The 1,153,433-nt window shown below is 41.6% G+C and overlaps 6 protein-coding genes, 1 long non-coding RNA gene, 2 other non-coding genes and 1 pseudogene across 25 annotated transcripts; 5 read left to right on the top strand and 5 right to left on the bottom strand.

Moving 5' to 3' along the window:
* Positions 1-40,525: 40,525 nt before the first annotated feature.
* LOC129030346 (uncharacterized) lies at positions 40,526-65,350 on the bottom strand. Of its 2 annotated transcripts, none has more exons than XR_008500622.2 (4): positions 65,299-65,350; positions 56,003-56,205; positions 52,090-52,242; positions 40,526-40,973 (listed from the first exon to the last, which is right to left on the bottom strand). It is a non-coding gene; the product is annotated as an uncharacterized LOC129030346 (long non-coding RNA). The 2 variants fall into 2 exon arrangements; XR_008500623.2 differs by lacking the exon at positions 65,299-65,350 and adding an exon at positions 56,553-56,624 and having other exon boundaries at positions 40,534-40,973; positions 56,003-56,150.
* Positions 65,351-145,824: 80,474 nt separating this feature from the next.
* Positions 145,825-165,529, bottom strand: LOC129026320 (cytochrome P450 26B1). Of its 3 annotated transcripts, none has more exons than XM_054473686.2 (6): positions 164,189-165,529; positions 160,555-160,779; positions 151,741-152,016; positions 151,334-151,489; positions 149,610-149,894; positions 145,825-149,206 (listed from the first exon to the last, which is right to left on the bottom strand). In XM_054473686.2, exons 1-6 carry the CDS (start codon positions 164,390-164,392, stop codon positions 148,814-148,816), a joined length of 1,539 nt encoding a protein of 512 aa, XP_054329661.1. In that variant the 5' UTR covers positions 164,393-165,529; the 3' UTR covers positions 145,825-148,813. The 3 variants fall into 3 exon arrangements, with proteins under 3 accessions (XP_054329661.1, XP_054329663.1, XP_054329662.1); XM_054473688.2 differs by lacking the exon at positions 164,189-165,529 and adding an exon at positions 163,673-163,829; XM_054473687.2 differs by lacking the exon at positions 164,189-165,529 and adding an exon at positions 160,903-161,033.
* Positions 165,530-192,544: 27,015 nt separating this feature from the next.
* Positions 192,545-854,191, bottom strand: EXOC6B (exocyst complex component 6B). 4 transcript variants are annotated; one of them, XM_054473677.2, is made up of 22 exons: positions 853,934-854,191; positions 769,256-769,421; positions 761,050-761,097; positions 759,139-759,229; positions 758,992-759,037; positions 746,098-746,302; positions 604,457-604,633; positions 588,384-588,452; positions 544,265-544,348; positions 543,864-543,910; positions 542,402-542,522; positions 528,806-528,877; positions 527,354-527,451; positions 522,515-522,620; positions 521,483-521,592; positions 518,117-518,228; positions 506,417-506,551; positions 484,936-485,115; positions 400,071-400,212; positions 355,011-355,084; positions 200,586-200,698; positions 192,545-196,015 (listed from the first exon to the last, which is right to left on the bottom strand). In XM_054473677.2, the coding sequence occupies exons 1-22, from the start codon at positions 854,044-854,046 to the stop codon at positions 195,889-195,891; spliced, it is 2,436 nt and encodes an 811-aa protein (XP_054329652.1). In that variant the 5' UTR covers positions 854,047-854,191; the 3' UTR covers positions 192,545-195,888. The 4 variants fall into 4 exon arrangements, with proteins under 4 accessions (XP_054329652.1, XP_054329659.1, XP_054329646.1 ...); XM_054473684.2 differs by lacking the exon at positions 853,934-854,191 and adding an exon at positions 787,783-787,829; XM_054473671.2 differs by lacking the exons at positions 192,545-196,015; positions 200,586-200,698 and adding an exon at positions 225,039-225,806.
* Positions 308,718-309,101, top strand: LOC129026376 (small ribosomal subunit protein uS8-like; annotated as a pseudogene).
* Positions 749,766-749,958, top strand: LOC129031023 (U2 spliceosomal RNA). Its single transcript, XR_008500906.1, has one exon. It is a non-coding gene; the product is annotated as a U2 spliceosomal RNA (small nuclear RNA).
* Positions 788,489-788,553, top strand: LOC129030982 (small nucleolar RNA SNORD78). Its single transcript, XR_008500871.1, has one exon. It is a non-coding gene; the product is annotated as a small nucleolar RNA SNORD78 (small nucleolar RNA).
* A 61,090-nt stretch (positions 854,192-915,281) lies between the features above and the next one.
* On the top strand, positions 915,282-922,075 carry SPR (sepiapterin reductase). The gene is made up of 3 exons (XM_054473669.2): positions 915,282-915,876; positions 916,453-916,743; positions 921,264-922,075. Exons 1-3 carry the CDS (start codon positions 915,573-915,575, stop codon positions 921,452-921,454), a joined length of 786 nt encoding a protein of 261 aa, XP_054329644.1. The 5' UTR covers positions 915,282-915,572; the 3' UTR covers positions 921,455-922,075.
* A 25,341-nt stretch (positions 922,076-947,416) lies between these two features.
* EMX1 (empty spiracles homeobox 1) lies at positions 947,417-966,567 on the top strand. Of its 2 annotated transcripts, none has more exons than XM_054473667.2 (3): positions 947,417-948,271; positions 954,185-954,369; positions 963,695-966,567. In XM_054473667.2, the coding sequence occupies exons 1-3, from the start codon at positions 947,752-947,754 to the stop codon at positions 963,860-963,862; spliced, it is 873 nt and encodes a 290-aa protein (XP_054329642.1). In that variant the 5' UTR covers positions 947,417-947,751; the 3' UTR covers positions 963,863-966,567. The 2 variants fall into 2 exon arrangements, with proteins under 2 accessions (XP_054329642.1, XP_054329643.1); XM_054473668.2 differs by lacking the exon at positions 963,695-966,567 and adding an exon at positions 955,315-955,902 and having other exon boundaries at positions 947,420-948,271.
* Positions 966,568-971,924: 5,357 nt separating this feature from the next.
* Positions 971,925-1,103,170, bottom strand: SFXN5 (sideroflexin 5). 7 transcript variants are annotated; one of them, XM_054473660.2, is made up of 16 exons: positions 1,101,677-1,103,170; positions 1,088,369-1,088,437; positions 1,070,653-1,070,730; positions 1,052,947-1,052,973; positions 1,052,280-1,052,334; positions 1,049,998-1,050,023; positions 1,031,181-1,031,234; positions 1,030,087-1,030,143; positions 1,028,605-1,028,670; positions 1,017,906-1,017,996; positions 1,001,446-1,001,561; positions 998,283-998,368; positions 990,980-991,097; positions 974,917-974,990; positions 973,542-973,710; positions 971,925-972,258 (listed from the first exon to the last, which is right to left on the bottom strand). In XM_054473660.2, the coding sequence occupies exons 1-16, from the start codon at positions 1,101,776-1,101,778 to the stop codon at positions 972,247-972,249; spliced, it is 1,200 nt and encodes a 399-aa protein (XP_054329635.1). In that variant the 5' UTR covers positions 1,101,779-1,103,170; the 3' UTR covers positions 971,925-972,246. The 7 variants fall into 7 exon arrangements, with proteins under 7 accessions (XP_054329635.1, XP_054329638.1, XP_054329636.1 ...); XM_054473663.2 differs by lacking the exon at positions 1,101,677-1,103,170 and adding an exon at positions 1,100,537-1,101,345; XM_054473661.2 differs by lacking the exons at positions 1,070,653-1,070,730; positions 1,088,369-1,088,437; positions 1,101,677-1,103,170 and adding an exon at positions 1,055,233-1,055,305.
* Positions 1,103,171-1,103,452: 282 nt separating this feature from the next.
* RAB11FIP5 (RAB11 family interacting protein 5) lies at positions 1,103,453-1,143,013 on the bottom strand. Of its 4 annotated transcripts, XM_063649353.1 has the most exons (7): positions 1,142,381-1,143,000; positions 1,118,933-1,119,369; positions 1,118,104-1,118,803; positions 1,111,742-1,111,760; positions 1,109,760-1,111,513; positions 1,106,088-1,106,277; positions 1,103,453-1,105,803 (listed from the first exon to the last, which is right to left on the bottom strand). In XM_063649353.1, the coding sequence occupies exons 1-7, from the start codon at positions 1,142,809-1,142,811 to the stop codon at positions 1,105,600-1,105,602; spliced, it is 3,735 nt and encodes a 1,244-aa protein (XP_063505423.1). In that variant the 5' UTR covers positions 1,142,812-1,143,000; the 3' UTR covers positions 1,103,453-1,105,599. The 4 variants fall into 4 exon arrangements, with proteins under 4 accessions (XP_063505423.1, XP_054329627.1, XP_054329630.1 ...); XM_054473652.2 differs by having other exon boundaries at positions 1,109,760-1,111,760; positions 1,142,381-1,143,001; XM_054473655.2 differs by lacking the exon at positions 1,111,742-1,111,760 and having other exon boundaries at positions 1,109,760-1,111,439.
* Between the last annotated feature and the right edge of the window lie 10,420 nt (positions 1,143,014-1,153,433).

The following is a 1,153,433-nucleotide window of genomic DNA, read 5'->3' as shown; positions in this document are numbered from 1 at the left end:
TCCAAAGCCAAGTTTTCCTTCATGTCCTCCTGATTGCCTGAAGATGAATGAGACTCCCAGCTGGGTCAAGAGTAAGCTTATATTCATGCCTTAATCATCTCATATCCTCTAGAACCAGTGTGCTTTTGAGAAACAAATAGATAAACCATAACACCTTCTCATCATAGCAACTACTGTTTACAACTCAAATTTATTCTTCAGCTTAGGAATGGCCAGCATCCCTCAATTCAGGGAATTTATGAGTAATGCGAAATGCAAGAACTCAAGCCTCCTATGTCAAAGAGGGAGATTTAGAAAGACTAAGATAGCTCATGCACAAAGTTAAACATTTATGACTCATATACCATTGCCAGCAGCATCCTAATACTGCTCTTGGTTCAAAAAATGTAACATTCCCTAAGATGTGATTCTATTTGTTTTATTTGTATATTGATGACCGGGCAACAGGAGAAAGGAATTGTAGAAGCTTTGGGTGGTTTTTATATTTCTCAAGGGTAGTAGGAAAATGAATTGGGTTAGGGAATGTGTCCAGTTCCTTGATATCATTGGGTCATCATTATTATTTAATGAGAGCTCCACATTTGTACTTTCCTGGGCTCTCTTTTAGATGATGGCTTTGGATCAGCGCTTGGTGGGATGCACTATGAAGTTAGCCTATCTCTAAAAATAGTCAAGTTGTCGCTGCTATTGTCTAGCATGAGCCTTCATTACTCATTCCAAGGTACATATTCCATGTGCTACTGAAGCTTCCAGTCACTTGGGTAACAGTTTGGCTGGGTTCTATGTGAAAAGGAAGAGAATGACCCCTTTTCTGTCTATTTGCCATTTGGCCCCAAAACAATTCTGAATGGTGGTATTCTCTTCATGTCTCTCTTTAACATGTTGACTTCTCTCTTCTAACATATAAGTGTGAGGTATAGGTTCAGATTTTTTTGATATGAATATCCAGTTGTCACAACATCACTAATTGAAAAGACTTATTTTTATTGAACTGCTTTTGCAACTTTGTCAAAAATCAATTGACCAACCTTACACCATACACAAAAATTAATTCAATATGGGCCAAAGACCTAAATATAAGTGCTAAAATTATAGAAATTATAGAAGTCAACCTAGATGTAAGTCTTCATGACCATGGTTTCTAGATATGACAACAAAAACATGAACAATAGAAGAAAAATAGATAAATTGGATTTTAACAAAATTAAATGCTTTTGTGCATCAAAGAACATAATCAGGGAGGTAAAAAGACAGCACACCGAATGGATGAAAATATAGCCTAGGCAATGTATTGAGACCCCGTCTCTACAAAAAATAGAAAAAATTGGCCAGGTGTGGTGACACGTGCCTGTAGTCCCAGGCACTTGGGAGGCTGAAACAGGAGGATCGCTTGAGCCCAGGAAGTCAAGGCTGCAATGATGATGTCACTGCACTCCAGTCTTGATGACAGAGTAGGACCTTCTCTCAAAATAAGGGTTTAGTATGCAGAATATATTAAAAACTCTCACAACACAGTAATAAAAAGACAAATAACCAATTTTAAAATGGACAAATGATCTGAATAGATATTTCTGTAAGGAAGTTATACAAATGGCCAATAAACACATAAAAAGATGCTTAGCGTTACTAGTCATTAGGGAAAGACAAATTGAAACCACGATGTGATATCACTTCACACCCACTGGAATATCTATAATTAAAATGTCCTATAATAACAAATGTTGGTGAGGATGGGAAGAAATAAGAATCTTCGTTTACTACTGGTAGAGAAATGTAAAGTGGTATAGGCACTTTAGAAACAGTTTGACAGTTCAACAAGTTAAATATAGAGTTACCATGTGACCCAGCAATTCTACTTATACATATATATATACACATATATATCTCCAAAATAATTGAAAATAAGGGTTCCAACGACAACAACAAAATTGTACGCAAAGGTTCAAGGCAACATTACTCACAATAGTTAAAGGTGGAAACAGTCCACATGTCCACTGACTGAAAAATGGATCAACAAAATATGGTATATACATACAATGGTATATTACTTAGACATAAAAAGAAATGAAATGCTGATACATGCTACAACATGAATAAACCTTGAAAAGATTATGCTAAGTGACAAAAGCCAGACACATAAGCCATATATTGTATAATTGCATTTATATGAAATATGCAAATAGGTGAATCCATAGAGACAGAAATCAGATTAGTGGTTGCTAGAGGGGAGAGGCAAATGGGGAATGATTGCTTAATGTGTACAGTGCTTTCTTTTCAGGTGACAAAAATGTTCTGCTGCACAGTGTTGTGTTCCTATAATCCCAGTTACTTGGGAGAATGAGGTGAGAATATTGCTTGAGCCCAGGAGTTTGAGACCAGCCTGGACAACATCATGAGAGCCCATCTCAAAAAAACAAAAACGAAAAATGGTTATGGAGTTCTGGAAGAAGATAGTTATGATGGCTGTACAACTTCGTGAAAGTACTGAATCCCAATCAATTGTACACTTTATGGTTTTAATTTCATTGAGTTCAAATAACCTGGTTTTTTTTCTTTTGTTGCTTATGCTTTTGGTGTCACAGCTAAGACTCTTGTCAAATGCAAGGTCATAAAAATATACTGCTATGTTTTCTTCTAAGAGTTTTATAGCTTTACCTCTTAAGTCTTTGATCAATTTTTACTTAAAGTTTGTGTATAGTATGAAGTTCATAAAAAAAATTTAGAACTAGCTTGTGTATATCTACAAAAATATTTTGGTGGGACTTTGACTGGAATTGCATTGTCTATAAATTAATTTGGGGAACATGAAATCTAATTTGTTGAGTCTCCCAATTCATGAATATAGTATGCCTCTTTTTTAAAATTATACTTTAAGTTCTAGGGTATATGTGCACAACGTGCAGGTTTGTTACATATGTATACATGTGCCATGTTGCTGTGCTGCACCTGTTAACTCATCATTTACATTAGGTATATCTCCTAATGCTATCCCTCCCCTCTCCCCCAACCCCATGACAGGTTCCGGTGTGTGATGTTCCCCACCCTGTGTCCAAGTGTTCTCATTGTTCAATTCCCACCTATGAGTGAGAATATGCAGTGTTTGGTTTTCTATCCTTGCGAGAATTTGCTCAGAATGATGGTTTCCAGCTTCATCCATGTACCTACAAAGGACATGAACTCATCCTTTTTTATGGCTGCATAGTATTCCATGGTGTATATGTGCCACATTTTCTTAATCCAGTCTATCATTGATGGACATTTGGGTTGGTTCCAAGTGTTTGCTATTGTGAATAGTGCCGCAATAAACATACGTGTGCGTGTGTCTTTATAGCAGCATGATTTATAATCCTTTGGGCATATACCCGGTAATGGGATGGATGGGTCAAATGGTATTTCTAGTTCTAGATCCTTGAGGAATTGCCACACTGTCTTCCACAATGGTTGAACTAGTTTACAGTCCCACCAACAGTGTAAAAGTGTTCCTATTTCTCCACATCCTCTCCAGCACCTGTTGTTTCCTGACTTTTTAATGATTGCCATTCTAACTGGTGTGAGATGGTATCTCATTGTGGTTTTCATTTGCATTTCTCTGATGGCCAGTGATGATGAGCATTTTTTCATGTGTCTATTGGCTGCATAAATGTCTTCTTTTGAGAAGTGGTCTGTTCATATCCTTCACCCACTTGTTGATGGGGTTGTTTGATTTTTTTCTTGTAAATTTGTTTAAGTTCTTTGTAGATTCTGGATATTAGCCCTTTGTCAGATGAGTAGATTGTAAAAATTTTCTCCCATTCTGTAGGTTGCCTGTTCACTCTGAAGGTAGTTTCTTTTGCTGGGCAGAAGCTCTTTAGTTTAATGAGATCCCATTTGTCAATTTTGGCTTTTGTTGCCATTGCTTTTGGTGTTTTAGACATGAAGTCCTTGCCCATGCCTATGTCCTGAATGGTATTTCCTAGGTTTTCTTCTAGGGTTTTTATGGTTTTAGGTCTAACATTTAAGTCTTTAATCCATATTGAATTAATTTTTGTATAAGGTGTAAGGAAGGGATCCAGTTTCAGCTTTCTACGTATGGCTAGCCAGTTTTCCCAGCACCATTTATAAAATAGGGAATCCTTTCCCTATTTCTTATTTTTGTCAGGTATGTCAAAGACCAGATGGTTGTAGATGTGTGGTATTATTTCTGAGGGCTCTGTTCTGTTCCATTGGTCTATATCTCTGTTTTAGTACCAGTACCATGCTGTTTTGGTTACTGTAGCCTTGTAGTAGTTTGAAGTCAGGTAGTGTGATGTCTCCAGCTTTGTTCTTTTTGCTTAGGATTGTCTTGGCAATGCAGGCTCTTTTTTGGTTCCATATGAACTTTAAAGTAGTTTTTTCCAATTCTGTGAAGAAAGTCATTGGTAGTTTGATGGGGATGGCACTGACTCTATAAATTACCTTGGGCAGTATGGCCATTTTCACAATATTGATTCTTCCTACCCATGAGCATGGAATGTTCTTCCATTTGTTTGTGTCCTCTTTTATTTCATTGAGCAGTGGTTTGTAGTTCTCCTTGAAGAGGTCCTTCATATCCCTTGTAAGTTGAATTCCTAGGTATTTTATTCTCTTTGAAGCAATTGTGAATGGGAGTTCACTCATGATTTGGCTCTCTGTTTGTCTGTTATTGGTGTATAGGAATGCTCGTGATTTTTGCACATTGATTTTGTATCCTGAGACTTTGCTGAAGTTGCTTATCAGCTTAAGGAGATTTTGGGCTGAGAAGATGGAGTTTTCTAAATATGCAATCATGTCATCTGCAAACAGGGACAATTTGACTTCCTCTTTTCCTACTTGAATACCCTTTATTTCTTTCTCCTGCCTGATTGCCCTGGCCAGAACTTCCAACACTATGTTGAATAGGAGTGGTGAGAGAGGGCATCCCTGTCTTGTGCCAGTTTTCAAAGGGAATGCTTCCAGTTTTTGCCCATTCAGTATGATATTGGCTGTAGGTTTGTCATAAATAGCTCTTATTATTTTGAGATACATCCCATCAATACCTAGTTTATTGAGAGTTTTTAGCATGAAAGGCTGTTGAATTTTGTTGAAGGCCTTTTCTGCATCTATTGAGATAATCATGTGGTTTTTGTCTTTGGTTCTGTTTATATGATGGGTTATGTTTATTGATTTGCATATGTTGAACCAGCCTTGCATCCCAGGGATTAAGCCAACTTGATTGTGGTGGATAAGCTTTTTGATGTGCAGCTGGATTTGGTTTGCCAGTATTTTATTGAGGATTTTTGCATCGATGTTCATCAGGGATATTGGTCTAAAATTCTCTTTTTATGTTGTGTCTCTGCCAGGCTTTGGTATCAGGATGATGCTGGCCTCATAAAATGAGTTAGGGAGGATTCCCTCTTTTTCTATTGATTGGAATAGTTTCAGAAGGAATGGTACCATCTCCTCTTTGTACCTCTGGTAGAATTCGGCTGTGAATCCATCTGGTCCTGGACTTTTTTAGGTTGGTAGGCTATTAATTATTGCCTCAATTTCAGAGCCTGTTACTGGTCTATTCAGGGATTTAACTTCCTGGTTTAGCCTTTGGATGGTGTAGGTGTCCAGGAATGTATCCATTTCTTCTAGATTTTCTAGTTTATTTGCATAGAGGTGTTTATAGTATTCTCTGATGGTAGTTTGTATTTCTGTGGGATTGGTGGTGATATCCCCTTTATCATATTTTATTGCATCTATTTGATTCTTCTCGCTTTTCTTCTTTATTAATCTTGCTAGCGGTCTATCAGTTTTGTTGATCTTTTAAAAAAACCGGCTCCTGGATTCATTGATTTTTTGAAGTGTTTTTTGTGTCTCTATCTCCTTCAGTTCTTCTCTGATCTTAATTATTTCTTGCCTTCTGCTAGCTTTTGAATGCGTTTGCTCTTGCTCCTCTAGTTCTTTTAATTTTGATCTCAGAGTGTCAATTTTAGATCTTTCCTACTTTCTGTAGTGGGCATTTAGTGCTGTAAATTTCCCTGTACACACTGCTTTAAATGTTTCCCAGAGATTCTGGTATGTTGTGTCTTTGTTCTCATTGGTTTCAAAGAACATCTTTATTTCTGCCTTCATTTCGTTATGTACCCAGTAGTCATTCAGGAGCAGGTTGTTCAGTTTCCATGTAGTTGAGTGGTTTTGAGTGAGTTTCTGAATCCTGAGTTCTAGTTTGATTGCACGGTGGTCTGAGAGACAGTTTGTTATAATTTCTGTTCTTCTACATTTGCTGAGGAGTGCTTTACTTCCAACTATATGGTCAATTTTGGAATAAGTGTGATGTGGTGCTAAGAAGAATGTATATTCTGTTGATTTAGGGTGGAGAGTTCTGCAGATGTCTATTAGGTCTGCTTGATGCAGAGCTGAGTTCAATTTCTGGATATCCTTGTTAACTTTCTGTCTCATTGATCTATCTAATGTTGACATTGGGGTGTTAAAATCTCCCATTATTATTGTGTGGGAGTCTAAGTCTCTTTTTAGGTCTCTAAGGACTTGCTTTATGAATCTGGGTGCTTCTGTATTGGGTGCATATATATTTAGGGTAGTTAGCTCTTCTTGTTGAATTGATCCCTTTACCGTTATGTAATGGCCTTCTTTGTCTCTTTTGGTCTTTGTTGGTTTAAAGTCTGTTTCATCAGAGACTAGAATTGCAACCCCTGCTTTTTTTTGTTTTGCATTTGCTTGGTAGATCTTCCTCCATCCCTTTATTTTGAGCCTATCTGTGTCTCTGCACATGAGATGGGTCTCCTGAATACAGCACACTGATGGGTCTTGACAATTTATGCAATTTGCCAGTCTGTGTCTTTTTATTGGAGCATTTAGCCCATTTACATTTAAGGTTAATATTGTTATGTGTGAATTTGATCCTGTCATTATGATGTTAGCTGGTTATTTTGCTCATTAGTTGATGCAGTTTCTTCCTAGCATCGATGGTGTTTACAATTTGACATGTTTTTGCAGTGGCTGGTACTGGTTGTTCCTTTCCATGTTTAGTGATTCCTTCAGGAGCTCTTGTAAGGCAGGCCTGCTGGTGACAAAATCTCTCAGCATTTGTTTGTCTGTAAAGGATTTTATTTCTCCTTCACTTACGAAGCTTAGTTTGGCTGGATATGATATTCTGGGTTGAAAATTCTTTTCTTTAAGAATGTTGAATATTGGCCCCTACTCTCTTCTGGCTTGTAGAGTTTCTGCCGAGAGATCCGCTGTTAGTCTGTTGGGATTCCCTTTGTGGGTAACCTGACCTTTCTGTCTGGCTGCCCTTAGTATTTTTTCCTTCATTTCAACTTTGGTGAATCTGACAATTATGTGCCTTGGAGTTGCTCTTCTTGAGGAGTATCTTTGTGGCATTCTCTGTATTTCCTGAATTTGAATGTTGGCCTGCCTTGCTAGGTTGGGGAAGTTCTCCTGGATAATATCCTGCAGAGTGTTTTCCAACTTGGTTCCATTCTCCTCGTCATTTTCAGGTATGCCAATCAGATGTAGATTTGGTCTTTTCACATAGTCCCATATTTCTTGGAGGCTTTGTTTGCTTCTTTTTACTCTTTTTTCTCTAAACTTCTCTTCTCACTTCATTTCATTCATTTGATCTTCCATCACTGATACCCTTTCTTCCACTTGATCAAATCAGCTGCTGAAGCTTGTGCATGTGTCACGTAGTTCTCATGCCATGGTTTTCAGCTCCATCACGTCATTTAAGATCTTCTCTACACTGTTTATTCTAGTTAGCCATTCATCTAATCTTTTTTCAAGGTTTTTAGCTTCTTTGTGATGGGTTTGAACATCCTCCTTTAGCTCAGAGAAGTTTGTTATTACCGATTGTCTGAAGCCTTCTTCTCTAAACTTGTAAAAGTCATTCTCCATCCAGCTTTGTTCTGTTGCTGCATTCCTTTGGAGGAGAAGAGGCACTCTGATTTTTAGAATTTTCAGCTTTTCTGCTCTGGTTTCTCTCCATCTTTGTGGTTTTATCTATCTTTGGTCTTTGATGATGGTGACGTACAGATGGGGTTTTGGTGTGGATGTCCTTTCTGTTTGTTAGTTTTCCTTCTAACAGTCAATACCCTCAGCTGCAGGTCTGTTGGAGTTTGCTGGAGGTCCACTCCAGACCCTGTTTGCCTGGGTATCACCAGCAGAGGCTGCATAACAGCAAATGTTGCTGCCTGATCCTTCCTCTGGGAGCTTTGTCTCAGAGGGGCACCTGGCTGTATGAGCTGTTGGTTGGCCCCTACTGGGAGATGTCTCCCATTTAGGCTACTCAGGGGTCAGGGACCCACTTGAGGCAGTCTGTCCATTTTCAGATCTCAAACTCTGTGCTGGGAGAAGCACTACTCTCTTCAAAGCTGTCAGACAGGGAAGTTTAAGTCTGCAGAAGTTTCTGCTGCCTTTTGCTCAGCTATGCCTTGCCCACAGAGGTGGAGTCTATAGAGGCAGGCAGGCCTCCTTGAGCTGCGGTGGGCTCCACCCAGTTCGAGCTTCCTGGCCACTTTGTTTACCTACTCAAGACTCAGCAATGGCAGATGCCCCTCCCCCAGCCTCACTGCTGCCTTGCAGTTTGATCTCAGACTGCTGTGCTAGCAGTGAGCAAGGCTCCATGGGCATAGGACCCTCCAAGCCAGGTGCGGGATGTAATCTCCTGGTGTGCCATTTGCTAAGACCATTGGAAAAACACAGTATTAGGGTGAGAGTGTCCCGATTTTCCAGGTACCATCTGTCACAGCTTCCCTTGGCTAGGAAAGGGAATTCCCCGACCCCTTGCACTTCCCAGGTGAGGCGATGCCCTGCCCTGCTCCATGGGCTGGACCCACTGTCCAACAAGCCCCAGTGAGATGAACCTTGTACCTCAGTTGGAAATGCAGAAATCACCCATCTTCCGCGTCGCTCACACTGGGAGCTGTAGACTGGAGCTCTTCCTATTCAGCCATCTTGGAACCTCCTCCTGCCTCTTTATTGTCTAAGGTCTATTTTTATTTCTTTCATCACAGTTTTATGGTTTTCAGATTCTATGTATGTTTGGTAAGATTTATACTGCAATATATTTTGGAGCTATTGTGAATAGTATTTTTTAAAACTTCCAGTTCCAAAAGTTTATATTCGCTGCTAGTATATATGAAATATGAATAATTGTGTGTTTACCTTATATCTTCCATTCTTGCTAACTCACCTATTAGTTCTAGCAGATTTTCTTCAGATTCCTTGGAGTTTTCTATGTCATCTGTGAATAGGGAGACTTTTATTTCTTCCTTTTCAATCTCTATGACTTTTATCTCTTTTTATTGACGTATTACACTTCTAATGCAATATAGAGTAGGAGTGGTGAGACTGAATCTTCTTGCCTAATGCAAGGAAAAGCAACAAAGGGAAAAGCATTCCATCATTTAGCATTAAGTGTGATTTTGGCTGTAAATTTTTTGTAGATGCCTTTTATCATATTGAGAAAGTCCACTTCTATGCCTACTTTGTTGACTTTTTATCATGAAAGGATGTTGAATTCTATCAAATGCTTTTTCTGCATCAATTAATGTAATCATATGATTTTTCTTATTTAGACTGTTAATATGGTAGATTATATTGCTTAATTTTCAAATAGTATTGAATCAATCTGCGTTCCCTGAGATAAAGCTCATTTGATCATGGTGTATTATCCTTGTTATACATTATTGGACTCAGTATGCTAATATTTTGTTAAAGATTTTTGCTTCTATGTTCATGAGAAATATTGATCTATAGTTTTCTTTTTTCTTTTTTGTTGTTTGGCTTTAGTACCATGGTACTGCTAACCTCATAAAATAAGTTGGAAAGTATTATCTTCTCTTCTAATTTTTTTGAAATTGTTTAAAATTGGTGTTACTTCTATAACACAATAAAAAAAAACAAAGTATCTCAGTAACATTAACATGATGAATGGAACAGTATCTCACATATCAATATTAACACTGAATATAAGCAGCCTAAATGCTCCACTTAAAAGATACAGGTTGATAGAATGGATAAAGAATCACAAACTAAGTATCTGCTGTCTTCAAGAGACTGACTAAATATACATGCACCTCACTGTTAAGCTCCCAGATTCATAAACCAATTTTTACTAGACCTAAGAAATGAGATAGACAGCAACACAACAATAGTAGGGGACTTTAATACTCCACTGACAGCACTAGACAGATCATCAAGACAGAAAGTCAACAAAAAAACAATGGGTTAAATAACACCCTACAACAAATGTACCTAACCAATATTTACAGGGCATTCTACCCAATAGCTGCAGAATACATATTCTTCCCATCAGCACATGGAACATTCTCCAAGATAGACCATATATTAGGCTACAAAACAAGCCTTAATAAACTTTTAAAAATTGAAATCATATCAAGTACCTTCTCAGACCACAGTGGAATACAACAAGAAGCCAACTCCAAAAGGAACCCCCAAAACTATACAAATGCATGGAAATTAAACAATCTGCTCTTGAATGATTTTTGGATTAAAAACGAAATCAAGGTGGAAATTTAAAAATTATTTGAAAAGAATGATAATAGTGACACAAGTTATCAAAACCTCTAGGATACAGCAAAAGCAGTGCTAAGAGGAAGGCTTATAGCACTAAACACCTACATCAAAAAGTCTGGAAGATCACAAATTGACAACCTAATGTCACACCTCAAAGAACTAGAGAAACAAGAACAAACTAAACCCAAAGCTAGCAGAACTATGAACACCTCTATGCAAACAAACTAGAAAACCTAGAGGACATGGATAAATTCCTAGAAAAATACGACACTTCTAGATTAAATCAGGAAGAAATAGAAACCCTAACAGACTAATAACAAGCAGAAAGATTGAATCAGTAGTAAAGAAAAAAATGCCAACAAAAAATCCCAGAACCAGATGAATTCACAGCTGAATTTTGCCAGATATTCAAAGGAGAATTGGTATCAATCCTACTGAAACTGTTCCAAAATATTGAGAAAGAAGGAATCCTCCCTACATCATTGTATGAAGCCAGTATCACCCTGATACCAAAACCAGGAAAGGACATACCAAAAAAAAGAAAAAAGAAAAAAGAAAACTACAGGCCAATATCCCTGATGAATATAGATGCAAAAATCCTCAACAAAATACTAGCTAACCAAATCCAATAGCACATCACAAGGAGAATACATCATGATCAAGTGGGTTTCATTCCAGGGATGCAGGGATGGTTTAACATACATGAGTCAATAAATATGATACATCACATAAGCAGAATTAAAAACAAAAACCATATGATAATCTCAATAGATGCAGAAAAAGTGCATCCCTTTATGATGAAAACCCTCAACAAACTAGGTATAGAAGGGACTCATATTAATAAAAGCTGTATATGACAAACCCACAGCCATCGTCATACTGAATGGGGAAAAGTTGAAAGCATTCCCCATAAGAACAGGAGCAAGACAAGGATACCCACTTTAACCACTTCTATTCAACATAGTACTGGAAGTCCTAGCCAGAGCAATTATACAAGAGAAAGAAATAAAAGGTAACCACATTGGAAAAGAGGGAGTCAAACTATCACTGTTCACTGATGGTATGATCATTTACCTAGAAAACCCTAAAGTCTCCTCCAAAAGATTCCTAGATTTGATAAAAGAATTCAGTAAAGTCTCAGGTTACAAAATCAATGAACACAAATCAATAACACTGGTATATACCAACAACAATGAAGCTGAGAATCAAATCAAGAACTCAATCCTTTTTACAACAGCTGCAAAATATACATACATATATACATGTATGTATATATATTTATATATATATTCCTAGGTGTATATATGTACCTAGGAATATTCTTAACCGAGGAAGTGAAAGATCTTTACAAGGAGAACTACAAAACACTGCTGAAAGAAATCATAGATGACACAAGCAAATGGAGACACATCCCATGTTCATGGATGTAAGAATCAATATTGTGAAAATGACCATACTGCCCAAAGCAATCTACAGATTCAATGCAATTCTTCTCAAAATACCAATGTCATTTTTTCACAGAATTAGAAAAAATAATCCTAAAATTTATATGGAACCAAACAAGAGCCCAAATAACCAAAGCAATCCTAACCAAAAAGAATAAATCTGGAGGGATTACATTACCAGACTTCAAGTTATACTATAAGGCAACAGCTACCAAAACAGCACGGTACTGGTATAAATGCATTCACACGGATTAATGGAACATAATAAAAAACCCAGAAATAAAGCCAAATACTTACAACCAGCTGATCTTCAACAAAGCATACAAAATCATAAACTGGGGGAAAGGACAAATGATGCTGGGAAAACTAGCTAGCCACATGCAGAAGAATTAAATTGGATCCCTATCTCTCACCCTATACAAAATTCAAATCAAGATGGATCAAAGACTTAAATCTGAGACCTGAAACCATAAAAATTCTAGAAGATAATCTTGGGAAAACTCTTCTGGTCATTGGTCTAGGCAAAGAATTTACGACTAAAATCCCAAAGCAAATGGAACAACAACAAAAATAAATAAATGAGACCTGATTAAACTAAAAAGCTTTGCACAGCAAAAGAAATAATCAGCAGAGTAAACAGAGAACCCACAGAATGGAAGAAAAATATTTGCAAACTATGCATCTGACAAAGGGCTAGTATCCAGAATCTTCAAGGAACTTAAATCAGCAAGAAAAAAAATTCTTTCAAAAAGTGGGCCAATTACCTGAATAGACTTTTCTCAGAAGAAGATATACAAATGGCCAATACACATATGAAAAAATGCTCAACATCCCTAATCACCAGGGAAATGCAAATTAAAGCCACAATGAGATGTCATCTTACTCCTGCAAGAATGTCTGTTATTAAAAAGTCAAAAAACAATAGATGTTGGCATGAATGTGGAGAAAGGGGGATTCTTATACACTGCTGATGGAAATGTAAATTAGTACAGCCTCTACAGAAAACAGTATGGAGATTCCTTAAAGAACTAAAAGTAGATATACTAGTTGATACAGCAATCCCACTACTGTTTATCTACCCAAAGGAAAAGAAGTCATTATGTGAAAAAGACACAGGCACATGTATGTTTATGGCAGCACAATTAACAATTGCAAAGATATGGAACCAACCTAAGTGCCCATTGACCAATGAGTGGATAAAGAAAATGTGGTATAGATGCACCATGGAATTCTACTCAGCCATAAAAAGGAACAAAATAATGTATTTTGCAGCAACTTGGATGGAGCTGGAGGCCATTATCCTAAGTGAAGTAACTCAGGAATGGAAAACCAAATACCATATGCTCTCACTTGTAAGTGGGAGCTAACCTATGAGTATGCAAAGGCATACAAATATAACGGATTTTAGAGACTCAGAAGTGGGAGGGTGTGTGAGGAGTGTGGGATAAAAAACCATGTCTTGAGTACAATGTACACTGCTTGGGTGATGCGTGCACTAAAATCTCAGAATTCATCACCATATAATTCATCCATGTAACCAAAAACCACTTGTACCCCCAAAGCTATCAAAATTACACATATATTATTATTATATAACTCAATATAAATTATATAAATTTATAATTATAAAATTCAATATATATAACATATATGTTATATATTCAATTGTATATTCACATATAATTGAATATATATGTTATGTATACTGAATTATATATTCATATAATTCAATATGTATGTTATCTATACTGAATTATATATATTATATAATTCATTATATATATGTTATTTCTTCTTTAAATGTTTAAAATTCATTAGTGAAATGATTTAAGGCTGGAGACTTTCTTTTGAGATGCTTTTTAACTAAATTCAATTTATGTAATAGTTATAGAACTTCAGATTATCGACTTAATCTTGGTTGAATTTTGGTATTATTCATTTTTCAAGGATTTTGTTCATTTCATTAAAGTTATGGAATTATGTATTTAGAGTTGTTTATTTCCTTATTATCCTTTTAATGACTGCAAGTTCTGTAGTGTTATACCCTGTCAGCACTGATATTGATAATTTGGATATTCCATCTTTTTTTCTATTGGTCTTGCTGGCAACATTAATTTTTTCATTTTTATTGTGTTCTTTTTTTTTTTTTTTTTTTTTGAGATGGAGTCTCACTCTGTAGCCCAAGCTAGAGTGCAGTGGCCTGATCTCAGCTCACTGCAACCTCTGCCTGCCTCCTGGGCTCAAGCGATTCTCATGTCTCAGCCTCCTGAGTAGCTGGGACTACAGATGTGCGATACCACGCCCAGCTAATTTTTTGTATTTTAATAGAGACGGGATTTCACCATGTTGCCCAGAATGGTCTCGAACTCCTAAGCTCAGGTGATCTGCCCACCTTGGCCTCCCAAAGTGCTGGGATTGCAGGAATGAGTCACTGCACCTGGCCTTTTATTGATATTTTATCTCATTTTATTTTATTTTATTTTAACAACTGGTAATCAATCAATTTATTAAAATAGTTGACTTAAGCATCTGCAATGGTGACTTCCACCTCAACTCCTGGCTCAGTACTGATGGAAGTAATCTGCTTAGCAATCTCAGAAGGACTGTGCAAATCAATGAGTTGCTTGTGGAGTCTCATCTGGAAACAATCCCATGTCTTAGAACCTTCACCACAAATAGTTTTTCTTGTAGTGATGCTCAAAGTCTTGGTAGGCATTCGAACTGGTCCTTTCACTTTGAGATTCTTTTCCTTCACTCCTCTGATCAAGTCAGCACACACTACAGGGAAATAAAGAATCAGGTTTGGCTTGTTTGATTTTTTTATTTTAAATTTCATTGATGTCTGCTCTTATCTTTATTATGTCTTTATTTCTGCTTGTACTAAGCTTATTCTGCTCCTAATTTTCCAGTTTCTTAAATGTGTAAATTTAGATTATTGATTTGAAATATTTCTTCTTTTGTAATATAGGAATGTGAGGCAATTAATTTCCCTCTAAACATTGCTTTAGCTGCATTCTAAATTTTTAGATTATATTTTTATTTTTATTTCAAAATATTTTTAATATCCCTTGAGACTTTTTCTTTATCCATATATTAGTTAGAAGTACATTAATTTCTATGTATTTGGAAATTTTCCATTTATCTTTCTAGTACTGACTTCTAGTTAATTCCATATTGCCAAAAAACATACTTTGCATAATTTTAACTCATTAAATTAATTAAGCTTTATTACCTGACTCATGATAGGTCTATCTTGGCAAACAGACCATGAGCACTTGAAAAGAATGTGAACTCTGCTATTGTTGAATGAGTGTCCTATAAATGTTAATTAAATGTAGTCAGTTGATGATTTGTTCAGTCTTTCTATATCCTTACTGGTTTTTCTATCTACAAGTTCTATCAGTTTCTCAGAGAAAAATGCAATGTCTCTAACTATAATTTTGGATTTATCTATTTCTGCTTGTAGTTACATTCGTTTTTGCTTCATATATTTTGAAGCTATGATGTTAAATGTATATACACTTAGGATTGGTATGTCTTCTTGATTAGTTGAACATTAATCATTATATAATGCCCTGGTAGCTTTCTTTGCTCTGAAGCCTCTTATATCTGATATGCTTAAAGCCATTTCAACTGTCTTTTGATTGATGTTTGAATGGTTTATCTTCTTCATCTTTCTATTTTTAACCTACTTATATTATTATCCTTGAAGTAAATATTTTGTAGACAGCATATGCTTTTTAATCCATTTTTGCAAGCTCTGTGATTTCATTGGCACATTTAGACCACTTACATCTAGCATAATTACTAACATCTTGGGATTTAACATTTACTTGTTGTGTTTGTTCTCTCATTTTTGTTCTTCTGCTTTTCTTTCCTGCCTTCTTCTGAGTTATTTAAACTTTTAAAATTATTCTAATGTACTTATCATGTTTTGAACGTATTTTTGTGCTGTTCCTTTAGTGGTTGCTATAGGGTTACAAAAAACATGCTTAACATTTCAGTGTTCTTAAAATCAATATTTTAGCATTTTGAGTGGAATGTAGAAACATTACCACTATATAGGCTCCTTTACCCTTCCACCTTTATGTTTTAGTTATTACAGTTACATACATTAAAGACCCTATTAGTGGAAAAGCACGATAACTGAAATTTAAAACTCAATCGATATCTTTACAAGTAGATTGAGCCAAGCTGAAAAGAGGATTGCTATACTGAAAGACATGTGAGTGGAAAAGTCTGGATTGAATCATGAAGAGAAAAAGAAAAGATAGAAAATACAGAAAAGAGCATAAAAGACCCATGGAACCTAGTGAAAAGACATAACATGCATGTAATTAGAGACCCAGAAGGAGAGGAGAAAGAGATGGAGCAGAAGCAATATTTTAAGAAAACCGATGAGTCAATAATCACTATGAATTCTAAGAATGATAACTGCAAGGAAAAAACACACTTATGCACTTCATAGTAAAACTGCTAAGAATGAAAACCAAAGAAAAAAATCTTAAAAGATCCAGGGTAGAAAGACAAATTACCTTCAGGGAAGTAAATAGCAGGTTTAATCTAAGTAAATATTGACTCTACATAACAGTAATAATAAGGTCTTGTGGAGTACAAAACTTATGTGAAATGAAAACACATGGGAACAATAAGACAAAGCCAGGATGGGAGGCTTTTATGGCCCTTACATTGCCTGAAACAGATCAATAATATTTATGATAATCTCTAGTGTTAATATATGTGGTAATCTTCTATATCCTTGCTGATTTTCTGTCTATTAAAATAATAATAAAAGAATGTGTACCAAATAGGTGAAAAAAGAGAAAATGGAGTCTTGGAAGATACTTGTTTAATGCAAAAGAAGGTGATAAAGTTAAGTAAATAAAAGCAGAACAATTGGTTTGAATAAAAAACAGTAATATGGTAGATACATATCCCAATATATTAGATTAGATGTAAATGAACTAAAACCTTTAATCAAAAGTCAAAGATTGTAAGACTAAATTAAAACAATAGCAGCAGCAACAATAATATGGTTGTTATAAGAGAGAGACTTTAAAACAAGAACAAAAGAATATTGAAACTAAAAGGATGGAAAATGATATACAATGCAAGTTAACTAAAAGAAAGTTGGTGTAGCTATATTAATAACAGGAAGAAAATAGATTTCAAGGCAAAAAAAAAAAACTAGTAGACAGACATTTCACAATAAGTAAGTGTCAATGGAGCAGTGAGACATAACAATTCTAAATTTGTGAACATCTAATAATTAGCCTCAAAAAATATAAGAGAGGAATGGACTAAACCACAATGAGAAATAAACAATTCCAACTGTGAGTTGGAAATTTTAACACATCTCTGTTGGTAACTGTTGGAACAAGAAGACAAAAATCAGTAAGATTTTAGAAAATTTGAAAAAATGTGATTAACAACCGTGACCTAATTAATAATGACATTCATTGTACCAAAGAATTTCAAAAGTCAAATTTTTTAAGGATCATATGGAATATTTTCCAAAAATGCTGGGCCATAAAGAACGCCTCAATCAATGAATTTATGAAAATAGAATAAAACAGATCATGTGCTTGATCATAATAAGGTTCAAAACCAATAACAAAAAGAAAAGTAGGAAAAACCCTAAATGTTGGGAATTAAAATATATGTATCTAAATATATGTATCTAAATAACTCATGGACCAAAAGAGAGTAACAACAAAAATTAGAAAAAAAAATTAACTGTATAATGAAGATACAATACATCACAATTTGTGAAATCCAGCTAAAATTATGCTTTAAGGGAAATGGACAGGTTTTTGTTTGTTTGTTTGTTTGTTTTTTCAGACGGAGTTTCACTCTCGTTGCCCAGGCTGGAGTGCAATGGCGTGATCTCGGCTCACTGCAACCTCCGCTTCCCAGGTTCAAGCGATTCTCCTGCCTCCGCCTCCCTAGTAGCTGGGATTACAGGCATGTGCCACCACACCTGGCTAATTTTGTATTTTTAGTAGAGACGGGGTTTCTCCATGTTGGTCAGGCTAGTCTCAAACTCCCAACCTCAGGTGATCCACCCGCCTCGGCCTCCCAAAGTGCTGGGATTACAGGCGTAAGCCACCGTGCCTGGCCATTGGACAGGTTTTTTTTAAGTTTTTTTTTTTTTTTTAAATACTTCAAGTTCTGGGATATATGTGCAGAACGTGCAGGTTTGTTACATAGGTATACACGTGCCTGGGAAATGGACAATTTTAATGCATATATTTAAAAAAAAAAGCTGAACATTAAATAAGTATCCATCTTAAGAATTTAGAAAAAGAAACAAAAATTAAATACATAAAGGGTAAAAGGAAAGAAGTATAACGATGAGAGCAGAAATCAATGAAAGAGAAAGAAAACATATAATAGAGAAAATAAATAAGAGTTTATTCTCTGAAAGTCCGGTAAAAATTAGGAAGTCTCTACCAAAGCTTATTTAGAAAAAAGTGAGGAATACAAATTACTAACTCAGTAATTAGGCTGCCCAGCTAGCTCAGTCAGTAGAGCATGAGACTTTTAATTCAGTAATTAAAAGGATACTTTATTACAGCTTCACCATAACCCCTTTAAGGGGAGTCTGGGCACAAATCCTAATGGCATTGGAAAGATAATAAAATCATATTATGAACAACTTTATACCAAAAAAATTCACTTACACGAACAATTTGCTAGATAATCTAATTGACCAAAGAGGGCATAAGAAGAAACAGAACATCCAAATGTTCTACTACATGTATACTACATACATACTACGTATGTCTTAAACATTGAATCTATGATTTGAAACCTTCCAACAAAGAAATCTCTAGTCCAGGAATTTTCACTAAACATTTAAGGAAGAAATAACATCAACGTTACACAAACTCTTCCAAAGAATAAAAAATGAGTACACACTTCCCAGCTAGTTTTATGAAGATAGATGCAAAAAAAAAATTATGAGTTTACTTAAAAATTATATTCATCAAATTACTAAAACCCAAGAACAAAATCTAAATCACCAGTAAATAGAGAAATACAAATGCAAGTAATAACGAAATGTCACTTTATTCAACAACACCTATTTCTAGAGAAGACGTGGAGGCAAATAACTCTAACATTGTTGGTGGCAATGTGAAATGTTATGGTTTTATGAAAAGCAATCTGCAAGTGCCTATAAAATTTACATATATATGCCTATAACCTAATAATTTCACTTCTGGGAATCTAGCCATAACATTAAGAGCACTAGTATATAAGGGTATATATTTAAAGACATTTATTGCAGCGTTGTTATTGTGGCAACAAAATTAAAACCTGGAAGTAAAATTAATGCCCATAAATAAGGAGATGGCTGAGAAAATATGGTTCAGCCATACCATGGAATATTATATAGCTGTTTTTTAAAAATGAGACTAGAAATTTACCTTTCACCCTAGAGGGATTTACCTGAGGTTTTATTTATTGAACAAGGTGTGGAAAAGAGTATATAATATTCCTTCTTTATATTTTTACAGAAAACTCATTATGTATTTGTGTGTGTGTGTGTGTTTGCACACGTGTACGTGCAATGTAAATGATCACCTCAGCATGGAGAAAAATATGGAAGGTAACATACTGGATTCCCTTTACATACTAGTTCACTACCATGAGTTCACGTGCCATTAAAGAAGGAGGGGAGAAGAAAACAGGGAAAAGAAGCTAAACAAAACCAGAAGAAACCTTTATTTCTTTATGTAAAATTATCTGTGTATGTGCATAAAGAAATTAAATAACTTTAAAAAACAAAGACCAAACAACAACTTTGTAGTCCTCTTATGAAAGATTAAATAATTTAACATTTTTGCTTCTTCTATCTTTCTGATCATTTCAGACATTTAAAAAACTTTAATCCAGAATTATAAACCCCATTATTTGCTTTCAAAATATATTAATAATTGAGCTGTTTTTTCCCTTTTTTCTTGTACTTTTATTGAATATTTACAACATTTTTACTTTTAAAAAGTCTTAAAAATGCTCAGTACCATAATTATAGCTTGCCTCGTCTTTCCTTGCTTTATTTTTTTCATAACACACATTGCCAACTGAGATCTTGCCATATGCTCATTTTTCTACTGTCCCCCCCACACTGGAATGCGCATGTGCCAGGCAGGGACTGGGTCTATTGTTTACCGCTGTGTCTACAGTGCCTGGAGGGGTGTCTGGCAGACAGTAGGTGCTCAGTCAATGCTTGAATGAATTTGTGAATGAATACATTTTCTATTTCAACTTCTCTGTACTTGAGTTCATTTCACTTACTCATGAGTTTATTTAGCATATGTTTAAAGAAGTCTAAATACCAAGTTAGAAATAGGAATAAATGAAGGTAGAAGAGATGGTCCATTCCTCCCGAACAGTGTTCCAGCGGGAGAAAAGACCTGAAAGTCAGTGATTGTTCAGAATGATATGATAAAAGTAAGCATAATGTATTGACAGAGTACAGGGGAGGGGCACTTTAGTCAAACTATTTGGGGGTGCAGGTGTGCAGAAACTTTCAGAACGCAGTCCCCCCATGAGGGAAGCCAGGGCGGCTGGGGAGGGAATAGCTCTAGGACAGCAAGAAGGGCCACATGGCAGGAGCCAGGATACCCAAAGGAATCCCACAGGCCACCTGGCTGGAAAGAGCTGGAGGTGAGTAGGGAGGAAGGGCAGCCAATGGCTTCCAGGTCAGCATGACACTCAGGGTCAAGTGGCACAGGTGTGATTGTCTACTGAGGAAGCCAGATGGAATTACAGTAAAAAATATTGTCCTGTTGTCTCTACTAAAGTCAAGTTGGAGGAGAATGGGTCAAGGCAGGTTAGTACTAAATCCTGGGCACCCATTTCCAGCAGAGTTTGCTGGGTCAGCCTCTCATCTGAATCATCTCTGGGCTTCTGCGAATGGATTTCTGCCAGTGTTTCTCTAGGGAAGGTGAGACGCAAAGCCTTGAGATGTTGCTGCAGGACTCAGTCCTACGGGTTTGCAGAGGAAGAGGCAGCCTGAAAGCTTCCAGTGGGATTGTCTTCTCATGTCTGAGTCAGTGATGAGCTAAGAACTCCTCCTCTTTATACAGCAGCCGTATCTATACATCTCATGTGAATTCTGGCAATTAGTTATAACAGTTTTTTGCTTAGTGCACTAATTCCCCTTTTCCAGCACTCTTGGGATTAGTAATGATAATATCAATAGTAACTATTTGTTGGGTTATTACCATGGCTTATCTAATCTTCACAAAAATTCTATGAGGCAGTCACTATTATTAGCCCCATTTCCCAGATGGAGAAACTGAGACTTGGAAGGATAAGTAGCTTGCACAAAGCCATGCAGCCAGAAGGTGACCCAGGTGCATACCCTGACACTCTAGGCTTTACAAACTTACGAAGCCACACTTCCCCTTAATCCCCAAATCACAGAAGTCAGAGCTCCTGTCCCTTGCCCACTCTGTTTGGACTTCCTCAGGAATATTGGTGTGTTCACCCACTGCCTCCTGTGTTCTTCCCACCCCATATATCATCTAGCTCTGGAAAAATGCATGTTCAATGTGTTGCCTTTGGTAGGCTCAAGATCAGCTTCCCTCTAGATACTACTGCTCTCCTTGTACCATCTCTTTCCCAAATGTGGGAATAGCACCCTTCTGCCATTCCTCTGCAATGAGATCGGGATGTAGAATTTAACACAAGCTGGCTGAAAGGTAGGCTATGACAGGCGGGATTATCACCCAAGGGGTTTACACTGAATATTATCAATGGCTTCCCTCAGAGTCCACGGGCCCAGTATCCTTCATGGGGACCCTCTGCTGCCTTCCTCTTTTCCTGGATTCCGGCCTGCCTTGCTGGAGTAGAGGCTGACCTGCATGCCCTGTCCCTGCGTGCTACTTGTCACTAAGGCCATGCCAAAGGAAATGTCCTTCAGTGTGACAGCCAAGGCAGATCCAGTTGAGTCATATCCCAAGGCCTACAGACTGAAGGTAGTTTCCCTCCCTTAATGCTAAGGTCCACCTTCAAAGTTTTTATTTTCCAGCCCTATGATTAACCCTCCATAAGCATGATTGACAATGGAAAATCAGCTTCCTTCAAGAAAACCCCAGCCCCATCCATGGGAATACAGTCTTGCCCTTTGGCCCTTAAAAGATATCTGAACAGAAAGTTTCAAGTCCAGACATTTCCCAAATTCTAGATTATTTAGTCTTGAAAAACATCTTCTGTGACCTATTAATAGTCTTAGCCAAGCCAAAACCTTTTCTTTTTCATCCTTCCTCCAGCAACCCTGTTGACCAAGCCTGCACAGGCTTTCTGTCATCTTCAGGGTCCCCTCCCAGATCCGTGACCAAATGCTTGAAGAGTAACATAGAAATACCTCCTGAGAACAAGCAGTATGATACCAAGTAAGACAGCCTAATCCAGTCGTTGTGAAAGAGGCATTCCTTTAAAGGAAGTAAATCTGTCTACAGAGTGTAATTCTGTCCACCCCTCTCCACCTCCACCACCCTCATTCATGATAACCTGTTAACATTGTTATGCAGAGAAACTCGGCTCTTTGGAAATCCATTGCCTTTGCTTTGCTTAGTCAGAAGGGTCATTGCTCAAGAGTGAATCCAAGAACCCACCTTCAGCAACAAAGGAAATCACTTGAACCTTTGATTTCACGGCTCTATTTCAGCTTCAACCCTCCTCATCAGACTATATAAACCCCAGGACCAACGTTTTCTTTTGAGGACCAAGTTCAGAATGCCTTGATTTTTTCTTCTGTCAACAGCCTCTGCAAAGAGGAGATTTCCAAAGCAGGTGATTTAAGAGCAACAGTAGCTAACATCGCACCAAGCATCCTTCACAAGTTCTATCTTGTTTTCCAGCAAGGAGAATAAAACTCACTGAGGTTGAGTGGTTTGCGTAATGTTCCACAGCTAATAACTAGGAGAACCATTATTTGAACCCAATCAGTTTGATTCAGGTTCCAGCCCTCTTAACTGCTTTTCAGGTGGGGAATGAGAGTCTAGCCTGGGAATGAGAAGAATTGCAGACCCATCTCCCCTCTACAGCAGACTGTGGGTACTATGGCATTCTCTTCATGTGGATTGAGGTCAGCATCCGTCCATGGCATACATAGCCAACATTCAGTATTTAGATGACAGAGACACTAAAACCTGATCAGCCTGAACCTGCAAAATCCTTCCCCTGCCTCTACACTAAACCTGGAGGAGAATGTGTCTCTGTGATGCAGACTCCTCCATCCGCCACAGTCAAGGAGAGCCAGAGCCAGAGTGTCGTCCCTTTGGGATTCCCTTCTTTCCTTCTTTGCTTTTTTTTCTCTTCTCTTCTTTTCTTTCCTTTCTTTTTTTTTTTTTTTTTGTTTTTTTTTTTTTTTTTTTGGAGACAGGGTCTCTCTGTTGCCTAGGCTGGAGTGCAGTGGTGTGATAATAGCTCACTGCAGCCTCTACCTCCTGAGCTCATGTAATCCTTCCACTCAAGCCTCCCAAGTAGCTGGGGCTACAGGTGTGTGCCACCACACCTGGCTAATTTTTTAATTTTTTGTAAAGATGGGGTTTTGCCATGTTGCCCAGGCTGGTCTCGAACTCCTGAGCTCAAGTGATCCTCCTGCCTTGGTCTCCCAAAGTGCAGGGATTATAGGCTGACATTGTAATTTCTGTTGGTCCCAGCTCATCTCCCCAGGCTGACATCTGCTACAGTTGCTCACTCAACTCAGTGGGCCCTGACGTCACTGCAGGCTCCTTCCTAGGGTTCCATATCAATAAAGTCTTTGATTGGAGGCTGCAGGACTAAGTAGAGAGATGGAATTAGTCAGAGGGAAGAGGTCGAACTGTATCCCAAATTAGTGAAGGTTATCAGCTTAGCTCGGTTCTCTCTATTTTTCTTTCTCATTAGAGTCACTTATTGTGTGCATAGGGCTCTCCCAAGGTTCTCTTTCCCCCTTAGTCTGCTGATCATCCTGGTTATTTGTGTTGGGTGCCGAGGTGGAGTTTGATAACTCTTTGTGGTGTTTCCTAATCCAGGCTCATAAGCCCTGTGTTTAGCAGACACTCATTTGCATCTGTGGTATTTGGTTGAGTAAGTGTATGGGCCCCTTTATTTAAATTATTTTACACAAGAGGTGGCTTTAAATGAATTCAAGTCTTGGATGAATTCTCAGAGCACCAAATATCATTGCAAATGTGATTACTGAACCATTGTTGATAATGTTTTTGAGGTCATAGAGAACTAGAGACGGGCCACAAAACAGAAGATTGACAAATGTTGAATATTTTTCACATAGGTGAGATGGATGGCATGTGGAAATTGCAAACTGATGAGTGTGACATCTCTTACCAATAAGATACCAGAATGGACTACTGAGTAGACAGTTCCTGCACACTAAATCACCATGCATAAACATGGGTTCTCAAGAAATAGCTCACGCCAAATGACCTAGTCTGTTTGTACTTGCTTATTTGAATCAAGGATCAGGAAGTACTATAGGCATGGCTCTTCCTGACTGCAGTGAGACATTTGAAGAAGTTTCTTTGGAAATCTTAGTAGATAAGATGGAGAAATGTGAGTTGGCTACTGGTTAATTAGGCAGATTTGTAACTGGCTGAACAACTATACCTAAAGAATATTGATAAAATATTTTTTAATCAACAACTCACACAAAAGTATTTATGACGTGCTTATCATCATTTACAAATGGTGCCAAACTGCAAGGGATAGCTAACAATTTGGATGACAAAATTAGGATTCTAAAGTATTTTGCTAGACTGGAACTTGGATTAAACCTAACAACAACAAAGTGAATGGAGACAGTGTGGAGTTTTTCCTTCAGGTGTAAAAAAAAGAAATTGTATAAGCACAGGAAGGGTAGACATGAGTTAGCAGTAATTCCTTGCATTAGTTGGGGATGCCTTTGGCTGCAAGTAACAAAAATACCTGATTCAAGTTGGATAAGGCAATTTATCATCTCCTATAACAAGGAGACAGGCAAAGCAGCTGTGGGTGTGAAAGCTTTACTTCTCTGAGATACTCTAGGCTAGCAGTTGTCAACCAGGGCAGTTTTGCCCCCAGGAGACATTTGACAATACCTAGGAACATTTTTGGTTGTCACAACTGGTAAGGTGGGAGTATGCTATGGCATTCAGTGGATAGAGAGAGATGCCATGGATGCTGCTGAACATCCTGCAATGTGCAGGATAACTCCCACAACAAATAATTACCTGGCCCAAAATGTCAGTAGTTCAAGACTCAGAAGCCCTGATTTTTTACAGTAATCCAGATCTACTGCCTGGAGCCTTCCCTGAAGTCACATGGGGGAAGGGTGGATAGCTGAGCAAACTTGGGATTTTTTAGGAAGAAAGGAGGGATAGATATTGGAGAGTCCGCCATAAAGATACTACATTCATATCAAAAGTATTTTTTAATCGATTATGAGCCAGGGTCACTGCCAGCCCAGAAAAGATCTTTGTGTGATTTAGAACTAAGGCACCCCCCTTCCTCAGAAACTTTACTGCCATCTGCTGGAAAATTACTGAAGGAAATATGTAAATCTACAATAGGTTGTAAACAGAGCCCCCTAGAGTTGTGCCACACATAACCTCACAATAATTTACAGCATCCCTTCTGTGAGTCTAACATGATCCAGCTGTATAAAATGGCTGTCAAAGAAGTAGCTTAGGACTTTACAGACAGGAACTATGTGTCCCAAGTAAGGAAGGTCAGAATCTCACCATATCCTACATTGGTCACACCACAGCTGGAATTCTTGATAAATTCTTGGTTTCATAGTTGAAGAATTTTTTTTTTAAGTGACCAAAGAAAGTTGGACTGGAGGAAGAAGTATCAAGGAGTCATAATATATGAGAAGTGTGTGTGGAGGAAGGAAGGAACTGGAGATATAGAGCTGGTGAAGACACACTCAAAGTGAACTGGAGCGTTATCTCCAAGTATCTGAAGGGTTTTAAGGGGATAAGGACCAGACTGAATCTGTGTTTCTCCAAAGGGCAAAACTGGGTCCAATGAGTGAAATCAGAGACTCATGAGATATGGCTGGAAGTGACCTTGGTGGTCAACGAATCAAACCCATTTTTCAAACATCCCTCCTACAGTACTTCCGCAGCAGCTACCCTGCCAGCACACCTTCAGCGCAGTGGCAACCCTGTGATCTTTAGGTGATGCTAAAGTGTTTTACGTCACGTTGAACTCTGCCTCCTCTGGCTCTCTTCCGTCATTCCCTGTCTCCTTAGCTGCTCTCTTGTGACAAGTAGGTTTCAGAGACAGATTTGCTCTACATAACAAAGGAAGTTTCACAACCAGGGTTTCCATCCAGTGGCTTCAAGTAGAAGATGGACCACCATTGGTCAGGGATCAGATCCCTCATCTATCAAATGAAAGAGTTAAACCTAGAAGATTCTAAGTTATTTCCTGCTATCCAAGTGGATTATGGTCTCTGGGCTACAAAAGTAAGAGTTTGATGTTGCTGCCAAGTTTTTCTTCTCATTTCCTCACCCTCCCTGTACACGTTTGCACGATTTGGCACTTGATTTTACCATAATTAATTTAATCGGCCCCCAACTCATGAACCTTTAGAGTGTTTCCAATTTTTCATTATTACAAACCATACTGCAATAAACATTCTTATATATTACTTTGGGGCACTTGTGTAAATATTTTTATAGGTTAAGTTCCCAGGAATGGAATTGTTGAGTAAAAGGGATAGACATTTTGAACTTAATCTGCCTTAATGATTTGCATTAATTTACCCACACCAATACTGGACAATTGCACTCAATCACTTCTGTCAAACTGAAAAATTTGTGTTTGATTTTTTTACTTCTTTGATTATTAGAGAATTTAAGCATTGATTTCTATGAATTGCTCCTCTTCATAATCTTTGTCCATTTTTCTATGAGTTATCAATATTTTGTAAAAGTTATTTATATATTGTGGATATTAATGACTTGATCAGGTGTATTTATATTCAAATATTGTTTCTAGTTTTGAATATTTCTTAGATCTATTTAGATATTTTGCTAGAGAGAAGATTTTAATAAAATCTGACAGTGTTTTATCTTATAAATTTTAGGCTTTAAGTTATGCTTAAAAAGATGGAAATATTATGCAAATATTCTCCAATACTTCTATGGTAAGATGTTTCTTGATTCATATTTAATTACTTAGTCTGAATTTTTAAAATGCAGTGTCAATTTATTATGTACATTTTTTAAAATGAATATCCAAATATTCTGATCCTATTTATTTAAAAAAATACCCTCTTCTATTATGATTGCCAATTATTTACATATTTACTTCCCATTTGTACATATGTGTATCTATTCTTACACTTTTAATTCTCTTTCATTCAACAACTTATCTTTTTCTGTACTTGTATCATACAATTTTCAATACTGTGGCTTTATGGTGCTTTTTGATTGCTCATAGAATAAATTCCCTCCTAATTTTCTTCTTTTACAAAAAAATAGAATTGTTTTTCCTTGGAATTCAATTAAATTAATGGACCAATTTGGGAATAATTGATATTGTTATACAATTAAATCTACCCATCCAAGAACTTGTGTCTCTTCACTTACCAACTCAAATATTATTCTATATGTTTGAAGAAAATTATTTAATTTTTATATATGTCTTATACATTTCTTTTTAAATATGTTACTAATTATTTTGTAGTTAAGCATGCTCTTTGAAGGATTTTATTAAAATTTTCTAACAGGTTTTTGTTGCTATGTAGGAAGCCTACAGATTTTCATTTTTTTAATATAAATTTAATCTGGATGCTTCACAGAACTCAGTTTACATAATTGATGGCTGATTCTCTTGGATATGTCATTTATTCACATTATCCACAATAATGACAATTTTTCCTTTTTAATTTACTACATGTAGTTCTTTACTTGGCTTTTTCATTATTTTGGCTAGAACCTCCAGAACAATGATAAATAATAGCCGTGATGGTGAGCATCTTTGTCTTATTCTTGATTTTGGTGGTGTTTCTAGTGTTTAATCATTAAGGATGATGTTCAATGATTTTATGATACTTTTTTTTTTTGAGATGGAGTCTCGCTGTCGCCCAGGTTGGAGTGCAGTGGCGCTATCTCGGCTCCTGGATTTTATGATACTTTTGTCTGTTTAGTAAACTCTCCTTATTCTCATGACTTACTAGGAGAATATAACAAGGACAAAATTTGAATTTTGCCAAATAAGATTTTGGCATCTGTTGAAATGATCATCATTTTTTTTCTTTAGCTATTAATTTAAATGTATGGATATCTACTACTGAACCAGACTTGAACTTCTGAAATGCTTAGTCATGATATTTTATCTTTTAATACATTGTTTCACTGAAATTTTCAATAATTTATTTAGGATTTTTACACTTCCATAAATTGGTCTATATGTTGGCACCATCTCTGTCAGATTTTAGTATCAGAGCTAAATTAGTCTCATAAAATTGCTCAGGAAGGACTTCATCTCTAAGTATAGATAAGAAATATTTGCCCTATGGAGATGTGATAGATCTCACTTATAAAACCATCTGCCCTGAGGTATTCGGGGTGTTAAGTATTTTATTACCTTTGCCCTTTCTTCTGTGATTATTGGTCTTTTAGATCTTCTGCCTTTTCTTGAACCATTTTTGCGATTTATACTTACATTAGTGGTCATTTCATCTAGAATTTCAAATTTACTAGAATAAATATGTATGTGATATTAAATTTTTAAAAATTCCCTCTACATAAGTAGTTGTATCTTGATATGGTTTGGCTGTTTTCCTACCCAAGTGTCATCTTGAATTGTAGCTCCCGCAATTCCCACATGTTGTGGGAGGGATCTGGTGAGAGATAATTGAATCATGGGGGCAGTTTCCCCCATACTGTTTTCGTGGTAGTGAGTAAGTCTCATAAGATCTGATGGTTTTATAAAGGATTTCCCCTTTCACTTGATTCTCACTCTCTCTTGCCTGCCATTATGTAAAACATGCCCTTCAGCTTCCACCATGATCCCACGTGGACTGTGAGTTTATTAAACTTCTCTTCTTTATAAGTTACCCAGTCTCAGGTGTGTCTTTATCAGCAGCATGAAAATGGACTAATACGTATCTACTTTCTTACTGAGAAAATTGCGTATTTGTATTCTTTTTTACTTCTTTTTTGCCAGTCTTAAAAAAGTATCTATTTTTTAATAATCTTTTCAAAAGAATTTCACAAGTAGAAAAATCACATCTATTTTGTTCGTCTCAGCATCCTCAGTGACCTTGTGCAGTACCTAGACATAGGCACATAATAAATATTTATTCTCAAGGTAAATCAATAGAAGCTTGTTTTGATTTTCTGTATTAATCCTATTTTTTTCTCTCTACTGCTTCATTTTTTTCATCTACTTTATTTTGATGTTTTGTTGTTTCTCTTCTAGTTTCAGGAATAAAACTCTCAGCCAGTTCTTTTCAAATTTTTATTTATAATAAAATAATTAAACAATGAATTCTACTCTGAGTGTAGCTTTGGTTTCACCCCATAAGCCTTGATATATCTTGTTTTTTATTATTAATTTTTAAGTAGATAGTAATTTTTAAATGGTTATCAATGATTTTAGTTTTAGAAAACCACCTATTTTTGTTTATTACTCCTAGTTTTATTGCACTATAATGGTTTTGGAAATATCTTGAGATTTTGTTTATATAGTTGTACATGGTCGATTTTTGTAAAGAATTTACAGGTATTCAAAAAGGATTTTTTTCTATGTATTCGGTATGAAGATAGGAGAATACACAAGAAGAAGCAGGTTTGGGAGAAGATAATGTGTCCAGTCTTACCGCTTTCAAGTTGCCTGCAAAAATGACAGTGTTGGTGTCAGTACGTGGGGCCAACAGATGGGTCTGGGGCTCAAGAAAAAGATGCACCTGGGAGTCATTGCTGTGTGTGGTAGTTAAGGCCAACATGCATGAGATTATCCCAAGAACATGTAGGGTGAGAAAGGCTGGCTGCATGGGCAATTGACCACACAGGACCCGTGCTCAGAGGGCATATGCTTGGTTTAATGCTTTGCTGTCGCCATCTTGAATTTCTTAATAATTGTTGAACCATGGACCCACATTTTCATTTTGCACTGAGCCCTGCTAATTATGTAGCAGTTTCTGAGTGTGAAAAGGACAAAGACAAACTGAAGCACCAAGCTCAAAGGGGTGGGCAGTGCAAGAGAAGCCGGGGAGATTTTGATGGAGCCCTGTGCCAGGTTGGAGGAGATGTTGGAGAGTTGGGTCATAGGAGTGACAGAGGCCAGGGTCTCACAAGGGCCATGTTATGCAGAAGAGTAGTGGATGAAGAGGTGTGGAAAGCAGCCAGTTTGCACTGTTTGAGGTGTGAAAAGGACAGGGACCTGTAGGCAACAAGAGTGGACAAAACAGACTTCTAGTTTGGTGACACAGTATGGAGAAAGATTCAGATTCTGACCACTTCTTATACCTTCTACTGCCACTATTGTAGTTCATACCCCCACGGGCTTCTGTCTGCACTACTATAGCAGCCTCCTGACTCCTCCCTGCTTCGTCCTTGCCCCCAGTGGTCACGATGATTGTGCTGAAACTTCAGTCAGATCACATCACGCCTCTGGCCAAACCCACCAAAGGCTTCTCATCTCAGAAGAATATCAAGTCTTTCCTGTGGCCTCTGAGGCCCTACTGGGTCCAGTCCCCACCCCCTGTTGCCTGCTACGCTACCCTTCACTCACATGGCTCCAGCCACACTGGCCTCCTTGGCTTCTTCCTGCACTCTCAACCTGCCTCACAGCTTTACCTGGAATGTCCTTCCACCATTCACTCCTTGACCAACTCCCTCTCTTCCCTGGGCTCTGCTCAAATATAGCCTCTCTGGGAGCTCCTCCCTGGCCAGTCTGTCCATGCCTGCTCCTCGTTACTGTATTTTCATCACAGCGCTCAACACCACCTATCTTACTGTGTAGTTACTGGCTTGCTTTTTGTCTTCTCACCCCTGGGAGAGTGGACTATTGGCTTTGCTCACAGTTTGTCTGTTTGGATGTTCTTGTAGAAGGACAGTGGCCCAGGAGGATATCAGCAGCTATGTGGACCCTATTTCCCAAGCCAAAAACTATGATATGTTGTCTAGTAATGAGACAGAATATGCATTTATTTATCTGTTTGTGTATACACCTCTTTGTTTCACAAAAGGATTTAAGGCAGTTTACAAAGATGCATAAAATTCAGCAGGACAACATAAATTAGAAGCAGGTGAGAAAGAAAAAAATGTAAAAGCAAAGGTAAAGCCATAAAATGGAGCCAAGGATGGGACTAATACAAAATAAACATACCATAAACTTTGATCCATTTGCTAGGGGTGGGCCACAAATTTGGCTCTAAAATTTCTAACAGCCAGTGCCAAGATGAAACATGATCAACTGCACAATTCCCAGGATCCTCAAGATTAAAGCAAATCACTAGCCCAGGAGAAATGCATACATTCCTGATGTCCCAGAGAACAGAAAGAAATGGCTCCTTAACCCCTCCCAGAGATGACAAGGGATAAGACAGCCAGCAATTTGCTCAGAGGCATCTTTGCAGCAGACACAGCCATGAACTTTGTTTCTTACATTTCTTAGCCAGGCTTATGGGAGTCTGACTAATGTGAAATGCAGTTATTTGGTGGGCTAGGGCACAGGGTTCTGTCCAGCCATAGGAGTGCCTGAGCAACTGGTGGAGGGTGTAATCTACAAATGTTTTCTTTCTTTTTTTTTTTGAGATGGAGTCTTGCTCTGTCACCCAGGCTGGAGTGCAGTGGTGCAATCTTGGCTCACTGCAGTCTCCACCTGCCAGGTTCAAGCAATTCTCATGCCTTAGCCTCCTGAGTAGCTGGGACTACAGGCTCATGCCACCATGCCTGGCTAATTTTTGTATTTTTTTTTTTTTTGGTAGAGACAGGGTTTCACCATGTTGGCCAGGCTAGTCTCGAACTCCTGACCTCAAGTGATCCACCCGCCTCAGCCTCCCAAAATGCTGGGATTACAGGTGTGAGCCAGCTCGAGTAATGCAGTCTAAGGAGAGCTTCTTTAGGCCAAGCTTCAGGCAGATATTGGGGGACTGTGAGTTCTCATGACTGTCATGAGAACATGACAAGACTAGGTGACAAAGCTTTGTTTGAGATCCACTAGATGTCAAACTGCAAAGAGGTTGGACATCGTCTAGGAAAAATGAAGCAAGTCTAACAAGGACTTGTTCCCTCTCTCAAGATGAGCAAGATTCTTCCCAGAAAACAAGACCAAGATTCTAACAAGACGAAGATTCTTCCCAGGAAATAATCATGAGCCCAGTGCAATAGAGTGCAAGGGACTTCAGCCTGGGAACATTTTAAAGCAGACCCATACAAACACCTACCTAATTTGTGTGTGTCAGTAAAATCTCCTTCCTGCTGTACCTTCCAAGATAAACCATTTGTGAAACACATGCCAAGTTAACTGAGAGGAGACCTGTGTGGGATAATTAACTGTCGTTAAAAGCCAAGGGACAACCACCAAAAATAATGACTTTGCTGATAGAGTATTTGATCTGAAATCTTTCTTTCTGGCAATAATTAAATAGCAGGGACAGCTGTGTCCTGGGATTGAATACTGAAATCAAGCTGCCCCAGAAAATCCAGACTGCAGGCCTGTGGGAGAAAGAGCAGAGCCAGCGTGGCCCCTCCCCAGGCCCGCTCCCCACCCCTGATAAGGATCCCAGCCACCTCCCTGCTTCCCTGGGGTGTTGAAAGTCTCCAAGAGAGCAAAGTGCCCCTCCTCTGAGATCCTGGGAAGGAAAGTGCTAGGCAAATAAGAAATGTGGCATAGGACAAAGAGTAGCTGGAAGACTGGAATTGCAAGGAGGGCTCTGGGCCTCTCAGTTCAGAGCCCTGGCTCCTGAAAATAGGATCTCAGCTCCATGGCCAAGTCAAAGAAATGGGTTGGCAGCCTTTCTGAGTATCTTCCCTAAATTTTCCTTGACACAGATCAAAACATCCTGTCAAATCCACAAATACTGAGCATGTTCAATGACCAAAGTCCAGTACCTCAATGTCCCCAAGAAGTGCCCTGCTTCCCTCCTAGCCACCTAGCAACTTCCTCGCTCTGTGAACCACTTCTCGACCTCCCAGCCTCCCCACACTCCTCATACCTCTTTTACCTCACTGATACCTGCAGCAGAATTAGCCCCTATAGAGAGAAGTCAGTCCTAACTCTGTAGGCTACATCCCCTGGCCTCCCTGGTCCCCTGAGCTTGGATCTGGCTGCCCTTCTCCATGTTCACACCCTCTTACTTGTTCTCTGGGGTTAGTCATAATAACCCCTCATGTTAACGGGGCAGGAGATCACCTTAGATCTGCCCCACAACCACAAGAAGGTGAGTGGTTGGAGGCTAATTATTATCTCAATTTTACAAATAAAGAAACGGGCTCAGAATCATCCCCTTGTTTTCCCACAGCTGGACCCCACAGTGTCCAGGCAGGGAGCAGAACTCACAACTTCAGGCTCCCAGCCTATGAGCCGCCACACCCATCTCTAAACCCAAAACCAGCCACCAGCTCCAGGACGAGTCATCCTTGCCCAGTGAGGGCAACTGGAGTGCACAGTATGCAGGTGTGTGTGAGGGGCAGAGGCCTGGAGGTGGGGAGGGCTCTCTGGCATTCCATCACTTCCATAACTCCTCCTTCATGGTATCAGGGGATGACCCAGTCAGAGGGAACCCACGAGTTTCCCCATTGCAACCCTTCACTTTACAGATGGGGAAATTGAGGCTCAGGATCCTCAGCAGAGTGCCCACTACATGATGGGAGCTGGGCACCAGCACCCCTAGGTGAGCACTCGGGGGCCAGATTCTCACTTGGCCACACACCATGCACACACCTCCCCCTGCCCCTCAAGTTCTTCTAAGCCACCCTGACAAGGCCTGGCTGTGAGTTCTTCTGGAAAGAGCATTGGACTGCTCACCAGTAGCTCCTCCTTCCGGTCCTAGTTTGGCAGCTGACCCTTGGGGTGGCCTGGAGCCTTTTCTTTACAATTTAAGAGCCTGTTCTCAGCCTTTCCCACAAAGGGCTTGACCTCAAGAAGCTGATCAGACTCTGGCTTAATGTTTATTCTAGGATTCCAGGACTTCCTTCAAGAAAGGAGTAGTCTCCTTGAACAGACAAGCTGTGGCCAAGTGAGGTGGGAAGCCACGGCGGACAGAACTGGTGGAGTGAGGGCTGGATGGCAGTTGGAGGTGGAGGCAGGAAGCCTGCCTGGAAGGAGGGGTAAGGCTCTGAGGAGGAGGAAGAGCAGGTGCCCCAGGCCAGGGAGAGGGCAAAGAACAGGTTCTGGCCCATTTGGGGCTCCATGAGGCTGCAGCCCAGCCCAAGGCCCTGAAGTCCTAGGACATACAGTCCCTTGATTCCTCAGCTGGAAAAGCCAAGGCCACCTTTAACTCATATCAACTTTGAATGGTCCTGGCCAGACACCTTGACACACAGGGTCTCCTTGCTGCTCCACAACATATCTGTGCCTGGGGATTTATATTCCTATTTTGCAGACAAGAAAACTGGGGCCAGATAGGTAAGGTCAGAGCAGAACTACAGCAGCAGCAGGGATTGCAGGGCCTGGCCAGTGCTTTGTCCTCTGCGGAGCCCTTGGCCCCAGCATACCCCGTCATGACCAGATCCCATGTCTCTAGATTGATGAACACAAATGCGTAGCTCATGAAGACGGGCTGGGAATCTAAGACTGCTCCCAGCCAGGAAATCAGAAGTATCCTGCCCCAAACATCAGTATTTCATGTTCAACACTCAACTCACCCATACGCTAATCTTTTTATTCATTTCACTCATCAAGCAAATATGGATTTAGTTCCTTTTGTGTGCCGGACACTGTGCTCCGCTGGAGTTTCACATGTTATCACCATGGTACACTCGAGCATTGCTGGAACGTCTAGGGGGAAGCTCTGCACCTGAACCCCCATCCCCTCCTGAGAAGCTGTATCCTCTGCCTGACTCTATCGAGGTGAGGGGTGGAGTCAAGGAGGAGGAGGGAGAGAGAAAGAGCCTGAGAGAGCTGTAAAAGTGAGGCAGTAATCACTGGAGAAGTTCTCTCCATCATTAAAGAGGATCTTAATTAAGGTCCCTGAAACAGACACCCAAAACAAGCAGCAGCTGTGGGAACCAGGCCTGGCAGGGGGAGCACAGCCGCCCAGGGGTGCTGGGTGTTACTGGCCAGCGCCTCACCTGTCATTAGGGAGTGGGAATTCACCCCACATCAAAGTCAGCCAGGAAGGAATGTGACAAATGCCATTCACCTTCAAAACAGTGATGAAAATAAATGCCAAAGCCTGCCAACCATTGTGTGCGAAAACTCCTCGGGCAGAAGGCCGATCCCCAGAGAGAGGTGAGGTGTGTCCAGCTGAGAAGCAAAGAAGAGGTGCCTGGGTCTGGGAACAGAGCCTTCCCTAGACTGTGGCCGCCTGGACCTGGACACGCTTCTCCTGGCCTTTGGCCTTCAGTTTACCGGTTGCTAAGACCCTGAGAAATCCCTTTCCCCTACTGTCCCACCCCTCTGGGATACCTTAATGTGGTTGCTTTAGTCTGCTGGTGCCTAGGGAATCAGAGGACATCCTGGGTGGAGTCTCTGCCACCCTTGAAGAAGGACATTGTCATGGCCCATCTTGGACCCCCTGACTTTCCTCCCCTGGGAGGAAATAACTGGGAGGCAGTTATTTTCTCTTTGTTGTTTACAATATGGATAATCCCTGACCAAAAAAAAAAAGAAAATAACTTCTGAGTCTGGGTGCTTCATTACGTATGGCGTAATCCAGAATTCGAGGGAACGGGGGCAAGTTGACATCTCAAGATGAGTTTATGACTGATGCAGGCAGGGGTTAGCCAGTGGCACCAGGCTGGCGGCATGAGGTGGCAGAACGCTCTTAGTGCCAAGCTGTGTCCACACATGCATCGGGTTAATACCGGGAATTGTTCATCTAGGAGTCTTTGGGAGCCTGCCTTTAGCAGAAAGCAGAGAAATCATGGCCCAGAGACGGAGAGACAGAAGCAGAGGCAAAGAGAGATCCAAAGAGAGTTGGGGAGGCAAGTGGGATGCATTAGCCACAGAGCAGTCTTTACTGAGACACCTGTGTTTCCCAAATAGCTTTCTTCTGCCACTTGACCTGCAAACCCAACACAAAGAGGCCAGCCTCTCCTCTCCTACCCCCAGCTTGAACTTCAAATCCTGTGAGCATCCTATGGCAAGTTCAAAGCAAGGTCCAACAACCCCTCCCATCCCTCAGAAGCAAGTGTGGCTGAGGCTCCATCACAGCCTTCCACCAGGGAGGACCCTGAGCTCCACCAGGCAGCAAAGCAGGTCTGTTTTACAGCCTCTGAAGAGACTTTGTCATACTGTCACCTCACGCTGACCAGACTTCAGTAATGGCGGGGGAATGAGGAGGGGCCCTAATCCACCTTGGGCCTACTTCATATAGATACCAAGGGCCAGAGGAATTCAGAGAGCTGTGTGGACTGGAAAGGCCAGAGAAGGTATCCTGGTGGAGGTGGCATGTGATCTGGGCCTTGAAGGGTGGATAGGAGTTGAAACAGAGAAGAGAAGACACCCTCTGCCGTGGCACCTGCAGGGCCACGAATTGGTGGTAGGGTAGACATATGCGGCTTGAGCCCCAGGCAATAGGATGAAAGCCACGCTGGAAGAACAGCTGCGTGGCCCTGCAGTCAGAGGCTGCTCTGGGTTGGGGAGGATACCGTGGAGATATAAATCAGGAAACAAGACCACAGGGATTGCACTAGGAGGTGGCATGCCCAGGAACTGGGGCATCTCCCCTTCAGGACCACATCTCTCCTTGTGGTCACTGAGACACCTTGAAGTGTCTCAAGTGGGACACCAGACCATCCTCCTCTGCATTAAGCATAAGGGAGGCACAAGGTGTGATTTGGCTGCGGCATGCAGGCTACAAGTCTGACCTAAGGGGGAACTTCCTGACTGGGAAAGTGTGAAAATCTCCTAAGAGTTAACGATCATCATAGAATCCTTTGCCCTGAAGGCTTTTAACAAGACCCTTGTCTGCTAACTGCTGGATCCCACTCCCCACCTGTGAATTGCAGACCCTTAGTTTCCAGGGAATGGGACTTAGAAAGGTCAGAGTTTGGCCTCTCTGCCACTTTCAAAATAATAACAAATAATTATGATTATGGCAGCAGCTGACATTCTATGTTCCAGGCACTGTTCAAAGTGCTCCAAGCGCGTCAGTTCATTTAATCTTCACACAATCTTATCAGGTACTATTTTCCCCATTCTACAGTTGGAGAAACTAAGAAGCAAAGGCAAATCACTTGCTCCAAATCACTCGGCAAGTAAATGTTAGTGTGGAGATCTGAACCCGTGATTCTGCGCTCTCTACAAATCTGTGCGTCTTTGAATATCCTCCACTTTGCTCTCACAGCATTTCCCAGGAACACTCCATACTCCCAGGTCTGTGTATCAGGCAGAGCAGAACTAACATGAAAAAATCAAGGCTACAGCAATTTCATGAATGTCTGAATGCCGCAAGCATCTCTATATGTTATGAAGTTTGGCATGGAATAAAATCAAGCGGCCATTTTTCCAAATTCTAAACATGAGCCCAGCGTCTGACAAGCGGTTAAACGTAGAACACCAAGATTTACAGGAAGCCAGGTGTGAGGTTTGCACTAGGCTCACACGAAAGACTGTGGCTGCTTAGCAAGGGCAGTGGTCTTGAGACTGCAGACCTCAGGGGCACCTCTGTAGAGGGGTGAGGAGGAGACCCCGGCCAGACCTGAGGGTGTGGAGGACACTGGCTATAAGCCAGGCAGCTTCAAACAGGAGCAGCAGCAGGGGCAAAGTGGAGATGAGTGCTATTGTCTAACAAAAAAGGTGACCCTCAATGTGACCGTCTCTTCTGCTGCAGGAGAATTTGCTAGGCAAGGGGGAAGTGGAGCACCATGGTAGCATGGTCTCAGGTTGGTGGCATAGCCCATGCTCTTGTGATCGTGCCATCTCAGCCCAATTTAAAAGTAAACAAATATGTAGAGGACAGAGCCTTTGATCAGTACATGATCTGGACAACTGCAGGGCCCATTGTTGACACCCTGGTTCCAATCTACCCTTCGGTTGCTGGTCTCGTTAGAAAGTCAGAGGTGTGTTAAGGCTTCCACTCTCAAGACACAACTATCAACTTTTTAAGTACAAACACACTTGAAAACAAGAGTAAAACCAATCTCCATGCCCTGGTGGTCACTCACACAGCAAATAAAGTGTGAACTACACTCCAGACTACAAGTTTGTGTGCCGGACAGTGAAGGAAAACTGGGCCAGTGCACTGGCACCGGCTTTCTGACAAAGGATTCCAGAACCTACTTGACAAATGGAATTTCCACTCCCATCCTGGGAGAATGGCGCACACAGGCATGATTAGCTCACCTTGTTTTAATGATCCTGAAGTTTCCCCAGCTCAGAAATCACAGCTGGGCAAATCCCCAGCTGGATGAACACAGGCGAGAGGGTGTTTGTGGTGGGTGGAGGCCCTGTCCTTTCTCCCGTGGAGAAAGCCATTTATGACCTCACAGGATGAAAGGAACTAACTCAGGCCCACTGAGCTGTTATTATAACAATTATCAAGACCTATCACCTCCCTTTGGGAAATGTCCTTTCAAGTTGCAGTGGCCTGGTATACCCTGGCTCACTCTTACTCACAATCATTACTGGGTGCCCAGGGCAAATTATGAACGCTTTTCTTCCGACGTGGATGGATGCGATCCTGTTTAAAGGGCTATAGCTTTGCAAGGGGTTCATTAAAGCCACTGCAGGTTAGTGGTAGGGAGCATGTGTGTGCATGGGTGTTCAAGTGCCTGGCTCTTCCATCCCATGGCAGTATTCCCCCAGCTTGCCCAGGTGACTAAACATGCCAACACGGGGAGGCGTGGACGGTGTTGATCCTGCTCAGCCTCACTGCTCGGGAGCACCAGGAGGAGAAGGGAGGAGGACAAGGGAAGTGTTTTCCCAATTTTTTTCCCCTGCTGAGTGACTCAACCCTGCCACACCCAAGCAGCAGAAGCCTCTGGACACTGGGTTTGGGGCTCCAGGACATGCGTGGACCCTATTTCCTTCTAGAAGTTAACTCAAGACCAGAGCTCTCCCACTTGGGCCTCTTTGTTGTTGTTGTTGTTGTTGTTGTTGTTTTGAGACGGAGTCTTGCTCTGTCGCCCAGGCTGGAGTGCAGTGGCGCAATCTCAGCTCACTGAAAGCTCCGCCTCCCAGGTTCAAGCAACTCTCCTGCCTCAGCCTCCCGAGTATCTGGGTCTACAGGTGCCTGCCACCACACCTGGCTAATTTTTGTGTTTTTATTGGAGACAGGGTTTCACCATATTGGCCAGGCTGGTCTTGAACTCCTGACTTTGTGATCCGCCCACCTCGGGCTCCCAAAGTGCTGGGATTACAGGCATGAGTCACCACGTGGGTCTCTTTTTTTGTGGATCCAAGGCCACTTGGAGAAGGAGGCTCCCTCCTCCCACCCCAGCCACTACTAGACTGTCCCCACCACAATAGGCCAATGGGCGGGGGCACAGGCGGGTGGGGGTGGGGAAGTGGCAATGGATTCTTGGATTTTTTTAATTCACTACTAAGAGTCAAAGCAATAGATACTTGAGGAAATCGTGTCAAACCTGCAGGAACTTTAGAAATATCTATTATATCTATACATTCTGTTCATCTTATAGAAGTGGATACTAAGGCTCAGAGAGGCAGATACTTTGCCCAGAGGCACATGGCTGTGAGTGGCAGAGACAAGGTGGAACCCAGCATTCCCACTCTGGGATACCAAAAATTAGATTTCTGTGCAATCCCTTAGGAGGCTGTTTATGCTTCACTGAAAAATGTTTTTGAAATGGAACATTTTTTAGAAATGTCCTTCGTATTGAGTCCTTTGGGACTCAGTAATTTAAGCCTCATGTTAACACTATGAAATAAGTAGGAACAGTATCCTCATTTTAAAGATGAGAAAACCAAGCCCCAGAAAGTCACATGTTCAGGGTTACACAGCTAGAAAGTGGTGGAGTGTGAATTCAAACCCAGACGGCCCCAGTCATGCTCTCTACCCCTTAACATCAGACTCCCAATCCTTCATGTCCCAGCAGCAGACAACTCTTTTGAAAAGACTTCCCACATCCTAGAGTGGCAACCGAATTTCTCCCTCATATCTAGAAGCCCTCCAGGGAGTCAGTCCACTGGACATGAGCTTTGGAGGATGGGCAGGTCTGGCTGGGGCTCTCAACCCTCCCAGAGTGGGCAAGATGTTTTGTACTTAGTGACACTCAACAGATGCTCATGGAGCTGCCTGGATGGACAAGGTACCTGAAAGCAGAGCCCTCCTTTACTGCCATGCTCATCTTCCTACCTCAGGTCATCCTCTTGTCTAACTAACCTTACACACCTTCAGGATTACAATAATGTTGAGCTTCTAAAATGTATTATATTTAATTTAATTTTATTTTATTTTATTTTATTTTATTTAGAAATGGGATCTTGTTCTGTCACTCAGGCTGGAGTGCAGTGATGCAATCATAGCTCCCTGCAGCCTCAAACTCCTGGGCTCAAGCGATCCTTCTGCCTCAGCCTCCAGAGTAGCTGGGACCACAGGCGCATACCACCATGCCTGGCGACGGGCTTCTTTTTAAAAGGTCAATTGTGTCCTCCAACAGGGACAGGAAGGGAGATTTACATAGGAACACGTTTCAAAGAAGGTATCACAGGCTCTCTCGGGTTTCTGAGCAATATTCGCTTCCTCGGGTTGACTCACTTGGTTTCTCTGCATGGTCAAGACCATCAGCCGCTGACCTATGTGGTCTAGTCCCTCAGTTTCCTCCCACGTGGATTCTAGAAGCTTCTGTCTCCAGGTGTAGAGGGTTCCTCTGCCTCAGTCTGGGGTGGAGGTGCACAGGCATCCCGGGTCCAGGACAGAGCCTAAGGCAGAGACGGGGAGGAAAGGAGACAAGCTGAATGGAAGGAGGGTGAGAAGGAGGGAGAGAGCTAGCAGGAGTGTGAGATGACAGGAGAAGAGAAAGGAACCAAGAGGTGTTTACAATCAGGAAGGCAGCCTCTGGAGGTAAGAGGACAGGAGGTGGGGAGGAGAGAGGCAAAGCAAGAGAGGGGAGGAGTAGAAAGAGGCAAGAGAAAGAATTGTGGATGGAGAGGACCACAAGGTCCCAGGAAGGGACAGTGTTGTGCAAGAAGCCAGGGGAGGGACTTGTTTCCCGTACCCTGGGGCTGCCAGGGTTGTCCTTGGAAACAGCTCCCACAGCAAGGCTGCCCCTGGGTCAGGTCAGGGAGAAGCAGGACAGAGGGTGGGTGAACAGAGACAGTGGTGGGGAGATGGCCTCCCTAGGAAGCCAAGGACACAGGAGGAAGGGAAGAAAGGGGAGAGCGAGAAAGCCTGCCTCTCTGGGCTGGCCCAGGGGTCCCTGGGGTCCCCACAGGCCCCCAGACACAGCCTCACCTTTGTGAAACGGCCCTTCTTTCCTCCAAGCTCTGATGTCCCCCTCCCCAGTGGCCAGCGACACAGCCATGGGGGTGAAAGAACCCTTGGGAGGTGGGTGGGGCAAGGATTCTTCCACCCATTCTATAGATGGGGAGACTGAGGTTCCAACAGGCAACTCTTCCTGCCTGTCAGTGGCAAAGTGCTTAGAACAGACCCTGGGTACACAGCAAGTGCTCAGTAAATATCAGCCATGGGTGTCACTGCCAAGCCTGGACTCCTCTGCTCATTTGGATCCCTCCCAGGGTGTGCTCTCTCCACACTTCCCTGGGCCCAGATCCTAGCTCTTGTTTCAGGGAAATGAGTGTCCAAGAAAACCTATCAGGGGCACTGGCAGGAGAGGAGGAAGGGCAGATGGTAGGCTCCAGCCTGCCCGTGGGCTCTCAATCCAGGCTTCAGGAAGTCCATGTGAACTTGGGTAAGTTACTCAACTTCTTGAGTCTCAGTTTCAGCATCGGTAAAATGGAGGTGCTGATATGTTCCTGGAAGGACTAAAGAGCTAACTACTGTGCCAGCAGCTGGCACCTGTGGGCACTCAACAAACACTGGTTCCTTTTCCTTCCCTAAAGGCAGCCTTTCCACGAACAGCTCATATTGCCATCCAGGCACAAGGACACCAGAGGAGGCACGAAGCATGGGATGCAGGCAAAGGACCCCAGGCCTGTTTTGTTTCCCATGGTGCCCGATATCTAGCAAGGGCCTAGGCTGGATGGCAATGCCAAGAGAGCCCTGTGGGCTGGGGTGGACAAGAAGGAGTTTGAGTACAGGCTTCCCTTGAAATGCAAGTTGTGAAATGTCAACGTAATTATGAAAATGCAAACACAGGAACATTTGCTTATGGGAACTAATGGTTTTTAATGAAGGTAATCAGCTTAGTTAAATCAAATTATTAGCTTTGACAATAGATGTGTAAACAGGTACTTAATGAATTTGTTGATTGTCCCTGCCTGCTAAAAAGACACCACAAGAGTTGTTCTAGGCCCAGTACACACATCTGGACTCTCCTCTGTGGTTGGGAAACACGCCCCTCCACTACCACACAGACACACAGACACACAAACCTAGACACAAACACATTGGGAGCTCCCCGAGGCAGAGACTGTATCTCTCCCATCAGCTCAGAGGATCTCAAAGGGTGGGGCCCTTCTTTGATTTCTTGTGTTTTCACGTCTCCTTTTATACACTCTATCTGTGATTGCTGTCTTGGGGAATCTAAGGTTGAGGGGACAGAGTCGGCAGGAAGACGGAAGACTGTTAAGACATTGCGCTCCTGTATTCCCGCAAACTTTTGCATATATGATCTCATTTCATCCCCCAAGGACCCTTCCTACTATGATTCCCATTTTACAGCTTAGGAAACGAAGGCACAGTGGGAGGGGTGGGTTGGTGGCAGTAGATAGAGGTCCCAAGCCTGGCTGGGGAGCAACTTGCATTTATCTTACCATGGGAGTGACCTAGGGCCAGGAGGAGGCCCTCATCAGCTGGGAGGAGCGAAAAGGAAATTGCCCAGAATGAGGAGGTAGGAGCCCATGGAGGCAGAAATGAGTATTAGCAGGGGCAGTCAGAAGATGAGGGCGGGTAGGACTCAGGGCCCATTGCTAGGATTCCTTGTGAGCCAGAAGAGGGAAACTGGGCCTCGCATCTCTGGAGACACCCTGGCAGCAATCATGTCTCCAAGGCTTCTACCTAGGAATGTGTCAGAGAAGAAGTCATGGGGGCTAGTTCAGGAAGGGGTGCCCAGAGACCCCCCTCCTCTGAAACACACACACCCTCACACTCCCCATCCCCAGTATCAGCCAGGCAGGTGTCTCCCACAGTGCTGGGGGAAGGGAAGCAGGTCCTAGGGTTCTATAAATAATGCAATGGGCAGGTTGGGGGCTGAGGCAGACAGGCAGGCACTCCCAAGAGACAGCTCACCCACACCACCCTTGGAGATACCATCAGGCAGACACGGCCGCTCGCTCACAAGGGCAGCAGCAGAGACACTGCTGTGTCTCACGTGGGGCTTGCAGATGGGACTATTAGTCAGACAGATGGAGGGAGGGAGAGTGTGCTGAAACCACCTCAGGCCCTGGCCAGGTTCTCCTGTCAACAGGCCAGCCTGAGACAGTACATGGGCTCCTTCCTGATCTGAGGCTAGGGAGAGACAGAGGGCGAGGCCCTGCCCCTGCCCTAGGCTGAGGGAACAGACACAGCCCCTGCCGTCTGACCCCTGGGCTATCGGCGAAGGCAGTCCCCACCATCCAGCAGCCTGGAAGAGCCAGGTCTTATTTAGGGGAGTCACCCATCCTACATGCTGACTTTTGGAGCCTGCAATCAGTTAGAGAGGCAAAATATTCCCCATCAGGATACCTGAGATTGAGAGCCATTATCAAGAGATCTAAACCAAGGGCCAGGAAATGGGATATGGGCAGGAGGGCGCAGAGTAGGAGGATATAAGAGAGGCTTCTGGCCCATTGTCCACAGCCCCTCACAAGGGGGAGAGGAGACAGCTCCAAACGGGACAACGATGCCATGTCCATGCATCTTGTTGACCCGGCATGGAGGTGCCCGGACTCTCTGTGTCCACATCTCCCCAAGGGAGCCTTCATGAGGACTCCAGCCCATCTCCAGAGAACTTGTCCATGACCTCAGGGTGCCTGGACCGGTGTGGTGGGGCTATTTGGCAACTCCAGAATTCCTTTCCAGAAGGAACAGGTCTCTTCTCAAGTTGAACCTGGTGATTTAGAAACAGGAAACTGAAAAATTAGCCTGCCCCTGGACCCAACCCTAGGACAGGGGTTCATCGGGATGGAAGAGTCAGACCCAAGGAAGATCGAGAGAGGCCTTTTTTCAGCCCCTGGCTCCAGCCATAAATTGTTCCACCCTCTCCAGAACTCTCATCACATATTGTGCATTCCTCTACTAGTACAGTGTGTAGTAATTAAATACGTACCTCCTTCACTAGATAATGACCTACTTCAGTGCAGGGATGGTGTACCTGACTCAGAGGGGTTGCTTGGTATTTCCTGGGGTGATCAATGGGTGAAGAGATGAATAAGCAGATGTATGGATAGATGGATGGATGGATGGGTAGATGGATGGATGCACGGATGGATGGATGGTTGGCTGGCATATGGACAGATAGATGAACACTACACCCACATCCACCAGCATCTCTAGTGGACACTGTATGGTTTGCCTTATTCTTGGGTTGGAACTGTATCAGCCCCTCTCCATTCTAGCTCCATGCAACTGATCCAAATATCCACACAGGTGTCCTTGCCCAGCAAAAATCTTCTTCTCAGTAGTTACCTAGAGGCCAAGGCCCATTTCCCCCCACTCTTCTAAAATCCCACTCAGGATTGTGGTTCCATCAGAGAACTTCCACAGCCTCTTTGGCATATGAACAATGAAGGGGAAAGGTCAGAGTCAAAACTGGAGGGTCAAGAATGGAGGAGCTTCCAAGGGAAAGAGAAACAGAGATCCTGCTTCCATCCAATCCCTATCTGGTCTCTAGAGAGGAAGCAAGAGGTCACTTCAAGGGAGGGATAATCTGGGCACTCTCTATCCCCAGACCCCCTCTGACGGTGAGGCAGAACCTTCAGTAATGGGTGGAATCATGAACTAGAGTTACCCTTACCCTGCAACTAACCCAGCCCCAACCCTTAGTCTAACTCCAATAACAATAGAATAACAAACACATAGCAATTACCATGTGCCAGGCACCAGCCCAAATGCTTTACATACATTTGCTTATTTAAACCTCACAACAACCCTATGAGGCAAAGATTCTTGTTTATTCTCATCTTACATATGAGGAAACTAAAGCAGACTGAGGTTACGTGGCTTATTTAAGGTCAACAGCTAATAAGTGGTAAAGCTGTGACTTGAACCTAGAAATCCTGGTTCCTGAGTCCTTACTCTTAACTATCAGATCATCCCACCAAATGCATTCATCTCTGTCCTGAATTCAAACCCCATATCAACCCTGATGACACCCTCCTATAACCCTCACTTCATCCCCAACTCTTAGCACTGCCCCCCCAACTCATCCTTTATAATTTGACACCCTCCCCCCCCACCACATGATAGAATCCTCTGGAGATAAATTCCATTGCTAGAAAATATGAGATAAAGGAAAAAAGTAAATACCTGAAGGAGGCAAACAGACAAATCTGGAATGTGGGACATTCCACTGGGCAACTGACCTGGTTTCTGCAAGAAGGCAATCATGAAAAAAATTAAAAGGGGACAGAGTAATTCTCTAGACTCAGAAATTTAAGAATTATAACAACCAAATATGAGATATGGCTCTTGTTTGGATCCCTCCATGTTTGAATAAACCACTCATAAAAAGACATTTTTAGACAGCAGGGATAGTTTGATAGTGGTTTGGGTATCCAATGATACCAAGGAATTGGTGTTAATTTTGTTAGGTGTGATAATGGCATCGTCATCCTATAAGGAAATGTGCGTAATACTGAAGTGCAGTTGGTTCTTGTTCACAGTTTTGTTATATAAATTCACCAAAACACTGAATTAGCAAATACTGAATTATTGCTCCCAGAGGAAATAGGTGGTTAGGTTCCTATGAGCCTCTGATCACAATGTTTTCCTCAGCTGATACATAATCTTGTTGTATGTGAGTTTCTGCTTAAAGGCACCTTATTTAATATATATTGTTGATTCATTAACAGCAAGCTCATGGCCAACAGCACTGTACCTCATGACTAGATAAAGCTTACCTAACACTCGTATTTCCTCCGTAAGACACATCACAGCTTACTTGTGTTTAAGAACATCAGACAGCACTGTGATTGGGGACCACTTTAAACAGCAAAATCACCAACAAAAGGCACCAAGAGTGTGAAAAACATGGCACTGAAGAGACCATGAAAAGGACCCTTTAGAGTATGAAAGCAGAAACTGGAGGCAGAGCGTCATGATGTTTGGCCTCACCTGGGAACCTAACATCTGGTGACACATTTTTCACCAATGTGCTCATGTCTGCGAATGACCAAGAGGGCATGATGAATGTTGATTTTGCATTCCAAATGAATTTTTAAAATAGGCAAATTTGCAAATGCAGACACCATGAATAGTGAGGGTGAACTGCATTTAATAATAAAATGGCATGGTGTCTGGGATTTGCTTCTAGTCACTTCAGTGGGGAAAGAAAAACAAAAGGATGAGGAAAGGATAGATGAAGCAAATGTTGGAGATGTTGCTAATTGCGGACAGTCATGATGGGTATATGGGATTGGGGGGTCTGTTGCTTGAGGTCCTCTAAGAAGCAGGAACCAAGGTGAGATGAAAGGTGTTATTTTATTAGGGGAAATGCCGGTGGGAAAGGACATAAAGAAGGAGCCAGAAAGGCTGGGAGAGCTAACCATCATTCTAAATGCTAGTCTGACCCTGAATGAAGGAGGGAGGGAGAGAAGGCTGAGTAGGTGCACCCTGGACAGCAGGGCAGCCTTCTGAGTATATGGACAGTCGAGCAAAGCCTGGGAATGTCCCCGAGTGAAAGTCTCTGACAGAGGGTCCCACAGCTCCCATGAAGGAGCTTGCCTTAGGATTCCTGCCGCACTGGCAGGGTCCAGCCCTTGGGAGATGCGGCCTCCACACAATCAGGATGAGGGCTGAATGCCCAGCACTGGGCCTCACACACAGCAGGGCCCCTGCAGCAGGAAATCCGCAAAGCATGCTCTCTTTGTCGCCACATGGAGGTTCATTAAACTAGTCTCTACTATTGAGTATTTTTGAAATATTTTTCAATAAAAATTAAAAGAAAAAAATGAAGTGAGCAGAAGAGTGTAGGGAGGAGGAAACTGTGACGAAATTACCATGTGTGGCAACATTTGGACTCACAGCATGCAGGCCGACTGGCAGCAGACCAGCCATGTGTAATTCTTCTCCTTTTTTTTTTTTTTTTTTTGAGATGGAGTCTCACTTTGTCACCCAGGCTGGAGTGCAGTGGCACCATCTTGGCTCACTGCAACCTCCACCTCCCGGGTTCAAGCCATTCTCCTGCCTCAGCCTCCTGAGTAGCTGGGACTACAGGCGTGTGCCATTGCATCCGGCTAATTTTTGTATTTTTAGTAGAGACAGGGTTTCACCATGTTGGTCAGGCTGGTCTCGAACTCCTGACCTCGTGATCTGCCTGCCTCAGCCTCCCAAAGAGCTGGGATTACAGGCGTGAGCCACTCTTCTTATTTTAATACTATAAACTTGTGTAATAATGCCACACAGTTTCCAAATTACTTCTGTGCCTCCCCATTGAACTCTCACACCTACTTTAAAAGATGGGCAGGGCAGGCACTTGGGTATCATTGTACCTACTGGGAAGATGAGTAAATCTCTCTCAGCACCCAAACCTCACTTTGGTTAAGAGAGTGGCCCAATCACTCAGCTGAGTAGGAGTCAGGTGAGAAGGCTGTGCCCGATCCTCAATCTGGTGACCTCCTGCTACTCTTCCGTGGCCCACCCTTCTGGCATTGATACTCAGGCTGGGAGCAGGGTGCCTCCAGACCCTCACTAAGCTGCCCACACTGCTGGGCCCAATGTCCCTTGGAAGAAAGAATGCTTATCTTGTGGGATGATGAGTAGGGTTTAAAAGTCAGCCTGGTAGTGGGGCTTAAAGCTCTGAGGTCAGGGTTAAGGTTTAGACTGAAGCTAAAACAGGGTCACCCTGAGGTCAGGATCAAGGGACTGTGAGGCGGAGTGACACCCCTCAGCCCCTTGTAGGCCATGGTAGTGGGGATCAGCCCCCTACCTGGCCCACACAGCCCTCTAACTCACTCTCCTCAACCCCTCTGGGTCTGTGGACCGGAGCGGGGGCTGCATCCACACAGAGGTGCCCTGAATTTGTCCCTCAGGCCCATTTGCATCTGGTGCGCCTTGGGCTCACCCAGGAGGATTTCCCCAAGAACATTTCGTAAGCCGCCTGCCTGGGTTTAAGCCCATTGACAGCAAGAACAACTCTGGGACAAGACTTGTCCAATTCCCCACCCATTGCTACAGACTTAATTACAGAGCCCAGCTGCAGCAAGTGGCCACCTTCCGCCCCCACAGGGGACAGAGAAGGGGGGCCAGTTTGTGTTCCACTAGGAGGTATCAGCAAGAGAAATCAAGAAGCATTTCCCAATAGTACAGCCTGGGAGTGTGATTGGTCTCGATGAAACTGTGACCTCGGTGGCTACATTTTCTCAGGTCCCTGGTGCCTCTCACTTCTCTTTCTATGTACACCACCCCCACCCCAACTTGTCCCCACTGTTGTTTCAGTCTAATCCCTTATGCACCCCAAAAGAGAAAGTCTGAATGGCCTGGCACTCTGTAAAAGGAGCCTGAAGGGGGCAATGCTTAAGCCCAAGAGAGAGTGATCCCCTGGTGGGGTGGCGGGCACTGTGGCAGCAAATGTGGAATCTTCCTGATGCTGCAGAAAAGGAAGGCCCAACCAAACTATGGCAGCAATGACTTTCTCTTCTTTAATGCCTTGGCCCCTTGCCAAGGCCTCCAAATGGGCGCCCCCTTGAGAGAATGGCAAGCATGCAGGTGCTGCTGACTCGGCTGGCAGGGACGGTGCTTCCATGTGCCAGGTCATCCCCACCCCATACCTAATCACCAGCCTCGGAAAAACCTGGCAATTCCTTCCTGCCTCTCCAGCCACGCCGCCTCTGGCCCTGCCAGAGTGGGCCCTCCTCCCCTCTCTCCGGGACCTCGGCAGCAACTTTCTACCTCTTCTCCGCTCAGTGCCACAGTGCTTCAAGAGCATCATTCCCTACAAGAATAGGTCTAAATCAGCGGTGGGCAGGCTATGTGAGGCCCCCAGGCCAAATCCAGCCCACAGCCTATCTCCCTAAAGCCTCACAAGCTGCCTGGCTTTTACAGGTGAAGATTTGCCATCAGTGTGATGGTTATTCACCACTTTTACCCCAATTAAGCAAAATATTACACCCTCCCTCTCCAAAATTGTATCCTTTGCATTAGTAGACCTATGTTATTTTCTTAATGTACTCTATTGTTATATTTTAAATTTCCTCACTAAAAAGTTGTAGAAACATGCTTTCTCTCTTTTTATATAAGTGCCTATAATATCCTTGGTTTTTCCTCCTGGCCCTCAAAGTCCAAAATGTTTACTGTTTGGCCCTTTCCAGGAAAAGGTTTGCTGGCTTCTGGTCTAAACTCTTCCTTTGAGCATTCAAAGTCCCTTAACCACAAGCACCCCCTGCCAAACACACTTCAACCCAGCCCCCAACCCAACCACACTTCCTGAGTTCAAGCCCTGGCCCTTCCGTTTACCACCGTAAGTAAGTTATTTGTATTCTTCATGCCCCAGTTTCCTCATCTGTGGAATGGGGATAATGAGAGTAGGATAACTCAGTAAGTTATATGGGGATTGAACGAGTTAGTAATTATAATGTATGTAAAGCAATGCCTGCCACATAACCTGCCTATGTACATGTTTGATAAAGAAATAAAACCTCTTACAGCCCAGTGCCACCTTGAGCACTCCATTCAAGAAGTCCCATCTCCTCCATGTGGCCTCCTCCTCCTTTCACGGAACCCCTACCTGCATATCTTATCTCTGGCTCACAATGGGAGCAGTGATGACTGTCACTTTCTGCTCCCTCTGCCCTGTTTCCCGAAAGCTCCTTGAGGGCAGGAATAATGTCTTATCTTCCTTACTTCCCAGATGATTACAAAGCTGAATGTAAAATGAAGATACACACATGTAGGAAGAAGTAATTTTCAACAACTACAACAAAGAGGAGCTTTCTGAACTGAAATGTGAACGGAGCAGTGGTGAAGGGAAATATTTTCAATTTGATTGCCTGGAATGTAAGTCTTCTCCATTTCAAAAAAACAAAAAGGCAGAATATCAAATCAAATAGGAAACATAAAAGCGATATTTGAAACAAACATGGTCAGCAAAGGGAGAGTTAATCTTCTTAATATACAAAGAATTCTTACAAATCAATATGAAAAAAAAATCCTAGGATCAAAATAGATAAGTACTAAAAAGACTTAAATAGAAAAAGTGGAAATATAAATGGCTAACAAAAAAGTAAAATTGTTTATACTCATTAATAATTCACAAATGCAAATAAAAAGAACGACAATGAATAATTTAGCACATGAAATTAATAGATAGTTTTTAAAATAAGAGTATTCAGGCTTGGCCAGGGAACATGAAAATGAGCACTGCTGGTAAGAGTATCAATTGAGCAACTCAGTGAATTCAGCAATATGATTCAAAGGCCTTTAAAACAGTCTTACCCTTTGGCTCAGTATTGCGACTTCTAGGAGGCCAGCCCAAGGAAATCATCAGACAGGTGGATAAAGATTTACACACAGTGTTGTGAAAAATGGAATACAACTTACATGTCCAACAACAGGGGATTGGACAAATAAATTACGGTCCACCCATATGATGGTAGATTATGCAATGATTTAAAATGAAGTTTACAGAGAGTGTTTCATGACATGAGATACAAAATGGTACAAATAATTCAAATGTGAATATGCTTCGTAAGTGCATAGAAAAGGGACTGGAAGGAAAGAGGCACGACTCCCGAGTTCTAGGACAGGATTGTGGTGCTCGGCCTGCATACCGAGACTGTGAGGTGTCCGAGGCATGGGCATGGATTTCCACTGTGCATCACTGTGCACTGGGGCACAGTTTTGTCTGTGGTTATGTGAGAAAATGTCTTCATGTGTGGACATAGGTGTGAAAACATGTGCAGAGTATGCTCTGAGTGTGTGCACGTATTTCTTATGTGCAAGTCTTCATGTTTGAGCAAAGCAATTAGCAAGTGAAATGGACACTTCTCAGTCTGCACACCTTGATCGTAAGGGGGCCAGTAGCCATTGCCCCAATAAAAAGTGTTCAGTGCCTTTGGCCCTCAAGCTGGCCCTTGCCAAGGACACTGCCACACCCAAGCTGGGAGTCCAGCAGACCTTATGGGATCACAAGTGGAGTAGGTCCAGACCTGCGAGTTGTGATTAGATGTAGTTTGAAATCTCAAGGGCCTAAAAGGAGACTGCAGATGCTTCCTAAGGCCCTGGAGGGCCTAGATCCATGGGGCTGAGGACTGACCCTCAGCTCCCTCCGACCCAGCCGGATAACTGCCCACATGTGGCGTGATAGAGGGAAGGCCCACCCGCCTACCCCAGTTTGAGAGGAGCCTGAGCTCTTTGCACAGGCCCACACACTTCTGGCCCATATCTTCCAGGCCTTTCTGTTCCCATTCCCAGGAGGATGCCGTGTGGTGTGGTGATTTTCCACTGAGGAGTGCCTGTGCTATTGCCATCTCCCCAGGGCCAGGCTGGCTCCACCTGCTGGCCTGACTGGCGATAAGTGGGCCCCACCTGTTGCCCCCGCCCCAGGAGCAGGTGGGGGCACGCCGCCGGGGGTGTGTCAGGATCCTATCTGGAACACCCAGCCCAGATCATGGGGTGTGAAACTCCACAGACACCCCAGCACCTTCCCCAGAGTCACCTGACTGGGAATCGAACCCTGTTCTCAGGCATCTGACCTGTCTTTTCCCTCCTCTAAGGACTCACCCTCCTGCAACCAAGTCATCCTGTCCATCCTTCTGCCTCCAAGCTTGGCTGAGGTTCAACTCGGCACATGTTTGTTGAGCATCTACTCAGGCTCTCAGGAGCTCCTTCAGAACCAGGCCCAGCCACACCGGGTCTGAGTCACCAGCAGCCCTCCTGCAAAACGAGTAAGGGATGACTTAGCCAGTTAATGGGGAAATACCCACAAAACCCAGCCAAGGGTGTGCAGACTCTCAAAAGGCAGGGGGAAACAGAGAGAGGGACAGAAGGAGCTGGAGGGCTTTTCTGTGAGTGGGGAAGAGAGAACTCGGACATTCTTTCAATAGCAACTTTCGAACTCCCACTGCAGGCAGGCACATGCTAGATGCTGGCCACCAATGCCATCTTTGCCTCCTTGGAACTTATAGTCTAGTGGGGAAATAATATTAATCAAAGAAAAGTAAAGTTGCAATGGCATTAGGGAATTTAACCCAAAAGTTCACAACGCCAGGAGAGCCCACACAGGCAGTGCTTGCTCTGCTCCACACCTGGAGGGCAGCCTGCCTCTGCCCCACACCACAGGCCCATGGGCCTGGGTTTCCAGCACTGTGTTAGTGTCAGCTTTCAGGCCCTCCAAGCTCCTAACGTCAGCACAAGCCTTGATCCAGAGTTGTCCCCGTGCTGGGTGGTCCTCCCAGGCAGCAGGATGTTCCTGGTACCCCCCACCCCATGCCCTTTTGTAGCATCAAAGGGCTTCCAGACAACCCCAATGTGAAAGACAAAATGCACGTTCTAACAAACAAGCTTTGAGCAGAGCAGCAGGTGTGGAATGGGGGCTCCACAGAGAGCAGGGTCATCTCCTGGAGAAAGTGATGTCTGCGAGAGAGCTGAGTTCACAAGGTATGGGGCAGAGCGGGGATAGGGGCCAGACAGAGGGAACAGTGAGTGCCAAGGGCCTGGCAGAGAGGCACATGGCACAAGCCAGGAAGTGCAAGGTGGCCCAGGTGCTACGGAGGGGCCTAGTGGGAAATGGGAGGCAGCGTGCGCCGGCCTTGGGGACAAAAGTCAGGTTCTTGTTCCTACCCTAAGGGTACTGGGGAACCATTGAAGGATTTTAAGCAGAGAGTGACATGATGAACTTTACAACTCAACATCCCTCTGGTTACCACGTGGGGAACCAATGGGAGGCCACCAGAGAGGAGCTGGCAGACTGTCAGGAGGCTCCACAGCAGCCCAGGCCCGGGGCCCTGACTCAGAGGGGCAGGTGGGCAGGAGTGGACAGAGTCGAGAGCCGTGAAGGAGCAGCCTCCAGGGGACAGTGTGAAGAGGCAGGACACAGGGCATTGCCTATTTCAGAGGGACGCAGGGAGCACTTAAGAGTGGGTCAGAGGGACAGAGCCCTCCATGCGGAGTTCAGCCCCAGAGCCGCTCACTCCAAGCATCTGTCCTATGGGCAGATTGTGGGGAACTTCAGGGGCCACCTGACCTGGGCTCCGTTAACCTGTTGGACGTCCAAGGAGAGAATGTAGGGGATTTGGGGATTGAATGTGGAGAAAATTACACCATTATTTTCACCAACCCCTAACTCAACTTTCAATTATGTGTGGAGACAACAAACCACAAAAGTATGTAAAAGTATCTGTGACTTTGTTAGCAATAGAAATCAGATATTTTCATATCACTACAATTGAGAAGACACCTTGAAATATCAAAAACGCTCATCCCAATTCCAAAATTATTATACAAAAACTATTAGACCCGCTGCTAGATCTTGTGATGTAAATCACTAATGAGAAGCACATATGTTGCCATAGCACAAACTTGAAGCTGAGTTGCCTCCACTTGATGGCTTTTCCACACGCCACAAGCAGCCTCGATTTCACCCGCCATTCTCATCAGGGAGGAACAAGGCAGCTGGTCAACCCATGATGGCTAATAATTTGGTGATCTCAATAAACCGTTAACATTTTGGCTTATCTTTTATTCAGGAGAAATGGAAAGAAACAGGTTTTCAAACAATATAAATTACATATGTTTTTATGTTCAGAATAAGGAATTAACAAGTTGAGGTAATGTAACATACTTTTCCTTATTTGAAATTGTCTTCATTTTATAATCTTCCCACTTTTTATAACTGGCCACTTATAGCCACATCCTCTAACTTATATACACATCATTACTAAGGCTTATTTACAGCATATTTAAAAATTGTTTTATTCTGGTTCGTGGTCACTCACTGCCAACACCTCAAGTTTTTTTGTTTTTGTTTTTGTTTTGTTTTGTTTTGTTTTTAACAGGGTCTCACTCTGTTGCCCAGGCTGGAGTGCAGTGGCATAATCATGGCTCAAAGCCTTGACCTCCCAGTTTCAAGCAATCCACCCACCTCAGCCTCCTGAGTAGCCAGGACTACAAGTGCCCCTGGCTACCACCACCCCTGGCTAACTTTTTATTTTTTGTAGAGACAGAATCGCACTATGTTGTCCAGGCTGGTCTCAAACTCCTAAGCTCAAGGGGTCCTCCTGCCTTGGCCTCCCAAAGTGCTAGGATTACAGGCGTGAGCCACCATGCCCAGTCTGCCTGAAGATCTTGGTCTTTGTTTTCCTAAACTGGATCTGTTTCTGAGAGTCACGTCAAAGACTCTAAGCTTTATATCACCCCTTCTCAAAAAGCAGAGCCGTATGCACCAGGTATTATTTGGTTGCAGGATTTGGGTTGGTTGCAGCTTTGAGTCTGGGTCCCAGGTGAGAGGCGTGGCATGTAATGTGCCATGCAACATGTGCATCCTTATTGCAGAAATACACAATCAAAATAGGTTGGCACAATGTTTTCTTTTTTTAATTCTACTCCAGGGCGTTGTCTACGTCAGTGGGAGTGAAGCTTGTTTGCATTTTATCAGTTATAGCGATGTGGTCACGTGAAACCTGAGTTAGGTAGCGTCCTATTTCCAGCTTGAACCGTTTGTGCCCACTACTGACTGGCTACCTGACAGGTGCCCAGATTGCCTTTCTCTGAATTAGGTTCTTCCTGCCGAGGGAAACTGGTTTTCAAAAACCCTCTTCATGGTGCCCTGAATCAGCCCCTGCACCCCCTATACTAAGAAGCCCGAGACCCACCAGGAATTTGATTGAAACAAGGCAAATCTGAACTAGCTGTTAGGGCATTGGTAAAGAGTGAGGATGGATTATTGTGGAGGCTCCAAATAGACACGGTATTCCTATAGCACGGGTATGAAGTGGCCCAAGGTGTCTCTGCTACCCCACCTTCCCTTGAGGTTCTCCGGTCACCCTCTTCTCTGCTCCCACTTCCCCCAGCCCCCTACCCAGGGAAGAAACTATTTGCTGGTGCCATTTACAGCGATGGGTGCAGCAATATCCTTTCAAGGAAATTCATCTGTGGTGAGGGGATGTGCCCTGTCCGAAAGTGTGAATCACCTCTGCTGGAACTCTGGGCACCGTAACATGCAATCAGGGGCTCTTTGGAGAGGAGACTTCTGCATATACCTCGAGGAATACACAGTCCGCCTGTCTGTGGGGTTGGCCCTCCCTCCAAGCCCTGATCCTTCTTGAGAAAGACTCTGGCTTCCTAACTTCCCACGATCTCTATCAGTAAGGTAGGTATCCTGCGAGCGGCCCCTTGCCCTGTTCCCTGGGAGAGAGGACATGACCCAGGAAGTCTCCAAGTACAAGCTGTGCATGGGGAAGAGGAGCCGGCCGGGGCTGAGGAACCAGAGGAGTTAGCGCAGGAAGCCTTCCTGGGGGAAGAGGGAGCAGCCCTGGGCCCCTCACCAGTACTGTCCCGAACATTCCATAGGCATTCGGAAACTTCTGCAACCCGACCCTCCTGCCCACCCATACACATACCTTACGTTCCTGGCCCCTGAATACAAGTTCATCCCATTCCGCTGGCTGCTTCCCTGTCCAGAACGCCTCCTACCCACCTCGCTTCTCTGATATTCTTGTGATAGCCTCCACGGAGTTGCTGCTGGGCTCTCAACCCACTCAAGGCTTCTCCCACGGCCGCTCTCCAGACCTGGCTGTGCAGTTGTCCTCGAGGCTGTTCTTCAGTGTCCATGCCTCCTCCTTCTCCTGTTACCCACAGTGCAAGGGGAATCAGACTTCTTGAAGGTCACAGCTTCCTTCCCTAGCTCAGAGAATTGGGGCAAAGAGTTGGAAATGGCGACCAGATGTGGGGACAGTAGTGACTGTAAATGGAAGAACTCCTGTGTCGGACAAGCCTGGGGCTGTACCCTGGCTCCCTGTTTCCCAGCTGGGCCCTCTTGAAACAGCCTTTCCCTTCTCTGAGCCTCAGTCTTCTCATCCACAAAATAGGACTACCCATATTTGAAAGTGTTTTGCAAACTGCAAAATACTGAATATCAGAATGGATCATTACTCAGAAATGGCTGGCCCCATGGATAGATAGACAAGTGAGTGAATTCCAGGCCAGGGCAGGGATTTGGGGCAGGTGTGGGTTGCTGCCTGCCTTACCTGTGCATAGGACCAACCCCGGGCAGGAGTTCCTATTTCTTCCCCTGGAATCCAGGAATTTGCCAAACAGGCAGCTCTCACCTGGAAAAAAAGTGACTCAGGCCTCCAAGAGAGCTGGGATGAATCAGGAAGGCAGGGACTGAGTGTGGGGCCCCCACCCAGGGGCCTGGGCCTCTCCCAGCAGGAAGAACATGAGCCGGTCCCCAGCTCTCACTGGGTAAGAGGGCAATCCTGCCAAAATGTGCCCCTGGCCAGCCAATGGGGCACAATAATCATCAACACCACACTCACTCCCACATTCCAGACCTGTCGGGGCGCCTTCACGAGTGCTATCTTGTCATGCATAATCTCTGAACCCCAAGTCAGGGAGGCCCGGGTTCCAGCTCTGCTGCTCGTCCTCGGTGTGCACCCAGGCAATCACGTAGGCCTAGTTTCCTCCTCTGGTAAAGGGGGTGGTGGACTCAGTCGGCCCCAGCTACTCCTCCTGACGTGGGTGTGGATGGGAGGCGGTGGTTGCAGGAGACAGGAGCACCTGGGAACAGCCCGGGGTTGCAGCCCCAGCCCTGCCATTTGCCAGCTGTGTGGCCTGACCACTTGCTGCTCTGCTTCCTCGGCAGTCCCTAAGAGTCCATCCTGCTCTGACAGGAGTGTGACCCGAGTGAGGTCCTCAGCTGGGACCTCTCTCTCCCTACACCTCCCACTGGCATGGCCAGCTGCTGTCCCTAGAACTCTGCCTAGAATGCATACTAGGCAGCTCAAACCCCGCATGCCCGATATCAAACTCTGATCATCCTCAAATGCCACAAAAGAACCTCCTTCACCCTGTATCCCAGTAAAAGGCAGCTCCATCCTTCCAGTTGCTCAGGCCCAAAATTTGGACTCCTCTCTTTCTCTCTACCCCACAGCCAATCCAGCAGCAAATACTCTGGTGCCACCTTCAAAGCAGATCCAGAATCCCACTGATGCTTGCTTCACCTCTTCTCCCTCACTGGTCCAGGTTCTGTGGTCCTCTGGGCCATCAAGGAAGCCTCCTCCGGGTCACTCTGTCCCACGCTTTGCCCCCCACCATCACATTCCCTGCTGCAGCCAGAGGGATCCTTCTAAACCTCAAGTCAGGTCTGGTCCCTTGGGGCCCAAACTCTGCAGAAGCTTCAGAGTAAAACCCAAAGCCTCGAGGGCAGTGCACTGTTCTATTCTTGCAATAAAACCAACTCGGTTTTGGAAAAAAACTCAAAAGGCCTTACAATGGCCGACAGGGCCCTGCACGCTCTGTCCTCCGTTACCTCTCGGTTCTCAGGTCCTTCTCCCTCCGCTCCAGCCGAAAGCACCCCTTGATGTCTTCAGTTCCTGTCTCAGGGCCCATGCATGTCTTTCTCCCAGGCAGCCACACGCTCCCTCCCTGACCTCCTTCAAGTCTTGGCTGAACCCAGGCTCTCCTTGGCCTCCACACTTCCATTGCAACACCCTTCCCTGGCAGCAGCCCTGATCCACTTGACTCTCCTTTGTTTTTCCCCAAACCTCATATGACCTTCTAACATACTCTGTCATGCATCTATGTGTGCCGTTTATTGTCTCTCTCCTCCCTCTAGAATGTTAACACCAGGAGGGCAGGGCTTTCTGTCTATCTTGTTCTTTAAAGGATCCTTAGCATCTGGCACACAGTATGCGCTCAGTCAATACTTACAGTGTGACTGAGTGAACAGACATCAATAGACTGTAATGGGAAAGAGAACTGGTAATCTGCCATTTCCTAACTGTGTGACATAATCTCTTCATGCCTCAGTTCACTTATTTGTAAAATTAAGTTAATAATGGTACTTGACTCATGGGGCTGGTGTGTGGATTAACATGTGCTCAATAAATATTGACGGTGACCATGATGCCATCTGCAGAACATCACTAGGAGGCAGGTGTGTCGCGGCCCACTGAGCCCCTTTCCAGGTCAGGAGATGTGCCCGGAAAGCTTCCCTCAGCTCACTCGGCAGGCTTTTCTTGCCCAGAGCCTAGGGAGGGCACCCCAGGCTAAGAAGCAGGACCCTGCTTCAAGGAAGTCAGAGCCAGCCCTGACTCACATGCTCGGTCACCCTTGGATGCTGGGAGTGTGGCATGGAGGAACCCAGGCCAGCAGGGAGGCAGTGGCCAGAGAGCATGGGGCCTCAGATGGGTAGTGGGTCTCTCAGGGGTCAGGGGACAGTCATTTATAAAACAGATTTCTCTTCTAGAAGCTGACAGTAGGTGGCCTTCCCAGCCTGAGCAAACTCTCCCGTTTCTTCTTTGAGCAGCAAGATTAGTGGGCAAACCAGCTCTGACCAGAGAAATCACTAAATCCACCGTTTGGCTCAAGGGAGCCTCAAAGCAGCCCCATAAGAGCCAAGGTCAGGACCCTTATCAAATCCATTTAACACTTAGATAAACAGAGGCCCAAGGGGCAAGAGAATCTTCCCAGGGTCCCACTGCCAGAGAGAGGTGGAGCTGGGACCAGCAGTCAGAGCTTGAGACCTTAAACCCCGGCCAGTTTCTTTCCGCAGAGAGCTGCCTGCCGTTTGAGCCCAGGCCCCTACTCCCTTTCTCCTCAACTGAAGATTGCAGCTGCAATTTGTTTCCAGGTGTTCAGGCCCCAGAAGACTCACGTTTTCACACCCTGTCGCTTGAGGTTTTCTCCATCCAAGGCAGAAAGGTATAGGATGTTTGCATGAGTCCCTCTTGATGGTTTATGAGTTTCTCCAGGCCCCATTAATTGACTTATGATTTATACTCTACCTACTTCCAAAGAGGACATGAAGTAGCTTACCATAAAATACATGCATGTAATGCTGCTACTAACAAAAAATGATAATACATAAAAATTCAAGAGGAGAAAGAAAGACTCAAATATGCCAAACACAGGGGCTAACAGAGATCGTGTGATTAAGGGTTAACTTTCTATCTGGGCTCCTAGCAGCTAAGGTACAAGTTGGGTGCAAAAGTAATTGTGGTTTCTGCCATTAAAAGGACACACTACTTTTGAAATCAACCTAATAAAAAGGGCATCTTCAGGAGGCACTGAACCATCTTTTCATCCTCCCCCAGCACCTGGCGTCAAGGAAACCCTTGAAGAATGCTTGAGGCTGACTGAAAACGTGGGTGGCAGCCTAAGTTCATGACTTGCTTTGGCCAAGTGACCCCACGGGGACCCATATCCTTACTCTCTGGGTCCCTCCCCAGAGGTAAGTCCTGGGGCACGCCCTGGGTGCCTGTGTGGCTCTCTTCTCCGCCCACAGGAAGTGTGACCCCGGATCATGACGTCATGGCTGACCTTGGCATCTGTCCTGCTGCCTTAATGAATCAGGCCTCACTAAGGAGAAAGCCCCAAGTGGCCAACAGGAGTGACTCAAAATGACTTAATTGATTTAATTAATTGAAAAGAGAGGAAAAGAAACCAAACCCTTCTGAGGGCAGTTTGAGTACCTGCTTGGGCAATGAGTGCAACGGAGATGCCCCCGGCCTGGTGGCTCAGATTCAGGAAACACGTCTCACTCTGGCCCCACCCTAGGGTCCATGGTGCCGGGGCAGGCCGGGCCCTGATCCTCACCGTCTCAGGAGAACCAGGCAGCCAGGGATCACAGCAAGGCCATCCACAGTGGAGGATCAGCCCTGGCTTTTGTGACTTAGCCTTCAAGAGCCAGGCCCTGGCAGACGTCACCCTCAGAAGCTTCCTGTAGGGGGTGGGCTGGGTCAGGCAACCCAGGAAGGACGGGTAGACACAAGCAGGTAAGGCTGGGGGAGGAGAGGCTTTCTTACGGTGAAGGACAGAGAAGAGCTCTGTGGAGAGATTGGGCTGAGCCCTGCAGGCCCAGAGTCCCTGTGAAGCTACAAGGAGCAAGGGCGGGCAGGGGAGGCTAGATTAGACATTGCCTTCTGACCCTCTTCAGTGAGAAAACCGTGCTTCTGCAGGGGTGAAGATCTCAGCCTCACTGAGCTACCGTGCCCTGTGGAACCCCTGATGTGCTAGGGACAGACTATCCCTGACCACTAACATCTACTGAGCACGTACAAGGCCAGACATGCTTGGGGCTTCCCAGAGTGTAGCCCATTCCATCCTCATCATTCTGCAGTAAGTAATGCCACTGGCCCCGTTTTGCAGGTGAGGAAACTGAGTTCAGAGAGGTTCAGAGATTGGCCCAAAGACACACAGCTAGTAAATAGTGGAGCCAAGGTTGGGGTCCAAGTGTGTTCAACTGCAGCACCCAAGTTGCTCTTAGCCCCTCCTTGGGCCCCCCCACAATGGGTGACTGAGACACAACTCCTGATCATGGGGCTCTCCCAGTCTGATTGCCGTGTTCTGTCCTACAGAAACTTGGTCCAGCTGGGAAGCTTTGTTGCTGCTCTTAGGAAGCCCCCGGAAAAGTGGCTAATGGCAGGGCAACAGTGGTGGCGGGGGTTGGGGGTTCCCTTTCATCTGGGAGCTGTAGCCAGCAAGGGCTGGAGGAATGATGCTCCTTAGTGGGCATCACTGAGAAGTGGACTAAAGGGATAACACCAGCAGAATCCAACCATATCTTCTCTAAGGCTGACGCCTCCTCTCCATGTGGGCATCTCCCAGCAAGGGGGGCAGACAGGCACTCCCCACCTTCAGGGAGCCAGGCTGCCTGGCAGGCGGAGCACTTCAGCCTGGAGCCAGGAGATCTGAAGGGAGGGAGATGCAGTGCTGAGAGGAGATCAGCCCAGAAACCCCCTGAGTGTCTTTCATGTCTGTGCAATGGGTCCATCTGCTGCCAGGGCCAGAGCCCAGTGGAGGCCAGAACTGCAACTGTCTGAATCAAAGCCAGTCCATGGCCAGGGTCAGAGGTCAGTCAAAGATCAGGGTCATGCATTAGTCAGAGGCCAGCTTGAGGTCTCAGCTATAGGTCAAGGGTAATGGGGCTGGGATCAACTTTTAAGCAGTGGGCTGCAGAAGGAAGAGGCTGGGAGGTCTCTTGAACAAGGTCTGGATCAAGAGACTACAGTGAGTCACCAGGGTGACCCCTGGGGTCCTGTTGGCTGTGGTCAGCTGCTAGGGAGCGAATGCAAGCCAGGGCTGCGGATGCTCCAGGGGTAGGCAGGGGCCTGCCTGCAGATTCCACGCCCCTCATTCCTCCTGGCTGAGGTCATTCCATTGGCCCAGCCACCCCAGCCTGGGAGGGGAGGCAGAGGTTCTGAGGTGGTTCCCCCAGAGTACCTGTGAGTCATGATCCCTAGGACTGCAGCTACTGGGCCCGGCAGATCGGGGTACCCCAGGACGCTGCTCCCAGCCCCAGAGCCTCATGTGTCACCAACCGAGAGTCAGTTAAAGGCTAAATCCTACTGAGACTAAGCTATGGGCCAGACACTGTTCTAAAGCTTTATATACATAGTTTATTTTAATCCAGTGATGTGTTATTACTCAGTTTATAGATGAGGAAACTGAGGCACAGAATGGTTAAATACATGATTCTGGCACTTAAATCCATGCATGGCTTTAAATGAGGCAGCCAACCTCACTCTGAACCACAATATGATTTCGGAACAGGATGAGACTAACCCTGCCCCAACCCCACCAACTCAAGCAAGCTGTGGCATTGCTAAAGGGCTGCGGGCATGGGGACTGCAGACTCCACATCCCTACCATGCTACTTCCTCATAGAAGAAGCTTAAAGCCAGAGTCCAAATCTCTAGGGATGAAATTCCAGGCAGCAGCAAGTTGAATCATTGGAGCAGGGTGGACTCCTGGCAGCATCAGCCAGGAGTCTCCATTTTTCTTGATCCCTGAAATGCCACCATCTCCATTTGTTTCTTTTCTATTGGACATGGGGCCTTCCAGCAGGCAGCGTACCCTGGGAGGGACTCCCAATGCGATGTGCTGGCCTCCCAGCAAAGTGGGCTAAGAAACATCGCACTTTGGTGGAGCTGTGAAATGCTTTGGTAACTGCACTTCTATTTGATGTAATGGGGTTAATGAAACTGGGCTAAAATACAGGATTCTCAGGATATGGGTTCCCAAAGGCAGGAAAAGGGATCAGTAAAGACAGTTAAAGGACAAAGGACCCCAGGGGCATCGCATTTGATCAGCAGTTTACCCATTCCAGGCACTTCCACAGGTACCTTCATTAGAGTCTCACAGGCAGGAGGTGCTAAAACTGAGATTATCAACCTTTTTCACAGATGAGCAAACTGAGGCCCTCGTGGGGTAAGTGTCGAAGACGCATTGGAGGCTCCTCTGCAGACATTCCACGCTGCCCCCTTCTCTGTTGCTGGGAACTCCAATTTTGCCTGAAACTCACCATCCCCAGTGTGTGAGAAGGACGCCCCCACTCAGCTCCAGGTTCTCTCTATTGGCTGAGGCCAGTGGCTTGCCACCTTCCCAAACCCAATCCACCTTTGAGAGAAAATATTTTGAGCCATCCCCTTTACTATCCTGAAATGAAATCCATAGGTAATATAATTTCAAAGGGAAGCATCAGCGCAATGCCTTTAACATAAAGGAGAAATATAAGAAGGGTAATTTCTAATGAGATAAACATGTTTTGGTGTGCAGATGATCAAACGGGACCACAGCACAGGCTGCACTGTGCCGGTGGCAATGCAGACCTCCTGGGGCGCTGCAGCCACTTACACCCCATGGAGCAGCACTGCCAACACTTTGGGACCTTCAGAAGTGGCAGGAGGCTCTCAGTCAAGCTCCAAAGAAAACCATGGAGTATTTTCTCCCACTGTACCTGGTAAACATTGGGCAAGGACGCTTCTATAAAGTGGAGTTAAGGGCCTACGCCTGGATCATAAAAAACAGGTTTCTCACCTTCATGAATGACTGACATGACATTAAAGGTCACAGAAGGGACAAATTATTCTATGCAATGCAGGACATTCAAACTTTCCCTGCACCCTCCCCAAACCCCTCCAAATGCCATCACTCCAACAGTCACAACATGCCCGCAGCTTTCTTCTGTGAGCCAGTGCTGTAAGCTGATGACACAGTCATCTATCTCCTTGCCTGAGTATGGCCAACAGGACATACGGGGGTGGGGGAAAGTTTTCTCATGATTGAGGGGAGAGAGAATTACCCCACTTGTTTACCAGATGTCATTTTATCACTGTCCACCCTGAGGGAGACATGGCCAACTGCTGTGTTAGACAGAGGAAGGATGGAAAGCTCCCAGGCCCCTGAGAGTTGAGGGGACTATCGGCCTGCAGATCCATCTGCCCCGGAACCACCCTGAGTATGGACTCTGCTGTGTGAGGCAATAATCCCATCTTGCTTAAGCTACTCTGAGGTGGGCCTTCAGTTGCTTGTTCCCATGGATGTTCAGATACAAGAAGTGGCTTTTCCTGACCTCACAGCCATTCTGGAAATCAGAGCTCAAGTCTCCTGGCCTCAGATGTGTTCTCTCTCCACCTAGTCCTGAGAGATGGAAGCAACCAGGCAGGGTCACTGCTCGGGAAGCTTTCTGGAAAGGAGGCCTCTGGGCCTTCCCAATGGGGGGAGACTCTGAAGGGGCAGAGGTCCTGGGGATGGGAAGGGGACTATCCCCTCCCCAGCTCCTTCCCTGACTCAAGAGACACTAGGATTAGCAGCCACATTCCTCACTAATGTCATCTTTTATGCTTTCAGTGCTTTACAGGCGCCTATTAGAAGACAAGCACTCCACCCAAAGGTGTCTGCCCAGCAGCCAGGACTCCCTAAGTGTGACACAGAGGCAGCACCAGCCTCATCTGCAGTGAGCGTCAAAGGCCTCCCTGGGGAAGCCCTCAGCACAGGCCCCAAGGGTATGAAGGAGTAGGCGGTATGGAAGTGGTAGAGCGGTGGTCAAACCCTCTGAGAAGACCCCACAGTGATGGAAACACAGCAGGACACAAGCTCCTGCTTGACCTGCATCCATCCGCCATGGACCTGCAGATGGAACTGCCGTGCAGCACCTACAGACCTCAGTGCAGATTCTCAGCTTTATCCGGGTTCAAGAGGAGCCATCCAAGGTTTGAAGCACAGGGTGACACAGCCACTTCAAGTCCTGGTTTCCCTCAAACCCTTGAGCATCTCCACAGGCCTCCCACTGCAGAACCATGCTGTGGCCTCGAGTTTGGTCCTCAGTGGGAGCCAGCATCTGCACGGCTGCCTTCATGGACAGGGATAATGTCCCTGGTCCAAGTCTTCCGGCCCTTGGGTGTCAGGCGAGGAAGCAGGACACACTCTAGCCCCGAGTTGCGTCTCAATACCTCACTTGTAACACATCATTCCCATGCTTAAGAAGACACCATGGCTCCCTACTGCCCAAGAGGTCAATTCGAAGTCCACCATCTGCACCCAAATGGCCTCTCAACCTTTTCCCTTTTGTTCACAAACACCAACCCCGAGGTCCCAGCAAGCTAACCTCACAGCGCCCTCAACATTCCCACCTCCACACCACTGCCTACACTGCTTCCCCAGCCTGGAATGGCTACACCCCACAGGCACTCACATCATCTACAAATCCCACCCATCTCTTAACAACTGGCCCTCCTCTCACAAACGTCCTAATGATTTTCCAGCTCCTGCCGCCCTTGACAACTCCTCAGTCCGCAAAACAGTGGAGATATTCAGCTACCTACCATCAGTCTCAGTAATTACCTTGAACAGTCTCTTTCATCCTGTATTGCTTTTCACATTTTCAGCATTTGTGTTCTTGCCCACCCCCCACTCCACTGTAAACTCTTGGAGGATACAGACCTGTCTTACTCACACATTCCCAGCACCCAGCATGCTGTTGGCACCCACCTGCTAGGAGCTCAGCGAACGTTCTGTGGTTTTGAATTGCTTTTGCTCCGAGGAGTGACTCAGTGATGAAATTGCCTATACAGAGATAACTCGGTGGGGGGAGGTTGAGGGAAGAGTCCCTCCCTCGAATTATTATCATCACCAATGAGTATTTGTTGCATGACTTTGCAAAAGTAATTAGGGAGGAGATTGTTCTTCTAGTCTGTGACGATGGAGTGAACTCCGCAAGCAAGAGATGCAAATGGAACAAGAGAGAAGAAACAAGACATGGGATGGAGAATGGGTAGTGACAGAAGTAGAGACTTGGAGAGGGAGCAAGACAGTGACAGGGACAGACAGAAACAGAGCCAGGGAAGGAGGAGGAGAGGCACATGTGGAGACAGGCAGGGACCCAGAGAGACGAGCATCAAAGAGGGCAGAGAGGGAGAGAGGAAGACCAACAAAAGCTGAGAGAGGCAGAGGGCAGCAGGGGAATGGGCCCCTCCCTCCCCAGCTGCTTCCCAGCCAGGCTGGGCTCTGCATCCTCAAAGCCACTCCTGAAACTCCCACATGTTGGGACACGAAGGCCAGGAGGAAGGCAGCCAAACTGGAAAGCAGCCGAGGAGCAGCTGCCAGGCAGCCATGCACCCAGGAAGATGGCAGTGATGAGGAGACGTTGTCCTGTCCCATGGCCCCACCATCATACCCCCCCAACACACACACACCTGCACACACACACATACGCACACACTGACCCAGCCAAGGTACACTCCTGCACTGGCTGGCTGAGCTTGGCTGGATGAGGAGTACTTTTTCAAGGCTTGACTCAGGTGCCTGCTGGTGACAGGGAGAGGGAGTGGCCCAGCTGAGACCATGGAAGCTGCGGGGGTAGGGGGAGTCAGAAATGAAAGGAAAGCTGGGATTAAAGTTTCAGTAACCTGCCTCGAAAGTGCCCAGGCATTGTGTGGACCAGGATTCCTGGGTGCTGAGTAAGGCAGCCATCCCAGTGTGGATGAGGAGAGGAGAAGTGCTGGCCACTGGTTGGTGTGAGGTGGGCAGGGGGATGGAGAGTCTTGCAGGGGACTGTGGCCTCCTCATCACCTCTTCCCACCATGCAACACCTTCCTCACAGTCCAGGCACCCATTGATTGAGGCCTCAGACCCCCGCTACTAAGAATGGAGTGAGGTGGTGGGTTGAGACTCAGGGAAGCCTGGGCCTGGGGAGGTCTAGCAACGATTCCTGTGTGTGTGGTGTGGTAAGAGGGATAAAGGATGCTGAGAAAGAAGGGACCAAGAAAGGCAGGGGCTGAAGGGCTTTAAGAAGACTTAGCCTGCCAAACTTTGCTATTCATTCGTGTACTTAAGCAACATTTATTGACACAGGAAAAAAGGGGGGTCCAATCAGAAACCAGCATGAATAGACAAACCCCAAACTTGATCTCAGACTGAACCCTAAACCTGGCCTCAGACTGAACTTTAACCCTGGCCACAGACTCACTGCTAAACCTGTCCTCAGACTCACCCCTAATCCCTAGTACTCCAGCTACACTGAGCCTAGTCTTGGCTACCGGCCACCTCAAAAATATATGTTTCTATCTGAAAAAGTATAGGGAAAGACCGTATAGATGTTTCTTGAGATCCCTATCATCACCACCACCAACACACAGCACATGGCAGAAGGGCCTGACTACAAATGCCATAAAAAGCCCTTGTTTTTCTCTAGCATAGCCCTAATGCCCTTCACAGTTGAATTGCTTCTCCTCTCCACCATTCCCTCTCCCTGCCTGCCAGACAAATTTGCCCACTGTTCCCTGACTCTGGACTCCTGCCCCTCTCAGAGCCCAACTTCAGAGCCCCCTGAACCTAATCTTACCAGCCAAGTACAGTCTTTATCTCCTCCCTCTAGCCAATCCCAGCTAGAAGGCTGTCTCCCTCCTCTGAACTCCTGCCTCAATGTAAGTTAATAATCCATTTGGCCAAGAATGGCCTTCTTTTGTCTTCTTAAAGTGTTATTTTCATTTGCAGAATGACTGCATGTTAGATATACATTCAAATTATTGCCCCAAGTAGATAGTAATTTTTCCATTATTATAATCAATGCTGTGATGAACATTCTTACAATATATCTTTATGTCCTTGTATACTTTAAAATATTTCTTCAACCAGAGGAATGTTCTAAACATAATTTTAAAAGTCTAAAAGTCAAAAAAAATGATGATGAAAATTAACAGTATCCTGGCCCACTCCCCCTGCTTCCCTGAGGCTCTTGCAATTTCTTTATCGATTTTTCTAGTATTTAACTGTATATATCTAAATAATTTGTTTATATTCTGCTTTCTTGATTAATCAAATTTAAACATCATTTACTGACTTACTACTATGGAAGATTAAAAAGGGAGCACTCTTACATTGCTACACACAAACATTTCCCCCTCCCTGGTCTTCTAATAGATTTGAATTACAACATTTCCAAATCTGAGTCAGGTAGTATACTATGATTACAATTGCTTTCCTGTACAATGTTTAGTTCCTCCTGGAGTCAATAACGGCCTTGATTTTATTTGCCTAGCTTGCTTAATACTTATAGTTAATTCTCCCCAGGCTTTCCGACAGAACCACAAAACCTCTCTAAATAAGGTCAATATCTTCCATTTTTTCTCAGATTTCCTTAACATAGCTGCTGCTCCCATCTGTTCTGGCTCTCTGACATGCCAAAGCACAGTTCTTCTAGTACTTCTTTCACTAACATCTTACGGATTCCTTTTGCTTTTATCGTGTGTTGGCATCTTATTTCCTGGCTCCCCTGTCAGTATTTTCTTAGTTTATTCTTTTATTTTGTTGGAACACAACCTCCAGTAGTTTCTTCGGAAAAAATGAGAGATACAAGTTTTGAAAATTTAGATGTCTGAAAATGCTTTTATTCTACTCTCAATATTGATTGAAGGTTTGGCTGGGTATAAAATTCTATATTTATTCTTTAAAGAGCCTTCTCACTAAAATATAGCCAGACCCTAGAAAAATTGCCTTAAATACAATTTCTATTTTTGTAATCATACTCACAAAACATAAGGAAAATGAAAATAACAAACTTAGGAAACTATTCTTTCATCATTGAGGTCTATAATTTAGGTCAAGTATTCCCAGCATTGGTTTTACACTAGAATAAGCTGTGGAACTTAAAAAAAAAAAGAAAACTGATACTCCAAAATCTGATTTAATTTGTCTGCAATAGGGATAGGTATAGTTTGTTGGTTTTTAAGGTTTTTTGTTTGCTTGTTTGTTTGTTTGTTTTTAGTGAGAGACTTCTCCCAGTCAGATGTAGAATACTGAATTTTTTGTGTGTGTTTTAAAGTATACATAACCTAAAATTTGTCATATTAGCCATTCCAGTTTGGTGGCATTAAGCACATTTGCATTGTTGGGCAACCATCCCCACCATCCAATTCCAGAAGTTTTTCATCTTCCAAAATTGAAACTTTGCACTAATTAAACACTGACTGTTTAGTCCTCCCTTCCCCTAGCCCCTGGCCACTACCATCTTACTTTCTGTCTCTATAAATTTGACTTGTCTAGGTACTTCATATAAGTGCAATCATATAGTATTTGTCCTTTTGTGACTGGCTTATTTCACTTAGCATAATGTCTTCGAGGTTAATCCCTATTATAGAATGTGTCAGAATTTCCTTCCTTTTTAAGGCAGAATAATATATTATTGTATGTGTATTCCACATTTAGTTTATCCATAAATCTACTGATGGACACTTCAGTTGCTTCCACCTATTGGCTATTGTGAATAATGATACTACAAACATGGGTGTACAAATACCGGCTTCAGTTTCTGCTTTCTTTCTTCTGAGTACACACTCAGAAGTGGAATTGTTAGATTACATACTAATCCAATGTGTAATTTTTTTTGAGGAACCACAGTACTGTTTTCTATAGCAACTGCACTATTTTACTTTCTCATCAATGTAAAATAAACACTCCTACAGTGTTCCAAATTCTCCATACCCTCATCAATATCTGTTATTCTTTGTTTTGTTTGTTGGGTTTTATTTGTTTTGTTTAAGGGTTTTTAGATAATAGCCATTGTAATGGGTATGCAGTGGTATCTTATTGTGGTCTTAATTTGCATCTCCCTAAAGATTAGTAATATTGAACATTTTTCATGTGTTTATTGGTCATTTGTATATTTTTTTTGAGAAATGCCTGTTAAAGTCTTTGCCTGTTTTTAAATCAGTTTTTGTTTTTGTTGGTTGTTAAGTTGTAAGAATTCTTTTTATATTCTATATATTAATTCCTTATTAGATATATGCTTTGCAAATATTTTCTCCCATTCCATGAGTTGCCTTTTCACTCTGTTGATAATGCCCTTTGGTACATAAAAGTTTTCAATTTTGGTGGAGTCCAGCTTATCTATTTTTCATTTTGTTGTCTATGTTTTTGGTGTCATATGCAAACAAGCACTGCTAAGTTGAAAGTCATGTAGGTTTCATACTGTTTTTTTTTTCTAAGAGTTCTATAGTTCTCACTATAATGTTTAGGTCTGTAATCTATTTTGAATTAATTGGTGTATACAGTGTAAGATAGGAATCCATCTTCATTTTTTCTGTGTGTAAAGATATCCAGTTTTCCCAGCATCATTTGTTGAAAACACTGTCCTTTCCCCCATTGAATAGAGTTGGCCCTTTGTTGAAAACCATTTGACTATGTATGCAAGGGTTTTTTTTTTTCTGGGCTCTCTGTTCTATTTTGTTGGTGTATATGTCTGTCTTTATGCCAATACCACACTGTTTTTATTACTGTAGCTTTGTGAGAAGATTTGAAATCAGCAAGTGTGAGACCTTCAACTTGTTCTTTTTCAAAATTGTTTTGGCTACTCAGGATCCCTTGGGATTCCATTTAAATTTTAGAATATATATTTCTATTTCTGCAAAAAATATTATTAGAATTTTGAGAAGAGTTGCATCAAATCTGTAGATTGCTTTGACTAGTCTTGATATCTTAACAATATTAAATCTTCCAATCCAGGCATAGACTTAAAAATAACTCACAATAAAAGACTGTAGATAAGGCAAAGAGCTTGTGTTCTTTAATTTGTCTTTGAATTTACCCTGTCTGCCAAGTCATTCAACTGAAAACCTCAAAACATCTTTACTAGTAGCTTCATATGTTAATCGATGAGGATCATAATTACTTTTCTTTCTATGATTTATCAATAAAAAATTCCTCAGAATGAACAGCTTCTAATTGGGATTATGCAGCAGAATTAGCTAAGAGATTTTATTTTGTCTTGTATTACTGCAAAATCCTATTTACCCTATCCTTAGTACATACTGAATCGTAATTTCCAGGGATTTAAAAATAAAACAAAATCTACCTCTAGGTTAAAAAAAATCTAAGAGCAAACAAAAACAATCAGAAAAAAAAAAAACCCTGAAAAATAAAAGGAAACTAGAAGAGGCAAAACATAAACAAATGTGAAAGAAATAGTGACCCTCAGGGAAAATGCCAATGTTAGCATGTGGTAGAAAAACGAAGAAATCAACCACAAAACTCAATTTGAGAAAAAAAAGCACAGGGAAAACAGAAAGCACAAAGTTTAAAGATGTCAATAATCACTAAAGTCAAATCACTACTGTTAAATGATGGATATGATCAGAGTCAACTTTTAAAAAATTTATCTATGTGGTATTGTAAAATGACACACATAAAATATGAAGACAGAGAAAGACTGAAAGTTAAAGGATGAAAAAAAAGATGTTGTAAGTAAATATTTACAAATAAAAATAGCTAGGGAGCTACATCAATAAAAGATAAAATAAACTTTGAGATGAAAAGCATTATTAAGGACAAAAAGAGTCACAACATAATGAGAAAACGTTTAATGTACTGGCAAGATAAAATAATTACAAACTTGTTGGCACCTATTAGAATAAATGATAGATCCAGGGAGGAATGGAAAAATCCACTATAAGAGTCAGCAATTTCAACACAACTCATTCAATTACTTATGGCTGAAAAGGAATAAAAATCAGTAAAGATGTATAAGATTTGAAAGATACACTGAAGAAGCTTGATTTAATGGCTATTTCCAGATCTCAGCATTCCTCAATCAGAAAATATATATACTACTTAAGCACACATGAGGGATTTACAAAAACTGACAACATACCAGAACATGAAGTAAGCCTTAACGCAATTCAAAGAACTGCTATCATTTCAAACCACAATCTCTAATTACAGTGCCGTTGAAATAGAACTCAATAACAAAAATATAATTATTGTAGACACACATTTCTAAATAATGGTTCAAAAAAAGAAACCATAATAGAAACTTAAAAATGATCAGAGCAGTAGAGCTCAGCTTCTAGCCAACATAGAGTAACAATGACAAGATTTACCCTTTACCTTATGCAATCAGAAAACCAGACAAATATACAAAGCATTGGATAGCAAGCAGCACAGAACTTGACCAATTGAGAGAAGAAAAACAAGCCAAATGTGCCTATTATTTTACCAGCTTACTGGCTCCTGGTCAGAAGGTATGTGAGACAGAAGACAAAGGAGAGACATCATTAAGTAAGAAAAAAAAAATCTGTCAACCTAGATTTTTTACCCAGATAAGTATTATTTTCAAAATTTAAATAAAATAAAGAAAATTTTTAGACAAAAGCCGAGAGGATTCATTGTCAGCAGACCTGCCTATAAGTAAAGTTAAAGGGGCCGGGCGCAATGGCTCACGCCTGTAATCCCAACACTTTGTGAGGCCAGGGCAGGAAGATTGCTTAAGTCCAGGAGTTTGAGACTAGCATGAGCAACACAGTGAGACTCCATCTCTACAAAAAAATTAAAAATTTAGCTGGGCATGGTGGCACGCACTTGTAGTCTCCGCTACTTGGGAGACTGAGGTGGGAGGATTGCTTGAACCAAGGAATTCAAGTTTACAGTGAGCCATGATTGGACTACTGCCCTCCAGTCTGGCTGAAAGAGTGAGACACTGTCAAAAAAAAAAAAAGGGAAAGAGAAGAAAAAGAAAAGAGCCCAGGCGCGGTGGCTCACGCCTGTAATCCCAGCACTTTGGGAGGCTGAGGCAGGTGGATCACGAGGTCAGGAGATCGAGACCACCCTGGCTAACACGGTGAAACACCCTGTCTACTAAAAATACAATTAGCTCTGGGCGTGGTGGCTGGTGCCTGTAATCCCATCTACTCCGGAGACTGAGGCAGGAGAACTGTGTGAACCCGGGAGGCGGAGCTTGCAGTGAGCTGAGATCGCACCACTGCACTCCAGCCTGGGCGACAGAGCTAGACTCCATCTCAAAAAAAACAAAAAAAAAAAAAAAAAGAAAAGAAAAAGAAAGGAAAAGAAAAGTTAAACGGATGTCATGGGCAGAAAAAAAATAATACCAGATTGAAAAATGGATCCACATAAAGAATAAAGAGCACTATAAAGGATAAAAATCACATTTTAATTTCTTGAGAAGATAGTATACTGTTTAACATAAAAATAATAACAATGTATTTTGTAGTTTACCCATATGTGAAGGAAATGTATAAAAACAGCACAAAGGATGGAGGAAACGGAAATATACTATTTTAAGGTTTGTATAACTATATGTGATGTGATGGTTTAAATTACACTATGATAAGTTAAAGATGTTTATAGTAAACCACAGACAATAACTAAAACATAAAACAAAGTCATATAGCTAATAAGCCAATAGTGGAGGTAAAATAGAATTTTAAAAAATTATTCAAAAGAATGAAGGAAAAGGAAAAGGGGGGACAAAGAGTAGATTAAGTGAAAAGAAAATAAATAGCAAGATGGTAGGTTTAAGTTGAAAACTATTGGAATTTTTATTAAATATAAGTGGCTTAAGCACAGAAATTAAAAGGCAAAGACTTTTATTAGATTTTTTTAAGCAAGACCAATTATATATTCTCTAGAAAATACTCACTTTTAATATAAAAACACAGATAGGTTAAAAGTAAAACAATGAAGAAGATATGTCATGCAAATACTATTCATAAAACAGCTGGAGAGGCTATTTTAACATATAGTAGACTCAATATTATCAGTGATAAAGACAGAATAAAGGGGTAAATTTATCAAGAGGACATCACAATCCTAAATGCGTATGCAACTAGTAGGAGAGATTCAAAATATATGAAGTAAAAACATACAATAGAACAAAGAAATAGATACATTTATGATTACAATTGGAGATTTCAACATTCCCCTTCCAGTAATTGATAGAACAGGTAGACAGAAAATCAATAAGAATATAGAAGACTGGGCTAGGTGTGGTGGCTCATGTGTTTAATCTCACCACTTTGGGAGGCCAAGGCAGGAGGATCACTTGAGTCCACAAATTTGAGACCAGTTTGGGCAACATAGCAAGACCCCATTTCTACAAAAAATTTAAAAATTAGCCAGGCATGGTGGTGTGCACCTTTAATCCCAACTACTTGAGAGGCTGAGATGGGAGGATGGCTTGAGCCCAGGAGAACAAGCTGCAGTGAGCTACGATCACACTACTATACTCTAGCCTGAGTGACAGAGCAAGACCCTGTCTCTTAAAAAAAAAAAAAAAAAAAGAACACAGAAGACTTGAACAACACTATCAACCAACTTGACTTAATTGACATCTACAGATTACACCATCCAACTGTAGCAAAAGACACATTCTTTTCAAGTGTTTATGGAACATTGATCAAAACAGATTATATTCTGTGTCATAAAACAAATCTGCCTAAATTTAAGAGTATTGAAATCATGCAAAATTCCCTTATCACAACAGAATTAAACTAGACATAAATAACACAAAGATTTCTGGGAAATCTGCAAATATTTGGAAACTAAACAACACATTTCTAAATAACCCAGCCTTCCATACTTCAAAGAATTCACAATTGAAGTAAAACCATATTTTGAATTGAATGAAAGTGAAAGCACAATCAACCAAAGTGGGTGGATTACAGATAAAGCAGTGCTCTGAGGGAAATTTGTAGCATTAAGTGCTTATATATTAGGAGGAAAAGATTATAAATTAATAGTTTAAATGTCCACCTAAGAAACTAAAAAAAAATTTCAAGTTAAACCCTAAATAAGAAAACAAAAGGAAATAATAAAGAGTATAAATTGATTTTTAAAAAGGAACAGAAAAAACAACAGAAATCACGAAACAGATAACTAGTTCTTCAAAATACATGAAGTAGGAATTGACACCACGACTATGATCTCTAAACCTAACAAAGATTCCCTGGGATTATGTCCTCAAGTAAAGACAAAATAAATGGATAAACAAAGTAAAAAATAAACCTAACAAAGACTACAAAAAATCTCAAACCAATGTCTTTATTCATTATATTAAGCCTAAAAAAAATCCTTTATTTAGTCACTTGAATCCAGTAATGCATCTCTAAAAAGGGTAATACAGCATAACCAAATGGGGTTCATCCCAGAAATGTAAGGTTGGTGTTTACAAATGGTTCCCCAAAAGACATTTGTAGCTTAATCCGTGTAAATTTACATTAACTTATTTGGAAAAAGGGTCTTTGCAGATGAGATTACATTCAAGACTTTGAGATGAGGGGATTATTCTGGATTATCTGGGCAGGCTCTAAATGCCATCACAACTGTCCTTATAACACAGAGGGAGATTACACACCCAGCAGAGGAGGAGGCAATGTGGCCACAAAGGCAGAGTGTGGCATGATATGGCCACAAGTCAAGGAATGCCAACAGCCCTCTTCAGACAACAGACCTCACCATCTGCCAGGGTAGGGGCAGGGCAGACACTCAGTGGCACAGATTTGGAGAAGGGTCTTAGCTAATTCCCTTTTTTTTAACTGCCTCTTAAACAGCTTTCAGAGAACTCTTTCTATGTTAGCAACTGTGAAAGAAAAATAAATCTCAGGACCTCAAAATCACTAAGCCAGAGGGAAAAGTCAAGCTGGGAACTGTGTCAGGCAAACCTGCCTACCATTTATTCCTAAATAAGAGAGCTACAAAGATTTTTTTTTTAAGTTACATACCTCTCTCACAATTGCCAACTAGGAAAATCCTGTGGGCCCCAAGATGTAAATGCATAGCTTATCTTCACAGGTGCAGGGCAAAGGATAGAACACTAAGTCATCCCTCTGCTTACCTGAGACAAATGCATATCTGATTGCTCCCTCTAATGTAAAAATGCAGATTCTCTGAACTAGACATAAGTGTTCCTCTATCCAGCCCCCGCCCCACATGTAAATTGTGTGTTCAGTGAAAGACTGATCAGACTCAAAAGAATGCAACTGTTTGTCTCTTACCTATCCACACCTCTTAAAAATTTCTTCCTCTTTACCCAATATTCACTCTTTCCCCTTTAAATATTAAAGCCCTCAAAATCATCTTTGGAGAAGGCATAGACCTGCTTGCCAGGCATGTGTCCTTAACCTTGGAAAAATAAACTTTCTAAATTGATTGAGGCCTATCTCAGATACTTTTTAGTTCACACAACACACATTCCTTCCATCACCTCCTTCAAGAGGTTTCAATTCCCAGGTCTTTTGAAGGTCCTGTGATACAATCCAGGTGAGTTCCCAGGGTTGTAAGATTTGTCAAGTAAATTACCACTCTTCTATTGGCTTTCCAGCTAACAGAAATGGGTTGCTCCCCACGCTGTGGATTCAGGCCTTTTAAAACAATCCCTTTACTAAAGGTAGCTTTAGAGAGATTTTGGAAAAGAGCAAAATTAAATACATGTGTTTGATTTGCCATTCTCTGCTCAGGCTTCCATTTTTCAACTTCCGAAGCTGTGTTGACAACTTTATTCCATTGTCGTCTCCTTGTTATTTTACACTTCTCTTTTAACTTTAGTCAATTGAGTGGGATTTTAGGAGGGGGCAGAGAGAAATCCACATATTCAATCTACCATGTTTAACTCTCCAATTATCTGCGTAGGCTACATTCCTTCCCAGAAATGCAACTGCTGGTGTCAGAGGGCTTGCACAATTTTAAGACTTTTCATAGAGATGGTCAAATAGTCCTCTAGGAAGTTCGTACTAATTTATACTTGAACCAGTAAGTTATGAAAGTGCAGATTTCTCTATATCTCAACAAGCATTGTGCAATAATATTCCTGTTAAGCTTTGCAAATCTGTTAAGGAGAAAAAATATATCTAATTTTGCGTTTATTTTTACTACTGAATATCAATATATTTAATATATTTGTTAGCTGTTAGTTTTGTGAGTTGCCTACTCGTGTAATTTTCCAGTTCTTACAATTAAGCTATACATTTCTTACTGATTTTTAAGAACACTTTGTATAGAGAAGATTGATTCCTATATTTTTATTACAAAAACATTCCACTTTGATACTTTTTTCTTTTACTTTTTTCATCATATTTTCCACAGTACGAATTTAAACTTTTTACGCAGTCAAACCTATCAGCATCTTACTTTATTGCTTTGTTCTAGTGTCAAGAGTAGAAAGGATTCCTATTTGAAATGTATTTTCAATTATGTAAAAAATAAGGAAGAGAATCCAACCATATTTTTGCTTTAAAAGAATCCAACTATGCATGTGCCATTTACCAGACAGCCCACTCTTTCCCTGCTTAGATGAAATCTTACCTTTACCTTATACTAAACCCTTATAAACACTTGTCTTTGTTTGGACTTTCTATTTAATTCTACTTTTATATTTGTGTGTTCTGATGTTGGTGCCACACTCTTTTTATTTTTATAGTTTTAAAATTCTGTATATCTTATTATCTGGAAGGGTAAGTATCTTTTCATTACTTTGCTTTTCCATAATTTTGTTGACTCTTCTTTTATATTGAATCTTTACATAAACAGAACATTTCTGGCAGGTTGAAAAAATCATTGAGAATTTGTGGAAATTATGTACAACCAACAAATTAATTTGAGGGTAACTTATCTATTTATGATATAGTTTTCTCACATAGAAATTAAATTAAATGTTATACCTCTAATTATTGCTATTAGGTTGAATTGCATAAAACTGCTTATATTTGACCTTTTGACCTACAAAAACTAAAATTTTATGTTTTAACATAATAGTACTCAAGAAATTGTTTCTTAGAATTGTATTTTCATTCTTTCAATGGAACTCAGAGGTAGAGAATTGAATTAATCATAACCATTGGTTTATGACTCATTCTCATTGGTCCACATGTGACCTGTTTTTATGCACTCATTTATTTAGTTAAGTAGGCCATGTGGTAGCTTGTCTTCAAGTCATATGCCATCAATTCTTCCCTTTCTTGTATCACATGTTTTTCATCCTTTGAGAGAGAGAGTCTATTCCTCCTCTTGCCTTGATTTCTGAGACTAGGTCATAAGAAGACTTGCAGCTTCTACCTGGGCCTCTCAGTGCAGTCACTGGCCTCTCAGTGCAGTCACTCTTAGAGTCCTGAGCCACCATGTGAGAGGTCCAACTACCCTGAGGCCGCCATGTTGTGAGGAAGCCTAAGCTAGCCCCATGGAGAGACAGGGAGCAACACCTGACCAATCCCAAGCCGTTTCAGCCCCAGCTGTTGGACTCATCTAAACTGAGACCCCAGCCATTGTGAAACAAGATTAGCCTCTCTGTGCCCTATCTAAACTCCAGAGAATCATAAGGTATAATAATAACAAAGTTTATTTTAAGCCATTCAGCTTGGGATGGCTTGTTATACAGCAATAAGTAATTGAAACGGATAGTTTTAGTTAGTTAGCTTTAATGATTACATAAGCATCTATGAAACCACCACCCAAAACAAAGGCTTGGGCCTTGACAATAACCTACATCTAAATATATGATCTCCCTCCATCCCATTTCCCTGCCTCTCCCAACTCAAATGAATCATCATCCATAATCCCTGTATTCATCACTTAAATATTTTCTTTTTGTATAGTTTTTCTGCATCTATATATTCATTAAAATATACAGTTTTTATTTTAACTTCATAAAAGTGATATCATGCTGAATCTTTTGGGACTTACATTTTTCACTTAATATTATATTACTATGATTCATCCATATTGTTGTATATCATTTTAGTTCATTTGTTTTGACTACTATGTAATATTTTATCATGTGAATTTATAACAATTTACTCATCCACTCTTCCACTGATGGGCATTTAAATTGCCAGATTTTTTATATTTGGAACACTGCTATGAACATTCTTATGCCTGTTTCCCCTGTTGTACGTGTGCAAGTTTCTCTTGAGTATATATGTAGGATTAGCTCAAAAGGTAGGATAAACTTTAGGAGGTAGTGCCAAACTGTTCTCCACATTAGTTGTATCCATTTAAATCCCCACCAGCAAGATTATGAGAAAGAGGTCCTTTGGTTGCATATCCTCTTCATCTTTTGGTGTTGTCAGATTTTCTCATTTTTGCCAACTGGATGTATATTAAAAAACATCCCATTGTGGTCTTAATTTGCATTTTCTGATCACTAATGATGCTGAGCATCTTTTCATCTATTTATGGAGATATGTTTTCTCTTATGTGAAATGTCTGTTCACAGTTTCAGGAAATTTTCTATTGGGTTGTATGTGCTTTTCTTATTAATCTATAGGTGTTCTTTATGTATTCTTAATGCAAATCCATTATCTGTAGCTACTGCAAATACCTTCTCTCCGTTTCTACTTTGTATACTTTCTTTTATTTCTTTATTTATTTTAATTTTTATTTTAGGTTCAGGGATACATGTACAGGTCTGTTATGTAGGTAAACTTGTGTCACTGGGATTTGTTTTACAGATTATTTCATCACCCAGGCGCTAGGTTTAGTATACAGTAGTTATTTTTTTCTGATCCTCTCCCTCATCCCACACTCCACCCTTCACTACGCCTCAGTGTCTGTTGTTCCCCTCATTGTGTTCATGAATTCTCATCATTTAGTTTGTTTTTATAAGTAAGAATATGCGGTATTTGGTTTTCTGTTTCTGCATTAGTCTGCTAAGGAGAATGGCCTCCAGTTCCACCTATGTTCCCACAAAAGACATGATCCAATTTTTTTTTTTTTTTTTTTTTTTGAGACGGAGTCTCACTCTTTCACCCAGGCCAGACTGCAGTGGCACTATCTTGGCTCACTGCAAGCTCTGCTTCCCGGGTTCACGTCATTCTCCTGCCTCAGCCTCCCGAGTAGCTGGGACTGAAGGTGCCTGCCACCACACCCGGCTAATTTTTTGTATTTTTAGTAGAGATGGGGTTTCACCGTGTTAGCTAAGATGGTCTCGATCTCCTGACCTTGTGATCCACCTGCCTTGGCCTCCCAAAGTGCTGGGATTACAGGCGTGAGCCACCGCGCCCAGCCATGATCTAATTCTTTGTTATGGCTGCATAGTATTCCATACTGTATATGTACCACATTTTCTCAATCTGTCACTGATGAGAATTTAGGTTGATTTCATGTATTTGCTATTGTGAATAGTGCTGCAATGAACATTCATGTGCAGGTGTCCTTATGGCAGAATAATTTATATTCCTGTGGGTCTATACCCAGTAATGGGATTGCTGAGTTGAATGGTAGTTCTGTTTCTAGCTCTTTGAGGAATCACCACACTGCTTTCTACATGGTTGAACTAATTTACACTCCCACCGACAGTATACAAGCATTTCCTTTTCTCTGCAACTTTGCCAGCATCTGTTATTTCTTGACTTCTTCTTTTTTTTTTTTTGTACTTTAAGTTCTAGGGTACATGTGCACAACGTGCAGGTTTGTTACATATGTATACATGTGCCATGTTGGTGTGCTGCACCCATTAACTCGTCATTTACATTAGGTATATCTCCTAATGCTATCCTTTCTCCCCTCCCCCCACCTCACAACAGGCCCCAGTGTGTGATAATTCCCCTTCCTGTGTCCAAGTGTTCTCATTGTTCAATTCCCACCTATTAGTGAGAACATGCGGTGTTTGGTTTTTTGTCCTTGCGATAGTTTGCTGAGAATGATGGTTTCCAGCTTCATCCATGTCCCTACAGAGGACATGAACTCATCATTTTTTATGGCTGCCTAGTATTCCATGGTGTATATGTGCCACATTTTCTTAATCCAGTCTATCATTGATGGAGATTTGGGTTGGTTCTTAATAATAGCCATTCTGACGTGTGTGAGATGGTATCTTATTGTAGTTTTGATTTGCATTTCTCTAATGATTAGTGATGTTGAGCTTTTTTTCACATACCTGTTGGCCACATGTATATCTTTTGAAAAGTATCTGTTCATGTCCTTTGCTCACTTTTTAATGGAGTTTTTCCGGTTTTGCTTGTAAATTTGTTTAATTTCCATATAGATGCTGGAAATCAGACTTTTGTCAAATGTATAGTTTGCAATTATTTTCTCCCATCCTGTAGGTTGCCTGTTTACTCTGTTGGTAGTTTCCTTTGCTGTGCAGAAGCTCTTCAGTTTAATTAAATCCCATCTGTCAATTTTTGCTCTTGTTGTGATTGCTTTTGGAGTCTTCATCATGAAATCGTCACAAGATCCTATGTCCAGAATGGCGTTTCCAAGGTTGTTTACCAGAGTTTTTATAATTTTGGGTTTTACATTTAAGTCTTTAATCCATCTTGAGTTTATTTTTATATGTGGTGTAAGAAAGGGGTACAGTTTAAATCTTCTGCATATAGCTAGCCAGTTATCACAGCACCATTTATTGAATAGAGAATCCTTTCCACATTGCTTGTTTTTGTCATGTTTGTCAAAGATCAGATGGTTGTAGGTGTGCTGCCTTCTTTCTGGGCTCTCTATTCTTTTCCATTGGTTTATGTGTCTTGTTTTGTACCAGTACCATGCTATTTTGGTTACTGTTGGCCTGTAGTATAAAGTCAGGTAATGTGAGCCTCCAGCTTCATTTGTTTTGCTTAGGATTGCCTTGGCTATTCAGGCTCTTTTTTGGTTCCATATGAATTTTAAAACAGTTTTTTCTAGTTCTGTGAAGACTGTCATTGGTAGTTTGATAGGAATACCATTGAATCTGTAAATTGCTTCCTATCCATGAGCATGGAATATTTTTCCATTTGTTTGTGTCATGTATGATTTCTTTGAGCAGTGTTTTGTAATACTCATTGTAGAGATTTTTCACCTCCTGGTTAGCTTATTCCCAGGTATTTCATTCTTTTTGTGATAATTGTGAATGAGATTGTATTCCTGATTTGGCTCTCTGTTGGCTGTTGTTGGTGTACAGGAATGCTAATGATTTTTGTACATTGATTTTTTATCCTGAAGCTTTGCTGACATTGTGTATCAGCTGAAGGAGATTTTCAGCCAAGACTAAGGCTTTCCTAGGTAAAGAATCATGTTGTCTGCAAACATAGATAGTTTCACTTCCTCTATTCCCATTTGGATGTGCTTTATTTCTTTATCTTGCCTGACTGCTCTAGCCAGGACTTCCAATACAATGTTGAATAGGAGTGGTGAGAGGGGGCATCTTGTCTTGTGCCAGTTTTCAAGGGGAACCCTCCCAGCTTTTGCCCATTCAGTATGATGTTGGTTGCGGTTTTGTCATAGATGGTTCTGATTATTTTGAGGTATGTTTCTTCTATACCTAGCTTATTGAGAGTTTTTAATATGAAAGGATTTTGAATTTTATTGAAAGCCTTTTCTGCATCCATTGAGATAATTGTGTGGTTTTTGTCTTTACTTCTGTTTATGTGATTAATCACATTTATTGATTTGCATATGTTGAACCAACCTTGCATCCTGGGAATGAAGGCACTTGATCGTGGTGGATTAGCTTTTTGACGTGCTGCTTGATAGAGTTTGCAAATATTTTCTTCAGGATTTTGGCATCAAGAGGCCAATGTTCATCAAGAATATTGGCCTGAAGTTTTTGTTGTTGTTGTTGTTGTTGTGTCTCTGCCACGTTTTGATGTCAGGACAATGCTGACCTCATAGAATGAGTTGGAGTCCATCCTCCTCAATTTTTTGGAATAGATTCAGTAGGAATGGTTCCAGCTTTTCTTTGTCTATCTGGTAGAATTTGGCTGTGAATTCATCTGGTCCTGGGCTTTTTTTGGTTGGTAGGCTATTTATTACTGATTCAAATTCAAAGCTTCTTATTCTCTGTTCAGGGAATCGATTTCTTCCTGGTTCAGTCTTCGGAGAGTGTATGTGTCCAGGTATTTATCCATCTCTTTTTGGTTTTCTAGTTTTTGTGCACAGAGGGGTTCATAGTAGTTTCTGATGGTTATTTGTATTCCTTTTGTGTCAGTGGTAACATCTTCTTTGTCTTTTCTAATTGTGTTTATTTGGATCATCTCTCTTTTCTTCTTTATTAGTCTAGCTAGCAGACTATCTATCTTATTAATTTTTTCAAAAAGACTAACTTCTGGATTTGTTGATCTTTTGAATGGTTTTTTGTGTCTCAATTTCCTTCAGTTCACCTCTGATTTTGGTTATTCTCGTCTTCTGCTAGCTTTTGGGTTTGGCTTGCTCTTGTTTCTCTAATTATTTTCGTTGTAATGTTAGGTTGTTAATTTGAGCTATTTCCAGCTTTTTTACACAGGTGTTTAGTGCTTTGAATTTCCCTCTTAACACTGCCTTAGCTATTGCCCAGAGATTCTAGTATGTTATATCTTTGTTCTCATTAATTTCAAAGAAATTCTTGACTTTAGCCCTAATTTCATTATTACCCAAAAATCATTCAGGAGCATGTTGTTTAATTTCCATGTAATTGCATGGTTTTGAACAAATTTTAAAATCTTGACTTCTATTTTTATGGTGCTGTGGTCTGAGAGTGTATTTGGCACAATTTTGGTTCTTTGGCATTTGCTGAGGATTGTTTTATATCTGATTGGTCAATTTTAGAGTATGTGCCATGTGGTGATCAGAAGAATGTGTATTCTGTTGTTTTGGGTGGAGAGTTCTGTGGAGGTCTATCAGATCCATTTAGTCCAATGTTGAGTTCAGGCTCTGAATGTCTTTATTAATTTTTTGCCTCAGTGGTATGTCTAATACTGACAGGGGAATGTTGAAGTCTCCTACTATTATTGTGTGGGAGTCTAAATCTCTTTGTAAATCTCTAAGAACTTGCTTTAGGAATCTGGGTGCTCCTGTGTTAGTTGCATATATATTTAAGATAGTTAGATATTCTCATTGAATTGAACTCTTTACCGTTATATAATGCCCTTCTTTGTCTTTTTTGATCTTTGTTCAAGTTTGTTTCATCTGAAATTATGGTTGCAACCCCTGCTTTTTTCTGATTTTCATTTGGTTGGTAGATTTCCCCCCATCCCTTTATTTTGAGCCTATGGGTGTCATTACATGTGAGATGGGTCTCTTGAAGACACCATACCATTTGGTCTTGCTTTTTTGTCCAGGTCGTCACTCTGTGCCTTTTAAATGGGGCACTTAGCCCATTTACATTCAAGGTTAGTATTGATAAGTGTGGATTTTCTCCTGTTATTGTGTTGTTAGCTGGTTGTTATGCTGGCTTATTTGTATACTTTCTTTTATATGTCTTTTAGGCAACTAAGTTTCTTAATTTTAATATAGACAAATCTACTGATCTTTTCCTTTACAAGAAAAACTTTTTGTGTCTTTTTTCAAAAACATTTTTGTACCTGGAGTTTTAAATTTGGGATATTAATGCATAAGTTCACAATCTATCTTGAGTTGATTTCTGTATGTGGTAAAAAAGAGGATTCCAATCTTGTCATCTTCTATATGAATAACCATTATTTTCTAGTTATGTTAACATCTTTGCTGATCTGATATGACACCTCCTTCTTGTACCTAAATTTCACACATGTCTGGGCTGGACTGGGTTCTCTATTAGTATTAGTATTTGATGATATAACTTTTTCCTTCCTTTTACTTTTAATTTGTCCTGGTATTTAGCTTTAAATGTGCCTTGTAAATAGCATAAATTTATATTTTAAAGTCTAATCTGTCAATCTTTGCATTTTACCTTGTAAGTTAAATTCATTCACATTAATTCTAATTATTTATATATATTTGGACTAGTTTCTATTGTCCCAAATTTTCAGTTGTCCTATTTTTAAATGTTGCTTATCAATCCTTTATTTCCTCTCTAATTTGACAAGAATTTTAACACACTTTCACATTCCCTTAGTCTTCCTTACATTCCAACCTCAATCATGTTGGTATCATCTATACAATGGCTTCTCAAATTCTCAAAAGACATATAGCCCTTCTTAAAAGGCAGATACTGATTCTGCATGATTCTGAGATGGGGCCTAAGACTTTGCATTCATAACAAGCTCCTAGGTAGTAGTGACACTGGTGCTGGTTCAAACACCACATTTTGCATAGCAAGGGCCTAGATTTGTGCCATCCGATATGGCAGCCAAATTTTGGGTTTGCATTTTCTCTTTATACCCTTCATTCAAAATAGCTTTTAGTGTAGATCTTTCTATGACAAACCTTATGAAACTTTCTGGGATTAAGAATATTTTTATTATGCCCTCATATTTAAATGATGTTTTTTGTTTTTCCTTGAGACAGGGTCTGTCTCTGTTACCCAGGCTGAAGTGCAGTGGCACAATCTCAGCTCACTGCAACTTCTGCCTCCCAGACTCAAGCCATCCTCCCACCTCAGCCTCCCGAGTACCTGTGACTACAGATGTGTGACACCATGACTGGCTATTTTTTTTCTTTGTAGAGACAGGGTTTCACCATGTTGCCCAAGCTGGTCTCAAACTTCTGAGTTCAAGTGATCCGCCTGTCTCAGCCTCCCAAAGTGCTAGGATTACAGGCATGAGCCACCATACCCAACCTGATGTTTTGATTTGATATAAAATTCTAGTGTCTAACTTCTTTACTTCTAATATTTTAAAAATAATATTCTTATGACTTCCTGTATCCAGTGCTTGTTTGAAAACTCTCTGAAAGTCAATCTGATTTTTGTTCCTTTGTGTGAGAACTACTCTTTCTCTCTGAAAACTTTTTAAATTTTCTCTTAGACTTTGCTAGTCTTAAATTTCACATTCCCATTTAGTTTTCTCTACCTATTCTCTGCAGCTTCTTTCAATCTAAAGTCTTCTTCTTCTCTTCCTCCTTCCTTTCTTCCTCCTTCTGCTTCCCTTCTACTTAACTTTGGGAAATTTATCACCATTATTTCTTCAACTATACCCTCCTCCACATTTTTTATGTTTCTCTCTTTCCGGGTCTCCTATTGTATTAGTCCGTTTTCACACTGCTATAAAGAACTATCTGAGACTGAGTAATTTATAAAGAAAAGAAGGTTTAATTGTCTCACAATTCTGCATGGCTGGGGAGGCCTCAGAAAACTTACAATCATGGTGGAAAGGAAAGCAAGGAGTGTCTTACATGGTGGTGGGAAAGAGAGAGAGCAGGGGAAACAGCCACTTTTAAACAATCAGATCTTGTGAGAAGTCCCTCACTATTACAAGAACAGCACTAGGAAACCACTTCCATGATCCAATCACCTCCCACCAGTCCCTCCCTTGACATATGGAGATTACAGTTTGAGATGAAATTTGGGTGGGATCACGGAGCCAAACCATACCGCCTATTATCTAAATATTAGCACTTCTACTTTTCTCTTCCACGTGTCTTTGCTTTTTAAAGAATATATTTTCTATTTATTTGTCCTTTTCTTCTTTTCTAAGGGAGATTATTTCAATCTGGCCTTCCAAATTACTAATTTATCCCCCCAGGGAGGTCCAATCTACTACTTATCCTAACTATTCTTTTCTTTTGTTTTTTTGAGTCTCACTCTTTTGCCCAGGCTGGAGTGCAGTGGTGCGATCTCAGCTCACTGCAACCTCCGCCTCCTGGATTCAAGCAATTCTCCTGCTTCAACTCTTGAGTAGCTGGGATTACAGGCACGTACCACCACACCCGGCTAATTTTTATATTTTTAGTAGAGATGGGGTCTTGCTGTGTTGCCCAGGCTGGTCTCTAACTCCTGGGGTCAAGCAATCCTCCCACCTCAGCCTCCCAAAGTTCTGGGATTACAGGCATGAGCCACCACGCCTGGCCCAATTCTTTATTTTAACTACTATATTTTTCATACCTAATATTTCTACTTCACCTTTGTGTTTTCTTGTTCTTCTTCTAAGATATTAGATACAGCTGAGAAATAAAAATTAAATTTGAAACCCCCCTACAACTGACTAAATAGACCCTGCTCTTGGCCAAGGAGACCCCAGGGAAACCTGAGTTCCTGACAATGATGGGATGGGAGGTTGGACATGCTTTGTTATACCCTCTTCCCTTGCTAACCACCATTATGTTTTTTCCTCTAATGTTTAAACAGAAACCAGCCCTTTTAAAATATTCACTTCACTACTGATATCAACCAACCAAGTGACTGATGCTGCCCCTCCCTTTTTGCAGTTTGACGCAACTGACCAGCATTCCTTCCTAAAAGACCACAGACCACTGAGTGGTTTTGGCCAGTCTACAGAGAACGCACAGTGAGGGTTTTCATGTCCTCTGCTTCACCTTTTGACATCAGAGGCTGAAAACTACCCTGGGAGCATGCTAATGCCGGCATTTTTTTGTACATGTGATCCATGAAGGGGCATGAAGCTTAATGGCCCATGCGCAGGTTTCTGTACTCATAAATATTCATGACTCCTCCTAGAGCCTGTTGAATATATATATATTTGGCCACCCCATTCAGCATAAATCCCTGTCTTATTCTTCTGACCCTTGAAGTGCTTGTTTCTGGCTTCTGACCAGAGGCTACACTTTCCAGTCTGTGGGAATGGCCTCCCTTCAGGCTGTAACTATTTATGAGAAATAAAACTTTCCTTTCAAATTTATGAACCTCATTATTCTTCAGTTGACCCTGCTAATATATTCTCTTATCACTTTTAGCTTATTACTCTAGTTTTACATTGGCGGTTTGTCTATTTTAATATTTCTTTCTCTGAAGAAATCTGTACTCTGGTTGTGCGTTATTTTTTGTTTGAAATACTGTGAGTCTAATCTGTCTTATTTTAACCTGAACTCATTTTTTCCCTGGGAATATTGCCTTCTCTGTTAGTTAATACAACTGGGAAAAGGCCAGATCCCTGTCTATGTGAGTTCCAGTGAGTTGAGGAGGTGGAAGAATCCTAGGGTGAAAAGGCTAGGACCAGAAACTCATCTCAACCATTAGTCACCCCACAAAATAACTCTTTGGGACTGGGCTTCATACACCCTTTGGATCCCAGAAAGAAGGAGCACTGTGAGAAGGTTCCCCATCCCCAACCCACCCTACCCAATATAAGTCACCTGCCCTGAGGACTTGGAGAGGGAGGGGTGAGGAAGCAAATGTCCAAAGTTAATATCTCTACCTGTTTTTCTTAGTTCCTCAAACTTACCTTGCATTTCTGGAATGGGCCCTATTTTTATAGAGCATATTATTGTTTTCACATACGAATGCTCTTGATTTGCTAATGTTTTATTGATGGCTTATTCACTAGCATATTATTCAGTAGCTTTCCATTTTGTGCTGTTTCATCAAGTTTTTGTATAGGTTTAAAAAATTTATTAAATAAATTGAAAACTTCTCCTTTTTTATCTATGCCCTAGAGCAATTTAAGTTGTATAAACATTCTCTCAGGTTTGAAATAAATCACTTGCAAATAGATCTACTTTCTGTTCCTATGGTGTAATTTGAAGAAGATGGATACAGGTGGCAAAGTTCTTCATAAACTTCTCAATTTATTTCATATTTTTTGCTATATTCAGATTTTCTAGATCTTTTTAGAGTCTATTTTAGTTATACTTTTCTTAAAAAGCAACCAATTCATCTGGATTTTCCAATTTATGCATCTTATAGTGTTCTTTTTAAAAATAGCTTTACTGAAGTATAATTTACATTCAAAAATTCATCCATTTTAGGTACAGTTCAATGTATTTTAACAAACTAATGCATTCCTGTAACCTTCACTGAGAATCTGGAGTATTTTTTACTATTTAGAATCATGCCGAAAGTACTGACTGCAAAGGCAGTCGGTACCCTCCCCCAACCTCTGCCCCAGGAAACTGCTGGGTTGCTTTCTATCAACATAGCTGTGCCTTTTCTGAAATTTCATATGAATGGAATCAGACAGAATTTGTCTTTTGCGTTTGGCATTTTTTGCAAAGTTTAATGTTTTTGAGATTCAACCATGCATGTATCAGTTTTTTGTCCCTTTTTATTACTGAGTAGTAGTATCTTGTATAAATATACAAGGTTTGTTTATCCATTCACCAGTTGGTGAACATGAGGTTATTTTAAGTTGACGCTCTGGTGGACTGAAAAAAATGCCCCCCCCCCAAAAAAAAATATTCAGATGCAAATCCCTGGAACCTGTAAATGTTACTTTACGTGGAAAAAACACCTTTGCAGATGTAATTAAAGATTTTGAGATGGATAGCTTATCCTGGATTATCAGGGTGGTCCCTAAATGTAATCACACATATCCTTATAACAGGCAGGCAGAGGGATATTTGACACACACACAGATGTGAAGACCAAGCAGAGGGAAATTTGAAGATGCTGGAGCAATGCAGCCACAAGTTGAGAGATGCCAGCGACCACCAGAAGCCAGAAGAGGCAAGGAATGGCTTCTCTTGTGGAGCTTGCAGAAGAAACACAGCCACGCCAACACCCTGAATTCAGCCCAGTGAATCTGTTTTTGGACCTCTGGCCTCCAGAACTGTAAGAGAATATATGTATGTTGTTTTAAGCCACCAAGTCTGTGGTTAAGTTGTTACAGCAATACTACAAAGAAAGCTGGTATAAACCTTTGTATACAAGTCTATCTGTGGGCATGTTGCTCATTTCTCCTAGATAAACAGAAATGGGATTGCTGGAATATAGGTCTAAATTTATATAAGAAATGGACTGTTTTTCAAAGCAATATATGGGAATTGCCATTGTTTCACATTTTTGTCACTATGTGATGTTTTAGTCTGTTCATGCTGCTACAACAAAGTACCTGAAACTGGGTCATGTATTAATATAAATAATCAAAATTTATTTCTCATAGTTCTGGAGGCTGGGACATCCAAGATCAAGGCATCAGCAGATTTGGTATCTAGTGAGAGCCTGGCCTCTGCTTCCAAGATGACACCTTGAATGCTGTATCGTCATATGGCAGAAAGGCAAACAGGACTTAGTTAGTTCCCTCCAGTCCTTTTATAAGAGCACTAATCTGTTCATGAAGGCAGAGCCCTCATGATCTATCACTCCCCAAAGGCCATACCTCTTTTTTTTTTTTTTTTTCTTCAGATAGAGTCTCTCTCTGTTGCCCAGGCTGGAGGGCAGTGGCATGATCTCAGCTCACTGCAACCTCCACCTCCCTGGTTCAAGCAATTCCTCTGCCTCAGCCTCCCAAGTAGCTGGAATTACAGTCACATGCTACCATGCCCAGCTAATTTTTTTGTATTTTTAGTAGAGACGGGGTTTCACCAAGTTGGCCAGACTGGTCTCGAACTCCTGACCTCAGATGATCTGCTCACCTTCGGCCTCCCAAAGTGCTTGGATTACAGGCATGAGCCGCCACATCCAGCCACCATACCTCCTAATACTGTTGCATTGGGAATTAAATTCTGACACGAATTTTGGAGGCGACACAAACATTCAAACCATAGTACTTGGTATGATTAACCTTTTTAATTTTAGTCATTCTACTATGTATGTAGTGAAATCTCATTGTGGTTTTGATTTACATATCCCTGAGCATCTTTTCATGTGCTTTTTTTTTTGTCATTCATATATGTTTTTTGGTGAAGTGTTTATTCAAATCTTTTTATCCATATTTTTATCCCAACAACTCAGTTGTTTGCCTTCCTATTATTAAGGTGTAAGAATGCTTTATATAACAGATATGCTTGCAAATATTTTTCCCAGTCTATAGCATATCTCTTTCATTTATGTCTTTCAAATAGCAAAATTTTTTATTTTGATGAGTTCTAATTTAATATTTTTTCTTTTACACTGTGCTTTTATGTCATAGGAAATCTACCTAACCAAATATCACAAGGATTTTCTTTTATGCTTTCTTTTAGAAGTATTATAGTTTTAGCTCTTACATTTAGGTCTATGATCTATTTCATGTTAATTTTTTGTGGTGTGAGTTGAGGATCAAGGTTAACATTTTTGTATATGCATATCCTTTGTTCCAGTTCTAAGTATTGAAAAAGAGTATCCCCATTGACACCCTTGGCACCTTTGTGGAAGGTCTACAGACCACATCTGTTCTATTGATCTGTGTGTCTATCATCACACCAACCCCACACCGTCTTGATGACCACAGCTTTACGGTCATGAAATCAAATAGTTTAAGTCTTTTAACTTTATCCTTTTTTACAAAATTGTTTTGGATAATCTAGGTCTTTTGTATTTTAGAATCAGCTTGTCTATTTCTATCCCTTTTTCTCCCTGACTAGAAAAAAAAAACCTGCTGGGACTTTTATTTGGATTGTTTTAAAATCTATAGATCATTTAGGGGAATTAAAATCTTAATATTGAGTTCTCTAATTAATGAACACAGTATATCTTTTTATTTATTTCAGTTGTATCTAATTTATCTCAGCAATATTTTATAATTTCCAGTATACATGTCTTACACACAATTTGTTATACTTAAGCTTGATTATTTTAAGATTGTAATGCTCTTGCAATTGAGGTTTTTAATTTCAATTTTCAATTGTTTATTTTTGTATTTTTCTTTAGAATTTTCTCTTTCTAGAGATTTATGCTGTTTCTCATTCATAATATTTTGTGAGCTCTTTTTTGTCTTATTAGCACTGCTAACGGTTTTCTTATTTTATTAGCCCTTACACAAATAAATACTGGTCTGTTAAATCTGTTGACTTTTCATTTTCTAATTCATTAAGTTTTGCTTTTGTCTACTGGGGCAACCCACCCCCAATATTTCAACATAGGTTCTTTCTATTTTCTGTAAGTGTCGGCCAGCTGAGAAATAAAGAGAGACAGTACAAAGAGAGGAATTTTGCAGCTGGGCTGCCAGGGGTGACCTCACATATCGGTAGGACCATGATGCCTGCCTGAGTCTCAGACCAGCAAGTTTTTATTAAGGGTTTCAAAAGGGGAGGGGGTGTAAGAACAGGGAGTAGGTACAAGGATCACATGCTTCAAAGGGCAAAAAGCACAACTACTAATAAGGATCTAACAAAGATCACAAGGCAAAGGGCAAAAGCAGAACTACTGATAAGGGTCTATGTTCAGCGGTACACATATTGTCTTGATAAACATCTTAAATAACAGAAAAGAGGGTTCCAGAGCAGAGAACCAGTCTGACCACAAATTTACCAAGGCAGAGTTTTTCCCCACCCTAGTAAGCCTGAGGGTACTGCAGGAGACCAGGGCGTATCTCAGTCCTTATCTCAAATGCATAAGACAGACACTCCCAGAGTGGTCGTTTATAGACCTCCCCCCAGGAATGCATTCCTTTCCCAGGGTATTAATATTAATATTTCTTCCTAGGAAAAGAATTTAGCGATATCTCTCCTACTTGCACGTCCATTTATAGGCTCTCTGCAAGAAGAAAAATATGGCTCTTTTTGCCCGACCCCACAGGCAGTCACACCTTATGGTTGTCTTCCCTTGTTCCCTAAAAATTGCTGTTATTCTGTTCTTTTTCAAGGTGCACTGATTTCATATTGTTCAAACACACATGTTTTACAATCAATTTATACAGTTAACACAATTATTACAGTGGTCTTGAGGTGACATACATCCTCAGCTTACGTAGATAGCAGGATTAAGAGATTAAAGACAGGCATAAGAAATTATAAAAGTATTACTTGGGAACTAATAAATGTCCATGAAATCTTCACAATTTATTCTGCCATGGCTCCAGCTGGTCCCTCCATTTGGGGTCCCTGACTTCCCGCAACAATTGTCATTATTAATTTTTTTCCTTTTGCTTTCATTAGGTTTATTTTGTTACACTTTTTTAAAATTTGTTAACTATTGAATGAATTTTGATTTCATTCTCTCTTATTTAATTATTGAGATGGCATTGTACTGTGACCACTTAGCTAAGCTTGAAGAACTACATTTCACAGAATTATCTTCCTTATATGGGTGCTGGTTAGATTTGGCCCTGTGGGAAATTTACATTGGATTTGGAAGGCAGGGGTAAAGGAGCAGTCAGTCTTTAAAATCAAAGGTCAATGTAGGGCCAGGTACTACTGACTGCAGTTTATAAATTGTGGAGTATCTGCTTTCTGACCTTGCCATTGTGGGCAGCACCCAGGCTCTCAACTCCTACTGGGTCTCCTCCTGCTTCTCAGAATTCTGGTCCTGTTGCATGTGCTGCTGATGCAAGCCTATTACAGGTAGTGACACAGATTCCCATTTGTCCTGATGGGTCTCAGTTCACCCTTACTGTCCCTTACTTCTCATCCCTCTCCCTTCCTGACTTAACCTAAACTGGGGATTTTCACTGGAATTAACAGATGTTTTTGGTCCATGTCATTACTATAAATCTATTTTTAACTTGGTTAGCTCTCTAAAGAGTTTTTTCTCTCTCTTTATTAAATTTTTAACTATGTTACTAGCAATAATGTATATATTAACCGAGTTTTATGGTTTTGTTTGTTGCCACAATTTCTTTTACAGCACATCTTTCGTATTGGAGTTCTCATTTTTATTCACTTCTCAGTTTTATTTCCTCAAGCAATTTTTCTGAATGAATAGTTTACTTTCTGAATCCTAGTATATCTAAGAATGTCTCTGTGTTGCCTAACTCTCTGCTCTAAGCTTGGGCTTTTCATAGGTTTCCTAGGTAACCTGTCTATTCACTTCCCATGCAAGACATAAGCTTGCTACCCCTCCCCCAATCCTAAAGATTCTGAAATGGTAAGTGTCTTACTTTCTAAGGAGGTCTATCAGCACACAAGTGGGGAGAGGAAGAGAAGAGTTGGGGGTGGAGCACACACAATGGGAAAAGGAATATTCAATATTCTTGAACTTATATCAAACTCAAAGTAAAACTCAACAAAATCTTTTTGACTGGAGATACACAAAGATAGGATGAGAAAATTTTGCAGGGGCAGAGATATTGAGAAACACAGCATCCAGTTCTACCCAGTAAGTCTCGGGTTGACTGGTGGCTTCCTTTCTATGTTTTAAAAGCAAATGCAGATCTAGAAAGGGTGAGTGAATAGGCGGATGGATAAACATAAAGGAAAAAATGGTATTTCAAAAATACAACGATGGTTTGAGCTACCTTGCCTGTCAGAGGGCAGCATTCCATTTAGGAAGTTTGTTTCCATTTTTCTTTAAAATATCTTAATAGTTGTAGCAGAAACTATCAGCTATCTACCAAAATGCCATCTCCCTTCCCTCCATAGTGAGTTTTATGTAGGAAGTGAATACCAGCTTGATACCACTCTTCCTAGTCTCGCTTTCCCCAAGGCAAGGCCACATGACCAGTCTCACCATAGAATGTGAGCAGCAGTGATGTGCACAACTGCTGAGCCTGGCCCATGTTCCCCAAGACCCACTTCTCCGCATTCCCTCAGCTGACTGAGGTAGTAAGGACTGGAACATCCTGGGAGGTGAATGCTCACGTTGGCAGTGTTGTCATCAGCCTGGTTTCCTGAATGACTGGCTGGAGCAGAGACTCCTCCCATCATCTCCCTCTACATGAAATAAATCCATTATTTTCAGTCACACAGTTTTGAAGTCTTTTTTTCCATAAGATTTTTCTAACCATTACAATGGAATTCTCAGTGAGTCAAAATCAATTTCTCCCCATTCCCTACCTTCCTGCTGCTTCCATGGTATGAAAAGAGCACAGAAGAAAGCTTGATTGTTCTACAGAAGATTGTGCTCTCACACACAACAGTTTTTATAGGCAGCTTGGGAGAGGAAGAATGAGGTCAACTGGAATGTGAAGAGAAATGTGGAGACAAAAGAGGACCACGGTGACATGGAGTGCAACAGAGAAGGAGTAGTCTGATAAACTCTCAGTGGTGGGCACAACTGAGTACAAAAACATCTAATACTCAACGTGATGCAATCCCTTGGACCTTCAATAAATCCTGCAATGCAAAATTGTCTCCTGTTAAATGTTTATTGGGACAGAGATTACAGTGTGGTCAAGCAAGTGTGGTGTTGGAGAAACAGCATAAAGTTTAGAGACAGATCTGGATTCAAGTCCCTTCATTTATGTGTCTGCACAGCTCACATTCTGCGAGCTTGAGTTGCCTCATTAGGAAATAACTAAATAATTCCCCCTAAGACTTCCAATTAAACATGGCAGATTGAGCCACTCTTCTGCAAAGTCCCACTCCCACAAAAGTAAAATAATTTTTTTTTTTTTGAGACAGAGTCTTGCTCTTGTTGCCCAGGTTGGAGTGCGATGGTGCAATCTCAGCTCACCACAACCTCCATCTCCCAGGTTCAAGCGATTCTCCTGCCTCAACCTCCTGAGTAGCTGGGATTATAGGCATGCACCACCACGCCTGGCTGATTTTGTATTTTTAGTAGAGACGGGATTTCTCCATGTTAGTCAGACTGGTCTTGAACTCCTGACCTCAGGTCATCCGCCCGTCTGAGCCTCCCAAAGTGCTGGGATTACAGGCATGAGCCACCAAGCCTGGCCAAATAATTATTTTTTAGGCACAAATTCACAAAGACAAATAGAATAAGAGTAAACAGTCATAAAATATTAAGAAGTGGTGAGTAGACAGCCAAATGATACCTGACAAGACACTGGGGAAAACTCAAAGCCAAATGAATTGTTGGGGAAGACCAAAGATAGGTTCATTGCACTTCAGAGCCCCCGAAAAATCTAAGAATTAGAAGTACCAGGTAGGCTGGTTGTGTGGCTCACGCCTGTAATCCCAGCACTTTTGGAGGCTCAGGTGGATGGATCACCTAAGGTCAAGAGTTTGATACCAGCCTGACCAACATGGTAAAACCCCATCTTTACTGAAAACACAAAAATTAGCCTGGTGTCACGGCAGGTGCCTGTAATCCCAGCTATTCAGGAGGCTGAGGCAGGAGAATCACTTGAACCACAGAGGTGGAGGTTTCAGTGAGCCGAGATCATGCCATTGCACTCCAGCCTGGGCAACAGAGAAAGACTGTCTCAAAAAAAAAAAAAAAAAGAAAGAAAAGAAAAGAAGTACCAGGTATTCCTTGGAAGTGAGAATGCATGTGGGGCTGAAAATAAAAGGTTTGATTGAAAGTCCTTATGAGGGTCAATTAGCCCCCCCAATGCCCTCCTCCAACCTAACAGAAGACTAGAGTCCCTCTCTCTAAAGAGATTGAGACAGAGAAGCTCTGAATTCAGCAGCACTGGGAGCAACCAAGGATGGGGGAGGGGGAATTCTAGACTGTAAATAGGAAAATTAGGTGAGCGGAGAATGCAGTCCCCTCCCCCAACTCTGCCTCCACACTCCTGCATCAGCATTTATGCATCACCCCCACCCCCCAGGCAGGAGATTGTGAATCCCTCTATGATTAAACCAACTATCCCCAGAGAAAAGACCTATGGACACTGACATGCAGTGGTTCCCCAAAGAATTATCCAGCCACGCTGTCCTGGAATGTCACCATAGTCAAAAAGCCTCACCCATGCACCTTGTTTCCAGTTTTTCAGTGCCCCACTCTTAAACATGAGCCAAGGATTGCCAACATATGATGAGGGATGTTGACAAGAATAGAATGGAGGCAATTGGTTGTCAATGTTAATTACAGTGTGTCTGAACTGTTGAGAGAAGTTTTTACTTCCTTCAGAGAGATTTATTAGTGAAAGTTACAGACATTAACAACTAAAGATGGACAATTATTAACCCCAGAAGAAACAAAAAGTTGCACAAGAAAGGAAATGTGTTCATGGGACACTACATGGTGCAGCTGCAATGAATAGATTATATGGACATAATACCAAGAGTAAATATTGGTCCAACCAAAAAGATAATTCCATTGGAAGACTAGAAGAACAAATACATCTGTATGCTGGGAAAAGAATGGTAGCAAAAACCTCATTTTTAATAGTAGAAGACCAATGCTAACACCTAAGCCTACTACAAAAGTCTATACAAGCATGATATTTAAAAATATGGCCACTAATGTCACAAAAAAAAACTCAAAGTAGCTGCCTCTGGGAAGTGGAATTCAAGAGAGATGAAGGATAAAAATGTTACACTTTTTAAACCATCTACATGTATGACTTTGTCAAAATAAAACACATGTTTAAATAAGATGCAGAAGTTTGTGAAGACGTTTTGTGAGTTGACTTGTACTGCGCCTGCATAAATTGTCATGAATTCTTTCCTCTTTGTATGTTTTAATATGATGTATCTCTCTGCAATTATTAGCCTTCCTGAATTTTTTCTTTTTCCCCTGTGTTCCCTCTTCTCCTGGTTGGGTCCTAACGATTGAGGACAATAGTGGTAGCAATGACAACAGCAAGGACAGCCGCTAACCTTCATTATCTTATTTAATCCTTGCAATTTGGCAATAGCACGATGGGGTTCGCGCTACTTTCGGTTCTTAAAGAAAAGCAAACTGAGTCTCAGGAAGATCCTGTAACTTTGCTCAGGTTGCATAATAGCAAGGGGTGGATCAGGGGTTTGAACACAGACATTGTGACCCCGGAGGCTGTGCAATGACACTTCATGCCATCAAGCTCCCTGTTACTGAAGCAGATGGAAAATTAGATGCTTCAGTCTGACTGTGGTTGCTGACCTCAAACCTGTGGCAGCCAAGAGCCATGAGTGGGAATCACCATCATTAACATAGCACGTGCCATGCCCACTTTGACCATGTGGTTGTTACCTTGCCTGCCTGGGGCCCATATCCCTGCTCCCTGGCAAGGCCCCTAAGCTGGGATCTCACAGTCCCATGATTGAACCTGGTGCCTAGATAATGCTCATAGATAGCACATGTCATCAGCATGATGCCTGACCAATACAACCCCCTTTCCAGCTCCTGGGACCCTCTTTTACTGTCTTCATTAAGCATCTTCTGCATATAACTTGTGGCCTGCAGCACCTGGCTAAGACCTTCCTCCACTCCCTCCCTGGGAAACTGCACAGGCTAGCTGGGAAAGTCAAAGCCATCAAGGACCCAGAAAAAGTTACAAGGTAATAGCACATCTGCAAGGGCGAAATAGAGGCCTCAGCTCAAGACGTTGAATGATGAAAGGTGGCCTGAAAGTCTTTGCTAGTTCTCCAGTTGCAAGTGGAAACTAATTCCTTCCTCTTGAATGTGGCTAGCTCAGTTTGGGCTGTCAACCAGTGCCTATCCTTGAGACTGCCATGCTGGAGAGCCCACCTGGAGGTGTCCAACCTGGCAGCTTCTACCCAAGCCTCCCAGAACACTTGTTCTGGGGACTTCAGCCAGGAGTACCAGATGACAGAGCATCCCTGAGAGAGGGAGTAAAGAACAGGGGTGCTCAGAGAAGGACATCTGGAAGCAGACAGAAGAACACTTGCCCCCTGAGCCCTCCTGGGATTCTGGGGCAATCAGCCTACTGTGCTCCTGTGCCTGAGTCAGGCAAGCGAAGTGGTGGAACATCTCCTCCTGCCAGGGAAACCCTCCCAGGGCCAAGAGCCACACTCAATGGGCCCTGTACACCCTTCAGAGCCCCTCTGCCCTCCCAGGACTTCACAGAGGAAGGGAAGGACAGCCTTCCAGGAAATCCAAGGCCCAGAGTGAACCAGAGACTCAACAGGGTCACACAACCCATCCAAGGGTGGGCTGGGATGCAGGGATTTTGGATCCCCACTCCTGTGCCTTTCATGAGATTGCACCTAAGTGACCACCTCTGAAGAGGTGAAGGAGGAAAGCAAGGGGAGGGAAGAGGAGGGGAGAAGAGAGGAGAAGAGGGAAGAGGAGGTGGTTCATAGCCCAGCTCAAAGCTGGTTTTCAGGCAGGGCCATGGCTGTGTAACTGCTATTCACAGTTCAGGGAAGGAACTTAACCCACTGTCACTGTGTGTGTGTGTGTGTGTGTGCAGGCACGTGTGTGTGCGTGTGTGTGTGTGCATGTGCACAAGTGTCAGACTGGAAGTAGTTGTGAATCACACACCATGGTCTGCACTGGGGAAATGTGAGCTCTGAAGAACCTTCCAGAAACATGTGAGCACCAAGACCCAGGCATTAGTGATGGCAGCAGTAGGCCATCTGGTGCAGCTGCTGCCATCACACTGGTGGCTGAAGGGAGGGCATGGAGAGGTGGACAGCCCCCATCCCCGCAGCCCACCACCCTGGGGCCACTGCGATAGGACTGGGCCGGGTTGTGTGCCCAAGCCACAGCTGCAACCTGGGCACCCCTGTGCTCTTTGGAGCTGGGAGTAGGCAGAAGCCCCACTGTCCTGGGCTCCTGCTCCACGGAGCACCACACCCCACCATGGCTACAGCTGTTCAAACCAGAGCTGCAGACCCAGGCATCCCTGCACTCTTGCCCCCACTGCCTTCACAGGCTTAGAGGTGTCTTTTCCTACAGCCTGGCCTCTCCCCAATTTTGGCACCCCCCACCTCCAATCTCAGAGTAGAATTGGCACTAAGCCCAGTGCTGTCACAGCCCAGTCAGGTGTGCGCACACTCGAGGCAGTGCTGACATGCCAGCCTCCTGCTATCTTGGTCCCCTTCAGACTTTGGGCACTGAGGAGCATGGGAGGGGAAGCTGAGGAGGGCTGAGGAGGGCTGGGTACTGGCCTGCATGTAACCCTTGGTGCCAGCAGCCTGGGCACCATGGATGGTCACAGGAGGCAGACAGGCTACCGGGAGGAAGGGAGTGGGTCCCCAGTGAAGCCCCATCTTCAGGCCAGTCTGCCAGTCCTGCAGACAGGAGGGGAACTCATGGTGCTTTTTGCTGGGCCCGCCCATGGCTGTCCAGGGACCAATCAGCACACACCTCCCCCCTCTGACACCCGTAAAAGCCTGGGGCTCAGTCAGAGCAGGGCAGGGATCAGAGAGAGGATGGGACAGCCAGCGGCAGAGAGGAGCTACCCTCTCTGCTGAGAGCTGAACACTCAGGCTGACTTACCTACAGGGAGGAGCTACCCACTGCTGGTGTTCTAATACTTAATAAATCTCCTCTTCCTCATGTTCACCCTTCACTTATCTGCATACCTCATTCTTCCTGGATGCGGGACAAGAACTTGGGCAAAAGCGCCACTGGCCATAGAGGTTTCTGGCCAGAAAACTGACACCCCAAAGATCCCATAATATTACAACTTCGTACCCAACACTCTGCCCACTCTAACCATTGCTCATAATCAATGGTGATGCTGAGTGCCCACGAAGGAGGAAGTGCCTGGATGGATTTCTGGCCACGCTGACCCACCCATGGTGTCCACTTTCATGCTCGAGGGGGGCCGCGTGGAGCAGGGCAGTTGCAGGTCACCCTGCTAATGGGGTGCAGGCCAGCCTGGGCCATGGAGCAGCTCTGCACCCCTGGCTCCAGCACTAAGTGTGTGACCCGCAGGCAGGGGGCATGTGCACACAGCACTCGCACACCCACCTACCAGCCTCTGCTGCTCCGAGATTCGTGGGGCTTTTCGCCTGCAAACCCGAGTGACTCAGAGCTATGGGGTTTCCAGAGCTGCCTCTCTGTAGCTCAAATGACACAGTTGAGTAATCAAGGAGGTGCAGGGATCAGAGCACCAGTTTTCTGACCCTCAGGGTGCTGTCTGGACCCTTGTCATAAAGGTCCTCTTCCTTCAGAGCCCTGGGCCTGAACTCGCCACCACTCCCAACTCAGCCCGCATAGCAGGCGCCTGGGTCCCACCTCTCTCTCTGCTGCCCCCACCCCCATACCCCTTCTTGGTCTCCATCTTGGCAAGCTGGCCTCCACCCCACCCCATCCCCGTTTGAATTCTGGGAAAGGCAAGGGAGGAATGGAACAATGGCCTAAAATTAGAACCCACAACAAAAACATGGCACTCTGAGTCATGCATTGTTCTTTTGCACTGCTCCAAATGCTGCGTAGCCACATTGGTTCTGGCCCTGATGAGTGCTGACAGCAGGATGAGCACAAGCCAGGCCTCAGGAGAGAGGGGCTGCAGAGTGGCAGCCCCATGGGGCCTGGCTCCTGGATGTCAGAAAACCGGTGGGAGGATGGAAGGCCAGCGTTACCCTTGGGTCAGCCCTGATGGGCATGGAGATGAGACGCCTGGGCCAGTTGCCTCCGTTTGCGCCACCTTCCAACTGCCTGCCATCGGGCAGCCTCCCGTCAGCACTTCCGTGCAGCACCATGTGCAGGCATGAGGTTTCCTGTTCACGGGAAATGACTGCTGGCTCAGAGCACACATCAGCCATGGTCATGATCACCCCAGGAACTGCTGTGCAGGACCTCTACTGAGCCACACGCTTGTCACCTTCTCAGAAAAAAAATGACTCACAGTCATGTTCTCCAGTTTGAACCCACAGGAAGGGGACTATGTCCCTTTACCAGCAAGTCGGGGGCCTCAGCATGGAATCTCATCCCAGAAATCTCTTGTCCATCTTTTCGCCACCCCCACTGCTTCCTTTAAGAACAAAACAGTGTTTTTAAGTTCCCTTCATCCCAGGGATCCCCCACCATCACTGCGGGGATGAATCCCCTCATCTGCAGGCAGGCGCAGCCGGCTGAGGGGCGGGCCGGAGGTGGAACATGCTTCTCCCTGTGCTCTGGGCTTTGTGGGAGGAGTGAAGACAAGACAGACAGTCCCCTCATCTTTCAGTGACCCCAGTGTACTCCAGGGCTCCTCAAAAGCCAGCAAGTGCTAGAACCACCACCCAAGCAGCTGGTTTCAGAGCCGACTCCCCGTTCTTAAAGGGTCTGAGCCTGTGGGACCAGAAGAGCTCCACAGTCTGCCTGTCTCTGGTGGTGGAAGACCACTCTCAGAAGCGCGGGCTGAGGCCTGCACACAAACAGTCAGATTCCCGCGCAGCACGTGCACAGGTGTGCTCAGGGGCCAGCAGCATTTGAAGTGCTTGGGACTGGATTGTCGGAGGAAGGTGTGCGCTGAGCTTGAAGGGTTGGCAGGATATGGAGAGGCAGGAATTGGAAGTGAAAATTAGAAAGATTGTGGCCTGGCGCAGTGGCTCACATCTGTAATCCCAGCGCTTTGGGAGGCTGAGTCGGGCGGGGATCACCTGAGATCAGGAGTTCAAGACCAGCCTGGGTAACATGGCAAAACCCCGTCTCTACAAAAAATACAAAAATTAACTGGGCATGGCGGCACACGCCTGTAATTCCAGCTACTCTGGAAGCTGAGGCAGGGGAATGGCTTGAAGCCAGGAGGTGGAGGTTACAGTGAGCCGATATTGCGCCCACTCTAGCCTGGGCAACAGAGTGAGGCTCCATCTCAAATAATAATAATATTAGAAAGATTATGAAGAGCTTTGAATGCTGCCAAGACAGCTGATTTTCACCTGCTGAAAATGGGAAGGGGATGTGGAGACAGACACGTGGTCAGAGCTGTTTTCGGACAGGAGCTGGCAGAATGTGGAGGTGGCCTGAGAGGCCAAGAGGAGCAGTGGTGGGTCCCTGGGCCCATCCAAAAGTCCCCAAGAACAGGACCAGGACTTACTGGACTCTGCATTCCTGGTTCCCGCCTGGCTCGTGGTAGCACTGGTGAATGTATGTGGTCAGGTGAGTTACGCCTGAGAAGCCTCCTGCGTTGTCATGCACAAGAGGAGACCGGCCTGAGCTGGGACAGGCCGGTGACGAAGGGAGGGTGGGGACACGTGGCGGCACAGGTAGTGAAGGTGGGAGATGAGGCCTCCGGATCCCTGGGGTGGGGAGGGGCAGGCTGCGGGGTGGGCCTTGGGCCCTGTGTGTGGGTCCGGGATGGTGGTAGAGGTGGTGCAGGGCCAAGACCAGGAATGGAGAATGGATCCTGAGTGGAGTCAGAAGTGGAGTCACTGCTTCTCCAGGACGGCCTCTTGCCCCAAGGCCATGGGAGCAAGAGGGATGCTGTGGGAGTGTGGGAATGCACTGTGAAGCTGCTCACGTGGCACAATGTTCTTTCACTGGAGTCCTCAGGGGTCTTGCCCTGCCTTGCCCCAGCATCCACCCACAGACCCACGTGTCCCAGATCTGAAAGGAACATGTCTGCTAAATGTCATCCCCCACAAAAGGCAAGGGACACACTGTCTCCTCTCACTGCTGGTTGGCATTGTAAGAGGAGCCACTGGCAGCTGGAAGAAAGCTGGAGAGCACCCGGCACGTGGCTGGGCTGCAGGGAATGGGGTGCAGCAGCCACCGGCATCCGAGCCTGGAGGAAAGTCAGGTCTCAGAGGGAACGGGGTGGCGGGGCTCTGTTTAGATTGAAAGAAAATCATCAGAAAACCCAGAGCTTTGGTTCCAGTTCAGACCGGCTCATTGGTTTGTTCTCATTTTAAGACTCTCTCTTTGTTTATAAAGTGTATTTGTATTTGTTTCCATTTGGGATTCAGCAGATGAGTGCAATGAATTCCAGGGTCTGCTTCACGGATCAGCTCAACTTGAACACACGCACATTTCACTCTCAGACTGGGGGGCATCCAGGGATGTGTTGTCTCCTCTCTACTCCCTAGACAGCCCCAGGGCAGAGGTGCCCACACAGACCAGAGACAGAGGCTGCCGCACCAGAAGCAGCAAAGGCTGAAAGACCACAACTGACCACTATGGAGATTTCCAATGCCTGGCTCATGAATCATCTCATCTAAATCCTTGCAACAACTGCATGCTGTCGGTATGATGATTAGCCCTGTTTTACAAATAGAGGGGGAAACTCAGAGAGATGAAAAACGTGCCCATGGTTGTTCCGCGGGCACATGCAGAACAGGATTTGAACCCAGGAACCCTGTTCCTGTCTGGCTCCAGGGCCTACCCCGGACCATCAAGTGTATTCTTTCTGTACAAAGTACTACTGCTCACAAGAGGGATGTGGCCCCCAGGGCCTTGTCTCCCCTTAAAAGAGAATGTAGAATGAGAAGCAGGGTGGGCAGTGGCCTGGGAGTGGCATGATCTGCCGTGCCTCACCCCAGAGGTGGCTTGCTCTGGGGTTGCCCCCATGGTGGCCTCTCCCAGGCAGGTCCTTGAGAGGTCGGAGCAATCAGGACTTTGGGGGAGCCATGTTCTTGTACCCCCCAGGCCAGGGCAGTTGCAGAAGCCTGGGGCTCAGGCTGCAGAGGTGGCAGGCAGGACTCGGGGCGCCCACAGCCCCGGAAAGATATCTCACCTACCTGCAGACTCTCCTCTCGAGGACTCTGTCCCAGGGGCTCCAGCAACCCCCTGGGAGGCTGCTCAGGCCCCACTGTTCCCCAGACCCACCTCTGCTCAGAGTGAGCCTAAGGGAGGAGCAGGAGAGAGAGCATGTCTTAAGAGAGAAGGCCACCTTCATGAACAGACGCTCACCTGCTCCATTAATGCCAAGGTCAGCATGAGCAATGAGAACCATTACTATTAATCAACAGCAAGGGCTGATCTGAAGCCCAAGTACTGGGAAACAAGACTGGGTCACCTGGGGAGTGGCTGCTGGGCGAGCTGTAAGGTGTGTGGGAACCCACAGCTCCCTGCCAACCTGGGAAGGCTGCCTGGAGGAAGCAGCTTTTGAGTGCTGCTGGATGTCCCCAACATCTCTGGGCCCCATTTCCAAAGGCCTCTACCTCCCAAGAACACTGCAGGCTGGCTGGCTCCCATGAGACCCTGAAGCCCACATGGTCAGGAGCAGGAGAAAAGTGGGAAAGGAGAAGTTGCTCTACTGGGGAGGAGACCAGAGGCCCTGGCATCCCCAGGAACTGCACCCCCTGCAAATTTTCAATTCTGCAATCCCTCCCTGACCAAAACTTCACTCCCTGTGCTCTTAGCAGGTGTCCTTGCCTCATGCAAAGAGAACCGGGGCCCTGCTCCTCTATCCAGAGTTGCCTCTGCCTGTCTGCCCTGACCTCTCTCCATCCATCAGAGCTCCCCGCTCCACTGCCCCCTGCCAGCCCCTCAACACTGATTCTTGGGCCACTCCTTAGTCCCTGCTCTGGACCCACTCCCTGGGCACCCCTGAAATACCGGCTGCCTCCCAGGGCCCCACTCTCCATCCTTTCTGCTCTTCCTGCTCCCCACATGTACAGATAACAACCCCTATATTGATTCCTTCATTTCTCATAATAACCTCATAGAGTTAGAAGGGCACTCAGTAAATGCTGGCCACTCCTCTTCCACAGAAGGCAGTCAGGAGGCGGCACCCCCAAACCTGGTCAATTCAGCCACCCAGCTATGTCAGGCACTGGGCCAGGCATACCGTGATTCTCTCAGTTCACTCCCTGAAGTGTGTGAGACCACTGCCATGAGTCCCAATGTCACATTCTCACAAGGCAAAGTCTACATGCAGAAAAGAAGGCATTTTCCTCCTCCATTGTCTCTTTTTATCAGGGAGAAAATATTTTCCTGGAAGCCCCTGATTCCTTGGGTGAATTCAGGCCTGATGCCGAAAACCTAGCTGCAAAGGAGATGGGGGAGGCCTGGTGTTGGGAAGGTAGTTCTGCCAAAAAGGAGACGGGTGCCTGCCCATCTGGCTAACAGGATGACCTGCCCTTGACCTTTCCCCTCTCCAGCCCATCCTCTGTAATGATACCAGAGTGACCTTTCCAATCTCAGATTTGATTGTGTTGGTCTCTGCTTAAAAACTTTTAATAATCGACTTCAGATAAGGCCACAGTCCTCGATGTGACATATGATGTCTTCCACTGTGTGATCACAGCTTCTTTTCCTGCAATTCCCCCATTCAGCCAGTTCAAACTTATCATTCCCTCAAACCTTTCCCTACCCCACTCTCTCCTAAATCAGCCTGACAAAACGAAACTATTCATTCCTCAAGACACAGTTTCTCTGTGAAACTTCTTTGGCTTCCTCATCCCCCTGTTAGGCCAAATACCTACAACGGTGCTAGCTCAGAGGTTTTCAATCAGTGTTTGATAAAGGAGGGAAGGAAAGAAGAAAGGAAAGAGAAGGAAGGAAAGAAGGAAGGAAGGCAGGCAGGCAGGCAGGCAGGCTGGTCAGAGGCGTTTGAACCACAGTGACTCCATCTTGTATGCAGGCTGGGTAAGATGAGGCTGAGACCGACTGGGCTGCATTCCCAGCAGGTGAGGCATTCTAAATCACAGGATGAGATAGGTGAGCACAAGATACAGGTCACAAAGGCTTTGCTGATAAAACAGGTCACATTAAGGAAGCCAGCCAAAGCCCATTAAAACCAAGCTGGTGATGAAAGTGACCTCTGGTCATCCTCACTGCTCAATATATGCTAATTATAATGAATTCGCATGCTAAAAGACACTCCCACCAGTGCCATGACAGTTTACGAATGCCATGGCAACATCAGGAAATTACCCTATATGGTCTAAAAAAGGGAGGAACCCTCCGTTCCGGAAATTGCCCACCCCTTTCCCAGAAAACCCATGAATAATGCACCCCTTGTTTAGTATACAATCAAGAAATAACAATAAGTATAAGCAGCTGAGCAGCCCATGCCACTGCTCTGCCTGTGGAGTAGCCATTCTTTATTCCTTTACTTTCTTAAACTTGCTTTCATTTATTATATGGACTTCCCCTGGATTCTTTCTTGAGCAAGATCCAAGAACCCTCTCTTGGGGTCTGGATTGGGACTCCTTTCTGGTAACAGAAAAAAGGAAGGAAGGACAGGAGGAAGGGAACAAGGAAGAAGAAAGGAACAAAGGAAAGGAGGGAGGAAAGGAGGGAGGGAGGAAGGAAGGAAGATGCAGAAGAGGAAGGAAGAACAGAAGCAAGGAAGGAGGGGATGAAGAGAGGGAGGAAGGAAGATGGGAGAGAAGGAGGAATAGAGGAAGAGATGGAGGATTAGGAAGGAAGGGATGGAGGGAAGGATGGGAGAGAGTGGAAGGAAGGAGGGAGGATGAGGAAGGAACGATATATATGATGCCCCAGGCATCATTGGGCCCTTTCCTCTTCTGTGGAAAGCATGGAAAGTGCCATTGGCTCCTAGAGTAGCCCCATGGGGCCTCCTGGGCATGACATTTTGTTACAGGTGGTTAGGCACGAGTGGCGCAGGAGAGGGCTCTCCCCCAACCCGCTGGAAATGGCAGGTGATGGTTTGTCAATTATTGCATTGCCTCTCTAAAAATGATAATTCGGCACCCAGGGAGAGACCAGCTACTGACGACCCACATTTTTAAACATTAAAAGTGTTAAATGAATGCAGACCCCAGGGAGAAGCGGCTTCCTGGGCATGCGTGTTAAGAGACAAAATGGCGAAGTATGACGTGCCAGGACACGGCACTGGAAAAAGGAAAAATGCTTCAGATGGGCATGTGTGTAACTCCCTAAACACACTGTGCCTGCTCAATTCCGAAGGGTAAGGAGAGCACTGCGCATGCGGGAAGCCCACCCTAAGGGAAGAATCACGGGAAAGAGGCGAGTCTATCAAGTCCTAGGATCACGCTTAAAGCCCCACCTTTTTTTTTTTCTTTCACTCTTTTCTCTTTTGAACATTCAGGCGCCCGCTTGGGTCTCTTCCAAGCAAACTTTCCTTTATTTCCTGTTCTAAAGCCTTTTAAAATAAACTTCCACTCCTGCTCTGAAACTTGCCTCGGTTTCTTTTTCTGCGTTATGCCCCTCAGTCGAATTCTTTCTTCTCAGGAGGCAAGGGCTGAAGTGGCTACAGACCCAGACGGATGCACCACCTGTAACTCGGATCTCTTCCACCGCTAACAGTTTTGTCCCAGCTCATCGGTGGAGGTTGAACTAGAGACCATCCTCTCATTACTACCGGATTCAAGTAGTTTTGTTGTTCCCCCGCCACCCCACCCCCGCCCCTTGGGATAACTCCCTCCCACGGTGGGCTATTTTCCTAAGCCAATGAGACACACCAAGTGTTTTCCAAAAGATCTACAGCGCTGCAGGTTGCTGCGGTCTCAGTGGAGGGAGCCTTTCTCACTCGTCCCTATGGGGGCGCCCTCACATTTAATTCAGCCCATCTCTCCAGCCGGACGGGGCCTCTTGGCCTTTGACCCTGATGCCCTCATTTGATAAGCATATCATCTACGTCTTCAGCTCCATAGCTACTAGAATCATTACACAGGCCTAAACATCCTGCTGAAATCTCCCTCATCTGACCTCAATCTTTTCCTCCATCGACACCCCTTGGGCATGGTCATTCACCCCTGGAGAGCTGGGTAGGAGCAAAGCCTCACTCAGGGTGACCTCAGAAGATAGGGAAGAGAGAAAAACCTGCCCCAGCGGGGCTCAGACAGGCCTGTGGAAAAGAAGGGGAGGCCAGGCTGACCCAGGAAGGGTCGACATGTTGTTGTGGCACTGTGAATTCTTCACCCCGGAAGCTGGCATCCCTCCTGCCCCTTCCTCTGCCTGTTTCTCCCTTTTCCTGCCTGACTTCTGTGAGTTCCCTCTTGAAATTCCCAAGAGAGTTCTGTTGGCCAGCTGGTCACCATCCAGGATGGAGCACACCAGGCAGGCAAAATCCCACCCCCAAGGATGGCTTATGCACACTCATCTTCAGCCAATAGATGACTTCCTTGGACCCAAGTTCTGATTCCTAGGCCAACCAGCTGTGGCCAGAGGGACAGGGTCCCAGACCACAACTCCCAGCACTTGCTTGTAAAGCTGCTTTCCTGAGAAGCGGTGGTGGGAATGGCAGGCGCCTGGAGTCCCATAGACCAGCACTTCTGGCATCCAGCCCATGAGAACAGGAGTTTGAGGCTTGTAGGCTGTGGGGGAGCTGGGGTCTGGAACTAGACCTGCCCCTGGAGCAGCCATCTAGTTCCTGCCCCTGATAATGGCACAGCTGGCTGTTATCAGGGGCAGGAAGTGCAGTTGGGCCAGTGGAAAAAGAGCAAATTGGCAGCTGATACTGCCCAGGTAGGGCCCGCCTAGGAGCCCTGCCCAGAAACAGGCAGCCAAAGACAGGAGCCTAGCAGTGGATGTCCATGGGCACCCTGGCAGGCCTGGCTCTTACCTTACCAGTGGACTGGAAGACAAGAGACAGGCCTAACACTTGGATGGACTGGAGTTTCTGAAAGGGCCAAAGGCAGAATCCAGACCTAGAAGCACAATGGGGCCTCATATGAGACTGGTTCAAAGGCAAGCCCTAGTCTCTGGATCTGGAGCAGTAGGTCACGGCCAAGCTGCAAATGGGAAATAACATCACTCCCTTACCCAATTACATACATAACTCCTTACATTTCCCACACCCTGGTTGGGGATTATTCCTGAATCAGCCTTGTCAATTAGCTGGGAATCCGCCTCGCCTCAGCTTAGGGACAGGAAAGAGACAGGGTCAGAGAAGTATCAGGTAGTCCCAGCCCAAGGGTCTCCATTTGGTCTCACAGGGTGACTTGAGAGACTTGGGGAAACAGACACATCTGCGTCCCACCCTAGCCCCCACTCCCACCTCCTAATCTGGAACCCATTAAAAATGAACATGAAGGAATTTCATAGGTCTGTCAAGCAGAGCCAGGTGGGTTCCTGGTGGCGACCACTTTCCTTTCTACAGATTCATAAACTGTGTTTTTATCCATCCAGAGAAGGAGCCTACCTGGGTTTGATGCGTTCTGCCCTAGTCCTTCCCCTCTCCAGGTATTAAATTCAGAATGCCACCTGACCGGGTGTCTTGACCTCCCTCCCAGTTTCCACACTGACTTGGCAGTGTACAATTGCACAGTTCTCTCCAGGCCTGCTGGGTGTGACTCGAGGCTTACCAATAGGATTATCAGAATATCGATTGATTACCCTGGGGCAATGGCTGGGTACTGTCTGAGTAATCAGGTTCAAAAGGGCAGTGATAGAATTGAACATATGCATTTGTTCTGGATCATTCACCTAAGGGAAGAGAAAATTTGGCCCAGGAGAACAGAAGGAGCCGTGGTTCACACCAAGGGGAAGCGCTCCCTCGGGGGTGGTTAGCATGTGAGCAAATTCCTCACTCATTTCATTCGATCAAGTCCAAACTCCTCAGCCTCAATGAGGAAATGACTCTAAAGCAGCCAGCAGTTTCTCAATGTATTGCTACCGTGCATTTGGAAACATGAACATAAACCAGTAGTGATAAGATACTGGAAAATTATTTCACTTGAAAGGCAGTGAGAAGGCCGGTGAGTTCAAGTGGAAAGAACTTGCTCATTTCTTATCTTAGTCATCTCTTCTCTCCAAAAGTGCAGAAAATTAGAGGCACCCCTAGGAGAGAAGCAGGGGGCATAAAGGTCCTAGAGGACCGTGAGCATGGAACCAGGCATCTGCTTCCCTCCTGGACCTCCATTGACCCCCTCAGCATGAACGTTCCAACCATCTTAATAAACAAAACAGAAACAACATCCTCAATAGCGAAAGGACTAAATAAATTATACAATGGTTTAATATGCATTTAATTTATATTTACTTAATATAACAATACATTACATTTTATATAAAATGGTAAAATTTTATACCCCTGTTAAAATTGGAGTTTTAAGTAGCAGGTGCTGCTTTTATAAGTAAATATCAACCATTACTAAACAAAAGCCAAACATTTTGGTTTAGGTTGGGCGCGATGGCTCACGCCTGTAATCCCAGCACTTCAGGAGGCCGAGGCAGGCAGATCGCCTGAGGTCAGCAGTATGAGACTAGCCTGGCCGACATGGTGAAACCCCGTCTCTACTAAAAAATACAAAATTTAGCCAGGCATGGTGGCATGCGCGTGTAGTTCTGGCTACTTCGGGAGGCTGAGGCAGGAGAATTGCTTGAACTCAAGAGGTGGAGGTTGTAGTGAGCCACAATCGTGCCACTGCACTCCGGCCTGGGCGACAGAGGACAGAGTGAGACTCCGTCTCCAAAAAAAAAAAAAAAGTTTGGTTTAAAAGCATTGATTGGCACAAAGATATCAAAACAGAAAGATAATAATAAAAGAATTGACTTTACAGGTAATATTAACCCTCCCTCTTTTTTCCATTCAGTGGAAGTCTTTTAATTGGTCTTGCCCACTGTCTGTTGACTCTTCTGGTCCTTTGGTTTTTAAATTTTATAGGAGTAGCTTGCAGCATTCCTGCCTCTCTGGCCTATCCAGTCCCATTCTCCTGTCACCATCTCTGTGGGCTCCCTTCCCCAGCAAGCTTCTCCTTGGAGGAGTCCAGACCTACTGCCTCATCTCCTCTCCTCCCATCCTCACCTCAGCGTTTTGCAATCCACCCTCTGCCTCTGTTGCTCCAAGGTAACCAGCAGCCTCTGGTGCTAAATCCAGTATGTGATTTTCAGGCCCTGCAGTGCGATTTCTCTATAGAGTTGGATACTCGGCAACTCCCTGCTTCTCCCAAGCTACTCTCCCATTAACTCCCATATATCCTCTCTCCTTGCTTTCCCCCACTGCCCTCCTTTGGGTCCTCTCTTCCTTAGAGGCTGGGGTTCCCCAGCGTTCTCTCCTGAGTGCACTTTCTTCTCCCTCTACCCACAGCCCCCTGAGGCAGAGGACCAATATGACCTCCAGTGACCCTCCTGAGCTCCAGATCCAAATCCCATAGGACCTCAAACCTGGCCTATGATCTCTTCCCGCATGTTCCTCCCAGTTGTTCCTCTCAGCTGCGGGTTCCACCACCCAACCAGCTACTCGGTCTAAAATGTGGGGGATTTTCTTAACTCCTCCCTTTCCCTTATGGCCCTTATCCAGCCCATTTTCAAGTCCTATAAATGCCTTATCCTTAGTAGCTCTCAAACCCACTTCCCGCTCCACCTCCTTCTCAGTCCTGGTATCCTCTCGGATCACCAGGACACTGGGGAAGTCTCCTAACTGTCCTTGTTGGCCGTCCCATCCCCATCGCCACCCTCACTTCAATTCATCCTCCACCCAAGGAGTGATTTTTATAAAATGCAAATCTGAGGATCCCATTCCCTTTTAAAAAATTTATCCAGGGACACTCCAGCCTGGGCCACAGAATGAGACTCTGTCTCAAAACAAAACAAAACAAAACAAAACAAAAATGTCTCCAGGGGTCCTTGTCTCCTTTGCAGGACAGCCCTGCCCGGGTCAGCCTTCAGCCCTCATTCTGAAGCACCCAGCTCTGCAGCTCCCACCCTGCACCAGGCCTCACCCCTCTCCATACACCCAACTCTTCCTTTATCTCCTCCAGCAGGAGCAATACCCCAAGCCTCCTGGTCTTAATCAAAATCCTACTGTTATGTGCCCTGGGTTGGCCAACACCTGGCCAGCCTCTAGGAACAAATGAGACCACCATCTTGATAAGAGCCCAGATTTCTCTGGTCCATATCATGCAAGAATCTGGCATCTTACAATCTCCACTCCAATTATAGGAGTCCCCTGGGCACCTCACTTATGTCCACACACAAGTCCAGTTGCCACCCAGTGGTCTGCTGAGCACTTGTTGGGGATGGAATGTTGCCTTGTCAATGTTTTTTTCTCCCTTCCCCTCTGTGTAGCTGTCAAGCAGTCTGAATGGTCCCGACCCCATCGCAACTCTGAGGGGGATCCTGCTCCATCTAAACCAGGGTTCCTCAATCTCAGCACCATTGTTTTGGGCCAGTTGGAGGCAAGGGTGGGGCTATCTTGTGCATCATAGGCTGTTTAGCAGCATCACCGGCCTTTATTTACCAGATGCCAGTCACACACACACACAGACACACACACACCTGTGACAAAATGTCTTCAGACACTGCCAGATGTCCTGTGGAGGGCAAAATTGCCCCTGGTTGAGAACCACTGATCTAAGCCAATTCTGTAATGTCATTCTCTCCCCCATTTCTCAGTTAGATTCGAATGTATGACCTAAATCGGTTGAATGAGAATGAAGTTCAACCATTGTGTTCAGTGTTCAGTGGTTTTGTTTTCTCACCTGCTCGAGTGTCAACCTGGGAATTGGAAGCAGCCATTTGCAGGAGGGCCAGCTGAGGATGAAGCTGACGCCATGGAAACAAAACAGAGATGGAAAGAAATCAAGTCCTGAGTGACAAGCTTGGACCTGAAAAGATCAAACTGCTTTAAGCTCACTCATTGCTGGACAGTTCTATATACTAAGCCTATAAATTCTCTTATTTATAGCCCTGTTACTTGCAACTGAAACCATCACTGCTATTAATACATCCTCTGTTTGGGCCAGATCCGCAATCTGACACAGGACTCAGCACAACCACTAGTTACCACTGCCATTTTCCTCTGGGCTTTGCTCTCTATTCCTGAGCATGGCACCTGCAGGCAGTGCTTCCCAGGGGGCACTGCCACCAACGTCCTAAAACCCTCAACATGTGAAGCCAGAGGGTCCAGGGAAAAGTGCAATTGAATATCATGCTGCCCTTCATGTTAGTCTCTGGGAGAGGACAGCAAAGCTCATTGCTCTGGCCACAATATTATTCAGAGTTTAGTGAAACAGGCATTTTGAGTTTACTCGCATTGTAGCTTGCTCTCTCTCTCAGTCAAAGACAAGATGTGCGCTCATGGGACATGGCCGATGTCATGTTTAAGTAATAGTCCCCACCTTATGTTAGACTTCCTTAGCCTCTTCAGGGCCAATCAGGGCACACACAGATTTTTCTAATCTTAGAACATATTCTTCCCCAAAAAGCCCTAGCCCCTCAACCAGATAGATACTGGGTTTTTATCCCAATATTGGTATATTGACCAGCTTATGCTAGCTGTGGCAACAATCAATCCCCAATCATAGTCTCTTACAACAATAAGAATTTTTACACTGTCAATATTATATTTATAATATAAACATATTGGCTTTGTACATGAATTTATTCAAGGTTCATCACCAGCCCTTCAGCATAATGCTTTCTCCACTCCAGAGTTTTTTATTCAGATTCACCCCTTGATTAACTGGATTTCATCTCCCAGGTAGTTTTAAAAGAAATACTTACTGGTGCAACAGTCCCAGCATATTTTCATATTTGTGAATGACCATTGCCTTTAGACTTGAGTGACAGTTTGGCTGAGTGAAAACATGTTGGGTCATACTTCTCTCAGAACTCTATAGACGATACGCCACTACTTTTTGCTAATACTGAGGAATATGTCTGAGGCCAGTTGATAATATTTTCTTCCTTGTGAGTGACTTGCTTTTTCTGCCTGGATGCCCATATGATTCTTTAGCTTTCTTACTTAATTACTTCAGTAAGATATGTTCTTTCTGGAACATAATGTACCCTATCCAATTGTACATTCAGGTCCTCCTTTATAGGACAGTTTTCGTTTTGAATTTTTTTTGACTTCATTTATTTTGTCTACTTCCACTGGAAAAAAAAAAACCGTTGCATTTATGCTGGATTTCTTTTGCCTGTCTTGAACTTCTACCTCTATTTTTCTATCTTTGCTCTTCTCTGTTTCATTTTATGGGGTTTTTCTCGGGTTTATCTACTATGCATCTTATTCCGCTTTCAAAAATCAGTTCCGTTCTTGTGATTGCCAATAAGGTTCTTGTATTTCTAACATGTTTATTATTATCTTACATGTCTGTTACTTGAGCTTTGTCAGCCCACTTTTTATCTCTGTTCATTCTCTCATTGTTGCTTCTTTGGTCTCTTTTATTTCTTCTCTGAGTTCCTCCTTTTCCCCTTAAGAGTTTATATTTTCATCAGTTCCTCTGAGATGATGGACAGAGTATGTTTTTCTGGAATGTTTCTCCATCTCCTGAGGTAATTTTTTTCTGATATGCATTTTTCATCAGCTTTTTAATTGTTATGTCTCTTTTCTTCTTTTTCTGTTGAAACCATTTTATTGATGATTCCTTTCTGTTTATTCCTCATCATTGAATGGGGGAAGTTGTGCAGGCCAGCTTTTTTTTTTGAGACAGGATCTTACTTTGATACCCCAGGCTGGAATGTAGTGACACAATCATGGCTCACTGCAGCCTGGACTTCCTGAGCTCAAGTGATCCTCCCACCTCAGCAGGGACCACAGGCACATGCCACCACACCCAGCTAAAAAAAATTGTACTTTTTGTAGAGACAGGGTTTCACTATGTTGCCCAGGCAGGTCTCGAACTCCTGAGTTCAAGCAATCTGCCTGCCTTGGCCTTTCAAAGTGCTGGGATTACAGACGCGAATCACTGCGCCTGGCCAGCATTTTTCTTAAGAATCATGTTGGGGAGGTATGGAGGAGTGGGTGGGGCAGCTGATGGCTTCACCTGCAACTAACACTACAACCGCTTTCTCACCAAAAGCACTGTGTTCTCTGTCTAGGGGCACAATACCCTCTCAGATTCTGTGGACCTCCTCCCATCTTGAATCTTGCAGAGGAGCCAAACATTTTTTTGTTTAATGTCCTTCCTATTATTTTAATACTTTTTCCTTCATTTAAAAAAATCAGCTTTATTGTGATAAAATATATATGCATTAAAATTCACTCACTTTCAGTGTACAGTTTGAGAAGTTTGGCAATTCTATGCAGTCATGAAACCACTACCACAATCAGGATAGAAAGCATTTCCAACACCCTAAACATCTCACTTTGTCCCTGCTGTTAACCCTCTTCCGTAGCCGCCCCAGCCCCAGGGAACCACTGATCTACTTCTTGTCACTATAATTTCCCGTTTTTAGAATTTCATCTGAATAGAATCACATAAATGTCATCGTTTATGTTTTATTTCCTTCACTTAGCATAATGCTTTTGAGATTCATGCATATTGTTGTATGTATCAATAGTTTGTTCTTTTTTATTGCAATGTAATATTACGTGGAAATTCTGCGTTTTGCTTACCCATTTGCCAGTTAACAGACATTTGAGGTGTTTCCAGTTTGCGCCACTTATGAATAAACTGGCTATGAACCTTCTTCACCTACGGGTATGAGTGGACATATCTTTTTTCTCTTGGGTAAATACCTAGGAGTAGAATGGCTGGGTTGTATGATAAAAGTGAACCATACAGTTCTCCAAAGTGAGTGTCTTACATTCCCGAGTAATCTATCATCTTTTTAGTTGATTGTTCTCAACAATGCTTGATATTATCAATCTTTTAAATTTAATTCCATTAAATTTAATGAGAATTCCATCTCATTGTAGTTTTAATTTGCATTTCCCTGAAGAATAGTGAGGTCAGGCATCTTTTCACGTGTTTACTGGCCATTCATATGTCTTCTTCGGTGAAATGTCTCTTTAAAATTTTGCTCCTTTTTAAAAAATATTGGATTATTTGTCTTATTATTAGGTTGTAAGAGTTCTTAAAATATTTTGGATACAAGTCCTTGTTTAGATATATGTTTAACAAATACATTCTCCCAATCTGTAGCTGGTTTCTTCATTTTCTTAATGATATCTTTTGAAGAGAAACATGTTTTCATTTTGCTAACGCTCATTTTATCCATTTTCTTTTTTTATGGCTCATATTTGCTGTGTCCTGCTTGAGAAATCTTTATGTAAGCCAATGTCACAAAGACCTTTGCCTCTTTTTTTTCTAGAAGATTTATCATTTTACCTCTTACGTTTAGGTCCGTGATTCATTTAGGGTTAAATTGTTCGCTGGGCTTTGTGGCTCATGCCTGTAATCCCAACATTTTGTGAGGCCAAACCGAGAGGATCACTTGAGGCCAGGAGTTCAAGACCAGCCTCTGGAAAGATAGATTTGCCACTAATTGCTATGAAGAAGACTGGGACGAGTAAGTTGGGAAGGGAGAGAGGCAACTGGGATGCGTAGTGGGCATCCAACTAGAGATGGGCAGCTGAACACACAGATGTCGAGTCCAGAAGAGAGGTCCAGGCGGAACACGTGGATTTGCTAATCCTCAGAACATAGATCATCCTGAAAGCCATGATATTTGATGAGATCACCCAGGATGGGGGTGTGGACAGAGAAGAGAAGAAATCCAAGGGATGAGCCCTGGGACATCTCAATTTTTTTTTAATGATAATTTCCTAAAGAAGCTCCTACTTGTGTATAAAGTCTATGGTTTTTGCCTTTGATATTACATTTAAAGGTCCTTTCTCACCCAGAGACATATAACTATTCATCTATGCTTCTTTTATGGTATAATTTTTTTATATTTAATTATGTTCGGACCTTCATTTCTCAATACCATTTCCCAATCAAAGGAACCAGAGTTCTTTAGAGAAATGGCTGATTCCAAGTCTGGCACAGGGAAAGTACAAAATAAGCCTAGAGCATCTTGTTGTGCCAGAAAGAAAAGAAGTGCTTAGACAACGATGGGAATGGGTCTAAAGGGCACAGGACTCATAGGCCAAATTTGAGACAACTGGAGCATCAAAATGAATAAAGACAGTAACAGGTGATGGCCCATTGAATAACAAAAGAATGCATACTGATAGGATAGAAAGAAAAAGAGAAGGAGAGGGAAGGGAGAAAAGAGAGAAAACTTCCTCATAATAAAATGCCAACTAATAAATACAGAAGGAATGATAGACTTAGAAAATCACCACCTTACAATAATCCTAGTTAATTAATTTAGGCACCAATCATGGAATGAACCTGGATCACAATCTTCCTATGTGCCTCCTGAAGTGAGGCACTGAGCAGGGCACACGTGTCATGCTGTATTCCTGCAAAAATGCATAGCCAGATTCCAAGTATGAAATGCCAGGTAAACATCAATTGAGGGAGATTCTTCAAAACAACTGGCCTGTGTATTTCAAAAAATATCACTGACACAAAAGAAAAAGAAAGGCTGAGAAAGTATACCAGATAAAAGGAACAAAAGACGTGACAACAAAATGCCATGAATGATCCTGGACTGAATTCTGGTTGGGGAGAAGGGAGGCTTATAAAGGATATTATTGGGAAACTGCAGAATTTGAATTGGAACTGAGCATTAGATAATAGTATTGTATCAATGCTAAAAATTTTTAATTTGATCATTGGTGGTTACATAAGAGAAATGTCCTTATTCTTTGGAGAATCTCACTGAAGTCTTTAAGGGTAAGAGATACAAGTTTCCTGCAACTTTCTTTCAAATGTTACAGGATATATACATACATCCTGTATATAGATATAGATATAGATATAGATATATAGATATAGATATATATGTATGTATATGTATATATATGTGTATATATGTATATATGTGTATATATTATATATGTGTATGTATGTGTATATATGTGTGTATATATATATGTGTGTGTATATATATATGTATATGCATCTATGGGTCTATAATAAAACAACTGTCAAATGTCCACAATTAGTGGGTCTTCGTTAAGGCTATGATGGAATTGATCATACTATTCTTATACTTTTTTGGTAAATTTAAAATCTTTTCAAAAAAGGAATGAGTTAAAAATGAAAATGCATATATGTAAACAAAAGCTAAGATTTCTGTTTACATGTATTTTGAGGAAGGAATCTAACTTAGCTGTTCGTTATTTAGTGAACCCTTACTTTCCAACTCTATGAAATATCTCCATAATCAATAATAAAATCTCACACATATTTAGATCGGCTCTTGCCTTCCTAGTCTGTCTCATGAATCCATCTGTCTGTTTTTCTTCACCAGTAAATACACTGTAATTGTTGTAGCCTTTAATTATGTTTAATATCTAGTAGGGCAAGCCCATCCACCTTGCTCTTCAACATTTTCCTCCCCATGCTTCTATTCTTCCAGAGAAACTTACAATAATTTTGTCAGATTTCCTTAAGAGAAAAAACTCACTGAAATTTTGATTGATATTTAGTCACTTATTGATTAACTGGGAAAATTAAAATCTTATAATTTTTGTTGATTCTTCCTAGAGAAAAAAATGCTTGTTTCTCCTTTTGTTCAAGTCTCATTTTGGGTTCTTCTGTAAAGTCTTTTCATTTTCTTTACATAAATCTTGTGCATTCCTTGCTAAGTTAATTCCCATGAATTTTGTTGCTGTCGTAAACACAATATACTTCTGTGATATGTTCTAATGGCTTGTTCATTATCATAGGAAGGATATTGGTTTTTATAACTATCTGTATTTTGTGACTGCTACCCCACTAAACTCATTTGTTAGCTATATGACATTTTCAGTTGATTTTTTGAGATGTTCAAATTACAAAACCATATCCCCTGAAAATGATGGTGATAATATTTCCTTCTCGGGAATATTTATGACCCTTATTTTATCTTCTTGTTTATTTCCATTGCTAGAACTTTCAGAACATTAATAAGTAATAGTGAAGATAGAGGCATCCTTGTCTTGTTCCTGAACTTAATTTGGATGCCAATGATTTTTCACAGTTAATGTTGCTTTAGTTTGAGAGAGATTTCCTTTATCATGTTAAAAGGGTGTTCTTTATTTCTTTTATTTACAAAAACATCGCCAGGAATGAATGGCAATGTCCTGAAATTTTTCTAAAACTCTGATTTACTAAGCTCTGATTCTGTGCCCAGCTCTGTGCCAAGAATTTTAAATTTACCATTTAATGTAGCCTGCACATGACCCTGTCTATTAAAAATTACTTTTCAAATTATATAGTAGAAGAACTGACCAAGGGCCCAGAGTTGGGAAGTGAAAAAGACAGGATTTGAACTCAGGCTTTCAAAATTCAAGCTCTTGACACTCTATGGCAATGATAATGTGGTGGTTTTTTTTTTTTTTGCCTTAATCTATTAAAAAAATTGATCACATTAAGAAATTTCCTAGTATTGAACAACATTTGCATTGCTAGAATCAGCTCTCTGCTTATACATAGTGAATTATTATTGTAAACACACAGCTTCATTCAATTTTATAATATTTTGAGTCTGTATTTGCGAAATTAGCCTGCAGTTTCTCTTTTGCCCATCTGGCTGGCTGGCTGGCTTTAGTGTCCAGGCAATGCCAGCTTAGCTAAATGACTTGGGAAGCTGCCTGTCTTTTTCCATGCACTAATCCTATTTAAACAGCCCAAAGATGATCTGTTCCTTGAAGTTTTGAAAGAACTTGCCCCTCCGACAGTCTGGGTTTAAAACTTTTTTTTTTTTTTACAACTTTTTCAGCTTCATCTTGGATTGTTAGTCTATTCAGGTTTTCTACCACTTCTTCAGTCAAATGTGGTCGTTTCTATTTTCCTAGAAAACTATCCACTTCATTGACTTTTTCAAGTTTATTAGCATAAAGTTATAAAACCTATTTCTTTATATTTTTCATTTATTTTGCATCATTTCTCATTTCTGCACTCTCATATATGTTCTCTTTCTCTTGATTATGCTTGCCAATGGTTTCTCTAATTCATTGGTCTTTGTAAAGAGCCAGGGACCTTGGGTTTATTTATCAATTTATGTTTCCCATTTTCTAATCCATTAATTTCTAGGGGTTTTGTTATGAGCTTCTCCTTGTTTCTTTGGGTTGTGTGGGTGGTGATGGTAGTTGTTTGCTTTTCTCTTTTTCTGGCTTCTGGAAATAAATGTTTGGCTCATTTATTTTTCTGTGTTGTCATCATTATCATTATGTTCCTTACAAACTATGATTGATGTTTGTCTTCCCTCTCAGACCCAAGAGCTACTTAGAAGGATAGTTTTTAATTCCCCAAGTGGCCCGATGTTTCTGTTCTTTGCTTACCCTTTGCTTTTTAATGTCTAGTTTTCTTGAATTCTGGTGAGAAAATGTGACCCGTACAATGTATGCATTTTAGAAGTGATTGAGAACTTATTTGGGAACCTGATCTAAGCTGAAAATATTCTGACCTGTGGCTGAAAGGAATGTTCATCTTCTGTAGAGCTCTCCCAGAGGACCCCTGAGCGAACCCGAAGGACGGCAGGCAAAGTGTCTTTAAACCACTCACACGAGCCAGACAAACACAACTCTCTCTCTGCACGGGAGACAGAAGAAAACTTAAAGAGGGAAAGAGGCTAGGGGATGGGGCTTGGGGATCAAGTGCATGAGGAAATGGTGAGCCTCCCATGCTGTCCTCCTGCCCTGTCTCAAGACGTGACTGGAGGGTGGCCTGGAAGCTCTCCCTTGGGAAACTTGTGGCAGGCAGTGTGGGGTGCTAGGGACCCCTCTAGGAGCATTGTTTGACTACTTGGGGTCCCAATTTTATCTGCTTATTGAACAAGAAAAGGCAAAGAGATTAAGCAGGTATCTGAATGTCATTCAAACCAGCCGGACTTGCCATAGCCCCCTCACCCCTACCCTCTGCTGAGAGTGGGCCTGCTCCTTGCTGGCTCTTCTCTCTCAAGGTGTGACATTAGAATTGGGGGCATGGGAAAGAGGAGAGTGAGTTAATCCTGACACAATTTCAGAGAAAACAGAACCTATTTACTGCTGGGTCAATGGCTTTTTCTTGCTTAGAAAAAGACCATGGGTAGCCGCACAGTACTCAGAACCAAAGCTCCATGTGCACGGCCAGTACAATGTGCCCCCTGCTTAATCCTTGGAGCAGACGTCCCAGCCCAAGATAAACCATGGCCCCCATACACTGTGAGAAGCCCTCTCCACCGCCCCCCTGTGACATGCCCCCTGGCCTTGGGTTGCTCTCAGTCTTTCTCCCCATTCTTCTCCTACCTCTGTCTGTCACTGCAGACCCCTCATATCTCTTGAAACAGAAAGAAAGAAAATCTCCATGACTTGATACTTCAGAGATGACAGCTTATTGCTGTGTCCTCACACCACAGGGACACAGAAGGGCAAAGGGACTGGCAGCCTCTGTACAGCCCTTCTAGAAGGACTGAGCCCCATCCACGAGGGCAGGGCCCTCATGACCTAGCCACCTCCTAATCCTATTGCATTGGGGATTAAGTTTCAACCTGAGTTTTGGAGGGACACATTCAACCCACAACACCTGCCACCTTCCCTTTAAACTTAATTCATTGGGAGATGTTAGTCCTCAACCTCTGGGTTGAAAACGACCATTGCTTTTTATTTTTTATTTTTTTTTGAGACAGAGTTTTGCTCTGTCGCCTAGGCTGGAGTGCAGTGGCATGATCTTGGCTCACTGCAACCTCTGTCTCCCGGGTTCAAGAGATTCTCCTGCCTCAGCCTCCCAAGTAGTTGGGATTACAGGTGGGCACCACCGTGTCTGGCTAATGTGTGTATTTTTAGTAGAGACAGGCTTTTGCCATGTTGGTCAGGCTGGTCTCGAACTCCTGACCTCAAGTAATCCACCTGCCTCAGCCTCTCAAAGTGCTGGGATTACAGGCATGAGCCTCGGTGCCCAGCCAGAGCATTGCTTTTTAAATCTCACTTCTAGATAATAAAAATTGCTTGAAGTGCCAAATACTAACTCAGTTCAGTAATTAAAAGTATTCCAGTCCCATGTGACAATAAAATCCTTCAACCTGGTTTCGATGTTCTCCCCTATCTAAGCTGCTTACAGTGGAGTGGTGCAGGGGCAACTCGGGCAGGGGCCTCTGCGTGCCTCTGCTTCCCCCTTTCGTTTCCTGCCACCTCTCTGCTTCCCCCAGCCCAATGGCTGTGGCATCTGACCCTCCAGGGCTGGGGCCCGAGTGAGGGGGCAGGAGGAGACATAAGGAGACAGGCGCGTTCCATCTGCCAGGGACAGAGCTAAGTAAGACGGCCTTGTGACTTCCTTGTGGCACATTTTCATAGCATCCTCAGAGGCCACGCAGGGAGCACCTGACTGCGCTTGCTATGAAGGGGGAACGGCAGTGACCTCTAGTGCCCTTCCCATTTCCATGCTGCCTGCCTGTCACTGGCAGGTCCCTGAGCCCTTTCAGGAGGTCGCTGGGCAGGACTTTCAACAGCTCTAGTCCGGTTGATGAGTTGTCATTCCGCACGCCTCTCCCTGGTCCATGACAAATGGGCACGTCCACACCGGCCCTCGGAGGAAGCAGATCTCTCTCTGCCAGTGGCCAGTGTCCCTCGGCCCTGCTTCCCAGCCTCCCAGCAGACAGGTGTCAGACCCCAGGGCACTGTGTCCCTCAAGCTCTCATGTCCCTCAAGATCTCCCAAGGCCTTCTCGGTGGACACCGGGCAAGAATGACGCTGAGGCTCTGTGAAGAAACTCCCCCTCCCAGAGTCTCTCACAGGTGTTTAGACCCTTGATGTGGGTAAGGGCCCAAGAGTCAGAAAACCAGAGGGTTTTGTTGTTGTTGTTGTTGTTGTTGCTGCTGCTGCTGTTGTTGCTGTTTTGGTTTTTTTTTTTTCTAACTCTTTTGTGACTTTGGCATATGGTGTCAAACAGTGGTTCACAACTTTGGGTGCACAATTGAAATCATCTAGGGTGTTTTAGAAAATGGTGATGTCTGGGTCCCAGCCCCCAGATTCTCGTTTAATTGGTCTGGCGTGTGGCCTGAGCAGTGGGATTTTAAAGCCTTCTCTAGGTGATTCTAATGAGCAGCCAAGAATGAGACCAGTGTCCTCAGACTTCAACATGTTTATGAAGTGCCTGGGAGGCTACTGAGCTTCGGGTTCTTGCTCAGCAGGTCTGGCGTGGGCTTGAGAGGCTGCATCACTCCTAGTGATGCTGAGGGTTCTGATTCAAGGACCACACTTAGAGCATCAACGAACTAGAATCTATGTGCCTTGGTAAAACTCTGATTTTTTTCCTAGACTTTATCTATTAGAGCAGTTTTAGGTACCTAGCAAAATAAAATGGAAAGCACAGCATTCCCATGGAGCCCCTGCCCCCACACATGCACAGCCTCCCCCATTATTAACATCCCCCTCCCAGTGGTACATTTGTTACAGCTGATGAACCTGCGCTGACACATCACCCAGAGTCCGTAGCTTACTTAGGGGTCACTCTTGGTGTAGGACATTCTATGGGTTTGACAAATGTACGGTTGTCCTTTGGCATATGTGGGGGATTGGTTCCCGGACTGTCTGCCACACACCAAACCCACACATACTCAAGTCCTGCAATTGGCCCTGCAGAACCCACTTATACGAAAAGTGTCCCTTCCTAGAATACTGTATTCTCTATCTGCCCCTGGTTGAAAAAAAGCCATGTATAAGTGGACCCTCTAAGTTCAAACTCATGCTGTTCTAGGGTCAACTGTATCACAGCCTGTATCCACCATAATACCATCATTCTGATTAGTTTCACTGCCCTAACAATCCAGCGATTCCCCTATTCTTCCCCCGCTCCCTACCCCCCAGTCCCCAGGCAACCACTTAAAACTTAGATTGTTTACATCTTATTACCTATTTAGAATGTTTAAAAATCCTAAGAAGGTATCTTCCTGAACAACTTAGGCAATAATGGCACTACAGCAGAATTCCCCCACTGCTAACATTTTGGGCTGGATAATTCTTTGCTATGGGGGCTGCCCTGTGCATTGGAGGTTGTTTAATAGCATCCCAGTCTGTACCCACTAGCTGCTGGAAGCAATGTTCCCTCTTCCCAACCAACAATGTCTCGACATTGCCTAATGTCCCCTGGGGACAAAATCACCCCCATCGAGAACCACTGATCTAGTGCAACACAAGGAACTTGCAGAATTTTTAAATGTTGTGTCTTTAAAATTTCATTCATTCATGAATTATACTGCTGAGCACCTACTGTGTGCCAAGCAATCCCCCTAGTACTGAGGGATATAAAGGTGAACAAATCAAATGCTTATATAATAATATATAATGTCCAGGAGTGATGATTACATGCAAAAATAAATAAATAAAGCAGGACAAGGAAATTGTGATGGCCTGAAGCAGGGGTGAGCTGGCAGGGAAAATCCCACCAGGAGCGAGGTAGGGAGGGCCTCTTTGAGGATGTGATTTTCAAGCAAGAGAATGAAGTGCAGGTGAGTCAGGTCAATATGGGATGAGGGCAGAGGGTAGGTTGTTTGAAACTGAGGGAAAGCTGGTGCAAAAGCCCTAAGGTGAGAGCTCACTTTAATCCCAGAGCAAAATCTCAGACTAGGCTGAGGATCTGGAGGCGGCAGGACAGGTTTGGAAGATGATTCTGTCCTGTTCAGGTGGAACCTCACGGTCTCCACTTTTCCCTTTTGCTTTTATGTCTACGTGATTTGATTTTTCTAGTTCTTTTTTTAGACACCTTGACCTGTCAAATACAGAGATCCATATGTTTAAAATCCCCACTATGGATTCATGGATTTTTTTTTATATAATAGCTTTTGCTTTCTATTTTTTAATGAGATGTTATTTGGTTCATAAAAGTTTATGATGTATCTTTATTGTGGGTTGTCATTTTGATCAATATAAAATAGCACTCTCTTATTTGCATTTCTCATGTACTACTACTATGTATTTCTGCTTTCTTTTTGTTTGCATTTTGAGTATAATATTTTCCCACGTCTCTGTTTTTCATGTTTCCACTGTTTGTTTCTGAAAGAGTATATACTTTGATTTTTTTACATAATCTAAAAGTTTTCATCTGTTCACAGTAGAATCTCATACGTTGATATTTGTTGTGAAACTTGTATGTTTAGCATTGTTTCTGTAATATTATTTTGTGGTTTGTTTTTATATTTCCTTCCTGTTTCTTTTTCAGAATTTACTTAATTGCTTAAATATTTTGGTGTATTTTTCTATAGTAATTTGAAAGTTATATATACCTGTAGAATAAAACAAAATATTTAAAGCAAAAAAATTCTACCGATTTTAATAATTAAATAATATCTATAATTGTACTGAAGTAAGATGAGAAATTTAGGACATTTCTCTTTCTTTCTTTCTTTCTTTGCCTATCTTTTCCTCACCTTAAAGCTTTGTCAGAATAATTATTTATTTTGGATTTATGTCCTTTTCCTTCAAGAATTATTTTGGATGTTTGCATTTGGCTTTATAGCCATATTCCAAATGATGATTTAGACATTAACTATTCCTTCCTGGCTGAGTTACTCATGGCTGTTTCTTTTGTATCACTTCTTTCATTCTCTGGTTCTTGATTTTGACTCATTTCTCGGTTGATTGGTGGATCTTTTGGGGTATTGTTTTTAAAGCAGAATTACATGAGTTCCTACATGTCTGAAAATGCCTCTTTCTTGACCTATATATGAGGGACATCATAGCTATGTATAGAATTTTTTCACAATTGTTGTCACTCGAAATTCAGTAGAAATTGCTTCATTGTTTTCTGAAATTTAAAGTTGCACAAGTGAAGACTGGGATGACCTGATTTTTTTCTCTCTCTGTTTCTTTCCCACCTAGATACTGAAAATTGTTTTCCTTTATCCTTAAGCCTTGATGAGTCCTTTTATATTAATGTTGCCCCTTACATCTGATGGCTGCCATCTTCCTTCACATCAGAGAAATTTTCTTCTATTATTTCTTTGAGTGTGGGTGTAGTACATTATAAAAAATAATTAAATGAAAATGTAAAATAGAGACTTTAAATGAGTCTATAAAAGCTACATTGACTCAAAATAAGCTCCCTAAATAAATGTTGAATGAATGAATAAGCAAAGAATGGATGAGTGACTCTTTTTTCTCCATTTTCTTTGTTCTCTTCTTCTTCCTGACATGGCTTTTATGTTTTCCCTCATCTCATCAGAATTTTCTTCTGATATCTCTTAGAAATTTTCAAGCTACTTTCCTTATTTCATTTGATTTTATGTTATTCATGGCTTACACTTTTTAATTTTACAATAGTGATTTTTCATATTTTAACCTTTTCCTTTACAAAAAAATTTTGCAGTTGAGATTTGTTTCTTCTCACGGGTGCAATGAATCTTGTAAAAATTCTAAACAGAGGTATCACATTGTGTTTCCTTTTGTTATGTTTTGTCTGGTTTCTTGCAGTAACTCTTTTCCAGAGGGAACACATCTGTTTAGTTTCCTTGGATTTGTCCTTGCAAAGCCAGCCTCTAAGATGTCCCTGCAAATTCCCACCTCCTGCCATTCTTGCCCTTCTGTGTTGCCCTCTCTCAATGAACCAACGCTGATCTGTGAGACCAAGAGTCTCACCATTGTGTAGAAGTAATGATGCATGATCTTTGATGCTAGGAGGTCACAGAAGACATTGCAGCTTCATCTTTGTGCTCTCGGATCTCTCACTCCCCAGAAAGCCCACCACCATGTCATGAGGACACTCAAGCAGCCCTGTGGAGGGATCCACCTGGGAAGGAAATAAAGCCTCCTGCCAATGGCCAGCACCACATTCCAGCTGTGTGAGTCACCTTGGAAGCAGGTCCTCCAACCCACAGAGCCTTTGGATGACTGCAGCCCCAGCCAAGAGGTCAGAAGACTGCAACCCAATGAGAGTCCTAGACCAGGACCACCAAGCCTCTCCCAAATTCCTGACCCACTAATATTGTGAGAGAAGATGGTGTTTTATTTTATTATGTTATTATTGTTTATTATTATTGTAGGCCACCAAAGTTTGAGATATTTGTTAGGTGGCAATAGATAACTGATACCATCTCCTTCTTTTGAACTCATTGGCCTTTTCAATAAATGTTTGTTTACCTCTGTTTGCCCAGTGTTAGGATTTGACATTGGTTCTGTCAGAGCTTGTGTAGGTTTCTGTTCAAACCTTTCATTCCCAGAGGAGGGAGAAGACAAAAGTTGAGCTATGCATTAGCTTTATTTTCCCTGACTGGGGTCTGTGAGGCTCATGGTGAGCAGAGGCTTCTATGGCTTAATAAGCCTGGTGCGGGGTGTCTCATCACTGTGTGGAAGGGTTTTCTGTATGGGGATATTTGAATGTCCCTGCTCCACCTAGAAGTGAGCCAGTGGGCTCCCCAGCTCCACTAGCCCTTCCTCTGCCAGCCTTGGGTCGCCGTATGGATGTGCTTTCTCGCTTGCATGGACCTCCCTGGCACCTGCATTGCCTCTCCCGGGGGCTGCCACAGGCCCCAGGGATTTCATGGTGACATTTGAGAGCCAAATGCCCCTTTCCTTCACTGAAGCCCATCATCCAACTAACTCTCCAGACCACATAGTTTAAATTATGTTCTTGACTGAGTATTAGGGAAGTCGTCAGGAGCAGTAACCAAACAGGAAGAACACACTTGGGGCATAATTTGGCATCATCTTTTACAGCTGAACACATACACATCCTACAAGCTCCTTCTAAAGAAACTGGAATTTGTTCATCAAGAGGTAAGAATGCTCACAGCAGAACTGGTTATGGTAGAAAAAAACTGAAGACAAGCAAATATTCATTAACTATAGAATGGATAGATAAATCCAAGTATGTTTGTTATAGATGGTGGGTTATTATACATTAGTGAAAAAATGAACCACAACTCCACATGTCAACATGGAGGAATCTCAACACTCACAACGTGGTGCAGAAGAAGCAAGTGAAAGAAAAATGATTCCATTTATAAAATGGCAGGAGTCCTGGCACTTTAGGAGGCTGAGGCCCTTGAGACCGGAAGTTCAAGACCAGCCTAGGAAACACAACAAGACTCTGTCCTACAGAAATGAAATAAAATAAAATAGCAGGCAACATGAAATATTCTCTTGCTTAAGGCTATATTCCAAGGTGGGAAACTGATAAACTCGAAATTGGGAGGCCTCAGAAGTGGGGAAGACGCAACCAAAGAGAGCTGTTCTGGGCAGGTGCAAGGCCTGGCAGAGTTAATTTTCTCATCCTGAGAAATTGCTTCATTGGGTATTGAAACAGAAGAAAAAATAGAGTATTTGCTTCATTGTTATTCCTTAACGTATACACATACAATGTAACAAATTGAAAAAAAAGATCCTAACCAGCTTCTAGACTCAGATCTTCACAATGCCTGTGTCCTCTAGGCTAGATGTTGGTTCTCCCCCTTCTCCCTCTTTGAGTCTCAAACAACAGTCCCTCCCTGTGCCAGAAAATCCCACCCCTGCCCTAGAGGAGCCATGTTAACCAGTTCTTCCAGGGTCCTCAGTCTCCAGAAGCCCCTGTGGCCAGCCAGATTGGCACCAGATTGGCATCTCTTGGGCCTGTGGTTCACTCCTCCCTGGACTGCCTTGAACACTAGGCAGTTGTTGTGGGAAGTCAGGGACCCTAAACGGAGGGACTGGCTGAAGCCATGGCAGAAGAACATAAATTGTGAAGATTTCATGGACATTTATTAGATCCCTAAATTAATACTTTTATAATTTCTTATGCCTGTCTTTACTGCAATCTCTGAACATAAATTGTGAAGATTTCATGGACACTTATCACTTCCCCAATCAATACCCTTGTGATTTCCTATGTCTGTCTTTACTTTAATCTCTTAATCCCATCATTTTCGTAAGCTGAGGAGGATGTATATCACCTCAGGACCCTGTGATGATTGCGTTAACTGCACAAATTGTTTGTAGAGCATCTGTGTTTGAACAATATGAAATCTGGGCACCTTGAAAAAAGAACAGGATAACAGCAATGTTCAAGGAACAAGAGAGATAACCTTAAACTTTGACCACCAGTGAGCCAGGCAGAACAGAGCCATATTTCTCTTCTTTCAAAAGCAAATGGGAGAAATATCACTGAATTCTTTTTCTCAGCAAGGAACATCCCTGAGAAAAAGAATGCGTCCCTGAGGGTGGGCCTCTAAAATGGCCCCCTTAGGTGCGGTCATCTTTTATGGTCGAGCTGTAAGGATGAAATAAACCCCAGTCTCCCATAGCGCTCCCAGGCTTATCAGGATGAGGAAATTCCCGCCTAATAAATTTTTGGTCAGACCGGTTGTCTGCTCTCAAACCCTGTCTCCTGATAAGATGTTATCAATGACGATGGTGCCCGAAACTTCATTAGCAATTTTAATTTCACCCCGTCCTGTGGTCCTGTGATCTTGCCCTGCCTCCATTTGCCTTGTGATATTCTATTACCTTGTGAAGCACGTGATCTCTGTGAGCCACACCCTATTCGCACACTCCCTCCCCTTTTCAAAATCACTAATAAAAACTTGCTGGTTTTACGGCTCGGGGGGCATCAAGGAACCTGCCGACATGTGATGTCTCCCCCAGATGCCCAGCTTTAAAATTTCTCTCTTTTGTACTCTGTCCCTTTATTTCTCAAACCGGCCGACGCTTAAGGAAAATAGAAAAGAACCTACGTGAAATCGGGGGCAGTTTCCTCCGATAGGCAGTAAATTCCTTCTTGTGCATGAACTCCTTGGAGTGAGGAATATATCATTTGCAAGGACAAATGCAAGGACAGGGCCCATTCTGACCTGTGTGAGAAGGTCTGAGAATTTTATGTACATCCTTCGAGTGGCTGGTTTCAGAGCGGCAGATGCATTCACTGACTCAACACTCACATGGGTAAGTGAGCAGACACTGGCCTGGGAGCCAAGAAAGCCAGGCTCTACAAAACAGTTCTACAAAACAAGTCAGTTGGCCATAAGGAGGTCACTTTTACTTTCTGGGCCTCAGTCACTTCGTCTGTTCAGCGGGATATTTGGACCAAGTGAAGTTCACATCCATTTTAACCCCACAGTCCCTGTTGTTATGCTTTCAAGGAGTGCAAGGGTCCCCAAGGAGCATAAAGAGGCGGTGCTCCCCTCGAGAAAGCAGGGCCACTCAAAGCACGTAATCAGAGAGCACTGAGGAAGGTCAACTCAAGGCCAAAATCCCCAGCGCAGAGACACGGACCACAGGTGCTGAGAAAAGTTGCCCACTGAAGCTGGGCTTGGGAGCACACGTGAATTGGGGTGGAAACAGGCGGTGTCCCCCTGGCCTCACAGTCCTGCGAGCTCACAGAGGCTCTTCCGGCCTGTTTCGGGCATGGGCCTGGAAGGTGCAGCTGGAACCAAGAGTGAGACTGGAACCAAGCTGGAGAGAGGTGAGACTCAAGAGTTTAGATCTGAAAGCCTACAGGCAGGCTGAGCGCAGAAGCAGGCCAGCAGTGAATGGGGAAATCTGTGGAGCTCTGGTAGAGCCAGATTTCTGGCTGGGTGCTATGTCCACTCCCCTGGGTGGGGCCCTTTTGCTGGATGTAGGAGTTAAGTGTGACCATCAGACACTCCCCATGGCTGAATGTCCAGTCTGTAGACAAAGCTTAGGAGTGTTCTGCCACCAGGCCTATGTCCCTCCCCAGCAGCTATGCTGGGTTGACTCCAGCCAGTGAGCTGGTGAACCCCAAGTCCGAGAATACTGGCTGCTCTGTGCCATCTGCCCTGCTCCATCATCCTTGCAACTGGTGGGGTAAGATAGTTGGTCCAGGATTGGGTGGTTTGTGGCTGGGCCGAGAGAGGGAGGTGGGAGTTAGGGTTTAACTTGCCCCAAACTGACCCCCTGTGATCTGGCATCTCAGAGAGAGAGCTGGCCTCCTGCAGGGCTCCCCCAAAACTAGCCTCAGCCTAGTGCTGAGGCCTGAGGACCAGGGCAACCAGTCCTGGAAGAAGGTAGCAGAGATGGAGCAGGTCTCCCATGCTGAGAGCTGCAGCAGCCTGGCCCCATCGGAGGCAAGGGACAGATGCTTTCCTATCCATGCAGCCTACAAGCCCCGCAGTCTCAGTCCTTCTTCCGGACTCTGACTCCTGGCCCTGCTGGGTCCCTGCATGCTGCCCTAATGAGACCAGCAATGAGGACTCGCAAAGCCCAGCTGTCCCTGTCTCTGGAATTTCCCAGTAATCAAATGCCCCCAAAAGCCCGGTGAGTGTGTGCAGCCGGGTCACATTTTTGTTTGCTTGACAGGAGGGGAAAAGATGTTTCCCTGTGGGACGTTGTCTGCCCCGGGTTGGACTGAATCTTTGTTACTGAGACACCAGTTCTGCTAGTCCCCCACCTAAGTCCCCTCAGGTCTGTTATGACCCTCAACTTCCAACCCCCGGGAGGATGGCTGGCAGGGGAATAAGGCTCACCAGGAGCCGGGGCTTCCTCAGGCGTGCAGTTAGAAAGGCCAGAACCACAGCCGGAGCTGCAAATGCCCCCCAGATCAGCAGGCCTAGCATCCCAGGCTGGCCTGGTGGAGGCTCCCCAACCCTCCCAGCCATCTGGGAAGCCCCCCTCTCTCCAGGTCCTCATGGTGAGGCTGACAGTCACATACCCCCACCCCCACCCGACAAAGCAGGCACATAACCCCACCAGCTAATCAAGTCACCCCTCCCCACTCACAGCCAATCATTCTTCTGTGGGGTTGCACGAGGACGAGAGAGAGAAGTCCCCCTTCCACCAGAACTGCACAGATAGGGCAGCCCATGGCCCACCAGTGTCCTCCCCACTCAGAATGGAGCCAGACAGAGACATTTGAGGACCAAGAGATAAAGCCAGATCGAGCACCTCAGGGCGGGGGGGGGGGTCCCATTTGAAACCAGGAGCTGGCACTGCCTGAAGCAGGAGCCCCTGATGGACTCGGCGCCTCTGAGCCAGTGGGGACTTGTTTCCAGTTCCTTGTCTTTACTGAACGCGAGCACCCAGGCCTTTGCTCTCCATAGCTGTCACTGTATTCCCCAGCCTCACCCTCCTGAGTCCTCCACACAGCACCTGTGGCTCTGCAGCCCTGGGCCAACACCATGAGGACCTGGGTCCTGGACTGGCTGTTGGACAGCTCAGAGGCAGAGGCCCAGAATTGGCTGCTGGGGCACCTCCCATTCCCAGGAGAGTGGGTTGTTCTGGAGCAAGGCTGCCTGGCCTCCTTAGGGAGACCCCAGCCCCTGTCTCAGGAATGCAACTTTCTCTGAAGAGCCCACTCCATCGCACAGACTCCAAGCCCTAGCTCCCTGCCCAGACGCTTCGCTGGCTGAGATTGCCCGCGCCCTGCTTTCTGCACACTGCACAGCGCTTCGGCTCCTTAGCTTGAAGGTTTGCGATATTTCTTGTTGGAATAAAATGCCAAACCAGAACTAACGGTGGGACCAAGTGAGCTGTTAGGAAATGCCTCTTTGAGCCACAGCACAAAAATTAGCACAGCATTTCCAACTTTCTTGTGAATTGAGGAAGCAGGCGCCTGCGAGGTCCCGCGTGGAATGGGAGGGCCAGGGGTGGCTCTGAGCCAGCATTGAGGGGAGCGACTCATTCAGTCACCAAGTGGGCCTGAGCACAGGCATGGCTCACATCAGCTCAGGCTGGGGAGAAGACCAGAGCAGGGGGCCTCACCCGTGGTTGAAGCCCAGGTGCCAGAGGCTGGCGTATCCAGGACAGAGGCCCGTGCCCCTTGCTCTCAGGGAAGATCTGCCCGGGAGCAAGATACCCAGAAGTGAGATTCTGAGTGCTCCTCCAGCCACAGCCCCTCGGCGTGTTGTGACAGGGAGGGGCAGAGGCTGGGGAAACCAGTCAGCCACTCTCTGTGAGTCAAGCCTTTGGCAGGCGCCCCCCGCCCCCCCGCCGGGCATCTCTGACTCAGCCTGCTGACTGACAGACAGGAGATCTTTGGACAGGAGGTAGTGAAAGTGCCAGGAAAGGGTGGCACCCAGGGCAGAAAAGGCTCTCAGCTTCCCCAGAGAACTTGAATTGGGCTCCCTTCGAAGCCTGGCCCTGGGGCACCCTCCACTCCTCTCTCTCCTCCTCCTGGCACACCCCCTCTGTCTGAAAGCCTGAGCCTGTGAGTGCAGCCTGAGGCGCAGAGAAGCACACTTCTCAGTCTCTGGCAAGTGAGCAGCCCAGCGGCCCCCCTACTTCAGGGCAGACATCATCCTGCCCTCCAGAGGACCCGGCCCTCCAGTGAGGGTGGGGCTGATGCTGAAGACTGAGGAAAGATCACTTCCTGGCCTTCAGCCCTTCCACACCCTGTCATGGGCCCCACCCCACTACAAGTTCTCTCCAAGCACTACTCAACACAGGCTTGGGGCCAGCCCTGACCCCCAGGTCGTTTTCTTAAGCATGTGTGCCTCGTGGCCTTCCCCCACCCTGTAGAGTGCTGCAGGTTTGGCCCCTCAGGACACACATGCTCATTTCTCCAGTTTGAGCCCACACTTGCCCTGACTCTTTTCTATGTTCTCTCCCTCCTCCCAGCCTCCCGGGCACTGTCCCCAGCCTGTCACTGCCAAGGAGCCCCCAGGAGCACCCTCAGCCCCAGGGCCACCTGCAGGCCAGAACAGGGGCTGCAGGAAGCTGCACTTCCTCCGGCTTTCTCAGGGCCCAAGGAGGGGCCTGCTCTGTCCCCTTGTTCAGCCCCTTCTCTGCCAGCCCTACAGGAAGGAAAGGAGGCCACGCCTCACAGCTCGTGCCCCAATCTGGAGCTTCTGCACCCGTGCCCCAGGTCCATGGGGCCCCACCCTTACCTCTCTTCACTCTGAGCCTGGAGAGGCCCAGGACTTCCAGAAAGCTGCAGACCAGGACCCTCAGCAGCTCCTCGCCATTCTGGGAGAAGGCCCCAAGACAGCCTCTGAGATGTCCCTGACTTTCTAGCTGTGGAACGTTGGGCAAGTTACTTAGCACTCAAAGCCTCAGTTTCCTCATCTGCAAAAAGGGATAATCGAGCCTGGGATATAGTAGAATGATGAATCAAAATTCTCTCTTATTAGTTACTATTACTGACTGTTGGTCTGTTTTGACTCACACCTGTAATCCCAGCACTTTGGGAGGCTGAGGTAGGAGGATCACTTTAGGCCAGAAGTATGAGACCAGACTGGGCAACATAGTGAGATCCCATCTCTACTGAAAATTTTAAAAATTAGCTGGACATGTGGCACATGCCTGTGTTTCCAGCTACTCCGGGGGCTGAGACAGGAGGATCGCTTAAACCCAGGAGGTTGAGGCTACAGTGAGCCATGATCATGCTACTGTACTTTAGTCTGGATGATAGAGTGAGACTCTGTCTCTTAAAAAAAAAAAAACTGAAAGAAAGAAAGAAATACCTGAGGCTGGGTAATTTATAAAGAAAAGAAGTTTGCTTGATCATGGTTTTGCAGGCTGTCCAGGAAGCATGGCGCCAGCATCTGCTCGGCTTCTGGGGAGGCCCCAGGGAGCTTTCACTCATGGCAGAAGGTGAAGTGGGAGCAGGCGTGTCACACGGTGAGGGAGGGAGCAAGAGGTGGGGCCGGCTCCTTTTTAAACAACTGGATCTTGCATGAACTCGGAGAGTGAGAACTCACTCATTGCCACGAGGAGGGCACCAAGCCATTCACAAGGGATCTGCCCGTGACCCAACACCTCCCACCAGGCCCCACCTCCAACACCGGGGGTTACACTTCGATGTGCCATTTGGAGGAGACACACATCTAAACCATATCTCTGACCTAAATACAGAGCACTGGTTCTCAACCTTAACTGATGATAACATCTCTGGACCCCTTTTGAAAGTGATGGAAGCTATGACCTCTCACCTCCAAGAAGGCACAAAAACAAAACTCGTAAACACAATACAGGTGCAAAGGCCTCCAAGGGTGCAAAGGCCTCCTGAGGCCATCCAGGAATCCCAGGTTCACGGCCATCTGGGTCATTTCCACTTTGGGGCCCTTACGAGCACTCCTGTACCTTCACACATGGGGAGGGGATTCAGGGTCATTTGAGGGTGGAATAGCCAGGTCAGCTTGATGTGCTTCTGCCGAAGCATTTTCCAGAGCTGTTCACTGTTTTCCACACCCATCGAGTGTAAGGAGCACTTAGTGTGGCTGCACTTTTCACTTTTTGCCCCCTTCGTGCATTCCTGTGCTCTTCTCACAAGGGCCAACATTGGACCCACAGACCCCGACACTGTGCTGGGAGGAGGGGCGAGCCCTTTGCAGGCTCCTGGAAACTTTCATCAGGAGTTCGCCACTGTCCAGCAAGGGCCTGCTGGGCAGCAGACACTGCTTAATTACATTGTCTCATTTAACCCTGTCCAGTGTTCTTCAACACTGAAATGATTCTCCTGCGTGGTGGATAAGAAAACTGAGGCGGATACACCAAGTTCTTTGCTTAATAGAGGGAACAAGCTTTAGGTCACACCAGACACAAGGAACATATCTACAGCCAGAGAATTAGAGAGAACCAGATGAGATGCCAGGCCTTGGCAGGGAACTCAAAAGTGGCAAGAATTAGGGTGGCTTTTGAAGAAGTGAGAGCTGGTGGTCTTTTAGACAGGCCACGTATATAGGGCCATGTGAAAAAAAATGGAACATCTTCCTACAGGAAGCCGTCCCTCATTTAGTCTATCCCACATGAATAATTTCTCTGCTTTGCCTTCCTGGTTATGCACTCACTTTATGTTGAAACTTTTTGGGTTGAGTTTTATAAATACCATTGATACCTGGAGCGGACACTTAAGGCGTGAGCCGTCTCTCTAGCCACCCCTCCTCTCAGCTGCCTTATTTGTGCTGAATGATCCTGTCTCCTGGGATGGAGCTAACTAGCCTGGAGGAGAACACAGCTGGACCAATCAGATGCTCTCTTCTGAGAAACCGAAATGGGAGACTGGGAGATCCACCGCCAACAAGCCACTGGAGCTGAGTCACATTGATGAGAAGGCAACACCACAATCTCCCATTACTGGGGTCTCCAGGGCAAACCCCTTTCTATGGCTTTGAGTTTGGGTCTTCCTTGGAGTCCATGAGACATCCAGAGTCCTCCCAATAAATTCCTTTTGGTGCTGAAGCTACTGCTGTTTAGTCACCTTTATTTGGAATTGAAAGAAATGGAACTGATCTAACTTTGGAGCAGGAAGGAAGCTCACATCCACCTCCTCACTTTTCAGATGAGAGAACCGAGACCCAGAGAAGAGAGTCATTGATCGAGCACCTCATAGGTAGAGGACGTCAGAGACTGGACTGGACTACCATCCCCAGATGCCCTGTGCAATACCCACAGTGTCAACTCTGAGGATCACAGCAGGGCTCCCCACACCTGCCTCCTCCAACAGCAGGAATCTCTTAGAGGGAGTTGGGTTAGGCAATGAAAGAGACGCGGTGGGAGAGAGGCCTGGGGAAGAGGCTTGGAATAGCTAAGTGTGGCGTCAAGTACATATTTGTACTTAGAAATTTGTAATGTTTTTATAACCAACCCATGCCCTAACTGGGGTTTCAAGTTATTCATGGGTTGTGGAACTCAATCAAGACTTGAAATATGAAATTAATAAAGAAGAGCCATCTGGCTGGTGACAGACAAAGATGTGTGGGTTGTGTCTTGAGTTGACACCACAAGTTCAGCATCTGTTGGTGTGAGCCACCCACCCTTGGGAGGTGTCACCAGGTGACAGCCCTTCAAGAAGGGGTTAATGCATCTTTTCCAGCCCCCTCCCCTAGCAAGGTGTAAACAACAACAGGCAGGTCGGAACTTGAGGATGACTTTTCATTCTTGCTATCAGCCCCAAAGGATATCCCAATTTTTTGGATGAACTGAGATTTGGCCTGGTGAACCTTTGCTCGGGATGAAGGTGCCTTTGGGTAGGACCTGGAAGTTTAGTTGGAAAGTGTGTGGTGATAGGATTGGGCTGGCCCATGCCCCTTCTCTTCATTCTCTTATCTCTTAATCCATTCAAAGGGATGAAAAACTGGAAAACTGGTTCTAAATCCTGGAATGGGGAATAAATAAGGGAAAGAAGGGGATAAAGAGATGAGAAAGTGTCTGTGGAGTTGACTTGTAAGGTAAACCCTCCCCATAGGAAGGGTTGACATTGCCTCTCTGAGAAGAGGCAGGAAGTCCCAGACACAATCCACACCCACCCGTTGGCCTTTTCTGTCACTAATAGAAATCATTGGGCCACATCTGACTTAATTTCACTCTTTTTCTCCACTCTCTCTTCAAACTGGTGGAGGCCCTTGGGGGACTTTCCAATTCTGGTTTTTCTTAGAGCGGAGACAGCAAACCACACAGGTCAGCTGCAATCCTCTGTACATCTCGACACCTCTGTCTGCATTCAGGACCCCACATATGAAATTCAGCCCTGCTTTGATTTCTTGTCATTCAACAGATGGGCCTGGCATGGGGGCTCACGCCTGTAACCCCAGCACTTTGGGAGGCCGAGGAAGGAGGATGGGTCGAGCCCAGGAGTTTGAGACCAGCCTGGCCAACATGGTGAGACTCCATCTCTACAAAAATTGTAAAAATTAGCCAGGCATGGTGGCACACACCTGTAGTCTCAGCTATTCAGGAGGCTGAGGAGGGAGGGTCACTTGAGCCCAGGAATTCAAGGCAGCAGTGAGCTGTGACCGCACCAGTGCACTCCACCCTGGATAACAAATTGAGATCCTGTCTCAAAACAAAACAGAAATGTGTATTTAGTGCAAGCCTATTGTGAGCAAGGCATCATGCAAAGCACTCAGTAAATATTAACAAAGAAGGCAGGAGAGGTGTTTCCATTTCCAGAGTTATCTTATCTTTGAAATTCTAAGACTTAAAGTATTACCTATTCAAATCTTTTGCCATTTTTTTTTTTTTTTTTTTTTTTTTTTTTTTACTATTAGATTTTTTCCTATGGGGTTGTTTGAGCTCCTTATATTTTCAGGTTATTCCCTTGTCAGATGGGCAGTTTGCAGATATTTTCTCCTGTTCTGTGGGCTGCTTCTTCACTTTGTTGATTGTTTCCTTTGCTGTAGAAGCAGAAACTTTTTAACCCATTTATGCCTAGTGTTCTAGTGTTGGAATGCTAAGCTTGTGGGAGTCATTTATATCCTACTGCTCAAGGTCATCACCAAGATCTGATTTTTCACACACAAAAAATTTGCAACCTCCGGCATAAATGGGTTAACTTGATGTGATCCCATTTGTCCATGTTGGCTTTGGTTGTCTGTGCTTGTGGGGTATTACCCAATAAATTTTTGCCCATCCTATTAAGCCAAAGTCTTCAACTATTTCAACCTTCTCATATCCCAGTAACATACTTTAATTCTGAATTCTCCCAATAACCAATATCTATGCATCAAAATCCGTAAGTTGAACTTTTTTTATATAACAGAATGATTAGGCTTGCACTGCGTCACCTCTCTTACCTATCACTAGGATATTCACAGTTCTTTCTATTTGCATATTTGTATTTTTTAAAGACTTTTTTCTTAGAGCAGCATTAGGTTCACAGCACAATTGAGAGGAAGGTACAGAGATTTATCGTATACCCGCTGTCCTCACACACGCATAGCTTCTCCATTATCAACATCCCCAGCAGAAGAATATGTGCGTTACCGTTGATGCACTTTGATTTTTTAAAATACATGCATACACATACACACAGTCACACAAAGCCCTTGGGAACATGGCTTTGTTTTGATGGAGAAGCAGTTGACATCATAATAATGCAAATAACTTCACATGGAGCACAAATGGCTTCGACTTAGAGCCTCACCACGCTTAAAATGTCATTTACCACCCCCCATTCCCATCAGTCCACTCACTATCTTGCTAGCTCCTTCACTTTCCTCTAGAGTAACATTGGTCTCCATCTGTTCTCTCCCCCATCACCTGCCCATCTCGACCTTGGGCTGCAAGGTATCATTTATCCCCAAATTGATATACAGGTTTAACACAATTTCTGTCAAAATCCCAGCAAGAATTTTTGTATATATAGACAAGGTTATGCTAAAATGTATATGAAAGGCAAAGGAACTAGAATAACTAAAACAATATTGAAAAAGAAGAAAATAACATGGAAGAAATAGTTCTACCCAACTTGATGACTTATTACATAGCTACCATAATCAAGACAAGTACCCAGCCTGGGATGTTCCCTCATCCTACTGGATTGATACTCCTCTTCCCCACCCAGAGACACCAGGAGTCCAGGTGGAACAACCAAGGGATTACACCACAACAGATCCCCAGCCTTTGATCAAGGAAAGCCTATTCTGCCACAAGTGCCCAGCCTGGAAGAGCTCTTTATCCCTGCAGGCCAGAAACTCCTTCCTCCTACCCAGAAGCACCAGGCAGCTCAGCCTAGAGAGGCTCCTTCTGCCATTCTGCCAGAAGGGTTACTGGGAGCCTCAATGGCACTAGATAAACTAAGAAAACCAAAATAACATTGCGAGGACTCTGAAAATTAAATTTTCATTGGAACTACAGCTCATAAAAACAAGCCAGGTTCTTTATGCTAAACCTAATCAGGGTGACTGACTACTGAAATGAGAAATTTATATAGGACCCAGAGTCTCCTAACATCATAGCCAAAATGTAAAGTATGCAATAAAAGATCACCCATCATACAAAGAATCAGGAAGATCACAACTTGAATGAGAACAATCAATCAACTGATGCTAACAACAAGAATGAGAACAAACCCTGTAATTATTTGACAAGAATTTTAAAGCATCCATCATAAAAATGCTTCAACAAACAATTACAAATTCTCTTGAAACAAAGGAAAAATAGAAAATCTCAACAAAGAAATATACACTATAAAAAGGAAAGTTATAAAACTGAAAAATACAATAAGCAAAAATAAAAAAAGACTCATTACATGGGCTCAATAGTAGAATGGAGGTGACACAGGAAAAAAATCAGTAAATTTAAGGACAGAATAATGGAATTTACCCCATCTGAACAGAGAGAAAATAGACTAAAAGAAGTAAATAAACAGTTTCAAGGATCTATATAAAAATGGCAAAGACCCAACATTTGTATATTGGCATCCCAAAAGAAAGACGGGGGAAGACTAAAAAGTACTCAAAGAAATAATGGCCGAAATCCCAGCTTTGGCAAAAGACATAAGCCCACAGACACAAGAAACTGAGGGAAGTCCAATAGGATAAACCCGAAGAAATTCATGCCAAGACACAGTAACAACTAAAGATGAAAGAAAAATCTTGAAAGCTGCCAGAGAGAAATGACACATTAATTCTAGGGGCACACCAATTTAAATGAAAATTTCTCATCTGAAACTATTCAGAGTATAAGGAAGTGGCATAATCTTTTACAAATGCTGAAATAAAAGAACTGTCCACTGTGAATTCTACATTGGGTGAACGAAGGTGTTCTGAGGAAATGAAGGGGAAATAAACGTTCTCAGATGAAGAAAAAAAGAATTTATGGCTAGTGACCTACCTTTAAAGAATGTCGAAAGGAAGCTCTTTAAATAGGAATTGATACAAGAAGTTGTCTTGGGGCATCCAGAGGAAAATAAAACAGAAAGAAAAGAAACACGAGTACCTACAATAAACTAAACTACTCCTTACCTCGTAAATCACAATTGATGAAAAAGTAAACCTAAAACCGCTCTGAAAAATGAAGTCTATTACTCTTTTTTTTAAAAAAAAAAAAAGCAGATGCATGATATTTACAATCACTCCAAAGAAAATGAAATACTTAGATACACACTTAAATATCATATAAAGATATGTATGTTGAAAATTGTGAAATGCTGATAAAAGAAATCAGTGAAGAACTAAATAAATGGAGAGACATATGTTCATGGATTGAAAGACTCGACATAATGAAGATGTCATTTCCCCAAAACTTGATGTAAAAGTTGAATGCAATTTCTACAGAAATCCTAGCAAAGTTTTTGCCAACATATACAAGCTTTTTCTAAAATATATATGGAAAGGCACAGGTCTTAGAATAGGTAGGATACTCTTCAGAAAGACGAATGAAGCCAGGCACAATAGTGCATACCTACAGTGTCAGCTACTCAGGAAACTGAAGATTGCTTGAGCCCAGGGGTTGGAGTCTTGCAACATAGCAAGAACCCATATCTAAAAAAATAAAAAATTTAAAAAAGAAGAATAGAGTAGAAGAAATCCCCTTACCTGATATTAAGGCTTACTATATAGAAAAAATAATCAAGACAGTGTGGTTTTAGCAGATGGACTGACACACGGATCAATAGAAAAGAAGAGATGCCAAAAATAAACCCAAGCAAATATGCCCAGCCAACTTTAGACAAAGGTGCAAAAGCAATTTAGTGATGACAGATACCCTTGTCAACAAACGGTACTGGAGCAATTGGAAATCTATAGGCAAAAACAAAAACAGTAACAGAAAACAAAAATCCCACCCACAATAACCTTAGATTTAAATTTCACGTCTTATTTGGAAACTATAGACTTCATTATAAAAAATGAAACTATAAAACTTGTAGAAAAATAGCAAAAAATCTCCAGGATCTAGAGCTAGGCAGAATTCTTAGGCTTGACATGAAAAGCACAACCAATGGGGCCGGGCGTGGTGGCTCATGCCTAGCAATCCCAGCACTTTGGGAGGCTGAGGCGGGCAGATCACCTGAGCTCAGGAGTTCAAGACCAGCCTGGGCAACATGGAGAAACCCTGTCTCTAAATAAATAAATAAATAAAAGGAATCAAAGCACAATAAGTAAAAGAAAAATTAATAACGAAGACCTCATGAAAATTAAAAAGTGTTGCTTTGTGAAAATCTCTGTTAAGAGGATGAGAAGTCAAGCTACAGAATGGGAGGAAATATTTGCATGCCACATCTAACAAAGGACTAGTTACTAGAATGTGCAGAATATGCAAAGAACTCTCAAAGTTCAGCAGTAAAAAACAAACAATTCAATTAGAAAATGAGCAAAAGACCTGAACACCCTTATTACCCCTACAGGATTTACAGATAGCACATAAACACATAAAAAGATGTTTCCCTCGCCACTGGGGAAAGGCAAATTAAAACCATGATGAGATACCACTAGGAACCTATGAGAATAGCTATCATTAAAAATAATGATGATACCAAATGCTGGTGAGGGTATGGGAAATTGGATCTCTCATACATTGCTGGTGGGGATGGAAAAGGGCACAGCCACTCTGGAAAATGGTTTGGCAGTTTCTTATAAAACTAAGCATTCAACTACCATATGACCCAATAATCGCATTCGTAGACGTTTATCCCAAAGAAATAAAAACGTGTGTCCACACAAAAAGGCATACACAAATGTCCATAGCAGTTTTCTGTGTAAAAGCCAAAGCTGGAAATAATCCAGATGTTCTCTGATGGGTAAATGGTTAAACAAACTGGCACATCTGCACCATGGAACACTACTCAGCAACAAAAAGGAACAGACTATTGATATATGGAACGACTTGGATGGCTTTTTTTTTCTTTTTTTGAGATGGAATTTCGCTCTTGTCACCCAGCCCGGCGTGCAATGGTGCGATCTCAGCTCACTACAATCTCTGCCTCCCGGGTTCAAGCGATTCCCTGCCTCAGCCCCCCAAGTGGCTGGGATTACAGATGCCCACCACCACGCCGGCTAATTTTTTGTATTTTTAGTAGAAATGAGGTTTCACCATGTTGGCCAGGCTGGTCTTGATGTTATATGGGAAAAGCCAGTCCCAAAACATTACATCCTGTATGATTCCATTTATATAGCCTTCTTGAAATGACAAAATTCTAGATATGGAGAACAGATTAGTGGTGTCCAGGAGCTGAGGAGAGTGGAGGGGTGGGGGCAGGGGTAGCAGGAGGGAGGAAGATCTTTGTGGTGATGGAACAGTCCTGTACCTGCATTGCTGTGGTGGGTCCACACATCTACAGGTGTGATAAAAAGGCAACAAACTGTACCCATCCGGCGAACTGTACCCATCCAGTCACATGTCACTTAAAAACAGGGATACATTCTGAGAAATGCCTCATTAGGCAATTTTGTCATGAAATCATCATAGAATGTATTACACAAATGTCGATGGTAGAGCCTGGCACACACCTAGGCTGTGTGGTACGGCCTATTGCTCCTAGGCTAGAAGCCTGTGCAGCGTGTTACTGTACTGAATAGTGTGGACAATCCTGTGTGCTCTCAGTCACCCTGTCCAGCCCTGAACACAGAGGCATTTGTGTATCTAAACATAGAAAAGGTAGTGTGTTATGCTATGATGTCACTAGGTAATAGGAATATTTTAGCTCCATTATAATCACATGGGACCACCATCGATTGTGAGGTTCATCGTTGACTGAAACGACATTGTTGTGTGGTGCATTACTACACATTGTACCAATGTCCATTTCCCGTTTTGAGATTCCACTACAATCACAACGAGGTGAAGAGTACACAGGACCTCTCTTGTACTATCTTTGCAACCTCCTGTTAATCTATAATTACTTCAAACTAAACAGTACACACACACACACACACACACAGTCACACAAAGCCCATGGGAGCATGGCAAGAGAAGGAATTGATACCATAAGAGTGCAAACAATCTCACGGGAAGCGGTGAGGGCTTCCATTTACAGTGTCTCCACTCTTAAAATGTCACTCATTGCCCACCCTCCTTCTGGCACCCCGGCACAATCCAGCAGCTCTGGTCTTCCCCCGCTTGATAGTTCCTTCCCCTCACACCTCAGCTGTGCTCTGAAGTAACATTCACATCCACCTGTCCCTTCCTACACTTCCTTCCCCTCTCTACTTTGGGTTGCCAAACCTACACCACCCCTCTGACCCCACTCCAATGCAACCAATCAGAGAAAGCCATCCTCCTGGCCAGGGGTGGGCATGTGACCCAACCAATCAGAGAAAGCCATCCTCCTGGCCAGGGGTGGGCATGTGACCCAAATCAGGCCAAGCGGAGTCCTTGTAGGGGGCTGCCATTTGACCCCTGCTGCTCCGGGTTCAGAGTTAGGCCTTCCACACGCATCTCCAGGGCCACCACTCCAGGGGAGCCACTCACGATGTGTTCTACATAACATTTGGCTCAGAGGGAATCTAAGCCTGAGTCCCAGAAGAGGAAACTTCAGGAAGGAAGGCATGCCAAAGCCAGGACTTCTGTGGGTGCAGACCAGCCAGGAAGAAGGGGGCCAGAGCCACGCAGATGGATACTACCCAGGCTCACCTGCCTCCCAGGGAGCCTGGTACCCTCAGCTGGGCCAGCTCCCAGCCCCATGGCTACTGGTAGCCAAGGAGCCCTCGCTGTGCTTCAAACAGCCTGGGGGTGTTACAGCACTCCACTCACATGGAAACCTTTCTGGGGTCCCCTGTCCCTCTCCTGCTGTGCAGGATTGAGGAGCCACTGGAGGAGGCCAGAGTCTCAGAGCACCAGGGCTGAGCGGGCACAGGGGATTCTTTTCACAGGGAGGTGGCCAAAGCTGAAGGGGCTGGAATAAGAATCTCCTGGGAGGCCAGACATGGGCATTCTCTCTTTCCTCCTTCTCCCCGTCTCCTCGCTTTTGTACCTCCTTTCCCTCTCTCTCCTCCCTCTCTCTTCATCTGCCCCTCACTCCCTCTTCTCCTCTTGCCTGCTTCTCCATCTCCCCCTCCAAGGCATGTCAGAACTAAGCAGAGCCAGCAAAGTGGTGTCTCTGTCCTCACCTGGTTACCCCCCACGCTGGCCCCCTAGCCCTGCTTTCCCCGGCTCTGTTCCTGGCTTCCAGCCCCGGCCACCCTGGGCAACCCAGACCAGCCAATACCAGGCTGTTTTGGAAAAGCGCAGGGAGGTGGCAGAATGTGCGGTCTGTGAGTGCCTTCCAAACTGGCGCCCCAATCCCTGGACAAACAGAGTCCATGTTTGCCTGTCCACAGTGGTCTGTGTTCTCCTTCCAGGCTGGGAGATCCCGCGGGTAGGCGACCGTGTCGGGGACGTCATTGACCCACTGGGCCCATGGGGGAGAGGCAAGGACAGCCTGGGTGATGACAGGGCCAGCCGCCTGCCCAGCTGGGCCCGCCTACCCTGAGCAGGGTGGTCAGGCCGAGGGCAGCCCAGGGACCATGCTTTCATTGCCTCTGCTGCCACACGGGACATTCCACCAGGAGGGATGGAATTTACTCTCTGGAAAACAACCGCCTTTCCTGGCGCGACTCCCTGCGGAAGCTGGGGCTTTTCACTGCTTCTCAGGACCCTGGGGGCCTCTGTCCGAGGGAGCCCCTTGGAGTGGGCATGTGCGGGTTGGGGCAGGCCACCAGTACTACCTTCTGCTTTTTGTGGCTTTAGGGAAGTCCCCCTGCCCCTTTCCCCACCCTGGGAAGAATGGAGGATTGGGGCAGCGTCACAGTGCGGAGGAGAGGTGAGGCAGAACGGATGCCAGAGCAGGTGAGCTGGGGTTAGGGTTGCTGAGCATTCTGCTCTGGTGACATTGCTCCGATGCTGGGTCCTTCTCTTCTGGTGGTCAGGCTCAGAGACCTAGGCAGAGCGAGGCCCTACACCCCAGGGTGTGCCTGGGCCAGGGTGCTCTGAACTGAGGTTGGGTCTGACTGACTGTATGGAAAAGAAACGCTGCAGCCGCAAAAAGGTTCTTCTCAGGTCAGCTCAGGGGTGGGCCTTCCCCCTCAGGCTGTGGGGATGGGACCCGGGCGGGGCAGAGGCTGGGGCCAGCCTGGTCACGCTGCAGCCTTTCCTGGTTCCCAGTGTGCAGCTCCAGGGGCCGAAGCTCTATCTCTCATTGTCCTCGCTCCCCACCCACAGCCCCTCAATCCCGGGAACTACCTGGGGTTTTCTCAGCACTGAAAGTCGTGCCCATCACGGGTCCTCGCCTCAGGCCTCTGTGACAGTCAGGCTGTGGATCTTTCCATGAAATGTGATCATCGGCAAAAGAGGACAGGGTTTCAGTCCTCAAATAGGCCTGGAGAATGCTGCAGCCTGTGATCACCCCATACTCTACTGCCTCTGAGGCTACACATCCCGGGGCTCAAGGTTCTGACAAGGCCTGCAGAAGGGGAGCCAGGATGACTGTGTTTAACACATTTCCCAAACTCATTTGATCGTGGAATCTATCTGATCCCACAACACCCATGAAACAGGCTTTGAGAAGTCCTGGCATGGGATGCGAGCCCAGACATCAGAAGAACTGAATTCTGCTCCCTAATTTGCCACGTGACTGTGAACATCAGTGTCCTCACTCAAGTTAACAAGACAGGCTCAGAGCTCTCGGTCCCCCTGTCCAGCCTCGAAACACCTCGCACAGCCAGCCACAGCCACACTCGGAGGTCCTCCCAGCTGCCCCTCCCCCAATAGGCTGACCGGTTCTCTCTCTCCCTCCCCAGGGAAACTCCTCCTCCCAGGACTCTGTCACAGACCTCTGTGCCTGCCTGCAAGGAATGGCAAACTGGCCTCACGGGACGGTTTTAGGGAAGAACTTCCTAACTGACAAGGTGGATGGGCGTTGCTGATGTGAACGCAGGTGGCCGGGGAGGACTCTTTCAGTAAGGCTGAGAAGGCAGAGAGCAGAGAGGCAACGGAGACGAGGGCGAGTCCCCACGGTTTATTATAGAAGCCTATAAAAGAGCCACATTGAGTATTTCCAAAATCACAAAATGCACAACATTCATTTTTTTAATATGCAACATGGAATATTATATACAGATTAAAACCACGACAGCAAAAACACTCACACGGTACCAGTTTCATACCAAAACAAAACACACAAGTGCTTTTTCAATATTAAAACGACTGTGATAAAAACATATTAATATTTTGAACCATGTTTACAATAGAGCAAAATTCATATTTTACTAAATAACAAATATTTAACAGCAAAAACTTTATACTAAATATCTATTTTGAATTATAACAAAAATAGTACTTATAATAGTTTATAAAGACAGACACAAAATTATAACATTTATGAAAAAAAAAGTTTGTGTATAAAATAATATTATAGCCATCTGGGCGGTGCCCAGAACACAAACGCCAGCGCCCAACATCGAAAGTGCTTCAATCTGCAAGCCCGTGGCAGGAAGAGTTTTGTGGGGTTTTGTCTTTTTAAGGTCAAGTTACAATAGTTAAGAATAAGTAAGAAACATCACCCATCTAACGCTAGCTGTATGAAACACATACGCACACGCACCGACACGGGCATATCACTAGAGAGCTGAAAGGAGGGACCAATTACAACACAGGGATCCTGTCAGCCAGCCAGAGCTTTCTTCAGCTCTCTTCTCATTGCCTTTGAGACCCAGCGGGGCAAATGATCCTTCTTTCCTCCCTCACAGGGACCCCCCTCAGCTTTTCCTTCTCTGCCCCCTACCAGGCTGGCCACCCCCAGGGAAGGCCCCTGAGACCTCCCAGCCCCATGCCCCCTGCCCCTCACCTGGACCAGACCCAGTGGGCTTGTCTGAAGTTCCACTTACTGCTCTCCTAGATACTCAGTCACAAACAATTGGTTCAGGGCCAGCTGGATCAGTTTAAAGGCAAATGAACCTTCCGGATACTGGTTTTGTGTTGCGGGGAGGGGATACAGGTTCGGGTGCACCACGTAGCTATGTTGCAAGCTTTGACAAGTCTTTACCCATTCTGGCCTGTTTTTCAGGATTGGGGATGATCAATTTTGCCAATAATGTCTGTTCCACACTGTTTTTTAGTAGTAGAAAAGTAGGAAATAAATGAAACATCTGAGACTCAGGGATTGGAGAGCAGTTTGTGCGGTGTGGGCCCGTTCCTATAGTCTATCGTCAGGGTGGCTGTGAGTGGGGTCAGGGTCGGTCTGTGGGGCTGCCTACGAGATCTGGTCGGAGGGAGCCGCTGAGGTGCTCACAGCAGCAATCGGGGACTGGCATGTCCTTCATTCTTCTGTGTTTTCGATTTTCTTGTAAAGGGGATTCATTGCTTTTACAACATCAAAAACCAATAGAGAAACACAGAAAGCAAGGAAAAATCTGAAAACAGACACAATTGCTTAGAGACTCACCAAAGGCCCCGAAACCTTCCCCAGGAGGCATCCCAAATTGCCAACACTCAAAACGCCAGTGGCAGGAGCTACTCCTCTTTCACCCAGTCATCCCGACTGGCCAGTTTTCAACCCAATCCCCCTGACAAACCGCACGTAGCCGCCTCTTCAGCTCTAGCTGCGGCAGCCTTCCCGCAGCTGTCCAGAGACCACACAGGGCCCTGGAGTCAGCTCCGAGGCAGAACTGCCACTGCGCTCACCTCCCCCACGCTTTCACCTCTTCCCCACCCCTGAGCTGGGCTAATCAGACAGTGGCTTAGAGGTGGAAGGGACTTCAAGGACACCTTTTTCAGGGCGGAGGGCAAAGGGGGAGAGTTAAGGAAGGGAAGACGGAGGCCCTGGCTCCCCGTCAGAAGAACCCGTATCCTTCCCCATACTCACGCCTGGAGTCAGGGGCACTGGGGTGAACAGGGGCCAAGCAGGAAATCGTGGCCGCCTCCAAATCTACCTGATCAGGGTTTTTGACAGGAGAGGGAGGAGGCAATGGGCCACATTCCATCTCCACCAGGGACAAGGCAGAGGCACTGGACTTCAGTCCAGGAGTGAGGCTCCGAGATTAAACCCAAATAATGCCTGGAGCCAGGGAAGGCTTTCGACCCTAGGCCCGGGGGCTGGGTTTGACCAGAGACCCCTTCCTCTTCACTCACAGAAGTCTCGCCAGGACAGCTGGAACACAGGCTAGGGCATGAAGAGGAGGAGATGTTCACTCCAGACCCCAGCATCCCCAAGATTCTCTATCAATGAATAAATATGGAGGCAGGTAGCGCATGAACCGTGGGCCTCAGGCCGGTGTGTGTAACATGGCCTGGTTCAGCAGGTGATGGGAAGGTGGGGGTGTCAGTGCACCTGCCCAGGGCCACCAGGGAGGATGCTGGGGAGACAGGGCCTGGGGCTCCTTTGCCCCAAGGTCAGAGGACAGAACAAGTAGCAGCAATAGGTAATTTCAAATGTCCAAACCGGTGAGTGAGGGTGGGAACGGAGGCACAGGGAAGGGCAATCTCCAGGTTGGAGGCAGCCCCCGCCCCACCAAGGTTGACTCCTGTTCTGCTACCCAGGATGCTCTTCCTGGGCAGACGCAGTGGGGGCGCAGGAGGAGACGCTGAAGAGTGCGCCAAAGGGGGCACCGCTCTTCCCGTCCCCCAGCCCCAGCTAAAAGGGTCCGAAAGGAACGGAGGGAAGGGAGCAGTTCAGAACATCACAAAAACACTGTAGCACGCGCTGACACCTAACACTGTCACGGGCATGCAGAGCCCCCGCCACACCCTTCCCAGGGGCTGAGCTGGTGGGAAATGGGGAGTGGCTGGAGGGAAGCTGGAGCCAGAAGGGTAGCCCCGCCCTAGGAATGGGGCCCACTGGCTTCGGGTAGGGTTTGCCAGGGATGGGGAGCAAGGGAGGGCAAGCATGGGGGCCACTCGCCCTCCCCATTCCGGCCCCCTCCCACACACAGGTTTCTACCTCCCACCACCGCCACCCCGCTGCCTGGGCTGGGCTGAGGCGGGTGGGCCTTGGGTTAGACCGTGGCGCTCAGCATGGCCTCCGTCTCCGGCAGGATCTTGTTCTGGTTGGAGTCCAGGCCAAAGAACTTGACGCTGAGGCCATCCACGGGGTGCAGGACGGGGACCAAGGTGATGCGGGGGAAGGTCCGCGTGGCCAGCTCAAAGCGGCTGGTGCTGGCCAGCTCCACTGCTAGCACCTTCAGGAACAGCTTGGCCAGGTGCTTGCCCAGGCAGGTCCGGACACCGCCGCCAAACGGGAGGTAATGGAAGCGGCCGTCCTTGTCCTCGCTCCGCGCCTGGCTGAAGCGATCGGGGTCGAACACATTCACGTCTTTGAACACGGGCGCTGTGTCGTGGGTGTCCCGGATGCTATACATGACACTCCAGCCTTTGGGGATCTGGAAACCCTGGAGCAAGATGGGGGCCGAGGAGCGGATGGTGAGAGCCAGAGGAGTCCATGGAGGGCCCAGGACTGCCCCCTCCCTGCTCAGCCCCAGATGTTCAAGACCTGCCTCTTCCTAGAGACACCCCACTGTGGCCCCCAAGGCCTGGCCAGCCTGCCCCACTCAGCATGTTAGTCCAAGCCCTTCTCTGTAGATGTGCACATGTGACTTCACATATGACACCCAACTTGGCTTCATCTGATGCATTTGGGGCGCACTTCTCCCATCAGACTGAAAGCTCCCTAAAAGCAAGCACTGTTTCCCCATCAAGACTGAAGTCCCTGAAATGGAGTCTGGTCCCCCGACCTGCCCCTATCCCGGTGCCCCCGCTCCCCCATCACCCCCGGCACCACAGGCCCAGCCTCACATCGAGCTCAAAGGTCTGCAGCACAGTGCGGTAGCCGCCGGAAATGGGCGTGAACAGGCGCATGACCTCCTTGATGACGCAGTCCAGGTAGCGCAGCCCACTGAGCATGTCCAGGCGCAGTGTGCCCTCGCAGGGGCAGCCACCACTGTGCAGGATGCCATGAGCCCGCAGCTCATCCCGCAGCTTCTCCAGCACAGTGGGGTGCTTCAGCAGCTGCATGATGAGTGAGGTGCTGGCGCTGGCCGTGGTGGCATAGGCCGCAAAGATCAGCTCCAAGGTCCCGTCCTGCAGGGCACAGAGGAGAGGCGTTGTTGGAGGTGTGGGTTCAGCCAGGCAGGGGCCGCCCCATTCAGTCAGTGGCCCGTGTGCCCAGGTCATCTGTGCTGGGCCCTGCCTGGTTCCTGCAGTGAATTCTGCTTCCTCTGAGCTTCATGTTGCCAGGGCATTAGTGTCACGATGGACACGGGGGTCACAGCCAGTCCCTGGCTGGGCAGAAGACACAACTGCTGTGACCGAGGGCAGAAGCACTGGCCTAGAGTCCCTTGGAGTGGAGCCACTTCTCACTCACTGCTGGGTTCCTGGGCCAGCCCCACAGGCCTGATATGCAGTGGGCTCACAGGAGAAAAAGAACAAATCCCAAGGAGCCAGGCCCTGCGCAGCAGGTGTGTGTATGTATGTGTGGGGGATGTGAGTCTAAACCCGGGCCTTCCCACTCCCAGTGCCAGCCCCTTCCTCCATCGCAGGAGGAGGACATTCAGTGGGTGATCAGGGGAGCCAGTGGGGTCTGGCAGGGAGCCTGGGGCCACTCCCCTGGAGACCTGGGATGAGGCTGAGGGGAGGTGACCGCCAGAGGACCTAAAGACCCCGCCAGGGCTTTCTGGGAAGCAGGACACCAGGGCCATGGGTTCCCCACAGAAAGGCCCCAGCGGGCTATCTCATAGCACACCCTGCATTTTACAAATGTGGACTCTGGGCCCAGAGAGGGCAATGAAGGGACCTGGGTCCATTACTGGCTATGGCAACATCCATCAATCACAAAGCTTCTTGTAGTGGGAAAGCCACTCCAGGTTTTCCTAGCTCCCCAGGAAAGAAGTTGGAGCTAGAATATGGGGAGGCAAAGATAGTGGGCAGGGGAGGCTACAGTGAGTGTCCATGGGCACCCAGCAGTGGAGCAGGCCTGCAGAGCCCAGGTGGGGATGGGCGAGTGAGCCCTCCTCGGGTGAAACATCCACCTAAAGCAGGGCAAGCAGGTCCTGCGTGGAGCACAGCCGGGATCCCCAGGGGCCCGGGGTGGGAGGGCAGGCAAAGTGCCAGCAACCTGAAAAGGCTGGGGGTGGGGAAGGATACTTCACATCCAAATCTCCCCTGCTCTTCCCCAAGGGCTGAGGCTGGTGAGAAGCAAGTGGTTTCCCCTTGTGGGCCTGCCTTTCCCTAGATGGCCTCCCAGGGATATTGGGACTAGGAAATGAACTGAGATCATTCCCAGGCCTGAGCTCCCTGCAGGCCATGGGGAGAGAAGGGAGGGTGCCCCACAGCATCCTGCACAGCAGGGGTGGGGACACAGACTTCACTTCCAGTTTCAAGGTCTCCAGCCACTGCTCAGAAAGCATGTGTGGGGCCAGACGACAGCGGGGAGAAAGGGCCGGGCACATTTCCACCCAGGGAAAGCTCAGAATGGAGCCTGGGTGCTGGTGCTGCCAGCAAGGGGTGCACGCCCACCCCACCTTCAGCTCCTGCATGGTCATCTCCTTCCCGTGCTCCTTGCTGCTCTCAATGAGGAGGTCCAGGGCGTCCGAGTAGTCCTTGCCCTGTGTGCACTGCAGCTTCTCCCGGATGGCCTTCTCCAGCCCCTTCTGCAGGATCTGCCGAGCCTGAATGCCCTGCAGAGGTGAGGGCTGTCACTCATATGGAAGGGCGGGCTGTCACTCATATGGAAGGGCAGGCTCCCATCCGAGCCTCGGGACCACCAGGGACGACTCCAGCCTCCTCCTACCCCATGCTGACACCTCTCCCCTTTGTCCATGTGCCCTGTGCCCAGGTGCCCATCTCAGGGGTCAGGTCAGCCACCCACCCCCAGAGAGGGGGCTCATGGATGCCCCTGCTCCTCTCCTCCCAGGCCCTGGGTGCTCACCCGCCGGTAGCCACTGAAGGGCAGGTCGACAGGCAGGGAGAAGACATTGTCCACAAACTGCTGGTAGACCTCAAAGAGGTGCCCAAGGTCCTCCTCAGGGATGCTGAAGCCCAGCAGCACCCGGATGGCCATGCGGAAGGTCAGCTTCTGCGCCTCCTGGTACACGTTGATGGCCTCGGGGTGGCTGCTCCAGGCACGCAGTGTGTCCTGGATCACCAGCTGGATCTTGGGCAGGTAACTCTCCAGGGCCTCATGGCTGAAGATCTTGGAGAAGACCTGGAAGGCAGAGAGGCAAGTGGGTGAGCCGATTGGCACAGCCCTCCCCTGGCCAGCCCCTCACTCTGCCTGAACAATGAATGTAACTGGAGAGAACTTCAGCTTGCACACAATAGCAAAGCCTTGGGAGCTGGGCAGGCCAGCTGCCAGCAAGTCTTCGGGGGATGTAGCTTGTGAGGGGTACAAGTTGGGGCTGAGCAGGGCCAGAGCAGGGAGGCTGCCCTTCCATTGCAGAAGTCCATTTCAGAATCCCAGGACACAGGACAGAAGTGCCTTGGAGAAGTGGAGCACAGTCGTTGGACTGTACAGGGAAGTAGGGGAAGGCCATCGAGGGAAAGCTACTTCACGGGGGACAGCAAGAGAGCCTGAGACTAGACCTCAAGCAGGACTTCCTGGGAACCAAAATTGTCATTACTTGCTGGAAAACACCTACTGGGTGCAGATTCTAGTAAGTTTATTAACAGCTGTGCCATGAAAAGGTCTTCAGTGTGGCCAGGTCCAAAAGCAGGGGGAGATGGGGGCAATGGCTTTCCACCCCCAAAGATCGTAAAGACAAACAGAAGCCCTGTGACTTCCCTGCATCTTCCAGGGCCACTGTAAGCAGCCAGTGAGTCCTGTTTCCACCTCCTTGTCTTCCGTCCTTCCAGCTGGCTGCGCAGCCCCCCTTGCCACCCTCCTCACCCAGGACTCCCCCGCACAGGTTTTCATGTGTGGAGGAGAGGGGAGCACGTTAGTTTATTTACCAAAAGCCTGTAGGTCTCGCTCATAAGCAGCAACCTCCATCCCGCCAGAGTTCAGATGAGAAGGGGGAGCACCCCTGCTACCAGCACCAAGCAAAGGCTGGGAGGGGAGGGACAGTGCAGAAGAGGGAGCCCCCCACCCCACCCCATGCAAACCACACACACGCGCCGCCCTCCCCTACTGCCCCCCCAAACACAACCACCGCACAAACTGTAAATGTGAGAATTTCCCCTGCCGTCAGCTCGGGGAGGAAAGGTAACATAGGTAACATTTTCCTGGCCTGGGCCCTGCATGGCTAATGGGAGGGCTGGTTTGCAGAAATAACAGTGCTGGCCCTTCAGTGGCCCAGCCAGGCGTTCACAATAGCACTTTCATTCCGAAATTCCCAGTGGAGGGAAGGAGGGAGGGCAGGAGGCCGGCGAGGGGCAGAGAGGCCTATACTGTTTGGGGCTGCTCCTGCTACAAAGCGACAGCTGAGAGGTAGAAGGATGATAGGAGGTCGCCTGGGTCAGCCCAAGCCCAGATGGGTCATTCACACCTTGCCCAGTTTTGGGGGTCCGAGGGAACTTCCAGGGGACTCTAACTACTACCTCCCTTCAGAGAGTGATGGATAAAGGCAATGCTTGTTTGCTTGAACCCCCAACCCTCATGTCCTTAGGATTCTAGGTTCAGCCCTTGGGCAAATGAAGGGTCTTGGAGGAATGAGAAGGGGCACTTCTCCTAGAGACCAGCGCTGGCCAATGAAGGGCCCTTACAGACATCAGAGAGCCACGGGGTGGGCAGAGAGCAGCACACAGGAGGGAAAAGTGCATCAAGAAACAAGACAGGGGCAGGAAAATCACTCTGCGGCTACCAGGCCTCCATGGCGGGACAGGGAGGCCAGAGGTGGGACAGGGAGGGCCAGAAAGGTCATACCTGGCCCAGAAACAGCCAGCCCAGGACGAACTAGGGGTTCTATCACGGAGAGTGCAGGGTAGGGGCTGGCCAGGGCCCCCAGCACATGGCAGACCTGGTCCTCCTGCCTCTCACCCGGTGCCCTGGAAGCCACGCCCACCAGGTCCAGCCAAAGTCAAAGCCGGTGGGCTCTATGATGCAGTGGGGTGACAGGAAAGGGGCTGAGTTGTAACTGTGCATCATCCAGCAACTTACAGTGTGATCATGGCCAAGTGGCTATCCGCTCCCCCAAGCCTCAGTTTCCCCATCTGTAAAACAGTGAGGTGGAACCAGGTGGCCTCCCTTCAATCCACTGAGCACCTAAATACCAGCACCCACCTGCCCCTAAGCAGATGCTATCCCTTCAACGCTGCCAGGAACTTGGCAATGCTCGAATCCCCTGGGGAGTGCCTTCCAGCCCCCACTCACACACCCCACGTGGGCTATAGTGGCCCAGGAGGGGCCATCCCAGGGTTTACAAAGGGGGAGCACGCAGGGCCCCCACCTCACCCACAGACAAGCCCTGCCCTGCCCTGCCCTGCCCCGTGGGTTCCGTTTCCTGCGCCCTCTAGCGATGGCTGGTTGAACTGCTCCTTCCCAGGCCTTGGGGGCCCTACAGGGCAGGCAGGGACAGTCTAGGAAGAGAGAAGGGCCCCGGGGGACCCGGGACTGAAAGAAGGACTCCAAGGGCAGGGGTCCACACCTGACCCCTGGGGGGAAGGGGTCCATGGGCAAGGCCAGGAGCTAGGATGAGCCGGAAAAGCCACTGCCACCCTGAACCTGCAGGCCCCTGGGGCTGGGGCTTCTAAAAGGAAAGTGAAGGCAGGACCAGGACACTGTCTTGGCCGGCATCTGACTTGCTGAGTGACAGCCAGCAGGCCACTGCCCCTCCTGGAGCTGTTTCCCCGCTGGGTTCATGAGAGGCCCGACTAGCCATTCTGAGGGCCTTTCTGCCAGGCCGTCCATGACGCTCCTCAGAGCCCACCGTGAGGTGGAGAAATCGCCCAAATGAGAAGGCCAGCAAAGGTGGGTAGAGGGCACACTGGCCCCAAGGGGCTGGGCTCAGAGGTCACCAGGTCCGTGTCCCTGCCTCTTGCCTAGCTGCTCCACAGACATAGGGGCCTCCCAGGCCCTGGGAAGCCTCCAGAGCCTCATCCCTGGGTCTGTGTGTGGGGTAACAACACAGGCACTTCCCGAAGCCGGGGCAGCTCTGAAACCACCACCCACCACAAAGGACGGGCGGAGGCAGAGATGCAGGCTGGGGCAGAGGGCAGCCAGGGTGGCGTCAGGGCGGGCTGGGTCTGAGGCCACCGCCTGCTGGGGTCAGGACTCGGGCACACTGGGAAGGTGCCAGGGAGCGGCTCCTTGTGAAGAGAGGAAGGGTTCCCGGCCCGGAGCTACTTCCCTGACACGGCTGCTTTGTTTCCTTCTGGGGCTTCCCTTGGAATTCCCAAAAGTCAGCCAAGAATGCTGGACAAAGGTCACTGGGAGCCAGCCCAGGCCCAGGCCAAGCCCTGCAGAGGGAGTGGCAGGTATGGACTCCCCACTAGGGCTGGTGCCAGGGGAGAGCAAGGGCACTGTCACTGGAGCCCAGGAGCGCATGTCTAGGTTTACCTGCTGCAGCCCCAGAGGCTCAGGGAGGAGGGAGGAGGGCACTCGCCTTAAGGGATGGCCTTGGGCAACTCCCCTGCCAAGCCCCCAAGGACACAATAGGCTCATGAGTCTACACCCTTGGTTCTCTCCCTCCCTCCAGAGTGGGAGCTGATCCCACAAGGGTCTAGGGGCACCGCCAGGGGCTCGTGAAGGCTCAGATTCCCTATCATTGTTTCTACAAACGCATTCTCCCCAACCAGGCCTCCTCACCCCTCCTGCCTCTCACCCCGTGCCCTGGGAGGGGAGTTGCTCTGTGAACCCCCATGGTACTGCGTGCTGCGCTTGCTCAGCCAGATAGCCTCTCCCTTCTCTGCTGGCAGGTGTGGACAGATGGACAAATGGATGGGCAGTAGGAGTGGGTAGAACCAGAGTGGGGACCCACTGCCCAGCCAGTGACTCAGACTGGGAGGAATGGAAGCGGCTGCCCAGGAGGGGTGGGGGCCTGGGCAGGCCACCCGGCCAAGCCACTGGAGCCTCGGCCTGCAGAGTGGAAAGAATAACAGAGGGCAGGCAGCCGCTGAGGCAGCCGTCCGCACAGGGGTGACGCCAAGGTGTGTACTTTATATTCAAGCAAGGGGGGTAAGAGAGGACGTCATCTTCCCAGCTGCCTGGCTGCCTCAGCTTCACCCTGGCCCAGTGGAAATGCCAGGCAGCTTCACCCAGAACTGGAAATGTCCAATCCGGGTGTGTGAGGCTGGGTACACTCAGCCCCTCTGGTTGCTAGGAGGCTGGCCCAGACCCCCAACAGGCTCCAGCAGTTGGAGCAAAGCGCCTGCCCGCGATTTGACTCCAGCTGTGATCATCTCACCTGGACACGTGCTCCCCACTGCCCTAACTCTTCCACACATACCTACAGCACAAGGTGGGCAAGGCAGGGAGGGGCGGGCAGCACTTGGCAGACACCTGCCAAGCCACAGTATCTGAGATTTTCCCGGCCACTCTTACCTCTACTGCTTCCAGCCACCACGAACCCGCCTTAGAAAGCTGTGGATGGGGAGAGGCCCTCCCAAGGTCACAGTCCAGAGCGTGGCTGGCCACATCCACCAGAGGCCCTGAACTCCCTGCCTCCTACCAGTCCAGACTCCATAGTGCTGCCATCTGCCAGCCCTGGTGGGCTCTGAATTTATCAAAGGGTCCTGAAGGGGATCGTCCTCTACTGTGAAGTCCACTCTGAGGGTGAGCCCAGCTGTCCCCGCCACTCTGGTGTGGTCCCGGCATATCTCAGGGTCCTGCAGCTGCTTCCTTTTAGGCTTAGGGAACCCAGGACAGATACAGCAGCCAGCATGGGGGGCCCAGGGCCAGGGCAGACCCCACCGAGCCTTCCCACTCCCTGCCAAGGCCACCTTCATCTTCCAAGGCTGGGAGAGTGAGCAAACACATCAACACCACAGCCTTGGACCCCTCCCTGCCTTGGGAGAAGGACACAGAAAGGAGGGACAGAGGGAAGGGCTGGCCCCTGCATCCAGGCCACCCACCCTCCCGCTGCCTGGCACAAGGGCATGCAGAGGGAGGTGCCCACTCCCAGGCACCCTGGCAGCTGACCGTGGGCTCCCTCCCCCACTGACCTTCAGATAGATCCGCTCCTGCTACCCGCCCCCCTCAGCAGCCCCTGTGCCCACCCGCTGGTGCTACAGTAACTTTTGGGTGAAGGACTTGTATTGGCAGAACAAAGGCATTGTGCCTATGCCAAGGGGCTGGGGCAGAGCTCCCAGCAGCAGAGCTGCCTGGCTGTGCCACTGGCCTTCCATCCAACGCAGGTTGGACCTTCTGCCCTGAGCTGAGCCTAGTGGACATGACTGTGTAGCCAGAGACTGTGCTTTGGTCCAAAGGCCTCCTAGAGCCAGGTGTGGGCTAGCCTTCCCCAGGACCCCACAACCATGGGTCCTCCTGGCACCATCCTCCTGCTGAGGCACCTCCTGGCTTCTCCATCTCAACACAGACCCCAGGAGCACAAGGTTTCCAAGATGGGGCCAAAGGTCAGGGATGGTGGGTGGACAGGCAGGGTTTCTTGACCTCTACCTCCAAAGTCTAGTCCCCAACCTTGGCTTCAGGCCCAGAAGGTCCTGTAGGCAGGGGTCTGGGTAGAAGGGGCAAGACTACCACTCCTGAGGTCTCCCCAGTCCAAGGCTAAGTCCCTCCCTTGAAATACTCTCCAGGTTCCCTGAGGGTATCTCCAGGCCACTGTCTGGGGTGCCCTGAAGCTGCTGGCCTCTTGTTGCATTGAGGTCCAGTCCTATCTCCAAAGGAAAAGAGGAGAGACCCAATCCTGGTGGGTAGAGCTGGGCACCAGAAGCTTCTAGAACGATTCTCTAGCTCCTTCTCCATGTTTTGGACAACTGTCTCACCCCCACCTTCCTAACCAGACTCCATCTGCCCTTCTACAGCAATACTCCAGTCTCTCTACACACAAAGAGGGATGGGGTCCCTCCCCCATCCATCAGATACACCCCAGGGCCTGGGCAGGGGAAGGGTAACCCAGGAGGAGGGAGGGAGTCTGAGGCCCTGGCTGCAAGGACACAGGCCTGGCTTCCAGAGATGATTCTGTTAGACTGGGCAAGACTTTCTGGACTTTTTCCCTGGCAACCCCACCCCTGCTGGCCCAAGACCACCAGGGCAGCCAGGGCAAACACCTGGAGTGCAGTGATGGCAGTGGCAAGCCCCCTCCAACACATCTGGTCAGACCTCCCAGAGGCGGGGTGGGCCACCAGCCCCAATGGAAACAGTGACGCTCCAGTTCCCCACCAGCCAGGCCCCAGCACACCTGGGCCCCACTTCCTGCACGTACCTCCTAACCATGCCAGTCCTAGCCCAGCAGCCCACACTGCAGCCAGGCTTCTAACTGCAGCATGGACCGGATAAAGAGGTGTGCATGGCACACAGCAGCCCCCACCTTGGCCACAGTGAGTCCACCAGGCCTTAGGTTCAGCAGATGAGCCATTCTCTCCAGGACCAACATGGATATTTAGAAACAGTGGCCCTGAGTGCTCTCCCAGCCTCCAGCTAGATTCTACCTACCTAGCCCCGGGACTTTCATGGAGTTCAGTAAACTGAAATCATCAGTTAGGGAGATTTGGGGGGAAGGATCCTTTCATCTGGCTGACTACCCATTTCTCATTTGACCCTCCCCACCAACATGCCCCACGTGGCAAGCATAAAACTGCTACACACAAAGAGGGGGCCCTGCATTTGGCTCTCAGGCCTCTGGCAGGATGAACCAGCTTCTGGTGACTCCCCACCCATCCCCAGGGAGCTAAAAGACCGGCTGTTATGAATAGGGAGCCATCGAGCCTCAGCCAAGGCTCTCAGTTTCTGCCCCAACCCCAACCCCAGCCCCCCCCTTCACCCCGCATTCCTGAGGCGGGTCATCTGCACCCTCCCTTCCTTCTCCCTCCCCTCTAAATGGACAACGTAGGCCAAAAAACCTTGGGGCTTTCCAGGCAAGCCCTTCCCAGCCAACACCTGGAGGCCCCAGGCCAAGTCAGGCCCAGGATGGGTGGAACCCCAAGACAACGCCCTCACCCCAAAGCCCTCTGCACCCCAGGGTCTCACACTCTGGTCCTGGCCACACCTCCTTCCTCCTAGCACTCACTGTCCACCCCAGCTTCCAGCAGCCCCAGGCATGCGGGACAGAAGAGGACTCTCCTCCGGGGCCCGGAGACTATTCCCATGGACGCTGCAGTCCGGTGTTGCAGGCTCTCCCCGAAATTTTCTTTGTCTCCTAACCTGGTTCAAGTCTCATTCAACTGCTCTATGCCTCAGTGGCCCCTTCCATGAAAGGGGACAATAATACCCCTCTGGCCATCTCTTTTGGAGCTGAGTCTCCGCTCTCCTCGCTCTTTGGAATGGGTGTCTGGTGGAGTCGCAAAGGCTGAGGGAAAAATAACTGCCCAACAACTTTGAAAAGCCGAGGCTTCATTCCGAAGCCTCCAGCCCCTCCCAGCCACTCCCCAGAACCCCTCTCCCGCCGCCCCCAGGCTGTGGTAACTGCTTCCAGCTAGGAGTGGGGCAGATGGAAGAGAGGACTTTGGGAGCCACTTTCCAGTTCCTGAAATACATGCTGTATAAGGGAACGGGGGTGGGGGCAGGGATGCAACCCAGTCTCCTCGGTTTGACCGCTCCTTCTTTTGTCTGCCGTTAAGAATTACCCTTCACAGGCTGTTCAGAGAACGTCAAGTGCTACAGGATGCGTCGGCTAGTAGAGCGCTCCCCACCTTCGCCAAGACCACAGCATATGCGGCCCCTGACGGAGGGAGTCCGCCTCCCCACCTCCCCGGTCTGCCACCGCTCCGGGACGGGAGGCTGCCTCTCCTTTTCCTTAGGTTTCAAACCTGGGTGAGTCCTCTGACCCAATGGAAAAAAATGGAGTGGGGGCGGTCGCGCAGCCTCTCTCCCGGCGGCTTAGGGCCCGCCCGCTGGCTCCGCTTTCGGGTTACTGCAGCTCAAACAGCACGTGCCGCCCGCGCTGGGAGCCTAGTGCAACCGCGAGGGGCGGGGGCCTGCCCGTGAGCGCCTCCTCCGCGCCTCCTCCAGTCGCTCGGGAAATCCAAGGGATAAACACCCACTTTCCCTTCCTCTTTCGGGGGGGTGGGTGCGCTTTGATCCCCGCTCGTGCCTCGCATGCTCTCCCCCCGCCCGCTCTCCCCCCTCCCGCCCTTCCCCCACGGCCCAGGCCCGTGCGCTCCGCTGCCCAAGGCTCGCCGCACCTCTCTCTGACCAGGCCCCGCCACCGCAGCCCACAAGCTGTCCCCAACCTCCACGCGCAGCCGCCTGACCGCGCCTCCCTTCAAGCAGCCTGTGGTGGGAAGGACAGCTTTGATTTTAGAATGATCGATCTCCAGTCCTCGGAATTCCCTGGGAAACGTGGCGAAAAGGCGAACGCCGGCCAACTGTCCCGCCCCCTTCTTTTTCCAGCTCTGTGGAGCAAGGCAAGGACAGGCTTTGGATACCCCAGATCCCGCACGCTCAAGCTCTTCCAAGCCACCGTTAGGGGTGCCCATGGCGCAGTCGGCCAGCAGGATAAGGGACCAAGAGGAGGCCGGAGCGGGCCCTGGATCCGGACTCGAGGCCTTGTCGGCCGGGAACTGCGGAGTCTTCAACCATGGTGTGCAAAGGGGGGCACAGATTCGGTAGGGGACATTCCCCGGGCTCCAGGAACTCCTTGCCCCGAGGTGGGGGAGGGAGTGCGCGGAAGAAAAGGGGCAGAGTTCTTACCTTGCGCTTGTTGCGGTGGATGTCGCCAATGGAATTGGACACCGTGTTGGGGCCCAGCAACATGCGGGTGCTGCGAGGCCACTCGGTGCTCACGAGGTGGTGCTCGCCCATGAGGATCTTGCGCACGTTCTCCGCGCCGGTCACGCGTATCAGCGGCCGCCCTAACAAATGCGTCTTGAACACGTTGCCATACTTCTCCCTCCGCGACGACTGGAAGCCAGAACCCTGCGGGAGCCACACCGGGGTCTCTCTCAGGGTGCACTTCTGAAGAGGGCCCGCGAGGGAGGGGCGATGGACCCCAACCCGGGGTGCAGTCACCTGCCCCCTCTCCCCACCAAACACACTCACACAGACAAGCACGCAGGTTTTATTTTTCATAGCGTGCACAAGAACTGGGAAGTAGGGCCTAGAGGATAATAAATAATGCAAGGAGGCGGAGGTCCAGGGGCACCCCCAGGAGGCTGTTTTTTAGTAATGACTTTCGAGAGGAAAGAGGTATCCCGGACAGCTGGACCCGAAGCGGGAGTCTCCGCCCCCACCCCCACCCCCCCACCCCGCGCTCGGGAGCCTCTCGGAATAAATATTTCCAGGCTCCGGGCCACGGGCTGGCGAGACCCCGCGGGGTGGCCGCAGGCCAAAGATTATTTATAGCGGTAAGCGGTCGGTGCCCGGAGGCAGCAACTACAGACGGGGGTTGGCGTTTCCTCCGCTCTCCGGTGTGGCCCGCACAGGGACCCGGCGGCCCTCGGAGAACTCTGCAGGGCGGGGTCACGGGCCCAGAGCCGCGATTTTCCTAATGCATTTTGCCCTGGAAATAACGGAGACGGACTTTGGTTGCCGCCCTGGAGTTTGGAACCCGAGCGCGGGGCGGGGCGGGACCGGGCAGGGCGACCCGCGCAGGTAACCAGATCCCCGGTGGTGGCGGCGCAAGCCGAGGATGGCGGGGCCGGGGCCCGGCCGGGCTCTCGAAACGGCTGGCGGAGCCGGCCCGGCGCGGGTACCGGAAACCGTGGAGACCTCAGAGGGGCGGGGGCAGGGGCGTCCCGCTCACCTTTGACGTCGGCACTAGTTACCCCACCCCACGTTAACCCTTCTCCTGCCGGGGCAGCACCGGGCGAAAAGGGGAGGGGCGCCACCTGTCTAGCCTGCCAGCCCACTAGCGTACCGACTCGGGCTCCAGATCTAACCGGTCCTGCACCCCCGAGGGGACAACTCAGTCCCCCTATCCCGGGTTGGTCCCCCTCCTCACTTTCCTTTTTTCCACAGAAGACTACTTCCAGCTAAATATGCACACACCCCGGTACAGCCGAAAAGTGACTCTGCAGAACCTGGAGCCCTAATCACTTTTCCACATGCGCCTCCGGCCCGGCGCGCGACGGGGAACGAGCCGGGAGCGCCCGCGCAGCCAGGAGGGGGGCTGGGCCGCTGTCCCCCTCCCAGGCTGGAAGACGGGGATAATTCCCCTCGTCGTGCAGCCCTTCTAGACGGCGTCTACCCCTTTAAGAAAAATCTAGGCGGAGGTGGGGTGCGACAGAAGGGGTGGTGAGGCGAGGGTTTCCCTCCCTCCGTCTGCTATACCCGTCTCCCTCGCTCCGTCTCACTCTCCGTCTTTCCTCTCCTTCTTTTGCTCTGTTTTTCTTTTCTTTCAACACAAAAGTTGGGTTGTGAATTTTCCGAGGTCGCCGCCGCCTCGCCCCCACCCCCCCGCCTCTGATCTGCCTAACTATAATTAAAGTGCGTTTTTTGTGGCATTAATAAAGAGTTATTTGTCCGCCGTTTCCACGGTCTTCACAAAGAGGACTTTCATAGGGGCGGCCGCTCGGGCCGCGAGTCCAATTTATACAAAAATGTTGTATTTTTAGCCCTGGGCTCTGTTTAGATGGCGCTCGGTGGAAACGGAGAGCCCTTGGAGGTCCCCCCGTAAAATCTGATAAATGACTCTGAAAAAATAACGCTGGGATTCAGAGGGTTCTCATTAACCCCTTAGGCGCTCCTGTACACGTACCCCCTATTTCCCTCCCTACCTCCAGATCTAGGGCCCCGGGTTGGAGGGATGGGGAGGCTTAGGTTTCCTCCTCCCTAACTTCTGTGCAGGTTGGACGCTGACCCCCAGGGGCTCTTGTGGGATTCGGAGAAAAGGTCATGGGGACCCGAGGGGGTGCCAGAGAGAGGTCAGGAAACGAAGTGGGGGTGGGTGGTGACAGACCGTGGATTCAGCAGACTGGCTCTAAAAGGCGGGAGCCGTTGCCCAAGTTATTTTATTTCCTAAATTCGCGGCCCAAAGCCTAGAGCACCGCTGCAGTTGACACTTTAAGTGTGGTGGCGAGGGAAAGGCTCTGGGGATTTCCTTGCGGGGGGTGGGGGGGTGATACTTCCGTTGGTTGAAAGGACCCTCACCTCATTGCACGAACAACCCCAAAAAGAGATGGGCCGAATCCGGGACGTGGAAAGACCACAGGGCAGAGGAACTTCGAACCCCCTCCCCGCCCCCGCTCCGCTGTCACTCGTCCCGGGGCAGGGTGAGTGTGTGTGTGCGCGAGCGCGCGAGCGCGCGGATTGCACGCGTCTGTTAATTTCAAGCCAAGCTTTCGCACCTGTAAACCCACAGGTCGCAGCGCTCACCTTTCGCTTCACCTCTCTAGTGCGGGGATTGTCAGTTTCAGGACATCCCTGCTTCCCCTAACAGAACAAACACGCGTACACACAAATACACCTCCCGCAGTTACTGCAGAGGCGCTCCGCTCCCCAACCCCAAGAAGAAAACCGGTGTGTATCACATTGCAAAAGCGATTGTCTAGCACTTGATGAGGTTAACTCCAGGTTAATCTCCCCATTACCTACCTGGGTCTGGTCCCTGACGCGCCTCACCCCCATTATCACCAGCAGAGTGGGGTTGTGCGGCATCTAACAAGCACACACGCACTCTGTCTCTATGGATCCCACACTCACCTCTCCCAAGTTTCCCTCTCCTGCCAAACTGTCCCCACCCAATAAGTAAATAGACCCTTTTCCCCGAAAGCCTAGAGCCCTGGCTTCTCATTTTTACTTGGGTTACCTTCTTCCTCTTCCACCACAAAACAGACACACTCGCGCGGACCGCGGACCAAGGCCACTGTACCTGGCGCTGCCGACGGCGCCGCAGGAACACAGTTTTAAATCGGCAATTCAAGCTGCCACCAGCTCCCTCCTCTCCCGACTCAATTTTCGGCTCCCAGCGACACAGCCAACCCCAGAAAGCCGAGGGCGACTGGGGCTTCGAGCACCGAGGGGAGGCGAAAGCGGCTCAGGACCGGACGCTCCTCCCGGGATCGCGCCGCGCTGGGCGCCCCCGGGGCGCTCCACGCCCTCCTGCCAAGCCAGCCACGACCCAGGCAAGTCCATCTTGGGAGCCCCCTCAGGTCCGGGAACCCCTCTTACCAGCCCCCTGAACCTGCGCAGCGGGCGCCAGTGGTCCCGGAACCGCGCTGCGGGTGGGCTGGGGAAGCCCGAGCTGCAGCGGCAGAGAAGAGGGAAGGGGCGGGGCGGGGACCAGTGCCTTCAGGCTCCCGGCGCCCCCTGGCCGGCCCGCCGCTCCGTCCGCCCCGCTCTCGCAGCTAGCGGACCCCGGAGTGCAGCGGAGCGAGCGCGCCCTTACCTGCAGCAGCCAGTGGCCGGTCTCTCCGATGAGCGGGAAGCCCATGGATCCCTTGGGGATGGGCAGCTTGCAGCTCTTGTCGCGAGTGGCGGCCCAGCGCAGCTGCCACAGCTGCTGCGACACGGCCAGCAGCAGCGTCACGGACACCAGGCACGCGGCGAGGGTGGCCAGCGCCGACACCAGATCCAAGCCCTCAAAGAGCATGTTGGCGGCCGCTCGGGGGATTGGCTGTGCCGGCCGCGGCGGGGGAGGGGAGGGCCCGACGGGAGGGGACCGGAGCGGCGGGGGAGGGGAGGCTGAGGCCGGGGGTCCTGGCACCTCCAGCCGAAACAGAGAAGGAGGAGGAAGGGGCCAAGGGAAGAGGAGTGGAGGCTGCGAGGGGAGCGGAGAGAGGGAGGAAAAAAATTGCCTAAAAGAAGAGAGGAAACACGAGGCGACTGGGGTGCAACTTTGTTTGTTTGTTTGTTTGTTTGTTCCTTTATAGCGGGCTTAGGGGCTGCTCAAGGGGTGGTGAGATGAAGCCGTGAGTCAAGCTGGTGGGTTTGCTCTCCCCGCTACCATCACACTCGGAAAACTTTGGAAAACTTTGTCCAGAGGGAGCCTCTCTCTCGTAAGCCCCTTCCCCTGCTCGGAAAAAAAGAAGGGGGCAGAGAGCTAGCGGAGAGAAAGTGCGGTCGATTTGTCAAAAGTATTGCAGTATGGCCCCAAAATTCCTAGGTGAAAAAAAGAAAAAAAAGAAGAAAAAATCCTGAATCCAAAAATTCCAACGAACCCAGAAACTTTGGGGGCGAGGGAGAAAGCTCCCTGGCTGAGGCGAGTGGAGAGGCCGGAGCCCAAACGTCCCTGGGCTGCCCCGGGCGGCGCGCTCGAGCCCCAGAGCCGCGCGGCACCCCCGAGGCAGGAGCGGCGGGCGCGGCGGGCGAGGCGGCGAGGCGGGCGCTGCGGCCCGAGCGCGGGTGCGGAGTCGGCGGGCCGCGGCCGGGACGGGACGCAGCCGGCGACAGAGCCCCGGGCGGGCGATGGGGCGGCGGCGGCGGCGGCGGCGGCGGCAGCGGGCGGGAGGGGTGAGGCGGGGTGGGGTTAGGGGAGGAGGTGGAAAACCCGAGCTGGGCTATTGTATCAATTAAGAAAAGGCAGTCCGTCCCGGGACGCGGTCTCTCGGCTCTGGAGTTGCTGCTGGGGGAAGAAAGGGGGAAAAAAGAAAGGAAGGCAAAGGGAATGAAAGAGGGGGAAAAGCAGGAGGCAGGATTTCAGGGCTGGTGGTTTTAAAAGCTTCTCTCAATGTGAATTTGAGTCCAAAGCGAGGCGATGCGTGTGTTTATATAGAGGCGGGAGGCTGCGCCGTGGGCGCCCCGCCAGCACCCCCCCTCCCGCACCCGCGCGCTCACAAAGCCGGAGGCGTGGTGAGAGGCCGGGCCCGCGGCCGGAGCTGGAGAGCGCAGCACGGCCTCCCGCCCCGCCCCGGCCGCCCGCCGCCCGCAGCCCGCCCGGGACCCACTTGTAGCCGCCGCAGGATCAAACTCAGTTCACCTCTCGCCTCCTCTTCTTTCTCGCCGGCGTCTCGCTGAGCCCAGCGCCTACAGACGGACGAGATGAGACACACGCGCGCGCACCTACGCGCACACACACACACAACACACACACGCGCACACACACAACACACACACACACCACACACACCTCCGCACACACACGGTGCGCACTCGCTTAGTGCCTGCTTGGCTTCCAGGCTCCTTCCCTTCCTCTTTTCCTCCTTCCCAGGTCAGCCGTCCCCTCCTCCAGCTCCGAGCAGTCCCTCCTGGGCCGGAGCCCCAGCAGCGGAGGTCCTGGCCCGGCTGCCCCCTCGACTGGCAGGCGCCCAAAGCCCTCGAAACTGTGCTTTAGGGTCCCGAGCTTCCAACCCCGGGATCCCGCTGGCTCTTATCTCCAGGGACCCCTGAGTTACCAGTCCCAATCCCCCTAAGCCAGATCCCCCATTCCCGATCCCTACATCCTCACACCTCCGATGCTAAGGTCCGCCCCCCGCCATATGTCTCTTACCCTACGGAACCTGGAGGTTCCCCTGTCCCCGTCAGCGTCCCAGGCTGCTGACTCCGCAGCCCCTTCTCTCCGGCACATCGGGACCCCTCTCCCCTGCTTTTGTAGTCCCCCTCCACCGCCCGCAGCGTCGGGGAACCCCGATACTAGTCCGGCAAGTGTCCTGCGCGGGGACGAACGCGGCGGCCCTGGTACCCAGAGGCGGGAGAAGACGGGCACAAACGTTCATTGATACAAATGAGTAAATAAACGTGCTGGGTGAGCACGGCCACCTTCTCAGGGCTGGCAGCAGAGGGCCCGGCGCGCGTGCCTGTGTACGGTGTGCGTGTGGCCCGGGGCCGCACCTGTGTGTTCGTGCGCGTGGCCTTGCATCGGCCCGACGTCTGAGGAGCGACGTGGTATGTCTGTGGGTTTGTGTATTCTTTGTAGAGCCGTGAGTGTGTCTGCGCATCCGTGCATCTGTCATCTGGCCTTTCCTCCTGCGAGCCTGTGTTAACATGGAGCTGCGAACAGCAACCCCGACATTGGTCTAGCTAATGCCTGCCTCTCTCTCTCCCGTGCATCCTGCTTCCCTCAGCCCCCCTTGGCTCTGGCGTTCACTCTCGCACTCCCGGAGCCAGAGTCGATATCCCATCTTTAGTTTAGAGTAGTGTGTGTGTCAACGATACTAGACTCCCCTTTTAACACCTTGCCTGCACCCAGTACGAGTTCTGCTTTAGAGTTCACGAGACGAGAATGTGTGTGAGCGTCTAAGGTGCGCGCAAATGTGTTGTCTCTCCCTGTGTGAGCGCTTCGAGGCTGGTGTGGCAAGAGATCTAAACGCTGGTCTAGCTCCTAACGCTGGGTCACCTCGGCTTCACTCTCTGCCCTGGAACCCCACCTGGTGGGCAGTTATAGTACTACAGATTCGGGGAAACAATTCCCTCTGCTCCCTTTCCGCACTCGCCCTTCCCAGTGGGAGATCAGCTCCAAAGAGACCGGTTGTAGGCTCCCAAAGCACCCCGCTCCTGTGTCAGTGCCCTCAGTCTTCCACCCCAGGATGCTTGGGGCCGGACACTTACGAAGGCCCTGTCAGGATCACTGTGGTCCTGAAATAGGGAGCTAGGAAGCATCCTCGGAGCAGGGTGGTTTCACAAAACAGTCACATCTGAACAGGGCACGTCAAAGTGCCAGAGCCACCCCACACCCTATCTGAGGATGAGGCTAACATAAAATGGGGTTGGGGGAGATTGTTGAGGTCTTGCTGGCTTGAAGAGCTCTAAGAATCTATCCTGACCCCCAGACACAGCACTGGCCACAAGATGGTGAAATGGGCAAGGTAACCCAGGAAAACTCACCTGTGGAAATCTCCATCTCCTAAAGTACAGACACGCACACAGCTTTATAGAGATGCAGATAGATGCACAGGCTGATACTGAGCATACACACACACACAAAGGATCATTGTCACAGTCACGAAATACCCACCTTCCAGCCACCAACCCAAGAGGTGTCTGCCCACCCACAGGAGGTGTCTGCCATGTGGGGATCACAGCCCCAGAAGTCCCCCAACATGCCAATTGCCTTCCTCCCATCCCCTTACTCCTGGGTGGGGGTGGCTTTTGTGCCCTTTTGTCCTCCACTGCTCAGCCTCTTTTCCTGTTCAGGTATAGAGGAGGAGTTGGGAGGGTTGTGGAGGAGAAATTGTGAGCCTTTACACCCTGTGCCAAGTGGGATCCTGGGGAAAGTCTGCAGGGATGGCACAGCCCCACTGCAATAGTCGCTGGATTTCCTAATTAGAACCGCCTCTCTGCTCAAATCTCAAAAAGTACTTCGGAAAGATGAAAAGGAGAGCATGGTACTCCACTCTGAGACTTCCTGGAGGTGCTGTGGAGAGTGGGGGTGCTGAGGCCATGGACAGGCTTGTGAAGAGGGTGGCTAGGACAGAGAAAGCTGGGCAACTGTTTTTGCCAGTCAGATTCCATCAGAGGACTTTCTTTCATTAACCTCAGATAGACTTCTGACTCTGATCCCAGACAGAGCCCTGCTCCAAACCTCAGTCTAGCCTGTAACCCTGACCTAAAACAGACCCCTGAGTCTAATCCCAGAATGATCCTTAATCCTGGTCAAAGATTGACCCTGTCTCAAAGTCCAGACTGAATCCCAGTACTACCAAGTATCACTCTGGCTACAAAAGTATGACCAGCCCCTTGTAGACTGCCCCAAAGCTGGGGCACAGCTCAACCCCTGAGGCGCTGGGAGCACAAGTGTGTTCTAGGAGGGAATATTTGCCTCATTCTAGCCTTGGGATGATAAGCCTGTTGCCTAGTGGTCATCCCTCTCCCTCCGGGCTGGTTGTAGGAACTCCTAGACTGCCACCCCCCACCACACACACACACACACACACACACACACACAAACACACACACACACACACACAGACAACTCTTTCCCATGGGCCCAGGGCATACCCCCAGGCTTCAGCTATTGCCTGCAGTGCTGCAGTTCAGGGCCTCCGTCACACGACCCTGTAGCATTTCTGGCACTTTGAAATCAGTCAGAGCAGCCTGGGACATGAGTAAGGAGATGCTGGTTCAAGTGGAGCTCTGCCTGGTGACATTTGCAGTCTTTGGCAGAAAGGGCCTGGGAAATACAGAAGGTAGGCCTCAGGCACTCGGAATATGCAGGCAATGGGCAAGCATAGCCTCTGCACCCACTTCCCTAGCTCAGAAAACACTGCATACAGGGGCAGGTCTGCCTAAAGTCCTGCTGCTCACAAAGACACAAAGCTGCAAAGCAGTGTCTGCCCTGGACTTGCTACACCCAGGGGAATGAAGGCATTACCCCTTACAAGTCCCTTACATGCGTGCAGTCCTGTGTAGCCAGTAATTCTCTTCCACAGCTATTATTTTATTTCAGTGAGATAAAATAGTAAGATAATACTATTTTTAGATATTAGATTTACATGTTACATTTTGCACTGATGAGAAAATGGAGGGCCAGAGTCCCTCAATGCCCACCCCTGCCACACAAACACACACACACACACACACACATTGTATTGTCCTGTTTCCCCTCCCACCACACGAGCACACATCTCCAAGAGCCATAAGATCCTGTCCATACGGCAGCTTTCTCTTTGTTTAATGTCCATGCTTCTGACAACTAAAGCCGACAACAGAAGGAGCTGTCAATTTTACACTCAATTTTGTATAGTTTTGGCCTTGAATTTTTTCAATTGATGCTAATTTGCTTTTTTTCCCCCTAAAATTATTTCTAATTCTTCCACCCGGAGCCAAACAGAAAGGGGGAAAACGTCCAGCATCAAGACAACCACTTGGCCCTACTGGCCAGGGAGTCCAGAGAGCAAAGAGACCAGGAGGCAGTGAGCAGGAGGCAGGGCTGTGTGTTCAGGGACCAGCAGAGTTTGCTAAAGTCCTCCCAGTCTCTGGCCTGCATCTTGGGCCGTCTAGCCTGAGGGACAAAGCCCAGGATTTCGCCTCAGGGAGCTCTTTGCTCTTAGTCCTGTCCTGTCTTGCTGGCATGAAGGAGTCCTTGGAAAACTCAGCTCTCGGCTCCTTCTCATTCTTCCCAGGGCCTCAGGCTGGCTCCCTTCTGTTCTAAGTCTTCTTGGTACACTGCCTGACAGTGGTGGGGCCCTTTGCCTGCAAGATCCCAAGTCCCGTGGGGAAACGACATTTCTGAGGAGCTGTGGAGGAGAGGGACCTGGGGCGGCAGGTCCTGCCCAGACCCTTCTCCAGAGCCAGAGCAGAAACTGTGACTCCAGTGGGTCAGGGATGCTGCTTTCCCCTGGAATCCAGCTTGTGGCCCAGATATTCATCCCGAGGCCCAGGTGTCTACCCTTCTCCCACTTCGTGCCCTCCCTCCAGAGCTGGCGCCACAAGATCGGCAGCCCCCATCCAGTGCCCAGTCCTCAAGGGCAGCTTAGAGGGCGCTCCCTGCCTGTGCCCTGGCTGTTCTGACAGGGGCTGGGATCCCCGCTGTCCAGGCTGGGCGGGGACAGGGGTGTACGGTGGCACTCAACCCAGCTCAGCTTGGAAATCACCACAGTACCAGGAATTCTGCCTTTAGGGGCTAAACTCTTCTCCTCCCCCCACCCCTTGCAGCTTCGGGGGCTCTGAGGCTGTGTAGAGAATTCATTGACCCCCGAAAACCACTGCCTGCCGGAAACCCACCCAGCCCACCCGCACCTTGGAGAGGCCATCCTGCTGTTTCAGTGCTGCTGAAACAGAGCTAGGTTCTGGGTTCTGTGTGCTTATTTCCTAAAGGCTGCCTTCTCCTTCTTTGTTCCTTAGTGCCACTTGCTCCCACCCCACCCCCAGGTATCTTCAGATTTTGATTTCATTTTGTTTTATAGATAACAACCACTATCCAGGCATCTCTACCTGGCACAGCCAGATGCAGGCACAGCCTGGCCCCTCACTCCCAGCCCCTCAGAGAGGAACAGTGAGGAGGGAGCCCCTCACCCACTCCTCTGCAGCTTTCTACGAAGGGGGTGGCCTTTGGGAAAGAACTTTGCTTCTTTCTCCTTTGCTTGAATATGAAACAAGCCTCACGTCATACCTCATCTCAGAAATCTCAGCTTCAGAGACTTGCCTCAAAAGGAATTTTCAAAAAGAAGTGGAAATACCCCCATCGTCCCCTGTCAAAGCCCCAAACTCAGTCCTTTTCCTCCCACCCCACACCCAACCCCAGCGAAAGCAATCCAAAAAAGGACTTGCCAATGGAGAGGACGGGTAGGTGTGAAGAATGCAGCTGACAGCTGTGCCCAAATCAGCACTGCCTGGAAAAGAGTAGCCTGCTCGGTGGCAATGGGACACCGGCAGTGCCCCAAGCTGGCTGTGGCTGGCAGCGACACTGCTGCAGCGATGGCGTTCCCTCAGGCCCGGGGAGCCAAGAGCCCTTTATAGCCTGAAACCTGCCCTGGCACCGCCCACTGGGCGGTTGCAACAAGGGCCTGCGACTAGGGGAGTCTCTAGGAGCTGGAAGGGCATTCATCCCAGGACCCCAGGGCCAGGGCCCCACACACAAGAATCTGGGATTCAACCTCCTCCCACCAAGGCAACTGTATGTCCTGGTATGTGTACGAGACTGTGTGTGTGTGTGTGTGTGTGTGTGTGAGTGTGTGTGAGTGGGCATGCGCTCATGCTTAAACGTCCATTCAAAGACCTCAGATCTCATTCCCTCATCCTCTTTCTCTGGCAGTAACAGTTTTTGAAAGGATGGGGAGAGCAGTGTGTTTCTGCTCAGTTTATCAAATTACACTCAGTGACAAAGGACTGAAGTGCATTTTCTTGAAGGCTTGACAACTGGGATCCAGGAAGAAAAAAGAGGCATGACAGAGAACCCAGAGCTTTTGTCGAAGGTAAAACACAGATATGAAAAGAGGGGGGTGTGGTTGGGTTGCTTTCAGTGAATTTGTCTTCATGTTGCTTGGTGTTAAAAACTGCTTCCCCCCACCCTCCACCCAAGCTACAAACATCTCACAGATCCCAGAAATTGCAAGGTTGTTGATTTTTAAAAGGAACACTGTTCATTTTGGCACAAGCTGAATCAGACAAGCTGGGGCACAGCCTCCTCCCACAGGGCCCCCAGGTTCTCTTTCCAGCCTCCCATGCCAGGGAAGCCTCCTCTGAGAGGTCACTTGCCAAGGTCCAGTGCCCTCCATACTGCTCACTTCAGCCTGTCCAGCCAGCTTCTCCTTAAGGGTACAGTTGGGACAGGAATGGGGTGGGCTTCTCCCTGCCATTCAAAGTTCTGTCCTGCACCTGAACTCCGAGGGTTGCTAGACGGAGAAGGATGGACTCTGGGGGCAGGTTTGGCCTGGAAGCAGAGTACACAGGGGCCCTGGACTGTTTATCTCAAAGGTTCGCATTCTTTGGGAGCAGAAGGGAAGCCAACAACCTAAGTGACCAGCCTCAGGTGCAGAAGGCTAAGAGGAAAAATATCCCCTTATCTGGAGCTTGGAGACGATACCTGAAGCAAGTCCACCCTGCCTGCTGTTCCCAGCTGGCTTTTGTTCATAAGCCCACCACAGGCAGACCAGCCAACTAAACAGGAGCCTCTCCCAGAAACCTCAGAGAGCAGAGTCAACCTGAGAATCTAGCTGGCAGAGCTCTCCATTCCCAAGTCCAAAACACTACCAAATCACTTCCTCTCGCCTGAGGCCGAGACTCCTGCCCACTACCTCTCAGGAGATGGACAGGCAGAGCAGAGAGGCTGGGTGGTGGCCTGCCTGAATATCTACCTTTCTTCTCATGCCTACAGCCCAGCTCCAAGCTCACAGGGGCCCTGCTGCTGGAGCTTTAGCCAGTTTCTTCTCCAGACACTGGTGTGGTGGCTGCAGCATAAGAGAACAATTCCCGGTGAGACTCCCACTCCCCATCTCCACTGTTCTGACAGCCAAGGTTATTCTGGCACATGCCTGTGAAGATTTCACCTGGTCCCCACTGCCTGGGCCTGACCACTCTGCCCCAAGAAGTTCTTGGGAGAACTGTTGCCTCTCTAGCACGTTGTGTCCATCAGCATCCCCACCAAAGCTCTATGCTTTCTGTGAAACCCAGCTTCAATACAAGCTCCCTGGTGCCCCACCCCTGCAACCAGATGGCAGCTCTGATATCCTTTCTGTATGGAAAATCCGGAGCACCTCTGAGTCTCTCTTCTAATTTTCCCTCCATTGGTTTCATTCTTTCCTCACTATCCTGCTATTCCAAATTTATTAATTCTTCATGCTTCCAAACAGGCAGAGTGGCTTAGTAGCTAAGAACAAGGGCTCTGGAGTCAGTTAGAAGTAGGCTTAAAATCTGCTCTGCCACTTACTAGCTTGAGCAATATACTTTGCCTATCTCGGCCTCAGATGCTTCTCCAGTGTAGAGAATGGGTTAGAACAGAGTGAGAGTTGAGGCAGGGAGACCAGTTAGGAGACTATGGTGATAACTCAGATAATAACAGTAAAAGTGATAATAATAACAAAGTAATAAAAACTAACATTTAGCACCCTCCTACCTGCCGGGCACTTTAAAAAGAACTTCACTTATTTCAGCTGGCCCTCACAGCAACCCCAGGAGGTGGATAGGTAGATACTATTATCCTTGCTTTACAGAGGAAGACTCTGAGATACTAAGTGGTTCAGTAGCTTGCCCAAGTTCATCCATCTGTACTTTTGAGGTTAAATTTAATCTCCTCTAAAATTCAAATCCAGGGAATGTGGATTAGAATCTGAGCTGTTAGCTGGCATACTAAAGACTAAATGAAGCTAGTAGCAGTGATGATGAAGAGAAGTGTACAGATTTTAGAAATATTCAGAGTTAGAATTAAAAAGTGGACAGATTTCACAACTGATTAGGGGTGGGGGCAGGTGGTAGGGAGCGAGGCCAGGATTCCCGGCTGGGGAACTGGGTGTGTGGTGATGATATGTACTGAGGTGGGGAACTCGGGAGAAAGAGAAGACTTGGGGAACAAGATGTTGAGTTTGGTTTGGGACAGAGTAGGCTCCAGGTGGTGAAGGGATATGCCAATGGAACTGTCTGCTGGCTGTTGGACATAGAGGTCTGGAGTGCAGAAGACAGATCTGGACAGGAGAGAGACTTGGACATCATCTGCATTCACATGCTAATGAGGGATACAGGAGTAAAGAAGCCTACACCGAGAGGAGAGAGCCCCAGAAACACCAGCATTGAAAATACAAAGAGAGGAAAGGAGTCTGGGAAACAGCAACCTCTTTCCTTTGCCCACACATCCTGTTTAGCCTCACTTGAAAGTGATTATTTCTTTTGTTTGTTTCCCCTTAGTACTTATTTATTTATTTATTGAGACAGTCTTGCTCTGTCTCCCAGGCTGGGGTGCAGTGATGTGGTCTTGGCTCACTGCAATCTCCGCCTTCCGGGCTCAAACGATTCTCTTGCCTCAGCCTCCTGAGTAGCTGGGACTACAGGCATGTGCCACCGTGCCCAGCTAATTTTCATATTTTTTAGTAGATACAGGGTTTTGCCATCTTGGCCAGGCTGGTCTCAAACTCCTGACCTCAAGTGATCCACCTGCCTTGGCCTCCCAAAGTGCTGAGATTACAGGCGTGAGCCATCATGTCCAGCTTTTTCCCCTTAATACTTAGAATCTCAGGGTTATCAAGGAACTTGGAAGCTGGCAATTTCAGCCTCCACCTGAAATTTGCATTTACAGACTAGTGAGGACAGAAGGGCAGGTGATAGGTGAGGGAGAGGGAGGAGGATGGAGGTGTTTGGGCAAGGTCTTCACATGATAATGCTAGTTATTAAAGCACCAGCTCAGACAGCCCTGGGCTAGGTATAGCCTCTGATAGGGATGAGGCATTGCTCTGAGCAACTGTGGGGAAGCTCCCTGGCAATACCACCAAATGGAGACCAAAGGAGTGGGGGAAAGCTGGCAAAGCTTGCTCTGCTGGGTGGATGCACACATTTTTGCTCTCACAGATGCTCCTGCCCCTGCTCCCAGAAATCCACATGGTCTCTGCCCAGGACACATGCCCAGCCCCTCCCCATTCTCCATGAGTTGGTTCAGGGGCTGAGCTGCATGGCTCTGAGACTCTTGCCTGGCAGGAGGAGAGCCATCCACCACTCTCAGGACCTTCCTACCCAGAGAAGCTTGGCTGCTATGTGAGGGACCCCACACTAGAGCACATGTGGACAGGAAAAAGGAAGTCATGCTAGGATGGATGTGGGCATGGGGTGGGGCAGCCTTCTCAGAAGTCCACACCAATAGGAAAAGACCCTGCATGGCCTTCTGTCTGGCCCCCAGATGTGGGATGTGGGCTTCCCCCTCTGCTTAGCCTCTGAGCTCTCCCCACCAGGACCCAGTTCCCATGGGGCCATGGTCAGTCTGGGGGAGGCAAGCTTGACTATTATGGTGGAAGGGCAGCCCCAGGCTTAGAGCACTCATCAACTGATCCCTGCGGTCCTGTTACAAGGCTTTCTCCCACCCTTCCTGTCCCTGTTTCTACGTCTGCCTGATCGCTCTCCACCCCCACCCCAGGGCAGCAGCAGCACTGGTTATAGAGCAACTGTGGAGACGGGGGACATTTGGGCCAGAGGCTCCTCCCAGCCCACCACATAACTAAGCAACTCAACTCAGGCCAAGGACTAGAGGAGTGAGCAGAGCTCATTCAACAGTGGAATGTGGAGTTGAATGGACCTAGTTCTGTCACTTACCAGTTGTACAGTCTTGGCCAAGTCACTTCACCTCTCTGAGGCACAATTTTCTTATAAAACTGGAGAGAATAAGTCTTGCCTTACTGGACAAGTGATAGTTGTGAGGGTCATGCACAAAGATAATGCATGCCAACCACTTGGCAGGGTGTCAGGCACACAACCAGTACAGATTCATGGCAAAGCCAAGGAAGCTGAAGCTTTAGGGACCCTCATATGTACAGGCTCCTTTCAAAGCCCTAAAATAATAATTTTATGTTATTTTCTTAAGGAAGTTTCCTCAAATCATACAAGCCTCAGGCTCCACAAATCCAGGGACCTGAAAGGTAGTTGTTGCCCCTCTTGTCCCACCCCATTCTCAATCCACTCAATGTGTTCCCCATCCACTGAGGGAGAGTTGCTCAGTCTGGCCAGGAAGAGTTAAAACAAGCCCAGAGCAAGGCCTCACCCCAGATGGAAACCTGGGGTGAAGTCACCCTTCCATGTGAAGGTTGTCCTAGGCCTGGCCTCATTACTAAACTGAGCTTGGTGCCTACTCCTCCCCACGCTCTTTGCAGCAGTCAACCCAACCCAGAAACCCACTGGAGACATGCTCTGGAACTCTCCAAAGTTGTGGCCAACTCTGAGCACTGTGTCCCGATCCTGGCAGAGGCTTTGTTCCGAAAATTATGACCTCCTAGAGGAGCCAGTTCTAGGGCTGTGCTAGGCAACATGGGGGCTCAAGAATGGGCCTTAAGGAAAACAAAGGCAACTTGGCTGCTTTCTCGATTAGCACCCGTTCCCTCAGGAGGCTTGGAGGGAGTGGAGACACAGGGCTTCCTCCTCAGTGTCTGAGAGATGGATGGGGCTGATTTTTTCCACAATTCCTCCCCATAAATCTGATTTGGCCCCTCATCTGTCTAGGCCAGTCTCCGTGGAGGTGTGCGGTCGTGATGAATGGGCTGCCTGACTAATGTGACTGTGGTGGCAGGGACTGGGGAGGGGCTCTGCCCTGATGGATGGTCCTCATGAGGGCATATTGCATTAGACACCCATAATGCAATCAGCAGGGCCATTACGATACCAATTTGTTGCTCCTCCTCACCAAGGTGGGGCAGTGGATCTGGAAGATTAAGGAGGATGTCAGGACTTTGGAGACACTTGGGGGGATTTTGAGAGGGGGCAAGATTTCCCTGTTGGGGGCTATTACTAGGGGAATAATATGGAGCCAACGAAAGTGTAAGCTGAAAAGGGAAAACAAGGGAAGTGAGGCCCAGAGAGGTGTGACCTGTCTAAGGTCACTTCTGGAACCAGAAGGAAGAACTGGAATTAGAACTTGAGGCTTCTGCTTTCTGTGCCAAGGTAGCCAGGGATGGAGGAGGGAATGGGTTAGGAGGGGAGAGATAACCTCACTCTGGCCTCACTGCCGCTGGAGGCCTTCTCACCCCTCAAGAGGTTTACTGAGATGGGTGACACCAATGACTGCTTCTCTTCCAGAAGAAGGTAGTCCACTGTGGGTCCCTGTGGAGGGCATCCCACCAAGGGCACCATTCCAGACTACCCACCGCTGTGCTGCCCCTCCTATCCACACTCATTCTGATCTCTGTATTTTTCTCCTGTAATTTTAAAGTAGGTGTCTAAACATTACACTGTCCAAGTCTTTCCTTATCCTTTTTAAAACAAAATGTTCTTTCCTGCTTAAAAGCTGTTAGCAGCTGCCTGTTGCCTTCAGGATTGGGGGCCATCACCCAGGCCGTACTCTGACTGCAGCCTCTGTCCTGGCCTCAGCTCTGGGCTCCCTTGGCCTCACCCAGCTTCTTCTGTGAAGAAAGCATACCATGCAGTTTATACTCCTAGGGCCTTCATTTAGACCTGATGGGTAGGAAGCCGATCATCATACTACTCAGTTTAACATTTCAGCCAGTGCAGGCTTTACTCTAGTTTCCTTTTCCTCTTCTATTGCCAGCCCCACTCTTGATCCTCAGCTTCTGCCCCCAGATACACACTCCATTGTGTTGATGTATGGCCCTGGTGGTGGATATGTAACCTTAAAAACAGTGCTGTCTTATGTATGGATGCATTTTTAAGTTTCATCAATGATCTTGCACTATAGAGCTCTCTTGTTTGGATTTTTAAAGACATTTAACACTGTTTTGAGATTTATTCATGTTGCCTTATGTACTTCTAGTTTATTACTTCTGACTGCTGCAAAATATTCCCAAATATGAGCGACAGACACCTAGATTGCCTCCAACTGCTTATTTCTACAGTGGCAGTGAATTCATTTTCTCCACGTGTTTAACCAGGAGGGAACTTACCAGGTCCTTGGGGATGTGTGTACAAGTTCTGCTGGGTGACTCTCCAGAGAGGCTGCTCTAGTCCAACACTTCAGCAGCGCACAAAGGTGCCGCCTCCCTCATCCTCAACTTGCATGATTCCACTGTCTGATTTGTCAGTCTGACAGGTGTAAAGTGCCCTAAGCCTTTCCACATAGCAGTTACCGCTGCTCTGAACATCTTTCCTTTTAATATCATTCTGCTTTAAACATCCTCCTTTCACTGCCTGGTAAACTCCTACTTATCTTTCAAAATCCAAATCTAGTATCATATTCTTTGTGAAGTTTTCCAGTTTGCCATTCCTTCCTTGGTGCTCCAAAACATCCTGTGCAGACCATCCTAGTAATTATACCACTGTAAGCCTTTCTTTCTTTCTCATTTATACAACCGCCACCGCCCCGCCACCACCCCGCCCCCGTCAACCTTGGCAATTAAGGCAGAAATGGTTCCTGCCTCAGGAAACCATGGGATGGGGGAGAGAGGAGGTGAGGAAGGAGTGAGGTAGATTGTATAGGTAGGAGCTGGGAAGTCAAGCAGTTAATTATATAATCCTTTCTCTTGATGGATTCAAAGGACTTTAAATACTGAAATTGTGCATTCTTCTTCTTCATGGTTCCAGTGCCTATGCTGTCAATAAGTGTTTTTCTGAATAAATTATCTCTTAGATACTTCAGGATCTCACTCAATTCTATCTCAAACAGCTTTATCTTAGCTATTTCTAAATGTTTCTCCCCTCCCTTCTGTCTATAACCAAGCCAATATCTCTCTTAGCCTAGAAAGACTTTATCTTAATGCCAATGAACTCCGGGCTGACATTTCACAAAGGATGGGATGCAAAGGAAAGAGCATGGTAATTAGAATTAAAAGACTCTGGGGAGTTCATGTACCCTTTCTTACACAATGGAGCTAGGTTTGTTGTATTACACAACCATGCGACAGCACTGTGCGTCCATTCTCTTTCCTTCACCAAGCTTCCAAAAAATATATTCACACATGTCCAAAATTGAATTCCCCATCTTCTTTCAAACCAATCCTCCTCTGGAATGTTTTGCTTTAGCAACTCTATCATTTTCCCACCTCCCTGACTATTTAGTGAACTGGAAGTGCATTAATTCATTAATTCGCCTTTCCAGTTGATACTTAAATATGCTCCGCATCTCCATCCTCATTTGCACTGTTCTCAGAGTAGAAGAATCTTCAGATTGGGTATGAGTTTGTTTAGAGACAATGTGTACAATTTAAGTCGTCTGGTAACCTGTTTTGGTAGGTTACATCCCACCCTAACTGCTTCTCCCCCATCTACAGACTCGTCTGACGTGTTATAGGAATTGCAAATCATCAATGACCCGCACTCTAGCTATCTTCCCCTGCTCCAGATGAAGTTAGTTTTACAAGTTTTGTCAAGAAACAGATAACCCTTGATACACTAAAGCAAAGAGAGGAAGAATAAGATTTCTCAAAAAATTATTCCTACATACCAAAACAAAACCTTTTGAAGGCAGCATAGAAACAGTTATGTACGTGGCTGGGCATGGTGGCTCATGCCTATAATCCTAGCACCTTAGCAGGATGAGGCGGGAGGACTGCTTGAACCCAGGAGTTTGATACCAGCCTAGGCAATACGGTGAGACCGTGCCTCTACAAAATATTTTTTAAAAGTTAGCTGGGCATGGTGGTGTGCACCTGTAGTCCCAGGTACTCGGAAGGCTGAGGTGGGAGGATTGCTCAAGCCTGGGAAATTGAGGCTGCAGTGAGCCATGATTGTGCCACTGCATGCACTCCAGCCTGGTGACACAGTGAGACTCTGTCTCAAAAAAAAAAAAAAAAAAAAAAAGCAAAAAAACAGTTAAGTACAGACAAATCTTATGAATATTTATATAAAAATCCTAAATTAAATGTCACCAAGTAAAATACAGATGTTTGCCGAAATAATAAGATATTTTGATTAAGCGTGGCTGAAATAATAAATGAGCCAAAAGATGTTTCAACTTAAGATTTTACTATATTAAAAGGTAAGGGAAAAAAGTGATTCCAATAGAAGCTAAAAAGAAGTATTTGATAAAATTCAACACTAATTTCTTTTAAAAGCTAACAGTAAAGTAGGAAGAGAAGAAAACTCCCTTAACTTGATAAACCTATAGCAAGTCTCACAATTAATAACTAACTTAGAAGCACTTCAACTGAAGCAAGGAGAGACAAGTTCTTACCATTACCACCATTATAAAACACTGTCTAGTTGTCTTAGCCAATTAAATCAGGAAAAAATCAGAAATGCAAGGAACAATCTAAAGCACAAATATATAAATATTAGTGATAGATCTTGGGCCACTTTCTCAACTTCCTTCATGACTATTGCTCTTTTGGAGTGTTCTGTGTTTTCCCGGTTCAATTCAGGTAATGCTTATTTTTCTAGAAGCATAATCCATCTTCCTTTAGGTTTACAGATTTATTTCCACAAAATTATATAAAGTACCCTCAACATTATTTATATGGATATTAGGACTATCTACAATACAATTTTCCAGGGAATCAACTGCAAACCTATTAGATCTAATAAAAACATGCAATAACTTCTTTGGATACATGATGAACATAATCAATAGCTTCCTTATGTGTTTATAATAATAAACTTGGAAATATAATTTCAAATATATAACAGATAATGTGCATATTCATGTGAATTCATTTGAGTAATGTGAATTCATGAGTCATGTAAGACTTATGGGAAGAAAACATAATTCTTTGTGAAATACATAAAAAAGGACCTAAATAGAGACTTACCATGTTGGGATGGCAGTTTCTCCCAAATTTAATAAATTCAATGTAATCCTAATCAAAATCCCCAAGAGGTTTTCAAAATGATACTTCACTAATTCTGAAGCTCATCTGTGAAACTAAACACACAAGGAGAGACTAGACATTTTTGAAAAAGATCAATAGTAGTGACTTTCTCTATTAAATATCAGAACATATTTTAAGGTTACATAAATTATAATGATCTCAAATTGGCATAGAAATAGACCAGGAGAATATAGAGTCTAGAAACAGACCCATGTATTGCAAAGCAGTGAGGAATGGGTTGACTGATAATAATAAGCCTTTAGGATCTTCAGATAGCCATTTGAAAAAAAAAGGTTATATATGCATTTTATATAACCCCAAATAAAATCTAGATAGATTTAATATTCAAATATAAAATGAAACTAAAATATTTTTATAATCTGGTGGTAGTGGTGGGTGAGAAAGCTTTCCTATGTAAGATATAAAACTCCAGAGCTTAAAGGAAAAGACTGATGATTAAACTATATTAAATTTCAAATATCTGTCTGATGAAAGATGCCATAAACAAACATTACAAATAGGTGAAAGTGGGAAGTATGGGTTAATAATTATGAAACTGTATGCAAGGGTTGAATAACTAAGTAAATGGCTAGTATATGGCAGGAGACAGGATCTCACTCTTGGAGAGAGATAAGCAATAAGGAAAGACTAGAATGATCCCTGGGGTACTGGATTACATTTGGAGACATCAGTATGAATTCAAGTTTTATATATATTTATATATATATATATATAGAGAGAGAGAGAGAGAGAGAGTATGCCTCATAACACAAACACACACACAGAGATGTACAGATACAGAAACAACTAGAAATATTGTATATACACTCATTATCCTAAATAATACAGTATCTAGCTGTCTGCTGAGAGCATAAAAGCAATGACACCCCAGGAGCAATAAGCATACCCAGCACCCAGATCTTGATTTTAAAATGCCCCTCTTCAATAAAAGGAACCAGTGCTCCATGAAGAACTGGTTAATGCTAGGGCTAGGACAGGGAAAGTACAAGATAATCTTGCAGCATCTTGAGTATCATAAAGCAAGGAAATCATCAAAAAACAAAAGGATAAGGGTATGTCAAAGGCACACAGGAGCCAGTCTGAAAGAGTTCCAGTGACCAAACCTGGAATAATTTAAGCAACAAAATAGGTAAGTAACATGGAATTGGATTATAACCCAAAGGATAGAATAAATACATAAGGCAAAGGATAGCTACATAGATCAATGGGACAGAACTGAGATTCCAGATATAAAGCCATACATCTACAATTAATTGATTCTCAGCATGGATGCCAAGACCATTCAGTGGGAAAGAATAGTCTTTTCAACAATGGTGCTTGGAAAACTAATATAATTTGAATTGTTCATATACAAAAATCAGTTCAATGTGGATCAAAGACCTAACTGTAAGAGCTAAAACCATAAAACTCTTAGAAGGAAACAAAGGTATAAATCTTCATGACTTTGGATTAAGCAGTTGTTTCTTAGATTCTTAGATATTATACCAAAAGCACAAGCAACAACAAGAGAAAAATGGATAAATTTGGACCTCATCAAAATTTAAAACCTTTTGCATCAAGGATACTGTCAAAAAGTGAAAAGACCCATAGAATAGGTTAAAATATTTGCAAATCATATATCTGATAAGGATGTAAAATCCAGACTATCTGAAGAACTCTTACAAGTCAACAATTAAAAAACAAATAGCCCAATTGAAAAAGTAAAGAATTTGAATATGATATAAAAATGGTCATCATCATGACCATTTTTATATCATATATATTGTATATATTGATCATTTGTATATCAAATGGTCGTGGAAAAATTCTCAACATCATTAGTCAGTAGGGAAATTCAAGTCAAAACTACAGTGAGGTGCCTCTTCACACCCACTAGGATGACTATTACTTAAAAACATAAACAAAAAAATGGAAAATAGGACGTGTTAGCAAGAATGTGGAGAAATTGGAACCCTCATATATTGCTGATGGGAATAGAAAATGAAGCAACTGCTTTAGAAAACATTTTGGCAGTTTCTCAACAAGTTAAACATAGTTACCATATGACACAGCAATTTCACTCCCAGGTATGTACCCAAGAGAAGTGAAAACACATGTTCAAACAAAAACTTGTATACCGATGTTCATAGTAGCATTATCAGTAATGGCCAAAAAGTGGAAACAACCCACGGGCTCATCAATGGATGAATGGATAAGCAAAACATATACAATGAAATATTATTCAGCCATAACAGATATGAAGTACTGAGCATGCTACAACATGGATGAACCTTGAAAACTTTATGCTAAGTGACAGAAGCCAGGCACAAAAGGTTGGATATTATATGATTCCACTTATATGAGATGTCCAGAATAGGCAAATTCATAGAGAGAGAAAATAGATTAGGGACAGGGGAAGAGGGGAATTGAGAGTAATTACTAATAGGTACAGAATTTCCTTTTGGGATGATGGACATCTTCTGAAGTTAGACGATGTTTGTTGCACAACATTGTGAATATACTATAAACCACTGAACTGTATGCTTTGAAATGGTGAGTTTTATGTTGTGAGTTATGTCTCAATAAATACAAAAAGAAAGCCTAAAATAAGTGCCAAAAATCCATGTAAGTTCATACTAATATAAATAAGTGACTTAAATTATTGGTCAAATAAATAAACAGTATTGAAGAGATAATTCTTTCTTACAGAAGAATTCCAAATAATTTATTGAGAGAGTCTTTGTGGGAGGTAAAGCTTAACCCTCCTGCCCTTCCCTGCCCCTTCAGTATAGGCTGCAATTAGTGGTTTGCTTCTAATAAATAGAATCTGGAAAGGGAAAAGTAGTAATTTTATAGTGGAGAAGCCTGGCAAATGCTGCCTTAACTAGTGATGAAGGTTAACATCACCAGTGATGTCATGTGAATGTCATGTATACACTGATATATGATAAGGAAGTCACTTCGCCTTTGGTGTATTCTTTCAAAAAATCCATAAGCCCAATCTAATCAAGAGAAAAACTTCAACACAAAGTGAGGGACATTCTACAAAATACCTATCACTCCTAAAATCTGTTAAGGTCATGGGAAAGAAAGAAAGACTGTCACAGACCAGAAACTGTCACAGACCAGAAGACACTAAGGAGATATGACAGCTAAATGCAATATAGTATCCTACACTGAATCCTGGAACAGAAAAAAACATTACTGGAAAAGCTGGTGAAATCTGAATGAAGTCCAAGTTTAGTTAATACTACATGCCAATGTGGTATAAAAAGTTTTCACAAGTGTACATTGTAACGTAAGACGTTAAAATAGGACTTACTGAGTGAGTAATATATGGGAACTCTCTACCACTTTGCAACTTTTCTCTAAACCTAAAATTATTCCAAAATAAAAAGTTTATTTAAAAGGAAGCGGAAGACTAGGAGGAAAATATTTGCTCATATATACTGAACAAGTAGGTAATTATCATCAAGAGGATCAATGGGTCAAGGATCTTGTGACAGACCCTATCTCTTGACAACATTCATTTCCCCCTCATCTCCCTGCAGAAAGCACTCAGACTGGCTCAAATAGTGGTGAAGATACCTTGATATCATGCCCCTATTCTATCCATTTATCTTTCCATTCATGCATACAGTCAGTTCATTCAACAAAATTTCTTAAGCATATTTTATGTGGCAGAAACTCTTCTAGATACTGAGGATAAAGCTATGAAGAAAACATCCTGCTTACAGCTGCAGGAATTTACAGGGTATGAACCATGACTGGTATTAACCAGACATGATGATCTGACTCCTTCTGGTCATGATTGGTTTAGGGGTGCCCATGTGATCCAGTTCTGGCCAAAAAGATGTAAGAGGAAGTAATATGAAGAGATAATTTTAAATAATAATTTACATTCTGGAGGCCGAGGTGGGAGGATCGCTTGAGCCCAGGAGTTTGAGGCTGCAGAGAGTTATGATTATGACACTGCACTCCAGCCTGGGTGACAGAGCAAGACTCCAGCTCTAAAATTAAATATAAATAAATAATTTTGAGAATACTTACATAATTTTAGGGTAAAAAGTAAATTCGTAAGCCTAAGGAAAGATGGAAATCATAGGCTTTTAAGAAAGGGATTCAGCCTGCGTGGCTCTTTATCTCTTTGCTTCTCTTTCTTCTTCCTGCCTAGAAAGTGAATGTGATGTCTGGAGGTGAAGCAGCTTTTCTGTGCCTATTAAATGATAAACATACTAAGGATGACAGAACAGAAAGACAGAGAGTGTCTAGGTCTCTGCTGCTCCAGTCCTGTATTGTTTATGCTTAAACCTCCAGAATTCCTCAAACTTCAAAAAACAGAAACAAAACAAAAAAACTCCAAAAGCCCCCAAACCAGAAAAAGCCCTACCCAGTTCTTCACTGCACTCATATGACATTTTGAATGAGTAGCTGAACACACTTCTAATTGATGAAGTTATCAACAGGCAATTTATTGATAATAACTAAAAATGGCTGAGATGTGGAAAGATGATTCAGCCCAACAGAAACTGGCAATTGAAAATTAATATGCCATTTTTCCTCACTCCAGTTTGACAGTCTTATTGAGGGTGTGGGGAAGTGGACCCTCACCCATGTTGTTGGTAAGGGTATAAACTGGTACAGCCTTTTTTTTTTTTTTTTTAAAGACAACTGACATTACTGATCTACAGAATGTTTGTATATATGCAAAAAGATATCAAAGATGTTTGCTTCAGTAGTTCTTGTAATGATTAGCAAGTGAAAGAAAGTTAAATAATGAGGAAATGGCTAAACAAATTAAGATACAGTCATACTGAGGAATACTATGCAGCCACTAAAAAGACCGAGAACATTATGTGGAATACAAATCTATTTGTGAAAACATTTCAACATTTTGCTATACTCATTTAATTTTTAAAAAAGAAACTAGACTTTATAAAGTTAAAAAGCCTACTTTGTACCCCCATGTCCCTCATTTGTTTCTCCCTCTGCAGAGATGACTACTATACCAAATTTGGTGTTTATCATCTTCATGCACGTTTTAAAGTTTAAATTGTATTGTTATCTATAATTTAACTTACTTTTTAAAAAAATTCAATAACTTTAAAAAATGTTTATTCATATTGACCCATGTAGGTATAGTTCATTTTAACTGCTGTGTAGTATTCTATTACATTAATATATCACAATTTATCTATTTTCCCACTGATGAACATTTAGGTTATTTCTAATTATTCATCATTATAAACAGTGCTGTAATAAACATTCTTGTACATGTCTCCTTGTGCACATGTGGATAGATTTCTCTAGGATATGCACATATTTAATTCTACTAGATACAGGTCCACAATATGTTGTTCAAAACCTTTGGGGCCAGATATGTTTCAGGATAAGGTTTACTAAATTTTAGAAAGGCAATATGGCATATGTGCCATATATAACACCCTCAGTAGGGTTTGGGAAATAGACATAATCAAACATATTACTTTTTCTGTGTTGAAAAATATAAATATCCATATTAAGTGGGATAAATACAGATGATAAATAACTTCCCATTAGGTCAGATTTTGCACCAAATCAGTAAAGAAAGAATGAGCTTTTTCAATTTCTGAATTGCAAGTAAGGGATTTGGATCTGTACCACCAACCTTCTCTGTAAAGTAGGTGTATTCATTTATCTTCCCACCTTTATGAGATCTTGTTTCTACATATCCTCATCAATAATTGGTAATATCAGACTTTAAGATTTTTGCCAATCTGATAGATGAGTACATACTACTTTTGTAATTAAAACAAAAAAGAACACATAGAACACGAATGAAGAGATCTCATTTTTAACAGTAATGAAAACATAAAACATTCATGATTGTACTAAGTAAGAAATGTGAAGAATCCAAATGCAGAAAATGTTAAACTGTTTGAGGAATGTGAATATGATGAATACATGGACAGGGCCTTGCATAGGCAGGCTTTGTGTTACAAATATGTCCTTAACCTATAAATTATTTTATAAATTCAATGCAACTCCAATAAAATCACAATAGAACACTGGAAATGAAAAAAATTATAAAATTAACCTGGAAGAATAAATATCTGGGAACATTCTGAAAGAGGAAAGTATGGTGTATTTCCTCTAATAGGAATGGGCTACTAGATATTAAAACAGACTACAAAGATATGGTAATTAAAACAATTTGGTAATGACTCAGAAACAGAATGATCATGACACAATAAAGAAAATCCAGAAATAGACCAAAGATAAATATGAATTAAATATATGATAAAGATGACATTTTAAAATTAATCAATGATGTTGCAGACAACTAGTTAGCCATTTGGAAAAAAGAAAAAGCTGGATCCCTATCATGCTCCTCACATCAAAGGAAATTTCAAATTGATAAATGATTAATATATTAAAAATGAAACATCAGAAGAAAACATGGGACAATATTTTTATAATTTTGAGTGGGGAAATCTAAGTATCACATGAAATCTGAACATCATAAAGGAAAAGCCTTGTAATTTGACATTTCAAGAATGAAAAACCGGCCAGGTGTGATGGGTCATGCTTGTAATCTCCAGCACATTGGGAGGCTGAGGTGGGAGGATCGCTTGAGTCTAGGAGTTTGAGACCAGCCTGGGGAACAAAGTGAGACCCCTATCTCTACAAAAAATAAAAAAAAAATTAGGTGGGCATGGTGGTACATGCCTGTAGCATCAGCTACTCAGGAGGCTGAGGTGGGAGGATTTGCTTGAGCTAGGGAGGTCAAGGCTGCAGTAAGCCTTGATCATGCCACCACACTCCAGTCTGGGTGACAGAGTGAGACCTTGTCTCAAAAAAGAAAAAAAAAAAGAAGAAGAAGAAAAAAACATTCTATACAGCAAAAAACACCATATAGTGAATATTGTGGCTGTCTCCTCCACATTCTTTCCACCATCTTCCCCATTGTGTGGCTGCTATGCAGTTTGTTTGGGGGTAGGTATCCATACCTCCTTACTCTAAATTCCAAGGGTGAGACTTGATTGTTTTAACGTATCAAGGTAATCTTCTTGCCCTTGCCACAGTGGTTGGTTCAAGCAACCCTGATAAAAGCAGTAAATTCATGGCATGCTCCTGATAAAAAAGAATGACATATAATCCAATTTAGGGCTCTCAATATTGGAGGCTTATTGGATTAAAAAGTTCCTTGCTCTTCTAAGAGAGCCACTGGAAGTTTCTACACAATGTAGTGTGGGGATGTGAAATCTAGAAAAATGGCAGCCAATTAGGCACCATGAAGGAAGTAAGATTTAGGATGGCCTTCTTACCATAAAAGGCAGAGTAGAGGGGAGGAAAGGAAACAGCCTTCACATTTTTTTTAGTCATTGAATCATACTAACCCTGAATCACCTTTGGATTTTCAGCCAGTAAATATTTTCTGAGTTGGGTTTTTTGTTACCTGCAAAATAAAAGTTTCTAACTAATATGAACCAATGAACAAACTCAAAAGACAAACCAGGAAAATATTTGCAATGCAAATGACAAATAGCTAAAATCCCTAAAACAAAGAACTACAAATCAATATGAAAAGAAAATAACCTAATTTTTTAAAAGGCAGACTATCTCAATAGTTCATACAAAAGGAAATACAAATAGCCACCAAACAATATCAATAGATGCTTAAGTTCACTATAAATTAAATAAGAACAAAGGAAAATGATTTTTCACTTGAAAGGCTGACAAAAATGGAAAAAAAACCATTAATATTACTTAGGGCTGAGAATTCATTGGGAGACAGATTCTCTCATAAACTATTGGAGAAAGTGTAAATTGGTGATTTTCAAAAGAGTAATTATATACTTTCTATTAACATTTAAATACTCACAGGTTTTTGGGGTGTTTTGTTTTGTTTTGTTTTTTGAGATGGAGTCTCACTTTGTCACTTAGGCTGGAGTGCAGTGGCCCGATCTCAGCTCACTGCAACCTCTGCCTGCCAGGTTCAAGTGATTCTCCTGCCTCAGCCTCCCAAGTAGCTGGGATTACATGTGCCCGCCATCAGGCCAGGCTAATTTTTGTATTTTTAGTAGAGATGGGGTTTCACCATGTTGGCCAGGCTGGTCTTGAACTCCTGACCTCAGGTGATCCGCCTGCCTCGGCCTCCCAAAGTGCTGGGACTACAGGTGCGAGCCACTGCACCTGGCCAATATTCATGGCTTTTAACCAACCAATTCCACTCCTGAAATTGTATGCTATGGAAATACCTAAGCTAGTAGGCAAAGATGTATACAAATATCTTGCAGTATTGTTTATAAGAGTGGAATACTGGAAGCATTCTAAATATTCATCAATTCAGAACTGGTTAAATAAACTCATGGTACATTCATGCAATGAAAGATCGTTATGGGCTTCATAAAGGATGAAGAAATTCTGTATGTTGCCAATGAAATATATTTAAGATAAATTAAGTAAAAAGTAAAACTGTAATATAATACACTATGATTATAATTTTTGTGACAGTATATACAGATTAAAATAATTGGATAGAATATCATCACACTAGCTGTTACTAGTGTGATCACTGTTATGATCAGATGTGGGAAATGGGATTAGGGTTCAGTGGGGAAAGCCCTAATTCTGTCGGATACCCACATACTCATACACAATACTCATGTACACACACATTTATCACTACCACCAGGACCACATCCTGCCCATCAGGAATCAAACTGCTACTTTGGTTTCTCACCTGACTCTTCACCTGTTTTCAACCTGCTCCCTACTCTGTGGCATGACAAGGGTAGGATGGTACATGTTTGTTGAAAAATTTTAAACCACAATAAAGCAGACTAAAAGTTGGCTTGCTTTTTTATTATCTGCTCTATGTTGGCAATTCTAAACAATGCCAATGGCAAAGTAGTCCTCCCAGCAAGGGTACTGCTCTCACAGCCCCCACGTTTGCACATGACTGCCCTTCTGAAAATCTCATTCATTTGACCATGACTGCCCATGTGCCATTTGCTGGGCTAGGTGCTGCCCATCTTTGCCTCCCTGTCTCCAGTGTCCAGACCACCAATGAATTCCCACTAAGCTCCTGAGACTGTTACATGAAAACGCCTTCCCTAAAATCTTGGGAAAAAGCCTAATGGTTGCTTAAAACTGGCTATCTGAAAAGCCTTTGGCTGGTGCAGTCATAGGCCCCTCACAAGTACCCACGGAAAAGGTGTTTCCCCAGCAGGCTTCTCTGGAAAAGGGGATCACTGGAGAGGGCAGGGCCTTACTCCATCAGCTTTCAGAATAAGCACCCCATGGAATTAAAAGAAAGCCATCTACCCAGCATAACCTGAGCCTTGTAACAGAGACGGGAGTGTGTGGGAAGAACAAGAGGCAGATCCAACTAATTACCCTTAGAAGCAAAGGTAAAAGGTGAAGATTACGAGACCCATTTACAGGACGAAATAGACCCATCATTGAGCCTAGAGAATGGGAGGATTGTTTAGGGCCAGAAAAGCGTCTCAATGTTCAGATTCCATTCCTTTTCTGGAGCTTTGGAAAGAGGAAGGTCATAGCTTGGGCTTAGAAGTTACACTTAGCAGTGGGTTCAGACCGGTAGGAGGGGGGCTGCTATCTTGGGTCCGATTCTGGGCCCCCAGCCGGCCCCCACCCTGAGGGGATAGAAGCTTCTATCTGCTCTAGGGGCTGTCCAAGGAGGGGGTGCCCCCCTGCAAGAGGCCCATCCATTACCATCACAACAGCTGATGTCACAGACCCTACAAAGCAGCTGGGGCCCCAAATGCAGGGTAACCCTAACCCCACCAGCGATTGAAACAGATAGAGGGGTAACTCTCCCACACAATGCCTGGCCCTCACTCCTCTCCTCCTCCTCCTTGCACTTCCTCAAGAGCCTTTGTCTTCTGGTCCCTAGGGCCTGTAGCCTCTCATTCCCGGCAAACTCTGTCCATTAAATTCAAAATGAGGCCTCTGGGGAAAGGGTTTGGCACTTTCTTTCCCTGCCTTCTCTTATCTCCCACCAGCTATTCCCCATCTGCATCTGCCTGGCAGGCAGATAAGAAGCCCAGCTGTGAGAAAAGGGCCAAGGTGGTGACTGCTTCACATCCTTCCCTGGGCTGTTTTGATTTGCTTTGTTTTTCTGCCTCAGAGCACTCCACAGGGTTGCTGGTCCCTCTCTGGACAAGGCCTTGGGCTAGAAGTCATAACAGTCAGTGCTGAGGCTGTGGGAAATGTTCTAGGGTGAGTCAGGTTGTTTGACTGTGACGGCCCAAGTCTCTGTACTGAACTCTGTCATCTCCCCAACCAGCTAGAAGCCTCCGTATTTTCAGGAGTGCAGAGTCCTCCTGTCCCCCCTCAGGACCCCAGCATGCTGAGAGAAAGCCAGGAGCAGCAGTTTCACTGATCTTTAGGTGTGACATGGGGTTCCGGGGGAGGCTCCTGGAGAAGGTGGGTGGCAGACCAGCAGGGCTTGAAAAATCTGTCAGAGCTCTATGAGGCAGGAAGAAGAGTTACTGCTTAGAGCTTCTGGCTTTCCCCCACGGGGAGAGCTACATGTCCGAAGCGATTTGGTTATTATTCAGTACTTTAGTCATGAATCTTTCATAGACATTGATGAAAGCCATGAACCTTCTTTCCAGAAAAAAATGGGTGGCATGCACACATGCATGCAAACACACACACACATCTGCGAGCGTTCTTGGACACCTGGTTAAGAACTCCCAATAGAAGAAGGTATAAGTTTTGGCATCAAAGTGAGAGTTGAGAAGGTTCCATGTAGTGTTGAGGATAGGCTGTCCTCAGAGCCAGGCGGCTGGCTGATTTGAAAGGCGTGTCCCTCTGTTTCATATACAGGTGCTTGTGGGGCATGGCTATCACCAACCCTGAACTAGACTTGGGGAGAGGATGTCAGGAGGCAGAGAAGCCCTGGACACTTTTGTCCAGCCCTCAGCCATGAGGCATGTTGTGGAATTGGAAGGTAGGGAGGAAAAGGTCTTAAATATTGCATGTGCTATTGCTTAGTTTGATACTGGCTAAGCATTTTGACCTTCCACAGCTCATTTACACTTCACAACAAACCTGTAAATTGGAGACTACCAGTCTGCTTTCACGGATGAGGATGATGATATTTAGGGAGTTCGTTTAGTAATTGTCAAGGTCAGGGGCTAGTAAGTGGCATTGCAGAGATCAAAGCCCAGGTCTTGGGCATGAAAGCCCAGTTGCAGTAGTCAGATTTCTTACTGAAGAAAATTGTTTCTAGTCTATTCCCATCACTTGTGTGCCAGCCTGGAGGGCAAGCAGGCTGGGTGTTGCTACACTGGCATTGCTGGTCTTACTTACCATGGTTCCAGATGTGCCTAGGAGGTTCTTCATTACATCCCAGAACATACCAGGCTCATGCCAACATTGTACTCTAATGTGGTCTGCACCAAAAATACTCATTCCTATGACTTAACAAAATTTGACTTGCATTCCTTCAAGGCCCAGCTAATTAACATTCTGCTTCTTCTGAGCTGTCTTTCCTAACCAGACCCTTTCCTTCACTAGGCCAGGATGACTGTACCCCTCCTGCACTGAGTCTAAAGTAGGCTCATCTCTCCCTTTTCTCCAACCTGGCTTTGTTCTGGATAATCCTACTTCACTCCATCTTGACTGGGAGCCTTTCCTTGGCAGGGCTAGTGTTCAACATTGGGTTCCAAGTTGCCTAGCCCAGTGCTCCACATAACTCAAGCATTTCAAAAAGCTCTTCTTGATGATGATGCCAGTGTTAGCTGCATAAGCAGGAAAAAACCTAACCCAGGGGTTAGGGATGTTTCCAAGGCCACAGTATGGCTCCTTGCCTTGTGTGGAAGGTAGGCTTTCTCTTCCCCACTAGGCTCTTGCCTGCTCTAGTCCTCAGTCCAGCTGAGTGGGGATGCAATGTCAGCCATCCAGTTCACCAACCACAGCTGCACTGTGCAAAAGGGATGGAAGAACAAAATACCCATGAGACAACACCGTGGCTTTTGAAACAGGTATGTAGGCTTTCTTGTTTAATAGCAGTTAAAAGAGGAAAATGTACAAGAGGAATAAACATGCTCTTTTCACAGAGGAGCTTTCCCCTAACCATGTGGCCCATCTGTATCAGTAGCTTTACTAGTAAGTTTTAGAGAAAAAAGTTCCCTTTAGAGTTAAAAATGGACTTTCCTAATTTTCTCTATAAATGTGCAACTATCTGTGCAAAATAAAAACGCCATTCCCAACACCTTTGTGAAAAATAATTGTGAATGCAGGCAAAAAAAAAAAAAAAAAAAAAGAAGAAGAAGAAGAAGAAGAGGCAATTGCAGTCAAGAGAGGAGTCCTGGGAGAAGGGAGGCTAAGGTAGGGGAATTTCTGCAGCAGTTCCTAGAGAGTGTGCTCAGAGGCCTGATGAGGAAGGTCATGGCCAAAGCCAATCTTGGGAGATAAAAGGTCGTGGGTCTGGGACTTGCTGAGTAAGCACTTGTCAAGTGTACAGTAAGGCTAGAATGACTTGGAGGACTGGTATGCAATGAGAACACTGGGCAATGCACCCTGGAAACTGTACATTCCCTTTGCCAACAGGATCTCACTTCCTGGTTCCCATTTTCAGGTCCTGTTCCTCCCTACCTGCAACAGCTTCATTTATAGCCTGCTCAAAGAGATTTTCCCTATGAATGTTAAAATGATGTAAGCAGCCTATATTACTACTGAAACCTAATAGAGTCCCAAACTGGACTGTCCCTTCAGGAATATAGACCTGGTTTCCTCAAGAACTTGGCCAAGGGTTCATCCTGACCAGAAGCCATATAGGCTTCTAGCCATCTGTGTGCTTGCCCTCTTATTGAGGCCCTCCATGGTACTTCTACATCTCTAGGTATTTGAGGCCATATCTGAGGAGTCTGATGGGTCTGGGCACACATGCTTTGCACAAGTCTTCTCAAGGGTTGGCCCAGCTAAGGTTATAGACAAAACTAAAAACCATCCCACTTTGCTAGTTCAAAAACTTGACATTGCTGGTCCCTGTTTTTACCTTCCCTGGCCCACCAAGAGTATGTCTCTACATACAACTCAGTAGCTGCATGTTGCTTTTTGTTAGATAAGGTGAAGGCAGACTAAGAATGGAGAGAAGATATATCAAAGGGTCCATCTTTATATCTTGAGCTTGAATAAGCTTTTTCTTTCATGGGACTTCTGTGCAGAATAACCCCTATTCCTCCACCTTGTTCACCTTTTCCTCTATAGCACAGTTCTTCCAAGGCAGAGGTTTGAGACCAGACCAGCAATGATGATCCTCTAAAAAGACAAACACTGTGCCATGCTTACACATCTCTCCATCTCCACTTCAAAGTCTCTCAGCACTTAAAGCTGAAGAGATCTTGCTGCAAACTGGGTACTAGCAAAGAAAAGTGTTTTGAACTCTTCTCAAGCAATAGAACTTCAGATTAATATAATCATTTCTCACTTGTTTCAACAAAGATGAGAGCTTGGCGATGCCATTTTGGCTCCTGCCTTCTCTTGGCTTATCAAGTTCTGGGTGGCAGTGCTCATCCCTTACCCTCATTCTGAAACCCTGGCCAACCACCCAGCCCTCAGGATGAGCCTCAGCGGCATCTGTGAGCTCACATGTAGCCTGGTCTCTCCAGCTTTGAGGAAGTTTGTATGTCTGTGTGCACACCCTCTTCCCCATGACTATCAAGATATGATAGGATATGGTGCGGTAGGGGGGTTGGGGAGGGGGAAGGAAGTACTTCCCTCCCCAGAAGCAACTCAGTAGCTGACAAAGGTAGTGAAGAATTCTGTTTGATGAGTCTCTCCTCCCACCAATCCAAGCTGGAAATGCCTGTGTGGCTTATTTGTCATTGTTTGGTGATGCATAATTATACTCTTGCCAGTAGCCATCTTTCTGCTACTTGCCAGTAGCATCTTTCTGAAGTGTCTTAAAGTACAGTTTCCCCCGACTGACCTCATAGCAAAGCCCTTGCATTAAGTCTCAGGAGTCCATCTGGGACAATGAGTGCAGCCTCCAAGCTAAGCTGCTCCAGGCTTTAGAGTTTGGAGGACAGGATTATAGGCAATCTTTCTCAGACAAAGCCAAAGATAGCTTTGGGGATCTCAAAAGAGGATGGGAACCTTAGGCTTGAGCAACAAAATAATATCTAGAATATTATTTAGTGAAGGACAGTTGGGCCAGAGGCAACAAGCCACAAGCCATGGTTGGCTCTGTCAACTTTATGGTAACAATGTCTCCATCCCTAGAGGCATCCAGTCCAGTCATGGCTGCCCCCACAGTGCAGAGCTGGTGACATTTCCTTAAAGATGATAGCCAAAAAGCTGGTTTTAAAACAAAAAGGAACAATCCCAACTAATCCTCAGGTTACACCTAAGGGTAAGGTAAGGGCCATTTTTAGGCTTCCGAAATCTGAACTATTTCAATGGCATTACTGGAGGAGGCTAAGTCTGAAATGCCCTGTGAAGACCTATGGAAGTAACTGTTGATTTATGTCCTGAACCAAGTGCTCTGACTGTGAATGAAGGAAATGAGATGAACAGGGAAGGGATTGGGTCTCTGATTCCATGAAAACTGGCTTTCAAGATCCAGAAAAACTCTTCGAGTTGAGACTCAACACTCCTAGAGTTGCGGCAATATGCAGCTAAACATGGGATCCAATTATTACCGCTGTCTACTTAGCTGTATCCTGCCCCAAAAAAATTTGCAGTAAAAGCCTCGGGTTAGAACAGGCTAAAGAAACTGCCATTCTTGGGGGATTGGAATGAAGCTGTCATCTTGCCATATGCCATGCTTGTTCACAAGCCAGTGAAAGTCAGCAGACTGAGGAGATGACCCTCCAGAGCTTCCCTTAGTGTACTAAACAGTAATGTTTGCCATGCCCTTTCCTTGTATTGAGAAGAATCAACCTCATCTATGTGGTGAATGGGCATCTAAGAGTGAACAGGACATATTTTAGTATCCTTTTGCTTACTCACTCTACCTCCCAGTGCCAGATACCCACTTTTTGTGGTTCCTAAGCCCCAGACCTAAGCTTTAGAGCCATGGATGAAAGGTGGTTCATCACTGTGGGATTGATGATACCACCATCTCTAAGATAACACAGATAGTGTAGTAATAACTTCCCCTGAGTGCCAGCCTAGCAACATCTCATGTACTTGCTTATTCTTGTGCCTCTTTTACTATAGGGAAATGTTATGTGAATACTGCACAGGGGTTAATAAAAAAATACATATGCTCTCTTTGAAGAAGAATGCACAAATGCAGGGTCAGCTGGGGCTGGATCCCAGACTAGGGGGCTGCAGCAGGTCGCCTCTGTGAGTCCGGGGTCACCCTTCATGAGTGGTGGCTGCTGATGAGTCCTCGGAGCTGCTTGGCCACAGTGTCAATGAGTTTCTGCTTGTCTCGCTCATTTTTCCGAAACTGTGCAAACATGTTGTTCTTACGGCTAGTATCCTTCATCCTAAACAGAGAAGGAAAGAAAGAGGGCAACATGTTTGAGGAAACAATGGTGGAAGGAGAACCTGCAGGAAGCAGGATGGCAATGCATCTTAACCACTACCCAGAGTAATGACAGAGTCCAGATCATCTCCACTGTCAGGCCCACACTCACCTACTCATCAGGAAGCTGGCATTCTGGCACCTACAGCCCTCCCAACTTCAGTCACCTTTGGAAACTGGTCAAGACCCAGTTTTGGAGGGGCCAATCTCCTTATCCCTTATACTTGCTCCACCTAATTCATTCTCTTCTCTCAGCAGGTATGTACCTGCTATAGGTGTCTGGGAAAGGGAACAGCTCTGCTGGTCAATAAGCCCTTATAGAATGTCTAGGATCCACTCATTACCTCATGAACCTACTAAATCCTGATAGGACGTTTGAGATAATATTTGAAAGGTAAAGCAGGAAAAGTGTTCTTAACTAGCAATTCCAACAAAACATGAATAACTGAAGGCCACTGTGTATTTCTAAACTTCACTCTAGCTGGCTACTCTATCCTATCCCTAACAAAACTAAGGGCTTGACTGACCTTTTTCCTTTCGTCTCAGGGTAAAGGCACATAGGTGGTGTGGTAGCTAAGAGAGTATGGTGCTGAGGAAAGCATGTGCCAAATGGCTGGGCCATCCTCTCACTCCATAAACCAGAGCTTTTTACATAAGAAGCCTTTCAGTTCTCAATGGCTGTCTGTACCCCTGGACCTTTGACCTTTGGGTCATGCTAAAGCTTCATAGATGGCATATTCCTAGAACACAAACCATGGGCAATTCTGGCCAGCGGTTCTTTCAGACAGAGAGCCCTAACTGGGAAACATGGACAAGAAAGTCAAGACTAGGCTGAGATGGTCACAGCACCCCCAAGTCTGACTAAGCAACTGTGACAGAATTCAGGAATCTGCTATTCCCTGCAGAGGGCCCACAACCCCTGACATCTATTGGTGGCCACTAACTCTTGTCCTAGCTGCTGCACACCAGACCCATATCCCACAGCTAGTTCCAGTGTTAGACAATTGAGAACATGCCAAGACAGATTTCTCTCTGGGATAGGGGCAGGCCAGTCTCACCAGAGTTGGGCCAGCCCTCTGACTTCACTGCTCCCTGGGCTGTGTGGAGACAGGCTAGAAGAGGGGAGGGAAGGAACATGGTACCGGGCTATAAACTGTCCCCAGGCTATTTCCCAGGGGACTTTGGGCCAATCCTGCACCATTTTCTCCCCCACTGTGGGTGGCCCTTTGCAGAGGAGCAGATTAGAGGCCAGTGAGTCAAAAGGCCAGAGATCCCACAGGGGCATTTATGTTTGGTATATATGATATAAATTTACAATATATATATTCCATAAGGGCATTATATGTGGCAAGAAGGTTCTAATGAGCACCACAGCTATATGGCTCTGGCTAACAGTGATAGCCACAAACTAATTAAGAATTCTTTTAGCTGGGCACGGTAGCTCACACCTGTAATCCCAGCACTTTGGGAGGCCAAGGCGGGTGGATCACGAGGTCAGGAGATCGAGACCATCCTGACTAACACAGTGAAACCCCGTCTCTGCTAAAAATCCAAAAACTAGGTCAGGTGTGGTGGCAGGTGCCTGTAGTCCCAGCTACTCGGGAGGCTGAGGCAGGAGAATGGTGTGAACCCAGGAGGCGGAGCTTGCAGTGAGCCGAGATCTCACCACTGCACTCCAGTCTGGGTGGCAGAGCGAGACTCCGTCTCAAAAAAAAAAAAAAAAAAAAAAAAAAAAGAATTATTCATCAAGCAAACTCAGAACATTGAATATAAGGTACGACCACCCACATGTGGAGGCCTGTGCTTGGAGGGGAAGAAGAAGGGGAAGTGACTGCGCTAGTTGAAGAGAAAGCACGAGGGTCCTTAAGACTCTGATAATTACTGTATTTGTTCCCTAACACACTAGTTGCACAATTACGTTTGTAGAACTGGCCTAGTTTTAGATAGTTCCAAAGAAAGATTCCCTTTCCTCTGCTGGGTATACAATATATCTAAACATTAACAACAACACAAAACAAACAAAAAGAAATGAAGAAAACCACTTCCTATATTCATAGGGCATTTAGTTTAATATCCTACATTATCATTAATTTCATGACTCCTGGAAGCAGCTGAGAGACAGGCAGCCCACTGGCTTTCAGCTCCCACAGGGAAGCTCCTGTAATATCTAGGAGAAAGAGGGTAGTCTTTGGCCACAAAGGCTAGAATTTCTTGGCCATTAAGACCTGGAGTTGGAACGAGGCACTGTAAAGATAAACTCAAGTACCCTGCTGGTTTCTACTCAAGAATGCTCCAAAAACAAAAGTCAGCCCTCCCACCTTCCATCCCATTCTGAAAGCCCAGTATCCTGTTCTACTTTATTAACAGCTATGGCCACCTCTCAATGATACAGGGGCCACTTCTTTTCCCTAAATGTCTTTAGCAGGTCTTTTGTCTTTCTGTTTCACCCTGCTAAGAAGGGCCAGGTTGAAAAGGAGAGTCAAGATCTGATGGTAGAGCTGGCTGTGGAAAAGCAGGAATAGGTCAGGTAAAGGGGTCAATTCCTATGAGGCTGGGAGATACGGATTGTAGTGATCTGGATGCCCTTTGCTCTGCTGTGTTTGGAAGGAAGCTTTTAAACTCTTCTGATTGCTAGGGCTAAGCACATAGTTTCTTTACTGGCCAACGCTCCAGAATGGTAGGGAGAGGCTAATTATTTTAGACTATTGTTGAGCCATAGGGAGTGGATGAGCCAGTATTTCCTAGACCAGAGATTCTTGGGAACAGAGTTTGAGTAAAGGACTGCTGAGAGAAGTAAATAACTGAAGGGAATCCCAGAGCCCATTTGAAGGACACATATGACCATTAAATATGACCATTTAAGCACCAACTCAAAGATCAAAGTGTTCCCTTCTTTCAGCTTGGCACCAAGAACTGTGGGATTAAGCCTTGCCTCTAATAAAGGGTCTTCTATAAGAGATGCGGGTTCTAGATTTTAAAGCCACCAAGAGGTAGGGGAGGCTGCTGAGGAGCTCCCTTTGGTCAGGGCTTTATTTCAGGCCTCACACTAGCAAGAGTATTGAGTGTGCCAAGAAGCTGAATAGGAACAACCCTTTACCTGGCACAATGGGAGAAAATCCCTGCCGCCACTCCCAGCCCCAAAGGAATTAGTAAGCCAAGGGTCACTCTAAGGGCCAAGGATAGAGAAGGCAGCCAGCCAGTTGGCACCAGGCTGGTTTAGTAGATTAGTATGTCAGGGCGGGGACAACTCAGAGGCTAGGGATTTTAGTGTAGTCATTAGTGTCAATGAGGAAACCAGAAGGACTTGCCTCAAAGTGATGGAAAAGGCCCAAGTGAATAATATACTTACTCTCTAGATATCCTAGGGCGGAAGGTCAGTGGGAGAGAGAACCATGGGAAACAAAGTTAAAATGGAAACATCAATCTCTGACGTGGTCAGGAGAAAACTGCAGTCTGAGTTTTTAGTCCCTTGGCTCCAAATACATACCCCTGCATCATGCTCTTGCCTACCCTTCACCTCTTCCCCTTTTCTCCCCCTTTCATATTACATAGTAAGAAGGATAGACTTTGACCTCTCCTTCTGCTTAAGGCTCCACTCTGACTTCCTGGACTCTGAGCCTTGTCTTCCTAGGATTTGAGACATGGTTGACTGGCCATATATGTAGACTTCCTACACCGCCTAGATGCAGGGCATTCTTCCAAGTAGCTGGGGATTAACTAGTTTCTCAGATTTCAAGAGAAACCTGCCTTTTTATATGGGTCTTGGTCTCTGACCTGCCAGCTCTCTAATAGATTAGCAAAGCCAGAGCCAGGCTGTAATACATAGCATTTCCCAGCTTCTGGGTGACATATTTGTTAGCCCTGAGATTTCCTGGAGCTGCCTAACTTACTTTCAGTGGTAGCACCTCTGCTTCAGAGAGGCTACAGCTCTGTGGCAGGGAACCCTCTGCAGGCTAGTGACTGCATAAGGCAAGAATTAGACACCTTCTCCAATACAGCTTTGTTGGGATAGTCAGCACAACAAAGCTCAGTCTGGCAGCGGGTGGGAGCTGGGAACAGATGAAGGTTTCAATAATTCTAAATAATTTCCAGGGATTCTCTACTAGGAACCACAGAAGCCATCTGTTCTGTGGAGTTGCACTATCCGTCATCATACCCCAGATGACTAGGGCAGCCTCATTCTGTTCACCAGGCTGGCCTGAGCCCCAAACCAAGCCATTTTTTTTCTTCTCTTGCCATCTCTAGTAAGAGACACTAGTAAGAGACCCATTAAACTAGAAGGTAATGTCAGAGTCCAATTCTGATCCATACTTGGCCTAGCTTGTTGGGGGCTCAGGAATTAATAAGCCACAGGAGGAAGACTGGCCTGCCAAGTCCAGTGATTGAGATTGCTGACAGCACCCAGGGCCTATGGCAACTTCCAGAACAAGGCTATCTTTCAAGGTATTGGCAGTGGCAAAATTATCTTCTATGCCAACCCCCAATCCCTGTCTCCCCACCTGCCAACACAGACCACTGGACTAGGTACTCACTTCTCAAGCAGGGTCAGAGCAGTCACTGGGTTTACCCGGAGGTACTTGCAGTTGGGCTGACCATAGTCAGCAAGGTAGGTTGACCAATCCCACTGGATGAAAAGATCCAAAAGCTGTAAAATATCCAAACCCCACCCCAGGGATCAGTCAGACAGACAAGACAAACCAAGATTCCAGAAACCATCATTCTTCACTACCAGCTAATAAATTAGATATATAAAAATTAAAATATAATAAGAAAAAGAAGAGCTACAGACTATTCTTTCAACCAAGAAAATAAATGAGTAAACATTAGATGGCAGACTTATCTCTGCCATAAGCAATAAGGAAACGTTGCTAAGACTATATGCCAGCAGTTAGCTCTCAGAGGCAACCCTGTAAAGAAACTAACACAGGACTGAATCAAATATGATAATAATATCATAATAATTATTCACTTACTCATTTAATAAATACTTATCAAATGCCTTCCACATGCCAAGAACCATTCTCAGTATTCAACAAAGAACAAATAAAGGTGGATGTAGTCCAGTGCCACATATGCAATTGTTTGAACTTCAAGGTTAAAAGGTCTGGGTTCAAGTATCAGTTTTGTGACTTGCTGTACTGACTTAGCCCAAGTGACTTAGGTAATACAGACATATACACATGCCTATATACAAATAGGACACACAGATAACACAGAAACACTGAAACAAGGCGTAAATGGATCATGTAGCATTTATAAGAGGCAATACGTGTTACGTCTATGCAGTCACAGGCTAAGAAGATGAAATCAGGGCCATAGTAGATTAGCCCATGATTGAAGACACAGAGTCTAGCTAGAATTGGGTTATGAGTGTTAAAGAGAAGTGCCAAGAGCTAGATGTGTGAAAAGACAATGAGAGCTTTCTGAGGGTGAGCTGAGTTCTGACACTGGGGAGATTTTGACTGAGAGAAACTAAACTTTTGTCAAAGGCTTTCCTTCCCAGTCAGTTTTAGCCTCAGACATCACGCTAACAAATATTCAAAAATTGTAACTAAGTAAAACAAACAAATAAAAGCTTCTAGAAGGGGCACAGTCCCAGACTCATATCACTGCATAGAGGGAGAACCCTCACAGTACTTTTTGACTCAAGACATTCTCCATTTCTCCCTTTCCCGGAGATAGGTAAGTGCTGATGAGGACAAGTAGATGGCTGGTTGTGCAGAACAAAGGCAGAGAGGCCAAGAGTGCAGTCATATCCAATGCCAGAGCCTGGGCTCTAGGCATACCTTCCTCCATGTCTGTCTTCACTGTGCAGCTGGGCAAACAGGCAGTATGGGCCTTGCCCTATTTGGCCAAGTCTCCACTTCATCCAGTTTCTTAGAATAGCTGTTATGAACTTCCTGAAGCAGGATGGCAATTGGCTGAAGTCCCAAACCTAAAACTGAGAAAAGCCCCTACACCCTCAGCCAAGAAAGGGATTTTAGAGATGAGAGAAGGAGTGGGGGAGAGACAGGCACACTGGTTGGTCTGGGCCAGGATGGTCCCAAACGGCCCCTCAGGCCATTTTCAGGTCATGCCTATTTTCATTGGCAAGTTAAAAGGCTTCTACCACTTCCTTCTGCTGACCCAAGGCCTCAGAGAGTTATCCTTTAGAAGAGAATTTCCCTTGACTTTCTACTCTAGCATCAGTATTTCTTTCTTTCTTTTTTTTTTAAAAAAATTATACTTTAAGTTCTAGGGTACATGTGCACAATGTGCAGGTTTGTTACATATGTATACATGTGCCATGTTGGTGTGCTGCACCCATTAACTCATCATTTACATTAGGTATATCTCCTAATGCTATCCCTCCCCCTCCCCCCACCTCACGGCAGGCCCCAGTGTGTGATGTTCCCCTTCCTGTGTCCAAGAGTTCTCACTGTTCAATTCCCACCTATGAGTGAGAACATGAGGTGTTTGGTTTTTTGTCCTTGCGATAGTTTGCTGAGAATGATGGTTTCCAGCTTCATCCATGTTCTTACAAAGTACATGAACTCATCCTTTTTTATGGCTGCATAGTATTCCATGGTGTATATGTGCCACATTTTCTTAATCCAGTCTATCATTGATGGACATTTGGGTTGGTTCCAAGTCTTTGCTATTGTGAATAGTGCCACAATAAACATATGTGTGCATGTGTCTTTATAGCAGCATGATTTATAATCCTTTGGGTATATACCCAATAATGGGATGGCTGGGTCAAGTGGTATTTCTGTTTCTAGATCCTTGAGGAATTGCCACACTGTAGCATCAGCATTTCTGTCCTGCGGTCTTCAAAGACCACTCAAGACAGCTCCACTTTACTTGCTTCCTGGGACCACGACAGGTACTGAGAGTACCCCTTGTTCTAAAGTTCTTTCAGTACTGTGCTTTACACATTTCACTATGTTTTCCTGCAACTCCTAGGGAAAGAACTATGAAAAAGGATAGCGTTTTTTCAATTAAAATTTTTCTCACAAATTAAAAAAAAAAAAACCCCTAGGAAGGCTTTTACTATTTGCCTATTGAGGAGCTGATAAGAAAAGTGAATGAATATCAGAAAAGTCTAATTGGAAAACCATTTCTTAAAGCTATTTTAGATATTACTTTTTCAGCCTATATGGACATATACATGCATGTAATAAAACTACCTTCTTTTTAAATGAATTCCTAATTTCTGTGATGGAATTAATTGTATTAGTATTTCAGATTTATTGCTAATTACTACCATGTATTTGTGGTTAATGACACATGAGAAGTCACTAGTGGACAGTGGAGAGAAGTTCATGGCTTAGCTCTAAGTTATGGGATCTTTGGGGTGTCGCTTTTCTGGCCGGAAACCTGTGGCCAGTGGCACCTTTGCCTGAGTTTTGCTCTGGCCCACTGGGTTTGTTCCACCCACTTGGCCTGGGAGGCTGAGCTCATGCCTGCCAGGGACACTGGAGTCAGGTGTGGAGCAGCAAGGGGTGTGTGTGAGTAAGTATGGAGTCCGGCCACTGCACAGTCAGACATGCTGGGTGCTGCCATGGGGTGGGCAGCTCCAGGTGCCAGCATGGGCACCAATTCTCTGTGAGAATGAAGCTGGACCAGGTGCACTGCATGCAGCTTTCCTGGATGGCACCCAGGAATGTGGCAGCACCCAGAAGCTTGGAGATGCCAGGAAACACAGGGCCCCAAAGAGGGAGTCACAGCCCTGGCTCAGGGAGCTCCCAGGTCTGGGCTCTACAAAGGGCTGCAGCTCTTCTCTCCTTCTCTTCACCCATAATGTGGCAAGCAGGGGGCATATTTCAGCCATGTTTGTGTTACCCCAGCTCTTTTAGCTTTGCCATTCAGTGGGTCTCAAGTTCTTTTCCTGCGACCAGGAAGAATGAGGTACACAGACAAGTGGAGGGTGAGCAAAATGAAGAGATTTATTGAGCAATAGAACAGCTCAGAGATGACCCACAGTGGGAAGCTCCTCTCAGTAGCCAGGGTGTCCCGGCAAGTATTCAGCTTCTAGCAGAAAGGGTTGCTCCTCTCTGCAGGCAGGTTGTCTCGATAAGTGTTCAGCTATCAGCAGAGAGAGTGGCTCCTCTCTGCAGCTGGTCCTCCTGTTGTCTCTCTGTCCTCTCCTCCGCTCTGGCTGAGCCCAGGGCTTTTATGGGCCTCAGAGGAGAGGAAGTGCATGCCAACTGGTCCACAGGCAGCCAAGTCCCTACTCTGGTCTGTGGGACTGGCAGCCTGGCCACAAGCCTTCAGGCCTTCTGTGGCCTGAAGGTCAGGCATCACTGGGGACCTGCCCCCTTCTGCCCAGGAACCTGTCTGCTTTCTGCTCCCATTCATGGCACCTGGGGTTGGCCCCAACTTTGCTCCGAGATTGGAGTGGCACTGACAACAGGGAGAAGCCATGCAGTGGGAGCAGGCACTTCCAAGCCTACAAGGGCAGGGAGGGCCTTCCCAGGCCCCCAAGAGTGAAGGGATGCCTGGGTCTGCAGCCACGGTTTGGGTGGCTGCAGCTGTGCTAGGGGTGGAGCACTGGGTTCCTGCCTGCTCCGTGGAGCAGGAGGCCCGGGTCTGCAGCTGTGGTTTGGGTGGCTGCAGTTGTGCCCAGGAGGGCAGGGCTCTTGCCTGCTCCCCAGCTCCCACCAGCTCCATGGAGTATGTAGCCCCGGTCTTGCCTCCCTGCTGCAGCCAGCATGATGGCAGTGGTGGGCCATTTAGGGCAGCCACTGCCATCATAAGGATTTCCATTTTTGTCTTCCTGCCAAAGTCAATGCCAATGGTGAGCCTAAGAGCTCTGGAATGACAAGCTATCTAATTTATTCCACTACAGTCATGGAAGCTACATAACTCTATTAAGTTCAACCACCATGAGCCTATAGATCACACTCCGGGTCATTGTTGCTTCCCACAGTCTTTTAGGGTGGCCTGAAGCTAGGTCATATGGCCTTCTCTGAGACAGAAGGACAGAGAGTGAACTCTGAGGGTACTTAACTAAGTTAGCTGCTTGGAGGCACACTTCTACTGGATTCCATAAAACGGTGTTAGAATGAATGGCCAAGAAAACCAGCAGGCCTATTTATCCGTATAGTACTTTGATTTCCAGACTGACTTGCAAGGTCAATCAGACCCTCCCAGCCTGATTCTCCACATACAACAACCTTGTCAGATTGCTATAAATTCTCCTGCAAGAACACTCAATCATCATTAGTGACCACTAATGTTTCTTTTTTATTTTTAAATCTTTCATTTGGAAATATTTCAAATTTATCAGAAAGTTGAAGGAATAAGCATAGCATAAAGAGCAACATATTGCTTCCATCCAGATCCATCCACTGTCAATATTCTACCCCACATGCTCCAGCACTTGAATTCTCTTTCTCTTCACACACATACACCCATGCATGTACACATATGCTATTTCTTTTCTTGAGTTTCTTCAAAGTAAACTGAGACTTTATTCCCAAATACTTCAGTGTTCCTAAGGATTAGGAATATTTTCTTATATAATCACAGTATAATTTTCAACTTCAGTTAATTTAATGTTGATATGATCCATATTCAATTTTGTAAGTTGACCCAGTAATGTCCTTTATAGCCTCTTTTATTTTTGTTCCACTACATGATATAATTTTAGGATTGACTATTATGTTTAGTTGTCATGTCTCGTTAGTTTCCTTTAATCTGGAATATTTATACAACTTTTCTTTTTCTTATATGATATTGACATTTTTGAAGAATACAGTTCCCCTGCCTCCATTTTTTCCCAGTTTGGTTTTGTCTAGTGGCTTCTTATAAGATTCAAGACTGAATTCTTTAGCAGAATACTATGTAAGTGATGCTATGTCCTCCTCAGGGTATCACCTCTGGAGGCATACAAATGCTCATTTTTCCCTCATTGGTGATATTAATTTTGATCACCTGATTAAGATGTTGTCTGATTTCTTCCAACATCTGGTTATTATGTTTTCCTTTGGGACTGTGAAGATTTAAGACATTCAAATATCTGTTATCCAGTGAGGATTCTTGCATAACCCAATCTTTACTATGATCGTTGCAAACTGCTGATTTCTCAACACCATCCTTCCTTGCACATTTATGAGTTGTCACTCATTCTACTGTAAGCAAGTACTCTCTCTTCCCCGCTATTAATCTATCTGTCCATTTGTTATTGGCACAAACTCACCACCGTGCCCCTCCCCTCCCCTCCCCTTCCTTCCTTTCTTCCTTCCTTCTCCTTTCTTTTCTCCTTTCCTTTCCTTGCCTGTCCTGTCCTTTCCTTTCCTTCCTTCTTTCTCTTTCTCTTTCTTTCATTCTCTCTGTCTCTCTTTCTTTCTTTTTCTTCTTCTTTTTTTTTTGAGGCAGAGTCTCGCTCTGTCACCTAGGCTGTCACTCGACTCACTGCAAGCTCCGCCTCCTGGGTTCACGCCATTCTCCTGCCTCAGCCTCCCGAGTAGCTGGGACTACATCTTTTCCTTCTTTCCCTCCCTCCCTCCCTCTCTCCCTTCTTTCCTTCTTCTTTCTTTTTTCCTAAGATACCAGTTCTTGCTCTGTTGCCCAGGCTGGAGTGCAGTGGTGCAATCATAGCTCACTGCAGCCTAGAACTCCTGGGCTCAAGTAATCCTCCCACCTTCACCTCCCTGAGTAGCTAGGACTACAGGCACACCCCACTATGCCCAGGTTAACTTTTAAATTTTTATTTTTATAGAGATGAGGTCTTGCTATGTTGCCCAGGCTGGTCTGGAACTCCTGGGCTCCAGTGATCCTCCTGCCCCAGAAAGTACTGATTTCTAAAGTTACTTAGGTTAGTATTTTCTTTGTCATTACTTTCAATATGGTTTCAGTATACTTTCAATATGGTTCAACATAGTTTTTCTTCTATAATTCAGCTATGTTCATTTTTCACTGCTTGTGTTCCATTTTTGATTCCCCCACATTCCAGCTGATTTTCATTATTAATTTTGTGGTATGTGAAACAATACTATAGTTCTGAGAGTAACAGCAATATAAAAAAGTGTTCTCAGAGAAGTATTACTCCTTCCTCATCTCAACCTGTTCCCATTCTCCCCACTTCTTTCTACATATTTCCTATTCATTCCTGTAGATAACCAATCTAGTTTCTGGTTTATCCTTCTTTTATTTATTTTACACCAATGAGCAGAAACATATATATCTTCTTATATCTTCCTCTTTCTCTCTTGAAGGGTAGTATATCATAGCTACTCTTTTATGCTTTGTTTTGTCATGTAATGGTGTATCCCAGAACTCACTCCCTAGAAGCTCATTCCTCATTAATGATTATATTCTTGATTTATTCATGAAAATGCGGTTTTTGTAAACTAGGTAAGTAAAGTCATTTTCAAGGGACAGATCAGACACTACATTTTGGAGCATTTCATGTTAACTTGGTAGAATAGGAGAGTGTTAGATTTTTAGAGTAGGAAATTCTGATAAGTGTTAAGGCTAATTCAATCAAAAGCAAACTCAATCCATCATTAATGATGCTTTGATTTCAAACACAGAGTTATCTGTTTGTGGTATTTAATAGAACAGGGGAACTAAACTAGTGTAGTGGTTGATGTAATACTTTATAAGCTATATAGGTTAATTAAAATGGTAAATTATGTGATTACTGGTTATTATACAAAAATGTGTGTAAGTGGAAAAAGATATGACAAGGGGAGACATTTTTAATCAGTTTATATATTAAACAGGCCACTATGATAGGATACTTCTTTTTCTTCCTATATAACTTTTATCTGTGTGACTCTTAACTAGGACTTTGGCAAAGTTCTAAAGCTGCCTCTGCTATATTTCCTTGTTTTTTTCAGAAAATTCCCTTGGCTTAGTAAGACTCAAATTGTAATTCTGATTTCATGGAGGGTGGGGACAGTGGAGAGGACCAAGAACTAGAAAGCATAAGCAACTTGCTAAAAATCACAAAGTAGACAAGTGGTAGAGACAGTTTGTTGGCTCACACTCCCCAAGATGCCACAGCTGGTTGTTTGTTGTTGTTGTTGTTGTTTTGTTTTGTTTTGATTTTTTAATCCTGATTGATTCTGTCTGAGTTAGATACTCATCTGAGACTAGGCCAAATCTCTGAACAGACTTTCTTTTTTGAAAGAGTAGCTGGGAAAGACTAGAAAAATCCAAACAAGCCAAAGTGAAAACCAGTCCAAGGCCATACAGTGAGTTAACTGGACAGAGAACAGACAGCATTATAATAGTAGAACAAATGCAAAGTTCCAGGAACGACCTTAGGAATGCGATTATTATTAGGATAAAGCAGGACTCTGTTGATCCTTGTTAGTGTACACAAATATACATGTCTCCAGCAGCAAGTCTAGAAATAATTCAGATGGATGAGTTGCTCATGGCTAAAGGATTAGAAGGAAATCGTCAAATAAAAATTACGGGCAATATTCAAGCAAACCATCCTGGGGGTACTTAAGTTTTCTTTGGCAGAAACGATTACCCAAAAAAACTCAGAAAATAGAAATGTGGAGCCTGTTGGAGAATGGCTGCTTGTTCCTCCTCCTGGACTGTCTGTTACCAAATCAATTCATATCATGCCTATTCATGAGTGAAGAGAATTGTTGGATGTACCCTACCTTCATTGCCAATTCTTGGGATATGAGCCTCATCTCCCATGTAGACAGGAGCTCCCCAAGGATGGGGATTATGTTTTCTCCTTCTGACTCCTCAACAGCACGGACTATCAAATGGCTAGATTCTCAGCAGGCAGTCAGCAAAGACATGGCACACAGAATTAAATAGGGTAGCTAACATTTTGTAGCAATGATACTGGCTAGATGGTGGGAGAGACTTATACTTTGTGCTTCTCATATCAAACATTCAAATGGACCAAACCTAGGCTCCTCTTGCCCGGCACTAGAAGAAAAGTTGTATAAGGAAGAAGGAAGCATCAAACAGGAGAGGTGATACCTATCATAGGTGAGTGGGAATCCAGTCCCAGACATTTGAATTCAAGGTTCCAATGGAAGATACCTATGACTAGTGACTGGGAACACAGCAGATATTTGGTGACATGTGGGCTGGGCCTTAGTAGGCAGCATGGGGCCTACCTCATGTTAGAGAAAGCCTCCTCTTTCCAGAAAACCTGCAAAGATTCCACGGGAAGCAAAGGATAGTATGAGCTAAGGTAGGCATGCAGACAGACACAGATGCTAAGACACACTGACAGTGGCCATACCCCTCTTCCCCAGGGGTGATTTTCTTTACATGCATGTTTTCACTTGAACAGGAACACTGAGTCCTGTAGAGAACTGCGCTCCCAAAGCAGGTGCATCCTTGAAGTAAATTTGATGCAGGAAAACCTGAATTTGCACTTTATATACATTCCAGAAGAATTCTTCATGTTAAACAGGATAGACTACAAAGTGATTTCAAATAACATGCTTTTCTGGGACACTTGACACATAATCCAAGAAAAATTCTAAAAATTCTACCTCTTCAGAACATGGCCACTGTATAAAGTGCAGTCCACTTTCACTAACATACAGAACACTAACCCTGGAGAAGCTTCATTTGTCCACTCCCTGCCTTTGACAGGATGAAACTAATTACATCATTATAAAGTATTTTCATAATCACTGATCCACATCTGCCTTTTTTTGGAAGCAGTAGAGCACAGCAAAAAGAGCTCCAAGGCTGAGGGTCCTCTGACTGATAGTGTGACCCCAGGCATGACACCAAATCTGTTTTTCTGGTTCAGATGTGGAATCATAATAGCTTCTATCAGCAGCTGAGAGCAGATTAAGAGAACAATTGTAAAGTCTACTAAAAAGCATAGAATTGACCAATGACCCATTTGTGTTTATTGCCCAAGATTTCCTCCAACTCCTTGTCTCTGGTGCTGGGCCTCTCAAAGAAGGGCATCCTGAGTCTGCCTCCTGTGTCTCCTCAGGAGCACTTCCTGACACAGAAATCTGGGCAAATGTAGAAAATGGAAAGCAGGGCTTATTTCGACAAACATAAACTGAGTACCAACAATGTCTCAGTCACTCTTCTAAGTATTGCATATGAAATGATGTTAAGACGTTATCTCTAGTCTTGAGGAAATCAGTCTGGTAAATAAATTGATACGGAATGATGTGAATACCCTAACAGGTACTCTAACAGGTTATAAAGAAAGTTCAAAAGAAGGGCATCTAAGCCTGAGCCAGGTAGGTGGTGACTGGTAGAATGGGGTGGGGGTGTCAAGCAAGGAATCTGACATGGCTAGATCTCTCAGGAGTGCTTTGGGAATAACCAAGACAAATGAGGCCTCATATGCTAAGCTAAGGAGATTGATTTTAGCCTAGAGACTTCTCTGCTTGTTCTCATCACTGCCGCTACCTGCTTTTTTCTAGATTAGAAGATGGAAAACTAAAGTCACCACCTGTTGTAAATAAAGTTTTGTTGAAACATAGCCATGTTCATTGATTTACATAATTATCTATGCTGCTTTTATGCTATAATAGCTGAGGTAAGTAGTTGTGACAGAGACCATATGACATGGGAAGCTTAAAATATCCACTATCCCGTCTTTTACAGAAAAGGTTTGCCTGTAGATCCAAGGCAGGGAGGGCAGTATGCTCTGAAATTCTCTCAGATATAAGACATTTAATACCTAGTAAAGAAAGAAGAAAAAAATGGCTTTAGGGAGACCCTTCCCATTGTAATGAGATGGCATAAAATTCATTATCTTAACAACTGGCGTAAGAATTATTTTATGGGAGAAAAACATGTTTGGGGAAATATCCTGCTTGGTGAGACCCCCAAGGTGCCAAGACGTCTAGTAGAGAAGGTAGAAGGAATTTGGTATTCTGGTTCTTGAGAGGCAGAATGTGAAGAGAGGAGATTAACTAACATGTGTGAGAAGGGCTAAGAAGAAAATCCTTCACGGTATTGTGGTTCCAGACAAGTTTGGAGACCTGGGGAATCTAATAAGCGACTTTTCAAAACTGTTTGCTGTGCAATTCATGACACAATCAATCTTCTTTACAAACCCAACCCCTCAATCCTGGTCTTTAGACAAATCCACTCTGCTCCCAATTGCTTGGGTGAATGATTTCTCTCTCTCTCTTTCTCTCTCTCTCTCTGTGTGTGTGTGTGTGTGTGTATGTGTGTGTGCACAACTCAGAGCAGAAGCTGTTTCACACCTAGAAAGCTGCAGAACTGCCCTATGGAACTGGGAGTGCAGGAAGCAAGAAGGCTGGAGGTGTCTACGGATTCACAGAAATCTGGAGGAGGCCTTTGGATTTTCCATAGGCTATGGAACTGTGGTAGAGAGAGGTTCCAAGTTTTTCTGATCTCTGTAGATTAAGGGGGTCAAGCTTATACCTGAGCTTTGCAACAACGGCCAGTAACAGGTTGGTTCCTGGCCCTACGTCTGACCTCTTCTTCTTTTCCCTAGTTGAGTGAAGGCAGAAGAAGAGGTAGGCGAAGGCACAAAGAGTGGCTGTGCAGCTCCCTGCTTTCCCTGCAGCCAAGCTCCAGGTGGATAGAAGCTTCATTAAGTTCTTTATCAGTGACCAATTCCCTATCAGCAGCTTCCTCTGAAAGGGAACATCTCCCTGAGAAATATTTATTTGCCGCATAAATGTGGGTTTATAGGTTTTCTGTCTAAACTTTTCACCTTTTCTCTCTTGGTAAAGAGAAAAAAAGAAAGATAGGGAGGCCTCAGTTCTCCTGTTGTTACCAGCTGGTGCCTAGAGGAAGACTCCCAAATAAAAATGCCAACACCAAGTATTCCTTTGAGTCAGAGACTGTCCTGTAGGGCCATTTCTCACTGATGACAGCATCTATCCTGCTGCAGGGACCAGAAGGAAAACCTATTATCACACTGGCTGATAATAACCATGTACACATACATGTTCAAGGGGAGGATGGGAGGCCCCTGTCATGGGCTGACTGAGTTGTCCCTTGTTGGGGTGGCAGAAGCAGGCAGGTGTGAATTTTGAATGGAACTGCTGCCACAGATGTTGTAGGAGAAGAAGGTAGGAGCCACGGACCAGTGTTTATTTTCTTTCAGTATACTGTGACTTGTTAAAGGTTCCTAGGTGGGTGAATTAGGGACTATATTATTGAGTTGTTAACTAAACTACCCTCCGTCTCTGGACAAAATGACTAAGCGGCTTAAATAAAATCCCTGCAAAGAGACCACAGAGTGAAGACAATATTAACAATGTAAGTGTAAGCAAATATCGAGAAAATGGCAGAGCTCAAAAATCTCCTAATCATAATAGAAGCTCTTTATCAGCCACATTATAAAATAATAATAGTAATAAGCTAATCAGATTTGATAAGTCAGTCCCCCAAATCTGAAATTATCAAAAAAGCTATTTATATTATTTGTGTTCATTATTATGAAAAACGAACTTTACTTAACCTAAGTGCATATTGTGCTTTGAATTATTAATATTAGTATGTGTGTATGTACAAGCAGACTTTCAAAGGTAATGCTAATGTTCTGTCTATTAGACTGCAGTGGGAAGAAAGTTATATGTGGGAATAACCTTTTGCAGCTACTCAATGTCTAATTGTAATTTATTAGTAAATTTTTATACACACAACTATATTAGGGGTAAGCCCTTAAAATGTCTTTTACCAACAGTGAATTTTCAATCAAAAAACTCTGGAGACACTGGGTGATAACCTGCAGGGAAAACTACTGCAAATTCATAATGAAAATGATTCAAGTTATTTTTTATAAATGGATAAATTAAGAAACATTGTTGTAGAAAATTACATCTTGCCTTATATGAGTCATTATTACAAATTACAACCCACGCATCCTATGATAGGCAGAAGAAAAAATACCTAACATTAAGGGATTGTAAAGCAGGTAATGTCCTTATACCCTGGGTAAATTTAGAATAAGCTAGGCTCTCCGTGGCCTATGAAATATGCTTGAGTCTGGTAGAAAGACTCAGCACTAGACAAATTAACTTCTTAAGATCTTTAGCCCAACTAGATATGCATTTAAAGTCAATTTTGTTCACTTGGATTTGAAGGCTAGAGACTGAATAAAATTGCAACTCAGAATTTCATTGCCAAATTTTGGAACTAATCAATAGATTCAGCAAAGAAGCATTAGATAAGTGGTTCTTGACCACCAAGGGATCATCTTTGTTTGTTTGTTTTCCATCCATAAACTTCAAATTTCAAAAGGGTTCTGCCTCCCAAACATTTTGTTAAGTAAACACTAGTTCCCAGGAAGATGATAGTTTCAGACCTATAGTGGTGGTATATTTGTTGCTTCCTTTGTCATTAAATTCATTTTCCTCCTTTCAATTCTATTTACTAATTAGTTTTCATGTAAAAATTTAATGAGCCACTTCAAGTCTACTTTGGACATAAGTGGGATTAAATAAATAGATAAAAAGTGTTCACCAGCATGCTATTTGTCCTTCAGGGTCAAAGGAGGGGCCCAGGCATTGAGTACCATATGCATTCAGATCAAGGGAAAATCAGGCCCAAAATATTTTAAGTTCCAGTCTGCCAAAAAGTTGAGCATGATTTAGATAAACAGAAGAGAATGAAGGGAATTTCAAGCAAAGAGACTAGTGGAAGCAAAGGAGCAGAAATAGGAGTAGCTGAGATGTATTCAAAGGAAGAAGAAAATAGACATTTCTTGAATACCTATTATGTGCCATACTGGGCTAGTTATCTTACTTACCCATTTCATTTGATCCCCAGGAAAATCAACAGCAGAAGAGGTAGGTACCTCCATTTTATAGATAAAGAAAAGAAATCCCAAAAAAGTTAAAAGAATGGGCCAAAAGGAACATATGCAGTAAGTGACAGAGTCAGGACTTGGACCCATAACAATCTGACTCCCAAGCCTGATCTTTTCCTCCATTCCCTTTCGAGCCTCTGTCAAGGGCTAATTGGATGAAAGCAGAGGGCATATAAAGGAATAGCAGTGAAGAGGCTGAAGAGGAAGTGGTGGGGTTAGACTATGCAGAGTACTGGAGTACTGACTCTCAGTCTAAGGACTTAAAAATAATCTATATTCCACAGGGAGTGGTAACATTTCAGTAGCAATTTATTTAGTGGGATAAATTTGGCAGTAGCATACAAGACGGACTAGAGGAGAACATTTGTAGTCAGGAAGATCTGAGACAATGAGGATCTGGATTGGGATGGCAACAACAGGGTGACAGAGGAATGGCCACTGTCTCAGGTCCGACTGAAGGATTTGAAGGCTGACTGAATGTTGGAGGAGACAAGGAAGACTAAAACATGATCATAAGGCAGGTTTTTCAAACTCAGTTGCCTTTAGGGATCAGGCACACAATACAAATGAATGAATCAGGCAGGTGAAATATGATAGTGAGTAGTGGGGGCTATGGAAAACTAGAGTACATAATCCTCCTAAAGGCATTCACATTTAGATGTTTTAAAAACATTATGCCAATCACTCATTGGGCCATCAGTCTGAAACTTCTGTATAGGGTTTTGAAGCTGGATAGGACACAGGACAGACCAAAGAGGAGAATGTTGGATATTGCCCCATGATCTACATGCCTCTCACATTCCCAGAGCTTTCTCTCATTGGCACGGTATACCACATTAATTAGGGTCATTATCAGTCCTAACTTTTCCCCACCAGCTGAGCTGACATATATGTCCCACAAAGAGGACATAGGGCCAATATGAAAAGAAACATATTTCAGGTTCAAGCCAGTGTTGTCAAGCTTGCTTAGAACACCATGCTTTTAGATGAGCTAAACCAATGGCCTTCAGAACAGATCCCAAAAGAACTCTTGCCTCCAAGGAAAACCAACAGAGCATTAAGGGCCTGCTCTCTCACAGAGCAGGCTGCCTCCTCCTTTTCCCCTTTCTCTACTAGCTGGGTCCATTTTGAAAAGGACTTTTCAGATCAGGCCAAGTAAAATTATAAGACAGAGAAAAAGAAATTTATAGATATTTACTGAGAACCAAGTGTTGGCTAAGTGACATATGTTTAACTTAGATACTGTTATTGGATTCTTTTACATAATTCTGTGAGATAGGTTATTATTTTTCTAGATGTGAGTAAGAAAGTAAATAAATAGCAAAGTAGTAGTAAGTACAAAGTAAGTAGTAAGTACAAAGAAAGTAGTAAATAGCAGGCCTTAGATATGAATTTAAGTCTCTTTAACTCCAAAGCTACTAGATTTGAAGTTAAGTCTCTTTAACATCCTTCTACTATGCCAAGAGCTCAGGTCTCCACTGTTCCCCATAACTGTTCTCATTCCAAACAAAAGCAGATGAACCAATACATCTCTGAGTTCTTTCATATGTGTCTTTTGCTTGAGCTATGCCAGTACTTACACAATTCAACAGGAAACAACACTGAAATCAGATTACTACAAATCTGGGGTGCATGGGCCAGGAAAGTCCAAAGAGGGGACCATATTTAAATCCTGGTATGAGGCAACTATGACTGTGTGACAAGGGCTGGTTGAATCATTGCCTGGCTTTCCTAGCCTTTATTCATGTTTAAAGCTGGAAAGAACCTCCAAGAAGAGCAGAGCAGAAACTCAATGAGATTCCAGGAAGCAACAGAATTCACTAAGGGAACCACATGAAGAGAGAGTGGTGCAATAAGTGTGAATATCAGACGAAACAACAGAGTCCCACCCAGAGCTGGCTAGTGAATCACTGTGATTTCTGACTACCACTAGGCTGTAATATTGAGCCACTCACCATGGAAGATTGGAAATTCTATTCAGATTTTCAATGTGATTTTATTAGACAGCTGACTTAAAGGGTAAGGCTACCTTACAGTTCAGCACCACATTCAATTCCAGGATCCTCAAAGGCAATGCATACAAGCAGGCCCAGTAGGTAAGTGCTTGCTAAAAATCTTGGCCAAGTCTAAGAAGCAAAACTTGCTGAAGACTATTCAGAAATATGTGTTTGTATTTGGGAGGCTGGGGAAAGTGAAGAGGTATGTCTTAATTTTTCTCTTTGTCTTTACTCACTGTGAATTTTTATAGGCAGAGGGTAAGGCTGGCTAAGGGCCTGTGGCAGGTTTCAATGACCAAGGGCAGTTAATGCTCAAAGAAACAGTGAAGTTTTAAATTACCTAAACCTTAGTAGGACAAATAGCTTCCTCTCCACTGCCACTCCCCATCACCATGAATACCCTTCCTTTTCTATCACAATCTCCTTTCTGTCCTCATGCCAGAAACTGTCACAATATTACTTCTCAGAATTCTCATCTAAGGGGTCAAGCATCCTATATGAAACAATTTTTGCCCGAATTCTGCCTGGCATTTTCAAAACATCCTGAAACCCTAGACCTTTTAGTTTGTTCCATATTATCTGTCTTTTGGTTAACAAACATACCATTAGTCATCCTGCTTTCCTTTGGTAGCTGCAGACATATTCTTTCGGGTTTTGAGAGGTTTTTATTTTTATTTTTATTTTGAGACGGAGTTTCACTCTTGTCACCCAGACTGGAGTGCAATGGCACGATCTCAACTCACTGCAACCTCCACCTCCTGGGTTCAAGTGATTCTCCTGCCTCAGCCTCCCGAGTAGCTGGGATTACAAGCGTGTGCCACCACCCCCTGCTAATTTTTGTATTTGTAGTAGAAACGGGGTTTCACCATGTTGGCCAGGCTGGTCTTGAACTCCTGACCTCAGGTGATCCGCCCACCTTGGCCTCCCAAAGTGCTGGGATTACAAGCGTGAGCCACTGCACCTGGCTTGAGAGATTTTTAGACTTCCGATATAGAAGAGAGAAGACCAGTACTGTAGCCCTGGATTTGTCATTAGTAGCCTTGCAACTCAGGATTCCTTCTAAAACTCACATTTACTGATGACCAGATATCTAATGTCCCTCCAGCTCTAAGATTCTAAATCTAATGAATTCCTTTTTAAAATAATTTTTATTTTTATTTTTTTTTGGTAGAGACAGGGTTTTGCTATATTGCCAAAGCTGGTCTCAAACTTTTGTTCTCCCACTACCTTGGCCTTCCAAAGTGCTGGGATTACAGGCACAAGCCACTGTGCCGGGCAGTGAAGCTATGGTATAGAGAGTAGTTCTTAGTATTTAGCAGAAATGGGACTGATAAAATGATAGACTGTGAGGAATTGTAGAGAACTGTACTATTATTTCATCTTGCAGAGGAGGAAACTGAGGTCTGGAAAGATTCATTATGGCAAAGCTACCATGAATGGGGCTGTGGTTGGAATACAGGCCCCTGATTTGAATCCACTTTTCTTTCTAATATATGATGCAATTTAATCAGCTGGAGGAGAACCAAAATCTTTGAGAATAGTACACAGGTCAGGTGCCTAGAGAGGTGAAGGAGAAGGAAAGGGAGTTTCGTTTTTTAATTAAAAAATAAAAATAAAAGAGAATATAAAATCCATCTTACCTCAGTGAACAAATGTTAATGATTTGTCCAGTTTACTTCAGATCCTCCCTTTGTTTCAAAAAATAAAACATCATAAATAAAGGTGAAATCCCCCTGCCTTCTCTCCATTCTTTCACCTTCCTGATGAAGGCTGCTATCATGATTTTGTTATGTATCTGCTATATCTTTTTATGCTTTTAATAGATAAATAATATATGGTAATGTTCTGTTTTTTAGTTTATATATATATATACACACACATACTAGGTATACATATGTGACATTATACATAATATTCTGCAACTTGCTTTTTTCATTCAATCTTATGTTTTCAAGATCCATATACTAGGTATACATATGTGACATTATACATAATATTCTGCATCTTGCTTTTTTCATTCAATCTTATGTTTTCAAGATCCATCCATGTTGATCCATCTAAATCTAGTTCATTTAACTGCCAAATAGTGTTTTCCACCATAGAAGGTATACTTAAATATACTACAATGTATTCATCAATTTTTTCATGATGGAAATTTGTACAGTTGTGTTTCCAGATGATAGAAGAATGGGGTGTTGCTTGTGCCCAGAAAGCAGGCAGCATGATGGTGAGAAGGGGTTATCATCCTTTATCACTATATATGTGAAATGATGTAAAAAAATAGCAGGCCATTTAGTGAACCAGCTTAAATACTCCCTGAATTTGATCCCACAGCAAGTGGCAGAGAAAACTCGGATGATTAGTTCAGGAAGGACTCTTAATGAGCTAACTGAAAGGAAATTCATCTCTCCTTGGAAGAGAACATGCAGAGGAATAAAGAAAGCACAGTAAAGCTGACATCACTATGCCTACCCTGACCAGAATTAAGATAAACACAAACTATTTCTTCTCTGAATTGTAATGTTAGGGAGTTACATCCCCATTTCTAAGCCTTTGGGAATGGATCGGCAAGTCTCTATAAGATTTTCAAAAGTATTTGAGGCTGACCCGGGATGGTAGAGAGGAACAGGCTCTGCTTCCATAGTTATTGTGTGAGGTTGCAAGTTACTGAATTGAGAGTCCAAGTTTACATTTTCCTTGAACTTCAATAAATTGCTGAATTTATTGAATTCAGCTAAGTGCCCACTAGCAGTGTTTGGGTTGGATGGGAAGAAGATACTAGGAGAAAAAAGAAACCTCCTTGTTGTGGGAAAGCTTGGTATCATTCTCAAAGATGCTAGGATGGAAAGACTTCTTGCCTTATTCTATATGGACAAGCTTAATCTAACTTCTTGTGTGGCTACAGCAATAAGGTCGTAGTCTCTGATGGCATGGGAGCCTTGATCCAACATTAGATCTATGTATTTATCATTTCTGGTCTATAATATGGCTTGTTGTGGGGCAGTTTCTCAATCAGGTGAATTTTTAAAAACCTGCTCCAATTTCTTGAATAAGGATATGAAAGGAGATACAGTAAGTGAAAGCACTTGAAAACTTCATCTTGTTATTATAGTTAACACCACCATTACCATAGGGTATCATTTTTATTCAAGGAGATTTTTAAAAAGCAACTAAAAACTGCCCTTTGTGAACTTTAAAACAACAGGAGTTGTTCTGACTTTTGCTTCAATGTAATATAGACAGCAGCCCCTGGCTTTCATCCAAGTTACAATTCCCTTCTCCCGACCCCAGAACCATCATGTCCATATTCTGTGTGAGCCCAGGACAGACAGATATTCTCCAGATTAGCATTTATCCATATGGCTTGTTCCGTGGAAGCAGAGTTCCCTCTAGGACCTTACCAAGGGCCAGATCATAAGCAGTGATTATTTGGAGGGGAACACCCACAGTTTATACCATGAGCAAGCTGTGGGAGAAAAAAACCTATCTTTTTACCTGAGATCTCTCCCATGTCTACAAGAAAATCATTCAGAAGTAGATACTAAGGTGACATTGAAAAATCACCTTGTTTTATCCAGTCTCCTTGACTAGTCCTTCTCATCTAGTGACAAGTCACATTCCTGACTTGAAGATATCTTTAGCAGCTAAATATTCCCCAAACTTTCCCACCTCCTGTCCCCTTTATGGATTTCACAAACATTTTATAGCACTGAGCCGGGGCAGAGGGTAGGGAGTTTAGGAATCCTGAGAGTCACACTGAGGAGTGGTGGTGAGGCAAATCCAGATCATTCTGCCTAAGAGCCGGCCAGTTCACGACGTTCATCGTTTCTTACTTCTGTGCCTTTGGGCAAATTGCTAACCTCTCTCTAAAATGAAAATAATATTTGCCTTGGTTGAGTATTCAGCATAGTGCCTGGCACAAATGTTCAGCAAATACTGGCGATGATGATGATAATGACAATGAAGATGGCAAACTTATTCCTGCCTTCACTCCTTCACACTTGCTGTTCTGATTTACAATGCCTCTTCTTTGCTCTTTGTCCTATCTAAATCCTTCCCATTCTAAGAGAACCTTAAGAAGTCCTTTTCAATCAGTCCCAGGCACAATATTTCAACTGGTAGTATCATAGCCTATCTTAAATTATGAATTATTTCTTTTGTCTTGTCTCCCCAGGGAGATTATACGCTCTTTAAGAACAAGGATCTTTTTCTGTGCTTCTACCTGACACATGTCTGAGCCCATGGTATGCGTGATATACTTAGCATCGAGTATAGTCAAGGGAATTTCTATTTGCTGGTCACAGAGTGGTACTAAGCACAGTACAAAGGGAATTTCACAGCTAAAGGCTGTGTCTTTCTGGCTGCTCAATTGGACTTCCATTATCAATTCACACAACTAAAATGGTCCTAGATTGGCTACAGGAATAAAAAGTCTATATTCCCTGAATGAGCCTCAAATGAGTAAGAGATTATAGAAGCTAGTTCGAGATTTAATACTTAACCACCAATAATTCACTAAGCAATTATTCCTGCTCCTGATATTGGAGAACGAATTGTATTCCCACATTCCCAAGAGGGCTGCTGAGGTACAACAGAGGTATGTCCCCCATGCATGTCTGTACTGGCCCAGAGGCTCTGGATCATCAAGATATTGAGATTATGGCAAATAAGAGTTGGTAAGAAATCATCAAGTGGCCACTGCTCTTCTGTAAGTTGTTGACGCTCAGGCTGTGGGCCTTCAAGGTATTATACACTGCATCTCTAAGCTTCTGGAATTCTCTGGCCTGGAGGCCTTTCTGCAAATGGGCTGGAAACTATAGCATAGCCCTACAATGGGAAGGAACTTCCAACGGAGTTCTATCTTGATGCTGTCTTCTGCTTTCTCTGGATACCAGCAAAGTCCCTATCCTTCTTCCTCCTATCTCTAAGGTCAGATAATAGACACTCTCCCCTTTCAGCCTGTGAGCAGCTTAAGGGCTTGTCCGTTTTTGTCTTCTTAGTGTTTAGCACTGTGTGGTAGAGTAGAGAAGGATCTCAAAAAAATGTGTTCTGCCTGATGATTGTGAGAAAGTATCATAGGAGGCCACCGTTGTGGCAAGGCCCTGAATGTATCACAGCAAACACCTCTCCCTGAGCTCCCCGCCCTCTGGCTCCTTGAGGTTCTCTGGGGTCCTGGGGTCTGGCTCCACAAGGTTCTAGTCTCTGCTTTCTGTTGGTGTTTCTTCACATTCTCCAAAAGGCAGAGAATGGGTGGAAAGGCTCAGCCACAGGATATTGGACTGTTTACAGTTGGCCAGGCCAAGATTAGCGTGAGCACAACATATGCCAAGTTCATTGGAAGTTACATTTTCTCTTTGTTTACACATTAAAGGGGAGAAGACCAGAAGAAAAAAAAAAAGCAGGTGACCTCCTGTTAACCTCAGCCGTCTGCAAAAGGCTGCTGCCCTCACCTCTGAATGAACTTTCAGATTATCTCAGACAAGATTCACCTTGCGCTGAACTTGTATGCCTGCTCTGAAGCCCCCAGTCACGTAGCTGTGATTAAACATTACAGAGTGGCCATAAATTTACAGAAGTATTATTGTGCCTTGCTTTCCTCTTCTTCTTTGGGAGAGGAAGAGGGCAATGGGTTTGGGGTGGGGGGAGTTAAAAAAGGGAAACACACAGTCAAACAAACAGTTCCTTTTCACAGCTCTGAACAAAAGAGAAAACATTGCATAGGTGTCCCAGAAAGAAGGGGAAAGAAATTTGGCCATGTGAGAGAAATTAAAGCTCTAGAAGACTGCAAAAGCCTAAAACTCAACGGAATAGCTGAGGTGCTCCTGGTCCCATTTCCAGACAGTCTGCAAGTCTACAGATGAAACACAAACCTGCTCTGGTCCTTGCTCCTGGCTTCTCATGAAGGGTATCCCTGAAATAATACTTTTGCCAGAGAGAGAGAGAGAGGAAGAGAGAGGGCATGAGGCAACCGACAGAGCAGCAGGCAGGAGAAAGAAGGCTGCAAGAAAACACAGTTCGTTTTGTTCTTTGAGCTTCTATGAGAGATGAGGAAGCCCTAACATCTGGGACATTTAAACAGAGACTGGATAAAGACTAGACCGTGTTCTAAAGGAAACACCCTGTAGCTGTACCCAGGAGACTGACCAGATGACCTAAGAACATTTATTTCTATGATTCACTATTTTATGCTTAAAGTAGAAAAAAAAAAGGATATTCCACTGAAGTAAAGTTTGTTAAACCCTCTAGGATTCCAAAGCCAAGATACGCCTGCAAAAGGCCTGTGCTGACCATGAAACAATGAGACCTCTATAACCAGAAAAGGCCAGGGAGTGCTCTATTTAATCCAAAAGAATTGTAAAAAGTGGTCAGGAAGCCCAGACTGAGGTGATAGGCGCTGGCCAGCAAAGCCACCTTTGGAAAGGAGTCGTTCTGTCTCTGGTTACCCTATGGCAGTGACAGGGGTGCTAAAGAGGCTCATTGTTTCTATAGTTGGCAAGGCCTTGCCCATAAAAGCAGCAAAGTCCAGGGTCCATCCACATGAGGAAGGCGGCTGATGGCTTAGCTTAGCTCTGACTCTCGGCAAGATCTCTTGCTGCTTTTAAGAATCAGCCAGGAGTCAAAAAACAGGCCTGTGGAAATTCTCAGGCATTGCCTCTGACACACAGAGATGAGCCAGGAAGTGAAATGGCCAGTGTCAGGGCGATATTGGGGATACTGACGCTTCGCGTGGGAGTTCTGAAGTCAATCTCTGGTCCCCAGGGGAAACCTGTGTTCAAAACTCTGGCCTGGACTTGGAGAAGAAAGAGAATGGATTCCTGCCTCTCAGTGTGAGTTCTGTGAGAGACGAGACTATTGGGTAGAAACACAGGGGAAAAAGGATAACAAAATGTACATTCATTGCGAGCCAGATGGGCCAGGTATATATTAAATGTCTCAATTAGTGTGATTCTAAGAGGAAGATACTATTTCTCATGCCTATTTTACAGATAAGGTAATTGAGGCACAGGACAATTTAAGCAACTGCTCAGAATCACACTGCTATTAAGCAAGGAAGTCAGAATCGGAAACCAGGTCTATCTGATTCAATGCATCTTTAAATATGAGAGTAGAATCTTAGAAACATAGAATCAAGAAAATCTACCAAAGTTCATGCTAGGCCGACTGAATAAAGTGTCCTCCTCCTTTTCCCACCATCCTTCATGACCCTGCTTAAGTACCCATCTCCTTTAGGAAACCTCCTTGAACACTACTATCAGTTCCTTAGATTTATCCCTTCTCTGAACTCCATTTGTACCTATTGTTCATGGTGCACAGGAAGCACTATATCACATATTTTTCTATTCTTCCAACTGTTTGTGCCTCACAGTTGAACTGTTGATTATGTCAGTAAACTAGATGTTGATATACAGAGAAACCCAAGTGTTTTATGCTCATATCTCCCAGAATAGAATGTCAACTCTTTGAGCAAGGGACACACAGTAGGTAGGACCTCAACTACTGTGACTAAACTCCACAGAGACTAACAAAAAGCTCTTGATGTATTAAATAAGGATACACTTTATAATAAAGAGAGTTGTTCATTAGTGGAATGTGCTGAAACAGAATGAGTGAAATGTGTGAATGTGTGAAAGTAGAATAAGTTCTACTTCTTTAGTATTTTTCCCCAAGATAATGTAGTTTTATTGTGTATTTCTTTATAAAAACAATATATGCTTTTTGCAAAAAAAATTCAGAAAAAACTTATTTAATTCAGAAAAGCATAATGGGAAACCATCATCCATAAACCTCATTCCCTAGGCATAATGACTGTCAACAATTTGGTATCTAGCCTTTAACACTTTTTTTCTCACCAAAATAGAGCAAATTATAGATACTGTCAAAAGCAGATTTTTCCCACTAATTCAGAATAGACATCTTTTACAAGTAAATACATATAGATAAATGTAACCAATTTTAAAGACTCCACAGAATCTATTTTTAACAGCTATATACCATACTAACTTGAACAAATCCCTTATTGATGGGTATTTTGAGATTTTTCCCCAATCTTTATCTACATTACCCAATGTCTTGATGAAAATACTTGAATATACATCTTTGTACATTTCTTCAAGTGTTTCCTTAGGGAATAGTGTGAGTTACAATACAGCACAGTGGTTAAAAGTGTCAACTCTGGATCTAGGTAGCAACTCATCAGCTTTGTGAACTTGTGCAAGTCATCTAACCTCTATAATCCAGTCTCATCATTTATATAATGAAGATAATAGTACATATATAATTAGGTAGGCATGCATATTGAAATAGTTAATTCATGCAGAAGCACTCAGGACAGTGCCTTTTATGGAGTAAATGCTGAACAAATGTTAGCAATGATGGTGATAATTGATGATGAGGATGATAATGGTAAATTCCTGGAAGCAGAATTCTAGGTCAAAGCTTTTGATATCCATCAATAAACTGCTTTCCAGAATAGTGTATCAATTTACTTTCCCATTAGCAGGTATCACAGTGTTTTTGAATGGAAGTATTAGATGTTTTGATGAACATTTGTCAAAACACTAGAGGGACTATCTCACTAAACAAAAAGTTTTAGGTTTATCATCTCAATGATCCCTTTCTATCATAAAATACCATGCTTCCTTGCCCTATTCCTAAATCATATAAATGTAATGAAAATAATAAAAACAAGTTGAAAATCCCTGGAACACCTTAGAAGGAGAGTGCTAACTTGCACTTAGAAAGTGCTTTATAGTTCACAAAATGTTTTCAAATATATTCTCATTTTTCGGTTCAAACACCACCTAACTTATGGGCTATGCAAATTTATACTCTCTAACTGGGACAAGTGAGTGATGATTAGATTACAAAATAACCAAAGAGATGTCAGGTCTCATCTTTTTAAAAAAAATTTCAGTTTTTATTTTAGATACAGGGGGTATATGTGCAGATTTGTTACGTGGGTATATTACATGATGCTGAGGTTTGGGGTACAGATCCCATCACCCAGGTAGGGAGCACAGTACCCAATAGGTAGTTTTTCCACCCATGTTTCCCTCCCTCCCTTCCCCATCTAGTAGTCTGCAGTGTCTGTTGTTCCCATCTTTACGCCCATGTGAGCTCAATGTTTTGTTCCCACTTATAATTGAGAACATGCAGTGTTTGGTTTTCTGTTCCTGCATTAATTTGCTTAGGATATGGCCTCTAGCTGCATCCATGTTGCTGCAAAGGGCATAATTTAATTCCTTTTTATGGTTGCATAGTATTCCATGGTGTATATGTACCACATTTTCTTTATCCAGTCCACTACTGATGGGCACCTAGGATGATTCCATGTCTTTGCTATTGTGAATAGCATGGCAATGAACAAACAAATACATGTGCCTTTTTGGTAGAATGATTTATTTTCCTTTAGGTATATACCCAGTAAAGGGATCGCTGGGTCAAATGGTAGCTCTGTTTTAAGTTCAGATCTCATCTTAACCCTTTTCTAGAATCTAAGATCCAGCCCTCTGCCTCAGAATGAAACCCAGGGTGCCTGCACCCTTTACCTCAAAAACACCAGATCCAAAGAGCTCTCTTGTATTCTCTTACTAGAAATCTTCCAATGTCACTAAGTATTAAGAAACTCCTTTTCTGTGGATTTCAACCTTACAATACAGCTTTTTCTCTCTACTTTCTAGAAACTCTTACATCAAATGAATACATAGGCAAGGAGTTACAGATACAATCTTGTTACCAGAAGTAGTCTGAAATATTTAATCTTGCTGGGCACAGTGGCTCATGCCTGTAATCCCAGCACTTTGGGAAGCTGAGGAGGGCGGATCACCTGAGGTCGAGAGTTCAAGACCAGCCTGACCAACATGGAGAAACCCCATCTCTACTAAAAATACAAAATTAGCCTGGTGTGTTGGCGCATGCCTGTAATCCCAGCTATTCAGGAGGCTGAGGCAGGAGAATCGCTTGAACCCGGGAGGCAGAGGTTGTGGTGAGCTGAGATCACGCCATTGCACTCCAGCCTGGGCAAAAAAAGCAAAACTCAGTCTCAAAAAAAAAAAAAAAAAAAAAGAAAAGAAAAGAAAAAAGAAGTATTTAATCTTACTTAGTTGTCTCTCCCTTCATTAACTGTGAGCATTTACCAGGACTGAACAAGTAAAAGTCCCTTAGCTGTTTCTATCCTACTCCAATAAAATCTTCTTTCTTAAATTTTCAGGTTTCTGAGGCTGAGGTGGGAGGATGGCTCGAGCCCGGGAAGCAGAGGTTGCAGTGAGCCAAGATTGTGCCACTGTACTCCAGCCTGGGCAACAGATCCAGACCTTATCTCCAAAAATTTTTTTTTCAGGTTTCTAAAGAAGCAAAGCTCAGACTTCCCTAAAATTCTTTATCTTAGCACCCTCCTCTGCTAATAGGAAGTGTGAGCATCTCATTCTATTAGAAACTAGATGTGTTTCAGCCAAAGACCCAGTGCAGACTTATGCTTATAGCAGAAAAAAATAAATAGCTCCTTTAAAAACTGGGCTCTTGTTACATTTCTGATCACTATAGCATTTTTTGCTTAAGTAAAGGCTTACAGCTACATCAGAGAATTAGTGTTGTAACTCATCCTGAGAGTGTCAAAATCAAGGCTAGGGTGCTGAAAATACAACTGTGCACATTTGAATACACTCTTATTTACCAAGGACCATCATCAAGGCAGACTCTTTCTTAAAATTAATGGTATTTAAATTTGGTCCTCAGTGATAAGATTTTTATGTTGTTGCTTTTCACATTCAAATATGATGCACCTAATGATGCTGCTACACATGGATTATGCAGGCATAGTTTTTCAAAAAGAATTATAAATACTAAGACTTTCTTTTGGTGGGTATCTGTAGCTGCCATGTGTAGGGTGTGCTGATCTTTTGGGTCCTAAACCTTTGCTTGCTCTCAACATCCTCCCTAGTCTCCCCTGGTTTGTCTCCAAACACTGTTTTTTAGGCATCTACTCAGTCAACCTTCATTGAGTATTTTCTCTGATTTACCGTCATGCAAAAGGCTGTGAGGACTATCAAGAAAGGAGAAAATACAACCTCTTCCCTCAAGGAGTTTACAATTAATTAAGGAGCCAGATCCACATATTTAAGTCAATCAAAATGCATTTTTATGGATGGCATATTGTAACTTTCCATTAATCCTAAGTAAAATGAACACCTCAATGTGAAGTATGGTAGGGATCACCATGGAAAGTTTAGAAGGAAGAGCAGCAGACGATAATATTTTGTTCATACTGGATAGCTGGATACCCATTTCCTAGCACAGTACCAGACACAACAGATACTCAATAAATATAATGAACTGCCCCCTCTCCTGACCTGCCATCTATTTCAGAGCTAAGGGACCAGGTGTTTTCCAGGATACCTACCTTCCCCAAAGGGCCCCTGAGTCATTACAATATCCAGAAGGTTGTATAGTTTTCTGGCAGCTATCCCAAAGGGATAGTGCCTCATCTTACAAGTCAGTGTGTCTACTTCTCCAGGCACAGTGCCCGTGGAAGCTTGGTTTGCACTTTGTTTTTTTTGTGGGCAGCAGCAAGGTGGGATTACAGGTCTTCAGTCGTGAGGTGGAAACTTTGGAATCTTTGCCCTTGTTTCCTCAGCAAAGCACACATACATCCCAAAAGGTCAGTCGGCTGTGGAATCTTGGATATTATGGCTGAGTTACAAGAGAACAACCCTTGTTTACAAAGGCATTTCTTCAAAATGTTTTTGCTTGGCACTTATTTTAGGGTGCTGATTAGCCTGAGTTAAATGTTGTCTGTAGAAGGTGAAGCACCACCTCCGGTTCCCTCCAGGCAGCCACAGCTTTCTCCAGCTGGGGTTGATTCAGGAAAGTATTAGCAATTTTACCCCCTTCCCTCTCAACCTGAAATGCATCCTATCTTCACTAACTGCCTGGGCGCCTGCAACCTGTAAGACTCATTCCTCAGTGGACCGGTTTCCATGTGCCCTTGCAGAGACTCAGTTAGTGACGTACTGACAGGTGAGCCTAGAAAGTCATAATATTTCTGGACCCAATTTCTCCAATAAAATGAGGTTTTTGAACTAATTGATTTCCAAGGGCCCTTTTCCAGTTCTGAAACTTACTTTCTATTAATAAATGTTCCGTATTCTCCAATGAGAGACTGAGGTGAGAAAATGGGCCCTCTTCTTCTGCTAGAGCTGTACTGTCAGGCAAAGGAAAGCCTTGGGAGAAGTTTGGTATAAGCTCAGGACTAAGGCTGGGCCCTGTTTCTTCTGCACATGCACCTTTACTCACTCACCATTTAATGAATGCCTCCATGTACCCAAGACAACGTGAAGCCATAACAGAAACAAAACTTTGTCCTTGCTTAAGATGGAACATTATGCCACACCCACCATAAGCTGGGTTTTATGGTGATTTCCTATGAACCACCATGCATAATGAGGTTGCTAGAAGGTGATATGTAGAGTTCTGAATGATTTTTAACATACATCTCCCTAATTCCCATGGTAAATTTGATATGTGGTCAGGTAGCATAATCTTAGATTGCTATGAAACCACTGTGATTTTAGATAAAAGTATATTTGTTTTTGTCAATCTTAGAAACTATATGAAGGATTTAGGAGGCTGTATATCAATTTGGTTTACCTGTTGCTTTGGTTTGACTTTTTCAGTTACCCAGTGTTATCTTATGCTGCTTAAAGTTTATCCCAGTGATTCTCAATGGTGGACTTTTTCCAAACCACATAGCTCTCCCAAAAACTCACTGCTCTAATGAGCCATGAGCCTCTGACACAGATGGGAGTGTGTGGAATCCCTTAAGTGTGCCGAAGTGGAAAAAAAAAGAGGCCCCATTGCTTTGGAATATGCAGAGGGCATTTCTCCCTTTGCCCTAAGAATGGTGTATCAAAATGAGTGCTGTTTCTAAAGGTGGTTGACAGGGTCTGCCCTAGGCCTAGTTGGTGCGTGTCTCCGTAGGAAGGTATCATTTTGCCCTTGGGGGATGTCTAGATGTAATGAGCAAAAACATTGTTTTCAAAGGGTATAATGGTATCCACCAGCTACCAACAGCCTGATTCAGCTCTTAATTCACTCCACAATTCTAGTTTCTTGGGGCAGGGCAGGCTGTTTTATGACTTGTAGAGATTTGCGTTAATTACTAACATATCATAGAGATAAATCTGAGTTTCCAACACACATAGGAACAGAATACCCCTAGAAAATAATAGCCCTATAAAAGAGGACTTGGAGTTGCTGGTACTGAGAAGGGATAAAAGAACAAAGCAATAAAAAAATTAAATGTCAGTATCAAGCATATTAACTGAACTGAAAATCCCTGAGTGCATAATAAAACACCTTTAACTTAATAAAAATGCATTTGACTTAGACAATAATGGGGGAAATGGACCAAGAATTTGCAGCTTGTCTCCTTCCAGGTTTTTCCTCACAACTTCTATCTTATGTAAGAGAAGCAGAGCTCGAGCCAATGATAATCAGCCTTTCAGGAATGTATGGAGAGTGACAACTCTTATGTTCTCTATCTCCACTATAAAGTGAACAAAAAAACTTGAATACCAATTGTAGTACATGATGCTTAGGTTAAATACAAAACAGTACTTACTATAGCAGTATAAGAGGCACTTGAAGGGGAACCTTAGGTGGTATAGTAGAGTGTGTTTCGAAAGATGGCTGCAACAGTAACTCCCATCCCATGTGCTGTTTTGCAAAATAACACTGTCACTTTCCCATCAAGAGGTAGAGCCTATTATCTTCCCTCTGAATCTGGGCTAGCTTTAGGACTTGATTTCCTCAAGAGAATATGATAAAAGTGATGCTATAGACCTTCTGAGGCTGGGCCTTAACAGATACTACTAGCTTCTGCTTCACCATTTGGAATGCTGACTCTTGAAATCCAGTTGCCAAATAAAGAAGGTTAAGCTAGCCATCTGGAGAGGTAAAGAGAGGTCTCAGCCTCCCAGCCAACCCTGCCAAGGCACCAGACTTGTGAGTGAAGCCATCCTGGTATTTAAGCCCCAGCAACCAACCGATTGCAACCTCATGAGAGATGCTAGATAATACGACGGAAAACTGCCCAGCTGAGCCGTGGCCAAATTCCTGACCCACAGAATAATGAACAAATAAAATGGTTGTTATTTAAAGTCACTAAGTTTGGGGTTATCTTGTTAATGTAATAAAAAATAAACAGGTGGAAATATTCCTCCTAGAGAAATTCTAGGAAAAGGAGAGACAGCCATCTGTTTTGTAAACTTAGGCAGAGGCAATTTGTGGTATCAACTTCACCTTTCTGGATTTAACAATCCACTGGACATGGAGAAAATGGAGGAATGAATTGCCTTAGAATCTCTACAGTGACTCTTGTTAGAACTTCAGGATGGGACTTCCTGATAGGGAACCTTCAAGGTGTGCTATGATCTAAATAAGTGCATCTCCCCAAAATTCTTATGATGAAATCCTAGCTCCAAGGTGATAGTATTAGGACATGGGACCTTTGAGAAGTGATTAGGTCATGAGAGCAGAACCCTCATCAATGGAATTAGTGCCCCCATAAAAGAGACCTGAGAGAAACCTCTTACCCCTTCCATCATGCGAGGACACAGCAAGAAGTTTCCATGCCAGAAAGTGTACCCTCACCGGACACGGAATCTGCCTTGATCCTGGACTTCTCACAACTGTGAGAAGTAAATTTCTGTTGTTTCTAGGCTACCCAGTTTATGATATTTTGTTATAGCAGCCCGAATGGACTAAAACAAGGGAAAATTGGTTTTTCCTCTGTAGGCTGGTAGCTCTTGGAACAGAAACTCTTCTTGTTTAAGAAGGTGCTCCTTGTTTAAGAATCAGCTCCATTGATGCTGTTTTGCCCACCACCCCATAAAGCCCATTCCTGCTGTGGAAAACTAAAGTCAAGAATACATCATTTCTGTTCATATTGTCATCTGATATTATTGAAAACTGTGACTGGTGCCTGGAGCACAGGATGTACTAAGTACCCTCCCTTAAGATTACTTCTTATCAGCCATGCACGGTGGCTCATGCCTGTAATCCCAGCACTTTGGGAAGCTGAGGCGGGCAGATCATGAGGTTAGGAGACCGAGACCATCCTGGCTAACATGGTGAAACCCCATCTCTACTCAAAATACAAAAACAAAATTAGCTGGGCGTGGTGGCAGGCGCCTGTAGTCCCAGCTATTCAGGAGGCTGAGGCAGGAGAATGGCGTGAACCCAGGAGGTGGAGCTTGCAGTGAGCCGAGATTGGGCCACTGCACTCTGGCCTGGGCGACTGAGTGAGACTCGTCAAAAAAAAAAAAAAAAAAAAGATTACTTATTATCACACATGATTGTGGTAACCCAAGCCCCTTTTCAGTGTCTCTTTTGGCTAGGATTCCCCAGCCAATCTACCACGTTTCTGTGGAATCATTTCTTCTATTTCCTTTGTGCTGCCCATACTTTCCACTTATCAGTTGATCTGCAGTTAGAATGAATCAGGTATGTGAGGAGATGGCCACTTGCAGGCTTCTTTCTTTAAGACCAGATCAATGCCATTGATGGGAGATTCCCACCTACCATAAAAAGATTAATTTGATTTTATGAACAGAAACAAAAGCTGAGAACTCAGGGGAAGCTTTTCCAAAAGGTTGATGCTATGTTTTTGCATGCAAAAATTTTGCTTTGGGGTTGTGAACTCTTTAAAACAAACAGTTGAGGTCATTGTTAATGGGAGACAGGATGACTCGCATAGTTTCTGTCAAGACTGACTGCTTTTAGGGAGGAAATGCAGCAAAGAGGGTTGGGCTTTTTCACAATGATCCACCTTTCAAAAGCACAAGTGAATGCCCTCTCTCATTAATCATAAGAGTCTGGCTTATATTGGAAATGGGGAGCAAGAGCTACTCATGGGGACATCACATCTCTTCTCTTGCTGAATGGTGAGAGGGCCAAATAATCCCATCTTTCCACTTGCCTACTTAAGGGACACTTCTCTTGGCAGGCTGAACACCAGAAGAAGGGATGGATATCCAAATCAGTAAGTCTTACTGTTTCTTGGTTCTCCTTTGAGGTAGGATGTTACGGAGGAGAAATTATGTTTCATTCTGGGATTGCCCTGGACTAGGCACAAGTTTCAAGGCATCTCTAATTTATCACTCTAGCATCACCCAGTAACCAAAAGGCCAAAGCAGATGGATCTTCTCCTTCACATTATCTCACCAAACTGTCTCACTCCCTTATTTCACACAACGCTTATTACCTAAACCTAACTTCCAAGAAAGAAATCGTTATGATCACCACCCTCAAATGACCAAGGAAATCAGAGTAAAAACTTCATAGGAAGTTGGTTGCAGAACCAACTAGACTGAAATCTAAAGGAAGACAGGCACCTTCAAACAGACAGGGGACATGAGCTTTTGCTTACCTGGGACAGATGATGGGTGCCAAGCAAGCTGAAAGAAGCCAGCTAAAATTGTTAACAACTAAAAGCTGAGCGCGTAGCATGAGTACAGAACCTTTGGGATCAACATACATGAGAAATTTGCACCCGTTAGGAGACTTCTTTATAGACTTCATTGTTCATAAGAGATTGGAAACGGGAAGGAGACCAGAAAAGGCCTCCTTCTGGAGGCTTTGAGGAGATGTATAGTAGTCACTGCAGGAAAGGAACAAAGCTCAGCCTTAGGTGCTTATATCCTTTCTCCATTGCAAAAGCTGTAGGCTGCTGAGGAAAGAAAGGGCAGCAAACCCTATTGCCTTCAGGGCACAAGGGAAGACCCAGTGCAGCTGTGGTGAATGGAATAAAAAACAAACCAAAACAAAAAACCCTTGTATCAATGGGAGAAAGACAGAAAAAGGAACTGAGTCCAGATCCTTAGAGGTCCCTTACTACTTAGGTAGGAAAAGGATCACCGAGAATGGAAAATATGAACACTTCTACCCCTCAAAACCAAACTAGCAAGCAATGAATAATCAATGCCAACACTAAACTTCCGGGGTAGAGACACTGTGAGATGAAGCACAAAGAGAAGACTTAAAACAAGAATGTCTACTTTTTGGGCAAAGGACATGAATAGACACTTCTCAAAAGAAGACATTTATGCGTCTGACAAACATACGAAAAAAAGTTCGTCACTGATCATTAGAGAAATGCAAATTAAAACCACAATGATATACCATCTCACACCAGTCAGCATGGCAATTATTAAAAAGTCAAAACAACAGATGCTGGAGAGGATGTGGAGAAATAGGAACACTTTCACACTGTTGGTGGGAATGTAAATTAGTTCAACCATTGTGGAAGACAGTGTGACCATTCGTTAAGGATCTAGAACCAGAAATACCATTTGACCCAGTAATCCCATTACTGAGTATATACCCAAAGCAATATAAATCATTCTTCTATAAAGATACATGCACACATATGTTTATTGCAGCGCACTATTCCAATAGCAAAGACATGGAACCAACCCAAATGCCCATCAGTGATAGACTGGATAAAGAAAATGTGGTACATATACACCATGGAATACTGTGCAGTCATAAAAAGGAATGAGATCATGTCCTTTGCAGGGACACGGGTGAAGCTGGAAGCCATCATTCTCAGCAGACTAACACAGGAACAGAAAACCAAAAACCACATGTTCTCATTCATAAGTGGGACCTGAACAATGAGAACACATGGACACAGGGAGGGGAACAGAACACACCGGGGCCTGTTGGGGGCAGGGGTGCAAGGGGAGGGAGAGCTACTTGGGAGGCTGAGGCAGGAGAATTGCTTGAACCTGGGAGGCGGAGGTTGCAGTGAGCCGAGATCACACCACTGCACTCCATCCAGCCTGGGCGACTCCATATCAAAAAAAAAAAAAGTATAGTAACCAAGGTAAGAGAAGAAGGTAGCCTGAACCAAGGTATTCTCCCCTCTCCTATTTTGTAGCCCAATTTTGTGAACTAAAGGTTTACACTGTGTGTTTCCCATAGAATACCACTATTATTCCTTACTTTCCCATTGCAGACCAGCCCTGATAATACCGATATTCACAGGTCAGGAGAAGTTGGAGGTTAAAAAACATCATGCAATTCTGGTACCTAAACCTCACAATCCCTCCCTCTTAGCTACTTTCTCTCCATTGTACTTGAAAAAGGAGGGTCAAGAAACAGGATATTCTGAGTTGGTAGAGCACAGATACCCAAGTCAGACTTCTAAACTCAGTGGCACACAGAATCAGGGTATTAACTACCTCTGCTACACAGAGTCCCTCAGCTACAAAAAGAAGCTAGTATTTTAAAAAAGGTACATTCAGAGCACTCACTGTGTGCAAGACTCATTATGTGCCAAGTGCCTGCCAACAAAGTAAGAAAGAAAAACTCCCCCATTGGGGAGCTTCTGGTCTAATGGCCAAGACATGGTCTTACAAAACAGGGGCCCTCCTTGTTCAAGGTAGGAGAGGATGAATTTACCTTCAGAGGGCCAGACACAAGAGTGGAGGTCAGGGAAAATGATAAAAGACAATCACAGCATGAATATGGATGACTGAGGGCTTCCTTCTTGGGGTCTGCTTCAAAGGACTGATATCTGGCATTTTTAGTTAGGAACTTCCAGGAATGGAAAAGATGATAAGCATCTTGAAGTCTCCTTGATTATGCTTTATTTTCTTTGTGCCTCAACTTGGACAGGACCTAGCATATAAGCATTTAGTAAGTAATAGCACTAATATGGTCATTATGTACCAGACACTATGCTAAGCATTTTTATATATTATTTTAATTATATTCAAACAAGATAATTAAAGGTGGCAGGGTTTATTAGTAAACCCACTTTATGGATGAAAAGAATAAGGCCACAGAGGTTAAGTAACTTGTTCCAGATCACTGAAGGGCTCTTTGGAATAAGGAGAACGCATGCTATTACGGGAGATGAAGGGAGGAGGTTTTGCCGGTTTATAAGTCAATGCCCACTCAGAGGAAAACAATTTACATACTTGCCTTTTGTCAACTATACCTCATAAATGCATTTGTGGATGTGCACAGTAAGGCTGCAAAGTGGCAACTTAGTGTTCAAGTCATCAGCAAGGTGAATTTTTCAGGTTGCTTCCTATTCTAGTAGCTAGAAAACTTTAATCCTAAGCATAAAGTCATTTACAGTTTAGCATTTATGCATATTCATGAATTCTTTGATCCTGTCTTAACTTCTAGGGACTCAACTTAGAATAAAGAGGCCACTCAATAAGGGTCCCAGAACATAATATGTGTGTGTGTGCATGTGTGCATATGTATATGTATGTATTTATAACAATTACTAATCACTTTAATTAACCAACTTAACCTGATTAGTAATGATTTATTTCTTCACTGTCTTCTCACACTGTTCCTTACATTGCTAAGTTTTCATTTGTTCCCAGAACCTCTTCTTTGCATTTATCCCTCATTGCTTGCTCCAGTTTTTATATCGCCTTGATCCGTCAGCTCTACTCTTAATATGCCATCTCTTTTTTTTGTTTGTTTTTTGAGACAGAGTCTCGTTCTGTTGCCAGGCTGGAGTGCAGTGGCGATCTCGGCTCACTGCAACCTCTGACTCCCTGGTTCAAGCAATTCTCCTGCCTCAGCCTCATGAGTAGTTGGGATTACAGGCACGTGCCACCATGCCCAACTAATTTTTGTATGTTTAGTAGAGACGGGGTTTCATCAATTGGCCATGATGAAACTCGTGATCTGCCCACCTTGGCCTCCCAAAGTGCTGGGATTATAGGCATGAGCCACCACGCCTGGCCAATATGCCATTTCTTAAAAAAAAAAAAAAAAAAAAAAAAAAAGGAACGAAGGAAAAAAAAATGGAGAGAATGAAAATAACAACCAATGTCTTAGTAACTTAATCGTACCTGTGGTTGTTTGTATCAGGGGGCCTTGCTTTCTATGGGTGACAAGAGGCACTGGCATTCCATAGTGATAATACTGAAATAAAGGATTGGTCTGGGATTCCTAAGACCAGAGAAGAGAAGGCTGAAGGGAACATCGATTGCAATCATTAAGTGCCTAGCCGTGTGTGAACACTGATAACCGTTACTGGTCTCATTTTCTAAAGCTTGGCTCAGACAGTGGCAAGAGGGAGTAAGGGGGAAGGAGGAGGGGGAAGAGGGCAGGACTGTATGATCTTGAATGATCATTACCAGATCTGGGACACAGACCAATGGTTTGGACAGCAGAATCCAGCTACTAAAGACTTCTCTGCTCTCAAATTTTAAGCCCCTCTCTCCATGTTGCAGTACTGCTTGAGTTCATACAATAAGTCTTATGCCAAGATTAGCAGTTTATAGTATTGTCATTCTAGTCTTGAAGACTCACAATTTTACCTCTTTCATTTTTTCTCCTCCTAGCATTCCTCACTCTTTAAATATTTAGTTTATTATTCTTTGTTTTCCTTCTCTTCTCTACTCTATCTAACCTAAGCTAAGTCAAACAGGAGGAGGAAGGAATGAGTGTTGTTAGAGGGTCAGCCATAGGTTTTCTCTTTTCATTTTTTTCTGCTCTGGCCTCAAACAAGTAGCACTCCCTAAATATGAAATAATGAGGCTGTAGCATCCTTCTGCCTTAATCCATTACCTAATTATAACTATCATTATAGCACTTTCAGTTTGCCTCATTTTATTTTCACAATCTTTTTTTGTAATTGGTAGTACAAAGATCATTAGTATCCTATGTATTTATGAAAAACTAAGGCTCAGATTGGTTAAGTGATTTGTGCTGGTGGAGACACAGTTGAAGACGGGTCCATGTACCATGAAGTTACTGGGGACCTGACTCACAGTACAGCCTTGGGTAAGTCACTTAACCTTTTTGTGTCTAATCTCCAAAATGGGGATGAAAGTATCAACTTACTTCTCAGGGAAGCTGCAGAGATTAAGTAGCCAATAAACAATTGTAAAGGGATTTGGAAATTTCAAATACTACATAAATGTTTTAATAAGCTTTTAATGTTAAGGCTCCACTAGGTATCCACAGATGGAAATTAGGTGAATTTATCTGCTGGCATTCGTATTTTCCAGGGCCTGGAGAAAGTGGATTGAGCTTGTTTAAGGACTATACTCCATTCTTTCTTAATTGCTTCTAGGTGCTGGCCCTGCTACTTGCAAGTCCTATCTCTGCTGCCCCTCCCCCAGTTGAGCCCAAGCAGATGTGTTGCTCTCTAGAATCTGGCCAAGGCAACTAGAAAATGCAGGAAGGAGGGCTGCCTCCTCATGCCCCCTGGGGGCAGCAGAGATGATCACAAGCAGACTCCTATCATTAGCCCTAGAAACCTTCCAGATGGGCACTCTGACCTCCAAGAAAACATCCCTAATAATTTGCAGGGCATTCAAAGAAAGTACAGTGTGGTTCTGGCCACTAAAAAGTGATCTAGGCTTGTATTTCAGATCTTCAGGCTATATGTTTCATATATAGTCACTCTACTGATATGTTGAACACTAGGTCTTATTTCTTCTATCAAACCATGTATTTGTAGCCATTAGTCAACTTCTCTTTATCCTTCTCCCACACCCTAGTTAGTTCCCATTTCTTTTCTGTGGCTTGCTTTTCCCATCTGTAAAACAAACACAATGGCTTCTGTCAAAAATCTGCCTCAAATGAAAGCCACTTTAACCCAGGATTGACACTCAGTTGGTACAATGAGTTTCTACTTATGAAAAATAAGACTAAAGGAATCTATGTTAGTTACTAAATTTAAAAATGCCAGTAAATTTTAAATGATAAACCATGGCTCTCCCAATGCCTGCAAAGCTATTCTCTCAGATATCCGCCTATTTCATCTCCCTCAAGGCACTGTCGTCTCTCACCTCAATCAGGCCTACTCTGACTACAGTATTTAATACTGCAACCTGTCCTCCCAAATCACCATACTCTCCAATCCCTTTCCCTTCTTCTGCTTTCTAATTCCTTCCACAATACTTATTTACAACTACAACTACAGAATCTATTATTTATGCTTATTATTTATCTATTTCCTTACTCATCTACCCTAAACTGTAAACTCCATGAGGTCAGGAATCTCGGCCTGTTTTGTTCATTGATGTATCTCAAGTGCCTGGGACATAACAGATGTTTAGCAAACATATGGTGAATAAGTGAATGAATGAATAATCCTCTAAGAATAATTAACTTTTAAATTACCCAAGGGTAGAACTAATTTCTTCTGAATTGTCACTATAGTCAGCTCAGGGTTTGGGCCCAGAAGATATTTAAAATCATGTTCTATTTGATTGACATTATATCTGAAAATCATAAATACTCTGTGACTAAATTCTTTTATCTGTCTTCTCTTTGGTTTGGGGAAACTCTTATGAATTAGCCGGCCAATTAACAGCATCAAGATGAGGAGGTGAAACTGGGTAAAGGCAAGGGAGATGAAGGAAAAGGTGAAAGATGACTGAGCAGAGATCCAGAAGTATTGAGAAACGGCCAGTGAAGTCACCATGATAAGTCAGTAAGAGCTTCATGGAGAATTCACTAATGGAATAGCCAGGGAAGATGGGGACTCTTTTAAACATGTACAACTTCTGTTCTTTTTTTTTGCTGGATCCCACTACCTGGTGTGTTCTAGGTACTTGAATAGTGAGTCCTAGAAGATACAGGGAATACTATGACTGCCACTCTACACTGCTCTAGGAAAATGCAATGTGTGGAAAAGTTCAAAGGGTTGGCTGTGTGTCCACAATTGATCACAAAAGGCTTTCTACAGGAAAGGTGGGCCTTAACATATGGGGGAAAATGTTTTTTGGGTAGACCATAAGAACAAGTATATAATGATTATACTTTTACAGGCAGAGCCAAAGGCAAGGGACAGTTTATTCAAGAAGCTTCTTAATCATTTTAAAATACAAAAACCTTGTATATTTGAGTGTCACTGTATCTAGTTATTGATAATCTCGAAAACAAATAAAATGCCCTGGACTAGAAGCTAAGCTGATTATCAGCTGGAGAGAGCACATAACCTTTCTTCTTATGATACATACAGTGTTTCACAATTGTGTCCTTATGGGGTACAAGTATCTTCCTCAGGAAATATCTGGTACTAGGCTGTTTTGGAGATAGGTCATGCAGCTGGTGGGCTACATGGGTCATTTTTGTGGAAAATGTTATTATTATTGCACAATGGGCTGTGTATCTCATTTAACGCATCACCAGCATTTCAAATAACTTTTCACAAGCTACTTTGAACCCTAACTGGGCAGAGGGAACTCTCCTGCTAGGCGTCTCATGTATTCATTATCCTTCAGTAACTAAAGCAACAAGGTGAGGCTGACTGCTAAGGCACTGAGGAGGTACTTTCATGTGAGGGTTTGCAATATACTCACTCTCTCTTCACAGATTAGTGGTTATATATGTGAGTCACTAGCACTGAAAATGTGTAGCAGCAATAGCATCTGTGTTCAGTATGTCTCTGAGATTCATCTTCTCTGATCTATACCCCTGCCTCCATCCCATGCCAAAAATCACAGCTGCGTGTTCCTTGGTCACCAGGCTCTGCTCTAATTCATTGAAAATGTAGAAAGAGCCCAATAGGCAGATGAAGGTATGAGGGTTAAATGATTTCAATAGCTAATAGTCACTGAGAGACCACTACTCAGAAAACACAGTGGAAAAACAAAACAACAAAACACAAAGACTCATTCAGCTTGTTTTAAATCGGACTATACACACTTAGACTTTGGGAAAGTGAGTAAACCACCAAGTTATGAGTGCAGTTTATAAAAGATAAAAATCTAAGTTATCCCTTTGTGGTTACAGATTATGAAACCATTTCAGGCTCTCCCTAGACAGTATTCCTGATGAATGGTAGATTGCAAACAGAGCAAGCCAGAAGGGTTAGCATCTCTGATTACTATCCTGTTAAGATTTTTTTCCCAAGCATCCTTGTATAGTTTAAAATTAAATTTTTTGCCTTTGTAATCTGTAGCCTTTGTGTATATATCATCTAATGAAAAGGGCTTTTTTGAATTAAAATGGTGTTTGGAAAAAGAACATGTGTTTCTGATTTACTATTAAATACATTTATAAAGACAGAAGGTTCTCAGACCTAGTGAAAGCCTGTTTTATGTTTGTTTGTTTGTTTGTTTGTTTTAAAGCAAGAGTCCTGTAACACTTCAAGAGGACAGAATCCCTAATGCAAACACTCAGATGGACTGGGGCATAAGTTTTTAGGTAGAGAGTAATTGTGGAGTCTAGGAATTCGGATTTGTCTTGTCTGACCACCTTATGGGTAAACACACTGCTCTGTCTTTTCCCAGCTATTTGGTGAACTTGGCATCTATTAAGCAGGACATTTTGGAATACAGGCGATTCCAATTATCACAATGGTCTTATGTTTCAAGGCTGCTTGTTTATAAACACAGCCACTTTCTGTTTAATTTCTCTCCTATTTTGGTTTATTTAAGCTCCAAATTTTTTTCAGCATCTAAATGAGGATTTTTGAGATTTATGCCTGGCCAGTATGCATTAAATTAATAAAAGGTATTAGAAATGTATGTTATATAAACATCTAGTTTGCATTTGCTAGTAATCAGGGAAATAGACAACAATGAGAAGTTGCTATTTTACACATAACGATTAGCAAATAAATTAAAAAGACTAACTCCTCTGCAAGGTTTTGGTAAAATCAGTATATTCCTCCACTGCAAATAGCATGATGACAAATCATTTTGAAAGAAATATTACCTTATCTCTTGTGAATCACAAAAATATTTCTACCCCCTACGACAATGATTTCACTCATAAACATTTACCTGAAGGGAATCATCTACTAGACTAAAAATGCTATATGTACGAAGATATATACTACTCAATTCTAAGGAAAAAATTTAAAAATAAAATCAACAGTACAAAATTGGAAACACATTAAATAAATGGATTTCAAGTAGGGTACAAGTACTCTTTCATTGGAAGGATGTACATCAGAATCTTTTTGGGGAGAAAAGGAGGAAGGAACAAATAAATATATGTGTAGTTTCAAAAAGCATATTGAGAATTATCAATGCTCTTATTTATTTGAGACAAGGTCTCGCTCTGTTGTCCAGGCTGGAGTGCAGTGGTGCAATCTCCACTCACTGCAGCCTCAACCTCCTGTGCTCAAGCGATCCTCCCATCTCAGTCTCCCAAGTAGCTGGGACTACAGATGCATGCTGCCATGTCCAGCTAATCTGTGTGTGTGTGTGTGTGTGTGTGTGTGTGTGTGTATGTGTGTGTGTATATATGTATATATATACATCTATGTGTGTATATATGTATATATATACATCTATGTGTGTATATATGTATATATATACATCTATGTGTGTATATATATATGTCTGTGTATATATATATTTCTCTGTGTGTATATATATCTGTGTGTGTGTGTGTATATATGTGTGTGTATATATATATATATATAAATACACATACTTTTTTTTTTTTTTAGTAGAGATGGGGTTTCGCCACGTTGTCCAGGTTGGTCTCAAACTCCTGGGCTGAAGTGACGCACCCACTGTGGCCTCCCAAAGTGCTGGGATTATAGGCATGAGCCACCGCGCCCAGCCTATTTTATTTCAGACATAAAACTGCTTTATTTTATAATTTGAAATAATACTACATAGGATATCATATTTTTATGTTCATTAAAAGAAGTATAAGAAAGTTTGAGAAATGGCAATATAAATATCAATAACAAGTCTAACAACAGTCAGAAAATTATAACAAAACAACAATGACAAATTAATGCTTACTGAAAACTTGATGTGTCTGGTATTGGGCTAAGTTCTTTGCAGACATTATTCTTTATTAAATTTTCATATTTCTAGGTGAAAGAGTTGTTGACACATATGACATTGAATTTAAAAATTGTTATTGGAATGAGATAGTGACATGAAAATTCCTTTAGTGGCCCTAGAGGACAGGGAGGATCTGAGGCTTGGGTTTACAAGCCTATGTGGAGACTGTGAGACAATTACTTAGACTTGTCTATGGAGCAAGGTTAGAATTGAGACTTCTGTGTGAAGACAAGGCTCTTCAAGAGCTGAACCTTGGTGAAAGGGTAGACCAGAAAACAAATCTACCCCTTGGTATAGGGAGATGATAAGGAAACCTTTTTATCATGGCATACTAAAATAAAATACAGTTTTACATTTTTCACCCCCTATCCCCATTCATTTAACTATATATTGGGCATTATTTCTTATCCATATATAAAGCACCTCTTTATTAGTATCCTATTAAACAACTATAAAAAATGACACAGTGAATAATTTGGTAAATGCATGTAAGTATATAAATCTGTAGGACTGAGTCCCTGGAGTGGAGCTGCTGGATCAAAAGACATGCACATTAAATTCCCTCCTCAGAAGTTGTATCCATTTATAGTACTACAGCAACAACCGCGTATGTGACTCTCTTGCCACACCCTAAGGAACAATGTGTTGGTAACTTCGAAAAGACTAGAAATCGAATGTAAAACCCCTTTTAAAAGAATAGAAAGAGAATGTAAAACAACCATTTGCTGGAAAAAGAGGGGAAAGGGGATTTAAAAAACAAACAATCAAATAGAAGACAGAGGGACTAAGGAGATATGATGATTGAATGCAACGAGGTATCCTCAACTGGGTCTTAAAACAGAAAAATGGCATGAGTAGAAAAATGAGTGAAATTCAAATAAAGTCTACAGTTTAGTTAATAGTAATGTATCATTGTTAATTTCTTGTGACAAATGTTTCACTGTAATAAAAAACAGATGTTAACATTAGGAGAAACTGAGTAAGGGCACACAGGCACTCTTAAATACTGTCTTTGCAACTTTTCTGTAAATCTAAAATTATTCCCCCAAAAGTTTATTTAAAAAAAACAGAGGGAAAAAGACAAGGCTATCCCAGCAAGGGAGGAGGCAGTAGAAGGAAAGACATGAAGGAAGAAAATAGCACCATCTACGCAAGGAACTACAAGGCAGTTTGGTGTTGCTGGAAAGTAAAGTTGTACTCTTAATGTGTAAGTTGTTTCATTATTCCATTTTCCCTGCCATTTCCTTTAAAAATCTAGGTTTACTTAGGTTGTCATGTTTTAAAGAAAAAGTGTGAATTTAGGTTTGACATTCACTTTGACTAGGTCGTAATGTCATCACCAAAGCACTCTCATTCTGGCAGCACTTATGAAGGGACTAACTTCGCTCATTAAGTCAGTAGACCTGGCACATCAGTGAACTGGTTTTCAAGGTACAGTATGTGAACAGCCAAGTGGTGATTATTATACATATTTGACATCTCTGTCAGTCAATTAAATAATGTCAAAAGCAAAAACAAGTGTTTTAAGATTTGGGACTCTGCCCTCTTAACCAGAAGCAAATTGTCTGTAAATTTGTTAGATAGGTAGGAAGCAATGGAATTGACAACCACTATATAAAACCAAAAGAATTATATCTGCATTCCATACATTCATAGCTGTAATGCTAACATTTTAAAACCAAAATATCAAAAATAAAAGATAACAAAACAAGAGAAGCAAATAAAAGGTACGATAAATAGCACGATAAGATGTTAAAAAGGAAAATATGACAGCAATGATCTAAATTCATCAGTTAAAAGATACAGGTTCTCAGATTGTATTAATAAGCAAATCCAACTATATGCTGCCTATAAGAGATAAATTTAAAATATGAGGATGCAGGAAGTTCAAAGTCAAGCAATGGAAAAACACATACTGAGCAAATACTGAAAAGGAAAACTGGTCCAGTAAAAACTATCAGGTGAAAAAGCATTAATAGGAATAAAAAGGGTCACTACACACTGATAAAAGAATAATTCATCAAGAAGACATAAAATTTCTAAACTTGTACATAACCAATAACATAGTCTCAAACACACAAATACACAAAGTAAAAACTGAAACTATTACAAGGGTAAATTGATACACCATAATCACAGAGGGAGATTTTAGCACTCTTCTTTCAGTAATGGATAAAAGAAGATTTTTAAAAATTAGTAAAAATGTAGTAGATTTGAAGAGCACAACTGGTATGTTTTATCCACTGGATATGTAACATTGCATTCATTTACTAGAGAATACACATTCTTTCAAGGATCCATGGAGCATTTACAAATATTGGCCACAAAGATGCTATAAAGCAAACCTTAATAAATACCACATTCTTTTAACCACTGAAATAAAATTATAAATGAATAACTTAAATCTATATGTCTTCTTTTTAACAAGAGTCTTTCCCTAGGATGTTTATAATTTTACTCAACTTAGCAAAACAACTTTGTAGTGTTAAAAACAAAACTAAGGAGGTGATAGCTTTATTTTAGTGTTACACAACTAATGTGGCTTCCTAATGTTTATTCACCAGGCCAAGAAGAGTATTGATGATGGAGGAGCAGTGATTGCAACGATAAAATGATATGAAAGGGCAAGGAATTTGGCGGAAGGTATGATTGAAGCATAGATGAGAGAGAAAAAGTAGAAAAGGCTGTTAAAGTAGATCGGAGTCAGGAAGTTCGGATTTTATCCAGGAGAAGGATGTTTGGTTTTGGTTATTTAGGCAAAGGGAAGCGATCAAAAGTGTCTAAGTATGGGGCTGATGAGGTATGGTAGGACATGGAGTTGACATCACTTGATAATGCACCCTATGTCCAAGGAAATGAGTAAAATGGGAGAAAAAGAAGAATCAAGAATAAATCTCAGGTTTCTTTTTTTTTATTATTATACTTTACGTTTTAGGGTACATGTGCACAACGTGCAGGTTTGTCACATATGTATACATGTGCCATGCTGGTGTGCTGCACCCATTAACTCGTCATTTAACATTAGGTATATCTCCTAATGCTATCCCTCCCCCCTCCCCCTACCCCACAACAGGCCCCGGTGTGTGATGTTCCCCTTCCTGTGTCCATGTGTTCTCATTGTTCGATTCCCACCGATGAGTGAGAACATGCGGTGTTTGGTTTTTTTCCTTGTGATAATTTGCTGAGAATGATGGTTTCCAGCTTCATCCATGTCCCTACAAAGGACATGAACTCATCATTTTTTATGGCTGCATAGTATTCCATGGTGTATATGTGCCACATTTTCTTAATCCAGTCTATCATTGTTGGACATTTGGGTTGGTTCCAAGTCTTTACTATCGTGAATAGTGCTGCAATAAACATATGTGTGCATGTGTCTTTATAGCAGCATGATTTATAATCCTTTGGGTATATACCCAGTAATGGGATGGCTGGGTCAAATGGTATTTCTAGTTCTAGATCCCTGACGAATTGCCACACTGACTTCCACAATGGTTGAACCAGTTTACAGTCCCACCAACAGTGTAAGTGTTCCTATTTCTCCACCTCCTCTCCAGCACCTGTTGTTTCCTGACTTTTTAATGATCGCTATTCTAATTGGTATGAGATGGTATTTCATTGCGGTTTTGATTTGCATTTCTCTGATGGCCAGTGATGATGAGCATTTTTTCATGTGTCTTTTGGCTGCATAAATGTCTTCTTTTGAGAAGTGTCTGTTCATATCCTTCGCCCACTTTTTGATGGGATTGTTTGTTTTTTTCTTGTAAATTTGTTTCAAATAAGTCTCAGGTTTCTTAGTATGAGTGACTGATTGAGTAGTGATGTCTTTAATGGGGAGGAGGAAAAGAGAAAAATGGTAAAGCAGGTAGAAGAGGAGAAAAAGTAACACATGGAGTTCAGGACATACTACATTTGAAACAGGGAGACATCGTTAAGAAGATCTAACCCTGACAGTGATGGGAGCGTTTGCGAAGATTATGAAGCAAGGAGAAGCAGGCGGAGATTAGGAGTTAGAAAATTCAAGTTGCCTGAAATTGAGCAAAGCAGGGTCATGTTACCATTTGCTTTAAAGCTACACTCTTTATGACAACAGGACAAGTTTAGTGCAACAATTTATGGTTATAACAATAAGCAAGACATCTCTTTCCAGACCTGAAAGAAGCCAGGTATTATCAGAGGGAGACAGGCAGGGAGCTCCCCAGTGAAGGCTCTAGAGCATCCCATAAAAGGAAGAAGAGAGAGACCATCCACAAATGCAAATATCTATTAAATTTTCATTCTATTATAGTTATATTCGTAGTTAATACTGCGTGAAAATGTTTATTATAGAGTCACCTGCAAGAGCAAAAATAAGAAATAACCTGAATTCCCAATAAAGATTCAAATCGGTAAATGATAGCATATTAACTCAAAATATTTTTTAGAAAAGTTGCCTATGTTCAAATGGATACCACGTGCTACCTAATAAGTTGCCTTAAAATTTACACTGCTAGGGAAGGTTTGGCCATTTTTGTGGTACTGGATATAATTATATCACAACAGGGGATTCTTTCTGACAGGTATTCCCATCTCAAAGCATCTTAAAAAGGCAAGATCACTTTACTGTACAATGTCACCTAGTTAGAAAACCAAAGAAGGAACAGACAAAGCAGGAAAAATGAGGTGAGTAAGGAGGGAGAGGAATGGAACAGCACTATTTCCCAAAGTACATTCACAGAGTCTCTGTGGGAAAAAAAAGGGTTCTGCAACTAGTAAGTTTGATTAACTACGGTCAGTGCCATATTAAGGGTTCTGAGAAGTCCTGCTATAAAGAAACTCACTAAAATTTAACTCCGCGTGTCCCAAATTTATTTACTATGGAACTCCTTCACTGTGGGACACTTATTAGCATGCTGTGGAACTACAGTTCTGTTGAATGTACTTTGAGAAATATGAACTAAGTTAGAAAAAATTATTTGATAACAAAGTAGCTTTGGAAAGGGAAGAACTAGTAGAAAGACAAGATTGAATTTGGGAGGTCTAACTTCTGAATGATGTCTTTAAGTATTTAAAGGCATATCACTATCTTTTTGCAATGCAATTCCTTCTTGTGTCAAATGAGGATAAGAATTTATTTCACCTCTATTCTACAGTCTCTTATACTAACATGAGATGCCAGCAGTGAGGGTCATAAATACATAACAATGGATCCCCTGCATTCTAACACTTTAACTAACGACCTGGTCCATATATTTAAATGAGGTTTTAAAAAACTCTTCTTGTTAGGTACTAAGGAAAAGAAGAAATAGGTTGTGTGAAAAGCTTACAATAGCTGGTAAATAAGATTTACATATAGGATAAAATAAATTTAAGTGTGCAATTGTTAGATATAGACTCTCAGTGCTACTAGAATTCAGAGCAAAGAACTATTAAAGCTAGCTGTAGGAATTAGGATTTGATGTGAGTATTGAAGTATTGCTAGGAATAGTCAGATAGAGGATATTTTAGGCAAGGAACAATACGAATGGAAGCAGGAATAAAAATGACATATTCCTAAGAATGAATAAACAGGCTTTGCAGGTATGTGTTGGAGAACAGCAGTTTTAAAAAAGTCAAAAGAAACAGTTAAAATGCTTTTCCAGTCAATGAGAACAGCTAGAGATAAAGAATAAAGCAGTTAACATTGATTTAATAAAATCAAACTTACTGAGTATATTTGACTTGAGTACCCATGAAAAGTAGAATCTAGTTCTGGTTTAACACAGTGAAAGACTTTCCCAACTTTCCCAACTTCCTATTACCCATGAATATACACATATATACACTCCCTCTCTTTCTCTGCTCTCACTCTCTCTAAGTAATGATAGCACTGTAAATTTAAAAGACCTGATTGCCAAATCTGGGGAAATAGATTAGTCAACAAGAGTGCTGGGAAAACTGGCTGTATGAAACAAAACAAATTAAATCCTAGTTTCAGATCCTTCTCCAAAATAAATTATAGATGCATTTGTAATCTAAATATTTTAAAATGGGACAGTAAAGAAGAAAATGGGGGTATTAATCTTATTTCTGATTGTGAATCAGAATCAGAATAGAACAATAAGAGAAATTCTTATTCTTTTTGAAGAGTAAAAGCAATAAGAGAAATCACAAAGGGAAGTTATACATTTGAATACATACAAATTTAAAATAAGTATATAAAAATGGGCAAATAAACTGGGAAAATGTCTTTCTTTAGTAAATATGAAAAAAGAGCAGTAACTCTACTATATGAAGAGCTACAACTGATGAAAATTTGATATGCCCATGAAACATGGGCAAAGGACAATGGAAATTATGAAAAACTTCACCAATGAAAAAACACAAACGCATAATAAACATTAAAGAATGCTCAGCTGCAAGGGCAATCAAAAATGCAAATCAAAACAATGAGACACATTTTGACTATTAGCAAATATATATATATATGTATATATATGCTTATACACTGCTGGTGGGAATGTAAATTAGTTCAGCCATTGTGGAAAGCATGTGGCGATTTCTCAGAGAACTTAAAGCAGAAGTATCATTTGACCCAGCAATCCCACTACTGAGTATATACCCAAAGGAACAGAAATCATCCTGCCATAAAGATGCAAAAAAAATTATATATAATTTTTTTTTGAGACAGTCCGGCTCTGTCACCCAGGTTGGAGTGCAGTGGCACAGTCTTGACTTACTGCAACCTCTGCCTACAGGTTCAAGCGATTCTCCTGCCCCAGCCTCCTGAGTAGCTGGGACTACAGGCGTGCACCACCACTCCTGGATAACTTTATGTATTTTTAGTAGAGACGGGGTTTCAAGATGTTGGCCAGGCTTGTTTCAAACTCCGGACCTCAAGTGATCCATCTGCCTCAGCCTCCCAAAGTGCTGGTATTACAGGTGTGAGCCACTGTGCCCAGCCTCTGCCTATTAGCAAAGATTTTTTAAAAACTGAGAATATTTAATACCGGTTATAGCAAGATTAAAATGGGCCCTCTCATGTATTATACATGGGAGTAAATTGGTAAAAATGTTCTGGAAAGTAATTTGTTAATATGCATAAGAGCCATTAAACATTCACATAGTTTAACCTAATAATTCTTCTTCTGGGAATTGATCCTAAGGAACTCTTGAGAAAATCTAGATAAAGATAAAAATACCAGATGTTCATTGTAGTGTTATTTATACTAGGGCAAACCAGAAACAATCTAAATGTTTAACCACAGAAAAGTCATTAAAAATTGTACTTTAAAAGGCAGAATATAAAAAATAATGTTTGTGTAGTTGTTAATAATAGGAGATGCTCATAACATTAAGTGAAAACTGCAAGACGCAAATCTATGTAAATAATATCTTAAACATTATTTCAAATTTATAAGATACCATATTTCAAAATTTCCATAAGAAATATGTATTACTTTTATTATAAAGAAACCTGGGCCGGGCGCAGTGGCTCATGCCTGTAATCCCAGCCTTTGGCAGGCTGAGGCAGGTGGATTACCTGAGGTCAGGAGTTCGAGACCAGCCTGTGCAACACGGTGAAATTCCGTCTCTACTATAAACACAAAAATTAGCTGGGTGTGGTTGCGGGTGCCTGTAATCCCAGCTACTTGGGGGGCTGAGGCAGGAGAATCACTTGAACCAGGGAGGCGGAGGTTTCAGTGAGCCGAGAACATGCCACTGCACCCCAGCCTGGGTGACAGAGTGAAACTCGGTCCCAAAAAAAGAAAAAAAGAAAAAAGAAAGAAACCCTATTACTTAAGATACCCTTTAAAAAGCTACTATGAGGACCAAGAATCTCAAAGGATCACATAACTGTGGAATCATATTTTTGTAATTAAATAAAAGACACTAGGAAATTCAGGCAGGGTGGCAGGAGAGGCCAAGGTGGTGGACTAGAAGCAGCTCAGTGCGCCATGTGATGGAGAGGAAAGGAAGGGGCTGGTGAACACTGATCCTGTAGGCCAATCACCTGAGAAACCATGTCGGGACCCATCAAGGCAGCAGGGAACACAGACGGCAGAGAGGAGTGAAGCTGGACCCCAGCCTGTCTGGGCTCTGTGGGGAGCCAGGAAAACCTCTCCAACATGGGAAAGGGGAGTGAGGGACAGGCCACCTGGGGGATTCACACTCTCCACAGGAACTTGAGCAAGAATGGGAATAGGAGAATCCCCCTCACCCTCCTCGCAAACCCCCACTGTGCTTCTAGACTGAGGCAGAGAGCCAGCTGGATATTCTGTGCGGGCAACTCTTGAGTCCAGGGGGACCTCTACAAGCCTTAGGTCCTAGAGCAGACCAGAACCAGTGCCACAGCCTCAACAGAGGACACAGTTGTGGCGACTGGGAGCACTAAGATTGTTCCACACCCTCACTAAATGCGGCTTCACTCCAGCTTCTGGCCTATCGGTCCTGCTTCAGCATGACTTTGGCTGGCAGCCACAGCTTCCTGCTGTCCCAAGCACCCTACGGCAGGGTGTGTGCCCCTACCTACCCCCACCACTAGTAGCCAGGTGGGCAATGCCTGCTAGAGCTTCCAGCCCAGCAGTCCCACTTCTGGGTGAACTCAGCTGGAGGCTGCGGCCTTCTGTTGTCCCAGGAAGCACTTGGATGGTAGGGTGTGTGCCCCATCCACCGGACACTGGTAGCCAGGTGGGCAATGCCTGCTAGATTATCCGGCCTAGCAGTCCTGGCTTCCCGTATGCAGAAGATTGAAGCTGGACCGCTTCTTTTTTTTTTTTTTTTTTTTTTTTAAGACAGTCTTAGGCTGATGCCCAGGCTGGAGTGCAGTGGTGCGATCTCGGCTCACTGCAACCTCCGTCCCCCAGGTTTAAGCAATTCTTTGCCTCAGCCTCCTGAGTAGCTGGGATTACAGGCACGTGCCACCATGCCAGCTAATTTTTTGTATTTTTAGTAGAGACGGGTTTCACCATCTTGGCCGGGCTGGTCTTGAACTCCTGACCTCGTGATCCACCTGCCTCGGCCTCCCAAAGTGCTGGGATTACAGGTGTGAGGCACCGCGCCCGGCCTCCTTCTTTACTTTATGTACAAAATTCAACTCAAGATGGATTAAAGAATTAAATGTAAAACATAAAACTATAAAAACCCTGGAAGATAACCTAGACAATACTTCTGGACATAGGCCCCTGGCAAAGATTTCATTATGAAAACACCAAAAGCAATTGCAACAAAAACAAAAATTAATAAATGGTACCAAATTAAACTAAAGAGCTTCTGCACAGAAAAAGAAACTATCAACAGAGTAAACAGACAACCTAGAATGGGAGAGAATATTTGCAAACTATGTATCTGACAAAGGTCTATTATCCAGAATCTATAAGGAACATAAATTAAGCAAAAAACAAACAAGCCTATTAAAATGTGGGCAAAGGACATGAACAGACACTTTTCAAAAGAAGATACACATGCAGCCAACAAGCATATGGAAACATGTAAAATCATTAGAGAAATGCAAATCAAAATCATGAGACACCATCTCATACCAGTCAGAAAGGCTATTATTAATAAGTAAAAAACAAAAAAAAACAGATGTTGGCAAGATTGCAGAGAAAAGGAAATGCTTATACACTGCTGGTGGGAATGTAAATTAGTTCAGCCATTGTGCAAAGCATGTGGTGATTTCTCAAAGAACTTAAAGCAGAAGTATCATTTGAGCCAGCAATCCCACTACTAAGTATACACCAAAAGGAATAGAAATCATCCTACCATAAAGATGCAAGCATGTGTGTGTTCATTGCAGCACTATTCACAATAACAGAGACATGGAATCAACCTAAATGCCCATCAACAGTAGACTGGATAAAGAAAATGTGGTACATATACACCATGGAATACTATGTAGCCATAAAAAAGAATGAGATCATGTCCTTTTCAGAAACATGGATGGAGCTGGAAGCCATAATACTAAGTGAACTAATACCGGAACAGCAAACCAAATACTGCATGTTTTCACTTATTTAGCTCACTTAGGAGCTAAATATCAAGTACACACAGACACAAAGAAGGGCAGAACAGACACCAGGGCCTACTTGAAGGTGGAGGCTGGGAAGAGGGAGAGGATTGAAAAACTACCTATTGGGTACTTTGTTTATTATCTGGGTGACAAAATAATCTACACACCAAACCTCTGTGACATGCGATTTACCTATATAACAACCTTGCACATGTATCCCTGAACCTAAAATAAAAGTTAGAAAAAAAGAAATTCAGGCAGAATTAATAAATCTAGCTTCTAGATGATGCTGTCTAGAAACTGAGTGAAACATAAGAATAGGTGTGTGGGACTTCATAGGTGTATGGGACTTTCCCATTTATAACTTCCTTTATTCTAGACCTCTTTCTCAGCCACAGTCCTTTGAATATGCTGCCTCTTTCATGTGGTGCCACCCTTGTCTGCCCCTTTGCTGCACGGTTAAGGTCCTTGGTGTCTTGGTAGCCTTTCCATACCAATGCAGCCTCTGCTATCACCTTTTCTTCCCACTATTTGTACTGCTTTTTTGGTATTTATAATACACCACTTTGCACTGTGGCTTATCTTTTTATAGGTATATTTTGCCTCCCCTTCAAGGGCACTATAAACCTTTCAAGGCTAAAATAGCCATATAGAAGTGCTTAACAGATGTCAGTTGATGATAGAGCTTAAAGGACAAAGGCTATATTAATCATTCTGACTATTTCTGAGAAGAAAGGATTCCTACTCACATTTTACAGAAACAAGAAGTGATGTCTAGAAGAGTTAATTTACTTCCCTTGGATTCTTGAGCTGAACCAAAATGAACTGAGAAGGTTCCTCTCCTTACTAGAGCAGGCAGCCTCTTGGCAAATCAAAGTGCATAATCCCTTCAGTAACACTGGTTGCTTACCAGCATAGTCAGTATTGATTTATGTTTGCAGGCACATGGCAGCTGGAGAATAGGGCAGTAATATTAGGCCACTAATACACAAGAGGAGATTAAATGGTTTGAAATATTCTGAATCCTGGTTTTCTCCGAGCTTAGAAAATGACCTATTGGATACGTTATTCTGAGGGCAAAGAGAAATAGAAAAATCACATCCTGGCACTGGCTTGTCATTACTGTCTTTAATTTAGATTTCCAAAATCACCAAATATTTGGTTTTTAGGTACAAGGTAATTTTCAATACACTTACCAGCAAGACAGCTACCAATAAGTTCAAGTAATTTTAGTTTCTGCAGCATTTCTTGGAAACTTCATGCCAGCACTGTCCTTGTCTCTGAATTGTTTTGGCATGTTTGGCCCATGATGATTCAATCAATTAGCAATGCAATTCACAGGCAAAGTGGCTGAAATTTTTGTGACTCAGCAGAAGAGTCTTGAAAGACATAGTTATTTTCCTGGCAACTTTTGATTTAATTATCATCTTGCCAGATTTAGTATAAATAGATTAGTAGAGGGACAAGCAAAGAGGGCTATCAAAATTCAGGGGACCATGGGCAGTCTTAGTTTCTCTTGCACTCTCAGGTGACTCCACTGCTCTTTGGCAAAGTCTGTATTACCTCTGATAACTATCAACAACAGATTATGAGTCCCATATTTAAACACAGCAGAGTAGTTGTCCTGTTTTTCTCTTCTGGAATGATTTTCTACTTGCTAGATAGAAAGATGACATTGCTATAAAATCTACACATAGTTAATATTTCCTGAGACTTCAAGTTAGAAAGACTTGGGGGAAAAAAAAAGGCATAGTGGTCCATGGAAAACAGAAGAATGTGGAAGTGCCAGTGCCAGGTAGAGGCTATTAGGTAGCTCATTCATTGATTCATTCACTCATAAATATTTATGGAGCACACAGGAAGTAACAGGCGTTATATGAGGCAGTGGGAATACAAAACATTAAACTACTGAAGTTCAGTGTATCACTAAGATGTCAATTTGTCCAAGCTAGCAAGGCATGTGTGCTGTGTGACAGGTATCTGGTCATTGGGAAGCCACCTTTAGTTTTGCTCATTGATTTTTATCATTGGCCAGATATACTTTTCTCTTAGAGAATATAATCAAGAGGTTGAAAATAAGTATGCAAATTTCAAATCACACATGTTTAATAGAAGAGGGCAAATATTTCAAGGAAACAAAGATTCAGCAAATATACTTAAGAAAAAAATATGCAAAGAAACCAACATATGGATTATGAACAAAACACAAAGAAAACTGACTATAAATGAAGTAAAGCCTCTGGCTAAAAATCTAAAGCATGCTACACTTTGCTAGATGGCAAAGTGAATTTAAATGTGTTACAGAGTCAACCCTATCCTTACCCTCGCCCCCTGCCTGACCTCTGAATCTCTGTGTAATTGCCAGTTTGTGTCGGACTTCACATGCTATGACTCTTTGATTTCTGCTTTGTATAATATATTTCTACAGAGTTTGACATTATGGCAGCAGAGGCTATAAACTGAGTGATCCTTGGAGGCTGCTGACTTGAAGTGTGGGTGGAGAAGAGGCAGGAGAGAGCCAAGACTGGAAAGAAAGAAGGAAACAAAAGTTTCTCTCACTTTTGGACTTGGGGAAGCATTTGCTTTTTTTTTTTTAACAGCTTAGTTAAAATATAATTCACATACCATATAATTCCCCCATTTAAAGTATACATCTCAATTGTCTTTAGGATAATTACAGAATTGTGCAACCAGCACCATAGTCACTTTAGAACATTTTCATCACTCCAGAAAGAAACCCTGTACCCATTTTCAGTCACTCCTCATTCCCATCCCCCAGCTTCTGGCAATTACTACTCTACTTCTGTCTCTATAGATTTGCCTATTCTGAACATTCATGCAGATGGAATCATAATATGTGGCCTTTTGTGCTTGCTTCCTTCACTTAATGTACGATTTTCAAGGCTCATTCATGTTGTGGCACACAGCATTACTTCATTCCTTTTTATTGCTAAATAATATTTCATTGTATGAATATTTTGTTTTTCCATTAATCAGTTCATGGCCATTTGGATTATTTTCATTTGTTGGCTATTATAAATAATGCTGCTATGAACATCCATGTATAAGTTTTGGTATGGACAAATGTTTTCATCTTGAGTATATACATAGGAATGGAATTGCTGGGTTATATGGTTAACTCCCTGTTTAACTTTTTGAGGAACTGCCAGACTGTTTTCTAAAGTGGCTGTACAATTTTGCATTTCCCCAGCAATGTATGAAAGTGTCAATTTCTCCACATCCCCACCAATGCTTGTTGTTAACTTGTCTTTTTTATTCTAGCTATCCTAGTGGGTGTGTAATGGTATCTCTTGTGGTTTTTATTTTAATTTCCCTACTGACTAATGATGCTAAGCATTTTGTTCATGTAATTGTTGGCCATTTGTGTATTTTCTTTGGAGAAATGTCTATTTAAATCTTTTGTACTTTAAAATTATGCTATCTTTTTATTATTGAGTTGTGAAATTATTTATGTATTCTAGATATAAGTTCCTTATCAGATATACGATTTGCCAATATTTTCTCCCATTCTGTGGTCTGTCTTTCCACTTTCTTGATGGTATTGTTAGCAGCTCAAATGTTTTTAGTTTTTTTGTTTGCTTGTTTTTTAGACAGAGTCTTACTCTGTTGCCCCGGCTGGAGTGCAGTGGAGCGATCACAGCTCACTGCAGCCTCAACCTCCCAGGCTCAGGGGATCCTCCCACCTCAGCCTCCTGGGCAGCTGGGACTACAGGTGTGCACCACTGCACCCGGCTAATTTTTTGTAGAGTCGGGGTTTCACCATGTTGCCCAGGCTAGTCTCAAACTCCTGGGCTCAAGCAATCTCTTCCCACCTTGGCCTCTCAAAGTGCTGGGATTACGAGCGTCAGCCACTGTGCCTGGCGTGTTTTTGATTTTGATTAAGTCAAAGCTACTTTTTCTTTTTTCGAGTGTGTGTTTATATGGTGTTGCCTAACTCAAGGTCAGAAGATTTACTTCAATGTTTCTCAGGATTATAGTTTTAGCTTTACATTTAGGTCTTTGATACACTTTGAGTTAATTTTTGTGTGGTATAATTAAAGGATCCAACTTCATTCCTTTACCTGTGGATATCCAGTTGTCACAGTACCATTTGTGGAAAAGACTATTCTTTCCCTCACTGAATTGTCTTTGCATACTTGTCAAAAGTTAATTGGCCATAAATGCAAGAGGTTTTTCCTCAACTTCAACTCTATTCCATTAAGCTACATGTCTATCCTTAGTGCCAGTATAACACAATCTTGGTTATTGTAGCTTTGTGCTAAATTTTGAAATCAAGAAGTGTGAATCTTCCAACTTTGTTCTTTCTCAAGATTGTTTTGACTGTTCTTTGTTTCCATATTAAGTTTAAGATCAGCTTATCAATTTCTGCAAATAAATTAATGGGGATTTCAATAGGAATTGTGTTGAATCTGCAAATCAATTTTGAGCATTTTAACAATATTTAGTCTAGCAATCCATGAGCATGAGATATATTTCCATATATTTTGGTGCTCTTCAATTTCTTTCAACAATGTTTTACAGTTTTTAAAGTAAACCTTGTACTTCATTTGTTAAATTTATTACTATGTATTAATATTTTATTATTTTTTATTTTATAAGTGAAGTTTTCTTCATTTTTAATTTGTTCATTGCTACTGTACAGAAATATAATTAATTTATGTAATTTCTGTATAATATACCAAGGTACAAGTACATGGTTGTATCCTGCAAACTTGCTGGATTCATTTGTCAGTTCTAATAGATTTTTAGTGGATTACTTAGTATTTTCTAAGTATAACATCATGTCATCTACAAATAAAGATAGTGTTACTTCTACCTTTCCAATCTGAATGCCTTCTATTTCCTTTTCTTGCCTAATTGCCCTACCTAGTACCTCCAGTACAGTGTTGAATAGAAATGGTAAAAGTAGATATCCCTGTCTTGTTCCAGGTCATAGGGGAAGGCCTTTGCTTTTTAAGCAGTTTTCAAAAGGTTTAATGCTTTCTTCAAGAGGAAAAAACAAATAACAATACAATATATACAAAGAGAAAAATGCGCTTGAACTCCTATTCTCAAGTATCAAAGCCCAAAACAGAAAACCATTCTAATTTAATACTTACAGAAAAAAAAACAATAAAGCAACACTAAAATGTATAGTGCTTTAACTGACTATTGAGGAAACAAGGGAGTATGCATAGGAATGACCTATATATATTCCAAATGACTTTTACTCTGAAGTTGTCTTGAGCCCAGATGTTAGCAAAAAATTGAAAGGATGAGGTTGTCCATGGGGGTTCATTTGAGATGAACAATGATAGTGACTGGTCAGATCCCTGGCTTACAATCATCTGCTGGATAAGATAAGGCACTTACCAGACTACTTAATAGGAGTGCTATATGCTACTATAAAGAAAAAAACAAAAGAAACACATTTAAACCATGTAGCATAAGTTAAAAAGGGAAATAATGACAACTAGTTTCTATTCTAGCATATAAGAGGCTTCGAATTTGTCACTACAGTTCTTACAACAAAGAAAAAGTGAATCAATATCAGGAAGCTGTATTAGATACATCAGAGATTAGAGTCACAGGGCAAATCACTGCCTCAAAAATTGGACAAACCGTCCAATGGATATAGAGAATACATTTTACTGGAGCAGAAACAAAGGAGCAGAAATAACCACTGGAGCCAGTACTAGGGCAGAAAAACTGAAGCTATAATTTGCAATCAGCTAGAGGCTTATTGTGGACAAGAATGAAAGATAAAAACTGAATATAAAACAACTGTGATTAATATGCTAAGGGTTCTAGTGGAAAAATGGACAACACGCAAGACCACATGGGTAATGTAAGAAGAGAAATGGAAACTCAAAGAAAGAATCTAAGGGAAATGCTGGAAATAAAAAACACACTGTAACAGAAATGTAGAATGCCTTTGATGGGGTCCTCAATAGACTGCATATGGCCAAGGAAAGAATCTGAGCTTGAACAAATGTCAATGGAAACTTCAAAACTGAAATGCAAAGAGAAAAAGTATGAAAAAGGCAGAAAAGATTTCTAAGAATCACGGGACAATTGCAAAAGGTGCAATATATTTGTAATGAGAATATCAAAATGAGAAGAAAGAAAGGAACAGAAGAAGTACTTGAAGTAACCGAGAATTTTCCTAGAGATATCAAACCACAGATCCAGGAATCTTGGAGAACATGAAGCAAGATAAACACCAAAAAATCCTACACTTAGAGATAATCATATTCAAACTACAGAAAACCAAAGGCAGAGAAAAAATCTTAAAAGAAGTTGGGGAGGGGGAGCGTCAGGGGAGAATCTTACCTATATAGAAGCAAGAATAAGAATGACATCTGACTCTTCTCAGAACCCATGGAAGCAAGAAGATAGAAATATTTAAAATGTTGAAAGAAAAAAATCCACCAATAAAGAATTCTAGACCTACAGAGATTATCCTTCAAATGTGAAAATGAAATAAAGACTTCCTCAAACAAACAAATATTGAGGAAATTTGTGCTGGTAGACCTGCTTGCAAGAAATTTTAAAAGAAGTTCTTCAGAAAAGAAAGAAAATAATATTGGTCAGAAAAGTGGATCTAAAGAAAGAGCCTGGCCAGGTGTGGTGGCTCACACCTGTAATCCCAGCACTTTGGGAGGCCGAGGTGGGAGGATTGCTTGAGCCCAGGAGAGACCAACCTGGGCAACATAACAAGACCTCGTCTCTACAAAAAAATAAAATGAAAATTACCCAGGCGTAGTGGCACACAGCTGTAGTCCCAGCTACAGGAAGACCACTTGAGCCCAGGAGGTCGAGGCTGCAGTGAGCTATCATCGTGCCACTGCACTCCAGCCTGGGTGACAAAACAAGACTCTGTCAAAGAAAAAAAAAGCCCTAAATAAGGCATAAAGATCATAGAAAATATTAATTTTCTTATTCTTAATTGGTCTAACAGACAATACTTTCTTTAGAACAAAAATAACAACAATGTATTCAGCAACTATAGTTATGAATAAGTGAAATAAACGACAGTAATATTATGAGGGACAAGAGGGAAGAATTGGAAAAACTCTGTTATAATGTATTTGCACTGACACATGAGGCAGCATAGTGTTATTTGAAAGTAAACCTGGATTATCTGTAAATGTATATTGCAAACTCTAGGGAAACTATATGATATGCTGAGAGAAAAGAGAAAAGAATTATTGAAATGTTCAATTAAAATCACAGAGGGCAGGAAAAGAATGAAAGACAAAAAAAGGAACCAAGAACAAGGCAACCAAGAGAAAACAGTAAGAGATATGATAGATATTAATCCAACAATATCAATAGTCACTTCAAACATAAAATGGTCTGAATGCCAATTAAAAAACAGATTTTCAGAGTGAATAAAATAATAAGACCCAATTATATGTTATATATAAGAAACTATTTATTTATTTATAGGCAAGGTCTCACTCTGTCACCCAGGCTGGAGTACAGTAGTGCAATCATAGCTCACTGAAGCCTTGAACTCCTGGGCTCAAGTGATCTTCCCACCTCAGCTTCCTGAGTAGCTAGGGCTATAGGTATGTGCTACCATGCCTTGCTAATATTTAAAATTTTTTTTGTAGAGATGGGGTCTCACTGTGTTGCCCAGGCTGGTCTTAAACTCTTGGGCTTAAGAGATCCTCCTTTTCCTAGTGTTGGGATTACAGGCATGAGCCACTGTGCCTGGCCAAGAAATCCATTGAAAATACAAATACACAGGTTGTATCAGTCTGTTCTCATGCTGCTATAAGGACATACCCGAGACTGGGTAATTTATAAAGAAAAGAGGTTTAATTGACTCAGAGTTCAGCATGACTGGGGAGGCCTCAGGAAACTTACAATCAGTGTGATAATTCATCAAGGATCTAGAACTAGAAATATCATTTGACCCAGAGATTTCGTTACTGGGTATATACCCAAAGGATTATAAATCATGCTACTATAAAGACACATGCACACGTATGTTTATTATGGCACTATTCACAATAGCAAAGACTTGGAACCAACCCAAATATCCATCAATGATAGACTAGATTATGAAAATGTGGCACATATACACCATGGAATACTATGCAGCCATAAAAAAGGATGAGTTCATGTCCATTGCAGGGACATGGATGAACCTGGAAACCATCATTCTGAGCAAACTATCGCAAGAACAGAAAACCAAACACCCCATGTTCTCACTCATAGGTGGGAATTGAACAATGAGAACACTTGTACACAGGGCGGGGAACATCACGCCCTGGGGCCTGCTGTGGGGTGGGGGGCACAGGGAGGGATAGCATTAGGAAAAATACCTAATGTAAATGACAAATTAATGGGTGCAGCACACCAACATGGCACATGTATACCTATGTAACAAACCTGCACATTGTGCACATGTACCCTAGAACTTAAAGTATAATTTTAAAAAATAAATAAAAACAAGAACAAAAAAGAAAAAACAAAAGAAAATTATCGGGATAAAGAGGAGCATTACATAATGATAAAGAGGTTAATTCTCTAATAGGACATAACAGTCTTTAGCATGTATGCACCTAAGAACAGAATGTAAAAAGTACATTTGGCAACAACTGATAGAATTGCAAGGAGAAATATATTAGTTCACTATTATAGTTAGAAGCTTCAACACACCATTATCAGTAATTGTCAGACCCAGCAGGCAGAAAATCAGTAAGAAAACAGCTGAACTGAATAGCACCATCAATCAAGTAGACCAAATTGGCATTCATAGAAAACTTCAACAAAAGCAGAATATACATTCTTCTCAAAGTCACACAGAATATTCACTAAGACTGACCACGTTCTGGGCCATAAGATATACCTTAACAGATTTAAACAAGTAGAAATGATACAAAGTGTGCTCTAATAATGCCATAATGGAGCTAAATGAGAAATGTAAAAAAGAAAGATGGCTGAGAAATGCCAAAACACCTGGAGATTAAACGATACATTTCTGGATAAAGCATGAGTCAAAATAGTCATGTCAAGGGGAATTAAATAATATGTTTAACTAAATAAAAATGAAAATACAACTCATTAAAATTTGTGGATGCAGCAAACGTAATTTTCAAAAGGAAATTTATAACATTGAATCCATAAATTACCAAAGAAAGAAGATCTAAAATCAATAATCTAAGCTGCCACAAAAGAAAACTAGAAGAAAGAAGAGCATATTAAATCCAAAGTAATCAGAAGAAAAAAAGCAATAAAAATTAGGGCAGAAATCAATAAAATTGAAACATAAAACTGAGGAAAATTGACAAAAACCTGGTTCTTTAAAAATTTCAATAAAAATGATAAACTTCTAGCCAGGCTATCTAAGAAGAAAAGATTGAAGACACAAATTACCAATATCAGAAATGAAAAAGGGGCTATCATGACTGATACACCATTAACATTAAACTAAGAATAAAGGAATATTACAGGAACTAGTAGCAACTATAGCGAGGGTACAGGATACAAGATGAATATATAAAGGTCAATAGCTATCTTATATACCAGAAATGAAGAACTGGAATTTGAAATTAAAAACATAATATCATTTACATTTGTCACTCTAAAAAATGAAATACTTAGGTATAAATTAACAAAACATGTACAGATTTATATGAGGAAAATTACAAAAATATGATGGAAGAAATCAAAGATCTAAGTAAATGAAGAGTTATTCCATGTTCATGGATAGGAAGACTCAACATTGTTAAGATATTAGCTCTTTTCAACTTGATCTATAGTTTCAATACAATCCCAATCAAAATCCCAGCAAGTTATTTTGTGAATATCAACAAACTGATCATCTAAAGTTTATATAGAAAGGCAAAAGACCCATTATAGCCAACACATTACTGAAGGAGAAGAATGTCAGAAGATTGACACTACCTGTTTCTAAAACTTACCATACATCTGCAGCAATCAAAATGGTGGGTATTGGGAAAAGAACAGACAAAGAGGTCAATGGGACAGAAGAAAAATTCTACAAATAAATCCACGCAAATATAGTAAACTGAACTGTATATAGATAAACAAGGAAAGGCAATTTAATAAGAGTCTTTTCAGCAAAAGTTCCTGGAACAACTAGACATCCACATGAATGGACAGACAAACTGATACATCCATACAATGGGATATTATTCAATGTTAAAAAGAAATGAGCTATCTAGCCAAAAAACACATGGAGCAACCTTGAAAGCATATTGGTAAGTGAAAAATGCCAATCTGAAAAGGCTATATGTTGTATGATTCCAAATATATGACATTCCTGAAAGGACAAAACTATGAAGACAGTAGTTGCCAGGGGTTCAGGGAAAGTGAGGGAGAGAAGAAGAGGCGGAGCGCAGGGCAGTGAAACTACTCTGTATAATAAATAATGGTGGATACATATTATATATTTGCCAAAACCCATAGAATGTACAATACAAAGAACAGACCATTATGTAAATTATGGAACTTAAAGATAATGTATTAATATTCACTCATCAATTTTAAAAAGTCACTTTTTAAAAAAACATCTGAACTACTGCAAAAAATCTCCAGATTGGTCTCTTACACTGATTCTTTCTGTAGCTAGAATGATTTAAAAAACAAAAATCATTAGATCAGTGCCTTGCTTAAATTCCATTGATGGCTAATTGTTTTTTGGATAAAATGCGGATTCTTTTAGTTCCTCAAATGTACCAGTCTTTGCCACTCTTTTAAACAAATTAATTTACTTATTTTACTTTTTTACATAGGGACAGGGTCTCGCTATGTTGTCTAGGCTTGTCTTGAACTCTTAATCTCAAGCAATCCTCCCACCCCAGTCTCCCGAAGTGTTGAGATTACAGGCATGAGCCACCATGTCCAGCCTTGTGTCACTCATCTTCCAATTTCAGTTTGAATGTCACTTCCTAAGAAAGGCTGTCCCCAACTCTTACAGATAAAGCTAGGTCCCTATAAATTATGCTTTCCTAACACTTTATATTTCCCCTTTCATAGAATCCAACTTACTGTCATATTAGACTGCCTGTTTTATTCCCTAGAATGGTAACTCCATGAGGGGAGGACCTATAGTTTTCATTGCTATATGTGTAGTACCTGGTACACAGTAGGTGCTCAGAATTAGAGTGCTCAGAATTAGATGACTGACTTATTGATGTAAGTCCGGAATGCCAATACTCTCTGGAATAGGTTAACTAATTGATTTTTTTTTTTTTTTTTTTTTTGAGACTGGATCTTTCGCTGTCCCCCAGGCTGGAGTGCAGTGGCGCAATCTGGACTCACTGCAAGCTCCGCCTCCCAGGTTCACGCCATTCTCCTGCCTCAGCCTCCCGAGTAGCTGGGACTACAGGCGCCCACCACCACGCAGGGTCTCGCTATGTTTCTCAGGCTGGTCTTGAACTCCTGGACTCAAGTAATCCTCCTGCCTCAGCCTCCCAAAGCACTGGGTTTACAGGCATAAGCCACTGCACCCAGCCTGGAATATGTTAATTTAGGAAGCAGTTGTTATCCTATCTATGGAGACAGAGCTAAACTGATCTGGAATACTGGGTAAGAGGCTGGAGAATATTTCTCTGAGATCATTTTCCATTTTAAATCTATAAAGGCAGGGAGGTGAAAGAGATGGCCTTCTAAGAACTTGTTTTTTGAGGTTTCTGAGTTTCCACAATATAGTTTCCCATAGTGTGATCCATATTTAGCAACTTTACAGTTCTTTGCCTATAGAGGAAAATGGTCCACATTGTACCAAACACACTTTTCTAGAAAAGGGTAACAAAATCTGCTACCTAGAAATGCAGAAGATAGGACTTTGTGCTATAAGGCAAATATCTTTTGTCATTAAGAATATGAAAATAATCTTTCCGATAAATGTTTTTAATTTATTTAGTGAATAGAGATGCTGTTCTGTGGATTATTTGGTCAATCTTATTCCCATCGCAGAAATGAAGAAGTGGAAAGGCAAGATATGGGCAGATCCTGGGAGTTGTACTGCTGATACCACCATGTATCCAAGATACAGAATTATAACTCCTACTGTGAGGATCTGAAAATTGTTGAAGGTACAGCACTAGGATACCTAAAGTAGTGGGGGAAAGAATTCAGCAGAGGCTACTGCCCAAGAGAAAAAGGACACTGGGGGTGCTGTCATTATCACACAAATGCAGTTGTTTGCTTAGTGCTTTTTAAAAAGTTTCTAATCTCCCTGTAGCTCTTCCAAAGTTTCTCAAGGATAATATACTGTGATGAACTGATGGTGTGTCCCTGGCCTTTCCAGGTCCGCCCAGATGTCAAAAGTCCTCCCTTTTAGATTTGCTATGAAATTAAGATACTTTTTGGCTGGCTGAAGTTTGTAACTGCAACTACTCACATAAACTCCCAGCTCCTTTTCTACAGCTGCCTTGGAAAGCAAAAATGAGAAATTTGCAAATTTTTTAGAATATGATGATTGGTCCACAGATGACATTCTTTCTGTGAGGGCAGTGGGTAGTGTTTTCAAAGTGAATACTTTTGGTCCTTTAATGCTTTATTTTGATTCATCTTATAGGGAAGTTTGGAAGGCATATTAAGATGTTCTGAATTTGAACTTGGATCTCTTAAGAATCTTGGAGAGTCATCTATTTTTTTATGGTGTAGGTAGAAGATGCCTGGAAAATGGGAGATAGACTAGCTCTCCCTGAGGAGGCTTTCACCAAAGATTCTATAATAATATACAACCAAATCTCAGAGAGTGATTCTGTCAAGGTTATGCTCTGGGATATTGGTTTGTTCTCTAACCTCTTAGAAACAATTTCCACATTACCTGACTTCCTCTGCCAGAATCTGAACCACTTAGACAATACAAAAATGATGATGACATGAATAATAACTTTAAAAAGTGTTATCATTTTTTCATTATTAAAATTCCATGTCCCATGACAGGTATAAGTACCTACACTATCCTTATTCCTTTAATCTTCATTTTGTGTTCATATTTATCAACTAGATTGAAGCTCTTTGAAGAAGGGATCTAGGTGTGATAAATAATCATTTTATCATAAATAGCACTTAGTAGAGACACTTCAAATATAATGGTTTTATCTGGATTCGTAAAACTGTAAACTCTTCACAGGGAGAGACACTTTAGCTTAAATTTAACCCAATTTTCACTATTTTACCATGAGCCATAAACAGCATAGGTTCACTTAAAGAGTGGTGTCTGAAATTGATTCAGCTTTCTGAATATCCACAAAGTTTTCCACCAAGACATCAAACTCTGACCATTTATTTGGGAACACCAAAAGTTCATTTTCACCTATAATTACACCTTGTATGGATCCTGCCTGTCTTGTTCATTGCTTAATCTCTTGTGTCTAGCAGAGTAAATGCTCGGTAAGTATTCGTAGAATAAATGAAAAAGAGTTTTACATTAACATCTAGCTAAATTATTATTCATACTGCCTACTACCAAAAAAAGACATACAGTGGCCTACAACATTAAAATATATACAATATAAGACAAAACAGAGAAAGAATAGATTAAAAAAATAGGAAAGAAAAACAGATGAACCAGAAATCTGGGTGAATTGATCACTGTCAAAGAACATTAAATGTAGTGTTACTGGCTTCCTGGTTGTCAAACAAAAAGAGAAAATACATCAAATTTCTAGTTCAACAGAATTCATCTGAAGAGGCAAACAAGGCTGGTGTGGTAGCTCAAGCCTATAATCTCAGGCTTTTGGGAGGCCAAGGTGGGAGGAGTGATTGAGCAGAGGAGTTTGAGACCAGCCTGGGCAACATAGTGAGAGCCTGTGTCTACAAAACAAATTTTAAAATTAGCCAGGCATGGTGTCATATGCCTGCAGTCCCAGCTACTCAGGAGGCTGAGGTGGGAGGATTACTTGAGCCCAGGAGTTGGAGGCTGTAGTGAGCTAGGATCATACCACTTATACTCCAGCCTGGGCAACAGAATGAGACCTTGTCCCTTTTTTTTTTTTTGAGACAGAGTCTCACTCAGTCACCCAGGCTGGAGTGCAGTGGTACAATCTTGGCTCACTGCAAGCCTCCCGGGTTCACGTCATTCTCCTGCCTCACCCTTCCGAGTAGCTGGGACTATAGGCGCCCGCCACTACACCTGGCTAATTTTTTTGTATTTTTAGTAGAGACGGGGTTTCACCGTGTTAGGATGAGACCTTGTCTCTTTTTTAAAAAGAAAAGAAAAGAAAAAAAAAGGAGGTAAACAGTTTCCTGGCACTGAATTCTAGGAAAGAATTTTTTTTGCATGAATCCTTATATGTGAGATGGTAGACAAAAAATTATACAGGATTTTTGTTTTTAACTTTGTAAAAAAAATTGTAAAATGTCTTCCAAGTGGGTACTTCTAACATCAGTATCTACAAAAGTCATATGGGTGGTTTATTTTCACTATCACTACCCAATAATTTATTTGCTTCTTATGATTATTCCTGTTTTATGACAAGAAAGCTATGTCAATGGTATAGGAAAAAAATTCTCTTCTTTGGAATGGTCGGTAGACAATTACCTAATTAATAGCTGGTTGAACTGCATGAAATTGCTGTTTTTATTGAATATTGGTAGCTTCATACATATTGGTAGTTCAACTTAATATAATAGCTTTATCAAGTTGTTTAGGTTAAACATAAGGGGTAACTCAATCCTGATTTACTCATTAGAATGTAAGCTTCCTGAATGTAGTGACTTGGCTTATCTCATTTACTGTAGAAACCTTATTGTCTGGCACATGGTAATACACTTCATAGCGATTGAATAAATGAATGCTTTACCTTTGAGTTATTTCAAGAAAATCTTTCACGCAGAATGTAACACAAAGCTTAAATGACATAGTAGAGGAATCTATGATCAAGTTTCAATCATTTTTATAATTTGGGGGATGAAAACAGTCTCCAAATTCTTGTATAAGCATGGTACCAATCAAAGTCATAATGTATTGCTTGGTTGGAGCCTCTATTACATCAGACCAAATTAATCAGTACCTTTCTGATCCTGACAGTACTGTCTAGACAGGAACATATTTTTTAAATTATAATTTAATTTCATTTTTTGAGACAGGGTCTTGCTCTGTCACTCAGGCTGGAGTGCATTGGCATGACCTTGGCTCATTGCAACTTCTGCCTCATGGGCTCAAGCGATCCTCTTAGGTCATCCTCCTGAGTAGCTGGGACTACAGATGTATGCCACCAGGCCTGGCTAATTTTTGTATTTTTTTGTAGAGACAGGGTTTTGCCATGTTGCCCAGGCTGGTCTTGAACTCCTGAGCTCAAGCGATCTTCCCACCTCAGCCCCCTAAATTGCTGTGATTACAGGTGTGTGTCACTGCACCTAGTCAGACATGAGCATATTTGGCAAGAAAAGTCAGATTTCTGTAAGCAATAAATTTACTTGATTTGAAATCTATTATGATTTTTTGGAAAATTTACAGTTCCTCTTACTCATCACTTGTAAAAAAAACCTCAATTTCAATTTATTTCCTGAAGATAAAAGAAGCACAGGTCTTCATTATTTCACTTGCTTACTTTGGTTTTTGTTTGTTTGTTTATTTTTATTTTTGAGATGAGGTTTTGCTGTTGCCCAGGCTGGAGTGGAGTGGTGCGATGAAAGCTCACTGCAGCCTCTGCCCCCTGACCCTCTTACCTCAGCCTCTGGAGTAGCTGGGTTAGTTGAGTAGTTGGCTAATTTTGCGTATTTTTTATGGAGACGGGGTCTCACTATGTTGCCCAGGCTGGCCTTGAACTCGGGAGCTCACGTAATCTGCCCACCTTGGCCTTTACTTGCTTACTTTGTATTTTAATATTGGCAATGTCTCCATAGTTGCCTTTTTTTTCTTTTTGCTGTCTACTTTATTTCTTAGCATGCTTGTTCCTGATCTTGTTCTTTGAGGAACTTTTCCTACTTGGATTCCAAGCTTTTCATTATAAACTAATCTCTTAGGTTTTCTAGGCACTGTGTGTGTAAAGTGTATACAGGAATTTATGTTTAGGTAACACAATTTGTTTTCCACCACATTATAATGATCTAAAATAATATTTAACTTAAATGCCTTATCTGGAAGGAGTGGATATGACAATGGCACACATGCTGTCATATGCACGTCAACTGGGTTAGGTCTCCAGGGGTGGGAATAGATATGAACCACATCCATTCCCACTGTTATTCATGTGAAATTAAAGGTATTCATTTGCAAGATGGTTAGAACCACTAAGAGGTTAGTTAGTGGGATACATGTGGGAGTTTGAAGACAGCATTTTAATTTTTATTTTTTAAGTAGGACAAATAACATGGATAAAGTTTCAAGACATAATTTCAATAGCTCTTGAGACAACTGAGTCCCAGGCAAATATGCATTTCCCCGTATTGTAATTTTCCCTACAGAGAATGTATTGATTATAACATGCAATGACAACGATTTAGTATTTCCTTGGTTCTGCCCTTTTGTAACTTTATCCATTATGTATAATCATGAATAGGGTAACTATAACTGAAATAAATTTAAGACTTTTCATTTAATGTTTAGCATGTGTAAAACCTCACATCTGATCAACATCAACATTAGATAACTACTTTAGTTTACGCAATTTTATTACCAACAAATCTATCAGCGCTCTTGCATCTGAACCCATACTTTTCCCCCTTCTTCTCTTACAATGAATGAACAATCCTTGTCCCATCACTTGTGCACTTAATTCCACTCCTTTGTGTATACTCAAGGGCGTTATTCCTGCAATTATCCCCTTTCTCACTAAAATCATCAACTTTTTCCACTTCACTGGATTGTTCCTATCACCACATAAATGTTGCATTATCTTTCAATTATTCTACTACTGAGTAGTATTAGGGCACGGGAAAGGGAAGATGGGCATTGGAGCCATAGAAGGGGTTATAGCAACTTTTGGAAATTATACAATTTTACTTAATTGCATTTATATAAACAGGGGTAAAATTTCTGCCACTATTGCCTATGTAAACATTCTTCGCGCGTGTGTGTGTGTGCTTGGGGGCTGATGAAATATACATCCCTACTGTCTACTATTATCATAGGAGTAAAATACTGTTCCCACGAAGTTTTTCTCTATTCTGAGAACAATGTTGCAAGGCAATATAATAGAAAGTCACGCCACTGCACTCCAGCCTGGGTGACAGAGTGAGACTCTGTCTCAAAAAACAAACAAACAAACAAACAAACAAAAAACAGAGTAAAAGCTTCAGTTTTGTCATCTGGAAGATTGGGTTCACATCTTGGTTCTACTATAAACTTTGTGATACTGAGTGAGTCACTTCATAGTTCTGAGCCTCAGTTTCTCAACTATACAATGGTAATGATAATACCTGCTTTACAAGTTGTGAGGAATGAATGACTAATACACATTAAGCACACTGACATAAAAATCACAGATCAGGGAGGGAGGGGAGCATGGGTTGAAAAACAACCTATTGTGTACTATGCTCACTACCTGGGTGATGGGATCATTTGTGCCCCAACCCTCAGCATCATGCAATATACCCATGTAACAAACCTATACATGCAACCCTTAATCTATAATAAAAGTTGAAAAACAAATCACAGATCATAATACTGGAAAAGAGCTTTAGAAGCAAAATGCTTCACTCACATATGGAAACTGCAGTGGATAATGGTGAACCTCAAAAAAAAATCCAATCTATAAGGAACTTGAATTTATAAGCAAAAAACAACCCCATGAAAAAGTGGGCAAAGGATATGAACACTTTTCAAAAGAAGACATACATGTGGCCAAAAAGCATATGAAAAAATGCTCAACTTCACTAATCATTTGAGGAATGCAAATCAAAACCATGAGATACCATCTCATACCAGTCACAATGGCTATTACTAGAAAGTCAAAAAATAACAGATGCTGGTGAGGTTGCAGAGAAAAGGAAATGCTTATACACTACTGGTGGGAATGTAAATTAGTTCAGCCATTGAGGAAAGCAGTTTGGTGATGTCTGAAAGAACTTAAAACAGAATTACCATTAGACCCAGCAGTCCCATTATCAGGTATATATCCAAAGGCATGAAAATCATTCTGCCGTAAAGACACACACATGAAAATGTTTTTCAGAGCACTATTCACAATAGCAAAGTCATGAAATCAACCTAAATGCCCATCAATGGTAGGCTGGATAGGAAAATGTGGTACATATATGTCATGGAATACTATGCAGCCATAAAAAAGAATGAGATCATGTCCTTTCCAGCAACCTGGATGGAGCTGGAAGCCATTATCCTAAGTGAGCTAACACAAGAACAGAAAACCAAACACTGCATGTTCTCATTTTTATAAGTGGGAGCTAAACATTGAGTACATATGGACACAAAGAAGGGAACAAGAGGCACTGGGGCCTTCTCCAGGGTGGAGGGTAGGAGAAGGATGAGGACTGAAGAACTGCCTATCAGGTACTATGCTTACTACTTCGGTGAAAAAATAATCTGCACACTGAACCCCTATGACATGCAATTTACCTATACAACAAACCTGCGCACATAACCCTTGAACCTAAAATAAAAGTTAAAAGAAAAAAAGATATGTTCGGCTGGGCACAGTGGCTCACGCCTGTAATCCCAGCACTTCGGGAGGCCGAGGCAGGTGGATCACGAGGTCAGAAGATCAAGACCATCCTGGCTAACACGATGAAACCCCGTCTCTATTAAAAACAAAAACAATTAGCTGGGTGTGGTGGTGGGCACCTGTAGTCCCAGCTACTCAGGAGGCTGAGGCAGGAGAATGGTGTGAACCCAGGAGGTGGAGGTTGCAGTGAGCCGAGATCACACCACTGCACTCCAGGCTGGGCGACAAAGCAAGACTCTGTTTCAAAAAAAAAAAAAAAATATATATATATATATATATATATATATATATATATATGTTCAAGTCTTAATCTCCAGTACTTAGGAATGTGACCTTATTTGGAATAAGGGTCTTTGAAATCATCCTGGATTAACTGGGTAGACCCCTGAACCCAATGATGGGTATCCTTAAAAGCAGCAGAAGAGTAGAAGACACGAGGAGAAGACAGAGGTGGAGACTGGAGTTATGTAAGTCATAAGCCAAGGAATTCTAAAAACCATTAGAAGCTGGAAGAGACAAGGAAAGAGTCTCCCTTAGAGCCTTCAGAAGGACCACGGCTCTGCCAATGCCTTGATTTCAGATTTCTGGCCTCCAGACCTGTGAGGGAATAAATTTCTTTTGTTTTAAGCCACCAAGTTTATAGTAATTTTGTTACAATAGCCATAGGAAACTAATACAGATTTTGCTAACTACAACATAAGTGCTGTTGTACTAAATACCTAAACATGTAGACATGGCTATGGAATTGGGGAATGTGCAGAGGTTGGTAAACTTTTGAGGCAAATGACAGAAAAAGCCTAGATTGAAGATATTCTTGGTAGGAATATATACAAACATTAAACGCAATTCAGGGCCAGGCGTGGTGGCTCACACCTATAATCCTAGCACTTTGGCAGAAAACTCGGCTGAATTATGTACAGTTGAGTAGAATGTAGAGCTTGTAAGCAATGAATTTGTATACCAAGCTGAGATTTCCAAGCAAAATGTTGAAGATGCAGCCTGATTTTGCCTCACTATTTATGGTAAAATGTGATAGAAAAGAGATAAATTGAAAAAGGAAATCTTAGGCAGAAAGAAACCAACACTTAATGATTTGGAGGGTTCTTGGCATATACAGATTGCAAAGGATGCCAAAATTAGGAAACTTACACTTAAGGAAAGTATGTTGTGGATATCAAGCCAAGGGTGTGGCTGGACAACCTTTTGCTGAAGAGACTCGGCATGTGACTCATTGATCCACTCAACCATCTCAGCAGAAGCCAGAAACAGATGGGGTTATCCGGTAAAGATCTATGCAGGACTCTTCTGTCTAGTGGCATGGATCCCTGTGACATACACAGGACACCTACAAGGTTTTAAAGAATGCTGTATCAGCAGAAATACTGCCAGCTTAGAATAAAGGGAACAGAGACAAGACAAAGTGAAGGATTGCTGTTGGGCTTAACAAAATTCTATAAACAGAAAAATGGGCTGATAAAGCTACTTAGCTGCAAATATATACTACCCTTTAAGAAAAGGAAAGGATGACTTCTAGGTCAGAGCCATGAGTGCAGAAGTAGGCACTGATGAAGCCACCACAGGCCTGGAAGGCAGCGCCAAGAGCCATAGATAATTAGTTCCAGGCCTTGAAATCTAATGTAAATTGCCTTGCTGGATTCAAACTTGCTTGGAACTGGTGGCTCCTTTATTCTCTCAGTTTCCCCCTTTTGGAATGAAAATGTCTATTGTATCCCTATCCCACCACTGTATTTTGGAAACAGATCATTTCTTTTCTAAGTTCATAGTTCCACAGGTAGAGGAGAATTTTGCCCCAGGGTGCATCATACCCAGAGGGCCACCCATATCTAATGTAGATGATTTAGGTGATGAAATGTGGGACTTTTGAGCTGATGATATTTAGATGAGACTTTAGATTTACAGTTAATGCAATAATGGATTGAGGCTTCTGAGGATGTGGGGAAAGGCTGAATGTGTTTTGCATGTGGAATAAATGTTAATTTTTGAGAGCCAGAGGATAAACTACAGTTGGTTGGATGGTGATACCAAAAAAGATTTGTCCAAGTCGTAACCTCAGGTATCTGTGAATGTGAGCTTATTTGGAAACAGGATCTTTGCAGATGTAATTCAGTCAAGGATCTCAAGGTGAGACCATTCTGCATCAACTGGGTAGGCCCTAATTGAATGACAAAAGTCCTTAAAAGAGAAAGAACAGAAGACATGAGGAAAAGAGATCACATAAAGACTGAGGGAGAGATTGGAGTAATACAAAGCCACAAACCAGGGAGCTCCTGGGGCCACCAGAAGCTGAAGGCAAGGAAGGATTCTCCCTTAGAGGATTTGGAGGGAGCACAGCCTTTCTGATATCTTGACTGTGGCCTCCAGAACTGTTAGAAATAAAATTCTTGCTTTAAGCCATGAAGTTTATGGGTAATTTGTTATGGCAGCCACAGGAAAGTAATATCGCAATGAAGACACTATCAAATCATTTCGCAGATAGGGTGACTAAAGTTTAGAAAACTTAAGTGAGTTCAGTTCATAGAAAAAGCATGAAATAGTTGATCTTTGCAATTGCTGCTTCAGGGTAGAATGAAAAGTAACTGGAATGGGAATTAGATTAGGGTTCTAGCTCTGGCTTTAGCTGTGTGACTGGGCAGATCACAAATTCTCTGGGCATTAGTTGCTAGTTCTGTAAAACTGAGAGTAGAGGTAGTGAGTACAGGTTAAGTATAGTTTAAAACTGACTGATCATCTGAATCGTGTTGGAGATTTACTTACAACTATAGATTCTCAGCCCTCATCACACTACCCCTACTCCCAACCTGCTAAATGCAACCTGAGAAGTCAGCTCTGAAATCTATCTATTTTTAAAAAGCTAAAAGGTAATTCAAGATTAACCAAGTTTGGGAATCATGGAGCTAGATGATTACTGAATCCCTGCTAGTGCTAAATTTTATATTTGGGATTAGAGACATATTATCATAATTTCAGCACTTAAATATTTGCATGGATTGAGCTGTGTATATGTATGAACACAAGGAGGCTGAATGTAAAAGCAGGTGTCTGGAATCTATTTATTCCAGGTTCCAGGGGCATGGAATTTGGGCCTAAAGTAAACCTCAATATCCTTTGCTCTGCATAAGCAGTCACTGTCCCTAGGCTACTCCCTCATGCCCCATCTCATCATGTTCTGGGAACAAAATGACTATGCAAAGTGTTTTCTCTCCACAAAGACAATGCACATATGTGACATGACACAGGCCAGGTGAAACAGGTATCGTTCAAAGTGTTTGAGTACAAACCAGTCCTAACATTGATTTGCCACATCTGAGAATAATATTCACAAAATCTTTTCCACCTTTTAGAAGTCACGGAGCTTAAAAAAAAAAACCCATATCTTTGTTTCTTAGCAAAGGATCTGTTTGACTAAATAAGTTAAAACAACAACAACTCATGCTTAGGTTATCTTCTTGGCTCTCAGATTAACCTTTTTCTTCCTGGAATTTAATCTCAAACAGACAATATTAGTATTGGATAAACTACATTTGTCTTAGAGCCTAAATTTAATCATTAAAATTAATTGATCCGCAGTAAGCCCAACCTTAGCAGAAGGAAAAACCACTATTAATCTTTGGTCATTAAATCAATACTGAAGGCAATGTATTATTCTAATGTTTACCGCTAGCTTAATGCAGTGTGTTAACAAGGCCTGTTAACACATAAAGCTTGAATTACATGTCTGTCAGCTACCAGAATATCCTTATGGAGATAGGATTTGTGAATTCTGCAGAATTAGTATGACTTAGAAAGATCAATGAAACACTGATGCCTTCCTATTCTGAGGAAGATCAAAGCAGGAGTTATTTTTTTCTGTTCATTTCAAACCACCCAATTTCCCAGGGCTGGGCTAGTCAACCATAGCTGACATAGCCACAGGATAGTACGAGGTTGATGGGAGGGGGTCACATGGTCCCAGACAGTTTTCTAGTTCCTACAACTCCAGTCTCTTTGAAGAGTTGGAGTTAAATGGGCACAGAAATATCTCAATCAAGTGGCTAGGACTCTTCCCACGATTCTGTTTTAAGTCCTGCAAAAAGGGCATTCTCTGGGAACTTCCATCCTGAAATTTTTAGGAGGAAATTGGCTTACTCACTAAATTTCATAGTCTTTTAAGTAATTTAAGGCTAAAAGCCTATATATAATTAGATTATTACACATTCTTTAAAGCTAAATGGTCCACCAATCTCGCAATTATTTCTTTTTAAACTCTCAGACAGTCTGACAGAGGCAGCAAGAAAATAGTGTTGTCTTTATGTAAAGTCAAGCATGAACAGCACCAAAGCATTTCTTATCTCTTTCATTAGGCTGTGAGCTCCTTAACGACAGGGTTTATGTTTGTTTTATCTTGATGTTCTCAGCACTTACGCCAGGGCTCAACATGGAATAGATGCTCTATGAATGCTTGTATTTTTATTTTTATCTTTTTTTTTTTTTTTTTTTTTGAGACAGGGTGTTACTCTGCCATCCAGGCTGGAATGAAGTGGCACAATCATGGCTCACTGCAGCATTGACCTTGGGGGCTCAAGCAGTCCTCTCACCTTAGCCTCCTGAGTAGCTGGGACACAGGCATGAACCACCACTCCTGGCTAATTTTTTAAATTTTTTCTTTTGTAGAGATAAGGGTCTCCCTATGTTACCCAGGCTGGTCTCAAACTCCTGGGCTCAAGTGATCCTCCTGCCTTAGCCACTCAAAGTGCTGGGATTACAGGCATGAGCCACCACACCAGGCCCTAAGAATGCTTTTAGAATAAATAAATGAGTGAATAATTATAATAATAATAACAGGTTTAAGAAGGCCCAAATACATACAAAGACAGTAATTATTCCATGAAGAATTTTAAACTTGGCATTTCTTGTCATTGTAGCTGTTACTGCTTCCTAACCACCCCCTGCTAACATTAATTTCAAAATTTTCAAACATACAGATAGTTGAAAGAATTTCACAGTGAACATCCATACACTCACCATCTAAATCTACAATTTGCATTTTACTATATTTGTTTTATCATATATATACTCATCAACTATTCTTTGACACATTTTGAAGTAAGTTGTACACAATTTTATCATGATACAGAGTTCAATACTTGCTTACAGTTCTACTTTTTATTTTGAGGTAAAATTTATGTATGATGAAATGCACAAATCTTAGGTGTACAGTTTAGGTGTGTTCTGACAAATGCATACACTGATATAACCCAAACTCCTACTAAGGTAGAATATTTTCATCACCCAGTACCACCTCTCAGACGCAATCACTACTTTGATTTTTTTCCCGCCTAGATTAGTTTTGTTTGATCTATGAATTATAGATTGTCACCTGTAAAATTTCACATAAACAAGAGCATACAGTATGTTCTCTTTTGCATATTTCTTTCATTCAGTATGTTTTAGAAATGTGTCCGTGTTGTTGTGTGTATCAGTAGTTATTTCTTTTTTATTGAAGAATAGTATTCAATTGTATGTATATACTACAATTTGTTTATCCATTCTCCTATTCATGAACTCTTGGGATCTTTCATCTTCTTTAAATTACTAATGCAGTTGCTATGAACATTCTTTTACAAGTCTTTTTGTGGACATATGCTTTCATCTTGGATAAACAACTATGATTGCATTTGCTGGGTTATAAGGTAACTACCTGTTTACTTTCATAAGAAACTGCCAAACCATTTTCCATAGTAGTTATACCATTTTATATGCCTACCAACAATGTATGAGAGCTCTAACTGGGTTGCTATAATTAGCCAATTTTTTACTGAATAATTTAGCTGCAGCTAGTATCACCCTAGCATGCCATGCTGGATTTTTTGCTTTGAAAGTGTAGCAGTGCGGCCAGGCACAGTGGCTCACGCTGGTAATCCCAGCACTTTGGGAAGCTGAGGCAGACACATAGCTTGAACTCAAGAGTTCAAGACCAGTCTGGGCAACATGGAGAAACCCTGTCTCTACAAAAAAATACAAAAATTAGCCAGGTGTGGTGGTACACAGCTGTAGTCCCAGCTACTCAGGAGGCTGAGGTGCAAGGATGACTTGAGCCCAGAAGGTCAAGGCTGCAGTGAGCTGTGATCGCGCCACTGTACTAAAACTTGGGTGACATAGTGAGACTCTGTTGAAAGAAAGAAAAGAGAGAAAGAGACAGAGAGAGAGAGAAAGGAAGAGAGAAAGAAAGAAAATGTAGCAGTGATTGAGCTCCCTCTTCATGTTTATATATAATAAGGTTTATATATGATAATAAGCAGTCACTAGTCAATTTAATTATATATTATAGAAATGTAGCTATATGAAGGGAAATTGAACTATGTGTATATCTTAGGAGAATGCTATGGTCCACGGAGACTGTTGAACTTCCAGCGATATCACAGGGTGAGGTGAGGTTGATGAGGGTATTAAGAAAATACATAACCTACTTCTAAAAATCCATTCTTTGTATCCAGCCTGTAGGATAACAGAAGTCGTATCCAGTTTTGATTGTGCGAGGCAACAATTATGAGCAGAGTGTCATTAGCAAAACCTCGGTGAAGTTGTAAGAAACTGATTTAAAATATGTCACCACACAGATCAAGTTCAAAGATTCCCTTTTCCTGCCCCATGGCCAATAATCTAGACAGGATTTCAAACACCCTGAAAGTGTAATGGAAAAGAATATCATATAAAACACAGGCTCCAGAAGACTCCGGCAAGGGGAGTTGGGGAGTAAAAATGAGCCATCCAGATCATTTGATAAGAGAACAGAGAAGATTTTGGCAATTTCCTTGTAATAGCTGCAATTCTTGGTAACTTAATTCTTGAAGGGATGGTATGGGGAAGATATTCCCACATGCAAGAGGGGATTCCAACTGAATTCCTATTAAAGAGACTATCCACCAAAACCAAGGTCTTATTTTCTATCTGGTGATAATCTACAGAATTTCTTTTCTCTAAACCATTGATTTAGAAATATGAAAGTTACTAAATTTACCCAGTTTAGAACAACTATAATTCTGGTTACTCTGCATGTGTCTGTTGCATGACATCTGTGATATCATGAACTCCCTCTGTCTGTTCTTCAGAGACACGGAAAGATGAATAAAGAGTTTATGTTGACAAGGACTATAAACTAAGCAGTTCCAAACATACTCCTGCAGGCTCCCAGAATACAAAGAAAAAAGTAATCACTCCAAATGACCCCCAACTATTTAGAATTTCATACCATCAAGTCAGATGAACCAAAATTGCTACCACCTGTAAAGATTCAAAGAAATATAAAAATCACTAAGAAGAAGGAAAAAAAAGTGGCAGATGTGCTTGGAGGGAGGCGGAACAAGTAGAAGAACATGCTTGGAGCACCCCCTCCAGGTGCTCGTGATCATATTAGAGACTGAGAAGTCCGGCCAGATTGGAAAGTACTAAAACAACATGCCTTATCTATTCTCATACTTATAATTTTAAAGAAAACTCTGTTTAAAAAGTATAGATCTTTTAGAATCACAGAGTTGAAGGCTGGAAGGAGTTTGGGTTTGTCTATTTACAAAATCACAGACTTTTAGCTTTGGAAGAGACCTTGGGAATCACTTAGTATAATTTGCTACCCAATATAAAACACCCTTTGTAAATGTGAATCTGTTTTCTGCTGGCATGCCTCTAGTTAAAGGAAATATAGCCTGTTCTTTCCTTTAACTAGACTCCTCCAGCTATTGTCAAGTTTTTTCTCTTATATTGAGGCTGCTTTCCTTTAACTTCCAATCACAGGTCCTAGTTAGCAACACAAAAGTAAGTATACACATATAGTTCTCAACAAGTTATATTTTCATATATTTGAAGGTGGATATTATAAATCTACCAATCTTCTCTTTCTTTAGGCTAAAATATCCCAAGTTCTTTTAACAAGGTTTCTCAACCTCTTGCCAGCCTGGTTAACTTTTTCTTCTAATGTACTTTAGCAGCGTCCTCCTTCAAATGTGGTGCTTGAAATGAAACACAATGCCTTAGGTATGGGCTTATTATCATAGCTAACTGCCTCCAATTACAGCTGATGAAAGAGATGCCCAGGAAGGTTAGATTACTTGCTCACATTTACACAGGCAGGTAGTGGCAGAGATGGAAATAGGACATAGATCTCCTGATTTCAGTTAGTATTCTTTCCCTATATCTCACTGAAAATAACCTATCAGTTAGAAAAAATCTGAATTTGTCTTTTTCAATATGGATAACAGAGTTTTTGCGATGACAAAAGGAATTAATGAAAAATAATGAGTCTTAGGATCAAGAACCTCCTTCACCTAGGCCAGCTTAATTCCTTTCCTTGGGTCTCTGAGTCCTGCCCACAAAGGAAAACAAGATGTATCTCAGGTAACCTCTCTGTGTATAGAAGGTCTTGAAGGATCTAGTAGCAGAGGATCAAAGCATATGAGTGGCTTCTGGTCTTTGTTTAAGAGGCCCAGTACTATAGTCCAGACAGGTTCCCTGCACCTCCCAGCAGAAGTCTCAAACTTATTGAGGCAATAGTATCCCCGACATTAAAGACAGCTTACAAATAATAAAGACATTCAGTCTACAGCCATACCACCCTGAATGCACCCAATCTCATCTAATCTCTGAAGAAATTCAAAGCATTAAATATTGGTCTGAGTTGTGGTGGGGTAGGGAAGCCTTGGCTTATAAGCTATACTCACCTTTTAATCAATTTTGAATATAAAATGTATAGAGCAAAGATGCAGAATGAAGCAACGTATATTACCTCTGGGGCAATAGAAGTTCAAGAGCACTGAGCAAAACAGCATTCTGGTTTCATACTGGCTGAGATTTGGCTTAGGTGCTTTCATTGTCTATCTTTCCCACCTCCTACAAGTTTTGCATCCATCCTTCAAAATACATATGGAATTAATTCAATATATACTTACTGCAAATCAACAAGACAAAAGGCATTGAGAATTCAAATTCACAAAAAAAGAGAATAAGGCCTGCTTTAAAGAAATTCAGCAACTAGCAATAAGACAAACACGCAGACAATAAACAAGCCACACTGATATTAGAGAAAATGGATAAACAGAATATAGCCATGCCTAACACTGAAGATTTTCCTCTGAAAGCAAGATCCAAAGTTGGGGGGGGACAATTTAGAATTATAACTAATTTTTGATATCAGATTGGAAATGCCATGAAAGTCTCACAATACAAGAGATCCAGGAATTCCTTTCTTGTCAATGGACTAAACTTGCCCTATGAAATTAACTGGCTCCCAGAGTGAGCTGCTCTGGATAACAGCCTGCCAGAGTAGGTTAACAATAGGATAGTAGCCAGTGTCAGACCTGGTCTGCATGTTTCTGTATGGTCAGCTGTGCAGTACTTTGACTATGATGTACCTGAACTTTCCATGACTGAAGACAGGTTGCTGGGATGAGACCACGCTCCATGGCCAAAAGTGATATTCAATCCTTCTTTCTTTGAGAGTGGGGCACTGCTATGTTTGGAGTAGAATATGAAAAGAACAACTGAGAAAGGGTTGGGGCAAGCCACATTGTCCTTCCCCTCCTGCCACTGTGTAGACTAGTAAGCAGAAAACTATTATGCTGGACACAAGCCAGTCTTATCCCCAAAGCAATGAATTTTACAAGCCAAATAACAAATAGAAACTAAATCTATGAATGCTGAATCCACTGAGAAATCCAAAAGAGAAATATCAATTGTCAATTCTTTCCCAAAGGGGTTAGAAGGAGAGGTTGAATAAAGCAATTCTATAAAATGCAATCCAAAAGCCCTCACTGTTTACTGCATGGTAAATTATAATGGCAGGAGTGGTCTTATCCTGTTATGCTGGAAAATGAGCTAGAAGATGATAAAGTCACAGCCACAGCCACTAAATAAAGTAAATAAATATCCACACAGCAGAATATCCAGACAATGCACAGTCTCACTGTTCTCAGCCACTCCTGCAAAGGGAAATTGTCTCTTCCAGCTTCTGCTACAGGCACTATAGTAAAGCATTCTGACAGCCAGCCAGCCAGCCAGCCAGCCAGGCAGGCAGAATGCTATGAAGATACTGAAAGGAGTTTGCTTAGAATACCACAGAGTTGGTGGATGTTTCAATGGCATAAAACATTTTACTTCCTTTTTCTGAATTAAGGAATGGGCCTACACCTAAGTGTATAAAAAAGGATAATGAACCAATACAGAGCAGATGTCATATACTGTGTGCTCAACTAAACCATGTTGATCTTTCTTGCCTGTAGAGCTGAAGACTGTCATTCCATCCACTGAATGAGAACAATGTTAAAGACATTCATGGGACCCAGAGTCTCTTGTTTCTATACTCAACATTGACACTATTCCCAACTTTCTTCTCTTACTATAAACATATACCTTGAGGCCAGGCACAGTGGCTCATGCCTGTAATCTCAGCACTTTGGGAGGCCAAGGCGGGCAAATCACCTCAGGTCAGGAGTTTGAGACTAGCCTGGCCAGCATGGTGAAACCCTGTCTCTACAAAAATACAAAAAATTAGCCAGGCGTGATGGCAGGTGCCTGTAATCCCAGCTACTCTGGAGGCTGAGGCAGGAGAATTGCTTGAACCTGGGAGGCAGAGGTTGCAGTGAGCCAAGATCATGCCATTGCACTCCAGCCTAGGTGACAAGAGTGAAATTCTGTCTCAAACAAAAACAAAAACACCAACAATATATACCTTGATATGGTTTGGCTCTATGTCCCCCCCAAGATCTCACTGAATTGTAATAGTCCCCACGTGTCAAGGGTGGGGCCAGGTGGAGGTAATTGAATCACGGGGGCGGTTTTCCCCACACTGTTCTCATGATAATGAGTGAGTCTCATGAGATCTGATGGTTTTATAAGCATCTGGCATTTCCCCTGTTGCCTCTCATTCTCACCTGCCACCTTGTGAAGAGGTGCTTTCCTCTATGATCATAAATTTCCTGAGGCCTCCTCAGCCATGCTGAACTGTGAGTCAATTAAACCTCTTTTCTTTATAAATTACCTAGTCTCAAGCATGTCCTTATAGCAGCATGAGAACATGCTAATACAGTACATTGGTACCACAGAGAGTGAGGTAGCTGCTATAAAGATACCTGAAAATGTGGAAGCGACTTTGGAACTAGCTAACAAGCAGAGGCTGGAACGGTTTAGAGGGCTTAGAAGAAGACAGGAAGATGTGGAACGTTTGGAACTTCCTAGAGACTTCCTGAATGGTTTTGACCAAAATGCTGATAGTGATATGGACAATGAAGTCCAGGCTGAGATGGTCTCAGATGGAGATGAGGAACTTCTTGGGAACTGGAGCAAAGGTGACTCTTAACTATTCTTTAGCAAAGAGTCTGGCAGCATTTTGCCAATGCCCTAGAGATCTGTGGAACTTTGAACTTGAGAGAGATAATTTAGGGTATCTGGCAGAAGACATTTCTAAGAAATTTCACTTGGGTCATCTCAACAAATAAAAATCTCATATGCATCAAGACAAAATGACTCAATGAAATCAGTCATTCTACTTCTAGGTATACTTCTAGGTAAAGAAACACTCATATATATGCACAAGGAAACAAACATAAGTATGTTCCATGAAGTACTATTTGTGACAGCAACAAAAATGGGAACATCTTGAATGTTTATTAACAGAAGAAAAGATAATAAAATGTGACATATTAATATAATGGAAGACTATACAACACATAAAAGGTTTTTGGTTTTTTTGTTTTGTTTTGTTTAGTTTTTTGAGACAGAGTCTCACTCTGTTGCCCAGGCTAGCGTGCAATGGCGTGATCTTGGCCCACTGCAAGCTCTGCCTCCCGGGTTCAAGCAATTCTCATGCCTCAGCCTCCCGAGTAGCTGGGACTACAGGCCTGCACCACCACACCCAGCTAATTTTTGTATTTTTAGTAGAGACAGGGTTTTGTTATATTGGGCAGGCTGGTCTCAAACTCCTGGCCTCAAGTGATCCACCCACCTCTGCCTCCCAAAGTGTTTGGATTACAGGTGTGAGCCACTGTGCCTAGCTCAACATATAAAAGGAGAAAATGAAATGTCATTATTGGCATGGAGAAATATTGAAAATAATCATGAAAAAAATGTTGCAGAATGATGCATAGTATGACACATGTACGTAAGTTGGAAAATATACAAAGCAACACTACACTACCTGTTGCTTGTAAATACTAATTGATATCGTTTGGATGTGTATCCCCTCGGAATCTCATATTGAAATGTGATATCCAATGTAGGAGGTAGGGCCTGGTAGGAGGTGTTTGGGTCATGGGGGCGGATCCCTCATGAATGACTTGGGGCTGTCCTTGAGGATAATGAGTGAGTTCTCACTCAGAGTTCATGCGAAATCTGGTTGTTAAAGGAGTGTGGCACCTCCCCACCTCTATCTCTTGCTCCCATTCTTGCCATGTGACATGCTGGCTCCGCTTCGCCTTCCACCGTGGTTGTATGCTTCCTGAGGCCCTCATCAGAAGCAGATGCCAGCCCTGTGCTTTGTGTACAGCCTACAGAACAATGAACCAATTAAACCTCTTTTCTTTATAAATTATCCAGCCTCAGGCATTTCTTTATAGCAATCCAAGAATGGACTAACATACTCATATATGGCTTAAAAGCATTTAAAAAATCCCAGAAAGATAAATACCAAATTCACAGAGGAAACGGGCTTGCCTAGGCCTGGGCATCAAACAGGATGTTATATATATTACAATGTGTTCCTTCTTTTATTTCTTCTCCTTTAACTATGTTTCTTTTATATTTATTCTTACTAACTCTATAGATTTCTAAATAAAAATAAAGATGAAACAAATAAAAATGTTAATTTTCAAGTCTGGACAGTGGGAATACAGTATTTGTTATTATATTTAAATTTCTGCAAAAAAAAAAATAGTTCTTAAAGGGGCCAGTCACTTGACTGTATTTAAGGTATGGAGAAATACATATATTGGGTGTAAAGAATTCTTAACAGAAGTAAAAACTTAGCACTGTTTAACATTTCCTCTGAAAAGGCAGAGAGTTCATGGCTATCTGAATGAATGCTTGCTATTTTAGGTATGAGCCAGCCATTCAGCTATACTGGTTCCAGGCAAGGTCACTGGAGACAGCAGGTAAAACGAGATAACAATTAAGATCTCTGCCCAGGCACAGTGGCTCACACCTATCATTCCAGCACTTTGGGAGGCTGAGGTGGGCAGATTGCTCAAACCCAGCAGTTCAAGACCAGCCTGGGGAACATAGGGAGACCCTCTCTTAAAAAAAAGGCAATCTTTGACATCGGAAGATCTGGGTTCAACTCCTGGTTCAGCCACTTAGTGTGACTTTGACTAAGCTGCTTAACCTCTTTGAGCGTTAGTATCTTCATCTATGAAATGGAAATGATAATTTTTATATCACATGGTCTTTGGAGAATTACCTGAAATAACACTACATAGATTTGCCTAGCACACAGGAAATCTTCAAAGAATGACAGGAAAAAATAAAAGGGTTGAGGAAGCATTTTTCAAGAGTTTTTTGAAGTTAACTATTTTTTTCTTAATTCATCATATATGAAGAATATGGTACATTCCCATAATAATAATAGGGGATGTGAAGAGGTGAAGAGGTTCAGGATGTGAGGTGGTAAACAGGGACAGAAAGCCTCCCAGATGTGCCCCAACCCCTCATATCTTCCCATCATCACTGGTCTGGGTTAGCAGTCCCTAGGCCTGGTTATTTTAGGCTCACAGAACTGCAGAGGCATAGCTGGAGGCAACTGTGGACCACTGCTCCCTCCAAAAGCATAGGTTCCAGAGATCACAGCAATGAGACTTCCTGTTGGCAGCTGCTAAAACCCCTGGGTGGTCAAAATTTGAGGTACTGGAAGGTAGTGGTGGCTGGTTTTCATTCTAAGAAGCCTGGAACGAGTAGGAGTGGTCTCAGGGGATCCTGAGCAGGTGTCAGAAGGCAAGCGTCCCAAACAAAGGCTGAAAAGTTTTCCTAAAATATCTGTCCACTCCAAGTCTCACTTCTCTCTATAATAGGGACAATGCTAGATGTCATATTCCTCCAAATATCAATAAGCATTTGAAATAAAAGACTAAAAAATTTGAACTCTTCAGACATATTTAACTACTAACTTTGAAGAAACCTTCAGTGAAGTCCATCTACCTACCCAACACCCTTGCCCACCTTCCTACCCATGCTATCCAGAACACATCATAAATATCTGTTGAAGACATAATAAAATTGCTTTTCTTAGCCGCTTACTTCTCATCAGCATTTTTTGGTAACTACCATAACTTTATCCAAAATGTATCAGTAGCAGATATAGCTTTCTCCTTTAATATTTAATAATTTAATAATTTATTGAATTTAATAATGCATTAAATAGTTAAATAATAATTTATTAATCTTCAAAAATTACAATGATCAGAAAATGAATAAAATTGAATTTCCTTTGTATTAAGCCTTACCTAAATGGTTCCTTCCCTAGGGAAATAGGTGGCAGAAAATTTCTAAAGTAATCTAAATGTTTCTTGCTGAAATTTAAATCTCTGCTCTTTGAATCTTCTTTGTGTGTACAGAATAGTTTGGAAGGAAGAGATGAGCAATTCAAGCAATGTTTGCTAGCAGTTCTCAAGTACATAATTGCTTGAGTAATGCTCCCTCCAGATCTTTCTCTCAGTCCAGAGACAGTGCCTATTGTTTTAGCAGCCAGGTGCTTTGACATGTTTCCTATTATGTTGAGAAACTGAGGGAACAGGTGGTATGAGGGATTAAGTGACTTGATTGGGACCAAGAGTAAGGGGTTTTAAAACTCTTCCCCTTTCATTTGTTGGGATTTGTTCTTTTTGTATGCTGGTCTGCATTCTCTCGAGTTTAAGTTAAGTAGGTAAAGATCACAGTGAATGTTCTGACTACTTAAGAGTAATAGTTAAAATCCTAGCCTTTTGAATATCTTGCCTATCCTGCATCCTTGTGTGAGTCTGCCTACATTAAGCAGTATCTCTTGAGGAGGAGGCCTTGAGAGTCAAAGTATGTTTGTCAAATGAGGTGTTTCACAATAGAGAAGGATGATCTACTGAAGGAGAGAGTTGGGGAAGGAGGCAGTGAGAGAAGGAGAGAGGGATACAGAGAGAGGGACTGAAGGAGGAAGGAAGGTAGGGAGGAAGAAGAAGGGGAAGGAGAGGGAGAAAAAGAAAGAGAAGGAGACAGAATCTACTGTGTCCTTTTGATTTTAGGGAAAAAAAACCCTTGTGATGTTGGTCCTTATATAATGTAAAGTAGCCTGTTTACCTCTAGAGAAAAACTCACGTTTTCATCTTGATGAATACTTCTGGGTTTGCACATATACCACAACACATTATGCATATTTCAAGATCAAAACTGCACCTGCAGTTCACAATGACCTATATTTTGCCTTGGTCCCCGAAAGCTGCTCTGTAGCAAAGCCAAGTCAAAACAATGCTCAAGGAAAAAAAAAATGCTGAAAGTTCCTGGCAATTTCCCTTCCACTCCACATGCTGCCAAGGTCACATAGAGGTAAAGCTGAACTCTCCATTTGGCCGTTTTTGCTTTTTCCTCCCCTTTTCCTCTCCCTCCACTTACGTACATGCTGATATAGTTTATGGTCTGTACCTCAATAGCATTATCACTCTGGGTTTTTATCAGACTTGAGGTCAGTGGAAGCAGGAAAGGAGAATGGATGTGAGTCTGGGTGTGGCAAAGTCCTATTGCTTTATCAGGGAGCTAAGAAAGTGAATCCACCTGGTATGCTTCTGGCTGTGAAGTGCAGTGAGGTGAGCCAAGGTGCCAGGGGGTCACTAGGAGTTCACCTTGGATAAGTGCCCAATGTTTGCAGGACTTAGCTCATCAACTTTTCTAATTTGCAAAGATGTATTTCCTGTTGGGTTTCTTCATCCCTGTCATCTAGGGAAAAGAATCCAGTATGCAGCCTGTTTGGTGTGTACAGAAAACATCCCCTTCCTGAATTAAATCCAATTATGGTAATTCATTCAGCAAATCCTGTGATCACTGGCACAAGTTAAACTGCACAGGGTGGAGGAGTTGAGTGTTAAGCAAAGGGGACTATCTGTCAAGTATACCTAGGTGCTTTCCTCACCACTGCATTGACCTGTACCTGAACCTATTCAACATCATCTACAAACTACTTAACCTTGGTGTGCCGTGTTTTCGTCTCCTATAAAACAGCATTTCTCACTATTTATTCCTAAATTGCTTCTGTTACCTGCTTAGAGAGCCCTGGAGAGTAGAACAACTAAGTCTCAGTAACAGGAAAGAAAGACAAGATTAAATTTTAAGAGTTGTGCTTCTGGATTTTGAGACTGAGAGTTGGCTGACGGGGGAGCCCTATGGGCTAGCCATGAATAGGATGTTATTGGCATCATTCTTTTGTGCTAATTTATGGTAGAACTGGCCATTGCTTGGGTCTTACTATTAGATTAGAATGATTAAAAGTACAAAGCAGGTGGGAGGAATACTGAATAATTCCCTCCTATTAAGTTTAGGCCAAAAATATTGCAGAACACTAAGGAAAAGTGTTCATTTTCTGAGACACTGCATTAAGGAGAAAGTAAAAGGTGAGATTTTAGACTCTGCTCTCCCAGTTACAGTCAAATTGCCCTTACATCTTTTCACCTGACCTACTTTGAAATCTAGGTGTGATAAACTATAATGGCAATAATCACTTCCACTCAAACTAGAGGACTTTCTCAAATCAAGGTATCCATGGTCAAGATACATTTCAAGGTATTGGACTCCCTGCTGAAATACACAAAGGCCCCTTAACAATTAGTTCAAAAAGCAGGACATATATCAATGTAAAATACTTTAATTTCTAAGCATCTCTCTCATTGGAAATTATTTGACTTCCTTTTGATTCTATTTTTAAAAAAGATGTTTACTCATTTGTTTGTTCATTCATTCACTCATTTAGCAAACATTAATTGAACAGCTGTTGTGTGCCAGGAACTGAGATAAGGATATAAAAACGAGTAAGACAACAATCTCTATCTTAAGTAGTTCACAGCCTAGTAGAGGAGACATACAGGCAAATAAACACAGTATAGTATAATATGCTGCAACAAATCTTTGTGTAAGGTGTTCAAGAAGTATAGAGGGTGGGCCAGTCCCTCCCTGGGAGAGTCAGGGAAAGGTTCACAGGGGAAGAAACATCTGACCTGAATCTTAAAAGTTGAGTAAATGTTTGCCAGAGAAATAAGTGCCTAGCTAAAGGGAAGAAACTTTCCTATGTCATGCCTGGAGAACAGCAACACATTTGATGTGGATATACCAAGGGAATGGTAGAAAATTAAACTGGAAAGGAAGGCAGGGGCTGGCCTGAGAAGGTACTTGTATGCAAGGGCTTAGGACCTTCCTTGGAGGTGATAGACCTTGAAGAGTTTTAAGCAGAGGAATGATCAATTTAATTTGTCTTTCAGAAAGGCTACTTTAGCAGTAATGGGGGTGGGGACGGGTCTACTATGCGAAAGCAGTGGAAACACTGAGAATAATATGTAAAATAACTATGATAAAGTTTATGATACATGCTGATGTTAATGTGGATATCTATGTAAGTTTTATAATATATCTGCCACCATTACACATGCTATAGACAATATAATAAGAGTTCAGCGTTTGGAATGAAATGATGAGGGAAGGCTTCACAGGAAGGCAGGTACTGAGAAACAAATTAATCCCAGAGTATAGAAATAGAGCAAATAAACTATGAGGCTTCTAACTATGTGAATGTGTCTGTAAGTTGGAGAATATGTACCAGACATTGAAATCAGAGAAATAAAATTACCTGAGGTCCTACACATTTAGACAAATACTCCAAGTTACACAGAAATATAACACAGAAGTCCAACAAAATCTAAACAGGATCCTAAAATGGGACTGGAAAGTCAATTTTTTAAAATACTAAGCTGACATGAACATGCCTATAATTGATGTAAAGATTCTAGTCCATTTCTAAGCTTGTGCCTTTGATTGAGATAAAATACACTGGACAAATACAAAGTATTTTGCAATGTCGCACCTTAATCACCAACCAAGTGAAATGACATTTACTTGAGATAAGGAGCCTGGGTTACCAGTGAGTACCTTGTAAAGTTTCTTTTTCATTTAAGTATTCTACAGGAAAGACAAGAGTATTTAACACAGGCTGCTATTAAGGGAGGAGTTGGGAAGACAAAGCAGGTTTATATGTGTGTCCTAACTGAAACTTCTTTTGAAATAGGAAAACTTCAGCGTTACTTATACACATAAATACTTAAACTAAGCAGAGATGTGAACAATTAGATCATTCCAATCTCATGAATAGTGTAAATCCACCCAGTAATAAAAGCCATTTTGGATTATTATTCTTTGTTTATTAAGCCAACAGAAGCATTCATTCCAGCCAGCCTGTCAAAAGCACAGAGTGAAGCTAAACAGTTTGTTTAGTCTAACGATAGATGTTCTCAGCCAAAACAAAAGGGACCCAAATTTGTTTGCTTTTATAAAGTGTAACTTTACCGTGGAATGATATTACATAATTAGAGGGAATAGATAAGAAGACAGAGGCAACAGAATGATGCAGAGTTCTTTTTTATTCAGTGTGACAAAGGGATGAGATGGATTTTTTTGCCAGTCTAAAGCAGTGACCAGCTGTCATGAGTGACTGTCAAATAAATCGTTTACAGTATTCCCTTAACCTAGTACCCACTTGATAACTGTAGCACTATTATTCAATTTCGTCGATTATGTAAGTTAGTAATTTGCATATTTACTTTAAAATAACATTTCGTGGACAAGATAGAGTTAAAGTTTATCTGAGATACATTCATTCTACACCATAAATGACTTCACCACCCCTCCCTGTCATTAACAATGCTAAGTTACCGCTGTAGGGTTTTACCTACCTCATTTTGAATAGTTCCATAAAGTTGTCTAACCCATGTGTCAACAGACCACTTGGAGTTCAAGCAACACTTCATGGCTCACAGCTGGTAATTACAAAGTTTCCCTAAACATGTAGATGCTATATGATTTCCAAATTGCAATAATCTTCTAGGCCACTATCAGGCCTGGTAACCTCTCATCACTTCAGAAATCAATTCACAAAGTGAGCATGTCAAGTCATTTTCCTCAGCAGTTTTAACCAATGTTATGCTTCACATAGACATGGATGGTCAAACTCATTTTTATTTTCTTATTAGTGCTGCTCAATTAATCCTCAACCCTCTTACAATCAGCACTAAAAAAGATATAATCTTTCTACAAGTACAATTGGCCCCGGACATATCCTGATTTCACCTGTTCAGGTCTCTGGGTATTCAATAAAGCAAGTTCAGCCGCTGTGCCAAGAGGCCACACAGAGTTCAAGGTAACACCTCACAGCCATCAGCAGGTTAATTATAATTTCATTTTCAAACACACCGACTACATGCTTGTTTCAACTCCAAATGACCTTACCTGCTTAATTTTTTTTGGGGGGTGGTGGTCTACATGGAGTAAATTTCTGTCAGCAAAGCTGAGAGGCCACTCAGAGTTCATGGTAACAATTCATATTTGTAACAGGTTGCCCAGACCTAAATCCTCACCTTCAAACATTCCTGAGAGAGCACTTAGTAGCTATGAAGGAAGTAGGGAGTGGGGGATGGAGAAGGAAGAGACATGGAGATAGAGGACGGTGGAAAAGGGAAGGAGAGACACAACACCTGACCTCTGGAGTGTTTTGAGGGGTTCAGTGTCAATGGCCATTTTAGTGAGGTGATTCTGGCTCATGGGGGAAGGGCCTCCACTTTGGGGGTAGTCTTATAGGAGTTTCTAGATACCTGATGACTGCATCACTGCCAGAAACAAAACTGGCTCAAAAGCAGCCTTGTATTAAATTCTTAAGTGATCACAATAGTGGAAGTTTGATTCTGCATGGAAGGGACCTGGGACAAAAGCTGACTTCCTGCTACTCTCTCAATGAGTAGGTATAGAAAAGGAAGTTCTCAGAGAGGTAGGTGTTTTCTCCGGACAAGGGCTCTTTCTCTTATCATTTAGGCTGAAAGAGCCCAGTTAACATCAATGAGAGGAGTCATTTCAGATGTGATTTTTTTACATGTATCATGTGCCAGAATGACAAGTTTTGTAGAAATGCTCTCTAGGACCAACTGACCCATTTTCCTACTTAAAATCTCAAACTAGTGGCCTGAAAGCTTTTTCTCAGGAATGCTTTCTGCTTAACTCATCACTCACACTGTGTGAAGTGAAATGGAAATCTCATTTCCCATTTCACAGAGCTAAGCTGATTTTTGTTTTAATTATTTTTTTTAAATGATATAAATGACTCAACTGCTCATAGTATTAACTTGTTCATTTTGTAAGTTGACTTAAAGAGACCCAAAATAAGTATAGAATCCAATAACATATTTTATTCTTGGCCATCTATTCCTCTTGAAACAATTATGAGTAGTACGGGACCTTACGTCAAGTTGCTTAGAAGTCTTCCCTGGCACTTAAATCACCACCTGGTTGGTCTGAATGTGCTTTCTTACAGCCTGATATGCCTTGTCAATCTTCTTTGATAAAACGACAATTTCTATACTGTTCACTCATTCCTTCTTCAAAGGATCTTTTTGGCAAACAAGTGAGTAGTATAACAGCCCCTTTCACTCTTAAATCTTAACCACAGATTATCTCAATGCTGATTTCCAAATCAGGGAGGTAATTTTTGGTTGCTGCAAGACCATAAAGCATTTAGTTGAGTGCCCTCCCATAAAAGACTGAATGTTTTGTTATTGTTGCTGAATCCAGTGATTTACATTTTTTCAGTTGCAGAGCCTTTCTTCCCCACAAATAAATTTTATTAAAAAGTCCAATATATAAAAATATAGAGTCAAAGCTGCTTATGCAAATTTATGATTTCCAAATTGCAATAATCTTCTGGTTAAACCACCCAGACACCTATCAGCTCAGTCCTTCAACCTTCCTCCATTCCCCCAACTTCTACCACTACAGCATAGAATCACACCCAAGGGAGCTCAATAGAACTACTGGCTTCTGTGCAACACAGCTTCAAAGCTAGTAAGATATGGATGTTGGTAATAATTAGAAAGTATGTATTTGTCTTTTTTTTCTTTTTCTGGAGACAGTCACCCATGCTGGAGTGCAGAGTACAGTGGCACAATCTTGGCTGACTGCAACCTTCGCCTGCTGGGTTCAAGCAATTCTTGTGCCTCAGCTTCCTGAGTAGTTGGGATTACAAGCGCCCACCACCAAACCCAGCTAATTTCTTCATATTTCCAGTAGTGATGAGGTTTCACCATGTCAGACAGGCTGGTCTTGAACTCCTGACCTCAAGTGATCCTCCTGCCTCGGCCTCCCAAAGTGCTGGGATTACAGGTGTGAGCCACCACGCCTGGCCAAAAGTAGGTATTTGTAAGTGGCAAATCATTTCACCAAAATTAATTATACCCCATTTTTTTACATAAAATTATCATCTCCATTCTGTAACCCCAGTGGACACTGGCTGTTTTTCACCTTTCTTCCAAGGTTACTAATTTTGCTCAGTTGCAATATATATGTATGAAATAAAAACCAGAAATTGTAAAAATTAAAAAAAATTATCATCTCTTGAAGGCAGGAGCTTTGGCCTGTTCATACGTTCTTCTCATAAGTCACAGCTCATACTAAGCATTCAAAAAATGTTTGCTACATTAAACTCAATAAATACACTATCTGCCTCAGGTAGGAAAAAATTACTTTCAGTGCAGAATTTGTCATTTTGAGTGAGCAGGAATGAAATCTCCTTCTCTTCCTCACTCTGCATTCACCCAGAAATCCTTAGTCATCACAGGGATCATATGAGACTAGTCATCACATCAGACTCTATTCATTGCAGAAACACTCCATTTGACCTTCAACAAGGTGACAACCTCCATGCATCTCAACTTTCCTTAATGAAACGTAGAATGACAATTGAAAGCTGAGGCCTTCAATACAGCATATTTGGTCTCAACTTTCCCACTTATAAATGGCAACAATTAAACTGATCTTTTCCCTTGTCTGACATTCAAAGGAGGTGGTGAGTGTCAAACCAAGGCAAAGAAGTCATTTAACGTCTGCTTTTCATTTTCAGAGAATTGTTCCTTCTCAATCAACAATCAGCCAAATATATATTGATATCCTCTGGGGTCCTAAAAAGAACATTGAACTTGAAGTCAAAACACTGGGGCTCAAATTTAGAATTTGCTACTTAATGGCTGTATGACATTGATTGAGAACACTTTGAGCATCTGTTTCTCATCTCTATAGGTGGCATAATAATTGCTACCTCACAAGATTATTCTTCAGATAAAAAATAGGATTTATGAAAATATCTAGTACTGTTCCTAGTGCATATTTGATTTAGGGCCTCATGTAAGACCCTAGGTACATAAAGGGTTAAAGGAGACATACAAAAGAAATGTATCGACTTTGCAAGTCAATTGCCACAATTTTGAATACTGAGGCAATTTGTATTTAATATCCACAGGGTTCAAGGATACAAGCTCACCTCTAGGGGATTAAAGCTCTGGGATGAGTGTGGAAAAAACTCACGGCTCTGGGTTTGTTCCAGGGTAAGCCTCAGGATATATTAAATTCAACTAGATTAAGGACACTACTAAGATAAAAGGCAGAATCAGAGCCATATTCAATTTGTAGGGCAAGTATACCAATAGTTGCTCCATGATACCAAAAGGATTTTCATTCCAGTCACCATATCCTTCCCTTCACTATCTCTTCTTTCTTACTCTGTTTCTCTCTTCCTCTTTAGTATTTGAATCAGGGCTATCCTGGAGCTAGAACAGAGAGACTGGATATTCTCAGAAGTGAAGAGTCCTGTGGTCACAGTACTATTTTCCAGTGCTAAGATCTCTTCCCTTATTCCTCTGCTAGGCCTTCTGGAGTTACAAAATCACACTTTAGTTTCCCTTTATGTGACCCAGTCCTTAAATTAGAATTTAAATGGCTAGAGTAGAGGATCAGATGGATTTGAAAATTTGGACCTTGATGCACACAAGAATTGTATAAGGGCCCAAATATTAAAGAATAGCTTTTTTTGTATGTGATAAAACATGATTCTGAGCTACAGACCATATTCTTCACAAAATTTTGATAGCAAAGGAACTCCTACTAAATTTACCTTTCCCTTATGGATCAACATTATTGAAATAGCAGAAAAAGTGTAGATAATTTTTCTTTCTTTTTTATGTTTTTGAGACAAGGTCTGGCTCTACTGCCCAGGCTGGATGGAGTACAATGGTGTGATCTCAGCTCACTGTAACCTCTGCCTCCCAGGCTCAAGCCATGCTACCACCTCAGCCTCCGGAGTAGCTGGGACTACAGACATGCACAACCATACCCAGCTAATAATATTTGTTTTTTTTTTTTTGGAGACAGGGTTTTGCCATGTTGCCCAGGCTGGTCTCGAATTCGTGAGCTCAAGTGATCCACCCACCTCAGCCTCCCAATGTGCTGAGATTATAGGCTAAATTTAGATAACTTTTCTAAAGGTACTGAGCCATTTAGAAACTCATGACTGAGGAATAACAACATCGAACAATGATGGCAACAACAAAAATCTGCTTTACTGAACCCAAGAAATTCTTCTTAAAAATACATTTTTCATTTGTCTCATGGCAAGCATTTATTGAGTACTTAAACTATGTAGGGCCTTAGTCGTTACAACTTCTGGTCTTCATTAATTTTTTTAATCATTCTAGTTCTTCCGTTTTCCTCCTTTCTTTACTTTTATTTCTCTGTTTCATTATCATATTCTTTTTTTGAGAGTCCTATCATAGATCAGTGATGAAGCAGGCATCACTTATGCCTGCTTCATAAATTAATTCAGATATGTTTCAAACACATTAACTCACTACTTTTTCTGCTTCTTTTTACACACCTGTGCCCATAACCCTTTTTTTCTAGAAAATGTCAAGATAACACAGATGTTAGAATTAAGCAAAAAGAAATGACCATTCCCTGTATACCAATATGGGTATAAAAGTTTAAAATGTTAACCTACAAGAATCATTGGACATTAAAATTAAACATAACTTCAGAGATCATTTAATCTAGCCATGCTTAGGAACCCTTGAGGTTTCAAAGTGTTAAAGGTGGTAATGACATCAGTTAGAATTTCCATTTGAAGTCACTAAACAAGTTTTGGGGTATCATGGAGTAATTTGTAGCAGACCAATATTCTATCAAAGACAATTAGAAAAACCAGAGACAAACATTTTAAAAAATAAAAAGGCTGCTTGGAAGCATCAGAGAGTTGCTGAGGCATCCAGGACTTGAGGATACAAGATCTGGAAGAGAAAGGGAGCTCACTGAGATGAATACAAAATTCCACATACCATATATTTTTGGTGTTGAAAGAGAGGCAAAGAAGCTAAGAGAACTTCTGGCAAACTCACAGAGCTGGATAAACAAAAACGAGTTTGATGATGCCAGGGGAGCAAGAGTGCAGAGAAAAGAGAGGAAGAGAAAACAGCCTATTGGCATAGGCCAATGCTAAGCTATAGAGGGCAAAGGGCAGAAAGCCAAGCAGAAAATGGCTAAAAAATAGAGTTATCTGAAGACTCCTAATGCTGACAAGATAAAAATTGGAGTTCAGGTTCCACCTAGAAGGAGACTTGCTAAAATGCTCTATGCTCCCAGTTGGGACACATAAAGGGATACCTATAACAGTCAGTACAAGCAAAATGTAGACTGAACCTTCGTAAAACTACATTGCTGCAAAACTGCATTGCTGCTGCAGAACTACAAAGTTCCTGAATGTATTGAGGTGATGATCCCCTTTACACTAGATGCCTGCCAGAAAATAGAATGAATCTCTCCAGAAGAGAATATCCAGGGCCACTACAATTTTTCATGTCTAATGGCTGGGATTCAGTAAAAAGCTGTCAGACTTACCACGAACAGAGATATGAGAAAAGCAGACAATAGAAACAGTACTACAGGTGAGTGAAATCAGAAATAGACTTTAAAATAGAGAATAAAATACAGAATTTCACCACACAATTGAAATATTTAAAAAATAAATTCTAGGTCGGAAAAAAAAAATAGTTAAAACTAAGAATATAGCAGAGAGATTTAAGAACAGATTGGATAGAGGATGAGTAAACTGGAACACTGGTGAGTACAAAATGTCTAGACAGAAGCAAAATCTAGACTGAAGCGGAAAGCAAAACAACATATGTGTGTATACAGTCCTAGTGGAAGATGGAGAATGGGGGAAAAAGACAATTTGAAGATATAATAACTGCAAATTTTCTAAACCGATGAAAGACATCAAGTCATAGGTTCAAGAGGAATCTTAAACCCTACACAGGAAAAACACAAAGAAAACCATGCCAAGGCACATTAGAGTAAAACTGCCAAAAACTGAAGATGAAGAGAACATTCTGGGCAACATAGTGAGACCACATCTCTAAAATAATAAAAATTTTAAATAGACAAATAAGAAAGATACATCATCTTCCAAGAAGCTGCAACAAGACTGACACCTGACTTCATTTTTTAAAATGAGAGAAACCAGAAGACAATGGACTATATCTTTGAATGCTAAAAGAAAATAATTGGAAGATGGCCAAATAGGAACAGCTCCAGTCTACAGCTCCCAGGATGAGCGACGCAGAAGAAGGGTGATTTCTGCATTTCCATCTGAGGTACCGGGTTCATCTCACTAGGGAGTGCCAGACAGTGGGTGCAGGACAGTGGGTGCAGCACACCGTGCGCGAGCCGAAGCAGGGCGAGGCATTGCCTCACTCGGGAAGCGCAGGGGGTCAGGGAGTTCCCTTTCCAGGTCAAGGAAAGGGGTGACAGACGGCACCTGGAAAATCAGGTCACTCCCACCCGAATACTGTGCTTTTTCAACGGGCTTAGGAAACGGCGCACCAGGAGAGTATATCCCGCACCTGGCTCGGAGGGTCCTACGCCCACGGAGTCTCGCTGATTGCTAGCACAGCAGTCTGAGATAAAACTGCAAGGCGGAAATGAGGCTGGGGGAGGGGCGCCCGCCATTGCCCAGGCTCGCTTAGGTAAACAAAGCAGCTGGGAATCTCGAACTGGGTGGAGCCCACCACAGCTCAAGGAGGCCTGCCTGCCTCTGTAGGCTCCACCTCTGGGGGCAGGGCACAGACAAACAAAAAGACAGCAGTAACCTCTGCAGACTTAAATGTCCTGTCTGACAGGTTTGAAGAGAGCAGTGGTTCTCCCAGCACACAGCTGGAGATCTGAGAATGGGCAGACTGCCTCCTCAAGTGGGTCCCTGACCCCTGACCCCCGAGCAACCTAAGTAGGAGGCACCCCCCAGTAGGTGCAGACTGACACCTCACACGGCCGGGTACTCCTCTGAGACAAAACTTCCAGAGGAACAATCAGACAGCAGCATTTGCGGTTCATGAAAATCCGCGGTTCTGCAGACACCACTGCTGATACCCAGGCAAACAGGGTCTGGAGTGGACCTCTAGCAAACTCCAACAGACCTGCAGCTGACGGTCCTGTCTGTTATAGGAAAACTAACAAACAGAAAGGACATCCACACCAAAAACCCATCTGTACATCACCATCATCAAAGACCAAAAGTAGATAAAACCACAAAGATGGGGAAAAAACAGAGCAGAAAAACTGGAAACTCTAAAAAGCAGAGCGCCTCTCCTCTTCCAAAGGAACGCGGTTCCTCACCAGCAACGGAACAAAGCTGGACGGAGAATGACTTTGACGAGTTGAGAGAAGAAGGCTTCAGATGATCAAACTACTCCGAGCTACAGGAGGAAATTCAAACCAAAGGCAAAGAAGTTGAAAACTTTGAAAAAACTTTAGATGAATGTGTAACTAGAATAACCAACACAGAGAAGTGCTTAAAGGAGCTGATGGAGCTGAAAGCCGAGGCTCGAGAACTACGTGAAGAATGCAAAAGCCTCAGGAGCCGATGCGATCAACTGGAAGAAAGTGATGGAAGATGAAATGAATGAAATGAAGCGAGAAGGGAAGTTTAGAGAAAAAAGAATAAAAAGAATAAAAAAGAATAAAAAGAAACAAACAAAGCCTCCAAGAAATATGGGACTATGTGAAAAGACCAAATCTGCGTCCGATTGGTGTACCTGAAAGTGACGGGGAGAATGAAACCAAGTTGGAAAACACTCTGCAGGATATTATCCAGGAGAACTTCCCCAATCTAGCAAGGCAGGCCAACATTCAGATTCAGGAAATACAGAGAACACCACAAAGATACTCTTTGAGAAGAGCAACTCCAAGTCACATAATTGTCAGATTCACCAAAGTTGAAATGAAGGAAAAAATGTTAAGGGCAGCAAGAGAGAAAGGTCAGGTTACCCACAAAGGGAAGCCCATCAGACTAACTGCGGATCTCTCGGCAGAAACTCTACAAGCCAGAAGAGAGTGGGGGCCAATATTCAACATTTTTAAAGAAAAGAATTTTCAACCAAGAATTTCATATCCAGCCACACTAAGCTTCATAAGTGAAGGAGAAATAAAATCCTTTACAGACAAGCAAATGCTAAGAGATTTTGTCACCACCAGGCCTGCCCTAAAAGAGCTCCGGAAGGAAGCACTAAACATGGAAAGGAACAACCGGTACCAGCCGCTGCAAAATCATGCCAAAATATAAAGACCATCGAGACTAGGAAGAAACTGCATCAACTAACGAGCAAAATAACCAGCTAACATCATAATGACAGGATCAAATCCACACGTAACAATATTAATTTTAAATGTAAATGGACTAAATGCTCCCAATTAAAAGACACAGACTGGCAAATTGGATAAAGAGTCAAGACCCATCAGTGTGCTGTATTCAGGAAACCCATCTCACGTGCAGAGACACGAATAGGCTCAAAATGAAAGGATGGAGGAAGATCTACCAAGCAAATGGAAAACAAAAAAAGGCAGGGGTTGCAATCCTAGTCTCTGATAAAACAGAGTTTAAACCAACAAAGATCAAAAGAGACAAAGAAGGCCATTACAGAATGGCAAAGGGATCAATTCAACAAGAAGAGCTAACTATCCTAAATATATATGCACCCAATACAGGAGCACCCAGATTCATAAAGCAAGTCCTGAGTGACCTACAAAGAGACTTACACTCCCACACAATAATAATGGGAGACTTTAACACCCCACTGTCAACATTAGACAGATCAACGAGACAGAAAGTTAACAAGGATACCCAGGAATTAAACTCAGCTCTGCACCAAGCGGACCTAATAGACATCTACAGAACTCTCCACCCCAAATCAACAGAATATACATTCTTTTCAGCACCACACCACACCTATTCCAAAATTTACCACATAGTTGGAAGTAAAGCTCTCCTCAGCAAATGTAAAAGAACAGAAATTATAACAAACTGTCTCTCAGACCACAGTGCAGTCAAACTAGAACTCAGGATTAAGAAACTCACTCAAAACCGCTCAACTAAATGGAAACTGAACAACCTGCTCCTGAATGACTACTGGGTACATAACGAAATGAAGGCAGAAATAAAGATGTTCTTTGAAACCAACGAGAACAAAGGCAGAACATACCAGAATCTCTGGGACACATTCAAAGCAGTGTGTTGAGGGAAATTTATAGCACTAAATGCCCACAAGAGAAAGCAGGAAAGATTCAAAATGGACACCCTAACATCACAATTAAAAGAACTAGAAAAGCAAGAGCAAACACATTCAAAAGCTAGCAGAAGGCAAGAAATAACTAAAATCAGAGCAGAACTGAAGGAAATAGAGACACAAAAAACCCTTCAAAAAATTAATGAATCCAGGAGCTGGTTTTTTGAAAGGATCAACAAAATTGATAGACCGCTAGCAAGACTAATAAAGAAAAAAAGAGAGAAGAATCAAATAGACGCAATAAAAAATGATAAAGGGGATATCACCACCGATCCCACAGAAATACAAACTACCATCAGAGAATACTACAAACACCTCTACGCAAATAAACTAGAAAATCTAGAAGAAATGGATAAATTCCTCGACACATACACTCTCCCAAGACTAAACCAGGAAGAAGTTGAATCTCTGAATAGAACAATAACAGGATCTGAAATTGTGGCAATAATCAATAGCTTACCAACCAAAAAGAGTCCAGGACCAGATGGATTCACAGCCGAATTCTACCAGAGGTACAAGGAGGAACTGGTACCATTCCTTCTGAAACTATTCCAATCAATAGAAAAAGAGGGAATCCTCCCTAACTCATTTTATGAGGCCAGCATCATCCTGATACCAAAGCCAGGCAGAGACACAACCAAAAAGAGAATTTTAGACCAATATCCTTGATGAACATTGATGCAAAAATCCTCAATAAAATACTGGCATACGGAATCCAGCAGCACATCAAAAAGCTTATCCACCATGATCAAGTGGGCTTCATCCCTGGGATGCAAGCCTGGTTCAACATACGCAAATCAATAAATATAATCCAGCATATAAACAGAACCAAAGACAAAAACCACATGATTATCTCAATAGATGCAGAAAAGGCCTTTGACAAAATTCAACAACACTTCATGCTAAAAACTCTCAATAAATTAGGTATTGATGGGATGTATCTCAAAATAATAAGAGCTATCTATGACAAACCCACAGCCAATATCATACTGAATGGGCAAAAACTGGAAGCATTCCCTTTGAAAACTGGCACAAGACAGGGATGCCCTCTCTCACCACTCCTATTCAACATAGTGTTGGAAGTTCTGGCCAGGGCAATCAGGCAGGAGAAGGAAATAAAGGGTATTCAATTAGGAAAAGAGGAAGTCAAATTGTCCCTGTTTGCAGATGACATGATTGTATATCTAGAAAACCCCATCGTCTCAGCCCAAAATCTCCTTAAGCTGATAGGCAACTTCAGCAAAGTCTCAGGATACAAAATCAATGTACAAAAATCACAAGCATTTTTATACACCAATAACAGACAAACAGAGAGCCAAATCATGAGTGAACTCCCATTCACAATTGCTTCAAAGAGAATAAAATACTTAGGAATCCAACTTACAAGGGACGTGAAGGACTTCTTCAAGGAGAACTACAAACCACTGCTCAATGAAATAAAAGAGGATATAAACAAATGGAAGAACATTCCATGCTCATGGGTAGGAAGAATCAACATCGTGAAAATGGCCATACTGCCCAAGGTAATTTATAGATTCATTGCCAGCCCCATCAAGCTACCAATGACTTTCTTCACAGAATTGGAAAAAACTACTTTAAAGTTCATATGGAACCAAAAAAGAGCCCGCATTGCCAAGTCAATCCTAAGCCAAAAGAACAAAGCTGGAGGCATCACACTACCTGACTTCAAACTATACTACAAGGCTACAGTAACCAAAACAGCATGGTACTGGTACCAAAACAGAGATATAGATCAATGGAACAGAATAGAGCCCTCAGAAATAACGCCGCATATCTACAACTATCTGATCTTTGACAAACCTGAGAAAAACAAGCAACGGGGAAAGGATTGCCTATTTAATAAATGGTGCTGGGAAAACTGGCTAGCCATATGTAGAAAGCTGAAACTGGATCCCTTCCTTACACCTTATACAAAAATCAATTCAAGATGGATTAAAGACTTAAACGTTAGACCTAAAAACCATAAAAACCCTAGAAGAAAACCTAGGCATTACCATTCAGGACATAGGCATGGGCAAGGACTTCATGTCTAAAACACCAAAAGCAATGGCAACAAAAGCCAAAATTGACAAATGGGATCTCATTAAACTAAAGAGCTTCTGCACAGCAAAAGAAACTACCATCAGAGTGAACAGGCAACCTACAAAGTGGGAGAAAATTTTCGCAACCTACTCATCTGACAAGGGGCTAATATCCAGAATCTACAATGAACTCAAATTTTCAAGAAAAAAACAAACAACCCCATCAAAAAGTGGGCGAAGGACATGAACAGACACTTCTCAAAAGAAGACATTTATGCAGCCAAAAGACACATGAAAAAATGCTCAGCATCACTGGCCATCAGAGAAATGCAAATCAAAACCGCAATGAGATACCATCTCACACCAGTTAGAATGGCGATCATTAAAAAGTCAGGAGACAACAGGTGCTGGAGAGGATGTGGAGAAATAGGAACACTTTTACACTGTTGGTGGGACTGTAAACTAGTTCAACCATTGTGGAAGTCAGTGTGGTGATTCCTCAGGGATCTAGAACTAGAAATACCATTTGACCCAGCCATCCCATTACTGGGTATATACCCAAAGGACTATAAATCATGCTGCTATAAAGACACATGCACACGTATGTTTATTGCGGCACTATTCAAAGTAGCAAAGACTTGGAACCAACCCAAATGTCCAACAACGATAGACTGGATTAAGAAAATGTGGCACATATACACCATGGAATACTATGCAGCCATAAAAAATGATGAGTTCATGTCCTTTGTAGGGACATGGATGAAATTGGAAATCATCATTCTCAGTAAGCTATTGCAAGGACAAAAAACCAAACACTGCATGTTCTCACTCATAGATGGGAATTGAACAATGAGAACACATGGACACAGGAAGGGGAACATCACACTCTGGAGACTGTTGTGGGGTAGGGGGAGGGGGAGGGATAGCATTAGGAGATATACCTAATGCTAAGTGACGAGTTAATGGGTGCAGCACACCAGCATGGCACATGTATACATATGTAACTAACCTGCACATTGTGCACATGTACCCTAATACTTAAAGTATAATAATAAAAAAAGAAAGAAAATAATTGGCAACTTAGAATTCAATACCCAAGGAAAATGTTCTTCAATAATGAAGCCCTCCTCACCCCCTGCCAACAAAAAGACTTTTCCAGGCAAACAAAACCTGAGATAATTCAACATCTGTAGGCCTACACTAAAATAAATATTTTTTATTTATGAAAAGCAACAAAAGGGTAAATAGATGGATACATGTAAATAAATATTGTCTATACTAAAAATAATACTAATGATCTTTGGGATTTAAAATATGAAGTCAAAATGCACAATAGCAGCAATAAAAATGTAGGAATGGAATACATTGAATTAAAGTAGTCTAAAGTTGAAGATTTTCTGGGATTTGTTACAATTATATTAGACTAATAAGAATGATTGTTGTAGAGTTCAGGATAACCAGTAAAAGGATAAAAGATAGTATAATTAACAGGCTAATAGAAAATAAAAGTAGAGCAATCAAATATAATTACTGTTTTAAAAGACAGGAAAGGAGGAAAAAGTTAAAAAAAAAAAGAAAGGGAGAAACAGAAGTAGAAAACAGAAAGTATAAGAGTATATTTAAATACCAGTGTATCCGTAATTAATGTAAATGCAAATTAACTAAATACTCCAATTAAAAAGCAGACCTTATTAGAACAAAGAAGCACTCTCCACGCTGCTCATTAGAGCATACCTTAAAAATAACAATCTTGAAAAATTGAAAAGAAAATGATGGAAAAATACATATCATGCAAATACTAGCCAAAATGAAAGCTGGCATGACTATACTAACATCAGACAAAGTAGACCCTTGGGCAAGAAGCATTAAAAAAGGAATATCATAATGTTAAAAGAGTTGATCTGCGCAGAAGATGCAACAATCCTAGTAACATAGCATTAATATATGTTAAGAAAAAATGGCAGGACTAACAGGAGAAATAAACTCATAATCATAATTTGAGAGTTGCATACCTCTCTTGATAACTGACAAAACAATTAGAACAAACTAAAAAATCATTAGAGATATAGAAAACTTGCCTATCATGATTAACAAACTTGATTTAATTGATGTCTATAGAACACTACACCCAATAACTGCAGAAAACATCTTTTAAAGGACACATAAGACATTTACCAAAATATACCATATGCTAAGCCAAAAGGTTGAACAATCTTCAAACGACTAGGAATAATTCCATTATGTTTTCTAACCACAGTAAAATCAAGCTAGAAATCAATACAAAAAGACAGCTGTAGGGACTTCGGTTTTCAGATCTGTATGAGAGGAGCTTGGAAGTCACCACTCCATTCTAACAAGTAAAAGCTGAACAAACTGAAAAATCAACAATTCCTAGATTTGTAAAAGAAGCAAGAGCACAGGGTAAACTGCTGCCTCTCAAATTGGAAGGACAGATAGATAAAGAGAGTCACAACATACTGGAAGCAGAAACCTCTATGGGAACCAGTGCTGCAGTAGGAAAACATGAACTATAGTTGAGGAATTGCTGAAGGCTAGGATTGGACAAGTCTAGAGTTAAAAGTTCCAGGAGAACCCAGCCATGGAGGAGTGGGTGGAGGGGCATGATTTTGTGAGTTTTAACTCTAGGAGGTTGGCCAGATTCTCACAGTAAATATCAAAAAAAAAATTCTTCTGAGTCTCAGCAGGGGGAGGGGTAAAGGAACCATTCCTCTGTATTTCTTAACAAGGTCTGCCCCAGGAGAAACTAGTTAACCAAACCCTAACCTAATCCCTAACCTACTGTGATTTTATCAAAGCCTAACTGACCTGGGGGAGGGGAAATAACCCAATTATAGCCAGCTATAATACTCCATGTGGAAGAAATATTGTGAACAACTTTTTGCCCACAAATTTGATAACCTAGATTAAATGGATCAATTGCGTAAAAAACACAGTCTGACAAAACTCACACAAGAAGAAGTGGTCAATCTGAAAAAGCATATAAATATTATAGAAATTGAACCAACAATTATAACCTCCTAAAACAGAAAGCCCCAAGTACAGATGGGTTCACTGGTGAATTATACCAAATATTTAAGGACAAAATTATAGGAATTATTTACAAAATCTTTCAAAACACAGAAGTAGAAGGATACTTCCTAATTTGTTTTATGAGGCCAGCATTACCCTAATATCAAGTCTTGCCAAAGATATTACGAGAAAACTACAGATCAATATCACTCATAAACATAGATGCAAACATCCTCAACAAAATATTAGCAAATCAAATCCAACAATGTATAAAAGAATTGTATACCATAACTAAGTGGGATTTATCCCAGGTATGCAAGGTTGGACTAACATTTGAAAATAAATCAATGTAATCCATTATATCGATGGGCTAAGAAAGAAAAATTACACAAACATATCAACAGATACAGAAAAAGTATTTGACAAAATCCAACACTATTCACGATAAAAACACCCTCAACACAGTAGGAAAAGTTTATCAATTTGATAAAGAACATCTACAAAAAACCTACAGCTAACATCATACTAAATGATGAGAAACTATAAGCTTTCCTACTAAGATCAAGATCAAGAACAAACTTTCCTACTAAGATCAAAACCACTCCTTTTCAACATATTATTGGAAGTCCTAGCTAATGCAATAAGACAAAAAAGGAAATAAAACGCATACTAATTGAAAGAGAAGAAAGAAAACTGTCTTTTTTTCTTTTGTAGAAGACATGATTTTCTATAGAAAATCCAAAAGAACTGACAAAATTTCCTGGGACTAATAAGTGATTACAGCAAGGTTGCAGGATACAAGGTTAATATACAAAAATTATTCACTTTCCTATATACCACCAATGAACAAGTGGAATTTGCAATTAAAAGCAAAATGTCATTTATATAAGCACCCCCAGAATGAAATGCTTAGGTATAAATCTAACAAAATATGTCATCAAGATCTACATGAGAAAAACTATGAAACTCTGATAAAAAAATCAAAGAATAACAAATAAATGAGTTTTTCATATTCATGGATAGGAAGACAATATTGTCAAGGTATCAGTTCTTTCCGACTTGATCTATAGATTCAATGCAATCCCAATATAAACCCCAGTAAATTTTTCTATGGATGTTGATAAACTGATTCTAAAGTTTATATGAAGAGGCAATATACCCAGAATAGCCAACACAATATCAAAGAAGAACAAAGTCAGACTTTGTTCACTATCAGACTTCAAGACTTACTATAAAGCTATAGTAATCAAGGCAGTGTGGTATTGGTGAATGACTAGGCAAATAGATCAAAGCAACAAAACAGAAAGCACGGAAACAGACCCACATAAATATAGTCAGAAAAATATATTAAAAAAAGATAGACCCCTGACAAGCAAAGGCAAAACAATGGAACAAAGATGTTCTTTTCGACAAATGTGCTGGAACAACTGTACAACCACATGAACGAAAGAAAAGAATCTAGACACAAACTCACAGCTTTCAAAAAAATAAACTACAAATGCATCACAGAAATAAATGTAAAATACAAAACTATAAAGCTCATAGAAGATAACATAAGAGAAAATCTAGATAACCTTGGAATTAGCAATGACTTCTTTTTAGATATGACTCTAAAGGCACAATCCATGAAATAAAATATTTATAAGCTGGACTTCATTAAAATTAAAAATTTCTGCTCTGTAAAAGACACTCAAAAGAATACAAAGATAAGCCACAGACTGGGAGAAAATATTTGCAAAAGACACATCTGATAAGGGACTATTATCCAAAAGATACAAAGAACTCTTAAAGTGCACAATAAAAAAACAAACAATCCAATTAAAAAATGGAGCAAAGATCTTAACAGATACCTCACTGAAGAAGATATCACGGCATCAAATAAGCATATTAAAAAGACGATCCACATCATATGTCCTCAGGGAAATGCAAATTAAAACAATAAGGAGATACCACTATACACCTACTAGAATGGCCAAAATCCAGGACACTGCTAAACACCAAATGCTGGTGAGAATGTAGAACAACAGGAACTCTCACTTATTGTTGGTGAAAATGCAAAATGGTATAGTCACTTTGGAAGACAAATAGTTTGGTGGTTTCTTACAAAACTAAACATACTCTCACCATATGATCCAGCAATTATACTCCCTGATATTTTCCCAAAGGAATTGAAAACTTATATTCACACAAAAATCTGCACATGAATGTTTATAGCAACTACAGTCATAATTGCTAAAACTTGGAAGCAATCAAGATATCCTTCAGTAGGTGAATGGATAAATGAATGTGGTAAATCCAGACAATGAAATATTATTCAGCACATTAAGAAGAAATGGGCCATTAAGCCATGAAAAATTACGGAGGAAATTTAAATGCATATTACTAAGTTAAAGAAGCCAGTCTAATAAAGGTTACATACTACATGATTCCAACTACATGACATCTTGGAAAAGGCACAATGAGGGGGACAATAAAAAGATTAGTGGCTGCCAGGGGTTGGGGGAACAAGGGAATGAAGAGGTGGAGTACAGAGGATTTTAGGGCATCAAAAATACTACGTATGATACTATAATGATGGATACTTGTCATTAGATATTTGTCCAAATCAATAGAATATACAACATCAAGAGTGAGCCCTCATGCAAATTACCAATTTTGGGTGATAATGATATGTCAGTGTATGTTTATCACATGTAACATACCACTCTGGGGGGAATATGAATAATGAGGGAGGCTATGCATGTAGAAGGGGCAAGAAGGACCTAGGACATCTCTGTATATTCCTCTTAATTTTGTGGTAAAATTAAAATTGCTGTAAAAATATGAAGTCCTTTTTAAAAAAAGATACCTAGCAAATTCAAAAACAGAAAAGAGTACCCTACTAAATTACTCATGTTTCAAGAAGAAATTAAAACGGAAATTAGAAAATATTTTGCGTTGAAGGCTAAAAAGAAAAACATATCAAGATCAGTGGGGTAAAGCTAAAAATGTGTCTCAGGAAAATGTATTGCTTTAAATGCACACATTAAAAAATAAAGACTGAAAAAGAAGAATTATGGATCTAGGTATGCATCTCAAGAAGTTAAAGAATAGCAAACTACTATTGCTGCTGCTGCTACTGCTAATAGAAAAAAAATCAGAAATAGAATATAAATGTAGGCCGAGCGTGGTGGTCAAGCCTGTAATCCCAGCACTTTGGGAGGCCGAGGTGGGCAGATCATGAGGTCAGGAGATTGAGACCATCCTGGCTAACACGATGAAACCCCGTCTCTACTAAAAATACAAAAAAAATTAGCCGGGCGTGGTGTCAGGCACCTGTAGTCCCAGCTACTTGGGAGGCTGAGGCAGGAGAATGGCGTGAACCCGGGAGGTGGAGTTTGCAGTGAGCAGAGATGGCGCCACTACACTCCAGCCTGGCCAACAGAGTGAGACTTCATCTCAAAATAAATAAATAAATAAATAAAATAAAATAAAATAAAGTAAAAAAATAAAGAATATAAATCCAAAGTGGAATCAACAAAGGCAAAGAAATGCTTCTTTGAAAAGACTTGTAAAAATGATAAACCTCCATCAATAATGTGAAGAAAAAAGAAAGAAGGCACAAATAACCAATAGTAGGAATGAAAAAGGGCATATAACTGCAGATCCTACAGATATTAAAAATATAACGAGAGAATATTATGAATGACTTTATGCCAACAGATTTGGAAATTTAGATGAAACAGGCAAATTCCTAGAAAACACAATTTACCAAAACTGATATAAGAATAAACAGAAGATCTGACTATTCACTTATGTATTAATTAAGTCCATAATTAATAAACTTCCCATAAAGAAATTTCCTGGTCCATATAATTTTACTGGTGAATCTTTATAACACTGAAGAAAGAAGTAAAGCCAATCTTACATAAATTCTTCCTCAGAAATAAAATTAAGGAATACTTCCAATTTATTTTTATTAGACTTGTATAACTTTGATTCTAAAACCTGAAAAGGCTATTTTATGCAAGGAAATCCAATAGAAAATTTGGCAAAGGACATGAAATGGTACTTCAAAAATAAGGTATCAAAATGGCCAATTAACATATGAAAGGTTGCTCAACATCATTAGTATTAGGGAAATAGAAAATAAACTTACAATGAGATACCATACACATTCACTAAGATGGCTAAAAATAAAATACCAATATAATACCATGTGTTTTGGGGATATGGAAGAACTTGAGTTATCTTTGCTCTTGGTATAAACTGATTACAATCACTTTGAAAAACTATTATTAGCTACATACATAGATTCCATGACATACATAGACTCTATGACCCGCAACTGCAATCCTAGGTATATACCCAACAGAAATGAGTACACTAAAAGATATATACAAGACTGTTCACAGCAGCACTATTTGTAAAAAGAAAAAAAAGAAAAAACGACAAAAAAACTCAATCTGTAACAACCCAAATGTCCATCAACAATCAAATAGAGATCAATATAACAAAGTATGTCATAGTCATATAATATAATACTTTACAGCAATGAGAAAGAATAAACTGCTTCATACAACAGTTTGGATGACTCATCAATATAATGTTTAATGAAAGAAGCTAGACACATAAGAGTAAATACTATATAATCCCACTAGATACTACGTAATCCCACTCATATAAAGTATAAAACTGGCCAACTAATCAATCTGATAGAAATTATCTATCTATCTATCTATCTATCTATCTATATATAGATAGATAGATAGATAGATAGATAGATAAACTCATTCCGTGCCACCAAAATGGTACACATGAATGTCCTGGATGATGCTTCTAACAGCATCAACAATGCTGAAGAGAGGCAAATGCCACGTTCTTATTAGGCTGTGCTCCAAAGTCATTGTCCAGTTTCTAACTGTGTTGCTGAAGCATGGTTACATTGGTGAATTTAAAATCATTGAAAATCACAGAGCTGGGAAAATTATTGTGAACCTCACAAGCAGGCTAAACAAGTGTGGAGTTATCAGCCCCAGATTTGCTGTGCAACTCAAAGATCTAGAAAAATGGCAGAATAATAATCCCGCCAGTTTAGTTTCATTGTATTGACAACCTCAGCTGGTATCACGGACCATGAAGAAGCAAGATGAAAACACACAGGAGGGGAAATCCTGGGATTCTTTTTCTAGAGATGCAATACATATTTACAAATAAAATGGCTCATGGGCCAAAAAAAAAGAGAAATATACATATTAATTACTTCTGGCTGTGAGGCATTGGAACTGGAAGCAGGAACAAGGGGCCTTTGAGGGATGTCGGTAATATTCTCTATTTTGATCAGAGTTTCATGAGTATATTCACTTTGTGAAAATGCATGAAGCCATATAATTATGATTTATAGATCTTTCTGTTCTATAATAAAATGTTTACTTCAAAATGTCAATAAATAGAATATTTACTTTCCCTCTTTAAATATATACTGCTGGAGATCCTCTAAGTGAATACAGATTAAGTCATGAGTAGCAGCCAGTGGATCAGAAAGCTGTACTCATGATCCAGTCACTGGGTTGGTATTCCACTCAGCTGAAAACAGCTGCATGCTGTGAGTGTGTGTCTGTGTGTGTATGTGTGTGTGTATTTTTTAACTATTATAAAATTTGAAAATGTTCTCATTTTTGCTCATTGTGATGGTTAATTTTATGTATCAACTTTACTGAGCCACAGAATGCCCAGATATTTTGTCAAACATTATTCTGGGTGTCTCTGTGAGGGTATTTCTAGATGAGATTCACACCTGAATTGGTAGACTGAGTAAAGAAGATTGCCAGCCAGGTACAGTGGCTCATGCCTGTAGTACCTATAGTCCCTGAGGCTGAGGTGGGAGGGCCCAGAAGATCGAGCCTGCAGTGAGCTATGATCACACCATTGCACTTCAGCCTGGGTAACAAAGTGAGACCTCATCTCTAAAGAAAAGGTAGATTGTGCTCTCTAATGTGGATGGGCCTCACCTAATCAGTTGAAGGCCTGAAAAAAACCAAAAAGTTGACTTTTCTGTGAGAAATTCCTCCTGCTTGACTACCTCTGAGCTGAGACATCAGTTTTTATTTGCCTTTGGACTCGAACCAAACCATTCACTTTTCCTGGGTCTCAAGCCTGCTGGCATTTGGACTAGAACTACACCATTGGCTCTCCTGGTTCTCAGGTCTTTGAACTTGAACTGTAATTACATTAGTGGCTCTGCTGGGTCTCCAGCCTGCCAACTGCATATCTTGGAACTTGTCAGCCTCCATTATCATGTGAGCCAATTCCTTGTTAATCTGTATGTGTGTGTGTATACAAATTTATATAGATATATATTACACATCTTTTATAGACTCTTGGTTCTGTTCCTCCAGAGAACCATGACTAATACACTCACATATTACCTACATTTTGTCCATAATAGATGATGTTGAAGGCAGAAAACATAAAGAAAAGTAAAACATAAAAATAAATGAAGACCACAAGAATAATTACAATTTTTCAAATAAGTCTCGAAGATGATCTTCAACAAAATTTGTCATTACGCTTACTGATCAGAATCCTTATAATATACATAAAAATATACTTAGTCTTTTAAAAACTGATACTTAACATAAAATGTTTGTATTCATATGACTTTTTATTTACTGGGATTTAACATTATTCATATTGAGACTATTATTTTTAGAGAAATACTTGTACTTACTAGCATGAAATACTTTTATTTTATTTAGAAACCAAACTTGAAAACTATAAAAAAAAGTTTTTAATAGTCACGATTAAAAACTTCAGACAACAGGTTATATAAGTTGATTGATTTGGATCTGTATTTGGATGTATATTTGATTTCCAAACAATTCAATAAAACATTACAGTTAGAATATCCAAAAATTATGTTTTCTCATATAATTAGCTTAAAAATCTATTTTATATGGGAAAAGATGAAATGTATTTAATTGAAATGTATGAATATTATATTGAAATCAAATATGCAATCTTTAATAATATGAAAAATCTGAATTTTTCTTTAGTTTGCTTCTTTATCATATATCATTAAAGAATGACATTATCTTTTAAGTTCCAGAGAGGACTGATAATGAGATTACAATTACTGTAAATTCCATAGCTCATAAATGTTTGAAAATGTTAATTTAGTATAATTTCTATCCCCAGCTTTTATAGACAAAGAAACTGAGGCTAGAGCAGTTAGACAATTTGACCAAGGATATATTTTTAGTTTGTGGCAGAGTCAGAGTAAACGTGCAAGTTTCTTGACTGTTGATCCAGTGCTCTCTGCAGCAGCACAAGATATCTGTCTTTTCTGCACGATGAGTCATTTTCTTAGCTCCACAACTGATTTTTCACATGCACAAAAGAACCTGGTCAACTATAGCTATTAAAAGGTTGCCATGTCTGACTGAGAAATTCACAAATATAAGGGATCTTTACATTCTCCTCCACCTTCAATAAATTTGGCTTTCATCAGTTAATGTCTGAAAACATCTTTGGATAACTTTCAGTAGAAAAACAATACATCAGGAATCTCAGTGGCTGAGAAGGGAGAGCTTTTCCAGCTTTCATAAACAAAACTTCAGTGACAGCCTCTTTTAGGTTTTGGATGTAATTTTCCTAACTGATGTTTTCACTGTGGTGTCCCTTGGTTGTTTTCCACTCATTAGCTAATTTTGAGGGAAACCATATTTATGTTGATGCCACATCAGTGTGAAAAACTGATCAAATAAAGTAGAACTCTGCAGTCTCTCACTGAGAAAAGCTGGAATCAAGTCACAATTCACATGTGAATGAGGTAAAGACAAGGTACATCTACAAGAATACTATTGTCCTGCTTCTGGTTTAAATGATTAGTAGCTAATGACACAGGCTCAAGGAACTTCCCACTGAAATATTCATAAAAATTTAAAGAAAAAGTTAAAACGCATAACAGTGCAAAACTCTAAAATGGATGGTTAACCTATTGCCAGGATTGAAAAGGATTTTCACACTAACAAGAATGGAACAGATTTGAGAATCACAATCAAAGGTTAATACACAACAGACTCACCAGTTTTCTCCATTCTTACCCCTGGCTCAGTAACCAGGCTCTGTAACAGTGTTTTCTAACCTTGGGCAATTTTCTGAAAACACAGATTCCTTGGCTCAATTTCTAGAGATCCTGATTCCATAGGTATCCGATGGTGGTGACAGTGGTGGCAGGAGGATTCAGAAGTAAGAGTGTGTGTGTGTGTGTGTGTGTTTGTGTGTATACCTTAAAAACTCCATTAAGTGAATCTGAAGATCTACCAGGTTTCATAACTACTGGTCTATATCAATCCATAAAATTGAGTAGCTGTCCCTCTGTTGCATAGTTCCTGCTTTTTTAAAATATAATTTTCTGTTCTGAAATAGGCTCACAAGTAGTTGCAGAAGTAGCACAGAGTGTCTGTATATCCTTCAGGGAGGTTCCCCTGATGATAATACCTCATATAATCACAGGACATTGCCAAAAACCAGTTAACTGATGGTTGGTACAGTGCTAGGAATTCAGATACAGACCTTGTTTGATTTCACCTGTTTTTACGTGCACCCTTTGTGTGTGTGTGTGTGTGTGTGTGTGTGTGTTGAATATGATTCTATAAAAGTTTATCACATGTGTTGGTCCATGTAACCATCACAATAATCAGAATATGCAGAACTGTTTCATCACCATAAAGAAACTCCTTTGTTTTACTTACTACTAGTCACAACTTCTTCCTTCTGCAACCCTAACCTCTGGCAACCACTGATGTGTTCTCCATCATTACAGTTTTGTCACTTACAGAATGTTATATAAATGGAATCATATAATATAAAACCCTTTGAAATTCACTTTTTTCCCACTCAGCACAATGCTCTTGAGAGCCATCCAAGTTTTTATCAATAGCTTAATATTTTTTATTGCTGAGTAGTATTCTATTGTATAGATGGGCCACAGTTTGTTTATCCTTTCATGCACCGAAGTACGTTTGGATTGTTTTCAGTATTTGGCCATTATGAATAAAGCTGCTTTGAACACTCATGGACAAGTTTTAGTGCAAACATGTTTTCATTTCTCTAGGAAAAAATGCCAGAAGTGGAATTGCTGATTTGCATGGTTTGTAAACATATTTAATTTTATAAGAAACTGCCAATCTATTTTCCAGAGTGATAGTACCGTTTTATGTCCCCACCAGCATTGTATAAATGAGAGACTTGCTTGCTCTGCATCCTCACCAGCAGTTGGCTTATTAATTGCTGTTCATTGAGGCACACAGAGCTGGATATCCTAAATGAGTCCTAGGGACTCATTTCAGTCCCTACCTAGTGCTTATGTTTTTATAATATAGTAGAAGAATATACTATAGAATATAGTAGAAGAATGGAGACACAACATGGGCACAGATTGGAGGACCCAAGGAAGAAGATATGTTGGGGGTAACAGCTTTTCCATTTATCCTACTGGTTAATACAGAGAAAGGGACAATGAGGGCAGGCTTATGATAAACAGTAAACCATTAATGTTTCATTAGATGAATAATTGTTAAAAATGAGATAATTCCTAAGTAGACAGGAATTGCATATATCAATGTGCTCTTTAACTATGGATCTGGGATGGGCCATCCACACTCAAAAATAGGGCTAATAGGTATCTGGTTTTTAAAAGTGAAAGTCTGGTTTTGGAACTTTTGGCCTAGAAATAAACACATGCTATGGTGTGACTTATGGGCCAACATTAGAGGCTTGTAATAAGTAATACAGTCCTAACTCCTTACTTGGATATAAGAGCATTAATTTTCTTTTCTGATATTTCTGGGGACACTATATGGCAAACATACCCAAGTAAACAAGACCATAGTGAATCATACATCTGTTGAAATACACAATGTATTTGAATATTTCCTTTTATGATGACTAATCAGGAAAAAAAAAGCTATGGAAAAAGGCTCTAGGATTACAGTAAGAGACCATCAAGTTCCAGAGGAAAAGAATATTTCTGGAAAGACTTAAGACAGAAACCAGAGGAAAATAAAAAGTAAAAACTGCATTGCATTTTCAATAGGATGTAAGGAAGAAGTCCACAATAAAAGTAGTCATGATAAGGGAGACAGTGGAACCAGTGAAAAAAAAAACAATAGTAGAATTTCAATAAACATTAAAGTTAGTAATAATCACAACTTCAGTAACTTGAACAACAGATATAAAGTACAAGTCTAAATGGCTTTCATAAGAATTCGGAGATAAAAAACACAATGATAAACAGAAAGAAAAGATGGTTTGTATGGGGAGGCCTAAGAATTTAATGAACAATTATGTATTGTTTACCCTCCAAAGTTAATATTTATTATAATCATTCTACTCTCCTGTCCTCAAATTGATTTTTTACAACAGGAGCAGACCACCAAGAATCTAATACAATTGATAAGCTCTATAATTTTGACCAATGAAGCTCTAATTTCAAGGCATTCAGAATCAGGAAATGCCCAGCTAATTTTTGTTTTCCTTTTTGTAGAGACAGGGTCTCATTATGGGTTGCCCACGCTGCGTTTTATTTTTCTTTTAACATTTCAGTCACTTTTTGATATTAAAGTCTTTGCTTTTTTATTTTAAGCCAGTCTGAGCCTTTTAGTAGGGACACAATCTATTTACATTTATTATCATAATGAGGATTCTTGGTCTTGTTTTCTATGGTTTTATGCTTTGTTGTTTCCTTTGCTTTCTTTCATTTGCTACATAGATATTTTCTTTGATTTTGTCTTTGCTAATAATGTAGAATATATACAAATAATCTCAATTCAATTTTTTAAATATGAGCAATTAGTTTCAAGAATAAAAGACAATCTATTCCACACTTCTTCTCATTTCCCAATCTGATTGAGATAATTAGGGATTTCAGACCTTGTTCCTTATTTTTAAGTATTTAAAAATATTTACATTAAGTATCTTAAATGTTTTTAAACATTAAAAATATGTCTCTCAAAAATTACTCTGGCTGGGTGGGGTGGCTCACGCCTGTGATCCCAGCACTTTGGGAGGCTGAGGCTGGTGGATCACGTGGTCAGGAGATCGAGACCGTCCTGGCCAACATGGCGAATCCCCGTCTCTACTAAAAATATAAAAATTAGCTGGGCATGGTGGCGTGCACCTGTAATCCCAGCTTCTCGGGAGGCTGAGGCAGGAGAGTCGCTTGAACCTGGGAGGTGGAGGTTTCAGTGAGCCGAGATCGCGCCACTGCACTCCAGCCTGGCAATAGAGCAAGACTCCATCTCAAAAAAAAAAAAAAAAAAAAAAAAATTACCCAGACCCCAAGATGTTTTAAAAAATTTTAATGCTATCTACCAGTACTTCTATACAACTACATCCTTTTCTCTTAAACTATATACATATATTTCTAATGCCTAAAAACATGGACAAGTTGATTATGGAGACTTTTCTCCTTTAAAAGTTTTATAAGAGTTTTCACTTTCTTGCATGTAATGCTGTAGGAGCAGGGAGTGGTAAACTTTTCCTGTAAAGGGCCAGAGAGTGACTGTTTTAGGCTTTGCATGCCACACTTTCTTTTTCTGTTGCAAGTACTGAACAGGTAAGTTAAAATTGTCCCTTAAGTTTAATGAGTGTTTCTATGAGTAGATGCTGAGCTGTTGTCTATGGTCAAGGAACACCACAGTTAGTGTTTACTAAGACAGTAAGAAGTGGAACAAGGCTTAAAGAACTACTTCCTGAATGTCAGGAACTGCATGCTGTATGATTGAAGGTTTGCAAGCACAGAAAAGGTGACTCTGCTGAGTTCTTGAAGCATCTGTCTACCTAAAGGCTGACCATTAGACTATATCACATTTTAAACTTCTTTCTAATTTATTTATTTTATAACAGATTAGATTATTGTACATAAAATTAAGAAGAGAAAAACAGACTTAAAATATGTATTTTTTTCAGAATGTAGAAAAAGAGATCATACAAAAGAGGAAGTTAAACATTTTGTAAGGAGCGTTTCCGGTAAGTACTAATTCATAATTTCTCTGTAAAATAAATACAAGGACATCCCCTTAAAGATGAAGAATTCAAGGACTAGAGTGGCTATGGATTTGTCCAAGGATACCCAGTGAGTGTTATAACAGAATCCTGAACATGTATGTCTCAATTTTGAATAATATTAAATAATAATATATTAAAATAAATTTGTTCCTGAATAAATTAGCATATAATCCTGAAGTGCTGAATATAGAATAATATTTCTTCATTCTGGCAGTTTCTAATATAAAACAGTAAGTTTCTAATGTGATATAGTATGACCTCGCTGAAATAGTACCTTGATATGTTTGGGGGAGAAGAAACGTGGGTCTTTCAGACTTTTCCAGAGAAAAAGCCTTCGAGTTGCCAAAAACCAGACAGTCAAATTTCCTTGGATTTCTAATGACAATGCCACTGTCCTCTTCATAGCACACATAAACAGAGAAGAAGGGAGGTTCTAAAGAACTCCATAAATATTTAGATAAAGATAATTCATTATTTATTGAGAGACTCTTATATATATAGCATACATTTAGATGGAGAGTAGAGCAGATAGATGAGGATGTCATAATTCCATGATTATTTTTCTTTCTATTTTGCCTGCTCCTAAAAAGTGTTCCAAGTGTTTCACAATAAAAAGTATGTATACATAATACACTGAAAATGGAAATAGAGTAGACGTGATCATAACTAATTCTCTAGGTATATAAGGAAGATGACTGTCAAGGAGGACAGAAGAGTAAAACACATCTCAAGAGACTAAAAATAACTAGGTGTAATAGGATGAAATTAAGCAAAGGAAAATGCAAGATAAACACAATGGTTTTCTGTTTTTTTCCTCAGTTTCTAATCATGGACGAAATTCCCCAAGGAAGATTAGTTACAGTCATGTGAAAAGAAGACTTATTTCTTCGGTGCTATTCTGCAGAGGCTAAACCTGCAAAAGGAAGGAGAACAAGGAATGTAATTTTCTAAGTGAGATTTTCCACCTTTACATTTATTTCCACCTTTACACTTATTTTGAAAAAGTAAGTAATACGTGAACATATTCTTAAAGGTTGAAAGAATGCAATCAAATAGAAGTGGAAATTCTCCCTTTCTTCCCTCCTGAAACCCTATTCCTTCAAGATGAAAAGATAATTTAGCTGTTAACAAATATAGATATATAGGTAAATATAAATGTTTAGGCAAAGGTGGGATTTTACATTTTAAATTTCGTATGTCTTGGAAATCTTTGTTACTTTTATTTGAGGTTCAGGGGTACATGTGAAGGTTTATTATATAGGTAAACTTGTGTCACAGGAGTTTGCAGTATGGATTGTTTCGTCACTCAGGTACTAAGCCCAAAACTCAATAGTTGTTTTTTTCCTGTTCCTCTCCCTCCTCACACCTTCCACCCCCAAGTAGGCCCCAGTGTCTTTTCTTCCCCTCTTTGTGTCTGTGTGTTCCCATCATTTAGCTCCCACTTATATATGAGAACATGTGGTACGTGGTTTTCTGTTCCTGTGTTCTCCTTCAGTTCTGCTCTGATCTTAGTTATTTCTTGCCTTCTGCTAGCTTTTGAATGTGTTTGCTCTTGCTTCTCTAGTTCTTTTCATTGTGATGTTAGGGTGTCAATTTTAGATCTTTCCTGCTTTCTCTTGTGGGCATTTAGTGCTATAAATTTCCCTCTACACACTGCTTTAGCTGTGTCCCAGAGATAATGGTACATTGTGTCTTTAAATGAACTTATTTATTTCTGCCTTAACTTTGTTATTTACCCAGTAGTCATTCAGGAGCAGGTTGGTTAGTTTCCATGTAGTTGTGCAGTTTTGAGTGACTGTTTTAATCCTGAGTTCTAATTTGATTGCACTGTGGTCTGAGAGACTGTTTATGATTTCCATTCTTTTGCATTTGCTGAGGAGTGTTTATTTCCAATTATGTGGTCAACTTAAGAATAAGTGCAATGTGGTGCTGAGAAGAATGTATATTCTGTTGATTTGGGGTGGAGAGTTCTGTAGATGTCTACTAGGTCTGCTTGGTCCAGAGCTGAGTTCAAGTCCTGAATATCCTTGTTAATTTTCTGTCTCATTGATCTGTCTAATACTGACAGTGGAGTGTTAAAGTCTCCCACTATTATTGTGCGGGAGTCTAAGTCTCTGTAGGTATCTAAGAACTTGCTTTATGAATCTGGGTGCTCCTATAGTGGGTGCATATATATTTAGGATAGTTAGCTCTTCTTGTTGCATTGATCCTTTACCATTATGTAATGCCCTTCTTGGTCTCTTTTGATCTTTGTTGGTTTAAAGTCTGTTTTATCAGAGACTAGGATTGCAAGCCCTGCTTTTTTTTTTTAACTTTCCATTTTCTTGGTAAATACTCCTCCATCCCTTTATTTTGAGCTTATGTGTGTCTTTGCACATGAGATGGATCTCCTGAAAACAGCACACTGATGGGTCTTGACTTTTTATCCAATTTGCCAGTCTGTGTCTTTTAATTGGGGCATTTAGCCCATTTACATTTAAGGTTAATATTGTTATGTGTGAATTTGATCCTGTCATTATGATGCCAGCTGGTTATTTTGCCTGTTAGGTGATGCAGTTTCTTCACAGTGTCAATGGTCTTTATAATTTGGTATGTTTTTGCAGTGGCTGGTACCGGTTGTTCCTTTCCACATTTAGTGCTTCCTTCAGGAGCTCTTGTAAGGCAGGCCTGGTGGTGACAAAATCTCTCAGCATTTGCTTGTCTGTAAAGGATTTTATTTCTCCTTCACTTATGAAGCGTAGTTTGGCTGGATATGAAATTCCAGGTTGAAAATTCTTTTCTTTAAGAATGTTGAATATTGGCCCCTACTATCTTCTGGCTTGTAGGGTTTCTGCAGAGAGATCCGCTGTTAGTCTGTTGGGATTTCCTTTGTGGGTAACCTGATTGTTCTCTCTGGCTGTCCTTAACATTTTTTCCTTCATTTCAACCTTGGTGAATCTGACAATTATGTGTCTTGGGGTTGCTCTTCTCCAGGAGTATCTTTGTGGTGTTCTCTTTATTTCCTGAGTTTGAATGTTGGCCTGCCTTGCTAGGTTCGGGAAGTTCTCCTGGATAATATCCTGAAAAGTCTTTTCCAGCTTGGTTCCATTCTCCCTGTCACTTTCAGGTACACCAATCAAACGTAAATTTGGTCTTTTCACATAGTCCAATATTTATTGGAGGCTTTGTTCATTTCTTTTCACTCTTTTTTCTCTAATCTTCTCTTCTCGCTATATTTCATTGAGTTGATCTTCAATCTCCGATATCCTTTCTTCTGCTTGATCAATTCGGCTATTGATACTTGTGTATGCTTCACAAAATTCTCGTGCTGTGTTTTTCAGCTCCATCAGTTCATTTATGTTCTTCTCTAAACTGGTTATTCTAAGTGGCAATTCATCTAACCTTTTTTTAAGGCTTTTAGCTTCCTTGCATTGGGTTAGAACATGCTCCTTTAGCTCAGAGGAGTTTGTTATTACCCACCCTCTGAAGCCTACTTCTATCAATTTGTCAAATTCATTCTCCGTCCAGTTTTGTTCCCTTGTTGGCGATCCTTTGTGGCGATCCAGTTGTGATCCTTTGGAGGAGAAGAGGTGTTCTGGTTTTTGGAATATTCAGCCTTTTTGTGCTGGTTTCTCCCCATCTTTGTGGGATTATCTGAGTTTGGTCTTTGATGTTGATGACCTTTGGATGAGGTCTCTGAGTGGACGTCCTTTTTGTTGATGTTGATACTATTCCTTTCTGTTTGTTAGTTTTCCTTCTAACAGTCAGGCCTCTCTGCTGCAGGTCTGCTGGAGGTTGCTGGAGGTCCACTCCAGACCCTGTTTACCTGGGTATCACCAGCGGAGGCTGCAAAATAGCAAAGATTGCTGCCTGTTCCTTCCTCTGGAAGCTTCGTCCCAGAGCTCTAGAGCTCTCCTGTATGAGGTGTCTGTTGGTCCCTAGTGGGAGGTGTCTCCCAGTCAGGATACATGGGGGTCAGGGACCCACTTGATGAGGCAGTCTGTCCCTTAGCAGAGCTCAAATGCTGTGCTTGGAGATCTGCTGCTCTCTTCAGAGCCGTCAGGCAGGGATGTTTAAGTCTGCTGAAGCCATGCCCACAGGAGCCCCTTCTCCCAGGTGCTCAGTCCCAGGGAGATGGGGGTTTCATCTATAAGTCTCTGACTGGGGCTGCTGCTTTTTTTTTTCAGAGATGCCCTGCCCAAAGAGGCGGAATCTAGAGAGGCAGTCTGGCGGCAGTGGCCTTGCTGAGCTGTGGTGGGTTCCGCCCAGTTCGAACTTCCTGGCAGCTTTGTTTACACTGTGAGGGTAAAACCACCTACTCAATCCTCAGCAATGGCGGACGCCCCTCCCCACACCAAACTTGAGCGTCCCAGGTCGACCTCAGACTGCTGTGCTAGCAGCAAGAATTTCAGCCAGTGGATCTTAGCTTGCTGGGCTCCATGGGCGTGGGACCCACCAAGCCAGACCACGTGGCTCCCTGGCTTCAGCCTCCTTTCCAGGGGAGTGAATGGTTCTGTCTCGCTAGCGTTCCAGGTGCCACTGAGGTATGAAAAAAAAACTTCTGCAGCTAGCTTGATGTCTGCCCAAATGGTTGCCCAGTTTTGTGCTTGAAACCCAGGGCCCTGGTGGCATAGGCACCAGAGGGAATCTCCTGGTCTGCCAGTTGTGAAGACCAGGGGAAAAGTGCAGTATCTGGCCAGAGTGCGAGTGCACCATTCCTCCAGGTACAGTCTCTCATGGCTTCCTTTGGCTGGGGGAGGGAAATCCCCCGACTCCTTGCACTTCCTGGGTGAGGCAATGCCCCACCCTGCTTCAAATTGCCCTCCGTGGGCTGCACCCCCTGTCCAACCAGTCCTAATGAGATGAACTGGGTACCTCCGTTGGAAATGCAGAAATCACCTTCCTTCTGCATCAATCTCACTGAGAGCTGCAGACTGGAGCTGTTCCTCTTCGGCCATCTTGCCACCTCAGCTCTTATTATTTTGAGGTATGTTCCTGCAATATCTAGTTATTGAGAGTTTTTAACATGAAGGAGTGTTTAATTTTATTAAAAGCCTTTACTGCATCTATTGATATAATCATGTGATTTTTGCCTTTAGTTCTGTTCATGTGATGAATCACATTTACTGATGTGCATATGTTGAACCAACCTTCTATCCCAGGGAAAAAGCCTACTTGATCATGGTGGATTAGCTTTTTGATTGTGCTGCCGAATTTGGTTTGCAAGTATTTTGCTGAGGATTTTTGTGTCAATGTTCGTCAAGGATGTTGGCCTGAAGTTTTCTTTTTGTGTGTTTATGTCTCTGCCAGGTTTTGGTATTAGGATGATGCTGGCCTCATAGAAGGAGTTGGGGAGGAGTCCCTCCTTCTCAGTTTTCTGAATAGTTTCAGTAGCAATGTTACCAGTTCTTCTTTGTTCATCTGGTAGAATTTGGCTGTGAATCCATCTAGTCCTGGGCTTTTTATGGTTGGCAGGCTATTTATTACTGATTCAATTTAGGGCTTGTTACTGGTCTGTTCAGGGAACCAATTTCTTCCTGGTTCAGGTTTGGGAGGGTGTATGTGTCCAGGAATTTATCCATCTCTTCTAAGTATTCTAGTTTGTGCACATACAGGTGTTCGTAGTAGTCTCTGATGGTTATTTGTATTTTTGTGGGGTCAGTGGTAACATCCCCTTTGTTGTTTCCTATTGTGTGTATTTGTATTTTGTCTCTTTTCTTTTTTATTAGTCTAGCTAGCAGCATGTCTTACTAATTTTTTCAAAAAACAAACTCCTAGATTTGTTGATCCTGTGAATGTTTTTTTGTGTCTTGATTTCCTTCAGTTCAGCTCTGATTTTGGTTATTTCTTGTCTTCTGCTAGCTTTGGGGTTGGTTTGCTCTTGATTCTTTAGTTCTTTTAGTTGTGATGTTAGGTTGTTAGTTGAGATCTTTCTAACTTTTTGATGTGGGCATTTAGTGCTATAAATTTCCTTCTTTTCATTGCCTTAGTTGTGTCCCAGGGATTCTGGCATGTTGTATCTTTCTTCTTATTAGCTTCAAATAAATTCTTAATTTCTGCCTGAATTTCATTATTTACCCAAAAGTCATTCAGGAGCAGGTTGTTTAATTTCCATGTAATTACATGCTTTTGAGTGATTATTTTAATCTTGATTTCTATTTTTATTGTACTATGGTCCAAGAGTGTGTTTGGTATGATTTTGATTCTTTTGCATTTGCTGAGGATTGTTTTATGTTTGATTGTGTGGTCAATTTTAGAGCATGTGCCATGTGGCAATGAGAAGAATGTATATTCTGTTGTTTTCGGGGGGAGAATTTTGTAGAAGTCTATCAGATCCATCTGGTCTAACGTTGAGTTTAGGTCCTGAATGTCTTCGTTAATTTTCTGCTGCAATGATCTGTTACTTACTGTCAGTGGAGTGTTGTTATTGCACAGGAGTCTAGGTCTCTTTGTAGATCTCTAAGAAATTGCTTTATGAATCTAGGTGCTCCTGTGTTGGGTGCATATATACTTAAGATAATTAGGTCTTCTTGTTGAATTGAACCCTTTACCATTGTGTAATGTCCTTCTTTGTCTTTCTTGATCTTTGTTGGTTTAAAGTCTGTTTTGTCTAAAATTAGGATTGCGGTGCCTGTTTTTTCTGATTTCCATTTGCTTGGTAGATTTGCCTCCATCCTTTTATTTTGAGCCTATGGGTGTCACTGTGTGTGAGATGGGTCTTAGGTAGACAGCATACCACTGAGTCTTCTTTTTTTTTTCAGCTTGCCACTCTGTGCCTTTAAAATGGGGCATTTAGCCCATTTACATTTTTTATATGTGTGGATTTGACCTTGTCATTGTGTTGTTAGCTGGTTGTTATGCCAGCTTATTTGTGTGATTGCTTTATAGTGTCATTAGTCTGTGTACTTAAGTCTGTTTTTGTATTGGTTGGTAACAGTCTTTCCTTTCTGTATTTAGTGCTTCTTTCAAGATCTCTTATAAAGTGGGTCTGGTGATAACAGACTCCCTCAGCATTTGCTTATCTGAAAAGAATCTTACTTCTCCTTTACTAAGGAAGCTTGGTTTGGCTGGATATGAAATTCTTGGTTGAAGTTTTTTTCTTTAAGAATGTTGAATATAGGCCTCCAATCTCTTCTGGCTTATAGGGTTTCTGCTGAGAGATTTGCTGTTAGCCTGATGGGGTTCCCTTTGTAGATGACCTGCCCTTTCTCTCTGTCTTTAACATTATTTCTTCCATTTCAACTTTGGAAAATCTATTGATTATGTGTTTTTGGGATTAACTTCTTGTGTAGAATCTTTCAGGGGTTCTCTGTGTTTCCTAAACTTGAATGTTGGCCTCCATAGTGAGGTTTGGGGAGTTTTCAAGGATGATATCCTAAAATATATTTTCCAAGTTGTTTTGTTTCTTCCCATTCCATTCAGGGATGCCAATAATTTGTAGATTTGGCCTCTTTACATAATCCCATATTTCATGGAGGTTTTGTTCATTCCTTTTTATTATTTTCTCTTTATTTTTTTCCTGTCTTATTTCACAGACCCAGTCTTCAAGTTCCAAGATTCTTTCCTCAGCTTGGTTTTTCATCTCTATCAGATCAGTTATATTATTTTTTATATAGGCTATTTTGTCTTTCTGCTTCTGTATAATTTTATTATTATTCTTAGTTTCCTTGGATTGGGTTTTGCCATTCTCCTGAATCTTGGTCATCTGTGTTCCTATCCATATTCTGAATTCTATTTCTGTCATTTTAGCCAACTCAACCTGATTAAGAACCCTTGTTGGAGAAGTAGTGTAATCATTTGAAGGACATAAGACATTCTGCTCATTTGTGTTGCCGGAGTTCTTGAATTGATTCTTTTTCACCTCTGTGTGTGGGTGTTCCTTTAACTGCTGGGCTGCCTCTGATTGAAGTGGTCAGGCAGGGGCAGGATGGTTGTGCAGAAGTCCCATGTTGGGCAGCCCTGCTCAGTGAGGAGAAGTGAGGACCAGGACCTATGTGGAAAACATTCTGGCCACTCTTCCGTGAGGTGAGTGTTCTGTGCTAGGGGTTCAGACTAGCCCCTGATCCTGCCAACTCTGCAAAGCTGCTTCCCTGGGTGGGGGAGGCTTCTCTGTCTCTGTGTCACTCCCAGGTGGGCATTTATCCTGCCTTGCTTTTCTCCATTCTCCAATCTTGGAAATCATTTCATGTCAGTACATATGACTGCTTCAACCTTTTTAAGGAATGTGTGGTATTCCACAGTATGATTGGTCCATAATTTAGCCATTCTTCTATTAATGGATATTTAAATTTTTTCTAATTCTCTCTCTTATACACAATACTATAATGAACATTTTATACTTATATTCTTGTACATATGTGAGTATTTCCTTAATAGAATATTACTGAACAGAAGAGAATACTGGAGGTCAAACAGAAGATATCATTTAAAATATTGATAATTACTCAAGCTGTCCTCAAACATGCCACACCAGTTTATACTCTAATTTATAGCTTCACATATTTTTAACTTTTTTGTTCCTTTGCCCAACACTAGATATTATGGATTAAAATTTATTTTACCAATCTAATAGTTGAAAAATGAGATCTAATTATTATTTTAATTTCCATAATTAGAAAAGGATGTATGTTTTCATTTCAGGGGGATACTTTAAAGTCATTCTAAATGAAACAGACTTTGGAGCAGAAGGAGTAAACTTTGCATAGCAGAAAGTCAACTCAAAGATCAACCTCTAGTAAAAAATACTCTTCATGGTATGAAAAGGTTAGTCAACTGTGCATTCAGCAGAGCCCTGTTTTTGGTTATATCAGTTCTGTTACCAATCTCCTTTACAAAAATGCAAAACTGCAATTTAGGAACCTGACAGTTTTGAAGCTGCAAGGGCCCCTAGACAATAAGCAGCAAATTTAGTAAGATTGGGGCTAGGTTATTTTGGGCAAGTATCAGACAGTTGAGATTGAGAAAAAGGTTTCCTGAGAAAGTAGGAGTCCAGAAGCTCCTGGTACAAGTATTGGAAGCAGATATATCATACATCTAAAGTGAGTATGTATCTAAAAGATCAAGAAGTTCCTGAGAGGTACACTAAATCAGAATAACTGCAAGTCACATTTATTAAATATTCACCATATGACAGGTAGTATGCTAAGCACTTTCCATGGATTAACTTATTTAATCATCAGAAGTGCATGAGGTAGCTATTATTATCTATATTTTGTTGGTGAAGAAACTGAGGCACAGAAAGGTTATGAATTTGTCCAAGGTCATACTGCTAAGTTCATGTAGTTAAATGCCAAGTTAGCCTTGGCTCTGAGGCTAGAGGGGAAACTTACTTATTTCATGGAAATGTTTAGACAATTAAGTTGAAGAAATATGGGTGTATGTATATGTATATGTATATGAATGAGGTTTTTTTTGGTCCTCACCAAATCATACTCCTATCCAGTTGTCCCTTGTAAACTCTGTGAAGGAAAGTTAGAAGTTTTGTCTTCATGCAAAGGTAATAGGTACCTGTGAATACTAAAATTATATAATCAAATTATTCAGCTCAGAATGCAAAGTAGATTATGATTATCAAATATATGCTGCATTCTACATAAGAGATCTATAAGACCTATAAGATCTAATATGATCCTTGGACAAATTCATAAGCTTTCTGTCTCTGTTTCTTCACTAACAAAACACAGATAATAATAGCTACCTCATGGACTTGTAATGATTAAATAGTTACATAAAGTTTCACTCTAATGTACTGTACCAAATCTTTGTCTGCTCTAATAAACAAAAAATTTCAATGTATTATTATGCTCCAAAATTTTAGAAAACTAATGTCTATCAATTCTTCAGAATAATTTTACGTTTGCTAAAACTGTGAACACTAGCTAATTAGATTCAAAGTTATCCCAAGAAACCAGTGAAATAAAAGGGTTACAATCTAGGGCTTAGAAGTTCTGATTTTGTTTACATAATACATGACCAGGGCCTTCTGTCTTGTTCTCCTATTCCAAAAGGGGGAGCAAGCAGCATGGTCCCAGAGTCCTGAGAATCCTGAATACATTTTTCCTTCTTGGGGAGAGCAGGCTCAGTTGAAGAAAAGAAGAACACTTCCTACCCGGACAGGCTGACTCACATTAAGGGATCTCTCAACATACATTCACATTAAAAAAAGAGATATTCATAAATATCACCCATTTGAACATTATTTATAAAAAACAAGGTAAATAATAGATCAGAATTAAAATGAAAATATATACCGTTATAATAAAATATTCTTATTTCACAGTTTCTGAAACTGAGTTCTAGAGAGTTAGGTGACTTTACCTTAAATAATGACTCAAACTCTGCAAGTGTTTTCTAGTTTTAACATTAAAAAATACATTTTTATATAACTGTGTCATTATAATATGCTATTTTCTGACCTTTTTAAAACATTACTTTGTTGTACATTTTTTGTGTATTATGCCCCACATGTGCATTAACCTAGTCCACAAATTTGTTATTTTAATGGCAATATTCAATTATAATTAACATACAATAGTTTAACTTTTCTCAACTGTTAGATATTTGTAATGTTTCTCATATATCTTTATCAAAAGTAGTAACAGTGCAGCTACAAACATCTTATGTGGTACTTCTCTTTTACCCTCTTTAAGTAATTTTATAAAGATAAAGGTTATTTTCAGGTCAAAAATAGTGGTCAGTTTTATGACCCTCGTTGTATACTGCTAAACTATTCTCCAAAACAACCCTGGCAATTTACTCAATTATATCTAAGTCTACACTTCCAAAAATCCTGTCTGTTGTAATGGGCAGTAAAGTTTCCATATGCTCTTAATCTCCAAAATTCTGGGAAAAAACGTGATAATTGTTCCTAATTACTAGTCATACATTTCTAGATAATTCCATTTTATTTAAGATATATGTATCTGTGTTCATAAGTGAGATTACTTTCATGTTGCTTTTTTAGGTGCTCATTTCATCATACCTTTTAGGATCAGGACCATAATAATTTACTTCATATGATAAACTAAAGAACCTCCTAGTGTGTTTTCCCAAGTCCATAAAAGCCTTCTTCCTATCTCTCCTCCACAGTACAATCAGAACAACCTTTTAAATACCCAAGTCTCATCACATTCATTTCTTAAAATCTTCCATGTCTTTCCATTACTGCAATGGTATAGTCCAATTTTTTTTTTTTTTTAGACGGAGTCTTGCTCTGTCGCCAGGCTGGAGTGCAGTGGCGCAATCTCAGCCTCCCGAGTTGCTGGGACTACAGGCGTGCACTACCACGCCCGGCTATTTTTTTTTTTTTTTTTTTTTGTATTTTAATGGAGACAGGGTTTCACCATGTTGGCCAGGATGGTGTCGATCTCCTGACCTCGTGATCCGCCCGCCTTGGCCTCCCAAAATGCTGGGATTACAGGCATGGGTATAGTCCAAAATTCTAACTTGATCCATACAGTTCTAGATCATCTGGCCACGCATGCCCTTTCCCTCTTTGGTGTCTTCAAATGCACTCACCGTAAGATTTCCACTCCCCTCACTCCAGCTGCATTTTATTGATCTACTCTTGAATGCCATTAACATCTGTCACCAGGCTAAAGCTCTCTCACTACCCAGTTCAGTTTATTCAAAATTACTTATTCAATGTCTGCTGTCTCTGATAAACTATATAAAACTCCATTTTCTACAGCAAAGGTCCCCTTTTTTTCAGGCTATTGGCAAGCAGGCATTCTTTGCCTCAGGAGTTTTAGAACATGATACTGTATATAATGTTTCCCTACGAGACCATAAACCAAGGTTAAAGGCCAGTTCTTATACATCTCTTCCACTCAAAGTTTAGTATACCTTGCACTCAATAAAGGTTTAATGGATTTATATCAATATGTACTCCAGAGGAATAATACAAAGAGTAAACTTAATAAAATCTGTATCAGACAAATACTCTTTGTTTGTAATATAAAATAGAAGAAATAACCGTCCATCGCAAAGACATAGTTACACTGACTTTCAGAGTTCATTGTTGAAAATTCATCAGAATTTCTGAGTTAAAGCATTTGACTCATTTGAAAGCATTATATAATTGAATAGGTAAAGAAATCTCTTCCACAGAGACCTCAAAGAAGGAATACTCAGCAAAGACCACAACACCTCAATATTTTCTTTTTCCATTTACCTCATTAGGTCCAAATAATCCTAAACCCTCCAGAAAATGCCCATGTGTCCACTACATATGCCCAACCAGAACTATCAACCCCAAATACTACCTCCTTTCCATGACAGTGGATCATATCTTTAAACATCTCAGCTCTGGAGTCATAAATTTATGACATTATTAATTTTCAAAATCAATTCTTGTGTACTGTAGACATATTGAAAACCTAAACCAAGAGACCTAAGAAAGGTGGAAGAGGGACAGTGATGAAATAAATAAGTAATGAAATGGATAAGAAGGAATACGTTAAGCTAAAATAAAACAACTTTTCTAACTAATTCACTTCTGCTACTGAGAAGACACCTGTAAAATGAGAATAACAATAGTATTTATCTCACAGAGGTGTTGTGAAATTTAAGTGAGTTAGTATATATAAAGTGCTTAGCAGAGTGCCTGGCATTATTGTCATTTCTTTTATTAGGTAGCTGGAACTTAAAGCTTTGAGTAAATAAAAACAGTGGGCTAACATTCTGGGCCAGGAAGACATCTGCTAGTTTGTTCAAGGCTGATAACAATCTCCATATATGTACATTTCTAGGGAAGTTTCTGATATCCCAACATTATGACATTTCCCATCCTAACAGGCAGGCAGTTCTTTATAATAACTAAAACTACTGTAGTTAAACAATCTTATCTGCTTTCTTTTACTTTTTATTAGTAGGAAAAGAAAGGAATTTTCTATAATTTAAATGAAGATGATGACTATAAATGTCTAGAGGAAATACTTACACCAAACTGCTTTTATTTTCATAAGAGAAAAATAGTTTCTATTAACATACGAGATGACAAATCAGATAGAAATGAGACTGATTTAAAACCTTAAAAAATAAGTCATCTCAAGCAGAATTATGAGAGAGGAAAAGATAACCCGATGACCAAAGGGGTGATGTTGCTTTCTATACCAATCAAAATTGCCCTGAAGTCTTCCTGCTTTCATTTTTCTTTATTTCTGTGATTAATCCTAAATGATCACCTAGTCACTTTTCAAGAAGGAAAGCGAGACAGAAGAAACAGATGAGAAGTAGAGCTTAGAAAGAGGAGAATGATTTGGCTACTATAGCGGATTCATTTGGGTCTCACCATTTGGTGCCAAGTTAATGATAAATACTTGTAATTTTTTTCCAAAACTTTGCCTTCAAGTGAATCCTTGATATATGCCCCTCACTCAGGTGAGGAATTACTGAAAATTAGGCTGAACCTCGTTTACTCACTAATCCAACCCTTTAAATAAAAACAAGAAGACACTAAATCATAATAGCATCTAAGTTAAATCCCATGCCTGGATTATTTCTCTACATGCTATAAAGTCATTACCCATGCTTATTCCAATCTCTCTAGCAATTTTACCTATTCTAAGATTTCTCAAATTCTTTCACTCACTGATGCTAGTTCAGCACACACATATAAATAAGTTGACTATTCCTTACCATTTCCTGATTATCTACAGTGAAACTTAATTTACCACTTTAACTGTTCTAAAATGTACAAATTCAGTGGCACTAAATGTACAAATTCAGTGGCACTAAGTACATTCATAATGTTGTACAACCACCATTACCCATCTAGTTTCACAACTTTTTCATCAGCCTAAAAGGAAATCCATACCCATATTAAGTAGTCAGTCCTCATTCCCCTGTCCCTGACATCCACTAATCTACTTTCTGTCTCTATGGATTTGCCTATTCTGAATATTTCATATAAACGGAATCATATATGACTTTTTGTGTTTGACTTCTTTCACTTAGATAGTTTTTTCAAGGTTCATCCATGTATCAGTATTTCATTTCTTTTGATGGCTGAATAATATTCCATTGTAGAGATATTCCACATTATGTTTATCCATTCATCAGTTGATAGACATCTGGCTGGTTTCTACCTTTTGGCTATGGTGAACAGTGCTGCTATAAACATTCATGTGCAAGTTTTTGTTTGAACACTTGTTTCCAATAATTTTCAGTATATGTCCAGGAAGGACATTGCTGGGTCATATGGTAATTCTGTTTAACTTTTTGAGGAAACATTAAACTGTTTTCCACAGTGGCAGCACCATATTACATTCCCACCAACAACCTATGAGGCATCCAATTTCTCTACACCTTTGTCAACTTGTTTTTTTCCATTTAAAAAAAAATTATAGCTAACCTGGTGGGTATAAAGTGGTATCTCATTGTGGCTTTGATATGCATTTCCCTAATGATTAATGATGGTAAGTATCTTATCATGTGCTTATTGTACATTTGCATGCTTTCCTTGAAGAAATGTCTATTCAAATCCCTTGCCTTTATTTAAATTGGGTTGTCTTCTTATTATTAAATTGTAAGAGTTCTTTATATATTCTGGACAGAAGTCTCTTACCAATTTTATGATGTACAAAGATTATTTCCCATTATATGGGTTGTCTTTCACTTTCTTGATCATGGCCTTTGAAATAAAAAAAGTTTTTAATTAAAAAAAGCAAACAAAAGAAACAAAAAGTTTTTAATTTGATGAGGTCCAATTTATTTTTCTTTTATTGCTTGCTTTTTTGATGTCATATTTAAGTATGATGCTTCCTTTGATACCTAAGATATGTCAATGTTGGCTTTAATTTTTATTACAGTAATCACTATCATTTATTAAGCCTCTACCATATGCCAGGCATTTTACATGTGTTATTTCATTTAACACACACACACACAGACAGAGCTAGTATTAATATTACAGCCATTTTCAAGAGAAAAGAAGCAAGCAAACAAACTCAAAAAGGTATTTTCTCAAAGTCATTCAGCTAAGATATAACAGAAGCAAGATTCAAACTCAGCTCTGTCTAAATGCACAGACCACACTCTTTTCCTCTCTTCTATACTGCATTCTGCTATTGTATAGCATAATATAAACTGACATTGACAAGAAAAGAGGGAATATATGTTGTATTAATGTTCTATTGCTTCCATAATAGTACTACCAAGTTAGTGGCTTAAGCAACAGAATTTTATTACCTCATAGTTCTGCAGGTTAGAAGTATAATACGGATGTTACTGAACTAAAATTAAGGTATTGGCAAGGTTACATTCCTTTCTGGAGGCTCCAGGATAAGATATGTTTCCTTGCTCATGTGGATTGTTGGCAGAATTCAGTTCCTTGCAGTTGTAGAATTGAGATCCCCATTTCCTTGCAGGCTGCCAGTTGAGGATCATTCCCAGCCTTTATAGAGGCCACCCGTACTCTTTGGGTCATGGCCTCCTTCCTCCATCTTCAAAACCAGCAGGGTAGGTGGAGTTCCTCTCACACTTCAACTCTTTCCCCCTTCTTCTTCTACCTCATCTCTCTGAACCACTTTTTCTTCCTCTTTCTTCTGCTTTTAAGGAGTTACAGGATTAGATTGGACCCACCAAGATAATCAGGATAATCTTACCATCTCAAGGTCTTTAATATCACATCTGCAAAATCTCTTTTACCCTATAAGGTAACATAGTCACACATCCTAAGGATTAAGATGTCGACACCTTGTGGGGAGGGAGGATATTATTCTGCCACACACACACACACACACACACACACACACACACACAAACAGATGTATATTTTCAGCCAGGTAGAATACAGAGAATAAATGAAGAACAGAGGACTGAAGATAAATCTCTGAAATACAATATTAAGGGATGGATTGAGGAAAGAAGACCCAAAAGAAAGTCTGAGAAAGAGCAGGGGGATAGGCTTAGACTACATCTAAAGGGACAATGATCTTGAAGATTCTTATGTTTTGTCCCGTTCATGATTTATTGATTTCCTCACTTTATTAAAGCTCTTTTGCCAAGTCTTTTACTTCCTGGTCTTGTCATCTTTAATGGTGCTGATTCTTGGGGAGTGACCCCACAAATTTAAATTTTGGACATAATATCCCGGAATACCTCAGAACACTCAGCCCATGAACTGCTAAATTAGCTGAACATTCAGAGACCTTTTCCCCATGAACATCTTGCTCCAGGCAATGGGGCATTGCTAGAACTTCCTAAAGCAAGGTAGCTGGAGAAAGCTTGCAACATCTAGACGGTTGGTTCCATTAATGGCAGGCAAGGTCCTCACCTCAGATTTTCAAAAGGAGAAACCAAGCGGGCCATCTCCTGTTGTCAATACTTTTTTTTTTTTTCCCCAACTGAGTCAATTAAGTTCTATGAGGTAGAGACATGTGAATTGAAAAGTATTCATTAAAAGAGTTGGGTGGATCCTGTGTCATAAGCTGAGGATCATTAGTAATAGGAAAGATAAAATGCCTCCTACTAAATAAATGCCATCTTCTAAAACTCAAATATAGGAATTTTTTTTGCAAGCACACATAAAAAGTTAAGGGTGAAACCATCTTTAAAGAGGACAAGTCTATTGCTAGTGAGGATGATTAAGAGTCATAGGACATAAGAAATCAAAGTGAAATACAAAAATTAGCCGGGCATGGTGGCAGGCGCCTATAATCCCAGCTACTCGGAGGCTGAGGCAGGAGAATCGCTTGAACCCAGGAGGCGGAGGTTGCAGTGAGCCAAGATCACGCCATTGCACTCCAGCCTGGGCAACAAGAGCAAGACTTTGTTTCAAAACAACAACAACAACAACAACAACAAAACAAAAACAACAACAAAAAAACAAAAACAAAACAAAACAAAACAAAAAACAAAGTGAAAATGAGGATTATCTAACCTAATTTTTTCATTTTACATTGGGGAAATAAAAATACAAAGCAGAGACATTGCCAAGATCACCTAGATGCTGGCAGTATCACAAGTATTCTAATCTCCTCTTTAATGTTCCAAATTCTGAGGTGATACGTAGAAGGTGGCTCCATTATTGCTAAACTGATGCCGATTTCTCAGCCACTTTATTCTGGTGTCTCGATGAGGGGGGACAAAAATGAGTGAAACCATGTTAATCATTACTAATCTAAGAAATTTTAGCCTCAGCACTATTAGAAAATCAATAAAGAACACCATTCAAAAATAATAGGGGTAACACATGGATACACAGAGAGGAACAACACAGATTGGGGCCTAACAAAGGGTGGCGGGTGGGAGATGAGAAAGGATCAGGAAAAATAACTAATGGATACTAGGCTTAATTCCTGGGTGAAGAAATAATTGGTACAACAAACCTCCATGACACATGTTTACCCATCTGACAAACCTGTACGTCCTGCACATGTACCCTTGAACTTAAATAAAAGTTTAAAAATTCATTACTTATATAACAAAAAATATAGGGGATGATTTATGAAAAGCAATGAGCTGATTTTGTGCAGGGGCCAGTATGCCTAGAAAACCATAGACAGTATACAAATCGAGACTCACTATCTCTGCATAAGAGATTTTAGAATGGTGTGTATATGTAAAATTACCACCAGATTCTGGGGAAAGAAAATAGGAAAGAGAAAGTAGGAAAAAAAGTCAATGGCTTCACCTCTGCCACATCTGCCTTTTTGCCAAGACTTTAAAAACTCTATTACCTCACAAAAAGCAGGAGCCAGAATAAAGAAATCTCTGAAACCTATGCTGTCCGGCATATTATGGGACACAACTAACATAAAATCACAGCTTTTACATTCTTATCCATAATGAAATTTTTTTTAAAAATCACATTTTGAGGAGTCAGTTGTCCTATCTGTGCCTCCCAATCCAAGCATCTATGCAATTAGCCAGTCATAGATTTAGCAACTAAATACTATAATCCCTGTCCAGGTAATGTGCTACTTGAGAACAGTGAGCTGTTGCCAGATGCCCTGTAAAAGCAGTGGGAGATTTCAGAAGGCTAGACCCTCCAGGACACTGAGAACCACATTGAGAAAGGGCATGAAAGAAAAGGGCATGAGGAGAGTAACAGAAGGTGCCTAATTAGCCCTAAACAGCTTACTTTGGATTTCTCTGCCACCTCTCGGAATATACTACTGAATTATAATTACCCTAACTTAAGGCTATGCCATTTAACTATCTTTGTTATGATTACTGTTATCCAAAATATTGTATTCTTGCTATCACTTTGCCCTGTCTCTTCCTGGCATACTGACACTTATTATCCTGGGTTGTCACAATCGCCTGGTTATCAACTAAATTATCCATGTCTCATTATACTCTACTCTACTCTGCTGGAATAAGAGGCTACCCTATACAATATTAAAATTCACAACACACTTTTCCAATTGGAGTCAGTTTTCCGTTTACCAAAACACTGCTTGCAAACATGTTCTATGAAGTTACTTGAACCATTTCAAGTCAATTTTGCATTTCTTGATAATCTGGTTTTCCTTAAGTCTCACTGCCAATTGTGACAGAGACTTTGGCACCTGGCTCATAGTTTTTCTCTCCATACCAAATGTATCATCATTATCATCCTGGGTGACAAGTTACGGAGGAACATTTATCAGCAGGTATGTATCAATCTATATTGTGAATCAAAGAAATCCAGAACCAAGAACACTTTTAGGAAAATCCTGTCTCTACTTCATAGAAAGGTATGGAGTTTATATCCGATATGTACAACAAACTTTAAAACCAATGATCAAAAACTCTTTCTAAAATTCCTACTTTTAATGGTACGGTAGCTTGCTTTGTAGAACAATTCATGCCTAAAGTTTATTAACCACTTAGTACTTAAAACTAAGGCAAGCATGTTGAGATTACACTTTTTTCCTTCAACGAATCCTTACTGAAGGCCTACCATGTATTAAGGATTGTTCCAGGCACTAAGAATAAAGTTGTTCAGAAAATGTGCAAAATTCCTACACTTATGAAAATCATTTTTTACTAGGGGGAAGAACAAGATATGTAAGATGTAGAGTATACTACAAGATGATAAATTCTTCAGAGAAAAATGAAGAGGGAAGAGAATAGAGTTTGCTTTGGTTACGGCTTGGAAGGAGGTGGCAGAGGTAGTCATAGGGAAGTTGCAATCTTAAATGGGAAATGTCTCAATTAAGTGAACTTTAAGTGACTTGAATATCAAGACCTGAACAAGATGAAGGAACAAGTAAAACAGGTATCTGGAAAAGAGCCTTCCAGAAAGAGTCATATCAAGTGCAAAGGCCCTGAGATGGGAGTGTACCCAGTATGTCTACGAAACAATAAAGGGGCTATCAGAGTGAGAACAGAGTAACTGAGGAAAAAGTAGTCACAGAGTTAAAGGGTGTGTGTGTGTGTGTGTGTGTGTGTGTGAAGGCTCTATAGGATCTTTTAGACCATTAAAAGGACTTTGGTTTTTACGTAGTGTGAAACAGGAAGCTCCTGTGGGATTTTGGGAAGAGGAATGATATGATCTGACTTGTTTTAACTTTTTCACACTTTTATTGTCCTACTGATTATGGCCTGTAGAGGGGCAAAGGCAGAATCATGGAGACCAGTTAAAAAGCTATTGCGAGAATACTTAATTATTTGAATCATGAGAAGAGAAATGATAGTTAAAAGTAGTTGGTTTCTGGTATATTTTAAAGAGGGAGAAAACATAATTTGCTGACAGATTGGATATGTGATGTGCGAGAAAAAAGAGTCAAGGATGACTCCATAGTTTCTATTCCTAGAACAAAAAGTAGAATTGCCATTAATTGAGACGAAGAGAGCTGTAAAAGGAATAGGTTTTATGGGGGCAATGGGGAAATCAGGAACTTTCCTTTAGGACATTTTAACCTATAATAAAATATAGCACACTAAGAATGTTCTATTATCATACCTGATGAAGATAATTATATTTCTAGCATACAGAATAAGGCTATGTTATATTTTCAACACATTAATCAGTCTTACTCAAAACTCCTCACTACTTCAGCAAGGATTATTTGTAGACTACTTTAGAAGTCACTCCTAGAAAGATTTTAGCATCTTGAATTGGTTGTAGAGTTTGGATTGTTATTCTGGCACAATTTTGGAGCTCAGTTAAGTGGGCTATATATGTCTCATAGAGTTATAACAAGGATGAAATTCTGGATGAACTCCAAGCGTGTATTTACATTAAGAAAAATGGCTGCCACAGGAATAAAAAGGCAATACCTGACACTAGAACCCAGGTGCTCACCAGAACTGGAAGCATATGAGCAAGTATTTAGTCTAAAAAGTCATCTCCTGTTGAAGCAGTAAGACTGATTTATCAGGTGAGGAGCTATGTTCCTCTCTGGCATGAACCATCTAGCTGCATGGAGCACTTCCTTGATAGCCCTCCTTCAGTAGCTCTCACTAGAGAAAGTCCTCATGTACTAGGTTCCAGGGACTGCCACCTAAGTTCCCTTTACCCACTTTACCCATATTTGGTTTTGCCTTTTCCAGGGCTGTGACCTCTGCAATTCATTTAATAAGATTAAAGTAAACTGATAATGAAGAGCAAGGAGTAGGAGGAAAATGATGAATCTATTTGTGGGAGTTCGAGTACAAATATTATTCAGAAATTCAATCTAGTTCCATTTACTTCCAAAATGCCACACATAAAACAATATTAAGTCAATACATTCAGCAAGCAATTATGAAATAGGAACTATGTTACCCACTGAGGGATGGGGAATTCATGGATAAATAAAAAAGGGTTCCTGCCCTTAGTGAACTCAGAAGCTAATGGTGAAAGCAGATGATTAAACAAGTAATTACAAGAGCATTTGTAATGAAGGGGCATACAAAATGTCAGGGACCCAAAGGGGGGACAATTAAATCTGCCTGAGGAGGTTGTGAAGGATTTATAAAGAAGATGACATTTGAGCCAAGCTGTGAAGGAAGAGAATGCATTTGTCACTCTACCGAGAGAGTACTCTGTGATAGGCAAAGGCAGCCTAAAGCTTATCCAGCTTTGGGATCAAGGAGGTGTTAAGAGTAGTCTGGGGAAAGCTTACATGGGGAAGAGTGACAGAAAGAGACGAGAAAGATTAGCTGGAACCAGACCTGCTTTGCTAGGGGTTCATCTTTTGTTTTATGGGCAAGAGAGAGCTCTTAGGCTTTTTAAGCAGGCAAGTGCTACGATGATAATCGTGGTTTTTTGTTTTTTTGTTTTTTTTTAATAGTAGGTGGCAGAAGGGAAGAAAAGAAAGAAAAGTCATCAATAGCAAGGGCATAAAACAGATCAAGAGAAGTAAGAAAAAATAGAGTTTCATACTTCGCAGAATTAACCATGAACATATTCACTCCCATGCCCCTTTTCCATCCCCAAAACCTATCAATACCTCCCTCTAACTAAATTAAATATCTCTATGCCCTATCATTTCATCAAGCAGGCAATGAAAAAAGATATGCCACACAGAAAGACAGAAGGAAGATGCTGGTACCTCAGAAAAAACACACAGAAAACCACCTTGTCCCATTTAATTATTTCTCTCAGAGTTTATAAGGGAAGAAATAATTAAGAACACCATATGGATTTAGAACACAGGGAAGCACGTATGAACACATCACACACACACACACACACACACACACACACACACACACACACACACTCTGCTTGTATTGACAAATGATAAGAATGATAAGCAGTATAAACACCAAGAAGAATGATTACATCTGTCTTACCTCATTACACACATTCACTTTTAATAATGCTGCCAATTTACTATTGTTTGAGATCATTCTTTTTAACATAGCCTTGGTGTACCAGTAGCTTTTGAGAACCACTTCCTCTCCATTGTCACTCCTAGTTTCTTGTGGTTCCAAGACACTAAATACTAAAGACTACTATAGTAGCTTATGAGAGGGCCATAATATTGCTATAAGGAGCCTGCTGCTTGCCTTGATTAGGTCGAAAGCATCAAAGCTCTGGGAAGAATCTGGGAGATCTCTCTCTGACTGATGTTTAGCTTAGATGAACACTACAATCCTTAGATTAGGTTTTTAGAGCGTATTTCTTTTTTAACACAGTCCAGAAAATAGAGAAGTTACACCCTCACTTTGCTGGCCAACAGAAGGCTCTTTTCTGTAGTACCACTGGAGACAAGCAAAGGTTTGTACATTTTTTATTATCAGCATGGGATTAAATTCTCCAGATGACCATAGTTTTCAGAGACATTATAAACAGTGATTATCAAATGTCTTGGTCACAGAACACTTTTATAAAAAATTAAAAACCGAAATAAAACTAAGAAACAACATCAGTTCCTGCTGACCCATGGTAAAATCAATAACAAAAAAAGGCAAGAATCATCATTTCTAATGGCACAGCAATACTTCCCTCCTCCAAACTCATACAGTGCTTTCACGCTACTCATTTGGCACTTAATTACATGCTGTATTTTACTAGTAGTTAATTTTTTTTTTTTTTTTTTTTTGAGACAGAGTCTGGCTCTGTTGCCCAGGCTAGAGTGCAATGGTGCGATCTTGGCCCACTGCAATCTCCGCCTCCTGGGTTCAAGAAATTCTCCTGCCTCAGGCTCTCGAGTAGCTGGGACTACAGGTGCATACCACACGCCCGGCCAATTTTGTACTATTAGTAGAAACTGGGTTTCACCATGTTGTCCAGGCAGGTCTCAAACTCCTGACCTCAAGTAATCCACCCGCCTCTAGTAGTTAACTTTTTAGAAGTGTTAGTTCTGCTTCTCTTATTTGATTGTAATAAAGTAAGGTTAAATTAGATATGCATCAAATCAGATTGCAAAATACCTTCCATCAGAGAATAGGGCACTAAGAATTAAAAATATGGACACTAGTAAATTCATATCCTTACTGAGATTCATGGGCCACTTAATACTACTTTATGTGTAGCATTAAAAAGTGGAATATGAAATAAAGGTACATGCTTATACCTATGAAGTTAACAACAACAACAAAAAAAACCCTTAAAATCATAAGAATCTATGTTGTTTGGGCTTCTGTAAAACTGATGCATGATTATACTTCCCGAAATAATTTAAATTGGTATAACCCTTCATTAGGAATCAGCAATACATTTAAAACCCATAAAAATGCTTATAACCCTTATATAAATAATTTACATTAAGGAGTAATTCAGATTAAAAGGCTTTAGATATGAATATATAATAATTTAAATATAAAAACAAAACATTAGAAATAACATATAAGTTTAGACATAATAACGGCTAATTAAATGATGGTCTATAAAACTGATGGACCATTTATAATAAAAACTTTAATCAAATTAAGAAATAAAAGAAACTTGCTTAACAAAGGGCATAAAAAACTTATACCCATTATCATATTTAACGGTAAAAGACTGAATACTCCCCCACCCACTAAGATCACAAACAAGGCAATGATACCTGCTCTCAGCACCTATTTAACCTTGTACTGGAGTTCCTAGTGCAATAAGACCAAAAAACAAAAGGTATCTAGACTGGAAAGAAAGAATCTAAAACTGTTTTTATTCACAGATGCCATAATTTTCCACCTATAAACTCCCCAAAAATGTATAAAAAACCACTACATCTGATAAGTGAGTTTAGCAAATTTGAGATTCAACATCAACGTACAAAAACCAATTGTATATTTCTATATATTTGCAATGAACAATTAAACATCAACATTAAAATAACAATGTCACTTATAATGAATATGGAACACTTTGGAATAAATCTCACAAAATATGCACAAGATTTGCTGAAAACTACAAAGCACTAAAGAGAGAATTCAAATAAATGAACACAGAACTGTGTTCATGGATTAGAAGACTAAAATTGTCAAAATGTCAATTTTCCCCAAATTGATCTCTGAATTCAACATAATCCTAATGAAAATACCAGCAAGCTTATCTTTTTGAGACGAAGTCTTGCTCTGTCGCCCAGGCTGAAGTGCAGTGGCGCGATCTCAGCTCACTACAACCTCCAACTCCCTGGTTCCAGTGATTTCCCCGGCCTCAACCTCCTGAGTAGCTGGGACAACAGGCGCATGCCACCACGCCTGGCTAATTTTTGTACTTTTATTAGAGATGGGGTTTCACTATGTTGGCCAGGATGGTCTCGATCTCCTGACCTCGTGATCCATCCACCTCAGCCTCCCAAAGTGTTGGGATTACAGGTGTGAGCCACCACTCCCAGCCAAGCTTTTTTCTCTTAAGAAATTGACAAATTGATTGTAAGATATATATATTTATATATATTTACATATATATTTTTGTATCTTTACATATATAGTTTTACATATTTGTTCATCTATATTTACATATATATGGCTTAGAATAAACAAAACAACTTTGAAAAAGAAGAAAAAGTTGGAGGACTTGAACTGCTTGATTTCAAGACAATATAAAAGTAAGATCAAGACATAGCAAAAGGACAGACACACAGGTCAATTGAACATAATATAGAGAATGCAGAAGGAGACCAACACATATGTGGTGAATTGATTTCTAAGAAAGGTATCAAGGTGCATCAATGGAGAAAGCATAGTCTTTTTAACAAATGGTGCTGGAACAACTGTACATGCCATATAAAAATACGAACCTTGGCCATACCTCATATCATATTGAAAAATTAACCCAAAACATATCATCATAGACCTAAGTGTAAAACCTAACAATATGAACTCCTAGATGAAAACATAGGAAATAGACCTTTGTGACCTTGGATTAGGCAAAGATTTCTTAAGATAGGACACACAGAGCGTGAGACATGAAAAAAATGACATCATAACTGTATGTCACTAAAATCAGAAGAAAAAACTTAAGCTTTTTGAAAGATACTGTTAAGGAAATGGCCTGTTGACCACAACATATAAAAAACCTTCACTACTCACTAATAAGAATTATTTTTAAAACTGAATAAAATATTTGAACAAATACATTAAACACAAAAGAAGAGATACAAATACATTAAACACAGAAGAAAAGAAACTGAATAAAATATTTGAACAAATACATTAAACACCAAATAAGCACAAAAAACAGATTCTCAGCATAATTAGTCATTAGGTTAATACAGGTGAAAACCTCCACGACATATGTCTATACATGTATCAGAATAGCCCAAATTGAAAAAAATACTGACAATACTAGCAATGTGCAGAGCAACTGCAATTTTCATATATTGCTGGTAGGACTACAAAATGGCAAAGCCACTTTGGAAAGCAGTTTGATAGTTTCTTATAAAGTTAAACATACACTTACTATATGACCCAGTAACTCTAAAGAAATCAAAATATATGTTCACATAAAAACCTGTACACAAATGTTTATTGTGGCTTTATTCACGATAAACTTTGGGAGGCTGGGGCAGGTAGATCACCTGAGGTCAGGAGTTCAAGACCAGCCTGGTCAACATGGTGAAACCTCGTCTCTCCTAAAAATACAAAAATTAGTTGGGCATGGTGGTGAGCACCTGTAGTCCCAGCTACTCGGGAGGCTGAGGCAGGAGAATTGCTTGAACCCGGGAGGTGGAGGTTGGAGTAGCTGAGATGATGCCACTGCATTCCAGCCTGGGAGACAGAGAGAGACTCCATCTCAAAAAAAAAAAAAAAAAAAAAATGGAGTACTAACATATGCAGAAACATAGATGAATCTCAAAAGCACCATGCTAAGTGAAAGAAGAGAAAATTAAAAGTATGTTTCCGTTTATACGTATTATTCCATTTATATGGCATTCTGGAAAAGACAAAACCATATAGTGCCAGAGATCAGAGCAGTTGTTGCCAAGGAATACAGTAGAGGGGGAAAGAGTCATTACAAAGAGGCATAAAAGAAATTTCTGATAAATGGAAATATTCTGTGATCTTGGTAGTAGTTATACAACTGTGTAAGTTTGTAAAAAAATTATAAAACTGTATATTTAAGAAGGATGAATTTACTGAATGTAAATTATGCCTCAATTAACCAACAAGCGAACAAAATACTGTCTAACCAAGTGTTGAAGAGGATGTGAAACAACTGGTATGCTCATCTACTGCTGGCAGGAATGGAAAATCGTACTTTGTAAAATAGTTGGACATTTAAAAAAATTAAGTTACACATACACTTATTATAGGCCCAACAATTCCATTCCTAGTATTACCTAGGGAAAATAAAAAATATATGTTCACACAAACACTTGTACATGAATGTTCACAGCCGTTTTACTCATAACAGCCCAAACTGGAAAGAACAAAATGTTCATAAATGTCAAAGGTGAATGGATAATTATGATATATCCATGTGAAAAACTATAACTCATCAATAAAAAAGAATGAACTATTGACACCCCCAACACCATGGATGAATCTCAAAATATTATGCTGAATCAAAGAAGCCAGACACAAAGCGTGCACAAAAGAATATAAATTCTAGGATTTACATATAATTCTAGAAAATACAAACTAAGCTATAGTGATAAAGAGCAGATCGGTGGTTATTTGGGGACAAAGGGATGGGACTAATTACAAAGACACACAAGAAGCCTTTTTGGCATGATAGAAATGTTCTTGGTTGTGGTGGTGGTGGTGGTTACATGCAGTTGTACACTTAAAATAGGCACATTTTATTGTATATTAGATTATACCTGAATAAAACTGATTTAAGGATTGACAGCCTAAAAATGTTTAAGATAACCAAAACAGCATGGTACTGGTACCAAAATAGATATATAGACCAATGGAACATAACAGAGGCCTCAGAAATAACACCATACACCTACAACCATCTGATATTTGGCAAACCTGACACAAACAAGCAATGGGGAAAGGATTCCCTATTTAATAAATGGTGTTGGGAAAACTGGCTAGCAATATGCAGAAAACTGAAACTGGACCCCTTCCTTACACCCTAAACAAAAATTAACTCAAGCTGGATTGAAGACTTAAATGTAAGACCTAAAAGCATAAAAATCCTAGAAGAGAACCTAGGCAAAACCATTCAGGACATAGGCATGGGCAAAGACTTCATGTCCAAAACACCAAAAGCAATGGCAACAAAAGCCAAAATTGATACATGGGATCTAATTAAACTAAAGAGCTTCTGCACAGCAAAAGAAACTATCATCAGAGTGAACAGGCAACCTACAGAATGGGAGAAAATTTTTACAATCTATCCATCTGACAAAGGACTAACATCCAGAATCTACAAAGAAACAAATTTACAAGAAAAAAAAAAAACAACCTCATCAAAAAGTGGGCAAAGGATATGAAAAGACACTTCTCAAAAGAAGACATTTATGCAGCCAACAAACATATGAAAAAATGCTCATCATCACTGGTCATTAGAGAAATACAAATCAAAAACCCAAATGAGATACCATCTCATGACAGTTAGAATGGTGATCATTAAAAAGTCAGGAAACAACAGATGCTGGAGAGGATGTGGAGAAATAGGAATGCTTTTACACTGTTGGTGGGAGTGTAAATTAGTTCAACCGTTGTGGAAGACAGTGTGGCAATTCCTCAAGGATCTAGAACTAGAAATACCATTTGACTCAGTAATCCCATTACTGGGTATGTACCCAAAGGATTATAAATCATTCTACTATAAAGACACATGCACGTGTATGTTTATTTCGGCACTATTCACAATAGCAAAGACTTGGAACCAACCCAAATGTCCATCAACGATAGACTGGATAAAGAAAATGTGGCACATATACACCATGGAATACTATACAGCCATAAAAAAAGATGAGTTCATGTCCTTTGCAGGGACATAGATGAAGCTGAAAACCATCATTCTCAGCAAACCAACACAAGAACAGAAAACCAAACATCGTATGTTCCCACTCATAAGTGGGAGCTGAACAATGAGAAGACATGGACACAGGGAGGGGAACATCACACACCAGGGCCTGTTGGGGGTGGGGGGCTAGGGGAGGGACAGCATTAGAAGAAACACCTAATGTAGGCAACGGGTTGATGGGTGCAGCAAACCACCATGGCACGTGTATACCTATGTAACAAAACTGCACATTCTGCACATGTACCCCAGAATTTAAAGTATAATCAAAATAAATAAAAGAGAAAGCACGATTTTAAAAAAAGTTAAATATAAAAGGACATAGGCATTACAAATAAGCATATATAAAAAAAAAAAGACCAGAAAGAGCCCCACAAAATAAAAAACAATTGTGTTAAGATAAAATATTTAGTTAGGGCTTATTTTTCAACTTTGAAAACTATTTTTAATCTACTATAGTAATATTTTCATAAACAGTGCTTAATAGAGAAAAATAAAGCAAATAACTTGTAATTTGATTAAACATAAAAAATTAACTCAAGGCTTAATTTCTTTTCAGTTACCTCTATGCTCAGAAGAGCTCAGAACATTTAATAGTTATCATTCTCAATTCCTTACTTTCTGAGAAATGGCAGGAGCCCCAGTATGAGCCATTAGCCAAAGGCACAAGTATCCTGTCATGTAATGAATCAGCAAGAGTTAAGTGATCACTCCAGGTTACCTGACTTTCATCTGGATACCATTTCCATGCAGGCAGACTTCTTAAGTAGGCCGTTACAGTATAGTGACAGCAATAGTAGAAGTAATAATAATAGCTACTTCATTAACTAAAGGCTTACCGAATAATAAGCAACATAATTATATTGTCTTATTTAATGCTTACTCCAACATTATAAGCCTTATAAGCTATTTAAAATTTTCATTTAATAGTCTAGGAAATGACACCTCAGAGAGGTTAAATAATTTGCCAAATGTCACAGCTAGTAACGTAAGGTCTGCTCAGTTCCAAACGTAATCACCATGCTGCCCTGCCACCCAGTAGAGGGTTCCTGAAATTTGTGGTTACAGAAGCCCTATTTTTCTGATGCTTGGGGGGTTGAAGAAAAGAGGGAGACACACTAGAACTTAATAGACCGAGGCAGAATTTTCTTTCTTCATACCTAAGGGGGTTTGGAAAAACCCTGAGCATTCAGCATAAAGAGACTCCAAACACAACTCTCTGCTAACCTACTGGGAACAGATCTTAAGTCTCTGGACTGATTGGGATCTTGCCTATATAACTAGTCATCAGAGCCCATTTTTCTTTTCTACTGTATATTCTTAGCCAGTGTTACAGTATAAAACATGAAAAGGGAATATCAAAAGCTATTCTAGGAAAACAGGCTGTCCTTTCACACAAATGTTATCCAGAAAGGCTTCATGCCCACGTTGAATTTCATTTCATGTACAACAACCCCTTGACCGCATCTGAGAATGTCACATCATCTCTCTCACTCTCTTCACATTCTCAACAAGTTGTTTTACCCTTAAAATCAACAGACCAAGAAAGAAATGATCCTAGCGAATCAAGAAGCAGCTATTAATATTTAAGAGATGAGAATCCCATAGATATAGCTGGTTGTGTCTGAAATTGTTCCCTTTGCAGATCCCTCCTTGCTGATATATACCCTACACAAGGCTCCTTCCTTGGATACCATTGCCTCAGAGGATCGATCTCCCTGACTGTACTTTTGCCTCTTTAACTCATTCATTCTGGCTTGCCTCCCACTGTACTTCTTTCTTTCATTCAAGCCTGGTGTTTTATCTCCTGCTACCCAAAAGGTTGTCAGAACTGCTACAAACCGAAGGGCTTTCATCTTCTGCTTGTCTTCACATACCAGCCATTTATAATAGTTTAATCTGACATGGCCCACGGTGCCTCTCATTCATGAGCTAGCATTTCCAGACACAAACTCTCGAGGGAAGAACCCTCAAAGAGGTCCAGAAGCAACCTGATTCCTGTTCTATCTTCACTTGTCCTCTTGGGACTTGACGCTTTAGACTGTCCTTTCGGTTTTCTACTTTCTCTGATGCTGTCCAGTTCCCCTTTCATAATCAGTCTTACCTCACACCTTTACCCATTCCTGGTTCCTGGACTTGCCCTAGAAGGAAGTGTTTTAACACTCAGATTAGGGTTCTGGATTCTCCCTTTGGTCCTTGCTCCCCAGGGATCCAGGCTTGTAACTGTGGCTCCCAGGTAGTTAATTCTTTTATAGCTAAGGGTGCTTCTTTCTTGGTAAACTGAACTATGTCCTAGTTGCCTCAATCTGGACCTTTGTTGTCACTCTCTGCTGCCCTCCAGCGGCTACCAGTAGAATGCAGTAGTTAGAAATAGGTTCCAAGGCTTTTCCTTGGCCTGTAAGGGTCCTCTAGTAGAAAGCTACACCGTGCGGTTAATGAAGATGAGATTCGTGTTCAGAACCTAGCAGTTTTCATTCAACCAGTACCACTACAACAGCCTCTGATACCACTGCTACTCCCAGGGAAATTCATTGGTAATGACTCTCCTGTCCCTTCTCAGAAAGATGTGATTGTCTCAAAAACTTTCAAATTCCATGTTTGTGGATATGCATATTCATGCTGTATGGTAGAGGTTAGGGAGAAACCTTCTGAATTCCTCAGGCTTGGTTTGTTGGGAGAAGCAGAAAGTAGTGCAACGCCTCAGGCTAGTTAGGCAGCAAGGCGTCTCACAGGTTACCTAGGTCCCCTAAGATACAGCATGAGAGGATTGACAATGCTGTCTGTGGACTAAGGTAGCAATTGCTAGGTGGCTTACTATGTTATGCTTGTTAGCTCTTCACTCAAAAGCTGAAATGGAATGGAACCAATGCCTTCAAACTGACTGACTTTGCTGTGAGGCTATCTAGAGTGATGCTGGCACCATGTCCACATCAAAAGTTACAGTCATTGTTCTACTGAAGCAGAGGGGTAGGAGAGTTGTCACAGATTAGACTGACAGTTCTGTAAAAGGTCATTCTAACACCTAATGGAAAGGGTGTTCTATTAGGATGGTGCAAAAGTAATTGTGGTTTTTGCCATTAGTTTCAATGGCAAAACCACAATTACTTTTGCACCAACATAATATACTCTGGCGGAACCTCTAAGTAGTAGGGCCCTGCCTCCAGGATGAAGCAGAAAGTGCTGGGCAACCCAGCATTTGGTTAGACTGTGGCAATATGGGTTGAAAGCAACAATGGAAACTCTTAGCCTGGGAGGCCCATGAGTCAGAAGGCCAAACCTCATTAATTTTTCATGGGGAAATATGTCAAAAGCCTGGTATTTTATCTCCTGCTACCCAAAAGGTTGTCAGAACTGCTCCGAACTGAAGGACCTTCAACTGCTGCTTGTCTTCACATATCTGCCATTTATGATAGTTTAATCTGACGAGGCCCACAGTGCCTGTCATTCATGAGCTAGCATTTCCAGACACAAACTCTCCAGGGAAGAACCCTCAAAGAGGTCCAGAAGTTACCTTTCTACCACATACAATTGTGCAAAGAACCAACTGTTTGGGGCTTACATTGCTACTAAGTGGGTGTGCTTGCTCTCTGAGGAAAACCACAGTGGAGTTCATCAGCCCTTCCACCTTCCCTTCAAGGATCCCTTCCCCATTAAAATAAAAATAAAAAGGAATCTACCTCTCATAAGACTACATTGGTCTTAGTGTGGTTATCATCTACTACGAATACTCCCTCTCCCCTGATTCCTAATCTCCTGAAACAATTCCATGGGGACTTTTAGGAAGTTAGACCCCTGAGGTGCTAAAATGATTTTCACAGTAAGAGGATAATGAATAGAAAATGGCCTTCCAAACATGCTATGATGCCATTTGGCCCATTAAATTTTGGTCTTTTCCTGGCACTTAAATGACATCTTACATGATTTTCTATATCAAAGAGTTCTGCTCTGTTTGGATATTATTTCGTGAGGTCCTGGTCTGCAAAATATGAACTATTTGTTAAATCAAAAAATGCCCTAAGGTAGAATTTCCAAACGCACTTCCTCCCCAGTTAAGAAGCTGGTATGAAGTGAGACGAAGTCTTGGCAGTTCTAGAGCAGATTCTCCTCCAATCAATTAAGGACATTCTAGCAAATCCCAGAATTTGTTACATATTACTGGCAATTCCTCCTACTAATTTCCTCTGATGGCTCTAGTTACTAATGTCTCAAGTAAGGGAAGGAGATAGATCTTTTTTGCAGAGACTACTAAAGCATTCCAGAAGCTGAAGACTTTATTCATCTGTGCCCTATCCTTGCATATGCTGATCCAGCCTTTGCTATAAAGTCAAAGGTCTAGCTCAATGGAGCCTATTCTCATGGTGTTCCTTCTTCTATTTTTCACAGAACCATCCCCAGAAGCTGTTAGCTCTCCCCTACCATACTTAGGAATAGGAATTATTTCCTGTCAGAGCTTCCTTTGATGCTGGAGGTATCACCTTGAAGGTTACAGGCATCTGTCAAAACAACTTGGGCAATACAATTTTAGCAAACGACCAGAAAACTCTGCTTCCAAAAACCAAAGGACCATCTTTTGAAGTTGACCATCTTATTTATGTCAGGCTGCTAAACCACAGCTAAAATGTCTTCTCTGAAAGTCTGTGTATCTGCGTACAGCAGAGTTGGCCTTGCCCTAGAGATCTTGCCAGAAAACTCTATAGCTGTTTCCTAAAATGGAACTACGGCACCAATACAAAAAAAAAAATCTAGATAAAGTGACATACCTTGGAGCATCAGGCCACCTGAAGAGAGACTATGGGAAGAAGAGAATGTTATGTAAGAATGCAAGCTCCATAAAGGTAAGGGCCTGTTTTATTCACTGCCTTGTATCTACTACCTGGGCTAGGCACAGTGTTGAATAAATGAATGAACATTTCCTGATTAGGGAGGTCTATATCTATATCCAAGTGCTTGCTGTGGCTATGTCAAGATATGAAATATGGTCTGCAGGACATGCAGTGGCTCTGCATCTGCAAAGAGATCTGTGCAGGTGGTCCGATATTACTATATCTTCTTCTAACCACCAAATGCCTTTGGGAGATGATGACCCTGGATTTCATTTCTCATCTGCCCTCCTCATATATACATGCTACTCTATCAGTGGTACAGATAATCTCTTCCAAGATAATGCACTTTATGGCTTAACTTATTCCTTCTAATCCTATTATCCACAACAGTCATAGTAATGACATCTTCTAATTCCATGAGTTATCAAGTTATTTGATTTCTGACTATAGTATAGATGGCTCCCAGTTTTATAGGCCATTATTTGACATCACATACAATCTGAAGGTCAACAGAATATTTCAACTGAACGCTTGGAGAGTATCTCTACTGACAACATTACTGGTCCATACACTTCCCAACTGGAAGGTTTGCAAACAACTGTATTTTCTCTACCAAGAATATCTTTTCATAAAAACTTTCCACTACCTACCCCCACACTTCTCTTCATCAACTGCTCAGTAGCTGTTCAGTAAACACTTGGGAAAACTAGAGTTCACCTCCCAAAACCCAAGTTATATTCCAGCAAGTTTAGGACCAGCATTAAGTACATGTGGGAAATGGCTTCCTGTTAACAGTTTAATGGTTATAATGAAAAACAAAAGACTGACATCTCTGACCTTTTGAGATATGGGCCTGCCCCACCCCAGCCCCACCTCCTATGAAGCCTCTTAGTTAGGGGACAGTTTAGACTGGTTATGTTAAAACATTAAAAAATAAATCCTATGGACTACATGTCTTTTTGGTATATTGCTGTATCAGAAAACAAAAATCAGCTTCTGATATAAATGGGTTTTCTACTGAGGCTAAAATACAAATAATTATTAAAGTTAAGATTTTTTCGTATGAGCCACAGCAGTCAAGCAAAGGGGGAATGTTCCTTCTGGGAATACATAATATTCACTAGACTTGGGCAATTTGATTTGAAAATCAAAATTTTATTGAAGAGGATCATGACAGGATGAGAAGTAGGAGGGGCAGTTCTACATAGTTAAGTTCTTGAGTTGTTCTCAAGTTTTCTTAACGGGTGTTAACTAACTGAAGGTACGGGTTTTACCTCTATACCTCTAAAAGGAATAGCAGCAGTATTTGTTCAACATCTCAAAAGAAACATGCAACTATTTCTCTTAGGTCCTATAGTTGTTTTCAAGGCAGGTTAAGTGTCTGCAATGGAAATGCACTGTGTTTACTTTAGATTGTAGGTTAGAAATTGGGGAATAACTGGCCTAGAGGGAATATCAACAGCTCAATCTAAAAAAAAGCCCTAGATATCGTGGGATGGCTTGCTGTATGAGAGTCATTGCCAGAAAGCTCCATTCACAAGATCTGATGCAATGTCACAACCTAGTTCATTCAGCTTTATAAAAACTTAAGTATATATCAGAAGTAAATAACTGTTGGGGCCAAGGAACAGAAAACAATGGGATGTTACTAAGAAAAGGAACACCCTCAAGCCTTTGGCCAAACACGGAAGGTGAACTATCGTAGATTAAATAAATAATGCAAACTATTATCCAAGGAAGTTAAGAAGCACTTACAATGAATGTGAATAACAGAAATGTGAAATGTTTCAGGGTAGCCTGTAAATAGTAGCATTTAATGAGGAGAAGAATAGATAGGACATAAAAGAAGAGGTATATGAGGAAGACAAACAACAAAAAATAATATGAGAAATTAAGAAATGGGGATTTAAAGAGATAAGCCTAATACTTAAAAGAGAAAAGACAGTCTAGATCCTAAATAACTAACATACAAAACACCCATGTTTTTAAACAAAACTTAAATCTGCTATTTCCTATGCTTTAAATATTTTCTTCCCTTAACAATGCTTGACTTTCAGTGTGACTCTTCACCTTTTCCACGAAATATTTTATAGCTACTCAGGCACACATAGGCCTCTCTACTTCATGGCCTCTTTTTGCACTTATAGGTACAGACTTGCTCTTCATTTGCATTGTTTATATATGTCTTATAGCTCAACTAGAGTGTAAATTGGAGTTTATGTCCCCGTTTCTTGAATTTGGACTGGCCTTGTGACTAGCTTCAGCCACAAGAATGTGGTAGAACTGATGGTTTGCTAGCTCCAAGTGTAGGCTTCAAGGAGTTTGCGCATTTCCTATTGCTTTCTTGGAACTCTGCCAAGATGCCGTGTAAAGAAATCTAGGTTAGGTTGTTTGTAGATGAGATCACAGAGAGTAGAAAAGAGTAGTCCTAGCTAAAGCATCCTAGACCAACCAGTTCCTAGCCAATCTAGCAGCAGACCTCAAAGTATGAGTAAGCCCAGCTGAACCTACCCTAAATTGAGAATCTGTAGAAATCTGAGCTTTGTAAGTAGTTCTTGTTTTAAGCCAATATGTTGTGGGGTAATTTATTTTGTAGCAAAAGTCACTGAACTAACTGAAACATACATAATGGCTTCATCCTTCAATGTAGTACTTATCACAGTGTGCCTTATATTAGAATCAGGAATTTGCTGGTCATTCCTTTGCTCCCAGAGGGCACAGATTATACTATATTTATTTGTGTATTCCCACAACATTTAGGTTGTGATTTGTACACAGTAGGCACTTAGACTTTGATAAAATAAACTGAAATGAAAATCAAATTCTAGTGTTCATCAGCATTATCTACTTAATGTTTAACCATGGAAGAAAAATATAAGCCATGCCACTGTTTAAAGAATAAAGTAAGTACTGAGAATCTACTATTGGTCCTTTATTATAATTCTCAATTATGAACCATTAAAGGTCAGCACTTGGTGTTTACATGCCACTTCAAGATAGCTAATTAAATGAGCTTTTAAGCTACCCTTCTCAAAATTCAGCATTAGCCCAAATTTGGATTTTGATGGAAATATACATATATATTTGATTTTTGCATGAGAAGTCATACTGCAATCCTACTTCTACGAACTTATAAAGATAGAAATCACAAAGTGTTAAAGAAGGGGATTTTGATTTGTACTATCTAATTCACAATATTATTAATAGTAGGTTTTCCAAACTCAGAAATCTGACAAATGAGGTTTAACTTATTTGTACTTTAACTCTGAAGTGCCACACAAAAGTAAAATATCATGAAAGCTTGTATATTCAAATGTCATTTCTCTCTTTCTCTTAAGAAGTAGAAAAGTGAGAATAGGACAAGTAAAAAAGGATGAATAGTTTTGCTATCCGCATCTAATTTGCTTCCTAATGAAACTCTATAACTTTTAAATGACAGTTATTATAGTCTATACAAAGATGATTTCATCAAATATTCCATGTTTTGAATATTTTAAAATTATTCATTCAATTGATACTGTCTGAAACTCTCTAAAGCAAGACACTGTAAAAGCATGCTCAGAATACACATATAAGACAGTGAGGCAAATACACTCAATGACGGTAAAAGAATATCCTTGCTGCACTGCACTGGGGGCAGATCCTCTTCTTACATGAGTGTGTACCCTATAATTTACCTTAACTTGGGCTTCCTATTTAATATTTTTATCTTTGGCTTATTAAGGGCATAATGATTAATTCAGTTAAGCTAGATAACTGACTCAGGAGGTCAGTTATAGGTTTAGATAGGTCATTATATAATGAAAAAAAAAATCTGTGTTCTTAATGATATGTCTGAAAGAAAAACACAGACCAGTGAGAGTAGTATTCAGTTTTGGTCCATAAAATCAACCCTGTAAGGACTAGATGAGAAATAGGTAACAATGTGACATGTGAAAAAGACTCAAATACTAGCAAATAGGAAGCTCAATAAATGAGGACTAGGAAGCCCATTCCTCTAATTGGGGATGCCCAAATAAAAATATAAAGATTTAAAGGGTTAAGGTTAAGTGAGACAGATTTTAGCCAACTTAAGAAATATCTTTCTAGTAATCATATTGTCCTAAGGTGGAACTTGCTGCTTTAGGGTAGTGGATCCTCCTCAAGGAAGATATTCAATCAAAGTCTGGGGTGCTGTACAGGGATTGAAGTATAAGCCAAATGTTATACTACATGAATTTAAGATTAGCCTCCAATCCCAAAATTCAAAAATTCTATTTTGGAAGCCTAAATGTTTAAGAAAACATAGTCCCAGGTTTTCTCTTTAGAGTTTGAACATCTCTGTAGTTCAGAAGCCTCCTTTTAAAATGATGCTCACTTTAAATAAGTTCTGAGAATGACTAAGATGAACTGCAAAGAGAGAAATATTTTCAGCACAGGATGTGGAGAGATCATTTTTTTTACAATCACTCAACCTACCTGAAGTCTACTAATAATGAGCTACAGACCAAGAACTAAAGAAGTTTTTCAAACAATCTAGGTTAGAAAAATTATCCCTTTAAGCTGCTTCAGTAGAGACAGGTATAAGTAGAAATTAGGTGACAGATTGAATAGAAAGAGGCATACTCTTTCATTACCAGTAAAATTTTGGATTTTGGGTTTCTACTATTAAAACATTATAAAAGCAACTCTGGGAAAAGAAATGTAATAGAAAATAGGAACTTAAGCATAAATGACAGTGCTCACTGAGAGCTTACAAGTACTTGCACATTCATTCCCGACTCTGATCCACCTTATTTTGGCTGTGCTTTCTAACTTACTCCCTTAGTTAACATTTTCTGTGAACACTAGTTCCTTTCCATAGGGACCAAAACCACAAACTAGAGAGAATAACCATGCTTCCTTCTCATGAATAGTGAGAACGGAAACATTTTTCCTTGGATGTGTTTCTCCAATGAAATTCAATTTCTGCTTTCCAAGAAAAGCCAATTGGGTTAGAAGTTTCTGAGAAGAAACAGGAGGGTGGGAGGGAATCCAACAGATATCACTCCACAAACCCTAAACCAAAATCCCAATCTTTCAATCTTACATCAGTCAAGGGATTAAAACCTGAATGTCTCAGTTGAGTTGCTAAATCTACAGGTGGAAGGTCTTAAGTGTGGGAAGAGATTGTTCCATTTGCGATCATGCTGGTGAATCCTTAATGTGCAAGAGAACCCCCACCTTGGCCCCCAAATATTAAGTTGACACACGTTTCTGGGACACAGCCTGAATCCTCAAACTTTGGCAGGTCTATAGACACACAATTTTCTGTTTTCTGCTTAACAGTGCTTTCCAGAATTGTCATCAGATGACAGATTACACCACCCATCTACAAGGATTCAGGGGTAGCTCAGGCCATCCATTACGGGTTAAAAGCTGTTCCAGCATGAATCGAATCACAGTGGTAAGGAACTACCGATACAAGGGGTCCTGCAGCTTTAAGAAATACCCTGGGCATCTAAAAGTTTTCAGAATGCAAACTATGTCAGCTCTGAAAACAAGAGGCACTGCATCATTATGGCAGGAGAAACAAAGCCAGCCCCCTTTTTTAAACAGACAAAAAAAAAAAAAGATTGTTTTAATAGGAAAGAAGCATCAGTCATTGATTCTTACTTCATTCACACTTTCTATCCAACCCCATCCATCTTAAGAGTGAAGAGATGACAGAGCCCAGTTAACTCTCTCCCTCACTGGGCCCCTGCCCACCCTGTTCCCTGTATCCAAACCACCAAGGCCTACCAACCCACCCTGTTCAATCTGCAAGAAACAGTCCTATAGAATGACTGGTTCTATCTAATGGGCTTGCCAAAGCTCAGGTATGCCCAAGTATCAGCTTTCATCACATTACTTTAATAGGGTTAGCATCACTGGTCCAGGCCTTTTCTAATCATCTTCAAAAACGACCACTTAGTTACCCATGGCTGACAACATTCTACAAAGGAGGAGGCAGGAAGACTTAAGGCAGCAGGAAAAAGTCAACAAACCAACCAACAATCCAGAATGTAAAATATTTCATTTTTCTTAAATGCTGCTGACCACATTATCTACAAACAAAACTTATCCAAGCAGGCAGTCTCTGCATCAGTGCACCTGCTTAGCATTGGTTTGCTGAGTTATCTTTTTGCTATGTCTGCAAAAGCCAACAACAGCACAATGGGTCGCATCACTTGAGGGTCACTTGAGTCCCTCTACTCTGGGTCCCTCCTCCCACCCCCACCTTCCCTTCTACCCACAAAACCTTTAACTCCACCATAGCTAAGGATCCCAGATAGCTAAATAAAAGAGGTGGCCTCAAATACAGGGAAAACCCTTAGGTTTCCAATGTGAATCGCCAACGCCAATCCCCCTCCCTTACCCTTTTCCTTAAGACCTGATGGTCTTCAGTCACACATCTTAAAAGAAAAACAAAAAACAAAAACACAAAGACTTACTTGTCTCAAGTCGATGAAGGCCAACTGCAGCGTGTCCTCCTGGAACCCAGGCACCGGGCCGGATCTGGCAAACTCTGTGGGAAAGAAAAGAGGATAAAAAGCGCCTTTAACTAACCATGGACAGGGAGATTGGCAGACGGATGACAGGGAAGACAAGAGAAGCTGGGGGAGAGGAGGACCAAGCTTCTAAGGAGTCATGTCTCTCTCCCTTCAGCTTCTTTGTTTGCCCTTCAAAATTCGTGTCATCAAAACACCATTAATTCCAGCATCCTGACAGCAAGGAAACTGTACTAATTCGACCTGAAATTTATTCCCATGAGCTGCACTGGGCTTCAGAGTATTTGTTTTGTGAATGGACAAACAACTTGCAAAGGAGGAGGGAGTGGGGGAGAGAAAAAAGTTTTTCCTCTCAACACAATAAAATCTTCAGCTGTGAAACTCTTTTCAGTTCCGAAAGCTATTTATATTTTAGATCGCTGAAGGAATTTTCTAATTTCACGCTTGTCACCTCATTCCCCACGCATTTATCAAAAAATATTCCCTGCCACATCATTAATTATTCCCTCACTGATTATTTGTATTATCTCATGACTGCATTATTGCCAACACACACACACACACACACACACACACACATCCCAGAAGCAGAGGCTATCCCAATCCACGGCTTGGCTTTTGAGCAAAGGAATATTTACAGATATGAAAAGGTCCATCTGAATAAACCTCACTGCAAAACTTAGGGAACATTTGCACATGTCTGTCCTTCTAGCATATTCTTTGTCCTTGACTTCTACTTCCATTCCACTCTCAAAAATTCTTTCTTCTCCTTTCTCTACCCCAATTCAATCTTAGCCTGAAGAGATTACATGAATACTATTTGCAATTTACAGTGGCGCCTTGGGTACATGCTCAGTTTATGACTCTGGCTTCTATGTCGTTAACAAGAAGATGGCTGTACAGGGATATAGGGACAAAAACTAGTAACAGTTAAGAATGTCAAATTTTATTGTCCCTGAGCCCTGCTTATTATGAAATCAAAAGGTCTTAAGTTCTGTATACACACACACATACACACACACACCAAATTCAAAAGTTGGACAGTTAGACTATTCTTCAATTCTTTCTATGAAGCCCATAGCCAATCTTCTATTTACCTCAAAAACAACTCAAGTGTCTGTTCAAAGCAAATATGAAAAGGAACGTTTTCCTTCAAATTATACTTCTATCCAGTACTGAATTTAAGAAACTATACAGAGTTGGTATCATAGTCTTCTTTTGCAATCAATAAAATCTATCAAGATATTTGAATATATGTCTAGAAAATTACTTCCAACAACTAGTGGCTGGATAGATCCAAATGGTAATTTGTTGAACAAGGGTAGGAACTTCTGTTCTTTAAAAATATTTTCCATTTGGGGGCTTCTCAGACATAGCATTTCATAAAACCCTTGCCCCACTTTTAAAATTATGCTAACAACTTAGTTTGCAGGAATTATGAGAACATTATACAAAATGAAATTTAAAGCAATTTATTAAACTAATTAAAATATAGTACAGATGTATTAAACAACAATATACACAATTCTTATTTTGACATTTAAAATTAAAAATGCCTCATTTTTCATTTTAATGAGATAAATTATATGGCATGCTTGGCAGTACTAAAGTTTCTATTTGCTTTGAGAAGAAAATTCAAATGCCATATATAAATTAATTCTATCGTATATTGCCCAAGTGATAAAACTTTTTTAAAAGAGTAAAATTCTGGCCAGGCGCGATGGCCCATGCCTATAATCCCAGCACTTTAGGAGGCCAAGGCGAGTGAATCACCTGAGATCAGGAGTTTGCGACCAGCCTGACTAACGTGGTGAAATCCCGTCTCTACTAAATACAAACAAATTAGCTGGGCATGGTGACACATGCCTGTAATCTGAGCTACTTGGGAGGCTGATACAAGAGAATCACTTGTACCTGGGAGGCGGAGGTTGCAGTGAGCCAAGATCGCATCATTGCACTCCAGCCTGGGCAACAAGAACGAAACTAAGTCTCAAAAAAAAAAAAGTAAAATTCTAAAACTGTATGAAGATTTTATGAAGGCCATGTTAATAAAAAGCTTGATATAATCCATTGTTTATATCTACAATAGCCAATATCTGTGATAATCTTGTATACAGGAGCTATTTGAGTTAAATGTACAATTTTCCTATACTATGCTCCTGTTAATAGCAATTCTTTGAATTACAGCCACAGCTATTCTTTTTGACTACTTGGATTGTTAGGTGATCAACTAAAATTAGCTTCCCATACTTGATGGTTTCTTCCAAGGATGATGGATTATCACACTTGGCATTGCATAACTCAAGTCTATGCTGTATCACTTGAAGCATCTGAAGACTTCTCTGTCAGTACAAACCCTACTTGTGTCAAAATGGCAGCAACTATCAAGATGTTCTGCCATCCTATATATGTCCAACTCAACAGAATCACCCGTCTGAATGCTTGGGAGCTGGCTACACAATCTTGAATCTCCTTATTGGGCATGCTCCCTGGGGCTAATAGATTAAGCTGATGAAACAACTTAGGAATCTGGATGTGATACATACTTAGTTTTCGGAGTCACTTTATAGACCTCATTTTTAGGACACACTGAATCTTCCAGGTTCCCAAAGGATATAATGGCCTTTTAGGTTTGATTGCCCCTTTTATAAATCAAGGAATCAAAGAATGACAGTTGCATCAGGTATGACAAAGTAAAGAAATTAATTTTCACATATAGTTTATGGAAATGTTTAATGACTATATATTCAATTTCATATTTGTTTTTTTCCTCATTGCTTTATGTATATAATTCTTGTCTTCCCACATAGATAGCAAACTCCGTAGGGATAAAGACCATTTCACAAAACCAAACATCCACTCAAAATAGCAGATGTTCAACCAATATTGTGTTTTAGTTAAATAAGTTACACAAATAGCAAGATTCATTGGCCACATGTACTCTTCACTGCCAATGAAAATCTCTGGATTGTAAGGGGTCCTTAATCTGAGTATCAATAAACAGGCTTTAGGAATTCATGGGCTCCCTAAAATTACATGCACATTGATTAAGGGGATGGACTTTAGAGCAATAAAAATCAGAATTTGAGCCCCAGCTTTCCACTTAGTAGCTCTATGGGCTTACACAATTTATTTAACCTCTTTACACTTCAGTATCTTTATCTCAAAAATGAGGATAATAGAGCATTCCTTACAGTGCTGCTATGAGGATTAAACAGAATAACACATGTAAAGCAGTTGGCAGAGTGCCTAGCCTATCATAATTGAGTATCATTATAATTAGTTTTTTAGTGTAAATATGAATTTCTCTGCAAAGAAGGTTCATAGCGTACACTGAATTCTCAGAGGGCTGGTAGCTCAAAAAAGGTTAAGAAACACTTTCTATATCAAAAACAAAACATAAGAAAAAATTCAGCTATGGCTCAGTGATGAGTTAGTGAGTTGGCATTGCAAATTTATTTATAGGCACTATTTAATTACTTCATTTAAAGGAAATTGATATTAACTATTAGTGTTTTAGCTACAGCATAGTAATTTTCATTAGTATTGTTTTAAAAATTTAATAAATGTATAAAATAGGTATTTTGTAATTTTGTGACTCAATATGCCCTCAGAAACATGATTAACTTTTTAAATATATTAAAAAATGTTAATAGCATTAGAAAGTGTGAATATTTTTTAAAATACAGGAGAATTTGTATACAGTCTAATTTTAACTATATAAAATATAATATGCACAGAAAACATGATAGTAAGCACTCACTTCATAATGTTACCCAAGGCTGCTACAGACAGAAAGGTTATGAGGGTGTTTTTTTTTTCTTCTTTATATTTTATAAACTTTAAAAATAAATACAGACCACTTTTATAACCCGAGAGAAGGAAATGGAAGAACACACACACATACACATACACATACACATACACATACACATACACATACACATTATGTAGTGGAGCTCATATTGCAGTACTTTCCCTAGTAACAAGAGATACAATTTGTTCAAGATTTAGCATTATTGGCAACTAGGATTGGTCTGTAAACCCAAATTCTTAGATGCTGCTTGATAGAAAGAAAAGAGGAAAACTACCACATGAGAGAGGGGCAAGAGGCTCCCAGACTCTTGTAATATGCTGATGCATCCACAAATTGATTATATGTACACACAAGAAGCCTCTCTTTAGAGCTGTTAATTAAAATTGTCCTTCTTTGACATAATAAAAAGGGGAAATACATGCAATTTTGGCCAAGCGGAACCAATGGATACATAGGACACAATGGAAATTCCCTTTCTGGACTTTTCTTTGCAATCCAGAATTTTTAGTAGGTTTTCAGTATCTAAGTGATCCAAGCCAGCACCAGAGATTCTGAAGCATCGGCAAGGAAATCAAGGTACTTGCTCCACTCAATGCAGAACCAAACCCCACCTTTGACCAATTCCTGTTATTGGGAGACTGAATCAAAGTTCAGTGAGACTAGCAAGGTGGCTTCTTCTTGGGAAACTTGTTCAGGATAGGAGAGCCTCTGACAGGTACCAACCCATTCTCCAGAAAGCTTGGCTCTTCCCGGCAGTTCTGCCCTGCCCCTGTCCAATCACGCATGGTAGAAACTCTCAGAATCAAAGCTGGTATCAGGACCTGACTCCAAGATACCATTTGCAAATGTGCAAAATCTTTCAATGAGGAAACTGCCAATTCATTTGAAATTTATGAAGGAAACATTTTCACTTAAAAAAAATTAAAAGGAGTTACACAAAATTGCAGGAAAGAAGGTATATTGTCAGTAAATGTATCAGAGGAGAAAGAAAATCACTAATATACACTACTTGCCAAATATCTAACTCTTCACATTCTCATACACACAAAAATATATGAGATATGGTAATTATTTTAAAAAACTATTAATTTTTCAAAAATATGCTATAATTTTATATTTCTAATAATCTTCACATTATAATGAAGTTACCAGAGGGGAAAAGGGAAGGATGCCACCCATTTCAAGATACTTTGTAGACTTCTTGAAGGCTGATCTTAAAATTAACAAATTCTGTCACTTAGTCGAGGGGAAAGAAAAAAACTAACTTTAATTTGGTACATTCACACTTGGCTGAAGAAAGCAACATATATAAAAGAGCACAGAATACTAAATTAGAATAAAATGGTAGAGTGAGAGTTAGGAGGGGCCTTGAGAAGTCAAAATAACTGAATTAGTCTATAATCTATCTACATATATAGGACATTTGGGAGTTTATCAAAAGAAGGCTGTGAGAAAAAATATAAAGCGAATTTTTCTAAATCTTTGCAAAATGCCATAGAACAGGAAGAGCTTTCAAAGGAAGATGAACAAGGAAAAATGTATTTCAGAAAAGCAAAACTAGCACAATGTCTCGCAAGTATGTAAAATAGCAATTTTGGGAGAAAAAATAACTTGTTCAAATAAGAGGAAGGTGAAAAGACAATCTGCAAAATGTTAACAAGAGGGTCCTAGATAACATCAGTACAGTATTGTTTCCAGTAAACTTTCAGTTTAGACAATGGACACGATTGCATCACCTGCTCTTGCTGAATGGATTAGGGATTGGTTTTGGCCAAAATGCCAGATAAGTAGGGAAAAAAAGCATAAAATCCTAAGCTGTACTGGGTACTTGTTTATAACTTAAGATCATGTTAGGTCACATGTGTTTTTTTGTGGGAACGAAAAAATAAGAGCTGTTGTTGCTGTATTAACATAACGGTTTCCTGGTATTTGGCTCCCTGGAGCAACAGATGAAGGGTGTGCTAGACTATGAAGTGTCTAGGGAAGACAAGCCTTCTTGCATCACATCACAGTGGTTCCACTAAGCTAATTACAAACAGGAGTTGATGTACTCCACAGGGAATCCAATTCAGATCCTACTGGTCAGAGAAAGGACGGCCAGAACATAAGGAAGTAAGAACAAAGGCACATGTATACATATGTAACTAACCTGCACATTGTGCACATGTACCCTAAAACTTAAAGTATAATAATAATAAAATAAAATAAAATAAAATAAAATAAAAAAACAGTTTCACTGGGTTTTGACCCATTTGTCAAAAAAAAAAAAAAAAAAAAGAACAAAGGGAGAACAATGTCAAGGAGAAAGAAAAGGAGGAGGAGGTGGAGGTGGAAGGGAAAAGCTTCTTGGAGATTCATCTGAGTATACTTGTCTAAGTGTGCTTGTATGGACATGTAATCATACAAAATAGATACCATTAATTATCTAGGGTATGACTGTATGATGTAAATTATTCTTTGCATTTTTATATTTTAAATATGAAACTCACTAGATCTCCAACTTCGAGAAAGACAGGGGGCTGTAGGACATTGTGCCTATAATGAACAATACTGTATTGTACACCTAAAAATTTAAGAGGGTAGATTTCATATATGTGTTCTTACCACAATTTTAAAAAGAATAATATCCACAAATCATGTCTGACAAAGGACTTGTATCCAGAACATGTAATAAATTACTACAATAGACTCCTGTTAGCCTTAAGGACACAATAGACTGAAAATGAAAGGATGAAGAAAGACATTTTATGGTAATGATAATTGAAAGTCTTGTCTTATATCAGACAAAATACACACTTTTTGGTAAAAATCTGTCACAAAAGACAAAGAAGGTAACTATATAATGATAAAGGAATCAATTCATCAGGAGGATATGGACCTAACATTGGAATACTTAATATATTAAGCAAATATTAACAGAGCAGAAAGGAGAAATACAGCAATACGATGACAGGGGTCTTCAACACCACATTTTTAACAGTGGATAGATCATCCAGACAGAAAAGCAATAAGAAAACATCAGACTTGAACAACACTATAAACCAAATGAACCTACCAAATATATAAGAACATTCCACCCAACAGTAGTAGAATATATATTTTTCTCAAGTGCTCAGAGAACATTCTACAGGATAGGTCATATGTTGAGTCACAAAACATGTCTTAACAAATTTAACATGATTGTAATCATCTTAAGTACCTTTTCTGAGCATAATGGTATATAAAACCAGAAATCAATAATAAGAAGTTATAAAAACTCAGAAATATGTGGAAATTAAACAACACACTTCTAAATAACCAATGGGTCAAATAAGAAATTAAAAAGGGAATAAAAAATATATTAAGACAAATAAAAACGAACACAATATATCAAAACTTATGGGATGCATAAAAAGCAATTTTTAGAGGGAAGTTTATTCTTATTAGAATTTATTAGGTATCAGAATTATTAGATATTTATTAATACCTACATTAACGAAAATAAAAGTTCTCAAATAAACAACCTAAATTCACACATCAAGGAACTACAAAAAGAACAAACTAAGCACAACATTAGAAATGATAAAGATCAGAGCATAATAAGTGAAACAGAGACTAGAAAAAAATAGAAAAGATCAGTAAAACTAAGAGTTAGCTTTCTTGAAAAGATAAACAAAATTGACAAGCCCTTAGCTTGAGCAAAGGACCTAAATAGACATTTTTCCAAAAAAGACATACAAATGACTATTGGGTATATGAAATAGTGCTTAAAATCACAAGTCATCAGAAAGATGCGAATCAAATCACAATAAGATAAAACCACCCTACAACTTGTTAGGATGGCTATCATCAAAAATACAAGATATAATGAACGTTGGTGACGGTGTGGAAAAAAAGAAACCCTTGTATACTGTTATTGGGAATGTAAATAAATACAGCCATTTTGGTAAAGAGAATGGAGGTTCCTCAGAATATTCAAATGAGTCAGGTGTGGTTGCTTCTGTTTGTCATCCCAGCTACTCAGAATGCTGAGGTGGGAGGATTGCTTGAGGCTAAGACCAGCCTGGGCAATATAGAGAGATACTGTGTCTTTGAAAATATCAACAACAACAACAACAACAACAAAAACCCAAAAACAGAAAACAATGAAAAGAAAAACAATTAAAACTATAGTTACCGTATGATCCAGTAATCCCACTTCTGGGTATATAGCCAAAGGAAATGAAATCAGTATCTCAAAGAGATATCTGCACTCCCGTGTTCACTAGAGCATTCATATTCATATTCATATTAGCCATGAAAGCAACTTAAGGCTCATTACTGGTCAATGGAGAAAGAAAATGTTGTATATATACAATGGAATACTATTAAGCCTAGTGTGGGGATCTTTTACCTCCTTGGTTAATTTCTAAACATTAAATTTTAGATTAATAATTTTTCTAATGTATTATTCTCTTAAATAAAAAACAAAAAGAAGGCTGGGCGTGGTGGCTTACTTCTGCAATCCCAGAACTTTGGGAGGCCAAGGCGGGTGGATCACTTGAGGCCAGGAGCTCAAGACCAGCCTGGCCAACATGGTGAAACCCCATCTCTACTAAAAATACAAAAAGTTAGCCGGGTGTGGTGACACACACCTCTAGTTCCAGCTGCTTGGGAGGCTGAGGCACAAGAATTGCTTGAACTCAGGAGGTGGAGGCTGCAGTGAGCCAAGATAATGCCACTGCACTCCAGCCTGGGCAACAGAGTGAGACTGTCTCAAAACAAACAAATAAAACAAAAAGAAGTTGCCAACCATTGTGATAATAATACTAGCTTCTATAATTGCCCATGTATGTACCTTGATTGAAATCTTCATTTGTTCATATGGCTTCAAGTAACTGTCTAATATACTTCCATTTCACTTTGTAGGATTCTCTTGAGCATTTATTGCAGGGCAGGTCTAGTAGGAAAGAAGTTCCTTAGCTTCTATTTATCTGGTAGTGTCTTAATTTCTCCCTCACTTGAAGGATAATTTTTTTCAGATATGTATATAAAATTACAGATATGTATATAAAATTATATGTATAAAATTACATATACATATCTGGAAAAATACATATTGATAGTTTTTTCTTCTAGTACTTTGAATATATTGACTTACTGTGTCTGGCCTCCAAAGTTTGTAATAAAAAAAATCTGCAAATCTTATGAAGGATCTTCTGTATGTAATGAGTCTTGTAAGCACCAAGACAGAAATGCTTACAAAGAGTCTTGTAAGATCCTTCAGTACATTTTAATTGGAGTTCTTCTGGCATGTTTATATTCATATCTTTCAGGAAATTTAGAAAATTTTCAGTCATTATTTCTTGAAATATTCTCTCTACCCATTTCTCTCTCCTCCTCGGGGACTTCCAAACGGCTAGATTGGCCCATTTGATGGGTCTCACATGTCCCTTAGGTTCTGTTTACTTTTTTCAATCATCTTTCTTTCTATTCCTTACTCAATAATCTCCACTGTCTTATCTTCCCATTCATTGATTCTTTTTTATTTCTGCTCAAATCTGCCTTTGAATCCCTTTAGTCCAATTTTCATTTGTTATTGTACTTTTCAGCTTCAAAATTTCTTTTTTGTTTCTTTTTTAGGTTTTATATCTCTTTATTGCTATTTCTATTTTGCTCATACATCATTTCCATGAATTTCTTCACATCTTTCTTTAGTTCTTTGAACATCTTTAAGAGAGTTGTTTTAAAGTCTTTGTCTAGTAGATCCACCATCAGGTCGTTTCCAGGAGCAGTTTCTGTTGATTTACTTTTTTTTTTTTGCTTTGCATGGGCAATACTTTCTTGTTTCTTTGTATTCCTTGTGATTTTTAATTGAAAACTGGACATTTGAATCTAATAATGTGGCAACTTTGCAAAAAAAATTCTTCCCCTTCTCTAGGACTTGCTGTTTTTTGTTACTGTTTTTGTTGATTGTTTTGTTGATTGTTAGAGACCATGTCTATGGCAAGGATCAGCCTGATACGTAAACTCAGGTCCTCTCACATCTTTTCTGAGCAGGTGCCTTTCTCTGGACCTCTACAGTTAGTTTCTAATTTTCTCCAATTATGCAGTTGCTTTTGAATGTCCTAGTCTTTAATGTTTGGCTCCCAAATGGGGAAAAAGAAAAAAAAAAGAAGAGAAGTAGGGGGAAAAAAAGCACGAGCCCTTTAAATCTCCTGATATCACTTTAGCCAGAGAAGCAGGAGCAAACAACAATCCTGGGAAAACAAAAAAGAATGGTCGCCCATCTCCATCTGAACCTCTGTGATTAGAAGCAGCATTCAGCAATCAGAAGACAATCACCCAATATTTGGAGGACAAGGTCATTTTTGCCCACTCTGGCTCCCACAAGCTGTGGGTAAGCTGCTTTGGGAACACATGCACAATTGCCTGCCATGGGATTGGGGTTGAGGATGGGTAGCTATTAGTGTACTAAGAAATAAAATTGATAAAAGTTAACCACACTTTAATGTCCAAGCCTTCCCCTGGAAGTTGCAAGCTTTTTATAGACTCTGCAGTTCCAAAATAGTTACATCAGACAAATTCTGCCAGTGTAATTATTGTCTAGGTGGGAAAACTGATTCCTGGTACTTCCTGTTTCTCCTAGACATGCTCTTATCATCAACCTAGTAACTGCATCGCTTGGTATTACTCAAATAAGTTGAAAACTTATGTCCACATAGGAATCTGGGAATGGATGTTTAGAGTAGCTGTATTTATAATTCCCAAATCTGGAAGCAACCAAGATGTCTTTTAGTAGGTGAATGGATAAATAAATGATGTTATTTCCAGACAAGGGAATATTATTCAGTACTAAAAAGAAATGGGCTATCAAGCTATGAAAAAACATAAAAGAACCTGAAATGCATATTACTAAATGACAGAAGCCAATCAAAAAAGCTACATATTGTATGATTCCAACTATATGACATTCTAGATAAGGGAAAATTATGGAGACAGTAAAGGATCAGAGCTTGCTAGGGGACAGAAGAAAGGGAGGGATGAATAGGTGCAAAACAGATGATTTTTTAGGACAATGAAACTATTCTCTATAAAATTACAACGGCAGATTCATGTTACTATATATTTGTCCAAACCCATAGAATGTACAACATGAGGAGTGAACCCTAATGTAAAGTATAGACTTTGGGTAATAAGGATGTGTCACTGTAGGTTCACTGATTAGAATAAATGTGCCACTCTCGTGCAGGGTGTTGATAGTGGAGGAGGCTATACATGTGGTAGAGCAGGGAGTATACTGGAACTCTGTACCTTCCACCCAATTTTGCTGGGAATCTAAAACTGTTCTAAAAATTAAAGTCTGCTAAAAAAATTATTTATGAAAAGGGCAGAGGAAAGTGAAGGCTAACTCTAACATATTCTCAAAGGTTTTTTTTTTTTTGTAGGAAATGTGATTAAAATTGATAATAATGAAGTCTAATAGCAAATGCCGAACCAGTACTCCAAATGTATTTATAAATTTTTTCTAAAGTTCAATTCTCCTATCTTCTTACAATTGAGAACTAAGACAGATAGACATGGCTTTTTAATTAAATAAGGAATTAATCTCCCATAAATGAGAAGATAGCCACAAGCACGAAGAGTCCTTCCTGCTGCTGCTAAATAAATAGGCAGATCAATCTCCATCTGGCTGTACCATGTGCATTGAGAAGAAATGAGGATCTAGGCACTTGCAGTGAGTGACTAATGTTAATGACAACATACATTTACCTGGAGAGAGGCATTGTTTTAAGAGGAATAAACCTACAAAACTGGAGAAGCTTATTTCTATGTCTTGCCTAACATATAAGAATAATCAGTAAATAAGGAAATTAGTGGGTTGAATCTCAAAAGGTAAACTAAAAAACAATTTCATTTCAAGATTTAAAAAAATGAAGATGATTATCATTTTCTACCAGTTCATGGAGTCCATGGGCACTGGGGGCCTTTACAAAAATGAAGTACTGCTTTTTATCTAAGGAAATATTCTAAATGATGGATATGACTATTTTAGCTATATTCACTGAATTAAACCAGTAATTTTTGCAATGTGTGGTTCCTTATGAAGGAGGAAGAGTTAAGGAAAGTAAAGAATATAACAAATGGCAGAACAATAGCAGGCTATATGGCATTGGATTTTCCCTTAGTATTCCATAGACAAATAATAGCCAAGGATAACAAAGATGTTCTAGGATTTCAACCTACAATCTTGGGATCCCAAGATGAAAGGAGTATTTGTAATTGCTGAAGACTTTTATATTAATAGATTTTAAAAGGTCGAAAAAGTTAAGTCAGTGAACTAGTTACAATCTAATCCCTTTAAATCTATTATTTCAATATGCAACTCCCACCCTAGAATATCAAAAACAAATATTCACTTTACACATTCCTTTTTATACACATAAAATATTCTTTTCATTAAAATACATAGATCTATGTAAAGTCACAATTTTCCTCCAAGGTTCCCAAATGCTTCACAATTTTTCAAAATAAGGGTCAATTTCACCATATATCTTTTAAAACAAGGCCTCTCCCAGTTGGCAATCAGCAGTGCTTCTGTGCGTAATCTCTAGGAAAGTTGAAGATCTGCCATGAAAGGGGTGGGCTTCCTGAGAGATGAGAAAGACTGGTGTTCCAAAGCAGTAACTTTATATCCTTGATATTTTTACTATGCTTTTAAGAACTTAATTTTATCCATGTGTTTTTTTGGCACTGATTATTCTGCCATATGAACATATATCCGAAGCTATGGCTATCTGAAATTTTACATTGAGAAAGCATTCTGCAGGACATTTAACAGAACAGTGAAAATCAATTCTCTAGAAAAGCACTGTCTAAATAGAAATGTAAACCACATGAGTAATTTTTAGATTTCCAGAAGACACATTACAAAAAGAAATGAGTAAAATTAATTCTAAAATTAAGAATATATTTTATTTAACTCAATATATCTAAAATATAATTTCAACACGAAATTAATATTTTTCAAATTATTGAGATATTTTGTATTTTTTCAAAATCCAGTATGTACTTTACACTTACAGCACATGTCATTTTCTGACTACCCACAATTCAAGTGCTCAACAGCCTTTTTGGCTGGTAGCAATAGTATTGAACATCGTAGCTCTAGATGACATTGATTATAACAAACGGAAACCAAAACGAAGTATGTAAAGAATGACTTAAGATTCTGGAATGACAAGGAAAGGGCACTATCAAAACCCATAGCAATATGAATTCTATTTTCATATTGGCTATGAAATTGGAATTGAAGCAAATGCCCATGATACTACACTATGGCTTCTTGTGTTAGTCTATTCAGGTTGTTATAGTAAAATACCATACATTGGGGAGCTTATAAACAACAGAAATTTATTTCTCAGTTCTGGGATGGGAACTCCAAGATCAAGGCACCTACAGATTCAGTGTCTAGTCAGACCTACGTTCTGGTTTATAGATAACACCTGCTTATTGTAGGCTCACATGTAGAAGGAGTAAGGGATATCTCTGGGGTCACTTTCATAAGGGCACTAATCCTATTTACAAGGTCTCTGTCCTCTTGACCTAACCTAAAGGCCCCACCTCCTAATATAGTTGCCTTGAAGTTTAGGATTTCAACATATGAATTTTGAGGGAACATAAATATTCAGATCATAGGACTTTTATTCAGTTCCCATTATGAGAAAATTCTCTTAGTATTTGGAACTTAAAAAGTGTTGCCCTCTTAGATAATGAGAGAGCTATATATTTTGTATATGCTTCAACATGCTTGTCAGTGCATTTTTATTATCTCTCTACAAATCCTTTACTTGTATTCTTCTCTTCATCTCATTTTTGCTTTCTTATATCTAATTTATTCATTTTTCAAATTTATCATGTTGAAAGTGGTCACAAATCACTTTTGGAAATCAATAGGATACAACGTTTTTAAAATGAAGACAGCTGATCAGCATATAAGTTTCAGGACAAAACTCTCTGCCTCAGTTTCCCCAGCCAATAATGATAGTAGCAAACTTGAGCTACAACTGCAAATACTGCAACTTGTTTTATAAGTGTACAATATAAAATAAATGCTGATCGTTAACAAGAAAAATATTAAGACTAATGTTTAGGACTCTTGAGCAAGGTGGAGGTATGGCATACATTACAAAAAAAGCTGAGAGTCAGAAAATTATAAAGGTAGGTTCCACATGGGGTGTTTCTCAGGTTAAAAGAGCTACATTTTTTTAAAAAGTCAGCATGACCCATTCCAAGCTGAAAGGAGATAATGTTTCTCTCATATATATTTCATATATGGTCTTACAATCTGCTAGCAAAACTTAGTCTCATACCCTAAATTAATGTCCACAGAAAATGAACATATCATTGGCTGAGGTAATGGGGATTCTAGCCCTTTTAGAATTTACTAGCTATGTGACCCTAGGCCAAACATGTAAGTTCTTAGTGCCAGATGTCTCAGCTGTAAAATGAAGATAATAATATTTCACTTGTTTAAAGCTATGGGACTGAATCGAATATACTCTTGATGTCTGTGATATAATAAGGAATATATCTGGTCTTTGTCCCTGGCTCCTGGCATAGAGCTTCAAAAACTCGTGGAATTTCCTGAGTGATGGAATATCTGTTGTTATTTATAATGAGCTCCTTTTGGCAATATCTGAGTTTATGTTAATGAGGTAACTGATGGTGGGGCCTTAGAGAATCTGAAGGGAGGGGCTGGCCATGCCATAAAGACCAATTATGGGATTGAACAGTTGGAGCTTTGAGCCCCATCCCTGACCTCCAGGAGGCGAGAAGTACTGGAGATTGAGCTCAATCATGTGACTAATGATTTAATCAATCTTGCCTATGCAATAAAACCCCATATAAAAACTCTGGACACTAAAACACAGTACAGTTTCCTGATTGGTGAAAACACTGATAAGCTGAGAGGGAGACACACTCAGATTCCATGAGGAGCAGACACGGAAGATTGCTATTCTCCCCACCTCAGCCAAGCCCTATGTGTCTCTTCCATTTGGTTGTTCCTGAGTTGTATCCTTTATAATAAAACTATAATTGTAAGTACAGAGCTTTCAATGAATTCTGTGAGTTGTTCTAGCAAATTATTGAAACTGAAGGGATTGTGGGGAGCCTTAGTCTGTGGTTGGCTAGGCAGAAGTGCAGGTGTTCCGAGGACACCGGAGACTTGCAACTAGAGTCTGAAGTGGGGCAGTCTTGTCGGACTGACCCCCAATTTGTGGGGTCTCTGCTAACTCTGGAAAGTTACAGTTAGATTGAATTGTAGGATACTCACTTGGTGTCAGGGAATTGTGGTCAGAACATAAAGTCCAATCCAGATTAAGGGCAGTACAACTCGATATTGGGTCCATTTTAATAACTAGGTTATAGCCATATATGTCCCAGCAGAAGTAATTGTGAAAACTATTGGCCTTGGATGCAATAAAATAACAATATGCACTTTTATCTACAAGGCCACCTCTTCAATGAATTGAAAATTTAAATATATTATATTAAAAGTCCTCATTATTAGAGACCATTTTTGATAATGGCATAGTAAAACATTAGGCATATCTTTCCTGGAAGAAGTTAACATTTTCTATATTTTCTAGTTTTCCTTCTTTGCTTCATGGAATTGTTCTAGGATTCATTAATAATTTTTCCCCCCAATATAGAATTTTAATGTAAAGTATTAAAACAATGATCTAACATCCAGGCTAAATTTATGCAATTAGATCAATATTAACATAGATAACAGTCTGTCATTCTGCTTATAAATGCTAATGAATTTATTTTCAGAGGTCAAGAGCTAGACTTAGGATCTATCTTATTAGAGAATATAAACTTGGAACTAGGAGCTCAGTTTGATGTGGTGTTTTCCCTTTTCTGTTTTCCTAAAACAAACAAATTTTAAAAAATAAAAAGGAGAAGAGAATCTCTGCCAATGAAACCTGAGACCTTGAGCTGGTAGTTATTAGGTAAGGCGTCAAAGATTTGACTTCAGCCACACAGGAGCTCTAAAGGAAGCATTAGGCATTTGAACTCTTAGGTACTGCTGAGAGAAGGAGATTGGTGTTTAAAGGGAATTTAGATTAGTTTGAGGAAAAGGAAATGAGCTTTTTCTCAAGGTACATAAGCAACTTCTTTCCATGATAGACTGGTGCTTTTTAAGGAATATCTCAAGTGCCAGTAGGTATGAAGGATAAATCAGCATTTCAAGTATTAAAAGCAGCCCTGTCTTTAAAATGTTCCTTGTTGAAAAAGCCCTCACAGATGCTTTTGTAGGGGAGAGTCAAGAACCTCACCCTTTCCCCTGGTTAATTGTCTGGGCAGGGGATCATGCTACACCTTGTTTCCATCCATTGACGGGCAGACAGCTGAGAAAGAGATTCCAGTGAGTCAGAGGGGAAGGGCAAGCCTCAAGCAGTCTGACAGCTGGATTTGCTAAAAAAGTGAGGAGACCTGAAATTCTCCAGAAAGGTACATCATTCAGAATGAAAGGGGAGAGAATGACAGAAAGAAGAAAAATTTTATTAGGAAAATTTTACTGATGCCTACAAAGAAAACAAATTAAGAATAATTTCTCTTTTATTTGTGGTCCCATTATATGTTTGGTGTTATTTACAATTAAACGGTTCATAGTCATTTGGCTTAACAATAGCGACGTAAGAAAAATAACTACTGAACTTCTCAGAGGAAGTGAAATAAATACCTTGGTTCTTCCCTTTCAAATCAATTTCTGAAAGACTTGTTTACAAACACTGACTCAACGTCTTTATCTTCCATTCATTCCTCAACTCTGCAATCTGGTTTCCACCACCCTACTTCCACTAAAAGTACTCTTTCTTTGGCTTCCTTCTTACTAAAGCAACACTTTTTATGTCCTTAGGACATGTGCATATAACCTGTAATATTTGGGACATGCTTATACTGTAAAGTAATTTGTTTATCTGAAATTCACTTTTTCCCCTGAACTTCAAATTTAATCAGGCATCCTGTTTTTTATCTGGCAACCCTACTTCTAACTGGTTTTTACATCTAGTCTTGCCTCTCTCCTATGGATTTATCACCCTTTTGCTATAATTATTTTTCCAAAGTAGAAAATGATCATGACACTCTCATACCTAAAACATAAACAGCTCTCAGTGTTCTTAGAATAAAGTATATGCTTCTTAATACATCTTGCAAGATCTAACAATAACTTACCTTTCCATGAATTCCTAATGACTACCCCACTTCATTTCACCCTATTCTCTAGTCAAAATGAACTAGTTTTAGTCCTCTAATTTAAGAGACCTCTTTAGTATACTCTTTATTTTCTCTCACAATCTGTACATACTATTGCCTTTCAGAACACACTTCCCCACCTACTTCATCACACTTGAATGGGTAACACCTAGTCATCTAGTCCAGTTGGGGATTTTAGTGCAACCCATTTACGTATAACAAATTACTGAAAAAATTCTAAAAGGGATTAGCTGAGTTGCACAAATTCATAGCTATTAGTGGTTAAACAAAAACAAAAACATGGGCCTCAATTCACCCATCCAAATGTACATTATCCCATTAGTGACCCTACCATACCACCTGCTCCTTCCAGAAAAGGAGTAGAAAATAGAATAGAAGGAAAATAGAGTCAACTACCAGCACAGAACATTAAAGGCAAGGCTTTAAAAAGTCTATACATTGACTTACTAGCTTTTGGAACTTCAGGTTTTCTAAATGGAAGTGTTGGCAATGATATTTTCTTCAATTTTTCTAAATTTCAATCTTAGAAATATGCTATCGAGAATGCTAAGGTGATATTTGGGTTTTTTCTCTCTCTCCTTTTCTTTCTTTCATGGACATAAGTGCAAATAGATTAAAGAGAAAGAAAGAGGACAAATTTTAATACTGTAATACTAAAAGTAGATTAAATATATGATTTAATTAAAACAGCAGAATCCAAATCAGAATCTGTTAAATGCTGGCATGCTGGAGTGAGTAATGATGGAAAGGCATACTTTTAAAAATGCCTTACTTAAAAAAAAAAAGTCTTATAAAAGTTAGGACTGTAATCATTTTTTTTTTTTGAGATGTATAAGGCGTTATCTACATAAAGGCAGTAGATGGATTAAAATGTTATGGGAACTTCTTGTAGACCTGTGTAGAAATCTGTCAACTTGCAACAAGTAAAATAATTTCTAAATAGACATGATATTTAATATGGTTTCCTGGTTTATACCCTATAAAAGAGCTCAATTAATATAAATAGTTTACTGACGTCCGCCCTAACAACATGAAGTGAGGGCCAAAAAATATATTAAATGTACCAGTGTAAACACTGGGAGACAAGCAAAAGCAGTGAATGCATCAGAAATTCTTGGGAGATTGGGGCATACTATGAACATTAGGACTTTGGCCTACATGGGTGAAAGGAAGAACAAATGGCTTGATGGAAGGAGGGGCACCAGTGCTAAATAAGTAAAATAATTTTCAGCTGAAGCGATGTTTGGAGTTAGTTGATAGAGCAGAAAGAGATGGCCACACACTGCCCTTGAGCTAATGGTGAGGTCTCTGGTTTGGAATGATGATTAAGATGGGTTGCTCTTTCTACTGGCTCATTTATCCCTGAAAATGCTTCTATGTGTTTTCAAGCAAATTATGAGGATCAATCCCCATAATGAAAACTTTATATTTTGTTGTATTGTATTGTTGTGTTGTGTTGCATTGCATTGCGTTGCGTTGCGTTGCGTTGCGTTGCGTTGCGTTGCATTGCATTGTATTGTATTGTATTGTATTGTATTGTATTGTATTGTATTGTATTTTTGAGACGGAGCCTCGCTCTGTCACCCAGGCTGGAGTGCAGTGGCGCCATCTCGGCTCACTGCAACCTCTGCCTCCCAGGTTCAAATGATCCTCCTGCCTCAGCTTCCCAAGTAGCTGGGATTACAGGCACCTGCCACCGTGCCCAGCTACTTTTTTTGTACTTTTAGTAGAGACGGGGTTTCACCATGTTGGCCAGGCTGGTTTCAAACTCCTGACCTCAAGTGATCCGACTGCCTCAGCCTCCCAGAATGCTAAGATTACAAGCATGAGCTACCATGCCCAGCTGTAATGAAAACTTTAAATAATTGTTTCTTAAAATTTCTAGTAAAAAAAAACAACAGTAAAAAGGCTTTGGAAATTAAGAAATTCCTAAGATATACTACTTTAACTGTGACAAAACATGTTTTACCAAGTCTGGAACCAGGGTCAAGTGGTATGAAAATAGTAATAACCACAACATACTTTTCTTTTTTGAAATGGCATTACTTATTCTTTCTGGTCCATGAAACTTAAGGCGTAGAAGGTCTCAAAGTTGCAAAAAGTAAGAAATGAAATCTGAAACAGTTAAGATTGAAAATGCAGAGAAAGAAGGATGGAGCAGCAAGCTTTGGATAACAACTAAAAAATAAATCTGTCCCTCTCCTTTTCAAAACCATGTATCAGGAAAATGGTCTTTTAGAAACTATTAGTTGAATAAGTTAGATCTCCCCCTGCCACTGGCTCCCCCACCCCAATATCCCTTGAAATAAAACCAGAAGGAAACAGCTAAACGTTTCAAAGAGCAACCAGCCACTGTCCATAGTTAGATATGGAATAAGTACCATATTTACCAAACAGCCAGACAGCATTTCAGGGTATTGAGGGAACTTGCCACAGAAAAGAAGTTCATTTGTGAATTATGATCTTTCATGTAGTAGGTCCTTTGTACTCCCTCATCACAAACATTCTCAGCATCCAAGGTAAGTTCTACTACCAGAAACAGTACTTTGTTTGTATTGGCCAATCTCTGAAAGCCAATAGCATGTCTTGACAATGATGTATGTCAGGGTTAGAGCAGCATGATCCATCTCCATTTTCTTGACAAGGATGGCATCTTAGGCCACGATAAGGAGGAACAGGTTGCTTGCCCCCACTGTTCAGGTTGGCAGCACCTACTATCAAATGACCAGGTATCTGGCAATGGGCTCAGAGAAACAATGACTGCCTTATCTTCTGGAATTCAAGGAACTTCAGCCCATAAATTAAAATAACTGCTGAGTAGGTGCCACTCATTGACCCATGTCTGAGAAAAGCCCTCTCAGAGAGTATAGGGTCCATCATCTGTAGTCAAAAAGAAGTGACATTGCCATTTGAATGGCCAGGAGGGCTTCTATTTGGGTCCCCATAGCTAAGAAAGGCATATCATAAAAGCACAGCACCGAGCAAGGACAAGCCTTGTAGGCATGGTCAGATAAGAGCAAACAAAGCAGAGCTTTTGTACTGCCTATTTTTGATGACAAAAAGATTTGCAGTTTGTGTACTTCCCACACCATTTTAGATCTAAGGATCCAAACTCAATCCTGCTTTTAAAAAGAACTGATAAGGGCCTGGGAGGTGGAGGAGAGACAATCTATAAATTCCCAAAGAAGCTTTTACATAAGTTGACTGAGAGTTGTGTGCCTAAGAAAATGATACCAGACTATGGTCGCTATTTTCATCCTACACATTCCCACTGCACTTGAGTTTTAGGTATAATTTCTTATATAAAACATCTGCAGTGTGCCAGCTCCTACAGAGAAAACAAGGAACACAGAGAATGAATGAGCTATTGATTACTGTATGCATATATACACATACTCATATATATATAATTGCCAACTTATTGATTCTCCATTGTAAATCTATACGTTTCGCTGCAATTATTAAATTCAACTGAGAATTTTGAAACACTAATACAGAACGAAACTGAAAAAAAGGAAACCAAATGATAAAATGAATGAAGAAGGTATGCTCTAACAAAGATTGGCGACTCAAATCCCTATATATTTCCAGTAGAGAATGAAAGCATTATTGTAAAAAACATAAAATATTTCTCTGATTCCATTAACTAGTCGGGCAAGCAAGAGACAAAATTCATTAGCCATGGAACTTTTCTCATAAACCAAGTTATAGTCTTCATGATCTTAAGCAATAACAACTAACTATCCTTAGATTTCCACATGTGCAGTGCACTGCAAATTATAGAAAACAAGTTTATTTTTCTGCATACAACCTTGAAATCTATCATCAATCTTCTGACTTAATGTTTCTCAGATAGGAGAGGGCAGAAAGAAGCAGCTTAGTTTAAAATTATAATTCAGAAGGATGAGGCTAAGGATAGCAGGTAAGGGATTGAAAATTATTGATACTGAAACATACAACATGTCCTTCAGTAGTCCACCCATAGGAAATTTGCATTTTAAAGCACTATAAATTCTCTAACAAAAGGGACGGACATCTGTTATTTTCATTTAACCTAGTAGATGAAGTTTAAAATTTTATTGGGTTCAAACTTCCTCCATTTGTCTCTCTTTAAACCTTACATTCTTAAGATTGCTCTCTTTTAATTCTTGAGGAGGTATCAAATGTCTAAGATATAATTGGTAAAGTATCCTTTGGATAAGGTATTAAAAATATTTTTTAATTGAAAAGGAAGTACATTTAAAATGTTTTATAAGAATTCCTTAGTATGAAATGGTGCTGTTTGCTACAATGATTAAACATTTCCAAGATTTATTTAATTTCACGTACAGCCAACTTTTATTTTTAAAATACATTTCTACTAGTATGTTCAGGTTCAGATATCCAAGTTTCCAAAATAAATTTATTCATATTCTTTAGTTTCTTCTGACGTTCTGGACTGCCTACCTAACATGTTTTATTATGGCAACTCTGATCTCATAACCACACTAATGTCTCTACCAGAATACCACAGTGCTTCAGATCTTGACTAGACAGTTTGATTTTCCTGTGAAACCAACATTATCCAGCCAGGCATGGTGGTACATGCCTGTAGTCCTAGCTACTCAGGAGGCTAAGGCAGGAGGATTGCTTAAACCCAGGAATTCAAGGCTGTAGTGTGCTATGATTGCCCTTGTGAATAGCCACCATACTCCAGTCTGGGCAACATAGCAAGATCCTGTATCTTAAACAAAAAAACAAACTAACTAACTAACATTACCCCAAAGTAAACAGTATAAGGCAGACTATATGAGAGAGTCCCGCCTTAAAGAATCACATATAAAGTTTCTTTTAGTAAAAAATTATTGACCTTATTACATAGCCATTGACTTTACAAGAGCCCCTGATAGCAAACGCCCAATGCTTGCTTTCTGCTTGCATATACTGTAAATATAGTAGTCTTCCCCTTATCTGCCATTTCCCTTTCCATGGTTTCAGTCATCTATGGTCAACCACTGACTGAAAATATTATATCACTGCCCTTGCATTGTGGGGCCATTATTGGTGTAAAATAAGAGTCACTTGAACACAAGTACTGCCATACTAACAGAGCAGAACTGAGAAGTGAGATGGCCACTAAGTGACCAACGATTAACAGGTAGGTAGCATATAGAGCGTGAATACACTGGACAAAGGGATGATTCATTTCCCTAAGTGGGACAATCAAGATTTCATCACACCACTCAGAATGGTGCACAATTTAAAATGTGTGAATTGTTGACTTCTGGAATTCTCTTCACTTCATCTCATCACACAGGCGTTTTATCATCTGACATCAACATAAAAAGATGAAGGGTGATTAGTACAGTAAGATATTTTGAGAGAGAGACACCATATTTATATTACATAACAGCATATTGTTATAATTGTTCTATTTTGTTATTGTTGTTGTTAATATCTGATTGTACCTAATTTATAAACTAAACTTTAACATAGGGAGGCATGTATAGGAAAAAGCATAGTATATATAGTTATGTGTTGTATAATGATGTTTTAGTCAACAATCAATTGTATATATGATGGTGGTCCCATAAGATTATAATGGAACTGGGCTGGGTATGGTGGCTCATGCCTGTAATCCCAGAACTTTGAGAGGCCAAGGCAGGTGGGTCACTTGAGGCCAGGAGTTTGAGACCAGCCTGGCCAACATGGTGAAACCTTGTCTCTAAAAAAAATACAAAAATTAGCCAGGCGTTGATGGTGCACACTTGTAATCCCAGCTACTTAGGAGGCTGAAGCAGAAGGATCACTTAAACTCAGAAGGCAGAGGTTGCAGTGAGCCGAGATAGTGCCACCGCACTCCAGCCTGGGCAACAGAGCAAGACTGTCTTAAAAAAAAAAAAAGATGATAATGGAACTGAAAAATTCCTATTGCCTAGTGATGCTGTAGCCATTGTAATGTCATAGTGTAACACATTACCTCTTCTGTTTAGATACACAAATTCTTACCAATGACTGTGTTACAACTGCCTATGGTATCTAGTACTACTATACATGCTGTACAGGTTTGTAGCCTGGGTGTGTAGTAGGCTATATACCATTTAGGTTTGTATAAGTACATTCTATGATGTTCACACAACAATGAAACCGCCTTACGAAGCACTTCTCAGAACACATTCATGTCGCTAAGCAATGTATGACCATATAAGGTTCAGTACTATCCACGGTTTCAGGCACCCACTGAGGCTCCTGGAATATATACCACATAGATAAGGGGTGACTACTGTGTAAGTCCCCTGGTAAACATGGCATAATACATAACTATAATGAAAACTACATAAACATATTTAATATTTATCTAATAATTACAATATGTATTTATGTTCTGTCATCTGTAAAGCATTTCACATGCGTTATCTCATTTAATACTTATAACAACTCTCCACAGACATAAAGCTATCCACGTGATCCCCTTTCTCATAATAAATCTTAATATCTTGGAACTAAATGGAAATTCAGAGATCACCTAGTCTACCTTTCTCATTTTATAAATGAGGAGCCCAAAGCCCAAGCAAGGTTTAATGAATACCCAAGACCAAGACCATAGCTAGTTGTTGGCAAAATTGAAGTTGTAATACAATGACCTCCAGCCCAGTACTCTTTCCAATGATAATGATGGCTGCTAACAATTACTGAGCATTTACAATAGCAATTATTCACTTAGTTATCACATGTCTATGAGATAGGTACAAATATAACTTCATTTTACAAATGAAAAAAATAAGGTTTAGAAAAGTTGAGTATGCCCAAACTACTAAATTGAAGATCCAGGTTTTAAAGGACAATCTATTTCTATCACCTAAGATTTTAATTATTATGTATTATATTGCTGGCATATTAAGAATTGGCTGTTGGTGGTAAATATGGTTTTATAATCCATCCAAATTTGTGGTAGGATGTATGTACTAAAATTGCCATTCATTGACTCTCCAGTTCCATACCATGCTAAGAGAATATTCCTTAAGATTACAACCACATCCTAGTTTTCTCTATTATTCACATCTCATGATATCTATCCTGAGCTACTTACTACCTCAACTCCCTCCCATCTTCAGAGCTAACCAAACAGATCTACAGACTGAAGTAATTGCTAATTGCATCATATTTATTCACTCAAAAAATATTTATTATTAAAGTACCATATGGCGGGCACTATGCTAAGTCCTAAGGAGATAGGACTGGGTGGGGCAGACAAGATCCTTGTCCTAACTAATCTGCTGTTTACCTTTTTCTTAGACTCTATGAAATGCGTATATTTAAAATAAGCCCTCCTTTATTCTTGAACTGGTTTGAATACATTTTTGCTCCTTGCTTTATTGTTTGAATGTTAGTGTCCACTCTAAAATTCATGGTGAAATTTAATCTTCAGTGCAACAGGATTAAGAGGTAAAGTTTTTAGGAGGTGATTAGGGCATAAGGGCTCAGCCATCATAAATGGGATTGGTAATCTTATAAAAGGAATGGAGGAAACTAGCTAGGCCCTTTTTGCCCTTCTACCCCTTCTACCTTGTGAGATCACAGCATTTGAACTCTCCAGAGGATGCAGCAATAAGTTGCCATCTTGGAAACAGTTTTCAGACCCTCACCAGACACTAAACCTGACAATGCCTTGATCTTAAACTTCCAGCCTCCAGAACTGTAGGAAATAAATTTCTATTATTTATAAATTACCTAGTCCCAAGCATTTTGTTATAGCAGGACAAATGGACTAAGACAGTTGCAAATAAACATACTCTAATTAAGACAGATTATTATTAGGGAATGAGTTGCCAAACAAAAGAGAAAGTAGAATGTTTGGAATTAGTTAGCAGGTAATGATAGGGAAAAGAGGATTGAGACTTCCCTTCTGATATGTATATTTGTTTGTATATTTCTGTTGTATATTTGTCCCCTCCAAATCTCAGGTTGAAACATGATTCTCAATGCTGAAGGTGAGGCCTAGTGGGAGGTGTTTGGGTCATGGGAGCAGAGCCCTTATAAATGGCTTGGTGCCCTCCCCACAGTAATGAGTTTATGTGAGAGCTGGTTGTTTAAAAGAGTGTGGCTCCTCCCCCACTTCTCTTGCTCGTTCTCTTGCCATGTGACATGCTGGCTCCCCCTTCTCTATCCACCATGAGTAGAAGCTTACTGAGGCCCTCACCAAAAGGAGATGCTGGCACTATGCTTCTTGTACAGCTTGCAGAACCATGAGCCAAATAAACCTCTTTTCTTTATAAATTAACCAGCCTCAGATACTTTTTTTTTTTTCAGATGGGGTCTTGCTCTGCCACCCAAGCTGGAGTGCAGTGGCACAATCTCAGCTCACGGCAACCTCCACCTCCCAGGCTCAAGCAATCTGCCCACCTCAGCCTCCCACGTAGCTGCGACCACAAGCATGTGCCACTACGCCCAGCCAATTTTTGTATTTTTGGTAGAGACAAGGTTTCGTCATGTTGGCCTGGCTGGTCTTAAACTCCTGAGCTCAAATGATCTGCCCACCTCAGCCTCCCAAAGTGCTAAGATTACAGGCGTGAGCCACTGCACCTGGACTTCTCAGATACTTCTTTATACTACAACTTCATTTCCCAGGATGGAAAGCCAACAGTCTGTGGAACATGGTAGCCAAGCTCATAATTAAGGTATTATCTTAAGTCACTTATGACCATGTTCCCACTGAGGGAGAAGCTATGGAGGACTAGTGTCTGCTGCCATTTATCAATTTAAAGAAATTGAGGAATATGAGCCATGTGATCACTTTTAACAACACTGGGTAACTTAAGATAAAAATAAGGCCAATTCTTGTCCTTCCTAGAATGCGCATCTCAGGAATCTAAGGAAACACAGAACTATAATGAAGCTCTATTGCAGTAATCCCCTTCCTTCTGCAGCTGGATAGTTGAGAAAGCTGAAAATCAAATAAGTTGATTTCAAGTTTCTGTTGCCTTCATAATCCCATCATATTTTCTTGATAAATGCAAGGATAGTAAAAGAAATCATGGAACCTCAGGAGAATGGCGTGAACCCGAGAGGCAGAGCTTGCAGTGAGCTGGGATCACACCACCACACTCCAGCCTGGGCGACAAAGGGAGACTCCATCTCAAAAAAAAAAAAAAAAAAAAAAAAAAAAAAATTATGGAACTTTGATCCCTTATTCTTCTCCAAAATACTTTCCATTGCAACCCCATTCCCAGAGAAGAGTAGCGTTTTGCTCTGCTATGCTCTGTCCTTTACCGAATCTTGTCTTGTAACTAGGATCTACATACAACATGTGTTAAGGGTGAAAAGAAAAGTAAGAGTAGAGAAGAAAGGAATTACATCCAGAAGGAAATGTAAGAGTTTTCTAGGTAAATTCAGCAAAAACAGGGAAAACTGCGTGGTTATGCATTTTGCACTACTTCTTCAAGGATGACTAAACATAATTTTGATTGACAACTTAATTACTCTAGGACATCTCACTGGAGAAGCTTGATTTAATGTAGTAACTAGTAGTTACTTTCACAGTTTGCTGATGTAAAGGCCCCTTTGCATAATATAAACTTGAAAGGCTGCAGAAGAAAAATGCTGGTGTGGATCTGTCATATATGCTTGCCCTATGTTTCTTACCAGGGTCCTCAGGACTCTCCACTATTCCCTTTTGCTCACATTAGGAAAAGATCGATAATGGAATGCCTGAAGCCCTGTGAGGGAATCTTGGACCAAAGGTGGATAATTAATTATACGGAACTGGAGAGGCAAGAATAGCTGGGCTCAAGTAGTGGAGAAAACAAAATGAAGTAGGCAGAGTTATGCCAATTGGTAGTTGTTGATGCCTGGTACCTAGGGTTCAGCAAGATCTCTTTATAAAGATTCTTTAGTTCTGATGTCCCAGTGACAAAACCACAAGCAAGCCTATTAAGGACTGCCTAGTTAATATTCACTAAACATCTCACACCTGAGTCAGAGGAGAGTCAGCTATATCACAAACCTGTAGCCATTTATTTTTGTGAATATATACAAAGAGATGGAAACTTTCAAACTTTTCAGGAAGTATCGGATACTGACTTTGAGATAAAATAAATTCTCCAGGGATGATGTGATCTTTCAGTCAGAGTGAGGAGGTTAAGTAGTAAATGCTGTTCTACCACTAGTATATATCACAATAGACTCAGTGAGACCAAGAATTTACTCTGAAGTTGTTTCCCTAAATCCTGTGTTTAGGCAAAATCTCTACATTGGTTCCCTTACCTGTAGAATGAGGGTTATTATGGTAAGAATGGTGATATGGAAGGCTTTAGAAGCCCTTGTTCCCTTTCAAAAGAATTAAACCAAAGCATATTTAATTGACCATCAAGATCTGAGAGAATCTGATAAGATGCATTCTATCCCTCCTTTTCATGGATCCAGTTTATACTGTGAAAAAGATTCATGGATCCTGGGAAATGATGGATTACATTACATTTAAAAAGATGCAATTGTTGCTACATTTCCTTGCAAAGAAATGTGTCCTGGATTTGGTTTAATTATATTTTTAATGTACCAATCTTTTGAATAATTTAGGGAGCTATGCAGATAATTGAAAACTGAAAATGTTTAACATTGTAGACCATAAATCAGTAGAAATATGAAAGAAAACACATAAAGGCATATAGATAAAGAAATAATTACAATAAATTATAATAAACAACATTTCCATGGCTGTTTCAAATGATTTTATATATATTATCTCATTTGACTTTATAACAATAATGTGAGACAAATATAGCAGGAATTAGTATTTCTAGTTTATTGATGGGCTCAGAGAGGTTAAATGAATTGATTCATTCACCCTCGTGGCTTGAATTGTCATACAAATATATGCTGAGGCTACCAAATCATCTCTACCATAGATCACTGCAATAGCCTTCTAACTAGTCTCTGAGGCTCCTGCAAAATGCAAGTTCCTTCCAAAAATACAAATCTAATAGAGTCACCCTCCTATGTAAAATCCATGATTTCTCATCTTATCTCCAGCCTCCAACCATGGTATTTTGCATAGAGTAGGGCCCACATATATCTGCTGACTGAATGAGCAGATTACTGAATTAATGCTGGTAACAAGTGGTTGAGCTGGAATATGAATCTAGACTTCCTCATTTTGAATATGCAAAGAGAAAGCTTAGGAAATTCCAAACCCAGACACAGACTGAATATCCTAGTGCATGAGAGATACAATAGCCTAAGTTAGATCTAGGAGTTATTAGGCAATCAACACCCGCTGGTGTTTAAATCTCAGTTTCTCTGCCAGGATCCAGTGCTCTAATGTTTAAAACCAAATATAAAACATACAAACATACAGAGATCTAAGATGAAATCCATACAAAGCAGAAAAACACAGAGGTCATTATCAAATTTTTAAAGGAAAAGTGATGATTTCATCACACCTAGTAAATTTCAAGTGACTTCCATCTTAGAGTTATTTGGTTTGGTAGCCTGTCAGCAAGAATTACCTAACAATAATACTCCTGTTATATAATGGCACCCTAAGCAGTAGTTACCATCTGTAGAAAACAGCTGAACTGACTGATTGCTTGTAAAATAATCAAGCCGAGAATTAGAAAATCATCAGTTCTGGATTATACTTTTCAGGACAGCCATAGAAGTTTCACAGACAACTATCAAGAAGCAAAGTCAATTTATTATACCAAATTAAACCTAATAAATTCACAATCTGTGACAAAGTTTCAAGTACTCTGCAAAAGACCTGAGATATGCTGGATATGCTTAATATGAATTAGCAGATTTGCTAACTGCTGCTACTGATGACGACGATGATGACAAAAATAGGAGCAGCTAATAATTAGTGCATACTTAGTGCTTTACCACACAATGAAATACAGCCTTTCATGTATTATCTCATTTGATCCAAACCCTCTCATCTTTATATTGTTCAGTACTATTATTATTCCTACTTCATAAATGGAGTTGTAAGGGGTTAAATAATTTACATATGGTAACGCTAAAAGTAAGTGGGAACCTGAATCCATTCTGTTGAAGTGACTCTAAAATCTATATTCTTAATGACTACACTATCCTAGCTGAATATCTCAGGCTCTTGGTAGTGCATATAATACCTCTATGCATTTGGGACCTAAGAAAATGGCAAACCTGACCTCATATTCAAAAACACTCAAGGTATATTCACATTTCATCTTGTCCAGAGTTTGATTGCTTTTAGGACCTACACAGTTCTTCCAAGGACTCACAGACAAAAAGGGAAAATACCTCATGCACACACCACTGGGTAGAAAGATGTAAGTGTTAATTATCCTGTCATTTGGGACTGCTTTTGTACGCCTCTGTATAGTTACTTGAATTTTATGTATCATTTCTTTAAGATTTTTTTATAGACCACTGAGCATCTAAAGAAAAAAAAATGAGGGGGGTGGTATAGGGAAAGACATAGAATAGAGTTCTTTCTTTTAAAGTAAAATAAATGTCCATGGAAAGTTTTTGACAGACAAATTACTGCCAATCAGGAATGAAACATTAAATTCTAAATCAATGAACCTTAGTGGCTCTACAATATATGAAGAAAAAAAATTTCACTGCTGATATTATGGTTATTCATGGACTGTCAAGCCCTTCAAATGTTGGCTTCAATTTGTTTCTAAGTCTGAAAGGTTATTACAAATGCCAAATGGCTTTTCAGATAAGATATTGGCTCTCTGGAACCCCTTTTACATGGTTAACAAACTCTGTTGTGTTTCCACCTTTTCATTAAATGCTCTTTTAGTCTTAACTGAAAGCTGGCTCTGCATTAAGGATGTAGATTCTCCTACGGTTCTCTCAAGAAGAAGCTGCTCATTCAAAATCAGGCCAAAAGATGGGCATTATTCTTACTCTTCAGTGTTTCTCCCAGTCCATCATCACTCCTCTGGAACGTGCATGTATTTCAGCTTTATCATCCTTTATCCCTGTTTATCTCTTATCTCTGTCAAAAATGCAGTCTTGTAGTTGATCACTCCCAAAAATTCACCAGACTTTGTTATTTAACCAGTGGTATTGGTTGATTGCCTACACCAAAGCCCCCTTTCCTTCCTTTTCTTTACAAGAGAATGAGCTTCTACTTTTTCCTCAAAATTCAGAGAAGGATGACTTCATTCTCATCTCAAGAATCAATTTTGATTGGTTTAGCCAATCATTATGTTTTCAATCTCCTACTAAATAATTGGTTAAGACAGAGGAATGTGAAACAACTTTGGCTAATTAGAGGCAAGGAATGTGGCGGGCAACTTCTAGAAACAGTTCTGTTGCTGTTGTATATTATCATGTCTAGGTGAAAGGCATGGGAGTGTGCTTATTTATGAATGGTAAGATTAGAGTAGTTTTTATTTTCTTCCTGTACTTTACTTTTTTCCCCACCATTTTCCACAATGAATAGATATTACTTTCATTAAAAAAAAACCCTAAAAATCTTGAAAAGTATTCACTTGATTCTGCTACTGGTTATGATAAACTAATAGGCACAGCACTAATCTTTCCAGTGTGAAAAAAAATCCTGGAAACCTGGAAAACTGTACAAGGAGTCTGAAAGAATGGTTTTAGATACTGGACAAGAGGTAATGCAGAATTATGATCCCACAGACATAATGATACTGAGAGCAGGAGAGCAAGCGAGGCAAGCTAGCCTAGAGGCAGCTTCCAGGATGTGCTATAAAGCAGGCAAAGGGAGAGAACTGAAACAGAACATGGTTGTCTTACTGAGTTGAAAAGTCAGAGACTAGAGCCCAGGAGTTCAAGGCAACAAGTATTTACAGGACTGAGTACCAGAAAGGAGGATGCTGCAAAAGAGAGCATCCAAGAAAACTACAGAAAGGTCCTTTCGATATTTGGTGGAGTACTAATTTGTGTATGTAGGGGAGGCAATTACCAAAGGCTGGAGAAAGAACCATTAAAAATGAAAAGGAAAAGAATCTGTGAAAGTCTTACAGGGATGACCATACTTTGTGTTTCCACCAGCCACAGTTTAAAGACCTCCAAGCTATCCAAAGCATCACGCAGAATTCTCCCAAGGGTACTGCTTTAGAACTGGTGACAAATTAGACCTAGACAAAAAGCTGCTATGGACCCACTAGATACTTAAGAGCAAGTCTTGAATGAATCCAATTGCAAATAACTAAGATCCATGTGAGAACAAAATATAATATTATTTAAAGGAATACAACACAGCATCCAACAATGAAATGTAAAATTTCATCCAACAATGAAATGTAAAATTTCAAGAATCCAGTAAACAATGACCAGGATGCAAAGAAACAGGACAATATCAGGTGAACAATATCAATAACCTGGAAAATATACGCGTGATGGAACTGGTAGAACAGGACTGTTACATAGCTATTATAAGAATGTTCCATATGTTAACAAGGTAGAGGAACAGGAATATTATGAAGAAAGCAATGGAAGATATCAAAAAGAACCAAATGGAGTTCATATAAAAGTAAAAAAACAACACCTCAAATGACAAATACATTGAAATAGATAAACAGCAGATTAGATACTGCAAAAGCAGAGTTCAAAGAACTCAAAGACATCAATAGAAAGCATCCAAAATGAAGTGCATAAAGAAGAAAAGAAGATTGAAAAGAAAATAAACAGAGTATCAGTAACCTACAGGACAATGCGAAGTGGTCTAAAATATATGTAAAGGAAGTTTCAGACAAAAAGGAGAGATAGAAAAGATATTCAAAGAAATAATGGCCAAAGCCTTCTCAAATTTAATAAAAGATATAAACTTGCATGTCCAAACTCAATGAATTCTAAGCAGAATTAACCTAAAGAATCCCACAGAGAAGACACACCCTAATGAAGTTGCTAAGAACTAGTGATGAAAATCTCAAAAAAGTAGAGAAAATGAGACATAATTTGTACAAAGGAACAAAGATAACAAAAAGCTTATAATCAGAAACTGTATCAATCAAAAGAAAATAGTTGGAACTCTTTAAAGTGTTGAAAGAAAAAAAAAACCCTGTTAACCTAGAATTCATTATACAGTGAAAACATCTTTCTGAAGATTTTACCAGAAAAAAAAAGTTTAGAGAATTTAACGTAAGTGGAATTGCACTATAGTGTACATTGAAGGAAGCTCCTCAGTAGAATAAAAATGATATCAGATAGAAATCTGAATCTGCACGAAGATATGAAGAATGCAGAATACAGTAAACACATGGGTAATTATGAAATATATATTAATCATTTCTAGACATTTTATAAAATAAATGAGTGTTTAAAGCAAAGATGCAGTAATAATGTATTGTGGGGTTTATAGACTATGTAGAAGTAATATGCATAACAACAATAGCACAAAGGACAAAACATAGAAGAAAAACAATACTTTTGTGAGATTCTTACATTAATGCAAAATGGCATAATATTATTTTAAAGTATTCTGTGTTAAAGATGTATATTGTAAATCCAGGAACAATAACTAAAATATACAATAAAGAGTCTAAGCTAATAAACTATAGATCACATAAAAAAACACTGGTTAATGAAAAAAAAGCAATGAAAGAAGAAAAATGAACAAAGTATGAAAAAGGAAATAGCAAATGCATAGCAAGATGGTAGATTTAAGCCCAATCATATTGAAAATTATATTCAGGAGGTGGAACAAGATGGTAGAATATATGATTACATCATTTGTCTGATTCCTCCCTCCCCAACCCCACCACTGCAGGAACACCAAATTTTAACAACTATCTGCAGACAGAAAACCACTGGCACAAGAACCAAAAATCAGGTAAGCAATCACGCTACCTAGATTTTTACATCATATCGCTAAAAGAGGCATTGAAGATGGGCAGAAAGACAATCTTGTATTGCTGACGCCACCCCTCCCCCATCCCCTGGCAGTTGCTGAATGGCCTGGAGAGTTTGTGCATTGGGGAAGGGAGAGTGCAGCAACTGGGGGATTTTACATTGAACTCAGTGCTGCCCTGTCATAGTGGAGAAAAAAGTTGTGCTGGCTGGGCTCACACAGAACCCACACATGGAGGGAACATTTGGACCAGCCCTAGCCAAAGGAGAATCATCCATTCCAGAGGTCAGAACTTGAGCTCTCAGCAAGCCTCATTGCCACAGGCCAACGTGCTCTGGGGTCTTGAGTAAACTTGAAAGACAGTCTAGAACAGAAGGAATGCAACTCTTAGGCAACTATTAGTGTTGGGCTGGGCTCAGAGCCAGAGGATTAGGGTGGTATGTGACCTGGGCAGTAACCCAGCCAGGGCAGCTAAAGGAATGCTTGCGCCACCTCTCTGCCAATCCCAGGCAGTGCAGCTCATAGCTAGAAAATGAGTCCTTCCTTCTGCTTAAGAACAGAATAATGATAAAGGGGATATCACCACCGATCCCACAGAAATACAAACTACCATCAGAGAATACGATAAACACCTCTACGCAAATAAACTAGAAAAAGAAGAAATGGATAAATTCCTCAACACATACACCCTTCCAAGACTAAACCAGGAAGAAGTTGAATCTCTGAATAGACCAATAACAGGCTCTGAAATTGAGGCAATAATTAATAGCTTCCCAACCAAAAAAAGTCCAGGACCAGAAGGATTCACAGCCAAATTCTACCAGAGGTACAAGGAGGAGCTGGTACCATTCCTTTTGAAACTATTCCAATCAATAGAAAAAGAGGGAATCCTCCCTAACTCATTTTATGAGGCCAGCATCATCCTGATACTAAAGCCTGGCAGAGACACAACAAAAAAAGAATTTTAGACCAATATCCCTGATGAACATCGATGCAAAAATCCTCAATAAAATACTGGCAAACCGAATCCAGCAGCACATCAAAAAGTTTATCCACCACAATCAAGTGGGCTTTATCCCTGGGATGCAAGGCTTGTCCAACAAATGCAAATCAATAAACATAATCCAGCATATAAACAGAACCAAAGACAAAAACCACATGATTATCTCAATAGATGCAGAAAAGGCCTTTGACAAAATTCAACAACACTTCATGCTAAAAACTCTCAATAAATTAGGTATTGATGGGACGTATCTCAAAATAATAAGAGCTATCTATGACAAACCCACAGTCAATATCATACTGAATGGGCAAAAACTGGAACCATTCCCTTTGAAAACTGGCACAAGACAGGGATGCCCACTTTCACCACTCCTATTCAACACAGTGTTGGAAGTTCTGGCCAGGGCAATTAGGCAGGAGAAGGAAATAAAGGGTATTCAATTAGGAAAAGAGGAAGTCAAATTGTCCCTGTTTGCAGATGACATGATTGTATATCTAGAAAACCCCATTGTCTCAGCCCAAAATCTCCTTAAGCTGATAGGCAACTTCAGCAAAGTCTTAGGATACAAAATCAATGTACAAAAATCACAAGCATTCTTATACACCAACAACAGACAGAGAGCCAAATCATGAGTGAACTCCCATTCACAATTGCTTCAAAGAGAATAAAATACCTAGGAATCCAACTTACAAGGGGTGTAAAGGACCTCTTCAAGGAGAACTACAAACCACTGCTCAATGAAATAAAAGAGGATACAAACAAATGGAAGAACATTCCATGCTCATGGGTAGGAAGAATCAATATTGTGAAAATGGCCATACTGCCCAAGATAATTTATAGATTCAATGCCAGCCCCATCAAGCTACCAATGACTTTCTTCACAGAATTGGAAAAAACTACTTTAAAGTTCATATGGAACCAAAAAAGAGCCCGCATTGCCAAGCCACTCCTAAGCCAAAAGAACAAAGCTGGAGGCATCACACTACCTGACATCAAACTATACTACAAGGCTACAGTAACCAAAACAGCATGGTACTAGTACCAAAACAGAGATATAGATCAATGGAACAGAACAGAGCTCTCAGAAATACTACCACACATCTACAACTATCTGATCTTTGACAAACCTGACAAAAGCAAGAAATGGGGAAAGGATTTCCTATTTAACAAATGGTGCTGGGAAACTGGCTAGCCATATGTAGAAAGCTGAAACTGGATCCCCTCCTTACACCTTATACAAAAATTAATTCAAGATAGATTAAAGACTTAAATATTAGACCTAAAACCATAAAAACCCTAGAAGAAAACCTAGGCAATGCCATTCAGGACATAGGCATGGGCAAGGACTTCATGTCTAAAACACCAAAAGCAATGGCAACAAAAGCCAAAATCGACAAATGGGATCTCATTAAACTAAACAGCTTCTGCACAGCAAAAGAAACTACCATCAGAGTGAACAGGCAACCTACAGAATGGGAAACAATTTTTGCAATCTACTCATCTGACAAAGGGCTAATATCCAGAATCCACAAAGAACTCAAACAAATTTACAAGAAAAAAACAAACAACCCCATCAAAAAGTGGGTGAAGGATATGAACAGACACTTCTCAAAAAAGACATTTATGCAGCCAAAAGACACATGAAAAAATGCTCAGCATCACTGGCCATCAGAGAAATGCAAATCAAAAACCACAATGAGATACCATCTCACACCAGTTAGAATGGCAATCATTAAAAAGTCAGGAAACAACAGGTGCTGGAGAGGAGGTGGAGAAATAGGAACACTTTTACACTGTTGGTGGGACTGTAAACTAGTTCAACCATTGTGGAAGACAGTGTGGTGATTCCTCAGCGATCTAAAACTAGAAATACCATTTGACCCAACCATTCCATTACTGGGTATATACCCAGAGGAATATAAATCACGCTGCTATAAAGACACATGCACACATATGTTTATTGCGGCACTACTCACAATAGCAAAGACTTGGAACCAACCGAAATGTCCAACAATGATAGACTGGATCAAGAAAAGTTGGCACATATACACCATGGAATACTATGCAGCCATAAAAAATGATGAGTTCATGTCCTTTGTAGGGACATGGATGAAGCTGGAAACCATCATTCTCAGCAAACTATCACAAGGACAAAAAACCAAACACTGCATGTTCTCACTCACAGGTGGGAATTGAACAATGAGAACACTTGGACACAAGAAGGGGAACATCACACACTGGGGCCTGTTGTGGGGTGGGGGGAGGGGGGAGGGATATACCTAATGTAAATGACAAGTTAATGGGTGCAGCACACCAACATGGCACATGTATACATATGTAACAAACCTGCACATTGTGCACATGTACCCTAGAACTTAAAGTATAATAAATATATATATATATAAAAGATGAATTAGAGGACACAAAACTCCTCCAAAAAAAAAAGAAGAACAGAATAAAGAGGACTCTGTCATGTGTCTTGGATACCAGTTCAGCCACAGTAGGATAGGGCACCGGCAGAGTCATGAGGCCCCCATTTCAGGCCCTAGAACACAAACCAATAACAAGTAACAAGATTGAAACCATAATAAAAAGTCTCCCAGTAAAGAGAAGCCCAGGACCCAGTTCACTGCAGAGTTCTATCAAACATCTAAAGAAGAACTAATACTAATCCTACTCAAACTGTTCTGAAAAACAGAGGAAGGAATACTTCCAAACTCATTCTACAAGGTCAGTATTACCCTGATACTAAAATCAAAGACACATCAAAAAAGAAAACTACATGCCAACATCTCTGATGAATATTGACGTAAAAATTCTCAACAAAATACTAGCAAACTGAATTCAACAATACATTAAAAATATCATTCATCATGACCAAGTGGGATTTATCCCCGGGATGCAAGGATAAAACATACTTGTGTATGTTCAACATACACAAGTCAATCAATGTGATACAACATATGAAGAGAATGGAGGACAAGAACCATATGATCATTCCAACTGATGCTGAAAAGCATCTGATAAAATTCAACATCCCTTCATGGTAAAAATCCTAATAAATCTGGGTATTAACATTACCTCAACAAAATAAAAGGTATGTATGACAGATCCACAGCTAGTATCATACTGAATGGAGAAAACCCAAAAGCTTTTTCTCTAAGAAGTGCAACACAACTAGAATGCCTACTTTCACCATTGTTATTCAACATAGTACTGAAAGCCCTATAGAGCAATTAGACAAGAAAAAGAAAAAAGGGTCATCCAACTCGAAAAGTAAGAGGTCAAATTATCCTTGTTTGCAGATGATATGATATTATATTTAGAAAAACCTAAAGCCTCCACCAAAAAATGATAAGAATTGATAAATTCAGTAAAGTTGCAGGATACAGAATCAGCATACAAAAATCAGTGGCAGTTCTATATGCCAACAGTGAACAATCTGAAGAAGAAATCAAAAAGTAATCCCCTTTATAACAGCCACAAATAAAAGTAAATACCTAGGAATTTACTTAGCCAAAGAAGTAAAAGATCTTACAAACTATAAAATACTGATGAAAGAAATTAAAGAGGACACACACAAAAAAATGCAAAGATATTGCATGGTCATGGATTGGAAGACACAATATTGTTAAAATGCCCATATTACTCAAAGCAATCTATAGGTTCAATGCAATTCCTATCAAAGTACCAATGATATTCTTTACAGAAATAGAAAAAACAATCAGAAAATTTATATGGAAACACAAAAGACCTAGAATGGCCAAAGCTATCATGAGCAAAAAGAACACAACTGGAGAAATCATATTACCTAACTTCAAATCATACTACAGAGCTACAGTAATAAAAACAGCATGGTACTGGCATTAAATCAGACACACAGACCAATGGAACAGAATAGAGAACCCAGAAAAAAATCCACATACCTATAGTAAATTCCTTTTAGACAAAGGTGTCAAGAACACACACTGGCTGGGCGTGGTGGCTCACACCTGTAATCCCAGCACTTTGGGAGGCCGAGGTGGGTGGATCATGAGGTCAGGAGATCGAGACCATCCTGGCTAACACGGTGAAACGCTGTCTCTACTAAAAATACAAAAAAATAGGCGGGTATGGTGGCATGCACCTGTAGTCCCAGCTAATCTGGAGGCTGAGGCAGGAGAATTGCTTGAACCCGGGAGGCAGAATTGCAGTGAGCCAAGACTGCACCATTGCACTCCAGCTTGGGTGACAGAGCAAGACTCTGTCTCATAAAAGGAACACAGACTGGGGAAAAGACAGTCTCTTCAATAAATTATGGTGGGAAAACTAGAAATCCATGTGCAAAATAATGAAACTAGACCCCTATCTCTTGCCATATACAAAAAGCAAATCAAAATGAATTAAAGACTTTAAAATCTAAGACTTCAAACTGAAAGGACTACAAGAAAACATTGAGAAAATTCTTCAGGATATCAGTCTGGGAAGACTTTTTTTTTTTTTTTTTTTTTTTTTGAGATGGAGTCTCGCTGCAATGCCCAGGCTGGAGTGCAATGGTGCAATCTCAGCTCACTGCAACCTCCACCTCCCGGGTTCAAGCAATTCCCCTGCCTCAGCCTCTCGAGTAGCTGGGATTACAGGTGCACACCACCATGACCAGCTAATTTTTGTGTTTTTAGTAAAGAAGGGGTTTCACCATATTGGCCTGACTGGTCTGGAACTCCTGACCTCAAGTGATCCACCCACCTCAGCCTCCCAAAGTGCTAGGATTATAGGCGTGAGCCACCATGCCCGGCCTGGGCAGACATTTCTTAATTAATACCGCATAAGCACAGGCAACCAAAACAAAAATGGACAAATAGGATCACATCAAGTTAAAAAGTTTATGCACAGCAAAGGAAATAATCAACAAAGTGAAGAGACAACCCACAGAGTAGTAGAAAATATTTGCATACTATCCATCTGGGAATTTATAACCCAAATATATAAGGAGACAAAACACTGTAGGAAAAAACTAATAATCCAATTTAAAAATGAGCAAAAGAATTGAATAACTATTTCTCAAAAGAACACATACAAATGGCAAACAGGTATATGAAAAGGTGCTCAACATAATCGATCATTAGAGAAATGTAAATCAAAACTACAATGACATAGCACTTCACTCCAGTTAAAATGTCTTTTATCCAAAACACAGGCAATAACAAATGCTGGAAAGGATGTGGAGAAAAGGAAACCTTCATATACTGTTGTTGTGAATGTGAATTAGTAAAACCACTATGGAGACGGTGTGGTGGCTCACGCCTGTAATCCCAATACTTTTGAAGGCCGAGGTGGGTGGATCACAGGTCTGGAGTTCGAGACCAACCTGGGCAACATGGTGAAACTCCATTTCTGCTAAAAATTACAAAAATTAGCCAGGCATGGTAGTTAAGCCTGAGAGGCAAACATTGCAGTAAGCCAAGTCATGCCATTGTATAGCCTGCGCCTCCAAAGTGAGACCCTGTCTCAAAAAAAAAATTTTTTTTTTAAATCCACTATGGAGAATAATTTGGAAGTTCCTGAAAAAAGTAAAAATAGAGATATCATAAGATCCAGATCCAGCAATCCCACCGCTAGGTATTTATTCAAATGAAAGAAAATCAGTATATCAAAGAGATTTTATATCTGCACTCTCATATTTGTTGCAGCACCATTCACGATAGCCAATATTTGGAAGCAACCTAATTGTCCATCAACAGACATATGGAGAAAGAAACTGTGGTACTTACACACAATGGAGTACTATTCAGCCACAAAAAAAGAATGAAATCCTGTCATTTGTAACAGTGATCCTGTCATTTTAATGACTTGGAGGTAATTATGATAAATGTTAAACCAGGCACAGAAAGACAAACATTGCATGTTTTCACTTATATGTAGGATCTAAAAATCAAAACAATTAAACTCATGAAGATAGAGAGTAGAAGGATGGTTATCAGAGGCTGGGAAGCACAGTGTTGAGAGGGAAGGTGGGGATGGTTAATGAGTATAAAATAGTTAGAAAAATGAATAAGACCTAGTATTAGCACAACAGGGTGGCAATAGTCAAAATAATTTAATGGTACATTTTAAAATAACTAAGAGTATGATTAGATTGTAACACAAATGATAAATGCTTAAGGAGACAGATATTCCATTTTTCACAATGTGATCATTACACATTGCATGCCTGTATCAAAATATCTCATGTACTCCATAAATATATATGCCTACTATATACCTACAAAATTAAAAAAATTACATTCATTATAAATCACCTAACCAACACAATTAAAAATAAAAGATTGTCATACTGAATAAAAAAGCAAAACCTGACTATAAGCTGTGTACAACTTCATTTTTTTAAAAAAAATTAAAAGAGAAAGATAGAAAAGAATATACTTATGCAAACACAAGGTCATAAGGAAGTTGAGTGGGTCAATACCAGTATCACAAAAAGTAGATTTTTTTTCAAATAAGACATATTACTAGGGATAAAGAGGGTCATTTCATCATAATAATAATCAGTGCATCATAGGGACATATCAGTTCTAAGTAGTATGCACCCAATTACAGAGCTTCAAAATGCATTAACCTGATAGAATGGAAACTGACAGGATTGATATTGATAAATACAACTGGAGATTTCAACTCTTCTCAGTAATTGATAAAACAAGTACAAAGAAAATCAGTACGAATACAGGAGATTTGAATAACACTATCAACTTTACCCATGTGATGTCTATAGGCTACTCCACACAGTAACAGCAGAAAACACATTCTTTCTAAGTGCAAATGGAACATTTGACTAGACCATATACTGGGTCATAAAACAAGTCTCAACAAATTTAGAAGAACTGAAATTATATAAAGTATGCTCTCTGATCAAAATGAAAGTAAATTAAAAACCTAAAACAGAAGTATTAATGTATCTAAAAATTTTCTAAATATTTGGGAAGTAAACAACACATTTCCAAATAACCCACAAGTAAAAGAAAACACAAAAGTAATTTGAAAATACTGAAATGAATAAAAATTAAAACATGATATATCAAAATTTGTATACTGTGGCTGAAGTAGTACTTAGACAATAATTTCTAACACTAAAATGCTCATATTAGAAAAGAAGAAAATCTCAAATAAATTGTCTGAGTTTCTACCCAAAAGAACTAACAAAAGAAGAGCAAATAAACGAAAAGTAAGCAGAAGAAAGAAAACAGTAAAGGTGGAAATGAGACAGCTAGAAATTAGCTAGGCATCTGTTAACATAGGCTCAAGCCTTCTTCATGTGATCTCTCCACGTGAGCTTGCTTAAGTTTCTTCAAGTTTGGAAGCCTCAGCGTAGCTGGACTTTTTACACAACAGCCAACCAAGATGGAAGCAGCACCATCTTTTATGGCCTAGCCTCAGAGTCACAAAGGGCCACTTCTGCCACATTCTGTTGGTTACAATCAACTCACAAGTTTGCCCAGATTCAAGGGGAGGGGAATTAGATGCCATTTCTTAAGGAAGTAGTCTCAAGGTTCTAGAAAAAAAAATGTGTTAAGGAAGATATTGTTGTAGACATCTTTGAACAATGTAATCTATATTATAGTTCTGGGTTGACATATAATATCATTTCCATTTAACCTGAAAAACTACCTTTTACATTTCTGTGGTGCAAATCTGGTGACAAATTCTCTCAACTTCTGCTTATCTGAAAATGTCTTTATTTTCCATTTATTTTTAAAGGATATTTTCACAAGACATAGAGTTTTCATTGACAGGTTTTGTTTTGTTTTTCTTTGAGGACTTTACGGATATTCTACTGCCTTCTGGTTTGCTCTGTTTCTGATAAGTTGGCTGTAGCTCTTATCACTGTTCTTCATTATGTAATATACCTTTTCACCTTTGGCTGCTTTAAAATTGTTCTCTTTATTATTGTTTATTTAGCAATCTGATAACAATGTGCCTCAGTGTAGCTTTCTTTGTATTTATCTTGATAGAGTTTTTTGAGCTATTTAAATTAGTGCGTTAATACTTTTTCTCAAACCTGAGAAACTTTGAACCCAGTTATGTACAATGTCCACCTTATCTTTTAAATTACTGACTATATTAAATTATTTAAAGCCCCTGTCTGCAATTTCCAACATATGTGTCATCAGTGGATCTATTTCTATTGTCTATCTTTTCTTCTTTTATGGGTAACATTTTCTTGCTTCTCTGCATGTCAAATTTTAGCTTTTTGCTGTAAAACTGTGTATGCGATGTGCTTGAGAGTGTGGAATTGTTTTTTTCTTCCTCATCCTTCAAAGGCTGTTGAGTTTTGTTGGAAGGCATTTTTTTTTTATCGGCAGAGTCACTTTACCTTGTGAAATTGTTAGGGACAAGAGTAGCTCTTGGGGTTAATATCCAAAATATGTCAAAAACTCAAACTAAACAGCAAGAAAAATAACTCGATTAAAAAATGAGTAAAGGACCTGAATGGACACTTCTCAAAAGAAGATATGCATATGGCCAATAGGAATAAGAAAAGATGCTTGGAATCACTAATTATCAGGGAAAGGCAAATTAAAACCATAATGACACATCAATTCATACCTAATAGAATAGCTACTATCAAAAAGACAAGAAATAACGAGTGTTGAAAAGGATGTGAAAAAAAGGAAATCCTTGTGCATTATTGGTAGAAATGTAAATTAGTACAGCCATTAAGAAAAACAGTATGGGAATTCCTCAAGTAGTTTTAACATATACAACTACCATATGATTCAGTAATCCCACTACTGAGTATATATCCAGAGGAGATGAAATCTGTTTGTCAAAAAGATATCTGCACTCCTATGTTCATTATAGCATTATCGCAATAGCCAAGATATGGAATCAATCTAAGTGTATATCAATGGAGGAATGCATAAAGAAAATGTAATATAAATAGACAATAAAATATGGAATATTATTCAGACTTTAAAAAGATAGAAATCCTGTCATTTGTGACAACATGGATGAACCTGGAGGACTCAATGTTTAGTAAGAAAAGGCACAGAAAGACAAATAGTGCATAATCTCACCTATACATGGAATCTACAAAAGTTGAACTCATAGAAGTAGACAGCAGAATGGTGGCTGCAAATGAACTCACAGAAGTTGAGTCATATTGGTCAAATAATATAAAATTTCAGTTAGGAGAAATATGTGCAAGAGATCTATTATACAACGTTGTGACTTTAGTTAATAACAATGTACTGAAATCTTGAAAATTGCTAAGAAAGGAGACTTTGTTTTTTTAACCACCTAAAAAAGTATATGAAGTAATATATATATTAACTAGCTCAATTTAGCCTCTCCACAAATATACATATTTCAAAACAACAAATGTACATGATGAACATATACAATTAAGAAAAAAAAACAGAGGAGCTCCTCCTCTAGAGCTTTGAGTAGCACTCAAGACCTCATCTTCTGCAGTCTTACTGAATGCAAAAGATGTTTAGCTGGACTCTTCCATTCTGGTTGGTCAGAATTCCAATGTTTCCGTGTATGTTTCCAGTGACCTTTGGCACCCTTATTCATCTCACAGACCTTCAGTGGCTGTTCTCTGCCAAGCCTCACAGACTTTCCCTCTGCACATGGCTACTAAACGTTTTTACCAAAGACTCAAGATCTCTCCAGTGCTGATTAATAGAAGTACTTCTTTGAACAACTCCCTGCTCTCTGGTACCTTGCTCCACCAATCCCAGCTGTCACATCAGCCCTATATGCCAGTCTCTGGGATTTTGCTTTTGTGTTTTCTGTGTAAAAACATTGCTTTTTGTTTGGGCTCTACTTTCCTGTGTTACTGTTTAGACAGTGTCCCCAGACAGAAAAATGGAGAATGGCAAGATTACCTTATGTGTTTCCCCTTCTTTGAAGGATCACAGCCTTTTTATGTCTTCTGTCTAATGCATGAATAGGGTTGCTTCATGTAGTTTATCCAATTTTATAATTGTTTATGGCAAAAGGGTAACTTTGATACCTTTTACTCTGTGATGGCTATAACTGGAAGTCCTATTAATGCCTTTTTAAATTAAAAATAGCACTGCCAATAAAACCTTAATTTCCATACATCAAAAGTCAACCAAAGGAAACCAATAAGTAGTAAAATAAAAATGCGGGGCAAGGGTGTGAGCAGACTCGTGTAATTTCCCATTATTTTAATTTTCTTAGAATAAAAAAAAATTCCAAGAGTCATATCATTCCTTGCTCATTTTCATTTCTCACCAACAGCTCTTCATTCTTTCCTAACCAAAGCCTAATTTTGCATTCAACTTTGAGTAGATGATTTATGATGAGTCAACTATGCCAGTAATGATGCTCCTATTTTACTTTGTCAGATATTCAATCTCCCAGCCTCCCATAGAGCTGGAAGTGATCATATGGCAGTGTTTTGTTCAATGAGACATACAGGAAAGTTTGTCAGGGATCTCCTCAAAAGGTTCTTATTTTCTTAATAAAAGGGATAGGTGAAGGCTGGTCCATTTCCTGTCTTGAATGTGGGTCTCTTCTGACTGTAATATACATGAGAATGAAGAGTTCACACTCTAATTATACCAAAGGAGGAGAAACGAAAGAGCCTGGGTCCATAATGACATCACTGAGCAACTAAACCAATACAGCAACTGACTGCCTTTGAGAAAAATAAAATGTATTTGTTTAAGCCACTCTAAGTTTTGTATTTCTTATAATAGAAAGCATTTCTGACTAATTAATGTACATATCATTTGTTCTTTAAACTAACAAGAGTTTGCATATAAGATGTAGCTAGTTTTTAAATAGAATATTAGAAGAAAGTAGTTAGAAGCTGCATTCTTTTGAAGCCTTTGGACCAATCAGGTTTTCTTTAGTGTCTATTAAACGTACGCCTCCCTTATATCACCCCATAGGTTGCAAACTTCCTTGTAGCTAGAGATCTTCTGTTTTAAACATGAGTCTAAGCACTTCTGGGAGTTCAAATTAGCTTGCTGATAAACTTTATTTCTAGATGTTCTATAAGTTATCTCTATTATCTAGGTATTCTTTGACTCCACTAGGAACAAGGACCCTAAACACCTAAAACTTTTTTTCCCCTGACATAAATGAGTTTGCTAGTAAGACAAACAAGCACAGGGATGGTTACTGTCTTACGTTCACATTCTCTGACGTCCAAGTTGAACTGCTGTAATGCTCCCAAGGTGAGCTGCCGCACTTCAGCTTCCAACAAAAGTTGCATCAAGGATGTGGCTAAATGCTTGCAAGCTGACATACACGCTGTCTGGGCCACCTTTCCCTGAAACACAAGAGTGTAAATCATAAAGTTAATGCATCTAACATAAATTAAAATAAAATTTCAACAAAACTTAAAATTACTTCTTTTTCAATTAGGAATTTCCCTAAGGTTCTCCTCATCATAATACCCTTCCATTCAAATAATCTTGGAATAAAAGCATCTGATGGCAATCATCTTATATAATAGCTCTGTCACCATCAGTCATGGTAGCTGTAACACTAAGCTAAAATTCACAAAGCCCAGTTATTTAGTCAAGAATTACTTCTTTTCTAAATTGACAGCAGACAAACAATATTCAAAATTTTAAGTAAAGTGAGAAACAATATTCTACAATATTGCAGAATACAATATTCTACAGAGAATAAATTTCAAAAACTTCCTTCCAAATTAAAAAATTCTTAAAACTCAAATGTGAACAATAATCCCTACTGTATCTAGAAACCAGTGATTACTGCTTTATGATTTAACACATATAAAGTGAAAATAATTATGGCCGGGAGCAGTGGCTCACGCCTGTAATACCAGCACTTTGGGAGGCCGAGGCGGGGGGATCACGAGATCAGGAGATCGAGACCATCCTGGCTAACACGGTGAAACTCAATCTCTACTAAAAATACAAAAAAATTAGCCAGGCATGGTGGCAGGTGCCTGTAGTCCCAGCTACTTAGAAGGCTGAGGCAGGAGAATGGCATAAACCCGGGAGGCAGAGCTTGCAGTGAGCAGTGCCACCGCACTCCAGCCTGGGGGACAGGGAGAGACTCCGCCTCAAAAAGGAGGAGAGGGGAGGGGAGGGTTATTTGAAACAAAAAGGTTACCTGAAAAAAATAATTAAGGGGATGCATTTTGTTTTCTTAGAAAATACTGAGATTTATGAATATAAACTCTAGGTCAATTTTGAAAATATGGATTTTAAAATTAATATTTTAGTGTCTTCTTTAAAAGATTCAAAGTACTCCACATTTAGTGAATTATATAAATTTTGTATCTGTTATTTATCATCTGTTTCAAAATACAGGATGATGTTTTAAAAAGACTATGATCAAATTATTTAGTGAATCATCCTTCTTTTTTGAAATAACAAAATATTTCAGCCATACAGAAAAATATAGAATCATCAGATAAATACTTAACATATCCCCTAAACATTACAAATACAGTTTAAGCCCCTGTGTGACCTCCTTAATCATGTTCCTCCCAGTCCCCAGAGATGACCATTATTGGTATTAGGTATCCCATTTGTTTTTAAAAAGTACTATTAAGACAAGTATATAACCAGAAACGATGTGTTGTATTATTTTACATATTTTGAAACATTCTATAATATTATGTAGGTCCTTCTGCAACTTCCTTTTTCAGTTGAATATTATGAATGCGAAGATTTTGAAGTGTATTGCATCTAGTTGTAGTTTATTCCTTTAATTGTTCCATAGTATTCCTTTTTGGAAGTATACCACAATTTATTTGGCCATTCTTCTCAAGCTGGAGATTTAAGTTATTTCTTTTTCTTTCTCTCTTTTTGTTTTGGCTATTATAAACAAAGTAAGTCAGTTCTAGTAAGAGATCATGAAAATGCAAGAGCATGACTACAGTGTCCCTTTTATATGTTTTTTCATATGTTATACTGGGCCAGGGTCTTCAATGAATCTAGCAGGCTTTAAAGAGAAAAACTATAAATAAATAGTATCATACTATATTTTAAAATTTACATAATTTTATGTACTTTGGATAATTCCTTTGGAATTATTTTTTGAAGCTACTAGGATGAGGGATATCAAGACTGTGATCCATAATGCATATGCTTATATGTGAAGACAAACACAAGTGAAAGCTAGACTCCCAAATATCCAGTTAAATGACTCTGCTTATGGTATGTTCTAATTTGCATTGTCCCCAGATATTTCGTAGAGTATTACTTCATTGCATAATCACCTGCAGTTTTATAAGTTTTTCTGCTAATTTTTCTACTAATGAAACAAAAGATATTTTGTGGATTTTATGTCTTTGATTACTGTGTGCAATTGAACATTTTCTAAATTTGTATTTATTTGACTCAAATCTTATTTGTAGCATAAAAAATAATGATGACCTATTTTAGTATACAGACTATAAATTTTCCTCATCTCTATGGTTTCATTTCTATTTTCTGATGGGCCATACTCTGCATGATTTAAAACAACAAATGAGGTAATTTAGAGATCAAGTGGAACAGATACAATAGAGGCAAAAACAAATTCTAAAGAGAAAAGTCACATCATAAAAGAAATCCACTTCTATGAAGAAAGTCATTGGTAGCTTGATGGGGATGGCATTGAATCTATAAATTACCTTGGGCAGTATGGCCATTTTCATGATATCGATTCTTCCTACCCATGAGCATGGAATGTTCTTCCATTTGTTTGTATCCTTTTTTATTTCATTGAGCAGTGGTTTGTAGTTCTCCTTGAAGAGGTCCTTCACGTCCCTTGTAAGCTGGATTCCTAGATATTTTATTCTCTTTGAAGCAATTGTGAATGGGAGTTCACTCATGATTTGGCTCTCTGTCTGTTATTGGTGTATAAGAATGCTTGTGACTTTTGTACATTGATTTTCTATCTTGAGACTTTGCTGAAGTTCCTTATCAGCTTAAGGAGATTTTGGGCTGAGACGATGGGGTTTTCTAGATATACAATCATGTCATCTGCAAACAGGGACAATTTGACTTCCTCTTTTCCTAATTGAATACCCTTTATTTCCTTCTCCTGCCTAATTGCCCTGGCCAGAACTTCCAACACTATGTTGAATAGGAGTGGTGAGAGAGGGCATCCCTGTCTTGTGCCAGTTTTCAAAGGGAATGCTTCCAGTTTTTGCCCATTCAGTATGATATTGGCTGTGGGTTTGTCATAGATTGCTCTTATTATTTTGAGATACGTCCCATCAATACCTAATTTATTGAGAGTTTTTGCATGAAGCGTTGTTGAGTTTTGTCAAAGGCCTTTTCTGCATCTATTGAGATAATCATGTGGTTTTTGTCTCTGGTTCTGTTTATATGCTGGATTACATTTATTGATTTGCGTATATTGAACCAGCCTTGCATCCCAGGGATGAAGCCCACTTGATCATGGTCAATAAGCTTTTTGATGTGCTGCTGGATTTGGTTTGCCAGTATTTTATTGAGAATTTTTGCATCAATGTTCATCAAGGATACTGGTCTAAAATTCTCTTTTTGGGTTGTGTCTCTGCCCGGCTTTGGTATCAGGATGATGCTGGCCTCATCAAATGAGTTAGGGAGGATTCCCTCTTTTTCTATTGATTGGAATAGTTTCAGAAGGAATGGTACCAGCTCCTCCTTGTACCTCTGGTAGAATTTGGCTGTGATTCCATCTGGTCCTGGATTCTTTTTGGTTGGTAAGCTATTGATTATTGCCACAATTTCAGAGCCTGTTATTGGTCTATTCAGAGAGTCAACTTCTTCCTGTTTTAGACTTGGGAGGGTGTATGTGTCGAGGAATTTATCCATTTCGTCTAGATTTTCTAGTTTATTTGCATAGAGGTGTTTGTAGTATTCTCTGATGGTAGTTTGTATTTCTGTGGGATCGGTGGTGATATCCACTTTATCATTTTTTATTGCGTCTATTTGATTCTTCTCTCTTTTCTTCTTTATTAATCTTGCTAGTGGTCTATCAATTTTGTTGATTCTTTCAAAAAACTAGCTACCACAATGGCATACCATCTCACACCATTTAGAATGGCAATCATTAAAAAGTCAGGAAACAACAGGTGCTGGAGAGGATGTGGAGAAATAGGAACAATTTTACACTGTTGGTGGGACTGTAAACTAGTTCAACCATTGTGGAAGTCAGTGTGGCGATTCCTCAGGGATCTAGAACTAGAAATACCATTTGACCCAGCCATCCCATTACTGCGTATATACCCAAAGGACTATAAATCATGCTGCTATAAAGACACATGCACACGTATGTTTATTGCGGCACTATTCACAATAGCAAAGACTTGGAACCAACCCAAATGTCCAACAATCATAGACTGGATTAAGAAAATGTGGCACATATACACCATGGAATACTATGCAGCCATAAAAAATGATGAGTTCATGTCCTTTGTAGGGACATGGATGAAGCTGGAAATCATCACTCTCAGTAAACTATCGCAAGGACAAAAAACCAAACACCACATGTTCTCACTCATAGATGGGAATTGAACAATGAGAACACATGGACACAGGAAGGGGAACATCACACTCTGGGGACTGTTGTGGGGTGGGGGGAGGGGGGAGGGATAGCTTTAGGAGATATACCTAATGCTAAATGACAAGTTAATGGGTGCAGCACACCAGCATGGCACATGTATACATATGTAACTAACCTGCACATTGTGCACATGTACCCTAAAACTTAAAGTAAATAATAAAATAAAATAAATTATGCACACACACACACACACACACACACACACACACACAGAAATCCACATTAAATTACTTGGTTTTAATTAAACCCACCAGAGACCTAGGACAGTCACCTCCAAAGAAAAACAGGGTTCAACATAATGGTCAGGCTATGCCAACTGTGAACTTTCAGAGGGGACAAAAGTATGAGACCAGCACAACTTACTGAACATTATTCCCCATCGCTTGCTTTTGTCAGCTTTGTCGAAGATCAGATGGTCATAAGTGTGTGGAATTATTTCTGGGCTCTCTATTTCATTCCATTGGTCTATGTGTCTGTTTTTGTACCAGTACCATGCTGTTTTGGCCACTGTAGCCCTGTGGTATAGTTTGACGTCAGGTGACGTCATGTCTCCAGCTTTGTTCTTTTTGCTTAGGATTGCCTTGGCTATTCAGGGTCTTTTTTGGTTCTATATACATTTTTAAATAGTTTAGTTCTGTGAAGAATGTTATAAATAGTTTGACAGGAGCAGCATTGAATCTGTAAACTGCTTTGAGCAGTATCGCCATTTTAACTATATTACTTCTTCCTACTCATGAATATGGAATGTTTTTCCATTTTTTTGAGTCATCTCTGATTTATTTGAGCAGTGTTTTTATACTTCTCATTATAGGGCTCTTTCATGTCCCTGGTTAGCTGTATTTCTAGGTATTTTATTCTTTTTGTATGGGATTGGGTTCCTGATTTAGCTCTCTACTTTGGTGCTATTGGATGCTATTGGTGTACAGGAAGGCTACTGATTTTTGTACATTGATTTTGTGTCCTGAAACTTTGCTGAAGTTGTTTATCAGCTCGAGGAGCTTTTACGCAGAGTAGCCATATGCAGAATATTGGAATCAGACTCCTTCCTTATACTATACACAAAAATCAACAGAAGATGGATTAAAGACTTAAATGTACAACCTAAATCTATAAAAACTTTGGAAGATAACCTAGTAAACACCTTTCTGGACAAGGGAACTGGCGAAGATTTCATGATGAAGACCCTAAAAGCAATTGTAACAAAAGCAAAAACTGACAAATGGGATCGAATTAAACCTAAGAGCTTCTGCGCAGCAAAATAAACCATGAACAGAGAAAACAGAAATCCTGCAGAATGGAAGAAAATATTTACAAACTATGCATCTGGCAACGGTCTGATGTCCACAATCTATAAGGAACTTAAACAAATTTGCAAGCAAATAAACAAACAAACCCCCTTAAAAAGTAGGCAAAGGACATAAACAACCACTTTTCAAAAGAAGTCATACATGTGGCCAACAAGCATATGACAAAATGTTCAACGTCACCAATCATTAGAGAAATGCAAATCAAAACCAAAAGGAGATATCATCTCAAACCGGTCAGAATAGCTATTATTTTAAAAAAAATTAAAAAAACAGACGCTGGCAAGGTTGCAGAGAAAAGAGAACACTTATACACTGCTGGTCAGAGTGTAAATTAGTTCAGCCATTGTGAAAAGCAGTGTGGTGATTCCTCAAAGAACTAAAAACAGAGTACCCATCAACCCAACAATCCTACTATTGAATATATAACCAAATGAATATAAATTGTTTTACCATAAAGACATATGCACACCTATGTTCACTGCAGTACTATTCACAATACCAAAGTCATGGAATAAACCAAAATGCTCATCAACAGTAGGCTGAATAAAAAAATTAGGTACCACCTATCTAAAAATATTAGTCTTCAAAATATGGCTTTCTGGCATTTGGTTATTTTGAAAACGTTTCTGAATTTTCCTAGGCTCATCTGTATAATCCCATGGTTAATTCCTATTTATTTTGTGTTACATTGGTATCCATTTTTAATCTTTCTCTAACTAACACACCCAAAGTCTTTCTTGAAAATGCTTAAATTCTCTTCCTGTGCTTTGAGATGTAAATTTTCTACCCTCTTTTCTCTAAAACTCAGTAAAAGCTTTGGTCATGTGGGACAGATAAACTTCAACTTGTTCCATTTACAGAGGCATAATTTAATCCAACTTTCTTTTTAAACTAGCGAATTTCACGTGTCGCATGACTAATATTTTACAATCAAAGCTACACATTCTTTGTATTTTATGTATACATGTGTACATGTCTGTTTGTACATTGAGTAAATGATACTAAATTTACTTATAAATAAATGAGTACTTATAAATTAAAAAAAAAAAAAAAAAAATTAGGTACCTATACACCATGGAATACTACACAGCCATAAAGAAAGAATGAGATCATGTTCTTTGCAGCAACATGGAAGGCACTGGAGACCTTTATCCTTAGCAAACTAAAGCAGGAACAGAAAACCAAATGCCTCATGTTCTCACTTATAAGCAGGAGCTAAATAAAAAGAACACATGGTCACAAAGACGGGAATAACAGATGCTAGGATCTGCTTGAGGGTGGAAGATGGGAGAAGTGAGAGGATCAGATAAAATACCTTTCAGGCACGATGCTTAATACCTGGGTGATGACATAATCTGTACACCAAACCCTCATGACATGCGTATACCTATATAACAAACCTGCCCATATACTCCTGAACCTAAAAGTTAAAAGAAAACAAACAAACAAAAAATGAAAACAAAACAAAAAAAAAAGGTGTGAGACTCTATAGCTTTTGAACAATGAGAGTGGGAATAGAGTGAATGAATGAAGCAAGACTATATAATCATCCCAATAGATGCAGAAAAGGCATTTGAAAAAACTCAACCTCCTTTCATGATAAAAAAAAAAAAAGCTCTCAACGAATTAGGTATAGAAGGAATGTAACTTAATACATTAAAAGCCATATACGGCAATCCTATAGCTAATATCATACACAAAAGTGAAAAGCTGAAATCTTTTTTTTTAAGATTAGGAACAAGACAAGGGTGTGCACTCTCACCATTTCTAATCTACACAGTTCTGGAAGTGCTAGTCACGGTAGTTAGTCAAGAGAAAGAAATAAAAAGCATCCAAATTGAAAATGAAGTTAAATTGTTCACTGATTGTTTGAAAAATATATATGATCTTATATAGACAGAACTCTAAAAATTCCACCAAAAACTGTTAGAATAAACAAATTCGGTAAAGTTGCAGGATACAAAATAAACATGCAAATATCAGTTGTGTTTCTATATGCTAACAACAAACTATCTGAAAAAGAAATCAAGCAAAAAATCCCATTTACAACAACTATTTAAAAAAACTTAGAAATAAATTTAGCTAAAGAGATAAAATTTTGTATATTTAAAAGTATAAAACAATACTAAAAGAAATTTAAGAAGACACAAAGAAATGGAAAGACGTATCATGTTCATGAATTGAAGGAATTAATATTGTTAAAATGTCCATTCTACCCAAAGTGATCTACAAACTCAATGCAATCCTTATCACAATACCAATGACTTTTTTCAAATAAATAGAATAAATAATGCTAAAGTTCATATGGAACCACAAAAGACTCCAAATAGCCAAAGCAATCTTTAACAGAAATAACGAAGATGGAGCTGTCACATAGTCTGATTTCAAAATCCAATACAAATCTATAGTAATCAAGACAGTATGGCACTAGTGCAAAAACAGATACACAGACCAATGGAACAGAAAACAGAACTCTGTAACAAATCCACACATTTATGGTCAACAAATTTTTGATAAAGATACCAATAACACACAATGGGGAAAAGATTCTTCAATAAATGGTGCTGAGGAAACTAGATATCCACATGCATAAGAATGAAATTAGTCCCTCATCTCACATGTAAACAAAAAATAATTCAAAATAGATTAAAGACTTAAACATAAGACCTGAAACTATGAAATTACTAGAAAAAAAAAACAGATGAAAAAGCTCCATGACATTGATCTGTACAATGACTTTTTTTTTTTTTTTTTGTATATGACCACAAATGTACAGGCAACAAAAGCAAAAACAGACACATAGGATTACATCAAACTAAAAAGCTTCAGGACAGCAAAGGAAACAATCAAAAGTGTCAAGAGAACCTACAGAATGGGGGAATATACTTGCAAACCACACATCTGATAAGGAGTTAACAGAGTCTTGCCCTGTCACCCAGGCTGGAGTGCAGTGGCACGATCTCGGCTAACTGCAATCTCTGCATCCTGGGTTCAAGCGATTCTCCTGCCTCGGCCTCCTCAGTAGCTGGGACTACAGGTGTGCACCACCATGCCTGGCTAATTTTTGTATTTTTAGTAGAGATGGGGTTTCACCATGTTAGCCAGACTGGTCTTGAATTCCTGACCTCAAGTGATCCACCCACCTCAGCCTCTGAAACTGTTGGGATTACAGGTGTAAGCCACTGCACCTAGTCCCATTCAGTCTTATATTGTATACTTGAAAATGCATAAGAGAGTAGTTTTAAGTGTTCTGTATTAAAAAATGATAAGTATGTGAAGTAATGCATATATTAAATACCTTGGTTTAGCCATTCCACAATACATACATTTATCAAACATCATATTGTACATCATATATATATATAATTTTTATTTGTTGATATGGTTTGAATCTGTGTCCCCACCAAATCTCATGTTGAATTGTAATCATAAGAGGATGGGCCTGGTGGGAGGTGACTAGATCATGAGGGCAATTTTCCAATGGTTTAGCACCATCCCGTTGGTGCTTTTCTCATGATAGTGAGTTCTCATGAGATCTGGTTGTTTAAAAGTATGTGGCACCTCCCCGACCCCTTGCTCCTGCTGCTACCATGTAAGATGTGCCAGCTCCCCCTTTACCCTCTGCCATGATTGTAAGTTTCTTGAGGCCTCCCCAGAAGCCAAGCAGATGCACCATCATGCTTCCTGTACAGCCTGTAGAACTGTGAGCCAGTTAAACCTGCTTTCTTTATAAATTACCCAGTCTCAGGTATTTCTTTATAGCAATGTGAGAATGGAGTAATACAGAAAATTGGTACCAGGAGTGGGGCATTGCTATAAAGATACCTGAAAATGTGTAAGTACCTTTGGAATTGGGTAACAGGCAGAGGTTGGAAGACTTTGTAGGGCTCAGAAGAATACAGGATGATGAGGGGAAGTTTGGAACTTCCTAGAGACTTGTTGAACAGTTATGACCAAAATGCTGGTAGGGATATGGTACCCAAATGCTCATAGTGAAATCCAGGCTGACAAGGTATCAGATGGAAAGAAGGAACTTATTTGGAACTAGAGCAAAGGTCACTTTTGTTATGCTTTAGCAAAAAACTTGGCTGCATTATACCCCTGCTCTAGTAACATGTGGAACTTTGAACTTGAGAGTGCTGATTTAGGGTATCTGATGGAAGAAATTTCTAAGCAGGAAAGCATTCAAGATGTAGCTTGGCTGCTTCTAACCACCTATGCTCATAGGCATGGGCAAAAAAAAAAAAAAAATGATGTAAAACAGGAACTTATATTTAAAAGAGAAGCAGAGGGCAGAAGTTTAGAAAAACTGCAGCCTGGTCATGTAGTAGAAAAGAACAACCCATTTTCAGGAGAAGAATTCAAGCAGGCTGCTGAGCAACCACTTGCTAGAGAAATCTGCATAACTGAAAGGAAGGTAAGCGCTGACAGCCAAGACAAAGGAGAAATGGTCTCCAAGGCAAGTCAGAGACCTTTAAGGCAGCCCCTCCCATCACAGGCCCAGAGGTTTAGGAGGACAGAATGGTTTCATGGGCCAGAACCAAGGCCTCACTACCCTGTGCAGCCTCAAGACACTGTTCCCTGCATCCTAGCTGCTCCAACTCTAGCCTTAGCTCAAAGGTGCATAGGTACAGCTCAGGCTGCTACTTCAGAGGGTGCAAGCCATAAGCCTTGGCAGCTTTCATGTGGTGTTAAGTGTGTGGGTGCACAAAGTGCAAGAGTTGGGATTCATGCTAAATGAACAGATTTTAACTGCCCCAACACAAAATACGGGAAACTATGTGAGATGATGGATATGTTAATTTGTTTCGCTATAGTAACATTTTTACTATCTATATGTATTCTGTAACATCATGTTGTACACCTTAAATAAATGAAATGTAATTTAACTTTTTAAAAATAATTTTACATTAGTGTCCTGTTTTGTGCCTAGGTTCTTTTACTCAGCATGTTTCTGAGATTCATTCATACAGTTGCCTTTTTCCTGATTTGAGAAGTAAAATATTCAGTCTTTCATCATTAAGTAAAATGTTAGCTATAGATTTCTTATAGATATCCTTTATCAGATTACATAAGACTAGCCTACACTGCTGACAGAATTTTATTTTTCATGAAAGGGTGTCCAATTTTGTTAAGTGCTTTCTGTGTACATATTAAGATAAGCACATGGATACACTCACACACACAATTATATAACTTATACAATACACCTTACTTAGGCACAGTGTATCTTTTTGAAATATAATGCTGGATTTCATTTGATACTATTGTGTAGAAGATTTTGAGTCTGTGTTTATGCAGGATATTAGTCTACAGTGTTCTGTTCTTATATTGTCATTGTTTGATTTTGCTATTAATGTTGGTTTCATAAAATAAGTTTAGAAAAACCCTTTGTTTTGTGAAGCATTTTGCTTAGAATTGGTTTAATTTCTTTCAGAAATGTTTGATAGAATTTACTAGTGAAGAAATCTCAGCCTGTAGTTTCTTTGTGGGAGGGTTTTTAAAATATAAATTCAAATTCTTTATTATAAATAAGCCTATTTGGGTTTTGTGTTTATTCTTGAGTAATTTGTAATTTGTGTCTTTTATAAATGTATAATTTCTGTAATTCAAAGAATTTAACCAAGTCACCTACATGGTCAAATTAATTAGAATAAAGTTGTTCATATTTTACTTGACTATACATTTAGTCTCTGTAGTTTCTGAAGTCTGTAGTGATATTCCTATTTTCATCCCTGACATTAATAATTTGAATCTTCTTTTTTTCTTAACCAATGTATTTTTTTTTAAAAAAATAAGTGTTTTATTTCTTCCACTATTGTGTCCATTTACTATATCATTAATTTCTGCTCTTATATTTATTATTTCCTTTTTCCTATTGAGCTGGGTTTCAATTTGCTCTTCTCTTTTTAGCTTCATAAGACAAAACTTGGACTTTGATTGTGGACCTTACTTTTCTTATAACGTAAGTACTTAAAGTGATCCATTTTCCTCTAAGCTAGTAGTTCTCAAATGGGGGCAATTTTGTTTCCCAGGGACATTTGGCAATGTCTGAAGACATGTTTGCTTGTCACAACTGGCAGGAGGTGGAAGGAGGGGAGAAACGCTACTGACATATCATGGGTAGAAGCCAGGGATACTGATAAACATCCTATAACACCCTGGACAGTCAAACACATCTGGTCCACAACGTCAATACTACCAAGGTTAAGAAACTTTGCTCCAACCAGTGCATTAATGGCATCCCACAAATTGTGATAAGTAGCGTTTTCATTTTTCTTCAGTTCAAAATATTTTCTAAATTTCTTTGTGGTTTCTTCCCTGAGAAAGAGGTTATTTAGAAGTATGTTGTCTAATATCTAATGATTTGGTGATATTTTTGAAATATATCTTTTATAGATTTCTAATTTAATTGTGTTGTAGATGACTAACATAGTCTATACAATTTTACTCCTTTTGAATTTACTGAGGCATGTTTTATAGCCCAGGATGTGGTCTAGCTTAGTGAATATTCCAATATGCACTAAGAAAAAAAAGCTGCTATTGGTGGTGTAATATCCTATAAATAGACATCAATTAAGTCAAGTTGTATGATAATTGTTGTTCAAGTCTTCTATAGCTTTACTGATATTCTATTTATTTTAATAATTTTAATCTTAATAATTACTGAAAAGATTTAAAATTAGCAGCTGCAATTATGAATTTGCCTATTCATCTTTTCAGTTCTGCCAGTTTTTGTTTGATGCATTTTGAAGATTTGTTATTGAGTGCAGACACACGGTTGTGATGTCTTCTTGATTAATTGGCCCTTATATCATAATGAAATGTCAATCTTTATCCCTAGAATAATCCTACTTCTTAAGTCTACTTTACCAGACATTAATACAGAAACTCAATGTTTTAATGATTAGTATTTGCATGGTATATCTTATTCCTTGCTGTTACTTCTGACCAATCTATGTCTTTGTACATTAGAGTGATATTCTTGTAGGCCAAATATAGTTGAGTCATTCTGCTTTATCCAGAGTAATAAATCACTGCCATTTATTCAGAGGGTTTACATCATTAATTATACTTAATATAATTCACAGTACGATTGGATTTAAATCTATTATGTTGATCTTAGTTGTCTTTTTGTCTAATCTGCTGTTTCCTTTTTCCTATTTCCTGTCTGCTCTTATATTACTTAAGTGTTCTTTATAATGCTATTTTATTTCCACTTTTGACTTAATAGTTGTATTTCCTTGTTTTATACATTTAGTATCTGTTTGAGGCTTTGTAATAAGTCTCTTTAAATGATCACAGTTTATCTTGAATTATATTACACAATTCCATATATAAAAACAGTATTCTTGCATTTACCTCCTTCCAGGTGATTATTTTCACATATTTTACTTCTATATATGTTATCAATATATACATTGTCATTATTTTTGCTTTTAAAGTCCATCACGTATTAAATAAACAAAAATTGAGTAAAAACTTTTTTATCTTAACTACATATTTTTCATTTCTGGTATTCTTTGCTCATCTATGTAGATGCAAGCTTCCATTTTATATTATTTCTGAAAAACTTAATTTGATATTCCTGAAATTCATGTTTTCTGTCAATAAATTCCCTCAGATTTTGATCATCTAAAAAAGTCATTATTATACCTTAATTTTTTGCTGACTATAAGATTCCTTGGTGATGGTTCTTTTTTATTCTTTCAGCATTTTAATCGTGTCATTTCATTATCTTCTGGTTTGCATAGTTTCTGATTAAAAAGAAGTATCTAGTCATTTCATCACTTTTTCTCTGTATCTACTATGTATTTTTTCCCTAGTTGATTCTAAGAGTTTCTTTTTATCATTGTTTTTCAGCAAGTTGTTTTAATCAACTTTCAAAAATTTCTAGTCACTATTTCTTCAAATACTTTACCTATTCTTTCCTCTTTTTCCGAGAAGGCAGTTAGACAAGACATACTGTCTGCCCCCCAAGAATCTGAGGTTCAGGAAAAATTATTCCTCCATTGAATTGCTTGAACCTGGGAGGCAGAGGTTGCAGTGAGCCGAGATCGCACCACTGCACTCCAGCCTGGGTGACAGAGCGAGACTCTGTCTCAACAACAACAAAAAATTCTTCCTCCATTAATTCTCCTCTGTACTTCAGTTTGCATGATTTCCATGGCTATGTCTTTTAAGTTCTCCAACCTTATTTTCTATAGTTGCTAATTTCTATTAATACAATTCAGTGTAATTTTCATTTTAGATATTACATTTTTGTTATTAGAAGTTCCATTTGATTCCTTTTTGTATAACTTCTATTACTCTCATTGTATTTACCTTTAAATATTGAATATATTGAGCATGTGTGTATGAGCATATAAGCATTTTTAAAGCATTTGCCTTCTAATTCTGTCACTTCCATCATGTTTGGATGTTTATATGGACTGATTTTCTTCCACGTTATGGATCACATTTTCCTGCTTCTTGGCATCTCTAGCAAATTTTTATTGAACACTGGCTATTGTGAATGTTGCTGTTGAATATCAGTACTTTGTTAAATTTCCTTAAGGAGTGTTGGGCTTCGTTATGGCAAACAATTAAGTTACTCCCGGATCAGTGTGAAATTTTAAAGTTTACTGGTATGCATTTTTATGCAGAGATCAGAATTATCTTTTATGTAGAGGCCCAAAACTATACTATTAGGTCCAGGACTAATGCTACTTTAGACCCATGACTAGCCTCTCATTGCTGTCTCTGCTGTATGCTTCAGTTCAGTGGGGCCTTCCCCTTCTTACGGGTTGTAATTTGAACATCCCCCCCATCTCTTTGTTTGAGTTCTGGCAATTGTGCTTAGCTTCTGTGCCCTCACAATTTGATGGTTTGTTTGTTTGATTGTTTGTCTGACCTCATGGACTTTTTGCCCTATACATTAATAGCTTAGTATTCGGCCAAAGCCTCAAAAGAATCTCAATGCAAGGTTATTCTTCCCAAAACTCTTTTTCATTTCCAAACTGCTTCCTAGCAAATTTCAGTTATTTTGTCCCCAAACTCCAGTCATTGTCTTCTTACCAGTATTGCTATGCTCTGCCTGGGTTCACCCTTTCTTGCACTGCAATGTTACAAAGTACTTCTAGGAGATTGCTGGGTTTACACTTCATTTGTTGGTCTTCTCTCATGGATCACTTTCCTGCACTCCCTGCTGTACGGTATTTAAAAACAGTTGTTTCATTTATTTTGTACAGTATTCTAGATGTTTATGGTTGAGATCAAGTCTGGTACTAGCTATTATACCATGGCCAGTAGTGGCCACCTCAACATTTTTTGAAATATATTTTTGATGAGTACTGAAGTGTACATTGGCAGTTTTGTTCTCTTTTGGAATTTTATACATTTCATTCTATTGTCCTCTGGCCTTCATTATTTTTATACGAAGTCAGCCACAATTCTTACTGTTTTTCCCATGAATGTGTCCTTGCTCTCTGGCTGTTTGTAAGACTTTTTTCTTTAATATTGGCAATCTGACCATTATGTGTCTAGGTATAGTTTTCTTTAAGTTTATACTGTGTGGGCTGCTGAGCTTCCAGAATCTGTGGACTGATGCATTTCTTCAGATACAGAAAATTCTCAAGCATTCTCAAGTACAAAATTCTTTAAGTACTGCTTTGTATCATTCTCTTTCTTCTCCTTCTGGGACTCCAAGTATATGCATTTAAAATTTTTCAACTGTGTTCCACCTATCTCATATGCTTTATTCCATTCTTAACATCAAAAATAAAATTTTTAGTGCTGGACATGGTGGTGCACACCTGTAATCCCAGCTACTTGGAAAGCTAAGGTGGAGGATCCTGTGAGCCCAGAAATTTAAGTCCAGCCTGAGCAACATAGTGAGACTCAAATCTCTTTTATCACTCTGTGTGTTTCAGTTTGGGTGTTTTCTACAGACCCATATTTGAGTTCACTAATCTTGAATTCTGCTTTGTTGAGTCTGTTTTTAAACCCACTCAATACATTTTTAAAAATTCATGTAATGAGCTGTTATTATAGATTTTATATTTTGCTATTCTAGAATACATATTTCATTCTTTTTTTAAAAATCTTGATTTATAATTTAATGGCTGTGCAGGTCCTGGTTTCTCATTTCTGTTGCTCACGGGCCCGCTGCTCTGGGGTCAGGGTTTTCTGTTCAAAGGCATGGATACACAAGAGATTTTCAGCTGGGCATGCATTCATCAGCTGGTAACCCTGAAGCAGTGGCTTACCCTTGGCCTTGGCCAACATACCAGGACTAAGAAGCTGGATGTGCAACAGCTGAGCTTTACGTCTTCTACCTCCATGCCTCTGGGTCCTGCTGCAACTTCCCCTAGTGGCATTCAGTGCTAAGTTCCATAATGGCAGTCCAGCTTGGGCAGCAGCCCAGTGAGGATTGAACCCCAGCTCAGACCCTGGCCATACTCCACATGTGATTCTTAATCTCTATTCAAATAATTCATCTTTGATACATTTTGTCTATTCTTTCCCTTGTTTTCTTTAACAGTTAATCATAGCTATTTTGAAGTCTTTGCTAACATCAATATCTGGATCAGCTCATGATCTGCTTCTATTGACTATTTAAACCTTTGATTTTAGGTCAGTTTTCTCCACTTACTAGCACCTTAGAAAATTTTGTTTTGTGTGGCATACATTGCAGATAAAGTGGTATAGAGAGACTAGATTATCTTATCAGCCCCAGCAGAGTTTTGAGTTTTGTTCTAGCAGACAGTTAAATTATTGATGGATCATCTTGATTTTGTCAGGCTTGTTTTTAAACTTTATTACAATGGATCCATGTTAGTTTTGCCCTTACTCTGAAAGGACCTTATAGTTAATCCCTGTGTATGACCTTATTGATATTTTAACTGAAAGCACAAAGTGCTTATCTGCTCTCTCTGTGGGCCCAATTCTCAATGTCTCTGCTAAGTAATTTCTAGAATATTTGCTCAGCAATCAGTATTCTAGCAGCTGCTGTCTTCAAAGCCCCCAGAGTGTGCCCTATGCACCTGAAGCTTACAGCTTAGAAATGAGTCAAGGAAAAAGGGGAACATCTAATGAAGGTTTGGTTTTTTGTTTGTTTGTTTGTTTTTTGGGTTTTTTTTTTTTTTGAGACAAAGTCTCACTCTGTAACCAGGCTGGAGTGCAGTGGCATGATCTCAGCTCACTGCAGCCTCTACCTCCCAGTTCAAGCAATTCTCCTGCCTCAGCCTCCCAAGTAGCTGGGACTACAGGTGCGTACCACCATGCCCAGCTAATTTTTGTATTTTTTTTTTAGTAGAGATGGAGTTTCACCATATTGGCCAGGCTGGTCTCAAACTCCTGACCTCGTGATCCACCCACCTTGGCCTCTCAAAGTGCTGGGATTACAGGCGTGAGTCACCATGTCTGGCCAAAGATTTTTTTAGGGGAGTTTCTTCTCCATGTTTTCTCTCCTCTTTGGTATCCTGCTTATCTAAATCCTATACTTAACAGACATCCAAAACATTGATCCCTTCTTTCACTTAGCAATAGTGTAATTTTATATTTTCTCCAGGTTTTTATGGTTGTTTATGATTAGAGGATAAAACTGATACCATGGTGTCACAATTAGAAACCAAAATGAATCTTTTTAATTTACTAAATTTATATGAAACCAGAAGAAAACTATAATAGATATTTAAAGAATTTCTTTCTGGTCAAGAATCTTCTATGCTTTAGTCTTGATTTCCATTGTCATCTAGGCAAACATTTTTGCTTTATTTACAAAATGCTTATATATGTGTGTCTTTTGAACCCAAATTTACAGTAAAGGATAAAGGGTGTAACCATTAATCAGTGCATGCCCAATTCAAAACAACAATAACACCACCAACAAACAACTAATGTGTTCTACTGCCAAGGACTAATAATAGTGTCAGAGCAAAAGCAAAGAAAAAAATATAAATAAAGATAAATAGAAAAATTACAGATGTGTGGTTTAATAAAAACCAATATACACTTTAAATGTGATGCTCTAGAACACTGACTTTAACCTTTGTCTCAATTTCCTTACCCCCCAAACAGTATTATAATAGCTAAATAAAAATAAATCTTATATAGCATTTTTAATACAGTACCTGGATTATATGTTAAGTACTTAGTCAGTATCTTCTGATTTATTACAACTTTTATTCCTATGATCCTATATAGTAAATAATTGAAAATGACATTAGGTATATTTGCTTAAAATGTAAGTATTTTATGAATGCATCATATTTTACAAAGCATATCTTTTATAGTCATATGATTTTGTTTTTTTATTCTAATAATTCTGTATGTGCAAAAAAGTGGAAAATGTATTTCCTGTTCTGAAGCAAATCAAGGAGAACATGCAATTAGGTGCTAAATTGAGCATAATATTATGAGGGCACAATACTCAGAGAAGGTTTCACAAAAGTGGTAGTGCTTGCTGGGTGACCCTCATTACATCCCAACAACAATGACATGGGAATTTTTTTAAGTGGCTTAAAAATTGAAATGGAGGTAATATAAAGTATCCTAAAAATAACAAATATTACTACTATATAAACCTCCATAGAATGAGAATTACTCATAATGAAAAATAAAAACTCTTCCTTTCTCTTTCCTCAACTCCTGTTCAGGTTAAAGGTTAACTTTATCAAGTCATCTCATTAACAAAGACATGTCTTTGAAGGTATTCAGTCTTTGCTATGCTTAATGTTTCACCAGACTACAACCAAGATGTCAAAGAATCTGATTCAAATATTAATGAGCAAAAGGTCATGATGATGAAATAATCTACAAAGCTCTATTAGTTCCTGTTTTCTGACCCTATCCAATTCCTATTGCCTTTTTTCCAGTCCTCTCTTACTACACACATTTATAGTCACTGGCTTGGTTTCAAGACACACCCTCTAAACTGTAATTTCACTTAAAGTGCATTTTAAGTGGAGCCCTCCCAGATGCCAGATCCCCAATCCAAGGATGATCTGTAGAGATATAAAGTTAAAATTAAAACGAAGAAAGGCAATCAACCAAAAACTAAATCCAATTTTGATGCTTAACTACTAGAACAAAAAAGAGAAAAGAAAAAAAGGAAAAATAAAAAAGAAACTTTGTCTTTCAAACTTTCCAATAAGCTATTTAATAATGTGACAAAGCAAGAGTATTAAAATATTAACTAAAGCTTCCAGGAAAACCTCTATAATCTCAATTGTTTATTCAAGACCTTTACAAACCTCATAAAAAATTAAGTGGGCTTGGAAAAAACACACCACAGCCATAGGAGAAAGTTTACAAAATACAATGGTAGACGCCTGACTGTCTGCCAGCCAGTCTCTTTTAACTTCCACATACAACTTATTACTCAGTTCCTAACTGGTCAATACCCTAAATAAGAGCATTTCTCCTCCCAAACACCTCATTAGCCCTAGTTTCTTTTTCGCTTTTTTGAGCTAAAGTATCCTGTAGGTGCTTTGGTCATTATTTTCTGCCAATAACAAATGCTTCATGTCAGAATATTTAAAACCTTAGGTTTCTCTGAGGGAAATCATTTAAGATATGCTTTACAAGAATTTAATGAGCTCTTTAATTAACCTCCATATGGGAGAATGGTGCATGAACCATCACGTCCATATTATGGGAAGTGGTAGTAAAAACAAGACAGGACTAAAAAGGAAGTGATATGGAGAGAAATAGCAAAGATTTGGGATCATATTAACTTAGGGTCAAATCTTCGCACTTTTAGTTATGTGACCTTTAGGACAGTTATTTAATCTTGGTTAGACTCATCTTCCTCAGCAGTAAAATGCAGATAACGTCGCCAACCTAATAGAGACTGTTTGCAACAAATGAGATAATATAATATACAGCCCTGTACAGTGTATGGCATATAATTGGAGCTCAATGAATAATAGATACCTTATTATAAAATATTCCCATCTTGTTGAGAAGTATTGTCCATAGGTTAAGGGAAATTTAAAAGGAAATTTTATATGGGTGTCCCAGATAGAATTAAATATTCCACATTTCTTGAAAACTGATTATAGTAAAACTTAACATAAAATTTTAATATGAACTAGACTAATAATCAACTTTCATACACCTAGAAATTCACTGAGTTAATCACGTTGTAGAGAAGAGAACATGAAATGTAAATATTTCACTCAGTTTGAGAGGATACTCTTAAATAATCTATATCTTTTTGAAAAATGCTGTGTATTCTCCCCACCCTCTTCTTCATCGCTTCTGAATGGCCCAAAAAGGAGCTGTGAAAGAGGAAACTTCATCACAGTGCATCTGTGTGAAAGCACCAAAATATGTTAACAATTAGAGAAGAGGAAACCTGAAAGACTGCCTTGTTAATTAAGGAACTTGCTATCAAAGAACTCATTAAAAGGTAATGAAACCAAATGGCTATTAAAATAAATATCCACTGAAAAAAATTTGCCCGGCTAACAGCCCCTCAATTTAGCTTCTTCTAAATATTCCTAAACAGCACAGAGCCAAAAAAAGAGAAGCCACAACAATGCTAAAATAAAGATTAACGAAATCACAAGTGATCCTAAGCAGAAGACAAAAGATGAATTGAAAAAAACCTACCTAGGACTCAGAATATGGGACATCAAACATCTATCCCCTGTTCTCAGAGTTCCTGGATAAAGTGTTACAGAGAACCAGGATTTATAGTTTACTACTCCTAGCCATTATGTTAGAATATGGTTCTCCTTATTCCTAGTGACTCCATCACCTACTCTGCTACTCAGCCTCTTTCCTATGTAAACATGTAGAAGTAAAAGGTAAAAAAAACCCTGCCAAATTGTGTTATTGAAGACAAATAGTCCCTTGAGAAAAGCAAAGTAAGAACAAGAAATAAGAATCTTTGTAATAATAGGTGATGCTAGATATTTATTATTTACATTGTACTCAACAAATTCAGAAAATTTTCAGAGTTCCAGACATTGGTGACTGGGAGAAGATGCGAACTCTACTAAAAAAAAAAAAACATATTTTCAAAACATGTTGCCTTTTTACTCATTATCTATGTTCTCCCTTATACCCCAATAATAATAATCCATGGCAATTACAAAAATTATAATTCTCAGCCTGTTGTCAGATAGGAAAGGCAAAGAATTTGAAAGTATCAATTCCTGTAGAAGCTCTTTTGTCTCTTTCTCCTCCTCCTTCTTTCCTTCTTCCTCATGACATTAATATAATTGTGATGGTTAGAATTTAGCAGCTATCTTGGAACCTTGAGGAAATGGTCAAAAGGATAACAAAGACTTCAGCCCTGATATTCCTCAGTCTCTGACTAATATCATTTCTGGAGTTCTTCTTATGTAAGAAAATATACTATTGCTGGATGCAGTGGCTCACGCCTGTAATCTCAGCACTTTGGGAGGCCGAGGCAGATGGATCATGAGATCAGGATATCGAGACCATCCTGGCTAACACGGTGAAACCCCACCTCTACTAAAAATACAAAAAATTAGCCGGGCATGGTGGCATGCGTCTATAGTCCCAGCTACTCGGGAGGCTGAGGCAGGAGAATCGCTTGAGCCCAGGAGGCGGAGGTTGCAGTAAGCCGAGATCATGCCACTGCACTCCACCCCCTGGTGACAGAGTGAGACCTCATCTCAAAAAATAAATAAATAAATAAAAATAAATATATATATATATACACTCATATATTCAAGTCATTGAACTTGGTTATCTGATACTACTGACACCTGATAAGTATGTGAAAGCCAGTAGAATCTGAAATCATATGAGAGATGTGCACATCATTATGCATATAAATGATGTGAATATAAAGGATGAGAAAGCCATCAAATGGGGTGGAATAAAATGATCAAGGGCTATCTACTCAACTTGTTTGTTCAAAGTATACAATCTGTAAAGATCCCACCATATCTGAGGTAGAGAAAGGAGGGAAATAAGATACTGGCATGGGGCACAAGAAAAAAATACTGCAAAACAAAGGAAAGGGTATAGCATTTGTAATGGTTAATTTTATGTGTCAAATTGATTGAGCCACCAGGTGCTCAGATATTTGGTCAAACATGATTCTATAAGGGTGTCTTTGGATGAGATTAACATTTGAATCAGTAGACTTGAATAAAGCAAACTGCCCTTTCTGATGTGAACCTCATCAAATTAACTGAAGGCTGACTAGAACAAAAACCAGACCATCTTGCAGTTAAGTCAGAACTTTTCCTAACAGCCTTGAGTTGAAACATCAGTCTCTTCTGGCCTTTGGACCCAACTAAAGCATCAGATCTTCTTGGGTTTCAAGCCTGCCAGTGTTTAGAACAGAGGTCAAACCATAGGCTCTTCTGGTACTCAGGCATTCAGACACAAACTGAACCTACACATTGACTCACCTGGCTCTCCAGATTGCCAATTTCAAATCTCTCTCTCAGGCCAGGCCCGGTGGCTCACACCTGTAATCCCAGCACTTTCAGAGGCCAAGGCAGGTGGATCACTTGAGGTCAGGAGTTCAAGACCAGCCTGGCTAACATGGTGAAACCCCGTCTCTATTAAAAATACAAAAATCAGCTGGGCATGGTGGTGCACGCCTGTAATCCCAGCTACTTAGGTGGCTGCAGCATGAGAATGGCTTGAACCCAGGAGGCAGAGGTGGCAGTGAGCCAAGATCATGACACTGCACTCCAGCCTGGGTGACAGAGCGAGACTCTATCTCAGACAAAAAAAAAAAAAAAAAAAAAACTCTCTCTCTGTCTACACACACACACACAATGGTTTTGTTTCTCTGGAGCATCCTGATTAATACAGCATTTGAAACAGAGAATAAGCAAGTCTTAAAAAATTATATATTGAATGATTGAAAGGAAAAGTTCAAGAAACTCTTTGGTATCTAGAGTATAAAATAAACTGTTTTCAATGAAAGAAAAACATAAAACAATAAAAAGAAAATAGTAAATCCTCCCTAATTCATTCTATGAAGACAGTATCACACTGATACCAAAGCCAGGCAGTGAAAAAGAAAAAGAAAAAGAAAAAAATTATAAGCCGATATCCCTGATTAACATATCAACTATGTATGAGCATATGATCCAGCAACGTATCAAAAATATAATATAGCACAATCCAGTGTTTTATTCCAAAGATGCAAAGACAATTCAATATATGCAAATCAGTAAATGTGATTTGAAAAAGCATTTGATAAAATTCAGCATCCCTTCATGATAAAAACACTCAACAACTAGGCAGAGAAGAAACATACCTCAAAATAATAAAAGCAATATACAACAAACCCACAGCCAACATCATACTGAACAGGGAAAAGTTGAAAGCATTCTCCCTAAAAACTGACATAAGATAAGGATGCCTATTTTCACCACTCCTATTCAACACACTACTGGAAGTCTTAACTAGAGTAATCAGGCAAGAGGAAGAAATAAAAAGTATCCAAACAGGCAAAGAAGAAGTCAAACTATCTCACTAAAAGTATCCGAATAGGCAAAGAAGGAGTCAAACTATCTCTCCTTGCTGATGATATGATTCTATACCCTAAAGACAATACCAAACGATTCTGGGATTTGACAAATAACTTTAGTAAAGTTTCAAGATACAAAATCAATGTACAAAAATCAGTAGCATTTCCATACACCAATAATAATCAAGCTGTGAACCAAATTAATAACTCAATCACATTTACAGCAGCTACAAAATAATAAAATACCCAGAAATACATTTAACCCAGTTGGTAAAAGACTGCTACAAGGAAAACCAAAAAACCTTGTGTCATAGATGACACAACCAAATGGAAAAACATTCCATGTTCATGGACTGGAAGAACCAACATCATTAAAATAACCATACTGCCCAAAGCAATCTACAGATTCAATGCAATTTCTATCAAAATGCCAATGTGATTTTTCACAGTAATAGAAAAACCAATCCTAAAATTCATATGGAACCTAAAAAGAACACAAATAGCCAAAGCAATGCTAAGTAAAAAGAACAAAGCTGAAGGCAACACATTATCTCACTTCAAATTACACTACAAAGCTATAGTAATCAAAACAGCATGGTACTGGTATAAAAATAGCCACAAGGATCAATGGAAAAGAAGAGAGAACACAGAAATAAAGTCACATATCTATAACCAACTGATCTTCAACAAACTCAACAAAAATATACACTGTAGAAAGTACCCATATTCAGTAAACAGTGTTGGGAAAATTGGATAGCCATATGCAGAATAATGAAACTGGACATATATCTCTCACTATATACAAACATTAACTTAAGATGGATTAAAGACCTAAATGCAAGACCTGAAACCACAAAAATCATAAAACAAAATGTAAGAAAAACTCTTCCAGATATTGGCCTGGGGAAACAATTTATGACTAAGATCTCAAAAGCAAATAGAACAAAAATGAAAATAGAGAAATAGAAAAATGGAACTTAATTAAACTAGAAAACATCTGCACAGTGAAAGAAATAATCAACAGAATAAACAGACAAAATACAGAATGGGAGAAAATGTTTGCAAGCTATGCATCTGACAAAGGACAAATATCCAGAAGCTATAAGAAAGTCAAACAAATCAACAAGAAAAAAATAAATAACCCCATTAAAAAATGGGCAAAGGACATGAGCAGACATTTCTCAAAAGAAGACATATGCAGCCAAAAAAAAAAAAAAGAAAAAATGCTCAACATCACTAATTATCAGACAAAAATAAATTAAAACCACGATGACATACCATCTTATACCAGTCAAAATAACTATTATTAAAAAGCCAAAATAAACCAACAGATACTGGTGACAATGTGGAGAAAAGGGAATGCTTATACACTGTAAGTTGGAATGTAAATTAATATAGACTATATAAAAGACAGCATAAAAATTTCTCAGAAAACTAAAAAAGAACTACAATTTGACCCAGCAATCCCACTACTGGGTATCTACTCAAAGGAAAAGAAATCACTACACCAAAAAGATACCTACATTCATATATTTATCACAGCACTATTCATAATAGCAAAGATAAGGAATCAACCTAAGTGTCCATCAACAGAAGGTTGGACAAAGAAATGTTATAGATAGATAGATAGATAGATAGATAGATAGATAGATAGATAGATATAGATACAACATTTATGTTAACGAGCTCCAAGTGGAAGGACCTCAAAGAGATGAGTTCCATATAAGAAAATGTTATATATGGCCAGGTGTGGTGACTCACACCTGTAATCCCAGCACTTTGGGGAGGCTGAGGTGGGTGGATCACCTGAGGTCAGGAGTTTAAGACCAGCCTGGCCAATGTGGTGAAACCTCGTCACTACTAAAAATACAAAAATTAGGCAGGTGTGGTGGTGGGCGCTTGTAATCCCAGCTACTTGGGAGGCTAAGACAGGAGAATCACTTGAACCCAGGAGGCGGAGGTTGCAGTGAGCCGAGATAATGCCATTGCACTCCAGCCTGGGCAACTGGAGCGAAACTCCATATTTAAAAAAAAAACCAAAATATTTTATATATATATATATATGAAAAAGAATGAAATCATGTCTTTTCCCGCAACATGGATGGAACTAGGGTCCATTATCTTAAGTGAAATGACTCAGAAACAGAAAGTTTCTGTTAAAAAATAAAAAGAATCAGACACCCAGAAAAATTATAGCATAAATACAAAAAATTAAAAGCAAAACTAAAAGTATAAAAACAGCTAGAGGAAAACAATTATAGCATCAATAATATTGACAGTTGACTTTTCAACAGAAATGACAAATGCAAGAAGATAATGAGATTGCTGACGTAAGATTTTTTTTTAAATCCTTCAAAAATGAAGAAAAAATAATTTTTTAGACAAACAAAAAATGGCCTCATAGAATGAGTTAGGAAGCATTTCCTCTTACTATTAGCAAAATTTTAAGAATTTGTGTTAATTATTTTTTAAATGTCTGGTAGAATTCTCCACTGAAACCATCTAGTCTTGGACTTTTCTTTACCAGGAGGCTTTTGATTACGAAATCTCTCCCTTCTCTCATTATAGGTCTGTTAAGATTTTGTATTTATTCTTGAGTCAGTTTAGGTAACATGTGTGTTTCTAGGAATTTGTCGATTTCATCTAGGTTATCTTCATATAGTTGTCACAAATTACATTTTATACATTTGTCCTTAATAAAATGTTTACAATTATATTTAAGCATTTGCCTATTAAATCATGTAGAAATAAAACGAGGAATTGTAACCAAAAATGTAACACTGATTTTTATATTTTCCCATGAATTTATTTTTGCCAAAGATTTTTATTTCTTCATATGGCCTTCAGCTACTATCTACTTTCCTTTCATTTTACCATAAAAGAATCTGTCAGCATTTCTTGCAGGGCTTGTCTAGTTGTAACAAATTCCCTCAGATTTTGTTTACCTAGAAATGTGTTAAATTCTACATTATTTTTGAGGAAACGTTTTGCCAGACATAGAATTCCTGGGCTTTCTCAGATAGTTTCTGTCAATGTATTTTGCTACTTCGAATAGGCCATACTTTCCTGTTTTGCTGTATATTGTGTGATTTTTGTGTTGAAAACTAGCTACTTGAATAATATAAGGCAGTAACTCTGGAACTCAGATCCCCCTTTTCATGGGGTTTGCTTTTTTTAATTGTTGAGGCTATAGTAGCCTGTTTTTTAGTGATTTTTTCCACTATTTTTGCAAAGACTATATTCCATCCTGGATGGTCATACAGTCTCTGTTCTTTCAGCTCATGTAGAGCTGAAGTTTTGAGGGAGATTTCCTTGAATAGCAGGAGCAACAACAAAAAACAAACCCAATAAAAATTTTAAAAATCAAGACCAAAAAACCAAAAACAACAAAACACAAGTCCCAGTCATTGCAAATTGGATTTCTGTTGGGGGATTTCAAAATTTATACAGGCTTGCACTGAGCCCAGAGATTTACCTCAGGTGAAAGATTAGGGTCTATTTAAGTCTTTTCTGAGTGTATTGCACTTAGCATGCACATGGCTTTATAAATTTACCAAGCTTTTCTTCTTTGGGTTTAGACAGTCTATTGTATGTCTGCATTGTAATTTTTTGTTCTACACACCTGTAAGTTTTTATTTCACTTTATAACATCTTGAAACACTGCTCATCACTTTTCTGGTGTGAGTTTTAAGTTCCACAAAACAAAGGCAAGTGTCTTCATTGAAGTAACTCTAAATAAGTCAGAACAGACATACACAATAATTTGTGCATAAAACATACTCTAGGGCCCAGTGTGGTGGCTCATACCTATAATCACAGTGCTTTGGAAGGCCAAGGTGGTAGGATTGCTTGAGGCTAGGAGTTTGAGATCAGCCTGGGAAACATAGTGAGACCTCATCTCTACAAAAATAAAAATAAAAAATGAAAAATAACCCAGGCATGGTGGTGCATGCCTGTAGTCCTAGATAGGAGGCTGAGGTGGGAGGACGGCTTGAGACCAGGAGTTCAAGGCCACAGTGAGCTATGATTGTGCCACTGTACTGCCCACTACAGTCCAGCCTGGGCAACAGAGCAAGACCCTGTCCTTAAAAAAGTAAAAAACTTAAAAATAGAGCCAAGATGGCCGAATAGGAACAGCTCCAGTCTACAGCTCCCAGCGTGAGCGACGCATAAGACTGGTGATTTCTGCATTTCCAACTGAGGTACTGGGTTCATCTCAGTGGGGGGTGTCAGATAGAGGGTGCAGGACAGTGGGTGCAGTACACCGAGCATGAGCCGAAGCAGGGCAAGGCATCGCCTCACCCAAGAAGTGCAAGGGGTCAGGGAATTCCCTTTCCCAGTCAAAGAAAGGGGTGACAGATGGCACCTGGAAAATAAGGTCACTCCCACCCTAATACTGCGATTTTCCGAGGGTCTTAGCAAACGGCACACCAGGAGATCATATCCTGCTCCTAGCTCGGAGGGTCCTACGCCCCTGGAGCCTTGCTCATTGCTAGCACAGCACTCTGAGATCAAACTGAAAGGCAGCAGGGAGGCTGGGGGAGGGGCGCCCGCCATTGCCAAGGCTTGAGTGGGTAAACAAACCAGCCAGGAAGCTAGAACTGGGTGGAGCCCACCACAGCTCAAGGAGGCCTGCCTGCCTCTGTAGACTCCACCTCAGGGGGCAAGGCATAGCGAAACAAAAGGCAGCAGAAATCTCTGCAGACTTAAATGTCCCTGTCTGACAGCTTTGAAGAGAGTAGTAGTTCTCCCAGCAAGCAGCTGGAGATCTGAGAATGGACAGACTGCCTCTTCAGGTGGGTCCCTGACCCCCGAGTAGCCTAACTGGGAGGCATCCCTCAGTAGGGGCAGACTGACACCTCACATGGCCAGGTACTCCTCTGAGACAAAACTTCCAGAGTAACCATCAGGCAGCAGCATTTGCTGTTCACCAATATTTGCTGTTCTGCAGCCTCCACTGCTGATACCCAGGTAAACAGGGTCTGGAGTGGACCTCCAGCAAACTCCAACAGACCTGCAGCTGAGGGTCCTGACTGCTAGAAGGAAAACTAACAAACAGAAAGGACATCCACACCAAAACCCCATCTGTACATCACCATCATCAAAGACCAAAGGTAGATAAAACCACAAAGATGGGGAAAAAACAGAGTAGAAAAACTGGAAAGTCTAAAAATCAGAGCGCCTTTCCTCCTCCAAAGCAACGCAGCTCCTCACCAGCAACAGAACAACGCTGGATGGAGAATGACCTTGACAAGTTGAGAGAAGAAGGCTTCAGACGATCAAACTACACTGAGCTAAAGGAGGAAGTTCAAACCCATGGCAAAGAAGTTAAAAACCTTGAAAAAAAATTAGACGAATGGCTAACTAGAATAACCAATGCCGAGAAGTCCTTAAAGGACCTGATGGAGCTGAAAACCATGGCACAAGAACTACGTGACAAATGCACAAGCCTCAGTAGCCGATTTGATCAACTAGAAGAAAGGGTATCAGTGATGGAAGATGAAATGAATGAAATAAAGTCAGAAGAGAAGTTTAGAGAAAAAAGAATAAAAGAAAATGAAAAAAGCCTCCAAGAAATATGGGACTATGTGAAAAGACCAAATCTACATCTGATTGGTGTACTTGAAAGTGACAGGGAGAATGGAACCAAGTTGGAAAACACTCTTCAGGATATTATCCAGGAGAACTTCCCCAATCTAGCAAGGCAGGCCAGCATTCAAATTCAGGAAATACAGAGAATGCCACAAAGATACTCCTGGAGAGGAGCAACTCCAAGACACATAATTGTCAAATTCACCAAAGTTTAAATGAAAGACAAAATGTTAACGGCAGCCAGAGAGAAAGGTCAGGTTACCCACAAAGGGAAGCCCATCGGAAAAACTGCGGATCTCTCGACAGAAACTCTACAAGCCAGAAGAGAGTGGGGGCCAATATTCAACATTCTTAAAGAAAAGAATTTTCAACCAAGAATTTCATATCCAGCAAAACGAAGCTTCATAAGTGAAGGAGAAATAAAATCCTTTACAGACAAGCAAATGCTGAGAGATTTTGTCACCACCAGGCCTGCCCTAAAAGAGCTCCGGAAGGAAGCACTAAACATGGAAAGGAACAACCACTGCAAAAACATACCAAATTGTAAAGATCATCGATGCTAGGAAGAAACTGCATCAACTAACGAACAAAATAACCAGCTAACATCATAATGACAGGATCAAATTCACACATAACAATGTTAACCTTAAATGTAAATGGGCTAAATGCTCCAATTAAAAGACACAGACTGGCAAATTGGATAAAGAGTCAAGACCCATCAGTGTGCTGCATTCAGGAAACCCATCTCACGTGCAGAGACACACATAGGCTCAAAATAAAGGGATGCAGGAAGATCTACCAAGCAAACGGAAAACAAAAAAAGGCAGGGGTTGCAATCCTAGTCTCTGATAAAACAGACTTTAAACCAACAAAGATCAAAAGAGACAAAGAAGGCCATTACAGGATGGTAAAGGGATCAATTCAACAAGAAGAGCTAACTATCCTAAATATATATGCACCCAACACAGGAGCACCCAGATTCATAAATCAAGTCCTTAGAGACCTACAAAGAGACTTGGACTCCCACATAATAATAATGGGAGACTTTAACACCCCACTGTCAACATTAGACAGATCAACGAGACAGAAAGTTAACAAGGATATCCAGGAATTGAACTCAGCTCTGCACCAAGCAGACCTAATGGACATCTAGAGAACTCTCTACCCCAAATCAACAGAATATGCATTCTTTTCAGCACCACACCACACCTATTCCAAAATTGACCACATAGTTGGAAGTAAAGCACTCCTCAGCAAATGTAACACAACAGAAATTGTAACCAACTGTCTCTCAGACCACAGTGCAATCAAACTAGAACTCAGGATTAAGAAACTCACTTAAAACCGCTCAACGACATGGAAACTGAATAACCTGCTCCTGATTGGCTACTGGGTACATAACGAAATGAAGGCAGAAATAAAGATGTTCTTTGAAACCAATGAGAACAAAGACACAATATACCAGAATCTCTGGGACACATTCAAAGCAGTGTGTAGAGGGAAATTTACAGCACTAAATGCCCACAAGAGAAAGCAGGAAAGATCTAAAATGGACACCCTAACATCACAATTAAAAGAACTAAAGAAGCAAGAGCAAATACATTCAAAAGCTAGCAGAAGGCAAGAAATAACTAAGATCAGAGCAGAACTGAGGGAAATAGAGACACAAAAAACCCTTCAAAAAATCAATGAATCCAGGAGCTGGTTTTTTGAAAAGATCAACAAAATTGATAGACCGCTAGCAAGACTAATAAAGAAGAAAAGAGAGAAGAATCAAACAGACGCAATAAAAAATGTTAAAGGGGATATCACCACCGATCCCACAGAAATACAAACTACCATCAGAGAATACTGTAAACACTTCTACACAAATAAACTAGAAAATCTAGAAGAAATGGATAAATTCCTGGATACATACACCCTCCCAGACTAAACCAGGAAGAAGTTGAATCTCTGAATAGACCAATAACAGGCTCTGAAATTGAAGCAATAATTAATAGCTTCCCAACCAAAAAAAGTCCAGGACCAGATGGATTCACAGCTGAATTCTACCAGAGGTACAAGGAGGAGGAGAGCTGGTACCATTCCTTCTGAAACTATTCCAATCAATAGAAAAAGAGGGAATCCTCCCTAACTCATTTTATGAGGCCAGCATCATCCTGATACTAAAGCCTGGCAGAGACACAACAAAAAAAGAGAATTTTAGACCAATATCCCTGATGAACATCGATGCAAAAATCCTCAATAAAATACTGGCAAACTGAATCCAGCAGCACATCAAAAAGCTTATCCACCATGATCAAGTGGGCTTCATCCCTGGGATGCAAGGCTGGTTCAACATATGCAAATCAATAAACGCAATCCAGCATATAAATAGAACCAATGACAAAAACCACATGGTTATCTCAATAGATGCAGAAAAGGCCTTTGACAAAATTCAACAACCTTCATGCTAAAAACTCTCAATAAATTAGGTATTGATGGGACGTATCTCAAAATAATAAGAGCTACCTATGACAAACCCACACCCAATATCATACTGAATGGGCAAAAACTGGAAGCATTCCCTTTGAAAACTGGCACAAGACAGGGATGCCCTCTCTCACCACTCCTATTCAACATAGTGTTGGAAATTCTGGCCAAGGCAATTAGGCAGGAGAAGGAAATAAAGGGTATTCAATTAGGAAAAGAGGAAGTCAAATTGTCCCTGTTTGCAGATGACATGATTGTATATCTACAAAACCCCATCATCTCAGCCCAAAATCTCCTTAAGCTGATAAGCAACTTCAGCAAAGTCTCAGGATACACAATCAATGTGCAAAAATCACAAGCATTCTTATACACCAATAACAGACAAACAGAGAGCCAAATCATGAATGAAGTCCCATTCACAATTGCTTCAAACAGAATAAAATACCTAGGAATCCAATTTACAAGGGACGTGAAGGACCTCTTCAAGGAGAACTACAAACCACTGCTCAGTGAAATAAAAAAGGATACAAACAAATGGAAGAACATTCCATGCTCATGGGTAGGAAGAATCAATATCATGAAAATGGCCATACTGCCCAAGGTAATTTATAGATTCAATGCCATCCTCATCAAGGTACCAATGACTTTCTTCACAGAACTGGAAAAAACTACTTTAAAGTTCATATGGAACCAAAAATCAGCCCACACTGCCAAGTCACTCCTAAGCCAAAAGAACAAAGCTGAAGGCATCACGCTACCTGACTTCAAACCATACTACAAGGCTACAGTAACCAAAACAGCATGGTACTGGTACCAAAACAGAGAGATAGACCAATGGAACAGAATAGAGCCCTCAGAAATAATGCTGCATATATACAACTATCTGATCTTTGACAAACCTGACAAAAACAAGAAATGGGGAAACGATTCCCTATTTAATAAATGGTGCTGGCTAGCCATATGTAGAAAGCTGAAACTGGATCCCTTCCTTACACCTTATACAAAAATTAAGTTAAGATGGATTAAAGACTTAAGTGTTAAACCTAAAACCATAAAAACCCTAGAAGAAAACCTAGGCAATACCATTCAGGACATAGGCATGGGCAAGGAAAAGCAATGGCAACAAAAGCCAAAATTGACAAATGGGATCTCATTAAACTAAAGAGCTTCTGCACAGCAAAAGAAACTACCATCAGAGTGAACAGGCAATCTACAGATTGGGAGAAAATGTTTTCAATCTACTCATCTGACAAAGGGCTAATATCCAGAATGTACAATGAACTCCAACAAATTCAGAAGAAAAAAACAAACAACCCTATCAAAAAGTGGGCAAAGGATATGAACAGACACTTCTCAAAAGAAGACATTTATGCAGCCAAAAGAAACATGAAAAAATGCTCAGCATCACTGGCCATCAGAGAAATGCAAATCAAAACCACAATGAGATACCATCTCACACCAGTTAGAATGGCAATCATTAAAAAGTCAGGAAACAACAGGTGCTGGAGAGGATGTGGAGAAATAGAAACACTTTTACACTGTTGGTGGGACTGTAAACTAGTTCAACCATTGTGGAAGTCAGTGTGGTGATTCCTCAGGGATCTAGAACTAGAAATACCATTTGACCCAGCCATTCCATTACTGGGTATATACCCAAAGGATTACAAATCATGCTGCTATAAAGACACACGCCCACGTATGTTTATTGCGGCACTATTCACAATAGCAAAGACTTGGAACCAACCCAAATGTCCAACAATGATAGACTGGATCAAGAAAAGTTGGCACATATACACCATGGAATACTATGCAGCCATAAAAAATGATGAGTTCATGTCCTTTGTAGGGACATGGATGAAGCTGGAAACCATCATTCTCAGCAAACTACAGCAAGGACAAAAAAGCAAACACCGCATGTTCTCACTCATAGGTGGGAATTGAACAATGACAACACATGGACACAGGAAGGGGAACATCACACACTGAGGCCTGTTGTGGGGTAGGGGGAGTGGGGAGGGATAGCATTAGGAGATATACCTAATGCTAAATGATGAGCTAATGGTTGCAGCACACCAACATGGCACATGTATACATATGTAACAAACCTGCACATTGTACCCTAAAACCTAAAGTATAATTATATATATGTATGTATATACATATATATATATATATATATATACACACCAATAAAAAAAAGAACTTAAAAATATAGACATGTTCTGCTCCCTTTGGAACTAATAACAGGGTCCCACAATGAGAACATGGGATGCCGTCATTCCCCCACAGAGGAAGGTAAGGGGCAAGGGCAAGTAAAAATTGCACACAGCTTTTCAATATTTCTAAGTTGCCTTTATCTTGATTCTACATTCATTTTTCTGCTGTAATCCTTTGACTCTTCCCCAGAGTTCTGACAAAATTTGTTCTGACAGTTTCTGCTTATTCTTCAATGTTTCTGTAGGACGACTTTGAAGCTGCATATTCTGCCACTTGCAACCATCATTCCCAGAGACTGCTTTTCTTAAGTCAAGCAGCTGTATCACAAATTATATGTAGTAGATCAGCAATGTTCAATCTTATTTCCAATGATGGGTACCATGGTTCTTGATGTAACGTTTCTGAAAATTTGTTCTCCTTTTCTATGACTGTCTAAAAACACAAAATGTGTGGTCTGTTTCATCTGAATGCTTGTAGTTATAACTGAAAACTACTATGTGATTTCAGTATCTCAATTTGTGTCTGTGTTAACACTTAGGTTAGTATCAAGTAAGAAACATTTCTGCCACAAGCAAAATGCTCTACACAGGCCTTTATGCAATTGTATCAGGTGAAGGTCAAATCAGCTTACCAAACAGTATGAGAAAAGTCTTACAATGGTTAAATAGATGAATATGGTAGAAACACAGAAAAATCACATACCACATGTTAAAAGATATTACTATATTCATGTTGAGTACAGCAATTTAGCTTTGGTAAAACAACACTGATCTTATGAAGCTAATTTTAATTTTACTTATATTGGTTGCAAATATTTATATTTAAGTTATAAATTTGTTTTTGATTTATAGATATATAAGAACTACATGTATAACGTATTTATACCTACTTTATACACATATAGGTAACACTACTAAGAAAAAAAAATAACCATTGGGAGAGAATTCTAGTAGTCAAGGAATTTTAGCTCTGGTACATGGCAGACTGAGGTGAGATAAAACATAGAAATTACAGGTGAGGCACGGTGACTCATTCCTGTAGCCCCAGTACTTTGGGAGGCCAAGGCCGGTGGATAGCCTGAGCTCAATAGTTTAAGACCAGCCTGAGCAACGTAGTGAAACCCTGTCTCTAGTAAAAATACAAAAATTAGCTGGGTATGGTGGTGCAAGCCTGTGGTCCCAGATACTTAGGAGGTGGAGGTGTGGGAGGGTCTCTTGAGCTCGAAGTGGTCAAGGCTGCAGTGAGCTGTGATTGTGCCACTGCACTCCAGCCTGGGTGACAGAGTGAGACCCTGCCTCAAAAAACAAATAAACAAACAAAAATAGACACTACCAATTAAATATAATAATACTTTTAGTAATACATCTGAGCTTCAAAAAAAAAGGAAATCTCTTGGTGCTAGAAACGAACAGGAAACAAGCCAGAGGAGTAAGCTCTTAGGCTGATTTTGCTGAGATCTCAGGAGGACATAAGGCCAGAATTACATAACAGCTACATATTGGATTTTAGTACCAATACAGAAATAGGCCCCAGTTCTGCAGAAGGAATGGAGAAATAAACTAGACTCCAGCATATAGATGGGACCTCAAAAGGCTATACTTTTATTGAAAAGGGAGGAGATTAAAGTGACACGGAAGCTTGGTTTCCCCTGTGCACATGGTGGTGGGGAAAAAACTAGTTTCTCATGAGAAATCAAATTCCAAGTGTGGGTTTGCTGCCAGCATTTATAATACACATGTAGTATGTGAATGCCTAAGCCATAATATGAGCAGAATCTGGTCGTGGATTAGTAAAACCCCTGAGACAACCAGGAAAAACAAATGCAAAATAGCTCAGTAGGTATATAACCTAGGAAACATGAGTTTCCACAGTAAAGGTGATTCCTGTGAAAATAGGCTCATAATCAAAAATTTAAAACTGCCTAAAGAAATAATGCCTGAGGAGATAGAGTCTAAAGATCAACAAGTAGAATCAAAAGCTAGACAAAAACCTGAGATGAAGGAACTTTTTGAAAGTTAGATAAAATATGTATGTTTAAGATGAAAAACAAGATAAAAGCAATTTAAATCATTACAAAATAATAGCATACTATGAAACAAACACATATGAAAAAGAACCAAACAGTGCTTCTGGAAATATACTATCATTGAAATTTAAAAATTAATGAATGGCATAAACAGTAGATTGGACTAGAAAAAAATCTGAAGAATTATGGAGAATGTAAGTCAAAAATATAAAAAGATAAAAATCTCAACAGTAACAAGAAAGAAAAAACAGATTGGTTATAACCGAAAAATAAATAAGACTGACATCAACAACAAGAGGCTACAAAACAATGAAATATTATCTGTTATAGGCTGAAGGAAAATTAGGTTTAATTCATAAATCTAACACTAGCTATAGGTGAACAGAGGTGAAATAAAAATATTTTCAGTTGGGGATCAAAGATCACTGAAATCTGAGAACACTGCTCTAGTGTTCTCAGAAGCCCACAGAGTAAGCATAGTCATTGCAAGTCATAGATATACATCCTCTAGGTGCTAGAAAAGACCTCAAGTAGTGGCCATCTGATTCAATCCACTATATGAATGATTACCACAACACTGCTATTAAGAGGATGTCTGGAACCTAACACAAACGTCTGCAGAAAGATGAAGCTCACTAAATCAAGGAGACACTTTTGCCAAAAAGTTATTTTGCTTAGTCCTACTTTTTGGAGCTAAGATAACACTTTAGCTACTGAGGCAACAATTATATATCTTAACCTTTAAGTTATCTCTTTTTTTCCCTAGGCTAAATAAACAAAATGTCTTTCACATATCTCCATAGGATTTAGTTCTTAGTTATTTCTAGAACACAGCATTTTCTTTTAGAAGTACTCTAGCTCATCAGCATCTTTTTTAGACTATAAAATAAGCAAAATAATTGATCCTGGCGTGTTCTGACCAGCATAAAGTAGAAGAGGCTTTTGTTCTAGACCAGAAGTTCCCTTCCTTTCCTTCCTTTCCTTCCCTTCCTTCTCTTTCTCTCTTTCTCTCTCTCTTTCTTTCTTTCTTTCTTGAGACAGAGTCTCGCTGTCACCCAGGCTGGAGTGCAGTGGCGCGATCTCAGCTCACTGCAAGCTCCGCCTCCCGGGTTCACGCCATTCTCCTGCCTCAGCCTCCTTAGTAGCTGGGACTACAGGCGCCTGACACCACGCCCGGCTAATTTTTTTTTTTTTGTATTTTTAGTAGAGACGGGGTTTCACCATGTTAGCCAGGATGGTCTCGATCTCCTCACCTCGTGATCCGCCCACCTCGGCCTCCCAAAGTGCTGGGATTACAGGCGTGAGCCACTGCGCCCGGCTCAGAAGTCCTTAAACTTTAGTATACACCACAATTACCTGGAGGAGTTATTACAACACAGGTTTCTAGGCTAATGCCCAAGTTTCTGACTCAGAAGGTCTGGTATAGGGTCTGAAATTTTGCTTTTTTTTTTTTTAAGAGATGGGGTCGGCCAGGTGCTGTGGCTCATGCCTGTAATCCCAGCACTTTGGGAGGCCGAGGTGGGCAGATTAGGAGGTCAGATCGAGACCATCCTGGCCAGTATGGTGAAACCCAATCTCTACTAAAAATACAAAAATTAGCTGGGTGTAGTGGCACGCACCTGTAATCCCAGCTACTCCGGAGGCTGAGGCAGGAGAATCACTTGAACCCAGAACGCAGAGATTGCAGTGAACTGAGATCACTCCACTGCACTCCAGCCTGGCAACAGAACAAGACTCTGCCTCAAAAAAAAAAAAAAAGAAAAAGAAAAGATGGGGCCTCTCTATGCTGTTCCAGGTTGGTCTCGAACTCCTGGCCTCAAGTGATTTCTCACACTTCAGCCTTCTGAGTAGCTGGGATTACAGACTGTATGAGTCACCACACCTGGTGAGATTTTGCATTTCTAACAAGCTGTCTAGTGATATTGACTCTACTCTTCCATGAACCTCAGTCTAAGATCAATTTAGCTTTTTGGCAGACCTACAATCTTGTTGACTAAATCTGAACTTGCAGTCAATTCAAATTCCCAAGTCTTTTTTATAAGCACAGTTGATTTTAGTAACCTGCTTAATATTCCCATTTCTTGTTTTGTGACACATTGATAAAATCAACAAAAAGCATGTTACAGATGCCAAATCACTAATTATATATTCACATATGAAAGAGAACATATTATTCTTTATATTTTAGCTTTAATTCATGAGCTAAAAGGAGTTGAAGACCTCTGTTGTCTCCAATTTTACAATTGAGTCAATTTTTGAGATCTCTTGGTGTCCTTTCCCTGACATTAAGAGAATTCCAAGGCTCTGCACTGAGTATTCTACAAATAATTTTTCTAAAGTCCCATAACAACAGCACGATTGCTAAACAATGAATCAACTACACAATGCTTTCCAAAAACCCTTGAAAAATAACCATTGGCTGCTTCTCAAGTGTATGAATAGTTTATCTAATTGTCCAATTACTAGAGGTTCAAAAAACCAGTTTTATAAATACTTATCCACAACGGAAAAAAAAATTAGTTTCAAGGTTGAGTGCTTGACTCCAGTTAGCTAATGTGACAAGAAGACAAAGAACCCTGCCAATTCCACATAACATGGACAAAGGCCCTCTGTGCAGGGATATCAATATGCTAAGAGAACAGCCTTTTAAGAAACAGATGTACTCAGTGTCAATCAGCTAAACTTTAGAAATTAATGACCTTCACTAGCTTTGCTTAGTCATTTTTTGGTGCCAACTTCTTGAGTACCCAAGTTCAATTCAAGTCAGTTTGACAGATTCAAGATACATCCCAAGAATACGATATTCAACTCTACATAAATTTACCAGCTCACTGAAAGGGCTCGGCTCTGTTAATACTTACCCTAATTCAAGATGTTTTGGTTAGCACAGGATCAATGGTCAGATAATTGCTAGATTACAATATAATTCTATGACATTTCTTTTATTATTAGTTTTTTGTTTTTGTTTTTGTTTTGGTAGAGACAAGGTTTCGCCATGTTGCCTAGGGTGGTCTCAAACTAACTTAAGACTGTGCCCACTGAGTTGGCTGAGTTAAGTTGATAATAAGTACTCTTCTGTCAGTTATTGGGTAGAAATATTTATGCTAAATGATATTAACATTTTCTGTTTTTAAATATTTTTCATTTAAGAAATAAAATCAATTGCTATAGCAACCCTGAGGGATCCTTAAGACTCAGGTATTCATTTACATTTTCAAGTCAGGAAAGGTAATGAGCTTTAAGGTTCCAAATTCAGCTAAATTAAAGAAGCCAAATCTCCCAAATGATGCCTTTACCTCAGTCTCTCAAATACTTAGCTATGGAGTTCTGAAAGCTTACAAATTGAATTCCTGACTGTTACAAAGCAAAAGACGCTGAGCCTGGAGTCCTCCAAAAAAAATACACTGATTAAAGGCTGACTCATTGTGGCTGTGGCAAAAAATTAATAAAGAAGTAAACTCTTCATAGATAAAACAAACAAAAAACACCTATATTTGAAAAGTACCCTGAAAACTGTTAAAAATATACTGACAATTTGCTTTAAAATGTACGAAAGTCATTCCATCTGTGGTTTCTTTTTTTTTTTGAGAGTGTACTCAATCACAAACAGATGCTACAGCTGTCTCACAGTGTCCAAAGTGTGATGATCGGACTTAGATCCAAGATTCTACTAGATTTAACCATGCAAGCATAAAAGCCAATTGAATAACACTGTTGATGGAACACTGCTTTTCCCCACTAATGAGGAAGAATAGGTAGCACAAAGTGAAATTTCTGACTATGTATTGACCTCATCACAAAGCAATTATGATCTTGGTACACATAGTATATATAGTATATATGGAATAGTGCCAAACAGCAGTAATGGATTTATTTACATTATATCTTCATTATTAAAGTGCAGAGAAAAAGTGATTTCTAAGAAAGTTTGAAGGCTTATCTTCTTCAGGATTCTAGAGATGAATACACAAATTTTGACCAATATGGTAGTGACTTATCAGGCAGTTTAAATTAGGTTATGCTGCAGTAACAAAAATTTCCAAATCACTGTGACTTACAACTACAAGGGTTTATTTCTTGCTTATGTTACATATCAGCTGTCAGTCAAGCTGAAGATGCACCCCTCTTCTAGGACAGCAGCTTTCATGGCAGAGGGATGACAGCCATGGCAGAAAAATGTTTCTTAAGGATTCTGTTTTGAGGTGACATTCATCCCTTTTGTTTACATTTCATTAGACAAAGGAAGTCACACAGCCAAGCTAGATGTCACTGGGTGGGGAATTAGAATTCTCTCATCGAGAGAGCCAGCAAATAATTGGGGAAAATAATAATGCTCCTCAGAGGAGATAACCCTAACTCCTTTCCAATTATGCCAATAGACTCGCTAAGTCCCAGATCTTGTGATAACCCTTATTTAAAATCCAAATGTGGTGCCTTTTACTCTGGAGACTAATAAACTAAAAAGACAAGTTAGCTGCCCCTCAAATATCTAACATACAACTGCAGAATGGGAATGATATAACTTGCATATATCTCCAAATCGGAAAGAGGACAAATGGGAAACACAGCAGCCACTTAACTATGTAAATTCTGAAATTTTGCTGGGCAGAAGATGCAAGGGCTGCTGCTTTGCCCTGGGACTGGGAAACATTCTTTAATTGGGTCCTGGTTCTTCTCTTTGGGAAAAGTTTCCCAGTTTACTGTTCTCTGAGGCTGCTGGTTCTGCCTCATAGGAGGTTATTCCTGTTCCTTGATCTTCCTTGGGTCTATAAATAAGGGATTATAGAATATGCCTCCTCTCCACAAACACATACATCACTACTACCACGTTGGTGGCTGAGAAGCTTTCTCAGGCTGCTTCCTAGTCATAGAAGATTAGAGGCACACAAGTCATTAACAATTGCAGACTCTTTTACAAAAAGCATCCTGCTTTCTGCAGGACCTTGACTGAATCCCTGGTGTTTTGGTAACAATACCACATACTCGTTCGGTACATTATCTGATTTCTAGTTACCTCAGGTGACAATATAATCAAAAGTTTTATCATAGGAACCACCTTCTGTGCATCCCCAAAGTCAATGTCATATCTATTAGCTATTTTTTTAAGTATTAATTACAATAGCATCCCATTCTGGTATCAATTTTTTTTATCAGTCAGCTTATACTCAATTACAATAAAATAACATACAACTCATAAATCTCAGTGGTTTATAAAACAGTTCCAATTCTTGCTCAAATTACTGTCAGATACTCTGGCTTTGTAGCATTTTAATTCACTCTGGTCGACCAGGCTGGAGTGCAATGGCGAGACCTCTTCTCACCTCTCCACCTCCCAGGTTCAAGAGATTCTCTTGCCTCAGCCTTTAGAGCAGCTAATTTTTGTATTTTTAGTAGAGGTGGGGTTTCACCATGTTGGCCAGGCTGGACTCAAACTCCTGACCTCAAGTGATCCGCCCGCCTTGGCCTCCCAAAGTGCTGGGATTACAGGCATGAGCCACCATGCTTGGCCAATTCATTGGTCATTTCTGTTTCTTTTATAAGATGTCTTCCATATTCTTGCCTCATTTTTCTACTGCTTATAACTAATAATTTGTAAGTGTCAGATGTTAACCTCTGTTATATATAATAAATATTTTCCTATTCTGTTATTAGTTATCCAGCATACTCTTTAATTTCAGATTATAGTATTTTGCACATACACAAAATTCAATTTTTAAGACAAATAGATTTTGTAACAGAGAAAAATGTATACGTTTAGTCTTTTAATTCTCTTGGTGTGTTGCACATTTTTATGGTATGATATATACCTCCCTTATTCAATTTTGAGTTTATATTTGCCTTAAGTTCTATTTTATGTAATGTTTATATCGCAATATTTATTTCCTTTTCCTTCACATTCGCCTGTAGTATCTTCTCACATATTTATTTTATATATTTTTATCTTATTTTGAGTAGCATCTCTTATAAAACACACAAAGGTGAATTTTGTTTTAAAGAAATCCTGGGAGTTTCCATGCTTAAAATTTATTTTACTATTTTCATATTTAAAATGATTATTGACATATTTGGACTCATTACTATCATCTTATTTCGTATTTTCTATCTTACCACAGTTTCTTATCTTCTCTAATTCTAAACTGGTAAAATTTGCCTTTTATGGTTTTCCCTTCTGCTATTATATAGCTTTCTATTATATATCCATAAATTATTACTCTGAAATTTTAAATTCATTTAAAAAATGTAATTCAGTTAGTGTCTACAGTTAATCAATATATTGTTAATTTAGTCATTCATATTCTTGTACAAACATCACCAACATCCATCTCCATAACACTTTCCATTTTGCAAAACTGAAACTCTATACCCATTAAACAAGTTCCCATTACTCTCTAACCTCAACCCCTGGCAACCACCATTCTGCTTTCTGCAGGGTTGTTCTATCCAGTATTGAGAGGAGAAGTATTGAAGTTTCCCACTGTTATTGCAGAACTATGTATTTCTCCTATCAATTCTGTTCATCTTTGTTTTATATATGTTGATGGTCTGTTAGCAGATGCATAAGCATTTATAACTGTAATCTCCTTGCAGTACTGAACATTTTATTAATATACATTGTTTTTGTTTCTTGCAACCTTTATTGATTTAAAATCTATTTTGTCTAATATTAGCGTAGTTGTCTCTGTTCTCTTTTGGTTACTGTTTGCATGGAATCTTTTTCCATGCTTCTACTTTCAACCTGTTTGTGTCTTTAGATCTAAAGTGAATTTCTTATAGATAGCCCATAATTGGACCATTTTAAAAATCCATTCTGCCAAACTCTGTCCTTTGACTGGAGAGGTTAACCCACTTATATTTAAAATAATTACTGGTAGAGGAGGGACTTTCTTTTGTCATTTGCTATTACTTCTCCATAAGCCTTACGACTTTCTGTCCCCCCTTATTTCCTGCATTACTGTCTTTTTTTGTGATTAGTTAATTTTTTTGTAGTGAAATATTTAGATTCATTTCTAATTTCTTCTTTTGTGTATCGAGCTATTTTCTTTGTGGTTATAATATGGGTTATGTTTAACATCCTAAAGTTATCACACTCTAATTTGAATTTATACCAGCTTAACTTAAGAAATAAACAAAAACTCTGTTCCTTTATAGCTCAATCTCCACCCCTTTCAGTTGCTACTGTCAACAAATTTACAACTTTATACAGTGTATGTCTGAAAAACTAAATGAATAATTATTTTTAATGTGTTAGTCTCATAAATTACGTAGAAAGCAAAATGTGGAGTTACAAACCAAAGTTATAATAATATTAGCTTTTAGACTAACAATTGTGTTTTTAAAATGTTTTAGTATCTAAAATCATATCTAAAACAAAAAGCAGAGTTACAACTTCTCATTACAATAATAATAGCTTTCATAATGGTCCACGTATTTACTGTTGCTCAGATCTTTCTTTCTTAATAAGGCTTCAAGTTACAGTCTAGTGTCCTCTCATTTCACTCTGCATGACATTCATTAAGATTTCTTGCAGAAAAAATTTAGTGGTAATTAAGTCCCTCAGCTTTTGTTTATGTAGGGATGCCTTACTTTCTCCTTCACTTTTGAAGGACAATTTTTCCAGATATAGAATTCTTGGTTCACAGTTTTTTTTTTTTCTTTTAACACTTTGATATAACAGCCCACTGCCTTATGGCCTCCAACATTTCTGATGTGATATGTGCTCATAATTTTATCAAGGATTCCTGGTATGTGACAAGTCACTTATCTCTTGCTACTTTCAAGGTTCTCTCTTTGTTTTTCAAAAGTTTTATTTTTAATGTGTCTTTAGTGTTGGTCTCTTTTAGTTCATCCAATTTTGAGTTTTTTGAGTTTCTTGCATGTTTATATTCATGTCTTCCATCAATCTTGGAAAGTTTTCAGCTATTATTTCTTCAGATATTCTACTTTCCCCTTTCTCTCTTTTTCCTTCTGGGGTCCAACAATGTGCATAATAATCGGCTTGAAGGTGTCCCATAGGTCCCTTGGGTTGTGTTCGCTTTTCTTCAATCTTTTGGCTTTACGCTCTGCAAACTAAATTCTTCCCATTATCTTCCCTTCTAGTGTGCTCATTCTTTGGTCTGCCTACTCAAATCTGTCTTTGGATATCTTTAGTGAATTTTTCACTTTATGTATTATACTTTTCAGTTCCAGAATTTTGTTTTGGTTTCTTTTTAAACCTCTTTATTAATAGTTCCATTTTTTCCATACATCATTTCATTGATTTTTCTCCACATTTTTGTGTAGTTCTTTGAGAATCTTTTTTATTATTATTATACTTTAAGTTCTGGGGTACATGTGCAGAACGTGCAGGTTTGTTACACAGGTATACACGTGCCATAGTGGATTGCGGCATCCATCAACCCATCATCTACATTAGGTATTTCTCCTAATGCTATCCCTCCCCTAGCCCCACACCCCCCAACAGGCCCCAGTGTGTGATGTTCCCCTCCCTGTGTCCACGTGTTCTCATTGTTCACCTCCCACTTATGAGTGAGAACACGTGGTGTTTGGTTTTCTGTTCTTGTGTTAGTTTGCTGAGAATGATGGCTTTTAGCTTCATCCATGTCCCTGCAAAGGACATGAGCTCATCCTTTTTTATGGCTGCATAGTATTCCATGGTGTATATGTGCCACATTTTCTTAATCAATCTATCATTGATGGACATTTGGGTTGGTTCTAAGTCTTTGCTATTGTGAACAGTGCCACAATAAACATACGTGTGCATGTGTCTTTATAGTAGAATGATTTATAATCCTTTGGGTATATACTCAGTAATGGGATGGCTGGGTCAAATGGTATTTCTAGTCCTAGATCCTTGAGGAATCACCACACTGTCTTCTACAATGGTTGAACTAATTTACACTCCCGCCAACAATGTAAAAGCGTTCCTATTTCTCCACATCCTCTCCAGCATCTGTTATTTCCTGACTTTTTAATGACCGCCATTCTAACTGGCCTGAGATGGTATCTCATTGTGGTTTTGATTTGCATTTCTCTAATGGCCATTGATGATGAGCTTTTTTTCATATGTTTGTCGGCTGCATAAATGTCTTCTTTTGAGAAGTGTCTGTTCATATCCTTGGCCCACTTTTTGATGCAGTTGTTTATTTTTTTCTTGTAAATTTGTTTAAGTTCTTTGTAGATTCTGGATATTAGCCCTTTGTCAGATGGATAGATTGCAAAAACTTTCTCCCATTCCCTAGGTTGCCTGTTCACTGTGATGATAGTTTCTTTTGCTGTGCTGAAACGTCTTTACATATACTAAATTCCCAAATAGCCTTAAGTCTATTTCTAGATTATCTATTCTATTACATGGAACTATACATTCTTTATATTATTCTGAAGGCCAAAATTTTGCATGATACTGACCTTCCAAATTAGGTGAGAAGAGTATGTTCTCTTTATCTTTTTAAAATAATTTTATCGATCATTCCTTTTTGTCACATTCTAATTTTCAGACAAATTTCACCTACTTTTAATAAATTCCAAAGCAAATTTCAGAAGAATTTTTATTGGGCTGCATTGTACTAATGACTAATTGACATTTTACAAATATAATGTCACATATGAAAAGATTATTTTATGATACTGTGTAGTTTTAGAAATTTCCCAATATAGCATTCACATACTTTATGTTTATTCATAAATGTTCTAATATTTTTGTTGCTGTTATGTATGGGATTTTGATTCATATATAAGATTTTATATATGCATTTTGATTCATATATAAGAAAATTAAAAATTAAGAATTTATTAAATAATGTACTCTTATGTTGCAAATTGTTCTCTAGTTAAGTTTCATGGTATTCTAGATATAGGATCATATAATTGGCAAATAATAATTTTATCTCTTCTTTTCCCAACATTTATAACTTAATGCTTTTACATAACTGCTTTAGCTACCACCTCCAGTGAAAAATATTAAATAATAGTGGTACTAGGAAATAATCTTTGTTTTGTCCTACAAACATCTACTCACACATACATGCATGCACCCGTGTGTGTGCACGCACATACATACACATGTGCATACACACACATACACACATGCACACACACATGAACACACATACTTATTTTAAGAAATTGTTTATCCATTTTGGGTTATATATATTCAATAATATCAAATGTTTTTTAGGTATTCAAAATGTAATATTTTTATTTCTTCATTACACATTACTGAGAATTTTCTTGCAGCAATTCAGCATTCCTGGAATGAGCCTCATTTGGCGAGGGAATATATTCTTTTAATACACTGTTGAATTGCATTTGCTACATTTTCTAAGATGATTCTCATCAATATCGTGCAAGATTGACTTGCAAATTGTTTTTGTCTTTTCTATGTCAGGTTTTGTATCAATATTACCTTGTCTAATAAAGGTTACTGTTATTTTTGCCCTCTTATTTCTATGATTGGGGGACAGTTTTAATATGCCATAAGTTAATATTACACAATTCTTGATAATTTACACAAAATTCATCTGTGAAGCCATCCAGAAGATGTAATTAACAGGTAGAGGTAGATAAGCTCCTTGACAGTTTTATTCTTTCCATTATGCTTTTTTTTTTCCGATTAGATTTTTCTATCTCCTTTTAAACCAGTTTTAAATTTCCTAGAAAGTAATTCATTTCATCCACATTTTCAAATTTTGGTACATATAAGACTTGTGCAAAATTGTAGCATTCTTTTAATTTTTTCTGTATTTTAAGTCATCTCCCAATTTTTATCCATAATTTTGTGTATTTTTGGCTTTCTTCATTTCCCCAACTAATGACTTTTATATCATCAAAAAACAAGCTCTTAAATACATTAAGTTGATATTTAAACACAGATTAATAGATTTCATTATCAATTCCTGTTGCTTTCCTTTTCTTGCTGATTTTTTAATAACGTATTTGTTTTTCATTCTTACTAGATTAAAACTGGAAAAACTGAGGCTATAAATTTTCCTTGAAATATGACTCTAACTGTAGCTCTATTTGACTCCAAGTTTTATTAATATGACTACTTCTTTGATCAAACAATTATCAAATAGAAACATATCTAATTGTCAGGATTACTGATACACAGATAATTTGTTGACTATATCTTCATATTTGATAGCATCACATTTTTCTTTTAACTTTTATTTTAAGTTCAGGGGTACATGTGCAGGATTGTTACATAGGTAAACATGTGTCATGGGGGTTTCTTGTACAGATTATTTCATCACCCAGGTATTAAGCTAGGACCCATTAGTTATTTTTCCTGAATCTCTCCCTTCTCCTATCCTCCTCCCTCCTATAGGCCCCAGTGTGTGTTGCTCTCCTCTATGTGTCCATGTGTTCTCAACATTTGGCTCCCACTTATAAGTGAGAACATAGCATCACAAGTTGAATACAAGTTATTCTGACTCCACATTTTGAGTTCTTAACTCTTATTTTCTATTGCCTCCTTACCTGCTGTTTGTTTTATATCTTTTGCTTTATGGCCTGGATTTTATTAGTTTTGAAATTTCCCCTTCTTCCCCTCAATTATTAATTTAGAAAATACATACAACTGTCAGGTTTTAGGTCTATTAGTGATGACTTTATGTATTTAACATTATATTTAAAGTACTCTAAAGTGTCATTAACTATAAGATGCTTTGTTATTTTTAAATGATCTTGAAAGAAAATATGGTGCCAATTACAACTATATGTTATTACTGATTGGAAGACATATTCTAATTTCAGAAATGTTTCTTAGAATTGATGAAATACAATAGTATGCTTAAGCCACATTTTTCCATTTATATACATCAAAAACAAACTGTCCTAAGAAAGATGAAGCAATCAGCATATTAATATGACCTTCCCTCCAACCCCCTCCCCAAATCTCCATTTTGCCAGTTCTTTCTGAACTTTTTGTCTCAGTTAACTATCATCAAATTATTATTTACCTTTTATTTAAGAATTCCAGTATTACATCCCCTTTTCCTAGTCTGTCTGATTTTATGTTTAACATGTTAATCACCAATCCTTCTAGATGGTAATTTTGCCATTTATGCATTCCTTCTTTTGATTCACCTTCTATGTACGTTTTTAGAGACAGATCATAAAAGCTGTAATTTCTTACTTTTTAAATTTTCACCTATTTTTCTTCAAAACTCTACAGATATTATAGTGTCACTTGAAGTCAGAGAAAAAAATATGGGACCAACTTGATTTTTAAAAACATTGTACGTCACATTTTTCTTAGTCTAGTCATGCTTATGAAATTTTTTAAATCTTAAAAGTGTATCTTTCAGTCTTTATTACGTTTTCCTGGTATTTAGTAAACCTTCTCAATCTATAGATTGCAATTTTAATTTCAGGGATAGCTCTTACCTCTATATCAATAACATTTCCACCAAGTAGGTTTTAATTTCTACCTCACTACATTTTGTGTGATTTTTTTCTGAAGTATTTCCTCCAACTCATTAAGAACATCTGCTACATTATTCACTCTACATCTTCCTGGGTCTAATGTGGTTTTAATTATTTTTGATAGCTTTGCTCATCCCCATCTGCCAACACTTTTCTAACCTTACTTTAGTATCCTTTTATCTATATCTTGATCTCTTAAATCTCTTCCTTGATCTCTTATCATAAAGCCTATGATCATTTTATCTCGAGAGTGTTAAAAATTTTTCTTAAAATGTTCTTCATTTCCCCAAATAGTTCTTTTTTCAAAATATTTTCCTTATTTGCCTTTGTATTTTCATTTATTTTATTTCTTTTTGGTAGTACTCATATACAGGTCTGAAGTTGACATTTATATTATAAGAGGGGAGTTTAAGTATATCTGCTATTTGTTATGATTAGTGTGGTTGAGTTTCTCTACTTACCAGGTCACTTTTTCAAACATACTTCTATAAGATGAGCTGCAAAGCTAGAACTGGGATAAGAAAAATAGAGAGTACAACGCGATCCTCTGTCAGACCCCACCTCTCCTATTAGTCCCAATTTGCCATTTGCCACTCATATCCCTAGTGCTCTTATTTCCCAGTTAAGTGTTACTGGTAAGAACTTTCTGAATTTAGGGACATATGTATCAGCATTTGACATCTAACTTTAATTTAGTTCAAATATTATCAATGATGGCAGCGGCAGGCCATCCGGAGCGGCCGCTGCTACCACTCCAGCTGCAGAGAGGAGGTGCGAGCAGTGGCTGCAGGGGCAGAAATGGCGGCGGCAGTGGGTCCCCTATGCCCCATGTCCCCGAGGCAGCCAAATGCACTGCCGCCACCCTCGTGCAGCCGGACGGGATGGGCTCCCAGGCCCGGAGCCTCAGCCACTCCAGACCCTGGCTCTGCTCACCACTCTTGCCAACAGCCACTGCAGAGAGGGAGAAGGGGGTTGGCAGAGCTGGGCCTGGGGCGGTGTGATGCTTCACAGAGCCCGCAGGAGCCAGGGACAAGTGGGAGCCCCCCTGGAGCCAGCCGCCCCGGTGGCCACAGCAATGGGGCCTGGCTGAGCCACCCGCTGGCAGGGGAGCAGCATGGTTGGGCACAGAGGGGTGGACAGAGAGGGGCCTAGTGAGGACCTCAAGCCCCCACCCCAGACTGAAAGATGTGGCCAGGGCTGCCAGCATGCTCCATGGAGCAGACGGGAGCCCCATCCTCCCAAGTGCAGGACTTGGGTGTCTCTGCACTCTGCACTCTCAGGGGCCCGGGAAGGCCTCCACTGCCCCCGCAGCCTCAGGGGTGTCTGCTCCTGTTACCTGGCCTCTCCCCACTCCTGGTGCCCACTCCCATCTCGGAGCAGGGTTGGGGCTAAGCATGGACACTGTCATAGCCCGGCGTGGTGTGTACATGCTCGGGGCAGCACTGACACGCCAGCCCTCTACTGCCTTGGCCCCCTCTCGACTTTGAACACCAACAAGCATTGCGGGGAACATGAGGGGGCGCTGAGAGGAACTCAGCACTGGCTTGCAGGTGACCCTTGGCATGAGCAGCCTGAGCAGCCTGGGTGCCATGGTCGGCAGCAGGGGGCAGACAGGCACCTTGGGGGAAGGGGGCTGGACCCTGGTGAGGCTGTACCTTCAGGCCAGGGAGGCACTGAAGGCTGGGGGCTGGGCTGGCAGTCCCACAGACCAGAGTGGGAACTTGCAGTGCCTTTTCCGGTCCTGCCCATGGCCACCCATGGGCCAACTGGCACACACTTCCTCCCCTGAGGCCCACAAAAGCTCTGAGCTCAGCCATAGCTGGACAGACAACGGGACAATCAGCTGAAGAGAGGAGCTACCCTCTCTGTTGGGAGCTGAAATGTGTTGGGATGTCCTGCCTGCAAAGAGGAGCTACCATCTCCTAGAAGCTGAACACTCCATGGAACACCCTGGCTATAGAAATGAGCTGTACCCTGTGGATCTCCTCTGAGCTGTTCTACCACTCAGAAAAGCTCCTCTTCCTCTTGGTCGCCCATCACTTGTCTGTGTACCTCAATCTTCCTGGTCACAGGACAAGAACTCAGAACCCACCAAATGGCATGGCTAAAAGAGCTGTAACACAAACAGGGCTGAAACACACACCTTGCTCGCCACGTTCCAGGCAAAGATAAGGAGACAAGAGCTGTGGCCCTTGGGGGAACCCAGACCTGGGAGCTCCCAAAGCCAGGGCGGTGATTCCCTCTTTGGGGCCCTGTGTTTCATGGCATCTACAAACTTCTGGGTGCCACCGCATTCCCTGGTACCAGCTGGGGAAGCTGCTTGCCTTGCACCTGGTCCAGTTGCAGCCTTGCAGAGAGCTGGAACCCATGCCGGCACCTGGAGCTGCCTGCCCTGTGGCAGCAGCAGACAAGTCTGACTGCACAGTGTCTGGACCCCATGCTCGCTCATACACTCCTCCCAACTCCACACTTGACTTGCAGTCTCCCTTGGAGGCATGGGATCCAGGCCAGTAGCATGAGGAGAGCACAGCCTACCAGGCTGAACGGGTGGAAAAAGCCAAGCGGGCACAAGCAAAACTTGGGCAAAGGCACCACCGGCCACAGGTTTCCAGCCAAAAAAGCAACACCCTAAAGATCCCATAACAACAATATCTAGAAAATAGCCTTTGCAATAAGTGGAATGGAGCCAAGGTCACTGCTGTTGTTTCATTTATGGCTAAAGCTTACACCTCTATCTTTGGCTCTTTTTGTCCTTTTCAGAGAGCATTTCAAGAACAGCAATCAGCTCAATCAGTCATCTTTCTTAGAACTCCTAGAATTTCAGTTTTCACATAAGTTTCCAATGATTTAAAGTAAAAGATGAAAGATGAAAGATCAAATAGCCCTTTTTAATTTGTGATAATATTTAAATTTTATGTTAAACTTCAAGTGATCTAAGACAATTTCACTAATTTAGCTCTTTTAAGGCACAAGCAAACAAATTATCTTTACCTTTCATTTGATCCTATGACCCAGTCAATATTCTAAAACTTTTCTGAAAGTCATCATGGGAGTCACATATCCTGATGTTTGCATTTGATGCCTAAAAATATCCTGGACACTTTTTGTCAAATGAGCACCAATTGTTTTCAATGGACTAACCTCACCATTGGGTTAGCCATTCCTATCCAAAGTAGAAAAGAAAAATAAAAACATGAAGATATTGAAAGATAACTGAAACATTTTTTAAGTTGAAGATTATTTCAGGATGATTAAGTAAGTCCTGATCAAAGCAAACAGGCCTCCTTTTACCAAGAACAAGTAATGACAAAATGTAAGCATAAAGTGGTTCGATTTGATATATACATACATCAGATCTTAGATAATCATAGCAGGTAAGACATTAATGATAATCATTCTCCAAAATACTTTTGGAATTCCCTTTTAGAACGGCTTTCACAACCATTATTTTATTAATTTCAATGGTAGCAATTATTTACTATCTGAAATTTTTTAATGTTTTAATTCAGACACAAAAAGTGAGTCTCAACTGGGAATGATTTTTCTCTTCAAGGGACGTTGGGCAATGGCTGGAAACAGTTTAGGTTGTCACAAGTTATGAGAGGGGGAACACTACTGGCACCGAATATGTAGAGGCCGGGAATGCAGCTAAACATTCTGAAGCGCATAGAACAGCCCCCACAACAAAGAATTATCCATCCCAACATGTCAATAGTGCCAAGGGTGAGGAGCCATGCATCAGAGCCAAGAATGACGAAAAAGATGGGAGACTGCTTTAGCATAGTCTCTTGCATTCTGTGGGCGTTTAACAAATATTTCTTGGATGAAGGAATAATTAAGGGAAATGACACTGTTTGGGATGATAAATTATCATCACAAAACAAAAGGATCCATACAGTGGCTCTAAATATATTGCTATGGGGAAAACTGTATAGCTTTCCAAGAGAACTATTTTGAAGGACAAAATTTTGAAAGAATGTAATAATATAATTGCTTTAAAAGCAACATACAACTAAAGACACAAGAAATCTGAGAAGACTACATCTTTTCATCTTATTACTTACAGAGTTTTATAAGACAGGAAAAATAAACTACTGATGTAGCCAATACCTTCTGCTCATCTATAAAGTTGGTCTTTTCTTCCAAATACTATATGTGGATGGAATAGATGGTTCTCCCTACAAATCTTGGAATCTACTTACAATAAACTCTGAGTAAAAACATGTAACTGTAAAACAACCTATAAAAATTTGGCTGGGTGTGGTGGCTCACACCTGTAATCCCAGCACTTTGGGAGGCCAAGGCGGGTGGATCACTTGAGGTCAGGAGTTTGAGGCCAGCCTGGCCAACATGGTGAAACCCTGTCTCTACTAAAAATACAAATAAAAAAACAAAAAGTAGTCAGGTATAGTGGCAAATGCCTGTGATCCCACCTTCTTGGGACACTAGAGCAGCAGGATGGCTTGAACCTGGGAGATAGAGGTTTCAATGAGCAGAGTCCACACCAGTACACTCCAGCCTGGACAACAGAATGAGAATCCATCTCAAAAAAGAAAAAACAATTACTCCTTTGCATCTTAAAAATTCATATCAGAGAAGGAACTAAATTTTATCTCACTTCAGATATCATTTCACTCGCAACCAAAGTCCACTGAAAGAAATAAATAACCTTGATTAAAGGAAAATAAATGGGCAGAAGAATTCCTAAATGTCACTATTTTGGTTAAGCTATTCAAACAAACTGAGCTGCTGACGCTGCCAATCCTGCCAATGAGAAACATAACATATTATGCACTAAAGGGAACAAATTCCATAGCCAGAGACTTGAGATTGGTTTTTGGGCTAACCAATTCATGGCTATGGAAACACAGACTGAGTACATAACCATAAAGGTCCTAAGTTCCTCCAATGATAAATGGGGATGCTAAAAAGCTACCTTGTTGGGGGTTGCATGTTATTATTACTTTAATCATAATGGAACTAAAAGATCAGAGAGCTCACTCTGCCTAATTTAATTTCATAGAGCACTAAGGCCCCAGTATCATTTTTAAGTATTTTTAGTGTTTAATACTTAGTATTTAAATATTATAATTTTAAGTAGAATACTCTTACCTAATATAGAAACTCTCATGTGACATATACTTTTAGAAAATTCATAACTTGGCTTCAAATAAGATTCACTGACAATTTTATGATAAATTTTAATTATTTTTATTTTTTTAGAGATGGGGTCTCACTCTATTGTCCCCAAGGTGGATGCAGTGGCACAATCACAGCTCACTGCAGCTTTGAACTCTTGGGCTAAAGCAATCCTCCTGTGTCAGCCTCCTGGAGAGCTGGGAGTACTACTATGTGCCACCATGACTGGCTTGCTTGCTTTCTTTCTCTGTCTATCTATCTAATCTATCTAATCTATCTATCTATCATCTATCTATCTATCTATCATCTATCTATCATCTATCTACCTATCTATCATCTATCTATCATCTATCTATCTATCTATCTATCATCTATCTATCATCTATCTATCTATCTATCTATCTATCTATCTATCTATCTATCTAAGACCAGGCCTCTCTGTGTTGCCCAGATTGGTGTGGAATGCCTAGCCTCAAGTAAGCCTCCCAGATAGCTCAAATTACAGGAGTGAGCCACCACATCCAAATAAATTTTTTTTCATTGTTATTCTACTTTCAGTTCTGGGATACATATGCAGAATGCACAGGTTTGTTACACAGGTATATATGTGCCATAGTGGTTTGCTGCACCCATCGACAGTTCATCTACATTAGGTGTTTGTCCTAATGCTACCCCTCCCCTAGCCCCCCACACCCCAACAAGCCCTGGTGTGTGATGACCCCCTACCTGTGTCCATGTGTTCTCACTGTTATACTCCCACTTATGAGTAAGAACATACAGTGTTTGGTTTTCTGTTCTTGTGTTAGTCTGCTGAGAATGATGGTTTCCAACTTTATCCATGTCCCTGCAAAGGACATGACTCATCCCTTTTTATAGCTGCATAGTATTACATGGTGTATATGTGCCACATTTTCTTTTTTTTCTTTTTTCTTTTTTTTTTTTCTGAGACAGTTTCAATCTTTTTGCCCAGGCTGGAGTGCAACGGCACAATCTCAGCTCACCGCAACCTCTGTCTCCCAGGTTCAAGCGATTCCCCTGCCTCAGCCTCCCAAGTAGCTGGGACTACAGGCACACACCACCACACCTGGCTAATTTTTTGTATTTAGTAGAGACGCAGTTTCACCATGTTGGTCAAGCTGGTCTCGAACTCCTGACCTCAGGTGATTCACCCACCTCAGCCTCCCAAGCCACATTTTCTTTATCCAGTCTATCACTGATGGGCATTCGGGTTGGTTCCAAGTCTTTGCTATTGTGAATAGTGCTGCAATAAACATACATGTGCATGTGTCTTTATGGTAGAATGATTTATAGTCCTTTGGGTATATACCCAGTAATGGCATTGCTGTGTCAAATGGTATTTCTAGTTCTACATCCTTGAGGAATCGCCACACTGTCTTCCACAATGGTTGAACTAATTTACACTCCCACCAGCAGTGTAAAAGCGTTCCTATTTCTCCACATCCTCTCTAGCATCTGTTGTTTCCTGACTTTTTAATGATCCCCATTCTAACTGGCATGAGATAGTATCTCATTGTGGTTTTCATTTGCATTTCTCTGATGACCAGTGATGATGAGCCTTTTTTCATGTTTCTTGGAGGCATAAGTGTCTTCTTTTGAGAAGTGTCTGTTCATATCCTTCACCCACATTTTGATGGGGTTGGTTTTTTTCTTGTAAATTTGGTAGATTCTGGATATTAGCCCTTTGTCAGATGGATAAATTGCAAAAATTTTCTCCCATTCTGTAGGCTGCCTGTTCCCTCTGATGATAGTTTCTTTTGCTATGCAGAAGCTCTTTAGTTTAGTTAGATCCCATTTGTCAATTTTGGCTTTCATTGCAATTGCTTTTGGTGTTTTAGTGATAAAGTCTTTGCCCATGCCTATGTACTGAATGGTACTGCCTAGGTTTTCTTCTACGGTTTTTATGATTTATGTCTTATATTTAAGTCTTTAATCCATCTTGAGTTAACTTTTGTGTAAGGTGTAAGGAAGGGGTCCAGTATCAGTTTTCTGCACATGGCTAGCCAGTTTTCCCAACATCATTTATTAAATAGGGAATCCTTTCCCCATTGCTTGTTTTTGTCAGGTTTGTCAAAGAACAGATGGTTGTAGATGTGTGGTGTTATTTCTGAGGCCTCTCTTCTGTTCCATTGGTCTATATAGCTGTTTAGGTACCAGTGCCATGCTATTTTGGTTACTGTAGCTTGCAGTATACTTTAAAGTCAGGTAGTGTGATGCCTCCAGCTTTGTTCTTTTTGTTTACATTGTCTTGGCTACATGGGCTCTTTCTTGGTTCCACATGAAATTTAAAGTAGTTTTTTCTAATTCTTTGAAGAAAGTCAATGGTAGCTTGATGGGAGTAGCATTGAATGCATAAATTACTTTGGACAGTATGGTCATTTTTATGATACTGAATATTCTTATCCATAAGCATGGAATGTTTTTCCATTTGTTTGTGTCCTCTCTTATTTCCTTGAGCAGTGGTTTGTAGTTCTCCTTGAAGAGGTCCTTCACATCCCTTGTAAGTTGGATTCCTAGGTATTTTATTCTCTTTGTAGCAATTGTGAATCGGAGCTCACTCATGATTTGGCTCTCTGTTTGTCTATTATTGGTGTATAGGAATGCTTGTGATTTTTGCACATTGATTTTGTATCCTAAGACTTTGTTGAAGTTGCTTAACAGCTTAAGGAGTTTTGGGGCTGAGACAATGGGGTTTTCTAAATATACAATCATGACATGTGCAAACAGAGACAATCTGACTTCCTCTCTTCCTATTTGAATACCCTTTATTTCCTTCTCCTGCCTGATTGCCCTGGTGAGAACTTCCAATACTAAGCTGAATAGGAATGGTGAGAGAGGGCAACCTTGTCTTGTGCCAGTTTTCAAAGGGAATGCTTCCAGCTTTTGCCCGTTTGGTATGATATTGGCTGTGGGTTTGTCATAAATAGCTCTTATTATTTTGAGATATGTTCCATCAATACCTAGCTTATTGAGTGTTTTTAGCATGAAGGGGTGCTGAATTTTATCAAAGGCCTTTTCTGCATCCATTGAGATAATCATGTGGCTTTTGTCATTGCTTTTGTTTATATGATGAATTACATTTGTTGATTTGCATATGTTGAACCAGCGTTGCATCCCAGGGATGAACCCAACTTGATCATGGTGGATAAGCTTTTTGATGGGCTGCTGGATTTGGTTTGCCAGTATTTTATTGAGGATTTTTGCATCGATGTTCATCAAGGATATTGACCTGAAATTTTCTTTTTTTATTGTGTCTCTACCAGGTTATGGTATCAGGATGATGCTGGCCTCATAAAATGAGTTAGGGAGGAGTCCCTCTTTTACTATTGATTGGAATAGTTTCAGAAGGAATGATACCAGTTCCTTTTTGTACTTCTAGTAGAATTTGGCTGTGAATCCGTCTGGTCCTGGACTTTTTTTGGGTGGTAGGCTAGTAATTACTGCTTCAATTTCAGAACTTGTTATTGGTCTATTAAGAGATTCAACTTCTTCCTGGTTTAGTCTTGGGAGGTTGTATTTGTCCAGGAATTTATCCATTTCTTCTAGATTTTCTAGTTTATTTGCGTAGAGGTGTTTATAGTATTCCCTGATGATAGTTTGTATTTCTGTGAGATTGGGGGTGATATCCCCTTTATCATTTTTTATTGCATCTATTTGATTCTTCTCTCTTTTCTTCTTTATTAGTCTGGCTAGCAGTTTATCTATTTTGTTAATCTTTTCAAAAAACCAGCTCTTGGATTCACTGATTTTTTTAAGGATTTTTCCTGTCTCTATCTCCTTCAGTTCTTCTCTGATCTTAGTTATTTCTTGTCTTCTGCTAGCTTTTGAATGTGTTTGCTCTTACTTTTCTAGTTCTTTTAATTGTGATGTTAAGGTGTTGATTTTAGATCTTTCCTGCTTTTACTGTTGGGCATTTAGTGCTATAAATTTTCCTCTACACACTGCTTTGACTGTGTCACAGAGATTCTGGTATGTTGTGTCTTTGTTCTCATTGGTTTCAAAGAACTTATTTATTTCTGCCTAAATTTTGTTATTTACCCAGTAGTCATTCAGGAGCAGGTTGTTCAGTTTCCATGTAGTTGTGTTGTTTTGAGTGAGTTTCTTAATCCTGAGTTCTAATTTGATTGCACTATGGTCTGAGATACTGTTTGCTATGATTTCCATTCTTTTGAATTTGCTGAGCAGTGTTTTACTTCCAAATATATGGTCAATTTTGAGTAAGTCCTATGTGGTGCTGAGAAGAGTGTATATTCTGTTGATTTGAGGTGTAGAGTTCTGTAGATGTCTATTAGATCTGCTCAGTCCAGAGCTAAGTTCAAGTCCTGGATATCCTTGTTAATTTTCTGTCTTGTTGATCTGTCTGATATTGACAGTGGGGTGTTAAAGTCTCCCACTATTATTGTGTGGGAGTCTAAGTCTCCTTGTAGGTCTTTAAGAACTTGCTTTATGAATCTGGGTGCTCCTGTATTGGGTGAATATATATTTAGGATAGTTGGCTCTTCTTGTTACATTGATCCCCTTCTTTGTCTTTTTTGATCTTTGTTGGTTTAAATTCTGTTTTATCGGAGACTAGGATTGCATCCCCTGCTTTTTTTTTTTTTTTTTTTTGCTTTCCATTTGCTTGGTAAATATTCCTCCATCCATTTATTTTCAGCGTATGTTTGTCTTTGCATGTGAGATGGATCTCCTGAATACAGCACACTGATGGTCTTGACTCTTTATCCAATTTGCCAGTCTGTGTCTTTTAATTGGGGCACTTAGCCCATTTACATTTAAGGTTAATATTGTTATGTGTGAATCTGATCCTGTCATTATGATGTTAGCTGGTTATTTTGCACATTAGTTGATGCAGTTTCTTCAGAGTGTCAATGGTCTTTACATTTTGATATGTTTTTGCAGTGGCTGATACCGTTTTTTCCTTTCTATATTTAGAGCTTCCTTCAGGAGCTCTTGTAAGGCTGGCCTGGTAGTGACAAAATCCCTCAGCATTTGCTTGTCTTTAAAGGATTTTATTTCTCCTTCACTTATGAAGCTTAGTTTGGCTGGATATGAAATTCTGGGTTGAAAATTCTTTTCTTTAAAAATGTTGAATATTGGCCCCCACTCTCTTCTGGGTTGTAGGGTTTCTGCAGAGAGATCTGCCGTTAGTCTGATGGGCTTTTCTTTGTGGGTAACCTGACCTTTCTCTCTGTCTGCCCTTAACATTTTTTCCTTCATTTCAACATTGGTGAACCTGATGATTATGTGTCTCGGGGTTACTCTTCTCAAAGACTATCTTTGTGGTGTTCTCTGTATTTCCTGAATTTGAATGTTGGCCTGTCTTGCTAGGTTGGGGAAGTTCTCCTGGATAATATCCTGAAGTGTGTTTTCCAACTTGGTTCCATTTTCCCTGTCACTTTTAGGTACATCAATCAATCACAGATTTGGTCTTTTCTCATTGTCCTATAATGTATTTCTTGGAGACTTTGTTCATTCCTTTTCATTCTTTTTTTCTCTAATCTTGTCTTCATGCTTTATTTCATTAAGTTGATCTTCAGTCTCTGATATCCTTTCTCCTGCTTGATCAGTTTGGCTAATGATTCTTGTGTATGCTTCACAAAGTTCTCGTGCTGTGTTTTTCAGCTCCATCAGGTCACTTATGTTCTTTTCTAAACTGATTATTCTAGTTAGCAGTTCCTGTAACCTTTCAGCAAGGTTCTTAGCTTCCTTTCATTGGGTTAGATCATGCTCCTTTAGCTCAGAGGAGTTTGTTATTACCCATGTTCTGAAGCCTACTTCTGTCAGTTCATCAAACTCATTCTCCATCCAGTTTTGTTCTCTTGCTTATGAGGAACTGCGTTCCTTTGGACGAGAAGAGGCATTCTGATTTTGGAATTTTCAGCATTTTTGCGTTAGTTTTTCCTCATCTCCGTGGATTTATCTACCTTTTATCTTTGATGCTGATGACCTTTGGATGGGGTTTTTCTGTGGGTGTCCTTTTTGTTCATGTTATCACTTTCTGTTTGTTAGTTTTCCTTCTAACAGTCAGGCCCCTCTGCTGCAGGTCTGCTGGAGTTTGCTAGAGGTCCCCTCCAGAACCTGTTTGCCTGGGTATCACTAGCAGAGGCTGCAGAACAGCAAAGATTGCTGCCTGCTCCTTCTGTTGGAAGCTTTGTCCCAGAGGGGCACCTGCCCAATGCCTGCCGGAGCTCTCCTGTATGAGGTGCCTGTCAACCCCTGCGGGGAGGTGTCTCCCAGTCAGAAGGCATGGGGGTCAGAGACCCACTTGAGGAGGCAGTCTGTCCCTTAGCAGAACTTGAGTGCTGTGCTGGGAGATCCACTGCTCCCTTCAGAGCTGGCAGGCAGGAACATTTAAGTCTGAGCCGCCCCTTCCCCCAGGTGCTCTGTCCCAGGGAGATGGGAGTTTTATCTATAAGTCCCTGACTGGGGCTGCTGCCTTTCTTTCAGAGATGCCCTGCCCAGAGAAGAGGAATCAAGAGAGGTGGTCTGGCTACAGTGGCTTTGCTGAGCTGTGGTGGGTTCCCAGCTAAATTTTAAACAATTATTTTGATAACTAGCTTTTTCAATAAATTTTGCTGCATATTAACTCCTCTCATATGAACACTGAATTAACAATTTGCTCTTATCTAATATGGATATAAGAACAAAAACTGTATCAGATTGTGCTCTTACATAGGTCTTTAATGACAGCAAATAATTAAACCTAGAGTAAATCTATTTAGCAATATATTAAAATCATTAATTTATTTCAGTGGTGAATTATTCCTTAAGAACATTTTTAGGACGGCTGGACTACTAATGCAATTTATGTGATTAAATTTGCAATACTTCAAATCATGTCACTATATTCTTCCCCAGAGAAGCAATCTCATTTTTATAACCTCACCATGTGGTAGATCATTGAGTACATATGAGGTACTCAATAAATGTTTATTGAACTAAATTGAAAGCAGTGAACTTGAAATTCTAGGAGCTCATGTTATTCTAAAGCTGTACACGTGATAATAAAACAGATTAAAAAATGCAAAGGAAACAATTAAATTAGAATTGTATTACACCAATTTACCTAGGATGGTAGGCTATGAAGATATATTAAAACTCAATCAGAAAAACACCAAAAAGAAAAATGTGATGATTCTGAAGCTTGGGCCTGTAGCTATCAATCTTTGTGGGAAAAAAAAAAAAAAGTTGGCTGGGCATAGTGGCTCACACATGTCATCCCAGTGCTTTGGGAAACCGAGGTAGTAGGATCACTTGAGGACAGGAGTTTGAGACCAGCCTGTGCAACATAGCGAGACCCCATCTCTACAGAAAATTTAAAAATTAGTTAACTGTCGTGGCATGTGCCTGTAGACCTAGTTACTCAGGAAGCTGAGGTGGGAGGATCACTTAAGTCCAGCAGTTTGAGGTTGCAGTGATCTGTGATTGTGCCACTGCAATCAACACTGCACTTCAGACTGGGTGACACAGTGAGAATACTATCTCTCGAGAAAAAAAACAGAGAGAGAGAAACATTCATATAGACCAGTATATTTCATGTTTTCTTTTCCTTACTCTTTTTGAAATCGCCTTCATTATTATGGTAAAATAAATGTAACATAAAATTTAACATCTTAAACTTCAACTCACTTTTAATGCACTCTTTTTTCATTAACACCTCAGGTCCTGCTTGAGAGTCTTGCTATAGGATGTCTGAAGGAAGATATGCAAATATCAGAGAAATTGGCTAGGCTAGAATTTTCTTTTAAAATGTTTACTAAAGTCTAATTTTACTTAACTTACACTATGCTGTCTTGAAAAACAGCTATTAATCAACTATTAGGAAATAGTAAGTTAATTCCAGAAAAGTTTTCTGATGCTATTATTCAAGAACTAAAGGCAGAAAAATCCTACCTCTGCTGCTTAGAAGCTGTTACCCTGGGTATCTTACTTAATTCTGTGTGAATGATCTCCATTTGCAAAATGAATAAAATAATTCTGCCAATCTCACAGGATTCTTAAAAAATAATTATTTGTAAAGTAACATAGAACAGTTAGTATATTCTCTTGATATGTAAGGTTTTTTAAAGAAAAAAGTAAAATTATGCATCTTGGGGATATTTAACTAGGGTTCTCTGAATTTACTGAATTTGAATGCTGCCCTGTCTACCAAGGTGGGGAAAGTGCTCATGGAAGATATCCTGAAATACGTTTTCCATATTGGTTCCATTCTCCTCAGCACTTTCAGGTACACAAATCAATTGTAGATTCCCATGCTTTTTGGAGGTTTTCTTCATTCCTGTTCATTCTTTTTTCTCTGTGCTTGTCTGCCTGACTTATTTCAGAGAGACAGACTTTAAGTTCTGAGATTCTTTAATCTGCCTGGTCTATTCTGCTATTAATACTTGTGACTGCATTATGAAATTCTTATGGTGTGTTTTTCAGCTGTCAGGTTGGTTGCATTCTTCTCTATACTGGCAATTTTGTCTGTTCGCTCCTGCAATGTTTTATCATGATATTTAGCTGCCTTGCATTTGGTTTCAAAGTACTCCTTTAGCTCAGTGAAGTTCGTTTTTATCCATATTCTGAATTCTACTTCTGTCATTTCAGCCATCTCAGCCTCAGCCCAGTTCTGAACCCTTGCTGGAGAGGTGATACAGTCATTTGGAAGAAAGTGGGTACTCTGGCTTTTTGAGCTTTCAGTGTCTTGCACTGATTCTTTCTCATCTTTGTGGGCTTATCCACCTTCAATCATTCAGATTGCTGACCTTTGGATTTTTTTTAATACAAATTGGCCACTTTTCCATATGGCTGCTGTGGTTTGCTGGGGGTTCATTTGCTCTAGTCCCTAGGCACCTCGAATTTTTGGGTACCTGGAGGTATCAGCAGTGAAGGCTGAGAAACAGCAAAGATAGCAGTCTTCCCCTTCCTCTGAGAGCTCTGTACCAGGGAGGTATGGACCTGCGGCCAGCCTAAACGCACCTGTAGAAGGCGACTGAAGACGCTGTTGGGAGGTCTCACCTAGTCAGCAGAAATAGGATTGGGGACCTGCTAAAAGAAGCAGTCTGGTAATACTTTCATAGAGGAATTGTGCTGTGCTGGGGTCCACTTCTGTGTCCAGTTGGCTTTGGTTCTCCAGGGTCATAATGAAAAAGAAAAAATGTTAAGGACAGTGAGAAATAAAGGCCAGGTCACCTACGGAGGGAAGCCCATCAGACTAACAGTGAAACTCTCATCAGAAACCCTACAAGCCAGAAGAGGCTGAGGGGCCAATATTCAACATTCTTAAAGAAAAAAAAAATGCCAACTCAAAATTTCATATCTGGCCAAACTAAGTGAAGGAGAAATAAGACCCTTTTCAGACAAGCAAATGCTAAGGGAATTCATTACCATCAGACCTACCTTACAAGAGCTCCTGAAGGAAGCACTAAATATGGAAAGGGAAGAACATTACCAGCCACTGCAAAATACACTGAAGTACACAGACCAGGTACACTATAAAGCAACCACATAAACAAGTCTGCAAATAACCAGCTAACATCATGAGGACAGGATCAAATCAACACATTATCAATACTAACCTTAAATGTAAATAGGCTAAATGCCCTAAATAAAAGACACAGAGTGGCAAGCTGGATAAAAGACTAAGACTTATTGGTATGGTATCTTCAAGAGACCCATCTTACATGTAATGTCACACATAGGCTCAAAATAAAGGGATGGAGGAAAATCTACGAAGCAAATGAAAACCAGAAAAGAGCAGGGATTGCTATCCTACTTTCTGACAAAACAGACTTTAAAACAACAAAGATTTTAAAAAAAGACAAATATGGGCATTACACAATGGTAAAGAGTATATTTTTACCCTTTATCATCTGGTTATTTTGCAGACTTGTTTATGTGGTTGCATTATAGTGTACCTGGTCTACGTACTTCAGTGTGTTTTGTAGCGGCTGGTAATGGTCTTTCCATATTTAGTGCTTCCATCAGGAGCTCTTGTAAGGCAGATAAGGTGGTAACAAATTCCCTCAGCCTTTGCTTGTCTGAAAAAGATCTTATTTCTCTTATTTCTATTCAATAAGAACTAACTATAAAAATACAACATACCAGAAGCTCTGGGACACGGCTAAGGCAGTGTTAGGTGGGAAATTTATAGCATTAAATACCCACATCAAAAAGTTACAAAGATCTCAATTTAAAAATCTAACATCACAACTAAAAGAACTAGAGAACCAAGAGCAAACAAATCCCAAAGCTAGCAGAAGACAAGAAAAAAACGAAATCAGAGCTGAACTGAAGGAGATAGAGAACCAAAAAACCATTCAAAAGATCAACAAATAAAGAAGCTTTTTTTGAAAAAAAAATACAATAGATACACCTTTAACTAGAATAATAAAGAAGAAAAGAGAGAAGATTCAAATAAACAGAATCAGAAACAATAAGAAGGATATTACCACTAAACCCGCAGAAATACAAATAACCATCAAAGAATATTATAAACACCTCTATGCATATCAACTAGAATATCTAGAACTAATTGATAAGTTTCTGGTCACATACACCCTCACAAGACTAAACCAGGAAGAAACTGAATCCCTGAACAGACCAATAATGAGTACTGAAATTGAGTACTACCACTTACCAACCTTCCTCCAAAAAAAAGAGAAGCCCAGGACCAGACAGATTCACAGCTGAATTCTACCAGATGTACAAAGAAGAGAATGTACCATTCCTACTGAAACTATTCCAAAAACTGAAAAGGAAAGACTCCTCCCTAATGCAATCCATGAGGCCAGCCTCATCCTGATAGCAAAACCTGGCAGAGATACAACAAAAAAAGAAAACTTCAGGCCAATATCATTGATGAACACTGATGCAAAAATCCTCAACAAAATACTGGCAAACCAAATCGAGCAGCGCATCGAAAAGCTTATGCACCATGATCAAGTAGGCTTAATTCCCAGGACTCAAGGTTGGTTCAACATATGCAAATCAATAAATGTGATTCATCACATAAACAGAACTAAAGACAAAAACCACATGATTATCTCAATAGGTGCAAAAAAGGCTTATCAGAAAATTCAACATCCATTCATGTTAAAAACTCTCAATAAACTAGGTATTGAAGGAAGATACCTCAAAATAATAAGACCCATGTATGACAAACTCACAGCCAACATCACACTAAATGGGAAAAAGCTGAACACATTCCCCCCCCAAAAAATGGCACAAGACAAGGATGCCCTCTCTCAAGACTCATATTCGACACAGTAATGGAAGTTCTGGCCAATGAAATCAGGCAAGAGAAAGAAATAAAGGGCATAGAAATAAAAGAAATAGTCTGCAAACTATCCCTGTGGTTTCTAGATTCTGTATCTAGAAAACCACATTGTCTCAACCTAAAAGCTTCTTAAGCTGATAAACAACTTCAGCAAAGTTTCAGGATACAAAATCAATGTACAAAAATCACTAGCATTTCTATACACCAACAAGAGCCAAGCTGAAGCCAAATCAGAAATGCAGTCCCATTCACAGTTGAAACAAAAAGAATAAAATACCTAGGAATACAGCTAAGTAGGGAGGTAAAAGATCTCTGCAAGGAAAATTACAAACCACTGCTCAAAGAAATCAGAGAACACAAATAAATTTTTAAAAAGTCCATGTTCATGGATGGGAAGAATCAATATCGTTTATGGCCATACTGCCCAAAGAAATTCATAAATTCAATGCTATTCCCATTAAACTGCCATTGACATTCTTCACAGAACTAGAAAAAACTATGTAAAAATTCATAATGAACCAAAAAAGAGCCTGAATAGCCAAGGCAATCCTAAGCAAAAAGAACAAAGCTGGCAGCATCATGCTACCAACTTCAAACTATACTACAGGGCTACAGTAACTAAGTTCCTCATCTCCATTTGAGACCACCTCAGCCTGGACCTTATTGTCCATATTGCTATCAGGCTTTTGGTCAAAGCCATTCAACAAGTCTCTAGGCAGTTCCAAACTTTCCCACATTTTCCTGACTTTTGGGCCATCAAACTGTTCCAACCTCTGCCCGTTACCCAGTTCCAAAGTTGCTTCCACATTTTTGGGTATCTTATCAGCAGGGCCCTACTCTACTGGTACAAATTTACTGTATTGGTCTTTTTTCACACTGCTGATAAAGACATACCCGAGACTAGGGAATTTACAAAAGAAAGAGATTTAATGGACTTACAGTTCCACATGGCTGGGGAGGCCTCACAATCATGGTGAAAGGAAGAGCAAGTCATATGCGGATAGCGGCAGGCAAAGAGAGAGAGAGCTTGTATGGCGAAACTCCCCTTTTTATAACCATCAGATCTCATGAGACTTATTCACTATCACAAGAACAGCATGGGAAAGACCTGTCCCCATGTTCTAATTACCTCCCACTGGGTCCCTCCCACAACACATGGGAATTCAAAATGAGATTTGGGTGGGGACACAGCCAAACCATATCACAACCCCATTAAAAAGTGAGCAAAGGACATGAACACACCCTTTTCAAAAGACATACATGTGGCCAACAAGCATATGTTAAAAAGTTCAATATTACTGATCATTAGAGAAATACAAATCAAAATCTCAATGAGATACTATCTCACACCAGTCAGAATGGCTATCATTAAAAAGTAAACAAAAATAACAGAGGTTGGTGAGGTTTCAGAGGAAAGTGAATGCTTATACACTGTTTTGGGGAGTGTAAATTAGTTCAACTATTGTGGAAAGCAGTATGGCAATTTCTCAAAGAGCTAAAAGCAGAACTACCATTTGATCCAATAATCCCATTACTAGGTATATAACCAGGGGAATATAAATCATTTTGCCATAAAGACACATGCATGCAAATGTCCATTCACAATAGAAAAGACATTAAATCAACCTAAATGCACATCAATGACAGACTGGATAAAGAAAATGTATGGGAGACTGAGGCAGGAGAATCACTTGAATCCAGGAGGTGGAGGTTGTGGTGAGCCAAGATCATGCCACTGCACTCCAGACTGGGCAACAAGAGCAACACTCCATCTCAAAAAAAAAAAAAAAAAAAAAAAAAAAAAATGAAAAGAAAGAAAAGGTGGTATATATACACCATGGAATACTATGCAGGCATTAAAAAATATCATGTCTTTTATGGGAACATGGATGGAGCTGAGGCTATTATCCTTACCAAACTACAGCAGGAACAGAAAACCAAACACCCATGTTCTCACTTATAAGTGGGAGATAAATGACAAGAACTCGTGAACACAAAGAATGGAACAACAGACACTGGGGTGTACTAGAGTGGGGATAGCGGGAAGAAGGAGCAGAGCAGAAAAAATAACTACTGGGTACTAGGCTTAATACCTGGGTGATGAAATAATCTGTACGACAAACCCCTGTGACACAAGTTTACCTACATAACAAACCTGCACATGTACCCCCAAATTTAAAATAAACGTTTTTTAAAAAAGAAACTCCTGCTTCAAACTAACGGAATTTAAGAATGTTGGCTGGGCACAGTGGCTCACGCCAGAACTTTGGGAGGCCGAGGCAGGCAGATCATGAGGTCAGGAGATCAAGATCGTCCTGACCAACATAATGAAACCCTGTCTCTACTAAAAATACAAAAAAATTAGCTGGGCGTGGTGGTGCGCATGTCTGTAATCCCAGCTACTCAGGAGGCTGAGGCAGGAGAATCGCTTGAACCAGGGAGTTGGAGGTTGCAGTGAGCTGAAATCGCACCACTGCACTCTAGTCTGACGACAGAGTGAGACTCCATCTCAAAAAAAAAAAAAAAGAATGTTAGAGATTGTTCAAACATCCACCTATGTTGTATTCAACTCCTTTTACAACCTCTAAGAACCAAATTTATCTTTGGAAAAATGTTCCTCTTATAAAGTTCTTCATTATTTCTATTCTATTAAACTCTGAGCTAGTTACTTCAGGGAAGGACCATCTTTATCTTTATTTCATTTTTGTATCATTAAAACTTAACATAGTGCCTCGCATATGATAGACACCTAAGAAATGTCTATTAAACTAAGATCTATCTCTCTGGAAGTACCTAGCAATTATCTTGTAATGAAATCAAATAAATCTATTTGATATACCTTCAAATATATGAAGGTAGTATGTTACCCAGAGTCTTTACACTTCTAAACCAAAAAAAACTCAAGTCATTTAGTCACTCTCTTCTTTATGAGCTCCAGTATATTGACATCATTTCTAAATGCAGGGCCAGAATAAAACTCAATACATTAGGTGTGGCTAGACTAAACTACAGCGATACTGGACCACCATGGTGCTAATTTCAGAAAATGTATTTCTATTAATAATAATGCAACCTAAATTAACATAACCTGTTTTCAAAGCTGTATTTCACCAGTGACATTTTCTCTACACTCTCCAAACTTTGGTCATAGGATTTGATGCTAAGCTGTGTCTTTCCTTGTACTTGTACTTGTACTTGCATAGATGATTTGGGGGATCCAATTATGGTCATACTTATTATATGCAATCTTACTTGCATTAGTCCTCTCCTCTAAAATACCACTGCTACTGACATGGTAATAACCATTCATTATCTCTCACCAGAAATATTAGAATATTTACTAAATGATTTCTTGGCCATCATTCATACTATACTCTAATCCACTCATTAAACTGCAAAACGACTGCCCCTAAATGCAATTTAATCAGTAATTTCCCGTATTCATTTATGCTTCTTCACCATTTTCAGTAGAGTCCAATTTCCTTATGTGCCATTTAAGGCATTCATGTTCAAGACAGTATCTACGATACTAACTTAATATTCTACAATAGCCCAAAAAAATCCCCTTATATTCTAAAAGTTCCATGAATAACTTCATTCCCATGTTTCTTTACATATACTATACCCTCTGCCTAGTGTTTTTTCCTTTCTCTTCTACCAGATGCCTACCATGCTACCAAACTGTTATATAATTTTTTGATCCTCTTCATCTTTTTGAAGAACATAATTGTCTGTCTCTAGCTAGAGAACACATCTCATTCTCTATTTAAGTAAATGGTATTTCAAGTTAGGTGATTAGGTAATTATTTCCAAAATCAACTTATAATATAGGTAATATCTTACAATGTGACAAACAATATATTTTCAATATTTGTCTGCTTCATGTATTTTTATTTAAGCAATACTAAACAAGAATAACCTGGGGTAGAAAATTAAAGATATCTATTACCATTGTCTCCCAAGTAACAAAGAAATTTTACTGTGGAATACAGAACAAATGAACTAAATGTTAAGCCAGACAACTAAAATAACAAGCTATATGTTATTTTATATGAAAGTAGAGTATAAGAATTAGCAAAAATGATTATATTTTGTACTACTAAAAAAAAACTCCCTTGGTCTGGAGCATCTGGTTAAATCAATAATATCTTCAAATGTAAATGGCCCAAAACTAAGTTCTCTATAAATACTGAGTTCAGAGTTGTGTTCAAACAACTGGACAGGAAACTAACCACAGATCATTTCACTTTAGTGTAAGCTTCTGCCCAGTTTTAGATGAGACATTATTACTGTCACAGTTGCATCTGGGAAGATGGCTAAGGCTTTTGGGGAGATAGAGAGTGTCATTAGCATTCTTTTATATATTCACAAGTTTAAAAAGAGTTGTATGAAATTCACAGTGCCAGACTGTGAAAAAAGACAAAAATAAAACAAGCCTATTGTTTCCCTTAAACTTAAGCCTAAAAGAAAAATATACCTCAGCTCATATTATAAAGCTTTTGGAAATCTCAGCCGGAGCAATAAACTCTAAATTTGTTTTAAGCACACTACTTTTGAAGCTATGTTGCTCATTTCACTTTCCAATTTGTCCTACAGCATTGTCAATTTTTTTTTTGAGATGGAGTCTCGCTCTGTCGCCCAGGCTGGAGTGCAGTGGCGCGATCTCGGCTTGCTGCAAGCTCTGCCTCCTGGGTTCATGCCGTTCTCCTGCCTCAGCCTCCCAAGTAGCTGGGACTACAGACGCCTGGCTATTTTTTTTGTATTTTTAGTAGAGACAGAGTTTCACCGTGTTAGCCAGGATGGTCTCGATCTCCTGACCTCATGATACAGCCGCCTCAGCCTCCCAAAGTGCTGGGATTACAAGCGTGAGCCACCGCGCCTGGCCAGCATTGTCAATTTTTTATTTGCATTGCAGTTATGCAAGAATAAAATTATAATGAATTTTTAGAAATGATCCCTTCCAGCGAAATTATATAACTATACAGGACCAATATAAATATTTTCGTAGATAAGAAAAATACAAAAATATAAGGTAAAAATTCCTTCAAATTCAGGCCTTGATCTAAAATTGTCTTCACTATAAGTTTAATGTCTAATATGCTTTTACACTTATTATTTTGGATGACCTTTAAACATTATACTAAACAGATGTTGTGGCAAACTATATACCAAGTAATTCCTCCTATATGATTCCAGCACATAGAGGCAGAAGCACAGGAATCTCCGGATTGGAAGACTTAGAGTTCTAGTCTAATACTCTGTCCGACACATGGATTGCCTTTGCACCATCCCAGAGAATCAGCTATTCTCTGTCACAATGTTGTCCATGAATTAACTAGTTCATACTCTTATTTATCTCTGTCTAACTTCTACTTCGTAGAACAACTTATAACAGAAAGAGCCACTAGGTATTCAAATCTTACTCTAAATAAAATACAGCAAATTAATAAGGGTCAGGAACAACATTTATGGCCACCAGGTGTAAATTCTTTTCTATCTATAATAATTTGACAATCTCTCCTTTGGAGAAAATAATAAACAGACAAAATCAGTACTCAAGACAACTGTGACAAGCTCCCCAGAATTCCCATACCCTATTTATGTAGAGATGTTAAAATGGCCTGCAAAGAGATCTTAAAGAAATAGAAAAAAAAAATAGTAAAACTTTGGTATGTGGATATGATCACTTTGTCGGAGTGCTTCCCAGGTTTTTGGACTAAAAGCATTTAAGCCAAATATCTGTTCCAGCTCCATGAAATCAGAAACAGACTGGCAAGTTTACTAAAGGGACCTTAAAGACAGAGGTCACATGCCATAGAGGGTATAGACACATTAAAGTTAATCTCACAACTATCACATTATTTTAAAAAGTAAAGGAATTAAAACAGTGAGAGAATGTACTTGTTAACTAATATCAAAAGAGAGTCAATAAGACAAGTAGATATTCATGAGATACCCCTATGAAGATGTCATGGTTTGGTAGTTTTGGGTAGTGATTTTTTTAATCAAAAGCAGATTAAAGTCCTATATACCATAATTACAGGAATTCAATGAATCATGCAGAAGGCCACTGGAAGTTTCTCTTGACTTTCTACAGTTAGCATCAGTGAAATAATTGTGTTACATTCAGTGATCTTCCCTCAATAGCATAGAATAAGTATGATTAGGAATAGTCATAGTCATATCATTAGCAGTTGACTGGGGCCATAGACTAACATTAGAGCTAGACTAGGACTAGAATTTTCAAGCATTACTATTGAAACCATAAACGTTATGCTCATTAGACTCATTCCCCGCGCTACTCAAGGGAGCCAGGTTCCACCAGGAAGGTAAAAAGATAAACAAAAAACACTGGAAGGATCCCCATGGACAACTGCTGAAGGGAAGGGAAACCCTAAGGAAAGATCACAATTACTTGTACCCTAGGGAACTGATACCTCTTATTTCCTTTACCACCTGCAACGTAGCATATCAATGTGATTCTTTTAATAATCTCACTGTATCTGTTTTATAATAGCAAAACTATAGATATTGTCAATATGGCACAAAGAATATTGTTTCAATGAAGAAACCTTAGATTTTACATACTTCCAGATAGAATGTGTGCTCACAACTGGAAAAAACAGGCACAAAAGAAAACTAGCCTTACAAAAGGTTCATGCTAAACTTCTTGAGAGTATAGAGTTAGGACCTGTTTGTCTGTTGAAAGACTGCTTCCCATTTTCAGATCTCTGTCACCTCCTAATCCTAAGATTATCTTTCAAAGGAGTTATCAAGATAAACAAAGATTAAAGGCAACTTAAGTAAAAACAAAAAATAGTAGGCCAATAAAACAAAACACATAGACAAAAACATGAAATAAAACTTCCTTGTTTTGTTACCATCTTAGAACAGTTAAAGACGGTAAATCATTCAATTGCAGAAATCTGTAAAGGCAATAAGATAATCCTACATGACATAAAAATAACAAGTGGATGTCCTTAACAGAAACACTTTCAAAAAATATGTAACATAATGCATTCAGGGATGTATTGCAGGGTAGAAAATTCACTTTTTGTCTTTGTGCATGTGTGTGTGTGTGTGTGTGTGTGTGTGTGTATCCCTAATCATTTTTTAAGAAGGTAGTTTTTCCTTAGGAAGAGAGTGGACTTCATCTATCACCAAGGAGCTAAAGACCAAGAAGCCTGCAATTGCTAATTCAAAGACAGGGAGGTCCCAGGGGCAAGTACGTACTGTGATTTCCAACATTGTGTGTTATTTGTTTGGAGAAGTTCAAGCACTTACTGAAGTATATTAAAATTGTGGTTATAGACTACCATGAAAGTATTACAGAAGAGTGGAATATACCACATTCCTGTTGCTCATTTAACTGTGAACTCCTCACCCCACAACATGTACAATATATATGCTAAGGTATCCTGACACCAATTTGCAGGCTCAAATTTGTCTTCTTATCAAAGAAGCAAAAATGTAGTTCAGACTGACCTCATTGCGATATTCCAAGCAGTAATATTTTCTTCCTTTGGAACTTGGATTATTACCTTTACAGTGCACTCCCAACATCATTCTTAATGAAGTGGAATTATAAGAAATATATATTTATAATGAAGAGCTGTGATCAAAATAGATGTCAGGTAAAGACAAATAGTCATCTGAGTTGGAGGACACTATTCCATGCATGATGTCCCTGTTAGACATTCCAATCTCATCATGATATTGACTGGATATTTACTCAATGCTGGCCATATTAAAATGTCTGAGATACTTTCCTTCAAATAACATGTCACATTAGTTCACAATAGGGGAAAATATAGAAAATAATATTTAAGATCATATATACAAAGTTTCAAGTAGAAAATTGAGACAATAATATCTATAGGAGTTCACAAGAAAATCAAACCTTGGGGTATGAATTGTGGGAAAAAGGGCGAACAGTCATAAAAGACCTCATGGGGAAACCAGGTGTTAAGCTGTATTTTAAAGGAGGGAAAAATTTGAAAGTGAGATGAGAAGTCATTCTGAGAAGGAAAACCATGAGCAAGAATCTACAGCCAGGAATAAGCATAGTATGTTTGGGAATGATTAACAGATGTATTTGGCTGAAGTTACAGCTTTATGTAAGGGAATTACAACAAATGTATTTAATGTGGATAGTAGTTATACTTTAAAATGTGGGGATTATTAAAAATTTCTGAACAGAGAGAGTAACAGACAAACCAGTGTTCTTGGAAGGCACATCTAGAAATAAACTGACATAAAAAGAAACTCTGCCTATGTTCTTCCACTGCTGCTTTTCTTTATAATGATCACACATCCTCAGTAGTCCTTAGTTGTGCTTTATTGTTCCTGATCTAATCACAACCATGCTTCTCAGTCCCCTTGCCTAGAAGTTTGCTTGGAAACCTCAATTCAACAGCACTCCTACAGACCCAAACACCTTCCTTTAGACTTGGAAATATTAGGGGAAAAACAACTAGTTTACTGCAGCAAAAAGAGTATATGCTTTGGAATTAGAGAGAACTCAATTTAAATCTGTATTCCAAAAATATATTATTTATAAGATCTTAAGCAATGATTTAACCTACCTATACCTAAATTTAATCTGTAAAAAGATTAAGTAAAAAGTAAAAAGGGGCTACTTTGCAAACAAAGCTGAGATAAATGAAGGATACTGGCACATAAAAGAATCTAAAAATGTGGATATTTTTTGTTTCACTTTGAATTCATAAGCAAAAGGAAATCTGAACTGAGAGAGAAGCTGTAAAGATCTAAAACTTTTTTAAATAAAGGAAATGTTTAAAAATTTTTAAAATGCCAACAACAATTTTGAAGAAAACTAAGAAGTCACACAACCAACATAATTATTTTAATTTAAAATATTTCCTGGTGAACTTTTTTCTCACTATGAACATGTTTTTACATGTTTGCAATCATTTGGCTTATAAAACTTTCATTCTATTTCTTTCATTTAACATAAGTGCTTTGCAAGGTTATTATTTAATTTCACAAATTAGTTTTCATAAATACATAACATTTCACTGAATAATAGTATTAAAGTTTATATAACAGTTTGCCTATCATTACACAGTTAAAGTTTTTAATTATTTGCTGATATTAGCAATGATGAAATAACTGTTTTGTCCTCGGATGAAACTCAACACCCCACAACTTTAGCATCAATAAGAAAGAATGCAAGCCACTTCATCTTTTAAAGGTTTGTATTAGTCTGTTCTCACTCTCCTATGAAGAAATACTCAAGACTGGGTAATCTATAAAGAAAAGAAGTTTAATTGACTCACAGTTCTGCATGGCTGGTCAGGCCTCAGGAAACTTACAATCATGGCAGAAAGTACTTCTTCATAGGGCAGCAGGAGAGACAATGAGTGCTGAGAGAAGGGGGAAGCCCCTTATAAAACCATCAGATCTCACTATCATGTGAACAGCATGGGGGAAACTACTCCCACGGTTCAATTATCTCCACCTGGTCCCGCCCTTGACTTGTGGGGATTATTACAATTCAAGGTGAGATTTGGGTGGGGACACAGAGCCAAACCATATCAGGTATCAAAGATACTAAAGTGACCAAGTATAGCAATATCTAACATATTCTCACTGGAATCTCTGACTCTTACCAGGTGCAGTGGCTCGTGCTTATAATCCTAGCACTGCGGGAGGCCAAGGCAGGAGGATCACTTGAGCCCAGAAGTTCAAGACCAACCTGGGCAAAATAGTGAGACCCCATCTCAATAAAAAATTAATAAATTAGCCAGGAATGGCAACACACGCCTGTAATCCTAGACACTTTGCAGGGCTGTTGTGGGCAGATTGCTTGAGCTTGAGAGGGCGAGGCTGCAGTGAGCTGTTATTACATCATGGCACTCCAGTCTGGGTGACAGAGTGAGACTATCTCAACAACAACAACAAAAAGGAATAGAAAAAGAAAAGGAAATCAAGTATGAAAATTTGTAAGTGTGGAATTTTGCAGTATGTTAAATTCTAGATTCTCCTTATTTTCTACGTTATCAACAAAAATAGGATTAGAAGTAAATGGCTCTATTTGGAACCAAACATACTTAAGCTTTTATTCAATAATTACAAGAGCAGAAGAAGACTCAAAGGTCATTATCATTAAAGAGGCAAAGGACTACTGGCTGGATACTATCAGAAAGAACAGCTGTGGCTTGGTAATAGTAGCTTTATGGGGAGAAAAGTTCTAAGTAATAGCTCAACACACAAAGATATTTCTGAAGAAATATAAAACCTCTAAAGGATTTAAATGATTAACTAAACAAAAGATCCCAATACCACACTGAAAAGAAGCAAATGTTTTTTATTTCAATGTACTCTATGTAGCTCAAATAATGTAACTGTTAACTGCATGGAAACAGGAAACATAAATCAATTTCTTGATAGGCAGAAAAATCATTAGTAAATCAGTAATTTGTACTACATCAGGGAAAATGAAAAAAAAATCTTGAATGTTGGCTCTACCTATGTAATTAATGTAATGAAGAAAAATGTGGTTGTGTCCTAAAGGATCTGATGCCTCTAGTCCTTTTTAAGGACACCTGAAACTTCTTTATTTTGTTCCAGAGAAAGTCATAGGAATTGGGCTAAATTACAGGGTCATTTTTATCAGTAGATGACAGAATTTCCACATAAGGTGTCAAAGAAAGGAATTCAAGTTAGGTTAGAAACAAGCAACCCACTTACTGGTATATTTCCCATTACCAAATAGAGTTTCTACTTTATGGGGACGTTACCACAATTTACCACCCGTTCTGGGAATTGTTCTCGTCACCATGACAAAAATTTTATACACTAACAAAAAAGATTCTGAATAAGAATCCCACAGAGAAAAAGGTATTTAAATGATGGCTCTATGAAACATAGCTTAGTGCTTCTCATATATAGTTTAGAGGTATTTTATAGTCTAGTGGGAAGGAACAAGGACTTTGGAGGCAGTTTACACTCCAGATTCACTAACTCTAGATGAGTAGTTTTTAACACAATAGTAAACCTCTCTATGTTTACTAATGTGTAAGCTATTCTAATTTTTCTTTTCTAATTTGTAAACTGGGAGAATAATAATGTTTTCACAAATTTGTTGCAAGGAATAAATGAGAATATATATTAATACATACATACATGTACATAAGAAAATATACACCTACGTGTGTGTGTATATATATATACATGGGTGTATATGTATATACACACAGAGAGAGAGAAAGAAAAAGAGAGAGACAGAGAGGGAGAGGACACTTTGCACAGTACCTCGTATATGGTATGTACTCAAAAGATAGTAGCTATTTTTAAATGTTAAGAGACAGCTTGATATAGTGAAAAGAGCATGACGCAAGGTAAAATGACCTAGGATCTAGCCCCACTATTGATTAATTTTCTGACCTCTGGGCAAGACCCTGTTAGGCCTCAGTTTCCATATTTGTTAAATGGGGAAAATAGTGACTGTCCGTATATCATAGAGGTTGCTTTTTTGAAAAAAGAAATGGGATAATGACATATAAAAGAAATGTGAACATTACTAAGTAATAATGAATGCAAAGTATTTTATAATTAAAATTCTGTCACTTGAAAAACATACTCTTTCTTATTTGGAGAAACAAGAGAATATGGAAGGAGAAAGACCAATTCAGAATTTCAACCTAAGCAAACTTTTGGTCATTATCTCAAAATAATAGCTTTTGACTTCTCTTTTCTATAATTAAATGGTTAATTTTAATGACATATGACCCAAAAATGATTGTCAATGACCAGGCAGGAATGCAGTTACTTTATTATTCAAAACAGATAAACTCCATAAAAACTTACTATGTACTATTTCATGCAAGCTGCTGCACTACACACAGAAATACAGATGAATAGGACAAGGTCTTTATCCACCGGGTTCACAAGTCCATAGTTGGCAATCAGTCTAATAGACAGGATGGTATAATGGAAAAAATTTTAAGTCAAATAAATTTGTTTAAATCCTAACCCTTTCACCTATTTGCTATATCCCTTACAAAGTACATATCCTCCTTGAGTTTATGGTCTCATCATAAAATGTAATAATAATATTAATACTTATCTGATTGGGGTATTTTGAGTCCTCATCAACTGGGATGACATATAACACATGTAAAGCATTTGGAACACAGCAGATGCTTTAATTACCATTGTCTCCTTTCCTGAATAAAGTACACAAATGAATGACACATCCAGCCCAAGGTAAAATTTAATTAGTGTCATTTTAAAAAGTGCCACAAAGGAAGATGTCACATCTGGTTAGGAGAACTGGTAAGGCCTCATAGAAGGTGTGGTACTTGAAATGAACCTTGAAGTATGTAAGATTTTCAACACACATAGTTAAAGGGCAAAAGCAGTAAAAGTAGACGAAAGGCATGGGATAAAAAAAAAAAAAAGACCCGGGTTAGAAAACAGTTGGGTGTGCTTAACAGCATTACTTCATTATGGGAGGAGAATCTTTGGTAAATAGAAAACAGAGACAGAGACAGAGAAAAAGACAGAAAGGTAGTTTAAGGTCCCATGATGAAAAGTCTTGATGGACACAGAAAAGATTTTGTACTTAATGGGAGTACTGACAGTTTGTACTGACAGTTCTTCAGTAGCAGCATCATTTGGTTAGGTCGGAGATGGCAGCAATTTCTGGAAATAAATTGAGTACTAAAAGAAATGTCAGTTTTGAAAGGGCTTTAAATGGGAAGAATTTCAGAAACTTATATGTAGAAAATAATTTTCTCTTAAGGATGACCCAACAGAAAGTAAGGCCAGGGATAGGTATCATTGTATTACTAGACAAAGAAACTAGGAGAATTTCCACGCTTAACCCACAAACCAAGGTGGGCTATGAGAGATCTTACCCTATGTCATACAAATTAACATTAACAGCAGAGAGAGAAAACAAACTCAGGATTCCATCTTCTGGGTCTGTTACTTGAGACAGCATTTCCTCTCTTAAGCATTTCTGAAAGATAATTATCAGGATAACAAGAATAAATTCTCAAAAACATGCTCTTATGCTGAGCATGCAAAATGGGTAACTGTGCAGGCAATTGAAAATTATACAACTGAAGTCTGAAAAAAAAATGTGTGTGTACTTACCTCATCTGTTAACTCAAGGGAAACAGTAAGATTTAAAAACTCTAAATGTGGAAAATATTATTATAATCATTTCTGGGTGCCTCATGAAGATAGGCAGGCTGCCTAAGTCACAAAAACTTCAAGGAAAAAACAGTTGCAAAATTAAACAATTTTCCCCTCTGACCACTGACTATCTAACAATGAGAATAATCTACAAACAAACACACTCGGATTCTCCCTCTCTCTCTCTCTCTCTGTGTCACACACAAACACACTTCTAGACACTGACCTATTCCGTTGGCTATGTTGCTGCTGTGATGCGGTAAAATATCCCTGAGAATTAAGAGAAACTGGGGATTCCAAAATGTAAGAGAACAAGACAGAATTTGCCTTGTCTTTCCAGTCCTCTCTATATACATTTTTTCTATCAATCAATCCCTCTCTGAGAGACAGCCACTTCTGTCAGGGAATTTCAAATATGAAAAGAAAATATTTATAGTAAGTAAAAGACAAATGATTTGGGTTCTTTTTCAGAAACAAACGCTTTTCTCTCCCATTCTTTCTCTAATAATGCCCAAGGGCAAATCTTAGACACAGCTCTGTTTTGTGACTAATACAGGGTTCCATGAGGAAATTATCTAGCATTCTAGGTAAGATAAACACAAATGTTAGGCAATCTCTTTTGTGGAAACCCAGATGGGGTAGTTTAAGAAGTCATCTGATTCAAGAGAATATAATGGTTGGTGAATCCAATTAATTTTAAAAGTGTAGCTTCAGAAAAGTGTAGACAAGACAGAAATATGGCACCAATGGAAGCAATATTGAGGACTTAAGCCTGTCAGTTACTTCCTACTTTGATTCTGAATGGTACATGGTAAGTGGTTCTACAGCATGAGTGGTAGAATCAACTCTATCCACACTGAGACGTTTTATAGTATTTAGGTAAAAATGGCAGTTTCGAATAAACAAAAGAGGGGGAAATAAACCTCAACTAGTTATTTACAGTATAGCCTTGCAAGAAAGTTGACAACTCTACAGGTAAAAGCATGTACTTTAATTCAGACAAGCACCAGTTTGATCCACATTACTGCTTCTAAATGACCTAGAGGTTAAAGTAAGGAGTACAAAGTGTGCTGCTCAAATATGACAGCATGATGAAATGGGGACAGGTGGGCTGGCAAAAGCAATTTAAAAATATAAATTAGTAATTAAACACAATAATTCTTGAGGTGGAAAACAATTACTCTAAATATCACCTCCACATACCCCCAGCATTATAAAAGCTGCAGATGTTTCAATTCAGAAAACATTTTCTAAAAACACAAACAAAAAGGAAAACCTAAAAGCTACATAGAAAAAAGGATAAACCCAGCATATAAACAGAACAAAAGACAAAAACCACATGATTATCTCAATAGATGCAGAAAAGGCCTTTGACAAAATTCAACAACCCTTCATGCTACAAACTCTCAATAAATTAGGTATTGATGGGACGGATCTCAAAATAATAAGAGCTACCTATGACAAACCCACAGTCAATATCATATGGAATGGGCAAAAACTGGAAGCATTCCCTTTGAAAACTGGCACAAGACAGGGATGCCCTCTCTCGCCACTCCTATTCAACATAGTGTTGGAAGTTCTGGCCAGGGCAATTAGGCAGGAGAAGGAAATAAAGGGTATTCAATTAGGAAAAGAGGAAGTCAAATTGTCCCTGTTTGCAGATGACATGATTGTATATCTAGAAAACCCCATTGTCTCAGCCCAAAATCTCCTTAAGCTGATAAGCAACTTCAGCAAAGTCTCAAGATACAAAATCAATGTACAAAAATCACAAGCATTCTTATACGCCAGTAACAGACAAACAGAGAGCCAAATCATGAGTGAACTCCCATTCACAATTGCTTCAAAGAGAATAAAATACCTAGGAATCCAACTTACAAGGGACGTGAAGGACTTCTTCAAGGAGAACTACAAACCACTGCTCAATGAAATAAAAGAGGATACAAACAAATGGAAGAACATTCCATGCTCATGGGTAGGAAGAATCAATATCATGAAAATGGCCATACCGCCCAAGGTAATTTATAGATTCAATGCCATCCCCATCAAGCTACCAATGACTTTCTTCACAGAATTGGAAAAAACTACCTTAAAGTTCATATGGAACCAAAAAAGAGCCCGCATCGCCAAGTCAATCCTAAGCCAAAAGAACAAAGCTGGAGGCATCACACTACCTGACTTCAAACTATACTACAAGGCTACAGTAACCAAAACAGCATGGTACTAGTACCACAACAGAGATATAGATCAATGGAACAGAACAGAGCTCTCAGAAATAACGCCGCATATCTACAACTATCTGATCTTTGACAAACCTGACAAAAACAAGCAATGGGGAAAGGATTCCATATTTAATAAATGGTGCTGGGAAAACTGGCTGGCCATATGTAGAAAGCTGAAACTGGATCCCTTCCTTACAGCTTATACAAAAATTAATTCAAGATGGATTAAAGACTTAAATGTTAGACCTAAAACCATAAAAACCCTAGAAGAAAACCTAGGCATTACCATTCAGGACATAGGCATGGGCAAGGACTTCATGTCTAAAACACCAAAAGCAATGCAACAAAAGCCAAAATTGACAAATGGGATCTAATTAAACTAAAGAGCTTCTGCACAGCAAAGGAAACTACCATCAGAGTGAACAGGCAACCTACAAAATGGGAGAAAATTTTTGCAACCTACTCATCTGACAAAGGGCTAATATCCAGAATCTACAATGAACTCAAACAAATTTTCAAGAAAAAAACAAACAACCCCATCAAAAAGTGGGCAAAGGACATGAACAGACACTTCTCAAAAGAAGACATTTATGCAGCCAAAAGACACATGAAAAAATGCTCAGCATCACTGGCCATCAGAGAAATGCAAATCAAAACCACAATGAGATACCATCTCACACCAGTTAGAATGGCGATCATTAAAAAGTCAGGAAACAACAGGTGCTGGAGAGGATGTGGAGAAATAAGAACACTTTTACACTGCTGGTGGGACTGTAAACTAGTTCAACCATTGTGGAAGTCAGTGTGGCGATTCCTCAGGGATCTAGAACTAGAAATACCATTTGACCCAGCCATCCCATTACTGGGTATATACCCAAAGGACTATAAATCATGCTGCTATAAAGACACATGCACACGTATGTTTATTGCGGCATTATTCACAATAGCAAAGACTTGGAACCAACCCAAATGTCCAACAATCATAGACTGGATTAAGAAAATGTGGCACATATACACCATGGAATACTATGCAGCCATAAAAAATGATGAGTTAATGTCCTTTGTAGGGACATGGATGAAATTGGAAATCATCATTCTCAGTAAATTATCGCAAGGACAAAAAACCAAACACCGCATGTTCTCACTCATTGGTGGGAATTGAACAATGAGAACACATGGACACAGGAAGGGGAACATCACACTCTGGGGACTGTTGTGGGGTAGGGGGAGTGGGGAAGGATAGCATTAGGAGATATACCTAATGCTAAATGACGAGTTAATGGGTGCAGCACACCAGCATGGCACATGTATACATATGTAACTAACCTGCACACTGTGCACATGTACCCTAAAACTTAAAGTATAATAATAATAAAATAAAAAAAAAATAAGGATAAACCATGGAGTATACAATTCTAGACTTACACTGTACATAATATAGATATTTAATTTGTGTATATATGTATTAATTAAAATAAGATCACATCTGTTTTTCCAGTTAAGAAATAATGAATATATTTTTAATGAATAAATATAAATTTACATTAATTTAATGAATGAATATCACATTATATGAATATACAATAATTTAGTTTGTGAACACATTTGTTTGTTGGATTTTTAATTTATACCTACTCCTCGCTATACAAAATACATCGTATTAAATATAGTTATATCTGAATATTATCATATAATCACGATTATTTCATTAAGTTCAAATTCTAAAAGGGGAATTACATAGTAAAAAGGTAAGCACATTTTAAGGGGTTTCTGAGGCATATTGAAAAACTGACTCCAAAAAGACTACAACAACTAGACCCCTAGCAGCAAATATGAAAATACCTATTTCCACAAGTATTTCTTATAAATAAGGAATGTTACCATTTTCTTATTTCTGAGTAGTTTATAGTCAAAAATATCACACAAGCTTAATATGTATGTCTTATTAATAGAGTTACAAATTATGTTCATGTTATCATTTTTTACCAAATATTGTCCATTTTTGCTTACAAATGAATTTCAGAATTATTTCATTAAGATTCCTCCCTAAATAAATTTACCTGATACTCACTGCAATTAGATTAAATTTGAAAAAACTTTCTACAAAACGAAATATTCTCATCCTGGAATACCATATATATTTGTGCATAAGAAAGTCTCTTTTATATTACTCTGTGATATTGTCACATTATTTCTAAATTTACTTGCTAAGCAGCTGCATAGAAAAATTATATCTATGTCCCAATAGTAAATAAGACACTTTTAACAATATATTTTCTATGTGGGCATTGCTAATATAAGAAAAGTTTATTTGTTTTCTAAGTGAATCATCTAACCTAAACTCTTATTGGTCTTAACGAATTTTTAGTATGTTCTATTTGGATAATAATAACCTATGAATAATAATATGCATGTGCTATGGTTTGAAATGTTTGAGCCTTGCCAAAATTCATATTGAAATTTAATCCCCAATGCAACTTTTATATATTTTTTTAATTTTTAATTTTTGTGGGGGAGGGCTTTTCAAAAGTGATTACATCACTCATTAATTGTATTAGTGCCTTACAGAAGGGATTGGGGGAGTGAGTCTGTCCTTTTTGCCTTCTCTGCCATGTAAGGATACAGAGGTGCCATTTATGAGTAACAGGACTTTATCAGACACTGAATCTGCTGACATCTTAATATTGGACTTTTCAGCCTCCAGAACTGTGAGAAACAAATTTCTGTTGTTTATAAATTTCTCAGTCTAAAGTATCTTGTTATGGGAGCAGGAATGGACTAAGATATGCATGGCTCATTATAATGTAATTTATTCTTTTTTTACATTTATTTTATAGAACTTCTAAAGTGTTGGTGAGAAGCATCTTCACCCAATTCCTGATGTCAATGAAAATAAATGTTTTATTGTTCTACTGTTAAATCTACGGTGGCCACTAAATTTCAAACAGATGTTCTTTATTATGTTATTAAAATATTATACTGCTTGGAACTTAGTAAACTTTGTTTTTAAATCAAGAATGTAGCCTGGATGTAATAAAATGTCTTTCTAGACTACATCAAGAAACTTTATCTCCTTCACCTAGTAATGTGATAAATTATATTAACAGATTTTTTAAAATATCAAACCATCCTTGCGTTTCTAGAATAAATCCTACACACTAGTACAAAATTACTTTCTTAAAACACTTGGAATTGACTTGCTAAAATTTTATTTATTGTATTTTTATCCATAATTGTGAGATTAACTCATAGTTTTTTTGTGTGTGCTCTTTTTGTCTGGCTTTGGTATCAGGATAAAGCTAGACAAAATGACATAATTTTCTGCAGGTAAATGCTCCCACTAGGAACAACTAGGAGAGGAAGTAAAACATGTAGAAAAAACATATTAAAAGGCATCAGGTGCTGTGAAGCAATGAAGACTAAAGGGAATAAAACTGCAGAGAGGACAGAACCTTTTAAAGTTGAGGTGAAAATCTGCAGCTTTCCTTGTGGGCATTTGAGGAACCTAGGCAAGGGCAACAGACTGAGAATCTTAAAACCAGGCAGAGACTAACTACTAGGGGGTGAAAAAAACTTGGAATCTTTGCTGCTTCCAACAGACTAGAGTGCCACAGTTAGAGGTTTGAGGACTAGTTTTACCCTCAAGATATTTACTGAATTCTAAAGCTAAATGGCTGAGGAAAATAAGGGTTTAAGCCAAAATTTTTGAAAAGCAAGGAGATTTCTCACAGTTTCACAGTGTTTCAGAGAAAAAGACTCACTAGTAGGAGAATGCCTAAAAATGACAGGAGCTATCTTAGTCCATTCAGAATAATGTAACAAAATCCCATAGACTGGTAGCTTATAAACAAAAGAATTCTCACAGTTCTGGAGGCATGGAAGTCCAACATCAAGGTACCAGCAGATTCAGTGTCTGATGAAGGCCTATTTCCTAGTGCGAAATAAAAAAGGAGTCTTCTTCCTGTATCCCGGTATCCTCACGTGGCCACAAGGAACAAGGCAGCTCTCTTAAGTCTCTTTTATAAGTATACTAATCCCATTTGTGAGGCTCTACCGTCATAATCTATCACCTCCCAAGGCCTCACCTCCTAATGTAATCACACTGGTTATTAGATTCAACATATGATTTTTTGGGGTACACAAACATTCAGATCACATAGGAGCTGAAACCTCATTAGGGATGGTAAAGTAACACTGACAATCCCCAACACTTTTTTTCCTGTCAGCAATTGCTGATACTGGGTACTGCTAAGTCTCCTTCTCAAGACATTTGCCAGATTCTAAAACGAAAGAGTACAGGAGGCTGAATAGACAAGGTTTCTGTGAAGAGCAGGAATTTCTATAGTCCTCTTTGGTGCTAAAAAGACAATGACATATCAGGCAGTTTTTAAAAGCTCTGCAGAGCCATATCCTACCAACAAGAGCAAACAAAGTACACTACAACTGCAACCCAATATTAACCCAAATCAGTCCATGATGGTACTAAGATGGTCAGCTTCAAACCACAACCCACCTGCCCATTCTATTTACTAAGTAAAGGAAAACATGAACCTTTTCTGGTGGAAGACAACACCACCTGGAATCTCTACATATTTTATACAATGTCTAACACCAACCGAAAAATATTAGAAAGAGAGAGGATCATATCACTGAAAACCAAGAGAAAAAAAATCCACCAATATGTATGTATAATATATATAAGAAGTAGTAAAGAATGATTTTGCATGTCTATAATTAATATGCTTAAGAAAACAGAGAAAACATAGACAAATTAGATAAAAAAGATGGAGCATTTCATCAAAGAATTTCAGTTTATATAAAAAAGTTAAAAAATATTCTAAAACTAAAATATACATATCTGAAATTCTAACTAAGTTTCTTTTTTTAATTCTACCAAGGCTTTTATATTGTCTTTGTACTAATTACCTTGAACATCATAGGAAGATAAGCAGACATAATACCAGGAACCATTTTTAGATGAAAAAAATGCAAAGGTCAATGAAAAAATGATGGAAGTAGCCTCTACATATCATTAAAGGTTAATAAATATAGCATGAGCTTTTATATACTGAAAATCTTCATGGGTAGTTACAGCAGAAACTAACATCTTTCACCAAACTAAATTATAAGGAAATCTTTTTATATATAAAGGACAAAGTAAGAGCAACTGTCACTTACAGGAAGGTGTGTGAATACAGCAAAGGTGCTACGAAGAAAGGCAATGAGGTCTACCAGGTAATCACTAGCTTTGTTGCCCAAATCTCCGGTCATCCAGTCATAGTCTGCCAGCTGTAGGAACTGGTCAATCTTCTGGTTTAAGTTGGTGTAAATCTCTTCTTCAGCTGCATGTCTAGCATCCTGTGAAAAAATATAAAATTTGAAAAATCACTCAGATTTCAATATGGGCAGAAATTTCTATGAGCTTAGAGCCATCTGACATATCCATTAAGTAACTGGGAATATAACTGGGAATACTGAGTCATATCACAGTCTTCTTTAATTTTTTTCTTTTTCAAAACCATTGTGTAGGTTTTTTCTAATTTTTTGTTTGCATCCTGAGAGATGCTAAAATGAAAGCAGAATGCCCAGATCATATAAGTTTGAGATACCTATATAAAAGATTCATGATTCATACACTAGCATATTAAAGGCTCTAAGAAGTATGGTGAGATTAATATTCTTACAAAAATATTTTCAGGACAAATGATCATACATTACTCCACAATAACCAGTATTCCAATGCTAAAATTCCATCAACACAGACTTCTGCAGAGTAACTTATGAAGTACCTGCCACCACATTCAATATTCACTTTCAGTCTGATCTTCCTTAACTTCTGTTAAATACTCCCTATTTAAAACTCTGTCTTCCCGTGGAATTCATGAGATGGTTTTCCCCCTGGATTTCCTTTTACTTCTCTGGACACAAATCACTTTCTTTGGATGATTTAATTAAATCCAATAGCTTCCAGTATCTCTATCTTCAGTACAGATCTACTCCAAAATCATTCTAATTCAAGAATCATATATGCAAGTGTTTCATGGACATCTCTGACCCAGACAAACTTTGAAATAAGTGCCCAGGCGCAGTGGCTCGTGCGTGTAATACCAGAACTTTGGGAGGCCGAAGTGGGTGGATCACTTGAGGTCAGGAGTTCGAGACCAGCCTGGCCAACATGGTGAAACCCTGTCTCTACTAAAAATACAAAAATTAGCTGGGTGTGGTGGTGGGAGCCTGTAATCCCAGCTACTCAGGAGGCTGAGGCAGGACAGTTGCTTGAACCCAGGAGGCAGAGGTTGCAGTGAGGCAAGATTATGCCACTGCACTCCAGCCTGGGCGACAGAGCAAGACTCCATCTCAAAAAAAAAGAAAAGAAAAGAAATAAGTAGGTCCAGGTTGAGACTCACCATATTTACCACTCTTTACCTGTTCAACTCAGATCAAGGCAGAGATCTAAGCAAGATCTTAAATTCCATTCTTTCCTCCACAGTCAGAAAATGAGTTCTGTAAATTATATCTCCCAAATTTCTCTGTAATTTGTACTGCCCTCTACATTTTCACGTTTTAAAAGCCAGAATAATTTTGTAATATATTTACATAGTATAACATAGTTGGTGCCTATGTTTACTAATGTGAACAATGCTTTATAAAATTTGATTGATAAATAAAAATTATACAAAAATTATATATTTGTCATGTACAACTTGATGTTTTGAAATATGTATACACTGAAATGGCTAAATTGAGCTAAGTTTGATGCAAAAGAAACTGCTTTTAATGCCAAAAACCACAATTACTTTCGTACCAACCTAATAATTAACATATGCATTACCTCACATACTTATTTTATAAGGTAGGAATACTTAAAAGTACTCTGCTAGCATTTTTCAAGAATATAACACAGTTATTAACTATAATCATCATGTTATAGAATAGATCTCTTGAAATAATTCCTTCTATCTAACTGAAAATTTCTATCCTTTGACCAAAAACTCCCCAGCCATATTCCCCAGCTCTGGTAACTATCATTCTATTTTCTGTTTCTATGAATTCAACATTTTTAGGTGCTACGTATGAGATCATGCATATTCTTCTTTCTATGCCTGCCTTATTTCACTTAATACAATGTCTCCATGAGGTTTCCATGCTGTTGCAAATGGCAGGATTTCCTTCTTTTGTAAGACTGTATAGTATTGCATTCTGTATACATACTACATTTTCTTTATGCATTCACCAGTTGACAGACACTTAGGTCAAATCAATATCTTGGCTATTGTGGGAAATGTTGCAATGAACATGGAAGTGCAGATATCTCGATGACATACTGATTTCACTTCCTCTGGAAATATACCCAGTAGTGGGATTGCTGAAACATATGATAGTTCTATTTTTAATTTTTGGGGGAACCTCCATACTGTTTTCCACAATGGCTATACTAATTTACATTCCCAACACCATACAAGGGTTCCCTTTTCTCCACACCCTCTCCAATACTTACCATTTGTCTTTTTGATAATAGTCACCCTAACAGGTGGAAAATCATATACCATTGTGGTTTTAGTTTGCATTTTTCTGATGACTAATGATGTTGAATATTCTTTCATATACCTCTTGGTCGCTTGTATGTCTTCTCTTGAGAAATGTCTATTCAAAAGCTTTGCCCATTTTCTCATCGGGTTGTTTTCTTGCTATTGAACCATTTTAGTTCTTTATATATTCTAGAAATGCACGCCTTGCCAGCTGTATCATTTGCAAATATATTCTGCCATTCTTTTTTTTTTTTGAGATAGAGTCTCACTCTGTCACCTAGGCTGGAGTGAAGTGGCACACTCTTGGCTCACTGCAACCTCCATCTCCCAGCTTCAGGCGATTCTCCTGCCTCACCCTCCCGAGTAGCTGGGATTACAGGTGTGTGCCACTATGCCTGGCTAATTTTTGTATATTTAGTAGAGATTGGGTTTCACCATGTTGGCCAGGCTGGTCTCGAACTCTTGACCTCAAGTGATTCACCCGCCTCAGCCTCCTAAAGTGCTGGGATTACAGGCGTGAGCCACCATGCCCTGCCTGTTCTGCCATTTTGTAGGTTATCCTTCAACTGTTGATTGTTTTCTTTGCTGTGCAAAAGCTTTCCTGTTTGATATAATCAATCTCATTTGTCTTTTTTTACATTTGTTGCCTGCGCTTTTGGGGTCATAGCTTAAAAAAAATCATTGCCCAGACCAATGTTATGGAGATTTTTCCCTATATTATTTTGTAGTAATTTTAGTTTCAGGTCTTATGTTTAAGTCTTTAATCCATTTTATGTTGATTTTTATCTATGGTGTGAGATGAGGAACAAATTTCATTCTTGTAAATGTGGATATCCAGTTTTCTCAACACCACTTATTTTTTCAGAGACTATCCTTTCCCCTTTTGTGTGTTCTTGGCATCTTTGGCAAAAATTAACTGACTGTACATGAGTAGGATTATGTCAGGGTTATTTTGTTCCACTGGTCTGTATGTTTTTATGCCAGAATCATGCTATTTTGATTATTATAACCTGTAGTAGATTTTGAAGTCAGGTAGACTGATGCCTCCAGCTTTGTTCTTTCTGCTCAAGATTGCTTTTGCTATTTGGAGTCTTAGTGGTCCCATATGAATCTTACTATTGTTTACTTTATTCCTACGAAAAATGCATTAGAATTTGAATAGGGATTCCATTGAATATGTAGATCACTTGGGGTAATATGGAAATTCTAACAATGTTAATTCTTCAATCCACAAACTAGGATATCTTTTTGTTTATTTCTTCAATTTTTTCTTCGATGTTTTATAGTTTTTCAACAGGTCTTCTAAATATTTCAATGAGCACTTCTATACTTTCATATTTACATTACTTGTATAATAATCTTAAGGTGTCCTTGAATTTCTGTTTTGCTAAAAGTCTTTTTCATTAATAGTCTTTATTTTTTAGTGTTTTAGGTTTAAAGAAAACTTAAGCAGAAAGTACACTGCCTTTGTATATACCACTACCCTCCATGCTACTACCCCTATTTAAAATTGGTGTGGTACAATTTTTACAATTAATGAAACAATATTGATATTTTATTATCAACTAAAGTCCCTAGTTTACATTAGGGTGTAATCATTGTGATACCAAGTTCTGTGGGTACTTAAAAATGCATAATGTCACTAATTCACCATTACAGTATCATTTAGATAGTTTCACTGCCCTAAAAATCTACTGAATTCCACCTATTCATCCATCCAGGATTTTCTCTACTGATTTTCTCTACTGGTTTTCATTTTCATTGATTTCTGCTCTAATTTTCATTATTGGTATTATTATTATTGCTCACTTTAGATTTAAATTGTTCTTTGCCTAGTTTCCTATGGTGTAAATATAGATTATTAAATTTAGATCTTTCTTCTAATATATGCTACTAATGGTACAAATTTCCCTCTGAGTAATGCTTTCACTGCATCTCACAAATTATAATAAGTTGTATTTTAATTCTCGTTTATTTTGAAATATTTCTCTTAAGACTTTTTCTTTGACCATGTTTTATTTTGAAATATGTTGTTTAATCTCCAAATAATTTGATATTTTCTATCTTTCTGTTACTCATTTCTAGTTTAATTTCATATGGTCTGATAGGAATGTTAGTATAATTCCTATTTAAAGGATGTTCTATTGCCTAGAACATGGTGTGTCTTGGTGAATATTTTGTGTAAGTTGTTGTTGGATAAAACATTCTATAAATGTCCATTAGATTCACTTGATTGATGGTGTCAGTCATTTCAACTATATACACACTGATTTTTCTGCCTCCTGGATTTGTCAGTTACAGTAGAAGTATTCCAGAAATTTTAATGAGAATAGATGTTATCGTATAAAATAAGATTTTAGTATCTTTCAAAATACTCATATTTTTCCTTCTTTGATCTTCTAAAGTAGTAAGTAACTTTGAAAAATTTTCCAGTACTAATCATTCACGTATTCCTAACCATACTTCAATCCCTCATTTATTTGTATGTACTTTTAGATTTTGCTCAGAATTGTTTTGGCTATTCGTGTTCTTTTTTTAGTTCCCTATGAATTTTATGATTGTTTTTTCTGTTTCTGTAAAAGATGACACTGATACTTCGTTAGGGATTGCATTGAATCTATAGATTGCTTGGGGAAGTATGGTCATTTTAACGATATTAATTCTTCTGATATATAAGTATGGTATTTCTTTCCATTTGTTTGTGTCCTCTTCCATTTCTTTCATCAGTGTTTTGTAGTTTTCATTGCGGACATTTTTCACCTCCCTGGTTAAACTTATTCCTAGGTATTCTAATGTTTTTGAAGCTATTGTAAATGGGACTGCCTTCTTGATTTCTTTTTTACTGTTTCATTATTGAAGAATAAAAAGGTTACTGATTTTTGTATGTTTATTTTATATCCTGCAACTTTACTGAATTTGTTTATCAGCTCTAAGAGGTTTTTTTTTTTTTATACTTTAAGTTTTAGGGTACATGTGCACAACGTGCAGGTTTGTTACATATGTATACATGTGCCATGTTGGTGTGCTGCACCCATTAGCTCATCATTTAGCATTAGGTATATCTCCTAATGCTATCCCTCCCCACTCCCCCTACCCCACAACAGGCCCCAGCGTGTGATGTTCCCCTTCCTGTGTCCATGTGTTCTCATTGTTCAATTCCCACCAATGAGTGAGAACATGCAGTGTTTGGTTTTTTGTCCTTGCTGTAGTTTGCTGAGAATGATGGTTTCCAGCTTCATCCATGTCCCTACAAAGGACATGAACTCATCATTTTTTATGGCTGCATAGTATTCCATGGTGTATATGTGCCAACTTTTCTTGATCCAGTCTATGATTGTTGGACATTTCGGTTGGTTCCAAGTCTTTGCTGTTGTGAATAGTGCCGCAATAAACATACGTGGGTGTGTGTCTTTATAGCAGCATGATTTGTAATCCTTTGGGTATATACCCAGTAATGGGATGGCTGGGTCAAATGGTATTTATAGTTCTAGATCCTTGAGGAGTCACCACACTGATTTCCACAATGGTTGAACTAGTTTACAGTCCCACCAACAGTGTAAAAGTGTTCCTATTTCTCCACATCCTCTCCAGCACCTGTTGTTTCCTGACTTTTTAATGATCGCCATTCTAACTGGTGTGAGATGGTATCTCATTGTGGTTTTGATTTGCATTTCTCTGATGGCCAGTGATGCTGAGCATTTTTTCATGTGCCTTTTGGCTGCATAAATGTCTTCTTTTGAGAAGTGTCTGTTCATATCCTTCACCCACTCTTTGATGGGGTTGTTTTTTTCTTGTAAATTTGTTTGAGTTTATTGTAGATTCTGGATATTAGCCCTTTGTCAGATGAGTAGATTGAAAAAATTTTCTCCCATGCTGTAGGTCGCCCGTTCACTCTGATGGTAGTTTCTTTTGCTGTGCAGAAGCTCTTTAGTTTAATGAGATCCCATTTGTCAATTTTGGCTTTTGTTGCCATTGCTTTTGGTATTTTAGACATGAAGTCCTTGCCCATGCCTATGTCCTGAATGGTATTGCCTAGGTTTTCTTCTAGGGTTTTTATGGTTTTAGGTCTAGATGGAGCCTTTTAGTTTTTCTAAATGAAAGATCGTATCATCAGCAAAGAAGGACAATTTGACTTCCTGTTTTCCAATTTGGATGCCTTTTATTTCTTTCTCTTCTGACTGTCCTAGCTCAGACCTCCAATACTATGTTTAATAGGAGTAGTGAGAATGAGCATCCTTGTCCTGGGGAATGGTTCCAGCTTTTGCCCATTCTTAAAGGAAAGGCAGTCAACCTTTTCCCATTCAGGATGGTGTTAGCTGTGGGTCTGCTATATGTGGCCTTTATTATTTTGAGGTATGTTCCTTCTATATTTGGCTTGTTGGGAGTTTTAATTGTGAAGGGATGTTGAATTTTATCAAATGCTTTTTCTGCATCTATTAAGATGACCATATGGTTTTTGCCCTTCATTCTGTTGATGTGAAGTTTCACATTTACTTATTTGCATATACTAAACCATCCTTGCACCCTTGGTCTAAATCCCACTTGATCATCGTACATTATCTTTTAATTGAATTCAGTTTTCTAGTATGTTGCTGATAATTTTTGCATCTATTTTCATCAAGAACATTGGTATGTAGTTTTTTGTTGTTCCTTTTCTGGTTTTGGTATCAGGGTAATGCTAGCCTTACAGAATAAGTTAGGGAGAGTTCTCCCCCTAATTTTTTGGAACAGTTTCAGGAGGATTGGTATGAGTTATTCTTATATGTTTGGTGGAATCTGGTGGTGAATCCACCTGGTTCTGGGCTTTTCTTTGTTCAGATACTATTTATTACTGCTTCAATCTCACTGCCTATTATTGGTCTGTTCAGGTTTTCCATTCCTTCCTGATTCAATCTTAGTAGGTTGTACATTTCCAAGTATTCATCCATTTCCTATGGATTTTCCACTGGTTAGCATATAGTTGTTCATAAGAGTCCCTGATGATCTTTTCTGTTTCTGTGGCATCAGTTATAATGTCTCTGTTTTCATTTATAATTTTATTTGAGTCTTCACTGTACTCTTCTTGGTTAGTCTAGCTAGTGGTTGCTATCAATTTTACCTTTTCAAAGAACCAACTTTTTGTTTCATTCACCTTTCCATATTTTTCTTTTCAGTTCTACTGTGATCTGCATTATTTCCTTCTGATATTGTGGATTTGGTTTGTTGCTGCCTTCCTGTTCCTTGAGGTACATTGTTAGATTGTTTATTTGAAATATTTCTGCTTTTTGATGTAGATGCTTATTGCTATGAACTTCCCTTTTAGTACTGCTTTTGTTGTGTCCCACAGGTTGTGATATGTTGTGTTTCCATTTCATTTGTTCCAAAAAACATTTATTTCCATATTAATTTCTTCATTGAACTAATGGTTGTTCAGGAGCATGTTGTTTAATTTCCATGTATTTGTATAGTTTCCAATGTTTCTCTTGGTATTGATTTCTAGTTTTACACCATTGTGATCTGGGAATATACTTGATGTGATTTTGAATTTCAAAAATTTGTTGAGATTTGTTTTGTGGCTTAATATATGCTCTATCTTGGAGAATGTTCCTTGTGCTGATGAGAAGAATGTGTATTCTGTTATTGTTGGAAAAGATGTTCTCTAAATGTCTGTTAAGTCCTTTTGGTCTAAAGTCCAGTTTAAAACAAATGTTTCTTTTCAGATTATCTGTCTCAATGACCTGTTTAGTGCTGGCAGTGGGGTGTTAAAGTGCCACAATTTTATTATATCAGAGTTCATCTTTTTATTTAGATATGGCAATATTTGCTTTATGAATCTAGGTGCTCCAGTGTTGGATGCCAATATGGATTTGGTGTTACATCCTCTTGCTAGATTGATCCCATTATCATTATATAATGACCTTCTTTGTCTTTTTCTTACTGTTTTTTATTTAAGTATTATATCTGAGTATAGTTATGCCTGCTCATTTTTTGTTAACATTTGCATGAAATATCTTTTTCTATCCCTTTATTTTCAGTTTATATGCATCTTTAAAGGTGAGTTATGTTTCTTGTAGGCAGCGTATGGCTAGATCATGTTTTTTTAATCCATTCAACCAGTCTATATATTTTAAGTAAAGAATTAAATCGATTCAAAGTGATTGGTAAGATGGCCGAATAGGAACAGCTCCGGTCTACAGCTCCCAGCGCGAGCGACGCAGAAGACGGGTGATTTCTGCATTTCCATCTGAGATACCGTGTTCATCTCACTAGGGAGTGCCAGACAGTGGGCGCAGGTCAGTGGGTGAGCGCACCGTGCGCCAGCCGAAGCAGGGGCGAGGCATTGCCTCACTCGGGAAGCGCAAGGGGTCAGGGAGTTCCCCTTCCAGAGGTGACAGAAGGCACCTGGAAAATCGGGCCACTCCCACCCGAATACTGTGCTTTTCCGACGGGCTTAGGAAACGGTGCCCCAGGAGAGTATAGCCCGCACCTGGCTCAGAGGGTCCTACGCCCACGGAGTCTCGCTGATTGCTAGCACAGCAGTCTGAGATCAAGCAGCAAGTCGGCAGCGAGGCTGGGGGAGGGGCGCCCGCCATTGCCCAGGCTCCCTTAGGTAAACAAAGCAGCCTGGAAGCTTGAACTGGGTGGAGCCCACCACAGCTCAAGGAGGCCTGCCTGCCTCTGTAGGCTCCACCTCTGGGGGCAGGGCACAGACAAACAAAAAGACAGAAGTAACCTCTGCAGACTTAAATGTCCCTGTCTGACAGCTGTGAGGAGAGCAGTGGTTCTCCCAGCACGCAGCTGGAGATCTGAGAACGGGCTGACTGCCTCCTCAAGTAGGTCCCTGACCCCTGACCCCCGAGCAGCCTAACTGGGAGGCACCCCCCAGCAGGGGCAGACTGACACCTCACACGGCCGGCCAGGTACTCCAACAGACCTGCAGCTGAGGGTTCTGTCTGTTAGAAGGAAAACTAACAGAAAGGACATCCACACCAAAAACCCATCTGTACATCACCATCATCAAAGACCAAAAGTAGATAAAACCACAAAGATGGGGAAAAAACAGAGCAGAAAAACTGGAAACTCTAAAAACCAGAGTACCTCTCCTCCTCCAAAGGAACGCAGTTCCTCACCAGCAACGGAACAAAGCTGGACGGAGAATGACTTTGACGAGCTGAGAGAAGAAGGCTTCAGACGATCAAATTACTCCGAGCTACGGGAGGATATTCAATCCAAAGGCAAAGAAGTTGAAAACTTTGAAAAAAATTTAGAAGAATGTATAACTAGAATAACCAATACAGAGAAGTGCTTAAAGGAGCTGATGGAGCTGAAAACCAAGGCTCGAGAACTACGTGAAGAATGCAGAAGCCTCAGGAGCCGATGCGATCAAATGGAAGAAAGGGTATCAGCCCTGGAAGATGAAATGAATGAAATGAAGCGAGAAGGGAAGTTTAGAGAAAAAAGAATAAAAAGAAACGAGCAAAGCCTCCAAGAAATGTGGGACTATGTGAAAAGACCAAATCTACGTCTGATTGGTGTACCTGAAAGTGATGGGGAGAATGGAAACAAGTTGGAAAACACTCTGCAGGATATTATCCAGGAGAATTTCCCCAATCTAGCAAGGCAGGCCAACATTCAGATTCAGGAAATACAGAGAACGCCACAAAGATACTCTTCGAGAAGAGCAACTCCAAGACACATAAGTGTCAGATTCACCAAAGTTGAAATGAAGGAAAAAATGTTAAGGGCAGCCAGAGAGAAAGGACGGGTTACCATCAAAGGGAAGCCCATCAGACTAACAGCGGATCTCTCGGCAGAAACCCTACAAGCCAGAAGAGAGTGGGGGCCAATATTCAACATTCTTAAAGAAAAGAATTTTCAACCCAGAATTTCATATCCTGCCAAACTAAGCTTCATAAGTGAAGGAGAAATAAAATACTTTACAGACAAGCAAATGCTGAGAGATTTTGTCACCACCAGGCCTGCCCTAAAAGAGCTCTTGAAGGAAGCGCTAAACATGGAAAGGCACAACCGGTACCAGCCACTGCAAAATCATACCGAAATGTAAAGACCATTGAGACTAGGAAGAGACTGCATCAACTAACGAGCAAAACATCGAGCTAACATCATAATGACAGGATCAAATTCACACATAACAATATTAACTTTAAATGTAAATGGACTAAATGGTCCAATTAAAAGACACAGACTGGCAAATTGGATAAAGACTCAAGACCCATCAGTGTGCTGTATTCAGGAAACCCATCTCACGTGCAGAGACACACATAGGCTCAAAATAAAAGGATGGAGGAAGATCTACCAAGCAAATGGAAAACAAAAAAAGGCAGGGGTTGCAATCCTAGTCTCTGATAAAACAGACTTTAAACCAACAAAGATCAAAAGAGACAAAGAAGGCCATTACATAATGGTAAAGGGATTAATTCAACAAGAAGAGCTAACTATCCTAAATATATATGCACCCAATACAGGAGCACCCAGATTCATAAAGCAAGTCCTGAGTGACCTACAAAGAGACTTAGACTCCCACACATTAATAATGGGAGACTTTAACACCCCACTGTCAACATTAGACAGATCAACGAGACAGAAAGTCAACAAGGATACCCAGGAATTGAACTCAGCTCTGCACCAAGCAGACCTAATAGACATCTACAGAACTCTCCACCCCAAATCAACAGAATATACATTTTTTTCAGCACCACACCACACCTATTCCAAAATTGACCATATCCTTGGAAGTAAAGCTCTCCTCAATAAATGTAAAAGAACAGAAATTGTAACAAACTGTCTCTCAGATCACAGTGCAATCAAGCTAGAACTCAGGATTAAGAATCTCACTCAAAACCGCTCAACTACGTGGAAACTGAACAACCTGCTCCTGAATGACTACTGGGTACATAACGAAATGAAGGCAGAAATAAAGATGTTCTTTGAAACCAACAAGAACCAAGACACAACATACCAGAATCTCTGGGATGCATTCAAAGCAGTGTGTAGAGGGAAATTTATAGCACTAAATGCCCACAAGAGAAAGCAGGAAAGATCCAAAATTGACACCCTAACATCACAATTAAAAGAACTAGAAAAGCAAGAGCAAACACATTCAAAAGCTAGCAGAAGGCAAGAAATAACTAAAATCAGAGCAGAACTGAAGGAAATAGAGACACAAAAAACCCTTCAAAAAATAAATGAATCCAGGAGCTGGTTTTTTGAAAGGATCAACAAAATTGATAGACCGCTAGCAAGATTAATAAAGAAGAAAAGAGAGAAGAATCAAATAGATGCAATAAAAAATGATAAAGGGGATATCACCACCGATCCCACAGAAATACAAACTACCATCAGAGAATATTACAAACACCTCTATGCAAATAAACTAGAAAATCTAGAAGAAATGGATAAATTCCTCAACACATACACCCTCCCAAGACTAAACCAAGAAGAAGTTCAATCTCTGAATAGACCAATAACAGGAGCTGAAATTGTGGCAATAATCAATAGCTTACCAACCAAAAAAAGTCCAGGACCAGATGGGTTCACAGCCGAATTCTACCAGAGGTACAAGGAGGAGCTGGTACCATTCCTTCTGAAACTATTCCAATCAATAGAAAAAGAGGGAATCCTCCCTAACTCATTTTATGAGGCCAGCATCATCCTGATACCAAAGCCTGGCAGAGACACAACAAAAAAAGAGAATTTTAGACCAATATCCTTGATGAACATTGATGCAAAAATCCTCAATAAAATACTGGCAAACAGAATCCAGCAGCACATCAAAAAGCTTATCCACCATGATCAAGTGGGCTTCATCCCTGGGATGCAAGGCTGGTTCAATATATGCAAATCAATAAATGTAATCCAGCATATAAACAGAACCAAAGACAAAAACCACATGATTATCTCAATAGATGCAGAAAAGGCCTTTGACAAAATTCAACAACCCTTCATGCTAAAAACTCTCAATAAATTAGGAATTGATGGGACGTATCTCAAAATAATAAGAGCTATTTATGACAAACCCACAGACAATATCATACTGAATGGGCAAAAACTGAAAGCATTCCCTTTGAAAACTGGCACAAGACAGGGATGCCCTCTCTCGCCACTTCTATTCAACAGTGTTGGAAGTTCTGGCCAGGGCAATTAGGCAGGAGAAGGAAATCAAGGGTATTCAATTAGGAAAAGAGGAAGTCAAATTGTCCCTATTTGCAGATGACATGATAGTATATCTAGAAAACCCCATTGTCTCAGCCCAAAATCTCCTTAAGCTGATAAGCAACTTCAGCAAAGTCTCAGGATACAAAATCAATGTGCAAAAATCACAAGCATTCTTATACATCAATAACAGACAAACAGAGAGCCAAATCATGAGTGAACTCCCATTCACAATTGCTTCAAAGAGAATAAAATACCTAGGAATCCAACTTACAAGGGATGTGAAAGACCTCTTCAAGGAGAACTACAAACCACTGCTCAAGGAAATAAAAGAGGATACAAACAAATGGAAGAACATTCCATGCTCATGGGTAGGAAGAATCAATATCATGAAAATGGCCATCCTTCCCAAGGTAATTTACAGATTCAATGCCATCCCCATCAAGCTACCAATGACTTTCTTCACAGAATTGGAAAAAACTACCTTAAAGTTCATATGGAACCAAAAAAGAGCCCGCATCGCCAAGTCAATCCTAAGCCAAAAGAACAAAGCTGGAGACATCACGCTACCTGACTTCAAACTATACTACAAGGCTACAGTAACCAAAACAGCATGGTACTGGTACCAAAACAGAGATATAGATCAATGGAACAGAACAGAGCCGTCAGAAATAATGCCACATATCTACAACCATCTGATCTTTGACAAACCTGAGAAAAACAAGAAATGGGGAAAGGATTCCCTATTTAATAAATGGTGCTGGGAAAACTGGCTAGCCATATGTAGAAAGCTGAAACTGGATCCCTTCCTTACACCTTATACAAAAATCAATTCAAGATGGATTAAAGACTTAAATGTTAGACCTAAAACCATAAAAACCCTAGAAGAAAACCTAGGCAATACCATTCAGGACATAGGCATGGGCAAGGACTTCATGTCTAAAACACCAAAAGCAATGGCAACAAAAGCCAAAATTGACAAATGGGATCTAATTAAACTAAAGAGCTTCTGCACAGCAAAGGAAACTACCATCAGAGTGAACAGGCAGCCTACAAAATGGGAGAAAATTTTCGCAACCTACTCATCTGACAAAGGGCTAATATCCAGAATCTACAATGAACTCCAACAAATTTACAAGAAAAAAACAAACAACCCCATCAAAAAGTGGGCGAAGGACATGAACAGACACTTCTCAAAAGAAGACATTTATGCAGCCAAAAGACACATGAAAAAATGCTCACCATCACTGGCCATCAGAGAAATGCAAATCAAAACCACAATGAGATACCATCTCACACCAGTTAGAATGGTGATCATTAAAAAGTCAGGAAACAACAGGTGCTGGAGAGGATGTGGAGAAATAGGAACACTTTTACACTGTTGGTGGGACTGTAAACTAGTTCAACCATTGTGGAAGTCAGTGTGGCGATTCCTCAGGGATCTAGAACTAGAAATTCCATTCGACCCAGCCATCCCATTACTGGGTATATACCCAAAGGACTATAAATCATGCTGCTATAAAGACACATGCACACGTATGTTTATTGCGGCATTATTCACAATAGCAAAGACTTGGAACCAACCCAAATGTCCAACAATGATAGACTGGATTAAGAAAATGTGGCACATCTACACCATGGAATACTATGCAGCCATAAGAAATGATGAGTTCATGTCCTTTGTAGGGACATGGATGAAATTGGAAATCATCATTCTCAGTAAACTATCGCAAGAACAAAAAACCAAACACCGCATATTCTCACTCATAGGTGGGAATTGAACAATGAGAACACATGGACACAGGAAGGGGAACATCACACTTCAGGGACTGTTGTGGGTTGGGGGGAGGGGGGAGGGATAACATTGGGAGATATACCTAATGCTAGATGACGAGTTGGTGGGTGCAGTGCACCAGCATGGCACATGTATACATATGTAACTTACTGCACATTGGGCACATGTACCATAAAACCTAAAGTATAATAATAATAATAATAATAATAATAATTACAATAAAAGAAAAAAAAAAAAAGAATTAAATCAATTTACACCCAAAATTATTATTGATATGTGAGGTTTCCCCTTTATCGTATTAATTATTTTCTGGTTATTTTGTGTATTCTTTGTTCCTTTCCTTTTCTCTGTTTGTTATTGTGGTTTGGTGGTTTTCTGTAGTAGTACTATTTGAGTCCTTTCTCTTCTTCATTTGTTTGCTTTACCAGTGAGTTTTATACTTTTGTGTGTTTTCATGATAGCAGATGTCGCTCACTATTTCCAAGTTTAGAATTCCCTTGAGGAATTTCTTGTAAGGCCAGTGTAGTGGTGATGAATTCTTTCAGCTTTCGCTTGTATGAGAAAGATTGTATTTCTCCTTCATTTATGAAGAATAATTTCGCCGGATATAGTATGTTTGCCCAACAGGTTTTTTTTTTTTTTCTTCTTTCAGCTCTTTGAAAATATCATCCCATTACCTCCTGGCCTGTAAGATTTCTTCTGAGAAATCCACTGTTAGTCTGATGATGATTCCTTTATAGGTAACTAGATGCTTTTCTCTTGCTGTTTATAGAAATCTTTGTGTTTACATTTAGATAGTTTAACTATAATGTGCCATGGAGAGAATACTTTTTTTGTATTGTATCCTTTTGGGGAATCTCAGCACATCCTGTAACTGAATGTCTAAATCACTCATTGGTCTTGAGAAATTTTCATCTCTTACTGCATTAAGTAAGTTTTCCAACTCTTTTTTCTTTCTTTTTGCCTTCTGGAACCCTTATAATTTGAAAATTTGGTCTCTTATGATGCCCCATATGTAATAAAGGCTTTGCTCATTCCTTTTTTAATTGTTTTTTCTTTTATTTTGTATAAAGAATTATCTTCTAGATCTGAAATTCTTTCTTCTGCTTGATCTAGTCTATTGTTGAAGATTTTGAACGTATTTTGCATTTCATTTAATAAATTCTTCAGTTCCATAATTTATGTTTGGTTATATTTTTGGTATCAATCTCCTTAGCAAATTTCTTATTCATATCATGCATTGTTTTTCTGATTTCTTTGTATTGTTTTGCAGAATTCTCATGTTTCTCACTGAGCGTCTTTAGAATCAATCATTTAACTTCTTTTTCTGAGATTTCATTAATTTCTCTTTGGGATCTGTTGTTGGAGAATTATTCCTTTGGAGGTTCTTATTTTCTGTACCATTATATTCATATCTGTACATCTACTATAACAGTCACTTCTTGCAGTTTTTTAAATTTGCTCTGGTAGGGGAGGACATTTTCTAGAAGATGCTGGAAACTATGCTGTTAGTTGGGTAGGACACTTTGGTTGTGATTTTGAGTGCAGTAGTGTAAACTCTGTATGATTCCTTCAGGTATAAATAGTACCAGTGGTATCTATAATTTCTTCAGTGGCTCAGGGTGCAATTATTAAATGAGGCTGTGGTTTTGCTGGGGACTGTAACACCAGGTAGGTCAGTCTTTGAGCCCCAGTGATGGCAGCCGTGGGATGAGTATGTGTGTCTTTGGGCCCCAGGGTGGTCTGGCCCCATTATTAGTGAGTCCAGATGGGCCAATTGTTGAGTTTCCAGACAGATTACTTGGATGCCAGCAGTGACAACCGTAGGTGGGGTGGGTGGGGATGTTCTTGAACCCCTGGGGCAGCCAGCTTGATGTGAATGATGACAATGGCAGTGGCAGAACATCCTCTTAGTCCCAAGTGGTTCACATGGTTATTGGTGTTGGTTGCATTCAGCCAAGTGGGCTGGTCTCCAGACACACAGGTGGTGCATGCAGGTGGGTGCCAGCTGTGGTAGTAGCAGTCATGTGGGTAGGCCCGACCTCAGGCACCTGGGAGGAGTGTTCAGGTGCCAACTGTGGTGGACTGGGCTAGGTGATCCTCCTGCTTCTGGTGTGCTCTCACACAGGGGTTGGGGGGTGGCAGGTCAAAGCTGAGCCAAACTTGTCCTCAAGCCCTCTGATAATGAGTACAGGCACCAGATGCAGTAGTTAGGGGTGAGGCAATCCCTAGAAAAGTGAAATGCTCTGACGGTAGGTGGCAGCAGCTGTGCTGGTTCCCTGCCATTGGGGAGGGCAGTGCCACCTTCAGTATTGGGCAACCTAGGTCAGCAGGTGGAAAACACACACACCATTTTCACCACAGCCCAAGTGGCACTCTTTCCTCAGCCCCTCTGCAGTAGCTGACACATTGCTCATGCCTCAGCCTCAATGGCAGCAGCATGCATCATGATAGCATCTCAGCCCGTGGTGTGGGTGGCCCCTGGTCACTGGCACCTAAGCTGGGAGGCAGCAAGCGTGCTTCTCCTGCACCTCAGCCCCAGTACCAGTGGTCTCCAGGATAATGCACTATCTGTTGGAGGCAGGGCTCTAAGATGGCTGCTTGCTATAGCTGCTTAGGTCTCATGGAATGTGTGTGACTTGGTGTGAGCTCCTTCCCTGGACCAGTGCCATCACACAGTCTCTCAGCATCTTCCTATGTTAGTTTCAGGGCAAGTGAGAGTCAAGAGACTCTCCTATGGCCAGGATTTCAGGAGTCCATGGTAGAAACAGAAACCACTGAAAGTTTCTACTAACCCTTTCCTCATATTAAGGAGTCTCCCTCAGCTCCCAGATGATCCTACTGAGTAGACTGCCTCATTTCCTTACCCTTCCTTGGTTTAGGCATTTACTGTCACTTTTCTATTGAATTACAGTGTTCTCTCTTGGATGATCTATTTGAAATGTGATCATCTACTCATTATGTTGGTTCTTCTTAGTGGAGGAGGTGAGTACGAAATACCTCTAGTCAGTCATCTTGAAGCTTTCCTCTTTCATATCTTTTCCATATCATATATTTGAGGACCTATATTTCCCTATAGGTCCTCAAATTTATTAGCACAGAGTTACAGTCTTTTAGGAAGTCAATTCCTCTCATTCTGAACTGTGAGTAATTGTGATTGATGTTATTTTTTCCTTCTTTCCTCTCTTTCCTTCCTTACTTTCATCTTTTCTTTTCGTTCTTTTTTTAGTTCTTCCCTTCCTTTCAATGAAGCACAGTAGAATGTTTATTTTTTTAAATGCAACATCCCTCACTTGAAGTCTTTCAAAGACTTTAGAATAAAGTCCAAATTATCTACTAATATAAAACAAAGTGCTTCGCAGGTTGGTATTTATCTACTTCGGTATCTCACTGCCATCCTAATTCTATGCTGAATACTGGCTTTATTTTATCATTTAATCTTTGCACATGAAGTTAAAATATCCTTCACTCCCTCTATATCCATTCTCTGCCTATAAATATCCTGCTGGTTCCAAGATCCATTCCAACTTGTACTTGTCTGGGAAGTCTTCTTTGGAGGCCCTAAAGGTGGAACCTCATCCTCTTTGGAATTCTCCTCTGTTGAGCCTGTCAATGTTGAAGTCCCCTGGCGCTCAATCCTCACATCTTTCCTCTATGTATACTCAAATCCCAGAAGAAAGTCCATCCTGTGCCATGAAATATCATCTTTACACTGGTGAACTCTAAATTTTTATCTCTAGCTATGATTTTGTCCTGCCAATTTAATACCTCTATATAGCTATCAATTAAATATATCCAGCTTAATGTATCAAAAATGGAAGTCTTGATCGTATTTCTGCTTTCCAAATGTATTTTTCTCTAAGTGTTCCCCATCTCAGTAAACAGTATTTATTCAGTGTTCTGTTCAAAAGTTTTGGAACTACCTTTGACTCCTGTCTTTGTCTTAATACACACACCCAATCTAGTACTAAGACCTGCTATCTATACCTTCAAAAATATTTCTTACCACTTCTACCTCTACCACTCTAGTCCAAGTGACCACTATCTCTTGCCTGGAGTATTGCAACTACCTCCCAATTAGACTTTCTTCTCCCCCTTTTATTAAATTACAATACATTTATTTCCACATAAAAACCAGTATCACATTAAATGATAACTCAGATCATTACCCCCCACAACTCGATCTTCTAATGACATCACATCTCATTTCAGAATACAATGTACAGTATTTATGATGGCCTACAAGGCCAGAAATAATTTAACTCCTGAATACTTCATCTCTTATCATCCATACCATTAATGATAGATACATCATTGCCAGACTGACCCCCTTACTATTTCTTGAACACATCCATACCTACCACTGTGCTATCCTCTTTGACAGGAATGCATATCCATCAGAAATCCAAATGATTTAATTTCTCACTTCTTTTTGGTCATTTTTTTTTTCCTAGTTCTTATCACTACTTACAATTACATTAGATTTTTTTGTTTGTTTATCATCCACTAATTCATTAAAATATAAGCTCTGTAAAGTGAGGAGACTCACTTTTTTGTTCATGCCTGAAACTTTTCCTAATTTGTAGTAGACACTGTATTAAAACTTGTTAAATAAATGAGAGATTGAACACATCTAATGTATTATTCCAGTACAGTGGCTGTCTTCTCTGTAAATCATAAACTTTAAGTCCAGGGACAAAGTACTTTTTCTGTCTCTCCCCAAGAATCTACCAGATGATTACACAGTAGATACACAAGCAATATTTATTATGGAGTAAATTAATAAACACTTTCATTCTCTTTTGTAAGAGAGTGAGGAAAATCTTATGAATCAGGAAAGCTAAGGACGCCAGCTTGATTATGTCACACATGGCAGAAATAAGAGGGAACTCTGCAAGAAAATACCTTGAAGACCTTCAGACTCTTTCTACCCCTTTTCCAGCATAAAGGTTTCCATCTGCAAGGGAAAGTTTTCTGGAAACAGTAGCTTAGGAAAATACACAACATGTAGCTGTTATAATTGCCATGTTTATATTAAGTTCTGGGTTAGCTAGTCTGAAACAGCCCTGGTAAAAATAAATTTTCAGTGTGTTTTAAGCAATCAGTGTTTCCAATAAGCACTGTCAACATGACCTTTAGTGGTCTCCAGAACTTCTCCTTCACTAAGTATTTAACTGGCTGTTCAGCCCCTATGGCTTCCTGTCTGCCTTTAATTTTCCCTCAGCATTTTTTCATGCTAGAGCAACAACAAAATACACAAGCCATCCTTTGAGAGAATTTCTGAACATAATTTGAAAAGCTATTGACATAAAAAATTGAGACTGGTTGAGAGAAAGAGTATCAGTGGATACCACATATTCTCCATTTGATAGACAAATGAACCTCACGTTCTAATTCCCTAACTCCCTATTATCTACTTAACACTGAACTATTTCTTTTACATTTTCTTTCCTAGAGAAATTCTGGCTTTCACAGAAGAGCAAATATGGAATTTTTTTTGATAAATCTAATGCCCAAGCTCCATAATAATGCTAGTATTTGAGAGTAATTATAATTCCTATAAAACTGCCTGAGGTCATTCTGAAGCTCTGAAAGCTTTTGTCATATTTTCATACTCATTCTCAGGGCCTTTTTATTAAATCATTCTTTTCCTCACTAAAAGAACATCTAAATTAGTATCATTAGACATTGTGAAAAATTAGTAAGTCATGATATGAACATAACATTATGTGTAATGAATTTTAAGTAATTTTATTATCATTTTGAAACAAATAATTTATAGTAGTTAATGAATGTGTAACTTAACCTAGCAGCTGACCTAATCACATAGATACATAAAGAATACTTTCTGATTCAACATTGTGTTTTTTTCAAACAATAGAAAAATAGTAAGTCATACCAAAAATTTTTATCTGTCATAAAGTATAATAGCAGTATGAATCAAATTTGATTTCTTCTCTTGCGCCTACTGTCAAAAGAATGTACCAAAAATAGAGAAAGAGGTTAAGATGATGGGAAAAAGCAGACAACAGGGGACATAAATCATGGTTCCACCTCTACAACTGTACATTTAATTAATATCAATTTCTGGATTTCAAAAGGGTGACATGGAATATGTTTCAAAACTAAAACAATCAAATAATAATATAAACAAGAAATCAAATCATATAAGTAGCCTATATGTTAGATCCACATTTTTAATGTTTGAGATGTTGTCCTATTACTTTTACTGCTTAATACCTATTTAAAGCTCACATAAATATGAAGGAGTTTATTAAAGCTGCTCTGAGCAATAGCATTTACCCTCCAGAAACTCATCTACCATCAATCCTTCTTTTGTTCTACATGACTGTCATTTCTTCCCATTTGATCCAGCTCTGGATCAAAACTAGTGCTGTGGACATATGAAATTATAAAATTGCTAACTAGAAAAGCAGGGACAGAAATTCCTCACTAAAAAGTAAGATTAAAAAATTGATCACAGGGCCGGGTGTGGTGGTTCATGCTTGCAATCCCAGCATTTTGCAAAGCCAAGGTGGGTGGATCGCTTGAGCCCAGGAATTCGAGACCAGCCTGGGCAACATGGCGAAACCCCATCTCTATTAAAAATACTAAAAATTAGCCAGGCATGGTGGCACACGCCTATAATCCCAATTACTTGGGAGGATGACGCATGAGAACTGCTTGAACCCAGGAGGCAGGGGTTACGGTGAGCCAAGATTGCACCACTGCACTCCAGCCTGGGCAACAGAGCAAGATTTGGTTAAAAAAAAAACAAAAAACAAAAAACTGGTCACAGGATACAGAGAGCAGGCGACAGCTTAGTAGAAAATTTTAATTAATGTTAATGTCAGTCTTAACTATGATTATCTAGATCATACTTAAGAACTGTTGACTGTGATGGGGGCTCAACTTAGGAAATAGTGATTTACATGTACAAAACATAAGGAAGGGTTTAGAGACACAGTTGTAGTTGTTTTGTTTTGTTTTGTTTAAACACCCAAAAACTAGCACTGGTATTTATTTTTTCAAAGAAAATAGAGAAGGGAAACCAAACATATCATAAACACTTATTCTCAAGAGGATGTTATAAACCATCTTGCAGAAACAAGGTCATGTTAGGGAGAATGTCCCAGACTGTGTACAACAGAAGCATTTCCACAGTACTATAGGGCCCTCTCACCTTAAAAGTTGTGGTGCCATAGAGCTTGGTAGTGTGAACTGTCTCTGGAAGCACATTGGTGATGTTGGTGATAAATTCTTCCAAGTACTTACAGGATTTCTCCAAATGTGTTGTATTGATAATAATCTGGACAAGCTAGAAAACAACAAACACATGTAAAAGTCATTTAACTACTCACCCCAGGATGAACGGCTCAATATGAATCTGCCAGTACAAAACAAATGTAAGGCATGATGGAAAAGGCCATCCACATTCAGGCAAGGGGTATGTTAAAGCATGGGCTTTCATGTTACCTCTTCTAGGAAGTTTTTGATATGGTCAGGCTTTGTGTCCCCACCCAAATCTCATCTTGAATTGTAATCCCCATAATCCCATGTATCAAGGGAGAGACCACGTGGAGGTAACTGAATCATGGGGGCAGTTTCCCCCATGCTATTCTCATGATAGTGAGTGAGTTCTCACAGATCTGATGGTTTTATAAGGGGCTCTTCCCCCTTCACTCACACTTCTCCTTCTTGCCACCCTGTGAAGAAGTTCTTTGCTTCCCCTTTGCCTTCCACCATGATTATAAGTTTCCTGAGGCCTCCCAAGCCATGCTGAACTGTGAGTAAATTAAACCTCTTTCCTTTATAAATTACCCAGCCTCAGGCAGTTCTTTATAGCAGTATAAAAATGGACTAATACGTCCTAGCATTCCAAAACATTTTGTATTCCCCCATATTATGGGAACACTTATCACTGTATTCTAAAGGTATGTTTTCTTCTGTTTAAAAAAGATTAGACTAAGAACAGAAATTGCTACAGTTTAGCATGATGCCTTCCAACTAAAACACCGCCAAATGAACTAAACAAATAAATGATCACCAAAAGAACAGGAATCATTAAAATGGCAACAAGACGTTTCAAAATCAGGCATGATGAACAGAGATGTTAGGAGAGATTACAATATGTTAATAAACTACATCAGTTTGTGGAAGAAAGAACATGGGCATCAAAGTGAAAGTAACCAGGGAATTAATGACTTACTTTATTATTATTACTTACTGATCTTGGGAAATTTTCTTATCTTTTATAACCCTATTTCCTTATCTGTAAAATGTCAATAATAATGTCTACTTCACAGAGTTATTGTGAGGATTAAATATTCTGTTGTCAACACTATTTCCCTTTTCTTACATAGAACAGATCATTAAAAAGACAGTACTGGTAAAAAAAAAAAAAAAAAAAAGTTGTCTTCTATAAATTACTAGAAGAGGAAGATAAAGAAGAATAACCATTATTGTCTGTATAGAATTAAGGATTCTAAAGAACTTCATGATTCATTTTCCTACACTGTTTTCCCAAAAACTTGGAAAAGTAGTTAAAGGGACATAATTATAACTTCCATTTTATTATAACAGAAATGAAAATGAAGTGATTTTCTTTAGATCACACAGCCTAAATGAAACTAATACTATGTCCTGTACCTTCCAATTATGGACTTATCTAAATAACTCTGCCAGTGCCTTTTAGCATAAGCATAATATGGCAGCTCTGAAGTGCTGCATGATTGTGTACATTAGACTAAAATATAATATTCTGGGCCTGCAATCAACTGGACCCCAATATGCTCTGATTCTACTGTCTGTAAAAAGAAGAGGAAAAAAAGTGGTATCCATTACTTATTTCTTAACTATTAAACCATAAAACTGTTCATATTCCTTAGAGTCTAAAAGAAATACAAACAGGAAATAGAATGGACCTCTTTTTTTGTCTCTCTTTTCTACATCTTTACTCTGCATTTTCACAAAAATATGTCTGATGGTGAGGTTGCGGCAGGTAGGGGGGAGTTTTGGTGTGTAAGGCAATGAATTAATCTGGGTCTTTTGGTCTAGTGAGACAGTGAGCCAAGAGGGTGGGGGGTGGGGGTGGCATATGACACAAAGCAGAAACTGGAACTAAAGATGAGGGTGGTACTACACATGTTTACAATCCATGATATTTCAAAACAATGTTAAAAAGTTGGAATTTAAATTCAGTAAGAATCATATCATGCCGTAGAATATTAAACAAAAATACAAATAGGACTATAATCAGAAAATACATTCTCACTTCTACATCATCCAGCACAGGATGAAAGCACACACTTCATTCTCAAAAAATACATGCCAACTCATAAAGACAATGTTTTAGTACTGGTTTCAACTAAGAAAAAGAGTATCTTCTACTCCACTAAGGATCATCCTGACCATCTTAGGAAAATAACTACTTTGAAACACAATAACAAAGGGCAAAAACACAGAGATACAATTCCAATAAATTCTCTTAGATGAAAAGTTAGGGCAACACTGGGACTAGATCTCTGTATTTTCCCCCGTAACTCATCAGACAAGTTCATATACATCAGCTCTCCTTTCCATTCATTCCACAGTTTTAATTCAGAAATTTTGAGTTTTGAACACAAGACTACTATGTCCTATAAAATTACCAAAAAAAAAAAACAACCTTTTAACTTTGGAGTGCTCTAGGAAAAAATATCCACCAAAATAAGCAATTCATCACCCTCTTGCTTTCATCATTTTCTCCTTCAGAGGAGGACTAAAATCATCTAAAAATATTAAGTTGTGTGAATTAAATCATTCGTCTTCCTAAGTGGGAACGTGGCTACTGGCAAGGTTGTCTTGATGTGGAAGTCAGAAAATTAAGAGAGTTAATCTGAGAACCGAAAATTTTCTATTTTAAAATCAGTATTACCTATGGAAACACATTCTGCCAATCAAAAGAAATCCTAATAATAAGGAGGAATCATGTCATGTTATCGAAATAAAAAACAGTGGCAGTCAAAGAGAAAATTATCCTGTTTTACAGGATACTGGCAGTTAAAGAAAAAAAAGGGAGGTGGCTTCACTGGGTACAGTAGTAATTTCCCATGACTTTTTAAAGATCTGTCAACACAAAAGATCACTGTGAATTACATCAATTGGCTGTCAGTCACTTTTTGAAATGTTTCATTGCTGAGCATAGAATAGACTATTAAGACACTCTAGGATTACAGTAGATACCATGTCATTTTCAGAGAGAATATTGTCTGTTAACGAGGTCTAAGTGATAACTACTCCTGAATGACAGCTACCAAAATCCTTACAAGGGCATTTACTAATGTAAAACCAGATGCTTTGGGCATAATTTCAAATTGAAAGATAAAATGAAGCAATTTCAGATAACTTCCATCAGAGTATTGAGCTCCCTTGATGATGTTTTTAACGACTACTTCCCAGTCTCTTACAATATATAACACTGCAGTAATACAAACTGTCCTAAACACTATTTCAAGGACATAAAACTAATAATAGATCAAATATTGATTATCTCTTACATGAAGTTCTATGAGAATTGTCAAAAAAGAACATTATAAATCAAACGACTATCTCTCACAAGTAAATGACACAAGTCACTTAAGTGAAAAACCATTAACAATTAGAAAATTTTTCTGTCTCTCCTTCCTTGTATCAGAGAAAATCTAACGAGAAAGGTACATAGCACACCTTGGAAGTAATTTCTTTTTTTTTTTTTTTCAATTTTACATTAAGTTCCGGTATACATGTGCAGAATGTGCAGGTTTGTTACATAGGTGTATGTATGCCATGGTGGTTTGCTGCACCTATTGACCCGTCCTCTTAAAGATCCCTCCCCTCAGCTGGGCGCGGTGGCTCACGCCTGTAATCCCAGCACTTTGGGAGGCCGAGACAGGCAGATCACGAGGTCAGGAGATCGAGACCATCCTGGCTAACACGGTGAAACCCCGTCTCTACTAAAAATACAAAAAATAAAAATAAAAAATCAGCCAGACATGGTGGCGGGCGCCTGTAGTCCCAGCTACTCGGGAGGCTGAGGCAGGAGAATGTCCAGAACCCAGGAGGCGGAGCTTGCAGTGAGCCGAGATCAAGCCACTGCACTCCAGCCTGGGCAACAGAGCGAGACTCCGTCTCAAAAAAAAAAAATTCCCTCCCCTCACCCCCCCACCCCACAACAGGCCCTGGTATGTATTGTTCCCTTCCCTGTGTCCATGTGTTCTCATTGTTCAATTCCCACTTATGAGTGAGAATATGCAGTGCTTGGTTTTCTGTTGGTGTGTTAGTTTGCTGAGGATGATGGCTTCCAGTTTCATCCATGTCCCTGCAAAAGACATGATCTCATTCCTTTTTATGGCTGCATAGCATTCCATGATGTATATGTACCACATTCTCTTTATCTAGTCTATCATTGATGGGCATTTGGGTTGGTGACTTTGCTGTTGTAAATAGTGCTGCAATAAACATATGTGTGTATGTGTTTTTATAGTAGAATGCATGTGTCTTTATAGTAGAATGATTTATATTCCTTTGGGTATATACCCAGTAATGGGACTGCTGGGTCAAATGTTATTTCTTGGTTCTAGATCCTTCAGGAATTGCCATACTGTCTTCCACAATGGGTGAACTAATTTACATTCCCAGCAACGGTGTAAAAGCGTTCCTCTTTCTTGTGGAGGTCATTTCTCCTCCAAGCCTGCTCAAAACACCCCAGTGGAACCTGAACCATGATGACATTCTATTCTTGACAAACCCCAGAAAATATCTTCATCATCTTCCATAGTTCAAAACTAAGCCCTAAATTCCAAGAAGAGGTTTCCATTCCCAACTATAAATTATTTCTGGAGTATACACATCTGCACCTATTAAAACTGCTTTTAGCATGTTTCCCAAAACAGACAATTCAGTACAATAAACCTTCAACAGGACTAATCCAAAGGAAGAAAATGAGAAGTCACACTCTTCTTCATTCCACCAATGCCTCTCAACTGTTAAATTTGCAAAACAAAAAACTAAATAGTAGCATTGGTTCTCATTCACAAAAATGAGCTATCACATAGACTTCAAGGGATTTGATCTCCATTTCACCCCAGTCAGGGTACAAAAAACTGTGTCAACCACTCATTTTATACCATCTCCATGATTAAAATACCTAAAATACTAAATACATGAAACTCCTGGTTACAAATTCCAAAATAAAGTACAAAGTTTATATTTGACTAGACTTAAGTATAAAACATTTTAACAATGTGAGCAATATCACTTCTGTTAACAAGAGAGAGGGGAGATAAATGGAATGTGGAAAATGAGAGGATAGAATCATATGGTCATCAATCTAAATTATACTAAAAGCAAAGAATAAATGCAAAGCACTAGTCATTTCTTCAGGTCTCTACTACCATATTAGGTATGTGTAGTGCACTACATCACAGTAGTGCCCTGTGATCATAAAAATACAATACCCAATATAGTTTCACCAGAAAGAACTCTGAACTTCTTTCTACATATTATAAATAATTAAACATACTGTAAATTATAAAGTATCAGATGAAAATATACCCAATTCTTTAGAACTAGTCTTATTGATATGAACTGATATATTGGAGCTTCCAGCTAAATATGATTTAAGAAAATACACAAACATGGCTGAGCACGGTGGCTCATGCCTGTAATCCCAGCACTTTGGGAGGCTGAGGCGGGTGGATCACCTGAGGTCAGGAGTTGGAGACCAGCCTGGCCAATATATTGAAACATTGTCTCTAATAAAATACAAAAATTAGCTGGGTATGGTGGCACACGCCTGTAATCCCAGCTACTCGGGAGGCTGAGGTAGAAGAATTGCTTGAACCTGGGATGTGGAGGTTGCACTGAACCGAGATCAGGCCTCTGCACTCCAGCCTGGGAGACGGAATGAGACTCCATCTCAAAAAAAAAAAAAAAGAAAAGAAAAAGAAAATGTACAATCATGTTAGCTAGTTTCACTTTAATTCATGTACACTAGTCAAGAGTGGGCACTTAATGCTACCAAATAATCACATTATCTGGCACAAATCAATTTTTTTTAACACACCCCCAGAGGACTACAACACACCTTCTTTCTCCTTCAACTCCCATGCTTGCTCTCCCATCTGCACGTTTAGCTGAAGACCCTGCATTTTCTGGGAAAACTGAGCATTTGGAGCCCGCCACCATAATACTTACCCAACCGCTACCATTTGCATTCACACACTCTGATTCTTACCTGTTACCAGAGGTGAACTTGACACTATCTAATGCCAATCCCTTTAACTGTGTATTCTATCTTAAACTCTCTTACTTAAGGACATTGCACCAGATGATTTCTTCCTTTCTCCTACATCACCCATTTTTCTGCTCTATACTGTATCATTCCCACAATAAATAACACTGTTATCTGTCCCATTAAAAAATAAAACAAACAAAAAAACATGTTTTAACCGACTTCCCCTGCTAGCTATCACCCCATTTCTTTGTTTCCTTTGGTAACAAAATTTCCTGAAAGAGCTGTCTTATATTTGCTGTCTCTAATTCCTCTTTTCCCACTCTTTAATTTTTTTATTTAAATAAACTATTTTAGGACAGTTTTGTATTTATATTTACAAAAAAGTTGCAGAGTTCCCATATACTCCTCACCCAGCTTCCCTTAATGTTAACATCTTACATTACTATGGTACATTTGCCACAACTATGGAACCAACATAAACGCATTACTACTAATTGAACGCCATACTTTATTCAGATGTCACTAGTTTTTCCTTAACGTTCTTTATCTGTTTCTGGATTCCATCTAAGATACCACATTACATTTAGTTGTCACGTCTTCATAGTCTCTGGTCTGTGACAGTTTATCAGATTTTCCTTCTTTTTGATTACACTGACAGTTTTTTGTTTTGTTTTGTTTTGTTTTGTTTTGAGATGGAGTCTCGCTCTGCCACCAGGCTGCAGTGCAGTGGCACAATCTCGGCTCACTGCAACCTCCAACTCCCTAGGTCAAGCGATTTTCCTGGCTGAGCCTCCTGAGTAGCTAGGATCACAGGCACGTGCCACCACGCCCAGCTAATTTTTATATTTTTAGTACAGACGGGGTTTCACCATGTTGGCCAGGATGGTCTCGAACTCCTGACCTCATGATTCACCCGCCTCAGCCTCCCAAAGTGTTGGGATCACAGGCGGGAGCCACTGTGCCCAGCCCTACACTGACAGTTTTAAGGAGTACTGGTCAAGTATGTTATAGCATGTCTTTCAATTTTTGTTTGTTTAATGTTTTCCCATGGTTAGACTGGGCTCATGGGGTTAGGGAGGGAGAACATAGAGGCAAAGTGCCCTCTCATCAAATCATGTGAAAGGTACATACTATCAACATAACTTATCACTGATGATGTTAACCTGGAACACTTGAGCAAGGCAGCGTCTGCCAGGTTTCTTCACTGTAAGGTTACTTTTTTCCTCATTCTACCCTCTACTTTTTGGAAACAAGGCACTAAGCACAGTTCACAATCACCTTGTAGTGGCAATAGTGTCTATATTAGTTATTTGAAATTCCCCTCTGCAGGAGCCATTCTCTTTAAAACCTACTCAATCAGGAGTTTCCTTCCACCATTTTATTAAAAGCGCTCTTACCAAGGTCACCAACTTACTCCAAATTGCTAAACCCAATGGTAATTCTTCACCTTCTTCTTACCAATCAGCAGTATTTGTCATAATTCGCCACTCTCTCATTCTTTATATACTTTATGCACACTCCTGGTTTTTTGTTCTGTTTTTCCTACTTCCCTGGTGGCTCCTTCCCAACCTCCTTTCACTGTTCCTCTCTTCTCCCGATATCTTAATCTCAGGGTACCCAAAAGTTCAATTCTTCATCCTCCTTTCTTCTCCATCTTTATTCATTCCCTCAGTGATAGTATCCAGTCGCATGATTATAAATATTTATATTCTCCCCAATTTTTATCCCCTGGCCAAACCTCACTTCCAATTTGCAAATTCATATACACAACTGCTTACTCAACATCTCAACCTATATGTCTAATAAACACTATAAATTTAATATGTCTAAAATCAAATTCCCAATGTTCTCTCACAGCAAATTTAGCTCTGCCTAAAATTTCTCCTATCTTAGTTCATGGTATATACAGCCTTCTCGTTGCTCAAGTCAAAAAATCCTGGAGTTAGTTACCTTCAACTCTTCACTTTTTCTCTTCCTTTATACCCAATCATCAGGAAAGCATGCTGGCTCTACAGTTAAAATCTTATCACTGTCCATAGCTACCACCCAGTCTCACTGGATTTCTGCCATAATTCCCTAACTAGTCCCCTTGTTTCCATCCTACAGTATATTCTCACTACCATGGTCAATGTGATCCTTTCAAAATGTAACTCAGATCATGTCATTAAACAAAATCCTACAATAGCTCCCCATTTCACGCAAAATAAAAGCAAAAGGCTTTACAATGGCCTACCATGAATGCTTGATACCTCTCTAAACTAACCAATTGCTTCTCTTCCCCTTGCTCACTCCACTCCAGCTACCCTAGCCTCCTGATTTTTCCCTCAACTTGCCAAGAACTTTCCTACCTTCAGGCCTTTGCTCTGGCTCTAATCTCTACCTGAAATGTCTCCTGCAATAATAACTTACCCTCAAGGTGCTGCTATAAAAATAAAACCAACCTAGAACATCTACCAGAATCCTGATTTCCTTAACCCAGGTGCTTTTTCTTCTCTCCATAGCATTCACTACCTTTAACCATACTACAAAATTGACTTATTTTGTTTATTATTTATTATCTGTTTTTCTCTGGTAGAATGTAAGCAAGGATCTCTATTGTTGTTGTTATTGTTCACTGATTTATCTTAAGGGCATGGAATCAGTGCCTAATAGAGAGTACATATTTTAAAAATTGTAAAGGTAATAAACAAATTATCTTAATAGAACATCTTGTTCTAATTTTTTTTACTTCTGTTAATTAAAAAACTCCATTTCTATACTAGTATTAATCAGTGCTTGACTGCTTAGACCTCTTAATAATAACAGGTAATATGCATTGAGTATTTGCTATATACCAGGCACACTAAGTACTTTACATGCTTCACAACATTCCTGTGAAATACATGCTACCATTATCCCCATTTTACACAGAAAGCAAAGTAATTTGCCCAAGGGCACAGCTATTACGAGGAGGGCCAGAATTGGAACCCAGGCAGTATATATTAGAACATACAGTCTTAACCAATACTCAATTACACTTTTCATAGATCTTATGAAGCAGCCCTAGGAAAATAGCCATTCTCGCTAAAAAAAAATGAATAGTCACATAAAGTTTGAAAAAGAAAGGCATTCATGTTCTAGTGGTGCTAAAACTGAAAGGTAATTTTGAATTGGCTCAACATGGAGAAAAAAAGAAGCCATGAGGAAAAAAGATAGAGCATATGCATAGAAAAAGAAGAGACTGTGTAACCCCAAAACAGAGTAAACACTGTGTAACCCCAAAACAGAGCAAACACTGTGTAACCCCAACACAAGAAGGGCAGGCAGAGAGACATTCATCTATAGGAACTTTCAATTCCTAAGAGAATTATCTGACATCCTGAAATAGGAATCTGTAAATTTTGTGGGCTTATCATAATTCTATTATCTCTAACTAAAACAATATCCATGTTACTATGGACCTCCTATAAAAATCTCAATTTTTGTTAGGATGAAATAATTAAATCAATATGGAAGGCAGTACAATACAGTAGGAGTGGATAGGTTTGGGGAAAAAAACCTAGATTTATGTCTCATTTCTACCTTGTTTGCTAGCTATATGACCTCGAGCAATCTCCCTGGACTTTAATTAGGCTGTCTATAAAATGGGAATAATAACACACGCCCAGCCTGCTTCAAATGTTACTGTACTAACTGAAATTGAATTTGTGAGTGAGCTTTGAAGAATATAAACTGCTCCACAAGTGTTACCTATTATGATGATGATTCCAGATGTGAACTCACGTTAGTTACTCATAAAGGATGTGTCTTCTCTTTCCAAAGGTAGGTAGTATAATTATTCAAAGTGTGTCTTGTTAGTAATTAAAAAAATCACTTTATGTGTATGTGTCTATACATGTATACACCACCATAATAGCCAAAACAAACAAAAGCGTATGCATGTTTCTTCATTCATATGCAAAGATATTGAAAGTATAGTTCCCTAAAAACACCCAATGACTAAGGAATAACATTTAGTATTCAATGAAATGGTGCCAAAATTACACGGTTCTTCCTTGATAACCTCATACTGGTTCTTCCTATTATTACCTGACCCGTACAGTGTTTCCTGAAACCCAAGCTGAGAAGTTAGGCCTTTCTCTTAAAATGTAACAGGAAACCAATGGCTCAGCCAGAACTGAACCCAAGATTCTTCAGAGGCCAAAGCTATTTCTATCAGACCATGTTCTTGCTATGCTACTTGTTATAAAATTGTTAAGAGACTGCTAAATTAAATGACATAAAAACAGTTACATGAAGAGTTATAATGAAGAGATAGTTCACAAAATAAATAATAAACTTCCCGTCCAGAAAAAGAAAACACTATAATCTAACAAAAGCAGGAGGACTTCCTAATTTTCACTCCAACCTTCCCTTGCTGTAACCTTCTTGATTATAAAGGAGGTTAGCTATTTTTCAGATACATAAAGGCAAATGCCTAATATTTCTGTACCAGGCAATAGAAAGGAAGCTCTGTAAAATGAGGGGATTATCCCAAATAAAGTCTAAGGTAATTTTCAATTGAAAGAAAAGTTTGCTATAAGTACAACTCAATCACTTCCAATGTCCCATCTTACTATATTTTTTTTATCTTAATTCAGAGAAAGAGAAAATAACTCCAAAATCAGAAGTAAATGCCCACCTGGCTTCCAGCTGTCTTTACCTATAGGTCAGTATCATTAACTTTTTGCTGCGCTTCACCATAATCCTTGACAGTGTACATTTTAAATGTCAATTTTTTCCTAGAGTAACAGACTTCCAAACTGCACCACCTCTATAGGTAAAACAGATGGCAAACAGCCTTTCCCTTTCCTTGTGAAAAAAAATTCTTCTAAACTCCTCTCATTTTAGGCACTATAACATCCAGTGTAAAACAGATTGAGGTTACCATGCAATCTTGAGTTTCCAAGAGAGAGAACTTCACATCTTTCTAAATTTTAGAACTACACACCAATAGACCAAATCTTGTTTGCCAAGGTACTACATTCAATATATGTAAAATATCCCTCCTCTTTTTATGAGATTCCATAAACCTCCACAGAAATGTGACTATTGCCTTTTCCACACATTTCCTTGATCCCAAATATCTAGTCCTTTTGCAAACAAATTACAAGCTGATAAAGAGTAATTTACCTTTCATACACATGAGATATCTTAAAAATAAAGGCTGAGTCTGACACTAACCAAGAACTATGATTGCAATATCCTTGGCATCAATAACTGATGCAAGCAAAATGTGATTTCATATTCTACGTTGTACATGAACTGCCATTCACTTGATTGGCACCTGATGCTCAATATATTCTACAAACAAAAATATTTGTGTATAATCAATGGCAGGTAATAGAAATGTATTCTAACAACTTCAGAAAGGAAAACCAGTTAAGCTAGTGAAAACAATAAAAGAGAAAAATGATTTTTTTAGAAAAAAATAAATAATTTTTCAAAGGTGACCAAAGAAAAGAACAAGAGATTTCATTTGCACTTTCACCATTAGAAGCCTATCAGGAAGAGCATGTAGAAAGCTTTAACGAATTCAGACATAAGGCCCAGAGCTTAGGACATCTGTTCACATACTGGCTTGGCTGCCTTCATTAGGAGCAGGTTTACCTCAGTAAGCCCAATATTCTTCCTTTTAATAACGTTCTGCAGAGAGTTGCTCAGAGTCCTGGTTAGCAACAGGTTTGTTGATTTACGAATCATGTCATCAACTTCAGTTGAGCTGAAAAAGAAGCATTAAGAGTCAGTCATAACAGGTAGCAGAATTATGTCGGCAAACAAACAGGGTGCCAGTGGTACTTGTGGTAATAATAATAAAATAATAATAGCAGCAGCAAATAATACTTATTGTAAGTCAGAAAAAGTACTATAATAAACTCTCCTAGCTTTTGTTGGCTGAAAAAAAATAGTTTGCCTTCATTTTTGAAAACTGTTTTTCTGTCTATAGAATTCTGGCTGTTTTTTTTCTTTATTTCTTTGAGTACTTTAAGGACGTCACTCCATTTTCTCTGGCTTGCATAGTTTCAGAAAAGAAGTCTATTATAATTCTTATCATTATAATGTAATTTTTATTTTTGGGAATGCCTTCTAAACATTCTCTTTACCTTTCATTTTCACCAGTTTGAATATGATGTCTTTAAATATTTTTGTTTGTTTCTTGTTGTTGCTATTATTTATCTGAATTAGGGTTCTCAAAATCTTGAATTTCTTGTTTGATGCCTTTCATTATTTTTTTGAATATTCTCAGACACTTTATTTTAAAGTATTTCTTCTTCCCAGTTCTCTCAGTCTTCCACTTTAATCTACCATTTGAAATTGCCCTACAGATCTTGGGCACTTTGTTCTATTTCTTTCACCTTGTCTTCTGGGTTCTATATTGTCATGCTAGCTCACAGTACACTGTTAACAATACATTAAGACTTTTGCTGATTTTGTCTTTCTCACATGAATGGTAGTTACACCTTTCCTATTCTGCCACAGGTGCAGGAGTCTGTCCCCGTAGAGGGACCAGTCCCATCATGGTTTTCGGACGACTTAGTTTCCTGCTGACTTCGCCTCTCTGATGAGTTCCAAAAAAGTTTTAATTTTGTAGCTTCTCTGTTTTTTTTCCCCCCTGCATTGTTACATAGGAAGCAATATTCTTTCCAGTCTTCTATACTGTAGACAGAAACAGAAGTATTTCGTAGTAATTTGCTCCAAAAAATGCTGTGTTTGTGCACGTATTCACATGCAAGCAAGATTAAAAGAAAAAAAAAAACCATATCAGAAGTGTTATTACTATGTGGTAGAGTTTTGGGTCATTTACATTGTTCCTCTTTGTGCTGTCCTTTATCGCCTGAATTCTTTAAAAGCATTTAATTTTATTAATATAATGTGAAACAGGATCTCTCGCATATGTATGTGGGTGTGTATATATTCTATTTTTTTAAGATGAGTATGAATGCTAGAACAGTATTTTACCATAGAAATGCCATGTGTTTGCTATTTAAAAAAAAATCTTTCTTTCAAAAAGAAAGTTTTGCATATTCAGAATTCTTGCAATTACAAATTTTGTCAATATGTATAATGCTTTTTGGCCTCTTCTGTCTAGTGTAAAAGCGAAAACTAATAGAATAATTATTCTTAAAGCTGCATTAAAATCTGAACGCAGCAGTTTCTCTTGTTTTGAGAACCTGCATGTAAAAGAAATAATGGTTTTTATACAAATTGTCTCATGTTCCATGTTAGCCTCCAAAACAGATATGACTGACAAAGCAATCTCTGTCACTCCAGGTTATAAGGTAAACATATTCCAGGATATAAGATAAATGCCAAATGAAGAGTAAAAGGCATCTAGCTTTTTCTAAAATCCCCGAGTTAAATATTTTATTTAAATTTTAAATGTGAAAAGTATCAAAGGAAGTTTTCAGGCAAAAACTTCACATATTCAAGCAAGAAAAAGGCATCTGACATTATCCCATTACTAATATTATTCCTTTACCATATTACCTTTCTTCCAAAAGAAGATAGAAAAAGTAATTTTGCAATCAACTTGTAATGATTTATCTACAATAATATACCTAACATACCCTACAGACAATTATCTGATATAAGGTCATTTATATTAATGAAGTGGAGGCCAGGCAGGTGGGGGATGGAAACCCAGGGTAAAAAAGTTTTGGTTTGTCAATGAGAACACATGGACACAGGAAGGGGAACATCACACTCTAGGGACTGTTGTGGGGTAAGGGGAGATAGGGGACGGATAGCATTAGGAGATATACCTAATGCTAAATGACGAGTTGCTGGGTGCAGCACACCAGCATGGCACATGTATACATATGTAACTAACCTGCACATTGTGCACATGTACCCTAAAACTTGAAGTATAATAATAATTTAAAAAAAAGAGTGAACCCTAAAAAAAAAAAAAAAGTTTTGGTTTGTAACTTCAAAAGACAATCTCATTTTCAAGAGAACATTTCTATGAAAACAATTTCATTTTCAGAGAAAAGGACAAACTAATTGTACAAACCCCATGTTTCATTTATTTTCTTAGTAAGAATAGTTAACAAAGAAGTGACTCAAACTATTCCCCAACTATGTTTATTTTCAGAGTAGCCTGGCATACCATGCTTTTTCCATTCATTTCATACATACACTCATTTAAAAAAAATTTCTGAGCTGGGTACAGGGGATATTGTGTTGAACAAAGATAAAATGTTTCCATCCTACAAAAGGATGGAACACAAACATCCTCGTTTGTGTTTGGCTTGGCTTCTATGTTGCTCCAGCACTTATTAATTGTTCAGCTTCTTAATTAGACTAGGTACTCCTTGAAGACAGGGACCACATTTTCAGCATCTTAATTATTTCTATACCAAGCAGCATCTGACAAATAATACATTAGCCAAAATGTATGGTGAATAAACCAATGCATGAATAAAGAAACAAAGGAGCCTACACTCTAGCACGTATAGAAAATATACATATACAAGTAGAGCAATAATGTTTCCAAAGGATTTTATCTGACACTCCCCTTTTGGCCTTAACATTTCATTAAGTAGAATGTCAAAATTAGTATTATTTGTCTATTTTTTTTTTCTTTAGAGATGGGGGTCCCACTATGTGGCCCAGGCTGGTCTTGAACTCCTGGATTCAAGCGATCCTCCTGCCTCAGCCTCCCAAAGTGCTAGGATTACAAAAATGAGCCACTGCATCCAGCCTACCATTTTCTAGTAAACTGTCATAATAAGTGTTGAAATGCAAATCTATAAAGAATAAGATAGATAATATAAATTTTCAAAATTATTCAAAAGTTACCAATCTTCCCTTTCGTCGTGACTATATAAATATAGCAGTGCCATGCAGTGAAATGCTAATTATTAAGATTTCCAAAATCAGGGCTGATGGGACTATCAAAAGTTTTTCAGAATATGTAAATACATGGAGTCACAAACTTAGCATTGGTTACATTTCTACTATTTTGTATTATACCTTAGATGAAGATCTTCTGAAAACTTCAGACAAGCGTAGATAAATTCTTTAATTTGGTTGTAAACTTTTGGCACAAATTCAGAGAAAGGAAACTTTTTTGGAAATGGTTGCTGTAAATGCAAGAAGTAATGAAATCAAGTCACAAACCAACAAACACTGAAGATATTTATAAATTATTTAGGTTGCAAAAGGAACATTCTTTCACATTGTGAATTGTCTCCTTAACAAACTCAAATATAAGAAAATATCTCCCAAAGTTTTCTGATATTAAAAAGACATAAATTTAAATAAAACAATAATTCAAATGTCCTTCATCATGGAAAGAGATAAACAAATTGTGTTACATACTCAGCAATAAAAATGAATGAACAATGATACATGCAACAATTTGGATGAATCTCAAAAACATTATGTTATATCAAAGAAGTAAGTCTCAAGAAGTTATATACTACACAATTCCATTTATACGGCACTCTGAAAAAGGCAAAAGTAGATGCACAGAGCCCAGGTTTCTGGTGTCCTGGGGCTGGGTTAAGGGAGGGGTATTACAAAGGGGCATCATTAAAGAATTTTTTTTTTTTTTTTGTATAATAGAGCTATTTGGTATCAACATTGTGGTAATGGATACATAACTCAATACATTGTCAAAATCAGCAGAATTGTATACCACAAAGGGTAAATTTTATGTTGTGGGGAAAAAATGTCTTTAAATTTTAATAAAAACAAGTATTTCAAAGTGTAAACAGAATTAGAACATCCGCAGCAATCCTCCAAACACTTCAGAGGTAATAGGACCCAAAGCCATCTGCTGATTCCCAAATCAAGAAACTCTGGTCTTCCCCAAAAAGAGTCCTTCATTGTCAGAAAGGTGATTAAAGTGAAAAAAAGAAAAAGAAAAAAGAATCATTTGAAATTGTTTTAGAGTTCTAACCCATTGAGTTAAAGGTAATGCTTTCAATCAAACTGATGCAATGAAAGCTTTTAAGAGGATGCCTAAACAACCAGAGAAGTTTATTTTAAAGTATTCCTTACCTTTTCCAGTTCTATATCTTGAAATGGGAATTGTCCTACCACCTTTTTGTACATCTCTTCACTTGTTACTGGTATAGGACTGTAGTTGTCAGAATCAAGTATGTTTCTATAAATGGAAGGATAGACACAGGGAAGGGAAGGATAGACAACGTTGGGGGGAAGGGGAGGGGAACGGAGGGAAGGTGGGTTAATCACAAATATTTTTCTGATGAACTCCAATCTTTTTTTTCTTTTATTATTATTCATTTATTTTTTTATTATACTTTAAGTTTTAGGGTACATGTGCACAATGTGCAGGTTAGTTACATATGTATACATGTGCCGTGCTGGTATGCTGCACCCATTAACTCGTCATTTAGCATTAGGTATATCTCCTAATGCTATCCCTCCCCCCTCCCCCTACCCCACAACAGTCCCCAGAGTGTGATGTTCCCCTTCCTGTGTCCATGTGTTCTCATTGTTCAATTCCCACCAATGAGTGAGAATATGCGGTGTTTGGTTTTTTGTCCTTGCGATAATTTACTGAGAATGATGATTTCCGATTTCATCCATGTCCCTACAAAGGACATGAACTCATCATTTTTTATGGCTGCATAGTATTCCATGGTGTATATGTGCCACATTTTCTTAATCCAGTCTATCATTGTTGGACATTTGGGTTGGTTCCAAGACTTAGCTATTGGGAATAGTGCCGCAATAAACATACGTGTGCATGTGTCTTTATAGCAGCATGATTTATAGTCCTTTGGGTATATACCCAGTAATGGGATGGCTGGGTCAAATGGTATTTCTAGTTCTAGATCCCTGAGGAATCGCCACACTGACTTCCACAATGGTTGAACTAGTTTACAGTCCCACCAACAGTGTAAAAGTGTTCCTATTTTTCCACATCCTCTCCAGCACCTGTTGTTTCCTGACTTTTTAATGATTGCCATTCTAACTGGTGTGAGATAGTATCTCATTGTGGTTTTGATTTGCATTTCTCTGATGGCCAGTGATGATGAGCATTTTTTCATGTGTCTTTTTTTGGCTGCATAAATGTCTTCTTTTGAGAAGTGTCTCTTCATATCTTTTGCCCACTTTTTGATGGGGTTGTCTGTTTTTTTCTTGAAAATTTGTTTGAGTTCATTGTAGATTCTGGATATTAGCCCTTTGTCAGATGAGTAGGTTGCGAAAATTTTCTCCCATTTTGTAGGTTGCCTGTTCACTCTGATGGTAGTTTCTTTTGCTGTGCAGAAGCTCTTTAGTTTAATTAGATCCCATTTGTCAATTTTGGCTTTTGTTGCCATTGCTTTTGGTGTTTTAGACATGAAGTCCTTGCCCATGCCTATGTCCTGAATGGTAATGCCTAGGTTTTCTTCTAGGGTTTTTATGGTTTTAGGTCTAATGTTTAAGTCTTTAATCCATCTTCAATTAATTTTTGTATAAGGTGTAAGGAAGGGATCCAGTTTCAGCTTCCTACATATGGCCAGCCAGTTTTCCCAGCACCATTTATTAAATAGGGAATCCTTTCCCCATTGCTTGTTTTTCTCAGGTTTGTCAAAGATCAGATAGTTGTAGATATGCGGCGTTATTTCTGAGGGCTCTGTTCTGTTCCGTTGATCTATATCTCTGTTTTGGTACCAGTACCATGTTGTTTTGGTTACTGTAGCCTTGTAGTATAGTTTGATGTCAGGTAGCGTGATGCCTCCAGCTTTGTTCTTTGGGCTTAGGATTGACTTGGCAATGCGGGCTCTTTTTTGGTTCCATATGAACTTTAAGGTAGTTTTTTCCAATTCTGTGAAGAAAGTCATTGGTAGCTTGATGGGGATGGCATTGAATCTATAAATTACCTTGGGCGGTTATGGCCATTTTCACGATATTGATTCTTCCTACCCATGAGCATGGAATGTTCTTCCATTTCTTTGTATCATCTTTTATTTCATTGAGCAGTGGTTTGTAGTTCTCCTTGAAGAGGTCCTTCACATCCCTTGTAAGTTGGATTCCTAAGTACTTTATTCTCTTTGAAGCAATTGTGAATGGGAGTTCACTCATGATTTGGCTCTCTGTTTGTCTGCTATTGGCGTATAAGAATGCTTGTGATTTTTGTACATTGATTTTGTATCCTGAGACTTTGCTGAAGTTGCTTATCAGCTTAAGGAGATTTTGGGCTGAGACAATGGGGTTTTCTAGATATACAATCGTGTCATCTGCAAACAGGGACAATTTGACTTCCTCTTTTCCTAATTGAATACCCTTTATTTCCTTCTCCTGCCTGATTGCCCTGGCCAGAACTTCCAACACTGTGTTGAATAGGAGTGGTGAAAGTGGGCATCCCTGCCTTATGCCAGTTTTCAAAGGGAATGCTTCCAGTTTTTGCCCATTCAGTATGATATTGTCTGTGGGTTTGTCATAGATAGCTCTTATTATTTTGAGATACGTCCCATCAATACCTAATTTATTGAGAGTTTTTAGCATGAAGGGTTGTTGAATTTTGTCAAAGGCCTTTTCTGCATCTATTGAGATAATCATGTGGTTTTTGTCTTTGGTTCTGTTTATATGCTGGATTTATTGATTTGCGTATATTGAACCAGCCTTGCATCCCAGGGATGAAGCCCACTTGATCATGGTGGATAAGCTTTTTGATGTGCTGCTGCTGGATTCAGTTTGCCAGTATTTTATTGAGGATTTTTGCATCAATGTTCATCAAGGATATTGGTCTAAAATTCTCTTTTTTGGTTGTGTCTCTGCCCGGCTTTGGTATCAGGATGATGCTGGCCTTATAAAATGAGTTAGGGAGGATTCCTTCTTTTTCTATTGATTGGAATAGTTTCAGAAGGAATGGTACCAGTTCCTCCTTACACCTCTGGTAGAATTTGGCTGTGAATCCATCTGGTCCTGGACTCTTTTTCGTTGGTAAGCTATTGATTATTGCCACAATTTCAGGACCTGTTATTGGTCTATTCAGAGATTCAACTTCTTCCTGGTTTAGTCTTGGGAGAGTGTATGTGTCGAGGAATTTATCCATTTCTTCTAGATTTTCTAGTTTATTTGCATAGAGGTGTTTGTAGTATTCTCTGATAGTAGTTTGTATTTCTTTGGTCCAATATTAATATAAATACCACAACCCAAAATAAACATTTCCCAGTCCCTATTATGTTCCTTCCACAATATAGCTATTTTGTTTTGGATTTAAAGAAGACAAAAAGAAACTATCCTCTGAAACAAATGGACCACAATTATAAACATATCTCTTAGGAATTGAGATTTACAAATAGGACAGAACATTTCAGTGTAAGTGAGAAGTAAACAACAAAAGAATGTGTGCTCTAGAAAAGGCAAAGATTTTTTTTGTTTGGTTTAATATGATATATAAATGTACTTTATTATTATTATTATTAGAGACAGGGTCTTGCTCTGTCACCCAGGCTGGATTGCAGTGGCATGATCATAGCTCACTGTAACCTCAAACTCTGGGGCTCAAGCAATCCTCCCGCCACAGCCTCCCAAGTAGCTGAAACTACAGTTGTTCACCACCACATCGGGCTAATTTTTAATTTTTTTGTAGAGACGTAATCTTGCTATGTTGTCCAGGATTGTCTCAAACTCCTGCCCTCAAGGGATCTTCCCACCTTGGCTCCCAAAGCGCTGGGATTACAGGCATGACCCACTGCACCTGGCCCATTGATAAGGTTTTTAAAATCATGTTCTATTCTAACTTTCAAAATTGGCACATAGAGTAACTTCAATAATAAATTCAAACTATTTTCATTTACTTTACCTACTGCTCTATATCAAGGATGATTTTTTTTAAATCGATAGGTTCTCGCTCCTTAAATAAACTGGGCATTCTCTAATAGTAGGGACCATACCACCAAAATCAAAACAGAAGACTCACTGAAGGCATCAGATCAGAGCATCTAAGACTATGGATATATCATGTTACTAATTTTCAAATATCCTATAGAGATAAGACTCCCTTAAATACAATTATACCATTAGCTAAATCTAGGTTTTAGAAATATAAATATTTATATTAATATACAGATAAATTGGACTAAGTGATGATCAGAGATATGTTCATAAACCATGAAGAGTAAGAGTAAAGGACTAATGTAAGATCTTAAATAAAAGTTTGAAAACAGGACAAACTGATCAGGGAAAGGGGTCTTGCAATAGGCAGCATAATCACTTAAAGTAAAAGAGTAAAGGTATAAAAAGAGAAGAAAGTCAAATGAGTTGACCTGGGTTATGTGCCAAGAGCACAGTCCGAGAAGACATCTGTGAGTGATAGATGTGACAGAATAACTTTCTTATTATTGTATGCATGTTGCAATAACTACTTAAATAACAGGCTTCAAACACTGGGCTGTAATATGCCCCTTTGCTGTGTGTAGAGAGGGAAGACGATGAGGAACAACATGAGTGAGTCATCCAAACAGATTTTCCAAAAGCCTAAATTATTCCTAAGTGCTCAAATGTTACTCACTATAATTGAGTTGTAGACTAGGCATGAACCTCAAAATGAAAACCAAATAACAGAATAAGATGACACTAAGATGATCTGAATGACATGAACCAAGGAATCTGATATTTATCGAAGGAAACAAAAAGGCAAAATAGGGTTTGGGGACTTCCCACTACAGTAGACATTAATACACTGGGACTGGATATCTTGGGAACATAATTTTGGATGTTCTAACAGTTTATTTGAATTCTGGATCATAACCTAGAGTAGCTACACAATATAAGTAACATATACTTGTTGCCTATAACATCTGAAAACCTTTGTGTATAAATACATATGTGTACACTAATGCACATGAACACACACACATATGACTATAGATAATTTCTCACCTGAAAATACCTGCCCACTTCTTTAGCAGAGTTTCACTATATTGGTCTCTGATTTCTAACAGCATGTCAAAAAGCTGATTTACAGGGAAACCATACACCTGAAACAAAATAAGAAAATCACTTCAGTGTCTAAGGAAGGAGTTTTTTTTGTTGTTGTTTTTTTTTGGCAAAATGAGAGGGATAAGGTACTGAAAAATATTACATTCTTTGGACAGCAAATTAAATAAAACCATGTTAGTAGAATCTTTCATTCACACCTAATATCTAGCATCTATCTCTCAAAAATTAAATAATACCCAGCAAAATGTTTAAGCCAGTGAGAAAAAGATGAAAATTAAAATCTATATATAAAGGGTATACTATCGGCTAAGTCCTCCCTACATCCCCTCCTATAAGTCCTACTGCCTATAGTAAGAGTTCACAGAAGGGAGAGAAAGTAAAAATGCTTCGAATCTCATCCACTTCTAATGCTATTCTATTAGATATAATATGTGATTCAAATCAACCACCATTATTCAAGATGGTAGTTAAAGAAACGGCAAACTAACTCAGCTGCCATATATGAATTAAGAACATTTTGAAAAACTAATGTAGTCAGTAGTTCAATTAATTGATTTGATGTGAGAGAAAAAAAGGAGGTGGAAACTACATATGAAAACAACGGCTCAGGGTAAAGCTCAGGAAATGCTATAAAGAGACAAAAAGACCTAGTTCCTAGGAAAATAATAAACCCAACTTAAAACTAAAAGGTAACTTATTCAAGCTTATGTAGATTTTTTTTTCTTTTTTTTTTTTTTAAGACAGAGTTTCACCCTGTCGCCCAGGCTGGAGGGCAATGGCACTATCTCAGCTCACTGCAACCTCCACCTCCCAGGTTCAAGCAATTCTCCTGCCTCATCCTCCCAAGCAGCTGGGATTACAGGCACTTACCACCACACCTGGCTAATTTTTGCATTTTTACTAAAGACAGGGTTTCACCATGTTGGCCAGGCTGGTCTCAAACTCCTGACCTCAAGTGATCAGCCTGCCTCAGCCTCCCAAAGCGCTGAAATAACAGGCGTGAGGTACTGCGCCCAGTCAGATTTTTTTTTTTTTTTTTTTGAGATGAGGTCTCTATCACCCATGCAGGAGTGCAGTGGCGAGATCATAGTTTGCCACAGGCTTGAAATCCCAGGCTCAGGCAATCCTCTCACCTCTGCCCCCAGAGTGCCTGGGACTACAGGAATGTGCTACTGCTACTGCTGATTTTTTATGTTTTTATTTTTTGTATAGATGGAGTCTCACTATATTTCTGAGGCTAGTCTTGGACTCCTGGACTCAAGCAATTCTCCTACCTCAGGCTTCCAAAGAACTAGGATTACAGGCAAAAGCCACCAGACCCAGTCAAGAAAAAGGTTTAGAGCTGATGATAATACTAATCTAGATGAGCATATGTAAACAGAAGTCACATACCTGAAGTGTGTCAGCAAAAAGCACAATGAGGTTCTTCAGATCTAACACAAGGTTTGGATCAGAACAGTAAGACTAAAGTAAATAAAAGACAAAGGAGGAAAAACATGTTATTAGTAAAAATGCAATTAAATTTTTATTTATTTAATTGTTTAGCACTTTATCTGACAAATTCTTTACCTGGTAAATTCTTTCTCTAGAAATAATTCAACACTTCCCTGGTACAAGGTAACACCAGGTTCAGCCAGGGAACAGCTGAATACAGCAAGTTCAATAACCATGATCTATATTTTTAACACTTGGGAATTTAAAAATGCATTTCTAAATAACTCTTTGGTTAAGAAGAAAACAAAATTGACACTTTTAAAAATGAACAACTATAAAATACTTCATATCAAAAACTACGGTATGTGGCTAAAACCATTTTCAAAATAAATTTGTATTTCTTTATGTAAACATCACAAAACACAAAAGATTGAAAATAAACAAACTAAGCACTGAACTGATGAAACTATGGGGGAAAGCCAATGAACCATAAGTAAATGAGAGAATAAAATTAATTAAATTAAAAACAGAAACTAATGAAATTTAAAAAGATATGGAAGATTTGATTAAATAAACCAAAGACCAAGTTAAAAATAAAATCAATTAAATAAACAAATCTTAGACAAAATTGATTAAACAATAAAAATAAAAAATGTGAGAAATACAAAAGAGAAAATAAGTACAGAGGAAAATAAAAATTACAAATAATGCCCATGTATAACCTCATATCAACAAATCAGAAAAGTTAGGAGTTACTTTTAGGAGTTAGGAGTTACTGACATGGAAAATAATTTCTGTGGGCAGGATGTGTATGTCATTATTGTAAAAGTTCATTGATTTTGAGATTCAAATTCTTTAATTATAATTTTTGTTACTTGCTCTCTCATTGGTGTCTCAAGTCCTGAAAGAGGTATTTTGAATTCTCCCTCAATTATGCAGCTTGTCCATTTCTCTGCATATTACTAACAGTTTTTGTTTTATACATATTGATGCTTCCTTATAAAAGGGCTATTACCTTTTCATTAGATTAAAACTAGTATCAATACAAAATATCCATCTTCTATCCCATTTTAAGATCTTCAACTTCATTTCTATTTTCCTTGTAGAATACCACCACTTCTGCTTCCCCTTCTTTATTTTCAATCTTTTCAGCTAATCTTAATTTATGAATATCTCCTATAAACATAGTATAAAACTTTTTAATGCTTTGTCATTTCCTAGTGATATGGTTTGGATATTTGTCCCCTCCAAATCTTACATTAAAATGTGATCCCCAGTGTCGAAGGTGGCACCTAGTGGGAGGTGTTTGGATCTCTCATGAGTAGCCCAGTGCCCTCCCCTGAGGTAATGAGTTCATATGGGAGCCAGTTGTTTAAAGAGCCTGGCAAACCCACCCCTTGCCCTTGCTCCCTCTCTCACAATGTGACACACTAACTCCCCTTTGCCTTTTACCATGACTGTAAGCTTCCTGAGGTCCTCACCAGAAGCAGATGCTGGCACTATACTTCATGTACAGCCTGCAGAACCTTGGGCAAAATAAACCTCTTTTCTTTACAAATTACCCAGTCTCAAGTATTACTTTATAGTAACACAAATGGATTGATAAACCTGGGATTACTGACATTTACAAACCTACTCAAGCCACTTTTCGGTATGCTTTTTAAAATTTCCACTAGTGTTTTTATTGGATCAGCTCTTTTAAATTATCTTTTCATGGTTAATAAATTATATCCTTTTTGCCCATTATTTACTTGAAGTAAAATTTGGAGTCTTCATTAAAAAAACAACAACAACCAAAAAAAAAAAAAAAACCTTTTTTTTTTCCCCACAGGGTTTCACTCTGTCACCCAGCCTGGAGTGCAGTGGCAGGATCATAGCTCACTGCAGCCTTGACCCCCTGGGTTCAAGCAATCTTCCCACCTCAGTATCCCCAAGTAGCTGGGGCTATAGGCACAGGCCACCACACCTGGTTAATGTTTTTTTATTTTTTGTAGAGATGGGGTTTCATTATGTTGCCCATGCTGGTCTCAAACTACTGGGCTCAAGCAATCCGCCTGCCTTGGCCTCCCAAAGTACTGAAATTACAGGCATGGGCCACCACACTTGGCCTAAAAAAACTCTTAAACATGATGTCTCTCCTTTTGTAGGAATTAATAGCATTAATTACAAATAATAGTACGTAATTTAGATTTATCTATGAATTGTACTAATTTTTGGCATACATTTTATTTAACCCTATCTCATCTGATATTTTGGATTTTGTTTTTATTTTTTGAAGAATAAGAAGTTCTTGAAGATAGGATGGGTAAAGAGGCTGGGCGTGGTGGCTCACACCTGTAATCCTGGCTCTTTGGGAGACCAAGGCCAGCGGATCACCTGAGGTCAGAAACTCTGGGCCAGCCTGGCCATTACGACAAAATCTTATCCCCACTAAAAATACAAAACTTAGCTGAGCATGGTGGCGCATGCCTATGGTCCCAGCTACTCATGAGGCTGAGGCACGAGAATTGCTTGAACCCGGGAGGCAGAGGTTACAGTGAGCAGAGATTGCACCACTGCACCCCACCCCGGGCAACAAAGCGAGACTATATATCAAAAATATAAATAAAAATAAATACAGGATGGGTAAAGAGTAAACTTTGAATCCTCACATATTTAAAAATGCCTTTATTTTGCCCTCTAACTAAAATATAAAATTTCCAATATAAAAAATTGTCTCCCGTCATTTACCCTGTTTGACACTCAATGTATCCTTCCAACTTTAAGAATCTGCTCTTTTTTCACTACACTGGAATTTCCCTTTCTTTTATTTTATTACTACAGTCCCTTCTTTCGTCACTGTCTTTCCTTTCTAAATCTCTATTAGATACAACCAAAGGTCTACACCAACTATTCTTGTTTCTTAACTTTCCTTTCCTATTTTCTGTCTGTGTCTTTGCTCTCCGTATTTTGGGGTCAGCATTTGACTTTATCTTCTTGATCAGCATCATATACAGTCTCATCTATTTAATCTCTGAATTAAATATCTCAATTCTTATCATCATAAACTTCTAAGAAGCCAATTTTTACTTTGGATTCATACCATCCTTTGGCTTGCTTCCATCATTTTTCCCCTGTTATAATATCTTGGATATCTTAAGGAATCTCTCACTTGTTCTTGGCTTTTGTACTAGTTTGAAATACTATATAACAATTGTACTGTGGTACAATTAATAACTGATGAGCCAATATCAACACAATATTATTAAACAAAACCCATAGTTTACATTAGGGTTTACTCTGTGTTATATATTCTATGGGATTTAACATACATAAATTGATATGTTCCACCATTATATTATCATTGAGAACTGTTTTGCTGTCCCCCAAATACCCTGTGCTCTGCCTATTCATCCCATCCCTCCATCTCCCAACCCCCAGGCAACAGGGATAGTTTTCTTGTCTCCATAGTTTTGCCATTTCCAGAATGTCATATAGTTGGGATCATATAGTATGTAGCCTTTTCAGATTGGCTTCTTTCATTTAGCAATATGCATTTAAGGTTCCTCTGTGTCTTTTCATGGATTGATAGCTCATTCTTTATATCACTGAATAATATTCCATTATATGAATGTACCACAGTTTGTTTCTCCATTCACCCACTGACAAACATGGTTGCTTCCATGTTCTGGCAATTATAACAAGCTGCTATACACATCTGTGTGAAGGTTTTAGTGTGGATGTAAGTTTTCAACTCATTTGGAAAAATTCCTAGGCATACACCTGCTAGATTATATAGTAAGACTATGTTTCGTTTTATAAAAAACTGTCAAACTGTCCTCAAAGCTGGCTGTACCATTTTCCATTCCCACTAGCAATGAATGAGAATTCCTGATGCTGCACATTCTCTCCAGCATTTGGTGTGGTTCGTATTCTGGATTTCCTTGATGACACAGGATGATAAGCATCTTTCTTTTTTTTCTTTTTTTTTTTTTTTTTTGAGACAGGGTCTCACTCTGTCTCCCAGGCTGGACTGCAGTGGTATGATCATGGCTCACTACTACCTCAGGTTCCCGGGATCGAGAGATCCTCCCACTTCACGCTCTAGAGTAGCTGGGACCACAGGCACATGCAACCATGTCTGATTAATTTTTTAATTTTTTTTGTAGACGGTGTCTCACTAAGTTGCCCAGGCTGGTTTCAAACTCCTGGAATCAAGTGATCTTCCTGCTTTGGCCTCCCAACATGCTGGCATTACAGGCATGAGCCACCATGCCTGGCCTTGTTTTCTTGTTTAATTTTAAGAGGTCATTGTATATTTAGAACACCAGTCCTTTAACAGATATGTGATTTGCAAAGATTTCTCTCAGTCTGTAGTCTTTTCATTCTCCTATTGTCCTTAATTTGTATCCACCTAAATACTGAGACTTAATCAATATTTTCTCTCTCAACATTATATAAGTGGAAATAAGCCATATGTATAATTTGCTTTCTCGCTTCTTTCATTTAACATTATATTTGTGAAATTCATGAACGCTATTGTATATAGCTATACTTTGGTTATTTTCATGCTCTCTAGTATCCAGTGTTTGAGTTTAACCTAGATTATCTATTTTACTACTGATGGACATTTAAATCATTTCTCATTTTAAAATCCAACAATGCTGGAAAGATATTCTTGCATGTTTATTATGGTGTATTATGGCAAATTACTGAAGAGAATATAGTTAGAGAAAAGTTGATCCATGGGGATCTTTAAATTTATAAGATATTACACTTTTTTCAAAGTGTCTTATCAACTTAAACTTATTCCCTTCATAGTGTATCAGAATTTCTATTGCTCCATATCTTTATCAACATTAGTACTGTTAATTCTTGAATAACGTTACCTCATTTGGTTCTAATTTGCATTTTACCGATATACTAAGACGACTGAACACCTTTCACATGTTTTCCCAGCCAGGTGGATTCCTTCTTTCGTAAACTGTTTGTCCTTTGCTCATTTTTTCTCTTTTGAGATGTCTATCTTTATTGTAATGATTTGGTAGGAATTCTTCATATATTCCAAATTAGTTCGTGCTGTTATATACAAATACCATTTTTCACTATGTGGCATATTTTCCTACTATCTTTTGTGAGGTTTTTTTCTTATAATTTTAATGTAGTTTGATGTTTTGTGTCTGAATCTTTTCCTTTATGGATAGTGCTTTTAGTTTTCAGTTAAGAACTCCTTCCATATCCTGAATCATAAAGATATTTCTCATATTATCTTCTAAAAGATTTATGGTTTTGGCTTTCACATTTTCATATTTTATCCACCTGAAATTCAATCTTTGGTGTATATTTTCCTCCATCATGACAGTCAGCTGTCCCATTGCTATTCATTCAAGTCTGTCTTCTATCCTCTGACCTCCTATGCCACCTAATATATATCCCAAGGATCCATATATGTGTGAGACTGTTTGAAGGTCCATTATCTATCCAATGACAATATCAGAGGATCTTAATATGATTTTTCAATTGTCTTGATATCCAAATACATTATTCTCAGTCTTAAGGAATCTCTCACTTGCTCTTGGCTTTTGTACTAGTTTGAAATATTATAATTAGGTTGTAAGGTACCCATCTTCCCTATAATAAAACTATAGAAATTTTGATTGACGCTAAATTAAATCTATAGGTCAATTTTCAAAGTGCTGATATCGTTGTAATAATAACTCTTCCAATCAATGAACATGGTTCATTTTTACCTAGGTCTTCTTTAACGCATTTTAATTTCTGAATGACATTTTAGAATTTCTCCAAAGGGGTCCTGACTATCTTGAATACGTTTTGGAGGATTGCTTTTATTAGTTTAAGGAATTCTCTCCAGTTTCTAATATACTAAGAAATTTTACCATAAGTTTATTGTATGTTTTATTAATTGCTTTTCTGTATCTACTGAAATAACTATATATTTTTTGTTTTTTAACCTGCAATTAAGTGCATTATATTAATAGACTTTGTAATATTGAACTAAGCTAGCATTTGCTACTAGAAACTCAACCAAATATATTAATGCTTGTTGTAAATGGCTGGATTCTGTTTTTAATATTTTAAGATACCTGACTTATATTTATAAATAACTCTGATCTATATTTATGCATTTACAAGTTCTTATACTACCCTCATCTGGTTTCATTATCAAGATCATGTATGCATTATAAAAGGAGTTGATACAGAAGAAGCAGGATTGAGAAAAGAAAAAACATAAAAATGCAAAAAAAATTAAGATGAATTGGCATTTCCTCGTGTCTATTCTCCGAGTATTTATGTAAGAACAAAATTGAAGATAAAACTGCCTAGATAGGAGATTTCTTTGATGGAAGAATTTTGACTGTTTTTTCTTCTACTTCTGGTTCACCTTTATCCTGAAAGGAATAGCCCTTTCCAGCTTAATGGGGGAAGGGCAGCATATTAGACTCTCCATCTTGAATAGGCCCAAGAGGCTGTGAAAATCCAAGTTTGAGTTATGAACTCTGGACTAAGAAGTTACCTCAACGAAAAGGCAGCTTGAGTGTTTAACCTATCTATCTACTCATTTCCCTTCGATTTAGCTGAGTAATTCCTTACTATCTTTATTAAGTACTTTAAGACTTAAATGAATATCTTATATGTTATATATAAAATGCAGCATTTCCAATTGTTTCCGGCTGAGGGATTGGTATTAATAACCTAGTCTTCTACATTCCTAAAATCATAAATATTACTTTGTAAATTTTTCTTCCAGCCCATAATTTGTATTTGCTAAAGAACGGCCATTCTATTTGTTTATTGTTGTCTCCCATGTGATATAATTGGTTTTCGACTGTTGGCTGTTTGTTCATATTTTGGACTGAAGGACTAGGTTGATTAGTATAGTTGAATCTTAAAAATATCTTTTCAGTATTATCATATTATCATTAACAATCATATTAGCAGATCTTTTAATATTGAACCATTCCTGAAATGAACTCTCCTTTATACTAGGCATATTAAATCTTTTAATATATTGCTAAATTTACTAAGTGAAGTAGATTATGTAACATCTTATGTTTTGAAATCAGCACTAAGAATGTTGCACATATTAATACATGAAATATCATATCTTTCAAAATGTTTCAATTTATACTAATAATTTAATCAGAAAAAGTAAAGAGTAATTTTAAACAGCCATATATAATGCTAGAAAATATAGACACATTTGATAAATAATGTAGTCACATAGACAGAGTGTTTTTGAGATCTGATTTGATGTTTGGGTTGTTCTTATTTTGTTTGCTGGGTACTACTAATAAAATAAATAGTGTCATGAAATATAGTCAGCATTTGTGGTACCAACACTTTGTCTCTTAATGTATAAAATGGTTCAATGAGTAAATCTGTGTTAATACTGAGTTGTTTCTTAATAACTTTGTCAAGATATAATTCCCATACCATACAACTCACCCATTTAAAGTACATAATTGAATAGTTTTTAATTGTTTGTATATTCACAGATATCTGCAACCCTTATCATAGTCAAACTTTGGAAATTTTCTTTACTTTAAAATGAAACCTATGTAACAAACCTGCACATCCTGCACATGTACCCCAGAACCAAAAATTAAAATTAAAATAATAAAATGAAACTCCATACGTACCTTTCAGCCATCACCTCTTTAATCCCTAAGCAACCACTAGTCTACTTTTTACCTCTACAGATCAATGCGGAACTAATGATTTTTTAAAAAGAAGGTATTTTGTCATTTATTCTTCAGTCAAAAAGAATATACAATAGATCTACAAAAAAAAACTCCCTTAAGGTTAATGTTCTCCACAGATCTACACTTTGAAAAAAATCAGCACACTTGAAAAGTGTCCTGCTCTTAATAGTATCAAATAAAATTGCATGCTGAAGAAGAGAGCGTGCGTTTTTCTACTGAGAGATTTAGAGATCTGTTACATTCCCAAATGTATCAGGAACACAAAAAAACATTGCTTTAGAAAAAAAAAAAAAAAGACAGTGCGTGGAATGAATCTGATTTCTAAAGGAAAGATAACTTTTTTCAGGAAACAAAATAAAATTAGAGAATTCAGTGAAATGGATAGATATAAAATAAACAAACAAAATCAGAAATTTTTCTCCCACAGAATGACAGTAATACTAGTTAATAAATATGATGGGGGAAAAAAAACCTTCCACAAAATATTACCTGCAAAAAAAAAAAATAAATAAAACACCTAAAAATAGTACTTTGATGGGAAATATTATTAAATATTTTACCAAAAGACATGAAAGGCAAATAAGTAACAAAAATACATATCTTCTTTGGTGAAAAATACCAGAGCCTGAAATGTGTCAATTAATCTACAGATTTACCGCACAACCAAATTATATCTCAATTTTTAGGGGTGGGACTAGAGGTGGAAGGGTTGTAACAAAGTGATTCCCAAGTTGACTGGAAGAATAATAAAGGGATAAATAGCATATTTTAAAAAGAGGATTTAAGAGGACACACATATCTTATAAAAAATTAAGCCGGCCAGGCATAGTGGTTCATGCCTGTAATCCCAGCCCTTTGGGAGGCCAAGGTAGGCGAATCACCCGAGGCCAGGAGTTCAAGACCAGCCTGGCCAACATGGTGAAACCCCATCTCCACTAAAAATACAAAAAAATTAGTCGGGCATGGTGGCAGGCACCTGTAATTCCAGCTACTTGGGAGGCTGAGGCAGGAGAATCACTTGAACCCGGGAGGCGGAGGTTGTAGTGAGCTGAGATCGCACCATTGTGCTCCAGCCTGGGTGACAGAGCGAGACTCTGTCTCAAAAAAATAAATAAATAAATAAAATAAATAAACAAAAATTAAGCCACACAATGTCAGATACAATACTCACAACAATGTTGTATTGATTCAAGGAGCGAGAATTCAAATCATATGATCTAGAAATGAACCTTAGTGTATACATAATATAATATATAAAAGGTAGCCTTCAAAACATGTAGGGAAAGGAGAGATGGACAGACTGTTGTTTCTGCCCCCAAAACTCACCTATTAATGCCCTATCTCCCAGCATGGCTATATTTGGAGATGGGGCCTTTGGGAGGTAATTAACATCAAATGAAGTGATACAGGTGAGGCCCTAATCCAGTGGGATTGTTCTCCTTATAAAAAGAGAAGGAGAGAGCAATCCTTCTTCAGCAGGCATACACTGAGGAAAGGTCAAGTGAGGACAGAGTGAGAAGGCAGCCTTCTGTAAGCCAGGGAGAGAACCCTCACCAGTAGCTGACCATGTGGACACCTTAATCTCTGACTTCCATTCTCTAGTACTATAAGAAAATAAATTTCTGTCATTTAAACCACCCAGTCTATGATATTTTCTTACGGTAGCCTGAGCCCACTAAGACAGTAGATTATCACAATGATGTTATTGGAAGTGATGAGTCATTTTCAAAATAATTAAAGAGAGTCCAATCTCATACCCTATGCTAAAATAAATTTTTTATGGTTGTAGAAAAAGGAACTACAGAAATACTAAAATCAAATAAAGATAAACACATATGCTTTGTAATGAAGAACACATAAATTACAAAGTAAAAGATCAATAAAATTAACTACTCAAAAACGTTAAAACTTTTTGAAGCTGCAGAAAAGGTAAGAGACATTAAACTAAGAAAAAATATTTACAACATATTATCAGATGAGGTTAACATTAACAGCTAATGTCCATGTTTCAATAATATATAGTAAAATGTTTAAAAACGTGAAAATATAAGATAAAGACAACGTATATGAACAAGAAATTCTATGAAGATATACAAATAACATGGAAGAGATTTTCAATATCAGTATTAATTTTTCTTTTATTTATTTATTTTTATTTTTATTTTTATTTTTTGAGACAGAGTCTTGCTCTGTCACCCAGGCTGGAGTCCAGTGGCACTGTCTCAGCTCACTGCAGCCTCTGTCTCCTGGGTTCCAGCAATTCTCCTGCCTCAGCCTACTGACTAGCTGGGATAACAGGCACATGCCATCATGCCTGGCTAATTTTTGTGTTTTTTGTAGAGATGAGGTTTCACCATGTTGGCCAGACTGGTCTTGAACTCCTGACCTCAGATGATCTGCCCTCCTTGGCCTCCCAAAGTGCTGGAATTACAGGAGTGAGCCAACATGCCCGACCTAATATCAGTATTATTTTTTAAAAGCATAATAAAATAAGATACAATTTCTGAAATTAGAAATTATTTTCTGTTTTTAAACATAACTTTCTGTGGAATAAAAAGAATAGGGAAATAGGCATTCTAGTAGATGCTGCTCAGAGTGTTAAATAGTTCAATAGCTTGGGAGAGCAAATGAGCAATATCTAGAACCTAAGAAATGTCCAAATACTTTTACTCACTATTTTCATTTCTTAAGAACTTGCTCTAAGTATGATCAATTGTGTAAGGATATGTTTATAACAGTATTTACTGCAATGTTTTTAATAGCTAGAAAAAAAAAACAAAAACTTTCTTAAAAGCCCAAAATATCAAATGAATCAATTAAAAATAATAATATAATCCTACAATGCAATATTATATATAAAAATTAAATCATATTCATCAATTAAATGAAAAACACAGCATGTTCCTATTTAAAACCTATTATATATTGTATAGTTTATTTATATATTCAAAAAGGGACTTTACATTTATATATCAGAAAGCTAATAATAACCATGCAAGGGATGATGACTAAAATGTTCTTAATAATCAAAATTTCTATTCTAATATAGAAACATATTTTTATAATGTTTATATGTTAGAACATACAACTCAATGGGGAAAAAGTAAAGCACTCAAAAAATGATCCGAAGACAATGGGTGCACTACCACTACAAAAAAAATGAGATCCTTAATCATACTATAAATGAGAGTAAATAACAGGTGGTTGTAAACATATAAATGTGTAAAAATCTAATTATAAAATAGTTAAGCAACTTTTTTAAAAATCTCAGAACACACAAAAACATGTAAAAAACATTTCAAGTTTGCCAGATTTTATTATAACAGAAGAATAAAATGATAAAAATGTCAGATCAAGTCCTTGGTTACACATGTACAATGAGAGAAAATTAAACTTAAGATAAGTATTATCAGATATATAAATATTTAAAAGTTCTATATACTATAACAAAAACCATAAGCAAAAATAAAAGGAAAGAAATATTTGCAACACATTCAATAATGACATATCCTCTTTGGATCAAACCCACATACATATTAACCAATCTCCTAGAACTTGCTGCTTAGATGGCACAAAGGCATCACAAAGTAATCATTTCGAATGTAAACTCATCATCTCCCCACTCCAAACTATCAAAACTGCTAACACTATCATCCAAGAAAGGAAACCATTCACCTAAGCATTTCCTTGATAGTTCTTTTCCTTTTACCTCTTATATCTAATCCATCAGAAAGTACAATTAATCTTACTTCCTAAAAATCTCTTGAATTCAACCATATCTCTCAATATTTACTATCACTCCTTGACCCAAACTATCATTATCACTTGCCTGGAATACTAGACTAGCCTAGTAATTGCTTTTGAATTCATTCTTACCCCTCATCCACTGTCCACACTTAAGCCAGAACAATCTTTTTTTTTTTTTTTTTTTATTATTATTATTATTATACTTTAGGTTTTATGGTACATGCGCACAATGTGCAGGTAAGTTACATATGTATACATGTGCCATGCTGGTGCGCTGCACCCACCAACTCGTCATCTAGCATTAGGTATATCTCCCAGTGCTATCCCTCCCCCCTCCCCCCACCCCACAACAGTCCCCAGAGTGTGATGTTCCCCTTCCTGTGTCCATGTGTTCTCATTGTTTAATTCCCACCTATGAGTGAGAATATGCGGTGTTTGGTTTTTTGTTCTTGCGATAGTTTACTGAGAATGATGATTTCCAGTTTCATCCATGTCCCTACAAAGGACGTGAACTCATCATTTTTTATGGCTGCATAGTATTCCATGGTGTATATGTGCCACATTTTCTTAATCCAGTCTATCATTGTTGGACATTTGGGTTGGTTCCAAGTCTTTGCTATTGTGAATAATGCCGCAATAAACATACGTGTGCATGTGTCTTTATAGCAGCATGATTTATCAGAACAATCTTTAGAAATGAAAATCTGATCATCTTACTCCAAGTTATCCCACCTTCACCTTGAACACATCTACACGTAACACATTCCATTCAGCCCACTGTTTAAAAGGTCAAGTAGATTCTAAATAACATGGCATCTACCTACTTCTCTTTTCTTACTTCACCCTATGTTCTATCCACTCTGGACTTCTTTCAGGTCTCCGAGAGGGCTATGTTCCCTTAAAATAGGTTTTTACACACAGTATTTACTCTGTCTGGAACACCTGCTGATTAATTAGAAAAGAGAGTTCATGGGTCATGGATGATTTTTAAGTTTCTAGCTAGCACAACTAGATGGATACTACAGTCACTTAAAGAAATTGTTTTAATGCTAAATTATCTTCCGTCATTGACTCCTCACTATTATTCCTCAAACACTTTGAGATAAGAGCCCTTGCACTACTGTTCTTTAGGACTAAAATGATCATTTAATTGGTCTTCTTTGCATAAATGGTGACTCATTGATATTCTAATCTCCGAATGCCACTTCAAAAGTAAACAACCTGTTTCCTAATCTGTCATTCTATTTTCATTGTCTGCATTGCATGATCACTGTCTGACATTCTTGTTACATGTTTATTGGATATCTCTTCCAATCAAAATATAACTCTCTGAGAGCAAAGACTATCTATCTTGTTCATTGTCACATTCCCACTGTCAAAGCATAATCAATCTTTAAGAAACACAGAAGGAAGAAGGAAGGAAGGAAGGGAATTCAGAGCCAGCATTCTGTAACTGAAATAAAGTGGATTATCACCAAAAATATATGCCACATTAAAATCTATCAATAGATCACGGGAACAGAACATTGGGCAGCTTAATATGTTATCAACATTTTTTTTTCAAAAGGTAGCAATAGAACTGTGAACTCCAAGTCAGTGTTTATAATATTAATAGGCACTATAGAAGGCAAAATGGTATAGTGGCTAAGAACATGGGCTCTAGAGTCAGACCATCTGGGTTTCATTCTGACTTCTACTTCTTATTGTATGGCATTAGGCTGGTTACCTAACCTCTCTGAGGTTCAATTTCCCAGACTATAAGGTAAATATAATAATAATAATAATAATACCTACCTTTCTAGGGTTGTATTGAGGATGAAATAAGAGAGTATGTATGAAGTAAACAGAACAACGTCTGACACATAGAGAGAATAATCAATAGACGTTAGCTGCTATTTTCTTATTGCAAAGGGCTTCTATAAAAGTGAGCTCAGTGGTAGAAAATGTGATAATTTGAAGCAGCTACTTCTATGTCCTTGAAGGACATCTACAGCTCCAAGTGAGTGATTCCAAAGACATACATATGTTGATTTTAAAGCAGTAAAACACTGAACATATAGATAATCAGCTCTAAATAACAACTTCCCTTGGGCTTCTTACATACCGAGTGGGTACGGAGTGCTGCGATGGTTTTTGAAAGTGCCATTTCCCACAGTTCATCAATGTAGGCTCTATTTACTAAGCCCTGGGTTGTATGTAAAATGTGATCTTCAACCACAAAAAAGCTAAGATTGAGGAAAAAAGAAAGCACAGCTGTCAGAAATTACAGTTTTATTACTCTCTCTGGGGTTTGACAAGCATTAAGAGACACCATCAAATGCAAAGTTAGTGGTCATTTTTTTCTTGAGGAAATTTATTCAGTAGAATAAATGAAATCAGACTACTTGGACTAAAAATTATGTCTGTGATCATGACATCTTCATGACCACTCCTAGAGAGATCAGAGTTACATTTCTATTAAATTTCTATTAAATGTTAACAATGCTATCCAGTAGTTTAAAAGGGAGGAAAATGTGTAGAGGTAATGGAGGCAAATTTTGTTATATTAAGAAAATACCCAGCCATCAATACATTTCAAAAAAACAAATTTTAAAGAGATCATAAAAGCTTATACATCATATATATATTATGTATTCTTTATATATTTTAAGAATCCAATGCACAAAATATCAAATATCAAAATAATTCCTGTCATGTGGACTCTATCATCAAAGTCTTGAAAAGGCATCGTATAAAGGTTTCAAAAATGCGAAGTTATGTTTAAACAATCTTGTGGCTTTTTGTTATTATGCATTTAAAATGTAGCTTTCATTGTCTTGCCTAAATATTCATATTAATGAAAAATGTATTAGGGAATTTTTATGATATATTTTAATAACTACTAATTACATTGAAACAATTTAAATCTGAAAAAAATAAACCTGATGAAGAATCCAAGTTATTTCCTTTTCTTTTAACTGCAAAGTCATTATTTTGCAATTAGAACAAGCTGCCAGTATTGGGATATTTGGGAAACGCAATTCCGTACCACTACATACACCCTAGATGAGGGTGGCAAACTATATAGCCTATGGGATAAACCTAGCCCACTGCCTGTTTTTATAAAGATTGTTTTATTGGAACATAGCCATGCTCATCATTTACGTATCATCTATAGCTACTTTTGCACTATAACAACAGAGCTAAGCAGTTGTGAAAGAGACCATATGGCCTACTAAGTCTAAAATATTTTACTATCTGGCCCTTTTGGAAAAAGTTTGCCAACTTTTGCTGATTATTTGGTTCCATCTTCCAAAAACAAAGAAACAAAACAAGTGTAATAAGATTACAATTCAATGTTTTTCTCACTTTATCCACAAAAATGCCCTCCAGCAATATAAAGTTGAAACCAGCAGGGTGTTCCTTTTAAATCATTAGAAAATCAAAAACAAATCTTGTCTTAAGGATTAAAAAAAGGAAAACAAAAAGAATTTCCTAAGGAAAACCTGATTTATTTTTCCAACATTCACAACTCTATGTATAGAAAGAGTATAAATTTCAATAAATATATATACATATATACCTACCCTACAATTTGATTAAAATACTTCCTGTAGCCATCTAAAGTTTCATGCTGCAACAAAGCAAAGAAGAAAAAGTTATTGTTTCTGTTTTGTTACATTAAGACTAAGTTAAAATCAGTCACTTAATCTCTTAAGGCTTAGCTCCCTAGATGATATCTGATAAGGTGAAAATAATAATATTATCTACCAATGAAGAGGAAATACGACAGCACATATCCAATACTTAGAAAAGTGCCAGACACACAGTAATCAATAAATGTTTTCTTACTGCAAGTCACATCCACCAAAAGTGGTCTCAGAATAACAGTAAACACACACACACACACGCACACACACACACACGCATCAAAAGACATCAAGGAGGAACAGTAAAAATGTGAGAAAAGTGAAGATGGTAATCCTACCATGTTAGATGGAGGTTGAAGTACCAAACGAGCCTGTTTTCGCCTCTGTTTTCGGTAGTAATTCTCAAATGTTTCCCGGGCACCCTGTAAATAAAGAAAAGAAAATGGGTTGACACAATTGGACCAATTACTCTTATATTTCAAGGGAAAAGAGAAGGACCCAGGTCTGGAATTTGAGGTAGTATCACATTTCTCAAAATCTGCTATTTTAACATTGATAATAACAATAGAAAATACAAATAACTATTACCATTTATTGAACCTTAGTTACAAACCTGTAAGGATGTGTACAACATATCCTGACAAGGAAACTACCAGAACTTAACCACCAGCACAACAAAGCTGGTTTCTGAATCAACTGTCTCAAATTCACAAGAATGCAGGGAAACCAACCTTTCCATAAGTTATGATAACAGGTAAGAAAATGTTCCTTAAAAAACTACAGAACATTCCAGAAGAAAAACATCCAGAATAAAAACCAGCTTTCAAATGAATCATGAACAAAGGGGCAATGGGAAGCAGGAAAAAAGCAGGAATTGAGAACGGTAAATTAGTATTCCCCCTTAGGTTATAATCCAGCACAAGATTAAACCCAAAAAACAAAAAACAAAAGCATGAAGATTCTCGGTGCACAGTTCCCACTTTTCGTTTAGGGTTTCTGGGCTTAAAATGAGAAGTGCTCTACATAATAATATCTGACTCATGAGCTGTGTACTGGGTTGAATAGTGGTTTCTCCAAATTCATGTCCTTCGTGGAACTTCAGAATGCAACCATATTTGGAAATAGGGCCATTGTGATGTAATTAGTTAAATTAAGATGTGATCCTATCAGTGGAGGGTGGGACCTTAATAGAGTATGTCTGGTGTCCTGAAAGCCGAAAAGAATAGACACAGAGACACATGGGGAGAACACCACGTGATGACAGAGGCAGAGAATAGAGTGATGCAGCTGCAAGCCAGGGAACATCAGAGATTGTTGATCACCAGCAGGCACTAGAAAAACACAACAAAAGATTCTACCCAGTCTGAGAGAGAAAATGGCCCTTCTCATGCCTTGAGTTTGGAATTCTAGCCTCCAAAACTGGGATAGAATACATTTCTGTTGTTTTAAACCACTCAGTTTATGAGGCCTTGTTACAGCAGCTCTAGGAAATGAATACAAACTCAGTGTGTTTAGATTATCACACCCCACTTATTACTGAATTCTTCTACTTTTATTTTTACTTTTGTTTTTTTTGAGACGGAGTCTCACTCTGTCACCAGGCTGGAGTGCAGTGGCACAGTCTTGGCTCACTGCAACCTCTGCCTTCTGGGTTCAAGAGATTCTCCTGCCTCAGCCTCCTGAGTAGCGGGGACTACAGGTGTGCGCCACCATGCCCAGCTAATTTTTTTATTTTTAGTAGAAACAAGATTTCACCATGTTGGCCAGGATGATCTCGATCTGTTGATTTTGTGATCCGCCGGGCCTCCCAAAGTGCTGGGATTACAGGCCTGAGCCACTACGCTGGGCCCTGAATTCTACTCTTAATCCAAAGCTTTCCTAAATAAATAAGAGTAAAAATGGAAAGAGAGAATACCAGTGGTAAAGAGAACTGACTTTGGAACCAGAGACTATTATTACATTTGAATAGTGACTCTGCCCCTTACCAGCTGTACAACTGCTATAAATAGCTGTATAACTTCCTACCACTAATTTAAGTTCCACTATTTAACTTTCACTAATAAGTGTGCCATGGTTTTCTCATTTGTAGAGATGCCAACATCATATGGTTGTAATGAGGATTTAGAGGAGTTATAAAGCTCTTAGAATAGTATCTCATGCAAGCTCTTATTTTAAAAATAAATAAGATAAAATCAATGATTAAAGTAAAAGCCCTGCCCACCTAAAAAAATTATAAATGCCACGCAATACCTAGTTTAGTTTTCCTCTGCCTTCCTGAAAAATTGAAGAACTTTATTCAAGATGACTTATTTGTTAGATTCCCAAACTGGTCCTAAAAAATTGGGAAAGTCGACTTAAGGTACTAAGTCATGTAAAGACACTAATGTAGCTCAGGGGTTGGCAAACATTTTCTCTAAAAGGCAGGAGAGTAAATATATGTATGAGGGCTTAGTGGACAGCTACTCAATTCTGTTGGTGTAGTGCAAAAGCAGCCATAAACAAGACATAAACAAGTATGGCTGTGTTCCAATAAAACCTTGTTTATGGAAACAAATTATAATTTTGCACAGTTTTCACCTTTCATTAAATATTCCTTTTCTTTTGATTTTAAAAATGTAAAAAACATTTTTAGTTCACAGGCCCTTCAGAAACAGGCAACAGGCTGGATTTGGTTCATGGGTTATGGTTTGTTGAACCCTGGTGTAACTTAAAAACAACAGTTTTAAAGTTCTAAGGTGATTATAACTGTATATACCCAAGTTTTTCCTTCCTATAAAATGAAATTGAACATTAGGACAGCTATTTCAAAGCTTTTTTCATCCATACATTAATGAGGAGGCAAATGATACCATTTAAGAAAGAAGAGGAAACTGCTAGTTGGTTTGTTAAAGTTATTCTCAACTTGTCACCATTTCACAGCATAGCAGTATTATTAAATCTTAATTACATTCTGTATACACTAAAGAGCTTTTTATTTTAAGGTTAACAGCCCTAAAGGACCTTTATTATTGTAGTGTGACATTACATATTCAATATGCTTTGGAGCCAAGACACACTTACTTGAGAATTTAGAGAAAGCATTCTCTCTAATTATACCATACTATACTAATTTAATTTTTTATTTGTTAAATGATAGAAAATACATCAGATGAACTTCTATATAAAAACCAAATCATGAACTTCTACTTAATTCTAAACTGGGTATAACTTTGCCTTTCAAGTATTCCTTCAATAGAATACAAACAAAAGACAAGACCAATTTATCTAATAGGTCTGGCTTCCCATTTACAAAAATGAGCTGGAGTTTCCTTAGTGGCTGCTAAATTCACCTTTCGTTATTCTATTCCCTCTGCCAATTTTGTCAACTCAATACTTAAAGGTGGAATTTGAGACGTAGACGTTTGACCAGTCCAGTTGAGTAATTGGTGAAGTGCCTGTCTATTCACAGAGAGGTCACTAGATGAGCTACAGAGGTTTCACTTAAGCTCCAAGCTCTTTCAATCATTAACATTTTTTAAAAAGCTGCTGAAGACATAAGCAAATAGATACAAAACAATAAGCAGGCAAGTAAAACTTGGATTTTTTCCTACTTTATGTCATTAGTATTACACTGCTCCAAAAGTTTTGTGTTAATACACACAATCTCACCAAAAACCAAGTCACTTAATATATACTAAGTGATTACCATGTGATTGGCACACTGAGAACAGTACCTGTACTTACTGAATTTATAGACTACTATGGAAGACTGACAAACTAGCAATTATATTAAAATGAACTACAGAATCCTATGGATTAAAGTAGGGTGTGTGTATGTGTGTGTGTGTGTGTGTGTGTGTGTGTGTGTGTGTGTGTGTGGTGGGTGGGGGAAGTGTCAAAGAAAGCTTCTTCAAAAAATGATGTTTATACTTCTAATTGACGAATGAGTCGGAAGAATAAGCCAGAAAGAGAGAAAGGGAAAAAAGTGTTCCTGGAGGAGACAAAGAGGCTGAATGGAAAAAAAGGCATCACATATCCTAAGAATCTGCAAGAAGTTCTCCACGGCTGGAACTTGAGGTGTAAAGTACAGGGCTGACAAGAGATAAGGCAGGAAAGCTTCATTATGTTAAGGTATTTGTACTCTAGCAACCATAAGAGTTTTAGATATTTTGGAAGTTGTACTGCAGACAGTAGAATAAAGAAAGGGAAAAATTAAAATTGAAAAGATCAGTCAGAATCTGAGATGTATTTAGGAGGTTTAAGCTGGAAATTAATTGGATATGGGTGATAAAGAATAGGAAGGAAAGAAGGCTGATACAAAGTTTCTAACCTGGGTAACTGGTTTGACAGTGGTTTCATCTGTGAGAGAGGGAACATAAGTAGATGGAATAAACAGTAGATCATTACTCACAGATTCTGTATTTGTGAATTTGCCTACTTGCTAAAATTTATTTGTAAACCCAAAAGCAATACTCATAGTTCTTTCATAGTCATTCAACAGACATGTGCAGAGGGGTGAAAACTTTGAGTTGCCTAATGCACATGTTTCTAGCTAAGGTTTAAACAAGGCAATGCTCTGCCTTCTTATTTTAGTTTTCATATTGTAAACGGGTGTCATTTTCATAGTCTATCCAGTGCCACATTTTTTGCATTTTTGCACTTTTGGTTGATGATCTTGCTGTTTAAAATGGCCCCCAACCATAGTACTGACGTGCTGTCTAGTGTTCCTAAGCTCAAGAAAACTGTGATGTGCCCTACAGAGAAAACCCACATGGTAGATAAACTCCTCTCAGGCATGAGTATAGTGCTGTTGGCTATGAGTTCAATGTTAATGAATCAACAAGATCTATTAAATAACATGTCCTTAAGCAGAAAACACTCATAAATCAAGGTTATGCATTCACTGGTTGATGAAAATGTGACCAGAAGCTCACAGGAAACTAAACCTGTATTTCTCCTAAAAGCAATGGCTCAGTATTCGCTCACTCAGTGTTTCCAGTGACTTTATAGAACATAACTACCATGAATAATGAGAAATGACTATATTTGGGAAGAGTAATAATGATAACTTCTGTACTGGGTATATTTAATTGATGACTTCCAAGTGCCAAGTGTTTGGGAACTGACATATTTGGGTCTATAGCTTAAGAGAATCATAATCATTAGCAGAGAGATAGTAATCAAGGCCCTTAGAGAAAGGGCTCTAAGAAATGTTTGTAGAATTAAAGTACAAAAGAACCTAGCACAAAACTCCAAAGGACACGAGCCATGAGGAAATGTGTGGCTCTTTCTGATAACTCAAACATAACTTTGAACGTCAACTACTTAGAAAAGACTTTTCTACTACTCAGCTTAAAATGGAAAATTTTCCCTAACACATAACCCTTTTAATTCTTCAGTTAGCACGTATCTCCATCTGATATTGTTTACTGTCTGTCTCCTCTTGTTAGGATGCAAGCTCCATGAGAAAAAGTCTCAGTTTATCTTGTTTATTGTTGTATTCCCAGCTCCTACAACAATGCCAGACACATAACTGGTATGCAATTTTCAATAAATGATTAAAAGTGTGAATAAATTATTAATCTATAATTTCTTATAAGCCTCTACTTTCATATTTGCCCTTCATCTCCTACTGCAATAATCATTTACTTGTAAGTATTCCTATTCATCTCCTCATGTAATTTTTCGATCTCCATTTATTCTTTTAAAGTTTTTTGTTCCTGTTTCATAGAGGCAATTCTTTTTAAGAATTTTCTTTTGATTCCTATAGAAAATCACTTTTAGCATCACATTTCTTCTGGATTTTTAGAATGATGTTCTTTGACCCTTTCTATTCAATAGATTTTCTCAGACATCATTTTGTTTTGTTTTCCCATTTACTCTATTTTGAATGAGAGGAGCTTTCAGGCTTCGTTTGTGGTTTGCATTTGGCCCATTCACCATTTATCTGGCTATAGATCTAACATCATTATGGAAGTGGCAACTCATAGGTTGATGTGCCCAGGTCCAAAGACATGCCAAAGGCAATCTACAAACTGATTTCAGCATCCAGCAAGCAATTGGCCTATAAAATATGAGCAAATATTCTCCTACCACACAGTTGCCAGTGTTTAATAATCTGAACTTCTTAAACTGAATAAACACCAGAGTAATACAGGATCTTCCTATATGTGCTCTAGTATGGCACTATTATTTTGAATATTCTCCAGCACAGGATGAACTATACAGCCACCAGCAGTACCCCAATTCCCCAATTCCCCTTATCCCACACTCTGAGAGCCTTAAAATGGAAACTCCACGCACCACAAGGGTTGCCAACTGCTATGGTCTGAATGTGTCCCCCAAAATTAACATGTTGAAACTTAACCACCAACATAGTATTAAGAGATGTGGCCTTTAAGAGGTGATTAAGTGATGAGGGTAGGGCCCTCATGAATGGATGGGCCCCTATAAAAGAGTTTGAGGGAGTAGGTTTGTGCCCTCCCATCTCTTCTGCCGTGTGGGCAGAAGAGTTCCTCCCCTCCATTCCTCCCTCTGGAGGATAAGGCAATAAGTTGTCATCTGGAAGCAAAGAGCAGCCTTCACTAGACAAAAGAACCTGTTATTGCCTTGATCTTGGACTTCTCAGCCTCCAGAATCCTAAGAAATAAGTCTCTATTGTTTATAAATTACCCAATCTGTGGTATTTTGTTATAGCAGCACAAATGGACTAAGACACTGGCTAATGTATTCATAAATTCAGGATCCTATTTTTAAGCTAGAAGGCATACAGTGGGAAAGGTAAAAAACATCTTCTGACTTACAATTTGCTCTGTTTATAACAGCAAAACACATCACCTAACAGCTAGATTTCTCAATCCAGTCAATTGGCCCAACAGAGAAAATTTTACTTAAATTCAGACAAAATGTTAATTATCAGCCTTACTTATTAATGGTGTAACTTTCCAGATTTTTATGCATCTAAAGTATTTTGGTAAGAGTTAAGAAAGACAAACATAGAAGGCAAGCAAGGCTTTGTTTAACTTTTTTTTTTTTTTTTGCGATGGAGTCTCGCTCTGTCACCCAGGCTGGAGTGCAGTGGTGGGATCTTGGCTCACTGCAACCTCCGCCTCCCAGGTTCAAGCGATTCTCCTGCCTCAGCCTCCTGAGTAGCTAGGACTACAGGTGCATGCCACCATGCCCGGCTAATTTTTTGTATTTTCAGTAGAGACGAGGTTTCACCATCTTAGCCAGGATGGTCTCAATCTCGTGACCTTGTGATCCACCTGTCTCGGCCTCCCAAAGTGCTGGGATTACAGGCATGAGCCACTGCACCTAGCCAGTTTAACGTTTTTTATATTGAATACATACATACCATCTGGAATTTAACCTAAATACTAAAGACTGTATTATTATAAAGAAATCTCCACAACAATTTTTTTTATCATTTAGTTAAAAAGAAACGATATAAGAAGGGCTAAATAACCACAGCACATATCCTATATTTCCTTAGTGGCCAAACAAGAGAAAAAATAATCTCTAAGCCCTGTTAAGCTCTTCTTCAATTCACTGGCTACTTGATTTACTAAATTCATATTTAATTTAAATATTTAATATTATATCACACCCTATGTACTACCTGGGGAAGGGCGCAAATGGTCAAATGCTCCAAAAGCCATTGCTGTTCCCAAAGGCCAATAATTAATCCTATCACTGGGTTTTATCAAAAAATAACACACTTCTCAGGCAACGTTGGAAATAGTTTCTTTTTTTTTAACCTTTTGTTTATAGCTGTGTTTTCTACGTTGTTTATCTTTTTAAGTTATTATTTATTACAAAAGTAAAATATGTGACTTGTAGAAAAACTAGATAACACAAATTGGGCAAAAAGAAAAAACGAAAGCCATTCATGATCTCATAATGCTTACTTTTTGATGTACTCCCTATTCGATATATTTTCTCAGATCTCGTTTTGTTTTATATCGTTTTGTTTTCCCAACTCTATTTTGAGCAAGATGACATCTTTCTAGATCATACTTTCTTTCAGGCTTTGTTTGTGGTTTGCATTTAGCCCATTCACCAAGATCTAATATCCTTACAGACTTTGCCCTATTCTAAATAGATAGCTATTTCACATGTAATGTACATTTACACGCATATAAATAAGGTCGTATTCTATATACTCTTTTCATTGAACTTTGCATACAAAAATCTTCTCTCCAGCATCATAATTTAGCATGATCCACTTTCACTCCACAACAGTGTTCCAACTCCTTTTCTTCCAACACATGCTACAAACTGTCACCATACAAATGCTAGAACTAACATGGGCTCTGAATGAATGCTTAAATATAAAAATAAAAACACAAGTGACAACTTTGAATTCTTCTCCATGTGTCCAGACACTTGTCTGGATAAAAACATAGGCCACTCAATATGGGCAAATGAATGAGGCTTGTTTTTGCATATAAAAGTAGTAAAATTTACTACTAATAAAACTCAAAGCTGAATTTTAGCTGCTGTAGGTTACAAATGTACACCAGTAATCAAATCAGAATCACATGATCCCATTCTTGGGAGAGAAAGAGACGGCCAGATGAAACACCTTTCCAAGGATTTCCCTTTCTTCATGAAATGTGACAATGTTCATCATATACACAGACATCCAGAACATTTCAAACCATTATTGAGCTCCATGCCTCTAAACATTAGTGGCATCTTACATCCTTATTTTGCAGGGAAAAAAAAATTTATACTGACAAATACTACTTCATATGGGCAATATACCTACACAGCAGGCAGAAAGGGACAGACCTTATATTCTCTTCATTAAGATTTACGGCTGGGCGCGGTGGCTCACGCCTGTAATCCCAGCACTTTGGGAGGCCGAGGCGGGCGCATCACGAGGTCAGGAGATCGTAGCCATCCTGGCTAACACGGTGAAACCCCGTCTCTACTAAAAATACAAAAAGAAATTAGCCGGGCGTGGTGGCGGGCACCTGTAGTCCCAGCTACTCGGGAGGCTGAGGCAGGAGAATGGCGTGAACCCGGGAGGCGGAGCTTGCAGTGAGCCGAGATCATGCCACTGCACTCCAGCCTGGGCGACAGAGCGAGACTCCATCTCAAAAAAAAAAAAAGATTTACTATGCCATTATTTGGCTAAACAGCTCCTTATCTACTGAGTCTTTCCTGGTAGACGTTGGTATGGGGTCTATTGGAGAGTGGGCTGAGTTCTTCACATCTGTCACAATAACAGAAAAATTAACTCTTGGATTGAGAAGCAACTAAGGACAACCACACAAAGAACAAGGGAAGGGAAAGGAAGAAGGGAAGCACACACCATTGTTCTTCCGCTTCTGCCTACAGGAAGCAATATTTCCACTAGGTCTTGGGGAAAGCCTGTAATTTCACCACCCTGACTGCAGCTGGAACTCCCTTTTAACTGTCACGGCATCGAAGTGAAGACAGGTTTATACAGAGTTTTAAAAAAAAAAAAAAAAAAAAAACTGAAAGGGCCATTTTAATTTGCTTCCATGTGAAAAGGGGAGTACTTTTCATACAGCCCCATAATGATGTTCAGCGGGATATTACACTTCACCATATGGCTAATTTGCACAGCAGGCTCAAAGCAGAATTTTCTTTCATTAGAACTGCCCTAAAGATCAGACTACAAAAATATGTGAAAAGAACAAACCCAAGATGCCCCCTATTGCTTAAATCTAGGAACACTGAATTCCCAGATGTAAAAGCCAATTCACAATGTTTCCATGACAAGGTCATTCAAGAGTCATGATGGTATGTGTCACAGCTCCATTTCTATGTATTAGGGCTTTGAAAAATGTCTAAACCACAAGTTTACCTATGTAATAAACCTGCATGTGTACCCCAGACCTTAAAATAAAAGTTAAAAAAAAACTTAACTGTATGTTTTAAAATAACTTAAAAAATGTAACTGGATTGTTTGCAACTCAATGAATAAATGCTTGAAAGGATGGATACCCCATTCTTCATAATGTGCTTATTTCACATGGCACACCTATATCAAAACATCTCATGTACCCCACAAATATACACACCTAGTATGTACCCACAAAAATTAAAAAGAAAAATGTCTAAACTTCAAGAGCCACAACATTGTCAAAACACCTTACAAAAAAACTGTATATGGAGAAAGGATACTTGCTTTGATAGATAATTTATCATTAAAAATATCATTACTTCCAAAGGCCCCAATTAGCCTACAGAATTAATCTACATAAACTTGTGACCCTTATTTGAAGAGAGCAGAGGCAGTCTGATGTTCTAACAGAGCCCTGTTTATTTTTAAGGTTCCCTTATAACCGATGTTTGTCTTGGCATTTCCTCCTGCTGCTATATCCCAAGCATGAGCCATAGGAGAGCATCCCCTCTGGGGACCGACAGAGTCTGTAGAATTTTAAAAAAAGAAAAGAAAGAAATCTGATGTTTGATGATTATGGAGTAGTTGAGACTGTGCTTTTGAAGAAAGTAAACATTATGATTAACAATCTTGGCCTTTGTAATTAGCTTCCCCTTTCCAAGACAGAGTGTTAATTTATTAAATATTTTAACAAAGAGTCTTTTATTATCAGATTCAGTTTGGCTGGCTCCTTTCATAGCATTACCAATTACAACCAATAAAGCTTTAATTGATGACTACTTTTTATAACCTTTGACCCAAGATGATAAACAGTTGTAACTTAGAAGCGAAAGGGTAAACCTCAAAGGGAATGGTTCTTGATCATACTTAGCAAACCAAACTGCTTAAAATTACAACTTACCTACCTGGCTAGAACAACAACAACAACAAAGGCAGACTTCCTCAATGATGAAGGTTAGTTCATTAGAAAAAAAATTTGAATTTCACTTTTAAGATAAGTATCCCTTTTGTTAGGGAAACCCTAACCTGAATTATCTGCATATAACAGTGCACCTTAATTGGCTAATTATTCAAAGAATATGATTTAATCAATTTGTAGACAAGAACATTTTTAATATAAAACAAATAAGGTGCAAGTTATTTTACTATTTAAAAAAATCATTAAGATTAAAATTACATCTCCCCACCACCCCCAAATCCCATCATTTTCTTCAGTGGTCCATAACATACCAGTTACAACTAAGGGTATGTGAGAACAGAAATAAACCAAATTATTTGCCCAAAAATAGGACACCAAAAATTCTTAACTGAATGTCTGCATATGATGAGAAAGGAGAGTCATTGCTTTTATTACCATGAACAAAATGGGGCTTTTCTATATTTTCTCCAAAGAACTATTCCAAAAGTTGGTAGTTTTCTAAAGTTATTATTCATATACCCAATTTCACACTTGCCAATTTTTAAGTCTTTTCTGACCTAACTTACACTTGTCAATCTTCTAAACTGCTAAGGTAATTCACAGTTTGGAAGTTTAAAATTTTCCAGACAAATAACTTAATCTGTTTCACGTTGCCAAAAGGAATAGAGCCTCTGAACAATTTCTAAAGGGCCAATAGGAAAATGTGGCATTTAAAAATGTAAATTAAAATAATACCAACATGTTACAGATGAAGGCAGTGAGAGATTGTTAATAGTCCTCATAATGGAAAGTACTGGCTTAAACAGAAGGTACAGTATAAGATTTTATACAAAAAAAAAACTAGGCATATAGCTTCTAAGTGACTTCCCATGTATATAAGGAAGTCAATGCCAGGAAAAGCACAAAATCTGAGGCTCAAAGTACTTTATAAACTGAGAGCTATACATGTTATTTTTATGATATATAAATGTATGTAATGGATATTTTATTAAAGACACATGGCTTTTCCCAGCATCTCAAAATCACATTTGCTACACATACACACACAAAAATAGCCTTTTGTATAGTTAAGTGAGGGTTGGGGAAATCTCGTATAAATAATCTATGCCTTCACCCCCGTCATTAACAGAAACTGTACAGAAACTGACCAATTTAGAATCTAAGAATAAATAAATCTGTCATACTGAACTTCAGATGTTCAGAAAAAGAGACAGAATATGTAAAAACAGAGAAAGTGGATAAATATTAGATCCACATCTGGTAAATAATGTAAGAATACAGGTGAAGAGAAAAAAGCAAACTAAAAGCTGAATAAAATTTGCTTCATCAGCAATTTTTATTCAGATTTTTCATTATAAGAGAATTAATTATAGATTCACATGTAGTTATAGGAAATAACAGAGACAGACCCCATGTGCACTCTATCCAGTCCCCCAAATTTAAACATCTTAGGAAACTGTATTGCGTACAATATTCACATCCAGGAAATTGATATTGATAGAATCAAGACACACATTTCCATCCTACAAGGATCCTCAAGTTGTCTTTTTATAGCCATATCGACTGCTCTCCATCTCTACTTCCTAATTCACTGCTAAGAACCACTAACCTTTTCTCAATTTCTATATCATTTCCATATTCATTTCTATGTAATATATAATTTTGTCATTTTAAGAATGTTACAAAAATGAAATTAATGGGGTATCCATCCTTTCAAGCATTTATTCATTGAGTTGCAAAAAATCCAGTTACACTTTTTAAGTTATTTTAAAACATACAGTTAAGTTTTTTAGGAGTACGGAAAGGAGTATGTAACCTTTTTTGATTAGCTTATTTCACTCAGCATAAATCTCTAGAGATTCATCCAGTTTGTTACATATATCAATAGTTCTTTTCTTTATATTGCTGTGTAGTATTCTATTATATCAATGTACCACAGGTATTTAACAATTCACCTGTTAAAGAACATCTAGGTTGTTTTCCAGTTTGGGGCTATTATAAATGAAGCTATTATAAACACTCCTGTATAGTTTACTGCCTGAAATCTACTTATTTTCATATCATTTATTTTTATTTCTCTGGGACAAATGCCTAGGAATGCAATTGCAGGGTCATATGGAAGTTGTTGCTTAATTTTTCAAGAAATTGCCAAATTGTTTTCCAGAGTGACTACGCCATTTTACATTTTACTATTTTATATTCTTACCAGCAACCTCAAGAGCATTTGATGTCACTATTCTTATAGCAGTGTAGTGACTTTAATTTTAATTCCTCTAACAACTAAGGATGTTGAGTATCTTCTCATGTGCTTATATGCTATCAGTATATCTGCCTCAGTGAATTGTTTCTTCATGTCTTTTGCTCATTTTCCTATTTGCATTGTTTCTTTTGTTTTTTGTTTATTTGTTTTACTGATGAGTTCTTAAAAGTATTTATACATTCTAGATACATAAGGACTCATTTCCTGGATATATGATTTGCAAATATTTTCTCCCACTCCACTGTATCTTTTATCCTCAGTAGAGTCTTCTGTAGAGTAAAAGTGTTTAATTTTGATGAGGTCCAGCTATCCAATTTTTTTCTTTTACACTGAAAGAAAGTTAGTACTTTTGGAGGGAAATTTAAGAACTCTGCCTACCCTTAGATTCTGAAGATTTTCCCCTATTTTTTTCTAAATGAAGTTTGTATAGTTTTGCATTTAAGTTCATAGTCCATTTTGTATAAAATGTAATAATAATTTCTGCATAAAATGGGAGGTTAGCTCAAAGTTCTCTCTCACGCTCATTCTCGCTCTCTCTTTGGTCTATGGCTGTTCAATTCTTCTGACGCTATGTGTTGAATTATTTTTGTCAAATATTTTTGTGAATCTATTCTTGGGTTCTCTATTCTGTCCCACTCATCTAACAGTCTAGACTCTGCCAATACCATGCCATCTTGATTGCTATAGCTACTTAATAAGTCTTGAAATTATATGAGTTAATTTCTCCAATTTATTCTTCTTTTTTTAAAATTTGTCTTAGCTATTCTAGCTATTTTGCCTTTCAATACAAATTTTAGAATAATCTTGCTTGTATCTACAAAAAGCTTGCTGTAACTTTATAGGAATTTCATTAAATCTTTGTAAAAACCTAGGAAAAATTGGTATCTTTACTGTGTTAAGTCTTCCAATCCACAAACACAGTATGTCTCTCCATCTATTTACATACATGATTTTATCGATCAGCATTTAGTAGTTTTCAGCACACAAATTCTGTAGATTTTTCTTAGATTGAAACTAAGTATTTCTTTTTGTTAAACAATCATAAATAATATTATATTTTAAATTTTGGTATCTACGTATTCATTGTGAGTATACAGAAGAACAATTGATTGATGTATGTTATCATATATCCTGCCATCTTGCTGCACTCACTTATTAGTACTAGGAGGTTCACTTATTAGTCCTGGTACTGGATTCTTGAGGATTTTCAATATAGACAATCATCAGGTTATTTGCAAATAACACAGCTGTATTTCTTCCTTTCCATTCTGCATGCCCTTTATCTCCTTTCCTTGCGCTAATGCACTGGATAAAACTTCCAGCACTATATTGAATAAAAGTTGTGAGAGCAGATATTTTTGCTTTGCTCCTAATTTTAGGGGGAAACCATTTGGACTTTCACCCCTAAATATAAAGCTAGCTACGGGGTTTTGGCATATGTTTTTTATCCAGCTGAAGAAGTTTTGTTGTTGTTGCTTTTAAATCATGAACGTGTTTCGGATTTTGTCAAATGCTTTTTCTGCATCAAATGATATGATCATGTGACTTTTCTTCTTTACACATCCCTGAAATAAACCTGACTTGGTCATATATTCATTTTATACATTACTGTAATCTACTTAACATTTTGTTTTAAAAATTTTGCATCTATATTTACAAGGAATATTAATCTGTAGTTTCCTTTTCTATATTAATTTTACCTGGATTTACCTTAAGGGTACTAACTTCATAAAATGAATTGGAAAGTGTACCCTCCATTTCTGATTTCTGTAAGAGATTCTATAGAACTGGTGTTAATTCTTCTATAAATGTTTGGTAGCATTCTCCAGGGAACCCATCTGAGCCTGAAGATTTCAGAAAGAAGTTTCTGTTTCTTTCGACTGTTTGTTTTTAGAGATGGGGTCTCACTATGCTGCCAAGGCTGGTCTCAAACTCCTGGGCTCAAATGATCCTCCTCCCTCGGCCTCCCAAAGTGCTGGGATTATAGTTGTGAGCCACTGTGCCTAGTCCTAGAGGGAAGTTTTTAAATTATTTAATTCAATTTCCTTCATAGCCATAGGGTTATTCAAATTATCCATTTCATATTGGGTGAATTGTGATAGTTTGTGTTTTTCAGAGAATTAACCAATGTCTTTTAAACTGTCAAATTTATATATGTAGAGTTGTTCATAGTGTTCTCTTATCCTTTTCATATCAATAGTGTCTCTATTGATATTCCCTGTTTTAGTTTTATGTCTAACATCAATAATCTGTTTATTCTTTCCTTTTCTTTGTCAGTCATGTTGGAGGTCTGTCCATTTTATAAATCTTTTAGAGGGAAAACCTCTTTATTTCACTGATTTTCTCTACTGTTTCCTGCTTTCAATTTCAATGATTTTGGCTCTTATTATTCTTCCATTCATTCTACTTGCCTTGGGATTATTTTGCCTTTCTTTTCCTAGGTTTTAGAGATGACAGCTTACATTATTCGTTTGAGACTTTTACTCTTTTCCAGTGTAAACAGTTTAGTGCTATAAATTTCATTTCAACACTGTGTGCCACAAATCTTCATTTTCATTCAGTTCAATATACAATTTTATTTCCTTTGAGACTTCCTCTTAGACCCAGGCATTATATGTAAGTGTATTATCTAGTTTCAGTTTTGGAGATTTTCTTGTTATAGTTGTGTTACTAATTCTAGCCTGATTCCATTGAGGTCTACTTGTGATTTCAAAATTTGTTGAGGTCTGTTTGGCCGGGATATGCTCTGACTTAGTATGTTTTATGAATGCTTGAAAAGAATGAGTATTCTACTGATGTGTACAGTGTTCTATAAATGCTAGTTTATCATCTTATTGGTTGATGATGTTATTTTTTCTATATCCTTACTGAAATCCTGACCAGTCATTTTATCAATTTTTAGCAGTTTTGAAGTCTTCAACTATAACAGCGATTCATCCATTTATCCTTTCCGTTTTATTAGTTTTTACTTCACATATTTTGCAGTTTTGTTGTTTGGGGCATAATCATTATCATTTAGGGTTATACAACTTCTTGATGGATTGACCCTTTTACCATTATATAATAAACCTCGGTCTCTGGTAATTTTCTTTCCTCTGATGTCTACTTCATTTTATATTACTAGAGATTATTCTGCTTTTCTTTGATCAACGTTTGCATGTTGTATTTTTCCCTTCCTTTTCACTTTCAACCTGCCTATATCATTATATTTAAAGTGATTTTTCTATAGACAATATGTCTTAATCCATTTTATCAATATCTGCCTTTTTATTGATATATTTAGATAATTTACATTCAATACAATTATCCACACGTTAGGGCTTACATCTGTCAGGTTTTTTTGTGTTGTTTTATGTTCATTCTCTTTGTTTTTAGTTTGCTTCCTTTTTCTTGCCTTCCTATGGGTTCCCTGAATAATCATTTTTTAGAATTCTATTTTTGTTTATTTGTAGTGTTTTCAAGTGTATCTATTTATACATTTGTTTGTGGTTAATGTAGATATTACATTATATAGACATAATTTACCATAGGATACTGGTGTTTCCATTTTACCAGTTCCAGGGAAGAGTAGAAACCTTACTTCCCTTTACATCTCTATCCTCCTCCGTTTATAATACAATTGTCTGAAATATTTTCTCTACATACTGTCAGAACCAAATCAGAAAGTACTGGCAAATCAAAATGTCATTTATAGAACACTCTTAACAACTGTAAAATATACATTCTTTTCAAGTGCATACTGAACATTTACCAAATTATACTGTATGCTAGACCATTAAGAAAATCTCCTTAAGTTTCAAAGTGTTAAAATATGCAGGGTATTTTATCTGACTTTAGCGGAAATCTAGAAATCCTCAACAAAATGATAGCGAGTAGGTAATTTCCCAAGACAGAAGAGTATCTAGGTCCATTTAAAAGACTTGTGTAAGAATGCCATAGCAGGCCAGGCACAGTGGCTCATACCTGTAATCCCAGCACTTTGGGAGGCCAAGGTGGTTAGATCATGAGGTCAGGAGTTCGAGACAAGCCTGGCCAACATGGTGAAACCCTGTCTCTACTAAAAATACAAAAATTAGCCAGGTGTGGTGGCAGGCTCCTGTAATCCCAGCTACTCGGGAGGGCTGAGGCAGGAGAATCGCTTGAACCCGGGAGGTGGAGGTTGCAGTGAGCCAAGATTGTGCCATTGCACTCCAGCCTGGGTGACAAGAGTGAGACTCTTTCTCAAAAAAAAAAATATATAAAAATAAAAAAGAATGCCATAGCAGCTTGATTTGCTATAAGCTCCAAAGTGGAAACAGCGCAATGTTCTTCAATATTTATAAAATGGAATATCACCCCAGGATCAAAAGGGAAAATACTGATAAATGCAACAACATGCATGAATTTCACAACACACGTATCAGACAAAAAAGTATTTATCTTAATAAATAAAACATAAACGGGAAATGAATGGCCTCTAAACACTAGAAAAATGTCCACAGTGAATAGTCATTTCAAAAATGCAAGTGAAATTAACAATGTGTTATTTTTTCCCTACCAAATTAGCAAAAGAAAACAATACAACACTCAGTATTGTTGAGAGTAGGGTAAAACTGTACACCAAAATTCTTTTTCTAAGGAGTGCAAAGTTTTGACTTTTCTGAGTGGCTAGTAGGTATCAGAAAACTTTAAATGAATATTTCCTTTAATTCAATTTAATAATTTTACCTAAAATGATAATCAGATAAGTGAGGACAAAAGTATTTAAGGCCAGGCACGGTGGTTCACGCCTGTAATCCCAGCACTTTGGGAGGCCGAGGCGGGCGGATCACCAGGTCAGGAGTTCGAGACCAGCCTGACCAACATGGTGAAACCCCGTCTCTACTAAAAATACAAAAATTAGCCAGGCGTGGTGGCGCGTGCCTGTAATCCCAGCTACTCTGGAGGCTGAGGCAGGAGAATTGCTTGAACCCAGGAGGTGGAGGTTTCAGTGAGCCGATATTGCGCCACTGCGCTCCAGCCTGGGTGACAGAGCAAGACTCCATCTCAAACAACAACGACAAAAAACAAAACAAAAAAAAACAATGCTTTTGACTCTGGCATCTACCATTTGTGACTACAGACATAGTAGCTATCAAGTACACAACTCTGGGATAACTACGTGGGGTGACTTCAGGCATCAGAAGACATCCTACACAGTAGAAATAATTTTACCTATAATAACTTTCCCTAAAATTATTCCTAAATTTCAACAAAAGTTATTTTGAAATAGTCAAATATCTGAAGGTCTCCCTTAAGAGAGTACTAAAGCAATGCCTGGAAAGAGGGGAAATTTTTGCTCTTTTCTGAATGAGAGGACCCAAATGCAGCCTGATCCTGGAACAAACTGCACAATAACCTGGCATTATGAAGGGCTATTTGGCAATTCAGTGAAGGATGATCTACTCTAAGACTAGTCCAGAATGAGCTTGGCTGTGCCTAACTTAAATCTGGCAGCGATCCTTTCAAAACAGCAGTCTTAGCACCTGCCCCTCCCCTCCTGATTTTCCCAAGCAAGTCAGGTCTACATTGAAGAGCAGAGAGCACAGGATAATTTCTCATTAAAAATAAATCCTTAGGATGAACTTTAGAGAACTGTCTCAGCAAGGCTGAAATTTTACATCACAGTTGCAGAATTCTGACAGGCCCAAAGAGACCTTGTATGACGACACTAACACGTTATTAGTTTCTCATAAGGCAACACTCCCAATCTTTGAAGTAAACTGTTAAACATATTTGCCCATCATCTCTCACTACCCAGTCATTTTTCTAAGCCAAAACCAATGTGGTTTATATGACTGTCTTTCTCCACGTCCTTATATTTGATTTCCAAGTTCTTGCCAATATTAGAAGGTAGGGCATGACTATAATTTTTAGTGTAGTTTTTCCAGAAACTACCAAGAACATTATTTCATTAAATATTGTATAAACAGCTCTTTCTCCTGACACTTCAAACACCAAAATTAATGAAAAACAATGCCAATGTATTTATTTTTTAATAATACCTTCAGAATGTATCATTTTAGAAAAAGTCTTTGTTTTAACTGCACAGTATTTGCCCCTGTAACAGAAACATCAATGATACTATAAAGTAAAAGGAGGTTTCGAATATAACTCATAAGAACAGGCTTTGATCCAAGTTTTGCCAGTCACTATCTCTGTGATCCACTGAGCAGATAAATTAATCTCACTGAACCTCAATTCCCTAAACCATCAAGTGAATATTAGATATTCACTATAAAACCTGTGTATGTCAGACTGGCATAGTGAGACTCAATGAGATAAAGTATGTATGAAAGTGCTGTGGGAAAATACAAAGCTCCTAAATTTGAAAGGATTCAGCAGTGTGGGATGTTGATTATAAAATAGCTTACGGCTATAACTATGTAGGGTCAAACCAAAAAAAAATGACAAAAATTATTCTTCTTTCTAATGAGCATGTTATAACTTTGGTTATTTTCTAGTTTTGTACTTTCAAGAACTGCTTGAGGAGGAGATAGATATAGCACTAAAAATTAAACTACATCCTCAGTGTTTGCCATGCTCATAAACAATATTTCACAAGGGCCACAGGGGATAAGTATTTTGAATTTATATTGAAAAAACAGAAGAAGAGTGAAATAATCTATGTTTCAGGTTTAAAAGTATCTATGTAAAAGTTTCATACATACAGTTAAAACTTAAGATGATATACTTTAACTTTATACTTCATAAAAATAAATTTTACCTAAGAGGCTTGATTGAGGTAAGGGTTGGATTTAAGGTTTGAGGAAGTGGAAGAGGCAACTTTACGCACGCTTAAGAAGAAATTCTTATTATAAAGAATTAATATACATTAAAGATTTGTCATACCTAGTATGTACTAGGTAGGCATAGTGATAGCTAAGAGTTTATAAAAAACAATCTAATTATCTCATTTATTCTTCTCTACAACTCTTTATGTTGCAATTGCTGTCACTATAAGAAAACTGAAAGCCAAAGTTACAAAGATCACTGAGAACAATGCAATTGTTTTCTGATATTATCTCATGTTATTTCTACTATACTATTCTTTTCTATGCAGTTTTTTCTGCTTAGTCCCACAGTCTCCACTTCCAGACAAGTGTAGCTTTTGGTTTCTTTTTTCCAGGAACGGATGAAGGTTTCCTTCTAAAACTCTCCCCTCCCTCAAATCACACTTTTAAGACTAAGTCACACTTCAGGCCTAAAGTGGTTTCAGGAAACCTCCATCAAAACTATTTCAAAGAAGGAATGTGTTTCCCATTAACTAGAGATAAAAAGCTTAAAATGCAAATACTAAACTTGGTAAACAGATCATATACATCTCTTTGCCTATTTTAACACATACTCTTTAAGAACAAGAAACTCATCAATACCATTCAAGTTTTTAGCAAGGATCTCTTTTTTTTAAGAAAGGAATCCCTAGATGTACCTCTTCAGAGTCTATTTTGCTACTTGGTTTGAAACCCACAGGTACAGAATAAAATGTACCTGCAACAAATATTTGCGAAATGAATAAAGTATAGTTCTATTAAAGCACTAGTTACTTAGTTTTTTGTTGTTGTTGTTTTCTGTGGAAAGATTGAACTTCAAAGAATGTGTGGTGACTAAGAATTCACATTAGGGATATTAGAGGGGTACATACTCCATGCTGTAAGCACCAAAGTCTTTTCATATTGGTTCTCTAAAATGCTAAGGAAAACCACTTTGTGCGTGGCCTGACATGTGCATTAAAGGCCTTAAAAAGAATTGCTGGTTTTCAAGTGCACAGAAGGAAGATAAGAAATATACAAAATCAGGCCAGGTGTGGTGGCTCACACCTGTAATTCAAGCACTTTGGGAGGCTGAGGCAGGCAGATCACCTGAGGCTGAGAGTTCAAGACCAGCCTGACCAACATAGAGAAGCCCCATCTCTACTTATACAAAATTGGCTGGGTATGGTGGCGCATGTCTGTAATCCTAGCTACTAGGGAGGCTGAGGCAGGACAATCACTTGCACCCGGGAGGCAGAGGTTGTAGTGAGCCAAGATTGCACCATTGCACTCCAGCCTGGGCAACGAGAGCAAAATTCTGTCTCAAAAAAAAAAAAAAAATTATATACAAAATTTTCCACCAGTGTTTTATGGAAATTCTGTCAAGATGTTCAGGTTAAAAGTAGTGTTATAGGAAAATCCCAGTGACAGCCTTTTGACAAATACTAATGGGATATCTCTGACAATATGACACTCAAGCAGAAACAGTTTAAAGCATTTTATTAAGTTTTTATAGGGAATCACATATAAAGAATTGATTTTAAAATGTTCTCTCAATTCAGGATACATTGCTGATGCATGCAGTCTTGCTATTTTTAAATTTGTTCTCATTCATGTCCCATTTCCAATCCCATTCCCCTCATTAGTACAGCCACCCATTTGAGAATATAAGATACGTCATTCAAGTCAACATTTTATATTTATTTCTATTAAAATATGCTTTTAAAATAAACATGTATAGTATTATTCAGTTTGTTTTAATTTATATAAATGAGATTGTACTATCAACTGTATTATTTCTTACTTTGATCCCCCCAGCATCGTATTTCTTAAATCTATATGTATATATTACCATATTTGAATATTGTTTGTTATTTATAATTGTTTGCTATATGTTGCATATTGCATTCAATCATATGTAAATACCAATTTTTAAATATCTTACCATCACTTTTTTAAAATTGTAAAGGAGGTTTTTGTTGATACATATTAGATGTACATATTTTTGGGGTTGTAAATAACAATTTTACTAACCCATTCCTCCAGTAATGAATACCTCAATTAATTGCCTCTCCTCTTTGCTACCAGAAAAAATAAGTACCAAAATAAGGGTCAAAATAAATATCCTCATAAACCTTTCCTTGTAGAAATATAAGAGAGCTTCTTTGAGATATGGGCCATCACATCTTTGAGATATGTGGCCTCAAGTCTTGACAGTCGGCCATTAGCCTATACACCACAGCAAATTTGGATGAATCAGAAAAAAGTCTCCCAAGTCACTACAAACTTCCTATTAACACTATTATTTGAGATCATTGATTTTACAAATTAAATTGAGGAGAAATCAACAACTTTGCATTGTATGAAGAATCTATCTATGAAGAGTTAGCACTCTCCATTTATTCAGCACTTCATTTATGTCCTTTTAAAGAATTTTGAAATTTTCATCATAAAGGTCTTGTACATATTTTAGGTTAATTTCTATGTAACCTATTAGAAGTTTTATTTATTTTAAACTGTATTTTCTTCATGGATATAATTAACGTAGAGAAATGCTACTGTGTATGTTTTGCTAATTTTTAAATCCATCTATCTTCTTTCCTTTTTTTTTCCCCCATCCTAAGACTTTGGAAATAATGGACATGGTGGGTGGTAGTGTGCATCTTTGTCCTAGCATTTCTCTTTATCTTCTTCCTGACTTTACTGGGAATCCCTCTAAAGTTTAGTTATCCAGTAAGATCTTTCCTGTAGATTTTTCACAGATGCCCTAATTTCTCTGTAGCTAGAATAGTTAAAAACACAAAACAGGCCAGGTGAGGTGGCTCACACCTGTAATCCCAGCACTGGGAGGCTGAGGCAGGTGGATCATATTACCTTAACCCAGGAGTTCAAGACCAGCCTGGGCAACATGGCAAAACCCCTGTCTCTACAAAAAATACAAAAAAAAAAACCCACAAAAACCTGGCCAGGCATGGTGGCACGTTGCCTATAGTCCCAACTACTCTGGAGGCTGAGTTGGGAAGACTGCTTGAGCCCGGGAGGTTCAAGGCTATAGCAAGCTGAGATCATGCCACTACACTCCCAGCCTGGGCAACAGAGGGAGACCCTTTCTCAAAAAAAAAAAAAAAAGTATATATATTTTCCTTACAGTTCTGAGGAACTGTAAGATTTTCCTTACAGTTCTGAGTAGCTTATATAAAAATTCTAGCGGAATTGATGGAGATATAAGCACCAAGATTTCTGGGTCATACTGATTACTTTTATAAACATCAGGTTCTTATTAATGAATCAGGTTGTCCAGAGACACTCACCAAGGTTTTAAATTTATTCAGATATGGTATATCAAGTTGACAAAAATTGATGTTATTTTTGAGATGTATTGACCATCATCAAAATTCAAAGAAGATTAAAAGAGGGCTCAATAAAATCATGGCTGATATTCTTTTACGAAAATGTTAAATATAATAGCACTAGAAATGACTAAGACTTTTTTTTTTTTTTTTTTTTTTTGAGACAGGAGCTAGAGTACAGTGGCATGCTCATAGCTCACCATTAGTTACCTCAAACTCCTGGGCTCAAGCAATCCTCCCATCTCACCTCCCAAAGTAAGTAGGACTGCAGGTATGTACAACCACAGCCGGCTAATTTTTGTTTTTAATTTTTAGTAGAAATGAGGTCTCGCTATGTTGCCCAGGCTGGTCTCAAACTCCTGGCCTCAAGCAAGCCTCCTGCCTTTGCCTCCCAAAGTGCTGGGATTACAAGTGTGAGCCACTACCCAAGAAATTTCTTCACTATGAGAGAGGGGATAAAATGCTAAGGGTTCATTATATATTCATTGATATCTGATAAGCAGCAACATTCAACAGAAATATAATGTAAGACACAAACATGAACACAATATATAATTTAAAAGCTTCTGGTAACCACAGTAAAAAACAGGTGATGCTAAATTTAATAATATATTTTATCTAGCCTAATATATCAAAAATCTTATTATTTCAGTACACAAATCAAAATTATTAATATTTTACATTCCTTTTTTGGCGATGAGTCTTTGGTGTGTATCTTAACAGCACATCTTGATTCAGAATATTCATTCTGCAAGTAATCAAAAGCCACACATGGCTAGTTCCTACCACATTAGATAGCACAGCACCAGTCTAAACCATACAGAAGAGAAACTCTGTCCAAAGCCATAACAATAAACCATGTGTTGTGCATACTAGAAGAATGCAATAAATATTTATTGAATAAATGAATGAACAAAGTAAATGAAGTGAGACATCCTGAAGCAACAAAACAGTACAATGCAAACATATATATAAATAGACAAATCAAACAGAGAGAATTTCACTCTATGTATAGTTCTCTGCACCAAACATCTCTGGCCTGCTATGTTAGTACTGTAGTTCTCAAGTTGTAGGAACAGAACTCTATGGATGAGCCACTTGAGCTGGGAATAGGCATTGGCAGAAATAACAACTCTCAGATCACAGCCAGAGGAGCCAGTGAAATACATATAACAATGCCTCACTAACCTCAAGTACCATTTTTTGATCAATGGGATAAATTCAAAGTATCTAACTCACTAGAACACAGCAATGTCCACAAAACTGAAGCACAAAAGCTGCCCCAAAAGCCCAGAGTAGTGCAAGACCTCCAGCTGACAAAACAGCCTACCCAGAACTGCTTGATTTGCCAGTAGAGCAAAGAAAAGGAAAAAAGAAGGGGGAGGGGAGCATCTAACATACTTCTTTTGCCCTGTTATTTCTACTCCCCACGATGACAAGACCTTTGTGAGCAGGCAAGGGAGTTGAGAAGAGAGAACTCAATCTCTGCAGTCCAAGCTGCTTCACATTTTTCAGAAATTACTACATGTTCAAACAATGGGATATTTGTCAAAGTACAACTTGATCACCAGAATTCATCTGTTTTTCATAACCACATTTGACCTAAACTGTGCTGACTAAACAAGGTACCCTGTGTTTTGCAGTCTGGAAAATGTGGCTCCCAACATCATTTTTAGACTGCACTAAAACCTCTTGCCCCTAGACTACAGCCTCTTGGTAACTACGTGCATTCAGATTAGGCCAAGGATGATGTTTGCTGACTTTCCTTGTTACATTAATCACCAGATTTTCATTTCAACTCATATTTTGTTTTCTCTTTTTTATAGGTACCTTATCAAGAAAGTATAAAAGAGCTTCAAAATTTCTTATATCTTTTCCTTTCCTGTGGGCTATGCGTGTGTGTGTGTGTGTGTGCGTGCGCGCATGTGTGTGTGTGTGTATAGTCTGCATATATGACTAAATATACTTTAATTTTTTATTTAGAAATTTCAACTTACAGAAAAATTATAAGTAGAGTACCAAAAAAACTCATGTAGCCTTTATCCAGATTCACATGCTGTTAATATTTTGCCCCATATGCTTTATCATTTGCTCCATACAAATCATTTTCTACATATATATATTTTCTTAACCATTTGAAATTATGTTATATGTATCATATCTATTTATTCCTAAACACTGCATTGTGCATTCCTGAGAATAGGATAATTGCTTACATAACCACAGAATAAAATTTCTGAAAAGTTAACATTTTTCTAATCTACTGCCCACATTTCAATTTTGTCAATGGACCCAAAAATATCCTTTACAGCATATTTTCCCACAGGTAGAGGATTCACTCTAGAACAGGGATAAGCAAACCATGGCCCATGGATCAAACCCATTCCATTACCCGTTAGGTAAATAAAGTTTTATTGGAGTACAAGCACTTAATTAATTAACATAGAATGTCTGGATGTTTTGCACTGTAACAGTAATATTAAGTGGCTATGAGAGAGACACAATGGCCTAAAGTATTTACTATCATGACCTTTGCAGGAAAAGTTTGTAAATCCTAAGTTTATGACAATGTGTTGCATTTAGCTGTCTTGTCTCCTTGGCTTCTTTCAATCTGAAAAATTCTTCAGCTTTTCTTTATCTTTTGTGACTGGCATTTGATATGGTTTGGTTGCGTCCCCACCAAAATCTCAACTTGAATTGCATCTTCCAGAATTCCCACCTGTTGTGGGAGGGACCCAGGGGGAGGTAATTGAATCATGGGGGCTGGTCTTTCCCATGCTATTCTCATGATAGTGAATAAGTCTCACAAGATCTGATGGGTTTATCAAGGGTTTCCACTTCTGCTTCTTTCTCATTTACTCTTGCCACTGCCATGTAAGAAGTGCCTTTCACCTCCTGCCATGATTCTGAGGCTTCCCGGGACATGTGGAACTGTTAAGTCCAATTAAACTTCTTTTTCTTCCCAGTCTTGGGTTATGTCTTTATCAGCAATGTGAAAACAGACTAATACAGGATATTTGAAAAACATTCCTTTCTTCCTCCCCTTATTTCCTTTTTCCTTTATTTCCTTTCTTCCTCCCTTTCTTCCTTCCTTCTTTCTCTTTCTGGCCCCTAGACTATAGTCTCTTGGTAATTAAGTGCATTCATAGAGGGTATACAAAAGCCCTTCTCCTCCTAACATTGCATGGTTTTTTAATCTCTAGATTATAATTTTTATAAAGGTAACATTAAATGTGGATGGGTTATGGAAATGTACAGGTTTTCTTGCTTATCTGTGGATCTATGTCAACACACATATTAGTCTAGTTCCTAGTCTTTTTCCTTTCTCATTGCATTCTTTAAAAGTCCTTTTTATAATATGAATATGTGGTGAGGAGGCAGGTGTAGGTGGAGTGTGTTGAGGTTGTGAAAAGAAATGTTTCTTTATGATTTAGTAATATTCCTAGCTATTACACCCGGTGTTTTTACATAGATTTTTTTCATTTCATTCTCGTAGAGACACTGTGAGATAAATACTATTATTTACAGTGTTTCGTCATGTTGCCCAGGCTGTTCTCAAATTCCTAGGCTCAAGCAGTCTGCCTGCCTCGGCCTCCTAAAGTGCTGAGATTACAGGTGTGAGCCACCGCACCCAGCTGACCTCATTTTCATACTGTAAAAAGTATGTCAACATTTCTTATAATTTCAGGGCAATGAGAAATCTCTAACCTTAGTTATTAACACTCCATTTAATAGAACAACAAACTATACTAACCTCAATCAAAATAACTACATCTTCTTAGCATACTTCATAGCCTTTTACAGGTCTCTTAATTTTTCACATAGTACATTTTTGAGGTACTTCATTCATTCATTCATTTCACAATTATATATTCAGCTCCTTCTATGTGGTGAGAATAACCCAGAATTCTAGATTTTCAGAAACTCTAGTTAAAGATTCTGAAGTTAAAAAAAAAATGAGATGGATCTTGCTTACATTCCCTGAGAAAGTCTTGAATAGGGACAGGCAAAGAGACTGAGCTTCTAGTCCAGTATTAAGCCCCTAAACTATTTCACCTCCAGATTGCTGGTTTCAGTTTCACCTCTGGAGTTTCTAGCATTTCACTTCTAGATTGTTGGTTTGAGTTATAAGAATCTGAAAAAGTAAAGAATCTATTACAGTTCCAAACTCAGCTTTTTCAAACTTTCACAATTTAAAATAAATCAATTCTATTCATAGGTTAAAAAACAAATCCTTCATTACACCTACTACAACCAACTGTAAATAAATATGAGCTCCAGCTATGGTATTTGTTTCTGGTAAGAAGATCATTTTGGTATATGCTGCTTATATAAACATCTGAATGACCAAAATCATCTATAAAAGAAAAAGAAACTCCTTTTCTCCCTTATATGATCTTTCATTATTCAGATCATGAGGCTCTGGCTGTAGTTATTTATGTGTCCCCATCATGACATTCAAAACTATTGGGACAAATATTAAACCAGGTAATAAAGGGCATCTTCAGCAAGCCACAAAAACCTCTGAAATTTTGAAAATTTAAAAATGAACAAACAAATCTGGCAGTTACAACCAAATTAGGTTGTAGGGAAAAAATGTAGAAATAGGGAAAGGAAGCAAAATGTGTAAGAGATCTGATTGGACATCTGAGATAAGGGAGAAAAGGTTGTAAATAAAAATCCAGAGATCACAGTAATGGAAGAAATTTGGTATAATTTGGAAGATCCACCAAAGGAAGAAAGAAAATGAGAAGTATGTTTCAGGAAAGAGAACTGCCTGTGCCAAGGCATCATTGTGAGAGCACATGGAGTATGGTGTACCTGGCGCATAAACTGTGAGTAAGCAGGAGAAAAGAACAACCAGAAATGAGGTGAGAGAGTTAGGCTAAGGATAGAATATGGAAGACTGTACAGACTATATAAAAAAACTTAATTTATTCTGAGAAAAATGGGAAACAAGTATTTTAAGCACTGTCTTGATAAGGTTAAAATTGTATTTGGAAGGATTACTGGGTGTTACATGGAAAATGAATTGTTTCTTCTTTGTCAGAGCTTGAAAAGGAGTTATCAGATTATTGTGGTGTCTAAAACTATTTACATGAGATATTATTATTAAAAAGAAGGTAAGCACACTTGAGAAGCTTAACCTTCCCAAAGTAAGCATTTTGGAAAAATTAATGCAAGCATGTCTAGAGATCAAAACAAACACACACTCTCTCTTTTTCCCCCGCCTTGTTTTATTCAAGGCTAAATGATATGTATGCCCATGAGTAATAAGGTCACCAGGTTAAAAGAGCAATATGACAATTATGAAATGTTAGATCACAGCTACTACAAACCGGAGCCCATTAGCCCATAGTACAGGAAAGTTATCACTGTAACTGGCTTTTCCTGTGTCCTTATCAATGCAGTGCACAAAGTATCTCACCCTTAGTTTTTTCTCTAAGATCTATGTAGTGTTTATGCCTATCTAACCTCACCAGGCACTAGTGGGTCAGTGAAAGTAGGAGGCAGTAAGATATGGCAGGAGACTGATCAGACAACCTGTTAAGTGTCAGAGACAGACTAGGAGTTACCAAATATTTCAGGGCAAACTTTCCACATTAAAAAATATCTCTAAAGAAACTACTTAAAATACATTCTTATTGTTCAGGAGTACTCAAGATTACCATGGAAACAAATCAGAAAGCTTCCAGCTCTTTTCCAATAGTATAAATTGGCTCCTCAAAGGTGTAACTTGCATTTGTTTTAGATGTTGTGAAATAGCAGATGAATATTTTGAGATGGAAAATAAAGTCCATTTAAAATGAAAATAAAACAATTACAGACAGATCAAGAGGAATAGTGTCTAAATATCCACTCCTGAAACATTAAACAGTCACCTGAATTTCTTAAAACTAAATTTCAAGGCAGAAACATCAGAATTCCTCTCTAAAACCAATGATATCCCAAAAGATTTGAAAATGACACCTATTCATTTCAAATTACTATTCTCAGGAAAGCTTTTCCACTAAAAGCTCCATTTTTTTTTCTTATTTCCCAAGAAAAACATATACGTTTCAAATAAACATGATGGATTTTTTTTTAAACTGAGTCCTCGTCAGGTCTCTTACAAAGCAGCTTTTCTTTAGATCTACTAAATTAGAAACTTTTTGAGAGCAGAAAGTGTCCTTGCCATCTCTGTATCTTTCAGTGTATTAGGACGTGCTAGCTTCAATAAAGTTTAACTTTTCTTTTTTTGGTAGATCTTCTCAGAATATACTTAAATATACTAATATTAACTTGTAAAAAGCCCAAGACAGCAATATAGCACACCAAGTTTCAATGACATTTGAAAGAGTGGGTGCCCTCTTCTATATTTTTTAACAGATAAATTGATGATACTAGTGTTTCCTACAAATACAGCTCCAGAAATGACTTTACAAAGATCTGAATCATCAAATTGTATCTCTGGCAATGCTAGACTTCTAAATACACAATTTCTCATTTCTTATCACTGGTAAAATAAACTGTTGTTTCCCTATCTTTGTAATGTCATCTTTGTAAATATTTAAAAAGAAAGAAACTTATTCACAAACCCTAAGCACCTAGAATTTTGCATTTTTACAGGCATTTCCCATTTGCCTTAATTTCTAGTATAGGAATAGTAAATGACCCCACTTGTGTTTATATAAAAACCAATTTAGATGTTAATTCAAGTATCTTTGTGAGAAATTGAGAATTCAAATAATAGATATTTACTACAGTTACATAAAATTAATTTTAAAAATTTCCAAGATTTAAAATAGAATCAAGACACCTCTTAAAAAAAATACTAGGCTATGGGAAGCACTATCAATTTTAATAAAAGCTAAAATACCAGTCACAGATCTATTTGTTTATTACCTTTCACTGCCAGATCAATAGTTGGTGAGATGCACTGGCAAAAATGATATGAGGCTGATGTGTATCTTTTTTTCATTTGCCAATCAATTTTCTTCATATCAAGATATACCAAAAATGTTTGACTACATTTTTTGAAGTATTTCATTTAAAAAAAAATCAAATCGACTATCGAAAATACACCCAATCCTTCAGATTAACTTTAAGTGTATGTTCCAATTCCTAACACTAAATTTATGGGTTATTAAATAATTACACTAAATTTGTTTGTTATTAAATAGCAACAGTGCTTCTGGTAAAAATGCAAGAACAAGAACCCTAAAATCTTCATTCTGGTGCCAAAAAGGAACTATTTCATAACATAATTCAGAGTGAGGTAGTCTCTACATAACGAGGTGTTTTCCCCGTATTTACCACATCATTTATTTAATGTAGTCAAGTTTATGAAGCACTATGAAATTGCAGAGCAAAGTGTTATATAAAATCCAAGATGATATTATGTTAATATATATAAACAACAACCCTTCAAATACTACTACAAAAGTATCTTAAGTCTAACTTTGAGAATACTAAAACTAATGATTTTTAATGAAAACTTCAGTAGCGTTTTAGACTCTTGAGTTATTTATTTCCCAAGTGCTTTACTGTAATGTTCAATAGCAACTAAAGTTCTTTAAACAATTTCATTAAGAAATTATCTTAACACCTCAGGAAACATGTCACTTAGAACTGCTTATGTCTGTTCCTTTTTCCACTCTCCTAATCCTTTCCTTGCTATTATCTTTGGTTACATGACTATGGTTTCCATAGTTTCTCCCAGCTTCCAGTATAGACTATACCAGTAGAAATCTTCAGATTAGAGTGGGAGAACCATGTTCTAGGAAGATTATTGACCATCTTACACCATTCTACCCTACACCCCTGCAATGGCCATAAGGGACTATAAAGAGATTACGGCCAGGCATGGTGGCTCACACCTGTAATCCCAGCACTTTGGGAGGCCGAGGCGGGCGGATCACCTGAAATCAAGAGTTGGAGACCAGCCTGGACAAGGTGGCAAAACCCCATCTCTACTAAATATACAAAAACTAGCCAGACGTGGTGGCACGTGCCTGTAATTCCAGCTACTTGGGAGGCTGAGGCAGGAGAATCGCTTGAAATCAGGAGGCAGAGTGAGCCAAGATGGCGCCATTGCACTCCAGCCTGGGCAACAGAGCGAGACTCCATCTCCAAAAAAGAGAGAAAGAGAGAGAGATTATGAGTAAATTCTAGCTCTGCTGCTGATTCACTTCTTCTAATTATAGCCAAGTCCTCAAAAAATATATTAAAAGCAAATTAGTAGAAAAATATTCTGAAATGTAACACAATTACTATGCTCAGGGAGATCAATTAATAACACTTCTCATAATTGTTTCTAAATCTCTGCTCTGTATCCCTTTAAGCAGAAGAATTCAGGAGACAAAACTATTATTTTAACTGGTGAGGCTAACTTACCCCTAACAGAAAAACAGGTCATCAGCTTGCCATGCATAATGGGTGCTCAGGGAATAAAGATTTATGACACAGAAATAAGGTCACTTTGAAATATGCTTTTAGATTTATATTTTGGCAAGGCTTCCAAATTTAAGAAAAAGACAAGGTGGTAGAGAGTTCTTACGAGGCTTATACAAGGAGATACTCAAATGGAATTGGGGAAAGCTATTCTGGGGCAAAGGTCTGTAGTCAATAGATACCTGAAACCTAACTCTGTACTTCCCTTTAGAGGAGGGATTCTTTCTGGGTCTATGGATGAGATTCAGGGAATGGGGAAGCCTCTGAAATTTTAAGCCAAATGTCACATGCATGCACATATATGCATTTTGCCTGGTGAAAGCATTCAGAGCTTTTGTAAAATCTCAGAGGTCCCTTGATTAAGAAAATTTAAGAGAAATACTGTACTTGATAGAGCCTTTGTAATAATGAATTCACTGCACAATCATATTCTGAATTCCCTTATATCTTAGGGTATTTTACCGTCTCCTGTAGTGAATGGAGCAGAATTCAATAAAAATGAAGTTGTTATGATTCATATAATACTGGGGGATTGCTGCTTACTAAAAATGTCCATGTATTTTAATTGCTATCGCTGGACCCAAGATGTCAGAAATCTTTAAACTTTTTATTATAGTATAACACATATGCAGAAAAGAACATTAATCAAAGGTGAACATTTTGTCAACATTTTTTAAATCTAAGAATTTAAACTGTTAATGAGAAGATGATGTACATAGCTGGAGATCAAGAAACCACAAGAAGATCACATACAAGACTCACAAACTAAGCTTATGGATACATTTATAGGTTTGCCCCTCTAGTCTCTCCTAATGACACCTAAGCTACTTGTTATGGGATGTACATACACCCTTCCAGTGATAGAAGGGTGAGGAGTGAACTGAAAGCAGATTCAGAAAGATGTTTCATTGTATAAAGGAGCTTAAAGTACATGCAGATCTTTGTCCAAATTGAGCCGGGTTTGAGGATTAGGTCCGACTGAATCAATAAAGTTCATAAATATCTACAAGACAGAACAGTTTGTCTTCATAAGACACATAGCCCACCCATCTTTATAACTACCAGTTCACTACATACAAGAACCTCAAATTATTATTATTCATCATTTGCTTAACAGTAAAATTTTTAGTTTGTTTTCCCTTTTAAAAACATATTTTTCAATTACTATAAAATGATATTTTATATCCTGCCCCTTACCTGCCCAAATCTAAACTGTATGTGAATGTGAAGATTTAAACCATATAAAATTTTTTAAATGATTCCATAAAATACTTCTACCTTTGCCCTGCACACTTCCACTGCATTATTATATCAAAGACCATGTCTCAATTAACCACTATCTGACCCTTGTTCACTTTCTTCCCTCCCCTCCCCCTGCCAAAGTTTGCCCTTCCTGCCAAAGTTCAGCACTTCCTAGAAAAGTCTCACTGCCTGTTTGATATTGTACTTCACTTTAGTCACCAAAGGAAGAATTTGCAGGTGCTTGGCCCCATCTATAAGACCATGACCGAAATCTGACCTCCTGTTACAATACACGAACTCCTGACCTACTGATAAGGCTGGCAGATATAAGTAGGATTTTTCAAATAATCCTTTGGGAATTTATAAGCAGCAAAGCCATAAAAGGGGGGTGAGTGGAAGGTCGGTTTCACTAAAAATAATAAATATTGCCATGTTTATTCAAAGAGTGCCTTGTTATCCTCCAGGCCAAAAGTTCAGATAAACACTATTGTAAATGACAAAATATTAGAACTTTTTGTTACTTATGTTATGATCCTTCCGTTGGACACCAGTAGAACTGTTTTCCCTCATATAGGTCCTAGCCCTGATATTGTGTAACGGTCCCCGTGACTAGAATACTGAATTCATCTGCAGGTCAAAAGGAGAGTAATTACCGTTCAAAATCAAAAACAAACATTTACTGATTATTACATACTACTAATACTAAGTGCTAAGTACTGGGACTAAAAAGAGGTGAATAAATATAATACCTGCCCTAAAAGAGCTTACAATCTATTGAGGAAAAACAACATATTTAGAATATGATGATATAATAAAGTTAAGCAGTAATATAAATATACACTGAATCCTATGTGAAGGAGTAGGGGGTCCACTGAGTTCAAGCTGAAACATTAAAAAAAATTGCTGGATGACACAAGTAAAAAATAAAAGTGTGTGAACCTGGGAGGCGGAGCTTGCAGTGAGCCAAGATCGCGCCACTGCACTCCAACCTGGGCGACAGAGTGAGACTCTGTCTCAAAAAATAAAAATAAAAAAATTTAAATAAATAAGAACTAGTAAGATAAATGAGAATAGTAATTCAGGTAGAAGGGAAAGAATGAGAGGCATACATTCAAAGAATTGGAAGCATTTTAGTATCATTAAAGTAAGAAAATATGGATGATAAGACATGGAAGACCATCTATACTTTTATATACTATATTGTATTCTATACCTCTACATTTTACTCCACAGATAACCAATAACAGAATTGTAAGCAGATAACACATATATCAGATTTGTATGTTGAATAGATTATTATGACTATAATGAGAACTGAGTTAAGGGTTTAAGATAATGGTAGGGAGACCAGAAAAGAAGACGATTTTCAATAATTCTGATGAGAATCTGAACTAGGGCAATAATTTTAGGAAAGGAAAAGATGAAATGGAGTAATACTGTATTTAGGAAATAACATTTGGAGATTGGATGGTATTCAGAAAAACCCAAGAGTTTACGTTTCTGGCTGGTGACTACATAGATGATACTATTATCTGACATAACTAAAAATGCAGACGGGCAGGAGGGGCAAGAGATAATGCCTTCATTTTAAAACATAGGGAGATACAGAGTTTATGCTGCCTGTGAATATCCGAAAGGTTCTGTTCACTAGGCAATACATACAAGTCCAAAGCTCAAGGGAAAGCTGAGGACTGAAGATGTAGGTTTGGAAGTCATTAGGATTCCAAATCACGAGAATAGATTATATCATTCAAGAAAGGCAAGACACAAAGAAAAGTGGGACAAGGGTAAAACCCTGGGAACAATGAAGGACACTAAGAAGAAGTAAAGCTCACAAAGACCAAAACAGGCAACAAGTATCAGAAAGGCTGGTAGAGAATTAGAAAACATACTGTAAAAGAAGACAGAGATTAAGAATTATAAGGCAAAAATGATCAACAAAGTTGGAGCCAAAATACAGTTTCAGGATAGTGCTAAGAACAGAAGATAAATATACAGGGTTGATGAGAGAATGAAAAGGGAAGAAGTAGAAACAAGCATTAGAATGTAAAGGAATGCGAGAGATATGGTTTATTTTCTCCTCAATCCCCGTTTCTGTATTCCTAAATCCTTTTTCTTAAGGTCCAACAGTAATATTAATTATATTACAAAATAAGAAAAAAATATTACAAATATTTATATTAAGTAATCCATTTTTTAAAAATCTTTGTAATTAATATTATGAGGAACTATCCTTTACCATGCAGTAATGCCAATTTGTGACTTGAGAATGGGATAACAAAGAAAGAGAGGTAACAAATTACAGCCCCAAAAAGGCTATGAAGAGTCAGCACCAGAAGTTATACATGCTCTGGTCCTTCCTTTTCTAATGGAGATATCTGAGTATTTATTTAAAGTTCCTATAGACCTAGAAAATCAATGTCCAGAAAATAAACATATATTCTCCAGAAAATAGAACTGAGTTTCTACCACTAACTGTACCTTTCCAAAACTAGGACATACTGTGAATGGGAGAAGAGACCTGTTTCTGCCATATAAACAATGCCTTATTAATTGCTATAGAAAATTTATGAATATAAAATACTTCAACAGTAGGGAATATTACTGTGTATAATTTACTTTTAAATGGGCAGTTTAAGGTCTTCCTGCTTTTCTAGAGCTTTATCATCTCTAAATAATAACCAGTATGCCTTAGTTTCTACATAGCTCAGGACTATATGAGGTCATCGTACAATTAAGAACATGTAAATTTTTAAAAATTTGTATATTGATGACAGAGACCAGAACCCCTATCTACATGTCTATAGTTTATGCCAAACACTTTTAAAAATACCAGTACTGTGTCTAACCATTAGCATCAGAGATACATAACAATTACAAGATAACTGCCATTTATTTTTTATTTTTTAGTTTTTAGTTTTTTTGAGACGGAGTCTCACCCTGTTGCCCAGGCTGAAGTGCAATGGCGCGATCTTGGATAACTGCCATTTATTAAATGCCAATTATGCATGCCAGAGACTGAGTTAGGCACTATTTATTCAATTTATTAATTGTACTAAGTAGGTAATTATTATCCTATTTCATATATGAGAAAGGTAGCCTAACAACATACAACTAGTAAATGTGTGATTAAATTATTTCAATACTCATGAATCACCACTGGAGTTCACTTGAGCAAAATCTATTATATTTTAATATCATAAAATCCGGAGTCTCGCTCTGTCACCCAGGCTGCAGTGCAGTGGCGCGATCTCGGCTCATTGCAATCTCCGCCTCCCGGGTTCAAGCGATTCTCCTGCCTCAGCCTCCCAAGTAGTTGGGATTACAGGTGCGTGCCACCACACCCAGCTAATTTTTGTATTTTTAGTAGAGACAGAGTTTCACCATGTTGGTTGGCCAGGATGGTCTCGATCTCTTGACCTTGTGATCCACCTGCCTCGGCCTCCTAAAGTGCTGGGATTACAGGCGTAAGCCACCGCACCTGGCTAATATAATAAAATCTTTTTTTTTGAGACAGAGTCTCGCTCTGCCCCCAGGCTGGAGTGCAGTGGCGCGATCTCGGCTCACTGCAAGCTCCACCTCCCGGGTTCACGGCATTCTCCTGCCTCAGCCTCACGAGTAGCTGGGACTACATGCGCCCGCCACCACGCCCGGCTAATTTTTTTTTTGTATTTTTAGTAGAGACGGGGTTTCACCATGGTCTCGATCTCCTGACCTAGTGATCCGCCCACCTCGGCCTCCCAAAGTGCTGGGATTACAGGCGTGAGCCACCGCGCCCGGCCATTAAAATCTTAATAGCTTATAAAAACTAGCATACACACAGTGATGAGATACAGTGCGGTCATACTATAGTCATTCAAAGAATGTAACTTCTCTCCTGGTATACTGTAATCATATTAAAGCATAAGGCATTAACTTTTATACATCCTTGCTTCTCCAAATTGATTTCATGCAGAAGAGAAATTCAGTAAGTGTTTTTTTAAACAAGGAAACAATAAGATTTGAGTTAACATATGTTCAAACAAATGTACTAGATTCTTTAGTTACCACTTATTTATTCATTCAACTATTTAATAATATTTACTGAGTACTTACCACATGCCAAGTAATGTTGGTACTGGCGGACATAACATTAAATAAAATAAACTAGCCATTTCACAGACCTTATGTTATCTGAGGGAAAAAAATTCATTAAATTTTTAATTATGAGGCTTACTCTTAACCTTAAAACTCGATGTGAATAAACATGATTATTTTTCTATAGACTATTGGATTAATTACAACTGTGAACTCCCTTATCCAAACATACTATTGAAGAGAGTAAACAAAATCATGGAGCACAGAAACAAAATGTTAAGGAAGAAAGGAGTAAGTGTGTGGCAAAGGAAAAATGTATATTATTGCATATGTGAGTTCTACACAACTTTCAAGGAACAGATAACTCTTATATAAGTTATTCCATAAAATAGAAAAAAGGGGGAGATGTCCAACTAATTTTAATGAGGCTAAAACAACACTGACTTACAAACCATCTAAGGACAACACACCAAAAATGAAAATGTCAAGGCTGTATTACATATGGCCAAACTACAAACACAAAAATAAAAAATAAAGCAACAATAAAAAGGAATTAAATTCTACAGGATGTTATAAAAGTAGTAACACATGCTCATCAAATTGAGTTTATCTAATAAACACAAGGATATTAATATCAAAAAATCTATCAATGAAATTCACCATATTCATAAACTAAAGAATAAATATATTAATATGTATAGAAAACTAATTCAATAAAATTCAACACACATTTATGTTTTCTTAAAAGATTATCAAGAGTCTAGGAATAACTAAATAAAAATTATTTACCAAAAACCTATATAATGATTAATCAATGAAAAAAGTCACATATATTCTCTTTAAGATTAGAAATCAGACAAAGAGTCTTACTATCACCTTACTGAACAACAAAGCAATGATGATTCCAGTCAATACAGTAAAAAAATAAAAAGAATAATGAGATATAGGAAAAAAAAGTCACTATCTACAGACAATATGATTGACTACACAGAAAATTTATGAACCCAAATGACTATTAGAACCAATAAAAGAGGTGAGCAAGGTTTCTAGATGTAAGATCAACCTATAAAAATCAATAGTGTTCCTCAATATCAGCAATAACTAATTAGAAAATAAAGTAGAAAACCGCAACAAAAACTAAGTATTTTGCTATTTATCTAACAAAGAATGCTCAAAACTATTAACATGAGGTTGGAGGAAAGCTCAATTAAATAATTTAAAAGATCTTCCTCTACCATGACTGGGATGACTTAGCATTATAAAACTGTTAATTCTTCCGAAATGTAACTACAAATTCAATCAATTCAAATCAAAATTCTAGAAGGACTTTTTGAATAATCTCAAACTTATTATAACATATATATGGAAAAATAAAGATCTATAAATAGCTAATGCAATTTTAAAGAGGAGACATGAGAAGGGACTTATTTTATACCATCTATTTTGATATATTATAAAATATAACAAAAAATGAGCTCAGAAACAGAACGATGTAAATATTGAAATTTAGTATATGCCAGAGTTACTACCAGCAATCACTGAGTGACATACAGATTATGTAGTAGATGGACTTGATAAAACTGAATTCATCATATGGAAAAAAATAAAGCCTCATATTATATAAGGGGTCTTAAAAAGTTCATGGAAAATGCATATTATGAAAAAACCATGCAGGAATTTCAAAATATTTTACACCAAAATAAGCTTGTACTAACTTGTTATAACATGTCTGAACAGGATCTAGTTTGAGGCACTAAAAAGTACAAGATATCAATTAGAAAAGAGCCTCTACTGGAGCAACATGAATTCTGCTAAAACTGAAGCAAGCACAAATATCAAATTTATGGTAAAACTTGGGTAGAAGAATGGTGAAATCATTGAAGGTTTACAAAAAGTTTATAAAGACAATGCCCCAAAGAAATCAGCAGCTTATAAGTGGATATTTATTTTAAGAAGGGATGAGACAATTTTGACAATGAAGCCTGCAGTGACAGACCATTCACATCAATTTTTGAGAAAACAATTTTGTTTGTGCCCTAAAGAGGACTGATAATTAACAGTACAAACAATAGCCAACACCATAGACATCTCAATAGCTTTAGATTACACAATTCTCCCTGAAAAATTGAAGTCAAGCAGACTTTCCACTCAATGCAAAACCACCGCACTCAGATCCGCTGCAGAAAAGAGCAGAGAACTTTCAATAGAAATTTTAAACAAGTGGGGGATCAAGATCCTGAACCATTTATTATATGGTTTGGCTCTGTGTCCCCAACCAAATCTCATCTCAAATTGTAATCCCTATGTGTCAAGGGAGGGAAGTGATTAGATTATGGGGGCAGTTTCCCCCATGCTGTTCTCATGGTAGTGAGTGAGTCTCACAAGATCTGAAGGTTTTAAAATGGCAATTTTTCCTGTCCTTGCATTCATTCTCTTTCCTGCCACCTTGTGAAGAAGTTGCCTGCTTCCCCTTCACCTTTCACCATAATTATAAGTTTCCTGAGGCCGCCTAGCCATGCTTCCTGTTAAGCCTGCAGAACTGTGAGTCAATTAAACCTCTTTTCTTTATAATTACCCAGTCTCAGCTAGTGTTCTTTTCTTGAGTGAGTTCACATTGCATATGTAAGTTCTACACAACTTTCTTTGTTTTTATTTTTTATTTTTTTATTATACTGTTAAGTTCCAGGGTACATGTGTACAACATGCAGGTTTGTTACATAGCTATATATGTGCCATGTTGGTTTCCTGCACCCATCAACTCGTCATTTACATTAGGTATTTCTCCTAATGCTATCCCTCCCCCAAACCCCCACCCCCTGACAGGCCCCAGTGTGTGATGTTCCCCACCCTGTGCCCATGTGTTCTCATTGTTCAACTCCCACCTATGAGTGAGAACATGTGGTGTTTGGTTTTCTGTCCTTGTGATAGTTTGCTTAGAATGACAGTTTCCAGCTTCATCCATGTCCCTGCAAAGGACATGAACTCATGCTTTTTTATGGCTGCATAGTATTCCATGGTGTATATGTGCCACATTTTCTTAACCCAGCCTATCATTGATGGACATTTGGGTTGGTTCCAAGTCTTTGCTATTGTGAACAGTGCCACAATAAACATACTTGTGCATATGTCTTTATAGTAGCATGATTTATAATCCTTTGGGTATATACCCAGTAATGGGATGGCTGGGTCAAATGGTATTTCTAGTTCTAGATCCTTGAAGAATTGCCACACTGTCTTCCCCAATGGTTGAACTAATTTACACTCCCACCAACAGTGTAAAAGCATTCCTATTTCTCCACATCCTCTCCAGCATCTGTTGTTTCCTGACTTTTTAATGATCACCATTCTAACTGGCGTGAGATGGTATCTCATTGTGGTTTTGATTCGCATTTCTCTGATGACCAGTGATGATGAGCATTTTTTCATATGTCTGTTGGCTGCATAAATGTCTTCTTTTGAGAAGTGTCTGTTCATATCCTTTGCCCACTTTTTATGGGGTTGTTTGTTTTTTTCTTATAAATTTGTTTAAGTTCTTTGTAGATTCTGGATATTAGCCCTTTGTCAGATGGGTGGATTGCAAAGACTTTCTCCCATTCTGTAGGTTGCCTGTTCACTCTGATGATAGTTTCTTGTGGTGGAGTTCCACACAACTTTCAAGGGACAGAGTGAGTCCCCAGCTTTGTTGCCCAGGCTGGAGTGCAGTAGCATGATCTCGGCTCACTACAACCTCCACATCCCGGATTCAAACAATTTTCCTGCCTCAGCCTCCTGAGTAGCTGGGATTACAGGCACCCACCACCACGCCTGGCTAGTTTTTGTATTTTTAGTAGAGACAGAGTTTCACCATGTTGCCAGGCTGGTCTCAAACTCCTGATCTCAAGCAATCCACCTGTCTCAGCCTCCCAAACTGCTGGGATTACAGGCATGAGCCACTGCACCCAGCCTCAGGCAGTATTCTTTATAGCAGTGTGACAACAGACTAATACAGTTTCCTTGAAGAACTATAGCAGAAGAGAAACATGGCTTTCCCAGTACAATCCTGAAGACAAGGCACAATCAAAGCAATGGCTATTAAAAGATGAAAGTAGTCCAGTCAAAGCAAAAGCAGACCAGTCAAGAGCAAAGGTCGAGGCAACAGACTTTTGAAATGCTAAAGGCATTTTTCTTGTTGACTTTCTGGAAGGCCAAAGAACAATAACATCTGCTTATTATGAGATTTTTAGCCAAAGCTTTAGCAGAGCTATGCCTGGGAAAGCTTCACTATATAGTCCTTCTCCACTACAGCAATGCTTCTGCTCATTCCCCTTATCAAATGAGGGCAATTTTGCAAGAGTTTCAATGGGAAATCATTAGACATTCACTTTATAGTCCTGATTTAGCTTCTTCTGACTTCTTTTTGTTTCCTATTTTTAAAAAGCCTTTAAAGGGCAACTATCTTTCTTCAGTTAGTAATGTACAAAAGGCTACGTTGACATGGTTAAATTTCTAGGACCCTCAGTTCTTTAGAGATAGGCTAAATGGCTGGTATAATTGCTTACAAAAGTGTCTTAAACTTGATGGAGCTTCCGTTGAAAAACAAAGTTTATATTTTTTATTTTTATGTTTTAGTTTCTTTTTTCCATGAACTTCCTAAAGTCCCCTTATATACAATGATGAACCTAAGATGGGTTAAGATGAAAATGTAAATGGTAAAATATTAAATGTAGTATAAAGTAAATACTCTGTGACAGCAGGATAAAGAGGTATTTAAAAAAAAAACTCAAAAGTATAAACTTATATGGCTAAAATTGATGGATGTGATTACATGGAAACTAAATATTTCTGTTTCATTGAACATAACATAGACATAGTTTAGAGTCTGGTGACAAATTGTGAAAAAAGGACATTTTAAACATTCTAAACTGTCAGTATCTACAATATATGAGGAATTTCTGAAATTTCTCTTTCAGAAAAGAGGAAAAAAACAAGAAACCCGATTAAAAAAAATGAACAAAGGTTAAAAATAAGCACTTTATAGAAGAAAAATCTAAAAAGGTCCACTAGTCTATAAAGAAAAGCACAATTTTTACTAATAACCAGAGAAATGCAAACTAGATCCATAGCGCAACACCATTTGAGTAAATTAAAAGCACATACATATATAAATCACTATATATTTTTCAAGGATATTTACACATCTATGACCATATATTACACATATTAGTGTTATTATTCTTGGAGATAAGAGACAACTGGGCTTGTAAACAATGAATGAATGGAAAAAAATATAATGAAACAAAATAAAATCCGGGGGGGGGCCTTTATGAACTGATAATAGGGTGTCACAGTCTAAGATGTATATGATTTCTTATCTATACCTGTGATTGAAAAAGATTGTCAAATTATTTTAGATGCCTTGATACAATTCAATCTACATTTGGCTTCACCTTTATATAACATGAATGGTACATGTGCAGCCATAAAAAAGAATGAGATCATGTCTTTTGCAGGAACACAGATGGAGCAGGAGACTGTTATCCTCAGCAAACTAATGCAGGAACAGAAAAACAAATATCCCATGTTCTCACTTACAAGTGGGGGCTAAATGACGAGAACTTATGAACACAAAGAAGGAAACAATAGACACTAAGGTCTACTTGAGGGTGGAGGGTGGAGGATGGGAGGAGGGAGAGGAGCAGAAAAGATAATTTTTGGGTACTGGGCTTAATTCCTGGGTAATGAAATAATCTATACAACAAACCCCCGTGACATGAGCTTACCTATGTAACAAACCTTCACATGTATTCCCAAACCTAAAATAAATCTTTTTTTAAAAAAAGAATTGTACATATATCAGACAATATGAATTTTATTTTTGTTAAAAATGTCTGAAAAAACATAGAACATAAATAATGGTGGTCTCTAGGTGTGAAATCGTAGGCAATTATAATTTTATTTTCATGTATTATGTTTTATTTACATTTTGTAACTTTAAAATTTCTAAATGAGTATATGTTACTTTAGTAGTAAGATATTCAGAGCTTCTTTATAAAACCAAAAAAAAAAAAAATGTCTTCTAAGAAATTGCTGCTACTGCAATATTAAATTCAATTCGAATGCCTCTCCACTGTTATAGTGATTCTAGTATGGACATTTAAACCAGTGGGACATACTTATATTCAAATGTAAATACAAAAATCACATTATAAGGCTACACATTACTTTTAGTATTCACTATTTTAACCACCTATTTAAAAAAACAACAACAAGGAATGGTAGATTGAGAGAGAGGGAGTGTAAAGGGAGGGAAGACAGAAGGAGAAAGAGAGAAGAAAAGAGGAAGATGAAGAAGTGGGCAAGAGAGGGAGAGAAGAGGAAACTATCTGATTTTTAATCTAACCAATAAAACTACCACAAAATATTTCAGACCATAAAGTCCATAGCTCAGTATCCCAAATTGTCAGGAGTAATGACAAAGTGACACTATGTTAAATATATGAACAAAGACAGACCGGGCACGGTAGCTCACGCCTGTAATCCCAGCATTTTGGGAGACCCAGACGGTGGATCACCTGAGGTCAGGAGTTCAAGACCAGCCTGACCAACATGGAAAAACCCCATCTCTACTAAAAATACAAAATTAGCTGAGCGTGGTGGCACATGCCTGTAATCCCAGCTACTCGAGAGGCTGAGGCAGGAGAATCACTTGAACCCGGGAGGCGGAGGTTGTAGGGAGCCGAGATCACGCCATTGCACTCCAGCCTAGGCAACAAGAGCAAAACTCTGTCTCAAAAAGAAAAAAAAAAGATATATATAGATAGGTAGATAGATAGATAGATATAGATATAGATATAGATATAGATATAGATATATAGATATAGATACAGATATAGATATAGATATAGACACACACAAATAAAAATTGATAAGAGACTGGGCAATAAGACATACTTGAACATATCAAAAACAACCTGATATAAGCATCACTGAAAGTTTCTGTAAAAAAAAAATCAATAATAGGCTTCTCTCACCAATTTGTCTTGGTTGCTAGAGTTTAATTTTTGACTCACTTTCTGTGTATCTATGTGTCTGCATGTGAGTGTACTACCAAAATGGAGAAAGGGATCATTTATTAGAATATTATTAACATCTATAATATCCCCCACACAAAGAGGTTCCCTTTTCCGTATGCTTTATATGACGAAAGGAGTAATTGTCATTAGGAATAAAAAAGTAAACATTTTCACAAATACTATTTTAATGTGTAAAGACAGAATATTGTTATTTGAATAACTACATTATTAAACTAAAAACAGAAATCTGGATGTGTAAGACCACTTCTAGTTATAAGCTACTGATTTATTGATGACTAAGAAATGTCACTAGCCATAGCATATTACATAAAAACATAAGAGATTCAAAATTGTTTTTTATAATTAACAGTCCTTAAACAACAAGAGTTTTCTCATCTTTCACTCTTAATAATAAACAGAAAAACTACCAAAAGTTGAGAAAGCAAAGTTTTGAACTCAATGGACATCTTTATTAGGCAGAGCCAGATAAAGACTCACCAGGACAGAATATATATGTAGACATCGATAAACTGGAGAGAAATCCACCAAATCTTGGGCCCCAGGTACCTGCAAACACAAGATTATAACAAAAAAAATTCAAACAAAGCTATTAAAAGCAACTACATTAATTGTTACTACTCAAGTGTTTGGTTCTTTTTATAAAGGCCAGTTCTAGCTTCTAAGTGAGAAATACAAAACAAACAAAAAAATAGGTTTCCACAGACCTAGTTCTTATGTTTTAGCCATAGAATTAATAAACTGTGAAGATATACACCAAGGCTGGCACAAAGCCCACAAGGATGGGTAGCAAAGAGAAACAGGTGGCACCAATCCTGCATTTCCCTTTAGAGATACATCTTTGGCTATGGGACTCTAAAGGGAAAATAAGAACAATGTGAGAATACACCTTTCATGATGACTTTGTTTTCTAAAAGACATGATAGTGTACATAAAAAACTAAGTTTTAGTAGTCAAAAACAAAACTTGCCACACAATATGAATCACGGCCTGCCAACCAACTTCTGAAGAACACAAGAATTCGTCAATACTTAAGTCAACATGCAATCAAAATACAGAAATATGCTACGAAAAGAGGGGAGATTATGTGAAAAATAAGACAAAGAATGGAAAAGTCAAACCAAGAAGTAATACCAACAGATTTTAATGTGAATAGTGTATGTTAATTAAACCTAGACATCAAAAGAGAAAGTAAAAGAAAAAAACATCAGGTAAGAACTGGAGTCTAGTTTCAATGCTAAAATTGATTTGCTATGTCATCTGACAAGAGTAATTCATAATTTGGCCTCGACTTCCTAAGCTGAAAAAAAAAATCAGCTGATTCATAGGGATTTAATAATATAAGGAAATATTGAAACTAAATGTTGAACAAAACAAAACAAAAAGAAAATGAAAAAATTACATAAAGAAACATTCAAAATAAAGACCTACCAGTTTTTACTATAACACTGGTAACTATATAATTCATCAGAATATAAGCAGCAGGCACATCTAAATTGGGTAGGGCTGATTCATAATCACAAGGTCATTTTCCCTTATTTCATAAAGCAAACCTCATTTCTTCTTTTGGGGCATAGCTTCTTTACGAAGATACTTTTCTTAATGAAATCTACTAATTCTAAAATTCAACAGCACAACACCTATGTTCTTTTCCCTCTGGAACCATCACACCTTTATATTTATGGGTTCAAACTTACTGACTATTCTGTTCATCTGCTTCGCACCCATGAGAGCAAAGATTAAATCTCTATATTTAAGTTCCTTGATAGCACTATATACTCTGTAAGCACACAACAAACTTTTAAGTGAATCTAAAAACTGATAGTAAGATGGTCAACATCCTATACCATGGTCCAAGAATAACTTTACTTTAGGAAAAAAAAAAAAAAAACTTTAAGAAGAGGTAATGAGCATTGCAAATTACTGGAAAAAAAATATGGACAGATATGCAGCATGCAGTTTAAAAAGAATAGGATTAAATAGCATATAAAAATTGTATGAGTGCAAATGGACACTCATTTTCATCTTAATAACACAAAGAGTCCACAGGTGATCATTTTAAGCACTCTTATTTGAAATGATCACAACATTAAAACATCTTTACAGTCTCCTCTTTTGGACTGCAAAGTAGAGACCCAAAGGAAATTTATTTTACCTTGACAGAAAACCAGAGCCTATTTTATCTTGCCAAAATATGAGGGAAATTTCTTTTATCTTGCCAAAAAACCAGAGCCTACAGCTAAGCAAAACACATTCTCAAAAGAAGAAAAATTTTAAAACATCAAACATGATATTCACAATAGTATTTAAACTACATAAAAACTACAAATGCATATGAAAAAGAAAAAAACATATTTAAAAGTTTGATTTGTATAGGAAATGACACGTTTTCCTTTTATTTAGAATTAATGATTTTTAAATTCTTTGTTACATATTTACAAAAAGTTTAAAGAATTTTTCTTACATAATTTTGAGTATCAAATTCAATCATAATTTTGTTTATATGTTCTTCTTCATATAGCTTATTTTGTTTAACTTCATCTCAGAACCATAGTTTCACTCAAAAGGAAACTGCTTGTAGCCATTCCTCAGACAAGGCCTTAGCCCTTTTATATGTCAGACCCATCCTTGTAGAATGAACATCTAAATTAAGGGAGAATTTCCCTAAAAATCTGTGATAAACAAGCTAACACAGCCCCATAACAAAGACATTTTGTTACTAATGGGCTAAGACTGGTTTATCTGGGCATACTATTTTTAAAAAATGGATATATTTAGAAAGGAGACAAAGGCCATTTTTTGTCATCTCCAACGAATATTTACAACCAAATCTATTCTCTCTGAGGCTGTTGTGACATCATTCTATCAGCTTCAAACTGGCTAAAGTGCTCTCACTTGTAAGAATTGTCTCTTATTTCTTAGCCACTGGAACCACCATCCAGTTAAGTCTTCCTAAACACGAGACTGCCTGCTTTGAAAGCAGTACACAGAAATCTAGACAAAAAGAGGAGGGAGTAAAATGGGGCTTCCGTTCACAACCTTTACCTCTACTCCCAAAATAGCCTAATATTTAGAAATCATTTTTCCTCTATGCTCCCCTCTGTGAAGAACACTAGGAATGAACACTGTGAGGAACCAAGAAGAGTGCTGTGAGGATAAAGGTATGTAAAGTATGCACTGACTCATGTTGCTTAGCACGAGATGTGTTTTCTCTGCTGCCACTAATGAAAAAGAATCACAACTACAGAAAGGCAAAAGGAGAAGAGCAACATACATTGGATGTGAAGGAATGCTACAGGTTTGGAAGAATAAGAAGTGAACTTTCAAAAATCTAAGTAAAAAGGGGTGGGGAAGAGTATCAGAAGAAAATGCAGTTTTTCCCGACTCACAGAAATGGGTCTGTTTTAAGGTCCACATCTTGATCTCCATTTAAAATACTAACTCTCTGTCAAAGCTATATTCATACTTTTTCCTTTTCTTTGACCCTGTCTCCCCTCAAGTTGCAAAGAATGATTCAAGCAGGTTTAGGTTTCAGCTGGGGCAGAGGGAGGGGTCCAAGGACACGTTCTTAAGCTAACAATAACTTTCTAATGGTTTCTGTCTCCTAACAAAAGCCATGACTCCTTTATCAGCTTCATCTAATTTTTCCTTTCCAAAGAAAATAACACAGCCCTTGCATTTTACACATGTCCAAATTTGACAAGTCATTATCGACTGCAACTATAACTGATAAGAGATAACTTTGTGGTAGGACGTTGTCATTTCCTCTCATAAGGGCTTTCTTTCTGAGATACAGAAACATGATTAGAATAGTTAAACATTTCCTCTGCCTGGCAGTCAGGAACTCAAGACTTTAAGATACTGGAGTCTATTTTTCTAGAAGTTCAAATAGATCTATGAAGATACAAATAGTAGCCACAAATAGTATATTCAAGATTATCCTGCTTTTTTAACTAGTTGTTTTCCTTAAGAATTCACGTGAAATAATTTCATCACCAAGGACAGCAGCTGCCTAATTCCCTAATAGTTTCTGAATGGAGAGCATTAGTGCCTTTTGCCAGTTCAAACCTTTTTCCAGAGGATCAAATAGTAGGTAAGATTTTACATTCTATAACTAAGATATCTGTGCCTCAGAGCATATTATAATATTATATAAACTAAGAGAACTAGGATACATTTTTTAATAACGGATAAATAACGAGCTAGTAAAAGAATTTGAGGATGCCTGAACTTCAGTATCCAGAGGTAGATATAACGGAAGCAACTATTACATTCTTCTATAAATACACATTCACAATTAGAGATCATTGACAGATTAGGCACATGAATTGGTATCTAATGGATCCTATTGGCATCTACGTTTGGTATCCACTAGATACCAATACATATGGCTAATCTGTTCGTTTCAGTACATGATTCTTACATTTTTATAATACCAATTAACAGCTTCAATCAAAGAAATAGTTCCTAGTTCTTGTTTGTGGAATATATTTGTTGTTAAATAGCATTTATATTCTATAAATATGGCACCTAACCATGAGACCAATGTATAGATGACAAAAAAGAATTTGAAAATAGAGGATGTTACAAAATAAATGTAAATTTTAAAATGGGATTAATCAAAGGCCCCCTGAAAAATCAAAGGCCCCCTGAAAAAATATTATGAGCCCCTACAGATAATATTTACTACAGAAGATATACAGATTTAGCATAGATATGGGAATATTAGATGATGAGGATGAAAAGAAACATCAACATTTCTGATTACAAAAATTTTTACAAAACACCAGGATGTGACTTTTAGGATATCTTTTTCTTCTTCTCTAGTACATCTTAGTTCAGGTAAAAGAAAGTCTCTAAGAACGGAAAAGTAAATGGTCAAGTTCCTCTCATAGCACATAAGGAAAACGCCTTTACATATTAAAAAAAGGATATTTTGATTTTTAAAATGCATGATGCCATTCAAGTTTTAACAGATATATTCATTTAATATTTTTCTAACCCTTCCCCCAAAAGGATTCAGAGTTCATAAATATTTTCCAATATTTTAAAAGACTCACTAGTGAAGGACGGCAGGAAAGAAAAATTATCTGCAGGTAAAAATATGATAACTCTACCAGCTTTACTGCTGGGTAAGCATACCCTTAGAAAAGGGGAATACACTATAAGAAAAGATTGCTTGCCTCCCTCTGCTCAAGAAGAGGAGTGATATACTATGAGAGATTTACCTCTGCTGCTGATAAAGACAGCACATTAAAACAGAAATGCATTAGTACACTCCAGCCCTGTTGTTCCCACGGCTGCACCAGAAGATACACAAATACACAGACACACACACTCTCTCCCTCATACACCTACATGGCATTTATTTTTCTCTTAAGAAGGCTTTCGAAGTAGATGGATCATCCAAAAAGAGTTTGACAGAGATTTGCAAGGAATTCAGATATCTTTCTCACTAATTATTTGAGTACAAAATAGTTTCTCCATATCAGTAAATGAATGCAGGGACTTGGTGCCCATTTCTGAGCATTACTTAGATCTCAAGTCGTTAAAATGTACCAGGCATTTTTCTGCAAAGAGAAGACAACAAATGATTAGCTGAAGGAGCACTGACTTTGCATTCAGAGGAGGATCAATTTTGACAGCCCATATTATGTCTATAAGCCAGGAAATGTCTGGGAAACATTTTTCACCAGTGTGCATTTCAGAACTATGTTGCTTCCCAAAATTCAGAGAAAAAAGGGTAGAATTCATTTGGATATGAGCTTTCATGCAGCTAGACTAAACACCACAGAAACACCAACAAACTGGAAGGCCTGTAATTTTAAGTGACTAGAATTAGTAAAAGCATAAAGAATTTTCTAAACCTTTGAGTATATAAGAATACTGTGGCCAGAACCCTATCCTAAAAAAGTACAAAATTATGCCAAGGAGCTTCTCACAAATTATTAGGATTCTTTCTGAAAAATCCCTAAGCAGATTACCACTTATTAATTACTCAAGTGTTTGCACTAAGCAGAACAAAATCAGGAAAAACCACCATTTCTTCTTACTGAGGCACTGCAAAAAACCTGTGACCAAAGTCAAATGATAGTCCCTCAAGAATTATCTGCTTAAAGCTGAACACTGAGGGCCAGGCATGGTGGCTTACACCTGTAATCCCAGCATTTTGGGAGGCCGAAGCAGGTGGATCGCTTGAGCCCAGGAGTTCAAGACCAGCCTGTGCAACATGACGAAACCCATCTCTACAAAAAACTGCAAAACTTAGCCAGGTGTGATGGCACATGCCTGTACTCCCAGCTACTCAGGAGGCTGAGGTGGGAGGATTGCTTGAGCCTGGGAGGTCGAGGCTGCAGTGAGCTGAGATCATGCCACTGTACTCTAGCCTGAATGACAGAGTGAGACCCTGTCTCAAAAAAAAAAAAGCTGAACACTGGTGAAACAAAAATTCAGTTGGTCTTTATTTAACAAGGGTCCACTATATGCTATGAAACTCTAAACCTTTAGGCAAAAGAGGCAATTTTGCACTACTTGGTATTAAATATAAAAGGTCTGAAAGGATAAAAAATTAAGATGAGGAAAAGTAGGTTAAAAATGCTACAATATTATAGGTAAAGAACGAATATCCCTAATATATAGGGAACTAATAATGAAGAAAAAAACCAAAATCATTCAAAAAATAGGCAAAAGACATAAGCAGTTTATAAAAAAGATATACAAATAGCCCTGAACCTTATTAATTTACTCAACTTTACCCACAGTAATAGGAATGAAAATTAAAACTACAAAGAGATATGTTTCTTATCTATGAGAATGGCAGAAATTCAAAAGCTTAAAATAAATACTCTCTTAAAGAAGCTGTAAGAAAACAGGCAACTCATGCATTGCTGGGGTGGGTGGTGGGGTATAGAAAATAGTACAACCCCTATGGAGGAGAATTTGACATTATCTAACAAAATTATACATGCATTTACCCCTTGACTCAACAATCCTGCTTCTGGGAAACTACCCTGAGGATATAGCTCCAACCACATGGAAAAAACAGTTCTCAGGTTTTTGTTTTTTTTTTTTAAGTTTTAAAATGTTTTGCATATGGTAAAATTCACTCTTTCTAGTAAACAATTATGTAAGTTCTGACAAATGCATATAGACCGTAATCATCATCATAATCAAGATAAGAAGAAACAGTTCCAGCACTTCCCAAAATTCCCTATGCCCCTTTGTAGTAAAATTGTTTCCTGATGCCTAGCCCTTGGCAAACACTGATCATTTTCTATCTCTAGAGTTTTGACTTTTTAGGATTGTCATATTGATAGACTCATATAGCATGTAGCCTTTTGAACCTGGATTCTTCCATTGAACATAATGCATTTGAGATTCATCTGTATTGTTTCATGCATCTGCAGTTTATTCCTTTTTATTTCAGAGTGGTACTTCAATTATGGATATACCACAGTTCATTTATCCCTTCACGCATTGAAGGACATTTGGGGTGTTTCTAGTCTTGGTAGTATATGCACAAAGCTGCTATAAATATTAAGCTTCAAACTTCTGAGTGAATATGCTGGTTCAATACCCAGGAGTGGGATTTCTAGGTCATATATATGACCACTCCTAGCTGTATGTTCAACATTATAATAAACTGCTAAACTGTTTTCCAAAGCGACTCTATCATTTCACATTTTCACAGCAATATATGAGTTCCATTTGCTCTATATCCTTGACAGTACATGGTAATGTCAGTATTTTTTTTATTTTAGGTATTCTAATAGCTGTACAGTTAAAACACTACTTTTTAATAAGAAAACATTGGAAATCATTTAGTGTCCACGTATAGATTGGCTGAATAAACTATGGTACATCCAAACAATGGAGTACTATTTAGCAGTAAAAATAGAATGAGAAAGATTTCTATGAACTGATATGGAATAATTTTCAAAATATATTTCAAATAAAAAAACAAAGTACAAAATATACATGTATTATGCTATTAATAATTATGTTGCTTAAGGTAAAATGAAGGGTATACACACAAAAACTAACAACACTCATTACTTACAAAAGGTGGGTAGGAGCAGTGTGGAAAGGATAAGGATGAGAATGGGATTTCACTGAATATATCTTCTTATATAGTTTTGCCTTTGAACCATGTTCATATTTTAAATAGTCAAAAAGTTAAATAAATAAGGATAGTTGAACCCTAAAAAATAATACAAAAAGAAACAAATGAACCTAATTATATATTAATTTGGTAACAATCAAACAGAAGAAAAAAAAATTAGCCAAAAGTGTTTGAACATAGTACTCTGAACTATACAGATTTAGTGGGATACACTGTAGGATCAAAGAACTGTGAAAAAATCTTGAACTTAATAACTTTATTGCTTTTAGTGACATTTGCATAATAATTCTGCAACTATTTTCTGGGTATTATATAATTATCTAAAAGATTAAATATGCTGATACTCTGGAAACCAGAATATTTGCAAATACAAATACAGAATGACAGAAAAGACTTACTACGTTAGATTGGAATTAGAAGTATTAGCTTTAACTCGTGATTTATTTTTTTTAAGTCTACACATTAATGTAGCAGGTATATTTCTTAGCTCTGTCCACAAAAGGGGTATACCTAATGCCCATGTTAGTTTCTAAATATCATTCTCCAGTAAAAGAAATTAGAACTCTCTGAAGAAACGGCTGATGCCAGGGCTAGGGCAGAACCTGGAGTTTCTTGTGGAAAAGAAGAGAAATTAAAGAAAAGAGCAGAGCTCAAAAACTAGATGGATAATTTGGAACAAGTGGAAAATGAAAATGAAAGACAAGATGGAATATAACCCATTGTATATAAAATGATTATCCATGTGCCCATACTAACACTACAAAAAATAAAGGGAGAAAAGGAAAGTTTTTTATAGAAGAATGCTGACTCATAAATGTGAAAGAAATGACAAAAATAGAAAATCACAACATCTTATAACAACCATAGTAACATATGATTCCAGAAAGTGGCATCAATGAGTTCTAAAACCAGTGGGTGACAAGCTGTTAGGGAACAGGATAGTCACATGGTCTAATGTATTACTAATTACAAAGGGGGATGGGTACCTTTATGGTGAAGAAATCTAGTGAACACCATCTTAACCATTGTATGCCTCCAGATGTGATGCAATGAAAAGAACTTAATATTACCTTTGTAATATTCCTGCCAAAAATGATTAACCTGACTCTAGTCATGAGGATATAACGAGATGTACCTAAACAGATGGATATTAAGGGAGACTAAACAAACATAAAAATTAATGTGTAAAATTTGTCTGGATGTGGCTGCAAGGAAAAAAATGAAGGAAAAAAATCTGCTAGAAAGAACATTATTGGAACAACTGGAGATAGTTGTATAAAGGTTTTATATTAAGTGGCAGTGTCACCATCAATGTGAAATTTCCTGATGTAATTACTGTATTGTACTTATGTAGAAGAATGTCATTGTCAGGAAACACAGATTACAGTATTTGGAGTTCCAAATATTATGAATGATGCATGCCACTTTCTTCCAAATGGCTCAGTTTTGGGAGAGAAAAGAAACATACACACACACACACACGCACGCACGCACACACCTATTCTTTCAAAATCAAATTTTTCAGAGAGAGACAGAAAGTGTCAAGTTTTAATAAGTGGACTATTTAAGTGAAGCGTATATGGATACCACATGTGTAACTTTTCTGAAGATGTAAACTTCTTCAAAAGTAAAAGAAAATTTTTAAAAGACGCTATTACAGAAGAGGTAAAATTGAGGGGTCCTTCAGATAAAAGTAGAATGAGGCATTCTTGGCAAGAAGAAGGGGGTAAAGGATTATATTCCACAGTTGCAGTTACTAGCAACTTAGTGCAAGGTGAAGTTTTTTGAATAATCAATGAGAATATAAAAGAGAAATTCTACAAGACCTGAAAAGAGAGGTAGAAGTTTATAATTGAGGCAAATGATTCAAAATAACAGGGCATTTACACCATCATCACAAAAAAAAAAAAAATGAAAAAAACCTTGAGTTGATGTGAGTCATAATATATCTTTACCAATGGACAGACCTAAAAGATCAAAGACTGGGAATAAGAAAACCAAAACAGAATGTCTAAAGCATGCCATAATGTTTCCATTCAACCTTCTAAATTGTCCTTTTGGTATTTCATTATATATGTGGGCACCTACTTTTCTTTTGACTGCATATGTCCTTAATAGGCCAGCTTTCATTAAGAAGTTTAAAATTCAAAGCCTACAGGTGTCAATGGGTATTGGGATTAAGTGATGGATGCTGGCAATTTTAAATCATATTCTCTTAATACACATAGTTTGTATATGAAATATCAAGGACTATTACTTATTTTTACAAAGCACAACATTATTTTTTTTCACATCAGTGTGGCCCTGTCAGTCTGTTTTTTATTTTGCCATTTTTTTGGATAGACACCCAATATAAGCAGTATTATATTTTTGTCATCACATTTAAACCATATCCCTGATGGCAACACTGCTACTCAAGGCCAGTCTATTACTACCATGCTTAGAAAAAAACTAAATTAGAAATCTAGATTTTTATGTGAATCTAATTGACTTGCAGAAGTTGGTGACTAATTTAAAAATTTTTAAGCATTGTGTAGGCCAACAACCAGTATGCAAGCTGTTTCTGGCCCATAGGTCGCCAATCTGCAACCTCTGGTTTAAACTCTAAACTTCTAAAGGCAGCCTTTATTTAAGTTTAAGTTTAAACTCTAAACTTCTAAAGTAGCCTTTAACTTATCGAGGAATGATCCTCATTTTCTGTTACCTTCCTGTCAATAGAAAGTTTTACAATCAATATTTTGAAATTTGGGTCAAATATCACAACCACTATTTTTTACAAGCAATTTGACATAATTATTGTCACTATTTCATAGGTAAGAAAAGGGATGCTGAAATTACATAATTTGTCCCAATGCCACAAAGAAAAAAGCTTGTACATTCTAAAATAAATCATTTTTGTATACTTTCCAAACACCCTGTGTTATGACTAAATTGTGTTATGACTATAATTGTGCTCCCCTGCAAATTCCTATGTTGAAGTCCTTAGTTCCAATGTGACTGTATTTGGAGACTGGGCCTTTAAGGAGGCAATTAAAATTAAATGAGATCATAAGAATGGGGTTCTAATTCAACAGGACTGGTATCCTTATAAAAAGAGGAAGACACACATTATAAAAAGAGGATGTAAGCAAAGAAAAAAACTGTATGAGGATACGGCTAGAAGGCAGCTATCTGCAAGCCGAGGAGAGAGGCCTTAGGAGAAACTAACCCTGGTGGAACCTTGATCTTGGACAGCCAGCCTCCAGAAATGTGAGGAAACAGATTTTTGCTTAAATCACCCATTCTCCAGCATTTTGTTATGGTAGCCCTAGCAAATTAATACATCCCGTTACTTCAAAATTACTACAGCACAACAATAATCAAGACATCCCAGAAGGCTTTCTATTACATGGCATTTGTATTTAAATTAACAATTCCCTCCTGTTGATTCTATACTTCAAAAGAGACACCAAAATCTAGAGAAATAAATCTGACATGAATCATTTGGTCAACAAATATTTATGTGACCCATACTCTATGACAAGTGGTGTGGATGACATGGTTACCACTGTTCCTTAACAGTTGGTAAATAAATTAAGAGAGGTACACACTAAAATATGTGACATGTCATAAATGTGGTATCAATGAAGTATTCTAAGAATGCAGAAGCTCTGAAGTAACCTAGAAACAAAGTAGAAAAAATAGGCCCTGCTTTTTCAAACTATTTCTTAATACTGCTTTATTTCAGCAGATTTTTTTTGTTTATAGTAGACGATGTTCATCAGTCCAGGCAAATGTACATTGCCAAAAATTAGATCAACTTATATTTCACCTTTATTCAAAAAAGCACATGGTCATAATGCCACAATAGTAACTATTATATACTGATAGCACTGTATGTACAAGGACTGTGATAAAGGCATTATATACATTATTTCATTCAATCCTCACAACAAGCCTATTCTCAGTAGATATTATCACCCTCCTTCTAAAAACTAATATGTCATCTTGAGGGCTTCCTTGCATTTTATCTTCAAATATCTCAGAATTGATATTCCTGATGAGTCTAGATCCATAAATACATTCTCAATCTAAAATGTTAACTACTTCTAATTTTTTTAAGTTCTATCCAGATATTTAGAGAAGAACATTAACACCTGCATATGCCCACAAGGTGATATTCAATCCCAATTTCCTAAATCATATTTCCATTACAAATCAATTGAATTGGCTGGGCATGGTGGCTCATGCCTATAATCCCAGCACTTTGGGAAGCCAAGGCAGGAGGATCACTTGAAAGCTCAGGAGTTTGAGACCAGCCTGGGCAACATAGTGAAGCCTCATCACTCCCTTTTTTTTTTTTAATCAACTGAATTAAGCTGTTGATCAGAAATGGTTAAATATCAGCAGCTTCATATAGTCCAACCTTAATATATGATTAGTTTTTTTAAAACCAAAAAAACCTCATCTTGTGACTCTTTTATTAGCTTAGCCAATAATAAAATAAAAATGGAGAATTTTACTAGAAATACGTTTCTTTATAACACCCTTCAGCAATCATTAAGAGACTAACTCTTAAACTTCAATAAGCTGAGGGTGTAGAAGAGAAAAAAAGAAAGACTGATTCTTTCAGATGGTTCAACATGTAAGTTGTTTTTTCATTCAAAATGACAATTTACTTTTGAGACTTCATCCTCAGTTCCCTAGGCTGTTAAGTTTTTCCCATTTCTAGTACAAACTTTATTTCAGGTTAACAATGTATTAACTATCTATTTACCATGTGTAGAGCCACGTTCTAGGTGTTTGGCTCTTCCTACCCACCTTATTCCACGATCTCCTCTTATGTATCATTAAGCTAAAGACACAGTAATAGCCTTAAAACGTTATTCAATGAAAAAAATGTATTAAGTATATTTGCACTGAAAGCACAGGAAAGGGTAAAAAGTTCTTCAGAGAGTAAAGAAAGTACCTAAACTTGTTAAACTAGAATTATAAAATTTTATTTAAAATGCTGGTAATACATAAGCAACAGATTTTAGAAAGCAAACTTAACTTTCTCTTCAAGTACTGTATTTATTGCCAGAAAGAAGTTTAAATCATATTTTAAAAAACAATAGAAGACCCAAACATTCATTTGTTTGTTTTATTTATACACTAAAAAAGCTTTGTCATGTTTCCGTATCGTCTTGTAACTCCAAGTGTGCTCCAGGGACCAGGAGCTCCATCCTCATCAGGGACCTTGTTAAAAAACGCAGACTCAGACTCATTCTCAACCTGTATAATCACAATCTGCATTTTAGTATGCTTCCCAGGTGATTCCTATGCACATTAAATGTCAAGAAACATTGTTCGACAACACAGTTCTTAAGTTGGGTCCTAGGGGTAAAATGAATTCCATAAACCCCCTGAAATTTCATGCAAAACATTTTGTGACAGAATATATGTACATTTTACTGGGAAATGACTCCATATATTTTTATCAATCTTTCAAAGTAATTCATGACCCCAAACAGATTAAGAATGACTGCCATACAGGGATTCTATGCCACAGTTACCATGCTTACAGATTAAAAGTCACAATATTCCAAAAACTATGCAGTTCTCAATGAGGTCTGTTGAAGAATGACAAGAATGAAGGTCAGAACGTCACAGTGGGTCATGAAAGACCTTATCTGAAGAATTTATTCACACCATGCAAGAACTATGCCAAGAAACCAGTTTGGAAACATCTAAATAAATAATTCTCTACATGAGGCTTGAGATTAAGAATGTGCACTTGAAGAAGATTCAAACTGAGAAGTAAATAAATATAAGGTAGAATTTTTTTTAAGATAGAATGCCATTAGATGATAGTGAAGTGCCAAATTTTTGTTTTAAGAGCTCAATCAGCAAATCTTTAATATGAATTGCTTGATTTGAGATATGGAACCATTTAAAAATATTAACTTCCAAGTACATTCTTACAGTACTACTTTTATGAGAAACCTCCAACACATTTTACTAGTCTCACTTTCCTCATCTTCTCTGGACCTCACAGGACAAGGCAAAGAAGGAGCATGGCACAAAAATTAAAAGGAACTTACCCAGGATCTTCAACAGGTCAATGATAAAGAATGGTTTCCTTTTATATATCATGGTTTCAATGATATATAAGAACTGTGTATATATTTTATTTTTCATCTTATCATCTAACCATCTCTTCAGGTACTGTATTATCCAAGGGCACAGACTATGTCTAACCCATAAGCCACAGTATCTGACAGAATTCCATCTTCTTCATGGGTACTCAAAATGTAGATTAAAGGAGTTAGTTGGTCCTTCTTGAGACTCATGCTTTATTATGCTACTACTGTGACTGATCATCTGTGATGGAATCTAATATCTGAAAGTTTGTCCTCCAGGGTGGATCCACATCCTAACAAGCCAGTCATTCCAGGCAAGAAGAGAGAATGCTAGAAAACATTCAGGGGAATAAAGTCCCCTCTATCTCTTTCTATCTCCATGAGTCATTAGGCCAATAGTTGGTTCATTTTACTTTAAAGTGGCCCAATAGATAACACTCAAAAGACTTTTCTTAGCTCTATTAAGAGCTATTAAGAGTTCTTGCAATCCATGTGCAATAGGGATAGGATGAAACTTTCAAGCATTATTAACTATTAATGTACTTCATTTACATAATAAACATATCTTAGTACAATATAAACTTTAAAAATGATAAATAAAATTATTCACTTAAATAGCAGAAGTGTGTCCCCTCAATAATGAAACGTATATAAAAGAATGTAGTAGTTTACGGCTGGGTGCGGTGGCTCACGCCTATAATCCCAGCACTTTAGGAGTCCCAGTCGGGTGGATCACGACATCAGGTGATCGAGACCATCCTGGCTAACACGGTGAAACCCCATCTCTACTAAAAAATACAAAAAATTCGCCGGGCGTGGTGGCGGGCGCCTGTAGTCCCAGTTTCTGGGTAGGCAGAGGCAGGAGAATGGCGTGAACCCAGGAGGAGGAGCTTGCAGTGAGCCGAGATCGCACCACTGCACTCCAGCCTGGGCGACAGAGTGAGACTCCACCTCAAAAAAAAAAAGTAGTAGTTTACATTCTTATGAGATAGCTCCTGTTCTATCAAACTTAAATGCTAAGGTTGTAGACATAAAAATAACATCTTTATTTGTTTTTCAGCTCAGTTTAAACATTGCCAATTCAACTTTTGAAGTCAAAGAGGAATAATAATAGAGGCAGGCATAATGACAATAGAGATACATAACAGAAGTCAGCAAGGAAGAGTAATGAAGATAGAACAGAAACCAATGTTTTCTCACCACCCTTTAAGGATCAGGGATTTGTGAAATCCTATGGGGTAGAGACTACTGCCTCTACTTAATAGGTGAAGACACTCAGTTTAACGATTAAACAATTTATCCAAGACTACAAAATTAGGACAAGTTTTGGGGAAGAGAGAAAAGCACGAGGGTAGTAAGGGTATAACAGGAGACAACTATGGGGAAGAAATAGTGAATCCAGTTTTATCTGGAGAAAGGAAACAAGCACTTACAAAAAAAAAGCCTACTGAGTACAAGAGTAAATGATTCCTTACACATGTCAGTGGCCATTTTAAAAGTAAATGATATGATTATTAATAATTTTTTAAAACTTAAATGGCAGAGCCAGAATTTGAATACAGTCTGTCTGACTCTAAAGCTCATGCTCCTAAACACCACACTCACAAAGAGACATCCAGTTAATGTAAATAATAAATATTTAGAAAAAATTTTAACAGGAAATCTCAAAGGTCATAATAGTTTTATTTTTAAAAACACATTAAACATACTTCTAACAACAAAGAAAGATATAAAAATATGTACTAGCTAAGGCCCTTAATCTTATTCTTCCCTGACAGTGACACAGAACTAATCTATGAGGTTATGAATATGTCACAAAATTCCCAGTTACCCTGTAATCACTCATATATTTATTTCCTCCAGAAATGCACACTCAACTTTCTGGAATCTTTGTGTATTTTCCATCTGAGCCATTTCTCAAGGTAAAGAATCTATTTGTTCACTCTTCAGCTTTTGAAGTAACATTTTTTTGTTTGTCTGGACTAACTGTTGCAGTTTCAGCCGAGGTCACCTAGACCTCCTGTCTCTAGGTAGGTAAACTCTACTCTTCCTTTAATGTAGTTCCCAGTCAGTACAGAATTTAAAAACCCTGAAACTTTTCAAAATAGAGGAGTGAATTTAAAATTTAAATTCTCAAAAAAGTATCAGTATCTAAATTATCTTAGTGTATCTTCAATTTCCTTAAATTGAGCCTTATTTGTATTCAAAATGGTATTTGATATCCAGAAGATCACACAAACTACATTATATGGATAAACTCTTCATCACATCTCAACCATACTATTTAAGCTTAAAAATAGTCTCACTTCCCCACATCAAATGTTACTTACCTCTTCATCATCTTCCTCGTCTTCAACATCCAGAATTCCTGAATCCTGTTCAGACTTGGGACTAGTGCTTTCTATCTCTGTATCAAAGATTATATATGCATCTTTCTTAGATTTCCTCTTGCTACCTATTCTGGGTTGTTGCAAGACGATGTTATCCAGGTTTCTTTGCTGCTGGGCCTAGGATAGAGAAGAACACACACAAATACACCAAAAAGGTGGGGTTAGGGAGAGAGAAAGAAAGAAAAAAGAAGAGAAAAAAAACTTAATTAAGCTTTCAACCAACTTCTAATTTTGAACAAATTGATATCTTAACAAAAATACTACAACAAAAGGCTTTAGTACATAAAGTTTTAGTATCAGATATAAAACCAAACACATTAATGTATACCTTTTTAACCCTGGAGCCATCGTATTTTAACTCATTTTCCAAGTTAACACAGAAAACAGATAATCAGTCAATATTATCATAAGACTTTTCAAATGTATCCATTAAATCATCACAAAAAGAAATCTATACAGTTTTGCCTTAGTAGGCCAGGAGATTAGTGCAAATGCCTAGCATTTATCTCTTACAAGAAAATACCATATTGAGACCATAATGCTTGGAGGAAAAAGGGTGGGGGCTTAGAATTAATTTTAATACATTTAGGCTTAAGAGACTGTTAAAAACAGTTATGTGGATATAAGAGACCAATGAAATATAATCAGGAGAATGAATTATCTTCAGAAAGTGATTTGAACTAAGTAATCCAATAGAATTCCATGACTGTGATCTGTGGAAAGCAGGGTTTTAAAGGGTTTTTTCTTCTGAACCCTAGAAAAGGTAGTATAATCCCTTCAGCTTAAAAAAAAAAAATAGACTGATACGGTGGCATGGTTTCAATAGATACAGAGAAGTAGAAAGTGGGACTATCCAGAGTCAACAACAGAAGCATTAAACCACACATTATTAGAGCTAGAAGTTACCTTAATTGCCACTCAGGAAACTGAGGCTAGAAAACAAAGGATTTGCTTGAAGTCACAAAGCAAGTGAGTGGTAAATCAGAAGCTCAAAGTATGGTCTCCTAAATTTCAAATCAGTGACATTTCCACTACATCAACAGTCCCTCAAAGCATGACCAAAATGTTTCCCAAAAATGAGTTGTGGTCAAATCAACAGGAAATACTACATCCCATGAAGCCTTCTTATAGATATGCAATGCACACTAACAGAATAAAAGCTGGGAGAAGTCCTATTTTAAAGAAACTTGTTTAATTTGGTTTAACCCAGCATGTTCCAAAAACATTTCCCAGGGAACTTTCCTTTTTTCTTTCTTTTAATGTAATATTTGGTATTACCCCAAGATACAAAGCTTGAGAATGTGACCTCTGAAAGTATACATTTCTTAATCAATAGAAGATATTTCTCCTTAGTGGCAAATAGAAATTAGTTCAGGGAAAAAATCAGTCTCCAAATCTTCTGCATAAGGTTAATGAAATGAAGATAAATATAAAGTATAAAAAGTTAGTCCAGGAATGGTGAAATGAGACAATTATAACAAGGCAGAGAAAAACTTCAACTATGTGAACTAGTTTCTGCCAAGAAAATGAAAAGAATCTACATTCCAGAGATTTGAATCAATGGACATACTTGTTTCTCTGCATATCAGCCATTGATATTTTGGTTAGATTTACATAAATACATGGCTTCAGTAACAAACTGAGATAGAGAAGTACCCCAAATCACTTAATTTAGGTTTGTACATAAGACACAATATCCTCCAAGCCTTTCAGAAACCAAGTTAAATAGAATATTCTATTTTTCTCAAAAGTAAGATGTTCTTCCCCACTTACTTCCAATGCAAAATATACAAAAAGGGATCAAGGACTCCGGGGCACAAAGGAAGGTAGAACTTCCTTTAAAACTTTCATCTTTTTAAAAAGCAAACTTTCAACTAGAGAGTGATCATTTGCTCCCTTAACTCTATCCTCTTGCAGTACAGCAAAACCAAATGCTTTCATAAGTCATATTTTATTGAATCCCAAGTTAATTATATTTCCTTCACAATCAATAAAATATTGTCAGTGTTTCAAAAGCAATGAACAAATGAAAGTTATCATCTATTCAAAATGTATGTTATGGTACTGGCAGGAGGTGGTGAAGACTAAATACTGATATAAATATATAAATACATATAATATATATTAAAATGAAAATGTGACATTGAAGTCCATGAAAATTAAAAAAAGAAAAAGCCCTTCAGAGATCTTTTCTAACATGCTATGCTGTTTCATCAAGATCACTGATTCTATCCCTTCAGAGACAATCATTATAACAATGTGGCAAAGAAGCAGCTGAATGACTTCCGATGACTGGGATGGAGTAGAGGGAGAGGGGTACAAGGAATACAAACAGCAGCTAGATCTTAGAAAGCATCTAAGTGTTTTCATTTTCTTAGTTGTTCATTCTATTTGTAAGTAATTTCTACACACTTAACCACCTCTTTCTCAAGAGTACTTCATATATATTCTTCTCTGATTTCCTAATATAGAGAAATTGAGCAAGGTTTATTCCTCAAACACTTATCTCTCAAATCACTGTTTCTACTCTCCCAAAACCCAGTAGCACAGGTCCTGTTTCCTATTACTAACGTGTGTTCCACCATCACCTCATTTCCATCATACCTAAAATGGAACTCATCACCTTCCCATTACAATCCCCCTACCTAATACAGCCAGGCTCTTCTTAAACCACATTTGTTCACCATGTCAATTAGATATAAGGGAAATTGGGGAGGTGGGGAGAGGGATTTAAACAAGTCTAAACTTCATAATCTAACACTTAGATTCCACCATAATGGAAGCTAAACCTAATTTTCCAATGTACTTGCCCAATACCCTCCAAGATGAATCTTCCAATTGGATGAGGCTCTACCTCCTAATACGCTGGGTAAATTTCCACTTCTATATCCTTAGTTATGCCATTTCTTTACCTGATTACCTTTCCTTGCCTCAATCTAACCCTTCCTACAAAACCCAAGTAAAATTCTTCTTCCTTTAGAAAGCCATTTCTCACTGCTCTAACTCATGATGCTTTCTCTCTGTACTCCTACCTTCAGTCAAACATGTGTTAAATGTCTACATGGTACCAAGCGTTGTGTTGCACACTGGTGATACAAAGAAATAAGATGGAGACCCTGACCCCTGAATCTCACATCATACTATTACAGGAAGCAAATCAACAAATAAAAGATAAATATGATAAAAATAAATATGACTTTTCAGAGATAAATGAAAAAAGTAACCATTCCAGAAGAATGAAGCAGCATGAGAAGGACCATGTATGAAAAAAATATTATCCACTCAGGAAACGGCAAGTAACTTTGTACAATTAGAGTATAGGTTATAAAGGAATAACAGGAGATAAAGTTAAAGATGCTATATAAAGCAGTTTCAATGTTTCAGAAACAATGAAAGAATGTAAGCAGGGGAATAATGGATCAGCTTTACAATTCAGACAAACCCTCTAGGAGTCAAGGAGTGGTCAACTGAAAGAAGACAAAGACTGGAAATAGGAAATCTAATATAGATCACTAAAACAGTCCAAATAACATTATGAGAACTTGAATAAAGGTAGCAACAGATTATAAGAAGCAAAAGTAACAGAATTAACTGACTTAAATGTGGTACATGGAAGAGAAGAAGGAAATAAGAATAACTACAAGGATTCTGGCCTTGATGACTAAACAGTGGGGCCATTCCAAGCAATAGGAACCATGAAAATAGTAAGTTGAATGCAGGATAAAAAAAGATGAGTTCCCTAAACCTGTTGGGTATCCAGGTGAGAATGACAGTAAAGCACCTCAGTGTATACAACTCTTTCAGGATAAGGAAAACACTTTACCATTCTTAGACTGCCCCAAGTCCAGAAAGTGGCATACACATAGTAAATTTAGATATTTATTATATAAAGGCAACAGGTAACAAAATGGAATTCATGTGAAAATGAGATTTGGCCCAATAAAAACTTATAAAAGACTTGACTTGAGTGCTTTTCTACCCATTAGAAGTTAGAGGAGAGCCCACAAGCATGACCTAACCTGGACTGTCAAACTAATTCACTATTAACACTTCTAAAACTGTCAAAGTGTGTCAATGAGGCATCTTACACATGCCATTAAGTAAACATTTATTGTGGAATGCAGCTTCCAGGGCTACCTAGCAATAAGACTCAGAGAGTTAAAAATAATAAGAATCAAAAGCTAAAGGCTCCTGACTTTCTCAACCCAATACTGACCTCTAGTGGATTAGAGGCATACAAACAAATGACCTTTAGAATAAGAAACTAGTTGAAAAGATTTAGGCCTTAGAGGCCTTGGAGGCCAAATATAATTATATAGGCTTCAATAACAGGGGAGAAACAAAGCTTCTTGGAGAAAGATAGGTCTTACTCTGCAACTTATTGATTGGGCAGGTTACTTCTCTGTGCAATGTCCTTATCTATATATAAAAAAAAAGATTAATCAAACCTACCTCAAAGCTGCCACAAGGCTTAAATGAGAAAATACATGTGAAGTCTCTTGAATTAAAACAAACAGACAACAACAACAACAAACAAAAAAAAAGCAAGCTTTACCTATCTTGCCTCTGAAAAAGAAATAAGAATTTTTTTTTTTTTTTTTTTTTTTGGAGACAGGGTCTCACTGTCACCCAGGCTGGAGTGCAGTGGCGCGATATCGGCTCACTGCAACCTCTGCCTCCTGGGTTCAAGCGATTCTCATGCCTCAGCCTCCCAAGCAGCTAGGATTACAGGCACGTGCCACCATGCCTGGCTCTGTTTTTGTATTTTTAGTAGAGACGTGGTTTCACTATGTTGGCCAGGCTGGTCTCGAACTCCTGACCTCAAATGATCCACCCAATTCGGCCTCCCAAAGTGCTGGGATTACAGGCGTGAGCCACCGCACCCGGCCAGGAATCTTGTTTCACTATCTACTATGGAAACATCTGAAACCCAGCAATATTTCTATACATAATAATTAATGACATCTAATATCACTGTATAACAAATTTTGCATTTACATACATTTCAAGTATTATGTTTCTGTAATGGACACCATTAGTGCTCCACTTAAATCCTCTGTTTCACCTCTTATTCCAGCTACCATCAGCAACCAGTTCTGAACAGGCCCGGAAGCATCACATAATGTAACCTGACATCAGGTTACTTGGATACTTGCATACTTGGATACTTACAGTACACTTCTTGCTGCCCGCCCTAGGACTTTTCTAATACCAGAATGTGGAACCCCACAAGAAATACTTAGCACTCCTGCAGCACAATCTGGAAGTAAAACAACCCTTGAAAAGGAGCTGACAGAAATGTTTCTTTGCTTTGTTCCTTCCATAGTCAGTTCCAAAAGTCCTCTCAGAGAGTCCCATGGATTAAGGAACCAGACTGCCCTAGCATTGTACCATTGTATTGACTCTCCCACCTTCTCTTTTCATTCCTCTTAACTCTTACTTCTGTTCCATGAGATCATACAATTGAATAAACCAGTCACATATCAACTCCGCAGGCTAAGAGAAACCAAAGCTACAATAACATCCCATCAACAATACAGTAAAGTGGAATTGTGATCCCTTGTTTAGTGTCTGAAGCCCAAAGGATAACCATGAAAATAAATGTCAAAATCAATATAGGAAGAATCCAAAGATGCCACTTCAAGTCTCACCAAACAAAATTAACTGTAAAAAAGCTGTAGTTTCAAACCAGGGTTTTTTCACACTTATCAGGACTGGCTCTGGACTCCATCTTTCTTTGGCAACCCACTCCAGTATCAGATTCAAACAAACAAACAAAATGAAAACAAAACAAAAAAGTGATTTAAAATGAAGGAAAAAGACCATCTTCAGATAATCTCAAAAAAGTTATTTGTATGTTATTGTACATAGGAATGTGTTTATGTGAACACATGCATGTGTGTTTCAGGCGATATTTTAAAACAAATAAATAGACAAATAGTTTTCTTACACCTTCATCATGACCCAAAGGATTTCCATCAATAAGGTTATTATACTTAGGACCTTTTTTATTTAAATCGAGGAAGGTGGTCACTATGCCATCTTTAAAGTTCTCGTAGTTACCCCAGGCCCAAGCAGATCTCCAAGTTCCTCGAGCACTCATCTCCTGGACAAGGAGTTTGGGTTGCCTCCACCTCCCGCACCCCACCCCTGCTGGCCAAGGCAGAGAACTTGGGACCAAGATTTCCCTGCTCCACACCTAGGCATACCTCTGGGCACTTGGTGGCCCCCCACTGGATTCTCCTTCAGCACTAGTGCTCGTGCCTTCCACTGGCGGACCTGTAAGTGGGCCTGTTGGGTCTGACCCCTCTCATCTTACCCATCACTCCCCTAACCCCCAGGGCAAAGCTGGGAGCTGAGACCAGGGTGCACTCCACAGATCAGACCATTGCCTGAGGCAACAGAGAGCTTCTCCCAATAAACAAGGGTCAGATATATACCCAACCACACTGGGCACAATCAGCACTGACCCATATGCACCACCTACTGGCTTGCAAGTTCAATCACAAACTCAATATAAAATCTGCGGACAGAAGTTCATAGGCCATAGAAGAAAAGCCAAAAGACCCTGCCCAACATTCTCTGTAGTTATAGGCCTTAGGGAGGGTGAAAGAGAAGGGGAAATACATATATATGGGCAAAAAATAAAAATTTAAAAATTCTATCCACACAAAAATGATTACAGGCCAGGAGCAGTGGCTTATGCCTGGCTATAATCCCAGCACTTTGGGAGGCCAAGGTGGGCTGACTGCTTGAGCTCAGGAGTTCCAGACCAGCCTGGGCAACATGGAGAAACTCCATCTCTAACCACAAAAAAAAAAAAAAAAAAAAAAAAAAGCTGGGCACCTGTGGCTGTGATCCCAGCTATTCTGGAGGCTGGGGTGGGAGGATCACTTAATTTCAGGAGGCGGAGGATGCAGTAAGCTGAGATCATACCACTACACTCCAGCCTGGGTGATAAAGTGAGTCTTTGTCTCCAAAATAGAAAAGAATTACAGAATTTTTTTTTTTTTTTTTTTTTTTTTTTTTTTGAGATGGAGTTTCGCTCTTGTTGCCCAGGTTGGAGAGAAATGGCACAATCTTGGCTCACTGCAACCTCCACCTCCCAGGTTCAAGCAAAGAATTACAGAAATTAGAAGTCTCAATGTCTCCAGCTGAGAAGGAAGCAGTACAAATATTCTGGCACCATGAAAAATCTGAATGTAGTGACACCACCATAGGATCGCACAGGCTCTCCAGCAATGGTTCCTAACCAAAATGGAAATTTAAAATTTAGGGTTGGGGAGTGATGGGTAAGATGGGAGGGGTCAGCAGGCCCACCTACAGGTCCCCCAATTGGCCAGGCTGATCTCTTCTTTAACAAATAAAGAATTCAAAATGGATTGCAAAGAAGCTCAATGACATCTAAGAAAAGGTTGAAAATCAACACAAAGAAACTTCTAAATTAATCAAGGAAATGAAGAGAAAGATAAATACATTAAAAGAAATTAATTAGAGCTTCTGGAATTGACAAACTCACTTAGAGAATTTCAAAATACAACAGAAAGTTTTAGCAATAGGCTGGACAAAGTGGAAGAAAGAATTTCAGACCTTAAAGACCAGTCTTTAACCTAACCCACTCAGACAAAAATAAAGAAAAAATAATTTTTAAAAATGAACAAAGTCTTCAAGAACTATGAGATTATGTAAAACAACCAAACCTATGAATTACTGGCATTCCTAAGAGTGAAGAAGAAAAAGTCAACAACCTGGGAAACATATTTCAGGGAATAATTATAGGTAACCTCCCTAATCTCACTGGAGAGGTAAACATACAGATATTAAAAATCCAAAGAACACCTGCAAGATACTACACAACATGAACATCATCAAGGCATATAGTCAACACACTATCCAAGGTCAGCTCTGAAAGAAAAATCTTGACAGTAACTAGAGAAAAAGGTCATATCACATACAAAAGAATACCCATGAGGCTAACAGTGAACTTCTCAGTAGAAATTTTACAAGACAGGAGAGATTAGGAAAATATTTTCAGTATTGTTACAGAAAAGAAACTCGAACCAAGAATTTGATATCCAGCCAATTAAACTTCATAAGCAAAGGAGAAATAAAATCTTGTCCAAACAAGCAAGCACTAAGGGAAGTTGTTACCACTAGGCCTACCTTTAAAAAGATTCTTAAAGTTCTCTGGTTTTTTTTGTTTTTGTTTTTGTTTTTTTTTTATGGAGTCTTACTCTGTCACCGAGGCTGGAGTGCAGTGGCATGATCTCAGCTCACTGCAACTGCCACCTCCTGGGTTCAAGCTATTCTCATACCTCAGCCTCCTGAGTAGCTGGGACTACACACGCACGCTACCATACCCAGCTAATTTTTTGTGTTTTTAATAGAGATACGGTTTCACCATGTTGGCCAGGCTGGCCTCAAACTCCTGACCTCAAGTGATCTGCCTCCCTTGGCCTCCCAAAGTGCTGGGATTACAGGCATGAACCATCCCCACCCTGCCCCTTAAGGGAGTTCTAAACATGGAAACAAAAGAATAATACCTGCTACCACAAAAGCATACTTAAGTACATAGCCCACAAGACCCTATAAAGCAATAACAATAGAAACTACAAAGCAACCAGCTAACAATTTCAATATTAACCTTGAATATAAAGTCTAAATTCCCTACTTAAAAGGCACTGATATGCAAGTTGGGTTAAAAAAAAAAGAAAACAAGGCCCTTCCATCCTGTCTTTAAGAGACCCATCTCACATGTCATGACACCCATAGGCTCAAGGGATTTGGGCCTACTCATAGGCACAAATAGAAAACAAAACAAAAAAAAGCACAGGTCACCATTCTTATATCTGATAAATCATACTTTAAGCCAACAACTATAAAAAAGGACAAAGTAGGGCATTATACAATGATGAACAGTTCAATTCAACAAGAAAACTTAACTATCGTAAATATGTATGCACCTAACATTGGAGAACACAGATTCATAAAACAAGTTCTTCTTGACCTAAGAAAAGACTCAGACAACCACACAAAAATAGTGGAGGACTTCAGTACCCCACTGGTAACAGACAGATCACAGAGGCAGAAAACTAACAGACATTCTGGACCTAAATTCAACAGTGGACCAACTGGACCTAACAGACATCTACAGAACACTTCACCCATCAACCACGAATATACATTCTTCTCATTTATACAAGGAACATACTCCAAGATCGATCACATTGTTGGCCATAAGGAAAGTCTCAAATTAAAAGAAAAAAAAATTGAAATCATACCAACCACACTCTCAGAGCACAGTGGAATAAAAACAGAAATCAATACCAAGAAGATCTCCCCAAACCACGCAATTACATAGAAATTAAATAACTTGTTCCTGAATAACTTTTGAGTAAACAACAAACTAAGACAGAAATCAAAATATTCTTTGAAATAAATGAAAACAGAGACACAACATACCAACATATCTGGGATGCAACAAAAGCAGTGTTAAGAGGAAAGTTTACAGCCCTAAACATCTACCTAAAAAAGTTAGAAAGATCTCAAATTAATGATCTAACATCATACCTAGAGAAATGAGAAAAACAAGAACAAACCAACCCCAAAACTACTAGAAGAAAACACCATCAGAGAAGAATTGAACAATATTGAGATGCAAAAATGCATACAAAAGATCAATGAAATTAAAAGTGGGTTGTTCTAAAGAAAAAACTAGATTGACAGATTATGAGCTAGATTAACAAATAAAAAAGAGAGAAAATCCAAAATAGCACTATCAGAAATGACAAAGGTGGCCAGGCGCAGTGGCTCATCCCTGTAATCCCAGCATTTTGGGAGGCCAAGGCAGGTGGATCACCTGAGGTCAGGAGATCGAGACCAGCCTGGCCAACATGGTGAAACCCCATCTCTACTAAAAATACAAAATTTGCCAGGCATGGTGGCACACACCTGTAGTTCTAGCTACTAGAGAGGCTGAGGCAGGAGAATCACTTGAACCCAGGAGGCAGAGGTTGCAGTGATCCGAGATCATGCCATTGCACTCCAGCCTGGGCAACCAATAAAAAGTGCAAAATAAACTTTTTTTTTGCAAAATATGAAAGTGCAAAATAAAAAGTGCAAAAATAAAAAGAAATGACAAAGGTGATATTACAAGAGATACCACAGAAATATAAAAGATCCTCAGGGCCTAGTATGAACACCACTATGCACACAAAGTGGAAAATCTAGAGGAAATGAATAAATTCCTGGGTAACACAACCTCTAAAGATTAAATCAGGAAGATAGTGAAACCCTGCTAGACCAATATCGAGTTCCAAAATTGTATAAGTAATGAAAAAAACCTACCAACCTAAAAAAAGCCCTGGACTAGATGTATTCATACCCAAATTCTACAAGATGTACAAAGAACAACCATTGGTACCAATTCAACTAACATACAGACCAAACAACACAATAGAGAACCCAGAAATAAAGCCACACACCTACAACCATCTGATCTTCAACAAAGTCAACAAAAATAAGCAATGGGAAAAGGAGTTTCTAATTCAATAAATGGTGCTGGGATAACTGTGTAGGTATATACCGAAGAATGAAGCTGGACCCCTGTCTTTCACATATACAAAAATTAACTATGATGGATTAAAGATTTCAATGGAAAACCTCAAACTATTAAAATGCTAGAAGAAAACCTAGGAAATGTCATTCTAGACATCAGCCTTGGGAAATAATTTATGTCTAAGTCTACAAAAGCAATTGCAACAAAAACAAAAATTGATAAATAGGACCTAATAAAACTAAAGAGCTACACAACAAAAGAAACTATCAACAGAGAAAACAGACAACCTACATACAGAATGGGAGAAAATATTTGCAAACTATGCATCTGATATCCAGAATCTATAAGGAACTTGAACAATTCAACAAGCAAAAACAAATAACCCCATTAAAAAGTCGGCAAAATACATGAACAGGCACTTCTCAAAAAAAGACATACCGCAACCTTGGCCAGGCGCAGTGGTTCAAGCCTGTAATGCCAGCACTTTGGGAGGCCGAGGTGCGCAGATCACAAGATCAAGAGATCAAGACCATCCTGGTCAACATGGTGAAACCCCGTCTCTATAAAAAAATACAAAAATTAGCTGGGCGTGGTGGCACATGCCTGTAATCCCAGCTACTTGGGAGGCTGAGGCAGGAGAATGGCTTGAACCTGGGAGACGGAGGTTGCAGTGAGCTGAGATCGCGCCACTGCACTCTAGCCTGGCGGCAGAGCAAGACTCTGTCTCAAAAAAATAAAAAAATAAAAAAGAAGACATTCGTCAATAAACAAAAATACGAAAAAATGCTCACCATCACTAATCACCAGGGAAATGCAAATCAAAACTACAATGAGGTACCATCTCACACCAGTCAGAATGGCTACTATTAAAAAGTCAAAAACAACAGATGCTGGTGAGGCTGCAGAGAAAAGGGAATGCTTATACATTGTTGGTGGGAATGTAAATTAATTCAGCCACTGTGGAAAGCAGTTTGCAGATTTCTCAAATAACTTAAAACAGAACTACCATTTGACCTAGCAATCCCATTATTGGGTATATATCCAAAAGAAAACAAATCGTTCTACCAAAAATACATATGAACTCACATGTTCATTGCAGCACTATTCACAATAGCAAAGATGTGGAATCAACCTAGGTGCCCATCAATGGTGGATTGGATAAAAAAAAATGTGGTACATATACATCATGGAATACTATGTAGCCATAAAAAGTAATGAAATCATGTCCTTTGCAGCAGCATGGATGCAGCTAGAGACCACTATCCTAAGCAAACTAATGCAGGAACGGAAAATCATATACTGCATGTTCTCACTTATAAGTCGGAACTAAGCATTGGGTAATCATGGACATGAAGATGGCAACAATAGACACGGCGGACTGACTAATAAAGGGGGAGAGAAAGGAAAGAAAAGGGTTGAAAAACTAACTGTTGGATACTATGCTCACTATCTGAGTGACAGGATCATTCACATCCCAAACCTTAGCATCACACGTGTAACAAACCTGCACATGGCCACATGAAACTAAAATAAAATTAGAAATTTTTTTTAAAGTGATGATGATAATAATATGTTAGGGCCACCTTATCTTTAACAAAAAATATGTATGTAAAATAATTGTGTTGGTTTTATTGATAAAAAATAAACAAATAAATAAAATTATAATCATTGGGCATCAAAGAGAATCATCAACAGAGTAAAAAGGCAGCCTAGAAAGTGGGAGAAAATATTCACTAATCATGTATCTGATAAGGGATTAATACCCATATTATATGAAGAATTCCTTAAATGCAACAACAACAACAAAAAAAACAACTAACCCAATCTCTTTAATGGGCGAAATAGTTGAATAGACATTTCTTGAAAGAATACATACAAATGTCCAACAAAAATATGAACAGATGTCAACATCACCAATCATTAGAGAATACAAGTTAAAACCACAAGGAGATATCCTTATACCCATTAGGATGGTCACCATTAAAAACAAATAAAATGACAAGTTTTAGCAAGGATGGGGATAAATTGGAAAACTTGTGCATTGTTGGTGGAAATGTATAATATTTTCAACTACAGAAAACAGTATGCAGGTTCCTCGAAAATATTTAAAATGTAATTAAAACATTATCCAGAAATCCCATGTCTGGTTAAATATCCAAAGAATTTAAAGCATGAAATCAAAGAAATACCTGCAAGCACATGTCCGTTGCAGCATTATTAACAACAGCCAAGAGGTGAAAGCAACCCAAACATTCATCAAAGGATGAGTGGATAAAGAAAATGTGGCATATACATACAATGAAATATTATGTGGTCTGAAATAAGAAAATTCTGTCACATTTTACAGCATGTATGAACCTTAAGGACATTATGCTAAGTAAGCTAGTCATAAAAATTAAAAAAAAACTGTATGAAACCACTCATATGAGGTATCTCAAGTAGTCAGACTAATAGAAATAGAAAGTAGAATGGTGGTTGCTAGGGCTGGGAGCAAGGGAATATGGGGCATTAATGTTCAGTGAGTATACAGTTTCAATTTTGCAATATTAAAAAGTTCTAGAGTTTGGCTGTACAACATTGTGAATACACTTAACACTACTGAACTGTACAATTACAGCTTGACCACACTGGAAAAAAATCAATTAATAATTTTAATTTTTTAAATTATAATTGATATCCTTAGCCCTTTGAAAATTGAAAGGTTTGACTCCAGATTATAATTAAATATTTATTTCATTGGTGGATGAGGAGGTATTTGTACTATTAGAACTCATTTTAATGATGGACACATAGAGGACATTACAATTTGTATGAAGCAATAATGAAATTTTTACAGAATTCTCTAGTGAATTTGAGTAATTCCCAGCTCTTTTTAAATATTACCTTTTTCCTTTACATAGACATATACGCACTCACACCAACATGGGTTAATTGCACTTACTTGATAGATTTCTTCATAGGAAAGTAAAAAATTAAAAGAATTACTATGAAGAAACAAAAGGCAGTGAGGCCAAGAAGAAAAAAACACCAGAAAAGAGTCATGATACCTAATTTGTTCTAAATGCAACTATTTGTGTAATCTTGTGTCATTTTACTCACTTAAAAAATAAAAAATTTGAGCCTCTTAAAATAGATTTAGCCGTAAATTCTATATATTTATTATTTTGACACTTGAAACAATATAAATTCAGTGCAAAAAAAGTAGAATATAACATTTATCTTACTTCAAAAATGAAAAAAGAGATAAATTTTTTAAAACCACAACACTTTCTGATAAGACAGTTGTCACAAACTTAGTAACTCTTTAATAATTAATATGCATATTTGAGTTGAAATAACTAGTTCAAAGTGAAAAATTAATTTATTTCATTTCCTTCTACCATCTTCAACAAAGCATTACGAAGTGCTCTGAATTTCTGAAATGTTATCAAAATGCAAAACAGTCAGTAGTATGTACTGAGTATTCAAAATACTTAAATTAAGAACACATTCCAGGAAAAAAAAAAGTATTTTTTGTTAAAAGAGTAATGTTTTAAATTTTGGCAATGAACAGGATATGCAGGTCTATCTAGTAATTTATTTGGCTCCAAGTGATCCGCTGTGAGGTGGTGTCTACCTGAAAATTAGTTTTCACCTAGCAAAACTAAGGGGAATCTAAAAGGTTGTTGTGAGTGTGCATAGTGGGTCACTAAAATTATCTCCCCACGTCTAGTTACTCTCTTTTTTTCTCCTCATATGTTTGCACCAAAAAAAATGATATAACAGATCTGATATAACTTAGTTGACATGGCATTGAATGGAAAAAAAATGATGTGTTAGAAAGCCACATTTGGATTTAAACATTCTGTTTCAAATAAAGGCTTCTGTAAGAAGTTCAATGAAAAGAAGAAATTCAAAGACCACATCAAAGTGAAGGGTAGTAGTACTCCAAGCTGCCCTCCAAAGGGGGAGAATGATGAAGGAAGCCAATTTTTAGCAGAGGAAACATGTACCTTTAGTGTGGTTTACTAGAAAAGCCAGGACATAATGTCTCCTATCCTGTAAATTACCTTGACAATGGGGCATAATCTTAGGATTTCGGTAATGTTGTGGATAGAAGTCATTGGCTATGTAAGTTGCTAATGAGATGAAGGATGGGTGATTCAAACGCATATAAGACAACTTATCATAGACAAAAACTCCATATAAAGAAAATTTTGATTATGATCCATTCATATTATACCAGTAGTATAAGCTACTGGTAACAAAGCAAATCTAGAAAAATAATATGAATAACATTGTAGTTTATAAACATAAGTAGAAAAGTTATAAAAATGAAAATCTATGTTCACACTCCAAGAGTATTTTAAGAAAAGCTATCAAGAGACCCAATCAATACATAATAGAAATATTAATAAGAAAACAATATGTTACTATGCTATGCTTGATTCATATTCCCCAGAAATTCTACATGTAACAACAAAAAATGGCAAAAAACTAAGGATCTAAAGCCTAGCTTTGTCCACATTGAGGGTTTTTGTTTAAGATTCAAAAGTTTAAAATTAAAATCATTCACTTCACTTTATGTACAACTGCCTAGCACTGTAACTAGCACAGAACAGATATTTTTTAAATGACTTTCTTTCTTCCTTCCATAATCTAATGTTTCTTTATCAATAACTTCTGCTAACATAGAAGGTATATTTTTATGGACCACACTAGACAGGTATGATCAGTATCATTACAGGGAGATAGATCATATCTCTACTACCCATTCCTTTAAGAAGTGTCATAGGAAAATGGATAGCATAATTGCCATTTAGTCAGCCTATGAAAGACCAAACAGAACCATAATCTAGCTTATAACAATGAATTAAAAAGTTGATCCCAATTTCTTACAAAAATTGAGTTTTGATGAACCATAGTAGAGAGCTAAGAAGTGTGTCAGAGAATACAGAGAACATCTCTATTACCTGTTACATAAAAAGTGCCATAGAAAAAAGAATAGCAAAAAGTGCAATGTACCCAATCTATGAAAGACCAAACATTGTAAATTAAGATCTAGTCTATGAAAATAAATTAAAAGACTAGTACAAATGTGTCACAAAAATTGAGGAGTAGGCTATCAGAGTTAATCAAAATGAAGTTATTAAAACTTCTCATTTGGACCATCTGTCTACATATGTGATTTTTAAATGTCTTATCTTTATCCACCAATGAAGCTAGTGATGTTTGTTTCAAAAAGAAATGCAAACTAAATTGTTGTTTTGTGATTGTCACTGGAGCTGATTATTACAAAGCTGAAAGACAGCTACTGTTACCTCAGGTTCAGACTACTTACTGCTCATTTTGTCTGATATTTTATGAGTCCTTTTAAGGGACTGAGACACACAATATTAAGAAACCATTTATAATAACCTTTTGAATGGCATCATATTCCTAAGAAACAATATTACCAAAAGCAGCCTTTCTATAAGAAGAAAAAGAGTACAAAGTTAATAAAAAATGACAGCAAAAATGGCTCAAGGCTAGAGACCCATTTGAAACTTATAAAATCTTCCTAAAATCAGATGGACATGTGTTCTCTTATTGCTAGGTATAAAACTATACACTCACACAAACTTCCGTTTCCAGTTTTAACTTAAAAGCCAGGTGTTTCTCAAGATATTAAAGGTTCCTATACATCCTCCTAATGAAATTTAACCTTGTTATCACAGCAGGTATTTAGTCCAGTAAAAATATTCAAGTTTACAGTCATTAATGTGTAAATCAGAGTCTGTAAATAATTTTGAATCTAGAAATATCATTATGTAGCAAATAAAAAGGGAAAATTAAAGGAGGAAATATAAATGTCTCCTAATAGGGAATCACATTAGGAAAAAGAATAAGAAATTTATACAACATAAATATGAAGAAATATTGCTCAATTAATTTTAAAAAACCATGTATTGAAAGAACAGTTACATGGAGAAATGTTCTTAATATGTTAAGTTTTAAAAAAGATATTTATATATACAATATTATCAAAATTTTATAATACAAATGTGAAAATAAATAATTGTAAAGAATATCTACTTCTGGCAATGGTGAACTAGATAATTTAGATAAGAAAAAGAACAACAAAGTATAAAAACCGACTGTTTAAAGGCATCAGAGAGCTAAAAAGATAGCAAAAACCTTTTGGGCGAGCATCCAGGAAAGGAAAGTGGGGAAGAGAGACCAATGTTTGTAGCCATTCTTCCTTTGAGGGCATTTGCCAATATTGGAGGGGTGACAGAGTGACTAAGTGGCACTTTTGACAATGCCAAAGGATTAGAAAACAGATACAAAAGTCAAGTTCCAACAGGTAGGAATGGCCTTGATATATCCCTCACTTTGGGTTGGAGCCCTGAAAACTTGAACTCTATGACAAGGGTACACCAGGATTAGACTGACTGTCCCTTGCAGGAACCCATACTAAGCATGAAACTGGATTAAGGTAATTACAAAGTACTAGTGTCCCCCAGGATCCTAGAATAATACTGTCCACTGGTGTCTGATCAAAGCAAACGTGAATCCTCTCCAAAAAAAGATACCATCATCCCAGACTTTCAGTGGTTTCTACAAACAATTTTGACACGACAGTGCTGTGATGCTGTGATATAATAAGAAATATATATTTGGTCTTCATCCCCACTGCCCAGCACAGATCTTCTAAAACCCTTGTAACTTCCTAAGTGACAGAAGTGATGCGAGCATCTTTAGTTATAATATTTGGTTTTGTCCCTGGTTTCTGGCACAGAGCACCTGAACACCCTTGGAATTTCTGAGTGTAAGAGGAGTGTCCTTTTTATTCATAAGCCCCTTTCAACCATACCTGAGTTTGTGCTAATAACATGACTCTTGGCAGATAGGGGCTGGTTACTAGAGGAATCAACCACAGGATTAAAGGGTTCAAATTTTCAGCCCCACCCCTTGACATCAAAGAAGAAAAGAAGAGGTGGAAATTAGTTCAATCACCAGTGGCCAATGATTTAATTAATCATGTATACACAATGGAACCTCCATAAAAACCCTAAACAACAGGGTTGGAGAGCTTCCAAGATGGTGAACACGTCAAGATGCTGAAAGGGTAGCACACTTGAAGAGGCCATGGAATCTCCATGCCCTTCCTCCATACCTTGTCCTATGCATATCTTCCATTTGGCTATTCTTAAGTTGTACCCTTTCTAATAAACTGTGTTTATTAGTAAGTAAAGTATTTCTTTGAGTTCTGTAAACCATTACAGCAAATAATAAAACCTGAGGAGGGAGTCATCAGAACCCCCAATTTGTAGCCAAGCTAAACAGAAGGATGGGTAAACAGGGGACTTACTTCTTGGGATTGTTATCAGCAGTGGGGGCAGTATTGTAGGACTGAGTCCTTAACCTTTGGGGTCTGCTATACCTTGTTAGATAGTATCACAATTGCGTTAAATTGGAGGACATTCAGTTGATGTTCAGAGAGAATTAGAGAATTGCTTTTTGTAGAAAACCATTTGCTGTCAGAAGTGTTAGCAGAATAGAAAAACAATTTTTTCCCTTCAAATGCCAGGGATGCAATTAAAAGTAACCAAGCACAAAGGAGATAAGACAAGATGAACAAAAACCAATAGGGGTCTTAAAAAAAAAAAAAAAAGAGGAAGAAGATATAACAGAGCCCTCAAATTTGTAATTATTAGATACAGACTTTAAGGAATCAAAGGCAAAACAGCACTATAAACCCAACATTCAATGGATAAAAATAGAATATTACAAACAACTTTATGCCTATATATTCAACAACTTAGTTGAAACCAGGATGTAAACTAAACTACTAAAGCTAACTCAAAAAGAAAATGATAACCTGAATAGCCTTATATATATTAAAGAAATGGAACATGTAGATAAAAACCTTCCAACAAGTAAAACACAGGGACTGTTGGTTCCCTAGTAAATTCTATCAAACATTCTGGTTGTTGTTATTGTTGTTGTTGCTGTTGTTAAGACAGGCTTTTACTGCGTTATCCAGGCTGGAGTGCAGTGACATGAACACAGCTTATTGCAGCCTTGACCTCCTGGTCTGAACTGATCCTCCAAACTCAGCTTCCCAAATAGTTGGGACCACAGGGGCATGATACCACGCCTGGCTAATTTTTTTTAATTTTTTATAGAGACAGGGTGTTACTATGTTGCCTGGGCTGCTCTCAAACTCTTAGCCTCAAGCAATCGTCTTCCCACCCTGGCTTCCCAAAATGTTGGGATTACAGGCATGAGCCACCACAACCACTCTGTATTAAACATTTAAGGAAGAAATACATATCAATGCCACACAACAACTTCAGAAAATGGAGGACAACAGGACATATCCAAACTCATTTTACAAGGCCAATACTACCCTAATACTAAAGACTAGAGTCAACCTAGCAAACAAAAAGGCAAATGAGCACAGTGCTTTACAATGACCTATGTAAATTTAAGTAGGGAAATGCCTGAACACCCAGGATATGATGGATGCTGCCCAGCCACCTCCATACTTTGAGTAAGATGTACCTCCAAAGAAAGACAATTATATATGTTTGGAGAAAGTGTTTTGATACAAACAACCCAACTTGTTTCTGCTGTCTTCCTATTACTGCCAACTTATTCATTACCCTGATCATAACAAGAAGCTAAATGACCACTATAATGTATTTTCTATGAGAAAAAAGATTTCCATTTGTTTGATTGGCTAATGTACCTAAATATTTGCAACAAAACCTGGCATTTAGAAAACAGTAACAAATGGTTAAAATAAATGGATTTCTACACAAAAATTTAAAACCAAAGTTTTCCAGCTCTCTAGCTCATTTTCAAAAGAATGATTCAAATAGTATATAATTAAAGAAAAAAGATACCAAAGAAAATCTATGCACAATATAGTCTTTAGAAAATACAGATCTAGAAATTAACATTCCCATTCAAAGACAATTAATAAGCATGGTGACGCCGGACGCAGTGGCTCACGCCTGTAATCCCAGCACTTTGGGAGGCAGAGGTGGGCAGATCACTTGAGGTCAGGAGTTCAAGACCAACCTGACCAACATGGTGAAACCTCGTCTCTACTAAAAATACACAAAAATTAGCCAGGTGTGGTGGCAAATGGTTGTAATCCCAGCGACTTGGGAGGCTGAGGCAGGAGAATCACTTGAACTCAGGAGGCAGAGATTGCAGTGAGCCAAGATGGTGCCACTGCACTCCAGCCTGGGCAACAGAGCAAGATTCTGTCTAATATATATATATATATATATATGACAATTAATAAGCATGGAGAAGAAAATGAACAAAAAGGAAAGATATGTAAAGATAAGCTAATAATATAATTTTAAAAATAATTGTATTAAAAGAAAAAATTTTGAAAAAATAATTTTGTGTAGTAAAAGAAAAAACAAAAACTTTTCTATAATATCAAGAAGTTAAGAAAATATGAATACTACAGAAAAAGTTATCAAAGAAGAGACACAACATGCTTTTATAAAGTAATATGTCAGAAGAATATTCTTTTAAAGAGTGATGAGAGTTAATGGAAGAAACAGAAAAAACTTAAAAGCAATACAGAACTGAAAACCCATTAGAAGCCAGAAGCAATACCAAATTAGGGTCATAAAGGAGAGAAGTGACACAAATTTTTTTAAAAGACATAGATACACAATAAGGAGACAGACAAAAATATGAAAGAAATTAGAGAAATGATGATAAAGACTGACAATGGAATGCCAACATACTGTAATTACTTTCAGATTAAGAGAAAAGAACAAGTAGAATATAAAAATACTGAAGGCTAAAAAATGTTTCAAGTTCTCAATTTGCACAAATAAGACTACCATGTTCCAAAAGAAATAATCAATACCAAAATATAGCCTAGAAAGATTCCTGAACTTGAAGTCTAAAGATCTTATCACCAAGTCAAAAGAAGCATACCACACCACAAGTGGGGAAAAAAAGAAAAGGAAGGCCTCTGGCTTCTCCTCAGTAATAATAGATGTCAAAAGACAGGAGGTCTGGTGAGACAGCCCAGGAAGAATGAGTTCTAACAATAGTATAAAAAGCCAAGGTGGAACAGACTTCTGGTTTCAGCTCCAAAGTGTGAAAAGCTTAGAAGCTGTGACTCCCATATTCACAACAAGAAAAAAGATGAAAAACTAGAAAACAAACCAACTCTTCTCAGATCCGTCAGAGAATTGAGGTCCCAAGACAAGATGCTACCCAGAAAATTAAAGAGACAGGTGAATACAGAGAAATCACTACTATCATGAGCAGAATCCCCTGGTGCCTACCCAATAACAGGTAGGAAAACTTAAATGATACATAATTACTGGAACAGTGTTAAAAGTTAAAACTCTTTAAGAGGCCCAGTCTTAGGAGGGCTCATGAGTTTTACCTTTAGGAGCTTTCCAAGGTTCTCATGGAGAAAATCCAAAAAAATCCCCTCCTGCTTCCAGCAGAGAAAGGAGAAATGTAACCATTTTGAAATATGCTCCCTCTAGTCTTCCTTTCTTACATAAAGGAAGAAAAAAGAAGAAGAAGAAAGGTCAAGAAACTCTGAAGGTCACAGTCGAGGAATGTTGGTTCAATATTTTTTAACAAAGAGAGAGAGATTTAATCATAAGACTACAGAAAGCTTCCTACCTCCAACCCCAAAAACCTTACCACCACATTAATACAGTGAATTACAACAGAAAGAGCTACAAAACACTTTGTTTAAAAAGGAGCTACTAGGGAAAGCTAAAGACAAGGGAGAGAAAAACAGGGACACAAGAGGAAATTGAAGGCTCTGACACCAAAAATTACAGTAAACATTAAATACAGACTAACTCCTACCTAGATAAACATAAATACTCATATTAAAATCCTATTTATCTCAGATCTTAATATCTGATGCATCTTCTATCAGAGAGGGTGGAATGGGGAATAATTATTGTACAGCTATCTCTATTTACTCCTAAAACATTTCCATTATCCCAGAAAGAAACCCTATATCCAATACCCTTAAGGTTTCTTTTTGGGATAATGGAAATGTTTTAGGAGTAAATAGAGATAGGTGTACAAAACTGAATATACTAAATGCCACTAAATTGTTCACTTAAAAATGGTTAATTTTATGTTATGTAAATCTTACCTCAATTTAAAATTTTTAATTCTTAAAAATAATACCAATAATGGATTAGGTTATTATAGTTTATGGATAAAGGAAATTAATGACAGCAATGTTATAAGGAACTAGAGGGAGGAACTGGGAATACTCTGTTACAATGTATCTGCCCTACTATGAAGCATTACACTGTTATTTGAAAGTGGACTTAGATTAATTATAAATGGATATTGCAAACCCAAGAACAACTGGTAAAAATTTTTAAAGAAAGTATAATTATATGCTGAGAGGGAAAATGGAATTCTATAAAATACTCAATTAAAAACCACAAAAGGCAGGAAAAAAAAAGATTTTTTTAAAGGAACAAAGGACAAGTATAATAAGAACAATATAAAACTAATAAATATAGTAGCTATTAATCCAACTAAATCAATACTCACCTTAAATGTGAATTGTCCAAATATATAACTAAAAGAGACGGAAAGAGTGGATAAAAAGAAAGACTCAGCTATATGTTGCATATAAGAAACCCACTTTAAGTATAAAACCACAGATAGATTAAAAATAAAGAGATGGAGAAACACATACCACACGAACAGTAACAAAAAGAAAGCTGGAGTCACTACATCATTTTCAGACAAAGCACATTTCAGAATAAATAAAATTATCAGGGATATAGAGAGGTATTACATAATGATAAAGGAGTCAATTCTCCAAGAAGACACAACAGTCCTTAGTGGGTATGCATCTAACAACAGAGCACCAATATGCATAAGACAAAAACTGACAGAACTTCAAGAGAAAACAACAAAATTATTATTATTATAATTGGAGAATTCAACACACATCTATCAATAATTGAAAGATCCAGCAGGCAGAAAAGCAGTAATAGCTAAACTGAAAAACTGGATCTACTTGACATTTGTAGAATACTTCATTCAATAACAGCAGAATACACACTTTTCTCAAGCTTACATGGAAAATTCACCAAGGCATACCACACTGATGGCCATAAAACACACTCAAAAAATTTTAAAGAATAGAAATCAAAAGACGTACCCACTCAGACCACAACAGAATGGAACAAGAAATCAATAATAGAAAATTCCAAAATATTTTGAGATTAAACAACATACTTCTAAATAATACATGAGCCAAAGAAGTCTCAAGAGAAACTTTTTAAAAATGTAAACTAAATAAAACCTAAAACACAACTAATAAAAATTTGTGGTATACAGCAGAAACAGTGCTTACAGGGGAATTTATAGCATTGAATGCATAAACCAGTAAAGAAGATCTAAATTCCACCTAAGGAAACAAGAGAAAGGGTAGCAATATAAACCTAAGCAAGCAAAAGAAAAGAATAATTAACATTGGAGTAGAAAATGATGAAATTGAAAATAAGAGAACAACAGAGACAATTAAATGAAAAGCTGGTTCTTTGAAAAGACTGGTAAAGTTGATAAATCTCTAGCCAGGCTAACTGCAAAAAGGGAGACAAACAGAAGCCATATATTACAAATAGCACAAACATAAGGGAGACTGTCACTACTAATCCCATGGGCATTAAAAGGATAACAAAAGAATATTATGAACAAATCTATACTCATGAATTTGATAACTTTGATGAAACAGAGCAATTCCTTGAAAGACATAATCTACCAAAATTAGTTTACTGAAAAATATATAATTTAAATATATCTGTATCCCAAATCTATTAAATGAATTGAATTAATAATTAATAACCTTTCAAGACAGAAAGGAGCAAATCCAAATAGGTTAGCTGGTGAACTCTACCATTTATGAAAGAAATTATTGAATTCTCTACCATCTCTTCCAAAAAATAGAAGCAGGAAGATGCTTCCTAACTCATTCTATTAAATCAGCATTACTGTAGTATCAAAGCCAGATTTAAAAACTTACAAGAAAGGAAAAGTACAGGTCAACATCTCTAATGAACACTGATGTAAACATCCTCAACAAAATATAGTAATGCAAATCCAACAATGTATAAAATTAATTTCTGGATGATTTATTTTTTATATCGATTGATGTACTTCTCTTTAATGTGTTACTGAAATAAATAGAGTTGGTAGGCAATACCAAAAAAAAAAAAGAATTAAACATCACAACAAGTAAGGCTTGTTATAGGTGTGTAAGGCTGGTTTGACATTAAGAAATCAATTAATATAATCCATCACATCCATAGGTTAAAAAAGACAAAAAAGATCATATCAAAAAACAAAAAATAAGCATTTGACAAAAACCAGCACCATTCATCATAATAACTCTCAGCAAACTGCTAATAGAAGGAAACTTCTGAAACTTGATGAAGAACATCCATAAAAAACCTATATCACATCATATTTGACAGTGAGAAACCAGACGCTTTCCTCCTAAGATCAGGAACAATACAAGGATGTCACTTCTCACGACTACTATCCAACATCATATTGGATGTCCTAGCTAATGCAATAAAGCAAGAAAAGGAAACAAAATGTACATAAATTGGGAATATAACTGTCTTTGTTTGCCAACCACATGATTGTCTATTTTAGAAAATTCCAATGAATCACTGGGGGGAGAAAAAAGCCCTCCTAAAACTAAGTGATTATAGCAAGGCTGCAGGATAGAGGTGAATATACAAAAGTCAGTTGCTTTACTAAACTCTAGCAATGAACAACTGGAACTTGAAATTCAAAACCCAGTGCCATTTACATTAGCACCCCAAAGAAACAATTAGGTATAAATCTAAAAAATTTGTACAAAACCTACAGGAGGAAAACTACAAAACTCTTATTAAAAAGACCAAAAAAAAAAACAGAAATAAATGAAGAGATATTCCATGTTCATTAATAAGAAAACTCAATATTAGGATATCAATTTCTCCCAAATGATCTAAAGATTCAACACAATTCCAATAGAAAATTCTAGTAAGTTATTTTGTGACTACTGACAAATTGATTCTAAAGTTTGTATGGAAAGGCAAAAGACACAGAATAGTCAACATAATACTAACAAAGAGGAAGAAGATCAGAGGACAGTGTCCAACTTTAAGACTTACTATAAAAGGTAAAACTGGCCAGGCGCAGTGGCTCACACATGTAATCCCAGCACTTTGGGAGGCCAAGGCAGGCAGATTGCTTGAGCCTAGGAGTTCGAGACCAACTTGGGCAATATAGTGAGACCCTGTCTCTACAAAAAATACAAAAATTAGCCCAGTGTGGTGGCATACACCTATTAGTCCCAGCTACTGGGGAGGATGAGATGGGTGTTTCCCTTGAGCCTGGGAGGCATAGGTTGCACTGAGCCAAGATTGTGCCACTGCACTCCAGCCTGGGCAATGGAGTGAGACCTTATCTAAAAAAAAACTACAATAACTAAGATTGTGATATTGGCAAAAGAACAGACAAATAAATCAAAAGAACAGAATACTGAGTCTAGCAATGGACCCACACAAACAGAGTCAACTGATCTTTGACAAGAAAATGAAGAAAATCCAATGGAAAGGAGAGTCATTTCAACAAATAGATGATGGAACAGCCAGAAAGCCTCATGCAATAAAATGAATGTAGACACAGACCCTAACATGGTTCAAAAAACTTGACTTAGATAGATCATAGACCTAAATGTAAAACACAAAAATATAAAACTTCTGGACAATAACAAGAGAAAATCTAGGTAACCTTGGGTTCAGTGACAATTTTAGATACAACACCAAAAGCATGACCTATGAAAGGAAAAAGTGATAAACTGGAATTCATTACAATTTAAAACATCTCTGTAAAAACAATGTTAAGAAAAAGAAACACAATCACAAACTGGGTTAGAACGCAGTAAGAAAATGAACAACCCTATTTAAAAAAAAGGGAAAGGATTCAACGAACACCTCATCAAAGATATACAGATAGCAAATAATCACATATAAAGATGTTTAACGTCATCTGTTATGAGAAGATTTCTAATTAAAATAACAAGTAGACACCATTATAGACTTGTATGACTACATATATATATGTGTGTGTGTGTGTGTGTGTATATATATATATACATTTTTTTTTTTTTTTTTTTTTCCCTGAGAGAGAGTCTCACTCTGTCACCCAGGCTGGAGTGCAGTGGCGCGATCTCAGCTCACTGCAAGCTCCACCTCCTAGGTTCACACCATTCTCCTGCCTCAGCCTCCCAAGTAGCTGGGACTACAGGCACCCACCACCACACCCAGCTAATTTTTTTGTATTTTTAGTAGAGACGGGGTTTCACCATGTGTTAGCCAGGATGGTCTCGATCTCCTGACCTCGTGATCCACCTGCCTTGGCCTCCCAAAGTGCTGGGATTACATGTGTGAGCCACCGCACCCAGCCTGTATGGCTAAAATTTTTAAAAGCAACAATAACAAATGCTGATGAGAGTGTGGAGCAACAGGAACCTCATTCATTGCTGGTGGGAATGCAAAATAGTACAGACACTTTGGCAGTTTCAAAGAACAAAACTAAATGATCAACCAATGGATCCATCTTACCATATGATCCACCAATCATGTTCCTAGTTATTTACACAAATAAGTTGAAAATTTATGTCCACAAAAAAACCTGCAAACAAATGTTTATAGCAGCTGTATTCATAATGGCCAAACCTTAGAAGCAACAAAGATGTCTTTTGGTAAGCGAATGGATAAACAAACTGTGGTATATTCATACGATGGAATATTATTTGGAAACAAAATGATATACACCATGAAAAAGCAGAGAGGAACATTAAAAATGCATACTGCTAAGTGAAAGGAGCCAGTTTGAAGGCTAGATACTATAAGATTCCAATTATATGACATTCTGAAATAAGCAAAACTACAGAGGCAATTGAAAGATCATTAGTTGCCAGGGGATTGGTGGGAGAAAGGAGGAGGAATGAATGAGAGAGAATGTTCTTCTAAGTAGTCTAGGTCTCTTACAAACCTCTACCTAATTATTTCCCTTTTCTCAGTAAAAGATCATCTGCTGAAATGTAGGTTCAGGTAAATCTGGAGGATTGAGCAACATGAGAAGTTTGAAATAGTCACCTCAGAGAAAGAAAGCAAGACTTAAGAGATGATCATAAGAATTTATAAGTAGCCATGAATGTCTTGGTCAATTCAAGTAGCATGATTATAGTAGATAAAATCAGGATAGTTATATTACTGTTTCCATGAATGAATATAATTCTCAGTAGCCATAATGTTTTTCTTGTTATGGATTTTATGCTTAAGTCTCTTCCTTCTTCATTAAAACCAACATACTCCACATGAGAAAGAGACAGAATAATGAACACAGTGATTAATGGTTAAGACATAATATTCTCTCACCAATAGAATAGACCAACCAAGTTGACAGCTCCATATTCACATGCCTATCAATTAATTAAAATCTTTCAAAGATCTGATTGTTACTTTAGAATCCATCTGCTATAATAGATGGCTTATATAGAACAGCAATCTGATATAAATTTTAATTCCTACTAACAATTTATGAGTTCATGTCAAAATATGCTTTTGATTATAAATACTACATACATACAATTCCTGTTGTATATATTAATAGCATCATTCTGTCACACAGGTTATTGACTTCTGCTAACATATCTAAGACACATAAGGAAAGATGAGCCCCAAATTCAAAACGAGCAGTCTGTTGAGATCAAACATCAGCCTTAGATCAAAATTAAGCATTCCTCCTCCCCACTCAGTATACTTGGATCTGAATGAAATTAATCACAGCCATCAATGTCTAAAAATGACAGCTTCTAGGAGATGGTGACACACAAATTTTGTTGGAACAAGGGCCTGGCTTTAACCTGAGTCATCAGCCCCCCTCTCCCCCACAAAAAATAGGAGGGGGATGAGAAGCAACACTAGGTAGAAGAGGAGTGGGTGGGAGGGAAAGAAAATAGTCAGGGTTAACTTGTGTATGGACAGATGGTTTTTTGTTTTTTTTTTTTTAAGAGCACTTTCTTTTCCACCAGGGAATATCAATGGCCTTTTAAGCAGTTTCACATTTAAATGTGTGTTCTGACAGTCATGTCAGAGCCTGGGTAAAAGCCTTTTCATGGAAATCATTAAAACGAAAAGATCCAGACAAGAGGCCTGTTTTTTTCCAGGGAGACAGGGTGGAATAGAATAATGTCACTTTTAAAAGATGGAAGTACCGTAAACACTGAAGGGATAGATGAAACACCTTCTTTACCCTCCCTTCCCCTCCCCTGGCCCCCCAGCACCTGAGAATTTTTACCTGCTGCTGTCTAGAATACTCTATTATAAATAGTCAAGGATCCTTGGGGATAAGATTAGGAGTGAGGAGAAAAAGAAGAAAAAGCCTACAACTGCATAGCAGCTTGTGATTCAAAGCAGGAGGGAACAGAGCAATCCCAGAAGTATTCCAACAGAGCTGACCCTCCTGGGTCCTATGCTCCCTGTGTGTAACTCATGAAGTCTCAAAGCTCTTAACTTTAAATTGCTGAATCATTCCAGCAAGTGGTGTGTACCTATCTGCTGGTAAGGAATAACAGTCATTCCTTGCTTCAGCCATCATTTCCTTGCTTCCCACTGGTAAGTGCTCTGCTGCCCACTGTCAATACTGAAGCAATGCTGACTACTTCTCCCTAGGAAAACTGGAGGTTGAGCCAGTCAGCCACGAAGGTCACTTTATATCTTGGCTCAAACACTAGGCCCTCTGCAAAAGATGTTTTTTGTTCCTGAAAGACCACAGAGATACTGGTATTTCCCTTACCCAAGTTAACAACTTTTCAAGGACTTCCCCCACCCACTACATTTTTCCCTTATGGCTCTTTTTATTCCCCCTTAATATCAGAACTAGAATCCTGATATGCTAGAATGTTTTTTTCATTTATATGTTCCATAAAGATCATTTCTAAATGATTATTAACTGTGCCAGAAAAAAAAATCATCTTAGATTTTTTAGTCCCTGGTCATTTGACACTGACGGAAGTTTCTGTCACACTGATCTTCTAGATTCCCCTAATGATTTAGTGACTCTAAAACTTAGGAAGAAGTATAATACAAAACCCAAAGTCGGCGTTACTGAAATAAATCTCATAGATGCCTAGAGACTTCCCCCTGAGAGCTAGCATTATTCACAATCTTAAACCCACTTAAATAAAAAAACCCTGTGAGTAAACTCTGGTTTCAGATTCATCAAAGATAACTTTGAAATTTTTACTTTACCCTTAAAATGAGAAAATTCCTACCATCCTTTTGATTCTTAAAAAGAAAACAAAAAAGAATTCAATAATAACGTTTGTGAGTGTTCTTTATGCACCAGGCACTATAGTAAGCAGAAAATCTGGATTATTTTATTTAAATTCAAACAACTCTACAACATAGATACTTTCATTATTTCCACTTTATAGAAGAGGAAACCGAAGTTTAAAGAAGTGCTTTAAGTGATTACAAGTTATAAATCCCAGAGAGTGATAGAAACAAGATTTGGAGGCAAACCAATGAGACTGGGTGTACTCCATGTGCATAACTCATGTGCATAACTGTACTTCTATTACTGATCACATCCAAACCAGCTTATATTAAAATAATTTATTTCTGAGTCTGGTCCATACTATGATAGAGTTAGAGAAATTATTACAACATTCTTGGGGGAGAGAAAAACACTTCCTAGTTAATAAAGTCTTCTGTGAAGACCAGCTTTTACACAAATTATTTCTTCCCCATTACTGACAATTAAACAACATTTAAAGTAGCAATAGCCTATTATGTAATAATTCAATGGTGCATGTGTGTAAAAATAAAAGCATCTCCTATGCACTTAGGAATCCCATAAAATCTGAAAGCAAAACACAGCCTATAAAGATTACAATTAAGAATCTCCAACTTGGCCAGGCACAGTGGCTCACGCCTGCAATCCCAGCACTTTGGGAGGGTGGATTATGAGGTCAGGAGTTCAAGATCAGCCTGGCCAAGATGGTGAAACCCTGTCTCTACTAAAAATACAAAAATTAGCAGGGCGTGATGGTGGGCGCTTGTAATCCCAGCTACTCGGGAGGGCTGAGGCAGAAGAATTGCTTGAACCTGGGAGGTAGAGGTTGCAGTGAGCCGAGATGGCACCACTGCACTCCAGCCTAGGCGACAGAGCAAGACTCTGTCTCCCAAAAAAAAAAAGAAAGAAAAAGAAAAAGAATCTCCAACTTACAGAGTGGAATGCTAAAGTCCCAGGATGAGAAGGTATGTCATTTAAACAGTTTACCATGGGGAGGGCTTCACAACCCCAAGTCCCAGCTAATAATCTCTTCCCAGTCTCATCTTGATTATATAATTGTCCTCTCAGCCCAGAGGAAAAGCATTTTATAAGTTTATACTAGTTCTCACTATATCATATTAACTTGTCTCAAACATAAAAGTAACCAAATTATTATCTTTGCATTTTAAGCTCACAAAATGACTGTAATAAGAAGAAACCTTTATTCTTTTTCTGTTTGTTTGGTAGGAAGAATCACCCCAGTGGCATTCCAGGAAAAATAACACTAGCACATGTATATACTAAGGACTGCGTCATTAACCAATCCATTCCAGGCAAACAACTCTCAGGAAAGTTTATTTATTTCTTCTTGAAATCCCTATAAACCTATTTTCTCCATTTAATCCTCAGAAAATATGAAAAGACACTTAAAGAAAATGTAACTGAAACAAACCTTCTTTGTAACTGAATTAATTGTATAGTCTCATAACCATCTTTACCTCAATCTAGTATCATAAAGATAACACTCTTGATATGTGTGACATATCATATAATATGTGAATAGTAACTCAGTACCTATTTACTTTATATGACTTTAGATAAAATGACTAAATGACTTTAGATAAAAACCAAAAATACAAAGCTATATTTACTATACATGTAATGCCCTCTACAGGCCATCAGTGGAATGAATCAGAGAGACAGAACTAAATAAAGATTTCTCAAAGAGACTTAGTTATTATGCACTAACATAATTTATTTCCTACATAGGCCAATAGGAATTAGTCTCATTTCTAATCTACATAAATTTCAAACAAAATTTTCCACATTCTTTCTATTCTTTAAATGAAGTCTTTCAAGGGCCCAAATGGTCATTTACCCAGCTTATTTATATTCAATGTACTGTTAAGATAAATGGATTTTTATATACCACCACTGCATATATATATACATATGCCATAAGTTAACAAGTACACACACACATACAATATTAAACAGGCATATGAAGTAAACAGTAAACATTAAAAATTATACTCTTCATGTATATTAGTACAAACTTCCATCCATCTCTACTTGAAAAAAATCCAGATATAAGTGATGGTTCTAATACAAAATTTAGTCTAAGGCAGAAGAATCACTTGAGGACAGGAGTTGGAGACCAGCCTAAGCAAAACAGTAAGACCCTTTCTCTACAAATAAATAAAGTTTAGAAGATAATCACTTTCCAGAAAATAAATGCAGTATATTCACTTTCTTTCTTTTTTTTCTTTTTTTTTTTTTTTTTTTTTTTTTTTGAGACGGGGTCTTGTTTTGTCTCCCAGACTGGAGTGCAGTGGCCCACTCTCGGTTCACTGCAACCTCCACCTCCCAGGTTCAAGAGATTTTCCTGCTTCAGCCTCTCGAGTAGCCCACCATGCTCTGCTAACTTTTGTATTTTTAGTAGGGACAGGGTTTCTCCGTGTTGACCAGGCTGGTCTTGAACTCCCGACCTCAAGTGATCTACCCACCTCGGCCTCCCAAAGTGCTGGGATTACAGGCATGAGCCACCATGCCCGGCCAACTTTCTTTGAACCTAATGTTATCAAGATTTGATCTACCAAACTTTCCAAAAATTACCCTCATGACTAATGCAATACAACATGACAAAACAAATTTATTTCAGGGGAATCATTTTCTCCTTGTTAAACTCATGATATTTTAAACATATTGCCATTCTCAGAACAGTATTAATTAAGATTATGGAATAGGATGGGTGGAGAACACAGAAGAAAATAAAAGGAAAACAAAGAAAATTTTTTTAAGCTCCCCAAATAAGGTTAGATTTGAACTAACTCCAACTCTAAATCTCAAGTTATTTCTCCAGATTATTAGCAAAGTCTTTCTCTCATCACTTACAAGAGAGTAAGTTCCTGACATAAAGGATAAGCTCAGACTGATTTCTTCTATCTCGTGCACTCTCTTCTGCCTTCCACCCTTCTGCCCATGGAATGACCCAGATGCCAGCGCCATGCTCTTGGATGTCCCAGACTCTAGAACTGTGAGCCAAATAAACTTCTTTTCTTTATACATTATACAGTCTGTAGTATTCTGCTAAAGCAGTAGAAAATGGACTAAAACACCTACCCAATTTTTTAAAATCATCTAAGTTTTGGAAAATCTCTCTCTCAAAAAATAAATTTTTTACAAATGCTGTATAATGCTTAGTCCAAGTCTTTAGGTGAATATTTTATATCTTAGAATCCAGGGCATAGTCCAGAGTAGAGTCAGTCATTCACTGATCTATACACAGAAAAATATCAGCCTTCCTTTTTAATGGGGTTTACATGGTAATTGAACAATTAATAACATTATAATTCTTGTAAGTTAAGAAAACATTACAAACAAAGAAATTTTCTAATATTCTGTAAAACATATTGGGTCAGTTAAACAGATATGACTTCAGTAAGGTTTTCAAGTGGGTGGTCAGAGGCCTAGTACTAAAATTTTCATAATCATTTAAGTGACAAAATGAAAGGAGTAAGTATGAAACTGATGCTCAATGGAAAGGAAAAGAATTCCAATTCACAGTAAACAAATGACATTAAAGAAATTATCAGAAAAGACAAAAAACAAATGGGATATTATTTGAAGGTAGGATTGTTTTACACAAATTCAGCAAATATGAAAGAAGGCAATAATCAAAATAACAAGTTTAAATGAACTAAATGATGCTATTTAGACCTGAATAGACACTGCTAATAAATAAAAACAGAACACAACATACAAGATTCTAACAATTCCTTCCCTGAACTCTTGAAATTTATGCATATGAGAATGGAGCATTAATATTTGGTACACAAAAGCCCAAAGCTTTAAGGAATTTGGAAAAGCCGTAAGAAGTTCATATAGTACTCTACTATCACAAAGGCAGACAGTAAACAGAGGCAAGTTTCAAAAACAGAAAATAAGGAACAAACAATAAAAGTTCAGCAAGATTTCCAGATACTAAAAACAGTTAATTTCTAGAATGGCCTTTTTCTAAGTGGTGAAAAGTCCTTTATCTCACAGACCATTAAGAGTAGTTTATAAGCCAAAGACCATTTATTTCTCAGTTTTAATGATCATCAGTAGCCTAATTCTTCCTGCTAAACTCAACTTCACATCTCCTCCCCAAAATAGTCAAATATGCATACAATCATTATTAAACCAAAGATTCTTTACAATTTCTTTTATTGTTTACACACAGTCAGCAGCTACAAAATTTAGGGCTACTTTCCATTCATGTTAGTGTTTCAGCAACTCATGTCAAAGCTGAAAGAAATTTCTTAAAACTAAATGTTAAAAAAAGGAGTTTCAACACCAGTTATGCTGTAGATGGCTACAAAACTATTTCCTCAATAAAAATAATACCAAAAAATGAAAAAAATTAATTATTTAAAAAAGCAGAAGAGATGTGGATGGGGAAAAATAAAGAACAAAGTATCACAAAGAGATGAGCCCTCCCTATGTTAGCAGAGACTGGCAACCATTATTATCACTAGGGACAGATATCAAATCTGGGTCACAAGCAGAAAAAGAAATAAATCTACCATGGATGAAGAACATTATTGTAACCAAGAGACAACAAATTTTTAATACTGACACTTAGGCTAGTGTAGGGGACTGGAATCTAGATGAGTCCCAAACACAAAGCCACTTATTCTCACCTTCCAATTACCACCTCACTTCCCAACTCTACCCACAGGTTTATAATTGAGTAAGCACTATGTAGGAAGATCGAGATGGTACCAGAAAATACAGGGAGATCTAGTGTTCAGATCACAATACCCTGTTGGAAGAGCAAACAATCAAAAATTATGAGACATGGGAAAAAGCAGAAAAATGTGACTCATAATCAGGAGAACAAACAGCAATAGAATCAGACCCATAAGTAACCTAGATATTCAAATTAGCTGACAAAAACTTAAATAACTACTGTAAATATGTAAAGAATGTAGAGAAAAGACTGGATCAAACAAGAGGGAAAATGTAGACCATTTCAGCAGAGAAAGAAAAACTCAAAAATGAACCAAATATAAACTCTAGTACTGAAAAACATAATATCTGAAATAAGGAACTTACTGGATGTTCTTAAAAGTAGACTAAACAAACCAGAAGAAAGCATTAGTAAGTCCAAACTATTGAAGTGCAGAAAAAAGGAGCAGGAGCCCGTTCATTAATATCTAGGAGTATGATAAAAGTATAATTGGATTCCCAGAAGGAAAAGAACAAAAGATAAAGTAGAAAAAAATATTTGAGGAGATACTGGCCAAAAGTTTTCCAAAACTGATAAAAGATTTCAAACTACAGGTCCAAGAAGATCAATAAACAACAAGAAATATAAAAACTAATGCACATGCACACACCCATAGAAAAAACCTCATACTTAGTCAACTCTGTGCAAGTAATAAAGGGAAAACATTAAGAACAGCAAGAAAAATTAAACACGTTATATTTAGGGAAAAAACAATTTGAATACAACTAACAGAAACAATGAAATCAGTAGACAATAAAATGACATGTTTAAAGTGCTGAAGAAAAAAATTAATGGAATCTTGTATCTGGTGAAGATAGCCTTTAAAAATAAAGATGGAATAAACATATCCTTAGGTGAATGAACACAGAAAAATTGTTGCTGGCAGAGGTCTATAATACTATGGGTACTATATTAAATATTAAAGCAAGTGCTTCAAGTGGGTATGGCTATCTTAATATTAAGCAAATCAATCTCAGAACAAAGCATATTATCAGAAATATAAGTGGTACATTTCATAATCATAAAACAGTCAAACCATTTAAAAGATATAAAAAACTAAAAGTATATACATAGTGTGTATACATAGGTTGGCATAACATAAATTACTTTGCGCTATCCATTGAAGAGAACTATTAAAATAGCAAAACCACAATTACTTTTGCACCAATCTAACAGAAGCAATGACACCTTAGTAGAACCAAGTACTCCCAGCAACCAGATCTTGGTTTCTAAATACCATTCTCCATTAACACAGTGTTTAGTGCTACATGGAAAAGAAAATGGATGATTCTTGGACTGGGACAGGGATTAAGTAATTGCTGAAAATATAAAAATATGGGGGTACATTAAGGGACACAGAAGGTAGCCTGACAGACCTCCCAATCTGAGCAACAAAACAAGTAACATAGTATTGTATTAAAACTCAAAGTATAAGATATTAGTGGGTCCATACTGATATAAACAAAGGAGCAAATCAATAAATTAAGACATGGGGTAAGGTGGGGAGAGAAGAGACAAATCTTCCTTATAGAGGAATGCCAAATAGTTTACATAGATACAGCAGCCAATTTCACAGAGGTGAAATTTAATACCCTCCACCACCATGCCCCATGCCACCACCTTAAGCATGGGCTGCATTTAGCAGTCCACTTTCAAGGAATAAGGGCGAAAACAGGGAAAACTCCGCAGTGAAGAAACCTGACAAACACCACCTTCATTGTGATGAAAGTTCACATCACCAGTGAGTGATGTCATGTAGATATCATGAATTCCCTGATGTGATATGATTAAAAGGGCACTTCATTTCTGTGGTATCCTTTTCAAAAATCCATATCCCACTCTAATAATAAGAAAAGCACCAGATAAACCCAGAGTGGGAGACATGCACCAGTACCTCCCAAGACTTGTCAAGGTGGCCAGGCGTGGTGGCTCACACCTGTAATTCCAGCACTTTGGAAAGCCAAGGCAGATAGATCACATGAGGACAGGAGTTCAAGACCAGCCTGGCCAAATAGCAAAACCGTGTCTCTACTAAAAAATACAAAAAATTAGCCGGGCATGGTGCCACATGCCTATAATCCCAGCTACTCATGAGGCTGAGGCACAAGAATCACTTAAACCCAGGAGGCGGCAGTGAGCCGAGATCGTGCCACTGCACTCCAGTCTCAGGAAGAGAGCAAGACTGTCCCAAAAAAAAAAAAAAACAAAAAAAGACTTGTCAAGGTCATGAAAAACAAGGAAAGATTTAGAAACCATCACAGACCTAAAGAGACTGACAAGACATGATAACTAAATAATGTGCTACCCTGGACTGGATCCTGAAACAAAAAGAGAACATTAGTAGAAAAACTGGTGAAATACAAATGAATCTAGACTTTAGTTAGTAGTGATGTGCCAGTACTAATTTCTTAGTTTTGACAAATGTAAATGTAAGATGTTAACAATATGGGAACTGGTTGAGGAGGATATAGGAACACTTCATATCATCTTTGAAATTTTTCTGTGAATCTAAAATTTCTTCCCCTAAATCATAGTTGCATAAATAAATAAACAAATAGTCTAACTAAATGTTTAACAGTAGGAGAGTTGGTAAACCAACTAAGGTACAACTACATCATGGGACATAGTTCTGAAGCTGTCAGAAATAAAGAAATTATAATTATATGATAAAAGTTTATTTTATATAACATTTTAAATGTAAAAATCAGAATTAAAAACCACATACATAGTATGATCTAAATCTTATAAAATGTACATACACAACTATACTGACAAAAAAGCATAGAAAGAGGAATATAAATTAAACAATAAATATTTCACATTAAAAATTATCATCTTGGGGCCAGGCGTGGTGGCCCACGCCTGTAATCCCAGCACTTTGGAAGCCTGAGGCGGGTGGATCACTTGAGGCCATAGACCAGCCTGGGCAACATGGCAAAAACTGTCTCTACTAAAAATTTAAAAATTAGCCAGGTGTGGAGGAGCACAACTGTAGTCCCAGCTACTCGGAAGGCTGAGGCACGAGAATGGTTTGAGCCCAGGAGGCAGAGGTTGCAGTGAGCTGAGATCATACCACTGCACTCCAGCCTGGGCAACAGAGCGAGACTCTGTCTCAAAAAAAAATAAAAAAAATCATCTTGGTGCACCAAGTATGATAAACACTACTGTGCCTTAGCAGCAAAAACTTCAATTCTATGATTCTCCTTTCAAGTTTCTATAAAGGTAGTATCCTAAATGAGGCAGATGCTGGTCTTTGCCTATCCATTATCAATTCCCTCCTTCTCCCATAATAACAGAATTCCAATCTTGCTAGAAGTGGCAGTGCGCTTAAGTAAAAAAAATCACATTTTGAGATGTATACAAAAGTCATCAGGTGAGGTTTCTAAGAATGCTCTTCAAAAGGGGAAAGACAACTCAGCTTTTGCTTCTTGTTTTCTCATTTTCTTCTTGCTAGAGGTAAACCACCATCTTAAAATTATGGGAGGATAAAGCATCAGGTTAAAAGTTACAACTGGATTTGTGTGCCTGAGCAGAAAGACAGAAGAGGCCTGGGACCCAATTAGCATCATACTGCTGCTTCATCAGCCGTAGATGACTGCCTACCTCCCTATACTTCCTTACAAGAGAAAATAAACTCCGTATTTGTTTAAGCCCCACTGTTTCAAGTTTTCTCTTCTAAGCACATGCATACATTCCAAACATTACCGAACTGATGTCTGTACTCAAAAAAGTTTCTTATTGGATGTCTTTAAAGAACAAAATACATGTTTAAGAAAATCATGCAGCTAGCTCAGTAGCATTTGGGATTTTTTTAAGCTACAACAAATATCAGCTTCAATTTTCTGGGATGGGTGAGAGAGGAATCATTGCATCATAAGGGCGTAAAAAGTCTAAGGATAAACAACTGAAGATATTTTAATGATGATAAAATCAGAGTTAAATATTTCGATGTATTTTTTGACTTAATGATCAGTGTTCATACAACAAAACATTTTATTAAGTAGGCATTTGCTGGGTGGAGTTCATTTGGAGTGACAAAAGTAATAAAACAAGATCCTGTCTTCAAACAGGGTCATAATCATCCTTTAAATGTTTGTAAACTATCTTAACAAAATGAAACAAGAAAGGAAACAAAAACTATTTTCACTTTTTTTAAGCCTATACTCAGTTATAATAAACCACAACAATAAAAAACTGGGGGGGGAACTCCAATGCCCAAATAAGGAAGTTAATTGAATTAATGAAAAATATTATATATTCATTAAAATAATATGGAAACTGAAAATGCAATAAAAAGCCCAAAAACTTTAAACAAAAATACAGAACAAAAATAATATGCATAGACTCTTATAGTTATACAAAAACAAAGTATAAATCAGACAGGGTCATAAAATCTAAAATAAGGAATGGTTTGCCATTTTCTCTTTATATTTCACCAAATATTACTTAATATCAAATGATAAAACAGATTATGAAACTAGCAACATATATATTGAAATCTTCCCACTGCAAAATACACAAAGTACTGGATAAACAGAAAGACACTTGAATTTCATATCTAAACATGCATGGAAGCAAAAAAAAAAAAATCTAAAAGGTCCAAAATTAGAGGGAGAAAATATATCTTAGTGGCCTATAGCTGGGGTCAGGAAACTATGGCCCACAAGCCAAATCTGGCCTATAGTCAGTAAGCTTAGTTTTTAAATCCTTAAATGATTGAAAATAAAAAAGTTGTCTTGACAAATGAAAATTCTATGAAATTCAAATTTCAGTGTATAAAAATAATTTTTTTTTGCAACACAGCCATGTTCATTCATGTTAGTATTATCTACAGCTGCTTTCCACAAACCACAAAAGCACAGTTGGATAGTGGTAACAGAGACTATATGATCTGGAAAGTCTAAAACATTCTCTATCTGGCCCTTTATGGAAAAACGGTTTGTCAACCCTTGGCCTAGAGCTTCATTTTTAATGAATACACAAAGGGAATAGGAAATAGCGCCTCTGGCTTATGCAAGGCAAGGGATCAAACTGGAAATGCTGTTAGAAAGGCACTAACAACAAAAGGACTAGACATTTAATAAAAAATGAAGTAGAGAATATATATCCCACAAAATCATAGTGTACAGACACATGACTGCTTTGACAATGACTCCTCATGAAACAGGGGCAGGGCAGGGAACCAGGAGATAAAGAGGGGAATTCCCTTAAGCATTTATGGACACTGAACAGCCTGTATATGGATCTGGAGCTCAAGAAACACTAACTTAAGAATTTAATTTAAATTGGACTCAAGTAATCAGTGGTCCCCACCTCCCAATCACCTGACTGATGCTAATACAAATTTTCTCAGAAGGACCATAGCATCAACAAATAAACTTCCAAATAAACTTTGGAACTTCCAAATAATAACAAAAATAAATCATAAGAGTAATTAATTATATTTCTAGTAATGGAGAGCTAGGTTACTCAAACCAGCACTTCTGCTTAAAACAAGTAAAAATGTTAGCTAAAATATTCAAAACATAAAGTCAAAGGCACTGAAATGCTAATAAACTACTGCAGAACTACAAGGACAAATTCTAGGAGAAAGCTCATACCCAAAGAAGTAAGGAGAATACTAAAACACTAAAGACAATCCTGAACTGAGGGCATTTGCCAATTACAATCCAGAAAGAGGGGTTCACTTTGGAGCTTGAAAAGAGGAGGGCAGAAGTGAAAACTCAACTCCATCCAAGATGATCCTCAGGAGTCTTGTAAGAAATTCCCTGCCACACAGAGCTCCAACAGACTACAACATAGAAGTAAGAATATACCATAACTAAATCTCCAACTAGAGAGGAATGCAAGGAAGCTTCCCTTGGTGCAGAGCAGAACAAAATATTTAAATGGGGGAGGGAGGAGGTAAGGAAAGAAAAACAAAAACAAGATGCTGGAAAAGCTGTGCTCATATCTAAGACTTCATAAGGTTGTACTAGAGATAAAGACCATCTAATATTAAGATTCAGACATCTAATAACAAAGCTTCAATATAAATAAAACAAAAAGTGAGAGTAAACACACTGATATAATATACATATCAACTATTATATAAATAATTTTATATGTCAAATCATACTATGCAACTTTCAGGTCATGAATCTTGCATTACTATTTCTCATTTCTAGGACTATGCCATCTTCAAAAGTCTATCTTCAGTTTGTTAGAAGGAAAATTTTAGACGAATTAAAATTAACAGAGTTCAACTGAGCAAAGAACAAATTGCATTATCGGCCTAACCCCCAAACCAGAATAGGTTCAGAGCTACTCCAGGGCTGTCACATGGTCGAGTAACATTTATGATCAAAAAAAGAAAGTGACATACAGAAAATAGAAGTGACTGTAACACATTAATCACGTTTGTGATAATGCTGATATTAAAAAAAAAAAAAAACACTGTGTGGCCAGGCACATAAAAGTAAAGCACAAACAATCATGTATAGTATGTAATGTTTAATAATGATAATAAAGAACCACATTACTGGTTAATGTGTGTACTATACTATACTTTTTATCATTATTTTAGAGTATAGTCCTACTTATTTTAAAAAATCAGTTAACTGTAAAACAGCCTCAGGCAAGTCCTTCAGGAGGTATTCCAGAAGAAGGCATGGTTATTATAGAAGACATCATACATGTTATTTCCTCAAAGACCTTCCAGTGAAACAAAATGTGAAGGTGGAAAACAGCAATACTGATGATCCTGACCCTATGTAGGCCAATACTAATATACATGTTTGTGTCTTAGGTTTTTAAAATTTTAAAATGTAAACCAAAATAAACACAAATTTTAAAAATAGAAAAAAGCTTATAAAATAAGCATATAAAAATACCTTCATACAGCTATACGAAATGTTTAAGTATTATTAGAAAAGAGTCAAAATCTATGTGTTGAAAACTAGAAGACACCAATGAAAGAAGATGAAGAAGATACAAATAAAAGATATCCCATGTTCATGGATTAATATTGTTAAAATGGACGTACTACCCAAAGTGACCTAGAGATTTAATGCAGTCTGTATCAAAATACCAATGACATTCTTCACAAAAATAGGAAAAAAAAAATTCTGAAATTCATATAAGAGCAAAAAAAAGACCTTAAGAGTCAAAGCAAACCTGAGCAAAAAGAACAAAAGCTGGAGACATGACACTACCTAACTTCAAAATATACTACTAAGCTATAGTAACCAAATGAGCAGGGTATGTGCATAAAAACAAACACACAGACTACTGGAACAGAACAGAGAACTCAGAAATAAATTCACATAACTACAGTGTATTAGTCTGTTTCCATGGCTGGGGAGGCTTCACATTCATTGCAGAAGGCAAGAAGGAACAAGTCACATCTTACATGGATGGCAGCAGGCAAAGAGAGAGCTTGTGCAGGGAAGCTCTAGTTTTTAAAACCATCAGATCTTGCGAGACTTACTCACTATGAAGAGAACAGCATAGGAAAGACCCGCCTCCACGATTCAATTATCTCCCACCGGGTCCCTCCCACAACACATGGGAATTATGGAAGCTACAAGATGAGATCTGGGTGGGGACACAGAGCCAAACCATATCATTCCAACCCAGCCCCTCCCAAATTTCATGTCTTCATATTTCAAAACCAATCATGCCTTCCCAACAGTCTCCCAAAGTCTTTACTCATTTCAGCATTAACTCAAAAGTCCACTGGCCAAAATCTCATCTGAGACAAGGCAAGTCCCTCCTGCCTATGAGCCTGTAAAATCACAAGCAAGTTAGTTACTTCCTAGATACAATGGGGATACAGGCATTGGGTAAATACAGCCATTCCAAATGAGAGAAATTGGCCAAGACAAAGAGGCTACAGACTCCATGCAAATACAAAATCCAGTGGGGCAGTCAAATCTTAAAGCTCCAAAATGATCTCCTTTGACTCCATGTCTCGCATCCAGGTCACTCTAATGCCAGAAGTGGGCTCCCACGGCCTTGGGCAGCTCCACCTCTGTGGCTTTGCAGGGTATAACCCCCCTCCTGGCTGCTTTCACAGGCTAGTGTTGAGTGTCTGTGGCTTTTCCAGGAGCATGGTGCAAGCTGTGGGTGGATCCACAATTCTGGGGTCTGGAGGATGGTGGCCCTCATCTCACAGCTCCACTAGGTGGTGTCCCAGTAGGGATTCTGTGTGGGGGCTCTGACCCCACATTTCCCTTCCACACTGCCCTAGCAGAGGTTCTCCATGAGGGACCCGCCCCTGCAGCAAACTTCTGCCTGGGCATCCAGGTATTTCCATACTTTTTCTGAAATCTAGGCAGAGGGTCCCCAAACCTCAATTCTTTTTTCTTTTCTTTTTTTTTTTTTTTTTTTTTTTCGAGACAGGAGTCGTGCTCTGTCACCCAGGCTGGAGTGCAAAGGCGCAATCTCAGCTCACTGAAACCTTCACCACCCAGGTTCAAGCAATTCTCCTGCCTCCACCTCCAGATTACAGGTGCCCACCACACCATGCCCTGCTAATTTTTATATTTTTTGTAGAGATGGGGTTTCAGCAGGTTGGCCACACTGGTCTCAAATTCCCAACCTCAAGTGATCAGTCTGCCTCAGCCTCCCAAAGTGCTAGGATTACAGGCTTGAGCCACCGCGCCCAGCCAAGACCCTGTAGAGTTCTCATCTTTGCTACAGACTCACAACAGATGGTTCAACAAGTTTTACAATAATACAAAAAACAATTCATGAGAGACTATTTTTTTCAGAACCTGTTTCACCCCATTCAGGAGGTCTATGATTGCCTCTTAGTTGTTCAGTAAGAAATTATATTCATCTTGACTAAAAGTGGGGACTGATAATGTTGAAATTTACCTGAGCCCTCTGCTCCTCGAAAAGAGGAAAGATTAAGAAATCCCTTCGGCCAGGTCTAATGGCTCACACCTGTAATCCCAGCGCTTTGGGAGATAGAGGGGGGTGGATCACCTGAGGTCAGGAGTTCAAGACCAGTCTGGCCAACATGGTGAAACCCTGTCTCTACTAAAAATACAAAAATTAGCCGGACGTGGTGGTAGGTGCCTGTAATCTCAGCCACTTGGGAGGCTGAGACAGGACAATCGTTTGAACCCAGGAGGCGGAGGTTGGAGTAAGCCAAAATCGCACCATTGCACTCCAGCCTGGGTGACAAGAGTGAAACTCCATCTCAAAAAAAAAAAAAGAAAAGAAATCTCTTCATATTATTGTGTTCTGAGAAAAAAAAGCTAACCACAAAGGACAATGACATCTTCACATATTCCAAAATAAGACCCACCTATACCCTTCTTCAATGACTCCTTTTTTCATATAGCACCCCAAGATTTCCCTTCTTGAGATATTCTTCTTTAACGAACATTCTCCCCATTGTAATAGCCGGAATAAAATCATCTGTCTACTATATTTGTCTTTCACAGCAATTTGTTAGTGTCTATTAAAGCATTCCTTATGAGCCAGCAATACCATGTCTATCAAGGAAATATTAACATGAATGGAAAAAAAGATGGATGTGGTACAAGTTGCTGCTTGCTTAACCTACATCCATTCCTCTACTCTCATCCTCTTCTTAACCTGAAATTCTCAATCAAGATTTCATCCTCTTCCATTCAACCAAGGTAATTCTGGAAACTAACCCTACTCTCAGCACCCTGCTAAGTACAAAGGTAATCCCAACTCCTTACCATACTCATTGGTTCTGAGACCCAAGTCTCAGCCAATTAGCAACTGAAATTCCCTTGATAACAGGAACTGATTCAGGAATTAGCATGTGACTTAATCTAGGCCAACCGAGTAAAACAGTGTTGCTAATGAACAACTGGAAGAGAAGCTTTGTTGCTCTTAAAGGAAAGCCAACAGAAAAGCTGTTAAACAACAGAAAAGCTCTTCTTGAGGTTGCAGCTATGAGACCTGGAAATGTTACAGCCATTCTCCTACCACATGGAAAGCCAGCTTAAGAACAAAGACAGAGAAATACACAGCCAGAGAGACAGAGAGAGAGAGAGATTAAGTTGGACCCACTGGATCAAACCAACATAGATCACATGTTCCTGTATGAAACAATGACCCAATCATTTCCTTTTTTGAATAAAAGAGTCGAGTTGGGTTTTCTTATATTGTTTTACTGGCAAAAGCATTATACCTGATTACAAAAATAAAGATTGTTCATGGCAACATTTCCCATGGATTGTCCATCTATTAAAAAAATGGAAAAAGAGAAAAAAATTTGAGACATTCATAGACAGGATAACATATGAGTAACTTAAAATACAGTAGAAAATTAAGTTCATTTTAAAAAGAATGAGGAGGAGGGAGAACAGGATGGCAGATAAAAGGCAGCCAGGAAACACCACTCCCAAGAAGACAGACCAAAGTATGGAATAAACCACCATAATTTGGGCAGATCTTTGAAGAGAAAACATCAAGAGTAGTGAGAGAGTCAGCACCAAAGTCGAGACTGAAGAGGGGGAAATCTGGAAGCCCTGCATGGGATACCTGAATACCTCTAATGGCTCCTATGAAAAGGGTAAGTGAGGGAACTGAGGGACAGCTCACTCTCACAACAGACCTCTGGGATCCTAGCAACAGGAGACTCTGCATCCCTGATTGATGTGTGAGCTAGCAGGGGGATCTCCCCAGGGAACAGGCAGAGACAGGCTTTCAGATGACACAGAGCCTGGGAGCTTCTGTGTGCTGGGCAACTCTGGTGGAGAGTGGCCATAGATACCCATCCCCCAGGACTTCCCATATCCCTCTGGGAGGCACTGCCCCAACTGATCTCTGATGAAGAAGAGAGAAAGGACGGCTTCCCCACAGGATTGGGGTGCATCCATTCTGCAAGTCCTCCTGCTCACCAACCCAAGCCAGACTGAGGTGCATCTATTCCTCCCAGTCCTTCAAGGAAGCCGGCCTCACTATCTTCTGGGTCAGAGGTCAGTGCCTCCCAAAGGGATATGGGCAGCCTCTGCAGCCCAGGCTGAGTGTGTTGCTATGTCTAAGTAATTTCCCAGTGACCCAGGAGCCACATCAGATCCCCCAGCCCAGCTGGAACCCGGCTTCAAGCCACAGGATGCAGTGGGGATGTTGGGGGTGATGGGGGACAGGGAAGAGCATCCGGAAGAATGGCTAATAGATAGATGCTGGGCTTAATACCTAGGTGATGGGATGTTCTATGCAGCAAACCACCATGCACACATTTACCTATGTAACAAACCTGCACATCCTGTACATGTACCCCTGAACTTAAAATAAAAATAAAAGAAATTTAAATATAAGACCTCAAACTATTAAAATGCTAGAAGAAAACCTAGTTAATACCTTGCTCAATATCCGCCTTGGCAAAAAATTTTTGGCAAAGTCCACAAAAGCAATTACAACAAAAAACATAAATTGAAAACCGGAAGCAAGTTAAACTAAAGAGCTTCCATACACAAAAGAAACTATCAACAAAATAAACAGAAAACCTACAGAATGGAAGAAAATATTCATAAACTATGCATTTGACAAATGTCTAAAATCCAGAATCTATAAGGAACTCAAATCAACAAGCAAAAGACAAATAACCCTATTAAAAATGGGTGAAGGATATGAACAGATACTTCTCAAAAGAAGAAATATAAGCAACCAACAAAAATATGAAAAAAATGCTCATCATCACTGATCATCCGAGAAACGCAAATCAAAACCCCAATGAGATACCATCTTATACCAGTCAGAATGGCTATTATTTAAAAGTCAAAAAGCAACAGATATGGCAAAGCTATGGAGAAAAGGGAATGCTTATACACTGTTGGTGAATATGTAAATTAGTTGAGCCACTGTGAAAAGCAGTTTGGGGTTCTCAAATAACTTAAAGTAGAGTTACCACTGGACACATCAATTCCATTACTGGGTATATGCCCAAAGAAAAATATTTTGATCACTATGCCAAAAGACACATGCACCCGTATGTTCATCGCAGCACTATTCACAATAGTAAAGATATGGAATCAATCTAAGTGCCCATCACTGGTGGACTGGATAAAGAAAATGTGGTACATATATATATATATATAATGGAATACTATGAAGCCATAAAAAAGAATGAAATTACTACCTTTACAGCAACATGGATGGAGCTGGAGGCCATAATCCTAAGCAAATTGATGCAGGAACAGAAACCAAATACTGCATGTTCTAACTCATAAATGGTAGCCAAACACTGAGCATATATGGACATAAACATGGGACCAATAAACACTGTGGACTACTATGGGGGAAATTAGGGAGGTGGATGTGGGTTGAAAACCTACCTGTTGGGTACTATGCTCACTACCTGGGTAAAATATACCCATGTAACAAATCTACACATATCCCCTGTATCTAAAATAAAAGTTGAAATTTGAAAGGAAATATATTATATATTTTTTTTCCTTTTATAAAAAGGAGGACAGATGAGGTAGCTGGACAACCAAATGTTTACACTTCAAAATGAAACCAATTTAGAATTCTTTGTCTCACATGTACATTAATACAGATGAATCAGATACATATAGAATAATCAATAAAATCATGTATGATGATGTTATTGAAATTTAACCCCATCTCATCAAAGGAAGAGCTTGGCATCCTGGAAAAGCATTGTCGGATATTTTAATGTGGACCAATAAATATGAGGAAAGACAACTTCTTCAGCATACTTCAAAAAAATGAGGTATTACTTGTCAGTTAAAACTAAATTTTTAATGAAGATGTTTATATATTAACTTAAAAAGATGTCCATGCCACAATAAGTGAGGAAAGAAATAACTTTCATTTTTAAAAAAAGAAAGAAAAAAATTATATTGGTATAGAAAAAAGTCTATAAGAATATATGTTAAATAATTACAATGACTACCTGTAATATTATAGGATTGGAATGGGAAAAGATTATTTTCATATTACACACATGAAGTTTATATAAGTTTATATCTTATAAATAACATTTTAAAAAACTGATGAAGTACAAAAAAAAACTCTTCTTAGCCCCACCCCAGATCAACTTAATTAGAATCTGCACACAGTAAGATCCACAAATATGTTTTAAAAGCTACTCAAAATTTAGAATATATGAAGAACTCATAAATTATTAAGAAAAAGACAAACAACCAAAATGTTTCTATATGAAGTAAAAGAAAGTGAACATTCTGTAAAAGAGGCTATCCAGGCTGGGCACGGTGGCTCACGCCTATAATCCCAGCACTTTGGAAGGTCAAGGAGGGTGGACGGCTTGGGCTCAGGAGTTTGAGACCAGCCTGGGCAACATGACAAAACCCCGTCTCTAAAAAACAAAAATTAGCCAGGTGTGGTGGCGTATGCCTGTGGTCCTGGCTAGTTTGGAGGCTGAGGTGGGAGGATCACTTGAGCCCAGGAGGCAGAGGTTGTAGTGAGCTGTGATCTTGCCACTGCACTCCAGCCTGGGTGACACAGCCCAGACCCTGTTTCAAAATAAAAATTAAAAAAAAAGAGGATAATCAAATGGCCAATAAATATATGAAAACATCATTAGTTATTAGGGAAATATACAAATAAAAAATCTAATGTCATAAGAAAGGTTAAAATTAATAAGAAAATACCAAGTGTAGTTAGAATGTGAAACAACCAGAATTCTCATATTCTGTTGGTAGAACTGTAGACTAGTACAACTACTTTGAAAAACTGATTGGTAGTATCTACTACAGCTGAACATATGCATACCCTAGGATCCAATCAAGATAAAGGTTATAGGGACTGAACTGGAAGGGGGCAAGAGAGGAGCTGCTGGGACACTAACAATATTCGGTATCTTGATCTGGGTGCTGGTCAAACGGGTATGTTCACTTTGTGAAAATACATTTAAGCTATCACTTATGTATAGCTTTGATGTATGGATATAATACTTTTCTGAAAAGTTTATATAGAAATTTAAAAATCCATTTAAAAAAATATTATCCTGAGCATTCTTCTCTTCTCAGTCTACAGTGGGGTGTTCTCTTCCAAGGTCATATCTTCATCTATCATATATGCACCCTATAGATTTACATATCTATACCTCTAACCTAGAACTCTTTTAGAGGGCTAGAGATACATTGGCAAAATCAGTAATGACACTTATTCAAACAGATATACTTTAAGTATTTGCTCAACATTTATTTAGACACCAGGGTAAATGTTATGAGTAAGTACAGAAAAGGACAACAGAAATAGAGCTTAGCATCTTCTCTATTACCTCTATTAAGTTTAGGCCCCAAACTGAAAAACAGAATACAGAAACAATGCCCTTCAACTAACCAATTCTAACTTCCTTAGAGAAAATTGCCAAAGTAATCTATTATTTTAACATTCCCTTTATTATTAGTCACTACCCCCCAACTCCACAGATTTATTCAAGTATATCTGCTCCCATAATATTTCAGTGCCCTGTCAATGACCCAGCTGACCAGCACCTTAATTAGACTCAACCACTGAGTTATTCATCTGTTCCATAACCTCAGATTAAATATCTCCTATTCAAAAGGTTCAAAATGTTTTACTCTTACAGCCTCCACATCCCCATACTGCCAAAAAGCAACACAACTTTGAAAGTAAGTACTGCTATTCCTATTCTTGCTGTAACCTTCCCATAAACTCTTTCTATGATAAATGCACAATCCTGCTAGCCAACTCCAGACAGGCACCTAGAAGTCAACTTTGATACTGTACCCGCAGTTTGTAGCAGTACACATAATGAATGGGCTACCTCTGGTTATACTTCTATAGCAGATAACGAAAAACTAAATGCTGAAAGACAATTAATCTATTTACTGTTTTTAGTCCTCTGAAATGAAGCTAAAATAAAGGATGAAGATATGAAGAGCAACTCTATATTTTCTCCCCTCAGATCAAAATCAGATCATCTTTTTTTATTTTTTTTTCCTTTTTTGAGACAGGGTCTTGCCCTGTCACCCAGGATGGAATGCAGTGGCACACACTTCTGGCCTCAAGTGATCCGCCCATCAACTAGCATGCGCCACCATCCGTACCTAATTTTCTTTTTTATTTTTTGTAGAGACAGGGGTTTTGCTATATTGCCCAGGCTGGTCTCAAACCCCTGGCATCAAGGTATCCTCCTTCCTGGGCCTCCCAAAGTGTTGGGATTATAGGCGTGAGCCACTGCACCTGGCATAAGTGCTTTTTAAATAAAATACAGTGATCTTACTTATAAAAATAAGATGCTCTGATTTTGACCGGGTGCAGTGTCTCACTCCTGTAATCCTGCCAATTTGGGAGGCCAAGACAGGAGGATCATTTGAGACCAGGAATTCAAGATCACCCTGGGCAACAACATAGCAAGACCACCACTACAAAAGAATTTTTAAAAATTTAGCCAGGCATAGTGGCACATATCTATAGTACTAGCTACTCAGGAGACTGAGGCAGAAAAATCACTTGAGCCCACAAGTTCAAAGCTGCAGTGAGCTATGATTGCACCACTGCACTCCAGAGTAGATGACAGAGCAAGACCCTGTTTCTTAAAAACAATAACAACAACAACTAAAAGCATTTATATAGTACCTACCACTAGCCAGGTACCGTTCTAAGTAGATTACACATGTTATCTTATTTAATTTTTATATGAAACCTATAAAAGAAGAAACAGACACCAGTAGGTTAGGTGTTACAAGGTCACATAAATTTCAAGTAACAAAGTTCAGATTTGAAATGGACTGTCTGCCTATAGAGTCCACACAGCATTTTATACTCTTCTACCTCCTAATCAATGATAACAGCCTAGCAACCCGTCTTTCCAAACCTTTATTTATGCAAGAACATATAGAAGTTTTTTTGGGGGGGATTGGGTTGTTTTGTTTTGTTTTGTTTGCAGAGGCAGAATCTCGCTATATTGTTCAGGCTGGTCTCAAACTCCTAGCGTCAGGTAATCCTCCCACATCAGCCTCCCAAACTGCCGGGATTACAGGCATGAGGCACCACACCTAGCCTAGAGAGTTTAAAATACATATATATGAATATATATGTATATGTGTATATATATATACCTAAAAAGGACTTTCAGTACTGTTTAACATTTATTCATTTATCAAATTCTAAATGAAACTGAAACAGTCTTTTCATATTTGCCTATAATTACATAGTTAAATACATGTCCAGAACCCTCAAAATAGCTCTGCTACTTTCACTGCTTACTGTTCTCTCTCACACAAAATTCATTGCCAGACTCTGGAGAGGGATTGGCCCCCTTTCCTGTCCATAAAGAGGACAAGGAAACGTCAGTTTCTAGTTTCCCCTATTGTCCTCATTCCAGCAGATAATGAGAAACTCACAAGTAACACATCTGGAAAGAGAACTTTTTTCCTCCCAAATTTGCTAGCATATGCCAAGAAAGGCTCCAGGCCATACCAATTACCTCCAAATTCCTACACTTTTGTCCAAGATCCCAAATGTAATGTATTCTCTTGAGACTGCTGGTCTTTTACTGAATTGTATAAATATCAGAGGATATTCCTATTTTCCTTCTAGTGCTACAAGACCACCACAGCGGATTATTACAAACCTATGTTCAGGAATATCCTCACCTCCAATTCACATGTGGTCATCATTTACACTAAACAATGGTTTTCAATTGAATTTACTGTGGTTTTTTACAAAACTATTACTTTTACATGGTTTCAAAGAGACTAAACTTATATGTTCTGGCTATCCTTCAAAGTTCCTACTAATCTATTCCTTCCTTTTGAATTTACCCTCATTCAGAATTTAACAGCAGCCCTTCCTTTCCCATATCAGGACTATATATATAAGTCAAGCAATCTAAAGCTATGTTTTTCCCAATCTCCCAGAAAACTCACCAAACCCAGAAAAATAATACAAATTTTTCAAAACTTATTTTTTCACATAAAAGAATATGAAAAAGTGAAATAAAGATAATCCTCAATTCATTCTTGTAGATGAACTCACATTCAACAATAGAAGTGAAAGGCTCTTTCAGCATTCATCTAGCTGTATTTAATCAAGAAGAGAAAAAACACTGTCTAACAGGATTTCAGCCACTCCTAATGGTATTTAGAGTTCATCTGAAAATAATAAATAGTTGGCATAATAGATCTCAAATCTAAATTAAGAAATATTTTATGATTTAGCCTCATCCAAAGATGTTAGGTTCTAATTTTTAGAGGTATCTTCTCTAGATTTAAATGGGTTATCAGACAAGATGATTTTGGAGTCCTTTCAAACTGTGAGATGCTATGAATTCTCTTATTTAGCTCTCCTTGACCATTCCATCAACAGTAGCCTCTCCCTTTTCTGATCACCTTCACTAGGAACTGCCTAGGATGTTTGTGTTTATTTGCTATTTATATACCATCATGTTAGTTTCTATGTGTAATAGTATTGTCTTCTCAAGTAGATAATAATGACAAAGACAAAATTATGACCTTTTAATACTTTTTGGTATCTAACTGGCATAATTTATACATACCATTAAACACTGCCAAGTATGAGAAGGAAGAGCGTTTTCCCTCCCCACTATGCCAGAATCTACTTAAATGGGAGAAAACCCCTTTTTTTGTTTTTATATTGTTTTTTAATATATTTGTTAGCCACCTAATATATATTCAGTCTTATGCTGTGGGCTAAAGATTGATCCCTGCTGCATAATGATTTTAATTAAGAGGATTCTGGTCTATGCCTTATTAGACAGATAACAGTATTCAGAAGAAACTTTAATTTCTTTTTAATGAGCCTAAATGAGTATTCTGTTGCAGAGGGTGGGTGGGTTGAAGATTTATGGAGGAAGGCAATGTATCAGATAAATAACATATGTTTTGTAGTTAGGGAAGGAGAAGTCAATTTCTGAGCTGTTAGGAAGATAGAGGATGGAGGGCAGAATTCCTACACAGACTTTTAGTAAGCAAAATGAAAAATCAGTGTCTTGTTTTTCTTTAGCTGTTCTGACTGCTATTCTGCATGCAAAATTGTTCCTCTCTTCACCTCTGCTTCTCAGATTACTGAAAGTCAAACCAAATTCCTTCTCTAATTGAGTCTAAGACTTTGCAAATGTACATATTAAAAACACTCTGCATTTCAACAGTGTTCCCTTTACTGGTGCCACATCAGAGACCATTGCCTGACTGTACAATGACTTGCTGATAATATAGCAGAATCTTTGTAATTTAACAAACTATGCTGCACAGATTCTTATGCAACCAGTATTCCATCCACATAAATCATTCCTGTGATAGGTTAAGTTTTTTGGATACAGTTAGTTTCAAGTAAAAAGTATTATATTTTTATATTCAAAGAAAAAATCAATAAAGTTAATAATAAAAGTTCTTATATGAGTTGGTAATGAAGAGTGTTAATCAGTTTCCATGCATAATTTGGCCACCTTGGATGTATTTACTTTATGGAGCCCTAGCAGAAGGCTATTTTTTTTCCATGCAGTCTCTCTTTTTGGAAAGAAGATGATCTGTGTGTCCCTGGTGCATTAGGTCAAGGTTAGGAAATTAACTCGCAAGAAATTCCTCTATTTCTCATTTTTAGTTATGTTGCCCAGGCAGGACTCAAACTCCTGGGCTCAAACAATCCTCTCACCTCACCCTGCCAGGTAGCTGGAACTATAAACATGCACCGCTGCACACAGCTCTCATTTTTGTTGTGTTATTTTTGTGATGTATGAATTTTTCTGAATACATTTGTTGTTCTTACTTTTATAGGGGTAGGATGTAGAAGCCATTTGAAGTGGAGAAATCACTTTTTAAATGCAGTTTTAAGCAAACATGGAATTTCCAAATTTTAAAGAGTATTTTATAAAATAATATTTTATAAGAAGTTTTTATAGAGATGCTTTTGTAGAAAATGGTTTTGTATAAAATTATTATTGTTATTATTTTTTGAGACAGGATCTTGCTCTGTCCCCCAGGCTGGAGTACAGAAGCACAATCATAGCTCACTACTGCCTCAAACTCCTGGGCTCAACAATCCTCCCACCTCAGCCTCCCAAGTAGCTAGGACAACAGGCATGCACCACCACTCCTGCCTAATTTTTTCTTTTAATTTTTTGTAGAGACAGAGTCTCACTGTGTTGCTCATACTGGTCTCGAACTCCTGGGCTCAAGTGATCCTCCTGTCTCAACCTCCCAAATCACTGGGATTACAGGTGTGAGCTCCCATGCCTGGCCCTAGAAAATTATTTTTAAATCAATCTACAATGTATTGAGTCTTATAGGATTATATAACATAACAGCTAAAGGCTGTTTGTGACCCCTAAAATTCATATGTTGAAATCCTAACCCACAATATGATGGTATTAGGAGGTGGAGTCTGTGGAAGTGATGAGGTTCAGGAGGGTGGAGCTTTCATAAATAGGATTAATGCCTTTATAAAAGAAACCCCAGAGACCTCGCTGTCTTTCAGCCACATGAGGATATGAGAAGATGGTAGTCTGCAACCCAGAAGAGGGCCCTCACCAAAACCCAACCATGCTGGCACTCTGATCTTGGACTTTCAGCCTCCAGAACTGTGAGCAATACATTTCTGTTGTTTATAAGCCATTGAGACTATGTACAGTACGTTGTTATAAGAGCCAGAAATGACTAAGGCAGAAATATATATAAAGTACATATATATACCTAAGGCACTCAAAAATCTAATCCCTTTACTTTCTGCCTGCGCCCTAATCTTTCTCCAATGGCAAAGCTTCCTCTATCCATGTAATATGATACTACCCTCTTAGTGTCAAAACAATACAAGTCTAATCAATTTTCCATGTTTAACCCTTTTAAAATATGAAGCCATTTTGATGGCCACAAAAGTTTTCTGTGTTCTAGGTTAAAAACATCTTTAGTCCTTCATATGCAATAGTATCTTGTTAGAATGCTATTCTATTTTCTGTCCCCAAAGATATTCTGCTTCACTTATATTCCCTTGAACTGTGACACACAAAGCTAAATATAACATTCCAGATGTATGCCAAACAGAACAAAACAGGACTATCACCTCGCTCATCCAGAAACTAGAGCAGTACTATTCATACAGCCTTGGCTTTTTTGAATAACTACATTGCAGTGCCTCCTCCACCTCCCCACATGCACTGCTTATAAACTGTTCCAACCTCTACTTACACTTAGTTATTTAAGATATAAGAATAGAAATTTCACAATAACTCAAGATAAAATTTAATTCTATTAGATGAAGCCAGATTTAAAATTCTATAAAGATCCCTCAAAATCTTGATTCTGTTATTTATCATATTCATTTGCTATGAATGGAAATATAGTGAGCATACTCTTAAACATTTTGATTCTGATGGGAAAGCCAGTATTCAGCACAAAGGACCCTACCACACAATAGCAGCAATCTTCTGTTCTCACAGACTCATCTATCATTGTGCCTTATAGTCAACCAGTTGTCTGTTGATCGGTCTTTTTATTCAATTCCTATTTCTTCACTTTGTATAAATACACTGACTAGGATGGCAATGATGTATAAAACAATGTTAAAAATGAAGAATAGTTACAAGAAGTGAATTATCTTCCAATTTGTAAATGCACCATCCACTCTTGCCTTCAGACTTTGTAAACTCTGTCTTCTACCCACAACATGCCATCCCCAGAGCCCTGACCTTCATCAAACTCCATTCTCTCAGCTAATACATCACTTTTTATAGGAAACCTTTGATCACTCAAGCCTGGGTTAGATATTCCTCTTCTGAGATTCAGAAATACATTATATTTTCTCTATTATAATACTCACATTATTATAATTTCTTCTTGTCCTTAATACTCAACAAATTGCAAGCCTTAGGCAGCTTGCCATGAGTAGCATTATATAGGCCAAGCCTCAAGCAGCCAACCAATCCAGAGGTAAACATTCAGGACTGGAGCAAAAGGTTTGGTTACCCACCATTTCATAAGCTTTGGGGACTAATTCCATCATGCCTCATATCCATTTACCTCAGTGACTGAAGCCTAACCCTCTAACATGCATCCTCTAGCCAGTCATCCCCATATGCTCTCTGGATCTCCTAAGTGTGAGATCACAAATGTGTGGTCTGCCAATATTTAGAAATTAGGAGAAGTCACACAAACATCCAGGTTGTCAATATCTCTTGAACAAATAATTATGGTTTGGTAAGATCAGGCCTATACTGCCCATGGAAATAAACATCTAGAGATGAACAGTAACTAACCCCCCTTAGACCTGCATTATCCTCTCTACACTCATTCACATACCTGTTAAATTCCCAGAGTTAACTGAATATGCAAAACCTATCCTAATAAAACCATTTCTACCCATGATCATGACTTCTTCTCCCATCTCTCCCAGGCTGGAGTACAGTGGCACACTCATGGCTCAATGCAGTCTTGACCTCCTGGGCTCAGGCAATCCCCAAACCTCAGCCTCCCAAATAGCTGGGACTACAGGTTTGTGTCACCATTCCCAGTTAATTTGTTAATATTTGATAGAGTTTGAGTCTCCCTGTGTTGCGCAGGCTGGTCTCAACTTCAAGGCCTCAAGCGATCGTCCCACCTCAGCCTCTCAAATTGTTGGATTTACAGGCGTGAGCCACTGCACCCACCAGACAACAGTTTTCTTAATCTATACCTTGTGAACAAACTTCCTGAAACTAGAATGAACTGTACACTTTTTGGTATACTCATTAACATTTTTGTTTTTTCTACTTTATATTATAGCATGTATTTCATTCTGACTCTTTTTATCACTCATTGCAAAATACAAATTTTGCCTTTGTGATCAAATATTAAGCAACTTAACAAAAAGTATTCCGTCTGCCATCAGGTGGAGGCACAAGGATTCCAAATAGAGAAGCACATTCCTGGAGACCTCCAACCTCCTACCCCTATCCCAGGAACGGGGGAAGAAATTGGGCAGGATCATACAATGTACGTTGTTGTTGTTGTTGGAAGAAATTAGGCAGGATCACACAATGTATGTTGTTGTTGTTGTTGTTGGAAGAAATTAGGCAGGATCATACAATGTATGTTGTTGTTGTTGTTGTTGTTAGGCAGGATCATACAATATGTTGTTGTTGTTGTTGCTGCTGCTGCTGCTGTTTTAATATCTCTTCCCCCATGCCCTATATCCATCAAGATTTTGATGCCTCAGAGAGAACCCCTGGTGTAATTAAAACAAAATGGACTCTGGTCCATTCTAACTTTCCAACCTTTAATAAATTACTTTAGCTCCTAGAGCTTCAGCATGTTCACCTGTAAAAGAGAAGAATAATATTTGCCTTACAGGTTTATGTAAATATTAAATTAGCAAACATAGGCACATAGATAAATACAGGTAAAACACCTGGAACAGTACCATGGAGCTGACTCAAATAAGGTTCACTTCCCCTTAATCAAACTGCTGAAGTGTCTAAGACAGTATAAGCTGGTAAATAAAACAGGGTCTGTCCCATTAAAGAACTTAAAGTTTTGTGAGAATAAAAATAAACTTTAAACAAGTAATCACACTAATAAATTTTGCATAAGATATTGCAATATGTACTATGAAGTAAAAGTTAACAGTGTTATGAAGTAGAGCAGGGATCTGACTTAGATTGCTGAGGATCAAGAAAGCTCCCTTTGGAAACATATTTAAGCTAAAATCTTTAAAATAAATAGGAGAGTAGGACAACGAAAATAAAAACGATCCAGATGGAAAAAAAGAGCATGTGTGAAGGTCCAAAGACAGGCAAAACATTGGTAGCTTAAAAAAAGAAAGAAGAAAAGAAAAAGGCAGTGGTTGCAGCAAACTGAGCAAGTAGGAGAAAGACTCAAGAAGAGACTAGTAAGATATAGGCAGCTTTCATGTTGAGAAACTACAGCCCATGACTTAAAGCCAATCTATAGCCTGTATTTGTACAATCCTAGTGCTAAAAATGTTTTTTTACATTTTGTAAGAGCTGCAAAAAATGCTAATGAAAAAATAGACTTTCATTTCAAGAAGACAGAATAGATGCACTTTTCCTCCTCTTCCTGCTAAGTACAACTAAAATACTGCAGCCCTATCACTATCCCACCAAAAACCAAGTAGGAAGCCAAGACTTCCAATGCCTCCAGGCTATAATTTGGTGCTCCAACACATCCCCACCTTAGGGATGGTGTCAGAAAGGGCAGAGTGGGGAGCTTGGATTTTACACACCAACAGAAAGTTAACAAAGAAATCTTACATGGTGTCAACAGACGTGATAGAATGGTAAGCAGAAATAGACAAATCCACACTTATAAATGGAGACTTCAACACCCCCACCTCAACAACTGGTAGAACAATTAGGAAATCAACAAAGATATAGAAGAATTCACCAGTACCATCAAGCAACAAGATCTAAATGACATTCATAGAATAAGGTTCAAAAAAGGTTCACATCTCCTTAATCAAACTGCTGAAGTTTCAAACTTGTGCTGTCCTTATAACAACAGAAAAATACCCATTCTTTACAAGTATCAACAGAACATATAAAAAGATAGACCATATTATGGGCCACAAAACACATCTCAACACATTTAAACAAATAGAAATCATAGGGTGTGATCTCTGAAAATAATGAATCTCCTACATGCTTGGAAACAAAAAAAAACTTCTAAATAATATATGGGTCAAGAAAACATCTCAAAAAAAGTAAAAATACATAGAACTGAATGAAAGTGAAAATAAACCAAACCAAAATTAGTAGGATATAGCTAATGCAAGGAGGAAATTTCTAGCACTACATGTATACATTAGAAAACAGGAAAAGTCTCAATAATCTAAGCTTCTACCTCAAAAAACTAGAAAGAGAAAAGCAAAGTAATTCTAAAATACACAGAAGGAAGAAAATCATAAGGACAAAAACACAAATCAATTAAATTAAGAACAGGAAAATGTTAGAGAAAATCAATGAAACAAAAAGGTGTTTCTTTGAAAATATTAGTAAAATTGACAAACTTCAAACAAGACTGACAATGAAAAAAAGAGAAAAAATACAAATCAGGAATGAAACAACAGCTATCACCATGGGCTGTGCAGACATGAAAGGAATAATAAGGGAATGCTATGGTAGAAAAGACTCTACACATATAAATTTGACAAAGTAGATGAAATAGACCAATTCCTCAAAAACTACAAAGTACCACACCTTCCCCCAATATTAAATAGATAATTTGAATAGTCCTATAACTGGGAAAGAAATTGGATTTACTGAAAAATCTCCCCTTAAAAAATCTCCAGGTGCATATGGTTTCAATAGAGAATTCCACCAAACATTTTAAGAAGAATTAACACCAATTCTACACAATCTTTTCCAGAAAGCAGAAGAGGAAAGAATACCTCTCCAACTCATTTTATGAAGCACTGATGTCAAAACCAGACAAAGACAGTACTAAAATAGAAAACTACAAACCAATATCCTTCATGCATTTAGATAAAAATACCTTAGCAAAATACAAGTAAACAGAATTCAGCAATTTACAAAAGGAATTATACACCATGACCAAGTAGGGTTTATTCCAGGAATGGAAGGTTGCTTGAATATTTGAAAAATAAATTAATGTGATACATCATATTAACAGACTAAAGATACAACAGAAGAAAGGAAATCTAAAGAAGAAAAATGAGACCAAGGCAGTAGGATTACTTGAGGCCAGAAGTTCAAGAAAAGCCTAAGCAACATAGGCTTAGGCTATAAGAAACAAAAAATTTCTTTAAAAAATTAGTCAGGTGCAGTGTCATGCATCTGTAGTTCCAGCTACTCAGGAGGCTGAGGCAGGAGGATGGCTTGACCTCAGGAGTTTGAGGCTGTAATGAGCTATCATCATGTCACTGCACTCCAGCTAGGTGACAGTGAAACCATGTATTAAATATCTTTTAAAAATAAAGAAGACAAGAAGAGGAAGAGGAAGAAAAAAAGGGAAGGAAAAATGGAGGGAAGAAGGCAGGGAGGGAAGCAGGGAGGGAGGGAAGGAGGGAAGGAGGGAAGGAGGGAAGGAGGGAAGGAGGGAAGGAGGGAAGGAAGGAAGGAAGGAGGGAAGGAAGGAAGGAAGGAAGGAAGGAAGGAAGGAAGGAAGGAAGGAAGGAAGGAAGGAAGGGAAGATGAAGAAAGAAGAAGGAGGGGGAGGAGGAGAAGAGGAGGGAGGAGGAAGAAGGAAGAAGGAGGAGGAGAAGGATGAAGAAAAAGATGAAGGAGGAGACGGAGGAGGAAGAAGGAGGAGGAGGAGGAGAGGAAGAAGGAAGAAGAAGAGGTGGCAGCGGCAGCAGCCACGGTGCTAGAGAAAGAGGAAGAGGAAGAAAAAGAACCATATGATCAAATCAATTGATGCAGAAAAAAATGTTAACAAAATCCAACATCGATTCATGATACAAATTTTCAGAATACTAGAAATAGAGATGAATTTCCTCAACTTGATAAAATTTACAAAAACTTCATAGTAAATGGTTAAAGGCTGAATATTTTCCACCTAAGACAGGGAACAAGAAGATAAGCATTCTAACCACTGCTATTCAATATAGTACGTACAGTTCTAGCCACTGCAATAAGGCCAAAAAAAAAAAAGAAAAAAGAAAAAGCACACATATCAGAAAAGAAAAAATAAAACTCTCTATTTACGAATGATATGATAACCTATGTAGATTATTCCAAGCAATCTACAAAAAAAAAACTACTAGAACGAATAAATAAGTTCAGCAAAGTCACAGCATATAACATTGATAGCAAAAGACCAATTTTATTTGAACATGATACCAATGAGCATGTGGACACTGAAATTAAAACTACAATACCACTTATAAAAATTGTTAAAACAAAAAGATATACGGAGGTATAAACCTAACAAGTATGTACAGAATGGACATGCTAAAAACAACAAAACACTGATGAAAGAAGTCAAAAACCAAAATGAAAAAAAATTGCATTCATGAATTGCAAGACTAAATATAGTAATAAATATGTCAATTCCAAAAAACGCCAAAAGCAATTGCAACAAAAGCAAAAATTGACAAATGGGATCTAATTAAACTAAACAGCTTCTGTACAAAAAGAAACTATCGTCAGAGAGAAGAGACAACCTACAGAATGGGACAAAATTTTTGCAAACTATCCACCAACGAAGGTCAAATATACAGCATTTATGAGGAACTTAAACAAGTTTACAAGAAAAAAACAAACAACTCCATTTAAAAGTGGGCAAAGGACATGAAGAGAACCTATCCAAAGGTCTTATAGTCTAGCCAGGTGCGGTGGCTCGCACCTGTAATCCCAGCACTTTGGGAGGCAGAGGTGGGCAGATCACTTGAGGTCAGGAGTTTGAAACCAGCCTGGCCAACGTCGCAAAACCCTGTATCTACAAAAAAATACAAAAATTAGCCAGGCATGGTGGCACTCGCCTTTAGTCCCAGCTACTGGGGAGGCTGAAGCATAAGGATAGCTTGAGCCCAGGAGGTGGAGGTTGCAGTCAGCCAAGATCACACCACTGCAGTACAGCCTGGGTGACCCAGCAAGACTCTGTCTCAAAAAAAAAAAAAAAAAAAAAAAAATTGAAACCAAATGATAATGGAAATATAACATACCAAAACTTCTGGGATACAGCGAAAGTAGTACTAAGCAGGAAGTTTAGAGCAAAAGTAGTATATCAAAAAAGCAGGAAAACTTCCAACAAAAAAATCTAACCATGCATCTTAAAGAACCAGAAAAGCAAGAGTGAATAAAACTCAAAATCAGTAGAAAATAAAAAATAAAAATCAAATCAAAGCAGAAATAAATGAACTTGAAACAAAGAAAACAATACAAACAATCAATGAAAGGAAAACTTGGTTTTCTGAAAAGATAAAATCAACAAATCTTTAGCCTGACTAAGAAAAACAGAGAGAAGGTCCAAATAGATAAAATCAGAGAAGAAAAAGGAGACATTACAATCATTATGGCAGAAATTCAAAGGATCACTAGAGGCTACTATGAACAACTATATGCTGATAAATTGGGAAAACTTAAAAGACATGGATACATTCCTAGATGCAAACAACTTACTAGGGTTGAACAATGAAGAAATCTAAAACCTGAACAGACCAGTAACAAGTAATGGGATGGAAGCTGTAATAAAAAGTGTCCTGGAGGGGAGTGCAGGATGGCCGACTAGATGCAACAAGGTGGGACAGCTCCTACCGAGGGACAAGACAACTGGTATACTCCAAACAGATCTTCTGAGGGAAGGTACCGAGAGTGAACAGAGGGAAAGACACAGAAGCTAGGCTAGAGGGACAGAAAGCTGGGAACCCTACATGAGGCTGCAGCATACCCGGACTCGTTCCTGGCCCACAACAGCCCCAGGAGAATGGGTGAGTTGAACTGGCAAGGAGCAACCTGTTCTCATCATGGGTCTCTGGAACCCTGGCAGGAGGAGATGCCTCAACCAGCACAGACACTCGAGTTGGCAACGAGAGCTGCTTAGAGAAGTGGTAGAGGCAGCAAGCCAGCTGATGTGGAGCCTAGAGGGTTTGGTGCAAGAGTGTCTGTAGTGGAGCATGGCCAAGAATAGCCATCCCCCTAGGCTCAATGTGCTCCCATAGGAGACTTTAGCCCTAGGGGTCCTAAACTCTGCAGGGTGGTCTTGCCCATCAGACAGGGCCAGACCAACATGAGCACCCCTTGGTCAGCTGCCCTCTTCCAGCCTGGCCACGCCTCCTCGCAGAGCAACCTCAGGTGCCCTGGGGGCATGTACCATAGCTTCTACACTGGCAGACAGTGCCTGACCAGGGAAGAGTAGGGCAGCCCCTGTGACCATGCACTATCTCACAGTCTCCCTCCCTATACTGCAGCTTCCTCTGGGCCCACAGCAGCTCCCCACATTGCTTTGCTGGTGGTGTCTGCACAGGCGGGTTTTGCTTTCCTTGCCACAACAGCACACCTGAGTACAGTGTTCCCCCTGCCAACCAGGTTGCAGATGGAGTCTTGGCAGACAGAGTGAGACAGCCCTGACCCCACTAGTGCCCCATCCTTACACTAACACTGCAAAGAGAATGGCACATCCTTCCCTAAGCTGAGTGACCCCTCCTGCTTCCTGGGCACAGAGAAGGCACCCAGAAATGCACCTGCCAGCACCCTGCCCCTGATCCAACACCACCTCCGGCATGACTGCACAAAGTTGCCATCAAGGGCCCCATACACTCCCAAACTGCATTGCCTCTGCCACTGTGGTGAACGCCGGCATGGAGGCAGACACCCTGGCACCCACTAGCAGTTTGCCACAGCTGCCACTACTGCTGCTGCTGCCATCCATGTGCAAACAAGGACAAATCCCACTGTCACTGCACTACCAAACGTTATGGTTGACACCACTTATCACAGTGTAGTGACCAGCAGTCTGGGAGCACATAAGGACCCCTTCCCAACACAGTGGATTCCTAACCTTGAGAAGCCAGAGAAAAAAGTGAGAGCCCAATACAAGTCCCCCAGAATTACAGTACATAGTCCAGGAGTTGGGAGCTAAGTGTTGGCCCCCTAAAATCTTCCAGAAACAAAGCCAATCGGCTGAATCCACCTTATACCACAATCATATTCTCAAAGTCATCAATAGATTAAAGGAAAAAAACCTATCCAAAGGTCAGCAAGCTCAAGGATTGAAGGAAGATAAGCCGACAAGGATGAGAAAGAATCAGCACAAGAGGCCTGACAACTCAAAAAGCCAGAGCACTTTCTTTCCTCCAAACAATGGCACTACCTCTCAAGCAAGGGTTCTAATCGGGGCTGAGATGGCTGAAATGACAAAAACAGAATTCAGAATATGGATAGGAATGAAGATCATTGAGCTACAGGAGTATGTTGAAATCCAACCTAAGGAAGCTAAAAATCATGGAAAAAAGAATGCAGGAGCCAAGAGACAAAACAGCCAGTATAGAAAAGATGGTAACTGAACTCATAGAGCTGAAAAACACACTACAAGAATTTCACAATGCAATCACAAGTATTAATAGCAAAATGGACTAAGCAGAGGAAAGAACCTCAGAGCTTGAAGACTGGCTTTCTGAAATAAGATAGACAAGGATAGAGAAAAAAGAATGAAAAGGAATAAACAAAACCTCTAAGAAATACGGGATTATGTAAAGAGACCAAATCTACAACTCATTGGTGTCCTGAAAGAGATAGAGAGAAAGGAACCAACTCAGAAAACGTATTTCAGGATACATCCATGAGAACGTCCCCAACCTAGCTGGAGAGGCCAGCATTCAAATTCAGGAAATGCAGAGAACCTCAGTAAGACACTTCACAAGAAGATCATGCCCAAGACACATAATCATCAGATTCTCCAAGGTTGAAATGAAAGAAAAAATAAAGGCAGCTGGAGAGAAAGGTCACCTAAAAAGGGAAGCCTATCAGACTAACAGCACACATCTCAGCAGAAACCATATAAGCCAGAAGAGATTCTTCTTAAAGAATGTTGAATATTGGCCCCCAGTATTGAATGTTGAATGCAATGACACACTTAGGCTCAAAATAAAGGGATGGAGAAAAATCTACCAAGCAAACAGAAAACAAAAAAGCAGGGGTTACAAACCTAGTTTCAGACAAAACAGACTTTAAACCAACAAAGATCAAAAAAGACAAAGAAGGACATTACATAATGACAAAGATTTCAATTCAAGGAGAAGATCTAACTCTCCTAAATATATATGCAGCCAACACAGGATTAGCCAGATTCATAAAGCAAGTGCTTAAAGACCTTCAAAGACACTTAGATTCCCACACAATAATAGTGGAAGACTTTAACATCCTGCTGACAATATTAGACAGATTATCAAGACAGAAAATTAGCAAAGATAGGAAGTCTGTTCCAAGATGGCCGAATAGGAGAAGCTCCGGTCTGCAGCTCCCAGCATGATCAGCGGAGAAGATGGTGATTTCTGCATTTCCACCCGAGGTACCTGGTTCATCTAATTGGGACTGGTCAGACAGTGGGTGCAGCCCAGAGAGGGCGAGCTGAAGCAGGGCGGGGCATCGCCTCACCTGGGAAGCACAAGGGGTCGGGGGATTTCCCTTTCCCAGCCAAGGGAAGCCATGACAGACTGTACCTGGAAAATCACGCCACTCCCACCCAAATACTGTGCTTTTCCAACAGTCTTAGCAAACGGCACGCCAGGAGATTTTATCCCGTGCCTGGATTTGTGGGTCCCCTGCCCATGAAGCCTTGCTCACTACTAGTGCAGCAGTCTGAGATCAACCTGCAAGGCAGCAACCTGGCAACGGGAGGAGTATCCACCATTGCTGAGGCTTGAGTAGGTAAACAAAGCAGCCAGGGAAGCTCAAACTGGGCGGAGCCCACTGCAGCTCTGCAAGGCCTGCTGCCTGTATAGACCCCACCTCTGGGAGCACAGCATAGCTGAACAAAAGGCAGCAGAAACTTCTGCAGACTTAAACGTCCCTCTCTGACAGCTCTGAAGAGAGCTGTGGTTCTCTAAGCACAGTGTCTGAAACCTGAGAACAGACAGACTGCCTCTTCAAGTGGGTCCCTGACCACCGTGTAGCCTAACTGGGAGACACCTCCCAGTAGGGGCCGACTGACACCTCATACAGGAGGGTACCCCTCTGGGACGAAGCTTCCAGAGGAAAGATCAGGCAGCAATATTTGCTGTTCTGCAGTATTTGCTGCTCTGCAGCCTCCGCTGATGGTACCCAGCCAAACAGGGTCTGGAGTGGACCTCCAGCAAACTCCAACAGACCTGCAGCTGAGGGTCCTGACTGTTAGAAGGAAAACTAACAAACAGAAAGGAATAGCATCAACATCAACAAAAAGGACATCCACACCAAAACCCCATCTGTAGGTCACCAGCATCAAAGACCAAAGGTAGATAAAACCACAAAGATGGGGAGAAATGAGAGCAGAAAAGCTGAAAATTCAAAAAACCAGAGCACCTCTTCTCCTCCAAAGGATCACAGTTCTTGCCAGCAACAGAACAAAGCTGGATGGAGAATGACTGATGAGCTGACAGAAGTAGACTTCAGAAGGTCAGTAATAACAAACTTCAAGCTAAAGGAGGATGTTCAAACCCATCGCAAGGAAGCTGAAAACCTTGAAAAAAGATTAGACGAATGGCTAACAAGAATAAACAGTGTAGAGAAGACCTTAAATGACCTGATGGAGCTGAAAAACATGGCACGAGAACTACGTGACACATGTACAAACCTCAATAGCCAATTCAATCAAGTGGAAGAAAGGGTATCAGTGATTGAAGATCAAATTAATGAAATAAAGCAAGAAGATAAGTTTAGAGAAAAAACAGTAAAAAGAAATGAACAAAGCCTTCGAGAAATACGGGACTATGTGAAAAGACCAAATCCACATTTGATTGGTGTACCTGAAAATGATGGGAATAATGGAACCAAGTTGGAAAACACTCTGCAGGATATTATCCAGGAGAACCTAGCAAGGCAGACCAACATTCAAATTCAGAAAATACAGAGAACACCACAAAGATACTCCTTGAGAAGGCCAACCCCAAGACACATAATTGTCAGATTCACCAAGGTTGAAATGAAGGAAAAAATGTTAAGGGCAACCAGAGAGAAAGGTCAGGTTACCCACAAAGGGAAGCCCATCAGACTAACAGCAGATCTCTCGACAGAAACTCTACAAGCCAGAAGACAGTGGGGGCCAATATTCAGCATTCTTAAAGAAAAGAATTTTCAACCCAGAATTTCCTATTCAGCTAAACTAAGCTTCATAAGTGAAGGAGAAATAAAATCCTTTACAGACAAGCAAATGCTGAGAGATTTTGTCACCACCTGGCCTGCCTTATAAGAGCTCCTGAAGGAAGCACTAAACATGGAAAGGACAACCGGTACCAGTCACTGCAAAAACATGCCAAATTGTAAAGAACATCCATGCTAGGAAGAAACTCCATCAACTAATGGGCAAAATAACCAGCTAACATCATAATGACAGGATCAAATTCACACATAACAATATTAACCTTAAACGTAAATGGGCTAAATGCCCCACTTAAAAGACACAGACTGGCAAATTGGATAAAGAGTCAAGATCCATCAGTGTGCTGTATTCAGGAGACCCATCTCACGTGCAGAGACACACACAGGCTCAAAATAAAAGGATGGAGAAAGATTTACCAAGCAAATGGAAAGCAAAAAAAAAAAAGGGGGGTTGTAATCCTAGTCTCCAATAAAACAGACTTTAAACCAACAAAGATCAAAAGAGACAAAGAAGGCCATTACATAATGGCAAAAAGATCAATTCAACAAGAAGAGCTAACCATGCTAAATATATATGCACCCAATACAGGAGCACCCAGATTCATAAAGCAAGTCCTTAGAGACCTACACAGAGACTTGGACTCCCACACAATAATAATGGGAGACTTTAACACCCCACTGTCAATATTAGACAGATAAACGAGACAGAAGGTTAACAAGCATATCCAGGAATTGAACTCAGCTCTGCACCAAGCAGACCTAATAGACACCTACAGAACTCTCTACCCCAAATGAGCAGAATATACATTCATCTCAGCACCACATCACATTTATTCCAAAACTAACCACACAGTTGGAACTAAAGCACTCCTCAGCAAATATAAAAGAACAGAAATCACAAAAAAACTGTCTCTCAGACCACAGCGCAATCAAATTACAAGTCAGAATTAAGAAACTCACTCAAAACTGCACAACTACATGGAAACTGAACAACCTGCTCCTGAATGACTACTGGGTAAAAAATGGAGGCAGAAATAAAGATGTTCTTTGAAACCAATGAGAACAAAGACACAAACGTACCAGAATCTCTGGGACACATTTAAAGCAGTGTGTAGAGGGAAATTTATAGCACTAAATGCCCACAAAAGAAAGCAGGAAAGATCTAAAATCAACACCCTAACATCACAATTAAAAGAACTAGAGAAGCAAGAGCAAACAATCTGAAAAGCTAGCAGAAGGCAACAAATAACTAAGATCAGAGCAGAACTAAAGGAGATAGAGACATAAAAAACCCTTCAAAAAAATCAGTGAATCCAGGAGCTGGTTTTTTGAAAAGATCAACAAAATTGATAGACCATTAGCAAGACAAATAAAGAAGAAAAGAGAGAAGAAACAAATAGACGCAATAAAAAATAATAAAGGGGATACCACCACCGATCCTACAGAAATACAAACTACCATCAGAGAATACTATAAACACGTCTACGCAGATAAACTAGAAAATCTAGAAGAAATGGATAAATTCCTCGACACATACACACTCCCAAGACTAAACCAGGAAGAAGTTGAATCTCTGAACAAACCAACAACAGGCTCTGAAATTGAGGCAATAATTAATAGCCTACCAACCAAAAAAAGTCCAGGACCAGAGAGATTCACAGCTGAATTCTACCAGAGGTACAAAGAGGAGATGGTACCATTCCTTCTGAAACTATTCCAACCAATAGAAAAAGAGGGAATCCTCCCTAACTCATTTTATGAGGCCAGCATCATCCTGATACCAAAGCCTGGCAGAGACACAACAAAAAAAAGAGAATTTTAGACCAATATCCCTGATGAACATCGATGCAAAAATCCTCAATAAAATACTGGCAAACCGAATCTGGCAGCACATCAAAAAGCTTATCCACCACGATCAAGTTGGCTTCATCCCTGGGATGCAAGGCTGGTTCAACATACACAAATCAATAAACGTAATCCATCACATAAACAGAACCAATGACAAAAACCACATGATTATCTCAATAGAGGCAGAAAAGGCCTTTGACAAAATTCAACATCCCTTCATGCTAAAAACTCTCAGTAAACTAGGTATTGATGGAACGTATCTCAAAATAATAAGAGCTATTTATGACAAACCCAGAGCCAATATCATACTGAATGGGCAAAAACTGGAAGCGTTCCCTTTGAAAACTGGCACAAGACAGTGATGCTTTCTCTCACCACTCCTATTCAACATAGTGTTGGAAGTTCTGGCCAGGGCAATCAGGCAAGAGAAAGAATTAAAGGGTATTCAATTAGGAAAAGAGGAAATCAAGTTGTCTCTGTTTGCAGATGACATGATTGTCTATTTAGAAAACCCCATCTCCTTAGGTTGATTAGCAACTTCGGCAAAGTCTCAGGATACAAAATCAATGTGCAAAAATCACAAGCATTCCTATACACCAATAACAGAGAGCCAAATCATGAGCAAACTCCCATTCACAATTCCTACAAAGAAAATAAAATACCTAGGAATCCAACTTACAAGGGATGTGAAGGACCTCTTCAAGGAGAACTACAAACCACTGCTCAACGAGATAAAAGAGGACACAAACAAATGGAAGAACATTCCATGCTCATAGATAGGAAGAATCAATACCATGAAAATGCCCATACTGCCCAAGGTAATTTATAGATTCAATGCCATCCCCATCAAGCTACCAATGACTTTCTTCACAGAATTCGAAAAAACTACTTTAAAGTTCATATGGAACCAAAAAAAGAGCCTGCATTGCCAAGACAATCCTAAGCAAAAAGAACAAAGCTGGAGGCATCACGCTACCTGACATCAAACTATACTACAAGGCTACAGTAACCAAAACAGCATGGTACTAGTACCAAAACAGAGAGATAGACCAATGGAACAGAACAGAGGCCTCAGAAATAACACCACACATCTACAACCATCTGATCTTTGACAAACCTGACAAAAACAAGAAATGGGGAAATAATTCCCTATTTAATAAATGGTGCTGGGAAAACTGGCTAGCTATACGTAGAAAGCTGAAACTGGATCCCTTTCTTACACCTTATAGAAAAATTAATTCAAGATGGATTAAAGACTTAAATGTTAGACCTAAAACCATAAAAATCCTAGAAGAAAACCTAGGCAATACCATTCAGGACGTAGGCATGGATAAGGACTTCATGACTAAAACACCAAAAGCAATGGCAAGAAAAACCAAAATAGACAAATGGGATCTAATTAAACTAAAGAGCTTCTGCACAGCAAAAGAAACTACCATCAGAGTGAACAGGCAACCTACACAATGGGAGAAAATTCTGCAATCTACCCATCTGACAAAGGGCTCATATCCAGAATCTACAAAGAACTTAAACAAATTTACAAGAAAAAAGCAAATAATCCCATCAAAAAGTGGGCAAAGGATATGAACAGACACTTCTCAAAAGAAGACATTTATGCAGCCAACAGACACATGAAAAAATGCTCATCATCACTGGTCATCAGAGAAATGCAAATCAAAACCACAATGAAATATCTTCTCACACCAGTTGGAATGGCGATCATGTAAAAGTCAGGAAACAACAGATGCTAGAGAGGATGTGGATAAATAGGAATGCTTTTACATCGTTGGTGGGAGTATAAATTAGTTCAACCACTGTGGAAGACAGTGTGGTGATTCCTCAAGGATCTAGAACTAAAAATACCATTTGACCCAGCCATCCCATTACTGGGTATATACCCAAAGGATTATAAATCATGCTGCTATAAAGACACATGCACACATATGTTTCTTTTGGCACTATTCACAATAGCAAAATCTTGGAACCAAGCCAAATGTCCATCAGTGATAGAGTGGATTAAGAAAATGTGGCACACATACACCATAGAATACAATGCACTCCCATGTTTACTGCAGAACTATCTACAATAGCCAACATTTGGAAGCAACCTAAGTATCCATTAACAGACAAATAGATAAAGAAAATGTGGTACATATACACAATGGAATACTATTCAGTCACAAGAAAGAATGAGATGCAAATGTCATTTACAACACGGATGGAACTGGAAGTCATTATGTTAAATAAAATAAACCAGGCACAGAAAGAAAAATGTTGCATGTTCTCATTTATTTGTGGGAGCTAAAAAATAAAATAACTGAGGCCAGGTGTGCTGGCTCATGCCTGTAATTCCAGCACTTTGGGAGGCCGAGGCAGGAGGATCACTTGATTCCAGTTCAAGACCAGCCTTGACAAGATGGTGAGACCCCTGTCTCTACAAAAATTTAAAATTAGCCAAGCATGGTAGCGCACACCTGTAGTCCCAGCTACTCAGGCGGCTGAGATGGGAGGATCACTTGAGCCCAGGAATTTGAGGCTGTCATGAGCTATAATCACACCACTGCTTTCCTACCTTGGTGAGAGGGAGAGACCCTGTCTCTATTTAAAGAAAAAAATAAAATTGAACTCATGGAGATAATAGAATGATGTTTACTACAGGCTGGGAATGGTATTGGGTGGCAGGGAGTGGGAATGGTTAATGGGTACAAAAAACAGCTAGATAGAATGAATAAGATATAGTATTTATGATAGCACAACAGGGTGAGTACAGTAAATAACAATCAAATTGTACATTTAAAAATAACTAAAAGAGTATGATTAGATTGCTTGTAACACAAAAAGCAAATGCTTGAGGTGACAATGTCCCATTATCCTGATGTGATTATTATTACACATTGTATGCCTGGATCAAAATGTCTCACGTATCATATAAATATATGCACCTACTATATGCCCACAAAAATTAAATTTTTTTAAATCTGTGCAGCAGCAAAAGAAAAAATCTAAAAAATGAAAAAAATTAAACTTTTAAAAACTAAATAAATAAAATTTATATGAAAATGTAAAGAAACTAAAGTAGCTAAAAACAATTTTGAAGAAAGAAGAAAGTGGGAGAAAGCAGTCTACCTTATTGCAAGACTTATACAGCTACCGTAATCAAGACTGCGTGAAGGGACACACACATAATTCAATGGAACAGAAGAGATCCCAGAAACAGCCCAACAGTACAGCCAACTGATTTTTCCCAAAGGTACAAAAGCCTTTCAATGGAGGAAGAACAGCCTTTTCAACAAATGGTGCTGCTGGAGCAATTTCATAAACATAAGCAAAAAAAAATGAACCTCAACCTACACTTCACACCATTTGCCAAAATAAATTAAAATTAATCATAGATATAAATGTAAAACAAAAACCTAAAAACCTTTTGGAACAGGGGTCCCCAACCCACGGGCCACGGACCAGTACCAGTCCATAGCCTGTTAGGAACTGGGCGCCGGGCAGGACATGAGCAGCTGGCCAGTGAGCATTACCACCTGAGTTTCGCCTCCTGTCAGATCAACGCAGCATTAGATTCTCACAGGAGTGTGAACCCTATTGTGAATTGCACATCTGAGGGATCTAGGTTGTGTGTTCCTTATGAGAATCCAATGCCTGATGATCTAAGTTGGAATAGTTTCATCCTGAAACCATCCCCCACAACAGTTTGTGGAAAAATTGTCTTCATGAAACCAGTCCCTTGTGCCAGAAAGTTGGGGACTGCTGTTTTAGAAAATAGATAAAAGAGGCTGGGCACGGTGGCTCATGCCTGTAATCCCAGCACTTTGGGAGGCAGAGGCAGGCAGATCACGAGGTCAGGAGATCGAGACCATCCTGGCTAACACGGGGAAACCCCATCTCTACTAAAAATACAAAAAACTAGCCGGGCGTGGTGGCATACACCTATACTCCCAGCTACTCGGGAGGCTGACGCAGGAGAATCACTTGAACCCGGGAGGTGGAGTGAGCCGAGATCGCGCCACTGCACTCCAACCTGAATAACAGAGGTAGACTCCATCTGAAAGAAAGGAAAGGAAAAGAAAAAAAAAAGAAAAGAAAAGAGAAGGGAAAAGAAAAAAGAAAAGAAAAGAGGTAAAAGACATAGAAATATATTTACTGAAGAGGATATAGGAATGGTAAATACGCACATGAAAAGATGTTCAACATCACAATTCCTATCAGAATGCCTACTACAAAAAAAATGGCAAAATCAAATGCTTCAGGGAATGCAGAGAAATCAGATCCTTCGACATAGCTGATCGGAATGTAAAACAGTACATCCACTCTGGAAAATGCTTTGGCAGTTTCTAAAAAAAAAAAAAACCCCAGGATTTTGGGGCTACAGTGAGCTATGATCACACCACTGCACTCCAGCTAGGGTGAGATCCCATCTCTTAAAAAGAAAAACAGATATCTTGAACCCTAAGTTTACCAAAAGACTAGTATTACCCAAGTATTCATAGAAAAAGTGAATCAACCAGTCAATAACAGCAATAAAAACAGCCTAATCTGAGCATTCACTATCGACCCGCAATTACATGAAGTAATATCTGTGCTTTATCTGTTTTAATCTTTCAACTACCCTTTGAGCTAGGTTAATTAAACTGTGGATTATGAAAGTTAAATTCTGTGCTAAAAATCTTACTGTTAGGAAATGGTAGAGCCAGGACTCAAAATTCAGGCAGTATGAACACAAAGCCTGTAGTTCTAATCCATTATTTAATACTGCCTCCACTAAACTACCCTCCACCTTCATTTGTGAGGGAACAACCAAATAAAATCCAGGAAATTACAAACAAGTGAGGTGGGCAGAACTGAATTGATATTAATTGAGTTGACCTTTGAAAAGACACCTGAAAGGAAAACCTCTGAAGACACAATTGCTCTAAGAATAACTAACCGGTTAGTAAAAGATGTTATTAGGTTGTTGCAAAAGTAATTGCAGTGTTCCGCCATTAAAACAGCAAAACTGCAATTCCTTTCACACCAACCTAATACAATAGTTTCTTATTTAGTGAGCACTAAGTAACACTTTGTGACTGGAATGTTTTTTGAGACGGAGTCTCCCTCTGTCGCCCAGGCTGGACTGCAAGCTCCGCCTCCCACGTTCATGCCATTCTCCTGCCTCAGCCTCCCGAGTAGCTGGGACTACAGGCACCCACCACCACGCCTGGCTAATTTTTTGTACTTTTAGTAGAGACGGGTTTCATTCACCGTGTTATCCAGGGTGGTCTCGTTATCCAGGGTGGTCTCGATCTCCTGACCTTGTGATCCGCCCACCTCGGCGGAAATATCTACGTTTTTTACTGAGCCTAAAAAGATTTAGACATCCATTCGATTGAAAGAGAAGATATATATATGACACAATGATACACAGATCCAGTATAATAATCTGGCCTGCCTCTGTTAGGGGTAAGAATTAAATGCCTTCTAAAATTCTCTTTCTAAATAATCTGTGATCTCTAGTTTCAAATTTATTAATTTTACAAATTAGTCAATATTTTTACTTTCCTAAATTTCTATAAAATAAAACCATACAGAGCCAGGTAAAAGAATTACGATATATAATGTATTAAATTTCAAATTCCACCCTCCTCCCCACAAATAAGAAAAAAAAAAAAGCCTGAGTAATTATACCTAATAAACACAGTAGCAGGAATGTCAACCTTTGAAAGAGAAAGGAGACCAAAAAAATGTGTAACCATCTGGCAACCATGCAGTATTTGAGAAAATGTTAGTGTTCTAATTGAGATCTAATTGAGTTTGATTTACTTGTCAAGATAATTGCTTCAGTATTAATTAAATATGTCTCCTGCAGCTGCACAGAAAGCTAAACCTTACATTCTGCTGATTATATAGGATACATATCGATCATTCAAGTCAACATTGCTAGGCTCATGTTACACCAAAAATAGCTCTCTGTATATTGATTATTAACATCTCAGATTCTGACATTAGTTATTTCTCAATAGATGAAGAATAACATTTCCGAAATCTCAAGAGGAAATTAGTGAGGCTACTTAAAGGCTAGTCAGAAAACTATTCACCATCAATAATATATATATATAAAGCATCTTATATAAATATATGTATATACAAATGATTTTATACATTATGAGATTTTTACTTTTTTCTATGAAATTATATATAATTAATACTCTATATGTAATTATATATAAAATATGTAGTAATATACAATATATGTAATATTATAATTATATAAGATAATATATAATAGGCATATATTTTATATATAATATATAATCACAAAGAAAAAAAGGAAAAATTAGGACCAGGCATGGTGGCTCACACCTGCAGTCCCAGCATTTTGATAGGCTGAGGTGGGAAGATCACTTGAGCCCAGGAGTTCAAGGCCAGCCTGGGCAACATAGTGAGACCTCAGTTATATATTTTTTTAAAATTTTTAAAAGAAAACGTTACTCTTTTATAATCCTGTTGCCATTTTCCAGAAAGTAATATGTTAGAGCAGGAAAATACTGACGAGTAGAAAGAGATCTAAAAATCATCTAATTTTGCCCCTAAATTATACCTCTACAAGAGATACAATATTAATTGACTGACCAAAGTTCTTGATTTGATACCTAACATTTCAAACTAACTTCTAAGTAAAGGCTTTATCAAATATATTTTTCCCATATATATGCTACAATGGGATACACCAAGCTTCCATAGCTATGATTACAGCAATGCTACAAATGAATCTAAATGGATATTAAGTATTAATAACAACAAAATGGTTGTAGGTCTGGTACAAGTACACTGGTTCAGAATAACCTTTGATAATGTATTATGGTACAATGTCATGAATTTTTTTTTTTTTTTTTTGAGACGGAGTCTCACTCTGTCACCCAGGCTGGAGTGCAGTGGCGCAATCTCGGCTCACTGCAAGCTCCACCTCCTGGGTTTGCGCCATTCTCCTGCCTCAGCCCCCCGAGTAGCTGGGACTACAGGCGCCCACCATCGCACCCGGCTAATTTTTTTGTATTTTTAGTAGAGACAGGGTTTCACCGTGTTAGCCAGGATGGTCTCGATCTCCTGACCTCGTGATCCGCCTGCCTCAGCCTCCCAAAGTGCTGGGATTACAGGCATGAGCCAATGTCATGAATTTTAAGGAATGCTTTTAGAGATCAGATTTTTCTCCAGCTTTCAATCTACATAGAAGTCTCTAACAACCGTCTTCCAACATGTCTTATTCCCAAAAGGTGTATATATCAAATCCCAAAGTTAGCTTCCTAATTTCTCTCAAATTTATAATTAGCAGGGTTAGACAAGACAAACCCAAAGGAAATAACAATCACTTCGTGATGCAGAAGAGTGGGAGACCTAGGTTTCAAAACTGATGTGTAGAGTTTAAGTCTGGTTTTGTCCTGTTATTTTTGGTCCTCCAGAGATGTAAATTAAACAACTAAGTGTCTTTTTTTCCTTTATGGATTGTATGTGAAATGCTTAGATGCTGAGCACAGAGAAGAGAATGAGGAATCTTTTCTTTCTTTTCCTGATGATAAAACCTTATGCCAGAGCTATTTTAAATTTTCAGTCCAAAAATACAATGCCCAACAGCTATTATCACCCATACATCAAGACTGCCACAAATGTTCCATCCACAAAAATCTCTCAGGAAGTTAGTAGGCTTTATGATTTAATAGGTTAATTAAAGCGAAAAACTGAGCATGTTTTCTTGGGCTTTATTCTACATTAACTATGTTAAATATTTTCCAATAAAGAGACAGGAATACTGATTGAAAACATGTAATACCACACATAAATAGTAATAAATAATTAACTCATTCTCATTATTTACACATATTTATCTTTTGAAAATTTGTAGCCCATATAGAACCAAGTCTAAATCCTACCTGTACAAGTCTTTCACAAATTAACCATACTTCTGCTAATACCCTTCCCTTAGGAGAACAAATATGGTTTTCCAACTTACATGAGACACATATTCAGTGTCCAGAATTACTGAATCAATTATTCAAACAAGTAAACAGATTTTAGTAATCACTCTATTAAAATGCTAGAAGTAGTTTATGCAAAACTCCCTATGGTTACCTACTTCAATAGATGGGGAATATGGAGGTCAATTTAAAAATTATAAGCATACATACTATTAATAACTGCATGCTAACTTATTCAAAACTGTCAAGAATTTTTTTAATTCTTTAAATTTATAGATTTTTTTAAAGGGCAAACTAAAAAGAAAAATCAGGCAGACATCAGACTTCTACCATAAATGCAAGAAGACAATGGAGGAAGATACATTCTGAAGAGAGAAAAACATGTGGCACAAGATTTCTATATTTAAGAAAGTTGTTACCTGTAAAAGAAGGGAAAAAAAAGAAAAAGAAGTCTTCAGATTTATGGTGGTTCCAAAACAATTCCCTTCACATAAACTCCATTTAATGTAAATGTATTGAAAAAGTACCTGTATTCAAAGATGCACTCCAGTCAAACACAAAACAAATCAAAATAAGAACCTAAAAATAGAGAAACTCCAGTATCCAACGCCTGGCAATAAGCACTAAAATATTTAATTTAAAAAAATCAAAATAATTATTGAAAACATGATGACCAAAATTACAAATTGCACTTTTAGTAGAAAATGCTTTTCAAATTTATCATATTGAGCTAGTTAACCATCCCTGAGATATTTTGCAAAGCCTTCCCATTTAAACTTCTGTAATTTCTTTTAGAATATCTTAATTTATAAAACTAAATAGACCTAAAGAAGATCAGAAGAAATGAAGTTACAGACCATGTTCCTAGATAGGATGCCTCTATTGTAAATACGTCAATTAATCCAGTAATTAAATTAGAAATATAATGTAATTCCTTTGAAGGTTTTATCACTGTTTCTTTGAAATGTGACACTTTTTAAGGAAATGTTGGAAATAAAAAATAAATAGACTGAAATGCCTAAAAATGCCCAAAAACATTTTGAACTGAAGAATGATCATAGCGAAACTAAAATATCTGATGTTAAAATATACTATAAAGCAATGATGGTTAAAACAGTGTGCAATAAACAAGAGAGAAAAACTAATAGAATACAAAGCCCACGAACAGCCAAAGTAAATAAAAGTAGCATTTCAAATTAGTAGGAAAAAGTTTAATTGTTCAATGAATGAGAAAACTGGATAATCTTTTGTGAAAACATATATTATCAGATTTCTATCTCATACTAAAAACTATATTGTAAGAAAATAAAGGAGAATAACTAATTGTAAAATGAAGAAAGACTTCAAACAGAAAACAAAGAAAAAGTTTAAAAGATATGATTACATAAAACTAAAGCTTCACATCTATGCAAGGAATAAAAAAAGGTAATTCACAAAAAAAGAAATAAAACAGTCAAAAAATTGCAAATTGAAACAGTAAGATATAAATGTTTCCTTTTTATTTTAGAAAAAGTTTATTTGAAAAACACAGCTAACCAACAGACTGGATAAAAAGCTCCCCCCTTATTGAGTAAGGGTGAAAGTCAAAATTCTTCATTGAAGAATGTTCATTATAGTTGATTTAAAAATAATTTAAAAATCCATAAAACTGCCGCTCAGAGATGACTACTACTATCAGTTGATATATGTACTTTAAGTCATTTTTAGTGGTGTGTAAGTGTATGTGCACACACAAACATATATGAATATAAACATACACTAAATATTTATAACTTCACTTATTTTATTTTATTTTATTTTTGAGACAGAGTTTCGCTCTTGTTGCCCAGGCTGGAGTCCAATGGAGTGATCTCGGCTCACTGCAACCTCCACCCCCTAGGTTCAAGTGATTCTCCTGCCTCAGCCTCCCGAGTAGCTGGGAGTCCAATGGAGTGATCTCGGCTCACTGCAACCTCCACCCCCTAGGTTCAAGTGATTCTCCTGCCTCAGCCTCCCGAGTAGCTGGGATTACAGGCATGCACCACCATGCCCAGCTAATTTTGTATTTTTAGTAGAGACAGAGTTTCTCCTTGTTGGTCAGGCTGATCTTGAACTCCCAATCTCAGGTGATCTGCCCGCCTTGGCCTCCCAAAGTACTGGGATTACAGGTGTGAGCCACCATGCCTGGCCAACTTAACTTATTTTTTAAGACTAGATCATCAATATCTATTTTATTGACTACTTAACCATATTATCACAACTGTCTTTTTTTTTTTTTTTTTTTTTTTTGTGATGGAGTCTCGCTCTGTTGGCCAGGCTGGACTGCAGTGGCGCTACATCGGCTCACTGCAACCTCTGCCTCTCAGGTTCAAGCAATTCTCCTGCCTCAGGCTCCTTAATAGCTGGGATTACAGGTATGCACCACCACACACCCAGCTAATATTTTTGTTTTTGGTTTTTTTTAAGTAGAGGTGAGTTTTCACCATATTGGCCAGGCTGGTCTCCAACTCCTGACCTAAGGTGATCCACCTGCCTCGGTCTCCCAAAGTGCTGGGATTACAGGCATGAGCCACCACACCTGGCTTGTCATTTAATATTAGGTCTTTCCTCTTTTCTTTTTTTTTTTTTTTTTTTTGGAGCTTTTGAGCAATTCTCCTGGCTGGAATATGGGTAGGACAACTGAAACTCAAATAGCCATCTTGGAACTGGAGGTAGTACTGACAAAAAGAAAAAGTCGGGGTCTCTGATGATTTTGTGGAATAGTCATTATACTAGACTTAGAGAATCTACCATAAGAAATTCACATAAGAGAAAAAAAAAAGCACTCGATACATATTAGCTACTATTATGTCTGAAATGCATTTACTTTTTTAATGTTCACAATATACTACTTGACTTTAAAAGTTAATCATATAAAGAATCACAAAAACACACACTGAAAGTATATCAGTGGTCACTTCTAAGTATTAATTATATACAATTTTCCTTTATTTTTATTGCCCAGCTGTTCTGTATTGAGCAAGAATTATTCTCATAATTTGAAGAAATATATATATATATATATAATTAAAATAAAGCACTACATATTGGAAAATAAAGTCCAGAGAACAGGCTAATATCCAGTCCAGCTCTTTAAGTTCTTTCTTCATTAAACCACACTGAAGGTAACAAAGAAACATCTCCAAAGAACCAATTTAGATATGCCCTTGACCTTAAAAGGATCAATCTACTCTGAATTAAGTGGAGCAGACAGAAGAAACAGGAAAGGAAAGAAATCAAAGATAATTACATACAATATAAAAACTAGGGGAAAAAAACTAAAAACTAGTAAAAAAAAAAAAAAAAAAAAAGGATAAAATCAACTTAACAATGTAACAACCAAAAAAAGCTCAATAATTTACAGGGACCAAAAATACTTTTCTTAATATTAAGTGCACCAAACATTTTTCTTTCTGTTAAAATAATTTGTAATTGTTCTTAATGTCATGGCTGAAGTCGAAGTTTTTCAACTATTATAATGGAGCCAAGGAAGAGCAAATCAACTAATTCCTCTATCAGTCATCATCTCTAAATATAAATTATATATAACTAATCACTCTGACACTATAGTACTAAAGTCAACATAGAGCTTCCACTTGCCTTCCCTACACAACTGGCCATTTGAATGTTATCATTCTAATTGACAAGAAACTGAGAAAGAGAAGAGAGCTACAAAAACACTTTCTAGTGAGCGTATATACTTCTATTGAGAGTTAGTATTTTCATTTTTCACAAATATAGTTTTATTATTTTATACCATAATTATAATGGACCCCACTCCATAATCAGGAGTTACTTTTAGATAAAAACAAACAAGCAAAAATCCTCTGCATTCTCTTGAAATGGCCAGATGAAAAAGACACACTTGTTTTTATCAGATAATGATAAAAATTATACAAACCATGATGTCTTTTTACAGAAAATTCAGAGTAAATCACTGAAATATAGTACATTTCTTAAATCAGTTTCCTGGTATTTATTTCCTCTTCCCCTTAGTCATACCTCCTATCCACCATCATTTTCATTACCATATTACTGTTCATTTAACCCCAGTATTTATAGGTCTGTCTTTTCCCAGAAGGTATTTCAAATTATTTTTGGAAGTAAGTAGAAACATACAATGAATTAATAAACTGGAATATCCACAATATGAAAACAATATAGTCTTTTGACTACATTTTAATTTACAAAACAGCCTAAAATGAGATATTATACTCCCATCTGAAGAAGATAAAGTCACACAAGAAGCAAATAACTTTCATGGGATCTCTAGCAAATAACTGTCAAGGGATCTCTTGCAAGTAACTCTCATGGGATCTCTTGGTTGAATCAACTGACCTCAAAAAAAGAAGACCCCTAATCTCTTGCTCTGTATTAGGCAAAAACCTTTCCATCTACTCATGATTCACTTTACACTGAACTCCTACAATTTTTTATTCCAAAGCCTAATTATTTTATCTTAAGAAAATTGAAGAACTGTGTTAACAGCTATATTTTATTTCCCCAAGTCTATATAAGGGATCTGTATCTTGCTATACAACTGCAGACAGGCTTCTATGAGGGTTTTTTTGTTGTTGTTTGTTTTGATTGGGGTTTTTTGCATCCAAAATTTCACTATTGCAGTGACCACAGTGTTGGAAAATGGCTCCTAAGCTGGAAACAGAACAAGATTTCAAAACATTTATAAATAATCATTTCAAGAACACATCTTTCCCTATTTTATCCTACAAAGACAGTAGTTTATTCAGGAACCACAAACTGTCAACTTCTCAGCATACCCAAAATCCCACTTAGCTCTGTATTGTAAACAGTATAGTATTTCACCACCACATCAATAAATACAATTCTTAAAAGAATCATTTTTATGTTTGATTCACATTTGTTGTGCATATGCCAATGAACCTAAGGTATTTGTAATGTTAGACTCTTAAAATCTTTAGCTTACAAAAGGGTCAAGCAATCCAAAAACAGCAAAAGGTCTATCCCATGGAGACAAGTATGGACAAAATCTAAAATAAGGAATCACAGCATAAACTGGTATAATCGTCTGTTGTACTAATCCACCTTACTCTCTCCTTATATCAATCCTCTTTTTTTTTACAGTGAGTGTAAAGGACTGGCTATTAAAACACAGTCTACTAAATAGGGAGTACTATCCTAATGTTTTAAAACCATGATTTACCTCATCAAAAAGCTGGAAAAAAAATAAAGCCATTGGTAATTTAACAATCTTGAATAGAGTGAACAAAAAATACTTATTGTACATATTTCTAGTGACATCTGTAGAAGAGTATTAAGAAAGCATTATCCTTTCTCAGCCTTAGGAAAATTAGTCTTTTCTATTCTCCTAAATTAATAAGAACAGTGTAGAAATAAAACACTTTCTAATGGCACAGATAAAGAATTACCTGTGTGTCATCAGAATTTTGCTCAGAAGCAGAATACAAAAATTATCCTCATTCAATGACTCCTAACAAAACTTTGTCTCCACCAATGCATTTGATTATTAATTATCCTATCAGAGAATATTCTCAATTATAACTATGGCAACATCAAGAGAACATTTATTCTGTAATTATTTGGTCTACACACAAGAGAGTGTGATTTAGCTCATTTCCTGTAAAATTTCTTTAATGGAGTCTAATTTCAGGTAAAATGAGGTAAGTATATTGAAACTTCTCTAAATAGTTATAAAATGACGACAGAAGTATTGGAGCAGCTATTTAAAGACTCTGAAAAAGTAAATCATAGTAGGTAGATTGAGGAAGAAGACCAGAAGTTGAAGTATTACACAATTGGCACTAAGTTTACCTTTTTTTTTTTTTTCCTTCTAGTATCTCCTAGCCTGGACTCAATGTACCAGTGACTTGGAAGTAGGCAATGAAACTCCAAGATCAGTCGTCTAGTTCTGGCTCAAGGAGCAGAAAAGGAACACCTAATGCACAGAGAAAATAAAGAAATGCCCTTTTTTCTCTTTCTTTTCTCTATCTCACCATAGCCCAGTAGCAATCTCTAGGCAAAAGTGGCACTAGCCACTAAAGAGAGCCCACAGGAGCTCAAACTCTAAGGGAGGAAAACCTTTCTCCCCACTCTGGAGCTATAGGGCCAAGAGGGTGCATCCAAATCCCAGTTATTTTTCCTTTCTCTCTGTCCTCCCAGAGTTTACCTTGGGATGAAAGGGCAATTGGAGAAGTCCACGTCAAAGTCAAGTAACAAAAGACCCACCTTTCTAGCCAGAGGACAAAAAAGAAAAGCACCAGGAAACTGAAAATCAATGGCACATAAAGATTACGAAGAAAAAAAACTAAATTTTCTATACTCACAGATAACGTAATTATCCATGCTGAATATACCAAGGAATCTCAAAAAAAAAAAAAAACCTACAACAAATAAGTGAGTTTGACAAGCTTGTACAATATATAGGGTCAATATCAATATCATAAATATCAATAATACTTCTATAAACTTGAAATAAACAATTTAAAACCAAAAAATTCTAATATCATTTATAACAGTTCAAAAAATATGAAGTAATTGATATGAATCTAACAAAACATACACATGATTTAGATAATAAAAACTACGAAATACTAATTGAAGAAATAAAAAAAGACCTAAATGAATGGAGAGACATACCATGTTCAGTAATTGGAAGAGCCAACATAATAAAGATGTCAGTACTACACAAATTGAGCTACAGATTCGATGCAATTGCAATTAAAATCCCAGCAGGAATTTTTATAAACAAGCTGATTCTAGAATTTATATAGAGAAGCAAAGAAACCAGAATGTTAAAAACAATTATTAAAAAGAAGAATAAAGTGAGAGGAATTACACTATTAAATTTTAAGATTTATTTTAAAGCTACAGTAATCAAGACACTGTACTACTGGGAAAGGGATAGATACCAGTGATACTAATCGACATCAGTAGAACAGAACTGACATTGCAAAAATAGATTCACACTAATATAGCCAGTTGATTTTTGACAAAACTGCAAAACAATTCAATAGAGAAGTAATAGTTTATTAATTATATGGTGTTGGAACAACTGGAAAGGAAAGAAACTGGGTAAAGGAAGGAGGGGAGAAAGAAAGAAGAAAGGAAAGAAGGAAGGAAGGGAGGAAAGGGAGGGGGAGGGAAGGGGGAGGGAAGGAGAGAAGGGGGAGGGAAGAAAGGAAGAGAGGAAGTTGGGGAAAGAGAGAAAGATAAAGAGAAGAAACCTTGAACTAAATCTTACACCTCACATGAAAATTAACTGAAAATTGCTCATAGATCCAATTGTAAAACCTGCATTTTGAAGAAAATCTTCATGGCCTAGCATAAGACAAACAGTTCTTAGACATGACACCAAAATCATGATCCACTTTCTAAAAACTGATAAATTGAACTTCATGTTTTGTTCTACAAAAGACACTGTTAAAAAGCAAACTACTGAGTGGAAAAAGATATCTGCAAATCACATATCTGGCAAAGGATTTGTATCCAGAATACAAAAACAACTCTCACAATTCAAAAGTAAGAAACAAACAATCCAATTTAAAAGTGGGAAAAATGTCTGAATAGACACTTCACCAAAGAGTACAACTGAATGTAAAATAAATACGATGAAAAGATGCTCAAGATCATTAGCCATTTAAGAAATGCAAATTAAAACTACAATAACTTATCACTACACATATAAAACCTAGGGGAAAAAGCCAGCAATACCAAGTGCTGAGTGAGGGTACTGAGCAACTGGAATGCTCAGATATTGCTGGTGGAAATGCAAAATGGCCCAGCCATTCTGAAAAACCGTTTAGCCTTTTTTTTTTTTTTTTTTTTTGAGACGGAGTCTCACTGTGTCACCAGGCTGGAGCACAGTGGCACGATCTCAGCTCACCACAACCTCCAACTCCCTAGTTCAAGTGATACTCCTGCCTCAGCCTCCCAAGTAGCTGGGATCACAGGCATGCTAATTTTTGTATTTTTAGTAGAGATAGGGTTTCATGTTGGCAAGGATGGTCTCGATCTCCTGATGTTGTGATCTGCCCACCTCAGCCTCCCAAAGTGCTGGGATTACAGGCATGAGCCACCCCACCCGGCCTAGCCATTTCTTAAAAAGTAAAACTGCACCTACCCTAAGACCCAGCGATCTCATTCCACAGTATTTACCATAGATAAATAGAAACATATGTTCACGTAAAAACTTATACGCAATTGTTTACAGCAGCTCTATTAACTGGAAACAAACCAAATGCCAATCAACAACCAATTCTATAAACAACTTGTAATACATCCTTACAATGGAGTAATACTCAACAATAAAAAAGAATAAGCTATTGACACACACAATAATTTGGATTGATATCAGAGGTATTCTGCTGAATGAAAGAAGCCAGTCTCAAAAGTGTACATATGTATAATATATGTCCCATTCTCAAGGAGACAGAACTATAGTGACAGAGAACAGATAAGTTATTTTCAGGATGTAGTGAAAAACATGTGACTATAAAGGAATAGCACAGGGAGTTTTAGAAATCGATAAAAAATATATATATAGCTAGAAAGCCTTAGCTATGAAGGGTTTTCTTGAAGAAGCTTGAAAATTACAAAACACTTCTAAATAATATACGGGTCAAAGAGAAGTCTCAGGAGAAATTTGAAAATATTTTCAACTAAATGAAAATGAAACCACAACTTGTAGGATGCAGTAAAAGCTGTGCTTACAAAGACATTTAAAGCTGTTTGATTCCAAATGTATTACATTTTGGATAAGGCAAAATTATGGAGATAGTAAAACGATTAGTGGTTGTCAGGGATTGGGAAAGGGAGGGAGAGGGATGAAGAGGTGGAATACATAGGACTTTTAGGGCAGTGAAACTATTCCATAATATTGCTATGGTATATGTCATTATATGTTTCTTAAGAACTATAGAATATACAATGCAAAAGGTAAACCCTAATGTAAGCTATAGCTTTAGTTAATAATAATGCATCAATAATGGCTCATCAATTATAAAAAAAAGTATTACACTAATGCATGATGTGAATAACTGTCTCAGGGTGAAACTGTCTCAGAGTGAAAGTGAAGGGGTATTTGAGAACTCTGTACTTTCCCTTCAACTTTTCTGTAAACCTAAAACCATCCTAAAAAATAAAGTCAACCAGGAATGGTAGTTCACGGCTGCAATCCCAATACTCTGGGAGACGAGGCAGGAGGATGGTTTGAACACAGCAGTTTGAGACCAGCCTGGGCAACATAGCAAGACCCGATTTCAACAAAATAAATTTTTTAAATTAGCCAGGAGTAAGGAACAAAATGGCTGACTAGACACAGCAAGGAAGTGCTGCTCCCACTGAGAGACACCAAAATATTGAGTAAATCAGCATACTTCAAATAGATCTTCAGAGAGAAAACACTGAGACTCAGTAGAGAGGCAATGAAGGCACTGAGGCTGAAGAGTGGGGAAGCTAGGATCCCAACACGGAGTTGCTGACAGCCAGCACTAGTTCCCAGCCTTTAATGGCTCCTAGGGAAGCGGGGAGTGACATTGAGGGTGGGATGGCCCACTCTTGCCACGAAACTCTGGGATCCCAGCTACAAGAGATCCCATGACCCCCCACAGACAGTTAAATTAACAGGGGGATCTCCCTGGAGAATAGGCAGAGGCATAACGCCAACCTGAGCAGAGCCCAGGGAGTTTTGTGCACAGAGCAGCTGCAGCAAAATGTGGCCATAGGCGCTTACCCTTCAAGGCTATCCATCTTCTTGTGAGTAGCTCTAGCCCCAGCTGATCACTAAGCCAAGAGACAGCAGGACTGTCTTTCCCATGGGACTGGAGTACATCTATTCTGCAGTCCCCCTGCCCAGCAGCCCTTTGAAAGGTTCCAGTTTGGCTTCTCCCATAGGAGTGTGTGCACAGCGTAGCCTCTATTGTGCAGCCTGGGTGCTATGCTGGCAGCCCTGCCTGAGTGCTTTCCCAATGGCCTGAGAGCACTTTGGATCCACTGATACAGCCAGTGCCCATCCCAGAGGGGCTGAAGGATGGAGCTGCAGGCCCAGTCCCAACACTCCAGAGTTGCAGCATGCAGCTTGGGAGTGTGAAGCTAAGATCTGTGGCCAGTTCTTGAGCAGGGGAGGAGCTCCCACCCTGAGAACACTGAAGAGGGGTGGGATGTGGGTTCGAGAGCTGGCACAGGAGTGGGGCATGCCTCCCTCTGCAGGGCCGGTCTGGGAAGAGTGCACCCTGTTTGCCAGCCATAGCCTCTGACAAAGGGAGCACCATGGCCCAGAACACCCAACAAATGAAACACAGGTGCAGTGCCAGTGATGGAAGGGGGCTCCCCTAAGGCCCAGGAGTGGACCTGGTGAAAGAGTCATCTCTCTCCCACACACACACCACAGAGCACTGCTGTTAACACGATGAAATACAAAAGAGCTGTGTGGCTGAGTAAGAGCCTATCTGCCAGCCATTACACAAAAGTGCTATCTACAGGATTACAGCCAAAATTACAGCACCAAAAATATTTTGCCAGTAAATATTGCCTCTAAAACCCAGGGCATGAATGGAGCCACAAAAAAAGATCTCATACAGGGTGCTGGTCCTCTGAATGCACCCAGAAATGAAGCCAATTTACTATACTCAACAGAATCTGGATGGCAAGGTAGCCCATTGAGATCCAGAAAAAGGTTGAAACCCAATCCAAGGAATCCAAGGTATTCAGTAAAACAACCCAAGAGTTGAAAGAAGAAATTGCCATTTCAAGAGAGAACTGAACTTCTGAAATTGAAACATTAATAACAAGAATTTCAAAATACAGTTGGAAGTATTAACAGCAGAACAGGCCAGGGTGAGTAAAGAATCTAAGAGTTTGAAGACTGGTTCTTTGCATCAACTCAGACAAAAATAAAGAAAAAAAATTTTTTAATGGACAAAAACTCCAAGAAATATGGGATTATGTAAAGAGTCTAAATTTATGACTCATTGGCATTCCTGAGAGAGAAGAACAGAGAATAAGCAACTTGGAAAAAATATTTGAAGATATACTCCATGAAAAATTCCCCAACTCACTCAAGAGGTTGACATGCAAATTCAAGAAATATAAAGAACCCCTGAGTAATACTATACAAGATGACCATGCCCAAGGCACAGTCATCAGATTCGCAAAGGTCAATATAAAAGAAAATAATATAAAGGCAGCTAGAGAGAAGGGTCAAGTCACTTATAAAGGAAATAGCATTAGGCAAGCAGCAGACCTCTCAGCAGAAACCTTATAAGCCAAAAGAGATTGGAGGCCTATTTTCAATGTCCTTAAAGAAAAGAAATTCCAACTAAGAATTCAACATCCCACCAAACTAAGCTTCGTAAGCAGAGAAATAAAATCCTTTTCAGACAAGAAAACACTAAAGGAATTCATTACCACTAGACCGGCCTTAAAAGAGGTGTTTAACAAAGCGCTAAATACAGAAATGAAAGAATTATACCGACTGCCACAAAAACACACCTAAGTACGTAGCCCACAGACTCTATAAAGGAACTATGCAATCAAATCTATAAAACAACCAGCTAATAACACAGTAACAAAATCTCACATATCAATACTAACCTTGAATATAAATAGTCTAAATGCCCCACTTAAAAGGCACAGAGTGGCAAGGTGAATAAAAAGATGACCCAATTATATGCTCTCTTCAAGAGACCCATTTCACATGTAACACTCATAGACTCAAAGTAAAGGAATGGAGAAAGGTCTATTATGCAAATGGAAAATAAAAAAGAGCAGGGATTGCTATTTTTATATCAGATAAACCAGATGTAAACCAACAACAAGCAAGAAGGACAAAGATGGGTATTACATAATGATAAAGGGTCTGATTCAACAAGACTTAACTATCCTAAATATGTACACACTCCACATTGAAGCAGCCAGATGCATAAAACAAGTTCTAGTGGAAGCCTTGAACACCCTGCTGACAGTGTTATACAGATCATTGAGACGGAAAACTAACAAAGAAACTCTGGACTTAAACTTGACGCTCAAACAACTGGACCTAATAGACATCTACAGAACACCCAATAACCACACAATATACTTTCTTCTCATACACACATGGAATATATTCTAAGATCAACCACATGCTTGGTCATATAGCAAGACTCAATTAATTAAAAAAAAAATTAAATCACCCCACACACACTCTCAGAACACAGAACTATAACAAGACAAGAATGCCCACTCTCACCATTCCTATTCAATATAGTGGTGGAAGTCTTAGCCAGAAAAATCAAGGAAGAAAAAGAAATGAAAGACATCTAAAAAGGAAAAAAGAAGTAAAACCATCTGTCTTCACTGACTACATGATTTTATACTTAGCAAACCCTAAAGACTCCATGAAAAGGCTCCTGGAAGTGATAAAGGACTTCAGTAAAGTTTCAGGATACAAAATCAATGGACAAAAATCAATAGCATTTCTATACAACAATTACATTATAGCAGAGAAGCAAATCAAGAATGCAATCCCATTTACAATAGACACACATACACACATACACACACACACACACACACACACACACACACACACACAAAGAAATGCCTAAGTATACATCTGATAAAAGAGAGGAAAGATTGTTTTTGTTTTTTCAGATGGAGTCTCACTCTGTCGCCCAGGCTGAAGTGCAATGCCACCATCTCAGCTCACTGCAACTTCCACCTCCCGGGTTCAAGCGATTCTCCTGCCTCAGCCTCCCGAGTAGCTGGGACCACAGATGCATGCCACCATGGCCAGCTAATTTTTTTGTATCTTTAGTAGAGATGGGGTTTCACTGTATTAGCCAGGATGGTAACTTTCTCCTGACCTCGAGATCCACCCACCTTTGAAGTGATGGGATTACAGGCGTGAGCCATCATGCCCAACCAAGCAGAAAGATTTCTATAGAGAGAACTACAAAACACTGCTGAAAGAAATCAGAGATGACATAAACAAATGGAAAAACATTCCATGCTCATAGTTAACAGATTGGAAGAATCAATATTGTTAACATGGCCATACTGTCCAAAGCAATTTACAGATTCAACACTATTCCTATCAAACTACTAACATCATTTTTCAAATAATTATAAAAACCTATTCTAAAATTCATATGGAACCAAAAAAGAGCCTAAGTAGCCAAAGCAATCATAAGCAAAAGGACAAAGCTGGAGGAATCACATTACCTGACTTCAAACTATACTATAAGACTACAGTAATCAAAACAGCATGGTACTGGTACAAAAACAGACACACAGACCAAGAGAACAGAATAGAAAACCCAGAAATAAAGCTACACACCTACAACCATCTGATCTTTGACAAACTCAACAAAAAGAGCAATAGGGAAAAGACTCCCTGTTCAATAAATGGTACTGGGATAACTGGTTACCCATATGCAGAAGAATGAAACTGGACCCCTACCTTTCACCATATTCAAAAATTCACTCAAGATGGATTAAAGAATTAAATGTAAGACCTCAAACTACAAAATTCTAGAAGAAATTCTAGGAAATACCTTTCTTGATATTGACCTTGGCAAAGAATTTATGGCTAAGTCCTCAAAAGCAATTGTAATAAAGATAAAAATTGACAAGTGTGACCTAGTTATACTAAAGAGCTTCTGCACAGCAAAAGAAATTATCAATAAACAGGCAACCTACAGAATGGGAGAAAATATTCACCAACTATGCATCCAACAAAGGTCTAATATCCAGAATCTATAATGAACTTAAATCAACAACCAAAAAACCAATAACCCCAGTAAAAGTGGGCAAAGGACATGAACAGACACTTCTCAAAAGAAGGCATACAAGTGGCCAACAAACATATGAAAAAATGGTCACCACCACTAATCACTACAGAAATGCAAATCACACAACATCTCACGTATCAATACTAACCTTGAATATAAACAGTCTAATCAAAAACACAATGAGATACCACCACACATTAGTCAGAATGGCTCTTGTTAAGAAGTCAAAAAATAACAGATGTTGGTGAGTCTGCAGAAAAAAGGGGACATTTATACACTATAGGTGGAAATGTAAATTAGTCTAGCCACTGTGGAGAACAGTTGGGCTATTTCTCAAAGAAGCAAGAGTTGAACTACCATTTAAGCAAGCAATCCCATTACTGAGTATATACCCAAAGGAAAATAAACTGTTCTACCAAAAAAAAAAAAAAAAAAAAAAAAAAGCAACCCATATCTTCATTGCAGAGCTAGTCACAACAGCAAAAAAATGGATTCAACCCAGGTGCCCAACAACAGTAGACTAGATAAAGAAAATATGGTACATATACACCGTGGAATGCTATGCAGCCATAATAAAGAACAAAATTATATCCTTTGCAGCATCATGGACACAGCTAAAAGCCATTATCCTAAGTAAACTAATGCAAAAACAGAAAACCAAATACCACATGTTCTCACTTATAAGTGACAGCTAAACACTGGATATGCACAGACATAAAGACTGGAACAACAGACACTGGGGACTACTAGAGGGGAGAGAGAATGATAGGGACAAGGGCTGAAAAACTACCTGTTGGGTATTATGCTAACCACCAGGGTGACATATTCAGTTATATCCCAAATCTCAGAATGATGCAATATACTTTTGTAATAAACCTCCACATGTACCCCCTAATTCTAAAATAAAAGTTGAACAAAAAAATTGCTGGGTGTGGTGGCATGCACCTAGCCCCTTGGGAGTCTGAAGCAGGTGAATCACTTGAGCCCAGACGTGTGAGTCTACAGTGAGTTTTGATCACACTATTGCATTCTAGCCTGGGTGACACAGCAAGAACTTATATCAAAAAATATATTCTTATTTATTAAAATAAATTCTATTAGTTTAAAGAAATGAAAAAGAAAGTCACATTCAAATATGGAAAAATAGTCATAAATCCTGTAAACACTGTTCACCAGTATCTCAAGAACAAGACAGCACCAAAAAGTTCTTATCACTGTAAGTGTGGAAGAAATTTTCACAATGCTCATAAATGGGAGGTTCGCTGCCAAGGTTTCCTTACCCAATATCGAATTAGTCATAGAAATCTAAGAAAGATGATTCACTTAAAAAAAAAAAAAAAAACAGAAGGGAAAAACGAAGTCAAGAAGTGATTCTGATTTATGAAATGGGGGGTGGCAGTACCATTTTCAGAGTTTTTTTTTTTTTACATGCTTCAGCGCTCCAAAAACAAATGTGAGAAATTAACACTAAAATAAACATATCATTACCATCAATATCACCAACTACTTAAATGTACATCTATACAATTACAGAAACACCAAACCAAACACTATCCTTTCCTAATTATTCATAAAATGTTAAAACATGATGCCATAATCCACCATTTTTAAAGAGGAGAAACAGAGATGAAACATGCTATCACACCTTAAACTAGGGATCTCTATACAGTCTGTGTGTTGCAGGAAGGCATGTGTTGAGAAACGCATGGAAGATGTTTTATCACAATAATTAGTAGGGTAGCCAGGCACTATTGGCAGCAGGTAGAGCCAGGGATGCTAGACAACCTGAAATATGTGGGACAGTCCTATAAAATGAAGAAATATCCCACATCACTCTCAACTATCTGATGTCCCAGTGGACATTCATGTAAGTCAAAAGAAAATGTCTTGAATTAGTTACCTGAACCCACAACTTAATAGCAGTATTCATGAAATATGTTTTGCACAGCTTTAATATGCACTGAACTTACAGAAATGTAACAGCCATATAAATTAGGGGAAATTGTATTTTGTAGTTTTTTCATAACTCTACAAAAGTTGCTCACTAACTTAGAAAATTAAGCACCAACTGTAATGCCGCTTATGGCATTTAAACTGCAAATACAGCATGCTGGAATGAGTTTGTACTTTAGCACACAAGGTATCTGTAAACAAGTATCCAACTATTTCACTATGCTGTCAATATTTCATTATGTCTTCAAGTATTTATAGATGAAAACATATAATTTTTGTTGTAAATTATTTTCATTTTATTTCCTGTTTATACTACATTTAGGGCATCATATTTTTTGTGAATTGTGTAGACATTATTAATAGCTATAAGTTTAATTATTTCAAGACTGTAAAAGGGGCATCATAAAATATTCCTTATAAAAAGGCAGTATTAGGTTTGACAGAATTGAACCAATAAGTTAGACTATATCATTTCTCCCCTGGAATTCTGCAATACTTTCTCAATTAGGTCTCTCTTTGTTTAATCAGGCCTAGACACTGCTTACCCTTACCAGTAAGCCTTCCTAAAAGATAAGCTTGATCATGCCCCTCTGCTATTCATAAATATTTGATAGGGCTGAAAGTAAAAAGCCCAAATCCTCAAAATGGCATTCAAGACTCTGTGATATGATGGTAATATTTGCCCAACAATCTTTCTTTTCAGAAAATTGCTCTACCTCTCACAGTGAAAACTTTCTTCATTATTAAAGAACCTGGAACACGTCTACCTTCTGGCTCTTCTGCTTCTTTACTGAATGCTATTCTTTATTTTTTTTTAATTGCGCCATTTGTCATTTTTATTATTGAGTGATAAGAGTTATTTATATACTGGAGACACAAATTCCTTATCAGATACATGATTTGAAAATATTTTCTCCCATTTTTTGATTTTCTTTTCTTTTCTTTTATTATTATTATACTTTAAGTTTTAGGGTACATGTGCACAATGTGCAGGTTAGTTACATATGTATACATGTGCCATGCTGGTGCGCTGCACCCACTAACTCATCATTTAGCATTAGGTATATCTCCCAATGCTATCCCTCCCCACTCCCCCCACCCCACAACAGTCCCCAGAGTGTGATGTTCCCCTTCCTGTGTCCGTGTGTTCTCATTGTTCAATTCCCACCTATGAGTGAGAATATGCGGTGTTTGGTTTTTTGTCCTTGCAATAGTTTACTGAGAATGATGATTTCCAATTTCATCCATGTCCCTATAAAGGACATGAACTCATCATTTTTTATGGCTGCATAGTATTCCATGGTGTATATGTGCCACATTTTCTTAATCCAGTCTATCATTGTTGGACATTTGGGTTGGTTCCAAGTCTTTGCTATTGTGAATAACGCCGCAATAAACATACGTGTGCATGTGTCTTTATAGCAGCATGATTTATAGTCCTTTGGGTATATACCCAGTAATGGGATGGCTGGGTCAAATGGTATTTCTAGTTCTAGATCCCTGAGGAATCGCCACACTGACTTCCACAATGGTTGAACTAGTTTGCAGTCCCACCAGCAGTGTAAAAGTGTTCGTATTTCTCCACATCCTCTCCAGCACCTGTTGTTTCCTGACTTTTTAATGATTGCCATTCTAACTGGTGTGAGATGGTATCTCATTGTGGTTTTGATTTGCACTTCTCTGATGGCCAGTGATGATGAGCATTTTTTCATGTGTTTTTTGGCTGCATAAATGTCTTCTTTTGAGAAGTGTCTGTTCATATCCTTTGCCCACTTTTTGATGGGGTTGTCTGTTTTCTTCTTGTAAATTTGTTTGAGTTCATTGTAGATTCTGGATATTAGCCCTTTGTCAGATGAGTAGGTTGTGAAAATTTTCTCCCATTTTTTAGGTTGCCTGTTTACTCTGATGGTAGTTTCCTTTGCTGTACAGAAGCTCTTTAGTTTAATGAGATCCCATTTGTCAATTTTGGCTTTTGTTGCCATTGCTTTTGGTGTTTTAGACATGAAGTCCTTGCCCATGCCTATGTCCTGAATGGTAATGCCTATGTTTTCTTCTAGGGTTTTTATGGTTTTAGGTCTAACGTTTAAGTCTTTTATCCATCTTGAATTAATTTTTGTATAAGGTGTAAGGAAGGGATCCAGTTTCAGCTTAAACTCTCAATAAATTAGGTATTGATGGGATGTATCTCAAAATAATAACAGCTATCTATGACAAACCCACAGCCAATATCATACTGAATGGGCAAAAACTGGAAGCATTCCCTTTGAAAACTGGCACAAGACAGGGATGCCCTCTCTCACCACTCCTATTCAACATAGTGTTGGCAGTTCTGGCCAGGGCAATTAGGCAGGAGAAGGAAATAAAGGGTATTCAATTAGGAAAAGAGGAAGTCAAATTGTCCCTGTTTGCAGATGACATGATTGTATATCTAGAAAACCCCATTGTCTCAGCCCAAAATCTCCTTAAGCTGATAAGCAACTTCAGCAAAGTCTCAGGATACAAAATCAATGTACAAAAATCACAAGCATTCTTATACACCAATAACAGACAAACAGAGAGCCAAATCATGAGTGAACTTCCATTCACAATTGCTTCAAAGAGAATAAAATACCTAGGAATCCAACTTACAAGGGACGTGAAGGACCTCTTCAAGGAGAACTACAAACCACTGCTCAATGAAATAAAAGAGGATACAAACAAATGGAAGAACATTCCATGCTCATGGGTAGGAAGAATCAATATCATGAAAATGGCCATGCCGCCCAAGGTAATTCATAGATTCAATGCCATCGCCATCAAGCTACCAATGAGTTTCTTCACAGAATTGGAAAAAACTACTTTAAAGTTCATATGGAACCAAAAAAGAGCCCGTATTGCCAAGTCAATCCTAAGCCAAAAGAAGAAAGCTGGAGGCATCACACTATCTGACTTCAAACTATACTACAAGGCTACAGTAACCAAAACAGCATGGTACTGGTACCAAAACAGAGATATAGATCAATGGAACAGAACAGAGCCCTCAGAAATAACGCCGCATATCTACAACTATCTAATCTTTGACAAACCTGAGAAAAACAAGCAATGGGGAAAGGATTCCCTATTTAATAAATGGTGCTGAGAAAACTGGCTAGCCATATGTAGAAAGCTGAAACTGAATGCTATTCTTAATCTCTTTTGCTGGCTACTCTTTTCCTCATCCTCTCAATGTTGGAGAGTTTCTGTGCTCAGTCCTTGGAGTTCTCTCTTCTCTACTGACACTTATTTTCTATGTGATTCCATCCAGTTCTATGATGAATCCCAGAATTATACTAGCAGCCTAGGCCCCTCCCATGAATCTCAGACTCATAAATCCAATCCAATCACCCTACTCAACATTTCTACTTGGATGTCTTAGAGCTACCTCAAACTTAACATGTAAAAAATCAAATTCTAAGACTTGTAACTATGAAACTACCAGAAAAAAACATTGGGGAAATGCTCCAGAACATTGGATGGACAAAGACTTTTTGTGTAGAACCTCAAAAACATAGGCAACAAAAGCAAAAATAGACAAACAGGATTACATTAAGCTAAAAAGCTTTGGCACAATAAAAGAAACAATCAAGAAGGTGAAGAGACAACCCAAAGAACGGAAGAAAATATTTGCAACCTATCCATCTGACAAGGGACTAATAACCAGAATATATAAGGAGCTCAAACAACTCAATAGTAAAACAAAATCTCATTTAAAAATGGGCAGAAGATCTGAATAGACATTTTTCAAAAGAAGACATACGAATGGACAATGGGTATATGAAAAAGGCTCTGGCTGGGCACTGTGGCTCAAGCCTGTAATCCCAGCACTCTGGGAAGCTGAGGCGGGTGGATCACCTGAGGTCAGGACAGTTTGAGACCAGTTGCCAACATGGTGAAACCCCATCTCTACTAAAAAAAAATAAATAATTCGCCAGGTGTGGTGGTGGGTGCCTGTAATCCCAGCTACTCGGGAGCCTGAGGCAGAAGAATCACTTGAACCCGGGAGGTGGAGGTTGCAGTGAGCCAATATCGTGCCATTGCACTCTAGCTTAGGCAACAAGAGCAAAACTCCGTCAAAAAAAAAAAAAAAAGAAAAAGAAGGAAAGAAAGGAAGAAAGAGAGAGAGAGACAGAGAGAAAGAAAGAAAGAAACAAAGAAACAAAGAAACAAAAGAGAAGAGAAAAGAAAAGAAAGAAGGAAAGAAAGAAGGGAGGGAGGAAGAAGGGAGGAAGAAGGAAGGAAGGAAGGAAAAGAAAGAAAGAAAAGAAAAGGCTCAACATCACTAATTATCAAAGAAATGCAAATCAAAACCACAATGATATCTCACCCCAATCAGAATTACTTTTATCAAAAAGACAGGGAATAGCAGGGTGCTGGCAAGCATATGGAGGACGGGGTACCCTCATACATTGTTGGTGGGAATGTAAATTAGTACAGTCACTACAGAGAACTGTATGGAAGTTCCTCAAAAAACTAAGAACAGAACTACCATATGAGCCAGCAATTCGACTACTGGGTATATATCCAAAAAATAAAAAAAAGATGAAATCAATATATCAAAGAGATATCTACACTCCCATGTTTATTGCAGCACTACTCACAACAGACAAAATATGGAATCAACCTACATATCCATCAATGGATAAACAGATAAAGAAAATGCGGTATATGGCCAGGTGCAGTGGCTCACGCATGTAATCCTAGCACCTTGGGAGGCCGAGGCAGGTGGATCACGAGGTCAGGAGATCGAGACCATCCTGGCTAACACGGTGAAACCCCACCTCTACTAAAAATTCGAAAAATTAGCCGAGCCTGGTGGCGGGCGCCTACAGTCCCAGCTGCTCCTGAGGCTGAGGCAGGAGAATGACGTGAATCCGGGAGGCAGAGCTTGCAGTGAGTCGAGATCGCGCCGCTGCATTCCAGCCTGGGGGACAGAGTGAGACTCCATCTCAAAAAAAAAAAAAAGCAAGAAAAAGAAAAAGAAAAGAAAAGAAAATGTGGTATATTTACACAATGGAATACTACTCATCCATAAGAGATGAAATCCTGTCAGATGCAGCTACGTGGATAGAACCAAAGGTCATTACATTAAGTGAAATAAGCCAAGCACAAAAAGACAAATATCACATGTTCTCACTCATATGTGAGAGCTTGAAAAGTGGGTCTCATGAGGATGGAGAGAATATTGATGGTTACCAGAGGCTGGGATAGGTTGGGGGATGGTGGTGAAGAGAGTACAAACTTATACAAACATACACTTAGAGGAAATAAGACCCGATGTTCAATAGAGCAATAGAGTGACTACATTAAACAATCAATTGTACATTTCAAAATAGCTAGAAGAGAATAACTGGAATGTTCCTAGCATAAAGAAAAGATACATATTTAAGGTGATGGATATCCCAATTACTCTGATTTGATTATATGAATGTATCAAATTATTACATATACCCTGAAAATATGTGCATATAATATGTATCAATAAAAAAGAAAATATTCAGAAAAAAACAATTAAAATAGCAATAAAACAATAAATAATAATATTTTTTAAATCCTCCAATGGTTTCCTTCTCACTCAAAGACAAGTCTTTACATTGACTCTCAAGGCCTACATCAGTATTTACCAAGCCTGGGTACATATTAGAATCAGCTAATAAAGGATACTTTTAAACTACACTAATGCCCAGGTTCCAGCCTCAGTAATTCAGATTCAATTGGTCTAGAGGGTAGGGTATTGGTATTTACTGAATGAAAGGCTATGATTGTCAATAACCTGCCCAGCCTTTCCCAACACAGGGATGCCTACAACTCTGGCTAGCCAGAGTATCCCATTCCTCTGGTCTTGTTTTGATTGAGCATATTGACAGGTGACAGCGTGCTGGCAGTCCTCAGAGCCTTCGCTTGCTCTCGGCACCTCCTCTGCCTGGGCTCACACTTTGGCAGCACTTGAGGAGCCCTTCAGCCCACCACTGCACTGTGGGAGCCCCTTTCTGGGCTGGCCAAGGCTGGAGCCACTCCCTCAGCTTGCAGGGAGGTGTGGAGTGAGAGGCGCGAGCGGGCACTGGGCTGCGTGCGGCGCTTGCGGGACAGCTGGAGTTCCGGGTGGGCGTGGGCGTGGCTGGGCCCCGCACTCGGAGCAGCCGGCCAGCCCTGCTGGCCCCGGGCAATGAGGGACTTAGCACCCGGGCCAGCGGCTGCGGAGGGTGTACTGGGTCCCCCAGCAGTGCCATCCCACCGGCACTGCGCTCGATTTCTCACCGAGCCTTAGCTACCTTCCCGCAGGGCAGGGCTTGGGACCTGCAGCCCGCCACGCCTGAGCCTCCCACCCACTCCATGGGCTCCTGTGTGGCCCAAGCCTCCCTGACGAGCCCCACCCCCTGCTCCAGGGCGCCCAGTCCCATGGACCACCGAAGGGCTGAGCAGTGCAAACGCAGGGCACGGGACTGGCAGGCAGCTCCACTTGCAGCCCCGGTGCGGGATCCACTTGGTGAAGCCAGCTGGGCTCCTGAGTCTGGTGGGGCCTTGGAGAACCTTTATGTCTAGCTCAGGGATTGTAAACACACCAATCAGCACCCTGTGTCTAGCTCAGGGTTTGTAAGTGCACCAATCGACACTCTGTATCTAGCTGCTCTGGTGGGGCCTTGGAGAACCTTTATGTCTAGCTCAGGATTTGTAAGCGCACCAATCGACACTCTGTATCTAGCTGCTCTAGTGGGGCCTTGGAGAACCTTTATGTCTAGCTCAGGGATTGTAAACACACCAATCAGCACCCTGTGGCTAGCTCAGGATTTGTGAGTGCACCAATCGACACTCTTTATCTAGCTGCTCTGGTGGGGTCTTAGAGAACCTTTATGTCTAGCTCAGGGATTGTAAATACAGGATTGTAAATACACCAGTCGGCACTCTGTGTCTAGCTCAAGGTTTGTAAACACACCAGTCAGCACCCTGTGTCTAGCTCAGGGTTTGTGAATGCACCAATCGACACACTGTATCTAGCTGTTCTGGTGGGGCCTTGGAGAACCTTTGTGTGGACACTCTGTATCTAGCTAATCTAGTGGGGAAGTGGAGAACCTTTGTGTCTAGCTCAGAGATTGTAAACGCACCAATCAGCACCCTGTCAAAACAGACCACTTGGCTCTACCAATCAGCAGGATGTGGGTGGGGCCAGATAAGAGAATAAAAGCAGGCTGCCCTAGCCAACAGTGGTAACCCGTTCAGGACTCCTTCCACGCTGTGGAAGCTTTGTTCTTTCGCTCTTTGCAATAAATCTTGCTACTGCTCACTCTTTGGGTCCACGCTGCTTTTATGAGCTGTAACACTCGCCACAAAGATCTGCAGCTTCACTCCTGAAGCCAGCGAGACCACAAGCCCACCGGGAGAAACGAACAACTCCAGACATGCCACCTTAAGAGCTGTAACACTCCCCGCGAAGGTCTGCAGCTTCACTCCTGAGCCAGCGAGACCACGAACCCACCAGAAGGAAGAAACTCCGAACACATCCGAACATCAGAAGGAACAAACTCCAGACGGGCCACCTTAAGAGCTGTAACACTCACCGCGAGGGTCCACGGCTTCATTCTTGAAGTCAGTGAGACCAAGAACCCACCAATTCCGGACACAATATGATTCAAGCTAAGTCATATTCTGGGCTTTTGGTGAAGTTATCTGGTGAAGTATATGGTTAATGTTTAACATTATGTAAGCCCAGAGCTGCTGAAGGCCATCATTGTCACCCTTCATTGTTAAAGTCTCCTTAACAGTAAAGTCTTAACAAAGAAAAGCAGATTATTTAGCACACTAGACCCATGTGTGTTTATAAAGGGAGATCCATTCCTGAAACTTTCAATTATCGGTGCCAGTAAATTCCTTTCTTTTACCTTACCTTAGTCGAAACATATATATTATTATTTTTATTTTATTTTTTATTTTATTTTTTTTTATTTTTTATTTTTGACTAAGGTAATTTAAGTTAGGTTTCTGTCACTGGAAAGAAAATAATTCCTATCACAATTATAAGTATGTACTTAGTTTTTAAATTCCTAAGATTAGTCTTTTACCACCATCAGCCCTCAATTAGACAGCAAGACCCATAACAGAAAAATTATTCTCTTCACACTTGTATCTATCACATTAATAGTACAGTGTCTGACAAATGGCAGATACTGAAATATTCATCTACCAACGAAACGAGTTTGGCGGGGGGGGGTTTAATATTTAAAACTTCCCTTCATTTAGAAGTAACACTGAAGAAGGATATTTGCTTTTGCAGAAAGGATGGATTCTATGACTTTAAAGGTTTCTGTCACCACTTTGATTTTATGAGACTCTATAATCTCTTTATATCAGTGACTTTCATCAGAAAGTTTCAGCTATCTCACTTCACATCTCCCCAGTTTGGTCCTTTCAATTCCCACCAATCAAGCATACTCCTAATCTCATTTCAAGGACACCATCCTTCTGAGATTTCTCTCAAGTGTTGCTCTATGATTAAGAAGGTCCTACCTTCTACAGATGATCACACTCCCCATCTTCTTATAGAAAGTATTTTGTTAATTAACAGTCTTGGAACCAGTGCTATCTGAACATTCAGTGTTCTTCACTTTCACACATTTGTCCACAAACATTAACGTAAGATACATTTCTACATATTTTCACTTATTACAATCATTTATGTCTATTGAGTGGTAACGAATCGTATACCTTTTAAAAGGCTGTGCAGGCCAGGCGCAGTGGCTCATGCCTGTAATCCAAGCACTTTGGGAGGCCGAGGCGGGCGCATCACAAGGTCAAGAGATTGAGACCATCCTGGCTAACATGGTGAAACCCCGCCTCTAATAAAAATACAAAAAATTAGCCGGGCATGGTGGCGGGCTCCTGTAGTCCCAGCTACTCAGGAGGCAGAGCTTGCAGTGAGCCGAGATGGCACCACTGCCCTCCAGCCTGGGCGACGTGTGAGACTCCATCTCAAAAAAAAAAAAGGTTGTGCAACTGACTGAAAAACATAAATAATGATAAATAAACAGATAAATAGTGATTATCTGTTTAAATTACAAAGGCCTAAAGAATACACAGTGTCAATGTAACTAAGTTGTGCAATGCACAATAATACATGTGTGTAACAATGATATTTAAATGCTTCCTAAATATATTCCTTTTAATATTTTTAGGCTAATACTAAACTTTGATGCATAAACCCTGTACAAAATTGGGTTGACGTGTTCTTTATATACCACTCAAAACAAGCACTACTAAAATATCTTGCTCTACTATGATTTGTACAGGTATACACCCAAAACAGTACACTCCAGAGGAGACTGATAAATGCTATATGATCAAGGAATATCACTAACTGGTTCTTTGAACTTTGTACTGACTTTCACGTTTGGAACTCTGTAACACAAAACTGCCACAGTTGATTAAAAAATAAAAAGCTGAACGAGATCTCTCCTAGTATAAAGATAGCATTTAAACATTCTATTAGTCTGATAGCATTAAACAGGATCTTCTGAACAACCTACCTAAAAGCTGAGATTCTCTGTAAATGACTGTGCAAATTGGATTAATTATTTGTATTTTTTCTTGTGGAATCTTTACAGCTCATAAGATCCCCTGACGCAGTTTCAAGCAGCTAAATGCCTTAAACTGGCAGGTCAAACATCACAATTAGAAAACACAGGCCAGGCACCACGGCACATGCCTATAATCCCAGCACTTTGGGAGGCCAAGGCAGGCGAATCACTTGAGCCCAGGAGTTTGAGACCAGCCTGGGAAACATGGCAAAATCCTGTCTCTACAAAAAATACAAAAATTAGCCAGGCATGGTGGCATGTGCCTGTGCTCTCAGCTACTCAAGAGGCTGAGATGGAGAGAACCACTTGAGCCTGGGAGGTTGAGGCTGCAGTGAGCCAAGATCACACCACTGCACTCTAGCCTGGGTGACAAAGTGAGACCATGTCTCAAAAATCTTTTGTAAAAAGCGGGGGAACAATGTACAAAACACAAAGTTTTCTATTTATCCTCTATCTTTGGCTCAGTATACTTACGTGGTGCTTTCCTCTATGTTCTACTAATACCTCCCTGGCACTTGAAATCAAGCTATAGCTCCCTCTGCAGTAGAAATTTTTTTTTAAAGACAAACACATAGACACCCCTTCACTGACTTTTTCCAAAAAAGTTCTCATTGAATAGAAGATAGACTCCAGAAAATAGCCCTTATGAAGAGATATGGCATGAACAGACCAGGATCTGAACTAATATGTGTACATTTCATTCTAGTTTAAAAAAAAAAAAAAAAAAAAGAAGAAGAAGAAGTAGGTTTTCAACTTTTGAGAAGGGGAAAAAATCAGTTTTACTTATGATAAGCCACTCTTAGTCTTTAGAGAATGCCCTGGCCATTTTCTGTCTCTCAACTCAGTACTTCAACCTTTCAAATTATTTTTTAAAAAGGTTCAAACACTACAAAGCATCTGATTTAGTGAAAAGCACTTTAAATACCTCTCCAAGTACTCCCCACAGGATCAAAATGTCATAGAAATGTTGTAAACACTATCAGTCATGTTCCAGAGAACAATTTAAACAAACATTGTTTTGCTCTTTTGTCTGGAAAAGTAATTTCTGAAGTGAAGAGTTCAAAACTTTTAGCCCTACGTACTACGCAGTAAGAAAAAAAAAAAATACATCTTTTAAGCATCAGAAGCTGAGTACACAATAGGCTTTGTCTTGTTAAACAAAAGAACATGCTTTTCTTTTCAATCATTTCCAGCTGTATGATCTGGCCTTCGCAGAATCAGAAATTAACAGCATATGGCATCTGGCTACCTACACAGACTACATATAAAATTTGAAATCTTCAATAAGATTAACGAGTCTAGTGGTTGAAAGTAGAGGGGGAACCACCGAACACCATTTCTTATACAGAGGCCATAACTCTAACCAAAGAGGGCAAGAAAAATCGTCCCTACCTAATCAGATGTCAACTATATTCCTGTGAAGTGACTCATCTCAGAAGATCTTTATACATCCTAGGCAACTTGTAAAAGATACTACCACTGGCTACATAACTGTTCTGACTTTCAAACAAGAAAGGAATTCTACCAAAAACCCCCAGAACAAAAAAGTTCTGGACTAATCCACCTTATGAGAGATACATGAGAGTGATGCTTTGGACCCAAATGAGCCAGAAAGAAGAAAAACACAAATGACTATCATTCTCATCATAAATAAATTCCACTAAATCTTAGTAGCAGAATGTCTTTTAGTCTTTTTGTGAGAACCTTAGCCTAAGATTCAGCCATACAGCCCAAATCTCTAATCTGATTCTCAGCTAGCATAACACAAACCCTAGAACTTCCTTCCTGTAGTTGTACACAGATGGGGGAATGAGTGTAGGATAGCAAAGAGTAAGTATCAGCAGGGTGCAATGGCTCACATCTGTAATCCAGCACTTCAGGAGGCCAAGGCAGGCAGATCCCTTGAGCCCAGGAGTTCAAGACCAGCCTGGGCAACATGGTGAAACCCTATCTTTATTTTTATGTTTAAAAAAAAAAAAAAAGGAAAAAGGGATAATAAGTATCAGCAAACTTAGAAGAAATATCTGCTTAAAACAGTCAAGATTGATCCTTTCCTCCCCCTCCCCAACTCTTTCCTCTACAGCTTCAGACACCAAACACCTTCAAGTCTACTCTTCACACTTTTAATCCTGTTTCATCTGGATCCTGTCCAAAACACTCTGAGTTGAGCTTCAGTGGGCCTAGAAGTCAAACAGTGCTACATTCTTTGACAGGTTACTTCATAACTCCTAGGAGAGAGAAAAAAATGCAATTTATTCACAAATATCATCAAAGGTGGGTTTGCTTAAAGTAATTTCATCAACAAAGTTTAATTCTGCCTTCAAGTCTCTGGATTTCATAAAAGAGTACTCAACAGTGCCTAACATGAAGACATGTAGAAAATCCAAGCACATTTAGAAGCAGAATTGAAGTCTCTTAACAACATACAACTCAGAAAATACAAAATAAAAAGATGAGCAATCCATGAGGAAGTTAACTACTTCATTATTTTTAAGACATGCATGGTCTAAGGACAATCAACCACTGGAATTCCTAAATCAAAGACTCTTTTAGTGACAATAGAGGATTGCTACATTGCAGTAGGACTCTCTAGATTTAATTAAAAAAAAATATTTAAAATAACAAACATGTTTTCCCTCTCAGATTCTCCCTCTCTCTACAGTTCTCACCAGGACCCTGACAGCCTGACAACATCAATGTATTGCACATCCTGAGGCACTAGGTCAACTGCAGGAATCTATCTATCACAGCTGTTAATGTTTTATCTTCACTTGAAATTTCAGAAATGCAAATGCAATGTACCAACAGCTGTTCACACTTTCAATTTTTTCTTGCAAAGCAGGTCATGAAATGTGGCTTGCTAAACATTTGTAACACAGTTACCAATTTGTGTTTCAAGGCCTATAAATACTGCTGCCACTAGTGTACAATCTTATTTCACTGCCCAGTAGTGAAACAGTGTGGCTAGAGGTCCACCAGGAAGGAGATATGTCTGCTTATTAAGGAACTGGAGCAGGCTGGGCGCTGTGGTTCACGCTTACAATCCCAACACTTTAGGAAGCCAAGGTGGGCGGATCACTTGAGGCCAGGAGTTGGAGGCCTCGTGGCCAACATGGTGAAACCCCATCTTTACTAAAAATACAAAAATTAGCCAGGTATGCTTGCACACAACTGTAGTCCCAGCTACTCGGGAGGCTGAGGCACAAGAATCGCTTGAGCCCAGGAGGCAGAGGTTGCTGTGAGCCAAGATCGTGCCACTGCACTCCAGCCTGGGTGACAGAGCAAGACTCTGTCTCCAACAACAACAACAAAAAAAGGAAATGGAGCAGACTGATAGCTAAAACACACACCACAACAGTCTGTTTAAATTAGAACATAGATACACTAACATGTGTGCATGCACACATCAAATTAGTGAGCAATATGAATTCTCAATACGTGCACCTAATTAAAATTTGTGAGGACCTATTGTTTTGTAATCTACTAGGATTTCATAAGACACAAAGAAAAAATACCTCAAGATACAATCTGTCTCCTCTAAAGTAAACACACCAACAGGATAACTCTTAAAATTATTCCACATTATCAACCACTTTGAAATCCTAATGAAAGTTATGGATCTTCTCCCCAGAAATACATGCAGATATACATATCTTGCATGTAATTTCTTTCTTTTTTTTTTTTTAAACAGAGTCTGATTCTGTCACTCAGGCTGGATAGTAATGGCGTGATCTTGGCTCACTGCAACCTCTACCTCCTGGGTTCAAGCGATTCTCCTGCCTCAGCTTCCCAAGTAGCTGGGATTACAGGCACATGCCACCACGCCCGGCTAATTTTTGTACTTTTTAGTAAAGACAGGGTTTCACCATGTTGGCCAAGCTGGTCTTGAACTCCTGACCTCAAGTGATCCACTCACCTCAGCCTCCCAAAGTGCTGGGATTTACAGGCGTGAGCCACCATGCCCAGCCTATCTTGCATATAACTTCAAGGGGTTAATAGACCTCCTGAACCCTTTGAATGGGCCCCAGATTAGGAACCCCTGATTAAAACAAATATATTTAAAGGTAAACCAAAGAAATGTGGGTTTCTTAGTTGTAATCTGTCAAGATTATGTTTTTTGGAAGTGTATTTCCATTAAGAAAAGGAAGGAAGTTTGACAGAAAGAATAACATTTCTGATTTAAAAACTGGTAATCCCATGAGATTTCACTAATGGCATAAAGTTGTAAAATGAATTGGGAGGAGGTAACAGAAAAAGTAAAGTGTGCATTCATAATTGGAGAAAATATTCTCTGAAGAAAAGAGAAAAGAGGAACTATAAAATTGTTAAATCTTAGAAGCTGATGGAAATGGCAACAAAAGGTTTCAAAAGAGAAATGGAATATAAACAATGCTTGGCTGGAAACAATGATTCTGGTAGTACTAGCAATGGTGACTAGTCAAGGGAAGGCTGCACGAATTAGAGGTTAAGAGCACAGACTCTGAACAAATGATCCTGGATTGACTCCTAGACCTAAGCAAATTTTTTTCTTTTATAAAATTTGGATGAGATTTATAGATTAAATAAGAATACAACATAAATATAAATTTCCTGATTTTCATAATGTGATTATATAAGAGAATGCTTTTTTCCTGAAGATGTCATTATCTCTATAATGAATTCTAAAGTTGTTTAGAAAAATATATATGGATAATAAAAGGAGAAAGCAAATATGGAAAAAATGCTAACATTTGGGGAATCCAGATAAAGTGTATATGGACTTGTTTGTGCTATTTCTGCAAGTTTTCTGTAAGTCTGCTATTATTTCAAGAAAAGGGTTCTAAAAAATCATAGGCTCTGAAGTATGGCTGCCTAGCTTCAAATCCTGGCTCTGCTACTTATTAGCTATGTAACAATTGGCAAGTACATTTTTTAACCTCTCTTTACCTATTTCCTAATTTGTAAAATTGAGACAATAAAAGTATTAGCTCCAGTTGTTGTAAATAATAAAATAATAATCAGAGACTTCATCTAAAGCATTTACAACAGTGCCTAACAGATAAGAAGCATTTCGATCTGGCCTGGCCCAGTGGCTCACACCTGTAATCCCAGCACTTTGGGAGGCCAACGCAGTAGATCACCTGAGGTTAGGAGTTTGAGACCAGCCTAGCCAACATGGTCAAACCCCATCTCTATTAAAACTACAAAAATAAGCTGGGTGTGGTGGTGCATACCCATAATCCCTGCTACTTGGGAGGCTGAACCAGGAGAATCACTTGAACCCAGGAGGTGGAGGTTGCAGTGTGCTGAGATCTTGCGACTGCACTATGGCCTGGGTGACAGAGCAAGACTCCATCTCAAAAAAAAAGAAAAAAAAGGAGCACTCCAATCTTCATCATTATTGTTACCATTATTTGTTTTTATATAACTGTTTTCCATCCCCATTTCACCACACCATTCTCTATCTTAGATCAGGTCAATTCTAGGGGAAAAAAGACAGAAGCAAGCAAACTTAATGGGAAAAGTTATGGTTCTTTAGTTAGAGGATTATCGCTCTTCAGTGTGGACTCCCACTCTCCAGACTGTTCCTCCTTTAACCTATCCTCTGAATGCTGTCAAGGAATCTTCAATCTTCACACACACACCCGCTTACATACAACTCTGATAAGTTTATGCCTTCTTAAAACCTTTAATGTTAGCTTTAAGGATAAAATTCCAATTTCTTTAATTTAGTATATAAAGTCTATCATGATCTAGCTGCAGCATACCCCTTTGTTCTCATCTTTCAACACACATCCATAAATATAGCCTTCACTCAGACCTCAGAGAATTACTTGCCCAAGCCCTAAAATAGAATATTCTCTTTGCCTGGAATAGAATTTCACCCTTATTTATCTAGCCAACTCATATTCACCCTCAAAATTTATCTCAGTCTGCTGCAGGTGCCGCTGTGAGCACACCAAAACTCTATATGCATGCCTCCAGTACGGTATCATACTATAATCACTAGTCTGTTATGTTTATTAGGTTTTAAGTCTTAGATGGCAAGAGTCTTAAATGTCTTCTAAGGCTCTAAATCCCAACACAAAACCTGATATAATAAGGGCTTTCAATTACTGTTAAGTGAATGAATCTCTTGACAAAAAAGCAATAGTTTATAGCAGCTCTTAGCCATACCCTGACTTAGTCCTAAAAGTCCAGTATGTGTGTACACATAGGATAATCTACTGGGTAACAGATGAAAGCATTTGTCAAATACAGAGGACTATATACTTGAGCCAACTCTATACTTAAGCAAGTATATAAAATATTAGCTGTGTACGTTTTAATCTTTAAAAAAAAACTAGGTTCGGTCTCCCTCTGTTGCGGAAGCTGGACTGTACTGCCGTGATCTCCGCTCGCTGCAACCTCCCTGCCTCGGGCTCCTGTGATTCTCCTGCCTCGGCCTGTCTAGTGCCTGGGATTGCAGGCGCGCACCGCCATGCCTGACTGGTTTTTGTATTTTTGGTGGAGACGGGGTTTCGCCGTGTTGACCAGGCTGGTCTCCAGCTCCTGGCCTCCAGTGATCTGCCCGCCTCGGCCTCCCGAGGTGCTGGGATTGCAGACGGAGTCTCGCTCACTCAGTACTCAATGTTGCTCAGGCTGGAGTGCAGTGGCGTGATCTCGGCTCGCTACAACCTCCACCTCCCAGCCGCCTGCATTGGCCTCCCAAAGTGCTAAGATTACAGCCTCTGCCCCGCCGCCACCCCGCCTAGGAAGTGAGGAGCGTCTCTGCCTGGCCGCTCATCGTCTGGGATGTGAGGAGCCCCTCTGCCCGGCCGCCCCGTCTGGGAAGTGAGGAGCGCCTCTGCCCGGTCGCCCTGTTTGGGAGGTGAGGAGCACCTCTGCCCGGCCGCCCCGTCTGGGAGGTGAGGAGCGCCTCTGCCCAGTGGCCACCCCGTCTGGGAGGAATTGAGGAGCACCTCTGCCCGGCCACCCCTTCTGGGAAGTGAGGAGCGCCTCTACCTGGCCGCCCCGTCTGGGAAGTGAGGAGCGCCTCTGCCCAGCTGCCCCGTCTGGGAAGTGAGGAGCGCCTCTGCCCCGCCGCCCCGTCTGGGAGGAAGTGAGGAGCACCTCTGCCCGGCCGCCCCGTCTGGGAGATGAGGAGCACCTCTGCCTGGCCGCCACCCCGTCTGGGAGGAAGTGAGGAGCGCCTCTGCCCGGCCGCCCCGTCTGGGAGGTGAGGAGCGCCTCTGCCCGGCCGCCCATCGTCTGGGAAGTGAGGAGCACCTCTGCCCGGCCGCCCCGTCTGGGAAGTGAGGAGCGCCTCTGCCCGGCCGCCCCGTCTGGGAGGTGAGGAGCACCTCTGCCCGGCCGCCCATCGTCTGGGAGGTGAGGAGCGCCTCTGCCAGGCCGCCCATCGTCTGGGAGGTGAGGAGTGCCTCTGCCCGGCCGCCCTGTCTGGGAGGTGAGGAGCGCCTCTGCCCAGCTGCCACCCCGTCTGGGAGGAAGTGAGGAGCACCTCTGCCCGGTCGCCCCGTCTGGGAAGTGAGGAGCGCCTCTGCCCGGCCGCCCCGTCTGGGAAGTGAGGAGCGCCTCTGCCCGGCCACCCTGTCTGGGAGGTGTACCCAACAGCTCCGAAGAGACAGCGACCATCGGGAGCGGGCCATGAGGACAATGGCGGTTTCGTTGAAAAGAAGAGGGGGGAAGTGTGGGGAAAGGAAGGAGAGATCAGATTGTTGCTGTGTCTGTGTAGAAAGAGGTGGGCATAGGAGACTCCATTTTGTTCTGACTAGGAGAAATTCTTCTGCCTTGGGATGCTGTTGATCTATGGCCTTTCCCCCAGCCCCGTGCTCTCTGAAACATGTGCTGTGTCAACTCAGGGTTAAATGGATTAAGGGCGGTGCAAGATGTGCTTTGTTAAACAGATGCTTGAAGGCAGCATGCTCTTTAAGAGTCATCACCACTCCCTAATCTCAAGTACCCAGGGACACAAACACTGCAGAAGGCCGCAGGGACCTCTGCCTAGGAAAACCAGAGACCTTTGTTCATGTGTTTATCTCCTGACCTTCTCTCCACTATTATCCTATGACCCTGCCATATCCCCCTCTCCGAGAAACACCCAAGAATGATCAATAAATACTTAATTAAAAAAAAGAAAAGAAAAGAAAAAGGCATGATCCCTAGCTAAGGCCCCACCCCTGTGGACCTGCGTGAGGACAGGCATTTCCTTCCCAAATTTTGCATTTCCCAAGACCACCCTGACCTGCCACACCCCCATCCTGTGCATATAGAAAGCCCTGAGACCCTAGCAGGCAGACACACAAGCGGCTGTACATCAAGAGGAACACATCAACAGAGGAATACACAGGCAGCTGGACGTCGAGAGGAGCACATCGGTGAAGGAACACACAGGTGGCTGGACATCAAGAGGGTCGCGCTAACAGGCACTGGCATGCCGTTAGGCCACCGACCGGCAGAAGCAGAAAGAGGCGGAGTTTGGCTGGGGCAGTTGGAGGAAAGCCCAGGCCGCTAGCAGCCCAACTCCAGGGGAAAACCTTCCCACTGCATCCCCTTCTGACTTCCCTCATTTGCTGAGAGCTACCTCCACTCAATAAAACCTTGCACTCATTCTCCAAAAAAAAAAAAAAAAAAAAAAACTAGCTCTATGACTCAAGAGTTCAGAAAAAGTAGACGGCAGTATAGTTGGTAAGAAAGGGCATTCCCCTGAACATATATTCATGAATTTCCTAATAGACAATAGCTGCAACAATAGTGTAGTCTTGATTTATTAAAAACAATATAAATAACTAAAAATGCTTTTGCTGTCATTTAAAAGGACAACTCTTCCACTAAATCCCTTCTCTCCACTAGCCAAGAAATAGAAGGAAGGCCTAATTTTAGTTCATAAAGTTATTTCTAACCAGAATCTCTTAAAAAAAAAAAAAAGAACTAATACAATCTCTCTCTCTGAGAAGGCTTTAAATCACGTCAGTTACAATGGCTGGTTAATTCCTAGAACCAAAGTCTTGACCAGAGTTCCCCTCCCCACCAAAAGGTGGGCAAAACACATGGCCAAATAAAAAAGGTGCCAGAAAAAGGCCCTTGAGCTGTATTAAACACAATGAAAATAATGTTTGAAAATAGCATCTTTCCCAGCTGGAAACACAATGGCTCCAACCATTTCCTCATTCTTCTTAAGATTTATTTTTCACAAATGGATATACTGACTTACTATTTTTTCCATTCAAGAAACAAAATCCCAGGAGTTGAGGATCACAATTTAAACCAGATAAAATGCAGACAGAAGTAACATAAAAAGTCCACAAACTCCAACACATATTTTATCAGTTTCCTTTTTTATATTCTCTACCTCCTTTTCTTCTTTTTACCTTTTTTTAATTCCCATCCCTTCTGTAAGAAAACTCACTAAGAAGCTTCTTGAAAGAGAACATGTTTCAAATGAATTCTGAATGGAGCAATGATGGGCTCACATAAACCATCAGAGTGACCATAAAGGGATAAGAAGAAAGTACAGAAGAAAAACAAAACTATTCATTCAATCAATAATTTTAAAAGATATAAGTTGCCTGGTGACAAAGTTACTGAGTATTGATATTTAAACTGATTTGCCTCTGACTATAAACAAAGCCGAAAAGAAAATCAGAAGGAGAAAATCCCTCTTGATTCCACATACAAAGTAGAAAGGTTAAGAAGCTATTCCATGGTATTATTTTATATACTAGACCTCCAAATCCTAATGCAGGATTTCAGGTAAACACTGGATGAGATATACCCTCTATAATTATTATTTCTTTCAATGAACCACTATAAAAGTTCTCATGTAATTCCAGGGCTCTGTGGAACAACATTTAAAAGCCACTGGAAAAGTTGTCTATTCCTAACTCCAACTAATTTGCTATACTTCTTAGAATATCAACATTTGACAATCTTGCTACCCAAGTACACAGACGAAGGAACAGCAATAATGTCATACTAACCTCACTTAAAGAGTTTTTGCACAAACTACCATGTACTCCCTGCACTCTCTACTTAGAAAAATATTTACTTTGAAAGCTTTTACCATCTGAATCAGTTTCACTGGATTATGAGTTCCTAGAAGGCAGAGCTATGTGTTTTTCATTGTGGATTCTCCACCTTCCTCAACCCTGCCCGCTCAGAGCTTTACACATAGCAGATGCTCAAAAAGTGACTTTTAAAAAAAAAGAGAAAGAATCCAATGTCCAGTAACAGAGGAATAGTTAAATTATGTTATTTATATAATAAATTTTTTAAAATGATTTGGTAGATCTATACTTATGGACATTAACTATGTCTAAGAGGTGAATGGAATGGCTATAATTTGTATGCATAGTTCAAGCCCATTTTTCCAAATATATATATATAGACATGAATGCATAGATAAATAAATGATTCCCATTTATACATAAGCAAAAATCTAAACCTTTTTCAACAAAATGTTAACAGTGGCAATCTGTGGGCAGTGGGATTTTGAGTGATGCTTACATTCCTGTTTATACACCTTTATATAATATTTAAAAAATTTAAGTAATGAATAGTAGTTTCTCCCATAGATATCAAAACAATAAAGATGTTTTCAAATGTGGGGGAAGTCAAGTAAATTGACCTTTCTAAGCCAATTACTATTCTTCTTTTCCCCAGTTCTCTGAAGTGACTTCAGCCCAGCTCTCTCTCAGATTGTTGCTCCTCTGTAATTTAGTTTATCATTCCACCTTTTTTTCTTTGTGCTTTCTTCACCCATTGCTTCACCCATGTCCCAAAACAAGACGGATAATTCACTATCTAGGCCACTGCAATTTACTTACTGACTTATTTATTTGAGACAGAGTATTGCTCTGTCACCCAGGCTGGAGTGCAGTGGCGCAATCTTGGCTCACTGCAACCTCCGCCTCCCGTGTTCAAGCAATTCTCCTGCCTCAGCCTCCCAAGTAGCTGGGATTACAGGTGCCCATCAGCACACCCAGCTAATTTTTGTATTTTCAGTACAGACAGGGTTTCACCATGTTGGCTGGTCTTGAACTCCTGACCTCAAGTGATCTGCCCGCCTCGGCCTCTCAAAGCACTGGGATTAAAGGCATGAGCCACCGCGCCAGACTGCAATTTATTCTTATATCCCTTTCATCTCTTATTCCTCATATCCCAGACTAAACCAAAAATAAATGTTGACCACCATGAGATAACACTACACACCCACCAGAATAACTAAAATTTAAAAGACTGACAACAAATAATGCTGACAAGGAAGTACAGCAATTGAGGAAACAAAATATGGTAGAACTACTTTACAAAAAGGTTTGGCAGTATTTCATAAAATTCTGATCCAGAATTCCACTGCTAGGTATATTTACCCAAGAGAAATGAAACATATATCCACAAAAAAACCTTGTATAAGGATGTTCATAATAGCTTTATTCATAATAGCCCCAAACTGAAACATCTCAGGTATCCATCAATAGGACAATGAATAAATAGTTAAATTCGTATAACAGAATACAGCTCATTAATGAAATGAACTACTGAAACATGTAACAACATAGAGGCATCTCAAAATTATCATGCTGAGTAAAACAAGCTTTGTATAAAAGAGTACATACTGTATGATTCCATTTATATGAAGTTCTACAATAGGCAAAACTAATCTATAGTGGAAAAAACCAGAACAATGGTTGCCCATGGGAGACAAGGGGAGAGGACTGAGTGGAGAGGGAAATGAGAGAAGTTTCTGGGATGATGGTAATGTTCTATATCTATTAAGATGGGGTTTAGGTTAAGCAGGCAAGATAGGGGTTTAGGTTAAGCATTTGTCAAAAACTCGCTTCAGATTTGCATAGATTTGAGGTATTTAAAATTTACCTCAAAAGAAAAAAAATCAAATATTGACCTCTAACTAATATTATGCATCCTCAAGTGTTTAGAGGTGAAGTGTACCTAAGTCTCAAACTTACTTTAAAATGCATAAATAAGATGTGATGGGTTGATGGATAATAGATGGATATATAATAAAGCGAGTTATAAGAGATTAATCATATTAATAGAATCTAGGTGGTAAGTAAATATGGTTGTTGACTACACAATTTTCCCAACTTTTCTGTATGTTTGAAATTTTTTCAAAATGAAATGTTAAGAAAAAAAAAGTAAACTTTGATCTCCAAGTCAAATTACTTTTTGCTCAGTCTCCAGAGATAGTCTCATTCTGTGGCAAGCAAAGTCAATTTCCCTCTACTTAGAGCAGTAGGCAGGCATATTCTGTGTGCTACTTAGCAGTGGGGGTCAAAAGCGGTAAATTAGCAAGTTTGTCCAGAGGGAAGATTGGTCCCAAAGGATGAGCCGAAAAGGACAGTCACTGATGCAAAGCAACCAGAGTGACTACACTACTACTGACTGTAACAGCACCTATGGTAACTGTTTTTTTGATCCAAAAAAAACAACAGTACTTTCAACCAGTACTAGATCCCCTTTAGGGGAGTCTGCCACTACCACCCAAATACTCACTAACATTCTTAGGCAGCTTTTCTACTCTAAGTACAACCAGAAGTACCTTCTAACAAAAACACACACAGCCTTGAATTGTAACATGGGACAGATTTATGGAATATGGAAGACATTAAAGTATCCGCTTTCTCTCTGAAAATAAAGAGTGCAGACTCATAAACAATGCCTAAAAGGCATTTCAGCAGCTTAATCCATGCAGGACATGTTTTGCTTTTTGAGACAATCAGGAACTATTGGGTACAGGAAGCCATAAACAACAAGAATTTGGCTTAAGAAGGAGAACAGAATAAATGTTTTTTATGGAAATCACTTAACATTTTTTTGAAGGGGTTTATTTATATGTGACAAAGCCTACAAGACAGAACTTGTATATAAGTAGCAGCTCTTACAATACATCAACCATTGACTGACTTCTCATGACAGTGGCACCAAGCGGGACCAGTCTGTCAGCATTTCCATCAACAACTACATCTGCTGAGCTTGATAATTCCCTTTTTTTTCCCAATTTTCTCCAGACAGAGGAATCCACTTAGCTGGTTCTCGGCATTCAGGCTTAGCCAAGAGTTTTTCTTCTTTTAAGTTCCATGGTATATGAAGTCTGAAGTTTGGTAAAGTGGATTTCCTTAGGTAGGCTCAGTCTTTTAAGTCCAAGGAAAGAAAGAAGCATGATAGGAAAACCACCCACAGAATTCTGTAACTTAACAAACATGCTACCTACAAAATTTACTGAGTTAATAAGGTTTAACATAGAATAAAACAAACAGTCCCATGGGGTAGAGAAAGAGAGAGATATTCTCTTAGAAAAAAAGTACTATTTTCAATAGATATCTTAGAATGTACAATTATTATCTGATATTCCTAAAAGCAAAACAACTTATGAATAAGGTACAGATTTTTTTCAACAGGTAGTATGTGAAAAGTCCAGGTTTCAGAGATAAAGAATTAGTGTTCTGTTTTGAGGCTTCTGTATAACCATAAGCAAGATACTGAATTCTTTACTTACCCTGTCAATAAAGTTAATCAAACTTTCTAAATTATTTATGTTCAAAGACTTGAACTTCTCATGCAAGCCATAATAAGTATTATTGCTATGAGTCTTATTCCTTCCAACTACAAAAGAAGCCCAGTACAATACATATAAATAGCACTAACATTCCAAATGATGATATTCAATATGTCCTGCACAAATAGGAAGTACATATCTCATACATACTAAAAATCATAAAATCTTTGTTTCAGCTGGGCGATGTAATCCCAGCACTTTGGGAGGCTGAGGCAGGCAGATCACAAGGTCAGGAGATGGAGACCATCCTGGCTAACACAGTGAAACCCCATCTCTACTAAAAATACAAAAAATTAGCCAGGCGTGGTGGCGGGCACCTGTAGTCCCAGCTACTCGGGAGGCTGAGGCAGGAGAATTGCTTGAACTCGGATGGCAGAGGTTGCACTGAGCCAAGATCACGCCACTGCACTCCAGCCTGGGTGACAGAGCCAGACTGTGTCTCAAAAAAAAAAAAGAAAAAAGAAAAAAAAAAAACCTTTGTTTCTTCCCCAACTTCCCAACTTTCACTCCTATGTTTTTCTTACTTTATAGTATTTTATGGATAGCCTGGTAAGAAATAATTACTTGAAATATTTTTCTTCAGATGCTCAGAAATATATAAATTGTTAATGACTGGGGCACTATATGCAACCTAACATTTTGTTCAATACTGTTGGCTGCACAGCCTTATTTTATTTTTATGTTTTCTTTGGTGAACACGAACTTCTATGACTTCAAGTTAAAGATGGCCGATCAAACACATGCACTAAGCTCACCTCCCTCCTCAAAACTAGACTAAAACAAAATTAAATAGCTTTTTTTTAAAGGCAAAACCCCACAAAATCAACAGGTACAAAAGAAAAACCAACAGCAACAAAAATTTTGGAAGTTAGTCCAGTGCGGTAAGGAAACAACGTTAAGTAGTGGAGAAATCCAAAAGGCAGTTTGATTATAACGCATTGGTAACACTGGGTATCTCTGGAAGGAAAGGCAGAAAATGAAGCTTAAAGGGGTTAAGCTGAAAGTCTGCTTAAGAAGAGGTTAGACCCTGAGATCACCTTTCTCACTTCATCTTGCCAAACAACTGTCCCTCTCTCACCACAGCAAAAAGCTGGAGATTTATTCTTTATATACTATATACAGTAAAATAAAGCATCTCCTGACTGGCACAGCTATCACAATTGAGGAGAAGGACACTATTCTGAAAACAGGGGATTAAGTATGAGAGCTTACATAGTGCATGCTGATATCCCCAATCTTCCCTCCCCCACCACACACAGACATCTTAAAATGCTGGCATGCAAGAAAAATTCTAGAAGCTCACTGTTGGAGTAATTTTACCAGCCCCTCCAAAAAAAATCACCAAAAGATACTGACAAAAGACCCCCCCACCAGCCCCACCAAGGTAACTGTCCATCCAGATCACCCTAGTGTTAAGGGGAGGGAATGGGAGAATAACTTTGATGGGAGTTGACATTAAGTATGCTATGTCTTGGATCCACTATAAACCTACATTAATTGCTGAGCATGTACAGAAATAGGGTCCAGACTTTTCAATGCTCTTGACTACTGTCTTATTTTAAGTTCCCCCAGAAGGAGAATCTGAAACAAGGATCTGAGTCCAAGGAATTTACTTAGGAGAGGACCCCAGAAAGGACAAGTAGAGACATGAGGAAGTGAGACAGGAAAAGAAGTCAATAAAGGATATGTTATCAAGCAAGTTAGGTCAACTAAAACTTATTTTCATGGGGAACTCAGAAATGGCATAGAATACCTGCCTCAGAGGTATTCCACACCATCCTCCTTCCTGGTGGGCAAGGAAGCTGAAGTATTTATACACCAGCTTCCATGAGTTATGAGCTGAGGACTACTGGGGCAGGGGCAGGGGCAGGGGGCAGGAGGAGAGAAGAGGTGGTATTAATTCCCCATTTCTGGCTTCCAGAGAAAGCCCTTTGGCAAAGAGATGCAGGTGTTAGCAAACTGAAGGTTCAGTCAGCATGCACTGAAGGTAAGAACTAAAGGGATACGAACAAGGCATTAACAGCATCTGCTACGTCCACCATGATAACTGAGCTAATCTGTGTCACTATCTTATTCAATGTAAAAATCACTCTTATAGGTTCACTCTTGAATTCTTCCTTGTGTTTAAGAAAGCTAATACCTAGTAGTAAATGACAGGGGTCCAAACATTATCAAGCACTTTTACCAAATTATCTATGCACAGCTGTACAACATTTTAGTTCATGGTACTAACCCGATCACTCTGTATTATAGTTAAATATTAGTCATCTCTGTTTTACCAATGAGAAAATGAGCCTAAAGCAATAAAGTGATGCATTAGGCCCAAAAGAAAATTGAGGTAAAAATAAAAACTAAACTTATGACTACCATTTTAAACTTCCAAAATATGCTGTTTATTAACTTCCATGTTCACAATAATTATGTCAATTCTCTGCTATAAGAATTTTAGCCCAGAGCAACTGAGCAGAAAAGTACATGTTACTTTATTTCATGATTGGGTAGCCAAAACTAAAAATCATACCTGGCTGTAATATGAAATTTCCGAAAGGTAAATGCAACCTGAATGTCTCCTAGGCCCATTAACCAGAGCATCCTTTTAGGTTACTCTAACAATATTATATCTCTAAACCCATTGGCTCAAAAACATCAAAGTGGTTAAACCTCAGTCTCCACTCACATTCTCACTCACAGCGCACTTCATATTTCTATAGGAGTCTCTCTCTCTCAGTCTCTCTCTCTTCTTCACAAAAATACCTTCCTTTGTAATATCTACTTTGTTTAAAGACAGGTACACCACAATAGAAGGACTGGGATTCCTAATGATATAATCGTTCAGTTTCATATCCTAGGGGATATAATTGATTGGCTATGAAGTGAGGTTAGGGGAGAAGACTAGGTCTGAATGGTTGAATCAATGCTCCTTTCTGATATTCGGGCCCTGTGGCAAACTCCGGACTGCTGTGCCAGGATCCTTACTCACATGCTTGTTCTCCTAGGGATTCTACTATCTCTCCTTGCAATCTGATCACCATGTCCCAGTTTAAGTATGCACAATTGTGGGCAGAGTTTGCCAACTTTCCCATGAGTCCATAATGCAGCACAGGGGATATAGCTAGGTGCATACTCAAGTGTCCCTAAGTTTTCTGGGACAGTTAAAGAGACTGTTGAAAGCATACATAAAATATCCAGTGGAGTATTGCTAAGCTTCTCATTCCAGCTATGACTAAGCCAAGACAATTTGTTATACAAGTTTGAATTCTTCACAACAGGAGGACAGAGATGGTTTATCAAAACCCAGAAATTAAACTGTTAGTTCAAACCAGTTTATTGCCAAGTTTCTGTAGCTGGCTTGCCCAAAGAGGTTGCTTTTGTTCAGAGCACTTATTTTTCTGCCTATGAGGCTGTGAGGAAAAAACACTGACCTACTTCCAAAAATGTCAATAATAACATAAAACCTCTAAACAGATGTTTCATATCATCAATAATATTTGCATCATTTGACTACCATCTTGGTTACATGATAACTAAGGATAGCAGTGTTATAATTAACAAATATCTCTTTCTATGGATCATAAAAATGACTTTGGCCTTCTTTTCCCATATCCCCATGTCCCTATACATATTCCAATCATTTTATTTCCATGAGAAAAATTTTTTATTAAGCAGAATATCTTACTTTCTAAGGTAAACTAGCCTGATCATTCCTTTATTCTCAATTTCCCTCGATATTTAAAATATCAGTTGATCACGTCAATTCACTATTCCTGAAAAGGTTCTCAAGGGATTGAGTCTTTATTTTGAATCCCTTGACAATATCTAATATGTCATTGTAATTAACAGCCACACAAAAAAAGTCACTGATTAACTACTACTGACTTTACTAACTTACCAAATGCAATAGTCTTTCTAAGCAATTCTAAGCAATTCAACAACTTTGTATTTACAGTACTAGTCTCAGTTTCTAAATACAGAGCCTGTTATATCTTCTTAGTTTTTCATGAAGTATAGGCTTTCTTACACTAAAGATTTCTGGGGTACTTGGGGCTCATTTCCACATGTCCACATGGCACAACAATACAGAGAAAGCTGCTGGACATGTCAGGTACTCAGTCAACTTAAATTCTTTTGTGGCTTAAATTGTGTCTCCCAAAAATATTTGTTCAAGTCCTCATTCCTAATACCTGTGAATGTGATCTTATTTGGAATTAGGGTCTTTGCAGATGTAGTAAAGTAAAATGAGGTCTTCAGGGTGGGCCTTAATCCAATATGATTGGCATATTTAAAAGAAGAGGCTGGGCATGGTGGCTCACACCTGTAATCCCAATACTTTGAGAGGCTGAGGCAGAAGGATGGTTTGAGCCCTGGAGTTCAAGACCAACCTGGGCAACATAGCAAGACTCCATCTCTATTATTTAAAATAAAATAAAATAAATACAATAAAAAGAAGAAGAGATACAGACACACAAGGAAAATGCTGTGTGATGAAAAAGGGAGAGATTGGAGTTATGCTGTCATAAATCAAGGAACACAGAGGATTGCTGGCAGCAACCATAAGCTAGGAGAAAAGCATGAAACAAATTCTCTGTGAGCACTGAAGAAGGAACCAATCCAGCCTGGATTTTAGATTTCTAGACTCCAGACCTGTGAGATAATAAATTTCTGTTGTTTTTTAAAGCCACCTAGTTTGTAGTACTTTGTTACAGCAGCCCTAGGAAATTAATAAATCCACCGAGAAATAGAACTATTAACTGAGGGACCAAAATTTAAAAGAAAAATTCTGAACACATAACATAGTTTTTAGCTTATAGAAAATACCATTATGAATATGAAGTTGAATAGGTTAATCAATAATATTTTATAAATAACTTTTATTCTATTTCTCAATAATATCTCAGAAAACAGAACTATATGGGTAAAAAAAATTTAACAGGAACGCTTATAAAAAGAAAATATAAACTAGCAGGGCTTCTCTGGGATCAATACAACGTTGTACATCTTTTTTTTTTTTTTTTTTTTGAGACGGAGTTTCGCCCTTGTCGCCCAGGCTGGAGTACTGTGGCGCAATCTCAGCTCACTGCAACCTCGGCCTCCTCAGTTCAAACGATTCTCCTGCCTCAGCCTCCTGAGTAGCTGGGATTACAGGTGCCCACCACCCCACCTGGATATTTCTTTTTCTATTTTTAGAAGAGATGGGGTTTCACCATGTTGGCCAGTCTGGTCTTGAAATCCTGACCTCAGGTGATCCGTCTGCCTCAGCCTCCCAAAGTGCTGGGATTACAGGTGTGTGCTACTGTGCCCAGCCCCTGTTCCCATCTTTATTCTCTCCATAGCAAATACCACCATCTGACATACTGTATAGTAACTTGTTTTTAACATATACACAATAGTTATGTGTTGATTGAAAGAATAAATGAACAAAGGTAATCTTTCACACATAGAATAAGTTAATGAGGTGAAAGTGTTAATTATTATATGCTTACTATATGATTACTGATATGATTACTATATGATTACTAATTCCTTCTCTATTATTCCTGCTTCTCTTTTACAACTTTCACTACACTAAGAAGTGTATACAATTTTCCTCTTCCTTTTTCACCATATTCTTTTTTTTTTTTTGAGATGGAGTCTCGCTGTGTCGCCCAGGCTGGAGTGCAGTGGCACAATGTCGGCTCACTGCAAGCTCTGCCTCCCAGGTTCACGCCATTCTCCTGCCTCAGCCTCCTGAACAGCTGGGACTACAGGCGCCCACCACCACGCCTGGCTAATTTTTTGTATTTTTAGTAGAGACAGGGTTTCACCATGTTAGCCAGGATGGTCTCCATCTCCTGACCTCGTGATCCACCCGCCTTGGCCTCCCAAAGTGCTGGGATTACAGGTGTGAGCCACCACGCCTGGCCTTTTTCACCATATTCTTTATCAATTAAGACTGCTTCACATAAGATGAAGCTTCCTTTTAGTAATTGACCCATTTGAAACTCTAAGATGGTCCTTACAAGAAAGAGGCACTCACTAGGATTTAGTGGCTGACTACAATCCAGCTGCATATTTCTCCCTGTGCAAAATATTCTACAAAAGCCCAAGAGAGGAAACTAAGTGGAATCTTAGGTTTCAAACTTCTTTTACATGAAGTCAATACTAATATCCTCTGGGCAAGTCCTATTTGACCCAACTAAAACTCTAGGAGAAAGAAAAACATTATCAACTCCCCTAAACTATCCTTAAAGAAGATTAAGTCAAAAATATGGTTTAGAAATAAGTATCTTTGTGACTGAAACACTGAGCTTTAATACCAGAGGAAACTGAAGAAATTGTATGAAATTCAAGAAAAGCTCAAAAATGGTAGGCAAACAGCTCCAGCATTTTCTCTTTCAGTTCCCTATATATTCCCTGCCCCCACATCAAAAGAAGGTAAAGAAGAAGCAATCTGAGTTAACAAAAAAATATAACACATCTCAGAAAACACTTAAAAGCAAAACAGACTCAGATGGTCTCACCTGGAAAACTAGAATATCTCCATATGTATAAGGCTTGCAGTTTTGTTTTTTTTTTCTTTGAGATGAAGTCTTTCTCTGTCATCCAGGCTGGAGTGCAGTGGCGCAATCTCAGCTCACTGCAAGGCTTGCAATTTTTTAAAAGGAGTTCATAAAAGCACGTTCTGAATAATAAAATGTATTTATTTTCCTAATCCAGGATCTGCTGTGTATAGCTCTTTTCTTTGCCTATGAAGTTGTTTAAATTATGCCTCTCCACCTCAAGTATAATCTAGATGACAAAAAATCTTACAGTGAATTCCCAAAGCCATCCTTTGAATCATTCTGAAAAATAAAAGGCCAATGCAGGGGATCAAACAATACTTTTATTATCTGGAGCAGAAAGTCAACATGATGAGATATATCAAGGTTTGGTCAGGTTACTTAAATCCATAAATCAATATTATTGTGGCTGCTTTATACAGATATTTAGTACCCATGCTACATTTTGTAATCCCTAATCTGATATCTGTTCTCTCGGATTCACCCATGAATTAGAAACCTGGTTTACTTCCCTATTTATCTACTTACCTTCCTCTTTCCACAAACTTTTCTTCCTTTTTTCTTTTTTTTTTCTTGTGCCACTCATCCTTACTCCTCTAAATTTCTTATCCTTTCTGTTTTCCTAAAAAAATATATCCAAATCCCTTTAAAGAACTGACGGTTTCTCTATCCTAACTCTGTCATAAAAGCAGGGTGAGGAAATGTGACGTGAGATACTAATGTTGTCTACATTGCCTTTGAGGAAGTGTTGATCTATGCCTATGATATAAATGCATATTTCTTTCTAAAAGAATGTCCTAAGGAGACCTTGAATCTAAAAGCTCTGGAAACAAATTTTCTGCTTTGAAAAGAGCTTTCTTCCTTCAAGAATGAACTGGTGGGGCATGGTAGCTCACACTTGTAATCCCAGCACTTTGGAAGAGGCATTCGCGGGCAGATCACTTGAGGTCAGGAGTTTGAGACCAGCCTGGCCAACATGGTGAAATCCCATCTCTACTAAAAATACTAAAATTAGCCAGACATGGTGGTGGGAACCTGTAATCCCAGCTACTCAGGAAACTGAGGCAGGAGAATCACTTGAACCTGGGAGGCAGAGGTTGCAGTGAGCTGAGATGGTGCCACTGTACACTGTACTACAGCATGGGTAACAGAGCAAGACTGTCTCAAAAAAATAAAAAATAAAATAAAAGAGTGAACTTCACAGATCTTATCTCAGTGACTCACAAATCTAGTTTCAGAAGATAGATAATTCTTCCACCTCCATATTTTTGGTCTAAGTTAGATTTTTAAACAAATGTTCAATGGAATGGAGCACTGACATGTAATACTAACTATTATTTCCATATGGGTTTTGTTGTTATTGTTGTTTGAAGGGGAAGGAAAATAAAAAGACTTTCTTTTGCATTAAAATGCCATAGGAACAAAGGAGTTGCTAAAGAATCTTGCATGTTCCACAGGCTGTGTATATACACATGGCCGGAGTCACCTTTCCTTTTGCAGGCTTACATATTGCTAAGATAGACAGGTTTCAGCCCTTCCATTTGTAGCAAGACATTTTCTCTGTATGTCATTTGGCAGATGCAGTTGTGGGACTCTGCCAATTCACCCTGGAGCCCTCCATTTTAATCAGTATCACATAAAGTTTAACACATGCTTTGAAATATGCACCAGATCCAAGGCTTTGCCTGGAGACGGGGGTGGGGATGCTTGCTACAAAAACACATACCATCCCAGCCGCTACTCCACAAGCAATTATCTTTCACCTTTGGCTGAACCAAGAGAACTGTCAACACAGGCACACTGCCAACCAGGGGAGAGGTTACAGGGTCAAAGCGGGAAAGACGGCTGGATGCTTTGGGGTTCAGCTCGGACATCTGTTAATCTCTCTGGCTACATGGAAGAAGAATTCTCTTTAGTCACCAAGACACAGCTATAAGAGAAGTAGCTGGGAGTACACTAGGATTTTAGCAAGGCTTCTCTAGTAGTAAACTTAGTAAAAGCAAAAAGCTCCTGCAGTACAATAGGACAACCATGTATGAAAAGCCAAAGAACTCAGATCAGCAAATTCACATACATCAGGAAACTGCAACTGTGAACTCGGCTGCGTAGACAAGAGGATTAAAACAAACCTCATATGTTAGGAATAAACACTTGTTTTCTTCATCATAAATACAAGTTAAAAATATATGAAAGTATTCTTTAAGGTTTTTTTTTTTTTTGAACAGAGAAACCAAAGAAAAGTTGTCATTGATACTTTTTTTTAAAAAAAGAAAAATTATTAAAGCATAGATGAAGTGTCTCCATAAGTATCCAAAAATAAACAAATAGCTAAAGCAGAGATGAAAGTCAGGATCTCCCTAACTCCAGGATACAAACCCCCAAACACACACACAGACACCCACGTAGACAGAGTTAAGATCTTTCCTAAAATGCCTATTCTAAAATATATGAATATCATACCTCTTCCACAAGTAAAACTCATCTCTCATAACAAGAATTTTAAAAAATTATCTTAGGTGTCATTTACTAACCATTTCTGAAGGCTAGCCTAGATCTTTGCATTGCAAAGGGCTCTAAGGCTCACTCCAGTGAAGTGGGAAGAGTGCCATGCTGAATCACATCTGTCAGGGCTGACACTAATGGACATAACAATACCACTTGTGGCACTTAACTATTCCACATCAGTTAGACCAATGGCTTCGAAGTTTCAAGGTTATCCAAAAACAATCTACTGGTATATATATATAATTTTCATCTAAAAAAAAAAGAAAGAAACTAAGTTACTAACATTTGATTTTAAAATAACAACAATGATACCCTTCCTTACTCTCCATATGTCAGTCATGTATCACATACAGAATTCAAGCTATACTATACTGGGGAAAGACACTGCAGAATAGTTGACAGTAATATTCTCATTTAGTTATTTTCTTTCAGTTTATTGTGCTATATTGCAGATTATAGGTGCTCAGATAAATAAAACTAGATTATCCACTTTTAAACATGTACAAAATGGACAAATGGCCTTAAAATATTCCTAAAATATTCCTATGGTTTGTAAATAATGCTAATAATAGTGGCACATGTAAATGACAAGAAAATAGCAAGGTTAATACCTATCTTCAACTTGATGTGCTAAGACCATTATAATAATGGTCCCCAGTAGATCATCTCTCCCTGTGCCCATGTGCCTTTGCAATGTGACATTGCTGCTTCTTTCATCAAGAGATTAGAGCCATTTCTCCATGTTCTTGACTCTAAATTGGCTGTGGGACTTGTTTTGGCTAATACAATGTAGTGGACATTGTCAGATTCTGGAGACTGGGTTTGAAGAGGCACAGCAGTTTGATTTCTCTCCCTCTCTGAATCATAACGCCACCATGCAATGATGAAGCAGTTTAGTCTACTGGGGAATAAGATACCATGTGGAGAACTGAGATAACCTATCCAAAACTAACACCAACTGCCAGCCAGGAACATGACTGATTCATGGTGAGGCCAGAAGACAAATTCCCTAGCTGTGCCCAGACTGAAGCGCTATCTATGGTATCATAAAAAAATAATAAGTCAGCATTGTTTTAAGCCGTTAAGTTTGGGGTGGTTTGTTACACAGCAATGAATAACTGATACACCTGCTAAAAGCCACTGGTCAAATATATTATGTGGTAAATATAATGATCATATATGACAGAAAAGAACATACAAAACTTGAAATTATCAAGAAGGCTATCTGTACAAGGAATTTAAATGTATTATTAACAATAGACCTCTCTCTAAATGTATATCCTGCCTTAACATACTAGCTAATGAGAGTAGTACATGTGTGTATGATTTTTATATACATATAGATATATATATAGATATATATGTGGGGTATACACACACAAAAATATTTTATTGATGGCAGCCCTAATCAAAAAGGTTTGTAGCCACTGACTGAGCTAATGAGAATAGTACACATATATCATTTATAAATACAGATATTGGGCACAAATATCCCACTTCCTTTGAAGAAAATTCAAAATTTTTTAAGAAAATCTCTTAAAAATTTTTGAATATTCCTAGTAAGCTGCCATGCACTAGGTCATGTAGTAAAGCTGAAAAAAAGAATCTCTTCAGGTTTGGCGTGGTGGATCCTGCCTGTAATCCCAGAACTTTTGGAAGCCAAGGTAGGCAGATCGCTTGAACTCAGGAGTTCAAGACCAGCCTGGGCAACAAAAAAGACCTATCTCTACAAAAAATATAAAAATTAGCCGGGCATGGTGGTGCATGCCTGTGGTTCCAGCTACTCAGGAGGTTGAGGTGGGAGGATGGCTTGAGCCTGGGAGGCAGAGGTTGCAGTAAGCCAAGATTATACCACTGCACTCTAGCCTGGGCAACAGAGCCAGACCCTGCCTGTCTCACCTCTATTTCCAAAAATTAGAAATTCCTAACTATGCCAGAAAGTAAGAGTCTCCATAGTTCTAATATTCTTTTACTAATAGAATGCGTCTGCACTTTATAATATTGTGCATACTCCACCATCCCACAATATTTTACTTACTACACTAATATCACTACAACTAAGATAGTGATCTCAACCAACTGGTAGAAAGAATGACAAAGAGTGTTAAATCTAATCATGCCCCTTTCTAGCCCTAACTTAAAACCCTCAGGGACCTATATATAAAGACCGAATTTCTTAGCATGGCATATTTCTATATTAGATCAATGGCAATATCATTCAAAGAGACAGGAAATAAGAGAAGAAAAGCATGTGGTGGTTTGGTGATGGGGAGGGGGAGTACAGTGATACAGCCAATGAAAGGAGAACCTTGGGCATGTCAAGTGCAAAGTGGAGTCACTGGAGAGGGGAAGATTGAAAAATAAAGGGAGGAGAAAGAGGAATTAACTGACAGTACAAGGAAATGACACAGAGCACAGGTGGAAGAAACAGCCTTAACCAGAAGGAATCACCGCTTACTCTGAGAATGGAATTAAAGCAATAAAGAATGGTGGAGACAGATAATTAAGGAACAAGAGTGCTGAAAGCCAAGAGAATTTCTGCCTAATAGCCCTCAGTTTCTCTATGACATTGGTTAAGAGATAAGGTTATCAATAAAGAAAAAGGGAGCATCTCTGTAAAGAAGGAGGTAAACTCTTCACCAAAGTAAAATGCCCTTTCATGTCACACTGAATAATATTAACATTTAGATGAATACCAATTTTATGCTTACTCATACTATATTATCTCTTAACTATTTCAAGTCAAAATTAGAACATTTTTCATTGTTATCTTGCCCTTCTCTATTTCTTATGTACTAACTGTACAACAGAAATAAGGAGTGAGAAAAAATAAGTGACAAAAGCTTGAGAAGTTATAGCTAAACCAAGGTCTGAAAATACAACCTTATCCAATTTTACCACTGCCAATAGCAAAATGAAATATAGGTCAATTTATTCTCTGACACCAATCTATTATCTAAACTTGGCTACTCAGAAAAGTTTACCAACATCTTGAACCTATCTGTTAATATGTTAGTGATGTTAGCACCCATTTTCACTAACGGTATAAAATTAAACTGAGATGCTTACAATTTTATTCAATCTTTTCTACTACATACTCTTCACAAATCATGAAGAAACTAGAAAAAGAACATCCCAGAATATACTGCTGATTCTGACATTGATATGGACCTTAATAATCTGGAGGGCTCTCACAAAGAACATATATCTGTTTCAGAGAGTGTCTAAATCTCCTGATATTTTATGTTCACATGGTAATTTTTCTAAAAAAGAAGGTTCATGAGTTTCACTACATTCTCAAAAAGTTTACATCCCTAAAATGCTTATGAACTATTGCTACAGATAGCTCCCTTCTCCAAAGTTAATAGAAGAAACTCTGCTTGAAGATGTATCAAGAAAGTCAAACATGGCCGGGCGCGGTGGTTCACACCTGTAATCCCAGCACTTTGGGAGGCCAAGGCGGGTGGATCACGAGGTCAGGAGTTCAAGACCAGCCTGGCTGAGATGATGAAACCCTGTCTCTACTAAAAATACAAAAAATTAGCTGGGCATGGTGATGGGTACCTGTAATCCCAGCTACTCAGGAGGCTGAGGCAGAGAATCGCTTGAACCCGGGAGGCAGAGGTTGCAGTGAGCTGAGATCGCGCCACTGCATTCCAGCCTGGGCGACAGAGTGAGACTCTGTTTCAAAAAAAGAAAAAAAAAGAAAGAAAGAAAGAAAGTCAAACAATACATGCCCCGTTAGGCCACAGACTTCTTCATTAGGGAAGCTGGGAGAGCCATATGTTTAGTAGACTAAGAAAAGCTGAAGACACTCTGTTGGAAAGTAAGCTGGACTATTTTTTGGCATTTGTTTGCTTTCTTATATGGTTTATTTAGAGGTAAAGGAAAGGTACAAATTAATAACAGACTTTAGCCTGAGTAAAAAAACAATGTTATAGTACTGAAAAATAGATAATCATTACCCTCAAATCCTCTGGCACCAGGGTAAAATTACCAAATCCAAGGGCAGGATAGGCCTCAAAAGTAGGCTAAGACCACCATGGTTCAAGCTAGCTTTTAATGGCACTACACACAAAATCTAAGCTAAAAATATGGCTTTCTATATACAGTCATCCCTCAGTATCCACAAGAGATTAGTTCCAGGACCTCTCTGCAAATACTAGTATCTGTGGATGCTCAAGTCCCTTACATAAAATGGTGTAACATTTGCATATAACCTATGTACATCCTCCTTTATATTTTAAATCATCTCTAGATTACCTATAATATCTAACACAATGTAAAAACTATGCAAATCGTTGTTATACTGTACTGTTTTTATTTGTATTATTTTTATTGTTATATTGTTGTTTTTTATTGTTTTGGTTTTCTACAAATATTTTCATCGGCCATTGGCTGAACCTGTGGATTTGGAGGGATGGCTGCATCCTGTTAGATACAAAGACCACAGAAACACACACACACACACACACACACACACACACACACACACAAAGTTATCCGTGTCAACCACCAGACTAGAAGACTTTGAGAGAGTAAGGGCTATTCCCAGTTTTTTTAATCCTGACCAAATTTCTTAAGGAAATTGAAGAACAGAAAAATCTATACATTTAGAGACAATCTCCTTCTTACTAAGCTAACAGCTGTCACGTGAATTCCAGTTTTGTTATTTGCCTCATTTTCTTCTCTGCTTAGAGGTTACAGTGAGTTCCTCAACACATATATAAAATATTTCATTTGTTCAATCAGTAATGGGGTCGAAATTGTATGTTTAAAATTCAGTGGTTACAGAGCTTCAGTTTGAGAAAATGAAAAAGTTCTGGAGATGGACAGTGTTGACGACTGCACAACAATGTGAATGTTCTTAAAGCCACATAACTGTATACTTAAAAATGATTAAAATGGGGCCGGGCGCAGTGGCTCACACCTGTAATGCCAGCATTTTGGGAGACCGAAGCGGGCAGATCACCTGAGGTCAGGAGTTTGAGACCAGCCTCGCCAATATGGCAAAACCCCATCTCTACTAAACATACAAAAATTAGCCAGGCATGATGGAGAGTGCCTGTAATCCCAGCTACTCGGGAGGCTGAGGCAAGAGAATCGCTTGAACCTGGGAGACAGAGGTTGCAGTGAGCCGAGATGGTGCCACTGCACTCCAGCCTGGGTGACTCCGTCTCAAAAGAAAAAGATTAAAATGGTAACTTTTATGTTATATATATTTTACCACAATAAAAAATCCATATACTGGTAGGTACAGAGCGGTGTTCACTGGAGGAGAATCAAGATAAAACTGTACCTGGCCAGGTACGGTGGCTCATGCCTGTAATCCCAACATTTTGGGAGGCCGAGGCGGGTGGATCATGAAGTCAAGGAGATCAAGACCATCCTGGCCAACACAGTGAAACCCCATCTCTACTAAAAATACAAAAATTAGCTGGGCATGGTAGTGCGTGCCTGTAATCCCAGCCACGCTGGAGGCTGAGGCAGGAGAATCACTTGAACCAGGGAGTCAAAGGATGCAGTGAGCCAAGATCGTACCACTGCACTCCAGCCTGGTGACAAAGCAAGACTCCATCTTCAAAAAAAAAAAAAAAAAAAAAAAGCTGTACCTAAGAGAAAAAATTTCACCCGGGATTTCAAAGATAAATTGCATCTAGAGATATCAAAGTTGAATATAATAGTCATAGGTCTCATCAGCAAAGTAATCACCTAAGAAAGGCAGGAAAATATTAAAACTCTTAAAATATCCATGGAGAGTCTCTGTCCCTAAATGCATATGTCAAAAAAAGAAAAGCAAGGCAGTACATCTAGGTTCTGTGGGAAGAAAAAGATGAAATCAATTCAGATTCATGTCCTCAAGAAACTGTCAATAAATGATTACCATAAGGAATTCTACTTCCCGGAGTCTATCTTACCTACAGGTTTCCCTCCTCCAAATACCTGCCCCAGAGCTACTTTGTCACCTAGTATTCTGCAAGTGAGTCCTATGTAATTTAAAGTCCACATTCTTCATGGTGGTGTGCCATAGCCACAACATATCTTAACCATCAGCACTGCAAACTGTTTTTAAAAACAAGGGCTTTCGAATGTTCTACTTCTCTTCCAATTAACCTCTCACTGGTACAGAAGGCAATTATCTCCCATGACAAGCCACTTGTATTTCTAAAATGATACTTTCTGTTTTCAAAAATTTACAGATACTTTAAAGTTCAAATAAAGATCCATTATCACTGTTCTGTTCTAATGGCTAACTACACACGGAGAGCTCAATGATTGGCTAACTTCATACACACATGTGCATACATACACACACACGTGCAAGTAAGCACCACAACCTGACAAAGCCTTTCCTATCCCCTCACACAACTGTCCTAATCTGATAATTTCCTCCTCTGCACACACACTCATGCACACACACACACACACCCCCCCCCCCCCATAAAAAGGAACAACTTAGGTGGCCACAAGACCTACACAATTCTTTTCATTTACAAAATTTTAACCTTTCTGTGTTTTGGGTTATGCATTCATTTCTCTGTTGAGATACTAAACAAGAGGGAATTTAAAAAGTGCCTCATTCCCAATCATTGAGTAGCCTAACAATAATTAATTACATTTTATGGCAGTCCTCATTACCTGTTGAATGTGCTTCCAGCCTATATTTCTGATCCACTTCATTATCAATTACCAGAGAAAAGAATAAACCAAACTTCACTGGGATAGAAGAATAAATGTATCAGTTACCTAGAAAATATGCTACATATTTATTGTTCTAACAAGATATTTTTTAAAATTTGGTCAAGTCCTTCTTCACTTATATTAATACTATAGGAATGCATCCCTTCTGGATAATTCTTTGCAAACCACTAAACAAGACAGATAGATACACATGATATTCACAAGAAGACACTTGTGAACAGATTTCTGGAGGAGAATAATCACTTTCCAATGAAATACTTTCCCAGAGTCATTCACCCCGCCAAAAAAAACCAGCTGAAAGGTGTGTGTGTCATGGTCAGGAGGCTGGGACAAGAGGACATAAGGAATGTAATTGTCTAGTTGAAAGGTTAACTTGCCGTCTTTTTTGAAGACAAGGTCTCACTCTGTCACCCCAGCAGCAGTGCAGTGGGTGCAACCATAGCTTACTGCAGCCTCCATCTCCTGGGCTCAAAGTGATCCTCCTGCCTCAGCCTTCCAAGTAGCTAGGACTACAGGCATGTGCCACTACTGTCTTTTTTAGAGACAGGGTCTCACTATGTTGTCCAGGCTAACCTGCTTTATTTCTTTTGGGTAACTATCATCAGCTGAAACTCTGCCTTAGATTATCTCTCAGAGATTTTTACTTTTCTGTACTTTGTTATCATTACATTACTTTTAGCCTAGGAAGACATTTAGACTATGGCCTCGTGGAATGGATTTTTAAAAACAGCCACAAAATTCTTTGACACTCATCCTATCAAGAGATAGGTGTCTATGACCCCTTCCCTTGAGTATAGCTGTCTTGCAACTGCTTTGACCACTATAACACGACTTCCAAGGCTAGGTCAAATAAAGTGATAAAGCTTCCACTTGGTGCTTGGAGCCCATAAGAAGTTCAACCATACTGATATTTCCAAGCTGTGAGGAAAAGTCACATGTAAGCACTCAAGTCAGCAAATCTAGTCTTTAAACCATCCCAACAAAGGTGCCAGAGTTGTGAATGAAGGGGCTCCCAAATTATTCCAGCTTTCAAGCCTAAGCCCGTCTCAGCCTTAAAGTCATCCCAGCTGATACCCCAGATGTCTTGGGGACAGAGTCAAATCATCTTCACTGTGCCCTTACCAAATTCCTGACCCACAGATTTTATAAGCATAATAAAATCGTTGGTGTTTTTAGCTACTAAGTTTTATGATAATTTGTAATGCAGAAATAGTAACTGGAACATTATATATCCAAATTTAATTCAAATGCACCTTATTATTAAACCCGGAATATCTTACACAGCTTTATATGAGATTTCTCATCCTTCTAAATTCTTCTAACATTTTATCTCCATTTCTTATAGTCCTATTATTCATGTATATTTGTCATTTTTCTTTTCTTTTTTTTTTTGAGACAGTCTTGCTCTGTCACCCAGGCTAGAGTGCAGTGGTGTGATCTCAGCTCACTGCAACCTCTGCCTCCCAGGTTCAAGCGATTCTCCTGCCTCAGCCTCCTGAGTAGCTGGGATTACAGGTGCCCGCCATCACGCCCAGCTAATTTTTGTATTTTTAGTAGAGACTGAGTTTCACCATCTTGGCCAGGCTGGTCTTGAACTCCTGACCTTGTGATCCACCTGCCTCAGCCTCCCAAAGTGCTGGGATTACAGGTGTGAGCCACCGCACCCAGCCTATTTTTCATTTTTCATTAGAAAACAAAGTTCCTTTAGGACAATGTGTTTCTGCCTTGAATACCATAATGCCTACCATAGTATTTTACATATTATAAATACTCAATACATATTTCATGAATGAGTGAGTGAGCTAATCAAGATTAGGTGAGAAAGAGACATTAATGCTACAGGGAAAAGAAATATATAGCAGATAAAAGGAAGAAATAGAATAGTTATTGAAAGGATAAAAACATATTGAAAGGATAAAAACAAACAACATGCATGTGTTTTTCTTTTGGAAATTTGCTGAAAGAATTCACAATGGATCAATACACTTGACTCTACAAAATATTAAATTTTCAAAAAAAAATTTAGAAAACCCAGACTAGGGAAATATTAACCTCCTGAAACAAAATAAAAGTCCCTATTGTATAAAGAGTTCAAACCTTTTATGGAAAAAATCAAGTTCCCAATAATATACATGATAGAAACTCACACAAGGAAAGGCAAACATATAAGCAATAGACAGGGAAAGGACATGGAAAAATAGCAATGACATGTTAGGGTAGTGGAACCACAATCCTGCACAGTTCAAAATATTATTAAAACACTCATAAATCTTCATATATTCCAGGATGATCCTTTAGTAACAGAACTGTAAGCTGATGGAAACCTTAATTTACATGCAGTAAAATTTACATTTGTGTACACAGTTGTATGAGTTTTGACAAATGCATACAGTTGTGCAATCACCACCCTAATCAAGATACTAAACAGTTGCATTTACCCATAATATTCCATTTATACAATATTCTAGAAAAGCCAAAACAATGGAGGTGGAGAACACAGATCAGTCGTTGCCAGAGGTTATAAATGAAAGGAAGGTTTAACTACAAAGAGTAGTATAAAGGAATTTTGGAAGGTGATAGAATTATTCTCTGCATCCTGTTTGCAGTAGTGGTTATATAAGTCTATACATGTTTTAAAATTCATATACACCAAAGAAAAGTGAACTTTACTATACGTAATTTAAATTAAAAAATTTTCACAGACAGATTCTTGCTCTGTCACCCAGGCTGGACTACACTGCTGCAATCACAGCTCACTGCAGCCTCAAACTCCTGGGCTCAAGCCATCCTCCCTCCTCAGCCTCCTGAGTAGCTGGGGTTACAGGCTTGTGCCACCACACCCAGCTAATTTTTTTTTTTTTTTTTTTTTTTTTTTTGTAGAGACAAAGTCTCACTATGTTGCCCACACTAATCTCAAACTCCTGGCCTCAAGTGATCTTCCCACCTCAGCCTCCAAAGTGCTGGGATTACAGACATCAGCCACCAAGTACAGCTTATAATTAAAATTTAAAAAAAAAAAAAACTACTTTAGGGTTATTTGCTAAAACTTCTTCTCAAGATATAGAAGGATGTGAGAAAACACACGTAAGCTAGATTTCTCTCTCTTCTAGATCATCCTTAGGTCTATTGCTTTGGCCATCCTGAACATTTTGAATATTTCTTCTTCTTTGCTTATTTGTATTTCTCTATATTTCAGTTCCCTTAGCATTATTCTGACGGCGTTTTCACGCCCAGTAAAGAAAACATCTGGCAGAGGACAAGACTATAGCACTTGCTGAGAGCACAACAATCCTATGAATTCTCAACTGGGTTTCTCCAGGGCCAGGAAGATCTATCCCCCAGGTTGGAGGGCACATCACAGGGATTGTTGGAGGGCTCTAGATCCAAACCTCAAACTTGGTTTCACTACATTCTGCACACGTGGCAAGGGTCGAGGGTTGCTGAAAAGAAACTACAGCCACCAGTAAACTCAATTGTTCATACCAAGAAGTAAGTATCAGCACAGAGGAAGATGACAAAATACTGAGCTCAATGTATAGCTTAACCACGTGACTGAGAAACACAATTACCAGGCTCGTGAAATTATTTGAAGAGACTATAGAAAGGCCAAGAGCCCAAAATTAAATTTCTTTTTTTAATTTCTTTTTTCTAATCTTTGTTGTTGTATTTTGGACCTGCCACTTCAAGACCAAAATCAAATTTCTAAGAATAAAATAAAAAGATGCATTTAAGTCTCACAAATTTCTATGGTTTAGATTGCTTATGAGAACCAATATAGGGTTTGGTTTCTCACTGACATTAAAGCCATCACTGAAAATATAGCTTTAAAAAAAACTATTTCTTAACATTGAAATCTGAAAATAATAAGGAAAATCTTTTAAAGTCATATGTATAAATTCCCTTCCCAAAGCTCATACTGTCCAAAATAAGTTTATTTAAAAATACTCACAGAGAAATGTAGTTGCAATTGTTCAATAAGAAAATGGAGTTGTGAACAATTGGTACCACCACTGTACCCAGCTAATTTTTTGTATTTTTAATAGAGACGGGGTTTCACCAGGTGTGAGCCACCGCACCTGGCCAAGTTACTTTTTACCCTAAAGAACAGGAACCAAACTGCCATACTGTCTTTAAACTAGATTTTTAAAATATTGCTTTCTGTGGGGAGCCAAAAAACAAGTTAAATGAACAAGAAATAAATAAATTAGATTTAAGGAATAAATTATTTCTCTTCTCTCACCCAACTCAATATCAGTAAAGAGACACTGATCTTTTAAATTTAATGGTCATATATGTGTGCTTTTTCATTGAAGTCAGGTTCAAAATACTTCAGAAGCATATGTAATACAAATAATTTTTTAAGGCAAGCAGAAAAAAAACATGTTTAAAAATGAGATCCCGCCTTACCCCCAGACCATTCATTTAGGCAAAAGAGTAAGAAGCAAAAATTGGTACAAATATACAAATATCAAAATCAAGAAGAAAAGAGAAAAGAAAGTAAATCTGGGAACACCAGACCAACTTCTTTGACTACAGAGACCACACTCTGTGCATGTTTTGCATAATATCTAGCATACAAGAGGCTTCTACAATACTTCTTTTACATGGTGGTGAATACATGGTCTACGTGAACTCAGTCAATAGTACGGTGCCAGATCTAAGTCAAAAGATGTTCTACACCATACATTAAAGAGTAAATTTTGCTGTAGTGAAGACTTAACCACAGAAAGTAAAGGTTTGAAAGGACCATGATGACAAATAATCTTACCCAAGGGTCAGTTCTTTTAAAACCATTTACTCAAGGAATAATGCCTAGGAGCCTTCAATATCTTTTATAGGCAATTAGTCCATTTCCTTAAATCAGTTACATAACCCATATAATCTGGCAAAGGCAAGTTAGAATTGTAAAAGTAAATAAATCCTTCCCCTTGTTAAAGGGCTCACACAGAAATCAGCCTAGACAAGAATGATTACATTACAAATGTTATTTAGTCCCACAAAGCCTAAAGCAAACTAATCAAAATAAGAAATACAGATCTTCTCTCCTGTACAAATCAATTCCATAATAAGTGAAATCCAGAAATAAATTTCAAAAGGAAAACTAGAAAACAGTCGACAATTAACAGAGAACTTTTTGAGGATTTTTTTTTAAATCACTTCAAACTAATGTCACTGTTCCAAAATAAGATATACACAGCATTTTGGAAACACACAGGAAGAAGATCAACACAGAAAATGGAATAAGATAAAATGGAGGGGTTTTCTACTGCTCTAAAGATGGCTCTATTTCACACGGCAGAACCTACATGTATGTCCACTAAATGCTTCAAACTACTTCTATGTTAAAAACAAAATGACAACAACAAACGCAATGTAAGAACCTAAAAGATTTGTTGAAAATAAAAATATGACTGCTTAACTTAGAATTCACTACAGTAGCCCCCCAACCTCTTATCCACAGAAAGTATGTTCCAAGTTCCCCCATATATCCCTGAAACCATGGATGGTACCATGCCCTATATAACTGTACATACCTATGACAAAGTTTAATTTATAAACTAAGCACAGGAAGAGATTAACCACAATAAATAATAATAAATGATAAAATAGAACAATTATAACCATATGCCAGTATCACTGCTCTTGCACTTTGGAGCCATTATTAAGTAAAATAAGGGCTGCTTGAACACAAGCAGTCAATACCTACAGTAAATCTGATAACCAAGAGGGTTACTAAGTGACTAACAGGTGGATAGGGCAGGTAGTATATACAGCATGGATACGTTGGACCAAGGGGTGATTCTGCTCAGGTGGGACAGAACAGGAGATTTTATCACACTACTTACTCCAGTGAACAACCTGAAGTTTATGAATTGTTTATTTCTGGAATTTTCCATTTAATATTTTTGAACTGCAGTTGACTCTGTATAACTGAAACCATGAAAAGTAAAACCATAAATAAGGGTGGACTACTGTACAGTACTAACAGTAAAATGGACAATTTTGAAACTCCTCCTCAGATTCGCTAAATGATTGACCTTGTACATTTTCTTATTTTTCTGCAGCTTCCCAGGTATATTGGAAGAGACAGAAGACTGAGAGACTTCTAGCTAGACACCATTTTAAACAAGACTATACAATTGTTTCCTAGATCCAAAGGCAATATATCAATGTACAATTTTTTTAAAGTAATTCTATTTGAGGCCAAAATAATAGAGTGTATTAGTTTTCTTTTCCTGGGTAACAAACTTCTATAAATTTAGCAACTTAAAGCCACACACAATTACTGTCTCAGAGTTAACTCATGGATCAGGAGTTCAGAATGCCAGTATTACTACTGGGTCTGGGTCCTTTGTTCAGAGTCTCACCAGGCTGAAATCATGGTGTCAACCATTGCTGTGGTCTCTCTCACCTGGAGCCCAGGGTCCTCTTTTTAAGCTCATTAAGGTTGTTGGCAGAATTCAGTTCCTTGTGGTTGTAGGACCGAAGTCCCCATTTTCTTGCTGGCTGTCAGGTGGGGATCATTTATAGCAACTCAAGGCTGCCTACAGTTTCCTGCGATGTGGCCTTCTCCAAAAATGGCACTTTGTTTCTTCAAGACCAACAATAGAGTATCTACTGGAGCACTGAATCTTTCTAACATCTTCTGTCTCTGACCTCCTGGCCCTCTTTTAAAGGATCTCCCCTGATTAGATCAAGCCCACCCTCTCAAGAAAAGGTGATTTTATTGGATGTACATACAAGGCGGCAAGAATCCTGGAGGACATTTTAGAATTCTGTTTACCACATGCAATTAAAGAAAAAGAGCTTCCTAGTGATAAAGTTCTATATAAAACCTTGCATACAGAAGAATGCATAAGCCACATATGCTTCAGAGGATCCTCAAATAGTATTTTTTGTGTTTTATCTTTTAATAAAATTGAACAACAAACAGTTTGAGATTACAATCTCAGATAAATTATTAGAGATTAATTTACTCATTCAAGTTTAATTAGGGTAGAACCCTTTAGTGATGTTTTGGCTGGTATATCCCAAAAAGAAGCCAATGTACCAACCTGGCTCCACAGTATCAAGGACAAAGTCCACCCATGGATCACTGCAGCAACTCAGGACACATTGGGTAGAAGAATAAAAAGAGGGATGTTCACCAAGAAAAAGCAGTCACCTATGTAATTTCTAGAAGAGCCCAGACCAACTATCAATATTAAGTAAGACTTTCAAGTCTGTTTTCTCAGTACAATTCTAAAGAAGCATACTTAGAAATGTTTGGAAAAAGAAGTTACCATGATACAGGAGGAATGTAAGAACAAGAACAAATTCTTTAAAGCCAATACTGTGATTGTTGGCCTACAAAATAATAATAAAGTTCTAAATAGCAGTAATGACAAAGCTAAAAACTGAATTAGTAAATTAGAAGGCAAACACATAGGGAAAAATGATGAAAAGATAAGATTGTGAAGAAAAAGCAAGAGACGTGGAAGATATTTATCTTTCTAGGCTATATGATAGCAGGTTATAGCAGAGACTAGCTTAGCTATTCACCAAACCTATTTCTTCTTCCTCCTGATCACATAGCTAGAGTATACTTCCAAGCCTTCTTTGCAGTGATTGACCTCTGGCCAATATAATATTGGCAGAAGTGAGATGTGCCACTTATAAGCTTGATTCCTAAAAAACCTCCAGGCATTACTTACTCTCTTTCCCCTTCTGTGGTACCCTTGAAAGCCACAAGGTGGAAGAGTCCTAGATGTCTTGAGAGTCACCCACCAGGGACATGCACTTTGGTCTTTACATAAGCAAAACATAAAATTTCTATTATTAGATTTTAGAGTTTGTCTGTTACAGCAGGGAACATTATTTAATGAATACAGAAACAGGTGTTGGAAATACGGTGTTGCCCCCAACAAAAAAATCTAAAATAAAAGACATGGGTTTAGTGGTCAGGCAGTGGGCAGTAAGAACATATATTTAACAAGTTAAAAGGCTGAAAAGCCCTATAATACTGTGGCAAAACAACTGGTAAAATTGGAACCTATAATAAGTGAATAGGCATACCACATCCCTACTGGGCCTGTTGCACTATAAGTGAATAAAGAGTAAGAGTTATAGTGTACACTGGTATTTGCTTTCTGCTTTTGGCAAGGTATTGCATAAAAACGATAAGCTCAGAAAAGTATTAGCTCATTTGCAGACTGAAATTATAGGGAATAGAAGTAGTCCCAGAAACTTAGGCCTCACAGAGTTAGAAAGGCGAACACATACAGATCTTAAATAGTATGAGAAAAAAAAAATAGTAAAGGCTTATGCAATAAAGTCCCAAGAAGGCTTCTAGTTCAACAAAGTGACTCAACTCTGAGGCAGAGATCAGATTCAAGCATTATCTTACCACCCACTGTTTCACATCACCTCAATGTAAGGCCATCAAACTGAGAAAGAAGCATGAAGCAAGGGCTATGCTCCCCAATCTCCACTACTTTCCCAAAGAGAGGAGAAGAAAAATAAAATAATTCTTGAAAATTATATTTAGGGAAGAACAGTGGGTATGGTGTCTGCACAGAACCTATTGGAAAGAAAAAGATGAGATGCCTACCACATTTTGAGGGAATGATAATGTCAAAAAAACACAAATGTGGACTAAATTTTAATAAACGTTTGTGCCAGGCGCAGTGGCTCACGCCTGTAATCCTAGCACTTTGGGAGGCCGAGGCGGGTGGATCATGAGGTCAAGAGATCGAGACCATCCTGGCCACCATGGTGAAGCCCCGTCTCTACTGAAAATACAAAAAACTAGGGAGGCTGAGGCAGGAGAATCACTTGAACCCAAGAGGCAGAGCTTGCAGTGAGCCAAGATTGCACCAGTGCACTCCAGCCTGGCGACAGAGTGAGACTCCATCTAAAAAAATAAAAATAAAAATAAATAAAAATAAACGTTTGTTCAGAACCTTAAACCAACCCTCAGGCAAAAAGCAAAAAGCAGGCAGTAAAAGACATATATAAATGTAAATGTAGACACAATTGCAGATATAGATATATAGATATAAAGAGAGAAAGAGAAGTATGCCTTCTAAGGAATGTATATTTCCCAGCATCTACTTCAGAAGTGTACATTTAAAATATATATATAATATATAAAAATAAAATATGTACATAAATATATATAATATATAAAAATAAAATATATATATGAAAACAAGGAAAAGCCAGCGTGCAGCTAGGAGCTCAAGAGAACAATGAGCAAAGGAGTTCCTTCCAGGGAATCAAAGTCTAAGCAAGGAAATTCCCCTACTACCAGAGCAGAGGAACTTCCCAGGGCCTGCCTAAGTAGATTATATGATTTGTTATGAAGCAGAGAATATTGTTCGTCGCTCATTCTTCCCTTTTCTAAATGAAAGGTTTTGTTATAGTTATTTTATTCTAGCTTCTTCATTGTATATTGGGGGTGGGAGGAGACACCAGTGCAGATAAATTGCAATTTTAGTTGAGTAGTTACCAGCTCATGAAGAGCCATGGCTGAATCTTATGGAGAGGGTTGAGCATCCCTGGAAGATACTAGATTTTGAGATGGATGTAGTGACTACATGGGCCAATGGACTGTTGCCCCCTAGGGAAGGAGTGAGTGTGTTCTATGTATGAGAGAAAGAATGAAAAGATATTTAATGACCAGAAGGTAGACTGTGCCAGATACTAGCTATTATTCATCAAACCTATATGCTCCTTCTGTTCGAGAATGAGTGAGATTACATTTTCCAGCCTCTCTTACAGATAGGTATGGCTATATAATTAAGTTCAGACCAACAGAATATGGGTAGAAGTAATGTGTGGCATCCATGCCTGGCCCTTAAAGACCCTCCCACATCCAACACTCTTTGGTCTTTCCCCTTCTGAAGCAATCTTCAAAGCCATCTTAAAGATGGAAGAGCCATACAATGGAAGGATTCTAAGTCCTTAAATCACCATTGCAAAGAAAACCATCACAAACCAGAAACACTATTTTGGGCTTGAGGCAGTGAGAAATAAACCACTTCCTCTCCCTCTTATCTGGGAATTCAAACATTTATTGAACACCTACTATGTATAAAGTACATGGTATTTTCTCTCTCCTATCTTCCTTACACTCTCGGTACTACAAAAGATTCTTTAATGTGTTAACATAACATATCTTTACTCAAGGATCCTGAGATGAAATATTTTACAGAAGAAATGAAGACTTCTCAGTTAATTAAAAGTCCTGGATTCACAAAAGATTTCTTCATCATTTCTTTATATGACAAAAATATAGCAAACAGCTAATAGTTTACACAGATTGAGTACCACAGTAGACAAATTCATTTCAACCCAACCTGAATTCCAATGCAGGATCTGACCTTTACAAGTTGTTTGAACTTGAAGCAAGTTACTTCCCTCCTCTGGGTCTTAATTTCTTCAGATAATTAAGGAATGAGACCAGCTAGCCTCACATTAAATAAAGTAATATTCTTCATGGCTTCCTCTTTCATCAAAAGGGAAGTAAATTAATTTCTCAAGCAGAGGCCTAGAAAAAGCAATTTTTAAAAAGGCAACTTCCATAGAGGCTTTGTACTACACTCTCCTATATTTTAAAAGCTTAGGAAAAACTGAGCCAACCACAATAAAGACTTATCTTAGAAGATAGCTTCATTCCTGTATTCAAAATATGTACCCAGCAATGCTAAGGTATATTGTCACTGATTAATTTTGTTTCTTCATCACTATAAACAATGAAATCATATAATTATTTCTATCAGGTTTATCATCTAGTTTTAAATTCTGCACTTTGTGAAGTATAACACTGACAAAATTTAAAGGAAGAAAGGGGAAATATCTGCATTCCCTGAGGAAAGGGTAACTAGAGAATCTCTTTTGGAGGATCAAATAGATATTATAGATCAAATAGACATCTGAATAGATTATCAAGGCTAGTCGAGACCTAAAATATGATTTGAAATATAATCTATTCCCTCATTCCTCACAGAATGATAAAAACTACAAATGATCTATTCAAGAACACTATTGTTTACAGAACCAAAAATTACTTTCCATAAACAACTGACTCTTGTATTTGTTGCTGTAGGCTACATCATCAGGTATATTAAAAATTTTTAATAAAATCAATGTGACAAATTTCAAGTGAGCAAATGCCATTATAAAACATTACTGACCTTTCATTCATAATTTAAAAAAAGAAATTTAGATGTTCCCTGTGACTTTGGTGACTTAGGAATGAAAATTTTTTTAACAAATGTAAATACTGCTAACATATTTTTTAATATATAAGCTGTTAATAAATCCTTTTCTTTGATCATAATTCAAAGCATTTCCCAATAGGCCTTCTTTCACTGATACCTATTAATATCAGAAATATGCATATATAACATGCTATCTTGCTTATGTGGTAAATAATCAGCCAAAGACACATGCAGTACAATTTAGGTCATTAACTAGAAGGAGAACTTTAAAATATCTTGAGCTTCAAATTATATGCAAAGTCAAGGGAAGTATACAAACAATAGAAAAATTTCTTCATAACCTCAATGTAAACCATCACAACTGATCAATATTTACTCAACATCTACAGAGCAAATTGTCCATTGCTCTGTTAAAAAAAAAGAAAACATTTTTAATCATATGTTTCCATAAATATGAAGGACTTCCCTAAAATGATAAGAAACTTGGATAAGATAATGACTAGACACTTGGCAAAGAGAAACCTGTGTTTAATTCAATACTGATAAAGCCACTGGCCAACCTATCATAAACCCAAGACCTACTTGCTTCATGGCAGTCTCTCCAATTTTGTCTGAATGTTTGCGGATGCTCTCCAGAAAGTCTTTGAGATCGGACATAGAAACATCTTTTATTTCTTCTCGAAGCTTGGGGATGTTGTCCACCATCACCTTGCAGAATCGATAGTGGCTTACTTGAGGCAGGTAGGTATGCTCTAGATGTTCCAGAGTTTTCAGCGCAGGATAATGCCTACAAAAGGAATTGATCACCTTTAGCTCACTCAGTTTTCTTTAGGGTTAGGCAAAATGTCTAGCCTGAATTGGTTTTCACTGTGCATTAACACAAATCCAGCATGAAGTTTTAATGAGAACATCAGTGAAAAGAATCTCAAATTATTAAAAACTAATACATACTTTAAAAGACCAGGAAATTATAATCAAAAAAAGATTTTATCCAAAGAATGCATAAGATTTAAAATAGCTACCAATAAAATTAATGACATAAGAGAAATAAAAGGGGCCAGGCATGGTGGATCATGCTTGTAATCCCAGCACTTTGGGAGGCCAAGACAGGTGGATCACTTGAGGCCAGGAATTTGAGACTAGCCGGGTCAACACAGTAAAACCCCATCTCTACTAAAAATACAAAAATTAGCCAGGTGTGGTGGCGCAAGCCACCTCAGGAAGCTGAGGCACAAAAATCATTTGAACCCCGGAGGCGGAGGTTTCAGTTAGCCGAGATCACGCCAGTGCACTCCAGCCTAGAGGACGAAGTGAGACTCAGTCTTAAAAAAAGAGAAATAAAAGGAAATAAAGAATGATCATCTCAATGCCAAAAAAAATTCATCCTATAAAATGAAGTATCCAAGGCTAGACTTCCAACTATGGCACACAGAAAAGCTTGGCAAATCTTCTATCCAAAGAAAACAAATGTAAACTATCCAAAACAACTATTTCAGGGTTCTGGAAACTAAACAAAAGAGAACAACAAATCAAGAAGTGTTTATTCATAATAACTGCTCAACAGTGGGACTCTGTAGCTTTCTTGCTTGGGGCTACTTCCATCACCCTCCCCATCTAATTTCTCCACCCCTGGTCATTGGCCATGGCTAGTCATGAAAACCAGCAGCTTTCCTGAGATGAGGGGCTGACATAATTTGGAGAAGAGGGCAAAAAACTCATATTGAGAGGTGCTGTTAGTGAAAGTAGTGAACTCAGTAAAAATAAATAAATAAATAAGAAAAGTCTCCAGCTCTACTGGTCGAAAGTTACAATTTGGGTTGGGGCAAACAACAGACCAAAGGACTAACCAGAAATTTAACGGGGAAGTCATAAAAATAAAAGACCTACAGAAGGGCTTGATAAACTGCAAGTTGCTAGCTGGCTGAGAGGCTATGCATACCTGCAGGCGACACCTAAAAGGGTCTAAGCAATCCACTCATCCCTGGCTGACTAGGAGGCTGTAGACAGGCACATGGGAAACCTAAGAAGGTAGGTAAAAGTTTAAGCTGACTTTAAAACTGCTTTTAATGTAGTCCCTAACCCATATACAAACTCATTAGCAAAGACTGGAAACCTTACTCGCTCAAGTTTGTTTGAGCATAACCTCTAACCAATCATTAGCTGATGACTATTTAAAAATCAAAGTGAAATATGATACCTTGCCAGATAAACAAAGACAGAAAATTCCTTGCTAGCAGACCTGCCTTACAAGAAATACTAAAGGAAGCCCGAAAGGAAATGACAGCAGATGGTAACCTGAATTCACAGAAAGAAACGAAGAACATGGGAAATAGTAAATACATGCTAAATATGAAAGACAAATATTTTTTTTCTTTTCTTAACTTCTTTAAAAGATAAGACTTTTTAAAGCAATGATTATAACACTGTATCATTGGGTTTACAAAATATTTAAGTGTAATATATCTAACAATAACAGCACAAAAGAGTAGGAAAGAAATGGAGCTAATTGAAGCAAAACTACTACTATATATTATACCAAATTTATATCAGCAATGACCTCCAGTAGACTGTGATAAGATGCATATTATAATCCATAGAACAACCTCTAAAAACCAAAAATATATATCATTTGAAAATCAACAAAAGAATTCAAATAGTACACTAAAAATATGTAACACAAAAGAAAGCAGTAAAGGAGCAACAAAAACAACAAAAAAAGACATGAAAAATAGAAAACAAAGAACAAAATCCAACCATATCAATAATTACATTAAATGTGAATGGACTAAGCACTCCAATTGGAAGGCCAACATTGTCAGGACTTAAAAAGCATGATCCAACTACATATTGTCTACAAGAAACACACTTAGATTCAAAGATACAAATAGGTTGAAAGTAAAAGAGGAAAGAAGATATGCCATAAAAAAAGTAACCACAAGGCTGGGCACAGTGGCTCATACCTATAATGCCAACACTTTGGGAGGTCAAGGTGGGCAGATCACTTGAGCTCAGGAGTTTGAGATCTGCCTGGGCAACAAGGCAAAACCTCATCTCTACCAAAAAAATTAGCCAGGTGTGGTGGCATGCACCCGTAGTCCCAACTACTTGAGAAGCTGAGGTGGGAGGATCACTTAAACCTGGGTGGGCAGAGGTTGCAGTGAGCTGAGATCAGCCCACTGCATTCTAGCCTGGGTAACAGAGTGAGACCCGTCAAAAAATAAAAATAAAAAACAAAGGAACCACAAAAGAGCTGAAATGGCTATATTATTATGAGAAACAAAAGACTTTAAGCCAACAAATATTGCTAGTAACACAGAGGGACATTCCATAAAAATAAAAGGGATGGTATTTGTCTAATAGGAAAGCTTCTATAAGCATAGAAGGACAAATAAAATTAAGATTAATAAAGCTGAATAGGTAAAAATGAAATAAGTTATGCAAAGAAAACATAAGAATAAAGAGAAAAACTGGTAAAGTTTATTTGTAATGTGTACCTAAAAGATTAATAGGCCAGGCGTGGTGGCTCATGCCTGTAATTCCAGCACTTTGGGAGGCTGAGGCGGGCAGATCACTTGCGGTCAGGAGTTCAAGACAAGCCTAGGCAACATGGTGAAACCTCTTCTCTACTAAAAATACAAAAATTAGTCGGGCATGTTGGTGGGAGCCTATAATCCCAGCTACTCAAGAGGCTGAAGCAGGAGAATCGCTTGACCCTAGGAGACGGAGGGTGCAGTGAGCTGAGATCACACCACTGCACTCCAGCCTGGGTGATAGAGTAAGACGCCATCTCAAAGAAAAAAGATCAATAAACATGAGTTGTTTTTGTAAAAAAAAAAAAAAATGAACAAAGAAAATTCACAAAAGAACCAAAAAGGGCCAACATATGAAAAAAAAATGTTTAACTGATATGTGAAAAAATGCAAATCAAATTGCCAAATATTTCTTAAAAATAATTTGTAATACATCAGGGGTTTCAATAATGGAATTCACAGCCAGCTGACAAACAAGTTTTTATTAATGACACAAGTTTTCAATGAAGAATTTTAGCAAAACAACTATTTTAAGCAATTGCATTTCCAAACAAAAAAAGATGCACAGCAATATGTATAAGCCTCTTGAATTATAGAATTATTTATATTAGCAAATAAAAAAACTAACCTAGATGTCTAATAAGAAGTAGTAAAAGGCTAATAAAATAGCAAAATGTTTCCAATATTGTTGAATGAAAATCATTTCAAAAAATAGATCTAATTGCCTCTTGGCCTTTTGGCTAAGATCAAATTTAATATCTGATTTATCAGTTTAATATCTGACACATCCTCTTATCAGAGGACAATATTTATTAAATGGATTTTTGCAGCAGGGAGATAAAATGGGAACTTATTTAGTCCACTCCATGCATCAACCTGGCATTGCAGTACCTCCAGGAATGGTGCTCCAATTGGAAAAAAAAAAAAAAAATAGATCTTACAAGTATAATCACAATATTCTTCAAAATTATAAATACTTATATAAATTATGAACATGTATGCATATATGAGATATATATCACTGGAAACACACACACACACACACACACACAAAAGTAGAGAGCAAAATGAGAAAAATAAATACAAAAATATTAGCCATGATATTTTTCCTTTGGATGGCAATATTACGAGCTAATTTCCTTTGGATGGCAATATTACAAGATAATTTTCTCCTTCATACTTTTAATTTCCTAATTTCCATGTTTCCCATGATATATTTGGTATAGGAAAAATTCAGTTCCATCCTTAAAAAGAAAAAAGACTTATAGCTCTATTTTAGACTTTAAGAATGATTTTCACAGCAGATACTTAAACTCTTCTTGCTCCAATGAATTTAGTACCACAAATGCTAAAGACTAGAGACTGGTTTTACTTGGTTTTTTGGTTTTGTTTTGTTTTGTTTTAATGTTTTCCCTCATGTGTTCCAAAAATTAAAGTCTTTGTTTAAGTAAATGGAGGGAAGAAAGTTTTATTCCCCCTAAATTTAGAAATAAAAGTACAAATATAGGTAAATCTGAAATCATTGCTCTTATTAAAATTTTACAGGCTCAAAAACAATACAATTCACATGGTTTAGTGTAAACAGAATGGTGTTTATACTACAATTAGGTATGAAGAGCTATGTGCAATAAAATGCAATTCCTCTAGAGAGAAACTTTAGAACAGATATAAAGCCAGAAATTAAGCCAAAAAGATAAACACACTTTGGGGTTTAGTTATATTTTGGAACATTGTTTATAGAATGAGGAAAATTCAACAATGTTGTCTGCAGACGCAAGGCACATTCACTGATGAGACACATGGCTCATGCTGAAAACATCTGGTCTGTCAAATAGCTCCACATTTTTCAAGGCTAATTAGTACAAAACCCAGTGATTTCTGGCAACAAAGAATGTCACCCTATTTTCCCATTGTCCCTTCCCAGTATAGTCACATTTTAACTATAACATATCAGTAATATTCAAATGTCTAGTCTATTTCAATATCCATGACAGGTTAAAGAATGATAGCCAACTAATACCTGTATAGCAGGCACCAAAAGAAAAAAATTATGTCCAGTGACCACGGAAATCCAAAATTAGATTTTGACGTACTTTTGACAATCTCCAAACATTATTAAAACTGAATCAAAAGGCAAATTCCTAAGTTTCACTTGTATGTGTGGTCACTCTCTCCCCTCTTCTCACGCAGGCTCCTTAACAGAGATACAATCAGAACTAAAGTAAAGAAAATAAAAGCAGAGAATAAAAGGGAGGAAGGCAGGGAAAGAGCTTCTAAATAATCCTACAAACTGAGTAACCATGATCAGAATAACAGACATGGTTGAATGCTAAAGCAAGAAGAAGAATATTGATTCCAAGCAAATTAAATTTTGGTACTTTCTTGCCATACCATGGAATTCTTTCACAGGATGGTTTCTAAAATTCTAGGAAGTGATCCTTGAAAGCAAATTGCAACTATCTATAAGAAATTTTTTAAAATTCAGAGTATGATAAAATATGAAATAAAAACTTTCATCACAGAAAAATATTAGTGTCATTCCTAATCAAAGAGCATCATTAACAAATACATAATTTCTTCTGTGCACGAGAGATAGAAAGACGTTCAGATGCCTTTCCCCAGGGAGCACAAAATGCAGTAGAAAAATCAGTATTTATAGCTTAAAAAAAAAAAAAAACAGACTTCCAGCTACGAAAGCCTAACAAGGAACAGACATGATCTCTCACTTTATAAACAAGTAGAATATTGGCAAAAATATATGAAACAGCCATTTTCAGACACTGGACATCAGGCAACGTAGAACTGCTATCTCTGTAAAAAGGGAAACAAACAAGGTGAGTTTAATAATTACCAGGATTATCTACCTAAAGTTGACTTCTAGGTCATGGGCACAGCCAGAAAAAATCAAAACAGAGCTCAGCAGCCTTGCTGACTTAAAGAATCAGTGATAGTAGCTCAGGAAAGTTGATGCAGCTTGAAGTTGTGTGGCAGAGTTCCCCCAAAAAAGAGCAATGCAGAAAAAGAACTGCAGAAATTTACACAGGGGTTCCCTTGAGTCTGCTAAGTACTAGGACAGGCATAGAGAAAGTGAAATTCCACATGGATAGGTAAAAAGAAGGAAGGAAGGGAGAGGATGGGAGACCAGCCAGGGGAAGGTAAGATGAACACTTCAACAATCTCAGACAAGGCAGATAAACATTCAAACTCTGAACAGTCAAAGTGAAGAGTGGTTGGGGACTCCTGAGCTATTCAGAGTGGATTATAGAGGGATCAAGTCTTACTTAGTAAAGCTGAACTCCCCTGGAATAAAGGTGGGCCTTTAAGCAGAGCTTAAAAATTGGGTTTGAAGGTAACAAACTGATCTGCAATCAACTGACCATTTGCTGAAACAAAGCCCAACACTCTCTAAAGGAAAAAAAAAGCACCCCAAAATCCAGAGACTCATCAACGTAATGTTCATTAATCAATCAAAACTTTCTAGACATGAAAAGAAGCAAAGAACTGACCTACAACCAGGAAAAACAAAATCAGTCTGCAGAAAGATCTAAAAAAAATACCAGAAGTGGCAGAATTCGCAAAGGAGTACATAAAAACAGCAATTAGAACAATGTACATGTATGTAAAGAAAAACAAATAATAAAAGAAATAAAACATAAAAAGCTAAACGTAACTTCTATACATGAAAAATATATTATCTGCAATGAAAATGTCACTGAAAGGGACTAAAACATTACACAATGCAAATGAGAGAGATCAATGTGCTTGAATACAGCCATAAAATCTATCTCAAATAAAGCACAGAGAGGACTGAGGGGGTGGGGAGAAAAGATCTTCAAGTCACCTGTGGGGTTAATCAAGCTGTCCAACATAAATATTAATATAACTGAAGTCCCAAAATGGTGATGGGAAAAGGACAAAAAAAGAGTTTGGAGAAATAATGTCAACATTTTCCAGATTTTATGAATATTGTAAACCCACAGATCCAAGAAGCTAAACAAACCACAAGCAGGATAAATACACACATGTGTGCACATATTTACACCAAAGTGCACAAAATCAAACTGCCTGAAAACAAATGATAAAGACAAAAGTTTTAAAGCAGCTAGAGAAAAGACACATTACTTACAGGGAGACAAAGGTAAGGCTACTTATACATCTCTCAGAAACTGCAGAAGCCAGAAGACAATGAAATCATGTCTTATGAACTAATGAAACTATAAACCTCAAATTCTATATACATCAAGGATTTTTTTTTAATGAAGGCAAACAATGAGATACTATTTCACACCCACCAGGATGGCTACATTAAAGCCAAATAATAAGGGTTGTTTTTTTTTTTGAAACAGACTCTCTGTCGCCCAGGCTGGAGTGCAGGGCGCCATCTCGGCTCACTGCAACCTCCGCCTCCCTGGTTCAAGCAATCCTTATGCCTTAGCCCCTCCAAAGAGCTGGGATTACAGACACACACCACCACACCTGCCTCATTTTTGTATCTTTAGTAGGGATGGGGTTTTGCCATGTTAGCCAGGCTGGTCTCAAACTCCTGGGCTCAAGCAATCCGCCCACCTCGGCCTCCCAAAGTGCTGGGATTACAGGCGTAAGCCACCACACCTGGCCTGGGTAGACAATAGTAGGTATTGACTAGGCTATGCAGAAATTGGAAACATCTATGCTGCTGTTGGGAAGATAAAAAGGTGCAGGTACTTTGGAAAAGAATCTAACAGTTCCTCAAAATGGTAAAACATACAGAGAGACAAAGTGCACCAAATGTTTACCATGTGACCCAGAAATTCTACTGCTAAGTATATTCGCAAGAAAACTGAAAGCATATGCTCACACAAAAGCTTGTAAATGAACATTTGTAGCAGCATTATTCATAATAGTTAAAAAGTGATAATAACTTAAATGTCCATCAACTGATGAAAAGGTAACTAAAAGCAGTATATCTATACAATGAGAGAGTATTCAGCCATAAAAAGGAATGAAACAGTGATACATGCTACAACACGAATGAACCTTGAAAACCTTCCATTATGCTAAGTGGAAAAAGTCAGACACAAAAGGCTGCATATTGTATGATTCCATTTATATGAGATGTTCAGAATAGACAAATCTATGGAGACAGAAAGTAGATTAGTGGTTGCCAGGGCAGCGAGGAAAGAGAAATGGGTACAAGGAATGGGTACCCTTTTTGGGGTAATGAAAATGTCCTAGAATCAGCTAGTGATGATGATGTTACAACCACGTGAATATACTAAAATCTATTCAACTGTACACTTAAAAATGATGAATGTTACGATATATGAATTGTAATTCAATTTAAAAACTGAAGGTGAAATAAATACTTTTTTCAGAAATACTGTATTTCTGAGAGAATTCATAGCCAGCAGACTGATCCAACAAGAAATATTAAAGGATGTCATTTAACCAAAAGGGAAAAATAATACCAGATACAAACTTGGATCTACATTTAAAATAATGTGGATAAATATGTGACAGTTTTTCTCTTTAATTTTTAAATTTCTTTAAAAGTTACAGCAAAAATGAACATGTGTGTCACTACACTATATTGTTGTCATAGGTCTTATGACACAATAACATAACAATAATATGACAACAATGACATAAGGGAGGATAAAATGGAAGAATATCATTATAAGAATCTTGCATTGTGTGTGATTTGGTGTAATATTTAAAGACTCATTGTAAGTTATACATTGAAAAGATAGAAGGAACCAGGAAAAAAATAACGGTCAGCCCTTCATATTTGCAGGTTCCAGATCTATGAATTCAATCAACTATATGGATCAAAAATATTTTTTAAAAAACACAAATAAAACCAAACAGTGTAACAACTACTTACATAGCATTTACATTATATTAGGTATTCCAAGCAATCTAGAGATGACTGAAAGTTTTAGGAGGATGTGTATAGGTTGTATGCAAATACCATGCCATTTTTTTGTAAGGGACTTAAGCGTCTACACCTAGTCCCCTATCCCAGGGGTTCTGTAACCAATACACTGAGGATACCAAGGAAAAATTGTAAAACAAAGAGGTATAAATAATAGGGCATTACTAAATATAAAACAACAACCTGAAATATAGAAATTGATTTTTTAAACAGACAAGAATACAGAGAAGGAACAAAGAACAGGTAGGATAAATGGAAAATACATTAGAAGATGGTAGATTTAAACCCGTATGTTGATAATTGTATGAAATGTAAAAGATCTAAATAGTCTAATTTAAAAACAGAGATGGTCAGATGAGAGATTTTTAAAGAAAGTAAGATCATTCTACAGAATAACTGTCCTGTAATCTTCAAAAGTAATAAAGTCATGAAAGGCAAGGAAAGGCTGAAGACAGTTCCAGACTGAAAAAGACTAAAGAGACATGACAACTAAAAGCAACATGTGATTTGAACTGGATTCTTTTGCTAGAAAGAACATGATTGAGACAACTGGCAAAACTTGAATTGGGTATACCGATTAGGTGCTAGAAATATTTCAAAGCTAATGTCCATTCTCTATTGCACTGTGGTTGCATAGAAGAATGTCTTTATCTGTAGGAACCACACTAAAGTAATTGGGGATGACGGTGTGTCATGTTAGCAACTTACTTTCAACTGGTTCAAGAAAAAGACACTGTTATTTATACTGAACTTAAGAAGGTCTAAAACTAAAATTTTTTGAAACCCACAAAATAAATTTGATTATACCAAAACTTAAAACTTCTATGCAACAAAAACTACTAATTATGTAATGTTAATAGGTAAGCCATGCATTGGAAGACAATATATAACAGGAAAAGGCATCCAAAGTATATAATTCCTATAAATGAAAAAGAAAACAATAAACAACTTAAAAGTGGGCAGGAAGCAGATGAGAGAAAACCCACATGCCTAAAACCTAAATTCACTAATAATCTAATAAAAATAAAATAAAAATCACAATAGTGATCTATCATTTCACAATCATGAGACTGGCAAAAACCAGAAAGTTTGACAATATAGATGTTACCAAGAGGTAGAGTAACAGGACCTCCCACAAAATAACAATGGTAGGATAAATGGGAAATCACCATAGAGAACAACGATAAGATCAAAGACATGTAAACTCTTTCTTTGATCCAGCTGATCTCCTTCTAGGTATAGACCCTAGACCAACAGAATTGGCATCACCTGGGAGCGTGGCAGAAAATGCAGAATCTCAGAAGTGATCCCAGCCAGACCTATTCAATCAGAATCTGTATTTAACTAATCCCTATAATATCATTTCCATGCATAGCAACATCTAAAGAACAACACTCTCAAGAAATTTTAAATGTGAGTCCAAGGAGACAAGAACAAGGATATTTATTGTATCACTGTCTGTCATAACTACTGGAAACATACCAAATGTCCCTAATAGTATCAGTAAGGATAGTTATCTTGTAGCAATAACCACTCCCAAAATCTTGGTGACTTAAAATAAAGATTTAAAACTTACTCATGTTATACATTCATAATGGGTTGGCAGGTAGGCTATGCTCCCTGAAGTTACTCAGGGACTCAACCAGCATCTTGGAGTTGCCATTTTTCAAAAACAAGGGAAAATAAGAGAACTCTGGAGCGAAATTAAATGCTAAGCCCAAAAGTGATACATATCACTTCTGCTCACATCTTATCAGCCAGAAAAAGTCACATGGAACTGGGAACCCAGGAAATATACACAGGGAACCCAGGAAATATAATACTACCTTGCACCAAAGGAAGCAGCTAGAAATATTGGTGAACAGCACTTATGATAATCACTGGAACTGGCAGGGGAAATGTGAATTATTCATATAATAGACTACCATGGAGTGATTAAAACGAGCAAACTGTATCTATACACAAAGAAAATAAGCTGCCTACTAGTATGCAAGCCCCAGAGGTAGACATTTTTATCTATTTTATTCACAGCTGTATCCCCAGCACCAAGAGTAATGCCTAGCGCATAGTAGGTACTCGATTCATCTTTGTTGAGTGAATACACAGATCTCAAAATAAGGACTGAGAATCATCTACATAAACTTTTTTAAACACAAAACAAAACAATATATGATTTATAAATATTAAAAGCACAGAATAGAAGAACATTCAATAAATTTATGATACTGGTTTCCTCAGGAGAGTAAGGAAAGGAATAGGACTGAAGAAGGGAACATAAACTTTATCTGTAATTTTTTAAAGTATATATATATATATATACCTCTTTCTGTCCATATATATGTTTTATATATATACTATATATTTTTTTGTTTACACATATATGAATCAAAACTGGAAAACTGTTAATATCTGTTAATTCTGAGAAGTTGGTACACAGGTGATTTTTTTTTTTTTTTTTTTTTTTGAGACAGACTCACTCTGTCACCCAGGCTGGAGCTCAGTGGTGCAATCTTGGCTCATCGCAACCTCTGCCTCCCAAATTCGAGGTATCATGTGAGCCAATTCTCATGCGTTGGCCTCCCAAGTACCTGGGATTACAGGTGTGTACCACCATGCCCAGCTCCTTTTTTTGTTTTTTAGTAGAGATGGGGTTTCTCCATGTTGGCCAGGCAGGTCTTGAACTTCTGGCCTCGAGTGATCCACCCGCCTCAGCCTCCCAAAGTGCTGGGATTACAGGTGTGAGCCACTGAACCTGGCTCACAGGTGACTTTAAATTCTCTATAATTTTAGAACTTTACTAAAAGGATATTAGGGAACTAATACTACTTTCATATCTCAGACAGAGCTTCTCATAGTATTCTATCCACGTTCTCTTATCAGAGCATGTCCTACTATTTTAATGTCTAATGATTCAGCTTCAAAATTCTTGAGAATTTTGAATTTTTATCCATAATATTTATATTCTTATCTCAATATTAAATATATTTTAATTGTATAATTTTTCCCTCAAAACCTAGGTAAAATTAACATTCCAGGAAGATATGCTTTGCTTATTCTATAGCTTCATATATCCCCATCATACTACAGGGCATCTCAAGGCAGAGAGGTTGGAGATGCTTATTCTAGTTTGGGGAGCAGAACTATAGACTCACTGTAGATTTTCCTTTAGAAGAAAACAACATACAGAAGAGAAATCCTCTGAATTTAACCTCACCCTTCCCCTTTATGATAGTTAATTTTATGTGGCAACTTGGCTGACCATAGGAGCCAGATATTTGGTCAAACATTATTCTAGATGTTTCTGTGATGGTATTTTTTAGATGACATTAACATTTAAGTCAGTAGACTATGAGTAAAGATGATTACCCTCCATAATGTGAGTAGGCCTCATTCCACCACAGGTGAAAACCTTAATAGGAAAAAGGCTGACTGTGCCCAAGGAAGAGGGAATTCTACAGAAGAGTCCCTTTGGACTCAAGCTATTATCTTAACTCTTCACTGGACTCTAGCTTGCCAGACTACACTGCAGCTTTTGCTATACTTGCTATACACCACAATCATGTGAGCCAATTCCTTAAAATAAATACTTCCCTCTCCAGTAGGTAAACAGCCAGAGATACACATACACACACACACACACACACACGCTATTGGTTCTGTTTTTAAGAACCCCAGTTAATGTACTCTTGCACCAAAACCAGTACTATTTTTTTCTACGACACTATTAAATGAATCAAAATATATCTCAAACCAACTATCACTAAAATAGGTATATGCTTTTCCCTAAAAGACTGGATCTTTTAAAAATCTAACTGTTAAGTATTATTTATTAAACATAATACATGACAGAACACATTAGCATACCACTAATATGTATAAATAAATCTAGAATGAATCAATAAATATACAAAAGGTTAAGAAGATGCTAGAAACTTAATTTTGAAAAGTTATGCTAAATATGGACCTATAAGTATTCTAAATAACAGAAATTTTAGATAGTAAAAACTGTTCGATTAAAAAAAAAAATCTTACCGTTTAGTTTTCATCTGGTCCCTCAGTTTGCTGTACATCTCTAGCACTTAAAAGAAAGAAAAGAATACACAAACATGATTTAGAGAAAGCCTAAATAAAGCAAAAAAAAATTACACCAAGAATCCTTCTCCATTTCCAGTTCCTCACCTGGAAGACACAGCATTAATTTATCAACAGTGGCAGAAATATTTCTCTGTTGTAGTCGACACTGCTTCAGCTCTTCCATTGCTATTACCAGCTTGGCAAGAGGGAAAAAGACTGAATTATGCCAATGGCTGTAAATAAAAAGCTTTCAGTCACATTTTTCCACACTGTGTTCAATTCATCAGAAAATCCCAGACAGTTTCATAGTAAGACCTGCCAAGTGAACTAAGGAACTGCCTTTCCTCACCAGTAAAACATTCCTGCACAGTTTCCCGCTTTCTCCCCAAGATACATACAATACTAGGAAGGGCTAGGTAAAATGAAGTCCTAAAATACAAGGGTTATCCAGGAGAAAAAAACTATCTTCAACTAAATCTCTATTTCAACAAATAAACCCACATACTTAAAAGATGTGGCTTTTCTAAAAGTTACAGTTTGTTGAAAAGTAGCTCACTTTTATTCCCCTAGCCCGTTTTAAGGGCTTCTATCAGAAGTCATACCATAACATAACTAGAAGAAATTGTACTCCACAGAATTTAGAATGTGAGACAAACTTCTTTAAAAAGTAATAATCTACACATCTACTTGCAGCATTCATCCTATACCCATACCTAAAAATGTTGTTATCTGCTTAGATACCATGCAGAAAAGAACAAGAGAATAGTCCTAAGTCACTGATAAAACAATCAAAAGCTAATCTTAAAGGTTATTAAAATTAAACATCAAAAAAGTATTAGGTGATAAGAAAGAAGCATGATAACAGAGAACAGTCATGTACTACAAGTCAGAAAACCTGGGTTTTAGTCCCAGCCTTGCCAATAACTATGTAAAATACAGCAAATCATTTGTTTTAGTTTCCTCATCAATAAAACAGTGATAATACCTGTCCTGATTTTGTCGGCCATGAGGATCAAATGAGCAAATAGATATAAAAAATATTGTAAACTGTGATGGTTTAAATGGTAAATATGTCAATTAATAGAATCAATGATTTTTTTTTACGGTGGGGGGATAGAGATGGGGTCTCCCTTTGTCACCCAGGCTGAAAGTGCAGTGGTGCAATCATGCCTCAATGCAACCTCGAACTCCTGGGCTTAAGAGATCCTCCCACCTCAGTCTCCCAAGTAGCTGGGACTACAGGTATGCACCTCCATGCCTGGTTATGGTTGTTTTTTTGTTTTTGGGGGCAGGTAGAGACGGGGTCTCACTATGTTGCCCAAGCTGGTCTCAAACCCTGGCCTCAAGTGATCCTCCCACCTCATCCTCCCAAAGCACTGGGATTAGAGCATATAATCTCAGCCACTGTGCCTGGTTGATTAATCTTTTAAATAAATATTTGCTGAGCATCCACATTGTGCCAGTCACTATTTAGGTAGATGGAGGGGATACAGCAATGAATAAAGCAAGCAAAAATTCCTAATCTAATGGAGTTTAATTTCCAATGGAGAACGACAGACAAAAAAAAATAAGTAAAAATATGTTAAATATAATATCAGAGCATGACAGGCACAATGAAGAAAAAGTGGGAAAGGATCAAAAGAATGCACGGGTGAGAGTGAGACTACAATTTCAAATAAGGTGGTTAGGAAAGACCTCATTAAGAAGGCAACATTTGAGCAAAGATTTGAAGAAGGTGAATATTGAGGAAATAACATTCCAGGCAGAGGAACAGCATTACTGTATTATGACAAGTCAATTATTTAAAAGCACAACTAAGAAGGCTGTATCCTCTCTCTTTAGACTTCCCAGTGACTATGTTCATTTAATTCAGATAAACATTAGGAAAAGCAACAATAATGTCCAAGTACTTCCAACATACTACTTACAGTCTTAACCACTAAATGAATAACATAGTCATTAAAAGAGAGTGGCATGAAACAGAAAAGATTTCTTCAAAAGGTAAACTGGTCTTACTTCCTTTCCCTCATGTTGTAGTTTTCTATTAGTATCCGTCACTTGATTCTGTGGAGAGAAGACAATTTAAACTCATAAAAAACAAACATTTAGACAATAGTTGAAAAAGATCTAAACTTAATATGAAAAGATTAGGAATAGGTAGTTAAATATTTTCAGTATTCCACTACATATTGGTCCAGTGGCATTCTCTCGGGTTTAAATTATGTCAACTTTTCTACTGGATGTTTGCATGACCTTTTGAAAAGAAAAATTTGCAAACAAATATGGTGAGTTTAGAACAGTTCTAAACTAACATACTATAATAACTAAAGATCACACTTTAACTTTGGGGAGACAAGAGTAAAAAGGGGAGAGAAAAATAAAATAGAAAGTACAAATTTTATACAGATATTCCTCATTTCACCAATGTATTCCTAGAAAAGTTGGGTATACACTGAACTTTTCAACTCAAGTCAAAGTTTCCCTGTTTGCTTATTATCTTATTTTTAGAAAATGCTTTACCTTCATTCTTTTTGGATCATTAATTCTTAACAGCTCCTAACACTTCCATACTTCCATTTTTCCAACATAATCTCTCCATCACATAGTCAAAAATTTGTGAATAAGCCCTTAAATGATCCAGAGTTCACTATTTAAAGGAAATGGCAGCTACTTTTTTTGATATTCACTCTTGACATTTCAATGATGGAAAAAATTAATTATATAGAATAGTAATTTCCTCATCATCTGTGATATCAAAACATAAGCAATACTAACTTCTAAAATGTTGTTTAATAAACGCTTTCTAGCCTTCCACCAGTAATTGCTACTCCTTATACTTTGAGTGCATCCCCTAACCTAGCATTTCCTATTATGTCCCTTAGGACATCAAGAAGTGTTAGTTAGCAGGTACTCTGCACATGCACACAGCCATGAACATGCGAGCACACATGTACACTGTAAATGCCCAAGAAAGGGATATCATATAGGATGTTTTCCAAATTTATCTAACATAATACCCTTTAACTGAAGATCTTCTCAAGGAGCTAGTTTTTTAAATGAACACACTTTTGAAATCACTGCTCTGAATGATACACTATACCTGGACTATCATTCAAAGCAGATTACCATATGCACCTCCATCCAAAGCCAAAATGAAATCTGAACTCCTCCAGGAAGCCTCTTTAAAGTACCAGAAAGGGAGGCAAGAAACCAGCAAATTCCCTCTTTATTATTTAATTAATGGCACCACATGTGAAACACTTTGTGGTTTTATTGCGCTGAGCTCAATGCAAATTAAGAGTGATAAAGCCGTCCAAAATGCACATCTAAGACAATGTTAATGGAAGCATTGTCTAAAAGGGGGTCAGCAATCTGTTTCCATAAAGGGCTAGATGGTAAATATTTTAGGCTTTGCAAGCCATACAATCTCTGTTGTAACTATTCAACTCTACCTCTGTAGCAGGAATGCAGCCATAAAGAAAATAAAGGTAAATGAAAGGTCATGGCTCTGTTCCGATAAAACTTTATTTATACAAACAGGAGGCAAGCTGGATTTGGCCTAAGAGACAGAGTTTGCTAACCCCTGGTGTAGAATAAACGTGATGGTAAGGTAGTAGTAATACCACACTATGAAATTTACAATTGGATGCCACATTTTAAGAAGGGCTTTACAAGATGAAGCATGGTTAGAGGTGAACACATTTGCAGAGGGAGTCAAAGCTATACCACAGGAAAAACAGATGAAGCCATTTTTAGCCAAGAAAGGGGAAAAATATTCACTTGGAGACACTATACCCCATACCTGGACCCTATATACTATAAACCATACTTAAACAATGGCTGCCCTTCAACTATCTGAAGAGCTATCAGAAGTAAAGTGGCTCCCTAAAAATAGAGCTTATTACTCAAACCAATGTTTGTTACTAGAAAACAGTATTCAGCTCAATATAAGAAAAAGTGTTCAAGCAATGTGAATAAAAATCATACGGGCTTCCTTGGGTGATAATGCTATCCCCATTACAGTAGTTATTCAACAATAAATTAGATATTTTTTATCCTAAACTGGAGGTCTCCTAAAATACAACCCTCCATAATACTCCTACATTCAGCAACATTATCTACTAGAGTAGCCTTGTTTGCCTTATGAAGGCAACATTTCTCACTTTTTTTCACCTTAAACTCACTGTAAAAAATACATTTTCCATTGCAACTCAGTACACAAGTATAGGGAACACACACACAATTTTCAAGAAACAATGTTTATCCTTAGTACATGTAATGCACTCTCTTGTTTTCTATTCAATTCGATTATATTTAATTTCAGTTTTTGTCAAAAATACTGATCAAGGCACACTAAATTAATTTCATGCAAACCATGGACCTAAAACATATCCCTAGGAACCTAATGAATGATTCCAGTAAGAAAGATAATAACTGTGGGCTGGGTGCAGTGGCTCACACCTGTAATCCTAGCACTTTGGGAGGCCTTGTCAGGTGGATCAACCTGAGGTCAGGAGTTTGAGACCAGCCTGGCCAACATGGTGAAACCCAGTCTCTACTAAAAATACAAAAATTAGCTGGGCATGGTAGTGCATGCCTATAATCCCAGCTACTTGGGAGGCTGAGGCAGGAAAATCACTTGAACCCGGTGGGGGGACACGGGTTGCAGGGGTGGAGGTTGCAGTGAGCCAAGATCATGCCACTTCACTCTAGCCTGGGCAAAAGAGCGAAACTCTGTCTCAAAAAAATAAATAAAGATAATAACTGTGTCAATACCATTCAATAACTATTTCAATGCGTAACAATAAAAAAAGGCCAGGAGCAGTGGCTCACGCCTATAATCCCAGCATTCTGGGAGGCTGAGGCAGCAGATCATTTGAGGCCAGGAGTTCGAGACCAGCCTGGCCAACATGGTGAAACCCCATCTCTACAAAAATACAAAAATTAGCTGGGTGTGGTGGCATGCACCTGTAGTCCCAGCTACTTAGGAGGCTGAGCAGGAGAACCACTTGAACTTGGGAGGCAAAGGTTGCAGTGAGCCGAGATCATGCCACTGCACTCCAGACTGGGTTGACAGAGCAACACCTGTCTCAAAAAACTAAAAAAAAATAAAAAAAAAAAAGAAACTATACCAGCTGTCTAGGATGCTACTTCATTTATTTCAAAGAAGATAAGTGTGTGTATGTATACACTGAGAATCAAAAGAAATAATGGGCATCTTAGATTACAATTTCTTTTCACTGGTATGTTGAAATAGGATTGACAGTTGTTAATACTTTTTACATTGTCTAAACTATTTTCTAGAGTTCAGGAAACTTTTTATTTCATAGATTCTGAACCTAGGTCAAATGGATCCCCCTAGAGCAGAGTGTCCCAGGTGTCCTGCTAGACATTAATCCCCTCTGCCCTCAAAGTAACTGGGTGGAGCCTGAAACAGACTAAAACCCTAAACCAGTAGCCTCCAGTTCAAGTATTCCTGCTGGGGCATCCTCAGCAAGTTGAAGGAATTTGCAACTTGAAGAAATTTGATGGCGGGCAAGGGAAGTAAGAGGAAAAGAAGATGAGTACCAACCAGCAAGTGATATCAGCAATTCAGGAGCATTATGAGCTATATTCAGTACTACCCTGCCAAGGAGGTATTCCACCACATGACTACTTCGATAACCAGAGACAAAACATTGTGCTGACTATCATGGACCAGGGCACCAAGGAGCTATGGGAGAAGTGTGGGATAGAGGTATCTAAGAAGCATAGAAAAGAACAGCCCAAGATGAGTATAGGAAGATGGGATGGCTAGGTGAGGACAAATAGCATACACAGGTCCTGGCAGGAAACCCCATATCTTTGTTTTCATGCATTTCAGATACTTTTGTCCAGCTAAGGCTGATCAGCCCACAAAATTTAAGGATTACAAATGTATGGACCAATAAATAGAAAGACGCACTATTAAGATTCTTTAATATGGCCAGACATGGTGGTTCATGCCAACACTTTGGGAGGCTGATACCAACACTTTGGGAGGCTGAGATGGTCAGATCACTCGAGGACAGGAGTTCAAGATCAGCCTGGCCAACACGGCAAAACCTCCTCTCTACTAATAATACAAAAATTGGCCAGGCATGGTGGTACATGCCTGTAGTCCTAGCTACTTGGGAGGCTGAGGCATGAGGCACAAGAATCACTTGAACCCAGGAGGCAGATGTTGCAGTGAGCCAAGATTGTGCCACTGAGCTCTAGCCTGGGCAACAGAGTGAGACTCTGCCTCAAAAAAAATTAAAAAAAAAAAAAAGTTCTTTAATATACTTTCAGATGGTTCACTTTTTTAATAGATGTAGAAATAATTCAGTGTTTTGTATCACCTACTTATAAGAAAAGTTTCTCTTGAATAGTGTCTATGAGAAATTCAAAGAGGTTATCATTTTTAAATTCTTGATTACATTTGCATGGCATATAGTCATTTTAAGCAGAAAACTAAATATTTAAAAAGTTATTTCAGGCTGAGTGCAGTGGCTCAGACCTGTAATCCCAGCACTTTGAGAGGCTGAGGTGGGCAGAACTCCTAGGCTGAGGAGTCCCAGACCAGCCTGGTCAACATGGTGAAACCCCGTCTCTACCAAAAATACAAAAATTAGCCAGGCATGGTGGTGCACCTGTAATTCCAGCTATTTGGGAGGCTGAGGAAGGATAATCGCTTGAACCTGGGAAGCACAGGTTGCAGTGAACCAAGATCACGCTGCTGCACTCTAGCCTAGGCAACAGAGCAAGACTCTGTCTCAAAAAAAAAAAAGTTATTTTACGGTAGCAAGTTCAAGTTTCTCATTTTAAAATGATGAAACATTTTAGAATGTTTAGAACAGTTCTATATGTTTAGAACATTTCTATATATTTGTAATATATCCTAATACTCTGTATTTTATTTTTCTTATTATAATACATAAAGAAAATGTAAAGATTTTTTTAAAACAAGCCTCATGTTCCCCTAAAAACACTCTAGCTTATTCTTAGGTGCCTGCCATTCAAATATGACTTTCTATGTGTGCTGTGACAAGAAAAGGGTTGGGAAGCATGCCCTAGAGGACTCACTCTATGGGCTTCTCTATGAAGTCATCAGAAATTGTTCTCAATTTACACTCTCATGTTCTCATGCATGTATACATTTTTCAGAAAGAAGATTCAAACTATTCATGAGATTCTGGCCCTCTCCATTTCATTCCCCATATGAATGACTAGAACTACCAACTACTGAGTCACCCAAACCAGAAACCTAAGAGTCATGGGCTCTATTCCAGATATATGAGATACCATATCTCATAAGCATCTCTGCAGTCTGCCCCTTCTTCACCATCTCCTTAGTTTTAGTCTTCCTCATTTTTTAACATGGATTTCAACTTATCATTTTCCCATATTGAATGAAAATTTTGTTTTAAATATGTACACTTTAACACTGAGTTTTCTAATGAACATTCAAAATTGTCAGTTGAAACTGCAGGAAACTTAAAATACAAAGAAAAGCATTTCAGATACTTTTGTCCAGCTGAGGCTTATCAGCCCACAAAATTTAAGGATTACAAATGTATAGACCAATACATAGAAAGACACACTATTAAGATTCTGTAATATGGTCAGGCATGGTGGTTCATGCCTATAATACCAACACTTTGGGAGGCTGAGACGGTCAGATCACTTGAGGACAGGAGTTCAAGACCAGCCTGGCCAATATGGCAAAACCCCATCTCTACTAAAAATTCAAAAATTGGCCAGGCATGGTGGTACACACCTGTAGTCCTAGCTACCTGGGAGGCTGAGGCATAAGGCCCAAGAATGAAAACATTAAAATTATTTATTATCAAGGGATTATTGATAACATTTTGGTATATAGTCTTCTAATCTTCTTTAATGCTTATTTATTTACATGTAAAGTATGTGCATTTAGTTTATAAAAATAGTCATACTGTTCATACATTTTAATCAGCTTTATACATTAAGCAAACATCTCTAATACTTTCCCATGTCAAATATCCTCTATACTGTAGTTTATTATTATTTCAAATAGATGCACCACAATTTCTTTTAGTAATCCTCTATTAAGTGATGTTAGGAACACTTTTAAGTTTTACCTATTAAAAGAAAACATCATATGAACATCCTTGTACATGCACTTACAGCCTTAGAATAAATCCTAAAATTACGTGGGGTTTTAAGTATTGGCACCTTATTGTTTAAATTTGCATTCCTTTAATTTTTTTCTAAATTGTAGAGCTCCTTTGTATTTCTTCCTATGTAAACTGTACGTTATTGTGTATTTCTCATTTTTCTATTAGAATGTTCACATTTTTCCTATTAATTTATCAAGAATCTTCATATATAAGGATATCAACAATTTGCCATATGTGTTTGTAAGTATTTTTTATTATTTGCCTTTTAAGTTTTAATTTGTAGGTAGAATAAGTTCTTTCCTTTTAATGTTGTTACATCTATCAATTTTTTCTTTCTGGTTTAGAAATTTTGTTTGGAAATGTCTCAAAATAATATAAATATTCACCTATATTTTCTACTAGTTCTTTCATGGTTTTATTTTTTACATTTAACTTTTTAGTTCCTCTGAAATTAATTTCAGTATGTTGAATAAGGAAAAGACCTAACTTACTTTAAATGAAAATAGTTAAGCATTAAAGAACATTAACAATAAATCAAAAGACTGTTACCTCTAGAGTAGAGAAAGCAACTGAGAGGGGTACTATTGAGAGATTTAATTGTGATGGCAATATAATTTCTTAAGATGGCTGGATACTGTTGTACAGGTCCATAAATTCTTTTTTAAACCTTAGGACCTAATGCGTTTAAACTTAAGAATTTTGGAAATTTTTTAAAGATATTAAGGTAAATATTGTATATTACATAATACCCCCACCCAATGGGGACTAGGATAGCACCATATAATCAAACATGCTAATATTTCTGCAGCAAAACACAAAAATTCATGCTAAATAAAATAAGAAATTTGATAGTTTCATGTGATTTAGGTCATGAAACTATCTGCAATCAATTGAGTTTTTAAATTATTATAGCTTTAGAATACAATGTAATGTCTGACAGCCCACTTTGCCCCTCAGTAAAACTGTTTCTTTGCTTTCCTTACCAATATATTTTTTAAACGAATTTTACACTTACTGTCAAGTTAACCCCATGCCCAGGAAAATCCTTTTAGGATTCTAATTCAAATTTCAATAAGAAAAAAAGAATTAAAAGCATAAGGACTTGAAAGAAGAAAATAAAACTGTTATTACTTACAGATCATATGAGGAGTGTTTACATAGAAAACTCCAACTACATATAAATTATTAGAAATAACAGAAGAGCTTACTGAAGTAGTTAGATTTAAGATCAATAAGCAAAGTGAGTTATCTAAGATAAGTGACTTTGCTATGCCAGGGACCAAATGTGCCTAGCCTCCTTCCTGGACCTTAATCGGCCACACCGGGAAATAACCTTCATTCTTTGGTAGAAGACCCTCCACAACAACCAATGGTTTTTTTCTTTTGGCCTAGGTGGCATGCTACAAAGAATTTTATAGCAATGCCTTGAAATTCTATCATTCTACAATGATAACTTTTATCCAGCAAGGAAACAGAAACATGAAGAGTCAAACTGAGTTTCTGTTTAAAAGAACCAGCTACTGATCACTGGTTCTGGTCCACACGCAGTTATCCCAATTAAAATATAACTTTAAAAGGGTAATCTTGGCTGGGCGTGGTGGCTCACGCCTGTACTCCCAGCACCTTGGGAGGCCGAGGCGGGCAGATCACGACGTCAGGGGATCGAGACCATCCTGGCTAACACGGTGAAACTCCGTCTCTACTAAAAATACAAAAAAAATTAGCCGGGCGTGGTGGCGGGCGCCTGTAATCCCAGCTATTAGGGAGGCTGAGGCAGGAGAATGGCGTGAACCCGGGAGACGGAGCTTGCAGTGAACCGAGATCGCACCACTGCACTCCAGCCTGGGCGACAGAGCGAGACTCCGCCTCAAAAAAAAAGGTGGGGGGTATTCTTTTTAGCTAAAAAGCCATACTCTCAAGAATGTACGTTTCAGTATAAATTCCTTTCTAATTATACAAAAATCTTCACTACAAATATGTGTTCTGCGTTATAATCCTTAATCCTTTAATCCTAATCAAAACCCCAACACAGGAGGGAGAAACAGTATCTCTTAGAGCCTTCTTACTTTGAGTTTCTGGGCTTCTCCTCTCACTTTCAGCAGTTCAGTTATAGAGTCCACAAAGCCCTGGTAATGAAAGTTGCACATTTTCTCAATTTCTCGGTCGTGATTACGGATACGAGTTTCAAGCTTCTCCATGAAACGTCCATGTTCTTCACCATCATAAACAGACCTTTAAAAAAAAATGGCACGAAGATTATACCATGGTTACTTCTAAGAAGGAAAAACAAAATTATAAATCCAGAAGCAAATTTAGGGCACATAAGCCACAAAATAATCCAATTGTATATTAACATGCCTCATTGTTAAATGAGTATTTTTAAGGAAAATCCAAACTTTTGCTTTCTTATTCATTCCAAAATATTTGAGTGCCTGACAGTATTTGTCACAAAATTCTCATTATAAAATTAAAAGACTGAATTACAACTCCCTTGTATCTTTCTTTCTCAATTTAACTAGTCTAGAAATGCTCAATTTTAGTTAAATTCAACTATCCAATTGCTCCATGAGCATATTCAAGAAATTGAACACAGCTAGAGAAAAAACACACAGCTGTGCTGGCTAGACTCAGGGTAGCCATGTAACTACAAATCTAAATTAGGCAGTCAATATCGCTAGATAATTCTACTACAACTATTCCCCCATCTCACATCCCAGAAAAATCACTTTGTATTCTAAAGTACTTATGTGTGGGAACCTTACCTTGTCCTCTCCTCAAATGTTCATACCTTCAGCCTCAGCTGCTGATCTGACTATATACTTTACAGAAAAAAACAGACAGAAAGAACTACCTCCTCTTCCCTCATTAAAATCAACCAGTCTACTTTACATTTGTAGCTCCTACTCTCCACCCATCAGTAACGATAAAATAAGTGTTCCAAGCTCTTATCTACAATTCAGTCCCTCTTGTTGTCTCAAGAATTTTATTCCTGCAAGTTTTCCCATTTATCCCTCCTCGGTAACATATATTTCTCCCTCTTTACTAGATGATTCTCATGGGTATATAAACATGACTTTTCTTTAAATATAATTGTTTTTATTTTTTTAATGAAAGATGAAGTCTCAATATGTTGGCCAGGTTGATCTTGAACTCCTGGCCTTGGACAGTCCTCACACCTTTGCCTCCCAAAGTGCTGAGATTACAGGCATGAGCCACCACGCACAGCCTATACATGTCTTTTTAAATCCTGCCCTTAACTACGCATCCCCCTCCCCTTCCCAGCAAAACTCCCTTCCACTTCCTCACTTCTTTGCCTTACTAAAGTATTCATTGTACTCCACCTAATAGCAGCATTTGATATGGTTTTATATTCTCTCCTTCTTTAAACACTCTCTCCCGTAGACTTCAATGATACCACACTAACATGTTTCTTAACCTCTCACTGATGTGCCTTCTCAATCTCCATTCTCAGCTCCTCCTCCTCTATTACATTCCGAAGTATTCCTAAAACTTCTCTTCTCCACCTATGCTCTCTCATTAAGCGAAGCCATCTAATTCCATGGCTTTAAAATATCATCTCTGTAGTGCTGATTTCCTAATCTATAATTCAGAGCATTTCCCTGAGCACTAGATTCAAATATCCAGCTACTATTTAATTCCAACTGGGTTTTTAAAAGCCATCTCAGTATTTAACATAGAAAAAAAAATATTTATTACTAACATATCTCCACTCCCATACCTGTTCCTCCTCAAATTTCCCAACCACCTATCCATCCCATCACAGCTAAAGGCACTATACAGTTGCCCAAGCCAAAAATCTAGGAATGACTCCTAATCTATCTCTTTCCATCACATACCCTATCCAATACATTAATAAGTCCTGACAACTCAACCTCCTAAACATGTCTTAACATTTACCATATTCCACCATTTCCACTAAAACATGATCTAAATCTATACTACCACCACAATGGACCAATGCAACAGCCTCCTAACAGTCTCCATTCTGCACATTCCATCTACTCCACCCCCTGCCCCAAAACAGACACTCCACACAGTAATGAAAATGATCAGAATTAAAATCTTGATTCTTTACTGCTGCCTGTAAGGCCCTACATAATGTAACCTCACATTACCTCTCTAACCTCATTTCTCTCCTCTCTCTAGTTCCCACCCAAATTCCCTTCCATCCTCTATGTTCCAGCTACCCTGGCTTTTTTTTAACGCCTCTTCCTGCCTCAAGAATTTTGTTTTTGCAGCTCTTATACTAGTAATGCTCATCCCCTATACCTTTGAACAATCTCTTCCTTCTCACCGTCCATGATATGTTGTCTATCTCTGCCTCCCCACAACCCACCTCAACTAGATTATAAGTTCAAGGGCAAGAATTTTGTCTGTCATACTGTACCTCTATAACAGTGCCAGACAGGTAGTAGACAATAAGTAAACATTCATTGACTAAAGAATGACTAACACTATCTCTAAGGACTCTTTGATTTCTGACATTTGTTCAAGAAATACTCATTTGCTCATTGCCAACATTTTCTGGTTCTATAATCCTTTCTGGGTACTGGATCACTATCCTGATCCTGTGGATCAGAAACCACGCCCCCCTTCAGAAGGTCAGTTCTACCACCCGAAACTCAGCAGTAACCATAGATGAACCGAATAGTCATGCACTGCATAATAATGTTTTAGTTAACGATGGACCACATATATAATGGTGGTCCCATTGTATTATCTAGTGAAGTCATAGGCTTTGTATTGTAGTGCAACACATTACCTTTTCTATATTTAGATATACAAATACTTACCAGTATGTTATAACTGCCTACAGTATTAAGTACAGCAACATACTGTACAGGTTTGCAGCCTAGTAGCAATAGGCTACATCATATAGCCTAGGTGTGTAGTAGGCTATATACCATCTAGGCTTGTGTAAGTATACTCTATGATGTTCACACAACAATGAAATCACCTAATGACACATTTTTCAGAAAATATCCTCTCTGCTAAGCAACATATGACTGTACATGTTTGGCTTCCAGTCAAGATTCTGAACACTGACTTCAGAAAAGGCAGAGCAATCTGGATTCATTCTCCTTCCTTTGAAATAAAGGGAGATTGTCAAATAAATTATAAACAATCTCTGCTTTGACAAGTAGGAAAACTGTAGAATAACCACTTGCCTGAAAAAGCTGTTTGGAATACATAAGAGAATCTACCATTGACATTTCAAGTAATCTCAAATACACTTTTCCCCTTTTCAAAGGAAAGGAAAAGAAAGGTTTCCATGTAAAGATACTCATTTACCTTGACACTTGGAAAACGCGAAGAATCACCGAAAACTCCTCAATGTAAATTGCATAAGCTGATATATTATTCAATAGTAGACAATCTCTTGGTTTCAAATTCAGTACACCCTGACTTGACTCAATATACTTCTAAGTTAAATGGCAAGTATAGTTCATTCTACTGGGTAAAACTTCTTTTCATTTCTTCCCTCCAGAGATCTACAGTAAGGTCACAAAAGACAACCTCACAGAAAAGCAAATTCCAAAGTTAAGAAATGCAGAACTTATATTAATAATGCCTCCCTAGGCTCTCTGATCTTCCCATTTAAAGAAAAAAAAAATCAAAAACCTAAGAAAGGAAATGTGGATTTTAGCTGCCTGACTATGTGGCCTTCATCTTAGCACTGTAATTAGCTTGCTATATATAGGTCTTTGGCCAGTCCAGTTAATCTCTCTGACCCTCAACTTTCTCATCTAGAAAACAGGAAGCAATCAATTACAATTCTCTTAAAAGTACTAGCTTAGCTTTAAGTATCTACAATTCGCCTCCACTTTCAAGTTTAGTCAATAATGCTAAGATCATACATTTGTAGAATAGTATAAATAGGCAGTAGTTCAAAACAAGTTAATGGATCAGGGGTGGTGGCCCACACCTGTAATCCCAGCACTTTGGGAGGCCAAGATAGAGGGATTGCTTTGAGGCCAGGAGCTCGAAACCAGCCTGGTCAACATAGTGAGATCCCATCTCTTTAAAAAACAAAATAAAACACAAGTTAATAAAGTTTCTACCTGCTTATCACTACTCTCCATCTGTTACTCCTATCTTAGGACCATTATGATTGTAATGTTCTCTTTAATTATTATGCAGAATAACATGAAAGGTTTGCAGTAGATTCCCAGAGTATTTTGAGAATTAAAAAAAAAAGAAAGAATAAAATGTAAAACACCCATATTTAAAACAGGGGATAAAGACTATATTTAAAAGACTTTGTGTTCCATAGGTATGTTTCAGGAAATCCATGATTCCCAGATCCTATGCGGATTTTGTATATATAGGTAGATGTACATAAGCATTTTTAAGAAAAAAAGTTTCCCATAGTTTCCATCTGGTTACCAAATAGCTTAAAAACCACAAATTTAAAGATTTTATTTCAAATTGTCTACCAAAGGAAAAGGCAATTATGAACTGATCACTACCTAACAGTTCACCATGAATCAGCATTTCAAGCATATTTAAATATAACACCTTGCTAACCAACATATCCATCAGATATAAAAGGCTAAAAACAAAAATAAACAAGACTTAAACACTGAAAAGGTCAGAAATTTACTACTGAAGCTAATCTAATATCAGTAGTCAACAATGCAGTCCAACAAAGTGTGGCATTTTTTTCTTTTAACAAATACCTTAAGGTAGAGAAAGACTGCCATCTAGTGATGGCCCCTTTCTAACATTCCTTGAAATGATGTGGCCTTACAAGTAAACAGGACTGCTTAAAAATCTAAAAACTATATTCCATAATACCTGTTGGTCAGAGACTTATAGCTGATTACTAAATGATATGTAAGGTACTCTAATGTTTAAATTTCCATTACTATTAGAAAGCAGGATCTTGAGAACAAAGGCATAGGTTTTTGACATGTCCAGGTTATGTTGCAGTTAAACAAGACAATCTATGCAATAAACTGCACCACTAGTTTAAATATTTGTGATAATCTCAATAATATTCTTAGTAAAGTATATACTTTACTATAGTACTTAGTAAAAGGCAAACAAGAAGAAATATATGGAAATTAACTAAACTTTTTATAGCCTAAATTTGATTCAACTAAATAAATGCTGCCATGTGGAGTCTGGTTTCCAAAAACCCCCAAATAAACCACCAGTTTGTGCAAAAAGTAAATTATTTATCCTCGTGTAACTATCTGGTGCATAGTTCTAGATTTCATAATGATACTATATCCATATCCCACCTAAATTTCATGTGCATATTAAGAGATCTTAATTTATAAAATGGCACTTGAGTAATTCTATTGAACAAATATTTACCATTCACCTGTACCGAACCACTACAGGATTATATCACTTCCTTAGAGCCTATATTAATTCAAATTTCCTTGTCAAAGAAGGAGGAAAAATAATGTTATAAGTATTATTTCATTTAAATCCAATGCATCTTATAAATTAGACATTATTCCCATTTTATAAATGAGAAACCTGTAACCCAAGAAGATGAAGCAACTTGCCAACTTCACATAGCTAGAAAGTGTCCTCTTTACTGCATCAGTCTATCTCTTAGAACAAGGAAAGCAAGCAGGTGGCATGGGCCCCCAAAATGTTAGCTGAAAGAGGTCTTAGAGATGGAATACAAAGCTCTCATTGTACACTCAAGGAAACTGAGGCCAAGGCAAGTTAAATGCCTTAATCAAAATTAATTACTTGCTAAAATACAATTAGGCCTGACCCCCAAAGAAAACAGAAAAAGCTAATGCAATATGAAGCCCAACACAAAGCTAAGTGGTTTAAAAAGAGAGAGAGAGAGACAAACTTCTACTTAAAGATGAGTAAGTTGCCTATTAGTTGTGCCTACACAACTATTCTCTTCTTCCTCCTATTGGAAGAGTCCCAATTCATTCTGATATTTCTGTCCTACCACAAAGGATAAATATTAATTAGTCTGTAAACCAATCATGGTAATTGCATTCTCTTTGTGAGTGACCAGTTAATATACGGTGGTCAGTGACACACTTATCTCACCAATGAGAAGGAAAATCTGGCAGTGAGGGTCCAAGAAAAGGTTTTCTTTCCTGAAGCATTCAGGAAAAGAAATTGCTTTTCCTGCCTTAGACATTGTCCTGTGAAAGCATAATGTTTGAAGATGCAGTAACCATTCTGAAAAGGAAGAAGATATTGCCCAAAAAAAATCTTAGAATGGCAAAGGGGAAAATGGAAAACACTTGGCTCTTTGATAGTGATGCAATCCTGAAACAGCCCTATCTCCAAACATCATGTTATATGACTTAATAAATTTCCCATTGTTTAAGCCACTTTCCCTTGATATTCTGCTACTTGCAAAGGAAAGTATCCTAAATGATGCAACATTGTTCAGTCTTCAAAGGTAACAAGCAAATCAAAGAAACAACCAAGAGCAAGTCAGAGTCTACACACTTTACAAAGCAATCTTGTTCCCTGGACCTAGGCCATTCTTCTCCTTTTGCTTCTAATTTAGTTAAGAGTAACTCCCATTTGCCCCTCAATTTTCAGCTTGCACCTTTTCTGGGAAACCTTCCCTAATCACATAGATTCTATTATGTGCTCCTCCTCGGTGATCATCATTTTTACAGAATTTATTAAACTATATCTGATTGTCCATTCACTTGCCAATCTCCCCATACTAGAATGCTAATCTCCTTGTGGGGAGAGACTATGTCTTACCCACTTTATCTCTACCTCTCGGCACACAGCCTGGCACAGAGGAGGTCCTCCATATATGATGAAGATGGAGAAAGGTAGGAGACTAACTGATGAGGATTTCTAGTTGTTTCAGAGGTGGATGCAAAAGTGTATCCCATAATACAAAGCATTTCTGTTGAGATGTTTTCAGAACCACGGAGAACTTCAAGACACAATGAACTGAACATTTTGGTTTTTGTTTTTGATTAATTCAAGGAAAAATTCCAGAGTTTATTCTGGTCTTTTCTTTTTCATATATATGTTTTTAAACTTCTGTCATGGTTTTATTCCCCAAACATTTTCTTCTCATTAAGCTCCATAAAAGCATCATTAGTATTTTTGTTTATTCCAAATGTTAAAAATAAAGTGGAAAAACAGATTTGTCCATGATGTTGAAAGAGAAACTGCAGGAGGTCAAAAGGAGTTTAAAGTCCCTTCTCCTTACTTCAGTTTGTCTATCAGTTGAATTCCAACCTTAGTATTGTAATCTGGATGCTCTGGGTGCATAACGATGAAGGAGATCAATCAGATCATCATCAATGACAGGAGAAGCATATGCTAATTAACATGAATTCTAACTGAACACTATACCCACATATTTTTGTACTGCCACAGGAGATCAAATACATTCAAATCCTTTCTCCAGCTCTGAAGATACCAAGGTATCCAACTGGCTTCACACAAAGATAGCCCATATAACCAAAAGAATGCTGTGATGCAGATCTCTCTCAAAGCAGGAAGGAAACCCCAATGATGGCTATTTCCAGAGGAATAAAAGCAGGGTGGAGCAGTTTCAACTGACACCTAGCCAAAGGGCCTACTAAAACCTGGTTTTGGTTAAATACCACAGGAAAGTAGAGAAGGGGAAATTGTCACAAAACATCAGTCAAATCAACAACAGACTATTAGGAAATAAACTAATGAAAACGAGGAAACTCCAAATTAAGAACATAGAGACTGCCGTAACTGCTACTATGATAATGTCGCACTATTAGAACAAGTAATCACCATCAGTAACTGAAGATATAAAGGCAAAACAGGATTATTAGTGGCTTCACTTTGTCCTTTGTATCTATTTGTGTTAAGTGCAAAAAGATTTTATTTCATTGCATCTTTCAGTGGTGGTCATGAAATCTGGCAGATAAAAGTTAGATCATGAATGTTGCTGCCAATTATAAGATAAGATATAAAAAAGTACCTCTACAGCCTGGTGATACTCATTGACTCTAACCTAGAAAACTGCTGAAAGCAGAGTACTAATACAGTTGTTTAGGAGTTATAATACACTTGGAAGGTTAGCTCTGGTTTCACTGCATGTAATTCAGTGTGTTAAGTTTAACACTTAAACATGTGATGTTGGAGCTAGATGAAATGACCAGTTCACTTAGTATCTATCATCAACATAATGAGTCTGAATCTGGGGCATGTTGATAAAACTCTTCCAGATTCTTTACAAAAGACATTAAGTAGCAGGGTGGTGCAAAAGTAATTGCGGTTTTGCCATTACTTTTAATTTTTGCCATTAAAGGGGAAAGTAATTGCGGTTTTGCCACTACTTTTAACGTTTGCCATTAAGAATAATGGCAAAACCACAATTACTTTTGCGCCACCCTACATATTTAATTAAATAATTACTCTGAAGGCATATGTAAATATTAAGAGACTGTATGAATTATTGAAACATGATTCTACTGAGAGAAAAAAGAAAAATGAATAATTGTTGGAACACTTCGGTCTCCATACTTAAAATTATCATTATGGTTCCGATGATAGGTATCATTAAGCTATTAACAGAGAAAGACAAACCAATAATGGTTAACACTAGTATGGTAGAAACACAGCAGTGAATAGCCATGATCCACTTATGCATGTAGATTTAATGTGGACTTAAAAAAATAGACCATGCAAGTTTCCTAGAATCTCTGAATCAAACCCTAATAAACGTAAGTAACCTCATTTGTAGATGTATATGTTGTGTATACTATATATATAAATGCATGTATTATATATAGTATATATGCTATATATGTGGGTGACACATATATACATATACATACCTCACACACACACATACATACATACACACGCGCAAACACACACACACACTTTTTCTAATTTTCCGAGAAAGAACCAGACCTAACAACACCACATTCAACTCCTCGTCCAATTTCACCCATAAGTGGTTGTTTGCTGATACCCCATGGCCAAAAGTGACCACAATTTAAAACTCTTTAACTCTATAAGCAATTAAGTACATGAAAGAGGATGGATGAAAAGCATCAGAATAGTTTCCATCCTAAAACATAATAAAGAACAAAGCAGGCAAAATAGGATGAAGTTCCATGAACAGTATCGAAGATTGGATACTCTGTGAAAAACATTTCTACTATCAAACTCCTAATCACCTCTAACCACCTCTAACCTAATCTCTCTAATCACCTCTGACCTAATGCTTCTATTTTATAGCCATACAGAGAAAAAGAGACATGGCCTATTGCCCACACAAGATGGGGAGTCAAATCAGAGGCCTTCAAATGAATGAAGTGAAGATACCCCAGAATACATCATTAGTAAAAGATAAAATAGAAAAACATTTCCTCATAAAGGGAGACTGCAAGTAAAGTTGCCTATCTGGTGTTGGCTCTGGGTGAGGGAAGGAGAAAACTCCCATGATAATTTGAAAGTACATGCCAGCCTTCTCACAGAAGGGAGGTCTACACTCATACTATTATCAGTCTTCTGTGGTCTGAGAAATCTCAACTGACAATTTATTTTTAAAGTAGTCCCAGCATGGTTGTTAATACCCTCAAATAACCGACTGAAGCAAAGGCAAATCTTCTCCAGAGAAATATACCTTAACCTATACTTCTAGGAATTCTCACAAATAATACTCCTTTGAACTGGAACTTAAGTATCAAAAGTCATAAAACATACAAGGAAACAAAGTATAAAAACAAGAATCAGAAGAAACACAAATAGCAAAATCAGGCTTGCAATGGCTTAAAATTAATATGTATAAATTAAAAATAAATGTGTAAGATGTTTAAAGAAATATAAAAAGGAATTACCAAGAAAAGAAAAAAACTATCAAAAATGAATATATGAACCCAAAATATCTGAGACAGGTCTCAGTCAACTTACAAAGTTTATTTTGCCAAGGTTAAGAACACGCCTGTGACATAGCCTCAGGAGGTCCTGATGACATGTGCCCGAGGTGATACATGTGTCCAAGGTGATTGAGATACAGCTTGCTATTATACATTTTAGAAAGACATAATACATCAATCAATACATGTAAGATTTAGATTGGTATGATCTGGAAGGGCAGGACAATTTGAAGTGGGGAAGGGCTTCCAGGTCATACATAGATTTAAAATTTTTCTGATTGGCAACTGGCTGAAAGAGTTATCATCAGTAGAAAGGAATGTCTGGGTTACAATAAGCGGTTGTAGAGACCAAGGTTTTATCATGCAGATGAAGCCTCCAAGTAGCAGGCTGCAGAGAGAATAGACTGTAAATGTTTCTCATCAGACTCAGATTTTCAGGTTAACTCTGGAATGCCCTTGACCGAGAAGAAGGGTCCATTGAGATGGTGGGGGCACCTTAAAATTTTATTTTTGGTTTACAAATAGATAAACTGGAAATGAAATATAGAACTTTTAGAATAAAAACTATAACAACTGTTATTTGAAACAAGAAATGGAAAGGAAAATACTTAACTAGGAGGTGTATACATAAAAAGTACAAAATGCAGAAAGACGAAAGACGGAAAACACTAAAGAAGAGAATGGATAATACGACCGGTTTAATGGGAGCTCCAGTAAGAAATAAGAGACAGGTAAAAAATTTTTTAAATAGTTGTGAAGTTCCTAGAATTGATAAAAGATGTAATGAAGTTGTGACCCTCAAAATAAAAAGACATAAGCCTTACCAAAAGCAGCCCCATCTCTGCTCAGTTACATCTATCAAGCATTTAGAACTGGCTGCCTATTTATCCCTTCTCTTCATAGCTAAACTTTGGTAGCATGCAGAAGCTTGCTATGATGGAGCTAATTATATAAATATATGGACCCCTAGACCCATGCAAACTTTTGGTATGTCTTTTATCAGCTCATTCTTCCATTACTTACAGCATCATTTCCAAACTGTCACCATTCTCTTTAAGATGCCAATCTCAATCCTACAACTGCCTTTCACAATAAATGGTGTTGTCATGTATTACATTTAAAAAATTCAGGCTTATTAGGCACAAAATATTCTTAACTTCTTGCATTCCAATACACAAATCTGTCTATATCTCTGTCTACCCTGATATTTGTTCCTTCTTATCTCTATGAAATAGATAGGTCATCTCAATGAAAGACTAATCCTATGTTCTAAAAATCTCATATCTCTTCCACTCCAGGAAGGTTATTCCATCAATACTTTCTTTGGTGGGGGGAAGCTGATTTCTTTCAAAACATGCCCCCATCTTAACAAAACGACACAACCCATTATTTTAAAGAAAAAAAAATGCACTAAATGAAAATCTCTCTTCCGATAAATTTCCTTCTGGCATCCTTTCCCTTCCCTTTCTCTCTCTCTCTCTCTCTCTCTCTCTCTCTCCCTCCCTCCCTCTTCCCTCCTTCCCTCACCCCTGCCTTTTCTCAGTTAAGATCTTAAAAGAGCACACTATACTTACTGCCTCCATTTCCTCAAATTAGACTCGCTCTTCAAACCAGTGTAATCTGTTTCTCACCTATAACCACTCACAATGAACCTATTCTTGCTAAAGTCAATAAAAGACTATTAATTGTCAAATCAAATATTCACTTTTAATTTCATCATTTACTTGACTCCATTTTTGTATGTGCCACCATGAACTATCCCCTTTTTTTAAAATCTCTATTCCCAGGGCTTCTATTACACTCCTTCTTGGTTCTCCCCATTCTCAATCTCCTTCTATAATTCTTCTTCTTCCCTCTACCCCTGAATACCTCCTTGACCACTTCTTCTCACTCTTCATATATATATATATATATACCCTCAGAGACCTCATCAATACCTCAGTTGTTAGTATTAAACAAGTCTGGTTACCAAACCAATAATACCAGGATATATCTCTGTCAAGTCCTATAAACCTGACTCAAAGACATCGCAAACCGTGCATGTCAAAAACTACTCGGCTGGGCATGGTGGCATGTACCTATAGTCCCAGCCACTCAGGAGGCTGAAATGGGAGGATCTCTTGAACCCAGGAGTTCAAACCCAGCCCAGATAATATGGCAAGGGGCATGTCTCTTGAATTAAAAAAAAAAAAAGAATTCTTTAACTTTCTACCCGAACCCACATTTCGCTCCTAGTATTCACCATCTCAATTGAAGATAACACCAGCCACTGAGTTACCTAAACTAGAAATATGTACGTTAACCTTGACACTTCACTTCACCTCACACCTCCTCATAGAACTAGTCACCAAGACCTACCGCTTCTAATTCCACAATGGCTCTTCTATGCTCTTTCCCCTCCCTATTCTCCCCAGCTACTGCTTTGACTCATGTCCTTATCATCTCTCTTCTGAACACTGTTTTTATCACTTTCCTCTTATATTCGTAACAATCCATCTTCAATACTTCTTTGACAGTAATTTTTTAAATGAGACCTTGTACTTGGAAATTGAAAGACAGAAATACACACACATACACACAACTTTAGGATCTTGTTTCAGGATCAAGTCCAAAGTCCCTAGCATAGTACGTAAGATGCCCTCCATGTCCAGCATTATCTCTGAATACTCCCCACATTCACTCTACAACTCTACTTGAAGTTCCTTGAGCGTAGCATGTATTCCCTCTGCCTGCAATCTCCTTACCATCACTTCTCTGGCAAATTCCTACTCATCTTTCAAGGTTCAGCTCAAAACTCAACTCTTTCCTAAAACGTCTCTTCTTAATACAACTACTATAACCTGATACAGAAGCTCCTCACCTTTTTTAGTTTTTAGGATTTGTTTTTGTTTTTGTTTTGAGACAGGATCTCACTCTGTGTCCCAGGCTCAATCGATCCTCCTGCCTCAGCCTCCTGAGTAGCTGGGACTACAGGCAGGCACCACCATGCCTAGCTCATTTTTTTGTAGAGACAAGGTCTCACTATGTTGCCTGGGATGGTCTCAAACTCCTGGGCTCAAGCAATCCTCCCACCTTGGCCTCCCAAAATACTGGGATTACAGGTGTGAGCCACCATACCCATCTCAGAAGCTGCTCTTCTTACCAACAAGGTAGAACATAAGAAACTGTTCATAAAACCAAAGCAACCATGAAGAGCTTAAGCTTGCATACTCTGGAGGAATTTACACCAAACAAGACCATGAGTCCATTCTTTAAAGATTCAAATTCAATACCATTTTTCTCCTACTTGCTGATATTAGGCATCTTTTCCCAAATGACACCAATTTCTTTTTTTTTTTCTTTTTGGTTGAGATGAGGTCTTGCTACATTGCCCAGGGTGCTGTCAAACTCCTAGCCTCGAGCAATCCTACCACCTCAGCCTCCCAAAATGCTGGCATTATAGGGTGTGAGCCACCACACCCAGCCAAATTTAATCTACAATAACAGTCTCTTGCAGCATGTATTAGTCTAGTTCTATGTATTTCATTTTTTTAATAGCTTTTTTTTTTTTTTTTTTTTTTAAGACAGTATCTCACTCTGTTGCCCAGGCTGCAGCACAATGGCACAATCATGGCTCACTTACAGCCTCAAACTTCTGGGCTTAAGGGACGCTCTAGCCTCCGCCTCCTAAGTAGCTGGGACTACAGGCATGCACCACCACATTCAGCTAATTTTTTTTAATTTTTTTTTGCAGAGATGGGGGTCTCACTATGTTGCCCAGGCTGGTCTCAAACTTCTGGGCTCAAGCGATCCTCCCACCTTGGCCCCCCAAACTGCTGAGATTACAAGTGTGAGCCACAGTGCCTGCCCATAGTTTAGTTTGATAAGGAATATATTTAAAAATCTATTTTTTTTAATGAAACAAAATCTATTGAAGCACCTAGCCCTATCCTTGATAAGGAGTGTATGATAAGGATATAGGATAAGAGTTACTCCTTAACAGTCATGATATAATCATTCACCAACTGGCTCTCACTTTGACACTATAAATTTGAACTGGCCTTGAACCTATGAAGCCATATGTGGTTTGAGGTGAATTTCACCAGGAGTACTGTCATCTTGTTTTGCCTCAAAGTTCTTGAACAAATGCTTAGTATTATCCAGAAGTTACATTAGGATAATGGGCCTAGAAATGAATGGGCACCACTACTAATGATATTTACTGGTGGAAAGCACAGTTCATGTCCTTTTGCTTTGAAATGTTTATGTGTTCATATTTTTGAAAGGGTACTACGGTGAACACTCTATACAGTAATGATTTATTTACATGTCTATCTCCCCTATAAGACCATGAGTTCCTTGAGAGTTTACACCTGGAACAATGGCTGTATCCCACAGAGAAAGCATTATAAAGCGACAAAGAGCCAAAGCAGTGCCCAAAAATGTTTCAACATTTCATCTTACCCCAAAGAGAAGCACTAGAGTTCAATAACAGATATTTTTACCAAAAAGTTAATTCAAGTTCTAGCAGTGCAAATAATTTGCACTTCAGCTAAAATGTTAAACAGAGAAAGAAACACAGGAAAAAAAGGAGAAATTTAGATGGCTAAAGGAAATCTATTATAGGAGGAGAGTAGTGTCTGGCAATAATTTGTTATTTCCCTAGCTCTCCTCTAACCTTCTCTGGAAGCTAGGAGAAGGAAGATGATTAAACTGCAACAAGACATGGCTCTGAAGAGAACTGATGTTTCTGGCCCTTGTTGCCAACAGAAGGGGGAGGGTGACAGCAGTCCCTATGGGCTTTTAGAAAAAATTGCTTCCAGGTGGAAATTTTTTATGGTACTGAGCAGCCTGGAGCTATTTTTTGCTTTACTTCTTAACTACTGATGATTAAACCATGGACAATCAGGCTGCAACAATGGAAACAGTTAGACAGCTCTCAAACATCATGGTTATATGCTCCAAATTACAAAGTTAACTCTCAAAGGAGAGAAACATTTTGTTAGCAAAATCTTTTTTTAAGGGGGATGTTTTTAACTGGGTTGTGGGGGGGTTGTCAGGTGGAGTCTGTTAAAGATTTATATTTGGTAGAACATAAAAGTGGCCAAGAACTCTGTATCATAATGATAAACATCAGTCCCATGCCAAACCTAGACACTGTAATGCAGAGTCATAGGGAGCTGAACAAAGGACAATGCTAAATGTCCTGGTATTTCACAATTTTTCATTACTTTATTTTGGCCTGGATTAAGCATTCTATTAAATGATTATCATAGATGTCTGTAGGGAAATCCAGCCACACAACATGTGGGACAGCTAAGTCGGTTTATAACCTAATCATGGTTCTGAAAAAAGTTGTGATATATATTTCTGAGTTTGGAGTGATGGCTCAAGAACATTAGCAGAAAAAAGTTACTTATAGTACCAACTCATATGAAAAGCAAACAAAAACAGAGACCAATTATTTGAGCACCCAGTAATTTAATCTATGCTATTTTATTACTGCACTATCATCCATACCATTAAAGGTTAAATTCAGCCCAAAATTATAAAATAGTAGTAAAAGTAAGCATTTTTAAAATATGTGCCAAATCCTGTTAAACATTTTATATTCACTAACTCACTTATTCCCCAAATATAACCCTACCAGAATAGTTATTATCATCATTTTGCACATGAAGCAACCTTTTTCACATTGCCAGTACATAGAAGCATTTACCTTTCCCAGGTTGCCACAGTTATATAAAGAAAGGATAATAAAATGAAGGAAAAAGGATGAGGGAGAGGAAAAGGAAGATGAGCAAAAGGAAGAGGAAGAGGAGAGTAAGAAGGAAGGTGAGGTGAAAAAACAGATGTAAAACTATATACACATTCAATTTAAAGATAAATATGTTCAAATATTTTAATTCAATTCTATAGGAAACACTCAAGGACAGAAAGAAAACCAGCAAACTAATACAATGTTTAGATGATGCAATTCTGAATTTTTTCTATTTCTGTATTACTTTATCTATTACTTAAATAAACATGTATTGCTTTTCCAACTGAAAAAATAAAATGCATTTAAGAATCTAGAATAGTACCTGGTTCATAGTAGATGCTCAATAAAATATTACTTAAAATGAAAACCAAACAACAACAAAAATTCAGTGTAACTAGAAGTCTAATTTTCAATAATTATCTAAAATAAAATAAATGCTTAAAACAATAATGCGGCGGTTAACAATAACAAAATGGAGTCACTTATGTCAAAACTTTAACCAAAATGAAGTCAGGGAAGGCCATAAAGAAACTCTCTCCCTTGCATTCCTGAAATACCTGGACATCTTGTTAGTACTTGTAAACAGAGCAAACAGAGATTATCACAGGAATTTCCTCTGGCCTACAGTATTTCAGATAAGACATTCAGACCTGGACAGTTGCCTAGCAACAGCTATCTCCCCAAATGAATTAGTGCCAACTCCTACAATGTGTCCCTGAGACCAATGAGTTTTGTTTCAAAGCAGTTTGTGTAAATTTCTCTTTGTCTTTAAAAATTTCCAGTTTGTCCCAGCTTTCCTCATGTGGGCCTATGATTTTCATAGCATGTACATCCTAGGTTGCAAGCCTTTGCTATTACCAAATAAAATCTTTTGTTCTAGACAGCCTATCTCTCTGAGTTTCTTTTTTAGGTTGACAAATGAAATGAAAACTTCTTCTCAGGATCGATCCCTCACAAACCCAAGAAGCAATCACCACTGGTCAGAATTTTTAAAATTCAGTATCTTTTCCATACTCTAACTTCCTCTTGTAATTAATCATGATATCAAAATGGTTTTAAAACATATATATGGGCCAGGCACAGTGGCTCATGCTTGTAATCCCAGCACTTTGGGAGGCCAAGGCAGGAAGATTGCTTGAGCCAAGGAGTTCGCGACCAGCCCGGGCAACATAGCAAGATCTCAATCTCTACAAAAAGTTATAAGAATTGGCTGAGCATGGTGGTGTGTGCCTGTGGTTCCAGCTGTTCAGGAGGCTGAGAAAGGAGGATCACTTGAACCTTACAGGTCGAGGCTGCAGTGAGCCGTGTTTGCACCACTGCACTTCAGCCTGGGTGACAGAATGAGTGAGACTCTGTCTAAGTACATACATTTGATATCCTGAAATTCTTAATTTGAGAATTGATGTGGCAGATTCCTAGATCCCTTCCACTGCAACTACAGAACCCATAAGTTAATGTTATTTTATTATCCCTCAAATGGGAAGGGGAAAGAAGAGAGTAGCTTCAATGGTTATTATGATGGAATCTCTGTTCTATTACTAAATAACTTGATTTGTCAACTGAAAAAGTAAGCCACTTTCTTTTGCTTCCTAGTCCACTTACAAGATATGCAAAAAAAAACTCCCTACAAACATCATAAAGCTATTTACAAAAAAACATTTTAGACAAAAATAAATCTGGTCCGTCTCCTCACATCATAGGTGCCATGTTTCCATTAGGAAACAATTTTATGCGTTTTTTCTAGAAGCATTTGTTTGAGGACAGTATAGACTAGCCCATTTTAATAAACTCTTTAACACTGAAGTGTACAGGGAAAAAAGGAACCTCAGAGATGATCCAGCCCAATTTCACAGACATAACAAATTTTCCAGCTATGTCCATAAATACTAGCCCAGGTTCTGCTGGAACATCTCTAGTAAAAAGAAGTTCACTGAAAAGCAACCAATCCCATTTCAACAGCTGTTGCAAAGTTCTTATAGAAAACTAAAACTTACCTTTCTATAATTTTCACCATTTATCTTATTTTTGCCCTCAAAGGACCAGTGAGAACAAGTCCTTGATCCCTTTTTTTCCTTCACCAGACTAAACAATCTCAAATTATTCAACTATTCTACATATAAACAGCCTTTCAATTCTAGTTTTACCCTCTGGACATGTTCCAGCAGTCACTTTTCTTTAAGTGTAACAACAAAGATAGTATAGCACAGTGGGCAAGAACACCGGCTTCATAGCCAGACTTTAAGGATTTGAGCCTTAGTTCTACCACTTAATAGTTGTGTGATCTTGGGCAAGTTTATTAAACCTCTGTATGCTTCAGTTTCCATATCAGCAAAATGCAGATAATGGTAGGAACCAATTCATACAGTTGCTGTGTGAAGATTAAATGAGATAATGTAAGAATTCTGAACAGTACCTGGCATACAGAAAGCATTCTATAAATATTAACAATTTTTAAATCAAGCATGGTCAAACGAGAAAAATAAGGCCCATCGCCTTTAACCTTGTTACTTAGCTCCTATTAACAGCCTAATACTAATGCTTATGCAGTTTTGACAGTCATATCATGCTATATATTGAACTCAGAGTCATAAAATTTTTCCATGTGTTTTTCTATATTGCTATAGGCATGTAGTTGATACCCTGAATCTACAATTTACTACTATTAACTATGGCTCATTTTTCCAGTCTTGTGAGACCTTTTGGGACAATGACTTTGCCATTTCAACTTTTCATTTCAATGTTTCCCTTTGTTAAGTAGGTATAGAAAGATTTTCACAAAAGAAAAAATCCACTGTGGGAAAAGGCAGAAATCCAAAAAACTCTAGAATCTAAGACAGAAGAACTGAAGAACCCTGGCATGCACCAACATTTAAACGGAGATTTGCTGGTTTCCAATTTTAACGGGGAAGACTGTTAATCACATAACGTCAAGTAGAGACTTGAAAAAGTTAATATTGATTCTTTAGAAAAAGTCCAGGAAATAGAAAAAGCCACCAACCTTACTTCCTTAAGCCAATATTCAGCCCCCCAACTGTGTCCAACTTGGAGACAATTTGCCACAAGCCAAAGCTTTTAATGTCCCTACCTTTTGAAGGCACAGTGGAAACAATTCCCAGAACAAGGGAGTTGCGTCAGTGAACTCTCTGCTCTTTCAAGTTGGAAGGACAGTTGATTCACACCATGTGTCAGAGAGAAACACCAGTGAAAACCAAGTGAGATAAATTTTAGGTCTCCAGAGCTGTTTAATATTAAACTGTATTAAATCATTGTTATAGCAAATTATAAACAAAATATTTTGTTTACCCTTCCTCTCATATGCTCCTTCTCTTGAAAAGAAATTTTAAGATAATTCATAGTTCCAAGGTCACAGATGCTCCACCAAAAAAAATCATTTCCAAATGTTAGCATCCAGAACCAATGATCTGGATCATACTCCCAGCAAACTGCCCTGGCATATCAGAGAGTAAACTTTGCTACATAACCTTTTAGGTTTCAAGACAGTGTTAGTTTACTGATGGTCACAGACTTAGAGTAAGACCTCACTTTTGTCAACTGTCTCTACATGAAGTCATCTTAGTGTCCACTCTATTCAATAATTTTACTTTCTACTTAGATCAAGAAATCAACTATATGTTAAACTACATAAATAATACTAAGTTGATTTTATTTTTAATACTATGAATGGTAAGACTAAAACCTGAAACATGTAATAATGTTCATCAAATGTCTGACCTGAAATGAGCATGTAGACAAAGTTAACATTGAAGAAGAAAAGAAAAAAGACCTGAAACAACTTTGATCTACATGAATTTATTTGAAAAAATGGTCCTAGAACAATGAAAATAAAATTTAACACAAGTGATAACAAAACTCAAATCACAAAAGTTGAGGAAAAACTAAACCAACAATACAAATATTTTAAGATAAAGCTTAACATGTTAAGAGACATCTTTCTGAAAAGAGAGACCACTAAAACTGCATGATTAGTTCAATACAAGGAATTAAGAAATTACAATGGGTAACTGTGGAAAGCAAATTTCACTTCTCTCAAAAATGACATATGATGCCAGGCAGAGGGGCTCACGCCTGTAATCCCAACACTTTCGGAGGCTGAGACAGGTGAATCACCCGAGGTCAGGACTTCAGGACCAGCCTGGCCAACACGGCGAAACCCCATCTCTACTAAAAATACAAAAATTAGCTGGGTGTGGTGGTGTGCACCTATTATCCCAGCTACTCAGGAGGCTGAGGCAGGAGAATCACTTGAACCCAGGAGGAGGAGGTTGCAGTAAGCCGAGATTGTGCCACTGCACTGCAACCTGGGTGAAGAGCAAGACTCTGTCTCAAAAAAAAAAAAAAAAAAAAAGACGTATGATTAAAATTTGTTAGACATCTACCTGAGGCCTACTGTACATTTTCATTACTCTTCCATTATCAATAGATCAATCTGGTTTGGGCTGTATAACTTCTTTAGAGAATCTGATATTCTACACAGGTGAACTCTAAACTCAACAAAGTGATGATCTACTGTGACCCCAATCATCACTAAGAAACAAAGTTGCTTGCCAATAAATTACTTCTCCAAAGCGTTATATTTAGGGCACTCTCCAAAAGCTATGAAATATCACCACCACATTCTAGCTCTCCAATCTATAGAGTAACTTGATTATTTATTTAAAGAGGGAAAGTAGCAGCATCTTTTTTTTTAATGTTCAAAATGGACCAAACAAAAATAGACTTTTAAAGGGCAAGAGAAATTTGACTATTAAATAATAAAATAAGTGGCCTCAGCAAATTAAATAGACATTGTTTTCTCAGAAATTTAACAAGATTGGCTATGTTAGGTGGTTTGGGCATTTTCCTGCCATAGGCTCATTTAGTATCTATTGACTGAGAATTTACTAAAAACAAAAAGAAAAGAGCATCTTCCTTTGAGGGTGCCCATACTATAATTAGTAAGGAAATATATAAGAAACCACAATAAAAAGTAATTATAAAACTGTTCAGGAGCTAAGGATGGTAGCATATGCCTGTAATCCCAGCTACTCAGGAGGCTGAGGTCAAAGGTTCTCTTGAGCCCAGGAGTTCAAGATCACCCTGAGCAACATACTGCTCATCCCAAACTTAAAAAAAAGAAAAAAAGCCAGGCATGGTGGCTCATGCCTGTAATCCCAGCACTTTGGGAGGCTGAGACGGGCAGATCACAAGGTCAAGAGATCAAGACCATCCTAGCCAACATGGTAAAACCCCATCTCTACAAAAAATACAAAAATTAGCTGGGCGTGGTGGCATGTGCCTGTAGTCCCAGCCACTTGGGAAGCTGAGGCAGCAGAATCACTTGAACTGGGGAAGCAGAGGTTGCAGTGAGCCGAGATGGTGCCACTGAACTCCAGCCCGGCAACAGAGTGAGACTCTGTCTCCGGAAAAAAAAAAAAAAGAAAAGAAAAGAAGAAAAAACCTGTGTATAAAGTAATACAACATTTAAATCTGTTACACTTAGGTGATATAGCAATGAAAAATAAAGGAATGTTCAGCACAGAAATGGATTAGTCAGAAAAGGCTTCTTGGAGTTGCTAACAAACACTAATAAAGAAAAATAAACCTTAAAAACAAAAGCAGAGGGAAGAAAATAACACATAAAACACAAAGAAAGAATGACTGAAGACTTCTCATCCAAATTATATAAAGAAGACGACAATGGAAAGATATTTGTAAAGTGCTAAAGGAAAAAAAAATTGTAAATCAAGAATTTTATCCCTAGCAAACATATCAATCAACAAAGCAAAATCTTAGAATATTTGTTGTCCGCAGACCTGTACTATAAAAACTGTTAAAGTAAGTTCCTCAGGCAAAAATAATAAAAAATCTGTTCAAAATCTGGATCTTCACAAAAGCATAAGGAGCAAATAAACTGGTAAATATATAGGAACATATAAAATATTTTTATTATTTTAAAATTTCTTTTAAAAGATAACATTTTAAAAAAAAAGATTGCTGATTGTTCAAAGCAAAAATAATGATAATGAACTATGGAATTCAAAACACATGTAGAAGTAAAATACAATTAATGATAACTCAAAGATCAATGGGTGAAATGAAAATATACTGTTTTAAGGATTGTACGTTATATACAAATATGTATAATAGCATTTGAAAATACAGTGCAATAAGTTAAAGATGCATACTGTAAACCCTAAAGCAACCACTAAAAACAAACAAAACAAAACAAAAAACACTAAGAAGGTATACCTAACAATGGAATCTTTAAAAATATTTGGTTGTTCTAATTCAGTTAAGGAGAATATGAAATGAGAAATAAAGAGAAAAAAAAGATCAGACAAAAAACAAACAGCAAGATAACAGAGTTAAACCTAGTCATATAGGTAATTGTGTTAACATAAGTTATCTCCTCTTATCCTGTTTTCTTTATAATCAATTGAGTATATTTCCATTTCCCCCTTCCTGTATTTAGAGCTACTGTTGTCATTCCTTTGTATAGTACCTTGGTGTTGTTTTGTTGTTTATGTTTATCCTGCTCAAGGAGTTGTTTGAGCTTCTTGAATTTCCATTCCTGTTTTCCAGAGAAAGTCAATTTGAACATGTTTTTTCTTTTTTTTTTTTTTTCTTTTGACAGGGTCTTACTCTGGCACCCAGGCTGTAGTGCAGTGGTACGATCTTGGCTCACTGCACACCTCCCAGACTCAAGTGATCCTCCTATCTCAGCCTCACAAGTAGCTGGGACTACAGGCGTGTGCCACCACGCCCAGGTAATTTTTGTATTTTTTGGTAGAGATGGGTTTTCACCATGTTGGCCAGGCTGGTCTTGAACTCCTACCTCAAACAATCTGCCCTGCCTCAGCCTCCCAAAGCACTGGGATTGCAGGCATGAGCCACCACACCCAGCCCAATTTGAACTTTTATAAATGTTTCTATTTTTAATTTTTGAGAAGCCCATATCTTCAAATAATATAATATTGGATCGGTGTGGTGGCTCACACCTGTAAACCCAGCAGCTTGAGAGGCCAAGGCAGGCAGATTGCTTGAGCCCAGGGCTTTGAGACCAACCTGGGCAACATGGTGAAACCTTGTCTCTACACAAAATACAAAAATTAGCCAAGTGTGGTAGCATGCCTGTAGTACCAGGTACTCGGGAGGCTGTGGTGGGAGGATCGCTTGAGCCCAGGAGGTCAAGGCTCCAGTGAGCTGTGATTGTACCACTGCACTCCAACATGGGCGATAGAGTGAGCCCTTGTCTTAAAAAATTAAAATAATATAAAATAAAAAGATAATATTGCCATTTTCCCTTTATCCATTTTAGATATTGTCTATTTCCTACTATAATTGATCAAAAATTACCTCATCATACCATATCATTCCTTTTCGTCTCTTCTCAATACTTATATACCTCTTTTAGTTTTTCTAAAGATTGCTTTTGTAATATAAATAATACAGTTATGCTTTTGTTTCTTGTATTATTAAAAACAGATTATCTTGATTCCCAACTATGCAAAATGAAGCATTACCTCCCCCTTATTTTCTCTCTTTTTTTTTTTTTTTGAGACAGAGTCTCATTCTGTTGCCCAGGCTGGAGTGCAGTGGTGTGATCACAGCTCACTGTGGCCCTGACCTCCCAGGCTCAAGCAATCCTCCCACCTCAGTCTCCAGAGTAGCTGAGACTACAGGCATGTGCCACACCCAGCTAATTTTTTTATTTTTTGTAGAGATGGGGTCTCACTATGTTACTCAGGTTGGTCTCAAACTCCTGGGCTCAACCAGTCCTGCCTCAGCCTCCCAAAGTGCTGGGATGACAGGCATGAGCCACCGTGCCTGACCCCCTTACTTTCTCTTTATATCTTTTCCTTACTTTCTCCAACTGTGGAAATGAATTTTACACGGATAGAGTTGATAAACACATATATTTTGTTCTATAATCATAACTGTATTTCATAGATGGCCCATACTTTGTCTTTGCAAACAAACAAATAACATTTGCATTATTTTAACTATACAAATATTCTTCACTTTTAAGCCAGATTGTATACTAATATTGCCATTCCTTCCTGGCTGGAATCCCTTTGCCTGTAAATCTCTTTCTTGAAATTCTCCTTTCTCCTGCTCCAATCTAAACTGATACTCCCAGCCAGGTGTGGTGACGCACACCTATAATCCAAACACTTTGGGAAGCCAAGGTGGGAGGATTACTTGAGCCCAAGAGTTCAATCCCAGCCTGAGCAACATGGTAAGACCCCATCACTACAAAAAAAAAGAGACTTGATAAGGTCCCTTCCATTTAGGAAGAAAAATTTTTAAAAAATTAGCTGGGCATGGTGGCACATGACTGTAGTCCCAGCTACTTGGAAGGCTGAGGCAGGAGGATAGCTTTAGGCCAAGAGTTCAAGGCTGTAGTGAGCTCCAGTACACTCCAGCCAGGGCAACAGAGCAACACCCTCTCTCTCAAAAAAATTTAAAATAAAAATAAATAAACGAATACCTCTCCAGGTCTTCTGCATACCTGTTTATGATATTCTTTCCTGAGAGACTAACAGAACTGCTCAGGCAGCCAGGCGTGGTGGCTCATGCCTATAATCCCAGCACTTTGGGAGGCTGAGGTTGGTGGATCAGCTGAGGTCAAGAGTTCAAGACCAGCCTGGCTAACATGGTGAAACCTCGCTCTCTACTAAATTACAAAACTTGGCCAGCCATGATGACTGGTGCCTATAATCCCAGCTACTGGGGAGGCTGAGGTGGGAGAATCACTTGAACCCGGGAGGTGGAGGTTGCTGTGAGCCGAGATTGCACCATTGCACTCCAGCCTGGGTGACAGAGCAAGACTCCATCTCAAAAAAACGAAAACAAAAACAAAAAACAGAACTGCTCCGGCAACCAGAATTTAAGGGAACAGAACACTGGAGAAGAGGGGAATAGTAAGAATGGGTCAGCCAATATTCTTCAGTCACTTTTTCCCCCTCAAGGTAAGTACCAAATCTCCATTCAAGAGGCTGAAGTTCCCAGTAAAGGGAACAAGCAGAAAGCCAAGACCAAAAGGCAGGAAAATCAGCTTTTGACAGTTTTAGAGAACACCGGTACCTTAAATTAGAGGCATAAGAGGTTGGAATCCTGAAGAGGAAAAATGGGAAGAATACATAGCACTCTTATTATTTTCTCAACACATTTGCTGAACTCTTAAGCTATACAAAAAGAGAGGTTAAGATAAGCAAAAAGACTCAGAGAAGCCAACAGAATGTTAGGTAGTATTGAGGTATAAAGGAAAGAAAAGAATTAAGGATCTACCAAGGGAAGGGCTCCTAGTCATCACTCCAGGCTCTTTGGAATGTCTGGAGGACAATAGTGTAAGGCAGTAATGAGCCACACCCTAACTAAAGCTGAACCCCAGATTTAGCCAGCTCAGTCGTTGACTGGATTAAATATTGCCATACCATCTGCCTTACCAAAAGTGGGAGCAGAGGGGAGGGACCTTCACTTAAGGAAGAAAACACCATCCAAACCCTCCACAATTTTTTTAATGTCCATTCAGTCCAAAATTACCAGGTGTGCCAAGAGAAGATCACATGACTAAAAATCACATGACTAAAAATCAAGATTCACAAATGATCTAGATATTGAACTTATCAGATAAGAACTTTAAAAATGGCTATGATTAATATGACAAGAAAAAAGGAAAAGAACAAAACACATGAAAAGATGGAGAATTTCGCTACAGCCTTACGATTTGTTTTTTTATTATAAAACTGGAGAAAACCCAGAACTGGGTTTTTAAAATTCAGAACTCCATAGATGGTTTACCAGCAAATAAGTCGATTGAAAAAATCCACATTGAGGTTGGCCACAGTGGCTCACACCTGTAATCCCAGCACTTTGGGAGGATGAGGCAGGTGGATCATTTGAGGTTAGGAGGTGGAGACCAGCCTGACCAACATGGTGAAACTCCATCTGTATCAAAAATAGAAAAATCAGCCGGGCGTAGTGGTGCGCGTCTGTAATCCCAGCTACTCGGGAGCCTGAGACACAAAAATCTGTTGAAACCGGGAGGTGGAGGTTGCAATGAGCCGAGATCACCACTGCCCTCCAGCTTGGGTGACAGAGTGAGACCCTGTCTCAAAAGAAAAAAAAAAAAAGGAAAAAAAAAAATCCACATTGAAGCCCAAAGAGAACAAGGAAAGGAAAGGATGTAAAATACAGAAGAATGTAAGAAAAATGAAACATGGGATACCGTCAAAAGCCCTCAGCCAGCAGTTCTCAAAATTTTTTGCCTGGCACTGTTTTTATGCTCTCAAAAAATATTGGGTTTCCTGGCCGAGTGTGGGGGCTCACGCCTGTAATCCCGGCACTTTGGGAGGCCGAGGCGGGTGAATCACCTGAGGTCAGGAGTTCGAGACAAGACTAGGCAACATGATGACACCCCGTCTCTACTAAAAATATAAAAAATTAGCGGGGTGTAGTGCCGGGCACCTGTAATCCTAGCAACTGGAGATGGAGAGGCTGAGACAGGAGAATTGCTTGAAACCGGGAGGCGGAGGTTGCAGTAAACCAAGATCGCGCCATTTCACTCTAACCTGGGCAAAAGAGCAAAACTCGGTCTCAAATATATATTATAATATATATTTACCTTGGGTTTCCCAAGAACTTTTGTGTATGTGTTATGTTTGTTGACATTAGCCACATTAACAATTGGAACTGGGCCAGGCACAGTGGCTCACGCTTGCAATCTCAACACTTTGGGAGGCCGAGGCCGGCGGATTGCTTGAGGCTAGGAGTTTGAGACCAACCTGGGAAACACGGCAAAACCCCATCTCTACAAAAAATACCAAAAAAATTAATTAGGCATGGTGGCATGCACCTGTGGTCCCAGCTGCTCAGGAGGCTGAGGTGGGAGTATCACCTAAGCCTGGGAGATGGAGGTTGCAGTGAGCAGAGATTAGACCACTGCACTCCAGCCTGGGAGACACAGAGACCTTGTTAAAAAAAAAAAAAAAAAAAAAAAAAAGGCCAAGTCCAGTGGCTCACGCTTATAATTCCAGAATTTTGGGAGGCCGAGGCAGGCGGATCGCCTGAGGTCAGGAGTTCAAGACCAGCGTGGACAATAATGGCGAGACCCCGTCTCTACTAAAAATACAAAAATTAGAAGAGCGTAATGTCATGGGCCTGTAATCCCAGCTACTCGGGAGGCTGAGGCAGGAGAATCACTTGATCCCGGGAGGCAGAGGTTACAGTGAGTTGAGATCATGCCACTGCACTCCAGATTCCAGCCTGGGGGACAGAGTGAGACTCCATTAAAAAAAAAAAAAAATTAAATAAAAGAACATACCAGTATAAATAACATTCACCCCTGAAACAATGACATTTTCACATCATGCAGCCTCTAAGAAACTCAATTCTATTCCCCTAGGAGAATGCAAGCTTTTTTTTTTTTTTTTTTGAGACAGAGTTTGGCTCTTGTTGCCCAGGCTGGAGTGCAATGGCGCGATCTCGGCTCACTGCAACCTCCGCCTCCCGGGTTCAAGCGATTCTCTTGCCGCAGCCTCCCAAGTAGCTGGGATTACAGGCATGCGCTACCACCCCCGGCTAATTTTGTATTTTCAGTAGAGACAGGGTTTCTCCATGTTGGTCAGGCTGGTCTCAAACTCCAGACCTCAGGTGATCCCCCCGCCTTGGCCTCCCAAAGTGCTGGGATTACAGGCGTGAGACACTGTGTCTGGCCTAAGCTTTTTTTTTTTTTTTTTAAGTAAATAACATCTAACTGATATTATGAAAATATTTTTAAATCTGTAACTCTCCTGAAAGAAATCTTATCATTGTATAATTGTGCAGAAGCAATACTTAAAGACATCATAGCCAAGTATTTCTAAAAACTTATGAAAGATATCAGTCCATAGTTTCAAGCCCTATAAACCCAAAGCATGATGAATGTAAAGAAAATTATACTTGGCCAGCCGTGGTAGTTCACACCTGTAATCCCAGCACCTTGGAAGGCTGAGGCAAGAATATTGCTTGAAGCCAGGAGGTCAAGACCAGCCTGGGCAACAAAGCTAAACCCTGTCTCTACAAAAAAAAAATTAGCCAGGCACAGTGGCATGTGCCTATAGTCCCAGCTACTTGGGATTAGACAAGTTCTGGAGATAGGTGGCAGTTTTGGCTACAGAAAAATGTGAATATACTTAATGCCACTGAACTGTACACTTAAAAATGGTTAAAATGGTAAAGTATATGTTATGTATATTTTACTGCAATTTTAAAATAAGGTGAAATACAGACATTATTCATACAAACAAAATAAATGAGTCCTTCACTAAAAGAAATGCTAAAGGGAGTTCTGCATACAAAAGGAAAAGTGACCTCCGAATGAAGCACAGAGATGGAGGAGGAAATGAAGAATCAAACAAAAGAGTAAACATACACGAATGGTGACTCTATGAAATAATAAGGATAATGTTGTGTGGGAACAAAATTACATGTAAAATTAAAATTCATGATAACAGTGTAAGATGTGGGAAAGGATAAATGAAAAAGTGTTACATATTCCTAGCAGTGTCAAGGAAGTGATAAAAATATTAATTTATATTATACTCTAATGAGTCAAGGATACATGCTGAAATTCTTTGAGTAATGTCTAATGACTAAAAAAGGAAGGGCCAGGCCCAGTGGCTCACACCTGTAATCCCAGCACTTTGGGAGGCCAAGGCGGGCAGATCACCTGAGGTCAGGAATTCGAGACCAGCCTGGCCAACATGGCAAAACCCTGTCTCTACTAAAAATACAAAAATTAGCCGGGTGTGGTGACACGTGCCTGTAATCCCAGCTACTCGAGAGGCTGAGACAGGAGAATTGCTTGAACTCAGGAGGCAGAGGTTGCAGTGAGCCGAGATCGCGCCACTGCACTCCAGCCTGGGCAACAGAGCAAGACTCCATCTCAAAAATAAAATAAAATAAAATAGGAAGAAGAAGAGTCAATAGACAGCCAAAAATAATAAGAATCAAGAATAAGCACTTAGGGAAAAAGAAAAACCAGCAAGTATCAGACTTCTCCACAGCAACATTGAACACCAGAAGACAAGATACTCAAGGAAACAAAACATGAGCCAAGAATTTTAATTTCAACCAAGCTAGCCTTTGAATATAAAGTCTATAGAGCTAAAATTTGAATATACAATAACTCAAAAATTGTTGTTCACATAAGTCCTTCTTAAGGCAACTACTAGAGGAGGAAGTCAAACCCAACTAGATGACAGGGAAAACTTCAATAAAAAAGAATGTCAATGAAGGCTGAATATATTTAACTGCAACTCTAAGACAAAAACAAGGTCAGACTAAAAGTGATCAAGTATGATACATAAAAATAGTACATAAAAATTATACACCTAAGAAAAAAAAGAGAGAAGATAGAAAGTAGAATAAACTAGTCAACTATCTCATACCAGTAACTGTGAGTCAAAGCTAGGCAAATCAACTACAGGTCTACAATCACTAATCGAAAATCCTTGTAGCAAAATGTTTCATAATACCAAATTCTGTACATTTAAAAAAAATACAGCTCATCTGTCACATATTATGTAACATCCCAGTAAGATCTTAAGCATTCCATAATCAAACACATTCATGTTTCAACAGTAAAATATAGGAATATTCACAAAAGTGGTAAATATAAATATTATTAATATATTAAGTCAACTCACATCAGGTTTTCTTGCCAAATGAATTAAGGCAGATTTTGACAATAAATAGTTTTTAGAGACTTTAGGATTTGGGGATTACAAATGAGAGATTATGGGCCAAATCAAGTATGCTTGACTACAAAGTAAAGCACTAAGATAATACTATTCCCTGATATTTAATGCTAAGAGGAAAGAATAACAGAAGAGTACACAAGTTAAGTTTCGTTGTTGCCCTTGGGTGAGAAACCAGTATATATTACCTTCAGAGAGAGAGAGAGAGAACTGAGGATGCAATACAAAGGAACCACAAGAACAAAAATACAATTTTTAAAAAATTCAAAGAAAAAAAGGAGGCCATTAGATATGGCTTCATGGTAGTGTCTTCCCCCTCGCCCCCAGAAAAATTATTTGACTTGACACTAAGTTGTTTTTAAATAATGATTATAGTGCTCTACATTTCCAACTTACTACACTTGGAAGAAACAATTGCTGATGAGCATGAAGTCACTAGAGGGCAGCAGAGCATAAAGAGTATCCTCTGAAAAGTGGTGACAACTACAAAGTTATTACATAACCAGAAGTGTCTTCAACTGCTGAAAACATTTCATAGTCATCACAAGCACAATAAAACACTCGCCAATTAATCTGTAAAAATTGCTTCTAAGATATTCATTATATTCTTTATAATTGTTGTAATTTTTATTTTGAAATAATTTCACATTGCACAGAGAACTCTTGTATAGCCTTTATGCAGAGTTCACTAATTTTTGCCATATTTGTTTTATCATTCTCTTCCTACATATATATGCATGTTTATTTTTCTAAACCATTTGTAAGTAGGCTTAATATATCATGCCTGTAAAACTATAGTGTGTACCTCCTCTCTTACATGATGATAGTACCATTATCAAATTCAAGAAATTTACATTGATACAATTATAATCTAACCCACAGTCCAAATTCCAATTTTGAAGATTATCCCAATAATGCTCTTTAGAGCATTTTCATTTCCTAATGGAAAGTATCCAGTCTAAGATCATGAATTATATTTTGTTGTCATGTCTGTTCAGTTTCTTTTTATCTAAACAAGCAGTTCACCAAATTTATGGACAAAAGACCACTTTACATTATTAAAAATTACTGAGAGGCTGGATGTGGTGGCTCACATCTGTAATCTCAACATTTTGTGAGGCCAAGGTGGAAGGATCGCTTAAGGCCAGGAATTCAAGCCCAGCCTGGGCAACGTGGTGAGACCATATCTCTAAAAAAGAAAGAAAAGAGGAAAAATAAAAATTACTGAGTACCCTAAAGAGCTTTTGCTTATATGAATTATATATATATTAGTATGTGCTATTTTAGATATTAAAACTGAGGAGTGATGTCAGCAAGATGGCAGAATAGGAGTTTCCAACACACATCCCTTCACAGAAACATCAGTTTGAACAAACATCCAAGTACAAAAATATATTCAAAAGCACTAAGGAATCCGTAAGAGATCACAGCACCTAGGTAGAATGCAGAAATAAGAAAATATACATTAAAGAGGGTATGAAAGACGGCTTCACATTATCCATGATTCCCTTCCCCCAAGCTCACAAGAGAGACCCTCGCTGGAGGAAAACGAGAATGATATGAGCACCCTACTTCACTGGGGACCCCAGCGCCAGGCCTCCCCAGTGAATTTTGGTGCCAGGCCAGCTGCCATGTACTTAAGCTCCAGGCCAAATCCAACACAAGGACAGCCAGTGACCTAAGGCTTCAGGCCTGCCCCTGCAGGGCCAGGCTTAAGGCAAGCTCCAGTGCCAGGCTGGCCCCCAAAGCCCCAGGCTTCAGGCCTGCCCAATAGAACCTGGTGCCAGGCAATCCCCACAGAAACAGGTTCTAGGCCCAGCCACATGGTACCAGGCACCAGGCTCACCTCCATGGAAAGAGACACCAAGACTGCCCCATTGCCAGTTAGTCATTGTGGATCCAAGCTTCAGGCTTGCTCATGCAGACCCCATTGCCAGGCCCAACCCAGTAGATCCTTTTACCAGGCTGATCCCCATGACCCCGGAATCCAGGCCCACACACCCAGGCAACAGGACTGATCCTGTAAACCCAGGTGCTAGGAATGCCCACCTGCTGACCCAGGGACCACGCCAGCCTACCCAAGGACTTCAGAAGAAAGCCAACCTGTGCACTTGACCAATCAGCCAGTTCAGAGATTCTGAGTAGGCTGACTGGTGATGGGCTTTCCCTGCCAAAGCCAGCCTGTAAAGACTGGAAGAGGTACCTACATCTTCAAATGCACAACTACCAAACCAAAGCCAGAAGGATCACAAATAAACAGGAAAACCATAATCCCCCCACCCAAGGAACAAAATAAAGCTCCAGTAGCCAGCCCTAAAGAAATGAAGATCTATGAACTGTCTGACAAAGATTTCAAAATAATCATCTAGAAGAAATGTAGAGAGCTACAAAAGAACCACAGAGAACTATAAAAGAACATGTACAACATGGTAACTATAGTTAATAACATTATTATATTGTATAATTTAAATTTGCTAAGACAGTAGACCTTAGATTTTCTTTTTTTTTTTTTTTTTTTGGTAAGACAGGGTCTCACTCTGTTGACCAGGCTGGAGTGCAGTGGTGCAATCATGACTCACTGCAGCCTCAACCTCCCAGGCTCAGGTGATCCTCCCATGTCAGCCTCTCAAGTAGCTGGGACCACAAGCATAAGCCACCATGCCCAGCTAATTTTTTTCATATTTGTTGTAAAGATGGGGTTTCACCATGTTGCTCAGGTTGGTCAGGAACTCCTGGGCTCAAGCAATCCACCTGCCTCAGCCTCCCAAGGTGTTGGGATTACAGGTATGAGCCACCATACCGGGTAGATCTTAAGTTTTCTCACCAAAAAAAAAAAAAAAAAAAAAAGGCAACTATGTGAGGTGATGAATATGTTAATTAGCACAATTTTAATAATCATTTCACAACGTGTATATATATCAAAACATCTCATTCTATACCTTAGATATATACTTTTTAAAATTATACCTCAAGAAAGTTGGAAAAAAAAACTAAAACTGAGAACCTTGAAAATAATTCATTTAAAATTAACAATGAGCCCACTACAAGTTAAACAGTATATTTTATACAAATAAAAAACAAATAGTTAAAATAGTTTGTTTTACATTTGTGAAAGTCTCTTTAATGTCGTCTTAACAGAAGACATCTGGATTCTGTAGCCTCTGCATTCAACCTGTGGCAATGCGCAGTTTTGGTTAAAGTATATGAAGAAAACTCAGCCTCACAATACGTGTAACTGGAAAACTAAAAAGTATTTTCAAAGACTTTTCAGATAATTATATATAAATATTCTTTGGCATAATTTTAGAATGTGACAAATGATACTTTCTTAAAGTTACAATGTGAAATCTGAAACCATATCAGTAAATTTTTTGTACCTTGTTACATTAAAACCCATTAGTCTATGTTATACTTCAAATGAATATTTCACGTGATTTTGCAACATCAGGCACTGGTCATTTAAAAAATACTGATTCACTGGGTTGTATAGGTTTTCCAAATATTTATATATTTCATTACATAGTATCAAAAAACACATTCATTAATATTATCACCCAGTCTTACAAGAAATGTTTGTAAATACTGGCAATCTTTGGAAAGGCAACAGGCTACCTCAGTGAAAATATGAACAGGTAGCAACAGAAAATTCTGCATATGTAGTCCAAATAATAAGCTGGTTATTCTGTAGAACACAATAATAAAGATGAGCTGAAAATCTAATCATAATAAATAATACTACATTATCACTATCCATCAGAATGGGTGAAATAAAAAATAGTGACAACACCAAATACTGGTGAGAATGAAGAGAAACTACATCACTAATACTTTACTGATGGAAATATAAAACAGTACGGCCACTTGCAAAAATATTTTTGAAGTTACTAAAAAAACTAAATATACGCTTACCATACAGTCCAGCCAACTGCACTCCTGAGCATTTACCCTAGAGAAATGTTAACTTATGTTGAAATATATATACAGATAAATCAGTACAGGAATGTTCACAGCAGTTTTATTCATAATAGCCAATGAATGGTTCTTTCTCCTCCTGACAAAAAATATGTAGTATCTTTTCCAACACCAATTCTCTGACACCTACTGATGTCTCACAATTCTAATTAATTCTCACACTATCTGCTGGAGTTAGCATCAGACTCCACAGGTTAAGGGCTCAGTCCCATAAAACTGACCCACATCATGCATCAGTGACAAACTAAGTGCCCAGATGTCCCACATTTTTGCCCAGCCAACTACAAATTCAAGTGTTGCCGTGATGCCTCCCCTCCCTTCCAGGTTCAATAATTTACTAGAATAATATAGAACTCAGTTAAGCACTTTGCTTACTTACTCTTACTGATTTACTATTGAAGGTATAACTCAGGAGAATCCAAATGGAAGAGGTGCATAGGGAGAGTTATGAGAAAGAGGGAGATGCAAGGAGCTTCCATGTCCCCTTCAGACATGCCACCTTCCCAGCAACTCGATGTGTTCACCAACCTGGAAGCTCTCTGAAACTCCTTATTGTTTACGAGTTGTTAAGGAGGTTTAATTACATGGGTATGATTGATCAAATCACTGGCCATTGGTGATTGGGGCTCTCTCCCCTCCCTGGAGGTTGGGGGAAGAAGTTGAATATTCCAACCCTCTAATCAAGGCTTGGTCTTTCTGGCAACTAGCCTCTCTCCTAAAGCTATCTAGGGCCTCATCAAGAATTATCTCATTAGCATAAACTCAGGTATGGTTGAAAGGAGCTTCTTATGAATAACAAAACATAAACCTATGGCCTTCTCACTTAAGAAATTCCAGGCAGTTTAGGAATTCTGTGCCAGAAGTCAGGGTCAAAGACCAAATGCAATTTATTATTATGCCACAGCCCAAAACAAGAAACAGCCCAGGTGTTCAACAGGTAAATGGTTAACGAACTGTGGTACAACAATATCATGGAGTACTATTCAGCAAAAAAAGGAATAAACAATTTATGCTCACAACAACAAATGAATCTCCAGAGAATTATGCTGAGATGCTGAGAAAAAGAAAAAACAATACCAAAAGGTTACAACATATGACCTCATTTATACAGCAATTTTGTAGTGACAGAACTTTAACAATGGAGACAGTGGTTGGCAGAATTAGTGATGGGGAAACAGGGAAGTGGATATGATTATAAAAAGGTACCATAGCAATCATTACAGTGATGAAATAATTCGATATATTGACTGTGGTGGTGAATACACATACCTACATGAGATAAAATTATACAGGACTAAATATATACACACAAATGCCTATAGTAAAACCATAGAAAACTGAATAATGTAGGTGAATTATATCAATGTCAATATCCTGGTTTGATATTATAGCATTGTTTTGCAAGATGTTACTGAGGGGAATTAAGTAAAGGGTACATGGAGTCTCTCTGTAATTTCTTATAAATTGCATCACTGTAGAGCAGGCAATAAAAACATATAGAGATAAATACACATACACACACACATATATACATATACCCTTACATATGTAATTTCTTATAACTGTATGTGAAATTGCAATTATCTCAACAAAAATTTCAATTAAGAAATCAATACTACATATCTACAGGGAATTCAGAATAATATTTTTATACTTTTAAGGTAATGAAGGTCCTTCTAAGCAAGAAATCAAATTCAGAAGCCACAAAGAAAAAGACTGGTCGATTTTACTACAATAAAATGTTAACCTTCTGGCCAGGAGAGGTGGCTCACGCCTATAATCCCAGCACTTTGGGAGGCCAAGAGGGGCATATTGTTTTAGCTCAGGAATTCGAGACTAGCCTGGGCAACATGCGAAAACCTCATCTCTACAAACAATACAAAAATTAGCCAGGCATGGGGGCACACACCTGTAGTCCCAGCTACTCAGAAGGCTGAGATGGGAGGAGGATCACTTGAGCCCCAGAGGCGGAGGTTGCAGTGAGCTGAGATCGTGCCATGCCACTGCACTCCAGCCTGGGTGAGAGAGCCAGGTATCAAAAAAAAAAAAAAAAAAGTTAAGTTTCTGTATAAGAATTTGCAATATGAATTAGGTGAAAAAATAAACAACAAAATGGGGAGATGTATTTATAAAAGTTAATACAAGATTAATATCTGGGACATATACATATATAACATACAATATGTAACAGTAGTTCCAAAAGGAAAGGAGAGAAAGAGAAAGAAGTTGGAAGAATATTTGAAGACATAATGACCAAAAATTTCCTAAATCTGATGAAGAATATGAATATATACTTCCAGGAAGTTCAACAAACTTCAAGTAGAATAAACTCACAAACATCCACACCAAGGCACATTATAATCAAACTGTCAAAATACAAGACAGGCCGGGAGCAGTGGCTCATGCCTGTAATGCTAGCACTTTGGGAGGCTGAGGCGGTAGGACCACCTGAGGTCAGGAGTTCAAGACCAGCCTGGTCAACATGGTGAAACCCCGTCTCTACTAAAAATACAAAAATCAGCCAGGCATGGTGGCACATGCCTGTAATCCCAGCTACTTGGGAGGCTTAAGGCAGGAGAATCGCTTGAACCTGGCAGGCAGAGGTTGCAGTGAGCCAAGATCCTCATGCCACTGCACTCCAGCCTGGGCAACAGAGTGAGACTCTGTCTCAAAAAAAGATAAACAGACTCTTGAGATTCTTGAAAGCAACAAGAGAGAAGCAACTCATTGTGTATTAAGGATCCTCAATAAGATGAACAGCAAATTTCTCATCAGAAACCATGGAGGCCAGAAGACAGTGAGATAACATATTTAAAACGTTATTTTAAATATTTTTTATTTAAATTTTTAAAATGTTGAAAGGAAAAAAACATTAAGCAAAAATTCATTACCTGGCAAAACTATCCTCCGAAATGAAAAAGAAACTAAGATATCCCCAGATAAACAAAAACTGAGAGACTCTGTCACTAGTAAACCTGCCCTTTAGGAAGCACTAAAGCAAGTCCCTCAGGCTGGAAAGAAAAAACACTAGATGGTAACTCAAATCCATACAAAGAAATAAAGAAAACTGTTAAAGGATAACTGCATAGGTAAATACAAAAGTCAGTATGATTGAATTTTTCATTCATACCTCCTCCTTTTTCCTATATGATTTAAAAGACTGCAAAAAACAATACATACCTCTGTTGATGAGCATACATTGTGTAAAGATGTAATTTATAATGACAACAAAAAGGACAAATGGAGCTATATAGTAACAAAGATTTTGTATACTATTGAAACTAAATTGGTATCAAACCAGATATTCATAAATTAAGATGTTAATTGTAACCCCTGGAAAAATCACAAAGAAAATAAGTTAAAATTTATAGTTTATAAATGAATGAATCAAATTGGTACACTAGAAAATACCTATCTAACACAAAATAAGGCAGTAATGGAGAAACCAAGGAACAAAAAATACAGAAGACACACAAAATAAATAGCAAAATGGCAAAAGTAAGTCATTCCTTATCAGTAATTACAATGAATGAAAATGAACTAAACTCTCCAATTAAAAGGCAGAGATTGACATGATAAGCTGTTTTGCTGTCATTTGTTTGTTTTCTTTGACATGATGGACTTTTTAAAAATAGTAACAACATGATCCAACTGTAAGCCATGTACAAAAGACTCACTTTAGATCCCAAGATAGAAACAGGTTGGAAGTGAAAGGATGGAAAAAGATATTCTAAGCAAACAATAACCAAAAGATTAACTGAACAAACCAAAGGAGAGCTAAAACTAAACAAAACAAGCTTCGAGACAAAAATAGCTGCAAGAAAAAAGGGACATTATTATTTCTATTTCAGAGGTTCAGAAAACTAGTACTGAAACCCTATTCTGCATACGGCTCCTTCTAGAATAATGTACTGTTTACAATAGAAACAGAATTAACTCTTTGGTGCCTGCATAGGTAGGAACAAATGTGCTGTATACTAGTTACCAAAAAAGTACCATTTCATACACTGGTGAGGAGGCCCTGGTTGATGTTTAGCCTATTTGTGCCAAACAGTTATCCTTTCAGTTCAGGAAAGGGATGTACTAATCTGACAAACACATTCAAGCCAAGAACTACAAATCATGACTAAGATTTGCTGTTAGTCATCTCCCATTCTTTCTAAAGACTTCACTCCTTTGGGGTAAAGGCTATCATACACAAGTAAAGTTTTTCCCAAAATGTCATGTTTCAGAGGAAAGTTAAGATCACCAAAGAGTTCCAAACTTCGTTTTCTTCAGGGTTATTAATTTTCTAAAAATATAATAGAGCAAACAAATATATTAGTTTTTTTTAAAAAAGCAGGATACAACACAACACGTGCATGTACCTGTCTGTATGTTAATACAATATTAACACATATAGTGAATATGTCCGTATATAGTATGTATAGTATAACATAAATATTACAGTATTTATAAAAACAATAGCTCATGTTTCTTCCATGTTTACTATTTGTAAAGGACTGTTCTAAACATTTTTCACTTATTATCTTGCTAAACCCCAAAACTACACCCATGATACAGGGTGACAGTATTACCTTCATTGTACAAAGAAACTGAATCACAGGCAAGATAAATTATTTGCCCAAGTTACAAAGCTAGTGAGTAGAGCCATGATTACAGAATCCCACACTCATCCGTTTCTCTATCTGCCACTGTATTATAAGCATATATATTATATTATATAAATGTACATATTATAACTTGCTGTCCCCATACAAAATATATATAACATTATGTAACATCATAAATACATTTGTTACACATACACAAATTTTATATAGATGCACATGTGTGCATGTGTGTTTCAACAACATAGAAAACATGTTCAAAATGTAAAAAAAACTGTCAAGCAAATATGCTAAAATAAGTTTATGAATAGTTTTGCTCCGTTTTAAGTTTTTCTAACTATTTCCATATTTACATCAATAAGCATTATAGTGGCAACTATTTTGGTCAGACCCCAAGCCCCATGCCAATGCTCTCTGGCAAAAGACCACACACTCCACACCCCACAGCCATAAAATTAAACATGGGACTAAGTTTGGGCCAAGCATAACATCCCAGGTCCCAGAACACATAAGAATTAGACTATTGTCTAAGGGGTGGGGAATCAGATCATTTTCCTAAGATTATAATAACTGAAGCTGACAAAAAAAAGAAAGTTGTTTTCCTCTTTGGTCTCAGAGATATTATAATAGATGCCTAAAGTTGCTGGTGTATGCCCGTTGCTTCATGGGAAAAGTCCATTTTAGGACAAGATGAAGACAACGGAGGGAGAGAAGACACAGAGGTGGGAGGAAAGAGGCAAGTCTGAAAAAGAGAAGAGACCTTCTGGTCAATACAAAAGTCCTTTCTTACAGTCTGACCTAATACAAACTTCACCCTATGTTTTCAGATGCTTGGTATAACTTAAACTTTTTTGTTTAAGTTAATTCACACTGAGTTTCTGTCACTTGCAACCAAAGAGTCCCAACCACTACATGTATTATTTTCATAATCTGGAAAAAAAGGCAAAGAAATATTTGTATGCTGCTTATATCTTTTTAAAAATGATCTGCATAACACTTTGTATTATTAACATATAAACTCCAAAAGAAAAGAAATAATAGCTTACTAAACAATAAAAACATACCTACAATACAATGAATTTTCTAGATTTCCAAATGCCCTTATGACAATAAAATCAAAACAAGAAATCATTCCTTTCGGCAGAGCAAAACAGGACTAAAAGAACAAGCTCTAACACTTTATAAAATAACCTGATTATACAAAGATTTTTTCATCATTTTTTGTTGTTATTGTTCTATTTTTTCCTTCTATTTATCTTCAGAACAGTACAGATAGAACAAAACTGCATTGAAAAACCTGAAGTATTCTGTGCCCTAAAATATTTTATCTAAATCTTGAAGAGTTGCTATATACTCTTAGCTGCATTCATGTAACTTGGCAAGCTCACAAAGGTTTCCTTCAATTCACACTACACACAGCAGATTAAGCAACAGGACGTGGAGTAGAACCTAATTCTAAAGTGACTGTTTTTCATTTTAAAATACTACCTTAGGCTATCTGACACCAAATTTCATTGAGTAGATAACAGTATATGATGTGCTTGCTTTATCTAAAAAAGAGGAAGTCAGAGTTAATAAAGAATTCAACAGCAGCTATACCAATTCCCTTTACAATGATATTTCCTCCCCTGTGTAACAGCTCAAATTACAGAAAATCTGAGGTTGCTATTAAGCATTAAAAAGGATAAGAAAGTCCTTGTTAGGTTGTTTTTGTAATTGTTACACTAAGGAAAAAAAAAAAACGTTTAAATTGGGTTTTCAGGGGTTTTTTATTTTTATTTTGTGCTTACAAGTGATCAAATTCCTAACTAAATTACTACTCCCAACGCTCCTATTAATATAACCATTGGTAGATTAATCTTTCTGTCATAAAGTTCTGGCCATGCTATTCTTCTGTCCCTTGAAAAAGATACCAAGTCATGAATCCATATTGAAGATTCTAAACGAAATCTAAATTTCTGAGCTTAACAGTCTAGTACTTTCCCAATCTTACCCTAACATTTCTATCCATTTTTTCTTCATACTGTTCCTCTCCACAAGGTTTTCTCCTCTCTGAGCAAACCGATTTTTTTTAATCCTATAAACAGTCTAATTGCCAGGATAGACTAGATTATGCTACTATAACGACCAACCTCAAAATTTCAGTGGCTTAAAACAATAAAGATTTCTTTCTTACTGATGATATGAGTCCATTGTGGGTCAGCAGGAGGCTCTCCTCTACAATGTCCTCACTCTGAGAAGCAGCCAATTATCTAGAGTCAGTAAACTTTTTCTGTAAATAGCCACAAAGTAAATATTTTCAGCTTTATGGGACATATGGCATCTATCACAACAATTCAATTTTGCTGTTGTAGTGCAAAAGCCGCCATAGACAATAAACAAATGAGTATGGCTATGTTTCAATAAAATTGCATTGACAAAAATTGGCAACAGATCGCATGTGGCCTGCATGCCAGTTAGCCAGAGCACTGCAGGTCACTGTGACAGAGGAAAGGCACAGTGAGGAAATAATAGACTCTTAAAACTTCTACTTGGAAATGACGCATACGACTTAAACTCATATATGATTGGTCAAAACAAATCACATGGCCACAACTAACTTCCAAGGAGAAAGGACATGCAATCATATGTACCTGGAAGGGAAAAAGAAATATTGAGTATATAGGCCAGGCGCAGTGGTTCGCACCTGTAATCCCAGAACTTTGGGAGGCCGAGGTGGGAGGATCATTTGAGGTCAGGAGTTTGAGACAAGCCTGGCCAACATGGTGAAACCCCATCTCTACCAAAAACACAAAAAATTAGCTGTGCATGGTGGTGCGCACCTGTAATCCCAGCTACTCGGGAAGCTGAGGCAGGAGAATCACTTGAACCCGGGAAACAGGTTGCACTGAGCTGAGATCAAACCACTGCACTCCAGCCTGGGCAACAGAGCAAGACTCACCCTCAAAAAAAAAAAAATATATATATATATATATATTGAGTATATCATCCTAACAACATCACACAGTATATTTTCTTGACCTTTTCTTGTTTCTTCCCTACTATTACAGAATGCCTAAATCTCCTTTATCTACAAATCCAAATCCTAGCCATTCCTCAAAACTCAGTTCAAATATCACCATCTCCAAGGATTCTGCATCTCATAATTTCTTTTTGGCTTAGATTTACCTTTTCTTTTTTATTTTTTAAAATTATTTTATTGATACAAAATTTATGCATCTTTGTGGGAAATGTGTAATATTTTGTTACACGTATAGACTGTGTAATGATTAAGTCAGGATACTTAAGGTGTCCATCACCTCAAGCATTAATCATTCCCATAGGTTGGGAAAATTTCGAGTCCTCTCTTCTAGCTATTTTGAAACAGACAAAACACAATTGTTAACTATAATCACCCTACTCTGCTATAGAACATTAAAACTTATTCCTTCTAACTGTATATCAGTACCCATTAACCAGCTTCTTTTTATTCCCTCCCACACACCCACCCTCCCACTCCTCTGGTATCTATCATTCTATTCTCTACCTCCAGATTAATGTTTTTAGTTCCCACATGTGAGTGACGACATGTGGTATTTTTCTTTCTGGGCCTGGGCTTAATTCACTCAACAAAATGACATCCAGTTCCATCCACCTTGCTGCAAATGACATGATTTCATTTTCTTCTGCAGCCGAACAGTATTCCATTGTGTATACCTCGTTTTCTTTATCCATTCATCCACTGATATGCACTTAGGTTGATTCTGTAGCTTTCCTATGTTTTTTGCCCTGCAAAACAGCATGGAAGTGCAGGTATCCCTCTGATATACTGGCTTCTTTTCCTTCCAATAAATACACTGTAGTGAGACTGCTGGATCACATGATAGTTCTATTTTTAAGAAACCTCCATACTGTTTTCCACAGTGACTGTACTAATTTACATTCCCAAGAAAGTGCATAAAAGCTCCCTTTACTCCATACCCTTTCCAATATCTGGTTTTTGTTTTTTATTTTGTTTTTGTCTTTTTAATAATAGCCATTCTAACTAGGGTAAAATATATCCATGGTTTTGATTGCATTTCTCTGATGATCAGTGGTATTGAGCATTTTTAATACACCTGTTGGTCACTTCTTTTTCTTTTCTTATTTTTTTTTTTTTTTTGAGATGGAGTCTCGCTCTGTCGCCCAGGCTGGAGTGCAGTGACGCAATCTCAGCTCACTGCAACCTCCACCTCCCGAGTTCAAGTGATCCTCCTGCCTCAGCCTCCTGAGTAGCTGGGATTACAGGCTGGGCCACCATGCCCAGCTAATTTTTGTATTTTTAGTAGAGATGGGGTTTCACCACGTTGGTCAGGCTGGTATCAAACTCCTGACCTCGTGATCTGCCCACCTCGGCCTCCCAAAGTGCTGAGATTACAGGAGTGAGCCACTACACCCAGCCCCTGTTGGTCATTTCTGTGTCTCCTTTTGAGAAATGTCTATCCATGTCCTTTGTCCACTTTTTAATGAGAATAATTGTAGAGATGTTTTTCCTGTTGTTTGGATTCTTCATATAGTCTGGATATTATCCCTTATTGGATGAAGAGTTGCAAATATTTTCTCCCACTCAACAGGCTGTCTCTTAGTTTAGTATATTCCCATTTGTCTATTTTTTGTTTTGTTACCTGTGCTTTGAGATCTTAGTCATAAAATATTTGCTTAGACCAATGTCCTGGAGTGTTTCCTCTACGTTTTCTTCCAGTTGCTTTATAGTTTCAGGTCTTATGTTTAATGTTTATGTTAAATCCTTCTTGAGTTGATTTTTGTAAACAGTGAGGGGGTCCAGTTTCATTCTTCTGCATATGGATATCCAGTGTTCCCAGCACTATTGATTAAAGAGGATATCCTTTCCCCAATGTATGCTTTGGGTGCCTTTGTCAAAAATCAGTTAGCTGTAAGTACATGGATTTATTTCTGGTTCTGAATTCATCTCCATTGGCCTATGTGTCTATTTTTATACCAATACCATGCTGTTCTGGTTACTATTGCCTAGTAATATATTTTAAAATCAGGCTGTGCGATGCCTCTTGCTTTGTTCTTTTTGTTCAGAATTGATTTGGCTATTCAGGTTCTTTTTTGGTTCCACATGAATTTCAGAATTGTTTTTTCTATGTATATGAAAAATGACATTGATACTTTGATAAGGATTGCATTGAATCTGTAGATTGTTTTGGGTAGTTATTAGTCCATTTTTACACAGCTGATAATGACATACCCAAGACTTGGAAGAAAAAGAGGTTTAATGGGACTTACAGTTCCACATGGCTGGGGAGGCCTCAGAATCCAGGTGGGAGGTGAAGGGCACTTCTTATATGGTGGTGGCAAGAGAAAATGAGGAAGAAGCAAAAGCGGAAACCCCTGATAAACCCATCACATCTCATGAGACTTATTCACTAACATGAGAATAGCACAGGGAAGACCATACACCATGATTCAATTACCTCCCCGTGGGTCCCTCCCACAACATGTGGGAATTCTGGGAGATACAGTTGAAGTTGAGATTTGGGTGGGGACACAGCCAAACCATATCATTTCACCCCGGCCCCTCTAAATCTCATGTCCTCACATTTCAAAACCAATTATGCCTTCCCAACAGTCCCCCAAAGTCTTTACTCATTTCAGCATTAACCCAAAAGTCCACAGTCCAAAGTCTCATCTGAGACAAGGCAAGACCCTCCCACCTATGAGCCTGTAAAATCAAAAGCAAGTTAGTTACTTCCTAGATACAATGGGGATACAGGTATTGGGTAAATGCAGCCATTCCAAATGGGAGAAATTGGCCAAAACAAAGGGGTTACAGGGTCCATGCAAGTCGAAAATCCAGGGGGCAGTCAAATTTTAAAGCTCCAAAATTATCTCCTTTGACTCTAGGTCTCACATCCAAGTCACACTGATGTGAAAGGTAGGTTCCCATAGTCTTGGACAGCTCAGCCCTTGCGGCTTTGCAGGGTACAGCCTCCCTCTCAGCTGCTTTCATGGGCTAGCATTGAGTGTCTGCAGCTTGTCTGCAGCTTTTCCAGGCACACAGTGCAAGCTGTCAGTGGATCTATTATTCTGGGGTCTGGAGGACAGTGGCTTTCTTCTCGCAGCTCCACTAGGCAGTGCCCCAGTAGGGACTCTGTGTGGGGGGCTCCAACCCCATTATTTCCCTTCTGCACTGCCCTAGCAGAGTTTCTTGATGAAGGACCCACCCCCACAGCAAACTTTTGCCTGGGCATCCAGGCGTTTCCATACATCTTCTGAAATCTAGGCAGAGGTTCCTAAACCTCAATTCTTAACATCTGTGAACCCACATGCTCAACACCACATGGAAGCTGACAAGGCTTGGGGCTTGCACCCTCTGAAGCCATAGCCCAAGCTGTGCATTGGCCCCTTTCAGCCACAACTGGAGCAGCTGGGAACCAGAGCACCAAATCCCTAGGCTGCACACAGCAGGGACCCTGGGCTTGGCCCACAAAACCACTTTTTCCTCCTGGGCCTCTGGGCCTGTGATGGGAGGGGCTGCCTGGAGACATTTTCCCCATAGTCTAGGGGATTAACATTAGGCTCCTTGATACTTATCCAAATTTCTGCAGCTGGCTTAAATTGCTCCCCAGAAAACGGGTTTTTCTTTTCTATCACATAGTCAGGCTGCAAATTTTCCAAACTTTTATCCTCTGCTTCACTTATAAAGTTGAATGCCAGGCTGGGTGTGGTGGCTCACACCTGTAATCCCAGCTCTTTGGGGAGCCAAGACAGGAGAATGGCTTAAGCCCAGGAGTCTGAGATCAGCCTGGGCAAGATAGCAAGACCTTGTCTTCACTAAAAATAAAATAAAATAAAAAATTTAAGTAAGACATTCTACAAAACAAGGGAGCAAGAAATGCTTTTCTAAACAATGAAAGTTAATATACAGAAAATATTGAAAGAATTGTAACAATGAATAAATATTTATTTAGGGTTAGATTATGTCCTCTATACCAACATGGATGCCAGAAGAAATACAAAGGAATTATATGACAGCTGTGACCTAGAAGTTGGAGGAAAAAGATACGCACACATGAAATGATAGCAAGTACAAAAACCATACCATAATTCAAACACTTATTGAGCACTTACATTCCAGATACTGTATTTCACACTGAGGATAAAACAATAATGAACAAAATACTATCCCTCCTTTCAAAAACCTCAAAAACTATCAGAGGTGACTAATGCAAACAACTATAATGCAATGTCACTTGTACTATGTTGATGATTTTTATAAAATGCTATGAGAACTAGGATCAAGAAAATAATTGTTTCTGCTTCTAGAGAAATACCAAAACTGCCTTCATTGAAGAAGTTATTTGAACTGTTAGGGTATCCTAAAACCTGACTATAAAGAGCCTATATGGTAGGCAAAAAAGAACCAGCAAAGATCTGATCTGGATTTTTTTGTAAGTTTATGGCAATAGTATGGAAAATTGGCTGACCAGTAGTCTATATACTCCACTAGGGCAATCACCATGTCTGTCTTATTTACTGATACATTCAGTGCTGAGCACAGCATTTCACACATAGTAGACCATCTTAAGTATGCATTTGTTGAAAAAATTATAAAAAATGAAGCAGAGACACTAGTAAGGAGGGTGTTGTCCAAGTAAAAAACATTGAGGGCTTAATTAGGGCAATCACAATGGGGAATTGTTGATTACATCAACACTGAGTTGCCTTAATTTAAATGCCAAATTGTATGGCTTATGAACTATAGGAACTAAGAAAAAACAAATACAGATACAAGAGAAGCAATCTGATCACAAAGAAATCTCACAATGAACTATAAGCCAAAACAACTACCTGACAACCTTAAATATATTATATATTGTTGGAAAGTGATTCCATCAAGTGGTACCAAGTATGAATTCATCTCAGAAAACCTTTAAAAAGTCATCTCAATCCCCAGGGTTTTATTTTTTATTTTTTTTTTTTTTTATTTTTTATTTTTTTTCAAGACAGAGTCTTACTCTGTCGCCCAGTCTGGAGTGTGGTGGCGCAATCTCGGCTTACTGCAACCTCCGCCTCCCGGGTTCAAGCAGTTCCTTCACCTCAGCTTCCCAAGTAGCTGAGATTACAAGCATGTGCCACTTTTGTATTTTTTTAGTAGAGACGGTTTCACCATGTTGGCTAGGCTGGTCTCGAACTCCTGACCTCAAATGATCCGCCTGCCTTAGCCTCCCAAAGTGCTGGGATTACAGGTGTGAGCCACAATGCCCAGCCTCAGGGTTTTCTTTATCTTTTTCTTTTTTTTTCCTTCTGATTTTCCATAAAAGATAGCTTTAAGGAAAGTTTAAGATTATAACTTACTTTTAAATATGACATAAATTTCAAGAAGGTTTTAATTAAGACCCAGAAAGAAATTACTAGTCTAATTTGTTTGTTTGTTTGTTTGTTTGAGACAGGGTCTCACTCTGCTGCCCAAGTGCAGTGGTACCATCAGGACTCACTGCAGGTGATCCTCTTACCTCAGCCTCCCAAATAGCTGGGACTACAGGCACATGCCACCATGGCCAGCTAATTTTTTTGTGTATATTTTTTTTTTCTTGTAGAGATGGGGTTTCACCATGTTGCCCAGGCCAGAACTGGTCTAACATCTAAGACATGACACTACAAATTCAATAGACTAAAAAGAAGACCCATTCAGCTATAGGAACTAGGTAAGAGAGACATGAATAAAAGACTTTTTTTAATACTTGGTATCCACATTTTTACTATTCAAGCATGACCTTAAAGAAATAATTTATAAAAGGGATGAGAAAATGCCTACCTCATAGTGTTCTTACCTGACATAGTTCAGTGATTTTCATATAGCATAATAGTTAAGAACAAAGACTCTCTAGGTTCAAATCCCAGTTCCTTAGTCTACCTGTTATTTCTATATTATTCAACTTCTCTGATCTTGTTTCCTCATCTGCCTCATAGGGTTGTTGTATTAAATGACTTAATATGTAAAATTGATTAAAACGGCCTAGCACAAAGTAAGTAGTAAATAAGCATTAACTGTTGTTATTATTAAAAATACTCAGTACAAATATAAGTGTGAAGTTGAATGTGAAGGCTAGTCATTTAGCCTCTGCATGAGCCTAGCAAACAACACAGCATCAGTGTTTCAATTAGCAACATTCTGGAATGTGGGGTTCTTTTTTTGCTGTTGTTTTTTACCTGCAAACCATGAGGTATCAGAATCTGGGGTTCTTCAGGAATATCAAGAATCTGCCAGCTGGGTCTGGTGCAGTGGCTCGCACCTGTAATCCCAGCACTTTGGGAGGCCAAGCCAGGAGGATCACTTGAGTCCAAGTGTTTGAGACCAGCCTGGGCAACACAGTGAGACCCCAGCTCTACAAAAAATTTTAAAAATTACCCAAGTGTGGTGGTATGCACCTGTAGTCCCAGCTACTCCAGAGGCTGAGGTGGAAGGATCGCGTGAGCCTAGGAAGTCGAAGCTGCAAGTGTGCAGTAATCGCACCACTGCACTCCAGCCTGAGCAACAGAGTCTCAAAAAAGGGGGGCAACCCTGTCTCAAAAAATTAGAAATGATAAAAACAAAAAGAATCTCCCATATTCCTTTGTGATACCACTGGCAGAACCTGAGCAAATTATAACCTCATTCTTTGCTTTAGTTTTCTCCTAAGATCCTCATGTCAGCTTTTTCTCTAGGATCCTGAACTGAGTCACAACTTCCCCACTGAATTCCTGATTTAGGCTCTTTCATGGGCTGTGTCTAGCTCACTCTGGGTGTGGTGCCATGTTTGGCACCATCTCTTCTGAAAACACTGATGTGGTGGAATTCAGCTGTATTTGAGCTGGTTTACCTTGTAATTTTCCACTGGTTTTTTTTTTTATTAGAATGAGCAAAAGCAGAAAACATAATTAGAAGTTCTGTACTTAGCACTATCAAGCCTCCCAAAATCCCAAAGGAACTAAGACTTTTGTCAACTATCTTCTAAGAAGCAGTATTGACAAGTCCCACCCAGACTGCCAATCATTATGATCAAATGAGCTAACATACGTGGTACACCTAGCTCCAAGCAATAAATGCTAATTTCTTTTGACTCTTCCTCTACCTACTTCATCCCCACCCTGAGGGAATGTATGATGAAAAACTTTAGGAAAGAGACTAAAATGGGCATGTGTGGTGGTTTGTTGGAGCACAGCTTGGAGACACTGGCATTCTTGACAACAACTCTGAGTCAAATGTGAATTAATATCAGTCTCCCACTTCATTTTACCTATGTCTCCCAAGTTCCTAAATGTTGGGTCTGATTACATGAATATGTTTGTATCATGATTAATGTTCATATCAGAAACAAAACTGATTCTTTTTATGACTCAGAAGGCAAAATGTTCTACCTTTCAGGCAGAATGTGAAAAATAGGATAACTACTAACTGATGACACCAAACTTAATTTTCTTGCAACTATATAATAAAAAACCAATCTGACATATGGAGGAAAAATGTATATAGATAATATAGGAAAATGTCAATAATTAATTATTGAATCTAGGTGATTGTTCTTTCGATTTTTTTGCAAGTTAGGGATTTTTCTCAATAAAAAGTTTGGGTAGCAAAGGGCAGGGGGAACTTGACACACTCACAGACTAACACTCCCAGAGTTCAGAAAAATAAATAATTCACTGTCTACACCATCTAGTTCATAGAAAACAAAACTGCTCTGATTTTTTTGCCTCTATTCATAAATTTTACCAAGTCCTATACCAATTTACCTGGATGCTCACAGATTTCCCCCATAAGACTACCACACTCAGAGAAATGGCACAGGGCTGACTAGGAAAAAGAATTCCCATCTGGCAGCCATAAATCCCCAAGCTAACAGTAAGTTGAAATGGGTTGTTCTGATAAGGGTATTTCCAGCCTCTAACACAAAAAACACTTCCAACCAAGGTAACAGTAGAAACCTTTGGCGAGATAATTCTTTAAATTTTTAAATATAAGACGGAAAATACTGAATAAAATCACATAAACCTATGAAAATTAAAATAGTAATATAGAAGCACTAAGTTGTGAGTTTCTACAACCCAAGTGGCAAAAGTGAGGGTTTTTCATCTAAATCGAAATAAGAAAGGAATTCTGCATTTAGTTTTCCATCAACAGTTCAACTGCAGAGAGAATAAATCTATAATATGCTCTTTCATAGGGAACGAAATTAAAATAAGTTAAAGATGGTGACATTTACAACTAGTTTCTGGAACCTGAAGCAGTCCCACAAAAGCTATGCTTTCAACTTACTCTGGGCTCCCAAAATTTTAAAGTTAAATATAAACAAATTATTCATTTCTCCTTTCTTAAGTAATATAGGAGGTAAGAAAAAAGTAGTCCATTTTAATCCAAAACTACTATGTAGAAAACAAAATAAGAATCTAGAAAATTAGACTAGGACATTACTATTAGAACTAACAAGTAGCTGGGAATATAAATCTTGATATCACTACAATTCTCTAGGTGGTTTTTAACAAGCCACTTAACTATATCTTTATGCTAAAATAGAAAACAATATTAACCATACTTTCTGAACTGAAAATAGGCCTATTGAAAATAAATTTGATACCACATGTTCCCATTCGCATGTGGGAGCTAAAAAAAATTGAACTCATAGACGTAGAGAGTAGAACTATGGTTACTAGAGGCTGGGAACAGAATGGGGAAGGGGAGGATGGGGAGTCATGGTACATAGATACAAAATTACAGCTAGATAGGAGGAATAAAGTTCCAGTATTCTATGGCATTACAGAGTAAGTATAGTTAACAGTAATTTAGTGTATATTTTCAATAAATTATTGAAATTTCAATAACTGTCATCTGCTAGTAGTTATCCTATTTTGAACGTTCACAACACAAAGAAATGATAAACGTTTGAGATGATGGGTATGCTAATTATTCTGATTTGATCATTACACAGTGTATACATGCATCAAAATATCACTCCGTATCCTATAAATATGTACGCTTTGCCAGGTGTGGTGGCTCTGGCTCGTGCCTGTAATCCCAGCACTTTGGGAGGCTGAGGCAGGAGGACCGCTTGAGCTGTGGAGTTCAAGACCAGCCTGGGCAACATAGTGAGGCCGTGTTGCTACAAAAAAATAAACAAAAGTAGCCAGGCATAGTGGCACACTCCTGTAGTCCCAGCTATTCGAGAGGTTGAACTGGGAGGATGGCTTAAGCGAGGGAAGTTGAGGCTGTGGCAAACCAAGACAGTGCCACTGCACTCCAGCCTGAGCAACAGAGTGAGACCCTGTCTCAAAAAACTGAATATATAGGTAAGTACAATTATTACATGCCAACTAAAAATAACATAAATAAATAAATTTAAAATCAAGGGCCACATAAATGCTTATTAACAAATAATAATAATGTGAGAACAAATGATGTGAGAGCTGGGAAGGAGTCAATACCCAAAGGATATGTATCTACAAACCTAGTGGATAAGCAATCTTTAATGAAGTTATCTTTTTAAACCTTCAAGTAAATAGTGAATCTGATTGCAAACTATCAAATCTGGCCTCACCACAATAAACATCAAAGGCAGTGAACATATAATGAATCAACATGAAATATAATTCAGCAGCCAGCCCTGTAAGTTTTTGCCTGTAATCTTGAATTCACTGAAATATAGATTCCAAATAATTTCCCAAAATCCAAGCTTCAGCATTTCAGTCTGGGCTCTGTTAAAGAATTTATCCTAGATGCCTGGAATAAACTGGATTAGTTTAACCAGGTTCTGTTGCCTAGCTATGGAATGATAGAGCACCTCCCTGGAAGTGGATAGAATCCAATGTTCTTCAATAGAACTTTCTCAAGATACATCTCAGCTAATCACTTCTAAGAGCATTCTGAATACAGACTAAGAACTATTTTCTAAAAACTTCCAAGTCAAATTCAATCATTAATAACAGCACAGTGAAAAAAATCTTTGTTCAAATCCCAGCTTGGCCACTTGTTAGATATAGAACCGTGAACCCTTTGTCTAGGTGTAGAACTGATCTGCTGTGAAATGGTAATAATGACATCTAAGCCAAAAAGATATGAGTTAACTCTGCTTATCCTAACTGAATCTAGTTTTGGGGTTATTTCGAAGATTAAATAAAATAATATGCCCAATTAGCATGGCATATGACACAAAATGTCAGTAGCAACCAAATGTTTCCTTGTCCTTACCATTTCTAGCTTTTCTTCTTCGATTTCATCCACTTTTAAATTTTATCCTCCCTAGCAAAAGCCTATAGCATCTGCTTTGAGTCATGATGAGACACACAATATAATAAGGAAAATAGTACACTTAGTGTTTACTATGAGCCAGTCACTGAGCTATGTATTTTATATAGTTTATCTCAATCCTTAAAACTTTCACTAGGTGGTTATATTATTCCAGTTCACAGTCAAAAAACTGAGGCTAATGGATGAGATAATTTGCCCAAAGTTGCTTGGTTACCACAATCATTTTTACTTTTACTCTACCAAGTACCTCTCTCCAATCACTATCTTGTTCCTTCCCCCACAGAAAACCATTACCTTAACATTTCTGGTAACCACTTTCTTATTCTCCTTTATATTTCACTATATATGTATACATCTACAAACAATATTGATTAGTTTTGCCTATTCTTAACTATTTTACAAAGGGAATCAGAGGACTGCATTCTTTTATGTTCTGTTTATTTCGATATCATATAAGTAAGGAGCTCAATCCATGTTGTTCTGCCTTACCTATGGTTCATCCATTTTCATTGTATAATATTCTACTGTATGAACATACTATAATTTATTTATCAATCATATTATTTTTGGACATCTGAACTGTTTCCATGTTTTAGCTACTGTGTACATTTGTGCTGTGAACACTTCCTTTACATGTAACCTGAATTTTGGGAAATGCACCAAAATTTCTTTAGGGTAGTAGTCTTCAAACAAACACAGATCTACACAAAGGGTAAACAAAGGGTACATAAAGAATATACAAAGACTTTCCAAATGTTAAGTGTGCATATTGTGTTTCACGAATCTAACTCCAGACCCACAACTTTCACATACACTCTTTCCTAAAATAAGAACAGGCTGCATTTAACATAGAGTAACTTTACAAAATAATGGCTTATCCCTCACCAATCCCAAATCGTACTATCGTGCATTGGTTCCAAATATAAAACGCACAGAAAGGTAAAATGCTTAGTCTTGAGAGGAAAGAACTACCAACTAAGAGTAATGTAATAAATTCTATAATGGAGATATGAACAGGTATGGTCTTTAGAAGTAAATAAAATAAACTACTGAACTAGCTGGAAGAGTCAGGAAAAAAAAGAGATGACATTTGAACTAGGCCTTGAAAAGTAAGTATGGCTGTCAGGTAGAAAATGATGAAAAGAACACTTCTTGCAAACAGGTTAGCGAGGTACATAGGTGTAAGAGGAAGTCACTGGGTAGAGTTTCAGGAAAAATGATTAAAGGGGGATAACTCAACTAGAAGATGAGCTCCTTTTGCCTCTGAAGAGGTATAGACTTGAAATAGAAGAGGGTATATAAGAAAAGAGGATGCCAAAATAATTTGTACCCAGAGTAGGAAGTATGACATGGGCAAAAAGCTGGTAAATAGTATGTAGAGACGTATTAATAAAAGGGAAGAGAAGAGTATGTTGAGAAAATAACTCAGCATCCACCAAAGCCATGGTATGCCAGCAGGAGCTGCTCTAAATCTCAGTCCAGGAAAGAGGTGTCCCCTGGGGCTCATGAGAGATAAATACAAATTTATTAACAACTAATTACCCTCTTGCTAATCACTGCCATGTTTTTCAGTACACTCACATTAATCGTCATATGTAAACATCCTGTCACATGCTAAACAGTTGCCCTTGCAGAAGCAGCTCAGTTTTGATCAAACACAGATAATCTGCCAGTTGGCTTGATGTGGAGCTCTTTTTCGAAACCACTGTTTCTCTAACTATGGCATCTTAAGTATGTGTCACATAAGTCTCCAACTGGCAGTCACATGGATCTCTTAACACAGTATCAGCTGCTCTGAAATGAGAACTGCCTAACTTTAGGGTGACCAGAGCTCACCAAAGTAAATGTCACATAACCTTTATTTTTAGTCAAACAATCCCAAATGTAATCCTGAGATTTGGTGACTATTACCCGATATCTTGAGGAGATATAGAGAAATAAACAGAAAAAAAATATTCATATAAAACATACTAATAATCGAAAACACTTTAATCAGTTTCTACCACTTTATAAATACCTATGTCCTCTGTTCACTTCTTGGAGAAGGTGCTGATAGATTATGATCAAACCAGAAGCAGATAAATAAATTCATGGACTGTTATTTGATAAATGACCAAAGAAACACTGAGCACCTACCATGACTCACTTACTGTATATAACAGGTGATAGAAACAAGGAATTCATAAACCTGCTCAGGAAACAAATGTGAACAAGTACACATAATGAGCAAATTGCTAAAACAGAAATATATAAAATAGGAAATAGAAGTAGGAAAGAAATTAACAAAGAAATTCGAAGAGGAAATGAATCAGGAAAATATCATAGAAGAGATGCCATCTCATCCCCTTGATTACTAGGATTCTATCCAGCAGAGGTAAAGGGAGGAAAGGAAAGAGATGAAATTCAAAGCAAGTACAAAGGTAGAGCAAAGGCAAAAGCATGGAAGTACAAAAACACATGCAGTCGTCTAGAAATAACAATTAGTCCAGTGTGGCTACATCAGTGGTTCTCAAGCCTAACTGGAAAAGGAGGGGTCTGGGCACATACTTTTTTGTCATTTCACAGATATTTCTGAGGTACAGACAGGTATGAGAATCACTGGGCTAGAAATAGAGATTACTAGGGTTGGAAGATAGAATTAGAGAAGAAGAGAGCCAGAGGTTAGGCCAGGGCTAGACTGAAAAGGCCTTAAAAGCCAGGATGGACCTCTAATCGGCCCCTCTGAAAATTAGTTCTATATAAACATAATTTTGGTGAAAGGAACAAGACATTTCATCACATTTGGATTCCAGTTCCTCCCAAAATATTAAAAATATCTTTTGTAAGCAATAAATCAAACAAGTTTCTAAACAAGTGAATGACTCCTGACTAACACGGTGAAACCCCGTCTCTACTAAAAATACAAAAAAATTAGCCGGGCATTGTGGTGGGCGCCTGTAGTCCCAGCTACACGGGAGGCTGAGGCAGGAGAATGGCGTGAACCCAGGAGGCAGAGTTTGCAGTGAGCCAAGACCACGCCACTGCACTCCAGCCTGGGTGACAGAGTGAGACTCCATCTCAAAAAAAAAAAAAGCCTCATAATGTTTTAACAAGCTTGGTTTACATAATCCTTTTCCCCCACTAGACAATGTGTTCTTCAAGAACAGGAACTCTATTTTATTCATCTTTCTATCCTGAACACATATTAGGCACTAAATAATTTATTTTTTAACAAATGAATCTCTTCACCTCCACTTTCATGTCTCTATCTTCCCCTTCTGGCCCACAGCGCTTGTTTAGAATCCCAATTAAAAAAAAAAAAAAAGTCTTCCTATCCCATAAATCTTGGCATACGCCAGTACACATAGGCCCTCTACCTTGCACGACCCATGTTACTCAACATAGTGAAGATTTGGAGGAAGAATGCTCCTAGACATCCCCACTCATTTTCATTGCTAGAGGAGACAGCTAGCTCAATCTGCAACCAGAGGCAATATCACTCCATCCTCAGGAGAGCACCCATAAAAGAGGAGGGGATAATTTATCAAGAGGAAATAAGATTATATTACAAAGTAAACTTCCCAAAAAGGCAGAGTTAATGCTACACAAATATATCTCAATTTAAAATACTTCTCAGAAGGGGAGGCACAGAGTAAATTAAGCTTCTGAGAGGACTTCAAATTGAGGAAGGGAACTTTAGATAAAAGGAATGGGAGTCATAGGAATTGGGATCTATGAGCATCATCATGCTCATAGCCAATGGGCACAACTGACCACACCATAATTTTCTTTGATTTATCTCTTCCCACACTAACTAGGCAGCATTAATTTGGTCCTCTTCCTCAGCAAGGATGATCTTCTGAAGGGATAAGGAAAGAGCTGTTTTTACAAAATATTCCTCAGTTTTTGCTATATCTCTGCCTAGTCCTGACAAAATAAGTCCCTCTTCTCCGATCCTCTCAGAAAAGGAAGGTACTCTAGCTAGCTAAAGACCTTCCTATTTTTTAGTTTAATGTGGGAAAAGAGATAATAAAAAGATAAGAGAAGGTCTTAATATAGTAGAATATAAAAGATAAAATGATCTAGAATTTGGACATTTTATAAGAAAAGGAACAAAGTAGGGAATGGATTGGAGGGAAAAGACTAAGTAAAATATACATATGTGGCTGGGTGCAATGGCTCACGCCTGTAATCCCAGCACTTTGGGAGGCCAAGGTAGGCAGATCACTTGAGGTAGGGCGCTTGAGACCAACCTGGCCAACATGCCAAAACCTCATCTCTACTAAAAATACAAAAATTAGCCAGCCATGGTGGCAGGCACCTGTAATCCCAGCTATTCAGGAGGCTGAGGGATGAAAATCACTTGAATCCAGGAGGCAGAGGTTGCAGTGAGCCAAGATCGCGCCACTGCACTCCAGCCTGGGAGACAGAGCGAGACTCTAAAATTAAATTAAATTAAGAATGTAAGGGCTCCCTCAAGAAATCATTCCAGCATTACAACACTAGGAAATATTATCATAAACGCAAAGCCAGAGAAGAATAGCCAAAACAGTATACTTTGCTAACAGCCAAAGTTAAGGAGAACAGGCACCAGATTTGGATTAGAGAATCTAGCTTAAATCCAAATTCCCCAACTAACTAAACTTTAAGATCTCAAGCAATTCACTTCACCTCTCTGGGACTCAGTTTATATGGAATGCAGAACTTGAAATGAGCTTCAAGGATACTACAGTGTATCCTTGCCTTTATCACCCACTCTCTAGATGGTGCTCTTAAAACTCCTCTTAACTTTTATAATCTGTAAATAAAACCATCACGTAGATAGCCTGCATTCCCTCTCCGAACATTTGTGCAGTCTAGAAAAATTAAGCCAGACCCCATTTACCCTTCTGCTATTAGCTAAATATATAATATGATAAGAAAATGGAGGGATATTCATAATACTAGTCCCTCTACTCTTGTGGATACTTTGAAAATGTATATAATGAAAAGTTTATTATCTAGAAAATACCAGAATAAATTTTGATATATTCTGTTTATTAAAAAGGAAAAGAAAAACATGATTGAAAGTAATATTTTTGTCACATGTTAACACCCACTATAAAAGTAATATGTTATTTCTATATTGGTTTTTACCGATCTCTTTTACCATCTTGGGATTCAGTTAATCTAGGACTAAACAGTAATTTTACTTAACTACAAACTGAATCAAATGTTAAATCACAAAGAATAAATTTACCACAAGTTAAACCAATTTATTTTCTAAAAATGCTAAACTGTATCAAAATATTTGCCAAAATAATATTTTATTTGATTCAAGTTCTAGATTAAATGAATATCCTACTATGTACCTGTCATCCAGCTTCACTAATTATCAGGCCAGGCGCAGTGGCTCATGCCTGTAATACCAACACTTTGGGAGGCCAAGGTGGGCGGATCACCTGATGTCAGGAGTTCGAGACCAGCCTGGCCAAAATGGTGAAACCTTGTCTCTACTAAAAATACAAAAATTAGCTGGGCGTGGTGGTGAGCACCTGTAATCCCAGCTACTCAGGAGGCTGAGGCAAGGGAATCACTTGAACCTGGGAGGCGGAGGTTGTAAGCTGAGACCACGCCACTGCACTCCAGCCTGGACAACAAAGCGAGACTTCGTCTCAAAATAAATAAATTAATTAATTAATAATAATTATCAGCATATGAAGAATTTTGTTTCATCCCTACCCCCACTCTCAATGGAAAAAACTAACCACTCAAAAAAGGGATGATGCAACAAATTTCACTTCCTATATTTCTAATATTTTGTGAACTGTTGTTTTCCTTGAGAAGAAAAATATATCTGACATTCAGAAAAATTACTTAACATGATTTTTCAAGTTAAGAATTTGAGTATACTGCCAAAGAGAATCTCAATAAACTCTGCTCTCTTAATTTTCTCTTTACATCCCTTGGGACTAGCACAGTAACTGACAAAGTAGATATTTAAGAAATGTTTATAAACTAAATAAATAAGAACACCTACAAAGACAAAAAGTAAATCTGGCCATTTTCCATCCTGAAGATTTACCTCTTGCAAAAGACAAACATAAAAAATGAGAATTCATTCTGTGTAACTCTAGAGAGCAGAGAAAAATAATTACATCTAATTTTTAACAATTCTTAAGCTACATTTATCACAAACTCATGGTCACCTTAACCAAATTCTAATTGAAAAAAAAAAGTCATACAAAATTTGAATACTTTTTTTAAAAGTTAAACTCTGATCTGTAACATACTGGCCTAAAATAGCACCATGCTAGACATTTTTAATACTAATCAAAACAACTATGTGGAGACTCAAAAGTGCTAAGTAGCACATATTTGTGAGACACCTAAGCAGGTTCTAAGATTCCAAGAGAAAGGAAGTATATATATGGTGACCCACACACTTTGCCATTTTCAAATATTTGGTCCCTTAGGTTGCCATAAACCATAAAAATTCCATTATTTCAGCAAATAGTAACTAAAGTATTCCATATTATATATATTTTTATTTTAAGTTTTAAAGACTGAGCCACAAAATATAGGGAACACAGGCCAAAGCAACACCATAATTACTCATAAAAACATGGAGAAGATGATACGTGTCACACACATACAGTTATAAAGTTCACTAATAACCCAGTAAAATAAAATCCTGTGCAACTGGGTAACAACAACAACAATAAAAAGCTTGATGGTAATATGAGATAACAACAATAATGAATTTATTTCCAGGTATAATTATATGTAGTCATTTGACCTACATATAAAATGTGTTCTAAGGTTGGGTGTGGTGGCTCACGCCTATAATCCTAGCACCTTAGGAGGCCAAGGTAGGTGAATTGCTTGAGCCCAAGAGTTTAAGACCAGCCTGGGCACACATGGGAAACCTCGTCTCTACAAAAAAATACAAAAGTTACCCAGGCATGGTAGCACGCTCCTGTAGTCCCAGCTACTTGGGAGGCTGAGGCGGGAGAATTGCTTGTGTCCAGGAGGTCAAGGCTGCAGTGAGCCAAGATCTCACCACTGCACTCCAGCCTGGGTGACAGAGTGAGACCCTGTCTCAAAAAAAAAAAAAAGACATAAAATAATAAAATAAAATATGTTCTAAGCAGGGGCTCAGGCCTATAATCCTAGCATTTTAGGAGGCCGAGGTGGGCAGATCACCTGAGCCTAGGAGATTGAGACCAACCTGGGCAACATAGCAAAACCCCATCTCTATTAAAAATACAAAAATTAGCCTGGCATGGGGGCATGTTCCTGTAGTCCCAGCTACTCAGGAGGCTGAAGTGGGAGGACCAGTTGAGCCCAGGAGGCTGAAGCTGCGGTGAGCTATGACGGCACCACTGTACTCAAGCCTGAGCCAAAGAGCAAGACCCTGTCTCAAAAAAGTAAAATAAAATGTGTTCTAAAGTTTTAAAATGTACTTTAATATAACAACCTATGCACAAGAAACTGTATGTTTTTAAATGTTTATAAAAAGAATACCCTTTCCTTTTTGAAGAAATAGGAAAACCAAAACAAAACACCTGATTTCTAACATAGAGGTAAGATAATTATTATTCAGAATTCAAAGTTTCTCACTATTTTAAAATAGTGGCTCAACATGGTGGCTCATGCCTGTAATCCCAGCACTTTGGGAGGCCAAGGCAGGCGAATTGCTTGAGCTCAGGGGTTCAAGACCAGCCTGGGAAACATGGCAAAACCCCATCTCTACAAAAAATACAAAAATTAGCTGGACATGGTGGCATGCACCTGTAGTCCCAGTTGCTCCAAGAGGACTTAAGTGGGAAGATAGTTTGAGCCCTGGAGGCAGAGGCTGCAGGGAGCTAAGATCATGCCCCTGCACTCTAGCCTGGGCAACAGAGCAAGACCGTATCTCAAAAAAAAAAAATAGTACACAGGCATTAAAAATTGCCAATTTACCAAATGTAAATATAAAAGAATTTATGAAATAATCGATTTTAAAAAGTAAAATGCATAAATGTGTTTTTTCAAGTATCCGTAAAGAATAAAATATATAGTTTTTATTGATCACTTATTATTCCCAGGCATTCTTCTAAGCTCTATATATGTAACTATTCATTTAATTTTTATAACAATTTTTTGAGATAAGCACTATTCTTATCACCCACTTAAATGATGAGTAATCAAAGGAAAGATAATTGATTTAACCAAAGTGTAAAAAGCCAGAGTTCAAAACTAGGCAGGAGGACTTCAGAAAGTTATGCCATTCTGCCTGTCATAAAAAAATCAAAATGCCTGTTGTTTAATTTATAGGTAAATTTTTTAACTTAAAAATGTTTCTTTTCAAACTATTTTGAAGTTAATTTAGTAATAATAACTATTAATAACAGGAAACATTTAATAAAAGCACTGACTACAAGATAGACATCATTTCTCACAACAGCCTTGTAAGACAGCTCCCCTTATTAGCTCCATTTTACAGATGAGAAAAGTGAGGCACACAAAGATAAAGTGACTCACCCAAGGTCACACAGTAAATAAGTAATAGAGCCAGAAAGGGAATTCAAGTAATCTAACTCCAGAGTCTGGACTTGGACTCTTAACTACTACACCATAATAAAATTTAGGTAATAAAAAGAGATAAGCCAACATTATTTTTATGATACCTTTTATAATACCTGAATAGAACTGGATCTAAAGTCAAGATGATGTACACTCTATCAACGACGTAAAATAATGGACTTTCTCCATCTACCTAAAGGAACAAATATTATGATATCCTCTTTCCCTCTCATTCTCTACTGTGGTGATTACAAATAACCAGTTTTTCAAAGCTTGCTAAAGAAACATTAAAAACATTAAAGAAACATTAAAGTGCATTACAGTGCTTAGGAATATCAGAATAGGTATTTGGGCTTGGTAGAACTGTGACAGATACAAAAGTTCAGTTCAGATATATGCCCCAAATTAGGAAGCCCCTTGTTATCTGCAGAAAATGGCACTTTGAAAATAAGCCCTGCATAGAACAGCAATTTCTACTGAGGTATAGAAAGAAAACATTAGCATCCCTGCTCTATCAATAACTGTATCTTGTCCTTTTAAATTTCTATATTTCTGTGTATGTTTGATAACATACATAAATATTTTAGTACTTGCAAATAATGTATAATTAAAGACACTTAAAAGAAGGTAAGTGTGCTCTCTGTTTATCAATAGGTCAAAAAATGTAGAGACAATTAACAAAATGAAAAAATACATCACTGAAAAAATGGTTTGACTTTATTTTAAAGATTTTCTTTTCACCTAAAGTTTCAGCATATTTTTAGTTGTTTCACTGGTCTCCAGATGATTCCTAAAGCACTATGTTGATGGACTGTCTCTATCCTGCAGTAAAGGCCCTTTACAGAAACTTTCAATAAAACTTATGAAGGATAAATAATGCGGCTGTCATCTAAGAAGGTGCTTTCTGTAACATGAAAATAAAGAAATGACTGGAACAGTGTTTTGAAGCTCACCAAGATTAAATAATCCTATTAAAACCACGATGGAAATTTGAAGGGGTACTGTAGAACTAAGGACCCTCTCTCCATTCCATACCTATCAGAATTCTTATTTGCTCCAAGAAGAGTCATTGTCTGTCTTAAAGAAAATCTTTCTACCATAAGAAGATTCATGTAAAAGAAGTTATTACAGTCTCCTTAAAACCATTTCATTTTATAGGCGAAGTGCAGGTACTGTTAGCGTAAGTCTCAACTCATACTGCCTTTCTGGAAGGCAGTTTGGCAATATGCATCAAGATTTTAAATGCACATCTCCTTTGACCCAGCAATATCATTTCTTGGAATTCATAATAAGATTACTAGACACATATGCAAAGATGTAGTATAAGAACTTGTGGCTGGGCACGGTGGCTCATGCCTGTAATCCCAGCACTTTGGGAGGCCAAGGCAGGCGGATCACAAGGTCGGGAGTTCAAGACCAGCCTGACCAACATGGTGAAACCCCATTTCTACTAAAACTACAAAAAAAATAGCCGGGCATGGTGGCACATGCCTGTAATCTCAGCTACTCAGGAGGCTGAGGCAGGAGAATCGCTTGAACGTGGGAGGTGGAGGTTGCAGTGAGCCGAGATCACACCACTGCACTCTAGCCTGGGCAACAGGGCAAGACTCCGTCTCAAAAAAAAAAAAAAAAAGTATCTGCTAAAAAACTGCAATCTAAATGCTTACCACTATCATTGGCTAAATATATTGTGCAATCTATATAACACTATACTTAATATATATCTGTGTCGATTGTATATTGTTGACTTTTAATAGGCTATATCAAGTATAAATTGAACCATTTTAAATAAAATTATAAATGTATATAAATGCATAGGAAAACATTTGAAATGTTTACCAAAACATTTACCATATTGATAATGTGGCTTTAAGTAATTTTTTCTTTTATCATTAAGCTTTTCTGTATCGTTTGAATTATGTTACTATATAGTTGTATTATTTCAAAATCAGAAAGAAAAGGCCCTTTTCATCTTGGGAAAAAAATTATAAGATTCCAATAGTTTTCTCAAAGACCTAAAACTACTTCCTTTCATGCTAGATGCTATGAAGTACAGATACAGAAAATAACAATTTTATCTTACAGCAGTGGTTCTCAAAGTGTGGTACCTGAACCAGTAACATGAGCATCATTTGAAACTAGATTGAAAGGCAAATTCTCAGGCCCTACCCCAGACCTATTGAATTAAAAACTCTGAGGCTGGAGCCCAGCAATCTGTATTAACAAGCCCTCCCAGTGGTTCTGATACACTCCGGTTTGAAAAACACTTCTTAAGATGAATTCAAAACGTGGTGACCTGAAAGACCAATTTAAACTCCTCTTGGAATTGTTAGTGCCACATAAATCTCAAACAAATACAGGTAATGTCTCCACCAGTAGATCCTGCTTGCTGATAAACTTTGGGGGATAAAGACCCCAAGCATATTCAAAATATCAGAAATAAGACAGTAACCCCAAGTGCACTGACCTGCACCATGACTAATACTGATGCAAAAAGAACAAATAAAATTCCCAAAACCAACTATAGAAACAACATCTCAAAACAGTAAATAATATAAAAAGCTTAGTGCTACCCAGGGCAACTCTCTGGAAATTCTGAGCAAAAAAAAAAACAAATGAACTTGGAATCCCAACTGACCACACAATGACAGAATCACAACTGAGTAATAACCAAATCTCTGGCAAAGATGTGAGGTTTATTCAACATACAATGAAGCTATTAACTGGATCTAAGCACTGTCATCTCAACATGGCAAGAACATCCATATTAAGGCTTCATTTACAAAATTGTGAACAAACTAAACACATCAAAAATGAAAGTCCAAAACACTTTGAGAGCAAATTACGAGCTCCTTTCTGCAAGGGAAGAAAAAAAATGCTGTTAGTATTAAAATAAGGAAAATGTGGGAGAAATAATAAACACAGAGAAAAAGGAATGAATACATAGACCACTTAAAATTATTACATCTATAAATGCAACTTTAAAGAGTTCTCATTTAGTTTTGAAAGAAACTTTTACTACTTAAAAGTGGGTCTACACTTGCCTGCTGGTACCTTTCCGTTATTCAAGACACTTGGCTGCCATCTGCTGTATAATTGTCCTAATAAATATACAAATCTACATTGTCTAAGCTATAAATGGTACAACCTTAGATATGGTACAGCTGAGTACTATACAACCAGCACAACTGTACAAAGAAACCATACTTAAAATTAACCTAAGTTAGGCCATACCCGAACTTCCATAGTAAATTAGAAATCTTAAGACATCAGAGTATATAGTTCATAGAGGTTAGGCTGACAGGAGCCTCCCAGCTATGTATATCACCTAAAGCTTCATCTTTACAAGTTATTAGTGATAAAGCAACAGAGCTCTGGGATTCTACGTTCAGGCAGACAAAGAATAGGTTGTTCTCTGACCCTTGGCTTTCCATCAAACAGGAATGATACTGCTTTGACTAGTGATTCTACGATGTAGAAAAAGCAAAACTAGTTCAAGAATTTTCCTGTAGACTCATTCTCTTCATACGCTTCTGAGTGAATTTAATTTTTATTTACTTGTTTATTTAATTGGTCTGACTGCCTATTTTATCTATTATGCCTCAGAGAACAAGAATGCTACAATAGACAAGGTCTAATGCAGCTCTTCCTAGAGCGCATAGGAAAATGACGGATCTGCTTATTAGTAAATCATTATTATAGTGACAACATACTGATTTGGATAAAATGTCATTTAAAAATTTTATCTGATGAACAGAACCTAATGGTGCAAAACAACAGCACCAGAAATAATTTTGCAAAAAATGCTCATATTTCTACTCAAGTATACAACAATCTGAATTTCTGGACCAGATAAAATTATCACTTATCCTTCATTTAAACTTTTTTTTTAATTTTTTGAGATGGAGTTTCGCTCTTGTCACCCAGGCTGGAGTACAATGGCACAATCTCAGCCCACTGCAACCTCTGCCTCCTGGATTCAAGCAATTTTCCTGCCTCAGCCTCCCGAGTAGCTGGGATTACAGGCGCGCACCACCACACCCAGCTAATTTTTTTGTATTTGTAGTAGAGACGGGGTTTCACCATGTTGGCCAGGCTGGTCTCAAACTCTGACCTCAGGTGATCCACCCGCCTTGGCCTCCCAAAGTGCTGGGATTACAGACGTGAGCCACCACACCCGGCCAGCCTTTAAACTCTTAAAAAAGATATCCCAGATACCATCTCCATACATGATTGGCCTTAGAGATTAGCCAACTGAGAAAACCAAGGAGAATCAAGAGAATTTCAAAGTATTTCTAGTAACGTTGCAATAAAATGAAAACCTTCTAGAACTCGGCCTCAAACATCTTGAGAAATTTCTCTCCTTCTATCAACAAACTGCTGTAACCTAAAGCTGATCTAAGCAATATGAGACTTGTCCTCCTGGTGCCTAGTTTGTCAAAGACTGCCAAGCAGCAAAAACAAAATGCCTCACAAAGTTTGTGAAATGGTGTGAGAAATAAAAGCACAATGATTACACCTGTGATTTTTTTTTTCTTTTTTAGAATTAACTTATAATAAATGTCTGACTTATTTTAGTAAGTCTGGTAACAGGGACAAATTCTGGATCATGTTGTCCAAAGCATGAATTTGATAACTGAGGTGATGTCAGTTTACATCTGGTGCACCTTTGTAGGCTTAGTTTTCCCAGCTTTATAAACTGCCAGAACTTTGTATACTGAAAGAGCCTACTTTCTTTTTCTTTTAATGGCAAAACATATAATTTTACTATTTATTTTTAGTATTTGTCAAGGCATAATCAACAAATGAAAATTATATAAATTTATGCTGTACAACATGATGTTCTGATATATGTATACATTGTGAAATGATTAAATCAAGGTAATTAGCATATCTGTCACCTCACATACTTTTTTTTGTGGTGAGAACATTTAAGAGCTACTCTTAGCAATTTTCAAATATACAGTACTTTATTATTAACTATAGTCACCATGATGTACAGTAGGTCTCTTAAAGATTTTCATCTTGTCTAACTGAAACAACATACTTTGACCAGTATCTCCCCATTCTGTCCTCCTCCAGCCTCTGGCAACCACCATTCTACCCTCTGCTTCTATGAGTTAAATTTTTTTCAATTCCACATATAAGTGAGATCATGTAGTATTTCTCTTTCTGTGCCTGGCTTCTTTCACTTAGCATAATTCCTTCCAGGTTCATCCATGTTGTCACAAATGACAGGATTTCCTTCTTTCATAAGGCTCAATAGTATTCCACTGTATATATAAATATATTTTCTATTTTTTCTTTTTTTATAATTTCAACTTTCATTTTAGATTCAGGGGTACATATGCAGGTTTGTTAATGGGTATATAGCATGATGCTATACAAATCCCATCACTAGGAGGCATCATGTTTGAGGTACAAATCCCATCACTAGGTGGTGACACAGTACCCAATAGGTAGTTTTTCAACCCACACTCCATTCCTTCTCTCCCCACTGAGTAGTCCACAGTGCCTACTATTCCCACCTTTATGTCCATGTGTACTCAACATTTAGCTTCCACTTATAAGTGAGAATATGCAGTATTTGGTTTCCTGTTCCTGTGTTAATCTGCTTAGGAATATGGCCTCCAGCTGCATCCATGCTGCTGCAAAGATCATGATTTCATTCATTTTTATGGCTGTACAGTGGTCCATGGTGTTCACGTACCACATTTTCTTTATCCAATCCACCACTGATGGGCAAAGACCAGGTTGATTCTATGTCTTTGCTATTGTAAATGGTGATGCGATAAACATACAAGTGGTTGTGTCTTTTTGGAAGAACAATTTATTTTCCTTTAGGTATATACCCAGTAATGGGATTGCTGGATCAAATGTTAGCTCTGTTTTAATTTCTTTGAGAAATCTCCAAACTACTTTCCACAGTGGCTGATCTAATCTACATTCCCACCAGCAGTGAATAAGCATTCCCTTTTCTCTGCAACCTCAGCAGCATCTATCATTTTCTGACTTTTTAATAACAGCCAATCTGAGTAGTGTGAGATGGTATGTCATTGTGGTTTTGATTCGCATTTCTCCAATGATTAGTGATGTTGAGCTTTTTTTTTCATATGCTTGTTGGCTCTGTGTGTGTCTTCTTTTGAAAAGTGTTCATGGCCTTTGCCCACTTTTGAATGGGGTTTTGTTTTTTGCTTGTTACTTTAAGTCCTTATAGGCTGGATATTAGACCTTTGTCAGATGCATAGTTTCCAAATATTTTCTCCCATTCTATAGGTTGTCTGTTTTCTCATTTGATAGTTTCTTTTGATGCACAGAAACTCTTTAGTTTAATTAGGTCTTATTTGTCAATTTTTGTTTTCATTGCAATTGCTTTGGTGTCTTCATCATGAAATCTTTGGCCGTGCCTGTGTCCAGAACGGTATTTCCTAGGTTCTCTTCCAGAGTTTTCATAGCTTTAGATTTTACAGTTAAGTCTTTAATCCATCTTGACTTGATTTTTGTATATGGTATAAGGAAGGAGTCCAGTTTCAGTCTTCCGCATATGGTTAACCAGTTACCCCAGCACCATTTATTAAATGGGGAGTGCTTTCCCCATTGCTTGTTTTTGTTGATTTTATCAAAGATCAGATGGTTGTAGGTGTGTGACTTTATTTCTTGGCTCTCTAGTCTGTTCCATTTGTCTGTATGCCTGTTTTGGTACCAGTACCGTGCTATTTTGGTTACTGAATCCCTGTAGCATAGTTTGAAGTCAGATAATGTGATGCCTCCAGCTTTGTTCTTTCTGCTTAGGTTTGCTTTTGCTATTCAGGCTCCTTTTTGGTTCCATATGAGTTTATGGAACCAAACTCCCATGTTTATTGTAGCACCATTCACAATAGCCAAGATTTAAAAGCAACCTAAGTGTCCATCAACAGATGAATGGATAATGAAAATGTGGTACTTATATACAATGGAGTACTATTCAGCCACTAAAAAGAAAGAGATCCTGTCATTTGCAATAACATGGTTACAACTGGAGGTCATTTATTTGCGGGATCTAAAAGTCAAAACAATTGAACTAATGCAGATAGAGAGTAGAAGGATGGTTACCAGAGGCTGGGAAGGGTAATAGGATGGTTCAGAGGAGAAGTAGGGATAGTTAACGAATACAAAAAAAAAAATCAAAAGCATAAATAAGACCTAGTATTTAATAGCACAACAGGATGACTATAGTCAATAATAATTTAACTGTACATTTTTAAAATTAACTAAAAGATTATAACTGGATTGTCTGTAACACAAAGGATAAACGCTTGAGGGGATGGATAACCCATTTTCCATGATGTGATTATTACACATTGCATGTCTGTGTCAAAACATCTCCTATAGCCCATAAGTATAACACCTACTATGGCTACAGTAAGTTCTCTAACCAGAAAAGAAATGATTTAACAACAACAACAAAACAGGAATCCTGGAACATCAAAAAGGAAAAAAGAACACAGTAAGAAAAACTATAGGTAAAGACAATAGGCTTTACTTTGCTGAGTGTTCCAAACTAGGTTTGACACTAGAAAGAAAAATTATAACACAGTCTGATATGATACTAATGTTTGTGTAGGAAATATTTAACATAATTGTAAACAGTGGATGATGTAAAGAGACATAAAGGAAGGCAAAGTTTCATTCAAACTGGTAAAATGACACTAGTAGACTATAAGTTACATATAAATAATGTAGCATCTAGAGAAATCACACACACACAAACTACACTAAAAAGTACACCCAAAAACAAAACAGAGGGCAAACATGGTGGCTCATATCTGTAATCCCAGCACTTTGTGAGGCCAAGGCAGGAGGATGGCTTGAGCCCAGAAGTTCAAGACCAGCCTGGGTAACATAATGAGGTCCAGTCTCTACAACAAATAAACAAATTAATTAATTAATTAATTTTTTAAAATGCTAGGCATAGTGGTACACACCTGTGGTCCCAGCTACTTGGGAAGCTAAGGTGGGAAGATCACTGGAACCCAGGAGATCAGGGCAGCAGTGAGCCATGATCACACCACTACAGTCCAGCTGGGCAACAGAGCAAGATCCTATCTCAAAAAACACAGCTGAGTGCAGCGGTTCATGCCTGTAATTCCAACACTTTGGGAGGCAGAGGCAGAATTCCTTGAGCACAGGAGTTCATGACCAGCCTGGGCAACATGGCAAAACTCTGCCTCTATAAAAGATAAAAATTAAAATATTAGCTGGGTGTGGTATAGTCACAGCTACTCAGGAGGCTGAGGTGAGATAATCACTTGAGCCTGGGAGGTCAAGGATGCAGTGAGCCATGAATACACCACTTGCACTACAGCCTGGGTGACAGAGTGAGACTCTGTCTCAACAACAACAACAGCAGCAGCAGCAGCAGCACAACAAACAAATCAAAATGGAGTTCAAAATAAATGTTTAAGTATAACACAGAGGAAGGCATGAAAAAGAAAACAGAAACAAAAAAGGAAAGAATAAACAAAAAATAAAACTTCAAGCTTAAGCCTTAGGATATAAATAATTACATTAAATGTAAATGGTTTAAATACACCAATTAAAAGATAGAGATCGACAAAGTGGATTTTATAAAACAATACAAGTATATGCTGTTGACAGGAAATTCATTTCAAATATAATGATACAGGCAGGTTCAAAATGAAAGGATGGAAAATGACATATCATCCAAACATTGATCAAAGCAAAGCAGGAATGCCTATATTATCATCAAATAAAGTAGACTTCAGAACAAAGAAAATTATCAAAAACAGAGAAGGTCATTATACAATGAAATGATCAACCCACCAAGAATGTAAAATAACCCAAAGTAAACACCAGGAAGGAAATAATAAAATAAGGACAGACATCAATAAAACTTAAAACAGAAAAACAACAGAGAAAATCAAATAAACAAAGTTTCGGTTTTTTGAAAAGATAAAATTGACAAATATTTAGCAAATCAAAAAAGATGACACCAAGAAGACATAGCAATACTAAATGTGTATGTACCAAACAACAGACCTACTAAATATGTGAAGCAAAATGGATAAATCTGAAATAAGAAACAGATAATTCCACAATTATACATAGGGACTTCACCACCCCTCTCTCAACAATTGATAGAACTAATCAATTGTTTCTGTCTAGACAGAAAATCATAAATCAACAAATAACACCATTAACCAATGAGATTTACTCAATATTTATAAAACACAACACCCAACAGCAGTTGAACACACACTATTTTCAAGCAGCCACAGAACATATACCAAGAAAAAGCATATCCTGGGCCATAACACAAACTTTAACAAATTTAAAAGAACTGAAATCATACACAGTATGTTCTCCAACCATAATGAAATCAAACTAGAAATCAATAACAGAAAGACAGCAAATGTCCAAACACTTGGAAACTAAACAACACTCTTTTAAATAATTCATGGATCAAATAGGAGCCTAAAGGGAAATTTTATGAAGCTTGGGCAAAATGGTGAGACTCCCATCTCTACAAAAAACAATTTGAAATTAGCTGGCTGTGGTGGTGCACCCCTATATTCCCAGCTACTCAAGCAGCTAAGACACGATGATTCTTTGAGCCCAGCCTGAGTGAGAAAGTGAGACCTTGTCTGTAAAATAAATAAATAAATTAATTAATTAATTAATTAATCAAAATGCAGTGAAGTGTATGAAAATGAAAATACCTCATATCAAAACTGATGGGATACAGGTAAAGCAATGCTTGAAGGAAAAATGTATACATTTAACACCTTAAATGTATACATTAGAAAGGAGGACAAATCTCAAATCAATAATCTATGCTCCTATAGCGCAAGAACCTAGGAAGAAAAAAGTTAAATAACCCAAAGTAAGCAGCAGGACAGAAATAATAAAATAAGGACAGACATCAATAAAATTTAAAACAGAAAAACAATGGAGAAAATCAAATAAACAAAGTTTGGTTTTTTGAAACCATAAAATTGACAAATATGTAGCAAATCAAAAAATATGACACAATACCAATATAAAGAATGAAAAAGGGGATATCACCATACGTCAGTAAACAATAATAAAACAATAGGCCAGGCATAGTAGCACTTTGGAAGGCTGAGGCTGGCAGATCACTTGAGTCCAGGAGTTCAAGACCAGGCTGGGTCTGGGTGACATGGCAAAACCCTGACAAAAAGTACAAAAAGTGGTGGCATAGTGGCACTCACCTGTAGTTCCAGCTACTCAGGAGGATGAGGTGAGAGGATCACTTAGGAGGTGAAGGTTCCAGTGAACCGAGATCACATCACTGTACTCTAGTCTTAGCAACCTCATATCAAAAAAACAACAACACAATAGACCGGGTGGGGTGGCTCAGGCCTGTAATCCCAGCACTTTGGGAGTCCGAAGTGGGAGGATCACTTGATGCCAGGAGTTCAAGACTAGCCCGTCTCTACTAAAAATTCAAAAATTTAGCCAGGTGTGGTGCACACCTGTAATCCCAGCTACTCAGGAGGCTAACGCATGAGAATCTCTTGAGCCTGGAAGGCGGAGGTTGCAGTGAGCTGAGATCGTGCCACTGCACTCCAGCTGGGTAACAGAACGAGACTCAAGACTCTGCTTTAAAAAAAAAAAAAAAGGCACAATAAATTTAACAACTTAGATGAAATAAACCAATTCCTCAAAAAATACAGACTACAACTCACCAATATGACACAGTAATTTACATAGTCAATTGAATTTGCAATTTAAAATCTCCAAGCCTAGAAGGCTTCATTGAAGAATTCTACAAAATATTCGAAGCAGAATTAGCATGAATTCTAAAATCTCTTCCAGAAAATAGATGAGGAATGAGGCGCTACTTCTCAATTCATTTTAAGAAGCTACTATTACTCTATCAAAACCAGACATAAGACAATAAAAAATAAATAAAATTATAGACCAATATCTCTCATAAGTGTAGATCAAAAATCCTTAACAATATATCAGCAAATAGAACTCAGAGATAAATAAAAAGAAGTGTATACAATGACCAAGTAGGGTTTATTCCAAAGAGGCAAGGTTCATTCAATGTTCAAAACAGATTTCACCAGACTAAATATTTTAAATCACATGATCATATAAAATGATGCATTATAAGCACTGAATAAAATTCACTCTTTCACAATAAAAACTCTCAGAAAATAGGAATAGAGGAAAATTTCCTCAAATTGATAAAGAGCATCCACAAAAAAACCGAAAGCTAACATGATACTTAATGAGAAAAGACTGAATGCTTTCCCTCTAAGATCAGGAAAAGGCAAAGATATCCACTTTTACCAGTCTTAGCATAGTCCTAGATGTTCTAGCCAGTGAAATGAGGAAATAAAAGGCATAAAATTTGGAAAATAACTAAAATTCTCTCCATTTGCAGATAACACTATTGTTTACATAGAAAATTCCAAGAAATCTACACAAAAATTCCTAGACTAACAAATGAGTCCAGCAAGATCACAAAGATACAAGGTAAACACACAAAGATGAATTGCATTTCTATATAATAGAAAATGAAGACACAGACACTGAAATTAAAAATACAATAACATTTAAAATCACTTAAAAAAAGAAAATGAATTACTTGCAGATAAATCTAACAAAATATGTGCCAACCTTGTATGCTAAATACAATGCTGAAAGAAATCAAAAGAGATCTCAATAAATGGAAATACATACAATGTTTGTGGATTGGAAGAGTCACTAGTAAAGATGTCAGTTCTCCTCAAAATGACATATAGATTTAATGCAATTTCTATCAAAATCTCAGCAAGACTTTTTTGCTGATATAGAAAAGATTATTCTAAAAACATATAAGGTGGCCGGGCACTGTGGCTTGTGTGTGTAATCCCAGCTACAAGGGAGGCTGAGGTGGGAGAATAGCTTGAGCCAAGAGTTAGAGGCTGCAGTGAGCTAAGATTGCACCACTGCACTCCAGCCTGGGTGACTAGGGGAGACCCCCATCTCTAAAAAATAAATAAATAAAAATTTATAGAAAAATTTATATAAAAGGGCAAAGAAACGTTAGCTAAAACTATTTTGATAAAACAAGATTAAAATATTCTGATAAAAAAGATTAAAGACAAAGAAAAATCAGTCTACCAGTATCAGGATATTATATATAGCTACACTAATAAAGACAGTGGCCTGCTCCATACAAGGAAAAACTGGTAAGCTGGACTTCATCAAAATTAAAAAAACTTGTGAACTTGTGATCTGCAAAAGACCCTTTTAAGAGGGTAAAAAAACAAGCTACAGAGTAGGAAAAAAATATTTGCAAACCACATATCCAACAAGACTAGTATCTAGAATAAAGGGGATCTCTGTATTATTTCTTACAACTGCATATGAATTCTATAATTATCTCAAAAGTTTAATTGTACTTACTTCTTTATTTCAGAGACAGGGTGCCACTCTGTCACCCAGGCTAGAGTACAGTGGCATGACATTGGCTCACTGCAGCCTCAACCTCCTGGGCTCAGGTGATCCTCCCACCTCAGCCTCCCTAGTTAGTTGGGACTATAGTGCATGCCACGATGCCCAGCTAATTTTTGTTTTCTGTAGAGGCCAGAGTCTCATTATATTGCCTAGGCTGGTCTCAAACTCCTGGGCTCAAGTGATCCTCCTGCTCAGCCTCCCAAAGTGCTGGGATTACAGGTGTGAGCTACCACACCCAGCCAAATTTTTAAAATCAAATAACAAAGTATACCATCAAATCCACATTTATCATTTAAAATGCCTCTAATAATCTATTTTTCTTGGGGTCTCAAGAGCTTTTCTCATTTCACTCTCCTCTTATTTTTGCTACTCCAATGCCAAAAGATCATTGTATACCTCTTCCTTACAAATGTCAAGGAACTCCTTTACCTGACCAAAAACAAAATACTTGGCTAGCTCCATTATTTTTTTCCTTTTTAAAAAATGTGTTCCATAAATATGACTTTCCTTAAATCAAACTCCATACCAAAAATTTTCATAGGATAAATTTAGTCTAGCCCAATGTCTGCTGTTTTTCTTCACTCATATTGCTTGATAAGACCATATTTCATATCAATATCTTTAGAATTTCATTGTTTATTAGCATCAGAGCTTCCCCAGGAAGTAGAAATTGGTTTGCACTGTGATGATTCTTGCTTGTTTAGATATTTCACTGGACAATGTGTGTTTTAAAATTCTAAGTTACAGGAAGTGGTAGGGAGATACAAAGTCAAGCACAAAGAGGAGGAAAGAAACAAAGGCACAATTTGCAAAGGGAAAAAACATAAAGAAGCAAGTTTTGAAAACTGAGATGTTGAGAACAATAAGAAGAAAGAGACTCGGCTGGAATGTGCAACAAGATGTCAGTATGCCACTACACAATATCATAGTACCAAAAGATATGCGTGAGTCACAGAATTTGTCATGTTCCAGGCCTGTGAAAACAAGGTCAAATTGAAAGTCTGTGTTCCTCCACAGCTTTTTAATCAAAAAACTACATAATGAAAGAGAGCCTATATTTTAATCCAAATCATCACTTTTGGCAAATGGCCTTCATCATTTATCTAATGTACAATAGAACACTTATTTAGAGTTCTAAACACTCGAAGCGTCTAAATACTGAAATGATAGAACTGTTATAAAAGAAGTTCGTTATTGTTGTCGTTGCTTTTGTTTTTGCTTTTATGTAATAATTAATCAATTATCAAACCACAGTAGTAACTGAAGGTAAATTCATGCAAGTTCAAAGTGCATGTCAATATGATGATCTTCAAGACTGAATGACAGGTAGGTGTTTTAACAGAGTCCCAGTCCCTATGTATTATCATAAATCAAATTAAGGTAATCTAGTTAGTTGAATTGTGATGGTTCTTGTTCCCTTAAATATTTCACTGGGTAATGTATATTTTAAAGCTCTAACAGGTTTGCAGGTATGCAATTTATATTACATGCTTAAATTTCTTTCATCAAATCATTGTCCTCTTGGGAGTTAACAGATCTCAATTTTTTAAAAAAATTATAATTCTGCCGGGCGCGGTGGCTCACGCCTGTAATCCCAGCACTTTGGGAGACCGAGGCGGGTGGATTACGAGGTCAGGAGATCAAGACCATCCTGGCTAACACGGTGAAACCCCGTCTCTACTAAAAATACAAAAAATTAGCCAGGCGTGGTGGCAGGCGCCTGTAGTCCCAGCTACTCGAGAGGCTGAGGCAGGAGAATGGCGTGAATCCGCGAGGCGGAGCTTGCAGTGAGCCAAGATCGCGCCACTGCACTCCAGCCTGGGCGACAGAGCGAGACTCCGTCTCAAAAAAAAATAAAATAAAATAAAATGCCTTTGTTTATTGATACTTCTTTATGACTAAAATAATAAAGAGGCAGGTTTGAATCTTTCATTTCTTAAAAACAATGGTTTACTTACCAATCACAACTAATTCCACTGTACATACTCGTCATGCATTTAAACAACATATAACCATCAAAGGTTTTTTACCTTGGGCGCCCAAATATCAAAAAGAAAAAAATCCGGGCCAGGTGCGGTGGCTCCCGGCTGTAATCCTAGCACTTTGGGAGGCGAGGCAAGCGGATGGCTTGAGCCCAGGAGTTCGACAGCAGCCTGGACAACACGGCGAAACCCCGTCTCAAACAAAAATACAAAAAATTAGCTGGACGTAGTGTCGCGCACCTGTAGTCCCAGCTATTCAGGAGGCAAAGGTGAGAGGATCGCTTGAGCCCAGGAGGCGGAGGTTGCAGTGAGCCAAGATTGCCCACTGAACTCTAGCCAGGACAAGAGAGGGAGAGACCCTATTTCAAAAGAAAAAAGAAAAAAGAAAATATCCCCCTTATGGAAAAATAAGCAAAAGACATACACAAAAGCCCTTAAATCTATTATTGTGAGATTTTCAGCCTCACTCACAATAAGAAAAATAAAAATAAAAACTACACTGAAACACTATTTATCACATCATATTGACAAAAGCCCAAAAGTCTTTCGGTTGTTGAAAAAGCTATGGAGAACTCTATTGAAAGAGCTATAAAGAAATGAGCAATCTCATAGACTGCTAGAGGGAGAACAAAATGGTACAACTTCTAAAGTGGGTAATACCTACCAAATTCCAGATACATTCATCATTTTACTTAGCAATCTTACTTCTGGGAATCTATCCTATAGATACAGTATGAAATGTACAATAGGCCGAGCGCAGTGGCTCAGGCCTGTAATCTCAGCACTTTGGGAGGCCGAGGCGGTCGGATCATTTGAGGTTAGGAGCTCAAAACCAGCCTGGCCAACATGGTGAAACCCCCTCCTCTACTAAAAATACAAAAATCAGCCGGGCGTGGTGATGGGCACCTGTAATCCCAGCTACTCGCCAGGGTGAGGCAGGAGAATCGCTTGAGCCCGGGAGGCGGAGGTTGCAGTAAGCAGAGATTGCGCCACTGCACTCCTCTCTGGGAGACAGAGCAAGACTCCGTCTCAAAAGCAAAACAAATAAAAAAGAAATGTGCAATAAAAAATGACCAATATTCAAGGCTATCCCTTCCTGCATTATTTTTTCTGGCAAAAGGCTGGAAATAATTCAAATATCCAGAAACAGAGAACTAGTTTAATAAACCATGGTATATTTACATAATGGAATACTATGTAGCTATTTAAAAAAAATAAGGAAAACCTCTATATACTGATATGGACAAATCTCCAAAATATATGTATAACTAAAAAACTAAGCTGCAGAAGTCTATACAATAACACTATTTATTTTGTAAAAAGAAGGAGAAAATAAGATAATATATGCTCCTATTTGCATAAGAAAGCAATGGAAGAATAAACAACAAACGAATAAAATGGGGAAATAGAAGGAATGAGACAAAAAATATTTGTTAGATCTATGATTCATATCCTTCTCTTTCCACTTTTTAAATAAAATATTTCAAACCCACACGAGATAATTTACCTATATCATTTTTTATTTTCAAAATTACAGTAGATAAGATTTCCAGGAGCTCAGGTTCCTCAGAATTACATATTTGATCTGATGATAATTAATAAACTCTTGAAATTTAACACAGGAATACTTAGCAAATGCTACACTCCCATTTAATTTCTCTCTATGGCTACTAATTTTTCTGTGGTGTGAATCTAATCAATCAGATAACAAATCAGCATAACCTCCACTGGAAGAGCTTCAATGAAAATTTTTGTCTATTTAACTCAAACAAAATCAAACACAGAGCCCATTGCTAGCTAACTGAACCAAATCAACATTGTCTGATTAGCCACAGATTCTTCACAATTTTTTCATTTTTCCAGTTTGCTTGATAATTCAATGAGGACATTTTTTAAAAACAAGTTTCTCTCTATCAAACCACAAAAAAAATTATTCTCCTATTCCATATTGTAATGAAACTTATTAAACATTATCCACCCCTTTTTACCCAAATGTACAATTTCAACTTTTTGCTAAATGTTAAGCTTTATTTATATAACATGCACTCAGATCATAATGCTTTCATCATTAGAGTTACTATTCTTAAACTTGCAAACTTTTGACAACACTACAAAGAACACTGAGGAATGACAGGCTTTTTTTAAATTATTTTAGATTACACTTTTGACTGATGAAGAGAAAGAAGAACTATAAAGTTATATGTAGTTATAAAAAACATTTCTGATATGTAGAGGCTTTTGAAATTTTCATTAGTTTTATTTTCTCTCAAAAGGAAGTCATATTTTTAAGACAGTTAATCTGCAAATCAGTTGATTAATTCCCAGATAATTAACAGTTGGCGATACAATTTTTTAATTCTTCTATTCATTCAACAAATATTTACTGAGCACCAACTATATGCCAGGCACCCTTTGGGTTCCCAGGATACAGCAGCAAACAAAAGAAACAAAGTCCCTTCCCTCCTTGAACAGACATTCTAACAGCGTAGACAATCAAAACTAAATATGTGAGGCTGTAATAAGTTATTCAAAGAAAAGTAAAGTTCCTCCCTTCATTGTTCCCTATCCCAATAATTGGCATCACCATTATCTGATTGCTTAGGCCAAGAGCCTTGGAATCATCCTTGATCCTCTCTTTAATTCCCATAACTAATCCATCGTTTTGGCACTACCTTCAAAACATATTCTAAATCCAGCTACTTCTCATCACCTCCTCCCTATTACCATATTGCATGCCATAACCGTCTCTTGCCTCTTATTACTGCAAACATCCCCTAACTGGTTTCCCTGTTTCCTCTCTTACTCTGTCTCCACACAGCAGCCAGAACATTCCTTCTTTGTTTGTTGTTGTTGTCACTGTTTTTGAGACAGAGTCTCCCTCTGTCGCCCAGGCTGGAGTGCAGTGGTGCGACCTCCACTCACTGCAACCTCTACCTCCTGGGTTCAAGTGATTCTCCTGCCTTAGCCTCCTGAGTAGCTGGGATTACAGGCGCCCGCCACCACACCAGGCTAATTTTTGTTTTGTTTTGTTTTGTTTTCTTTAGAGATGAGTCTCGCACTGTCTCCCAGGCTCCAGGGCAGTGGCACGATCTCTGCTCACTGCAAGCTCCGCCTCCCAGGTTCACACCATTCTCCTGCCTCAGCCTCCCAAGTAGCTGGGACTACAGGTGCCTGCCACCAGGCCCAGCTAATTTTTTTTTTTTTTAGTAGAGATGGGGTTTCACCATGTTAGCCAGGATGGTCTCGATCTCCTGACCTTGTGATCCGCCTGCCTTGGCCTCCCAAAGTTCTGGAATTACAGGCATGAGCCACCGTGCCAGGCCATTTTTTTATTTTTAGTAGAGACAGGGTTTCACCATGTTGGCCAGGCTGGTCTTGAACTCCTGGCCTCAAGTGTTCTGCCCTCCTTGGCCTCCCAAAGTGCAGAGATTGCAGGCATGAGCCACTGTACCTGGCCACATTCCTTGTTTAATCTAAGTGACCACATGCCACTTTCCTGCTCAAAACTCTCCTGTACTTTCCCATAATGCTCAGAATAAAAACTCTCCTGTACCTTTCCATAATATTTAGAATAAAATCAAAGTCTCTTTCTTAGTCTACATGATCTGGACCCTGACTACTTTCTTACCACCACTTCCCACCATTATCCTTTTCCTGAGGGCCTTGGCACTTACTGTCCCCTTTGTATGGAAGGTATTTCCCTCACAGAGAGCCATATAGCTTGTTGCTTCACTCTATTCAAACCTTTGCCAAAGCTACCTTTCCTAACCCCCTAATTGAAAGCAATAACCCAGTCATTATGTAACATTAATCGCTAAATAGCATTACATTATATATTTATTCATTTATTCTGTAAGTGCCCACTCCGGACTCTATAAGCTCTATAAGGATAGGGACTTGTCTATATTGCTGCCTGCTGTACCCCAGAGCCTGGAAGAGTATCTGGCACATAGACATTGCTCAATATTGAATGAATATACGAATGAATCAATTCATTAATAAAGCCACTAAAGTGACATCATTATAATGTATAAACCTGTATATAACATGTTAACTGAAAAAGCAAGACACATAATAATCATCTAATATGTAATATAATAAAATGCATATAAAAAAAGTTAAAGGAAATATAAAAATATAAAAGTGGTGGAAAGGTAATAGAATTAAGTTATTTGTTGTTGTCTGTTTCTTCTTAAGTCATTCTTTTATAATTAAAATATAAAAATGTTATTTTTAAAAGGGCACTACTATTAAAAAATAAGCATGAGCAATGGGAATGTTCTTCCCCTCAGTGATTGTCAAGGACAGAGTATATCACAATCACCTGAAGGGCTTTTATATATTTATTTCCTATCTCCTCCTCCTTTCTCTGCTCCATCCCAAAATAACCCCTCCCAGGATTGATTATTGATAAGTATTATATCCCTTAGATATGTGGGACCAGGAAAAGGAAATAAAAAAAATAGGCTAACCACTAAACTAACAAAACTCAAAAAATAGAAATACTTAAGTCAACATAGCAAACCCAAGGGTAAAGGTGGAAGATGACTCACACATGAGTGACCAATGCCTAGCAGGTACTATGGCACTCCATCTACACTGGAGGAAGAGTATGAAAAGAACAAAGAGAGAGAGAGAGAGAAAGCATCATTCATGGTACCTGCTAGGCAGTAGTCCTAGCTTGGTACCTTGCATTGTACCATGAAGGATGCTTTATCTTCATTTTTCTCATCACTTTTTAGATGAGAAAAAATTGCCCACTTGGATGGTAAGTTGCTTATAAAAATAAATTGATTTAATTTATTAAAGAGAGCCATGGACCTATAATGAGAAAGCGTCACGAACCAAGGATTATGATTAACTGATCTCTGTAAAGATGAATTAATGGGAGGGGGTGCTGGATGGAAAAATAAGAGCCATGTGGTCAAAGGCACAGAAGTAGTAAGTGGATGCCACATCCCCATATTTAATTATCAAATGACCTTAAATAAAACAGCCTTTTGAAAATATCCCCCTCAATTTGTTTCTTGTAAGAGCTAGCTTTATAAACAAACAACTTAAAAAAGCAAGACAGAAAATTATTCCTACACCCATAAGTAAAGTTTTATAACAATAAAATATATAAGGCAAAGTTCTAGAAGGAAAAGCACCAAAACAACAGCAGTTGTGTTATAGAATTGTAAGCAATTTTTAATCTAGTTTCCAAATTCCATATGTTGACATACTGTTTTAACAGTGAAAAAGGTAACACTGTATCATTAATATACTTTATGTTACATAAGACTGGGTAGTATGACACAAAATAATTCCAGAAGATAATAATCAGTCCCTAAAGTTCTTTACCAAGATCAAATATAGTAATCAAATCATTCTTATGATACAGGAATTGAGCTAAAAAGAGAAAAACTTTCGCTGAAAACTAGAGCAAACTTCCCTGGGTGAGAATACTAAATGAAGGAAGTTAGGCTAGCTAGCAAAAATCACATAAACTCAATAACAGATAAGGAACATAAATCACGATAAGGAGATCAAAATAAATCAACCAGGAATCTGGGTTTTTTTTTTAAAAAAAAGAAGATAGCAGTCAACAAATGGTGTTGGAACAATTGGATATCCACATGCCAAAGAATGAAACTGGACACTCTTCCTTACATCATAAACAAAAATGAATCACAGATCTAAATGTAAAAGATAAAATCATATAACACTTAGAAAAAATATAGGAGCAAATCTTCATGATCATGCATTACGCAAAAGTTTCCTAAATATAACATCAAAAGCATGAAACAAAATAAGAAAAAAAATGATAACTGGACTTAATTTAACTTTTGTGCAGCAAAAGCTAAGAATATGAAAGATATCAAAAAATGGAAAAGACAAATCACAGAATAGGATATAGTATTACAAATCATATATCTGATAACAAGACATATTCAGAATACATAGAGAACTCCTACAACTCAACCAAAAAAAAAGCAAATAACCCAATTTAAAAATGGGCAAAGGATCCAAAAGGGATAAACAATGACCAATAAGCACATGAAAAGAACAGCTATTACGGGAATGCAAATCAAAACTACAATGAAATGCAACTTCACACCCACAAGGATGGCAAAGTAAAAAAGATGATAACAAGTGTTGACAAGGATGTGGAAAAATTGGAACCCTGATACATTGCTATAAGATTGTAAAATGGTGCATGCACTTTGGAAAAACAGTCTAGCAGTTCCTCATAATGTTAAACATAGAGTTACCTTACAGCCTAAAAATTCCACTCCTAGGTACATACTTAACAAAAATGAAAACATATGTCTATACAAAAACTAGTATACAAATGGCCATGGCAGCATTGTTCCACAGCCCCAAAATGGAAACAACCCAAACGTCCATCAACTGATGAACAAATAAAATGTGGTACATCCACACGATGGACTATTATTCATCGATAAAAAGAAATGAAGTACTGATACATGCTACCACATAGATGAACCTTGAAAACATTCAGTTACCAAAAAACACATATTGTTTGATTCCATTTATACAAAATGTCCAGATGTCCAGAACAGCCAGACCCATAAAGAAGAGTAGTGATTGCCTAGGGAGAGAGAGGGAACAGAATGAAGAGACCGCTAATGGGTACAAGGTTTCTTTTTGAGTAATGAAAATTTTCTAAAATTAGATTGTGGTGATTGCTGCACAACTCTGCAAATATACATACCCAAAACCATTTAATTGTACACTTTGAATGGGCAAATTGTATGATACATGAATTATATCTCAATATAGTTGTTTTTTTAATGACAATGTATTTCACTATTAAATTTTAAGTTTGAAAACAAAATCTTAAACAACAATTAGACTGAATGTTAATTGCTATTACCCAGAGTACAAAGTGAAGAAATGACTTCTACTGAGTAAGTGATATAAAGGAAAAGTAGAGATATAGGGATGGGATTTGAAAAATGAAAACAGGGAGCTATTGTTCATAAATGATTTGTCATCAAAATTTTAGTATTTATAACACAAAGCAGGAATGAACATTATTTTAAAAACAGCACAGGCAGGCTTTAACATCTTATAGGCCTCTTTCCAAAATTAGGACTCACAGATAACAAAATAATTTTTAAGGTAAAGACAAAGAGAGAGATAGCTACTTTCCCAAAAGAGTTTGCTAGGCAACACTCTCTTTATGTGTGGATATGCTTGGGCCTTTCAGAATTACAATGAAAAAGAAGAGGTGGTATATCCTTATGATAGATGGGAATCTACCAACATTGCATGTACAGCTCAAAACTAAAATAATAATAGTAATATAATGAAAAAGTCAAGCCACTGTGACTTCTCAAACAAAAAGGAGTAAGACTGGAAAAAATAATCCAGTATCATAGCAAAGAAAGAAAGCAAGTAATGATACACAAATAATAGCTGGTAAAGGAAAGAGTCTGGTTAGGCAATATAGCCAAGTGGATTTTTTTGAAGAGCAGGCATTTTAGGGATGGATATACTAATCTAATATCTGCTCTCAATTTACTTTCTCTGTTCGTTAGTTTCTCTTCAGCTAGAAAACCTACCTCAGGAACAATTAAGAATGTGGTGCCTTTACAATGTTACCTCAAAAGATGAAGAAAGAGGAAAGACATACTATGAAGAGGAAAAGCTCGAGGTTTACAATTGAGAGTAGTTAAGGCAAGAGAGTTACTGCCTTAATCAAACCTGTTTCATGATAGTGATGAAAAACAGGAGATAATAACAATAGAGGCACATCCCAAGTAAGGCATGGGATCTGAAACATCAAGTCTGTGCATGCTGCTGCCTCTGAACGGGATAAGGAAAAAAGGTGAGATCATCCCCTATGAATATGGGTAGGGACAGCTAGACTAAAGACAAAGACAGCGGGTACTCCTTGTATTATAGGATATTCAAGTGAATGAACCCTGGGTCTGACAGTAAGATTTAGTGTAATCTGCTAAAAAAAAAAAAAAGGTGAGACCAAAAATGATGAGCCCATAATAATCATATAGGAATACGAGTCTCAAACTTTCTTTTTTTTACAGTGTCCCCTTAGGGCAAAAGATCTCTTAATCCATCTACCTACACAAAACCCCACTTTTCAGTGGAAAAAACTCAGTAATAACAATGAAACAAGTTTTAGGGAGACTGGGTAACTTATATTTAAACCGTAATGTATATACAGTTGACCCTCTGTATCTGCAGGTTCAACCAACCTCTCAAATCAAAGTTTTAAGAAAAAAAAAAAAAAAGGACAGTGGCCGGGCTCAGTGGCTCACGCCTGTAATCCCAGCACTTTGGGAGGCTAAAGTAGGTGGATTGCTTGAACCCAGGAATTCAAGACCAGCCTGGGCAACATGGTGAAACCCCATCTCTATATAAAATATAAGAAATTAGCCAGGTATGGTGGCGCATGCCTGTAGTCCCAGCTACTCAGGAGGCTGAGGTGGGAGAATCACCAGGAGGTCGAGGCTGCAGTGAGCAGTGATTGCAGTGATTGTGCCACTGCACTCTAGCCTGAGCAACAGAGTGAGACCCTGTCCCAAAAAAAAAAAAAAAAAAGGATGGTTGCATCTGCACTAAACATGCTACAGACATTTGTCTTGTCATTATTACCTAAACAATACAGTATAACATATATTTACATGGTATTTACATTATATTAGGTATTATAAGTAATCTAGAGATGATTTGAAGTATACAGGAAAATGTGTGTAGGACCACTGACCCTTAAGAGCTGAAGAAAATGGGAATTGAGAAAAGCACAATGGTCCTGATCATAAGGCAATGGGGGTTGGCGGAGAGACAGGCAACTGTGTGGAAGAACTGGTCCAAAAAAAGGAGCTAAAAGTCACTTTAAGGGACAAAGGGGCCAGGCACGGTGGCTCATGCCTGTAATCCCAACACTTTGGGAGGCTGGAGTAGGAGGATCATTTGACCCCAAAAGTTTGAGACCAGCCTGGGCAACATGGCAAAATCCCATCTCTACAAAAAGTTTAAAACTTAGCCAGGTGTGGTGGTGGTGCACAGCTGTAGTCCCAGCTACTCAGGAGGCTTAGGTGGGAGGATCTTAACTCAGAAAGTCAAGGCTGCAGTGAGCTACGATCACATCACTGCACTGCAGCCTAGGAAACAAAAGGCATTATTATGTCTCAATAAATGAATATTAGGTTGGTGCAAAAGTAATTGCGGTTTTTGCCATTACCTTTAATAAATAAAGAGACAAAAGGCAAACTACTAAGGATAGTTATCACCAGGGGTGGTACTGGCAGAAATGTGCTAACAATGTGTCCTGGAGAAGGAAGCTGTGCAAGTGGAGAGGAGGAGCAGTTTCCAGCCTGCCCTCCAATTAGTCTTTCCTGAGTCAACTTACCCCAAGAAAACGCAAGCAGTGAGTAATAACTTTTCTGATGGGAGGGGCAGTGACCCAAGACTGTGCAAGGAGGGTAGGATAGTTATCTATGTATTGGCTGCATGATCAGAATGCATAACTGTAAGGGATAAGGATGAGTTCGTTCTAGGACACCAGTAACATGAGGGGAATGGGGAAAGTAGTTCAAAACTGGGCTTAGTGAGTAATTATCAACAGGAAGTACAAGTAGCCGGTAATCCTCGCTGAGGCAAAACAGTGGTTAAGTGTCTGGGTCCAAGCTATCCGAGTAGGAATCTGAGTCCCCCACTTTATTTTCTCTGTGACCTTGGGCAAGTCACTTAACCTATCTGTGCCCCATTTGTAAAAGGAGAGTAATAGAACCTACCTAATACGGTTGTTTTGTGGCTTAAATAAGTTGCATTTGTAAATCACTTTATACAACGTCTTGGACTTTATGTAACAAGTGCTACCTAAATTTGTTAAATAAGTTGAGGTAAGTCGAGATTTCTTTTGACATCTCCAAATAAAATGGAGATGTGCATGCAAAAAAAACGATAACTGGGGGGCGGCAGCAGGGTCAATTTTCCTCAGCGATGAGGAGGCTGCACCGTGGGCGAGGGTCGTCCTCGTAACAGGGAGGCAGGGATAAAGAAGCAGCGGCTCCCAGGAGAGGGGCACGGGTTGGGGGAACTTCCATCCAGGCCTAGGATTTCCAGGGACTCGTTTCTGAGAAGTGGCTGTGATTCTCAGGCAAGACTTTGATTTCGAGCACCAGACCATGGAGTGAAATTCTGTGTTGTCTGAAGAGCAGGACTACTGTCTAGGGCAGGACGGAGTTGGAGACGGAGGGAGAAGGGTGATGTCCCCAGGGGGAAGATCTGCCGAGAGCCACCACCATCTGTCGGGCGCCCTCTCGTTCTCCAGCGCCGGACCAGCCTCGGAGGGAGAACGAAGGCTGCTCCTGCCCCGAGGGAGGCAGCGGGAGCGTCCTGAGTCACTGGGCTGTAGGGCGCCGGGAAGGGACCCCGCGTCGGGGCTGCGAAGGGAGACCAGCCTCGCCCGATATGCAGGGTCTCTCCGAAGGGAGGGGCCGGCGCCGGACCTGGGGACAGCCGGCCGGAGGCCCGACCCAGAGGAGCCTGCCCCTTCCCGCCCGTTCCCGCCCCTCGGTGGTCCCGGCACCCGGGGTACCTGAGCGTGGGCCCGATGCAGGCCGTGTCAGTGCTCTCGATCTCTCGCAGGATCCGCTCGTGCTCTGCCGCTGTCTCCAGGCTCTCCGCCTCCGCCATCTTACCCCGCTCCATAGACTGGGGGCGCCCCGCAGCGCGTCCCCTCCGTCGTCTCGGCTCACCTTTTCGCTGCCCCACAATCCCGCTCCCACCACAGGCTCCACAGCCGCCCCAGCCTCTGGCTACCCGCAGGCCGACCCCTCCCTCAGGCTCGACACGCCCCCTTGCGTCACCGCGTCCGTCGGCGTTCTGCGTAATGTCCGCTGGGATTTGTAGTTCTCTGATTGGATTCCGTTCATTCATACATTGAATCTGCAAATACTTGTTGAAAGCCCACTGTAAGCTAAAAACAGTTAACGACACTGCGTAAACAGTGATGATCAAGTCAGGCAGTGGCACTAAACCTGCAAATTCTTGTTTACCACATTTGCCACAAAGTGCAAAGGCTCCGTCGGCGCGAATAATAAAGTCTAACTTAATGTCTGACAGAGGCCTTACAATCTAATGGGGGAGACACGGGGAGCTGGAGAATTCAAAACTGTGAGCTGTAAGCCAGTTCCGATAATGGAGTTCAGAGATCTCTTCTGGTTGCCAAGGCTTCATAAAGACACTGGGTTTCGGAGGTTAAAAGGCATAACTGGAAAGTGTGAGGAGAATCCAGACAGCCAAAAAGAATTTCATTTGCACTGACGTGTAAAGACGTAGTAGTAAGGGATGGGTCTGGAAAGGTTCGTTGGAGAGAAATTACAAGGAGCCTTAAATACTGAGCTGAGAAATGTGTACTTTGTTCTAATAGTTCCACTGATCCACAACCAACTGCAACAGAAGCACCTGGAATCATTTTTTTTTTAATACAGACTGACTGACAGTCATACATCTGGAGATTCTGATCCAGGCATCTGCATTTCATGAACTCCTCAGTTACAATTTAAAAATCGGATTTGTTAATCATTGCTTGAGTTTTTACGTAACACAATGAATGGGAAGGCACTGAAGGTTTTTTTGGTTTTTTTGTTTTTGTTTTTGTTTTTGTTTTTGTTTTGAGACGGAGTCTTGCTCTGTCTCCCAGGCTGGAGTGCAGTGGCGCGATCTCGGCTAACTGCAAGCTCCACCTCCCGAGTTCATGCCAGTCTCCTGCCTCAACCTCCTGAGTAGTTGAGACTACAGGCGCCCGCCACCACCCCTGGCTAATTTTTTTTTCTTTCTTTTTTTTAGACGGAGTCTCGCTCTGTCGCCCAGGCTGGAGTGCAGTGGAGGGATCTCAGCTCACTGTAAGCTCCACCTCCCAGGTTCACGCCATTCTCCTACTTCAGCCTCCCGAGTAGCTGGGACTACAGGCGCCCGCCACCACGCCCAGCTAATTTTTTGTATTTTTAGTAGAGACGGGGTTTCACTGTGTTAGCCAGGATGGTCTCGATCTCCTGACCTCATGATCCGCCAGCCTCGGCCTCCCAAAGTGCTGGGATTACAGGTGCAGGTTTTTAAGAGGAGTGACACAATCAAAATGTGGGCCTTAGGAAATTTGGTGAAGGGCAAGTGTGCAAGATGTGCAGAGACGGAGAATTTGGAGATAAGGAAACACTGTAGGAGATGAGAAGGCCTAAACCAGGAAAGCAGCAGTGAGAATGAAAAAGAATGAACAAGTAGGAAAAACATCAAAAAGGGAGAATTGACAGGATTTACTAGATACCAAAAAGGTTAGATATTACTCCAAGGTTTAGTACCAGAGTGACTAGTAGAAGAGGGTTTCCACTGACAAAAAAAAAAAAACAGGCATGAGAGAAGAACCAAACTGGAAGTTTAGGCTAAATAATTTGTGCTACAACCGTACTATAGACTATTGTGCAATCATTAAAAAGAAAGACAAAAGACTCTATGGTCATACATGAAACAGTCTCCAAGTTGTAGTTGTTGAGTGGGAAAATGCAAAGCATGAAACAATATGTAGACTCTGTCCTCATTTGTTTTTTAAAAGAATAAATACTCATATATACGCTTTGATATATATACACACACACATATACATATATATAATATTACATAGATAGAATATTTCTGAAAAAGTGCCCAAAAAACTTAACAGTAATGGCATCCAGGAAAAAAAAATTGTAAAGAAGGAGTCTGAAGTAGGAAGAAGGTAATTTGTAATTATATATCATTTGCACTCTTGGAATTATTTTCCTTGTGCATGCACTGCTTTTTAAATAAAAATAGTAGTCATTACCTAAGAATACATTTTAAAAATAAACAAACCAGTAGTAAGGGGAATGGGTTACAAGTCCTGATTTGCCAGGAAGAGAGCAAGTTGATAAACCTGTCTGTCTCTGGATAATCTCTGCCTGTCCTCGTTTTGTTTCATTACTCATGTTTAAACAATTCCAAACAGATGTAGGAGGGGTAGGGAGAGTATGTAGCCTTTTGTATTTCTAAAGATCTCTTGAAATACATGACCGAGGGTCCCTTCAGACACCCATTTTAGCATCTCACTCAGCAAGTTTTTCACCCGTCGCAGGATCCAGGCTGCTGCATAGACGACACATATTCAGCAGTAGTTAAACTAGCTTCTGCTACCGTCAGCAGTTTTTGTGAGCCTCCACAGAGGCCAGAGGCCACACATCTTAGCAACAGGAACAAGTCTGCAGTAAGCAGTATTGGAAACCTCCAGTGAAGATGGCAAGATGGCCTGTCTAATGTTTATGTCCTCCAAATAGAAAGAATGTGAGTCCCATTGATTCAGTTCCAGCATTAGTGGTTAAAATGTTTTGAGCAGGCTGAGCACAGTGGCTCATGCCTGTAATCCCAGCGCTTTGGGAGGCCGAGGCAGGTGGATCACTTGAGGTCAAGAGTTTGAGACCAGCCTGGCCAACATGGTGAAACCCTGTCTCTACTAAAAATATAAAAATTAGCTGTGCATGGTGGCAGGTGCCTGTAATCCCAGCTACTCAGGAGGCTGAGGCAGGAGAATCACTTGAGCCTGGGAGACGCAGGTTGCAGCGAGCCAAGATCACACCACTGCACTCCCGCCTAGGTGACAGAGTGAGACTCCATCTCAAAAACAAACAAACAAAAAAATGCACTGAGCACTTCCTGTGTGCCAAGCACAATATACAAAGTAAGTACTTCACATATATCAACCTCATTAAATCCTTACAACAATCCTTTGCAGTAAAAATCACGTGTCCCATTTTACAGATAAGAAAGCTGAAATATTAGGCAACACCCCACATCTCACATCCAGTAAGTAATGAAGCTGGTATTCAAACCAGGTCCACCTGATTCAAAGGCCTATTTCCTAACCAGTAGCCCCTGCTGCCCCACCCAGGCCCTTCACGGCCACGAGTTTATTATGTGACCATTCTGCCACTGTATCTCTGCTTCTACATTAATATAATGGATTGTATCATTTCTGAGAACTCTTCCAAATCACCTTGGAGACCTCTTCACAAAACCACATCCCTCCGCTTACCTAGAATGAACTGGTTTTCTCTTCTGCATGAGTAGATAGGAAGCATCAGCATTCTCACTGCTCTCCACTGCCACATCTAGGCTGCTGTTTCAACACCCTGATTCCCCAAATCTCCTTTCAAGTCTAGGGCATCAGATTATGCCATAATTATCTACTAATGTCCATATTCCTCCAAAATGTTACTTCTTGGCTCACAGTTTTAGGGACAGGAGGCAGGGAAATTCTGGGCAGAGGAGGGCAGGTCCCCAGCAAGGGCCCCACCCTCAAGCCTGGAACCACAGCCCAAAGCGAGAACATATATCCCTGTTTTCCTGCTCGAATGTTGCGTTTTCCAAAGCCACCCATGGCCTGCCCCGCTCCCCATCCTGTGCCCATAAAAACCCCAGGCTCAACTGGCAGAGAGGAGAAGCAGCTGAACATCAGAGACTATGGTTGAACATTGGAAATAAGGGGCTTGACTTCAAAGGGACAGCTTGATGGAGTAGCTCTGAAGGAAAATTACCTTCCTGTTCTGTCCCCTTCACAGCTCCCCTTCCCACTGAGAGCCATCTTCCCCAGCAATAAAATCTCCCACATTTACCATCTTCAACTCTGCGTGACCTCATTCCTCCTGGATGCTGGGTGCAGGTACAAAAGTCTGTCACACTGACCCTCCACTGAGCTGCTAACATTTAAGCTGTCCATGGATGACAAAGCTAAAAGGACACTGTAACACTTCCTCTGGGGCTTCAGGGTTCATGGGCTCCCTCCCCTAGACACTGCCACAGGACCAATATGGAGTTGGGTCTTGCTGGTGCCCAAAGGTGCTCGTCCCAGCTCCTGCACACATTCACCTGCTCTCTCCCTCCCACAATAGGTGGAGCAGCAAGTGAGTGGAGTTCACCCCTGCCAGTGCTCGTGCACTCCAGTTCCCACCCACGAAGGGTTCAGGGAAATTTCCTTATTCGACAGTTTTTCTCTCCACCCCATTCCTTATCATGATCCCAAGGAATTACAACATTGGGACTGTGTGTGCTGACCACTCTGACTTCACTGATCGATCCCAAGTATCCCAGCCAGGTTCCTGGTGCCACATAGACAATCCATTCATGGCTTCACCTTCGACCTTAATATAGTAAATCCTAACTTAAAATCACCAATAGGTTCTTGGAAACTGAAACTTTAAGTGAAACTGTGTATAATGAAACCAATTTTACCACAGTTCATTGATAGAGACAAGAGTTAAGTTTCTACAGCCTATTTCTGATCTCAAAAACATCACTGAACTTCTAAATAAACACCAAAACACTTCTATTGTTAAATGTTGAAATAAGAGCTAGACATACATTTTAAAAAGATTAATAAAAACAAATAAGATAGTGATTTACCCACTTTTTGGTGAACCAGTGAGTGACAGCAATTGTAGTGGTGGTGGGTTAAATCAAGGAATAAACGTTTACAATGCAAAAATTATAAGAAGTACCTCCTACCCAAGGTTCAAAAACAATCACTGAGTGCTTTAGTACAGCATCATTTATTGTTGTGCACCAAACGATTATCAGATACTTTAGGATGTCTTCTTGTACATTAAGTTGTATTCATTCATTTTCCAACTTGCTTATTCCAATTCAGGGTTGCAGGGGGCCAGAGCCTATCTCAACTCTGGACACAGGACACTCAGGACACAAGATAGGCACCAACCCTGGACAGAATGCCATTGCATGGCAGGGTGTACTCACACACATACCCACACTCACTCAGAAACAATTTAGAGATGCCAAGAACCTAACGTGAACATCTTTGGGATGTGGGAGGAAAACTGAAGTACCGGGAGGAAAACCAAAGTACCAGGAGAAAATGCAGGCAGACATAGGGAGAATGTGCAAATTCCACACAGACAGTGGCCCTGGCTGGGAATCTATTTTTTTCTCATCAAATGTCAACCTCAAAAATCCAAAAGTTCAGAATCTAATTTAAAAAGAGTTTATTCAAGCACAAGGGTTGAAGAGGGCCACCTGGGAGCATAGATTCAAGTTGCCCTGAATAATACACACTTCAATTAGTGGCAGTTACAAATGGTTTTTGGGGGGTTTTTTGGGGGGAGGGGGTGGTTTGAGACGGAGTCTCGCCCTGTTGCCCAGGATGCAATGCAGTGGCATGATCTTGCCTCACTGCAATCTGCGTCTCCCAGGTTCAAGTGATTCTCCTGCCTCAGCCTCCCAAGTAGCTGGGATTACAGACACCTGCCACCATGCACAACTAATTTTTATATTTTTAGTAGAGACAGGGTTTCGCCATGTTGGCCAGGCTGGTCTCAAACTCCTGACCTCAGGTGATCTGTCTGCCTCAGTCTCCCAAAGTGCTGGGATTACAGGCGTGAGCCACCACACCTGGCCAGTTACAAATGGGTGGGGTTTTTTGTTTGTTTGTTTGTTTGTTTTTTGAGATGGAGTCTCACTCTGTTGCCCAGGCTGGAGTGCAGTGGTGTGATCTTGGCTCACTGCAGCCTCTGCCTCCTAGGTTCAAGTGATTCTCCTGCCTTGGCCCCTCGAGTAGCTAGAATTACAGGCTCCCACCACCATGCCAGGCTAATTTTTGTATTTCTAGTAGAGACAGGGATTTCACCATGTTAGCCAGGCTGGTCTTGAACTCCTGACCTCAGGTGATCCACCCGCCTCAGCCTCCCAAATTGCTGGGATTACAGGTGTGAGCCACCTCCCCCAACTGCAAGTGAGTTTTTAAAGGGAAAAACAAGAGGCAGTTTCTAAGTTTACCAAAAATTTACATTAAAATAATATAAGCTATTGATTGGCTATAAATTGTTCTTTGTGTCACAAACTCCAGGAATATGAAGATAATGGGTGAAGCAGCTAGTCAGGAACAAAATGTATTTTAACAATTGCCCCAAGCATGGGTGTGGGGGTAGGACTAATGCCTACCTCAGGTCTCTCTCAGCCTGATAAATTTTGCATAACTCACAAACTCAGACAGCTCTGAGCTATCTTTCAATTTTCCAATATTATAACAAAATGACATTATTTGATTATTCAAGGACCTGCTATATTCCATAAACACTGCTCTTCCCCCAAGACTATTAAATTCCTCTCTCTGACTCTTTTCTGGTCACCTCTTCCTCTGTCTAATTTCTATGAGACCTGCACTTTAATCCTGATAATCCCTGATTTCTATATAATCTATCAGTATCTTTTCCTTTTATCTAAGACAAATTTGGATGGAATTTCTTCTATCCAAAATTTCAATTCAGAGAAACCTGAGTTTGCTTCCTGGCTTCTCCATTAATCAGCGGGTGAGTTTGGGTAAGTTATATGGCTTCCTCAAGGTATAATTTTCTCAAACATAAAATGGAGTTTATAAGGCCGGGTGAGGTATCTCACACCTGTGATCCCAGAGCTTTGGGAGGCTGAGGTAGGAGGATTGCTTGAGGCCAGGAGTTTGAGACCAGCCTGGACAACATAAAGAGACCCAATGTGCCTGGACAACATAGAGAGACCCAAAGTCTACAAAAAATTTTAAAGATTAGCCAGGAGTGGTGGTGCATGCCTGTAGTCCCAGCTCCTCTGGAGGCTGAGGCAGGAGGATCATTTGAGACCAGGAGGTTGAGGCTGCCGTGAGTTATGATCACACCACTGCATTCCAGCCTGGGTGACAAAGGAAGACATTGTCTCAAAAAGAATGGAGCTTATAACCTATACCTTAGGCAACTGTAAGAATTAGAAATAATTAATGGAAGGGGCCTAGCCCAGGGCTTGTTGGAATAAGTTAGCTGCTACCCACGTGTATCCCCATGAACCACCAATTTGACTAAACCTTCTCTAATTTTCTAGCTTCCTATAACATACTGATCTTCCACCATACCCACATTGCCAATCTCTCCTCTTTTGTGGAGTCCTGATAAGATAAGTAAGCAACAATGAGGAAGGGGTCCCAGATGGGGTAGAACAATTGTTCTGAGAGATGACTAATCACAGACAACCTGCTGGCACAACATCCTGTTCCCAATACCTCATTCTGCACATGTCCCCCTCCAGTACGATTCTTAAAAACCTCCCTCCAACCCCTGCCTCTTTGCAGACAACTCCTTCTCTGCTATGCTGCCCATTGCACCTTGCAATGTATCTTTATACTTTCTCCAATAAATCTGCCTTTCATTACCTATGACTGTCTTTGTAAATTCCTTTACCACCTGCCACACTTGCCCCAGCCAGTCACACACAGGACACCCTTCTATTGAAATCAGGAAATAAGACTGTAACCATGGCAACTAGCACAGACACATTTATGTTACTCAACATCATTTGGAACCTCAGGGTTCCTCACCCATCCTTTGACTTCTAATCCTGCTCACAGCATCACGTTAATTTTTTTCCTTAAACAAAAGTTTATTTTAAGTAGAGATGGGGGGATGGTCTCACTATGTTGCTCAGGTTTGTCTCGAACTCCTGACCTCAAGCAATCCTCTTGCCTCATCATCTCCAGTAGCTGCGATTACAGGCACCAGCCACCACACCTGGCTCACAGAATCTATTTATAAGCTTTTCCTCTCTACTTAAAACCCTAGTTCTACTCCCCATCCTTCTCATTCTTAGGAGATACCTTTGTCTCTCACTTTATCAACAGGCCTATCATCCATCATTAAGTCCTCATTTTCCCTCCCCTTCACCATCTTTTCATCCAATTCTACCCATGTCCTGTGTAAAAGTAATGGAGAGCCTGTCATTCTCCAAAGTTGACTTCCCATCTCTTTGTAACAGTCCTATGATAATCTCTTTTCCCTCTTAGAGCTTCAGTCTCCCCTCTTTGCTTTATCTTGACCCGTAAACATACGTTTGAGTCTTTACAACTAAAGGGAATTCCCTTAACCTGGCTCCCTGAGCTATTCCAGTTCCTCCATTCCTTTCACTCCTTGGAACTGTATTTTACACTCCTCCTCTTTACCTCTCCCTTGCTCTTAATGTCTTAACTCAAACCACTCCAGACAAACAACTTTTCAAGGTGATCCTAAACTTTCTGATTGCCAAATCCAAAAGCATTTTCCAGCCTTCATCCTACCTGATCTCTACTCATTATTTGACATTGTTGACCTCAGATGTTGTATGGAACCGAGAAATAGGAAGAAAAGCGGAGTGGGCCCCCTTTCATACCCTTAACCCAAGTCTTCACAAAATGTTAGAGTGCAGGCCTGGTTGACTACCTGTCTGTAGTTCATTGCATTATTATTCCCAGTTCTTCACTTGTCAGGTGATTTTGCAGTTCTTCCCACTACAGGTGGAGTATCATCCCCTGACTCTTGACTTTGGGTTCAGCCATGTGACTTGCTCTGGCCAATGGGATAGACAAGTGTTAACGAGAGGCCTGAAATGCACTTAAATGGTTGGTCTTGCTCTCTTGCCTTTCTGGTCTCAAACACTATGAGAAGTCCATGCCTAGTATAGCACATTGGTCCAGGAAGAGTGAAAGACATGTTGAGCAGAGATACCCAGCCAATCTACAAACTGCAGCCTAAATTAGAGCCACCCCAGCTGACCACAGCCTCTTAAGTGAGAAACAAATACTTCGTGTTGTATGCCACTGCCTTTTGGGTTGGTTGGTTACATAACTTTATTGTGACAATAGCTATCTGATACACACTTCCTTCAAAAAAGTTTATCTTATCTTAGCTTCTGGAGCACTTAACTCTTCTAATTCTGCTCCCATTGTACTTGAGCTTCTTAGTCTTCTCCACCATGTTTTTTAGTCCATCTACAAGCTCGGTTCTCTTTTCAGCCTTCTTTTCTAGCCACTTCTCACTCTCTCCCTGAGTGATCTCATTTAATCCCGGAGGGTAAAAAATAATTTTACATTTGACTTTGAAAGTTTTCCTTTAAACTTCCGACCCAGATGCTGGCTGCCTTCTGAGCATTGCTGCTTAAAATCCTGCTACCACTTCAAACTCAATATTTTTCTATTTTATTTTATTTTATTTTATTTTTTGAGACAGGGTCTGGCTCTGTCACCCAGGCTGGAGTGCAGTGGGGCGATTATGGTTCACTGTAGCCTCGACCTCCTGGGCTCAAGTGATCCTCCTGCTTCCACCTTCCCAGTAGCTGAGACTACAGGTGCATGCCACTATGCCTGGGTAAAAACTCAATATTTTAAATGAATTTCTGAATTCATGACAAAATCAGCTCTGACTCTTCCCCTCTTCTCTCTGACAGATAAACCACCACCTATTATTATTTATTCAGTAGCCACAAATTTGGATCATTCCGTCCCAGTCCTACACAAAGACAAGAAACCTGGGGTGAGTCACTGCACCTGAGCAGATCCAGGGACTGGTTGCCTTGTGCCAGCATGACTGGGACAAAGATCAGCCTCTGGAAGTTTGCCCTCCAAGCTTCATTCAGAGCTTGGTTCAGAAGACAGACTCAGAACAATTTCATCTTTGCTTCCAATCATAATGGCCCCCTGACTACTATTCCAAATGTAAACCCCTCAGACTATCTCTCTCCCTCACTGCTCTGAATTCCTCCTTGCTACTGACTTGTACTTTAAGCCAGACTCTTTTAACTTTTTCCCAGAATACTCCTGCTACTGCCTGCCTTAAATGAGCTTTGGCCTCCCTTTGATAACACTACATCCCTTACAGCCTTTCTGAGACAAGTTGATGGTTCTGTTCTTCCATCATCATCCTCAATGCCTGGCCCTGGTCCTCTCACTGCACTGCCTTCCAAATGCCAACTGTGAATCAATCATCCTTCTCTAGTCCTATACACCTGAAGTGCCAAAGGCAACTGGAGAAGAGAGCACAAACGTGCAAACTGGTGCTGCCACTACCCTGAGGTACCAATCTCTGCAAAGGTCTGTGTGCCTCCCTTCCCCAATGCCTTGTACCTGCCCCTAGTAAATTCACACTCATATTTACCTGTTTGACTGGAAACACATCACTAATTTTCTCAAGCTCTAGAACTCCACTACACACACATGCACACAGAGTAGTTTGCCTCACTCCTCTTCATTTAAAAAAAGACATCACTGTTTGAGAACTCCCTTATTCCAGTACTATTGCTACGTTACAAGTCATGCCAAACTTAGCAGCAGCAGCATAAAAAACAGCTATTTTCCTATTCTCACAGATTCTGTGATTCAGTGTTTTCAGTATATTCAAAGAATTGTGTAACAATCAACACAATCAATTTTAGAACATTTTCTTCACCCCAAAGAGAAACCCCATACACATTAACAGTAAGTCCTCATTTCAACTCAACCTCCCCAGCCCTAGCCAGCTACTAAACTATTCTAGCGCTACAGATTTGCCTATTCTGGACATTTCATATAAATGGAATAATATAAAATGTGACCTTGTGTGTCTTTTTCCAGTTACCCTAATGTTCATAGCATTCACCTATATTGTAACATGTAACAGTACTTCATTGCTTTTTGTGGCCAAAAAATATTCCATTGTATAGCTATACTACATTTTCTTTATCCATTCATTAGTTCATAGACGTTCGAGCTGTTTCTATGTTTTAACTGTTGTCAGTAATGCCACTATGAATATTCACGTACAAGTTTTTATATGGATATATGTTTTCAATTCTCTTTTTTTTTTTTTGAGATAGGGTCTCACTCTGTCTCCCAGGCTGGAGTACAGTGGCATGATCACGGCTCCCTGAAGCCTCAGCCTCCCACCTCAGGTGGTTCACCCACCTCTGCCTTCCTCCTGAAGAGCTGGGACTACAGGTATATGCCACCATGCCCAGCTAATTTTTAAAATTTTTTGCAGAGATGGGGTTTCGCCACGTTGCCCAAGCTGGATGTTTTCAATTCTCTTGTGTAGCTACATAGAGAGTAGAACTGTTGGGTCATATGGTAACTCTATGTTTAACTTTTTTTTTTTTTTTTTTTTGTTTGAGGCAGGGTCTTGCTCTGTCACCTAGGCTGAAGCGTAGTGGCATGATCATAATATACTGTAAACTTGAACTTGGCCCAAGCGACCCTCCAGCCTTGGCCTCCTGAGTAGGTAGCACTATAGTTGCAAGCCACCACCCCTGGCTTATTTTTGTCTTTTTTATAGAGATGGGATTTTGCCATGTTACCCAGGCTGCTGTCAAACTCCTGGGCTTAAGTGATCCTCCTGCTTTGGCCTCCCAAAGTGCTGGGATTACAAGCATGAGTCACCACTCCCAGCCTGGTTTTGTATGTTCTTTTCATTTTAGCTATTCTAGTGGGTATGAAGTGTCATCTTATTGTTTTGATTGCATTTTCCTAATAGCTAATAGTGTGAGCATCTTTTTCATTTGTATATCTTCTTTGGAGACATGTCTATTCAGATTCTTTCCCCATATTTCAATTGGTTTATTTTATGTTATTATTATTGTTGAGTTGTAACAGTTCTTTATATATTTGGATATAAATTCCTTATCAAATATGTGATTTACAAATATCTTCTCCCATTCTGTAGACTGTCTTTTCACTTTCATGATAGAGTTCTTTGAAGGATAAAATGTCAGCTAAGTTAAATTTATCTATTTCTTCTTCTGTTGTTTATGCATTTGGTATCACATCTAAGAAGCCATTGCCTAACCCAAGCCAATGAACGTTTATCCTATGTTTTTATCTAAGAGTTTTATAGTATTAGCTCAGATCTGTATCCATTTCAAGCTAATTTTTATAAATGCTGTGAGGTAGGGCCCCAACTTCATTCTTTTTCATGTGGATGTCCGGTTGTCCACATACCATTCACTGAAAAAGACTATTGTTTCCCTATTGAATTATCTTGTCACTCTTGTTGAAAATCAATTGATCGTAAATGTAAGGGTTTATTTCTGGATTCTCAATTATATTTCAGGCATCCATATTTCTACTTTTATGTCAATACAACACTTTTCTTGATTACTGTAACTTTGTAGTAAGTTTCAAATTAGGAAGGGTGAGTCCTCCAACTTTGTTTTTCTTTTTCAAGATTGTTTGGCTATTCTAGGTCCCTACATTTCCAAAAGAATTTTAGGATAAGCTTGTCAATTTCTGCAACAATAACAACAAAAACAGCCACCTAGTAAGTTTTGATAAGGACTTTTTGAATCTGCAGTTCCATTTGTGAGGTATTGCCATCTTAAGAATATTAACGTTTCTGATCAATGAACATGGCATACCTTTCCATTTATTTCGGTCTTTATCAATTTTTTTTAGCTGCAAAACAAAAATATTTTAGAGATTTTAGCGCCAACTCTTGCACTTCTTTATTAAAGTTACAATTTTTTGGAGAAGGAGGGTCTTCCTTCTGTTTGTCTTGGTCAGTCTAGCTAAAGGTTTTTCCATTCTGTTGATCTTTTCAAAGAACCAGCTTTTGGTTTATTGACTTACCCTATTGTTTTCTAATCTCTGTTTCATTTATTTGTTCTCTAATCTTTTTGTTTGTTTGTTTGTTTGTTTGAGACGGAGTCTTGCTCTGTCGCCCAGGCTGGAGGGCAGTGGCGCGATCTCGGCTCACTGCAAGCTCCGCCTCCCGGGTTCATGCCATTCTCCCGCCTCAGCCTCCGGAGTAGCTGGGACCACAGGTGCCCGCCGTACTAGGCCTCGCTAATTTTTTGTATTTTTAGTACAGATGGGGTTTCACCGTGTTAGCCAGGATGGTCTCGATCTCCTGACCTCGTGATCCGCCCGCCTCCGCCTCCCAAAGTGCTGGGATTACAGGCGCGAGCCACCGCACCCGGCCCCTCTAATCTTTATTATTTCCTCTCTTCTGCTTGCTTTAGATTTAGTTTGCTCTTATTTTTCTGATTTCTCAAGGTAGAAGATTAGGCTATTCATTCGGGAACTTTCTTCCTTTTTAATATATGCATTTATAGCTATAAATTTCCTTCTTGGTACTGTTTTAGCTGTATCCAGTAAGTTTTGGTATGTTGTGTTTTGATTTCCATTCCTCTTGATAAATTTTCTAATTTCCCTTGTGATTTTGTTTTTAATCCACTGGTTATTATAAATGTGTTGTTTAATTTCTATATATTTGTGAATTCCCAAATTTCCTTCTGCTACTGAGTTCTAACTTAATTCCATTGTGGTGCAGAACGCAGCTTTTGTGTTATTTCAATCTTTTATTTTATTTTATTTTATTTTATTTTATTTTATTTTGAGAAGGAGTCCCACTCTGTTGCCCAGGTTAGAGTGCAGTGGCGCCATCCTGGCTCACTGCAACCTCTGCCTCCCGGGTTCAAGCAATTCTCCTGCTTCAGCCTCCTGAGCAGCTGGGATTATAGGCATGCACCACCACACCTGGCTAATTTTTGTGTTTTTAGTAGAGACAGGGTTTCACCATGTTGGCCAGGCCGGTCTCAAACTCCTGACCTCAGGTGATTCGCCTGCCTCGGCCTCCCAAAATGCTGGGATTACAGGCGTGAGCCACCATGCCCGGCCGTTATTTCAGTTTTTTAAAATGTATTTGTGTGGTCTATCAAAAAGAGTGTTCTATGTGCACTTGAGAAGAATATGCATTCTGCTGTTATTCAAACCTATTGTTCTCTTGTTCCTAGTTGTCCTACCCATTATTGAAAATGGAATAATGAAAATAATGAGGTCTCCAACTGTTTTGTTGAAGGATTCTACTCTTAAATATCTCTTAGGTGCTTCAAAATTGATTTTATGCTCGCTCATGTCTCAAATTCATCCAGTTAATGACATCCAGGTGCTCTCACCAGAAACTTGGTGGCCATCCTGGATTCCTCCTTTTTCCTCATGTCCTACATCCAATAGACAACCAAGTCCTGCTAATTTTGCTTTTCTGTTCACTCCTTTTTATCTCACCCATCCCTTCCTAGTCCAGGTCCTTGCATCTCACATCAGATCTATTATAACCAGTCTACTTGCCTTCATTCTTAACATTGTTTTGCTAATGTTCTTCATTCCACGTGGAACAACACACTGATTCTGTAAGACTTAACTGCAGAGTTACCCTCTCCCCTGGGGATTCTTCCCTATATGATCTCATTCTCCCCTTTGGCCTCATGATCTCCTGTGTATATCTCTGTCCTAGAAGTTATCACATGATTTTACCACTTTCTTACCCACAGGACAGCTCTTTCTCTCATTGCAGAGTGGTGAGGAGCACAGGCTCTGGGGTCGGACTGTATAGTTTAAAATCCTGACTCTACCGGTTTTTAGTTGTGTGATTCAGCAAATTATTAATCTCTCTATGCTTCAGTTTCCTAATCCATCATATAGGGATGATACTAGTACCTACCTCATAGGATTAAATTGAAGTAATAGATGCAAAGTACTTAAATTAAGTGTCAATCTTAACATTATATTCACTTTGGTGGCCCCATCACTTTAAAAAAGGGCCTGGCAGAGAAGGTACTTAGTTAGCATAGCTTGAACTGAAATAAGTTAAACTACTTGCTTTTTTTTTTTTTGGAGATAGACTGTTAACTCTGTTGCCCAGGCTGGAGTACAGTGGCATGATCTCCACTCACTGCAACCTCCACCTCCCAGGTTCAAGTGATTCTCCAGCCTCAGCCTCCTGAGTAGCTGGGACTACAGGCACACACCACCATGCCCAGCTAATTTTTGTATTTTTAGTAGAGATGGCGTTTCACCATGTTGGCCAGGCTGGTCTCGACTGACCTCAAGTGATCCACCTGCCTTGGCCTGCCAAAGTGCTGGGATTACAGGCGTGAGCCACCGCGCCCAGCCTATTCTGCTCTTCATGTTTGAAATACTGTTCCCCTTCCTCTCTGTTGCTTAATTGATGAATTCATTCTTTGAGATCCAGCTTGTGTGGCTTTCCTCTGTAAAGAGAAGATTTCCCTTCCACCCCAGGCAGGCAATCACTCTATATTGTTCCTGTCACACTGTGTGACTTTGAGTCATTGCAATAATCACAGCCACCATTTATGAAGCACCTGCTGGGTGCTAGGACTATAATATGACTTCTTTCATTTAATCTTCACAATCATCCTACTGTAAGCCAAGAATTGTTGTCTTCATTTATTGATTAAAAAAACTGAAGCCCAGTGTGGTTAAATAACTTGCCCAAGGTCAGATGGTTAATAATCAAGTAACAGACTGAAGTTAGTAGCCAGGCATAACCTCAAAGCTCATACAGTTTTCATTTTATTTTTATTTTTTATTTTTGCTTTTAATAGTTTGCAGGTCTGCCTCTCCACATATACCATGAGCTTCTTGGAGGCAGAGATCTGTTCCAGCAGATGGTTCTCACAGGGGAAGAAATATGTCTCCCTATAAGGCCTGACATTTCCTAGGCGCAGTGCATCAATTGCATCAGTACTCCTTCCTTCTGTCTCTCTTCATGGTATCCAGGGATGATTCTATGCTGGCAGAAGGATAAAGACAAAGAATGATAATTGAGCAGCAACAAAAGCAGCTCAGCCCCCAGGGCCCTCTTGGCCATGTTTGCTGTTCCAGGTGTCACTGGGGGCTGTGCTCGAGGCCTCCCTGGAGTCTGAGTTCACTGGGTCCCCTGGGCAGTGATGTCACCCTCCTGCTCTGCAAGGCCCCTGAGTCCACAATCATACTGACATCACCCATGTTTCCACCGGGCTTAGTAAGGAACTCAGACCTCGCCCACATGTCCCTGCCTGAGACAACTTCTGTGATCTTGATTTTGGGGGTCCATTCCTTTGCTCAGAGTTCTCTTTCCATGAGTGGACAGCTTTCCTCCCCGTCCTTCACCCTGACTTATCTGTCCCCTATAATTGTAAGCTTCACACAGTACTTTGCTCTACTCAAATGGCCTGGAATCTCTGACACATTAGTCTAAATTAGGAAGCACAGGGGATTAAAAAAAAATGCTCCTCTATAATTTTGTCAGACTGGAAAAGGGAAAAGCTGAACAAGAAGAAATTAGGGCAACTCGTCAACTTTTCCAGCATCTGGCTGTGACAGGGATCCTTTAAAGTAGCTGGAAACTTGAAGGGCTTCAACTCTGAATTTTGAGGTTTTTCACTTGCCTGTCTCCGTTAGCCTTAAGGAAAGCATCTCCAGAGAGGGATTCTCTCCCTCTAGCCACCAACCCCTAGTTTAATTCAAATTCGGCAAGTAATCATCAAGCAACCAAACAGACAGCTGTTTACCCTAATACTTGGCATTATGGGATATGCTTTAAAACGAAAATGTGACAGACATTTCTCTACCTTAAATCCTTACATGGCCCCATTGCACCTAGAATAAAATCCAAACTATACCGTGGCCCTGGGCACCTTCCCCCTGGCCACTCCCAGCTGCATCCTGTTCCCCTCTTCCTGCATCCACTCCCCTCCAACCACATCAGCCACCTTTCAGGCCCTCAAACACACCAAGATCTGGACCACTTCAGGCTTTTGCTATTTGTATTTATGTTGAGAGCTACGTGACAAGTCAGAGGTCATAGGTCTTAGGTTAATTATCTCCTTAGAGACAGTAACAAACAGAATGTGGACCACTTGAGCATGGCAATTGAAGTTACAGTATTAAAAGTCAAAATTGAAAGGATAGGGAGAGCCTGACCATTCTAGAACGCAGCACTGGGCCCAGGCCTCAGGTCGAGATGCTGCTCCAACAGAGGAGCAAAGGCATGGTCTATCTTAGTTCCCCTGGTTCCTCTCACTGGTACAGCACTGGCTTAGGGGCCAGCTCCTGAGTTAGATCATCTAAGGCTGCGATGAAGACTGCATTCTTTTCCTTCATCCCACTCATCCCAGTTTGTAATTAAATAATAATTGTTTGTATGTTTGTTTGTTTTCTTTCTCTCTCACCAGACTGTAAATCCAAGGGGAGGCAGGGACCATGTCTGATTTGTTTAATGTATTCTTAGAACCTAAATCAGTGCCTGACACATAGTAGGTGCTTAATAAATATTTGATGACCAAACGAATGATAAAGGTGATCTGTACCTTCAGAGAGCATCTCTCATCTATTTGGGGAAGCTGGTATAGCATACACAAAGCAGGTAGACATTGTGCTTTATAAATTGGGTATGCAAGAAGTGGTGCATTACTTCAATTCCCTTCAATCAATTTAAATCTACCTCCAAATCCCCATTCTGCTGGATTACTGGGAAATTCAGTCCCAATCCAGTGTTGGGAAAAGACCTAGGGGGCTTTCCTAGAGCAGAACATTTAGGGGAATCTCCAACTGAGATGCTTATTGCCCCAGCCTTGGTGACCTTGTAAGGTAGCTCTACGACTCCCAGACCACTCCTCCCCTTAGGAAGTATTGTGGGGTTAGGACCCCTGGGGTCTGGAATCCACTCAGAGGCCATTCCTTTCTACCATCTCATCACCTCTCCCATGTGCCCCAAGGGGGCAGCCTAGGGTTCCTGCCTTCTTGGGAACCACCCCCAAATCATGAAGAGCTCTCCCTTCCTCTCTGCCCTCTCCACTTCAGCCTTATCCCTTCAGATACTAGACTGCTCCTCTTCCCCAGGGAGCATCAACCCAGCACGGAATTTAGATTTCCTTCTGACTGCTTTCCTTTCTGCTTTGCCGTGCTAATGGCTCTGCCAATGTTATCCAAAGCCTGGCTGTCTCCTTGGAATGGGAGAAGAAAATCAGGAGAATGGAAGACAAAATAAAAACTTGATACATTATCCTGTTCTACACCAAATAGGAAACTCTACAAAGGCAGATACAATAAGGTCCTAAGTTGAAAATAATCAAGTACCAAATGCATGGTGTAATCAGAAGTGTTTGGGGTCAGTTTATTTCTCACCTCTAGTCTGTCTCTAAGGTCCCTCTCTCACAACCTATGTGCCCATCCTAGGCAATCTAATTTTTTTTTTAAGAAAGGGCCTTGCTCTGTTGCCCAGGCTGTAGAGCAGTGGCACAATCATGGCTCACTGCAGCCTTGACCTCCCAGGCTCAAGCGATCCTCCTGCCTCAGCCCCTTCCCACTTCCTACTGAGAAGCTGGAACTACAGGCATACACTACATGCCCGGCTAATTTTTCTTTTCTTTTTTTTTTTTTTGAGATGGAGTCTCACTATATTGCCCAGACTGGTCTCAAACTCCTGGGCTCAAGCAATCCTCCCACCTCGGCCTCCCAAAGTTCTGGGATTACAGGCATGAGCTACCACACCTGGCCAGCAATCTAATTTTCTTGCACACTAGAGAGACACCCCTGAATACATATTTACACCATGAAATCTTGTCAATTATTCTACTTCTGCAGTGGCTTGGATCTCTTCATTTCTCGCTTGCACCATTGCTATTACCACATGTCAAGTTGTAACATCTTGTGCCAGAACTTTTATAATAATCTACCAATTTATTTTCCTAAAATCCTCCTTCACCAGTATTCATTCCTTTGCTCTTCTATTCAAAAAGTATTTTTGGAGCAATGACACTGACACCAACTGTGTGACCTTGGGCAAGTTGCTGATATCCCTAGTGCTTCCATTTTTCAATCTGTAAAATCCAGATAACAATAATAACACCTCTCCTATATGAATGTTATATTGTTATAAGACATGCCCTAAGGCTGGGCATGGTGGTCCATGACTGTAGTCCCAGCACTTTGGGAGGCCAAGGAGGGAGGATCGCCTGAGCCTAGAAGTTCAACACCAGAAACATAGGGAAACCCCATCTCTACAAAAAAAAATTTTGATTAGCGGGGTATGATGGTACACACCTGTGGACCTGGGTGCTCAGGATGGTGAGGTGGGAGGATCATTTGAGCCCAGCAGTTCGAGGCTGCAGTGAGTCATGATCATGCCACTGCACTCTAGCAACAGAATAAGAACCGGTCTCAAAAAAAAAAAAAAAAAAAGGCCTGGCACATAAGTAGTGCTTGTTAAATGTCAGCTATTTTATTTGCTGTTGCTATTGAAATTGTTGTTGTTGATATTACTTGTCAGGCATTCTTAGATGCTGCAGATACAGTGGTAAACAAGACAGGCAAGATCCCTGTGCTTATGGAGCTTACCATATGATCAGGGGAGAAAAAGGGATGTGTGTGCGTGTGTGTGTGTGTAAAATCTCAGATAGTTGCAGAGGCTATTTAAAGAATTAAAATGCAGTGACATACTACCCATATCCATTAAGATGGCTATTATGAACAAACAGAAAATAACAAGTGTTGGTGTGGATGTGGAGAAATTGGAATACTTGTACATTGCTGATAGGAATGTAAAATGTTACAGCCACTATGGAAACCACTATGGTAGTTCTTCAAAAATTAAAGCTAAAACTACCATACAATATAGCAATTCCACTTCTAGGCCCACAGACAAAAGAATTGAGAGGAGGGACTCAAAGAGATACTTGTACACCAATGTTTGTAGCAACATTATTCACGATAGTCACTAGGTAGAACCACCCAAATGCCCATTGACAGATAAATAGATAAAATGTGGTATGTACATACAATACAACAGAATATTATTCATTCATTCTTTTTTTTTTTTTTTGAGACGGAGTCTTGCTCTGTCACCCAGGCTGGAGTGCAGTGGCACAATCTCGGCTCACTGCAAGCTCCGTCTCCCAGGTTCACGCCATTCTCCTGCCTCAGCCTCCCAAGTAGCTGCGACTACAGGCACCCGCCACCACACCCTGCTAACTTTTTGTATTTTTAGTAGAGACAGGGTTTCACCATGTTAGCCAGGATGGTCTCGATCTCCTGACCTCGTGATCCACCCACCTCGGCCTCCCAAATTGCTAGGATTACAGGCATGAGCCACCGCACCCGGCCCTTAGTCATTCTTGAAAAGGAATGAGGCCAGGTGCGGTGGCTCATGCCTGTAATCCCAACACTTTGGGAGGCCGAGGTGTGCAGATCACCTGAGGTCAGGAGTTTGAGACCAGCTTGACCAACATGGAGAAACCCCATCTCTACTAAAAATACAAAATTAGCCAGGTGTGGTGGTGCATGCCTATAATCCCAGCTACTCAGGAAGGCTGAGGCAGGAGAATCACTTGAACCCAGGAGGTGGATGTTGCAGTGAGCCAAGATCACACCATTGTGCTCCAGCCTGGGCAACTCTGTCTCAAAAAAAAAAAAAAAAAGGAATGAAATTCTGACACATGCTACAACATGAATGAAACCTGAAGACATGCTAAATGAAATAAGCCAGACACAAAAGGACAAATATTGCATGATGCCACTATGAAGAAGTGCCTAAAACACTGAAATTCATAGAGACAGATCGTAGAATGGAGGTTGCCAAGGGCTGAGGGGAGGGAGAAATGAGGTATTGTTGTTTAATGGATACAGGGTTTCAGTTTGAGAAGATAAAAAATTCTGGAGATGAATGATGGTGATGATTGCATGACAATGCGTATGCACTTAATGTCACTGAATTGCACACTTAAAAGTAGTTCAAATGGTAAATTAAGTGTTATATATATTTTACCACAGTGAGAATAAGTAAACATTTTTTAATGGAGTGGCATAATGAGTCTGCACAGATCATTTCTAGACTGATGGTTAGAGAGGGCATTTCGGAGGAAGTGAAATTTAACCTCAAGCTCTGAGTGACAAGAAGCCAACCATGAGAAGACAGTGGGTGAGGGGGAGCAGGGCAGGCAAGAGGGACAGAGAGTGCAAAGCCCTAAGGCAGAAACACATCTGGAGTGTTCCAGGGACCTAAAGAAGGCTGGTGTAGCAGGAGCAGATAGGGCAAAGGAGGGACAGCCAGCTGGAATGGAGGGTGAAGAGGTGACCACAATCACCATGGACAGCTCTTTCAGGAAGTTTTTCTATAAAGAGAAACAGAAATAGGGCACATGTCAAAGGGGCTGCTGGGGAGATTTTTATTTTTTTATTTTGTTCAAGATGAGAATGATTGAGTAGAGGGGGAGAATCAACATCACTCAAGAGAGAGATAAAGTTGGAGGACTAAAGTCCTTGAGTAAAGAGAAGGACTGGAACCTAGACCACTAGCACAGTGTTTGGAGAGAGCTGATACCAGCATAATTCCACATTACTAAATTTAACAAGGCTGGGACAGGGCATAACACAAGAACATAACATCTCCTTATGTTAGAAAACACTGAGACCAAGTGAAAATAACTGATTGCTCCGGAAAATATCTGCTCCTGGAAGGTAATACTATGAACCAGTGAAAATAACTTGTTCATGAAGACTCATTTCAAAACTTTTGCCTAATTGTGCCCACCAATCCTTAGCTGTTTTATATTTTATTGTCCAGTCCTAAGCAGTTTTCCACTTTGCAAAATCCACCTTAAAACCATCCAGCCCAGGCCCTAAAACTCTATAAATACCCTATCCTAATTTCCCCATTTTGAGACACTACTAAGATTCCAGCAAGGGGGTGTGGTCCCTTATTGCAGTGAGTCTAACAAGTTACTTTTAACTTGATTTTTCTAATGGTATTTTGGGGAATCTGCAGTTAACACTAGCTTTTGATAGGGGCAGGGGTATTCATCCGTTTTAACAGGGCAGAGGTATTCATCCGTTTTAACAGGGCAGAGGCTGCAGATGCAAGTATCTTGATGTTTAGTTTTTAGAGATGTGATGGAGTCATATTACTAAACCATAAAAATTGCATCACATCCACCACCTATTAGTTTCCTATTGCTGCAGTAATAAATCACCAAAACTTAATTACTTAAGATAACAAATGTATTACCTTATAGTTCCGTAAGTCAGAAGTCTAAAATGAGTTTTACTGGACTTAAAGTGCCAGCAAGGCTGCATTCTTTCTGGAGGCCCTAAGGGAGAATCCATTTCCTTGACCTTTCCAGCTTCTATGGACTGACTGCATTCCTTTGCTTATGGTCTCCATTAATCCTCAAAGGCAGATATTCAACCAATTTAATCGCCACTTCCTCATTACATCTTCTCTGACTCTGATTTTTCTGCATCCCTCCTCACTTATAAGGACCCCTGTGATTACACTGGGCTGACCTGGATAATCCTGGCTAATCTCCCATTTCAAGATCCTTAATCACATCTGTAAAAATCCCTTTTTCCATGTAAGGATTATTCACGGATTCTATGGATTAGGATGTGGACATCTTTTGGGGCCACTATTCTGCATACCATACCCTATTATAAAGGCTTAATGATTATTGCCAGCAAAATGAAACTCAGACCTTTAGCATGGCACTAAAATCCAGCCCCTTCCTAACCTTTCTAATATCCTCCATAGTGATATTCCTTATTAGACCCTACCCATTCACTTTATAAAAATGTATTGAATACCATCTATGTGCCAGGTACTATATTAGGTACTAGGAATATGAGAAGAGGAGGAGATGATAACACATAAACAAATAATTATAGATGTTAGGTGTGATCAGTGTTATAAAGAAAATAGAGCAAGGTAAGGAGGATGGGGAGCAATGGGGAAGATAATGCTAGGTAGTCTCGGGAGGCCTTTCTGAAAGGGGAAGTGAGGGACAGAGCCATGTGAAGACCTGGGAAACACAGAAGAGCCTGAGGGACCAGCAACTGCAAATACCTTGAATACTTCCCAGCTGGTCAAGGAACATCAAGGTATGGTCATCAGTGGAATGAGTGAGGAGAGCAGTAAAGCCATGGACAGAGAAGTAACTGGGGCTGGATGGAAGACTTGGAGTCTTCTAAGAAGAGGAGTGACAGGATCTGACTTATGTGTTAAAAGGTTACTCTGGCCTTTCTGTGGAGAACAGATTGCCAGACCAGAAGGAGAGAAGCGGGCACATAAATTAGAAGGAGGCTACTGTGACTGTTTGAGCAAGAGACGATGATGGCTTGGACACAGTGGCAGTCTCACTACAGGGGTGGTGAGAAGCTTTTGGATTTCAGACGTATTTCGAAAGCAGAGCTGGCAATTTTTGCTGATGGATTAGACATATGGTGTGAGAGAAAGAGAGGAGTCAAGGATGATTCTAAGGTTTTTGGCCTGAGCGAATGGAGGAATGGAGCTTCTGTTTCTAAGATCCAGAAGACTTGGGAGAGATCAAGTTGAGGAGGTGGGTGATGAAATCGGGAATTTGATTTTGAACATGTTAGGTCTACTTTACATTCAAGTTGCAGTGTCAAGTAGGCAGTTAAATTTATGAGTCTAGAGTTCATGTGAGATTAGGGTTGGAGATGCAAATTTGGGAGTCATAAAAATGTACATGTTATTAAATCCATAAAACTGGATGGGATTCCTGAGGGTGTGAGCACAGACAGAAGAAGAAATCCAAGGACTGAGTCCCGGGTTCCCTGATATTTAGAGGCTTTTCAAACCCAAAATGTCTTCTCCTGATCTTTACTGTGCTATTCCTTCAGCCTGGAATATCTTTCTCCAACCCCACCACTATCTTTCAAAATTGTATTCCAACAAGAGGAAAGCGGACTTGGGGGCACTTCATTTTTCAGCCCTTTTCTGAGGATGAGGGGCACAGTACCGTCTAGGCTTCGTGTACTGTGGCAGGTAACGCAAACATAGTCTTGTCTCTTCTTTCTTGCTGAAAGAACTTGAATGTATTTCAAGGCAGAGTGCTGGGCCCTAGGATGTAAGTAATAATTGTCTAGTGATTCTCAGTCCTCAAGTGCTTCAGAATCACCCATGGAGGTTAAAATGGTCAATTCTGCTATGCATATTGTACTACAATATTGTTTTTTAGTTTGGGCATGGTGGCTCATGCCTGTAATCCCAGCACGTTAGGAGGCTGAGGCAGGAGGATTGCTTGAGCTTAGGAGTTTGACATCAGCCTGGGCAACATGGTAAAACCCTGTCTCTACAAAATGTTAGCCAGGCGTGGTGGCATGCACCTATGCTCCCAGCTACTCAGGAGGTTCAGGTGGGAGGATTGCTTGAGCCCAGGAGGCAGAAGTTGCAGTGAGCCCAGGAGGCAGAAGATTGTGCCATTGCACTCCAGCCTGGGTGACAGAGCAAGACCCTGTCCTGGAAAATAAATAAATACATAAATAAAATAATAATACATTCTTCTAAAAATTGCTTGTGGAGATTGTTTAAAATGACAATCCTGGTTACAGCCTCAGAAATTCTGACTTAGTTGGCCTGGGTCATTGGTACTTTTTAAAAAGCTGCCCAGGGGATGATGATGTCCAGCCAGGTTTGAGAACCATGAGACAAGAGTGACAATTCTGTTTCCCTTTGTAAGATACAGTGTTAGAAACCAGCTTCCCTAGAGTGACTGTGTAACCCAATTCTGGCCAATAAGACCAAAAGGAAAGCTTCTGGGAGCTTCTGGAAAATGCTTTCCTTCCTGACTAAAGTACAGCCCATTCCCAGTCGCTCACCCCCATCTTTTTTTTTTTTTTTTTTTGGATGAGATACACTCTGATAAATTCTGTTCTCTTTCATTCTATTTCATTATTTCTTTTTTTTTTTATTTTTAGATTTTATTCTTTTTTTAAATTTAATTTTAAGTTCCGTGATACATGTGCAAGTTTGTTACATAGGTAAACATGTACCATGCTCACCTGCATCTTGAGTAGAGTTGGGATGCCCCGAGTTCTTTCCAGGACTCTGTGGGCCTGTCCCGCTCTGCTCCTCCCTGAGGTGGGAGACGCAGCTCAACACCTTCCACCTCCTTCAGCTCCCACCCGCAGGAGGACGTCTCTCATCTTCCCGGTGCTAGGGGTCCCACGCCCGTGGACGGTCCTCCGGGATGGGGTCCACAATGACATGGCTAGGTCTGCAGCGAGGGCAGACATGGAGACCCACATACCACATGTCTGCTGATTCAGAAGTTATAAGTCAATCTAAATAAGATATGTTCTACCCTCATACCTTAACAAATATACCTTTATGATGACCTAGAAGGCCAGATTTGAATTTAGAATTATCGGACTGCTCGGCTTTCTGTGTGAGAACGTGGAGGTGCGGTGAGGAACACTCTTTGCCTGGCCTCTGACCACTAGATTCGCACATGCATGGATGCCTTGAACGTCCAAGCTCCATCCACAGCTGCACAAACAGCGGCTTCTTTGGCCATTCCTTAGATGTAGAGGCTGAATATATCGGCAGCAGCATGGCCTGCCCTCAGGATGAGAAGGAAGAGACCCACGCAGGTGCCAGAAGAGAGCTCAGAGCCAGTTGGGCAGGCAATTCTGGAGTCCTGGGCCTTGGACCACGGTCTACAGGGCGAGGCACAGGTTTTGGGTGGGCACATCCATCCCCTTGGCCCCGTGGACGTCTCAGACACTGTAGAGGACCAGGCTGGCAAGAGGGCCAGCACCTGATCCTCTAGCACATCAGACCCAGGGCCCCTTTCATTCAGGCCGGAGACAGGGCAAGGGGTTACTGCTGTCGGGAAGCTCAGCCCAGCTCGCCTCCACATTGCTTAGCCCTCAGGAAGCTCAGGCAGCTCGACAGTAATGCAGGTTGCTTTGCTGCTCCGCCTTCCTCCCCTCTGCTATCTCTCTTCTTTGATGCTTAGATAAACCAGGGCAAGATCAGGAATTCCACTAAGCTGACATACCTTAGGAAATGGAGCGCCATTCTCTCCGCAGTCTCTGTGAATTGTCCTCTTGGAGTCTCTTCTTGGCCCGGCTTGTGGCAAGAGGGGCCAGGAGACTTGCGCCTCATAGGAGTCTGCTCTCCCAAAAGACTCGCGGCTCCTCCTTCCTCCGTCCTTCTCACAGGGGGGTGCTGATTGTTGTCGTTGGTGGGGCCATTTTCACCTCCTCTTCATAATCCCTGGAAGAGAGGTGTGATTTAAATTCTTGACAACTTTCTTTAGGAATATGAGGTACTTAGCATTTTTGTTTATTTTTGGAGTTTTGTTGTGTTTTTTGTTTGTTTGTTTGTTTTTTGTCTCCAGCTTTGAGCCTTAGCTGCCATTACCAGGCAAAAGGAAGAGCCCCACTCAGCACCCATTTCCGGTTTTACGGCCCAGGCACTGCTGAGCAGACCACTATGTGGAAAGCCAGGGAGGTTAATAGCAGCCCCCCACCGAGGCCATGAGCCCCAGAAGTGAGTACCTCACCTCAGCAGCCTAGAGTCGCTGCCTAGAACCTGTAGACTGCTAAGTTCATTACCATCCTCTTCCTTCCAATTTTTTGACATTCTGGGAACTTTTAACATCTAGAAGCATTGGAAGGATTTTTTTTTTTTTAAAACAGGATCTCACTCTGTCTCACTGGTTGGAGTGCAATGGTGCAATCATAGCTCACTGCAGCCTTAACTTCTCATGCTCAATCAATCCTCCCACCTCGGCCTCCACAGTAGCTGGGACTACAGGCATGCACCACCATGCCCAGCTAACTTTTTAAATTTTCTGTAGAGATGGGGGTCTCAACTCTGTGGCCCAGGGTAGACTTGAACTTCTGGACTCAAGCAATCCTCCCACCTTGGCCTCCCAAAGTGCTGGGATTACAGATGTGAGCCACTGTGCTCAGTCTTTTGTTTTTGTTTTTGCTTTTTTACAAAAATATCCTCTAAAGACAGTTCACAGAAAAAGAAAAGAAAGCCTCGGAAACAAATGAAAAGATGCTCAGCCCTATATATAACAAGAAAAGTTAAAATTAAAACTTGTACCAGGGCCAGGCATGGTGGCTCACACCTGTAATCCCAGCACTTTGGGAGGCTGAGACAGGAGGATCACTTGAGGCAGAAGTTCATGACCAGACTGGGAAACATAGCAAGACCTTGTCTCTACAAAAAAATTTAAAAATTAGCCAGGCATGGTGGTGCATGCTTATAGTCCCAGCTACTCGGGAGGCTGAGACTAGAGGATCACTTGAGACTAGGAGGTCAAGGCTGCAGTGACCTATGATCATGCCACTTACACTCCAGCCTGGGTGACAGAGTGAGACCCTGTCTGGACACAAAATAAACAAAAAAAATCCTTATACTAAAAGACCATTTTTTACCCATCAGGTTGGCAGAAATAATTTTTTTAAAGTTTGGTTACAATGTATGTTGGAAGAGTGTGGGGAAAGAGGCATTTCCTACATTGCTGGTGGAAGTACAAATTGGTTCTACATCTAGGGAAGGCAAATTAGCAGTATTGATCAAAATGACAAGCGCCAAAATGACAAGAGCAATATTTTTAATCCAGCAATTACACTTTTAGGAATTTATTCTCCAAATATTCTCACACATGGAAATGACATCATTCAGGTACTATTGTTCTTTATTTATTTATTTTCAGACAAGGGTCAAAGCATGATTTTTTAAATTTTACTTTTAGTAGAGACAAGGTCTCACTGTGTTGCCCAGGCTGATCTCAAACTCCTGGGCTCAAGCAATTCCTCAGCCTCCCACAGTGCTGGGAGTATAGACATGAACCACCGCGCCTAGCCCACATACTGCTGTTTTTAATAACAAGAAGAAACAACCTAAATACCCAACAGTAGGAGACTTGGTTAAATAAATTATAGTAAGTCCACACAGTGGAGTACTATGCAGCAGTAAAAAAAAATGAGGAAGCTTTTTACGTAGTGAATCAATAACCCTCTACATACTTTTTTTTTTTTTTTTGAGACAGAGTCTTGCTCTGTTGCCCAGGCTGGAGTGCAATGGCGCAATCTCAGTTCACTGCAACCTTTGTCTCCCGGTTCAAGCAATTCTCCTGCCTCAGCCTCCTGAGTAGCTGGAATTACAGGCGCCCACCACACCTGGCTAATTTTTGTATATTTAATAGAGACGAGGTTTCACCATGTTGGTCAGGCTGATTTCAAACTCCTGACCTCAAGGGATCCACCTACCTCGGCCTCCCAGAGTGTTGAGATTATAGGTATGAGCCACTGCGCCCAGTTTACATACATATTTTTAATAAACTTTTTATTTTGGAGTAATTTTAGATTTAGAGAAAAATTGTGAAAATAATGCAGAGAACTCCTTATACCTTGACTCAGTTGCAGTTTCCCCTGATATTATCATCTCATATTACATGGTATGCTATCAAAACTAAGAAACCAGTATTGGGAAATTTCTTTTAACTACACTCCAGATTTCATTTGGATTTCACTGGGCTTTTCCATTAATGTCCTCTTCTGCTCCGAGATCCAGTTCAGGATCCCACACTGCATTTAGTCATTATGTCTCTTGGTTTTCTCAATCTGTGGTAGTTCTTCAGACTTTCCTTGTTTTTCATGAGCTTGATGGTTTAGGGCAGTACTGGTCAGGTATTTTGTAGGCTGTTCTTCAATTTGGGTTTGGCTGATGTTTTTCTCATAACTGGGCTGGGGTTACGGGTTATTGGAAGTAAAACCACAGAGGTAAGGTGCCTTCTCATTGCATCGTAGTGACGGGTACATAAGTGCACACGATGCTTATGTGACATGCCATGGTTAAGGCAGTGTTTGCCAGGCTCTTCAACCCTAATGTTACTACTTTTCCCTTTCCAAACTGTCTTCTTTAGAATCTAGTCACTAAGTCAAATCCACCGTCATGGGTGGAAGGAGAACTCAGCTCCATGTTCTAGAGGAGGAAATATCTACATATGTTAAATAAAATTCTTGGGAAAGGAAGATATCTCTCACCACCCCCCATTTACTTATTCAAACACATATTTTTATCATTATGAACACACGTGTATTTATTATATTTAGGGCAATAATTCAATACCATACTATTTATTTTATTGTACAAATTGTTTCAGCTTTGGCGGCTGGGAGCTCCTTTAGGTCGGTTCTTGTATCTTTTGACATGCCCCCACCCTGTTGTTTTTTGAGCATTTCCTTGATTTTGATTCTGTTGTTCGGAGGCCAGTGGCTAGCTTCTCTCCATCTCTCTGCACCTGGCTCCTTCCTCAGTGGCCTCTGGCATTTCCTACACTAGCCCCTACACCCCTTGTCTCAGGTTGGGTTGGACTAGCCCATCATGGAGAGCTGAAGTCAGAAAACACCCCCGCTCAGCTGTGTCTGTTGCCAAGGCAACTAAGCAGCCCTGCAGGAAAGCCCAACGGTCCAGCTCCCAAGTCTCCTGTCACCTGTGATGCACTGAGCCCTTGGGGCACTGGGGGGGTGGGGGTTATGTCAGTCACATGACCTCTGTCACTATGGCATGCTGGTGCAACTTCTCCAGGGACCAGGGCCCAGCGAGCTCGGTCTACAGAGGAGCAGCTGGCTAGCTTTTCTCCAGGGTTCTGGGGGGAGGGCCCAGCTAGTTGAAGTCACATATTTGTTGAGCTACAGTGACCACACCTTGGGATCTCACTCCGCTCATCTCACTCCCATATGTTTATCTTCTTACCCAAAGCCATCCTGATTTCTCCCTCTGAGATGATGGACAGAGAAAATTTTCCCTCCAAGGACTGACAAAGAAAGAACAATGGAGATGTGGTCGTCTGTTGGCATCCATGCACTTGTGCAACTAGCAAAGCACCGAGTCCACAGGGAAAGGGGAGAGAAAGTGTAAATGAAGATGCAATTGTGTGTGGAAGGCTGAGTGTAGTCGCAGGAAAATTGCTTCCTCCTTGTATTGAAATGCATCTTCCATCCCTCAACCCCAGGTTCTAAGTAGGCTCCCTCTCCCTCTCCTCAGCCAGCACCCTCATGGCACCATCATCTCTCACTTAGACCACAGCTTTATCCTCCTGACATGTTTACCCCACTCCAAATATATTTGGAGATATTTTAACATAAGTCAGATTATATCATTAATCTGCTTCAAACCCTTGAACGGCCCTCCATTGATATCATGACAAAAACCCAAACTGTTCATCCCCCAAGCCCTTACTTTACCTTGCACCACTTCCCCCTCACTATCCAATTTCAAGCTACCTCAGCTGTTCATCACATTGGCCCCTTACCCTGGGGCACTCCTCCATCCACTGCCCCCACCCCTCATTTCCATTCCCTTTCATCCTCCAGACCTTATTGCAAACATCACTTCCCCAAGGAAACCCGCCCCAATCAAAAAATCTAAATTAGACCATGAGATATATTTTCTTAAAGCTCCTGTACACACTCCCCAATTCATAATCATATAGTTTTCTGATCATTTTATAGTGTCTGTTTACCTCACTTCGTGGTAAATTCCTCGGAGGCAAACATGATATTATTTTGCTCACTGTTGTATCCCCAGTGTTCTGCACAGTGACCAGCATGTAGTGGGTGCTCAATAAATCTTTACGGAATTAATGGATGAAATCCACTTCTCCTATACTCCATTCTCAGAGACAGATATTATCTTTTAGCCTTTGCTCAGGTCAGAAACCGGGGAGCCAGCCTTGATGACTTTTTCCCCTCATTCCCCATATTGTTGTTCACCAAGGGCTGTGGATTTCACCTGGTAAATATTTCTCAAATCCATCCTTCTTCTATATTCATCTTTCCAGTTTCTGAGTTATTGCAATAGCCCCACACTGGCCTCCTTGGCTCCAGCATTGTCCCCTCCAAGCCATTTTCCACACTAACTGAAGAAGTGTGTGATGTCTGCAATGCACATCTGATTAAGTCATAAAGCTGCCTTCATGATAAAATTCCAATATAGACCCTTAGGAGAATGTAGCAGATCTGTTACTGACCCTGCCAGCATCCCCAGGGTCTCAGTTCATTTCATGTTGCTATAACAGAATACCTGAGGCTGGGGAATTTATAAAGAAAGGAGGTCTATTTGGCTCATGATTTTGGTGTCTGGAAGGTTCGAGACTGGGTAGCTGGTGAGGGTCTCACGCTGCTTCAATGCATGGTAGGAAGCAGAAGGGGAGTGGGTGAGGGCAAAGAGATCACATAGTGAGAGAGGAAGCAAGAAAGAGAAACTGAGGAAGCCAGACTCTTTTTAACAACCTGATCTCCGGGAATTAATCCATTCCCGAGAAAGCGAGTGAGAAAACTCACTCACCCCTAAAAGAGGACATTAAACTACTGCCTTCGTGACACAAACACCTCCCACTAGGCCTCACATCCCAACATTGCCACATTGGGGATCACATTTCAACATGAGTTTTGGTGAGGACACACTGCAACCAAATCATAGCACCAGCCTCACGGGGCTCCATTCATAGCCTACACCTGGCCATAGGAAGCCACATGTAGTTTCTCAAACAAACCATTCACTTTCATGCTTCTGGGCTTTGCAGATCACTCTAACTTCTACACTTAATTATCCACCACTCATCCTTGAAGATGACTTCTGGGAAGGCATGGAATGAGATCCGCATCCCACATGTCCTCCCTAGACTCTGTGCCAGCCTTTATCACAGCATGAAACACACTGAGGTATAATGTCAGCCTACCCAGCCATCTCCTCTATTTTGAAACCTTGAGAACAATAGTCCTCCCTTATTCCTCTGTTTCCAGTATTCAGTAATGTGTCCCAGTAGCGTTTTACCACTTTCAGAGCATATTCATATGCTTTATCTGGTTCTACCCTCTCAACAACTCTATGAGGTAGATAAGACAGACATTCTTATCCCAAATTCCAGAAACAAGTGACTGATTGCACTCTGAGCCCATGGCAAGATAAGCCCCCAGTCCCCTGTGTTCTGAAGTCTAATGCTCATGCCTCTGGATAAGTATTTACCAGGTGATCTTCTGCTCAGATCCAGAATGCTGGGCTGGGCTCATGTACTCATGCTGCAAATTGGAGAACCTCAGGAGAATCTGGCCAGCCTAAGAAAGACGACTCAGGTGCTGACATTTGAGTTCCCTGGTGAAACATCTGGGCCCCTCCCCTGCCCCCCGTTCACGTACTGCTGGAGGACTGAGAGAACACTTTTCTCTCTCACTGGCCCACTGGTCAGTGAGTGCCCACCTCTCTCTCTCTCTCTCACACACACACACACATGCACGCACATGACTTCCAATCAACTCTCGAATGCTCCTCTGGATAGCTAAGCATCACCAGACATTTGAAGCAAGCCTCCAACATGAAAAACAGAGACCATGATAAACAGGAAATAAAGGAACTCAATGGAAACAGATACAATATAAGAAGTAGAAGGAAACTAAAACAAGCAAACAAGAAACCCCTTAAACTCCCATTAATAACATACTCAGGGAGATAGCTTTGTTAAAAAGAACATATTTTACCCATGATATAAGATGAGAATTTGTTTTATTTCTGTAACAGCTTCATTGGGACAAAATTCACATGTCATACAATTCACACATTTAAAGTGTACAATTCAATGTTTTTTAGTATATTCACAAAGTTGTGCAACCATCACTACAATTAATTTTAAAACATTTTCATCACCTCGAAAAGAAACCCCATACCTTTTCCCTATCCAGCCTTAAGCAACCACTAATTCACTTTCTGTCTCTATAGATTTCTCTATTCTGGACACTTCATGTAAATAAGATGATATGATATGCAACATTTTGGCTTCTGCCACTTAACAATGTTTTTAAGTTTCACCAAGTTGTATCAGTACTTCATTTCTTTTTATGGCTGAATAATGTTCCATTATATAAATATACCACAGAGTGTTTATTCATTTGTTCACTGATGGCATTTGAGTTGTTTCTACCTTTTGACTATTATGAATAATGTTGCTATAAAAATTTATGTACAATTTTTTGTGTTGACATAGGTTTCATTTTTCTTAGATACATACGCAGAAGCACAATTGCCAGGTCAATTAGTAACTCTATGTTTAACACTTGAAGAACTGAGGAACTGACAGACTGTTTTCCAAAGAAGCAGTCCCATTTTATATTCCCACCAGCAGTGCATGAGGATTCCAGTTTTTCCATATCTTCACCAACCCTTATTATTATCTGACTTTCATTTTATCGTAGTGGGGTGAAGTGGTGTTTCATAGTGAAACATAGTTTTGATTTGCATTTCCCTGATGATGTTGAGCATCATCATGTGCTCATTATTAAATTTGTTTGGGGGAATGTCCTTTCAGATCTTTTGCCCATTTTTAAATTTTTTTTTTTTGAGACAGGGTCTTGCTCTGTTGCCCAGGCTGGAATGCAGTGGGCAGTGGTGCAATCATGGCTCACTGCAGCTTCAGACTTCTAAACTCAAATGATCCTCCCACCTCAGCCTTCAGAGTGGCTGGGACTATCAACACATGCTACCATGCCCAGATAATTTTTTAACTTATTGTAGAGACAGGGTCTGACATTGCTTAGGCTGTTGGAATCAAGTTCTTTATCAGATATTTGATTTGCAAATTTTTTTTCAAATAAAAAATGATGACTAGGGGCAGTGGCTCACGCTTGTAATCCTAGCACTTTGGGAGGTGAGGCAGACCAATCACTTGAAGTTAGAAGTTCAAGACCAGCCTGGCCAACATGGCGAAACCCCGTCTCTATTAAAAATACAAAAATTAGCCAGGCATGCTGGTGCAAGCCTGTAGTCCCAGCTATTCGGGAGGCTGAGGCATGAGAATCGCTTGAACCCCAGGATGCAGAGGTTGCAGTGAGCTGAGATCATACCACTGCACTCCAGCCTGGGTGACAGAGTGAGATTCATCTCCAAAACAAAAACAAAACAAAACAAAACAGAACAAAAGATGAAGCAGTAACTCAGGAAACCTTTATATTATTATATTATTCATAAATCAAAATAAACCTTTGTAAGACAAAATAACTAAGTTTCTAAACATTCAGTATATAGAGTAGCTGCTTAAATAATTTATATCTGGAATGGACTCAAGTACAGAAAATTCACTGTGTATTAACAACAGTGGTGTATTAATGAAAGCCAGTGCTGTGTTGTTCATTTTGTTGGAGGCAGTGTGGCAGAATGATGCAAAGTTGACTCTGAAGCCAGACTAGAGACCAAAGGATTTTGAGAACAGGGAGACCTCCCCTACCTGTGCAGATACATGAAAGGCAAGGCTCCTCTGGACTGTACGTTGGTGGAAAACCTTTAGATTCTGCTGCCACCTTGTGGTGGTCAGATTACAACATGGTGCCCCATGCTCTTGGGTTTTGCTAGGGCTCCTGCTTCATTCAGGTCTATTGTAGGGACAAAAAAAAAAAAAAAACCAAGGCAAGCATACATAGTATTTTGTATATGCATTAAACAACAATAGACAAAAAAAAATTGTTTAAGCATGAGAGATTATAGCATAATGATAAGACCAGTATCTTTGGAGCTATTCTAACTTCATTTATACTCCAAACTTCATTTATACTCCTGACTCAGCATTGGACTAGCTGTTTGATGCTGGGCAAGTCACTCTTATCCCTCTGTGAGCACTGTCTATTAAGTGGCAATAATAATAGTACCTCCCTCATGATGAGAGGTTAAATGAGACAGTGATTGTTTGGCACTGAGTTCCTGGCATATGATTCTGGGTTAATAACAAATGATTGATATAGGTTGTATTAGTCCATTTCCATACTGCTATAAAGAACTGCCTGAGACTGGGTAATTTATAAAGAAAACAGGTTTAATTGACTCACAGTTCAGTATGGCTGGGGAGATCTCAGGAAACTTACCGTCATGGTGTAAGGTGAAGGAGAAACAAGGACCTTCACAAGGTGGCAGGAAGGAGAAGTGCCGAGCGAAGGAGGAAGAGCCTCTTATAAAACCATTAGATCTCCTGAGAACTCACTCACTATCATGAGAACAGCCTGGGGGAATCTGCTTCCATGATTCAATTACCTCCACCTGGTCTGTCCCTTGACACGTAGGGATTATGGGGATTACGATTCAAGATGAGATTTGGGTGGGGACACAAACCCTAACCATATCATAGGTGAACAAGGAAATCAAGCTAGTTCCTTTCTGGGAGCCTTTTCCTTTTTTTTTTTTTTTTACGTTGGGTGCAAAAGTGGAACTAATCAAAATTCTTGGTTTATAATGCGTGTTCATCACTGGTCATGGGACACACACAAAAAAATGTGCTTGTGTGTTGGGATTGGATGCCTAGAAACTATCTGGATGCAACAATTTAGTGTAATTCCAGGATTGAAAGAATACAACACACACCCACTTGTGAACACACATACATATACACACACATACACTCACACAAAAATGGAAGCACATTCCAATTGGTTACAGTAACTCATTTCATCCTTATGCCAATTTTGTCCTAAAGGAGGACTGTTCCCTATCTTATCTAGCATATGCAGATATGGAATCTGCAGGATTTCAAGGTCACCTTTAAATCTAGTGGGCATGAGCTCTAACCTATGAGGAAGGATGCATTCTGACTCTTTTTTAAAAGGATACAGTGGGCAAAGTGGAGGAAGTAAGACCCCCTACTGAGACAGATGGCTAAGCGCTTTCTGAAGGATAAGGTAAATAAGGGGTTGGTATTTTGCATTTTCTTCTAGTGAAATTTGTCTTTTGGTTTTTAAAAATAGCTAACTCTGTTCTTTTATGAATTATTTTCATAGTTATGTCTTTACTCTCTTTTTAAGGGCTTTTTTATTTTTCTAAAATTCAAAGTTGAATATTCAGTTTATTAATTCTCTCTCAGCTAACAAAAACTCTTAAAGCTGTGAGATTATATATGAAAACACAGCTTTGTCATGTATCTCACACTTAAAATGTTGCATTTTCTTATTCATTTTTTCTCTAAAGAACCTGATATGGTCATCTTGATTTCTCTATGATTCTCGTGCTATTGGATAATTTTCCCTCTTTTTTGATTTTCACGTGGGTGGGTTTTCAGGCTGTTTTGTTTTAAGATATTCACTGGTTACAATATGGCTAGAGGGTGTGGTCTATATCACTTCTGCTTCTGGAAATTTATTGAAATTTCTTATATGCAGTCCATTTTTATGACTATCTGTAGCTGATACGCTTTTCACAGGCCACAGGTTCAAGTTTGGTTAGAAAATGTAACATTATTTTCTATTACACGTTTTTCCTCTATTTTGAATATCCATTACTCCTAATGCATGTACCCACAGAAATCTTAAAAAATAATTAAAAAAAATAAAAACCACAACAAACCACCAACCACACACACACCTAATGTTAGTCATCTCCAGGTAAACTCAGTAATTTTTTTCCAGGATTTTCCCAATTAGTGTTTCCCCTTTTCCCAGGGGGTTGGATCTAAGTCGTGAAGGTACTTTAGTAGCATTAAGGGAGGGTCATCTGAACGTTCTGGGGTCATCACCTTTCCACTTTAGTATCCATTGAGATGTACGTCATCTTCCCCTCCCAGCCTTTGTCGCCTTCCACAAACTTTGCAGACATTAGCTTAGTGGCCTGTTTCCCACGTTTCCTAGTTCTGGGCACATGCATTTCTCCATCGGACCTCAAGGCCACTTCCACTCTCCCAGCCACCTGAGTGCCCCTCTTGGGCAAAGGGAAATCTTTGCATATTCTCGCGAGCAACTCTAGTATCTGAGGAAACGTGAGGCTGACCAATCTCCTCCAGTCCTTTGACAACCTTAATTGTTCGCGCGGCTACTGCGGGCTGACTTCTGCAAGGCTTATTGATTCCCTGTTTGTTCCGGAAATGTGCACTTGATGTGATCTCACATCTCTAGCTGGGGGGATTTTCATACCCCATTCAGGGCAGTTTCAACCCCCGAGAGCAGGTGCAGTGGACAAAGGGCACAGCCCCTTCCCAGAGACCCACGCTGCATCAGACTCTGTCTTACCGACGTCGCTAGTCCTGAGGCTGCCCGCCCCAACCCACCAGGTCCCGGCTGCGCTTTGGCGCCACCTAGTGGTGTCTTGGCGGGTCTGGCGTAAGCCGGCTTAGGATGCTGAGGGTGCTGTTGGGAGGGAGTCTCCGCCAGGCGGGGCCTCCCAGCGGAGCTACGGGCTCTCCAGGATCCGCCCGGTTACCGACGGCACTTGCTTTCTTGGCGGCTTCTGGGGAGACCGGGCAACGAGAACACCGAGGACACAAAGGTCCACTTTCTACTTCTGGGTTTCCAAAAATAAGGCGGCCTGAGTTTTCAGCGCCTGGTCTTCCCACCACACCCTACCAACGAAAGGAAATCACCTGGCGTAGGAAACAAGCCATTCCTTGCGCTTGTTTTCAGAATTCACAGATGGTGCAGGTGTGTTACCGTCGGGTTTACCCACTATCCCTCTATGCGTGCTGTGGGCACCTGAAAAGGAGGTGATAGCCCCTCTCTGTAAATGTGCAATTCCCCCTGCCCAGACAAGGGAGACGCCAGGATGCAGAGTGTCAGGGTCAGGCAGGGCAGGAACCCAGGGTGCCGCAGCCGAAGGAGAGAAACCGAAGTTCCAGCCAACCCCAGCCAAGCGAAGTGAAGCCAAGAGCTGGGAAGGAGAGAAACAGGAACCCGAACGAAGTCGCAAAGGAAGAAACCTACATCAGAGCCCAAGCGTTCAAAGCAGCAAACATGAGACGGCTGGAGGGGTTCCCTGGGTCACAGAGGCTGGCTTCTCATAGGGAGGGGCCCCAGGAGAATATAGGCCACTGAATTTTTTCCTTAAGTTTTATTCTGTCTGATATTAAATTTGCTAAACTTCTTTATACCCAACTTTTAAAACAATACATTATCTTTATTGTGGAAAAATATGGAAAATTGGGGAAAACACATCTTGTATAACACGTAGATAGAAAGGCTGCTGTTTATTTGTGTGCATGTGTGTGTATATATATATACATGTTTTCTAGGGATGCTGGGACAAATTACCACAAACTGGGTGACAACACAGATTTATTCTCTGCCAGTTATGGAGAAAAAAGGCTGAACTCAAGATGTCTGCACGACTACCCTCCCTCCAAGGGCCCTAGAGGAGAATTTTTCTTGCTTCTTCCAGCTTTTGGTGACTCCAGGAGTTCCTTGGCTTGTAGATGCATAACTCCAATCTCGGTATCCATCCTCACATGGCCGTGGCTTTCTCTGTGTCTGTGTCTTCTCTTCTGTCTCCTATATAAGGATCGTTAAATTTAGGACTCATCCAGATAATCTAGGATGAGCTCATTTCAAGATCGTCAACTCAATTATATCTACAAAGACGCTATTCAGGAGCGTGGGTATTAGGACATGGATATATATTTTTAGGGGGTCATGATTCAACCCATTACAATGTATGTGCCTGTGTGTGTGTGTATATATATATGTTTTTATGCACACATATATGGAGAAACAGAAAAAAACAAGCTACGATTCTACTATTCACATTTTGACGTATTTTCTTCAGGTGTTGGTGTTGGTTTTATGCAGAAATAAAACTTTTAAATGAAATTTAATTCATAGATGATATACGGATTTTATTCTATTTTTCCATAATGATTTTTCCATCTTTAAATATTAATTTAAAACATAATTCTATGGTTGCATCATAAACTATCTTAAATGTGGTATATTTTATTTAACCATTCAATTAATATTGAACACATAACTTTTTGGTGCTATAAATAAATGATGAGGTAGTGAACAAAGTAATAAAAATCTAGCTTCTAAGGAACAATTTGTTGTTTTTGCCACCTCACATCCATTGCCCCTTCTTCATAATATTACCTTAATTTTTCTTGGGGAACTAACATTTCTCTATTGGCTAATGATTGGCAAGACGATCAATTAAGATGCACTGAATATTTTTAGATTAAAAAATAGATGTGAAACCTAATTTAGGATAGTTGGATGCTCTCTCCATAGCAACTGAATCTTAAGAAAAGTAAGACTGAAAACAGCTGTAGCTGATTCATCTGGTACCTGATTCATCCTGTAGCTGATTCATTGCTTTCTGTTACCTGGTTCTCCAGAGCCATCCTGGTTCCTGCCCTTTTGGGGCCTAACTTTTCAGCTTTCTCTTTCAGTTCTATTAACTGAACCAAAAATTTATGTTTTATTTTGTCTGAGTTGATTTCTGCTTTTGCAAACAAAGAATCTGAACTTCTTCAAGGTGGATACTTTTGATTCATTTGTTTTTGGTATTTTTTGCTTTGTAATACAAATATTTAGTAATATAAATTTTCCTCTGAGAACAATTTTGTTGTTATACAAAATTGTTTTCTCACTGTTATTTTTGTTTTGTTTTGTTTTGTTTTTCGAGTTGGAGTCTTGCTCTGTCGCCCATGCTGGAGTGCAGTGGTGCGATCTCAGCTCACTGCAACCTCTGCCTCCTGGCAATTCTGCCTCAGCCTCCCAAGTCACTGGGACTACAGGCACATGCCACCATGCCTGGCTAATTTTTGTATTTTTAAAGAGGGGGTTTAGAGATGGGGTTTCACAATGTTGCTCAGGCTGGTGTCAAACTCCTGACCTCAAGTGATCTGCCAGCCTCAGCCTCCCAAAGTGCTGGGATTACAGGCGTGAGTCACCATGCCCAGCCTGTTACTATTTTCTGAATAGACTTTTATTTCTTTTACTTGAGTTATTTGGAAAGATGGTTTTAGAACACCAGTTGACTTTTTGGACAATTATTTTATTGCTGTTTTTCATTTTGTGACAGTGTATTAAGAGAATTTGGGGTATTTATGGAAATCTTTATGTATATGTTTATAGATGTTCTTGAGTAATTGAAAAAATAGCTACACAAACACACACACACACACACACAGCAGATATCTTTTAAGTCAAAGTTTTAACTGTATTGTTCATGTCTTTTACTATTACCCAATATACCAAAGCCACACAAACACACTATGAGAAAAAAGAACTACAGAACAATATCACTTGTGAACATACATGCGAATATCATCAACAAAATACTAGCAAACCAAATCCAGCAGCACATTAAAAGAATTATACCCGTGACCAAGTAGGATTTATCCCAGAGATGGAAGGTTGGTTTAATATATGAAAATTAATCAGTGAAATACACTACATTAAAAGAAAAAAAGACCAGCCTGGCCAACACAGTGGAACCCCATCTCTACCAAAAAATACAAAAATTAACTGGGCATGGTGGCGCATGCCTGTAGTCCCAGCTATTCAGGAGGCTGAGGCAGGAGAATCACTTGAACCCAGGAGGCAGAGGTTGCAGTGAGCCAAGATCGCGCCACTGTAGTCCAGCCTGGGCGACAGAGTGAGAGAGTGAGATTCTGTCTCAAAAAAAAAAAAAAGAGAAAATCCCACATGATAATCTCAATTGATGCAGAAAAAGCATTTGACAAAATGCAACACTCTTTCATGATAAATACACGCAATAAAATAGGAATAGAGGGGAACTTCTTCAACATGATAAAGGCCATCTACAAAAAACCCACAGCAAACATCACACTCAATGGTGGAACACTGAAAGCCTTTACATTGAGATCAAGAACAAGACAAGGATGCCCACTTTTGCCACTTCTATTAAACATAGTACTGGAAGTCCTAGCTAGAACAAGTAGGCAAGAAAATGAAATAAAACACAGACGTATTGGAAAACAAGAAGTAAAATTATCTCTATAAACAGATGACATGATCTTATACACGGAAGAACCTAAAAAATACACACGTGCATGCACACACACATACACATATACAATAGAGCTGGTAAGTGAATTCAGCAAAGTTGCAGGATACAAAATCAGCACACAAAAATTAGTTGTATTTCTATACACTAGCAATGAACAGTTCAATAAGGAAATTAAGAAAACAATTCCATTTTAAAAATGAAAAGAAGATACTTAGAAATAAATTTAACTAAAAAGGGACAAAACTTATTTACTGAAAAAAACAAAACATTGCTGAAGAAAATTAAGGAAGACCTAAATAAATGGAAAAATATCCCACTTCATACATTGGGAAAATCAATATGGTTAAGATATAACAGTACTACCCAAAGTGATACACAGATTTAATGCAATCTCTACCAAAATTCCAATGGCATTTTTTTCTTTAACTGTTTTGTTTTCTCAGAACTGGAAAAACCTTTCCCAAAATTCATATGGAATTTCAAGGGACCCCAAAGAGTCAAAACAATTTTGAAAAAGAACAAAGTTGAAGGACTCACACTTCCCAATTTCAAAGTCTTACTACAAGCCACAGTCATCAAAACATGGTGGTACTGGCATAAGGATAGAGATATAGATCAATGGAATAAAGTCAAAATAAATCTTCATATCTATTTGGTTTTTGACAAGGGTGTCAAGACTATTCAATAGGGAAAGGACAATCTCTTCAATGGTGTTTTGGGAAAACAGGGTATCCACATGCAAAAGAAATGAAGTTGGACCTTTACCTCACACCATATGCAAAAATTAACTCAGGATTCAGGGAAGCACCAAGAATCTGTCTCTCCACCTAGACAACGATTACACTGGCAGCATCTGTCTGATGTAACTATTTTAGAACTGTGGAGTCTACTGAAAGATTGCAACTTCTAGGAAAAGGTTTGGACCTCAACAGGTAGTTAATTTCAGTCAATTTTAGCTCTTAGCACAGTAGCAGCAATTAATTCCCACTCCTGCCCCATGACAGACAGCTGTGCATGTGTTCCTGCAGTAGATGCAAAGAGCCTGTGGGAGCCAAGGGTGGGCAAAAAGGACCTTGTCCTTCAGCTATCAGGGATCTGTGCTCTGATGGCCTACTGCTGCTTCTAATCACAGAGGTGAAGACAAAGGCACTTGGGAAGGCTGAGATGGGAGGAACATTTGAGCTGAGGAATTGGAGACCAACCCAGTCAACATAGTGAAACCCAGTCGCTACAAAAAATTTTAAAAACTAGCTGGGCATAGTGGTATGCACCTGTAGTTCCAGCTACTCGGGAGGCTGAGGTGGGAGGATCACTTGAGCCTGGGAGGTCAAGGCTGCAATGAGCAGTAATCATGCCACTGTACTCCAGCCTGGGGGAGGAAGGGAGACGCCATCTCAAAAAAAAAAAAAAAAAAAAGACAATGAGGCAACAGCTATTGTTGTAGTACCTCCTTCCACTGTTGCAACTCCCTCCCTCTCTGGCTGAAGTGACTTCCAGGAGATTTAAAGGGCTAATGCCCTTTTTTGCCTCCCTTCATTTTATTCTTTTTTCCTTTTGGAAGCCAGACAAAAGAAAGTAGTAAACCATTAAAAAAAAAAAAAAACTGCAAAAGCTCAGCCTTCTGAGCTTAGAATTAAAACATAATGCTAATGGTTGCATCACAGACTATCTTCAATGTGCTATATTTTATTTAACCATTTAATTAATATTGAACACATAACTTTTTGATGCTATAAATAAATGATGATGTAGTGAACCAACTAACAAAAATCTAGCTTCTAGATTCCACATCCACAGATTTAACCAACTGTGTATCAAAAAACATATGTTTATATTTAGAAATGGGTTCGTGCTCTATTGCCTAGACTGGAGTACCGTGGGATGATCATACCTCACTGCAGTCTTGAACTCTGGGCTCAAGAAATCCTCTTGCCTCAGCCTCCCAAGTAGCTAGAACTACAGGCATGCACCACCATGCTCAGCTAATTTTTAAGGTTTTTGTGGAGACGGGAGTCTCACTATGTTTCCCCGGCTAGTTTTGAACTCCTAGCATCAAGTGATCCTCCCATTTTGGCCTCCCAAAGTGTTGGAATTACAGATGTGAGCAACCATGCCCAGCCTAAAAATATTTTTAAAAAACAATAAAAAAATACAAATTTAAAAATAATTCTGAATATAGTATAACAACTATTTACATTGCATTTATATTGTATTAGGTATTATAAGCAATCAAGTATGTGAATAAAGTATATGCGAGTTGTGCATAGGTTAAATGCAAATATTATGCCATTTACATAAGAAACTTGAAAATTTATGCATTTTGGTATCTACAGGGTATCCTGGAACCAATCTTTCACAGATACCAAGGGACGACTATAAATGTCTTCCAAAAGTGAGAAAGAAATTAAGACAATCCCAAATAAACAAAAGCTGAGGGAGTTCATTACCACTAGAGCTGCCTTGCAAGAAATGCTCAAGGGAGTCATGCAAGGTGAAATGAAAGATACTAGACAGTAACTCAAAACCATATGAAGGAACAAAGATCTCAATAAAGGTAAATACATGGGACATTATAAAAGCTAGTGTATTTTAACAATAGTTTGTGGCATCATTTTTTGTTTCTACATGACTTAAGAGATGCTATATGACAAAAAGGGACTAATACATTTTTTTCAAAAATATTAGTCTAAAAGCCAATATTGCTTGGTGGGGTGGCTCACACCTGTAAGCTTGACACTTTGGGAGGCCAAGGTGGGAAGATCACTTTAGGTCAGGAGCTGGAGAACAGCTTGGGCAACATAGTCTCTACAAAAAATTTAAAACTTATCCAGGCATGATGGCATGCACAATAGTCCCAACTACTCAGGAGGCTGAGGTAGGAGGATCACTCAGCCCAGAAGTTTGAGGTTGCAATGAGCTATGATTATGCCACTGTACTCCAGCCTGGGCAACAGAGTAAGACCTTGTCTCCATAAAAAAAATAAAATATTTTTTTAAAAATGTAAAATATAGCCAGCATTACTATAACTTTGGTTTGTAACTGTGCATTTTGATTTTTACATAATTTAAGAGACTGCTGCACTTAAAAGAATTATTAATTTAGGTTTTCAAGCACAAAATGTATAGGGATGTAATTTTGTGATACTGACAGCTGTAAGTGTGAGGACACAGCTGTAAAGGAACAGAATTTTTGTATATTATTGACATTAAACTGGTATAATTTCAAGTCAGAATATTATAACTTTAGAATAATAAATGAAATCTCCATGCTAACCACAGAGAAAAGAGCTGTAGAATGTATACAAAAGGAAATGAAAAAGGAATTGAAAATTTTCACTACAAAATATCAACTAAATGCAAAAGAAGACAGTAATGTAGGAAATAAGGGACAAAAATCTACAAGGCATATAGAAAACACCCAGCAAAATGACAGAAGTATCTCCTCATCCTTCATTATTTTAAATGTAAATGAGTTAAACTCTCTAATCAAAAGAGATTAGTAGAATGGATAGAAAAACATGATTGAACTATATGCTGTCCACAGGAAGCTCACTTTAGATTCAAAGACACAAAAGATTGAACATGAAAGAATGGAAAAAGATACTCCATGCAAATAGTAACCAAAAGAGAGCAGGGGTTGCTATTCTGACAATGGACAAAATAGACTTTAAGCCAAAAAAGATTAAATGAGACAAAGAAGGACATCACACATTAATAGGAGGTTCAATGTAGCAATAAGGTATAATAATTATAAACATTTATACACCTAATAACAGAGAATCAAAACTTGTGAAGCAAAAACTGACATAATTGAAGAAAGAAATAGACATTTCTAAAAGAAATGTTGGAGACTTCAAAACCCCACTCTCAATGGGGAGACTGATTTGAGTAATAAGAAAACTCTGGTCTCCCACACAGCTAGCTCTGCTTGAATTAGTCTTTTTCTATTGCAATTCACCTGTCTTGGTAAATCGGCTTTGTCTAGGCAGCAGGCAGGGTGAATCCACCAGGCGGTTACAGTGCAATCATAGCTCACTGCAGCCTCGAATTTCTGGGCTCAAGCAATTCTCCTGCTTTAGCCTCCCAAGTAGCTGAGATTAAGGCACGTGCCTCCATGTCCAGCTAATCTTTATTTTTTGTAGAGATGGGTCTTGCTATGTTACCCAGGCTGGTCTCAAACTCCTGAGATCAGGTGATCCTCCTGCCTCAGCACCCTAAAGCCCTGGGATTACAGGTACGAGTCACTGTGCCTGGACTTACACTATCATTCTTAGTGGATATTTTAATCTTTTTACAATTCTACATAGAATATTGTTCTGATTATATAGTATGTAGGGTAATGTAAGTAAATCAATCCGTTTTAAATTCTCATTCTAGCTCTGCCATGTCTAAGTTGCCTCAACTATAAAATGGTGATAATTTATTTCAGAAACATTGTAAGAACCAAATGAAATAATGTATTTGGCTTTATGAAAATATATTACATAAACTATGAAGTATCATTATTCTTTGGTATTCTGGTATTCTTGATAATTTAATCTATAAGACTATTTCATTTAACTTCTTTTTCAGTTAAATATATTTTTTGATGAAAATGTATTATAAAGCACCTACTTTTAAAAATCAAAAGGGGCTGAAATTAGTTGTAAAGTAAAAAGATAGAAAAAATAGGAATTATGAAGTTAAGAGATTATTCTGGTCATTGTGGATAGCAAGTAGAAATGGTACTAATTTATATCACTCATAATTTATACATGAAACTAAATAATCATGTTTACCAATCAAAACAATATGAAAAAGAAGAGAAAAGCAAAAAAAAAAGCAGACATAAAACTAGAAAATTCACAAACTTATGAAAATAACCAATAAATTAAAGTAGAAATTCAAATGACAATGAAAACGTAACATACCAAAATTTATGGTCTTGTGCCTTAAGACAGTGCTGTAGTGGAAATTTATAGCTATACATGTTTACATTAAAAAAGAAAGATGTCAAACCTAATTTTACAACTTATGGAACTAGAAAAAGAAGAACAAACTAAACCCAAAGCTAGCATAAGAAAGGAAATTTAAAAGATGAGCACAGAGATCAACAAAATAGAGAACAGAAAAACAATAAAGAAAATTAATAAAACCAGAAGCTGCTTCTTTGAATATAACAAACATTTAGCTAGATAGACTTTTAAAAAATGAGGCCAGTTGCAGTGGCTCACACCTGTAATCCCAGCACTTTGAGAGGCTGAGGCTGGTGGATGACTTGAGCCCAGGAGTTTGAGACCAGCCTGGGCAACATAGTGAGACCCCATCTTTATGCAAATATTTTTTAATTAACTGGGTGTGCCCCTTTAGTACCAGCTACTCAGGCGGGTGAGGTGGGAGGATTACTTGAGCCTGGGAGGCTCAAATGATCAGGCCACTGCACTCCAGCCTGAGAGACAGAGCAAGACCCTGTCTCAAAAAAAGAAAAAAAAAAAAAAAAGACGACGACGCAAATTACTAAAATCAGAAATGAAAGTGGGGACATTATTACTGATTCTACGGATATAAAAAAGATTATAAGAGAGTGTTATGAACAATTGTATGTCAACAAATTAAAAAACCCACATGAAATGAACAAATGTCTAGAAACACAAAATCTATCAAGGTTAAATTATGAAGAAACAGAGAATCTGAGTAGACCTATAAAGAATAAGGAAATTGAGTCATTAGTCAAAATTGAGTCCTGATTTGGGGGCATCAGAAAAGCCCTAGATCTAGACCAGGCACAATGGCTAATGTCTGTAATCCCAGCACTTTGGGAGGCTGAGGCAGGCAGATCACTTGAGGCCAGGAGTTCAAGACCAGCCTGGCCAATGTGACAAAACTCTGCCTCTACTAAAAATACAAAAATTAGCCAGGTATGGTGGCATGCACCTGTAATTCCAACTACTCAGGTGGCTGTGGCTCTAGAATCCCTTGAACTCAGGAGGTGGAGAGTGCAGTGAGCTGAGATTGTGCTACTGAAGTCCAGCCTGGGCAACAGAGTGAGACAGTCTCAAAAAACAAAAAAAAAAAGAAAAGAAAAAAAAGAACAAAAGAAAAGCCCTGGATTTGATGGCATCACTGGTGAATTCCACCAAACATTTAAAGAACTAATGCTGATCCTTCTCAAACTTTTCCAAAAAATTGAAGAAGAGAAGAAACTCCCTGATTCATTCTATGAGGTCAGCATTACCCTGATACCAAAGCCAAAAAAGACACTACAAGAGAAGAAAACTACAAACTAATATCCCTTATGAACACTGATGCAAAAACCCTCAACAAAATACCAGCAAACTGAACTCAGCAGCACATTAAAAGAATTACTCACCATGGCCCAGTGAGATTTATTCCTGGAATGAAAGGATGGTTCAACATTTGAAAATCAATCATTATAATACACCATATTAACAAGATCTGGGGGTAGGAAAAACCACTTCATCTTCTCAATTGATACAGAAAAACATTTGACAAAATTCAACACCCTTTTATGATAAAAATATACAACAAACTAGAAATAGAAGGAATATTACCTCCATGTAATAAAAGCTATAAATGAAAAACCCACAGCAAATATCATAATCATTGGTGAAAGACTGAAAGCCTTTCCTCTAAGATCAGGAACAAGGTAAGGATGCCCACTTTCACCATTTCTATTCAACGTAGTACTGGAAGTCCCAGCCAAAGTAATTAGGCAAGAAAATGAAATAAAAATCACCTACACTGAAAGGAAGATGTAAAATATCTACCATTTTACTTTCCCACTAACAGTACACAAGAGATCCAACTGCTCCACATCCTCAAAACACTTGTCCTTTTCTTTTCTTTTTTTTTTTCTTTTTTAAATAGTCATCTGGTGGAGCAACGTGGCTCACGTTTGTATCCCAGCACTTTGGGAGGCTGAGACGGGAGGATTGCTTGAGCCCAGGAGTTCGAGATCAGCCTGACCCCCTTGTCAGATAGGTTGGTGAGGTTGTGGCTCTAACAGCCCAGAAGGAAAAGGTGGTCCCCCAGTGACAGAGAGAGGGACACTTACTCTTCAAATGACCCTCTTGTTTGCAATGAGGAAGAGACAGCAGAGAGTGTTCTCTGTCTATGCATGCATGCAGAGGAAAGGCCATGTGAGAACACAATGAGGAGGTGGCCATCTCCTGCCAGACACCAACCCTGACAACACCTTGATCTTGGACTTCTAGTCTCCAGAACTGTGAGAAAATAAATGTCTGTTGTTTAGACAAAACAAAAAATTAATTCAGAATGGATCAAAAACCTAAATTAAGAGCTGTACTCTATAACTCTTACAGTTGTAATCTAGTTTTAGAACCCTTCTATCACTCTAAAAAGTTATCTCATGCTTATTTGCAGCTCATCGCTCTTCCACCCCTAGTCTGAGAAAACCACTGATTTGCTTACTGATTCTATAGTTTTGCCCTTTCTAGAAATGTCATATAAGGGGAATTATACAGTACATAGTTATGCATTGTCTGGCTTCTTTCATGAGGTTCACCTATGTTGTGGCATGTATCAGGACTTTGTTCCTTTTTATTGTCGAGTGTTGTATGGGTACAGCACATTTTATTTATCCATTTACCATCTGATGGACTTTCACACTGTTTCCAGTTTTGGGCTATTGTGAATAATGCTGCAATGAACACTTGAATACAAATATACAGTTTTTTGAATTGTATTATCACAGTGTTAATCATCAGATTTTAACAATTTTCCATTATAGTAAGTCATCAGTACTGTCAGTTTGCTCCTGTGGTCACTATACTGAATATTTGTAATTCTAAATAGATGCTCATTTTCATCAGAGGTGGGTACCAGAACAAAATATTTTTTTGGCTTTCTCTGCCATTCAGATCCTGCTGATGGTGATGTTGCTACCATGTTATTGAGCCTTTCTTTCTCTTTAATAAATAGTACCTGATCAAGGTAAAAACATCTTCTTTCATTCTTGATTAAAGATTAAGCTGATGGTGACAGTACATTTTCATTATGGCAGTTTTACAAACTGAAGCTTTGTGCACTGCTGAAAGAAAATGCTTTCTGAATATTTTCTGTTTTTTGAGACAGAGTCTCACTCTATCACCCAAGCTGGAGTGCAGCAGTGGCCCAGTCATAGCTCACTGTAATCTCGAACTCCTCGGCTCAAACGACCCCCCTGCTTTAGTCACCTGAGTAGTTGGGACTACATGTGTGCCACCACACCATGCTAGATTTTTAAATTTTTGTAGAGATAGGGTCTTGCTTTGTTGCCAAGGCTGGTCTCAAACTCTTGTCCTCAAATGATCCTCCTGGCTCGGCCTCTGAATATTTTCAAAATCAGATTTAAGATAATTGCCCTCAAATATAATTTTATTTACGATATTTTTCCCATGTACTTGCTGCTTCAAACAATCACTTGAGAAAATATTTGCCTTTAAATCCAGAATCTTGAAATAGAATATGATGAAACAATATAATTTAAATTCTGAATTTACATCTGTATTAGTCAGGATTCTCCAAAGGGACAGAAGTAATAGGATATATGTATATATGAAGGGGAGTTTATTAGGAGTAATGACTCACAGGACCACAAGGTCAAGTCCCACAATAGGCCATCTGCAAGCTGAGGAGCGAGGAAGCCAGTCTGAGTCCCAAAACCTCAAAAGTAGGAAAGCCTACAGTGCAGCATTCAGTCTGTGACTGAAGGCCTGAGAGCCCCTAGCAAATCACTGGTTAAGTCCAAGAGTCCAAAAGTTGAAGAACTTGGGGTCTGATGTTTGAGGGCAAGAAGCATCCAGCACGGGAGAAAGATGAAGACTAGAAGTCTCAGCAAGTCTGCTCTTTCCAACTTCTCCCTGCTCTATTCCAGTCGCACTGGCAGCTGATTAGATGGTGCTCACCCAGATTGAGGGTGGGTCGGCCTCTCCCAGTCCACTGACTCAAATGTTAATCTCCTTTGGCAACACCCTCACAGACACCCAGGAACAATACTTTGCATCCTTTGATCCAGTCAAGTTGACACTCAGTATTAACCATCACAACATCTGCATCTGAGGTTTTACTGCATGCTCATCAGTTTCAAACTTGTCACTAGAGTAAAGCTGATAGCAGAATCTTTACGACAGGTTTCAGTGAAAGAAATATTGCCCTCACAAGACAACTGAGTTGGTTACGTCTACAGCAGGTTCCAGCCAGTGAACTCTGAAAATCACATGGGTTGTTGTGTTGTTACAGTGATCTGTAAAGTAAAAGGTCAAGGCTTTATTCTGGTATTTAAGCGGACTTCTTAATATGTCATAAGTGTTGCATTATCTTTTGTGAACATCTTGAATAAGTACATGACAAGGCAAAGGCAATTCCACAGTATCTTGTATATCACATAGTTTGCTTTGGCTGAAGAAGAATATAGAAAAGTCTACTCTCTGTTTATTGCCAGTAACCCATGGTGCTATCTTATATTTTAAAAAGACTTCTGGTTGCTTCCTCATGTCCAAGTGTCTGATATAGAAGGTACAAAAGTAGCACATTTAATAATATCATTAACCTTTTTATATACAGCAGACTTTAATTCTAGAAACTGCTTTTAGTAACACATTTTATAGAAGGAACTTTATATCTTCATCAAATGTCAAAAATCCTTCATCTACTACTAAAAATAGTTGGCAGTCTATAGCAATATTTTTGTCAAGCTTTCCGTTTAAATTTTTGCATAGAGTCAAGAGTAAAAGGAACTATCTTCTTGAAATATTTTTATGAAGTCTGTTGTTTTGAAATATGATTAGTAAAAACAGAATGGGTTTGAAATACCTCATTTCCTCTAAACTTTTTTTTTTTTTTTTTGAGTCAGAGTCTTGCTCTGTCACCCAGGCTGGAGTGCAGTGGCGCGATCTCAGCTCACTGGAAGCTCCGCCTCCCGGGCTCATGCCATTCTCCTGCCTCAGTCTCCTGAGTAGCTGGGACCACAGGCGCCCGCCACCACGCCTGGCTAATTTTTTTGTTTTAATTCATTGTTTATATTCTATCTTAATCAAAGCTGTTTCAACATGGTGGTTTTTCTACGTCATTTTAGAGTTTTCCTCCTCATAAACTCTGGGATAGCAAAGTTGATATTCTCCTTTGAAGTCATCCTCAACAAGATGTAAACAATTCTCAAATAGGACTTTTTCTTGAAAGACCCAAAGCTAAATAATACTAAATAAATAAGAATTAAATATAGTTTTTGAAGACTTATTTGAATGTTATGAATGCTAAAATACCAAGCAAGTCTACAAAGATTATAATTCTATTATCACTCCTTATTCTTTTTTAAGAACATTTATGTTTTTAAGAAGCTGTTTATTTGTTTATTTTTTGAATAGGGAATACATTTATATGGCTTAAAAAGTCAAAGTAATGCAAAAGGTACACTCTGAGTGTATCCACTTTCACTCCAACTTCCCTCCCCTTCCTCTATAGTTAACTAGTTTTATAATTTATTGAGGATCTTTCCAGTATTTAATATGTGAATGTTAGAAATTCTAAATATATATTTTTTATTCCCCCCTTTATTGCACAAGATTGCATTTTGCATAAGATATACCTTTTTCTATTTTTTACTTTGCCTTCTTCATTCAGTATATTCTAGAGATCTTTTTACGTCAGTATAAAGAGCAATTTTCATTCATTTTTATAGCTGCATATTATTCCATTATGTAGGATGTACCTTAGCTATTTAACTAGGTCCATTTGGATCTTTTCCAATCTTTTTTTGTTATAAGCAATGCTGTCATGCATGACTTTGAACACAAGTTATTTCATGCACATGAAGTACATTTGAGGTAAATTTCCAGAAGTGGGATTACTGGTCAGAAGATAGAAACGTGTAATTTTGAGAGATATTTCCAAATTGCCTTACATAGGATTGTTATCTTTTGGGCTCCAATCAGCAATGCATAAGAGTTTCTTGCCAAAATTGTGTGTCATCAAACATTTGGAATTTTTTAACCAAGCTCATAGATGATAAATGGCATGTCAATTTTGTTTTAATTTGCAGTTCTCATATCTTGAGTGAAACTGAGCATCTTCTATGAGTTTAAAGTAATTTGTATTTCTTTTTCTGAGAACTAGCTGTTTATATCCTTTGCCTGTTTTTATATTGGGTTGTCTTTTTGTCTTGATTTCAATGAAATCCTTATATATTAAAAAAAAAAAAAAGTTGGGGGGGGCCGGGCGCGGAGGCACTTTGGAGGCCAAGGCGGGTGGATCGCTTGAGCTCAGGAGTTCGAGACCCTGTCTCTACTAAAAATACAAAAATTAGTTGGGCATACTGGCATGTGCCTGTAATCCTAGCTACTCAGGAGGCTGAGGCAAGAGAATCCCTTGAACCTGGGAGGTGGAGGTTGCAGCGAGCTGGGATCGCGCCACTGCACTCCAGCCTGGGAGACAAAGCAAGACTCAGTCTCAAAAAACAAAAACAAAAAACAAAAAAAACCCTTTGTCAGTCTTATGAATTGCAAAATTTTCCTATTTTTCTCTGCCTTGTAACTACTTTTTTGTGTAGTAAAATATATCGGTCTTTTTTTATTTGTTTTCTAGACTTTGATTCATAGAAAGGCCTTCCTCACTCCAATGTTACAAAGAAATTTGTCCATATTTTCTTCTACTACTTTTGAGGTTTTATTTTTTTCTGTATAAATCTTTGCTACATTTGGAATTTATCTTGATGAATAGCGTGGGCTATGGATCCAATTTTATCTTTTCCAGATAGATATCCAGTTGTCACAACACGATTTATTAACATTGAGTTGCATCCTTTATCATAAACTGAATTTCCCCGTGCTAGTCATCTTTTTCTTTACTTTTCTTCTGTTTCTTTGTGTGTCTATTCATGTGCCAAAACCATACCATATCAATATTTATGGTCAGACTAGTCTCTTTCAATTGCTCTTCTTTTCAGACTCTTTCTACCCATTCTTTTCTTTTTTACTCTTTATTTGGAAATAAATTCAAATTCACAAATAGTTGCAAACATAAAGTAGTACAAAAATAGTCACATATCCTTTCATTTGTTTTATAGTTTCATCTTCTCTTCTTCTCCTTCTCTTTCGTACATAACTTTTTTGCTGACCCATTTAAGGATAAATTTCATACATTATGGCCTTTGCCCCTAAGTTCCCCAAATGTGCATTTCCTAAAAATAGGGATATTCTTTTACATAACCACACCACAATGATCAACTTCATAAATTTACATTGATATAATACTTGTATCTCTTCTACCACTCATGTTTTTATTTTGCCATTTGACCCAATAATACCCTTTTTAGCATTTCTCCCGCCTCCAGTACAGCATTAAGCTAGTGCCCAGCTTTACATTTAGCTTATATCTATTCTTGCTTGTTTCATTTGATTAAAAAACTTGGTATTTTTATCGAGATTATGTTAAAATATTTAATTAATTTAGGGAGAACTAACATCTTTGTAATGTAATGCCGAGTCTTCCTGTTCAAGAACACTTTATACTTTTTTATTCTGATCTACTTTTTTGTTCTTTGGTGAAGTTTTAGTTTTCCTTATATACATTTGCACTTTTTTTGTTAATTTATACCTACTATTCTCTCTTTTTTTGCCTATTTTATGTGGACTTCTAACTGGCTGTGAAACTATTGATTTCAGAATATTTATTTTATACTAGTGGCCTTACAAAGTTTTCTTATTGTTTGTAGCAGTTTTCAGTTGTAATTTTAATTTTTTTGCCTGTATTATTACTTACAATTTAAATAAATACTTATTGAATCAAAAGAAATAAAAATTTATTCCTAAATTATCTATCTCACATACTTTTTTTTTTTGTTTGAGACGCAGTCTCTCTCTGTTGCCCAGGCTGGAATGCAGTGTTGCTATCTCAGCTCACTGCAAGCTCCGCCTCCGGGGTTCACACCGTTCTCCTGCCTCAGCCTCCCGAGTAGCTGGGACTACAGGCGCCCGCCACCACGCCTGGCTAATTTTTTAATATTTTTATTAGAGACGGGGTTTCACCATATTAGCCAGGATGGTCTCGACCTCCTGACCTCGTGATCTGCCCGCCTCAGCCTCCCAAAGTGCTGGGATTACAGGCATGAGCCACCGCACCCGGCCCCTATCTCACATACTTTCTTAAGGTTTGTATTAGCTCAATCTATTCCCCCTATTTACTTAAAAACTCTTTTTTTGAGAGAGAGAGAGAGAGAAAGAGAGAGAGAGAGACTCACTGGGTCACCCATGCTGGAATACAGTGGTGCGATCACAGCTCGAGCCCTCCTGGGCTCAAGTAATCCTTCCTCCTCAGCCTCCCAAGTAGCTGGGACCACAGGCGTGTGCCACCACACCCAGCTAATTTTTTAAAATTTTTTATTTCTTAAGAGACAAGGTCTCCCTATGTTGCCCAGGCTGGTCTCAAACCCCTAGGCTCAAGCAATCCTCCTACCTCAGCCTCCCAAAGTACTAGGATTCCAGGCGTGAGTCACCATGCCTGGCCTACTTAAAGTCTTTTCTTGATATTTAAAATTAATCAATTTTTTGATACTTAAAATTAACAGCTTTTATAGTCATCATTAATTACCTCATAATTTTACTCTAGCAATAATACTTTAAAGTGTAACAAAATATCAACATATAAAAAGTATATAATAAATGCTGTTTTCACTTCAAGTTACATCTAGCATGCTTACTTGTATTTGCAATGAATATTCAGATGTCAGCTATAATTCTTAATGGCACACCTCATTTGCCTTATTGGCCTTTTTAAACACATTATATTGATGGCAACATATAATTTTGAGGGAGGCTGACACTGGCATCTTCTAATCTGGGGAGTGGGGTCACTGCAGAGACTACTGTAAGCAGGGACAGAGGCTCCATAGATTAGAAACAGGCAGGGACAAGAGGAGAATGTGCCCTGCAAACAAGCAGGTCCATATGGAAGAAAACCTGTTGTAAACAGAGAAACATGGAATGATCGTGGGGGCTACGAACAGTATTCTGTGCTTCAGTTGTAGATCTGCGACCAAGATTTAACAGTAACAGAAAAGTGGATAGTGAGTAGGTTTCATGTAAACTACACATCCTGCCCTTGGCATTTTCTATTCCTTACCTCTATTCTCTCTTGAACCTACTTCAATCAAACTTTTGCATCCACCATTTCACAGGAACGTCTCATATGAAGGTCACCAATGACTTCCATGTTATTAAATCAATTCTCTAGGTACTTGACTTATCAGGAGTTTGTGACATTTCAATAACACATTTCTTTTTGAAGTACTTTTAAAACTATATTATACTTCCAAGACATCACACTTTCCTGATTTTCCTCCTGCCTCCATGGCCAGTGGTTCTCAGGCTAGGAATGTTAGATTTAACAAACAAAAATACAGCTAAGCCTGAATTTCAGATAAATAACAAATAACTTTCCATATAAGTTTATGCCAAATATTGCATGAGATAATTATGTATTAAAAATTATTTGTTTAAAATATAACTGGGTGTCCTTTATTTCATTTGGTAGCCCTATATCTGTCTGTTTTTCTGGATTCCTCCTTACCTCCACAACTTCTCTTCTCCATCTATACTCACTCCCTAAGTGATCTCATCCTATCTTGAGGCTTTAAAAACTATCTGCTGAAGACTTTCAAATTTGTATCAACAGTCCAGACTTCCCCTTTTTACTCCAAACTTACATATATATCTACTGACATCTCCTCTTTGATAGCCAGTGGGCATCTCAAGTTAACACATCCAAAACTAATTTTTTTTTTTTTTTTTTTTTTTTTTTTTTTTTTTTTTTTTTTAGATGGAGTCTTGCTCTGTCACACAGGCTGGAATGCAGTGGCGCGATCTTGGGTCACTGCAACCTCTGCCTCCTGGGTTCAAGCGATTCTCCTGGCTCAGCCTCCCAAGCATCTGGGACTACAGGCATGCACCACCGCACCCGGCTAATTTTTGTATTTTTTGGTAGAGATGGGGTTTCACAATGTTGGCCAGGCTAGTCTTAAACTCCTGGCCTCAAGCGATCTGCCCACCTTGGCCTTGCAAAGTGCTGGGATTACAGGAGTGAGCCGCTGCACCCAGCCCCAAAACTGAACTTTAATCTCCTCCAAAGAAACCTGCTCCTTCTGCAGTCTTCCCCACCTCAGAAAATGGCAATTTTTATCCTCCCAGTGCAAAGGCCCCAAACTGTGGAGTCATCACCGATTATTCCCTTTTTTGTATACTCCATTTCCATGTCTTCAGCAAATCTTTTTGCCTTCGTCTTCAAAATGTATCCCCAAATGAATCACATCTCTGGAATCTCTCATCTGTAATATAGAAACAACCTCCTAGATAGTCTCCCTGCTCCTCCCTAGAGTCTATGGTTTATTCTCAAAACTGAAGCAGGAATGATTCTGAGTCTAAGCAGATTCCTTATGCTCAGATCCCTCCAGTGCTTCCCCATTTCTCTCCTAATAAAAGGAAAAGTTTTACAACGACCTGTAAGGCCCTGTACAAATCTGGCATTCCATGACTTCTCTGATCTAAATTCTCTCTGCCTTGCTAATACTACTAAAACAACCCTGCTCTTTTCCTGTTCTTCAGACAACCCAGGCACCCTCCCACTTAGAAGCCTTTGTGCTTTCTGTTTTCTCTGCCTGAAATAGTCTTCCTCTGGATAGCTGCATGGGTCACTCTCCCACCTCCTACCGTTCTCTTCTCAGATACTATGCTTTCAATGTGGCATTCTCTGATCACCCAGTATTAAATTGCAAGCACTCTCTACCTCAGTACTCCATAATTACCAACCTTGTTTTATTTTCCTTTGAAACTTGTCATCATGTGTATTAGTCTATTTTATGCTGCTACAACAGAAGACCTGAGATGGGTAATTTATGAACAATAGAAGTTTATTAGGCTCATAGTTACGGAGGGTGAGAAGCCCAAGAGCATGGCACAAGAATCTGGTGAGGGCCTTCATGCTGCACCATTCCATGGCAGAAGGCAGAAGGGCAAGAGAGCATGTGTGAGATTGAAAGAGCAAGAGAGAGCCAAACTTTTTTTTGAGATAGAATCTCACTCTGTCACCCAGATGGGAATGCAGTGGTGTGATCTCAGCTCACTGCAACCTCTGCCTCCTGAATTCAAGCGCTTCTCATGCCTCAGCCAGCAGAGTAACTGGAACTACAGGCATGCACCACCACGCCCAGCTAATTTTTTATATTTTTAGTAGAGACGGGGTTTCCCCAGGTTTCCCAGGCTGGTCTCAAACTCCTGAGCTCAGGCTACCCACCTGCTTTGGCCTCTCAAAATGCTGGGATTACAGGCATGAGCCAGTGCCCAGCCCAAACTCACTTTTCTAACAAGCCCGAGTCCTGCAATAATAACTCACTCCTGTGACAATGACATTAATCTATTCACAAGGGCAGAGCCCGCCTGGCCTAATCACTTATTATGCTCTACCTCCCAACACTGTTGCATTAGGGATTAAGTTTCCAGCACCTGGCTGGGTGCCGTGGCTCACACCTGTAATCCCAGCAATTTGGGAGGCCCAGGTGGGAGGACTGCTTGAGTCCAGGAGTTTGAGATCAGACTGGGTAATATAGTGAGACCTCATCTCTACAAAAAAATTAAAAATTAGCTGAGCATGGTGACATGCACCTGTAGTCCCAGATACTTAGGAGGCTGAGATGGGAGGGTCTCTTGAGCCTGAGAGGTGGAGGTTGCAATGCACCTAGATCGCACCACTGCACTCCAGCTTGGGTGACAGAGTGAGACCCTGTCCCCAAAAAAAAATTTTCAACACATGAACTTTGGGGCACATATTCAAACCATAGCTCCATCCAACATACTACAGGTTTTACTTTATTTTTTATTTTTGGACTGTTTCTCTCTCCAAAAATGTAAGCTTGAGGAAGACAGGAATTTTTGCCTATTTTGCAAACTGATGTATCTCCAGCACCTATATGTAGCATGAATGTGGTGTCTTCAAAGCCTGGTACTTGGTGGCACTCAATAAATAGAATAAAAAGTTCATTGAATGAATTCAATGAATGAATGAAACTAAAGAATACGCATAAAGCAGCTGTCACCAGGTGACAGATTATTGAGAAATCCCAGAACAAAGGAAGCAATAAAGAAAAGAGGAGTTTGGGAGGGTAATGAAAAGCTCAGTGTTGGCAGAAAGGAAAGCAGAGGGACCCTGGCTGTCTTTTCCTTTCTTTCAACCTACTAGTTAAAGGCGGGAGCTGTCCAGCACGGACCTCCTGAAGTTGGAGTGCCGCTGCAGGAACGAAAGCCTACTTTCCTAACCCTGCCCAGGATCACTTCATTGCCATCCTTCTTATCAAATACACCTTTGTTCCCTGTGTGCTTATCCTTCCCAGTCCTTTTCCCTTTACTCAAATGTGCCCAGAAAGCCCATGAGCTACATGAAATCTTATTGTTCCCATGCTTTTCAAAAAGCTTTACTCACTCCAGTAACTTCCATGCCATTAAAGTGATGACTGGGATGACAGAAACAGTGTCTTCATAAATGTATCCATTGAAATGTGTTTGGTGCTTCCTTCATGTGTATCTCTCAAAAATCAGCTTTTCAAATTTGGTGAAAAGCCAAGATTGGGGGCTCAATAGTCTAGCAAATTTCTTAATGAGAAAGCCCTGCTTCTCTATCACACACTTAGTTGGTTGAGTTGTGTGTCCCCCCTCCCCAACCTCTAAAGACATGTCTACTTGAATCCTGTGAATCCCAACAAGTTCCTCATCTCCATCTGAGACCACCTCAGCCTGGACCTTATTTTCCATATCACTATCAACATTTTGGTCAAAGCCATTCAACAAGCCTCTAGGAAGTTCCAAACCTTCCCACACTTTCTTATATTCTGAGCCCTCCAAACTGTTCCAACCTCCGCCTGTTACCCGGTTCCAAAGTCACTTCCACATTTTAAGGTATCATTACAGCAGTACCCCACTCTCAGTACCAACTTACTGTATTAGTCCATTTGCCCACTGCTGATAAAGACATACCTGGGGCTGGGTAATTTATAAAGAAAAAGAGGATTAATGGACTCACAGTTCCACATGTCTGGGGAAGCCTTACAATCATAGTGGTAGGTGAAGGGTGAAAGGCGCATCTTACATGGCAGCAGGCAAGAGAGAGCTTGTGCAGGGAACTCTCACTTATAAAACCATCAGATCTCATGAGACTTATTCACTATCATGAGAAAAGTATGGGAAAGATCCGCCTCCATGATTCAATTAACCTTCCACTGGGTCTCTCCCATGACACATGGGAATTGTAGCACATGGGAAATATAATTCAAGATGAGATTTGGATGGGGATACAGCCAAATCATATGACCTGCCAATATTTATTATCTGTCTGTTTTATTTTAGCCATCTTAATGGATATGAAGTGGTATCTTATCATAATTTTGATTTGTATTTCCCTGATGGTAAATAATGTTGAATATCTTTCTATGTGCTTATTGACCATTTGTGCAATTTCTTTGGATAAATGTCTGTTCATATATTTTGCTCACTTTTTCATTTTATTTTTGACTTATAAGTATGGCTTTTTTTTTTTTTTTTTTTTTGAGGTAGAGTCTTGCTTTGTCACTCAGGCTGGAGTGCAGTTGTGAGATCTTGGCTCACTGCAACTTCTGCCTCCTGGGTTCAAGCAATTCTCCTGCCTCAGCCTCCTGAGTAGCTGGGACTACAGGAATACGCCACCACGCCCAGCTAATTTTCATATTTTTAGTAGAGACAGGGTTTCACCATGTTGGCCAGGATGATCTTCAACTCCTGATCTCAGGTGATCCACCTGCCTCAGCCTCCCAAAGTATGGCTCATTTTAAAAACTTTGTTATTTAGAAATAATTTCAGACTTTTACAAAGTTGCAAGAATAGTATAAAGAACTCCTGAACACTTTAAATGCAGATTTCCTAAATGTTAACATTTTACCTTTGCCTTATTCATTCTAATTTTTTTCTGAAACATTTGAAAGTAAGTTGCAGATATGATGCCCGTTTACTAAATACTTCTGTGTACTTCCAAAAACAAGAACACTCTCTAATATAACAATAGTTCTCTGGTCAAAGTCAGGAAATGATTCAATGCCAATAACTAACCTACAGATCTTATTCAAATTTCACTCATTCCCCTACCCATGTCCTTTATCAGACTTATGTTTTTAACACAATTTTTACATATTTCTTACCTTTCAAGCATTTGTATCTTTTTTAAAAAGTTACTGTTGGCCAGGTGGGGTGGCTCACACCTATAATCCCTGCACTTTGGGAGGCCGAGATGGGAGAATTGCTTGAGTCCAGTTCAAGACCACACTGGGCAACACAGCAAGAGCCATCTCTACAAAAAATACAAAAATTAGCGAAAGCAGATAATCATCTTCCTCAGAAAAGAAGAATTTTCCAGACCCTCTCCTAGTATAGGAAAACCACATTCTCCTTAGGGGCTGTTCCCAAGTGGTTCCTCCTAGAAGAAGCTAGGTTCAGAAGAGTCTAGGTCTGATTTTTTGCCATCCCTTCATTGTTCCCTCCTTTTCTTCAAAAATCTGGCAAATGGTAGAAATTTAATAAACGTCAAATGAATGGATGGATGGGATCGTGCTTTCATTAACCTGTCTTCTAAGGCCTGGAGAGCAGGGAGAAGCTATTAAAATTCTTTAAATAGTAGGCTGTTGGGCCAATGAGATCTTTATCTTTCAGTGTGAATAGGTACATGAAAAGCAGGGCAACTTCAAGTGGTATACACATATACAAAGTCCTATCAGCGTCAAAATACCAAAAGCTTAAAAAACAATTAGCTAGGCGTCGTGGCGCGCACCTGTAATCCTAGCTACTCAGGAGCCTGAGGTGGAAGGATTGCTTGAGCCCAAGAATTCAAGGCTGCAGTAAACTGTGATCGCACCTCTGCACTCCAGTTTGGGCCACAGAGCGAGACTCTGTCAAAAAAAAGAAAAAAGAAAAGAAAAAAGCCTTCCTCCAAGTTGTTTCTTCCTTAGAGTTGGCAATAGTAGTGGAAAGGCACTAACTTTGCTGTTTAGCCCCAGGAGAGGGATCAGCCCTGTGGGGAATTGGGCTAAGTTATCAGAGGTTACTTACTGCCCTTGCTAAACTCTAAAGAGATTCATTTTTTAAAAACTGACACATAATATTTGAACATATGTATATACACAATGGAATATCATTCGGCCACTAAGAAGGAAACCATGAAGAGATTCCTTTTTAATATATGTAGCTGCATGCCAACTTGTCTCACGTTCCCCTTCTCCTAGAAAAAAAAAATGTGGATTTTCTGAAGCACCTGCCTGGAGGTACAGACAGATGATTGCGTAAACTTGAAGCTGAGAGTGGATGGAATTGCTACCAGGGAGACTGTAGCATGAGCAGGAGCAGAATCCTGGGGAACACACTTTTAGGGACAGGAGTCAGAAATCTCAGAGAAGCAGGGGTTACTGGTGGGAGCACGGAGCTGCTCAGAGCGTAGTAAAAGGGAAAGGTTTTAATATCATTTGGAGCCACTGTGGTTCTCCCAGAGGAAGCTCCTGTCATCCAGAAAGCGGTGAGCTCCCAAACAAGCAGAGACTTCAATCCCTAAACAGGCATAAGCTTCATTCAGGGAGTTCACTGGCCACGATCAGGGACGCCCAGCACCCAGTGCAGGGCCTGCCCTGGAAGAGGTCAGTAGTGCAAAGAAGTTAGGGCTGGAACTGGGAGGAAATTCGAGCATGCGTCCCAGCCGGAGGCTGAGCTTGCGGGCGAAGAACACGGCAGCGCTGGGAACTGGGCTAGGGCTTTCCGTGTGGGCCACGCCTGCCGGCCCTCTCTGTTGTCTCACTTGGCACGGACTGGGCTACCGCCCACGGTTTGACTTCCGCCACCAGCAACCAAGGGAACCAGATCCCAAGGGAACCAGCACCCCTGGGCGCTCGCCGCCCGAAGCCTGAGGTTCCCGCCCCGCCCCGGCAGGGCGGTCCCGCCCCCCGCGGCCGCCCCGCCTCCCGCCTGGTTTCGGGTCCTAGCGCCGCCGGCGGAGACCAGTAGCATGGAGGGAGGCCTGGGGCGTGCTGTGTGCTTGCTGACCGGGGCCTCCCGCGGCTTCGGCCGGACGCTGGCCCCGCTCCTGGCCTCGCTGCTGTCGCCCGGCTCCGTGCTTGTTCTTAACGCCCGCAACGACGAGGCACTGCGGCAGCTGGAGGCCGAGCTGGGCGCCGAGCGGTCTGGCCTGCGCGTGGTGCGGGTGCCCGCCGACCTGGGCACCGAGGCCGGCTTGCAGCAGCTGCTCGGAGCCCTGCGCGAGCTCCCCCGGCCCGAGGGGCTGCAGCGACTGCTGCTTATCAACAACGCGGGTAAGACCCCGGGGCTGGAGCGGACTCCCCATGTGAGCCCTCACTTCCTCCACCGCTGGGGAATTTAAGGGCGACTCCTAGGGGGTCAGATAGGACGCCTAGAAATCTAAAGCCCTAGCTGTTCCAGCTTGAGTAGCAAGTGGAGGCGAGGTGTACAGGAAGACTCGGTGCCGTCGGGACAACAGTCTGCCCCCACTTCCTGGAAAATTGGCCAGCCGGGTTTTCCAAAGCGCCTGTAGAACTTTCCCGATCCCCTTGCTCTGCGCCCTCTGGCGGAGGCCTGAGTCAGGGCTTGGAGTCTCCAAACAAGTAAACTCTGCTTCTCCAGAGGACCCCTAGAGCTTTCCTTCAGCCCCAGGGCAAGGCAGGTGCCTTCTCATTCTGCAGCTTGTGATGGCTGGGTTCCCCAGCTGTGTCTTTCCGCAGAGCTGAGGAAGAGAGAAGCCTCTTCAGAAGCGCTAGGCAGCTTCCTCCTCTAGGTCTGCATGGGAAGGGGATATCTGGAGGAACTTGGGAGGGCTGGGGAAGAAGAAAGCCCCGCTTGCACTGAGTTACTCCTAAGGGTTGGTTTTTCAGGCTCTCTTGGGGATGTGTCCAAAGGCTTCGTGGACCAGAGTGACTCCACGCAAGTGAACAACTACTGGGCGCTGAACTTGACCTCCATGCTCTGCCTGACTTCCAGCGTCCTAAAGGCCTTCCCGGCCAGTCCTGGCCTCAACAGAACGGTGGTTAACATCTCATCCCTCTGTGCCCTGCAACCTTTCAAAGGCTGGGCGCTGTACTGTGCAGGAAAGGCTGCTCGTGATATGCTGTTCCAGGTCCTGGCGCTGGAGGAACCTAATGTGAGGGTGCTGAACTATGCCCCAGGTAGGTGGAAAGTCCTGCCGTCCCTGTCCTCCAGAACCCACTGGTGCGCCTCTAGGGGCTGGGCAAGCGGCCTAGTCCGCCCCCTCCAGGAAACAACCCACAGGATTTTGTCCTTGAATCCTGACCCATCACCCCTTAGGGGAAATACAGACCCAGGGGAAATAGAGGTGGCAGGGGCCGGGGATACTGGTAGAGAGTGAGGAGTTTCCTGGACTGGAGGGTGGGGCAGGAAAGTCTGAGGTATTAGATGGAGTTTGGGAGAAGACTGGGGTTTGAGTTCCAGGCCTTCCTCATGTGAAATGGGGAAGACGCTCCCTGCCTCACAGGGCACTTGGGAAAACTGAATGAGATACTGTATGTGAAAATGACCCTGACCTGTGAAGTGCTGCCTCATTGTTAAATAGGACTGATCACACTGTATTGTCTGCACATGTTTGCTTGCCTCCTTCCCTCCCTTGATAGGAAAGCCTTTGGACTATGCAGATGTGTGTTCCTAACACCTAGCAAAGCACTACACTAAGGCAAGCTGCAGAACATGCTAGCTGTATGGAGAGCAGACAGACTTTGTTGAGTGCTGACCATCCCTGGCTAAACTGTGCTGGAACACTATTGAGGATTCTGGGATAAATACAATAGAGCCCTTGTTCTCATGAACGCCAAAGGACAGGGAGTCTTGTGATACTGGGTCTAGTTTCTGATGCCACAGTGCCCCTTTCTTAATAGTGAGGAGTCTCTTTTAGGCTTGAGGTTGCTGCAATCAGAAGGTGGTGACAGAGCAGCCATGGAAAGCCTGAGCAACTTGGGCAGAGATCCAGTAGTCTGTGTCCCTGGGGAATAGGGTCAGGATCCCAGGGCAGACAGGTAGAATGGCCTGCACAAAGCACAGATGTGGCAGGGCTGGATCCCACCTTGCTCCCAAGTTCTTCCTCATGTTCTCCAGTACCCCAGCCCCTACCACCCCTGCCCCCCAACACACATGCACAATTATTCTTGCAACCAACATTCAACTCATCATCCACTCTGAGCCCAAGGATTCGCACAAACAACAGTGACCAAATGTAAGCTACAGCCAGGAGCAGAGCAGACTCCAGAAGGCCACATGGCTGCGTTTGGTCTCAGGAGGCTGCCCTGGGCATTATGAGGTAGCTGAGATTTTCAGGAGGTCCCCAGGGCCTGAACCAAGGCGGAGGCCAGTCTGGTTTTCATTTCTGTCTCAGGAAGAATGTTCTAACAGGTGCTGAGATAGAATGGGCTGTTTGGAAAGGCAGCAAGTCCTCTCTCAGCAGGGATGCACAGGTCATTGGAAAATAGTCAAGGACCAGGAGATAAATTCTCCCTCCAACCCTGGAATTCTCTAACGATAACTAGGATGGGAATGAGAGTGGTTTCGAAGAGAATATAAAATATAATTAACTCTGTAGCTGTGAATGTTATAATTAGGGAGGCTTGAAGGGAGATTAGTATAGTGAGGTAGAGTTTTTTTCGTGATGAGGGCTCGTTGGATAGGTGGCGCTGGCTTGCTATAATTATGAGAGGTAGAAGTCAGGTCGTTAATATTAGAAGGGGGGTCGTTAGGGGGTCGGAGGAGAATAATAGGGAGTAGCTAAATAGATGGTTGTTGGTTTGATTGAGAAATAGTAGGGGGATAGAGCTGATAATTAGGCTGTGGGTGGTTGTATTCATTCAGATTATGTGATTTTTAGAGAATCACATTAGTGGTAATAATATGACTGTTGGAATAATTAGTTTTAGCATTGAAGCAGGTTTAGGTTATTCACATAGTCTAGGCCATATGTATTGGAGATTGAGATTAGTAGGGCAAGGCCTACTGCTGCCTCGCAGGCAGCAAAGACTAGCATGGTGATGGGTATGATGTTAGCTAGGAGGGAGTAGGTGTTAAGAGTTATGAGGGTAACTATAATAAACAGTGATAGTATTATTCCTTCTAGACACAGCAGGGAGGATATTAGGTGTGAGCGGTAGATCAGTATTCCTAAGAGTGAGATAACAAATGCTAGTGCGATATTTATATAAATGAGGGGCATTTGGTAAATATGACTATCATAATTTAATGAGTCAAAATCATTTGTTTTGTTTAAACTACTTAGCAATTCAGCTCAGTCTAATCCTTTTTGTGATCACTCATAAGTTAAACTTAGGACTAGGATGATGACTAATATAAGTGATGATATAGTTATTAGTGGTAAGTTGGTTGTTTGTAGGGCTCATGGCAGGGGTAGCAGCAGAGCAATTTCCAGGTCGAATAATAGGAAGGTGATGGCTACCAGGAAAAATTTTATGGAAAAAGGAATGCGGGCGGGAGATAGGGGGTCAAATCCGCATTCGTGGGGGTTAGACTTTTCTATGTAAAGATTAAGTTGTGGTAGCCAGAATGTGATAATCATTAATAGTAAGGCTAAGAAGGTGTTAACTATTAGGACTAAGGCGAAGTTTATTACTCTTTTTCGAGTGCTATCAAAACTAGTTAATTGGAAGTTAACGGTACTGTTTATACTAAAAGAATAAGACCCTCATCAGTAGATGGAGACGTACAGAAATAGTCAGACTACATCTACAAAGTGCCAATATCAAGCGGCGGCTTCAAAGCCGAAGTGGTGTTTGGATGTGAAGTGGAACAGTAGTTGGTGGATTAGGCAGACAGTGAGGAAAGTTGATCCAATAATGACGTGAAGGCCGTGGAAACCTGTAGCTACAAAAAATGTTGAGCCATAGATACCACTGGAGATAGCGAAGGGGGCTTCAAAGTACTCTGAGGCTTGTAGGAGGGTAAAATAGATGGCCAGTAAGATCGTGATAAGTAATACTTGAATTATTTGGGTTTGGTTATTTTCCATTAGGCTGTAATGGGCTCAGGTGATTGAGACTCCTGATGCGAGTAGTACGGATGCATTTAGGAGTGGGACTTCTAGGGGATTGAGCGAGGTGATGCCCGTTGGGGGTCAGTGTCCTCCTAGTTGAGGGGTAGGGGCTAGGCTGGAATGGTAAAATGCTCAGAAGAATGCGGCGAAGAAAAATACTTCTGAGGTGATAAATAAGACTATTCCATATCGGAGGCCTTTTTGGACGGGTAGTGTATGGTGGCCTTGGTATGTGCTTTCTCGCACTACATCACATCATCTTTTGATTTTCTGCCCTTGAGGACCATTAACTGCAAATACTGGGGTGCATGAGTGATTCCTATGTGAAGAATAGAACATGCTTGCAACACGTTCAAGAAGGGAACAATTCCTTTAGGTGGGGAGACTAGAGATGGCTTTATTGGAGGTAGCTGAACTGGACATTGAGCTTGGTTGTTGGCAGATGGAAGGCATTCCTGATGAAAGGAAATAAAGGTGCAGAGGCCCACTGTGGGCGTGGCAGGTCTTCGGTTTGCCTGTAGAGTAGGTGTGCTCAGAGGAGGGCAGACTAGGATGCCTTGAGTATTAGGCCAGGCTACTGGGAAGCTGTTGAGGGGTTTTGAGCGGAGGAATGTTATGATCCCAGTGATGTTTTTGTTTATTTGTTTGTTTGTTGAGATGGATTCTTACTCTGTTGCCTAGGCTGGAGTGCAGTGGCACAATCTTGGCTCACTGCAAGCTCCGCCTCCCAGGTTCACACCATTCTCCTGCCTCAGCCTCCTGAGTAGCTGGGACTACAAACGCCCGCCACCACGCCCGGCTAATTTTTTATATTTTTAGAAGAGATGGGGTTTCACCATGTTAGCCAGGATGGTCTCAGTCTCCTGACCTCATAATCCGCCCTCCTCAGCCTCCCAAAGTGCTAGGATTACAGGCATGAGCCACTGCGCTCGGCCTAGGCTCAGGCAATTCTAGCGCCTCAGCCTCCAGAGTAGCTGGGACTACAGGCATGTGCCAGCACGCCTGGCTAATTTTTGTATTTTTAGTAGAGACAGGGTTTCACCATGTTGGCCAGGCTGGTCTCAAACTCCTTACCTCAAGTGATCCTCCTGCCTCAGCTTCCCAAAGTGCTGGAGTTGCAGGTGTGAGCCACTGCAGCTGGGCCCCAGTGATGTTTTAGTAGAATGAGTTTAGTAGAGGGCTACAGAAGGAGCTGAGGCAGGGAGAGAAGCAAGGTTGTAAAAAGGGCCTGATTGTCGGGATGTGTAGATGCTGAAGGGTCCTACCTGGTGCCTGGTTGGCTGTGGGGGCGATGGGGGAGGGAAGGAGGAAGTGATGGAGGTTTTGAGTCTGGGAAAAGAATACTTCATTAATAGAAATTGGAATGTCAGGAGGTGGTGCTGGTTGGACAGGAGATGAGAATCTTGGTTTTAGACATGGTAGTCTAGAGGGTCCATGTTCAGTGGGCTTTTGAATTTCAGTCCAGAACTTGATAGTGACAAATTGGAGCCTTTGGCAACCCTGACCACACATTTCAGCCAAGACAACATGTTTCCTCCAGCCAGACCTGACTCAGCCCCACCCCTGACATAAAACAGGGACCTGAAACCTTCTGTCCCTGCCTTGGCCATGTTCCCTCATCGTCTCCTTTTCATCCTCTAGGTCCTCTGGACACAGACATGCAGCAGTTGGCCCGGGAGACCTCCATGGACCCAGACATGCGAAAAGGGCTGCAGGAGCTGAAGGCAAAGGGGAAGCTGGTGGATTGCAAGGTGTCAGCCCAGAAACTGCTGAGCTTACTGCAAAAGGACGAGTTCAAGTCTGGAGCCCACATGGACTTCTATGACAAATAAGCCCATGTTTTTGGCTTCCTGAACCTTTTTGCCCCCACTTTCAGACATACCCCAGAGCCCTGTGGCTCCCCACACCCTGCCATAGGGGCAGTCCTGCCTTACACATAGAAGCACTCATGCCTGCTGCCCTGCCCTCAGGCACAGCCAGCTGTGAGCTCCCAGGTCATTGGCCTTACCAGTTGTCAGGAGTCTGTGCTGTGCACCCTAGGTTATGAGGAGGCTTAGGAGAGAGGTTATGGGTATTGGTGTCTCTATTCCCAGGAATAGAACTTAAGGGGTGGGAAGAGCAGCAAAAGAAGCTGGAATATAGAAGAGAGGAGGTTCTGTCTCTTGCTCAGAGCAAGCCTGTGGGTAGAGGAAAGAGTGATCTGGTGTCAAATAGGAGGACCCATGTAGATTCGCAGATGGCCTGGATGGGAGGAAGGGCAGACGGTACATGTCCCAGCCCACATAGATGCCCCTTGCTGAGGGTAGCAGGACCTTCTGTTGAACTTTGTGTCCTCACTCTGATGTCTCCTTCGTTCAGAATCTACCACCCCTCCCCCAGGCTGGGAGAAGGGGCTCCTGGGTGTCTGTATACATGCCAAAGGCAGATACAAATAAAATACAGATTGTCCTTTCTTCATGCTTGCTTTCTCCTCTGATACAGGGCCTATGGCTAACTGCCTGGTTCACTGGGCCCAAGGTCATTCCCAAGGCAGTTAACCCAAAAATGAGGTGTTGTCCTTATTTCCCAGGGAGCTGTCCCGGGGCCATCTGCCTTCAGTCATCAGGCCTCACTCAGTGGCAAGCCCAGGTCCAAAGTTGCCTACAATCGGCATGCCTGCTCTTTTGTGCTGTTGCCCACGCTGACCCCAGCCTTGACAGCCCTTTTCTCACCCTGGGCTATTCAGAATACCCATCTTTTAGGGCCCAACTTACAGCCTGCCCTCCGCATGGCCCTAAAGCCTGGGTCCTTTCCCCAACTCTCTGTGGATTCCGAATTCCACCCCCGTCCACGTGGCAATGCTGTGAATGGATGCCAGCTGCTATTGGCCCTCTTGGCATTGTCCATCTGGCCCATGGTCCAGGTCCTCAGTGGGGTGGGCTTAGGACCAGCATGCCTTTGGGGGAGATGGGCAAGATTCCAAGAAAGGGAAGCTCTGAGAAATCAGGGCTGCAACCAAGCCAATCCTTGTGCAGGTTGGTAGACATAGGCTGGGCTGGAAACTCCACGGCAGTGGTGGTCTGCAGCCAGCACCCTGGCCCCTGGCCATATTTGGGAGTAAGAAGCGTGGTTCCCTGCCCACTGACTCCAGGACTCAGCCTATCTCTGAGTGTACAGAAGGGAACTCCTCCTTGTGCTCAGCAGAGGGCGCATGGAGGCCGCGCCTTTTGCTGAAGGGCAGGCCCTAGGCTGAAGCTGGCAGGGCCCTGCCTGCTCCCCTAGGAGGAACTCTTACCTGGTCCAGCAGATGCCTTGTCCTCATGCCCCCATTGAAGTAGAAATCACTGGGCTCAGGTTCCTGCTCTGCCACAGCTGGTAACCCAGGGCAAGTTTCTTCTCTGTGCCTCAGTTTCCTTATCTGAAAAATGTGGATTATAATGCCACCTACCCTAAAGGGTTATTTTGAACATTAAGTGACCTAATGTTTGTAAATGTTCAGCACAGTGCTAGCATTGTGGTAAATGCCCCGTAGATGCTAATACTATTTAATGCCTTTAAATATCAAGATCCAGATCATCCTGGAACGCTGCTGGAAGCCTCCTTTCCTCTAGACGGTTCAGACATCCTCCCCGGCTGACTTGAGGCAAAAACTCTCACTGTACTCCCCCTATTCAGCCTCCTGGAGGTGAGGGTAGGGTCTGGTCTGGATACCTTGTCTTGGATTTACAGGAAAATGTGTGAACTTTGGAGTCAGGAACCTTCAGTCCCACTACCTTGTCTATGACAGAGATGCTGTGGGGTGTTGGGCAGAGCCCTGCTCTCTCTGGCCTTCAGTTTCCTTAGAGCAGTGAACTCCAAGATTCATTCCTGGACACCTTCCTCTGAGGTGTTTCCAGTGTGGTGAGGCCATGGATTATGGCAGCCTGGGCTGCCTTTCATGCCGTGGTGGGTGGTGGGTAGGTTTCCTCACCAGGCCCCTTGCTCCTGTGGGAGTGTGAGGGTGGGCAGTGCCAGTCCAGCTCCTTGTGGTTGATCATCAGGGTTGACTCTGTACCTCCCCTCTAGGCTGGTTGGCCAGGGGCTTAGTGAGGAGTACCACTTGTCCCCACGAGGTGGCGAGGCCCTCCCATGCCTGACATTTGTCTTCTCTGAGCCCAGAGATGTAAGAGCTTTGGAAGTGTTCTCTTGGGCTGTCTCTCCCTGCAGCCCAGGATGCTGGACTCTCGGGCCCCCAGGGAATTGGGGAGATCAGAGATGGGCAGCATCACTCTTCCTGTCAGGTCCCGAGGCCTCTTCAGTGACCCACGGTCTCTGCCCTCAGGGATTTCCCAGACCCTGCTCCCAGCCCTGGACTCAGCCTCCCCAGGTCCCCTCACACTGAGGCAGGGAGGCTTTTGTGGCAGCCTCCAGGCCATAAGCAGCCACCCTCCAGGGGCTAACCATCTGTGTTCCCCGACTGCATGACCTGGCCTTGGCCACCGCACACATGAGCACACGCGAGTGCACACACACAAATACATGCCTGCACATGCCCGGGGCCCAGCTGCTGGAGCGAGCGGGGCCATAGATGAGCTAAAAGACAAACAAGGTTCCTCTTTGTCTTTGGTGTGAGAGCACTGTGCAGTTTTTGGTTTTGTGTTTAATACGCCTGCACTGGGGCCAGCAGCTGGCCTGTAAGGAGCAAGGGGAGTGAGGGGAATATTCCAGGCCAAAGCCAGTGTCCAAGAGCATGACCAGCTGGGATTAGTCTGGTCAAAAGGTTCCCCCGAATCCCCAATTCCTGTCCTTCCTCCCATGAATACATACGTGTGCCCCCACACCCAGGCTGGTGCTGAGTCTGTTGTCAGCCATCAGGGTCACCCGCCCAGGATGTACTCCATCCTAGCATCTCCCCGTGCCTCACCCCAGAGAGCTGAGCCCTGGAATGCTGCCTCCTGGCCTCCTTCACCTTCATCCTTTCCCATAGAACATGGCCTCATAGGACTCATATGGCAGGTGTGCACATTCCTGGGTGAGCACACCCAAGAGCGCCCAGGCGTGCCCTCGCTACTGGGCTCCCGTGTGATGACAGGGAGGTGGGTGAAGATGACTCCCAGTCCCCTGGGGTAGAGACCCCATGAGGTGGCACCTCTCCAGCCTTCACATCATCTCTCAGTGATCTGGGGTGTAAAAGAAGGGGAGTGGACCAGAAGCCACTAGACAGCTTGCTGGAAACCAGCTGAGGAATCACTCCAAACCTCTGGGGTCAGCTGGGGGAGTCGATGGAGGGTAGGGCTCTGAGCCTGGAGCAAGCCATCCTTGCCCCACTCCACAGTCCTGAGGTCTCCCACCTGTGGTGCTGGGAGACGGGGGAGCAGTACAGATGTTGTCTCAGACTTTTGAAGTAGAGCCCACTCCCACCAGGGAATCATTGTTACTTCCCAGCCAGCCTCCCCTACCTCACCCTTTGTCTCTCCTTTCATCCATGGTAACTCCATCTTCAGCCCTAAGGAGCCCTTCGTGTGAGCCCAGAGAGTCCCGGACTTCTATTTTCAGTGAGGAGCCGGGGGAAAGGAGGAAGGGAGAGAGAAAGAAATGCCTATCCCTTGGGGGCTCCTCCCCCAGCTGACCTCAGTGGCTCAGCGTGGTTCCTCAGCTAACTAACCTGAAAGCTGTCTAGCAGCCTCTTAGTCCACAGGACTACCCAAGGACAGCCCCAGATCCCCCTATCTAACCCCCAGGGCAGGAGCCCTATGCAAAGGACAGGAACAGCTGCATCATTTTGTGGAACAAAATGAGCTTTTTCTAAGAGTCCCTCCTTGAGGCTTGCCCAGGTGACACACGAAAGGGACCAGGGGCAAAGTGAGGAGTTGAGAGGAGGTAAGTCCCCTCTCTTCTCTGGAGCATCCAGGCAGAAAAACAAAAGCAGACACCACGAGAGTCAAAGACAGAGACAGGGCGAGCCGGACAGTGAGAGAGGAAGATAGAGAGAGGGACAGAAACACAGGGAGGAAACAGGCAGAAAGATTCGAAAATATAGTAAGACAGATTTAGATGAAGGGAGAGAGATGGCGGGAGAAGCCACACACCCTCACACACTCACACACGCTCATACTCCCTCTCTCTCTCCCCCCTCCCTCTCTCTCTCACATACACACACTCACACACACACACACACCCCGGGCGTGCGCTCACGCAGCCGCCCTGAGCCTTGCTGGAAATAATCCCGTTCGCGACGCCAGGGCCTCAGCTGCACAGGCGTTGCCGAGCTGTTACCTTGCACATCTGTCAGCTCCAAATGTAGAAGCTGTCATAGGACAGTGTGTGTGTGAGTGTGAGTGTGTGTGCATGCCTGTTCCTCCCAGAGAATTCTGAGGCCTTGGTCGGCAGAGGGAGATTCCCAAGGGCCCGGAGGCTCTCCAGGAAGTCCAAGCCCTGGAAAGCAGGTCTGCTCCTTCCCTTCCTGCACAGGGAGTGGCCACGGGGCCGCCCAGCTTTATGAGATAGCCCACTGGACTTGGCTTCTGTGGCCTGGCTCAGCCACTTACAGCCATGGGGCTCTGGACAGTCACTTCTCAGAGCAGCTGGGTCTCCTGCTTGTCAGGTCGAGATGTTGGGTAGCTATGCCACCTGGAAAGAACCCAGAGAGGGGGTGATGAGCACCTGGTCTGGTGTGTGTCAGTCACTTCTGGTAGTCACGGATTTTTCTCTGAGAGCTGGGAAGTCCTTCTTATGTCTGACTCCCACTTCTGGGAATGTATCCCGCACCCAGGTCCCTCTGGGGCACCGAGAACATTGCCCTCCTCTGACCTACTCTTCTCCATACCACTCTCCTTGCTGGACCTGAGGATGGGCCTTGGGCACCGACTCCGGGCACAAAAGGTCCAAGAACCTCAAACACCAAGTTTCCAGGAGCATAGGGTGTTGGCACAAAGCCTGGAGGATTTGAGAATGTTGAGCCTTTCCCTGTAAGGATCCTTGGGTAGAAATTTTTCTCTGGTGACTCTTTCCAGGTTTTCAACCCCCCTCCCTGGCCCCAAATGTCAGGACGCTCTTTTTTTTGTGTTTGCACTTCCTCCTGCTTTAATCTAAGCTTATCAGAGAGAAATTGTATAGCAATGAGAAAGAGGCCCCAGAAACTATCTAGTAAGGAGGGCAGCTTTTTCACTCCAAGTAAGAGGAAAAGCGACCCTGGCCAAAGGGACCCCGCCCTGTATTGGTGCTCTTGCCACAATGCCATGCCCACCCCATTTAATCCTCCCCAATCCACGGAACGGACCCCTTGAAGACTTGAATACAAAGGCCCTGCCACCCATCCCACAGGCTGGCACCCTCACGCCTGTCCTGGCCTCATCAGAGACCATCTTAACTCCAGGCCATCTCTCATGCTGTCCTCAGATCCATGGTTCTTTCTGCCCAAAGGCTGGATGGAACAATCTAACAGGCTTTGTATGCTCATGGTGCTCACAGCAGGGTGTTCTGAGAGAGGAGATGAAGCCAAAGACTTGTATCAGTGGTTCAAGCCCAGAAGCCATCACCCGGAATGTGTTCTCGCCAGGGACCTAGGTCTCTGTGTATTCACATTACGGATACATATGAATCAGACATGGGCCTGCCCTGAGCCCAAGCCGTGTGTGTGTGTGTGTGTGTGTGTGTGTGTATAACTGTTTCCCACCCTAGAATTAGTCTTATGCGGGTTTGAACATTCAGCTTTTCTTATGCATGGAGGGGTGTAATTGTGTGTGTACCTGTGTATAGTGTTCTGATGTAAAACTTACCAGATAATGGTGTGGTGTGCAAATGTGGGTTTGGGTGTATAGCTGTACATGCACACCTATAAGCCTATTGTGTGAATGTAAGCGTAACTTTGAAAACTACTGTGAGCGCACATGAGCATTTGTATTTGAATAACAGTGGGTCTGTGAGTTTAAATCATGTATGCATCAACAATGTACATACATGTGATTATGAGTGGTGGTATATAACCACATGTTGTATTTCTGGGTTGCTCTCCATTCATAATTGGGTGTGCATGTGTGCGCACGTGACAGGTTGTTACCCTGCAAGCAGGAACTCATGCAAAGCTGTGCATGAGATTTATGTGTGTGTGATTTTGACACGGGGCTGGTGTCCCTGGATAAATGAGTGTGTTCAGGCCTGTGACTGGGGTACAACAATTGTGTGTTGACAAACTGCAGACACCCCTTAGGCCATGTCCAGTGAGAAGGAAATGTGTAAATGTTTGTTGAACACAAAACAGAACAGCCACAAAATGCCAGGCCCTGTAGTGGCGCGGCAAATCGTGGAAGTTTTTTCCTCCCTCTCCATCTCTCCCTCTCCCCAGCATCTCGGCCCCTCTCTGGCGTCGTTCCCTCACACCTAAGCCCAATGGTGTTTTGCAGGCTTTCAGCTGTTACCTCAGTCCCTCCTCGCCTCATTCCCGATTCACTCCGTTGCTATAGGTATGTTTGAAACCCCAGCGTGGTAGATTTTAATTAGTCTTCCTACAGATGGCCAATTAACATTCATTACTTTTGCCTTGAGCGATTAATTATGAGTTTGGATAGAAAAGGAGAGAAGAGGAGAGGGAGATGGGCAGGTGAATGAAAGGAGAAAAGAGAAGGGGGTTTGATTGGGAGTTTGGAATTTTTACACAGAGCAGGCTGCTGGGGGAGAGGGTGGGAAAGAGCCGTTTCAATCCCCTCACTCCCAGCGGCCTCCCTCGGCCCACAGCTGCTCCGGGCCCCTAATCGGCTTGGCTGGCCCAGCCCTCCAGGAAAATAGAGCTCACACCCTCGTTTGGGAGGCCTTAAGCCTTTGGTGTTCCCTGACCCCAACCCTTTCATAATACCGGCCCTCTTGTTTCTTGTGCCAGAGCTGGGTGGGAACTGTGTCAGGAATCGCCCAAAATATTGCAGATAACCCAGAAAAGAAGCTCTGCTGCCAGTCACTCCTTGCTAGAATTGCAGTGGTTCACTATACAGATGAGAAAACTGAGGCCTGCATAGGAAATGACTTCCCCCACCTCGGGCCCCTTGGAAGGCTGGGGAGAGGCCAGCTTCGTTGACTCCCCAGCTCAGTTCTCTTTCTGCTGCAACCAGGGTGGTTTATAAAGATTTTGTGCAACATTCCATGAACAGGCTGATTTCAAACACAGTTCACATTCTTCTCTGTGCACCTAACTGCCAAAAGCTCCTGTGATTCCCCAGCCCATTGAAAGACTCCTTGAGTGTTGTTGCTGGGTTCAGGAGCCGCACCTATGTTCCTAATCCTAAATTCATTCCAGGAGTGGGGGATAGATGTCTAAATGTAAACAACGGTCTTTTGGGTGGTAGGATTCTGAGTGATTTTCATCTTCCTCTCTCAAATCATCTGTATTTTTAACTCTCTGTAGCACAGATACATTATTTGAACAAAATAAAGTATATAAGCTATGCCTTCATTTACTTGAAATTTTTTCAAAATTTATATTGTAAAAAGAACAAAGAAATCCACGTTAGTTTATGATCTTTTTTAAAAGACCACGAATATGTACATCAAAATTTTGAACACTGATTATCGCTTGAATCAGCCTGTTTGAATTCAAGTCACAGTTCTGCCACCCACTTCAACAGTGTCCTCATCTGTTAAGTCGAGTTAAAAAGAATATCCATCTCATAGGGTCGTGAGAATTAAAATAATACATGAAAAGTCTTAGAACGGTGTCTTGTATCTAGAAAGAGCCCAACAAATGTTATCTATTATGAATATTAATAACAGTAAGATTTTTAAATAGTGGTTATTTGAGTGGTGGGATTTTATCGAGCTCTTTTTGTTTTTCTGTATCTTGAAAAATTTTCCACAGAGAACATGCAATACCTTGATAATAATAAGATAGTGTAATTTGGAAGAGAGAGAGGAAGGAGAGAAGGAAGGAAGGAGGGAGGGAAGGAAGGAAGAAAGGAGGGAGGGAGGGAGGAAAGGAAGGAAGGAAAGGGAGAGAGAGAAGGAAGGAAGGAGAGAAGGAAGGAGGCAGGGAAGGAGGGAGGGAAGGAGGGAGGAAAGGAAGGAAGGAAGGATGGAATGAAGGGAGGGAGGGAGGGAAGGAAGAAGGAAGAAAGGCAGATGTATTTATTCTGCTCAAAGCAAATGTAGTTCTGCTGTTTTAGACCTCTATTAAATTTCCATCATTTTGGCTGAGCACGGTGGCTTATGCCTATGATCCCATCACTTCGGGAGGCCGAGGTGGGCAGATCACCTGAGGTCAGGAGTTTGAGACCAGCCTGGCCAACATGGCGAAACCCCGTCTCTACTAGAAATACACAAAAAATTAAAAAGTTAGCCAGGCGTGGTGGCGCACACCTGTAGTCCAAGCTACTGAGGAGGCTGACGCAGAATTGCTTGAACCAAGGAAGGGGAGGTTGCAGTGAGCCGAGATCACCCACTGCACTCCAGCAGTGTGGGCAACAGAGCGAGACTCTGTCTCAAAAAAAAAAAAAAAATTCCACTATTTTACCCCAGTTGTAATAGTTGTGGCTATGGCAGTTACGGCCTATGTCCCCTGGAGGTCTTACTGATAGCATGGCAAACATTCTCACCTCCAGGAAACCCACTCCATCTCCTCTCCTGCTTGGCTAACTCTTCCTCATCCTTCACATCCTCAGCACCTTCCTTGGCCTATCCCACTTCCCGCACACGCCTGGCCTATGCTGTTCCTGTGGGGCCTCTTTCCTTCTGGGGTTGTGTGGTTTACTGTCCAGATGTCTGGTAAGTGGGAACTGGAGCCCAAGCCTTGTCTCTCAGGGGCCCATTGTGGTGTCTGCCAGTCAGCGCGCATCCCCTCCCTCTCTCCCAGCACGCCGCCTCTGCTCACGCTTCATCTTTGTTCCCTGTGACTTCAGCATGCATGCAGCCCCGTTCTCAAGGCCTAGGCTCACACTGAACTGCAGCTTCCTTCCATGTCTCTCAGTTCACATTTCTAAAAGGGAGCATCTGGTTGGCCTAGGGCCTCTTTTTGAGCCTCTTCACAGGTCAAGGGAGGGTTGGCTGCAAAGGGCTGGGTCTGGGGGCCTGGGCTGATGTTGCAGGATGGGTCAGAGACAGACAGGGCTGTCCCCAGGACTGAGTAGGGGTGACGGGTGGGCTGCAGCCTGGGAGAAGCATCCGTGTGCCTTTGTGGAGGCAGAAGGAGAAAGAAGAGCTAAAACCAAAGGCTCCCTGGACACACTGGAAACCCAGACATGGATGTGGGAGAAAGGAACCTCTCTGACTCTCCTTTCGTTTGAGGGGGATGGGCCGTAGATTGAGGCAAAAAGTGGGTGAGGAAGACCTGAATTTCTGTGTGAGAACCAAGGGTAGTGGCCACCTTGTTCTTTTCATGTCATGGCCGCAGAGTCCATGGTCCCTTCCAAATGGCTTTCCTGAGTTGTAAAAATGCAAGTGTAAGTGGCAATCTGACAACTCCAAAGGGCACTGCTTAGGGGAGATGGGTAGAGAGGGCTTCTTGGAAGATGAGACTAAAACACGCCTTGAAGGTTGAGCAGGGTTGGCATTGGTGGGGAGAAAGAAGGCACGCTAGCTGGCCAAAACCTTGTGAGCAAAAGCACTGAGCGGGGAATGGGCATGGAGTGGGAATGCGGATTCCAGCTAGCCTGGTGGTTTGCGGTCTGTTAGAGAGAGGTGGGTGAGACCAGATAACAGATGCCTTTGAAGCAGAGGGGCTTACATGGAGCCGCTCTCCTGGGGGCAAGTGTCTACATTATCAGGCCCCTGTTCTCAATAGCAGGCATCTGAGACTTCTCCAGGCTTCTCCCTGCCACTGACGGCCACCATCCAGGGGATCCAGTTGAGAGGCCCCTCCTGCAGTGCTTTCCACACTCATCACATCCTTCAGCTGGCCGGATTTCCTGACTGTCCTCTTAACCTAATCAACCCATTTCCTAGTGTGCCTGGAGACCATCTGCTGTAGAGGGGAGTGAGATAACAGACATAAGCACTGCTCTCAACGTCTTAAGAGCTGCTCAGGGGAGATAGACATGGGTAGGGAAGTTTCATGTTAAAGGAGGTGCTCCTGACCTGGAATACAAGAGGCCTTTGGGGTCGGGGGATGAGGATTGAAACCAGGAGGGCCTCTCTACAGGGATGGCTCTCCTGGGCTCACACTGAGGTGCAGCCCTCACAGGCTCCGGGCACAGTCCCATCTCCCTGCTTTGCCACACTCACTCTGCCCTCTGCCCATTACCAAATATCCCTCCCCTTTGGAGCCCTTAGTTCAAATGCCTGAGAGAGCCTCACTGAGCCTGAGCCTGGCCCCAAATCAAGTTCAGTGATAAGCCCAAGGGGACCACCCTGATGCCATCGGCTGTGACCAGGAGGAAGGCCATGGGGTTCACCTAGGACCAGTAGGGGGTGGGTGGAGGTGTGGGCATAGCAGGCAGGGACACGGAAAATTTTTGCACGTATCTAATTATTTCTTCATTTAATATACTGTCCCATGAGAAAGTGTTGCTGAAATTTCTTTCATTTTGCCATTTATGGTTTTTGAAAAACACAAGTTTAGTAATATGGCCACTATTTATTGGAAATAAACATTTATAGTAAATTGTTTTTCTGAAGTAGTAGGGGAAAATGTATTACCTTAGTTACCATGAACTTTTTTTTTCCTAAAAGAATTTCCACTTTGAAACCTTTGGGGATTACTTATTGGCATAATTTCTCCATTCTGTCTTGAATGGTTTAAAAATATTTATCGCTTCTTTCAGATGACAAACCATGAAATGCTTATTTAACCTTTGATGGGAAAGAGAAAAATGTCTATAGTTTCAATTAGAAGCTACTTAGAAAACCAGTGCCTGTAATACTTAGCCCATTGTTTACATTTTGTTAAAATTTATAAACAAAAGGTGAATTCAAATTTGGAAACCGAAATCAACCGAGACCCCACTGCACCAGCCACCTGTACATTTCAAAAAATAGCTTGACACATCTTTCCATGTTTGAATAATCTGCAGAAGCCCCTCAATCATGACCAATAATCCAACACATTTTCAACAATCCTGGAGTTTCCAGTATCCCTTCACTCCACTTACAAATGTTTTGAAAATTTGCCAGCTTTTCAGAGATGCATGAATAGTGTCATACAAATAATTGACAGTACTGAGATCACTTCAGAGTTCTTTCATATCCCGACACATCTCAACACCAATAAATCCCCAAGATGTACATGACAATGTGTGTATAAAGCTCTTGGCTCATCTTCCATAAACGTTGTGGCAACACATTAAATCTTCCACTTGTGTCAGCAGCTCCAGTGTAGACACAGCCATACATTTTATTAAAATCAGCTTCCATAATAATTGGGTGTGAGAGCCTCCCAGTGATATTATCTATACCCATGTGATATGGTTTTAATGTGTGTCCCTTCCAAATCTCTGTTGAAATGTGATCCCCGATGTTGGACGTGGGGCTTCGTGGAGGTATTGAACCATAGGGGTGGACCCCTCATGAATGGCTAGGTTCCCTCCTCTTGGTAATGGGTGAGTTCTTACTCTGAGTTCTAGTTGTTTAAAAGACTCTAGGACCTCCCCTCACCCCTTACTCCTCCTCTCACCATGTGACACGCCTGCTCCCACTTTGACATCCGCCATTAGTGAAAGCTCCCTGAAGCCTCACCAGAAGCTGAGCAGAAGCTGGAGCCAGGCTCGCACAGCCTGCAGAACCATGAGCCAAATAAACCTCTTTTCTTTATAAATTGCCCAGTCTCAGGTATTCCTTTATAGCAACACAAAAACAGACTAACACATCATAGCACCTGTGAAGGGCTATTTAATTAAGATGGACTTGGACATTTTCTGCAGGGAGCTTGCACAGGTTGAGAGCTAGGCACCATTATACCCTCAGCTGTCTCATTGTATCTTATGAGTGGTTTATGGAAACAATGCCCATATATATTATTTCATTAATGTACGTGGTATGTACCATGTATATGTACATGCTATGTGCCAGACACTAATACTATTCTAAGTGCTTTACCTATATACACTCATTGGATCCTTCCAAAAAACTCTAAGGTAGGTTTTATGACTTATTCTCATTTTTCAGATAAAGAAAGTAGCACTGAAAGGTTAAGTAACTTGCCTAAGTTTCACAACAAGTTTGCACAATTTGTAGAAACCAACTTAAATTAGTTATAAAGTTCTCTTTTTTATTTCAAACTCAAAACACTTGCCTTCATTTGCAAATTAGATCCCCTATGCCCATGGCAGACACAATTTTCCCAGAAATAAAATACCTTCAACTTCAAATACATCCTACTTTCCTCATTAGGTTTTAGTTAGCCAGGTAATACTTTACAAAAGACAGTGTATGTCACCAAAAAATGTATGTTTACTATAAAACTACAGCAAATATAAATGCGTTTTATATTTTTTCTCGTGTTCTGAAAACTTGCAGAAATTTTTTCAAGTTATGATTGTTCTTTCATTCCTGAACTGTTTTAGCAGAACAACTAGAATGGGAACAGAATTGCATGTATTTTATAATGCTCTGTTCCATCCATGAAAAATCCAATTACTCAGATATTTCAAAAAATGTTTTCATTTGCCTTGAACTTTTTATACTTTAAAGGTAGTTTGGGGGTGAGAAGGCCCATTCCTTCCTTTCCAATTTCAAACCATGTGCAGAATCTTGGCTTAAAATGTGTTACTCCCTCTACCCACCCTTATCTCAACTCTGATTTCCTCTTGATGATGAAATATTTGACTACTCCTCACTATTACTATTGGCATCATAATTTGATGATAAACTCTTGGAAATTTTTGTGAAAAATAGAAACTCAAACCTTTGTTTTGACATCACTTTTTAGATTCCTGTGATTTAAGTATTTATTTAGAATTGCTCAGTGATTGTGTTCCATCTACAAGAAGAGAATGCCAATGACAGATTCTCTAACACTTCTTGTTAAGACACTTTCCACGTTTTCTCAGTTATTTTCTAACAAGATTAATGTCCCAAAGCAAGGCTCTTTCAGCCTAGTGGCATACTCTTGCTATAGCCTAGAAACCATGGATTTAAGGTTTTTCTACAGACTATCGTTTTTATTAAGAAACTGTTTTATTGCTATTTAATGATCTTTTGTCCTAGTTTTTTAAATTCTATTTTTTTCTCTTTTACTAATTTGGAAGTAGTAGCGCATTTCTATTCCTTGGATGGCATATTTCATTTCTCTAAATCTAAAGTTAATCATAATCTTTACCCTCCTTTAGAAAAATGTACAATCCAAATGTACTTTAACTTTGATCAACACACTACCCCCAACTTAGATGCTGTTGTTGTTCAATACTTATTTCTATTTTTTTAGTCCCACAAATTATACAATGACATTACTGTTTTATATAGTCAATATTTATTTATATTGTATTAACTTTACTCACTATTCATTCTTTCACCTCAAACTTTTCTTCTACAATAATTTTCTTTCTGCCTAAAATTCCTTTAATGAGGGTCAGTTGGTAGAAATTTTCATTTTTTATTTGTTTGAAAATGTCTTTATTTCACCCTTATTTTGAAAGACAATTTTTGCCAGAAATACAATTCTAGGTTGTAAGTTATTTTCTCTCAGGGCTTTGAAGATATATCCCACTCTCTCCTGGTATCCACTGTTGAGAGTCGGTTGTCAGTCCAATTGTCACTTTCTAGTAATCTATATTTTCTCTCTGGCTACATTTTCCTTCCTTCTTTCCTTCCTTTTTTCTTTCCTTCCTTCCTTCCTTCTTTCCTTTCTTTTCTTTTATTTTCTTTTTTTAAGAGAAGTTCTCCCTCTGTCACCCAGGCTGGAGTGCAGTGGCATGATCTCGGCTCACTGCAACCTCTGGCTCCCAGGTTCGAATGATTCTCCTGCCTCAGCCTCCTGAGTAGCTGGGACTACAGGCACACGCCCCCATGCCTGGCTAATTTTTGTATTTTTAGTAGAGATGGGGTTTCACCATATTGCCCAGGCTGGTCTCGGACTCCTGGCCTCAAGTGATCTGCCTGCCTCGGCCTCACAAAGTGCTAAGATTACAGGTGTGAGTCACCACGTCTAGCCTCTCTCTGGCTACTTTTAAGATCCCTTTTCCTTACACATTCTACAATTACATTGCCTATATGTAGATTTGTCTATCTTGTTGGATTTCAATGGGCTTTCTTATTTCAAGGATTGGTGTCTTAGTTAATTTTCTGTGGTTTATAACAGAATACCTGAAACTAGGTAATTTATAAAGAAAATAAATTTATTTCTTACAGTTATGAAGGCTAAGTCCAAGGTTGAAGATACCACATTTGGTGAGAGTATTTTTAGTGGTGGAGACTCTCTGCCAAGTCCCAAGGCAGCAAAGGGCATCATGTGGAGAAGAAGCTGAGATGCTAGTTCAGGTCTCTCTTTCTCTTCTTATAAAGCTACCAGTCTCACTCCCATGATAACTCATTAACCCATTACTCTATTAATGGATTAGTCTACTCATGAGGACAGAGCCCTTATGACCTATCACGTCTTAAAGGCCCTACCCTTTCATACTGCCACTTTGGAGATTAAATTTCAACCTGAGTTTTGAAGGGGACAAACTTTCATACCATAGCAATCGGCTTATCAATTTTTAAAAAATTCTTAGCCATTAGCTCTTCAAAGGAAGCCTCTCCCTGAGTCCCTCTGTTTTCTACTTCTAGAACCCTGGTTAGATACACGATAATCCTTCAGACACAACCCTCCATCTCTCGTAACCTCTTGATGTACCCTGCAGCTTTGCCTCTCTCTGTGCTGCATTTCCTCAGCTCTTCTGATTTCTAGTTCATGAATTCTCTCTTCTGCTACATCTAATCTGCTAACTTCTTACTGAGTTGCTAATTTCAGTTATTATAATTTTTATTTCTCTTTGGTCCTTTTCCAAATCAGCTGGGTCCTCTGTTTACACTGAGTTGTAATTTATATTCTGTAAGATGCACAAATCTGAAGTGTATATCTTGATGAATTTTCCCCTATGTGTCCATCCATGTAAGCACCAGGTTAAAATATAAACATTTCCAGAACATCCCACTGTGCCACTTTCCAGTCAATAATTCATCAGAGATAACTGCTTTTTTTTTTTTTTTTTTAGACAGGGTCTCACTCTGTTGCCCAGGATGGAGTGCAGTGGCACAGTCATGGCTCCCTACAGCAGCGACCTCCTGGGCTCAGGCAATCCTGCCTCAGCCTTCCAAGTAGCTGGGACCACAGGCGTGTGCCACCACACTTGACTTTTTTTTTTGGTGGGGGGGTGGGGTAGAGACAGAGTCTCCTTATGTTGGCCAGGCTGGCCTCAAACTCCTAGGCTCAAGGATCCTTCTGCCTCGGTTTCCCAAAGTGCTGAGATAACAGACGTGAGCACCTGACCTGCTATTCTGACTTTTATCAACATTGATTAATTTTGCCTGTTCTAAGGTACCATATAAATGGAATCTTACAGCATATATATTTTTCTGTCTAGCTTTTTACCCAATAATGTATTTAAGATTTATCCATGTCATTGCATGAATCAATAGTTGGTTTTTGTTTTTGTTTTTGCTGCATTTCATTGTATGAATCTAGCAATTTATGGGAACATGGATTGTTGCAAGTTTTTGGTGATTGGGAACAATCACTTGTAGACATTTGCTTTTTTTTTTTTTTTTTTTAAATTCTCGCTCTTGTCCTCCAGGCTGGAGTGCGATGGCGCAATCTCGGCTCACTGCAACCTCTGCCTCCCGGGTTCAAGCGATTCTCCTGCCTCAGCCCCCCGAGCAGCTGGGATTACAGGCACCTGCCACCACGCCCAGCTAATTTTTGTATTTCCAGTTGAGATGGCGTTTCACCATGTTGGCCAGGCTGGTCTAGAACTCCTGACCTCAGGTGGTCCACCCGCCTTGGCCTCCCAAAGCCACCGCGCCCGGCCAACATATGCATTCTTTTCTCTTGCACATATATCTAGGAGTAGAATGGATGAGTGTTTTTATGTTTATTTCAAACTGTCAAATAACTTTCCAGAGTTGTACCATTTTGCACTCTTATGCAAGGTATTATTTAGTTTCTTTTTAATACCCTCTTTTATTTTGTGACATATTAAACATAATTATTTTATAATCTATATTTGATAATTCTAACATAGGTGGTCTTTTTGCAGGTCTCATTCTGCAGTTTGTGATAGTTTATTTTCCTGTATATTTGATGACTTTTGATTATGAGTTTATCTTTCTCGGAACTTTATCTGGGGGAATCATTTGGCTATCAAATGTATTCCTCTAGAAGAGGAATAAATACACCTGTTTTCTTCTGCCAAGACATACTAAATTTTCAGCCTGGGGTCTTTTAGGGACTCCTAAAATGTTTGGTCCCACATCCAAGTGAGAATGGGGCTGTGGTTAGAAACTCTGAGGAAAACATATTTTCTTTTTTTCCCCTCTACACAGGGCCAAAGCTGAGCCAGGCACATATGCCCACCGCCTCCCTTTGTTGGGGTGAAATTTTTTCTCCCCAGTGAGGGGAGATGAGGATGTCACCTTTCAGGAATCTTTGATCTGATGTCCTGCCTTGGATGAATCCCAAGTGTTATTCCTCTCACTTGGAGCCCTTTACAACCCAGGCTCCGGGCCACCAGACAATGGAAGTTTGTTCCAACACACACTGTAGCTTCAGAACTCATTTCCCTGTCTCAATTCAAGCTTTCTACAATCTCTGGGAAACTGGGGATTTTTCTTCATTTTTGTGACAGTTCAACCATCATTCTAAAAGATATTTTTAAGACTAGCAAAAGATTATTAACTAATGTTGAATGGTAAATATATGGAGGTTTGTTATACTGTTCTCTCTACAAAATATGTTTAAAATTTCACATAATAAAAGTTTCCTTTTTAAAAAAATTCCCAATAGAGATTCACAGTGAGACATGTAGGACTGAAACATCATGATGGCTGTAATTTACTTGAAAATACTTCAAGGCAGGCACAGTGGCTCATCCTGTAATCCCAGCACTTTGGGAGGCAAAGATGGGAGGATTGCTTGAGGGAAGAAGTTCAAGACTAGCCTGCACAACATGGTGAGACCTCCATCTCTCCAAATAATAATAATATTAACAAAATTAGCCCAATGCAGTGGTGTACCAGTAGTCCCAGCTACTCGGGAGGCTGAGCCCAGGAGTTTGAGGAGGCAGTGAGCTATGATTGTGCCACAGCACTCCAGCCCAGGTGACAGAGTGAGACCCTATTTCTGTTAAATAAATAAATAAATAGATAAATAAAATACTCCAGAGAAAAAAGAATGAGGCAAAATGGAAAAATGTTAATAATTGTAAAATCTAGGTTACAGGGTATGTGGGTGTTCATTATACTATTTTGTCTACCTTTGTGTAAGTTTGGAAATTTTTATAATAAAAAGTCAAAATAAAACAAGTTCTTAGATGTTCTGTACTGGGAAGACTCCCTGGACCTCTAGTGTACCGTATTATTAGAAACAAATTTGACATCATATTCAGATAATTACACTCACAAAGAAAGAATCTACAAATGACCTTGGCCAAATTATTCAACAACTGAGAAAAGATATGAAATGTGTGTGCTGTGTAATACAAAGCTGTTCAGATCCAGATATGAACAAATAAATTTGTGTAAGTGGGCAGTTGGGGAGGTAGGCAGGTCAGCAGGCCAGCAGAACAACAAAATAGGTAGGGATGGGCCTACTGCAGTGTCTTCACATTGAGCTATACCAAATGGCCCCATTTTTTCATTGCATTTCATGGCCCAGATGTCTGCTGGTTGATAGTCCCATCCATGTAACAGCAAAATCACACTTCCTCCCTCCCATAGGTCCAGCCCCTCTAGTTTTAGGAAGGGGAAGCCATCTCCCAGCTCCAGCCCAAATCTCACCTGCTCTCATTCACCTCCTATTTATGCCCAAGAGTCAGTGTGCCCATTCCAGAACTCCTAGGGGCTGAGCTTGCCTGGAGCCCCATTGAGCCAATCTCCCACTACATAATCATCTGATGCAAGTACATTTCCCAAAGTCCAAAAATTCCTTCTAAACTGAAATTCTGAGTGAGCATTCAGCAGAATAGCTCAGGGTGGGCTTTGGCAATTCAGGTCAAAACACTCTCTACCAGATTAGCTGGGTGTGGTGGCAAAGACCTGTAGTCCCAGCTACTTGGGAGGCTGAGCCAGGAGGATTGCTTGAGCCCAGGAGTTTGAGGCTGCAGTGAGCTATGATTGCAACACTGCACTCTAGCCTAGGTGACGGAGTAAGACCCTGTCTCAAAAAAAAAAAGAAAGAAAGAAAAGAAAAGAAAAAAAGAAAAAAAAAGTCCTCTACCAGTGGGAGATGAGATGAAAATATGAACCTTCTTACCCTTCATTTTCCAGTTCTATGGAGAACAATTTGAATCAGAATGCATATATACTCCCAGGAAGGAACCCTAATTTTCAGAGACAGAGCTGACTAGACCCAAATGTTGAAAAGAAACATTTCCCTAAGTTAAATTAACCTGCAAAAATGACATCCTGTTATAGAGAAGACATTTATACATTATGCAGAACACTTGAGCTTGTGGTCTCTAATAGATTCCATTAAAGAATTAAGTCTTTGGTTTATCTTTGCAAAAATAAGGCATCCATTGAAGTGGTTTATCTTTTCATTTAGAAGGCATCCATTGACGTGGTTTTTTTTTTTTTTTTTTTTTTTTTCAGAAGAAAGGGATATTTGCTCCAAGTTCACACATTTTATGTAATAGAGTCACACTAGAAACTTTGAATTTATAGTCCTTCCCACTCAAGAGTTTAGCCAATTATTGGGCAGGCTCCCAGTTCAAACTGTCTGGGTTTCCTTTCCCAGCAGTCAGAGGCTCTGCAAGAAGCATCTTCTTCCAACATGGGGCCTAGGATGGGAAGCCCACCCTGAGGGTCAGGCAAGAATTCCACCTATCTTGGGAGGTATGGCAAACCCTACAGGGCAAGGACTGTATATCCTTTACATTCCATTATGATGAAAACTTGCATTTTTACACATCTCAGAACAAATGGAAACTTGAGTCATGTTTCTCACATTTTTATATTCAGTCAACAAATCTTTAATGAGCATTTATTATATGCCAGACAACCGTGTTGTGTTGGAAACACAGCAGTGAACAAAATAGACGTTCTCAAGAAGTTGGCATTCTAAATAGTTGACTATGTGCACTATTGAAAATTTTCCTCCTCTCAGAAGTTGGGCTGATACATGCTCTAGAGTAATTTTTTTTTTTTGAGACAGGGTCTCACTCTGTTACCCAGGCTGGAGTATAGTGGTTTGATCATGGCTGACTGCAGGCTTGAACTTTTAGGCTCAAGTGATTCTCCCACCTCAGCTTCCAGAGTAGCTGGGACTACAGGCATGCACCACCACACCTGGCTAATATTTTTAATTTTTTGTAGAGACAGGGTCTTGCTATGTTGCCCAGGCTGGTCTTGAACTCCTGGCCTCAAGCACTCTTTCTGCCACAGCCTCCCAAAGTGCTGAGATTATAGGTGTGAGCCATTGTACCTGGCTTGGAGTAATGTTTTTGAGCAAAGCAAATGTACAGGACATGCACAGAGAGGCACAGGAAGCACAGAGTCCCTGGATGAATGCTCTGGCTGGTGGCAGTATTGTCACAGGGCAGCCTACCCAAAGGTGAGCAGAAGATATGAGGCTAGACAGGTACAACTTGCTCATGAAGATCCTCGAATGCCAAGCTTAGGAGTTTGAACTTTATCGGAACACTGACACTAATAGTTAATGTTTACTGAGTGCTTACTATGTGCTAAGAGCTATGCATGAATCACCTCATTCTAATTCTCTTAACTCTCCACAGTAGGTCTTATTATTTCCAGATTGCTGATGAAAAACTGAGTCACAGAGAGGTAAAAAAACCACCCTGGGTCCAGAGTTGTGTGAAAAAATTTTAACAGGTTAGAGTTGTGTTGTAGAAATCTGGTAGCCAGCCACGTGTAAGATGAATTGTAGAAAGGAGAGATCACAAATGGCTATCATAAGAGAATCACTGGGAAAAGGTAATAAGAACCCAAATTAGAGGCAAGGAGAACAGAAAGAAATGAAAGAATGCAAAGACTGACTGGATGTGCAGAGCAGTGACCGAGAGAAAGGAGGTATCACAGATGCCTCTTAGCTGCTAAGCGTGGGTGTCCTGCAGAAAGGGGCAGCTATTATCAGAAGAGAGAAGCCAGAGAGAGGCACAGATTTGGTGGGGATGATGTTGAGCCCAGTTTGGGGGTATGGTGAGTGTCAGGGGGCCTGTAGGACCCCTCCAGAAAGCTTCTCACAAGCATTTGAAAATCAGTGACTTGATCTGGAGAAAAATATAGGGCTGGCATTACAAACCTGCCGGGGTCTGCATTACAGTATTGGTTGAAAGTGTGGAAATAGATAATGAGAGATGGTTGGTAGGTAGGTAGATAGATAGATAGATAGATAGATAGATAGATAGATAGATAGATAGAATAGCATGATACATGGAATGAGGGAAGGGCTAAGGATAAAGATGCCTTCATGGATGCCCACAGTTAGGAGAAGAAAGTAGAGCCCATCAAGGAACAACTCCCAGAGTCTGCAGATCCAGGCAAGTATCTTGTTCAGAAAATAAAAGGAAGAGAGTTTCCAGAAGAAAAGGGGGTTGAAGGTACTCAGATGCTGAGGAACCTATAAACAATTGTGACTAAAAAAAGACTCAAATTTGGAAATAAGGTGTCCTAATGAACATTTCAGAGGATGAAGAGAGATTCTTAAAGTCAGCCTTTGGAAGAATAACTATATAGAACACTTCCAGAGGTCAAACTAGTGACAATGAATCAAAAGAATTAAAATATTGCATATCTGGAAATTACACAGCTAGAAATATGTAGAAAAGAAACACAAACATGCAGTAAGATACAGCTATGGAGCTGTTTGTTGAAATTTTGTTAAAACAGTGAAAATCTGTAAACTGTATAAATGTCCAACAATAAAGAATATTTAATGAGAGGCAAAGATGCTTTGATTGGTTATGAAGATAAAGAAGTTACAATACTATGTACAGTATGATCCTTTTTTTAAAGGGAGGCACATATAGAAAGAACTGGAAGGATATACTATAAGAATTTCCCGATGTTTGTTTCTGGGTAGTAGGATTTGACAATTATAAGATCTCTGTTTTCCCTTCACTCCCTCCTTTTGGATTATCTGTATTTTTTATAACTCTGTCCAATAGAAATATAATGTGAGACACATAATTTTAAATGTTCTAGTGGCCACATTTAAAAAGTAGAAAGAAACAGATAAAATAATCTTCTTAAGATATTTCATTTTACTCAATATATCCATTACTATGTGTAATCGATATAAAAATATTAATATTTTAAATGTTTTAGCACTAAGCCTGTTTAACACTAAATGCAGTGGGTATTCACATTTACAGAACATCTCTGGGCCATCCACTTCTCAAGCACCACATAACTGCATTTGGCTCCTAGCACGGCTCTATGAAATAATAGCAGTTAATATTTATCGAAAGCCTACTATGTTCCAGGCACTGCTCTAAGTTCATCAGGTGGAGATTATAACTCATTAGGTCTCAATAACTCCATGAGGTTGAACTTATTGTGCTCTCCATAAGCACGTGTTGCTTGCCCTTGTCCTCACACCATAATGAAATGTTTGGAGCTTTTGCAAAAGCCATTTTCCTAATATGATGGGCGTCCAAGTCTGGTTGCAAAGGCTTGGGTACAGGGCAAGTGAGAGAGTTGGAGAGAAACTAAAAATCATTCAAGAAATTTTGTGGTGAAAAAGACAAGTCAAAAGACTGAGAGAAACATGAGGACAGAAAACTCTTTGTAAGGCAAGGAGACATAAAGATGAGGTCAGGCTGAATAGGAAAGAAGGAGGTGAAAGGTGAAAGAGAGATGGCTGGGGATGTGACTGGTCCAAATTCTCACAAGAGCTCTGTTGGAGAAACATTGCCTGGCTTGTGCTGGTGGCGAGATGTACATAGCAGCTTCCCAGCTAGAGGGAGCAGGGAGTCATGGCCTGGTGAGGGAGACAGATGGAGACACACACAACCCCCATCGCAGGTGAATGCTATGAAAGAATGGGGTGGAGGGCTTCCCAGGGAGAGGAACTGAGTTTTAAGAATGAAGTTAGCCAGCAAAGAAGCAAAAGGAAGAGGATATAGACTTGAGGATTACATCACTGGATGACTGAGGCACTGACTGGATGTGGAGGATGAGAGAGTGATGCTTTGAGGTGATTCCCAAGTTCTCCGCATGGACAAAGGCAGAGACAATAACTTGTACTGAGTGTTTCTTTGGAGTCTGACATTGATCCAGTGCACCACATATGTTATCTCATTTACTCCTCACAGAGGCCCCGTATAACGCTTGCCATTTCACAGATACGCAAGCTGAGGCAAAATAATTGGCCCAGAGCTCACCACTAATAATAGAAGAGTCTGGATTTGGGGCCAGGTTATCCCAGAAATAGAGGGAGGGAGGGAAAACGTTAATGTGGGGCCAGAGCCAGAACAGGTAGGCTAGGCTGTATCAGCTTGGGAGGCATCGGGCTATTCTCCAGAAAGTGAGGCTCCGGGTTGCAGGAGATGGGAACTCCAGGAAACCGGTGGGAGGCTGGACAGGGGCAAAGTGAAAGGTAAGCAGCCTGAAGATGGGTAGGATGTAGTGGACTCCAGCGTGAAGAGCCTCCAGTCTCTGGCAGAGCTCAGCAGCTTGGGTGGGAGGAAACGAAGGGCAGGGAACAGAAGGTGGTGGGGGGAAGGAGTTTTGGTTAAGATGGGCAGCTGTCCAGTGGTGAAGAGGGGAAGTATTTGTGTATAAGATCAGTTGTGGGGGATGGTGGTAGAGGGAGCAGTATGAGAGTTTGGGAGAAACAGGGCAGGGGAGATGGCACAGGAGGAGATTGGGGTGGGGGTGGGGGCACTGATACTGAATCCAGTACACAGAGGCAGGCTTAGAGACCCCCTGAGGGTGACAAATTCTTCTCTTAACGTGCTGCAGAGGAAACGACAAGAGAAGAGGTCCTAAGAGGAGTGAAAATAGAGGAAACTGGCCAAGGGATAAAGATAAGCAGAGCTATGGAGGAAAATGAAGAAAATTAGGGAATTACAGGAGAGGAAGCTGACAGAAAGGGACGCTGGGAGAGGGAAGGGTGAGGGAGGACGAAAACAGAACTCCTATCACCCAGCGCATTCCAGCACCCCCTCCCCCTCCCCCGGGAAGTCTGCGACTGCATCCTCACAGGGATGGAATGGGAGTGGAACCTAGGCCAGGCTGGGACCCCTGGGCTGTCCCAGCCCAACCCAGACGGTGACCAGACTCAAGTTACTGATCCTCTGCTGTCTGTTTCTTCATCTGTAAAGTGGAGTTAATGACAGACAGCTGGATGTCAACGTTTTTTGTTGTTTGTTTTAGAGATGGGATCTCCCTGTATCGCCCAGGCTGGAGTGCAGCGGTATGATCACGGCTCACTGCAGCCTCGACCTCCTGGGCTCGAGAGATCTTCCTGTCTCAGCCTCCCGAGTAGAAATGTCAGCATTTGAAAGCCTCACAAGGGAAGGTGGTGTAATAAAAGATCTATCGATTTAGATATGAATAAGTATACCCACAGCCACACGAATGAAAGGAGGTGGCCAGTGTGGATGCAAGTCTAGGACGGTCGGTAGATTCCAAGCTCCTCTACCTGCCCAGTTAAAACAAGTTCGCGGCCCCTGGCCAGCCTCGCGGTGGGGGTAGGAGGCGGGGGTCTGCGACAGGACGGGTGGGATTCATTACCAGGCTAGGAGCGCAAGGCCCTCGGGCCGGGTTCAGCTTGCTGGGCTCCCGTCTTGTCTCAGCCCCCAGCACTTGTTCTGTCACCGCAGAGCACAGGCCCAGGCAACGTTTACCCAGCTGAACCCGCATCCCTGTGGGAACCTTGCTCCAACAAAATCCCGTCGTTGTCTCCTTCCATATGGAACGAAAATCTTCTGTACCTCTGCCCAGCTCCGCACCCCCGCCCCCTTAGAGATACGGCCTGGTCGGGTCCTGGTCCCCCACTCGGCGGCGCTTCCACTTTTCCCAGACTGAGGGTGGGGAAAAGGAGGGGGAAGAAATCAGAGGAGGAAAAGTCGGGAGGGAGGGGAGCCGGGAGACAGAAGAGGGGGAAAATAAAGAGCCTGAGACAGAAATGAGAGGAAAAGACCATTACAGAAAGCTGGAAATCTCCGGAGAGGCCAGCGAAAGAGACACCCGCGCTCCCCACGGATTCCATCATTCCTTCCGAAGGCGCCTCTGCGGTGTCTGCGCCGTGCCAGGCCCCGGGGTTCCCAGGACGCGGAGGAGTGCTGGGTGCGGCCGCCTCGCTTCCCCACCCCTGGCCGCCCCTCCCCACCTCGCCCAAGGGGGCCGGAACGGCGTCGGCGCGCGGGGGCTTTTCGGAGCAGTCGAGTGGAAAATAGACTTTAACCCGCTTTGTGGCGGCCGGGGCGCCCGGAGCGCTCTCCAAACCACGGCTCCGGGCGCTCAGGCGGGCCGCTGCCAAGACCCGGCCTGGAGTCCCCGCAGAGTTGTGCGGCGCACGGACCCCATGGCCTTGGGGCGTCAGGAGGCCCAACCCAGATCTGCGCGCCCGGGCAGCGCTCAGGCCGCTAGAATGGACCCCGGCAGCGGCGAGGAAGCGGAACTCTCTGCAGCTCCCTCTCCGCAGTGCGCCGGCAAGGTCCAGGTCCCAGCCTCCCCACCGCCACCCGCGCCCTCCTAGGCCTCGGAGCGGCGCCTTTCTGCGGCCTGGAAGGTCGGGGTGGGAAAGTTTGCGGAGTCCCGGCTCTCACGGCCAGTCGTGAGAACTGCCCCCAGGGAATTCGACCGCCACACGGAAAAACTGGCCGGAGCAGAGTCGTCCGCGGTTCCGCGGTCGCGGGTGGAAGGTGAAGGTCGAGGGAGGTCAGGCTGCCTCTGCGTGTCCTGACGGCCGGCGTGTTCTTTTGAGATGGGCCCGGGCAACTTGGCCAGCTTCAATTTAAGCCACAGTGTCTCCGAGGCCCTGGCCTGGTCCGGCCCGCCGACACTTGAGCTCCTAGAGCCTCAGAGAGGGCGAGGGGGTGGATCTCCCAGTGCCGAGGCCCGCCGTCCTGGTCCGAGCCGGTCGCGGCACCGTGGCTGGGCACTGGAGCTGCTTCCAGCCCCGCGAACAGCTGGAGGGTTGCAGTGGGACCGCTCCGGCGGCTTCTCCCGCGCAGTGCCCCGCCTGGCCCCTTGTGAAGAGAGTGAGCGTCCCCTTTCCAGAGCTGTCCCCCGTGACATCCAGAAAACGCGAAACCTCAGGAACAAGGTCGCAGCTTCAGACAGCGGCCCAGGAGGCCGATAGTGGGTGAGTGGGAGAGTCCCGGAGAGCAGGGGGGCAGAGAGCTGGTTTTCGGGAAAACCAATGTGTTGGACCCCAAACATCCACCCTTCGCTTGGATCCAAGTTCTCTGAGAACTGAAACGACATCCCGGGACGAATGGGAGAGTTAGGCTGAGCTACACACCGGGGAGGGGAGGGTTGGAGTTTAGCCCCAAGCCCTTCGGACGCCTCCTTCGGCTCCCGCGTGGGTTGAGACGGTGGCAGCGGCCACCAGACTCAGCTAAAGGGCGGAGTCGCGAGGAGAAGCCAGTGGCGAGGGGTGGAGGAGGCCTGGATCTCCCCGCGAAGGCTCCAGTCCGGCTTTTGCCTCCGACTGCGGGCTCCCTCCCCACCCGCCGTCCCTCGCCCCGCCCCGCCCCGCCCCCCACCTTGGGGCAGGTGAGCGGCGGCCAATGGGCGAGCGCGGGGCAGGTGCCCGCTAACTCGCGCCTCGCAGCACTGGGCGGCCGGGGCCGGGCAGGGCAGTGCGGGGACACCGGGGGCTGGGGTCGGTCCCAGCGGGACGCCGAAAGGAGGGAAACGAGCTCAGCCCTCGGGCCTTACCGGCAGCTTGCAGCCTAGCACGCAGCCCGCGCCTGTGCGGGCGCCTGGAGCTGCCCGCTCCGCCGCAGCAGCCGCCGCGCCTGGCTGTACGCTGTGGCCGGACCCCGTGGTCGCTCGCTCACACACCCCTCGCCGCTCCGCGCCTGGCTCGCCCGCGGGGGCCGAGCGCGAGCGGGCGGGCGGGGGAGGTGAGGGGTGCGGGCGGGTGTGCATGTGCCTGGCTGGGTGCACACCCCGCACGGCGGCGGCGCCAGGACGCGGAGCGCTCCCCAGAGCCCGGCTGCCTCGCACAGCTCCCGCGGCTGCGACCATGTTCCAGCCCGCGGCCAAGCGCGGCTTTACCATAGAGTCCTTGGTGGCCAAGGACGGCGGCACCGGCGGGGGCACTGGCGGCGGGGGCGCGGGCTCCCATCTCCTGGCGGCGGCCGCCTCCGAGGAACCGCTCCGGCCCACGGCGCTCAACTACCCTCACCCCAGCGCGGCCGAGGCGGCCTTCGTGAGTGGCTTCCCTGCCGCGGCCGCCGCGGGCGCGGGCCGCTCGCTCTACGGTGGGCCCGAGCTCGTGTTCCCCGAGGCCATGAACCACCCCGCGCTGACCGTGCATCCGGCGCACCAGCTGGGCGCCTCCCCGCTGCAGCCCCCGCACTCCTTCTTCGGCGCCCAGCACCGGGACCCTCTCCATTTCTACCCCTGGGTCCTGCGGAACCGCTTCTTCGGCCACCGCTTCCAGGGTGAGTGTCCACGCTGTGCCCGCCGAGGCGGCCGGCCGGCGCCCGTGCTGCGGCGTTGCGGGGGAGGCTCGGGGGCGCGCGGGGCTGTTTAGAAGTTACTGCCGGGAAGGCTGCAGGTCCGCGGAGGTAGATTCCCAGGCAGGGAAGAGCCGTGCGGGAACCACCCGCGCCTCCACCGTGTTGGTCTCCCTCCCAGGAAAGCTGGTGGAGACCTCCAGGCTTTTCTAGGAAATATACCAGTTCGGACGCAAGCCCAGGCGCGTCCTCGGAGCCTGTGCTGGCCCTCGCCACGGCCTGCCCAATTCTCTCTCCCAGCTGAGCCAGTCTCAGCCCAGAGTACAACTCCTCCCGCTCTTCCTCCACCCGGCTTAACCTCGCACCACGCTTCGCTCGCACGTCCACCACCACCTCCCAGACCTCAGCCTTAGCTGGTGCGTCCGGGCGGGGGAAAGTGCATTCGCGTACCCCAGCTCTGTGGGAAGCAAGGGCAGCAGGGAGGGCGAATTGGAGAGTTAATGTTCAGTGTGGAGGGCCCGGCTGTCTTGGGATGTTTCTCGGCAACCTTGGCCCGACTTCTCCAAGTCACACGTGCCTCTGCTACCCAAGGTGGGGAAGGTTTGCAGTAAGCAAACTGGTTTCCGCCGTTGCTCGCCGCCTTCGGGAGGGAGCCCACCCGGCTGCTGGAGTACCGAGGACAGTTTTCCCGGGCAGGGGGCGGGGGCAGAGGGCTTTTAAGGTCGTAGCCAGTCCGAACCCCGGAGTTTGCATCCAGCGATCGGCTTGCTAATAAAGATCCTCCACTGGCCCTACACACACACACACACACACACACACACACACACGTTTCAATTATTTGTTTTTCCCGGAGAAAAGAGAGTTGCATTTGTTGGAGTTCGTTTTCTTCCTTGAAATTTGTTGGAGTTTTTCTTTTCTTTTTTTTTTTTTAATTTTATTTTAAAGAGTGGCCTTGATTTGTACAGGCATCACTTTAGTTTCCAGTTTTATTTTGTTAGTGTAGACCAGACCACAGCCTTGTGAGAAGGGTCTATGGCTCAGAGCTAGGTAACCTGGCTTTTAGAGAAACAAATGAAAGGGACACGGCTGGAGCTTCGGCTCCGGGAGCTAATGTGACGGTCTGTAGTCTAGGTCTACAGTCAATTAGATGTTTGGCACAGTTATTTAGATAATAAAATGAAAATTATCTCTTGACACTTTGACTTTCACAGAAAACCGCTTTCCCGGGTCCCGATTTGTCAGGCAATTTTTTCAGTCCCACCTGGCCAATAGATGCTGACCTGGCAGATCCCACAAAACCAGAGAATGTAATTACTAGAATAAGAATTGTTGTGGGCAGCCTTGCCTCCTCTTTGAAGATTTCAAAGACTTGCCCAAATCTAAATCCGAAAAAACAAAAATGCTACAATGTCATCTGCCTTGGGCAAGAGTTTCTGCCACTTAAAAATAAATGTTTACTGATAACATGAGGATGTCTTCAAAATTGAGCAATCTACCCTGGTCCTCCGTGGGCTCGATCCGAAGCCTGGGTCTCGAAACCTGGCGCCCAGGGGCCGAGTTGTAGTTGGGGCGGTGTGTGAGCCCCCGGGCCGCCGCGGCCGAGGGGCTGGCGGGTTGGAGGCTGGTGGAGGCATAGGGGCTCGGAGGAGAGGGCGGGGCCGCTCCTAAGTCCTGTGGCCTCCAGCGGTTCAGCTTGTCCGGAGGAGGCATCCTGGGTCGCACCCTCGGCTTCGAATCCAGCCCCTGACGCCCTCCGCACCGCGGTTCCTGCCTCCGGGCGCCGAGGGCCGGGGGCGCCTCCCGAGAAATCCAGCTCCGGCTCTGAGCGTCTCCAGTCAGGCGAGGCGGATAAATCCTCCGCAAAACCTTCTTGGAAATTGCCGCCGCTTCCTGAGCCATCAGTCCCAGCGGGTACGTTATCGAGTTGCATAAATAGTTGGATTTTTCCCTCAAGAACCGAGTCTGTACGCGGAGATGGAGCCAAGTGTGGCTGCATTTTCGGACCCGGAAATCCGTTGGGCACTGAAGGACTTTTCGAACCCTGAAGCGCTGTGGCTTCGCGGTCCATCGTCGCCGCTGCAGACGGATGCGCTCTCCGGCGGCTCTACGCCCTCCAGTCCCGGCCAGGCCTCCGGGCTGGGAGCCCAGCCGTCTCGGGCCCTCCGGCGCCGCGTTTTCTAGAGAACCGGGTCTCAGCGATGCTCATTTCAGCCCCGTTTTAATGCAACAAACGAAACCCCACACGAACGAAAAGGAACATGTCTGCGCTCTGTGCGCAGCGCTTGGGCGGCGCGGTCCCGGCGCGCGGGGAAGCGGCGTCTCCGCTAACCGAGGCGCTGGAAGGGGAAAGCGAATGCGGAATCGTCCAGGACCCCGAAGGTCGGGGCCGCTCGCAAGGACCCAAGGGGAGGAGCCGGCGAAGACCAGGAGTGGGCCGCATTTCGGTACTGTTTCCCCGAGATCAGGAACTTTCCGGGTCTAGGAGCAACGCCTGGAAGGGGCTGTAGAGACCCAGCCCCCCGGGACCCGCAACTACAATGGGCCGGAGCTTCTAAGGTCGCCTTTGTTCTGGCAGGAGGACAGGGAATGAGGTTATCTCCGCCGCCTGTCCTGTCTCTCCCTCTCCTAGCCCTAGGGCCCTCCGCCCAGCCGTCCGGCCTTGAGCCCCTGGCCAGCGGCGGCCTCTCCAGCGAAGACTGCGGCTCGAAGACTGCAGCTCGGACCCCGGGTGCTTCGGATCCCTAGCTCCCACCTCCAGCCGCCTCATTCCTGGGAGTCTCTTGTGCTAGTTCCCAGCCATCGCCTTGAAGGGGCCCTAAAAGAGTGGCTGTAGAAAAATCGGAGGGGTAGGGAAGCAGGGGGGAGAGGGGTATTCATTTCCCTAGCTCCAGGGACGGCTATACCAGTCCCTTTCCACTTTGCTAACTGTCCTAGTCCGAAACTGACAGCCCGTTCTCACAGCCCGGAATTACTGCGTCCAAACAGGCCGCACCCCAGCCCCAAGTTTATTCTGCCCTTGTGGTCCAGGCAAGGGAAACTGAACCCCTGGTAGGGGTGGTTCAGGCCTCCTTCCCACAGGTCGGGGGGGCGGTACAGGTACTTGTGCACCTAAGGCATCACCCTTGTCTTTGCAGAAACATGTAGCAATTGATCTGTTTCTCAGGATGTTTGGTGTTGTACTAAACATCCTCTTTCTAACAGGGAAACGTCCTTATTCTTTTGGAATCAAATAACCTGTCATCACTTAGCATCTTGACTCATCCTGCAGTCTCCTGCTTCTCTGTGATAGGGTTAGAAGGACCCCTGTGTTTTTGCACATGCATGTGAATATACCCTTTAGGACGCATGCTATCTACCACAACTGGACATGACAATGACCTGGGGCCATTTTCTCAGTAAGGTAGACCCAAAGCAACCTAGCATCCCCCTAACATAACCAGACGTGAGGCAAAGGGGCATGTATGTTCGGACAGAAGCTTGTTGCCTTCATCCTCTCATCTGGGTTTATAAAGACAAACACAGAGCACTCCACCACACAGGTGACTGACATATACCACACAATTACAAAATAATCACTAAGTCACAGACACTGGGGCAGACTGCAAACCTGCTTCCTCAGCCCCACACTGCCCTTCACACCTCTGCATCCTATTCATACACACTTACGGGGCTTTCCACACTGCAGCCTCACTTCTGACCAACCTGGGCCAGCCCAGCATCTGAGGCCAAACCCTGCCAATGCTGGGATGAGCTAGGCTTTCTCTCTCCCTCTCTGGTTCATTTGTCCAGAGGAAACCACTGTTGGGACTTCACCCAGGTTCATAACAATGTTGTTTTTTGAAGCAAGTTATTAACATTAACAAGAAGCATTTGCTTTCCACCCACCTTTCCCTGGCCTACCTCACTGGCCCCACCCCAGAGACTTTAATCTTCCTTATTCCCCACCTGGAGGAGGCTCCATATTTTTCTGCCCTTTACTCATCTCTGCCAGACCACCTCCCCTGACCATCTGTCTATTCCACTATCCCAAGTCAAACTTCTCTTCCTTCAGTCGGACCTGAGGGCCCTAGATCTGCCCCCACTTGAGTAATCAAATGGGGTGTCCCTCACCCATCTCCCTGTGATGTGGTCCCACCATTTTTGTGGCCACACAGATCCAACCAGTTGAAATTGATAAGGTGACTGGAGATTATTGACTGACCCCTCCCAGGCACTAGCCCCGCAATCCTAGCAACTCTGTTCCACAGAAAACTCCAGCAAAAACTTGGCCTGTTTAGGTCATCAAAGCCCAGAGACTTGGAGGAAGTAAGGTCAGGGAGTTTCCACCAACAGAGGGACAAGAACAGTTACCTGGAGAGTTTTAGCTACAGCATCTCAATTATGTGCTTTTGATTGACTTACATAGATGTTTCCAGAGATGGGAGATGTTAACTGAATTATCCAGGTGATTGTCTTAGAGCAAAGCAACAGGTCAAATCAAGTCCAACCAGTAGCCATCTCTGAAGAAATTAATTGGATCAGTCAATCCCAACAGCTAATTCTGTCAGAATAATCTATCTGGGGTTCCGTGTTGTTGGTGCATCAGGAGGCTGTTATGTGCCCTTACAGGAGAATCCATGGGTGATTTTGTCAGGGCCTGTTTTGAGTCTGTTAGCATGTGCAACCAAGCCAGAGATTGTGTGAGGGCCTAGTTGGGGGTTCATTGAGACAGAGGCTTTGGGTAGAGGCTTGTTTTGGCATTGATAGTTTCTGACCCCATCTCCCCTACCCCAGCTTCATCCAGTCCAGTGTTATCCCTTCCTCCTGCATGTGGGAGCTGAGTCCCTATGCTGGCCAACATTTGCTAAGGGACAGTCACACTCTAAAAATCCTATACAGTAGATGGGAAAAAAGACAGTAGGGAGGCTGGAACATATATTTACACACGCCCATGCAGAAACCAATATATCTATATCTATATATATTAGAGAGAAAGATGACATCTAGATATTTATACACGTTTCTTTAGCAAGGGACTATTCAGGGATGAAGCAGGGATGAAGCTTTTCCCACCAGACAGTACTTGGAGTCTCCAGTGTGTGTGTTGGGGTAGGGGTTTGGGGGCTTACCCTAGAGGCTGGGTCTCTGGACAGCGAAGGCCTGGGGGAGAGAGAGGTGGAGAAAGGGGAAGAAGGAGCCTGACTTTCCACTTCCAGGTGTTGCCTGGACCACTGACCTAGCCACTGGCCTATTTATACCCCCTGCAAGACAGAGCTAGAGCCTGCTGGCAGGAGTTTTTAATGAGCTAGTAGCCTGAGCATTCAGCCGCAAGACTAGTGCAAGCAGGTGTGAAGGGATTGCTTCTTGGGTACCTTCTAGTTCTTGAATCTGTGTTTGGCAAAGGTGTGCCTAGCACCCCGCTGCTCCCCTTATCACCTTCCTGACCCCCAGCCCGGCGTCTACCCTGGGTCCTCTTGGAGGGAGCTGCTTTGCGACCAGTTAACTGAAAGCAAATCGTTGGGGCTGGCGGCCAGGGCAGCGCCTCTGGGAAAGGGCGGAGAAAGAGCGCCATGGACTTTTCTTCCCCACCCCTTGGCCTCTTCCGCTCCCCCAGGCATTGTGGATGTGGGTCCACGCCTCGTCCGGCCTGGACCCATCTCTTGGCCTAACAGAGGGATCTGGAGCGCTGTTATTCCCCGCGTCTCCCCGCGGAGTGGCTCTCGAGTGTGGGGAGGTGTTGGGGAGGGGAGTGGACTTAGGGAAGGGGCGGCAAAAGGGCAAAGGGAGAAATGGCGTGTGTGTGCGTGTCAAGGAATGGAGAGGGCAGGGCGCGAGGCCAGGCTCTGTTGGGCCCCAGCTCACGGCGCCCCTTCTTTCTGTCTGTACCTGCGTGTGTTGCCGTCGGCGGCGGGGCCGCAGCCAGCGACGTGCCCCAGGACGGGCTGCTTCTGCACGGCCCCTTCGCACGCAAGCCCAAGCGGATCCGCACGGCCTTCTCGCCCTCGCAGCTGCTGCGGCTGGAGCGCGCCTTCGAGAAGAACCACTACGTGGTGGGCGCCGAGCGGAAGCAGCTGGCCGGCAGTCTCAGCCTCTCCGAGACGCAGGTAATCACCCCCGGTCGCGGCCTGCCCTGCGCCCGGAGCCCAGGTGGAGGTGAGGGTGTGCGGGTGCAGGAGAGGCCCTGAGCCCGCCCCAGCCGAGCCCTGCTGGGTTCCAAAAGGCCCCCATTCCCCGCGGCGCTGCCGTCAAGCCCGTCTTTAGAGCCCCTTCCTCGAGACTGCGTGCAGCCTGCTGAGGCCGCAGGACTTTTGTCAAGCGCTAAAGACCTAGCAGGAGGCAGAGTAAATGCAAACTGTATCCCGAGCCCGGCTCCCAAAGCTCCTCACGGGGGCACCCGGTTCCCTGGAGGAAGCGGGCCGCCTTGGGAGCGGGCAGCACAGGCAGCACCGAGGCCACTGCAGCTGGCCCCAGCCCTGGCATTCCTGCAGCCCTTTTCCCGCCACTGTGTCGGGGCGCTCATAGTCCTGCGGGGAGCCAGTCCGCACTGGCTTTGCTGCTGTTCCTGGGCAAAACTGGCGGGGCCTTGGCTGCCCACCAGCCAGGAGCGTCTGGGGAGAAAGCCCAGGTGTCCTCAGACTACCAACAGAGGGGCTTAACCAGGGAGGGGCCAGCCCCTGCTTGGGGCCCGAGGGTTGCTCTGATCCGGCCCAGGCCGGCTGGTAGGGCTATGGAAGCCACGGTGTGCGCGCGCAGAGCATCTGAGGGGCCTGGGCATGGTGGGAAATAGACCCCGGGTACTAAGGGGCTGCTCTGAATCACTGGAAGGGCTGTCGAATGGGAGAAGGAATAAACTCCAACGGTGTCTGGGCTTGAACTGAGTGAAATTAACAATTACCGTGTAGTGTTTTTGTAACTGATCATTAATTTAAGGGAAAAAATTAAAGAATTAGATGAAAGTTATAGGGAGGTGGATTTGGGTTCATTGTAAGTAGACTTTGCCATAAATAAATGCTGCCTGGGATCACTGCATAAGCTCTTGGTCCACCCAGGTCCGACGTGTTGGAGTGGGGCTCAGCGACCCTCAGCCTAGCTGCTGCCCTGGAGGTGGATTTCAGTCTCTGCGTGCAGGCCAGCTCCCAGAGTTGCGAGAGGCCGGCTCCGCGGTCTCCCAGCTACCTCCCGGCTGACTTTTCACCTTCCGCTCCCCTTTCCTCCTAGTCTCGACCCTACTACACCACCGTCCCCTCCCAAGTCCCGGGCAGTGAGAAGATGCCCGGCATGGGGGGCAGCCGGAGCCTCCCTTTAGCAGCCAGAGTAGGAAGGGGGCTTAGTGAGGGAGCCCAGACCCAAACTTCATCCCCAGCTTTCTTCGGCGGACCTTACCCTCTCCTCCTTCGGTGGCATTTTGGCATCTATTGTCATACCTGTCTGATGCCCCACTTAATCTACAAATCGCTCACGGGTCGGAGGCAGGACCCGTGCGTTTTCAGACGGACTAGCTGGGCTTTTCTAACTGCAGGAAAAAAGCTTACAAAACAAGAGTTAATTTTAAAAACGTTTCAAAGAAAGATGTGTTTTAAAAAATAAGTTAATAAAATAACACTCCCTTTTCCCTCCTGGCAGTGTTTTAAAATTATTGTTTGAAACAAGGTGTCAGTTTAAGAATGGTGTTTATAATTAACTTCATTTAAAAAGTAATATTTATTAAATTTTAATTGCAGAAGTGTAAGAAAACAAAAATGGTTTTTAATCCTACCACCCACAGATTAACACTTGTTGAAATAATGTCATTGTTTTTAAACTTTCAATTTTTTAGCTCAGTGAGAGCATTTTTAATTAACTCTCTTTCAAACTGAACCTAGCTGCCTGTCAATATTTGCTCCTAACAATGCCAGTTAGTAAACGGACTGATTGTTTCTTTCATTTTTATTATGAGACATTTCAAACATATATTTAAAACAAAACCAGACAGAATAACATAAATGTATCCAGCTTCATTAACTATCAAAACGCAGCGCTAATCTTCTTCCCGTCTGTAAATGAGCTGCTTTTTGCATATGGTACAACAAAAAGAATGAGGGGAGGTTTGAGCCTGAGGAACCTCCCGTGGCAGCCTGTCCTTCCAGGTGAAGACCCTGAGATGGAGAGATGGATTGGGCAGAGCTTCCCAGGTGGGCAAACACGATTTTAAATACCTGCCTCCCTGCTAACTTACTGTGTAACCCTAGGCAAGTCACTTAACCTCTCTGAGCTTTGGTTTCCTCATTGAGAAAATAGTTGTTTAATGATTAAAGGTACCTCATATGAGCTCAAATAATATTAATCCCCATCCCTAGTCCCTTCCCTTTAAGGTAGTATGTCAGATTAGTAGCATAAGAAGATCCAAACCTGTGTGTCCTCTTAGTCCAGCGTTCTTCCTCCCTTATGCAGTTTCCATCATCAACATTGCCTTTCTGTTGCCCTCATAACTTATACGGAGCCAGGCTATATAATTAGCTACTTCTCTATCCGCCTCTTGGTACTTACCAGGCAAGCTTACCTGTCATTTCCAGCTATCAGCTATTTGCCAAGCATCAGTCACCCCCATCAGCCCCCCTGCCATGCATTTCTACTGTTAATATCTGTATCTGTCTCTCAGAGCTCTCTAATCTGTCCCTCCCCGTAGCTGTTTTACATCTAGCCATATACTTCTGTCTGCTCTCATTAAACTGCCTTCCCAAAACTGGCTAATTTATATTTCCGATTTTCTATTAATTATACGTTCTTCCTAACGATAAGAACTATTTACCCATTTGTTCATTATCTTTGTCATCTATTTTACCTTCTGTGTATCCACCATTCATCTCAAACTTCATCTCCATAGAGCTATTTCACAACTGACAAACAGTATATTCATATGTCTGGTAATGGTTATCTATTATCTTATTGGCTCTGGCTTTGTCTTCTCTCTGGGTCTGGGCCTCAGTTTCTGTATCTGTGAGACTGAATGACACAAATTCCAGAGTTTTTTCTAGTCCTGAGTTTCTGTGGCTCCTCTACATTCTACTTCTCTGTGTTTCTGTATACTCCCTTCTCCACATTCTCAGAGCTCACCGCACAACCCCTGCCTATCATGATATGCATCAAACTTTGTTGTTATTATTTAATTATCTGCCATGTCCAAACATCAATCTGTAGACCAGCAGCATGCATCTCTCAGGGAGATCTTAAAATACAGATTCCTGGGCTTCACCCAGGAGATTCTCTTAGGAAGTCCAGGATAGGGTGCAGGAGAAAGTTTAAAAACAGTTATTTGGGTGATCGTGATGAATAACAGGCCTGAGCATCTTAGCTCTGGGAGGCAGAGGCCAAGCCTATCTATTTCTCACAGGACCCAGCTCAGTGCCTGGGATGGAGTAGATGCTCAATAAACATGTATTGAATTAATGAGCACATTTCTCTTTGCCCATACAAATACACACTAACTTTATCAGTCATTCCCCTTGCTCTCTGCTGTCACTGCTCCCTCCCTGTCCCTCTCCTTCTATCTTTCCCTTGTACTTTCACAGCTGATTGTTGATTTAGATCATGCATATACCAATTTGTGGATAAAACTTCTTGGAGGGTTACTCAGATCAGTGTGTGAATGAGCTGTTAATCCAGAGCTCAGAAGTCTGTGCACTCCCCAAGCTTTAGCTGGGTGCTAGGAGGTGGGCAACCTGGGTGACTCTGTGTGTTTAGTGGGAGTGGGGTATTCGTGCTGGGATGGCCAGTGCTTCAATCTAGGAGATGAGGGAAGAGCCCTGGGCAAGGGCTAGTTCTTCCTTCAGGTTCTAATGACTTGTTCCTCACTGCTTCAGTGCCGCCCTGGAGTATGACCAGGAAGGTACCAGTCTAAGCTTCAGTCCTGGTGGCTGGTTGGGCAGACATGGGCCTGGGTCATTGCAGAGGCTCAAGTTTAATGACTGTGTGTAATGGGTGTGTGCAACATGTGTCTGCTCACCATGTGGGGCACCAACGGGCTTTATGTGATTGATGCCCAAAGGTCAGATGATAGCATAGGTACACATTAGATGCCATTAGGCAGTCACATGACGTGGAGTGCAGCTTGCATGCTTCTGTGTGTGTTCATGTGTGTGTCGGGGGTAGGGGTAAGTTAGTTTTAGGGGGAGTGAGAGAAAGCACCTGGTTGCTCCAGGCTGATCAACTGGTCAGTGTTTCCAGCTACTCCTTCTGCTCTGAACAGATCAGCAGGTGTTTCTTGACCTTGCCTGGGTTAGAGTTTAGCCGAGCGGTGAGGGCAAAGGGTACAGAAACGTGGCCTGTGGCTTTGAAGATTCCTCACTGAGTGATGAAGGCTAAGTGCAAAGCTTGCACACTTGTGAAACATACACAGGAAGAATGACTAGGGTCCCCTTTGAGGTCACAGCTGTGGGCTGAGGGGTGTCAGGATAGAAATGCTTGAGAAGATGGCTCCAGGAGGCCTCAGACCTGGAAGGCTTGCGGGGATGCCTAGGATCCTAGGTTGGAGGGAAAGAAGGGCAGGGTTTGAGGCAGGCAGATGAAGATAGAGCAGGAGCTGTCAAGACAAGCCACCATCTTGGAGCTCAAGGGCAGCGAGATCTTGGGAGGCAGGAGTTACGGTCACCTGCCTATGGCTTTTTCCCCTCAGAGGCATGGAAAGGAGGATTTGGAGGGTCCTTTCCTGCTCTGGAATGTTCTGGCCTTAGAGGGATGGATAAGAGGGGGATATCCAAGTGACCTGAATTTTAGGGAAAAATCAAGAGACATTTGTTCCTAGCTCACGGTGTGTCCACATCTCTTCTTTAAGTCTTGGCTTTTCTTCAAGAACTTCTGCATCTCATGTTCCAGGAGTCCTGTGTGGGAGGATGAGGGGGAGATAAAGGAGATTAGAGTGATTCTGTGAGAAGTTGGGACCAACATGTCCTGAGGTGAATCTTATGATGTCTGCCTGAGAGACAGAGAGGAAGGGTCCAGGCTGGGCTGAAAGAGGAGGAGACAGGGAGGCTGAGGGAGATCATGGTTATGGTTGGTGGGGAGCTGGAGGTGACTTCAGCTTACTGAGGTGAAGGTTGAACTTACCATGGCATTGGGCTTGACCTTGAGAGTGGGAACAGCCCACATGATCAAATGATAGGAAATGGGTCCCCAGGAAAGAGAATAGGCTGAGGGATGACTTGACTGATATCTCCAGGCTCCTGTCCATTCTGGGATATTTGAAATCTTTGAAGACAGGACACTTATTCACCTGAAAGTGTGCAGGGGCCTGGAGCCACAGACTTTTCCATTTGCAGGAGTGGTGAAAAAGAAGGGATCCAGACCTCGTTCATTCAAAATAGCAGATTATTCCAAAGTAAAGTCTGATTAGTTCTGAAATATCGGCTGGAGCTGTAGTTTGCTTGTTTGTTGGTTCATTTTTCCCTTTGTTCTTGCATGCATGTCTTCATTCATTAATGCATACATTGATCAATCCTCTAGCAAATTGATACATTCATTCATCCATAGCAGTTTCACCTTCTACATTCTGCCTGACTCAAGCCAACCCTTCTTCTGCCCAGCAGTAGATCTCCCTCCTCCAACTTCCCCTAAAAGTGGCCAATCCAATTTACCATATGGAATATTAAAAACTGGCCCTCTTGCAAAAGTGTCCACAAAAGTAAGAAAAAGATCCCATCTCTCCATCACTGGGCACTTCTCAAAGCCTTTGCTGATTAGAATTCTACCCTCTTCTATTCATTTTCTCCTGTTTTCCAGGTCTGGCCCAGGCACCTCTTGCCTAGAGCATAGGCTTGTCCAGCCAGATGACTATACATGGAACATGTCCTCTGGGCAGGGCACTGGGACTAACATACCAGTTTGGCTCTCCAGTCTCATAGTCTGGTGAGGAGACAGATGTAAATAAATAAATTAGTGCACACTGGGGGTCACTGTTACTGAGACTGGGAAGAGGTACTAAGGAATTACAGGCAGGTGATGGGGCAGGACCATTAAGGAACATCAGGACAGGGTCTTGAAGGCTAAGGAGAGTATTCCAGGGTAGGTAAGTCAGGAGAATGGAGACTTTTGGAAGGATGTGGCCTCTGAGAAACTGAGACGTTCACTTCACAGTGAAGTGAGGACTTGGGAGACCACAAGGGACCTCTTGCTATGGCAGAGAAGTCAGAGTGGGCAAGGGGTCCTCCAGCCAACATTCCAACTGTACCTTGGGGCTTAGAGAGAGGTGAGTAGTGTGTTTGTGTTGGGGATGGGGAGGCATGTGCAGGACAGATCCAGCCTCCAAGCCATACCATATGACCCAGCTCCTTTCCAGGGCCTGTGTTCTCTAAGGAAGGGGCTCTGGAGGATCCAGAGTTGCCTGGCTGGGTTGGAGAGGTCATGAAGTGTCACTCTCATCTCCTAATACACTCAGAGCCCAGTTCCTTTTCTTTTTCCAAGTAAAAAATAACTACCATTATCAAGAATCTATTAAGGAAAATTCAGAAAAGTAGAAAGAAGAAAGAAACATCACCCACACTTTGGGTACATTTCCTTCTAGTCTTTTTTCCCCGTGTGTAGATTTTGTTTTTCTATGGTTGTGATCACACTGTGCTAGCCTTGTGCATCCTGGCGTTTCCATTAATGCTATGAAGTCATAAGCACTACCCTGTTATTGCAGTCTTTGTAAACAGCATCTGGACACTCAGCCCAAGGCTGTTCTCCGGAAGATGGCCAGGCTGCACAGGGAGAGGGTTTATGTCCCCGCTTCTAGAGAGATGCCTACTTGACCCCAGTATTTTTCATGGAGAAAATATTCAGAATCACCTTTCACTTGGGTGCCCTAGGAAGCTGCCTCTGGCCTATCCTGTGCCTGAAGTCGCCATCCAAAGCTTTCCTTCTTTGAGCCAGTGTTGCTAGTCAAGGGCAGCATGCTGGGCCCGTCCCACTACAGGCCAATGTGACCGTCAGTCTCCTTCCTGAAGGACACTTGGAAATGCGTGTGGAAGGAGGAAGGTACAGAAAAGGGCCCCCCAGTCCCTGGTACTACCCGCATCACCTGACAGTCACCTTCGGCCAGCCCACTTGGGCTTCTCAGGAATGACGCCCCGGCCCTGCATCTGGCCCTGAGTCACGCGCAGGAGGCAGGGTGAGCTCACCCGCCCACTGACTGGCACAGTCATAGCAGGCTCCAGGGTGGGGGGCAGGGGCCAGGCTGCTGCCAAATGGTTGTGCTGAGAACCACCCAGGGTCCAGGTGGCCCTGCTCCCAAACATGGGTGGGCTTGGAGTCCAGCAGCCTGTGCCCAGAGCCTCTGCCATCCTCCACGGCCGGCCTAGGTGAGATGTGCAGGCTATGGGCTTGGAAATGAGGGGAGAATCCCCTTGCCCTCACTCCATCCATCGAGGCCGGGCACCAACCCTTCCTGGGCCAGCTTTCCAGCCCCTGGCTTGCTGCTCTGCAGGCACTGAGTGCCAGCTGCCCCCATCCCCATGCCAGTGCTCTAAAATCAGTGCCCTCAAACAAGGGCAGATGGTGCAGTGGAAGTCCTGGCAAGAGGGGACTGTGAGGGGAAGTCCTGGGGTAGGTGGGACAGAGAGGACTGCCTGGGAAGGGTGTAGGGGCAGCATCTCCTGGGCATGAAACCATCTGCAGGGCACAGGGGCCAGGCCTGCCTCTGGATGCACTGCTTGGCCCTGTGGCTAAGGCCTGTGCTTTACCCAGTTCTCTGGGAGCAGGAGCAGTCTTTCTGAGGCCTGCCCTCAGCCCTGCCCAGGGTTCAAGGATCTCCCCTCAGCATCATTGCTGCTGCCAAAACCGAGAGGCTACCCACCATTCCTCACCCGCAACTCTGTCACGCAGCACCGTCTGCACAGCTGCAGTTGGCCACATCCACTTGCTTTTAAATGTGCTGTCATTTCCTGGAAACCATCCGGGCCTTGTAGCCTGCCCTCTGCACCTCCTCCCCCAGGGGCCCTCTGGAGCAAGAATCCAAGAGGTGTCCTGGCGCTGCAAGAGTCCCCAGAACATTTCTTCTATGCATGAAGGACTGAAGCCCAGAGGGGGAAGGGACTTAGCTGGGAATCAGTACCCAGGATCCTCCTGCCAACGCTGAAGATAGTTTGGGTCTGGCCTGACTCTGCAAAGCCAAGTAAAGAACCACGGAGTCAGGGAGAGTTGACAGATGAAGGCTTTCTCCACAGCCCACAAGCACTAAGTCCAGTCCAGGAGCCAGGATGAGCCTCCCAGATTATGCACGAGAGGACATTAAGGGCTGTGTCCTGGACACTGAACAGACGCTGGAGGAGGAGGGAAAAGAAGCTTCCTGGAGGAGATGGCTTAGAACCATAGACCTGCCCTCTGCCTCATGCCTCCTCCATCATGGAGGATGGTTGTCCAGTTTCTGTTTGAACCCCACCCCGTACCTTGCCAGGGCTCTCACTGCCAGACACAGAATAGGGGGCTCCCTGGGTTCAAAGTGGCGCTCACTTCTGTCCCCCGGGCTTCTCCTGACTGTTCCTTGTGTGACCTGTTCCCACATCTGGATGGGCTGCAGGAGCCAGTGCTGTGGGGACAGAAGGTCTAGAGCTGCCCGTGAAGGGCAGAACACTGCCCTCAGACCCGCTTCCTCCCTGTCCTTGTCTGTCCAAGGAGAATGAGGTCTCACTGGTGGATTTCAGATTACCCTGAGGAGCTGGCACCTGAGGGACAAGGCCCCCCACCTGCCCAGCTCCAGCCTCTACAGCTCCGCCTCTGATGAGGGGTGGGAGAGAGCTACATGAGGTTGCTAAGAAAGCCTCCCCGAAGAAGGAGACCACACAGTGTGTGAGGTTGGAGTCTCTAGCAGCGGGTTCTGTGCCCCCAGGGGTAGTCTGGCTGTCCAGGCACTGCTCTTGGTATAAACACCACCTCCTAGTTGTGAAACCATGCCCACTCTGCCTCTCTGTATGGAGAAGGGCATGGGGCTGGCCCATGGGCTGGTGTCCACTTTAGGCCCTGTGGGAGACCATGGGAACCCACACAGTGGGTCACAGGCTCCCTCATTTACTACTCACATCCACTCTGTGAAGAAGCGATTATGGTCTCTCCTCTAGAAACTCGTGGAGTCCCAGGTCTGCCGGCTTCCAGAGCCTGCACTCCTCCACCTTGGCTTGGGTTTGCTGGGGCTAGAGGAGCCAGGATGCGCAGCAGCTCTGTGACCCTTTGTTTGAGAGGAACAGGAAAACCACCCTTCTCTCTGGCCCACTGTGTCCTCTTCCTGCCGTGCCATCCCCTTCTGTGAATGTTAGACCCATGGGAGCAGCTGGCCAGAGGGGACCCCGGCCTGGGGGCCTTAACCCTATGTAGTCTCGGTCTTCCCATCAGGCTCTCAGCTTGGCCTGAGTGTTGAGGCCCCAGTGGCTGCTCTGGGGGCCTCCTGAGTTTCTCATCTGTGCCCCTCCCTCCCTGGCCCAGGTGAAGGTGTGGTTCCAGAACCGGAGGACAAAGTACAAACGGCAGAAGCTGGAGGAGGAAGGGCCTGAGTCCGAGCAGAAGAAGAAGGGCTCCCATCACATCAACCGGTGGCGCATCGCCACGAAGCAGGCCAATGGGGAGGACATCGATGTCACCTCCAATGACTAGGGTGGGCAACTACAAACCCACGAGGGCAGAGTGCTGCTTGCTGCTGGCCAGGCCCCTGCGTGGGCCCAAGCTGGACTCTGGCCACTCCCTGGCCAGGCTTCGGGGAGGCCTGGAGTCATGGCCCCACAGGGCTTGAAGCCCGGGGCTGCCACTGACAGAGGGACAAGCAATGGGCTGGCTGAGGCCTGGGACCACTTGGCCTTCTCCTCGGAGAGCCTGCCTGCCTGGGCGGGCCCGCCCGCCACCACAGCCTCCCAGCTGCTCTCCGTGTCTCCAATCTCCCTTTTGTTTTGATGCATTTCTGTTTTAATTTATTTTCCAGGCACCACTGTAGTTTAGTGATCCCCAGTGTCTCCCTTCCCTATGGGAATAATAAAAGTCTCTCTCTTAATGACACGGGCATCCAGCTCCAGCCCCAGAGCCTGGGGTGGTAGATTCCAGCTCTGAGGGCCAGTGGGGGCTGGTAGAGCAAACGCGTTCAGGGCCTGGGAGCCCGGGGTGGGGTACTGGTGGAGGGGGGCAAGGGTAATTCATTAACTCCTCTCTTTTGTTGGGGGACCCTGGTCTCTACCTCCAGCTCCACAGCAGGAGAAACAGGCTAGACGTAGGGAAGGGCCATCCTGTATCTTGAGGGAGGACAGGCCCAGGTCTTTCTTAACGTATTGAGAGGTGGGAATCAGGCCCAGGTAGTTCAGTGGGAGAGGGAGAGTGCTTCCCTCTGCCTAGAGACTCTGGTGGCTTCTCCAGTTGAGGAGAAACCAGAGGAAAGGGGAGGATTGGAGTCTGGGGGAGGGAACACCATTCACAAAGGCTGACGGTTCCAGACCGAAGTTGTGGGCCCACCAGGATGCTCACCTGTCCTTGGAGAACCCCTGGGCAGGTTAAGACTGCAGAGACAGGGCTTAAGGCTGAGCCTGCAGCCAGTCCCCAGTGACTCAGGGCCTCCTCAGCCCGAGAAAGAGCAACGTGCCAGGGCCCGCTGAGCTCTTGTGTTCACCTGCCCTTCTGTCGCACTTGTCAGGATGAAGGTTTCCTGACAAGCAAATCTGCATTCCTGTCTTTCCCTTATGACATCCAGACCCCTCTCTTTCTTCTTCACCTCCCATGTGCTCATGAAACCTCTGCTTTTTGGCCTTCATGCCACCATTCTGCTGGTGCTAATGACAGTCACCAACCAGTCACCGGCCACCCCCTTGTGGCCAAACTCAACCACTTCCTGTCGGGTTCACCTGCTCCCCAATCTGTTGGCCATGCCCTCCGGATTCTCCCACCCCGCTCTGCCTTCATTTTGGTAGCTCTGACTCCTCTTCCAGCCTGAGTTCATTCAGTGTGATCCATGCCTTGTCACCTCTGGCCACCCCCAGGTCAGTCCTTGGTCTTCCTGACTCCTCATTGTGCCCTTTGCCTTGTGGGGATCACATCCACTTCCAGGACTTCTCTTTGGCTCCCTGGTCTGTGTCTTTAGCTGACCTCTGCTGAGCTGCAGACCCATCAAGCCAGCTGCCTGCTCCACCCCCTGCCCCTCAGCACCTCAAAGCCCATACATCCACAGCCGGACTCACCTACCCATCTGTGCTTCTCCAGGATCACCCACCTCGACAAACAGCATTAGACATGTACACAGTTTCCCAAGCTCCAGGAAACCTGGGAATCTTCCTCAAGCTTCCTCTCCTCTTCCCCAGCCCCATCCATTCCCATCTAGTGGGTTGAGTCTGGACTGGCTTCCCAACCACACCTCCCTAGTGCAGCCCCCACCACCCCCCTGCCCAGCTCCCTCTGCCACCGGCCTGGCCCGGGCCCTGCTCCTCTAGGGAGGTTTCTGTGAATGTCAAGGATGAGGCCCACTTCAAAGGAAGCCCTCCATGTTGCAGTTAGGTTTCTCTTCTTTGCACCCAAACAGGGCAGAGTCACCCCCTTCGGAGCCCCTTTACCCCATCTTCTTGCCTTGCTCCCGGTACCCTTTGCTTCAGCATCCCCATCCCTGTCCCTGAGTGAGCCACAGGTTTTTCCTGCACTGTGCCTTCGCTCATGCTGTTCTTCCCACCTGGAATGTTGGGTGCTTGATCAATGTGGAACTCACTGGAAAGATGTCAGAGACCCAGCCTTGCTGTCTGGACCACATGCAGGGATCCAAGCACACAAGGTCCTTCTGCTGGGAGCACAGACCCAGGTCCCACTCGCACTCTCAGCGTCTCTCCCCCGCCTCTGCCCACCTCACTTGTGTCCAGTCAATGCTAGAAACCAAAGGGCTTTGTCCCATCCCAACACCCCTTCTCCCTCCATCAGTCAGGAATGCATTCTGCACATCTTGAAAGTCCTAACATGGATAAGTCCAGATTAACCCACATGGCAACCCTCACTGCCAAGCAGGTGGGATCACTTCTGGGAGCACACATGCCAAGGTGTGGAAGGAAGGTGGGAGGAAGAGTCATCCTTTTGGCCCCAGTGGGGGACAGAGAAAGGGGTGAGCTGTTCCTCTCAAGATCCTGCCCCACTTGGTAGGGGGAGGGGGTCCAGGAAGATCACAGCAGAGCACCCCCTGTCATCCGAATAAAGGGCTGGAAGGGACCCAAGGAAACCTGCCAATCTCCTGAGGCCAGGCCTGCGGGGGGGCGGGGCGGGGAGTCCCTGCCGCACTCCCATCCACCCCCCATGTTGTGCCTCTCCCTGCAGACGGTAAATATTGGTGTTGTGACTTCATTAATAAAGGCTTCTGTGAGCCTGAAAAACATGGAATCAGGATGAACTATTTTCTGAGCTGCGGGCTTGCCAGGTTTGCTAATTTGGGAGTTTTTGGGCCCTCTCCAGGGAACAAACCAAAGTCTCTCTTGAAGAGACACAGATGCAGCCGAGAAGGGAAGAAGACGAGGACTGCTGCTCCCTTCCCTCCCCCAACGGCTCCTCCCACCTGGAGAGCGGGTGCCCTGCAGAGGGTGAGGACCAGCAGACACTGGCCTGCTGGTGCCCTCGGCGTGCAGGCGCTGTGTGGCCAGCCCTTCCCTGGGGGAGCCTAGGTCAGCCATTCCCCTCAGCTGGGCTGGCCTCCCAGGGCCTGCAGATCGCGTGGGCTGAGGTATCATGAGCACCTGTAGGAGCTCCAAATTGTACGCAGCTGAAGTAGAGGGAGCTCAGGGGATCTGTTCTGAACCCTGGTGGCCTAATCCACACGCCTCACCTTCAGGGACTGATCTTTGCACATCCTCTTGTCCGTGGAACTTTCCAGGACTCGTCCCCATGGCCTTCGCAGCAGTATGGCTCACGCTCCTAGCATCTCTGCACTTGGTTTGCACCAACTCCTCCTCACACGTGCTGGGACTGCTTCCCAGGAGGCATCAAGGCGCTCTGGCTAAGTGAACCAGGCTCTGCCCAGAGGGAGCCGGCCAGGGCCCACAGGCCTCTGCTGTAGCCCCGCTCCAGGGCATCCCTGCAGGCAAGGGGAGAGGAGGGGAGGGGCGGCCAGCAGGCTGAGCGGTGCAGGCCCAGCCAGCTTTCCTGTCAGACGGGCGCTGCCAAGGCGGAGCCAGACATCGGAACAGGTTTAACCAATTACCCGAGCGCCCCATCTGCTGTCTGGGGTGTGTGTGAGGGTGAGTGCATGTGAGGGTGTTTGGAGTGTCTGGGAGGGCTGTGGGCGTGCGTGTGAGTGTGACTGTGTGGGTGCCTGTGGGCGTTCGGCTGTGCATGTGTGCGGCTGTGCACGTGTGCCGTCTGTGGCTGCATGGCCCGGTCATGCCCCCTGATTTGTTAAAAACTGGCTACGGCTTACAGTCTTCCTGTCCCCCAGACCTTGGGGTCTGCATGGACAACCCACTTGGCATCCCAGCCTCTCATTCCCTCATCTTCCCCTCACCACCCTCTCTCAGGGATAATCAGAGCCCAGAATGGGGCCTTCTCTCAAATCACCCATTCAGGTGTCTTTTCCCGTCGAACCCTGAGCTCTTCCCATTTGCTGGCTTGCTCCTTTCCCTCTGCAGTAGTGCAGGACCTTGCGGGGGCCCCCAAGCCACAACCTCCTCTGCTCTCTTTCCGACACATCCTTGTCCCACTATTCCTTGGTTGCACCTGCCTGGCAGAATGGAAACCCTGCTTGAACCTGCTTTTCCACCTGCCCGTGCAGTTGAGTCCATGAGGACAGCAGGCAGGTGTGTGGGATGGCGCCCCTCGATGTTTCAGATCCCAGCCTCAGCTGAGGCCTCGCCCTGTTGAGAAGTCCTCTGCTGCCCTCCCTCCAAGCCTCTCTTCCTCCCGACTCAGCAGAGGGCCTTACTCCCACCTTCAGAGACAGGCCTGGAAGGGGACACCTTTGCATCAGTCAGATGGGACCTTCAGATAGAGCACTTGGAGGACAGTTTACTACAGGAACAATTAAATTTTGGGGAGCCCACAGGGATGGTGCAGTACCCCAGAGCTGGTAACAATGGGAAGCCCATATGGCCCTGAGGCCTGAAGAGGAAGGAGGCAGGGGCAGCTACTGGAACCTGGAGGAGACAGCTGGCTGGAGAGGGCCCCCAGGTAGGAGCTGTAACCTTCAGTACAGAGAGGCCCAGAGATGGCACTCTCTGGAGCGTCACTCCTCCAATCCCCCACTTTCCTGCTGGGACTCCTGGTGGTGGAAGCCAGACAGCCAGCCCTTAGTCAGCTTCCAGGGACAGAGCAGGTGGACAGATGCAGAGTGGATCTGGAGGGGTGGGGGCTCCTCACCCTCAACCCCACGCTGCCTGCAGCCAGCCCTTCCTCCCCACCTGCCTCCTGTCACCACCCGCCACTGTCTCTCCTTCGGGCCCAGGAGAACCCCACCCCTAACCCCCACCTCCAACCTGGGCTTCAGAGTCTCCCCACCTGGAGCGGCTCACTGCTAGGCTGTTCTTCCTCTTTCTGCGACACAGTCTCTTCTGATTCTTGCCTGAGGGGTCCACCTTCTAAGTGCCCCCTCAGTTCCATCTCACGATGCCCCACTTCTGCCCATCAGCCAAATTTAATGAAGGAATTAGCTACGCCGGCCATCTGTGGGAGTCCTACTGACTTCTTGACCCGTGAAGATCTGTCTTTTGCCCTGACCACATCCCACTGAGGCCCTTCTCTCTGGGTCCTCCATGGGGCCCGCCTTGGTCCGTGTCTCCCTTCACCTCTCGGCCTCAGTGAAGTACACGGAAGCCCCTTCTACCTGAAGCACTCCCATTGCTGTCCTCTGGAATGCCACGCCCTCCCTGCCTTCCTTGCCTCTTGCCTTGGTGTGCTGGGCCGCCACGACAAAGCACCTCAGACTGAGTGGCTTCGACAACCAAAATTTATTTCTTCCCAGCACCGGAGGCTGCCAGCCCAAGATCAGGAGTTAGCAGGACGGCTTTCTTCTGAAGCCTCTCTCCTTGGCCTGTGGACAGCGCCTTTGTCTTCACAGGAGCTTCTTCCTCTAGCACAGCTGCAGCCCAATCTCCTCGTCTTAAAAGGACATCAATCATTTTGGATTCTCCTTTGGATGAGAGTCCACCTTAATAACCACATTTTAACTTAATTACCTCTGTAAAGACCCTGTCTCCAAAGACAGTCACATTCTGAGGCACGGGGCATTGGGACTTCAACAGATGAGTTCTGGGAGGACGTGGTTCAGCCCTCACACCTCCCTTATGGCTGAGCTTCCTTGCCTCTCCCCAGGCCTCAGAGGTGGGACTCCTCAGAGCTCCTTCCACCTGGGTGGCCATCTCTGCTCCTCCAGCTCCAGATGCTCCCCTAGACGTGGATAACAGACACATCCACATTTCCCATCCCTATCTGTCTCCTGAGCTCCAGGCTTCCTCGTCTCTTGGTGTCCACTTGGTTATCTCCCAGGAACCTCTGATGCCTTGGAAATTGGAATGCATCCCCTTTCCTGTGGGTTTGTTCTTCCTTCTCTGTGCCTTAGCTCAGAAATGGCCCCTTCTCTGCTGCCTAAGCCAGGAACCTACGGTCATCCTTTACTTCTCTCTGCCACCCTCACGGAGAGCTGAGCAGTCCTCAATCTTCACTTCTCTCCTTCCCCATCCCCAGCCCCACCACGTGGCCCAGGCCCCATCTTCTTCACCATGACCGCCACAGGGGCCCCTCACCCAGTCTCCCCAGCAGCCTTGCTGTGACCACTCCACCCTCCACTCTGCAGCCAGGTCACTCCACTTCTCAGTAGAGAAAAGCCTCAAGGGGCTCTCTGCTGGCCTTGGCCCAGCAGCACCTGGCCACACCGCCGCTCCTGGGTCTCCTCTCTATTCTCTAATGACATCGAGCTGCTTCAGGGCTCTGCTGTACTGTCCCTCCCTCTATCAGGCTAACATATGAAGAGGAGGAGAACCAGCATCCATTGGCCTGGGACGGAGGGTGGGCCCCTTCCCTCACTTCCCCATGGGTTTACATGGGGTCTTCCAGGAGAGGGTCTGGTGGTCTGGGGCCTGTCTGTCCATTTCTCCATCTTCTCTTTCCCTTTGTTCTCTTCTCCACCCCTCCATAAGGCCCAGGGAACTGGGGTGGGCCCCAGATTCTTGCTGTGGCTAAGGAGGTGTCCTCGTGGGGAAGGGAAGACTGGCTCTGGCCTTAGGCAAGGCTGCCAGCATCTGCCTCGGTGTGCAGGGTGGAGAGTGAACACTTTTCAGCCACTGCCCAGAGAGACTCTTGGTTCTGCAGGGAAGGGTGGGTGGGCGTGCAGGCTCGGTGAGGCCTTGTTGGAAGTGGTTGAGGCATTCCTGTTTTGGGAGCTAATTGGTGGCAGAGGGATGGCCGAGATGGCAGCAGCTTTAGGGGACTGAAGGAGCTATGAAAATGAGGCTAGGCCCCTGGGGCATCAGGAAGGGTCACTCATCGTGGCTTCCATCCCCTCACATTCTGACTCTCCTTCTAACCGTGGCCTGAGTGAGAGGAGGGAGGTCCGATGGGCCTGGCAGGAGGGGATGGGGGCAGGGGAGGCCACATTCCTGGAGTGTTAATGATCTCTGGGCTGGGCAGGAGCTGAGCCCCCAAACCAGCTAAAAACAACAAACAGCTCCCAGGAGGGATTTGTGTCTGTTCTGAGAGTCAAGGATTTCCGCCCCGGATGGAGGCTGTGGCCTGTGGAGCTCTTAGCAAAGAAATTCCCCAGAGACCAGAAGCCTCCTGGCCCAGAGGCATCATTTTGAGAACAGCTCCCTCCCCTGTCCCTCTCTCCTTTCTCTCTGGTGGGGAAGGTCCTAGCACCCAGGAGGGGAGGCACGCCCTCCCCCACACACCTGGGAGCAGGGAGAGGAGTCTGGGTGCATTCCTCCTCCAGCTTTCCATCCTTACAACAGTCCAGCCGAGTGATGCTGTTCTTGGCATTTTATAGATAAGGTCACCAAGGCTCAGTTAGAGTAGGTGTCAATAAATGTCTGACCAAATTGATGGGTGAATAAAGGAAGCGTCTGGCTAGAAGCCCCAGTCATGCTGGGCCAAGCTGTGGTTGGAACTGGGGTCTGTCTGACCCCAACCAGGATGGCTTTCCACCTCCCTGCCCACTTCTCTGCAGGGCTGGACTTGGGAACTCTGGGGGCTGCCTGGAAGAGGAGGAACCATTGCTATCAGGAGATGCCCAAGTCCTAGCCCCAAGAGGTAGTGGAGGAGTTAAGAAGAGGCAGAGATCTCAGGGCTGGTACCATGCACACTGCAGCCATGAAGCACCTTTCCACTTGGCTCAAACCTTCCCTCCCTAGGAGTCCTCTCCTGGCCCCAGGTGGTCCAGAAATGACCCCCTCCAGCCTCCCAGCCTCATGGATATAAACAGTATGGGAATCCACCCAAAGTCTTACTTACTCACGTTCCTTGAGGGCGGGCTCCTTAGTGAGCGCTCAATAACAGCTCTGTAAGGGGAGTCCTGCAGAATTTCACTGCCCTGTGCCCTCACATGGTCTCCATCCTTTCCTCTCCCCTTCCCTCTGGGCCTCCCAGCTGGCCCGATCCAGCCTGGAACCTAGGTCTGCACCTTCCCTGGAGGTCTTCCCACAAAATCCTCAGGCAGTCCTTCCCTTTTCCCACTGGGTTCCATATGCCACTCCCCTTCCCACCCACAATTCACAAAACCACACCCTGATGCTTTAAATCCCGTATTTATTGCCCAAAGCTCATTAGTATTACACAAATCACATAGATTGAGAAATTTTCTGAGGTTAAAAAGACACTGCAAAGGCCCCTGGGAGTGGCTGAGGCTTGCATGCGGGGGCCTCACTCTCACTGGGCCAGGCTTGAAGACCACCCTGGGTCTGTCCACCGGCCTTTTTCCTCGTCTAGGCTCCTGCCCTTCTCCCAGGCCAGAGGCCAGAACACGAAAGAAGTCGGCTCACAACCAGGAGGTGAAAGGGGTCCGTCGGCCAGCTTGACTCCATGGCCAGCTTGACATCTTGGTCCCTGCGCCCTCACATTGCTGTCTAGAAATGGAAGAAGGGCATCCCCAAGCCTGAGGGAATGTTTGAAGTGACCAGAGGAGGGCCAGGCAGGGACACCAGGGATGCAGAACCATTGCAGGCATGGGTTGTGTTCTGGCACAGCTGGCCAGCCCTGCCCTGACTGTGGGTCCAGGCTTAGCCTCCACCCCAGGCATGAACCAATCTGCCCCTCAGGCCTCCCTTCCTCTGGCCTCAGCAGAGTGTGGCATGGGTGCTGGGTGAAGGTTTCCCCTTACAGGGCTTTCCAAACCCAGACCAGGGCCTAGTAGCATAGCCCACTGTCCCTCTGTCACCCTCACCCTGGGCTATCTGGATCGTTTGCCACTGCACTGCCACAGGAGCAGACCCCTCGGCTCACCTGAAGCTGTATTTGGGAGCATGACGGAAATCATCCGGGAGACAAAGCAAATGAGTTATGAGATGCTGAGGCCACAGGCTGGGCCAGGGCACCAGGCCTCTGGCAGGGGGAGGGCGGGAGGTGGGTGGGTAGGCAGTTTTGGTCCCAAGATAAAGTGCACAAGAATAAGACCCTATGATAGGTAGGAGCAGGGTGAGCTTGAAGTGAGCTTTTCAAAAGAGGACGCAGACATGCCAGCACCTAGTTCAGGCCTAGAGACCAGCACAGCACAGCAGTCACTGGCATATTCACATTGTGGTGGGATTGGCTCAAAAAGGCCTGCCCCTCCAACACCATGGCACCCCCACACCCCCGCTATGTTGGCCTCCAGGCTTGTCTAAGCCTTCTCCCCCTCCTCACGGGCAGGAGGTGGGCTGCTCCTCAGGAGAGTGGCAGGCCCCTCAGGGCAATGTGCTGCAGAGCCAGCTGGTGGGCACCAGCGGCTGGCAGAGAGGCAACGGCCATGCCCACGGAAGACCCACCTCAGCACACTTCCCCTGCCCTAAGATTCCACCCTGCAGCGGCCTCTTCCTACACATGAATGTTCACCTCTGGCCTAAGTCTCCCCTGAGGTGGAGACCCCGGGGGAGGGAGGCCCGGGGCTGCAGGTGGAGGCTTCCTTTCTAGGTGGGGTCAGGAGGGGGCTGCATTGAGGCTGGTGCTCCCCCCTGGTTTGGGCCTTTCAGATGAGGGGTCACCCTGCTCACACCCACCCCAGGCTCTGCTTCCCTTTGTACAGCTTGCTCTTCCTTCCTGGTCTGCAAATGGGAGGGAGATGGGAGCTAGCAGCAAGGGGCCTCTGAGGCTGCCGGAGTGAGAGGCGACACACGGGTATGGCCCCACCATCAGGCCCAGGCATCTATGTTACCTTCTCCTCCAGAACTGTAAAGTGTTTGGCAAAGGTCAACTGCTCCCGGCATATGGGGTCACATACAGAAGGCAAGGTCCAGGTTCTGAGGCCAACTGCTGGTCCAAAGGGGCCTGCCCCCTTCCCAGTCCAGAGTCCACACTGGGAACATGCCCAGGATGACCAGCATCTGAGCAGGACAGGCAAAGACGAGGTCTTGCTGGAGGAGCCAGTGGGAACCCTTTGACCCAGTCTTCTGGTTTCAGACAGGGAGTGGAGGCTCAGAGAAGGGAATGAACTTGTCCGACATCTCACTGCCATTTAGTGCCAGAGCCAGGGCCCACAGCTCCTAGGTTGATGCTGCTTCTCTGACAGGTGTCTAAGGAGCTGGCCTAGGCATTCTCAGGCATGAGACCTTCCTGCTTAGAAAGGGATGGGATGGGCAGCCTTGGTGGCTGGAGAAGCTCCACAGAAGGCAGCCAGCCCAGTCCAGCCCCACTCTCAGCCCCAGTACCCAGCATCCAGCCTGGGGCCTGGAAGAAGGATCTTCTCGAAGAGGCCAAGTGCAGGTCCACGGTTCCTGCCAAGCACCATTCCTTCTCAGGGTTTCCTGCCTGGAGCTGGGGTCACTTCAGGGGCCCTGAATCAGTCTGAGCTCCACGAAGGGGGACCCTAGCTCCAGGGTCACCGGGCTTCACTCAGAGGGACTGGTTCTGCAGCTCTGGAATGGATGTGGGCTGGCTACATTCAGAGCCAGCTGCCCACAGAATCTTGCAGAGGCCTCCAGTGCTCCCTGATTCCCTGGGCCACTTCCTGAGGACCCTAGTCATGGCTAGTTCATCCTGTGGGGTGCAGACCACCTTCTCTCCCCTCCCCACACCAGCCCAGGGAGCCATCTGGGCTGGCCATTGTAATATCCTAAATCTACCAGCCTGGCCACCAAACCAGCCCAACTCCAGGCCTAATCTGGCTCCCCTCCACCTGTCCTCCTGCCACTTCTGGTCAGCTGAAACTAAGGCTCAGATTTGATTCTGATAAAAAATAAAAATAAAAAAGGAATCAAAGTATAAAAGGATTCTAATTCTACCCCATGGGCACTCTACAATTTTTCAGCTTCACACATAATTGTGCTGAGTGGAGTTCTGACAACCCCACATAAGGCCCAGAAATGCACTTGATTATTTTTTTGTGCGAAATGTGTTAGAACTCCTCTTGCCTATGTTAAAATGTGAATGGGTCAGTCTCCCTCCACTGCAGGTTGAACACTCTCCCAGGGGGCCCAGGACTGCTGGGGTTGGTGTGCTGCTCCCTGCAGGTGCAGCTGTGAGTCTACCACCCTGCCCCTCAGCTCCCCGGCTGCACAGTGCTCCGTCCCCAGGCCGCTGACCACACTCACAGCCCCTTGTTGTACACCACTGTCCGGCTGCTCGTGGCCTGGGCTATCTCCGGCTCTAATTGGGATGTTTCAATCTGTGGAGAGAGAACAGAGAGGAAAAGTGGGGGAGTGGGAAGGGGCAAATAGTGGGGCTGGGAGCTGCAGTGAGGACCACCCTGGGCCCCAGAGCTCTGCCCCCTGCACCCCCGTGTCCACCCCAGCCAGGGCTCACATGCCCTACCTAGTGACACATCTTCCTTCTCCACCGCCCTCCCGCCACGGGGCTCACAGCATCCCTTCCAGCCCAGACCGGGTCTCTTTCTTCTGATGGTGTGTCCACGTGGGTGGACATCCTACACGCTGGCCTCTGAGTTCTGCATCTCCCTCACCCCCAAGAACCATGTCTGCCGCACTGCAGACCCACCACAGCCCTGCCCAGGGCCATTCCCTGGACCTGATGACCACCCAGGGCTGCTCCACCTCAACTCCTTCCATCCAAACCCCACCCTCCTGGGCTCCTCAGTCGCCTGTCCTTCCAGCACCCCACTCACTCCTGCTTCTCTGTTTCCAGTCCCCTAGACCTGAGCGCCCACACTCCACACTCCTACCACTCAGTCTTTACATCTTCCCCTGCAACCCGGACTCCAGGGGCCATCCCTTCAGCTACTCCCTAGCCCAAGGGTCCCTCCCACGCTGCTGGCAGAAGCCCTGCTTCGGAGATCCCCGCCATGTACCCCACTCCTACTTGAACCTGACCATGTAATGGAGACCCTCAAAATTCCCTGTCCTTGACTTTGGCTGGACCCCCAACCACTGCAGACAACCACCCCACCCCTGCCCCCATAGCCAGGTCAGCTCCCTTGCCCACTCTCCAGAGGCCACTGGACACCAGCTCTGCTCTCCTCTCCTTGGCCACCCCACCCCCTGCTTCCACGCATCCCGGGCAGGTGAGACTTCCTCTTACTCAGGGAAAAAGCTGAAGGTGTCAGAGGGGAACCCCTCAGCTTCCCATCATCAAACCCACTGCCTTCCGTGTCCATGCACAGCTTTCCACCTGCCCTCCTCCCACCCCACAGCTGCCATCCCTCCCCTCGCAGGACAGGACCCCACCTGGTTCCACCACCCCTGCCCACTCCGGGGCCGCCTCCTGGGTCATCCTCCCTCTCTCCCACCTTTGCCCGTTAGTGTTCCACACACAGGAACCTTCTCTGATGACACCTCCCCTTCATCCCAAGGCAGGCCCAGCTACTACCTGGTCTCTCTCCTCCCCAGCAGCCTCTTTAAAAAACTTGGTCTACAATGGCTGTGTCCACCTCCTTCCCTCCCACTGACTTTTCAACCCACAGTAAATCTGGCTTCTGTTCTCACCACACTCCAGAAAAATCTTTCTCTCCAAGGTCACTGCCACCCCCACTTCACGACACCCACTGCACGCTCCTCGGGGTCCTTGGGGCTTGGCCTGGCTGGGCCCTCTTCTCTGCACATGCCCTGGGTTACCCCCACACCAGATTTCTGCAGCCTTGTTTCTCCCTGGAGCCTCAGGTTCACAGCCGCCTGCCTGCCAAACTTTGCTGTGGATGTCTCACAGGCGCCTGAACTCAACCCACCTGAAATGGAACTGAAGAACCCGCCCTCTCCCCCGGCCCTGCTCAGCTCCCCATCTCGGGAATGAGACCGCCATCCAGTGGTGCTCTGCCCAAAGACTCTGGAGCCTCTTTGCGTCCTCTCCCCGTCCCTCCCCACAAGGTCTCATCCAGCCCAGTCTGTCCCCAACCACAGCCAGTGCCGGCCTTCTAAACTGCGTCTTCCCATGCCTCTCTTCACTGTGAAATGGCTCCATGGCACCCTGATCCTCAGGGATCAAGTCAGACTCCCGCGCCACCCTGCCCCTTGGACTGGAGACACAGGGCACATGGACTGATTTTGGTTCCTCACACACCCTGGGCTCTGTCCCCACTCCAGTCTTTGCCTGAGTTGTCCAGAGACACCCCGTCCTACTTCCATTCCTGCCCCCACTCTGCTCTCCCATCTTCAGCTCATCATCTTTCGTGTCTCAGCTTTAGACACCTTACCTCCCCCAGGCTGGGCGTGGTCACCTCTGTGGCCCCCATAGCTCCCTGAACTTCTCATATCCCCGCCTCTCCACATTAGATCACAAGCTCCCTGAGGCAGCGGACGTGCGGATCTGGCTCGCCCCTGCGTCCTCAAAGCCTAGCACAATGCTGGTCCACAGTAGGTGCTCCCTCAGTGTGGAATACATGGGCAGAAAGAAAAGAGCACTGGAATAGAATAGGCACTGGAAGACGGGGTCCCCCTGGAGACACCACATCAGCCCCGATGTCGGGCTTTATCTCCAGGGACTGAGCCTGTGGGGATGCCTGAACCCCTAGCTTGAGGGGGGCAGGTGAGAAAGACACTACTGCAGTGAGAAGGTCCCCGCTGGACATTTGCCCTGGACAGAGTCAAGAAGGCACCAGGCCTCTTGCAACTTAGGTTGGTTGAACTTGGTTCTAGACACCCGCCATATGTCAAGATGTGGCAACCCTGGGAAGTGGGCAGAAGGCGGTACAGGCCGGCCTGGCCTTCGGAGAGCTCTGTCATGTCCGGGCTGTGCACATTGGAGTCCCCATAAGAGGGAGTGTAGTGAGGACTACAGCTGGTGGGCACAGTGGGAGAAGAGAGGACCCTTCCTCTGTAGTCGCTGGTACCCCATTACCCAAGTCTGGTCACCCGAGAGGGCCAAACAGAGGAGAGCCAGGCTGAGGGCCCAGGCCTCTTCCCCACCCCCTCTTCTCAAACCACCTTCTCCCACCCCACCCCTGCCACCCCCAGTCCCCTCCACCCTGCCGGCTCCCCTCGTCCCCACGCTGCCACTGACACAATGCACAGCGCCCACGCTTAAAAATCTAAATGCTTTTGAAAATGTTTAACCTAGTTAGACAAATTAGCAAAAATTTGTGCAAAACAATTTAGGTATTTAAAATATTCAATGTTTTTAAAAAACTGGAAAACTGTTCTTAGCTTTCAGCTGCAAAAACCAACAAAATATAACATCCCAGCAATCTTACCATGAGGTGTAACATAACCCTTCGGGAAAGCTGTTAAACAGCTACTGAGGCATCCTGGGAAATAGCACTTCATTTATTCAAATGCACATATGTCAGGCTTTTGCACCATATGTCATTCCAAGCTATTTACAGTAATAATTAAATCTTAATCAACGTTTAACCTCTGTAAAATGTTTGAAGAATCCTAATCACCCTTCAGACTGCACTAATGAAGGAGAAATATATAAACATAAAAGGAAAATGATGCATAGATATCACGCTGGAAAGAACAGTAATTGCAAAATTGTATTTCTTTTAAATATAATCAGTAAATGATGTAAAGTAAGCCAAGGAGTATTTTAAGTTAAGACATCTTGGATGTCAGAGGTGTGAGCAGCTAATTTTGTTCTGCTACCCATAACAGATGTAGCATATTTTATTTTAGTGCCATTATTAGCAACTTCCCATGCCGGCTTTCACTGAAGCACTGAGGCCCACATTAAAATCAGAGAGGCTGCTCAGCACCACCATGCAGGGCCATGGCCCACTGTGCCCACTCCCTAGAGCATGCTGGCCCGGGGGAGACCAAAGCCGCCTCCTCCTGGCACCCCGTCTCCCATGGGCTCCCCGCCACTCACAGGGCAGCAGGTAGGAGCAGGGGGAGATGCAGGCGGTGGGAAGGCTCCTGGGGGAGGTGGCTGAGGGATCAGGAGCAGGGGCCCCAGGACAGAGCTGACATCCTAGGCTTCCTCTCTCATTTCAAGTCAATCCAACCTCCTGTCAGCAGATGTTGATGGTCACCAACTCCAGACACCCAGGCTGGGCACACAGAGGGGGAAAAGACCAACTCATGCCCTCTAGAAGCTTAAAGTCTAGAGAGGAGTTGGCTGGTGAAAGCAGATGGAGTCCAGAGAGACAAGCAGAGTGCCATGGCAACTGGGGAAGGGTTGGGAGTTCCAATGTATTGATGAGGGAACAAGGAATGAAGACTTCTCAGAGGAGGTGGGCCAGGAAGAGAATGGAGGATTTTGATCAGAAAGGGCAGGCCAAGCTTGCTGGGTGAAGAGAAAAGTATTAGCTGGCTAGCACGGCCTGTTTCTGGGAGGCGGGGCAATGTTGGACATGGAAATGTGGCAGGAAATGGAGGTGCGGCTGGGACAGGCAGAATCTTGTAGGCTACATGAAGGTGTCAGCATTTTATCTGAGGGCAATAGGGAGCCACAGAAGGACTTTGAGCAGGAGTGGACCATAATCCAGACTGTTTTTATTTTTTTCTTGAGATAGGATCTCACTCTGTCACCCAGGCTGGAGTGCAGCAGTGTGACTGCAGCTCACTGCAGCCTCAAACTCTTGCCTCAGCCTCCTGAGTAGCCAGGACTACAGGCATATGCCACCATGCCTGGCTAATTTTTAAATTATTTAAAAACTTTTTACAGAGACAGGGTCTCGCTATGTTGTCCAGGCTGATCTTGAACTCTTGGCCTCAAATGATCCTCCACCTTCCAAAGTGTTGGGATTACAGGCATGAGCCACTGTGCCTGGCCTTAGACTGTCTTAGAAAGGTCTTTCTTGGGATGGTGAGTGTGAAGGATGTACTGGAGGGGTAAGGAGGGGGTGGGGAGGCCTCCTGGGATGCATCTGTGGGAATCAGAGAAGTGCCAGGTCCTGCCCTATGATGCTGCCAGTGGGGGCAGACAGGAGGAGCCTTTCTGAAGATGAAATCCACAGGAGTTGATGACCAATTCCACGTGGGGGTGAGAGGGAGGTGTTGAGGATGACTGTGCGTTGGATGACTCCTAATTCTAGCTCAGGAGCTGGGGTGGCTGGTGACGCCATTCTCGGAGGGAATATGGGAGGGGATGGGCCAGGGTTGGGGGTGGTAGGCTCAGGGTGGCCACATTGAGTCTGGGGTGCCAGTGGGTTCCCCAGGTGGACAGGCCTGGGAGGCAGATGGGTCCAGGGTTCTGGAGCTCTGGGCAGGAGAAAGTGCCCGGGATGTGTGAGCATAGCCAGAGCCTTCAGAGTGGAGGAGCTCGCCCAGGGAAGCAGATGGAGGGGTGGGTGCCAAGGCCTGGGGAACAGGCACATTTGAAGGGCAAGTGAAGGGAACAAGCCTGTGATGGTGGTCTTGGGGGACCAGCCCGAGGAGCGGACGCAATGACAGAGGGTGCCACAAACACTGAGCAGCCATGAGCGTCAGAGAGAGTTTTCTGAGAGTTGTCTCAGTGAGGGCTGAGAGGCTTTGGTCTTGGCAACTGGATTTCAGTGACTGCCTGGGGGCCACATTGCCCGACCCCCACCTCATGCTGATCCTGGTTCACAGCCTCTCACTCTATCCCAGGCCAACTTAACTGGTCATTTGTTAGGACCCCTCCAGCTCTCTGACCATGGCCAGGTGTTGGGTCAGTGGTCACCATCTCTAGGTCTCATGGATATTGGGACCACTGGGGTCCTCCCTGCTGGGCTTGGCTGGGGGAGGCTGGGGCAGGAACCCCTGAGTTGCCTGCTCACCTATACGTGATGTTTCCTCCCCTGTCCACCAAAAACTAAGCGTCTCCCTTGAAGACCACCTCTCTGAGGTAAGTGTGGGGCCAAGTTTTCTCCAAGGGAACCAAATCCGGGGCCTTGCCTGGCAGTGGCCTCTGGACCCATGGATAAGTGAAAGGGACTCAGGTCTGAGCAAAGGCAATAGAGCATCCCTTCCTACTGCCCGACCAACTCCAGCCCGCAGAAGGCCAGAGCCTCAGGGCAGTGGGTCGAGGGGCAGGGACTTGGCTGTGACCACAAACTGGCTCTGAGGGGCCTTCTCTGGGGATAAGGGGATGAGGAGAGAGGACAAGGAGTGGCCATAGGGAGAAGGGGTGGCCCAGGCCCAGGCAGCCAGCTCGGGGCGGGCTGGAATCCGTGGGCCCGTCTTCTCTTCCATGTGGTAGGCTCCTCCCTGGGCACCTGAGAGCCAGTCAACAGGGGCTCCCGAGGGAGGGGGTGTCGGATGGAAAGCCGAAGCCCTGGAGGGCAGGGGCTGCAGGGACCATGGAGCACTGGCTGATGGTCACCCCGCCACAGAAGTGGGCTGCCAGGATCACCCTGCCCTGCCATGAAGGAAGCACTGCCGCCCTGCTAGCGCTCCCTGACTCCCAGGCAGAACCTGCACACCAGCTCCCAGCCAGCCTCCTCGGGATGTGCCCCTCTCCGTATCAGAGTGCCACCTCATCCTCCCAACCCCGCTCAGACCTTGCTGCCCCTCCAGGAGATATCCCCAGACATGGAGCATCCTATCCAGCGTCTCCCCAGCCTCCCGGGCACCCTAAGGCCCAGCTAGAACAGCGAAGCACCTTCCCTTGTGGCGTGGGAAGGGTTAACCTTGAGCTATTTGTCTCTGTCTCCTGGCTCACTGTGGGTGGGGGGCTACAGTCAGGAATGCATTTGGGGCCACCTCTGCCTCTACAGCCTGGGAGCACACACACACCTGCAGCCAGGCCAGCGGATAGTTTACATATTTGAACCTGGAGCTAAGGTGCGGAGACATAAACAGGAAACTGGATCCCCAGCCTGTGCCCCATTCTCGGGGGCTTTTACCTACTACAAAGAACTTCCTCCTGCTGGCCTTTCTTCTGATGGCTTTTCTGCCTCCTTTTCAAAGGCATGGGGCTGGGGGGGTGGGGTGTTCGGTGTGACCCTGTGACATAGCTCAAAGCCACCACCTGCTCCTGGGCAGAGGTCTGGGCTTCTGAGGGTCTGCAGAAGGTGGCGACATTGACACAGGGCCCAAAGCCCAAGCGGGCACCTGGCTGACCCTGTGTGCCTGAGGCCTCTGCCAGGCCTGGGACCGCTTTGTCCACTGGGCACAACATCCCATCCTTTCTCATCAGGGCTGGGCAGGCCTCGTGTCCTGTTCTGACACACACACATTCAGGCCCCACCTTTGGGAGAGCTATCTTGAGTGTCTTTGGAGAGCAGAGGCATTAGGCTGGGGCTGGGGAGCCATTGAGGCCTAAGCCTAGACCCCTGGACCTCTGAGTTAGGCCTCTGGTGCTGGCTCTGGGATCCCACTACCTTCTCAGTGAAAGAACCCTCAGCTGGACACTCCAGGCCTTCTGGGACTTTTTCCAGCTTCTTCACCCATCAACTGCTGTCCATTTTCTGTACATTCTAAGTATACGCTTTGAGTCCTGAGTCCAGGCTATATCCTGACCCTCTAAGGCTGCCTCCTCCAGGAAGCCTCCCTTGATATTCTTAGACCAAATCCATTGCTGCTGCCTCTGTGTCCCCAGCACATGCTTTTATCTCCATCCCATCGCCAGGCACAGGCTCATTTGCACTCTAAACAGGGGTGACTACAGTAGTCCCCTGCCCCACCCCACTGTGAGCTGCTCCAGGCAGCTCGGTATCCCTGTGCCTTGTGCACAGTAGGTCCTCAGTAACAGCTGAGTTAAGTGACACTGAAGTGCCTCGTGGGCAAGAATCCTGTCTTACACTTTTCCAGCTCCCCTGTGCTATGTGTACCCAGCAAGTGCTCAGACCACACCCCGCCCCCTACCATTTTGGAGCTTTGCACCATTCCTGGGTGCCCTCTGGTGGACCAATCTCAGAATCATTCTCTGTCCTCTATCTTCTAAGCTTTGAGGCCTCGGTTTCCCCACATGTATGCTGGGAAGATTTTCTAAGATCTCCTGGTGCCAGGATGAGGATTATATCACAAAATGGATAGGATGGCCCTTTGGAGGCTTAGAAAACCTGCGTGATGCTGTGTAAAGAGGACAGGACCCAGGGTCCCCACACTCAGCCCCAGCCCCGCTCACTCAGCTCACAGGGCTGAGCCTTGCTGCAGGCCAGGCATGTTCCACTTTGCATGTATTAATGCCTTTAATGGAAGCTCTGCACAACCAAGCCTTCTCTCTCCCTGTCCTGGATTCAGCTAGGTGTCCTGGAAGGTCCTGGAAAGAAGAACTGTGGGGGAAAGGCTGTCAGGCAGCCCCACCGAGACCTGCCACCCGGGCATGTGTACATGTTCTTGCGTGCACGTGTATGTGTGCGAGCCTGTGTGCACGCGCAGGTTTAGGGTGGGGGTGTGGGGAACAGGCAACATGACAGGTGGCGTTGGCGTTCCTGGGCTCTGAGCGGCTTTGCCATTCCCATCCGTCCCTCCTGGGGGGTCCTGTGGGCAAACTCCAAGAAAGCAGCGGGCGGGGAGGCAGCAGATTTCTGACGGCAAAAATAGCCCACTTTAGAGTTCAGTAGGGACTGATTAAACCAGTAAATGAGAAAAACCCCAAACAAACATCTCCAAGCGAAGTAGGAGATGGATTTGAGACTGGAGGGAAGGAGGCCCCTGCTCTGGGAGACGCTGAATGCTGCTGTAGACTCAGGAGGGATGCAATGCGCCCTAGACATTGTCTCTGGCCTCCCATCAGCCCTGGAAGAGTGGGAGAAGCAGGCACCAACAAAGTCAAGGTGAACCCAGATGAGCCACGCTCCGTACTAGGTGTTGATAAAGGGCACCAGTTCTCAGCCACAGGGACACCTTGTGTCAGGGAAGGGAGAAAGGTCTATTGTCCTAAGGGGGAAGATGGAACACAGAAAACACACCACCAGAGCCTACACAGGTGAGGTGAGACAGATCTTGGTGGGGAAGATCAGGGAGGACTTCCTGGAAGAGAAGCCATTTCTAGACCAGCTTGAATGTGGACTCACATTCCAGCTTATTCCCAACTCTTCTCCACTCTTGGTTGGGGGTCCAAATACTTTCTCAAAGAAAGATAAGCTGGGGGGACTTTGCTTCTGGTGGCTCACAGCTGTCTAGCCAGGCTGGTTCATCAAAACCACCATTTTCATCAGGGCTGGTAAGAGGGTGGAGATACTGGAGGTTCTGGGACCCACTGAGGGTACCCACATTTTTGCCCATACAGGGAGGGTATGCCTCTCTGTTTCTTAACCCTGAAAGCTGTAAGTGGGGAGGCAGGAAGGAGTATGGGGTGGCTGATGTTGGCCCTCCTGCCTCATCTACCACATGGGTGTGGCCTGTAAGAGCCACCCTCTGAGGCCAGGACGAGACAAGGCTCATAACTGGGGCTGAGGACATGGGGGGAAGGCTTTAGACTTCCTCAGAACATGGCTTCTAATCCCCAGAACCCTCTAGAGCTGAGGTGAGTAGGGGCTCAGCTGAGAGGGAGGGACATGGGGAGTTCCCAGGGCTGACATGGGAGGCTCAGAGCAGGAAGCCCTGGCCCTGGGGGACTCTTAGGCTGTCTTTTCTTCTAGTCGAGGTGCTTGGCAAAAGCTAGAAGGGACAGGAACAGGTGGTGGGGGTACAGGGGGAGGCCGGTTCTCTGCTGAGGCTTCAGGGAAGGCAGAGGGCAGAGGCCAGAAAACCAAGACAGCCAGGAGGGAACAGGCATACAGGAAACAAGCTTCCTGGCCAGTGAACCTCACTCCTGCCCCCAGGGGCCCCTGCAACAGCTGAGGCAGGGAAGAGACACACGCTCATAGCCGCCAGCCCCTACAAGGGCGCCCCACGGCCCTCTCCCCTGCCCACAGCCCCAGCCAGGAAGCACACTGCCCAATCTCTCATCCCCACCCCAGCCCCCACAGCTGCAGGGAGGACAAAGGAGCCAGTGAGGGTCTAGGGGCCATAAGACACGTTCCCAGGAAGGCTAAGGCCCTGCCCACTTGCCATGCCCAGACCCAGAGGGTGGCTCCCAGAGGGCACACCCTTGCTGCAGGCCGGGCACCTGAGGGGCAGTATGTAACTCAAGTGGACTCACTCAGCCCACTGTCTAGCACCAGGGCCCTGTCTTGAGTTTTCACTTCCCTAATCTTACTGGGAGAAACTTGGTTCTTACAGGAAGAAACTTAGTTCCAACACCTCATCTTCCAGCTGGGGAAACTGAGGTCTTTGAGGTTAAGACCCAAGGTCATATGGAGAGTTGAGGCAGAGGGGTGCCAGCCAGAGGGGCAGAGGGCAGGCCTTGGGGCCACGGGACGGCCCCTCCACCCCAACATCACCTAGGGATGGGGTCGAGCTCCCGGCTGCCCCCCGCTCCCTGTACCTCACTCATCCACAGACAAGCCCCACCTTCTGTGGACACATTTCAACCTCACCAAATCAGCTAATTATTGACAGTTGGTGAAGAGGAGATTTCACTTTTTCCTCCTGTTAAACTGCTCCTAATTAGTTCCCTGTCACCACGGCTGGCTCGCCCGCCCGCCGCCCGCCCGTTCACGCAGTAATCCCACTGCACAGTGCCTCATTAACCTTTTGCTCCTCTCCTGCCGCCTGCCAACAAGATGAAGACAAAAACAGATTGTTGAACAATGGCTCCGGCTTGTACGTGCAGCCCCATTCCCCAGCCCCCGAGCTCCCAGGGGAAGAGTGGGGAAAAGAGAGGGGACTGGGGTGGGGGAGAGCCCGAGAGGAATCAAGGAAGGGAGAAAGAGGCACAAAGAAAGATTGAAGCAGAAACAGAGGCAGGGATGTGGGGAGGGGCCTTGGCCAAGGTACTGCTTCTTGCTCCAGAGAGACGTGAGGTTCATTAAACAGGATTGGAAATGCTCCCAGGTAGGGAACACCGGCTGTCAGAGTTAGAGGGACATTTGCCACCACCCACTACAGCCTCTTGTGGTAGCCAAGCCCGTGTTCCTGGACACTGGACCCTGCACATCTCCCTCAGGGAACCTGAGGCCCCAGTGTATGTCTATGTTGCGGTGGGGAGGACACAGAGGACCCCCCATTTGCTTGGAATCCAGAGCCCCAATCACCAAAGGGGGCAAGGCCAGAAAGGCCACCACAATCTGGCCCTACCACAAGGGAGGCACCCAGCACCAACCCCACCTATAGCGGCCCCGGCAAGCTGCCACGCAGCCTCTGCTTTAGGTCCATCATGACCTGTGCTGTCACCTGACAGTTCTTGTTTATTGAGTTTTGTCTCCGCCACCAGCAGGGAGATTTGCTGAGACCACAGGGCTCCTACGTGGCCATCCTGGTAACAAGAAAAATGGGAAAGTGCCCAGGCTCCATGGGGCAGAGAGCAGATTCTGGGTGTGATGGGCCCATCCATGTTTGGGGACAGGCTGGTGGGGCAGGCCTATAGCAGTAACCTCCAGATCCACCAGATCCGCCAGGGCAGACCCTGTACTCCCGGCATGCGCAAGAGGACTGGGGTCCAGAAGGGAGCCCAGGACCTGTTCCCCAGTTTTCACAACAGGAGGTTCCCTGCCCTACCTGTTGGCCCTTTAGCCTCCCTCCAGCCCCTCCACTGCCCAGCCCCTTCCTCAGCTCTGGGTTGGAAAAGACATAAACACTGACTCCAAAAGGTCCCTGTGAAAACACAGATTTCCTGTGGAGGGGAGGAGGGCTGGGGTGAGGGCACTGGGATGTTCCTGCTGATAAATTAGCAGCAAGCAATCTGGAGCCCAGAAGTGGGCCTCCTCTTTCTACAGTGAGGTGTGGGTGGGCTGGGGACGGTCACAGAATTCTTCTGCCTGGGTACAAAGCCTGCTCCATCGTCAGCAACTTTGGATCTTGGACAAGGTACTTAACCTTAATGTGCCTCAGTTTCCTCATTGGTAAACAAGGAATATTGGTACCTACCTTGGAGAATTCTCAGGATCCAGGCCCCCATTTCTCCACCACAGCCAGGTAGCCCCCTCTACTCACTGGACCCAGGGACTCCATAGAGGCCATGCCTTCCCACCTTAGGCTCTGGGCATTCCTTCCCCATCATTGGCCTCTCTCCAAGCCCCCCAACCTCCATCTCACAGTTTCTTTGCTGTTCTCCCACAGTTCCCCATCTTTGAGCCCAATCCTCTGAACAAAGAAGAAACTGAATACCATGTTGCCTACTAGACTGCCATGTCTAGCTATGCCACCTAAGTCTCCTCCACTCCTAGTCCTCTCTGCACTCACCCACTCTGCAGAGAGCCCCTCCTCTTTGAATCGCCCGAATCCTCAGCTTCCATGAAGTTACTCCATCTGGGTTCTCCCTGTGCCCTTAGCTGCTTCTTCCCCCTCTTGATGGTTTTTCTTCCTCCTATAGTGGACCACATCCCCTTTCTCAGCTTCAACTCCCCCCCATACACTGAAGGTTCCGTATCTCCAGCCAAACTCTCTCCCCAGAGCTATCTGACTGTCTAGGAATCATCTCTTGATGTTCAATGTTTTAGACTTAAGGGGCATTAGGAAGACTTAATACAGTAAGGCATGCCGAGCTCCCAGCATGCTGCCTGGTCCAATAGATATCTGGCAAATGGTAGCCATTATTATTATTTGCAGTTTGACCCTCAGTACCATTTTAATAGGCAGAACTACTAATTTGAAAAGAGCAGACAAAACTCTCCCCCAGGAACTGAAGGAAGGATTGAAGTCCTTGCCTCAATCTCTGGGGTTAGTGAGTTGGAAACTCCACAGCAATCACTGCAGGCCAGCCATTCTAGGAACTAGTTCCTAAATTCTACCTCCGAGTCCCCTGATTAGTTAATTGGTGTTCCAGTGATTACTTCTGTTGACAACCTTGGTGGCTTTTGGCAAGGCTGGGTCAGCCCAAGCAAGTCCAGACTTATTGTGGCAAGTCCCACTGGCTTCTGGGACGTGAGACATGATCCATGTATGGCAAGAAGCACCTTGTTAGGGGGAATTAATTGGGAGAGTGAATGCGGAAACATGGCCCTCTCGGCAAGTTGGCTGAAGGCTTTGGTGCCATGGGTCCCAAACAGGGCTCAAAACACCCCATAATGCCCAGGCTAGCCTGCATCTTGTTGGGATCCACATAGCTGAGGAGGGAGCTCTGAAAATCATGCCTCTACCCTCCCCAGAGGACAAAGACTTAACATGCAATGACTATCCTCTTCCCAATCTAGAGAAAGAGGCTTGGATTGCAACAAGAGGGACTTTGGTTAAATACGCAGAAGAACTAACTCCCATGTCTATTTGAAGTAGGCATGTGGGGAGAGGGGAGCCTGGGCTTGGACCTGCAGCATCTGTGAGACCAGGGTGGCTCACTTTCCATCACTGCTTTGCAGCCAGAGCTGGAGGCCTGGATGGGCGAACGGTAGCCATCTCCCCATTATATGCCCCAGGGGAACACCTGCCAAGGACCTACAGCACTTCTAGACCGTTTCCTACCACCCACCACAGTGCAGCCCCCAGCTCCCTCTTCTCCTGGCTGTCCCAAGGTAGGTAAGGTGGTTGACTAGGGAGAGCCACAGGAAACGATCAGATGTAGCACTTCCTAGGGGCCTGGACTTGGAGTGTGGACCTCTGGTGTTTCCTCTCCTATCAGCACCTGACTTCTGCGACCTTGGGCTGGTCCCATGACTTTTCTGGGCCACCATTTCCCCAGCAAAGTCAGTAGCAAGGTAAACTGGATGACCTTGAAAATCCTTCTAACTGGGAGCATCTCTGATTCTGCATCAGTGTTTTCTTTGCCCTGGGTCCCTTCTCTGTGCAGGCAGGTGGAGTTATGACAGCTACTAGAAGCACAGAGGTACCTACAAGCACATGGGTGACTCTGGCCCTGGCCTAGGACCCTGGGCTCAGGCTGATTGCACAGACAGATGCAATGGCTTCAGGGAGTGCTGGGGCTGGGACAGGGATGTCAGAGACCACTGAGAAATACCCGCCCTTCCCTCTTCAGGGCTCCTAGGCAACCCAGAGCCCATGGCTCCATTTGGAGTCCTAGGCTGCAGCTTTCCCAGGGTGAGAGGTGGGGGAAGGAGCATCCCAGCACCCATGACAAGGCTGGCCGCTGTGGGCATGAGATGAGGTCCTGCTGGCTTTAGTCTTGGTGTGCGTTGAATGGTGTCCCCCAAGACAAGAGCCCCACTCTCACAGAGTCTCCTCCTTAAACTCTGGGGCTCTGGAAGGAAGCCACCCCACTTCTCACCTTCCAGGGCCTAAGGCAGGTCACCCCCTCCTCCTGCTGTAAGAGCCTGGGTCTCCAGCCCTCGCAGCCCCAACACCCCCGGCCTCTTGTTTTCACTTCCCCGACTTGTCTCCAGGATCCCTCACCTCTTCCCCACCTCTCTTGGGGCCCTGCCTGAAGCAGGTCCGTGGTGAAATCACAGATTCAGAAGCGCCGCTTTCTGGCCACAGCCCCTGCCTTCTTGTGAGCTCAGTGCAGACACCTCCTGGGCCTTCTTGGGTCTGCTCCTCCCCGTCAGCTTAGCTCCCAGCTTCACTCCAACCCAGCGTGGATCCCGTGGTCCTCTGCTCCTCCGTGCTGTGGCCCATCTCTCAGCCCCCCTCACCCCCAACCTGACAAAACCCCAGAAGAAAGGATCTGTGGCCCTCCCTGTACTGGCCCATAGCACCTCCTGGTGAACAGGCCCGGCTGCACCCCCAGACCACGTGCTGCTCAGCCTCCTCACCTCTCATTCTCCCCTGGATGTCTCACCCCTTCTCTGTGTCCTCAGACCTCTGACTTCCTGCCCCTTCCCCACCCTGCTCTCTCCTGTCTGCTCAGTCACAAGAACACAGGAGCCATTGGAACAACTTCTTCAATTTTCCCACCCCTGAACCCTACCCCCAGCAGCATTTTCCTCCCACCCCACTCCTCTTCCACCTACTGAAGTGGGGAGGGGTCTCCCCGTGCCAAGGCTGATCCCTTCGTCTGTACTCTGGTCCCCCCTCCTCTTCATGGATTTTCCCAACATCGTCCTCTCAGCGTCCTCGACATCTCTCCTGGTGCCTTCTCTACTGCATTTACGCAAGCCCCTGTCTCTCCCATTTAAAACAAGGACAAATACATAAATAAAAGCCCCTCCTGATCCCACATCTTGTTGCGGCTGTGGACCTGTCTTTCTCATTTTTTCCTCTCACCTGTCACCTGGATCCCTTCTCTGGGGACAGGGTTTGGCTACGTTGCCTGAGACACTAATGGATACTCTGTAATCTCATGGAGTGTGACCTCTCAGGAGGGTCTGACCCTGTGGATGCCCACCCACCCCGATCACACATGGCCCGGATCTGCCCTCACCACCCTGGCTGCTTGTCTTTGGACCCCATCAGGGTGGGGGCCTCACCCACCACCCTCAATTCCAGCACTGTTGTCATGCTGGTAGACTCTACTTCTATCCCTCCAGCCCAGGCGTCTCTCCTCATTCCAGACCCAGAGCCAACATCCCACAGGCTCCTCAACCCCGCGTGTCCATCCAACTGACCCACTGCCCTCCCTCAAACCTGTCCCCACCTGGCTCCATCTCATTAAGCACCTACATCTGCCTGGTCGTTCAAAACCAGAAAGCCAGCGCACATCCTCTGGCTCCCGTTCCCTCCCACCGCATACAGCTCTTCATCGAATCCCGAAGAAGCTGCCTCCTGACTCCGTCTTTAGGGACCCACTTCTCTCCATGCCCACTGCCAACAGCCTGGTCCAAGCTGCCATCACTGCTCGCTGGATGCCCACCACAGGCTCCTGATGGTTCCTTCTCTGGAGCTCCAACCCAGCCCCACGCGGCAGCACAGGGGCCGCCCAGAATCAGCAATCTGTGGTCTGCCTTGCACAGCCCTTAGGAGGACATTCACCCTCTCTGTTCTGGCTTCCAAGTTCCCAACACCACCCAGCCCAGCCCCTCATTCCCGGGCCACGTCACCTTGCTGCACTCCCTGGCCGCGCTGCAGACTTTGGTCAGCTCTTGGGCATGGCGTGTGCTGCCGCACCTCAGAACCCTCACACCAGCTAGCTGTCCACAGACCTCACATCTCCCCCCGCCACCCCTTTTCATCTGGCCAACTCCAGCCACACTCCCAGTCCCAGTGAAATGCCACTTCCCTCTAGGCTCAGTTTGGTCTGCTGTCTCCTTCCACACCCAGTGGAGCTTCTCCCACCCTAACGCTCCTGGCTCCTCATCTGCTGGCCTCTGTTGAATCACCCTGTTGACTGCGTGACCCTCACTCTGAGGGCCAGAGCCTGGGCCAGCCTCATTCACGGTTCCAGCCCCAGCGCCTAGCACAGCGCTAAGGAGTCGGCATGGTATGAGTATTTGTTCAGAAATCACCAAACAGCACCCCCTGCCCTGCCCTTGAGCCCCTCCCCACTGACCTCTGACATCTGCGGGAAGAGGCTGATGGCCAGCGGCAGGGCCAGGCCGAAGGCTGCCAGGCACACGAGGCTTTGCACAGGGAGGAGCAGCCGGGGGCGTGCCTGCAGGAGAGCCGTCCTATGGGGGAGAGAGGAGGGAGCCCCATGAGACCCGAAGGTGGGGTGGGCTGGCTGCCAGCCACCATGCTGCGTCCGACTCTGTCTCTGGGCCCAGGAAGCATGGTTCCGGGGCAGTGCCAGTGTGCAGCTAAACAGATATAGCAGAGTTCTGTCTTTGGGACCTTTCCCGATAGGTACCCCTATCCCGAGGCCCTGTCTTGAAGGACGTTGCTGGCTGAAACCTCAACTACTCCGGTCACGAATGAGTACTTTCGGGGCACCCACCTGCCATGCGTCCAGCCCCGTGCCAAGAAGGCCCTATGTGGGAGAGCCACTAGAAGAGGCTGTCAGCCCCTGTTCCTGGGGAGACACATAGGAACGTAAGATCGCTCTCGAGGGCAGCACGTAATTAAACAGCAAAGAAACCAGAGTAGGTGCCAAGTTCAGGGGAGATGACAAAGCACATACATATGGGCACACGCCAGCCAGGAGGGGGTGATCCTCCTCTATGTGTAAGAACAGAAGACACCCCACTGGCCACCTTGTCAACTTCAACCCAAGGGCAACAGAGGGTGCAGTGACTCGTCCAAGGCCAAGTCTGCAGGAGGCTGGAAGAGCTGCTGCCTGGACCCCTGACTCCCTGAGGGTGCTGTCACCCCAGCTGGTCCCCTGTGCCAGCTTCATCACCAACACAACACAGCTGGCACCCTCTCCCCATGGCTGGCTTCGGAGCTGGTTTCCTGGGCGGCGGGTGGGGGGGCATGATAAACCTCCCTCTGGGGCCCAGGCTCCCCAGACACCATGGGGACATACCAGCTGGTCAATGTGCCTGCACTGTGTTCATCGGAGCTTCCTGTTTTGCTCAATACAGCAGGCCCTTCAGCGGGGACCACAGCATTCCACCTGGGGAGGCCTGGGATGACTAGACTATTTGCCAGGGGGTGTTGGGCAGGCACTAAATCTGACCTCAGTAACTGTCAGCCTCCAAGTGACAGGCTCCTGGTGTGAAGGGGAAATAATCCAGGCTCTTATCCGCCACCCCCAGCAGGGCTGACCATGCCACAGGCAGGTAAGGGGCCCTGCCTGTGGGGGGCAGTAAACCCCATATACCCTCACCTCTTGAGACAAGAATCCCAACAACAGCTGGCCCTGAGAAGACAGCAAAATTGGGAGTAGTTTTCAGAAGTTAAAGTGCATCAGCTGGACTGGGCAACTGGTTAAAAATGCAAATGCCCAAGGGTTGCTTACAACCATGAAAGCCTGATTCAGTGGGCACTGGACCTGGAAATGTGCATTTTAATCAACCCTCCATGAATCTAAAATGGTGATCCCAGACGACACTTCTGATAAACCCTGGCCCTGGATGTTCCTGCTCAGGAACATAAAGATCCCATTACTTGCAAATCCTATGCAAGTAAAAGGGTGAGCCCTGGCCTGGCACACAGTAAGTGCTGAGAAATTATGTGTCATTATTGCTGTTGTTATTGCTCATGTTACCTGAGGGAAGGTAGGATCCTGGTAGCCCACCTGTCTTCCAGCCCTTCCCACAGGCCCAGACCGCAAGGTTTGTCCAGCTGCTAAATTTGGCCTGAATTAAGCTATTGGAAAGGGGAGTTTCCACAGGATTGAGCAGTAGGACCAAGGTGCCTAAATCAAGCTCAAACTCCTCTGATCCTCCAACCCCCATCCAGCGCCCCCATCCTCTCTCTCTACTCCATGCTAGCCCATGCCCGCCTGGGCTTCCTTAGGGGTCATGGAGGGGCTGGGAATAAGGCTGAGAGGGCCCTGAGATGAACTTCTCAAGCAAGACAAGGAGGAGCGGGGGACACAAAGCTCATTCTCCAAGCTTCATACACAGTCTGGAGCCCCTGCTTGGAGGAGGCTGCTTGGAGGAGGACGGGGCTGCCCTCCTGTTCCAGTGGCAGTGACTAGAGGGTGTGGAGTCCCTGGAAGCACAGCCCCGAGGGTCCCTGCTCACAGCCCTGGGAGCAGTGAAGGGTGAGAAAAAGAAAGAGAGACGCTCCCCCCGGCAGGTGAAGAGCGGGCCATGGGCTCAGCCCTTGGGACCTGCTGGTGGGGACACTGGACAGAACCCCTGTCTGTGGGGCTGTGACCAAGGCTCCCCTCTCAGGGTGGCTGGCTGAAGTACTCAGTGGGAAAGAGGTCCAAGAAGTCCGAGGCCTGGGCTTCCAGCTCAGGATAGAGGCAGGCCTGAGGCTGAAACAGGAGCCTCGGAAGCCCCAGCCCAGAGCAGGCCAGAGAGCGAACACAGTAGGACAGGGGGAGGGGAGGGGGGAGGAAAATGGCAAGAAGGGATGGGAAAGGCAGCTGGGGGAGTTAAAATATGCAGATGGAGAGATGTGCGAATGCCTGGGAGAAAGGAAAGACCCGGAGCCCAGGGAGTAAAGGAAGCTGGGGGAGCGGACTCAGGGTTGTGGCCTGGACCCGGAGCCAACTCAGACCCAGCCTGGTGCCTCTGCTGGCCCTTCATTCCAGTGCCAGGGAGGCTGGGCTGGGGCTGAGCCAGCTAGAGCCCTCCTGATCCAGCACAGGAACCTGTGATCCCAGCCCTGGACCTAGCCTCCTCCTCAGCATGGTTGGTGCTGCAGGGAGGGTGTCAAGTGTGAACCCCTGGAGCACTCAGGGGAGCTGGAGGGTGGTGGAGAGGGAGGGATGGCACCCAGTGGACTGTACTCCCCAGAGGCAGCCCAGTGCTCTGGGCTGGGGAGGGAAGCTCCACTGCTTCTGACTTGAGATTCTTTTCCTTTCCGTCTCAGAGTCAAGGCCAACTGAGCACGCTGAGCTCCCACCTTTCTCTTCCCAGCAGGAAGCCCAGGGACCTTGGCTCTGAGAGTATCAACCGAGGCCAGAGGCGAAGCAAGGCAGGTCCCAGCCACGGCCGCCACACAACAGCTTGTCCCCATCATTGCTGTGCATTCCTTCAGCACTTGGAGCGCAGTTTTAGTTTGCACTCCATTAATTTGCACATAGGCTGCTTTGTAAGTGTTCTTTTGTCTTTTTTCCTTGGCTGTCCTGACTCCCTTACCCAACAGGGGCTCCCCAAGGGTGGCGGCTGCCTTCCTCGTTAGGCTCCTCGCGGGAAGCCCTGCACTAGTGCCCCTGCACCCAAAGGCTATGGGGTGCATGGCAGGGACCCTGCAAAGAGCAAAAGAGCTGCTGGATGGTGCAAAATGCAAAGCCCCAACGAACAAGGTGATGAAGGGGCAGTGTCCTCGTTTTCCAGGTGGGAAACTGAGGCTGAGGGAGGCTCCACAACCACATCAGACTGGCAGAAAGAGATGGAGCAGGAACCTAGATTTTGTTTTCCTACCAGAGCCTCAGCTCACTCTGCTACACTGCCCTGCCTCTCCTACCACACAGTCCTGCACTTCCAGAGTACATGTGAGATTAGCAAGCCTTCAAGGGCACAAACTGGGTCTTATTCATCTTCATCTTCTTGGGGGAACCTGGGCTGAACTTTTCTTTTCCCCAGGGACCCTCCAAAGAACTCCAGGGAAGGACCAATGAAACACGAGGCTGCCAGGAGCACCAAACTCTGACCTCTCATCACCTTATCAGAGGGGCTCCTTTGGAGCCTGAGATGTGAGAGTATGTGGCACCCAGACACTAGGCAGGTCCCAGGCTGGACAGGTTCAGTCCCAGAATAATCACCCCACTTCCCATGGATATGGAAGTGGGGAAGGGAAGGGCATGGGCTCTGGCTAGGGCTCCACCCCCAGGCCTGTGCGCACGGACCTAAGTGAGGACAGGCATTTTTGTTTTCCTGCCCAAATGTTGCATGTCCCAAGACCACCCTGGCCTGCCACACCCCTTAATCCTGTGCCTAAAAAACCCTGAGACCCTAGCAGGCAAACACACAGGCAGCTGGACATCCAGAGGAGCACATCAGTGGAGGAACACACAAGCGGCTGGACAGCAAGAGGACGTCGGGGGGAGCACGCTGGCGGAAGGGCACACTGACAGATGCCGGCAGGCCACCCACTGGCAGAATGACATGGAGTTTGGCTGGGGCAGTCGGAGGACAGCCTGGGCCACCAAGCAGCCTGACTCCAGGGGAAAACTAATCTCCCTTCTGGCTCCCCTATCTGCTGAGAGCTACTTCCACTCAATGAAACCTTGCACTCATTCTCCAAGCTCACGTGTGATCCGATTCTTCCGGTACACCAACGAAAGAACCCCGGGATACAGAAAGCCCTCTGTCCTCGTGGTAAGACAGGGGTCTAATTGAGCTGACTAACACAAGCCACCTATGGATGGCTAAACTTAAAAAGTACCCTGTAACATACGCCCACTGGGGCATCAGCTATAAACATTCACCCCTAGACACTGCCGTGGGGTCGGAGCCCCACAGCCTGCCCGTCTGTATGCTCCCCTAGAGGTTTGAGCAGCAGGGCCCGGAAGAAGCGAGCCACACCCCCACCGCACTCCCTTTGAGGGGCACAAGGGAACTTTTCCTGTTTCACCATGACTCCCAAAGCCAAGTTTAAGCCCCCAAGTTAATGGGACACTAACCATCATTCCACTTTCTGCAAACATCTCTGCCAACTGGGAAGGCATCGCAGAGCATGTTTTTCCCCAGCAAATTCTTGCAGGACAGGTCCCTGGATGAGCATGGCTGACCCAGCTTCACACCCCGCCCGCCGCCTTCTTGTAGTTCTCAGGATAGCTGTAGGATGTGTTGGGAATGCAACATCTTGAGATAAGGAGGGCCTGTCTGGGACAGCCTGGGCTCATGTTCCCACCTCTTCTGGAACAGGATGTCCTGCAACACTTTAGCACAGCAAGCTGATGTCCCCCAGGGTGGAAACCCCAGGGTGGAGCGCTCCCAGGCTCCCTCAGTTGCAGTGTGATGTGGTACGTGGGTGGAGGAGACTCCATCCTCCCTGGGCAGCTTTCTCGAGCCGTGGGGCACCAGCTTGCCTTGAGTGGTAGGCGTCCATTGTCCCCGAGGCCTATTTGTGAGTAATAAAGTTGCTTCGCTTGACCTGTGCAAGTGTTCTACCTCACTGGACTTGTGGTGCAAGTAACAGAGTAAGCACTGCTCACTGAACCTGCTTCAGAATTCCAAGGTTCAGGACTCAGCAATCTCAAGGACAGAAGAACCACCTTCCTTACCTGCCCCACTGGCTCCCTGTGTGTACTCGCAGTCACTGGTATTCAGGGACAACCTCAGTTCACGAAGGGGCTACATATACGAGAGTCAGGGACACAAAAGAGCCTGCCCTGTTTATTTTTGTCTGTTGCAAACTTCCATACCATACGAATTTTCTTAATCCCAGTGCTCACCATGCCATGCCCATGCTCAGGTACCCCCAGAGCCTCTGCCCTCTTCTAGGGTGAGAGAGGGATCACCTCAGCTGGGCACACACGACCCCTCATCAGCTGGCCCCATGAGCGCACTTCACTTTGGCCAGGCTGGACACCTCAGTGTCTATACCACAGGCCTGCACCCTGCCCAGAAAGCCCGCCTTTCCACAAAAATTCTATCCTGCTCTCTGGGTCGGCTGCAGCCCCTCTCTGGGGACCAGCCCTCCTTGCTGCCAGGCCCACAGTACTTCCTCTTCTCAAAGTCACCTTGGCCAATTTCACACACTGCCTGCTCTCACCTGCAGCTGACCTGGGTACGGGTCTTGCCCACCACCCTTATAAACACACAGGCTTCCTGAGATCGGACCCCAAATCTACTCTTCCCATTTCCACACAGGGCAGGACTCAAACACAGGCTGATTGAGGGTTGTGACCTGAAGATGCAAGAGGCAGCCAGTGTAGTTTGAAGAGACTAAGCTTTGCAGCCACACTCCTGAGCCACTGCTGGCTCTGCTATTTCCTAGTACATGACCGTGAGTGGATGATATAGCCTGTCTTTGCCTTCCTCTCCTCAGCTGTAGAATGAGGATATTATACTTACCTTATTATGCTGTCCTGAAGGTGAAATGAGAGAACACATTCACTCACTCACTCATCCTTTCAACAAACACTGAGCATCTATTGTGTGGCAGGAACTGTGCTAGATGCTGGGCAGGGCAGTGAACAAAAGGATGGACGTGCCTCATGGAGATGACATTCTAGTACAGCAGACAGAAAATACACAACTAGAGGAACAATCTCAGATATGGATAAGGGCTGTAAGAAAAATAAAGGACTGCAAGGGAGAGGAAATAATGAGAAATGGTGACTTCTGATGGGGTGGTCAGGGAGGGCCTCTTTGAGGAGGTGGCATTTGGGCAGAGGCCTGACTGAGAGAGGACTGGGATAGACAAGTGCTTAATAAATGTCACTCGTTATTATAATTCATACTGTGGGAATAAGAAAGTCCCCAAACAGGGAAGAATCCTTTGCCCCAGAACCCCAGATGGAGTACCCCCTATCCCCGTCCTTACACCACATGCCCCCAACTCCAGCTGCTGTCTTGAGGTGTCCCCATGGGGTAGGGTCTCCTCACTGTCAACTGACAAGCCAGGGGTCTGTACCTCCAGGCCCCCTCCACCTAGGGGACCCTCCCCTGCCCCTTGCCTTCTCCCAGGGCCCGCCCTCTCTGCGCAGCCTTTCCTTCCAGCGGCGTTTCAGTCCGCCCCTTCAGTTTCGCACTCATTCATTAATAGAATCACTCCACTACTGTTACTATGCTCCCTCATTTCTTCACAGTCATGACAGATATGAGTACTTAGAACATCCCTCTGAGGGAGGCAGGAGGCTATTACTATTTGTATTTTACAAGCAGAGAAACTGAGGCTCAGTAAGGTGGTGATTTGCCCCACAGCAGATGCCTACCCAAATCCAGTCTTCCTACCTGAATCCTCAGACTCTGCCTTCACAAATGGTCCTGTACTATTCACTGAGAGCATGTGAGCACACATGAAAACACACACACACACACAAACACACACACACACACACACCCCAGAACTGCCAGCTCCTCAGGGAAGGGCCAGCACTGTTATCCTGGTATCCCTCGTGGCACCTAGCCCAGGGTCCTGCATAGTAAAAGTCCAAGAATTCTCACAGAGTGATTCTGTCGCACTACCTGGAAAGTCCAAGATGGAGCAAGACACCTTCCACCCTCTACACAAACTGGGGCGGGCTTCCTGCCACCCCCTCATCCCTTGCCTGGGCCAGCCGGTTCCCCCTCCCTCTTCCCCTCCTCCCCCACGGTGGCCTCTCCATCCCGGCTGCCCCAACTCACTTCTCCAGCATGGACATGACGATCGGGGGTAGCACCAGGATGGGCATGGGCAGGACCACTCGCGTCAGCGCCGTCTCCAGCAGGGCCTGAGGGGCAGGCAGAGGCTGTGGTGAGAGGGGCCTGACAGCTGGTGACGGGACAGCACACCACCCAGAGCCCTAGGTGTGTGCCACCACAACGCATGTGTGTCTGAATGGCTTCATTCATGGGATTGCTCAGGAAGCTGCATTCCAAACAACAAAAAAAGCCACTGGTCTCCTTTTTCCTTCCTTCCTTCCTCCCTCCCTCTTTCTTTCCTTCCTTTCTTTTTCATTCTTTCCTCTCTCTCTTTCTTTCTTTCCTCTCTCTCTCTTTCTTTTTTTTTTTGAGACAGAGTCTTGCTCTGTCCCCCAGGCTGGAGTGCAGTGGTGTGATCTCAGCTCACTTCAACCTCCGCCTCCCAGGTTCAAGTGATTCTCCTGTCTCAGCCTCCCAAGTAGCTGGGATTACAGGTGCGCACCACCATACCTGGCTAATTTTTGTATTTTTAGTAGGGATGGGATGGGGTTTCGCCATGTTGGCCAGGCTGATCTCGAACTCCTGACCTCAGGTGATCCGCCCGCCTCAGCATCCCAAAGTACTGGGATTACAGGTGTGAACCACCGCACCCAAAGTACTGGGATTACAGGTGTGAACCACCGCACCCGGCTTCCAGTGTTCTTCTTACCACACACATTTGAGAAGAGCAGATTCCCATCACCTGCCACACGTGGGGAACACTCAGGCAGCCCCAGGAAGGGGCAGTGCTCAGGGAGGTGGCTGAGTACCTCGGGGGTAGTGGGCACAACCTCTCATACTCAGTGTGCACAGGGGATGGGGAGCAGCTCTAAAAGCAAGGCCGGCATAGACAGCTAGGGCCTGTTGAGCCAGTGGGGCTCATGGAGTCAAAGGAGGACCGAGCTTCTGGAATTTACCTTTTTGTGTTGGTGGTGTTTTTTTTGTTTGTTTGTTTTTTAGATGGAGGTCTTGCTCTGTTGCCCAGGCTGGAGTGCAGTGGCGTGATCTCGGCTCACTGCAACCTCCACCTCCTGGGTTCAAGCAATTCTCCAGCCTCAGCCTCCCGAGTAGCTGGGATTACAGGCGTGTTCTACCACACCCAGCTAATTTTTGCATTTTTTAGTAGAGATGCAGTTTTGCCACGTTGGCCAGGCTGGTCTCAAACTCCTGACCTCAGGCGATCTACCCCCCTCAGCCTCCAAAATGCTGGGATTACAGGTGTGAGACACCGCGCCCGGCCTACAATTTTTTTTTTTTACATCTCTTAAAGACAAAGATTTGCAAGATCTTGTGTCTCTTGGCTCTGGATGAGTCTTTCTCAGTGACAAGAGGTTGGTTCTGTAAGGGAGGCATGCTTCAGCTGGGCATCTGCAGGGTTTCCCTCGGGGTCTGCCTGGGGCCTTGCTCCAGGGGCTCCCAAGGGATTCCTGGGGTGGGGGTGTCCTTGGCCAGAACACAGCTCAGTGGCAATTCTGAGCTCTGACAGCCATTGTGGTGAGTTCCTTCAGCCCCATGAGCTTCAGCCCTCAGAGGAGGCTCCAGGAGCAGCTCACAGCCCACAGATGCCTGGAATCCCTCCCCGGACAGCAAAGAACTAAGCAAGCCAGGCTGAAGGAAGCCTGGAGCCACTTGGGTTTCCTTGCTGTGTGACACTGAGAGGAGTTATCAGGGCATGGCTGTCCTCCCTCAGGGGGGCTGGGGAAAAGAACAGGGCTGGAATGGGAGGTTGGGGACAGGTAGGAAACTGAGACTAAATCCCCTCTCATGATGGGCTCAGGGCTGAACATTTCTCCCAGGAACCTGGGCTCTTCATGGTCAGCCTCAGGAAGGCCTGGGAGAGGCCCCTCCAGTCTCTGGAACAGGTATGGGAATGACAGGAGGATCCAGTGCCAGTGCAGGGAGAAGAGGATGCAATGTCGGCATGACACCTCCAGCCCCTTGCCCTAAAAACCTTGGAGGGGCACTGACTTGGAGAGAGCTCTTCCCAGACTAAAGTCTGATTGAGAAGACCTCATGACTGGTGTAAGGCTTGGGGGCCCTGGTGGGAGCTGATGAGGACAGTGGCTGGAGCAGGGATGCATGCTCCACTACTTCACAGCTCCCCCCCAGCACCCATCCTACCCCATGCCCAGCACAGAGGCCAGAGCCCAGGGGGCAGCAAGACGAGCCACTAACCACCATCAGGACAAAGGCTGGGAAAGCAGAGGGAGATGTACACATGGACTCATGGACTGCGTTTTCTTTTTTCTTTTTTTTTTTTTTTTTGAGATGGAGTTTCGCTCTTTCACCCAGGCTGGAGTGCAGTGACGTGATCTCAGCTCACTGCAACTTCTACCCATGGGGTTCAAGCAATTCTCCTGCCTCAGCCTCCAGAGTAGCTAGGATTTTAGGTGCCCGCCACCACGCCTGGCTAATTTTTGCATTTTTAGTAGAGACAGGGTTTTGCCATGTTGGCCAGGCTGGTCTCGAACTCCTGACCTCAGGCGATCCACCCACCTTGGCCTCCCAAAGTGCTAGAATTACAGGCGTGAGCTACTGTGACCAGCCTGTGTTTTCATTTTTTAAACTGCAATTGCTAGAGTGGCTGAGCCTATGAAACCAGGGGCAAAAGAAGGTCTTGTAACAAAATATTCTCCAAACCTCTGCAAGCCTCAAATCCCTCGACCTCATGGCACTCACTCCCCGGTGAGCTCTCACCTGCAGAAGTGCCTATTAACCCAGAACCAAACCACTGGCCTCCCAGGCTTCCTTGACTTACCCAAGAGGATGTGAAGGCCCGGGAGGCAGGGCCCTGGGCAGAGGGAAGGGGAAGAGAGCTCTGAGGGAGTCTCCTCTGCCCTCACCAATTAACACCTCCTCTGGGTGAGACAAGCAAGAAGCTGGGTCCTGAGGGGCTGTGACAAGAGATAGGGACTTTTCACAGCAGTGAGGCCATGTCCAGGGGAACAGGCGGGAGGCCAGAGGCCCAGACTCATGCAGATTGGAGGTTGGGGTGGGGTGAGGAGGAGACATCAAGAGGCCAAAACAAGGGTACCCCGGATAGAAGCCTGTGGAAGACACACGCTAAAGGAAAACCACTTCCCTCCCTGTTGCTGGCCTCCCCAACCCTGCGAACCCCCAGACCCACGTGTCGGGCTGCGATCTTGGAGGAGCCCACGAGGTTGCCATCGCTGTCCAGGACATCAATCCCTTCCTCCAGCTCCCCGTACCGCATCAGGACCACATTGCAGATATTGGCACTGGCTGCAGAGAGAGGGGATGCAGAGAGCAGGATGAGGAGGAAGATGGCATTCCACCTGGAGGGAGGTCACTACACTCCTTCCTACTCAAGCCATGGGGTTCTGTGTTCAAATGCATGGGCAAAGGTTGGGGAAGGGGTGGTTCTGTTGTCCATCTGCCTATCAGCCTGGTGAGGGATCTGGGGGCCCTTGGGAACCCGGTAAGCAAAAGTGGAAAAGAACAGGTATTAGGGAGGACACCCGTTCTGGCCTCAGAGAGCGGCCACTTATTGAGGGGCTGCTTTCCTCTCCTCCAGGGCAAGCCCACTAGGCAGGCAAAGTGGGTGTCCATCTGGGAGGGCTCTCTGGCCTGAAGTCGCATCCCCCCGACCCCGAGGCCTGATGTTCCACCATCACTGGGGCCCTTGGGCTGCCCCATCCTCTTGAACTCTCTGTCCCACATCCAGTCCCTCCTGTCTCTGAGTAAATCAAGTTCCCAGAAATTTGCCTCCCTGACAGCAGGTGCCAGAGAGGCGGAAACCTCAGTGTTCACCCAGCACCACCCCCTCATCATATGGATGGAAGACTGAGGCTCAGAGAAGAGGAGTGACTTATCTGAGGTCACACAGCAGAGTGGGACAGAGCAGAAAGGCTACAGTGCCTCTGCCTCTGAATACTCAGGGGGCAGGAGGATTGGGGCAGGAGCGGCGGGCTGAGTTAAAGGCAGACCTTCTCCATTCTTGCTTCCTATGGTTGAGTGCCTGCCTTTGGCTAGGCCCCTCTGCCATCTGAGATCTTGGGAACCTGGACTAAGGGGAGGGTTCCCGGCTCCTTAGTGAAGCACTGGTTGGTGAAGTCTGGGGCCACCCATTAGCTGGCAACTAGCTCAGGGATCCTTTCTGCTCCCCCAGCCTGGGACTCACACGACTGGGCCAGGCCCCGTGGCCCTGTGCAGTGTGGGTGTTGACCCCGCCTGAACTCTCCCAGCCCTGCTGCAGGATGGAAGTGGGGGGACCTGGGAAGGGTGGGCAGGTGGGGAGTGGGGGGTGACAAATGCGGAGTCTGCCTGCTTCACTCCTCCCCCCAAAGCGCCTTGCTGTGTTTAAAGTTTTAATTTTTGCTAATTAATGTCAATTAATTTTGTATAATGAGTGTTTAATTTTGGGGAGTGTGTGAGCCTGGGAGCGACTGCAGTTCTGGGCTGTGAACGCTGATTAGCATCAACACCTGCTGCTTCCCCCTCCTTCCAGTGGGGGGGGCACCAGGGTTTGGGGAGCTGGAGGGTGGCGGGGCCTAGTGGGCAGGCGGAGTGGGAGGGAGACCACAGATGCTCCTGGGGCTGAGCCAACGAGTGGTCCAGGGTGCTCACAGCTGGGGCACAGGGTTCTGTGGGTGAGGTGTGGCTTGAGACCCCTGGGGCCTCAGTCGCCTGTTTCATTAAAATGGGGAGGTGGAATAAACAGGGGAAGACCAGGAGACTCTGCAGTCTTTGGAGAAGAAAAGCAGGAGGCCAAATACAGTTCTAAAATGTATTTAGAGCACACATGCCATCTTCGAGCATCTCTCCTGCTTCCACCGACGCTCAGCACAGTGGGAACCATGGGCAGTCCCTCTGTGTCCCAGGCTCTCCTGCCCCACAACAGGCATGCTCACCTGCCCTAAACAGCTGCCCTCTGCCAGGGGCGGTTCTGTGGGGCATTTGGCCACGTCTGAGGGCATTTTCAGTGATTGCGATCTAGGGGTCAGGGGTTGCTGCAGGCATCTGGTGGATAGAGGCCAGAGGTGCTGCTAAACATCTCACAAGGCACAGGACAGTCCCCCCAACAAAGGATCATCTGGCCCCCAAATATGTCAACATTGCTGACACTGAGAAACCCTTGTTTTCACCACAGTCAGTGACAGACAGAATTAGGAAGCTGAATCCAAGGTAAAGGAGATCTGGTTAGCAGGGCATGACCAGGAGGGGTTGGGGCCTGGGTCTGGGGCCATCGGGCTTGGGTTCCAATTCTGGCTCCATATCTCTCCCGCCTCAGCCCCAGGCACCCAGGGCTCAGGGCTCAGGGCCCAGAAGGGTCCCCCAGGGTAGCCTTGGGAAGCAGCCACCTGGCCTCTGTGTTAGTGACACGCCCTCTAGTGGCCTTAGGGAGGCTATGCATCCCCCATGCCCTTGGGGCTGTCAGGCTTTCGGTTCCCAGGAGACCTAAGAAAACCGTTGAGAGGATAGTGGGGTTTTCTGCCCTGAAAGGCATCAATCTTAGCCCTCTGATGACGCTGTCCACCATACCACCACCACCGCCACTCCCGGAAAGGCAAAGTTACAGGAATGTGGTCCAGGAGACGAGCATCCTGCTAAGGTCGGGAGCTACCAGCTCACTCTGGGGACTTGAGCCATTGCCACCCCAACCCCACCTCGGCTTCTCCGGGCATAAAAGGAGGGGCAGAATGTAGGGTCTCCATGGGATTTCTGGGTGCTGGCTGAGCTCACACAAAATGTCAGCCTCTGCACCTGTGCCCATGCCAAGTCAGGGGAAGCTGGGGACAGCTGAAATGTCTCTAGCCCCCATTTTGTGTGTGTATGTATAGGGGAGACAAAGAGAAGAGAGAGTGTGGATCTGGAGGTGGTAATGGACCAGCCCTGACTCACAGTGGCATCTCCCTCCCTCCCTGTAATCTCCAAACATTAAACATGGGGTGAGCAGGACAGCTTTGGTTCAAACACAAAACCACTGAGATGAAAGATGAAGCATGAAAGGAAGTGAAAACCCAGCCTCCTTCCCCTCATCCAGCCCCTCCAGGACACTTCTGAAGCTGCCTGAATGGAAAAAAGACAGAGAAAACCCTAAAAGTCATCTCAGAATGATGGTACCCCCCCCCAGGCTCCTCCCTTGAAACCGGCAATTCTTATAGCCTACACAGACGGCACATGACCTGCAGTCTCTTCTGTTGACTGTGTACATTGGTTGGCCTTTATTAAGCACCTGCCGTATGCAGAGGTTACCAGCCATCCATGCCCTTGAGAAGTGGGAATGCCAGCCTGTTACAGTGATTTCATTTCCATGAGCTCATCCCGAACTTTCAATTCTGCCATATCCTTTTCAAACTGTCCCTGATCCTTCCCATCCCACTCCTGGCAAATCTGGCTCCTGTGACAGGGACACTGAGAGCCTAAGCAAATGATACAGAGAGAGAGAGAGAAAAAAAAAAAAAAAAACAGAGACAGAGAGAACGAGAACACACACAACCCTGGGGCACAGGTCTCCTCTCCAACACACCAGCAAGATCTATTATTGATGGTATCAGCAGGTTAATTAAGCAGCCTGTTAGTGATGATGTTAAGAAAGCTGGCACATTTTCAACTCAGATTGACACCATTCAAGACTCAGGCATAACTGATGTTTGAGCAGCAATGTGGGAGATGTCAAGGAATGAGAGAGAGAAAGAGAAGGAGAGAGAAAGACACTGCTTCTTGATGATGGCAAGCTCAGTGTTAAGTCCTGAGGAGAATTTGCTCTTGCCTGCTGCAGATGTTCTCACATCCGACCCATTGCGATGCAAAATCATGCAGATTGTGAAAAGCTAATGAAGCACCCGGTGTAAAAGGGGCAGTGTGGGGAGGAAGAAAGAGCAGTAGACAGAAAGACAAATGTGCAAGAAAGTTCTCCAAAAGAAGATCATGGGGGAGCCTGCCCCCTGAACTAGGGCAGGAATAGACAAGCCGATCAATGCAGTACACTAGGCCTGCAACTCACCCATCTGTCGGGGAAATTAATTGGTGGTAAAGCAGTTCTATCAACTCACAGGGAAAGGACCATTTAAACACGGACATGTAGCAATGGGCTACTGATTTGGGGAAAATAAACTACCATAACTCCTCAATTCTACGATGCACCTTCCCATATTTTAATGTTTTAAAAATCATAATGTGCCTTACAATGAAAGTCGTCAGAGAAGGGAATCTTACCTGCTACTCAACACAATTGCCTGTACATGTGTGAATGCAGCCATGTATAGAGGTATCCATTCATTCAAGTGTCACCTCAGCTGACCACAGCAATCCATACAGAATTTGAACTTAAACTTAGATTCCTAATTGTTGCCTAAAACATCTTTCTAAAACTTACACTATAATGGAGCACGGACATGAAAAGTTATTGTACATGCAGAAGATCGTCTGCCAGATACCAGGCAATGCAATTAAAGACAGTAGAAATTGCCAAACCATAGATAGCTACCCTAAAGAAATGCTTGCCCATATGCACAAAGAGACATTTACAAGGATGTTAATTATAGCACTGTTTGTAAGAGCAAATAATTAGAAACAACCTAAATGTCCACCATTAGGGAACTCACATGGGAAGATCTCCAAAACAAACTGTTATGTGAAAAAAGCTACTGAGTATGTACATGATGATTTACTGTATGTAAAACCCTGTAATTGGCATATGCACATATATGTGTGCATAAATCCACAGGTAATATTTTGGAAGGTTCACAGCTCACAGAGTGGTCTGCTTGGGGAAAGGAATTCAATTTGAGAATTAGGGGTTGTTGAAAGACTTCCACTTTTTTACACCAGAATTTTCTATAATATTTAAATTTTTACAGTGAGAATATAATCATGTTTCATTTACCCAAAAAGTAAAAAAAAAAAAAACTGCCAAACTTCTTGAAGAAGATCACACACATTTTAAAGCCAGCAGGGATTGACGTAACCTAGTCATGGGTCCCACACTTAGGTATCTACAACATGTCGGCTTCCTAAAGAAGCTGATTAATTTCAGGAATTTTTTTTCTCCAAGTAAAGAACAAATGTGAGACATAAGTGTAACCAAATCAGAAATGCAAACAAAAAATTCCCAATATTCTTTTATATGCTTTGAAATTACACCATTCATCTTAAACGGGCTAAAGGAGTCGAGATTAGAAGCAGGACTACAAAAAGCAGTGGTGGCCACGACGCTGTGTTTAACAACCAATGCCCAAAAAAGAACAAGAAAATGTGAAGGAGGCTCAGACTCCAACTCTGTGGTACTAAAGAAAGTGACTTGTATTGAATGTGTAAGTGAATGCTTGCTTATTCCTTCCAATGGACACTAATTATAGTTCTCTTCTAAAAGGCTATTATGTTAATACCTCTTATAACTTAGGCATCTTAGAAACACAGCATTCAAGATCAATTTAGAAACCATACTATAAGAAATGGGGACCTGGGAAGTGATATTTATTACATATGATAAACAAAGGGCTACTAATCTTAAGTTATGGAGGGTCACGGTGACTGGCTCCTAAGAGCTATTCTACTGCCCCTCCCCCGAGATTAATCCAAACTAATAGTAATAATCCTCCCACAGGCAGTGACTGGTCTAGGAAGAGGCATGTGACCCGATTCCAGACAACCAGGAATTGGGTTGTCAACCAGGAATCAAGACAAACAGTTTGTGTTGAGGGTTTCTGCTAATTTCAGCCAAAAAATCCATACAATCTGTAAGAGCTTTAAGAATTATTAAGAAAAAGATACAGTGATCAAAATCATAGAAAAATATATGAGTAGGCAATTCATAAAAGACTGAAAAACTAATAAACATGAACTCAATCTTACTAATAATCAGGGTTAGGTTTCTAGATCTGAGGAAAAAAAAATCTGCAGGAGTTCTTTATAGGTTTTGGAGGCTAAACCTCATTGGTTAAAGGGTTTACAAATAGCTATTCCCAGCCTGTGACTTGTTTTTCTCACAACATGGTGCCTTCTGTCATATAGTTTAATATATAGTCATATAAAGAATCCTTCCTGGTATATACATTTTGTGTTGTTAAGAAACTCTAGGCAGGGTGTGGTGCCTCATGCCTGTAATCTCTGCACTTTGGGAGGCCGATGTGAGTGGATCACTTGAGGTCAGGAGTTCGAGATCAGCCTGCCTAACATGGAGAAACCCCATCTCTACTAAAATACAAAAATTAGTCAGTCATGGTGGCACATGCCTGTAGTCCCAGCTACTCCGGAGGCTGAGGCAAGAGAATCGCTTGAACCAGGAGGAGGAGACTGCAGTGAGCCAAGACTGCACCACTGCACTCTAGCCTGGGCAACAGAGAGAGACTGTGCCTCAAAAAAAAAAAAAAAAAAGAAAGAAAAAGAAAAAAAAAAAAAGAAACTCTACCCCTACTCCAGTGTTCATCTATATTTTCTTCCAAAGGTTTTAATTTTTTACTTTTCACATTTAGGCCTTCAATCTATCTTGAATTTTTTTTTGTCGATGGTATGAAATAAGGATATCCTCTTACTCTCTCTTCTGTTTGGAAACCCAAATGTCCAGTAAAGTTAAGAAAAGGTTCCCAACTATACTGGGAATTGGAAAAATGCAAATTAAAATGAGAAATAAACCAGTTCAGATGAACACATTTTTCTTTTTCTTTCTTTTTGAGATGGAGTCTCACTCTGTCACCCAGGCTGGAGTGCAGCGGCACAATCTCGGCTCACTGCAACCTCTGCCTCCTGGGTTCAAGCAACTCTCCTGCCTCAGCCTCCCAAGTAGCTGCAATTACAGGTGCCCACCACCATGCCCAGCTAATTTTTCTATTTTTAGTAGAGATGGGTTTTCACCATGTTGGCTAAGCTGGTCTTGAACTCCTGACCTCAGGTGATCCACTTGCCTCAGCCTCTCAAAATGCTGGGATTACAGGTGTGAGCCACCACGCCCGGCCCAGATGAACAAAAATTTTAAGAGATCAATAATACCAAATATTGAAGAGGATGTAGGGAAACAAAATTTCATGCCCTGCAGGTTGGGTAAACACCCATATGCCCACCTGGCAATATTTAATAAAGCTAGAAATGTGTGTACCCTCTAATGTGTCCATTCCATGTCTGGGTACACACCCTAGCCTGGCGATTCCCAGCACAAGTGAAACCAAAGCTGAGGTAGGGCCCAGATCTATTTTTTTTTTAATTCCCCAGGTGATTATAATACAGATGAAGGTTTGAAAACTTTTGCCAGCAGAAACTCTTACTCATGTGCACATGAGCTGCTTAGGGCACAAGGTTGTTTAGAGCAAGACTGTATAATAATGAGAGACTGAAAACAACCTAAATGTCCCCAGTTAATCACCTGTGGATAGCCACACAGTACGAATGCCTATGGCAGCTGAAATGAATGTATATGTATTAACATAAATAAATTTCAAAACCACAATGAAAGGCAAGTTTCAGAAGGATATGTACAGTATGGTACAGTTAATATGAATTTTAAAAAATTCATGAACAATACAATTGATGGCTTATGGTACATGCACATATGCTAAAATATAAAACCTAAATGGTAAGCATACACTAACTCCAGGTTGGTGCCTTCTGTGGGGAGAGAAAGAAACCAGAATCAAGAAGGCGGAGGGCTTCTAGTGTATCTAACATTCTCTTTCTCTATTTCTTCAATTTTCTATGTTAATAGAAAAATTTCATAATTAAAAAAACAGGCTGAGTGCAGTGGCTCATGCCTGTAATCCCAGCACTTTGAGAGGCTGAGGCGGGTGGATCACCTGAGCTCAGGAGTTCAAGACCAGCCTGGTCAACATGCTGAAACCCCGTCTCTACTAAAAACACAAAAATTAGCCAGGCGTGGTGGCATGCACCTGTAATCCCAGCTATTCGGGAGGCCAAGACAGAAGAATCGCTTGAACCCAGGAGGCGGAGGTTGCAGTGAGCCGAGATCATGCCACTGCACTCCAGCCTGGGTGACAGAGCAAGACTCCACCTATAAATAAATAAATAAATAAATCATTTTAAAATAGTCATGGAACAAACTACTGTGGCTATTAAGGAGAAGTTACAATTTTATGACTGCCATGAAAAGACATCTAAAATTGACTGTGAGGTTAAAAAGCAGTTTACAGAATAGTATATATATATATGAACCCATTTGTATTAAATTACATTTATATAGACATATTTACACTACATATAGATATAATAGGCAGAGATTCATATACTTTTAGATGTTAACTTGAATTTGGAGGGATATATACTAAATGACTCTGGAGAGAGAAGTAGGATTGCTTATTCTATTATGTATTACGAGAAAGAAATAGAGCCATTTTCATTAAAACGAACAAACAAGCACTCTAGTAGCAAGCATGAGACTTCAGTTGCTATTCTGGCTCAAGACTGATGTTGGACTAAGTACTTCCAGATTCCACTTCCTCTTCTGCAAGAAGTGGGAGGTAATGCTGGCCTCTCCTCCCCTCTTCTCTCTTCTCTCCTCCCTCCCTCTCTTCCTTCCTTCCACCGTTTGGGCAACACAGTCAATGATTCAAATGGTGTAAAAGGGGAAATAATAAAAAGTAAGTCTCCTTCCCAACCCTACACTTCACCCCCTCCCCAGAGGCAACCACTATAGCCAGGTTCTCATGTCCCTGCCCGGGAAGGTCTATGCATTGAAAATATACATGTAGGCATATTACCATCTTTACACACTCACACATACTCTCTCTCACACTTGAATCACAGCAGAATACAACCCCTCTGCCTTTAAGACAGTGATGATCATCAAATAAGGATGCATGCCCTCATATTTGCTTGATTTCACAAAAATCCCCATTATTCCACCTGAGAGGCAGTGCTAAGTAAGCAGCACAAATTTTCTTTTAAGTAGCTTGAGAATTTGGGGAGAGTTTCACAACCCATATTGAAGTGTCACCGACTCAGGACCGGGAATTTCTGGATTGAAAAATCAGCCTGTAAGTCTAGGTGTAGGCTGACTCGGAAGTTTGGAATCTGTTAATATGATTCCTGCTAACACATTCTTCTTTTTAAAAAGCCCCTTTTTTATCACAGCTGCCTCTTAGCTTGAGATTCTTCAATGGTTCCCCATCAACCAAAGATAAAGCTCAAACCCCAAGCTAACACTCATAGAGCCAACATGCCCTCCTCTGTTCCCCAGCAGGCCAGCCCAGTCCAGCCAGGCCCCCTGCTCCCTCCTGCATTCCCCTCCTGCATAGCCCCTCCCTCCCTCTGCATTACACTTCCCCACTGTCTCTGCCTCTGGGCTTCTCTACCTTCTGGATTTCAGGAATTATAAAACCCCAGAAATGGAAGGCCTTTTACGCAACAAGCACTTATGGAGCACCTACGGTATGCCAGATCCTGAGCAAGCTGCTTGGAAACAGGTGCCTTGGTCGCGTGCGAGTGCCCCTCACAGCTTCTGGGGCCTGTCTACTAATCAGACATTTCCCTCAAATCCAGGAGTCAGGCAGCTCATTCCAATAACAGGCTCTCATTTTTTTCAGAAGATCCTGTCACTCTTGTGGCGTTACCACTTATCAGAGCTACTCTTGACGTGTACAGCCAGAATTAAACAGACTCCTTTGTTCTTGGTGTTCTATCTTTAGTAATGCAGCTGAAATCTGAGTGAGCATCATCAGAGGCACACACCACACCAGGGACCCATTCTGAGCACACAGTCCATGAGACCCCTGGGTCTCTGTCTTGAGAACTTCAGCCAAGTCAGGTCTTGACACCCTCACACTTGTGCACCTACATTTTTTGAACAGCAAGACATACATCAAACCTTGTGAGATCTCATCGGCCCACCTCAATGGATCTTTTTAGATCCTGGTGCTCTTGCCCATGAATTCACAATCCCTGCCAGGTTGGTGTCCCTGTTTTTTGAATATGAGCCACAGGCCTCCTCCATCCAAGGCATCAAAATAACTGAAGGGAATGAAACTGAAGACAGAGCCCTGGGACACTAGACACTTTCCTGTGGCTGCCTTGGACCCACTGCCTGTGTCCTCTTGGGGCCTGACACACACCAGGGGCCCATGCCAGTTCTGAGGCTGCTACCAGTTCTGGCACCCAGCCCAGCCCAACCTTCCATGGCTCCTCAAAATCCACACCACCACGCCCACATATTCCTTTGATAACATGATCTAATTATCCCAGCCCTTTTCTCAACAAACACGCTTTCCGTATATAATTCAGTTCATATTAGATTCCTAAAATCGTAGAGATGATGGAAGGTGATTTAGAGAGATTATCGAATGGGTTTAATCCTCTATAAAACTTTATTGCCCTTAACACCGGAACTATTTTGTGTGTGTGTGTGTGCATGCCATTTTGAACATCTAACCACATCTTACCCCCAAAGAACAAGTTCCCTGATGGCAGGAATGTGCCACCCCTGATTGGGGCAGGAGGAACGGAGTGGAGCTGGAAGAGGATCAACATTTAGTAGGTGCTCATGCTACGCTGGGAAATTGACATGTTCAATCCCCATGAAAACTTTGCTTAGAGATACTAGTATCCCATTTTATAGATGGGGCCATCATGGCCCGGAAGGGTTGGATAATGTGCCCAGGATGATCTGGAAAGGGGTGGGCCCATTGGTCATCCACCCTAGGCCTGCTGACTAAGAGTGGACCACAGTGATGGTAAAAATGTATAAAAGAAAACAGAGCACTCCAAAACAACTTTAAAAAGTGGAAAAGGTCCAGAATAAATGCCCAGGTAGCTACAGAATCTGGCCACCACTGCCATCAGGGTGAGGTTCTGCCACGAGTGCCTCATCTCAAACCTGTTGTGCCAAAGCACTCATTTGATCATTGAATAAACCCACACTGAGCACTGACTGTGTGCCAGGCACCGAGGGGGCTGAGGGTGGTGGTAGATGAGATCCAGTCCCTGCCTTGGGGCACTCACTGTCTAATGGGGGAGCCAGGCTTGGAAACAACACGGGCAGTCCCCAGATAGACATCGGCACACACAGGTAGCTGCCATCTAACCCTGGCTGGGACTCCCAGTGAGGGCTTCCAAGAGGAGATGGTGTTCGAGCCGAGTCACAAAGGCCTGGCAGTCAAGGGAGGGCAGAGGGTGCTTGAGGTAGTGGGAAGAGCAGGTATCCAGACATCAGGGCCACATGCAAAGGCCCGGGGCCCAGCAAGAGGGAGGAGAGGAGGATGGCAGGATTCTCCAGGGCTGCAGTGGGGCACAGGAGAGGCAAGAGCAGGGCACGTCAAAGAAGGGACTCATGGTATCCAGAGGTGCCTGAAGGGCGTGGATGCCACGCGAAGCACCACTGACCTTGATGGAGGGACCTTGATGTCACAGGGCCCAGGACACAGCTGCCACAGGTGCACGCTGCTGCCTCCTGCTCACAGGGGATGAGGCCTGGGGAGCTGTGCTCTGACCTGGGGGTAGGCCCTCCAGACTTGGGCAGCACTGCCATGGCCACCTCCTAGACAGAGGAAGCAGGGTGGACTGAGCACAAAGGGGAAGCAGTGGAGCGAAGAGGGGTTCAATGACACGAGGACCCGTGTGGCCTTGGGGAGAAGGGGGCATGGATGTCAGGGAACAGGTTTGCCACACCTGTGAATGAACAGAAGACCTTCTCCCAAACAGTGCCAGGACACCCTGGGCAAGGGACTCATTGGTGAACACAGAGATCTTTTCACGGCAATAAAATAAATCCTGACATTTAACATAGGAGACTGCTGGGGACGGCACAGGAAGAAGTCATTTCTCAGCAAGGAGCTGCTGAGGCTGGCATTTCCGGTGCCTGCAGGAAGCTTGTTCTTCTTGGAAGGAGCAGCTGGCTGATGCCGAAGCTCAGGCCTCCCTCATCAGGAACTCAGGGGTCTAGCTGGGGGTCTTGATGAGCACATGACACTCACTGCCTGTTCCCTGCTCTGAGTGGATGCAGCCAGGCAGCCTGGGGTGACCTTCAGGGCTTCCTGCCCTCCCCATGCACACACCTCCCCGGAGTCTAGAGGGCCAGCTTTATAGATGTGCTTGCTGAGCCAACACCTCTGTCTCCACCTCCCTAAAGCCCCTGCCCCACCCATTACTGTCAATGAGATGTCTAATCCCCTGGCCACTGCCGCCTCTGGGACCCAGGACTTGGCCCTCCTTCCTGCTGGTAACTGCTCCCCGTACCCCTCCCCCAAGGCCCCTCGAGAAGCCTGTGGGGCCGGCAACCCCTGGAACGGACTCTGCTCACAGAGACTGGTGGCTGGACCTGGGGGTGTGTATTTTTCCAATGCCTCCTCTACTGACCTTTAATTACACTGTTTGCCCAGCTTCCCAAACCATTAACTTCACCTCGCAGCAACCATACGTCAATTAACGGAGGGCCCGCTCCGAGCTTGAGCTCCTGAACACAATTAGGCGTGACAGTCCACAAATAAGAAAGAACTGGAGAATTAATTAAGGTCTAAGCAAATTAATTACCAGTCCCCAATCGATTCTGATGCCAGCACACATGCTCCTGGGCTCACTGTCTTTCCTAACATCTCCATGTATAAATAGAAACTGAGATCTCCCACACGATTGCTGTTCTAGACCAGGGACGCAGCATGGCCCTGAAACCACCTCTCTCCAAGGGGAGAGAAATGGCTGCAGTGAGCATTCCAGGGCTTCCCACGTACTCAGTACATGTGCCTGCACATGCATCAGTCATGTGACACAGGCGTGTGCACACACACACTCTGAAAAACTAGGGGGGAACATGGAGGCAGAACAGGGAGGACACCGCGTAGCCTTGGCTGCCTCCGGGCCACACTGCTCAGTTTCTCAGCTATAGGGGTGAGGGGTTATCTCACAGGGCTTGAAATAGCCCTGGGCTGGGCCTGGGAGGCCTGGGCTCTGGCCAGCTCAGTATCACTTTTAGCAAGTCTGACTTTGTTCATTCTTCTGTAAGAGGGTGATGGCACGCTCTGCCTTCGGACCCTCCCAGCACAGAATGAGGAGAACCGAGGGAGGAGAGAGGCCTGCTGGGGAATATGAGGGGAGCCGTGCAGCCCCCAAGAGCTCTGCAAACCTCAAGGAGGCCTGCAGTCACAGAGGTCCTGGTGGGAAGGGGCTGAAGGAGGGTCTCGTCAGAGGCCTCATTTCCAGCTGAGGAGACAGCGGGTAGAATGGGGTGGGAGTGGTGGAGTTTGGTGTGAGGCCCAGGTGCGTGTGTCTCAGGCCACTCTTAGGCAGCATGTAGCCCACCTCCCAGGCTTCAGGCTGGAGCCTGCAGAGGAGCTGGCAGAGCCTTGGGAAAAAGAAACTGACTCTTGGGGCTTCCTTGTTCCCCAGAGCTTGAGTTCCCAACCTGCTCAGAAGTGTGAGAGCCTGGATGCAGCCTCTGACCACAGGGCACAAGCCTCTTCAGGACCCACATCACCCTGAAGACCCCGTTCCACTCCACTCACATCCCAACAACAGGGCTTAAGTATGATCACTACCACTTGCCCCAACCTCCTTCCCATGTGCAGTCACTGCTCAGTGAGTCCTGTCTCTGCAAGCAGCCTAAAGGGACAGGGGACCCTCCACAAGGTCAAGCACAGCCTGAGCCAGCTTCTTGGTCACCTTTAATGGTGGCCCAGCCAGGTCTGGCCTAGCCTGCCTCGGAGAACTGGAGTGAACTCCGGGCAGGACCTAGGCCCTGCCAGCACCTGGTGCAGCTTAGGGATACTCTCTCTGGCCAGGGGTACCTGGGGATAAAGTGAAGAGAGGCCAAGTACAGGGACTGGACAGTGGCCTGAGAGGACCAGGTGGCTTTTGAGTCCCTGGTGGGTAAGGGCCATACCTAATCATCTCAAAGCTGTGTCAGCATTGACTAGGGCAGTCCGCAAGTGTCCACTTGCAGATGAGAGGGATGGACATGGGGACTAGAGAGATGGAAGCCTGTGTGGGGGGAGGGGAGACTGGGGCTGGGGCAGAAGGCAGGCAGGTACCCAGCCAGGACTCAGCAGCCAGGCCGGAGGAAGAAGCCACAAAGGGCCTGCCTCTCCCTGGATCCTGGTAAGCAAGGACTGTCAGGGCTTAAACCACATTATGCAACCCGTGAGGGATGTTCAGGATCTCAAGACAACAGTGGCTGCACCTGTGCGAGCGGCTAAGCCTCATTCCCAAAAAGAAGAGGGGAGGGGAATTACACTGGAGTCTGAAGAGGGGCAGGTCAGAAAGTCTCAGACCCAAAGCAGGGACCCTCCTCCTGAAAGAGTCCCAGAGAGGTTAAGACCACCCCAAGGTGACACAGCAAGATGGCCAGTAGGGCTGGAATGGGCCCCCGGCAAAGTTCTTATCTAAAGCTTGGCTAAGGACAGATTACATCTTGGCTGAATCCCAGATCCAGCCCAGTGCAGCAGAGCGCTGCCCCTTCTCAGGCTGCATCTGACCCTCCAGGCTGAATGGCCGGGAACACCAGTTGGGCAGCCGTGTTTGCTTTATTAGGCCCCTTAACGAATCAGATCTAAAGGGTTATTCCATTAATGGCTCACGACAGAAATAGCTGAAAGTTCATTAAAAGTGTGGAGTTGCTATAGCAATTATCTGGGCTGGCTGAGGCTGAGCCAGGTGGCTGGTTCTGGGAATTCATTAGTCTCTGGGTCATCCAGGGGTGGGGCTGCCCAGCAATGACCTGTCACCCTCTCACAGGGCTTTGCAGGTGCTTCAAAGCACCTTCATCTCAGTGGAAACTGGTTTGTGGCCTCACTTGCTCCTCCCAGAGCTCTGGGCTGTAGGAAGGTGGGTACTGGTACCCACCTTTTACAGATGGAGAAGCAGGGCCCTGGAGATGACGATCAGGGTCAGGACCATGAGCCTGGGTCTGACTCCAGCTCTTCAGACGGTGCCTTGGTACCATAGAGGTCACGAGTCCTCATGCCCTGTGCTGGCCTGTCCCCATTGTTGTCCTTTGGCACAGATGGGGAGTTCTGCTGTTATGGTTCAAGGACTGGTTTATCCTTCTCTTTTGACAGCTATGCACTGCCTTACGCTGCTCTCAATATCGTTTATTTCTTTTTAGTTTTAAAAACTCCTTCCACTATTTTGTCCTTCTCCCCAACAAGGTGTAGGCTTCTTAAGGGCCAAGCAGAGCTCTGTGGCATCTCCAGGGCCCCGGCCTGGGGCATCTATGGTGAGCTCATAGACTCCAAGTTCAGCAAAGACGCAGCTGAAGGCAGGAGAAATCCCCTCCACATATACCTGTGCGCCCACAATCACCTGCGTAGAGCGAAGGCCTCTGAAACCTAGAGGCTCACAATACCTAAAGGCTTGAAACCTAGACTAGCAGAAGCTTCCAGCCTTCTTTTGTGCCACGAACCACTCAGGAAGTCTGGTGAGGCCTATGGACCCCCCTCAGAATAATGTTTCTAAATGCATAAAACAAAACACAAAGGATCACAAAGGGATCATCCTGAAAGAAATTACCAAATTATTGTGATATAGTAATAGATGTTTTCTGTTTTTTTTTGTTTGTTTGTTTTGTTTTTGAGACAGAGTCTCACTCTGTCGCCTAGGCTGGAGTGCAGTGGTGTGATCTTGGCTCACTGCAACCTTCAACTCCCTGGTTCAAGCGATTCTCCTGCCTCGGCCTGAGTAGCTCGGAATACAGGCACGCACCACCACACCCAGCTAATTTTTCTATGTTTAGTAGAGATGGGGTTTCACCATGTTGGCAAGGATGGTCTTGATCTCCTGACCTCATGATCCGCCTACCTCGGCCTCCCAGAGTGCTGGGATTACAGCCGTGAGCTACCACACCCAGCCTAGATGTGCTTTTTAACTAATGAATTAAAAACAAGATCTATCAGTTGATGTATTAAATATGAATTAGTGGCCAGGCATGGTGGCTCACATCTGTAATCCCAGCACTTTGGGAGGGCGAGGCAGGTGGATCATGAGGTTAGGAATTCGAGACCAGCCTGGCCAACATGGTGAAACCCCATCTCTACTAAAAATACAAAATTAGATGGGCATGGTGGCACATGCCTGTAATTCCAGCTACCTGGGAGCCTAAGGCAGGAGAATTGCTTGAAGCCGGGAGGTGGAGGTTGCAGTGAGCCGAGATCGCACCACCACACTCCAGCCCGGGTGACAAGAGCGAAACTCTGTCTCAAAAAAAAAAAAAAAAAAAAAAGAAAGAAAATATGAATTAGTGTTGAGCATAAATAATATTTTAAGATCTCTGTAACAACTGTAATGTGCCATGAAAACATCTGTGATTTCTACTGGTGACAAAGTCACAGGTCCTGCTTCTGACTGTGGTTTGCTGCCTACATTCGTAATGGAAGGAAATGTTAAAATGCAGTTAGAGGTTAATGTAAATCTTTTCCCTGACCAAGCTCACAGGATCCGCTGCATTCTGTCTACTGACCCCTTGGGGGTCTGGGACCCCAGCCTAAGAACCCCTATGCTGAAAGCAGAATCTCAGCACAGAGTTGGTCAGTGGGACCCCATGGTCTTGTCTTTTAGCTAAACATTTTGCGCCAATTCTCCCAGCTGGGTGCTCCCTGGGCATCAGGGGAGGTGTGGAAGGGTCATCTGTCTCTCTGGGAGCCCAGCGGTCCCCAACACCCACCCACAGCACACATCTATGTGGTGTGCAGGTCTTACCTACAGCAGGGAACGGCACAAACCTCTGGATGAGAAGGCGGGTGGCTGGGGTGAACTTGTTGGCTTTCTGAACCAGGACATTAAGGCCCACCTGTGAAAGAAAAAATAAAAACACAGAAAAAGTGCATGATGCTGCAGTGGCTTGTGGGAGTGGGGGCAGAACTGGAGGAACACCAGAGAGTGGGGGATGTCATCTTTCCCCGCAATCGCACCTCACACCCCTAATCCTCAGCGTCACCTGAGGTTGCAGAGCTCCAGTGTCGCTGCTTAAAGTACCACTGCCCAGTCAGCCCAGGTAACTGGCCCATGAGAAAGAGGGAGAGAGGTAAAGCATCAGACACATACACACACATACACACACATTTACACACTCATACACACACACTGCAGAGGAGAAAAGGGATGGGATGCTGTAGCAGTTGCTGGTAGAAGGATACATACTCCATGACTAAATGAAGTATAGGAAGGCCTCATTCCCACCCTAGCCCTAAGCACCATCTTTCTGAAACCCCATGGTACACGCAAGTGTGGGCCCAGCCAGACCATAAGGGCTCAGGACAGGGAGACCCCCACACCTGCCCACAGGCTGCAGGACTAAGCAGCGTAGCTCAGGGCAGGATGGAGGGTGAGGCGGATGTCCTGGACTCACTGTCATCGCCTTCATACCTGTCACCTGGCCCAGGATGCCAGGCACCCCACCCCAGCCCCTGCCTGGGGTCTTCGTCACTCCAGTCCATCCCCTAGGCTCTTTCATCTTTCAAGAGCACAGGCTTTCTCATGTCTGCCACACCAGCTCCTCTCTATGACCAACCTGCCTGAGAAAGTGTCATCTCCTTCCCACAGCAGCCTCGGCCTCCATAACCTCACTTCCCCACTCTCCCAACACCCCACGTTCAACCCCGAGAGTCCAGTTTGCTGCCCATCAGATCCTCCGTGAGCCTTCCAGCCATGGGGCCTTTGCAGTGCTGGTCCCTGTGCCTGGGATGCCTCCCTCCTCCGCTCAGTCCACACCTGTTCTTTCAGGCCCACCCATGAGTTCCGCCTCCAGTGTCACTTACTAGCAGTGGGACCTTAGGCAGGTAAGTCATTTCATCTTTCTCTGCCTCAGTTCACCTATCTGTAAAAAGGGATAGTAATACCTACAACATCCCAGGGCTGGTATAAGAATGTATGTAAGTGGTGGGTGTGAGCTTGGCATATAAGACACCTCAATAAATGAAGCTATATAATCATGATGTCACTGGACCGGATGGGGTGACTGCACCTTTTTCATCTTTGTATGTCCACCACTTGGGGCTACACTCACTGGCACATAGTACACGCTCAATAAGCTGGTGACTGAGGAATAAATGCAGGAACCAACAAACATATGACTGCATGGAGAAGGCAAAGGCTGGGAGTGGGGCTTTGTGGAGGAGAGAAAGATGGGGTTGGGCTAGGCAGAGGAAAAGGACTTTCTGGTGGAGAAATGCATACGAGTGCAGGCCTGGAGAGAGAAAAGATAAGATGCATGAAACCAGAAAAGGAGTTGGGTTGCAGAGGTCTCTGCTTCCCCAGACAGAGGCCAAAGCCAGACCTTGTGCTGTCTTTCCTGGGAAGCGTGGAAGGAGCCGTGGCAGGACTCCTGGCCTGATGGGCCGGGGCAGCCTGCTCTCAGGTCTGGCACACCTGGTGGCTCAGCAGGCCACCCTGTGCCCTTAGGCCTGGCTCTGGCCTTAATGTTGTGGGTGGTTGGGAAGGACGCAGAGCCTTGGGAAGGCCTCCAGGGCTGCCAGGCCCCTGCCGCTGTTGGGGCAGGGTGCAGCAAGGCAGAAACAGCCCAGCCCGGGCTGCGACTGTGAGACCCAGGAAGACAAGGAAGTGCTGGTCCGCCAGTCCCGGGGCAGCGCAGCATTCCATGGAGCCAGAGTGCTTCCTGGCATGCCCACCCTGGGCTCTCGGGAACACAGCCTCCATCTTAAGTCTCAGGCTGATCCTCAGAGTCCAATCCTTGTCCTCCCAGCTCGCTTGAGGGAAGGCTGGGAGGCAGCCAGGGGCATCACGGCGTGGACACACTTCAGTGGTACAGTGGGCAGGGCTGGGGAGCTGCCGGCTCAAACTGGGCCCTGCTGCCCCCGCCACATGAATAGAATTCATCAAGTCCAGGAGTGAGTGACTCAGAAATGGCCTCCCTCACCCCCAAAAAAGTGCAGTGAGAAAAAGCGTGGGAGGAAGCTGGAGGACATGCAGACGGGCAGTAGCGATGAAGAGGAGGGGGGCTCGGGAGAAGTCAGCGAGCACCTCCTACGTGAGGCCACTCAGCACATATTCACATGAAATATCTTAATGAGATCCTCACAACAAGGCTTTTAGATAGACCATGTTGGCCCTTTTTTACAGATAGAGACAGGTCCAGAGAGGTTAAACAATTTTGCTCAAGGACAGACATCTGTGATGAGGCAAGTAAAGCTAGGATTTGAACGCAGGGCCTGCTAATTCCAAAGCCTTGCTCCTAACCAGGGTGCTATGACTTTCCCATTGTCTTCCACCTGAGGGTGGGATGCTTTAATATCTCCATGCCTTTGAATGGCACATCTGCATAGCAAGCACCTCCCTGACAATGGCCACCTTGGGGCTGGGGTCCAAATGAGTGGAAAACAGAAGGCAACTCCTGCAGGGAAGATAGGGCCCTTGAGTCATCCCTGCCCCCAGCAGCCGGAAGTCAGAAGATCTGGGTTCAAAATCCTGCATGACAATTTAAGAAGATATAGGAAGTGCTGGAAGAGGCGGGGAACAGGAGCCATTCAAGGAAGTGAGCAGAGAGGCTGGGACCCTTCCCCATGGCAGCCTCTTGGGGGTGGGCAGGGCTGGAGAGCAGCAGGAGGGAAATGAGGAAAGATGGCCATCACATTTCCCTCCCCCTCTCCAAAGCCTCCCCCTCCCTGGTCGGCCATTCTTCGCACTGGCTAGGCCTGGCACAGCCCAGATGTAGGGAGGAAGAATGAAGAGAGAAAACAATGTCCTCGTCCCAGGTTTCTTCTGGCCTCTTCTTCCCTGAAAGTCACCAGTGTCTCCCAGCATGGATGGGGTGACATTTATGCAGTACACATATGTTTCTGAAAGCATGGCCAACATGACTGCGCCCAAGAAAGGGGCTGGGGACCAGCAAAGTAGGGAGGAGACCTGGGCATGTGTGTAGCTGTGAGCTCACGAGGAGTCAGTGAGGTCACAGTGCCCACTTGCCAGTGATGGGCCCAGTGGCAGGGAGGGCATGGACACGGAAGAGGCAAATGGCCACTTACTCTTACCCCTTCCCAGGCCCCAGCCTAGGTCTTACTGCCCCAGCACCTAGGACAGCCACAGCCTGAGAAGGAACCCAAGATGGCTGTAGACCAGGGGTTAGGAGCCCGTCTGTTCTGGTTCCTCAGGGCCCTTTGGCCTGGAACATTTGGTAGAGCCCGTTAAAATTAAAAAGCCAAGAGGCTGGTGGCTCTGAATGCCAGCTCGTTTTCCCTGGCACGGTGGGTCCTGTTTAAGGGAACCAGCTGGTATTAATGGCACACAGCTCATCACAAACAGCAGCTAGCGATCAGAAAAATCAGAGCTAATAATCGGGTTCAGGAAAGATAATGAGATGTGGAACAATTACTGCTGAGGGTCTCCCAGGATCTGTTTTAACAGCATCCAAATAAGCCACAAAATAGAAATTAACCAAACAGGAGCTCCATTTTGGTAGATGGGGAAAACAAACAGGGTGTGGATTTTGCACAACAATTTCTTGTATGGCCAGCAGACAGGGCTTCTTGGAAAACCAGGGCTCAGGCTCCACAGGACATCAGTAACATCCTGAAGGAGGGAATAGGCCTTCCTGACCACCTATCTCCAAGGTCTGGCTACTGGGCCAGTGAATTTGCCATGAGCAGCTGACAGGAGACCAGGGGGAAAGAACGGAAGGCCAGCTTCCTGATAGTCCCCACAGAGATGGGAACAGGGCCGACCAGCACCAGGAGCTGTGGGTGGGGTGGGAGCTTCATGACACCAAATCTTTAGTGTCATGAGCTACACAGCTGGTGGCTGTAGCCTTAAGTACCAACAGCTTTCTGGGCCAACAACAGGCCAGCAAGGAGACACTGGATGGGGTGGAAGAATGCCTGCATCCCTCTCCCTGCATGTGCTCCCCCACTGCAGCCTGAATATCCATTGCCTGGCGGATGCCTCTGTGTCCAAGGGCTCTAGGTATTCCATCTTCTCGCACCCCAAATGAAGGTTGTCTCGCTCTTCCTCACACACACCCCAGCCTCCTCGCCCATTTCCAGCTCTGCTTCTCATGCCAGAGACCTCACAGCGTTCTGGGCACGAGCCCCCCCGGGGCCCACGTGTAACCATGGCTCCCTGGTGTCATGTCTCCCGGATGTCATGAATGCAGCTGTTTGCTCTCCCTGCTCCCAACACTCAGCACGCAGCCTCTGTCCCTGGATGACGGTGCACCTCCTAACCAGGCCCCCTGCTTCCACTCTTGCCCCCATCCATCCGCTCTCTACAGCAGTCGGAGTGAAGTCTGAAAACACAAGGCAACTTGCTTAAAGCCTTCAGTGGCACTGGAGGAGTCACACGGCCCTGCGGGACCGCCTGGCTTGCTTGCAAGGCTCTGGCTACCTGTATGAGAAGGTGCCGTGAGGGAGTGGGCCCAAGGGTCATGAAGGCTCCTGAGGAAGGGGATGCCTTCCTGAGCCCTGAATAGGAGGCTACGAAGGGAGCGGGGCTCGGCCGAGGATCAGAAGCATGAAATACCAGGTTGTCTGTGGGGTACTCAGACGACAGTCTACAGACTCTATTGCATCAGTCATTATGGGGGTCCAAATGGCCCTGAAGAACAATGGAGGAAGGGGCATGCCTAAAAGGAGGGCCCCTCTTGGGTGGTAGATAATAATGTAACCAAGGTTAGGGGTTTGTGAGGGCACTGGGGGCAAGGGTTGGGGAAGGTCAAGAAATCGCTGAAGTACCAAAAATATCCACCAGAGGGCACACTTGGTAGAACACATTGGTAGTCAAGTGGACCCAAGACCCTCCATGGAGGTCAATTGTTCCCCAACCCCAGCCAGCCTGCCGCTTGGCAATGGGGTCAGCAGCAAAGTAGCCAAGTAGCTGGGACAGAGCTCTGCACAGGCTAAAACATCAGTTGCTCCAGCTGTGACCAAGTGGCTTGTTTGCTGGCAACAGTGACCAACCCTGACCCCAGAACCATGCCCCACAAGGGCCAGGGGGCTGCCTGCTGGGAAATCAATTACATCAGACCCCTTCTACATGGGAGGGGGCAACAACTTGTCCTCCCTAGAAAAGACACAGAGCTGCTGTCTGTGTCTGACTTGCACTGCCAGCATCACCATCTGCAGGCTTCTGAACACTGCAGATTCTCTACAGGGTCCATGGGATGGACCCTCCAAACCCAAAGCCACTCCCTGAACACAGCAAGACAATAGTCTGGTCCAGGATTCCCAGGTGCTGTTGTCCCCCTACCTCTCTCCAGCCTGGAGAAGAACAGAAGGGCCTGAGGTACACCCTCCACCACAGAGCCAGCCAGGCCCTGTCTTATAGGCGGCAGGGCATGCTCTGGGCCAGGGACAAATATATGCTGCTGACTTGACTATGGCCAGAAAACACAGGCCCAGGAACTAAGTATGAAGGTGACCAGAGGGTTGAACTCTGTTACACCTAAAGAACCTCTCAAAAAATGTCTTCCAGTCCCCACTGCTCTCAGGGTACCTGGGGAAGGACTTGTCTGCCAGGCGGCATGGTAATAGCTCCTCCAACCTAGAAGCTGAGAACATCACTTGGCTTCTCCCACCTCCTTATGCCACAGGGGGTGCAGCAGGAAAAAGGAAAAAGGGGCCTCTGTGTGTGATTAAGCCTGGGTAGGCCCTGTCACTTACTTCACCTCCGTGCCTCAGTATCCTCATCTGTAAAATGAGGATGAACACCTAAACAATGCCTGGCGTGTGTAGGCACTCCGGAAGTGCTCGCCATTATTACTGTTCTCATGACTACTTTCCAGTCTGACTATCCAGGGACACAGAGTAGTCAGTAAGTAATGGGAACTGGAAGGTGTATGGGTTCAGCACAGGGATCCCCTGGAACCCCTTCTTCTATGCCAGTGTCTGGTAGTGAAGGTTAACAGCCACTGCATCCTACACAGAAAGGACCCCCTCAGGGCCCAGAACCTTTGAGAATGGAGCTCAGCATTGCCCCAACAGGGAGAGACCTCAGCCAGCTAAGAGGTATGGGGCCAGCTAAGGGTGTGAGGAACGGGCGTGAAGTGCCTCTCATCATGTGGCTCCCCCAGGCAGCTCCTGACTGGTCCCACAGCACTTCATCCCTGAGTCTTCCTCTCCAGCCCCACGTCCACCCTCATCCAGGCCCCTCGTCCATGAGGGCGGCCCCACACCTTCTCCTCCAGCCCACTTCCACCTGCACCATCTGCGACACCCAGGTTCCCGAGCCCAGGCAGGGCTCCAGGCATGGCCTCCTTCCTCCTGAGCAAGGCACTCAGGGCGTCTCTTGACTGGCCCTGATCATCCTCCACTCATGATCACCATCACTCCCTAGCCGGTGGCCGCCCTCCTGTTCCGAGCCCGGAGTTGGTCATGCTCTCCTGTGCACCTCTGCTTGTACGGTGCCCTTTCTCTGGAACACCCACCCTGCCTGCCCCTGGCTCTCTCCATTCTGTCCTACGAGTCAGCCCTGTGTGAAGTAGGGGCCCCTCCCTTGCTCCCACCACACCCTGGGGTCACCTTCATCATAATTCTGATTATACCACAGAGCGTTCTAGCTTCCCCCCTCAGTGCCTTGAAGGATATACCAGTCCCTGTAGCCCCCAGCGCCTGCAAAGTACCCGTACATCACAGTCCCCCGATGGGAGTCAATGGGTCTTACTTCCTCTCACCCTCGTGTAGCCGGGGCCCAGTGACGGCCGCCCACAGAAGTGCTTAATGCAAACTCTCGAACTAAAAAACAGTGAGGATTGAGAGAGGCTTCCTTTGTTAAAAGACAGCAAACTGTTAGATTTCAAAAATAACTTAAGACGGGATTTCTTTTTTATTCTCAAGCAAGCAGCCAGACATTGCCAAATCTATTTAGAAGGTTCACCAAGAGGCTGCTAATCCCACCCTGGTAGTCCTGCAACCAGCAGGAGTCTTCACTTGGGGGCATGCAAACTGGGGATCCCTGATCCCAGGGTTGCTGGCCAAGGTCAGGGCTCCTCTGAGTGGGGCAGGGAGCTCTCCAGGGCCCCCAGAGGAGACTGGCCTCCACTCCAGTTTGTCCTCTGTCCCAAGGACCTGCTTGCAGCCTGCCGGCCCCCGTCCATGCCACCTGCTTGTAGGGACTCGTTTTAATTAATGCCAGAGCTGGGCCAACCACTGGGGCCGTGACACTTGTTTGCAGGTCATCTCCTCCTAACAGGCTCGCCCTGGGAGAGGATTTGTCACTAATTGAAGCAGAGATCAGTTAATGAGGCTGCGGAACCTGGTGTTCCAGAGAACAGGGGAAAGGAAAATAAAATAAAGCCTCTTTCTTCAGAGGTTTTGTGACTTACACACACAAAAGAAAAGCAAGCAAGCTGCCGATTTTCCAAGTCAGAAACTCCACTCCATCTGCCGGAGTTAGACGCTCACTGTGTGAAGACGTCAGGCGGAGGGACGCTGCCACCACTAGGACTTGCAGATCGGAGGGGCCTCAAGGCCAGCGATCAATCAGTGGCCTAATTAATAAGTATTTATGGGGCAGTGCCCTGTGCTCCTCTCCATGGGGGAGAAGCCATGGTGCCCGTCCCTGGTTAACTTGTAATCCAGTGGGGATGAGGCTCAGACTGCAGAACAGTAAAGGGACAGGGACACAGTGCGACTGAGTGTGAGTGGGGAGGACAGGAGTTTCCAGGACTTGTAAGGAGGGAGAGTGCTATGGGCTGGAATGGTTGGGGAAAGCCTTTTGAGGGGTGCTGGAACTCACATGGAGGAGAAAGGAGTGAGTCCCCAGCACAGGCACAGCCCCGTGTGAGGCCCCAGCCCCTGCCCAGCAAGAACTCCGCTCTGGGAACCCCAGAGGGCTCCAAATCCCCCGGTAACTCTGTCTTCAGAACCCATACCCCACAAACCTGTGCTAAGTTTGCCCTGGCAAGTGGTTGGGACAGAGCGGCTGATGGTCCCTCAAGTGGGGCAGTGAGGACTGGACACACAGAGGGCTCGGAGCTCTCAGAAAAAGCTGAGTTTTTGTTTTTTTTTGTTTTTGTTTTTTTTGAGACAGGGTTTTGCTCTGTCGCCCAGTCTGGAGTGCAGTGGCACAATCATGGCTCACTGCAGCCTCGACCTTCTGGGCTCAAATGAATTTCCCACCTCAGCCTCCCAGGTAGCTGGGACTACAGGTGTGCACCACCATGCCTAATTTTTTTGTATTTTTTGCAGAGATGGGGTTTTGCTATGTTACTCAGGCTGAGAAGCTGATTCTTGTTCTCTGAGCCCCAGGCCTGCAGGGGAAGGAAGTCCACCAGGACAATGATCCCCTTCACTCAAGCCTTTCCATTCAAGGCCACTCAGCATCCTTCCCTAAGTAGCCTCCTCCTCTCACCTTGCCCCTGAGTCTCAAAGAAGGGAAGGGGATTTTTGAGCTGCTAAGCTAAGCAGACCATCAGCTCCTCTCATCACAAGGAACAAGGAGGAGGTGACAGAGTTCTTTCTCCCACTCAGGAGAGCCTTTGGCCTTCACTCAGCAAGTCCCCAGTATCAGGGACCCCCAATTTGTCTGACTCCCAAATGAAGTCTCCTGCTGGGCTGCAGGACAAACTGGGTGGCAGGTCAGCAGTCTCTTGGTGAACCATCTGAATAGGTCTGCAATGTCTCGCTTCTTGCTTTTGTGAAGACATAAGGATTTGGGAAAGAGATCTTGGGCATGAAATGGGACATCCCACTTCACAGCTATTTGGAGATGACTTGGTCTATGTGGGAGTGAAATAAATGAGGCCATTTCAGGACAACCCCAAATCCCTCCTTTAGAAGAATGGTGAATTAAATTGTGGTGTAAATGGGTAATTATACAGCCGTGAACAATTATTATACAGTATTTACTTAATGGCACTGGAAAGATGAGGAAAGTGGGTTTTACCAAAAGGTTATTGTATGTGAATTCTTCATTATATGTGAATGTTTTCTTTTTCATTAGAGATAAGATCTTGCTATGCTGCCCAACATGGCCATAAGCAATCCTTCCAACTCAGCCTCCCGAGTAGCTGGGATTACAGGGGCACACCACCTTGCCCAGCTGAATGGTTTTGGGGTTTTTTAATTTTTTAAATTTATTATTATTTATTTATTTATTTATTTATTTATTTTCTGGAGATGGAGTCTCACTCTGTCGCCTAGGCTGGAGTGCAGTGGTGTGATCTCGGCTTACTGCAACTTCTGCCTCCCAGGTTCAAGCGATTCTCCTGCCTCAGCCTCCCAAGGAGCTGGGATTACAGATGCCCGTCACCATGCCGACTAATTTTTGTATTTTTTTTAGTAGAGACAGGGGTTTCACCATGTTGGCCAGGCTGGTCTTGAACTCCTGATCTCAGGTGATCCGCCCACCTCGGCCTTCCAAAGTGTTGGGATTACAGGCGTGAGCCACTGCACCCAGCCTTTTGTTTTTTTAAATGGGGTCTTGCTATGTTGCCCAGGTTGGAGTGCAGTGGCTGTTCACAGGTGCAGTTATAGCACACTACAGACTCCAACACCTGGGCTCAAGTGATCCTCCTACCTCAGCTTCCTGAGTAGCTGGGACTACAGGTGTGCCCCACTGTGCTCAGCTATGTGAATGTTGTTTGGTTTTCATTTTCTAATTATTTTTTTCTTACCAGTTACATTAATGTATTGTGTAATGAATGAAATGACAGAGTTGTGAAGGGGCCCTCCGCCCTCTGGAGTCAGCTATAGAAGGCCATCCTAGTGGGGATCCAGAGAGAGCCAGACGTAGGCACGGGGCGGGCTCAGGGGTGGGACAAGCATGCAGAAGGTCCTGGCAGCTTAAGCGTCCACTCTGGCTCTGGCCCAGGGCCCTGACTTTGTCACTTGCCCCTGGCCTCCTCTGGGAAGCAGGGAGCCACACCTACCGTGCCCTCACGCTCAGTCTCTGAACCTCCCCTACTGAGTAGCTGCTCTGGCCTCAAAGTACTGTGGAGACTCAGAGTGAGCCTAACGCCCCTGGCTTCGGGCACTGACAGGTCTTCAGGAGGAGCTGGACGTGTGACACCAGTAAGGCCACAGAGAGGGAAAAGCAGCGCCCCGGCAGCTGAGCAAGAACTCAGGGGAGCAGGCACGTGGGCAGGCCTTGCAGAGTCATTCAGAGGTGTCCCCCCACCCCGCTGCAGCCACGTTACCAAGCACGAGGAGCAGCTCTTCCAAGCAGAGTGCTGGGCAACCGCAGCCCCACTCAAGACAGATGTCCTGCCTCGGCGACCCCAGGCACAACCTCACCTCCCCACCTGCTCTCCATTACAGGGAGCACCAGGTTGTGCTCTGTCTACTGGAGCCTCTTCTCGGCTTGGAAAGCCTGTCCTGACTCCTCCACCCACAGAAACCTGTCTCCCACATCCTTGCCTGGCCTGGCCGTCAGACAAGCATCCACCTGCAATGCTGAGTGGGGTGGCCCCAGAGCAGCAGAGCCAAGAAGGAGCAGGGGAGGGAGTACTCACAGCAATGGAGACGGCGCTGATGACAGCTCCCAGGTAGCCCTGGATGAACTTGGATGCAGGTGAAGGCTGGAAAACAGAGGCAGAATTTCAGGCCTGCTGGGTGCCCAAAGCTCCCATACTTCCCCCTGTAAGCTGTCCCAGGCAGCAAGAAGCATCCTGCCCACCAGCCTGGAAGGTGGGTGGAAGGAAGAGGCCCCTCAGGACCCAAAGGGATCAGGCCACCCTCAGCTCAGTTCCCAATGTAGAAATATAAATCACCAGTATCCAGGGAGATACTGAAGGGCCCACTTCACTCCTGCCCTGTTCTAGAAAGGTCACTGGCAGACAGTGCTGGCTGGAGGTGGAGAACAGCAAGGCTAACACGGACCATTGAAGGCTGGGGCAAGCAGTCTTCAGTTTAGAGGCTAAATGTTGCAAGGGGGCCATTTGGCACCTGGAGCGCTTTCTAGGTGGAAATGCCAGTGTCAAGGCTCTCACAGGCCTTGCCAGCCCATGGAACAGCTGGGCTCCCATGGCAACAGATGATAGCTGCCCAATATCTCTAGAGAATAATAGACCCCAAGTTCCAACACAGACAATTAACAAAAAGCTAAGGAACTTGCCCTGTGCTACAACTGCAGGTTTAGAAGTGTCTGGTTTAAGATAAAGGGAGTCATCCAAGCAGAGATGGCCATATGTGAAGCCTATGAGAGAGACTTGGGGTGGAGGTTTAGATGTCAGGGGGCAGCCACAGCGTATCAGGCCTCTCAATTCCTATGGCCCAGGCCAGCTCCTAATCCCCTCCTCTCCCCCAAGGTGAGCAAATGTTAGGACTCTCCTCTACCCCAAACCGACAGGCCCCCAAAGGGGACTTAGATGCATCCTGCCTTCTTTGCCTTTGAACTGAAGTTGGGGAGAGGTGGCCTCACCAGCAAAGCAGGGGCCCAGCAGCCCTTCCTGGACAACAGAAGGGTGACTGGGCCTCCACCACAAGCTCTCCAAGGAGTGCAGGGGGCTTTGGGGAGGAGTTACCAGCCCTGGACCCTCCCCACTCAGGAGCAGCCCTTCAGCTTGTGGCCAGCAGTCGGGACCTGGGAGCACTAAGGCAGCTTCCAAAAATTTTGGAGGAAGCTTTAGGGGAATTTTGCCCCCAAGTAGCTGACACCATCATGATCCAAAACCCAAATGTAAGAGCTACCCAAGAAGAATCTGAAAGCCAGATGAACTCATCCCTTGCACTGCTCCCATTTAATGGGCCTTCTTCACTTCATGTAAACAGCCCCTCCCCAGAGGGCTCCCGGCCCAGAAACTCCAGCTGACCTCAGCCGAGTAATGTCTGAGTCGGCCACTCACCTGAAGGGCTGGCATTTTAAATAAGATATCTAGAGGAGGGCCATGCTTAACCAAGAGGCAGCCACTGATGGTGGCATGTCACGCGTAGGGAGGATGCCTGGGCCTCCCTAGCCTGAACCCCACCACTGGGGAGAGGGCAGTGATGCTCACCTTGGTTGCATTGCGGTTTGCATAGTTGACACAGGCATTGTGGCTCTGGTTCAGCCACTGAAAGGCAATGATGAGAGAAGTCAGGGAAGGAGTGGTCATCTCCCTGGAAGCCAGGCCTGGACCCCAGGAGGCCACACATCCCCAGAAAGGCACAGCATGTGGTCTCCAGCTCACATGGTGCTGCCCATGCTGCCGGTTAGCATGACTGACCGTCCTGGTTTGCCCAGGGCTGTGCTGGTGTTAGCACTGGAAGCCCTGCCTCTCAGGAAGTCTCTCGGTTCCTGAATGGGGTCCTGCACACCCCAGTAGTCCACCTGATCCTGAGACAGTCACCTCTCTTGGAATGATGGCATTCACTGCCCCTGCAGACCCCACTGCCTTTGTCACACCATCTTTATTATATTACTTGCTGGACAAAAGTTGGCCTAGAATGACTGACAGCCCTGCAATTCTTTCACAAATCTCCCAGTCCAGTGTCCTGCACCTCTAGTTCCCAGACACAGAGGCCGGCAGGAGTTTTGTTCAGGGAAGACTGACATTTTCTCCTAGAAGACAGACAGGTTTTCCTTCCTGCCCGTCTTTCTCTGCACACACAAACACAGAGATATCCTCAGTTTTCATGGCGTCACAACCCAGACTGTCTCCAAGAGCAGGGACCAGGGTCTGTGATGCACTTCACGACCTCAGGTTAGGGGTGGATTTAGCTTCCTCAGTAGATGTGGGGGAGGCTGATGTCAAAATGAGGCTATGAGCCTCAGGGTCACTGGCCTTGGGATGAGCAGCCAAGGGGCAGAGTGGGGGCCACCCCACTGACAAGCCAGCATGTTCCAGGCAGGGGCACGCAGCCCTCATCACCTCTGTCCAAAGGTTAGAGTGACACATGGTGGACTGAGACATGCTGGGCTGCTGGAGACCTGCTCAGCAGGGCCAAAGTCCTGGTTTTCCTTCAGTGGCTTCTGGGCTAGGGGTGGTGTTGGGGTGGACTGACCCTACACGGGGTCTGGACGGGGCAGGAGACACCACAGCAGGGAGTTCTCAACCAGCACCTGTGTGGGCCCTTCCTTCAGGAGCCCTGTTTGCTGCGAGACTGTTACCTGCCAGAAGACAGTGGATGCCAGTGTCTGGTTGGGCAAGAGAAGACCGACTACCTATGAGCAAGAGAGAAGAAATGCTGAAAAAGGCAAAAGAAACATCCTATGCTTTTGCAAAGAAAAAATACACTACCACAAATGAGTGAGCTGGATCTGTACAAACTGATGTGGTATGCCGTGTACATACAAACTGAGGTTTATTGAGGGAGAGGCTGTGCGATGGGAAAAAACCAAGTTGCAGAATTATATTACAGCATAATCTTACTTATTTAAAGAAAAATCATTTTATATATAACGATATACACAAACACATGCATACACACATTATCTTCAAGCATGAAAAAACCTGTAGCGTGGACGTCTCTGGAGGTTGGGTTACAGATTACTTTTGCACAATCTTAAATATTTGTGTTTTAACAACAGGCATGCATTATTTCCACAATTAGGGGGGCAATAAAAACAAGCAAACAAAAGGAATACCTTCGTTTCCACTCAGGTTACCTGACTCTTCACCCTAGCCTTCCCATAGGATTTTTGCGAAGATTAAACAAAAATCATTTCAAAGGCCTTAAGTGCTTTGTAAATACAAGTTGGGGGAATTTGTATCTGTTATCTGTGAATTTCTGTGAAGCAAAAACCTATACCATGTTTAAGCAACTGAATGAAACATAGATTTCTAATATTTGTTGAATGAGTGAAGAAAGGAATGAATGAAAAAATGAACAAATATACACATATACACATATACACATATGGCTATGTATGGGAACACATAGATCCATTATTCCCAAAGCCCAAATATCACCTAAGACCTAGACTTGCTGACCGTGTTTTTGGTTTGAGTCAAGATGAATGGTCTGATTTTGACATTGGCCAAGCCTTGGACTTCAGGGATCCATGTGCATCTCTCCAGTTACCTTCTGAGTGTCTGTGTGCAAAGTAACATCTACGAAGTCCCACTGCATATGGGAAAAATGTGCACAACCATCCACATATTGACTTATTTATTATTCCTGTAGATAAAATGGCTCTTTGGCAAGAATTTCTGTAAGGAACAAGTATAAACACTCAATAATATGCAGTAAATCAAATTCTAGACATCCCCAGCAGCATTAGTAAATCATGTTTTAAACATTAAAATGTTTTAAAACAGCGAACACACACACACACACAATCTATATTTATTGGCTCATATCAGTTTGAATAAAATTATATAATATAAAGCTATTTCATTGCTCCAACGAGGAATTATGAGATTTTTCCCCCAGAATGAGATCCCAACTTGATTTTTTTTTCTTTGCAGTGGCAGCTTAGGGAACTAGAGTGAGAATCAGGGGAACTTGGGTCTTAGATTCAGCTCCATCCCCATGTGATCTCTGGCAGAAGATGATCCCCTTTGGGGCACTAACTTTCTTAACCTATGAAAGTGAAGGGGCTGACCTCAGTTTAAAATTCTACTTTCAAATTCTGGGCAGTAGGTGTCAAGTCAACAGAGACAGTCTTGTCTGTAATGGGATACCATCTGCTAAGGAGTATCCCAGGAAACCGAGGACCTCCTCCTAGTTGGGGCCCCCAGTTAGAAGCCAGACCAGAGGGAGGCGAGCTGAGCCTAGCGGGGGTGGGGATGGGACGGGGGGTGGGTGAAGAGTACATGTGCTCCTGTGTGTACACGTATGCATGCCTGACTGCCTTCTACCACCGGAGGAAGTTAATAAGGCTGTTCACTGTTCGGAGCCCAGCACGTCATCCCCTGATCTGGAGTCTACTGAACACGGTGTCTTATGGACTACACTGTCTTCTCCTTTGAATCGCCACTTACCCCTCGAACTGTACTTGGACCACCAGGAACATCGTAAGATACAGCCCAATGGCACTCACTGCATTTACCAGACAACTGCTGTCCAGGACACTGCCCGTGACACCACAGGGTTCCCTTTATAATCCTCTTGGGGGAAATATTTTCCAGTCTCAGGGTCAGGAACTGTGCCTCTGAATAACCGGTGTGCATGTGCCTTGCAGACACTGAACCATTCAACTGAGTCTCTTTGCACCGTCAGAAGCTCAGGCCAGCTCTCCACAGCCACATCTGCCAAGTGTACAGACCCACACTGCATGGATTCTGTGCCCAAACCTCACTTCTGGCTTCATTTTATCTTCCTTCCCTAACCTTCCCTTTGTCTCATTTTCATCTTCACTTGATTTATCTTTAGTGGCAAGCATTTTTAAAAGTGACATCAAGTCTTCTCCAGAACAAACCAAACTAGTATTTGGGCTATGTACCACACACATACACACTGCCCATGGCTCCGTGACCAGCAAGCTTTTTACTTTGTTAGACAACTCCCACTTCCCATCCCAACCTCCTGCCCTAACATGGGTCTGGAGTCCATGCTGGCACCTCTGACTGCTATAAGTCTCCTCATTCTTTCTTAAAGAGATGGACTGACTGATTTGATTTTGCCAAGCATTTCACTTACCATAATCCTCATACTAACCCTGGGGATCAAAGCAGAGATTACTTTTGATATTTTGCAAACGGGACAACTGAGGCTTAGAGAAATTCAGTAATCTGTCCATAGCTTCATAGCAAGCTAGAGAATCAGGTCTCCTGATTCCTGGCTTGGGGGCCCTGACTCTGATTTTAGGGTGCTCCTTCTCCAGCTCATCCCCTTGAGCGCAGAGAGAGGGGAGATCCAGTCAGCACTCCGCATCCATTTATGAGGAGCTGCTTCTACGTACCAAGTTCCTTGCTGCTCCCAATGTAGAAAGCCAGAGGAGAGGAATGAGTGCGTGCGCGCGCATACACACACACACACTCCTTAACCACAATAAAAACAAAAACCAGACAAGAAAATGGAGGATAACATCCTTTATAACACCGAGGCTTGAAAATGACAAGATGGTTTAATGAGGTATTTGGGTATGTGTAAAGTTGATAAATTTTAACATCCAAACAGGAGTTCGGGAAGGGAGGGGTGAGTGTGTCCCGGCTATCTAACGAAGGCAGAGGTAGGAGTGAGCCGAGGGGGCGCAGACACAGGAGCAGGGAGAGCCGAGACAGCAGAGACTGGTCTGACTGCAGAGGAGGTCTGGGAGACCAGAAGGGAGTGTGGAGAGGGTGAGGTTAGAAGACAGGAGCACCGAGCTGCACCGGCCAAACGGAGCCTTAGGGGGCCATGTGAGGCTGAGGCAGGGAAGCAGGGATCCTGCCCTCCAGGTCCTTACAGTCAGGCGGGGACCAAAAGCACGAGGATGCCAGCCCAATTCCCTATTAGGCAAAACGCAGCACCATCTGCACAATCCCAGGAGCAAGAGCAGATATTTTATAACTTCCTTTTTTCTTTTTAAGTCTAAATTAAAAATAAATGTTCCCTTCAGCTCTCAGATGTATATCTCTGGTGCAACCTGCCCACATTCCCTCCCGCTGCCCTTTCCAGAACATGGCAGGGGAAAGGAAGAAAGAGATGGATAGAGAGAGGGAGCCAGTCCACCCAGCTTCAATGCCAGTGGATTGCACCTCTTCCAAGAGGGAAACGATTCAGGCGTGGCCACGCAGACGGGTAGAGAGCGCCCAGAATGTGGCTGGTACCAAGGAAAGTGGAAGGAGAGGGAAACAGGAGCCAACAGCTATGATTTCTAGCCCAGCCTCCACCCTATCGCGCTGCAGGACCTTGGCCAAATCACACATCCTATCTCTGCTCCCATTTATAGTTCATAACATGGCTGAAGTCCCCTCTGCCGCTCCAGCCCCCTGGCAGCTGTGCTCTCTGCACATCCGTCTGTACCTTTGCTGCTCCCCTTCCTTTTGGGCGTCCTACCATGGATTTAGTGATTAACGCTCAGGCTCTGGTCGTCAAATGCTGGTGCCAGCATTTACCAGCTATGTGACCACAGGCAACTCACTGGAGCTCTTTGTGCCTCTGTTTCTTCACCTGTTAAGTGAAGGACAATCCCAGTACCTCTCAGGATGGTTATGAGAGGAAGTAAGGTGTGGAGGAAATTCAGCTCAGCATGCAGCCTGCAGCAAGTGCTCCCTGGATGCCGGTTGCCAGTGCCATTCCTCTCCTCCCATGTAGTTCTTTCCTGGCCTTTGCTGGTTTCTTTCTCTGAGCTCCATAGTCAGCATTACACCACTGAACATCGTCTCATCTCCATCTCGGGAATACAAGTCTTATCCCTCAGAGAACAGAGCTCTGGAAGGAAAAATTGGGGCTTTTCCCTCTTCTTCTGATGCCCCCCATGGCATTCAGCACAAAGCTGGGCCCACACCCCAGGGTGGAAGAACACTCCTAATCATTAGATAATTATTGGCCAGGGAAAGATCTCTGCTGGACTGGGACAATGCACTCCCGACGCCTTTTATTAAGTCCTAATTGCATGGGGTGGGGGTGGGAGATTGAGTCTTTGGTCCAGATTATTTCCCACCCCCTGCATCCATACCCTTGCCACGGCCTCATCACAGGAGGAATTTATTTCCTCACTTTTTGGCTCTGCTTGGTCATCTAACTTGCTCTGACTGACAGCACGTGGGAGGACGTGGCAGCATGTCAGTTCTGAGCCCTGGCTCAGAGGCCTCATGCCTTCCTGCTTGCCCTGCTGAGCATCTGAGGTTGCCATGAGAAGACATCCCTGACAAATCCCTGGTCCAAGGAGGAGGAGAGACAGGAGAGACAGGAGGGTACAGTCCATCCCAGGTCAGGTCACCCTCAGTTGACCATAGTGAGATGCAGAACTGCCTCAGTCAAGCTTTGTCTAGACCGGGCAAACCCCAGCCAACCGCAGATCCCTAAGAATGAATGCTTACAGGCACGGTGGCTCATGCCTGCAATCCCAGCACTTTGGGAAGCCAAGGCAGGCGGATCATCTGAGGTCAGGAGTTCGAGACCAGCCTGGCCAACGTGGTGAAACCCCATCTCTAGTAAAAATGCAAAAACTAGCTGAGGGTGGTGGCAGGTGACTGTAATCCCAGCTACTTGGGAGGCTGAGGCACACGAACTGCTTAAACCCAGGAGGAGGAGGTTGCAGTGAGCCGAGATCGCACCACTGCAATCCAGCCTGGGCGACAGAGCCCAAAGAGCGAGATTATCTCAAAAAAAAAAAAAAAAAAAAATGCTCACGTATGCCACTGAAGTGTTGTGAATGTTTTCTACACAACACTATGGTAGCAATAGCTAGCTAATACACAGCTTACTACATATGCGGAGTGACTATGCTGTTCTTTCTAGTCCAAAATTCTGTACCATTATGAATATGCCTTGAATTAAGTCTTCACCAGGGATGTTGGCTCCTAAGCAGCCCTGCTTATCAAACCCACCCAATCCAGGGGCCATCAGCCCAACTCTAGGGCTGCCCTGACAGGCCCAGAAGAGGGGCAGTTTGTGCTTGAGCCTAGTCTCAAGACAGAGTAAGGAATGGGGCCAATGACACCCATATGGTAACTTGCTACAAGAAAAATCACATCTTCACTTTGGGCCTCCTCCTTCAGAGTATTCTAACTGCTGCAGAGAGATGAGGTCTCAATCTGGGAGAGAGGCACCCCCAAATATCTCAGTCTGCTTGGCCAGAAGTGGGACATGAACAGCTGAAGATAAAGGCAGGAGGGGTAAGGCCACTGCCACAGTTCTGTGTACCATGATATCAGGACTCAGAACTGAGCAAGCCCCCCCCGTTGGCCACCTCCCATACAAAACTGACTCAAACTACAGGAGAAAGGTTTTTTTAAAAGCGTGGGAAATCTGGAGAGGAAATGGGGTATGCGTCAAAACAATTGGGCGGTAAAACTGAAGCCAGGGGAAGACTACGGTGAACTGTCTTGTTCGCCAAGATAATGGAAATAATCGTCCCTCTCACCCTTCACCCCATTTCTGCTTGGCTAATCCCTCCCTCCTCATCCTTCAGGTTTCAGTTTAGGCGTCACTTCCTCCAGGATGTCTCATCTGACCCTCACAGTGAGGTTAGCTCTGTCACGTGCTCCCTGGCACCCTGCGTGCCTTCTCTGTACCATTCATCTCAGCAGCGAAAAGCTGTGGAAAGTTTGTCTTCCTCGAGAGCTTCTATAAGCTTCAGAGAAATGAGGCCCCTCGACGCTGCCTCCCCACATACCCGGGAGCCTCCCAGGTAGAGCAAGTGTCTTTACATCTCATCCCCTTCCGCCACACTGACTCGCTCAACTCCAAAATGTTCCTCTTCGTCATCCACCATGGGCCCCAGTACCCCAACACCCAACAATTGTCCTGTTTTTTCCTTCTACTGTGTCTCCATCTTCTGATTTATGTGGCTAATGATCTGAAAGTTACACTTCAGTGGATAAGGGGTGTTGCTACTTAAAGGATGCCAGCCAGTTAAAGAAAATCTCTGTCAAATGAATGTTTACCCCAGACCGGTCAATTCTAGCTTCACTGGAGCGACACCTCCTGTGTGGTGAGCTAGGTCAACATGGCTGGGGTCTGGTAATGCTGGAGGAAGGCCAGGGAGAACATTGGGATTGGGATTTAAATGTGCAAAAAAGCAGAGGAGGGAATGAGGAGGCTTGGGAGATGTCAGGTGGGCCCTGGGACACACCCCTGGAGATGAAGTGACCGACACCAGCATCTTCTGATACTTAGAGTCTCTAAGCCCATGTGATCACCTGTGTGTTAAAATGAAGGAGTGCAAAGTACAGAGTCCAAGTTCTTAATGTCTCAAGACAAAAATTGGATTTAGACTTAACCTAAAGCCACCAGACCCAATAACTAGGTGTTCATGGTCCACCCTCCTTAGCACCCTGGGCTGGAAATGAGGCATTTGGTCCCTGAGTTTTGAGAGTTCGACATGACACAGAGGGGAGAGAAGGAGAGGGGAGGGGAGGGGAGGGAAACAGCGCTGTGGGGAGCTCAGGGCTGAGAGAGGCACAAATGCTCTCTGGGAGAGCCCCAGGCCCATGAGGGAAACCCAGGCCCTGGCATCCGAGGCATTCCGCAGCAGCCAAGGGAAGAGGGCGCAGGAGCAGAGGAGAAATGGAGAGGGTGGGCAGGACAAGGGCTGGACCACCAGGGCCAAGCCGGGCCCTGCCTCTCCCAGGCCACATGCATGGAAGCGGCAGTGCTGTGCTTAGGGGGAAACCTGGGAAGGGAGAGGCCGTGTATAAGAAGCGACCACGCTGGCGGGTTTTTTCTGGAAAGATACCTGAAGAAAGGGAGTGACGAACCGCAGAGCCTCAGGGACAGCCTCAGTGCACCGGCATAGCCGCGGTGCTTATGTATAAATTGGGATCTCTTTGCCACACACCGAAGGGGGAAAAAGTTCCCATCTTCAAATGTTAAGCTTAAAATAAGACACTACATGGTTGCCAGTGGATCTGTGAAATCTGCTGACTAAACTGGCACCAGCCTCTGGGAGAAAACCAGCTCGTTTCTCCTGAGCTCTGGGGGGCGAGCAGGGTAGGGCGAGGTGACTCCCGGGCAAAGTGGGAACAGCGTTGGGGTCAAGCCGGGGATGTGCACCTGGGCAGAAGGCAGCTTGACTGTGGTTTCCAGAAGCTTCTCAGTTGAGGCACCTGCCAGCCTTACTCGCCCCTTCCCTTCATCACTCAGGGACCCAGTTCCTAGCACATTCGCTGGCACCCTCGTTTCTATTTTGGTAAGCATTTTTAGTGGCTTCTGCATGCGTATATTTTCTTACCCACTCCATCAGACCAGGGGCTTTCCTAAGGTGTGGACTGGAACCTTCACTCCCCTTCAGACCAGGCACTTGCTTAAATGTTCAGTGCTACCAGGCGACAGCAGGGCCTTGGAGGAGCTGATGGGGCTGCAGGAAGCGCTGGAGCAGCCAGCATGCTCTTTCCGCACAAGACGAGGCAGTGGCCCAGGGGTGGGGAGGAGTGGGGACGGACCATGTTGCTTGTCCATGTGAAAGTGCCAAGGTGGGAGGCCCAGGTTCTTCAAATCCAGTGGTTCCTCTGGAGACTCAGCCTCTGGCTTGACTGTTCTGAACCTCAGGATACAGATATTTGGGGCTAGGAAGTGGGGATAGGTGAGCATTGTCATTTCAGTTCTGGCTGCCTCGTAGAGCTGCCGGGAGGTATCCCAGGCCATGCTCCCCATTTCGCCTCCATCAAGTATTCACACAGGATCTTGGGGGCCAGGGCATCCTCTTTTTACACCACATGCGTTTATTCACAGAGGGATGCTTGCTCCAGGCTGGGAAAGGATCGGTCCTGTTAGGACATTCACAGCATCTGCTTCAGCAATGAACCCCTGAATGGCAGGGGAGTGGATCAGCATCCAAGTCCCCCACCTGCCTACAGGGCCATAGTGACCCTGCAGTGATGGGCTTGTCTAGGGTAGGGTAAGGAGAGAGTAGAAACGTATGGGGTGAGCCTCAGTAACCCCTTGTGAATGGAAGACAGTGCTGGCATCTGCTGGGTTGGCCAGTTCTTCCCACCTGATGGCAGCTGATAATTGTGTAAGGGTCCATTTGGCTCCTCAGGGAAAAATGAACCCCACATTCAACTTTTGCCATTTCAAATACCCAGTTACCCGGTTTAACAAAGTGATGATACCACCAAATTGTATATCTTTTAAAGTGTTGATGGAATATTTATAAAAGTTATTATGGCATTCTTGTTTGCCTACCTATCACCATTCTTCCCTTCTTTCTTATTAATAGAATCCTTATATAATTGGGGATCAACTATATATCCAGCTAAATTCTAAATGAAATGTATATACCCAGCTAAATTCTAAATGAAATATACGCAGAACATGGAATGTTGCATGGAAATTCTCAAAAGGCTCCTTAAAGAGAGGCTGTATCTTAAAGATAAATGTATCTCGGTTGGGAGATATAGCCTACTATTCTTCTTTTCTTTCTCCTCTCTGGAATGTGAATGTGATGGCTGGAACTCCAGCAGCCATCTCGGGCTATGGGGTGACTTTTTACAATAGAAGCCAGTACTGAAAATGGTGGTGTAGAAAAATGGAAGTGTGGGTTCCTGCCTATCTCCAAACTTCTTTGACATAAGAGAGAAATAGACTATTTTGTTTAAGCCACTGTTATTTTGGACTTTGTTACATGCAGATGACCCTGATCCTAACTGACATATTCAGACACCACGCTACAAAGAAAACCACAATAAATCCCAAATGGCAAAACTGTAGAGGTCACTTTCTCTGAAAATAAGATAAGCTAGAACATAACAAAAGAACACATTTTTTAAAACCCAACCACTTAGAATTTAAAATGTGTTCTTCTAATTGACTAAAGAGGATTTGAAATTATAATTCCAAGCTTATTTAGAAAATAACAACATAAGATCACTATATATGAAAACATATCAGATATAGCCATGTTTTAGATATATTCAGAGGCAAATTCACAGCACTAAACACTTTCATTAGAAGGAAAATAAATAAACTAAGCATTCAAGGCAAAAAGTAAGAAAACCAACCACAAACAAAGAAAGGAGGGAAAAAAGGATATTATAAAAACAAAAGCATAAAAGAATAATTAGAATACAGAATTGATAAATACATCCAAGAGCTGATTCCACGACATAGCTTTCACAAATCTAGTTATTTTATCTTCATTTAATGTATGTATTTATTTTGAGACAGGGTCTCATTCCACCACCCCAGCTGAAGTGCAGTGGCACAATCAAAACTCACTGAAGCCTCAAACTCCTCAGTTCAAGTAATCCTCCCACCTCATCCTCCTGAGTAACTGGGACCACAGGTGCACACCACCATGCCTGGCTAATTTTTAAACTTTTTTGTAGAGATGGGATCTCCCTGTGTTGCCCAGACTGGTCTCAAACTCCTGGGCTCAAGCAATCCTCTCACCTTGGCCTCCCAAAGTACTGGGATTACACATGTGAGCCACCACTCCTGGCCTCAGTTATTTTAATAAAGGAGATGGAGGTGTAGAGTGGAAAAAGACTCAAAATCAATCAAAAGAGAGATCATTATATTTAAAGACATCAATATTTAAAACTTTTCTATAACAAAGACACCAGAGAATAAGGGAGAAACAGCTGGAGAAGAGACTTGCCATATATATAATCCAAAGGATTAATGTCCAAAATACATAAAGAGCTCTTACAAATCAACTAGAAAAATATGGCCCACAGAAGAATGGACAAAGAGTGTGAACAGGTAATTCAAAGAAGGGGGAATACAAATCACCAATAAATAGATTTAAAAAGCACCAACATCTTTTTGGTGTTTATGGAAACAAAAATTAAAAGTATAATGAGAATCTACCCCTTCTCCCATCAGATTGGCAAAAACGTTAAAAAGATGAATGAATACTAGTGTTACAAAAGCATGGGGAAATATAGTCTTTTTGAAGGGAAATTCAGCCATATCTGTTAAAGATGTAAATGTGCGTAGCTTTTTATGCAGCAAATTCACTTTTTGGAAGTGCCCTTGAGAAACCCTTATCCTTGTGCAAAAATGGCTTTACAGAGATTTTTCACAGCACGATCGTTTCTAATAGCAAATAATCGGACATAACCTCAACCCATCACACTGGAGGAGAGGATGCCATTCAGCAGAGAAAACAAACAAATAAATAAATGAAGCCAATTGTTATGGAGGCAAACTGCTAAGTGTCATAAGCTAACCATAGATTAATAAGTATATTGTTATATTTTTAATGGAAAACTCCACAAAACAAAAAAACACTTTAAATGACTTAAATGTATGCAGATATCTAGGAAAAGCCTAGAGGCACACACCAAACTTCTTACAGGGGTTACTTGGGCAGAGATTCGGGGTTGAGGAGCATCACAAGGACCTCTACTTTTGTTTGTATTGTTTAAATTCTGAGCTGAGAGAACATTCATGTATTACTTGTATAACTTTTAAAATATTCTTTATAAAACATTCTTGGTGGTATTTTTGAATCCTAAAGAACATATTCATGTATTACTTGTATAATTTTATAAAATATACAGAGAAGATTTTTTTTTAAATCCTAGGAGATATTTCTGAACTCCAAAGATAAAGAGAAAAAATACCAAACGATTCCAGGGGAAGGGGGAAGTTTACCTAGAAAGGAAAAGAAAATCAGGCCAACTATTGTTCATGTATGAAAGAGAAAAAAAGATCTCCAGATATGCAAAGATTCAGAAAGGCATATTGCCCCTATATTCTGAATATTGTTCAAAAGGGTATTCTAGCCAAACAACACACACACACACACACACACACACACACACACACACACACACACACACACAGCCTAAATAATTGTGAAGTATAATACAAGTGTTAAGAAAGGCTTTATAAATCTGATGAAATTCCAGATGATTTCCAAAAACTTGGCAGGTGTGTGGAGGGAGGTAAAATGATCAAGTAGAGAGTAGAGTGAAATTACATGCTACAGGTCTCCTCCTATGTGGGTAGCGTTAGGTAAGTCATATTTACTATTTGACTCTTGATTATAAAGTATATACAATGCAACCTCTCTGTACTACAAAATATTACAGATGAATGGTAAGTAGAGAAAATTAGGATGCTCCCCTTCCAAACTAAAGAAACTAAAGGACTTATCCTCTAGTATAAATCAGGAAAAGAAGTGGAAACAATAACAAAGCTTAATAAAAAGCTAACAGCAACAAGAAAACCCATTTGACAGCTGGGATATGCAGTCATAATCATCAGTGGCACAACAAATACGAATGGGTTCCATTTCTCATTAAAATTAAAGGCAGTGTTTCTCAAACTGGGTTAAATGTAAGTAGCCTTTTTATGCAGCAAAAGTAGAATTCAGCTATATTTCGTCCAAAAGAGATGTGTAATACAAAATGGCACAGAAATTAAATGACTCTGACATAAAGGTACAGGCAATGATATATAATGCAAGTCAATTAAGCAAAACAGGAATAAAAAAAATTAAGAGAAGTAAAATTCAAGGCAAGAATAATCAATGAAACAGGGATATTTCATGTGTGTGTGTGTGTGTGTTTGAGAGATAGAGATGATATCAAGAAGACAAAATTGAACAAACCAAACACCATTGCATTGAAATCTATAAGACAACCGCAAGAAATGCAAAGAAATGAAACATACACTTGCACATACACACAATTATGGTGAGAAATTTATAAACCTTTCTCAGAATATTTCAGAACAATGTAGTAGTTTCAGGGCAATGACATAAAAATAGAGATGTGAATAATACCTCTCTCGATATATTTATATATTTTTAAATATATGTATAAAATGAAATATTTCAAGGATACAGAAAAGTCTAGAGGATAACGAGCATCCATATATGTCCAATCTTATTTCGTCAATTTTTTTGTGAAGATGTTTTTAAAAGATGAAACACTATAAATACAAATGAAGCACCCCCTGTTCTCCTGCTAAATTTCATTGCTTTCTCTCCCCAGAGGTAAACAGTATCACGAAGCCGGTGCTTATTGTTCCCATGGATGTTTTTAAGGATGCATTAAAAATGTACTCATAAACTATATATAATATTGCTTTGCATATTTTTTAACATTATATAAATGACAGAGAGCATTACTACTCTGCTACTATTTTTTCATTCAACATTGTTTTTGAGATTTATCCATATTCATAAATGTCGCCCTTGCTCATTGTTTTCTTTCCTGTGTTAAGTATTCCACTGCGTGACTAAGCCATGACTGATTCATTTTCTTGTTGATGGAATTTCAGCGGTTTCCAATTTTTTGCTATCATAAACATTGCTGCAAATATTTTATTTTCATATTTAAATGTCCTTTTATGTATAAGGTGATGTAGAGATCTGACTTTCTTTCTTTTCCACATAGGTAGCCAGCTGTCCCAGCACCATATAATACTATTAGATGGTTTGTCCTTTTTTCTCCACTGATTTGTAATGCCACCTTAGTCAAATCTTAAGTTTCCATATGGGCATGTCTCCAGGTTCTCTGTTCTGTTCCACTGACATATTTGCTTATCACTGTACCAAAACCAAGTTGTCGTATAAAATTTGGTAGGGTGAGTCCTCTCCCACCACCTTATTCTTGAAAATTGTCTTCGCTATTCTTATCCCCTAGCTTGTATTCATGTAACTTTTCATAGCAACCTGTCAAGTTCCATAACAAATCCTGCTGAGATTATGACTGAAATTACATTGAATATAGATTTTAATTTGAAGAAAACAAAATGATACAGCTCTCCACTTATTTAGATCTCCATTTCTCTATTAAGGTCTTGAATATTGTTTCTTGAATTTATTTTTATATCCCTTATTGTCTAAAATACTATTGTAAATGACATCTTTTACAAAAATCATATTCTAGATGTTTGTTTTAGGTTTACATGCATACAAAATTTTTTTGTATACTTGTCTTACATCCAGAAATCTTTTAAAATAGTTCCAATAGTTTGTCTATTCTCATAAATGTTTTTCTTTCTTTCTTTCCAACTCTAATACCATTGTTTATTTTTTCATGTCTTACTGCACTTGCTAGTCTTCCAGGAAAATGTTAGATAGAAGCAACATTATCAGTCATTCTTACCCTGTCCAACACATTAAGAATTTACCTTTGTTTCATCTTTAAGACAGGTGCTTGCTATGGTTCGTTTAAATAATTTTTTATAGACACTATCAAGTTAAGAAAGTTCCTTCTAGACCTAATCTGTTGTTTTTATCATAATAATTATTACTGTAAATTGAGTTATGTTTTATTTTATCAAATACTTTTTCTGTATCTACTGGGAAAATCATGTTTCTCCTTCAGTTTCTTAGTGTGATGAACTAATATTAATACATTCTCTAATGTTATCATATTTGGTAAAAAGCATTTCGTTATGATGTTCTTTGATGCATTGCTGGATTCAGATTGCTATTATTTTATTTCATAATTTTTACATGTAATTTCATAAGTGATATTGGCTTATACTTTTTCTTTCTTATACTTACTTTGGTATTGGTCTCAAAGTGCCTCATAAATGAACTGGGAAGATTTCCTTTTCTTCCTCTCTTTTTTGTTTCTTTTCAACAGAGATGAGGTCTTGCTATGTTGCCCAGACTGGTCTCAAACTCCCGGGCTCAAGCGATTCCCCTGCTTTGGCCTCTCAAAGTGCTGGGATAAGAGGTGTGAACCACTACGCCTGGTACTTTTTTCGCTTTTGAAAGCTTTATAAAATTGAGTTCAGCTATTCCTTTGGGTACAGTCACCCGGAAGATCAGAGCCCAGTGATAATTTTTGGTTTGTTTGTTCTTTGGTGAAAATATTTTAAACTGCAAATTAAATTTCCTTTTCTTTATAGGTCTATTCAGATTTTAAGGCCAGGTGTGATGGCTCATGCCTGTAATCCCAACACTTTGGGAGGCTGAGGCAGGAGGGATCACTTGATCCCGGGAATTTGAGGCTGCAGTGGGCCATGATCGCATCACTGCACTCCAGCCTGGGAGACAGAGTGATATCTTGCCTCCAAAAAGGGAAAAAAAAAAAAAAAAAAGACTCTATATTTCATCTTTCCAGGCAGTTTTGGTAAGCTGTATTTTCCCAGAAATGTATTCATTTCTTCTAAGTCTTTAAATGTATTGCCTTGAGTTGTTCAATGCATTCTGATCTTTTATTCTGCTACTGCATCTATAATTATTGTACCTCTTATTGCTAATGCTATTTATTTGTATCTTCTCTCTTTTGTCTTGATCAATCTTTCTAGAAATGTCTATTTAATTAGTCCTTCCATAGAACCTAGGAATTTACCCTCAAGATATATTCCAACGATATCACAAGATTATCATTTTGGCATTATTCATGACGGCAAAGTATTACAAATAATCTATTGTAAGAAATTATCTAAATAAATCATGGTACTTCCACTTAGTAGAATACTATACAGCTGTAAAAAAGTAATAATGAAGAAGATCTCTATAAATCGATATACAGTGATTTTCAAGATATGTCAAGCGGAAGAGCTGGGGCAGTGGCTCACGCCTGTAAATCCCAACACTTTGGGAGGCTGAGGCAAGTGGATCACTTGAGGCCAGGAGTTCAAGACTAGCCTGGCCAACATGGCGAAACCCCGTCTCTAGTAAAAATACAAAAATTAGACAGGTGTGGAGGTGCATGCCTGTAATCCCAGCTATTCAGAAGGCTGAGGCAGGAGAATCGCTTGAACCTGGCATCAGAGGCTGCAGTAAGCAGAGATCATGCCACTGCGCTCCAGCCTGAGAGACAGACAGAGTGAGACTCTGTCTAAAACAAACAAACAATGAAACCACAAAAAACAGATATATATAGTGAAAAAAATATTGTGCAAAAGGGTGTACAGATGCTTCTCAACTTATGATGTGGTTACGCCTGATAAACCCATCATAAATTGAACATATCATAAGTTGAAAATGGGCATTTTGTTGACATGATGGGATGTAGAACACAGAATGCAATATTCAAAAAAACACTGGCAACAGAGTACATTGTAGTATGGGTTGTTTACTCCCGTGATCACATGGCTGACTGGGAGCTGCACTTCCCAGCATGGTGAAAGTATCATATCACATTTCTCTAGCCTAGGAAAGGATCAAAATTCAAAATTGCAAGTATTGTTTTCAGTGAATGTATGCTGCTGTCACATATCATAAAGTCAAATAATTGTAAGTTGAACCATCGTAAGTTAGACACATCTGTATATAGTATACTACATTTTATATAAGAAAAAAGGGGGAAAGCAGATATTTGTATCTGTTTATTCTTACCAAAAAAATAAGGAGAAGTTGTTTACCTCAGAGGATGGGTGAGAAGGAGGTAGCAGGGATAGGAAGGGGAGTGGAACTTTTATGAATGTATCTTTTTAAATAGCTTTGACTTTTAAACTATTCCTATCTCCTAAATATCAAAAAAATAAATTAATAAGAATGGAGAAACAACTAAAATGGAATGCCGACAGAAATCAGTTAAACCTAACTGTATATCAAGTAGATAACATAAACACATAAGAAAAACATTAATTCAAGAAACCTTTGAACATGGTTCTCTGACTGTGTACTCTCAATAGGATACTTTCTTTTTTTTTATTTTTTCTTTTTATTATTATTATTATTATACTTTAGGCTCTATGGTACATGTGCGCAACGTGCAGGTAAGTTACATATGTATACATGTGCCATGCTGGTGCGCATCAATAGGATACTTTCTAAGGACAAAAAGAACTTCAAAGAAATCTTAGGCTTTAGTTAATAAGTATTTTGAGAGTGGTATTGATGTAGCAATTCTGAAAACTCTTACTTGTATGTATAAGATTTAGCAAGTGAGTAAATATACTGTTGGAGTCTCATTCAGGGAGAAGGAAGATTCATATATGAAATGGGAGAACAAATGAACACTGAGATGTCTGATGGGAATTATAGGTATTAGTATAAACTCATGAATTTTTACAAGTTGTATCTCCTAGCTCTGTCCCCTAAGAGTACCTAGAAGCAATACCACTCCAGTAACCATGAGTACACCCAGCTTCAAGATCTTGGTTTCTAAGTATCATTTCCCTCTAAAAGGAAATAGGGCTCCTTGGAGAAATCAATTATTCTAGGATGGGGTTGAAGAAAGTATTGTACAGACAAATCTACTGTAATCTCAGCACTTTAGGAGGCTAAGGTGGGAAGACTGCTTTCAGTCAGGTGTTCAAGACAAGCCTGGGCAACATAATGAGACTCCGTCTCTGTAAAAAAATTTTTGAGAAGTTAGCTGGGCATCGTGGCACATGCCTGTAGTCCTAGCTACTCAGGAGGCTGAGGCAAGAGGATCACTTGAGCCCAGGAGTTTGAGGCTCCAGTGAGCCATGATCCTGCCACTGTACTCCAGCCTGGGTGACAGTGAGACAAAATACAAGAAAAAAGAAAGAAAAAGGAAGGAAGGAAGACAGAAAAGGAAGGAAAGGAAAGGAGAAAGGAAAAGAAAAGAAAAAGAGAAAGAGAAAAGATGAACCTAGAATATCCTGTTGTGTCAGAGAGTACCAAAGCTCTCAAGACTAGCGGGGCATGTCAAATAGAGAAACTGCTTTAAGGTTGGGTCAAAAGTGGCCCAATTTGCATATCAAAATAAATAATGACAAGAGTACATTTTTACCCACTGAATAAAAAAAAAACACACAAAGACTGTATTAACAGTATCTAAATAATGATAGTTTTAAGAAAACATTAAAGGAAGAGGCAGAAGGGAAACTTGAGAGGATGCCAACTAAGGAATAATATCTATGATATCCATAGGAAAATTTGAGACTACGCAAATATTCTGTTCTCAATTAGTTTTTTACTCAATAGTTTTAACATCTGTTGGTCATTCTTGTCTGCTTCCAGTTTTAGACTAATATGTGAAAAATGCTACTATAAACATTCACATACAGATCTTTGTGTAAACAAACATATTCATTTATCTTGGATAAATACCTAAAAGTAGTGTTATGTGGTCATATAGTAAGTGCATCTTCAGCTTTATAAGAAACTGCAATACAGTTTACACACCACCTGCTGCAACCCAGGATCCATTCTCAGATCACACATTGCATTTATTATAGTTGTTTCCTGCTTTAATTTAGCTTCCTAGGTCTATATCCAAGAGGAATGAGGGCATATATCCACTAAAAGACTCGTACAAGTGTGTTCAAAACAGCACTATTTGTTGTAAACCCAAAACTAGAAAAACCCAAATGTTCACCAACAGTAGTACGAATAAAGAAATTCTGATAATTTATGACAATGGAATATTACACAGCAAAGAGAAAAGAACAAACGAATGTTACAGATAACAATATGAAAAAATCTCACAATGTGGAGTAAAGAAGCCAGACACAAAAAAGCACTTGTTGATGATTACATTTATATCAAGTTCAATAACAAGCAAAACTAAAATATAAAAGTCAGAAAAGTGATTTCCTGTGGGGGTGGTGATTGGGAAGGACACATGTGAGGTTTCTGAGATGCTAATGATGCTCTAAATCTTTATCTAATTGAGCTGGCCGAAGTAGCTCAGTTGGGAGGGTGTTAGACTGATTCCTTACCTAAGTGATGTTTACTGGATATGCTTGCTTTTCTTTTTTTTTTTTTTGAGACGGAGTCTCGCTCTATCGCCCAGCCTGGAGTGCAGTGGCACGATCTCGGCTCACTGAAAGCTCCGCCTCCCAGGTTCACATCATTCTCCTGCCTCAGCCTTCCGAGTAGCTGGGACTACAGGTGCCCGCCACCACTCTCGACTAATTTTTTGTATTTTTAGTAGAGACGGGGTTTCACTGTGTTGGCCAGCATGGTCTCGATCTTCTGACCTCGTGATCTGCCCGCCTTGGCCTCCCAAAGTGCTGGGATTACAGGCATGAGCCACCGCGCCCAGCCCTGGATATGCTTGCTTTTTGAAAATTTACCAAGCTGTACATTTATGATGAATGCACCTTTCTGTATGTTTTATTCCAATAAAAATAAAGAGTAAACATAATCCTGATTCTAAAACTGAACAAAAAGAATGCTGAAAATTATTTCTGAATTAATTTTAAACTTTGATTTTTCAGAAGGCATGCTTCCACTCCTACTTCCCAAGTTCTTTAAGAAAACTTCCCTATGACTAGCAGGTGCTAATGACAACAGTGGGCACAGAAAACGTGCAGGGAAGAAGGCAATTTTCGACTCCACGCTGGATTTAAGTCATCAGGCTTTTTATGAAAAGAGGTTTGCCAATCAGCATCAAGAGATGCGGTAAGAAATACATATCATTTTATTTGGTAATTTCCCTCCAGGAATTGACTTATCCTAAATCAACAACTCAGTCAAATATCTGTGAGCAATAACGTAAAGTTAGACATTTAAAATAATTTTTTAGAAAAGGAAATCCTTTGAAGGTAACACTTACAATTGGCGTCCCAAAAGGAATGTAACCTGTGAACGAGAAGAAGAGAGTCAGGCCTTATAATCCACTCACATCTCACCTGAGATACCCAGGAGCCTCCGGGTTAGGTCTTAGGCTATCAGTGGCCCTGACGAAGGGGCTCAGGTCAGTTAGGCGGGAGGCATCTCCAATCTCATAGACTCTTTCCCAGTTCAGCCCTCGCCGGGGCTGTGTCCCCAGACTCCTCTTCTCTGCTCCCCTTTGGCCAGGCAGCTTTCACTCTCCCCTGGAACCCAGAGGCCTGTTCCTGCAGGCAGGGCTGCCTGTGACCTGGGGCACCACCACTCCACTCTTGGTGATCCTCCTACAATTTCCTGCGAGGCACGACACACCCTGCCCACGCTCACTACATGAGGCTGAACATCCTCCAAGGACCCCAGAATGTCTTCCTTCTTGCCTCAGCTTGTCTTTCTAACACAGGCCCTTACTTCCCCGGCATTATGGCCATTTCTGGAATGAAAATTCCCTCCCAACCTGAGCCATGCAACTCTAAGTGCCAGAGCTTCTTAAATCCGTGGCATCCCCAGTGGCGCAGTAGGGAGCTGGGGTGAAGCGCAGCCAGGCCGTGGGTACAGCTTCCTTGCTGCTCTCAGCCCCCAGGCGAGGCTCTCTCACAGCCCCAACTGCTGTCAGTGGACAGCCTCCTGTCCCCAACCTCTAACCGTGGCAGCCAGTGAGCAGTGGCTGGACAGCAGGATCGGGCTTATCTGACTTGCATCTAAAGTGAAGCTTTGCTCCTGAGTGTGCATAATCACACACACAAGAGAGCCGTGGTTCTCCTACCCACTTCTCTCTGGGGAGAGAACCAGAGTTTGATCAGGGCCTCAGAGGAATGCATGACTCAAAAAGGTCAAGAATTACAAGAGAAGCCAGGCTCAGGGTGAGAGCCTGCTGTGCTGGGTGCAGGGACTGGGAAGCATCTACAACCACAACTGTAAGATGCTCAGAGCCCTTCCCAGCACTTTGGGAGGCCAAAGCAGGCGGATCACTTGAGGTCAGGAGTTCAAGACCAGCCTGGCCAACATGATGAAACCCCATCTCTACTAAAAAATACAAAAATTAGCCAGGCGTGGTAGTGTGTGCCTGCAGTCCCAGCTACTCGGGAGGCTGAGGCAGGAGAATCGCTTGAATCTGGGAGGTAGAGGTTGCAATGAGCAGAGATCATGCCACTGCACTCCAGCCTGGGCAAAAGAGGGAGACTCTGTCTCAAATAAAAAGAAAAAAAAAATGCTCAGAGCCTTAAAGTTCTTCATGGCAAAGCAAGGGGGGTCACATGGCACTCACTGCCCCAGTTTACACAATGACATCACATGTCCATCAACTCCCTGGTTGTTTATTTTCTTGCCCCCAATGAGGCCAGGCTCTCTGGGGGTGGGGACCCTGACTGACCCATTTGACTGAGACCGCCTTTCTCCAGCCACCCGAGGCCTTCCCAAGGCAGCAGCAGCAGTGCCCTCCCATTCCACCCTCATAATTCAAGGTGGGTGCGCCCCATTGCACTGAGAAATGGCAAGAAGGAGGCGTCAGCACACCCTTGAGTGTGACTCTGCAGACTCTCAGAACTGCTGGGGGGATAAGCATGGCAGCCTAGCTTGTGTACATGCCAGTGCTTTCTAAGCCCTAAAGCCCACATAGGCACAGCTGCCCCTTCAGCGACCAATGGGATTTCCTGGGGCAGGGATCTTGTATCACCCTCTGCCTCCTGGTCTCTACAGAATAGGAATCCCACCTTCTGTATGTGCACAGCAGTGCAATAACAGTGCATCCATTCTGAAGGGAGGGCTAATTGCAGGATCAGAGAACAGAGAATTAAGCTGGAGACTGACTGCCTAAAAGGGGCAGGGCAGGGAGCAGGACTTGGAAGGAAACAGCAGGTCACGCACTGGTGAGAGGGGGAATGACTTGTAGAAGCCAGGTCTTGCTTAGAGCAGGCATCACTGAGGCTGTCCTAGTGAGTGCTGAGTGATGTGGAGTGGGTGGTGGTGGGGGCTACCAGATTCACTTGTGGAAGCCCTGGCTCCACCACAACTGCTCAAGCAGAAAAGGCAGGCAAGCTCCATAGAGTATTCTGGGGCCTGGCCAGCGTCTTGTACAGTTGAGCTGAGGTGAATGTAGAGGTGCAAATACGGCCACGATTGTAACAGGCTCTGTCCCCTCCTTAGGCCAGCACATCTGGATGCTCCTGGAACTGTGACTGGAGTAAGCACCCCAGGCTGACCAGAACCAGAAGGGCCCCAGGAGCTTACCTGACATTCTAAATGGCATGAAGATCTTCTCATTGGTGTCCGGATGTAGAATAGCCTGGCAAAAGCAGGAACAGAGAATGGGGTGGGGACAGGGGTGCAGGGAGGGGGAAGGGGGAAGGGGGAGGGAGGAGGGAGAAAAGCAGAGGCATTAGGGGAGGAAGAAGGGAAGAGGACAACTTCTCTGGGAAGATTCAGACACTAGTGGCTATATGTTGCCTTGTGGCCAGTTAGGCTTTTCCACCACTCAAGGCAAAAGAATACCAAACCATAGGCCATAAACAGATAGCACCCCTCCTCCTGACTTACCCTAAAAGCTGAATGCAGTGGAGAGCAAAAGTCCATGGGGAACGGGATCATTTCTACCTTGCAGGCCCTCTACCCCCATTCCTGGCACATGGTAGGTACATAATAAGGATTTTGTGGACAGAGCCCTGTCTCTTCCAGGAGCTCAGAGAACCCAGGGAAAGGCCAGCCTGGCCTGAGCTCCAGACTTCAGAGACTCTGGCCCTCGAGTGTTGGGGCAGAAGGAAGGGGTGAGGGGGCCAAGGGCAAATGTGAGAGCCCGAAGAGCCATCGGAGGGGGGGCTTCCACTAGATCCCTGGGACAGGGCAGGGTGGAGTCCAGGACAGCATGGAGAAGGAAACAGAGAATCAAAAACTGGATTACCTGCTTGATTTTCTGTGCACTCCAGAGCTGGAAGAGAGAGAAAGGAAAAGAAAATAAAGAACAAAAATTAAAAGCATGTATCGGTTTAAGGTTTCCAACCCATGTTTTCTAACCAAGGGATCCAGCTCCGAAAGCATAAGAAGCTCAGGCTGTCCTTGCCAGCCCAGGCTGGGCAGCCGTCCTATCCTCAGGGGGGTGACATCAGAGAGTAAGGGCCAGAGAGGTCCCAGAATGGCAGAGCTAGGGGACCTCGCGCATCAATTAAGCCAGGAATTCTCGACTCTGTCTGCACTTTAGAATTCCTTGGAGAATTTTTTCAGCATTTTCCTAAAGCTCTCTAGTTGACTCTAAGTCATAAGCAGGTAGAAACCTCTAATTTAAATGAAGATACTTCAATTGTCTCCCAGAATCACTAGTGACAGCATAATATGATTTTTTCAGAGATAGCCTGGATTCCCTGCTGTGCCACTTCTACTTCTGGGCCTCAGTTTCCTCATCTGTGGAATGGGCATAATAGCCATGCCTCTAACACAGAGTCGTTTAAGGGGTGAACGGGAAGCTCTCAGAGCAGTGTCAGCACAATAGCATGTGCTTATAAGTGCTTACTGTTGCTGACATTATTATGCCTGTTGTTATTATAAGAAGGCTGTAGGGAGAAAAAGTTCCTTTCAAATGCTGATGAGGCTGTCTCTTTCCAGCACAGAGACAGGTTGGAAAAACGGAATAACTTGTCAATCCCTTCAAATGACCTAAATACTGTATTGCATTGAATCTAAGACACCACTGATCCTAAGATATATTATCATGTGCCGCATACGAAAGAAAACTATGACTGTAATACCAAGACCCCCATCAATTAAAAGACTCATTTCATTTTACAGATGTGATAAAGTAGGCCTTTTTTTTTTTTTTCACTGCAACCTCCGTCTCCCGGGTTCAAGCGATTCTCCCGCCTCAGCCTCCTGAGTAGCTGGGATTACAGGCGCGCACCACCACGCCCGGCTAATTTTTGTATTTTTAGTAGAGACGGGGTTTCACCATGTTGGTAAGGCTGGTCTTGAACTCCTGACCTCGTGATCCACCCACCTCGGCCTCCCAAGGTGCTGAGATTACAGGCATGAGCCACCATGCCCAGCCCAGGCCTTTTCAAATCAAGGAAACATGGTAAATAAAAATTTACACTGTCGGGGGGCCAGGCACAGTGGCTCACGCCTGTAGTCCCAACACTTTAGGAGGCCAAAGCAGGAGGATTGCTGAGCCCAGGATCAGTCCATCCTGGGCAACAAAGGGAGACCCCATCTCTACAAAAAAATCTTAAAAATTAGCAGGGTGTGGTGGCATGTGCCTGCAGACCCAGCTATTCAGGAGGCTGAGGTGGGAGGAACACTTGTGCCCAGGAGGTAGAGGCTGCAGTGAACCATGATTGTGCCGCAGCACTCCAGCATGGATGACAGCGTGAGAACCTGTCTCCAAAAAAGGAAAAAAAAGTACACCATGGGCAAACCAAAGGCCAGTATATTTTTTTAATGGAGAAAGAAGGCTATGCGGCTAGAAAGAAGATACAGCCAGCAGTGATGTTAAAGTTTTATAATAGAATGGTTGTTATGCTTCATGTATATGGCAATGTTGGTCATCTGGAACATAAATTAAGCTGCAGAAGTTAAGAAGGCTACTGGGTAGTAAAAATAGAAGTTATAAAATTGATACATTAAAGTTTATGCATTTTTCTCACAGCTGAGTCCCTCAAACCTTACTTCACAGCCTAATTAACTCTTATTTTAGACACATTTCCAACACACTTGATTGTCTGCTATTCCAGACCCAGGCAGATTAGAAGCAGTCGATGTTTAAAAAATAATAATTGGGGAACAGACGGGACTGATGAGTGAAAAGCCAAAAGCAGAATCACTGCTAGCACAAAGGTTAAGTGAGGGCCTAACAGCAAAGAGGTTATTTAAAAAAAAAAAAAAAAAAAAAAAAGATAAAAGGCTGATCCTCCCCTCTTTGCTCAGTAAGCACCTTCCTGAAGTGCACCCTCAAGTCTGGGCTCTGTCCCTGGTGCGACCCCAGGCCCTGTACACAGACTCCTGACACCTCACACCCTCCACCCCAGTCGTAACCTTCTGCATCCTCTCCCCTCTGGATTCACAGTCAGGCCACTCACAGGCAGGAACTGGCTTTTCAGCACTATCTCCTAGCACATTCCATCCCCCCAGGGCCTGGAACACAGTAGGTGCTCAATACGTGCTTAATGAAGGAATATCGTCTTCTAAAACAGAAGTATACCTAGACTTAAGTTGACTTCTGGTAAGGCACGGTGAAGCCAATGCAGTGTCATCTCCTTTTCTTCCCAAATCCTCGAGAAAAGAACAGCAAAGGAATAAACCAGCTGAAAACCCCCTCGGGGAGGAAGGGGACGTGACCGCAGGCAGAAGATGTCACAGATCTTTGAAAGGTGGTGAGCTGATGAAGAGACGAGCGGTTGGCAATGCTGCAGAGGGTGGAAGGACACCCCACATGCTCAGTGGGAGTGAGTGGGCTCAGCCCAACTAGAGCTCCAGACACCGGGAAGGTGCAGGCAGCATGGCCAGAGAGCAGGAAGAGAGGTTGAAAATGTCCCTGTGCACAGAGCAGGGAGGCCCAAAGTCCCCATCCAGGTGATGGAGGTTTATTCTCCAGAGAAGCTAGATCACAACAGCCCAGACATGGTCACAGGCACAGGGGGACCAGGCAAGGGTCTGAGTGCTGAGTCTCTAAAGGAGCCCGTCTGCATCCAGCTCTGAGGACACCACAGGCAGGAGGATGGAGACACCTTCTCCAGGGAAACAGAAAGGCTCCCAGAGAAATGACCCACAAGAGGGCTGGATTCGTGGACAGGCCATCAGCGCAATGCTGAGAAGGACGTCCCATTCCAGTGGTCTAATGCTGTGTGGCTGCTATTTTTTTTTTTTTTTTTTTTTGAGACAGAGTCTTGCTCTGTCGCCCAGGCTGGAGTGCAGTGGTGTGATCTCGGCCTACTGCAAACTCCACCTCCCAGGTTCAAGTGATTCTTGTGCCTCAGCCTCCCCAGTAGCTGGGATTACAGGCGTGCGCCACCATGCCTGGCTAATTTTTTTTTTTTTTTTTTTTAGTAGAGACGGGGTTTCACCATGTTGGCCAGGCTGGTCTTGAACTCTTGGCCTCAAGTGATCCACTTGCCTCGGCCTCCCAAAGTGCTGGGATTACACCTCGCCCAACATGGTTGCTGCCTTGACTTTAATACAGGCATTGCCACCTAAGGACATTTTGGTCAATGACAGACCACATATACAATAGTGGTTGCATAAGATTACAAGACAGGTGGAAAATTCCTATGGCCTAGTGACCTTGTGGCTGTCCTAAAGTAATAGTACAATGCATTACTCACATTTATGGTAATACTGGTGTAAACCAACCTACTGCATTGCCATTCATATAAAACCCTAGCACACCACCTGACAATAATAAACGTTACTGGTTTATATGTTTAGTATGCCATACTTCTTATTATTTTATTTATTTATTATTATTATTATTTTTGAGACGGAGTTTCACTCTTGTTGTCCAGGCTGGAGTGCAATGGCACGGTCTTGGCTCACTGCAACCTCTACCTCCCAGGTTCAAGCGATTCTCCTGCCTCAGCCTCCCAAGTAGCTGGGATTACAGGAGCCTGCCACCACGTCCAGCTAATTTCTGTATTTTTAGTAGAGATGGAGTTTCACCATGTTGGCCAGGCTGGTCTCAAACTCCTGATCTCAGGTGATCCGCCTGCCTCAGCCTCCCAAAATGCTGGGATTACAAGCGTGAGCCACCGTGCCCAGCCACTTCTTCTTATTTTAGAGTGTATACCTTCTATTTATATATTTTTTAAAAAGTTAACTGTAAAACAGCCTCAGGCAGGCCCTTCAGGGGGTATTCCAGAAAGAGGCATACTTATCATAGGAGATGACAGCTCCGGCGTGTTACTGTCCCTGAAGACTTTCCAGTGGGACAAGATGTAAAAGACAATGATATTGATGATCCTGACTCCATGTAGGCCTAGAATGATATGGGTGTTTGTGTCTTACTTTTTAACAAAAACGTTTAGAAAATTTTTAAAAAAAGTAAAAATGTTTAAAAATAGGAAAGAGCTTATAGACAAGATTTTTTTGTACAGTTGTACAGTGTGTGTTTTAAGCTAAGTGTTATTACAAAATAGTCAAAAAGTTTTTAAAATGTACAAGTTTATGAAGTAGAGCTACAGTAAGCTAAGGTTAATTTATTTTAAAGAGAGAGCATTTTTAAAATAAATTTAGTGCAGCCTAAGGATATGTGTTTATAAAGCCTACAGTAGTGCACAGTCATGTCCTGGGCCTTCACGTTCACTGACCACTTACTCACTCACTCACTCAGAGCAACTTCCAGTCCTGCAAGCTCCATTCATGGTAAGTGTTCTATGAAGGTGTATCATTTTTTATCTTTTTTTTTTTTCTTTTTTTAGACAGGGCTTGCTCTGTCGCCCAGGCTGGAGTGCAGTGGTATCATCATGGCTCACTACAGCCTCCACCTGTCCGGCTCAAGCAATCCTCCCACCTCAGCCTCCTGAGTAGCTGGGACTACAGGTGTGTGCCACCACACTTGGCTAATTTTTTGTGTGCTTTTGTAGAAACGTGGTCTCCCTATGTTGCCCAGGCTGGTCTCCAACTCCTGGGCTCAAGCAATCCTCCCACTTCCGCCTCCCAAAGTGTTAGGATTACAAGCATGAGCCACTGTGCCTGGCCCCATCTTTTTAATCTTTTATGCCATATTTTTACTGTACCTTGTCTATGTTTAGATACACAAATACCATGTGTTCCAATTGCCTACAGTATTCAGTAGAGTACCATGCTGTACAGGTTTGTAGCCTAGGAGCAATAGGCTATACCATACAGCCTAGGTGTGGAGTGGGCTCTACCATCTAGGTTTGTGTAAGTGCACTCTATGATGTTCCCGTAATGACAAAATCACCTAATGTTGTATTTCTCGGACATATCCCTGATGTTAAGTGAGGCATGACTGTATCTTTATCTTTGAATTTGAGTTTTATAAGTTAAGCCCAGTGGGAGAATGGAGCACATGCTGGCCGCCCGGACCCTCAGCTCACACGTGGTCCTGCCTCCCACTGCCTCAGCCACCTCCATGAAATGAGTTCTTGGCCACCCAGTGACCGCTGCAACCCTCCACTCCTGTCAGAGGCCTGGGCGCAGGGAGGGCCATGCAGTCCCCATGCATCAAGTTGTGAGGCAGGACTCCAGGTGCCTGTGAGGGTCTGCACTTGTCCCACGAGTGTCCCCTGTGGCTAAGGAAGAGAAACATTAAATAGCAGATAAAAAACATTTTTCCAGGACGAGAGAAGAATGAGGGGAGAGAGAAAACTCAGAAAGGAAGGAAAAGCTTCTTTCTGTTTTTTGAGCAAGGGTCTTGCATTTCTATTTTGTATTGAGTCTCACAAATGATATGGTCAGCTCTGCCTAGAAATATTGATATTTGGAGGACCCCAATGAAACAGATCATTGCTCAGTGAGACTACACATGCATACATAGAAAAGAAATTCTGAGGAAAGGAGACAATGCAGAAACTAAAGAACATTTTAAAAACACTCTAGCATCTTCAGAGCAGACAGACATGAAAGAGGAACAGGATACAATGAAAAAGAGGGAGGGGACAAATCCTGGCTCTGTCGCTTACTCCATGTGTGGCCCCGGGGAAATCACTTTGCCTCTGTGCCTGGTTCTCCATCAGTAACATGAGTCGTTGTAAGGGAGGGTTCCCTGGCAGTCTGCATTTATGGGCACACAGCTAAGCCTATGATTCCCAGCCTCCTCTGCAGTCAAGTGGCCTCCTGGGACCGGGTGCTGGCTAATGGATTGTGGGTGGAAATGACGTTCGCCAGTTCCAGGCCTGTCCCCGAGCCTCCCACGGAGGATCCAGTGGAAGACAGTGAGGCCCTAAAGACATGAGTGAAAGGAGGCATCTTGGCATCATCTTTGGCCTCTGCCAGGTCCCTGAGTTGTAATGGAGTCAGATATGAATGAGAAACAGACCTGACTGTGTTCAGCCTCCGAAACCTGGGCGTTATTTGTACTAACATTTGGCTCAATCTGACTAACACCAAGCGTTAAATGACATATGCATATATAAAATATTTGACTCATAGAACGTGCTCAATAGTTTTCCTAAAATAGAGGGAAGCAATTCAAATGAGCAGTTTTTTTTTTTTTAAGGATTTAATCATCTTTCAAAGTAACTTCATCTCTATTGTTTTATCCCCCAAATGCCTGGGAGGTAGACAGATGCTCTTTAGACTAGGTAAGGCATCTCAGACAGACTAAGTGACTAAGCCAGGGCCCCAGGGGCCGGTGACAAGATGGAGACAGGCACCCAGGCCTCCTCACCTGGGTCTCCCCTGAACTGGAGCACGTCAATGTCTGAGGTTGGCCAGAATGACTTATTCACTTATTTAATCCCCTCAACAGCCCTAGGAGGTTGGGATTAATATATCTCCCATTTTTACAAATGTGGAAACTGAGGCTCAGAGAGATTAAGTGACTTGCCCAAAGTCCCACAGCAGGCTGGGTATGGTGGCTCAGACCTGTAATCTCAGCACTCTGGGAGGCTGAGGCAGGCAAATTGCCCGAGCTCAGGAGTTTGAGAACAGCCCGCACAACATGGTGAAATCCCCTCTCTAGAAAAAATACAAAAATTAGCCAGGCGCAGTGGTGCACACCTGTAGTCCCAGCTACTTGGGAGGCTGAGGCAGGAGAATCGCCTGAGCCCAGGAAGCAGAGGCTGCAGTGAGCTGAGATCACACCATTGCCCTCCATCCTAGGCGACAGGAGTGAAACCCTGTTTCAAAATAAAATAAAACAAAACAAAAAAAACCCTAAAATCAAACAAACAAACAAAACAAACAAACAAACAAACAAACAAAAAAAACAGTCTCACAGCACCGGGATGTGAACCCAAGCAGTCTGGCTCCAGAGTCCCTACCCTTAACTACCACTTGCCTCCATCTCTAAAGTCTAGCTCATCACTGCACTGTTCTGCCCCTCAGGCTTGTCATATATTTTGGAGATCTTTCCATATCAGTGCACAGACAGCAGTCTTATTCTTCCAACCAAAACCCTTGAATGAATGAAAAAATATATATATATGTATATATATACACATATATTTGTTGTTGTTGTTGTTGTTGTAGAGACGGGATCTTGCTATGTTGACCAGGCTGGTCATGAACTCCTGGCCTCAAGCAATCCTCCTACCTGGGCTTCCCAAAGTGCTGGGATTACAAGCACGAGCCACCGTGCCCAGCCTGAATATTTTATAAAATGTCTCCTATTGATAGACATTTGGCATTAAGTACATTCAAATCGTGGGCAGCCATCGCCACCATCCATCTCCAAAACACTGCCAGCTTCCCAACCTGAAACTCTCTACCCATTAAATGTGACCTCCCCATTCCTCCCTTCTCCAGCTCCTGGAAACCGCTGTCTGCTTTCTGTCTCCACGACATTCACTACACTAGGTATCTCATATAAGTGGAATCACATAGTATTTATTCTTTTGTGACTGTCTTATCTTTCTGCTATCACAAATCATGCTCTGGTGAATTTCACTGGAGTTACTATACTGTGAGAATTTAAAGAAAAAGGATAAATTATACAGATATATCTGGTATAATACAGAAGGAACCAATGATTAGGGAGGGAAAGTGGGCAACTGGGGGAGAGAAAAAGGGAGAGTTTTTAAAAAAATTCCTATTCTTTTTATACCTTTAGAATTCTGTATCTTGTTCATATATTAAATACTTAAAAATTTGTTTAAAAATTAAAGGTAACCACTAGAAAAAGATAATAGAAGATGCACAAATTCTAAGCCCTTTATTGACCCTTATGGCACAGACCACAAACTGTCCAATAAAATCCATGTCCTATTGTGTTGTCCACAGTCATAGAACAGAAGCTGGCAGATGGCTGGCCTGCTACACGTTTCCCAGCCTCCTCTGCAATGAGGCTTGTCCATGTAGCTGAGACCCCCAGTGGCATCTGAGGGGAAGTGATGTGCCTTTTCCAGGCCAGTGCCTCCCCCTCCATGCTTTCTGTCCTCTTGCTGTGAGCCAGTGCAAGGATGTGGCTGCAGCCCAGCCTCAGCCATGAAGATAGCACGACGCCCAAAGAGATGGTAGAGGAACGTGATGGAAGGAGCCTGGGTCCCTGAATAATCCTGTGGGGCAGAGCTAGCTGCCCACCTGGAACTTGAGCTGTTATACAGGACAGAAATAAACTGTCTCATTTAAGCTAGTACATTTGGGGATCGTTTTGTTACAGCAGCTAGTATCACTTTAACTAATATAACCCATTTGGGGTTATTAGAAACTGCTTCCAGTGATATCAGGGAAAGATTTCCAGGGAAGAAAGGAAGGAATGGAAGCTAAAGTGGTGCTTGAAGCTCTTCTTGAGGCATCTGACAACATACCAGCCTCAGCGGTTTTGGGGTGAGGTGGGAGGAACATCTCCATTTTCAACAAAAATTCCTAGTCATGATCTGATCTTGTTTGGGCTGATCCCATCGCCAGGCTGCAGTGACAACAGTCAGGATCATGGACTTGGACCCTCTCTCAGTCACTAACTTACATAGCCTGCCTGTGCAAGTTACCTCACAGCTTAGACTTTTATTATTTTTAAAATTAGGCAGAAGCAGGGACAGGAGGTAGAAGCAAGTCTCTCCAGGGCCCCTTCCTGTCCTACGGTGTATGAGGCCAGGCCCAGCTTAGAGGGAGAACAGGACAAGAACCCAGGTCTGACTCCTTGGGTCTAGGCTTTTCCCTAGGACCTGCTGGATTAAATGTTGACTTTAAGGGGTTAAATGTCAGATGCAAAAATGGCAGCAGGTAATATACCACCCACAAGCCAAGAGCTGGTTGCTAGTCTGAAGTTTCACAAGCCAGTCTTGCAAACAGGTGATGGGGAGGATCATCCTAGGGTGTCAAGAGTTCGACGGGACATCCTGGGATGTCAAGAGTTCGACGTCTTCTCACTAGACCATTGAAGCATCTCCACTTTAAACTACAATTCCTGCTTAAGACCTCATCTTGTGTGGGCTCAGCCCATCTCCTCTTTGCCTCTGCTGAGCATAAAAATATGCAGCTTTGATCCCTTGGGACTTACTGGCTCCAACAACAAATCAGTGTGGATATGAGACTTTGAACCTTGCTTGATTTCTCAACTTGGTAAATAAGGACATGGAGCAGGTGTGGAGAAGCAATCCGGGTGAGAGGTGGCTGGAAAATCACAGAAGCTGGCTAATTTCAAAAACAGCCAGCATCTCAGCTGAACTGCCATCTGAACCTACCTGAAGTTCGGTGTAGAGTCCAAGGGAGGGGCAGAGGACACTCACCAACTGGCCTTCTCCAGCAGAGCGGGGCACACCCCCAACACCCAGAGGGAGGAGGAACGGCCCAGCCCCACCCCCAATCTGGCTCGCTCCCCTTCCCCTCTGCCTCCTTCCAAGCTGCTTCTCCAAACCTCCCAAGGCAGCAAAGACAGAGCCTATTTAAAACAACCTCCAGAAGGTAATTAAACAGAGCCTGAAGGGGATCCTTCTGTAAGGCAAAGAATGCCTCCATAAAACAAACAAAAAAAACTTCCTAATTTATCAGTTGGGCCAATCGCATTATACCTCACCATTAATTTTGTTGCCATGGTTTCTCCCAGGTAATATGTACCTATTGCAAGTCTATGTCGGGTGAGGGTACCCCCAATTCTACAGACTCACAAAAGAAGAGAGACTCTTTGCCTAGTTCTGCAGCACAGCACACAGCAGCAGTTGCAACTTCCCTATATACGCAGTTTGTTTCTATCCAGACCTGAGTTTAAATTCTAGATCTCCCGCTTGCTGGCTATGTGATTTAGGGCAATATACTTAATCTTTCTGAGCCTCCTCTTCCTCATTTGTAATATGAGGATGTGATTATTTTCAAGGTTATTGTGAAAATTAATAATTAATTTAGCAAATTTACTTATTTAACAAATATTTATTGAGCATCTACTATGTGCTGAACACTGCTCTAGGTGCTAAGGACACATCAGTGACAAAAACGGGCCAAAATCTCTGCTTTTGTTGAGTTTAGAGGGTTGCACAGACAGACGAACAATAAGCAACACAAACAATAAATAAGCAAATTTTCTGATACGTTAGAAGGAAAAGTGCTTCAGGAAACTAGGGAAAATAGAACAGGGCAAGAGGATAGCAAGTGTGAGCAGGTGGCAGAGATGGAGATTACAGACATAAGTAAGGTAGTCAGGGTGGGTCTCATTGAGGTGATATTGGAGGAAACACTTGAAGGAGAGAATGAGTCACACAGCTATCTAGTGGGAGATTGTTCTGGCAGACAGAATAGCCAGTGCAAAGGCCCTGAGGCAGAAGTGGGCCTGTCTGGTATGTTTGAGAGACAGCAAGGAGACCAGTGTGACTGCAGTGGACCAAATAGGGGAGAGCAGCAGGAGACAAGCTCAGAGAGGACTGGGGGCTTTGCAGGCCAGGTTAAGGACTATGGCTTTTACTCTAAGTGCAAAAGAGGAACACTATGGTTTCTATTAGAGCAGTGGTTCTCAACTAGGGGGTGGATTTTCCACCCAGGGGACATTTGGCAACATCAGAAAACATTTTTGGTTGTTATGACTGGGGAGGGGAAGCTAACGGCATCTACTGGGTCAAAGCCAGGCAGGTTGCTAAACACCCTCAGTACACTGGACAGCCCTCGCAAAAAAGAATAATCTGGCTCCAAATGCCAATTGTGCCAAGTCTGAGAAACCCTGGAGCAGAGGAACAAACAATGTCCTGTATAATTTCACAGATCACTCTGTGTGCTGTATCAGCAATGGACAGAGGGGCCCAGGTAGTATAGGGAGATCATCCAGGACGCCACTGCAGGGACCCAGCCCACAAATGCATCTACAGCACTCAGTACGACACCTAGCACATCATACAAATGACTCAGCTCCTACTGATCACTTGCCTGTTCGTGCTACCAGTTAGGGCCATGCTGGGCCTGGCCCAGAGGGGCAGGGTGCTGACCAGGATCCCCAGGGCTTGATGCTAGGAGTCAGGGTAAGACTAGTGGGTCAGCCAAGCCTTCCCTTCAGCATCTGACAAACCTGCTGACGCCCACAGAAGACTTGGGGCACAAGTATTTTTAAGCCTGCCTCTGGTATTTGCTCTGCTATTTTCAGCAAAGCCCAAACACAGCTGACCCCATTTCCTTTCTGCCAGAGAAGACTTGCAGGATCTCTTGCATCCCAGCAGCTCTTTCTCCTAGACAGGTCGCAGACAGAAATCCATCCTGCATGGGGGCTCTGAGCAACCCATACATTCATTATCCTGGGTGCAGGGTAGACACTTAGGAAAGGTTGGCTGGTTCCCAACCTCTGAGGAATGTGGAATGATGGACAAGCCCAGCCACTCAGGAGCTACAATGGTTCCCAGTAACCTGCTCACCACACTCCCCATCACTCCAGTTGCTTCCAAGCTGGTTTCCGTAATAGCACTTTCTCCTCCCCAGTGCACTCTGGCACTGCCACTGACTGATCCTACGACAATACCACTGTCGTGCTACTCCCTTGCTCAATAGCTCTCAGTAGCTTCCTCTTACCCCACACAATGCATCCAGCATCTCTGCCTGGTTTTCAAAGACTTTCTCAATCTGGCCTGTAACCTCCAACTTCCTTCCCAGCTTTCTCTTTCTTGTCTCTTTTCTCTCTGTCTCTCTCACTTACAGAAGATGTCTCTCCCATTAGATCTAAGAGGTCCAGTGTCAGATCCCTGCCCCACCACAAACTAGCTATGTGACCTTAGGCAAATAATGCAACCTCTCTGAGTCTCACTGTAAAATTGGGCTGATACAGGTACCTACTGACAAGTTTATGTGAAGATTAGCTGAGATAATATGTGGAAAGCGCTAGTACTTATGGTGCAATACCTGGCACTTCGTAAGCATGCAGCGAGTCAGGTGGCTCACCATGGGTAGGGGTCTTCCATATTTAGCCCCACCCACCTCCTCCATCCACACCAAACCATTCTGGCAAAGCCCCAGCACATACAAGTGTACAGATCAGAGTCAACATTCAGAAACTTAATTGGCTGTGTCTGTGCTTACATTTTTGTACACTATGGCTTTGTTTTTTTAACTGATAGCTACAGTCCTTATTAGGGTTACTAGCTCTTCAAATTTTCACCTGCTAAACCCAAAAGTTAAATTATACTCATTTTTATTTTGTCCTCGGAACCTGTGATTCATTGGTATAGCAATCTTTTTTTTTTTTTTTTTTTTTTTTTTTTTGAGACCAAGTCTCACTCTGTCACCCAGGCTGGAGTGCAGTGCTGTGATCTTGGCTCACTACAACCTCCGCCTCCTGGGTTCAAGCGATTCTCCTGTCTCAGCCTCCTGAGTAGCTGGGACTACAGGTGCATGCCACCACACCTGGCTAATTTTTGTATTTTTGGTAGAGACGGGGTTTCACCATATTGGTCAGGCTGGTCTCGAACTCCTGACTTCAGGTGATCCACCTGTCTCGGCCTCCCAAAGTGCTGGGATTACAGGTGTGAGACACCACGTTCGGCTGGTATAGCAACGTTTAAACAACGTAAGGGTCCCTGGAGGAGAGAGCAGCCACCCACAACAGAAGACCAAACCAAGACCATCAGGAGCAAACAAACTATCAATACATTTGCGCATACCCACTGGTGAGGTGTTGTACCTGGAAGTCAGGTTAGATGACAAACTGGGTAAAAAAAGGAGAGTGTCACAAGTTAATCAGCACTGCCCACAACACCAGGACAGGCCTGCAGGCCTCAGGACCCAGTTGCAGGCTTCTGGCCCACACACCTGCAAAGGCATCAGAGCAGGCGCAGAGCCCAGGTGCAGGTGAGGCCACTGTCCAGACTGAGACCAAGAACCACCCGGGCTACTTCAGATGAGCAGGGCCAGCCTGGGCCAGGAACAGTGACTGTTAATTCTGGATTGCCAAGCCCCCCAAGCCCTGAGCTGCCATGTCACCACTTATCCCCTCTGCTCTTGTGTCTGCAGAGGCCAGAGGAGGGTGTAGATTGGCTGACTGAAGCCCAGGGAGGGAAGCATTTGTGAGAGCTGGTGCTGGGGGAGCCAGGAGGCTGGGGGAAGGGAGGGAGAGAGAGGATCTGCCTCTAGGGGGCCATAGTGGCAGGCTCATACCCAGAGCACTGTGCTACCCAGCCACCAGATGGACACTGCAGGCATCACCAACATGAGCCAGAATCGGGAAGCACAGTTAGTGCCAAGCTGCCCCTCCGCCCAGTTCCCCTCCTCCCCAGCTCCCTTGAGGCACATGGGGGCTTTCAGGACAGAAAACAAAGGAGGCCCGGGAAACAGGACAGGCAGCTTTAAGCTACTGAAGGGAGCAAAGAGGAGGAAATGGGCTTCATTCCCCAAACTCTGGGAGCTGGAAGGGGTCCCAAGAGGCCAACCTCAGCAAGAAAGGGGCAGAGTGGAGTTTGGGCCAGGAGCAAACACATGGTCAGGAGGCCATAGAGGCAGGACCCAACTCTCACAGGTCTGAGGAGAACACGAAAGGGCCTGGGGACTGCTTCGGCCTGAGTAGGGTGGGGTACCAGGTCACACCATCCAGGCTCTTAGGTGCTCATGGCCAGAGAGAAGTCCCACTGCTCAGGAAAGAGGAGATCGCAGCCTGCCCTCCCGGCTGACGGCTGCCCATGACTCAGGACACAGCGCACACGCCTTCAGATGGGCCCCATGTAAGCAGGCACTGCGGGTCTGTCACTCTCCCAGGGCTCTGCACAGGGGCATCTGGCCAAGGTGCTGCTTCTGCTCATGCATTTGCCCTCTATTCCCATCACCATGCTCCAGTCTAGCACATTCGCCCATTCCCTCCTTCTGTAGGGTCTTGCTCCCTCGATCTCCAGCACAGTGTGCACCTCCTTGCCTGGACTACCCCCACCTGCTCTTCACCAGCCCTGTCAGCCCTCATATCTCAGGGGAGAAATCTCTTCCAGATGCCCTCAGTCTGGGAGGGTCACCCCTTCCACAGCTCTCCCATGGTATCATGTGCTTTCACTGTCACTGCCTGGTTTCTGGTGGTGCGGACAGGAATCTCATCCAGCTTCCTACCTGCTCTATCCCCCAGGCCCTACCCTTGCTTCTGGCCCATAGAGATGGATAGAAGAGAAAAAAGGTGAGAAAACCTACGTGTCAGCCTATGATGGCTAATATTTGACTAACAGAAGTTCCAGAATGAGAAAAAGTGATGAAAGCAATTAAAAATTTTGCCAGAGCTGAAGACAGGAGTCTTCAGATTGAAAGGGGTAATCAAGAATCCAAAATGATAAATTTTAAAAGAAACAGCATTGTGGAATTTCAGAAACAAATTTCACAGATAAAGAGAAGATCCTAAATATTTCCAAAGAAAGAAAACAGACCGCAAAGAATCAGGAATGAAACGGCATCAGGTTTTTCAACAGCTATATTGGAACCCAGAAGAAAATAGCGCAATGGTCTTCAAAAATCTGAAGGAAAATGATTGTCAACCTAGAATTTTCTCCTCAGCCAAACTGTCAATTAAGGCTGAGTGCAGAATTATAATTTTTCAGACATAAAAAGACTCAAAACTTTCTTCTCATTTACCCTTTTTCAGGAAGCTACGAGAAGAGGTGTTCCACCAAAATGATGAAATATACCAAGAAAAAGGAAGATCTGGAACTCGGAGGTAGGCCCCAGAAAGGAAAATTTCAGGAAAACAAAAAGAAACTCAAAGACAGAAATCTTCAGATTGCAAAGAGCACTGAAAATACAGTCATGCGTCACTTAACAACAGGGATATGTTCTGAGAAATGCATCATTAGGTGATTTCATCATTGTGCAAACAGCATAGAGCATCCTTACACAAACCTAGATGCGCAAGCCTGCAACACACCTAGGCTACATGGTAGGTAGAGCCTACTGCTCCTTGGCTACAAGCCTGGGTAGTATGTTACTGTACTGAATATATAGGCAACTATAACACAATGGTAGATATTTGTGTATGTAAACAGTTTGTGTATATTTGTGCACAGAAACGGTTCAGTAAAAATATGGCATAAAAGATAAACAATGGTCACCTGCATAGGGCACTGACCCTGAATGGAGCTTGCAGTACTGGCAGTTGCTGTGGTGAGTCACTGAGTGTGTAGTGGGTGAATGTGAAGGCCTAGGTCATTACTGTACAGTACTGTAGACTTTATAAACACTGTACATTTAAGCACGCTAAATTTATTTTTAAAAAAATTAGCCAGGTGTGGTGGTGTGTTACTCAGGAGGCTGAGGTGGGAGGACCGCTTAAGCTTGAGAGTTTGAGGTTACAGTGAGCTACGTCGCCCCACTGCACTCCAGGCCTGGGTGACAGAGCAAGACCTTGCCTCTTAAAAAAAATTTCTTCAATAAAATGAACCTTAGCTTACTGTATATTTTTTACTTTATAAAATTTTAAATTTCAGATTTTTGACTCTTTTGTAATACTTAGCTTGAAACACACTTTGTACAGCTGTACAAAAATATTTTTCTTTATATCCTTATTCTGTAAGTTTTCTATTTTAAAACTTCCAACTTTTTTTTTTACCTATTTAAACTCTTAAAACTAGCTAAAAACGAAGACACAAACAAACAGACTAGGCCTGCACAGGGTCAGGATCATCAAGACATCTCCAGGCAACAGGAATTTTTCAGTTCCATTATCATCTTTTTTTTTTTTTGAGACACAGTCTCACTCTGTCGCCCAGGCTGGAGTGCAGTGGCGTGATCTCGACTCACTGCAACCTCCACCTCTTAGGTTCAAGTGATTCCCGCCTCCTCAGCCTCCCAAGTAGCTGGGATTACAAGCATGTACCACTATGCCCAGCTAATTTTTGTATTTTTAGTGGAGACAGGGTTTCTTCAGGTTGGCCAGGATGGTCTCGAACTCCTGACCTCAAGTGATCCGCCCGCCTTGGCCTCCCAAAGTGCTGGGATTACAGGCATGAGCCACCACGCCTGGCCCCCATTATCATCTTATGGAACCACTGTCATATATGTGATCCCTTGTTGACCAAAATGTCTTTATGTGGTGCATGACTGTACTGAAAGGCCGTGGGAGGGTACAGTGAGAGTGAGAGATGGTACAAAGGAAAGTATGCCAATGAAAAATCTGAGGTGGTTATTAACTCCAGATAAAACAAATTTGAAAAAGAGACATAATCATGATACAACCAGTCTGACTATGCAGTAAATGTTATTTCTATAATTGTAACAACATGAAGACTGAATATGTATAGGCCCAAAACCATGATAACTATTTCAAGAGTGAGTATGGATGGGGGAAAGAAGTGTGTTTAGAGGGGTGGATGATAAGAGAGCGGAATCCTCAACTACCATAATAGATAACCCAAAAGAACTAATTGAGAAATAGCAGTGTAGATAAGCATACTTGTCTGAAAGATAGAATATAAATTTCTATCTGCAGAACAGAAAAAAGTAGTTGCTCCTGGGGAACAGGCATGGGAACTGGGGAGGGATGGGAACATATACTATTTTTCCTTATGAGCACTATTTTATTTTATTTTATTTTATTTTTATTAATTTTTGAGACAGAGTTTCGCTTTGTTGCCCAGGCTGTAGTGCAGTGGCGCAGTCTCGGCTCACTGCAACCTCCATCTCCCAGGTTCAAGCGATTCTCCTGCCTCAATCTCATGAGTAGCTGGGATTACAGGCGCCCACCATCATGCCCGGCTGATTTTTTATCTTTTAGTAAAGACACGGTTTCACCATGTTGCTCAGGCTGGTCTTGAACTCCTGAGCTCAGGCAATCCGCCTGCCTCGGCCTCCCAAAGTGCTAGGATTACAGGTGTGAGCCACCGTGCCCAGCCCCTTACAAGCACTTTAGCACTATTTGACTTCTTGAATTATGCACACACACGACTTTGAAAATGTTTAAATTAATGTTTGAAAAAGTTTTTGAAATAAAGTTTATGAACAAAGAGACAGACTTTGGCACATGAACCATCAGTCTCTGTAATCATTAACCACTACCTTCCCCTACCCCTCCCCAAAACAAAACACCACCTTCAACATTTCAGGTATCTCTAATTTGAGTTCCTACACGATATTAAAAAAGAATAAAACAACAGTATCTTAATCCTAATCCTCAACATCCTCCCCCATCCTTCCCACCCTTAACCTAATTTGTGAACAGTGGTATGCTGGTAAACGTTTAATAACCTGTTCTCTGGAGAAAAAGTCCTGATTTGTAGCATTTGCCAACTTCTATGGTATAAATACTCCCATCATGGCTGATTTCCCACTGTGTCATCCCTGATCATGGAATTGGGAAGAGACGCCCACAATCAGCTCTCGCAAGCCAGTGCGGGCCGGCTTCACCAAGCTGCTGCCTTTGGGCCACCCTAGCCTTATCAGCCTCCATGCTTGCCACTGGACCTAGAGCACAGGAGAGATCTGAGCATCTCCAAAGAGCTTTTAGTCCACAGGGGTATGTATCAGCAGAAGTATATACTGGAGGAAAGAAGTGGTTCTGGCTGCAGGGAAGGGGTTGTGAATTTCTCACTTTCCTTCCCTTCCCCACTGGCCATGCTCCCACCTCCCACAGAGTTACCTGTTCATTGGTGACCCCCGGGCGCAGGGTCCCATGCTTATAGTCCTCCAGCAGCTGCACAGCCTCTCTGAGACGTCTCTGCAGAAGAAAGAAAAGAGACATTGAGGGGCACAGATCCAGGGCTGCTGCAAATTTTTCTTTTGTGGGATTACATCAGTATCAAATACTGCCAGCACAAGGCTTTGGGCCTGCCCTCAGTTCATGGGACACACACAAAATCATATAGAAATACCACCTAAATGTTCTTACTTGGCTGTTTAAAAAATGAAGTAAAGCTACGTGTGCTTCCATGGTCATCTCCCCAAGATATTTTGTTTAGTGAAAAAGCAAATGGCCAAGCAATATGATGCTGTTTGTTATACCAAATAAACAACACACACATATCAAATAATATTTCCTATGTGAATATTTATATATGTCAATGTATCAGAAAAGCCCTAGAAGGAGAACAACCAAACTGGTGGCTGGGGTTACCTCAGGGTAGGAGGAAAGGGACAAGACTTGGCAAGGGGTGTCACAAGGAACTTTAATCTTAATGTAATGTTGAAAGCTTTTAGGCCAAGTGCGGTGGCTCACACCTGTAATCCTAGCACTTTGGGAGGCTGAGGCGGGCAGATCATGAGGTCAGGAGTTCGAGACCAGCCTGACCAACATGGTGAAACCCTGTCTCTACTAAAAATACAAACATTAGCTGGGCATGGTGGTGCATGCCTGTAATCCCAGCTACTCAGGAGACTGAGACAGGAGAATCACTTGAACCCAGGAGGCAGGGGTTGCAGTGAGACTGGGGGATAGTGCGAGACTCCATCTAAAAAAAAGAAGAAAAAAAAAGAAAGCCTTTATAAGGAGGATTTTTCCTTTCTCTTTTTTTTGAGACAAGGTCTTATTTTGTCACCCAGGCTGGAGTGCAGTGGCATGATCTCAACACACTGCAGCCTCAACACCCCAGGCTCAAGTGATCCTCCCACCTCAGCTTCCCAAGTAGCTGGGATTATAGACACGCGCCACTGCATCTGGCTAATTTATTTTTTGTAGAGATGGGGTTTTGCATTGTTGCTCAGGCTGGTCTCAAACTCCTGGGCTCAAGCGATCTGCCTGCCTCAGCTTCCCAAAGTGCTGAGACTACAGGTGTGAGCCACGGTGCCCGGCCAGGAGAACATATTTAAGTAGCACTTATATATTTTCAACATTTTAAAAACACTGGCAGAGATTTACCTACTAAAGTACATATGGCTACAGTAACTGATGGGGAGAAAGAGAAAAAAAGGATAAAACCGTATGATTTTTTAAGTCTAAAAGCTAAAGAGACAGCAACAGTAGCAGAAGGTAGCCTTTGTCCCCACCAAAAGACTTGTGTAATGTGTACATATGTAACTAACTTGCACATTGTGCACATGTACCCTAAAACTTAAAGTATAATAATAATAAAAAATAAAAAAAGACTTGTGTAAGAATGTTCATAGCAGCAGCATTTATATAGCCCCAAACTGAAAATAATTCACTGTAGAATGGATAAGTAAACAGCAATATATGCACACTATAACTATTATACAGTAATTAAAAAGTAAACTATGGGCCAGACACAATGGCTCATGCCTGTAATCCCAGCACTTTGGGAGGCCGAGGTGGGTGGATCCCGAGGTCAGGAGTTCAAGACCAGCCTGACCAACATGATGAAACCCTGTCTCTACTAAAAATACAAAAATTAGCAGGGCATGGTGGTGCGCACCTGTAATCCCAGCTACTCAGGAGGCTGAGGCAGGAAAATCGCTTGAACCTGGGAGGTAGAGGTTACAGTGAGCTGAGATCACACTACCGCACTCCAGCCTGCAAGACACAGCAAGACTCCATCTCAAAAAATAAAAAAATAAAAAAAATAAAAATTAGCTAGGCATGGTGCTGAGTGCCTGTAGTCTCAGCAACTAAGGAGGCTGAGATGGGAGGATTGATTGAGCCTGGGAGGTTGAGGCTACAGTGAGCCGTGTTTGCACCACCACACTCCAGCATGGGTGACAGAATGAGACCCTATCTCAAAAAACAACAGGTCAGGTGCAGTGGCCCACGCCTGTAATCCCAGTGCTTTGGGAGGCCAAGCAGGTGGATCACTTGAAGCCAGGAGTTTGAGACAAAACCCCATCTCTACTAAAAATACAAAAAAATTAGCCAGGTGTGATGGTGGGTGCCTGTATTCCCAGCTACTCAGGAAGCGAAGCCACGAGAGTCGTTTGAACCTGGGAGGCAAAGGTTGCAGTAGGCCGAGATCGTACCACTGCACTCCAGCCTGGGCGACAGAGTGAGCCTGTCTCCAATAAATAAATAAATAAATAAATAAACAAACAGCAGCAAAAAACAATAAACAGACAACAGTGATAGAAGGAAGCTCGTGTCAAGGTCCAGATGAGGGACCCAGACACCAAGGAAGCCCAGCATGGGGGAAGAAACCCAGTGAAGCCGCTGTGTTCCCCTTTTGATGGAGAGATGAGACTGGCTAGGCATGGGAGTGCAGAGACCTCAACATAAGCCCCTTAGTCTAAAAGAAGGATGTAGCCTCAGGAAGGGCCCTCAGTAGGCCAGACAGGGTTTTCTGAGCTGGCTGCCAGAGTGGGAAATGAACAGCCACCTCCTGTACTATGGCAGCAGGAATAACTGCCAACACAGACAAACCAGCGAGGCCACCCTCGACCCCTCAGGCCTGCATGTGAAGCACCAGCATGTGAAACACCGTGGTGGCCAGCACTGGTCTAAGCCAGGCTTGGCCCAAGACAGAACCGTAGGCAGTCAGGGGGCCAGGAACACTTTTCTTACTTGGAATGGCCTGAAGGCTGAAAAGTACTGTCCCTCCCCTTCCAGATATGGAAGGGTCTAGCAGCTCCTAGATTCCAAAGAGCCCTTTCCCGGATACTGTTCATTTCCAAAGTGGAGATAGCTTTGTGGTTGTTTTTATTTTTTCCCCATTGTACAAGTAATTCATGCTGTTTAAAGAAAATATCAGAACAAAAAATGGAAAAGTACAAAAAGTAATCTTAAATCTGTAAACATACCCCTAAGATAACAACTCCAAAAGTGAGGATGATTTTCCTTCTAGACATAATACGTTTATCTACAAAATTGGATTGTGTTATTTGTTTTAACTTGCTTAAGGTCACACAAATAGTAAGTGGGTGATTTAGTATTTGAACCAAGTTTAGTCAGACCCTCACTCTGCACACCCCACCACACACCCCCTCAATGTCACCAAAGCCTCCTAGTGATGCAGTGAGGCCCCCACCCTCAAGCCTGCCCCTCCGGACCCGGACAATGAATGCTCTACTTTCCAACGCTGAATGGTGAATGGCCCCATGTTCTCATTATTTTTCCCACTCCAGGGATTCTCCTGAGTTCCTATAACAACCTGGCCAGATTCCATCTCACTTGACACAGTCATCAAAGGGAGCCCTCCTGCCAAAAGAATAAATTCCAAAGAGCCCTCATCTTGGCAAAGGGCATGGGTTGAGGGAGAACAAGATCCAAGGTTCCTGCAGACAAATCTGAGGGCCCAGGACTGAAGGAAGCTGGAACCTGCTTTTCTGCCTCTGAGAGCTACAGGCTGGCCCTGGACCTTACGAAACCTCTGTCAAAGGCCAAGGGGCTGAGGCTCCAGGCCTGTAGGACAGGCAAGGCCTCAGGCCAGCTGTCTGGACAGGGCCCTGAGGCCTGGTTGTTCTAGTGGCTGGTGTCCCCACTTCAGAGAAAGGGCCTATATCACAGACACTTGGGAAATGGGAGGAGAGTCTCCCTGTTTAAACCCTTCACACGCCCTAGACTGTGAGGCTCAGCAGAAGGGCCCGGGTACTTGAGGGGTGGGGAAAGCTGGGAGGTTGGTGGCAGGGTGAACTCTGCAGGAAGTCTTTTCAACCAGAAACAAACAGGCACCAGCCCCTGGACACAAAGGCTGTGAGGGGCCCGGCTGGGGTTAGTGGGAGGACACAGCCCAGGCTGCTGCTTACCAAACGCTACTCCATCGCCAGCCTGCCAGCAAGCGTCACCATGAGAGTCCCTCCATGTACTTGAGAGGGGCATGGTCTCCAGAAGATCCCTCTGGAGGGGCCTGCGCCCAGGAGATCTGCTCCAGCAGCACAGAATTTGAACAGAGGAGAATCCTGGCCCCACTGGTCCTGCCTCAAGGCCCCACCTGAGGGGAAAGGGTGGCAAGAGGGCAGGATACCCCGATGGAGGGGAATGGGGACAGAGGGACAAGGAAGAAAAAGGGGCACAAAAAGGAAAGCTGAGAAAGAGTCATCGGAAGCAAAACTCATCTCTTCTTGGAGAGACCATGCCCTGTTCACACGAGATGTGGATAAGATTACCCCTCTGCATGTACACATGCTAGAAACATGGGGGCCATCCCCTCTCTGAGAAAACTGGGGCCAAGAGGGAAAGGTACTTCCTTGCCCAAGATCACAGAGTGGGTGAGTGACACCTAGAAATCCCAGGAAACCTCAACTCTAGTTCCAAGCCATTTCCATGAGACATCCACACAGAAGAACCTGCTGTACTCACGCCAGCAACCATTTCCCAAAGAAACCTCAGCAATGCCCAAAGCCCCCCCAGAACTGATGGCCTCTGAGGCAGGGCACCCCAAGTAAAAAAATAAATAGCCTCTTTTACTCTCAAAGCTGAGTCCAGCCTAACACAAAAAAACGAACACACTTAGAGGAAGTAGGTACAGCTGAAACATGGGCCATTTCAGGCAAAGTAGAGAGTTTGGGAGCCCCAATGGTTACAGAACTAAAAGACTGTGGCAGGGGGTGGGGGTGGGGGGATGAACTGGCAGTGGGGCATGCAGGATGGCAGGGAGGTTATGTTCCACCATGTCCTGATGGTTCAGTAGCTGACTGTTCTCACTGGGCTAATCTTGCACCACTGAGGGCAGGGCCGTGCATCCTTACCACGGCTTGACCATTACCAGAGTCGCCTCCAAGCAGTGGGTCTTGGAGGCCCAAGGTAATGGTTACGTGCAGGCAAAGTCCCAAGCCTTTCTCTTGTCTTCCCTCAGCCATCACCAACTCCATGTTCCCACCCAGCAGTCCTGGAACCCCCAGGGTTCTACCTGTCTGTGCTGCGATGGGTCCTTGGCTCCCACCAGCCAGGAGTCCACCCTATGAGAGGCCCAAAGAAGGGGAAGGGGAACCAGGGACACGTCGCTTTCCCTGCCCTGACCTCTACTCACCTTAGGAGGCCAAGTGAGGTAAACTGATGCAGTTCCAGCAGCATGACAGGCAGCCTATCCCTTCAGGAAAGAAACCGATCCACTTATCCCAAGAACTTTAAAAACAACCATGGCTTCCAGCCTGGCTACCCTACTCTTGGAATTTACTCTAAAAAGTAAACTTAGCAAAAACTAAAAGCGATATGTTGGCTGGGTGCAGTGGCTCACGCCTGTAATCCCAACACTTTGGGAAGTTGAGGCAGACAGATTACTTGAGGTCAGGAGTTCGAGACCGTCTGGCCAACATGGTGAAACCCCATCTCTACTGAAAATACAGAAATTAGCCGGGCATGGTGGCACACACCTGTAGTCCCAGCTACTCAGGAGGCTCAGGCAGGAGAGTCGCTTGAACCCAGGAAGTGGAGGCCACAGTGAACCGAGATCATGCCACTGCACTCCAGCCTGGGCAATAGAGCGAGACTCCATCTCAAAAAAAAAAAAAAAAAAGTAATATGTCTAAGGCTATTTTGTCCAGGAAAGCAAAAGATAGGAAACCACCTAACTGTTAGACCAAAAAGTCTAATGGGATGGTTATTTATGCCACAAAACTTGATTTTTAAAAACAATAAAGATGGTGTAGTCCCAGCTACTTGTGAGGCTGAGGTGGGAGGATCTCGAGCCTGGGAGGCTAAGGCTGCAGTGAACCATGATCACTGCCACTGTACCCCAAAAACTATTTTTAAAGTTATAAAGACTTGGAAATGAAAAGAATTTAAAAAGTGCATGTTCAGTGTCATAATTGCCAAAATGTATGCAGATGGACAAGAACTTGAAGTACCTAAGGGTACTGACAATGGGGATGTTTTAAATTTAAAAATTCCATCAAAGATTTTAAAGTTACACTATCCAGTGCTGTCTAAAATACATTTTTTTCTTTTTTCTGTTTGGTTATTTTTTCCTTTTTTTTTCTACGATACATTTAAATGAACATCTCACTTGCTGCTATTGAGAGTATAAATATAAAATCTTGGGCTGGGCGCGGTGGCTCACACCTGTAATCCCAGCACTTTGGGAGGCCAAGGCAGGTGGATCATGAGGTCAGGAGTTCAAGACCAGCCTGGCCAAGATGGTGAAACTCCATCTCTACTAAAAATACAAAAATTAGGGGGACGTGGTGACAGGCGCCTGTAATCCCAGCTACTCAGTAGGCTGAGGCAGAGAATTGCTTGAACCTGGGAGGCGGAGGTTGCAGTGAGCCAAGATCGCACCACTGCACTCCAGCCTGGGTGACAGAGCGAGACTCCATCTTGGAAAAAAAATAATATATATATATATGTATATGTGGGGGTGTGTGTATATATATATTTATGTATATGTGTGTGTATATATATATATATAAAATCTTGGTACAGGTTGGTATAATTTGCAGGACAATGATATGGTTTGGCTGTGTCTCCACCAAAATCTCACCCTAAATTATAATAATCCCCCCATGTCAAGGGTGGGGCCAGGTGGAGATAATTGAATCATGGGGCAATTTCCCCCATACTGTTCTCATAGTAGTGAATAAGTTTCATGAGATCTGATGGTTTTATAAATCAGAGTTCCCCTGCACTAGCTCTCTTGCCTGCCACCATGTAAGATGTGACTTTGCTCCTCATTCACCTTCTACCATGACTGTGAGGCCTCCACAGCCATGTGGAACTATGAGTTCATTAAACCTCTTTCCTTTATAATTACCCAGTCTTGAGTATGTCCTTATTAGCAGCGTGAGAACAGACTAATACAGTAAATGTGGAAATATTTATCTAAAGTCTTTCATCTGGATATTCCTCTTCTAGAAATTTATCCAACGGAATTAAAGGAAGAACAGTGAGATTTCTGTATGAGGATATTTATTGCAATATTATTTATGAAAAAGACTTGAAACCACCCAAATGGTCAACAATAGAGTAAATAATTAAGTTATAGAATAACCATGTGATGAATTATTATGCAGTTAAACACATTTTAAAACATTTCATGACATGAAAAAATGCTCATACACTCATAGGTAAAAGTATATACTTTAGGTATCATGCATACCATGGATATCCATTGCTATATAATCATGTATGACATCTGTGTATCATGTATATACACATATGCATATGTGCATATGATTCCCTATATATATTTATATAGAGATATAGATACATACATATTGTATCAGTCATCCCAATTTTTTTGGTTTTTTTGTTTGTTTTTGAGACAGAGCCTCTGTCACCCAGGCTGGAGTGCAGTGGTGTGATCTCGGCTCACTGCAACCTCCGCCTCCCGGGTTCAAAATTCTTGTGCCTCAGCCTCCGGAGTAGCTGGGATTACAGGCATGTGCCACCACACCCAGCTAATTTTTGTATTTTTACTAGAGACGAGGTTTCACCATGTTGCCCAAGCTGATCTCAAACTCCTGACCTCAGGTGATCCACCTGCCTCAGCCTCCCAAAGTACTGGGATTATAGGCATGAGCCACTGTGCCCGGCCAGTCATCCCAATATTGCACACATACATGCACCAAAATGTTAATGGTGATTATTTCTAGCAGGTTGGATGATGAGCAGTTATTTTCTTCAGACTTTTATATGTCTTCCAGTATTTAGGAATTACTACCAGCATCACATCACATGAGGAAGCACACAATGTCAGTTTGTTTTCAATTGTTAGGGATGCTAAGTTTGGTCATCTGGCTAAAAGGTGTCCAGCATTATAGGTAACATTGCAATTAATATCCTTGTATATAAATCTCACTGTACTTCTCTTAATTCCTTTGGATAAATTTCTGGAAGCGAGATTTCTGAATGAAAGACATTTTAAGGTTCTCCATTATAAAGGTACCCTTTCTTCTCCTTTGTAATTGCTAAGTAATCTGCACGGTGATACTTTGAGAGCGAATGAGTATTCAGTTTCCCAAAAACGTTTTACTCTTTGGAAATAGTATTTATTAATGATCCCCGACAGAATCAGTTACTTCACTGAGAGTTACCAAAGGTAAAAAGAAGAGCTTCCCCATTCACATTTTTAGTATTACTATGTTATCTCAGACTAACTGTGCTGCTATAACAGAATGCCACAGACTAGATAATTTATAAAGAACAGAAATTTATTTCTCACAGTTCTGGAAGCTGGAAGTCCAAGATCAAGAACCAGCATTTGGTATCTGGTAAGGGCAGCATCTTTCTGAGGGAAGGAAGGCTGTGTACTCAACAGGACAGAACGGCAAGAGAGCCAAACCCTCTGTGAAACCTCTTTTATTTTTTGAGACAGTGTCTTGCTCTGTCACCCAAACTGGAGTGCAGTGGCGTGATCACAGTTCACTGCAGCCTCGACCTCCCAGGCTCAACTGATTCGAGTAGCTGGGACTACAGGTGCATGCCACCACACCCAGCTAATTTTTGAAAAATTTTTTTAAGAGTTGGGGTCTGGCCATGTTGCCCAGGCTGGTCTCAAACTCCTGGGCTCAAGTGATTCTTGAGCCTTAGCCTCCCAAAGTGCTGGGATTACAGCCGTGAGTCACCGTACCTGGCCAGGCCTCTTTTATAAGGGCCTTAATTCCATTCATGAGGGAGGGACCCTCATGGCCTAATTGCCTCTTAAAGATCCCACCTCTTAATACTATCACATTTGCCATTAAGTTTCAACACCTGAACTTTGTATGGGACACATTTCAGCCATAGCATCTCACCCTAGCCCCCCAAAATTTATGTCCTTCTCACAAATATTCATTCCATCTCAGTAGCCCCAAAAGTCAGTCATTCCAGCAGCAACTCAAAAGTCTAAAGTCAGAGTCTCATCTAGAATCCTCTAAATTAGATATGGATGAGACCCAAAGGTGTGAATCATCCTGAGGCAAATTTTCCTCCAGCCGTGAGCCTGTAAAATCAAACAAGGTACAATGGTGGGACAGGCACAAGACGAATATTTATCTTCCAAAAGGGAGAAATATGAAAAAAAAAAAAAAGGAGTACCAGGTCCTCAGTAAATCTAAAATCCAACAGGGCAAACTACATTCGATCTTGAGAATCATCTTTGATTCCATGTCCTGCCTTCCAGACACACTGGGGCAGGAGTTAGGCCCCCAAGGCCTTGGACAGCCCCACCCCCATGGCTTTGCCAGACAGCCATGCTTCAGCTCTCACACATTAAGGTTGCATTCCTGCGGCTTTCCCAGGCTGGTGCAGCATGCTGGTGGCTCTATTGTTCTGGGGTTGCAGAGACAGCCCTATCCCCACAATGCCACTAAACATTGCCCTGGTGGAAACTGCAGTGGTTCCACCCCTGCAGCAACTCTCTTTGTGGGCCCCAAGGCTGTCTGCAACATCCTTTGAAATCTCGATGGAGGTAGGGCCGCAGCCACAGCTCACACACACACCTGCAGAGTTAGCACCACATGGATGCTGCCAAGGCTTACGCTTGTGCCCTCTGGAGCAGTGGCCCAAGCTGCACCTGGGTCTGCCTGAGCCACAGCTGGGGTGGCTGAGAAGCAATGTGCCAGAATATGGCGGGCAGAGACAAGGGGCAGTGAGCCCTGAAGCCCCACAGACACTCTACACCCCCCTCTTAGAAACTTCTGCCCCTAAGGCCTTGGCACTCTGGGTCTGTGATGGATGTGGCAACCTCAAAGATCTGAAATGCCTTCAGGGGTCATTCTCGCATTGTCTTAATGAATAGCACCTGGCTTCCTTCTAGCCATACTAATCTCCTTATCAAATGGTCACTTGGCCACACTGCTGGTTTCTCCTAAACATGATTTTTTATTCTTTACATGGCCAGGCTGAGAATTTTCCAAATATGTATGTTCAGCTTCCCTTTTCATTATAAATTCTATCTTTGAATTGTTTTGCTCTTCTTACATTTTACTATAAGCAGTTAAGAGAAGCCATGAAGCATCCTGAATGCTTTGCTGCCTAGAGATTTCTTCTGCCACATATCCTAGTTCATTGCTCTCAAGCCCTGCCTTCCACGAAGTCCTAGGACACAGGCATAATTTGGCCAAGTTCTTTGTCACTGTAGTAAAAATGGCCTTTCTCCCATTTCCAATACCTTGTTCCTCATTTCTGTCTCACACCTTATCAGAAGGGTCTTCACTGTCACTATCCCATAAGTTACTTCTAAAAGGAAGGAGGCTTTCCCTACAGCTCTTCTCGTCTGAGCCCTCAACTGAATCGCCTTTATTGCTCTGTTCATGGCAGTGAGACTTTTTCCAGCACTTTCTTTTTTTTTTTTTTTGAGATGGAGTCTCACTCTGTCGCCCAGGCTGGAGTGCAGTGGTGCAATCTCAGCTCACTGCAACCTCTGCCTCCCGGGTTCAAGCAATTCTCTGCCTCAGCCTCCCGAGTAGCTGGGATTAAAGGCACCTATCACCACATCTGGCTAATTTTTGTATTTTTAGTAGAGACGGGGTTTTACCATCTTGGCCAGGCTGGTCTTGAACTCCTGACCTTGTGATCCACCTGCCTCGGCCTCCCAAAGTGCTGGGATTACAGGCGTGAGTTACCGCCCCCAGCCTTCCAGCACTCATTTCAAAACCACTCCAGCCTCTACCCTTTACCAAGCTCCAGAGCTGCTTCCACATTTTTAGGTATTTGTTATAGCAACACCCCACTTCTGTGGTATCAATTTCTGTTGTAGTCTGTCTGTGCTGCTATAACAGAATACCACAGGCGGGTAATTTACAAAGAACAGAAATTTATTTCTCATAGTTCTGGAGGCTGGAAGTCCAAGATCAAGGAACCAGCATTCAGTGTCTGGTGAGGTCTGCATCCTTCAGAGGGGAGAAATATTGTGTCCTCACAGGGAAGAAGGCAGAAAGGCAAGGGACCCTAGCAGCTGTGGGAAGCCTTTTTTATAAAGGTTTTAATCCCAGTCACAGCCTAACCATCTCGTAAAGGCCTCACCTCTTAATACTATCACATTCACCATTATGTATGGAGTGGACACATTCAAACCATAGCTTATGAATTCACGGATTTTTTTTTTAATTTAATGTGTTACAATCCATTGCTATTTTTCTTAATGCTCAAATTGTCCCAATGCAGCCAGTGGATTTCCTTTTAAGCCAGTTCCTGTGTCTCCATCATTCTTCGAGCACTTCCTCGCTTTCTGTAGCAACACTTGCAGCCTCAGACCTGGAATCCACCATTTATCCAGGAAGCCCTCGTTCCTTTTCGTGGGTAGCAGTATTTACAAACCAAGATCTGGGTGCTACGTGTGTTCATAGTTACTGTGGTGTCAAAAGTTTTAGGCCCTTTCAGAAAACAGAGCCAGAAAATTAGAAAATGTAAGAGAGAGAGTGAGTGTGTGTGTGTGTGTGTGTGTGTGATGAGTGCATATTGGTACCTCCAATTGAAATACAACATCACATAGTTCTTTGTCTTTTCCCCTACTCTGTATTTGTATCTCTCATCTCCCACGGTGAAAATGCTGGTTCTCCACATCAGTATAATTATTTATTCTATCCTATAATACACCCCAAATAGTTTCAGATTATGACACGAGTTCTAGTATTGAATTGTTATTAATACTATTTCAGTTAGTTTTCTATGCCCTTCATGATGATAATCCGTCAGCCATTCATTTCCTTGAGTAATTATTGAATTCAGGATAGCAAATGCCTTCCATCTTTGGTCCATAATTAAGAGTAATTCAGATGTCATACAGCCTTGCCTTTAGAGATCTAGATCTTATTCCCTGGCCTACAGAGAAGGCCAAAGATTTCTCCCTTTTGCTTCTGCAAGTTCCTGGTAGTTTCCTTCATTGGAAATAATTCTGCACACACTGCACCCTGGCAAGGAGACTCATAGCCCTTCAAGATTCCCCAACATGGCCAGACACAGTAGCTCATGCCTGTAATCCCAGCACTCTGGGAGGCCAAGGTGGGCGGATCACTTGAGGTTAGGAGTTCAAGACCAGCCTGGCCAACATGGCAAAACCCCGTCTCTACAAAAATACAAAAATTATCTGAGCATGGTGGCATGCACTTGTAGTCCCAGCTACTCAGGAGGCTGAAGCATGAGAATTGCTTGAGCCCAGGAGGCAGAGGCTGCAGTGAGCCAAGATGTCACCACACTCCAGCCTGGGCAACAGAGTAAGACTCTGCCTCAAAAAAAAAAAAAAAAAAAAAACAATCCCCCAAATAATCTCTTGCAGAGATTTCACAAACCAGGCATATTTTGCTGACAACTTCCCAGGAGTTATGGTAGAAGGAATAACAGCGCAAATTCACAGTTCTCACAAACACAGTCAGCATCACTCATCTCAAAAGAGCCCCCGGCCACACCTCATTGTGGCATTTCTTTATTGGTCTTTCAGCTCATCTCAGTATCATGCTCTCCTTCCCGCTGTTTTTTTCCTCCTCTTCCTTCCCTCTCCCTTCTCCATTTAGGATCAAAATGCACCATTCTTCTCCTCTGTCAAGCAGAGCAACCTCCTCCTCTGAAGCTTTGTTCAAGGCATTCTTAGAACAAAGACAGCCTTCTTCCTAAGAAAAATTACAGTGAATAAAATTTCCTCTGCCTTATTACACATACAAGGGTTGGGATCTTTTTAAAGCGTGGTCAGTTATAAACTACAAAGAAGTACCTGCAAAATTCCCTCAAGAGGAGTTTCTCCATTGGTTCAGCTAATGTCCCTCAGAACCAGGTCACCAGATGGCTCAAGCTGCCTAGGATCTTTCTACTTCTGGACCCCCCAGCTTCCAGAGCCACTCCTCAAGTCCTCATGACCTCCACTGTTCTCTCTTCATCACAGACAAATGGGTTCATCCAAATTTCCTCCAGCTAAGCAGCAACCACCCCGCGCTCCCTCCCAGGACACCAGCCAAGGGCCCTGGGAGGAAAACAGTATTTAAGAGCCATGGTCTGTGGACTGACTCCAGCATTGAGGGGGAGCCTGGCCCTCCCAGTGCCCCATAGCTCATGGGGAGGGACTCAGAGGCCTCTAATTTCCCATTGCATTGATGGAGATGACCTTGCTAAATAACCTGCCTAGACTAGAGCCAATGAGGAGTATGGCCGCTATCTTGCTAGCCTAGAGGTCCCATTCATGGCCCTTCCAGAGTTTGTAGAGCCTAGAAGATCTTCTGTTGGCAGAAGCTTTCAAAAAGGCCAGCAGGTAGCCCTGGAAACAATCCCCAACTGGAGTACAGTGGGGAGGAGAGGTGCAGATCTTTCTACAAAGTCTATCTGAATCTCTGATGACAGAAAGGAACATTGAAATTTGAAAAATACTCAAAATTGGAGTTGCCTTCATTATTTTCTAGTCAGTAAATATTTAAGTTGCCTTGATATTTAAATTAATAGTTTTTTTAAGTATGAAATTTAAAAAATTTACTCATAGGAGAAACGGGCCAAAAATGTACAAGAATGTTGGGGTCTTTCAAAATGTAAGAGTTGAAGAATAAAATTGTGGTACAAGGAGGAGAGTAGTGAAATGAAATGGTCCGAGAATGGGAGGAGGAGGGACTGGGAAAAGGGAGGGGGGACCCTTCTGGCACAGGCAGCATGCCACCCTGTAGCTGCTCATCCATCACCAAAGCCCCTGCCTGATCATGGTAATCTGGCAAGCAATGAAATACCTCCCTGCTTCCCACGTCTCCCTCTACCATGTCTCAATGTGCCTTGAAGTCCACCATTAGCACCTCTATCCTTTAAGTCTCGGCTGACTCCTCCACCAAATAGGTGGCATTTATGTTGGGATTTTAGGACTGCAAATGTGTCCAGTTTTGCAGTTCTGGAACTTTCTAGAATCACACATTAGGTGGGCCAGATAAGTAGTTTCTCTAGTTTTGTGCTCTTCCAACTTTTTATGTAATTGCATTGATTATTCCTTGATTACTTCTTAGGAGAATCCAGACAGAGCCCAGGTAAGCTACTAAAATACCTATGCCCTTTGTCCTTCTGAGATGCAGTAGGAAACCACCTGTCAGGGTAATTCCCACATTTTATGTTACTGGGCTGCTCCCCTGGACATGAGGGGGGATGGTTCTAGGCCCAGGTGCCCAGCAAGCCTTGTGCTCCTTTCTATCGTGGCTTTTCTCTCCCAGAGCTGGTCAACTCCAGGGCTTAAAGCAAGTAAGCCAATGTCTGCACAGAGAAGATGTGCAGTGAAGTGCTGCCCATGTGAGGGCCAGGGCCAAAGCTCAGGCCTTCTGCCGTGTAATCTTGGGCAAGTTCCCTAAACTCAAGTTATTTGAACAGGAATGCAAATGGGGTGAGAATAAGGGTCTGGAGACAAGCGTCCCCAGGTTCATAACCTGGCTCCATCACTTGCCAGCACCATATGTTTGAGGCTTAACTTCCAGTCTGTCTTTTTCTTCGTCTGTAAAATGGAACTTATAATAGCATCCACATCTTAGGGCTGCTTTGAGTTAATCTGATAAGTTAATGCATGTAAAATGCTTACAAATTGCCTTGTTCATAGTACTTAATAAATATTTGACATTTTAGGCTGGGCACGGTGACTCCCGCCTATAATCTCAGTAATTTGGTAGGCTGAGAGGGGTGGATTTTTTTCTTTTTTTTTTTTCTTTTTGAGACGGAGTCTCCCTCTGTTGCCCAGGCTGGAGCACAGTGGCACGATCTCAGCGCAGTGGCACGATCTCAGCGCAGTGGCACGATCTCGGCTCACTGCAAGCTCCGCCTCCCGAGTTCACACCATTCTCCTGCCTCAGCTTCCCGAGTAGCTGGGACTACAGGCACCCACTACCACACCTGGCTAATTTTTTTGTATTTTCAGTAGAGACCGGGTTTCACCATGTTAGCCAGGATGGTCCTGATCTCCTGACCTCGTGATCTGCCCGCCTTGGCCTCCCAAAGTGCCAGGATTGCAGGCATAAGCCACCGGGCCTGGCCGAGAGGGGTGAATGTCTTGAGGCCAGGAGTTTGAGACAAGCCTGGCCAACATGGCAAAACTCAGTCTCTGCTAAAATACAAAAATTAGCCACGTGTGATGGTGCATGCCTGTAATCCCAGCTACTCAGGAGGCTGAGTCACGAGAATCACTTGAACCCGGGAAGTGGAGGCTGCAATGAGCTGAGAACATGCCACTGCACTCCAGCCTGGGCAACAGGGCAAGACCTATCTCAAAAATAAATAAATAAAAATAAATAATATTTGACATTTTATATGTACATGTATTCCTACATACATTTGTAAATACATATAAAAAGTCTGTCAGATTAGCCTGTTGTGGTGGCAGGTGCCTGTAATCCCAGCTAATTTGGAGGCCGAGGCAGAAGAATCACTTGAACCTGGGAGGCGGAGGTTGCAGTGAGCTGAGATCGTGCCACTGCACTTCAGCCTGGGGGACAAGAGTGAGACTCTGTCTCAAAAAAAAAAAAAAAAAAAAAAAAGTATGTCAAGGCCAGGTGCAGTTGCTCACACCTGTAATCCCAGCACTTTGGGAGGCTGAGGTGGGCAGATCACCCAAGGTTGAGAGTTCAAGACCAGCCTGACCAACATGGAGAAACCCCAACTCTACTAAAAATACAAAATTAGCCGGGTGTGGTGGTGCACACCTGTAATCCCAGCTACTCGGGAGGCTGAGGCAGGAGAATTGCTTGAACCCAGGAGGCAGAGGTTGCAGTGAGCCGGGATCGCACCATTGCACTCCCATCTGGGCAACAAGAGCAAAACTCCGTCTCAAAAAAAAAACCAAAAAAAACAACAAAAAAAGTCTGTCAAGACATACTTCTTAGAATGGCTGAAATAAAAAAAGATTTTTAAATTTGACAATAGCAAGAATTGGTGAGGAAGTGGAGCAACTGGAACTCTCATACACTGCTGTTGGAAATGTAAAATGTACAACTCTTTGAACAACAGTTTGGCAGTTTCTGACAAAGTTAAACATATATTTACCACACTTATCATAGGATCTAGCAATCCCATTCTTAATTCCTTCAAGAGAAATGAAAGCATACATCCACACAAAGAATGTTCATATAGTTTTATTAATAATAGCCAAAAAACTGGAAAGAATCCAGGTGTTTATCAACAAGTGAATGGATAAACAAATTCTGGAACATCCTTTCAATGGGACACTACTCAGCAGTAAGAAGGGATTAACTACTAATACATGCAATGACACAAATGAATCCCAAAAGCATTTTTTTTTAAAGATAGGGTCTCACTCTGTTACTCAGGCTGGAGTGCAGTGTTACAATCATGGTTCACTGCAGCCTCAACCTCTCAGGCTCAAGCGATCCTCCCACCTGAGCCTCTCGAGTAGCTGGGACTACAAGCATGCACCACCACACTTGGCTAATTTTTTAAAATTTTGTAGAGACAGGTCTCACTATGTTGCCCAGGCTGGTCTTGAACTCCTGGGCTCCAGCAATCCTCCTGCCTCAGCCTCCCAAAGTGATGAGATTACAGGTGTGAGCCATTGCACCCAGCCTCAAAACCATTGTGTTAAGGTAAAGAAGCCAGATGCAGAAGGCTGCATACTGTAGGATTCCATTTATATGACATTCTGGAAACAGCAAAACAATAGAAACAGAAAGCAGATGATTGGTTGACAGGGGGTGAAGACAGGGAAGAAATGATTATAAAGACGTATGAGAAAACATGTAGGGTGATGAAAATGCTTCACATCTTGATTGTCCATATGGTTTGCTTCTGTGTCCCCACCCAAACCTCATCTCAAATTGTAAACCCCATAATCCCCACATGTTGAGAGAGGACATGGTGGGAGGTGACTGAATAATGGGGATGGTTCCCCCATGCTGTTCTCATGATAGTGAGTTCTCATGAGATCTGATGGTTTTATAAGTGCTCAGAAGCTCCTCCTCCATTCCTCTCTCTCCTGCCACCTTGTGAAGAAGGTGCCTGCTTCCCCTTCCACCATGATCATTTCCTGAGGCCTCCCCAGCCATGAGGAACTGTGAGACAATTAAACCACTTTCTTTTATTAATTACCCCATCTTGGGAATTTCTTTATAGCAGTGTGAGACCGAACTAATACAACTGTGATGGTGGATACACGACTGAATATGGCTGTCAAAACTTGAAGAACTGCACACATAAGAAAGGTAAATTATACCTTAATAACCTGATATTAAAAGCCATTAACAGCTGTTACCTATGAGAGGAGGGAACTAAGTAGGGAGGATGATTAAAGGATACTTTTTTCTACTTAAACATATTTGTACTGTTTGAACTTTTCTAATGAGCAAATAACTTATGTACTTGATAATAATTTCTTTAAAGTTTTAAAGAATAACAATAATATCTATCTCAAAAGGGTGTTGTGAGAGCCAAATGACGTAATGTAAAAAGCATACAGCACAATGTATGAACTCAGATAGAGACAGACAGACACACAGACACAAAAACAGACAGCTACAGGTAGAGAGAATTTGTTACCTTCCTCTCACCTCCCACCTCCCCTATTCTCTTCACTCCCCCATCCTCACCCTCCATTAATGACCCACATATTCTGAAATGACAAGGTACAAAGGCCAAAGGGCCACTGAGGGTGACAGCCATGACTTACCTCAGTGACAAAGAGCGTGCGAGGGTCGATGATATCCAAGAAGTGCCTGAAGCGGCCATAGAAGGACGTCTGAAGAAGAGGATGAGAGAGAAGAGTGAATGGATCAGCTGCTGCACACCCTTCTCCAGACACTGGGGAGCCCCACCCTTTATGATTGGGGTGCCCTGGTCCCCAGGACTCCTCGTGTGGGTGATAAATGCCAATGAGGCCTCAGAAATCTGAGGACAGCTTTCCTGGGGCTGAGAGTTTTCCAAAGTCAACTCAGAGAGACCACTGAGATACTCACTGAGAGACCACTGAGATTCTCCTCTCTCTCCCAATGCCCTGAGATCTATTCTGAGCCTATTAAAAGCTCCCAAGCATCCCTGGACATGTAGGCTGAAGGTGAGGCCTGGTCCCCAGCCCTCTCCCAGCCTCCCTGCCTTGCTCAGGACCTTGAGTGATAGAGCATCCTGCCTACCCCGCACAGGGTCCCTCCCCAAGGTCCAGCTCTGCCTCCAGGGGGAGATCCCCAAGGGCAGCTCAAGCCTGAAAGCACTGAGCTCACAATCCTCAGGCCCTCCTTCACCCAGAGCCCTGTAGCTGCTGAGGTGCAGGACAAGAGGCAGCTCCCCCAACCTTGCCCCAGAGCAGGGGCCGTGGAAAAGGAGGGCTTTATGCTAAGCGCAGCCACAGGCATTAGAGCACAATGAAAGGAAACCAAGCAACCCGGCTGCTGGGCCTTCTGCCCTGGGGACTAAGCCAGCTGGGCAAAGCTGAGCTCAAGGGGAAGACAGAGGGTGCCAAGCTCGGGGATGAAGGGGAAGCTGCAATCGCTGGGGTTCATGCCTCACTACACTCCGGGCTCTGCCCCAAATTCCTCTCTGGAGCCCCACAACTCTCCAAGCACCATCCTTTGCACACTGGAGGAAATAGAAGCCTCCACATTCCCTCCCCTTATTTAGTAGGACACCAGACCCTGCAGCCAATTCCTGTTCCTTTCCCTTCCCAATAAAGACCCTGCAATAGGCTCCAGGTCACCTCAAAGTCCCCCCACACACCAGTTCTCATCCCACCTCCATTTCTCTCCCACCATGGCACCCCTGCATGAAGCAACCTCTAACCCCTAATGCCACCCCTATCCAGGTGCTGTCTCTCACAAACCAGATCAAGCTTCAGTCCATTCCTAACAGAAACAGCTGCCTCTCTAACCTCTTATAATCCACACAGCCCGGACCATTTCCCCATTAAAAACATACATAAGGGAGGCTCACAATGCTATCCTGGCAAAATTTCACCTCTAAGAATGTAGTCGAAGGAAACAATCCAAGATGTTCAAAGATCTGATCAGGTGCACATACCAAGGATATTCACTGCTGCATTATTTACAAAGGTGGATAGTTAAATAAATGATGGTCCATTCATATGACTGAATACTATGGAGCCTTTAAAACTATGTTTTCAAACATTTATGACATGGAATAATGCTTAAAATTTTATGAAATGCATATAAGCAGAGTGATTCCAACTCAATAAACAAGGGGATAAACAGAGCTAGACAGATACTAAGTGAAAAGCACAAAGACCAAATGACATCCAGATCCTGGTCCGCTAACAGAGACCAGGGTTCCTTAGGAAAGGAGTGGATTCAAAGGCTGGGGTAGGGAGGGTACAAGATGAAACTGGTACATTTTGTTGCACCAGAAAGTAATGAAGTCTTACCCCCAAAAAATGATGGGGACATGTTAAAAGGATCAACGAAGGGTAGGTGGGACATTGTGTTCTTCCAAATGTGATACTCCGAGAAGTTCACAGCATCACTCACATAATATTCCAAAGGGACTAAATAAATTTAATCACAAGAAAACAAAACAAACCCACACTGACGGACATTCCATAAATTAATTGGTTTTGTTCATCAAGTATGTCAATGTCATAAAGACAAAGAAAGAGTGGGAATGAGACTGTTCCACATTAAAGAAACTAAAGAGACAACTAGATGCACTGTGTAACTCGGGACTGGATCCTGGCGTAGAGGGAGGAATGCTCTCAAGAGCATTGCTGAGACAAGTGACAAAAGTGGAATATGGACCATAGGTTAATAAAAGTGTTGTATCCATGTTAAGTTTCCTGAATATAATTACTACACTGTGGTTATATAAGAGAATGTCCTTGTTCTTTTTTTTTTTTTTTTTAAGACAGAGTCTAAGTCTGTCACCCAGGCTGGAGCGCAATGGCACGATCTCAACTCACTGCAACCTCTGCCTCCTGAGTTAGCAATTCTCCTGCCTCAGCCTCCCGAGTACCTGTGACTACAGGCCAGTGACACCACGTCCGGCTTATTTTTTTTGTATTTTTAGTAGAGACGGGGTTTCACCATGTTAGCCAGCATGGTCTCGATCTCCTGACCTCATGATCTGCCCACCTCGGCCTCCCAAAGTGCTGGGATTACAGGCGTGAGCCACCGCACCTGGCCAAGAATGTCCTTGTTCTTAAAAGATATATGCTGGACCGGGCGCGGTGGCTCATGCCTGTAATCCCAGCACTCTGGGAGACCAAGGCAGGCGGATCACCTGAGGTCAAGGGTTCAAGACCAGCCTGGCCAACATGGTGAAACCCCATCCATACTAAAAATATAAAAATTAGCCAGGTGTGGTAGTGCAATCCCAGCTACTTGGGAGACTGAGGCAGGAGAATCGCTTGAACCTAGGAGGTGGAGGTTGCAACGAGCAGAGATCGCGCCACTGCACTCCAGCCTAGGCGACAGAGCAAGACTCTGTCTCAAAGAAAAAAAAAAAAAAGTCATATACTCTGATGTATTAGGAGATGAATGAATACAACCTATTCGTAAATAGTTGAAGAAAAATAACGTGTAAAAATACAGGGCAGCCATAACATCTGGAAATGTAGATACTATAATTGAATGCAGATTGAAGATGTCCTAATGATATCATGTATATTTGCTATCTTTCCAGACTTTATCATTACCTGTAGAAAAAAAGAATAAAGGAAATGTGATAAGATGTTAAAAATTGGTAGATCTAGGCAAATAGGGAAGTTTTCCTCATTCTTCTTGCAACCTTTCTGTAAGACTAAAAGTGTTTCAAAATAAAAAGGTAAAAATTATATTTTCAAAAAAGCTAGATGAAAATACACTAAAATGCCAATAGAGATTGCCTCTGGGTAATAGGCTTATGTATGATTTATATTTCCAGATCTTTAAATTGCTTTTGAAATAAAAAAACAATATTATACATAATATACAGAAATGATATTACATTTAAAAATACATATTTCGAGTAAAATGCAAGCCAGTCACAGTGGCTTGCTCCTATAATCCCAGCTACTTGGGAGGCTGAAGTGATAGGATCACTTGAGCCCAGGAGTTTGCAATCAACCTGGGCAACACAGTGAAACCCCATTTCTACAAAAAAATTTAAAAAATTAGCCAGGCATGGTGGTATGCACCTGTAGTCCCAGTTACTTAGGAGGCTGAGGTAGGAGGACCACTTCAGCCCAGGAGTTCGAGGCTGCAGTGAGCTATGATCATGCCACTGCACTCCAACCTGGGTGACAGAGTGAAAGCCTGTCTCCAAAAATAAAATAAAGTAAAACATGAACTGATATTTTAAGTATTATACTTGATTATGAGCTCCTGAAGGACATGGGCTATTGAATGTTCCTTCCTTATCCTCTGTGATTCGAAGTCTCCTTACATATCTGGAAGGAAGAGTCTTCTGCCACAAGAATCCATGAGTGGGCTGATGAGCAGCCAATGGCCTCAAGGCTTCTGGGTGGGGTAGAGCTGGGCTGGGCTTTGAAGGGAGGGCAGGATTAGGAAAGGGTAACAGTATGGCAGCTAGTGGTCCAAGCAGGAAAGAGGATGAGCAGGGGCAGAGGAGAGAACCTGGAAGTAGAATGGCCTGAGTGAAGCAACTTCTTGAAGATGGTCCAGCAGAAACTTCAGCCTTTGACTTGTCCTATGGTCTGGCACTGTCTTCATCCTGTCCCAGCCCTGCCAGCCTTCTTGTGTCACTTTCGACCACAGCTACTGGGGGAGACTCCCATACAAGGCATTTTGTTCCACAAACACCTACAAACTCCTAATGAGCTAGGCTCAGGGGACAGACACCAAATGAACAAGCCCTCAAAGAGCTCAGAGCCCATCAAGACAGACTAACAACTATAAACAAATAACTACAAAACACTGATCAGAGTTTAAATGAAGCATCGCAAAGTACACTGGGGACACACAGAGTTCTTCCTATGTCTTCCTAGTGTAAGTCAAGGAGGTGTCCCAGAGGAGCTGGGACCAAGGGGTGGATGAGTTTACCTAGCAGAGGAGGGTATATGCAAGAGGATGAAAGCATAAAGCTTAGGATCAGAAGCTGCACCAGACTCCTGTGGTCTCTTCATTCATTCATCATTCAACCCACTACTGAGGATCTACTGTGCGCCCAGCACTATTCACCCAGCACTGTGCTAGGTCCTGGAGGTAGCAAGGCTGACTGACTGTGGGGAAATGAGGAAGAGCAGCCACAGATGATGCCTCACTTTCTAGTGAGACATGAATGTCTGTTAACCAGAATAGGGACACCAAGAAGCATACTGATTAAGTGGAAAGAAGATAAAAACTCTGTATTGGTCATATCAGTCTGAGATATTTAAAGGGCCTTCCAGATGTAATTTTTCAGCAAACATTTGGACCGAGATTCAAGAAAGAGACTCTGAATTGGAAATGTCAGGTACAGATTGCCCTGAGACCCCCACCCCACCCACTATAGAGACAAACCTATAGTCTGACCAAGTCAGATTTACTGACTCACTCAACAAAGAAAGGCACCACAGCAGAAGAATTATGGGGTGCCTTGCCAAACAAAGAAAAATATTTAGTATATAATTTAAGGAAGATAGAGTAAAATGTAAATGAAGCAGTGCTTCAATAGGCTCCAAGCAAAGCAAGACTGTGTGAAAAGGAGTCATCATAGGTCTGGACCAACCACTCAGGGTCTCGTTTCCTTAAAAACTATAAAGTTAAGATTAACGAGAAATGTTGTGACCAGAAACCCCTTATGTGCAGCTATGGGTTGATTCTCCGAGGCAAAGTGACTTAGACCTGCCAATCAAGAGGTAGATGGTTCATTCCTAATGATATGACTTAAACAGCAAAGTTCCTGGCAGTCTAGGACCTTATAGAGTGAGACATGAGTATGAAAGAGGTGGTTACGGGAAGAAGGTTGTTCCATACTTTATAGATCCTGTGGGTCCTCATGAGAAACATTGTTTCTTTGCAGCTGGCTCTGTGTCTGTCCTCCCTGTCTGATGAATGGCAAGGAAGGTTTTTACTTTCTCAGTCTCAGTTCATTTTTATTTTCTCAATAGTTCAAAATGTATAGCCTCCCTCCCAAATTCAGTTCCCATCTTTTACCCCCGCCCTCCCAAATTCAGCTCCCATCTTTACCCAATCACACAGTCGGTGGATGTTTTTCCTCCCCTTTTTATTTACCGGAAGAATGAGTCAGCCAAGTGATTCCTTCTCTTTCCCTTCACAAGAAAGGTGAGTCAGCTAATTCTCAGCAGGAGCCAGGGCCTGCAGGAGCCAGGGCCTACAGCAGCAGCTACCTTCCCACCTCCACCAGCCAGCTCTCTCCCATCTGCAGGCCCCCCAGGGAAGAGCAGGCCTTGGGAGCAGCAGCAGAGGGCAAAGATCCCAGAAGAAGCTGACACTGCCCCACAACTACACACACCAGACCTCCAAATTACTGCTCTTCGGGATTAGGAATAATATACTCACTGAACCTACAGCCCAAAGTAGAAAGGCTGGGCCAGCCCAGTAGTCCTGAATCAGCTGCACCCTGAACCACCTGGGTACCTCAAAAACCAGGCCATACACTCAAGGATTCTGATTCTATTGCTCTGGGGGTGGCCTCCAGGCATCAGTGTCTATTTTAAAACCTGCCCAGTGTGACTCTTGGAAATTATGACCCCTCTCCACTGCACAAACCAGCCAAGGAGCAGCACTAGAAAAAACTCACTGTCTCGCCTATAGGAAGTAAATGATTAAAATACATAATTATCTGCAAGGTACTGTGATTTTAGAACTTTATTTCAAGCAAACTATGAGACATTTCCCCCCGCCTCCCAACTCTCAGCCCACACAAATCTCCCAACCTTGAAGTGAAGAAAGCATTTGTCTGCCCAGCAAGCTCTCCATACCCCAGAGGGAGCCCTGTGCAACCAGCCTGCTCTGCCCCACTAGGCCTTGGTCCCCAGCACATTCATACCCCCAGTCATCTCAGCAGATAAGTGAGACTTCCAAAGGAGCAAGGAATTTTTGTTTTATTTTTGAGACAGAGTCTCACTTTGTCACCCAGGCTGGAGTGCAGTGGCACGATCATAGCTCACTACAACCTCCACTTCCTGGACTCGGGTGATTCTCCCACCTCACCATCTAGAGCAGCTGGGACTACAGGCATGTGTCACCACACCTGGATAATTTTTATATTTTTTGTAGAGACGGGGTTTCACCATGTTGCCTGGACTGGTCTCAAACTTCTGGGATCAAGCAATCTGCCCACCTCAGCCCCTCAAAGTGCTGGCATTACAAGCATGAGCCACCACACCTTGCCAGAAGTTGTTAAAAAACTTCTTTCCTTCTTTCTTTTTTGAGACAGGGTATCACTCTGTTGCCCAGCTGGAGTGCAGTTGTGTGATCATAGTTCACTGCAGCCTCAGACTTCTGGGCTCAAGGGATCCTCCTGCCCCAGCCTCCCAAGTAGCTGGGACTATAGGTGCATGCTACCACGCCGAGCTAGTTTTTCAATTTTTTGTAGACAATGGGGTCTCACTATGTTGTCCAGGCTGGTCTCAAGCTCCTGGCCTCAAGCAATCCTCCTGCCTTGGCCTCTCGAAGTGCTGGGATTACAGGCATGAGCCACTGCACCTGGACGACAATTTTTTTTTTTTTGAGATAGAGTTTCACTCTTGTTGCCCAGGCTGGAGTGAAATGGTGCAATCTCGGCTCACTGCAACCTCTGCCTCCCGGTTCAAGCAATTCTCCTGCTTCAGCCTCCTGAGTAGCTGGGATTACAGGAGCCTGCCAACATGCTCAGATAATTTTTGTATTTTGTAGAGACAGGGTTTTGCCATGTTGGCCAGGCTGGTCTTGAACTCCTGACCTCAAGTGATCCGCCCGCCTTGGCCTCCCAGAGTGCTGGGATTACAGCATGAGCCACTGTGCCTGGCCGTGTGGGGGAATCTTGAAGGGCTATTTTTTGTATTTTTTAGTAGAGACAAGTTTCACCATGTTGGCCAGGCTGATCTCGAACTCCTGTCATCAAGTGATCTGCCCGCCTTAGCCTCCCAAAGTGCTGGGATTACAAGCATGAGCCACCGCGCCTGGTCCTGGACAACAATTTATTTACAGATGGACTGAAACACAAAGGGGAGAAAGTATGTGTGTTTGTTTCCTGTCCTGGGGCCCCAACATGGCAAACATGGTGTCTGGGCCGGAAGGGAAAACAGTGAGTTCAGGAGAGGAAATGACCAGAAAAGGAAGAGGAAAGGAGGCAAAGCAGGTCTCAGAGGTTCCCTGGGTGCTGCGCTGTCATCTACTCCCTTTCACTAGGCAGTTGGAGCAGTGGTTAAATGCATAGACTTTAAGTTTACAGGAGAAACAAGGGACAAAGGAACATGCTAACCACTACCACAGAGATGCCATCACTACATTGAGAAGGTGGGGAATTCTACAGGGACGAACAACTGTTTCTTCAATAGGAAGGGAAAAGAGGAAGATAGAACTAACAGATTAAAAGACACAAAAGAGGCTGGGTGCGGTAGCTCACACCTGTAACCCCAGCACTTTGGGAGGCTGAGGCGGGTGGATCACCCGAGGTCAGGAGTTTGAGACCAGCCTGGCCAACATGGTGAAACTCCATCTCTACTAAAAATACAAAAATTAGCCAGGCATGGTGGCATGTGCCCATAATTGCAGCTACTCAGGAGGCTGAGGCAGGAGGATCACTTGAACCCGGGAGGCGGAGGTTGCAGTGAGCTGACATCATGCCACTGCACTCCAGCCTGGGCAACAGAGAGAGACTCTGCCTCCAAAAAAAATAAAAGATACAAAAGAGAGATATCCAAAGGTAATAATATGTGGGACTTATGGGATCCTGATTCAAACAAATCAACTACAAATAAATTAAGTGATGATCAGGGAAATATGAATAGTGACTGGTTACTTGATGATATTAAGAATTAATGGGCCAGGCATGGTGGCTCATACCTGTAAATCCCAGCACTTTGGGAGGGCGAGGCAGAAGAATCATTAGAGGCCAGGGGTTTGATACCAGCCTCGGCAAAATAGCAAGACACCTGTCTCTACAAACAAAAAAAAAAAAGGAAAAGAAAAAAAAGAAAGAAAACTAACAAACAAAAAATATATATAGCCACGCATGGTGGCACACCCCTGTAGTTCCAGCTACTCTGGAGGTAGAGGCCAGAGGATTGCTTGAGCCCAGGCGCTCAAGGCTGCAGTGAGCCATTAATTACTGTTCCACTGTACTCTATCGTGGGTGACAGACAGAAACCCTGTCTCTAAAAAAAAGAAAAAACAAATAATGATTTTAGGTGTGTTAAGGGCATGGTTATGTTAAACAAATCAAAAAAACCCTCCAATATCATGTGATAAAGAGAGCACTTCACCTCTGTGATATTCTTACCTCAAAACCCATAACTCCGTTCTACCCAAAAGAAAGACATTAGGCAAACCCAAGTTGAGGGACACTCTATAAAATATCTTCCAAAATTGTCAAGGTCATCAAAAACAAGCAAAGTCTGAGAAACTATCCCAGGTACTATGACCGCCACAGACCAGAGGAGGCTAAAGAGACATGATGACTAAACGTAACATGTTCCTGGATGGGATCCTGGGACAGAAAGGAGACATTAGTGTAAAAAAATTGTAAAATTCAATGAAGTCTGGAGTGTAGTTAATGATAATGTACCAATGTTAGTTTCTTAGTTTTGAAAAATGTACTGTGGCAATGCAAGACGATAACAGAAGACAATGGGTGAGGGCTAGGCAGGAATTGTTTGTTGTCTTTTGACTTCTCTAAGTCTAAAATTATTCCAAAATAAAAAAGTTTATTTTAAAAAAGCTAACCAAAGAGTCCTTATTTTTTAGAGACACCTACTAGTAGGTTCAATGAAATGATGGGATGTTTGGGCTTTGCTTCAGAGTAATTCATTGATTGCGTTGTGGGGGGTGGGTGCATAGATGAAACAAGGCCGGCTTTAAGTTGGCAACTGTTGAAGCTGGATGATGGGTGCATAGGGGTTTACTGACAACTGTCTCCAAATTAGTATGTTTGTAAACTTCCATAATAAAAAGTTGACAACAAACAAACAAACAAACATGAACTCTGGAGCCAGACTGCCTGGGAAGTTACTTAATCTGTTTGTGTGCTGCAGTTTTCTTACCCATAAATTGGAGATCATTGCACCTGCCTCACAGGGTTGTTGTGAAAATTCAGTAAGTCAATACACAAAAAGGCTGGAATGATGCTTGGCTATCGTCACCATCTTACGGGGAGAAAGATGTTCACAGACCACGAACACTCATCACCCTTTCTTCACACTCTGACCCTCCACACCCTCCACCCTCTTTCTCCCCCTGTCCTCTTGCACAGGAAGACCCTTGAGGGAATAAAGAGGAGTTCTAGAGCGACTCCAGGGAATAAGGAAAGACCTTGGTGACAAATCCTGCAGAAAGCGGTGAGATTAATTGGGGAATAAGAGTCACCTCCCTGGCATGGGTGCTGGGAATGAACCCTGGATTATCAACCACCTTGAAACAGGGTTCTGTCAGGCCAGCACAGGGTACTATGAGCATATATATTACACAACTATTACATGCCAGGGCAGGACACAGAGATGTGGGCTGGGCCCTAAAGGAACTCATCAACCCAGTACATACATAGCCAACCTTTGTGTCTTTAGACTGACCTCCTTAGAGACACCCCAACTCTGGGATGTCTCAGCAATGATGAACCTTACACTGTCAAACATGCCCCCACTTGGTTGCAATTTTATAAGATCCCTAAGGGACAATTTGGAGAAAAGTTGGTCCACCTCCCCAATCACAACCTTACAAGTCAATTTAATTCAAGTCCACAAAGCCCTACTGAATTGTCTCCAGGATATTCATGTATATAACAAATCTTCATTAAGCGCCTCTCAACTGCCAGGCACTGTGCTGAGCCTTGGAGACTCAACAGGGAGTAAAGGCAGGCACAGCTCCCACTTCTGCAAAGTCCATAGTCGAAAGGGAGACACAGATGGCAAAGAAATACTCATCACAAATCAATGTATACACCGAGATAGGTGCTTTGCAGTAAGAGAACACATTCAAAAATCCAACCTGGGAGTGGCAGGAGGCTTCTCCAAGAAAGTGATGCTTCATGGATACACCAGTGATGAGGAAGAATGGGAACAAGAGTTGGGGGCAGAGGAAGAGGTGATGTTCCAAGCAGATGGCCAAGTGGTGGGAGGGAACATGGTGGGTTCAGAGGCTGAAAAGCAGCCAGTGTGACATGAAGGAGGGTGCGAGGTGTGGGTGGGTGGGTGGTGGGATTCAAGGAAGAAGTAGTCAGTGGGGTGGGCCATGCATACTTTGGGGGCCCCTTCAGAAGTGAGGTCTTTATCTCAGAAGCAGGGGAAGCCATTGGAGGGTATTTAAATGTACAAGGGCGTAGGGAGTCCCTTGATCACATCTGCACTGTTGGGACTCTGACTTGCAGAAAGAGGAAGGACTGGAAGAGGGCCAGAGTGGAAGCAGGGAGACCTGTTGCGAGGCCACTGCAGTGACCCAGGAAATAGACGTTGGGGGCTTGGTCTAGGATTCTGGCAGTAGAGATGGGTGGACTTGAGAGCTGTGTAAGAGGTAAGATCACTGGGCCTCTGGTTGCATTTAAAGGGTGAGGGAGAAGAAGGAAAGAACACAGGCGGCTCCCAGGTTTCTGGCTGCATTGATTGGGTGGCAAGTTGGGCTGCTTGCAGAGCCAGGGAGCCATGCGGGAGGAGCAGGTATGGAGGAAAGAGAAGATCCTTAACATGGATGAATCACATGCAACGTGCTTTATGCAGGCCACTATGCTGGAGGAGGGGAGCTTCAAAAGTGGATACAACAAACACTTTTACTGCCTTCAAGAGCAGTGCCAAAAAGAAGTACCGCTATGGCTGCAGGAACAGGGTAGCCTAAAATGTTTATCTATGGCTCTAGAGCAGTGGTCACAGCACAGGGCTCAGTCATATAAGCCACTAAGACGTATTTGATAAATGTCTGTTGGGTAACTGAATGTCCCAAGTGCCACATACAGATAACAGACACCAGGAAAAAAAGAAAAAGAAAAAAAAAAGGAAACACAAATCTTTCACTGGGCACATTACTATATGCCTAACCTGTCTCTATCAGGGTAAGACAGAGGCAGAGAAGGGCAAGTTCAGCCCCTTCTCGCAAAAGGCCTACAGGGGGTTTGAGGAAACCAAGTCATCACACAGCAAACATTTAGAAGACCACAGGGCAGACTGTATGGAGAGCTAGGAGGATCTGACTCAGGTGGCCAAAGAGGTGTGCAGGAGAGAGCCTGCGATCTCATGGGACCAGAGAAGAAGGGAGCAAGTGTTTGCCAGAGAGGCAGGCCCGACTGAGTCTTTAAGGATGAGCAGAATGGGGGTGGGAGCGGGGACAGGCAATGTAATAAGGTCACTCAAGTCCAGGCAGGGACACCCCGCGATCTGATGGGACCAGAGAAGAAGGGAGCAAGTGTTTGACAGACAGGCAGGCCCGACTGAGTCTTTAAGGATGAGCAGAATGGGGGTGGGAGCGGGGACAGGCAAAGTAATAAGGTCACTCAAGTCCAGGCAGGGACACCCCGACACTCTCGCCCTAGATGGCCTCCTATACTGGAAGGAAGATGCCAGTCTCGCCTCGGATACCTACATGCTGAGATGGCCTACTTTTAAAAGGAATTAAAGTCCTGTTAAGAAACACTGGGGACATTTTTTTCAGACGGCTCAGGAGCCAAGTTCCCTAATTATCAGCAAAGCTCGGGGCCCCCCTTTGCTGGAACCAGTCCCCCTTCCACCACAACAAAAAAAAAAAGAAAAAAAAAAAGCCACCGCACCGACCTTAGCACAATTTCCTTTCTTCCTGCAAAGTTCTTTTCTGGCCGCCTCGGCTGCCGCCCACCCCTGGCAAGCCCCGGTTCACTTCAGCGGTCTCTCTGCCTGTTTCCTAATAAATTCCGTCTCCTCGGTGCGGGAGGCGCGGGAGCCCGAGGGTCTGCGGCGCGGGAGCGGCTCCTCCCCGGCTCCGGTCTCCGGGCCCAACCAGGCGCCCGGGCTCCGCGTTCCACCCCCGCCTCCGCAGTCTAGGGCCGAGTCGGCGACGCCCCAGAGGGGGTCCCGGAGGGAAAGGACCCCTGTCGCCGTGTCCGGAAGAGCCTGAGCGGGTGTGCCCAGTGCCAGCGCCCGGCGGCGCAGGGGCCCGGGTGCGGGAGACCCTCGGCGGAGGACGCAGCGAGGGAGAGGCTGGGGGTTTCCCGGGCGGCAGCCCCTCGGAGGGACGACGGCCCCAGGGGATGACACAGCGTTTCCCCCGCACACCCTGGCTGCATCCCCTCAGGGCATCAGCCGGCTTGCTGCGTCAGCGAATCCTCAGCCCGAGATGGAGAGCAGGGACGGGAGACGCCGGACCGCCGCTCGCCTCGGCACTCGTCCCCTCAACCTGCCGCGCGCGCCGGGTCCTGCTTGGGGGCCAGGGCTGGGGAGTGACCGCGGGGCGCGACGCTGCCCGGCGGCTCCGCCAGCAGCTCGAAAGGAACGTCAGTCCCCACTGGGGGAAAGAGTTAGAAGGCATCCCGGCCACGCCAACTTCCCATCCAGGGCCGCACTAGAACTTTGCGCTCGGGGCGGGCAGCTGCACAACCTGGAGCCACCCTGAGCAGCCGCTCGAAGCCGGGCGCTCGGGACCTTGACCGCAGCCGGCGGTGGCCAATCACAGGGCGCCGCGGGCGGGAAAGGCTAGAGGGCGCGGGCAGTCGGGGAGTGACGGCGCCAAGGGCCAATGGGAAGCCAAGGTGGGAGTCCGCGCCCGCCCCACTGACCAATGGGAAAAGGGTGGCTGTGGCCGAGGTCCCCCCCTGGCGCTAGCTGCAGGCTCCGCTGGCCGCGGGTGGGAGACCCTTGGGTGGAAGGGGACTTTGGAGGGGAGTTTGCTGGTCCTCTCTCTGCCACCCGCCGGCCCGCAGACCACAGCCCGGTACTCACCTGCTGGAAGCGGGGTTTGCCCAGTTGGAAAGGAGGTGCATCGCTCGAGGCGCTAGCGGCACTAGCCGCCGCCGCCGATGCTGTAGTTGCTGTATCCGCCATGGCCACTGACGCCCGCAATCTCCGGCCCTTTTAAAATGTCCCTCCTCGGCCCCCGCCACAGCTGCCTCTCCCGATTGGCCCTAAGCAACCGCAGCGAGCGGGAGGCGCAAGGGGTTGTGGGGAGTGTAGTTTTTTGCGTCACGGCGCTTAACAACCGTAGACTGCGGAGAGTTGCGGCCGTCCGGAGAGGTCTCGGTGCCCGCTGTCCGCGTTGCAAGGTGCAAGGTCCGCAGTCCAGGAAAGGTGTTCCTGTACGACGACCACGGGCCACCCCTCCCTGCTTAGTTGCCCCCAGAAGTTAGAGTTGCTGCCGTGGGCGTCGCTCCTGGGGCCAGGCAGCCCAGAAGGGTCCCATGCAAGGGGGAACCTGGGACCAGATGGGCAAAGACTCCAGGCGGAGTAGGGTTAACCTCGGAAGGCTTTCTGCAAGGAGTTGCAGTGCGGAACCTTCTCGTACTTTCCTCCGTCGCCACCCTGCCCACTCGTCCTGTGCTCTCCGGCTGCCCTGACATTCAGTTCCTGGAGCATGCTGGGGCCTGCCCGCCTCCCGACCTCTGAACATTCTGTACCCAGAAGACTAAATCTTCGCCTGATGCTGGCTCTCTTTCTGGCTTTAGCCTAAACATTGCATTTCCCAGTCCATCACTCTGCTTCCACAAAATCCCATAGAGGCTCCGTGGCACCCAGCACTTCTCTTTTGCACTCAAAACTACTTACTGTTCTGGACAGTCTTTCTTACTGTAAGGTTCACAGGGCAGGGGCTATGACTTTTTGATTCACTTCAGTTTTCAGAGCCAGACATAAGAGGGCTCACAGTAGAGACTCAAATAAGTGTTGGCTGTGAGTTCATCAGTGGGGGATTAAGAGCCCTGGGAGCCTTCACCTTGTCTGGCCAACCAAGGAAGATCCCTCCTGGGCCTAATTCCTGGGCAGGAGGAGAACTTGGGACTAGGGTGGGTGGGGAGGGTGTTAGGTAAGGGGGAGTACTACAGATTGTGGAGTAAGCATCAGCATGGATAATAACACACAGTTGTAGAATGGATTAGCTGAAGATTCCCAGCTGAATTACCTGGTCAATGAGCCAGACTTCGGGAGCTACCTGTTTTGCCCAAGATGACAGTAGAAATATTTGGTCTTCTAGGGAACCCCACTTTGGGTCTCATTAGTCTCATGGTGGAGTGCAGGGTTGGCTCATGTCTGCCAGTGTTTCTGGACACTACATGAGCTGTAGCAGTCAAAGTTTTTCATCCTCTAGTAGTTGAACCACAAGAAACACTTCTCATAAAGCTGGGGGGAGAGTCTAGCTAGCCATGAAGAACAATTTGTATCTTGGATTTGTATCTTATCTTAGAGATTCTATCTAGCCATGAAGAACTATTTGTATCTTGGATTTGTATCTTATCTTCCCCTGCTAGACCATGCAACTTAAGAATAGGAATCCATTTCTTACCCTCTGTATTACCAATAAATGGGCCCATCTTAGGTGCGCAATAAATGTCGGTATCGTGGGAGTCAGAAAAGTTCAGGCTGCTGGGCAACACTGTGCTGCTGCTCCCTGATGTCAGGGCAGGGACAGTGTCATCCAAGAATCCCATCACCTTGATTTAAGGTGCTTTCTCCCACAGCAGCCTCCTGTAACTGTTCATTCCAAAACAGGAACACAACAGAGCCACCTGCAGTACATGAATGTTTTATTCTTCATAAAGTGCTTAAAACATGAAGAACAAGCTCTTTATAAAGAGCCTTAACTAGGAAGACAAACAGCAAAGCAGAACCATGCCTGCTCCCTGCCCAATCCACCTGCAGCTCTCCTCCAAGTGTGGCTAGGAGAAGAAACATCAACAAGGACCCTGGGCTTCGATTCAAAAACTCCTCTGAAGCCATCCATGCCCTAGGCATTAGGGAGGCCCACAAAGGTCAGGGCCAGGACTGGGACTGAATAAAGCCCAGAGGAATCCCCACTGCGGGGGGAGGGGGTAACTCCCCCTCTCTCAGAAAAGATACTTACTTCTCTAATAGTCAGTGACCCCCAAAAGCATGACTGAAACCCTGGGGACCAGTGGATACTTTTCTCTGCTTTGATGAGTGGAGTTTAAGGTAGGTAACGTTACAGTGGCTTTCCTCCATGTGTGGCACTCCTCTGCTCCATCCTGGTGGCAGACAGACATCACCCAGAGGGCACGTGTCTGCCTGAGGCCTTCCAAAAGCAAGCCCACAGGCCCTCTCCTGAAGAAGTGGTGGTCCCAGAGGAGCTCTTGCCTCCTCACTAAGCCATAAGTATCCTTCTTCAGCACCTCATCACCCCCCATTTTTGCTAATTCAGGGTGCCCCAAGCTGCCAAAGTTCCCTGCCGATGCCTTGGGGAAGCCTACCATGTTTTCTACAAGCAAACCAGGGGCTGGGCCAAAGGACAGACACTTCATTTCAAAGTGCACTGCAGCCAAGCTAGGCAAGCCCCTGGGGCAGAAGGGACAGGCTGAGTTAGCAGCTTGGTGGATGGATGGGAGGACAACAAAGGCTTTTTCCTAAGTATAGATGTCTCCCAAAGGCATAGTGGGACCTCCCACTTCCAGGCAAGCTGACTGGTCTAGTATGGCTAAGTCCTGAGGCCAGACATAGAATGAGAGTGAGCAGGGCAGCCCCAGGCCTGCCTGCCCGCCTGCCCAGCAGTGTTTATCTTGGGATCCTCCTATTGGGGTTGAGGGAGGGGAAGACAGCAGTAAGGTTGAGGGAGGAGCAACTTGGCCAGACCAAGAGATTAACTCTAGGGGAGGGGAAGAGCCCACAGCAGGGCTGCCCATTTCCATTCCCAGGGCCCTGAGAGAGCCATCCCTATGTACTCAACAGGTGGGAGGGGGACGCCACACAGCGTGAGAGGTCGACATCCAGGGGCTCTTGACCCCGCCCACAAAAGGCACATTTTAATTGGTTTCCAAAAGTTCAAACCCTGCAGCAACACAGAGTTTTGGCATCTGGACAGGCAACAAGAATAGACATGGAGGCTTGATCCCCAAAATATAAGCAGTCCCAAGCCCCAGCTTGGAGGGACCTACACATTGGAGGTGGTCAAGAGCTCAAAAAGCAAAAAGGTGTTCTCCCCGCACCCACCCCTGCACCCCACACATTCCCATGTGACACTCGTGCAAAGGTCAGAGGGGGCAGGGAGCAGCCTGAAGCACACACATCATCCACCTCTGTCCACACAGCACTTGCCCCACAAACAGCTCCAGACTGAAGCAGACTCAGGACATGGCAGAGACTGGCCCAGACCACACAGGCTTCTTGTTCTCAGGGGAATGGGTGTGAGGCTGGAGGCTGTTTGCCCATAACTCACAGACAAACAGGCAGCGTGGTCGTTGTCCCAGTAATACTAGAAGCCCCTCCAGGGACTGGAGGGAAATGAAGGGGATGGGGCTTTGGCTGTGGGAAGAAATGGCTGACCATCCTTGGTGGGTAATAAAGTATGTGCTAGCAACCAGTCTTGTCCCAGATTACCACATCAAGCTACAGTTCACCCCTGCTCTGTCTTGGGGGAAGAGTTCCAATTCCCTGGGGCCCCCAAAGCTGAGGGGTATGAAAACAGGCAGGTAGGAAAGACCCAGGGCTCCCAAAGACACACAAGTTGTGCACAGAACCTGATGCCTCCAAAGGGAATCCAGAGGGCCCCCCTTCCAGCAGCCCCAGTTGAGGCAGGAGGGAGAGGAGCAAGGAGTGACAAGGCAAGACAGACGATGCCCCACTGCAGATGAGAGAGTTCAGCAGGAGGGAGGGCGGGCAGCGGTAGGTCCATGCCAACTCTCCTGGGGGTGGGGTGAGGAAGGCTATTTGGGGGGGCCCGGGGGGATCTGCAGCAGCGTGGGTGAGGTCTCCATGATCCGCACCAGCAGCCGGTCGATGTAGCTCTCCAGCTCCTGCACATGCTCGTCCCGCTGGCTCAGCTCCCGCTCCCGCTGCAGGAGCAGACTGATGAGCTCATCATGGGTCAGGTGGTAGTACTTGGCTGACTGGTCCAGCACAGCTGAGTCCTGAGGCCGGACCGAAGACAGTGAGCAGGGCAGCCCTAGGCCTGCCTGCCTGCCTGCCTGCCTGCCTGCCTGCCCGCCTGCCCGCCTGCCCGCCTACCCACCAACACCTAAGTTTCACCACCACAGGGCCCCGGGCTGCCTGTCTCCAAAGCCAGAGCCTAACTGGCTTCAGAACTCTGACGTGAGGGACCTGGCCTGCTCCCTGCCCCACCCTCACCAGGACCAAGCCCTGAGACTCCACCACACATTCTGTCAGATGCCCCCCACACCCTGCTGGGCCTTACCTTCAGCCTTTTGGTGTCCACCATCTGGCCAGCCTGGGGGGCCTGGGTCACAGGCTGAATGCTCCCAGATGTGACTGTTTTGAGCTTCTCCAGCCCACTGCTCAGGGCTATGCTCAGACTGGAGCGGGACTGCTTCCTGTCGGGGCTGCCCTCCACAGGGGCGGCACTGAGGGGCTTCACGGGGTGGGGACTGCAAAGACATACAAGACATGGGTTACACAGAGAGAAAGGTGGCACTGGTCAAAGGTGGGGCTGCCTTCCCTGTGGAGCCTCCAGGTCTGCTGGACAGAAAGCCCAGCACTGGGTGGTAGCTGTCCCTACAGAGTCAAGGTCTCAGGGCAGGAGTGTCCAGTACTCCTCAGCAACCCCTGGGCTGGCCTCAATCCCCGCCCCACCACCTGCTCCCTCCCCATTTCACTCCCTCATTCACCCAGTGACCTGACCCTTTCACAGGGACAGCAAAGGCCATGCTACAGACTCCTGTGCACCTGCACCCAGCCTCTGTCAGGGACACCCTCCTCCAGCCATCTTCCCTCCTTTCTCTTCTCTACTGTAACCTTTCTCTAGTGCGGTGACCAACCCTCCCAAGTTCCCAGTTTTCCCAGGACTGTGAGGATTCCCAGGACATGAGACTTTGAGTGCTAAAACCTGGGCAAACTGGGACATTTAATGGTCACCCAGCTCTCTCTAGGGGTTGCTTCCCATCAGCATTTACACAGCCCTGCAAAACCCTCCCTTGACCTTGTATTTGCTCTAGCTATCATTCCTAGTCACCTTCCCCCTTCTTCTCACCCAAGCCTCTCCGCAGCAGCATGGAGACTACATTTGTATAATTTCTTACCTTTCATTGACTCCTTAACCCATTAGAACAGGACGTCGGTCTCTACCGGCCCACCACAAGTGGACTTGTTGAGGCCACCAAGCCCTGCTGGTTCTCACCTCACTGACCTCTGTGGAGCCGACACTTGAAGCACTCCTTCCTTTGGGCTGCTCGCCTCCCTTTCCCTTCAAGACCTCCATTTCATCTTCTGACCCCACAGCCCCTTCTCAGTCTTAACAACTGCTAGTCTGCCCTTGGGTTCTCTCCTCTCCTCCTCCCTGCATCCTACCACCCTCCTAATCTCCATCTCTAACCCAGACCTCACCGCCTGGACTCTAGACCTGCAGAGTCAGGTGCAGGCTGGCTTGCTCCCTGGGTTCCCCCTCAGGTGCATCCCACTCCCCGCCACACCTCCTCTGTGCTGCCCTAGCAGTGAGGAGCACCTCTGACCCCCTTGGCTCAGGTCAGAAAGTCAGAAGCCTGGGAGGTCCTCTGGCTCATCCTCTTCAGCCTCGGCCTTAACAATCAAGCACTGCCACCTTCCTACCTTCTCAAGCCACCCCACTCCTCTCCAAGCCAATTCTTAAACCTTCCTTCTAGTCACAGCCACTAAATCAGCTCCTCCACCTCAGTCTTGCCCACCTCCAACCATGCAGCTGCAGGATAATGATCTCAGCATTTTCAAAGCTTTAGAATCCTTTAATGGCTTCTATTAAGGTAAGAAAATACAATCTCTAACACAATCTGGTCCCTGCCCTTTCTTCATGGTCCACTACTCCCAAAGCCGCATTCTTACCAAGCTCTTACAAAAGCTATTCTTCTGTCTGGAACAACACTGCCCCTTCCTCCCGCTGGCTCACTAATTCCTACTCATGTTTCACAGTTGTCCAAGGCCACCTCCTCCAGGAAGCCTTCCTGATTCCTCCAGGCTAAGATGACCCTTCTCTGGGATCCTCCAGCACCCTGTGACAGTTACATAAACTATAACATAAACTGCATCAGGCTCCCACATTAACTATCCTGCCCAGGGGGACCTCTTACAAATCTATGCTTACTTCACAGAGGATTTAGACCATTCAAGAGTAGAAAGCAAAATGGCTTAGTCCAAGGCCCTGAACTCCACTGAAGGAAGGGTCACCCAGACCCAGAGACTCTCAGGCTAGATCCATGCATTCATTCTCACAAATCGGGAAGAGCACCCAGGCTCTGGGCAGACAGTAGGGAGAAAGAATGCATCTCAGCCCTTTCCTGCCACCTAGGAGCCTGCGCTAAGGATGGGGTATAAAAGCAGCTCTAATGCCCCCTACGGGCTGTGCCAGGGAAGGGGAGGGTGACCAGTGTAGTACAAAAATGCCTTGAATGAGGGGCCAGGAGGCCTTGGTTTGTTTGCCCCCTTACATCAGAGGGATCCGGGATCCTAAACCCTGAGGCTCTCATGGGCTCCATTTCTTCCTTTGAGGAATGAGACAGCTCTATTTGGCCCATCCACTTCATAACAGAAGGAACAAGCCCAGTACAGACATGAAGCCAACTCTGGGACGAATAAAACTTATAAAAAGTGGCAAGTATGATTAGAGGTCATGCTGGCAGACAGCAGGGCCAGCCGAGGACACTGCAACCACCAGCTCCCCCACGTCCTCTCCCTCACCTCAAGGGAGCAGAGTCACCACCACTACCAGGGAGGGATGCTGGGGGCAGCCTGGACTCCCTCCTACCCACTTCCCATATGTAGTTCTGGCCCCTTGGGGTTTCTTCCCTTCTTGGGTCCACTTTATCTTCCCCAGTGGACTGGATATTTCCTTGGGAATAGAGTGGAGACAGTGTCTTTCATCTGTTCAGCATCTGACACATAGTAGGTGCTCAGTGAATGTGGATGACCAAACATGAATGCGTGGTCGGGAGGCCAGTGCTGGAGCATGTCCCGCTCCCCAAGCCCCACGTCCTGCCCTGCTCTTCCCTCCTTCACTCGGTCCTCCTAGAGCACTGTCGTCCCAGAGGGACTTGCTGCCTTCTAAGTCACACCCCATCACCTCCCAGTGCCCTGAGTCTCCAGGCCTCTGCCCACATCACCCCTGACCAGCCACCTGGTGAGGTCACAGCTTCATCATTCTTCCAAACCTTCCAATGCCACAGTGAGCACGGTCACACAGGCATCTGCTGTCCACTCAGCAGTCCTAAGTGCATCGGAACCACCCCTTGAGAGGCACCAAATACAAACCAACGAAGCAACTGCTGCAGGTGGGGAACCCTTCTTCTGAGAGTTATATATGTGGGAAGTTTGAGTTTTCCTTTTTCTTCTGAAGGTGTCTGCAGCTTTCTCTCTGACCTAAGTGCTAGTCCCTCCTCTAGCTCTCTGCCTTCCGCAGCCTGCACTCTCACTCTAGCAGAACAGGAAACTGCTCGAGGCTCCACTGCCAACCTGCTCTGCCACGGTCTGCCCCAAGAACTGCCCCCTGCTTGACAAGTTCCACCACCCCCCGCCCACAGCTCCCCTGCGGCCGAGTGCACATGCTCCGGAAGGGCCTACAGCACAGCTCGCCTTCCCTGCCAGCCCACAACAGCTCTCCCCACTTCATTCCTTATGCCCTGCACCTCATCAGTGCTGTTCTCCAAATCCCTGGCTTGTGGGGGGCTGCCTTGATTATCCCAAGTCCCAAGAAGGCAGCTTCAGAGGTGGCACCATAGAAAGCTCCTGTCTTCAAAGCCTGTACCGTCTTGCCTCTGGGGTAAAAGAGACCCTCACCTGCCCCACAAAGGATGAGGCTGGAGTGTGAACCCCTCAGTCCCTTGGACTGTTCTGCCCCCTGTCCACCCCCTTCCTCCTGGACAGTGTTCTGGGGGTGGATGCTCACCTGGCACTGGGCTGTGGCTCCTCAGCTGGTCGTGTCTCCAAGGGCAGAAGCACAAGCAGGGAGGCTGGGGTGGCTGCAGCGAGGTCCTCCCTAAGTAGGGCAGGGGAGCCCCCAGGTGGGGAGGGCTCAAGGGGGCCAGGGAGTAAGGCTGGCTCCCCTGGTGGTGCGGAGGAGGTGGTCAGGGGCCAGGCTTCAGACAGGGGAGAGCATGGAGGGCTGGGCCCCCCACGGTGGTGGCTGGCCCAAGGCGGGAGAGGGGGCGGTGGAAAGTCAGGCTCTGGGGGAGTGGGCAGCTCTTCTGGACCAGAATGAATAGAAGATTCCCTCGACCCTGGCAGGGATGCAGATAAGAGGCTGGGAGGATCTCGGCTCCCCTGAAACAAGAAGGGGTTCAAGGCATCTTCCTTGGAGACCCACACATCAGCCTGCTGGGAGGTGACTGACAGGGACCCAAGCCCCTCTCCTACTGGATCCTGGCCCTGGGCCTCAGGAGCCTCAGGGCCTTCTCCAACCTCTGGAGCACCCCAGATGTGCTGACTCTGAAGAGCCAAGCTCTTTGAGTGACAGGGTATGGGGGCAGGACCCTCAGGGCAGCTGGCGGGTGCAGACAGGCAGGGCCCAGACACAGGAGGGCTGGCGTCCTCCACTAGCTCTTCCAGGCCAGGCTGGCCCAGCAGGGTTGCAGAGGAGCAGCTGTCAGACTCCTCCGACTCACGCTTCTCTCCCTCCTCCTTGGTCTCCGGGGGACCAACAACCAGTGCACTTGGGAAGGCATCTTCTCCCTCTGTCTCTGGCCCCCTGTTACTCAGCCCCACTGCAGCCTTCTCCTCCTCCTCCTCCTCCTGGGATCTTGAGGGTGTGAAGAGGCGCGGTGGCTTGGGAGGTGGGGTGCTGGGCTGCAGCCCCTTGTCAGACACCCACTCGGGTTTAGGCTCGGGCTCCAGTGGCGGAAGCCCCTCGCTCCCCTTGGGGCTCACAGTTTCTGGCGATTCAGGCTGCACCTGGGGAGGAGGCTCATCAGACTCTCCCCTCAAGACTAGTGAGGCCGTCTCAGCTGCAGGAGAAATGGTGACCACATCCCAAGGCCAGGCATCATCAGCTGTCTCGACGTCAGGGCAAAGCTGGTTTTCGCCTCGGGAGGACTCATCGTCCTGGCCCTCAGCAGCGCTCTCTGGGCCCGGCAGCCTCTCCCACACACTGATCACTTCTGGGGAGCTAAATAGCGATGTCCCACTGTCTGCCGGACTCTGCCCTGCTTCCCCTTCCGGGGCTGGCAGTTCCCTGTCTGGTTCTGAGGCTGAGGCTCTCAGCTGCAGCTGGGCTGACGAGGAGGGCAGGCCGGTCCCTACCGACCCGAGGAGCCCCGGGTCAGCCGCACTCGCGCTCTGGTGGTCCGGTCCCAAGTCCAGAGGAACCCTGGGCTCCAGCCACACGCTGCTCCCACCTCTTCCTCCTCCTCCTCCCCCAGGCTCTCCCTGGGGCTCAGCTGCCTTCGCAGTCATGGCCCCGGGGCCTGGGTCTTGCAGCCCTGCCGCCTCCAGCCCCACTCCTGCAGGGGCCAGGATCTCGCTCCTGGCCTCTGGACGCAGCCTGCTGGCAGCAAAGACGTTGAAGGTGTTGTCCCACTCAGGCAGGGCTTTCCCAGGGGAGGCCAGGGGGGTGGGGCTGGCCCTCGAGGCACTGGGGAGAGAGGGAGCAGGTGAAGGAGAGTTTAGTGCTATGTCGGCTATGAGCTCCTCGAAGAAGGGGTTGCTCTGCAAAGAGGTGAGGAACGGGTTGGTAAGACCCAATAATCCAGGTGGGGTGGCTTCAGGGGCGGCGGTGGTGGTGGCAGCGGCGGCAGCAGTGGCAGCAGCGGGGGAGGCGGCTGCAAAAAGGTTAGCGCTTAGCATGGGAGCAGCAGTGGGAGCAGGAGTGGGAGGGGCCGGAGCCCAGGGGGAGCAGGGGAGGTGGTGAGGAAGAGCAGCTGGGTCAGATTCTACCTGAGGAGACACGTCCAGGCTGTGGAGGGAGACAAAACCGTGAGCCTCCTGGTTAATGCCAAGACTGGAAAGGCCCCTGAGTCCCACGCCCCACCCCCTGCTTCAGGACCAGGGGCCACAACACACACATAGGCTGGATTTACCTACTTGGGCCAGGGTACAGAGAGAAGACCCCAACATGTAACATTATCAAGTGCCTCCCAAAGAGAAAGATGCCAGGCAAAGCTATTTTAATCCTCACTCCAACCCCAGAGAGAAATCATCTCATCTGATAGGCAGGATCCGATCCAAACCTAACCAAGTGTTCTTTCCTCTATCCCATGCTGAAGCTTCTAAGGTTCTACTCAACAAGGAATTTACGTCTGGGAAAACTAATCTGAAAGCGCCTTACATCCCTTTTTTTTTTTTTTTTTTTTTTTTTTTGAGATAGAGTCTCTCACCCAGGCTGGAGTGCAGTGGCGCGATCTTGGCTTACTGCAACTTCTGCCTCCCAGGCTCAAGCCATTCTTGTGCCTCAGCGTGTGCCACCACACCTGAATAATTTTTGTATTTTTAGGAGAGATGAGGTTTCACCATGTTGGCCAGGCTGGGCTCGAACTCCTGGCCTCGTGATCTGCCCACCTGGTCTCCCAAAGTGCTGGGATTACAAACATGAGCCACCAAGCCTGGCCCCTTTTAGGACTAAAAGCAAAGAAAACACCAGCTGGCATGGGGGATAACGAGACCAGAGAAAGGCCGGGCCTAGGTATCTGGCTGGACAAAGCCAGAACTTATAGGACCTAGCAGGGCACCTGGAATTCTGACACTTGAAACAGCCTGGGTTCTATTGATCCCTTGCAGAAGCAGAAGTAATGATGGGCTGTCATTGGGTGTGACAAGGTGTCTTGTTTCTTTGAGGGGCAGCCTACCCGGCTAAGGAAGATAAGCCACCTGTGGAGAATGTCAACCAACAGGTGCCCTGATGGTCCACCCTTTGTCTCCCAAGGCTGGCAGTGTGACAGTAGCAGCAACTCTGGATGTCACCAGGGGCTTCTCAGGGACTCTGGGGATGGGGACAGGGCAGGTGCTCTTAGGACACTGGAGACCAGGTTCTGGCCTTCATCTGTCCAGGGCAGGGTCCTTTCAGGGAGGAACGCCCCCTGCACTGGTGCTTATCCACAGAGTGAGGCCGACTCCAGAGATGCAGGCAGGGGCGTGCTCTCAAACTAGAGCTTCTCACTTCTCTAGGACACAGACAGAAGGCCACAAAAATTGGCTGCCTTGCCACTGAGCCACCGTCAGAGGCAGATCTCAGTGGCCTCACCCTCTGCCTTCTGAGCAGTCTCCCTCCTCATGGCCGGTCTCCCAGCCCTGGCTCTAAGCTTCCAGGACCCCCGTTCCTTGGCCCCTGCCTGTCCAGGTGGAAATATCCTGGGGAAACCCCTACACATCTAACTTTTCAAGCCAACCAGCTTCTTTGCACAGGAAATGTGGGCAGTGAGTCCTGAAGGGGCAGAAGCCAGGCTTTGGCCAGCCAGCCCATAAGGAGTGTGGCTTGGGGTAGGAAGGGCACCTGTGGAAAGAGCATGAGCTGTCCAGAGCTTGCCCAGATTCTCCCAGGAACCCAGGGCCCAAAGAAGGCAGACCCACACAGAGGTGGGCTGAGGCAGGTCAGCTCGGCTGCTACCACCAGGGGCAGACCACAGGAAGGAGTCCAACCAAACAGAGGCACAGGTGGCTCCAAAGATGGTTCTGGGAGCAGGGAGGTCAGCCTCACAGGTAGAACACAGCCAGGTCCCAAACCCATGGATTTCTCATAAGAATCAGCTTCCAGAGAGTCTCCTGACCCTATTTTTCACCTTACAATAACTCCCCATCCAAGGGTAAATTCTCAGCCTCATCCCCTCCACCTAAAGATGGAGGGAGAGGGAGGTAAAAATTCCCACCTGTTTCCACCCCACCTGGGCTTCCCACTACTACCCTGCGAAGATACCAAAAGAGGAAGAATCGTGAGCCCAGAGCCTCAACCCCAGCAGATGCCCTTTCTCCCTTCACTCCAGACAAGCCCCAGGCCAAGGCACACATGCCTGCCGTGGGGACCAAGGGGAGTGAGAAGCAACATACACCACCACCAGGTCAAGAGCCTGACCTCAGCCCACTTGCCATTAGAACATCCATACCATACCCAGCCCAACCCTGCCTACAGGACCCGGGCCCCCAGGAACAGGGCTAGAGCACTCTGAGCTACTTCTCTCCCCAGCCCCCTTTATGACAATAGGCCACAGTGGTCTGAAGGAAGAGAGTCCCATCAACATTAAAAGCACCACGCTTAACTCTGCCCCCTCAGCCCTAACCTGGCCTGCACTCACCCTTGCAGTCTTTCAGCAACCTGGCTGGCAGTCAGAACTGCAGGGACAAGAGCGACAGGGGAGTAGACTGGGAGCCCCAGGTTAGGCTCGGCAACCTCCCTCTCCCTGCCAGCACCCCAGAGGTACACACAAACCTGTTGGTATGGAATCAGCAAAGGGCTCTCCCTGGAGGAAGGGACTCCAAGCACCAGGCCTGGCAGGCTTTACAGAGCCAGCAGTACTTCTGAGGGCATCTGTCCATCCTCCTATCCAGTAACACATCCCTCCTTCATGCCTTCCTCTCCCTTGCTCCACACCGAGTGCACATTCTGAAGGTTCTCACTTCAAAACATCTCCCTCCCACTCCACCTGGCCCAGGTCAGGGACATATTCCCACGTGTGCTTGTCTTTGCAGGTCATGCTCTGAGAACAAATAAACACCTCTGCATCCTAGAACCCACTGTGCCAGCCTGGCACACTCTCCCCACCCCCAAGCGGTGGGGGCAGCAATATATGCTGACTTGTCTTCTCTTTTAGGATCAAATGCTGGGAAGGAAGTCAGAAGTCCAGATGTCTCTGCCCCTTCAACCTGAGGGAATAAAACTTTACTGCCTGCAGGAAGCTCTGAACAATTGGTTGAACTTGCCACTCAACACAGGAACCACCTGTTCACCCTGACAGCCCCTCTTCTTAAACACTACGCCACAGGGCTACCTCTGTAGCTGAAGGCCAGGTGTCGCTAGCGGACAACTCCTCCTTAGGCTGAAAAGAGCTCTGTGTCCTTGTTATTTCCACACACTGGTCCCAGAGATGGCAAGTGAATCTGCACAAGCTCTCTACCAGGCAATCCCCCAAAGGCCGAAGCCAGGCTTGGAGGCACGTTCACCTCCAGCAACACTGCCCTTCAGCCTTCCCTCCTGAGGCACGACCTCCTGACCCTCCTGAGATGGGCCCAATGTGCAGGAAACATGTCCAAGAGACAGGCACATCCTCTCCCATCACCTGGGCACAATGAGGTGACAGGGGCCTTGTAAGCTGTAAGTAGGGAGAACGTATCATTTATCTTCCAAACCAGAACACTGTTAATACAGTAACCATAAGAAGAGAACAGGCACAAGCAGGACATGAGACTGCACTAACTCCAAGCCATTGGGAGCACATTATAGTTACTCACTTACACCACCAAGAATGCAGACAAGCTCCTTCCGCTGCCACAGCACATTCCAGGCCCACAGGGACCTTGTTGCCTACCACACCTGGTGCAGGGAGGCACTGCAGAGATTGCCAGAGGCCACCATCATGATACACTCATCTCTATGTTGTACCACACTTATTCCCAACTTTAAAAGTTTTTGTAATCAACATTTGATCCCCTTCTGTGCATAGAGTCCTATGGTTAGTGTGGGGGGCGGGGATCAAGGGAACACACAAAGACACAAAGACAATCCACTTTGGCCCTGGCGGGTTTAACATGCGTGGTCTTGCCTGTCCTCAAACACATGAAGTAGCCTGTGCTGCAGCTCAGTGTGAATGGCTCATAACAGGGCAGGGGAATGAAGCTAAGTCCTGTGGCCAAGACAAGCTTGGTCTCAACTACCTACTCCCTGCTCCGGCACACACTGGTAGGGGCCCAGTGTGACCGCCATGGGCCCCAACAGACAAAGGCCATGTCAGAGGAACAGCACGACCCTCTTCTCAGCCCTGCATAGCCTCATTTGTTCCTTCCCCACGGCAGCAGCCTTTCTCTGGATACTACACTCAACACGTTCAGCCCCAGGCCTCTCTGTGGGGCATCAGTGCCACATGGGAGCACTAGAGGGCGCCGCTGTTCTTCCTAGTGAGGAACATCCTGCAATCCACAATGGTAGCCCCAAGGCAGAGGCCCCCAACCTCTGGACCTGGGGACAGGCTCCCCGGGCCCCAGCTGGAGATCCTGCAGCTACATTCAGTCACTCCAGTTCTGAGTCTAACCCACAGCTTCCTGCCATGAGGCAGTTCATCTCTCCTCTCCTCAGAAGCCCTAAGCAAGCCCTCTGGGGAAGTGCCAACAGTCCTTTCTTCCAGGCCAGCCTTCCCCTCCCTGCAAGGCACACGAGGCCAGGATGCTGCTGATTGAGCTCAAAGGCCAGGTGTCACATCTGTCCAGTCCAGGCCATCTTACCCAAAGCACAGCCCCTCCCACCCCATCTGCATGCACGGCCACAGAGCCTGGCCCTGCAGCCGCCACCTGCAAATGGGCCCCATCTTGGGAGGGATGCTGAGTGCCCTCCATCCTGCTAAAGACAAGGCTCGGAATTCAAGTGGCAGCAGGACAGAAACCTCAGCTTCCTTACGGCCATCAGTGACCCAAATCCTCCAGATTCCAAGAGGCCATTAGGAGACATGGGGAAGCAGGAGAAAGAGGATGGAGACTGTAAGTGCCCCAGGCCAGTGACAACCCCACAGACTCACAGCCTGTGGGAGTCCAAGCTCAAAGCCTGGGCAGGACTCACCTACAAATGGCCCCAGCATTCACCCTGCCCCAGAAAAGGCCCAGAGACACCATACGGACAACCACACTGAGCCTGTGGTCTGTGCCCCTTTCAATCCAGGCCCTTAGCTCCTCCCAGCAAATGCCCTGTCCAGATCTCCTGCCACCTCCCTCTACCCTACCACCTCCAAATACCTCTGGCCGGCTGTCACAGGGCCACCAGGCTCAGCCTGGCATCTGGGAAAGGCCTGTCCCCTTCTTCCCAATCTTCCCCCTAGGCCACAGATGGCCAGCAGCTCGCCTGGGCTCTGGTGAGTAGGGGCGGGGCAGTAGGGACAGGAGCTGCCATATCAAGCAAGGGAGGCAGGGGGTGGCATGCCCCTGAAACTGATCCACCCCCCACACCCCTGTCTATGAGGGTCTAACAGGGGTTGTCAGCTGACCATGGCCCAAACCTAGAAAGGCCTGCATGTCTCTCTCCACTCCTCTCAGCAGACTTAGAGTGCCACAGGGAAACGAAAAGCCAGGACTACAAGATTCCTCTCCCCTCTGGGAAACAGGTTTAGGGTCCTTCCTCTGCCCTATCTTTTGCCCCCTTGCTACTGTGCTTGTCCTCTAAACCTGTCCAAGCAGCCATGGAGCGGGAAGGGCAGGCTTGTTGAGAGAAACAGTGGCTCTCACCACACTATGCTGCCCATGAGTGCTGGCCCCAGGCCCTTGGGAAGGTGGGACACACACTTCTGTGACCTGTGCCTGGAGCCCCTCTCTGGACCCTGCTATACAATTCTGCAGCCTCCCCTGGCTCAGAATTAGGAGGAAGCAAATGGTGGGCATCAGGGGCTCTGCCCAGGGCCTGAAATGGGGGACTCAGTATATTCAAAACAGAACAGCTGCCACCAGCACTTCCCACGGTGCCATACCTCAAGACCAAGAGACATCAGAGAGGGCCAGAGCTCCCAGGGTCTCCAAGGACAGAGATGGGTTACAGATTTCATGGGAGCTGCCCACAGCCTCTTGCCAGGGGAAGCAACTGGCAGGTGAATGAACAGGGGAAGGAGTGGTAGCCTCAGTTATTTGACTCCCATCTCCCAGAGGGAAGTGATCACAGAGACAGCTGGGGAGAAGTCCTCTAGCTCCAGAGAGGGGAAGGGAAGTCTGAGGGTGTGGTCTCCAGTCCTCATCTCTCTACCAAGGCTTCCTTACCTTGAGGTCAGAGGGCAAGAGGTGGAGGTCAGGAAGCAAAGAATTCACACAAATGGCCTTTCCTGCTTCCCTCCAGCTCAGGGGGTGGGCATGCCAACTCATGCAGCAAGGCGTAGGGCTGAGAAGTCGGACCCCTCAATCCATAGGACTCTCAGAGCACTGCGCCCTCGTAACTCACCTGCGTCCATGAGCACAGAACGAACCTTGGCTTAGGGAGACACCCCCACTAAACCATGCAAAGCCAGAGCCCCAGCAGCCTGCCTGAGGTCCATATCTGCTCCTTCCTCCCTGCCCCAGGGTCGAGGCAGCACACACCCAAGCATCCTCCCCAAGGAGCAAAGTTGGTCTTGCCAACGACTTACCTGGGTTTCTGAGTTGGGTCCTTGGCTTCTCTCAAGCCAAACCAGCTACTCTTGGCCTTTTCCTCCCCACTGGATGAGTGATGTGGGGAGGCCCCCAGGGTGGGACCCCCCTTTTCCCCCAGAGAGCTTCTGCGCCCCAACTCGCTCCGACTTAGGCCTTGGTGGTGGTGGTGGAAGAGGCCCATCCGGGGCTTGCGTTCCTCCTTCCGGGCTCCCTCCTTCTCTGCCACAGCTTCAGAGGAGGCCACTATGGGTGTGGCAACCTGGACCGGCTTGCCCTCTGGTAGCCGGGCCCCCTCCTCCTCTCCAGGGTGGCTGGCCCCAGGGGCCAGGACTTTAGCCTGAGCACTCGGCTCCTCCTGTCCAAGCACTGCCTCTGAGCTGCTGTTGCTACGACTGCCTCTGGGCCAGGTGTCATCTGTGGAACGAGGCCCCTCCTCAGAGAACCGGGAAGAGACAGCTTGCAAGGAGCCAGAGGATGGAAGCGAGCCCGAGATGGAGCTGCGGTGCCGCACAGGGCCCTGGGGCTCCTCATTGTAAATGTGGCTCCCATTGACACAGAGCGAAGAGCGGGAGGCAGCATCCAGGTGGCCCTGAAGGTCCAGAAGGGCCCGAGGAGGAGCCACTCGCATCTGGTTGGCCTCATCACTGTAGGTCCTCTTATGGGTGAACAGCTTGGGGGACTGTGCAGAGTCCCTGCCTGCAGGGGAAACACATGGAGTTAGCTCGCAGGAAGAGAGGCCCCATTTCCTGGCCCCAGGCCTTCACCACCACCCAAGGGGAGAGCCAGTGCCCCCCTCCCCAGGGCGGCGGCCCTGTGCTTGCTCACCCCCTTCAGTGGACAGCCAGCTGCTGCGGCTTGGTGAGCGGGTGAGGAGCTCGGCGCCAGGTCCCTGGTAGGCCAAGCTCCCGCTGGCTGAGGACAGGGTGCTGTCCGAACCCAGCGAGGTGTTGGACTGGGTCAGGGACGACTTGCGCAGCTTGTTGCGGAGGAAGAAGCCTTTGGCTTTGCCCATCTTGCCCAGGCTGCCCAGGTCAGGATCCTCTATGGCGCTGCTTGGGAGGATGGCAGAGGCAGATTCCAGATCATACTTCTTCTTGCCCTTCATCTTGTCCTTGATCTTGCTGAAGGGGGACCTTGGCTTGTCCTTCATGGACAGGTCAAACATACTGGCGCTCAGGTTGTTGCGCGTGAACTGGATGGTGACTTCAATCTCGCCGCGTTCCTTCTCCTTCTTGCCTGGCTTGGAGTGCAGCTTGTACCACCTGTGAGAAGAGGGGAGCAGGCAGAACTCAGTCATGGGCCCAGGGAGCCTGGCTCCTGCCCAGTACCAGGCACTACCCAGACCCCTCCTTGCTCTGAGAGCCACTGATAGCCTCTCCCTAAAGGCTCCTGCTCTGACCCATCGGCCTGGGCTTCCAGGCTTCAGATGCAGCTGAGAAACTATCCAAAACATTTCCATGATGGAGAAAACCACGTCCTGAGTGGGGAAGCTCCTCGGGTGCCACCAGGTAGGGCGGTGGTTACCACGCCATGCCCCCTCCCACCCCAGGACCTTCTCCTCGTGCTCAGAGACCTCTCCTCTGCCCCATCTCCCCTACATCTGAAACTCTGAGGCCCAGAGGGGTGAGGCTGGACCTGGGAGGGCCCTCCCATCTCCAGGCCCCAGCACAGACAGACCTACCCACATTTCTCCCTGTTGACATCATCTCCTCTGGCCAGTCCCAGCCAAAGCTCTGCTCCCAGCCACCGTGAGCCCAGGAAAGAACAGCTCACCCAGAGGCCCAGGGCCAGGAACACAGGAATGCTAGTGCATACATTCACGTATGTATACACACACACACACCTCATTCACACACTGACTAACCCCAAGCCCTGTCAGGAATACCTCTACAAGATGCAGGAACAGACAAGAATGGCAGAAAGAGACCCAGGAAAGACGAAGAGCACTCACATCTGTTGAGCATCTATGGTGCGTTATGACCAGCGTGAGGTTCTTACCTCACTCCCGCACATACCTCCCAAAAAGCATATGAGGTAAGAGGCACTACCCCATTGTACAGATCAGGAGGGTGAGGCTCAGTGGTAAAGGAACCCATCCGTGGAGACTCAGAGCCAGGCGTCCAGCCCTCCAAAGCTTAAGTTCTTCCCGGTGCACACCCACTGTGCCCAGAGAGACACAGAGGCAGCCCCCAACACACATGGCCACCGCACAGGGTGGCTGGGGCCCGCCCTACTGGGGAGAGATGTTCTTATGCAGGGGTTGGCAGTTTCTTAGAGAACTAAGAAAACTCCGATCATACAAGCAGCAGTCACACTTCTTGGTACTTAGCCTACTGAGGTAAAAACTTATGTCCACAGAAACACCCTGCACACAAATGTTTATAGCAGCTCTGTTCATGATTGCCAAAACTTGGAAGCTGCCAAGGTGTCCTCCAGTAGGTGAACAGATAAGCAAACTGTGGTACATCCAGACAATGGAATACTGCTTAATGATAAAAAGAAATAGGCTATCAAGCCATGAACAGACACGGATGGACCTTACGTATGTAAGTGAAAGAAGACAATCTGAAAAGGCTTCATGCTTGCATGACAAACTATTTGACATTCTGCAAAAGGCAAAATTATGGAGACAGTGAAAAGGTCAGTGGTTGCTGGGGGATTGAAGGGAGGACAGAGCGATGAATAGGCAGAGCACAGGGACTTTTCAGGAGAGAAAAACTATCCTACATGCTACCGTAATGGTGGACATGCATTGTTATACACCCACAGAATGCACAAAACAACAAGTGAACCCTAACATAATGTATAGACTCTAGTTAACAATGACGTATTGATATTGGCTCTCAAATACAACAAACATGCCACACTAATGCAAGATGTTAACAGAGAAAACGGTGGTAGGTGGGTGGGTGGAGTAGATGGGAACTCTCTATACTTTCCCCTCGTTTTTCTGTAAACTTAAAACTGCTCTGAAAAATAGACTTTATTAACTAAAAAAGAGAGCAGAGAACACAAAAAGGAAGAAACTATGAAAGAAATCATACAAGAATGTTTTTCTGAACTGAAGAACATGAATGCTAGAAGAGTCCTACAAGTATGCAGTGCTTGCCAACACATGCCAACAGACAGACACATGCCAACAGATACAACTATGAGGCTTAGAACACCAGTCACGAAAGGATTCGAACAGCACTGGAGTCTTCCTTAGCAACACTGGGCACCACATGAAGGAATGTCTTCACATTTCCGAGGGAAAAGCCTTCCACTAGCCTGGAATTCCAGACCCAGCCAATCGAGCATGAAGGTGGAATAAAGCCTGGTGGTAGTGGTCAAGCTGGTCACTAAAGGGCTCAAAGTCCCTTGGTGACTGCACAGCACACACACACATACAGACACACACACACACACAGCTACCCAAGCCGCAGTCAGTGATGCAGGGGCCACCTCCCACCTGAGCTCTGCCCCCAACAGTGCCAGCTCCCTGAGCTTCTGGTGGACACAGAGTGGGGCGTGGGGAGCCTTTGTATGAAAAGTCCCTATACATCCAAAGATCCAGAATTAAGTCACAGCAAAAGCTTGGTGGTAGTGGTGGTAGTATTTTGATTATTTTTTAATGTTGAAGTTTTTTTAAGAAGGCTTCCTGGGGCACCTCTGACTCTTCTACATCCCTGTAGAAGAGCCCGTCATGATGAAATCCTGGTGGGCTATGGCCCGTCCCCTCCGTGGAGACCCACTCCACGGCCTGAGCGGCCTGAGCCTAGACTTTGGTTTTCCCTCCCAAACCTGAGAGACAATCCCCTGAGAAGGCCAGGTAGGAACAGATGGTGCCACGGGCAGGGCGGGCAGAGAAAATGCCTGAGAGGGTGCCTCTCTCATAAGGCACGGGCAGGGAGTGAGGGGAGGAGAGGCTAAGTGAGACAGACAGACTGGAGGATGTATGTGAGGGTGTCTGTGGGGCAGGAGAGGAAGTTTGACAGAAAGACCAGCCAGCAGCATCAACAGCCTCACACCTCTACGTTCTCAGCCCAGTGACCACCCTGGGCCTGACCCTTTACCTATTTAGAGGCTAAGCCCTAGTCATGTTCCCTAAATCTGGGCTAGGCCCTATCTAGTACAGGAATGTCCTGGGAGGTAGGGCAAAAGAGAAGGGTATGGACTCCAGCCCCAAACTGCCCAAGCCCTGAGTAACTAGGCTCAGCAAGCACAGCCAGCCTTTGCTGGGGCAGACAGGTCAGGGGCCCTCAGCCCCAGCTACTCACACTGCATACACCACAGCGGTAATGCAATTACCTGAGGGGACCAGGGCCCTGTGGTGAGACTGCAGGGAACTAGCACTTCCTACATTGTCTATTTTTGTCCTATTTGAATGTTTTCTAAGGAGCATATATTACTGTGGTAATAGGAAAAAGAGACAAGGGAAAGCTCTTGCTCCTATCTCATCTCAGCTTCTTGAGCCACAAAATGGGCCGCGCTCCTCTGCCTCCCAGCCCTCAGAGGAAGGTGGGAGGCCAAGTTTCAGGTCCTCTGCCACAAGGACCTTTTGGGCCTCTCTCCCCTATAAGGTCACTTCCCCTTTTCCTGTTCTGCTCAGCCCTCCCCCACAGGGAATTTGGGTTTCTCCCTGGACTTGTTTTTCAAGGAAGCACAGAAGGAAAAAGAAAAAGCTTCCCTGAATATTTTTTGGGCTCTCCCATCCAGAGCACAGTGAAATGGAGAATGGCCAGGACCTACCTCTGGATCCCAGCTGCCATCATTCGTCCACCTCCCTTCCAGCCCCACCTCCCTCTGCAACCCAGTCAAAGGTAGGACTGAATGGGATACTGCCTGGCACCTTGGCCACCCTGGGCACCCCAGGGACTCAACCAGAGCAGATCTTCTCCCAGAAGTATGGCCTACATGAGCTGAGATGGCCACATCCTCCCCCTCCCTAGAGGTGCTGCTTCCCTGTGCCTGGACCAGACCTGCTGGGCACCATGGAGGTCCACTGGAGAATGGAAAACTATGAACACTGTCGAGGGGGGCTGAGGAACCCACGATGAAAACAAATGGAGGCTTTCTTTTCACAGAGCCCCACACACAGCAGAGCAAATGGGCTCTGAGCACCTCATCCCTAGAGACTGAAGCCCCCACGGGGAATGTGACAGCAGGGTCCTATGACCTAGTTCAAGTCCCACCTCCTCTGGGAAGCTCCCTCAGCTGCCACCATCCTGCCGGCCTGGCCCAGTCCCTCCTCTTTCTGACAGGCATACACACTCTGAACCAAACTCACTCTACAGCCAGATCTGGCAGCACCGTGCCCCAGGACCCCCTGGTGTTGTCATGTCCTGGGCACCCAAGGTCTCCCTTGCTGGACTGTGTTTCTTGTGGATATTGACTGAGTATCCCCTGGGGCACACAGCTCCAAAGTAAAGAAATCATGCATGCACAGTCTGGAGCTGTTACAATCCTGCAGGGCCCTCTCTCAGCTCTCATCTGGATGCGCCTGACAGCAGGGCATGGTGGTGAGTGCTGGGTCCCCCATCGACCAAGTCACCTCCCTCAGCCTCCGCTTCCTTGGCTCTCAGGTGGGGACAACCATCCTCTTGGCTGTTGGGAGGCTAAGGCACGTCAAGCCTGGTTGGCAAAACCCGCTTATCCTCTCATTCTCTCCAACGACCATGAGCTCTTAGGACTCCTGCTCTTGAATCCCTGAGGCCGATCGCTCTGCCTAGCCTTCAAGGGAACGTGCCAGATCCTTTAATAAATATTCAACCTCGGACGCGCACGGTGGCTCACGCCTGCAATCCAAGCACTTTGGGAGTCCAATGCGGGCAGATCACTTGAGGCCAGGAGTTTGAGACTGGCCTGGCCAATATGGCGAAACCCCGTCTCTACTAAAAATACAATAATTAGCTGGGTGTGGTGGCACACGCTTGTAATCCCAGCTGCTCCGGAAGCTGAGGCATGAGAATCACGTGAACCTGGGAAGCAGAGGTTGCAGTGAGCCAAGATTACACCACTGCACTCCAGCCTGGGCAACAGAGTGAGACTTTGTCTCAAAAAAAAAAAAAAATCCAACCTCAACTTCCCAAGGCTGGCTGTGCAAGAGATAGGCCCTGGTCTCCAGTTTTAGAGCTTCTGTTCCTGCTCCTTCCTCCCTACCTGACCAAGGTTTTTTCTCCCTCTCTCTGCCCTTCACCAGGCCTAGCTGACTGGGCCACTGGGCTTAGGAACTCCAAAGCCCAAGCTGAGGCCTGACCTGTCACTTTCATCCAGGGCAGAGACATGGCCAAAATCAATCAGGGTGTGACCAAGGCCCCAACATTCATCTAGACAATGGCTCACAAGACAGCTCTCATTTTCACAGCTCCACAGCTGTAGCACCCAAACCTGCTATGCATCGGTGCAGGATTTATATATAGATATAAATCCACCCAAGACGCCACCCAGACTTACTGAACTAGAAGGTCCCGGCCTGGTTATCTATATTTCTCAGTGGGTTTGGGGGTGGGGCCCCACAAGTGAGTGAATTCACCCAAAGCCCATGTGGGAACCACAAGGATGGTCCCTGACGCTTTATATCACTTTAAGGTCAGCAGCCACCTGGGCTCTCCACCTGGGCTTGTCCTTAAGGACACTCAATCGGTACCCAGGAGAAACCTGTGTCTTTCCCCTGCCCAGTAAGGCTTGCCTTCCCAAGTCCTGAGGACACGCTGCTTCTGAGAGGACTGACCCTAGAAATACTCATCCCTCCCCCAGGAGGGGGTAAGTTACCAAAGGAACACACTGGGGAGGAGCAGGCAGCATTAAGCACTTTCCAGAAATTAAGAGTGTTAAGATGAATTAGGCCTCCTAGTTCAGAAACCACTGGAGAAACAACACTCTCACCAAAACAGGAGGAAGGATAGTGATTCTGCCCCCATACAGTTCCCCTGACACCCACCTGGTGCTCAAAGTCCGGGCTGCCTGCAGCACATATATCGCCGACCAGCACATCCTTCACTGCAGGAACTAAGCTGCTCCACCTGCAAAGCACCCACCTTGACTCCATCTCTCTGTCAGGGGCACCATCTGGGGCACTTGAACTCTCCAAGGCCCAGGCAGCACATGCTCAAGACACAAGGGTTTTGATGAAGATGATGATTATCTGGGACTTGTCCCAGGTGCCTCTGCAGCCAGGACATGATGGACACAGTAAGAAAAGGCACAGTAAGAGAAAATTCCTTGCACCTGAAGAGGCACACGCAGCTACTGATGCTGCTCTTCAGAAGACACATATCAGTGCTTCTCAAACTGCAAAGTGCAAAAAAAATCACTGGATCTTGTTAAAATGTGTATTCTGATACCCAAAGTGTAGGTGGACCTGAGAGAGCTCCCAGCTACCCATGCTGCTGCTGGCCCAGAGGCCACACATGAGCAGAGGGTTGCACACGAGGGCGCTAGAGAATGGCCAGAGCTGACCCTGCTGAGGGCTCACTGTGTGCCTGGCTCTGCAGCTCTTTTACTATCCACACAACCAGCCCAAGAGACGGGAGGCCCATTTTACAGATGAGGAAACTAAGTTGTGGAGATGGTTTGTAAGTTGCCCAGGGCCACACAGCTAGTAAGTAATGGAGCTGGAACTTGAACATGAAAATGCCAGCCTCCAAGCCCATGTCCTCAACCTTTAAGGTTTAGCAACTTTTAGAAAAGCAGAATGTATATACTCCTGCCCTGGGTACCCTGAGAAGCCAGAGGCCGGAAAAGGCCTGGCTACACATCACAGACCCTGAAGACCAGACCCCCTTTCAAAAGGTTGGCACAATCCCAGAGCACAGAGCCCTGAGATGCCACTGAGGGGACCTCAGGGTTTTGTCCTGTCCTCAGCCCCTCAAAACCTTGTCCGAGAGCAGCCCAGCCTCCCCCAACAGCCATCAGGGTCCAGAATTCCTGAGAGGCTGGGACCACAAGGAAGCTCTTACAGGGCCCCCTGCTAAACTAGAACACCTCTCCCAAGCTCTCTCTGCCTGACAAAGTTCACCAGGCCCCGTGTGGACTTGGGACTTGGCCCTCAGCCTCCCCGCACCCACCACCGAAGCAGAGGACAAAGTGGATGGAAGGGGTGGAGAGGAGCAAGTCTGCTCACCTGTCACCAAGATTACAGCCCTAGTTACTCCTGCTGGTGGGGTCCCCAGGCCCTCATAACCAACTCTCCACCTAGTTCTCAGAAAATGCAGCTGGGCTACCCAATGCCATCTAGCATAACTGGGGAGGTCCTGCACTCAGGGGAGAGCCGACCTGGGGCAGCTGTCACACATACCCATGCAAGTGCCAGGGAACTCCAGTCAGAGGCAGATGGGGCGTGGGGGCTATGGGTAGCTGCAGCAGCAGGCCTGGACACATCTAACTCACCCCCAATTCTTATCAGTCTAAAATTCAGACCCAAATAACAATGCCCCTTTCTGAGCCCCCACCCATCATTTATTCCAGACTCCAAACAACCTAGAAACCAGATTTGTCTCTTTTTTTCCCTCACCCCGTACATCTAAACTTCAAACTCTGTGAACTCTACCTGCAATTATCTCTAGAACTCACTCTCACCACTGTCACCCCATAGTCCCATCCACCACCACCTCCCTGACGGACATTAGAACTCCCTGCTTACCTGATGTCCTCGTTCCACCCAGCAAAGACGTCAAGTGGGAGCTCAGCACGCCCTGCTCTCCCTCGCTCAGCACCTTTTGGGGCTTGGCTCCTCTGCATCTCTCATTCCACTCGGGCCACACTGATTCTCCTGGTGTCCCTGAACCCATCAGATGTGTTCCCACCTCAAGGCCACTATACATGCTGCTCCCTCTGCCTGAGATGCAGGCCAGATCTTCCAGCCATGGTTCACTCACTCACTCGAGTTAGGGCTCTGTTCATCCGAGCCTCCTCAGTCTTCCCCAAGTACCCCAACTGCAACCACCCCTCACCCTCTTTTTTATTTTATTTTATTTTGAGATGGGGTTTCGCTCTTGTTGCCCAGGCTGGAGTGCAATGGCTCGATCTCAGCTCACTGCAACCTCCGCCTCCCAGGTCCAAGCGATTCTCCTGCCTCAGCCTCCCGAGTAGCTGGGATTACAGGCATGTGCCACCCCACCTGGCTAATTTTGTATTTTTAGTAGAGACGGGGTTTTTCCATGTTGGTCACGCTGGTCTCAAATTCCTGACCTCAGGTGATCCACCCACCTCGGCCTCCCAAAGTGCTGAGATTACAGGCGTGAGCCACCACGCCCGGCCCCCCTAACCCTCTTTCATCATCATACTGATCACAAGCTGGCACTGGTGTGTGCGCACGCATGTGTCCCCATGTGCACATCAACATGACAAAATGCTGTACATGTTCAAGGCTTGTTAGCATCTGTCTTCCCTTTCTCAACAGTCAAGTGCATTATTATGTTCATCTCTGTACCCCCAACACTTAAGAGTGGACACTCAAATATTTGCTCAATGAGCCAACAAATTATTGTGTGACTAACGTGGGCCCCCTTCACAACTGCTCTATGGTTTTCTATTGCTACAAACACATGGGTCTTACTTGTGAGAGCTGGAGCTCCCAAAGAGCAAAGAGGGTCCCCACCCCACCTGCCAAACAGGAGCCTTTGGAGGGCAGGAGCCAGAAATGTCAGGCTTAAAGGGAGGTTTCCAAAATGAGACCTTCTTTGTGAGACACTTCCTCAGCCCCCAACTGAACTAAGAATCTCACTAACTTCCCTGGGAGAGAAGATGCCCAACCAGATGTGGGAAGCATCCAGCTTTGTGAACAGAGGAGTCACTGTTGACCCAACTCCAGCCCATCTCTTGGCCCTCAAAGGCCACTAATCTTATCCCCATTACCAACTACAATCACTCAGTTAGCACCTACTGTGTGCTGGCACGATACTAAGCACTGAACACATGGAATTACATCTTACTCAATCCTCTTAACAACCCTGTGAGGTTGATATGGGAGGCCGACTCTGGGAGTGGCTAAGAGCATGGACTTCAGCGCCAGGCTGCCTGGTTAAGCCCCAGCCCCACCACGTGCTGGCTGTGTGACCTCATATCTATGCCTGTTTCCTCACCTATCTATAAAATGGTGGTAGCAGCCTACCCTCTCCTCACAAGACAACAGGCTGAGTAACCCAACAAAAATCTGAAATCTGAAATGCTCCAAAACCTTCTGAGCACCAATATGATGCTCAAAAGAAATGGTCACTGGAGCATTTTGGATTTTTATATCAGGGATGCTCAACTGGCCAGATAATACAAATATTCCAAAGTCCAAACTCCAAAACACTTCCGTCCCAAGCATTTGGAATAAGGGATCTTCAACTTGCATGAGGATTCAATGGCCTATGCGTGGAGCACTCAGAACAGGGCCCGGCACACGGGAAACGCACACGAGCATCGGCTCTCACATTCAGCAGGTGTGAGCACTGAGGTAAGGAGACGAGCACTGAGGTAAGAAGACGTGCACTGGGTCCAGTCACAGAGTAAGCAGGAGAGCCAGAACTGGAACTCAGGCTCCCTGCCTCCAGAGCCCCCGACCTTGACCACTATACTATGCTGCCTCCCTCTGCAAGTACAACACACACTCACCCCCGCATCCAGGAACCCCCATGTCTCTGCCCAACCAAGGAATCGAAAGTGAAGTCACCCCCCTATTCCTCTAGAGCAGGGGGTATGTGTTAGATGGGAGGAAAAATCACATCTTTATTTCCCCTAATCTCTAACAAAATTTAGCATGTCTTCCCACTATGAATTTTTGCAACAGTAGTATAGAAGCAGTACCTATACGCTTGTCACCAAGAGAAATCGGATTATTTTCCTATCACATTTTAGCTGTTATGGATGTCACAAATATTTATACTCTTCACTACTTTGAATTGTAAAGTCATTAGACCTCCTGTAGATCTCATTATTTAATATAGTAATAAAGCACTTATGTTTCTTTAGTAAATGCTTTTGTTTTTTTTTTCTTTTTTTTTTTTTTGAGACAGAGTTTTGCTCTTGTTGTCCAGGCTGGAGAGCAATGGCACAGTCTCGGCTCACTGAAACCTCTGCCTCCTGAGTTCAAGCGATTCTCCTGTCTCAGCCTCCCAAGTAGCTCGGCTTACAGGCCCCCGCCGCCACGCCCAGCAATTTTTTGTAGTTTTAGTAGAGACGTGGTTTCACCATGTTGGTCAGGCTGGTCTCAAACTCCTGACCTCAGGTGATCCGCCCACCTCGGCCTCCCAAAGTGCTGGCTTTTATATTGAGAACTATACTTCAACACCATTGGTGTACTTTGCAATGCTGTATATTTAAAGACCGTATTCTGAGGAGTCCATGGCACCAAAAGGGCTGAGAAAACCTGCTTTAGAGTGGGGAGGGAGCAAACTCAGCAGAAGGCCAGGTCCTCCCCTCCCTGCCCACTGTATGGCATCCAGGCTGAGAGCTCCAAGCAGAGGATGGGCGCTGCTCCCATTTCCCACCCAGCTAAGGGAACAGGGGGCCTGGTGAAGGGCAAGAAGCTGGCCGAAGGCCCTCAGATTCCCCAGCGTCACGCCACAGTGCTCAGGCTGACCCTCAAACCCTTGCATGCTGATGAAGGTGACTTCAGAGAAACAAAAACAGCCACATGCACCTGCTAGCTGGGAGCAGGCTACTCTGGAGCTTGTTTTGATCATGCCCCCAACATCACAGTCCCCAATTTCCCTGGGCTGGTCCCCACCTGAGCCTTACCTGCTGTGGTTGCAACCCACCAGGTCTGTAGCTTCCTCCTTCTGGCTGCAGCCACTGCCCCAACCTCTTCCAAAGACAGGCCTTACCTCAGCTGGTGAACAGCTACTACCACCCTGGGGACAAGGAACCTGCAAAGCTGACTGTTGTAGGAATCAAGCCCCATCCCCAGGGCAAATGAAGTCGAGATTAACTTAGTCAAGACAATTGAGCTGCCCCAAAATACTGGGTGGAAGAGTCTTCTAAAAGGGAAAGTAGGGCACCAATGTGAAGAGGAAGAAATACTGATCCAGGCCTCCTTTGCCAGCCTCACTCCCTTCACCTAGCTTCCCTTAGAGCTAGTACAAACGGGAGACTCTGGGGCTCCAGAGGAACCCTCTAGACAGGCATGCTACTCAAAAAGCAGGTGATAGGGAGGAAAACAAAACACTGACCATAATACTCCCTGCCCTGGATTTCTACCACGGGACAGTGATGTGCCGTTTCAAGTGACACTGTATGGATGAAATCATGTGCCCACAAAAGGCCTGCAGCCTTCAATGACTGGTATCATGGACAGCACCACGGGCAGGGCATATATTTAATGTGAAAGTCATCACCAAACTGAAAAATAATGGGTTTTTTTGGTTGTGTGTGTTTTTTTTTTTTTTTTGAGACGGAGTCTCACTCTGTCATCTAGGCTGCAGTGCAGTGGTACCATCTCAGCTCACTGCAATCTCTGCCTTCCAGGTTCAAGCAATTCTTATGCCTCAGCCCCCTGGGTAGCTGGGATTAAAGGCATGTGCTACCACACCCAGCCAATTTTTGTATTTCCAGTAGAGATGGGGTTTCACCATGTTGGCCAGGCTGGTCTTGAACTCCTGACTTCAAGTGATCCGTCTGCCTCGGCTTCCCAAAGTGCTGGGATTACAGGCCTGAGCCACCATGCCCGGCCCCATGCCCAGACTGAAAAATAATGGCCAAGAATTGTCACTCCTGCCATTCCCAACAGGTTTTTTTTGGTTGTGTTTTTTGTTGTTGTTGTTTTTTGAGATGGAGTCTCGTTCTGTTGCCCAGGCTGGAGTGCATGGCGCAATCTTGGCTCACTGCAACCTATGCCAGCCTGCCATTCCTGCCCCAGTGACCAAACAGTGAGAGAGAAAGCTCATCCTTATGCTAGGCTTCCTGCTGGTATAGAAGAAATTCAGACCTGGAGAGATAATCGTCAATGGATACTAAAACCTCTGGGAGAAAGGTTGGCGGTGGGGTGGGGAAGATTTGGAATGGCTGGGGGGCTAACCACCCATCAGGGCTTCGCTGAGGGTGGGCTGCAGGCAGGTGGGCCTCCCCAGGTGAGGCAAGGCTTGGCCAGCCCCTGGGAAGGACTCTTGCCAGGGAACCTAGTGTCCAGGGGTGGAGAATCAGGGTGCAGGCCATCACGAGGAACCAATTGGCCAGGGCTATAATGTGTGACAGTCTTGAGGACAAATGGCTTGGTTCCTCACCAGGTGATAGCATGAAACGGAGGGGCGGGAACTGTCCAAAGGGGAGACATGTCATGAGGAGACATAACAGCCAGGTACCTATTTGGATCCTGACTCAACAAACCACCTATGAAGAGGCATTTTAGATATCAGGACAACTTGAATGTGGGCTGGATATTAGATGACTATTAAGGAATTGTTGATTTTGTGTGAGGATGGCATTAAGGTTATGTTTTTTCTAAAGGCACCCAAATCTGTTGGAGTGGGCTGGAGAGGCATACTGAAGCATTTAGGGTGTACTGACACTCTCCTGCTCCCACCTGGGACTGATGGTGGATTGACATTAGACTCCTGCGGAGGTCAGAGCGTGTCTTGCGCCAGGACACAGGCTTTCCCTCCTTGTCCTAAGACTAAGCCCCACTCCTGCTCTCCTCCCTCAGCCCCTGTGCTTATCAACACCCCTGTGAACACCTGTGAACTCATCAGCCCACCCGCTCACCACCGCACAGGGGCTGACAGCCCCACATGGGATCCTGACAACCAGCCTGACACCCACCACCCCTTAAAGGCACAGGGCATGAGTCGGCGAGATCCCACCCAACCAAAGGAGGCCTCAGCCAGGCCTCTGCTCCAGTGTTCCCCAAGTATTTGCCAGGAACAAGAATGGAGGTGTCTTTGAAGAGCTTATGCCTTGGTGGAGAAGACAGCCACATAGATAATGGAAGATGGTGACTGACACCACAAAAATGCACAAATGAAGGATACGGGAAGGCTCAAGGGGAGGGGTTTGATTTCGGGATGAGGGTGCAGGACGTGGCATTTATATTGGGCCCTGAACAATGGGTGGGAAAGAGGCGAGGAGGGGGTAGGGAGACATTCCAGGTGCGAGGGACAGGACATGCAGACTGCAGAAGTGCAGGCAGGAGAAGGAGACTGCCCCTAATGTCACACTAAGGAGCCATAATTGTATTCTGGGCCCTGAAATGCATGACAGGGTACAACACAAGGACAGGACTGACACTATGCTGCAGGAAGAGGGAGGGACAGCAGAGAGGTGAGGCAGGGGACCAGCAAGGGGCAGTCACAACCCAGGGTAGTTCCCATGGCCAGGCTGACCTGAGCAACTCCTAATACCTTAGCAGTTATTTCTCACCATTAATTAATAAACTGGCACTCTGGTTTATAAAAAGGCAGCAGCAGCTAAGGTAACAGTCCAGAGCAGAGGTTAAAAAAAATTTTTTTAAGCCTGAACTAGGACAGGAACAATGGGGAAGGTAGGAGAGCTGGGGGGGGGCCCTGGGAGCACCCCTTTTTCGCCCCCTGCAGCAGCACCATGGCAGAGCCACTCCACTCTGATCTCTCACTACTGTTGACAGCAGGGACAGTTATTTACCTCTTATCCCTCACCACCTGAGAAGGGGCCCGAGATGCAGAACATCTTCTAACACCTGCCGGGTAAATGACATGGAATTGGCAAGGCTCGGCTTTTGTCTCAGAAACAAGTTGGAAAAACAGTGATTTTAAGGGCATTGTGTGAGAACCCCAGTGGACTGGAAGATGGAAGACCTAGGTTCTAGTCCTGGCTCTGCCTTACTAAGTGGCTTGAAGCAGCCATTTCACCTCTGTAAAATGAGGGTGATAAAATCATGCAGTTAAAGACAAGGTAAAGTGAAACTAGAACTATTATATTCAGTTTGGTGACACAGTTGGAAAACCCTTTTCCCTAGAGCCTCCTCCACCCTGATGCCTCCTCTCCTCTCCAAGTGCCCACCCCAGCAGCCTGCCTCACACACTGGCACACAGGAGCTGTGTGGGCCTCAAGCCAACCCCTGCTGTCTCCCTGCATCCACCACCTACCCCACCTTTTGATTTGGTATCTACAGTAAAACTGCAAGCCAGACATAATTGCAGGACAGGATACAGCCTCTTATCAGGCCAGAAGATGATTCTTATCACCTCCTCTGGCACCATGCCTGGCACCAGCAACCTTTGGAGGGAGCCCAGGTCCTCATTCATGAGTTCCCCCTGCCTCTGTGGGAACAGCTCACTCAGCCCTCCTCAGACCCCAGCCAGGTCCAGCCTCCCTCCCTCCTGGGCACAAGCACTTCTAATCCTCATCCTAGTGCTGTAGGCTCCAAAGGTCTGTCACTGTCAGCTCACCCAGCACAAGGAAAAGCTGCAAAAATGGCTGGAGACAAGTCAAACCACAGAGAGCAACAGAAAAGATGTCGGGTTGATAGCACAGTGTAGGGAGAAAAGCATCAGGCTTAGACATCAGGAATCTGGCTGCCACTAAAGAGTCGTGTGACCTTGGACAGGTCATTCCACCTCCTGAGACCCCAGTTTCCATATTCGCAAAAATGGTGGTCCCCCGTCTGCCCTCAGGGAAGAATGAAATGAGGTGACACTGGGAAGGCACCCTTAAAAGTAGGCCAAACCACACAGAAAGATGTGGGTTTATTGTCTATCAAAGGCCTTTTACAGGCCATCATCAGCCCCATATAAGTGAGGTGGCCCAGGACCAAAAAGCAACAACCCTGCCCAGGAGGAAGGCGAGAACCTGCAAGACGACCTCTCTCAGGGGATCTCTGGCAGGTGGAAAAATAAAGAAATTCCACTTAACCCATCCCCCTCCCCAGTGTGCTGCTAACCCCGCATTCACCCTGAGCAGGAGACTCAGGTTGAGGAAGACAAAACCAAGTGGCGATGGTTCCCCCTGCCAAGGTCTCAATTCAGACCCCACAACAGGGGGAAACAAACCATAACTTCCCTGCCAGGCTCATGGGAAGTACAGAACTGTGTGGTGAGAACATTGCATTTGGGAAAAAGGAGGGAGGGAAGAAAATACACAACGCATTTGCCTTTAAATGCAGAAAATACCTTTGGAAGGTTACACAAGAACTGGTAATGTTGGATGTCTCTGAAGAGAGGAGCTAGGTGACTCAAGGTGAGGCAAGGGAAATTTTTTTCATTATGTGCCCTTCTGTACCTTTAGAATTTGGACCAGGTGAACTACTCAGAAGTAAATAGGGGCCAGGTGCGGTGGCTCACACCTGTAATCCCAGCACTTTGGGAGGCTGAGGTGGGCAGATCACTTGAGGTCAGGAGTTCGAGACCAGCCTGGCCAACACGGTCTCTACTAAAAACACAAAAATCAGCTGGGTGTGGTGGCACGCACCTGTAGTCCCAGCTACTCGGTAGGCTGAGGCAGGAGAATCACTTGAACCTGAGAGGCGGAGGCTGCAGTGAGCCAAGATCACACCATTGCACTTCAGCCTGGGCAACACAGCAAGACTCTGTCTCAAAAAAAAAAAAAAAAAAAAAGAACAAAAAACTAAATAGGAAGTAAAGAAAGTCCGGCTGTTTTGCTGACAGCGGCACACAGGGAACTAAGCTTGGCTCCCCTCACTCCCTCTCCTGGCCCAGTCCCACCACACTCACAGTTTCCCTGCCTCCACCAACTCACCCTGCCTCTAATCAGGTCTCACCTGTTATTCAAGGCCTCACCTCTCCCAAGAAGCCCACCCTGATCACTCCAACTGGTGAGCTCCCCCTTCTCCTGACCCCCTCATTCTCTCACACTTTTTATATGCTGCTTTGTAGAGGAATTGTCCTTGCTGCATTAGGCTTATCTCAAACATATTTTAGCCCTTCTGGAGAAAGGGCTATCCACTTTATTTCCCTGGTTTCCCCCACAGCACTGACCTAGGCACAGTGGTTACAATGGTTGTCCAGTAATTGCTTCCTGGATGTTGTGAAACAGAAGGGAAAAAATAGCAAATGACTGTATTGCTGCAGGAGGAAGAACAGGATGGCTCGGAGTGTTCCGTCACAGTAAAACCAGCAGGTGACGTCTTGGGAAGGATTACGGAGTCTGGTATGTGCTGATGCCCCCAAGCCCTGCTTGAAAGGAGCAGATCTCCCCAGGGTGGAAAGTGCCCTGGTGGAAAGTGAGGCTGACCTTCTCAGGCCTCACTCCACTCCTTTTTTTATTTTTATTTTTTGAGACGGGATCTTGCTCTGTCACCCAGGCTGGAGTGCAGTGAGGCAATCATTGCTAATTGCAGCCTTGAACTCCCGGGCTCAAGTGATCCTCCCACCTCAGCCTCCTGAGTAGCTGGGACTACTGGTGCGCACCACCATGCCCAGCTAGTTTTTTGTATTTTTGTAGAAATGGAGTCTTGCTATGTTGCCTAGGTTGCTCTTGAACTCTTGGCCTCCAGTGATCCTCCTGACTTGGCCTCCCAAAGTGCTGGGATTACAGGCATGAGCCACCACACCCAGCCCTCACTCCACTCCCGAGAGGTATCTGGTGGCAGTGACTCCCTCCCAAAGTATGAGACAATACCCCCCAGCCTCTGGGACAGACACAAGGCTAGAGCTGCAGACCAAATGTGCTTATCCCAGTAAACCAAGGACTCACCCAGGAGAAGCAGGTCATGCTTACAGAGCACCAGATTAACCCCCGAGATCCATGTCAAGGAGGAGAGAGGAAGCCTTGGCAGGCAGCAGCTGAGCACCTGGCCCTGTGCAGAGCAGGGTCATGGGAGACATGGGGGAAGACTAAGGTGGGCAGTGTGGTGTGGCGGCCAAGAGCATAGACTCAGAATCCAGACTGCCTGGGTTCACATCCTGACTTTGTGCCGTGTGCTGTGGTCAAGTCCAGTGACTCACGCCTATAATCTCAGCACTTTGGGAAGCTGAGGCAAGAGGATCACTTGAGAGTTGATGGCTGCAGTGAGCTATGATGGCACCACTGCACTCCAGCCTGAGTGATGGAGCCAGACCCTGACCCCACCCCCCTAAAAAAAGAAAGAAAAAGCAAAGTCACTTTACCTCTCCGTGCCAAGGTTTCCTCAGCTGTTAAACAGCGCCTACACCTCAAGGGCTTGCTGTGGACAAATGGAAGTCCAGTCCTTAAGACAGTGCCATCACCTAGATATGCCTTCATCAGCGATGCTGTAGACCAACAAGGCAATGAAAATGATGCACCAAAACAGGTGCCACATGCTCCAGGTGTGGGGATTCAGAGAAGGCTGGGGAGGCAGATGGGTTCCATGATGGCCGACAGGTCTCTGGTGTATGTCCCCTCCTCACAGAGGTGTGCCTTGACCACAGCCAGTGCCAGTGGCTCTGTCTGCTCTGAACATCTCCAGGGCTCCCTGTCTAGGCCCCAAAACACAGCACTTGGCTATAGGGCTTCCTCCAAATGTAGGGGGATATCCAGGCTTCCCCTCCTCTGGAATCTCTCCCCCACCAGTGGCCCACTCTTGGCCTTTCAGGCCTCCAGAACTGCCTTTGGATTGGACTGCCCTTCCAGGTCAGCAGAGAAGTCCAATGTCCCCATCTCACTAAAACCCGGCAGGCACTTCCACAGAAACTCTGGGGTGCACACAGGGCTCCAAATGCCACCTCTTCTTTACCCCAAATCCTGCAGCTCTGTGGGCTGCCCGGGTCTAATGGAAACCACACAGAGCACACCCTCCACTAAATGCTGGGTAGTGAGAGTGTGCAGCTCTCCCTCTGCAAGCCTCGGTTTCCTTGTCTGAGCTCTCTTCCAGCTCCCATGCTGGAGTCCCATGAGTAAGGGCTGTGCTCCCTTCCCCACTACCAGGTGAACCAAAGGTCAAAGTGGCCTGTGATACCCCCTCCCCACCCTGCAGCTTCTCGGAGGTGCTGGCTGCCCCTGGGAGCCCCGTTTTGGGAGGCCCCACTTACTGCTCCTGAGAGGCCGGGGCCCAGCTCCACACAGAGGCCTCATGTGGCCAGCCAAGCCCCTCTCCTATCTGGCCACCATTGTTCCCAAGGTAGAAATAACCTCAGGCCAGCTCAGTAAGGGCACAGTGATCAGACTCTTCCCCGAAGGGACTGCCAGGTGCACAGCAGACTCACATGTGGACTCATTTTTATTACTTGGCCATGGGGAAGAACAAAACTGCTTCATGGCTACACTATTTTGCAAAGGAAAAAAAAAGAGGACTGCTTCCCCTGGAGCAGAGCAACAACATCTCCTGTTCTTGTGTTCATCATCTGTCCCTGTGCAGGGTTAGAAGGGCAGGAGAACATCTGGACAAGGCCAGGCCAGTGGTTTAGACAAGAGCATCACAGCACTGAGGTGGCAGCAGTGACAAGTGGGGCGGGCAGCTCCCAGCAGAGAAGGACAGCCCTCAAGGTCACTGGGATGTGGCTCTGCTGAGCTGTGCCTTGCAGCCGGCTGCCTACAAGGAGAGGCAGGCGGGGCAGAGATGGGGCTGACCACAGGCCCCTTGAAACTCCCTGGTCCCAGCCAGGGCTCAGGGCCAGGGGCTGATGGGGAGGGCAGGGGAAGCTGCCGGGCCAGAGAGGAGGAGCTGCCCAGCCTGACTGAGGAGTCACACTTCCTACCCCACCCCACACCCCAGACGCTGCTGCTCAAGCAACCCCAAATAAAAACCACCCCATAACTAAGGGCAGTGGAGCCTCTGCATACCAAAGACTGGCTTCTGAGTGCAGCCACACCCTTCCTCTGCAGCCAGAGCAGACCTCCCCAGCAGTGCCACAGGCCTCCCATGCCAGCTCTGGGGCCAGAGCAGGAGCCAAGGCCAGGGGCTCAAGTGACCACGGCTGTTTCCTGAGGAGGAGAGTCACACCCAGAAGCCAACAGAGAGAAGGCTGTGGGGTCACGCACCATCTGCCCGCAACTGTCTGCCCAGGCTGTCTGTGGGCTACGGGATAGATGGAAGCCCTCAAAGACCATCCCAGCCTTAGGCCAATGGGATGCATGTCCCCTCAGGTGCCTCCCAGTGCCCCCAAACCCACCCACCTAAGGAGGTCTCAGAACACCATGACTAGCCAGGCAGAAGGCTCTCATCTCAGACCTACATCCTTCACGGCCTTAGGTCTCCGAGCTCCCTTGCCAAGTGGCACAGTCTAAGCAGGAGCTGAATGGAGCCTCTTGCAGGCCACGATTCATGGTCACAACAGTTTTAGTCTTTGTGATGAAAAAAGACAAACTGATCCCAACCCAAGCTGAACCCACAGCCTTTGCTTTCCCAAGAGGCCAGCTTCTAACCATTGATCCAGCAGGCCCAGGATGATGATCCTGTCCGCCACACTCCAGGCCTTACCGCAGGGACCATTTCACCCTTATCAGGATGAGGGAGAAGGTGGACAGGGGCTCCATATAACTCAGTTGTACTCTCTCCTCCTCTCCTAAAACACACAAAGACCAGCATTCCAGGGGGCAAAGACCAGGTCTCCCCAACCAAAATGGCCTTGTGGCAGATGCCCTGTCTTCTTACTCCAAAATCTTTGCTGCTGCTTCCTTCCTTCCCTCTTCTGATATATCCAGGTCCACTCCCTGGGGGTGTGACCCACACCAATCGCATAAAGGCCAAAAAGGTCCAAATGACCCATCTGACCCCAAAGGGAATAAGGAGAACTAACTAACCACCACATCCCATCCCTGTCTTGGGAGTCAGGGAGGCAAACGCAGGACACCCACTGGGGAGTGCTAAGAAGGACGTTGGGCCGGGCGTGGTGGCTCATGCCTGTAATCCCAGCACTTTGGGAGGCCAAGACAGGTGGATCACCTGAGGTCGGGAGTTTGAGACCAGCCTGGCCAACATGGCGAAACCCGGTCTCTACTAAAAATACAAAAATTAGCTGGGTGTGGTGGCACATGCCTGTAATCCCAGCTACTCGGAGGACTGAGGCAGGAGAATCGCTTGAACCTGGGAGGGAGAGATTGCAAGTGAGCCGAGATTCCGCCACTGCACTCCAACTTGGGCAACAGAGTGAGACACTGTCTCAAAAAAAAAAAAAAAAAAAAAGGATGTTGAAGGTAAAAACCAGAAAATAAATCGCAGAGAAGCATCCAGGATTTCCAGACCCACAGGAACATGACAATCCATGGACAGTTCTACTGAAGGTGGGGAGATCATTAGTTTCCTTGTGTACCACCATTACATTTTGTTTCGAGAATATCCTCTTCAATTATTTGGAAGCCTCTGGTGAAATTCCTCATTTCAAAGACTGTCCCACTGACACAAGACCTTCGTAGGCTGCTGAAGCACCTACAACCCCAGCCACCACCATCACACAAAATGGGGCCCCAGAGTCACCACCACGCTAATATTTTGAGAGCTTCTATGTATCCAGAACTACATTAAGGCTTTTACAGATGGTGCCTTATTTAATCTGTACAACTCTATGATTATTATCATGACCTTTTTAGAAGTGAGGAAGTGGGATAAGTAACCTGTCTGCTAGTAAGTCACAGAACTGGGAGTGAAATCCCAGTCTCCAGGTTTTTAAGCCCTGGGCTATCCTTCCTTCCCAACAGGACAGGGGCAGCTCCAGGCAGGGCTGCCAGGGAGGAGAGCTGCAGAGCTGTGGGCTTATCTGAGCCTGGTTTCAGGACTGCAGAGGCCTCTCAAGCCCAGCCCTAGTTCTTGGGCCTCTTGCAGAAAATAGAATACAGAGAGCTGCAAAGGGCCAGCTCATTTTGTTGGGAACTCTCGTACTCTTCTGTGTACTCCGTCACCCATGGTCCTGAGGCTTTCCTAGGCTCTAAGTTCTAGACTGTCTCCCCCATCCCATAAAAAGCTCTTCCAGACATTGTTACTAAAACCTCCCTTCACCATCACTGCTCTGCACTGACCACCTACCATGTACAGGGACTGTACTAGGTGCTTAAGTTGCATTTTCATTTCATCCCTCACATTGACCCTATGAAGGTATAAATTATCTCCATTTTACAGATGTGAAAACTGAGGCACCAAGAGTTTACATGACTTGCCATAGGTGGCAGTTTTGGGACTGGGATCTGTCCAGTGCCACTCTGTAGCCCCTTCCTAACCATAAGGGTACCCGTCCCCAGTCAGGTCCTCTCTTGGCAAAGGGCCACCACCTGCCCTACCTGAGACTACCACAGCCAACTCCCGGAGTTAAAGAACAGATACTTTTCTTTTCCATCATTATCCAAAGCTGAGGAGGGTACACCCTGGTCTTCTCTGCCTTGCCCTCTCCCTACCAGGCAGCGTTCAGACTCAGTCTTGGTAGCCCACACCAGGGTGCTCCAGGAAATACCACCAGGAATGACCACTACAGCCAGAGGTGGGGACCACAGCGGGGGTGACAGCCCTCCTCCTCTGTCAGTGGGCATGCTGTTAGGTCCAGTAAACTAGAGCACCAGGCCAACTTCACAGACTTTCCTCTGCCCACCCTAAGTGACCCTCCCCACTCCTGTTCCCTCCCGGTTCTATAAATAAACCAGGTTGTTGCATCAGAGAAAACAGCCAGGTCGGTGTGGAAAGATCCTGGTGGAAAAGATGATTTCTATAGAGTAAATTAAGGCTCCCATTCAGATCAAGGGATGGTAAGTCAAACTCTCCAAGACAGGCTGTTCTTGGCTGAAAATGGGTCCACCTGGACCTACAAGCTTGGCCAGCTCAGCTAAGGAAGATCCAGAGGCCAAGAGGAAAGAAAGGGCAGGAACTGGAAAAAACAATCAAAGAAGCTGCTCCCTGCAGGCCTGGATCCTTTTTTTGGTCTGCCTCCTCCTGTTCCCCCAGCACCCCCTGAACAGATATGTGTCATCTAACAGTCTGGTCAGAGTAGCTGATTGGTGGAGGGTGAAGGACTGGGGGAAGGGGTGGAATGATTTGGGGGATAGGCACCTCTTCTGAAAAAGAATGGGCTAAGAGATCCAGGAGACAGCTTTTCGCCCCACATACCCACCCCCTTGGGCTCCAGGAACCAAGAAGGAGGGAGAGGACAGAAAGGAGGAAAAAAACAAAACAAGGTCCAAGCTATATACCACATGATCCCACACCCTGCCACCAAACAGCAAGTCATGAAGGAAGGAGGGGAGCAGGCCAGGGGATGGGGAGATGAAGTCAGGTCACAGCCAAGCCTGGAACCTGCCCTGCACTAACGCCCCCCCCATCCCAGGCCACAGAGAGCCAGCCAGGAAGGTCATTCCACACCCATGTTTCAGAAAACATTCAAGGTCAGATCCTTTTTACCTAAATCCTGCTTTCATTTGGGTTTGCACCAGGCTCATCCCCCTCCTCCAGCAAGCCTTCCTGGATTTATTCACTCAGTGGATGCCATTCCACTGGCGCAAACCTTTCCGGCACCTCTCCTGACCTAAGGCACAGTCCTGCCCCAATCCCCTTACCCTCCTACCCAGATCACTCCCAAGTTAACCACTTGAGTGATCCACAGCAGGCTGTCAGCCCCGGGGACTGGCTTCCAGCTCCTGCCCAAGCCCAAAACAGGAAATGGGGCTCCAAGGCTGAAGCCTTGATCTTAACACAGGCAAGGTTAAATGCTGCCAAAATAAATGATTTAAAAAAACCCTAGCCCATTGAGGTGGAAGTGACCGGGAGATAATCTCCTGCTGTGCATTAACCATGCCGCTGCCTCTACCTCAGGCAGGGCAGGGCAGGCAGGCAGGCCACTGGAAGGCTGACTCAAGTGTTTCCTTCCTTTACTTAGGAGCTCCTCCTGTCCTCAGACCAGGGACACAGGACACAGAGGGACAGGATGGGGGTAGGGGGGGTGACATCTCTAGATAGTGGAGGGCATCTTGAGAGCAAGAGGCAGATGCCCCCTGCAGCCAGCTTCTATGTTTAGCGGGGTAATCAATATTCAACCTTGCCCTGGAGGAAGACACCTGGCCTTCCTTCCCCCATAGGGCAAGGCTGCGCCTCTCCACTCCCCTGCCGGACAGGCGCCCGCAGTTCCCCTCCCCTTTGAGGAAAGGGAGGCAGGCCCGGAGGTTCTAAGAACGGCCCCAAGATTTCCCTTCTTGAGGTTTCCATAGCCCCAAAGCCTCTGAATCTCATTCCTAACTTTACTTGACAATCTACTCCTAACGTTCGCCACCACTTAAACCTCTCCCAGGCCTCCCAGGGACCACCAGCGGCTGAGCCCCACACAGCGCACGTTTGGGAAGCTTGAAGGCGACCCCGAAATGCGAAGAACCAACGTGTCTGTCGGTTTACGCCCTTGAGCACGAGGCAAGGGCTCACTGGCCCGGCTGAAGTTCGGGGTCCTGATCCCCCACCAGCCCCGCCCGGTTAGGCCTTTAGCCGTTTGTGCCCCCGCGCCCCCTACTCACTGCGTGTGCTGGGCGCGGCCTGCGCCGAAGACCTCGTCCAGCGCCACCGTAGCCTGGCCCAGGAACTTGTCGACGCCGATGAGCGAGCGGTGCATGGTGGTGAGCACCAGCTCGCAGGCGGCGGCGGAGCTCGCGGCCCAGGGCGCCGGGCCCGCGTCGGCCTCCTGCGCCCGCAGCAGGCCATCCAGGGCCCCCGGCGGCAGCTCGAAGGAGCACTCCTCACGCCACTCGGGGCAGCCGTGCGTCTTCTCCACCACCGACGTACTGTACTTCTCGCGGCCCACCTGGATCACCGTGTACGCGTCGCTGGTGCTGCCCGCGCCCGAGCTCTTGCCCCGCAGCCCGCGGGCCCGCAGCACCGTCACCTGGACGTGCGTGGGCAGCCAGCGGGAAGGCCCCGCCGCCGGCTCCGCGCCCCGCACCAGGGCCATGGCGGGGAAGCGGGGGGCGAGGTCTGGCCGAGCCGCTGCAGACCCCAGGACTTGGTGACAAACTCGGCCGCGGCAGAAGGCGGTCAGGAACCGACTCCGAGCGCCGCCGCAGCTGCGGGCTGGGCTGGGCCGGGCCGACCGGCCACCGCCTCCCCGCCCCACCGGGCCGCTGGCCGCGGGCCGCGCCGCGACGTCAGCGCCCCGCCCCCTGCCCCGCCCCGCGCCCGCCGCCCCGACCCGCGTGGCGGTGCGACAGGGATGCGGGGACGCAGCTCGCGCCCCGGCAGCCGCAGACCCGCCCAGAGCGGGAAGGGGCGGCGCGCGGCCTCTGCAGAGGGTGGGCGGAGTTCCCGCGGTGGCCCCGCCCCTGGCTGGGGGCGCCCGAAGCAACCCGGCCTCGCTTGTGGGGAGCCCTACACCCGCGGCCAGGTACGAAAAACCCGCTCTGCGCCTCCAGGCCAATCCCACGTCTTCCTTCTAAAAGTCCCTGCTCCGGAAAGCCCTCGCCGTAAAAGGGTCCCAGCCCGCAGTTCCTGGGATGGCCAGCCTCTTGGCGCGGACTTGGGGTGATGGGGACCCCCGCCGCTCCCCTGACCCCGGGCCGCGCTCTCCCTCCTCCAGTCCGCCCCTGCCGAGGAAAATGCCGGAGTGAAACTGGAGCGATTGCCGCCCCGCCACGTGACGGTCCCGCATCGGCGACCTGGAAGCTGGTGAGCTGCCGCCGCCTCCAATCTCTCCCGGCTCAGGGGGACGGGATGCGGCCAGGCGGCGGCGCGGGAGGCCCGAGAGCGGGGCTCACCCTCCTCAGACTCCGCTGCGGAGAGCCGAGTGATGAATAAATGAGTAACCACATCAATATTTAAGTGTTCACTCGGAGTCTTGGGGCCAGTGTGTCACGGGTTGGGGGAAATTACAGGCCCTGGTCGGGGGTTAAATAACTACTTCCACCTATAATTAAGTGCCTACTATGTGCCAGGGCCTAAGTATTACGTATACTTGGTTTATTATTGATAATAACGATGTTTAGTAATTATAGATGCTGAATTTCAGCCAACTCTGGTCTGTGCGCTTTTATATGCATTACCTCATTTTATCCTCAGAGCAACTCTGTGGGGTGAGTATGGCTTTTATCCCTATTTTCCAGAAGATAAAATGTCAGCTTAGATGGGGGAGGGTTGTGAATCCACTAGATGCCCCCAGAGCCTGTTTTTTTTTTTTGTTTAACTTTCAGAGCCTGTACTTTTAAAATAATAATTTAAAAATAATACACATTTTTTTAAAAAATCAAATAGGACAGAAGGGCTTGCAATGAAAAGCAAGAACTCCCTCTCCATCCTTCAATCCAGGGATGCTGCTTAAAGCCACTGGTGTTTTCAGGTCTGATGGTTACCTCCACATCACTACATTAAGATGCTCACATAGCTACATCTGCATTTATCAGGACTGGCCACTGTCTGTTGCCTTTCTCCTATGATAGATAATGATTTAGCTGGCTCACACCCGCTTCCATCCCTCAATCTTGTGTAGTTACGCTATTATTTTTAGTTCCTCTATAGCAGGGGTCCCCAACCCTTGGGCCACAGACTGGTAACCCTCCATGTCCTGTTAGGAACTGGGCTGCACGGTAGGAGGTGAGCGGTGGTGGGGGCTAGCTGGTGAAACTTCATCTGTATTTACAGCCGCTTCCTATCGCATTACCGCCTGAGCTCCACCTCCTGTCAGATCAGCTGTGGCATTAAATTCTCCTAGGAGCACAAACCCTATTGTGAACTGTGCATGCGAGGGATCTAGATTGCATGCTCCTTATGAGAATCTAATGCCTGATGATCTGTCACTGTCTCCCATCCCCAGATGGGACCATCTGGTTGCAGGAAAACAAGCTCAGGGCTCCCACTGATTCTACATTATGGTGAGTCATATAATTGCTTCATTATATATTGCAATGTAATGATAAAAGAAATAAAATGCACAGTAAATGTAATGCACTTGAATCATCCTGAAACCATCCCTGCCACCCTCAGTCTGTGGAAACTTACATTTTGGTCCCTGGTGTCAAAAAGGTTGAGAACCACTGCTCTATAGGATACCTAACAGGAGAAACATGTATTTCTTCTTAAGGAGACTCCACAGTACCCCTTGACTGTCCACCTTCCAGGCCATGTCCTCTACTGGGAATATGAACCTAGGAAACCAGTAGAGTAGGCAGAGGAGACCCATGATAGCACACCCAGCACAGGCCCAGTCCTCACAGCCTCCCACCTTAACTCTTCCATCAGAAGACTGGGGTGGGGAAGTCCTAGGCACCAGCCCCATGGTCCAGCATCCCTGACGATAGCACCTAGCTTTAGAGACAGCCAGATCTGCCTACAGATATTGGCCGTCTGCTTCTTAGTAGCTATGAAACCTGAAGTTTAAGCCAACTCTCTAACCTCTCTCAGCCTTATTTCTTCATTTGGATAATGGGGATAATGATTCTTACCTCAAGCCAGGTGGGGTGGCTCACACGTGTAATTCCAGCACTTTAGGAAGCCAAGGCTGGTGGATCACTTGAAGCCAGGAGTTCAAGACCAGCCTGGGCAACATGGTGAAACTCCACCTCTACTAAAAAGACAAAAAATTACCCAGGCGTGGTGGTGGGCGCCTGTAGTCCCAGCTACTCCGGAGGCTGAGGCACAAGGATCACTTGAACCTGGGAGGCAGAGGTTGCAGTGAGCCAAGATTGCGCTGCTATACTCCAGCCTGGGCGACAGAATGAGACTTTGTCTCGAAAAAATAAAAAATGGGGCCAGGCGTGGTGGCTCATGCCTGTAATCCCAGCACTTTGGGAGGCTGAGGCGGACGGATCACTTGAGGTCAGGAGTTCCAGACCAGCCTGACCAACATAGTGAAACCCCATCTCTTCTGAAAATATGAAAATTAGCAGGGCATGGTGGGGCACACCTGTAATCCCAGCTACTCAGGAGGCTGAGGCACAAGAATCACTTGAACCTGGGAGGCAGAGGTTGCAGTGAGCCAAGATCGCACCACTGTACTCCAGCCTGTGCAACAGAGTGAGACTCTCTCTCAAAAAAAGAAAAAATGGAAATAAGTCATAACCCAACCATCCATAAATAAACACTGTTAATAATTTGTTGTGTTTCTTTCTAGTCTTTATACTATATGTGTTTGTTTTATATACATTATGGTTTTTGAGACATCTAAAGTATAATTATTAAATCTGTGGGCTTTGGAGGCCTGGTTCTACCATTACTTTATATATATTATCACTCTTGGCTATAAGTCTGTATACTAAAGAAAAAGTATATACATATAATACTTACACACACACACACACACATAATCATGTTTAACCCTGAGGATAAACATTTAAAGCAAGCGCTACCCTTGGTTTCACTGATGAGGAAACAGAAGCAGGAAGAGCTTGGGTGATTTTCCCCAAGTCTCCAACCAGAAAATTGTAGAGACTGAGTGGCTCTACTACCTGTGGCACTCTGCTCTCACACCAGCTTGTTGGTCATCCAAGCACTAGATCATTTAAAGTCAATAAAGTAGGAAGTGTTCTCATACCCATTTTACAGATGAAGATTGAGGTAACCAAGGTTACAAGAGTCAGGATGAACCTCCCACTTTAAGAGTGAATTCTTCAAGAACTTTGCAAGTGATGATATCATCACTAAACTTCAACTAACATAAATGTGTCACTCCTTTAGCGGGTCTGTTTCATCTGTTTGCCTGTTCTCCAACGTGACTGCTCCTACCTCCTCCCTGCAAGGTAGGTAGCAAAGCACCAAGGAGGAGCAAAGCACCAGGAAAGGGGGAAAGGGTGGGGAGCACTCAGATGGCTCCTCTGCCTCACCTGCCCTCCAGCTCTCTTTCCTCCTGCCTTGGCCCTCATAGATTGGCAAGCTCAAGCTTCCTGCTGGCTCTGGACTGTGGCTGGCTATAGGAGGGGAACGAAACCAGCCAGGTTTCCTTCTAGGCCCACCCCACGTTGCCTGGCCCTAGAAGGAAAAGCCAGGTCTGCTAGCTGTCTGTGGTTGAGAAAAGAGCAGAAACACCAGATACTGAGGTCTTCGCCATCTAAAGGTGTGTTTCCTCCTCTAGAAGATGAGATCCCCCCCACTCCCTGCAGCAGCCTGCATAAGATTTAGACAAGAAGACCCCTAAAGCATCAGTTTCCTCTGCCTCCCCAGGACTGGGTGTCCTCACTGCCTTCCTGGGCCTCTCTAGTCCATTGGAGACAGTTCTTGCTTGAAAAGCATCCGCCTATGTGTAGCTTCCACTCATCGCCCCCTCTTCAGTACCACTAAGCCCATTTGCTTTTCCATGTAGACACTTCACATGTATTTGTCCTGCTCTTCCAGCTACATTTCCCTCTGTTCTTCACCTCACCTTCCTGCAGCTATTTTCCAGGCCCTCTTTATAGCAGAACCACATGCCCAGGTCTAAGCCCTGGTGCCACCACTTACTAACTGTATAAGCATGGGCAAATTACTGAACCCTACTGAGTCTGTTTCCGCCTCTGTAAAATGGGCCTGCTAATAAGAAATTACCTCATAGGGTTAGTATGAGAGCTATCTCAACACACCCTAAGCAGTAATGAGCATGAATTATCATCTTAGAAATCTTTGCTGAAGGCAAAAGCTTGTGCCTCCTTGTTGTTTCATTTGCATTTCTTTGATTGCCAGTGAGCTTGAACTTCTTTTCAGTTATTAGTCATTTGTATTTCCTCCTTTAATGAATTGTCTATTTTCTGAATTGCCTATTTTCTGTGCTCGTTTTTCTTTGAAGCCTTAATTTCTTATTATTTATACAAATGCTTTATATGTTAAGAATAGTAACATGGCCAGGCACAGTGACTCATGCCTGTAATCCCAGCACTTTGAGGGGCTGAGGAGGGAGGATTGCTTGAGTCCAGGAGTTCGAGCCTGGCCAACATGGTGAAACCCTATCTCTAAAAAAAAAATACAAAAATTAGCTGGGTGTGGTAGCACATGCCTACTGAGGTGGGAGGATCACCTGAGCTTGGGAAGTCGAGGTTGCAGTAAACTGTGATCACGTCACCGCACCTCAGCCTGGGCATCGGAATGAGGCCCTGTCTCAAAAGAAAAAGAAGGCCAGGCACGGTGGCTTATGCCTGTAATCCCAGCACTTTGGGAGGCCGTAGGCGGGCGGATCATGAGGTCAGGAGATCGAGACCATCCTGGCTAATACGGTGAAACCCCATCTCTACTAAAAATACGAAAAAATTAGCCGGGCGCGATGGCGGGCGTCTGTAGTCCCAGCTACTCAGGAGGCTGAGGCAGGAGAATGGTGTGAACCCGGGAGGCGGAGCTTGCAGTGAGCCGAGATGGTGCCACTGCACTCCAGCCTGGGAGACAGCGAGACTCCATCTCAAAAAGAAAAAAAAAGAAAAAGAAAAAGAATAGTAACACTTTGTTGTTCATATTTACTGCAGGTTTTCTTTTTTTAATTTAATTTAATTTTTTTTTTTTTTTTTTTGAGACAGAGCCTTGCTCTGACACCCAGGCTGGAGTGCAGTGGCATAATCTCAGCTCACTGCAACCTTCACCTCCCGGGTTCAAGCGATTCTCCTGCCTCAACCTCCCCAGTAGCTAGGACTATAGTGCGCGCCACCACATCCAGCTGATTTTTGTATTTTTAGTAGAAACAGGGTTTTGCCATGTTGGTTAGGCTGGTCTCAAACTCCTGACCTCGGGTGATCCACCCCCCTCGGACTACCAAAGTGTTGGGATTACAGGTTTTAGCCACTGCCCCTGGCCTAGATATGTTTTTGATATTAAGACATTAGGTAGGCTGAGTGCAATGGCTCATGCCTGTAACCCTAGCGCTTTAGGAGGCCGAGGCAAGAAGATTACTTGTGAGCCCAGGAGTTCTAGACCAGCCTGGACAACATAGCAAGACCCTGTCTCTTTTTAAAAATTCTTTTTAAATTAGCTAGGCGTGCTAATGCACGCCTGTAGTCCCGACCACTGGGGGGGATGGAGTAGGTCTGAGGCAGGAGTATTGCTTGAGCCTGGGACGTCCTGGCTTCAGTGAGCCATTATCATGCCACTACACTGCAGCCTGAGTGACAGAGCTCAGACCCTGTCTAAATAAATAAATAAAATTAGATAATCAAATCTTTGAATTCTTTCCGTTGTTTTAAGCTTGAGTTCTTCCAAACTTACAGGTCCAACAATATTTGTTTGGATTTTTTCAAGTTTTTAAGTTGTTTGGATTTTTGTTTGTTCTTTTATTCTCTTTAAATCCTGCTAGCAACCATTTTGGTGAATGATTTCAGGTGAATATCTAACCTGCTCTCCCCCAACAGCTATCCAAGTTTCCCAATATTTATTGCAAAGCCCTATTCCTTAGCCATTGGGTTTATCATATAAGTTTACATATATATTTGTAGTGAAGGGGTGGCCTTCCCCTCCACACCTGTGGGTATATCTTGTCAGATGGGATGAGAGACTGAGAAAAGAAAGAAGACACAGAGACAAAGTATAGAGAAAGAAAAGTGGTCCCAGGGGACTGGCGCTTAGCATACCAAGGACCTGCACTGGCACCAGTCTCTGAGTTCCCTCAGTTTTTATTGATTATTATTTTCATTATCTCAGCAAGAGGAATGTGGTAGGAGAGCAGGGTGATAATAGGGAGAAGGTCAGCAAAAAAATATGTGAGCTAAAGACTCTATGTCATAATTAAGTTTAAGGGGAGGTACTATGCCTGGATGTGCACGTAGGCCAGATTTATGTTTCTCTCCGCCCAAACATCTCAGTGGAGTAAAGAATAAAAAGGCAGCATTGCTGCCAACATGTCTCGCCTCCCGCCACAGGGCGGTTTTTCTCCTATCTCAGAATTGAACAAATGTACAATCGGGCTTTACACCGAGACATTCAGTTCCCAGGGGCAGGCAGGAGACAGTGGCCTTTCTCTATCTCAACTGCAAGAGGCTTTCCTCTTTTACTAATCCACCTCAGCACAGACCCTTTACGGGTGTCGGGCTGGGGGACAGTCAGGTTTTTCTCATCCCACGAGGCCATATTTCAGACTATCACATGGAGAGAAACCTTAGACAATACCCGGCTTTCCAGGGCAGAGGTCCCTGCGGCTTTCCGCAGTGCATTGTGCCCCTAGTTTATAGAGACTAGAGAATGGCGATGACTTTTACCAAGCATACTGCTTGTAAACATTTTGTTAACAAGGCACATCCTGCAGAGCCCTAAATCCCTTAAACCTTGATTCCATACAACACGTGTTTTTGTGAGCTCAAGGTTGGGGCAAAGTGGCTGGGGCAAAGTTACAGATTAACAGCATCTCAGAGCAAAACAGTTGTTCAGGATACAAGTCAAAATGGGATTTCTTATGTCTTCTCTTTCTACATAGACACAGTAACAGTCTGATCTCTCTTTCTTTTCCCTACATGTAGACAGTCTGAACTCCATATTCTCTTTCACTGAGATTTACATCATTCTGTTTTATTGTTGCCTTTTAAATGTTTTATTACAACAGAAGAGCAAATCTCCACCCAAAGATCTTATAATGTCACTTATGTATCCATCCACATGAGCTGTAATTCTATTTAGAATTGTGAGACAAATTATTGGGAGAAAAAATTGACATCTTTACAAACCATAGTCATCCCATTCAAAGTCATGGTATACTCCCTAAGATTGCAATAAGACAAGAATGTCCTCTCTCTTCACTTCTATTTCACCATGTGCTTGAGGTTCTAGCTAGGGCAATTTGGCAAGAAGAATAAATAAAATCATCTAGATTGGAAAGGAAAAGTAAAGCTATCTCTATTTGTAGACTGCATGATCTTGTAAACAGAAAATCCTAAGGAGTCCACTAAAATCTGTTAGGGTGAATAAACGAGTTCAGCAAGGTTATTAGGGTACAAGATCAACACATTCAAATCAATTGTATTTCTATACACTAGCAATGAACAATTGAAAATAAAATTAAGGAAACAATTCCATTTATTTATTTATTTATTTTATTTTATTTTTTTTGAGACAGAGTCTCACACTGTCATCCAGGCTGGAGTGCAGTGGCGTGATCTCAGCTCACTGCAAGCTCCGCCTCCCAGGTTCATGCCATTCTCCTACCTCGGCCTCCCGAGTAGCTGGGACTACAGGCGCCCGCCACCACGCCTGGCTAATTTTTTGTATTTTTAGTAGAGGTGGGGTTTCACCATGTTAGCCAGGATGGTCTCGATCTCCTGACCTCGTGATCTGCCCGCCTCAGCCTCCCAAAGTGCTGGGATTATAGGCATGAGCCACTGCGCCCGGCTGAAACAATTCCATTTATAATAACGTCAAAAAATAAAATACTTAGAAATGAATTTAACAAAAGAAGTCTAGGCCAGGTGTGGTGGTTCATGCCTGTAATCCTAGCACTTTGGGAGGCTGAGGCGGGCAGATCACCTGAGGTCAGGAGTTCAAGACCAGTCTGGCCAACATGGCAAAACCCTGTCTCTACAAAAAATACAAAAATAAGCTGGGCGTGGCAGTGTACATTTATAGTTCCAGCTACTTGGGAGGCTGAGGCATGAGAATAGCTTGAACGTGGGAGATGGAGGTTGATCGTGCCACTGCACTCCAGCCTGGGCAACAGAGTGAGACTCCATCCTCCGTCTCAAAAAAAAAAAAAAAAAAAGAAATCTAAGAAAACTACAAAACATTGTTGAAAGAAATTAGTAACCTAAATACATAGAAAGGTATTTCATGTTCATGGAACTGAAGACTTAATATTGTTAAGATGGCAATACTCACCAGATTCAATATATCCCCTCTCAAAATTCCAACTGCTGTTTTTGCAAAAATTGGAAAGCTGATCCTGAAAAGCACATGGAAACGCTCGGGACCCAAAATAGCCAAATCAATCTTGAAAAAGAACAACAAAGTCAGGGCACTCGCACTTTTTGATTTCAAAACTTACTACAAATAAAGACAGTGTGGTACTGGTATAAAGATAGACATATAGACCAGTGGAATAAAATAGAGTCCAGAGATAAATCCTTACATTTATGACCAATTGCTTTTCAACAGAGGTACCTAGACCATTTAACGGGGGAGGTATTGTTTTTTCAACAAATGGCCTGGGACAGCTGAATATTCACATGCAAAAGAATTAAGCAGGACCCCTTTCTTACACTGCACACAAAAATTAACTCGAAATACATTATAGACTAAAATGTAAGAGTTAAAACTATAAAGCTCCTAGAAGAAAGCCTAGGAATAAATCTTCATGACCTTGTATGAGGCAAAACCTTCTTAGATACACCAAAGTACAAGCAACTGAAAAAAATAAATAAAGGCCGGGTGCAGTGGCTCACGCCTGTAATGCCAGCACTTTGGGAGGCTGAGGTGGGTGGATCACCTGAGGTCAGGAGTTCAAGACCAGCCTAGCCAACATGGTGAAACCCCGTCTCTACTAAAAATACAAAAATTAGCTGAGTGTGGTGGTGTGCGCCTCTAGTCCCAGTTACTTGGGAGGCAGAGGCAGGAGAATTGCTTGAACCTGGGAGGCAGCAGTTACAGTGAGCCAAGATCATGCCATTGCACTCCAGCGTGAGCAACAGAGTGAGACTCCATCTTAAAATAAATGAAATAAAATAAAATGGATTCCGTCTAAATTTAAAACTTTTAGGCTTCAGAGAACACCATCAAAAAAAGTGAAAAGACACTCCACAGGATGAAAGTATTTACAAATCATATATCTCATAAGGAACTAGCATCTAGATGTATAAAGAACTTATAATTCAACAATAAAAAGACAGGCTGGGCACAGTGGCTCACACCTGTAGTCCCAATGCTTTGGGAGGCCAAGGCAAGAGGATTGCTTGAGTCCAGGAATTTGAGACCAGCCTGGGCATAACAACACCTCATCTCTACAAAAAAAAATTTTTTTCTTAACTAGCTAGGCATGGCAGCACTCACTTGTAGTCCTAGCTACTTGGGAGACTGAGGCAGGAGGATCCCTTGAGCCCTAGGAATTTGAGGCTGCAGTAGGCTATGAACTTGCCACTGCACTCCAACCTGGCCAACAGAGTGAGGCCTTTTCTCTACCAAAACAAAAGAAAAACAATAAAAAGACAACCCAGTTTAAAAATGGGTGCATGATTTGAATACATAATTCTCTACAAAGATATACAAATGGCCAACATGCACATGAAAAGACACCAAAACCACTAGCCATTAGAGAAATGTAAATCAAAATCACAATAAGATATCACTTCACACCAACTAGAATGGATATAATAAAAAGACAGATGACAAGTGTTTTCCGGATGTGGAGACACTAGAAACTAATACACTGCTGGTAGGAATGTAAAATGGTGCAGCCATTTTGGAAAACAGTTTGACAGATCCTCAATTGTTAAACATGGAGTAACCATATGACCCAACAATTTCACACTCCTAGATATACATCCAACAGAAATGAAAACGTGTGTCCACACAAAAAGTTGAACATGAATATTCATCCCCAGGTTCCTACCCAAAATCTACAATCTCCAACTGCATTTTTTGCATCTCAGAGGAAGAGTTGTTCCTGAGTGCTTAACTTTCCTTCCTCTGCTTTGAGGCAGTCCAGGGTTCTATCCTCCCCTT

This window comes from Pongo pygmaeus, chromosome 12 (genome assembly GCF_028885625.2).
Source record: "Pongo pygmaeus isolate AG05252 chromosome 12, NHGRI_mPonPyg2-v2.0_pri, whole genome shotgun sequence".
NCBI classification, from domain to species: Eukaryota; Metazoa; Chordata; class Mammalia; order Primates; family Hominidae; genus Pongo; species Pongo pygmaeus.
This window is presented reverse-complemented; position numbering and strand designations above follow the sequence as displayed.

What these genes read in the sequence shown, in the direction of transcription:
- LOC129026320 (XM_054473686.2), bottom strand. Translation starts at nt 164,392, where the DNA reads ATGCTCTTTGAGGGCTTGGATCTGGTGTCGGCGCTGGCCACCCTCGCC. An exon ending in CCGGCCACTGGCTGCTGCAG is followed by an intron (nt 160,780 to 164,188) that starts GTAAGGGCGCGC and finishes TGGCTCCCGCAG; the next exon opens with GGTTCTGGCTTCCAGTCGTC. An exon ending in CCTTCAGTGGCTACCGGCGG is followed by an intron (nt 151,490 to 151,740) that starts GTGAGCACCCAG and finishes TCACCTCTGCAG; the next exon opens with GGCATTCAGGCTCGGCAGAT.
- EXOC6B (XM_054473671.2), bottom strand. Translation starts at nt 854,046, where the DNA reads ATGGAGCGGGGTAAGATGGCGGAGGCGGAGAGCCTGGAGACAGCGGCA. An exon ending in GACCAGATGAAAACTAAACG is followed by an intron (nt 746,303 to 758,991) that starts GTAAGATTTTTT and finishes TTCCTTTTGTAG; the next exon opens with GCATTATCCTGCGCTGAAAA. An exon ending in TTTTTGCTGACACACTTCAG is followed by an intron (nt 527,452 to 528,805) that starts GTATGTGACTTC and finishes ATTTTGTTTCAG; the next exon opens with GTGTATGGTTTCCCTGTAAA.
- SPR (XM_054473669.2), top strand. Translation starts at nt 915,573, where the DNA reads ATGGAGGGAGGCCTGGGGCGTGCTGTGTGCTTGCTGACCGGGGCCTCC. An exon ending in GCTGCTTATCAACAACGCGG is followed by an intron (nt 915,877 to 916,452) that starts GTAAGACCCCGG and finishes TTGGTTTTTCAG; the next exon opens with GCTCTCTTGGGGATGTGTCC. An exon ending in GGTGCTGAACTATGCCCCAG is followed by an intron (nt 916,744 to 921,263) that starts GTAGGTGGAAAG and finishes TTCATCCTCTAG; the next exon opens with GTCCTCTGGACACAGACATG.
- EMX1 (XM_054473667.2), top strand. Translation starts at nt 947,752, where the DNA reads ATGTGCCTGGCTGGGTGCACACCCCGCACGGCGGCGGCGCCAGGACGC. An exon ending in CTTCGGCCACCGCTTCCAGG is followed by an intron (nt 948,272 to 954,184) that starts GTGAGTGTCCAC and finishes GCGGGGCCGCAG; the next exon opens with CCAGCGACGTGCCCCAGGAC. An exon ending in TCAGCCTCTCCGAGACGCAG is followed by an intron (nt 954,370 to 963,694) that starts GTAATCACCCCC and finishes TCCCTGGCCCAG; the next exon opens with GTGAAGGTGTGGTTCCAGAA.
- SFXN5 (XM_054473660.2), bottom strand. Translation starts at nt 1,101,778, where the DNA reads ATGGCGGATACAGCAACTACAGCATCGGCGGCGGCGGCTAGTGCCGCT. An exon ending in CATGCCATTTAGAATGTCAG is followed by an intron (nt 1,050,024 to 1,052,279) that starts GTAAGCTCCTGG and finishes TCTCGTTCACAG; the next exon opens with GTTACATTCCTTTTGGGACG. An exon ending in TCTTCCCGCAGATGTCAGAG is followed by an intron (nt 974,991 to 990,979) that starts GTCAGTGGGGAG and finishes CTCTCTCCACAG; the next exon opens with ATTGAAACATCCCAATTAGA.
- RAB11FIP5 (XM_054473652.2), bottom strand. Translation starts at nt 1,142,811, where the DNA reads ATGGCCCTGGTGCGGGGCGCGGAGCCGGCGGCGGGGCCTTCCCGCTGG. An exon ending in GACCCAACTCAGAAACCCAG is followed by an intron (nt 1,111,761 to 1,118,103) that starts GTAAGTCGTTGG and finishes CTCCCTCCACAG; the next exon opens with CCTGGACGTGTCTCCTCAGG. An exon ending in TGGACACCAAAAGGCTGAAG is followed by an intron (nt 1,105,804 to 1,106,087) that starts GTAAGGCCCAGC and finishes GTCCGGCCTCAG; the next exon opens with GACTCAGCTGTGCTGGACCA.